This window comes from Homo sapiens, chromosome 8 (assembly GCF_000001405.40).
Source record: "Homo sapiens chromosome 8, GRCh38.p14 Primary Assembly".
NCBI lineage: Eukaryota > Metazoa > Chordata > Mammalia > Primates > Hominidae > Homo > Homo sapiens.
In genome coordinates, this window is record NC_000008.11 from 103,451,175 (window position 1) to 104,604,607 (window position 1,153,433).

Consider the following 1,153,433-nt stretch of genomic DNA (forward strand, 5'->3'; position numbering starts at 1 on the left):
CCCAAGACCATTTTTTTTTCTCAACTCCTGCCCCTTCCCACATTCCTACCACTGAATTCAAATCCTGACTTTGCCAATGACAAGGAGTGTAACTTTGAGTAGATTGCTCAACCTCTAGTCATGACAGAGTTTCCTCATTTGTAAGACAGTAGAAATACTTACCTTAAAGGGCTGTTAGAATTAAATGAAGTAATATATGTCAAACAGAACAGCACCTGTATATAATACATGCTATGCAAGTATTTGCTATTATCATTTTGAACACAGACTCTGTGCTACATAGACTAGCAAAGACTTCTATGACGGTAGGGCTTATGGTGGCCTTGTTTATTTTGATTTGCTCAATGACTAGCACAGTGCCTTGCATTAAATAGTTGTACATTAAATATTTGTAGCAGGAATACAGAATGAGTGAATGAATGGTCACCATTCATTAAATATCATCATAATGGATAATAGCAGAAAAGATACCTAACCCTTATTAAGAAATTTCCATAAACCTCCTGTCCTTATCTGAAAAATGAGGGAAATAATAGCTTCTTTACAGGACTGTTATGAGATTTCAGTGACAATAAAGTATGTAAACTACTATACCAGTGCCCAGCACACTAAGCTCAACAATCACGGGCTTTTCTCTCTGGACTCAAAAGTTAGTAGGTCTAACTCTTTCCCTGGGTTCCAATATTAGGTTCTCAGTTTGGCGTCCTTGGCTGTCCCCTTTATTATGGCATTTGTGACAAGATGATCTGTCTTCTCAACCTCCTATTGTTGTTATAAAATCTCTGTGAAAGGCAGCAGCCTCCTCTGCCTTCCATATTAACCAGCACTTTCCCTGTCCAGAAGTTATTCCATCTTACGGATATTGAGAAGATAAATGGAAGTGATTAGAATGTACTTTCCAAACATAAAACATTGTACTGTAGGAGTTTGTCAAAGGGGATTAATATTACCACATATCTGTAGAAGAACTTTATGAAGACCCTGTGTATCTCTCAACCTTAATGACTAAGATTGTAGATATGATAGAAATCTGTAAATAGCATGGAAAAGCAAATTTATTGAAGTCTAGGACAACTGCATTACCCAGCTGTACATAGTGTGTTCTTTCTTCAGAGATTGCAATAAATGAAAAAGATGGTTGCCATAGAGATAAACTGTGCCCTTTGGCTAGCTGATTAGAAGACCATTTCAACCTACTATAAGAGAATATATTTTGCCTGTAAGTGGTATTTACAGATAATTTCTATCACAGTTGTAACCCAAGTTTTTAAAGCTGAAATGTTAAACCTATAAATGTTGAATTCCATAAAGGCTTTTGTTCCTTTAGTAAAACTTATTTTAACATTTATGTGCTTTTTGCCTTGGAAAATGTGTTTTTAAAGTTCTTCCCCCTAGGATACTATAAAAGTCTTCCTTGAAAGCTACTCTACCATATAGTTGGTTTCATTTTCTTTAAAGCTAATATTTTATTTTTTGAATCATTTGTCAGAGGCAATATGCAGTATCACAAAAGCTGCACCAGCACAGGAAATGCTTATGAAACATGGAAAACCCATTTAATAATAACTCATAGTAATCAGTTAGCACAAAGATTTGTGAATGGTAATATTCAGATCCTTATGTAGTCATTTAATCTGTTCTTCAAAATTCAGAAAGTAATTACAAATACACAGCTGGGAAAATCTGCCAGTTGATGCAAGCATTTGCTGCAGGGAGAAAATTTGTCAAGGTTAAGCTTATTTTGTCTGGTCGGGTAAGATAGGTTCTGTGGATAACAAAGAGGAAGCTGGATTATTTTATAAATTGAATGAATTTTATGTCATAAATCTGACCACTGTTCCCTGAAATATTGGTGCATAAATCCAGTTTTTAGGTGTGATAACTTAAAAGAGATTTGTATTCCCCAGGGAAATAATAATTTTCCTGACATTGGGGATTCAGTCACAACCTTAATTTGCCCAGACCAACGTTTAGAAAATTGCTTTCTTCTCCTATGCTGGTGACTATGTTTATATCACTTTGCATGTGTGTGTGTGTGCGTGTATTTAACTGGGCATTTAAAAGTAGGGAAAATAGTAGAGAAAGAGTGTCTTACCAAATATCCTGGATTCCAAATCATGACCCCTTAAAGTTCTAAATTTAGGTGAGTAAATGGTCATGTAGCTTGTTTCTCATCTCCCCCATCCCCAACCTGCAGTGTCTTTCTCTTAAATGTAGTAAAACCAAATAGATCAATATACATCAAGATCTTTTAGGACCTGAAAAGTAAGGCCACAAATCATTAAGGGTAGAATGTCAGTTTTCTTTTTTCCTGTGATGTAGTGAAACTTAAGCCACTACATACTTCCTAGGTTGACAGCTGAAATAAAAATCACAACATTGTTCATGTTCTTGTTCATTAGGCCTAAAATCAGTTATTTTATTTCTTCGTCTAAGAATCTCTTTTACATTTGTACAAGGAAGAGTGTGGGAAATAGTGAAAGCTGGCTAGCCTAAACCCCATTCCCAGCCCTCTTCTCTGTCTGCAGTCCTCCACTAGAGAGGCTGAAAATGCTGAGTATTTTTTTTCTACCTCCCTTGCACCTAGGGGTGGCCATGTGAACCTGTTCTGGCCAATGTGGCATAAGCAGAAGTCTACTGTGAGGTTTCTTTTTCTAGGAAAGCATTTCTTTCTTAATAAAGGAACAGATGTTGTTGGTGCTACCTCTTCCCCCTCCACTTCTTTATGCTTTAAATGTGAACCTGATACCTGTTACTGTGGTGACCATATTGTGACCATGAGTCCAAAAGAATAAGGTGAAGGATGGTGGAATGAAAAAATAGAAAAGGCCAGGGTCTTTTAGGACATCATTCACCAGGAGATCCAACCTGCTGTCTCCTGTCTTCTAATTATAAGAGACAAATAAATTACTTTCAGCTTAAGCCAGTGTTAGTTTGATTTTCTGAATACTTAACAACCAAGAAAACATCCTAATGACAAGACTTGTTTTTAAGTTTCAGTCTAAAAGCCACCCCCCACTCCAAAGGGTAAGTGAATACTTTCCATTTCATTTCTTATCTATTTTAGGTGAGACTGTTCTATCTGTAATAATCATTATAACTTTTCTTTGATTCAGTAAGTAAGCTGGACCTTTCGAAAGAATGAAAAAGAAGTGATAGTTTGGTATTATGCAAACAGTAGTTCATCATCAAGATGTGCAAGTAACACAATTCAGTAATCATCCTCTGGGTGATAATAACTTTTAACCAGTTTGGAAATGAGGCCGTTTACAGACCATGAAGGGGCAGGGTTCAGGTGGCTTATCATATCAAGGCATTTTCTTTGGAAGGTAATGAAACTGACTTCTATAAAGCGGAAAGTACATCCTCTCTGTAAGGATTCTTAATTCTTCTACCTCGATTTTGTATTGAATAGATACAAAATAGAACTCGCTCTCTTGACAGGCTCCTCTGTTTTTAGTAGAATGAGGTACAACTCTTCCAAAGCACCTTTTTTGTGGACTTTGTCTGGTCCTAATAAGTACTCCACAGAATAGTAGATGTACTTCTATAGTTTCTAAGCTATCAGCTGCAATGCCATGTATCTATCAGCTTTGTCATCTGACACTATCAAGTTCCCCATGATCTCACAGTCACTTCAGATAGCCAGTCTAGTTCGTTAATGCCACCTGTTCTGAACCAATTCTCCATCAATTGTTCGCTGATTCTGGCTTCAAATTTCCACATCAGATCATTCAATAACAACCGCCAACTGCTTTTTGTTTTAAATTGAGGTTAAATTCACGTAACATAAAATTGTCCAGTTTAAAGTATACAATTCAGTGACATTTCATATATTCACAATGTTCTACAACCACTAACTTATCAAGTTCCAAAACATTTTCATCACCCAAAAAGAAAACCCTGTACATATTGGCCAAGTGTGGTGGCTCACGCCTGTAACCCTAGCACTTTGGGAGGCCAAGGCGTGTGGATTGCCTGAGCTTGGGAGTTCAAGACCAGCCTGGGCAACATGGTGAAACCCCGTCTCTACTAAAATACAAAAGAAATTAGCCGGGCATAGTGGCGTGCGCCTGTAGTCCCAGCTGCTCGGGTGGCTGAGGTAGGAGAATTGCTTGAACTCGGGAGGCGGAGGTTGCAGTGAGCCGAGATCGCACCACTGCACTCCAGCACTCCAGCACTCCAGCACTCCAGCACTCCAGCCTGGGCGACAGAGTGAGACTCCATCTCTACAAAAAAAAAAAAAAAAGAAAAGAAAAAAAAAACCCAGTCACTCAAAATTATTCTCTCCTTCCAGCCTGACGCAATCACTAATCTGCTTTCTGTCTCTATGGATTTACATATTGTGGATATCTCAACAAAATGGAATCATATATGTGAACTTTTGTGTTTGGCTTCTACTTAGCATACTGTTTTCGAGGTTCATCCATGTCATAGCATATATCAGTACTTCGTTTCTTTTTATGGCTGAATAATATTCCATTGTGTTCATATACCACATTTTGTTTATCCATTCTTTCATTCACGGACATCTATGTGGTTTTCACCTTTGAGCCATTGTGACTAAGTGCTGCTGTAGACATTCGTGTACAAGAATTTGAGTACTTATTTTAAATTTTTTTGTCTATATACCCAGGAATAGAATTGCTGGGTCATAGGGCGATTTTATGTTTAGCCTTTTGAGGAACAACCATACTGTTTGTTGTATGTAAATGCTGTAGCAGCTGCACCATTTTACATACCCCTAGCAACGTACAAGTGTTCCAATTTGTTCACATCCTTACCAATGCTTATTTTGCTTTTTAAAGAAAATGATAGCCATCCAAGTAAATATAAAGTTGCATCTCATTGTTGTTTTGACTTGCATTTCCTTAATGAGTAACACTGTCGAGCATCTTTTCATGTGCTTGTTGGCCATTTGCATATCTTCTTTAGGGAAATGTCTATACGAGTTCTTTGCCTATTTTTTTTTTTTTTTTTTTTTGAGATAGAATCTAGCTCTGTTGCGCAGGCTGGAGTGCAGTGGCGCAATCTTGGCTCACTGCAACCTTTGCCTCCTGGGTTCCAGAGATTCTCCTGCCTCAGCCTCCCGAGTAGCTGGGATTACAGGCGCCTGCCACCACACCCAGATAATTTTTGTATTTTTAGTAGGGACGGGGTTTCACTGTGTTGGCCAGGCTGGTCTCGATCTCCTGACCTTGTGATCCACCCACCTTGGCCTCCCAAAGTGCTGGAAGTGCAAGTGTGAGCCACCGCACCTGGCCTCTTTGTCCATTTTTAAATTGGGTTGTTTGTCTTTCTATTGTTGAGTTATGTATATATTCTGGAAATAATTCCTTTGTCAGATATACGGTTTGCAAATATGCTCTCCTATTATATGAGCTGTCTTTTCAATTTCTTGATAATGTCCCTTGATGCTCAAAAGCTTTAGATTTTGAAAAAGTCCAATTTGGTTTTGTTGTTCATGCTTTTGGTGTCATATCTAAGAATTCATTGCCAAATCCAAGGTCCTAAAGATTTACCATTATGTTTTCTTCTAAGAGTTTTATGACATCAAATACTTATGTGAAGTTTTCAGCATGACTAACTGAAATGAAATGTTGAAAAGGAATATAGTTTATGCACTAATCTGCTCCAGAGAGCACTTACCTAGTGCCAAAGACTTTTTGTTTTCAGTACTATATAATTAGATGTTGGTCCTGAGTTCTGCTACCTAGACATCACATTGTCCTCTTAGCATCTAATTAACAGAAAATGTTAACTGATGAGCTAAGTGAGCAAAAGACAATTTAACAAGAAGGTCAGCATATCCCTTGGACTTGGAAGATAGACAGATGGTTCAAGGACAAGGTGCCAAGCTTCTTACCAAATGAAGACTTGCAGCACAAACCAGTCTTTGCTGTGTTGAAAATACTTTACCTGCCACATAAACTCATTTTATTTCTTAAACAGCTTCATTAGTGAATAGCTTTCATTGAATATCATGACAGAGCCTCCACCAGTAAGATATAAGTGATAGCTTTGAAATGTAGTAGGACTGCCTTCATAATGATATCCAATAGACAAGGCCAGCCTTTGGAAAATTAGACTAGAGATTAAGTTTGTTTTTAGTATCTATTGTACTTACTGAAGTTTCAAAGAAAGCACATCCCTCTAACTAGACTGGGCCCCAAATACAAGTGATATAAATTTTCTTGGTAGAGGAATCATTGACTTTTAGCTTTCTGGGCTTAAAAACTAGATTTTTTTTTTCACTTCCTACAAAGTGTGCAAGTTTAGGGGGAACACTTTCATTCTAACTTAACTCACAAAAGGATGCTTTATAAGTCAGGAGGCCAATTTCAGAACTTATAGGAGGCAGAATTTACATCTCCCCAGATGCCAGTATTGGCTATTTGCTACAGCTTCTTTCTCTTAGTGGTAAATCCACTTGAGAGAACAAATTGTTGGTGCTGCACTATGGTGAAAACAGTAGAAGGGTGTGTGATGGGTCCAGGTAGGAGGGATCTTCACCTGCCTCTCTTAACTCACAGTATGAGTGTACTTGCATAAATATTAGTTGATTTTCCTCAAAGAGGTCTGTCTTTCAATAGGTACCTGTTCATTCCCATATAGCTTTTCTCCTTTGTAGCCCTGATAGAAGTATATTCAGAGTATCTATCTAGGAGAATCTATCAGAAGACCTGTAGTTTTACCCATATCAGAGAAGATAATGCTTTTCTCTTAATCTAAAGCCCAGTTACCAAACTGCTGCTCCTCTAGAGGGCTTATACTTCCAGTAATCCAGCAGTTTCAATAACTTAAAATAAGCTCTGGAGCCATCCACGTAGGAGGAAGTTAGTGATACTTTATTTTCTCCTGCTTTTTTCTCTCAAAAAAGCAAGATTGAGAGGCTGGGCGCCTTGGCTCATGCCTGTAATCCCAGCACTTTGGGAGGCTGATGGGGGCGGATCACCTGAGGTCAGGAGTTTAAGACCAGTCTGGCCAACTTAGTGAAACCCCATCTCTTCTAAAAACACAAAAGTTAGTGGGTCATGTTGGCGCATGCCTATAATCCCAGCTGCTTGGGAGGCTGAGGCAGGAGAATCGATTGAACTCAGTAGGTGGAGTTTGCAGTGAGCCAAGATCGTGCCATTGCACTCCAGCCTGGGCAACGAGTGAAACTCCATCTCAAACAAACAAACAAACAAACAAAAGCAAGATCAAGTCTGAAGCAAAAGTGAAGTGAGTCCTAAGTGCATTTAATACTTCCCTTCCTGCACTCCAAACTACAACATTACTGTGGACAAACAATATGTATTTCAGGGTTTCTCAGAATGGGATCTTGGTATCACCAGTAGTACATAGGTTGATTTTAGCTTTTACCCAGGTGAAGAGCTTTTATTTTTAAAGTTATACATTTATGTTAATGTGTGTTAGCAAAAGACCTAACTAGCTTATCAAACTCCTGGTGTCCTAGATATTGTGGCTTAGAATGAAGCTAAAGTGTAAAATTTTTTTTAATTGTTTTAAATAATTATATTAAGCAGATAAGAATGGTATGAGAATATGGCAAAGATGATGAGGGTAGAACTCAAAGACTAAAATTTGGGAATTTATTTCTCACCTTATATTAGTAGCAAAGTTTTAGCAGCATTTACACAATGTGTCTTTATAGCTGATTTGACCCATCCAATGAATCTCATTCTATTCCCTATCTCCTACTTTATTTGACTGGTTATACTCATAAATGCTTACCCCTCCATCACTTGACATAACAAAGCATCAACTTCATTTGGAAAAATGCTTACTATGGCAACCTCTCCATGGGACATCTTCTCTCAATTTTCCTCTTCACTCAAGCATTCAGATTCAGTATTTATCTACAAATGCACTCCCTGTGATTATGTCTCATCCTAACGTTCTCTTATCAGTAGGTCACCCTTGCCTTTCTCCAGTCTTTCTTTCTGTTCACCCACTCCTGAGCTGCATCTCTCTTGAAAACTTCCATTTGGGAATTTATTTCTCCATCTTGAACTAAATAAATGTGCATTATTTTCCTCTCCATGACATTCCTAGGCACTCCTCTTCCTAGTTCTTTCTGCCTACTACAACACTTGATGAAAATAATTGCAACAACAATCGTTAGATATAATTACTGGCTATTTTTATAAAATTAGATGTAGCTTGCCCTGGTCTATTTTAGGTGTATTCTTACGTAGACATTGACATTGGTCTTCTAAAGTGAAAGTGCCCTTCCCTCTGGAAAGGCTGGATAAAACTAATATCAATTTGTTTTCTTGCATTTCTTTTCTCCTCCTGTATGGCAGCACAACAGTAATCTGAGGCATTTGACAACATCACTGAGTACACTACAGCTTTTTGAAAAATCCAGCGACTTCCTTAATTGGACTAAGAGACAGTGGCTCTATTTGAGCTTGTTTATAAACCACTTAATGGGAGTTATTTCTGCAGGTGCATCTAATTTTTATTAGTTTTAATATCAAGTTAACTTTTCCTTGATTTTACCCCCAAATTATATATAGGATATATAATTATATATAGGATAGCTATATCCTATTTGGAGCCTTAATGAATTACTACACTCTTAATGAATTACTACACTCTTAATGAATTACTACACTCTTCTTCCAGTATCTCTACTCCCTGGCTCTAGTCCATGCCCTATAATAAGACCTTCTTATCTCAATCAGGTGCTCAGTTGTAATGTAATTGTTGTTGCTAACCAGGTTTTGGTTGGTTAAAACTTGTGATTCAAAAAGATAACTCTTCCCTCAATGAGTGTGTGGGTTTAAGGATGTAGTACTCCTGTCTATATGGAGGCAGTAATAATTGAGATGTAAATGGGCTTTATGTTGTACCAAGTGGTATAGGATGAAGGTTCTGAAAATACTGACAGGAGAAGACTAGAGATATAAGTATGAGAGAAAAGGATGGATAGAATTAAATCTGGATGTTACTTAGAGAAACACTTGGGAAAAGCTCAGGAAGCATGGGAAACTGGAGCAGAGACAGGAGGTTGTAAGGATGCTTGGAGAGTCCAATGAGAGAAGGGCATAAGCTTTATATAGATCAGTTATCTAGAAAAGCCTTGAAAAGAAGCAGCAGCTTCAATCACTTCATCTAAGCAGACTGAAGGAACCTTGAGATGAGAAATTTGATAAAGAGCTTTAGGATGGAATCCAAATATTAAATACAACTGCCCAAGCAGTATCCGAAGGTTGCGGGGAACATTATATCTTCAGTTGGGAGTGAAAGCAGTAACTGGTGGCCAGGACAAAGCTGAATTACCAGCTGACCTGGCAATGAATTTTGAGGAACAATCTATTAAAATTGGGTTTAGTGAGTTAAGAAGCATCAAAGCTGGTTTAAGTAGCCAGACTGTATTCCTGTGACTCTGAATATTCTGAAATTTCCTCACTGTAGAACAATGTCATATTAAAACCCAAGTGACTGACTGGGCTGAAATAACAGGAGCCAGAAAGCAGAGAAAGCAAGAGACATACAAGGATAATAAAAAGAAAAACCCTTGGCCCATAAGGTGGTGACAGGGAAATTTACCAGTCATGGAATTCTAGGAAGATTCTCTCTAGTGGTTGCTCTGATATGTTTTTGTACCAAAGTATAAAGATAATTATTTTGGGTTGTAGGATATTTCTAGTACCCTTCAAATCATGCCCATGTCTAGTACTGAGGAGGAACTGAGGTAGGTCAAGGTGCACTTAAAAAAATGCACATAGCAATCCCATGTGTAACTGAAGTCTAAATGAAATACTTTTATATGTGTTTTCTTTCAAATCAAATTTACCCCATATTAAAAGTTAAATTAAAAAACCACACGACTAAATTCTCTAGTCTTCATTTTTCTGCCACAATTCCTCTATTCTTCCCTGCAGTCAAAGGTTCGTGTTATCATTTGGATTTAAGGAGCAATAATATGTTTTTGATTGCTTATGATGTAAGTTTCTTTTAACTTGTTTTATTTTGGATTTGATAAAACCTCAAAAATTTTTCTCAGAGCCTTTTCCCTCAAAATACCAATTCTATTATAAAATAGGATGTGTTTATTTTTCTAGTTTTTAAAACAAAGCTGCTAATTGACCCCAGTGGTTAACATGGGCAGCACAAAATACTGATTTTGGAATGTGGAAAGTTTATTAAAATGAAGTGGCTTGGGTGGTAGAGTCAGAACTGTACCAACAAAGAAAAACATGGCATATGACACTGTGCTTCCTCAGAAATGGGAGGCCCATGTCAAGTGTTAGGCATGGCTTGCATCTGGCACAGGGACAGCCATCAATCAAACCTGGGATACTCTCCTGGGCTATTTTGTGCTTCGATCCCATGCACTGCAATGGGGTAAAAACTTAGTGCGGGCCAATCAGTCAAGGGGAGAAAGAGATGATCTATCAAAGATTTGACATTTGCACATGCAAGACCGTGGAAGAAGCTAGGGTAGATGGGGATGATAGATAAAACGTTTTTTGAGAAGGGAACAACCACATTAAAAAGCTGCCACACATTGTCTTCCTGCTCTACCATTTCTCAGTATCAATTTCACTCTGCTTCCTCTGTGTCCTTCCATTATGATACTAACAACTGCTATGTCTCAAGTTAGATATTGTTGAAGAGTCACACTATGGTTGACCCCTAAAACCCTTCATTTCCAAGGTAAATTAAACGAGAATTCATGTTCCCCACCAACTCCTTCATGTTCCTTCCCAAACACAAACGCATATGTGCCTGATGTTCAGGCTATATATAGTCTTCTGTGACATTTTTTTTTTTTCTCCACTAAGGTGTCCTTGGTTTTCACCTGTAAATGTTCCCTGTCCCTGTGGAATGGCTCTGTTTAGACACCATGTGCTCTCCACTACACATATTTTGAACACCTATTTACTATATACCCCAAATGGATATGCACAGAGAAGAGCCTGCAAGTAGGTATGATTTCCCTTTGTGTCTGCAGCTTCCAGGGATTCTAAATTCTCTCACTAGCTCACACTGAGCTTTTAGCAATATCCTTAAAAAATGCTTGTATTCTTCTTATCTGCTTGCATGGCACCTGGGGTTTCTTCCTCCTAGGCTGTGCCACGAGTGAGTCAATATTCCCACTTATCACTCCTTGGAAGTTTCTGTCTCTCTTTGGATTTCAGTATACTTTGTTGCCCTGTGATAGCAGATCCTTGATGGGTTTAAGAAAAGTTATGATTATGTTGATTTATCTGTGTTTTCTTTTTGTTAGGATGGAAGCAAACTTCTTTCCAGCTTTCTACATTCTAGATGGGAATGGAATTACGTTCACTTTTTTTTTTTTGAGACAGTCTTGCTCTGTTGCCCAGGCTGGAGTGCAGTGGCGTGATCTCGGCTCACTGCAACTTGCATCTCCCGGGTTCAAGTGATTCTCCTGCCTTAGCCTCCTGAGTAGCTGGGATTACAGGCACGTGCCACCAAGCCAGGCTAATTTTTGTATTTTTATTAGAGATGGGGTTTCACCATGTTGGTCAGGCTGGTCTCGAACTTCTGACCTCGTGATCTACCCGCCTCGGCCTCCCAAAGTGCTGGGATTACAGGCGTGAGCCACCGCGCTGGGTGGAATTATGTTCACTTTTAAATATAATTGATTTGGGCTGGTGGCAGGATAAGGAAGCAGATATTTCCAAGAAGTAGTTGCAGATAAAAGACACAAGATACACAAATTCAGATGTCTTCTTGTTGACGAAGAGGGTCAAACTCTAAAATATTTGAAGAGATTTATTCCGAGCCAAATATGAGTGACCATGGCCTGTGACGCAATCCTCAGGAGGTCCTGAGAACATGTGCCCAAGGTGGTTGGGATACAGCTTGGTTTTGTATATTTTTAGGGAGGCGTGAGACATCAATCAAATACTTTTTTTTTTTTTGAGACGGAGTCTCGCTCTGTCCCCAGTCTGGAGTGCAGTGGTGCGATCTTGGCTCACTGCAACCTCTGCCTCCTGGATTCAAGCAATACTTTCTGCCTCAGCCTCCCAAGTAGCTGGGATTACAGGCTCGCGCCACCCCGCCGGGCTAATTTATTTTTGTATTTTTAGTAGAGATGGGGTTTCACCATGTTGGCCAGGATGGTCTCGATCTCTTGACCTCATGATCCACCCTCCTCAGCCTCCCAAAGTGCTGGGATTACAGGTGTGAGCCACCATGCCCGGCCTATTAAATACATTTAAGAAATACATTGGTTTGGTTCAGAAAGGCAGAACAACTCAAAGTGGGGTGGTGGTGTGGGGGTTTCCAGGCTATAGGTAAATTTAAACATTTTCTGGTTGACAATTTGTTGAGTTTATTTGAAGACCTGGGATTAATGGAAAGGAATATTCAGGTTAAGATAAATGACTGTGGAGACCAAGTTTTATTGTGCAGAGGAATCTCTCAGATAGCAGACTTCAGAGAGACAGCAGGTTGTAAAATATTTCTTATCAGACTTAAAAGAGTGCCTGGCTCTTAGTTGATTACCTCCTGGATCTGGAAAGAAACAAAGGAAAACAAAGGAGAAATCCATATTCTCTACAGAATGTGGATTTTTCCCACAAGAGACTTTGCAGGGCAATTTCAAGGTATGGCAAAGAAATATATTTTCGGGTAAAACATTTTTTCCTTGTCTCACAATGTTATGCCAGAGTCAGATTGAAAAGTTAGTCACAATATATAGGGTCAAATAAAACCCATCTGATGAGAATTTATGGTTTGTAGGGCATGACTCCCCAGGCCCCTTAGATAGGAATTTAGGCAAAATAAAAAATCAGAGCTTAGTCCTCAATATGTAGAAGTGATAAGCAAAGCTGATAGAATAGATAATATTTTAGGAAAAAAATAAAATGAAAAAAACCCTGATGATTGGAGACTCAGAATTAAATCACTAAATTTACTGCATAAAGGATAATATTTGTATGTATTGTGTGTTTGATGGGAAGCAGATGGTTTGACAAAATAATAATTATACTTTCCTTGTAGTCTGCTCTCATTCCAGTTTTATATCTGATTTCCAGCTATCTATGCCTTTTAGTTAAGCAGAACTGTTCTTAGAGAATCATCTGAAGGTTTTTGCTCTCTTCTTTCTCAGCAAGTTAATATAGATGTATTTGGGCTTTATCAACAAAGAAAGAAATTACTATTTCTTTAATTTTTTTTCCTTTGAATTCCTTTCATTATTTAAAGTGGTGATGCTTCAAATAGCTAAAGACTAATTTAAAAAAAAAAAAAGGTGATTCATTCATTTCCTCCACCAGAGCCACATCTCAGCCTCAGGGCTCAAGGATGGCAGCAGCATGAGGTTAATTTTGGACTCACAGGCTGCTTGCTTGAAAACTGTTAGCTTCACTTCTCATCTCCTTGTGGGTAGGGAGCTGCCACTGATGGCATTTACAGAATAACAAATGAGGATTAAGCTTTCTATTTGGGAGATATTTTGAGCAAAATTAAACATGGTGTAGGCAGAGTGGATTAGATTGAAATGATCCCCATTCTGACAAAGCCCTTAAAACACACACACACACACACACACACACACACACACACACACACACACATAAAGCCAGTATTAACCCTCAAGAACAAGGTAAATCACAAAACATCTGCAGTGTCCTACCAGTTTTCCAGTAATTGCAATAGAGTATAATTAAGGTAACTAAGTCTAAGGACTCTGTGTTTAAATGCTGGCTGTACCACCTGCTAGCTGTATAACCTTGAAAACATATTTGATCTCCCTAAGTTTCAGTTTCCTCCAATGTTATATTGGGGTTAATAACGACAGCTAACATTCATTGAGTATATATCATGCCCAGAGTGTCCATTCACTTATTTATTTCTGATTTAACAAATTGGAAGATGGGTCAGAAGAAAATACTCAGACTTAAGCCCAAAGTTATGGAAATTACAGAAAAGATAGTAAAAGATAAATTGACACAGCAAATAGGTTTAACACATGTGCATCTGGAGTCCCAGAAGGAGATGTGAAAGAATATGGAGAAGGTTATTATTTGCCAGCCACTGCTTTAAGTACTTTACAGATATATCTTATTTAATCCTCATAAAATCTCTCTGAGGTAGGCACTATTCTTGCCACACCCATTTTACAGATGAGGAAACCAAGGCACCAAGTTAGGTAACTTGCCCAGGGCCACACAGCTAGTAAGTGGTAGAGCTGAGATATAAACCCAAGCAGTCTGAGCTGTGTCCACATTTTAAACCAGCCTTATTCTGAGGACCATACATATGTCAACTCATTAAATGCTCACCAATAAGTCCTATGAGTACTATCATTATCCCCATTCTATAGGTGAAAGAGGTTAGGCAATTTGGCCAAGATTACATAATTAGGTAATGATAGAGCTAAGATACAATGCCAGACAAGTCTGTCTCTAAAACCCACAATCATAATTTTTATGCTATATCCTCTGTCAGTAATAGTACCTTTATCATAGAGTTCTTTAGTCCAGTCCTGGCATACACTCAGATATTATTATCATTTACGATTACTATTACTGATTGTCCTCTGATAGTTGTAGCTCCCTAAGAGCTCAAGTTGCAATCACAGTGAGGTGGGAGTAGCAGGAATGTATAGCATGCTGCCTGAATATGACACCCTGCTCTCAGCAGGTTCCTAAGATGAGGAAACTATTAGAGTTCCTAAAATGAAGGTCCTTGCTAGAGATTCCATGTATTTCAGTTCATTTACTCTCTTTGCCTAACTGCAGTATAGAAGGTGACTGGATACCAGAAAAATTGTAGGGAAAGAGGAAGGGAGTTTTAATTCTTTGTTTTAATCCTTTGTTGGGAGTTTTAAAATTTGATAGAATTCCAATCTGTCTTGACTGAGAGCAAGCTAGCACAGAATACCACATCACACTCCCCAAATGATGCTAAGGCATTTATAATAGTAGGTTTTTTTTTTTTTTTTTTTTTTTTGAGATGGAGTCTCACCCTGCCACACAGGCTGGAGTGCAGTGGCACGATCTCAGCTCACTGCAACCTCCACCTCCTGGGTTCAAGCAATTCTCATGCCTCAGCCTCCCAAGTAGCTGGGATTACAGGCACATGCCACCATGCCCGGCTAATTTTTATATTCTGAGTAGAGACGGGGTGCTGTGATTACAGGCGCGAGCCACCATGCCCGGCCATATATATATATATAATTTTTTTTTTAATAAGCCTTAACTCTATGCCAACTACTTTTCCAAGTGCATATGTTAATTTATGTGTTCCTTAGAAAAGCCCTAGGAGATGCATAATATTATCTGCTCACTTTATAGATGAGGAAATTAAGGCCTGGTGTTCAAGGCCACACAGTCAGTAAGTGATAAAACTGGAATTTGAACAGTTTTGCCCCAGAACCCAAGATCTTATGTTCCTCTCACTTCAATACTAGTTTTTTTTGAGATGGAGTCTCGCTCTGTTGCCCAGGCTGGAGTGCAGTGGCATGATCTCTGCTCACTGCAACCTCTGCCTCCCGGGTTCAAGTGATTCTCCTGTCTCAGCCTCCTGAGTAGCTGGGATTACAGACATGCGCCACAACGCCTGACTAATTTTTGTATTTTTTAGTAGAGACAAGGTTTCACCATGTTGGCCAGGCTGGTCTCGAACTCCTGACCTCAGGTGATCCACCCGCCTCAGCCTCCGGAAGTGCTGAGATTACAGGCATGAGTCACCGCACCCAGCTTCCAACACTAGTTTTAATACTCTTCCCACATTACCGATTACCCCTCTATCTCATGAATGAAACTAAATATTAAATATATAATTGTAAAGTACAAGGTGATTTTCATGAAGTTGTTTTGCGGTCCTCTTAAAAATGCTTCCCATCTCTCACCATTACATTGTACTCTGCTTTTTTTTTTTTTTTTTTGAAATAGGATCTCATTCTGTTGCCCAGGCTGGAGTGCAGTGGCGTGATCTCAGCTCACTGCAACCTCTACCTTCTGGGCTCAAGTGTCACCTCTGCCTCCTGAGTAGGTGGGACTACAGGCATGCACCATCACACCTGGCTATTTTTTTTGTTTTTTGTAGAGATGGGGTTTTGTTATGTTGCCCAGGATTGTCTCAAACTCCTGGGTCCACACAATCTACCTGCCTAGGCCTTCCAAAGAACTGGGATTACAGGTGTGAGCCACTGCCCCCAGCCCATTGTACTTTGATTCTTTTGCCTGCAATGTTTTCAGCCCTTCGCCCAAGGTGAGATTTTTGATAATACAAAAGTTCTGAATCCATTTGACAGGGTTTACTTGTCAACAAAGTGGATACAGGTATCTTCTTCTTGTCCACAGCCAAATCTTGTGGCGATAGTCAGATAGTAGAAGGTGGTGGTGGGGGATGTCTACTCTGCCTTTTTTTTTTTTTTTTTTTTTTTTTAAGGAGATAGGGTCTTGTTCTGTCACCCAGGCTGGAGTACAGTGGCACGATCATAGTTCACTGCAGCTTCGAACTTCTGGGCTCGAGTGATCCTCTCACCTCAGCCTCCAAGTAGTTGGGATGACAGGTGCATACCAACATGCCCAGCAAATTTTTCTTGTGGTTTTTTAAGAGATGGGGGTCACGCTGTGTTGCCCAGGTTGTTCCTGAACTCCTGACCTGAAGGGATTCTCCTGTCTTAGCCTCCCAAGTCACCGCAATTACAGGTGTGAGCCACTGTGCCTGGCTCCCCTCTGCCTTTCGTTACCTTTCCTAGGGCAGGAATTGTTGGCATATACTGGCACCAGTGCCCAACATTGTTTCACTTTATTTTGGATCCTAAAAAATTAATTTCTCCTCAATTTATTTATGAAGAAATATATCTTATCAAAAGACCAAGGAAGCAGGATTTGTAAGCAAAGAAGATTTCAGGAATTTGTAGGTTTTACATGTTCTTCTACCTCAGATATATAGCTGACTCTTTTTTTGGGAAGGGGCACAGAAAAATTTATGTACCCTGTTAAATAGCAGTAGACAATAGTTACGGTCTGCTAGCCCCATCTACTTCTCATGAGAAGAAAAAAGGTCTACAAAGGCATTGTCACAGAGGTTTTTGGCCTCTTGTAAGAGACTTTCCTGAGGTTTTTATATAGCCAAGTGTTTTGCTTATTTACTACTTTGTGGCACTGGATCAAATAATGTATGCTGATATATAATACATTGATTAATGCATTTTCCAAACTCATGACCAGCTTGAAATATATTGTTTTTTGGTTTTTTTTTTGAGACAGAGTCTCGCTCTGTTGCCCAGGCTGGAGTACAGTGGCACGATCTCGGCTCACTGCAAGCTCCACCTCCCGGGTTCACACCATTCTCATGCCTCAGCCTCCCGAGTAGCTGGGACTACAGGTGCCCGCCACCACGCCCAGCTAATTTTTTTTTTGGTATTTTTAGTAGAGACGGGGTTTCACCGTGTTAGTCAGGACGGTCTCGATCTTCTGACCTCGTGATCCGCCTGCCTCGGCCTCCCAAAGTGCTGGGATTACAGGCAAGAGCCACCGCGCCTGGCCCAGCTTGAAATATTTTTATAGAATGTCTCAGAGTCTATAAAATAATTTTTAATATTTTGTAATATTTTTAGAGATATCAGTGAAGGATTTAAAAAATAAGAGACAGACAGTATAATGTAAAAATTTTCTCATGGGATATTTTTTGTTACCAATGTGAATTTATTGATACTACCTTGATGCTAATAGTGAATTCTTTGAAGGCAAGACATTCATTTGTTTTTTAGTTCACAGTGAACCTAACATAGTAACTTGAATGTAATAGATGCTTCATTATTGTTTGTTGAATGTATGAATGATTAAATAAATAAATTTAGTACCATCACTATGTAAGTTCCAATAAATTTTAAATCATAAATAACTAAATAACACATTAAAATGGATTCAGGAAAAACTGAAATATTTTTAATTGTATTTGGGCCATGTAATAAATATAATGGTGAATATAGTGAGAGTAATAAAAATTGAATTATTTTAATACGATGAATTATCACTGAAAGCATGTCATTTGCGTATTTATTTTACATATATTAACAAAACATTAGCAAAAAACAAAAGGGCAAACAAGAGAGGGAAAAAAGTAAATATAAAGAATTGGCGATTCTATCCACCATTTCATGTGATAGGAGACATGAATCTGCTATCTCTGAAGGCCATCTTAGTTTCCGTATGCCTCCAGTAGTGTGTGCATCTATATCTGGTGCTTGAAGAGACAAACTTTTGTACAAGGCGATCCTTATCCAAACCAACTGTTTCATTTGGTTCTCAACCATAGAAACACTGGAGGACAAAAACTGGCAGTATTGTTCTTATTGAGGGAAGAGATGTCGGTCTCTTATATAGGAGACTTTCAGTACTATGTTGAGGATATCTGTGTCTATGTTCATCAGGGATGTTAGCCAGCCATTTTCTTTTCTAGTAGTTTCCTTGACTGGCTTTGGTATCAGGGTAATGCTGGCCTTGTAAAATGAGTTTGGGAATATTCCATCTTCTTCAATTTTTTGGAAGAATTTGTAAGAGTTTGAGCAGGACATCCAGTTTGTTGACATATCATTGCTCATAGTAGTTGCTTATGATCCTTTGTATTTCTTCGGTATCCATTGTAATGTCTCCTCTCAAATTTCTAATTTTATTTGAACCTTCTCCCATTTTTCTTAATCTAGTCAAAGGTTTGTCAATTTTATCTTTTCAAAAACCAACTCTTAGTTTTATTGATCTTTTCTATTTCTTTTTTTTTTTTTTTTTTTTTTTGAGACAGAGTCTCGCTCTGTCGCCCAGGCTGGAGTGCAGTGGCGCCATCTCGGCTCACTGCAAGCTCCGCCTCCCGGGTTCATGCCATTCTCCTGCCTCAGCCTCCCAAGTAGCTGGGACTACAGGCGTCTGCCGTCACGACCGGCTAATTTTTTTGCATTTTTAGTAGAGACGGGGTTTCACCGTGTTAGCCAGGATGGTCTAGATCTCCTGATCTTGTGATCCGCCCACCTCGGCCTCCCAAAGTGCTGGGATTACAAGCGTGAGCCATCGCGCCCGGCTCTATTTCTTTTCTAATCTCCATCAATATGATGTCTTAATTACATCTGCAAAGATTCTGTTTCCAAATAAGACCATATTCTAAAGTTCTGGGTGGGTATGAATTTTTGAAGGACACTTTCAATTACAACAGATATTGGTTGTAGAGGAACAGCTCCATGCTGGCACTTAATGACCTTCTATGTATCCACATAGGCCAAGTAGGCAAGTTGAACTGCAGCTGACTTGACAGGATGCTTGTGATTTTGCCTGAACACAAGAGAATGGGAGGCTTGTGAGTTGTTACAAGGCCATTTCCTACTTGCCTCCTACCTATCTACCAAGGATGGTGTCTTCAAACAGTTTCTCATCACTTTCTGGGTTTTTATAAGGTATGAGGGTTTTTGCCTTGTTCTTAGCCCCTACTTAGGGCACAGCTGCACCTTATAAAACTACTTATCTGCAGTGTGGCATTGGCTTCTCAGCAACAGGTGTCTCATCATTTGTATGGCAGTCATCTGGCTCCCTATGTTTTGGTGTTGCCATGCCCAAGGTCTGCAGGGACCTGGCACCTTATGATACTCTTCCCTTTGTCTACGTAGGTAACAAACTGTTTGAATCTAAAAAGGACTTGTTCCTTTTACTGGCAAAATCTGGTAGTCAGACCTTGCTTTTTGCTTCACAATAATAATTTTAAAAGGCAGTTAATTTATATGTATCCTAAATAAGTAAAAAAAAAAAAAAAAAAGAGACAAATTATTCAATGAATCATTTGGGGAAAACTGGCTAGATATTTAGCAAAAATCTGCATCTCTACCCCATTTTAATTTTTATTGAAAAAAATTTTTGGGGACAAAGTCTCACTTTGTCACCAGGCTGGAGTGTAGTGGTGCAATCATAGCTCACTGTAGCCTTGAACTTCAAGGCTCAAGCAATCCTCCTGCCTCAGCCTCCTGAGTAGCTGGGAATACAGGCATGTGCCACCACACTTGGCTAATTTTTTTTCCCACAAATGGCCAATAAATCTTCGTTATTCATAATTAATGAATGGAACATTAAAATACCAATATTTTTAATCTACTAGATTGGAAAGATTAAATATAATTGTAATATCCATGTTGGTGAGGGTGTGGAAAACAGCACTCTTGCCTGGTTGGTGGGAGTATAAGTTTGTGCAGACTTTGTTGGAAGATAGTATTTGGCACTCATTTAAAATTGTATAATACAACCTACCATTTGACCTAGTAATTTCTCTTCTAGGATATACTTTCTTGAATACATGAAGATATGGAAAAAAATGTTCATTTGACCAACAACTCCCTATTCACTTCCTCCCCTAGCCCCCAACCTCTGGTAACCAACATTCTACTCTCTACTTCTATGAGTTCAACTTTTTTAGATTCAACATATAAGTGAGCTCATGAGGCATTTGTCTTTCGGTGCCTGATTCATTTAATTTAGCATAATTTCCTCTAGGTTTATCCATGTTGTCGCAAATGACAGGATTTCCTTCTTTTTAAAAGCTGAATAGTATTAGTTGTGTATATGTACCACATTTTCTTTATCCATTCATCTATTCATGAACATTTAGGTTGGTTCCATATCTTGGCTATTGTGAGTAATGCTGCAATGAACATAAGAGTGCAGTGATATATTGCTTTCAATTTATTTGGATGGACATTGAGAAATGGGATTATTGGATCAATGGTATTTCCTTTTTTAGATGTTTGAGAAACTTGCATACTGTTTTCCATAATGGCTGTACTAATTTACCTTCCCACCACCAATGCACAGAGTTCCCTCTTTTCTACATCTTTGCCAACATTTCTCTTTCATCATCTTTTTGATAAAAGCTGTTCTAAAAGGTGTGAGGTGATATCATGGTTTTTAATTTGCATTTCCCTAATGATTCGTGATGCTAAGTATTTTATCATGTACTTGTTGGCCATTTGTATGTCTTCTTTTCAGAAATATCTGGTGTTTGTCCATATTTTAATCAGGTGTTTTTATCTTGCTATTGAGTTCCTTGTATAATTCGAAAATTAATCTCTTATTATATGTATGGTTTGCAAATATTTTCTCCCATTCTGTGCACTGTCTCTTCACTTTGTTAACTGTTTCTTTTGCTGTGCAGAAGCTTTTTAGTTTGATGCCATCCCATTTGTCTATTTTTGCTTTTGTTGTGTGTGATTTTTGGGTTAGAGCCAAAATGTCATTGCCCAGATCGATGTCATAGGGCTTTTCCTGTATGTTTTCTTTCAGTAGTTTTACAGTTTCAGGTTTTATATTTAAGTATTTAATCCATTTTGAGTTGACTTTTGTATATGGTGTGAGGTAAGGATCCAATTTCATTCTTCTGCATGTGGATTTCCCAACATCATTTATTGAGGAAACTTTCTTTTTAACATGTATGTTCTTGGCACTTTTGTTGAAAATCAATTGACTGCAAGTGTTTGGGTTTATTTCTGGGCTTTCTGTCCTGTTCAATTGGTTGATGTCAATGTTCTTATGACATCATTGTGCTGTTTTGATTATTATTGCTTTATAATATGTTTCAAAATCAAGGAGTTACCTCCAGCTTTGGTTTTTTCACTCAAGGGTACAAAGTTTGAGACAGATGGGAGAAATAAAGTAGGGACTTGAGATCTATTAATGTATTGTACATTCCAAAATAACTAAGAGTAAATTTTGAATGTCTCACCATAAAAACGGTATTTTTTTTTTAAGATCAGAAGTTTTCAATTTCGATGAAGTCCAGTCTATGAATTTTCTCTTTTGTGAACTGCACTTTTGGTATTTTATCTAATAAATTTTTTCCCAACATGAGGTCACAAAGGTTACCTCCATAAGTCTAACAGTTTTAGAGAAAATATTTGCAAATCATGTATCTCATAAAGCCTATGTATCTAGAACATATTTTAAGTGCTCTCAAGAATCAATAATACAAACACAAGTATTTTAAAATTGGGCAAAAGATTTAAACAAACACTTCAAACAAGTTGCACTGTTGACTAGTAGGCACACTGATAGAAAAAGATGTTAATACCATTAGTCATTAGAGAAGTGCATATTAAAACTAAGAGATACCACTACATTTCTACTAAAATGGCTAAAATTAAAGCCTGACTATACCCAGTGTTAAGAAGAATGTAACTCTCACATACACACAAAATGGTGTGAGTCCTTTGGAAATCAATTTGGGCTTTTCTTAAAAGTTAAATATCCACTTACTATATGATCCAGACATTCTACTCTAAGATACAAAGATCTGTAAACCAATGTCCACAGCAGCTTTATTCTAATAGAAAAAAAAATCAACTCCAATGTCCCTCAACAAGTAAATACATACACATATTTTGATATGTTCATACCATGAAATACTATTCAAAAACTAAAAGGAACAAGTTATCAATTAACACAACATCATGGATGGATCTTAAAATAATTATTGTCAGTTATAGAAGACATATCCTCCCTCCCCACCAAAAAAAAAGGGAAAGAGTGTGGACTATATGATTCTGCTTATATAAAAGTCTAGGAAATGCAAACCAGTGTATAGTGATAGAAGGAAGACCGTGGTTACCTGTTGCTTATGGTCGCTTGGGTTTATGAGAGGGAGAAATAACAAAGGGGCATGAGGAAGCTTTGCAGTGTGATATATGTGTTTATTATTTTGATTTGGTAACGGTTTCATGCATATATATATATAATTCAAAATTAACCAAATTTTATACTTTAAAAATGAAGGCTTTATTCTGTGTCAGTTATACCTCAATAAAACTGTTAATAATAAAAGTAAAAACAAAACAAAACAAAACGGTATTTTTTAAGCAAAGTATGCAAAGTTTATGAATATGTTAATTAGCTTAATGATAGTTAAGCAAAGTGATGAATATGTCAATTAGATTAATCTAATGAGCTTTAGCTACAATAAAATCTACTTTGTCTGCATATATCAAAACACTGGGCCAGGTGCAGTGGCTCAAGCCTGTAATCCCAGCACTTTGGAAGGCCAAGACACATGGATCACCTGAGGTCAGGATTTTGAGACCAGCCTGGCCAACATGGTGAAACCTCATCTCTACTAAAAATACAAAAATAAGATGGGCATGATGGCAGGCTCTGTAATCCCAGCTACTCAGGAGGCTGAGGCAGGAGAATCGCTGGAACCTGGGAGGCAGAGGTTGCAGTGAGCTGAGATTGTGCCACTGCACTCCAGCCTGGACAACAGAGCAAGACTCCATCTCAAAAAACAAAACAAAACAAAACATTGCATTGTATCCCATAAATGTATACAATTATAATTTGCCAATTAAAAATAATATTAATAAAAAAGAACACAGGAAATTACCACAACACACAATATTCAACGTTTTGTGAGAAACCAAGATAGAAAACTAACCATAATAACACAGAGCAAGTGTGCAAGTGATGTTCCATGGATGTGAAATCTAACCCCAGTGATTCTGCAAGTCAATAGGACCTACGTCTGGGTTACTTGGCAGAAATGATGATCACAAGTGAACAAACAAATCAGGTAATTGATCAACTGGTGATGATCTAATTCAATTATCTTCTAATATTACCTAGACTTCTTTAGGTAGGTTGTCCAGGAGACAGTATTTGCTGATAATTGTGCCTCCAAGAATGTACATATGTTTCTATGATAATAATGCATAATTTGCAATATTATGGAATGATATAAACCTAGGGAGCCAAAGTCCTGTATTAGTCAACACTGCATCATTTTTCAAGTGAAACAATATTTATTGAGCACATACTATATACCTGACCAATTTGGATGCTGGGAATACATCAGTGCACAAGACAAAACTCTTTCTGTCATGAAGATTACATTCTGGTAGGTGAGAGAGATTAAAAAAACTATAAACAGAAATATATGTACAGGTTGAGCATCCTTAATCCAAAAATCCAAAATCCAAAATGCTCCAAAATCTTAAACGTTTTGAGTGCCAACATGGTACCACAAGTAGAAAATTTGATGCCTGACCTCATGTGACAGGTTTCATTAAAAACTTTGTTTCATTTACAAAATTATTTAAAATAGTACAAAAAATTACCTTTAGGGTATGTGTATAAGGTATATATGAAACATAAACAAATTTTGTGTTTACAGTGATTTCACCCCCAGGATATTTCATCATGTATATACAAATATTCCAAAATCCACAAAAAATGTGAAATCCAAAACATTTCTGGTCCCAAGCATTTCAGATAAGGGATACTCAACCTGTAATATAAATTCAGGTAGTGAGAAGTTACATGAAGAAAAATAAAGCGAATCAAAGATATTGAGAATGACAAAAGGCAGGTGATCTAATTAGAAAACACGGTAAGGGACAGTTTCTCTGAGGAGGTAGCATTGAACAGAGACCTGAGACATATGACTCTACAAGGCAAGAAGCTTCCAGGCGTGGATGAATGTTCCTGAGACACAAGTTAGCTTCATACAGTATATATGAGGAAGAGTGAGAAAAGGCCAGTGTTCCTGAAGTGGGGAAAGAGACCAAGAGAGTGGTAGTCAGGACCCAAATCACATAGGGTTTTGTAGTTCAGATTGTATTATGCATATTTTGGAAAGCTTTAGAGGCTTTGGAGCAGAAAAGCAACATGATTCAGGCTACATTTTGAAAATATCACCATGGGGAAGAGATCCCATGGGAGACAAGACTGAAAGGAGGTAGACTAGTCAGGAGACTACTGCTATGGTCCAGGTAAGTGCTGACAACAGCCTGGGCCTATTGTGCAAGTTGTAGTAATGGTGAAAAGTGATCAGATTCTATATATATATAGAGAGAAACCATATATATATGTAATGTATATATACACATATATATAATTTATATATGTAATGTATATATACACATATATATAATTTACATATATGTTGTTTTTTGTTTGTTTATTGTTGTTGTTGTTTTTGAGGTGGAGTCTCACTCTGTCACCAGGCTGGAGTGCAGTGGCGTGATCTCGGCTCATTGCAACTTCCGCCTCCTGGGTTCAAGCCACTCTCCACCTCAGCTTCCCGAGTAGCTGGGACTACAGGTGCGTGCCACCATGCCCAGCTAATTTTTGTATTTTTAGTAGCAGCGGGGTTTCACCATGTTGGCCAGAATGGTCTTGATCTCTTGACCTCGTGATCCGCCCACCTCGGCCTCTCAAAGTGGTGGGATTACAGGCGTGAGCCACTGCGCCCGGCCCATAATATATTTTAAAGGTAATGTTGGCAGGTCTTGCTGATAGATTGGCTGAGGGATGTGAAAGAAAGAGAGGAATCTGACCTTTCTTATCAAAAGATGTCATAAAATAGTCACTAAAATTTAGCTGCATGAGGATATGTACTACCAGGATATCCTACACCAATGCTAAGATGAATGATAGAGTTGAAGTTTCTCAAACTACTTAACCTTAAAGTAATCAATTAATGACTGAATTAAATCATCAGTTTCCACATAAATGTTTGAATTAATTCTTAAAGAAATAAAATACATTAACCAGGTGTGGTGGCTCATGTCTATAATCCCAGCACTTTGGGAGGCTGAGGCAGGAGAATCCCTTGAGGCTAGGAGTTTGCAATCAACCTGGTCAACATAGTGAGACCTCATCTCTACAAAAAATAAAAACATTAGCCAGGGCTGGTGGCAGGCGCCTGTAGTCCCAGCTACTCGGGAGACTGAGGCAGGAAGATTGCCTGTAGTGAGCCAATATTGCGCCATTGCACTGTAGCCCCTCCCCCCCAAAAAAAGTGCATTGTAGCATCGTTTGTAATAGCAAGAAAACTGGAAACAACTTTAATGACTATCACTAGGGCACTGGTTAAATAAAATATGGTACACTGATATAAATGGCAAAGTATGCAAAACATTAAGAATGATATAATTCTACAGTACTAATATAGAAAGGATTCCAAGATATATTTTAAAGAAAAGTGCAAATTGGTAAAACAATGTGTATATAATAAACTCATTTGCCTTAAAAATTACATGTATATGCATAGCAAATTTCTGAATGATTTTAAAATAAATTATTAACATGGGTTACCTCTGGAGAGTGGGAGTGGGAATAGAGTGGTTGGAGATAAATAAAGAAACTTTTGAATTTCTTTTTTGCCATGAGTATAGCATATTTTATTTCATTATTTAATTTAATTTATTTATTTAGAGACAGAGTCTTGCTCTGTTGCACAGGCTGGAGTGCAGTGGCATTATCCTAACTAACTGCAACCTCAGACTCCTGGGCCCAAGTAATCCTCCTCAGCCTCTGGAGAAGCTAGGACCACAGACACACACCACCACGCCCAGGTAGGTTTTGTTTTTTTTTTTTGTATTTTTCATAGAGATGGAGTCTTACTATGGTGCCCAGGCTGGTCTTGAACTCCTAGGCTAGAATGATCCTCCCACCTCAGCCTCCCAAAGTGTTGAGATTATAGGCGTGAGCCACAGCACCCAGCAAGAATAGTGTATTTTTAAAAAATCTATTTAACATAAGTTGTAAAAACTTACACTGTATAAGTACTCTATGTCTAAATTTACACAAATCTCTAAAGATTTTTCCCAAATCACAGTCTTCAAATTTAAATTTCAGTTTTATTGTGAGTCAAAGCACTAAGAATAAATAAAGGGTCAGCACATTTTACATACTATTGGAGAAAAAAGGAGTTAAAAACATGGCCCATGTCATCAAGTAGTTTCCAATCTTTCTAGCAAAGCATAAAAAAACAAGTAGTTGTCTGCACTAACTGTAAGGCCAGAGTGATTTCAGAAATATGAGGCATCTATATTAAGAGTTGGAATAACTGGAAAAAAGTCTCATTCTGGCTGTGGGACTTGAACTGAACTTTGAAGATGAGAGAATTTAGAGGGGAGGGAAGCAGTAAAGTCATTTCAGCAATATGCCAACACTTGTGCAGGCATTAAAGCAAGAATGTGCTTGGTATTGTGGGGAAAGTGCCTAGGTAGTTATCTCTGCCTGAAGCAAGTGTATGTTTTAGGCATTAATGGGAAATAAAATTTATACATCTTTGGGTAGAGTTGGCTTACGGAGAGCCCTAGCTTCTCAGAAAAAGAAGCTCGGACTTGACACTCCAGGCAATGTAGATTCTTAAGCAGGATGAGTAGTGACATGATGAAAATCATGTCTTTCTTTATTATTAGAAAGATTAATCTGGTAGGCACATATAAAATAGATTGGAGTAGGATGACCTATACTGGAGTAGTAACAGTGAGAAGGAAAGAAAAAGAGTGAAAGTAGAGAGAATGGTTAAAACAGAAAGACTTAGGAATAGTATGAGTATAGGGGATGAAGTGGAGGACAGAGTCAAAGGTGCGTCTTAGTTTTTCTAGCCTACATGCCTAGAAGAATTGATAAAGTTGATAATGTTATGCAAGACACTTTGCTAATTGGTTGAAGCTAATGAGAACCATATTTCTCTACCCTTTATCTACCTCCTAGGTATCATCTTTGCTTCCCTAGTATATATAATACATATAACATTTTTTATATATTAGGATTTTTTCCTTAGCCATTTATTTTATTTTTTCTTATTTATATCGGTAAATAACCAATCCTAAATTCTCCCTGTTCTCAATGCTATGTCTCTTTTATTTTTAACTTCTCGAAACTTTCCTCTAACTAAATTTTCATATCTTCTTCTTCTATCTCCCATTATTATTTCAAATCTGTTAAATCTCATATTCCCAATTATTACTTGAAGCCATTACGGAGTTATCTTAGTACCAACCCAGCACAGCACCATGTGGAGTAGAAGTTAATCATCAGGCACCATGGGGATCTATAACTAAATTGAAGATGAAGATAATAGTCAAAGATGTCCCCACATCTTTTGTCTTGTTTTTCTGAGATTTATTTATGCCATCTCCTTCTCTTAGGGAAACCATATGAGTTGACATGCTTAAGAATGATCTTATAAACTTCATAAAAATATTACATGCTGAGCCACAGTGCAATGTCCTTTTCTTATAAAAGGTAAAACACAAAATCTTCTAAGGTTCATTCAGTGAAAGTTCTAGAAGAAAAATCTCTAGGAGGAGAAGCTGACTAAACTACCTTCATTTTTCCACCTTTACTCAACTTCCCTTGGGAAGATTTGTGCTGTTACAATTTGAATTATGCTGGGCACTAAACTCTGGTCCAAATGTGAACAATATTTAGGTGGTTATTTTGAAAACTTCATTAGATATTAGAATAAAAGAAAAAACAGCAAAGAAAATCAAGCATAAAAGATACAAGTTTTGGTGATGAGATAATTATAACTATACAGCAACCCTAAAGAATTAATTCAATTTTGAAAGCGTGGTTTCCTTCCCTTTCATGTTCCTGCCTCCATATCACAGGGCATCTCATTTACCATCACAAAAGAACTGTTTTCTTGACATAATGACTCATTCTTGGGCCAAGGCTTAGGAGCCTGGTTTGAACTTCTCAGACTAATTAAGATCTTCCCACCCAGTTCAGGTTTTAGCCTGAGGTACACAACTTATCCATAGTGTTTTACTGGAATTACAGTTGACACAGTTATTCATCCAAAACTTTCTTACTGAGGTTAACAGATCTGAGCATTTCTCACTGAGGTTAACTTCTTGAGTATTCTGTGAGACAGTGACTTAAAGGACTATCATCATCATAATCATCATCACAAAATGGTATGAATCATTATCACCATAATACCTACACAGTGACAAACAGAGTAGTCCTTTCATAGAAACACACAGGGAACGAAGAAGGAAAAAATATCCTGGGGTAGACAGTTATGACCTCCTACCCTCTGAGTTAGAAAAGTATTTAATCATTTTTCATTTTTTCTAAAAAAAAAAGAAAGTTAAATTAAAATGTTCATTTGGGCCAGGCATGGTGGCTGACGCCTGTGATCCTAGCACTTTGGGAGGCTGAGGTGGGTGGATTGCTTGAGTCCAGGAGTTCGAGACCAGCCTGGGCAACATGGCGAAACCCCCTTAAAAAAAAAAAAGTTCATTTGCATGTGAGCTAGAATGTGAAGTAATGTTTCACCGATTCACTTAACCAGATAGATTTAAATTTTTTCAAATTTGTTAATAATAAAAGCTAAAAGCAATAGAAAAAATTCTTCAACATTTTAAATGAAAATAATATTCCTATACCTAGATATTTTTCTTTCACATGTCAATATTTTAGGGTCAAAACATTGCCTGTCAATTGTAGGCTTATTATCAGGACTTACTGATTTTAAATTAAATTCAACAAATATTCAGTGGTGTAAAAGACACTATGCTAAGAGAATAGGCAAATATAAAGAAAAATAAGACACTTTACATATTTCTTTTTCTTTTTAATTTTTTTTTTGAGACAGGGTCTCTCTTTGGAGTGCAGTGGTGTGATCTCGGCTCACAGCAACCTCTGCCTCCTGGGCTCAAACTATGCTCCAACTGCAGCATCCCAAGCAGTTAGGATTACAGGCATGCACCTCCATGGTCGGCTAATTTTTGTTATTTTTTTGTAGAGACAGGGTTTTGCCATGTTGCCCAGGCTGGTCTTGAATTCCTGGACTCAAGGGGTCTGCCAGCCTCAGCCTCTCAAAGTGCTGGGATTACAGGCGTTAGCCACTGTGCCCGGCTGACATTTCACATGTTTTTAAGGAGTTCATAATAATCCAGTGGAAAAGACAGAATAACTATTAGAACTAATACCTTGGAATGTTCTTTTTCAAGGTTTGAGAAAGATAAACTGTAGTAGTTATTTGAACACTTACTGTTTATTGAATCTGCTTTTAGAAAGGAGTTTTAACATGTTATTAATTATCACCTCTATTCTTTGCTACGGTAAATTTAACTTTACAAAGATCCTTCCTTCCCTTTATTATTAGGAGTATGTTTAATAGAGAGAAAAATCAATAGATGAGTGCTAACAATCTTAATTTATAAATAAAATGTTGCATCATAGATAGCTGATTTTGCTTTCTTATTTTGCAGTGCAACAATTCAAGGATAATTTTTGTTAATATTTCAGGTCAATCATATTTGAATTAAAAATTTAAATTAAAAAATTAAAATGCCAGCCATCTGTAAATCTACAAACAACAGTTGTACTGTGAAGCCTTTATTATTAGAGACATATCAGATTCCCCAATTTCAAGTCATAACATAAATTTCAAGTCATAACATATGTAAAATACATAACATGTGGTTTCCATTAATAAAATATTTTGTATAGAAATAGCAAAATATTTTTACACAAAGTATTGGGTCTGTCATCACTTCCATTTGCAAGGGATGAAGACTGCCAATATTAAGTCAGGTTTACAAGAGCATCTTGGGTTGTAATAGGGAAGCAATAAAGAGGTCAAGGGAACAGTTATAAAATAAATGAATAGAATATGTTTTCCCAGGTGCCACTTGGGGAAAAACACTTTGATAGATCCAAAGGAAATAAGAAACTTAAATAGATATTTTCAAGGCTAAAAAAGCTACTGATGGAGGAATAAATATAATCATCAAACACAGCTATTAGAAAATCATATTGGAGGCTGGGCCAAGGTGGGCAGATCACCTGAGGTTGGGAGTTTGAGACCAGCCTGACCAACACAGAGAAACCCCGTCTCTATTAAAAATACAAAATTAGCCAGGTGTGGTAGCGCATGCTTGTAATCCCAGCTTGGGAGGTTGAGACAGGAGAATCGCTTGAACCCAGGGGCAGAGGTTGCAGTGAGCCGAGATCAAAACAGCCTGGGCAACAAGAGTGAAACTCCGTCTCAAAAAAAAAAAAAAAAAAAAGAAAGAAAGAAAAAGAAAAAAAATGGAAATAATATTGGCCTCAAACTCATTCTGAAAGCAGAAATGGGATTCTGTGGGCTCTTGTTTTAGAGAGTGAAGTTGCTTGAGTGAACCCAGGGACTCATTGCTTAATTTGTTACTCTCACCTTAGGACAATTCTAAGAGCTGTAATATTCCCTTCCACCCATCTATACACTTTTTTCAACCACCTAGTTCCACTTTCTAAATATATATCGCTGAATGCATGCTAAAACTATTTTATCCATCATTGAGTGCTCTCTGTTGCAGCTCAGCACTGAGTAGGAATCTAATGTCTTTAACTTCAAGGGACTTGTAATATACTTAGGGAGGCAAGACTTATATCAAATGCATAAAATATACAGTAGGCCAGGCATGGCGGCTCATACCTGCAATCCCAGAGCTTTGGGAGGCTAAGGCCACAGGAGTACTTGAGGCCAGGAGTTTGAGGCCACCTTGGGCAACATAGTGAGACCTCATCTCTACTAAAAATAAAAAATTAGCCAGACAGGGTGGTGCATGCCTGTAGTCTCAGCTACTTGGGAGGCTGAGGTGGGAGGACTGCTTGAGCCTGGGAGTCCAACACTTCAGTGAGCTATGATTGCACCACTGCACTCAAGCCTAGACAACAGATTGAGACCCTGTCTCTAAAAAAAAATAATAAAAATTAAAACACAAACAAACAAAACAAGCAAACAAAACAAGTCAAGGCAGTTTTTATAGAAACTGACATTGTAGCCAGGTGCAGTGGCTCACACCTTTGGGGGCCGAGGCAGGCAGATCACTTGAGGTCAGGTGTCCGAGACCAGCTTGGCCAACATGGTGAAACCCTATCTCTACTAAAAATACAAAAATTAGCCGGGCATGGTGGTGTGCGCCTGTAATCCCAGCTACTTGGGAGGCTGAAGCAGGAGATTGCTTGAACCTGGGAGGCAGAAATTGCAGTCAGCTGAGATCATTCCACTGCACTCCAGCTTGGGTGAGAGAGTGAGACTCCATCTCAATGAATAAATAAATGAATAAATAAACCGACATTGGTAAAGAGGTTATCTTTAGTTGGGCCTTAAAGACAATGGAGTGGACACTGTCTGTTGGCTCCATAGCTAACATTCATTACTTGCCTTCCCATTACTAACAGCGTCCAGACTTTAACTTGGATAACATATATGCTTTACCATAAGCTCAAGTACTTTAGGGAAAGCTGATCCCACTTCAAGCTTCAGTCGGGGAGTTGGGGAGGGGTCTGTGGCTTGTTTAAAAACAAACATTGGTACATTCAATTTCCCCTGCTTACATCATTTTTCGGTTGAGGGTGGGGATGGGGAATGGGAAGGGGAGAACACGACCCAACCAGGGTGAATTTCAGGACCCTTGTTTGAAATGCCAGCTAAGAAATGTCTGGGAAAACACCAGGAAGAGAAAACATCTCTGTTCCTCCAACACCATGTTGTATGCATGTGAAGCCTGGAACCAGTAGAGTCATTTTGCTAGATGTAAGCTGAGGGCCAAGGAAATATATGGAGGAGGTTACTGCCAAGATACCTGCAAAGAAACAGAAGTAGAGCCACTGGATCAAGCCAACGTGAAGCCTGTCTTACTGCTGGACCAATATATTTTCTTACTGTTTAACTCAGTTTAAGTTTTGTTGGTTTGTTTTGTTTTATGTAGTTGAAAGCCTTCTGATTTAGATGGGTACATTTCAAATAAGTAAAGAAGTTAGATTGTTCCAGAAACAAGTAGTACTCAAGAAATGCAAGTAAGTTAGAAAGCCCTGGAAGATAAAAAGTAGAACAATATTTTGAAGATGGAGGGTGTATACAATGTAATGGTAAACTGTAAAAAGTGTACAAAAAAAAATGGTTCAGAGGCAGATGCAGAAAAATGTAAAACTTGAGCTATGGATTTTGGACCTTTTGTAGGCAAGGTCAGTTAATGGGTTTTGACTGGGGAATGTAAAAACAATAAACATTTACTGGCTACTTATTATGTGCTGGGCATGATACTTATATTATCTCATTTAATTATTGCAGTATTTAACAAAGTCCTACGATTTTTCCTGTTTTGCAAATGAGGAACATGCTTAGTACAGTGGCTACTAAGTAGTAGAGGTGACATAAAACCCTTGCATTTGACCTCAGAGCAGGCACTCTTAACTAATGCTTTAGTCTGCCTCATAATAAAAGTGGTGTTTTTAAACGATTAATTTGATAGCAGCATACAGAATAATTTGGAGGAGAAGGACAGAAGAGACTGAAGCAAGGGAAAATAGTTCTGGCATAAAATTTTAGTACAACTGAAATATTACAAAGAAATAACTGATGTATTAATACCTGATAATTGATAGTATGTAGAAATTGATTAAAAATAAGAAACCATAAGGAATAATCATGGATGTTTTTGACATTCCTTCCTTGGGAGATTTATGGAAAATGATGACATCAATGACAGAAAAATGGAAGTCAGAGAAAGAATTGGTTTTTTGTTCTTGGAGGAGATAGTGTATAAACTGTTTTAGATATATTCAGTTTGAGGTGATAGTGAAACCCTCAAGTATACATGCTATATAGACAACTGGGAATGAATAACTGAAAATGGAGATACAGTTTTAGATATTAGCTTCATTAAAATAATAGTTGAAACCATAATTTTATCATTAATCTTAAAGTGAAGGTAAAACAAAGTGAGGGCATCATCATTATTTTAAAAAAATTTCCTGCATCCATCTAGGGTCCTTTTGGTTGTTTGCAAAAACTTTTGTCAGCTACTTGGGAGGCTGAGGCTCAAAAATCTCAAAACAAAAAAAAACCTTTTGTAATATTTATAGTGAACTTGGGTAAAAATTCTCCAATATTCTCTTATGAGTGAAGAAATGATAAGAAATAACATGTTTATGGTTGTACCTTATCATGGTCATCAAGTCAATACATGCTTATATATTATAACAGGGACTCTATTTATAAAGTAAATAATTCCTATGTATGTATTGTTTTAACAGTGGGGTGGTCAGAGTCCTTCTATTTCACTTTTGGTGCTATTTATTTTTTCAAAGATTCTTATCTATAGTTTTAGGGTAAAATCTGGATATATCTCAATCATCTCTTCATGACATTTTAAAAATTTTATTTTCCCTCATTTTTTGATTATATTGAAAATATAAAATTTACTACTTTCATGCTATTTTTTTCCTTATGCTATCTCTGTTATTTTCATTGTGATTCTGAAATCAACATCATTTGCTCACTTTTACGCTTCACATTATATACATATATATTGAGATAGAGTTTCACTCTGTCGCCCAGGCTGGAGTACAGTGGCACGATCTCAGCTCACTGCAAACTCCGCCTCCCAGATTCAAACGATTCTCATTCCTCAGCCTCCTGAGTAGCTGGGATTACAGGCACGTGCCACCACACCTGGCTAATTTTTGTATTTTTAGTAGAGACGGGGTTTCGCCATGTTGGCCAGGCTGTTCTGGACCTCCTGGCCTGAAGTGATCTGCCTGCCTTGGCCTCCCAAAGTGCTGGGATTACAGGTGTGAGCCACTGCGCCTGGCCCACAGCATATTTTTTGTGTGTGTGAAAAAAAGTACTTAAAATGTAAAGATTTCAAAAATTAGTTCACATTAATGAAAACTAAAAAATAATACTTTCTGTCCACCAACATAGTTAAGTATTATGATTATTTCCCAGCATCTATTTCACCCTTCCCTATTATGTGGCAACCATGTGGTTTTGTTGGGTCAAGCCTATCAAGTAATCCCACTCTCTTGCTACAGAGATAGGTTCAGGTTAGTCAGACTTAAGTCATCAGAGCATGGCCTGCCCTGGCCACAGGGATGAATAAAAGGTGCTCAAATTAGTGCACAGTTCAGAACTTCTATTGAATGGATATAGGAGTAGACTAGCTCAGTTGTGGAAAGGCCTGACTGTTTTTGTCAGCCACATTATGTCTGTGAAAGGAATCACTGTTAAAATCAATACCATGGACAGCAAAGTACAGAACCAGAATGAAATTTGAGTCCCTGACAAAATAACTAGGCTGCTGGATTAATCAATTCTGATTATCTATTTCTGAATTTTCTAGTTACATGAGCCAATAAATTTCCTTATTGTTTGTCATTTTATGTCGAATTTCCTTTATATGTTACTGGAAGTGTCCTAAGAGGTAGAGCTTTCTTTTTCTATTGATAAGCTAACTGTTATTATACAGGAAAGCCCTGTAGATTCCAACTTTACACCTCTATACTTAGTTCTTCCTTCTTGACTAAGCTACTCATGGCAGTTGCACAAGACTTTGAAATTGAGCTTTATTTATCCCTTACTTACATGCGAGCAGTATGTCTGTTATCATTCTCATAGACTTACTTACAAATGAGCTCATTCCCTCAGGGGTGTTATGATCTTCTGGGATTTCCAAAGCATGATGTTGTTTCTTAAGAGAAAATCATGTTGTTGAGCCTGCCAAGATTTCCCCACCTTCAATATGGTTTACGAATATTTCCATTTCTTAATTCATTGACCATCACATTAAAAAAATTAAAGCATCTTACAAGAAGAAAAATATACATTTTAAAAGAAGTAAACAAAAAATAAAGACAATGGGATGTTTTCCATGTTGACTTCTTGCAATACAGATGCTTAACTAATCCTCTATCAGTGCTGTTCAAGAGAAATTTCTTCCAAGGTGAAAATATTTTATATCTGCACTATGCAAAATGGCAGCCAGTAGCCATATATAGCTATGAGCACTTAAAATGTGATTAGTGTAACTGAGGAACTGAATGTTTAATGTTACTTAATCTTAATTAACATAATAAATTAATATATGTTTAAATTTCAATAGCCACATGTGGTTAGTATGGCTATGGCTAGTGCTACCATATTAGACAACACAGCAGAAGATCAACCCTAGAATATTGCAGGGTTAAATAAGTGGCAGTTGAATGCTTTAGCCTAACAAGTGTACTTCTACAGTGTTTTTTTTAATCCTTGAGATGTTGTTCAATGTGCATTTAATGAGGTTTTGTTTTGTTTTCTTTCTTTTTTTTTTTTTAAGAGACAGTGTCTCACTATCTTGCTTAGGCTGGAGTTGAACTCCTGGGCTCAAGTGATCCTCCCATCTCAGGCTCCTGAGTAGCTGGGACTACAGGCGAGAGGCACACCTGGCTTATTTAATAAGATTTTATTAACTTAAATCAAATTGAGACTGGATTACTGTGTGGGCTCCTCTCTCTCCTTCATCTATCACAGGTGCCTGGTCACCAAGTCCTATTCATCCTACATCTTAAATACATTTTAAAGATACCCCTTCTTTCCATCTTCATCACCACTGTTTACTTTCGATTTGACCTTTATTATTGCTTCTAATATTTCTCTTTATACCACTCTTGGTTCCTTCCATTTCACTTCCTATCTCCTCATAGAATAACCTCCCTAAATACAATCTCACCATAACAGTTCCTTGCTGTAGAATACGCTTCCCCCACTCAAAATGTGCCCAAGACCAGTAGTATAGGCATCAATTGGAGCTCGAGAGAAATGCAGAATCTCAGCCTCCACTTCAAACTAACTGGCATAGTGGCACGCACCTGTAATCCCAGCTACTCAGGAGGCTGAGGCAGGAGAATCGCTTGAACCCAGGAGGTGGAGGTTGCAGTGAGCCAAGATCACGTCACTGCACTTCAGCCTGGTGACAGAATGAGATTCCATCTCAAAAAAAAAAAAAAAAAGAAAAAAAATTCTTACTGATCACTTTATAGAGAATTTTTATTTTACAAGGGGAAAACTGAAGCCTTCAAAGTTGAATGACTTTTCCAAAATTATTGGCATGGTAACATTTTCTTTATACTAGGCACCCCATAAAATATGCAGCTAATAAACATGACAAACTTATTTTTCTTTCTCTGGTATTGGGATGAACTAAATTTCTCTCCACTAGTAAGATAAAGAGTCTAATAAAGTTGGGTTACTTCTTGATTTCTTCTGCTAACCCTTCTTTACTCTTCCCTTCTGGGAAACGACATGGCTTTTTTCTGTCTCCCTTTCACTTTAGTGTTATATGATGCTAATCAGAAAGATAGTGAAGTAATTAGGGATGCAGTACCATCAGTACACAGCTGATAGTAAGCTTTGCATCTCCTTTCATCAGATCTAGGATGAGGTTTCTTGAATTTCATAGTGTCTGGCAGAGTAAAGGACATGGAGGAAAGCAGTTGGATCAGGCACCATCTAGATAAGATTAAATCAATCCTCGTAGGCACAGGGGGACATTTGAAGCATACAGCAGTCAGTCACACTGTGGAAGATAAACCCACCTTTTGTTTCAGAAAGCCACAGTTGTGGGAAATCTTGGATTGCAGGCTATTTCTAATTTCCCAAATTTTGCCCCAAATTTCTATAGTCACTTCCTATATGATTTTACATAAACAGTGATTACTTTTTTTTCCAGTTGGGAAGCTTGCTATGACTTTATCTTCTTGCACTGAATATCAGGCCTATGTTGATTACTTCTATATCAATTATAATGCTTTTCTCACAAACCCCTGGGTAGTTTGACTCATTTTTTTTTTTTGCCATGAAACTTTATTAGAAGATGGGCTCAGTATTCCTGGTATTTCTATTATTAATAGTTATTTCTGAATTCCAGCTGGTGTCAAAAATCTTTTCCTGGGGAGAATATAACCTAATCAGAGTGATTTATTCTTTTCTATTGGGGAATTAATTAACTTAATTTCAACCAATATTTATTAAATGTCTACATGTAGTATTGCGATTACAGGATGGTCACGACATACACCTTTGCTTTAGGAACATATTGTCTAGATTTTAAAGATTTTCTACACCCATTACATATTGTGCATCTGAGTCTAATTCATGTTACACTAAATTTAGCAAGACTATGTAATGTGAACTGCAAACTGGGATACTGTGGGGAGTGAAAGGAGTTGTAATTAATAATCATACCTGATCAACAGATTAAATAAAGACTGTCTTGGGAAAACTGAGATAGTGTCAGACAAAGTGGAACATATGGTCACCTTAATTAAATATCAGTTTCTGTTATACTTGTATTTTCACATTGTACGTATGATAGTTATTAGGGACCATGTTGGGTTAAATATAACTACTTTATGATGCCTATTATATGACAGGCACTACAATAAAAGTGTGCTCAGATTTGAGTCAGGGAAACCAAATATATGCATACAATCATATTGAGCAAATGCGTATAGCGGAATGAATACTGGACAGGGAGCCAGGAGACCTAGATTTGAAAATTAGCCTTGAATTTCAAGCACTCCCTTTGGTCACATCATTTAACCCCTCTGAAGCTCAGTTGTCTTACCTGTAAAATGGAATGATACTAATTTTTCACAGAATGAGAAGGTAAAAAAATGTGACAGCACTTGACACAGTATGTGTCAAATAATGAATGCTTGATAAAAGGTTATCTGAGTTTGCTGATGTTCTAGTTTAATGAAAGGCAACCAGAAAGGAAGCTAGAAGACTCAATCTCTTTGTGAAAACTTATTATGCAGATTTTTTTTCTGATCTTCCATTGCCAATCCTGCTAGTCATATTATTTTGAAGCAAATCTCAGATATCACATCATTTCATCCAGAATTATTTTAGTATTTATCACTAAGGATTTATTTTTAATATCATTACAATACAATTATTATCCTAAAATTAACAATAATTCCCTATTATCTTCAAATACTTACTGTCCAAATTTCCAATTCTCTTATAAAAGTTTTTTCCAGTCTTTTAAAAAAATTCAGAGTCCATAGGCCAGGCACAGTGGGAGGCCAAGGCAGGAGGATCGCTTGAGACCAGGAGTTTAAGATTGGCTTGGGCAACACAGTGAAATTCTGTCTCTGCAAAAAAATTTTTTAAAAATTAGCCAGGTGTGGTGGTACCTGCCTGTGGTTGTAGCTACTCAGGAGCCTAAGGCCAAGAGGACCACCTGAGCCCACGAGGTGAAGGCTGCAGTGATGCAGTGAGCTATGATTGTGCCACTGCACTCCAGCTTGGATGACAGAGCAAGACCCTGTTTCTAAAAAAAGAAAAGAAAGAAAGCAAAAGAAAAAAATTCAGGTTCTAAATGAAATTTCATGAATTATTTGCACTTGGTTGATGTCTTTTAATCTTAACTATATATCCTACTTGCAATATGCTGAAAAAACTGGGTTTTGTCATGTAGAATGTTCTCAAGTGTTCCACAGACGGCAATCTCCTGGTACAGTTTAATACATTCCTCTGTCTCCATTATTTCCTGTAAATTGATAGGTGAAACTAGAAGATGTTCAATTTCAGATCTGATTTTGTTTTGTTTTTAGCAAGACAACTTCATGGGGGGGTGTTGTGTTGCTCTATCAGGAAGCATACAATGCCTGGTTGTCTATTTTCTTTGATGTTAGCAGCCGTTGTTGTTTAATCGATATTGAATATCTAGGTCCACTTGTTCATTAGGAGTTTTAAATTTATTTCTGATCTCATAAAATTCAGTTGTTTTACTTCTGTAAGCAGTCAGAGTTATAATTAAGATAAAGATGTACACACAAAACACTTATCCACCATGATCAAGTAGGCTTCATCCCTGGGATGCAAGGTTGGTTCAACATAGCGCAAATCAATAAGTGTGATTAATCACATAAACAGAACTAAACACAAAAACCACATGATTATCTCAATAGATGCAGAAAAGGCTTTCAGTAAAATTCAACACCCTTTATGTTAAAAACTCTCAATAAACTAGGTTTGAAGGAACATACCTTAAAAATAGTAAGAGTCATCTATGACAAACCCACAGCCAACATCATACTAAACAGGCAAAAACTGGAAGCATTCCCCTAGAAAGCTGGCACAAGACAAGGATGCCCTCTTTTACCACTCCTATTCAACACAGTATTAAAAGTCCTGGCCAGGGCAGTCATGCAAGAGAAAGAAATAAAGGGTGGAAAAGAGAAAGTCAAACTATTCCTTTTGGCAGATGACAGGATCCTATACCTAGAAAACCCCATAGTCTTGGCCCTAAAGCTCCTTAAGCTGATAAACAACTTCAGCAAAGCAAAGTCTCAGGATACAAGAATCAATGTACAAAAATCACTAGCATTCCTATTCACCAACAGCAGTCAAGCCGAGAGCCAAATCAGGAACACAATCTCATTCATAATTGCCAAAAAAAGAATGAAATATCTACGAATACAGCTAACCATAGGTGAAAGATCCCTATAAGGTGAACTACAAAACACTGCTCAAGAAATCAGAGATGATACTAACAAATGGAAAAACATTCCACGCTCATGGATAGGAAGAATCAGTTTGTTAAAATGGCCATACTGCCCAAGGCAGTTTAGATTCAATGCTATTCCTATTAAAATACCAAAGACATTCTTCACAGAACTAAAAAAAACTATTTTAAAATTAATATGGAACCAAAAAAGAGCCCAACTAGCCAAGGCAATCCTAAGCAAAAAGAACAAAGCTGGAGGCAGCACACTATACCCAACTTTAAACTATACTATGCGGCTACAGTAACCAAAACTGCATAGTACTGGTACAAGGACAGACACACAGGCCTATGGAACAGAATAGAGAACCCAGAAATAAGGCCACACACGTACCTGACAAAATCTGACAAAAACATGCAATGGGGAAAGGACTCTCTATTCAATAAATGGTGCTGGGATAACTGGCTAGCCATATGCAGAAGATTGAAAGTGGATCCCTTCCTTATGCCATATACAAAAATTAATTCAAGATAGATTAAAGACTTAAATGTAAAACTCAAAACTATAAAAACCCTGGAACACAACCTAGGCAATACCATCTTGCACATAGGAATGGGCAAAGATTTCATGACGAAGATGCCAAAAGCAATTGCAACAAAAGCAAAAATTGACAAATGGGATCTAATTAAACTAAAGAGCTTCTGCATGCAAAATAAACTATCAACAGAGTGAACAGACAACTTATAGAATGGGAGAAAATTTTTGCAAACTATGCATCTTATAAAAGTCTAATATCCAGCATCTATAGCAAACTTCAACAAATTTATAAAGAAAAAACCAAAGCACCCCATTAAAAAGTGGGCAAAGGACATGAACAGACATTTCTCAAAAGAAGACATACACGTGGCTAATAATAACATGAAAAAAAGTTCAATATCACTGATCATTAGAAAAACGCAAATCAAAACCATGAGATGCCATCACACACCAGTCAGAATGCCGATCATTAAAAAGTCAAAAAATAACAGATGCTGCTGAAGTTGCAGAGAAAAAGAAGCGTTTATACACTGTTGGTGGGAGTGTAAATTAGTTCAACCATTGTGGAAGACACCATGGCGATTCCTCAAAGATATAAAAAAAGAAATACTATTTGACCCAGCAATCCCATTACTGGGTATATACTCAAAGGAATAGAAATTGTTCTGTTATAAAGACATGGAATCAACCTAAATGCCCACCAATTGTAGACTGGATAAAAAAAAAATGTGGTACATATACACCATGGAATACTATGTAGCCATAAAAAAGAATGAGATCAAGTCCTTTATAGGAACATGGATGGAGCTGGGGGCCATTATCCTTAGCGAACTACCACAGGAACAGAAAACCAAATACCGCATGTTCTCACTTGTAAGGGAGCTAAATGATAAGAACACATGGACACATACAGGGGAACAACACACACTGGGGTCTATCGAACAGTGGAGGGTGGGAGGAGGGAGAGGATCAGAAAAAACAACTAATGGGTACTAGACTGAATACCCGGGTGACAAAATTATCTGTAAAACAAACTCTCAAGACACAAGTTTACTTATGTAACAAACCTGCACTTGTACCCCTGAACTTTTTCTCTTTCTTTTTTTTTTTTTTAGAGACGGAGTCTTGCTCTGTTGCCCAGGCTGAAGTGCAGTGGTGCGATCTCGGCTCACTGCAACCTCCGCCTCCCGGATTCTAGCAATTCTCCTGCCTCAGCCTCCTGAGTAGCTGGGATTACAGGTGCATGCCGCCACACCTGGCTAATTTTTTGTATTTTAGTAGAGATGGGGTTTCACCGTGTTGCCCAGGCTGGTCTCGAACTCCTGAGCTCAGGCAATCCACCCGCCTCGGCCTCCCAAAATGCTAGGATTACAGGCATGAGCCACCACGCCCACCATACCCCTGAACTTAAAAGTTAAATAAAAAAGGATAAAGATGTAATTAAGAAAATAACATCAGTTATGCTATGTCTCTACCTCTAATATAGTCCTATTTCACTTTACAGATGTGCTTATTGATTGCTAGGAGGGAAGCAAAAATAGAAACAACTTTATAATGCTATAAATGAAAGATGAAGGCTGGGCAAGGTGGGTCATGCCTGTAATCCCAGCACTTTGGAATGCCGAGGTGGGTGGATTGCTTGAGGTCAGGAGTTTGAGACCAGCCTGGCCAAAATGGTGAAACCCTGTCTCTACTAAAAATACAAAAATTAGCCAGATGTAGTGGTGCGCGCCTGTAATCCCAGCTACTAAGGAAGCTGAGACGGGCAACAGAGCGAGACTCTGTCTCAAAAAAAAAAAAAAAAAGACAATTATTATGTTCCCACTTTTAATATGAATAGCTCTATGAGTTTTATGACATAATAATAAATAACTTCCTATATTGCTAAATACACAAAAAGTAATTAATAATGCTTACCTACACTAACATCCATTAAGTTTTTCATTATTTTTTGGCCTTGAATTCCAATAATTAAATTTTACTAATCTCTAGCTTCTTCTCCAGGAACAAACAATGTATGTTTCTCTCTGAGGTTGTGCTCTTTGGTCATCACTAATATAATACTATTATTTTCATTAAAATGAAATTATAGTCCTATAACCAATAGCCATGTACTTTGAGTTGCTTCTACAATAATGGTGATTAACTTTGGATGAACCAGTCATAGTCTCTCACCCAATTCCTGGTCAAGAAATAACATGTTGTCATCTGACAACTGGCAAAGATTAACAGTCAGCTGTGGCCACTGCACTGACTGACTCACTCAGGGATTTAAACCATGACCTTGGCCTCATTATCATGCTGTTATAATCTACTGAGCAAAATAGCTACAAAAATAAATTCTGAAAGCAGGAAGCAAAAAATTCTGTTATTTGTGTCTCCAGGCCCAAACCATTATGCATCTGTGTCCATTGAGTATTCTACTAGTAGGCATTTTAGACATGGGTGAAGAACTGAAGGCAGGATATCCTCCTGAAAATCAAAGCTGATCATGTCAGTTCTCTCACTAAAAAACCTCCACTGTCTAATGATATAAGTTCAAATTCTTCAGCACAGCATATAGGATTGTAGCATAATCTTATAACAACCAATTTCTCCAGCTTTATCTTTTGCTACAACTCTTTGCCTCCCTTTCTTCATACTCTAACAACTGTAATTTTCTCATTATTTTGTGACTGCTCATATATTTTTTCAGTATACATTTATTGAGTCTCTATAATGTATGAGACGCTCTGATAAGCCCTGGGGAAACTGAAGTTGAAGGCACATTACTTGATCTTAAAGAATTCATGGTCCAGTCGAGACAGACAAGGAAATAAATGGCCACAACACACTGTGACAAGTGCTATCTATAAGCACAGTAGGTATATTGGTATGACAGTCTAGGGAAAACACGTGGAAGAAAGGGAGAGAGAGGGATGAGTATATGGTGAAGACAAAGAAATTAACTAAGAAAGTTATGAGAGAGGGAGTAGAAAAGGTGATCTAAGCTGAGGGAATAGAAAGTCAGAGAGATGAGACAATTCACATATTCAGTAAAGTGCAAGTAGACCGTCATGGCTGAAGAGGAGGATGTGTTTGTAGGCTGGGTTGGAGGCAACGCTAGAGAGGTAGACAGCAATTTAATCCTAAAGGAATCTGTACAGTTTGGCAAATACTTTAGGTCTTACTTATTTGCACTGCTTTTCTCTTTTTTCAGAATGCTTTTTCCCTTTTGCTGCCCAACTTAGACAAATATAATGTCAAATCCTCTTTCCAGAAATTTATTGAACAAATATTTGTTGGAACACCTACTATGTGCCATGTATTGTTCTAAGTGTTTGGGATACATTAATAAAATGCATACCCTGTCCTTGTGCTTATATTGAAGTACAAGGAAGTAGATGATAAATATAATAAACTGGTATATATTTAACTTGGAGTAAAAATACTGTTGTCAGAGAGAGTGGTAAGTGCTGTGGGAAGAAGAAAAAGTAGGGTAAGGTAAAGAAGATCATCATAATGACCAGGGAGGGTGTGGGGCAGGTAGGACTATTAAATAAGATGGACAATTGAGCAAAAATTTGAGGAAGAGGGATTTAGCCAAGTGAGTATCTTAGCGAAGGGTATTCTAGGCACAGGGAACAGCTCGAGGAAAGCCTAAAAGAAAGTACTAGGAGATGAAGTCAGTGATCATGTGGGACTTGTAAGCCATTTAAAGAACGCTTGTGAATAAAGTGGGGAGCCACCTTGGGATTTTGACCAGCAGAGTGTTTTGATCTAATGTTTTAGGAGGCTTCTGGTTTGTGCAGTGTTGAGAAGAGACTATAGAGCTGCAAGCACAGAAGCAGGGAAACCTGTTATGAGAATCGATAGAAATGCCAACCATCGAAGTATATTTACATGCACTAAGGGGCACTGCAATGATTCTGAGCATCGTGAAACACCCAGCTTTTGTAGCAGAGTACTAGGTCCTCAGTAAATTCTCGTGAGGTAACTATTTTAGTTTGTGACTTTAGATATACCTCCTAATACTGATTTACTAGATTACAAGTAGCCCTTACTCGTATGTAAAAATGAAAGTTCACAGAATCATAGACTTCAAGAGCCTATAGGAACTGCAGAAAGGACTTGCAGTTTTTTGTTTGTTTGCTTGTTTTTTATTTTTTGGACTCTGTCACCCAGGCTGGAGTGCAGTGGCCTGATCTCAGCACACTGCAACCTCTGCCTCCCAGGCTCAAGTGATTTTCCTGCCTCAGCTTCCAAACTAGCTGGGATTACAGGTGTCTGCCACCAGGCCTGGCTAATTTCTTGTATTTTTAGTATAGACGTGTTTTCACCATGTTGGCCAGGCTGGTCTTGAACTCCTGACCTCAGGTGATCCACCCGCCTCGGCTTCTCAAAGTGCTGGGATTCCAGGCGTGAGCCACCATGCCCATCCTGTTTGTTTTTTATCTGTATTTATTTATTTTTTTTGAGAGAGAGTCTCGCTCTGTTGCCCAGGCTGGAGTGCAGTGGCATGATCTTGGCTCACTGCAACCTCTGCCTTCAGGGTTCAAGTGATTTTCCTGCCTCAGCCTCCCGAGTAGCTGAGATTACAGGCACCCGCCACCATGCCCGGCTAATTTTTGTATTTTAGTAGAGACGGCATTTCACCATGTTGGTCAGGCTGGTCTGGAACTCCTGACCTCAGGTGATTCACCCAGGTCCTCCCAAAGTGCTGGGATTACAGGCGTGAGCCACCATGCCCAGCCAGCCTGTTTTTTAAGACAGGGTCTCAGTCTGTCACTCAGGCTGAAGTGCGGCAGAGCAATCATAGCTCACTGTAGCCTTGAACTTCTGGGCTCAAGGGATCCTCTTGCCTTGGCCTTCCAAAGTACTGGGATTACTGGTGTAAACCACAGTGCCTGGCCAGGACTTGCATTTTGGGATTAGTTTATGGCCTGTCAAGACTTGAAAATTCAGTGATGAAGACAGCTGTTACTTCTAAAGTTAACGAAGAATACTGGTTTTGACTCAACTTTAAATGTGTTCATACACTGAGGGACAGGCCAAAGTAAAAGATAATGCTGTACAGGACAAAGTCAGATGTGATGAAGATTTTAAGTAAAACACTGTACCAAAACAAACAAAACACCTCTAAGATCCATATTGTAGAAAGACCAAAAGACAGAGATCTTGTGAATACATTTTACTTTCTTTAGTTCTGAGCCCAGCAATTTTATGTCAAACTGGGGCAAGTATTTTGAAAAGTAGTTCATTTACGCTAAAGCCAATTTAAAAATTCTATATGATATATATTCTATGTATGCGATATATAAATACTGTGACAAATTTTTACTTCGTCCAGGTGTGTGAATAACAGTGGAAGATGGTTTAAAAGACTTCCTTCCACTCCTAAGTAGTCCCTTTAATAGGAAAAACACATCTAGTTGTAGTAAAAACTGTAAAAAGGAAACACCGTAACAGTAACCCCACTCACTTCTGCTTCATTCCTGTAAAAAGTCATATGTTCCAGTGATACTGGCTCATGCCCACTGTATTTCATGAGCTGGCACTGTCTCCAGGTAGGCGAAGCATGGGTGGGGGTGCAGGGAGACACAGCCTCAGGCACCCAGCATGCTAACCATATGACCGCTAGAAAGCAGTGCAGGGCCCAGGGGGTGACCCTCTACTGTAAAGGAAGCCAAAATCGTCTAATTTGGACCATGACTTTGAAGTTCACATTTTATAGACTCAAAATAACTAAGCTATTTTAACCTCAAAAAGTTTAAACCTCAGAGTAGTGTGTATATTCTGGCTTCTGGTTCTGCTTGGGTTGATAGTTAGCTGGGGGTGGGAAGTGGTGTTTGTTTTTTTAAATCTGGCACAGAAATAGTTGAATAAGGTAGACTGTTCCACCCATTCCTTTTGATTATTTTTAGTTCTGCTCTCCTTTCTTCTAAAGGAGCAGTTTGTGGATTTTAGCAGCACTTAGGTTTTCCTAAGCGAAAGTCAAAGATAAATGTATTTACTGGTACCTGTCATTGTGTATGAGAGGAAAGTACGGATAGTAAGCGTCAATTTCAATTTCAGGTAAAAAATTATGTTCTCTTTAAAACTGTTGGTTTTAGTTGTCGCTTTTTTTTTTAGTTTGTCACTTTTTTTTTCCTTCTCCGTTATTTATTTTGCAATGCATATAGTGCAGTTCTCAACATTTGCTATACCTTAATCACTTGGGGAACTTTCAAACTATATTCACAGCCAGGGTCCTAACACCAGAGTCTGATTCATTTGACCTATGGGCCCAGGTGGTATTTTAAAAAAGTGACCCAGTGAATCTTTAACTCAGATGACTGGAAAAAAAAAAAAAAAGTGAGCCAGGTAATTTTAGTGTGCAGCTACGGTTGAAAACCAGCATGGTTTCAAAGTTGCTTAAAAACATCTAGGTTCTAGTTCCAGCCCCGCCACTTACCAGCTGGCTGTTCTTGGTGGTCTTCTGTTTCCCATAGGATGATGAGGTTGGATTAGAAATTCATAAAAATTGTTGAACTCTACAACAAAATGAAATAAACTGGGATTCATATAATTTCATCTGGTTTGCTCAGCTCCAAAGAGATGAAAATTGAATTATCTGGAGTATGAGAGTGTTGTTTGAAACAAGTTAGTAATAATTTAAAAAACAGCTCTTAAGTAAACTTTTCCCTCTTCCCAATTACAAGGCATGGGAGAAAAGAAAAATAGACATTTAAGCTTAGAAATCACAGGAGACTTCCAGGGCTGCTTTGCCTGTCCCCAGCTCTCTTAAATGGGGAGCTAGTCAGACGGTACCTGGGGAACAGAGGGAGGAGGGAGAGCACTTACTACACATCAAGAAGGTAAATATAAACCCCAAAGGCTTACGTTACTCATCAGACCACAATATGGCCTGGTACTAAGCAGCGCGCGTGTGGAAGGCTGGGTGGGGTGCGCACACACGCTCACTTGTGTACGTACACACACACACACACACACACACACACAGGCACACACACCCGAGCTCAGTCACCCACATTGCTTGCCCAGGGCGCCTGGAAGAGCTGGCGAGCCCGCCCAGCTCTGTTCACCCGGCCCCGCCCCGCCCCCTCCGGGAGGGCTCTCCGGGCGGCGCCCAGCCCCGAGCAGAGCAAAGGACGGCGGCGGCCACCTCCGTTCTCCGGCCGCTGGTTTCTCGTCTTTCCTCGTCCTTTCATTGAACCCATCTCCGTGCTTCGAAAATCTGACTCTAACCCGATCTCTTCGCGTCTCCGCCTCTTCTTTCTAGAGTGAGCGCCAAAAAGGGCCTGACAGACAGAAGCCTTTGGCCCCAGCACCGGCCCAGCCCGTCTCTAGACGATTCTTGCTCCTTTCACCCTCACAGCCTCCAGTGGTCGCTTCATCTTCGCACCCTCCCGGCCAACCCTAACTCTCCTCGTCTCTCCTCGCGCTGTCTCGCGTCCTCCCCTCAGGATCCTTCCGCACATTCTCAGCGTCCAGCGCGGTTTCCCACAACTTCCTCACGCCCCGCTCCCCTCGCCCTGTCCCCGCCCTCGACACCACCTGCGTTCCCCACTCGCTCCAACCTCCCTCCCCCGCTATCCCCACTTGTGGGCCTCCAGCTCTCTGCCCCTTTCCTGGCCCCCATCCCTGACACCCCAGGGACCCTTCCTCCCTCCTCACGTTCTCCCTCCTTCCAGGATCCCGCCCCGACACTTCGGGGCCCTCCCGCTACGCGCACTCTTTCTCCTCAGGTCCTGACACCTGGGCGCCCCCTCCCTGTCACCCACCTTCAGCTCCAGCCCTGACTCTCGGGCGCCTTGCCACCCTTACGCTCCCCGCCCCGCCCCGGTCCCTCGGGCGCCCCCACTCGCCGCCTCTACCTCCCTACCTGCTACACCTGGCACCCCTGCCCCCACCCCTGCTCATACTCTTCCCCCGCCCCCGACACCTCGGGCGCCCCCTCACACGCTCCTATTCTCCACACTTCCGTCCCCGAAAACTCGGGCGCCCTCTCCCTTCACGCTCAGTCTCTCCTCCCTCCCCGCCCGGCCCCGGACCCAGCCTGGAGATCGCGCTCGGGAGGGGCGGCTGCCGCCCGCGGGGCGCCCGCGGTGCCCGGGCCTGGGCAGCGAGGAGGTGACGCCGCCCCCGCGGGATGAGCCCGGGAGGCGGAGGGGCGGAGGAGGTGCTGGCGGCGGCACTGAGCGGCGGCGGCGCAGGGCGCGCGGGCCTTCCGCGCCGACTCCATCGACCCAAGGGGCGGCGGCGGTGGCGGCGGCTGAGCGACCCTGGGCCGGGCGCGTGATGAGGAGGGGCCGGCGCCAGACCCCGCTGCACGTCGGAGCTCGCCTGGATCCGGGCGTTGGCAGCCGAAGGGCCCTGGCCCCGGGACTCTCCGCCGCTAGCCCCCGTCATATCTTCTCCGCTTTCGCTTCTCCACTCTAGCCGGGGGTGGGGTGGGTGGGGTTGGGGTCTCCGCGGGGGTTTCCGGCCCCGCGGCCCGCTCCCGGGTGTGCCTGGAGGAGTTCTCCCTCTGTGGCGCGCGGGAGCCCTGTGATGCGTCAGCCGGCGGGACGGATGAGTTGCTTCTCCGGGAAACCGTCCTCGCTTCCTCACGACCCTCTCGGCTCCCGCCTGGGTGCCCCTCGGGCCGGCAGTACTCCGCCTCCGGGCGCTCGAAGCGAGTTCCCCGGGGGCTTGTTCGCAGGCACCCCTTCCCCTCCGAGGCGGCGCGCGCGCTCCCGGCCCTGACCGCGGCCGGACACACTCGCGCCCCGGTCCGCCTGTCGCCCTCCCGCCTGCTCCCTCCAGTCACCCCACCCTTAGCTGTCCCCGCCACCTTACTCCACCACCCTCCCCCGCCTCTCCGCGCACTCCGCGTCCCGGCCTCCAGTTCCCCTTTCCCTTGAACCGCTCACTTCACAGCCCTTCGCCCCCGGGAAGAAGAAACATTTCCCGAAGCGCACTCCTCAGCCCTCCTTCCCCACGCGCTCGCCCTCCCCTCCCCCTGCTTTTCTTGGGGGAGGGGGGCTGTCGCCTTGGATTGAAGGCCATTGATTTGTATGTATTTGTCCCAGCGCTGGAGGCTGCCCCAGCCGCCGCGCCGGTGCCGCCGCTGCCAGTGGAGTTGCCTCCCCGCTTCCCTAGGGTGGTTCGGCTCCACCAAACATGTCGGCTCCTGTCGGGCCCCGGGGCCGCCTGGCTCCCATCCCGGCGGCCTCTCAGCCGCCTCTGCAGCCCGAGATGCCTGACCTCAGCCACCTCACGGAGGAGGAGAGGAAAATCATCCTGGCCGTCATGGATAGGCAGAAGAAAGAAGAGGAGAAGGAGCAGTCCGTGCTCAAGTAAGGACCTGGCTCCATATTCCCGCCTCTCTCCCTGCCCTCCGCCCCCTCGCCCACTGCCCTGCGGCCGCCTGCGCGCCCCAGTTCGCCGCCCTCCCTCCCGCTGGCGGCGCCCAGGCCACGAGGGCTGCGGCCAGCGCCGGCCGCCCGGGCTGTTTTAGGGGTGTCTGAGAGCAGGGGTGTGTGTCGGGGAGGGAGGGCGCCAAGGCCGGCTGAGGTGAGGGTGGCGAGCCTTAGGCGGTGTGATTTTCCTTGGCGCCTTTCCGGATTTCCTCGCTGGTCATCTTGGCTCCGGGGCCCCAGCGGGACTGGGGCTGAACCCAGGCTCTGTGCGTACCCTCTCCTTTCCCGCCGCGCTGAGGCAGTGACTGGGGCACAGAATCCAATATGGCCGTGCACAGGTGCTCCCTGGACGGACCCGGGCGAAGGCGCGCTGGCAGGGGATGCGGACGCCACCCTGGTCCCACGCCTCCGCGGGGCGGCTCTACCAGCAACGCGGGACAGAGCAGGGCTGCCCACAGTGGCTGCGAGCAGCGGGCGGCGGCGCGGGCTAGGGGCCTAAGCTCTGTCGCGGTCGGGTGGGTGTGCGTCCGCCGCCATCTTCCAGCCCCTCCCCCTCGGCGAGTGCTAACACCCTGCACTCTGCTGCTCTTCCTGTTTGCAACTAGTAAATCTGTTTAATCCTGAAGAGACTCCAGTTCCTACCATCACTGCAGTTTGGGATGCTCCCTACCTTGTGAAGTTCTACTATTCTTGCTCACGGTCTTGGCAGGCCGGGTTTTTCTGAGGGTGGTAGGAGTGAAAGCAGCACCCAGGCATGCGTTTACCGGCTCTGGAACTTCAGCACCAGGGAACTGTCCAGACAGGGTTATCTTTAGCTCTGAGACTACTTTTCTGGTTAGCGTAGCAAAGAGATTTGTTTCTACAAGGTTTGCTTTTGAATGTTTTATGGTTATTTGATTTCTCAGTTACTTTGTGAAAGAGGTTATTCAGAAGATGTGTAACCTTTTTATGTTTTTCCAGCTTGGCTTTTTTCTTTTTACTTGAAATGAGTTATTCAGATGATTCTTTTGCGTTTTGTCAAGTATACGTTTCCCATATTCTCCACAGAAATATACAATTGAAAGTGTAGAGTTCCTCTGTGAAGGAACTAATACACTCACCTCTATTCAGGTACATTTTAAAAGCAGGTTGTTGAATTTAGTAGTCTTTCATGTACTAATAAAGAAACAGGTTTCATTGTCAATAGGTATATATTTTCATATTTTAATGAAAAATACCACTTTAAATAATTTATAGTAGCAAACATCAAATATTCACAAATCTTAGAGAAAGATACTATTTCTCACAAAATATTGAGTGGCTAAAAGAGCAAATATGTTCCTGAAATAACTGAAATTAAGAATGTCTTCATGAAAGCTAATTTCTGGCGTTGAATACTTATTTGGGAATGTTATTTATTAACAGCCTTCAGATATGAAGAAATTAAGAGACTTAAGCAGTTTACTCTAACTAATAGAAGAATAAAGCATTATTTTTAGAAGCTTTTTGAGCATACTTCTTACTGTGCTTAACTTTTTTTTTGTATACTAACAATGCCAAGCTTTTGATGACTTGCAGTTTGATATTTAAATATGTGAACTTAATGCCTTTTACTATAATTGATAAAAATCAGTGCGGCCAAAATGATGCTCCAGTAAAATGTAGTTTTATTTTTTTGACTTACCTATTTAAATGTAAAATGTGTTTTTATTTCTTCATAGTAGAAATACTATGTGGCTAGTTCACTGTAGTTCTAAGTTTATTTGTTGTTTTAATATAGAAATTTAAGTGGACTTTAAGTATTAGGATTATTCAAAATGAACAGTATGTTAGGAAGATGTTGTAAAAGGGTTTTTCAGGTAGCTACATATGTATATATTATTTCTGTATGTAAACCTACATACTATTCAATACATATAATATTTACATATTCATATTTCCATAGTTTAGATAGAAACAAATGTTCTCTAAATACATATTCATACAATCTATAAAATTACATTGATGAAAAATATATATTCAGATTTATTTTAAATATTTGTTTGCATTGCTACCTAACTTAGTCTTAGAAAGGAGTCTTACCTCAAAATGGCTTTCATGGTTTCACATTCTTGTTATATTTATTTTAACAAAAAGTTATTTGGAGGTTAAAGCATAATATATTTGGACATTTGGTTTTAAATGTTCTTAATTTTTTTTTAACGAAAGAGTAGGCAAGGAAATGAAATGAATAGACTTTATAATGGAATTATAGTAATGAGAGACAAATCATTTTGAAGATTTTGACAGTTTACTAAATAATACATTATCAATATTGGGTATTAAATTACAAATACATAAGAAAAATAATACTAACGGTCTTCAATGGTTACTATTTCCCATGAAGTTTTAGGGTTCGCTTACCTAGTCATTACTATCCTTTGTTTCTTTTTAGTGCTGTTCATTACATTGAAAATTAACATGTATTTTAAGAGTAGAGAGAAAAATAAACTGAAATTTAAATGCATGTCTGCTGCCTTTTAACATTTATGTTAAAAAATACATTTGATGTGTGAAGATACTGCAATGGTTAGATAAAAATATTTTTGCATGATCTGTGAGTTTCAATGTTCATATTAAGTATTCATGCAAAGTGGAGAGAAAGAAGGAATTTGAACCTTATTAATATTTAATATATAGATGACAATACCTAGATGCATATAATTTTAAATATGCATGTAGTGAAAGATTCATGCTTGAGATATTTTTAATAAGAGAACTGAGTGATCAAAACTGAGACCATTACTGTTATCTCTCACCTTAGGAGCCTGAATAATTAAAAGCTATTCCTAATTATTAGTAATTTCCTCAAAGTCCAGCTGAACATCCACATAGGAAGTCTATCATCATCAAATAATACCATTTTACATATGAGCGAGGTACTATAATTTTGGAAGCATTTAAAAATCTCAGTAGAACCCTAATCAGTAATTACTTTAAAGAATCCTTTCATGTATTGCTGTAGCAGTTTAAATTTGGCTAATTCAATTTATCAGTAAAATTTATAATGTCCTTTTACTGACTAATGTTTTTTTTTCAATCTTCCAAGACATCTGAATGATTAATGTTTTTAAGTCTTGTCTTTCAAGATTGTAAACTTCTTGAGGGCAAGAATCAAAATTTACCCTTTTTTTGAGTTTGTGTTTTGCAGCATCCTTAACACCTGCACGTAATAAGTACTTAATAAATTGTGTTTATTTAAATTGTGGTAATGTTAATGAGGTAGCTTATCAATTTTGTGGGACAATGAGGAATCATTGTTTGAAAGAAAAACATAATTTATTAAAAGTTGAATTTCCAGTGGGTTTTTGTGTAATTGTGAAAAAATGTCTGAGGAAAGCAAACCCACTAAATCAATAGAAAAGTATTCAGTAAATACTGAGTTTCTAATATGTACATATCATAGCCTTTCAGATAAGCTTTTTGTAACACAAATTAGAAATTATGTGTTTCTTGATGTGTATATTTTCATTCATAGTTTAGATTTTCTGTTAAAGGGTTAATTTGCTTCCCAAATAAAGGAAGGCAATAAGTAAAAATTTTCCTGATAGGTTAGGATAACAATTAGTATATATTTAGCACATATATAGTGAGCAGTTCTCTATTTTTTAAAATAATTCAATTTTAAAAGTATTTTCTAAAGTTAATTTATAAAATTTTGAAATAAAATCTTTTTTTTTCTTTCTTTTCTTTTCTTTCTTTCTTTTTTTTTTTTTTTTTTTGAGATAGGGTCTTTCTTGGTTTGAGGCCCAGGCTGGAGTGAGATGGCGAAATAACGGCTCACTGCAGCCACGACCTCCTGGGCTCAAGCGATTCTCTCACCTCAGCCTCTGGAGTAACTGGGACCACAGGCAGGTGTCATGACACTCGACTAATTTATTTTTTATTCTTGTAGAGATGAGGTCTCCCTATGTTGCCCAGGCTGGTCTTGAACTCCTGGGCTCAAGTGATCCTCCTGCCTTGGCCTCTCAAAGTGTTGGGATTACAGGTGTGAGCAACCCGCAGCCCCCAAATTTCTTAGCTACCTATTTCCCCTACCCAGAGCCAACTACTGTTACTAGTATATTTTATATTGTATACTCTTCTAGAGACAGTCTATGCATAAGAATAAATACATGTGTATATATAATATTGTGTGTGTCTGTATATGTGTGTATGTGTGTGCTCATACATGTATGTATGGATGGATGTAAACGTAAAAACAGAAATGTGTCCTGCAGTTTGCTTTATAAGAGGTCAGTTCCACATCTGTGACTGTATAGCTGCCTCGTTAACCTTAATGGATATAGGATATATACTATCCCTTTTAATGAATATTCTGTAATTTCTTTAACTAGTACCATATTTGTGGGTATTTAAGTTTTTTTCTAAGTATTTTGTCATTAGAAATTTTTAGTATTTATCACAGTATTATCTGTGATAAATATCTTCGTACATGCATTTCCTACATGTATGAATGTATATTTGAGACAGATTCCTAGAAACAAAGTTGTTGGGCCAAAGGGTTAGTATATTTTAAATTTAATAAATATTGTGAAATTTACTTTTGTAGAGGAAGTGTGTATAAGTGGTGTGTACTAAGGGGACTTTCCCACATCCTCGCCAACTCAGTGTATGGCAATCTTTACCAATGTTTCAATGAAAAAGATGCCACTGTAGACTTATTTGCAATTTTCTTGTCAGAAAGATTGAGAGCCTTTTTAAAAAAATTTGGTTACAGCCATTTGTATTCCCTTTTCTATTAGTAATTTTTAGTGATTTGTGGAGGCTCTCTTACATGTTATTTGTTTTAGGACCTTGTTTATGCCTTTTTTACTGGTCACGATTTAAAAAAATTGAATTTATTGTAGTTTTGTTTTATGGATTTTGAGTTTGTGATCTTCTTAGAATGATCTTCCCTATTCTAGTATTTTTAAAAAGTACCAATTGAATCATGAATACTTTTAAATAAAAATTGCATATGTAAACCACTGTTGCCATTGCCAAAAAAATGAAAAACTATAGTTTTTAAGGATTCAAAATGCATTCTAAAAAATTGATTGACATTTTATAAGAAAACAAGCAAACAAAAAATTGACTTATATTTTATGAAAGAGTACCCAATAAATTTATATATATTCTATTTTGAAATAAGGGCAATTAAATAATATCTTCCTCTTGACAATAGATTTTGATAAAGAACTAATTATATTGTGCGATGAAGAAAGAGATAGTGGAAGCAAGTGTGATAAACCAGATGAACTTTGACTTGACACCTTACTTTACTAATTAATAATGGTAACGTTTTGCTTATATTATTAAACTCTGAGTTTCCTCATCTATACTATTTGAGTAATAACACCTATTTTGAAGGATTGTGATTGTTATTATTAAACTCTGAGTTTCCTCATCTATACTATTTGAGTAATAACACCTATTTTGAAGGATTGTGATTGTTATAGACTAAGTATCCTGGCATAAGTAGTGGTGCAATAAATAATCATTATTGTTAACTGACATAGATAGCACTCTTTAAACCTTATCATAGGATTGCTGGGTGAAATTTTCTTATTTTCTAAAAATTGAGAGATTCTTTTCCTTGTCTATTATGAAGTCAAAATATGCCAGGAGGGCTTTTAAGCGACTTCATTATTTGTTTAGAAGACTAGGGATGGGGAGAGGGTGGGTGACAACTTGAAAATAGTTTCCTCAGCAAATACCATTCTTAAGGAGCCTGATAACTAAGACATAGCAGTGAAAATAGCACTGACATCAAGTTATTGGTAATCGGCAAGATACTGATAGTCAAAGGTGAATTGAGGGGACTTACTTGTGGAAACTACTTTGTAATTGACTTTAGATTTGCCTTGGTTAAACTTTTTACTCTATTATTTAACTAAAATCTATATTTACCTATTTGTCTTATTCACATTGTATCTAAGAACCCAGAGAACCGTATTAGGTTAAGCTAATTCTGAAGTATGGTTATTGAGCTTAGAATGCTGATCTTCACATCGCCCCTCAAATACACTTAAGCTTTGTATGATTGCCGGTTTCTCATCCTTCTGGCTTAGCTTCAAATTTGGATCTTTAGAGAGCTCTTTTCTGACCACTCTTTCTTATGTAGATTCTCTCCATTATTCTTTATAACAATACCTTTTATATTTCCCCAATTATGCTTATCAAAATTTATAATGATTTATTTACTTGTTTATGGTCTGTCCACTCTGCTAGATTATCAACTCAAAGAGAGCACACACCATGTCTGTTTTGTTCACTAATGCAGCTTCAACTTCTAATGTAATACAATGCCTTACACATAGTAGTACTCAAAAATATTAATCGGGTGAATGAACGCACATTGGGAATGAAATATTATGTTCATCTAGGTGGTACAAACTTTCAAGGTGAACTCCAATAATCTTAAAAAAAGATTTGCTTATGTAGTAGTGTCCTTATTTTTGAAATCAAATGTAATTTTTAAACATGCCTAATTTTGCTTATTTTACATGGAAGGAAACTTACAGTGTTTGTGTATGATTGCAGCTTATCTTTCTTTTGGACTAAGAGCATATCTTTTTTGACTAGAAACTAGAAGAACATTGTGATAGATATCATTTTTAAATTTAAGGAATATTAGGAATTAGGGAAAATTTGGCTGTAAAAGTGATCCTTTAAGAGAATTGATACATTTCCATTGTGTTTAGCACAGATGAGTGATAAAGAGTACACAGAAGGCTTTGGATAGAAATAGTTCATGCCCTCCAGGGACAGATAATCTAAGGCCAACCATAATCATATGAACACATAAAAATGTAAAGTGTCATGAAAAAATACTGTAAAGGTGTTTTTAGTACATTATAACCATGGTAAAAAATATGTCAGACTAATCTTACTAGTAGTTTATTGCCTCTATGGTATTGTTTGATTATATTGTGTTATATTACATGGTGTCACATAGTTTTTCCTGTTAAAATATCTGAAAGTTTCACTGCTAGATATTAAAAACTTTTGTATTCTCTAGTCACCTAATGAAATACAGATATCTCTGGGAGTTGAAATAATTTTAACCATTATCAGGTAATTCTTAAGGAGCTCATTGTAAGAAACGTGATAAACCACATGAAAATTTTGCATGGTAAGTACCAGGAGACTACTGTGCACTACAGTGTATCATGGATATATTTTACAAGAGGAGCACGTGATTCAGTCCTGGGAAGATGCCATCTAGGCTGAATCTCAAATGATGAGTAGATGTTAGCTGGGCAGATTGTTCTCTAAGCAAAAATCTTAAAACTCCCAATTCCTCTTTGCCCCCAAAACCTTTCATTTGTTAAAAAAAAAAAAAAAAAAGAAGACGATGCAGGACATGGTCAAGAAGTTTGCTTGAAGTGGTTCAGAAGAGCACAGATTTAAATGGTGATGCGTCAATAGAGGAGACTGGAGAGATGGCAAGGTTCAGAGCCTAAAAAGCCTTCTATGCTATTCTTTGGATTTGGCAATAGGGAGTCATGGAGGGATTTTAAGCAGTGACACAATATAATTAGACTTCTGTTGGAACAAAAACCACTCTCATTTAATAGATTGGTTAGAAGGTGTAATACTAGAGATAAAGGCACTATTTAGGAGATTCTTACAGTAATCCAGGTAATAAATGATGAAGACATGAAATAAGGCAGTAGAGGTGGAGGTGGAGAGTCAAGACAAATTTTTGAAAAATTGAGGAGCCAAAATTGCCAGGATTTGACAGCTGTGTGTTAAGGGTCAGGTAAACTCTTATGATGCCAGACTTGCGTAACTGACTACTGTACATAATATATATCTGCCTGTATCTGCTTATCTCACTTATAGTTAGCTCTGTGAAGTCATCTGGTCCTAGGACCAGTGTTCTCTTGAGGGAGCAGTTGTGAAGTGGCTTATTTTATTGTTTTAGTTATTCTAGAGAGTTTGTAGCATTAATATGAGTAATAGAAGTGACTATAACTTGGTATAATGGGATGGTAGTAAAAAGGACCAAAAGGGACAAAGAAGAAAAGAAAGGACAAAGAACAAAGGGGAGAAAGTAAGATTAGGGCTCTTGGAATCCATTCATAATTAGAAGGAACCCTTCTTAATAGCTTATAAAATTTTTTCTACTGGGTATATTCACACCATGTAATCTTTTCAGAACTTCAGGACTATCATCCTTTTACTGAATATTCCCTACTCCCATTGATAACTTAGTCTCAATGAATTTCTCACCCTCTGGTTTTATTTCATTCTTTGTGTATTTTAAACTATCACACAATCTTTGTTTTATATGTTAGGCTTAGCAAGGACAAATTTCCTTCCCTGTATATATTTCTGTATCACCTCTAAGGGAATTTTGGAAATATGAGTGTATTTTAGGAAAATATAGAGAGGAGATTAGTTATGGAAATGACATGTGGAAGTTGGTGAAGATTCTGTGCATCTTTATATTAGCTTACTGAATTATTGCAGAATTTCAGAAAGTGCTTGTATTATAAAAGGGAGATAAATTTTATTGGGTTTTGTGATGGGAAGCTCCAGAAATAGGAATTGAGGTAGAGTTATGGAAAGGGGAAAGTTAAGAAAAGGTTTACACAGGAGTAATATATTATTTTACCTACTTTCTTTCTAATACGGGTAACCTACAAAATTGAAGACAACTAGATAGTATAAATTAATTGGTCAAGAACTAACAACTTTAATACAGTTTATATATTATGAACACATATCTATATTATATATACCTGTCAAAACTCTTACTTTTTGTACAATATAGTGCTAGCTAAATGCTTTTTAAGGCATTTGGAATTAACAACTTTTGTATAGTTACATGGTTATAAACATTTAGTATTTTTATATAATACAAATACTTTGATAGGTTCTGCTAAACAGAGGAACTGGATAAATGCTCCTTTAAGGCACAGGAGGAATGCCCTTTAGCATTTTTTTCTTCCAATCAAGCTTATGTTCAGCTCGAAGAGACAAATAGTTTGGTAGTTTCTTGTATCCTGTAACTAGGCTTCTGGGAGGCTAAAACTAGGGGAAAAGGATACACTAAACAATATAACTGGGTAGCAGAATAACCACAATGGTGTTTGGTGCTTTGGTATTGTTCAGTTGACAGATGGAGGTGGTGCTCACATTCATCTTGTTTTGTTGGCATATTTGGTATCTGTTATCATTTTTATAATAGTTTGCTTCCCAGGCACATAGATGAAAATCTGTTTTATCACACATAAAACAGTCTTCAATCTGAAAGAATTAATTAATACTTCTATTAGCACACTTATTTTTCTCACTGGGCCAAAATCTAGGTGTAGGTAGGGCCGCATTTCTTTCTAGAAACTAAAGGAGGATTGTTTCCTTGCTCATTTGGGTTGTTGAAAGAATTACGTTCTTTAAGTTATAGGACCGAGATTCTTGTTGGCTATTCAGCTGAGGGCTGTTCTTACCTCCTAGAGGCCTCTTTCTGGTACTTGCACATAACTTGCTATATCTCTGAACAAGCAGTGGGGCATTTTGAATCTTTATTGCGATGCCGTCTCTCTGACCTTTCTTCTGTCATTGCATCTCTCTCTGCCCACGACTAGGAAAGATTTTTTCTCTTTTAAGAACTCATGTGATTAGCTTGAATTCACCCAGATATTCCGGAATAATCTTCTTATTTTAATCATATCTGTAGAGTTCTTTTTGCCATATAAGGAAACATATTTATGTGTTCCTGCAATTAGGACAGAACATCTTTGGGGGGCCATTTATTCTCCTTATGACATTCCTCTAAAGAGTGCCAGTAGATATAAATTTGGATATATATTTTTTTATAAAGTAGATACTGAACTATTCTTATTTTTTAAAAAGTATTTTGTATTCAGAGATACAAATTCCAGAATATCTCTGAAATAATATTTTACTATATATGTTGTACTATAGTTTATAATACTATATTGCCTTCAAAGTGCCGCCAATCTGCATTCCACTTTTTATTTATTTAACAGTTTCCTCCAGAGTTAAAATGTTTGTGTAACTGGGTTTTAGGTGGAGGGACTGGGGGCAAGAAGTGTGAATTGTTCTGTGCCCTGTACGTAAAGATTAAGTACTATTCCTAAGCAGTAGTCATGTTAGTTAATAATTGTATTTATTTTTATAGGGAGAGGAGTAAATAATTTTACCATATGACTAACATAGTGAAGAGTCATTGAAATATTTTCATATGCAGTATTTTCATTATCCAATGGTCATGTTAAAAGACTCAGCATAACTTTATATTCCAGTATGAATAAGTAAATATTTGAATTTAATATTTCCACAAGAAGTAGTTTCTTTTGGCATGTTTGGTTGAATATCCATACTCTACATAAGTGTGCCTTCATATATTACTTTTTTGTAATTTTTTACCCTAGAGTCTGGTTTAATGAAAAGATGCACAGTAGTGTATGTTATGATTAAACTTCATGACAGGGTTTAGGATATAATCAGTTGTTTAACTTAGGCATGTAAAGATTAAAAGTAGCTATGAAATAAAGTAGAAAAAGAAAGTAATCCAAGATTTTTCTTTAAAACTACTAATATAAATTTATGTTGCAGTTGACAGTATGTTAGGATAGACTAGATATCAGAGTCCAGTCTTGATAGAAACTATAATAGTAATTTGAACAGGGACATTTTGATATAAAGTATTACTACTCATAGCAAGGAGCAGCCTTCTTCTAGGGGTAAGGTAGAGTACCTATGACAGAAACAAATTTCAGAGAAGCCCTTCCTGTGTGTCTGAGGCTGAGATTCAGCCCTCATTGGAGGATGTGATTGTGGCTCACTGAGCTGTCTCAGGCTGTGGCAGGCAAGCAGGACATCATCTGTGGGAACGTTGGTGGGACTTGCAGAGAAGCTGGCTGAGGTGCTTAGGAAACTTATTGGGAAGCCACCTCTTGGGGTGCCAGTGAGACTTCTTGAGAAACTGTCTGCTGGGGTGCCACTGAAACTTGCTAAGAGGTTGAGTAACACTGGGTGTCTATAAGCTACTGGCAACCATGCACTGTAGCAAGAACAACGAAACACCCAGAACCTTGAAGTCCTTTCTTCCTTTAATGTCACTATGGCTCCCTCTAGTGACAAAGTTTAACATTTTGCCAACTGCAAAGGAGAAATGGTGACAGTCCAGATTCACTATCACAAAGCAGGTCAAAGAAGGGTGGATTTGGAGCTGAGAGGCAGTAAATTTATAGTAGGCTATGTTATCCCCAATATTCGTATCTTAAAACAACAAAGGTTTATTTCTTTTTGGCGTTATATGTTTCTCTGGATCTCTTTGGGTCTCTACTCCATGTCATCCTCATCCTGGGACACAGGTTAGTGGAGAAAATGCTTTCTGGAACATTCTGAGCAGCTGAAAAGGGAGGCTGCAGTGAATCCTAAGTTGTCTCTTAAAATTTCCTCTCAGAGGTATGCATACAACTTCTGCTTGCATTTTGTTGGCCAAAGCAAATTTCATGATCATGCCTACCTAACTCAGGGTAGAGAAGGACAATCCTATCATGTATAGAGGGAGAACCAGGAGAATTTGTTGAAAAATATAACTATCACAGGATTGATAGAATTGGCATTAGAAAAGTGGGCAATCCTTAGGATAATTGTAGTTCCCGCTTTACAATTTTGTCTTATTTGCTTTCTACTTTTTAAAGAATAAATTTTAGTGAAAAATAGTATCAACATACAAATTGATGATGCTTTTTACTTCTGAACCAGTGAACTCAAACTAGACAATGAGCTTAGTCATTTGTGTAACATAGTGAAGCTGATAAACTAAATCAGCAGGAAATTTTTTTTTGAAGGTTAGGTACAAATAGACTTTTATTTTGAAATTTTGCATTTTTAAAATGTTGTGTTAACTAATTCTTATAAGATATAGAAAGTGGCAGGGCTGCTGTCCAGGTCATGTCATTCCTGGATGTATGCATAGTCCTTGAACTGGATTTCCCAGGATGAACCCAGAATGTATGGGCTTGGAGGCTGCCTGCAGTCGGCAAGTGCTCTGGGTGAGCTGGGCCAGGGAATTACAGGTACATGTAATATGAAATGCCTCTATATGCCTCTATAGGATTTTTTTCCCATTTATGGTTAGTCTTGGATAGGGGATAGAAAACGAGATTTAGATATTTGGATAATAGTCCTGGCTCCATCATTTATAAGCTGTGCTATCTTGAAGAAGTTAGTTAACTTCCTGCATTCTATAAAATGAAGATTGAAAACACAAGTCCACAATTCTGTAACTGAAACTCATGGTGGCAGATGTTTTGGAATTCAAGTATTTTAGACTTTAAAAATGTAAAGGTGTATATACTATAAGATATGTAACTCTTAGCAGGGTTAGGACAGTAGCCCCTAATCAAACATTGATATTTCTCTCGTGAAACATATGAATATTTACAAAAGGGTTAAATAAGGACTACATATAGTCAGGCCAGGAATTTTGGCCCAGACTTACACAAAAATAATTTTTGTTTTCAGAGCTTTTTGGATTTGGGAATTGTGGTTAAGGAAGTATGGGTGTGTGGTATCTTTATCATAGGAGTAAAGTGATGCTATATAAATGAAAGTGCCTGTGAGCTGTAAATTGCTGTAATATGTTAATTATTGTAATCATAGTGGCTGTTGATGTGACCATTATCACCAGCTATTTAAAATAATATTTAAAGGAAAAATTGAAAATTAGATTTTGCTACTTGTAGGATTTTACATAGATCAATATTGGGGTCTTTATTGATCCCAGGTCATTTGAATTTTGATTTAAAACAATTTAAATTTTACTCTTTCCAGAAAGAGCGTTACACATAAAATATCTGATTATATAACTCTTTTGTTTAACGTATCAGTGTTTCCCTATTGCCAGCTACATGCAGCCTTTAACTGGATTCCTTCTCTGAACCATGGAACATACAAAATAGTAAGTAATTCTTTTCTTCTACCAGGGATGGATACATAAATAGTACCATTCTAGAAGCATAAGAAATAAATTAATGTGTTACATACAATGGATGACTTAGAACATTAGAGCTTACCTCTCTTCCAGACCTCTAGCTGACAAAGGCTAGAAAAAGTGTAAAATTCTTAGCATGTCAAACTAGGTCCTTCATGATTTGTCCTCTCTTCATTTACCATCTTTTAGACTTTTCTTCTCCCTTCCCACTGTATATTTTGGCTGAATAGTTAATTTACTTTAACTTAATGCTTCCTAACCTTTTTCACGTGATTCCACATGTAGAAAACAATAAAGGAGGTGTATGTCATATTGAGATAAACTGGGAAAGATTGGGGGCATCTACATGAAAGTTGGTAAAAAAATTAATCACATCTTAAGTTACAAAATTCTAAGCAAAACAAAAGGCAAGGTATTATGGAAGATAGCAAATGTTGAGTTATGAAAACTTTAAATTTTTTTCAATATCTACAATGAGACACTTAGCCAGCTTCTATGAGCATATCTTTTTAATATCAGGTTTATTTATTTATCTTTGGACAGAAACACATTATTCCAAGGTTGTTTAATGATTATCTTTTCAAATTCCTGTTGGTCACCATTGACGAGAAACTCTTAAAGTAGTTGGTAGAAAATTGCAGAGAAGAACTTCATTTTCTGGCATGTGCCTGTAATCCCAGCTACTTGGAAGGCTGAGGCAGGATAATTGCTTGAACCCGGGAGGTGGAGGTTGCAGTGAGCTGAGATGGCGCCACTGCACTTCAGCCTGGGCAACAGGGCAAGACTCTGTCTCAAAAACAACAACAACAACAACAAAAAAACAAAAAAACAAAAAAAAACACACACAAAACAAAAAACTTCATTTTTTTCTGATTGATGGAAACTGCTTTTATGCTATTAGAATTTTGAAAATTCATCCTCTTTAAATTTTACTTCAAAGCTAGTAATATCCTTTAACTCATGTCCTTTTCTTTCAGTGACAATTATAATGTTGAAATTTCCTCTGATAATGAGAATGGTATTCTAATCCATTTGAACTTTAAAAACAATATCAAATATTTAAAAATAATGTTGGTATTCCACAAGCATATATAATGCTCTGCTCATCTTAATTTTTCTTTAGGACTCATATTGTAACATTTGACTATCACTTTAACCTCACTATTCTGGAGCTAAACTGTTGCTTTGAATCTATAAACTTTGTCATATTCATTAATATACTTTCACACAGTTTATGAAAATTTTTTATTAAGTTCGTTCAGATGTTCTAAACTCAGTTAAGCCATTTTTTGAAGTCAATAACTACCTTTCAACAGATCTGTACAGTGAGAATCACTTACAATTTCAATGATATTTTTAACCCATAAACTTCAGAATACAAGCTTTTCCTTTCATAGACAACAAACTTAGGTATGGAACAACAGAGAACAATATTCTGATCTCGTTTCTTTGTGTAAAGCCAACAGTAATTGGGATTGAAGCAGCTTGGAATTGATTAGATTTTTCATTTTGATAACATTTAATGTGGAATTCATATCTAAAGGCAAAATTTATATTCAAGAGCTCTGGAAATAAAATATTACTTGAATTTCAGATTTTTCAGAATGAACTCTGATTATAGAACTTTTCTACTTGTCATCGCAAATTTATACAATATTTCTATAATATTTTATAAATATTAGTGTTTCAAAATCTTAATTTACCAATTTGAATATATTTTGTTTTTGGTACATCTTTGCAGGACAAATATCTTTTTAGTTTTTCCTCTTTAGTGGCTATAGTGTCAGTTATTAACTTAATACTGTTTGCTGACTATAGATTCATTAATCTGCAGTGAAAACTTTAGTTAGTAATTTTGATTAGTGTTGTCTCTATATCCTCTCATGTGCCATCTATACACTTACTAATATCATTGAAAGTGACACATGTTCTTTGTCTTTTTTTCTTTTTGGTTCATCGATTTCAAATATAGTGTTGGCAGTTGGCAGTTTCTATGTAGACTTCTAAATGAGAGGTTCTGTATTATGCTTTGTTATTTTAAACTTGCAGACATTTTAAAAAGTTAAAATCTTGCTTTGTGGCAAGGTGCAGGCATTGTTTATTGGCCCCATAGCTTTATGTGCTAACTTCTTTATACAAATAGGACATTTAGTTTGAGAAAGAGAAGAATTATAGGAGTACAGGAACCAAAATTTGAGAAATGTATTATATTGCTGAAATAATTATTTACTTCAATAACTAAAATTTCAAAAATTTCATACTTGTACTCATACTTATATTTTCAAAAAAGTCTGCAGTCCCTTTACTGAACTTATTTAATTAAATTATGTTACATTATTTTTTATTTCTAAAATTAAAACAATCCACTATGAAATTCTGTCACGAATGACTCTCTTGGTAATTGTTAACATTAAAAGCCAATAAGAAAGAAATAAAGAGGGCCAGAATGAAAGATGGAAGAAAAGAAGGAAATACAAACAATAAAAAGATTGACAAAATAATTTATATCCTATGTGGGACATCTAATACTAGATGTTGCTATTGTTGCAATGTAGTATTCCTACATACTTTATGTGCTGGAAAAATGTAGAAACAAGGGAAAATTAAAAATAAATGTTTTACATGTGTATATTAGACAAAGAACTTCAGTAATAATAACCCAATTGGGACAAAAGTAATAATTGGACTACCTGAGATGATCCAATGGGAAGGTCGGGGAGAGGTACTACATGGCGCTGCTTCTACAAAGCCATATACACTCTACTCTCTAAAAGAATTTAAAAAATGGATATCCCCTTATACATGTTTAAGTCTGCATCTAAAAATTTCCAGCAATACAGTATAGGGAATCAAAGATAATGATTGTTTTTGATTTAAGTATTTATTTGTTCTTCCTTTAAACAAATGCATTTTGAGCATCTGTTCTATACCAGCCACTGTACTAATTTAGGAAACAGAGAGGAATAGGACACAGTCTCTGCCCTTGAGGTGCTTATAATTTAGTGGTAAAGAGTCATGTAAATAAATAATCCAAATGCATGATAAGTGCCTTAAAGTAGTTATATACCAAGTGTTGAACAGAGGAAGGGGCTAGTATACGAACATGGAGGATTTAAGGAAGTCTTTATAACCAAAGATCACATTCAAACTGGCCTTGCAGGAAAAAGTATGTGGAGAAGAAGGGCATTTTAGACATATGCTGTGAAAAGCATTTAGACACGGACTGTGAAAAGCATAGTGCATGGTGTCTTTGGGGAATAGCCAGTATTCCTATATTGCTAGGTGCATGGAAGATGGAAAGAAGGGATGGAGTGGTGGAAGGTGAAGCTAGTTGGTGAGAGTCAGTTACAAAGGGCATCATATGCAGGACTGATATTCAATTGACCTGCACCAGTACAGAGACACTAATTTTTAAAAACTGAATCACTTTGATGCATACTACTAAATATTATTGAGAGAATAAATTATCTAATGATGTTGTCTAGTGCAGTCTTATAGAATTATGAAACCTAGTAACCTTGCTGGTATGTATTAACATGGTCCTTGGAAGGCATGTACTGCCTGTAGTGTCAGTGCCTACCTGATACCCCTGTGCCCTGTTGTTGGTGGAGGCAATGGAAGGCTGCAGTGCAAGTGGTTTTCGTGGTAACTGCATTTTGCAGGGAGTGTCCTGAGGCACAGTGCTTTCAGTCTCTGTGGAAAACACTAACAGCTAGATCTGGGGTATCCAATCTTTTGGCTTCCCTAGGCCACACTGGAAGAAGAAGAATTGTCTTGGGCCACACATAAAATGCACGAATATGATAGCTGATGAGCTAAAAAAAAAAAATTGCAAAAAAATCTCATCATATTTTAAGGTTTACAAATTTATGTTGGGCCACATTCAAAGCTGCCCTTGGCCCGCGGGTTGGACAGGCTCAATCTAGATGTTTATGTGACTATGACATGCAGGCAGCCTGCCCAGTTTGTTTTAAAGTTGTAGCAAAATGGTGGGTATCAGGGACCTAATGACTCTCATTTTAATTATGAATGTGTCAGGAGAAGTCTAATATTGTTCTAAATATCCAACCATGGCTCTGTTAAGAGATTGACACTTTATAAAATTCAAAAAATGATTTGTAAGTTATTAGAATGACTGTATAAATAATTTATGCTATAACTCCCATGTGTCCAATCTTTTGGCTTCCCTGGGCCACAATGGAAGAAGAGGAATTGTCTTGGGCCACACATAAAATACACTAACACTAACGATAGCTGATGAGCTAAAAAAAAAAATCTCATAATGTTTTAAGAAAGCTTATGAATTTGTGTTGAGCCTCATTCAAAGCTCTTCTGGGCCACATGTGGCCTGCGGTCTGCGGGTTGGACAAGCTTGCTGTAACTCTTGTCATATGGAAAGCAGGTATCTATATATCTACATCTATACTTTATTTGGAAAAAAGAAAATATATTTTAATATTAATTTATATATTGATTTTTATATTAATTTTATATTGCTGTATCAGTTGTTAAATATTTAGAATCACCTATGGTTATATGTCATGCTAAGAAATTTGGGTTTATCTTATTGGCATATTTGATCTGTAGTGAAAGGTTTTGAAATGAGATAGTGATAGGGCCTGTTATGATATGTTAACAAGTGACTTCTGATGACTTAGTGTAAAAAATTCTCACTAGCATGAGAATTCTTACCAGTGCTCACTAGCATGAGAATTCCTACGAGTGCATTTTCACTGGTACTGCCTTGTATCCTGAGATCTTGTGTCTCTATTCTGGGTTTGTCCTCTGTATTGCTGCAGAGTATCTTCTTAAAAATGAAATTTAAATAATTAATTTTATGGCTGAAGAATCTTTTTAGGCTTTCTATTGCTTTGAATAAAATTCAAACTCCTTTTGCATACACGGTCCTTCACAGCCCCTCTCCAACTTGTTTTTCCAGCTTCATCTTCCACTCCACCCTTTCATGTATCTTTACTTTTAGTTATAATAAAATTTTTACTGTTTCTGGAGCATTGAAGGGGTAAAGGGGACCCTTTCATAAGGGAGATATGTATAGAATAAACAATTCAGTGAATTTATATGTCATATATACTATATATCCTGAAATATTTGAAATTGGAACCAAATCAGTGTTGCTTTCATTTTAAAATCACCTTTGGAAGTAATTCAGACAACATTAAAGACATAAAACTCTCATTACTCATTTTCTTCAACTTCAATAGGAAATCTTATGGAATTGTTTTGGAACACAGGCTTCCAATCTGCCACCAGATTTTGCAGCAGGAATTTATATAATCATGCCATAGCTCAAACTGTCTCACAATTTACCATATGTTTCAATATTTCCAATGTTTTCAAACACTCTTCTCTCTTTCCCACCCCTTCCAGTTCACATTTCTCAGCTTTGTCCCAGCTCTTACCCCACAATTCTCATTTATTTCTCTGATTCATGGTTAATCTTTGTTATAGCCTTCCAGTTTGAAGTTCATTCTATACTGGTTCTCCTTCCTGGACTTTTTTTAAGTCACTTAAAATAAGCAGTGCTTAATCCTGAATTTAGAATTCTTGATTTCTGGCTTGGGTTCTGATCTCTCAGATCTCTCAGTACATGTTTTCGTGGCTTTACTACTTTTTTTTTTTTTTTTTTTTAACCTCTGTTTAAATTTACCAGAGCCAGAAACATTACGGTTTAGACTCAGGCTGGCTCCTGTAACAATATAATATTTTCAGGAAAAATTTTCCTCTTAGAAACCCTGTATTCATCTGGTTAGAGCTTAGGGGAATTTCTGTAGTCTAAATCTAATCAATTAAAATGGCTTTTTATAAGTAGCTGGATTTTTATGACTGCAAATATTGCTTTCCTGCTTATTTTCCTTCTAATCCTGTGTTTACTTAGCTAGTTCAAGGAGTCAAGGCAGTACAGTGTATATAAGGAAGGGCTTTGGCATTAGTCAACTCTGGGTCATATCCTAGTTTCCCAGTTACTAATTTTGTGACCTTGAGCAAGTCACTTAATCTCTTGGACTCTCTGTCTCTTTATCTATAAATTAAAAACAATGACTATTTCATAGGGTTGTGGTAAGATGCAAATGTAATGTGACGGGTACACAGAAGACATTCAATAAATGTTAAAAGGAAAACAGATACTATGAATTTTAGGCTACTTTTTCTGCTGCCATGCTTGTGCTCTACATCCCCATCTGAAGTTAGATTCATTTGTTTACATGAAGTCTTGAGGGTTAGAAGATGAGCCTAGAGTGAGAGGAAGTGAGAAGAACACAGGTTAAATTCATCTGAGTATTTGTCCTTGAACATTATCTTTACTAGAGAGTTTTTGAGATTGTTGATAACAGCAAATTGCTCTCTTGGGGTAAGAAGATGTTTTTTGTTTGTTTAAACATTTTAAAAAATAAACAGTGTGCTGAAAATAGTTAAACAGAGTGTCATCTTTGCTCTTTGCTTGCCATTAGTAATCTGACAATTATAATTTTAAAGTATTTTCATAACTATTTCAAAATAGTAATAATTTAAAAATAGTTTAAAAAATTCTGCAAACCATCTTATTCACATCTAAGCCCTGCTATGGACTTACCATGTAGTTTGAGAAGTATGTATTTCAAGGCTGTTCATTACTTTTTCAAATTTTATCGAAATAATAGTATTCTTAAGTTTATATTAATTCTCTTCTGACCATTCTAAGTACTGAAATCACCATCTTTCAAATAGTTTCATCTGGAGCTCTGATTACCTTATATAAACATAGAAAGTTCAAAGACTATTCATTTTTTATCTCAATTTTCATTATAAAAATGTAATAACAATAATAGTTTTTATCCTTGCGATAGTTTGCTGAGAATGATGGTTTCCAGTTTCATCCATGTCCCTACAAAGGACATGAACTCATCATTTTTTATGGCTGCATAGTATTCCGTGGTGTACCAAACACTGCGTGTTCTCACTCATAGGTGGGAATTGAACAATGAGAACACATGGACACAGGAAGGGGAACATCACACTCTGGGGACTGTTGTGGGGTGAAGGGAGGGGGGAGGGATAGCATTAGGAGATATACCTAATGCTAAATGAGGAGTTAATGGGTGCAGCACACCAACATGGCACATGTATACATATGTAACAAACCTGCACATTGTGCACATGTACCCTAAAACTTAAAGTATAATAATAATAAAATTAAAAAAAACCAATAGTTTTTAAAATGAAAAAAGTGTGTAACCTCACCATCCTATACAACTGTTCATTTTTATATCTTCCTCTCTATTTTTATCTGTATGCATCATATGTTTTACATAGATGCAGTTATGGTATATATACAGTTTTATATTTTGCTTATTTATTATAATTTTTTACTTAATAGGATATCATAAATATTTCTTCCATGAATAGATTTTCTCAGCCATCTACCTCAGCATCTGTCACATGCTTGCCATATTCAATTAAATGGGTTCCTCTCCATTCTAGTTTTCAGTAATTGCAGAAAATTTCATTGCAATTAAAACAAAAATAGTCAACATTTTACTATTCATTTTTGCTGTGTGTTTTGCTTTGATTTTTGCTCCGGTGTCATGCCAAATGTGGGACATAACCCTATTTCCTGGATTCTAAAGTTGTACTCATATCAGGCAGCTGCATTAGTAGCATTTCTCTGGAGATTTGGGGATAAAGATGATGAGGTTCCCAAGAGTGGATAATTCAAAATTGAAGTAGACTTTCTCATTCTTAAAAAAAAAAAACAAAAAACACTTTGAGCATTTCTACCCACTTATGTCCATTTTGTTGCCCCTGCTTCTTCCTGCTCTACCTTGCTTCTCTCATTTCTTTTCCACTCTCCAATCTCTATTAGTTTTGTAATATCAGGCTAGTAATGTTTTTTTTCTTTCAGTCTATTTTCTGTTGGAGTTTCCTTTCAACTCTGCAGTAGTTTATCAAAGTATTTTCCTAAATGGACAGTTTCTTCCTCAAAGAAAAAATCTTCAATATCATTTGGTAAAGTATTTTTCCTCCATTCTACTGCATAGTCTTTTCTATCAATTGTTGTTCAATTGAATTTTGTTGGTCTTTAGGGGATTCCTTCAGACTTAGGTTTGCCTAGACCTAACTAATATTAAGATTTCAGTAAGGGTTTTACTGCATCTACTTAAGCGAAAGGTGAAGAGCCATTAGGTTGTCATTATAATTAGATTTCAGCAATTTTTTTTCTTAAGATCATATGGAGTAGAGTGATACTTTGATTAACAATTCTTCGAGGATATAGCTCCTTTAAAATAGCCTCGGTAAAATAGAAGAAAAAATTATTGGTCATGTTAAACAGAGTTGTTCTGATTCTTGTGGCTCTAAGACAGTGTTACTAGTGGCAGTGCAGTTTCTATTTATCTGCCCAAGTTTGATAACAATGAAGCCTGGGCCAAGGTAAAGTAGTGAGCTTGTTGGAACCTATCTTGTGCTCTTTGTCATTTTCCCATTTGATACCTTTCTTTTTACCACTTACAAATGACTTCTTCCTTTGGGTATCTGATGGTTTCCAACTCTTTATTCTCTCCTCAGTCCCTAGTGCATTAGAAAAAGAGTAATCGATTATTTATATTTTTCCAAATGGGAAATTACAATAACCTTAATTTCTGAATGGCTAATAAGTTATAACCTTAAACAGATATTTACTTACCAGTTAAGCCAGTTATTGGTAACTTACTTTTTGTGGAGACTGAGAGCAGAAATTGAGTGTGATATAGTGTTCTTTTCCTCCTTGAGTTTAGCACAGTGCCTGACACATAGTAGGTGTAAGTAATGAATTAATGAAGGAGTTAAAGACACTTTGTTTAAAGAGTTTCAATAGATTGGTAGAAGAAATGAAGGGGTACAATGACAGGGAATTTTAGAATCATAGTAAGAACACTTTAAAAACTGACCTTGAATGTAAACTGGAATTAATCATTTTGCTGTGGCCAGGAATGATGATGGGATGTGTGTGTTTATGTGTGTGTGTGCATGTGTGTGTGCATGTGTGTGTGTGTGCAGTATGAGAGATACAGAGAGAGAGAAAAATGGGAGAAGCACATGGGAGATTATTTACTCTTTACATAGAGGATGTCTTGAGTCTTCAGTATCCATTCTGTGTTAATGCATTACTTGCCAAACTGTGCAGATTCATCATTTGATTTTGCATTGGGCATCAGTTCACTTGCCACCTATTATTTGCCTAGGAAAGATGTGATTGACTTTGACTGCAGCTATTTGGGTCTTGCCCATGGACTTAAAGTAATTTTGTGTGTGTGTTTGTGTGTGTCTGTGTGTGTGTGGTGAGTTAGGATTGAGTCATTCTGTGACCATTAGTTATTTTTAAAATATCTGTCTTGAATAAGGAAAGTAGATAAGTTGAAAATGGACCAGTAGGTTGGGGCAGGATTAGGCAGGGACTTGTATGACATGGCAAGGAATTTGGCTTTATTCTAATTATACTGACAATGTAAAGCAGGCAGGTTGAGGGGTATGGTGTTGGGGGACATGATGATAGTCAGTGTTATAGAGTGAGGGCAAATGAGGTGGCAGATTTCTGCCTCAAATAACAGTTCAGTTTTGAACAAACATGAAGTTTGGTTTGTGATCCCAAGTAAATAGATGAAGTCTTATGTCTCCCAAGACTTGTGATTTTTTTTTCAATTTTTCAGATGAGTTAGGCTATCTTGACATTTTATTATTTCTATCTTCTAAAATGTTTACTGTGTTTCTGTTTTTGCTTATGGGATAGTGCTGCTACATTTGAAATGATACATTAAGTACAACCTATAGGTATGAGTTATAATTCCTATTTTAATTAAAATTGTTACTTGCCTTTAGTCTTCAAAACTAAGATGATTTTGCTACCCAAAAAATGAATTGTAGTGTTTGTGGAAAATATTTTCTAAGTACTGACAACTGTAATTGTAATAAAAATTGGATTATATTTTAATAAAGATTTATAGTTTCAGAGGGACTTTCTGTTTTTGCATTTGAACTGCTGATTGTTTCAGTTGAAAATGGTCCAACTTCATTTGCCCCAAGTGTTATTAAAATACATAACGACATAGGTGTCATTGGTATACTTAAGAAATAGGCTAAGAAGAAAAAAAAAGGAGTTGAAGAGAGAGTATAGAGAATTGGAATGGATGAATGAGAAAGAGGAAGAATGGACAAGAAACACAAAAATGACAGGGTTTCTCTTTTTGCTCATGGGATAGTGCTGATACATTTGAAATGAAGCATTTGAAATGAGGAGATCCACGCCACCGAAAGTTGTGTGATTAAGAAAACAAAAACCACACTAAATATTTTAAACAAAGAAAATTTAATACATACGGAATCAATTGCCAAAAGTCCTGGTAGGGCTGGAGAAGCAGAAAATGGACAGTGAATTCATCAAAAGATCAGTAACTGCAGGAAGACACTACTGCTCCTAGGGCTGGCAGAGAAAAAAAGGAAAATGGTGTTAAACAGCTAATGAGTACTATGATGCTAAGGTTGTTGGAGTACTACTGCTACCCTTGAAGCTGCTGCTGCTGCTTTACAGGATGCTATGAGCCTGCACTTCTATTGATCCAGAAAACCTATAGTCCTGTTGATGGTGCTGGACTCACCTCAGAGGATGCTGGAGCCTGCAGTCACCCATTGCTACCCCTGCCAGAACTGCACTGTTGTTACAGTAGCCAGAATTTGCATTGTAGTTATCTGGTGCTGCTATTGCTGCTAGAACCAGAGACCATGGGCAATCTGCTGAGTTTCCTGGAATACTGATGCTGCTCCTGCAGGAATTAGAAACAGAAGGAAGAAAATAAAATGATCTACCTTCTTCTGTCATCCAGTTTTTACCAGTGCTTCCCAGTGGCAGAACATAATTGGAAACCAGCTTTCAAGGGAGTGTGACAAATGTAATCTTTAGAGAGGATAGTCTGAAATAAGAGCAGGAATGGGCTGAGAGCCAATATAAAGCCAGCACAGGAAGAAGTTACAAAATATTGATTCTTTAATCATAATAAGAAGAAAGAAGCATTTTTGCAAATTTTCTGAATAACATCAAGACTCTTCTTTTTTTTGTGGTCAAATGATTAAGTTACAGGGGCTGGTAGAAAAACTTTGAAAGTGTGATAGTTCTTCATTGAGGTATCAAGGTATTTTTGTTTCAAGCAGCAAAAATGGCCCCTGTTAACTTAAACAGAAAATAATTTATTGTAAGCCCTAAGGAATAGCTCTTAGAAAAGTTGACTAGTCCCTGGAAAAGACAGAAATTAGGTTAGCTCTGGATAGCTGTTTGCAGAAACTAATGGATGGCCTGTTCAATGTGCTACCCACTGTTTGTATGGATCAGCTTCACTATTTGCTGCTTGAAGTTCACATTACATGGAAAGAGGCAGTCCGGCCTAGCTTGGGTTAGTTACCAACCCTTGGACAGAGGAGGGTATGGCACCTTGATTGACATCAAGACTATATTCAATAATTGAGGACTAGTTCTCAAAGAAAATTTGAGATATTAGAGGAGAATAGATACTAGACAGGCAAAAATGACAAAATATCTACTAATTGAAGCTTGTTTTAAATTAGCAATAGGTAGCTCAAAACCATACCTGAAAGTTCTTGAGCCCTTAATATGTAATAGGCACTATGATCTCTTTTAATAATATCTTTGAGGAAGTTGTCATTATTATCCTCATTTTACAGATGAGAAAAATTGAGAGGTGCACTTCTGATGATGGTGGATTAGGCAATTTGGACTAACTCTTCCACTGAGAACAACTAGAAAAGCTGGATCAAATATAAAAATCATCTGTTCGTATCAGAGAGCTAACACATCAATGAAGGCTGTGGAGACAAGATCCTGGAGAAGAAGGAAACCCAAAAGGTGAGCTGTGCATTTGAAGCCTCTTTCTACTATGGGAATCTCGCTGTTTCCAGTAGAGGTGGCCAAGAGGCTGAGAAGCTAAGAAGAGCTTTTGACACACTCATGGGGTGGGGCTAATGGAGCAACAGTTTGAATTCATGGTCCACTGAACAGGGAGATTGCCTGCTAAATCCCCCAGGCTTTGGGTTGGGACCTGAAGGGTGATTCCTTAGGAGTAAGGATGAGCTGCGAATTGAATGGTCCACATACAGAGGAAAACCAGTTTAGAATCATCGTAGTCTTTAATTAGATTACAGACATCTAAGATTGTTAATGACTCTAGCTACTTGTTAAAGCAAAAGTAAATTCTTTCTGGTGGAAGATAATACCATCCTAGGCCTCAAATAATTTCTACAGTTTTTACTTATAATGTCTTACATGGACACAAAAATAATCAGGCATACAAGACATAAGTTATATGATGCCATGTAACTGAAACTAAGATAAACAATAGACCATAGTAATAGACCAACAGGGGATTCAAATAATGGAGTTCTGTCATTGAATTTTAAAAAATGAATCTGTTTAGACTAGCAAAATATAAGAGCGCTTTGGCAGAGCACTATACATCATGAAAATTAAAAGCAAAAAAAGAACTGAAAAAGGTAATAAATGAAATTAAGAACCCATTGAATGTATTTAACAGCATTAGATACAGCTGAAGAGAGAAATAACTAGGAGAAATGAGAAAATATGTGTAATAAAGCACAGAAATATAACAGTATGTAGGAGAAAGAAAAAAGTAATAGAAATGGGGAGTATGTATAGTTGGAGTTTCAGAAGGAGAGAAGGAGAGTGCAAGAGACCAAATATTTGAAGAAATAATGGCTGAGAACTTTTTCAATACTGATGAAAGACACCAAGCCATAAATTCACAAAGTGCTGCAAAACTACGAAGGAGAAATAAAAGAAAACCATAGCTAGGCATATCACAATAATGGCCAAAACCCCAAAACAACAAAAATCCTAAATGTATCCAGAGGGAAAATGTAGCCATTTTCAAAGTATCTCCAATAATGTTTACAGCTGATTCTCAACAGAAACAATAAATGCTATAAGACAATGGATTTATGTCTTCAAAGTGCTGAAGAAAAAACCGCACAGTTAGCATTTTATGTCCAATGAAAATAGCACTCAGAAATGAAGGCAAAATAAAGGCCTTATCAGACATATAAAGCCAGAGATATGTCACCAGCTTCCCACACTTAAGGTAATACAGTTATCCCTCAGTATCACTGGAGAATTGGTTCCAAGACCCCTTGCAGATACCCAAATCTGTGGATGCTCATGTTTCTAATATAAAATTGCATAGTATTTGCATATAGCCTATGCACATCATCCAGTATACTTTATTTTTTATTTATTTATTTTTTTATTATACTTTGAGTTCAAGGTACATGTGCATAACTTGCAGGTTTGTTACATATGTATACATGTGCCATGTTGGTGTGCTGCATGCATTAATTCATCATTTCCATTAGGTATATCTCCTAATGCTATCCGTCCCCCATCCCCCCTCCCCACAACAGGCCCTGGTGTGTGATGTTCCCCTTCCTGTGTCCAAGTGTTCTCGTTGTTCAGTTCCCACCTATGAGTGAGAACATGTGGTGTTTGGTTTTCTCTCCTTGCAATAGTTTGCTGAGAATGATGGTTTCCAGTTTCATCCATGTCCCTACAAAGGACATGAACTCATCCTTTTTTATGGATGCATAGTATTCCATGATGTATATGTGCCACATTTTCTCAATCCAGTCTATCAGTGATGGACATTTGGGTTGGTTCCAAGTCTTTGCTATTGTGAATAGTGCCGCAGTAAACATACGTGTGCATGTGTCTTTATAGCAGCATGATTTATAATCCTTTGGGTATATACCCAGTAACGGGATGACTGGGTCAAATGGTATTTCTGGTTCTAGATCCTTGAGGAATCACCACACTGTCTTCCACAATGGTTGAGCTAATTTACAGTCCCACCAACAGTGTAAAAGTGTTTCTATTTCTCCACATCCTCTCCAGCACCTGTTGTTTCCTGACTTTTTAATGATCGCCATTCTAACTGGTGTGAGATGGCATCTCATTGTGGTTTTGATTTGCATTTCTCTGATGGCCAGTGATGATAAGCATTTTTTCATATGTCTGTTGGCTGCACAAATGTCTTCTTTTGAGAAGTGTCTGTTCATGTTCTTTGCCCACTTTTCAATGGGGTTGTTTTTTTTTTTCTTGTAAATTTGTTTGAGTTCTTCGTAGATTCTGGATATTAGCTGTTTGTCAGATCAGTAGATTGCAAAAATTTTCTTCCATTCTGTAGGTTGCCTGTTCTCTCTGATGGTAGTTTCTTTTGCTGTGCAGAAGCTCTTTAGTTTAATTAGATCCCATTTGTCAATTTTGGCTTTTGTTGCCATTGCTTTTGGTGTTTTAGACATGAAGTCCTTGCCCATGCCTATGTCCTGAATGGTATTGCCTAGGTTTTCTTCTAGAGTTTTTATGGTTTTAGGTCTAACATTTAAGTCTTTAGTCCATCTTGAATTAATTTTTGTGTAAGGTGTAAGGAAGGGATTCAGTTTCAGCTTTCTACATATGGCTAGCCAGTTTTCCCAGCACCATTTATTAAATAGGGAATCCTTGCCCCATTTCTTGTTTTTGTCAGGTTTGTCAAAGATCAGATGGTTGTGGATGTGTAGTATTATTTCTGAGGGCTCTGTTCTGTTTCATTGGTCTATATCTCTGTTTTGGTACCAGTAGCATGCTGTTTTGGTTACTGTAGCCTTGTAGTATAGTTTGAAGTCAGGTAGCCTGATGCCTCCAGCTTTGTTCTTTTGGCTTAGGATTGACTTAGCAATGTGGGCTCTGTTTTGGTTCCATATGATCTTTAAAGTAGTTTTTTCCAATTCTGTGAAGAAAGTCATTGGTAGCTTGATGGGGATGGCATTGAATCTATAAATTACCTTGGGCAGTATGGCCAGTTTCACGATACTGAGTCTTCCTATCCATGAGCATGGAATGTTCTTCCATTTGTTTGTGTCTTCTTTTATTTCGTTGAGCAGTGGTTTATAGTTCTCCTTGAAGAGGTCCTTCACGTCCCTGTAAGTTGGATTCCTAGGTATTTTATTCTCTTTGAAGCAGTTGTGAATGGGAGTGCACTCATGATTTGGCTTTCTGTTTGTCTGTTATTGGTGTATAAGAATGCTTGTGATTTTTGCACATTGATTTTTGTATCCTGAGACTTTGCTGAAGTTGCTTATCAGCTTAAGGAGATTTTGGGTTGCTTTGTCTACCTACTCAAGCCTCAGCAATGGCGGGTGCCCCTCCCCCAGGCTTGCTGCCACCTTGCAGTTTGATCTCAGACTGCTGTGCTAGCAATGAGCGAGGCTCCGTGGGTGTGGAACCCTCCGAGCCATGCGCGGGATATAATCTCCTGGTGTGCCATTTGCTAAAACCACTGGAAAAGTGCAGTATTAGTGTGGGAGTGACCTGATTTTCCAGGTGCCGTCTGTCACAGCTTCCCTTGGCTAGGAAAGGGAATTCCCTGACCCCTTCTGCTTCCCGGGTGAGGCGATGTCTTGCCCTGCTTCGGCTCATGCTCGGTGCTCTGCACCCACGGTCCTGCACCCACTGTCCGACAAGCCCCAGTGAGATGAACCCGGTACCTCAGTTGGAAATCCAGAAATCACCCATCTTCCGTGTCGCTCACGCTGGGAGCTGTAGACTGGAGCTGTTCCTATTCGGCCATCTTCCAGTATACTTTATATAATCTTTAGATTGCTTACAATATCCAATGTAGATTCTATGTAAATAGTTGTTATACAATATTTTTAAATAAATATTACTTTTTATTGTTTTTATCCCCAAAATATTTTGATCTGTGGTTGGTTGAATCTGTGGATGCAGAACTCATTGCTATGGAAGGCTAACTGTACTAAAGAGCGTTCTTCAGTTAGAAGGAAAATGGTCTCAGACAGAAAGCTAGAAGTGGAGAAAGGAATGAGGAAAGATGAAAAGGATAAATGTGTGGATAGATGGAAATTAGTGTTGGGTGTAAAACAAAATATCTTAGTGCGTTTTAAATATATGGTAAGAATTAAAAATACATGATAGTAGTGTATATGTTGGGACAGTATAAATGGTTTTAAGTTACATTGCCAGGAAGAAGTAAACATATCACATATGTTAGGGTTTGATGATTTGTAGATGCATATTATAATTGCTGAGTTTATTTTAAAATGTTAGTAGCATAATGTACACCTTCCAAGCTAATAGAGAAGAAAAATATAATAAAAAGTATTTAATTAATTAAAAAAGACAAACAAGGAGAGAAAAATAAACATAAAAGAGTTGGAGGCAAATAGCAAGTAGTAAAACAGTAGATTTGACCACGAATCTGTTAACACATTGAATGTAAATGGACTGTTATAATAAAAAATTGACAGATTGGATAAAAAACAGAATCCAACTGTATGCTATTTATGAGATGTGTCTAAAATCTCTTTTATAGATGGTTAAAGTATATGATATAGAAAGATTAAAAATAAAATGATATTAAAATATACTTTGCAAGCGTTAAGCAAAAGAAATCTGGTGAAGCTATATTAATATCAGATAAAGTAGAATTTAAAGCAAAAATATCACTAGAGGTAAGGAAGGACATTTTAAGTTTTACTTCACCAGAATTTATAATAAATGTATAATACCTCTAATTTTTATGCATAATAATATAGGCTAAAATATGTACAAGGCAAAATTTTACAGAACTGTAAGTAAAAACAAAAACAGACAAGACAGATCTATGGTGTTAGAAATCATAATGATATTGACTGGGAGGCAGGGGCTAGAACTGTTTTATTTCTTGCTTTGAAGTGCTGGTTACATGGATGTATTAAATGTGAAAATTTAATGACCTTAACTTTTATGGTTTAGGTACCTTTCTGTCTGTATGTTATACTTTCATTAAAAGTTTATTTTAAAAATGGGCAGAATTTAAAGGTAAATACGAATTATAATGAGAAACGTTAACACATAGGCAAAACAAGATTATCAGTAGATCAAGCAGATAAAAAATTAGTAAAACTATAGAATATATGAACAAGTAATTAATATGCTGGACTTTACCAGCATATACAGAGCACTTTACCCAATGACTGCAGAATATCTTTAATGTGCACACTAAACAACTGCAGAGTACATACATATTCTTTTCAAGGACACATGGAATACCAAAATCGACCATCTCCTATATTATAAGGCAGTTCTCAAAAAAATCAGAAGATTGAAATATACAGACTGCATTCTCTGATCACCATGCTGGAAATCAATAATGAAAAAAATAAGAAGATTCTTATATATTTAGGAATCAATAAATCATCTTCTAAATAATCCAAAGATTAAGGAAGAAATCACAAGGAAAATTAAAAAGTATTTTTACTTGGGAGTTTCTGGGTTGCTGAACACCTGGAGTTGCTGGGAGGTGTTACACCTGGAGAGGGCATGGGAGCTCTGCGTGCCCACACCCTCATACCTCACCCTTTACATTACAGTGCATATCTGATCCACTCTTTGGTTTTGTAGACCTATGAGTTAAGAATGGCTTTTACATGTTTAAATGATTTTAAAACATCAAAAGAATATGACTCATAAAAAATATGGAGTTCAAATTCTAATTCAAATGCCTTTTCATATGAATTGGAATTTTAATAAACTAGTAAATGTTTTAATAAACATTTTAATAAACTAGTAAATGTACCATGTAGGTAGTGTTGTGAAAATTAAGTGAAAAAACCAATGAAGTTTGTAATACAGTCCATAACCATGGTATTTACAGTTGCTAAATATTTATTTTCTCTTATATCCTCTCTTTAACACTATCTCAGCAGACTTTGTACCTGAGGCTACATAATGACAAGAAAAATAATTAGTTAGAAATGACACTATGCAATATTAAATAATTATAGTCAATTTAGGCATGAATTATATGCAATAAAGTAGAATAAAATGCAGATATAACTATTGTGTACTTCTAGTGTTAACTTCTAATTCTCCCTGATTAAGTTATGTCAAAATGCTGAGCCAGGCATAGCTGAAGGAAATAGCTTTGTTATGTTCCCAGTTAGATCATCTTCTTTCATTTTCTGGCTCTTCATTGTACACAAATATGATCTTCTTTTCCATTCAAACCTACTTCCCACTTATTACACCATAGAATTGTGATTTAGTAGCTCTGAGATGTGGTCCCAGGAGGGAAGGAAAAAGTAGTTTCTGAATGTTCTGATTTCTCTATTTCTCATTCCATTGGTTGGTTTTGGCCAGGAGTCAGCAAATACTGCTTATGGGCAAAATCTGATCAACTTTTGATTAAAACAATAGCAAATTAGGAATTGACAGGAACATAGCTAATCTGTTAATAATATCTGATCCAGAGAATGGATCAGATATTACAGTGCATATCTGATCCATTCTGTGGTTTTGTAGACCTGTGAATTAAGAATGGCCTTTACATGTTTAAATGCTTTTAAAAAGTCAAAAGGATACGACTTGTGAAAAATATGGAATTGGAGCAAAGCTATGCTCATTTGTTTATGTATTGTATGGGCTGCTTTTGCACTACACTGGCAGAATTGAGTTGTTGAGACAGTGACTATATGTGGCACACTTGTGACCAAATGTGGCACACTTCACTTTACACTGCTGTTTGGTCCACTGCAAATTGCAATAATACAGTTACAACTCAACAGCATTTTGAGTGCCATGAATATAGCTGTACTATGACATTTAGTTCTATTAACTTTTTAATTACTAGTGAGTACATATCATGTCAAATAATAAAAGAAGAGAAACAAAAAAACAAAAAAAGAAAAAAGGGAAAATGGACTTCAAATGTGACTTTAAAGTACAGTAGAGTATGAGTTGCTAAGTTAGATGACAAAGCACTGGGTTTATTATGTATTAGTGCTGTAGTTATACTAAAGGAATATAATATATGTTGACATTACCAGACTAAGCATTGATCACAATATTCTCAAGTAGGGAAAATTAGAATATTAAAGTGGAATATAAGCTGATTTTCTTTACGAAAGTAATAAATGAAAATAAGGCTGTGACCAAAAAGTAAGTTTCTAAGTGGTTCTCTTGTTAGCCAAGCAAATAAATCCATTTAAGATATGGTTAGTTAATTAAATCATATTTGATTGCAGGAACTGAAAAAATGTATCTAGAGAAAATAAACATTAAGCCTTTTGGTGGGAACAGTTTCTCAAAGAGTTGAGGGTATTGGGAGCAGCATTTCTAGTCAGTTACAAAACACAACAAGTGATTTTTGAGTGGTTTTCCTTGACTCTTGGTGAATTGACAAATGTTATCAATACTTTTCTGTTGTTTTTTATTTTAGGAGTTAGTATTGAGTTTTAATAAGCCTCTGAATAGTCAGTGTGGAACAATTAGTGGCAAGAACATTTTCAAATAATTTGAGAAAACATTAATTTAGTACAACCTGAAGTGGAATCTGCTAAGATGTGTTAAAAACTGATAAAACATGGGAGGCTGAGGCAGGAGAATTGCTTGAACCTAGGAGGCAGAGGTTGCAGTGAGCTGAGATCATGCCACTGCACTCCAGCCTGGGGGACAAAGCGAGACCCTGTCTCAAAAAAAAAAAAAAAAAAAAAGAAAAAGAAAAAAACCTGATAAAAGATAAAAATAATGTATGGAGTAGAAAAAGTCTTAGTTGGACAACTTTTCAAAGCTTGTAAAAATTAAGGTGTTTAGAGCTTATGGTTATTCATTGTGTTATTTATGAGTAGATATTCTGCAGAAAATATTTGAATCATCATGTGTTACTGAGTCACTAGTGTCAACAGTGAACTTCGTTCCTTCTTGTAGATGTAACCATCATGACTTCTGTGCATTTTTGTCAGAAATTGAATATTATGACTCATTCTATCAAATAGAAGTGTGATGGTCTAGCAGTCATAAAATTTTATTTCAATTTTTTGAGCTCAAGGCTGACGTTGAACTGTTTCTGAAAAATACACTAAGCCCTGTTATTGAACACTGGATGGCTTTGGAAATTTGCTTTTGCTGCAAAATTGATAAATTTCTGTGTTCAACTTAGAAGCTCCACATATAAGGTAAAACTGTGCTTACATATGGAATTTATAAGTTCTACCATGGAACTTAAAGTCATTTCAATGACAATGTTTATCACAAATAATTTCAAGCTACTTTATATGCTTCCTATGCTGTCAATAGTTAAGTAGTGAGCTCCTCATTCCCACACAGATTTTCAGTTGATATATTTTCCAAGCTCAGACTATAGTATCAACCTAATTTTTCAGACTTTGAAGCAAGTACAAAAGACATATACATATTTCAAAATTTATTTAACTGTGTAATTGAAGAGTTAATATCCAACTTTCATCTGCAATGTATGATGTATAACATGCTAAAAGGCAAATGTCTAGAGAAGTCTCAAACTCAATTCTATAAGTATCCTCTAAGTGATGAATATCATCAATTAAAAACATTCTCATTGTTTGATATCAGTACGTATTTGTATTTCCTATCTGTGCAAAAATATATTACTAAAATGAAATACATAAAATCATATTACAGATCAGCATTAACAACAGGACATTTGCAATTGATTTGGATCATTTGGAATACTAACTTTGAATCCCAATTGAGTGAAATATTTTCCCCCCAAAGAGAATTCCATTATTCTCATCAGTAGACCTGTATTATTACATTCAATTATTTGAATTTTATCAATAAGGGTTTTGTAGAAATTTGTTTTTTATTGTTCTGTTAGCACTACACATTATCCTTAATTTTGCCTTTTGACTTACAAAGCCTTATTTACTGTCTGGCACTTTACAGGAAAAAAAGCTTGCCAACCCTTGATTTAGGCCAGTAAAAAATACCAGTTGAGACTTATTTGAAATCTTTACATTGTATTGATTTTCTTCTTTGAATGAACAAGAGAAATTTATTTCTCTTTAGCTTGAAAATATCCAGTTTACTGTTGCCTCTTTCTGGCTAAAAGAATGTTTTTTTGCCTTTGAATATAAATTGTTATTTACGACTTTAGAATGTACTTATATATGGTTAATTTCAACAACTACCTTTATCATCAGCTCTGAATGTCAGAACTTTCTCTTTGTGAAATTTTATCCTAGTCATGTAAGCATTAGCTGTAGCAGAGGTTATGCTAGCAGAAGTAGAGTAAGTTTGGAGGAGGAGTATAAATGCTTCCTCTTCTCTTGCTATGCAGCCTATCGATTGCCCTTAATTATTTCTACATAGTTTGGCAATGAGCTATACTGCTAGAAAAGCCTTCTCTCTACCTAGACTTTTGACTCTGATATTAGAAACTACCAGGAACCTTGCTCAGAAATGTGATTATTCATTCCATAGGTGGCAGATCAGGCTCAAGTATATCTACAGGATTTTAATACTGTAATGTGTAGCCCCATTATTGAGTCGATTACAGCTAGAAGAACTGATTTGAATGCCCGCAGAGCTTTGCCAGAATTCAACGTTAGCTTTTGGCTAGACTCCAGGAGCCAGTGGTGTACTTTGGCCATCTGTTCTGCTTCCTCACCTTCAGTTCTTCCCAAACTGTGGGGCAACAATTTGGTGCATTTTGATTAATGATAGGTTTAGCAATGGGTGATGGCTTAGTCTTTCAGGTAGCTAAATGTGACAAGATAAGTAGAGCTCAACTTTAATAAGCTTCTGAATACTCTGAGATTCGAGTGATGAAGAGAATGTGAAATCACATAAGGAACAAAGTTCAGAAGGAGCTAACATGTATAGAGCAGTAGGCATGGTGTGAGGTGCTTTATGTGTATCATTTTATTATAGCAAAAAATCCAGGGGGAAGTTGCTACCATGCTTATTTTATAGGTGGAACTCAGAGTTCAAGTAATTACAGTAGCAGGTAGTATGTTAAAAGCCAAGTCCATCTGTCTTCAATACTTGTATTCTTATGATATAGTTGACACAAGTAGAGACTATAGCAAAAGTAGAAGCAGCTAATAATAAAATAGTAGTTTGGGTCACCTCTGACTTTAGTGTCATCATATTGTGTTTTACTGGGGAGCCAATTATTTGGTTCAGACTTATTTTCTGGGAATGGAAACTGCAGAGATATTCTGATAACCTACTTTGGTTGTAGTAAGTTCTAGAAAGATGCTCTCTTGACTTTGTGTTAGCAGAAACAAACAAGGGCACTTTTGTGTGTATGGGACCAAATTAAAAATTTAAAGTTTATTTAAATACTTTTATAAATGTGATTTATGGCAGAGAAGACTTTAAGACTCTCCATGGACCTAAGAACAAGCAGTAAGAAAGGAGAAGTATTAATGCAGAGTATAGAAACGGTGAAATAATCTTAAGATGTACATTGGTCACTGTATCAGTCCATTCTTGCATTGCTGTAAAGGAATACCTGAGACTAGGTAATTTATAAAGAAAAGCAGGTTAATTTAATTAACCTCATGGTTCCTCAGGCTGTACAGGAAGCATGATGCTGACGTCTGCTCGGTTTCTGGGGAGACCTTTCAATCATGGTGGAAGGTGAGGGGGAAGCAGGCACATCTTGCATGGCCAGAGCAAGAGCAAGAGACACTGAAGGGGGAGGTGCTATACGCTTTTAAATAGCTAGATCTTGCAAAAACTCACTAACCATCATGAGAACAGCACCAGGAAGTGGTGCTAAACTATTCATGAGAGCTCTGCCCCTATGATCCAATCACCTCCCACCAGGTCCCACCCTCCAACACTGGGGATCACAATTCGATGTGAGATTTAGGTTGGGACATAGATCCAAAACATATCAGTCACACTTTGAATAATGTCTATTTTTGGATTGTAAATTTAAAAATGACAAGAACTATAACAAAGGAAAACTGCAACACTTGACAATAGGTTGTAAAACAAAAACCAAACTCACAACTGATAAATTAATTCTCTGATCTATTCATTGAACTTTTAATTCACTATATGGCAGCATATTTGCCAGGCACTGGGGATACATAGATGAAGAAGACATGGTTTTTGTCCTAATCTCTATTAAGTCTCAGTTTCTCACCCATAAAATCATAATACTTAGCTCAACTTATTTTGCGTGTGTGTGAGGTTTAAATAAGAAAATACATTAAATTCATATAAAGCACTTGGCTACATAGTTAGGAGCTCAACTAACACAATGGTAAAGGAGACAGAAATTAACAGTGATTATATTGTAATTGAGGTTTCTACAAATGCTATATGGTTAACGCCTGAGAGCAAATGGCATTGAATCCTGAAGAAACCTGAATGAAATTAGAAAAATGTGATTTTTGGAATTGAAAACTTAGAATAGTTCAAAATGTATCTCACTAAACACATACTTTATTCAGAGATATTGTTAAGGATATGACAGTTTTAGTAAGATCTAATGTATTTGTCAAAGAGTAGTTCTTCAATCCTTCTGTTCTACCAGGACAGCAATTTGAGACCTTGAGATTTGGGTTCTAAGCCTGGTTTTTAAGCATCTAACCTTTAGCAAATTCATTTTTTTTTGCCTCAGCCTCCTTATATAAAATGAGGATAATAGTACTTCCTTCATAGGGTAGTACTTACCATGTCTGGCTTTACCAAGCCAGATCACTGGCTTTACCAAGTGATCAGTGAAGGGAAATTATAATAATGGTTTTTAATAATGTAGTAATATTAAGTAGTCAGGTAGTATTCCCTGACTGCTGCTTGATTATAGTCTTTGCCATGGTCTTTTGCTTTAATCTTTCCAACTAAGGGGAAAATGGAAAGGTTAGTTTTCTATGGCATATTTTTTTTTTCTGCCAAATGAGAATGGGAGATGTTTACCAATATACAGTAATCCTGTGCCTCTCTGGAGGGCCATGTGATACATTTTGGTTACCTGCAAAAAAAGATAACTTTCTGAATTTTCTGGCCAACACAGTTAATTTCTGTTTTATTGACAATATATGGAATATGTTTACTGTAGTATGAGATATTTAGGATAAACATTAGAAAGAATTTCCTGATATGATCCTAGAATTGATATAAAATCTCTCCTATGGTCTTTAAAATGGCATATATGTATACATATATGGCATAGTTAGGCTTTGACCTATTTGATAGAAACCAACAAAGACCCAATTAGATACAAAGCCCTGTTGCTTCTTCCTCTCTTTGTAATATTGCTTTTCTTTCTGTTTCTTCTGTTAATATTCTAATAACAATCTTATCTTATTCTGGAATTATTGCAATTATAACAGATTTCCTTATATTCACCTTTTATTCTTTTTTAAAAATTTTATTTTTCCGTAAGTTATTGGGATACAGGCGGTATTTGGTTACATGAGTAAGTTCTTTCCTGGAGATTTGTGAGAACCTGGTGCACCCATCACCTAAGCAGTATACACTGCACCATACTTGTTGTCTTTTATCCCTCGCCCCCCTCCACTCTTCCCCCCCAAGTCCCCAAAGTCCATTGTATCATTCTTTTTTTTGGAGATGGAGTCTCGCTCTGTTGCCCAGGCTGGACTACAGTGGCGCAATCTCAGCTCAGTGCAAGCTCCGCCTCCTGGGTTCACGCCATTCTCCTGCCTCAGCCTCCCAAGTAGCTGGGACTGCAGGCACCCACCACCACGCCTGGCTAATTTTTATATTTTTAGTAGAGACAGGGTTTCACCATGTTAGCCAGGGTGGTCTCAATCCCGTGATCCACCCGCCTTGGCCTCCCAAAGTGCTGGGATTACAGGCATGAGCCACCACGCCCAGCCTAGTCCATTGTATCATTCTTATGGCTTTGCGTCCTCATAGCTTAGCTCCCACATATCAGTGAGAACATACCATGTTTGGTTTTCCATTCCTGAGTTACTTCACTTAGAATAATAGTTTCTAATCTCATCCTGGTCATTGCAAATGTGGTTAATTCATTCCTTCTTATGGCTGGGTAGTATTCACCTTTTATGCTTTGCATATTGTATCCAAGTTAATTTTTCATAAGTTATTTTTTAGAAAATTTAGCCAGGAGTAATGGCATGTGCCTTTAATCTCAGCTACTTGAGAGGCTGAGGCAGGAGGATCACTTGAGTACAGAAGTTTGGGGCTGTAGTGTGTGATGATTGTATCTGTGAATAGCCACTGCTCTCCAGCTTGAGCAACACAATGAGACTCTGCTGCTGAGAAAAAGATGACATTATTCTTCTACTAAGAAATCTTTGATGGCTTCTCATTCATTTAGGGAAAAATGTCCAAACACTTCTGACTGGCATTTAAAGGCCTCAAATACACCACCAAGATGGCAGAGTAGGAGATACCAGCCTTTATTTCACACACACAAAAACAAGTATAGACAGCTATCCATAAACTGAAATAGGCCTGAGAGGGCTCAAGGGCCCAATAAAGTATACTGAAGCAACAAAGTGGAGCAGAAAACATGGAGAATATCCAAACAGAAATAATCACTGGTGAATTGGCTTACCTGAGATGCCAGGAGATATCTAGGGGCAGGAAAGAAAGGAAGAGACTATCAGTATGAGCTATATTGTTGAAACCACCATCATCCCCAAGAGCCTGCTCCACAGAGCATACAGGCATTTTTTGCCACCAAGGCAACCAACAGTCATTCCCTCTGAGGGATCCCAGAGAGGGCTACACAGCTGTATATTCTTCTCCTGCCCAAGAAGCAGCCACTGTTAAGTTGCTTCAGAAAAGGAAATGTCCTCTCTTCCAACCCTGCCTGTGCCCTAACCCCTGAGCTGCAGTCACCCTGAGAGTGCTCACACTTCAGACTCAGGCTCTGTGGCTGCACTGTGCTTGCTCACATTCCAGACATTGGAGCCATTGCCATAGTGAGTTAATTTGCATACTGGGCCTTGGAGCCAAGCTCTTGCTGTGCATGCCAATGCTCCACGCACCAGCTCAGCCACCTAACAGAGCAAGAACCTGACCAAACCCTGGAGCCACAGTAACTCTGTGCACATCTGTGTTCCCGTTCTTGGCTCTTGGCTGCTTCACAAGCATCATGTACTATTTCCAATATGGCAGTGGGGTTGCCTGTGCCACAGACAACAGTACCATTTCTGCCCTGGATCTCAGAGCCATAGGTACTCCACACGTTTGTGCCTCAGGCCTCAGCTCCATGGGTACTTTACAGGTGCCACTCATCTGACACTGTTGCCACCACCAACATGAGTGGGCTCATAAGCGAGACCCAACATGAAGAGGGACCCCTTTAGTCACAACTTCCTCGGTGGGAGAAAAAGAAATTGGGTGGACCTTAGCAGTCATCACCACTGAAGACTCCAGTCCTTGCCACCATTGTGGCCATCCACAATGTTGGCCGCTGAGGATCCTTGCAGTCTTCATCAACACCGACCTCAGCTGCCAGAGCTGCACAGAGACAACATAGCGGCACCCTCACTGGTGCCAGAACATCTGTACTCCACTCATGTAAGCACCCTTGTACCCCCACCATAGGGGAAAGTATTTCCACAGTAAAACTAGCTCATAAAGTCTTGAAGAGTTGGCTACTGCACCAGATGTGCAGCCATCAACATAAAATGACAAGAAACATGAGAAAGTGAGGTATAACACCACCAAAAGAACATACTAATTTTCCACTAACTAATGCCAAATAAATGGAGCTATATAAGCCTGCCTGAGAAAGAATCCAAAGTAATTGTTTTAAGGAATCTCAGCAAATGTCAAGAAATACAGAGAAACCATTCAACAAGATCAAGAAAACAGCAAATGAACAAAAAACTTTTGAGTTGGAATTGTAAATAAACAAGCAAACAAACAAAAAAGAAAATCTGGAGGAGAAAAAACAATGACTGGAATGAAAAATGCAATAGGGAATGTCAGCAGCAGAGTTGATCAAGCAGAAGAAAGAATTGGTGAATTCAAAGACAAGTTACTTGAAAATATACAGTGAGAGGAATAAAAAAGAAACAAAAAAGAACAAAGAAAGCTTATGGGATTTATGGGACATCAAAAAGGCAGTTTTGAATTATAGGGATTTGAGGAGAAGAGAGAAAGGGGCAGAAAGTTTACTTAAAGAAATAATAGCAGAACAGTTTCCAAATTGGGGAAAATGTAAATATCCAATTACAGGAAGGTCAGGGAGTTCCAATCAGATTCAGTCCATAAACGACCACATCAAGGCATGATCAAACCATCAAAGACGCAGAGAGGATCCTGAAAGCAAGAGAAGAGAAACAAACCACACATAACGTAGTTACAGTAAGGCCAACAGCCTGCTTCTCAGCAGAAACCTTACAAGCCAGGAAAGAATGGGATGATGTATTCAAAGTGCTGAAGGAAGTATCTGTTAACCAATACTTTACCCACAAAGCTGTTCTTCAGAAATGAAGGAGAGGTAAATACTTTCCCATACAAACAAAAGCTGACAGAGATAATCACCACCAGACCTGTCTTACAAGAAATGCTGAGGAGAGTTCTTCCAGCTGAAAGAAAAAAAAGAAATGCTAAGGAGAGTTATTCAAACTGAAATAAGAAAAGAAATGCTTTCCAAGTGAAATGAGAAGGGTGCTAACTAGTAACATGAACACATATTAAAGTATAAAACTCACTGGTAAAAGTAAGTACACAGTCAGATTCAGAATACTCTAGTACTGTAATGGTGGTGTGTAAATCGCTTATAGCTTTAGTTATGAAGGTTAACTATTAAAAATAGTAATAGCTACAATAATTTGTTAAGGGATATACAATGCAAAAAGATATAAATTGTGACAACAAAAACATAAAATGTTGGGGAGGGGTGTAGTAAAACTATAGCTTTAAAAATGCAATCAAAGTTTAGTTGTTATTATGTTAAAATAGTCTGTTACAACTATAACATATTTTAGATAAGCCTCATGGTAACCACAAAATGAAAACCTATAGTAGATATATAAGGCTAACAAGTAAGGAATCAAAGCACACCACTACAGAAAATAATCTAATCACAAAGTAAGACGGCTGGAGAAGGAAAAAGGAACAAAAGATCCACAAAACAACCAAGAGCAAGGTTAGAGGGAAGGAAATAGTAAACTGACAAAACTTTAGCTAGACTATGAAAAGAAGAGAAGACTCCATTAAATGAAATCAGGAATTAAAGAAAAGATATTCCAACTCAGACCACAGAAACACAAAAGATCATAAAAGTCTACTATGAATAACTATACACCAAAAAACTGGATAAACTAGAAAAATACGATTAATTCTTTAACACATGTAATCTACCAGGACTGAATCATGAAGAAATAGAAAAGCTAAACAGATCAATAATGAATAAGAGGCTAGAATCAGTAATAATGTTTCCCATCAAAGCAAAGCCCAGAACCTGATGGTTTCACTGCTGAATTTTACTAAACATGTAAAGAAGAACTGATACCAATCTTTCTCAAACTTCTCAAAAATAAATGAAGAGGAGTGAATACTTCCAGACTTATTTTATAAAGCTGGCATTATGCCAATATCAAAGCCAGACAAGGACACTAAGAAAGTAAGAATTTCTTAAAATTTTTAATTACAAAGAAAATAAATTCACAGGCCAATATTCTTGATGAGCATAGATGCAGAAATCCTCAATGAAATACTAGCAAACTGAATTCAACACCATATTAAATGGACCATCCACCATGATCAAGTGGGGTTCATCCTAGGATGCAAGGATAGTTCAACATACACAATTCTGTAAATGTGATATACCACATTAACAGAATGAAGGACAAAAATCATATGGTCATCTCAATAGATGCAGAAAAGCATTTGAAAAAACTGAGCATCCATTCATGATAAATAAACTTCTAAAAAGTTAGGTAGAGAAAGAATGTACCTCAACACAATACAGGCGTTACATCACAAACTCACAACTAACATCATTCCCAATGGTGAAAGTTGAAAACTTTCCTGTAAGATCAGGAATAAGACAAGGATGCCTGCTCCTACCACTTCTATTCAATATAGTACTGGAAGTTCTTGCCAGAGCAATTAGGCAAAAGAATGAAATAAAGGCACCCAAATTGGAAAGGAGGAAGTTAAATTGTCTGTATTTGCAAATAATATGATCTTATATACAGAAAACCCTATAGACTCAGCCAAAGAACTGCTAAAACTAAGAAATGAATTCACTAAGGTTGCAGGATACAAAATCAACCTACACAAATCAGTAGCATTTTTGTGCAGTAAGAATGACGTACTGGAGAAAGAAATCAAGAAAATATCCTGTTTACAATAGCTACAAAAAATATCTAGGAATAAATGTAACCAAGGAGGTGAAAGATAAGTACACGGAAAAGTATAAAACATTGATGAAAGAAATTGAAGATGACACAAATAAATGGATAGATATATCGTTAATGAATTAGAAGAATTAATATTGTTTAAATGTTCATACTACTCAAAACTATAGATTTAATGCAATCCCTATGAAAATTCCATGATATTTTTCACAGAAGCAGAAAAACAATCCTAAAGATATTTATGGAACTGCAAAAGACCCTGAAGAGCAAAAGCAGATTTGAGCAAAAAGAACAAAGCTGGGGCATAACAATACCTGATTCTAAAATCTCCAAAGCTATAGTACCAAAACAGCATGGTACTATAAACAGATATATAGACCAGTGGAACAGAATAGAGAGTCCAGAAATAAATTCAGGCATTTCTAGTCAATTGATCCTTGACAGAGATGCCAAGAATACACAATGGGCAAAGGGCAATCTCTTCAATAAATGGTGTTGGGGAAACAGTTACTCACATGTAGAAGAATAAAATTAGACCCTGATGTCACACCATGTGCAAAAATTAACTCAAAATGGGTTAAATACTTAAATCTAAGATCTGAAACTCTTAGAGGACAACATAGCAGAAAAGCTGCATGACATTGGTCTGTGCAATGATTTTTTTAGATATGATCCCAACAGCAAAAGTAGACAAATGGAATTACATGAAACTAAAAAGCTTCTGTACAGCAAAGGAAACAACAGAGTGAAGAGGCAACCTACAGAGAAGATATTTGCAGACCATACATCTGATAAGGGGTTAATATCCAGAATATATTAGGAAGTCAAACAACTCAATAGCAAGAAAACAAAGAGCCAGGCAGGCAATCTCTACTAGAGCTTCTGGCCCAGCAGTCCCGCTTTTCTGTTCAGCAGTTAGTTGCAGACTCCTGTTGTCCGGGGAAACACCTGAGTGACAGGGCAGGTGACTCTGCCTACCCCTGCTGCTGGTAGCCAGGTGGGCAACGCCTGCTACAGCTTCTGGCCCCACCATACCTCTTCTGCCTGAACTCAGCTGGTGGGTGCAGCTTACGCTTGTCCTGGGAAATAACTGTGTAGCAGGGCAGGGCAAGTGGCCCCACCCACCTCCACTGCTGGTAGCCAGGCAGGCAGTCAGTGCCTGCTAGAGCTTCCAGCTTTGTGAGCATATTTCTGCCTGCATTTGCTGAGGGGAGCAACCTCCTATTGCGCTAGAGACACCTAGATGGCAGGGCAGGCAACTCTACCCTCCCCCACCTCTTACAGCCACACCTGCTAGAGCTTCCAGCCCAGTGGTCCCACTTCTGCCTGAACTCTGTGTGCAGCCACAATGCCATGTTCCTGTGGGAAGCACTCAGACAGCAGATTAGGGTTAAGGTGGCAAAGATATGGCTTGTCTGCCAACTGTGGCCCCTGCCTGAGGGAGCCCTGTGCACCAGAACACCCAAGAAAAGAAATACAGGCATGGAGACAGTAATCGGAGGGGGCTCCTACAAGACCCACGAACAGACTAGAATCAAAGCGAGTTGAGTGAACCCAGCTTATACCACAATCAAACCATCAAGGGCATCAAAGAAGATATAAGAAAAAAAAACACATCCAAAGAACAACAACTTCAGAGACTGAAGGAACATCAGCCCACACATGTGAAAAAACCAGTGCAAGAACTCTAGCTACTCAAAAAGCCAGTGTCTTCTTCCTTCCAAGTGACCACACTGGTTCCCCAGCAATGGTTCTTAACCAGGCTTAAATGACTGCAATGTCAGAAATAGAATTCAGAATGTGAATAGGAATGAAGATCATCAACATTCAGGAGAAAGATGAAACTCAATCCAAAGAATCTAGGAAATACAATAAAACAATACAAGAGATAAAGACAAAATGGCCATTTCAAGAAAGAACCAAACTGAATTGATAGATTGGCTGTATAATGGAATTACAAGTATTCACAGCAGAATCAACCAAACAGAGGAAAGAATCTCAGAGGTGAAAGACCAGCTCTCTGAAATAACTTAGAAAGAAATTAAAAACAAAAAAAAACAAAACAGAGTGAACAAAACCTCTGAGAAATATGGGATTATGTATAGAGACCAAATCTACAACTCATTGCCATCCCTGAAAGAGAGGAAGAGAAAGCAAGCAACTTGGAAAACATATTTGAGGCTATCATTCACAAAATTTTCCCAACTTTCCTAGAGAGGTGAACATTGACATCCAGGAAATGTAGAGAATCCCTGTGAGATACTATACAAGATGACCATCACTAATATACATAGACGTCAGATTCTCCAAGGTCGAAATGAAAGAAAAAATGTTAAAGACAGCTAGAGAGAAGGGGCACACCCCCTACAAAGGGAACTCCATCAGGCTAACAGTGAATTTTTCAGCAGAAACTCTACAAGCTAGAAGAGATTGGGGGCTTATCTTCAGCATTCTTAAAGAAAAGAAATTCCAATAAAAAATTTCATATCCAGCCAAACTAAGCTTCATAAATGAAGGAGAAATAAGATCGATCCTTTTTTAACAAGTAAGGTCCTTAGGGAATTCATTATCGCTGGACCTGCCTTACCTACCTACCTCTCTGATCCTTAAGAGAGGGCTAAATATGGAAAGACTGTTACTGGTCACCACAAAACACAAGTACATAGATCACTGACACTATAATGCAACCACACAATCAAGTCTGCCGTAATAACCAGCTCACTACACATTGACAGGATTGAACCTGCACATATCAGTACTAACCTGGAATGTAAACAAGCAAAATGCCTCAGTTAAAAGGCACAGGGGGGCAAGCTGGATAAAGAAACAAGACCCAATTGTATGTTGTCTACAAGAGACCCATCCTACAAGCATTGATACCCATAGGCTCAAAGTAAGGGGATGGAGAAAAATCTACCAAGCAAATGGAAAACAGAAAAAAACAGGAGTTGCTATTCTAATTTCAGACAAAACAGACTTTAACCCAACAATGATTTAAGAGACAAAGAAGGGCATTACATAATGGTAAAGGGTTCAATTCAGCAACAAGAGTTAACTATCCTAAATATATATGCACCCAAAACAGGAGCACCCAGACTCATAAAGCACATTCTTAGAGACCTATGAGGAGCCTTAGATAATGACGTAATAATGGTGGGAGACTTCAAAACCCCATGGACAGTATTAGAGACATCATAGAGGCAGAAAGCTAACAAAGATATTTGTGACCTGAACTCAACATTTGACTAAATGGGCCTAACAGACAGCTACAGAACTCTTCACCCAAAACCAACAGAATATACATTCTTCTCATCTGCACGTGCCACATACTCTAAAATTGACCACACAATCAGTCATAAAAAATTTCCTCAGCAGATTCAAAAACACCTAAATCATACTCAGCAGTCTTGGACCACAGCTCAATGAAAATAGAAATCAATGCTAGGAAAACCACTCAAAACCATTCAGCCATGGGATGTGCTCTCTGCAGGGGTGCTGGCTGTTCTCCCTGAGTCCCTGACTCCCAGCCCCACGAAGCAGTCCCCATCCTACCATCCTCCAATCCCTGCTGCTTTCTGACCAGCTTTGCTTTTCATCTGTGCCTTTAGGAAATGTTTTCTCAGGCTTTGGCAAACAAGGTACATCTTAAGATTGTATCCTTTATATGATTACAATTATCTTGAGTTATGCGGTGCCTCACTGAGACATCCTAGCTAAAATTAGGGTGTCTTCCCCTTAGGCTTGAAGTAAACTCCCATGGAAAGTGTTCACAGACACAGAAAAACAAATTGACCAAGTCGGCAGAATTCTTAGTTTACAGAGGTAAAAGATGTACTTTTCATGAAATCCTAGGCCACTGGTATTTGTTAGGCTTGAATGGAAAGAGGTTTCCCTGTTCCTTTAGGAAAGTAAATTAAGAAAGAAAAAGTGAGAAGAACAATAGGGACTTTTTCTTGGTCTCATGTTATCCTTCCCAAAGTAGAAGAGAGATTCCTTCTCTAGAGCTCTGTATCTTGTCACGCATTGCTGGCTTTCAACAAATGTTGAATAAATGAGTGAATGAAGATATTGAAAAAAAATCGCTGAAAACCATGCAGTTACATGGAAATTAAACAATCTTCTCCTGAATGACTTTTGGCTAAACAATGAAATTAAGGCAGAAATAAGAAATTCTTTGAAACTAATAAGAACAATGATACAACATACCAGAATCTCTGGGACACAACTTAAGCAGTGTTAAGAGGGAAGTTTGTAGTGCTAAATGTTCACATAAAAACATTGGAAAGATTTTAAATTAACAGCCTAACATCATAGCGAGAGGAACTAGAGAAACAAGAGCAAACCAACCCCAAAGCCAGTAGAAGACAAAAAATAACCAAAATCAGTGCTGAAGTGAAGGAAATTGAGATACACACAAAAATACAAAAGGTCATTGAATCCAAGAGTTTGTTTTTTGGAACAATAAATAAGAATGATAGCTTGCTAGCTAAGTTAATAAAGGGAAAAAGAGAGAACATCCAAATAAACACAATATGAAATAACAAAGCACATATTACCACTGATCCCACAGAAATACTAAAAAACCTTCAGAAACTATGATGAACACCTCTATGCACACAAACTAGAAAACTTAGAAGAAATGGCTAGATTTCTGGAAACATACCACCTGCCAAGATTGAACCAGGAAGAAACTGTATCCTGGAACAGACCAATAAGGAATTCTGAAATTTAATTAGTAATAAAAACCCTATCAATTAAAAAAAGCCCAGGAGCAGATGAATCCACAGTTGGATTCTATCAGATTTATAAAGAAGATCTGGTACAATTTCTGCTGAAACTATTCCAAAACAACTGAGGAGAAGGGACTCCTCCTTAACTCATTCTATGAGGCCAGTGTCATCCTGATACCAAAACCTGGCAGAGACACAACAACAGCAAAAAAACTTCAGGCTAATATTCTTGATGAACATAGATGCAAAAATATTCAACAAAATACTAGCAGACTGAATCTGACAGCACATCAAAAAGCTGATGTGCCACGATCAACTAGGCTTTATCTCTGGGATACAAGTTTTGTTCAACATATGCCAATCAATAAATGTGATTCACCACATAAACAGAATTCACCACATAAACAGAAACCACATGATCATCTCAATAGATGGAGAAAAGTCTTTCAATAAATTCAACATCCTTTCATGTTAAAAACTTGCAACAAACTAGGCATTGAAGGAACATATATCAAAATAATAAGAGCCATCTATGTAAAACATACAACCAACATTATATTGAATGGGCAAAAGCTGGAAACATTTATCTTGAGAACAGGAAGAAGACAAGGATGCCCACTCTTAACCATTGCTATTCAACATAGTATGGAAGTCCTAGCTAGAGCAATAAGGCAAGAGAAAGAAATAAAATGCATTTAAATAGGAAGAGATGAAGACAAACCATTTCTCTTTGCCAACAATATGATTCTATACCTAGAAAACACCATAATCTCTATCTAAAAGCTCCTAGATCTGAAAAACAACTTCAGCAAAGTTTTAGGGTACCAAATCAGTGTACAAAAACCAAAAGCATTTTTATACATCAATGATGACCAAGCTGAAAGCCAAGTCAAGAATGCAGTCCCATTCAGAGTAACCACAAAAAGAATAAAATACCTAGGAATACAGCTAACTAGGGAGGTGAAAGATCTTTACAATGAGAATTACAAAACATTGCTCAAAGAAATCAGAGATACCACAGACAAATGGAAAAACATTCTGTGCTGATGGATAGGAGAATCAATATCATTAAAATGGCCATACTCAACATTCGAATTCAGGAAATACAGAGAACGCCACCAAGATACTCCTCGAGAAGAGCAACTCCAAGACACATAATTGTCAGATTCACCAAAGTTGAACTGAAGGAAAAAATATTAAGGGCAGCCAGAGAGAATGGTCGGGTTACCCACAAAGGGAAGGCTATCAGACTAACAGCAGATCTCTTGGCAGAAATTCTACAAGCCAGAAGAGAGTGGGGGCCAATATTCAACAATCTTAAAGAAAAGAATTTTCAACCCAGAATTTCATATCGAGCCAAACTAAGCTTCATAAGTGCAGGAGAAACAAAATCCTTTATAGACAAGCAAATGTTGAGAGATTTTGTCAACACCAGGCCTACCTTACAAGAGCTCCTGAAGGAAGCACTAAGCATGGAAAGGAACAACCAGTACCAGCCACTGCAAAAACATGCCAAATTGTAAAGCCCATCAATGCTAGGAAGAAACTGCATCAACTAATGAGCAAAATAATCAGCTAACATCATAATGACAGGATCAAATTCACACATAACAATATTAACCTTAAATGTAAATGGGCTAAATGCTCCAATTAAAAGACACAGACTGGCAAATTGGATGAAGAGTCAAGACCCATCAGTGTGCTGTATTCAGGAGACCCATCTCACATGCATAGACACACAGAGGCTCAAAATAAAGGGATGGAGGAAGATCTACCAAGCAAATGGAAAACAAAAAAAGGCAGGGGTTGCAATCCTAGTCTCTGATAAAACAGACTTTAAACCCACAAAGATCAAAAGAGACAAAGAAGGCCATTACATAATGGTAAAGGGATCAATTCAACAAGAAGAGCTAACTATCCTAAATGCAGGAGCACCCAGATTCATAAAGCAAGTTCTTAGAGACCTACAAAGAGACTTAGACTCCCACACAATAATAATGGGAGACTTTAACACCTCACTGTCAACATTAGACAGATCAACGAGAGAGAAAGTTAACAAGGATATCCAGGAATTGAACTCAGCTCTGCACCAAGCAGACCTAATAGACATCTACAGCACTCTCCACCCCAAATCAACAGAATATACATTCTTCTCAGCACCATATCGCACTTACTCCAAAATTGACCACATAGTTGGGAGTAAAGCACTCCTCAGCAAATGTAAAAGAACAGAAATTAGAACAAAGTGTCTCTCAGACCACAGTGCAATCAAACTAGAACTCAGGATTAAGAAACTCACTCAAAACTGCTCAACTACATGGAAATTGAACAACCTGTCCTGAATGGCCCCTGGGTACCATAATGAAATGAAGGCAGAAATAAAGATGTTTCTTGAAACCAGTGAGAACAAAGACACAACATAACCAGACTCTGGGACACATTTAAAGCAATCTATAGAGGGAAATTTATAGCACTAAATGCCCACAAGAGAAAGCAGGAAAGATCTAAAATTGACACCCTAACATCACAAGTAAAAGAACTAGAGAAGCAAGACCAAACACATTCAAAAGCTAGCAGAAGGCAAGAAATAACTAAGATCAGAGCAGAACTGAAGGAGATAGAGACACAAAAAACCCTTCAAAAAAATCAATGTATCTAGGAGCTGGTTTTTTGAAAAGATCAACAAAATTGATAGACCACTAGCAAGACTAATAAAGAAGAAAAGAGAGAAGTATCAAATAGATACAATAAAAAATGATAAAGGGGTTATTACCACTGATCCCACAGAAATACAAACTACCATCGGAGAATACTATAAACACCTCTGCGCAAATAAAGTAGAAAATCTAGAAGAAATGGATAAATTCCTCGACACATACAAGACTAAACCAGGAAGAAGTTGAATCCCTGAATAGACCAACAACAGGCTCTGAAATTTAGGCAATAATTAATGGCCTACTGACCAAAAAAGTCCAGGACCAGATGGATTCACAGCCGAATTCTACCAGAGGTACAAAGATGAGCTGGTACCATTTCTTCTGAAACTATTCCAATCAATAGAAGAAGAGGGACTCCTCCCGAACTCATTTTATGAGGCCAGCATCATCCTGATACCAAAGCCTGGCAGAGACACAACAAAAAAAAGAGAATTTTAGACCAATATCCCTCATGAACATCGATGCAAAAATCCTCAATACAATACTGGCAAACTGAATCCAGCAGCACATCAAAAAGCTTATCCACCACGATCAAGTGGGCTTCATCCCTGTGATGCAAGGCTGGTTCAACATACGAATGTCAATAAACATAATCCATCACATAAACAGAATCAAAGACAAAAACCACATGATTATTTCAATAGATGCAGAAAAGGCCTTTGACAAAATTCAACAGCACTTCATTCTAAAAACTCTCAATAAACTAGGTATTGATGGGATGTATCTCAAAATAATAAGAGCTATTTTTGGCAAACTCACAGCCAATATCATACTGAATGTACAAAAACTGGAAGCATTCCCTTTGAAAACTGGCACAAGACAGGGATACCCTCTCTCACCACTCCTATTCAGCATAGTGTTGGAAGTTCTGGCCAGGGCAATCAGACAGGAGAAAGAAATAAAGGGTATTCAATTAGGAAAAGAAGAAGTCAAATTGTCCTTGTTTGCAGATGATATGATTGTATATTTAGAAAACCCCATCGTGTCAGCCCCAAATCTCCTTAAGCTGATAAGCAACTTCAGCAAAGTCTCAGGATACAAAAATCAATGTGCAAAAATCACAAGCATTCCTATAAACCAATAACAGACAAACAGAGAGCCAAATCATGAGTGAACTCCCATCCACAATTGCTTCAAAGAGAATAAAATACCTAGGAATCCAACTTACAAGGGATGTGAAGGACCTCTTCAAAGAGAACTACAAACCACTGCTCAACGAAATAAAAGAGGACATAAACAAATGGAAGAACATTCCATGCTCATGGATAGGAAGAATCAATATCGTGAAAATGGCCATACTGCCCAAGGTAATTTATACATTCAGTGGTATCCCCATCAAGCTACCAATGACTTTTTTCACAGAATTGGAAAAAACTACTTTAAAGTTCATATAGAACCAAAAAAGATTCCATATTGGCAAGAATATCCTAAGCCAAAAAAACAAAGCTGGAGGCATCATGCTACCTGACTTCAAACTATACTATAAGGCTACAGTAACGAAAACAGCATGGCACTGGTACCAAAACAGATATATAGACCAATGGAACAGAACAGAGCCCTCAGAAATAATACACATCTACAACCATCTGATCTTTGACAAACCTGACAAAAACAAGAAATGGGGAAAGGATGCCCTGTTTAATAAATGGTGCTGGGAAAACTGGCTAGCCATATGTAGAAAGCTGAAATTGGATCCCTTCTTTATACCTTATACAAAAATTAATTCAAGATGGATTAAAGACTTAAATGTTAGACCTAAAACCATAAAAACGCTAGAAGAAAACCTAGGCAATAGCATTCAGGACATAAGCATGGGCAAGGACTTCATGACTAAAACACCAAAAGCAATGGCAACAAAAGCCAAAATAGACAAATGGGATCTAATTAAACTAAAGAGCTTCTGCACAGCAAAAGACACTACAGAGTGAACAGGCAACCTACAGAATGGGAGAAAATCTTTACAATCTACCCATATGACAAAGGGCTAATATCCAGAATCTACAAAGAACTTAAACAAGTTTACAAGAAAGAATCAAACAACCCCATCAAAAAGTGGGCAAAGGATATGAACAGACACTTCTCAAAAGAAGACATTTATGCAGCCAAAACACACATGAAAAAATGCTCATCATTACTGGCCATCAGAGAAATGCAAATCAAAACCACAATGAGATACCATCTCACACCAGTTAGAATGGCGATCATTAAAAAGTCAGGAAACAACAGGTGCTGGAGAGGATGTGGAGAAATAGGAACACTTTTACACTGTTGGTGGGACTGTAAACTAGTTCAACCATTGTGGAAGACAGCGTGGTGATTCCTCAAGGATCTAGAACTAGAGATACCGTTTGACCCAGCCATCCTATTACTGGGTATATACCCAAAGGATTATAAATCATGCTGCTATAAAGACACATGCACATGTGTGTTTATTGTGGCACTATTTACAATAGCAAAGACTTGGAACCAACCCAAATATCCATCACTGATAGCCTGGATTAAGAAAATGTGGCTCATATACATCATGGAATACTGTGCAGCCATTAAAAAGGATGAATTTTTGTCCTTTGTAGGGACATGGATGAAGCTGGAAACCATCATTCCGAGCAAACTATCACAAGGACAGAAAACCAAACACTGCATGTTCTCACTCATAGGTGGGAATTTAACAATGACAACACTTGGACACAGGGTGGGGAATATCAAACACTGGGACCTGTCATGGGGTGGGGGAAGGAGGGGAGGGATAGCATTAGGAGATATACCTAATGTAAATGACGAGTTAATGGGTGCAGCACACCAACATGGCACATATATACATATGTAACAAAGCTGCATGTTGTGCTCATGTACCTTAGAACTTAAAGTATAATAAAAAATAATAATAAAATGGCCATACTGCCCAAAGCAATTTACAGATTCAGTGCTATTCCTATCATACTACTAACAGCATCCTTCACAGAGTTTGAAAAAGACTATTTTGAAATTCATATGGAACCAAAAAAGAGCCCAAATAGCCAAGGCAATCCTAAGTAAAAAAACAAAGCTGAAGGCATCATGCTACCTGACTTCAAACTATACTACAAGGCTACTGTAACTAAAACAGCATGGTACTGGTACAAAAACAGACAGATAGACCAATGGAACAGAATAGAGAGCCAAGAAATAATGCTACACACCTATAATCATCTAATCTTCGACAAACTCAACAAAGTCTAGCAGTGGGAAAAGGACCCCCGTTCAATAAATAGTGCTGGAATAACTGGGTAGTGTTTGTGAAAGATTGAAGCTGGACCCCTTCCTTATACCTTATACAAATAGCAACTCAAGATGGATTAAAGACTTAAATGTAAAACCTGAAACTCTAAATATCCTGAAGATAACCTAGGAAATACCATTCTGGACATAGGCCCTGGTGAAGATTTAATGAGGAAGACGTCAAAAGGAATTGCAAAAAAAATGCACCTTGACAAATGGAATCTAAAGTACTTCTGCATAGCAAAAGAAACTGTCAACAGAGTAAATAGACAACCTACAGAATGGGAGAAAATATTTGCATACTATGCATCCAGCAAAGGTCTACTATCCAGCATCTGTAAGGAATTTAGACAAATTTACAAGCAAAAAACAAACAGCACCATTAAAAAGTGGGCAAAGGACATGAACAGATGCTTTTCAAAAGATGACATATACGCGGCCAACAAGCATATGAAAAAATGCTCATCTTACCATTAGAGAAATGCAAATCAAAACCATGATGAGATACCATCTCACCAGTCAGAATAGCTATTATTAAAAGGTCAAAGAGTAACAGATGCTGGTTAGGTTGTGTAGAAAAGGGAACACTTATGCACTGTTGCTGGTCATGTAAATTAGTTCCGCCATTATGGATGGCAGTTTGGTGATTTCTCAAATAACTTAAAACAGAAGTATAATTCGACCCAGCAATCCTATTATTGGGTACCTACCCAAAGGAATATAAATCACTGTACCATAAAGACACACGGAGATGTATGTCCATTGCAGCACTACTCTCAATAGTAAAGTCATGGAATCAGTCCAGATATCTATCAACAGTAGACTGAATAAAGGAAATGTGATACAGACATAACATGAAATAGTATGCAGCCATAAAAAGAAGATCATGTCCTTTGCAGCAACATGGATAGAGCTGGAGGCCATAATCCCAAGTGAACTAATGTGGGAACATAAAAACAAATACCACATGTTCTCATGTGTAAGTATGGGCTAAACGTTGAGTACACATGGACACAATGAAGGGAATATCAGACATCAGGGCCTACTTGAGCATGGAGGGAAGGAGAGGGAGAGAATTTTAAAAACTACCTATCATGTACTGTGCTTATTACTTGGGTGATGAAATTATCTGTACACAAAAGCCCCAAGAAACACAACTTACCAGTATAAAAAACCTGCACATGTACCCCTGAAGCTAAAATAAAAGTTAAAAAAATGGGCAAAGGACCTGAATAGAAATTTCTTGAAAGAATACATATCAATGGCCAATAGGTATATGAAAAAATGCTCACCTTCACTAATTATCAGGGAAATGCAAATTAAACCCACAAAGATATATTACCTCACAACTATTAGAATGACTACTATAAAAAAGGTAAAATATATGTTTTGGAAATTATGTTGAGAGAAGGTAACCCTTACACATGGTTGGTAGGAATGTAAGTTAGTACAGCCATTATCAAAAACAGTATGGAGGTTCCTCAACAAACTAGAAAGAGAACTAACATATGATATAGCAGTCGTTTAACCAAGTATATATCCAAACTATATGATTTCAGTGTGTCAAAGAGATATCTGTACTCCCATGTTCATTGTGGCATTATTCGCAATTCCCGAGATATGGAATCAACCTAAGGGTTCATCAACAGATGAATAAAGAAAAAATCTGGCCAGGCATGGTGGTTAATGCTGGTAATCCCAACACTTTGGGAGGCCAAGGTGGGAGGATCACTTGAGCCCAGGAATTTGAGAGCATTAAGGTGTGATTGTGCCCCTGTCCTGCAGCCTGGGTGTCAGAGCGAGACCCTCTCTCTCTCTCAAAAAAAAAAAAAAGAAAAAAAGTGCTATAAATGCACAGTGGAATACTATTTAACTTTTAAAAAGAAGGAAATCCTATCATATGCAACAACGTGAATGATCTCAGAGGATATTATGTTAAGTGAAATAAACTATGGATAGAAAGACGAATACTGGACGATTTCACTTATATGTGGAATCTAAAGAAGTTGAATTCATAGAAAGAGAGAGTAGAATTGTGTTTACCAGGGACTCTGTGGTGGGGTTGAAATAAGGGGATTTGTGAGATGGTGAAAAGACACAAAATTTCAGTTAGATAGAATGAATATGTTCAAGACATATATTGTATAACATGGTGACTATAGTTAATAACAGCATATTGTACAGTTGAAAATTTCTAAGAGTAGATTTTAAATGTCACCACACAAAAAATGATATATGAGGTAATGCATTTGTTTTATATATTGATTTAGTCATTCTACAATGTATACATATATCAAAACTTGTGCACCATGAATATATACAATTTATACTACTTGTCAATTAAAAAATGAAGATAAAAAATTCCTGTAAAGCTTGATCCAAAATAGCTATTCAAATGTAAAATGACATACTTTCTCAAGTTATTTTCAGCTTAAAAGCCCTTTTACAAGTTATCTCATCTTATACTTTCAGTGATCCCATAATGTAGAGGAAATAATATTATTTTTACAGATGCAGTAACTGAAATTTAAATAAGTTAGGTGACATTCAGAGTTATACTGGGGTAGCCAGGACTTCATCTAAGTCTTTTGAATTTATACCTACCTCTTCTCCATAGGAAATTATATGTATTAGTTAAGGCTGGCATAATGCTGTGTCGAGATCAATTTACTCATAGAACTCAGAGAGTATTTTGTAAGCTATTATATTTTCTTTATAATATTGAGAAGCCACTGCCAGAGAGTTGAACGTGTTCTCAGTAAGTTTGTGTTTTCTTGGTATACCACATATTTCTATAGGAAAAAAAATACTGATAAGGGTTAGGTTCCCAGGGTTAACCCAAAAACCTACCTAACAAATAGGTAGGTTTAATGACAAAGCAGGGTTTGTCATTTGTTGCAACATTATAGCATTTTATCTATATTAGCTTCTATGGATCATGGCGGGGACCTAAAGCTACTTCTATGGGAATATGCATTATAGGTTAAAACAACTGATTTAGGAAAGATAATTTTAGAATATAATCAACTTGAAAATTAAATCTCGATAAATAGAGTTAGGATCAGTGGTTTAGGAAATACAAATCAAAATATAAATCTTCTGATTCGGGAGAATTAAATGAAAAAATGTATGTAAAGTACTTAACACAGTGTTTACCTCAATAAATGCTAGTAGATTCTCAAAAACCGATAGCTCATTGTCTCTCTTCTTTTTACTCATATTACTGATCCTTAGTGATTACCAACACTGCAATATAATCTCCATTCTGTCTCCTGGCTAGGATAGAACTACCTTATCTTAACACTGGACTGCTAAGCAGTGTGTTTTCAAAAGCCCTTTCAAGGCTCTTCTGAACTGCCAGCATCAAATGTTCCATTCCCCTTACCTGTCTTTCTGGGCCTTCTTGGTCAGGAAAAATGTCCATGTGTTCATTCTGATTTTCTTATTTTCTTTCCCACTTTTAGGGAAAAACACAGAGTAAACATAGTTTTATATTGGTTTTAGACTTTGTGATATTTAAAAACATGTTTTATATATCATTTAGAAAATATTTATCACCTGCTGTGTTCCAGGCACTGTTCTAGAAATTTGGGACACTACAATGAATGAAACTATCAGATAAACCCTTGATAATTTCTACCATACAGGAGTTTACATTCTCTATCATTGCTATTTCCATAAGTAATGACTGTAACAATCTTATGGCTGAAATACATTTTTGTTTTTATTCAACACTTTTCACTTATAACTAACTGAATTATAACTCCTTGATTTATAACTAAATTGTAACCTTTTCAGTTATAATTTAGGCCTAACCATGTACAATTTTGAAAATGTACATAAATCAAGCATAACAAAATAATCTCTAGTATTATAGAAAGAGTACTGAAAATGAGTAGTCTGTGCTCCAGTTCCAGCTCTCCTGTAAATGAATGTGCAACCTTGAGCAAGTTACATAAATTCTCCCAACTATGGGTAAAATTAAAATTTAAGATTGGGTTATCTCCAAAGTTCCTTCAGTTGTAAAAATTTCTGTGATCTTAAAGTTTTCAAAAAGGTGCATAAAGTACCTTTATTTTTTATTTTATTTTTTTAACAAGTCAGCAAACTAAAATTCCAGTTTATTTTTGGACTGCATTGTTTTACAGGTAGGCATTAACTCAAAAAACAAAGAAAAAAACCCAGCAATTCAAAATTTGATAGACAAAAGAGGAAAAAAAAGAAACCTTGTATTTATTTTTATTTTATTTTATTTTTGAGACAGAGTCTTGCTCTGCCACCCAGGCTGGAGTGCAGTGGCGTGACTCTCGGCTCACTGCAACCTCTGTCTCCTGTGTTGTTCAAATGATTCTTGAGCCTCAGCCTCCCGGTAGCTGGGATTACAGGCATACACCACCACGCCTGGCTAATGTTTGTATTTTTTGTAGAGATGGGGTTTTGCCATGTTGGCCAGGGTGGTCTCAAACTCCAGGCCTCAGGTGATCTGCCCACCTCGGCCTCCCAAAGTATTGGGATTATAGGCATGAGCCACCGTGCCTGCCCCAAATCTTTTATCTTTGGCCTTTTTAACCATTTCATACAAACCAATGACTTATAGTACAGCTAAGTACATACATGAAAAAATTTACTGGAATTCTTGGGATAAGATAGTTTTTTTTTTGTCGTTGGTTTTGCTTTTTTTAAACAGGATTTTTCCTCCTTTGAGATTGTAAATATGAACATGGTCACACCACAAGTAAAGTCAGAAGTAGGACAGAGAACAATCTGAAGGGTGGTTTGGTCATTGGAGATCATTAAAAATGGCTGACCCAAACAATATGTGCAAAAATATAAAATGTAAATTAAAAATACAAACAAATTTCCTTTTTCAAGTACTTTTAAAAAACAAGCAGGGCCTTTAGTTCTTTTTCCTTCTCTGTTACAAATTCTTGTGGTTTTGTTTGGGTGGTGGAGAGCATGCATCATTTACAGGTAGCACTGCTGGGCCTCTCTCCTCAAAGGTGACCATGTGTTTAGATTCTGAGATGGAAATGGAGAGTAAATATGTCATGGTGGCCTTTCAGATATTTTTTAACTTTTTTTTTTTTGCTCTCTGATCATCCTTATTTGGTCTATTTTGGTATCAACATTGTCATCCTCATCAGCTGCCCATTTGCCCCCAGCAGCCTCAGCTCCCTCATCTTCATCTCCATCCTGTTCCTCACCATTATCTTCTTATTTCTCTTCCTCTTCCTCCCCACTTCCTTCTTCTTCTTTTTCATCTCTCTCATTGCCAGCCTTCTGATCCTGATTTTCCTAATTAGCCTTCCCATTAGCAGGGACATCTCTTCCATTTTCTGCCTCCCCATAACTTCCTTCTCCTTTATGCCCTTGGTGGTGATCTCGGAGCTGGTGTCCACGGCTGCTTCACGGTGGAGCATGCCAGTGATCCGATGCAGGGGATTAAAAAGAAAGAGAGAGTTCAGGGACTCTGGTGATCAAGCTGCAGAGTTTCCTGCTGTGGAGGTGGCTGCTGTGAGAAGGGAGCAGGACTGAGAACAATGCAGAGATGGCTTTTAAGAGCAGCCAGTGAGGCTAAAGTATCTTTTCTTTAGAATGTGATCTTTTCCTAATGACACTGTCAACTCATGGTGGATCCAGAATTCAAGTCTCATTATAAGTTAAAACTAGTGCTAGCACACTGAGGACATTCAATAGATACTTAATGAAATTATATCAATATGTGTTAGATTATCAAAAACCATGAAATGTCTGAGATTTTATTCTATTGACAAACTAACAAGTTAGCCTGCCGTGGTTTCAGGATGCTGGCAGAAGAAATGAAACTCTGGGTCAGAGATGAAGGGCTGTTGGTTACTCACAGCAATAATAGTAGCCAGTGTATTATTTGTTTCAATTCTGTAAGCTCCTATTCCCACAGGATGAAATAAAGAAGGCCAGATTATACCTACACATGCAGTGAGCTGAATTATAGGAGAGGAGCTCTGAGGCTAGGGCGTCAAATCTTTTATAGCATGTAGTAAGTATGCTTTACTGCCCTTTGACCTAGAAGGAGACATTATTATTTCCAAAGCTGCCCCCAAATCTGTTGCTGAAGCAGAGCTTATCTTCCAAGTGTTTACGGTGTAAACAAAATAGTTCAGAACAATAAGTCAGTGCATCTTCTCACAGGACATGAAGAAACAAGGGACATCGATGAATTGCCTTCCAACAGAGTATTAGAATTATTGTTATATTAAAGGATAAAATAGCTGGGCATGGTGGCATGTGCCTGTAGTCCCAGCTACTCGGGAGGCTGAGGTAGGAGAATCACTGAACCTGGGAGGTGGAGGTTGCAGTGAGCCAAGATTGCGCCATTGCACTCCAGCCTGGGTGACAAGAGCGAAACTCTGTCTAAAAAAAGAAAAAAAAGAAAAATAGCTAAGTTTAGACTTGATCTTATCTATCTCTACCAACTAAAATATTAGAAACTGATAAACATGTGCCCTTTATATAAACAATCTTCAGAAGGGAGCGCACTCTGAAAGCAACATTTAAGTAAATTCTTGAATGTTGCTGAATACACAGATCAAACATTTAACTATGCTTACTCATTGACTCAAGGAAAGGATGGAAAGGTAGCTCATATAATAATTCAAGTGTTTTACATATAAAGTAATTGGGCTGTGTGTCAATGTCTGGGGATTCAGAGATTGTTAAAGAACACAAGGTAAACACAATCATTTGAAATTTAAGATATGTTTTTAAATTTCAAGAATAAGTTTATTTCAGACATTTCTTTCACTTTATCAAATCTCTTAATCAAAAATGAAACCCCAGATACCATATTTATGTTATTTTGAGGTTGTGTTAATAAATATAGGTGTTCTTTTTATGTTAAGTAGGAATCCTTAGCAACTTAACTAGTAGTGCTTGTAAACAGACAACAACAACAAATCCTAAAAACCAGACATCAGTGAAAACAAACCAACAACCAAAAATTACTATCTGTACCTTTAAATTTGTAAGCATTTTTTAGAGTTTGTTTGATAAACTTAGGTTGGTTTTAAAATTTAGCTCAGTGACTCAGTTGCAGCTGTTCCAAATAATTGGTCATGAGCTTTTTATACTAGCTGGCTTAATCTAACAGAGTGCAGCTTCCTGCGGCTTTTTCCTCTCTGTGACCAAGAATCTGAAATATATATATATCTTAAGAGATTATCTTAGTCATTTATATTTAAGAATAACAACTTAGTATGGGCTTAACAAAGAGCAATTTTTATATACTTTTTATTTTAGATAATTTTGATCTGGCTAGATAAAAATAATAGGAATTCCAAATGACTATATATTTGAAAAATAAGAAACATACCCATTGAATCAATTTAGAAAATCCAGGCATATGAAAGAAGTACTCCTTTCAGTTAGAAATAGCTACTTTAACACTTGTTATATAGCCCAATCACTATGTCTTGATATTTGATTTATTGCTTCTGTAATGATTAAAATTATTTCTCTGTTATGACAGTGGTAGAAGTCAAGAGATACATAAACATTACCAGTTCTTACCCATCGAAAGACATTTCTTGTTTAAAAAAAACCCCCAAACCACAGCACCACTTCTTTTCTTATATCAGCAACATCAAAACTAGAGCAACAAAACAAAAAAGTGTGTTCCTATTATATCTTGAGTTAATAAATGTTAGCTTCTTGACAGCCATAAAAGTGAGTTAATGCCTACCTGAATGGGTTACTCAAGATCTTTATATGGGCAGGTATTTTTTCCCCTGCCTTTGTTTTTATGGCCTGTATTAGTCCATTTTCATTCGGGTGATAAAGACATACCTGAGACTGGGCAATTTACAAAAGAGAGGTTTAATGGACTTACAGTTCCACATGGCTGGTGAGGCCTCACAATCATGGCGGAAGGCAAGGAGGAGCAAGTTACATGTTACAAGGATAGTGATAGGAAAAGAGAGAGCTTGTGCAGGGAAACTTGCTCTTATAAAATCATTAGATCTTGTGAGACTTATTCACTATCATGAGAACAGCATGGGAAAGACCTGCCCCCATTATTCAGTTACCTCCCACTGAATCCCTCCCACAACATGTGGGAATTCAAGATGAGATTTGGGTGAGGAAACAACCAAACCATATCATTTCACCCCTGGTCATTTCCAAATCTTATGTCTTCACATTTCAAAACCAGTCCTGCCTTCCTAACAGTCTCCCAAAGTCTTAACTCATTTCAGCATTAACTCAAAAGTCCACAATCCAAAGTCTCATCTGAGACAAGGCAGTCCCTTCTGCCTACGAGCCTGTAAAATCAGAAGCAAATTAGTTACTTCCTAGATACAGTGGGAGTACAGACATTGAATAAATACAGCTGTTCCAAATGGGAGAAATTGGCCAAAACAAGGGGCTACAGGCCCCATGCAAGTCTGAAATCCAACAGGGCAGTCATTAAACCTTAAAGTTCCAAAACAGTCTCCTCTCCTTTGACACCATGTCTCACATCTAGGTCATGCTGATGCAAGAGGTGGGTTCCCATGGTCTTGGGCAGCTCCACCCCTGTGGCTTTGAAGGATACAGCCTCCCTCCCGCTGCCTTCATGGGCTGGCATTGAGTGTCTGCGGCTTTTCCAGGTGCATGGTGCAAGCTGTCAGTGGGTCTACTATTCTGGGGTCTGGAGGACGGTGGCCCTCTTCTCATAGCTCCACTAGGCGGTGCCTCAATAGGGACACTGTGTGGAGACTCCGACCCCACATTTCCTTTCTCCACTGCCCTAACAGAGGTTTTCTATGAGGGCCCCGTCCCTGCAGCAAACTTCTGCCTGGGTACTCAGGCATTTCCATACATCTTCTGAAATCTAGGTGGAGGTTCCCAAACCTCAGCTCTTGATTTCTGTGCACCCGCAGGCTCAACACCATGTGGAAGCTGCCAAGGCTTGGGGCTTCCACCCTCTGAAGCAACAGCCTGAGCCGTACCTTGGCCCCTTTTAGTCAAGGCTGGAGCAGCTGGGACACAGGGCACCAAGTCCCTTGACTGCACACTGAAGGGGGACCAAGGGCCTGGCCCACAAAACCAGTTTTTCCTCCTAAATCTCCAGGCCTGTGATGGGAGGGGCTGCAGCAAAGGTCTCTGACAAGCCCTGGAGACATTTTCTCCATTGTCTTGGTGATTAACATTCAGCTCCCTGTTACTTTTGCAAATTTCTGCAGCTGGCTTGAATTTCTCCCCAGAAAATGGGATTTTCTTTTCTATCACATTATCAGGCTGCAAATTTTCCACACTTTTATGCTGTTTCCCTTTTAAAACTGAATGCCTTTAACAGCACCCAAGTCACATCTTGAATGTTTTGCTGCTTAGAAATTTCTTCACACAGATACCCTAAATCATCTCTCTCAAGTTCAAAGTTCCACAGATCTCTAGGGCAGGGGTAAAATGCTGCGTCTCTTTGCTAAAACATAACAATAGTCACCTTTGCTCCAATTCCCAACAAATTCCTTATATCCATCTGAGACCACTTCAGCCTGGATTTCATTGTCCATATCATTATCAGCATTTTGGTCAAAGCCATTCAACAAGTCACTAGGGAGTTCCAAACTTTCCCATATTTTTCTTTCTTCTCCTGAGCCCTCCAAACTGTTCCAACCTCTGCCTGTTACCCAGTTCCAAAGTCACTTCCACTTTTTTGTGTATCTTTTCAGTAGCACCCCACTCCTGGTACCAATTTACTGTATTAGTCCATTTTCACGCTGGTATTAAAGACATACCCAAGACTAGGCAATATACAAAAGAAAGAGGTTTAATGGACTTACAGTTCCACGTGGCTGGGAAGGTCTCACAATCATGGCAGAAGGCAAGGAGGAAAAAGTCACATCTTACGTGGATGGTGGCAGGCAAAGAGAGAGCATGTACAGGGGAAACTCTCTTATAAAACCAGCAAATCTCATGAGACTTATTCACTGTCATGAGAAAAGCACGGCAAAGACCTGCCCTCATGATTCAATTACCTTTCACTGGTCCCTCCCACAACACATGGGAATTCAAGATGAGATTTGGGTGGGGATGCAATCAAACCATATCATGGCCTTAAATCACAGTCCACATTGTTGCACTGCAGTGTCTAAGTCTGTTGCATACTCTTGGTCTTAATTCTCCTGCACAGGAGAAGAACATAACTTTTGTTAAGACATGCACTAAAGTTAATCTCTTTGTTCAACTCATCCAAAGTGTGTTTATTTGAAATATGATTACGTGCAAAATTTAACTGATTTAAAACAACTCCATCAGATTCTGTACCTTTAAATGAGTATTGTCTTCTTCAAAGTAGTCACTTTGGGAGACTATGGTTTTATTCCAGCCATCTGTCATTGTTTGTATTAGGGTTCTCTAGAGGAACAGAACTAATAGGATAGATGTATATATAAAGGGGAGTTTATTAAGGAGTATTGACTCACATAATCACAAGATGAAGTCCCACAGTAGGCCATCTGCAAGCTGAGGAGCAAGGAAGCCAGTCTGAGTCCCAAAACCTCAAAAGTAGGGAGGCTGACAGTGCAGCCTTCAGTCTGTGGTTGAAGGTCCAAGAGCCTCTGGCAAACCACTGGTGTAAGTCCAAGAGTCCAAAAGCTGAAGAACTTGGAGTCCAGTGTTTGAGGGCAGGAAACATCCAGCATGGGAGAAAGATGAAGTCCAGAAGCGTTGGCCAGTCTAGTCCTTCCACGTTCTTCTGCCTGCTTTTATCCTAGCTGTGCTGGCAGCTGTGATTAGATGGTGCCCACCCAGATTGAGGGTGGGTCTCCCTCTCCCAGTCCACTGACTCAAATGTTAATCCTTTAGCAACACCCTCACAGATACCCAGGAACAATACTTTGCATCCTTCAATCCAATCAAGTTGACACTCAACCATCACGCTGGTCTTACCATTTTTTAGGAATTAGGTGTGGTAGGTGTGGTTATCTTTTTAAAGAGTGAGAGTGAGGAGAGAGAGACTAAACGTTATATGACACAGCTCTATCTTCAGCTTTTTAACCACACATGTAGAGAAGCCTCATACTTGGGACTTTTACTGGGTTCTATTTATGTTGTCATCTGAGACTTGACAGACATATGGGCTAAAGACATGTATGTGTACGGAAGTTCATTGTTTCTCATTAAGATTTACACTAGCCTAGGAACTACATAGCACCTGTGCCCTGGTTAGTGACAGAATGAATAGTCTAGGTGCAGTTTATAAAAGCTGCCGTACAGCAACTCTCTTTAGCTCCAGTGGCCTTTGTTAGATGTAAATGTACTAAAGTTAAGGAGGGAGGGAGAAGGAAATCTGATTTTGTGCTGTTTAATGTTTTTTTTTTTGGAGACGAGGTCTCACTCTGTTGTTTAGGCTGGAGTGCAGCGGTGCCATCTCAGCTCACTGCAAGCTCGACTGCCTGGGATCAGGTGATCCTTCTACCTCAGCCTTCCAAGTAGCCAGGACTACAGGCATGCACCACCACACCTGCTAATTTTTGTATTTTTTTGTAGACACGTCGTTTTTGCCATTTTGCCCAGGCTGGTCTCGAATATCCGAGTTCAAGCAATCTGCCCACCTTGGCCTTCCAAAGTGCTGGCATTACACCGCACTTGGCCTAGCAAGTGTTTTGACTCTGTGGAATTTTATATAATTGTATAAAAAGGAGCAAGTTGAGAAGAATGAGATGTAGAATTTTACTGAAGGTGAAGGCCAAGAATAGGTCTACTATACTGTTAATATTGGTGCTGTAGTCTTATGGAGTATCAGTGATGCCAGTGGGCTTAGGGAGGCCTCTGAACACTGGTGAGACCTTGACCCCAGCCACTGTCCCGGTTCTTGACACCTTTGCGAGAGAGTTCAAGGACGAGTCAAAGCAAAAGTAGAAAGTATTTTTTGTCAAGTGAAAGTACACACTCAAGGGTGGGAGTATAGGCCTACTCAGGAGAGTATGTTATGCCCAATATGTTTGGGGTTTGTCAAAACCAAAAAATGTTTTTCAAATTAAGAGGCAGAATGATCATAAGGATTTCTGGGAAGAGAATAAGATTTCTTGAAATTGAGGTGCCACTGAGTTTTATAACAAACATAGGTATACCTGGAACTGTCATGGTTCTGCTGAGATGTGGTTTAGTATAATAATGAGTTTATAATTGAACCTGGGGTACAATTTGAGTCAAATCCAGTGCCATGTTAGATCTAGCTTGTCTTAACTGGTATTTCTTACATCCTGTTTGTCAGGGTCTTATTGGCTCCTCCCCCTTCCCCATTCCTGTAGCTGGTTTCTGTGTTCCTTCTATGTTAGTCATGTGAAACTGTTGCCTGGTATTTCCTATTTCTTCTGTGACCACCCCATATTCCTGTCTCATAAGGAAGCAAGAAAAGGGCTCTCTTTCTCAGTTGTTTCAGGGAGATGTTCAAAGTTGTCATTTTCTATAGATTTTCAACACTGCTCTGATACCCTTAACTCTCAGCTGATACCCAAAGACTTCCTACTTTGTTGGGAAAATGGAGTGTATAACATGTGTACTCTCAGTTTTTCTACTTTCCACTTAATACTTGCTTGGATATATTTACATATATTCATATTTTGTAGTGAACATTTATTGATTACTTCTCCCAGGATAGAAACCTGTTCCTTCTATCTAATTGTATGCTAAATTTCCTAGCCATCTATTTTAGGTGGTAATTCCTTTGGAACAAGATGTATGGAATCTTCAAGAGCAAAGGTGGTCTTGTTCTATATCCTTTCCTATATCCTTGTACTGATTATTCCTGTCCTTTACTAACCCTTCATTTTCCTGGCCAGTTCTTACTCAGTTATCTCCCTTTCTGTCTCCTTGAATCCCTTCATTGAGATAATTCACATACTGTACAATTCAGCCTTTCAAAATGTTGAGTTCAATGCTTTCTAGTATATTCTCAGAGCGGTGCAACTATAACCATAGTCTAATTTTAGAACATTTTGTTCTTTTGTTCCTCCTGAAAGAAACCCTGTACCCGTTAGCACTCAACTCCTCCCTTTTCCCTTCCCTCATCCTAGGCAACCACTAATCTTTCTATGGATTTGCCTGTTCTGGAGATTTCATATAAACAGAACCATACAGTATGTTGTCTTTTATGACTACTTTCACTTAGCATAATGTTCTCAAGGGTCATTCATGTCATAACATGTGTCAGTACTTTACTTCTTTTTTTATTGTGGTAAAATGCACATATAAAATTTTACCGTATGGCATTTGGTACATTTGCAGTGTTGTGCAAACATCACCACTATCCAGTTTTGGAATATTTTCATCACCCCAAAAGGAAACCCTGTATTCATCAAACACTCACGCCCCATTATTCCCTCATCCCAGCCACCAATCTGGCAACCACTAATCTCTTTTCTGTCTCTCTAGATTTGTCTGTTCTCATTACTTTATATAAATGGAATCATACAGTATGTAATTTTTGTGTGTGTCTGGCTTCTTTTACTTAGAATACTGTTTTCAAGGTTTATTCATGTCGTAACATGTATAGTACTTTTTGTTTTCTTTTGTGGCCAAATAATAATCTGTTGTATGAATATGCCACATATATGTTGACAAATGTCCATCAGGTGATTTGTTTCCACTTTTTTGACCATTATGAATAATGCTGTGAACATTTATGTACAAGTTTTTGTGTAGGTGTGTATTTTCATTGTGCTTGGATATATACCTAGGAGTGGAATTGCTGGGTCATATGGTAACTCTAGGTTTAAGTTTTTAAAAAACTGCCAGACTTTTCCAAAGGGTTGCACTATTTTACATTCCCACCAGCAATGTGTGAGGGTTTTACTTTCTCCACATCCTTCTCAACACTTGTTATTTTCTCTTTTTGGTTGTTTCCATCCTGGTGGGTATGAAGTAGTATCCCACTGTGGGTTTGCCTTGCATTTCTCTAATGACAGATGATGGTGAGCATCTTTTCATGTGCTCATTGGCTGTTTTTATATTTTATTTGAAGAAATATATATTCAAATCCTTGGCCTGGCATGGTGGCTTATGGCTGTAATCCCAGCACATTGAGAGGTTGAGGTGGGAGGATTGCTTGAGCCCAGGAGTTCAAGACCAGCTTGGGCAACATAGTGACACCCTATCTCTACAAAACAAATAAATAAATAAAAGTAAATGAAATAAAAACAAAAATTTAGCTGGGCTTGGTGGTGTGCCTCTGTAGTCCCAGCTACTCAGGAGGCTGAGGTGGGAGGATTCCTTGAGCCTGTGAGGTCGAGGTGGCACTGATCTGTGATCCTGCTGCTGCACTCCAGCCTGGGTGACAGAGCAAGACCCTGTTTCAAAATAAAATAAGAATAAAATAAAGTAAAATAAATTAAAATTATGGTTCAGAGATGGTTTAATCACAGTTTTATAACCTTGTTTATCAAGAGTGAAAATTGGAGATTATTAAAAGTAGCTAAAAAGGTAACACATGTCAGTGTTTAATGTTTCTGTAACTGTTGGTAAGGCTTACCATCTAAATCTGAGACAGAATTCTTAATGTTGTTGGAACAATCCTTTTCTCAGCCACATAGTATTCACTGGTGCTATAAGTCTGGAAGAGACTGGCCATGGGTACTACTTCTTGTCTTCAGCTGTAACTGTGATCAGTTGTGACTGTGCAATATCAGCAAGTGCACTTTGTATCTTTTCTAGAAGCATTTCCCTAGATAAACAATATGTAGCAGCTTCATGGTTTTGTTCTTCTAGCTTACATAAGGGAGTAGCCTATAAAGCAGCTGTAGATTCTTCACTGGGTAAGGAATCTATCAAAACATGAATGTCTTTTGCTGTTTGTGCAATCAGTGCTATAAGAAGCTGAGCATATTCTTCTGTAGGGTTAGCTGGCTGGTCTTTGTTAATTGCTGTCTGAATATTATTAAAAGAGGCAGGAAGACCACATTGCTGCAACACATCAGTGGCATTGCAAAACTGATCTGAAAGCGAGTTCATGGTGTCTTACAGCTGCATGAGCTGATCACCGTGTTCCTATCGCTCTTTTCACTTTCTTGATGGAGGCCTTTGCACAAAGTTAATTTTGATGTCCAATTTATCTTTTTTTTTGTTTTTGTTGCTTTGTGCTTCAGTGTTATATCGAAGGAAACCATTACCTAACCCAAGGTCATGAAAATTACTTTTATGTTTTCTTCTAAGAGTTTTACAGTTTTGGCTTTGACATTTAGGTCTTTAATCCCCTTGGAGTTAATTTTATATGATGTGAAATAGGAGTCTAACTTCATTCTCTTGTATATGGATAAACAGTTTTCTCAGCACTATTTGTTGTAAATACTATTCTTTCTCTACTGAATAGCCTTTGCACCTTTGTCAAAAATCAATTTGTCATTGATACAAGGGCTTATTTCTGGACTTCAGATTAATAGAACTGATCTGAAAAAAAGCTAACTTGGATTTCAATACTAATTGTATTGAATCTGTAGGTCAATTTAGGGAATATTGCTGTCTTAACAATATTAAGTTTTGTGACTTATGGACATGGGGTGTCTTTCCATGTATTTAAATCTTCTTTAATTTTTTCCCAATAATGATTTGTAGTTTTCAGTATACAAATCTTACACTGCTTTTATTAAATTTGTACCTCAGTATTTTTTTCTTTTTGATTTTTTTTTTGTTTAAAGATACAGGGTCTTGCTCTTTTGCTCAAGCTAGAATATAGTGGTGTTGATTTCAGCTCACTGTAGCCTTGAAATCCTGGGCTCAAACAATCTTCCTACATCTGCCTCCTGAGTAGCTAGGACTACAAGCATGTGCTACTGCCCCTGGCTAATTTTAATTTTTTTTTTTTTTTTGGCAGAGACAGGGTCTTGCTATGTCTGGTCTTTCGCAGGCTGGTCTTGAACTCCTGGCCTCAAGCAGTCCTACTGCCTCAGCTTCCCGAGTTGCTGGGATTATAGGTGTGAGTCACCATGCCTGGCTCATGCTATTTTAAACATGCAATTGTTTTCATAATTTCATTTTGGAAATGTTCTTTGCTAGTGTCTGGAAATACAATTGATCTTTGAATATTGGTCTTGTATCCTGCAATTAGTTTTAATCTACTCAGTTCTTAAGACTTTTGTCAAATATCACGTGTTCCAGGAAGTTTTTACACATCCTTTAGAACTGCATTAGGTAACCCTTCTTTGTGTTGCCCTAAATCCCTCCCCGTACCCTCATTATACAATGTACTTCTATGCTGTTTTGTTGTTGTAGGTTTGTTTCTAGACCTCTCATCTAAACTCTTAGATTGATTTTCAGTACTGATGTTGCCAGCACATTCTCCACAAAGAATAGAGTTTTGGAAAAATAACACCAATTAAAAAATAGAGTTAGAATTGAAAAAATTATGAGTTATCACATGCTTTATTACTTATTTATTCATTATCAAAAGGCAATTTTTTGAGTTCTTTAAATGAGTTAGCTAAACTCACATGCATATTGAATGTTCTTATAAATAAGTCTCTCCCATTTCATAAATCCTCTGATGCTTTGCTTCTCTAAACTTTTCCAGGAAAAAATTTTTGCAGGAGATTGTAAATGTGTTTAGGGGTGGAAAAGGTCGATAATGCTCCAGCACACTGAGAGTACCTTAGGAGCATGGAATTGTGTTTTATTTCTTGGTAGCATAGTCCCCGGTTGTTAGCATGATCCCTGATAACATGATAGGTATCAATAAATTAATTATTGAATTAATGTTTCTACCTGCAAATCTTAAAGATAGCTTGTTCAAAAATAACACATTTATTGAGCACCTACTAAGTACCAGTCACTAGTCTAGTCTCTGTTTTGTATAGTGATTAGAGCTTTCAAGGAGCTTAGCTTTTAATAAGTAGGGAGAACTCAATATTTCCAGATAAAGTTTGCAATTAAAAGTAATTGCAAAAGCTGCAATTACTTTTGCACCAACCTAAGTATTTATTGACAAAAGCTATTGTTTTTACTGTTTTTCCTATACCAATGACACAAAATAAATATTTTGGAGCCTTCTTTGACTGTTCTTGTACTGTCCTAATGATCAATTGGTCTACTTATAATTTTTCCTTTTTCTTGTCTGTATAAATTCTCACTCATTTTTCTTGTCTGTTATGATCTGCCATCAATGTTAGAGAACACAGACCTGTTAACTAGATTATAAATTTGACAACAGCAGCTGTGATGTGTCTATGCTCTAGTATTGTGTTTGGTACATACTATGTATTCATTAAGTGTTTATTGAATGAATAAAGAATGTCACTTATGATCTCAAAAACATCATACCTATGTTCAACAAAATAAAATTTCAAATCCCCTAATATACAACATTCATAATAGTCTGATCAATTTACCTTTCCAGCCACATTTGCATTGTTCCCTTTTTCCCACCTTAACACACACAAGCCTCCTTGAAGTTTCTTGAAAATACTGTAATAGGATGTTAATGGAGATGGAATATTAACTTATCAACTAGGAGTATAGAATAAAGCTGCTTTCCTTTTTTTACTTTTGGTGTGGATACTGTGACAGCAAATAATGAAAACCTAATTGTTTGACACACAGATTTCTTATATATGGCATATATATTTGTCATATGTATATTTGTGTGTATATGTATATATGTACCTACTATATGTGTATATATGCATTTCTATTTTTGTGATTTATAGGCAAAAGGTGTTATATTAATACTTTTTGTTGTGAGTAAAAAAGAACTCACCTTACACTAGCTTAAGGAAAGAAAAAAGAAATGTATTCGTTCATATAACTGGAAAGTCCAATAGGTAACTGGATTCAGAGCCTCAGAGAATATCTTTAGGACTCTCTCCATTGGTCTCTTGGTTCTGTTTCCTTTTGTTTGCTTCAAAAATTTTCTTCTGTCTGTTCTGCAACTGGGAAAGACACACAGCTTCCATATTTAGGCTGCATTGTCCAAAATTAATAGTTCCCTCACATATTTCTAATGCAAATGACAGAAGCAACAGCGTCAATAATAGTAATAGTGTGTCCAGCATTGGTTCCTTCCGGTGGGTTCTTGGTCTCTCTTGACTTCAAAAATGAAGCCACGGACCCTCGCAGTGAGTGTTACAGATCTTAAAGATGGTGTGTCAGGAGTTTGTTCCTTCCGATGTTCAGAAGTGTCTGGAGTTTCTTCCTTCCAGTGGGTTCATGGTCTCGCTTGACTTCAGGAGTGAAGCTGCAGACCTTCTTAGCAAGTGTTACAGCTCTTAAAGGTGCCGCGGACCCAGAGTGAGCAGCAGTAAGATTTATTGTGAAGAGCGAAAGAACAAAGCTTCCACAGCATGGAAGGGGACCTGAGCGGGTTGCTGCTGCTGGCTCGGGTGGCCAGTTTTTATTCCCTTATTTGGCCCTGCGCACGCCTTGCCGATTGGTCCATTTTACAGAGCACTGATTGGTCCATTTTACAGAGCACTGATTGGTCCATTTTACAGAGTGCTGATTGGTCCATTTTTACAGAGTGCTGATTGGTGAGTTTACAAACTCAAGCTGCTTTCTACAGGGGCTGAACTAATGGACATTCACACCAACAGTATGTAAGCATTCCTTTTTCTCTGCAGCATTGCCAAAATCTGTTTGTTTTTTTTTTCACTTTTTAATAATGGCCATTGTGACTGGTGTGAGATGTATCTCATTGTGGTTTTATTTGCGTTTCTCCAATGATTAGTGATGATGAACATTTTTTTCATATGTTTGTTGTCCACTTGTATGTCTTCTTTTGAGAAATATCTGTTTATGCTCTTTGCCAACTTTTTAATGGGGTCATTTATTTTTTATTTGTCAATTTATTTAAGTTCCTTATAGATTTTGGATATTAGTACTTGGATACATAGTTTGCAAATATTTTCTCCCATACTGTAGTTTGTCTGTTTACTCTGTTGATAGCTTCTTTTGCTGTAGAGAAGCTCTTGAATTTAATTAGGTCCCAGTTGTCAATTTTTGTCTATGTTTCATTTGCTTTAGAGGTCGTAGTCATAAATTCTTCCCCTAGGCTAATGTCCAGATGAGTATTTCCTAGGTTTTCTTCTAGGATTTGTATGGTTTGAGGCCTTACCCCTACATTTAAGTCTTCAATCCAATTTTTTTTTTCTAGATAGAGTCTCGCTCTGTTGTCCAGGCTGGATGTGGTGGTGTGATCCTGGCTCAGGTCCTCTGCCTCTCAGTTTCAAGTGGTTCTCATGCCTCAGCCACCCAAGTAGCTGGGACTACAGGTGCATGCCACCACGCCCAGCTAATTTTTGTATTTTTTTTTTTTCAGTAGAGATGAGGTTTCACTATGTTGGCCAGGCTGGTCTTGAACTCCTGACCTCAAGTGATCCACCTGTATCAGCCTCCAAAAGTGTTGGGGTTACAGGCATGAGCTACCACAGGTGGCCTTGTCTTTAATCCATCTTGAATTAATTTTTGAATATGGTCACAGTTAGGGGTCCAGTTTCATTATTCTGCATATTGCTAGCCAGTTTGTTTATTACTATTTATTGAATAGGGTATACTTTCTCCATTGTTTATTTTTGTTGACTGTCTAAGATCATTTTGTTGTAGGTGTGCAGCTTTGTTTTTGGGTTCTCTATTCTGCTATGTTGGTCCCTGTGTCTATTTTTGTACCATATCGTTTTGGTTATTATAGCCCTGTAGTACAGTTTGAAGTTGGGTAATGTGATACCTCCCACTTTGTTCTTTTCACTTATGATTGCTTTGGCTATTTAGGCTCTTTTTTGGATCCATATGAATTTTAGAATTTTTTTAATTCTGTGAAAAATGATGCTAGTAATTTGATAGGAATTGCATTTGATCTGTATATTGCTTTGGGCATTCTGGATATTTAATGTTATTGATTCTTCCAATTCATGAGCATGGAATGTTTTTCCATTTGTTTGTGTCCTCTGTGATTTCTTTCATCAGTGTTTTTTAGTTCTCCTTATAGAGATCTTTCACCTATTTGGTTTGATGTATTCTTAGGTATGGGCAAAAACAAAGGTTTTTAGATAACTATTATTTTCACTGGCATGTCAGTATTGTATTTATTTGTTTCAGGTTTTTGCATCTTACATGTTCCCGATTGGCCATTGACTTCAGTAAGCAATACTTTTTTTTTTTTTCCTATCTAAAAGTGTTTCATCTGGCCAGTGTATGTATGCTTCATTCTTTTGCAAGTTGAACTGCTTACTTATATTATAATCTGCTTAGAACGACCTAAGAGATATCACTTACTGGATGCTATTCAAATAAAAACTGGATATCATATTTGCCCTAGGTTCCCCCACTTTAGTAAATAAAAAGATATTTGGACAAACCATAATAATTCTGGTATGGAGTGCTTTTGCCATTCTTCTTTATAGCAATGAATCTTCAGACAATACTCTCCAACACCAGTCTTTGTGTAGTTTCCACTAAGCTTTGTTATATAAAAGCAAGCATCTCACAGACCGATATTGTTCACAGCCTTGTCCTGAACTCCTGCTCTAGTTTATTATGGTTGACTTGCTCTTATTTTTAGAGATTACTTCGTCTGTTTATTTCTTCACTTTATTCCTCTGATATGGAGCTATTCCAAGAATGTCATTCTCTGTCTATAATGTTTGGATTCACTGCAATTCCATTCTCTCTTTCTAAACTGTCTTTGGTTCCCCTTTATAAATATGCTTCTTGGTCTTCCCTGGTTCTTGGGACTCCCTGCGTTGTTTCAGTGTTACGAGTGGTACTTGGCTGGTAGACATTTTCATGAACTTTAGTAATTGTAACTGGTGGGTTAAAAGAAAGCCCTTGGGAAGAGAAATACATTGTTTACCTTAGAGCATTCTTTGATTTAAATGTTTACTTAGCGTACACCAAATGTGTACTTAATGATTAGGATCTGCCAAAGATACAAAGGAGATAGAAGATATTTCTAGCCCTTGTTGTGAAGTAACTTTAAATCTAGACTTTTAACCATATTACAATGAATGCCTGTGATAGCAATCACAATATCAGCATTGTAGCTATTAAAAATTTTTACATGGAAGGATTCTTGGCAGAGCCACAAGAATGTGTCCCTTTTTACTATCATAAGGTCCTAATTTATCTGACAGTGGACTCATATCCAGAATATATAAAACTCACACAAATCAGTAAAAGAACATATCACTCAATTAAAAAATAGGAAAGACACTTATGAGATTACTAGATAAAAGAACTTATATAAATGTCCATTGAACACGTGGAAAGTGCTCAACTTCATTAGTCGCAGTGGGAATACAGAATAAAACCACAGTGAAACACTACTGTGTGCCCACTAGAGTGGCTTAAAAAAGAGACAATAGTAGGTGTTTTAAGGTTATGGAACAATTGCTACTCTGATACACTGTTTTTAGCAGTTTAAACTAAAGTCAACTGTTTTGGAAAATGGGCAGTATCTACCAAAGCTGAACATATGATACCATATGACCCAGAAATTCCATTCCTAGGTATATACTCAGCAGAAATGAATGCATGTACTCACCAAAAGAAAAGTAAAGAATGTTCACTGCAACAATGTTTATAATATTCCTATATTAGTTTCCCATTGCTGCTATAACAAATTACCACAAATACTGGTTTCAAAGGTGGTGAAGTGAAGCTGGCTGCACTCCCCCACCACAGGAAATATGTATTTATATAATATATATTTATGTTTTATATATAATTTATATATATAAACACACACATACACACACACACACATATATATATATATACACATACAGCACTGAGATTATCACCAGTAATATCCCAGAATTCAAATATGAGGAAGAGACAGTTCCTGAGACTACAGAGAATTGAAAAAACTCTGAACGGATTAAGAGAATTGGATTTCCATGATGCTCCTCCCCACAATCTGCCTGGCACCAGATATGCCTAAAGTTTCCCCAAAACTACAGTTTCTACACTGGAAAAAGTGAGATCAAGGTGGATAACTAGTTTTGCTTCTAACTTCAGTTCCCTAGCAGGAGACTGTCCCTGCCTCAACCCAGGGGAAACATCAGGAGTACCTGAAGGAAAAATTATCCTTGAGGACAACCAAACACAAAGTGGGAGGGCAGGACCACTATCCTCAGCATGGAAACCCTGCTATGTAAGTCAGCCAAAGGAGATGCCATGCTGTAGAAGGTTTGTTCCACAGGTCCCCTGGGCATGAATCCCTAGCCAGCCTTCCCACACTATAAGGCTATCCCCTTTGGGACTCATTTGGAATGGGTGGCACTCTGAATATTTACTACAACCAAGGCAAACTTGGGTTTAATGCACCAACTAGTGCCAAAACGGTGGCAGCAACATGGCAGAAAAAACAAACAACCATAAGAAAGAAAATCAACATGTAAATCACAAAGCATCTGTAAGCAAACATATCCAATAAAAACCACAATAAGCCAGATAGGTAAGACTGGAATAAATAACTAATCCTTGAATGCAAAGATGTAAATGTACATTCAAAAAAACAAGAGCAAAGAGGGAACCATGGTCTCCTCAAATGGAGAACGAATGAAACCAGTGGCTGACCCTAACGAGACAGCCATATGTGAACTCTCTTAAGAATTCAAAATACCAGTTTTAAGGAATCTAAATGATCTCCAAGATAACATATAAAAACAAAAAAAGAGCCCATATAACCAAGACAATCCTAAGTAAAAAGAACAAAGCTAGAGGCATCATGCTACCTGACTTCAAACTATACTACAAGGCTACAGTAACCAAAGTAGCGTGGTATTGGTACCAAAACAGATATATAGACCAATGGAACAGAACAGAGGCCTCAGAAATAACATCACACTTCTACAACCATCTGATCTTTGATATCCCTAACAAAAACAAGCAATGGGGAAAGGATTCCCTATTTAATCAATGGTGTTGGGAAAACCGACTAGCCATATTCAGAAAACTGAAACTGGACCCCTTCCTTACACCTTATACAAAAATTAACTCAAGATGGATTAAAGACTTAAATGTTAGACCTAAAACCATAAAAACCCTAGAAGAAAACCTAGACAATAACATTCAGGACATAGGCATGGGCAAAGACTTTATGACTAAAACACCAAAAGCAATGGCAACAAAAGCCAAAATTGACAAATGGGATCTAATTAAACTAAAGAGCTTCTTCACAGCAGAAGGAACTATCATCAGAGTGAACAGGCAACCTACAGAATGGGAGAAAATTTTTGCAATATATCCATCTGACAAAGGGCTAATATCTAGAATCTACAAGGAACTAAACAAATTTGCAAGAAAAAACAAACAACCCCATCAAAAAGTGGGCAAAGGATATGAACAGACACTTCTCAAAAGGAGACATCTATGCAGCCAACAGACACATGAAAAAAATGCTCATCATCACTGGTCATCAGAGAAATGCAAATCAAAACCACAGTGAGACACTATTTCAACCAAACACTGATAAGTGGGAGTTGAACAGTGAGAACACATGGACACAGGGAGGGGAACATCACACGCCGGGGCCTGTCAGGGGCAGCTAGGGGAGGGATAGCATTAGGAGAAATATGCAATGTAGGTGACGGGTTGACAGGTGCAGCAAACCACCATGGCATGTGTATACCTAGGTAACAAACCTGTACATTCTGTACATGTATCCCAGAACTTAAAGTATAATTTTAAAAAATTTAAAGTATTAATACAGTTACTGTGTGATCTAGCTATTTCATTTCTTGGTATTTACACAATATGAATGAAAATAAATATTTACAAAAATGAAAAAACAATTCAGAAATCATCAGAGAAATTTGACAAAGAAATTAAAATAATTTTTAAAAGCCAGACAGAAACCTTGGACCTGAGAAATATATTTCCTGATCTGACAAACTCATTAGAGGCTCTCAATAGCAAAATGGATGAAGCAGAGGTAAGAATTAGTGAGTTCAAAGACAAGTTTTTTGAAAATACTGAAATATGAAATACTGAAAATAGAAGAGGAATAAGAAAAAATTTAAAAGGAATGAAGATCATCTACAAGATATAGAAAATTACCTTAAAAGAGCAAATCTAAGATTTATTGATGTTCCAGAGGGAATTGAGCAAGAACAAGGAGTGGAAAGATTATTTAAAGAAATAATAACAAAACTTACCTAACCTTGGAAAAGAAATAAATATCCAGGTGCAGGAAGGTCAGAGAACACCAAACAGATTAGACCCAAATAAGAGTACCCCAAGGCACATAATCAAATTCTCAAAGGTCAAGGACAAAGAGAGGATTCTAAATGCAGCAGGAGAAAAGAAGCAACTAACATATCGGCCAGGCATTGTGGTTCATGCCTGTAAGTCCAGCACTTTGGGAGGCCGAGGCAGGTGGATCATTTGAAGTCAGGAGTTCAAGATCAGACAGCCCAACATGGTGAAACCCCATCTCTGCTAAAAATACAAAAATTAGCTGAGAGGAAATGATGTGCACCTGTAATCCCAGCTACTCGGGAGACTGAGACGGGAGAATCATTTGAGCCTGGGAGTTGAAGGTTGCAGTGAGCCAAGATAGTAACACTGCACTCCAGCCTGGGTGACAGAGTGAGCTCCTGTCAAAACAAAAAACAAAAAACAAAACAAAACAACAACAACAACAACAAAAAACCCAACAACATATAAAGGAGCTCCATTTTGTCTGGCAACAGACTTTTCAGTGGAAATCATACATTCCAGGAGGGGAGTGGGGCAACATTTTCAAAGTGCTGAAGGAAAAAATCTGCTGTTTTAAGAATACCATGGCTGAGCACAGTGGCTCACACCTGTAATCCTGTAATCCCAGCACTTTGGGAGGCCAAGGCAGGCTTATCACCTGAGGTCAGGAGTTTGAGACCAGCCTGGCCAACTGTTTCTACTAAAAATACAAAAAAATTAGCCGGGCATGGTGGCACACACCTGTAATCCCAGCTACTCAGGAAGCTGAGGCAGGAGAATCACCCAACTGGAAGGTGGAGGTTGCACTGAGCTGAGAATGCACCATTGCACTGCAGCCTGGACAACAGAGCAAGACTCTGTCTCAAAAAAAAAAAAATAGAATATTGTATTTAGCAAAACTATCCAACAGACATGAAGGAGAGAGAAAGTCTTTCCCAGATACACAAAAACTGGGAGAATTCACCACCATGAATATGGGAAGAAATACTTAAAGGTGCCAGGCACAATGGTATGTGCCTGTAATCCCAGCTACTTGAGAGAAAGAAGTGGGAGAATTGCTTGAGCCTGGGAGTTCAGGACGAGGGCAGCATAGCAATACTCTCTCTCTCTCTCTCCCTCTCTCTCTGTCTCTGTCTCACACACACACAGACACACACACACACAGACACACACACACACACACGAAATGCCAAAGGGAGTTATTCAATCTGAAAGGAAAAAATACATGCAAAAAGAAAACATCTGAAGGTATAAAACCTACTGATAAAATTAAGTACAAGGACAAACCCAGAATAATAGTGTAATTACAGTGTGCAGTCCATTCATAACTTTAGTATGAAGCTCAAAAGACAGATCTAACAATAATCATAGTTATAGCTACCTTTTAAGAGAAAGTCTATGTATTTTGAGACAACATAAAGTAAAAATGGGAGGGAATGGATTTAAAGTGTAGAGTTTTTTTTTCTTTCTGTGTTCTTTATGATGTAAGGTAAGTTTTCACTTATTTAAAATAACTTCTTAACCTATAAGATGTTTTTTATAAGCTTCATGGTAACCACAATGCCAATTAAAATATAATACCAGAAGCGTTGCTTAACCACTGTATTAGTCTGTTCTCACACTGCTATAAAGAACTACCTGAGACTGGGTAATTTATGAATAATGACTCACAGTTCTGCAGGCTGTACAGGAAGCATGGTTGGGAAGCCTCAGGAAACTTATAATCATGGTGGGATGGCAAAGGGGAAGCAAGTATGTCTTCAAATGGTGGCAGGAGACAGAGAGAGTGAAGACGGAGATGCTGCACATTTTTAAACAACCAGATCTGGTGAGAACTCACTCACTATCATGAGAACAGCAAGGGGGAAATCCGCCCCCGTGATCCAATCACCTCCCATCAGGTCTCTCCTCCAACACTGAGAATTACAATTCGACATGAGATTTGGGTGGGGACACAGAGCAAAACCGTATCAACCACTAAAGGACACAGTAAGAAAGGAAGAGAGGAATTACAGAACAACCAGAAAACAAGCAACAATTGGCAGTAGTAAGTCCTTACCAATTATAACCTTGAATGTAAATGGACTTAATTCTCCAACTAAAAGGCAGAGAGTGACTGAATAGCTAAAGAAACAACAACCAACTCTATGTTTCTTACCAAAAACCCACCTCACCTGTAAAGATACACATAGACTAAGCTTGAAGGGGTGGAAAAAGATATTTCATTGCAATTAGAAACCAAAATCAAGCAGAAGTAGCTATACTTAGATAAAATAGACTACAAATCAAAGACTGTAAAAACAAAGACTATATGTGTGCATGTGTGTGTGTGTGTGTGTGTGTGTAAAATGATAAAGGGGATCAATTCAACAAGATGACATAACAATTATGAATTTCTGTGTACATAACACTGGAGCTCCCTAGTACATAAAGCAAACATTAATAAATCTAATGGGAGAGATAGACTGCAATGCAGTAATAGCAGGGGACACATGCAATCTAAGAAGATTTAACCATGAAGAAATAGAAAACCTCAAACCAGTAATGAGTAATGAGAGCAACACTGTGGTAAAACGTTTACCATCAAAAGAAAAGCTGACAGCCTGATTGCTTCACAGCTGAATTCTACCATACATTTAAAGATGAACTAATACCATGTCTACTCAAACTCCTCAAAGAAACTGAAGAGAAAGGGAATACTTTTTTTTTTTTTTTTTTTTTTGAGACAGAGTCTCGCTCTGTCACCCAGGCTGGAGTGCAGTGGCACTATCTTGGCTCACTGCAAGCTCCGCCTCCTGGGTTCACGCCATTCTCCTGCCTCAGCCTCCCGGGTAGCTGGGACTACAGGCGCCCGCCACCACGTCCAGCTAATTTTTTTGTATTTTTAGTAGAGATGGGGTTTTGCTGTGGTCTCGATCTCCTGACCTCGTGATCTGCCCGCCTCGGCCTCCCAAAGTTCTGGGATTACAGGAATGAGCCACCACACCTGGCCGAGAAGGGAATACTTTCAAACTCATTCTACTAGGCAAGCATTACCCTGATGCCAGAACTAGACAAGGACACAACAAAATAAGAAGACTGTAGAGCATAAATGTAAAATGCTCAACAAAATACTAGCAAACCAAATTCAACAACACATTAAAAAGATCATTCACCATGATCAAGTGGGATTCGTCCCAGGGAATCAAGCATGGGCCAACATATGTAAATGAATAATACATCACATTAAAAGAACCAGGAACAAAAACTATATGATCATTTCAATAGATGCTGAAAAAGTATTCAATGAAATTTGACATCCTTTTATGCCAAAGACCCTCAACACACTGAATGTAGAAGGAACATAACTCAAAATAATAAAGGCCATATGTGAAAATCCCCCAGCTAACATCATACTGAATGGAGAAAAATTGAAAGCGGTTTATTTAAGATGCGGAACAAGACAAGGATGCCTGCTTTCACCACTTTTAATCAATATAAAAGTGAAAGTCCTGGCCAGAGCAATTAAGCAAGAGAAGGAAATTAAGGACATTCAAATTAGAAAGGAAGAAGTCACATTAGGTTTGTTTGCAGATGACATGATCTTATACTTAGAAAAACGTGAGGTCAGAGGAGGAGCAAGATGGTGGATAGAAGCCTCCACCAATCATCTCCCCCATAAGGATACCTCACCACCAAAGGCTGCATGTGCCCTGTCTCCAGGTAAACTTGAAAGGCAGTGTAGGCCATAAGGACTGCAACTCTAAGGCAAGTCCTAGTACCGAACTAGGCCGAGAGACAGTGAATTGGGGGAGGTGGCATGCAACATACTGAGACACCACTGGTGCAGCCAGGGGAATGTAAGCATCACTCCTTCCCTAAACCCAGGCTACACAGCTTGTGGCTCCAAAAGAGAACTCTTTCTTCCAATTGAGGAGAGGAGAGGGAAGAGTGGGGAGGACTTTGTCTTGCATTTAGAATACCAGCTCAGCCACAGCAGGATAGGGCACTAGTCAGAGTTGCGAGGTCCCTGTTCCAGGCCCTAGCTCCAGGATGACATTTCTAGACACATCCTGGGCCAGGATGGAACCCACTGCCTTGAAGGAAAGGACTCAGTCCTGGAAGCATTCATCACCTGCTAATTGAAGAGGCCTTGAGCACTGAATAACCAGCAGCAATACTTAGGTGCTACATCGAGGACCTTGGGCGAGCCTCTGAGACTTGCTGGCATCAGATGAGACTCAGCACATTACCAGCTGTGGTGGCTATGGGGAAAAACTCCTTCTGCTTGAGAAAAGCAGAGGGAAAAGTAAAGGGAACTTTGTCTTGCACCTTAGGTGCCAACATAGCCACAGGGGGATAGAGCACCAAGAGGGCTCTTGGGGTCCCCAATTCTAGGACTTGACTCTTAGATGGTATTTCTGGATGTGTCCTGGGCCAGAGGGGAGTCCATACCTGGAAGGGTGAGTCCCAGGCCAGGCAGCATTCACAATAAGCTGACTTAAGAAACCTTGGACCTTAAAGGAACATCTGTGTTAGTCTGGCAATACTCCTTGTGGCTGGGGGTAATAATGGCTACAGAATGAGGCTCCTCTGCCTTTGGAAAGAGGAGGGAAGAGTGGAAAGGATTGTGTCTTATGGTTTGAGTACCAGCTCAGCCATAATAAAATAGAACACCAGGTAGACTTCTAAGGTTTTTGACTCTAGTCCCTGGCCCCCAGATGGCACCTCTGGACCCACCTGGGGCCTGGGGGACCTCCCTGCCCTGAAGAGGAGGATACAGTTCTGGCTTGCTTTGCCACCTGCTTATTGTAGAGCCCCAGGACCTTGAGCAAAATAGGAAGTAACCATGGAGTGGTTGCAGCAGGCCTTGGGCAAGCCCCAGTGCTGTGCTGGCTTCAGGTCTGACCCAGCGCAGTCATAGTGGTGGTGGCCACAGGGGTGATTGTGTCACTCCACCCTCAGCTTTAGGTGGCTCAGAACACAGAGAGAGACACTTTATGTTTGGGAGAAAGACAAGAGAACAGAGTCTCTGCTTGATAATCCAGAGAATTCTCCTGGTTCTTGTTTTAGATTCTCAAGGTGGTACCTCTATGAGTTTGTAAGAACCACAGTGTTACTGGGCTTGGGGTGCTCTCTAAAACAGATAAAGCTTAGATCACAACATCATAGTCCCTTCAAATATCTGGAAAGCCTTCCAAAGAAGGACGTCTACAAATAAGCCTAGATAGTGTATACTACCATAAATTGTTATATCATCTTCAGTGCCTAGACACTGAAGAAGATCTGCTAGCATCAACACCATCTGGGAAAACATGACCTCACCAAGTGAACTAAATAAGGCATCAGGGATCAATCCTGGAGAAATATATGTGACATTTCAGACACAAAATTTAAAATAGTTGTGTTGAGGAAACACAGCTATTTTGAAATCAAAGATAACACAGAGAAGAAATTCAGAATTCTATCAGATAAATTTAACAGAGATTGCAATAATTAAAAAGAATCAAGACTCTGAAGAATGTAACAGAGTCCTTTTATAGCAGAATTGATCCAGCAGAAGAAAGAATTAGTGACCTTCAAGACAGGCTATTTGAAAATACACAGTCAGAGGGGACAAAATAGAAAAGAAAAACAAACAAACAATCAAGCATACTTATAGGACCTAGAACTAGAACTAGCCTCAAAAGGGCAAGTGTAAGTGTTATTGTCCTTAAAGAGGAGGTAGGTAGATAGGTGTAGAAAGTTAATTCAAAGGGTAACAAAGTCAACATATATCACGTGAGTGGGGGAAAAACACACACAATGGGATAATAACAACTTCCCAAACCTATAGAAAGATATTATATCCAAGTACAAGAAGGTTATAGAACTAAAGCAGTACTCCCTTTGGCATATTTAAACAGATTTAAACTAAAGAAGACTACCTCAAGGCATTTAATAAACTCCCAAAGGTCAAGGATAAAGAAAGGATCCGAAAAGCAGCAAGAGAAAATAAACAAATAACATAAATAGAGCTCCAGTATATCTGGCAGCAGACTTTTCAGTGGAAATTTTACAGGCCAGGAGCGAGTTGCATGACATATTTAATGTGGTAAAGGAAAAACACTTTTATTGTAGAATAGTATATCTGGCTAAAATATCCTTCAAACATAAAAGAGAATTAAAGACTCCCAGATGAACAAAAACTGAGAGATTTGATCAATACTAGACCTGTCATCAAGAAATGCTAAAGGGAGTACTTCAATCAGAAAGAAGAGGACATTAATGAGCAATAAATAATCACCTGAAGGTACCAAACTTACTAGTAATAGTAAGTACACAGAAAAACACAGATTTTTTTTAACACTATAACTGTGGTGTGTAAACTTCTCTTATCCTAAGTGGAAAGAGTAAATAATGACACAATCAAAATAACTACAACATTTTAAGATATAGTCAGTACAAATTATTTATGAAAAAAGAAAAATTTAAAATGGGGGAGGATGAAGTTAAGGCATAGAGTTTTAATAGTTTGCTCTTTGCTTGTTTGTTTATGCAAATAGTGCTAAGTTTTTCTCAGGTTAAGATAATGGGTTATAATATTTGCAAGCCTCATGGTGACTTCAATTCAAAACACATACAATGCATACACAAAAAATAAAAAGCAAGAAACTAAATCATATCACCAGAGAAAATCAACTTCACTGGAGGAAGACAGGAATTAAAGAAAGAAGGAAGAGAAGATCACAGACAACCAGACAACAAATTTAAAAATGGCAGGAGTAAGCCCTTACTTATCAGTAATAACATTGAATGTAAATGGACTAAACTTTCCAATCAAAGATATAAACTGGCTGAATGGATGAAAAATAAGATCCATTTATCTGTTGCCTAAAAGAAACACACTTTACTTATAAAGACACACAGACTGAAAATAAAGGGATGGAAAAAGATATTCCATGTCAATGGAAACTATAAAAGAGCAGGAGTCTGTTGATATGAACAGACATTTCTCAAAAGAAGACATTTATGCGGCCAACAAACATATGAAAAACAGGTCATCACTGGTCATTAGAGAAGTGCAAATTAAAACCACAATGAGATATCATCTCATGCCAGTCAGAATGGCGATTATTAAAAAGTCAGGAAACAACAAATGCTGGTGAGGCTGTGGAGAAATAGGAATGCTTTTACACTGTTGGTGGGAGTGTAAATTAGTTCAAGCATTGTGGAAGACAGGGTGGTGATTCTTCTAGAACCAGAAATACTGTTTGACCCAGCAATCCCATTACTGGGTATATACCCAAAGGATTAGAAATCATTCTGCTATAAAGACACATGCACACATATGTTTATTGCGGCACTATTTACAATAGCAAAGACTTGAAACCAACACAAATGCCCATCAATGATACACTGGATAAAGAAAATGTGGCACATATATACCATAGAATACTATTCAGCCATAAAAAAGAATGACTTCATGTCCTTTGCAGGGACATGGATGAAGCTGGAAACCACCATTCTCAGCAAATTAACACAAGAACAGAAAACCAAACACCACATGTTCTCATAAGTGGGAGTTGAACAATGAAAATGCATGAACACAGTGAGGGGAACGTCACACACTAGGGCCTGTTGGGGGGTTGGGGGCAAGGGGAGGGAGTGCATTAAGATAAATACCTAATGCATGCGGGGCTTAAAAACTGGATGACAGGCTGACAGGTGCAGCATACCACCATGACACATGTATACCTGTGTAACAAACCTGCACTTTCTGCACATGTATCCCAGAACTTAAAGAAAAATTTTAAAAAATTGCATCAATCATTAAAAAAAAAAAAGAGCAGGAGTCCCTATTCATATATCAAGCAAAATCGATCTCAAGACTAAAATGATAAAACAAGACAAAGAAGGTTGCTATAAAATGATAAAAGGGGTTAATTCAGAAAGTGGATATAACAATTGTAAATCTATATGCATCAAAAACTGGAGCAACCAGATATATAAAGGAAATATTATTAGAGCTAAAGAGAGAGGTAGGCCCCAATACAATAATAGCTGAAGACTTCAGCACTCCACTTTCAGCATTGGACAAATCTTCCAGACAGAAAATTAGCAAAGAAACATCAGACTTAATATTCACTATAGATCAAATGGATCTAATATTTATTTACAGAGCATTTTATCCAATAGCTGCAGAATACACATTCTTTTCATCAGCATATGGATCATTCTCAAAGATAGACTATATGTTGGGTTACAAAACAAGTCTGAAAACATTCAAAACATTGAAATCATATCAACCATCTTCTCTGACTACAGTGGAATAAAACTAGAAATTTATAACAGGAGGAATTTGGGAAACTAAACAAACACATGGAAATTAAACAATGTGCTTTGAAATGACCAGTGAGTCAATGAAGAAATTAAGAAGGAAACTGAAAAATTTGTTGAAATAAATGATAATGGAAACACAATGTACCAAAACCTTTGGAATGCAGCAACAGCAGTGCTAAGAGGGAAATTTATAAGTGCCTAGATCAAAAAATAGGAAGAACTTCAAATGAAAAATATAATAATGCATCTTAAAGAACTAGAAAAGCAAGAGCACACTGAACCCAAAATTTGTAGAAGAAAAGAAAGAATAAAGATCAGAGTAGAAATCAATGGAATTGAAATGAAACAACACAAAAGATCAGTGAAACAAAAATTGGCTTTTTGAATTGTTAAAAAAATCGACAAATCTTTAGCCAGAGTAAGAGAAAAAAAACCCAGAAGATCCAAATAAATACAATCAGATTGAAAAAGGAGACATTACAACTGATATTGCAGATATTTAAAGAATCATTAGTGGTTACTATGAGCTACTGTATGCTATCAATATATTATCAATAATAACATTGAATGTAAATGGACTAAATTTTCCAATCAAAAGTATTGACTGGCTGAATGAATGAAAAAACAAGATCCATTTATCTGAGCAACTAACTATATTCCAATAAATTGGAAAATCTAGAAGAAATGGACAAATTTCTAGACATATACAACCTACCAAGATTGAACCAGGAAGAAATCCAAAACCTGAACAGACCAATAACAAGTATGAGATCAAAGACATAATAAAAATTCTTTCAGTAAAGAAAGGTCTGTGAACCTGATGGCTTCACTGCCGAATTCTACCAAACATTTAAAGAAGAGTGGATACCAGTTCTACTCAAATTATTTTGAAAAATAGAGGAGGAAAGAATACTTCCAAACTCATTTTACAAGTCCAGTATTACCCTGATACCAAAACCAAAGACACATCAGGAAGAAAAAAGAAGAAAGAAAGAAAGAAAGAAAGAAAGAAAGAAAGAAAGAAAGAAAGAAAGAAAGAAAGAAACTATGCACCAATATTTCTGATGAATATTGGTACAAAAATCCTCAACAAAATTCTAGCAAACTGAATTCAGCAATACTTTAGAAGGATCATTCCTCATGACAAAATGGAATTTATCCCTGGAATGCAAGGATGGCTCAACGTACACAAATCAGTGTGATACCTCATATCAAGAGAATAAAGGATAAAAACCATATGATCATTTTAATTGATGCTGAAAAAGCATTTGATAAAATTCAGCATTTCATAATGAAAAATCCTCAAAAAACTGGGGATGGAAGGAGCATACTTCAACATAATAAAAGCCACATATGACAGACCCACAGCTAATATACTGAATGAGGAACAACTGAAAGCCTTTTCTCTAAGACCTGGAACGTGACAGTGATGCCCAGTTTCACCACTGTGATTCAACATGGTACTGGAAGTCCTAGCTATAGCATTCAGACAGGAGAAGGAAATAAAGGATATCTAAATTGGAAAGCAGATGTCAAATTATCCTTGTTTACAGATGACATAACCTTATATTTGGAAAAACCTAAAGACTCCACAAGACGACTATTAGAACTAATAAACAAATTCAGTAAAGTTACAGGATACAAAAGCAACATACAAAATCAGTAGCATTGCTATATGCCAACAGTGAAGAGTGTGAAAAAGAAAAAAACAATTCTATTTACAAAAGTGACAAGTAAAATTAAATACCTAGAAATTAGCTTAATCAAAGAAATGAAAGATCTCTACAATGAAAACTATAAAACACTGAAGAAAAAAATTAAAGAGGACACCAAAAAATGGAAAGATATTCCATGTTCATGGATTGAAAGAATCAATATTGTTAAAAGGTCTACCCAAAACAATACAACCCAAAGCAGTCTACAGATTCAAGGCAATCCCTTTCAAAATACCAATGGCATTCTTCACAGAAATAGAATATTATCCTAAAATTTATATGGAACCATAAAAGACCCAGAGTAGCCAAAGCTGTCCTGAACAAAAAGACCAAAACTGGAGGAATCACATTACCTGACTTCAAATTATAGTATACAGATATAGTAACAAAAACAGCATGGTACTGGCATAAAAACAGACATGTAGACCAATGGAACACAATAGAGAACCCAGAAAGAAATCCATACATCTACAGTGAATTCATTTTTGACAAAAGTGCCAAGAATATAAACTTGGGAAAGGGCAGTCTCTTCAATAAATGGTGCTGGAAAAACTGGATATCCATATGCAGAAGAATAAAACTAGACCCCTGTGTCTCACCATATACAAAAATCAAATCAAAATGGATTAAAGACTGAAATTTAGGACTTCAAACTATGAAACTACCACAAGAAAACATTGGGGAAGATATTTAGGATATTGGTCTGGGCAAAAGTTTCTTGAGTGATATCCCACAAACACAGGCAACCAAAGCAGAAATGAACTAATGGGATCACATCAAGTTAAAAAGCTACTGTAAAGCAAAGGATACAATCAACAAAATAAAGAGACAACCCATGGAATGGGAGAAAATATTTGCAAACTACCCGTTTTCACCACTGTGATTCAACATAGTACTGGAGGTCCTACCTAGAGCATTCAGACAAGAGAAAGAAATAAAGGGCATCTAAGTTGGAAAGAAGATGGCAAATTATCCTTGTTTGCATATCACATAATCTTATATTTGGAAAAACCTAAAGACTCCACAAGAAAACTATTAGAACTGATAAGGGGATAATAACCAGAATATATAAGGAGCTCAAATAACTGTAGGAAAAAATCTAATAATCCATTTAAAAATGGGGAAACAGTTTGAATAGGCACTTCTTGAATTAAGACATGCAAATGGCAAAGAGGCATATGAAAAAGTGCTCTATATCATGATAATCAGAGAAATGCAAATGAAAACTATAGTGAGATATCATCTCACTCCAGTTAAAATGGTTTATATCCAAAAGACCAGCAATAAGAAATGCTGACGAGGATATGAAGAAAAGGGAACCCTTGTACACTGTTGGTGGGAATTTAAATTAGTACAACCATTATGGAGAACAGTTTGGAGTTTCCTCAGAAAACTAAAAACTGAGCCACCATATGATACAGTACACCCACTGCTGGGTATATAGCCAAAGAAAGGAAATCAGTATATTGAAGAAGTATCTGAACTCCTATGTTTGTTGCAGCTCTGTTTTTACAATAGCTAAGATTTGGAAGCAACCTAAGTGTTTACACACAGAGGAATAGATAAAGAAATTGTGATATATATGCAAAATGGAATACTATTGAGTCATAAAAAAGAATGAGATTTACTCATTTGCAATAACATGGACGGAACTGGAGATCATTATGTTAAGTAAAATAAACAAGTCACAGAAAGAGAAACATCATGTATTCTCACTTATTTGTGGGATCTAAAAATCAAAGCAATGGAACTCATGGACATAGAGAGTAGAAGGATGATTACCAGATGTTGGAAATGGTAGTGGGGGCTCTAGGGGGAGGTGGGAATGGTTAATGGGTCCAAAAAATAGAAATAATGAATAAGATCTACTATTTTATGCACAACGTGGTGACTATAGTTAATAATTACTTAATTGTACAGTTTGAAATAACTTAGAGGGTAATTGGATTGTTTGTAACTCAAAGAATAAATGCTTGAGATGGTGGATACCACATTCTTCAGGATGTGCTTATTTCATGTTGCATTTCTGTATCAAAACATATCATGTATCCCATAAATATATACACCTACTATGTATCCACAAAAATTAAAAACAAAAACAAAAAAGAGAAAAACCTCAACGTGTCACCAAAAAACTGTTAGAACTTTTAAACAAATTCAGTAAAGCTTCAGGATACAAAAATCATTATACAGAAATCAGTATCATTAAATACAGCATATCTGGGGCCATATCCACGAAGCCCCAGGTGTCTGCAGATCTTTGAGAAAATCTCATGTTTTAATGCCTTAACATTGTTCTTTGCATGCTTTCTTCCTGTGAAACTCTACTATTGCACATCCTTACATGTCAGAATTTTTAATTTTTTTCCAACAACTTACCATGAAAAATTTCAAGCATACAGAAAAGTTGAAAGAATTTTATAGTGAACACCCATATACCCACCATCTAGATGTTACAATTAACATTTTATCCCATCTATTCCTTTATACATTCATGAATCTATCGTATATTTTATCCACCTCCCTGCCCTTAGGAAGACTTTTTTTCCCACCATGAATTAGTTTTGCTTGTAGATAAACTTCATATTAATGCTATGTAGACTATATTCTTCTGTGTAAGGCATATTTCACTGAGGATAATGTTTTTGAGATTCATTTATGTTGTTGAATGTATCAGATAAATTTTTAGGATATTTCCTAATTTGTGGTTCTTGTTGAAGTGTTTTTGTAGACATATGTTTTCATTACTTTTGGATAAATACCTGTAAGTGAAATTGCTGGATCGTAGGGCAGGTTTATGTTTATTTTTATGAGAAATTGCCAGGCCTTTTTCCAGAGTGCTTTTATTTTATACTCCCACCAAAAAAGGTATTTTATACCTTTTGGGAGTATTTTATACTCCCACCAAAAAAGGTATAAGAGTTCTGGCCCTCTCTATGTTCACTAACATTTTGTGTTCATTTTATAATATGTAGAGGTAGCTCTCTGTGGTTTTAATTTGCATATCCTTGGTGACTAAAGATGTTAAGCTTTTCCATGTGCTTATTGATCATTCATACATATTCCTTCATGGACTGTCTGTTCAAATGTTTTGCTCATTTTTAGTATTGGGTTGTTGGATTTTTTTAATCAATAAGTTTTTAAGTTCTGTTTATTCATGCTGGATATGAATTTACTATCTCATCTGTGTTTTGCAAATATTTTCTCCCAGTGTATGCTTGTCTTCTCATTTTCTTCATAATATCTTTTGATGAAAGTTAGTTTAAAATTTTGATGAAATTGGATTTATCACTTTTAAAATTCTATGATTATTGTCTCTGTGTTTTTTCTAGAATACCTTTGTTTACCTCTAAATATTACAGATATTCTGTTTCCTTCTAAAATCTTTATAGGTTTAACTTTTATGTTTAGGTCTATAATCCGTGTTGAATTAATTATTGTATGTGGTATGAAGTGAGGGTTGACATTCCTTTTAAAAATTTTTTCCATATGGATATCCAGTTTTGCAGTATTAGTTGTTAAACAAAATTTTTTTCCTCAATGGAGTGCTTCAGTGTTTTTGTAGAAAATCAAGTTATTTCATTTTTGGCTCTGTATTCTGTTCCACTGATCTATTTATTAATCCTTATGTCAGTGCCACACTGCCTTAATTACTATGGATTTAGAATAAGTATTGAAGATGGGATGTTTAAACCTCTTACCTTTTTTTCTTTCTCAGAGTTGGATTAATATTCTGTGTTCTTTTGTACTTCCATATAAAGTTAAGAAAGAATCAGCTAGTCAATTATTACAAAAAAGCTTAGTGAAGTTATGATTGGGATTGCATTGAATCTTTAGATCTATTTGGAAAGAATTGACATTTAACAATATTAGAACTTCCAATTCATGAATACTATATACCTCTTGATTTATTTAGATGTTCTTGCAGAATCTTAGGACATGTTGCCCTTTGATGTCATGGGAGCAGGTGGTGTAATCAATAAAACTTAAAGGAGAATATTTTGAGAAATTGTTTTAGGTTAGAAATCCTAATTTCTCACTATAACATTTTCACAATTTTCTTTCTGTTATTTACTTTTTCCCCTCCAAATGCCTCTATCCTTAATTTATTATAACAACCATTATCCTATGACAGGGAATAACATAACACCAAGAGTAATGATTCTACAAATAAAACATATTCTTCCATTTCAGAGTGTTTATTATTGATAGTTTGATTTACTAAGTTCATTTTCATCTTGTAAGCTCTTGGTGTCTTGCAAAGTAGAGCACTCATCCCAATTCACCTAAAATCATTTAGTGTCCATGGCATCTTGGCATTGAGTAATCACCTAGATCTAAATATGTTTTCCCTTAATTTTCAACAATATTAGATAAAACAAAGATTCAAAACTATACAAATCCAATATATGACATAGAACAGTGGTTCTCAAAGTGTGATATGTGGACCACTGGCAGTCTCCAAGACCATTTCAGGATATATGTGAAGTCAAAACTATTTTCATAATCATACTAAGGTTTTATTTGCTTTTTATGGTTTTTTATATTTACATCTGGTGCAGAAGCAATGCAGGTAAAACACAAGAATAAGGTATTAGCATTAAACTTTTTTTAGTACACATTTTTCACAAGACACATGCAGAAAATAAAAGTCAAGTTGACTTAAGGTCTTTAATGAAGCAGTAAAAATTATTAATTTTATTAAGTCTTGACCTTTGAGTACACATTGTTTTAATATCCCGTGTGATGAAATGGGAAGTACTAATAGAACACTTCTACATATTGGAGAATGATTGTCCCACAGAACTTGTACAGTTATTTGAATTTTGAGCCAAAGTAGTTGCTTTTTTTCATGGGACTCAATTTTTATTTGAAAGAAGTGCCAAACTATTGTTATTTACATTTGGATGTTTGAAGACATTTTCTTGAAATTGAACCAAGTTGAGCCTGTCACTTAAAGGAAGACAACTGACAGTATTTGTTGCCAATGATAACATTTGAGCTTTCAAGTAAAAATTAGAATTTTGGAAAACTTGTTCACTACCATGAATGTGACAGTATCTGAAGTTTTGAAGACTTTTCTGATGAGATCAGTGGTGATGTTAATGATATGATTTTTGGATATTGTATGATGTAATATGTTAACATTTAGAATATTTGAAGAACGTCTTCCAGCTGACCAATGTGTGCTGCTGCAAAATTGCACATGGGTAAAAGACCTATTCAAAGTACAAGAGGGACCAAAAGATTTTAATGTAACAGAGTACAGAAAGTTCATTGATATGGTTTTGGTTTTTGCATACAGTTAACCTTTCTGAAACGACTACCTGCTGATTTTTGGTATAGCATATACCAAAAGATATCTATAATGACCTGAACAAATTATTAAATATTCTTTCCTTTTCCAATCAAATATCTGTGTGAACCCAAATTTTCTTCATTTACTTCAACCAAAGCAATATATTAGGACATGTAGAACACAGAAGCAGATATGAAAATCCAGCCACCTTCTACTAAGCTAGACCTTAAGAGTTGTGCAAAAATATAAAATAATATTATTTTCTCAGTAAATCTTTTGAGAAATGTGATTACTTTTAATTAATTAATGTTAATATAAACAATACATAACAGATAACTTATGTTAGCATGCAATGGATTTATTATTAATAATTAAAAATCAATTTAAAAATAAATAGAAAATTTAATTTCTAAAAAGTAGATAGAAATATATATATAACTTATTAAACAAAAGCACATTGAGATCCTCAATAATTTTTACTAATATGAAGGGGTTCTGAGACAAAAAAGTTGGAGAACTGATGAAATAGAGGAAAGACATAGTATTTTAGATGTACAGTTGTTTCTCATTTTTTTCAGATTCTGTATTTGTGAATTGACTTACCTACTAAAATATATTTGCAACCTCAAAATTAATACTTACAGCACTTTCACGATTATTTTTGGGCGTGTACATGTGCAGAACAGTGAAAAATTTGAGTAACTCCATGTGGATGCTCCCAGCTGAGGTTCAACAAAGAGGCACTGCCTTTTTGTTTCAACTGTGATAACTTAACAAATGTCCTTTTTGTGGCCTATTTAGTGCCACATTTTTTTTCATTTTTATGCTCTTTGTTGGTAATTTTGCTATTTAAAATAGCCCCTAAGTGTAATCTAGCATTCTCAAGACAAGATGTTCCTTATGGAGAAAATACATGTGTTAGTTAAGTTTCATTCAGGCATGAATCATAGTGCTAATGGCTATGAGTTCCTTGTTAATCAATCAACAGTATGTATTAAATAAGGCATGTTTAAACAGAAACACACACACAAAAAGCCTATGAGTTGATTGGTTGATGAAAATGTGATCAGAGGCTGTTAGGAAGCTAACCCTATATATTCCTCCCTGGGAGCAGTAGTTCAGTATTTGCTAATTCATGGTTTATAGCAATTTTATACAACACGTAAATGGTCTGCAAATAATAAGAATCAACTGTATTTGTGTTCTCTGATAAAAGGGAATGCAGATTGCTGCTGGATGGCATATCCATAGATACTTATGGAAATACAGGATATTAGTAAATTGTAAATGTTTCTAACCTCAAGACAAAGAAAGAAAATATAGACAAAGTAGGTTGGTGATTACTTGGCTTCAAATCTTTAGATGTGTTTCTAAGTTGCCTAACCTTCATTTACAATATATAAGTATGTTTCACCTGGCTGCTATCCCTATAAGACATGGGAGAAAGTCCATGAAACCTGGGAACAGTTCAGTGAGATTTGAAAGCCAGATAGCTCATGATTATTCATTCTGAGGTAAATTTTTGCCAATGTTCATCTGCATTTTTTTCATTTCTTTTTCTAGTTGTGCTAAGATTATGTTCTGTGAGTAGATGACCATGTCACATAAATATAAAATGGATGGTATATGCTTCTATAGAATTTAGTGTTATAATTGGTAAAATTATAAAAGTCTGATATATGTAATTCTTATTGTGGAAAATTACTACAATAATTTTTATTCTTTATAGACTGTCAAAAGTTTTGCAGAGTTTCTCTTCTCCCTTTGTTTGTCTTTTAATATTAATATCTATTTGAAGTGTCCATGTTAGCAGATTTGTGATTATGCAATTAATCCTCATCATATAAACACATATTCTAGTTTATGTATATTTTCTTACAAATACAGTAAAAGGTACAATTTCTCATCTTATTTGCCATAGTTACAACACAATTTCCAGAAATACAGTGTCTTGTCCCTCACCCTCAAGTTTTTCATTCAGATTCATGAGATGGGAGAAAGTGTAATAACAATAATTGGCTGTGGGGCCCTGATATCTGAACTTGGCAGAGGGAAGTAAGAAGAGTTAAGATTTAGAAAAGGATAGACTTACTCTCAAATCTATGAAGTAAGAAGAGAAGTGTTGGGGCTGTGGAAAATTCCAAGAGAGAGACCTAAGCAGTCATTTGGATTTGTGCTTAGACATGGCAAACTTCAAATTTAGGAACTGCAGTATAAGAAGATATAATTTTCTGTACTTAGCAGTTGGGTCAGTCAGTTCATTCTTCTTGGGGAGCAGTGGAGCATCTCAATGGAAGAGATGTAGTTGTTGCTAACCTTAGTGATTTACCTCAACCCTCCAAATAGTATGGTATTTAGTCGTAGTATAATTTTAAGAAGAAATGAGGACTTCCTCTTCGATCCCATCCCACAGAAAACCTCTTCCATCTTTTTTTTCCTATGAATAAACAGCGGGAGGTTTTTGTTCTTGTTTTTGGTAACTAATTAACATACCAAGAAGTTACTTTCAATATTTCTCTCTCTTACAAATCATGTTGCTGTGAACACAATGGCTAATTCATGGATTGTAGGGCATTTATACCTTTTACACTCTTAGATCTTTCTAACCTAATCTTCTGAAATTTGTCTTAATTTGAACTTATTTTCATATCTTTTTCTTTTACAAACAACTTTTATGTACTTCTTAAATAATAAGCCAATTAATTGAATAGGGACAATTTCTAAATTTCATAATTGTTCAAGATATTATCAGTGCTATATGTTTTATTTTTTGAAATATTTATTTAAGTTGGTATGTGTTTACATGTTATTCACTTGCTTATTGAAATTATTTAACCATAAATAATACTTTGCCAATTAATTTAGGTGATCGCCAATTAATTTAAGTGATCACCAATTAAGATGACAGCAAATACTCAAATACTTTATAAACCTTGGGTTTTTGTTTTGTTTTTGTTGTTTTTTGGTAGAGGTGGTGCACCTTTGCTTAATAGTGAACTGGATTGAATAGGCTTTGCTGAATTACCATGTGGTGAATTAGCTCTCCTCATAAATGTAAATATCTCAAATATTAATAATATCTTTGTGTTGGAAACATTCAATATCCTCCTTCTAGCTATTTGAAACTATATGTTATTGTTAACTATAGTGGATATGCTAATTACTTTTATCTGATCGTCATACATTATATGTATTGAAACACTACCATGTACTCCTTGTACATGTGCAATTATTACTTGTCAATAAAAAATAAAAATATCTGACTGATTCTAAAAAATTACAATTTGACCTGAAATTTAACTTTTTTGTTACATAGTACTGATTCTTGTAAAAATAAAATAATAATAAGAAAAAAGAATAAAAACCTATCCAGTCATTTTTTAAAGACACAGCTTAAGCACTTTGCCAAGTAGTTGTTATTTTGTAATAATTGCATCACTAATTTGCTGAGCTCTATTGGAAATAATTTATTAGTAAAACATAAAAGAAGATAGTTTCCCCACAATATGAATCTTAATATTTTTTCCATCAAAACAGCGCTGTTATTTCCATAGCATTGTTGTGTACATGAAGTATTAAAGAAACCAGGAAATGATTTGGATAACAATGTGGTAGAAATTAAATTTGATTCTAAATTCTGGCAGTGGAAAATTAACAAACAGATTAAGAACATATGCTTATTTTCTCAGTTGAGCATTCTAATAAAAGAAGATCAAATTTATTGGTAGAAAAGAAGTGCTAATTAATAGAGCATAATAGATAATGACCATATTTTCTTTAACTATAGTGAGTTTTAGCTGCATATAAAGTTCTAGTTCTCTGATAGCCTGAGAGAATACACATAGTAGCACAGTTTCAGGCCTTTCTGCTCTCATGCATAAGACAGCCAAATGCCATCAGGCTTTTTTACTTTCTGGCATGCACATTATTTTCTGTTGGCCTTGTTTCCTCTTGTGTCCCTGTTTATGCATACCCTTCTGGCTCTGGCTCCATTTAGCCTCCTGCTTCAGGTTCTACTTGTTTTCCTGGCTCTGGCTGTGTTTATTTTCCAGTCTCTGCTTCCTTTGTCAGCACAGTAGGTCCCACACCTCCTGCCTCTCTGCTTACTTAATGTTCATTTCCTTTTCTCTGTTCAATGTTATACTTTCCTTCTGTCCCTAATAATTATCCCTCTCCTTTGAACTCTTTTATATATAGAACTACAGTGATTTGAAACCTATAGGGTGACTAAACAACCTGCCTTTCTGCATCTATGATAGGTAACTATAAAGGCACCTCATGTTATTATTTTTTTTTTTATTCACCTGCTATCTGAACCTTATGAATATTCTGAAAGTTGTCCAGAGGTTATAAGCTATAATCATCTGTATATAATAGTGTTTTTTAAACCGTGGGTCATGAAATCAATTTGGTGTGAATAAAACTATTAATTAAGAACAAAGATGTAAATTGAAAAGAATAGGCTATATCCGATATTGCACTTAAAAGTATTATTTTACGGAATTTTATTTTTAATTATATGCATTTCTATAAGTATATATTATATGTAAATGTCTTTCTTGCTGTGGGTCAAGTTCAAAAAAAGTTTGAATGTAATTGTATGTAAGATATACTTTTTAGCCTTAGCTGCTTTCATAGTTTACTTATTTGGATCAACCACTTTATATGTTTGTGATCAAGTTTAGAAACATTCATAGAAAGCCTTGGAAGAATGGATCTGAACTAAATCAGATTTCCCGTAGAAACCTTTAAATTCCATCACAACTTTTGTATGAGCCCCAGAATAACATTACTGTCTCTGAGGTGCTTAGGTCAACTTAATTTAGTAAAACTACTATAAAAACTGGGATTCCAAAGCAATTCCTGATCATACGGACATTTGAAGCTCTGTTGCAGCTCTTTTGGTCTTGTGCTACATTTAGAAATGAATAGGCTGAGAGACTAAGATGAATGCATTGAAAGATGTCAAGATACTGAAATAAATCCTTATTCATCTTCCTATTCGTAATCTTACAAAAATGGAATTCATTGAGGTAATAATTTTATTTGTCAGGAAAATATGCACTAGGAGATTTTATACTGTGGCAGGATTATAAATTGGGCAGATTCAAGTGGCAGCAAGTGGTTAATGAATTAATAACAAGTAGTGTTAGAAGCAAAACCTTACCTCTATACTCTGTCCTGGCGAAGGACATTATTATTTGTTACTTGCCCAATTGGGGAGTGTTCTTTGACATGATGATATAATGGTTTTCAGTGGCAAGTCTTGATCTCAAAGTCTTCCAAACCAAGAGCATCTCTTCCATAGTTTAAAGTACAGAATTCTGAGGTTTCAACAAATACTTGTTCCAAAAGTAAATAGGAGATAGAGCTTCTTTTAAAGAAAAGTCCTGGCTTTGCTGACAGGTAGTTCTATGATCTGCTTCTGTCTATAAGGGGGATGACCAAGATAGATAGGATCTTTATTTTTTTTTTTACAGTAAGTTATTGTTGTTACCATTGATGTATCTGTTAGCTAAAACATATTGATCTTTCTATTAACCCAGAAGATCTACTCCTACTGCCCTCAACTTTGAATATTTTCTCCTCAATTTTTGCCAAGAGCTAGGGAGAGACAGCTATTAGGCAAAAGTTGTCTGAAAGCCATATTAAAACTCTTCTCCTTCCTCTTTTTTTCTTCTTAAGAACAACAATAACACTACTGCTACTACTTACAGTTGTACAGCACTTAATATATGAACCAGGACCTTTCATCTGTATTTGGATTTTATTCAAATACAAATGAATATTTGTATTTGTGAAATAGATACTGTTTTTATTCTCCGTTTTTACAAGTGGGGAAATTCAGGCTCTGAGAGGGAAGGGAACTGTCCAAGGTATCACAAGTAGTTAGTGATGAAATCAGCATACGAATCTAGTATGTTTGACTCCAGAGTTTGTATTGTTTTTATTATATATAATGTATATTTTAATATATAAATAAATATATATGTGTATATATATATTTTTTTTCTTTGAGACAAGATCTCACTCTGTTGCCCTGATTGTCATGCAGGGGTGTGATCTCTGCTCAATGCAACCCTCACCTCCTGGGCTCAGGTGATCCTCCCACCTCAGCCTCCAGAGTAGCAGGGACTATAGCTGCACACCACCATGCCTGGCTAATTAATTAATTTTTTTTGTTTTGTTTTGTAGAGACGAGACCTCACTATACTACCCAGGCTGGTCTTGAACTTCTAGGCTCAAGTGATCCTCTTGCCTTGGCCTCTGAAGTGCTGGGATTACAGGCATGAGCCACTGTACCTGGTCATTTTTTTAATTTTAATTTTTGTGCATACATAGTAAATATATATAGGGTACATGAGATATTTTGATAAAGCATGCAATGAATAGTAATCACATCATGGAAAATAGGTATCTGTTCCTTCAAGCCTTTATCCTTTGTGTTACAAACCATCCAATTATACTCTTGTAGTTATTTAAAAATTTACAATCAAATTATTTTGACTATAGTCACCCTGTTGTGCTATCAAATATGGTCTTACTCATTCTTTCAAACTATTTTTTGTGTCCATTAATCATCCTCATCTCCGCTAACCCCTCACTACCCTTATCAGCCTTTGATAACCCTCCTTCTACTCTCTATCTCCCACAAATTTTTACTTCCCACAAATTTTTACATCCCACAAATGAGTGAGAACATACAATGTTTGTCTTTCCGTGCCTGTCTTACCCCCAGTTGCATCCATGTTGTTGCAGATGACAGAATCTCATTCTTTTAGTGGCTGAGTAGTACTCCATTGTGTATAAATGCTACATTTTCTTTCTTTCTTTCTTTCTTTTTTCTGAGACAGAGTCTCAGTCTGTCACCCAGGCTGGAGTGCAGTGGTGCAATCTTGGCTCACTGTAACCTCTGCCTCCTGGGTTCGAGCAATTATCATGCCTCAGCATCCTGAGTAGCTGGGATTACAGGCATGTGCCACCATGCCTCGCTAATTTTTTGTATTTTTAGTAGACATGGGGTTTTGCCATATTGGCGAGGCTGGTCTTGAACTCCTGACCTCAAGTGATCCGCATGCCTTGGCCTCCCAAAGTGCTGGGATTACAGGCGTGAGCCACCATGCCTGGCTCACATTTTCTTTATCCATTCATCTGTTGATGGATGCTTAGGTTGCTTGTAAATCTTGTTTGTTGTGAACAGTGCTACAACAAACATAGGAGTGCAGATCTCTCTTCAATATGCTGATTTCCTTGTTTTGGCTGTGTAACCATCAGTGGGAGTGCTGAATCATATGGTAGCTCAACATTTTAGTTTTTTTGAGGAACCTGGAAACTGTTCTCCATAGTGGTTGTACTAATTTACATTCTCACCCACAGTGTATGAGGGTTCCCTTTTTTTTCACATCCTCTCCAACATTTGTTATTGCCTGCCTTTTGGATATAAGCCATTTTAACTGTGGTGAGAGATCCCATTGTAGTTTTGATTTGTATTTCTCTGATGAATTAATCAATGAATCAGTGATGTTGAGCACCTTTTTATAAGCCTGTTTGTCATTTGTATGTCTTCTTTTGAGAAATGTCTATTCATATCTGCTGCCTATTTTTTAATGGATTATTAGATTCTTTTCCTATAGCGTTGTTTGAGCTCCTTATATATTCTGGGTATTAACCACTTGTCAGATGCATAGTTTGCAAAATATTTTCTCCCATTCTGTGGGTTGTTGATTCAATTTGTTTATTGTATCCTTTGCTATACAGAAGCTTTTTAACATGATGTGATCCCATTTGTCCATTTTTGCTTTGGTTGCCCATGCTTATGGTGCATTGTTGAAGTCTCCAGCTATTATTTTATTTGGGCCTCTCTCTCTCTTTAGCTCCAATAATGTTACCTTTGTATATCTGGGTGTTCCAGTGTTGGTTGCGTATATATTTACAATAATTATATCCTGTTGCTGGATTGAACACTTTATCATATAATGACCTTCTTTGTGTCTTCTTACAGTTTTTATCTTGAAATCTATTTTGTCTGATATAAATATAGTGACTTCTCCTCTTTTTTGGTTTCCATTGGCATGGAATATCTTTTTTCATCCCTTTATTTTCAGTCTATATGCATATATATAGGTGAAGTGTGTTTCTTGTAGGCAACAGATCATGGAGTTTTTTTTTCATCTATTCAGCCACTCTGTGTCTTTTGATTGGAAAGTTTAGTCCATTTATATTGTTATTATTGATGAGGACTTACTCCTGAAATTTTGTTATTTATTTTCTGGTTGTTTAGGGGGTCTTCTCTTTCCTGTCTTTTTTAGTGAAAGTGATTTCCTCTGGTTTTATGATTTACTTTTTGCTTTTTATTTTTTATGTATCTGTTCTGTTTTTTTCAATTTGAGGTTACTGTGAGGCTTGCAAAGACTTTCTTATAACCTATTATTTTAAACTCATGACAGCTTAACACTGATAGCATAAACAAACAAACTTGACAAAATCTAATAAAAATTCTAGCCTTTAACTTCATCTTCATGCTTTTTTATTTTTATTATTTATTTATTTTTTTGAGATGGTGTCTCACTCTTATTGCCCAGGCTGGAGGGCTGGAGTGCAGTGGCATGATTCTGGCTCACTGCCACCTCTGCCTCCCAGGTTCAAGCAATTCTCCTGCCTCAGCCTCCTGAGTAGCTGGGACTACAGGTGCATGCCACCATGCCTGGCTAATTTTTTTGGTATATTTAGTAGAGACGGGGTTTCACCATGTTAGCCAGGATGGTCTCAATCTCCTGACCTCATGATCCGCCCGCCTCGGCCTCCCAAAGTACTGGGATTACAGGCATGAGCCACCACGCCTGATCCATGCTTTTTTAAAGTTATGACTTTTATTTTTAGGTTTGGGGTTACGTGTGCAGGTTTTTATATAGGTAAACTGCATGTCATGGGGGTTTGTTGTACAGATTATTTCATCACCTAGGTAATAAGCATAGTACTTAATAGGTATTTTTTTTCCTGATCCCATCCCTCCTCCCACTCTTCACCCTCAAAGAGGCTCCAGCGTCTTTTGTTCCCCTCCTAGTATCCATGTATTCTCATTGTTTAGCTCCCACTTACAAGTGAGAACATGCAGTATTTGGCTTTCTGTTCTTGCATTAGTTTGCTTAGGAAAGTGGCTTTCAGCTCCATCCATATTGCTGCAAAGGATGTGAACTCCTTTTTTATGGCTGGATTGTATTTCATGGTGTATATGTTCTACACTTTCTTCATACAGTGTATCATTGATGCACATTTGGGTTGAATCCATGTCTTTGCTACTGTGAATAGTGCTGCAATGACCATACACAAGTATGTCTCTCTATGGTAGAGGAATTTATATTAATTCTTTTGGGCATATACTCATTAATGGGATTGCTGGGTCAAATGGTAATTCTGTTTTATGTTATTTGTGTAATTGTCACACTGCTTTCCACAATGGCTGAAATAATTTACAGTCCCACCAACAATGTATAAGTGTTTCCTTTTCTTAGCAGCCTTGCTAGCATCTGTTATTTTTTGACTTTTTTATTTTTATTTTTTATTTTTTTATTATACTTTAAGTTTTAGGGTACATGTGCACATTGTGCAGGTTAGTTACATATGTATACATGTGCCATGCTGGTGCACTGCACCCACTAACTCGTCATCTAGCATTAGGTATATCTCCCAGTGCTATCCCTCCCCCCTCCCCCCACCCCAACACAGTCCCCAGAGTGTGATATTCCCCTTCCTGTGTCCATGTGATCTCATTGTTCAATTCCCACCTATGAGTGAGCATATGCGGTGTTTGGTTTTTTGTTCTTGCGATAGTTTACTGAGAATGATGCTTTCCAATTTCATCCATGTCCCTACAAAGGACATGAACTCATCATGTTTTATGGCTGCATAGTATTCCATGGTGTATATGTGCCACATTTTCTTAATCCAGTCTATCATTGTTGGGCATTTGGGTTGGTTCCAAGTCTTTGCTATTGTGAATAATGCCACAATAAACATACGTGTGCATGTGTCTTTATAGCAGCATGATTTAGAGTTCTTTGGGTATATACCCAGTAATGGGATGGCTGGGTCAAGTGGTATTTCTAGTTCTGGATCCCTGATGAATCGCCACATTGACTTCCACAATGGTTGAACTAGTTTACAGTCCCACCAACAGTGTAAAAGTGTTCCTATTTCTCCACATCCTCTCCAGCACCTGTTGTTTCCTGACTTTTTAATGATTGCCATTCTAACTGGTGTGAGATGGTATCTCATTGTGGTTTTGATTTGCATTTCTCTGATGGCCAGTGATGATGAGCATTTTTTCATGTGTTTTTTGGCTGCATAAATGTCTTCTTTTGAGAAGTGTCTGTTCATGTCCTTCGCCCACTTTTTGATGGGGTTGTTTGTTTTTTTCTTGTAAATCTGTTTGAGTTCATTGTAGATTCTGGATATTAGCCCTTTGTCAGATGAGTAGGTTGCGAAAATTTTCTCCCATTTTGTAGGTTGCCTGTTCACTCTGATGGTAGTTTCTTTTGCTGTGCAGAAGCTCTTTAGTTTAATTAGATCCCATTTGTCTATTTTGTCTTTTGTTGCCATTGCTTTTGGTGTTTTAGACATGAAGTCCTTGCCCATGCCTATGTCCTGAATGGTAATGCCTAGGTTTTCTTCTAGGGTTTTTCTGGTTTTAGGTCTAACGTTTAAGTCTTTAATCCATCTTGAATTAATTTTTGTATAAGGTGTAAGGAAGGGATCCAGTTTCAGCTTTCTACATATGGCTAGCCCGTTTTCCCAGCACCATTTATTAAATAGAGAATCCTTTCCCCATTGCTTGTTTTTGTCAGGTTTGTCAAAGATCAGATAGTTGTTGATATGCGGCGTTATTTCTGAGGGCTCTGTTCTGTTCCATTGATCTATATCTCTGTTTTGGTACCAGTACCATGCTGTTTTGGTTACTATAGCCTTGTAGTATAGTTTGAAGTCAGGTAGTGTGATGCCTCCAGCTTTGTTCTTTTGGCTTAGGATTGACTTGGCAACGCGGGCTCTTTTTTGGTTCCATATGAACTTTAAAGTAGTTTTTTCCAATTCTGTGAAGAAAGGCATTGGTAGCTTGATGGGGATGGCATTCAATCTGTAAATTACCTTGGGCAGTATGGCCATTTTCACGATATTGATTCTTCCTACCCATGAGCATGGAATGTTCTTCCATTTGTTTGTATCCTCTTTTATTTCGTTGAGCAGTGGTTTGTAGTTCTCCTTGAAGAGGTCCTTCACATCCCTTGTAAGTTGGATTCCTAGGTATTTTATTCTCTTTGAAGCAAGTGTGAATGGGAGTTCACTCATGATTTGGCTCTCTGTTTGTCTGTTGTTGGTGTATAAGAATGCTTGTGATTTTTGTACATTGATTTTGTATCCTGAGACTTTGCTGAAGTTGCTTATCAGCTTAAGGAGATTTTGGGCTGAGACAATGGGGTTTTCTAGATATACAATCATGTCATCTGCAAACAGGGACAATTTGACTTCCTCTTTTCCTAATTGAATACCCTTTATTTCCTTCTCCTGCCTAATTGCCCTGGCCAGAACTTCCAACACTATGTTGAATAGGAGTGGTGAGAGAGGGCATCCCTGTCTTGTGCCAGTTTTCAAAGGGAATGCTTCCAGTTTTTGCCCATTCAGTATGATATTGGCTGTGGGTTTGTCATAGATAGCTCTTCTTATTTTGAGATACATCCCATCAATACCTAATTTATTAAGAGTTTTTAGCATGAAGAGTTGTTGAATTTTGTCAAAGGCTTTTTCTGCATCTATTGAGATAATCATGTGGTTTTTGTCTTTGGCTCTGTTTGTATGCTGGATTACATTTATTGATTTGCGTATATTGAACCAGCCTTGCATCCCAGGGATGAAGCCCACTTGATCATGGTGGATAAGCTTTTTGATGTGCTGCTGGATTCGTTTTGCCAGTATTTTATTGAGGATTTTTGCATCAATATTCATCAAGGGTATTGGTCTAAAATTCTCTTTTTTGCTTGTGTCTCTGCCCGGCTTTGGTATCAGGATGATGCTGGCCTCATAAAAAGAGTTAGGGAGGATTCCCTCTTTTTCTATTGATTGGAATAGTTTCAGAAGGAATGGTACCAGTTCCTCCTTGTACCTCTGGTAGAATTCAGCTGTGAATCCATCTGGTCCTGGACTCTTTTTGGTTGGTAAACTATTGAGTATTGCCACAATTTCTGATCCTGTTATTGATCTGTTCAGAGATTCAACTTCTTCCTGGTTTAGTCTTGGGAGAGTGTATGTGTCGAGGAATTTATCCATTTCTGCTAGATTTTCTAGTTTATTTGCATAGAGGTGTTTGTAGTATTCTCTGATGGTAGTTTGTATTTCTGTCGGATTGGTGGTGATATCCCCTTTATCATTTTTTATTGCGTCTATTTGATTCTTCTCTCTTTTTTTCTTTATTAGTCTTGCTAGCAGTCTATCAATTTTGTTGATCCTTTCAAAAAACCAGCTCCTGGATTAATTAATTTTTTGAAGGGTTTTTTGTGTCTCTATTTCCTTCAGTTCTGCTCTGATTTTAGTTATTTCTTGCCTTCTGCTAGCTTTTGAATGTGTTTGCTCTTGCTTTTCTAGTTCTTTTACTTGTGATGTTAGGGTGTCAATTTTGGATCTTTCCTGCTTTCTCTTGTGGGCATTTAGTGCTATAAATTTCCCTCTACACACTGCTTTGAATGCGTCCCAGAGATTCTGGTATGTTGTGTCTTTGTTCTCGTTGGTTTCAAAGAACATCTTTATTTCTGCCTTCATTTCGTTATGTACCCAGTAGTCATTCAGGAGCAGGTTGTTCAGTTTCCATGTAGTTGAGCAGTTTTGAGTGAGATTCTTAATCCTGAGTTCTAGTTTGATTGCACTGTGGTCTGAGAGATAGTTTGTTATAATCTCTGTTCTTTTACATTTGCTGAGGAGAGCTTTACTTCCAAGTATGTGGTCAATTTTGGAATAAGTGTGGTGTGGTGCTGAAAAAAATGTATATTCTGTTGATTTGTGGTGGAGAGTTCTGTAGATGTCTATTAGGTCTGCTTGGTGCAGAGCTGGGTTCAATTCCTGGGTATCCCTGTTGACTTTCTGTCTCATTGATCTGTCTAATATTGACAGTGGGGTGTTAAAGTCTCCCATTATTAATGTGTGGGAGTCTAAGTCTCTTTGTAGGTCACTCAGGACTTGCTCTATGAATCTGGGTGCTCCTATATTGGGTGCATATATATTTAGGATAGTTAGCTCTTCTTGTTGAATTGATCCCTTTACCATTATATAATGGCCTTCTTTGTCTCTTTTGATCTTTGTTGGTTTAAAGTCTGTTTTATCAGAGACTAGGATTGCAACCCCTGCCTTTTTTTGTTTTCCATTTGCTTGGTAGATCTTCCTCCATCCTTTTATTTTGAGCCTATGTGTGTCTCTGCACGTGAGATGGGTTTCCTGAATACAGCACACTGATGAGTCTTGACTCTTTATCCAATTTGCCAGTCTGTGTCTTTTAATTGGAGCATTTAGTCCATTTACATTTAAAGTTAATATTGTTATGTGTGAATCTGATCTTGTCGTTATGATGTTAGCTGGTTATTTTGCTCGTTAGTTGATGCAGTTTCTTCCTAGTCTCGATGGTCTTTACATTTTGGCATGATTTTGCAGTGGCTGGTGCCGGTTGTTCCTTTCCATGTGTAGTGCTTCCTTCAGGAGCTCTTTTAGGGCAGGCCTCGTGGTGACAAAATCTCTCAGCGTTTGCTTGTCTGTGAAGTATTTTATTTCTCCTTCACTTATGAAGCTTAGTTTGGCTGGATATGAAATTCTGGGATGAAAATTCTTTTCTTTAAGAATGTTGAATATTGGCCCCCACTCTCTTCTGGCTTGTAGGGTTTCTGCTGAGAGATCCGCTGTTAGTCTGATGGGCTTCCCTTTGAGGGTAACCCGACCTTTCTCTCTGGCTGCCCTTAACATTTTTTCCTTCATTTCTACTTTGGTGAATCTGACAATTGTGTTCTTGGAGTTGCTCTTCTTGAGGAGTATCTTTGTGTCGTTCTCTGTTTTTCCTGAATCTGAACGTTGGCCTGCCTTGCTAGATCGGGGAAATTCTCCTGGATAATATCCTGCAGAGTGTTTTCCAACTTGGTTCCATTCTCCCCATCACTTTCAGGTACACCAATCAGACGTAGATTTGGTCTTTTCACATAGTCCCATATTTCTTGGAGGCTTTGCTCATTTCTTTTTATTCTTTTTTCTCTAAACTTCCCTTCTCACTTCATTTCATTCATTTCATCTTCCATTGCTGATACCCTTTCTTCCAGTTGATCGCATCGGCTCCTGAGGCTTCTGCATTCTTCACGTAGTTCTCGAGCCTTGGTTTTCAGCTCCATCAGCTCCTTTAAGCACTTCTCTGTATTGGTTATTCTAGTTATACATTCTTCTAAATTTTTTTCAAAGTTTTCAACTTCTTTGCCTTTGGTCTGAATGTCCTCCCATAGCTCAGAGTAATTTGATCGTCTGAAGCCTTCTTCTCTCAGCTCGTCAAAGTCATTCTCCATCCAGCTTTGTTCCGTTGCTGGTGAGGAACTGCATTCCTTTGGAGGAGGAGAGGCGCTCTGCTTTTTAATTTCCAGTTTTTCTGTTCTGTTTTTTCCCCATCTTTGTGGTTTTATCTACTTTTGGTCTTTGATGATGGTGATGTACAGATGGGTTTTTGGTGTGGATGTCCTTTCTGTTTGTTAGTTTTCCTTCTAACAGACAGGACCCTCAGCTGCAGGTCTGTTGGAGTACTGGGCCCTGTGAGGTGTCAATCTGCCCCTGCTGGGGGGTGCCTCCCAGTTAGGCTGCTCGGGGGTCAGGGACCCACTTGAGGAGGCAGTCTGCCCGTTCTCAGATCTCCAGCTGCGTACTGGGAGAACCACTGCTCTCTTCAAAGCTGTCAGACAGGGACATTTAAGTCTGCAGAGGTTACTGCTGTCTTTTTGTTTGTCTGTGCCCTGCCCCCAGAGGTGGAGCCTACAGAGGCAGGCAGGCCTCCTTGAGCTGTGGTGGGCTCCACCCAGTTCGAGCTTCCCGCTGCTTTGTTTACCTAAGCAAGCCTGGGCAATGGTGGGCGCCCCTCCCCCAGCCTCGCTGCCGCCTTGCAGTTTGATCTCAGACTGCTGTGCTAGCAATCAGCGAGACTCCGTGGGCGTAGGACCCTCTGAGCCATGTGCAGGATATAATCTCATGGTGCGCCGTTTTTTAAGCCCTTCAGAAAAGCGCAGTATTCGGGTGGGAGTGACCCGATTTTCCAGGTGCCGTCCGTCACCCCTTTCTTTGACTGGGAAAGGGAACTCCCTGATCCGTTGCACTTCCCAAGTGAGGCAATGCCTCGCCCTGCTTTGGCTCGCGCACGGTGCACGCACCCACTGACCTGCGCCCACTGTCTGGCACTCCCTAGTGAGATGAACCTGGTACCTCAGATGGAAATGCAGAAATCACCCTTCTTCTGCGTTGCTCACGCTGGGAGCTGTAGACCGGAGCTGTTCCTATTCGGCCATCTTGGCTCCTCCCTCCCATTTTTTGACTTTTTAATAATATCTATCTGACTGGTGTGAGATGGTATCTCATTTTGGTTTTGATTTGCGTTTTTCTAATGATTAGTGATGTTGAGCATTTTTTCATATGCTTGTTGGCCACATGTATGTCTTGTTTTGAAAAGTGCCGGTTCATGTCTTTTACCCACTTTTTAATGGAATTGTTTGTTTTTTGCTTGTAGATTTGTCTAAGTTTTTTATAGGTGCTGAATATTAGAGCTTCGTTGGATGTATAGTTTGGAAATATTTTCTCCCATTCTGTAGGTTGTCTGTTCACTTTGTTGATAATTTCTTTTGCTGTACAGAACCTCTTTAGTTTAATTAAGTTCTATTTGCCAATGTTTGTTTTTGTTGCAATTGCTGTTGGCATCTTTGTCATGAAGTCTTGCTAGGTCCTATATTAAGAATGGTCTTTCCTAGACTATCTTCCAGAGTTTTATAGTTTCAGGCTTTACATTTGACTCTTTAATCCATCTTGAGTTCCTGTTTGGATATGGTATAAAGAAGGGGTCCAGCTTCAATTTTCTGCAAACACTATAGTCAGTTATCCCAGCACTCTTTATTAATTAGGAAGTCCTTTATTGCTTGTTTTTGTCAGCTTTGTCCAAGATCAGATGGTTGTAGGTGTGTGGCATTATCTCTGTTCCATTGGCCTATGTGTCTTTGTAACCGTTCCATGCTGTTTGATTATGGTAGCCTTGTATAGTTTGAAGTTGGGTAATGTGTTGCTTTCAGTTTTGTTCTTTCTGCTTAGGATTGCCGTGGCTATTTCTGCTCTTTTTTGCTTCTGTATGAATTTTTAAATAGTTTTTTTCTAATTCTGTGAAGTATGTCATTGGTAGTTTGATAAGAATAGCAGTGAATCTGTAAATTGCTTTGGACAGTATAGCCATTTTAATGATATTGATTATTCCCATCCATGAGTACGGAATGCCTTTCTATTTGGTTATGTCATCTCTGATTTCTTTGAGTGGTGTTTTGTAATTCTCATTGTAGAGATCTTTCACTTCCTTCATTAGCTGTATTCCTAGGCATTTTCTTCATTTTGTGGCAGTTGCGAATGGAACTGCATTCTTAATTTGGCTCTCTGCTTGGACATTGTTGGTGTATAGGAATGCCACTGGTTTTTGTACATTGATTTTGTATTCTGAAACCTTGCTGAAGTTGTTTATCAGACCAAGGTGCTTTTGGGGATAGAGTGGGAGGTTTTATAGATATAGAACTATGTCATATGCAAAGGGGATAGTTTGACTTTCTGTCTTCCTATTTGGATGCCTTTTATTTCTTTTTCATGTCTCATTGCTCTGGTCAGGACTTCCAATACTTTGTTGAATAGGAGTGGTGATAGAGGGCATCCCTGTCTTATTCTGATTTTCAAGGGGAATGCCTCCAGCTTTTGCTCATTCAGTATGACGTTGGCTGTGGTTTTGTCATAGATGGTTCTTATTATTTTGACGTATGTTCCTTCAGTGCCTACTTTATTGCAGGTTTTTAACATGAAGGGATGTTGAATTTTATCAAAAACCTTTCCTGCCTCTATTGCGATAATGATGTGCTTTGTTTATAGTCCTGTTTATGTGATGAATCATATTGATTGATTTGCATTTGTATAGCCAGTCTTGCATCCCACGGCTAAAACCAATTTGATTGTGGTGGAGTAGCTTTTGGATGTGCTGCTGGATTTGATTTGCTAATATTTTGTTGAAGAGTTTTACATCTATGTACATCAAAGATATTGGCTGGAAATTTTCTTTTGTCATGTGTCTGCCATGTTTTGGTATCAGGATAATGCTGGCCTCATAGAATGAGTTCGAGAGGAGTTCATTCACAATTTTCGGGAATAGTTTCAATAGGAATGGTATCAACTCTTTTCTATACATCTGGTAGAATTCAGGCGTGAATCCTTCTGGGCCTGGGCTTCTTTGAGCTGGTAGGATTTTTATTACTGATTCAATTATCGAACTCATTATCGGCCTGTTCAGGGATTCAATTTCTTCCTGGTTCAGTCTTGGGAGGTTGTATGTTTTTAGGAATTTATTCATTTCTTCTAGATTTTCTAGTTTGTGTGCATAGAGGTGTTTGTAGTAGTAGTCCCTGAGGGTTTTTTGTTTTGTTTTGTTTTGTATTTCTATGGGGTTAGTGGTCATTTACCCTTTGTCATTTCTAATTGTGTTTATTTCATTCCCCTGTTTTAAAACTTTTTGTTGTTTCTCTTTATGTCTTATTATACTATGTCTTGATAGATTATTGTTATGATTATTATTTTCATGGTTCATCACTTAGTCTTTCTTCTTAAGAGGAGTTGAGATACAGCAGTTGCAGTGTTTTAATATTTTGTTTTTTTCTGCATGCTTAGTGAGTTTTGTGTTTTCAGATGATTTCTTCTTGCCCATTAACATTTGTGTTTTTCAGATTCAAGAAAACCCTTTAGCATTTCTTATAGGATAGGTCTAGTGTTGATGCATCCCTCAGCCTTTGTTTGTGTTGGGAGGAATTTTTTTTTTTTTGTCAGATGTAGTATTTTAGGGTAAACGTTTTTTCCTTTAGCTATTTAAATATGTCATGCCACTCTCTCCTGGCCTGTGAAAAGTCAGCCACCAGACATATTGGAGCTACATTGTATGTTATTTGTTACTTTTTTTTTTCCTGCTTTTAGGATCCTTTCTTTATCCTTTAGCTGTGGGAGTTTGCTTATTTAAATGCCTTGACATCGTCTTCTTTGGGTTAAATCTGCTTGGTGTTCTATAGCCTTCTTGTACTTGAATGCTCATATCTTTCTCTAAGTTTGGGTAGTTCTCTGATATTATCCTTTTCAATAAACTTTCTATCTATATCTCTTTCTCTACCTCTTCTTTAAGGCCAATGATTCTTAGATTTGCCCTTTTCAGTCTATTTTCTAGATCTTGTAGGCATACTTCATTGTTTTTTATTTTTTTTCTCTTTTGTCTTCTCTGAGCATGTATTTTCAAATAGCTGTCTTCAAGGTCAGTCATTCTCTTTTCTGCCTGATCAGTTCTGCTACTGAGAGACTCTAATGCATTCTTCAGCATGTCAGTTGCATTTTTGTAACTCTAGAATTTCTGCTTGATTTTTTAAAATTATTTTAATCTCTTTGTTGAATTTATCTGATAGAATTTTGAATTCCTTCCCTGTGTTATCTTGAATTTCTTTGAGTTTTCTTAAAATAGCTATATTGAATTCTCTGTCTGACAGGTCACATGTCTCTCTATTTTCAGGATTGGGCCCTGGTGCCTTATTTAGCTTGTTTGGTGAGGTTATGTTTTTCTGGATGGTTTTGATGCTTGTAGATGTTTGTTGGTCTCTGGGCATTGAAGAGTTAGGTATTTATTGTAGTCTTCACAGTCTGGGCTTGTTTCTACCTGTCTTTCTTGAGAAGGTGTTTCAGGTATTTGAATGGACATGGGTCTTAGGCCCAATACCACCGTGGTTCTTGCAGACTCATACAGGTACCACTTTGGTGGCCTTGTATAACATCTGGAAGAATTCTCTGGATTACTAGACAGAGACTCTTGTTCCTTTTCTTTTTTTCCCCCCTCTAGACGGAATCTTGTGCTGTCACCCAGGCTGGAGTGCAATGGTGCCATCTTGGCTCCCTGCAACCTCCGCCTACTGGGTTCAAGCAATTTTCCTGCCTCAGCCTCTCAAGTGGCTGGGATTACAGGTGCGTGCCACCATGCCTGGCTGATTTTTTAGTAGAGACAGGGTTTCACAATGTTGGCCAGGCTGGTCTCGAACTCCTGACCTCATGATCCGCCTGCCTCAGCCTCCAAAGTGCTGGGATTACAGGCGTGAGCCACTGCACCTGGCCAAGACTCTTGTTCTTTTACCTTACTTTCTTCCAGACAAATGGAGTCTCTCTCTGTGCTGAGCCACCTGGAACTGGGTTGTGTGTTGATGCAAGCACTCTTGTGGCTACGACCACTGATACTGCTTTGGGTCAGACCTGAAGCCAACAGAGCATTGGGTCTTACTTAAGTCCCTGGTTACCACCTATGTGTACTCAAACCCCTAGGGCTCTACAATTAGCAGATGGTAAAGGCAGACAGGTTTGGGTCCTTTCCTTCAGGGTGGTGCATTTTCCCAGGCCCTGGTTGAGTCCAGAGATGCTTTCTTGGAGCTAGGATTTGGAGTCAAAAACCTTAGGAATTTGTCTGATGTTGTATTCTACTGTGGCTAAGGTGACACTTAAACCACAATATAAAGTCCTTTTCACTCTCCCATCTCCCTTCAATGGGCAGAGGAGTCTATCCCTGTGGGCACACTAACCCTAGCCCACTGAGGTGGTAGGGAAGATTCTGCCAGGCCATCACTGATGTTCACTTAACGCCCAAGGGCTCTTCCATAAAATTGTGGTGAATGCTTCCATGTGTGAGACTCACCCTTCAGGGCAGTGGGCTCCCCTCTGGCCTAGGGCAGGTCCAGAAATTCTCTCCAAGAGCCTAAGCCTGGGCTCAGGGACCTCATGAACCTACTTATTGCTCTACCCCACTGTGCCTGGACTGGTACCTAAGATGCAAGACATAGTTTCCTTTAGGTCTCCCTCTAATTTTATCAAACAGAAGTATTTCACTATAGCCACCGCAGCTGGGAATGTCCTATAGTCAGTGCGTCTCAGACCCCAAGGCCCATGGCATACTACCTGGGTATCACTGCTGGTTATTCCGGGACCAAGGGCTCCTTAAGAGTCAGCACGTGATTAATCCTGCCAAAGCTAGTACTGGATTCTTCCTTCAAGACACACTCATGGTCCTGGGTGTGTCTAGAAATGTTGCCTGGGAGCTAGGGTCAGGAATGGGGGCCTCATGACTCTTTTCAGTGCCCTGTCCTGCTGTGGCTGAGTAGGTATGTATTCAAGGTTCAAGACAAATTTCTTTTTACTTTTCTCTCTCTGCCTGTTAAGCATCAGGAAGGAAACACTTTTATTACCGTGTTGGGTGTTCAGGAAGGGATGGTGCAAGCACTACTTTAACCACCCCGGCTGGTGTCTCCATAGGTCACATGCCTCCTTAGTCCTCTGGCTCTGAGCCCATCCCAGCACTAGAAGTTGCCTAGGAATTGCAGTCCTTGTGTCCTAGACTGTCTTTTCAGCTTATTTAGGATCCTAGAGTACTTCTGCCTGTGGTAAGTCTTGCCAAGAAACTTGAGTTCTGACCACTGGGTTGGGCAATTTCCCCCTGGCCAGGTCTGGTCCGTTTGCTCTCTCCATGCATGGGCACTGGCGGAGCCCAGCACAGCTTTGCTCTCCACTATGATGGGGCAATACTGAGATCTGTGTAATGTCCCCCAGTCACTATGCTCTCCCTTCCCTAAGTGCACAGACTCTGTGCTGCATGGCCTTTGCTAGTGCATTGGAGAGGTGTGGCACTGGCTATTTAAGACTGTCTCTTTGATCCTTCTCATGCCCCTTTTAATGATTCAAAGTTAAAGCCAGTTACTGTGATTGCTCACTAGATTTTTGGTTATTGAGATAGTGCTTTTGTGTGTGCCGATCATTGTTGGAATTTGGTATTCATGCAGGGCAACAAATGGCATAGTCTTCTGTTCTGCCATCTTGCTCCGCCTTCCTCCAGAGCTTGTATTCTCAAATCGTGGTGAGTACAGCAACCCTCCTTTCTACTCAAGTTTCCAAAATTAATCTTTATAATGAAAGTGATCATCACAAAGGAGTATATCTTAGTATATCTTTCTACCTCCATAAAAAGATTGAATATTATGCTTGTAACAGTTGCAGAAGTCGCATGAAATTAACAGCTATGTCATATTTCTATTAATACATGTTTCGGGACAGTGCTGTTGAGGACATTACCTAATATGATGTTCACTGCCCTTTATATGAAGATTTTTGTGACACATTTCTAACACATATTAAACTTTTGACTTTACAGTTGAATTGGCATTTATTGGAGAAATTTCTATCTCATTACATTTCTCTGTTTCACATCCAATGCTAATTAGCTTTTATCTTTTAATTATGTTTATATTATATTATTTGCTCTTACTGGCTATAATTAGCATAATAAAGATCTTTTTAAAATGTACCCTTTACTGCTCTAAAATTGACCACATAATTGGACATAAAACAATCCTCAGCAAATGTAAAAGAACTGAAATAATACCAAGCACACTGTCAGACCATAGCGCAATAAAAATAGAAGTCAAGACTATGAAAATCGCTCAAAACCTACATGGAAATTAAACAACATGCTCCTTCATGACTTCTGGGTAAATAATGAAATTAAGGCAGAAATCAGGAAGTTCTTTGAAAATAATGAGAACAAAGATACAACTTACCAGAGTCTCTGAGACACAGCTAAGACAGTGTTAAAAGGGAAATTCATAGCACTAAATGCCGACATCAAAAAGTTAGAAAGATCTCACATTAACAACCTAATTTCACAACTGAAAGAATTAGAGAAGCAAGAACAAATCAACACCAAAGCTAGCAGAAGATGAGAAATAACAAAAATTAGAGATGAATTGAGGAAGAAAAGCAAGAGACAAAAAATCATTCAAAAGATCAACAAATTCAGGAGTTGATTTTTAAAAAGTTAATAAAATAGGCCACTAGCTAGACTAATAAGAAAAGAGAGAACATCCAAATAAACACAATTAGAAATGATGAAAGGAATGTTACTACTGACACCACAGAAATAAAAACAACCATCAGAAACTACTACAAACACCTCTATGCACACGAACTAGAACGCTTAGAAGAGATGGATAAATTCCTGGACACATACACCCTCCGAAGACTGAGCCAGGAAGTAATTGATTCCCCAAACAGACCAATAATGAGCTCCAAAATTGAATCAGTAGTAAGTAGCCTGAAAACCAAAAACGCCCAACACCTGATGGATTCACAGCCAAATTCTACCAGATGTCCAAAAAAGATGTGGTACCATTCCTACAGAAACTATTTGAAAAAATCGAGGAGAAGGGACATCTCCCAACTCATTCTATGAGGCCAGCATCATCTTGATACCAAAACCTGGAAGAGACATGATAAAAAAAAGAAAGCTTCAGGCCAAAATTGTTGATGAACATTGATGTAAAAATCAACAAAATACTTGCAAACTGAATCCAGCAGAACAACAGAAGGCTAATCCATCATAATCAGGTAGGCTTCATCCCCAGGATGCCAGTTTGGTTCAATATGTAAAAATCAATAAATATGATTCATCACATAAGCTAAACTGAAGACAAAAAAACACATGATTGTCTCAATAGATGCAGAAAAGGCTTTTGATAAAATTCAACATTTTTTCATGTTACAAACTCTGAATAAACTAGGAAATGAAAGAACATAGTTCAAAATAATAATAGCCACCTGTGACAAACCCACAGCCAACATTATATTGAATGGACAAAAGCTGGAAGCATTCCCCTTGAAGACTGACACAAGGCAAGAATGCCCTCTCTCACCACTTCTATTCAACATAGTTTTGGAAGTCCTAGCCAGAGCAGTCAGGCAAGAGAAAGAAATAATGGGCATCCAGATGGGAAGACAGGAAGTCAAACTATCTCTATTTGCAGACAACATGATTCTATATCTAGAAAACCCCATAGTCTAGGCCCAAAAGCTCCTTCAGCTGATAAACAACTTTAACAAAGTTGCAGGATACAAAGTCATTGTAAAAAAAAATCACTAGTATTTCCATGCACCAACAATAACCAATCTGAGAGCCAAATCGGAAAGGCAATACCATTCACAATTGCCACACAAAAAATAAAATACCTAGGAATACAGATAACTAGGGAGGTAAAAGATCTCTACAATGAGAATTACAAAACTCTGCTCAAAGAAATCAGAGAAGACAAAAACAAATGGAAAAACATCCCATGTTCATGGATAGGAAGAATCGGTATCATTAAAATAGCTATACTCCCCAAAGCAATTTATTAATTTGGTGCTATTCTTACCAAGCCACCAATGATATTCTTCACAAACTAGAAAAATCTATTTTAAAATTCATGTGGAACCAAAAAGCCCAGATAGCGAAGGCAATCCTGAGTAAAAAGAACAAAGCTGGCAGCATCACGTTACCCAACTTCAAACCATACTACAAGGCTACAGTAACCAACCAGCATGGTATGGATGTGAAAAGAGGCACATAGACCAATGAAACAGAATAGAGAGCCTAGAAATAGGGCCCCACATTTATAACCATCTGATCTTCAACAAAACTGACAAAAATGGGGAAAAGAATCCCTATTCAATAAATGGTGCTGGGTTAACTGGCTAGCCATATGCAGAAGATTGAAGCTGGACTCCTTCCTTATGCCATACCCAAAATTCAACTGAAGATGGATTAAAGACTTAAATGTGAAACCCAAAACTATAAAAACCCTGGAAGAAAACCTAGGCAATACCATTCTGGACACAGGAATGGGGAAAGATTCCATGACAAAGATACCAAAAGCAATCTCAACAAAAGCAGAAATTGACATGTGATCTAATTAAACTGAAGAGCTTCTGCACAGCCAAAGAAACTATCAACAGAGTAAACAGACAGCCTATAGAATGGGAGAAAATATTTGCAGAGTGTGCATCTGACGAAGTCTAATATTCATCATCTACAAGGAACTTTAACAAATTTATAAGAGAAAAACAAGCCCATTAAAAAGTGGGCAAAGAACATGATCAGACACTTCTCAAAAGAAGATGTATATGCGGTCAACAGGCATATGAAAAAAATTCAGTATTAGTGATCATTAGAGAAATGTAAATCAAAACCACAATGACATACCACCTCACACCAGTCAGAATGGCTGTTACTGAAAAGTCAAAAAATAGCAGATGCTGGCAGGGTTGCAGGGAAAATGGAAAACTTATAAAGTGTTGGTGGGAGTGTAAATTGGTTCAACCATTGTGGAAAGCAATATGGCAATTCCTCAAAGATTTAATAGCAGAAATACCATTTGACCCAGCAATCCCATAGGAATATAAATCATTTCACTGTAAAGACACAGGTATGCAAATGTTCATTGTAGCATTGTTCTCAATGGCAAAGACCATGGAATCAACCTGAATGCCCATCAGTGACAGACTAGATAAAGAAAATGTGGTACACATACTCCATGGAATATTATGTAGCCATGAAAAATGAAGATCATATCTTTTGCAGGAGCATGGATGGAGCTGGAGGCTAAGTAACACAGGAACAGAAAGCCAAATACCACATATTCTCACTTATAAGAGAAAGCTAAATTATAACTTAATGAACACAAAGAAGGAAACAACAAACACTAGGATCTACTTGAATGGGGAGGGTGGGAGGAGGGAAAGGAGCAGAAAAGATAGCTATTACAGAAACCCTCAGGAAATGGGTTGAGGAAGAACACAGTACAGCATATCATTAATTTGTAAATTGGCAGTACAGCCAGTGTATGCTGGAAAAGACACTAGAGTAGGGACAGGATTCAAAGAAGTTTCCTGAAGCTGGAGAGACCCAGACAGTTGCAAAAAAGGGAGAATCTGGTAGAATGAGAGGAAGGGAATTATTGTGTGAGACCATTTTCAAGGCTGTAATAACTATGACTTTTGTCTATCCATCCCATTTCCCACCCCTCTTCTTCTGATTCCTCTAGAGAAAGTATTCCCTGACTACATGTTTCCTTAGGGGCCTCTCAATGGTAGTATCCTGTCATCTTCACACAGATGAGTACTTCACCCAGATCATTCAGTTCACATGTACTGTCTTCCCAGCTGGGGGACTACTTTAAGAATGAACACATGACTCAAGTGGAGCAAATGAGAGTTTTCTCTGAGGGTAATGCAAGGATATTGGAAGACAAACCTATTTTCACTCGTGGTTGCTAAGCTTGAGAATTCAATTCAGGGATATTGACACCCATCTTGACTACCACATAGAAGGAACTTGTCTGTAGAACAGATAAAGAGAGGCAAAAAGGTAGAGAAATAAAAGTTGCTTGAATGACAATGTTTGAACTTCTAGATCCAGATATGCCTGAAGCCAATCCACTCCTGGATATGCTCCCCTATTACATGAGTCAATAACTTCACTTTTTGCTGAAAAAAAAAAAAAAAAAACCAATATGGAAAACAGTGAGTACTTGAAAAGAGAAAAAGCTCTCAAGTAACAAGAGAACCAAAACCAAGAGATATGGCAAGAAATATATGAAGTAAGAGTATCTTAGAAAAGTATCTTAGTAAAATTTATTAGTGTCTGTTCTGTAAAAACTATTTCAGAAAAAAAACAAAGTTGTATTTTTTAAAAACTAAGCTAAAATTCTAGATGATATCAACATTGTGGTTGAGGGAGAGTAGTTGTACATCAAAGAATCATGAAAATATACTTAAATATTTGTCTTATTAGAGAAATTATGTAGATATTAACATATTTAAGAAGTAAAGATATATAAATAAATATTTGGAATATTGGGGAAATTCCCAATATTTGCATCTGAATTAAGGAAAAATATTCTGAGAACAAAATCAAAATCAAACTTTTAAGCAGCAGAAAAAAATCTTCTGCATTCAAGGTTGGTAAACAGTGGGGAAGAAAAGAAAGAGCAGTAAAATAAATCAGAACTACAAAAAGGAGGCAGGAGAAGAAAACAGATCACATAGAGAAAGACTTCTACTCTCTGTGTAAATGTAAACCTAAATGAAATAACACAGAACAAAGACCAACCATTTTCTCGCTTCCTTCACCTCTACCATCAGTACTCAAAGCTACCACTACTACTGCTTGCACACAGGATTCTCCCTTTAATCCGCATTTTGGCTACTCTACTTTTATAACAGTTCCTAGAAAAGGCTATGTATTTTTCTGCTACAAGATGTATGTACATAGCTGGAAATACTCAAAGGGAAAATATGAACATGTCTATGAAACAAACACATAATTTTCTGTATGATGCCAAATATTTTAACATCTATATACATCTATAAATGGACTTATTTTTGCATTTTACCTATAACAAACAGACTAGTGTTTTAGAAACTATTGCTCCTAAGCTCTAGCTGTCACCACCCTTGCCTATGACAATGAGCCACTATACTTATGAATAATAAGGTAACATTTGTCAAACTGTTGGCTAATAAAGTGGTTGTCAATGAATGCTGAAATAATTTCCATATTAAAAGTAGTCAATAAATGTTACAATAATCTATCCAGGTTGTATACATGGCAACTTTTCAATGTGAAATTGTTTTTCCTCTGACACCAAAGATGTTCCTTCACTGCTAGATGATATTTGCTCAGGGAATACAAGCTTAAATTTTTTTTCTAAGTTAAACATATATATGACAATAAACTCATAATGAAAACTCAACACCAAATTACTTTTAATTCTTGTTTTTTTTCAATATGAACAACTAAATGTTGACCGCATCATTTAAAAGCTATAATTTAAAAAAAAATGCCTAAATTTCTATGACTACTTACTCAAGCTTATCATTATTAGTTTGGGGTGAAAACCTGTTTTTTATCCATCATCTGAGGGAAAAATGAAAGCAACCGATTAATGTAAACAGCTGGAATTCCAAAACATTAATTTTGTGTAAGATAGCTGAGTGCAAAGAGAATGGGCAAAGGAGAATTTAGACAGACCTAGTCCCGATTCTTAGTTACATTGTTTGGTATTCATGTGATCATCAGGAACTTTATTTCATTGAGTTTCTGTTTATAATTAATAAAATTGTGATAATACCAGATAAAGGATATTAAGTGGATTAAATAATTTATGTAGAAAGTGCCTGGCATATAGTGGTTACTCAGTAAATAAGAACACCCTTTTCAAAACTAAATTTTCTTTTCAAAATTTAAAAAATTGTCCTTTTAAGTATTTACTGTGAACATATTATCCTAAGGGAGAAGAATAGGTGGATAGAACAAAGATGTGGGAAGGAAAATTTCACTGCATACTTTTTGTAACTTTTGAACTATGTGACTATATTATATATTTGAAACTAAATAAATGAAATTTAAATAAAAATAATAAAACAGTAAATTGAAAAACATAGCCAAATAAATATTACACATGATGTCCTAATAATTTTATGTGAGTTCCCTGAAAGTAGGGATTATGTCTTATTTATGTTAGAAATGCTTGTTCCTTATTGCCATAAAGAAATAGCACTTGAACATAAATTTAATTTCCTCAGCAAGGCCATTGTTACTTTCTGCAGAAAGGGTACACCCACCAGCAGTTTTGCCACAAGAGTACACTGAACAAAGGAGACAGGGTCATTGATAACCTGACGTGCCCACCCTACTGCTGTGTCTGGTTTCCATTGGCTGGAACGGGACCTCACATTCTGTATTTGTCCCGATTGGTTAGCAACTTAGAACTTTTTAAAAGAGGCAAAGGCAGAGGAGAACAAAGGAAGGAGGAAGTAACTTGTGGAATGCTGAGAAAGGTAAAAACACCTTCAAATAAGGAAGAGGAATAGGCTATGACCTAATGCTTGCTTGGACCAGTATAAGCATGCCAGGGCAAATATTTAGGCTAAACTGTGGGAGCTAAGAACATAAAGTTCATTGATTTCTTTATTACGTCTAGCAGATATTTAAGAATGTTAGCACAGGTCTTTGAATAAATTTTGCTTCTAAGAGAAGTTACTGTTTATTCCTAATTAGATGGAGAGGAAAGTCTTTGAAGAGGAACCTCTGCTTTACTTTTTACATTTATCTCTGGGACCCACAATTTTTGAACAATGCTTGGCACACAGTAAATATTCACAAACATCAGAAGGAATGGATGTAGGAGAAATGGTTGTATTTTTGAGACATTGATGCACATTTTGATCATATATGTATGGTAGCAAAAATAAAACTGAAATTAATTCTCTATTGTTTCTAAGTACCTAAGTGATAGAATATGAGTACAGCAACTTAATTTACTGGGCTATGAGGGTAACCAAAAATAATTGGTTCCAAAATGATATATTTAATGCTTGTGTGTATAAAAATAATCCAAAAATATTGTGATTTGCCATAGTATCATTTTTTAAAATTATCATTAATTTCTAGAGATTTGTAGAGAAAAATACATTTCTAACAATATAAAAATTATTCACAAAGAATAAGGTTATTACCCTTTACAGAAGAGAAGACAAAAGTAAATTATGAAGAAAGAAAAAATACTTTTGCTATAGTGGATTATAAGAATTTATAATTTTAAGTAGAGCAACACATAGAAGGGTATCTATGTCTGATTAAGTGAATACAAACAATGACACATACATTATATTCTGAAATTTTTCAGCATCATCACTATAAGTCATATAAACCTTGAGTCCAGAAGAAATGTGAAGATATTATCTGGAAGATTACCTCTAAGTGTTTTTTTAATGCATAACATTTTAAAAAGACAAACACAAAACACATAAAAATGTTACTAGTATTTCAATGAGAGTGTCAAGATTGTGGGGAATTTTATCTTTCCTGTCTCTATTTTTCAATTTTTTATATAATTAAATATATGTAACATTTTTAAGATGCCATCTGGTTTAAAAAAGAAGTAACCACCCAATATACCCTATGATTATAGCCAGGTCATAGATTCAGCAATCTCATACATACAGATGCACATTCCGTTTTCAAAGTCCTCAAGAAAAGGGATTTGCAATTAGCACCACCTGTTCAACAAGGGTGCTGTGATTCAGTATATCTGCCTTATTTGATAACCTTATATGCTCTCCTATCTTCTCCCCCCTGCTATCAAATGGAGCACCAGCCACAGGCAGTTGGCTAAACAGCCAGGGAAACTGATCTAGTCACTCGGGCATTTGCACATGTCTAAAACTCTTTATGTCCTTTTGTGATAAAATTACTCAAAACATAAAGAAAGGAAGTAGCAGCAATAAATCATGCTGGCATAGCACAGATTATTTATTCTGAACAGGATGGCTGTCAAAGGAACCTGCTGTCACAACATATGAGAGCACTTAAAATAATGAGAATTTCTGAAACAACTTGAAAAGAGTAAAGAAAGACACTAACTGTCTCTGTTTGTTCCATAAGACAGTCTCAAAGAAAATGCAGGTGATGGCAAATTTGATCTGACATATTGAAGGTTAATAAAAAAGCAACATGATCTCCCAATGTGATTTTGCTAGTTTTTATATGAAAGAGTATGGGCTTCTGAGTCAAGCAGACTGAGGTTTTATGCTAGCCCTAACATTCATACCTAGTAAGTTATTTAACCATTTTATTACACATTTGTAAAAATGGGGAGTACAATAGCTACCTCATAGACTGGTAGTTCAGATTAAGTAAAACAATAAATTAAAGTACAGAACACATTTTATTTCTATATAAAATTTTTTATATGTTTGAAATATTTTCTAATGATAAAAATATGTAGTATGTGTGGCAAATAATTGGCTCTCAATAAATGTTGAATCATTTCCTTGGTACAGACATAAAAATTAAACTAGGGTTTCTTCAGTTTTTTTTTTTTTTTTTTTTTTTTGAGACGGAGTCTCGCTCTGTCGCCCAGGCTGGAGTGCAGTGGCGCGATCTCGGCTCACTGCAAGCTCCGCCTCCCGGGTTCACGCCATTCTCCTGCCTCAGCCTCCCGAGTAGCTGGGACTACAGGCGCCCGCCACCACGCCCGGCTAATTTTTTTTTTTGTATTTTTAGTAGAGACGGGGTTTCACCGTGTTAGCCAGGATGGTCTCGATCTCCTGACCTCGTGATCCGCCCGCTTCGGCCTCCCAAAGTGCTGGGATTACAGGCGTGAGCCACCGCGCCCGGTCTCTTCATTTTTTTTTTTTAAAAAGGAAGGAACTAGAGGTCATCAAGTATCAAGTTCAGACCTCTGCCTCTAGGGAGATCTATCACATTAACTAAATATCCTCTGATGACCTTCAGCACAAGGGTACAAGAGAGATTTTTCTCAGTGTCTTAAGAGAAAAGAAATTTAAGAGGGAAAAAATGGTCAATTAAATCCAGAATAGACTAAGTTAATGTTAATTGTAAAAAGAGACTCACTTCTAAGGACCTCTCTAGTTTAAAAGGCTAAAAGCTACAAACCCATAGTAAGCAAAACCCACAAACAAAACCCATTATGATAGTTAATTTGATGTGTCAACTTGACTGGCCAAGGGGGGCCCAGATTAAACATTATCTTGAGGTGTGTCTGTGAATGTGTTTCCAGTTGAGATTAGCATTTGAAAGGCTGAACTCAGTAAAGTGAATTGCCCTGCCAATGTGTGTTGCATTATGCAATCAGTTGAGGGCTTGAAGAAAATAAAAGGCAGAGGAAGGAGGAATTCTCCCCATTTGCTGGCTGCCTGCCTGCTTGCTTAAGCTAGGACATCTCATCTTCTCAGACCCTCGGACTGAGATCTGTACCATCAGCTCCACTAGTTCTCACACCTTCAGACTCTGACTGAGTTACACCACTGATTTCCTAGCTCGCAAATGGCAGACTGTGGGACTTCTTAGCCTCCATAATCATGTGAGCCAATTCCTCCTAATAACTCTCCCTTTATATATATGACAAGGTTTATTATAAGAATTTCTTTTGCTTACTGTCACCGTGAAATTCTTGAGGGAATAATCTAACTTTGCTATACATGTGTATATAGGTAATATTAATAGTGGATATCATTTGCTTGTGGGATTTTATTCTATTTAATACACAAACATTTTTATATGATGACTTACTGTATATCAGGCACTATTCTAAGTATTTACAAATATTAATTCATTTAATCCTCTTACCTCTATATGGTAGGGATTCTTATTATCCTCAATTTAAAAGATAAGTCTTACGAGTGGTTTTCATCTTTATACATATCTGTATTTTCTGATTTTAACCAATGAATATTTACAGATACATACATACATACACACAAAAATAAATAAAATGGTGCACAGAAAATACTAAGCCCCTTTTTGGCAGAAGAATATGGAAGGGTAAAGGAAATAAAGGAAATATGTAAAAACAGCATTTTTACTTTTTAAATAGAATCAGTTTATATCCTGTCAGATTCTTTAATCTAATTAAGTTTTGTTTCTTACTTCAACTGGCTGTCTTTCTTGTTCATCCTGCTACTAACTCATACAGTGTTTTTAGGGGGAAGGAGGTTGGATATGTAAAGGGCTGGGGCAGGGGTGTTTGTTTATTTTGCAGTATAATGCAACCTTTTTTTTTTTATTATACTTTAAGTTCTAGGGTACATGTGCACAAACAAAATTGTCCATCAATAACATTTTTTAAGCACCTACTATATCAGGCACAAAGTTGAGGCACTTAAGGAGTACTGAATAAGGTAGATACTAAGACTTAAAGTATCCTGCCCACAATGAGTTCACATTCTGGTTGAAGAGCTACATTCTAGAACAGAGCACTAAGAAGGCAGAAATAAAAAATGGATTTAATAATAGAACATTTAGCTTTTGTCTTTTTATTCATACAATAGCATAAAATCAAGGATAGGATTCTTTACATTACCTAACGCAGTAACTTAAAGTTTACAAAATGCTTTCCCATGTATTAATTTGTTTAGTCCTCACAACAACATATAAAGGGAGAATTATTTCTAATGATAAAGACCGTTTAACATAGTATGAACCAAAGCTTGAATAGTTTGAATGACATCTCGAGATCACAGTGATAAAGGGTACAATGATGAAAAAAAGCAAAGTGAGTGAAAATTATGTTAATTCAGCAAACATTTAACAGAAATTTATTGAATGCAGGCAGGTCTGACATACTTATAATTTACATCAATGAACTAAATAGTTTGTATTCCTGCTGGCTTTGTAACATTATTCTGCTTTTATGATAGATAGTTGTATACATACATGAATACATTATATAATATATATAAAATGTAGACATACATTTATTATGTGTATGTGTGTATATATTATATATATACACACACTAGTAAATTGTTCATATATTTATCTTTTCTCAATAGGGTATGAACTCCTTGAGAATAGGAAACATGTTTCATTCATCTTTATGACTTCAAGACCTAACACAATACCTGTCACATAATAAGTATGTGATAAATGTTGTAAGTGCATAAGTGAATTATAAATTTCTTTATATTTTACCACTTTAGATGGTACATTATCTGAAACATAGGGATACAGTTTAATTTAAATATATATGTTAACTGTCATGAGAATGTTTCATTCAGATATTTGTATTAACAGAATTGTTGAATGTTGAAAACCTGAGTTTTGATTCATAGATTGAAGATATTCAATTCTTAATAAAGCATGGTTACAAAGCTGTCAACCTCTTCTGTTACCAACTAATTACAATCACTCTCTACTGCCAGTTTTTGTTTGATGTGTATAAAAAATGAATAGGGCAGTCATTGAAGAAGCAATATACTAGCAGCAGTCAAGAAAGAAAAATGTAATAATAATAATAACAAAATATTCCAGACTAACTGCAAAAATATGAACAGCAAACAATTATTACAATAATGTAATGTAGCACACAACATAAAAAACTACAAACAAGTTAAAATTATTCCAAACAGCTGTTGCACATAAAAGTGACACAACTGAATGTTTTCCAGTAATGCATATATTGATCTAATACCATAAAAAATATTGATGTCTATCGGGGGAACCAGCCCCCAATATTTCCACGTAGGTTCTTTCTATTTTCCCTAAATGTCAGCTGGTCTGAGAAATAAAGAGAAAGAGTACAAAGAGAGAAATTTTACAGCTGGGCCTCCGGGGGTGTCATCACATATTGGTAGGACCATGATGGCGACCTTGAGCCGCAAAACCAGCAAGTTTTTTATTAGGGATTTTAAAAGGGGAGGGGGGGTGTACAAACAGGAAGTAGGTCACAAGGATCACATGCTTCAAAGGGCAATAAAGATCCCAAGGCAAGGCAAAATTAGAATTACTGATGAGGGTCTATGTCCCGCTGTGCATGCATTGTCTTGATAAACATCTTAACAGGAAACAGGGTTTTAGAGCAGACAAACAGTCTGACTAGAATTTACCAGGCTGGAATTTCCCAATCCTACTAAGCCTGAGGGTACTGCAGGAGACCAGGGTGTATTTCAGTCCTTATCTCAACTGCATAAGACAGACACTCCCAGAGCGGCCATCTATAGACCTACCCCAGGAATGCATTCCTTCCCCAGGGTTTCAATTATTAATATTCCTTGCTGGGAAAAGAATTCAGCAATATGTCTCCTACTTGCACATCCGTTTATAGGCTCCCTGCAAGAAGAAAAATATGGCTTTATTCTGCCCGACCCCGCAGGCAGTCAGACTTTCTGGTTATCTTCCCTTGTTCCCTGAAAATCACTGTTATTCTGTTCTTTTTCAGGGTGCACTGATTTCATATTGTTCAAACACACATGTTTTACAATCCATTTGTACAATAGTGGTCCTGAGGTGATGTACGTTTTCAGTTTATGAACATAACGTGATTAAGAGATTAAAGACAGGCATAAGAAATTATAAGAGTATTGATTGGGGAAGTGATAAATGTCCATGAAATCTTCACAATTTATGTTCAGAGACTGCAGTAAAGACAGGCATAAGAAATTATAAAAGTATTAATTTGGGGAACTGATAAATGTCCATGAAATCTTCACAATTTATGTTCTTCTGCCTCGGCTCCAGCCGGTCCCTCCATTCAGGGTCCCTGACTTCCCACAACAGATGTCCTTTAAGAGTTCATCAAGAAAGTAAAAAGAGGGATCAGTTTTACAATGGAGAACTACTGACTTAACATGTTATAACATAATGATTGTCAACCCAAAGTAGTAATCAGTTAAGATCATTTTATTTGGTGTAGAAAAAATAATCATTTATACCTTTCTTCATGCTTTAAATTTAGATGAAGCATACTTTGGGTGCTTTTAATTTATGTTAATCTAGTGCCTTTCAAAACCTAAATGCGCCTGCTCCTTTATGTAACTGGGTGGTGAATTTACAACTCTCTTCATGGATTCAGGCTCTCCAGAGTTACTGAACAACTGCATGCATGCTATCTAGACCTCAGACAATTTCACAATCAAGAGTTACCTATAATTAATTTTGTATAATCATTATAATATTAGCAAATTAGGTACTTTATATAAGGCATTGGGGAAAATAAACAGGTGAGGAAACAAAACATTAAGAGAACAAAAAAGAAACTATGGCTGGTTCCAGACAAGTTGGGTATGCACACTCCACTTTATTTTCTCTACTAATTACAATTTTAAAACTCTAGACAAAATTCAAAAAGCAACTAATAGAAGACCTTACAAGAGAAAGAAAATAAAGTGGACTGGATAGGAACTTCAAGAGAAAACCCCTGGGAGTGAGTGGGAGTGAGATCCCTGTTTTTTTTTTTTTTTTGAATCAGAATTTCACTCCTGTTGCCCAGGCCTGGAGTACAATGGCACGATCTCAGCTCACCACAACCTCCGCCTCCCGGTTTCAGGCAATTTTCCTGCCTTAGCCTCCTGAGTAGCTGGGATTACAGGCATGTGCCACCATGGCTGGCTAATTTTGTATTTTTAGAAGAGACGGGGTTTCTCCATGTTGGTCAGGCTGGTCTCGAACTCCTGACCTCAGGTGATCTGCCCACCTTGGCGTCCCATGGCTTGGACTCCCAAAGTACTGTGATTACAGGTGTGAGCCACTGTGGCTGGCCCTTGGGGTTTTTTGTTTTGCCCTCTCTATACCCCAACATGGGCACTAAAGAAACCCACAACCGAGAAACATCAACAGACCCATATTAAAAAAAAAAAAAAAAAAGGTCCCAAGGAAAGCCTGCTGTCTCTAGCTAAAGGACCAGAAAAAGGACAGCCAACAGAACAAAAACATTTTGATTATACTTGCCTGCTCCAGGAAAATAGCATGAAAAGAGATAGACTCCTTCCCCTCCCCATGGAGCACTGCAGCTACCCAGATTGTGAGCAGAGGTCTGTCCACCAACCACAGCCTGAAAAACAAAGCAGCAACCTCTCCATACCTGTGGGAATTGTGGTAAGAGCCCTTTTATCCTTGCCCTGCAATAGTGAGAGAGGCCCCTGTTCCCAGATGCAGGCTCTCAGCAGAAACTATATTGCATCCTTGCCCTTCAGTAATGAGATAGTACCCCTTTGCCCCTACCCTGCACCTGACTCAACTGGGTGCTGCAGCCAACAGATTGTGGATAGACCCTCTCCTCCATCCCCATGATGCAATAATGAGCCAGAATACCATATCCTCTCAATTAGAGAGCTGAAGGAGGATTACTGAGAGGGTTAGAGGGAAGAATTTTTATAATCTGCATATGAAGTCCTGGACAGATCCCTGAACAGACAATGCATGAAGCTGACCAAAATCAAAACAGCAAACGCTTTAAGAACTCAGCAGTGGTATAGAATAACTCCCGGATTTTAGATTGACTTCGGGATAACACATAAGTGGGGCAGACCAGAAGCATGTTGGAAAGGCTTTGAGAACTAAACTGACATTTGAACTGCAGCCCACAAAAATAAGCTAAGAAATGTATATGCAACCTAACAGGAAGTAAAAAAATAGGAAGAAGGGTGTCATAAAATAATATGTAAAAGGTACAGGATACCATTTAAAACTACTTGTCATATTGAGAACTAGGAAAATTTCAATTCCAATGAAAAAATACAATTAACATATGCCAACACTAAGATGATATAGATGATGATTAATTCCAAATATTTTAAAGCAGTTATCATTAAAAGGCTATCACTTTAGAAGTAAAAAATGCAATAACCAAAACAAAAACCACACTAGATGAGCTCAATAGCAGGACAAGATGAAATAGGAAATAAACTATAAACTTGAAACCTGAGTAATACCAATTTTAAAATCTGATGAACAGAAAAAACAAATTAACAAATGAACCATCTTGGATACTCTGGCAGTACAAAGGAAGGCAGGGAGAGGGGGAGTAAAATACCTAACATATGTGTCCTCAGAGTCCCAGAAAAAAAGAACAGTACAAAACTAAAAAAAAAATTTTAAGAAATATGAGCAAAAGCTTCACAAATTGGGGGAAAGTCATAAACATACAGATTCAAGAAACTGAGTGAACCAATATCAGGCCAAACCAAAAGAAATTCAGGCTGAGACACATCATAATCAAATTTCTGAAAACTGAAGACAAAAAAAAAAAAAAAATCTTGAAAGCAGCTAGAAAGAAATGATGCCTAACATAGGAGTAATAATAGTTTGACTAGAAGAACAATAGCAGATTTTTTTGAATGATAGCAGATTTCTCATCAAAACCCATAAAGACTGGAAGTAAATGGTTACATTTTTTGAAATGCTGTAACAAAAGTACTATAAATTCAAAATCTTAAATCTAGCAAAAATATCCTTCAAGAGTTAAGGTGAAATGCAAAGCATTCTCAGATGAAGGAAATCTAAGAACATTTGTCACCACAGGCTTACTCTAAAAGAATGAATAAAGGCAGTTTTAGAAACAGATAGATAGGAAATAATAGGAGAATCACTAGAACCAGGGAGGCAAAGGTTGCAATGAGCCGAGATCGTCCCATTGCACTCTAGCCTGGGCAACAAGAGCAAAACTCCATCTCAAAAAAAAAAAAAAAAAAAAAGAAACAAAGATGTCTACATGCTACTTACAGTAGTAAGATGTTGAAAGACTATGATAAGTCACACACACACAAACACACACACATATTCCTAGAAAACTATGAAAAGAGATGTGCCAAAAACAGTATAGATAAAATAAAATGAAATACTAGAATATTAAAATATGCTGCAGTAACCCACAAAAGAACAGGAAAAAAGGAACCAAAAAAAGAAAAACAGTGAGAACAGGTGGAACACAGCCCAAAATATCATTCTAATGAGCAGTGAATTGAGCTATTTTTTTTATTTTAATATGCTTGTTGGCTGCACATATGTCTTCTTTTGAGAAGTGTCTGTTCATGTTCTCTGCCCACTTTTTAATGGGCTTGCCTGTTTTTCTCTTGTAAATTTGGTTAAGTTACTTGTAGATGTTGGATATTAGATCTTTGTCAGATGCATAGTTCACAAATATTTTCTCCCATTCTGTAGGTTGTCTGTTTACTCTGTTGATAGTTTCTTTTGCTGTGCAGAAACTGTTAAGTTTAATTAGATCCCATTTGTCAATTTTTGCTTTTGTTGCAATTCCTTTGGTGTCTTTGCCATGAAATCTTTGCCTGTTCCTATGTCCAGGATGGTATTGCCTCGGTTTTCTTCCAGGGTTTTTATAATTTTGGGTTTTATATTTAAGTCTTTAATCCATCTTGAGTTGATTGTTGTATACAGTGTAAGGAAGGGGTAAGGAAGGGGTCCTGCTTCAATCTTCTGCTTATGGCTAGCCAGTTAACCCAGTATCATTTATTGCGTAGAGATTCTTTTCCACATTGCTTATTTTTGTACGTTTTGTTGAAGATCAGATGGCTGTAGATGTGCAGCCTTATTTCTGGGCTCACTATTCTGTTTCATTGGTCTATGTGCTAGTTTTTGTACCAGTACCGAGCTGTTTGGTCACTGTAGCCTTGTAGTATAGTTCAAAGTCAGGTAATGTGATGCCACTGGCTTTTTTCTCTTCACCTAGGATTGCCTTGGCTATTTGGCCTCTTTTTTGGTTCCATGTGAATTTTAAAATAGATTGTTCTAGTTCTGTGAAGAATGTCATTAGTAGTTTGATAAAAATAGCACTGAATCTAGATTGCTTTGGGTAGTATGGGCATTTTAATGATACTGATTCTTCCTATCCATGAACATGGGATGATTTTACACTTGTTTTTGTCTTCTCTGATTTCGTTGAGCAGTGTTTTGTAATTCTCCTTGTAGAGACCTTTTACCTTCCTGGTTAGCTGTATTCTTAGGTATTTTATTCTGTTTGTGGCTGCTCTGAATTAAACTGTTCTTGACTTGGCTCTCAGCTTGGACATTGTTGGTGTATAAAAATACTGTTGACTTTTGTATGTTGATTTGGTGTCCTAAAACTTTGCTGAAGTTGTTTGCTAGATCTGAGCTTTTGTGTAGAGACTATGGGGTTTTCTAGGTGTGGAATAATATAGTTGGCAAATGGAGATAGTTTGACCTCATCTTCTTCTATTTATATGCATTTTATTTCTTTCTCTTGCCTGATTTCTGTAGCTAGGACTTGCAGTACTGTGTTCAATAGGAGTAGTGAGAGAGGGCATCCTTGTCTTGTGTCAGTTTTCAAGGGGAATGCTTCCAGCTTTTGCTCATTCAGTATAATGTTGGCTGTGGGTTTGTCATAGATGACTCTTATTATTTTAAGGTGTGCTCCTTCATTTCCTAGTAGAGTTTTTAACATGAAAGAATGTTGAATTTTATCAAAAGCCTTTTCTACCTCTATTGAGATAATCATGTGTTTTTTTGTCTTCAGTTCAGCTTATGTGATGAATCATATTTATTGATTGCTTTTTTGAGGCGGAGTCTTGCTCTTTCGCCCAGGATGGAGTGAGGTGGTGTGATCTCGGCTCACTGCAGCCTCTGCCACCCGGGTTCAAGCGATTCTCCTGCCTCAGCCTCCTGAGTAGCTGGGCTTACAGGCACCTGCCACCATGCCCAGCTAATTTTTGTATTTTTGGTAGAGACAGGTTTTTACTATGTTGGCCAGGCTGGTCTGGAACTCCTGACCTCAGGTGACCTGCCCACCTTGGCCTCCCAGAGTGCTGGGATTGTAGGCATGAGCCACTGCGCCCGGCCATATTTATTGATTTTTTTTTTTTTTTTTTTTTTTTTGAGATGGAGTATCGCTCTGTAGCCCAGGCTGGAGTGGCGCAATCTCGGCTCACTGCAAGCTCCGCCTCCTGGGTTCACGCCATTCTCCTGCCTCAGCCTTCCGAGTAGCTGGGACTACAGGCACCCGCCACCATGCCGGGCTAATTTTTTGTATTTTTAGTAGAGATGGGGTTTCACTATGTTAACCAGGATGATCTCTATCTCCTGACCCTGTGATCCGCCCACCTTGGCCTCCCAAAGTGCTAGGATTACAGGTGTGAGCCTCCGCGCCAGGCCTTTTTTTTTTTTGAGATGGAGTCTTGCTGTGTCACCCAGGCTGGAGTGCAGTGGTGCAATCTCGGCTCACTGCAACCTCCATCTCCTGAGTTCAGGCAATTCTCCTGCCTCAGCCTCCTGAGTAGCCGGGACTACAGGCATGTGCCACCACGCCCGGCTATTTTTTTTTTTTTTTTGTATTTTTTTGTATTTTTAGTATAGATGGGTTTTCACCATGTTGGCCAGGCTGGTCTCAAACTCCTGACCTCAGATGATCCACCTGCCTCGATTTCCCAAAGTGCTGGGATTACAGGTGTGAGCCACCATGCCCATCCTGATTTTTATGTGTTGAACCAAACTTGCATCCTGGGGATGAAGCCTACTTGATCATGGTGGATTAGCTTTTTGTTGTGCTGCTGGATTCAGTTTGCAAGTATTTTGCTGATTTTTATATCATGTTCATCAACAATTTTGGCCTGAAGTTTTCTTTTTCTCTTGTCTCTTCCAGGTTTTGGTATCAAGATGATGCTGGCCTCACAAAATGAATTGGGAGGTGTCTTCCCCCCTCAGTTATTTCATATAGTTTCTGTAGGAATGGTACTATGTCTTTGGACATCTAGTAGAATTTCACTGTGAATCCATCAGGTCTTGGGCATTTTTTGATTTTCAGGCTATTTATTACTGACTCAATTTTGGAGCTCATTATTGGTCCATTCGGGGAATCAGTTTCTTCCTGGCTCTGTCTTGGAAGGGTGTATGTGTCCAGGAATTTATCCATCTCTTCTGAGTTATTTTGTTTGTGTGCGTAGAGGTTTTTGTAGTAGTTTCTGATGGTTGTTCCTATTTCTGTGGCATCAGTAGTAACATTCCCTTCATCATTTCTAATTGTTTTTATTTGGATGTTCTCTTTTCTTTATTAGTCTAGTTAGTGGCCTATTAATTTTTTCAAAAAATCAACTGCTGGATTTGTTGATCTTTTGAATAATTTTTCGTGTCTTGATTTCCCTCAATTCAGCTCCGATTTTTGTTATTTCTCATCTTCTGCTAGCTTTGGGGTTGATTTGTTCTTGCTTCTCTAATTTTGATTCAGTTGTGAAGCTAGGTTGTTAATTTGAGATCTTTCTTACTTTTGATGTAGGTTTTTAGTGCTGTGAATTTCCCTCTTAACACTGCCTTAGTTTTGTCCCAAAGACTCTGGTAAGTTGTATCTTTGTTTTCATTATTTTCAAAGAACTTCTTGATTTCTGCCTTAATTTCGTTATTTACTCAAAAGTCATTCAGGAGCATTTTGTTTAATTTCCATGTAATTGTATTGTTTCGAGCGACTTTCATTGTGTTGACTTGTATTTTTATTGTTCTATGACCTGACAGTGTGTTTGGTGTGATTTCAGTTCTTTTACATTTGTTGAGGATTATTTTATGTTTAATTATGTGGTTGATTTTAGAGTATGTTCCATGTAGTGAGGAAAAGAATGTATATTCTGTTGTTTTTGAGTGAAAACTTCTGTAAAGGTTTATCAGATCCATTTGGTACAATGCTGAGTTCGGGTTCTGAATATCTTTGTTAGTTTTCTTGTCAGTGATCTGTCTAATTCTGTCAGTGGAGTGTTGAAATCTCCCACTGTTATTGTTTGATAGTCTATGTCTCTGTAATTCTCTAGGAACTTGCTTTATGAATCTGGTTGCTCCTGTGTTGGGTGCATACGTATTTACAATAGTTAGGTCTTCTTGTTGAATTGAACTCTTTACCGTTATGTAATTCCCTTCCTTGTCTTTTTTGATTTTTGTTGTCTTGAAATCTGTTCTGTCTGAAATGAGGATTGTCAACCCTGCTTTTTTTTTCTGTTTTTCATTTGCTTGGTAGATTTTTCTTCATCCCTTTATTCTGAGCCTATGAGTGTCATTATGTGTGAGATGGGCCTCTTGAAGACACCATACCATTGGGTCTTTTTTATCCAGCTTGCTACTCTATGCTGTTTAAGTGGGGCATTTAGCCCATTTACATTCAAGGTTAGTATTGCTATATGTGGATTTGATCCTGTCATTGTGCTGTTGGTTGATTATTATGTTGGCCTGTTTGTATGGTTATTATGTTGGCTTGTTTGTGTGTTATTATGTTGCTTGTTTGTGTGGCTTGTTTTACAGTAACAGTGGTCTTTGTGTTTATGTTTGTTTTTGTATTAGGTGGTAGTGGTCTTTCTTTTCTATATTAGTGCTTCTTTCAAGATGTCTTGTGAGGCAGGTTTGGTGGTAAGGAAGTTTCTTAACATTTTCTTATCTGAAAAGACAGAGAGGCTTTCAGTTGTCCCTGGAGGCTCTGTCCAGGGAGTTGCTGAGTTGGTACTGACTGGATCCATAGCTCTGGTGGGGTGTGGTTGGAGGCCCAGGCCTGGATGACCCACCCAGTGAGGAGATATGGGAATGGGCACCGACATAACACTCTGGCCACTTTTCCATAGGGCTGCTTCAGTATGCTTGGTGCCCTTTCTAGTCCCTAGTCACCTCGGATCTTCCAGAACCTGGAGGTGTCACCAGTGAAGGCTGTGAAACAGCGAAGGTAACAGCCTGTTCCTCCCTCTGGGAGCTTTGTCACAGGGAGGTACTGACCCCTTATTGTCCCAAAGACACCTGCAGGAAGTGGCTGGAGACCCCAGTTAGGAGGTCCTGCCCAGTGAGGAGGAGCAGGATCAGTACCTGCTTAAGAAAGAAGTTTGGCCACATTTTGGCGGAGCAGCTGAGCTGTGCTGGGGTTCCACCTCAGCCCCCAGTCATGTCACGCACTCTGAAGCCTAAAGGCTGGAATGGCTAAGTTGTCCAAACAGCAAAGATGGCAGCCTACCCCTTCCTCTAGGAGCACTGTACTAGGGGGAATTTAGATCTCTTTTGGCTGGAGAGCTTGGGCAGGGGGTAGTTGGAGGCCTTAGTTGGGAGGTCTTGCCCAGTGAGGAGAAACAGGATCAGGTACTCCCTTAAAGCAGCAGTCTGGCCTCATTTTGGTAGGGCAGCTGTGCTGTGCTGGTGGATCCCTTCTACTCCAGGTCAGCTCACACTCTCCAAAGTGTAAAGGCTGGAACGGCTAAGATGCCTTAACAGCAAAGATGGTGGTATGCCCCACTGCCTGGGAGCTCCTTCTTAGGTAGGTGCAATGCTGCTACTGGTAGCTGGCTGGAATTTCAAGCCAGTGGGTTTTATCTTGTGAGGTGCTGTGGAAGTGGGGCCTGCGGGCTGTTGCTGCTCAGTGCCCTGGAGTCAGTCTCTTTCCTAGGGGTGTGCACAGAAGTCTAACCTCCCAGTTTGCTGGAACTGCAGCTACTTTTGTCAGAAATTGTAAGTATCTATCACTCTGGGGTGTCTATGCATGCCAGAGCAGCTGCTCTGCCGAGACTCCATGTAGCTCTTTTTGTCAGACTGAAGGCCCTGGTTGAGTGGGTTCACAAGGAGATCTCCTAACTGAAGGTTGTATAGATCTGTGGGAGAAACATGGTTTCTCCCCTGGGAAGGGTCACTCATTCACTCACTGCTTCTTTGTGCAGGGGAGAATCCCCTGGGTCTGTGTTGCTCCCAGGTGGGCCGTTGTCCTGTCTTGCTTTTCTTCATTCTCTTTGGGTCAGGTTGTTTTCCTGATTAATTTCAGTGCAAGTACCTGGATGTTATCGTCGAAGGTGTTGCTATTTATTTGGCCCTTCCTTTCCTTTCCTTGAGAGCCATGCGTACTAGCTGCTTCTAGTTGGCAATCTTGGCCACTCCCTTGCTTTTTTTCTATAACCCACCCCCGCACCCCCCCCCCCCCACACACACACACATACCAATCTGCGTTTTGGGGAGGCACAGCCTTCAAGAAAAATGAAAGTGTGCTCTTTAAAGAACAAAAGGAATGTTTGGCTCACATAAGGAAAGTTCTCACCCAAGTTCTCAATCAGATCTATTTATGCAAACGAAGGATTCAAGCTTGTTTAGTTCTGATTGGCCAAGATAGTTGAGCCCTTGATTGGGTGGCTTCCTAAGACCCAAACTAGAAGGCTCTCTGAGATGTTTCTTCTAAAGGGCTAGTGGTGGGTCATTTCTTGCCAGTTTTTCTTGGCTTTTGTCACAGGAACTGTTCTGGCTTACGGGCATAAAGTAGGATGTTTATCCAGATTTGCCTTTCTATGAACAAAAGGCAAGTAAACACTCTTCTTTCACTCCACCATGGCCACTTTGTTCTGTAGTCTCAATTTTGGTATTTCTTCTATTAGTCATGGTGAGTCCATCTAGTCTGGAGTGCTTGGAGTCTCATTTACAGTTTAATTTCACACTAATGTGTTAAGAATTTTTGCATCTGTGTTCATTAAGGATATGAGTAACTTTCTTTTCTTGAATTTACTTTTTCTAGTTTTGTTATCAGAGTAATAATGCTGGCTTCACAAACTGATTTGGAATGTGTTCTATTTTTTGAAAATGAATGTGATTTTTATGAAAGATAAGTACTTGTGAAAGATAAGTATTACTTATTTTTAAAAATGTTTTATAGAATTCACCATTGAAGCCATGTGGGCCTGGAGTTTTTTGTGGGAAGGTTTTTTGTTTTGTTTTAACTTTTCATTTTGAAATAATTTTAAATTTTTAGGAGAGTTGCAAAGATGGTTCAGAGAGTTCCTGTATCTTGTTCACCTAGGTTTCTGCAGTCAACAATTTACACAATTACAGTGTATTTATCAAAACAAAGAAAACAGGATTGGTACAATACTATTAAATAACTGTAGGATTTATTCAAATCTTACCATATATTTTACTGACTTTCTTTTCCAGGATTCAATCTAGGATAAGTGCATTTAATTTCATGTCTCCTTAGTCTCTTCCAATTTGTGACAGTTTCTCACTCTTTCCTTGTTTTCATGATTTTGATACTTGTGAAGAATACTGGTGAAAGTTGTGAAAACAGAAAAAGAGTGTTCCCTAATTTCAATTTTTGTAGACGTTCCTCAGTTTGGGTTTGTTTTGATTTTTCCCCTGATTCAACTGGGGTTTTGAAGTTATTGGAAGAATACCACAGTGGTATCACATCATATCAGGGGGTTAATTTTGATCGTATAGTTAGAGTTGTGTCTCTCAGCTTTCTCCACTGTAAAGTTATAATTGTTTCTTTTTTATTTTCTATTGGTTGCAAGTGGGTCACTAATTTCAGTCCCTATTTGAGGGGAGAGGAATTAAGCTCCACCACTTGAAGAAAGGGTATAAAATAATTTTTAGACATCAAAACCACAGTAATTAATAAATATTTCACAGGAGATACTTGAGGCTATGCAAATATTGCTTCTCCTTTAAGCTTTGATTTCTAATGTTAGCATATATCAGTGGATCTTACCTGCAACAGTTACTACTGTGATGCTCTAATGATGACTTTCTATTTTCTTCATACCTTTCATGTTTCTTATTTGGCACTCTTCTGTAAGGGAAATATGCGCCGTCTTCTCTAATTATTTATTTATTTATCTATATCAGTATGGATTAATGGATATTTATTTCTTGAGGGAGCATTATAATCCATATGGGGTTTTTGTTCGTCCTCAAATAGTTCCAGCTTTGGCCATTGGGAACTCTTTCAGGTTGATTTTGTGTCTTTTGACATACTCCATGTTTTTATGTTTTTGAACAATTTCTCATTTTCTGGCATTACAAGATAATCTAGGTTAACTTTGTATTTTTTTCTGTCTACCTGGAAAATTAGCCATTTCTCAAAATATCTTTGATTGGAGGATGGTATTTAGAAACAAAGATCTTTGTACCAGATGGGCTCACTGCAATTGGGATGTCACTGTTTCTAGGCTCTCTCAGCAAACAAAATGAGGAAATACTTGTATATATAAACTTGTGTAGACACACATATCTATATTTATTTCTCGACCTCTATTTATTTATTCATCTATCATCTATCTTTAAAATATGTAAATTTGCGTGATTTTGTACTGATATGTCTGTCTCTAAATTTAGCACTGCTGGCAGGGTTCATTCTAGCCTCCTCTCTTTGTTTATTTGTATTCTGTGGCAGTTACTTGCTCATGTTCAACCCCAGTATAAATGTAGAATAGTTTCACAAATGCTAACTTGTATAGTATGGAAACAAACTTACCAGAGTACAATGCTTATGTATTGTTATTTTTTGTCTTTGGTATTACAGTTATCTAGTTAAAATATCCTTTCCTAATGTTCTTTAGGACACCTCCTTTATTCCTGACTCTCTTGTAACTAACTAGGTTATATTGTACCTTTTAAATACAATTTGATCAATTTGTCACACTTTGTATTCCTTCCAGGGATTTAAAAAAAAAGTTTGCAAACATTAACATTTAATGTTTGTGATGCATAATTCCATGGGTTTTGACAAACATGTAATTATCCAGCAACACTATAGAATAGTTTCAACACTCTAAAAATTTCCTTGTGTGACTTTTGTAGTTAATACTTCCCTCTTTCATTGACCAGTTAGCCACTACTCTGTTTTCTTTATCTATAGTTTTGCCTTTCCCAGAATGTCATATAAATTGAATCAAACCTTATGTAGCTTTTTAGTTCTCAATTCTTCCTCTTAGCAAAATACATTTGATATTTAGTCATGCTGTTCATATCAGTAGTTTATTTCTTTTTATTGCTGAGTAGTATTCTCTTGTATGGATTTAACCATAGTTTGTTTATTCATTCACCTCTTAACATCTTGGTTATTTTCAGTTTTCTGAGATTATGAATAAAACTGCTAGAAACATTGATGTATAGGTTTTTGTGTGAACATAAGTTTTCATTCTATTTGACTACATACCTAGAAAGTGGGATTGCTAGGTCTTTTGCCTTTTAATATAAACTTTGAGTCATTGTTGATATGCACAAAATAACTTGATGAGATTTTGGTTGGGATTGCCATGTTTCTATAGATCAAATCATAAGAACTGACATCTTAAAAAATGTTGAGTCTTTCTATTCATGAACATGACATACTTCCGTATTTATTTAAATTTTCTTATATTTATTTCGTCAGAGTTTTGTAGTTTTCCTTTTATAGATTTGGTATGTATTTGTTTGGTTTATGTATGATTCAATTTTTAAAATAGACATAGACCTCTCCTTTTGTAAGCATTGGTACATTGTTTCTTTCAAGGAAATGGTCCATTTCATCAAAATTATCAAATTTGGGATAGTTGTTCTTACTATTTTTTAAATCTTTTTAATGTCATGTGATCAGAAGTGATGGACTGTCTTTCATTTTTTATATTAGTAATTTGTGTCTTTTCTTTTTTCCTTGATTAGCCTAGCTAGGAATTTATCAATTTATTGGTCTTTTCAAAGAGGTGGCTTTTGGTATTGTTGATTTTGTCTATTGATGCCCGGTTTTCAAGTTCATTGATTTTTAACTTTTATTATTTATTTTTCTCTGCTTAGATTTTATTTTCTTTTTCTAGTTTACTAAGGTAGAAGCTTTATTAATTGTAGATATGTCTTACAATATATGCATTAAAATGCTAGAAATTTTCATCTAAGCACTGGTTTAGCTGCATCTCACAAGTTTTGATAGGTTGTATTTTCACTTTCATTTAGTTAAGCATATTTTTAATCTATTTTGAGACTTGACTCACATATTTTTAGAAGCATATGGTTTAATTTCCAGATATTTTGAGATTTTTCACTATAGTTGTGCTGTTAATTTATAATTTAGTTCCTCTGTGAACTCAGAGCATATTTTGAATGATTTGTATTCTTTTAAATTTATTAAAGGGTGTTTCATGGCCTAGAATGTGGTCTGTCTTGGTGTATGTTCCCTGGGTGCTTGAGAAGAATGTGTATTATGCTGTTGTTGGATGAAGCATTATAAAATGTTCATTAGATCAATTTTATTTATGCTGTTCATTTCAACTACATCTTCACTGATTTTCTGCCAACTGTATATGTCAATTATTGATAGCTGTGTAAAGAGCATCTGTAACAGTGGATTAATCTCTTAATGGTTGCAGATGTATCAATTTTTGCCTCCTGTATTTTGACACTTTGTTGTTATGCACACACACATTAAGGATTGTTATGTTTTCTTGGAGGAATTCATCCTTTTATTATTATGAAATACTTTGATTTTTCTCTGATAATTTTCCTTGCTCTAAAGTTGGCTTTGTTTGAAATTAATGTGGATACTCTAGCTTTTGTTTATATTTAAAACAGGTTTCTTGTAGAGACAATACATTGCTTGGTGTTATTTATTTATTCAATTTCTTATTGATACATAATAGATATACAAATTTTAGAGGTGTATGTAATGATTTAATACATTAATATATTTTGTAAGATTAAATCAGTGTCATTGGGATGCTCATCACCTTAAATATTTGTCTTTTCTTTATGTGAGAAACATTTGAGTTATTCTTTTCTATTTTGAAATATACAATAGATTATTGTAAACTATTATTACTGTACTGATCTATCAAACACTAGGTCATATTTCTTGTCTAACTGTATGTATGTACCTATCAACCAACCTCTCTTAATTCCCCAATCTCGTGATGCTATAGCTTGGGTATTGTTTGTTTGTCCCTACCAAATTGCATGTGAAAACTTGGTCCCTAGTATGGTAGTGTTGGGAAGTAGAGCCTAATGTGAGGTGTTTAGGTCATGGAGGTGTATCCCTCATAAGTAGATTAATGCCATTCTTGGGGGTGGAGGGTAAGTGAATTCTCATCTTGTTCGTTCTCATGAGTGTTGGTTGTTAAAAAGAGCCTGGCATCTCCTCCCCTTTTTCTTGTGTCCTCTCTTTCCATGTGATCTCTGCATGGCACCCCTTCATCTTCCACCATGAGTGGAAGCAACTTGAGGCCCTCATCTGATGCAGATGCTGTTGCCATGCTTTTTAGAAAGTCTGCAGAACTATAAGCCAAATAAACGTTTGTTCTTTATAAATTACCCAGCCTAATGTATTCCTTTATAGCAACACAAATGGACTAAGACATTGTGTCTTTTTGTTTTCATCCATTCTGATATTCTCTGCTTTTTAATTGGCATATTTAGACCATTCACGTTTAAGGTGACTATTTTTAGTTGAATTCATGGTTACTGTGTTTGTAACTGTGTTGCATTTATTGTACTTGTTTTATTTCTTATTTTATCTTCTAATTTTTCTCTCTCTTCTTTTGCTTTATTTTAGCATTTTATACAATTCTATTTTCTCTCTTAGCATATCAATTGTACTTCCTTTTAAAATTTTATTTTGGTGGTTGCTTAAGAGATTGAAGTGTTTATTTACAATGAATCCAAGTCCATTTCAAAATCTCACTGTACAACTTCACAAATGATGTAAACCTGGTAACAGATTATTCACAATTCCTTTCTTCTGTACCTTATAACATCACTGTAATTTATTTCACTTATCCATAAAATATCACAGAATACAGTATTGCTACAGTTCCACATTTGAGAAACTGATAGATTAAGAATAAGAAAAATAAAAGGTTTTATTTTATCCTTATTTTTTCCTTCCCTAATGCTATTCCTTTTATTAAATGTACATCAGAATTTCTGACCTATGTAATTTTCTTGTCTCTGAAGGAAATGAAAAACTTCTTTTTAATATTCCTTGCAAGGCAGATCTGTTGACAAATTTTTATAATTTTTGTTTGTTTGAGAAAATATTTCTTTCTCTTTCACTTTTGAAGGATAATTTGACTGAGTGTAGACCTATAGGTTGGTTGGTTTCTTTATTCAACACTTTAGATATTTCATTCTACCTTTTTCTTTTTTTTATGAACAGAAGTCTGATGTAATTCTTATACTGTTTCTCTGTAGATAAGGTGTTTGCTTTTTTTCTTTCAAAATGTCATCTTTGTCTTTCATTTTCTGCAGTTTGAATAGTATATTCTTATTTGAAACATTTTTTGATATTCATCCTGTTTGGTGTTCTCTGAGCTTCCTGGATTCATGGTTTGGTGTTTGTCATTAATTTTAGAAAATTTTCAGTTGTTATTACTTAAAATATTTCCTTTGTTCCTTTCTTCTCCATCTGCTATTCCCATTACACATACTTTATAGTTTTTATAATTGTCCCTCAGTTTTTGAATATGCTGTTCCATCTTTTTCACTCTTTTGTGTTTTTGTTTTTCAGTTTTAGAAGTTTTTATTGACATATTTTCAAGCTCATTGATTGTTTTTTTGGCCAAGTCTACTGCTCTGTTGATGAGTCTGTCAAAGGCATTCTTTATTTCTTTTATATTATTTTTTATTTTTAGCATTTCCTTTTTGATTCACTCGTAGAGTTTCCCTCTCTTTGCTCATAGTACCGGTGTATTCTTGCATGTTGTCTACGTTTTACATTGGAACTCTTAGTATATTAACCACAGCTATTTTTCTCAGTCTAGCAATTCCAAATTTTCTGCCATATTTGATTTATGCTTTCTTTGTCTCTTCAGACTTTTTTCTTGCCACTTAGAATGCCTTGTAATTTGTTATTGAAAGCTGGAGAAGGGTTATTCAGTAAAAGGAGCTTAGGTAGTTAGGTCTTAAGTATGACATTTTATGTTTATCTGGAGAAGAGTTAGACTGTGTTTACTGTTTATTGTAGCTGTGGTGTCAGAGGCTAAAATTTTTCTATTGTCCTTGTGTTTATCTTTTTTTATTTTTTGCTGTTTTGTTTTTCTGTACTGACTCCTTACTAAATAGTTTCTGAGGATTGCAGTTGTTTTAGTTGTTTCACCTGTTATTATATAAGAACTCTACTGATTTGGTGGTAAGTGTAGAGGGAGGAGAGGCATCTGATAGTTCTGTCATTAGGCCTCAGTCTGTCAATGAGCTTGAGTTGAGTTTCCTTTCCCTACATTGAAGGCTAGAGAGGACTGGAATTTGGTATTTTCCATTTTCTACATTGAAGGCTAGAGGAGGATGAAATTGGGTATTTACCTTCCTCAGGCCCGTTAAGCTTTGGCAAAACACCATCTTTATAAAATAGTTTCCCTTGAGAGAAGACCTTGTTAAAATACAGAGCTTCAAGTGCATTTCAAAATGGTTACTTTCCTTCTCCCCCTATTAGATACAGGAGAGGATTTTTCTCTGATTTTCACCGAGAGAACCCGGTGGAGCTTCTAGAGATAATACTTATGCAAGTGTGTTGGCACCCGTAAGACTGAGAAACTAAGATTTGGAATTTGAAACTTAGAAGTAGTCTACCCTGAGCCTCTGGCAATTAATTATAAAGTGTTTGTGGATATACTGGTTCCACCTGCAGACCTCTGCTCCTGGACATTTGGTTCTGGTAAGCTGTGCAACTTTGTATTTGTCTGTTTGTTTAGTTTTTGTGGCAGCAGTTTGTGAGGTCACATTAATTTCTTGATGACGCTAACAAGAGTTGTTGATTTTCAGTTCAGCTTTTTTTCTCATTTTGAGGATGGGAGTGATAATTTCCAAGATCTTTATATGTCAGATTGGAAACTAGAATCTCATCAGCTTCTTGGAATGGACGAATGTAGGAGTTCACTGTTAATAATGTTAGCATATTGTCAGAGAAATAGGTGATGTAATTAGTTTCTCATATTACCAATTTTTAATTCATTATCTCAACATTTTAATTTTGGTGAGATACTTTGTAATGTGATTTTATCTAAAATATTGGCAAAAGGAGAAGAATAATTTTATACTTTTAATTGTATTTAAAGACATTTTAAATATTTATTTAAAACATAAATATAAAATGTAAATATTTTAAATATTTATACATATTTTGTTTGGGAGGATGATGCAAATGTTATACATTTCATATATAGATGTTTTTACAAAACCCAGTTTTAATAATTTAGATTTTTATGCCTATGTTTTCTAGTAAAGATTTTGAAATTGGAAACTGATTTTTAGATTAATATCAACATGTTTATGATAAAAACTTGTCACTGATTAAGAGCAACATGATTTCTTGCAGATTCTCACCCAGGAGTTCTTTAACAAGTAAATGAGCCCATTTACATATTTATTTCAGTATTTCTTGTTTTTAGCATACTATTATTTGGTGAAGGGTCATTTTAATTGTTCTTCATTTTAATGAGCTCATATGGTAATCTTTCTTTGCCATTATCTTTTTATCTATTTGTGAATGTTTTGTTCTAAAAAGAGATTTTTATCTTTTTCTCAAAGAAATACAAGTTTTCTAAATAGAATTCAGTGTCACTATAGTTTGCTTGTGTTTGAATGTTTATATGACATTTGGTGTTAAAATAATCTTTTAAATATTAAATCCATTTTGTGACTGTATTTAAATACTAAATGATGTGACTTTCATTCTTGCAAATAAGATATTACACTCTGAATTTTATAAAGAGAATACAGGATATAATTTTATTGTTAATATAGAAATAGATACCAATTATATTTGTTATTGTGACACAAATATGTCTAAGAATATGGCTTTCATTTATTACTATATCATTAAAAAATGAACACAGTGTAAAAGTGAATCAATTTGATCTAAAGAGAATTTAATTTACAGTGTTAGGTATAGCCTTGTAATGAAAGTCTAGGATTTTGCTGACCAGTTTTCATGACTAATTCTTAGTTTCCCTCTGAGAGGGTAAAAACTAATAAACTGATCACATAGTCATAAGTTTACCTCTTAGGATAAGTTCTAGGAAATTGTGAGAAACCAAATTTCAGAGGCCTTTATTATCCTTGTGCATGATTTTTCTCTGCCTTATAAATATCCAGTCTTATTTCATTTTGATACTCAGTGATCTATATTGGGCCAGTCTCCCTTAATTTCCCGAATATTGTGAAACCAGTACACACTAATAGGTCTGTAGAAGGAATAATTTAATTTTAATAAAGGAATATTAAAAAAATGAATAATATTAATTTCATACACGTCCATGTGAAGAGACCACCAAACAGGCTTTCTGTGAGCAATAAAGCTGTTTATTTCACCTGGGTGCAGGTGGGCTGAGTCTGAAAAGAGAGTCAGTGAAGGGAGATACGGGTGGGGCTGTTTTATAAGATTTGGGTAGGTAAAGGAAAATTACAGTCAAAGGGGGGTTGTTCTCTGGTGGGCAGTTGTGGGGTTCACAAAGTGCTCAGCAGGGGAGCTTTTGAGCCAGGATGAGCCAGGAGAAGGAATTTCACAAGATAATGTCATCAGTTAAGGCAGGAACAGGACATTTTCACTTCTTTTGTGGTGGAATGTCATCAGTTAAGGCAGGAACTGGCCATCTGGATGTGTAGGAGCAGGCCACAGGGGATATGATGGCTTAACTTGGGCTCAGAGGCCTGAGAATTAATCCCAAGAATGACTCACTAAATGTGTGCCACGTGAGGTAGAAGTTTTTTTTTAGTTAGGTGTACCTAATTTTTCGTATCATATGCATCATGAATTAACTGTCTCCTTTTTTTTCTTCAACTTTTATTTTAAGTTCAGGGGTACATGTGCCAGATGTTCAGGTTTCTTACATAGGCAAATGTGTGCCATGGTGTTTTGCTGCACACATCATCCCACAACCTATGTATTAAGCCCAGCATCTGTTAGCTGTTCCTCCTGATGTTCTACCTCTCTCCGCACCCAGTTCCGACAGGCCTCAGTGTTTGTTGTTTCCCCCATGTGTCCATGTGTCCATGTGTTCTCATCATTCAGCTCCAACTTATAAGTGAGAACATATGGTATTTAGTTTTCTCTTCCTGTGTTAGTTTGCTGAGGATAATGCCTTTCAGCTTTATCCATGTCCCTGCAAAGGACATGATCTTGGGCTGAGACAATGGGGTTTTCTAGATATAGGATCATGTCATCTGCAAACAGAGATAATTTGACTTCCTCTCTTCCTATTTGAATAGCATTTATTTTTTTCTCTTGCCTGACTGCCCTGGCCAGAACTTCCAATACTATGTTGAGTAGGAGTGGTAGGAGAAAGCATCCTTGTCTTGTGCTCATTTTCAAGAAGAATGTTTCCAGCTTTTGCCCATTCAGTATGATACTGGCTATGGCTTTTTCATGTATGGCTCTTATTATTTTGAGGTATGTTTTTTCCATGCCTAGTTGAGAATTTTTAACATGAAGGGATTTTGAATTTTATTGAAGGCCTGTTCTGCATCTAATGAGACAAATTATGCATTTTTTGTCTTCAGTCCTGTTTATGTGAAGAGTTACATTTATTTATTTTTGTACATTGAACCAACCTTTTATTGTGGGAATGAAACCTACTTTATCATGGTGGATATGCTTTTTTATGTGCTGCTGGATTCGGTTTGCCAGTATATTGCATTTATGTTTGACAGTTTTTGCATCAGTGTTCATCAAGGACATTGCCTGAAGTTTTTTGTTGTTGTTGTATCTGTGCCAGGTTTTGGTATCAATGTGATATTTTTGCATTGATGTTCATCAAGGACATTGGCCTGAGGTTTTTTGTGTTGTTGTATCTGTGCCAGGTTTTGGTATCAGTATGATGTTGACCTCATAGAATGAGTTAGAGGGGAGACCCTCCTTTTTAATTTTTTGGAATAGTTTCAGTAGAATGGTACCAGCTTTTATTTGTACCTCTGGTAGAATTCAGTTGTGAATCCATCTCGTCCTGGGCTTTTTTGGGTTGGTAGGCTATCTATTACTGCCTGAATTTCAGAACTTATTATTGGCCTATTAACAGATTCAGTTTCTTCCTGGTTCAGCCTTGGGTAGGTGTATGTGTCCAGATATTATTTGTTTCTTATATATTTTCTAGTTTATGTGCATAGAGGTGTTTATAGTATTCTCTGATGGTCGTTTATATTTCTGTGGGGTCAGTGGTGATATTCTTCTTATTTCTGATTGTGTTTATTTGATTCTTCTTTCTTTTCTTTTTTATTAGTCTTACCTAGTGGTATATTATATTAATTTTTTTTCCAAAAACCAGCTGCTGGGTTCATTGATTTTTTTTTGATTTTTTTTTTTTTTAATTTTTGTATCACCTTCAGTTCAGTTTTGATCTTGGTTACTTCTTGTCTTCTGTTAGCTGTGGGGCTTGCTCTTGGTTTGCCAGTTGTTTTAGGTGTGATGTTAGGTTTTTGAGATCTTTCTAGCTTTTTGATGTGGGCATTTAATGCTATAAATTTCCCCCCTAACACTGCTTTAGCTGCGTCCCAGAGCTTTGGGTACATTGTCTCTTTGTTCTCATTAGTTTCAAAGAACTTTCTTATTTTTCCCTTAATTTCATTATTTACACAGGAGTCATTCAGGAGCAGGTTGTTCAATTTCAATGTAGTTGTGTGTTCTTCAGTGATTTTCTTAATCTTGAGTTCTAATTTGATTGTGCTGTAGTCTGAGAGAATGTTTGTTATTATTTCAGTTCTTTTATATTTGCTGAGGAGTGTTTTACTTCAGATTATGTGATAAATTTTAGTCAATAAAATTTTAGTTAGATAAAATTAAGTGCCATGTGGTGATGAGAAGAATGTATATTCTGTTCTTTCCTTGGTGGAGTTCTGTAGGTATCTATCAGGTCCATTTGATTCAGAGCTGAGTTCAGGTCCTGAATATCCTTGGTAGTTTTCTGTCTCGATGATCTGTCTCATATTGACAGTGGGGTGTTAAAGTCTCCCACTATTATTGTTTGGGAATTTTAAGTCGTTTTGTCTCTAAGAACTTGCTTTATGAATCTGAGTGCTCCTGTATTAGGTGCATATATATTTAGGAGAATTAGCTCTTCTTGTTGAATTGAACCCTTTATCATTCCATAATAACTTTCATTGTCTTTTTTGATCTTTGTTGGTTTAAAGTCTGTTTTGTCAGAAATACTGGAATTGCAACCCCTGTGTTTTCTGTTTTAAATTTGTTTGGTAAATTTTCCTCCATCCTTTTATTTTGGGCCTATGTGTGTCTTTGCATGTGAGATGGGTCTCTTGAAGACAGCATACCAGTGGGTCTTGGCTTTTTATCCAGCTTGCAATTTTGTGTCTTTTAATTGGGGCATTTAGCCCATTTATATTTAAGGTTAGTATTGTTATTTGTGAATTTGATTCTGTCATCATGATGCTAGCTGGTTATTTCGCATACTTGTTTATGTGGTTGCTTCATAATGTCACTGATCTGTGTACTTCAGTGTGTTTTTGTAGTGGGTAGTAATTGTTTTTCTTTTCCATATTTAGTGCTTTGTTCAGGAGCTCTTGCAAGGCAGGCATGGTGGTGGAAATTCCCTAAGCATTTGATTGTCTGAAAAGGATCCTTTTTCTCCTTCACTTATGATGTTTAGTTTGGGCGAATATGCAGTTCTGGGTTGGAATTTCTTTTCTTTAAGAACATTGAATATTGGCCCCTAATCTCTTCTGGCTTTTAGGGTTTTTGCTGAGAGGTCCCCTGTTAGTCTGATGGGCTGCATTTTGTAGGTGACCTGGCCTTTCTATCTGACTGCCTTTAACATTTTTTTCTTTCATTTGTATATTTCAGAATCTGATTATTATGTGTCTTGGGGTTGATCTTCTAATGGAGTATCTTACTGGGGTTCTCTATATTTCCTGGATTTGAATGTTGGCCTGTCTTTCTCTGTTGGGGAAGTTCTCCTGGATGATATACTTAAGTATGTTTTGCAACTTGGTTCCATTCTCCCCATCTCTTTCAGGTACCCTAATGAGTCTTAGGTTCTGTCTTTTTAAATAATTTCATATTTTTTGGAGGTTTTGTTCATGCCTTTTCATTCTTTTTTTTTTTTCTTTCTGTTCTTGTATGCCTGTCTTACGTCAGAAAGACAGTCTTCAAGCTCTGAGATTCTTTTCTCTGCTTGGTCTATAGTTCTCATGTTGTGTTTTTCAGCTCCATCAGGTTGGTTATATTCCTCTCTAAACTGGCTATTCTGGCTATCAGCTCCTGTATTGTTTTATCATGAGTCTTAGCTTCTTTGCCATTGGGTTACCACATGCTCCTTTATCTCAGCAAAGTTTGTTATTACCCACCTTCTGAAGCCTACTTTTGTCACTTCAGCCATCTCAGCCTCAGCCCAGTTTGTGCCCTTACTGGACAGGTGTTGTGGTCATTTGAAGGAGAAGAGCTGTTCTGGCTTTTTGAGTTTTTAGCGTTTTTGTGTTGATTCTTTCTTAGCTTTATGGGCTTACCTACCTTTGGTCTTTGGGGTTGGTGACCTTTGATTTGGGTTTTTATGGGGTCTTTTTTATTGACGTTGTTGTTGTTTTCTGTTTGTTTTTCTTTTAATAGTGATGGCACTGTTTTGTGGGGCTGCTGTGGTTTGCAAGGGTCCCCTTCAGACCCTAGTTGCCTTCGTTTTTCTCCTTCCCAGAGTTATCACCAGTGAAAGCTGTGAACCAGCGAAGATGGCAGCCTTCCCCTTTTTCTGGAAGCTTTTTTTCAGTGGGGCACTGACCTGTTGCTGGCCCAAATATGCCTGTAGGAGGTGACTGGAGACTCCTGCTGGGAGGTCTCACCCAGTCAGGAGGAACAGGATCAGGGATCTGCCTAAAGAAGCAATCAGGTGGCCCTTTGGTAGAGCAGGTGTGCTGCATTCAGGGGTCTCTTCTTTGTCTGGACTGTTCGTATTCTCCAAAGCTGGAATGGCTGAGTCTACTGAACTGCAGAGATAGAGAACCCCTGGGAGCTTCATCCCTGAGAAAGATCAAAGCTCTGTCCGGAGAATCCTTGCTGGAGTGGGTGAAGCCCTCACAGGGAGGTCTTGCCAAGTGAGGAGGAATGAATTGGGTTCCACTTAAAGAAGCAGTCTGGCCATGATCTGTCAAGGCAGCTATGCTGCTCTGTGGGGGACCCCTCCTCATCCAAACTGCCTGTATTCTTCAAAGTTGGCAGGCTGAAATGACTGAGTCTACTGAACCACAGAGATGGTGGTCACCCATCCCCCTGGGAACTCAGTCCTGACTCAGGCAGACTCCAGCCTGCTACTACCAGCTGGCTGGAATTCCAAGCCAGTGGGTCCCAACTTGTGAGGCACCATGTAAGTGGGGCCCACAGAATGATGCCACTTTGCTCCCTGGACTCAGTCCCCTTCCTAGGGGTATTCACAGATGGATCTCCTGCCTTGATGCAGATTCCGGGGCCAAAGTATGCAAAACTCCTGGGTCTCTGTGTGTGTCTAAGCAGCCGCTCTGCCGAAACCTCACATAGCTCAGTGTATTGGACCCAGGACCCTGGTGATGTGGGTTCACGAGGATATCTCCTGATCCATGGGTTGCAAGGATCTGTGGGAGAAACGTGGTTTCCTGGGCAGGTCACACAATCACTGACAGCTTCCCTTTGCTCCGTGCTGCTCCCAGGTGGGCTATCGCCCTACCCTGCTTCTCTTTGTTCTCTGAGGGTCAAGTTGTTTGCTTAGTCAGTTTCAACGTGAGAACTCAGATATTTCAGTTGAAGGTGCTGAACTGACTTGCTCCTTTCATTCCTCTCCTTGAGTGCTGTGGAATGCAGCTGCTTTCAATTGGCTGTCTTAGCTTTCCACAACTGTCTACTTCTAAATCAGTTTCTGACTGTGAATTTTAGATTTTTGTAATATAAAAATATCTTCTCATCTCAGAGAATTAGAAAGTAGTTTTTTCTATATGCTATTTTAGATAAGACTTTATTGAACTCAGCAGAACTAGAAGTAAAGCACTGACTTGATTATTATAGTTATTTCTATACTATTTATTTAAATTCATTTTCAGTCTGGAATAGTTGTTTGCATAATTAACTTATGAATATTTCTAATTTAATATACCTAGTTATTTTAATAGCTATTTTAAGAGAGTTTGGATACCTGCCCTCCCCCACCTCCCATTCCTTTCTCTGCTCCTTTAGGCATAAAGAAATTCATTTGTAAGACTTTTAAAAATACATTCGTAAAACTCTATGTTTAATTTAAAATATTTATGCCTTTACTTCAATATTAAGGAAAAATTAAAAAAAGGAAATCTATTTGCACTTAACTAAATGTAATTGTGTTTAATATAGTATGTTAAAATAATTACTTAAAAATCTTCAATATCAATAAAAATATTCAGAAAACTTCAGGACCAAATCATTGCTTTAAAACAGAGGTAGAATTTTAATATTAGTTTTCTGTTAAGGACAAATGATTCATTTTCTCTTTTTTGTGTAAAATTGATTGAAATGTATAATTTCAATATATGGCAAAGCACTAAGTCTTTCTATATAAAATTCTTATTTTTGGTGTCCATTTTATATGAACACAAATTTGTAAATAGAAATCTCTTCATAGTACAGTGCACTCAGTTGTGCAAACTTATCTTTTTAGGGTCAAAGAAGAACACAAACCACAACTGACACAGTAAGTAAATGTATTAAGAGTGTAGTAGGCTTGACTTCTGTACTTTTGCCACATACTGCTTTCTGGTATTAGCTTACACTAATACTGGATAGGCTGCAGCTAGTGTGTCTTCTGCTTTCTGACTCTCTGGCTTGTAAGAGAGCTGCTTGCAGCTTCTTACATCACCCACATAGTGACTGGATGTAGTTTTTTGCTGCCTGCTTGTGGACTAGTTAAGTGTTCAAATTTAATTTCCCTACATTTTGACTGCCTGGATGATAATTGGAGCTCACATTACCATTGGCTGTAGCTTTTGTGCCTGTGTATTTTTATTATGGATAAGAAAACGTTAACCTACATTGTTATTCATTTGGTTATTCAGTCACATTATTTGCTTATTTAAACAGGTGGTTTCCCTTTAGTGGAATCACTGAACTGGTAAATAACGTTCTTCAGCCCCAGCAAAAACAACAAAATGAAAAGGAGCCCCAGACGTAAGTAAGCTGATCTATATAGACTAAATATTATCTCTGATAGTATAACATACTGAAAAGTATGTGTTAAAATACTGTCCTTGAAATAGTATGCCCTCAGAAAGGAAAATTGTTCGGTTAGGGTTTGATACTGTTACCCTTAATGAAAATCTATAAAGAAGGCAAGGATAATTAATAGGGTAGTAAAAAAGAAGAGGTAATTCCCCCCACCCTGCTATATTTTAGTATAAATAATGTAAGCCATACTTATTCAGTAAAACATCCTTTTCCAACAATGCAATATATAACTAGAGTGTGTTTCTTTCAAAAATTGTTCTAGAGGACATTAAAAGATATTAACCCCCAAATTCAATCTTTAGTCAAATAGTTTTGGAAAGGTTGTTTTAAAAAAGGTTAAGCAAGTTTCTTTATTATAATTATTCTGAGAACCCAAATATGCTCCAAGGGTATTAGAACATACACTGTTTAATACATTTGTTTGACCACTGAATCCTGTTTTTACTAAACATTTCATTAGGTTATGAAACATAATTTGGGAAATGTGGCAATATATTCTCACACTGACCTGAAGCATTAAAGAAGTATTGATTTCATTTTTTTGTTATTAGATTTAAAAACACTGTTTAAAAAGTTGTTCACTTCTGTAGCATTTTAATTTTGTGCAAGCAATATTATTTATGTTGTGAAGTTGAGGTAGCTGAAGATGTGAGAGAGACTGCATATATTTAAATTCCAGTATTCTCCTGACAGTTGTCATAATATTCAGATGTGCTCCAACCACTTAGCCTCTGTGCTTCCTTTTGAATTATGACTTTGGAGAAGCTGGTTTGGTTGTAGGAATGGACAAGTTGACAAGTGACATGGACTCCAGGAGAGAATGAGAATGACGAGTATGATGAAACACTCAGAAAAACATTCATATTTTGCCTTTAATGCAGAGTAAAAGATAAACATCTTTTATGTCTTGTTGCTATTGATGAGGATAATCTCATGCATTTTATGCTACTTTGCATACATTTTATGTTATATTTTGTCAGGGTTTTCATTTCAACTGAAGTAAAAGTATGATATGTACTCTTCCTAATAGTTAATATGTAGTTCTCAAATTGGAACTTCTCCTGTACTTAAGGTCGTTGAAGTAGGGCCAGTATTTGTCTTGCCTACTGTTTTATTCTTGGCATTTAGCAGAATGCCTAATACATAGTAGGAACTCAATAAATATTTCTTCACAATTGATTTTTCATATTTTATCCTTTTATGATACAGGAATTTTATGACATAAGGAGTAAAATTAAATTTAACAATTGCTTTTCTAACTAGCAAGCATTATATTAAAATGCCACACAATGTCATTGTTTTGCTTTTTCACTATGGCACTGAAGCTTAAAATAAAATGGAGAAACCAATAACAAAATATAATTAGATGTAATTTTGTCTTGGTTTTAAATGACTTCAGTTAATGTATCTTGTGTGTGAGGTTTTGAAAATAATCAAGACTGTGCCATATTATGTATTAATTACCATGGCCATTAAATAAAATGACATATTTTGTGAGTAACTTTTAAAAAATGATATTTAGATTATTGTAACAAAGTGACATTTGATTGGCATAAACACAAAAGAAATCACTTTAATAATAAATATAATCCAATCTGCTTTGATTTTTGTATAGGAAGATGGTAGAAAAAATTAGCACTTTTAGATGATTTAAAAATTAATTCTTGATTAATTGGTATTATTTCAGTTAAGATTTCTTTGACAACTAATTCATTCTTGCTCTGTGATTTATGTAGTTTTAAAAATTCAGAATCAATAGATTCTCTTAATAGCTACATTCTTCATCTTACATTCTTGTTACATTGAAGATTTTTGGTATGTAATTTTCTAGAAGCCTTCCTTTTATCTTTCTGAACCACAGACCAGGGTTACTTCTGAATGCCCTTTAATTCACTTACTCTCTATTCGGATTTATAAGGCTTCTTCTTTCTGGCTTATCTTATTTCTTTCTCAATATGAATACTATGTGAGTGGGATAACTTCCTATCTGCTTACTTTCTATTATTCATCCATAAAATTATTTTTGGAAGCTGAATTCCAGGTATTCATTTTAAGTTTTAAATGTTAAAAAGTAAGTTTTTCATATTTTGTGCAAATACTTTCATAGTAGAATAACGAAATATTCTACCAGATAGCTAGTATTAAAAATCTATTATGTTTCCTAAACACTAGTTCATTTTAATCCATTTATATAAATTCCATTTTGCGGTTGTTGAAAAATCTAATGATGATGTAGGCTTCTTGAGGTCTGTATTTTTGAGGTTTGTTCATTTCATATTCTTTAGCATAATAGGAAGATTTACTAATTTTGATTTTGGCAATTGATGTGAAATTATAGATATAAGTAGACTACTGTATATTCAACTTTGACTTTTCCTGAGATTTGAGGCATAGAAAATTGAATGAGCCATTTGTTTTAGTTGCCAGTTAATTCACCCTTTGTAGAAACTGCTTAATATATAAATTAAATAATTTTAATATTACTTTCTCTTTTCTTTTGCTATTTTTTGCATCAGCATTAAAATGAGGGAAAGTTTTCTGCAAAGAGAATATCACATAACATAGGTTTTATGTAAGGTATAAAACAAGCCTCTGGATAATTAAAGATGGAAATACTAGGAAAAATGATAAATGCCTTATAATGCAACTGTCATTTTAACTTTGTATCTGCAATACATAGCAAAATGGTAAAGGTAATTAAAAAAAGTTTCCAATGCAAATACATTAAACTAATCAATTGGATTACTTTACTTTGAATTTTATATTTTAGTTTTATTTATGTTTTGCTATGATTAATAAATGTACTTTTGAAATACTAGAGAAATCTAAAATTTGAATTATTGGAATTAGATAACCACCTAATATAGTAATCCTCTTTGGCTGTGAGGTCTTTTAATAGAAACAAAATGTTAAAGGGAAGAGTGTTTTAAGCATAGGGAACATGATATGTGAGAGTCTTTAAGTAGCAAGGGACACAAAGAAGACCAAGATGGGTGTAGTATAGTAGATGAGAGGGAGTGTGGCAGGAGATGAGGTTCCAGAGGTAGGACTCAGATAGGGCAGTGGTTTTACAGAGAATGATAAGGAGTTTGAATCTGAGTCTCAGTATACAGGGAAGATATTGAAGAGATTTAAACATGGGAGTGACATGATTTACTTTATGTATAAAGAACATATTGACTGCTCTATAAGTAGCATGAGTGAGAATAGAAATGGAGAGAGCAATGGAAGAGGCCTTTTTTGAGGACTTTGCTAGTGATAGTGATAACCTGGACCACACTGATTACAGTGAATACAGTGAAGATGGAGAGAAGTAAATTGAGAATATATTTGAAGATTGAAATGATATGATTTGTCAGAGGAGAAGATTTAGAAGTTGTTGAAGAAGGGAAAAGAACCAAAGATGACTCCTGGGTTTCTAGTTGAAAGAACTAATTGGGTCGTGATGTTATTAAATATGATCAAGAAGAGGAGAAGATTAACAGGTTGGAGGTATAAACTAAAACTTACATTTTGAACTTTTAAAATTTAAGATGCTTATAATTATCCAGCATTAAAGGAGAGAGATGGACTGGCCAGAGATATATTTTTGAGAGTGGTTAGTATGGCACATAAAGCTAGAAAAATGCATAAAATAACCTAGAGAGAGAGTGTGTGATAAAGAGCAGACACAAAGATTGGTTAAGCTCTGAAAAATCCTTATACCTATCCTGGGTCCTGAGATAAAAAGACTGTGGTTCCTACTCTCAAATAGTTCATGGTTAAGTGGGAAAAACAGACAAGCTGATAAGTAATTAAAAACAGTTCTGTGGGGACTTCTGGTTTGATTTTTGATATGTGAAAGAGCATGAAAGTTGTCACTGCTATTCTCATAACAAGAAAAATGCTGAACTGAAAACCAACAACTTTTCTTAAATCCATCAGAAAATTGAGGTCACAGGGCAAATCAAGCCATGAGTAGTGGAGAGAGAGGCAAATACAAAGAGTAAGTTTACTGGGTGAAGAAACCACAGATTCTGTTAGGAAAACTTAAACTATAATTGATGAACTGCTGGAAGCTGAATGTGGACTAACTTAAAAGTTAAAACTTCTTGCGGTCCTAGCCTTAGGGAAGCCCCCACAATTTTAAGGTTTTACTTCTGGGAGTACCATCAAGCTCTGAAAGTGAAGATCAGAGAAAAGTCCCCTCATGCCTCCAGCTGGGGGAGGGGAAAGTAACCATTCTGAAATAGCCCAGGGAAGGAGTAACCATTTTGACATACTCCCAGAACTTTCTGTTCCCCACCTTCCCTCAAGAGAAACAACTTTACCAGAGCTGAATCAATATGAGAAAAGGAAAATAACTCCAGTCTTTAGATTTTCCGCCTCACCTAAGGGGGACAAGAAGCTGAGAATCACTTTCAGAGTCACAGCCCAAGAGCACAGGTTCACTAAAGACCAAAACCTATTCATAGGAGTAGGTTTCTCTTCCAAGTGGCAATTCAGAGATTTAGGCTGCTGCTCTCTTGTAAGCCATCTGGAACACATAGCTTCCAGGGTTGCTACACCAGTGGAAGAGAGATAATGGAGAACTCACACTTATTCTTAATTATGTAAGACAGAAGTGTCATAGGTCACTTTTGCTCACAGATTATTGCCTAAAACTTCTCACAAGGCACTATCCTCTATATAATGAGTTCTAGTAACACCTACAGTTAGTTTACATTTGATTCTTATTTACTGCAATGAGACAGAAATTTTAGGATGCCAAAAGATAAAGATTTCCCAAAAGAATAGTTACTGTAGCAAGGATTGCCCTGTCAACAAAATTTTTCTGGAAAGGAATTTTGAGGAAAGAGACTTTGTTTGCAAATGGGGTAGACATAGTTTTCAATGATAGAGGAAGGTGCATTCCAGAAAGCAAAGGGAGGATCTGATTTTATAGCAAACGTTCCTGCCCATGTTTTTAATCCAGTTTCTTTATGAAAATGAAGGATTCAAACTTGCTTCATTCTCATTGGTTAACACAGCTCAGTTCTGACTGGTTGATACAGCTGGGTTCTGATTGGTTGGTATAGCTGAGCCCTGATTACTTGGTTTAGGTGAGCACAAAGTTCAATAGAGGTGTGGGTTTTCTGGAAACTCAGAGTATGTGATGACCTCTAGTTAGCAAATGGCAGCTTGGCTGTATTTAAAATCTAGACCCAGTTAGCCACTTGAGTTCCACCTTGAAGGATTAACTCTTTCAGGTTCACATTTGTTCACAACTCCGATACCGTAGTTGCTTCTACTGTAACTGCTATAATGACTAGGATCAAGGTCTAATTTTTACAAGACTGAAGGTTAGGTTATAACGTGAAGAAAATTCAAATATACAAGTGTCCTCTGGAAGGAAATTTGCTATTTGTAGTGTTTTAAGTAACAGCTATTAGGTTGGTGCAAAAGTAAATTACTTTCAATGCCAAAACTGCAATTACCTTGCACCAACCTAATATTAAGTTTTGTCAGTGAGATAACAGGGAGATTTTTGCCTTCTCTTAGGTGGTAATGAAAGACTAATGGAGATAAAGAACGTGATAACACTGGCCGTATGTGAATGTATACACATATTCTGAGAAGCCTTTAGTTGATCACTAGGGATGCCAAAGCACAATAATAAATAAGATTACAAGTAAACAAAATTGTTTTAGAAAGGAGGAGCAGAGATACCAGAAGAATTACAATCTTCTGTTCTTGGGTGGAAGCTGTATACTTTGGTTTGTCATTTGCTTGATCCAGGAGTCATTAGCTGTTTTTTTCCAAAGATCATCTGCTTCTGGAAGCTTCTTAAGACTCCTGTTTAAGGACTCCCAGTGGAGAAGATTTTCAAGCCCAGGGAAAATGGTGTGTATCTTTTTAGTTGTGAAACATGAATTCAAGGGTCAACGTTTTGGAGCTTTTAATGGAAGTGCTAATTATTAGCATGACTTACCACACTCTTTTCATGAAGTGTCCAGGACAGTTTTTCTCCCTTGTCTCCTCCAGAGTACTAAATGTGCAGATCTCAGGTCATAGAGAGTTGCTTAGAAGGATGTTTTGGAAAGACTGCTTTTACCTGTTGATGACAAGACTGAGTGTATCACATGATTTCTTTGCTGTGTCTACTCATGTTAGCTTGCAATAGCAGAATATAGGATCAAAGGTGAAATTTAAAAATATGTGGGGCAGTCCATTATTCATTCACAAGGAGAGAGCAGATGGGTCCCCAGAAATGTTTATCTTTTTGTTTTGAAGGCTAATGCTGATAGAAATCGAAGAGTCCTTGAGGATATTTAATTTTAATTTTTAAAGTTCACTTGTTCTACTTTTTCTGAAGATTAAGAATGATATAGACAAAAGATTGTTTTTGTAAGCTGTGTGCTTCTTATGGTGCTTGACTGGTCAAAGAAGTTGATATGGAGGCAGTCACAGTGGTGCCTGTGGGGACAGAGGAGGGAATGGGTGAAGAGGAGCAAGACTCTGGCACTACCACGGGCTGCGGGCTGCCTAGTGTAGAGAAAATGCTGGCCACCAACCCGGGCAAGACCCCAATCAGCCTTCTGCAGAAGTATGGTACCAGAATAGGGAAGAACACCTGTGTACTACCTTCTCAAAGCCGAGGGCCCACCAGCCTAATTTCACCTTCTGGGTCTGTTGGCAACACCAGCTGCACTGCTCAGGGCCCCAGGAAGAAGGTAGTCAAGCACAAGGCAGCTGAGGTGGCCCTCAGACACCTCAAAGTGGAGAGCATGTTGGAGCCGGCCCCGGAGGACAGCAGTTCTTTTTCTCCCCTAGACTCTTCACTGCCTGAGGACTTTCCAGTTTTTACTGCTGCAGCAGCTGCTACCCCAGTTTCATCTGTTTTCCTAACCAGGAGCACCCCCATGGAAAAGCAGCCCCCGCTCCTCCCTTCAGCAGTCGGAGTGCATCCCTGTTGGTGCTCTTCAGAAACTGGTGGTGCAGAAAGGCTGGTGGTTGCCAGAGCACACAGTGACCTAGGAGTCCAGGCCAGATCAACACGAAGAATTGACCTGACGAGTGGAGCGTTTCACTGAGATTGGCAGTGGCACTTCCAAAAAATCAACAAGTTGTAATGCAGTGACCAAAATGCTGCTTCGAGTGCACACGGTGTCTGTGGATGCCTGGGATGGCAATGAGGCAGAGCCTGATGATGACTACTTCTCCATTGATGTGGGCTCCCGCCTGGATGGTCTTCAGAACCGGGGCCCAGGCCGCACCTGAGATTTTCTACCAAATTCATTGGAGAGAAGATCCTGTCCTTCTGCAATTGCTCCCTGGGCTCCATAGGTGCCCTGGGCCCTGCCTGCTGCCGTGTCCTCAGTGAGCTCTCTGAAGAGCAGGTCTTCCACGTCAATTACCTGGATGTTGAGGAGCTGAGCCTGAGTAGACTCTGCCAGTGTCTGGTGGAACTGTCCTTCCAGCTGGCCACTGCATATCATGGCTCTGCAACCACCAGGGAGGCAGCCCGTGGTGAGGCTGCTTGCCGTGCCCTGCAGTACCACAAGATCATGGCGGGCAGCAAGTGAAGCGCTAGCTGGACTCATGGATGTGCACCCTTTGCTTCCTGCTATTCCTGCCTCTGTGCTCACGTATCTGCTCAGCTCTGGTACCTTCTGTAGGTGCCATCTCTACCTCTGACACAGACTGTCTGCCTCGAGGCTGAGAAGGCACAGGGCAAGGAGCCAAGGACCTCAGGGCCTCAGCCAGCCCGGAATCTGTCCTCATTTTATTGGTGATGATGAGTGGGAATGAAATCAGGGGGCTGTATACTAGGGCCCGGAATAAACATGCTGCTTCGTGGATAAAAACAAAAACAAAAACAAAAACAAAAAAACAAATCTGATACGGAGTTGTGAAATGGTAAAGGCAGTTCCTGGACATAGATGTGTTTCCAGGTCTAACATAGATAATCTTTAATCTGAATAATGTAAAATTGCCAGAATCTTTCTCATACCTTAGAATCATATTAAATGCTGTGTGGCTCAAGGCAGGGATAAGTAAATAAACTTTTAAAATGACAAATGATAGGTTGCTCAGAAAAGGATACTTAGAAAAATTGATAAAAGCAGCAAAGTACTTATTGCTAAGTAATATAAAACTTAAGTAAAACTTATAAGTAATATAAAAAATGAAAAGTGCACAGATTGAAGGTATAGAAAGTAGCACTGAGATCAAGAAGCAGAACATTAACAGCCATGCAGGATTTCCTCATGCTCCCTTTCAGGGAGAACTATTTCCCATCTCCAAGGGTAACTTTTATCCTTTTGCCTAGCACCACTATTTTCTGTCCAGCACCATTATTTTGGCCTATTTTTATTTAGAGTTTACAGAAAGAATCATACAATGTATTCTATTGGTTCTGTATTGTTTTGCTCAATATAATGTCTGTGAGATTCAGCTATATAATTGCATGCAATTGTATTTCATTCATTCTCAGTGCTGTCTGTACTTCAGTATCTGAATATACCACATTTTATTGATCAGTTTTACTATTGATGTGCGTTTGAGTTTGTTTCTAATTTTTGCCTATTATGAATAGTGCTGCTGTATACATTCTGATGTCATTATTTTTTTTCCTATGACTTTGGAGGAGAATTTTGGAGTTATTTGTGAAAGTAAAGTACTTCAGCTACTTCAAAATACTTTAAAATATTAAAGCTAGTTGCTCTCTAATTTCCCTAATTTCCCATTTAGTTATTTGGTAATACTATAAATGCTGTTTTTTGTTTTTTTTTTAAGACAGAGTCTCGCTCTGTCACCCAGGCTGGAGTGCAGTGGCGTGATCTTGGCTCACTGCAACTTCTGCCTCCCGGGTTCAATCAATTATCCTGCCTCAGCCTCCCGAGTAGCTGGGATTACAGGCACACGCCGCCACCCCTGGCTGATTTTTTTGTATTTTTAGTAGAGATGGGGTTTCACCGTGTTTCCCAGGCTGGTTTCAAACTTCTGAGCTCGGGCAATCTGCCCGCTTGGTCTCCCAACGTGCTAGGATTACAGGCGTGAGCCACTGCATCTAGCCTAGATGCTGTTTTTTGAGCATGCCTTACCATTTGATGTTTTGGTGCCTTTGCATCTGGCCTAGAAAGGGAGAAAAGGAGTGATATGATATGATTTGTTCTAAAATACAATTTTGAAATTTCACTTGTTATTTCTACTTTTTCTGAAGATTGAGAAAGATACAGAGAATGATATTGAGAATGATATAGACCTGGGGTGTCCAATCTTTTGGCTTCCCTGGGCTACATTGGAAGAAGAATTAATTGTCTTCGGCCACACATAAAATACAGTAACACTAATGATAGCTGATGAGCTAAAAAAAGTTTCCAAAAATCTTATAATACTTTAAGAAAGTTTACAGATTTTTCTTGGGCTGTATTCAAGGCTGTCCTGGGCCTCATGTGGCCCATGGGTCCCAGGTTAGACAAGCTTCATATAGACAGAAGATGTTTTTGTGTAAGCTATGTGCCTCTTATGGTGGTGATCTCTTCTAAAATACAAATCAGATCATATCACTGTGCATCATATAGTAGTAGGAAGTTTACAGTTAACGACATCAGTTGAGATTAAGTGCAATTAAATTTACACAAATTGTAAAAAATGTAAATATTGTTATCAGAGTTTTTTCTTTTTATGTTTTGTGTGAAAAACACATATTCTTATACCCAGGCAACAGTGGATAAAAGTGTTTTTACTCTCCAATGTCTTTTTCAAAGAAGTACTTTTTTTGTTCAAGCAGAAAGCAGTTACAGGTGGAATATTTACAATGAACTCAAATTATTCTTCTATTTATCACCATATTTTTATTTCAGAATTGAGTTGATACTTTTCTTCAAGAAGCAAATTTCAGAGAAGAAATGAAACACCTTTTCCCTTTGGAGTCAGAAGAGTCTATCTATCTATCTATCTATCTATCTATCTATCTATCTATCTATCTATAGTCTTATAAATATAGTCATTCTCTAGTGTCAATAACAAGCTACAAGTGTAATTTTTACATATTTTTAATGTCAGTCTCTAATATCAATATTTTATTTTGTGAACAGAATAATAATGTCAGCTCTGAAGATTCTGTATCTAGCGACTACATAAATTTTTCTGGAGCAGGCCAGGCACAGTTGCTCACGCCTGTAATCCTAGCACTTTGGGAGGCCCAGGCAGGCGAATCATCAGGTCAGGAGTTCGAGACTAGCCTGGCTAACATGGTGAAACCCCGTGTCTACTAAAAATACAAAAAATTAGCTGGGCATAATGGCACGTAACTGTAATCCAGCTACTCAGGGGGCTGAGGCAGGAGAATTGCTTGAATCTGGGAGGCAGAGATTGCAGTGAGCTGAGATTACACCACTGCACCCTAGCCTGGGTGACAGAGTGTGAGATTCTGTCTCAAAAAAAAAAAAAATTTTTTTTCTGGAGGAAAAGACTCTCTTAATTTAATTGCCTTTTCAATACAGTTTTAGTTATGGTGGCATTATAAAACAGAGAAACAAAGCCATTTGTATTAAGGAGGTGTGTTACAATAGAAATAAAGGGTATTCAGTTAGGAAAAGAGGAAGTCAAATTGTCTCTGTTTGCGGATGACATGATTATATATTTAGAAAACCCCATCGTGTCAGCCCCAAATCTCCTTAAGCTGATAAGCAAATTTAGCAAAGTCTCAGGATACAAAATCAATGTGCAAAAATCACAAGCATTCCTATACACCAATAATAGACAAACAGCCAAATCATGAGTGATCTCCCATTAACAATTACTACAAATAGAATAAAATACCTAGGAATCTAACCTACAAGTGATGTGAGGGACCTCTTCAAGGAGAACTACAAACCACTGCTCAACGAAATAAAAGAGGACACAAACAAATGGAAGAATATTCCATGCTCATGGATAGGAAGAGTCAATATTGTGAAAATGGCCATACTGCCCAAGGTAATTTATAGATTCAATGGTATCCCCATCAAGCTACCACTGACTTTCTTCACAGAATTGGAAAAAAACTACTTTAAAGTTCATATGGAACCAAAAAAGAGCCCGCATAGCCAAGACAGTCCTAAGCAAAGAGAGCAAAGCTGGAGGCATCACACTACCTGACTTCAAAGTATACTACAAGGCTACAGTAACCAAAACAGCATGGTACTGGTACCAAAACAGTTATGTAGACCAATGGAACCAAAGAGAGGCCTCAGAAATAACACCATACATCTACAACCATCTGATCTTTGACAAAGCTGACAAAAACAATGGGGAAAGGATTCCCTATTTAATCAATGGTGCTGGGAAAACTGGCTAGCCATATGTAGAAAGCTGAAACTGGATCCTTTCCTTACACAGTATAAAAAATTAATTCAAGATGGATTAAAGACTTCAATGTAAGACCTAATACCATAAAAACCCTAGAAGAAAACCTAGGCAATACCATTCAGGACATAGGCATGGTCAAAGACTTCATGACTAAAACACCGAAAGCAATGGCAACAAAAGCCAAAATAGACAAATGGGATCTAATTATACTAAAGAGCTTCTGCACAGCAAAAGAAACTATCATCAGAGTGAACAGGCAGTACAGAATGGGAGAAAACCTTTGCAATCTACCCATCTGACAAAGGGCTAATATCCAGAATCTACAGAGAACTTAAACAGATTTACAAGAAAAAAAACAACAACCACATCAAAAAGTGGATGAAGGATATGAACAGACACTTCTCAAAAGAAGACATTTATCTGGCCAACAAACATGAAAAAAAGCTCATCATCACTGGTCATTAGGGAAAAGCAAATCAAAACCACAGTGAAATACCATCTCATGCCAGTTAGAATGGCAATCATTAAAAAGTCAGGAAACAACAGATGCTGGAGAGGATGTGGAGAAATAGGAACACTTTTACACTGTTGGTGGGAGTGTAAATTTGTTCAACCATTGTGGAAGACAGTGTGACAATTTCTCAAGCATCTAGAACTAGAAATGCCATTTGACCCAGAAATCCTATTACTGGGTATAAGCCCAAAGGATTATAAATCATGCTATTATAAAGACACATGCACATGTATGTTTATTGTGGCACTATTCACAATAGCAAAGACTTGGAACCAACCCAAATGTCCATCACTGATAGACTGGATTAAGAAAATGTGGCACATATACACCATGGAATACTATGCAGCCATAAAAAAGGATGAGTTCATGTCCTTTGCAGGGACATGGATGCAGCTGGAAACCATCATTCTAAGCAAACTATCACAGGGACAGAAAACCAAACATCGCATGTTTTCACTCATAGGTGGGAGTTGAACAATGAGAACACATGGACACAGGGTGGGGAACATCACATACCAGGGCCTGTCTGGGCATGGGAGCCTGGGGGAGGGATAGAATTAGGAGAAATACCTAAAGTAAATGACAAGTTGATGGGTGCAGCAAACCAACATGGCACATGTATATCTGTGTAACAAACCTGCACGTTGTGCATATGTACCCTAGAACTTAAAGTATAATGAAAAAATGTGTATTAGAGATTCTTTCATAGTTCATAAGTGTGATTGGGTGTTTAACGCTCATTTGAGATGTTCCTCCCTCAAACCTTGGTATTATGTTTGCACATTACACATCTGATGTTAAAAAAAGAAATGTGTGAAAGATAAAGGATTAATATTGATAAAGAACTTCATGTGACTTCTGGCATCAAGTCTTTTTTACCCAGTAGTTCAGAAATGGTTTTGAGATATGCTATGAGTCTAAAAAGAATTAATCAAATATCTGACCTATTCAAGATAGGTTTGTAATCTTTCTCAACATTGTCTTACTGATTTCTATAACTTGTGATGTTACAATCTTAATTGGATATTAGATAATATGGGAAATAATTCTTAGTATTCTACCTCACGCTGACTTTCCAGCTTCTTCTATTGTATTTTCCTCCCTGTTTTCCCCCCATGCATACCTTATTCCAAATGAGAATACTTTCAACTTCCTGAATTTTCCATTTGCTTTCATACTTTGCATGTGAAAAAATGTAAGCCTGAAATTTATTCTTCATTTTATGCCTATCACAATTTTGCATGTCTTTCATGGCCCAAATGCTTATAAAACTAAAAAATGTTTTTCTTCTATGAAGTTTTATCAACACCATTCACAACTAATGCCTCTTTTCCTTATGCTCCAGTAACAGTTTTCTTATATATTAATACTTATTTAGTACATATTTCAGTTGACTTGTTAGAAGAAAAACTTCAGACAAATTAAATTTAACAGAGTTTAATTGAGGAAAGAATGATTCCTGAATCAGGAATCCCCTGAACCAGAATAGATTCAGAGAGACTTTGGCACTGCCACATGGTCAGAGAGGATTTATGGACAGAAAAAGGAAAATGATGTACAGAAAATGAAAATGAGGTACAGGAATAGCTGGATGTGTTGCAGTTCAGCATTTGCTACAGTTGAACAGTTGGTCACCTGTTATTGCCTGAAACTCAGTGATTGGTACAAGAGTAAGTTGCAGTCTGTTTATACATCTAGTTAGATTACAGTTCACTATGTACAGAGAAACCTTTAGGCCAAACTTATAATGAGGGCAGTTTTAGGCTAAGCCTAATTTAACAATTCCCTTCATTTGGTCAACCGGAGAGGTTGACCAAAACTTTATGCGTTGACATCATTCTTTTGCCATGATAAATGTATTTACTTGGTCTCAAATCTCACTAGAAAATAGCAGAACAGTGGGTTTTGTAAGTCCTTGTAAACAGGACTTTAACTTACTTTTTTGTAAAAGGTAGCCTAGAGGAGACTTCCTTATTATGCTGGAATGTCCTGTTTTCAAGAGAGAAAAACATTTCTGGTCTTTTTTGGGGGGCTATCTGCTTCTTTAAAGTTTCAATTTGATTATGTTGCATTTAGCATGAGTGACTCCATCTTGATTTGATCTGGTCTGGTCTGTTAAGGCCTAGTGTATGAGCTCAGTCCAAAACAATGACCTCCCATAATTTTGTTTAACTCATCCTTTTGGTCAGGTTTTTACGTAGGTGAGAGTGTGAGCAAAGCTTAGGGCATTAGCACTACTCTTAGTTACCATCATTTAGGGTTTCCAGTCACAGTGTGTCGTTCATAGGTTATGGTGTTCTCATAATCATGCATTTCTTTGAGTTTTTGTTGTTCCAGTTGAAGAGAAACCATTTGACATTCTATAGATGACTGTATGCAAACATTTAAAACTTTTGAGAGAATACAGTGCACCAGGGAGATGACTATTATGACTGTCAGGAGGATAATACCAAGAGTTTGGAGTATGCCTTAGCTGGGATCCTCATGAACCAAACCAGCTAAAATCAAAGACCAAAGAATAAGCTAGATAAAGCATCTGTTTGTTTCAACCAAGCAACCTATTTGTTAATCCCCTACAACAGAATCTCTATAATACATAATGTATGTGTCATGTGCAACAAGAAGTGTCAGTAACTTCACAGATACTTCTCTGTTCAGCAGTAAGTTATAATTTTATTGGATGTAGCATAACTTCAGCAAGAGAATTTAAAGAAGCTTTTTGTGCACCCATAGTCTTTGCAGTAGAATCTGCTGTAGAACCTGTTATAAGGAATAAATTTTTAATCATTGCCTCATTTACTCCAAACTGTGTAAAAAGAGACCGCCCATCTGGAATAATGAAGGCCTTCTGGCAGTTTTCTCTTGAACTGATGACGTAGGTTAAGAGGAGTGGACCACTGTTCTGTCTCTGACATTATGAAGCAACAAAGATATTAAAATTTCTTGAACACGTTGTTTTTCATCTTTCATGTATCAAAGCATAGGTTGTCCATAAATAAGGTTGGCTGCAAAATCCCCCACAAATAAAAGTATACTTCATGAGTGCACACAAACCCCTTTTCCAGTGGTATTGCTCATAGAGGTATAAGCAAGGAAAAAATTGAGAAGTAAGAGTTTCATGATAGCAGAGAAGTCTTGATCTGTGATCTTTGGAAAGCTGTCTGAATCTGGGATGTCATCTGCTTCTAGGGAGAAACTTCTGTGGTTAGCTTTACCTTAAGGTCTCCAATGGGTGTATAGTTCCAAGAGTCTGTAGGGGATCTTCTGAGTTGTGAGATTACAAGCTTAAGGTTCACAGTCCCACAGTTTTGTTGCAGTGTGGGTGGCAGGGGCAGTCTTTCCTTGATGTTTCCAGAAGACCAAATCTCTGAGTTTTAGATCACCTGGGTTTGATTGTCCTCTGTTGGGGGACCATGACAAACTTTCTTTAACCTGGTGAAAATACACTTTGGCATAATACATTAAAGCCTGGTAGAATTTAGTCATATTAGAGTTTAGGAATGGAAGATACATGAGGTTCTATTATTAGGAGCATAGGCCTTCCAGTGACTATTTCATAAGGGATCAACTTATATTTTCCTCTGGAACTAGATCTGATTGTTATCAATCTGCAATATCTTTGACCAAGGCAACCTAGTTGATTCAATTAGTTTTGCTTAATGTTACTGTATTTGTAATACCTTATTTATTTTACTTGTCCAGTGAAACAAGTACCTTTATCACTAGAGACTTTTCCAGGAATGTCCCATGAGGGAAATACATTTTCTGATAACCTTTTAGCTACTGTTATAGGATTAACCTTCTTGTATGAGAAAGCTTCTGTATAACCAGAATATATGCATTGAAAACAACAATGGAATGAAATCTTTCTATGTTCAAATGGCCAATCAGGTAGCAGAAATATACCTGAAGTATATTTGTCACAAGTCATTTTGGTAATTTAGAAGAGTCACCACACCAGTTTGTAAGTGTGTGTGTGTGTGAGTGTGTGCATGCATGTGTGTATTCTATTTGGATCATTTTATCTCCTCCATGGTGAGTCATGGAGTATAGACGATTTATTTATTTATTTATTTATTTATTTATGTATTTATTTATTTAGAGATGGAGTCTTGCTCTGTCACCTAGGCTGGAGTGTGGTGGCACAGTTGTAGCTCAGTGTAGCCTTGAACTCCCGGGCTCAAGCAATTCTCCCACCTAAGCCTCCTGAGAAGCTGGGATTATGGGTAGAAGCCACAATGCCCAGCTAGAGCTTTTAATAATGGAGGTTTAAGGATTTAGGAATTACAGGTGACTGTCCAGCCTCTCTCTGTGAGTCTACATTTAACATTGGATTTATATTCTCTTAAATACCAATTTTGTTTCTCCAAATTAAGTGTGTAGCATTGTTTTCTAGATGGATTATCATAGTTTGTTAGTCTGTTTTCACGCTGCCGATGAAGATATACCCAAGACTGGGTAATTTATAAAGGAAAGAGGTTTAATGGACTCATAGTTTGATGTGGCTGGGGAGGCCTCACAATCATGGTGGGAGGCAAAAGGCACATCTTACATGGTGGCAGGCAAAGAGAGAATGAGAGCCATGCGAAAGTGTTTCCCCTTATGAAACCATCAGATCTCGTGAGACTTATTCATTACCAAGAGAACTGTATAGGGAAAACTGCCCCCATGATTCAGTTGTCTCCCCCTGGGTTCTTCCCAAAACGTGGGAATTATGGAAGCTACAATTCAAGATGAGATTTGGGTGGGGACATAGCTGTACCATATCACTTCATCCCTGGCCACTTTCAAATCTCATGTCCTCATATGTCAAAACCAATTATGCCTTCCCAACAGTCCCTCAAAGTCTTAACTCATTTCACCATTAACTCAGAAGTCCACAGTCCAAAATCTCATTTGAGACAAGGCAAGTCCCTTCCACCTATGAGCCTGTAAAATCAAAAGTAAGTTAGTTGCTTCCTAGATACAGTGGGAGTATAGGCATTGGATAAATACAGCCATTCCCAATGGGAGAAATTGGCCAAAACAAAGGGGCTACAGGCCCCATGCAAGTCTGAAATCCAGTGGGACAGTCAAATCTTAAAGCTCCAAAATGATTTCTGTTGACTCCATGTGGCTCACATCCAGGTCACACTGATGCAAGAGGTAGGTTCTCATAGTCTTGGACAACTCTGCCCTGTGGCTTTGCAGGGTACAGAGCCCCTTCCGGCTGCTTTCATGGGCTGGCACTGAGTGCCTGTGGCTTTTCCAGGTGCACAGTGCAAGCTGTCAGTGGATCTACCATTCTGGGGTCTGGAGGATGGTGGCCCTCTTCTCACAGCTCCACTAGGCAGTGCCCCAGTGTGGACTCTGTGTGGGAGCTCCAACCCCACATTTCCCTTCTGCACTGCCATAGTAGAGGTTCTTATGAGGGCCCTGCCCCTGCAGCAAACTTCTGCCTGGACATCTAGGCGTCTCCATACATCCTCTGAAATCTAGACAAAGGTTCCCAAACCTCAATTCTTGACTTCTGTACACCCTCAGGCTCAACACCAGGTGGAAGCTGCCAAGGCTTTGGGCTTGCACCCTCTGCAGCCATAGCCCAAGCTGTACCTTGGCCCTTTTTAAACATGGCTAGAGCAGCTGGGATGCAGGGCACGAAGACCCTAGGCTGCACGCAGCAGGGGGACCCTGGGCTGAGCCCACAAAACCATTTTTTTCCTCCTAGACCTCTAGACCTGTGATGGAAGGGGCTGCTGCAAAAGTCTCTGACATGCTCTGGAGATATTTTCCCCATTGTCTTGGCAATTAACATTTGGCTCCTCGTTACTTAAGCAAATTTCTGCATCTGGCTTGAATTTCTTCATAGAAAATGGGTTTTTCTTTTCAGTCGCATTGTCAGGCTGCAAATTTTCTGAACTTTTATGCTGTTTCCCTTTTAAAACTGAATGCTTTTAACAGCACCCAAGTCACCTCTTGAATACTTTGCTGCTTAGAAATTTCTTCTGCCAGGTACCCTAAATCATCACTCTCAGGTTCAAAGTTCCACAAATCTCTAGGGCAGGGACAAAATGTTGCCAGTCTCTTTGCTAAAAAATAACAAGAGTCAGCTTTGCTCCACTTCCCAACAAGTTACTTATCTCCATCTGAGACTACCTCAGCCTGGATTTCATTGTCTATATCATTATCAGCATTTTGGTCAAAGCCATTCAACAAGTCTCTAGGAAGTTCCAAACTTTCCCACATTTTGCTGTCTTCTTCTGAGCCGTCCAGACTGTCCAAATCTCTGGACTGTTACCCAGTTCCAAAGTTGCTTCCACATTTTCAGGTACCTTTACAGTAGCACCCCACTCTAATGGTACCTGCTTACTGTATTAGTCCATTTTCATGCTGTTGATAATGACATACTTGAGACTGGGTAATTTATGAAGGAAAGAGGTTTAATGGACTCATGGTTCCACGTGCCTGGGGATGCCTCACAATCATGGTGGGAGGCGAAAGGCACGTCTTACATGGTGGCAGGCAAAGAGAAAATGAGAGCCATGCAAAAGTGTTTCCCCTTATAAAACCATCAGATCTTGTGAGACTTATTCACTACCATGGGAACAATATGGGGGAAACCGCCCTCATGATTCAGTTATCTCCCACCGAGTGCCTCCCAAAACGTGGGAATTATGGGAGCTACATTTCAAGATAAGATTTGGGTGTGGACACAGCCAAACCATATCACATTGGTAATTTGACTTGCATCATGGAGTTCATTCGAATAGCACATCTTAATAATTTCAGTGCTGGCTGATTTATTATGAAAACCTGGCAAAGTATTTTCTTGGTATTCAATTAATTATTGTCCTCCTTGGATTAGCAGTTTTATAAATCAGTTAGTCTTTTCATTGGAGTACTAGGAATCCTTACTTAGTCCAAATGATATGATCCTAAAGTCATCAGAAACCTGTATTCAAAGGTGCTTCTTATGGTCCTTTCTACCCTTTCCATGAACTTCCATGAAGACACAACACTTTAGGATTTTATTTGCTTGTAAAGAGCTGTTTTAAAATGCATCAGAATTAAGCAGTTAACTGTGGACAAGAATTAATATGATCATGATCAAAGACACAAGTGAGAAGAAAATTTGGTTGTTTCTGTGGCCTATAATAACTTAACATAATAACTATAGTTATGACTGATTTCCTACCAAGATATAACAGAATTTTAGGAATCACATACAATTTTGGAACATATATTAATAACGTATTCATGAAAATATAACTCAAAGAGGGTAAAACATTTCTTATTTGACAATGCTTCCCATATGCTTTAACATACCAAATAAGCCTGTTCATCTCTCTTTTGAATGTTTCAGGGTCCCTCTGTAGCATTCCAAAGTAGTTTGAGGTCACAAAAAGACAACTTTTAATTTGAAGTTTGATTTTGGGAAACATATCAAATATGTCAAAGGTTTAAAACAATTAAAACAGGATCACTAGTCACTGTAAATAATATTTATTTAGCCAAAGGGATAAATAAAAGGTTTTAAAAAGCAAAAATCTGTTTTCAGTTTTCCAAACAATCTGGAGACCTAATGAAAACAATATGGGACAGTATCTGTGTCTGCTTCTGTCTTCTATTGTTTTTTTTTTCTTCACAGTTTACTCAAATGTTGAACAGAAATTTATCTACTATCTCTTATTAATATTATATGCAAATCTTGTTCAAAGTAAAATACCAAATGTTATTTATGTATTAATACATTATGAATTATATTAAGCCATTCTTGCATTGCTATAAATAAATGCCATTGATTAGGTAATTTATAAACAAAATAGTTTTAATTGGCTCACAGTTCTGCAGGCTTTAAAGTAAACATGGTGCCGGCATCTGCTTGGGCTTTTAGGGAGGCCCCAGGAAGCTTACAGTCACAGTGGAAGGTGAAGGGGGAACAGGCCATTGTAGGAGCATGGCTAGAACAGGAAGAAGAGAGGATGGTGGGGAGAGGTGCCACACACTTTTAAAGATAACCAGAGTTAGTGAGAACTCACTCACTATAGTGAAGATAGCACCAAGCCATGAGGGATCTAGCCCCATGACCCAAACACTTTATACTAGGCCTCACCTCCAGCACTGGGGATTACAATTCTACATGAGATTTGGGTAAGGAAAAATCTCCAAACTATATCATTCCATCCCTTGTCCCTCCCAAATCTCATTTCCTTCTCACATAACTAAATACAATCATGCCTTCACAACAGTCCCCCAACATTGTAACTTGTTCTATTGTTTAAAGTCCAAAGTCCGAAGTTTCATCTGAGACAAGGCCAGTCTCTTTTACCTGTGAGCCTGTAAAATCAAACAAGTTATCTACTCCCACAGTACAAGTGGGGTATAGGAATTGGGTAAACATTTTTATCCCAAAAGGTAGAAATTGGCAAAAAGAAAGGGGCTACAGGTCTCATGTAAGTTTGAAACTCAGCAGGGCAGTCATTAACTCTTAAAGCTCCAAGAAATCTCCTTTGACTCCATGTCCTGCGTGCAGGACACACTGGTGCATGAGGTGGGCTCCTATGGCCTTGGGCAGCTCCACCCCTGTGGCTTTGCAGGGTACTGCCCCTGTAGCTGCTCTCATAAGTTATTGAGTGCCTGCAGCTTTTCCACATGCAGGATTCAAGCTCCCACTGGATCTACCATTCTGGATTTTGGAGGATGGTGGTCCCTTTCTCACAACTCTACTAGGCAGTGCCCCAGGGGGGACTCTGTGTGGAAGCTCCAACCCCACATTTCTCCTCTGCACTCTCCTAGTAGAGATTCTCTGTGAGGGCTCCACTCTTAGGAGGCTTCCGCGTGGACACTGTGCTTTTTCATACATCCTCTCAAATCTAGGAGGAGGCTGCCGAGATTGCACTCTGTGTGCCTGCAATCTTAATACTATGTGGAAGCTGCCAAGACTCATGGCTTGCATTCTTCAAAGTGTCAGCTCAAGCTGTATCTGGGCCTCTTTGAGCCCCAGCTGTAGCTGTAGCTAGAGCAGCCAGCATGCCAGGTGCCATGTCTTGAGGTGGCACAGGGTAGTGGTTTCTGTTCTCCCAGGCCTCAGTGCCTGTGATAGGTGGGCCCGCCATGAAGGTTTCTGAACTCCATCAAGGTCTTTTCTCCATTGTCTTGAATATTAGCAGTTGGCTCCCATTTAGTAATATAAATATCTCTAGTAAGTTGTTGCTTCACAGCCAGCTTGAATTCCTCTCCCATAAAAGCTTTTTCTTTGCCACATGGCCAGACTGCAGATTTTCCAAACTTTTAGGCTCTATTTCCTTTGAAATGTAATTGTTGACTTTAGATTATTCTTTGGTCCCACATGTGAGTATAGGTTGTTAGAAGCAGGGAGGCCACATCTTGAACTTTTTGCTGCTTAGAAATTTCTTCCTTCAGATACCCTAGGTCATCACTCTGAAGTTCAGACTTCCACAGGTCCCTAGGACATGAGCAGAATGCAGCTAAACTTTTTGCTTAGGCATAACATGCATGACATTTGTTCCAGCTCCCAGTAAGGTTCTCATTTCCATCTGAGACCTTGCCAACCTTGATTTTAGTGTCCATACCACTATCAGCATTTTGGTCACAACTGTTTAATCAGTCCCTAAGAAGTTCCAAACTTTCCTTCATCTTCCTCTCTTCTTCTGAGCCCTCCAAACTCTTCCAACATCTGCCCATTACCCAGTTCCCAAGTTGCTTCCTCATTTTCAGGTATCTTTATAGCAATGCCCTACTCCTTGATACTATCAATATAGAAGTTAATATTGCTAAAATCTTATAAGCAAATCCATCCAGTCTCAGATAGCTTTTGACCACACAAGATTTTCATAAACCTTTTATGATCTCTTAGAAAATTTTAAAATTCTTTTTATTTTTAACTGTTTTTTTTGTATCTATATCTTTTTTATTTTTTTAATTTGAAGCAACCTTTAAGTAACTTCTAGATGGGCAGAATTGATTTTCTCAACAAATGCATATTTTTATGCCTTTACAACTTTTCTCACTAAAAACATATCTTACTTTTCTTTATACACTGTATATAGAATTGTTTTTCCTATATCTAGTAGTTATAATTACACACATTAACTATAATTTTAACTCTTAGTAACCCTGGTTTTTAGTGAAAACCTAGCATAAGTAATTTTGAACTGTTTTATATCAGCATTTGCTGATGAAAATGATTTTATGATTTTTAGAATTATGTTTTCTCAAATTTTTGTTTAATTGATTTAAATATGTTTAGCATTTTTATGCAACATAAAAGTAAGATGCCAAAGTATATAACCTTGAATTTATATTTAATAATTAATGTTTCAATATTTTAATTTACTTACAAATGAATCATTTTTTGATTATTTGTTACTTAATTTAATATGATTTGAAGATTTTAAACTACTGAAAAGATTAAATGATTCTCCTGCTTCAGCCTCCTGAGTAGCGAGGATTACAGGCACTCGCCACCATGGCCGGCTAATTTTTTGTATTTTTAGTAGAGATGGGGTTTCACTATGTTGGCCTGGCTGGTCTCGAACTCCTGACCTCAAGTGATCTGCCCGCTTTGGCCTCCCAAAGTGCTAGGATTACAGACATGAGCCACCAGAACTGGTCCTGAAAAGAATTTTGAAATGTTACCCTCTCTAAAGTCTTTCCTAGTAGTCCTGGGTCTCAGGTAGCCACATGGCATCCTGGATGGCTATGAAGGCCAGGGCCCATCTGGGTCCTGAATTTACATATTAGGTGTAGAACTCAGAAGAGAAGACAGCTGTGAAAGTGATTCCTGTTCCATGCAACCCTTTGCAGAATGGCTAGGAGGCAAAACTGGACCAGGGAGGAATGGGCTTGACTCGGCCCTGCAGCTGGTGGTCTAAGTACTGAGGACATATCTTCAGGTCTTACCTTGGATGCCTGTCCAGATCCCAGAACCTAGAGGCTTGAAACATAAACATAAGTTCACCGTCAAATTAAACAAGTATTAAAAATATTAAGGAAGCAGCAGTTTTGTGACCTTGAAACATGTAACAGAGATAGCATAAGCCTATCTGACCAGTACACCCAGGCAGAAATTACCGTATTATATTTAACTGACAATTATGAAGCCATTCTTATTTTTTTTACCAACAATTTTAAAACTCCTTTTTTTTTTACAAAGTATCAGCACATGCACATAACACATACAGACTTGCAGACATACAGACACTCAGACAAAAGCAGATCTTTTAGCTTTTATAAGGAATTCTGGTTTGTGGACTTTTAAATAGTTTTTCTTTTCTCTATTTACTCTATCAGTCTTACAAATACCTGTTTTTTTGTCCTAAGCAATTATTAGTTAAGCAACAATTTGTCTTTTAAAGTGATGACTCTTAGGTGAAAAAAAGGTAGAAAATTTATATCTGAAAAGCACAGAGCTGAGACTTTAGGCCTAAATATCCTATCACCATTTATTCAACCCAAGGAAAAAAGGTACATAAAGACCCATTTAAGACAAGATGGCCAGAAAACTACCTTAAACAAAGGTAAGACTTGTTATGTAAATTTAAAACAATGGTAAGAGTTCCTAGTGACCTAGTCTTCCCTTTCATACACCCTTACAAATGGAAATTTCCTTATAGATGTAAACTTTTTTGCAAAAGGGTTTTTATATAGACTGTTAAATGCCAGAAAGGTATATTTTCAAAACAATTTAGTTCAATAGGTGGTCTTTTAAACTAAGCTATTGTTTCTTAGCTAAAATTACTGAGCTCAGGGTAGAGCCCCTTAAGGAATAGGGCAAAGAAAGCCTTTATGCCTGGATTTAGCATGTATAGCTCTTAAAAAGAAGCAAGTCTACTTTACCTGAGGGCCTACCTTTTATAAACACTTTATCCAGAATAGCTTTCTTTTTTCCTTCAGAACAGGATATTAATTAAGCCAAAAGTTAAGCAGATTCAATTCTTCTTCTCAGTTAGTTGCTTAAGCTTTTTATTTGCCTTTTAAAGTCTTTTTTTTTTTTAATAAAGAGGGAATAACAATACTGAAATATTTTTAGAAGCTTCTGCATATCAATAGGAATATCTGGGTGAGCTTAATTCAGGAGCCCTCATTTTAAAATATACTCCTTGGCTGGGCATGGTGGCTTACACCTGTAATCCCAGCACTTTGGGAGGCCAAGGAGGGTGGATCACTTGAGGTCAAGAGTTCAAGAGTAGCCTGGCCAACATGGTGAAACACTGTCTCTACTAAAAATGCAAAAAATTAGCCAGGCATGGTGGCGCATGCCTGTAATTTCAGTTACTCAGGAGCCTGAGGCAGGAGAATAGCTTGAACCCAGAAGGCAGAGGTTGCAGTGAGCTGAGATTGTGCCAGTCCACTCCAGCCTGGGTGACAGAGTAAGACTGTCTTAAAAATAAATAAAATATACTTTTTAAAGTGTAGTGTCATTCATTTGGAATGTTTCAGTGTAATTTTAAATTACCTTTAGTCAGATTTTGCCATTTCTCCAAGTGTTTGATGCTTTTGGGGCTTAATACTTATACAGGTAAATGTAGATATAGTTGGAAGTTGATGTACTCAGTTCTTTAGAAATTAGGATTCCATTTTCACATGGAATCTTGGCTTTGCCTCTCAGATCCGCTTGATCAACTTAGCCAATGATTTTTTCCTACTTAAGTGTGTAAAAAAAAAAGAAACAAAGGGGATGGTACACAAAAGTCTTTGAGAACTCCTGAAAGCTGGAGTTCACATCCCATGCAATATTGTCATTTACTGCCAGTTTCTACCTGACCTAGTCAGACACCTTAGGCCTCTAACTGGAATCAGGCCAGATAATTATCAGATAGAGTGTGATCTGGGACCCAGTTTAGTTTCTGTCATAACTTCTGAACCCAGTTCAGATAAAAAATTTGCTCAAACAAACTTAGATAGCTCAAAACAGAAATCCATGGATCTTAAGAATCCGAGAGAGAACTTACCCACAGTCTCCAGTTTCTGGGACAGCAATGGACACAATGGCCAGGCAGGTACTTTGCTTGGTTACCCAATGCTCCTGGGGCTCACTAGAAGCTCTATTTTGGTTCCTACTTCTGATACCATGTGGTAAAATTAAAAACTTTGGGCAAATTAAATTTAACAGTTTAATTGAGCAAAGAATGATTTGTGACTCAGGTAGCCCCCCAACCAGAACAGAGTCAGAGAGACTCCAGTGCTTCTGTGTGGTTGGAAAAGATTCGTGGACAAAAAAAAAGAAGTGACATACAAAAATACAGAAGAGATGTACAGAAGGAGCTGAATTAGTTACAGTTAGGTGCTTGCCTTATTTATTTATTCTGTATGTATGTGTGTATGCATTTATTTATTTATCTGTGCTTTGCTGAAACTCAGTGATAGTTACAAGAGTAGGTTACAGTCTGTGTATACATCCATTTAGGTTACAGTTCACTATGTAACTGTACTCCAGACAGATGTATGGCGAAACCTTTAGGACAAACTTATAAGGAGCCAGCTGTAGGCTAAACTTAATTTAATAGACTTAATTATATTTGTTTCCATGTCTGTCTCATATCTATGCATGTTCATATCTATCTTATTTTACTGATGACAAGAACAGGGTAATATTCAACTTTATGTTTTTCTCTATCATGTATCAAATAATATACACACAATACATATTTGTTTATTCATTATTAATGTAAACATTCAGTAAGTATTGAGAACTTGACTATGAGCCATGTATTATGCTAGTCACTGGGATAAACTGGAAAGCAAAAACAGACAAAGCAATTCTCATGACTTTTCTAATTAGAGAGGTAGAGATTAATGAGATAATTACATACATGAACAAAAGGTGCAACTGTAGTAAATGTCATATAATACAGTGCTTTGATAATATTTAACAGAGGGATTTGACCTAGTCAGTGATGTTAAGGAATACCTCTCCAAGGAAGTGATATTGAAGTGCATGAGAATAAGTAGGAGTATGGAAGTGAAGAGTAGAAAGTATGGTTATATTAGCTTCATGACATTGTTAGAGAACTTGCTTTTTCTTTCTTTCTGAAACAACATATAGAACATGGAAATATTTATTGGAGGTCCTTAATCTGTTTTGTATATGAATACGTTTGACAGCCTGTTGAAGCCTATCGATTCTTTCTCAAAATGTTTTTAAATGCATAAAAGATAATACATGCAATTAAAAAGGAAGTCAATTCAATTGAAATACCAATCTATTCATGGACTATCTGGGGGTGGATCACAAGTTAAGATAGAAAAATTTGAGTTAAAAGAATCACTTGTAATCCATACAGGTGGTTACTGTTTTTTTTAAGGATTGGCAATAAATGCCGACACATGTTTTTAGGTGGGAAGACTCAACACTGTGAAGATGTCAATTATCCTAAAAGTAATCTATAAATATAATGCAATTTTAATAAAAGTCCCTCTAGGATTTTCAAGAAAGTTGGATAAAAGGGTTATAATATTTATATGGAAGAAGTCATTTTACAAATGGTAAGTTTCCATGAAGAAGACCAGAGGCAAACCCTTTTTACCAGATAGCAAAGCAAGTTACAAAGCCAGAACACTATATATCCTGAAATATATGGATTCTCCCCTTCCCCCGAAACCAACCCTCTAGCAAAAGGAAACTGCTCAATTTGAGTCCTCATAAATCTTATCTTATGAGGAGCTCTTAATTTCTTTATTTTGAACTACAGAGAACTGCTTGGAGAGAACATATTATCCTTAAGGGACCTCAAACAAATCTAGTTTTGTATACCTATCCTATAGAGAAACAAGAAATTTAACATCAATCAAGAAATTCACAGTGGTATGACCTCACAGTGGCAAGTGTTGGAAATCCTAGTAAACAAACTTTTTAAAAGATTACTTTAAAAAGGAGTAATAGAGGTAGTTAACTTTTGGAGAATATGAAAACACACTTATAATATGAATAGGTAAACAACAACAACAAAACTAAGTGGCTGGGGAAAAAATTGCCAGGAACAGCAGTAAATATGAATTGAAGAAGTTTCATTATTTCACAGAACTCAGAAGTGAAAAATATTTACTTTAGAAAATACTGAATTCATTTAGTTTCCTTAGTGATGAGGGAGACTTTGATATAGAAGATATACCTGAAAAATTTAGATACAATAACTTTATGAGATAAGAAAGTAGAAAAATATTTCTAAATTTATATTTATTTAAATATTTATTTGTAATAAAAGTTTTAAACTAGTTTTATGATTATATCTTTGCCTCTTTTATCTACATCAAGAATTTGCAAAATATGGCCTGTGGACCAAAATCCTGCCTGCTATCTGCTTTTGTAAATAGCATTTTATTGGAATATAGTCAAACTCATGTTTTCATATTATTAGTGGTTGCCTTTGCATCGCAGTGGCAGAGTTGAGTAGTGACAGAGACTGTATGGACCACAAGGCCTAAATTAGCTACTGTCTGGTGCTTTACAGAAAAAGTTTGTTGACTTCTGATCTACATCACTAGAAAGTTATATATTCAAATTTATATATTTAAGATTTTTTGGATCTTTAATTTTATTTGGAGTTTGGTTGTTATTATCTTGTTATGGAGTAAAGGCAGACAAAAACACCATTGAAATAGAATGCAGAGTTCATAAACAGACCTATGTATATATGGGAACTTAGTATATGATAGATTGATATCACAAATCAGTGGAAGAAAGGACGAACTAGCTAGTATATGATGCTTGGAATATAGGATCTCTATATGGAGAAGATTGACATTAAATCCCTGCATCACAGCACATATAAAAATAAACTTCAGATTGATTAAAAGCCTAAATATGACTGGTAAAATTATAAAGCTACTAGAAGAAACCACAGAAATTTTTGGTGCCTGACTTAGGGGTAGGTAAGATTGTTCTGTTTTGTTTTGTTTTATATAGCCAGCCACCAAAGCTACAAATGATGAAGGGAGAAATTGAAGTATTTGACTACCTCAAAATTAAAGATTTCTGTTTAGCAAAATTAACAGACTGAGAGAAGAAATGTCCTATGTTCAACTATGTATATATAGGCTATATAGTATACGCCTGCATATCATGAAGAATAATACAGGAAATCCAATCCAGTAAAGGATATGAATAGGCAGTTCATCGGAAGGGCAGTCAAATTGACTGGATTTCATTGAAATCAGAAAACTATGAACTAAAAAATGGGACATCAATTAATACCTATCAAATCAGCAAAAATTTAAAAAGTTGAGTAATAATCACACATTGGCAAGAATGAGAGAAAACTAGAATATTCATACTTTGCTTGCAGGTGTACTAACAGGGTTAATCCATTTGGAAGAGCAGTTAAAAAGTATCTAGTGAATGTTAGTATGTTCGTCATATTTCTGCGTAAATGCCCTAGGGAAAACTTTATATGGGTTTAAAAAATATGGCATAGATATATTAAAGAGTAACGAATTATAAAGAGCCAACTTAAAGAAATGGATGAATAAAATGTGATTATCCAAACAGAAACATTATACAGCCATTAAAATGCATGAACTAGATGCAGCAACTATAGGGGTAAAGAGCACGAACTCTTGGAACAACACTAAATTTGGATTTGGCTTTTACCATTTACCAGCTGTTTGACTATGAGCCACATAACTTGTCTGTAGAATAGGGACAATAATATGAATAATGATAACAGCATCTATTTACCTGTTACATAGTAAGTACCATGCACATTAGCTATTTAGATTTTAATATAAAAATGTAAAATTGAATGACAAAAATAAATGGAAATAAGTAAATGGCACACATGCCATATATGTAAATGTACAAGACTGGTTTCCTCAGGGAAGGGAAATCAAATTGGGGAAGGGAAAATAGTTAATTAGAACAAGAACCAAGCGTGGACCAGTGCTACCAAGGGTATGATCAATTATATTATGGATACCTAAGGTTTTAAAAAAGAGAATTAAAAAAAGTGTACATAGCAATCCATTCATTCATTCTAGACAGGCAAGAGCATGTATAAAATATAGTCTATAATGGGATGAAAGAAAAAGGATTGAAAGAAAGGCTTTAGCAGAAAGTGGGAAAAGAAACTGCAAAAAAATTAAGTTAAAGATGTGTATAGTATATCCAAGGTTTTATAGGTCCTCATAAGATTTTTCTTAAGAACAATTAGCAGTGAGAGAAGAATAACTCTTTTTTTTAAGTAGAGATAATTTTTTCTGCAGTGTACAGAGTAGATTGAAGGGAAGAAGCATGGATGTGAGTAGCCTAACTAGGAGACTATTCTCTAGATTAGGTGGGAATTGATGTTAGCAAGACCTATAGTATTGGCAGCATATAATGGAGACAAGTGGAAGGATTCAAAGCACATGTAGGATGTAAAATTGAAAGGACATATTGGTAGATAAATTATGCATTTGAGGGAGAGAGACATTTCCAGAGTAATTCCAGATTTCAGGCCTGTATAATTGAATGGTGGCACCATTTTACTGATATGGGGAACAATGGAAGGGAATCTGGTTTGCGTAGGAAAACTGTGAGTTTTCTTGAATTTGAGGTGGCATTGAGAAATTTAAATAGAAATGTTAAGTAGGCGATTGAATACTGAAGCTCAGAGGAAAAGTCTGAACTAGAGGTATACATTTATAAGTCACTTATATATAGGTGGAAGTTGAAGCCTTAAGTATGGATAAAAATGCCTAAGAAGACTCTACATAATAAAAAGAGAAGAGGGCATGAGTCTTGACCTGCGAAGGAGAAAGAAAATGAAAGGACCTAGATACAGGAAGAAAACCAGGAGTCTTACAAAAGCTAAGTGGACAGTGAGGACTGTGACACATAGTTTTAAATATTGTTCAGAACTGAAGTAATATGATGACTGAAACGTTTGTCCATTAATTTTAGGTACATGGAAGCCATTGATAAATTTAGTGAGCATTAGGAAGTAGACTGGAAAGTGATGAGATAGAGTAGAAGAGTGCCTGGCATGAGGAAGCAGAGAATTTTGTTTATGTGTAAATGGGAAGGGAAGATATGATCTTGGCAAGGAACGTCAATTAACTCCTGAGTCTGCCCATATACCACCACCTCTTTGTCTAGCAGTGTCTCATTTTATAGGCCTGGTAGGATGAATAAATAAAATTTTTTAAAAAAATCTTTCTTAGTACCTCAAACTAAAGTAAGGTAAATACTGTTTCTTAGTACCTCAAATTACTGTCTTATCAAGACATTGTCTTATCTGGCTTGTAGCTTCTGTATCTCTGTTCTTCCTACAGCTGGAACCATTTGATTCCATTTTGCAGCCTTGATAGTGCTGCAGTATCTGGGATCATTACAGTTCTTATGTAAGAGAGTTTTAAATATCTAATATGACAGTTTGGGATAAATAGTTACTAGCTCTGCTACTAATTTAACTGGCCTACTCTTGTGTGTGAGAAATGCGGCTTCCACTTCCCTTGAGGCATAGTCATTATAGTTATAGCACAGTTCAGTCACCTGGATTTTTAGTTTCTGTTCCAGTGTTCCTTGGTATCTTAGTCCATTTTGTGTTATTTTAATGGAATAGCTGAGGCTGGTAATTTATAGGGAAAAGAAGTTTATTTAGCTCATGTTTCTGCAGGCTCAGAAGTTCAAGAAGCCTGGCACTGGCATCCGCTTGGCTTCTGGTGAGGACTTTATGCTGCTTCCACTCTAACAGAAAACTGAACGCGAGTGGGCAGGTGTGAAGAGATAACATGGTTAAAGAGGAAGTAAGAGAGTAAAATGAATAAAGCCAGAGTCTTTTGACAACTCACTCTTGTGAGAACTAATCCATTTTAGTCCAAGAATTCACTCACCCCCAAGGAAGAGCATTAATCTATTCATGAGATATCTGTCCACATAACCCAAACAACTCCTAGGCCACAACACTGCCACACTGGGAATTAAGTTCAGCATGAGTTTTGGCAGGGACGTTCAAACCATAGCACTTCGTAAATTGTCCAGTACTCCAATGCCTCCAGAACTGAAACAATATTGCTCTTTCTATTTTTTCTGTCTTGTTCTTTCTCCCAATGGGGTTTAGTCATTTACTGAGAAGCATCTCAAAGTTAGGAAGTGTATCAACAGTGTTGCAGTGGAAATGCACAGTATGGCACAAAGGTACAAATATGTGTCAAATTTCTACACTTGGAAAGATGATTCTTTTAAATGGTGGGAGAAGTTCTAATGCAGAGCTCATTCATTTATGGGCCTGAACCTCCTGTAGTGGTGCTTGTTTTGTGTTAGCAGAGCTTCACTTAAACCTGGTGTGAGATTATCAGGGAAAAGCAGGGTATTATCTGAAGTGACAGAAAAAGTTAATAAAATTGGTTTTAAAGCAATTTTCATTGATATTAGGTGTAGAAAGGAAGTATACTTTTGTGACAAAGTAGATATAAGGACTCCTGGAATTTTATCTGTTAATTTACTGGCTGACTTTAGGTTAGCACTTCGAAATCTAACTTTTCTTAATGTCAGGTTTTATGAACTATAGTTTATTTACAGTAAAATTTACCTCTTTTTTGTATATAGTTGAGTGAGTTTTGACAAACATAAAATCTATCAGCATAATCAAGACATAGAAATATTTCCTTTTCCCCAAGAGGTTTCTTGTGCCCATCACTCTACTCCAGCCCCTGGCAACCATTAATCTGATTTTGCTTTTCCCAGAATGTCATATAAATGAAACTATATCATAGAGAAGTAGGCAGTCTATGGTACACAAGCCAGTTCTATCCCACTGCCTGTTTGTGTATAACCAGCAAGTTAAAAATAGTTTTTTACACTTTTAAATGGTTGATTAAATTTTTTTAAGTTTATGATATTTTGTAATTGTAAAAACAACATAAAATTCAAATTTCAGTGCCCATAAATAAATCTTTACTGGAACACAGCTACACTCATTCATTTATATATTGTTCATGACTACTTTCTGGTTCATACTTTTTTTATTTTATTTTATTTTATTTTATTTTATTTTATTTTATTTTATTTTATTTTATTTTATTTTTGAGACAGACTCTCGCTCTATCCCCCAGGTTGGAGTGCAGTGGTGTGATCTCAGCTCACCGCAACTTCCGCCTCCCAGGTTCAAGCAATTCTCCTGCCTCAGCCTCTTGAGTAGCTGGGATTACAGGTGCCCACCACCATGCCTGGCTAATTTTTGTGTTTTTAGTAGAGATGGGATTTCCCTATGTTGGCCAGGTTGGTCTCAAACTCCTGACCTCAGGTGATCTGCCCACCTTGGCCTCCCAAAGTGCTGGGATTACAGGCATGAGCCACTTCACCTGGCACATACTTTTTATATCCTATTAAAGAAATCTTTTCCTAACCTATCTAAGAAGTCTTTGTTTATCCCAAGGTCACAAAGAATTTCTTGAATGTTTTCTTCTAGAAGTTTTATAGTTTTAGCCATTATATTTAGTTTTATAATTCATTTTGAGTTAATTTTTATATAAGGTGTAAGATACAAGTTGAGGTTTTTGTTTTTTACACATGGATTTTCTTTTTCTTTTTTTTTTTTGGATTTTCAATTACTATTTATGTTAGTCTGTTTTGCATTGCTATGAAGAAATACCTGCGTAATTTTTAAAGGAAAGAGTTTTATTTGGCTCATGGTTCTGCAAGCTGTACAAGAAGCAAAGTGCTGTCATTGGCTTCTGGTGGGGCCTCAGAAACCCTCCATTCATGGTGGAAGGCAAACAGGAAGCAGACATGTCACATGGCAAGAGAGGGAGCAAGGGCAGGGAGTAGTCCCAAACTTTTTAAAACAACTAGTTCTCCTGTGAACTAGCAGAGCAAGAACTCACTCTATTAGCATGAGGAGAGCACCAAGCCATTTATGAGGGATCCACCCCCATGACCCAGACACCTCCCACCAGGCCCCACCTCCAACATTGGAGATCACATTTCAATATGAGATTTAGAGGGTACAAAACATCCAAATGATATCACTAGTTTTACATATAAATTTCTAATTGCTTAAAAGACAATTTTTTTCTCCATTGAATTACTTCAGCTCCTTTGTAAAAAATGTTAATGATCACTAAGTATTGTACTACTTCTGGACTTCCCATTGCATCCATTGATATGTATCTTTATCCTTTGTCAGTACCATGTTTACTTGATCACTACAGCTTTTATAGTAAGTCTTCAAATCAGGTACTTTGAGTCTTTCAGCTTTCTTCTTTTTTAAAAAATATTTTTGTTTATTCCAGGATTTTGTTTTTCACATAAATTTTAGAGCTAGCTGGTCAATTTTTATTAAAAAAATGCTGGGAGTTTTATTGGGAATGGCATTGATTGAATAGATTGATTTGAAGAGAATTGTGATCTTAACAATTTTAGTCTTGCCATTGGTTAATGTGGTATATTTTTCCTATTATTTAGGTCTCCTTTGATACTTTTATCAGTGTTTTATAGTTTTCGCCATAGGAAGCTTGTTCATATCTTATTAGAGTTATACCTGAATCTTTTTTCTTTTTTTATTTTTCGCTGCTGTTGCAGACTGTTTATAAAAATATTCATTTTCAATTGTTCATTGCTACTAAATACACGTGTAATTGTTTTTTGTATATTGATCTTGTATCCTGTGACCTTGCTAAATTCATTTATTTGTTACAAGAGGTTTTTTCTTTCTAGTTTCTTTGAGATTTTATACAAAGACAGGTAGGGCAACTGCAAATAGTTTTCTATTTTCCTTTCTAATCTGTAAGCTTTTTATTTTCCTTTTCTTTTCTTGCCTTAATGTGGTGGCTAGCATTTTCAGTTTGATGTTGATTAGAAGTAGTGAAAGAGGATACCTTGCTTTATTACTGATCTTAGGGGGAAGCATTCAGTTTTTTACCATACAGTGTGATGTTAGTGGTAGACTGTTTTACAGATGCCTTTACTGTGCTAAGGAAGTTTTTGTCAATTCCTAGTTTGCTAAGCAGTTGTGTGACATGCTTTCTCAGCATATTTTTAGGTAATCATATTAATATGACAGATTATATTGCTTGAATTTAAAATGTGGTTCCAAACTTACATTCCTAAGATAAACATCACCTATTTGTAAGGTATTACTCTTTAACACATTTTTGGATTTGATTTGTTAATATTTTTAGTGTTGAGGATTTTTACATCTGCTTATGAGAAATACTTTATTGGTCTATAATTTCTTCCAGTATCTTTGTAATTTTTTTTTAAGAGATGGGGTCTTGCTTTGTTGCCCAGGCTGGAGTACAATGTGCAATCATAGGTCTCTGCAGCCTTGTATTCCTGGACTCAAGCAATCCTCCTGCCTCAGCCTCTTGGGTAGCTGGGACTACAGGTATATACCACCATGCCCAGCTTCTTTGTGTGGTTTTAGTGACAGAGTAATACTGGCATTAAGAGATTAGTTGGGAAATGTTCCATCCTGTTTTCTGGGAGAGACTATGTAGAATTGGTATTATTTCTTCCTTCAGTGTTTGGTAGCATTCACCAATGAAACCATTGGGAACCAGAGTTTTAGATTTGAAAGGTTCTTAAACTATGAATTAAAGTTATTTAATGGATATAAAGCTTGTCAAGCTATCTTTTTTTTTTGGTGAATGAGGTATGCTAGCTTCTGTCTTTCAAAGAAAGACATACATACATATGGGCATATGGTTGCTTATAGTATTCCTTTGTAGTCTTTTAAATTAATTTAGATTAATAGTGAGTTCTGTTGTAATCTCTGTCATTCTTGCTGTAGGTAATTTGTGTCTTGTTTTTTTCATCATTCTAACTCGAGGTTTATCAATTTTAGTGATTTTTTTTTTCTTAAATGCTTTTTTAATTTTTAAATTTAATTTCAAATTAACAAAAATTGTGTATACTTACACAACATGATGTTTTGAAGTCTGTATATATTGTGGAATGATTCAATCCAGCTAATTACCATATGCATTATCTCACATACTTATTTTTGTGGTGAGAACAAAGTCTACCCTCTTATGATTTTCAAAATACAATATATTGTTATTAACTATAGACATCATGTTGTACAATAGATCACTTGAATCTCCCATCTAACTGAAATTTTGTATCCTTTGACCAACATCTCCCTAACCTCCCATACCCCAGTCTCTGGTGATCATAATTCTACCCTCTACCTCTATGAGTTGAACTTTTTAAGATTTCACATGTAAATGAAATCATACAGTATTTGTCTTTCTGTGCCTGGCTTACTTCACTTAACATAATGTCCTCTGAGTTCATCTGTGTTGTAACAAATGACAGGACTTCTTTCTTTTTTATAGCTGAATAGTGTTCCATTGTTTATATATACCGCATTTTTTTTTATTGATTCATTCACTGATGGATACTTACATTGATTTATATATTGACTATTGTAAATAATGCTGCAATGAACATAGGAATATGGATATCTCTTCAACATACTGGAGTCTTTAGGGTTTACTGTAGATAAGATCATGTTGTCCACAAACAGAGACAATTAAATTTCCTTTTCAATTTGGATGCCTTTTATTTCTTTCTTATGCTTAATAGCTCTTGCTAGGATTTCCATTACTATGTTGAATATAAGTTGCAATAGTTGGTATCCTTGTCTTCTTCTTGATCTTAGAGGAAAGTTTCCAACTTTTCACCGTTGAGTATGATGTTAGCTGTGGGTTTGTAATGTAACACCTGTATTGTGTTGACATATATTTCTTGTATACCTAATTTAAGAGTTTATTTATCATGAAAGGATATTGAATTTTATCAAATGCTTTTTCTGCATCTATTAAAATGATCATACAGTTTGTGTACTTTGTTCTGTTAACGTGGTGTATCACATTGATAGAATTGTATATGTTGAACTATCTTTGCATTCTGAACTATCAAGGAATCCAACTTGATCATGGTGGATGATCCTTTTATATGTGCAGTTGAATTCAGTTTGCTAGTATTTGGTTGCTAGTATTTGGTTTTGCATCTATGTTCATCAAGAATATTGGCCTGTAATTTTATTATTTTTGTAGTTTATTTTCTGGCTTTAGTATCAGGGTAATGCTGGCCTCATAAAATGAGTTTGGATGCATTCTCTTCTATTCAGTTTTTTGGAAGAGTTTGAGAAGGATTGGTATTAGTTCATAGTAGTGTCTTATGATCCTTTGTATCTCTGTGGTATGAACTTTAATGTCTCCTCTTTAATGCCTGATTTCATTTAGAGCTAAAAGCTTGTTGATTTTATCTTTTTAAGAAAACAACTCTTAGTTTTATCTTTTCTATTTTTTAAATTTCTGATTTCACTGATTTCTGCTGATACGTATTGTTTCCCTCCTTCTACTAACTTTGGGCTTAGTTTGTTCTTCTTTTCGTAGTTTCTTTGGTCGTAATTTTAGGCTGTTTATTTTGGATCTCTCTTCTTTTTTTGATCTACCCATTTATTGTTATAATTGTCCTCTTAGAATTGCCCATGCTGCATCACATATATTTTGGTGTGTGTTGTTTCCATTTTTCTTTGTCTCAAGGTATTTTTTTAACTTGCATTTTAATTTCTTCTTTGACCCACTGGTCATTCAGGAGCATATTGTTTAACTTCCATGTGTTTGCATAGTTTCCAAAATTTCTCATATTATTGATTTCTAGTTTTATTTCATTGTGGTCAGAGAAGATACTTGATATAATTTTATTTTATTTTTTTAATTTTTAAAGACTTGTTTTGTGGCCTAACTTATGGTCTGCCCTTGAGAATGATCCATGTGCTGAGGGGAAGAATGTGTATTCTTCAGTCATTGGATGAGATGTTCTGTAAATACCTATTAATTCCATTTGGTCTGTAGTGCAGATTAAGTCTGATGTTTCTTTGTTTATTTTCTGTCTGGATGATCTGTCCAATGCTGAAAGTGGGGTTTTGAAGTCTCCAGCTATCATTGTATTTAGGTCTATCTCTCTCTTTAGCTCTAATAATATTTACTTTCAATATCTGGGTGCTTCAGTATTTTGTGGATATAGATTTATAATTGTTATATACTTTTGCTGAATTGATTCCTTTATCATTACATAATGACCTTCTTTGTTTCTTTTTATAATTTTTGTCTTGAAATCTATTTTGTCTGATACAAGTATAGTTACTCCTGCTCCTTTTTTGGTTTCCTTTTGCAATAGGAAATCACGTGAAGGTACAAAACTCACTAGTAATAGTAAATGCACAGAAAAACACAAAATATTATAACACTGTGATTATGGTGTATAAACTACTGATATCTTGAATAGAAAGATTCCTTTTTCCATTTCTTTATTTTCAGTTTATGTTTATCTTTATAGGTGAAGTGTGTTACTTTTAGGCAACAGAATATTGGATTTTTTGTTTGATTGTTTGTTTGTTTGTTTTAATACATTCAGCTACTCCATGTGTCTTTTTTTTTTTTTTTCTTTGAGATGGAGTCTTACTTTGTTGCCCAGACTGGAGTGCAGTGGCGTAATCTCAGCTCACTGCAGCGTCTGCTTCCTGGGTTCAAGTGATTCTACTGCCTCAGCCTTCCAAGTAGTTGGGGTTACAGGCATGCACCATGATGCCCAGCTAATTTTTTTTGTATTTTTAGTAGAGACAGGGTTTCAGAATGTTGGCCAGGCTAGTCTCAAACTCCTGACCTCAAGTGGTCCCCCCACCTCAGCTTCCTGAAGTTCTGGGATTATAGTCATGAGCCACCGCTCCTGGCCGCATGTGTCTTTTGATTGGAGAGTTTAGTTGATTTACATTCAATGTTAATAAGGATTTACTCCTGCCATTTTGTTTTTTATGGTTGCTTTATGGTCCTCTCTTCCTTCTTTCCTTCCTTCCTGTCTTCTTTGTAGTGAAGGTCAGTTTCTCCTGTGGTGTGCTTTAATTGCTTGTATTTTACTTTTTGTGTATCTGTTGTATGTTTTTTGATTTGAGGTTACCATGAAGTTAATAAATAACATCTTAGAATCCATTATTTTAAACTGATGACAACTTAACACTGACTGCATAAACTAATAAGCAAAAACAAAACTAATAAAAATACTACACTTAACCTTTACTCACCTGCTTGTTAACTTTATGTTGTTTCTGTTTATATCTTACTGTAGTGTCTATGTCTTAAAAAGTTTTTGTAGTTACTATTTTTGATGCATTCATCTTTTAATCTTTCTATTCAAGATATCAGTAGTTTATACACCACAATCACAGTGTTATAATATTTTGTGTTTTTCTATGCATTTACTATTACTAGTGAGTTTTGTACCTTTGGTGATTTCCTATTGCTCATTAACATTCTTCTTTGAGATTGAAGAACTCCCTTTAGCATTTCTTGTTGGCAGGTCTGATGTTGATGAAATCCCTCAGCTTTTGTTTGTCTGGGGAAGTCTTGATTCCTTTATGTTTGAAGGATATTTTTACTGGATGTACTATTCTAGGATAAAAGTTGTTTTCTTTCAACACTTTGAATAATCATGCTACTTTGTCTTGATTTCCTCTAAGAAGTCTGCTGCCAGACATACTGGAGCTTCATTCTGTGTTTTCTCTTTCTTTTCTCTTGCTGCTTTTGGGATTCTTTCTTTATCCTTTACCTTTGGGAGTTTGATTATTAAATGCCTTGAGGTAGTCTTTGGGTTAAATCTGCTTGATGTTCTGTAACTTGCTTGTGCTCGAATATTGATATCTTTCTTTAGGTTTGGGAAGTTCTCTGTTATTATCCCTTCGAACGAACTTTTACCCCATCTCTGTCTATATATTTAAGGCCAATAACTCTTAGATTTGCCATTTTGAGGCTATTTTCTAGATCTTGTAGGTGTGCTTTATTGTTTCTTGTTCTTTTTTTCCTCTTCTGACTGTGTATTTTCAAATAGCCTGTCTTCAAGGTCACTAATTCTTTCTTCTACTTGATCAATTCTGCTTTGAAGAGACTCATGCATTCTTCAGTATGTCAGTTACATTTTTCAACTCTAGAATTTCTACTTGATTCTTTTACGTTATTTCAATCTCTTTGTTAAATTTATCTGATAGGATTCTGAATTCCTTCTCCGTGGTATCTTGAATTTCATTGAGCTCCTTCAAAACAGCTATTTTGAATTCCTCTGTCTTAAAAGACATATATTTCTGTCTCTCTGGGATTGGTCCCTAGTGCCTTACTTAGTTTGTTTGGTGTGGTCATGTCTTCCTGGGTAGTCTTGATGCTTGTGGGTGTTCTTTGGTTTCTGGGGATCAAAGAGTAAAGTATTTATTGTAGTCTTCACAGTCTGGGGTTGTTTGTACCCATCCTTCTTGGTAAAGCTTTCCAGGTATTTGAAGGGACTTGGGTATTGTGATGTATGTCTTAGATCAGTGTAGCTGTATCTTCACAAGGGGCCACACCAATCCCAGTAATGTTGCAGACTCACAGAGGTATTGCCTTGGATAAGGTCTTGGGTAAAATCTGGAAGAATTCTCTGGATTGCTAGGCAGAGACTCTTGTTCTCTTTCCTTATTCTCTCCCAAACAAATGGAGTCTCTGTCTCTCTCTTTCTGTCTGTGTGGGACTGCCTGGGGTTGAGGAAGAGTGACACAAGTACCCCTGTGGCCACTACCAATGAGACTGCGCTGGGTCAGACCTAAAGCCAGCCCAGCCTTGTGCCTCACCGAAAGCTCACAGCAACCACTGCCTGAGTACCACCTGTGTTCACTCAAGGTTCAAGGGCTTTACAATCAGCAAGTGCTAAAGCCAGCCAGGCTTTTGTCCTTTTCTTCAGGATGGTGAGTTGCTTCCTCTTCCCAGACAAGCTCAGAAATGGTATTTCAGAGCCAGGGCCTGGAGTCAGAAACCTTAGGAATCTACCTGGTGTTCTATTCTACTGTGCCTGAGCTGGACCCAAGCCACAAGACAAAGTTCTTCCCACTCTTCTCTCTTTTTTCCACAAGCAGTGAAGTCTCTTCCTATGGCTACCACAACTGGGAATTTGTTGAAGCCAGCACATCTGTGAGTCTCACCCAAGGCCCATGGCAAGTACTGCCTGGGCATTCCTGCTGACTATTCAGAGCCTTAAAGCTTTTTAGTCAGCAGCTGATGAATCCTGCTAGGACTGGGTTCTTTCCTTCAGGGCAGTGGGTTCCTTTCTGGCCCAGAGTATCTCTAGAAATGTTGTCTGGGAGCTAAGGCCTGGAATGGGGGCCTCACAACTCTGCCTGGTACCATATTCTACTGTGGCTGAGCTGGTATCCAAGGTGCCAGACAAAGTCCTTTATACTCTTCCAAGTGAGGGATACAGTCTCAGAACTATGAGCTCTGCTACCTGGGGTTGGGGGAGGGGTGATGCAAGCACTCCCTTTGCCACCTCAGCTGGTTTCTCACTGGGTTGCATGCTCCCCTCATCCACTGGCTTTGAGCCCAGCACAGAATCAGGAATTGCCCAGGAATTGTGGTCCTTGTGGTCTGGACTGCCTTTCAGGTTTATTTAGGATCCCAGACCCCTTTAGCTCATGGTGATGGGGCTTACCTTTGGTTGAACTCTGGTTCCTACTGCTGTGATGGGCAATTCACTTCTGGCTAGGGCTGGTCTAAATGCTCCCTCTATGAGGGGTGGCTGAGTTCTGCCTGATGTTGCTTTCCCCTGTGACAGGTCATCACTGAGTTTCAATGCAAAGTCCCACAATTACTAAACTCTCCCTTCCATAAGTTCACAGATTCTCTTCCTGCACCCTGTGGCTGCTGCTGATAGGTGAAGGAGGGATAGCATCGAGAATTTAAGACTGTTTTTTCTACCCTCTTCAGTGCCTCTTTTTTATATAAAAGTTAAAACGAGGTACTGTAATTGCTCACTTGATCTTTGGTCCTTATGACCGTGCTTTTTTATGAGGATAGTTGTTCAATTTGGTGTTCCTGTGAGGAGGATAATTAATGGAGGCTTCTCTTCCACCATCTTCTTATTCTTCCTCGCTGGAAATGATTGCTTTTTTGGTAGTGTTATATCTCCTTGGTTTTTCATGATTATGCTTACCTTCTGTTGATGTCTGTGCATGTAGGAAGTAGGGACTTATTCCAGTCTGTTTAGATTGTCTTTGTTTGGAAAATGTCTTCACCAGTCAGCCCATGTGGTGATTCTGGGCAAGCTGTTTGCATGGTTGGTAGGTGGGCTTGTTGTTGGAATTCTTGGGGAGACTGAACCAGTGCCTGGGTCAGCAGGTGTGTGTCCCTGGCCCCTGGGTTTGTTGGGTTAGTCTTTGATCCTGGAGCCTCTGTTGTGGGCCGATTCATTTGGTCTGCAGGCTTTGTCCTCAAATCTCTTTCTTTGGGAACTGACCTTAAACTTGGGTCCACAGAGGCTGACCTGGCATTGAAGTTGGCCTTGAGCCTGTGTCAGGAGGGGCTGGCTAGGTGTTGGTATGGTGTTAGTGCACAGGTGCACTGGGATGGACCCAGAGTCCATGGGACCTGACCTGGTGCTTGGTTGGTCCTGGGGCCCGAGTCTTTTAGGGTGGAACTTGTTCTTGTGTCCGCAAGAGTGGATTTGGAGACTTTTTCCATGTGGTTTGGCTTGGCACTGGGTTCTACTGTCACACTATTGATCTGTTGGTCTGCTGGAGTGTGGCTTTGTAAGGGCTGGCCTGGAGGGTGGGCCTCAGGGACCAGCATGGCATTGGGTATGCCTAGAATCTGTTTTTGCAGGTTCTGATCTTTGCCTTAGACCAGGATGCTAACATGTTGCTGTGTTGGGCTGATGCTTGCAGTAGTACGGGCCTCTGTTTTACTGAGCTGGTCTGAAACCTGAAGGAAGCCTGGAGGCTAGGGCTACAGGGGCTGGTCTTCTGCTGAGTGGGCCTGGAACTTGTATCTTCTGGTGCCATCCTGGAGGCTGGGTCTTTGTGTGATGGCTTGATGACTAGGGCTTTAGGCACTTGTGCTGTGCTGGGACATGCCTTGTAACCTGGGACTATGTGAGCCAGTATAATAATGGGAGTATTCAGTAGCCCAGGATGGCTGGGGCTATCCTGGCTCTGTAATATGCCTGGAGGTTCCATATAGACCTTGTCTACTGGGCAGGCCTGGAACCTAGAGCTGTGGGATCTCACTTGATGCCAGGGTGGGCTTGGAGGCTTGGTCTGCAGATACCAGCCTGGATCCTGGGCTACGGGGGCTGGTTTGGTGCTAGGTGTGCCTGGAGCCTATATCCACAGAGGCTTGTCTGGAGGCTGGTTCTGAGGGTGCTAGCCTGATGATTGAACTGCAGGGCCTGGCCTGATACTGGGTTGTGCCTGAAGCCTGAGGTCAGGGAAGCCAGCCTGGCACTGAGGGCATTGTAGAAGTCTGGAGTCATCCTGGAGATTGGGCAGGCCCAAAGACCAAGTCTGATGGTCAGGCATGGAGCCTGGGGATGTGGGATTTGTTTTGGCACTGGAGTGGGCCTGGAGGCTCAGTCTGTGCATACAACCCTGATGTCTGAGACTGTGGGGGTCTGCCTAGCACCTCATTTTATTGGTGAAACAGTAAACAATTGCCTGATATTGGAGTTCAAGGCAGAGTTGAGTGTTCTGTTCTCTCTTTTTCCCCCTAGCGATGAGTATCTCTGTTTATGCTGTGTTGTCTGTGGTTGGGGAGGGATGAACAGGAAATGTTAAACTGTCCTTTTTACCCTGTTCAGTGCGTCTTTTATTTTTTTGCTACACTTAGTTGCTATAATCTCCCACCTGGTTTCCTTAGGTCTCATGAAGGTGTTTTCACATATGAGTAGTTGTTCAAATTGATGTTTCTGCTGAGGGACAAATGTTGGAAAGTCCTTTTCCCTCAACTTGCTTATGTCAGTCTCCATTGATTTTTTTCATAAAACCAGCATTTGGTTTCATTGATTTCTGCTCTAATCTCTTGTATTTCTTTTCTTCTGCTTTCTTTGAGTTTAATTTTCTATTTTCTTAAGTTTTTGAGACACATTTTATTTTTAATATGAGCATTTATTTCTTTGTCTAGGTCTCTTTTTCCATATGATACTTCCAAGGAGTATCATACTCTTTCTGTTTCAAGAACTTCTTTTAAGTTCCATGCAGTGAAGGTCTACTGCCAATGAATTTCTTCAATATGTGTCCATCTGGAAAAGTTTTTATTTTTAAATTTTATTTATTTTTATAATTTTTATTTACTTATTTATATTTTTTAAAGCCTAATTTTACTGTGTATGAGATCCTGGGTTGACAGTTTTTTTTTGTTTGTTTGTTTGTTTTTCTCTCAATTTATAGACATCACTCCAAAGCTTTCCAGCTTGCATGGTTTCTCAAGAGTAATCTTCTCTAATTCTTATTGGGTTTCACTATACAATGTGTATTTTCTTTGGCCACTTTCAAAGGTTTTTCTTTATCTTTGGGTTTTAGCAGTTTGACTATGAAGGCAGACTAGGGGCATGTGTTTATATTTGGTAGTTGATTTGACATTTGTGCTTCCAGGGATTCTCTGAGGTTCTTGTGTTTAATTTGTTGTCTCTCATTAGTTTTGGAAAATTTTTGGTCATAATCCCTTCAAATATTTCCTTCATTTCCATTTTTTTTCTGTGAACAATTACACATATGGTAGGTTGGGTTAACTCTTGGATGCACTGTTGTTTTATATTCCCCACCTATTTTTCTTTTTCTTTTAGTTTGGATAATTTTTATTGACTAATTTTTAAGTTTATTTATATTTGCCTCAGCACTTTCAAATCTACTCAAGAGCCCCCAAAATGAAGGAATTCTTCATTTTTAATAGCATGTAAGTTTTCTTCCATTTGACTGGAGTGCCTATCTAGTGTTTTTTCTCTCTTTGGATTCTTTTTAATCACTCTGATTGAGACTGTGTCTCAGTGATTTGAAGTTCATAGGTCTTGGCTTCACTGTGTAAGTCAAATTAGCTTTCTGTATTTCTGAAGTTAAATGGTAGAAAAATAATATTGTAAATATTTTAGAGCATATGATTGAAAATGTACTCCAAATGGAAGATAGAAATTTAGAAATATAATTTCAATAAATATTTCCATAAACATATTATATTAATTGGTTATTTAATATGTATATTAGAAGGTAGAGACTGGGTATGGTGGCTCAGGTCTGTAATCATAGCACTTCAGGAAGCCGAGGCAGGCGAATCCCTTGAGGTCAGGAGTTCGAGACCGGCCTGGCCATGGCGAAACTGCATCTCTACTAAAAATATAAAAATTAGCTGGCGTGGTGGTGTGTGCCTGTAGTCCTAGCTATTCAGGAGGCTGAGGTGGGAGAATTGCTAGACCCTGGGAGGCAGAGGTTGCAGCGAGCCAAGATCGCGTCACTGCACTTTAGCCTGGGTAACAGAGCGAGACTTCGTCTCAAAAAAAAAAAAAAAAAAAAAAAGAAGGTAGAACTAGTTGCAATACTTTTACAAATAATGTGCCATGAAAAGTGTTAATTTATCATCAGAAAATTAAATTTTCATTCTTTTTATTCTCATCTTGTATTTTTTTGGTTATAAAACTGTGTCTATAAATTGTGATAATTTTTCCTTTAGAGATCATCAGGAAACCAACTTTTTTTCTTATCTATTTTCTCTGCAGAAAACTGCATCAGCAGTTTGAAATGTATAAAGAGCAGGTAAAGAAGATGGGAGAAGAATCACAGCAACAGCAAGAACAGAAGGGTGATGCGCCAACCTGTGGTATCTGCCACAAAACAAAGTTTGCTGATGGATGTGGCCATAACTGTTCATATTGCCAAACAAAGTTCTGTGCTCGTTGTGGAGGTCGAGTGTCATTACGCTCAAACAAGGTACAGAAATGAAAATTACAGTTCTCTTCTAGTTAAGCTTATTGTGTTTATCTATTCACGTTAGAGAGTATGTTAATTCAACCCAAATAATATTTTGTTGAAATTAGCAAAAACATTTTAAAATGCTTGTGGCCAGACACGATGGCTCACGCCTGTAATCTTAGCCCTTTGGTAGGCCAAGGCGGGCGGATCACTTTAGCCCAGGAGTTCTAGACTATCTTGGGCAACATGGTGAAACCCTGTCTCTACGAAAAAAAAAAAAACAAAAAAAACCCACAAAAATTAGCCAGGCATGGTGGCGGGCCCCTATAGTCCTAGCTACTCAGGAGGCAGAGGTGGGAGGATGACCTAAGCTGGAGAAGTCAAGGCTGTGGTGAGCCATGATTGTGCCACTGCACTCCAGCCTGGGTGACAGAGTGAAACCTTGTCTCAAAAAAGAAAAAGTTTGGGCAGGGTGCGGTGGCTCAAACCTGTAATCCCAGCACTTTAGGAGGCTGAGGTGGGCGGATCACAAGGTCAGGAGTTCGAGACCAGCCTGGCCAATATGGTGAAACCCCATGTCTACTAAAAATACAAGAGTTAGCTGGGCATGGTGGTGTGTGCCTGTAGTCCCAGCTACTCAAGAGGCTGAGGCAGGAGAACTGCAGTTCAGCCTGGGCAACAGAGACTCTGTCTCAAAAGAAAAAAATTTGTGTCAGTAAATTCTTTAGACTTTGCATTTATCTACTTACTAATCTTATCACCTACTTATTTATTTCAGTAGTTTTTAAATAGGAAGCTATTTTTTTACATACATTACTTAGACATAATGGTGGAAATTCGTTTCCCTATGTGATTTCATTTCTTCATTTTCTTGTTAATCCCCATTTTTCATTATTTTGTTTTGCTAAGAACTAACCACTTATAATTGTTTCCCCTGGATTACCTGATTATGATTTTTTTTCTTGACTAGGTACATTGGCTAGAAACTGCAGTATAATTTTGAATAAAGTGGATGAAAGCAGACGTTCCATTGTATTGTTCTTAATCTTAGGGAGAAAGCCTTTAGTCTTCACTATTAGGTATAAAGTTAGCTGTACGCTTTTCACAGATGCCATCTATTCCTACTTTGCTGAGTTTGTTGTTGTTGTTTGGTTGGTTTTTTAAGATCAGGAATAGATGTTGGATTTTGCCAAATGTGTTTTCTCTATCTGTTGAGATTAATCATATGTTTTTTATTTTGTTTTTTAATGTGGTGAAATACATTGGTTGATTTTTATATGTTAAATCAGCTTTGTATTACTGGGATAAACCTCATTTTGTCATGATGGATTATCTCTTTTATATATTAATGGATTTGATTTGATCATTTTTTTGGGGGATGAGTGTCTTGCTATGTTGCCTAGGCTGGACTTGAACTCCTGGGCTCAAGTGTTCCTCCTGCCTCAGCCTCCCAAGTAGCTGGGACGACAGACACATGCCATGGTGCCTGTCTGATTTAATAAAATTTTGTTTACAACTTTTGCTTCTATATTCATGAGGCATGTGTCTGTATTTTTCTTCCTTGTAATGTTTTTCTTTGGTTTTGGTATTGGGATAATGCTGGCCTGATAAAATGTGTTGGGAAGTATTTCCTCCTCTTCAACATTTTGGAAGAGATTGTGTAGAACTGGTAGATTACACCAGTGAAGCCATGTGGGCATGCAATTTTATTTGTTGGGAAGGTTTTTAAGTAAGGTTTGTTTTCTTAATGGATATAGGGTTATTCAGGTTATCTTTCTTGAATAAGGTTTCATTGTTATATCTTAGTTTGTCTAGTTCCTCATAAATAGCTGAATTTATTGGCCTAAACTTGTTCATAGTATTCCATTATTAGTCTTTTAGTATCCATGGAATCTGCATTGATGCTACCTCTTTCATTCCTGATATTGGTAATTTGTATCTTTTTTGTTCCTGCTCAACCTGGCTAGAGAAAGGATCTTACTCTGTTGCCCAGGCTGGATTGTAGTGGCACAGCCACAGCTCACTGCAGTCTTGACCCCCTGGGCTCAGGTAATCTTGTCACTTTGGCCTCCCGAGTAGCAGGAACTATGAGTGTGTGCCACCATGCCCTGCTAATTTTTAAAATTATTTTTGTAGAGATGGGGTCTTGCTGTGTTGCCCAGGCTGATCTTGAGCTTCTGGCCTCAAGCAGTTCTCCCACCTTGGCTTCCCAAAGTGCTGGGACTACAGGTGTGAGCCACCACGTCTGGCCCAGATTTTTTGTTTTATTGATTTTTCTTTGTTGTTGATTTCTGCTTTGATCTTTTTTTCTTTTTTCGTTTCTTTTCTTGTCTTTTCTTTTTCTGCTTACTTTGGGTTTAATTTTATCTTTTTTACTTTCTTAAAATAGAAGCTGAGATCATTGCCTTGAAACTTTTCTTCTTTTGTAAATTAGGGGTCACATGCTATAAATGTTCCCTAAGTACTACTTTACTGGCATCACCACAATTCTCATGTGTTGTTTCTTCATTTTATTAAGTTAAAAATACTTTCTCATTTTCCTTTTCTTCTTTGACATAGATAATTTAGAAGTATGTTATTTATTTTTCAAATATTGTGGGGTTCCTAGGGATCTTTTTGTTAATGATTTCTAATTTACCTCTCTCGTGGTTTTAGAATATACTTTATATGCCTCAAATTCTTTGGAATTTGTTGATACTTATTTTATGGCCCAGAATATGGTTACTTTGGTAAACCATGTGCACTTAAGAAGCATGCATATTCTTCTGTTTTTGGCCAGAATATTTTAAAATGCCCACTCAAGGCCAGTTTCGTTGATAGAGTCATTTAAATCTGTTATCTCACTGTTGATTTCCTGCCTATTCTATCATTTGTTAAGAGAGGGGTTTTGAAATATATAATAATATGTGGATTTGTCTATTTCTCCTTGGAGTTCTATTAGTTATAGTTTTATGTATTTTTAGCCTCTGTTTTTAGGGACATAAACATTAGGATTGTTATATCCTCTAGTTTAACAGGCCTCTTTATCATTATTAAGTGATATTCTTTATTTTTGGTAATATTCTTTGCTCTAAAATTCACTTGGTCTAATACATGTATATAGACCAAGTACTCTCTCTTTCTCTCTGTCTCTCTGTCTCTCTCTCTATCTAGATGTATATTTGGAAATGGAATTGCATATATGTATTGGGTTAGGTATTAACATAGTATATGTTCTTCTATTATTTTACTTAAAATTTATTTGTTTGAAGTACTTTTCTTATAGCCAGCATATAGTTGGATCTTGCTTTATTATTCAACCTGACAGTCTCTTCCTTTTAATTGGATGTTTATAAAATTTACGTTTACTGTGATTATTGATATGGTTTCATTTGATTACATCACCTTGCTTTTTTGATTTTGTCTTATGTCATCTGTTCTTTGTTTTTTCAATTTTAGCCTTTTTTGAGATTACTGAAGTATTTTTATGATTCATATTTTCTCCTTTGTTGGCTCAATAGCTGTAACTGTTTTGTTATTTTATCAAGTTATTCAAGATTTGTAGAATACATATTTAAATTATTGTTGTCAACCTTCAACTGATATTACACTATTTCATGTGTATTATAAGAAGCTCACAGAAATGTTGGATTCTATGTTACTGGTGTCATATTTTACTTTTATTCATTTTATAAACCCCACAATATATTGTTATTCTTTTTGTATAAAGAGTTTATCTTCCATGAGTTTCAAATATTAAATAATTTTTGAAAAGATCTATATTTATTCTTGTAGTTATTTCTGGCATTATTTATTTCTTTTTGTAGATCTATAATTATATCTGGTATCACATTTTGTCTGTCTTAAGTATTTCCTTCAGTATTTCTTGAAGGGCAAGTCTGCTGCTGATGAATAGTTTCAATTTTTTCATGCTGAAAATTTTGCCTTCATTTTTTAAAAAGATATTTTTGCTGATTGTGGAATTCTTGGTTAACACTTTTTGTATTTCAGTATTTTTAAATTAAAAATTTATGGATACATAATATTTAATAGTCGTACATATTAATGTGGTATATGTGATAATGATAACAACTGTACAATGTGTAATGATTAAATCTGGATAATTGGGATATCCGTCACAGTAAACACTGACCATTTCTTTGTGTTGGGAACATCCCAAATCTTTTCTCCCAGCTATTTTGAAATATACAGTGAATTACTGATAACCATAGTCTCTTTCTTGTTGTAACTGAGCACTGAACTTCTTTTTTCTATCTAACTATATTTTTGTACCCATTAACCAACCACTCTTTATTCCCGCTTCCTCCTACCCTTCCCAGCCTCCAGTAATTACCATTCTATTTACTACCTGCATGAGATCAAATTTTTTTTTTATTTGCTCCCACATGTGAATGAGAACATGTGGTATTTGTCTTTCCGGGCCTGGCTTATTTTACTTAACATAATGACGTCCAATTCCATCCATGTCACTGCAAATGACAGAATTTTATTCTTTTTTAGGGCCGAATAATATTCCATTGTGTATATATACAACATTTTAGAATCCTTTCATCTGTTGATGGTCATTTAGGGTGATTTCATATTTTGGCTATTGTGAATAGGCTTCAATAAACAGAGTAATACAGGTATCTCTTCAGTATGTTTATTTCCTTTCTTTTGGGTACATACGTGGTAGTGGAATTGTTGGATCATATGGTGGTTCTATTTTTAGGTTTTTTATTGAGGAACCTCTATACTCTTCTCCATAGTGGCTATACTAATTTACATTCCTACCAACAGTATACAAGTGTTCACCTTTCTCTGCATCCTTGTTAACATTTGTTATTTTCTTTTTCATAATTGTGATTTTGATGAGGGTGAGATGACATCACATTGTGGCTTTAATTTGCATTTTTCTGATAATTAGTAATGGTGATCATTTTTTCATATACCTGTTGGATATTTGTTTGTATTCTTTTGAGAAATGTCTATTTATATCTTTTGTCCATTTTTAAATCTGATTATTTTTTATTTTGCTATTGAGTTGTTTGAGTTTTTTGTATATTCCAGTTATTAATCCCTTATTGGATAGATAATTTGTAAATATTTTCTTTCATTGTGAGGGCTGTCTCTTCACTCTGTTGATTGTTTCTTTTGCTGAGCATGATCTTTTAGCTTGATGTAATTTCATTTGTCAATATTTGCTTTTGTTGTCTGTTTTTGAGGTCTTATTCAATAAATATTTGCCTAGACCATGTTTACTTCTTTTTGTAGTAGTAGTGCCACAGTTTCAGGTCTTAGATTTAAGTCTTTCTTTTGATTTGATTTTTATATACAGTGACAGAGTTCTAGTTTCATTCTGCTAATGGATATTTAATTTTCTCAGAACCATTTGTTTAAGAGACAGTCCTTTACCTGGTGGATATACTTGGTGCCTTTGTTGAACATGACTTAGCTGTAGATGCATTGATTTATTTCTGAATTCTCTGTTCTTTTCCCTGGGTCTATGTCTGTTTTTATGCTAGTACTATGCTGTTTTGGTTACTCTAGCTTTATAGCATATTTTGAGGTCAGGCGATGTAATTCCTCCAGCTGTTTTTTTTTTTTTTTTTTTGTATTTTGGCTAAGAATTGCTTTGGCTATCTAGCATCTTTTTGGTTGCATTAGAATTTTAGGACTTCTTTTTTCTGTTTCGTGAGGAATGTTGTTGGGTGTTTTTGTGAGTTTGTTTTTTTTTTTTTTGAGACAAGATCTCAGTTTGTCACCCAGGCTGGAGTGCATTGGAGCCGTCATGGCTCACTTCAGCCTTGATCCACTGAGCTCAAATGATCCTCCTGCCTTGGCCTTTTGAGTATCTGGGACTATGATATGCATCACCATACCTGGCTAATTTTTTGATTTTTTTTGTAGAGATGAGATCTCACTATGTTGTCCTGGCTGGTTTCACTCTCACACTTCCGTCATTGTTTTTGTTTGTTTGTTTGTTTGTTTTGTTTTTAAGACAAAGTCTTCCTCTTTTGCCCAGGCTGGAGTGCAGTGGCACAATCGTGGCTCACTGCAGCCTCTACCTCGCAGATTCACATGATTCTCCTGCCTCAGCCTTCTGAGTAGCTGGGATTACAGTCGTACACCACCATACCCAGCTAATTTTTGTATTCATAGTAGAGACAGGGTTTCGCCATATTGGTTAGGCTGGTCTCGAACTCCTGACCTCAAGTGATCCACCCATTCAGACTCCCAAAGTGCTGGAATTATAGATATGAGCCACCACGCCTGGACTTCATTGGTATTTTATGTATAGCATTGAATCTATAGATTGCTTTTGGTAGTTTCAACATTTTAACAGTAGCAATTCTTTCAATCCATGATAATAGGATACTTTTCCTTTTTTTTGGTATTTAATTTATTTCATCAGTGTCTTATAGTTTTCATGGTAGAGATCTTTCTCTTCTTTAGTTAAGTTTATTCCTAGGTATTTTATTTTATTTTTGTAGCTACTATAAATGGGATTGCTTGTTTGATTTTGTTTTCAGATTGCTGCTGGCGTAGAGAAATGCTACTGATTTTTGTATGTTGATTTTGTATCCTGTAACTTTACTGAATTTGTTTATGAGTGCTAAGAGATTTTGGTGTCATCTTTACGGTTTTAACATAAGACTGTGTTATCTGTGTAAAAGTCTAATTTGACTTCTTCCTTTCCAATATTAATGCCTTTTGTCTATTTCTGTTGCCTAATTGCTTTTGCTAGAATTTCCAATACTATATTGAATAAAAGCGGTGAAAGTGGGTATCCTAGACTTGTTCCAGATCTTAGAGGAAAGACTTTTAATTCTTTCCCTTCCATATGGTGCTAGCTGTAGGTTTGTCAAATATGGCCTTTTTTATTTTCAGGCATGTTTCTTTTATATCTAGTATGTTCAGATTTAAAAATCATTATTAAATGCTTTTATTGGAATGTACTAACATGGCTGTATGGTTTTGGTCTTTATTTCTATTATTGTGGTGTGTCACATTTATTGAATTGTGAATGTTGAACCATCTTTGCATTCCTGGGATGATTGTGGTGATTGATCTTTATAATGTTTTATTCAGTTCAGTTTGCTAGAATGTTTTTGAAGATTTTTGCATCTATGTTCGTTCATCAGAGATAATGGCCTCTAGTCGTCATTGTTGTTGTTTCTGTGTCTTTGCCTGTTTTCATTCTCAGGTTAATACTAGCCTCATAGAATGAGTTTGGAAGTAGTCTCTCCTCTTCAAAACTTGTTGGCAGAGTTTGAGTAGGATTGGTATTAATTCTTCTTTTAAATATTTGATAGAATTCAGCAGTGACTCCATCATGTCTTGGGCTTTTGTTTGATGACAGACTTTTTATTATGGCTTCAATCTTTTTACTTATATTGGTCTGTTTAGGTTTTCCATTTAATCATGATCCAATCTTGGTAGGTTGTATGTGTCTAGAAATGTATCCATTTCTTGTGTATTTTTCAATTTTTTTGCATATATTTGTTCACAGTAGTCTCTAATGATCCTTTGTATTTTCATGGTATCAGTTTTAATGTCTTCTTTTTTATCTCTGATTTTATTTATTTTGGACTCTTCTTAGTTTCCTAGTGAGAGGTTTGTTAATTTTGTTTACATTTTCAAAAAGCCAACTTTTCCTTTCATTTTTCTTTTGTGTTTTTTGACTCAATTTTAGTTATTCCTGCTTTTTTATTATATTTTTTCTTTTATTAATATTGGGCTTGATTTATTCTTGCTTTTCTAGTTCTTTAACATGCATTATTTGGTTGTTTATTTGAAGTCTTCCTACTTTTTTGACTTAGCCATTTATTGATGTAAACTTCCCTCTGCTTTACTGGATCCCACTGATTTTAGTAATTTAGTATTTCCATTTAAATTTGTTCCAAGACAATTTTTAAATTTTCTTCTTAATTTCTTCATTGACTTATTGGTTATTCACAAGCATGTTGTTTTATTTCCATGTATATGTACAGTTTTCAACATTCCTCTTTTTACTGATTTTGAATTTGTTCCTTATGGTCAGAAAAGATACCTGATATGATTTTTACTTTTAAAATTTCACTATGACTTGTTTTCTGGCCTAAGATATGATCTGTTTTGGAGAATGTTATATGTGCTAATGAAAAGAATGTATAGTTTGTCACAGTTGGATGAAATATTTTGTAAATGTCAGTTAGGTCCATTTGGTCTAGAGTTTAGTTTAATTCTGATTTTTTGTTGTTGTTGCTTTTTCTGCCTGCGTGCTGTGTTCATTACTAAGAGCGGGGTGTTGATATTCACCAATGTTATCGTATTGCAATCTCTCTCTTCTTTTAGATGTAATAATATTTTCCCTATATATTTGGGTTCTATGACATTGGTTGCATATAGATTTACAGTTTTTATATCTCTTGAATTGACCCCTGTATCATTAAATAATGCCATTTTTACAGTTTTTTACTTGAAATCTAATAGCTTCTGCTGATCTGTTTTGTTTTCTACTTACATGGAATATCTTTTCCATGCATGTATGTCTTTAAGCAAGTGAGTTTCTTCTAGGCAGCATATATTTGGATCTTTTTTTTTTTTTAAATTCATTTCACTCCTCTGTCTTTCAAGTGGGGGATTTAGGCAATTTACATTCGATAGTATTATTGATCAGTAACCACTTACTACTACCATTTTAAAATTCGTTTTCTAGTTGCTTTGTAAGTTCCTTCTTCCTTCTTTCCTACTGTCTTCTTTTGTGGATAAGTCATTTTTTTTTCCTGGTATTATATTTTAATTCCTTGCTTTTTATTTTTAGTGGACCTATTATAGGTATTTCTTCGTCGTTTCTATTAGCTTACAAAATATATTTTATAGTTATAGAAAGTTATTTTAAACTGATGACAACTTCCCGTGGATTTCAAAGAAAAGAATCAAGCAAGCAAAGTGAAAACTACACTTTAGCTTCATTTCCCCATTTAGTTTTTGTTATCTCACATTTTATCTTTTAAATATGCCTTTCTTTCAACAGATTGTTGTAGTTATTACTTTTGGTAAACTTTTAGTCTTCATACTAAAGACACTACATGCCACAATTACAGTTTTAGTGTAGTCTGAATTTGTCTGTGTAGTTACTTATACCAGTGAGTTTTATACCTTCACAGGATTTTTTTGGATGATTGTTTCTTTTTTTTAAAAAAAAATTGATTAACTCCCTTTTGCATTTCTTGTAAAATAGGTCTAGTGGTAATGAATTCCCTCAGGTTTTGTTTGTTTGAAAACTTTTCTCCTTCATGTTTGAAGGATTGCTGTGTTGAGTACAGAGTTCTCTGTTGCAAATTTTTCCTCCAGCACTTTGAATATGTCACCTCACTTCCTCTTGGCTGCTACATCTGCTGCTACGTCTGCAGCCAGGTGTATTGGAGTTTCTTTATATGTTATTTGCTTCTTTTCTCTTGCTGTTTTTAAGATCCTTTCTTTGTCCTTGATGTTTGAAAGTTTGATTATTATATGTCTTGGAGTAGTCTTATTTGAGTTGAATCTGCTGGTATTCTTTGACCTTCTTGTACCTGTATATCCATCTTTCTCTAGGTTTGGAAAGTTCTCTTATTATTTCTTTAAATACATTTTTTACCCAATCTCTTTGTCAGCCTCCTCTACAAGGCCAATAACTCATATATTTTTCCCTTGTAGCCTGTTTTCTAGATCATGTAAGTGTACTTCATTTCTTTCATTTATTTTCTTTTTTATCCTATGCGAATTTTCAAATAGCCTGTCTTCGAGTTACTGATTCTTCTCCTTCATCAATTCCACACGGAGACATTCTAATGCATTTCTTTTAATCATTGATGTTTCCAGCTCCAGGATTTGTTTAATTAGTTCAGTTTCCATGCTGCCTTTTTTTCTGATAAATATCTGAATTCCTTCTCTGTGATTTCTTGAAGTTCATTGAGTATCCCCAAAATAGGTATTTTGAATTCCTTGCTTGAGAGATTATGTATCTCTATGACTCCAGGGTTGGTTACTGGGAACTTATTTAGTAAATTTGGTGAAGTCATATGTTCCTGAATGTTCTTGATGCTTGTGTATGTTTGTTGATGCCTAGGCATTGAAGACTTTAAGTATTTATTCCAGTCTTTGTAGTCAGGCCTTGTTCCAGTCCTTCAGAGGGTCTTCCAATAATTGTTAAGGGTACTGAGTATTTACTTAAGCCTGTGGGTAACTGTAGCCATTTCAGCACTAGAGGGCACTCTAAGCCCATGTGTGCTGCAAATCCTCGCGATCCAGCCCTGGTGGACTTGGGGAAGATAAGGTTCCCAGGCAAAGTCTTTAGCTTTCTTTTCTCCCTTTTCCCCAAGTGAAAGGGGTCCCTCTCAGCACTGTGTTGCCTGGAGTTGGGGGATGGGTGACTCGGCACTGCTGTGACCATAGCAAGTGGCACCATGCTGGGTTATATTCCAATCCCATGGCGTCTCAAATCAGCACAGTACAGGGGCTTGCCCAAGGACCCTGGCCACTATTGCCTGACTGCAACTGATGTTTACTTAAGGCTAAGGCCACTGTAGTCAACAGGCGGTGAAACCTGCTGGGACTTGGGTTTGTACTGCCAGGGCAACATATTTCCTTTTGGCCTAGGGTGCGTCTAGAAGGACCATCCAGAACCAATGGCCAACTGGGAGCTTTGGGATCCTGCCTGGTGGTTTATTTTAATGTAGCTGGGCTGGTACCCAATTGTAAGAAAAAGTTTCCTCTGTTTACTCTAAGAAAAAGGAATCTCTGCACTGTATTGCCTGAAGTCGGGAGAGGAGTGATGCAGGCATTCTCTAATGGATACCACCAGAAGGTTTCATGCTGGGTTGCACTTGGAGTAAACAGCCTTCGAGAGTAGTGCAGTGGCAGGGTTCACCCAAGGACTGCAGTTGCTATGGCCTGGATGCCACTGAAATTTATTCACGGCTCAAGGCCACTTTTGTTAGCCTGTGGTGAAGTGGACCGGGATTTGGGTTCTTCCTGCTGGGGTGGCAGATTCTCTTCTGCTCCAGGACTTGTTCTAAATACTCCCTCCATGGGCACTTGTGGAATTCTGCCTGGTGTTAATGTTCCACTCTAAGCATATATTCTTTCCTCTGGCTGTGCTCTCTAGGGTTGGGTGAGGAGTGGTGTAGACAGTGCTGTTCTTTTCATCCTCTTCAATGCATCTTTTCTTGTTATTACGCTAAAACTAGGTATGTGATCTCTCATGTGATGTTTTAATTTTCATGAAGGTGCCTTTTTGTGTAGATAGTTGTTCAAAGTTGATGTTCTTGCCAGGGACATGATCACAGGAGATTCTCTTTCACCATCTTGCTCCACCTTCCCTAAATCATTCTCTCTTTCAATATTTTAAATGTACTGCTTTTCTGCCTCCTCCCTTTCACTGTTTCCATTGAGAAATATATCATTCTCATCTTTGGTTTTCTGTGCATAATGTAGCATTTTTCACTTGCTGCTTAAGTATTTTTTAACACTAGTTGTGTGCAATTAAATTGTTTTTTTGGTGTATTTTTCTTTGTGTCTCTTTGGTTTGAGGTTTGTTGAGGGCCTGGGGGAATTTTGGCCATTATTTTTCAAATATTTTTACTGTTCCTTCCTTTCTCTAGACAGCTTCAAGAACTCCTGTTCCCAGTATATTAGGCAGCTTGTAATTGTCCTACAGCTCACTTATGTTCTTTCCTTTAATCTTAGTTTTATTTTTTTCCTTGTGTTTTATTTTGTATTCTTTATATTAATGTGCATTCAAGTTTACTGGTCTTTCCTTCTGCAATGTCAAATCTGCTGTTTATAAAATTCAGTGTATTTTTTAATAATCACAGACATTGTAGCAATGTCAAATCTGCTGTTTATAAAATTCAGTATATTTTTTAATAATCACAGTCATTGTAGTTTTTATGACTAGAACTTTAATTTGGGACTTAAGATATATTCTATGCTCTGTGTAACTTTAAAAACATGTAGAATACAGTTATAATTATTGTTTCGATATTCTCTTTTGCTAATTCTAACCCCCCTTGAGTCTGGGTTAGTTTTGATTGATTACTCTCATTACGGTATGTGGGTTTTTTTTTTTTTTTTGTACTTTTTTCATGTGTGGTATCTTAGGTTGGATGACAGGTGTTGTATATTTTACTTTGTTGGATGTTGGCTATTTTTGTGTTTCTGTAACTTCTTGAGCTTTCAGATGTAGTTAAGTTACATGGAAACAGTTTGATACTTTTACACATTCTTTGAGGGTTTGTTAGGTATATTTGGAGCAATGCTCAGTTTAGCACTAATTATTCTCCTCTACAGAGGAAAGACTGAGTCTTTAACCAATATCCCATGAATTAGGAGTTTTTCCAGTCTTGCTGGTAGGAACAACTATTTTCTTTCTAATTCTTTTAGATATTCTTTTTTTTTCTTTAACCCCATTCCCTTGAGTATTTTTCTCATATGTATGTTCACCGATCATTACTGAGCTGAAGACTTGAAGAAACCCCTGGAGTTCTCTTGGGTTCTGTCTCTGTGCAGCTTTGTGTATCAACTCTGTCTCTTTATATGTTGAGGGTTAGCCTGATAGGGATGGTTTATGGAAGAAGGATGGAGCCAGAGGCAATACTCCCCACTTATCTTGTATTTTCCTTAAGTCTGAGGATTTGTAAAGATAGATTTTAGCTCAAGGAAGACATCCCTGGATTTCTTTCATTAGTTTTTCTACATTTTTATTCAAGCAAGAGACTTGTCATGTATAAAACTTGCCTATATTCTAAATAAAAAGACTCTGGAATGTATTTTTTTTTCAAATTTGATCATCATGCTTAGTTGCCTTATGTAGAAGGCTTTTGTTCCCAACAGGTACTAAATACATTTCTTTGATTTTTCATAGCCCAAAAGGATTAATCTCAGTGAAAGTTGGTCTTACTAAGCTTATGAAATAGAATAATGAGAACACAAATATTATATAGCTTATGATTTAATTATAAAGCTATTTAAAAATTCTCTTAGTAATCTTTTAAGGGAATATAATAAAATAATCTTTTGTTTTAATTTTGAGGCTCTTTCATGTGGAGCCATCCTTAACATTTAGTTAATTCTCTTGAGGTACATTTAGGACATAGAAAATAAATGAAGGGCAGGACATATGGAAGTACCAACACAACAAAATTTTACGAAATATCGGTTCTCTTTGTTTCCTTTTCAGATTATACCCTCTTAATAAATAAAAGCCATATTTTTAGTCAAGTGAAAAAATAATGACTTCATAAGAAAACAATTATTTTGTAATTATTGGATAGTGATGTTAGAAAGACATTAAAAGTAATTTACAATAAGGATTATTTTAAGCGTCAGAGTGTGGCAACTTTAACTTTTTGTTTCTTTTACTTTTTGGTAAGAAAAGTATATTACCACCTGCTTAATCACTAATTTAGAAAAAAATAAATAATGTACATTTCCACAGTTGTATTATTTAACTTAAAATGTAACATGAATTTTTTCACTTTATAAATTATCAGATTTGAAGCATAATGACATAATTTTATAATGGTTATAAAGGAAAGTGATTTTTAAAAATTTTATTTTATTTTTAGAAAGTGATTCTTAAGCAAGTTCTTTGAAATATATTGATATACATTGCCAATTTGGGGGTTGTTTCTCTTCAGGAATCTCTGATGAGTTCACAAGTTCTTTATACTCTGAAATATATTACAGTAGTCTTGAAAGTGAGATAGTGTATCACCTACTGTGGAAGGAACGCTTTTTGGGAGTAACTGGTGTGAATAACTTCAAGGGCAAAGATTTTAGTAGCATATTCTTAAAGTTGATCTACCTTAGAACACTATCTTTTTTGTGGATCTTTCTTTTTCAACTCACTTTTACAATTGTTCTATTTTTCAAAAGAAAGGTACATTCCTCAGCCTTACCTATTCTGAATCTAGCTTTTATGTAGTACATTGGCTCAGGGTGTAGAAATCTCTGGGGCACCACACAAAGTGACAATTCCAGAATGTGTTGTCCTCAGGGAGAGTTCAGAGGCAAAGCAATGAGAAGGTTTGTAAGAAATATAGAAGAGGGCAGCGCCTTATTTCATTCAGGCAACAGATTTTTGGCAAGATTCTATTGCCTCTTCTATTGTTTTTAGAATTAGAATTTGGATGTGAGATGGCCATTTGTGAATCATTATAATAGCAATTTTAATTTAAAAATGAAGTTGGACTCTTTTTGATAGAAAGCCAGATTTGATGGTTTAACAGTGTGGAGTGGTTTGCCAAATGGGTTCTATAGTAGACATTTGCCATATATATTCCGTGTATAAGCTAAATATGCAGCTCCAAGATTTGATGAAAATATATCAGGCAGGTGCGGTGGCTCAACCCTGTAATCACAGCACTTTCGGAGGCCAAGGTGGGGTGGATTTCTTGAGCTCAGGAGTTTGAGATCAGGCTGGGCAACATGGTGAAACCTCATCTCTACCAAAAATACAAAAAATTAGCTAGGCGTGGTGGTGAGTGCCTGTGGTCCCAGCTACTTGGGAGGCTGAAGTGGGAGGATCGCTTGAGCCTGGGAGGCGGCGGATGGAGTAAGCCAAGATCTGCCACTGCACTCCAGCCTAAGCAACAGAGCCGGACCCCATCTGAAATATATATATATATATATCACACTTTTAAAATGTACTTTTACAATACCCAATATATCTGAAAATGCATCCTAACCATTTAAACTTTATTTTAGTTTTCAATTTTTTTTTTTAGAGATGTGGTTTCACTCTGTCAACCAGGTTAGAGTGCAGAGGCACAATCACAGCTCACTGGAGGCTTGAACTCATGGGTTCAAGGAATCCTCCTGCTTCAGCCTCCTGAGTAGCTGAGACTACAGGTGCACACCGCCTCACCCGCTTAATTTTTAAACTTTTTTTTTTTTTTTTTTTTTAAATAGAGACAGGGTCTCGCCACCTTGCCCAGGAAATAGTCCCGAACCCCTGGGCTCGAACAGTCCTCTTGCCTTGGCCTCCCAAAGTGCTTGGATTACAGGTGTGAGCCACCATGCCTGGCTTAAAACTTAAATGTTAATTTAAAAATATGTAGGAGTATATGGTTTTAGAGATTTATTTTAGATTAGAGAAAAAATACTCTTAGCTCACTGGACATATGGCAAAGGCAAGGTATGCTTGGTTGTTGGTACATCTACATATGAAAGCTGCTTTTGGTATCCACTTGTTCCTAATCTCTTGGTGTCAAGGATACTGCTTTGTACATGATGTGCTCATCAGTAGTTAAGCTCCTTATCAGTAGATAAGGTGAGTACCAAGTTAAATAGATTTCATTTAGCATATATAAGGAAGATTAATAATAGAATCTATAATGAATTCTAATCATAATAGGAGACTATACAACAGTTTAAGATATAAAAAATTCATGACATCACCAAAACTGCAGGATGGTAAAACAGACTGTAGATACAGAAACACAAAGGAAATGGAAAGCAGGCAAGACATGTAAGGTGGGTTAGACATTGGTCATGAATTCCTTTATCCCTTTTAAATGGAATATCCAGTTAACTTTACCCAATTTCTTTTCAAGGATTCCTAACAGAAACCTTTAATTTCAAACATAAGCAAAAAGTAAATGAAAAATAAAAGAATTTTTTTGAAGTTAAAATAAAAGTGTAGTAATAATCCTTATTTTTAACTTATTTTATGTAAAAATCCATTAAATAGGACATTGGATTTTTCTTTTCCTTCCTTCCTTCCTTCTTTTCCTCCTTTCCTTTCTTTCTTTTTGATGGATTATCACTCTGTTGCCCAGGCTATAGTGCAGTGGTGCAATCTTGGCTCATTGCAACCTCCACTTCCTGGGTTCAAGTGATTCTCCTGCCTCAGCCTCCTGAGTAGCTGGGATTACAGGCACACACCACCATGCTTGGCTAATTTTTGTATATTTAGTACAGACAAGGTTTTGCCACTTTGGCCAGGCTGGTCTCGAACTACTGACCTCAGGTGATCTGCCTGCCTCGGCCTCCCAAAGTTCTGGGTTTACAGGCATGAGCCACCATGCCCGGCCTAATATCTTGTGTTTCTAAGTCCTTTGCGGTAAATACATTAGAATACTGCTGAATCTCACTTAGTCCAAGCAGACTTTCTATGTATTTCCTATTGCTGGAAGAACCCACAAATCTACACCTCCTATAATTTTCAACTTTTTAATTGGCCCTATTTTCCACTTTGTCATCTAAGCCAGAAAGGTAGGAATCATCTCAGATTTCTTTCCTTTCCCCAAATTTTTTTGATTTTATCATTTCCTGTCTCTCTATGTAAACTACGGATGCTGTCTTTTTTAGGTTCTTATCTTCTGTCACCTAGACTAAGGCCAATCTTCTAATTGGTCTCTCTGCTTCAGTTTTGGCCTGTTAATCACATCCTTCAAATACTGCTATAGTGATTTGTAAAATGCAGATTTGATTATTTTTACCTTCTGTTTAAAAATGATTCAGTGACTCCTCATCACCTGAGTGAAGTTTCTAATGGCATAAAGAGTCACCGCTCTCTGATTTATTCCTTGCCTAACTCTAGGCATGAGCTTCACTCCATTCTAGATGTCTTAACCAGATTATACTACTTACACTTCTCTTATTTCTGCCTTTTTTTCTTTCTTCCTGAAATACTTCTTTTATCCCCTCTAGATCCCACTCCCAGTCCACAATTCTTACCCACTTGATGAGCACTTACTTATTTTTCTGGATTTAAGCATCATCTCCTTTATGATGCTTTCTTTGGGTATCTCCTGTGAATTAACCACTCACTTTTTTGTGCCACACTGGATTCTTCAGACCTCCAATCTAGTACTCTCAAAAGTGTATTATTATTAATTGATTAGATCTGTTTAATTCCCCTTGACTGCTGTAGGCTTCTATGTTTTGGCACATAATGGGTCAGTGAATTAATGGAACAAAGAAGTCTAGTGTACTTACTATGGGCATGTTATTATGGGATAAGCATTGCATTTAAGTCCAGCTCTTTGCTGTAGCTCAGCACTGTGATAATGTTTTATGGAAGATAACAATCTAAACTTGTGGATGAATTAAAAATATAAACTATACAGACAGAATTTAATTGTTGTTATTCTTGGAAAAAAGAAGACCAGCCTTGAGAGAGAATATTGTAGTGGTGTGAAAGAGAGGTATTTTTGGGTTGATTAGAGAAGGTAGTCAAGAAGTGAGAGGCAAGTGATGGTAGTTTAACTATATAGAATATAGAGCACTGATACAGAGGGAGGGATCAGAAAGATGGAATACCTCTATCTAAAGAAGGATTCTGAGGGGAAATTAACATTAGTTTCCTAGGAGACTGGGGAACTAATCATGGAAAGTTGCACAAAGAATAGTTATTGACAGATGATTTTGTCATATATAGTCTGAAATGATGCCACGATAAGAGGAAATATCAGAGGTGGAAAATAATGATAGAATCAATGATATATAAGTGATAATGAGAAGGTAGATTTGGGAGTAATACTTAAAGTAAATTGATCTTGTGGAGAGGAAGGGTGACTGATTATTAGAAGTGATAAGATAGTAAGGATGGCCATAAGGATGGTTGATTATGAGAAAAAAGTAGTTGGTATAAAATTTTTTTAGATAATAAAATAGGGTAAGATGTTGACTATTTAAAAGAAATTTTAACATGTAATTATATTATTAAATTTTTAATGAATATTCCTGGGCATACTTCAAGTTACCACTGGAGTTTCCAGGTCTAGTAATTATGACCTAAAATAATTAGCTGATCAATTAAATTACAGAGAAAAGAGATATAAAATCAACCAAGGACACTGGCATTATATAGAGGCAGCACTATTGAGTGGCTATAGTGCAAGATCTGAAGTGAGACAAGATGTTGTTTTTATTTTTAATTTTATTGTAAGTTTCAGGATACATGTGTAGGATGTGCAGGTTTGTTACATAGGTAAATGTGTGCCATGGTGGTTTGCTGCACCTATCAGCCCATCACCTAGGTATTAAGCCCAGCATGCATTAGCTATTTTTCCTGATGCTTTACGTCCCCAACCCCTACTGCCTGCCCCCGACCAACAGGCCCCAGTGTATGGTATGTTGTTCCCCTCCCTGTGTCCATGTGTTCTGATTGTTCAGCTCCCCAAAATGTGGGATTTTAATATAGGACTTTGCGATTGTCTTTCCTCTGAGTCACAAATGTTGTACTATCACCCATATTTCAAAGAAACAGTGATATCTCAAAACACATGATTTTGGTTTTAATTATTGTAAGTTCTTGTATCAGCCATTATTATTGCATTATCACTTTCACTGTTATCGTTACTTTATGTTAAAGAAAAGAGAAATGAAAGGAGTTTACTTTGTAGTGTATTTAAATCACCTTTTGACCAAAATATGTATTTTCTCATTTTATTTTCCACACTTATCATATTGGGAAACAGTGACCCCAAATTACCAGTGGTAATCAATAATAACAACTTCAAAAAGATTTTCTTTTTAGTTATATTAAGTATAAAAGACTTCTGAATAATTGGGACAGAGATAAACTTCAGAAACAATATGTGTAATTCATGAAAATTACATTTTATCTACTTTTGATAGTATATGATGAAATTAAACATTGATGCTATGTTTTTTATTGTCTTTGTATATAAAACTTTTTTCTTAAACATTTTTCAGTTTTTTGAGCTCAGTGTTTAACTGATTTTGTTTGTAGGAAGAGTATTCTTTTTTTCCCAATGTTTGGATGTTTAATTGCTGTTATGGAAATTATTTTGTTTATATATCTTAATATATTCTCTTATGTAGCATGCTTTTGCTTGAATTGAATGAAATGTATGGAAAAAAATCTCCCCTAAAATTTTTTAAAATCTAGAATTTTAGATTTCAGTCAAAATGTAATTTAGACATTTTCAGAATTTTAATTTCAGTAAGAAAACTTTTTAAAACTCTTACTTGTTTTAAGAATGGAATTAATTATTTCTTTTTTGTTTTGTCTTTTCTGTCTTTTCTAACTTGCTTTCGTGGATATTCACTCCAGGAGGACAAAGTGGTTAGAGTCTTTTTTTCTGTCTAATATTAGTTTTTCCTTATTGTTGTTATTGCCAGTTTTAATTTTATAGCTATATTTAATTTATATACTTCTCAGTGTTTTGTTATAGTTATGATGCATGGTAATTGCTAAACATTATGGCTTATTTAAGCATGCTATCTGCTTTTACTGAAAAACTTACATTAAATTATTTACACTTCATATATTATAGATGAAAAGTTGATTATTTGATTTTTAAAAAGGCTTGCCTTTTTAGAATTTAGCATTTTTTTCAAGGAAACCTCATAGTATTCCTCATTGTGATAAATTTCTATAATCTTCTATTATGCTAAACTCATCATTGCACTGATAAGGTTTTAAAATCTTAACCTTCTGACTTAGTATAAAGATTTAACTGTTATAATATTGAAGTAATAACACTGAATATGAATTTTCTGAAGTATATATTTGGCAGTTGATTATAAGTATTTCATGTATTTTATTTTTCTTATATGTTTTAGAATTTGGTAAAATGTTTACCTTATTATCTTCATGTTAAATGTTGGATGTATTCATACTTTAAAATACTCAGGTAGATACGACTAGACTACCGGCTAGGTTTTAATAATCTGCTAGTGTGTGCCCTTAGTGGTCTAATTTGAATTTGGATCTGCCATGGAGACTGATGACTCCCTGCAAATATAGATAAAAATCATTTTATCTGATTCTTTTGGATGAGTCAGACTTAAAGTTGAGGACTTTTCAAGTTTTCCCATTTCAAATTGGCATAAAACTCAAAGAGAATATCATTCAGCTGATAGTTTCTAAATAGTGCCTTCTTTTTTTTTTTTTTTTTTTTCTTTTACCAGTTGGAGCCTTTTTCTTCCTCTCCAAGTCTTTAGTTACTCAGTTGGGGATGATGTAGATGGTGGCAAATATCGAATGTGGGTTCAGAATAAAATCTCTTAGTAGAAAAAAGGTTACTGCAATTTCTTTCTTTTTCTTTCCTTAAAAAAAAAAAAAACCTGTAGGAATCCTCCCAAATTTTAGATGCAGTTTTGAAGATATATGGGTCAATTTCTGTAGACATGTCCCAGACTGTGCGTCATCCTTGATCTGGGACAGGTTCCCTAGAGAACCTATAAGCTATCTTCCAGCCCACCTGATTTTCTGACTCACAAGTAGCATAATTCAGGCAATTTATAACCTTTAGAATCTCTGGTGCTACTTTTGTGTCCAGAGTTAATGCAGGATGCATAATGGTCTAATTATTGTTTGTGGCTTCCACAATGAATTCTGATACCCATCCCAGAAATGAGGCACTTGATGATAAAACTCAGCTTTAGAAATGACTTTTATGCATTGATAAGATTTCATAATATAACAGTCTATATTTCAAACTAAATATTGACTACAAGATAAAAGTATAATTTTGTGTGGATTTGGGACATTGCAAATAAAATTCAGCAGGCCTTTTTATAATACTATGCATCACTGTTCAATAGGACTTTCAGCAATGATGAAAATGTTTTACATCTTCACTATCCAATTCAGTAGGTTCTAGTCACATATAGCTAGCTATTGAACACTTGAAAAGTGGCTGGTTGACTGAGAAACTGAATTTTAAATTTTCTTTAATTTTAATTAATTTTAATTTAAATAACCACATGTGGCTAATGGTTAAAGTAATCCTAAGTCTAGACAGCAAATTCTATGAGTTTTCAACTTCTAAGGCAATATACAAGCTCTTGAACTCATACTAGCAATATGATGTATATTCTAGCAGTGCATGTGAATGCCATACAGACTCTAAGAAGAGTATACTTGCTAGTCCCAATCGTATCTAATGCCAAGGAGGATAATAGGCAAGGGACATCCTGCCAAGGTAGAATCAAGGGACATGAAAGACAGTCATCAAGGGAAAATATCTAGATAGCTCAATCAGGGGCAGCTAGATAGGTTAACCAATGAAACTAAGCTATTGTTCATATATGGGTTGCTGTGTGCTATGGACAGTTGTTGCTGTATATTTATTATTGTTCATACTTCTGAATGAGAGTTTTTATTACAGTTACCCTGTTTTTTCTCAGTCATTGTGTATTGGGTGTATTGGGAACAGGTGTAATTTGTCTTCTAGTGTATAGTTGAGTGGTTCACAATGATGCACACTGGGCCATGATGGTAAGATTTGTTTTTCCTCAGAGATCCTGGATTTGGAATTAGATTTTATAACTAGATGAAACTTTGGGATTACCTCCTTTATGGAGGAGGTGAATGTATTACATGTAAAATATACATATGGAATGTTGAGTAGCTGAAAAAGGAGACTGTTTTTGACTCTGCTCAATGGCTCAACAACCTTTTTTTTTTGTGGGGGTGGGGAGGGAGGAGTCTCACTCACTCTGTTGCCCAGGCTGGAGTGCTGTGGTGTGATCTCAGCTCACTGCAATCTCCACCTCCCGAGTTCAAGTGATTCTCCTGCCTCAGCCTCCCAAGTGGCTGGGATTACAGGCGCCTGCCACCACCCCTGGGTACATTTTTGTGTGTATTTTTAGTAGAGATGGAGTTTTGCCATGTTGGCCCGGCTGATCTCAAATGCCTCGGCCTCCTGAAGTGCTGGGATTACAGGCATGAGCCACTGTGCCCCTCCTCCAACAGACATTTTTAACTTCCTTCCCTCTTGCAATCCCCACTAGATAGACTGGAAAAATATAAAATATTCTTAGCTTTCCTCTAACTGGGAATGGCTGTGTGACACAGTTCTAGCAAATGAGTTATAAGAAAGTCTTTGAGAGCTGCTGGGAGGTCATAAGTTAAAAAAAAATGTAGCTGGCACAACCTTTTAGTGCAAAAGTAATGTTTTAACTTGACCAGCCATTTGTGATGATGAAGGAAAGGCCAAGAGCACTGGAGTCATTAGTCATGACATTGTCAAGCCACTGATTCAATGTAATCAGATACTTTTCCCAATGTGAGAAAAATATTCCCTTCCCAAATTTGTTTCTGTCACCGGTAGTCAATGTTTTTTTGCTTCTTATACCCAAAAACATTCCTAATGGAAACACTAGTAAGATATGCAGTATGCAGCAGGGAAGCCATACAAACATCTAGAGTTGATTTTCTTCAGAAATGCAGAAGTGCAGTAAAGGAAGTGCATGATGATCATTGCCCAGTACTCATCTGTATGTTTTTGCCTCTATACATGTTTTAAGAAGTAGGATAATTTAACACATTTTCTCATTTATTACATATAAATAACCTCAGGTTGTTAGTAGTAAATTACTATGAACATGTTGGTCTTAGAGATTGAATTTTTCCTCAGTTATGAATTTTCTATTTTACATAGGATCAAAATAAAGAGAAATGAAATTTTTTAAACATAATTTAATGTTTCCCAGACCTTTTAGGATGCATAGAGCAAATAAGTAAACTTACACTGTATGGTAAATTATTTTCTCACAGGCCAGAACATATATCTAACTGTTCATCTGTTACTAAATACTGACCTAGGCATGTCTAGTGAGAACAACATGAAATTAAAGTTTTGGAACAAAATTAAGCCCATTTCACTGTCTAGAGGCGTATCATGTGTTTATAGAAAGGCAACTTTAATGTGGGTATTAAATTATTCCTTTCTCTCTTTTGACAACAGTTATTAGTTTTCTTAGGATATTGGTATCTCTTGAGACAACACTAGATAAAAAGTTCACTTGTTAGTTGTTAACTTTTATTGTAGAAGAATAATGTTACTAATGGTCATGATTATTGAAATGAAGGGTGTGGAAGGGTGATATATGACCTGCAGTAATTCTCACATTTCAGAAGTATACAAGTTATCTTTTGGTTTGCAGCTGCAGCTATGATGTTCAGAGGAAGGTGCTCTGTGTTTTCAATGTAATCTCTTTCTGATTAAGTGCATTATACCTTCATAATTTAAGCACATAGGCCTTCATAACCTGTGTATTCTTCTAGCTGCTCATTGTTATTCTCATATAGAGTTGCAATTTAGCATGTACTTATGCTAAATTAAGTATATGTAATTTAGCATATACTTAAAAGTATTTTTCAAATTACATCATTTTTGATTATTCCATTTCATCTGGGCAATGGCTGTGTGGAACTTCATTCTAGTAAATACTGACTTAACAGTGGTAGATTAATTTATTTGCATTTGCACTTCTATTTATTAATACAGTAAGATGTAAATCACCTTAATAAAATCATTCTAGAAACTGAATATAACAGTCTGTCATAGCAAACTCATAAAAAAATCACAAGTTTATATATTACTACTACCATTAGTCCTATTGTATTGTAAACCTGACGAAGACCAGCATTCTTACATTGTTTAACTAGGAAATTAGACAAACATCCAGAGTATTTTTATCAGCAACATAGAGGTATTTTGGACTGTATTATTTAGACAGCATACTATTCAATAAGAATATAGGACAAAATGATTCTAGAAGGCTAGAAGAGTTTTGAGTAGTTTAAAAGGCAGAGAGAGGCTACTGACTATTTGTTTGAATATATTATACATTCTAAGTTTAGAAAAAAGATAACGTAATTTTAAAAACCATTTACCTGATTGCATATTTAGAATAAATGCACAAATGAACTTAGAAAATCTGATTTAGGTCTTGATATGATTCGGATTTGTATCCCTGCTCAAATCTCATGTTCAGTTGTAATCCCCAGTGTTAGAGGCGGGGCCTGGTGAGAGGTGATTGGATCATGGGGGTGGATCCTTCATGAATGGTTTAGCACCATCCCTTTGGTGCTGTTCTCCTGATAGAGTTCTTACAAGATCTGGTTGTTTAAAAGTATGTAACTCTTGCTCTGGCCATGTAAGATGTGCTGGCTCCCCTTCGCTTTCTGCCATGATTGCATGTTTCCTGAAGCCATGTTTATATGTTTTCTGAGGCCTCCCAGAAGCCGAGCAGATGCCAGAATCATGCTTCCTGTACAGCCTGAGAAACTGCGAGCCAATTAAACCTATTTTCTTTATAAATTATGCAGTCTCAGGTATTTCTTTATAGCAATATGAGAATGGGCTAATACAGGTCTCCTATAAAAAGGGATTAAAAATCCATGCTGTGAAAATTCTGTGAATTAAAATATCCTATAGGGCAATTATAAAAAGTGTATATGACAACTGAAAATATTAATAAAGAGCATATGTTGAAGTTTTATAGAAGATGATATTAGTAAGAAATGATTTAAAATGACTTTCAGTTTGGCTGTGATAGAGTTCACAGAAAGTTGGAGAGATGACAAAGCATATTTATAATTGCAGCATACCTAACTTCTTGTGAGCAGGCACAGGTCATACATTTTTATTATACATTTTACTACTTTTTTATCTTTTAGATAACTGCTTTGAGCAAGTTATTTCAATCATGAATACCATTCCATCCAATCTATAACTGAAAATGAAATCTATTTTCTTATCCTGCATGGGATTCCCATAACTAAAAAATACCATCAGTGAGAGTTTATGAGCTCTTAAAGTGGGAGAAAATGTCAATAGCTATATAGGGTTGGTGGATTTGAGAGTTGAGAAGAGAATAAAAAGATGGAGGAGTCAAGGATGACAACTAGCTTTCTGCATTGAATGAGGATATTTGTGCTGAAACCAGTATATGGAAGATGGAGGAGCCGTTTTGGGGTGGTGAGGGTCAGAGGGTGACGGTAGGGAAGGCAATGATTTTATGAAGATATTGAATTTGGAGAGCTTTCAGGAAACCAGGGTAGATATGTTTATTAATAATATCATTGAACACTTATTGGCCAGGTGTGGTGGCTCACAGCTATAATCCTAGCACTTTTGGGGGCCAAGGTGGGCAGATCACTTGAGGCCAGGAGCTTGAGACTAGCCTGGCCAACATGGTGAAACCCCATCTCTACTAAAAATACAAAAAAAAATTAGCCTAGCATGGTGGCACATGCCTGTAGTCCCAGCCACACAGGGGTGAGGAGATGGTTTCGGGATTATTCAAACACATTACAGTTACTGTGTACTTTATTTCTATTATTATTACATTGTAATATATAATGAAATAGTTATACAGTTCATCATATTGTAGAATCAGTGAGAGCTCTGAGCCTGTTTTCCTGCAACTAGATGGTTCCATCTGGGGTTGATGGGAGACAGTGACAGATCATCAGGCGTTAGATTCTTATAAGCAGCACGCAACCTAGATCCCTCCCATGTGCAGTTCACGATAGGATTTGTGTTCCTGTGAGAATCTAATGCCGACACTGATCTGACAGGAGGCAGAGCTCAGATGGTAATGCAAGGCGGGGAGCTGCTATAAATATAGATAAAGTTTGCTTGCTCACTCTCCCACCACTAGCCTCCTGCTGTGAAGCCCAGTTCCTAACAGGTCATGGACTGGTACTCCTGATCTGTTGGGGGTATCCTTGATCTAATAGGTTCTGCATAGATTCTTCTCCTGTTAGATTTGCTGGGTCTTTCCAGGGCCTTGATTTAATCTGTCTGACTAGGACAGAGCTGGGAGAGAACTCCTTATGGACCAGGTCTTTTTTGTATGAAACTGCTTGTGATTTCTTATCTCTGGCAGAATGAACTGATTTATTTTCATTTTCAAGACCAGCCTGACCAACATGGAGAAACCCTGTCTCTACTAAAAAATGCAACAATTAGCCGGGCATGGTGGGGCACACCTGTAATCCCAGCTACTTGGGAGGCTGAGGTAGGAGAATCACATGAACCCAGGAGGTGGAGGTTGCAGTGAGCCGAGATTGTGCCACTGCACTCGAGCCTGGGCGACAGAGCAAGACCCTGTCTCCAAACAAACAAACAAAAAGAAAATGATTTGTGGGTTGCTTTTCATTAAAAGGTAAACCTTACCAAGGACTTCCTTACCCTCACTATCTGCCTAAATAATTTCTTAACTCCTGTACCATCAGTGCTTTATTTTGATCTTTTGATGATGTCATGTTTCTCTGATTATTCACGATCTTTTGGACTTGTATTGGTGTGGGCACATTTGAAGAAGTAAGCTCTTCTTGTTCTCTTTACAAACTGGCTTCAGCAGGGAAAGCCCTTTACCAGTTAGCCTGTTCAGAGATTCTAGACCAAGTGTCTTCAGGATCCATGGGCAGGCTTGCTGCTGGAGTCTGTGGGTCAGATGGCTTGGTACCTGGGTCAGTGGATGAGTAGGCCTGACTCTTGTGCCCACAGGGGCTGGCATGTTTCCAGCATATGTGTGTGGCCTGTAGTCTGCATTCATAAGGGCTGATGACTTGCAGCCTAGGGCATCATGGGCTGGCCTGGTACTGGGTGGATCTAGAGCCTGGGACTGTGGGTGCTGGCATGGAGTCTGTGTCCACAGGTGCTGGCCTGATGACTGGAGCTACCAGGTCCAACCTGGAGTCTGAGGCTGTGGGCGCTAGCCTGGTGATGGGACTTGCTTGGTCCCTGAGCCAACATGAAAGGCTTGAAGTGTAGGTCTATAGGGTCTAGCCCATAGCCTGAGGCCACAGAGCTGGCCCAGCACTGGAAAAGGACAGGAACCTTGGTGTGTAGGGGCTGGTCTTATCCTGGTATGGGCCTACAGCCTGAGTTCACTGTCGGGGAGCCTGGAGCCTGGGGCCAGGAGGGATGGCCTGGTGCTAGGGGAAGCTTGGAGATGGGATCCACAGGAGCTGGCTTTGTGTCAGTGGTCACTGGGGAAGGCCTGATACTGGGGTACCCACTGAAGTCAGGTGCTTACTTCACTCTCTTCCCCGCCCCGCCCCCCCACAGAAATGATCTCTCTTGGCACTGTACTGCAGGGATGTGAGGGAGGGGTGATGTAAATAATGTGAAACTGTCCTTCCTACCCTCTTCGATGTGTCTGTTCTTATTTCTGTGTTCCACCCAGGTGCTATAATCTCTTACCTGGATTCCTTAGCTCTTGTGAGTGTATTTTTATGGTTGCATCATTGTTTAAATTGATGTTTCTGAGAGGGGGTGAGGGTAGAAAAATCCTACTCTGCCATCTTCCTGACATCACTCTCTGCATTTCTCTTATTGTGTACTATTCTTTGCTCATTTGTATTACTATATTTGTATTTTTAAATATGGTTTATTTGTTAAAGAATATAATTCTTTATCACATATGCTGGAAATATTTCAGGTTTTTTCTTTTGACTTCATTTAGATGTAAAACCATTTAATTGCCTTTAGTCAAATTTATCAGTCTTTTTAGCATTGGATTTTGTTACATATAGTAAAAGTTTCTTTATTTCAAGATTACAAAAATAAATTCTCCAATATTTTATCTTTTTTGTGGAATAGTTTTTAAGTTTTAAAAAACATTTATGACTTTGATTTATTCAGAATTTATTTTGATGTACAATATAAGATATGGATCCTACTTTATTTCATATTGTTACTCATTTGTCATAATACTATTTATTGAGTAACCTATTTTTTATCCACTAATGTTCACAGCCACTTTTTTCATATATAGAATTCCCATATGCATTCTGGTATATTTCTGGTCTCCTTAATCTGCCCATTGATTTTTCAATTATTTTGCCAGTACAAGTACCACATAGTTTAATGACTGTGTCTTTTTAGTATGTGTTACTGGTAGCTTGTAGCCATGGTCAGTGGCATACTGAGGGACTGTTGTTGGGAGTGGACCACCCCGGCTATAGACAGTATGAGGTGGATGAACTGCCTGTAGAAAATATTTCAAAAATATGAGAAGGGACTAAAAATTGGCCTGCTTATTAACTCCATATGTGAACAAAACTAAATTTGATACAAATTTAGTGTTAAAATACTCCTCCCCACTGTGGCAGATTACAACTCCTATCTCCCCCACCCCCACATTTGTTACACCAGTGGAGTTAGTTTCCTCACATTACTCTTCTTTACAAAAATTTCCTGGCTATTTTATTTCCTTTCTGTAAAAAATTGAAGTGTAACTTGTACATAATAAGATGCACAGAATTTAAGTATAGTTTGACAAATTTTGAAAGATATGTATATTCCCAATGTGCCTAGCACCACATCAAGATATATATTATTTCCATCATCCTAGGAAGTTTATGCATGCCCTTTTCCTGTCAGTTTTTTATCCCCGTCTCCCAAAAGGCAATCACCCTTCTGACCTTATTACCATAGGTAGATTTGCCTGTTTTTGAACATCATATAAATGAAATCATATAATATGTAGTGTCCTCTTTCAATTCAAAATCTATGAGATTCATCCATGATGTTGCCTATAACTGTAGTTTGTTCCTTTTTATTGCTGATACTACTTTATTATATGAATATGCCACAATTTGTTTATCCATTTTTCTGTTGCAGGACATATGGATTGCTTCTAGTGTTGTTGGCTATAATAAAGCCACTATAAACATTTGTGTTCAAGTCTTTTTGTGGGCTTATATGTTTCTTTTTGGTAGAAACTAGGAGTAGAGTATGCTGGATCAAGAAGCTGGATTCAATTTTCATTGCAAACAGTTTTGCAAAGGTCATATACAATTTTATATTCTTACCAGCCAAATATGAACACTCTGGTTGCTCCATAACCTCACCAGCATTTGGTTGGGTTACTGGTTTGGCTTTTTATTTCCATTTTTCTAATGATCAGTGATGGTGAGCATTATTCGTGTTTTTCGGCCATTTATATCACGTCTTTTGAGAAATGTCTGCTTCAATCTTGTGCCTATTTTAAATTTGGGTTGTTTGTCTTTTTATTATTGACTTACAGATGTTCTCACTCTATATATACTGAACAAATATCATATATAGATGGTTCCTGACTTATGATGGTTTGACTTATAATTTTTAACTTTACAATGGTGAGAAAGCAATATGCATTTATTATGCTCCTTGACTTATGATGGAGTTACATCTAAATAAACCCATCATAAGTTAAAGACATAGTAAGTTGAAAATGAGCTTTTGACTTAAGATATTTTCAGCTTAATGTTGGTTTATAGGATGTATCCCCATTGTAAGTCAAGGAGCATCTGTTAAGGATTGAGAATATCTTCTCTCTGTCTGCGGCTTGGCTTTTCATTTTCTTAATGGTGTATTTTGGAGAACAGATAATTTACATTTTGATGAAGTCCAATTTATTAACTTTTTCTTTTATGGTTAGTGCTTTTTGTAACCTAAGAAATCTTTCCCTATCTCAAGGATGCAAGGATATTCCCTTGCTATACTTTTTTATTTAGTTTTCCTTCTTTATTTTAGAATCAATTTGTTTAGTCCTAAATAGGCCATATAGGTGTTTTTTACTGGGATCACATTTAATTTATGGATAAGTTTGGGAAGAATTGTCATCTTTATGATATTAAGTCTTCATATTCAAAATTAGAATGTTTTTGATGTATTCACCTTCCTTTATGTCCCTCAATAGGATTATTTATATTAATTATATATATATTTTATTTATATTAATTATATATATATATATATTTTTGAGACAGAGTCTCGCTTTGTAGCTCAGGCTGGAGTGCAGTGGCGCGATCTGGGCTCACTGCAACTTCTGTCTCCTGGGTCCCAGTTCAAGCAATTCTCCTGCCTCAGCCTCCCAAGTAGCTGGGATTATAGGCACGTGCCATCATGCCCAGCTAATTTTTGTATTTTTAATAGAGACGGGGTTTCACCATGTTGGCCAGGCTGATCTTGAACTGCTGACCTTGTGATCTGCCCACCTCAGCCTCCCAAAGTGCTGGGATTACAGGTGTGAGCCACCGCACCCAGCCAATTTTATGTATTTCTTAATAATTTTAAAATTATAAATAAAATATTTTTACTACTTCTACTTATTTTTATATAGAAAGGATATAGATTTTTTTGTGTTATTAATGTACACAGCCACCTTTCTGAATGATATTATTTGAATTTTTTAGTTGTTTCTCTTGAATTTTAATAATATGCAACCATATGACCTGAAAATAATAATAGTTTACCTTCTTCTTTCTCATTTATTTCTCGTTTAATTGCATTAGCTAGACTCTTCAGAATAGGGTGAAATAATATATTCACTTATGAAACTAGAATAATCTATATAACTTGTCATTTTGTTATATTTCAAATTTTACTTGATGATAGTTTCCAAATATGTTCTTCAATTCTGTGGGTTGTCTCTTCACTTTGTTTATTCTTTCCTTTGAAGTGCAGAAGTTTTTTTTTTTAACTTGATGTGATCCCATTTGTCCACCTTTGCTTCAGTTGCCTGTGCTTTTAGGGTATTACTCAAGAAATCTTTGCCCAGACCAATGTCCTGGAGTGTGTCCTATCTGGTAGTAGTTTCATAGTTTCAGGTGCTGGATATAAGTCTTTTGGCAAGAGATTGGGATCTAGTCTTATTCTTCTGTGTATGGATATGCAGTTTCCCCATCACCATTTATTGAGGAGACTGACATTTTCCCAGTGTATGTTCTTGGCACCTTTGTCAAAAATAACTTCACTGTCGACGTATGGATTTGTTTCTGGGTTCTGTAGTGTGATCCATTGATCTATGTATCTGTTTTTATGTTAGTACTGTGCTGTTTTCATTGCTATAGCTTGGTAGTATAATTTGAAGTGAAGTAATGTGATTCCTCCAGTGTTATTCTTTTTGCTTAAGATAGCTTTGGCTATTCTGGGTCTTTTGTGTTTCCATACAAATTTTAGTATTTTTTTTTATTTCTGTGAAGAATGTTACTGGTATTTTAATAGGGATTTCATTGAATCTGTCAGTTACTTTGGTTAGTATGGACACTTTAACAATACTGATTTTTCCGGTCCATGAACATGGAATATCTTTTCATTTTTTTGTGTGTGTTCTCTTCAATTTCCTCCATTAATGTTTTATAGTTTTTGTTCTAGGGATCTTTTACTTCTTTGGTTAATTCCTAGGCATTTAATTTTATTTGTGTTTATTGTAAATGGGATGACTTTCTTGATTTCTTTTTCAGATTTTTTACTGTTGGCATATAGAAATGCTACTGATTTTTGTATGTTGATTTTATATCCTGGAACTTTACTGAATTTATCAGTTTGAATAGTTTTTTGGTGGAGTCTTTAGGTTTTTCCAGATGAATGAGATCATCTGTAAACAAGTATAATTTGACTTATTTATTTCTCATTTTAATGCCTTTTATCTCTTTTTCTTATCTGGTTGCTCTGTCTAGGACTTCCAGTACTATGTTGAATAACAGTGGTGGAAGTGGTCATTCTTGTCTTGTTCCAGATCTAAGGGGAAATGCTTCCAGTTGTTCCCTGTTCAGTATGTTACTAGCTGTGGGTCTGGCATACATGGCTTTTATTTTGTTGAGGTGTGTTCCCTCTATACCCTTTTTTTGGGGGATGTACCCTTCTTTTAGTTTTCTATAACCTTCTATGCCCTTTTTAAAAAGTTTTTCCCTGTACAGTGTTATACTCAATGTAGGCCTGTCCCTATGGCTTTTATTTTGTTGAGGTATGCTCCTTCTTTTTTTTTTTTTTTTTTTAGGATTTTTATCTTGAAGGAATGGTGAATTTTCTCATTTGCTTTATTATTATCAATTGAAATGATCGTGTGGTTTTTGTCCTTCATTCTGTTGACATGATGTAACAAATTGATTGATTTACGTTTGTTGAGCCATCCTTGTATCCCTGGGATAAATCTCATTTGGTCATGATGAATAATCTTTCTAATGTATTGTTGAATTTGGTTTGCTAGTATTGTGTTGAGAATTTTTGCATCAATGTTCATCAGTGATTTTGGCCTTTAGTTTTTTTGTTTTTCACTGTGTCTTTGTCTGATTTTGGTATCAGGGTCATAATGGCCTCATAGAATGAGTTTGGAAATATTCCCTCCTTTATTTTTGGGAATACTTTGAGTAAGATTGGTATTAGTTTTTCTTTAACTATTTGGTAAAATTCAGCAATGAAGACGTTGGATCCTGGGCTTTTCTTTGCTGGGAAACTTTTAATTATGGCTTTGATCTCATTACTTGTTCTTGGTCTATCCAAGCTTTGGAGTTCTTCATGTTTGAATCTTGGTAGGTTGTATGTGTCTATGAATTTATCTATTTTTTCTAGGTTTTCCAACTTACTGGCATATTGCTGTTCATAGTAGCCTCTAATGATTCTTTGAATTTCTGCAATATCAATTTTAACATCTCCTTTTTCATGTTTGATTTGATTTATTTGGGGTTTCCCTCTTTTTTTCTTAGTCTGGCTAAAGGTTTGTTTATTTTGTTTACCTTTTCAAAAAACTAACTTTGTTTTATTGATCTTTTGTATTTTTTCATTTTATTTTCATTTATTTCTGCTATGATTTGTGTTATTACTTCTACTTATTTTGGGTTTGGTTTTCTAGTTCTTTAAGATGCACTGTTAGTTTATTTTAAGTTTTTCTACTTTTTTGGTATTCGTTTATTGCTATGAACTTTCTTCTTAGTACTGCTTTTGCTCTATCTCATAGGTTTTGGTATGTTGTATTTCCATTTTCATTTGTTTCAAGAAACTTTTCAGTTTCCTTCATAATTTGTTCATTGGCCTACAAGTCACTCAGGAGCATTATTTAATTTCCATGTGCTCACATGGTTTGTAAAATTCCTCTTGTTATTGATTTTTAGTTTTATTTCATTGTGGTCAGAGAAGATACTTAATATAATGTTAGTTTTTCTTGAATTTTTAAAGACTTGTTTTGTGGCCTAGCATATGGTCTATGCTTGAGAATGATTCATGTGCTGAGGAAAATAATGTATATTCTGCAGTTGTTGGATGCAGGCAGTGTTCTGTAATTATCTATTAGGTCCATTTGGACTATACTGCAGATTATGTCTGATGTTTCTTAATTGACTTTCTGCCAGGATGATTTGTCCAGTGCTGAGAGTGAGGTGTTGAAGTCTTCAGGTCTCATTGTATTGTCCGTGGGTGGTGGGGGGTTTAAGTCTCTCTCTCTTTCTTTAGCTCTAGTAATATTTGCTTTCTATTTCTGGGTGCTCCAGTGTTGGGTGATTATATATTTGCAATTGTTATATATATAGAGGACCTCTAATAATATTTGCCTTCTATTTCTGGGTGCTCCAGTGTTGGGTGATTATATATTTGCAATTGTTATATTCTTTTGCTGATTGACACCTTTATCATTATATAATTACCTTCTTTGTCTCTTTTTATAGTTTTTGTCTTGAAATGTATTTTGTCTAATTATAGCTAACTTGTACACTTTAACCTAATTTCCCCACTTTTTAACTTTTGTTGTTTCTATTTATATCTTATTATACTGTCTTTGTCTAGAAATTTTTTGTAGCTATTATTTTGATAGATTCATCTTTTGGTCTTTCTACTCAAGTTATGCATACCTTACACGTCACAATTACATTGGTGTAATCTTTTGTGTTTTTCTATGTAGTTACCATTAGCAATGAGTTTTGTACCTTCAGATAATTTCTTATTTCTCATTAACATTATTTTCTTTGAGAGTGAAGAACTCTAGTATTTTCTGTAGGACAGATCTGATGTTGATGAAATCTCTCAGCTTTAGTTTGTCTGGGGAAGTCTGTATTTCTCCTTCATGTTTTAAGGATGTTTTCACTGTGTATTAGTTCATTTTTATGTTGCTGATAAATGCATATCCGAGACTGGATAACTTATAAAGGAAAGAGGTTTAATTGACTCACAGTTCCACGTGGGTGGGAGGCCTCACAGTCATGGCAGAAGGTGAAGAGGAGCAAAGTCACATCTTACATGGATGGCGGCAGTCAAGAGAGAGCTTGTGCAAGGGAACTCCTCTTTATAAAACCATCAGATCTTGTGAGACTTATTCACTATCATGAGGTCAGCATGGGAAAGACCCACCGCATGATTCAATTACCTCCCACAGGGTCCCTCCTATGATACATGGGAATTGTGGGAGCTACAATTCATGGTGAGATTTGGGTGGGGACACAGCCAAACCATATCACAGTGGATGCACTGTTCAAGGATAAAAGGTTTTTTTTCTTTCCCACTTGAAAGATGTCATGCCACTGTTTCCTAGTCTATAAGGTTTCCACTGAGAAGTCTGCTGCCAGACATATTGGAGCTGCATTCTATATTGTTTTTGTTTGTTTCTGTAGCTGCTTTTAGGAAGCTTTTATCTTGACCTTCAGGAGTTTGATTATTAAATGTTTTGAGGTAGTCTTCTTGGAGTTAAGTTTTGGTATTCTAATCTTCTTGCCCTTTAATATTGATATCTTTCTGTAGGTATAGGAAGTTCTTTGTTATTATCCCTTTGAACAAACTTTCTAACTCTCTATCTCCTCTTTCAGGACAATTAACTCTTAGATTTGCCATTTTGAAGCTATTTTCTAAATCTTGTAGTCCTGCTTTATTCTTTTTTATTATTTTTTCTTTTGTCTCCTATCACTGTGTTTATTCAAATAGGCTGTCTGCAAGCTCACTAATTCTTTCTTCTCCTTGTTCAATTTTGCCATTAAGAGACTCTGATGCATTCTTCAGTATGTCAGTTGCATTTTTGAACTCCAGAATTTCTGCTTGATTCTTTTGAATCATTTCAATCTCTTTGTTAAATTTATCTGATAGGATTCTGAATTCCTTCTCCATGTTATCTTGAATTTCAATGAGCTTCTTCAAAACAGCTATTTTGAATTTTCTATATGAAAGGTCACATATCTGTCTCTCTTGTGCATTAGTTTGTTTGGTGAAGTCATATTTTCCTGGATAGTCTTGGTGCTTGTTGATGTTTGTTGATGTCTGGGCATTGAAGAGTTAGGTATTTATTATAGTCTTCACAGTCTGGGGTTGTTTGTACTTGCACTTTCTTGGGTAGGTTTTCCATGTATTCAAAGGGTCTTGGGTGTTGTGATCTAAGTTTTTGGTCACTGTAGCCATATCTACGTAAGGGGGTACCCCCAGCCCATTAATGCTGTGACTCTAACAGACTCACCGAGGTGCTGATGCCATGGTGGTCTTGGGTAAGATCTGGGAGAATTTCATGTATTACTAGGCAGAGACTCTTGTCTTCCCTTCCTTTCTCCAAAGAAATGGAGCCTCTCTTTGTGCTGAGCTGCCTGGGGTTGTGGGAGGGGTGACACAAGCACTCCTGTGGTCTACACCACTGTGACTGTGCTACGTCAGATCCAAAGGCAGCAGAGCCCTGGGAGTTGCTTAAGGCCCGCAGTGACCACTGGTGAACATATCATCTATGTTCACTCAAGGCTTAAGGGCTCTACAATCAGCAGGTGATTAAAGCCTGCCAGGCTTGCATCCTTCCTTTCAGTGTGGTAAGTTTCCCTCAATCCTGGGTGGGTCCAGAGATATCATCTGGGAGCCAGGGCCTGGAGTTGGGAACCCTTGAAATCTACCTGGTGCTTTGTACTACTGCAGCTGAGCTTGTACCCAAGCTGAAAGACAAAATGTTTCCCACTCTTCCCTCTCCTTCCAAAGAGGACTTTCCCTTCATCACCACCACCGCGGACCTATGGCCTCTACTACTTGGCTTCTGCTGATGTTTGCTCAAGTACCAAGATCTTTTTAGTCAGCTTTTAGTGAATGCTTCAAATCCTGAGTCTCTTCCTTCAGGGTAGTCAGTTCCCTTTTGACTCAGGGGAGGTCCAGGGTCAAGGAGTGAAGGCTTGGAAGTGGGACTCCATGAGCTCACTTGGTGCTCTACCACACTGTCACTGAGCTGGTACACCTGCAAGACAAAGTCCTTTTTACTCTTCCCTTTTCTTTTCTCATGCAGCAGGAGTCTATTAACCACCATAGGCTGCAATGTGCTGAGTAACACCTGAGGGCAGCATGGCTCTGAGTCTCACTCAAGGCCCACAGCAGGTATTGCCTGGCTTCCACTGGTGTTTATTCTGGGTTCAAGGGCCCTTTAGTCTGCAGGTGATGATTCCTGCCAGGACTGGGTTCTCTTCAAGGCAGCGGGTTCTCTTCTTGCCCAAGGTGTGTCTAGCAATGTTGTCTGGGAGCTAGAGCCTGGAATGGAGACTTCATGAGTCTGCCTGGTACCCTGTTCTACTGTGGCTTAACTGGTATCCATGTTGCAAGACAAATCCTTTTTACTCTTCCAAGCAGAGGAACGAAGTCTCTCCCAGTAGTGTGAGCTTCATTGCCTGGGGCTGGGGGAAGGGGTGGTGCAAGCACTCCCCTTGCCACCTCAGCTGGTGTCTCACTTGGTTGCATGTTCCCAAGTTCACTGACTTCAAGCCCAGCATAGCACCAGGACTTACCCAGAAATCGCAGTCTGGTGGCCTAGAATGGCTTTCAAGTTTATTTAGAACCCTGGAACACTTTAGCACATGGTGGTGAGGCTTGTCTGAACTCAGGTTCTCACTGCTGGGATGGGTGATTCTCTTCTGGCTAGAACTGGTCTAAATGCTTCTTCTGTGGGTGGTAGCTGAGTGCTGGCTGGTGTTGCTTTCCACTTCATCAGGTCAGCACTGAGTTCCAACGCTAAGTCGCATAATCACTGTTCTCTCCCTCCTCCAAACTCACAGATTCTCTTTCCACACTTCATGGTTGCTGCTGTGGACTTGGGGAGGGGTGGTGTAGGTGATTTAAGATGGTCTTTTCTATCTTCAGTTCCTGTTTTCTTAATATGTTGTTTAAACCAGATACTGTGATTGCTCACCTGCTTTGGGTTTTTATGATCGTGTTTTTTGTGTGGATAGTTGTTCAATTTGGTGTTTCTATGGTGGGAATGATCACTGGAGGCTTCTATGTGGCCATCTTGCTTTACCTCTCCTAAAAGCTTCTTTTTTTTTTTTTTTTTTTTTTTTTCCCAGACGGAGTCTCGCTGCTGGAGTGCAGTGGTGTGATCTTTGCTCACTGCAACCTCCGCCTCCTGGGTTCAATCAATTCTCCTCCCTCAGCCTCCCAAGTAGCTGGGGCTACAGGTGCACGCCACCACACCCAGCTAATTTTTGTATTTTCAGTAGAGATGGGGTTTCACCATGTTGGCCAGGATGGTCTCAATCTCTTGACCTTGTGATCTACCCACCTCGGCCTCCCAAAGTGTTGGGATTACAGGCGTGAGCCACCACACCTGGCCTAAAAGCTTTTTTTTTTTTTTTTTTAACATTTCTTTTAGTGCAGGTTTACTAGGGATAAAATATTTCAACTTTTGTACATCTGAAAATGTATTTTATCCATATTTTTGGGGATATATTTTATGGATTTATAATTCTAGGTTGGATGGTTCTTTTTTTTTTTTTAGCACTTTAAACATATTAGTATTTTTATTTCTTTTTTTGTCTTCTGAACTCCATTGTTTCTCAGGTGAAATAGTAGACACCCTCTGCTTGTTATTCCTTGTAAGGACTGGAGTATCTGCAGGTTTTCTCTCAATTCCGCTGCCTTGGCAACAGGTACTATATGCCTGTTCCTGACAGAGTATCTTTTTTAACATTTCTGCAGTTTTGTCTTTTGCAGATGCCTTCATACTAAGTGCAAAGTCTAGCATGTCTGAAGCGTTCCTCAGATCTCTAGCTACATCTGCAAGCTTTGGTAGGCCTCTTGTGCCTATTTCTTTTTTGGTCAAGGGTTTCTCTCAGTTCCCATGATCATCCCTTAGTGATAATGCATATTTTCTACCTCTTATTATAAGGCCTGAAATACTGGAGGGTTCTTCTCTCAGTTTTCTAATCACACTTCTGTGCCACCGAAGGGCACAGGTTTTCTGTACTGTCACTAGTCTTTTTTATGAGCATTTGGTAAGGGATCATGGAAAATAGTCACTAGGTGGGTTTAGATTCCCCTGCGTCTGGGGTTGCAGGGATACTAACACTGCTACACCAACCCACACTCAGTCTTTCCAACATTTGTTAAAAGTTCAGCCTATTTCTCCTCACATCTGTGGCAGCTTCCTCCTCTTCTCACTGCTCTGTTAGTGATGAAAGCTGCTTTGCTTTCTCCTCAAAGAGCCTTGTTATTATTTTGGTTTTTAGTTCAGTAAATTTCTTTTTGACTTCAGTACAGTGAAGGGCTCCAGAAAACTGATTTTGTAGTTGAATCTGGCTGATTTTCATTGTTAAAGTGGGAGTGATGTTTTCTTGTTACTTTCTATAGCCTAAGCAGAAACAGACAAATGTCAATGAAAATATTTTTAATTTCCAGAAATTCTATTTTATTTCATATATGTTTAATCCTTTTTGGTGTTTTTATTTACTCCTTTACATCATTAATAATTTTAAACATATTTATAATTTTTAATATCTTGTTCTTTTATTTGAAGTTCTTTTGGTTTTGATTCTGTTTTTATGATTGCTGATGTTCGTTCATGGTGGATTATTCATGTGATTTATAATTTTCACCTGTGAACTTATTTTTGGAGGACCTCAAATCATGGGAATCTTTGGCAGCCATTGCTGATGGTGTGTCTCTTAAGAAGTTTTAAATTTTTCTCCTAAGTGTTTTCTTGGAATATTTGGCCTGGGATTAGTGTTCTTGATGATTTCAGGTTTCTTGGTTCATGGACCAAGCTGCAAATTATAAACCTGTGTGTGCAGTACAGGACAATGTTCTGAATTACTGGGAGAGACGTTTTTTTGTTAGTCCAGAGTATAAGCAGAGACATACTTCCTTGTGCATTCTTTTGTCAGTAGATGAACTTTTTCTAGTTTATCTTTTCATTAAAGATATTGAGTTTTAAATACCCTGGCTTTGTGCATCATCTTAGATTCAGCTCTTCAGCCTATGTAGTACTTAGGCTTTATTTTTAAATTCTGTGTTGCTCCTGCATAGGTGCTAAAATGTAAATTACACAATGTCAGTTTATGCGCGTAATATTCTGGTTTATAACTCCATCTTCCTTTGTGGCACCTTGGCTTTTCTTTCTTTGCAGCTCAGCTTTTCATTTAATATAATTTGGGTTTAATAGCCATAGTAATTTTCAGAGTATTTTAATGTGCAGTCATACTTGTTGTAATGTGAGTCAAAACTCAAGTCAAAATTTGAATTCCTTGAAGTAACCCATGGCAATTAGAATATTTTTAGAGTTTAATATCTATTATATTGAGTTAAGCTGGAATTCTGCAGAACAATGTATAATAGAAGTTTTTGACATCAAAGTCCCATGGGGCTACATTTTAAAGAGGAGAACAGTACAACAATAAATAGCTGGTTCCATTTTGCCACTTGTATGAACAGACCTAGCCAGTTTATTAGCTTGAACTTCTGCATGTTTTGAATCTATTCATTATGAGAAATGACTTATTCATATTTTTTACCCAAGTGAAGGGACACAAAACTATATTCTGGTATTAGTGAGAATATGGCCTTGTTTCTTTTACCCTTACCTTGGACTAATTTTGGTCTATTATGTCCAGTTATGAATTGGCTGGCGTGAATCTAAAAACCATATTTGTCTTTATAATTACTCACGTTTGGCTCAAGTTTACTTCTCAACTGATTTTAATTTGAGAATTGGATTTTGTATGGAAATAAAATTTTGGTTTGTTCTTGGGAGGACTTTAGGGATTCTTGAAACATAATATAATGGCCTATAATTGAGTTTTGTCACTAAAAATGACACCTTTTCCATGAAGAGTTTTTCTTTCTTACTTATTTTATACTAGGGTTGACATTTAGGTAGAACAGAATCTTATAGACCTTTGTGAGCAGGAATGAATTGTGAATTATTGGGCTTGTTTTCCTCAGATCAGCCATCTATTTTATCTGTAGTATCAAATGAAATTCCAAGAGTGAGAGAATAGAAGATGGGAATAGAAGATGGGCTTTAAATATAATCTGTGTACCAATATTTTCTAAATGTATATTCTATGACTTGTTTCCTTAGATATGTAATATGCATCTCAAACTTAATATGCATCCCCTTGAAAGCATTATTGGATACTTTTTTCCTTTAACCAAAAACCTCTAGGCATAATTTTTCCTTTTCTTTTCTTTTTCTTTGTTCTTTTTTTTTTTTTTTTTTTTTTTTTTGAGACAGAGTCTTACTCTGCCACCCAGGCTGGAGTGCAGTGGAATGATCTCAGCTCACTGCATCCTCCGCCTCCCAGGTTCAAGTGATTCTCCTGCCTAAGCCTCCTGAGTAGCTGGGATTACAGGTGCATGCCACCATGTCTGGCTAATTTTTTTCTATTTTTTAGTAGAGATAGGGTTTCACCATGTTGGCCAGGCTTGTCTCAAACTCCCAACCTCTGGTGGTCCTCCCGCCTCAGCCTCACAAAATGCTGGGATTATAGGAGTGAACCACTGTGCCCAGCCTGGAATAACTTCTTAATTGGTCTCTTTGCTTCTTTCCTCCAACCTTTCATACGTCTACTAGGATGGTATTTTTCAAAATGCAATCAGATTGTGTCATTTTCATTCTTACATGCTTACTCACGTAACTTCCTATTGGGGCACACAGGGAAGGCAAAATGCAATCTGGCTTCTGACTATCTTTCTAACATCTCATACCATTCTTCCCCTCAGGTATTTCTGTTCCTGAAGCAACCAAGCCCTTTCCTACCTAAAGGCATTTACATATGTTGTTTCTTATACCTGGAATGCACTTCACCAGATTTTTACATGGCAAGCTCATTCTCATCTTTGATATAGTTCTCCTGTCATCATTTTACAGGGCTCTTCTCTAACTACCCTCTGTAGGGTGTTACTTCCATCAACATCACCTACTCTCATCATATCACTCTGATTTTTCTTGAAAGTGCACTTATATGATTATTTTGTTTATATGTCTGTTTACTTGTTTATTGTGTATCTTCTCCACTAGACGATAAGTTCCATGAGAATAGGAACATGTCTGTCTTCTTTAATACTGTGTTTCTAATAAGTAGCATAGGGCTTGGTACACAGTAATATGTGTTCAATGATTGTTTATTAATATGTAAATAATTCAGTGATTGAATGAAATAGATATTTCCTGATATCACTAATTTTCTTCCCTGCCCTCAACCCAAAATGAGCAGATGAAATAAGAAAAAGGACATAAAATGAGATCATCATTTTATTAAGTTATTGTATAACATATTATACACTCCAAATTGAAGTGGAAAGATTTTAAATTTCAGTCACTTTGATTTAAACTTCAAAAACTGGCTAGCCATATGTAGAAAGCTGAAAATGGATCCCTTCCTTACACCTTATACGAAAATTAATTCAAGATGGATTAAAGATTTAATTGTTAGACCTAAAACCATAAAAACCCTAGAAGAAAGCCTAGGCAATACCATTCAGGACACAGGCATGGACAAGGACTTCACGTCTAAAACACCAAAAGCAATAGCAACAAAAGCCAAAATTGACAAATGGGATCTAATTAAACTAAAGAGCTTCTGCACAGCAAAAGAAACTACCATCAGGGTGAACAGGCAACCTACAGAATGGGAGAAAATTTTTGCAATCTACTCATCTGACAAAGAGCTAATATCCAGAATCTACAAAGAACTCAAACAAATTTACAAGAAAAAAACAACCCCATCAAAAAGTGGGCAAAGGGTATGAACAGACACTTCTCAAAAGAAGACATTTATGCAGCCAACAGACACATGAAAAAATGCTCATCGTCACTGGCCATCAGAGAAATGCAAATCAAAACCACAACAAGATACCATCTCACACCAGTTAGAATGGCGATCATTAAAAAGTCAGGAAACAACAGGTGCTGGAGAGGATGTGGAGAAATAGGAACACTTTTACACTGTTGGTGGGACTGTAAACTAGTTCAACCATTGTGGAAGACAGTGTGGCGATTCCTCAAGGATCTAGAACTAGAAATACCATTTGACGTAGCCATCCCATTACTGGGTATATACCCAAAGGATTATAAATCATGCGGCTATAAAGACACATGCACACGTATGTTTATTGTGGCACTATTCACAATAGCAAAGACTTGGAACCAACCCAAATGTCCATCAATGATAGACTGGATTAAGAAAATGTGGCACATATACATCATGGAATACTATGCAGCCATAAAAAAGGATGAGTTCATGTCCTTTGTAGGGACATGGATGAAGCTGGAAACCATCATTCTCAGCAAACTATCGCAAGGACAAAAACCCAAACACCGCATGTTCTCACTCATAGATGGGAATTGAACAATGAGAACACTTAGACACAGGAAGAGGAACATCACACACTGGGGCCTGTCGTAGGGTAGAGGGAAGGGGGAGGGATAGCATTAGGAGATATACCTAATGTAAATGACGAGTTAATGGGTGCAGCACACCAACATGGCACATGTATACATATGTAACAAACCTGCACGTTGTGCACATGTACCCTAGAACTTAAAGTATAATATAAAACATAAAATAAACTTCAATGTTATTTAAAATTTTAAAAATTGTGTCAGGCATATCACTGGAACTTAGCTAACACTGGCTGCAACAGACCTGGTGATTTTTTTCTCTGTTTACTTTACATTAGCTTTCTAACTTTTGATCCAGTCATTTGAAATTAAGAGAACATAGAAAATAGAAATGAGTAGTTCAATTAGATATTGTAACAATTATCTCTTTATCATGTATTACTCCTTCTTCAGTGTGCATTCCAAGGGATTCCTTTTTCTGCTTCTCAGAGACCTCTGCTTCTCAGAGTCTCTAGGAGCAAAACATAGCACTTTAGTCTAATAGAGTGCTCACTGGCTAGTCTGTTTCTTTGTACCATAGACTAAGTCCTCAAGTGTCATCATTATATATCTTGGGGTCTGTTTCACTTTTGAGAGCAATTTTTATTATATTGGATGGTGGAAATAGATTAAGATGCATATTTATAAATATGAACCTTGTCCCAGGCCCAGAGAGAATATCCACCCTTTGTACTTTAATTTAGAGTGGACGGGAAATGATTTGTTTAGATAAGCATTGTTTTATGCCAACATAGGAAGTTAACATTCTGTTAGTGTTCAGTAATATGTAGCTTTTCTTCTGTTGTCAGAATAGTCACTACTATTAAGATTGTGGGGCAGTGAAGAGAAAGGAGGGGAAGAATATACGTTGTTAACATGCCAAGTGGGAACGTGAAATGTATTTTCCCACAGAAACAATTTTATAAGTGGTGATTAAATAGAATATTAGTGAGTATTACTGCATAAGCCATGATGACTTAACCTAGATGCCTGCTGACTTCTTGGCAGTCAGATGGTAGAGAAGGGAAGAAATGCCTTAGTAGGCAACGCCTGGCTTATAGGGCTTCTTGTAGAGGATGGCAATTTATGACTTGCTCAGAAAATATTGTACACTTTAGCTCAATGGAAGATGGTTATAGATTGGGGAACTTATCTAGTCTGGTGTTAGGTGATGGGTGGAGGAAGCTGAATATTATATGCAGTAGCTGAGATGGCAGTTCTGACATTGATCTTGAAATATGTTTACTTTGAATCCGTAATTTAATTTCGAATAACCTGTTACTTTCTCACATATTTTTAAGATGACATCTAATATTTTCATTGTATGTTTAAGTGGTTGCAAAGGGTACAAATTCTAGCAAGTTATCAATACGACCTTTTACAGTAAAACTGTTACAGCCTCTTTAAAAATGTATCCAGTGGAATATAAATAGCATAGCAGTTTGATAACTTCAATTAGCCTTAAAAATGAAACAAATACATGAACAAACTTTTTTTAACAATTGAAAGTTTTCTTTCCTTGTTTTTTATTGAATTTTTATTTACATTTTCTTCACAGCAGTTTATCCACATGTAATATATTTTTTGCTAGAATTTTTAAAAAGATAACCTTTTTATATTTTTTCAACAAAATATGTATATAAGTTGAAATTAAACATTTTAAGAATTTCAGTGACCATAAGTCTTAAAGTTTTGAAAAATTTCTATTGGATTGAGTTTAATTGTAATAATTATTAATACACAATTGTTTAAAATAAATGCAAATTTTGATTACAAATAATTAAATATAAGACATAAAATTTTACTGGAAATTCATTTCTTGATGAGACAAAAGGGACTGGTTTTCTTTCAAAATTGTTCATAAATCCATGGACAAATATTACTTAGTACAGACCCAGATAGAATTCAACATCAATTCTATTTCTATTTCCTTCGTTTTTATAGATGCAAATGCTGAGGAAATATGTTCACATTAATGACTAGATGTGAATAGAAAGAGGTTGGTTAGAACAATTCACTCAATTCTTTGAAGTCTTTCCAAATTATGTGAACAAAATTATAGTAATCTATCATCACAAATTATTTTTAATTATATATCAGCTGACTATTAATTTAGGTTTTTTTCTCAACTTGTTGAAAGCAAAGAATTGAAGACACCAGGCTTGCAAAATGATTTGTTACCCAGGTGGTGAGTCATTCTGTCTGTTTCTGGGAGTTATACCAAAAAAGCTGTACCAAGACTTATCAAATGACTATTTAAACTTAACCATCCTTTCACTTAGAGGCACCTTGTTTAAGTCAATATACTAAAAAGGATTTGGAAAATGCTCATTTTAGCGTCCCTGCCGATTACAGTTACTGTTGATAAAGTTATTTTGCCTTTTCACATGCTTTAAGTTATTTTTATAAGTATCTTAGAACTATATATTTAGCTTTGAGCTTATCGAAAATGTGAAACATATGAGCTAATTTCCAAAGCTGGTCCTGTTGTCAAACCAATCAGCCACATGAAACTTTCTGTCAGAGAAAGTCTCACTTTACTTTGCGATTTAAATAAGTATGTTAATACAGATCATCTGAGAATGTGATTACATACTGTGACAAAAGCTATGTATGAGTGCACCCTGTTTACTTACTCACCACTTGAAAAAATTTAATATTATATGTATTAATGCTGTATTAATAATAGTTCCCATGTTAATGGTAGCATCTGATACTCCAATCAGGACTCAACTTCTTAAGAACAGTTTCTTTATGAATATGAATGCTTTCAATGTAGGCTTTAAAGTATAAGTATTATCCATTAGTCTATTTCTTATGATTATCCACTGAGTCAACTCCATTCTTGAGATGGATATAAAGATCCTGAAGATCCTTATATATTTAGCCAAGTAAAACCAAAACAACCTAAATGTGAGTATTTACAGTTTTGAATTCTCTTCACTAGTGGATTCCTGGGCAAGTCTCTTAATGTGCCATCATTTCATCAAATATGTTATTTTTGTTATGATTGCAAATGACTAGAACCATATGTACATAATGAGTCTGTAAGTAATATCTTCTACCATTACTTTTGCCATGATCTGAACAATGCCTTCTGCAGTTTTATAAACTCTATAATTATATCTGTAAGGGTTTAATACAATTGCACTGACAGACTTACCAGGCAACATCCTTTTAGCTTTTCACTTTTGTAGCAGACGCAATAACCCTTTTTGTCATATAAGATTTCCTAGCTTTAGTAGTGAGCAATATTAATTTATAAAAGCTCTCTAAAGCCAGTCTTGATTAACTGCTTGTAAGTTGCTAATACCCTCTGTTTTCTTATAATGTGAATAGTTTTCTTTAGGGTTTGAATGTTTTGTGAATAAATGATGCTTCAAGAGAGATGGTTTCATGCTGTTTTCTTTAACAACGATGCCTCAAGGGCAGAATCTCTCAGGGGCTCTCTGGAGCAGTGCATTCTTTCATAATTAGGAGTCACTTTCCCAGGAGGATTATATATCTGAGGACATTATCTTACATATACTCGTACCTTTCTTCTTAATGCTTTATGAATTCTAACAAATTTCAAGCTATTAAACAGCATTAGTTTATTATAAGATAGCGTACCATGAACAGGCTTTTTAAGGTCTGATCTACATTATTAGCAATTAAGATATTTTTATAAAGGATGTCAGTTAAGTTCCTTTTATGCCCTCTTCCAAAATTTGTTTAGCAAGTACCTTGTTTTAGTCATGGGTGTATAACTGTAGCATCACTAATGTTCTCTGGACACAGAAGAAAACTCTGCACCTTTAATAAGCAAGTACTTTTGTTAGCTGTTGACACAACTCCATTTATGTCAACATCTAATCTACAAATGCATTCTATATTTCATGTATATAACAGGAATCAGCCATATATTTCTTTCTTTTCAAGATATTTGCCAATTGACTACAATGAATACTTTAGAGATCTATTGGGAAACTAAGTTAAGAAAATTATGATGACTCCAGAATTATTGCCGGATAAATTTGTTTATCTGCAGTTTCTATTCCATTGAGTTAACAGTGTCTGATTTGAAAATATTCTTTAAAAATTGATAACTCTGGATTATTAGGATAAAAAAACCGCATTATAGTTTACCTAGCTATCAAGATCATTTAAAAGTGGCATAACTGAACTGAAGTTTCCTTTTTGTCATATCGTATAATTAGCATCTATATTTATTACTTATGATTTTATTGATATCACAGATTCTTTTGTTTACATTTATATTGTAAACATATATTAATTTATGCTCTAAGGAAGTATTTGAGAAAACCTGGTTTTATTTGGTCAGATAGTATGCAAATTTAAAGGGAATGAATCTAAAGCTTCCCCATTAAGTATAATCTTTGACACAGTGTTTTGATATATAATCTTTACCATTCTAAGGAAATGTCCTTTTATTCCTATTTCTGTTACCAAGTTAAAGAAATACACTTGTATTTCTAGTTTTCTAAGAATTACTTTAAGACATAAATGGGGTTGAACTTTATTAAATGCTTTTTCTTCATTGATTGAGAGAATCAAATGATTTTTTTCTCCTTTAGTCTATTAATACGTTGAAGTACATTTGAGTTGGATCATCCTTACATTCAAGGAGTTAAATGGTATTGATTATAATATGGTATGTTTCCTAGTTGTGTAGGATTTTTTGTTGTTGTTTGTTTGTTTGTTTTTTGAGACGAAGTGTTGCTCTGTTGCCAGGCTGGAGTGCAGTGGCAGGATCTCAGCTAACTGCAACCTCTGCCTCCCAGGTTTAAGTGATCCTCCTGCTTCAGCCTCCTGAGTAGCTGGGACTACAGGCATGCGCCACCACGCCTAGCTAATTTTTGTATTTTTACTAGAGATGGGGTGTCACCATGTTAGCCGGGATGGTCTCGATCTCTTGACCTTGCGATCCACCCACCTCAGCCTCCCAAAGTGCTGGGATTGCAGGCATGAGCCACCACGCCCAGCTAGGATTTTTATATTTAAGTTTTGGCTTATGTTTTGGCTCCAAATATATGTCAGTGGAATTGGCCTGTGCTTTGCTTATCTTGTGTCAAAATTATATTATTTTCATAAAATGAGCTGTATGGCTTTATTTTTTTTAAATTTAATTTTATGGAACAATTTACTTAAGATACGAATTAATGGTTCCTGAAAAGCTTAGTAGGATTCACCTGCAAAACTGTAACAATTGTTATATGTACCCTACTCATATGCCTTCAGCCCATTCCAAATGGTACCTGCAAATGGTTCCTGAACATAACAATTGCATCCTGTGCCTCTATGCCTAAGGGCATTTTATGGCCAAGGGAACAGGCCTAACCTGAAGAGGAGAGACAGGCATGCCAATGAGCTAATATATAAATACCCCAGACCCCTTGCTCTTCAGTGGGTTGATTCTGAGAAGGTCTCATCATGGCCAAGATTTGCCCCTAGAAATAATCTACTCTTTAATTGACATCTATTGGCTTTCCTACCTTTCATGTTTCACTTCTTCACTCTGACTATACTTTTTTGGATTGTCATTCAAATAAACTTCTTTGCATCAAATGTTGGGCTCAGGATCTGCTTGTAGAAAAGCCTGAAATAATACAAAAGCCATCTGGGCCTAATATTTTCTGTAGAAGAGCTACATTAAAACATTTTTTAGTTGAGATATTTATATAGTAAAATTAACTATTTTAAAGTATACAAGTTAGTGGTTTTTAGTACATTAACAGTGTCATGCAACCATCACAATTTGTCCAATTCCAGAACATTTTCATCACTATCTTCCCAAAAAACCCCTGTACCCATTAGTAGTCACTCCCTTACTTCCCTATACCCCTGCAATCACTAATCTACTTTCTTATTCTATGGAGTTATCTGTACTGGACATTTCCTATTATGCTTTTACGGCTCATCTGTGTTGTAGCAAGAATTAATATTTTGTTTCTTTTTATGGCTGAATTACATTCCATTGTATGGTTATACCACATTTTTTTTTCATTCATCAATCGAAAGACACTTTTGTTGTTTATACTTTTTGGCTATTGTGAATAATGCTGCTGTGCACATTCATTTGCAAGTTGTGTAAAGATTTGTTTTCAATTATCTTGGATATTACCTAGGAGTGGAATTCCTGGGTTATATGATAATTCTATGTTTAAGTTTTTGAGGAACTACCAAGTTGTTTTTCACAGTAACTATATCATTTTACATTCCCACCAACAATGTACAAGAGTTACACTATCCTCACATCTTCACCAACACTTATTTTCTGTTCTTTTAAAAAATGACATATATTTCAGTGGGTATGAAGTGGTATCTCATTATGGCTTTTGATTTGCATTTTCCAGTGACTAATGACATTGAGCATTACTTCTTATGCTTTTTGGCCACTTGGATATGTTTATGCAGAAATATTCAAGTCCTTTGTCCATTTAAGGTTGGGTTGTTGTTGGGTTGTAAGAGTTCTTTATATATTTTGGATGCCAGACCCTTATCAGATGTATAATTTGCAAATATTTTTTCTTATTCTGTGGGTTGTCTTTTCATTTTCTTGAAAATGTCCTTTGATACTTAAAAGGTTTTTTTGATGAAGTCCAATTTATCTATTTTTTGTTTGGTTGTTTGTTCTTTTGGCATAATATCTAAGAAACAGTTGCCTAAACCAAGGTCATGAAGATTTATTCCTAATTTTCCTTTAATAATTATGTAGCTTTAGTTCTTACATTGAGGTCTTTGATCCATTTTAAGTTAATTTTTGTGTATGGTATGAGTTAGGGGTCCAACTTCACTGTTTTGCATGTGGATATCAAATTGTTCCAGTGCCATTTATTGAAAAGACTATTCCAATTGAACGATCTTGGCTCCCTTGTTGAAAATCAGTTGACCATAGATGTATGGGTTTATTTCTGAACTCTCAATTCTATTCCCTTGACCTGTATGTCTATCCTTATGCCAATATCTCAGTCATTATAACTGTAGCTTTGTAGTAAGTTTGAAATCAGGATATCTGAATTGTATAAGAGGTCTCTGATACCTCATTAGTTCCTACTGGTATATTTTAAAGACTAGCTGTATTTATTTTATTCTATTTATTTTTAAGTTTTAGGTTCAGGGGTACATGTTCAGGTTTGTTACATAGGTAAATTTGTGTCAGGGGGGTTCATTGTGCAGATTATTTCATCACTCAGGTATTAAGCCTAGTATCCATTAGTTGTTTTCCTGATCCTCTCCGTCTTCCCACCCCTCAACCTCTGAAAGGCCACAGTGTGTGTGTTGTTCTCTTCTATGTGTTCATGTATTCTCATCATTTAGTTCCCACTTTTCTTTTTTTTTTGAGACGGAGTCTTGCTCTGTCACCCAGGCTGGAGTGCAGTGGTGCCATCTCGGCTCACTGCAACCTCCGCCTCCCGGGTTCAAGCGATTCTCCTGCCTCAGCCTCCTGCGTAGCTAGGACTACAGGCATGTGCCACCACACCCCGCTAATTTTTTGTATTTTTAGTAGAGACAGGGTTTCATCATATTAGCCAGGTTGGTCTCGATGTCCTGACCTTGTGATCTGCCTGCCTTGGCCTCCCAAAGTGCTGGAATTACAGGAGTTCCCACTTTTTAGTGAGAACATGTGGTATTTGGTTTTCTGTTCCTGTGTTAGTTTGCTAAGGATAATGGCCTCCAACTCTATCCATGTCCCTGCAAAGGACATGATCTTCTTTCTTTTTTTTTTAATTAATTACTTTATTATTATTATACTTTAAGTTTTAGGGCACATGTGCATAATGTGCAGGTTAGTTACATATGTATACATGTGCCATGCTGGTGCGCTGCACCCACTAACTCGTCATCTAGCATTAGGTATATCTCCCAATGCTATCCCTCCCCCCTCCCCCCACCCCACAACAGTCCCCAGAGTGTGATGATCCCCTTCCTGTGTCCAAGTGAGCATGGAGCAGAGAAGCAAAAAATGGTAAGAGACAGGGTTGGGGAGTGAGACTGTAAAGAACTTTTTGGGTCATTTTAAGGAGTTTGGCATTTATTTGGAGCAAAACAGGAAGTATTAAAACGTTTTGACCAAAAAAAAAATATGACATGATCTTACTCACATTTTAACACATTTTAAAAGGCTTACTTTGATAGTTTTGTTGAGATACATTAGTGGAGGTATGAAAAGAATGGAAGCTGGAAGATTAGTTATGAAGAAATAATTTATGAGAGATACCTGGTGACTCAGGCTAAGGTAATTGTGGTGGAGGTGGTGAGATGTCATCTTTGTGGATGTATCTTAAAAGTGGGATAAAAGAGATTTTATGATGGAATATATGTAGAATATGAGAGAAAAATATTACTCCAAGATTTTTGGCCTGAGGCAAACTGGAAGAATGGTAAGTTGCCATTAACTGTTATGGGTAAGACTGCAGGTGGAGCAATTTCCGTGTAAAGGTCTGAAATTCACTTTTGGACTTATTAAGTTTGAGATAAATCAAAATACAAGTATACTGAAGCTTAGATATAAATAAGGCTGTGCTTTTAATTTTGTGCTGTGGTAGTGTTGTGATATAGTTTATCTTAGAATAGTAAATCCTCCTTGGGTGGGCAAAGTTGGACTTGCCTTACATTTGGAGTAGGTCAGATGACTATACCTGATAAGTGATGCTATTGCTTTTTAGCAGTACAGGAGAAAGAAGCACATTTCGCAAAGGGAAGTTCATATATTAGTCCATGGCTTCTGGAAATTTATTTGCAAGAAACCATGGAGGATCTAAAAGAGTTTTGTTCATTAACCTTAAAGTTTTCAAGAATTAGCGGGGTGTGGTGGCTCACACCTGTAATCCCAGTACTTTGGGAGGCTGAGACAGGCAGATTCCTTGAGTCTAGGAGTTCAAGACTAGACTGGGAAACATGGTGAAACCCTGTCTCTACAAAAAATAAAAAAAAAATTAGCTGGATCTGGTGGTGTGTGCCTGTAGTCCCAGCTACTTGAGAGGCTGAGGTGGGAGGATCGCTTGAACCTAGGAAGTTGCGGCTGCACGAGCCGTGATCAATCCCACCTCTGCACTCCAGCCTGAGCAACAGAATGAGACCGTCTCAAATACATACATACATACATGCATACATACATACCAGTGGGAATCTGAAAAACAGGTGAATGAAGCTTTATACCCTCAACTTTTTTCTCTGAATTAACATTCCTTCTTTAAAAATTTCTTCTCTGCAAGGTCGTTCTGGTGATTTCCATATCACCAAATTTCATTACTATTTCACCATCATTGCCTCTAGTTTACATCTTCGGTTCTCTTCAATTTGTATAAAGCATTGTCTTCTTTACCATCTGTTAATCTTTATATAATTATGTCTGGTCCTTTGTCTTTTATAATTTATCCTCTTCAGAAATTTTCATGTTCCAATCACCATTTTAAGTGAAACCTTCTATGTGAATATACATTCTACTTTTTTTTTTTGAGACAGAGTTTTACTCTTGTTGCCCAAGCTGGAGCGCAATGGCATGATCTCAGCTCACCGCAACCTCCGCCTCCCAGGTTCAAGCAATTCACCTGCCTCAGCCTCCTGAGTAGCTAGGATTACAGGCATGCACTACGAAGCCCAGCTAATTTTGTATTTTTAGTAGAGACAGGGTTTCTCATGTTAGTCAGGCTGGTCTCAAACTCCCAACCTCAGGTGATCCGCCCACCTCGGCCTCCCAAAGTGCTGGGATTACAGGCATTAGCCACCGTGCCTGGCCATATGCTTTCTATTTTTTTTTTTTCTTTTTTGAGACGGGGTCTCCCTCTGTTGTCCAGGCTGTAGTGCAGTGGCGTGATCTCGGCTTACTGCAAGCTCCGCCTCCCAGGTTCATGCCATTCTCCTCCCTCAGCCTTCCGAGTAGCTGGGACTACAGGCATCCGCCAGCACGCCCGGCTAACTTTTTTGTATTTTTAGTAGAAACGGGGTTTCACCATGTTCTCCAGGATGGTCTCGATCTCCTGACCTCGTGATCCGCCCGCCTTGGCCTCCCAAAGTGCTGGGATTACAGGCATGAGCCACGGCGCCTGGCCACTTTCTATTTTAAGAAAAACTAAACTCTCTTTCTTTTCATTTTTTAAACTATTATTTTACTTTAATATTTTTAATTTTTTTGGTACATAGTAGGTGTATATATTTGTGGGGAGCATGAGGTGTTTTGATAGAGGCATGCAATGTGAAATAAGTTGTATTAGTCTGTTCTCATGTTGTTATGAAGAAATACCTGAGACTGGGTGTATTAGTCTGTTTTCATGCTTATTACTGGAAGTAAATATGCATTTGACATAAATATATTAGTTAATTGAGAATTACTAAATTTTCACACTAATATAATTTTACAAATGCAATATAGCTTATTTTCAGGCCTTTTTTTGTGAAGTAGTGGGAATAAAGGGATCAGGTGATTACATAAATGTTAACCAATTCATTTTATAAATGTTCTGTTCTAAATGAAATTTTATCAAAAAACTAGGAAGTGGTTTCCAAAGTAAATTAGTCATTGGGAAGCATTTGATTGTTTATTGATTATTATCAGAATAGGTGATTGCTGCCTTCATAATAAATATACAATTTAAAAATCTTATTTTAATTCAGAATTGGGTTCTAAGCTTAAATTCCTCCAAGTAATTTTTTTTTAAGACAGCTGTTAAAACAGTGGGTATATCCTACAAGATTAAGGAAATGGAACATTTCTGCAGTTATTAAGTTTTCCCACTAGTCTGTGCTATAGCACTTTTTTCAATCTGGCCCAACTGGATTCACTGCATATTGATATTACATTGTTAACCTATTTTTTCCCCTAAGAAAAAAAAATTTCCATTAAAAATATAGTAACTTTAGTAAAACAAAAAGAATCAGTTCAAAAAGTATCATAATTCCCCATTACAAAATGTGGTGATATTAATTAGAAGAATTATTTTCCATCACATATTTACTGATTCAAAGATTAAACAAGACATAAATACAAATATACTATCAGTTGACAGTTTTCTTTTCCATTATATAGAAGATTTTGCCAGTTATGATGCTTAAATTACAAAATTATAAGTCATTTCATTTTAAAATAACAAAGAGTGTAATTGGATTGTTTGCAACTCAATGGATAAATATTTGAGGGGATGGAGACCCCATTCATTATTATGTGTTTATGATACGGTTTGGCTTTGTGTCCCCACCCAAATCTCACCTTGAATTTTAATAATCCCCACGTGTCAAGTGTGGGACCAAGTAGAAATCATTGGATCATGGAAGCGGTTTACCCCATGTTGTTCCCATGTTAATGAGTCTCAGGAGATCTGATGGTTTTATAGGTGTCTGTTTTATAAGAGAATGAGTGACAGGCATTTCCCCTGCTGGCACTCATTCTCTCTCCTGCTGCCCTGTGAAGAGATGCCTTCCACCATGATTGTAAGTTTCCTGAGGCTTCACCAGCAAAGTGGAACTGTGAGTCAATTAAACCACTTGTCTTTATAAATTACCCAGCGATATGCTTTGGCTATGTCCCCAACCAAATCTCATCTTGAATTCCCACGTGTTGTGGGAGGGACGCAGTAGGAGGTAATTGAATCATGGGGGCAGGTCTTTCTCGTGTTGTTCTCCTGATAGAGAATAAGTCTCAAGAGATCTGATGGTTTTAAAAAGGGCAGTTTCCTTGCATAAGCTCTCTTCTCTTGTCTACTCCCATGTGAGATGGGCCTTTCACCTTCCACCAGGATTGTGAGGCCTCCCCAGCCACATGGAACTGTAAGTCCAATAAACCTCTTTCTTTTGTAAATTGCCCCATCTCAGTTCCCACGCATGAGTGAGAACATGCGGTGTTTGGTTTTTTGTCCTTGCGATAGTTTACTGAGAATGATGGTTTCCAGTTTCATCCATGTCCCTACAAAGGACATGAACTCATCCTTTTTTATGGCTGCATAGTATTCCATGGTGTATATGTGCCACATTTTCTTAATCCAGTCTATCATTGTTGGACATTTGGGTTGGTTCCAAGTCTTTGCTATTGTGAATAATGCCACAATAAACATACGTGTGCATGTGTCTTTATAGCAGCATGATTTATAATCCTTTGGGTATATACCCAGTAATGGGATGTCTGGGTCAAATGGTATTTCTAGTTCTAGATCCCTGAGGAATCACCACACTGACTTCTACAATGGTTGAACTAGTTTACAGTCCCACCAACAGTGTAAAAGTGTCCCTATTTCTCCACATCCTCTCCAGCACCTGTTGTTTCCTGACTTTTTAATGATTGCCATTCTAACTGGTGTGAGATGATATCTCATTGTGGTTTTGATTTGCATTTCTCTGATGGCCAGTGATGGTGAGCATTTTTTCATGTGTTTTTTGGCTGCATAAATGTCTTCTTCTGAGAAGTGTCTGTTCATGTCCTTCGCCCACTTTTTGATGGGGTTGTTTGTTTTTTTCTTGTAAATTTGTTTGAGTTCATTGTAGATTCTGGATATTAGCCCTTTGTCAGATGAGTAGGTTGAGAAAATTTTCTCCCATTTTGTAGGTTGCCTGTTCACTCTGATGGTAGTTTCTTTTGCTGTGCAGAAGAAGCTCTTTAGTTTAATTAGATCCCATTTGTCAATTTTGGCTTTTGTTGCCATTGCTTTTGGTGTTTTAGACATGAAGTCCTTGCCCATGCCTGTGTCCTGAATGGTAATGCCTAGGTTTTCTTCTACGGTTTTTCTGGTTTTAGGTCTAATGTTTAAGTCTTTCATCCATCTTGAATTGATTTTTGTATAAGGTGTAAGGAAGGGATCCAGTTTCAGCTTTTTACATATGGCTAGCCAGTTTTCCCAGCACCATTTATTAAATAGGGAATCCTTTCCCCATTGCTTGTTTTTCTCAGGTATGTCAAAGATCAGATAGTTGTAGATATGCAGCGTTATTTCTGAGGGCTCTGTTCTGTTCCATTGATCTATATCTCTGTTTTGGTACCAGTACCATGCTGTTTTGGTTACTGTAGCCTTCTAGTATAGTTAGAAGTCAGGTAGCGTGATGCCTCCAGCTTTGTTCTTTTGGCTTAGGATTGACTTGGCGATGCGGGCTCTTTTTTGGTTCCATATGAACTTTAAAGTAGTTTTTTCCAATTCTGTGAAGAAAGTCATTGGTAGCTTGATGGGGATGGCATTGAATCTATAAATTACCTTGGGCAGTGTGGCCATTTTCACCCATGAGCATGGAATGTTCTTCCATTTGTTTGTATCCTCTTTAATTTCATTGAGCAGTGGTTTGTATTTCTCCTTGAAGAGGTCCTTCATGTCCCTTGTAAGGTGGATTCCTAGGTATTTTATTCTCTTTGAAGCAACTGTGAATGGGAGTTCACTCATGATTTGGCTCTCTGTTTGTCTCTTATTGGTGTATAAGCATGCTTGTGATTTTTGTACATTGATTTTGTATCCTGAGACTTTGCTGAAGTTACTTATCAGCTTAAGGAGATTTTGGGCTGAGACAATGGGGGTTTTCTATATATACAATCATGTCATCTGCAAACAGGGACAATTTGACTTCCTCTTTTCCTAATTGAATACCTTTTATTTCCTTCTCCTGCCTAATTGCCCTGGCCAGAACTTCCAACACTATGTTGAATAGGAGTGGTGAGAGAGGGCATCCCTGTCTTGTGCCAGTTTTCAAAGGGAATGCTTCCAGTTTTTGCCCATTCAGTATGATATTGGCTGTGGGTTTGTCATAGATAGCTCTTCTTATTTTGAGATACATCCCATCAATACCTAATTTATTGAGAGTTTTTAGCATGAAGGGTAGTTGAATTTTGTCAAAGGCCTTTTCTGCATCTATTGAGATAATCATGTGGTTTTTGTCTTTGGTTCTGTTTATATGCTGGATTACATTTATTGATTTGCGTATATTGAACCAGCCTCGCATCCCAGGGATGAAGTCCACTTGATCATGGTGGATAAGCTTTTTGATGTGATGCTGGATTCAGTTTGCCAGTGTTTTATTGAGGATTTTTGCATCGATGTTCATCAAGGGTATTGGTCTAAAATTCTCTTTTTTGGTTGTGTCTCTGCCCGGCTTTGGTATCAGGATGATGCTGGCCTCATAAAATGAGTTAGGGGGAGGATTCCCTCTTTTTCTATTGATTGGAATAGTTTCAGAAGGAATGGTACCAGTTCCTCCTTATACCTCTGGTAGAATTCGGCTGTGAATCCTGGACTTTTTTTGGTTAGGAAGCTATTAGTTATTGCCTCAATTTCAGAGCCTATTATTGGTCTATTCGGAGATTCACCTTCTTCCTGGTTTAGTCTTGGGAGGGTGTATGTGTCCAGGAATTTATTCATTTCTTCTTGATTTTCTAATGTATTTGTGTTGAAGTGTTTATAGTATTCTCTGATGGTAGTTTGTATTTCTGTGAGATTGGTGGTGATATCCCCTTTCTCATTTTTTATTGCGTCTATTTGATTCTTCTCTGTTTTCTTCTTTATTAGTCTTGCTAGTGGTCTATCAATTTTGTCAATCTTTTAAAAACACCAGCTCCTGGATTCACTGATTTTTTCAAGGGTTTTTTGTGTCTCTATCTCCTTCAGTTCTGCTCTGATCTTAGTTATTTCTTGCCTTCTGCTAGCTTTTGAATGTGTTTGCTCTTGCTACTCTAGTTCTTTTAATTGTGATGTTAGGGTGTCAATTTTGGATCTTTCCTGCTTTCTCTTGTGGGCATTTAGTGCTATAAATTTCCCTCTACACACTGCTTTAAGTGTGTCCCAGAGATTCTGGTACGTTGTTTCTTTGTTCTTATTGGTTTCAAAGAACATCTTTATTTCTGCCTTCATTTCGTTATGTACCCAGTAGTCATTCAGGAGCAGGTTGTTCAGTTTCCATGTAGTTGAGCGGTTTTGAGTGAGTTTCTTAATCCTGAGTCCTAACTTGATTGCACTGTGGTCTGAGCGACAGTTTGTTATAATTTCTGTTGTTTTACATTTGCTGAGGAGTGTTTTACTTCCAACGATGTGGTCAGTTTTAGAATAAGTGCGTTGTGGTGCTGAGAAGAATGTATATTCTGTTGATTTGGGGTGGAGACTTCTGTAGATGTCTATTAAGTCCGCTTGGTGCAGAGCTGAGTTCAATTCCTGGATATCGTTTTTAACTTTCTGTCTCATTGATCTGTCTCTTGTTGACAGTGGGGTGTTAAAGTGTCCCATTATTATTGTGTGGGAGTCTAAGTCTCTTTGTAGGTCTCTAAGGACTTGCTTTATGAATCTGGGTGATCCTGTATTGAGTATATATATATTTAGGATAGTTAGCTCTTCTTGTTGAATTGATCCCTTTACCATTATATAATGGCCTTCTTTGTCTCTTTTGATCTTTGTTGGTTTAAAGTCTGTTTTATCAGAGACTAGGATTATAACCCCTGCTTTTTTTTGCTTTCCACCTGCTTGGTAGATCTTCCTCTATCCCTTTACCTTGAGCCTATATGTGTCTCTGCACGTGAGATGGGTCTCCTGAATACAGCACACTGATGGGTCTTGACTCTATCCAATTTGCCAGTCTGTGTCTTTTAATTGGCACCTTTAGCCCGTTTTACATTTAAGGTTAATATTGTTATGTGTGAATTTGATCCTGCCATTATGATCCTAGCTGGTTATTTTGCCCGTTAGTTTATGCAGTTCCTTCATAGTGTCCATGGTCTTTACAATTTGGTATGTTTTTGCAGTGGCTGGTACCGGTTGTTCCTTTCCATGTTTAGTGCTTCCTTCAAGAGCTCTTGTAAGACAGGCCTGGTGGTGACAAAATCTCTCAGCATTTCCTTGTGTGTAAAGAATTTTATTTCTGCTTCACTTATAAAATTTAGTTTGACTGGATATGAAATTCTGGGTTGGAGAATCTTTTCTTTATGAATGTTGAATATTGGCCCCCACTCCGTTTTGGCTTGTAGAGTTTCTGCCAAGATATCCACTGTTATTCTCATGGGCTTCCCTTTGTGGGTAACCTGCCTTTTCTCTCTGGCTTCCCTTAATATTTTTTCCTTCATTTCAACCTTGGTGTATCTGACGATTATGTGTCTTGGGGTTGCTCTTCTCGAGCAGTATCTTTATGGTGTTCTTTATATTTCCTGAATTTGAATATTGGCCTGCCTTGCTAGGCTGGGGAAGTTCTCCTGGATAATATCCTGAAGAGTGTTTTCCAGCTTGGTTCTATTCTCCCCATCGCTTGCAGGTACACCAGTCAAACATAGATTTGGTCTTTTCACATTGTCCTTTACTTCTTGCAGGCTTTGTTCATTTTCACTTTTTTTCTCTAATCTTGTTTTCTTGTTTTATTTCATTGAGTTGATCTTCAATCTCTGATATCCTTTCTTCCACTTGATCAATTGAGGTAATCATACTTGTGTATGCTTCACAAGGTTCTCGTGATGTGTTTTTCAGCTCTATCAGTTCATTTATGTTCTTCTCTAAACTGATTATTCTATTTAGCAATTCATCTAACCTTTTTTCAAGGTTCTTATCTTCCTTGCATTGGGTTAGGACATGTTCCTTTAGTTTGGAGGAGTTTGTTATTACTGACCTTCTGAAGCCTACTTCTGTCAACTCATCAAAGTCATTCTCTGTCCAGCTTTGTTCCATTGCTGGCGAGGGGCTGCAATCCCTTGGCGGCAAAGAGGTGCTCTGGTGTTTAGAATTTTCAGCTTTTCTGCTCTGGTTTCTCCCCATCTTTGTGGTTTTATCTACGTTTGATCTTTGATGTTGGTGTCCTACAGATGGGGTTTTGGTGTGGATGTCCTTTTTGTTGATGTTGATGGTACTCCTTTCTGTTTGTTAGTTTTCCTACTAGCAGTCAGGTCACTCATCTGCAGATCTGTTGGAGTTTGCTGGAGGTCCACTCCAGACCCTGTTTGCCTGGGTATCACCAGCAGAGGCTCAGTTGGAAATGTAGAAATCACCCATCTTCTGCCTTGATCCCACTGGGAGCTGCAGACCGGAGCCGTTCCTAGTCGGCCATCTTGGAATGGATCCTTGGGAGAGTTTTTTGTTGTTGTTGTTGTTTTTGTTTTTTTTTTTTTGCAGGACTCTTGTATATTATTTTCTTTTCTTTCTTTTTTTTTTTCTTTCTTAAGACAGGTGTCACTTTGTCACCCAGGCTGGAGTGCAGTGGCACATCTTGGCTCACTGCAGCCTTGACCTGCTGGGCTCAACTGATCCTCCTGTCTCAGCCCTATGGTGGGGTGGGCCACGCCACTATGTCCAGCTAATTGTTTAATTTTTTGTAGAGATGGGGTTTTGCCATGTTGCCCAGGCTGGTCTCGAACTCCTGAGTGCAAGCAGTCTGCCCACTCAGCCTTCCAAAGTGCTAGGACTATAGGCATAGCCATTGTGCCCAGCCTGTTATTTTTCTTTATGACAGACATCTTTAAAAATTTTATTTAATGTTTTGTAATTGGTTATAGGTGGTGTATAGAAATGCTGTTTATTTTGCTTAATCATGATTTGATCCAGGAAACTTACTGAGCTCCCTTACTACTCAATATTTTGGCTGTAGATTTTTGGATTTTCTGTCATAATCAAATGGCATTGCCAATCAAATAGTGTTCAAATAAGGACAGTTTTATTTCATCCTTTCTCGTATGTGTGTGTGTGTCTGTGTGTGTGTGTGTGTGTGTGTGTGTGTGTGAGAGAGAGAGAGAGAGAGAGAGAGAGATACAGAGAGAGATATTCAGGAGAGATTTACTTGGCTAGCATCTCCAATACAGTGTAGAACAGAGGTGGTGATACCGGGAATCCTTAGATCATTTCCTACTTTAAAAGGAATGCTCTTACCTTTGATTCTTAAATATAAAATAGGATATAGAGGTTTTGTAGATATCCTTTATTAGGTTAAAGCATTGCTAATTTTTATAATATTTAGTTTGCTGCATTTTATATTGTTTTCACACAAACGAATCTTGCATTTTATGAATGCTGAATGGTTTTTCTGTATGTATTGATAATGCCATTTTATTTCTATTTTAATTAATTAATTTGGTGAATTTGATTAATTTGATGAATTTAACTATTCTTGCATCTTTGGTTTAATCTCCCCTTTGTCATGGTAGGTTCGTCTTTATTCATTTCTTTCTCATATATATTTGCTGTATAAAATTAAGGATTTGGTTCACATTTTTAAAACGTATGCATTCATTTCCACTTGTGCTATTGGGCTATAATTTTACTTTAATTTTGTCTATGGTAGGCAGAAAAATGGCCCCTCTAAAGATAACCATGTCTTAATTCCTGAAACCTATGAATGTTATCTTATATGGCCCCCAACTCTTCTCTTTCCTCAAACAACATGCAGGTGTGATACAGTAAAGATCTTGAGATAGGGAGATTATGCAGGTTGGCCCTAAATGCAATCCCTTGTATCATCAGTGCATATGTATCTGTGCACAAACACAGAAGAGAAGGCGATGTGAAGATTTAACAGAGAGAGTTCGAAGATGCTGTTTTTGAATATTGGATTGATGTGGCCACAAGCCAAGGAATGATGATACTCACCAGAAGCTGATTGCCAGAGGAGACAAGGAACTGGTTTTCCCTAGAGCCTTCTGAAGGATCATGGCCCTGTTGACATCTTGATTTTGGTCAGGTGATATTGAAATTGGACTTCTTGTCCCAGAGCTGTGAGGGAATACATTTCTTGTTGTTTTAAGCCACCAGTTTGGGGTAATTTGTAATTTGAGTCATGGAAGTTTCCATTTTTCCCCCTTCTGTAATATTTTTGAATAAGTTTTAGATAGCTATCTAGAGTTAGATAGACTTTAGATAGCTATCTAGGACCTCCTGTCTTTCTCTTCTTCTCTTTCTTCCTTCCTCTTTCCTCTGAACTTACTTCTTCCTTATTAATAATTTCATGATTGCCTTCATGCAGTCTCTGGGATCTCCAGTTCAGAACCAGATATTCATTAATGAGCTGTGGTCTTGCCTCAATCTTGGTATTGAGTGATATTGCAAATTAATATATTAGTGATATTTTACATTAGTGATCTTATAAATTCATATATACAAACCAAGTCTGTGGAGGCTTTGTTCAGTGTCAAAGTTACAAGTGTGTCCCACTTGCCCAAGCCTACAGCTTCTAGGAAGCTGTAGGTTGAGAAGATTTCCACAGCATTTTTTTCAGCTTTTTTTTATTAATGAAGACGTGAACATGAATTTCAGTTTGTCATTTCACATGCAGCACTTCTAGTTCTGTTAAACCATAAGACCTGTGCTCTTATTCACTGGTACCTGCTGTTTGGCTGGGGACATAGTAGACCTGAGGCTTTAGCTCTGCTAATTTCCTTTCATTTCTTTTTTACTTTTATTTATTCATTTATAAGTTAAAATTCTGGGTGTAGAAACAACAGTCTTTCTATTGAAAGACATGTCTGCTTTTAGCAGAAGAAAGGTTAAAAGTTTAGATTTATATCATGGCATAAAACAACTTACTTACAAATTACAAATAAGTAGAGAAAAATAGAGTTTGGGAAAAGTAATAGAGAGGGTTAAAAGTTTAAATTTAGGCAAAGTGGTAAAACTCACTATAATTTTAATTGGATGAAATCGATGAAATGGGAAGACTGAAGCTCATTACTTCAAGCTGAGGGTATTTGGGGAAAGTGTTAGGTATACAGAAAAGAACAGTCAAGGAAAAGCTTGTTTCTTCTATTCTTCTACATTGTAGGGGAGGAGAAAGAAGACAGGTGAGGCCAGTAGATGATTAGAGGTATGTTCCAGTCTCTTCTTTCCAGGCTTTGACTCAGGACGAGGATGCATTTTTGTTAAATTGAAGGGCATCTTTTACTCTTATTATTATTTGAGATCCATGGAAGGGAATCACCCTTCGGGATGCCCTAGCATCCATCAGGGGCATAGATACTTCAGAATGAACTTGGCAGCGGATCATGATTAAGAAAGGCCAAGAAGGACAGGTGTGGTGGCTCACGCCTGTAATCCCAGCACTTTGGGAGGCCGAGGCAGGCGGATCACGAGGTCAGGAGATCGAGACCATCCTGGCTAACACGGTGAAACCCTTTCTCTACTAAAAATACAAAAAATTAGCTGGGCGTGGCGGTGGGCGCCTGTAGTCCCAGCTACTCGGGAGGCTGAGGCAGGAGAATGGCGTGAACCTGGGAGGCGGAGCTTGCAGTGAGCAGAGATTGTGCCACTGCACTCCAGCCTGGGCGACAGAGCGAGACTCCGTCTCAAAAAAAAAAAAAAAAAAAAAAAAGAAAAGAAAAAAGAAAGGCCAAGAAAAGGCCAGACTTGACTTCCAGAACTGTCCTTTGTTCTAGTGTGGCATGAGCATAACTACATGTCCCAGACATGACACCTATCTATAGTGAGGGATGAGATGACTTTGCAGAAGAAGCTGCAGAATAGACAGCTTTTGCCATAGTGGAATAGAGGGTCATTCAGGGACTAAGTGTTTGGCAGTGCTGGTGGGAACCGAAGTGAGATCAGGTTTATTGAGAAGTGCAAGTCTGTCTAAGTTGAGAAGAATCAGACTATCGATTGGATGAGCTGCAGGTTGTGTAGCAGCATAAGCCTCACAGAACACCTGAATACTTTCTTGGAGAACAGCCAAAAAAGGAGCAGAAATATCAGAAATAGAGAACTTGTCCAAAGGAGCTATTATTTATTGGACTACAATTTACTGAGTAGCTTTAAAGAAGAATCTGGCAAGTGTGCTGTTGACAAAAATCAGATCAAAAATAGAGAAATAAATACGCTACCTTTCTTTGTGAGTAAATTTTTCAAAGCCACAGCGATAGCCAACATAGAAGGATTTGTAACAGCTAAGACTGGGAAATGCTTAAGGTTAAAGCTCTCAGGAGGATGTGCTGTTGCCTCCCAAGAGATTTAATGAAGACCCATCAGACATTCCTGCTTCAGCCTGTAAGTGTGACTATTGCTAGAAATGCTGTGATTACAATTCATGGTAAATCTGGAAGTTCTGCTGCTTGTATCAGGGGCATCAGATGAAGAAAATTTCTGATTTTTGTTTTGTAATCCAGAATCTTAGTATTTACAGATGACAGTATCTCTTAATTGCCTAAGGAATCCTATTAGAAAATGTTAACCTTCTGGGATATGAGCCAATGTGTCTACTTTCAAAATCCACCATGGCAGTGCTGGGTGAGGGCTTGTAGTTTAGTAGCGCAAGCTACCCTTGAATTCTGCCTTTTTAGAGACACAGACACCATGGATCTGATCATGGGAATGCTTTAGGGTAATGCTCTGGTTGAGCCTCTGGATTTCCAGACCTATTGTAGATCTCTGCATTCTTGTTTTTTTTCCAAACACAATGTGGGCCAGAGGGAAAGATCTATGGTGGGACTGCATTCCTTTTGTAACATTTACCGTAATTATAACAATATTTGTGCAATTATTTGTTTGCTTATTGTCTCCCTAGTACACTTTATACTCTGTAGCAAAATGTATATTTGTTGAGCTTTATTCACCAGCTGTTAGCATAGCATTTGGCATATAGTAGCCATTTAGTAAATATTGTATAAGTAAATAAATAATGAATTGGTGTTAATAGTTACTTGCCCATCTATAAATAAATTGGAATTCTATGATTTCAATTAATTTTTATGGCAAATTATAGCTTCATCTAAGTTTATCTACTAAACTAAATGTAATATTATTCTTTTAGTAGAATGTAGTGAATATATTATAGTCACTGGTGTGTTCATACGTGCTAACAACCAGCTCTCTTTTAGAAAAATCTCTGACTTTTGGCATTTTCCAATTTATTTAGTCTAAATACATCCACCACAGCTGATTTCAAGCTAACCCACATTACTTCATGGAATGTGGAGTTAGGGAGAAAGCACACAATTTGTTTTCATGAGTTAGTGAACAACACCGAAGCTCTTTCATATTCATGCCCTGGTAATGGATTGTTCTTCACATACAAGATTGTGCTAGTAATACACATTGAATAAGCATGTACTTTAAAAAGACTGTGAATTAGTCAAGGTAATGCAATCAATTATAGAAGGTAAACTCAAAAAATCTTTAAAGCTCAACTTAGTAGAAGTTTAGTTTTCACCTATGTGAAGTCCACACTGGTAAGCTGATCAGCTGAGTGCTCTCCTCCTAGTGATTATTCAGGTTCCCAGGCACCTTTTTTTCCTGTGGCTTCCTTATCTCCAAGGTCTTGGCTGAACAGCATGAAGATAGCACATGAGAATTTTTAAAAGTTTATGAAAGTGGCACACCCATTCCACTTATAATCCATTGGTAGAATATAATTGTATGGTCATAGCTGCCCAAGATAACATGGAAAATGTAGTTTTCTAAGAGGAAAGGAAATAAGTTGTTGAATAGCTAGCCAGAATCTTTCACAATTTTCTATTTATGTAATGGTTACTTGATCAATTTATACTCTTTTACCTTATTTCTTCTCTGACAAATGCACACATATTTATAAGCAGGTTGGCAATGGTTAGAGGTAGAGTCTAGTGAATTCCTTTTTCTGTGCAGTTAGCTGGATCATAGGAGCTTGGCCTATGGTCTCGTTAGTGTAAGTCTTTAAACTATAATCCCTCCCTTTTTTGAATTACTCTATTTTTTTGTCCCTGTTTAGAAGAAAATCATAGTATTTTGCAGACCTTTAGATTGCTCTCAATTATTGTATATACCTAATGTAAATTTTTTTTTTTTTTTGCTTTCTTTTAGTATTCACTGCAGCTGTTATGGTTATTATTTTTGTGGTTTAAAAAAGATATTTGTATTTTCCTTAGTTTTTTTCCCTTCCTTTCCTAACATTCCTAAGAATGTTTATGGAATAAAACATATGGAAGTAAGTGACAAATTTGGGTCATTAGAGATTATTCCATCTCTTAATATTTCTATATTATTTTTAAAATTTTGACATATTTAGGACTGAAGGTAATAATAATTTATAATTTTGAACCCTGTATGTTTTGTATTCTCAGGTTCTAGATGTTTTTGGTAATTATGAGAATCAGTTAATAGTCTCTAACCAGGGAGATTTATAGGCATATATATTTCTAACATATTTTAGATGGCATTCCTTATGTGGTTAACTTAATTGGTTAAAGCGTTCTATTAGCAAAAGGCCTGTGACTTTATTGCCAAATTAGATAAATTTTGTTCCATGGACACAGAATTTATCTCTAATAGCTATTAATCATTTCATAGTCAATTAATGAAAAATCATTTCACAACATATATGTATTTGTGAGAGGTATTGGTGTGTGTGAGAGGTAATTCAATACCGTCGCCAATTTATAAGCTAAGCTGCTTTCTGTGTAAAGGGCTACAAGTGAAAGTATCAGTTTTTCTGTACTACAATTGTGTTGCTAATGATGGAGATACAGCCCAAGAAGTGCATCATTAGGCAATTTTGTCATGCTAACATCATGGAGTGTACTTAAACAAATCTAGATGGTATAGCCTTCTACACACCTAGGCTAGATGATATAGTCTGTTGCTCCTAGGCTACAAACCTGTACAACATGTTACTGTATTAAATATTGTAGGCAGTAGTAACATAATTAAAAGTGTTTATGTATCTGAACATATTTAAATATAGAAAAGGCATGGTAAAAATACGGTATTATAATATTAGGGAACCACCCTTCTATATATGGTCTTTTGTTGACTGAACTATTGTTATGCAGCACATGGCAGTACTTGATGTGGGTAGATCCGGAATTCCTGAGCTTAAAGGATTAATAAACTATTAATCCAAGAGTAGGAGGAGATGGTAGAAGAAGAAAAGAAAGGTAACCAGGGTGTCAATATATGAATAGGAAAATACTAGGAGGCATGGTGGCTCACATCTGTAATCCTAGCACTTTGGAAGGCTGAAGTGGGCAGATTGCTTGAACTCAGGCATTCAAGACCAGCCTGGGCAACATAGTGAAACCCCATCTCTACAAAAATACAAAAATTAGCTGGCGTGGTGGCACATGCCCATACTCCCAGCTACTTGAGGGACTGAGGCAGGAGATTCATTTTAACTTGGGAGGTTGAGGCTACAGTGAACTGATATTGTGCCGCTGAACTCCAGCCTAGGTGACAAGGTAAGACCCTGTTTCAAGGAAAAAAAAAAAGAAGAAGGAAGAAAGGAAGGGAGGGAGGAAGGAAATAAGGAAGGGAGAAAGCGAGGAATATAGGATAAGGGAAGGAGGGATACGGAATAAGGGAGGGAAGAAGGGAGGAAAGGAAGGATATAGGAGCTAGTGATTTAGGAAGGAACAAATGATCTAGTCAGAAAAGGAACAAGCAGTGTGCATAGCCCAGGCAATGTGAGAAGGATATTAACACATGGAGAGTCTTTAATGGGAATCAGACATCATCCTTCATACCTTATGCTCATCTGTCTTATATTAATATTCACTAGATATTAACAGATGAGGAAAATTAAGCTGATAGTGTTTCCAATTCTTTTTCTCATTTTGGGCTCCACAGAAACAATACTACTTGTACAGTCAGCAGTTCACACTAAGGTAAACTGACAAGGCTGTGTATGAACTCCTTTGGTCTTAGCCAGTCTGAGGAGCATACTTGTAACCCATTTAACATATTGAACTACGAATCTCTGCCATAGACCGGTGGTTCTCAAATGTTAGCAAACATCAGAATTACCTGGAGGGTTTGGGGAAAAAATATTGCTGGGCACTGCCCCAGAGTTTCCTATTCAGTAAGTCTGGGGTGGGACCTGGGAATCGGCACTTCTGGTGATACTGATGCTATTCTCCCAGGGATATTCTTTGAGAAGCTCTGCTCTGAAATACATTAAGTAACCTGCTTACCTTGTGAAAAATTTTATTTTTCAACTGTTACAAAGCAGCAAATGCTGTTTCTGCAGATGATAGTGATTGGATAATTGTCTGTCTCACAAGCTCTCGTTTGTTGTTAATTACCAGGCACAAAGGGATGCTCTTCTTCAGTACTCTGAGTGTGACCTAATTCAGATAAATTCATATCTTATAATCATCTAGAATAGATTATCACTGAAGCATAAATAACAACTTGTTTAAAACAGAAAAGTTGACATTCAAACTTCATTTATTTTTACATTATTTTGTGGTTCTGTTTTGCGTGACTTTTTAAAAGAGATCTGTAGTACCTGCGTTTGTCACAAGATGGCATCAAAAGGCTGAGATGCTGGCTCAAATTTCATTTTTTGAGACTGTTGATGGGTTAGATATATTTCATGTCTATTAAAACTAATTATAGCAAAAGAAATTTGAACTGAGGCATGTTCTTTTTAATTTCAGTGAGATAATGGTGTTTTCACATCAAAATACTTATAAAAATAAAATACATACATATATTGATATTATTTATGACTAATTCTTTAGGAAATTAATGAACATACATCTTGGCTTAATAATATCAAATATATTATTACCATATTTCCCCCAGAAGAATTTTAAACAACCTAAACTTAGCAAACATTTATTATATCTTACTATTCTATAATTTATAAGGTTTTATTATGCTAGTAGAAGATGTAGTTCCTGCCTTCAATAAACTTCAAATTTAATTGGGGAGAAAAGAAATGTATATACAATTCAATGAAAGAACAAAATAATAAAAATGAGCAAGTACAATGTTGTGTGATAAGATCTGTACAAACTATGAAATGGAATAATGGACAATAAGGTAAAAAATCTACATGGTATTTTACAAAAACATTTTTGTGTCAGTTGAAAATGCCATGTTGAAACTTTTACTGTGATTATACTGTTGTAATTTATTTTATGTGAGAAAATGTTTAGCAACCTGGAGAGCTGTGTAAGAGTAAGTATTTGACATAAACAAAACATTAGCACTCACACACTTGAATTATGAACGGTTATTTTATGATAATATGGCTTTTTAAATGATTAATTGAAAAGGATTTTTCAGAAAAGGGTGAAGGGCTTTCTGGCCACAGAGATATTAATTACAATATGTTTAGATTTCTGGAGTCTGAAAAATATATCTGTAGAAAAATTGAGTATAGAATAGTTGTGCCGGGGTTGGAGGAGAGGAAAAGGGCTGTTGCTGTTTAGTGGGTGTAGAGTTTCAATCTTGCAGGAAAAATTTTAAAGATCTGTTTCACAATGTGAATATACTTACTGCTACTGAGGTGTACAATTAAAAATGGTTAAAATGGCAAATTTTATGTTGTGTCTTTTGCCACAGTAAAAACATCAGATGCATTAGTATAAATTATTAGCAATTAATTGGTTTTTTATAGAGGATCAACAAAGCTTGTAGCTTTATTTTAGCCATTAGGTGCTACTTGAAAAAAATAAAAGCCCCCTTAAGAATATAATTGCGGTTAGAATGTTAACCTAATACTAACAGCTAATTTTCCGTATAACAAGTAATATTCTAGATATTTTAAATAAATTATTTCTAATATTCAGCCTCAAATTACAGGGAAATTATCATCTTTATTTCCCTATTTTATCATTAAGGAAACTAAGTTTTATAGATATGAAGTTTCAGTTCCTTGTTGAAAGTTGCAAAGTTTCTAATTTTGGAGTTGGTATTTAAACCCAACTGTCTAGTTTCAAAATCTATTTTCTGTGTATTACACAATGCCTCTAATTTAAATAAAACTAATTAAATAATACAAATGAACAATCAGCAATTTAGGACTCTAGTTTGCTATCTCTGTGGTCAATAAATATTGACTATTTCATTAGAATTATTCAGAAAAATTAAAAGAAAGTATATATTATTTAATTTACAGTAGCAGTGAATTAGGATTATGTTTTAACTTCAGAAGGATAACCACGTAATTTTTTGTTTGCTTGAATTTTTGTCTCTTTTTATTTGTTTTTAACTTTTGGGAACACTAATTTTTTCCCCCTATGTCTTCATGTGCAGGTTATGTGGGTATGTAATTTGTGCCGAAAACAACAAGAAATCCTCACTAAATCAGGAGCATGGTTTTATAATAGTGGATCTAATACACCACAGCAACCTGATCAAAAGGTTCTTCGAGGGCTAAGAAATGAGGAGGCACCTCAGGAGAAGAAACCAAAACTACATGAGCAGACCCAGTTCCAAGGACCCTCAGGTGACTTATCTGTACCTGCAGTGGAGAAAAGTCGATCTCATGGGCTCACAAGACAGCATTCTATTAAAAATGGGTCAGGCGTGAAGCATCACATTGCCAGTGACATAGCTTCAGACAGGTAAACATTTTGTTTAATCTTTAGGCAAATGTATTACTTTTAGTCTTCATTCCAAACAGAGATAACAATACATGAAATGTTTAGGCAATGGTGAGTTGTCTAAGTAATGTAAACATTCATATGTTTTACATAAATACTATATGTGATGTTCAGGACTTGACCTATCATAGGTTTGAACTATCTTAGATTTGATGTGGGAGTGTTAGGTTATCAGATAGATTTCCCAGCATAAAGAAGTGAAATAAAACAGGGAACTTAGAAGTTTTTGTCAAAGGAAAGACAGACTAGCATTGGACTAATGGGAATGAAGAAGAGATGGCTATAGACTCTTTATAGAGGTTGGATTGATGGGACTAGTTGGAAGTGGGAGTTAAGGTAATAGGGAAGGTTAACAATATCTCCAAAGGTTCTATCTTGGGCTGAAGGATGATGTGGGTTTTCAAGCAAGTATATGCAGATCCGACATCAGGTTTATAGTGAAGGATTTCATGAGTTTGATATATCCATGTGCTAACTCTGTTGTAACTATTTTGGCTCCGTACTATGGGCTTCTTCGTGTTCAAAGTGTGATACTTAAAATAGTACATAGGGCTCTTATATTTACTACCTTTGGAAGGAGAATAAAGGATTTTGATGGGAAGATTCTTTTTCTTTCTTTTTTTTTTTTTTGAGATGGAGTCTCGCTCTGTCATCAGGCTGGAGTGCAGTGGCACGATCTCGGCTCACTGCAATCCCTGCTTCCCAGGTTCAAGCGATTCCCCTGCCTCAGCCTCCCGAGTAGCTGGGACTACAAGTGTGCACCACCATGCTTGGCTAATTTTTAGTACTTTAGTAGAGGCGGGGTTTCACCACGTTGGCTAGTATGGTCTCAATCTCATGACCCGTGATCTGCCCACCTCGGCCTCCCAAAGTGCTGGGATTACAGGTGTGAGCCACCGTGCCCGGCCTATTTTTCTATACCTTATTTTTCTGTTTGAATAAAGATAAATTTAAATCTGGTTTATACTATTTCTGTTGCCCAGAAGTAGCAGATACATTTCTGTGTTGAATAAGTACAAAGTCATGCATTCCTGCAGAAACAAATCTAAATTGTACATATAGTATGGTAGGTTCTTGGGTATCAGTTCTAACAAGTAAGACCACTGGGAGTCATTTTAGATGGTGCCTAAAGTCACCACTCCAATACATTGCTGGATCTTGAGAGAAAAAGAAAACAATGACTGCACCAGTTCTTTTGCAAAGTAGTAAAAGGGAACAGTACATGTAATCCTATCTTTGGGGAAAACAATCATCTTAATCTTGTGGGGACTTCCTCTGGGAGACTGGGTAGAAAGACCTCAGAGTTATCCTATATAGAGGACAAGGAAGTTGGAGTATTTAATTTATCAACTCTCCTTTATTGTTGGTCCAGGGCTGATCCTGGGAATTGTTAACTCTCTGAAACTCACTGGCTAGAGAAAGCACTCAGGCAGAGTGTAACAAACACTTACAGTCAGCAGATTTTGCTATGTAGGGAATGGTGAATGATGAGGCAATGTGGTTGGGTTGCTGGTAGTATCTGCTACACAGTGACTTCAGAGATCAAGAAAGTTCCCCAAATGGCAGTTATAATGGTCAAGGTATATGAAAAAAATAGATAACCAGTGGAGATAGAATTTTTAAAAAATGAGTGAATGAATGACTAAGTAAAATGAATAATGGGCTCTTTTTCGTGGTGCCTTGGAGGCATTCACCTGCTTCAAGATGAAGCTGGACATCTCTTTCCCAGCCACTGGCTGCCAGAAACTCATTGAAGTGGATGATAAACGCAAACTCTGCACTTTTTATGAGAAGCATATGGCCACAGAAGTTGCTGCTGATGCTCTGGTTGAAGAATGGAAGGGTTATGTGGTCCTAATCAGTGGTGGGAATGACAAACAATGGTTCCCCATGAAGAGGGGTGTCTTGATTCATGGCCGTGTCCGCCTGCTAATGAGTAAGGGGCATTCCTGTTACAGACCAAGGAGAACTGGAGAAAGAAAGAGAAAATCAGTTCGTGGTTGCATTGTGGATGCCAATCGGAGTGCTCTAACTTGGTTATTGTAAAAAAAGGAGATAAAAATATTCCAGGATTGACTGATACTACGATGCCTCATCACCTGGGGCCCAAAAGAGCTAGCAGAATCCACAAACTTTTCAATCTCTCTAAAGAAGATGATGTCCACCAGTATGTTGTAAGAAAGCCTTTAAACAAAGAAGGTAAGAAACCTAGGACCAAAGCACCCAAAATTCAGCGTCTTATTACTCCATGTGTCCTGCAGCACAAATGGTGCCATATTGCTCTGGAGAAGCAGCATACTAAGAAAAATTAGGAAGAGGCTGCAGAATATGCTTAACTTTTGGCCAAGAGAATGAAGGAGGCTAAACAGAAGCGTCAGGAACAAATTGCTAAGAAATGCAGGCTTTCCTGTCTGCAAGCTTCTACTTCTAAGTCTGAATCCAGTCAGAAATAAGATTTTTTGAATAACAAATCGATAAGATCAGACTAAAAAAAAAAGGATAATAGGAATATAGACTCCATTTGTTTAAAAATTAACCACATGAGATAGCTTTTTGTGGAGCTTAGAGAGGCAGGGTTAGTAAGAATAAAATGAAATACTAAAGCACTAGGTCACATAATAGAATATTAAGTTTTGGAATGCATTTCATCAGGAAGTTACGTGTGTTAAAAATAAATTCAATAAATTTATGAGTAATTAATTCATCATAGACAAGGTAAAGCCTATCTGTAATCTTTGTTTTTTGTTTGTTTGTTTGTTTTTGTTTTGAGACAGAAGTCTCTTTTTGCTCAGACTGGAGTGCAGTGCCATGATCTCAGCTCACTGCAACCTCCGCCTCCCGAGTTCAAGCGATTCTCCTGCCTCAGCCTCCCAAGTAGATGGGATTACAGGCACCCACCACCATGCCTGGCTAATTTTTTTGTATTTTTAGTAGAGACAGGGTCTCACCATGTTGGCCAGGCTGGTCTCATATTCCTGAACTGAGATGATCCACCCACCTCGGCCTCCCAAAGTGTTGGGATTACAGGCGTGAGCCACCGTGCCCGGTTGCCTATCTGTAATCTTTGAAGAAGGTGGTAATGAGAACAAATAAAAATCTTATATTCTTTAATGCCTCTTTCACTCACAAGTACTGGCCTGAATAAACAATTGAAATTGACCTATTGTGGGGAGCCAACAGGTTGTAGTTCCTTTTATTCTTTTCTCTTTTGCCTGGTGCTTTGGCTACTATTACTAATAAATTCGTGCTTAATGACTAAAAGCATACTGTATATCTTCTTTCCAAACCTTACAAATGCCCAACCAATAGCTCCTTTTGTTCACAAAAATTACTTTTAGTCAGGAAAGAAGTTAGAGTTTAATATCAGATTTGGTAGTTATGCCAAGAAAATGGAACTCATTGTAATTTACATACACTTTTTTTTGGGAAACACTTTAAAGAGTATTTCTTTTATTTTAAAATGCAGATTATACAGTAGTTAATTAGACATTTATCTATAGCCAGTATTGAGTCCTTTGAATTTCTTCCCTTACAGCAAGGGGTCAGCAAACTATGAACCTGGGCCAAATTTGACTTGCCACTTGGTTTTTGTAAACAAAGTTCTTTTGGAACACAGCCACTCCTGTTCATTTATTTATTGTCTATGGCTGCTGTCAGCTACAATTCCGTAGTTGAGTTGTTGTGAAAGACCATATGGGTCTCAAAACTGCAAATATAGTCCGGGTGCAATGGCTTATGCCTGTAATCCCAGCACTTTGGGAGGCCGAGGAGGGCGGATCACCTGAGGTCAGGAGTTCAAGACCAGCATGGCCAACTTGGTGAAACCCCGTCTTTACTAAAAATACAAAAATTAGCTGGGTGTGATGGTGCATGCCTATAATCCCAGCTACTTGGGAGGCTGAGGTAGCAGAATCGCTTGAACCTGGAAGCTGGAGGTTGCAGTGAGCCAAGATCGTGCCATTGCATTCCAGCCTGGGCAACAAGAGCGAAACTCTGTCTCAAAAAAAAACCCTGCAAATATTTGCTCTCTGATCTTTTCAGAAAAAGTTTGCCAATCCCTGCCCTAGAGAGCAGTTCTCTTAGTGTTGTTGAAATTTCTCCCTTTGCCCATTTTCTTTTGTCACCATTTAAATTTTTTTAATTAAACCTATTTTTTTTTTGTTCCTTCGTCTCCCACCCTGCCTGCCAGCTTCTATCCTTCTCTTTCTGTCTCTCTTTCTTCTTTCTTATCAGAATGGGTTTTATTGCAGTATTTGAATTGGACAGGGAAATGGAGGTAATGCTAGAAATATAATTTCAGTTTGAAGCATTAGTAATTTGTTTTTTCAATACCATTCAGAAACCAGTGGCTTCAGAAAGAGAAGCTTCAGTTCAACTTAATTTAAATCTCTATGGACTTATAACTATATTTGAAACAGAAAAGTATGTTACTCTTTTAAGGAGCTTTAATCTATAACATGATGTAGTAGTTTTGACCTTTTTAAATGACTTGTTATTTCTCTCACAGGTTTTGGTACAGTGTTTTACAGATAGGCCATTAGTATTTATTGAATGAATGAATATCAAGTTGGCTCTAAACCTTAGCGTTGAGTAGGTGAATACTTACTTAACATATAGTCATAAATTGCAATTCTTTATCAACTTAGATGCAAAATACTTTTGAGTTTCAAGTATGTTTTTATTTCAAAATAACTTGTGAAATACATTGTAAAACTGGATTTTTTTCTGGTTAAGAAAATAAAATTAGTGAAAACTAAAGTAAAACTGTTTAAAAACATTTAATTGATATTTCTTACATTTGAAATTATTTAAGTTGGATGCTTCATAATTTTCATAGTTGCAAATTAGTGAAATGTAGGAAAGTTTATTTGCAAAATTTTACTATTTAATTTGTAGCAGTTTCTACAACATTTAGAGAAGTTAAAAAGTAAGAAATATGGATAGTTTGTATGGTAGATGAGAAAGAACTAGAAGTCAGAAGACCTAGGCCCTGTTCTCACCTTTTCCCCATAGTGTCATCATTTCTAGATGTTTATTTTTTTCTCTGTATGTCCTGTTTTCTCATCTCTGGAATGGGAAAAGACAGTCTAAATCCTGAGAAGACTTCCAGTTCTAAAATTCTTTATTGTGTTGTATTTTAAGCTCCTCGGCCATGAGATAAACTTGAAGGCATTCTCTTTCACTATTTTTTTCCTCCCATAACTGGTAGTTGTATGACAAATTAATGCAGGATTATCTCCATTCATATTATAATTCATTGTTATAATTCATTCATTCAACAGATATTTATTGAATTTCAGTGTAGTATTTGTTTCTACATTTTTCTGCTTAAATGATGACGCTTAATGAAAATACCAAGGGTAATAAAAATATAAAACAATTATCTTGGATCTAAACTGTAAAGTTTTAAGGTAGGTTCAATATGATGAATATTTAGCAGTTTGGTAATCACCATTTCCTTATTATCTAGTACTTATGACTTTCCAAATATCTCTGTGACATTGATTATTTAAAAATAAAAATAATATTCAAAATATGTGCTTAATACTTCTGCTTCTAGTACAAATGGAATAATAGTGCCTGGATTTACTATTATGCAATAGGCACAATAAAATAAAAGCCATCTAGATTGAAAAGAAAGAACTAACACTTTATTCACAGAGAACATGATTATTTATATAGAACATTAATGGGATCTATAAAATTGTTACTAGAGTAAGGCTGTAGAATATAGTCAATGTCTGATAACCATTTATCTTTCTAAATAGTAGCAAGGAAAAACTTATAAATGGAAATTTAAAAAAACTTTAAGACCATTAAAAATACAAAATACATTTATACTAGCACCAAAAAATGAAGTACTTAGTTATAAATCTAACAAAATATGTACAAGGTCCATATGTTGAAAACACTGAAGCACTGATGAAAGAAATAAAAGAAAGTCTGAATAAATAGAAAGATAAACTGTGTACAGGGATCATACAACTCAATATTGTTAAGATGTCTTTCTCCCCAATTTGATTTATATATACAGATAGATTCTAAAATTAAAATAGAAATGTTTGAAATAACCAAAACAGCTTTTAGGAAGAACGTAGTTAGAGGCATAACACTACCTGATTTCAACACATTATAAGTCTACAGTAATCAAAACATTGTGGCATTGGCATAAAGACAAATAGATCAGTGAAACAGAATGGAGAGTCTATATATAAAGCCATTCATGTATAGACAAGTAATTTTTGACAGAGAGGCAAAGGCAATTCAGTAGAGAAAGGATAGTGTTTTCAACAAATGGTGCTGGAATAACTGAATATCCATATGCAAAAAAATTTGAAGCATACTTTTTTTACTGTATAAAATTAACTGAAAGTGGATCATAGAGATAAATGTAAAAGCTAAAATTATAAAACTTCTGGAAGAAAATATTGGAGAATATTATTTGATCTTGGTTTAGGCTAAAACTGTAAAGCTTGTAGGAGGAACTAGAGGATAACTTCTTCCAAATTTTAGGGTAATCAATAATTTCTTAGACAAGACACAGAAAGCACTAATTCTATAAAATGAAAAAAAAAATCCACAACAAATTAGACTTCATCAAAATAAAAACTTTATTCATTGAGACACCATTAAGACACTGTATAACCATGTTGTATTTCAAGAAATTTCAAGAGAAAATATTTGCTTATTGCTTAAAATGCATATTGCTTAAAAAGATATATAAAGCACTCTTAAAATTCATTAACTTAAAATAAGCCTAAAGTATAAGAAATTGGAATAAGCTGTTTATAAAAAAATATGAATTGCTAGTAAGTACAAGAAATGTCCTATGTGTTTAGTTATTTGAGAAATGCAAATCAAGACTATCAAGTGCCGGGCACGGTGGCTCACGCCTGTAATCCCAGCACTTTGGAAGGCAGAGGCAGGCAGATCATCTGAGGTCAGGAGTTCGAGACCAGCCTGACCAACATGGAGAAAACCCATCTCTACTAAAAATACAAAATTAGCTGGGTGTGGTGGTGTATACCTGTAATCCCAGCTACTCAGGAAGGCTGAGACAGGAGAATCACTTGAACCCAGGAGGTGGAGGTTGCGGTGAGCTGAGATGGCGCCATTGCACTCCAGCCTGGGCGACAAGAGCAAAACTCCATCTAAAAAAACAAAACAAATCTATAAGGAAATACTTTGATATACCCACTAGAAATCCTACGATTTAAAACAACAAAAATCCTGACAACACTTACCTTTTGTGAGAATTCAGAGGAATTTGACCGCTAATATCTTGCTAGTGAAAGTATAAAACATTTAAAATTGTATAAACGTGGGAGGCCGAGGCAGGCAGATCACTTGAGGTGAAGAGTTTGAGACTAGCTTGGCCAATATGGTGAAACCCCGTCTCTACTAAAAATACAAAAATTAGCTGGACGCAGTGGCACATGCCTGTAATCCCAGCTACTCAGGAGGCTGAGGCACAAGAATTGCTTGAACCCGGGAGGCAGATGTTGCAGTGAGCTGAGATTGCACCACTGCACTCCAGCCTGGGTGACTGAGTGAGACGCTGTCTCAATAAATAAATAAGTAAATATTAAAATGATCTAAACATTAGAAAAGTGTTTGACAGTTTCTTATACTGAGACTCTGTCTCAATAAATAAATAATAAACTGGTCTAAACATTAGAAAAGTGTTTGACAGTTTCTTATAAAATTAAATATGTACTTTCCCAATGACACAGCAGTTCTACTCCTAGGTATTTACTTAAGAGAGATGAAATAATATATCTATAAAATACTTGTATGATAATGTTTATAGCAGTCTCATTCATAGAATTTCCAAAATGGAAACTTCCCATATGTCCATCAACAGGAGAATGGATAAACAAACTGTGGTATATTCAAGTATATTCAAATAAGTGTATTACTTATCAATGAAGTGAGGGAACTATTTACATGCACAAAAACATGGATAAATCTCAAAATCATTGTGATGAATGGAAGAAGCTTGGCACAAAAGAGTACATAAGATATAATTCAATTTTTATCCACAGAAACATGGATAAATCTCAAAATCATTGTGATGAATGGAAGAAGCTAGACACAAAAGAGTACATATGATATGCTTCTATTTATATGAAGGTCAAGAAGAGATAAAACAAATCTATAGAAAAGAAATCATAACAATGTTTTCCTTGAGGGAACTTTCTGGGGTGATGAAAACCTTCTGTATCTTCATAGGGGTATGGATTACTGGGTGATGTATTTGTCAGTGGCTACTATAGCGGTAACGTTTAAGATCTGTATACTTTTAACTGCATGTAAATTATATTTAGTAAAAAATTAAAGGAGAATTATGTGCATAATTGCTGCATTTCAAAATCACTGGTTTCATTGAAATTTTATTAGTAGTAAATGTTTAAGACATTGTGAAATTGAGTCTAAATTAATGCAATTTTCTTTATAATCAATGTTTCAATAATGGATTTTTTTCAGTAAATTCAGAGATGCTTATATTTATAGAATGCTGATAGTGTACCTAACACCAAATCAATGGTATTTAGAATTTACTAAGTGTGCATTACATATGGTTTAAGGACTATCTAGGTAGTCTGCTTTCATGAAATCATGACCATGATTGCCATGACTCTTATTCAAAGTGGTCATCTGAGCTATGTGGTAAGAAAAAATAGCATAACCATGAGAGAAATAAGATAAAATGATGTAAAGGGAAATAATTTGTAAAAGGAAATCAAAGTATGGTTAAGAAAGAGGTTAAACTATAGAGCTAAGGAACTAGAAAAAATAAATCACCAATGTTTTTCTTAGGAGAAAAAAGAATCTAATAACCTGGAAGCAAATGATCTCATAACCTTTATTCCTAGATATTTCTTCTTATACTTTTTAGAATACAGGTGAAACAAAAAGGCAACAAAGATGGCTATGTCTTTGGTGCCACTTTCTGTGAATTATGCACATTCAATAAATGCTTGGTGCATATGATGAATGAGAGAAAGCTGTAATAATTAAATAACAAATGTCTTTAACATGACTGATGTCTTTTCTGTAGCATTTTTATCTTTTATTGAAAGGATGATTAATCAATAGACTTGAAGACAAATAATGATCTGTTCTTATATGGCCAATGCTTAATAGACTTCTATTTTCAAGAATATGATATGAGCTCTGAAAGACAAAGTATCTCTCTTAAAAAAGATGTTTAACATAGTATAATAATTGGTTTTACTGCATAGAAGTCAGTTTGTTCTCATGGAATATGTAACTTAAATATTTCAATTTTTAGGTGAAAAAAAGAATCTATTTCTATTTTCAACTGAATTAAACTTGAACCATTGTCAAGTTTCCTTCATTTAAGTGACCTATAAATAGAGTTGCAACATGTGCCAGCTTGCCTAGGACAGTCCCAGTTTACACATGCTGTCCCAGCATTCTTCATAGATTGACATTTGTTCTGGATTTTATATGAAGTATTTTATTAAGAGTTGCATTAAAATAAGCTGGGGTGAGTTTGGAAGGTCTCCATTTTGTACTTACATACTGCTGCTGCCATGATTTCATCCTGTGTGGGATGCATGTATGGTGAAGGGTTCTCAACTGAAATATAATCAGCAATAACCCATCTTTTCCCTAACTTTTCAGACACAAGACAGCTAACATTTCTTGTTTAAGGACAGGATGAAGGTACCACTACTAAAACGAAGTGTGATAGAAAGATCTTTGGTGGTGGTGGTAGAAGTATTTGACATTGCTGTGCCATTTGCCTTTTGATGTATTGGTCAGTTTAGTCATGATCCATTCTTTGGCATTTGAGATGGGAGACTATAAGGTTGTTGGAGATTATAAATTAGGGTAGGAAATAGAGGTTGAACAGTCCTGTCATAGAATGTACAGAAGGTAGTCTGGATGTTTTTTTCTCCAGTGGTTTTGTCATTTATTGTATAGTGTAAATTTATAAATATTTTTGTATTTTATTATTTGGTAATTTTAAAAATTTGCAATAAATATTTCAGCAGCAAGATGCTAAAAATGAAAATGCATTTTTACTCATGAATGTGTAACTTGTACAAATTTTTTGTTGACATTTGCTGTCCACTAGGGGGCTAGTAGTCACAGAATACATCCTTGCAAAAAGAAAAAAATAAACCTGTTGAAGAAGCAACATCAATTTCAAAAGTTAGTAGAATTATTTTAAGAAAACCCAACGATGACAAAGATGGGCAAAGTGCATTTTATAAGTTAGCTGTGAAGCATGACTTTTCCTTTAGATTAAACAGCTGTTCTTTTTAATTTTAGTCAATTTCAGTTCCAAGTTGTGTGTGCACATGTGTGTGCAATCAAAAAGTAAATCATTGGCTTCATTAACAGAAGAACTTTACTATATTAGTAAGTGTTGACATTTTAAAAGGCATTTTAAAACCAATGCTTTTCAACACTAAGACATTTAGATTTTCTCTACAAAAGCAAGGGAAGAATTGAACACATTAAACAAATTTCATTATGCAACAGTCATGTGTATCTTCTTCATCAGTGTATTCCTAGCACCTCACACAGTAATTGATACATAGTGGTGCTCATTAAATAGTTGTTGAAAGACTGAATGAGTAGATAAGTAAAAAAGCTTAAGAAAAAAGGAGAAAGAATTATAAGAAAAAAGGAGGAAGAATTAAAAGGACAGAACCCCAGGAAAAGAATGAAGAGAGACCTTACAAACAGAGTTACGGACTCAAATGCTATGAACTCTATCCCAGTATCTTGCCTCTTTTTTTCAGTATATCTATTCTTTTGTGTCTTTCCAAAACATTTTCACTGGTCAGCTGTTCTACATGGAATGAAAAATGATCATCAATAGAAATTTCTGAATAAATGAATGAAAGGAGTTTTGTACTGGCTTTCATATTGAAAATCAGTACATTATTGGCATATGTATCATATATCCTGCTTGGGAATTAAGATAACTTATATAAAAGCTATTTTATTTAAGTAAAAAGCTATTTTATTTATTTTGGTGATGAAAATACAGTTGAGGTCTAAGATAGCATATAGTTGAACAGTGCTTTATGCTAATTAGGGTTGATATAGACAGAAAATAAATATAAATTCTGCCATTTGAAAGCTGTTAAAATATTTCATCATTTGATTTCATAATGGTATGCATATAAAAGTATTTTAAAATGGGCTGTATGCATTTTGATCTGACATTGGTTATCAAAATTGATTTGTGGACCATAAAAAAAATCCACTCTTAAAAAGATAAAAATAGAATTTTGTTTCATGCTGGGTATGAAATTGGGTATAAACTGGGTACAAAATTGGGTATAAACTGGGTACAAAATTGGGTATAAACTGGCTACAAAGACAAGAGTAACAACTTCGGAACTCAATCATAGCATATAATTTTAAGTTATCTTTTCTTTGCTGACATTTAAAAATGTCAAAACTTGCTATGACTTTGACATTTTTAAAAAGTTTGTTACTTTTCTTCATAGGTTAGAAGTAAAAAAATGGAGTGACATGAAAAGTACACATTTATGTATTTTTGATTTTTTATTGATGTATAATACATATACATATTTTGGGGATACATAGGATATTTTGACACATTCATATAATATGTAAAGACCAAATCAAGGTAGTTGGGATATCCATTACCTAAATATCTTATCTTTATGCTGGTAATATTCAAATTTTTCTCTTCTGGCTATTTTGAAATGTACAATAGATTATTGTTAACTAGTATCATCCTACTGATCTATCAAACACTAGGTCTTATTTCTATCTAATTGTATATTTGTATCCATTTATCAACCTCCTTATGCTCCTTCCCTCTGCCCTTTCTGGCCTCTGGTAACCATCAATCTACTTTCTAGAGATCTTCATGAGATCCACTTTTGTAGTTCCTACATGAGTGAGAACATGTAATATTTGGTCTTCTGTGCTTGGCTTATTTCACTTAACATAATGACCTCCAGTTCCATCCATGTTGCTGCAAATGACAGGATTTCATTCTTTTTATGGCCAAATAATATTCCATTCTATATATATGTCACATTATCTGTTTATCCATTGATAGGCATTTAGGTTGATTTTATATTTTGGCTATTGTGAATAGTGCTGCATTAAACATGGGAGTGCAGATATCTCTTTAATACATTAATTTCATTTCTTTTGGATGTATACTCAGTAGTGCAGTTGCTGGATCATATGATAGTTCTATTTTTAGTTTTTTGAGGAACCGCCAAACTCTTCTCCATAGTGGCTATACTAATTTATGTCCCCACCAAGTGTATGAGAGTTCTCCTTTTTCCACATCCTCACCAGTATCCCTTATCCTTGTCTTTTTGAAGAAGTCATTTTAACTGGGGTGAGAAGATATCTCATTGTGATTTGATTTGCATTTCTCTGATTATTAGTGATGTTGAACATTTTTCATATACCTGTTGGTCATTTGTATGTTTTCCTCTGAGAAATGTCTGTTCAGATCTTTTGCCCACTTTTAAATTGGATTAGTTGGTTTTTTGCTACTGAGTTGTTTGAGCTCTTTATATATTCTGGTTATCAATTCCTTGCTACATGGATAGTTTGCAAATATTTTCTGCCATTATATGGGTTGTCTCTTCATTTTGTTTATTGTTTTCTTTTCTGTGCAGAAGCTTTTAAGCTTGATAGAATCCCATTTGTCTGTTTTTGCTTTGGCTGCCTGTGATTTTGAGGCCTTATTCAAAATCTTTGCCCAGATCTATGTCCTGGAACATTTTCCCAATGTTTTCTTCTAGTAATTTCACAGTTTTGGGTCTTCAATATAAGTTTTTAATCCATCTTGATTTGATTTTTTTATATGGTGAAAGATAGGATTCTAGTTTCATTCTTCTGTATATGAATATCCAGTTTTCCCAGCACAGTGTATTGAAAAGACTATCCTTTCACCCTATGAATGTTCTTGGTGCCTTTGTTGAAAATGAGTTGGCTATCGAATACTATGCAGCCATAAAAAAGGATGAGTTCATGTCCTTTGTAGGGTCATGGATGAAGCTGGAAACCATCATTCTGAGCAAACTATTGCAAAGACAGAAAACCAAACACCGCATGTTCTCACTCATAGGTGGGAATTGAACAATGAGAACACCTGGACACAGGGTGGGGAGCACCACACACTAGGGCCTGTCATGGGGTGGGGGGAGGGGGGAGGGATAGCATTAGGAGATATACCTAATGTAAATGACGAGTTAATGGGTGCAGCACACCAACATGGCACATATATACATACGTAACAAACCTGCACATTGTGCACATGTACCCTAAAACTTAAGGTATAATTAAAAAAAAAAAAGAAAGAAAGTGAGTTGGCTATAAATGCATGGGTTTATGTCTGGATTCTCTATTCTGTTTCATTGGTCTATGTGTCTGTTTTTATGCCAGTACCATACTGATTTGGTTACCATAGCTTTGTAGTACATTTTGAAGTTAGGTAGTGTGAGGCCTCTAACATCCCTTGAAATTATCAGATGAATTTCTCTTGAAATTATCAGATGAATTGGAGTCCTTTATATGTTACTTGCTTCTTTCTTCTAGCTGCTTTTAGGATCCTCTCTTTATCCTTTACCTTTGAGGATTTGATTATTAGATGACTTGAGTTAGTATTATTTGGGTCGAATCTCTTTGATATTCTCTGACCTTCCTCTACCTGGATATTTATGTATTTCTCAAGTTTTGGAAAAATTTCAACATTATTTCTTTGAAGCTTTTACCTTTTGCTCTTGTTCAACTCCCTCTTAGACACAAATAATTCTTAGATTTGGTCTTTTCTGGTAATATTCTATTTCATGTAGATCATCTTCATATTTTTCATTGTTTTTCTTCTTTCTCCTCTGATCGTATTTTCAAATGCTTGTCTTCAAGCTCTCCGATTCTTTCCTCTGCTTGATCCATTCTGTTGTTGAGAGCCTCTAATGATTTTTTTCAGTTCAGCCAATGTATTTCTCAGTTGCAAGATTTTTGTTTTTTAAAAATTATTTTAATATTGTTGCTAAATTTCTCAGATGAATTCCTGAATTGCTTTCTGTGTTAACTTGGAGATCACTGAATTTCCTTAAAACTGCTATTTTTTTATGTGAGAGAGCTCACATATCACTCTCTCAGTGGCATCAGTAGCTGGTTCCTTGGTTTGTCCATTTGGAGAGATAATGGTTTCCTGTTTGCTATTGCTTCTTGGGGATGTCTTTCTATGTCTTTGCATTGAAAGGTTATTTATTCCAATCTTCCCTGTCTGGCTTGTTTTGTTTTTTACTTGACTTGTTTTCTTAGAGATTCTTTTTAGTTTACCTGTTGATTTTTTTTTTCTAGGTTGCTGCCTTCTTTTTGTTGCTGGATGGTACCTTAAGCCAAAGTTTGCCTGGCTGTAGTAAATGATTGGGTTGCTGCCCATACTGAATGGGAAAAGTCCAAAGGGGATATTCTGGCAGTGTTGGGAGGCTGGCCAGGGGCTCATGCCCAGGGGATCTATGGAATATACCTCCTGTAGCATGGTGCTGTGGAATAGCCCCTCTGATTTGGCATCTCCTTTGATTGAGTTAAGGAACAGTTTCCAGGACTGAGATCCAGTGTAGAAACTGTGAGTTGGGGGAAGTATTCCACACACTTCGTGGTGGGCAGATTATGGGGAAAGGCATCAAATACCTTACAGCTTGCCTGGAGTTTTTTCACTTCTTTGTGGCCCTGAGAACTGTCTCTTCCTCACGTTTGAATTCTGGGATATTGCTGATGATAAATTGGTGCTGTATATTTGTTTTCCATTTTCTGTGGGGGTGGAGGGAGTGAAGCCAGCTTGGTTCTTTGTCATTTTGGAACTGGAACAAAAGTATATATTTTTAGTAAAGTTAAAATTATTTTTTCATCAGCAAGTGTTAAAAGTTATTTTGTTCAAAATGACTTAGTATTGTTGCTATAGAGATGGCTTTGATAGGTACTTGAAAAAGTTACTACGCTTATTTTAAAAAACGGTTCAAAATCTTGTTTCCATAATTACTCAAACTTTTTGATTTGCATGTTCTCTTTGAATGTGTTTTGGAGTAAATTTTAAGACTCCTCAGTTCTTGAAGAAGAATTTTCTTATGCTTCAAGGTTTATTTCTTCCGTATATTATCTCCCCTAATCTTTTTTTTTTTTTTTTTTTTTTTTTTGAGACAGAGTTTCACTTTTGTCATGCAGGCTGGAGTGCAATGTTGTGATCTCAGCTCACTGCAACCTCTGCCTCCCAGGTTCAAGCGATTCACCTGCCTCAGCCTCCCAAGTAACTGGGATTACAGGTGTGTACCACCATGCCCGGGTAATTTTTGTATTTTTATTAGAGACGGGGTTTCACCATGTTGGTCAGGCTGGTATTGAACTCCTGACCTCCGGTGATCCGCCCACCTCGGCCTCCCAAAGTGCTTGGATTAAAAGCATGAGCCACCACACGTGGCCTTATCTCCCCTATTCTATATATTTACTGCATACTCCAGCTGCTCAATTTCGCTCAGTTTCTGTTTTCTTTTTTTTTTTTCTCTAACACGGTTACTATTTTTGTTTGAGTGTGTATTTTTATAGACACTGTCTGCAAATATAAGAATATATACGTACACTATATATATATTTCTTTGAAGTGATACCATACTATATATTGTATTTCCTTATCTTTCTTTTTTAATTTAGCAGCATATGTTGGAAATCTTTCTTTACCAGTGCATAGTGAGTGTTCTTCTTCATAATTTTAGTGTATGTGTCATATTTGTTTAGTCTGTAATGATGAACAGTTAGATTATTACAACATTTTTTTGCTATTACAAATGCTATCATGATACATAAATCCCGTGTGTGTGTGTGTGTGTGTGTGTGTGTGTGTGTACTTACAGTTTTGCAAAATAGTAAATCTGTAAGATAAAGGAAAATTCCTAGAAGTACAATCACTTGGTTAAAGAATGTATGCAGTTTTAAGTTTTTGTAGTCATTGCGATATGACCCACTAGAAAGGATGTACAAAGTTACACTTCTATCAGCAGGTATTAGGGTTTTAGTTTCTAATTCATTAGCCAACACAATATTATACATCTTTACCAGTGCAATAGGTGAAAAATGTTACTGCATTATAGTTCTAATTTTTCTTTTTTTATCATAAGTGAGTCAAACTGAGCATTTCTGTCTATGTTTAAGAGTAGTTTTTTCTTTTAAAACTCTGTTTATATCTTCTTCCATTTTTCCATTGAGTTTTTGGTCTTTATTTACATGGATTTTTAGCATCTCCATTTATATTATAGAAAATAACTCTTTGTGGAATGGACTGTATGTTAGTTTTCTATATCTGTATAATGAATGACCACAAACTTAGAGGCTTATAAAAACATACTTTTTAAATTTCAGTTTGTGTAGGTCAAGATTAGGGTACAAGCTAGCTTAGCTGGGTCTTCCCCTTAGGATCTCTGGAGGCTGAAATCAAGGTGTTGCCTGAGGCTGAGATCTCATCTCACGCTCAGGGTCCTCTTCAAAGCTCCCTGGTTGTTGACAGAATTCACTGCCTTGCAATTGTATGGTTGTTGACAGAATTCACTGCCTTGCACTTGTATGACATGCCCTCAGCCCTTAGGGGCTACCCAGTGTTCCCTACCAGGTGGCCTTCTCCTTAGCATAGCAGTTTGTTTTTTCTTTTCTTTTTTTTTTTTTTTATTATACTTTAAGTTTTAGGGTACATGTGCACATTGTGCAGGTTAGTTACATATGTATACATGTGCCATGCTGGTGCGCTGCACCCACTAACTCGTCATCTAGCATTAGGTATATCTCCCAATGCTATCCCTCCCCCCTCACCCCACCCCACAACAGTCCCCAGAGTGTGATATTCCCCTTCATGTGTCCATGTGATCTCATTGTTCAATTCCCACCTATGAGTGAGAATATGTGGTGTTTGGTTTTTTGTTCTTGCGATAGTTTACTGAGAATGATTTCCAATTTCATCCATGTCCCTACAAAGGACATGAACTCATCATTTTTTATGGCTGCATAGTATTCCATGGTGTATATGTGCCACATTTTCTTAATCCAGTCTATCATTGTGGGACATTTGGGTTGGTTCCAAGTCTTTGCTATTGTGAATAATGCTGCAATAAACATATGTGTGCATGTGTCTTTATAGCAGCATGATTTATAGTCCTTTGGGTATATGCCCAGTAATGGGATGGCTGGGTCAAATGGTATTTCCAGTTCTAGATCCCTGAGGAATCGCCACACTGACTTCCACAATGGTTGAACTAGTTTACAGACCCACCAACAGTGTAAAAGTGTCCCTATTTCTCCACATCCTCTCCAGCACCTGTTGTTTCCTGACTTTTTAATGATTGCCATTCTAACTGGTGTGAGATGGTATCTCATTGTGGTTTTGATTTGCATTTCTCTGATGGTCAGTGATGGTGAGCATTTTTTCATGTGTTTTTTGGCTGCATAAATGTCTTCTTTTGAGAAGTGTCTGTTCATGTCCTTCGCCCACTTTTTGATGGGGTTGTTTGTTTTTTTCTTGTAAATTTGTTTGAGTTCATTGTAGATTCTGGATATTAGCCCTTTGTCAGATGAGTAGGTTGAGAAAATTTTCTCCCATTTTGTAGGTTGCCTGTTCACTCTGATGGTAGTTTCTTTTGCTGTGCAGAAGCTCTTTAGTTTAATTAGATCCCATTTGTCAATTTTGGCTTTTGTTGCCATTGCTTTTGGTGTTTTAGTCATGAAGTCCTTGCCCATGCCTATGTCCTGAATGGTAATGCCTAGGTTTTCTTCTAGGGTTTTTATGGTTTTAGGTGTAACGTTTAAGTCTTTAATCCATCTTGAATTGATTTTTGTATAAGGTGTAAGGAAGGGATCCAGTTTCAGCTTTCTACATATGGCTAGCCAGTTTTCCCAGCACCATTTATTAAATAGGGAATCCTTTCCCCATTGCTTGTTTTTGTCAGGTTTGTCAAAGATCAGATAGTTGTAGATATGCGGCGTTATTTCTGAGGGCTCTGTTCTGTTCCATTGATCTATATCTCTGTTTTGGTACCAGTACCATGCTGTTTTGGTTACTGTAGCCTTGTAGTATAGTTTGAAGTCAGGTAGTGTGATGCCTCCAGCTTTGTTCTTTTGGCTTAGGATTGACTTGGCGATGCGGGCTCTTTTTTGGTTCCATATGAACTTTAAAGTAGTTTTTTCCAATTCTGTGAAGAAAGGCATTGGTAGCTTGATGGGGATGGCATTGAATCTGTAAATTACCTTGGGCAGTATGGCCATTTTCACGATATTGATTCTTCCTACCCATGAGCATGGAATGTTCTTCCATTTGTTTGTATCCTCTTTTATTTCGTTGAGCAGTGGTTTGTAGTTCTCCTTGAAGAGGTTCTTCACATCCCTTGTAAGTTGGATTCCTAGGTATTTTATTCTCTTTGAAGCAATTGTGAATGGGAGTTCACTCATGATTTGGCTCTCTGTTTGTCTGTTATTGGTGCGTAAGAATGCTTGTGATTTTTGTACATTGATTTTGTATCCTGAGACTTTGCTGAAGTTGCTTACCAGCTTAAGGAGATTTTGGGCTGAGACGATGGGGTTTTCTAGATATACAATCATGTCATCTGCAAACAGGGACAATTTGACTTCCTCTTTTCCTAATTGAATACCCTTTATTTCCTTCTCCTGCCTAATTGCCCTGGCCAGAACTTCCAACACTATGTTGAATAGGAGTGGTGAGAGAGGGCATCCCTGTCTTGTGCCAGTTTTCAAAGGGAATGCTTCCAGTTTTTGCCCATTCAGTATGATATTGGCTGTGGGTTTGTCATAGATAGCTCTTCTTATTTTGAGATACATCCCATCAATACCTAATTTATTGAGAGTTTTTAGCATGAAGGGTTGTTGAATTTTGTCAAAGGCTTTTTCTGCATCTATTGAGATAATGATGTGGTTTTTGTCTTTGGTTCTGTTTATATGCTGGATTACATTTATTGATTTGTGTATATTGAGCCAGCCTTGCATCCCAGGGATGAAGCCCACTTGATCATGGTGGATAAGCTTTTTGATGTGCTGCTGGATTCGTTTAGCCAGTATTTTATTGAGGATTTTTGCATCAATGTTCATCAAGGATATTGGTCTAAAAATCTCTTTGTTTGTTTTGTCTCTGCCTGGCTTTGGTATCAGAATGATGCTGCCCTCATAAAAAGAGTTAGGGAGGATTCCCTCTTTTTCTATTGATTGGAATAGTTTCAGAAGGAATGGTACCAGTTCCTCCTTGTATCTCTGGTAGAATTCGGCTGTGAATCCATCTGGTCCTGGACTCTTTTTGGTTGGTAAGCTATTGATTATTGCCACAATTTCAGATCCTGTTATTGGTGTATTCAGAGATTCAACTTCTTCCTGGTTTAGTCTTGGGAGAGTGTATGTGTCGAGGAATGTATCCATTTCTTCTAGATTTTCTAGTTTATTTGCGTAGAGTTGTTTGTAGTATTCTCTGATGGTAGTTTGTATTTCTGTGGGATTGGTGGTGATATCCCCTTTATCATTTTTTATTGCGTCTATTTGATTCTTCTCTCCTTCCATCTTTATTCGTCTTGCTAGTGGTCTATCAATTTTGTTGATCCTTTCAAAAAACCAGCTCCTGGATTCATTAATTTTTTGAAGGGTTTTTTGTGTCTCTATTTCCTTCAGTTCTCCTCTGATTTTAGTTATTTCTTGCCTTCTGCTAGCTTTTGAATGTATTTGCTCTTGCTTTTCTAGTTCTTTTAATTGTGATGTTAGGGTGTCAATTTTGGATCTTTCCTGCTTTCTCTTGTGGGCATTTAGTGCTATAAATTTCCCTCTACACACTGCTTTGAATGCGTCCCAGAGATTCTGGTATGTTGTGTCTTTGTTCTCGTTGGTTTCAAAGAACATCTTTATTTCTGCCTTCACTTCGTTATGTACCCAGTAGTCATTCAGGAGCAGGTTGTTCAGTTTTCATGTAGTTGAGCGGTTTTGAATGAGATTCTTAATCCTGAGTTCTAGTTTGATTGCACTGTGGTCTGAGAGATAGTTTGTTATAATTTCTGTTCTTTTACATTTGCTGAGGAGAGCTTTACTTCCAAGTATGTTGTCAGTTTTGGAATAGCTGTGGTGTGGTTCTGAAAAAAATGTATATTCTGTTGATTTGGGGTGGAGAGTTCTGTAGATGTCTATTAAGTCCGCTTGGTGCAGAGCTGAGTTCAATTCCTGGGTATCCTTTTTGACTTTCTGTTTCGTTGATCTGTCTAATGTTGACAGTGGGGTGTTAAAGTCTCCCATTATTAATGTGTGGGAGTCTAAGTCTCTTTGTAGGTCACTCACGACTTGCTCTATGAATCTGGGTGCTCCTATATTGGGTGCATATATATTTAGGATAGTTAGCTCTTCTTGTTGAATTGATCCCTTTACCATTATGTAATGGCCTTCTTTGTCTCTTTTGATCTTTGTTGGTTTAAAGTCTGTTTTATCAGAGACTAGGATTGCAACCCCTGCCTTTTTTTGTTTTCCATTTGCTTGGTAGATCTTCCTCCATCCTTTTATTTTGAGCCTATGTGTGTCTCTGCACATGAGATGGGTTTCCTGAATACAGCACACTGATGGGTCTTGACTCTTTATCCAATTTGCCAGTCTGTGTCTTTTAATTGGAGCATTTAGTCCATTTACATTTAAAGTTAATATTGTTATGTGTGAATCTGATCTTGTCGTTATGATGTTAGCTGGTTATTTTGCTCGTTAGTTGATGCAGTTTCTTCCTAGTCTCGATGGTCTTTACATTTTGGCATGATTTTGCAGCAGCTGGTACCGGTTGTTCCTTTCCATGTTTAGCGCTTCCTTCAGGAGCTCTTTTAGGGCAGGCCTGGTGGTGACAAAATCTCTCAGCATTTGCTTGTCTGTAAAGTATTTTATTTCTCCTTCGCTTATGAAGCTTAGTTTGGCTGGATATGAAATTCTGGGTTGAAAATTCTTTTCTTTAAGAATGTTGAATATTGGCCCCTACTCTCTTCTTGCTTGTAGGGTTTCTGCCGAGAGATCTGCTGTTAGTCTGATGGGCTTCCCTTTGAGGGTAACCCGACCTTTCTCTCTGGCTGCCCTTAACATTTTTTCCTTCATTTCTACTTTGGTGAATCTGACAATTATGTTCTTGGAGTTGCTCTTCTCAAGGAGTATCTTTGTGGCGTTCTCTGTATTTCCTGAATCTGAACGTTGGCCTGCCTTGCTAGATCGGGGAAGTTCTCCTGGATAATATCCTGCAGAGTGTTTTCCAACTTGGTTCCATTCTCCCCATCACTTTCAGGTACACCAATCAGACGTAGATTTGGTCTTTTCACATAGTCCCATACTTCTTGGAGGCTTTGCTCATTTCTTTTTATTCTTTTTTCTCTAAACTTCCCTTCTCACTTCATTTCATTCATTTCATCTTCCATTGCTGATACCCTTTCTTCCAGTTGATCGCATTGGCTCCTGAGGCTTCTGCATTCTTCACGTAGTTCTCGAGCCTTGGTTTTCAGCTCCATCAGCCCCTTTAAGCACTTCTCTGTATTGGTTATTCTAGTTATACATTCTTCTAAATTTTTTTCAAAGTTTTCAACTTCTTTGCCTTTGGTTTGAATGTCCTCCCATAGCTCAGAGTAATTTGATCGTCTGAAGCTTTCTTCTCTCAGCTCGTCAAAGTCATTCTCCATCCAGCTTTGTTCCGTTGCTGGTGAGGAACTGCATTTCTTTGGAGGAGGAGAGGCACTCTGCTTTTTAGAGTTTCCAGTTTTTCTGTTCTGTTTTTTCCCCATCTTTGTGGTTTTATCTACTTTTGGTCTTTGATGATGGTGATGTACAGATGGGTTTTTGGTGTGGATGTCCTTTCTGTTTGTTAGTTTTCCTTCTAACAGACAGGACCCTCAGCTGCAGGTCTGTTGGAATACCCTGCTGTGTGAGGTGTCAGTGTGCCCCTGCTGGGGGGTGCCTCCCAGTTAGGCTGCTCGGGGGTCAGGGGTCAGGGACCCACTCGAGGAGACAGTTTGCCCGTTCTCAGATCTCCAGCTGCGTGCTGGGAGAACCACTGCTCTCTTCAAAGCTGTCAGACAGGGACATTTAAGTCTGCAGAGGTTACTGCTGTCTTTTTGTTTGTCTGTGCCCTGCCCCCAGAGGTGGAGCCTACAGAGGCAGGCAGGCCTCCTTGAGCTGTGGTGGGCTCCACCCAGTTGGAGCTTGCTGGCTGCTTTGTTTATCTAAGCAAGCCTGGGCAATGGCGGGCGCCCCTCCCCCAGCCTCGCCGCCGCCTTGCAGTTTGATCTCAGACTGCTGTGCTAGCAATCAGCGAGACTCCGTGGGCGTTGGACCCTCTGAGCCAGGTGCGGGATATAATCTCGTGGTGCGCCGTTTTTTAAGCCCTTCGGAAAAGCGCAGTATTCGGGTGGGAGTGACCCGATTTTCCAGGTGCCGTCCGTCACCCCTTTCTTTGACTCGGAAAGGGAACTCCCTGACCCATTGCGCTTCCCAAGGGAGGCAATGCCTCGCCCTGCTTCGGCTCGTGCACGGTGCGCGCACCCACTGACCTGCGCCCACTGTCTGGCACTCCCTAGTGAGATGAACCCGGTACCTCAGATGGAAATGCAGAAATCACCGTCTTTTGTGTCGCTCTCGCTGGGAGCTGTAGACCGGAGCTGTTCCTATTCGGCCATCTTGGCTCCTCCCCAGCAGTTTGTTTTTTCAAAGCCAGTAGAGGGTGTCTATGCTGTTTGGGATCTCTCTGACTTCTGTCTCTGACCTCAAAACTCTCTTTTAAAGGGCTAACATGATTTATCAGACGCACCTAGGGCCTGATAAAATTAATTTCCCTTTTGATTAGTTTAAAGTCAACCAAGGAGGGACCTTAATCACATCTGCAAAATCACCTCACTTTGTCATATAATGTAACCTAATAATGGGAGTGATATCTCATCATATTCACAGATCCTGCCAACATTCAAGGGGAGGGATGATGACCAGGGTGTGTACACCAGGTGGCAAGATTTGTAGGAGCCAGGTTAGAATTCTGCTCACTTCAGATTGCAAATACTTTTCCCCAGTTTATTATCTTTTGACTTTGCTTATATTATTCTTTTTACCAATGCATAAAAATAAACATATATTATGATGGATTGTACTCTTTTTTTTTTTTTTTTTTTTTTGAGACAGGGTCAGGCTTTGTTGCCCAGGCTGGAGGACGGTAGCACAGTCATGCTCACAGCAGCCTCAACCTCCCAGGCTGTAGCAATTCTTCCTCCTCAGCGTCCCAAATAGCTGGGACTACAAGTGTGTGCTACCATGTCCAGATATTTTTTTCTATTTTTAAACTCTTAGTAGAGATGGCATCTCTCTAGCCTGTTTAGGCCGATCTCAAACTCCTGAGCTCAAGTGATCCTCCTGCCTTGGCTTCCCAAAGTGGTGGGATTACAGGTATGAGCCACCCTGCCCAGCATGTGTTTTTCTTTTATGGCTCTTGATTTATTTATTTGTAATGGAGATATAATTCATGTGTCATAAAATTAACCCTTACAAATGTACACCTAAGTGGTGTTTAGTTTAATTTTGAAGTTGTCCAACTATTACGACTATCTAATTCCAGAATATTTCCATAAACCCTGGAAAACTTGTGCCCATTAGCAGTCACTTGTCATTCTTCTCTTTCCTCAGTCCTCTGGCAACCACTAATCTACTTTATGTCTCTGGAGTTGCCTATTCTGGACATTTCATAAAAATAGTATCATGCAATTATGTAGCCTTTTGTTACTGGCTCTTTCAGTTAGCATAATGTTTTCAAAGTTCATTGATTATATAGCATGAATCAATAATTCATTCCTTTTTATGATGGAATATTTCATTGTATGTTTATACCACATTTCTTTTATTCATCAGTTGATGGACATTTGAGTTTCTCCTTTTTAGCCTTATGAATAATGCTATTATAGACATTTGTGTGTAACTTTTTGTGTGGACATATGTTTTTAATTCTCTTGTCTGTATTTTTATTATAATCATTCCAGGGAGTATGAAGTGGTTTTTATTTGTATTTCCCTAATGACCAGTGATGTTGAGCATCTTTTCTTGTGTTCAATGGCTATTTATATATCTTCTTTGGAGAAATATCAAATCAAATCCTTTGTTGGGGTTATATTTAAAAGGCCCTTTCTTCTTCACTAAGATTAATACATATTTCTGTTATTGTAATACTGTTATGATTTTATGTTTACATTGTAAAAAATGGATCTATCCAACATTTATTAAAGTATGGTGTTAGGTGAAAAATGAGCAAAGCCTCCAAGAAGTATGGGACTATGTGAAAAGACCAAATCTACATCTGATTGGTGTACCTGAAAGTGACGGGGAGAATGGAACCAAGTTGGAAAACACTCTGCAGGATATTATCCAGGAGAACTTTCCCAACCTAGCAAGGCAGGCCAACATTCAAATTCAGGAAATACAGAGAATGCCACAAAAGATACTCCTCGAGAAGAGCAACTCCAAGATAAATGATTGTCAGATTCACCAAAGTTGAAATGAAGGAAAAAATGTTAAGGGCAGCCAGAGAGAAGGTCGGGTTACCCACAAAGGGAGGCCCATCAGATTAACAGCAGATCTCTTTGCAGAAACTTTAGAAGCCAGAAGAGAATAGGGGCCAATATTCAACATTCTTAAAGAAAAGAATTTTCAATCCAGAATTTCATATCCAGTCAAACTAAGCTTTTTAAGTGAATCAGAAATAAATCCTTTACAGACAAGCAAATGCTGAGAGATTTTGTCACCACCAGGCCTGCCTTACAAGAGCTCCTGAAGGAAGCACTAAACATGAAAAGGAACAACCCGTACGAGCCACTGCAAAAACATGCCAAATTGTAAAGACCGTCGATGCTAGGAAGAAACTGCATCAACTAACGAGCAAAATAACCAGCTAACATCATAATGACAGGATAAAATTCACACATAACTATATTAACCTTAAATATAAATGGGCTAAATGCTCCAATTAAAAGACACAGACTGGCAAATTCGGTAAAGAGTCAAGATCCATCAGTATGCTGTGTTCAGGAGAACCATCTCACATGCAGAGACACACATAGACTCAAAATAAAGGGATGGAGGAAGATCTACCAAGCAAATGGAAAACAAAAAAAGGTAGGGGTTGCAATCCTAGTCTCTTATGAAACAGACTTTAAACCAACAAAGATCAAAAGAGACAAAGAAGGCCATTACATAATGGTAAAGGGATCAATTCAACAAGAAGAGCTAACTATCCTAAATATATATATACTCAATACAGGATCGCCCAGATTCATAAAGCAAGTCCTTAGAGACCTACAAAGAGACTTAGACTCCCACACAATAATAATGGGACACTTTAACACCCCACTGTCAACAAGAGACAGATCAACGAGACAGGAAGTTAACAAGGATATCCAGGAATTGAACTCAGCTCTGCACCAAGCGGACTTAATAGACATCTACAGAAGTCTCCACCCCAAATCAACAGAATATACATTCTTCTCAGCACCACATCGCACTTATTCTAAAACTGACCACATCGTTGGAAGTAAAGCACTCCTCAGCAAATGTAAAACAACAGAAATTATAACAAACTGTCTCTCAGACCACAGTGCAATCAAATTAGGACTCAGGATTAAGAAACTCACTCAAAACCTCTCACCTACATGGAAACTGAACAACCTGCTCCTGAATGACTACTGGATGCATAACGAAATGAAGGCAGAAATAAACATGTTCTTTGAAACCAATAAGAACAAAGAAACAATGTACCAGAATCTCTGGGACACACTTAAAAGAGTGTGTAGAGGGAAATTTATAGCACTAAATGCCCACAAGAGAAAGCAGGAAAGATCTAAAATTGACACCCTAACATCACAACTAAAAGAACTAGAGAAACAAGAGCAAACACACTCAAAAGCTAGCAGAAGGCAAGAAATAACTAAGATCAGAGCAGAACTGAAGGAGGTAGAGACACAAAAAACCCTTCAAAAAATCAGTGAATCCAGGAGCTGGTTTTTTTTTTTTTTTTTTAAAGATCAACAAAATTGATAGATCGCTAGCAAGACTAATAAAGAAGAAAAGAGAGAAGAATCAAATAGACGCAATAAAAAATGAGAAAGTGGATGTCACCACCAAACCCAAGGAAATACAAACTACCATCAGAGAATACTATAAAGACCTCTATGCAAATAAACTAGAAAATCCGAAAGAAATGGATAAATTCCTGGACACATACACCTTCCGAAGACTAAACCAGGAAGAAGTTGAATCCCTGAATAGACCAATAACAGGCTCTGAAATTGAGGCAATAATTAATAGCCTACCAACCAAAAAAAGTCCAGGACCAGATGGATTCACAGCCGAATTCTACCAGAGGTACAAAGATGAACTGGTACCATTCCTTCTGAAACTATTCCAATCAATAGAAAAAGAGGGAATCCTCCCTAACTCATTGTATGAAGCCAGCATCATTCTGATACCAAAGCCAGGCAGAGACACAATAAAAAAAGAGAATTTTAGACCAATATCCCTGATGAACATCGATGCAAAAATTCTCAATAAATACTGGTAAACTGAATCCAGCAGCACATCTAAAAGCTTATCCACTACGATCAAGTGGGCTTCATCCCTGGGATGGAAGGCTGGTTCAACATACGCAAATCAGTAAACGTAACCCCTCATATAAACAGAACCAAGACAAAAACCACATGATTATCTCAATAGATGCAGAAAAGGCCTTCGAGAAAATTCAACAGCCCTTCATGCTAAAAACTCTCAATAAACTAGGTATAGATGAGACATATCTCAAAATAATAAGAGCTGTTTCTGACAAACCCAGAGCCAATATCATACTGAATGGGCAAAAACTGGAAGCATTCCCTTTGAAAACTGGCACAAGACAGGGATGCCCTCTCTCACCACTCCTATTCAACATAGTGTTGGATGTTCTGGCCAGGGCAATCAGGCAGGAGAAAGAAATAAAGGGTATTCAATTAGGAAAATAGGAAGTCAAATTGTCCCTGTTTGCAGATGACATGATTGTATACATAGAAAAACCCCATTGTCTCAGCCCAAAATCTCCTTAAGCTGATAAGCAACTTCAGCAAAGTCTCAGGGTACAAAATCAATGTGCAAAAATCACAAGCATTCCTATACACCAATAACAGACAAACAGAGAGCCAAATCATGAGTGAACTCCCATTCATAATTACTACAAAGAGAATAAAATACCTAGGAATCCAACTTACAAGGGATGTGAAGGACCTCTTCAAGGAGAACTACAAACCACTGCTCAACGAAATAAAAGAGGACATAAACAAATGAAAGAACATTCCATGCTCATGGATAGGAAGAATCAATATCGTGAAAATGGCCATACTGCCCAAGGTAATTTATAGATTCAATGCCATCCCCTTCAAGCTACCAATGACTTTCTTTACAGAATTGAAAAAAACTATGTTAAACTTCATATGGAACCAAAAAAGAGCCCACATTGCCATGACCATCCTAAGCCAAAAGAACAAAGCTGGCAGCATCACACTACCTGACTTCAAACTATACTACAAGGCTATAGTAATCAAAACAGCATGATACTGGCACTAACACAGAGATATAGACCAATGGAACAGAACAGAGCCCTCAGAAAGAATACCACACATCTAAAACCATCTGATCTTTGACAAACGGAACAAAAACAAGAAATGGGGAAAGAATTCCCTATTTAATCAATGGTGCTGGGAAAACTGGCTAGCCACGTATAGAAAGCTGAAACTGGATCCCTTCCTTACAACTTATACAAAAATTAATTTATGATGGATTAAAGACTTAAATGTTAGACCTAAAACCATAGAAATCCTAGAAGAAAACCTAGGCAATACCATTCAGGACATAGGCATGGGCAAGGACTTCATGACTAAAACACCAATGGCAATGGCAACAAAAGCCAGAATAGACTAATGGGATCTAATTAAACTAAAGAGCTTCTGCACAGCAAAAGAAACCACCATCAGAGTGAAGAGGCAACCTACAGAATGGGAGAAAATTTTTATAATCTACCCTTCTGACAAAGGGCTAATATCCAGAATCTACAAAGTACTTAAACAAATTTACAAGAAAAAAATCAAACAACCCCATCAAAAAGTGGGCAAAGGATATGAACAGACACTCCTCAAAAGAAGACATTTATGCAGCCAACAGACACATGAGAAAATGCTCATCATCACTGGCCATCAGAGAAATGCAAATCGAAATCACAATGAAATACCATCTCACACCAGTTAGAATGGCGATCATTAAAAAGTCAGGAAACAACGGGTGATGGAGAGGATGTGGAGAAATAGGAACACTTTTACACTGTTGGTGGGACTGTAAACTAGTTCAACCATTGTGGAAGTCAGTGTGGCAATTCCTCAGGGATCTAGAACTAGAAATACCATTTGACCGAGCCATCCCATTACTGGGTATATACCCAAAGGATTATAAATCATGCTGCTATACAGACACATGCACATGTGTGTTTATTGTGGCACTATTCACAATAGCAAAGACCTGGAACCAACCCAAATGTCATCAATGATAGACTGGATTAAGAAAATGTGGCACATATACACCTTGTAATACTATGCAGCCATAAAAAGGATGAGTTCATGTCCTTTGTAGGGACATGGATGCAGGTGGAAACCATCATTCTGAGCAAACTGTCGCAAGGACAGAAAACCAGACGCTAGATGTTCTCACTCATAGGTGGGAAATGAGCAATGAGAACACCTGGACACAGAGTAGGGAACATCACACACTGGGGCATGTTGTGGGGTGGGGGGAGGCGGGAGGGATAGCATTAGGACATATACCTAATGAAAATGAGTTAATGCGTGCAGCACACCAACATGGCACATGTGTACATGTATAACAAACCTGCACGTTGTGTACATGTATCCTAGAAATTAAAGTATAATAATAATGATGAAAAATAAGAAGTACAAAGAAAAAAAAGAGGATAAGCCTGTATTTATCGTTTTTCCCACCAGATGGCGAACATGCGTCCTAAAAGCAAAAGATACACAATTCTCTGATTTTTCCACCTGAACTAGTTGCAGAGCTTGTTTAGTTGACATTTGAGATTGTAGAAAACAAGCCTTCACATGTATCGCTGCCTTTCATATTCAAATATGATATTTATTCCCAAATATTTATCTCAGTTCTGAGATTTCCAAGTACTAGACTTGTATTTACAACTCCAAGTTCTATAATCTTACCTTGTGTTCCACAAATATTTCAAAATCGAGACATTTAAAATGTAAGTATATACTTCCTCCGAAAGTAGCAGCTCCTTTGTCATCCCCTAGCCCATCTTATTGCACCATCAATCATTCTTATGGCCATTTAAAGATACTTAGGTATCATTTTTCTAATCTTCCTCTTGATTTTATAATATGTACATATTTATGATTTTGATTAATTTCATCCCCTTCCCCATCAACTCCCCACAATATGTTTTTCTTCCTTTCTGGCCTCCTGCTTTTCAACTTTATTTACTGCTCTCCATTTTCTACTTGGTTTCCTGAAACGTGATATTAAAGTGTAGATATGAAGTCATTAAATTGCTAACTTTTGATGCTTTCTCATTTTGGACTTAAAGTTCAAATTCTTAACTTTATAAGAGAAATGAACATTTACTGAGTACCTACAATGTTCTAGACTTTGTGAGAAAAATTTAATGCATGTAATTTTAATTCCCATAAAAATGTTATAAAGTGCTATTTAAGATATCCTTTTATACAAAAATAATTTTAACATACCAAAATTAGAGGTAGATTTTCCAGTGGAACATAGGTTTTTCTAACTCAAAAGCCTGTTATGCCCTCTTTTGAGACTCACTATTATTTATCTTTTCTTACCTCATCTCACACCACTTTTTTTCCTTTCCCCTATAATCTAGCCTCAGCAGATCACTAATGAATTTTTAAAAATCTTTCCTTCTTAAAATTTTAAGTATTTGCTCTGCTTTTCCTCTTATCTAGAATTCTATTCTAGCTATGTATGTGTGAATTCAACAAATATTTATTGAGTATTGATTGTGTGTCAGATTTCTAGATGCTTAGAGTATAGCTGTGAACAAATAGACAAAACTACTTTTTAGTTGGGAAAGACAAAGAAATAAGAAATAACTAGTATGTTGGATAAGAGTGTAGCTTTAGGCCTGTGCATTTGGCTGTCCAGGTTGTGTGCAGCAGAACTCCAGGGGGCACAATTCACTCAGATGTGAGTGGTACAACTTGGAGTTCTGCACCTCTGAGGTCCCAGTGACAAGTGCTGTGGAGGAAGATAGTATAATAATACATGGGAGGAGGGAAAGGGATTTTTTGTGGGGAAACAGTTTATAATTTTAAATAGGGTGTTAGGGAAGGCATTGCTTAAGATTTAGTTAAGACTTAAAGGAAGTGAAGAAGTAAGACGTGTGGATATCTGAGGGAAGAGCACTCTAGGCAGAGAAATAGCAAGTGCCAAGATTGTTAAGTGAGGGTGTGCCTTGGCATATCGGCCTAAATCTTACCTTTTTCTTCAAAGCCTAACTCAAGTATTCCTAGTTACTTGAGCCCTTCCTGTATGTTTTTCTAGCAAGAATTATATTTTTGCTTAGAAAGGATACCATTATTAATGCACTTACCACTGTCTGATCTTCAGTATACTTGTCAATGTTTCTTTTCTCTTACTCAATTTCAAACAACTTGAGAGCATACTTACTTTTACATGTTTGGGTCTATACATACCAAGTTAAGGTTCTAGAAATGGAATACTAGTTGAATTAGAATGAATTGAACTAAATCACTGAAAAAGTAGTAGCTACCCATTATCTTCTTCATATCTTTTACTTGTTACAATTATCCTGTGTTTACAAAAATGGAATTTACTTAAAGAATCTGGTAATTTTCCCTGCCCCTTAGCCTCATTTTGCCCCAATGTCTTTGTGAAACCATCTTAACATGCATAAAAGAATTAAACTACTTGTTGCTACATATCAGATTGATCTTTAGTGTTCGATTTTTTCTTAGAAACTGGCAATGGTGATGGATCATTTTAAGTGTATTAGCATATTTGAAAAGAAATTGTTATGCCTATTTGCTTTAACCTGTCACATTCTAGCTTCATTTTAAATAATTTGCTTGAATGTCTTGCTTTTTTTCCATGTTCTCCTATCCATTTTTGGGCAGCGTGACCTATGTCCCAGTTTGTCACTGCCAGTCCTGGCTCATATATGTTATATTGGCATAATTATTAAGAGCACCCTTTTTACTCTCAAAAGTATCCTGGGGTTGACAATAAATTACATGGTCTTCCTATTCTTCTTTGAGGCTTTCTATGTGATAGCTCATATACTGTGCTGCCCAATGCTTGTTAGACCTATTGAAAATTCCCAATGGAATCATACTGCAGCAAATATTACTTCAGGTACATAGTCTACAATATTGATTAAGTATATACTTTATATATAACAGTTTATATGGAGAAATACAAAGACAGTAGAAGATTCTCTGTGTCATATGAATTTATAATCTAATAAGTCAGGATTAATGATATAGTTATATAAACATAAATATTTGAAATGGGCAAATATAAATGTAACAAAATGTAATTTAGAAATATATAAAAGTAGTCAGATAATTGACTACTTTTGTACATTAACAAATTTAAATGATGGAACCAAATAGGGAAATTTGGGAGAAGTTTTGTAGATTTGTTAAAACCAACTAAATTTTAATAAAGGAATTTTAAAAGATAGAAGATACAGCATTGTGTAAAAATAGCATGACAGCAAGTTTGTATAGTATAGACATTTCTATATTATCAGTTTTTCTTCTGTCACTCTTATTTTATTTTGGTCCTCAGATACAGTGAGGTTTGTTAATCATTTGTCAGTTTATGGCACTTCGGTGATTTGTGTTTTCTTCCCACTTAAATATATATCTTTGCATAATACAGAATGTTGCTTTTTGTATGCATGCGTTTTAAATTACAGAAAGGATATGGTGCTTTAGATCTTACATTTTAAAAGATTCGTTCATGTGGGAATATCAATTTGTTGTTCCAGACTGCTGCATTATAATGTGGTAGACAGAATAATGGCCTCCAAAAATGTCCACACCCTGATCCCTGGAACCCCTGGATGTTACCTTACCTGGCAAAGGGACTTTGCAGACATGATTAAGGTTATGGACCTTGAGATAGGGAGATTAACTTAGATTGTCTATGTGGGCCCAATCTAATCACACGAAGCCTTAAAGGTAGAAAACTTTTTTTTTTTTTTTTGGCTGCGTCAATGAGATGAGATAGAAGGAGGAGAGATTCAAAGCAGGAAAAGGACGAAAATGCCTATTGTTGAGTTTGAAGATGGGGGAAGGGGACCATGAGTCAAAGAATTTGCCAGCCTCTAGAAGCTGGAAATCTCCCTCAGTTTATAGCCAGCAAGAAAATGGGGACCTTGGTCTTACAACCACAACGTGAATTCTGCCAATAGTTTGAATGAGCAAAAAATAGACTCCCCTCAGAACCTCCAAAAAGAGACTCAGCTGGCATCTTAATTTTAGTCCAATGAGACTTCTACCAGACTTTCTGACCTACATAAGTGTAAGACAACAAACTTGTGTTTTGAACCATTTAATTGGTGGTAATTTTCTTTACCTCAACAATGGAAAATTAATAGATACTCCCTTGTGTGAATATACTATATTTTATTTGACATCCCATTAGTGATGGACAATCTAGGCTATGTCAAAACTCGTTACTATAAACTGTGAGTCAGTGAACATCCTTGTACATGTCTCCTTATGGACCTATGCAAGACTTTGTAGTCTGTCTATGTAGATGTATAATTAATGTGGCATAGGGTATGTATACTTTATTTCACTAGTTTTGTTCTCAAAAATGCCTCAGTCCATACTTCTACTTGTAGTGCTTAAGGATTTGTGATTTCCCATATCATTACTAATATTTGATATTACTAAGCATTTCATGTGTTTGCAGTCTGGTGGATATGAGGGGGTATTTTTGTTTTAATTTGCAGTTTCCTCATTACATTGAAGCTGAGGATCCCCTCACATACATATTAGCTACTTGGATTGCCATTACTATGAAGTATTTATTTATCTGTCAATTTGAAAAAATTAGCTCCACATCATTTTTGTCTGTTGTTTTTTTTAGCAGGCATTTTAATGTTGATGTAGTTAAATTCATTACTTTTTAAAATTTATAGTTTGTGCTCTTTTAGTCATGATTAAAAAGTCAGTCATCATTCAGAATCCCTAGAAATACTCTTTTACACTTCTACTACCAGCTTTACAGTTTTTACCTTTCTCATGTATATTTTAAATTAAGTCAGAGTTCACTTGTGGACATGATGAAGTATGAATCCCAAGTTTTATTTCCCCATATGGTGAGCCACTGTTCCCAGCAGAAGCTATTAGACAAACTATTCTCACATCACTGGTTTTTGCACTTATATATAATGTTTATAATGCACTTATATATAATTGGGCCACTTTTTAGCTCTCTGTTCTGTCTTACTGGTCTATGTTTTACCCTGTGATAGTACCACACTGTAATTTTTTTTTTAGGTTTTTTGGCATTTTTTACATAGATGATTGCATCACTTATAATGAAAAAAGCCTTATTTTTTCTTTTCAAGTCGTAAGCCTTTTATTTCATTTTTTTATCCTATTTTACTGGCTAGTGCCTCCACTAAAATGTTAGATAGAAGTGGTGAGAGTAACGTCTTTGCCTTCTTTCCAGTCCTAGGGTGAATGCTTTGAGTCTTTCACAATCAAATGTGATGTTAGCTATAGGTTTTCCATAGATGTCCTTTATTAGACTGAGAAAATTGTCTTCTATTACTAATTTGCTGAGAATTCTTTCATGAATGGCTATGAAATTTTGTCATTTGCTTTTTTTATGCCTCTGTTGAAAGGATCACATGGTTTTTCCTCTTTCGTCTCTTTATATGGTGAATTACACTGATTGTTTTCAAATGCTGCATCAACCTTGCATTTCTGGGATACTCCTCTTGGTCATGATGGTATTATTCTATTTATGTATTGCTGGATTGGATTTACTAATACTTTGTTTGAAATTTTTACAATTTATGTTCATGAGGGAGAGTTGTATGTAGTTTCCTTTCCTTGTAACATCATTGATTTAATCAGGGAATGCTGGCCTCCTAAGATAAGTTAGGAAATGATCTTCTATCTTCAATTTTCTAGAATAGTTTTTATAGAGCTGTTATTTCTTTAAATGTTTGATAGAATTTGCCTCTACTGCCATTTGGGCCTAGAGTTCTCTTGTAGCTCTGTCTTTATTTTTATTTATTTATTTATTCTATTTTTTTCTATTTTTGAGATGAAGTCTTGCTTTGTCGCCCAGGCTGGAGTGCGGTGGCATGATCTCCGCTCACTGCAATCTCCGCCTTTGGCAATTCTCCTGCATCAGCCTCCCAAGTAGCTGGGACTACAGGTGCACACCACCACACTCGGCTAATTTTTTTTGTATTTTAATAGAGACGGGGTTTCACCATGTTGCCCAGGCTGATCATGAACTCCTGAGCTCAGGCAATCCTCCCGCCTCCGCCTCCCAAAGTGCTGGGATTACAGGCATGGGCCACAGCACCCAGCCAGCAATGTCTTTAAAGACTATGAATTCAGTTTTTTCAATGATTATGCAGCCATTCAGGTTACTTATTTATCCTTGAGCATATGGATATTTTTACAGTCTAGTAAATATATAGCCATGGTAGCTATATTTATTCTAGGGTTGTCTAAATAATCATTTAAAAGTATTCTTTCTTTTCCTTTTAAAATATTAGAGGCAGAATAGACATTTTCATACTCTTTTTCAACATAACCTTTTTCATGTTCCATACTAATCTGTATATCTTACACCTATATTTAATTCCAATTTCAACTAACCTTTATATCTGCCAGTACTATTGGGATAATTTTAGTGATAATTTCTCGTTGTCTCAGGCTGGACTTAGTGACTTTTTACTTTTCATCTGAGATATTCAATCATTGTCATTCACCTTTACCTTGCAGAAGTTTTGCCTTTTAGTCTGCTATCCACTTGTTTTGTCCTTCTTATTTAAAGTCTAGTGAAGCCGTTATCCATTTCCTGTAGGGCATGACTTCACTAGATTGTCCACTTTTGAAGCACTTGCTTTTCAATAATACTTTAACTATTTTATGCCAATATCCAATGTCATAATCGGTGACATTTAATTGAGCAAGACACTACTTATTACTTGCTATTTCTTGACAATATCTGTAAATTCATTTTTAACAAGCTTTCTTTCAGCGTCATATATTCATTTGTAAAATATATTTTGGTATTGATAATTGTAGCAAGGAAAATTCTTTAGTAGTAAAATTACAATCAAAGAAAAGCTAGTAAGGCATTAAAATGGGAGTATTTGTTAGCCAATGGTGGTGGTTTTATTAGCCAGCAGCACTCTTTTTTAAGCTGTTGTGGAGAGAATTTTAACACCAAAATGACCATTTTTGAGCCTCTTTAATTTATTCCAACACTAATGTGTGTCTTAGTTACCCAAGTCTCTCATGCATTAACAACATAAAATTTAATAAATTGTAAGGCGTTCTTAACTGATATTTGCGTATATGCTCATATAATCCTTTTTCACAGATATTTTACAGATATATTAGCAGTAGAAGTATATATGTGAGTGTGCATAGTGGACTGTGGGAGTACATTGCCTCTAGTTGGGCTTTTATGGTAATATTAATGCTATATGCTGACTTCTCACCCACCTTTCACCTTCCCCTTTGGCTCTCCCAATACACACCAGTGAAGTAATTCCGGTATTGGTCAAGGATATAATGGATAAGGACTACAAAATTTGGCAGCCATACTAAGGTGAGGCAAGGGTAGGGGCTGGTGAATGTAGAAGTGTTTATTTAGATCTTTTTGTAAAGCAAATAAACCAGTAATAAAGAAAACTGGTTTGAAATAAATTTCTTCTTTTATTTGCCTCACTGGATATTTTTCCCTCTTAGAGCCAATGTGCTAAGACAGGCCTGGGATGAACCAGTTAGGAAGTACCCTTTGGAGGGTCAAAGGGAAAGAAGAGTGAGACTAAGGAGCTAGCCACTAAATTGATCTTGTTTATTACTGAAGTTTAAGGAGCAGAAATAGTCTTTTCAAAGGTCATACAAGGTCTAGTCACCTCGAGGGGGAGTTGGAGTCAACACTTTTAATAAAGATGAAGATACATTTTCCTATTGCATATTTTTAATTTTCCAAGGATTCAGGCATTTAAATTGGTCAATTCATAATAACATGAATTCAGCATCATGGTGGTTTTTTACTTTGAGATTTTTTACTCATTTACATTGAAGCATATGTACTTATATTCTCTGCCTTCCTGCTTGTTACTATAGATAAGCAATCCCTGCTCTAACTGTGCATGGAACCTACCCTATTTTATCTACTAAGGACGTAGCTCATGGAATTCTCTGAAATACAGTATGAGATTGGGTGGGGAATAAAGTTTTATAAAAATAATTATTATAGTTCAAATTTTTATGCTAAATGATATGGAATAACTGAATAACTTGAATAATTTTCATAATTTAAAGTGTCTTTCATATTGGGGATTTGACTTCTGCTTATTCTGTTTAAAACTAGTGTTATGTGTCAAATGTAAGACGTAACTTAGATTAAAGTGGTGGTTCTCAAACTTTTTGGTCTTGGGGCCTCTTTACAATCTTTAAAATCCTTGAAGACCTCAAAGAATTTTTGTTTATGTGGATTATATTTATTACTATTTACCATATTAGAAATAACTGATAAAAAAATTTAAATATGCATTTATTAATTTAAAAATAACAGTAAACCCACCATATGACAACTAACTGTATACAGTAGACAGAATTCTAAGTTATGTACAATGAGACTTACCCTTCCCTTGGGTATGTATAAAACCTGTGACTTGCTTCTAGCTAGTAGAGTATGGCAAAGATGTTGGGATAGTCAGTTATATAGTTATATCACATTGTATGAGATTATGTCTTCAATTGGAGCAAGAGATTCTTCTGCTGGTTTAGAAGTAAATAAACTGCCATGTTGTAAAAGGGCTGTGAGAGAGCCATGTGTCAGGGATCTGTGTGGGGTCTCTAGAAGCTGAGTAGTACATCTCTGTCAGCAGGTGAGAAAGTGAGGACCTAAGTCTTTGAGCCACAAGGAACTGAGGCATGCCAACAATCACATGAGCTTGCAAAAGGATCCTGAGCTCAGAAATAAACGTGGTCCAGTGGACATCTTGATAACAGCCTTCTCAGGCCCTGAGTCAGAGGATCATTTAAACCATACTTGGACTCCTGACCTATGGAAACTGCAAGAAAATAAATATACATCATTTTAAGCTATTAAAAATATGGTTATTTGTTTTGCAGCAATGGCAAACTAGTACAGCATATTTCAAAAAAAGTAAAGAAAAATTTAGTGAGAAAAGTGACATTATTTTACATTTTTGGGAAATTCCATTATTGTCTAACTTAGTGGAAGACAGCTTCTGTATTCAATATATTGAGATATCACACATACTTTAGCCTCTGGAAAACTCCACTGTACACCCAAGAGAGAATGAGAATCAAAAAGGCAAATAACATTTTAGTATTATGCATATAGGTTTGACCCTGCAGATCCTCTGAAAGGGATTTGGGGATTCTACTGAGGGCACTGGATTACACTTTTAAGAACTGCTAGATTTTGGAATAAATTTTCCGTAGTCTCCTCCTCTACCACCAACAGAGTATTGGATTGTATGTGGACAAGATTATATAAGGTAACATAACATATATGGAACACTCAGCTTCCTTGACTGTTTTTCACTTGATTTCTGCTTTTGTCCTTGAGTTTGTCTATGTGGTTTATTTTCTCTGCTCCTCCTGGTAAGAAAATGCAGTAGATCCTTACTGACTCTTATTTCTAGGAGGAATAGATAGGAATATGTTTAATATGTAGTGAATTGAGACAGAGTTTTTCTAAATCATCCTGGCATATTTTGACTGTGGTATTTACCTGCAAAGGTGCTGTAGCCATTGAGAGATTTGATTTAAAACCCAAGAGGAGTTTTTAAACTGTAGTTTTTCACTTATAAGGAGTTTGTAGAAATTGTCTTTTTTTTTTCTTTGAGAGTCTTGCTCTGTCACCCAGGCTGGAGTGCAGAGGTACAGTCATAGATCACTGCAACCCCTAGCCCCTGAGATCAAGCAATCTTCCTACCTCAGCCTCCTAAGTAGCTAGGACTATAGGTGAATGCCATCACACCCAGCTAATTTTTTATTTTTGTTAAGATGGGGTCTGACTATGTTGCCCAGGCTAGTCTCAAACTCTGGCCTCAAGCAATCTTCCTGCCTTGGCCTCTTAAAGCGCTGGCATTACAGGATGAACCACCACACCCAGCCTCATTTAAAAAAAAGTGTGTGTATCTATTTTTATGTATGTGTTTTTTTCTGTATGTGTAATACTTAATAATGGTACTAATTGTTATTTCTCTTGAGTGTTTTTGTTTAATTTTGTGTGACCTTTTTTATCCCTAGGAATCCTGAAGAGTGAATTAGTCCCATGAATCTCAAGATAGCTCAATATATGATAAATTCACTATTGTCATAAGATTTGGGATGCATCTTAGTGTTATTAACATTAATATGTTGTGTAGATTTCTTCTTTAGTAAGCTGCAGCTACTCTTGTTTTTTTAAATAACTAAGTCAGCAAAAATAAATAGTACAGAGAGTCAAAATTTTTGTCACATATAATCAACTATTTTTATTTCTGTGATACATACCTGAGAGTTGCTAACATCTATTATTTGACACAGTTGGAAATTTTAAGGTATGGTCTGGAACTCTTTGTTTGGAAATAAGGTCTTTCAAGGTTGGTTTGAAGGTTATTAGTAGAACAGTTCTCACTTTGCTTACCTAATTACACAGTGCTTGAGCTGGAAAATTAAACTTTATTTTGACTTCCCAATCCCTACTAATGCAATCTCTCTTCCACTTTTTCTTTTCATTTCTTCTTTTATTATATTTCCACCTGAACTTTTTTGTCTATTTCTTAGAGCTAGTTTTCACCTTATTTTTCCTCATTGATATTTTCAAATTCCTATTGAGTTTTCTGTATATTTAATCTCTTTAATCACTTTAGTCTTCCTTTCCTCTGCCTCAGACTTAATCAGTTGTGATAAAGCAGGATTAATAAATTTTAGTTACATCTCTCAGAAATATTTATAATATTCTTCATATAACCAAGATGGCAAGACTACAGTGTGTGGGGAGTCAAAATTGTTGCAATATAAAATAACTTTTTCATTTCTGTGATATATATCTGAAACTCACTTATATGAAAAATTTAACATAAAGTTTTGAGATATAACTTAAAACCCCTGTCTGGAAAGTGGTAAGACAACAGATTCTCTTCTATTTGACTTCGTTTAATAAGAATTAGAGTCATGAGGGTGGAAGGATTATGAAGATTTGATTTGTGCTCTTGCAATATTTCTTTTTTCTGTCTAAACATGTTTGAATCTATGCTTTATTGTTTTATTCTCTCAGAAAACATAAGGCTTAAGGGTTATGTTTATCTTCAAGGCTGAAGGCCTTGTTCTTTTTATCTGTATTTTTACATCACCTTTGGATTTTAAATTCCAAGGACCCTTAGAAACTATAACACTAACTTACATTTTAAATGAGAGTTCCATAAGAAGTTGCTGAATGACAGATACAGTAGTACCGTGGAAGGAGCACTGGACTATAAATCACAAGCTCTAGGTACTAGTTCTAACTTTGTCACCAGCCATTTGGTCCAAAAAGCCTTGGATGAAACAGTGCATCACATCTCTTTTCTGTAGACGGAGGAGGTTTAGATTCTATTTTAAATGTGATAAGATACTATTGTAGGGTTTAAACATGGAAGGAGCATGATATTATTTTGTGTGTGTGTGTGTGTGGGCAATCTTTGGTGGAGAATGGTTTGTAGAGGACAAGATTAATGCACCGAGAAGCTAGGAGATTATTGAAGTCATCCATTAGAGAGATGTTGGTAGATGGAACTAGAATTATAGTAGTGAGATGGAAAATGTTCATGGATTTGTGTTCCATTTTGAAGATAGAGTTGATAGAACCTACCGATAGATTTGATTTGTGTGGTGGAGTGTGAAAGCAAAAGAGATATCAAGGTTAATTCCTAGATAAATCATGGTGTTGTTTTAAGACAGAAAAAAAATGGGAGGAACAGGTTTGGGTGAGGAAATCAGGAATTCTGTTTGGCCTTGTTATGTTTGAGATGCCCTTTTGACTTCCGTTTGGGGATTCCAAATTGACAGATGGTTAAATGAGTCTGGAGTTTTAGGGGAAGATAAGGGCAAAGATATACAGAAGATATTTAAAGCCATGGGACCTAAGTCACCGGGAAGGGGGAGCTGTAAATAAAAAGAGCAGAGAGGGTTCACAACACAGCCAAAACAGGGCCTTGGACATTCCACACATTTAAAGATCTAAGAGAGGAATGAGAGCCAACAAAAGACACTGTGAAAAAATTGACACTGTGAAAGAAAATCAGAAGAATGTGTCTCAGGAATGAAGAGTAAAAATGGTTTAAAAGTCATGGATAGCATTAGTGTCAAATGATACAGATAAGTCATGGTAAAAAAAGAACAGAGAATTGTCTGTTTAGTTTGATAACATGCAAGTAATTGGTGAGAACAATCTCAATAGAACATTAGTGCTAGAAAATTGATTAGTATGGATTTAAAAGAGGATGTGAAATGAAAACATGGCCATAGCAACTAAAGACAACTTCTTCAAGAAATTTTGCTGTGAAGAGGAGCAGAAAAATGGGGTAGTACCTGGAAGGGAATATGAGGTCAAGGGAAATTCTGTTAAGATAGGAAATAATATAGTAATAAAATCACTGATAACTTGATTCACATATACAATTAATATTATTTGTTTATCATTACAAGTATCATTGGAACCAAGGGAGTTCTAAAATAGACTAAAGAGTAAATAAACTAGGTATTTTATGGAGGAGCTGGTAATAAAAAGGGTAAGACAGATGGAAAATTGATAGAATAGATCTTGTTTATATTATATTTTCCTTTCTTTTCTATTTTCACATTTGGTGCTTAAACACCTTTACTTTTAAGTAGCTAGGATCTTTGATTAATCCTGATCTCTGTCCATATTTACAGGTCAGACAAATTATATTTTTTAAGTTGATAAGATTAGATTGAAATACATTTAGATTTGCATGAGTTTATTTGCATCAGATCTTCTGTTTTGGCTGAAAAAAGACTAAAAATTTTATTTGCTTACCTTTCACCAAAGGAGGAAAGGGGGATGATGGAAGAGGCTAAGAAGATGTCTATTCCTAGACTACATTTCATAGGCTAGATCTGGGTTTTATGGATTGAGTGATTTCAGGCCAAAAGAGCTATTTTCCCGAGAGTTGTTTTGAAGCACAGGAAAACAAGCAGCAATTCTTCAGTTTCCAAATGGCAGAATATATAACAGAGTTGATCATAATATTTTTCTTAAAATACTGTCTTTTATTGTCTTCCGGGCTACCACACTCTCTCTCTTGACTTTTCTCTTACCTCTGTGGCTGCTCCTCTTCTGTTTCCTTCACTGGCTTCTCCTTCTTTAACTGATGAGTTAATGTGGAACTTAGCTCCTCAATGCTTTGTCATAAACCTCTTATTTGCGTGTTTTTCCTTTTAAATTTTATCTCCGGGTGATCTCATCTACTTGCTTGGTTGAAATCATTACTAACACGCTGATGCTTCCTAAAGTTATATCTTCAGTTGAGAACTCTCTTCTGAACTGCAGAGTGACATATTTAATTGCTTACTTCTCTGTCTTGTTAGCTGTCTTGCATGCACCTCAAATTCAGCAATCCATCATCTTCCCCTTTCTTCTCCCTCAACCTGCTTCTCCTTTAGCATTCTTTGTCTCAGCAAATTTTAAGACTGTCTACTTGGTACTTAAGAGATAAATCTAAGAGTTACTTTTTACACCTATCTTGACTGTGACCAATCAACGACTAAGTCCTGTTGATTCGACTTCTACCTTTTAAGTCTATTCTTTTTTCTCTATCTTGTTATGATCACTTTAATCCAGGCCAACTAAAATCTTGCCTGGACTATTACATTAGCTTTCTAAATGATCTCTCTGCATCCACATACAGTGAGATAATATTTTGGGGTATTTATGGTTATATGTCCTCCTATGTGTTTCTTGTTAACTCCTGAATCTTCTCCATTCTGACTGCTAGGACTTGATATATCTGTTGACTCAAAAAGCATTGCTACAGCAAAACACATAATTATTCATGGATTTGATTAAAAATCAGAATCTCAACAGTTTTCCATGCTCTATAGGATGTGGCTACTGTTTCTTCTCCAGCTATTTGATTTCTCCCTGAATTGGCCTCTTGTGGTTCTTTGATTATGCCATAATCAGTGTCATCTCTTGATCTTTGTACATCTTTATATATGAGTATTCCATATCTGGAATACTCCTTTGTCCCACTTTTGGCTTGGCCAATGCTTATCATTCCATGTTTCTCATCTTGAATCTATTTTTTTTTTTTTAGGAAAACTTCCTCTGAACTTCTGAACTCCAAGATTATTTCAAGGTAACCTGTTATTACAAGTTTTCTTAACATTTCTAATCTGAATTCTCAATAACACATATAATTTCTTAGTCTCTGTCTTCCCTGCTATATTACAGATAAAAACCCCTGTAAGGGCTGGATGGTGTCCTCCCTACTTCCCTTTTCCTTTTCTTTTTCTCTTCTTCCCTCCTCCCTCCACTCCTTTTTCTTTCTTTCCTGTGAGCTCTTTAGTACTTAGAAAAGTACCTATGATACTTTAGTCAGTATTTAAATACTTGTTGAGTGAATGAGTGAATTTTGAACAGTGATTTATTCTCCCAATACCTGCATAAAGCACAGTACCTTGAATTGCTGTAACCTTGAGATTCGTCACCTTTGGCTGAGGACTGGAATTCAGACTGAGGGCACCAACAAGTGGGGAGGCTCCATCCTCAAGTGGCTTTATAATCAGCACATATTACTGATGAGAGGATATGAGTAGACTTAGAGGACTGTGGAGGCATATTTGAAATGCCTGGGTACTTGCGCATTTATAGGAGGTCATTTAGCAGGAAGCTGACGTCCTGCTAAACACAGGTAGGGTAAAAAATCCAGGGAAATTTGAGATATTAGTCTTGATGTAATCCCTTTTGTAACTAAAGCATGATGAAGCAGAAGGCATTTGGGATTCAGCATAAAATTTTGAAGGAACTTTGTAAGTCAGATAATCTTAGCTTCTGCATAATTCAGTCTTCCTTTACACAAATCCCTTATGTCCTCTTCTTGAATACATTTAAGGGCAGCAAGGTAGAATCTAACAGCAATTGTTTGAGCCTTTGTCACAGGACTAATTCTAACCAGTTCACTCTTCAGTAGCTCTCCAAAGACTTCTGCCTATATGGGAATAGAAAAAAATGTTCCCATTAGAATCACCATTAATATTGCCTCTAAGCTGAGCCTCCTTAGAAGCAATTGTATTAGTTCTAGTGGCCTCCTGGGCTATGCTGACAAGGAAGGTGGGCAGGGAAAGATAAAAAAGAAAGAAAGGAGAAGGTAGGCAGTGGAAGAGAGTCAGCCAAGTACCTTCCAACTCACTGTTTCCCATTTACACTCAATCAGTGGCAAGCAGCTAGTCAGTACTTGCAGCATATTTAATTGAATGTATTATATAGCTGGCAATGACAATATATTCTATTTTATGAGAAGTGTTCTGTCATATGCAAGTTCTAGTGAAAACAAAGTACTTTAAACTTTATTGTTATACCTTTATGTAGATATTTTTTCTTCAGTATTGAACCTAATGTCCTTTAAAAATTTTTATTGTAAATATTTAAGGTCTACAACATGATGTTTTGATATACATATAGATACTAAAAAGGTTACTTTACTCAAGCAAATTAACATATCCTAATGTTCTTAAAGCTTCTAAAGCACTTTTTTCTGACAGCCAATGTCAAAGTGAAACAAATATTTGTATTTATAGAATAGGTAGCCTTTGGGAGAAAAGATCCCTCACCGCCTTTTTTCATAGTGTAATGAGTAGAGAGAGGAATTATATGAAAGAAAGGAATTATGAATGGGCACTCTTGGAGGCCAATGTTATTCCATAATATTTCATTTGTTCACATATTTTGCTGAAACACATTTATAGTTGTGCAAATGACTATTATTTCTAATATCTTATATAATAGCAATGTGCAGTCAATATTTGTTTCTCAAGGAATCTAGGTGTACTTGGAAGTTACTAGATAGCAGAGGTGACTTGCAGAGGCAGTTTGCAAGTTTAGGTGTGAGTTCTTGAAGTTCCAGGGCTATAAACATTCCTTATATTGTGGCTGTTGGTGAATGTAACTATTGGAGATGGAGTTGAAGCTTATTCATGTTGATATAGCTCCCTGAAATTGTAATGTTGCTTTCAGTGGTTCTCTTGTTAGTTACCAAGGAAATATATACTTGGAACAAGCAGTCCTAACGCTAAAAGGATTTTCCAAATTTTTTTTTCAGGGATCTTGGTCCTCTTTCTTTTAATTGGTAGAATCTTCAGGTGTCACTCTGGACATTCTCATTGTGGAGCTTAAATCTAGGTTTGGTACTCTATAACTAACTCTTGTATTCAACAAGAAATATATTTCTGCTGTTGCCAGCTTTTATTTTTATTTAATTAAATTAATTAATTTATTTTTGAGTCGGAGTCTCACTCTGTCACCCAGGCTGGAGTGCAGTGGCGTGATCTTGGCTCACTGCAACCTCTGCCTCCTGGGTTCAAGTGATTCTCCTGCCTCAGCCTCCCGAGTAGCTGGGATTACAGGCACCCGCCGCTACATCTGGCTAATTTTTTGCATTTTTAATAGAGACGGGGTTTCACCATGTTGGCCAGGCTGGTCTCAAACTCCTGGCCTCAGGTGATGCACCCACCTCGGCCTCCCAGAGTTCTAGGATTACAGGCGTGGGCCACCACACCCAGCTGTTGCGAGGTTTTAGGTGTGGGAACTGCTCTTGCAAAACCTGCTTTTGCACTGGATTATTAAAGCAACCTAGTAATACTTTTGAGAATAATGCCACTCAAACCAAAGCACAGTAGGATTAGCCCTTACACTTCTGGCTTAGAAAGAAGAGTGAGAGAGATCACAATTATGGTGTGGCTTCACACATTTGTGGTGGCTTCCACCATGCTTTCCCTTTCTTTTTTGAATTAGATGCCATAAACTGTTGTGTTATTAGTCTGTTCTGCAGCAATGGTCAGAATTATGGATAGATACAGGGTTTCAGTCCCTAAGAAATGCTATAAAATGTTTTTGTACATCAGAAAACAGCATGTTTTTTTTCAGCTGGCCATCAACAAATTTTTAAAACTTATGAAAACTGATGTAACAATTCTGAACTGTTTTCTGATTTTTATCTCAAATTTTGTGAGTAGAAATGTACTCGTCATCTTTAGATTTGTAGTGTGCTTATTTAGCTCCAGGCTGTTCTTCCTTTCTTCCATTCCTGAATGTATTGTATGGTTCATCCTAAGTTGAAGCATAGGTCAAATTATTACCTTATTACCTTGTTTTTTTTTTTTTTTTTTTTTTTGTTGTTGTTTTTGAGACAGAGTTTCACCCTTGTCCCCCAGGCTTGAGTGCAATGGCACGATCTTGGCTCACTGTGCAATCCCCGCACACTGTGCGATCTTGGTATATACCTCCGCCTCTTGGGTTCAAGCGATTCTCCTGCCTCAGCTTCCCGAGTAGCTGGGATTACAGGCGCGTACCACTACACCTGGCTAATTTTTGTATTTTTAGTAGAGGCGAGGTTTCATCATGTTGGCCAGGCTGGTCTCAAACTCCTGACCTCAGGTGATCTGCCTGCCTTGGCCTCCCAAAGTGTTGTGATAACAGGCATTAGCCACCATGCCAGGCCCAAATTACCTTTTTTGAATGCCTTCTTCTTCCTCCTTTTGTTAGGAATTCCATCATCTGCCTTTTATTTTTTGCTTATATGTTATCCCTGAGGTGAATTGTTCTATGATCCGTGCCTCAGGGAAATATAGAATACTTTACAACAGAGTACTTTAATTTGCAAAATACATGAAGATACTATTTTCAAAATGTTTGTTCTCTGGACTGTCTTTCTTATAGCCTTTAGATTTTTATCAGTCGGATGCTTCAAGTAGTCAGTAGAACAAGAATAATGCAATGGAAGAGAGAATGCAGTTGTTTCAATTATATAGATGGGACTACAGATATAAATTTTAAGAAAAGGAAGAATTCCTTTAGCATTTCAGGGATTTTTGTTATAGATGATACATATTGTGTATCTTATGATTTTAATGATTCATTAGCTTTGTTTAGTTATATGTTTATTTTCATGTATGGAATATTTTAATAGAAATGCTTTGGTACTCTTAAAAATGAAAACTAAACCTAGCCTGTAAAATCTAAGTATGTCATGAATTATCATGGCTTATCAGGTTAGAGGCTTGTGTTGTTATTAATTCAGACGAGCATAACTTTCCAATTTTGATTCTTTCATTTAATTTTTGAGTTTGTGTTAATTTTCTTAAGACATTTAGCTTAGCCACTAGGCATTTATAAACCAAGGTTCTTAAATAATTTTAAGAATTTACACTTCTTTCTTTCTTTCTTTCTTTCTTTATTATACTTTAAGTTCTAGGGTACATGTGCACAACGTGCAGGTTTGTTACACATGTATACATGTGCCATGTTGGTGTGCTGCACCCATTAACTCGTCATTTACATTAGGTGTATCTCCTAATGCTATCTCTCCCGCCTCTCCCACCCCACGACAGGCCCCAGTGTGTGATGTTCCCCCACCCTGTGTCCAAGTGCTCTCGTTGTTCAAGTCCCATCTATGAGTGGGAGCATGCAGTGTTTGGTTTTCTGTCCTTGCAATAGTTTGCTGAGAATGATGGTTTCCAGCTTCATCCATGTCCCTACAAAGGACATGAACTCATCCTTTTTTATGGCTGCATAGTATTCCATGGTGTATATGTGCCATATTTTCTTAATCCAGTCTATCATTGTTGGACAGTTGGGTTGGTTCCAGGTCTTTGCTATTGTGAATAGTGCCGCAATAAATATATGTGTGCATGTGTCTTTATAGCAGCATGATTTATAATCCTTTGGGTGTATACCCAGTAATGGGATAAAAAAAGAAACATGCACTCGTATGTTCATTGCAGCACTACTAACAATAGTAAAGACATTGCATCAATCTAAATGCCCATCAATGGTAGACTGCATAAAAAAATGTGGTAAATATACGCCATGGAATACTATGCGCCATAAAAAAGAACAAGATTATGTTTTTTTGCAGGGACATGGATGGAGCTAGAGGTCATTATTCATAGCAAACTGATACAGGAACAGAAAACCAAATACTATATGTTCTCACTTATAAATGGGAGCTACATGATGAGAACACGTGGACACATAGAGGGGAACAACAGACACTGTGGCCCATTGGAGGGTGGAGGATAGGAGGAGGGAGAGGTACAGGAGTAATAACTAATAAGTACTATGCGTGATATCTGGATGATGAAATAATCTGTACAACTGTTTGAAAACCTCCATGACACAAATTTACCTATGTAACATACCTGCACATGTACCCCTAAACTTAAAATAAAAGTTAAAAAAACTAAAAAAAAAAAACTTAAAAAGAAAGAATTTACACTTCAAAAATTTTTGAGGATGATGTAAAGAAGTTAGTGCTGAGTTTTGGTTGCTCTTGTCATTTGGATGTTTCATAGTACTAATTAAACAATTTGAATTATTACAGAATTTTAGGAATTACTGTTTAAGAAGGAGAAGTCAGGCACAGTGGCCCACACCTGTAATCCTAGCACTTTGGGAGGCTGAGGAGGGAGGATTGATTGAGGCCAGGAGTTCAAGACTAGCCTGGGAAACATAGTGAGACCCCCTCCATCTCTACAAGAAAATCAAAAATTATTCAGGCATGATGGTGCACACCTATAGTCCTAGCTACATGGGAGGCTGAAGTGAGAGGATCAGTTGAACCCAGGAGTTCGGAGTTACACCTGGGTGACAGAGCAAGATTCTGTCTCAAAATATCTATATCTATACTGATATAGAAGGGGAGAAACCATTGCTAATGATATAGCTAATCACATGAAAACTAATAATCTACTATTTTATTTACTTGAGCATTGCTAAAGAAAAGTTCATGGGCCAACATTATACTTAATATGTGATGGTTAAAGATTGTTATAATTTTAGAGTTCTCCACTGTTTGAAAATTAAATTTTGAGCTTTACTTGTGGCTAGTGTATCAAAAAGTATAAATGGAAAAAATTTGTCATGTTCTTACCCAGAGATAATCAATATTATCATTTTGGTTTGTATTGTTCCAGTGTGCTCTCAGATTTTGAACATTTAAAAACCTGAGATATACTACTAAATATTTCTCAAAATGTTGTACCAATGTACACTCCTACCAATAAACATGGTATGAGACTGTGCGTTTTTTGATCCTCTGGTCAATATTTTGCCAATTTAATAGGCAAAATACATTATCTTATTATTTTTATTTGCATTCTTTTGATTACTTTTAGATTGAACTTATTCAAGTGTTGATTAGTTTTTTAGATATTTTCTGTCACGAAATTGCCTTTGCTTCCAAAAGTTCCTTAACACTTCTTCTGTTAGAACTCTTATTATCACTGTCATTTCCAGTGAGACTCTAAAGATTCTAATAGAACATAAATAGAGAAACCAATTGCCATCATCTATACCATTTGTAATAGTTAATGTCTCTCTGCTGGACTCAATGTAAATATGGAGCTGATCTTGCTTGGAAGTTCTTTTGAGTTTATCTAATTTTTCTGGAAAAGGATAATCATAAGCCCTACATCCTATCAGCACTAACAGATAGAAGGATAGAGACTTGGACAAAGAAAATATAAATATTTGTCAAATGAATAAGCATGATAAATAAAAGATACATGAACATAATTGTTAGAATTCAGGTACCAGTAATTTGATTCCTTAAATAGTTCATACTGAGTTTACTTCCAAACACTGTATACTTTATAATTTATAAAATGCATTGGTACACATGAGATTTTAATACAGTAATTTCCCTATGAGGTGATATAGCTTATTTTACATTTGGTAAAACCATAGCTCAGATACATAAAGTAAATATGCTGAGGTAATACAGCTAGTTTGGGTTGGAGTCAGTACTTAAAACCAGGCTGCCCGATGCCAAATACCATGTTCTTTCTGTTCTGACAGAAGTCTCCAATATTTATGTTACATGTGAACCTGCACTATATTGAAAATTTAAAACACACGTTATCTATAAACATTCTTTATAATATTCAGGATATCCATAACAAATTACAGAGTCCATTCAAAGCACAATGTTTTTGATTGCAAATATTGGTTACTCTTGTATTTATGACCCTTATAGAAGATGATGTGGCAGGCTAAAAATAAACAAGCAAAAAAATAAATAAATAAAATAAACACTGTAGAAACTGAGAACCAGATGAAGTCCTGTGGCGGTTTCCTATCCTGTCTATGTAAGTGATTGAAAAAGAATTAACTTTTTGATAACATGTAGGCATCCATTTATTCAACAAATGTTTAATGAACCGCCTACCCTGTACTAGGCACTATGCTAGATGAATGAGACAAGAATGCAGGACTTAACCTCATGGAATTGAGGGTGAAAGATATTAAACATTTTTTCAAGTAAATATATGGTCACATATATCAAATGTTGTGAAGAATAAGCACAGGGTATAATGAGAATGTATAATAGGGGACCTAATTTAGGTCAGACAAAGTCTTTCTAAAGGAGGGACATTTGAAACCTTAAGGATGAGTAGGGGCAGGTGAAAGGGTGGTAATGGAGAGGGAAGGTGGAAGAGATCATTTCTGGGATACTGAGGGAACTAGAAGAAAGCTGCTCACTAGCATGGGTGTAGTATAGTGAGAGCTGGAAAAATAAGTCTCTGAGGAAGGCAGTTGATGTATCGTTGACTCTTTCAAATGAGTCATTTTTAAGTCTCATTCTAGTGTTTCCATTACTTAGACCACTTCGATGCTTTTTCTATGACTTAGTCTTCATATCCAATTTTGAAATATAAAAGAAACCTTTTTAACAGTAAATGTTGATTTGCAGTATAATCACCTTCTTACTTAGTAGACTTGTTTCTAAAGGGGTTCTGATTATTTATAAAAATTAAATCTATTTAAAAGGGGAAAATTTACATTTTTTCCCCTCACAGATAGTATGAGCTGTGAAATTGACTTGAAAATAAGAAATTTAAAAATGTTTGTTTACACTTGTAGAAATTGACCTTTCAAAGGTGTGAAAAATCAACTCATAATCAGAGGCTTAAAAATTAAAGCACCTCAGGTTGCTTCTGCTTGAGGTAAATGGAAGAAGCCCATTTAAAGTTACTTGCGAGTTAAAACATTTGAGATATTTGCTCTAACTAAAATACCCTTGATTAGGCCACTGGCAGGTAGTTTTCCTATTCATCTATTGAAATTGGCCATTTTACAATAGGTGTGCATTTGTGTGTGTGTGTGCATGTGCACATGTATGCACATATGTAAAAAAATAGAATCACAGGGAAGGAACATAGAAAATGGAGTCCAAAGCAAAGACAAAAGCAACAGGAAAATCAAAATATTTTTTCTATCTTTTATAAATTGTGTGATGTTTAATTCAATACAGCTTCAGGCCAGGCGCAGTGGCTCACGCCTGTAATCCCAGCACTTTGGGAGGCCAAGCTGGGTGGATCACTTGCGGTCAGGAGTTTGAGACCAGCCTGGCCAGTATGGTGAAACCCTGTCTCCACTAAAAATACAAAATTAGCTGGGCGTGGTGGCACACTCCTGTAATCCCAGCTACTCAGGAGGCTGAGGCAGAATTGCTTGAACCTGGGAGGCAGACGTTGCAGTGAGCACCACTACACTTCAGCCTGGGTGACAATGAGTGAGACTCTGTCTCCAAAAAAATAAATAATTAATTAATTTAAAAATAAATAAATAAAGCATCAGTTTCTTTTCATCCATAAAATGATGGTGGCATTAGCACATACAGTGTTTTCTGGATATTAAAAAATAAATTTAGAAGTGCTTTATAAACTAAAAATACTTTATGATTTTTAGGTATGTATGTGTGTTTGACAAATAGATTGGTGTATACCTATGAAAATCTGAAATAATAAATAATAGTGAAATAATAAAATAAAATAATAAACTGAAATAAAATGGGGGCACTCTTAGTTGAGAAGAAACCCATAATTGAACATCTTATTTTAAAAAATGGTTGTTTAAAAATTTATATTATTACATGTTTAATTTGTGTTGTTCTTTTGTGACATGATTATGCCAAAAAAGAATTCATAGCTTTTAAAAACTTAATGTATTTAAATGTCTATTTACTGATAGTGTATGGAAAGGGATAAAAGGGCAAAGAGTTAAGGTCAAAAGGGCAAAAAGGGCTGGATTTATTAAAGAAATGTCAAAGGTTAAGAGCTATTAAAAGTCAATGAAAATACTAAGCATCTCTGCAAGTGAGTTAATATTTAAAATTTGGTTTACACACTAGTTTTAGAGATCTGTTATGGAAAGATGGATGTACTTGGGTATAGAATAACCTAAATGTTTATCAGAAACAGAATTATTCACTGAGAATAGATGATGATGGGGTGGCTTTCCAAGACCATAGGAGCCTTCAGGAAACATTTTCTTCTACAAAATGCTATGACCACCATTATTGAAATAAATTAGTAATAATTGATAAAGTGTCTCTGGCCTTGACTGTAGGGTTTTTCCCCCACCTGGATTTGGAGGGAAGTTTTAATTTAATGTGTGGTGTTTAGGTGAATTTTAATTGAAAAGCTATAATGTTTTTCTAAAATTATGTGAATAACCATGTAGTCACTATGTATATAGCCTTTAGAAAGGACCAGATTCAACATTATCCACTTTTCTTTAAAAATAAATAAATGGAGAAATTTTAAAATAAGAAATTAAAACACCTAAGTACATGTTTTCCAAATGTACTTCTCTTAGAAATATGGCATTTTAAATGCAGATGATAAATGCTCTATTGTTGATCATATTTTTATTGCTTCATGACATCAAAAGAAGAATATACCACTTATTTTTAGAGTGTTCTGGTCCTTTGCAGCATCTTGCACATTGAAGAGATATATGCTGTTGCTGGAGTTGTTTTTCAGGAAAAGAGAAAAGGGTTGGGGAAATGCATAATTTCTCTTACTCTTACCCAGTAGTAGCATTGAGAAGATACCTTGTCCCCATTTTTATTACTTCTGATATTTTATTGCTGGCAGCCAGATGTGCTAAAACTCCTGACGACAGCATCTATTCATTGCATGTTTTTAATAGGCTTAGAGAAATATGAGTAGAGTACATGAAAGCAGCTCAGCTTCACACTTCAGCTGGGAATGCCCAAAAAGCTTACTGCTGTTTAGAATTCTTGCTACAGTCAGGAGAAAGCCGAAAGCTGCACGGGTACTGAATCTTCTACGACTGAATTAGAAGAATAATGACTGTACAATTAACTATCAACCTCTGTTCATTTAAGCACAGTTTTTACAGAGCTCAGGAGAAATATGGAACTTGATTGGCGTGTTTTTATTTGATGGTGTCAGCAAATAGATGATTTTAAAGACAGGTGGTAGGGAAAAATAAGAGAAGGGGAAAAAAAAAGAAAGAAAATGCAATTTGAGACATTGCGCCAGGTCTGCAATTCTGTTTTATCTCATTTTCATGGGGTTTTTTCATCCCCACCAAATATCTTACAAAATGAGCTTTTTGGACAAACACTGAACAATGCAAGGTGAGTAGAGCCAAACTATATTTTCTTTTAATATTGTTATTTTCAGAATAATCTTATATGCCAGTAAAAATTGTTTTGTATTGAAGTGCTAGTGTTATAAAGGTGTTATCTGTTTACTGTAAATATAAAATTTTATATAGCATTCTTAATTTGATTTTAAGAAGGAAAATAAGCTTACTTCAACCAGAAAAAGCATCTTAAATTTAACTAGCTTGACCTCTGAAACGTAATACAGATATCAGGCTGTTTCATTATTTTGTTTTCTAGATACATAAAATGACTTAAAAATGCCCGATAGATGTTTTCTTTGTGATCATGGCAGTGATTACATTGCATATATAAGGATGGGGCTATATAATCATATGTGATTTGTTTGAAAATGTGAATTAGCTCCTGTAAAACATGTGGAAGATGTTTTCTAGGTTTAAGACATTTCTCTATGCTGGGTAGCTCAATAATCACTTTTAAACAAGATATATTGTGGAACCGCGAATAATGCTTTGCATTAGGTCAGCTAATTTGGCAGGATTCTTTGTTATAAATTCCTATTGCTTTTTCAACCTGATCATTTTTCTATGGTGAAGGCTGTTAAATTATGAACATATCTCTCAGATGGTTTCTCTGGCTTACACTAAAAGATATTCTATTAAAGAATGTTTTTGGAATGCAGTTTTATCATCCAGTTCTTTCCTCATTTAAGTTGTTTGGCTTTTGAGAATTTCTCATGTTACATGCTTAGTAAAAAAAAGACCCCATTTAACTAAATATATGTGGAGAAGACTGAGAAAGAAATTCTGTGAACATGGCAATGCACTGAAACCTTCTGGAAACCGATGGGGAACTAATAGTGCATAAAATATTGAGTGGTTTTACTTGTCTCTTCTTCTTAGTATCTCTGAACAATGTGAGGCATCCTATTTTGGAGATTAAAAAAATACCGGTTATACAATATGTATTTTAATTTAGCAAATGAAAAAAAGGCTTTTAAAATTTGTTGGCATTTAAAATGTTTACTGATGATAAATATATTTATAACCTTTACTTTGAAAATGGGATAACATATCTATTTCTTATAAAATTTCACTTTCTTTCCTCAATCCAGTTCTGTTCAATAAACTAATTGGATTTTGTTTATATTTTATCTTGAGACAAATTAAAAACATCAAACAGTATATGAAATGTTAGGATATTCTAAATTGGATATCTGTATTTTAAGATGCTGTTTTCCTTTTTTAAAGTGATACATCACTTTAGTGTCTATAATTTATCATAAAAATATATATTTTATGTTATATTTAAATTAAAAAGCAAGTATTGCTTTCTAAAAATTTCCATGACCTGAAGCTACCAGAGTTTTAGGATTTGTACTCATCCTTTATAAACCTTTTCCTTGTTTTAGTTCCATCTTTTTTTTTAATGCCAAGAATTTGTGTGTAAATGTATTAATATTAGGGTTTAGGTATAGAAATTATGCTATTAACAGCATAGTAAGGAATTGGTTTTAAAGTATTAATTTAAAAATCTGAAAATAACTATTTTTTGAGGGAATTGTGTGCATCCCTATCACTGTGTACTTGCTTTGGCTTCAAGTTTCTTTTATTGTTGGCATGCCTATAATTTCAGTAAGAGCCTTTAAAGCTCTCATTAAAATCTGGACTTTTATGCTGCTGCTCTTAAACATAAGATTATGAAGTTTTTAATGCTTCTATACGACCAGTATGGTTTAACTTATATTGATTATTATCTAAAACTATCCCAAACTACCAATTACTCGATAAGTAATTTATCTTGCTTTAGGGGAAAAAAATCTCGGCCTTTATATGTTCTTATTAGTCTTTAAAAATCATTTGCCCTTATACCACAAATACATCTATGCATCTTCATAAATGTCCCATCAGCTACTTGATTTACTTTTAAGGTCAATCAAAAAGTTCTGCAAATAGTTATTGTTTTAGAAGTATGATGAGTGAAAAAATAAGTATATGAATTTTATGCTTCCACATATTTTAATTTTTTGGTTATTTTTTGTGTTCACTTTAGATACAAGGGTCTTTTAAACCTTTTATTCTGCTTATATTCTTTTAAACAATATAAATGCCTATGCATCCTGCATAGGTATTAACATTTTAATTAACACTAAAGTGGAAAGTAAAGACTTTCCACTTTAGTATAGACTAAAAAATTATTCTTGAAGAAAAAAATCATGGAAGAAGAATGGCCTGAATATGTCATCAAAAGATCTCATATGCAAGAATTTAGATTTTTTTTCTGAATAATGGACCTTTCAATTAGACATCTGTGATCTTCTTAAGCATCAATTATATAACTATCACCTCTGGAAAGAACAGTTTTGGTTATTAGTACATGAATAGTAATCATTTAATTGTTTGGACTAGTTGACATGGAATATTCAATATTTGTATTGTGACATTAACAATGATCTTTAAATTGATAGAAAAAAGCCATCAATTTGGACAATTAGATATTTTATTCTGAATTGCTTTCTAGTAGGGATTACTAGAATAGTACTATGCATCATTTGTAGACAATGTATTATTAAAAGGGGGCCTTTTCAAGTAGTTTTTAAACTAAGACTTTTGTTCGGTAGCTAATCTTATCCCCAAATCTGCAACTCAACTTTCATTAGGATTTTAGATGGTGAGGCAGTTGACTTCTATGACATATTAGCAATAAAACATTAAATGATGAAAATCTTCCATAACAACTGCTCCAGAAACATTTCCAAGTTCAACTTGTTAAAGGAGGAAAGATTTTTAAACCAACCAATAATACTGTATGTGTCATAAGTCCCCAAAGTGGAGATTAATATAGATTCTTAAGTGAATTAATTAACTAATGATTAAATGAAATTTATCTATGAGTAATAATTATTAAAATATTTTAGACTAACTTTTTGTTGGAAACCATATAGCACAAACCTTATTTTCATACTGAAAGTGTTTAGCTTATTCTCTTATTGTATGGTTCTTGAGTACCATTTTAGTGCATGAAGCAGGATTCTCTGTTCTTTTACAGCTAAAATGAAACAACTGGACGTCTAGCAAAAAGAAAACATGTGTCTGCATCCTGCATAAACTCACTTGACTCACTTGATAGGTTTTGATGAAATGCCACTTTAGTTTAATTTTTTGTTATCAAGTTTTCTCATTGTAAACTCTCTCTCAAGTGAAATTATTTAATCAGGACACAAAGATAAATGCTTTTGTCATTAGTAAAAAAATCAAGTACTGAGTTCAATATGAAATCTAATTTTTGTGAGCTTGTCTTTGGAAGCAAACATAAATATTGAGACGCTAGAAGATATATTTTTTAGCATTGTTCACTGCATTGAGTTATCAGTTGCTTTGGGCAATATTCAAATAAACATGCTAATGATGGCTATCTTTTGTGATAAAATTGATCCTCTGAGTTTTTCCATTTGCTAATTTTTAGCCGTCTTTTTTATACAACGAAGAGATCTGTATTTTCCTCTAGATGAAATTATTTTTTTGCCACTGAATGTGTGACAGTGAATTTGCTGTGACTTCTGGCCACACAGAGGCATAATAAAACTGGAATTTATTTAGAGTAGATATTAAAAACAGTCTTTCTCTCCGTATACGTACAATGAGATATGTAGACTTTCATATTTAAAAGTAAGAAAAGAAAAAATATTAGTAGACAGAAGAATATTTGGATTTTTTTTCAATTGCAAGTAAGATAACCATACGATCCACTTTGTCTGGAGTACTCCCAGTTTATGCCTGCAGTCATCCAGTGATTATTATTAGTACTATTCTCTCTAAAAAGTGTTGTGATTTGAAAATAAATTACAGGGCTACTCTAATTATAAAAGTGAAATGTAAAGCTTAAATTCACTTAGTTTAAGCGGATTCTTTTCCTTTGAAACATTGCCACTGTTCTAAAACATTAATATTTTAAGTAAAATCTGACTTGCTAAATAAATGTTTATTTAGTATTATTTTTGGTCAGAAATTCTTAGTTTTTCCTGTAGCATTTATTATTGCTTTGGTTTGTAATCAAACCAGTAATTTGTGTTCAGGAATTTTGGCACAGATAATGATTCTTCATCATGGTACGTTAATGACTACTTTGACATTGAAAGAACAGCATGCTTACTTTTCATAGTTCTCAGGGTGCAATCTACACAGTGTGCATTGTTTGGACTTGGTATGATTCCAGCACAGTTGATTTTTCATATTGCATGAAAAGTCTGTGTTATGAGGTATAAAGCATCCAATCATCTAATATACACATTTTATGTACATATATATATACTTTATTGAACATGCATAATTGTTATTATAAAATATTTTTATAACTATAACATTATTCATTATAGGCATAAAAGCTTATAACACAATTAATTATCTATTTAGATTTCTAATCAAAATGGCTTTTGATTTAGATATGTGTGTCATTAGTATTTTCACTAGAATATTTACTGTGGACCTTAGCAATATACTACAATTATTAGTATATGTCCTTAATCTGACACTGATCTACAGTCTTTAAGCATTTTCTTTATTGAAAGAAGTTTTATAAAGCTTCTGCTTTTGGTGATGACTGACAGGTAAATGTTAACTATAGTTTTAAATTATCAACTTCTGTATGATCATAAAGGATTTTAAAAGTTGAAAATAATTACTAGTAAACTTCTTTAATTCTGGCACTACTCACTAAATAGTAAAATGAATTCATTTCATATGGGCTATAGGCTTTCTTCCTATCCATGTATGAATTACTCACAAAAAATTCATGGCCCCAACAAAAGAATTCCTAGGACTCATCCACAATTTTAGTTTTGCTTTCAAATTTGAGAAATTGTAAGTATTTTAGAAAAATGTGTGAACATTTCTTATAGGGAAAAATGGAAAAACCCATTGCACGTTAAAAATTATAGTATCTTAAAATATGAGGGCTCTTTATTTTGCCTAGTGTGTTTTAAACTATGCTTTCTGTTTTGGGCAGAGAACGCTTTCAAGGTCTAACTCAATATGCAAAGCAGATAGAAGTAGAGCAGCTCTGGTATAGAAAGTGGGACATGGGACCCATGTTTGGTTCTAAGAAACACATTTGGAGACTTTTTTATTCTACTGCTGTCATTTTACTCTTGAACAAACTAACGTCCAGCTGCTTACTTAAACTCAGGACTTACGGTTACTCATATGGCTTTAAACTTTTCATTTCATCATAAGTCCTTTGAAATGTGAGACGTAGAGTTAATGGAAAATGATAAGGAAAACTGCTGCATTTAAGTAAGGATTTATTTGTGCCTGACTTTTCTGCTACACATTGTAGCTTTATGTTGGGTAGTATTGAACATAGAAGTCGTGCTCATATCTAGGGTCTGCTGCTTACTGGCTATGTGTTACTGGTAAAGTTGCTGTCCTATGAGCTCCTTGAATTAGGGGCTACATATTTATTAATCTCTGAATTCCCACAGTTATATTCTTCACACTCCTTCCCAGTCAATACCCACTCCCCTCAGCCTCCAGAACCAACTGTTGTACTGCTTCCCCACCTAGTGTAGATTAGTTTTGCTTGTTCTAAAACTTCACATAATGAAATTTTATAGAAGGTAATCTTTTTTTGATAAGGCATTTTACTCAGCATAATTTTATTTATTTGTTTGTTTTTATTTTTATTTTTTGATGTTGTCTCTCTCTGTCACCCAGGCTGGAGTGCAGTGGCGTGATCTCGGCTCATTACAACCTCCCCCAAGCTCAAGTGATCCTCCCACTTCAGCCTTCTGAGAAGCTAGGACCACAGGCATGTGCCACAATGGCTAGCTAATTTTTTTTTTTTTTTTTTGTTAGAGATGGGGTTTCGCCATGTTGTCCAGGCTGGTCTCAAGCTCCTGAGCTCAGGCGATCCACCTGCCTCACCTTCCAAAGTGCAGGGATTACAGACATGAGCCACTGCTCCCGGCCTACTCAACATAGTTTTAAAACATTCATCCATATTGTGGCATGTGTGAGTAGTTTTTTCCTGTTCATTGCTGAATAATATTTCTTTTTATGAATATGAATATACCATACTTTCACGTAAGTCTTTTTGTGGCCATATATTTTTATTTCTTTTAGGTAAATAACTAAAAGAGAAATTTGTGGATCATAGCGTGGGTGTATGTTTAATTTTATAATGCCACATCATTTTTAAAAGCACATTTAAATGATACTTATCTACAGTTTTTAAGTATTTTCTTTATTGAAAGAAGTTTTAAACTCCCACCAACAATGATTGAAGATTTTGGTGATGCCATATGCTTTCCAACATTTGGTGATATAGGTTTTTAATTTTTGTCATTCTGGTAAGTTTATAGTGGCATCCTCTTATGATAATTTTATTATATTTGCCTCATGACTAACAACTACAAGAACTTTTTCATACTGTTGTTGGCTATTTGTGTATCCTCCTTTGTAAAGTGTCCAATATTTTTTAAATTAGGTTGTGTTTTTATTAAATTCGCTAGTAAGTGAATTTATATATATAAAATGTATGTTTTCTCCCATTCTGTGGTTTGCCTGTTTATTTTCTTAACAATGCCTTTTGATGAGTAGAAGTTTTAATTCTGATAAAATGTAATTTACTAATTGTCTTCCATTGTGGTTTTTATTTTCTGTTTGCACTCTAAAAATCCTTGTTAACCCCTAAGTCAGGCAACTATCTTTTTTTTTTTCCTTCCAGAAGCTTGAGTTTTAGCTTTTTGGTTCACATATATGATCCATCATAAATTAATTTTTGTGTATATAGTGTGAGGTAGGGGTCAAGATTAATATTTTTTCCATTTGGTTATCCAGTTATTTCATTACCATTTGCTGAAAAGGCTTAAAGGTTTCTATTCTTCATTGGATGGATTTATCACATTTGTAGAAAATTGAATAGTTGTATAAGCATGGTTCTATTTCTGATCTGTGCAATATGCCAGTCTTACTTTATAGTAATTTTGATGTCAGGCAGTGTAAATCCTCCACCTTTGTTCTTTTTGTCCAATAGGTTATATAGTCCAGGTCTTCTGCATATATATATTTCAAATATATATATATGTATATATTATATACATATATATACTCTCTGTCACCCAGTGGTGTGATCATAGCTGACTACAGCCTCCAACTCCTGGACTCAAGTGATCCTTCTTCCTCAGCCTCCCAGTAGCTAGAACTATTTTTGTAGAGTTTTGTAGAGACAAAACTTTTTTTTTTTTGTCTTGCTATATTGTCTAGGATGTTCTGGAACTCCTGGCTTCAGGCTATCTGCTATACTTCTGCCTTGGCCTCCCGAAGCACTGGGATTACAGGCATGAGCCACTATGCCCAGCCTCATATATTTTTTATAATCACTTTGTTAATTTTGATTTGAAAAGTTTGCTGGGATTAAATCTCGGATTGCGATGTATTTTTGTAGATTGATTTGGGAAGAAATAACATCTTAACATTGAGTCTTCCAGTGGTGTATCTCTTCATTTATTTAGGTCTCCTTAAATTTATCCAAACAGTGTTTTATAGTTTTTAGAGTAGAGATCTTGTATGACTTTGTGAAAATTTCCGTAAGTATTTTAAGTTTTTTATCTCATTATAAATGGAATTCTTTTAAAAACTTCAATATCGAGTTGTTTGCTGCTAGTATATTAAAATCTAACTTATTTTTAATATTAACCTTTTATCTTTTAACCTTTTCAAATTCACTTACTAGTTCTAATAGTTGCTTTGTAGATTTGTTATGCTATTCTGTGTAAGCAATCATGTCATTTGCAGAGACAGTTTTATTTCTTTTCCAGTATTTATGCTTTTTATTTCTTTTTATTGCCTTATTATAATGCATAAAACCAACAGTATGTCAAACAGAAGTTGTGAGAGTCTCTTTGTTAAATAATAGTTTTTAAAAAATAATCACGAATGGGTTGGGCGCAGTGGCTCACGCCTGTGATCCCAGCACTTTGAGAGGCTGAGGCAGGCAGATCACGAGGTCAGGAGTTTGAGTCCAGCCTGACCAACATGGTGAAACTCTGTTTCTACTAAAAATACAAGAATTAGCTGGGCGTGGCCGTGTGTGTCTGTAATCCCTGCTACTCAAGAGGTTGAGGCAGGAGAATCGCTTGAACCCGGGAGGCAGAGGTTGCAGTGAGCTGAGATCGTGCCACTGTACTCCACCAGCCTGGGTGACAAGAGCGAGACTTTATCTCAAAAAATAAAAAAAAGAAGGTGCAACGGTAGATAACTAACCAGATAGAAGACACTCCATCTCAAAAAAAAAAAGGTGTGCATTTTGTGAAGTGCTTTTTCTTCAGTAATTGAAATTATTTTGTAATTCTTATTCCTGATTCCATAATAATGCTAATTTTATTAGTTTAGCTTTTGAATATTAAACCAACTTTGCATTTCTGGGTTAAATACCACCTCATGGGATACTTACAATTTTATATATTGCTGGTGTAGATTTTCTGTGATTTTGATAAGGTTTTTTTTGCATCTATGTTCATGAGAGATTTTAGTTTTCTTAAGTTGAAATGTCTATGACAGGTTTGGGCATTAGGGTTATTCTGACCTCATGAAATGAGTTTGGCATTTACTTTTTCTCTATTGGATGAACAGTTGGTATCAAGATTGGTGTTATTTATCCCTTAAATATTTGATAGAATTCACCAGCAGAACCATCCGGACTTAAAGTTTTCTCTGTGTGAAAATCTTGATAAAGTATTCAATTTCTTTGGCTACATGTATGTCTTCTTTTGAGATGTGTCTGCTTATGTGCTTTGCCTATGTTTTAATGGGGTTTTGGGTTTTTGCTTGTTAATTTGTTTAAGTTCCTTATAGATTCTGGATATTAGACCTTTGTCAAATACATAGTTTATAAATATTTTCTCCCATTCTGTAGGTGTCTGTTGATAATTTCTTTTGCTGTGCAGTGGCTCTTTAGTTTAATTAGGTCCCACTTGTCAATTTTTGGTTTTGTTGCAATTGCTTTTGGAGCCTTTATGTCATGAAACCTTTGTCAGGTCCTAGTCTAGAATGGTATTTCCTATTTTTTTTTTATAGTCTTGGGTTTTACATTTACGTCTTTAATCCATCTTAAGTTGATTTTTGTAGGTGGTGAAAGGAAGGGGTCCAGATTCAATCTTCTGCATATGGCTAGCCAGTTATATCAGCATTATTTATTGAATAAGGAGTCCCCTTTCCCCATTGCTTTCTTTGTCAACTTTGTTGAAGATCAGATGGTTGTAGTTGTGTGGCTTTACTTCTGGGTTCTGTAATCTGTTCTGTTGGACTTTATATCTATTTTTGTACCAGTACCATGTTGTTTGGTTTACTGTAGTCTTGTAGTATAGTTCAAAGTTGGATACTGTGATGGTGCCTCTAGCTTTGTTCTTTTTGCTAAGGATTGCTTTGGCTATTTGGGCTCTTTTTTGGTTCTATGTGAATTTAATAATAGGTTTTTTTTTTTTTTTTTGCTAATTTGGTGCAAAATACTGTTGGTAGTTTAAAAAATGTTCAATAGCTCTAATCATTAGAGAAATGCAAAGCAAAACCAGAATGAGATACCATCTCACACCAGTCAGAATGGCTATTATTAAAAAGTCAACAATAGCAGATGCTGGCAAGGTTGTGAAGAAAAGAGAATGTTTATACACTGTTGTTGGGAACATAAATTTGTTGAGCCACTGTGGAAAGCAGTTTGGAGATTTCTCAACCCAGCAATCCCATTACTGGGTATATACCCAAAGGAATATAATTGTTCTACCATAAAGGCACCTGCATGCATATGTTAATTGCAGCACTATTCGCAATAGAAAAAGCATAGAATCAACGTAGATGTCCATCAATAATGGACTGGATGAAGAAAATATACACATACATCATGAAATATACAGCCATAGAAAGTATGACATTATCTCCTTTGCAGCAACATAGATCGAGTTGGAGGCCATTATCCTAACCAATTTGATGCAGGAACACAAAACCAAATACTGCATGTTCTCACTTACAAGTGGGAGCTAAGCTTGAATACACATGGACACAAAGAAGGGAAGATTAGACACTGGGGCCTACTTGAGGATGGAGGGTAGGAGGAGAGTGAGCATGGAAAAACTACCTATCAGGTACTATGCTCATTACATGGGTGATGAAATAGTCTACATGCCAGATCCCCAAGTTTACTCATGTAACAAACCTGCACATGTACCCCCAAACCTAAAATAAAAATTGGAAAGAGAAAGATAATAACACTATGATGATGAAAAATAATACAAATTTTAAGAAGAATTCAATTTCTTTAAGATAAATAGGATTGATGAGGTTTTATGTTCAATCTTTCTCAATATGGTCAGTTATGTTTTTCAGTAAATTTAATATTTTTATTTAAGTTGACTAATTTGTTGTTATAAATTTCATATTTCTTTATTATCTTGTTAATATCTATGGATCTAATAGTGATGACTCTTATTTTATTCTGATATTGTTATTTTGTGATGTGTGATCTTTCTCTCATTTGCCTATTAGTTTACCTAGGAGTGTATCATCTTTTTCTTTTGATTTTGTTACTTTTCTCTCGTTTGTCTACCATTTCAATGATTACTGTTCCTGTCTTAATTACTCCTTTTCTTCTACTTATTATGGATTTAATTTCCTCTTCTTTTTAAAGCTTTGGAAGGTGGAACTGTATGATTTCTTCTGATTCATTGATTATTTTAAAGTGTGGTCATTTCTAAACATTTAATTTAAAAATAAAATATCTTATTATTTTTTATGATGACATTTTATTCTGGTGAGAGAAATATCTTATTATTTTTTATGATGACATTTTATTCTAGTGAGAGAACATACCTGTATAATCTCAATCAGTTTAAATTTATTAGGATTTGTTCTACTGCCCACTGTGAGGACTATCTTGAACATTCCACATGTATTTGAAAGGAATGTGTATTCTGTACTTGCTGGATGTTGTGGTCTATAAATGTCAATTATGTCATGATGTTTAATAGTGTTGTTCAGATCTTCTGTCTCAGTGATTTTTTATCCTATTTTTTCTCTCAATTGCTGAGAGACGTGTTAAAAATTTTAACTGTGATTATAGAATTTATTGTCTTTTTAATTCTGTCAGCTTTTGCTCTATGTGCCTTAAAGCTCTGTTACTGGATATCTACACGTTTGTGATATTTATGTTTTCTTTTCTTGAGACAAGGTCTTGCTCTGTTGCTCAGGCTGCAGTGCAGTAGTGCAGCCTTGGCTCACCACAGCCTCATCTTCCCATGCTCAAGCAATCCTCCCACCTCAGCCTCCTGAGTAGCTGGGTCTCAGGTGCAAGCCACCGCACCTGGCTAATTTTGTTTGTTTTTTGTAGAGATGAGGTCTCACTGTGTTTCCCAGTCTGGTCTCGAACTCCTGAGCTCAAGTGATCTTCCTGCCTTGGCCTCCCAAAGTACTGGGATTACAGGCATCAGCCATCGTGCCTGGATTATGTTTTCTTGATTAATTGACATTATAGGAAAAGCTTTGTGAAATGTTTCTCTTTTCCTTGGTATTACTGTTTGTGTATAAGTCTTATTAATATTAATGTTTTTTGTACTTGTTCTGTGTTTATTCTTGGTTTACAGCATTTACTCCCCCTTCCAAATATGAATAGTCAATGATTTTTTAAAAGACACATACCAAAGTAAAGAGAAAAGGGGTGAGAAGCCTCATCTTTGACCTGAAAGAGGGCTTTTCTTTTCTTTCTGCGTGGCTAATAACACACAGTGTCAGGAAACACTCATTGGAGAAAAACCAGTCTCAGAGTGACTCGAGGTCAGTGGTCCTTTCTACTTGTGTAACTGAATAGTCCAAGCCAGACGCTAGGCTTCACTGAGCACTGACCTCGGCCAATTGGCCTTCTCTGGACACAGAGGAGCTCCAGAGAATTTTCACACCTTACTTTGCTTCCTTTGCTTTTTGCTTTCATAATGATATGAAATCTAATTTTTGTGAGCTTGTCTTTGGTAGTTAATAGTATTAACTACCATTTTGGGGGCATCTATTCTGGGCTTTGTCCTTTACATTAATTGCCATTTTTTTCTTTTCAAACCCTGCAAGGTGGTATTACAAGCTTCATTATACCATTAAGGAAAGTGAGGCTCAGGCAGAGTCCTGACCAGTGATTATTCTTTTGCTGAAATGGAAAACCCAACTAAAAATGGCTTAAGGAAAAAGAGTATTTATCAGTTCACATAACTGAAAACAGAACAAAACAAAACTGATAGTACTAGTTTCAGCCTCAGCTGGATCTGTGTGCTCACAAAGAGCCTCAGAGTCCTGTTTTTGTCTCATGGGTCTAACCCTTAGTTGAAGGTGCTCAGGGAGATCACTAGGATAGCTCAGCACCCTATGTCTTTTCCTTTTTTTGTCTCAATAGTGAAAAATGCTCCTGTTACAAAAACATCTTATTTGATATTAATATAACCATGTGTGCAAATACTGTTTCTCTAGTGTGTCTTTTTGTAGTCATTTACTTTCAATATATCTGTGGCTTTAATATAAAATGTATCTTTTATCACTTTAAGAGCATAATTGGCTCTTACTTTTTTCATCAACTTTGACAATTTTTGCCTTTTACATAGAGTATTTAGTTCATTAACATTTAATATAATTATTGATATATTTGAATTTAGGCATTTGTTTTATGGGTTTTCTTCTACTTTTGTTTCTTCCTGCCATATTTTTTGAATTACATGAATACATTGTGGAACTCAATTTTTTTTAACTTTTATTTTAAGTTCAGGGGTGCATGTGCAGATTTGTTACATAGGTAAACTTATGTCATGGGGGTTTGTTGTACAGATTATTTCATCAACTGGGTATTAAGCCTAGTACTCATTAGTTATTTTTTCTGATCCTCTCCCTTCTCCTCCCACCCTCCACCCTCCAAAAGGCCCCAGTTTGTGTTGTTCGCCTCTATGTGTCCATGTGTTCTCATCATTTAGCTCCCACTTTTAAGTGAGAACATGAGTATTTGGTTTTCTGTTCCTGTATTAATTTGCTAAGGATAATGGCTTCCAGCTCATACATGTCCCTGCAATAGACATGATCTCATTCTTTTTTTATGGCTGCAATTTTTAATTTATCTATTTGCTTATTAGCTACATCTATTCTTTACCATTAGTTCTTATTGGTTGCACTTTCACAATCTATTTACAATCATTCACAATCTATTTAGTGTTTATATTGTGCAAATTTTATGTGAAATGCTTTAAGCAGTCTTATGTATTTTAAACAAATCAAGAGAAATGAGTAGTCTTTTACATTTATTCACATATTCCTTGTTTTAAGTTTCTGTTCTGAAGATCCAGATTTCCATCTGATAGACTTTTTCTTCAGCCTGGAGAACACCCTGTAATATTACTTGAAATGCAGATATTCACATCTCCATTTGTATTTACCTGAAAAAATCTTTTCTTAGTCTTCATTCTTTGTGAATATTTTTGGTGGAAATAGAATTCTATGTTGACACTCTTTTTTGTTTGTTTGTTTTTAAATTTACGTTTCTGTAGTTTAAACTGGCCTTCATAGATTTTTGATGAGAAGTAAATGGTTCGTGATGACAAGTCGTTGGCACTTGATTGTCTTTCTGTATTTAATTTGTTTTCTTTGGTTTCCTTCAAAAATTTATCTTTATCTTCTGTGTATAATAGTCTTGTTATGTTATGCTTACATGTGTGTTTTTATTGGATTTATTTTGCTTGGGTTGGCTGTGCTTTGTATGTGTATAAATTTATGTTCTTTTTTAAACCAAATTTTAATTTTTAACTTAATTTAATAAGTTCGGCCATTGTTGTAGCATTTATTCTACCCTATTTTCTATTTTTCTTTTGATTTCTCAGTTATTTGTATTTCAGACTTTTTATAGATTATCCCATCGGTTCTTGGAATTTTTTCAACTTTTTTTGTGTTCTTTAGATTAATTTTAAATTTTATTGATTTTATTTCTTTCAGAATCTCTTATCAGAGGTAAAGCTCATCTAGTGAATTATTAATTTCCAATATTTTATATTTTGTTCTAAAATTTCCATTTATTTTTTATAGCCACTATATCTCTGTTGAGATATCCTATCTTTTTACTCATTTTGAGAATCTTACCTTTATTTCCTCAAACATAGTTGTTATAGTGGCTTTAAAATCTTTTTCTGCTAATTTTAACATCTGGGTTTGTTATCTCACAGTCTTCATTGATTGCTTTTTCTCTTGAGTATGGATCTTGTTTTCCTATTTCCTGATATATCAGGTAAGTTTGAAGTGTATTTTGGACATGACTAATAATGCTTTATAGTCTCTGAAATTAGTTTGTCCCTCTGAAGAATGCTGATGTTTGTTTGTTCATTTATTTATTTATTTATTTATTTTTTGAGACAGAGTCTTACTCTGTTGCCCAGGTTGAAGTGCAGTCTGGTGATCAGAGTTTACTGCAGCCTCAACCCTCTGGGCTCAAGTGATCATCCCGCCTCAGCTTTCTGAGTAGCTGGAACTACAGGCATGCATCATTTTTTTAAAAAATTTTTTGTAGAGACAGGGTTGATTGTTTTTATTTGAGCTTTAGCTATTAACCCTGTTTCCCTTGAGATGACAGTAGCTTAAAATATAATTTAATTGTTTTAATTTTATCTGAGCTTTTATTTTTTGTAAATTAAAAATCTTTTCTTTTTTCTTTTTCTTTTTTTTTTTTTTTTTTTAAGAAATGGGAGTCTCATTTTGTCACCTAGGCTGGAGTGCTGTGGCACAATTATTGCTCACTGCAGCTTCAAACTCCTGGGTTGAAGGAATCCTCCTGCCACGGCCTCCCAAAGTACTGGGATTGTAGGGGGCATGCCACTGTGCTCAGAAGAGCTCCTTGAAGTCTTCTTATGTATGCATGAGATTTTGGCAGTGTTTTTAATACACATAATTTTATTTTTCCTTTCTTTAGCTTTTTTTTTGTCATATCTCCCTCACTTTCCAGTCTGTTTTTGCTCGAACTCCTTCCTCAGGTTTTTCAAGCCAGCAAGCCTCTGAGGTCTTTTTCTTTCTTTCTTTCTTTCTTTCTTTCTTTCTTTCTTTCTTTCTTTCTTTCTTTCTTTCTTTCTTTCTCTCTCTTTCTTTTTCTCTCTCTCTTTCTGTCTTTCTTTCTTTCTTTCGAGACAGGGTCTCACTGTATCACTCAGACTGGACTGCAGTGGCGCTGTCTCGGCTTACTGCCACCTGCTCCAGGCTCAAGCAATCCTCTCACCTCAACCTCCTGAGTAGCTGGGACTACAGGCATGCGCCATCCTGCCCAGCTAATTTTTGTATTTTTTGTAGAGACAGGTTATCGCCATGTTGTCCAGGCGGGTCTTGAACTCCTGGACTCAAGCGATCTGCCCACCTCAGCTTCCCAAAGTGCTGGGATTACAGGCATGAGCCCACTGCATCTGGCCAAGACTGAGTTTTCTTTTTTTCTTTTCTTTTCTTTTTTTTTTTTTTTTGAGACAGAGTCTCACTCTGTTGCCCAAGCTGGAGTGCAGTGGCGCGATCTCAGCTCACTGCACCCTCCACCTCCCGGGTTCAAGGGATTCTCCTGCCTCAGCCTCCCGAGTAGCTGGGACTACAGGCACGTGCCACCAGGCCCATCTAATTTTTTGTCTTTTTAGTAGAGACAGGGTTTCACTATGCTGGCCGGGCTTGTCTTGAACTCCTGACCTTGTGATCTGCCTGACTCAGCCTCCCAAAGTGCCGGGATTACAGGCATGAGCCACCGTGCCTGGCCAAGACTGGGTTTTCTAACATATATTTAGCCTTCAGGCATTGATTGAATTTGGTTAAAATCATAAAAATGAGAAATTCACTTGGTGTCATCTTCCTCGAAGAATCAGTTGGTCTCCAGTATCTTTTGTCTTTTTGTTATTGAGGGCCTCAAATAGTTGTATGTTCATACTTTGTCCAGGATTTATACTTACCATCTCTGCAAGGTTAGCTTGAGTGGAGCTGGCTGGCCATTATCAAAAAAAGGAATCTGTTCTTTTATATTTTAAGTTGTATTGATCCTATACTTGCTGGTAGGAATTATATATGTAGCTTCTTCTGTAATCTTCACTTTCATTCTTTATAATTTATTGTGTATTCTAAATATAATTGGTTAGCCTGTTGTCCAGTGGCTGATTTGGAACTGTATGTCCTAATTAAATAATCACTGTATTATCAGAGTATATTGAGAATATATAACTTTTCAATATTCTTTCTTTACTACTTTACTTCATCTAGATTCTAATGACTATTGGTAATGACAAAACATGAGCAAGATGTGCAAGGCTTTCTTCACAGAAAATGCAAGATTGGTATGACTGATCTAATTTTAAAAGAAAACTTCTGATCAGATAAAATAAAGAGACAAAAGCTATCATACTTTTTCTTTACCTTCTAACTGGGTGGGCATCTATTACAAAGACAATTTACAGAGGGAATTTTTAAAGGAAATTTGATTTAGGGTTGTAGTGAGAATGAGTAGGTTAAAGATGAAATTAATTGATCAATTGATTCTTCAACTCGTGTCCGTCACAGTATAAGAAATGAAAAGTGTGTGCTGAAGAATTTTATGATAATTATTTATAATCATGGCTGATCTTTTAAATTAATAAGTTTTCAAGCTGGGCATGGTGTTTGTAACCCCACCCCTTTGGGAAACCCGGGCAGCAGGATCCTTGAGGCTAGGAGTTTGAGACCAGCCTGGGCAATATCGTGAGATCCCCTTCTTTACAAAAACAAGGAAAGAAAGAAAAAAAATAGCCAGTCATGGTGTTGCACACCTGTCATCCCAGCTGCTTGGGAGGCGGATGCAGGAGGATCATTGAGCCCAAGAGTTGAACGCTGCAGTGAGCCATGACATGTTTGCACCACTGCACTTTAGCTTGAGTGGCAGACTGAGACCCCATCTCTAAATAAATAAATAAATAAATAAAATTTCCTATGCCAATGTATTTTTTTGCAGTAAGTTTCTCAACAATAATTTTTTGGGTCTTTCTGAGTTATATCTTAATTTTGGAACAAAACATGATGAACATAAAAATAGGACACACTACCTTTTCTAGAGAAGTTGAACAGCTTGTTATAAAAACTATTTGCACAAAATGTAAATCTGATGATGAAAATACACATAGAGAAATGTGTGCTTTAAAAACTATTACCATATTTCCCATGAAACACACACAGCTAAGGACATTCTTATTTGTATTTTTTAGTGTTGGCATTGCAACAAATGTATAGATGAGCAGTTTCAATGAAAAGTGGTACCACAGTTTGATAGTACAGTGCAAAGATTATATGGAATTGTTCACCTGCATGAGCATATGAATCTTTTAATTTTCTCTACGTATTTTTTATGACGGTTAATACAAAGAAGATTCATTACTTTATAAAATGCTTAATGCAAATACACTATATGTTAGTTGTCTATTGTTGTCTAATAAATTACCATAGCTTAGTGGGTTAAAACACTCCACCTATTTACTGTCTTGCAGTTCTATAGGTCAGAAGTCCAGGTGGGCTTGTTTGAGTTCTCTGCTTAGGGTCTCACAAGGTTGAAATCAAGGTGTGGACTAGCATTGGCACTTATCTGAAAGCTCTTGGGAAGAACGTACTTCCAGACAATTCAGATTGCTGCCAGAACCCAGTTCTTCGCAGTTATGCACTGATGTCACTGTTACCTTATTGGCTTTTAGCTGGGGACAGCTCTCAGCTTCTAGAGGATTTTTTTAAATTATATTTTAAGTTTTAGGGTACATGTGCACAACGTGCAGGTTAGTTACATATGTATACATGTGCCATGTTGGTGTGCTGCACCCATTAACTCGTCATTTAACACTAGGTATATCTCCTAATGCTATCCCTCCCCCCTCAACAGACCCCAGTGTGTGATGTTCCCCTTCCTGTGTCCATGTGTTCTCATTGTTCAATTCCCACCTATGAGTGAGAACATGCGGTGTTTGGTTTTTTGTCCTTGCGATAGTTTGCTGAGAATGATGGTTTCCAGCTTCATCCATGTTCCTACAAAGGACATGAACTCATCCTTTTTTATGGCTGCATAGTATTCCATGGTGTATATGTGCCACATTTTCTTAATCCAGTCTATCATTGTTGGACATTTGGGTTGGTTCCAAGTCTTTGCTATTGTGAATAGTGCCTCAATAAACATACGTGTGCATGTGTCTTTATAGCAGCATGATTTATAATCCTTTGGGTATATACCCAGTAATGGGATTCTTAATGTTACTTGCCTCATAGTGCCCCGCATTTTCTTTTTCTTTCTTTCTCTTTTTTTTTTTTTTTTTCTGAGACAGTGTCTCCCTCCCAGGATCCAGCCAGGCTGGAGTGCAGTGGCAGGATCTCCACTTACTGCAGCTTTGACCTCCCTGGCTCAAGTGATTCTACCGCCTCAGGCCCCCCAGTAGCTGGGACTATAGGTACAAGCCATCATGCCTGGCTAATTTTTGTAGTTTTGTAGAAGTAGGGTTTCACCATGTTGCCCAGGCTGGTCTCAAACTGCTGAGCTCAAGAGATCCACCCACCTCTGCCTTCCAGAGTGCTGAGATTACAGGCATGAGCCACTGTGCCAGATCTTGTTCCCTCCATTTTCAAAGCCAGCAATAGCATATCAAATCCTTCACCTGCTTGGAATCCTTCTCACTTCCTTTTCTGCTAGCAAGGTTTAAACCACATGTAAGCAAAAGTCATTAGAAATTGTGATTTAGAATTAATACAGCTGTTTTCTTGAGGTACGTGACCCTACAGCATTATAGCAAAAGGAGAAGCCAAAGAAAATAGGCCCAATTTTAAAGTAATATTTCCTGCCTCTTAGCATAATTTATTTTCCATATTGGTTTCAACAAGGCTAAACTATTAGGTAGCTTTTGTTTTCATCATGTGATTTGTGAGAGCACAGATACCAATCTCAACATCTCTCACTCTATTATCTAATAACGTCAGAGTGTCTACCATTCTATTACTTCTCAAAAGTTACGAATATTTTGGATAAGCAGAAGGTGTAGGATAGGACACCTCTGATTTTATTCCATTCTACTGTTAATCATGTGCAGTATATTCTACGCTTCTATTATTGCGTGTTTCACTTCAGAATTGCCATTTATTAAAGTTCCTGGCCGGACTCGGTGGCTCACGCCTGTAATCCCAGCACTTTGGGAGGCCGAGGCGGGCAGATCACGAGGTCAGGAGATTGAGACCATCCTGGCTAACACGGTGAAACCCCGTCTCTACTAAAAATACAAAAAATTAGCCGGGCGTGGTGGCGGGCACCTGTAGTCCCAGCTACTGGGGAGGCTGAGGCAAGAGAACGGCGTGAACCCGGGAGGTGGAGCTTGCAGTGAGCCAAGATCGCGCCACTGCACTCCAGCCCGTGCGACAGGGCGACACTCCGTCTCAAAAAAAAAGGCCTATTAATCTGCTGAAATTCCCCCATCAGTTTTCCTACTTTATCCACTTTTCCACGAAATCCTTTTACATATTCATTGTGTTATTTTAAAGCTCTTCTCTGCTAGTTGCAACATTCTGGTCATCTGTAGGACTGTTTCTAATGTTTCTATTGACTTTTTGTTCTCATTGTTATGGATTCATTTTCTTGCTTCTTTGGATGCCTTGTAACATTGTCTTGCAGGGTAAACACCTAAATGATGTATTGTAGAATTTTTATATTATGTTTTCATCTTGAGAATGCTAATTTTGATTATGTCAGGCAGCTAAATTAAGGAGGATCACCTTGATCTTGTCAAAGTTTGGTTTTAGGCTTTATTTGGAGAGTACTCTTTTTTTTTTCTTTGTCATAGGGCACAGCCCTTACTTCTAGGATATGGTTTTCTTACTCTTAATGCATGGCCTTTGTGAGGCCTCAACTGAATGCCCTGGGATTTTTCACAAATATCTCTCCAAGCTTGCTTGATCAGAGAGTTTTATAGTAGGGTGTGACTTCTGAAATTTTTCTTCAACTTTCAGTCCTCAGCAGGTGCAGTCTACTAGGCTCCAGATAGCCTGCATATGTACTGCTTAGAGTTTGGGCAGGAACAAGAGCAGAACTTCTATTCCTATTTCTGGAGCTTATTCACTTAGCTCTCTTCTGCCCTAGTACTTTGCATCAAAAATTCTAGCTGCCAAGACCATACTTTCAGGGATTATTTCTGCAGTTCATTACTAAAAGAAGTTTCTATGAATATGTAGCGCAAAACAAAAACAAAAACAAAAACAAAATTCTAGCTGTCTTAACAAGCCTGAATTTTAATCTCTATTTTTAACACCGGACTGTGTTTCTTATGCTCCATGAAACCAATGCTTTCTGCTTGGACTCCAGTTCCTAATACTACAGTTGGAAGATTGTTTCCAGGTGGAAAGCTAATGTGAAGCTTACCGCTTTCTCAAGAATCTCAGCCTTATGTTTTGTCTTGTCCAACACATTAAAGTGGTTGTTTCATATTCTGCCCAGTTTTATAGTTGTTTATAGAAAGAAGGCAAACCTAATACTAGCTACTCAGGAACCTGTTAATTATTTCATAATAATGTAATAAACATTCATGAACATACCCTATCAAGCAAGAGCTAGAACCTTGGCAATCATTTCCTTGACTCCTCCAGTTTGTGGCTATCATGATATTCAGCCCCAAGTTCATCATTTCTGTTTTTTCTTCTATACAGGTTTCTTATATGTATTTCTAAAAATCTTTGGTTATTTCATCTTTGTAAAAAGTCATTGTTCTATTTTTCCCACTAGTTCTACATTGCATTCATATTGTTGTGGGTTGTGGTAATTCATTTATTTTGACTGCTGTATAATATTTTAGAGTTTGATTATATCACAGTTTTTAATCCACTCTCCCACAGAGAGATTGTTGGGGTTGTTTCCCTCTTTTGCCACTGTGAAAGTGCTGCTGTGAAGATTTTTGTGTATGTTTTCTGTTGCACATATGTAGGAACTTCTCGTGGATACATTCCGTTCATATGTTAACTTTAGGAAAAATACTATAAGTATTTCCTATATACTATATACGATATACTATATATATCCTATATACCTATATACTATAATTAGGAATAATAATAGTTTTAAGGCAATGACAGTTCAGTGTATTCACTGTATACTGTGGGAATGAAACGGTTCAAGAGCAAAACCTTAATTAAAAAGCTGGAAAATTTAAACCAGGCAGCTGCTGGAAGGTACACTTGTTATTTTGACAAAAATATAATTATAGCATAAGTGTATTTTAAGTGAACTTACTCGTATCAGAAATTTCTTTCTTTTCCTTTTTTAAAATGCCAAAACAATGTATAAAAGCTTCCTGCATCAGTGAAGGAAGGGCTTTGAAATAGGCAGGAATGCTAGGTGTAGTTTATAGAGCAGGACTTAAAGAGCACAGGGTATTTTCATGGATAAAGTCTCCAGATTGCTACGTATTGTCAGAGAAAACTGTTGCTGTAGTGAAAACAAATTAGACTCTCTGAGCTCATCTAGGTCCTTAATGCTGCTGTTTAGGAATTATTTATTTATTGACAATTAATTAGTACCATGTGTCCTCCCACTACATACATTTTTATCAGGAAATTAATTCCTTTTTGACTTTTATATCCAGAAATAATAAATGCCAAGTCTCTAAAATGTATTTCAAGATCTGAAATTGCTGCTTTTTTTCTTACTAGCTCAGAAGAATGTTTCCCTACTTTCTCTCTCTCATACATATTACTTTATAAATATCTCTTTTTAAAAATCTTTTTTATTAAACATTGAAAAATCTAGACTTGATGATTCTCTGTCTCGGTGTAAATGACCGTTATCAGCAACAGAATACAACCAGGTGAATCATCATAAGAATTTCAGTCTTCACAGCCTGATAGTACTGTCCAATCAGTGTGTAGCTCCAGAAATGTAGGGGAGCCTTGTTAACCCAATCAGCTAGACATTTTACTCCACAAAATCTTACAGATGGTTCTGATGTTTCAGCAGTCTCTTAGCATCTGTTTGAAACTTTCAAACTGCTTCTACCTGTTTTGCTTGAATCCTGTTTGTGGTTACCCTTGGCTACACATCTGTAGACATTTGAGGATTGCCATTAAGAAATAGCTTTACATCGACCAGCCTGGCCAACATGACGAAACTCTGTCTCTACTAAAAATACAAAAAGTAGCCGGGTGTGATGGCACACACCTGTAATCCCAGCTACTCAGGAGGCTGAGGCAGGAGAATTGCTAGAACCCGGGAGGCAGAGGTTGCAGTGAGCCAAGATCCTGCCACTGCACTCCAGCTTGGGCGACAAAGCGAGACTCCGTCTCAAAAAGAAAAAAGAAAAAAAAAAGAAAAAAAGAAATAGATAGCTTTATGTCTTACACTTATTCAGCACTAACATTACTTCTAGTGCAACTATAATTGAAGTGAAAAATAAACAAAAGCAACCAAATATGTATGAGATTATGGTAATCAGAAGAATACAGCTTATTAACCTCATTTTAGGTATGTTCATAAAATCTAGCACATAGAGCAAAATCCTGGTTTTCTATTGACTCTCCTTATAATTTCAGTTATTTTATATTAGAATAATGCTTTTTGACTATCTTCATCCATGTTAAGTGAAAAAATACAGTTATAGTTTTTGCTTTTGTTTTACATATAAGAAATAAAAAGGCATAGAAAGAAGAATTAAAGAAACTCTAAAGAAACTGTAGCAAAATGTTAACAGCAATTGCTTTGGGCGTTATAATTTTAAATATAACTAAAAATAAATAATGTGGCAATGAATTTTATGAAGATTTAGTAGATGGCCTCACAAATAAGAAACACTAAGTAAATAATAACTTATTATAATTAATTAATTATTATCAATTATTACTGCTTCTTACTGCTTAGGCCTTTTCTTCTCTTCAGGATTTCACTCTGAAAGATTTCCTGATGTTTAATTACTATGTCAAAATGTACCAACTTTTCTAAGACTTATGTGTAATTGCTTTCCCAAAAGGTAAATACATTTCTACCATGAACACGTAGAATTGCTTTTCATCATTGTCATTGATTTCTTTCATATTGTCCTATTTGTAATTTCATTGGTTGTTATAGAAGTTTTTTAAAAAATTTAAACATTTACTCATCTGTATTAGTTTGCTAGGGCTGCCACAACAAAGTGTACCATAAACTGGGTGGCTTAAACAGCAGGAATTAATTTCTCACAATTCTGGATTCTAGAAGTCCAAGATCAACGTGTCAGGAGGTTTGGTTTCTTCTGAAGCCTAGCTCCTTGGCTTGCAGATAGCTGCCTTCTCGCTGTGTCTTCACTGATCTTTCCTCTTTGTACACAATCCTTAGTGTCTCTGTCCAAATTTCCTCTTCTTATAAGTATACTAGTTAGATTGGATTAGGACCCACCCCAGTGGTCTTCTTTTAATTAATCACCTCTTTAAAGGTCCTATCTCCAAATATAGTCACATTCTGAGATGCTGGGAGTTAGAGCTTCAACATGAATTTTGAGTGGATACAATTCAGCCCACAAGATCATTTAATTATTAATCAAGGATAAATCAACATATTTTCATGAGAATTTAGAGCTTCTGTTTCTTGGCCTGCTTTCTCTAGTTCGTAACCCCAACAATTTCATTGTTCTTGATTTCTTTTTGGTTTTAAAGAGACAGGGTGTTGCTATCTTGCCCTTGTTGGATTTTGAACTCCTGAGTTCAAGCAATCCCCCTGCCTCAGCCTTGCTAATATGCACTCCAGGCATATTATGCACTCCAGGCATGCACCACTGTGCCTGTCTGTTCTTGATTTCTTAAATGTAATTTATTTTTCAGCAGACAGTGAATGCTTTCAGTAACTTTTAAAAGAAGGATATTGATGATGTTTTTTGAGAATGTGTCTATTTGAGACTTTTTCCTCATATTCCTCTTATCCCTAGGCATATATAATCTTTGAATTAGTAGTTTTCTTCAAAGTTTTGTAGGGAGCTAAGTGATTATTTCTTCTTTTGAAGGCACACTATAGTTAGAATAGTGCATATTTCCCATCTATAATACTTTATCATAACTATGGTGAAGACTACCTTATTATTTCTCTTATAGGAATGAGTTTTACCACATGATGCTATGGCATATCTATTAATAATTATTTGTCTTTTTTATCGTCTTTTAGAATCTTATAAAAATTTATGATTGTTGTAATTAAAATAACTTTTTTTGGCATGATTTGAATTTTCTTTCTGCTATGGTTTGACTGTGTCACCACCCAAATCTCATCTTGAATTCCCACGTGTTGTGGGAGGGACCCAGTAGGAGGTAATTGAATTGTGGAGGCACGTCTTTCCCATGATGTTCTCATGATAGCAAATAAGTCTCACGAGATCTGGTGATTTTAAAAAGGGGAGTTTCCCTGCACAAGCTTTATTTGCCTGCTGCCATTCACATAAAATGTGACTTGCTCCTCCTTGCCTTCTGCCACGATTGTGAGGCTTCCCTAGCCACGTGGAACTGTGTGTTCTCCATTAAACCTCTTTCCTTTGTAAATTGCCCAGTCTCAGGTATGTCTTTATCAGCAGCGTGAAAATGGACTAATACATTTTCCTTTTAAAACATCCTTGTTTGTGTGTCTTTAATTACTTTCACCAATTTTTATAAGGTAATATCTATGAGAAGTGTGCTGTATTTTTAGTGTGCTTAGCAGCCTCTAGTCCCTTGTATTTTGAAAAGAGGAAAATATTGTAGTCAGTTTAGTCTTCTTCTATTTCCATATTTCATTAAAGGTTTTAAGAGATTTACTTCAGCTGTACTCAAACTGAACTGTCAGTCCCAGATATGGTTCATGACTGTTGAAGGTTGGTTATGATTCTTTTCTTGAACTGTATTTAGTCTTAGTTTTCAAGTCCTCTCTTTTAAAAAATATTTCTAAGTTCTATCTCAAGCTCACTCCTCTTTGATAATGCCATTGGCTCTGAAAGCCATCATATAGAAATAAAGCCACTTTGTTAGTAACTTTCTTTGTAGTTTTTATAAATGTTTATTTTTTCCTAAAAACGGTAAACCTGTAAATACTTTCACTTTTTATTTTCTTTGGACATTTTTCAGTGCTTTTTGGTTAAGAAGAGACAGAGAGAATGAGAGATTATTCTCTAGTCTTTTTCATTCATATTACTGAAAAGTATCTACCTTTTGTTTCTGCTTCTCCCTATTACCTTTTTCTTCTACCTTAGCTATTCTTTCTGTTTGCCACTCAGTAAAAATATTCAGTTTTTAAAGAGAATATTACTTTATTGACTTGGTTGCATTTTGAAATCCTTTTCAACATACTTCAGCATTTCAGCATTTTCCAGCTCTTAATAGACTTCCAACTTCAAGATTTTTAATTTTTTTGTGGAAAAATATGTTTTCTTAGTTTCCATATTTCTGTCAAGTCTTTGTTTTTTAACAAAATAAAATCTTATATTTTCAAAATTATACCATTTTATTGTTGCTTGTGAAAGTTAAACCTACAATCACTTTAATTTTAAGCAAGTTTTGCAGAGAATAGTCAAAGATCCTTTTTTAAAACATTTTTTACACATCCAAAATCTCTTGCTTGTACATCACTCTTTTTTATATCACTTTGTACCATACTCCTTTTTTATGGGCATGCTTGATTTCTGTAGCCAATGGTGGTAGGAAAAGCAGAAGAAATGGAGACATTATCTATAATTCTTTCATTATTAGGAAACTGCCACCATTAATTACTACTATCCCTACCTGTTATTACTAGTGAAAACGATTTTAAAACAATTGGAATGCTTACTAATATTTTGATGCCTTACAATTAATCACTACTTTCACTTGTCTTAGATAATCATTACTGTGACTCTCTAAATCATGTCGTATTAGTATACTACCATTATTTTACAGGTTTTAGAAATTATGTTTAGATAAGTAATATGCCCATGATTTCACAACTGGCAGAAACTAGTACCCAAACCCAGGTGCTCTTACTTAAAATTAAGTAATTTTTTTATAGCTGGATACATGTCAAATATGCTTTTTGCTAGTTATAAGAAAAAGGGCTTGAAAGTTCCCACACTCTAGGAACTTAGCTTATGTGGGGTAAAGGTTGGGAAGAGCAACAGCCTAAGACAACATCTCCAGTTTTTTATGGTAGTTCATACTTGAGTAGAATAGGAAGATCAAAGGCAGCTATTTATCCAGTGCTTTTTATTTATTCTTTGAACTAATATTTAAGTACCTACAACTTGCCAACTGCTTTATAGGCACTGAGGAGGAAGGTGGGGAAAAAGATGCTAAGGATCTCTATTCTTGAAGAACGTAATACTTACTGGTGACCTTAACTACAAGGAAAACTTGTTTTCAAACAAACCATTCTTAAACTAGGCCTTTTGTCTCACCTTGATTCTGCCCAATTGACTGCCCAATTGACTGCCCAATTTCTGCCCAATTGACTGGCTGTCTCACTTCTTTTTAATTAAGTTTGTGTGAAATCTGGGGCCTGATGACTATAAGTCAGAATCTTGATATTTAATGAATATTAATCTTGAAGTCTATTTTCTTTTTACTGCCTTGTGCTTGAAAATTCCAGTTTATTTGAATTTATGCTGAGGCTTAGAAAAAGAAAGAAAAAGAGGAGTATTGCCTAGAAGCAGAGTCTAAGACAAGAATTCAGGTGCATATGCTTTATAGTGGGAATGCACTTCAGGAATAAATTGTAAGGGAATGGAGTGAAGCAGGATAGAGAAAGAAGAACTAGTCAAGGGCATGGTTTCAGGTTAAGCCTAGCCATGGGGCTGAAGGACTCTGAATATAAATCCTTCCTCAGTTTTTTCTCTTATCTATATACCCCTATCAGAGCTATCCTTGGACTGAGGGTAACCTCCTACATGAGATGGCTATCATTTGAGGTTCTTTCTTTGGAGAACAGGGATACTATGTGCAATTAGCAGCCAGTATTCACAGCAGCTGGAAGATGAGTGCACTATCCAGATAAAGGAGATTTGGATAAGCCACCAACAATGTGTACATTAGTGTACCCTTTGTACCAGTCAGAGCCAGTTGCCTCTGATAATTAAATTTACTCTATTCAGGCACAGGTCCTCCAGGATTCTGTGCTCACAATTTCTGTAAAAACTTGTCTCTGATCTTGTGACCATAACTGATACTTAAATATTTTTTTCCACTTTTACTGATTTGGGTGACATACCTGGTAGATTGACTCAGATCCTCATCCCTGCAGAGTCTGAGCTCCTTGTCATCATGTACTTATGGTTTCCCATTTATAGTTGCAGCGTGACTTGGGAATAACGAGTCACTCCAGTGGCTAACCTGAATGTCAAACATATCCTCCCATACCCATTTTGTAACAGATGTGTTACTTGCTCACAGTGATCAGGGTCAATTACTAATGCCAGTGTGATTATTATTATTTTTTCTGGCATAGGGATCACAGTGACCGGGCAGTAGCCATAGCTTTATGTGTCCCCTGTTGAAGCATCCCCCACTTTAGGAACCAGGATTTCTTGCTTCACAGAGCCTGAAGCAACAGTATGGCACAGATTTCCCAAGTGGATAACTGGCAGTAATGGTTAGTGGTGCCACTCCTTCTTCTATCCCTTAGTTCTTAGATCTGTGAATTCTACGTATCGGGGGCATAGCAGCTTATGATAACCATTGAATTAAGGAATATACTGTGTCCTGAAGGATAGTGTCCGGTCCTGCAAGGTGTCCACTGTAAGCACAGTCTTAGCTACATGTTTAATGGGGCATTTTGCTATCAGACTAAAGAGTTCTGGATGGCACAGTATGTGTTGGGATCAGTGGATCTCATAATTAGTGTTTTTACTGCATTAACACTACAAAGAAACATATTTCCTTTGCTTTGTCTTAAATATGTTATGTGGTATTCCATGTAGGTAAAGCAGGCAGTCTATGAGCACATGTATAAAGGCACTTGCTGAGGTGCTTTGGGCAGGAAAGGCAAACTCATACTTGGAATGCCTCTTTATGTCTGTGTGAATGAATTACTGGCCTTTACAAGGTGGAAGGTATCTAGTGCAGCCAACTTATCACCAGATGTCCAGTTGTCTCCTTGAAGGGTGGAATCATGTTGAGGTTGGGGAGGGGTCTGTGATTGACAGATGAGGCATTCAGCAGAAGCAAGGATTATATACATTATGTTAGGAGTAGAATATGCTGTTGGGCACATGCTTGCCTACATATCTGTCAGTGTGGCTTTATTCTACTTATGGAGGTGGGTGGAGTTGGTGAGGACAGAGACCAGCAGATATCTCAGGATGAATTCATTGGTTTTCTTGGTTATTTAATACCTCTTGTGTAGATCTTCTCTGGTACACATAAGTATGTAATGCAAGGATCCACATACCCTCAGCCCACTCCCAAAGGTCCATCCACATGCCTCTTTATTAGAACTTCTTGTCCTCAATCTTCCAGCAGCCCCTGATCAATCAGCTAAGCTATTCACCACTATTCCTGTCCATATGTGTTATGACCTTAGGCTTCTTTTCTTTTTACACAAAATGGATAACCAGGTTGTGAACTGAAACTCCACTTATTGGGAGGATTTCTTCTCATTACTTTATTTCAAGGCCAACACTGAATGAGGCTGCAGTGAAGAAGCACTCAATTTTTAGTTTACACTCACATACTGAGCTGACCCATTCAATATCCAAGCTTGGCCTTTTTCTTTTTTCTTCAAGTGGATATGAACTTCAGAGGCAGCACTGATGCAATAGTGTTAAGTAACTTGGTTGTCCAAGTCACATGTTTGGGCATCTTCCTTGTCCCATCTGGACCTGCTCAACCCTAGGCCCAGATCAGCTACTTCCATTTTATTAGAAATGGAATACTGCTGAGTCTGTCTGGTCTTATGATTTGGTGGGTTTCATGATGGGTGCTTCTGGATTCGTGGTCACTTGAAGTCTTGAGATCAGATGTTCCATTTCTACCCTGACTACATGACCTGAATGGTTTTCCACTTTGACAGTATGCTCTATTCTAGAACCCTATGGGTTTATGTTGTTCTACCACAGATATCTCTAGTACCATGGGTTATATGGGATTGTGTCATGTTCTGGACCAATTGCGAATCTCTGGTTTTGCTCTGGGCCCTACTCTGACAGGACCCTCACTTTACCATAGAAGATTTGCTTAGGCTGAGAATTTAGCCTTCTGTGAAGTTCTGTCAATGTTATAATTAAATTCTGTGACTAGTCTTCAGCTCTATCTTCTTTCTAACTTTAAGAGATGAAGAAGCCTTTAAACAATGCTAGAGAGGCCTTTTGACTCTCATACTTTGATTTATATTAGTGGATGACTTCTCTGACCTTGTCATTCTTAATTTGTAATGCATCCATTTGGCATTCAGCAATGACCATCTAAAACTAGTCTTTACAATTACTGTTTCTCTCATACCTTTGAAATGATAGAGATACCACATAATCCAGTGCATCCCTTGCTACCTATAATCTATTCCAATTCGCTATAGGTGAAAATCTTAACAGTTGCATGGCCACTGTGTGGCAGGGACCACGGATATATTCAGTCCACTTACAGCAGTGATGGAGTGTTCATTTCTAGTTGGCCAGCAAGTAATCCAACTCCAGAATTTCCTTCCTAGTGTCTGTCTCTAGGTTCACTCCTGGCATTAATTGTCTCAGGTCAAGTTCATTAGAAACAGAGCTTAAGACAGGGATTTCTGTACACATGAGTTAATGAAGGAATGTTCTTCAGGAAAAATCTTTAAGGAGGTGATGGAAGCAAGATAGGAATGAGAAAAGAGCTGAGGAAACATGTGGTCTCAGGTAAAGCCTTGCCTTGGCTAATCCTCGCTGTGTGTTTATGGGGAAGTGTGTGTTTTGGAGAGTTGTTTTTTGAGTGTAAATTGCAAGGCATTGTTTTTTCCTTTGAAGCAAGGGTGGCCAACTTTGGTATCGCCATATCAGTAGGTCATTAGCTCTGAACCATACCTGGGGAGGGAATAGCAGTGCTACTTTCCAGTGGAGGTGACTTCTGTTAGTTGAGGGGACCAGTTCTCTGCAGAAGGGAAAATGTTAGCCATTATTGTAGCCAACACTTATAGCAGCTGCGGGAGGGATTCATAAGACTGGTAAAGGGTATCTGTAAAGGACATTAACAGTCTGTACCATAGGGAGAAACAAAAATTATGTGTATCTTCCTGAAATACTGTGGCTTAGGAACTCTCGACAGATTTCAGTGTTTTACCATATTATAAAAATTAACTCTTTTGTCTAAAGAGGGAGGTGGATATATTAATCATTGAGTAAGTTGGTGAGGAAAAATGTCAAAAAGAAAAATGGTCCTAATATAGCTGTTTACACGTAACTTTGTTAAAGAGGATGGACGTAGCAAAAGACAATTACTGAATGGATTCCATACTAGAAGGAAAACAATATTGAATGTTGGGAAATTTGCCAGTATCTTATTTAACAAGGTATTAACATTTTTCTTTTCACTCACTTTTATTTCACTCCAGAAATCATTCTTTATAATTTAAGGTAATATTCCTAATCTAGTCTTTACTGTTTAAATATAGTCATTCAATTACATATGACCGTATATTACACAAATAGAAAAATTTCCAAGATTTGTATCTTGTAGAACAAAAGAATGAAATACTATTACATTTGAAGAAAACATTATTCTTATGCAATGAGTATTTAATTTCAAAATATAATATATACTTGGTATTGATAATAAATTGTCAAACAAAATTCTTACTCCATCATGATCAGAGTCCCCAAGTCGTTGACAGCTCAGTAGATTTCCTCTGGTGCCTGTGCTGTTTGGAGTCCTGTTACAGAGGCTGCTAAATAAACTGTCTGATAGGAAGGATCATCTTCCAATGTAGCTCCTTGGTGCCTGTTTAGTTCTCCAATGAATGCCAAAGATCAAATGCTGTGGTTTTGGTTGAGGGTGAAGAGACTGGAGCCATCCTAATTCTAATCTTTGTATCTTTTGTGGCCACCTATTCTTTTTGGATGACTATGACTTTGTACTTTTACCTTGTATTTATATTTCTGGCTACAACTCTTAAACGAACAGAGCTAAGAAACAGTCTTGGAGTTTAGTAGGTAAGTCATATATTTTTAATGTGAATGACTGAAATGTACCAGATCTGCTCTGTTGCACATGATCTTCTTTATCTGAAAGTATATTTAGAATCCTATATGTTTCTTATCCAGTACTCACTACTGGATAAGACAACTAATTATTGAGTATAAGGTGCATTAGATATGTTTTCCTATGTTAAATCTATGATGTCCTTGAGTGGGGAGAGCTTTTTATAACTTTTAGATAAATGCTAAAGAATATCCTATTCACTTTGTTGGAGTTTTGGAAAAGTAACTTACAAATTCATGTGGTTTTTGCATTGTAAATTATTTTTGTCAAATCTAATGTGAATTTTTATATTCAGGCATAAAGGGAAAGGTGCTTAGAGAACAACTATTAATATTTATTTAAACTTTTCTTCATGAAGTAACATGGAAGATCAAAAGGGAAATGAAGTGACCAGCAATAATCAAACAGTTATATATCTAGTTTTCTTTTTGATAATTCTTAGAGTTAAGGAAGTTGGTTTTAAAATGGTTGTGAATATTCTATTGGTATGTGGTACTATATTTCTATTAAGAATTGTAAGCTATATGTTTTGCTAGTTATGTATAAAGTTGCTTTATAATTTTGATAATTCAGAAATATTTATACTGCCAATAAAACATGAAAAAAATCTGATAATGTAGGAATGATTCCTTAAAATAAGAATAGAATAAGAAAAATAATATAAATGAAAAAAATTATATTCTATATAGTTAGAACAATGAGATTTCAAATATATGACTAAGAGTAGAGTATATTTTCTTCCTTGTCTTTATGTACTGAAAATAGTTTGATTTTAGTATTCTTATAGTTGCTAGCTGCAGACCAATTGTGTATGTATAGATGTGTATGCCTGTGTCTATAGGAATGCTATGTACACACACACACACACACACACACACACACACACACACACACACACACAGGCAACTCAAAAGTTTAAGATTCAAAGAATGACACTTTTGGACTGAAATAAATTAAACCAAACAAATTATGTGCACTGATAAGCAAAATGGGACTTTATTCATATTATGATTTCATTTGCTGCATTATTTTTGATTGCATTGCAAGGACATGTAGAATATGAAAATGAATTGCACTTTTAGAAAAATCATTAATTGTATGGTTCAGCCCTGTAAAGAACAAAAAAAAAAATTAGAACTAGCTAGATTGCATGTTTTTGTATCTCTCATGTGTAGATGCTGCAAATCGTACTCGGGCAGATGGGCATTTAGACCAATCCTCCACTGCAGTTTCCGTATTCTTCTCCCTTACTCCAAGACGGGATAGACACTAATGACTTTTCCCCGAAAACATTACTTAGAGAGTGAAGAGGCTATTTTAACAGTAGGATTGTGATTGCAACTTCCAGCAAGATTGGATCCTGTTTTTTCTCTTATGTCAGAAAAGCTGGTTTGCCTGAGGGGAATTAGCATTAATTGAACTAAGAAGCAAGCTAGTGACAAAAGAAAATAGTATAGATATAATAGTGATGGACTCACATAGGGACTTGGGGGCTAATTTTAGCAATTTAATCATGAATTAATTAAATACATTTTAAAATGATTTCATTTATTTGAAGTCTGAAACTAAGATCATAGGTAGTATTACAGTAGAATTAAATTTTGTAGTTACAAAGCATTTTCTTTTTTTTTTTTTACTTTTTTTAAGATACAAGATGTACATGGGCAGGTTTGTGCTCAATTGCAGTATATCTCAGTGGGTATATTGCAACCAGGTTGCAAGCATGGTACCTAATAGGTAGTTTTTTGACCCAAACCTCGCTCTCTCCCTCCCGCCTCAAGTGCAGCACAGTGTCTATTGTTCCCATGTTTATGTCCATGGGTGTTCAATATTTAGCCCCCACTTGTAAGTAAGACCATATGGTATATGGTTTTCTGTTCCTGCATTAATTTGCTTAGGATTATGGCCTCCAGCTTTATTCATGTTGCTGCAAAGGACATGATTTACTTCTTTTTTATGGCTATGTAGTATTCCATGATGTGTATGTACCACATTTTCTTTATCCAATCTGTCATTGATAGGCAATGGTTGATTCTCTGTCTTTGCTCTTGTGAACAGCACCGCCACGAACATGTGAGTGCATGTGTCTTTTGGGTATAATGATCTATTTTCCTTTGGTTATATACCCAGTAATCACATTGCTGAGTGAAATGGTAGCTCTATCTTAAGTTCTTTGAGGAATCTCCAAACTGCTTTCCACAGTGGCTGAATTAGTTTACATTCTTACCAACAGTGTATAAGTGTTCCCTTTTCTCCACAGTCTCACCAAAAAAATCTGGGGTTTTTTTTGTTTGTTTTTTTACTTTTTAATAATAACCATTCTGACTGCCATGAAATAATAAGTATCTCAATGTGGTTTTGAAAATGCATTTCTCTGATGATTAGTGATGCTGAGCATTTTTTTTGTATGTTTGCTGGCTGCGTGTATGTCTTCCTTTGAGAAGTGTCTGTTCATGTCCTTTGCCAACTTTTTAATTTTTTTTTGCTTGTTGAATTGTTTCTGATGCATAGTTTGTGAATATTTTCTCCCATTCTGTATGTAGTCTGTTTACTCTGTTAATAGTTTCTTTTGCTATGCAGAAACTCTTTAGTTTAATTAGGTTCCATTTGTCAATTTTTGTTTCCATTGCAATTGCTCTTGGGGATTTAGCCAAAAATTCTTTGCTAAGGCTGAGTTGACAAGGGTATTTTCTAATTTTCTTCTAGGATTTTAATAGTTTGAGGTCTTACATTGAACTCTTTAATCCATCTTGAGTTAATTTTTGCATATGGTGAAAGGTCAGGGTCTGGTTTTATTACTCTGCATATGACTAGCCAGTTGTCTCAGCACTGTTTATTGAGTAGGGAGTTCATTACCCATTGATTGTTTTTGTCAGCCTTGACAAAGAACAGATGGTTGTAAGTATGAGGCTTTATTTCTGAGTTTTATTTTCTGTTCCATTGGTCTATGTGTTTGTTTTTACACAAGTACCATGCTGTTTTGGTTACTGTAGAATTATTGCATAGTTTGAAGTCAGGTAGTGTGATGCCTCCAGCTTTGTTCTTTTTGCTTAGGATGGCTTTGGCTATTCAGGCTCTTTTTTGATTCTATATGAATTTTAGAACAGCTTTTTTTTTCTAATTCTGTGAAGAATGACATTGGTAGTTTGGTAGGAATTTCATTGAACCTGTAAATTGCCTTGGCCAGTATGGACATTTTAACAATATTGATTCTTGCAATCCATGAGCATGGGATATTTTTCCATTTATTTGTGTAGACCCTGATTTGTTTTTATCAGTGTTTCATAGTTCTCCTTCTAGAACCTCCTTGGTTAGCTGTGTTCCTAGATATTTCGTTTTCTTTGTGGCTGTTGTAAATGGGATTGTGTTCTTGATTTGGCACTCAGCCTGGACATTATTGGTGTATAGAAATATGACTAATTTTTTACATTGATTTTGTAATTTTTATCAGTTCTAGTAGACTTTTGGCAGAATCCTTAGGGTTTCCTAGGTATAGAATTATATCATCAGTGAGAGAGATAGATTGACTTCTTCTTTTCCTATTTGGATATCTTTTATTTTTTCTCTTGCCTGATTGCTCTGGCTAGGACTTCAGTAATATGTTGAATAAGAGTCGTGAGAGTGGACATCCTTGTCTTGTTCCATTTCTCAAGGAGAATGGTTCCAGCTTTTGCCTAATCAGTATGATGCTGGCTGTGGGTTTGTCATAGATGGCTCTTATTATTTTGAGACATGTTGTTTTGTTGCCTAGTTTGTTGAGGGTTTTTTTTTTTAATCATGAAGAGATGTTGGATTTCATCAAAAGCTTTCTCTGCATCTATTGAGATGAACATATGCTTTTTGTTTTGAATTATGTTTATGTGGTAAATAATATTTATTGATTTGTGTATCTTGAACCATCCTTGTATCCCAGGAAAAAGCCTGCTTGGTTGTGGTATATTAACTTTTTGATGTGCTGTTGGATTTGATTTGCCAGTATTTTGTTGAGGATTCTTGCATCTATGTTTATCAGGGATATTGGCCTGATGTTTTCTTTTCTCGTGGTATATATGTCAGATTTTGGTATTAGGCTGATGCTGATTTCATAGAATAAGTTAGGGAGGAGCCTCTCACTTCTTTGTAATATTTTCATTAGGATTGGTATTAGTTCTTCTTTGTATAACTGGTAGAACTCAGCTGTGAATTCATCTGGTCCAGGGCTTTTTTTGGTTGGTAGGTTTTTTATTACTAATGCAATTTCAGAGCTCAATATTGGTCTATTCAGGGTTTCAATCTATTCCTGATTCAGTCTCGGGAGATTGTGTTTTTCCAGGAATTCATCTATTTCCTCTGTATTTTCTAGTTTTTGTGCATAGAGATGTTTACACTATTCTCCAAAGATCTTTTGTATTTCTGTGAGATCAGTTTTAATGTCATCTTTATCATTTCTGATTGTACTTATTTGGATCTTCTTTTTTTCTTTATTAATCTAGTTATCTATCAATCTTGTTTATTTTTTCAAGTAACAAACTCTTGGTTTCATTGATATTTTGTATGGATTTTTGCATCTCAATTTCATTAGAGTCTTCTCTAATTTTAGTTATTTCTTTTCTTCTGCTAGCTTTGGGATTGGTTCATTCTTTTTGTTGTAGTTCCTTTAAGTGCAAAGTTAGATTGTTAATTTGAGATCTTTCTAACTTCTTGATAAAGGCATTTGTCACTTTTCTCTTAACTTTCCTCTTAACACTACTTTAGCTTCATCTCAGAGATTTTGGTAAGTTGTGTCTTTATTTTCATGAATTTGAAAGAATTTTTTTTATTTCTGCCTTAATTTCAGTGTTTACCTATGAGTTATTGAGGAACAAGTTGTTTAATTTCCATAAATTTGAGTAGTTTTTGAGAGGTCATCTTGATATTGATTTCTGTTTTTATTGCACTGTGTTCCAGGAATCTCTGTGGTATGTTATTTTTTTGAATTTATTAAGACATGCTTTATGACTGAGCACATGGTCAATGTTAGATTGTATTCCATGTGCAGATGGGAACAGCGTATATTTTGTGGTTGTCGGGTGGAGTGTTCTGTACATGTCTATTAGGTCCAGTTGGTCAAGTGTCAAGTTTAAATCCAGAATTTGCTTGTTAGTTTTTTGCCTTGATGATCTGTCTAATACTGTCAGTGGGGTGTAGAAGTTCCTCACTATTATTGTGTGGTTGTCTAAGTCTTTTCGTAGGCCAAGAAGAACTTGTTTTATGAATCTGGGTGCTCCAAAATTGAATCAGATGTTGCATGCATATGTATTTAGAATACTTATTTCTTTTTATTGGATTGTACCCTTTATCATTTTATAATGTCTTTGTCTTTCTTACATTTTAGTAGTTTAAAATCTATGTTATCTGATATAGGATAGCAACTCTGTTATCTGATATAGGATAGCAACTCCTGCTCATTTTGTTTTCCATTTGGGTGGTAAATCTTACTACAGTGGTACAGTGGTAAATCTTAATTTACTTTGCGCCTGTGGGTGTTGTTACACATAAGCTGGGTCTCTTGAAGCCAGAGATGGTTGGAGCTTGTCTTTTTATCCAACTTGCTGTGTCGCAAAGCACTTTTATGTACAAGTTTTAACTTACTAACGTGTCACAGAGAATACAAAACTTCTGTGTTTCAGATGTGACTTTTATACTGGAATGGCAACACAAAACATTTTTATTTGGAAGAAGCTGTCTTGTCTGCTACACTAAATTGATTTTCAATTGTAACTGATTAATTTGTCAAGAAAAAGTTCACATGGCAATTTGAAAAGAGAGGATTAAAAAGAGGAAAGTTGGTGGCCTTTCATAGTTTATGCACATAGTTTATGCCTGAAAGCATTCATTTGTTAAACAACCAAAGCACTGATTCTACTTATGGTAAATATGGCATATATCTAATACTAGCTACCATGAACATTAATTGAACATTTTAATTTATAGTTTGTTTGATTCGCCATCTTTCAATCCTGGTGAAATAGTATAGATAACTCAGTTATCTTTTTTTTTGTTTTTTTTTCTTTGAGAAGGAGTCTCGCTTTGTCGCCCAGGCTGGAGTGCAGTGGCATGGTCTCGGCTCATTGCAACCTCCGCCTCTCAGGTTCAAGCAATTCTCCTGCCTCAACCTCCCGAGTAGCTGGGACTACAGATGCACAACTCAGTTATCTTTAAAAAGATTTCCAATAAGTTTAAGCTAAGTTTTTTCTTTTAAATATTTATGTATAGGTAGAGACAATATCATTACATTGAACTTTGAGTTTTTCCCCTACAAATCTGCAACCTGTCTTCTTTAAAGTGTGGTAATAGCTGAGATACGGTGTTACATAAAATTTTACTCAGGATGGTTCATGAGTTACCAAACTTGATGGATAAGAAATCAGATAAGGGGTTAATTATCAATATACAAATCTAGATTTACAAATATATTTTGCATTTAATGAAAACTGCGGACATGGCTAGTGCCTCAGAATCTTTTATTGAGCTATTTGCTTATTTTGTTATGAATAAGATAGTTACAGTTTATTGAAATTCTTCAAATCAGTTGCATATTGTAATGCTCACTTGTTTTTATTTTTGTCCTTAATCTTAAGCAGCTATTTGTTCATATATATTATAAAAAACTGTTACTCAATATTTAACTCAATATTTAATATTGTATTTATTTTAAAAGTCCTCGTTTATCAATTTTTTGGAGTTGTGAAGCTTACATTTTGCTTTGGAATATTTTTGTTTATTTTAGGATATGTATGTATATGCAGTTGTGTGTATTCTGGCCTTTAGTTTAATCTCAAAGTAGTTGTTGATCATTAATTCCCCATGAGATACACAATATTTAATATTTTTAAGTTTATCATACAATTATTATTATATTCTAATCAATTTGTTGTTTTTAGAATTACACCACTTAATTGGAAAATCAGAATAATAGTCACCAGATCCAGAGATGTGTCAATACTCTATGTGATCTCACTATGTCTATTACAACTCTCTTCTCACTTTATTCCTCTACGCTACATTCTCCTCTCTGTAGAAGCTGCAAAGCAAAAAGCTCATCTTTTCATTGTAGCTTCAGGTAGCCTTGTGACTCCATTCTGGACAAAGAGTATGTTGTCAGCTAGTGCAGCTTCTCTGGCTTTGACCTTTCTCCTTCCTAAGGAGAAATGTCTGAGCTGTAATATCCAAAATCCAGGATTATAGTGCAGTAAGTTACAGAGAGTCTGGTGCCTTTTGGGCATCATTTAGTGCTACACCAGGCTTACACTGACTTCTTGTTGTACAGAGAAATAAATACCTCTCCTGTTTAAAATGTTTTATAGATTTTCTAGGACTTGCAGCCAAATGTAGTCTTAACTGATAATTAGGTTAACTTTTTGGGATGAGCTTCAAAAACATTTGCATACTATTGCTAAAACAGGCATGAGACATTGGCCTGGCATCTCCTTAGAATACGTTTTTGGACACAGTGAATACTGTTTTAACATTTAAAATCCCAGTCATGTCTATCATAATGCTTTGTAGCTAGTAGAAAATTAAGATATATATGAAGGAATAAAAATTGAGTGAAACAATTTATAAATTATTGGGTACAGCTAGCCAACTTTCCAATTTTATTTTAATATTAATAGAAGGCATTGGATTATCATATAAAATCAGAAAAATTAAGTTAAGGAGGACCTTAGCAAAGAGATTGGCCGAGCTCATCTAATTCAGAACCTAGTTACTTAAAATTATTTTTATTTCTCCTAGCTGAATAGTATAGGAAAACTTAACCATATATATGTACACATATATGTGTGTGTGTCTGTGTGTGTGTGTATATATATATATTTCTCCTAGCTGAATAGTATAGGAAACCTTAACCATATATATATATACGTGTGTGTGTATATATATACGTGTATATATATATACACATACCAATACATACCTATACACACACACACACACACACACACACATATATGGGATTATAATATACAACAAAATAGTATACAGAATTATAAGATTATACTGGAGTAGAACTAGAGGGAATCTTCATTTTCTAGTCTGAGCCATACATTTTACAAAGAAGGGGAAATAGAAGCCCTCTGGAATATATTCATTGAGCTTGTCATTCATTCATTTGTGTGAATGGGTTCAATCTGAAGTAGTTCTTTATAGCATAGCAATAGATATAGATAATTAAGGTTCGAATTAATTTTCAGGATCAAATAAACTTAAATACTACAAGATAGATCATGAGAAACTAAAATGTTATAATTGGATACAGAGAGGGTCTTTTTCTGTTGCCTTGGAATTACATACTGAAATCTAATGTGGGCAAGAAAGCATTAAGCATCTCATTGAAAAAAGTTCTGCCAGCAATTGGTCCCAATACTTTTCTCAGAGTTTTCTAAAAGGAAAGAAACTGACAATTACCTTCAGCTCTTAAACCCACTGGAACCTTCACTTTCCGTAATATAAATGAGGACTGAGGAAAGGAAAGGGGTAAGAGAGCAATCTGAGTAATAAATCTGGAGCCTAGTGGAGAATGCAGAAGCTTTCTTCTCCCTTTTCCACCACTTTGGGGAGGGATGTACTATTTCCTCCCACCCCCCACTGAAGGCCAAATGAAGGAAATCTCCAACAGAATTTTTTGTGGCAATTAGAGGAGCTAACAGAAAGGGGATGATAGCATTCTATTCCCTGGTCAGCCATCTACTTAAGCAGTAAAGTTACTGATCTATCTATCCCTATTCTTATTTCAACACAGAAAAAGATAATTGAAAAGAGGGTAGGTGGATGGGTGTCAGAGAGCAGCCTGTATTTCCATTTGTGGGGTGGAAAGGAGTGTTTATCTAGTATTCATGATTGGCAAGGTTATATAGCAGGAACAAGCAAATCTAATATGTCAATGCTTAACATACAAAAGAGGTTTACTTTTTGTTCTTGTATATTTCACTGTGGGTAAGGGGGACTCTCCAGGGTAATTACTTGTTATGTGGTCTAGCAGTCCAGGGTCCAACATCTTGAAGCTTCACTGTCTAGTGCATGTGGGCAGAGGGAAGAGACTGGAGAATAGGGCATGGGCTTTTTACTACCTCAGCACAGAAATGATACACTTTCTTTAGGAACTCAGTGGACAGACTCTATCACTTGGCCCCTCCCTAATAGATGGAAATAAGACGTGCATTCCTCTGTGTGCCAGAAGGGGAGGAAAATATCATGTCACAAGACTCCAGTAATATCTACCATAATGAATTTTCCATAGGTCTAATCAACATCATTGAAGATGGCTATGATTGAGCTATTCTAGATGTCATTATGGAATGGGAAAGGGAAGTTCAACAGAACATAGTTGAAAGCACTGATTGGAGAAAAATAATAATATTCTCAAATTTATTGCCTATTGAACTGAGATGGCTCACTGATCTGCACACATAAGGGAATGGCGTGTTTTGAGAGTGCAGGTTCTAGAGTACAACACACTGGGCCCAAATTTAGGCTTTGTTACTCCTTAGTGGTTCATCTTTTACTTAAGTACTCTGTTTCACTTTTCTTATTTGTACAAATGATATTGTAATAGAACCTTCTTCATGGAGTTGTTTGTGAGAATTAAATGAAATAGTGCAGTAAATCACCGTGCATAGTATTTAGCAAATAGTACATATTCAGTACATACTAACAGCCATTGTTATTGTTAGGCATTTGGGGGCTTAGGGAAAGGGTGCATGCAAGTTGTTTGTGAGAATTAAATGAGATAGTGCAGTAAATCACCATGTATAGTATTTAGCAAATAGTACATATTCAATAAATATTAACAGCCACTGTTATTGTTAGCCATTTGAGGGCTTAGTGAAAGAGTGCATACACTAGGAGGTAAACTAGAGATTAAAAAAAAAAGTATGTGGGAAAATATGACAAATTTTTCTTAATTCAACATTTCTTCTAGGGTCAAGTAAGGGAAACTTTACACATCCCAATGAGCAGAAATATTGTAAAATAATGTTTTTTTTTTCCCTACAAAATAATTTTAATACTTTGTGCCTGGGTTAGCAGCATCTTGTACTATGACATTCCTATACACACATAAGCATTTTATCCAAGTACAAATGTTAAAAACAGCATAACTTAAGCAATTGTCTGTACAAAGGTAAGTAGACATAGTAGGTTATATTTTTTCTTTTTATATTTTGTTTTTATTTTTTATTTTATTTTAGATTCAGGAATTACATATACAGGTTTGTTATATGGATATATTGCATAATGGTGAGGTTTGGACTTCTTGCCCATCACCCAAATAGTGACCATCATACAGAATAAGTAATTTTCAGGCCTCACCCCCCTCCTAAGCCCCCCATTTTTAGGGTCCCCAGTGTTTATTGTTTCTATTTTTATGTTTATGTGTACCTGTTGTTTAGCTCCCACTTACAAGTGAGGACATGTGCTATTCGATTTTCTGTTTCTGAGTTATTTCACTTAGGCTAATGGCCTCCAGCTCTACCCATGCTGTTGCAAAGGACATGATTTCATTCTTTTTGTGGTTGTATAATATTCCATGTTGTATATATACACCACATTTTCTTTATACAATCAACTTTTGATGGACACTTAGGTTGATCCCATGACTATGTAATTGCAATTAATGCTATAACAAACATATGAGTGCATGTGTCTTTTTGATATAATGATTTATTTTCGTCTGGGTAGACACCCAGTAGTGCGATTGCTGGGTTGATGGTAGTTCTTTTTCAGTTCTTTGGGAAATCTCCATACTGTTTTCTACAGAGGTTGTACCAATTTACAATCTCACCAACACTGTATAAATGTACCCTATTCTCTGCATCCTTGCCAACATCTGTTGTTTTTTGACTTTTTAATTATAACCATTCTGACTGGTGTAAGATGGTATCTCACTGTGGTTTTATTTTGCATTTCTCTGATGATTGGTGGTGTTGAGTATTTTTCCATGTTTGTTGGCTGCTTATATGTTTCTCTTTGAGGAATGTCTGTTCATGATGTCCTTTGTCTACTTTTTAATGGGGTAGTTTGTTTTTCTCTAGTTGAGGTATTTGAGTTCCATGTAGATTCTAGATATTAGTCCTTTGTCAGAGGCATAATTTACAAATATTTTCTCCCATTCTGTAAGTTGTCTATTTACTCTGTTGATTATTTCTTTTGCTGTGCAGCAGCTTTTTAGTTTAATTTTATTATTTATTTTTCATTATGTTGTATTTGCTTTTGGGCTCGTAGTCATAAATTCTTTGCCTAGGCCAATGTCTGAAAGAATTTTTCCTAGGCTGTTTTCTAGGGCTTTTATAGTTTCAGGTCTTACATGTAATTATTTAATCTATCTTGAGTTAATTTTTATATATGGTGAGAGAGAGGGATTCAGTTTCATTCTTCTTAATGTGGTTATCCAATTTTTGCAGCACCAGTTATTTAATATAGTGTCCTTTACCCATTGTTTATTTTTATTGATTTTGTTAATGATCAGTTGGTTGTAGATACTCGGTTTTATTTCTGGGTTCTCTATTCTGTTCCATTGATCTATGTGTCTATTTTTATATTAATTCCCTGCTCTTTTATTTACCCTATTCTTGTAGTATAATTTGAAGTCAGGTAATGTGATGCCTCCAGCTTTCATTTCCCTTGGATTGCTTTGGCTATTCAGGCTCTTTTTTGCTTCCATACGGCCTTTAGATTTTTTTTTTAATTTTGTGAAGAATTATGTTGATATTTTGATAAGAATTACATTGAGTCTGTAGCTTAATTTGGGAAGTTTGGTCATCTCCATGATATTACCTCCTGCAATCCATGAGCATGGGATATTTTCCATTTGTTGATGTCATCTATGATATCTTTTATCAGTGTTTTGTAGTTCTCCTCGTAGAGATCTTTCACCTTCTTTGTTAAGTGTATTCCTAGGTATTTTATTTTGTTGTGGCTATTGTAAATGGGATTGAGTTCTTTATTTGGGTCTCAGCTTGAGGTGATAATTTGTGTATAGAAAAGCTACTGATTTTGTGTAGGTTGATTTTGCATCCTGAAACTTTACTGAAGTTATTTATTAAGTCTAGGAATCTTTTGAGTTTTCTATGTGTAAAATCATGTCATCAGTGATCAGAGATAATTTGACTTCCCCTTTTCCTATTTGGATGTGTTTTATTTATTTATCTTTTTCTTGCCTGATTGCTCTGGCTGAGAGTTCCAGTACTGTATTGAATATAAATGGTGATAGTGGACATCCTTATCTTGTTCTGCTTCTTAGGGAGAATGCTTTCAACTTTTCCCCATTCACTATGATATTGGCTGTGGGTTTGTCATAAATAGCTCTTATTATTTTGAGGTATGTTTCTTCGATGCCTAGTCTGTGGAGGATTTTTATCATGAAGGGATGTTGGATTTTGTCAGAATTTTTTTTGACATCTGTTGAGATAATCATATGCTTTTTGTTTTTAATTCTCTTTACATGGTGAATCACATTTATTGAGTTGCTTATATTGAACCATTCTTGCATCCCAGGAATAAAGCCAACCTGATTGTGGTGTATTAATTTTTTTTGGTTTGCTAGTATTTTGTTGAAGATTTTTGCCTCTATGTTCATCAAGAATATTGGCCCGAAGTTTTCTTGTGGTATGTCTGCCAGATTTTGGTATTAGGCTGATGCTGGCTTCATAGAATGAGTTAGGGAGGTGCTACTCCTCAATTTTTTGGAATATATACAGTGGGATTGGTGTAAGTTCTTCCTTGTATGTCTGATAGAATTTGGGGATGAATTCATCTGATCCTGGGCTTTTTTTATTGTTGGAAGTTTTTTTTTTGGTTAATGATTCAATTTCATTATTCATTTCTGGTCTGTTCAGGATTTAATTTCTTCTGGGATCTTAGGAGGTTATATATTTCCAGAAATATATCCTAGGTTTTGTGGTTTGTATGTGTACAGATGTTCATAATAGTCTTTGAGGATCTTTTCTGTTTCTTTAGTATCAGTTGTAATGTCACCTTTATTGTTTCTGATTGTTCTGATTTGAGTCTTCTTTTTGTTTGTACTGGTTAATCTAACTAGCAGTGTATCAATTTTTTTCATATTTTCAAAGAACCAAGTTTTTTTTTTTGTTTTTTTTGTTTGTTTGTTTGTTTTTTTTGATGGAGTCTTGCTCTGTCGTCCAGGCAGGAGTGCGGTGGCGCGACCTTGGCTCACTGCAACCTCCGCCTCCTGGGTTCAGGCCATTCTCCTGCCTCAGCCCCCAGAGCAGCTGGGACTACAGGTGTGTTCCACCATGCCTGGCTAATTTTTGTGTTTTTAGTAAGGATGGGGTTTCACCATGTTGGTCAGGCTGAGAACCAACTTTCATATTACTGATTCCTTGTATGATGTGTTTTTTGTCTCAGTTTCATTTAGTTCATCATTATTTTTTTTTTCTTCTGCTACCTTTGGATTTGGTTTATTCTTGTTTCTCAGGTTGCTTCAGGTGTCACATGAGGTTGTTAGTTTGAGATCTTTCTATCTTTTTGATGTAGGCATTTAATACTGTACACTTTCCTCTTAACATTCTTTTTGCTGCATCACAGAGGTTTTGGCATGTTGTGTTTCTGTTTTCATTTTTCTCAAAAAGTTGATTTCTGTGTTAATTTTATTGTTTACCCAAAAGTCATTTAGGAGCAAGTTAATTAGTTTCCAGGTACTTGTGTGGTTTTGAGAGTTCTTCTATATATTGATTTCTAATTTTCTTCGACCATGGTCTGAGAAAATGCTTGTTATGATTTTGATTTTAAAAAATTTCCTGAGACTTACTTTATGCTAAATTTATGACCTGACACATGGTAAAAAAATAAAATGGTTTTCATTATTGAGCACTTGCTGTGTGCTAGGCATTGTGTTAAGCACTGGACATATATTATCTCATTTAATTGTATTAATTATTCTTAAGAAAATTAATTTCTTATTCCCACTAATAGATCAGTAAACTGAAGTCATACAACTAACAGTCATAGAGTTAGAGCACTAACAGTCACAGAGTATCAAGTGTGCCTGACTCTAGAGCTTGTGGCTTGTGCACCGAACTATTCTGTCACACCATTTATTATTTAAAAGTTATTTTGGAAAAGCAAAATAAACTCCTTAAGATAATTAATTAAATGATATTATCTCTCATCCAGTAAGGCAAATGAGTTGAGCTTTATATTCAGAATGGATTGATGCTAACCATACTATACTTTCTAAACAAGACCAAATAACAGCGCTTCCCAAACTATTTCCCTTCATAGCACACATAGAAAATGTTAATATACATCATATACTTGAATAAACATATGGGACTTGGAGATGTTTATATGAGGTTTGGTAATAATTTGTATTATAATTTTATTTATCATAATTATAAAAATAAAAATAAATACAAAGTCTCATGAATTATTATAACTTTCCAACTACCTTTAAAATTTTTAATGAGAAATTTGAGTTTCTCTGTGAATATAACTTTTCAATGTCAGTTTTTTTCTTTTTTTTTTTTTTTTTTGAGATGGAGACTTGCTCTGTCTCCCAGGCTGGAGTGCAGTGGCATGATCTCGGATCACTGCAACCTCCGCCTCCTGGGTTCAAGAGATTCTCCTACCTCAGCCTCCCAAGTAGCTGGGATTACAGGTGCATGCCACCACACCCAGCTAATTTCTGTATTTTTAGTAGAGATGGGGTTTCGCCATGTTGGCCAGGCTGGTCTTGAACTCCTGACCTCAGATGATCTGTCCACCTCGGCCTCCCAAAGTGCTGGGATTACAGATGTGAGCCACCACACCCAGCATCCATATCAGTTTTTATGTTTCAAATGGCTACCTTCATTTCCTGATAACTTAATGTATTTAAATATGATGTCTTTAAATTCATTAATATAAATTCATAAATATGATGTCTTTAAATTCTTTATGTTCATTATCAGAAAAAAACTTTCCTTAAAAGGTGACAGAAATAGAAGATTACTGCCTTTTCTCTGATTAACAGAAGCACTATTTTTTTTCTATTATTCAGAATTTGGATAATATTTTTAAAAAATTGATTAAAGTGTAATATTTTAGTCTTTAACACCTCTTCCTTTTCTAACACTGGAAAATTGTATTATTGTGATAATGCAATTGGATTTAGTATCATTTCAACTTATTTCTACAAGTGTTTCAATTATTTCACTTGCCCTTCAGTACATATAGATGTTGCTCTTTAGGACTCAAATAACAAATTTCATAACTTTAGTTTCACTTTTCCAGATTAGGTTTTTTATTCTGAATTTATAAACTTTCTTAGAAAACAGTAATATTTTTAAAATGCAGTCCTTAAAATTGTCTAAGAAGTTCATTCTGGTGCTCCAAAATGCCATGTTAATGTGTATCATCAACAAAATATTTTCAGATTACTTATCATAGCACTTTTTGTGAACAGGGACTACCTTCATAATGTAGCAGCAGAAAGTGAGTGATATTCTGATTCTACTTCCTTTTATAAAGCTGACAATAACAGGACTACAATGTCTTAGATTTTATTAACACAATATTTTGATAATATCATTTAATGTGGAATTCATATCTACATGTAATGGCGTTTCTGAGAATAAAACAATTACTTGAATCTCAAGGTCTTCAGAATAAATCTTTGTCTTTACACTTCCTGTCACTGCACAGGTATACAGAGTTGTGCTGTATTTGCTTAACACCTTATTTGTTTTTCCCTTTTTGGTAACTTATTTTGGTACTTCTCTGCATAACAAACGATATTTGAACAGTCATTTCTCTTCAGAGACTCCAATTTTGCTACATACCTAAGCACAGGTACTAATGTCAGTAGATCCATCATCTGTCAAAGATTTGTGCTTTCATAAACTTTTGGATTAACGTTGTCTTTGTATAATCTGACATGGTAATATGCTTACTAATGCTATTCAAAAGAGAGACCTCTTAACATCGGATATTATTGAACAAGATGACAAGTGAATCTGTAATTGTAGGAAGTATTTTGGCTTTTACTATTAATTACACAATCTTATAACCACATTTTTTGAAATTAATCTGACGCTTTTGTGACTCTTATTTTATTTTATTTTATTTTTTGCATTTTCAGGTGTTTTAAAATATTTAGAATGGCAGAGCTAGGTTCATATAGGATGAATATCTTGTCATGAGGTTCTGTGTCATTTACTTAGCACCACCAATAAACTGGAAATATATTTAGGTTAAGGAAAGGAAGAATTATTACATACACATTTTTAAAATGTGATATAATCCTTACTAAATGTTTAATATAAAAATTTGAAATTATGATTAAAATAAGTTTTTACTTAACTAAACTTTAAAATTTCAGTTAAATAAAAATGAAATCTGTTTTAAAAGGAAGTATTTAAGGAGATGCTAGCCAGTTATAGTTTCAGAAAATCAAATTTTCTAAATATTATTAAGATTGTCTACATTCTTAAGGTTTTATAAATTGTGTCAACTGAAAAATAAGCATGTAATAAGCAAAATTGAAAATTCGGAAATAACATTCATTTAATTTAATAATGAACATTTTGAAATACTCATAGAATACAAATATTATGTATTCTCATTATGATACAAATATTTTGAAAAATCTATTCTGAAAACATAAATGTTTATAATCCATTTTAAATATTGGCTTAAATAAATTATATTCAGTTACTCTTTGTCATCAGAACTAACCTTTTAAGTTTTCTAAGGCAAATAACTCATTATAAAAGAATGCAAGGAGTTAGTCTTTGATTAATAGTTAAGGTAAAAAGCTAATAATGAATACATAAATACAATAATAAATGCCAAAGTAGCAATTGAGAGGAATTACAAAATTAGTTGTTCTACTTATGCTTCTGTGCTGTGAGATAATAATAATTATGATAATAACCTCGACAAAGATAGCATGTACTTCTAATGTTAGAAAAAATCTATGAAAACATCAAATTAAATAAAAAATAAAATTCCATTTTTATGCAAAACAAAGAATTTAATAATTAGAGTTAGGCTATGAAGTTAAGAGACTGGAATGGTTCACTGGGAAGGTCAGAGGTACCTGCTATTTGCTTTAGTTGGTATAAAACACTTTCTGGAGATGCCTGCTACTGAAAATTTATATACCAAAATAATAATTACCATTGGTATTATGTCTTTCTAATAATTTTTAAAATGAAGATTATAATTTTAAGCCCATTATGTTTAATAATGTTCTGTTACAAATTTGTTTTTGGCTTCATTTGTTTATTCATTCTTTGTTCATCATATAGCCAACATTTATTAGACATCTTTTGTAGTGCTAGGGATAATTTTCAACAGCTGGGATCACAGAGATTGTAACAGCTAAGTAATTCTTAATTTTTTTAGCAGTCTTGGTTGGATACGTATACATAAATTGGTTAACTAGATAAGGTTCTAGTATTATAAATTTTGTATTTGAAACATTGTCTTAACTCATTGGTGATGATGAAAACTACAAGGTGAAAAACCTAGAAATCATCTTAGTTTTCCTTGAACTTGGATTCTTTTGACTAGTCCAGAATGAACGTAAGGCAATACGTTCTTGTTCCTGCTTCTGTTTTATTAAAAAAATAAAATACAATATAGACTCTTTACTCTCTGGATTTTTTCCTTTATGGTTCCTGAACTATAAACATTTTTTGTATTTTTTGTTTAAGTTCTAAAAAGGTCATGAATCTGTTCAGTATCTTTTTAAAGAATCTCCTCTTGAATTGGGAATGTGTTTAGTAGTCATTATTAATGATAATAGCATGAACAAATTCCCATGTGTTAAGATTAAACATACTTTTTAAAACAAGTTTGGTTAAATTTTTTTCATGGTTTTTGAGACAGTATTATGCAAATTAAGTAAAAAGTTATGGTTTTATGTGAATTTTAGTTTTTTCTTTGTAAAACTTTTATCACTTATTAGAATATCAAAAACATTTATTTGAACCTATTAAATATGTTCACTTGATATAATTCATGAGGAACTTCTGACCATGTTTCCCTATATTTTGTTGAAGTGACGATCTATAAATAGCTACAAATGTAGTCCTATAGTGGTATAAGACATAGAAAAAACTAATATAAATATAAGCATTATCATTATTAATTTGGCATATATGTTAAGTATTTAACTGCAAATACTTTATACCAAAATTCATCATAACTATTTAACTGCAAGTACTTATTTTATGAAAAAATTTGTTATTTTTTAGTTTTCGCTTTTTGGATTATTTTTTCAGCTCTTTAATTAGCTTTAAGATTGATAGTTTCCCTGATATATGCATTTCATGTATGAGGAGTGTTCACATTGTGTTTAAGAACATAAGAACATAAGCCTTGGAGGGAGCCTGAAGAGCTACTGTTGATGTCCACCAGCCAAAGACAACCAGGAACACTTTTTTTTTTTTTTTTTTTAAGACGGAATTTCGCTCCTGTCGCCCAGGCTGAAGTGCAATGGCGTGATCTCTGCTCACTGCAACCTCTGCCTCCTGGGTTCAAGCTAGTCTCCTGCCTCAGCCTCCTGAGTAGCTGGGATTACAGGCACCCACCACCACGCCCAGCTAATTTTTTTATTTTTAGTAAGAGACGGGGTTTCACCATGTTGGTTAAATTAGTCTTGAACTCCTGACCTCAAGTGATCCGCCCATCTTGGCCTCCCAAAGTGCTGGGACTACAGGCACCCACCACCACGCCCAGCTAATTTTTGTAGAAACGGAGTTTCACCATTTTGGCCAGGCTGGTCTGCAACTCCTGACCTCAGATGATCTGCCCGCCTCAGCCTCCCAAAGTGCTGGGATTACAGGCATGAGCCACCATGCCCGATGAGGAACACGCTTCTAATAAAAAAAAAAGTTGGCTACAGCGAGGCAGGACACAAACCTTGTGAAACTGTGGGTTATCTCAATAAGAAGGAGTTAAGGGGCACTTATACAAGTTGGGCTTGTATTAGGTGATTTGAAGGAGGATTTTAAAAATGGGGTCTTTGTTGAGTTTGATGCTGTTAGAAAGTGGGGGCAGTTTGAGGATCTTAATTTTAATCTTGGAGATGGGATAAACAGAACAGTGGTAGAGTTGTTACTGGAGAAGAAGTAATAGTCACTTGTGGCAGTTAGGGGAGGGGAATGTTTGGTTATTTTTGGTTGCACGGCATCTTTGCCTTTATCTCTGTTCAGACATGATGATGGAGTAGTATTGTTTTTCCTTTGTTCTATAATAGTTACAGTGAGCCTTTGGCTGATGTTGATATTCTGTGAAATTGTTTATGTGTACTAGGGGGTATCAGAGCCCAACTGGTAGCAACTAGGTCAGCTAACAGCCGATAGCTATAAGGACAGCTGTTTTTTTTTTTTTTTCCACTAGTTTTAAATTCCTTTTCTACTATTTACCAGCTATGTGATTTTAGGCAAAGTAAATGACTTTGGGCTCAGTTTACACATCTGAAAAATGGGGATGATAATAATAGTACTTCACAGGATTATTTTGAAAAATGAATTAGTGGATACATGTAAAGTACCCACAACTCAGTGCTAAGTTTAGCTAAACCACTCTTATCACCACCACCACCATCACCACCACCACCACCAGCACCACCACCACCACCACTACACCACTGCAATAATAAAAAAAATTATAGCATTCTTTATCACACACATTAATGGCATAATGTCTTCAAGCCCTCATACCCATTATAGAAATAGAATCTGCCATGTAGACTTTTATTAGTGATGGGAAAACACTGTCAAATTCTTTCTGTTCAGTGTTGTTTATTAAATATATTTATTTATTGGTCAATAGAACATATTTTTTCTACAAACTTTCTTTTTCCTCTATTCCAAATCTTACTCATTTTGCCCCTCAAGAAAAAAAAAACATAGTTAATGTTTATTTTTTTCTTACTTCCTACATCTAAAGTTCCACAGAATTTACCTCCTAAATATATGTTGTTTCATTCTCTTCCACTGCTTTAATTCAGGACCTCATAATTTCCTACTTGGATTATTGGAATAATCCAATTGATCTTTATAACACTAGATTTGTTCCTGGTCCCTAGGTTTAACCATAGGATTACAACCAGAATATCTGCTAATACAAAACATCTGATGATATCCCTTTTGTCTACAGGATAAAAGTTCAGAATGCTTGTCATGTTTTATAAGCCTTTTTCAATTTTTATCCAACTTTCATTTATGGCCTCTGCTGCCACTTCTGATTTTGATCCCAATTTCAATTTCTACTTAACTATTTTCTGCATCTTATTTTTGTGCCATTTCAAATTCATTGTGCAAAGAAGTATGATATAAATAATTCCAATAGAAAATAATGTAAAAGGGCCAGGCGCAGTGGCTCATGCCTATAATCCCAGCACTTTGGGAGGCCGAGGTGGATGGATCACCTGAGGTCAAGAGTTCAAGACCAGCCTGACCAACATGGTGAAACCCCATCTGTACTAAAAATATGCGGTGGAGAGCGCCTGTAATCCCAGCTACTTGGGAGGCTGAGGCAAGAGAATCGCTTGAACCTGGGAGGCAGAGGTTGCAGTGAGCTGAGATTGCACCACTGCACTCCAGCCTGAGTGACAGAGCAAGACTCTGTCTAAATAAATAACTAAATAAAGTCAAAGGGACTTTGTATAATATAAAAATCTAGTATAATTTTTTTTTGTGGATACAAATGTGTAGATTCAGTTATATATTCTAGTGCCATCTAGTGGTAACTACTTTCAGATTTTTTTATTTTCTATATGATCTACCACTTTAAATGAAGTCTGACACTCTTCCTGCTTACTGTCATTACGTTAGCCATTAGATCTTTGGAAACCATATTTACAAAGGTTTTTTTTAATGCTCTGACGTGTTCTGATTTCATAAACACACTTAAACTTTGTCACAACATGCAACTCAAAAGACTGTAGGATCAGGGGTAGAATGACATATTCAAAGAATTGCATTGATTTTTGGGTGTCTTTAAATTAAAACCGAAGGTGTTTGTTTTTTTTTTACATTTAGTTCTTTTGGGAAGTAAAATTAACTCTGTAGTTGTAATGCCAAGAACGAATTCTTTCTTTCTCTCCTACTGTCTTGTTTTCTCAAACTGTGACTGAGTTATTGCTAAATGTCAGACCCTACTTTAGGTATTCTTTACAATAATAAAGTCTCTGGATGAACAGCATTAGCAGTATGGCTACCCATTGCACATTTTTTTCTAGACTCTTGCTTAACTGTACAGTGGCCTGTAAGCAGTGATGTGCTGGTAAATATTTGACAACAAGCTTACCAAAGAAAAAAGACCTGATTTACTGCATTAGCCTGTTTCTGTGGTGTCAGTATCCATGGCTGAGTTTAAGCTACCAATGTGACATCACTGAACACAGAATTGGGAGGAGATGCTCATGATAGACTCTTGGCTCCAGCAGCCACTGATTAAGGAATTATGACTTGTGTTGTACTGTTCTATCTCTTATTTGAAATCACTCTCTCCTTGGCTTGTATTTCATCAGATAACCTGCACATATTTTTTGTTCCTAGACCACTTGTATCTATTGTAACCTTTTATTTACTTGTTTATAACAAGTTTGTTGTTAATTTACTAATGAGCGTAGATGTCTTAAAGAGTTCTCACTTGAGACAAGTCGGCTTTAGTTGACATTATGTTTAACTATATGTAACATAGATCTCATAACCACATGCTTAAATAAAGAAGTTTATGTTTTTCTCATGTAAAAAGAAGTCTGGAGGTAGACAGCTCAAGGATGATGCTATGCTCAAGGAAGTTAACAGAGACCTGTCTTCCTCTTGCTTAATGCCCTGCTACAACAATGTGTGGCTCTCAAACTCAAGATTAAAAGAGGGCTATTGTGTTATAGGTAGTAGCACCACATGACAGTTAAGTTGAAAGAATAAAGTATGAAAGGTGTAGGCCTATTGGGCTTATGTCTTTTCACTAAGAATGCGTAGCTTTGTAGAAACTGTACCTAATAAACTTCTATCTAAATCTTATTGGCCTGAATCACAGCCATGAGAAAACCCAGAAAAGAAATTTGTCAGACCAGGCACACTGCTGCCCTGAATAAAATTTGGATTCTATTTGTAAGAAATTAGAGAGATTAGATATTCAGTAGGCAACCAATTGTGTTTGCCACATTCTGTTTGTCTTTGGTTCTTTTATGGATTTTATAAAGCTATTAATTCTTACTGCTATCTTGTCAACTTTCAGTTTAAGAGGTGTTATTTGAACTCTAAATCATGAAGTTCTGGGTGCACTAGAGCTGCTTTAACTGAACACAACTCTAGACTTAAAATGTTTTGGTAGATAGGATATCCTCCTTTTTACTCCTATGTTTCCTCCCTCATGGATGGAGCTGCTTTAAAATAATATTCCTGGCTTCCTCCTATCCCTCTTCTATTCTGCCCCTTAGGATAAGGAAGTGAGCATAAGTAGCAATTTCTTTGTTTTTCCTCTTTCTCTTGGGAACAAGATGCTCACAGAGAGTGTACATTCCTGTTCCTGCCACAAGTTTTATAGAAACAGGCTGTAAAATAGTCTCAGACCAATGTAGTCTTTGCCTGGATGGGTGTGTCTGTATGATTCTGAGTTTTTGTATTAGGAATCCCACTTTTTACATGGAGACCAATTCTACAATTTCTGTTTTGTCAGTAATAGAAGTAATATTTCATGTGTCGTCTACCTCTTTTTTCTGTTTCTGAATTAGGTTAGCAGTTGGCCAAGGGATAGTTTACTGAGAATTACTTTAAAAAAGCAGCTTGTTGCTGTTGCTTGAAACATGTGGCATGTGGTTTGTTGTTATCTCTTTCTAGCCTTAAATAGAACAAGCCCAACATCAGAATTATCATGTAAAATGTGATATTAAATATGCAATATTTTGATTTTTAATCTCAGGAAAGATTTTCATCTCATTAAGTGACTATTTTTGCTGTAAAACTGGAAATATTTTAAAGAAACCATATGACTACAGCATATATAAAGGTGCCAGAGTGCCTGTATTTCAGAAAGGAAAAACACAATTTTCATAGAAACAGGGCTCAGAAGCATCATGACAGCTGATAAGAAAGCAACATACAGATTTTGGGGTCTGTCTATGTCACAGATTCTATGTCAACAAAGAAAAGTTTAGGTTCAAGTAATAGAAACCCCAAATGAGGCTGGCATTAAAATTAAAGATAATTTATTTGTTTACCTCATTGAAACTTCAGAAGTACATGAGTTGATTCAGGTGGGGATTGATCCTGAATCTCCTGTAAAGCGACCTAGAACCTAATTTCTTTATTTCTATTTTTAATTATCACTATGTGGATATTGACTCCATTTGGGGAAGGTTCTCTGACTTATGCCCTTAAATTGTCTTCTAGTGGCTGTGAGAGTTACATGAACTCTCAATCATGAAACAATAAATCTATGTCTCAGTGCTGTCAGACCAATGTCCTTAAGAGGCACTGTGATTGGACAAGCTTAGGTCATTGTGCTAGTCATTCTGAACAGAAATGGTACATTCTGATTAGCTCTGCTAATCATGGCTCAACCCTGAAGCAGTTGAGGCCAGTTCAATCAAAACCACAAAGCTTAGAATGGAGGAGACATTCCTTCCGTTTCAAGAAGAAAGAGAAATAGATGACAGAAAGCCAACAACAGACTTCATTACAGTTGCTTCCAGAGTACATTTCCTATTTTCTTCATTCAAAAGACTAAGTAACCCTAAAAGTCACCTACTTTTAGCTTGTAATCTAACACATTTTTAGAGAATAGATTTAAATTAAAGGCTAAACAAGTAATTTCACAGTGTGAAATTATTTTCTATCAGTTACTTTTAAAATTGCTAAAGAAACTTTTCTATAAAAGTGTTAAAAACACGTAATTTGGAGGAATTTATGTTAAAAACATATCCACATTTAAAAGAAAATTCTAACTGTGTTGTCTAATCTGGTGACTCATCATTCTCATGGTCTCAGACATGCCTCTTAGTTGATATCCCTCTTTTAATGTGGTGTTTAAAAAAGAACACCATGTTTAAAATATGATCAGATCACATAGAAACACTTGTTGAAATTTAACAACCTTCTTTCACAAAGCTCAGCCTCACCAGCATCTGGTTGCATCTGCTTCCTCATCTTATTTGGGGCCTAGCTCCAGCAAGCACCACACTTTTTTTGTTTGTTTGTTTGTTTCTTTTGGTTTTTTGCTGGCTCTAATGCATCACTGGCAGAGGAAATTTCTATAGGAGTGTTGGGAAAGAAGCTGGCAAGAAGATGAGAGCTTTATTGAAGAGAGATTTACTTCAAGAGCAGAATTATTAAAAAGAGATTAAATTTTTTTATTTCTATAGCTTTAGGGGTACAAGTGGTTTTTGGTGACATGGATGAATTGTGTAGTAGTGAAACCTGAGCTTTTAGTGTACCTGTCCCCTATATAGTGTATATTGTACCCAATAGGTGATTTTTTTTATCTCTCACTCGCATCTCACTCTCCCCAATTCTGAGTTTCCAATGTCCATTATACACTCCGTTTTATACCCATGGCTTAGCTCCCACTTATGAGTAAGAACATACAATATTTGGTTTTCCATTCCTGAGTTACTTCATGTAGGGTAATGGCCTCCAGTTCCATCGAAGTTGCTGCAAAAGAGATGATTTCCTTATATTTTATTGCTGAGTAGTATTCCATGGTATATATGTACCACATTTTCTTTATCCACTCATCAGATGATGGGCACTTAGATTGATTCCTCATCTTTGCCATCGTAAATTGTACTGTGATAAACGTGTGCAGGTGTCTTTTTAATATAATGACTTATTTTCCTTTGGATAGATACTCTCAGTAGTGGGTTTGGTGAATTGAATGGTAGATCTTGTTTTAGTTCTTTGAGAAATCTCTATACTGTTTTCCATAGAGGCTGTACTAATTTACATTTCCACCAGTGGTGTATAAGTGTTCCATTTTCAGCACATTTGTGCCAACATCTATTGTTTTCTGACTGTTTAATAATGGCCATTCTTGACTGGGGTAAGATGGTATCTCACTGTGATTTTAATTTGCATTTTTCTTGTGATTAGAGATGTTAAGAATTTTTTCATGTTTGTTGGCAACTTCTATATCTTCTTTTGAGAAATGTTTGTTCATGTTGTTTGTCTACTTTTAGTGGGATTATTTGGGTTTTTTGCTGATTTGTTTGACTTCCTTGTACAATCTAGATATTCATCCTTTGTTGCATATACAGTTTGTGAATATTTTCTCCTGTTCTCTAGGTTGTCTATGTGCTCTGTTGATTATTTATTTTGCTGTGCAGAAGCTTTTTAGTTTAATTAAGTCTTATTTATTTTTGCTTCTGTTGCCTTTGCTTTTGGGATAATAGTCATAAATTCTTTGCCAAGTCAATGTCCGGAAGAGTTTTTCCTAAGTTTTCTTCTAGAATTTTTATGGTTTTAGATCATATATTTAAGTCTTTAATCCATCTTGAGTTAATTTTTGACAAAGGTGAGAGATAGGGATCCAGTTTCATTATTCTGAATGTGGCTATCTAATTTTCGAAGCACCATTCATTGAACAAGGTATCCCTTCCCCAGTGTATGGTTTTTTTTTAAATCCAAACTTATATTTTAAAAAACACCTTATGAAGAAGTAGGGTCGTCTGATTTTTTTAAATTTTTTGTTTCCGTAGGTTTTTGGGGAACAGGTGGTATTTGGTTACATGAGTAAGTTCTTTAGTGGTGATTTGTGAGATTTTGGTGCACCCATCACCTGAGCAGTATACACTGAACCCAACTTGTAGCCTTTTATCCCTCACCCCCTTCCCACCCTTTCCCCCTGAGTCCCCAAAGTCCATCATCCTCATGCCTTTCATCCTCATAGCTTAGCTCACACTTATGAGTGAGAGCATATGATGTTTGCTTTTCCATTCCTAAGTTACTTCACTTAGAATAATAGGCTCCAATCCCATCCAGGTTGCTGCAAATGCCATTATTACGTTCCTTTTTGTGGCTGAGTAGTATTCCATTGTGTGTGGATTGTGTATATATGTATATATATATGTGTATATATACACACACACACTATTTTATATATATATATATATATATATATATATATATATATATATATATACACACACACCCCCATATACATAACACAGTTTCTTTATCCACTCGTTGATTGATGGGCATTTGGGCTGGTTCCATATTTTTGTAATTGTGAATTATGCTGCTACAAACATGCACGTGCAAGTACCTTTTTCGTATAAGAACTTCTTTTCCCTTGGGTAGATACCCAGTTGTGAGATCAAATGGTAGTTCTACTTTTAGTTCTTTAAGGAATCTCCTGTTTTCCATAGTGGTTGTACTAGTTTACATTCCCACCAGCAGTGTAGAAGTGTTCTTTTTTCACTGCATCTACACCAACATTTATTATTTTTTTGATATTTTGATTATGGCCATTCTTGCAGGAGTAAGGTGGTATCACATAGTGGGTTTGATTTGCATTTCCCTGATCATTCATGATGTTGAGTATTTTTTCATATGTCTGTTGGCCATTTGTATATCTTCTTTTGAGAATTGTCTATTCATGTCCTTAGCCCACTTTTTGATGGGATTGTTTGTTTTTTTCTTGCTTATTTGTTTGAGTTCCTTGTAGATTCTGGTTATTAGTCATTTGTCAGATGTATAGATTCTGAAGATTTTCTCCCACTTTGTGGATTGTCTGTTTACTCTGCTGCTCAGTGTATGTTTTGTTGGTTATAGGTATTTGGCTTTATTTCTAGGTTATCTATTCTGTTCCATTGGTCTATATGTCTACTTTTATACAAATCCCATTCTGTTTTATTTACTGTAGCCTTATAGTTTAATTTGAAGTCAGGTAGTGTGATGACTCCAGCTTTGTTCATTTTGCTTTGAATTACTTTGGCTATTGAGGCTCTTTTTTTTTGTTCTATGTGAACGTTAGGATTTTTTTTTAATTCTGTGAAAAAAAGGATGCTGATACTTTAATAGGAATTGTGTTGAGTCTGTAGATTGCTTTGAGCAGTATGATCATTTTAATGATATTGATTCTTCCAATCCATGAGCATGGGATGTTTATCCATTTGTTTGTGTCATCTATGATTACTTTCATCAATGTTTTGTAGTTCTACTTGTAGAGATCTTTCACCTCTGATATGGTTAGGCTTTGTGTCCCCACCAAAATCTCATCTTGAATTGTAATCCCCTGGTGTTTAGGGAGAGACCTGTTGAGACGTGATTTGATTTATGGCGGTGGTTTCTCCTATGCTGTTCTCTTGGTAGTGAGTGAATTCTCACGATATCTGATGGTTTTATAAATGGTAGTTTTTCCTGTACTGACACACACTCACTCTTGCATGCTGCCATGTAAGACATGTCTTTTCTTCTCCTTCTGCTGTGATTGTAAGTTTCCTGAGGCCTCCACAGCCATGCAGAACTGTGAGTCAATTAAGCCTCTTTCCTTTTTAAATTACCCAGTCTTAGGTATTTCTTTATAGCAGTGTGAGAACAGACTAAAGCAACCTCCTTGGTTAAGTATATTCCTAGGTATTTTATGTGTGGTGAATCACATGTATTGACTTGTGTATGTTGAATCATCCTTTCATGCCTGGAATGGAACCTACTTGATTGTGGTGAGTTATCTTCTTGATATGCTATTAAGTTTGGTTTGCTAGTATTTGTTGAGGATTTTTGCATCTCAGTTCATTGGAGATATTGATCTCTATCTCTTTCTTTTTGTTGTGTCCTTTCCTGGCTCTGATATCAGAGTGATACTGGCTTCATAGCATGAGTCAGGTAGGATTCCCTCCTTAATCTTTTGATAGTTTCAGTAGTATTGGTACCAGATCTTCTTTGAATGTTTAGTAGATTTCACGTGTGAATTCACCTGGTCTTGAGCTTTTTTTTTTTTGTTTGAAAATTTTTTTATTGCTGATTCAATCTCACTACTCATTATTGATCCCCTGAGGGGATCATCAATTGTGCACGATTTTCTAGATGTTTGAGTATCTAAGAACCTTTGTCTTTTAAATACGAGTTGAAAATATTGTCATGAATAAAATAAAAATTAATTTAGCATCTGATTCACAGAATCTTTTTGTTGTTTTGTATTTTAAGATCCAATTGTAATCTTAACTGGATAATAAGATTACAATTATTCTCATGAAAACCTTTTAGATCCCAATTTGGGTCCTCAAAAATTCGAATGCATGGGAAGTAGTTACAAAAGCAATAAACAAAAGAAAACATGTTAAGAGTAAAGAGTTAAAAATGAGGAAAATAGTACTGAAAGGAGAATAAACACTCTAAAAAGAAAGGGAGAAGGAAATTGGAGCCCTAGAAAGATCAGTAGAGAGTGAAGGGAAAGCACTAGTGGTATTAAAGGTGATACAAATGAAAGTCTGGGGTAGATGAATAAGAGGAGCTAGAAACAAGATGATTGATAGAGAAAGGCATTGGCACCAGAGTGTGCATTACAGTTGGAGGAACACCACCAAGAGAACTCACTGAGGGGGTAAAAGTGAATGGAAGGAAAAGTAAAGAGGAAGAAGGATTGCTATTAACTGCAATGTTTCTGAAATTTTCTTGACTTAAGAATAAAAATAAGCTGTGGGCAAATGGATTTTTTTTTCAGTTTGGTATGAACTGTGGGGTCTGTATGGTTGAAATTACTGGTTTTACATTCCTATGAAAATGAATTATTTTGAATTTTTATTGCCTTTCTCTTTGAATAATCTACCAGTCTTTATTAGAAATCTGAGAGGTAAAAAAATCACATTCTCTGTCCACATCTTCCCCCCAATCTTTTCAAGACCTACATTTAATTCTAAAATAAAATGATAGAGGTGAATACCTATACAAATAGTGGAATGGTACTACCATATATTCCTAGACCCTCATTTAAACTTGCTGTTTGTGAGATCTAAAAACAGCACAGCACTTTTTAATCTTTTTCTACTCGTCTAACACTGGCCTTTTCTCAGTTTTATATAAAAGTATTTGGAAACATTTAAATATAACTTTCAGAGTAGTAATATTAGTATCCAGATAACTGGCTTTTGCTAGGAAGGAATTTGTGTGGCCTTATTAAAATTCTTTTTAATTTTTTTTAAATCACTGAATGAGCATTGAGATGTTAATTGATAAATTAAAATGAGCAAAATTTGATTTAAACTTAGTGTCTAACCAACTTCTTAGTTAATGGAGCACATTACTTTTTATTAAATTTGTACAAAAACTGCTGCTTCTTGAACCTTTGGGGAAACATTGCCTTTTTACTGAAGATTAAGAAACTTGTTAGTGAATAATTGAAAAGAAGTTACAGAATAGGCCTGTTAAACTATTACTATACATTTTATGGTGAAAGCTTAAGCAGCACAATTATCAATAACAAGCACATAGTTATTTTAGAAATACTGCAATTCATATAGGAGAAGGTGATTTATAAATTTCTAAATCCACCAGTTTTAAGCGTAGTGCCCAGAAATGCCTTGGATGCAGCTTGCATTTGGTGTTCAGTATTGTGAGGCACTAATCAGCTAAGTACCATAATCCTCCTTACAGGGTACATTCTTACTTGACCTGGAGCTATATACAGCCACATAGTAACAGCATTAAAGAATAACCTTTTTCTTAACAGGCCCATCACTAGAGGATTCTATGACTCCATCCTTTGAATGAGTGTTGTTTTTGTGTAATTTTTTAGTAACTTAGTTTTGAAATAAAACAATTGTAAACAAGTAGAGACTTTCAAATCATCTGATTAAGGATGGCTCCTATGATTTTGCCAGGGCTAGAAGGATTAAATGAAAGCACTGCCTGGCACACTGTTGATGTATTTTTGTCAACATGATGCTTCATGCTCGACAGATGTGCATTGGTTGAACAAAGGTAAAATAATGAAAATATATTAAATCTTAATTGTGATATGTAAAAATTTATATATTTTTGTTTTTTTATAAATAGAAATTGATTTATTCAAAGCTTTTTGTAGGAATTATAGAAACGGGCCTTTGTTTTCATGTTTTACAGGATTATATACTTCTGTTAAATCCTTGATTTAATGTGTTTTAACAATTTAAAATTTTAGAATTTGGTTGCAATGTTATGCTTAAACTGCATGGTTAGTTAGCATTGTGTAATTGTATTCATGAAGTATTACATTAGTTTATTTAGCAATATCCATGCTTTATAAAGATTTTTAAAAACAAGTAGGTATTTTTTCAGGTTATTGATTTTTAAAGAGTGATTTACATATTTTTATTTATAAAGTAACAATTTTTTAATGATCTCTACTAATAATGCTTATGAGTCAGGAATTTTCATATAGGTAGTACTTAATTTAATAATATAAAATTTGAATTTACAAAAATTAGTAATCTTCAAATTTTGCACTGTATGTCCAGTGTTGTCATAATTTTTAAAAATTGCATATTTCTACAGTTGAGTTAAAATATGTAAATATTACAGTGTAGGTTTCCATGTAATTTTTCACTGTTTATAAATGTTTTCAAATGTTCATTAGACTATATTTTCAGAGATTTGATGATTCTTTTATCAATATGGTCAGAATTATAGCTGGTATTAGTAACACAAATCACTTAAGATGGTAAAGCCTGTAAATATTAAAATGGAAGTTATGGTAAAAACATGATGAATTAATTTATGGCATGTAAACCCTGGATGCCTTTGGGAAATCTGGAAGTGATTTTAATTGGGAAAGAAGCTTCTTTGGAGTTTTCCCATCAGTCAGTATGCTTTTTGGACATAGAATTTAAGGAGTCTAATTGGTAGGATTTCCTACGCAAACTATTTTGCATAGTTAGAATAACATTTATAATGGAGCATCAGATGTGTTATACAAGCTAGAATATTTAGAAATAGATTGAATAGTCCACATGACAAACAATTGTAAGCAAGGAATAGAAATGATACTTACTACAGTAGATTTAGGATGTTTAAAATGTGGTTTTCTATAAACTGGTTCTAATTAAGGACAGAATACTCTGGCAAAAGAGAAAGCAATTCTAACAACACAGGTGGCAATAAAGAGAAGTGAATCGATATTAGGTAAATATAAAGTGAATATAAATATATACTGATATTATAACAGAAATAAGGATAATAGAATGCGTAGGAGTAAAGATTAAGGCACTATATGATGCCACAAATACATTTTATACTAAAGAAAGGCATAATTTTGGATTCTGCCTCTTAATTTCTCAGGGTCTTTGAAGGATTAAGTGAAATGTAAAATCCTAGACGAATCGTTCCTTTTCCTTTGTATTATAACAGATGAATTAAATACTGCTAAATGCCTTATGGTTCTGTAGAGAAATATACAAATTATCAATGATATTGCTTTATCTATTAAATATTTTCCACCTGATGATAATAAATGCTAAGGCTTGTTTATAAAGGCCAATAGCAAAGATATACAGTAGAAACACATTACTTGAATTTACACTGATTTTATTTAGTTCCTGAAAGGAATATACTATCTATGAAATATAGAAGTTTAAAATTTAAAGGACAGTATATATGAAGTAATTCATAATATAGTTGGTAAAAATTGTTTGATAGAATATTTATTATTTTGAAATAATTGATTGCAGGTTCTTCATTGTTTGATACATGTATTGTTAGAATGAAATCTTGCCTTGTTTCTCGCATAGTGTTAACATACTGTAAGGTACTATACCTTAAAGGGTATTCTTGAAAACCTAAGTCTTTGTAACAGTGACAGTAGTCATCCCAATTTCCGATTATAACCACTGTTCCATTTTTATAGTGGTTATAATCTTAAATCCAGTACAAATCGACATCTACAGTATGATTCACATATTTCTGGCAAATTTGATAATCTCTAGAACAATGTGATTGCTGGATTTAACATTGAATTCAATTTTCCTAAGGTATGATTTTTAAAAAGTACTTAGATGGCTTGCTAGTGACTAATTATTAATAGCCTTTCTCTTGGAACTGAATTCCATAATAGGAAGTAAATATTCTTATTTATCTGTAAGATAAAATATAATCCCCTGTTATAAAGACTCATTGTATTCACTTTATACTCTACTTACTTTCAAAAATTCATGTTAATTCCTTAAGATAGGAATGAAATATTCCTTTTTTTAACTTCTATCCTAAAATACTCAGTTTAACATTAAATGTATTATGGGAAATCTTTAATGCATTAAGCTTTCATGTAGGCTTATTAACTTGATGAAGTTGTGGTATCAATATTGTAAAATCATAGTACCTAAGAAATGGAAGATGGTTTTAGAATCATTCACCCTCTTAAGAACAAGGAAGGTGTCTTAATCATTTCTGCATTCCTAATTTATAAGATAGTGTGTGGCATTTATTTCTTAACCTAATATATGTTTGTTAAAGTAATATATAAGTTAACATGTAAAATCTATGCCTCTCAATTTAAAGCACAAACTCCTAAGGATTTAATGGTTATATAGTTCGAAATAACTGGCTAATTACAAAAGTATGACTAAGAACTGTAGATTCCTTAAATCTAGTGTTCTCTTCATGATAGACTACTATCATGCTAGAGTTTTTTTAGTCAAATGTATAAAAGTAATGACAAAAGTGAAATGAATGATGCACAGTGCACACACACATATACACAGAAACATAGGGTGTTGGGTACTATAAATTTTTTTGAATGTTTTGTTTTGATTGTAAATTTTAAACTGTAGGAATCTATGGTTTTATGTAACAATTGTAATATAAAAGATTTGTAATTAAGTCCTAAGTGTTTCATATATAAATGTAAATGCTAAAAAATATCACATCCACTTTCTTAATTATAAAACATTTAAGGGATAGACTAATTTTTTCACTTTCTACAGTACTTATTCCTTTATAGTTCCAGGTTAGAGTTTATCCTGGCTTTGTACTTACATGAGATTTGAAAGGTAGAGGATATACAGAAGCCATTATTGTCAAGCATTAGTTGTTGGCTAGCAGATGGGCAGATATAAAAGTCTTAGTGGCTCCTGGGCAAACTCCTGTTAATTGGCCACCCTGATGCTGTAGGTGGTACAGGTAATTGCTGGCAGATTTCCATAGACTCCTGACATTCACAGCAGCTTTCTAGTGTCCATTTTGAGAACCCTTGTCTTTGCATCTTCAGGCTAAGATCATCAGCATTAACTTTCTTGGCCTTTATTCCTGTCGCCCATTCAACTGTTATGTAGCTTCTGGTTCCTGAATTAAAACCCTTCCTACCTGGAAAACCTAGACTAACTTCTGTTTTCGTTAGTGAACCTAATTGGTAGATTGGCAGACTGTGTTCCAAATATGAGGGGAAAAGGGATTCTGTGACCCGGGGGAGATATTAGAGAAGAGTGCTGATTTTGCCAGGTTGGGTCATTCTACTGTATCCTTTATCTGCTCTTGCTTTTGGGCTAAGAAACCATTGACTAAGAAATTCACAACTGAACTGTTGAATCTTAGTCATCTTTAACTTCAGCTGACTTCACTCTTTCATTGTCTCCTGTTCATGTCCTGGCAAAATCCCCATAATAGTTTTCTAAACCTTTTCTGTTATCTTCAGGATTCTAATCCTATTGCTTTTCATGATTAATAGTTGATATTATCTAAGTTTATTCCAGAGAAAAGGTTAGTGTGAATATTTTGTTAACAGGGTATCATGTCTTATTGCAAGGTTCACTAGGTTTTACCAGTGTTAGAAGGGTAAGTTGAGAAGGTAATAAGCAGTTTCTTCCTCTGAGACTATAAGGAAATATGAGGGGTCAGATGTGGAGACTTAGTAGAATAATATCACCAAGCTGTTCTTAATCTAAATGAAGATGGAATAAAAATAGCAGTTTTTTCTGATTTCTAGGATTTTTGTAATGAATAAATCATTATTATTTGTCTATTTTTATTGCTTATCTCAAGTTAGATCAATAAAAAAGGGTTGGAGACATGATGATAAAATGAAAATTTAGGTGAACCAATACTAGGAATGATCTAGAAGATGATGAATGAAAAATGATTTTTAAGAGCCAGCACTTAATTTTAGTCAGAAAGTATTCAACTCTTGAGCCAAATCAGTTTGGCTTCATTACATTTTCAGGTAACTTTCATATCAGCATGTTAGGTATAGAGAAGATGGAGGAAATATTTTTCTAAGCTGCTGAATAATAGTTGGTGGGTAGTGGAAGTGTACGTAGCAAACCAAGCAAGGAAATTAGAATAAATGCTAGTTTATAGCAGTGGAATATCATATTATCTAATTTTCAAGCATAAGCATATTCCAGATATAGTGTTGCAGGCACTTAATAACCACAACAAAGTACTTATTTGAACTGAATATAATGAATACTACTAAAACCATTGTTACGCTATGCCTTTAAAATGAAATTTTAAAAAGGCAAAAGGACTACTTAGTTATCCATCAACCTGCCAGCAAATCAATGAAATGTAAAATTGATAAACTTTTGCTCTTCTCATTGTTCTTTTCCTTTGGTTACTTAGGAAAAGAAGCCCATCTGTGTCCAGAGATCAGAATAGAAGATACGACCAAAGGGAAGAAAGAGAGGAATATTCACAGTATGCTACTTCGGATACCGCAATGCCTAGATCTCCATCAGATTATGCTGATAGGCGATCTCAACATGAACCTCAGTTTTATGAAGACTCTGATCATTTAAGTTATAGGGACTCCAACAGGAGAAGTCATAGGCATTCCAAAGAATATATTGTAGATGATGAGGATGTGGAAAGCAGAGATGAATACGAAAGGCAAAGGAGAGAGGAAGAGTACCAGTCACGCTACCGAAGTGATCCGAATTTGGCCCGTTATCCAGTAAAGCCACAACCCTATGAAGAACAAATGCGGATCCATGCTGAAGTGTCCCGAGCACGGCATGAGAGAAGGCATAGTGATGTTTCTTTGGCAAATGCTGATCTGGAAGATTCCAGGATTTCTATGCTAAGGATGGATCGACCATCAAGGCAAAGATCTATATCAGAACGTAGAGCTGCCATGGAAAATCAGCGATCTTATTCAATGGAAAGAACTCGAGAGGCTCAGGGACCAAGTTCTTATGCACAAAGGACCACAAACCATAGTCCTCCTACCCCCAGGAGGAGTCCACTACCCATAGATAGACCAGACTTGAGGCGTACTGACTCACTACGGAAACAGCACCACTTAGATCCTAGCTCTGCTGTAAGAAAAACAAAACGGGAAAAAATGGAAACAATGTTAAGGAATGATTCTCTCAGTTCAGACCAGTCAGAGTCAGTGAGACCTCCACCACCAAAGCCTCATAAATCAAAGAAAGGCGGTAAAATGCGCCAGATTTCGTTGAGCAGTTCAGAGGAGGAATTGGCTTCCACGCCTGAATATACAAGTTGTGATGATGTTGAGATTGAAAGTGAGAGTGTAAGTGAAAAAGGTAAGCTTTCTAATCATACATTTTGCTGTAATTGATTAGATAAGCGTTTTTTTTAATAGATTGCATTTCTGAGTGAAAATTTAATAGGTATTACTAGTAGCTTTATTTTAAAAGTCTTTTAATGGCATCGAACGTGTGAAGAAAATTTCGTGTTATAAAAAGTATCTTCTGTTGTTCATGTATAAGAACGACAGAATGATGTTCTATTGATTTTTAAAAATTGCCTTCTTGCTTTGTTTCTGAAAGTTTTCTTGTATCATTTGACAGCATATTTCAAAAATATCCATTAACTGTAGTTTTTAAAATAACATTTATTTTTTGTCTCCTTATAAAAGTAACAATATATTCACTATAAAACATCTGAAAAAGTCCTCAAAGCATAAAGAATGAAATGCAAGTTATCCATATTTCTTCCCCCAGATATAACCATTGTTAACCTTTTATTGTATTTTCTTTCTTTTTTTTCCTATGCATGTATGGTTTATAGATTTATAAAATTGATATCATGCTATATATAATTTTGTATACTGATGCTTTCAATTGTTATCACATCATAAATGATTTTTTTCAAGCCATTAGATGTTCTTTAGTAATACGTTTTAAATAGCTACACTAATATTCTATCATAAGATTATACCACAACTAAATATTTCTTTATTTGGGGCATTGCTGTGGCTTCCATTTGCCAATGTAAAAATTATAATGGTTATCTTTATACATACTTTTTGCCTACATCTCTTGAGTATTTCAAAAATATATATTTGTACTTTGGATTATTTTAAGCTTTAATTCAGATTACCAAATTGCTTTCCAAAAAGGTTGTAACATGCTTTACTCTTATCAGATGTACTTGAGTTTTCAGTCTCAATTCACCAAATCTTTGCCAATTGAATAGCCACAAAAATGCTCTCTTTGTCATTTTAATTTGAATTTGATTGTAAAGTTGAATGTTTTATATGTTTATCTGCATTTGATATCTTCTGTGAATTATCTGTTCATTCCTTTAATTCCTTCTGCCCATCTTTCTCTGGGTATTAGTTTTTCTATTATTGATTTATAAGCACTTTTTATATAGTTAGGATTTTACCCCATTTAACTATTATTTGCCAAATACATTTCTCATTTTAATGTTTATCTAGTATTTTAATTTGTTTATTTGAAACTGTTGAATTTAATGTATCTAAACCTTTGTATTTGGTGATTTTTTTCCATTATTTTCATCTTTAAAAGCTCTTTATTCGCTTCCAAATCAATTAAGTATTTAACTGTATATTATCTCATTTTTAAATTATTTTTAACCATTAACTTTTTTAACATTCTGGAATTTATTTTGGTGTATGACAAAAATATACCAGATGGATGAGTATCATACCAACCTCCTACCCCCAATTTCCTTATACTATTTGATGAATAGTCCATTTTTTGTTTATCGAATCAACAGGAATCACTAAGGGAATTCAAGAAAGGAGCTAGGTATGAAATGATTATGGAATCATTTTATACTGTACCAAAATAATTAGTTAGAACACATTAATTGTTTCCATTCTGAATTAAAAATAAAAAATGTGATATAAAAATAACTAACAAGAAATGAGGGGCCCACAGGAAGAGCCATAAAATTTTACTGAGTAACATAAGGAAGATGTGAGTAGCGGTTCATTTCATGTTCCTAATTAGGAAGGCTAAGTAGTATAAAGATGCAAGCTCTTTGCAGATAATCTCTTGGAGTTAATAACATTCTAGACATAATACCAGTTGGACCCTTGAAGTATTTTATTTCTAAAGTTAGTCTGGAAGAAACAACACTTGTAAGAATAATTAAGAGTAGTGAGGGAGAACTCACTTGACCAGATAGTATAAAATGACAATAATTGAAAATGTGATACTGATAGAAAATTTGGACATATCGGTGAAATTCTAATATAATATATTAAAACTAATAAATGATAAAATATAAAATGCACAACAATCCAAGTGGGGAGAGATAAACTATTCAACAAATAGGGTTGGGGAAATGCATATGAAGTTTTAAAAAATCACATTAGGGATATTTCATATTTGTTGCATTCAAATGATAAATACTAAGAAAAACTTGCTTATTAAAATATAGTTATCTATAAAGAGCAACTATCGATCTTAATTATTTTTTTTATGGAGTATATAGAGATTTTATTTTCCCTAAGCTGTAGTACTTCCTTAAGTATATTTAATAATCTTTAGTTTGGTCATTTTTCACATTTGCCAGAGTATATCATGATACTAAAAAATAAGAAAAAAGATAGTTTTGTTATCTTTGGTGGTTTGGTTTAGATTCTATCTGGTAGGTATTTCTATTATCCTTTGCTAAAGTAATGCCTTCACTTGTACCACATAAAAATGTAAAAAACTCAGAAATGTATCAATTCAGTGCTTGAAAGCTTTTTTATATGTGATATCTTTATTTTAGTATTCTGAAGTATCCACTTATAAAAGTCTCATATAAGTAAAAAGGTATATATGAGTTAAATTAAAATCCTATTTGAAACAAATTAGCAAAACTAAAACATTTATCAAATATAGAAAAAAATGGCTTTCACTTTTTTTTATTCCAAAACTTGAACTTCTAATAGACGCTCTTGAAGATAGGCCTCTGTCTCATTTATTTAATCATTTGTTTCACAGAGGACAGTTTCTGCCAACATGTATTTGGCAGAAAACTACACTTTAATTTGAATTTGGAAGAATAAACTTGAATGAAGTAATCTTTTTTCTGTTTGATATTTCCCCCAATAATTGAATTCAGTGAGGATAAATTGTAGCTGTTGAGACACTGGGATATTATGGGAAAGAGATTGAGTTATGTCTTGACTTTTCATCATTATAGTAGCATTTTTTTATTATTTGTGGAAAATTGGCAATTTGATTTGGGAATAAATTACCTTTAGAAGTATCTAACATTGTGATTCATCTTTGATAGTTAACTAATGTTAGAAAATTCTTCCTAATAGTTAAAGAAATTTTGTTAGTGAATTTTAAACATGTTTTTCTGTATTTTTATATGGAGTGACATCATTCTGAGAACAAACCAACTTTTAAAAAATAATCATCACTTTGCTTTATTATCCCTACACTAAATAACTCCAAAGAATGTGTTTTACAACTCAGATCTCTTTCTCCTTGTCTTTACTTTTCTGTTTTTTTCAATTTTGTGCATAATCTTTCAAAAATATGCAAGGCAAATTTGCATCAAGTTATCTAATTTTAAAATGTTAACCAACACTTTATAAATAGCACCAGGGAACATTATCATTGCAGAATAATTTTTTTTCGAGGTCCTAGTACATCATAGCTTCTACTACGTAGCAGAATCTTTCCTGGTCTATAAATAATAAAATTCCTTGGAAATTGGTAGCGAGTTTATAATTTACTCTACCTAATTTTTTTTTCTCTGCTGTCCTTTTGGATATTCTGTTTCTTTTCTTCTTCTATCTTTAGCCTTATTGGTGTGTTAGTGACTTTGGCTCGTCTCTTACTTGTCACTTCGGATGGATTTCATTATTTTAAATATACAGAGTTTCACTCAAATTTATAATAGATGTCATTTCATTCAGTATGTTCTGTTAAATGATGCTGCTAATTACAATGACTGGGCCATTGTTTGTGTAACAAAAACAGAGAGGTTTCATGGGAAGAGTATCAGTTTTGGAGTAAAAGAGGATGATCAAACCCTGGTTCTGTCCTTCACTATGTGATTTTGTTCTACCTTTTTAACCACTCTAGGTCTGTTTCTTTACCTATAAATCTGTAAATCAGGATAATAGTATCTTTATTGTTCAGTCATTGTAAGGATCAAATGAGACTGTGTATACACAATACTCATCATACAGTATTCAAATCATTTTTGGATTACTTAATGTTCTGTGATAGTTAAGACTTCTATAGGACAACTCTCAAGAGCTTTGAATGAAAGTATAATTGTGGTCATACGGATGTGGTCATTTGTGTTGGTTTCACCTCTTCCAAGATCTGTCCTAAACTGAATGAAGCTTGTTTTCAGGGTGGAAAGAGTATGCTTAACTTGTTGAGATGTAATTTTGAGATGTAATTCAGTGTCTCACTGAATACTGAACACCAATTTACTCATTTTTCTGCCAAGAACTCTTTCAGTGCCTATAATTTGCAAGGTGTTGGATTGGATCCAGTGGAAAATGTAGAAATGATTTACACATTTTTTCTATTCTGGAAATTGAAAATCTAAAATAACTAGCAATATAAGGCAATTGTACTAAACAGGTACCGTAGGACTTCAGAGGAAAGAAGCATTAGTTGTATTTACTGATTTTTGCGCACTCTGTATGTCTTGTAACACTTTTCTTTTACTCAGTGTGATATAGTTTGCTTTTTATAACACTAAATTGATCGCTTTCCCATACTTTCTGTTCGGTTAGGAAATTGCAAATTGATTTTTTTTCTTTTTCGTTTTTTGTGTGTTTGTTTTTTGCCTTTGGGCTATAGAAGGAGGTAAGTCTTAGATTGCTAATGTCATAGTATTTCTGAATTTAAATATTTTGAACATTCTTCTCAAAGTTTAAAATATATTTTTTCATAGCCTTAAAAAGTAATATTGGATTTGTAATTTGATCTATTATTTTCTTATTGAGTAGTCTATAGCAGGTTTCTCAACCTCAGCACTATTAACATTTGAGGCTGGATAATTGTTGTGTTGCACTATCTCATGCTTTGTAAGGTATTTAACAGCATCCCTGGCCTCTACCTACTAGATGCCAGTAGCACCCCTAATCACAGTTGTGACAGCCAGAAATATCCCCAGACATTACAAAATATCTCTTGTGGGGCAAAGTTCACCATCTCCAACTCTCGTCCTCATCCTTATCCACTTCATTGGGTCTCCTCCCCACTTCACTTTCAGAACCAATTGAGAGGATCATAACCATCATTTTTTTAAAAAGAGTAGACTAGAATAGAGTAGAAAACATCAAAGTCAAGTTCACAGAGTAAGGGTAATTGTGTTTGGTAAATTTTTGTTTTGTTATAATGTAAAATATATATTTCTTTCTGTAGATTATGGCCAAAAATGTTTTAAAGTTACTCACTTATATTAGAAGTTTGTGACTTACTTGATGCTCGTGTTTCACGTTTAGACCAAGAGAAAGGTCTAGAAATTGGTTTCAGTGGCGAATTAATATCTTGTATAATAGATTCTGAACTTTTCATTAGATATATTTTAATCTTAATATTATAATCCAGTGAAATTTTTCACTTTAATTAAATAGCCATGTTGTCAACCATTTGCCCAACTGCACAAAAGATGCCCCATTTGATCTTCTTTAAGTTGAGGTCTGTTGTGGAGAGTTTTAGTTTCTTCTGTGTCTCATGGCCTAATCTGACTATTTTTACCTGGTAGTTGCAGGCCTTTTTTTGTTTCTGTATAAAATTTTGTGTAAAAAGTGGCCTAGCAAATGTAAGAATACATGTGTTTAGTTTTCTAGCTATAAATTATGAAATGTTTGAATCAATTCTTACAGTTTTGAAATTAGCACAACACACTTTTACTTACTTTGTAAGATGAGAGGGTGAATGGAAATGGTGGTGGATTAATTTGTAGAGAAGACCTAGCATAGGAGGAAGGAAAAATAGACTACACCTTTCAGATAGAAGCGTTATCCTTTAAGCTTTTAAAACAAACCCAAAAGATGTCGGCTTTGTATTTGTCTGAGTTTAGATGTTGTAAGTATCATTAGTGAAATTTACTGACTTACATAATCTCATAATTTTTTATAATTTTTAAGTAATGAATTTATGTGTTTGTAAAGAAGATAGGCTGTTGAAGACAATATACATTAGCAGTGTGAGGAAAATATTAATTTATGGTATTTCAGACCAATTAAACATCTAAGGAATTCTAAACCAATTGGACTCAAAAATTTTTAGGACAAATTCTAATAATAAGAATATGTTAAAAATTCTTAGCTAGATAACAATTTTTTTTTTTTAATTTGAGACAGGGTCTCACTCTGTTATCCAGGCTGGAGTGCAGTGGCTAATCATAGCTCACTGCAGTCTTGACCTCTTGGGCTCAAGAAATCCTTCTGTCTCAGCTCCCCAAGTAGCTGGGACCACAGGCTTTCACCACCGAGCCCAGCTAATTTTTTTTATTTTTATTAGAGATGAGGTCTTACTATGTTGCGCAGGCTGGTCTTGAACACCTGGGCTCCAGCAATCCTCCTGCCTCAGCCTCCCAAAGTGCTGGGACTACAGTTGTGAGCCACCACTCCTGACTTGTAATAAAATTTACTAAGACTTTCACAAGTAAAAGTTTTTAAAAGTCAAAGATTGATTATTCTCTTATGTATTCACTCCACCTATCGGTAAAATAATCTTATGCTAAATAATTATTCCAATTTTAATGTGAGTCTTAGGACTTTACCCTTGAATAAAAAGGACTCAATCACATTGATGTTACATGGATATAATAAATTCCTTTGTTGCTATATTAGGCATCATTATAACTCCTGACCTCAGGTAATTGGCCTGCCTTGGCCTCCTGAAGTGCTGGGATTATAGCCATGAGCCACTGCACCTGGCCCAAATTTTAATTGAAAGTGAAGGCTGTTATGTTGGATTGGAATTCAGTAGAGGATGCCTAGATTTTAATATTTAGTAAAGCTTTAAACATTTGATGATTAAATTTGTTCAATGGATAGAAAAATGTATACTTTTGTGGAGGATATATTATTATTATATTATTATTATTAATTGATGAGAGACATAAAAGAGCAAATGTCCTAATGGTATTACAAATGGTGTATAGGGCATTTATAATTGACCTGAAAAAGCATTGAAATAGCAGATAAGTTGGGTTTAAGACTAATTCAATATTTCAAGAGGGATAGAGTAGATTCATTCATTCATTTATTCATTATTTCTTTCAGCTAAAATATATCAAATGTCAATAATATGTAATACTAGAGTATGAAACATGAAATAAGATAGCATTTTTTCTTGCTCTAGAATTCCAGCTTTGGGGTACAGGAGTAAAATCTTGGACTGTAAATTTAACTGCATATATGGTAGTTGCTTCATCCTAGAAAATTGTATCTGGGGTAGGCTTTTATTTTTGTTAGCCTGTGCTAGAAATATTACACAAGTGAAAGGATTTTAGAGTCAGTTTAGCAGCAAAACAACTTGACTTCTTATTTAAGCCTCAACCTTTTGGGTATACAATGTACTTTTACTGCATGTGGGAGATTATCCATTTATTAGGAAGTGTCACTTGAGAAAATGATCAAATAATGCAGTTTAGATCAGGGATAGATAAACTATGGTTTGTGGGCACAATTCAGCCCATCACTTTTCTGTATATCTCTTGTTTTTGAACTTGGAATGTTTTTTACATTTTTGAATGGTTAAAAAAACTTAAATATTTTGTGATATGAAAATCACATGAAATTTAAATTTTAGTTTATGTAAACTAAATTTTATTTAAACACAGCCAACCCAGTCATTTATGTATTGCCTATCGGTTCTTTCATTGATACTTTTTTTATGACAGAGTTGAGTAGTTGAGACAGATTACATGTTGTGCTCTCATTGCTTTGCAGTGCTGCTCAGCAACTACAAATTACAGTGACTTGTTTGTAACTCCACAGTGTTTTGAGTAGCATGCACACAGCCATGCTGTGGCATTTCATTAATTTTTTATTAACTGTGCACACATTATGTCATGTCAAGAAAGGATAAGGAAAGCGGACTTTGAATGTTACAGCTTTAAGGCACCATGGAATGTGGATCACATGTTACCAGATTAAACACCCATCACAGTATTATCAACTCACAGGAAAGCAAAGTCCAGAAAAATTTGAAAATTTAAGTCACCAGATTTGGTAACTTTTCTTAATGAACTTAACCCAAAATTGTGAGACAAAAAAATAACTATTTTAAGAGAAACTTATACTGTGGTAAAGTTATTTCAACAATTAATGTTTGAATCTTAACTAATGTCAAGCTGTTTTATATACTTTACTTGGTGTCAAAAGTTAAAACAAAATAGCAAGATCTCTGTCCCTGCAGAATTTTGCAGTAGAAATATCTTCTAAGGTCAAAGTACAGTTCCAGCAATGTTTCTCAGACTTCAATGTGAATACAAAGAAACCTCCGTATTTCAAAATTTGTTTAATTGTGCAGTTGAGGACCTTCAACTAGAAATGACTAATCTGCAGTATAATAAAATGCCAAGCTTTTAGTAGAAGAATCTAGTAAAAACCTAGAAATGTATTAAAAGGGATAAATATGCATAATTAGATTATATGTTTATCAATCGATATCAGTGTTTGGCAGTACCTATCTGTATGAAAAGAAAATTTTTGAAGATCAAATACCTCTTATTACAGATCAGTGGTAGCAGATGAAATTTCAATGATAGGAAACACTAACATTGAACCCTAATTAAGTGAAATGTTATCCCCAAAATGTATAGGTCTATATTTCAAAAATTATAGTCAATTATTATTTTATATTTTAAGTTTCATCAATAAAAATTGTGGAAGTTTGTCTTCATTGTTGTTACTTAAGACCTACATAATAGCTTCAATTTTGCTCTTTTGCTTCTAAAATATTTGCTATCTGGCTCTTTAGAGAAAAAGTTTGCCAGTCCCTGGATTACAGTACAGTATGCATTGTTCATTTTCGATAAAGTTATCTTGAGATCAGTTGATATTTTCTAAAAATGAGAAAATAATCATTAATACTTTTTTAACTTTGAAAAACTAAAAAAATTAAGTTTTAAAAATTAAATATTGTTATAATTATGCTTATAATTTTTCTGCTGGACATTTATTTTCTTCAGAATTTAAATTACTTTGCTTCACTTTTTAAGCAATACAATTTATTATAGGAAATAAAATTATGTGTACTTACTGAGTTCTTATTTTCCTGTAATTCTTTGACAAGGTTTTTTTTTTTTTTCATTTTTGAACATATTTTTAATAGCTGCTTTAAAATCTTTGTCTGCTAAATCCAACCTCTGTTCCACTGAGAGTCCGTATCTTAGCTCAGGCTACTATACCAAATTACCATAGACTGGATAGCTTAAAAAGCAGATGTTTATTTTTTACGGTTCTGGAGGTTGGGAAGTTTGAGATTAAGGTGCTGGCAGATTCAGTGTCTAGTGGGGGCCCTCTTTCCAAGTTGCAAATAGCTCTTTTTGCTGTATCCTTACATGATGTGGGAGAGATAATCTCTCTTGTGTTTCTTCTTATAAAGGTACTAATTCCATCATGAAGACTCCACTCTCATGACTTCCCAAAAGCTTCACCTCAAAAACTATTGTATTGGGGATTAAGGCTTCAACACATGAATTTGGCAGGAGGGGCATGCAGACATTTAGTCCGTGGCAGTCAGTTTCTTTGAATGATTTTTTTCCTAGTTATGAGTAATGTTTCCCTATTTCTTTGAATGTCTTATAATTTTTGGTTGAAAATTGGGCATTTTAAGTGATGATCATGTAATAACTCTGGATTCTTACAGATTTTCCTGAGGATTATGTTTTCTTTTTTCTTTTCCTTTTTATAGTAACTTTCTTGGACTTAAAATGTAGAATTTGTCTCCCTGTGGTATGTGTCCCTCTGAAGTCTCTACTCTTTGGGTCACGATCCTAATTGTTAGCCAAAGATTTGGGTAGAAGTTGTGCTCAAATATCTTGAATTTGAAAGCCTCCACCTTATGCCATTTAATGTTTGTGTGGTATACAGACACATTTAAAGTTCAGCCAGTTCTCAACCCTTGGGTTTTACTTTCTACCGTGCTCTCTCAGGATCTCCCCTGTGTCTAAGAAGTGGTATAATTTCTTAGCCTGATATATGTGGAGAGTGTATTTAGCTTTTCTGAGGGTCTCTTATTTCCATGGTCTTCCTGTCAAATTTCTGACTGGTCTGCTTCACCCTTTGTTGGACCACGCCTTAGGCTAGAAAAATTGCTGGTTTTCTATTTCTTACTGGGTTTGCCTCTTTTAGCTGACAAAACCTTGGGTTTTCAGCTCCACCCCAAATCAAGTTTATGTCTTCTGGTAGCAAAAAAGCTGCTGGTTTTCCCAGCCATCCTCACGCTGATAGATTTATTGATCCTTTCAGTAGACCCGTCCTGTGTATGTACTCTGGTAGAAGAAAGTTATGGAAGCAACGCTAGGTAAGAAGGTAACATATATCTGTTGTTATTATCTGAAGCTCTAGAAGTTTTTCTCAATTTGATATCTGCTTTTGTTTGGTTTCCACAGCCATACAATTGTTGTGACCAATTTTTCAAGACTTATACTTGATTTTTGTGAAGAGAAATAGTCAACACTTTGTGCCACTATCTAGAAGTACCACCTTTTGCATGATTTTGTGAGTTTGGAATTCAGGCAAGGTTCAGCTGTGTAGTTTTTCTTCTTCAAATGATGCTATAGAGGTTAACACTGGTGGAATTTAGCTGGTGGTATGAGCTCATCTAGAGGGTCCAAAATGACTTATTTTGCACATCTGGCACCTTAGCAGGGATGATTAGATGGGATTCTGAACCAGTGCACCTACTTTTGGTCTAACATAGCAGTTTCCCTATAAGGACTTCTTATATGATGGCTCAGGGCTCACAGAGATATAATTCTGAGACGCCACTTATTCTGTCCTAGCTTTGGACTCATGTGGCATCACTCCTACAATATTCTATTTGGTATTAAAAAACAGTCACAGAAAATACAAGGAGAGGGGTCCACAGAAGGGCATGGATACTGGGAGACATGGTTTGTTCAAGGACCATCCAAAGAGCCCCGTTACCCAAAGGGCTTTAAAGCATGATACATACATCTTTTTTTCCCCTTATTCCCATGGATATTTTCACAAACCACTTCTCCAGACATCCTTTTCTTCAATCTTGTGAATTTTTTTCCCTTGTTGGCCTATTAATTAGCCAAGCCATTTGCCCTGCCTATGTGTTTGTATATATTCTTACTTCATGGCACCTTCTTTTTCTACACAAAGTGGATGGCCATCTGAAGCCCTGGCCTATTTTCTTCATTGCTTTCTTTCAGGGCCACTCTTGAATAGGGCTGTGGTACAGCACCAGTCTACTTTTGGCTTTCATACACATGCTGAGCTATCCCATCAGTGAACCAGGCATGATGTTTGTCCTCCTTTGTCAGGTAGCCATAAGTGGCCCCTCATGTGGCCATAGATGTGAGCTGAGGGAGAGATGCCAATACAATATTAGTAGATGGCATGGAAGTCTGCGTTACCTTCATATGCATTTTACTCATGCCCTCTGGTCCTACTGATGCTCAAATATGGATCACTACATCTGTCTTATAATGAATCATTGTTTGGCTTGTCCAACCTTTCAGTTTGCAGACCTAGCAGACCCTAGCTTATGAGGGGCACTTCTAGCTGTTTGGTCATTGATGATTTATGACTAGATCTTTGCCCTCCACCAGGGCTAAGAGCATACCAAGAAGTAGTATATAGGTTTCCACTGCAGACTACATGGCCTTGTTCCAGAACAAGTGTGTACATTGTGATTCTCCTAGTGAGACTTGCCATAAATTGTATATGGCTTCTTTTCCCACCATAGATGCTTTTAATACCATATAGTTTGTTATATCATGTGGCCCAAGTGGCAGGGTTGGACTTTATCTAAAGCGTCTTTCTGCTCTGGGTTCTATTTTGAGCTGGAAGCCTTCTGTATTCTTGGCAATTGAGTCCAATCAATATTGCATAGTGTGGAATATGCTGCCTTCAGAATCCAAAGAGATGACCTACCACGCGTTGTGCTTCCTTCTCATTGGTGGTAGGTACAAGAGGTAATAATTTGTCCTTTGTCTCAGAGGGGATGATCTGACCATTCCCATGACCACTAGGTCTCTAAAAATTTCTCTGGTGTTACAGGCCTCTGAATCTTTGTAGGATTTACCTTCTACCCTCTAAAGAGTATATGACTAAACAAGACTTCAAATATAATTACTACTTCTTTCTCACCATATAGTGGACCAATATGATGTCCTGTGGAATGTCCCTATGGTCTCAGTCTTTTTGGACTGTATTATGATAGAAGGCAGGAGAATTAGCATAACCCTGGAAAGAACTATCAGTATGTCCTTTTGTCCATCCCAGGGGTATGTGATAGTTCTGGTCCTTCTTGATAGGAATGGAAAAAAACATATTTACCAGTTCAGTGTCTGCATATCATGTACTTGGGGCAGTATTAATTATTTAGGGAAGATGCAACATCTGGCATGTTAACCTGAGATGGGGCTACTACTTGATTGAGTTTATAGTAGTCCACTGTCATTTTTTAGGATGTATCAATGCACCTGCTTTTTTAGAGGGCAGACTGTTGAATTAAAAAAAGGAATATAATGTAGGCCATCACCTTTGTGCCCTTATTTTTTATGTAATTTTCACCAGTGGGAGATGGAATTTTCAGAGGCTTAGGCTTGACTTTCCCCATTATGGTAGTTCTTTTTGTTTGTTTTTATTTTTTTTTATTATTATACTTTAAGTTCTAGGGTACGTGTGCACAATGTGCAGGTTTGTTACATATGTATACATGTGCCATGTTGGTGTGCTGCACCCATGAACTCGTCATTTACATTAGGTATATCTCCTAATGCTATCCCTCCCCACTCCCCCCACCCCACAACAGGCCCCAGTGTGTGATGTTCCCCTTCCTGTCCAAGTGTTCTCATTCTTCATTTCCTACCTATGAGTGAGAACATGCAGGGTTTGGTTTTTTATCCTTGTGATAGTTTGCTGAGAATGGTGGTTTCCAGCTTCATCCATGTCCCTACAAAGGACATGAACTCATCAATTTTTATGGCTGCATAGTATTCCATGGTGTATATGTGCCACATTTTCTTAAACCAGTCTATCATTGTTGGACATTTGGGTTGGTTCCAACTCTTTGCTATTGTGAATAATGCCGCAATAAACATATGTGTGCATGTGTCTTTATAGCAGCATGATTTATAGTCCTTTGGGTATATACCCAGTAATGGGATGGCTGGGTCAAATGGTATTTCTAGTTCTAGATCCCTGAGGAATCGCCACACTGTCTTCCACAATGGTTGAACTAGTTTACAGTCCTACCAACAGTGTAAAAGTGTCCCTATTTCTCCACATCCTCTCCAGCACCTGTTGTTTCCTGACTTTTTAAATGATCGCCATTCTAACTGGCATGAGATGGTATCTCATTGTGGTTTTGATTTGCATTTCTCTGATGGCCAGTGATGATGAGCATTTTTTCATGTGTCTGTTGGTTGCATAAATGTCTTCTTTTGAAAAGTGTCTTTTCATATCCTTTGCCCACTTGTTGATGGGGTGGTTTTTTTCTTGTAAATTTGTTTGAGTTCTTTGTAGATTCTGGATATTAGCCCTTTGTCGTATGGGTAGATTGCAAAAATTTTCTCCCATTCTGTAGGTTGCCTGTTCACTCTGATGGTAGTTTCTTTTGCTGTGCAGAAGCTCTTTAGTTTAATTAGATCCTATTTGTCAATTTTGGCTTTTGTTGCCATTGCTTTTGGTGTTTTAGACATGAAGTCCTTGCCCATGCCTATGTCCTGAATGGTATTACCTAGGTTTTCTTCTAGGGTTTTTATGGTTTTAGGTCTAACATTTAAGTCTTTAATCCATCTTGAATTAATTTTTGTATAAGGTGTAAGGAAGGGATCCAGTTTCAGCTTTCTACCTATGGCTAGCAAGTTTTCCCAGCACCATTTGTTAAATAGGGAATCCTTTCCACATTTCTTGTTTTTGTCAGGTTTATCAAAGATCAGATAGTTGTAGATGTGTGGTATTATTTCTGAGGGCTCTGTTCTGTTCCATTGGTCTATATCTCTGTTTTGGTACCAGTACCATGCTGTTTTAGTTACTGTATCCTTGTAGTATAGTTTGAACTCAGGTAGCCATATCCAGCCAAACTAAGCTTCATAAGTGAAGGAGAAATAAAATCCCTTACAGACAAGCAAATGCTGAGAGATTTTGTTTGTTCGTTTGAGATAGAGTCTCACTCTTGTCTCCCAGACTGGAGTGCAATGGTGTGATCTCAGCTCACTACAGTCTCCACCTCCTGGGTTCAAGCGATTCTCCTGCCTCAGCCTCCTGAGTAGCTGGGATTACAAGTGCCCACCACCACGCCCAGCTAATTTTTGTATTTTTAGTAAAGACAGGATTTCACTGTGTTGGCCAGGCCATTATAGTAGTTCTTAATTCCACAGGCCAAGGAACTAATGTAGGGGTTATTCTGAATACCAAGTATGTCTATATGGAGACTGCTATAAATACCACTAAATGGAATCTGTGGAATTATTGAGCCTACCATGGGCCAGACTTGGGCCAGGACTCAATTTATTACTTATTTTCTATATAACCCCAATTTAAAAGTGGGGTTATGATGATACTGGGATTTTCAGTGTCACTGTCAACTAGGTACATTGTGTCCAATAGTTCTTAAAATGTGTGGGTTATTTCCTTTCCTGTGTTTACTGTTACCTGAGAAAACAGCTGAATTCACTTTCCATGATGTTAGAGTTCTTCCTCCTGGCAACTCATCCTTTCTTTCAGTCACAGGATTCCATGTCTGAAAACTGGTTTAGATCCAGAAACTATGCAAGGAGTTTTGTCTTGTTATTGGGGTGGTTTCCCTTAGCCTCCTGATTATCCATAATTTTTGTTTTGATTATATAGATTGGGCATATCTTCATTAGTTGCGCATCTGTCTTGCCCCCAGGGACGCTGTGCTCAATGATCTTCTCCTTAGCAATGTGTATCCATACTCTGTGGCTACCACTCCTACCTTGACACTCATTATAATAATGGCATACTCACTATGTATTTGATTGCTAATAGCTGTCACCTGGCCTCTATTTCAGGCTCCTCTTTATCTGATTGTTTTTGGGGAGCCCAGATAAGTAACAACATCTCTTACTGTCAGCCCTATCAGTAAGAGGAAAGCCAACACTGGTATTCTCAATGATGCTGGTGTCTGCCTCAGCAGTGTGTTTCTTATTTCTTTAGCAAATGGAGGGGCATCTGAATCCTCAGATTCAGAGGGTTCAGGGGATCTAGTTTTAGGAATTTCAAGTACATGCAGCTAAGATGTCCCCATTCCATGCCTCAGGTTTCCCTACTTTCAGGAATCTGCCCTTAGTGTGGCAAACTTGCTGACATTGAGAATTTTACTTTCTTTAGAGCATTGTTACCTTTATAATTAACACTTGGGCTTGATACTTAGCTGTTTATGCCCACTAGTTGCAGGAAATGAGACTATATGCTTCCAAAGAAATCTATATACATATTTAAATTATATATTTTACTTGTCTATCTTTCTAGAATGTGAATTTCTTAAGCTCCTATTTGTACCTGTGGAACCTAGAACAGTTTCAAATTGTGTAATTATTAAGATGAATTCTAATATATGCCATATATACAATCATTTCATCAATTACATGTTTTTAAAGAAGAATATGTTGGTAATACCAAAAGAGCAAGATTTTAAAAAATAAGCTAATTATGGATAATGTTTATCATCCTATTTCAAATTCTACTGTACTTTAGCCAGCCATGCTTTTGTATTGGAGCTTAAGACTTGGTCTAAGCACATGGGGCCTCTAGATCTACTGACATTTTGGTTTGGTTCCTATTCTAAAATCTGCTGCTTTCAGAGCTGGCAGTGAATTAAGAGCAAATTGCCAGACACTTAGCAGCTTAAAACAACAACACATGTTTATTATCTCACAGTTTCTGTTGGTTAGGAGTCTTAGCATGGCTAAGCTAGGTTTCCTACAGTTACAATCAAGTTGTCATCTGTGCTGCATTTCTATCTGGACACTTGATGCAGGGAAGAATCTGATTCCAAGTTTAATAAGATTGTTGGCAGAATTTATTTCCTTTTGACAAGAAGCTGCCATCAGCTCCCCCACATCTCCTAAAGGCTGTTAGTAGTTCCTAGAAGGTATCCACAGTTCCTAAAGGCTGCCTGCATTTCCTTTGTAACATGTGCTTTACATCATGGCTGCTTACTTCGTTAAGCCAGCAAAGAGAGTATCTAAAACAAGCTGACTAGCAAGGCAAAGTCTTATGAAACTTAACAGTGTCATGGGAGTAAGATCCCATCACCTTGCCATCCCCCTACCTTGTTTATGAGCAAGTCACAGGTCATATGACTTGTGACTCATATACAAAGCCATGAATACCATGAGGTGGGGATTATGGGCTACAATCAGTCCTCTGCACAGTGTCCAACAGTTTTCTCTGAAGCAACTCCATGGAACATAGTTTGCAAACCATTGCCTTACATAATATACCCTATATATGACCTTTTTTAGTTGGACTTTGTGTTTAATAGTTTACTAGAACATTTTCTTTGGAATGGGAAAGACTTAAGACTTATTATCAGTTTTAGTGACTATCTTATGAGAGGAAATGACCCTCCAGGAAGGCTTCAGCAATATGTCTCAAAATATAGTTCCTGGGACACTTGTCCTCTGAGAAATCTTCTGTGTTTCAATTAAGTTTGTGGAAACAATATATTATATAATCCTCTTAGTGAAGCATATTGTCGTTATTATTTGAAAAAAGTCCTACACTCAAGAAACCTATTTAATTGTACTTAAATTAGAGTTTTCCAAAGTTATTTGATTAGAGAACTTTTAAATTACTCAGTGCCCTTTAACATTTTGCAGAACCAGTATTCCATGCAATACACATTGGGAAATGCCACATGTATAACTTGACAAGTTGAAAAGGAGGACAGAATACCAAGAAGAGAAATAAAAAACATAAAAGAGTCATAGTTAAATGTTCCCTACCTAATTAGAATGAAAGTTAATATTTTTTTAAAAAATGATGATGAGATCATGAACTTGGTATGACTACACTTTGCAAAGAGCTTTCATGACTATCTTATTTAAAACTCTCAGCAATCTGTTAGATATCACAACTAATTTTTTTCAAAACCGATGAGAAAATGAGGCCCATGACTTGTACAAGTCATAAAATTGATAAGGGGTGAAGTCAGTATATTAGTATAGCTTTTCTAGCTTCAACTATAAAACTCTTTCTGTTACAACATGTTATTACTTTATAAACATGATGAAGTTGAAAATGAGGTTGTTGAAGAATGCCTTTATGTACTATGTGATTTAATTTTTAAGTATTTATTAACCCAAAGTAATGAAAAACAATGATATAAAATAGTTAATGAACTATTGTCTTAATGTAATGACTGTATGACAAAATGTTGTAAATAGAATATATGAACATTTTTTCTCTGTGTATAGAACACACATACACACATAATTAGGTTTGTTTGTATTTTACAATAGAAGTAAGTGAAGGGGAAATTTTAGTCAAAGGTTCAAATTTTTAGATTATTTTTTGTCAGGTCCTCATATTTAAGTATGTTTAACTTGTGTTAATAGAATAACTGAATACCAGAGTTAGACAGGATTTAGTGTGCTTCTTGTGTAACTTCCTATCTGAAGCATTGACCCTTCTCTACATCGTGCTGACAAGTGATACTCTAGCCTTTTCTTTGAACACCTGTTGTGATGGGGTGGTGACAGTCTATGAAGGCAGCAAGACATTTAGATTTTTACTTTGAAGTATTTATAGATTTGTAGGAAGTTGGAAAGATAGTTCAGTGAGATCCTATATATGCTTCACCGAGTTTCCTCAGTGGTTATATCTTGCTTAGCTATAATTAAGAAACTAATACTGGAACAATGTTTTTATAGTTCTAGGACATCTTATCACATATATGGATTCATATAACCACCACTTCTATAAAGATGAAGAACTACTATATTACCACAAAGATTGTTCTTACGCTTCCTCTTTCTAATGACATCTTACTCCTTCTCCACCATCCCTGATGTCTGCCAACCACTAATTTGTACTTTATGTCTAGATTTTTATCATTTAGAGAATGATATATGAATGAAATCATACAGTATGTGACATTTTGAGTTTTTTTCCAATTCATATAATGCCCTTGAGGTCTATCCATGTTGTGTGTATAGTTTTTTCCTTTTTATTATAAGTAGCATTCCATGGTATAGATATACCACAACTATTAATGGATATTTTGGTTGTTTCCACTTTTTGCCTGTTATAAATGAAGATATCTTCTTTGGTGAAATTTCTGTTTATATAAAGCATTCAGCCTTTTATCATTAAGTATGATCTTAGCTGTTGGATTTTTATTGTTGTTCTATGTTAGTTTGAGCCAGTTCCCCTCAATTTTTTTTTAGAGTTTTTAAAAACCATGAATGCATTTTCTACATCAGCGCTCAATGGATAAGATCATGTAATTATTTTCCTTTAACTTTTTAATATGTGGATCACACTGATTTTCAAATATTCAACCAGTCTTGCATTCCAGGAATAAACTTCATTTGGTCATAGTGTATAATTCTTTTTACATGTCACTGGATTCTCTTTGCTAATATTTTGTTAAGGATTTCTATGTTTATAATCATGAACAATATTGGTCTACAGCTCATTTATAGTTTGTCATTTTCTTTTTTGTTTTCTGTTTGTTCCTTCTATTGTTCATTTTGTTGTTTTCTTTTCCTTGCCTTCCTACAGGTTATTTGAACTTTTTTTTTAAACATTTTGTGAATTGTGTTTTGATTGAGCTAGAATGTTTAAGTGTATTTCTTTTTGTAGGTTTTTTTGTGTGGTTGCTTTAGGTAATATATTACATGTACACAACTTATCACCTTGTATTGGTGCTGACGTTTAACTAGACTGGAATGTAGAAACCTTAAGTCATTTAAATTCCTTTATTTTCTCCCTTATCTCATAATGGACTTGTCTTAAATATTTTCTTTATATATGTTGAAAACCACATCAGACAATGTATGTTCTGCACTTTAAATATCAGAAACATAATTTAGAAAACTCAAGAGGAGAAGAAAACCCATATTTTTGTTTAGTATCTTTATTTCTTCTTGATACTTTCAGATTCCTTCTTTTTTTGTTTCTCTTTTGTTTCAAGAACTTCCTTTAGTTATTTTTTTAGGATAGATCTGCTGGTGACAGATTGTCTTTGTTTTCTTTTGCCTGAGAATGTATTTCTCATTCATTTCTGAGAGATAATTTCATCATATTTAGAATTCAGGTTGACATTTCTCTTATTTTAGCAATTGAAAAATATTGTGCCACTTCCTTTTGGCCTCTGTTTCTGATGAGGGGTTGGCTATCATTTGAATTGTTTTTCCCCTTTAGGTAAGGTGTTGCTTTTTTCTTGGAGCTTTTAAGATATTTCGTTTTTAGTTTTAGTTTGATTATGGTGTATCTTGTAACAGATATCTTTGGGTATTGTTTGTATAGGGTTTTACATAGTTTTTCAATCTGTAGGCTTATATCTTTGGCCAAATTTGGGAAATTTTCAGTCTTTATTTCTTTGAATACTTTTTTTTTTTTTAGCCCATTCACTTTCTTTTCTCCTGGACTTACAATGATATGAGTGTTAGACTTTTTGCTATAGTTTCTTAGGCCCTTGAGGCTCCGTTCATTTTCTTTTCTTTTTTTTTTTTTTCTGTAGTCTGTTTTCTGTCTGTTTTTCAGATTGGGTCATTTTTATTGTTCCATCTTCAAGTTCATTGAGTCATTCCTCTGTCCTCTCCATTCTGTGGTTGAGCCCATCAATTTGCTTTTTGTATTTCAGTAATTTTTTAGTTCTAAAATTTCCATTTGGTTCTTTATGTGCTTTCTAGTTCTTGTTCTAGAACTGGAAAGCCCAATAATACATTTTTGTACTGTTACTAAAGAAAGATATTTTATTATCTTAGTTCTGTACTATTAAGCTGCAAAAAATAAGAATATCCAGTGGAAACTATTATTAGGTCTATAATAATAGTCTTAATAGTTTTTAGGACTATTTTCTATATGAATTACCATTAATTATCTTATTCTTACAGGGACACTAATTTTACTTATTCAACAAGTGTTTAGTTAGTACTTATACATGACAGTTTTTTGTTTTGTTTTGTTTTGTTTTTGTTTTTGGAGATGAAGTCTCGTTCTGTTGTTGCCCAGGCTGGAGTGCAATGGCACTGTCTCAGCTTACTGCAACCTCCGCCTTCCGGGTTCAAATGATTCTCTTGCCTCAGCCTCCCAAGTAGCTGGGACTGGGAGCTACATGCCACCATGCCCAGCTAGTTTTCGTATTTTTATTAGAGATGGAGTTTCATCAGGTTGGCCAGGCTGGTTTCAAACTCCTGACCTCAGGTGATCCACCTGCCTCAGCCTCACTAAGTGCTGGGATTACAGGCGTGAGCCACTGCACCCAGCATATATGACAGGTTTTTTTGTCAATCAGATGTTTTTGCTTTAGTTTCAAATGGTTAAACAGCTTATGTTTTTTTATTTTCAGAGAAAAAGAATTACATTTCTGCCTTTTTGGTAGGTTGCAAGCACAGAGGGAGAAGAGAAATTTTGAGCTGAATTTTCTTACTGTCACACAAACCAGTTAAGAATTTTTATTTACAGGCTTCAGGCTTCTACTGTTTTATCTCTAGTGCACAGATTTGTCAATGCTTTGTTATGGGACAATACTGTATTTTGAAAGGGCTACAGGTTTTCTGAGACATAGATACACTTAGCTTTTTGGGCAGCCATCCAGGCATGGGCATTAAGTATCCCATGTACTGGTCATCTCCATATACTCCAGTGTGTTTTACCAATATTGTAATTATTTGTGCCATGAAAAAGCTTGGGAAGCACTTCTCTAGCCCACAGAAAGAATGGGGTTCTTTCTACAAATTGCATATTGTGTGTGTTAGGTAATAAAGCCTATTCTCTTTTATAAATTAGTTTCTTAAAAGAATTGCCTCCAGTAATTCTGAAACATCTAACCATAATCATCTGGAAGGCTTGTTAAAATATAGACTGCTAGGCCCACCAACAGTTTCTGATTCATTAAGTCTAGGGTGGCACCCAAGAATTTACAGTTCTAACATGTTCCCAGGTGTTGCTGATGATGCTATTTTGAGGAATGCAATTTGAGAACCATTCATTTACACACAACTTTTTCTACTTTTTTACTTCCCTTGGTTCTTCAGTTTCTTCAACCTGGTTTTAATTTTCATCATTCTATCCAATTGTTCTTCCTGACATCTTTTCTAATCTTCATGATTGCCAAATCCAATGCATATTTTTCACCTCCTCATCTTATTTGATAAGTAAAAATCATTCAGTATAGTTGATTTCTTCTTTGTTTTAGGAAACTCTATTTGATTTGTAGACCTCCCTCTGTCTCCCTCCTTCCTTCCTTTTTTTTCTCTGCATGCTGTTTCTGAATCTTTTCTCTTTTTTGTTTTTTCTCAAATCAAACCCTAAATGTTAGAATTCAGTTTGGATTCTCTTCATACCTTATTTTACCCTCTATTTCTAAATGATCTCACATACTCCTGTCTATATGTTAATTATTGCCAATTTATGTCTCCAGATCAAAACTTTGAATTTTTTGTTTTTTTTATTTTATTTTATTTTTATTTTTTATGTTTTTTTTTTGAGACGGAGTCGCTCTGTCGCCCAGGCTGGAGTGCAGTGGTGCGCTCCCGGCTCACTGCAAGTTCCGCCTCCCGGGTTCACGCTATTCTCCTGCCTCAGCCTCCTGAATAGCTGGGACTACATGCACCCGCCACCATGCCCGGCTAACTTTTTGTATTTTTTTTAGTAGAGACGGGGTTTCACCGTGTTAGCCAGGATGGTCTCGATCTCCTGACCTCGAGATCCGCCCGCCTCGGCCTCCCAAAGTGCTGGGATTACAGGCGTAAGCCACCGCGCCCGGCCTTTGTTTTCTTTCTTGAGACAGTCTCGCTCTGTCTCCAGGCTGGAGTGCAGTGGCGCAATCTCAGCTCACTGCAACCTCCGCCTCCCAGGTTCAAGAAATCCTCCTGCCTCAGCCTCCCGAATAGCTTGGACTACAGGCGTGCACCACCATGCCCAGCTAATTTTTTGTATTTTTAGTAGAGATGGGACTTTACCATGTTGGCCAGGATGATCTCCATCTCTTGACCTCGTGATCCGTCTGCATCAGCCTCCCAAAGTGTTGCGATTACAGGCGTGAGCCACCATGCCTGGCCAAAACTTTAAGTTTTATTACACCTTGACCAGATTCCTTCTTATATGTCCACTAGGTTCAAATAATATATCAAAAATCAACCACCATATTTAATACATTCTCAGATGTACATTTTTATCATTTTATATCCTGAAAGTTATGAATCCTATAGTCAATGGCATCATATATTTTATGAAATAGAGTAATTCCCTGTTACCCTTCCCTAACAAGAAGTGCTCTTCCTCCAGTCGTCTCCATCTCATAAATTTTTTCTTCCATTCAGTTATTAATGCCAGAAACCGGGGAGTTAACCTTGACTCTTTAGTCTTTCTTAACACTGTTATTTCTACTTCAAAAACATCTCTCAATCCCTCTTTTCTTACCATGTCTATTGCTATTATCTTTATTCAAGCCATAATTACCTTTCCCAAGGGTTATTGTAAATGTCTTTTAACTTTTGGTGTCATACAACCTAGTCTCTATATAGTACTTATATTCATCCTTTTTAAAATGTTAATCAGATTATGTCACCATTTCACTTAAAATCCTTCAGTGTTTGAAATTTAAAATCTTTAATATGAAATAGAAAGACCTACCTAAGTTGTTCTGTGCTGCCTTACCAGTTTCATTTAATACTATATTCTTCTTCATTCTTTTTGGTTCAGAAACCATGGTGTTCCTTCAGTTCTTTTATAGCACCATGTCACATCTTTCAGTTCTCATCTTAAACATTACTTGAGGGGTGTTTGCTGACCCCAAAGTCTAAATTAGATCTTATTGTATTCTTTCGTAGTGTCTTGTATTTTTCTATATGACACTGATGATCTGTTTCTCTATCCCTACTCTGTTGTAAGCATATTTCATTGTTTTACCCTTTCAAGTAGAGCTTAGCACAATACATACCAAATGGAAGGTGTTCAGTATTTTTAGAAAAATAAAATTATAAATAGAATTTTAAAAGATATATGTACATATATAGACTAAAAAATTTAAGATAAAAATATTTTATATTTTGAAATACTGAGCAAATAAGCATGTAAGTTTGGGAAATGGTGGATATACATTCTTAGTTGCCAATTACATAAATTGTCTGACAAAATTTTTTGTAATTTACTTATTATAAGAATGTGATTTCTGAAAAATGTGGAAAAATTATTTCAAAATATTAAGTGATTCATGATGTTTAAGTAAAGTTTATTTTTACTAATAGATATTGAATGAACCTGTTTTATAATTTTCATACAAATTAATCTTTTGTGAAAACAATTTTTTTAACGACACAAATTTCTTAGGAGGTTTTAGCATGATGAAGAATATCATACTGCATTTCAGAAATGACTTTTAATTATTTGGCTTTTTAAAATACTGGCTATTGCAAACCAATGTAAACTTTTTAAATGTCCCTTAATCTTTGGAGAACAAACTCATGTCTTTAGACCAGCACAGGAGTAAAAAAAATATATGGCATGAATAACAGTCATAGCTAATAGTCTTTTTCAGCATATACATTTTTTGTTTCTATTTCTGTTTATTATTTCTGTTTATTATTAGCTTTTTCTCTTTTTGCAGGACTTTTGTAGGGTCTGTCTAGAGATATAAACTTTATATTATACTTTCTATAAATTTTACTTTTTGAATATTAGCTTTCTTTTGGCATATATATAGCACTCACTATATATATATATATATAGTGAGTGCTACAGACAAAGTTCTTGAGACCAGACAGGATCACACAGTTTAAAATGTTTATAATGTCTCTGTCTGTCCCTTTTTTCACCATCTCCTTTACTGCACTCTTTTGTCTGACTCTCACAGGAGACATGGATTACAACTGGTTGGATCATACGTCTTGGCATAGCAGTGAGGCATCCCCAATGTCTTTGGTGAGACATGTGGAGCCTTACTATTTAATTTTCGTTATCATTTCACTTTTCCTTTTTTATTTACACCTTTGCATGTTTCTTTTTTGTATCTTTTTTTTTTTTTTATCCCATACCTGTAGGGGACAGTCAAAAGGGAAAAAGAAAAACTAGTGAGCAGGCAGTTTTGTCGGACTCTAACACCAGGTCTGAGAGACAAAAGGAAATGATGTACTTTGGTGGCCACTCTTTGGAAGAGGATTTGGAATGGTCTGAACCTCAGATTAAGGACTCTGGGGTAGATACGTGTAGTAGCACAACCCTTAACGAGGAGCATAGCCATAGTGATAAGGTACTGAGATTGTGGAGCCTGCCTTTTAACCTGCTCATTTGGTCTTCGTTTGCTCTCTGTCACTCATTAAAACAGAACATAATAAAAGGACAGGGCATCTCAAGGGTCACTGTAGCATTTCTTAAGGTGCAGAAAAGAAAAACAAAACCAAACTAAACAAACAACAAACCAAAAAAAACCTCTTGCTTGCTTTGCTGTTTTTATTGTTTGACGGCATACCAAAAAATAAGTATATGAAAATAAAACTTAGGAACAAAGGAATGTTTTGTCTTTTGTCGCATGAGAGAACTTTGTAATGTTATTAAAAACCACAAATAATAAATAAGTTTTGGATTGGCTTATTTGATTGTTTGCATATATTTTCCTTGGGATGAAAATTAAATTATTAATAGTTTGAATCCCAGGCAAAAGGGAGATAATTGGGTCTGTTTGCACAGAAAAAGTTGTTTTTCTTTTTTCCCTTTCACTGTCATTTTGGTCTTTTGTTTTATTGTCATAGCATTTTAATGTGGTATTAATTAGTATTAGAGCCCTTGCCATCTGCTTTGATATTTATCATTGTTGCTCTTAGGATAGTGGGACTTTTGATATCTTTTTACAATATAGATGTAATTGACTGGAACTTATGTTTTGCCTGCTAAATTTTGCATGAAGATATGCCTGTTACTTTTTGATAACTGTGAAACTATGATTACACAAATCATTTACTTTCTTTACTTAGAATATCATTCATAACAGAATACTGTCATTATTTACAGAGGCCTTGGTTCAGCCCTGAGAAAGAAAGAATAATGTTTTCAAGGTTATTTAACAATGAATATCATTGAATTATCTAGTAAAGGTAATTTACTAAATAGATCAAAGACCTGAAAGAATCATGAAAGAACCTCTGAGAAATGAGAACTGTAATCTATTCTCACCTGTAGATGAAGCCTATTTCTCCCATGCAGATTCAACTGGGAATTTATTGGGGCTTGTGTACACTTTATTATTTTAATCTAGAAACCTATGCAAAAAAGCCCTCATCATAGGCTCAAATGTAATGTTTTAATATGATTTGACTTTTAAATTTTTACTGTAATACAGGCTTTCAAAATCTTCCAAAAGTGTTTGAAGAGGAAATTTTCATTTTTAAATGAATTCACTTGCGTAGAATTTCAATGCATCTTTTCTTCCCGTGAATTTTTATTTTTCAGCATGTAGATAATTAGAGTTGCATGCATTTTCAAAATTTCTCAGATTTTGTAGAGCTATATAACTTCAGTATTGTGTTAGAGAACTGTAAGAATTGGAAGTAATTGGATTTTGAAAAAAACTTTGAGATTATATTGAGGTTATAAGCATAATATAGTACACCCTTATGATCAGTGCTTTGAAATGAAAGCTGGTTTGTGTAATCATAACACTGAAATTCTGAAGTTTAGAGAGGTCGTACAATCAGAGATCATTTGTCATAAAACGATAAATAAAATCATTTATTTATTTTGTATTTATTTATTTTGTTTGTTGATGCAAAATGTCAGCACCCTGTAACCTGGCAACCATCTAAAGATGGAGATCGTTTAATTGGTCGCATTTTATTAAATAAGCGTCTAAAAGATGGAAGTGTACCTCGAGATTCAGGAGCAATGCTTGGCTTGAAGGTATGTAATAAAAAGTATGAGATTTTGGCTCTATACTCTTACAGATTTACCAGAAAAGCAAAGGATAACTCTTTCAACCTGTACCAATTTAGTAGTGTATTTTTCCATTTTCAATAGTTTGTGAAGATTCGCACTCATTATCTAAAACATTTCATTTTCCCACTATTATTTAAGAAGTTGCCATAATTCCACAGTAATACTTGTATATATATAAATTTGGAAGACATTAAAAGTAACCTAATTAAGATCTACTTGAATCTTAAATACAGTGGTCGAATGTATTTTAATTATACAGTTTATTCTTTAAGTCAAAATCTATGTTTATATTTTATTAAAGTGATAGTTTTTTAATAATTACTGAAAATGAAAACTTGGGAAATGTAATATGTATATATATGTATATTGCATATGTGTATATATATAATTTTGTATAAATGCTGTAAAATGTGTGTGTGCATGTGTATGTGCATATGTGCACTTAAGAGAGAGTACTGTTTGAATTCTAAAAACAAAAATAATTATGCTGGGAGATTAAATACAAATATTGATTTATGTTTTACAGTAAAATACCAGAAAATTATTTGGTAAATACATTAAATAGAGCTTTGTTTGTTTTTTGTGCATGTAGTATAACCAATTAAAACCTGAAATGAATAAAGAATATGCTGGGTGTCATGGTTCATGCCTGTAATCACAACACTTTGGAAGGCCCAGGTGGGAAAATTGCTTTAGACCAGGAGTTTGAGACCGACCTAGACAACATAGTGAAGTCCTGTCTCTAGCAAACTTTTTTTGTTGTTTTTTTTTTTTTTTTTTTTGAGATGGAGTCTCGCTGTATGTCCCAGGCTGGAGTGCAGTGGCATGATCTCGGGTCACTGCAACCTTCGCCTCTTGGATTCAAGTGATTCTCCTGCCTCAGCCTCCCAAGTAGCTGTGACTATAGGCGCGCACCACCATACCCAGCTATTTTTTTTTTTTTGTATTTTTAGTAGAGACGGGGTTTCACCATGTTGGCCAGGATGATCTTGATCTCTTGACCTTGTGATCCGCCCACCATGACCTCCCAGCATGCTGGGATTACAGGCGTGAGCCACTGCGCTCAGCCCAAAAAATTTTAAATTAGTTGGACATAGCAGCACATGCCTGGAGTCCTAGCTACTGAGGAGGCTGAGGCAGGAGGATTGCCAGGAGTTCGAGGTTACAGTGGGCTGTGATCACACCACTGAATTCCAGCCTGGGCAACAGAGTGAGACTCTGTCTCTCTCTAAAAAAAGTAAATGTTTTAGAGCTAAGCCATTCCTATAAAAATTGTCCTGTAGAATATAAGAGATATTAGGAAACTTTGGATGTAGGTAGAATTGGGCTGTGTATTAGGTCTTTCTTGCATTGCTGTAAAGAAATACCTGACTGGGTAATTTATAAAGAAAAGAGGTTTAATCAGCTCATAGTTCTGCAGGCTTTAAAGGAAGCATGATGCCAACATCTGCTTGGCTTCTGGGGAGGCCTCAGGAAGCTTACAATTATGGTCAAAGGTGAAGGGAGAGTACGCATGTCACATGGCAAAAGCAGGAGCAAGAGAGAGTGGGAGTGGGAAGCAAGGTGCCACATAGGTTTAAATGACCAGATCTTGCAAGAACTCACTATCACAAAGACAGCACCAAGCCACAAGGGATCTGTCCCATGATCCAAACACCTCTCCTCAGGTTCTACCTCCAGCATTGGGGATTACAATTCAACATGAGATTTGCGCAGGGACAAACATCCAAACTATATCAGACTACTAACATTTATTGTGTGGCATCCATGTGCTTGCACTCAACCTGAGCATTTTATATCTGTTATCCTAGAACACTCACAATAGATGAGAAATAGGCCCAGAAAGGTGTTTAACTTACCCATGGTCACAAGATGGTGACAATGGTGGGATTTAAATTCAGATTTGACCATTTCCAGGGACAGTGAGATGTGCCTATAGTCCCAGCTACTTGGAAGGCTAAGGCAGGAGGATTGCTTGAGCCCAGGGTTTCAAGTCCAGCCTGAGCAAAATAGTGAGACCCTTTGTCTTAAAAACAATTTTTTTAATCCAGATATGCCTATTATAGTGTTAGAATAAAGGTTAGCAAGTCTTGGCTTCAATTCCAAATACAGGAGTTACTAGTTACGTGAAACCGGACAAATAAACTTCTCTTAGCTTTAGATTTCTTACCTGTTCGATGAGGATAATTGAATTGTTGTAATATGATTAAATAAATCAACATACAAACATTTAGTAAAGTGTCTGGCAAGCTTTAAGATATCAATAATCATTATAGCCAGTATAATTAATTATTATTAATGTTTGTTAAGCCAAAAAGTTTTTAAATATTTACTTAAGGATATAAGTCAATAAGAGCTATACATATAATTTTCAGAATTAAACATAGGACTAATTAGTTTATTAACTGAATTGAAGCTATGTGCAAGTCACTGTAATTATGGAAAAAATGCATGGAATAAGATACACCCCGTGATTTTTGAATTCAAATAACTTTCACTCTATTTAGAAGAGAAAAACCAATTCATTTCAGTCAGTGAGTTGCTATTATTTGCTTCACTTGCCATCAAATTGAGATATTGACTGAATGGCAGTTGATTAGAATCAAAGCATTAATTTTGTAAGGTATACAAGTATACATATGACTCCACAGCAGGTATACATATGACTCCACAGCATTATTCCTAACATTTTTATTCATTTTCTAAAAGTTATATTTTAATAGAAACATAAAAATGAAAAATTGGGATTCAGATGGTCTGAATTTTATGTTACTTCTGATGCGATTACGTAAATTTTGTAATTTTTTTCAAGAAAGATCCATCATCATTAAGCACATTATCAGTGTTTCTAAAAGATTATCAATGAAAATTTGGTGGTATATCCTAATTATAGTAAAAGAAACAAAAATTTTGTATTAAAGTATTTACATCTATAACTAGAAATGTTTATATAATTAATGATACTGTAAAATGTTTTTGTAAATGACAAAAGCAAGAATTCCTGAATCAGGACAAAAATTACCAATTGTTATGTTGTTTCTAAGTTATGCAACACTTCAGCAAATTATGGATTAAATGGCAAAACAGTTGGAATATGTGAAAAAGACCTAGCTCTTAGGGCATGTGCTAACCTAATAGAGACAATAAATTATTTAAGAAATCATTTTCTGTACATTAAATTAGCGTTTTAGGTGTTGCAAATTGTTCTAGGTATTCTTTTACCTGAATCTTCAACCATGCTCATTTTAACAATATTCCCATGTTAATACTTTCCTCTTTTAAACAGGTTGTAGGAGGAAAGATGACTGAATCAGGTCGGCTTTGTGCATTTATTACTAAAGTAAAAAAAGGAAGTTTAGCTGATACTGTAGGACATCTTAGACCAGGTAGGGTTTTACCTTTGATTATTTACATTTAAACCATTCAACTTTAGTAGTTATGAGTTATTTTCATTTATTTAGAAGTGATTTGACAATAACAAAGAGCTCATTTAACTTAGATATAAATCTCTATTCATTAATGGAAAGGCAAAACTATTATTTCTTGAGTCATAGTAGATAAAAATCATTTTTATTTGACTTTATCTTACTTTTTTCTGATTGGTGTTCTAATCTGTATCTAATATTAACCTGTTTTGTTTCCCCTAAGACCTTTTTCTTTTGAGAAAATTCCAACATAGTTTAGAATAAACTTTATGGATAAAGGCATATTTCCTACCGTGTGTGTCACCCCTTATCTCTTTGTTAATGGATACTGTTGGAGAAATCCTTGAGTACCTTAAAGAGGATTTGATAATATACTAATTATTAAGGTTTTTACAAGAGAATTTAGATACTGGAAACCCTTTACAAAAAAACAAGGTGCTCAGTTGCACATATATTGAGAAACCTGGAGTATAGAGTCATAAAATCTTTAAGGAGGCAACTGATTTTGATAGTTGCTTAGAATTCGAATTTCTATTAAGAAATCCCATAGAGATAATGTTTACATAATTTTTTCCTCCGATCATTGTCCTTTCCTGTGAAATATACTAATCAACATGGTCATCAAATTTTGTGTCACTGGAACTGTTGTTCTCAGTATGTTTCGTATTGTATAATGGTTATTTTATCCTATGGAGTTTATTGAAGTTTAAGATGCTCTTAAGTGTAATTTGTCAGATCAAATTTTCTGTATAAGATTATTATTACTGACACCCACTATAGGTGATGAAGTATTAGAATGGAATGGAAGACTACTGCAAGGAGCCACATTTGAGGAAGTGTACAACATCATTCTAGAATCCAAACCTGAACCACAAGTAGAACTTGTAGTTTCAAGGCCTATTGGGTAAGTTGGTTTCAGTATTTTATATGTGTGTGAAGTTGAATAGTGTTAAACAATATGTAATGTGCCATTTAATAATTTCTGATTGCTTTATGGAAATGAATTATTTTGTAGACAATAACTTTTTCTCTTTCCTTAACAAAAGCACCACACCAAAAATAATGATATCTCTTTATCTGATCATATAGATGGTAGAATATATAGTTAATTACAAAAGAAGAAGAAATATTTAGGTGTTTATTCATTTTGTTGTAACACTTTAGAAGGTGGTTATAGGATTTAGTAGGGGAAGGAGACTATAAATCATCTATAGTCTATAAATTTTACATTTTTCAAAATAGAGATTTCAACATAGGAAAGAAAGGGCCAAAGGACATACAATTCCTACATAGAGGTAATAGTTTATGGAAAAACATGAAATCTTTTTTAACAAGGTAGACAAACAGACCAAAAATAAGCAAACACCAAAGTACTCTTTGGCTTTGTAATTTATACCTCTGTTTTATAATGCCTATGCATTAAATATAATGCCTATAAATTAAAATTGACAGTTTCCAAACATTAGCAATAAATATTAAAGAGGCAAGTGAATTACATTACATGCCAAGGTAAAATATATACCTATATCAGAGTAAAAGCAACAGAAAAATACTACTGTTAGTGAATTATTACATGCAGATTTGGGGTAAGAGCATTCTAGGGTGAAGCCTACAGAAATCCTTTGTTGTAGAATGGTAATGTCCAGTTTTAATTCATTTAGGAAATGATGGGCCTGTATTATTTTTATCTCTTTTTTAAAAATGCTGAAGAAAACGACTTAGGGTGGTAGCTTAGTTTTATTGAAATGTTCCTTTTAAAGTATTAAATCTGGCACTTGAAATTGTATTCATTTTTTATTTTGTCCTTTCATAGTTTTATATTATGGTAAAACTGCAGTGCATAAGATTTGTGTATTGATCAAATATATTTCTTGGTATTAAAGGATCTTCAAGTCATATTTTTGTTTAATATTTTAAAGAATTTATAGTTCTTTATGTAATTTACTGAATGAATGTAACCATTAATGTTTACCCCTTGTGTCAAATCTCAAATAAAAAGATACACTTACTTTTGGTGTAAATATAGTTCCAAGGTAATGTTGAGATTCCCCATAAGAAACATGTTTGCCTTTTTCTCAATGATGTTACTACATTTTAAAAGTTTCCGGTGGCTCATGCCTGTAATCCCAGCACTTTGGGAGGGCGAGGCGGAAGGATCACTTGAAGTCAGGAGTTCAAAACCAGCCTGGCCAACATGGTGAAACCTCGTCTCTGCTAAAAATACAAAAATTAGGCTGAGGCAGGAGAATTGCTTGAACCCAGAAAGTGGAGGTTGCAGTGAGCTGAGATCGCGGCACTGCACTCCAGCCTGGTGACAGAGTGAGACTCCATCTTAAAAAAATAAAAATAAATAAAATAAAATGAGTTTTAATCACAATATGAATATCTTACTTTTTATTTTGGTGATATTTTATTTGCACTTTAATGTTACTCATTTAGAATAGCAGGTAAAACCAAAGAGCAGAATAGAATAAAAATGTATCTGTAAAACTTATCTTGTTGAATGCAAATTTTTTATAATGGGTAATTGTGTAGTGAGGCACATAGAAAATAAAGTCTGTTTTTAAAAGTATGCTATGGATGCATGTGAATTTTAATTCCTTTTAAATAGTTGGGGTTAGCCCAGGATACTTTTATTAGCAATAAGTACTAAGGCTTGTTTGTTTCTTATTTATATAATGCCACTATTATACACAGTTTTCTTCATTTTACACTCTCCTATTAATAGGTTGATAATAATAAAAAATATGAGTTGCATTAATTGTTGAAACAGTTTCTGTCTTTCTTTTTTTTTTTAATCATTTCAGAGATATACCGCGAATACCTGATAGCACACATGCACAACTGGAGTCCAGTAAGTTTTATTTATGCTGGAAGAAAACGTTATTTATAATTGCATTCATCAGAGATCAGATGAAGTATTTAACTAGTAATGTGAAGTAAGAAATATGATAACCTTGTTATCAAGTCTGTAAGCATATAAAGATGGAAAATTTAGTATTATTTCATGTCACTGTGGGAAAAACAAAAATGTAGAATATTTTAAGTTTTTTTTAAACATGTCTTATTACAGATTTTTAGATAGCATTATTAAGGTATACTACAATAAACTGCATATACTTAAAGTACACAATTAGGTAAGTTTTGAAATACATATATACCTGTGAAACCATCATCCCAACAAAAAATCATGAATATATTCACTACTCCCAAAAATTCATCCCCAAAACTTCCCCTAGTTTTAAAATTTGCTATTTGTAACCTCATCCTCATTAAGTGGGGGGAAATGCTTGGAATAAACTAGTGAATAATTACATTTATTCTAATTTCTATTTTTGGAAAGTGGGATAACAGTTCTGATTTAACGTCAGAGCAGTAGTGGAACAATAAATACAGAAGTTTAATGTCAAATTTATCTATAATTTAAAAAATTATTTTGAGTGCTATTTCCAATGTTAAATTAATTTTTTCCAATGAACTAAGTTACTTTATTGATTGAGAGTACAGTAAGGGATATTGGGAGAGAGGAAAAAAAGGATTGCAGTTTGAAATATGTTGATCAGGATAGACCACACTGAGAAGGAAGGATTGAAGGAAACATTTGGAGTGGCTGCCTGGGGGGAAATCTTTCCAGGTACAGGATAGGTGGATGCAATGGCAAGAAAGCCTAAGGTGCATTTAAGGAAATTCAACGAGGCCAGTGTAGCTGAATGGAGTGAGCAAGAGGAAGAATGGTATGAATGAGGACAGAGGAATAATGGGCAAATTGCATAGTCTATATAACCCACTGTAAGGACTTTGACTTTTACTTTCAGGAAAATTGGGAGCTATCTAGGATGGTTTTGAGTAGATACTTAGTGTTAAAATCTGGCTACTAGATTGCAAATAGATTAAATAGAGTCGAGGGTAAAACCAGAGAGACTAGTGAGAAGGCTAATCTAGTGGCAAGATAGTGGTGACTTAAACCGTGGTGGTAGCAATGAGGATGGTGAGAAGTGGTCAGATTCTCTATATACCACAATAGTTGAGAATGTACTATTAAAATAGATGTTTTTTACTTTCATATTTACAATTACAAGTTTCTTTAAAGTTTTTATCAGAGTAGTCCTTTGAATGCCATAGCTCTATACTTTACAATATGGTCCCATGGCTTATTTGATTTAGTATCTTTGGCTACGTGCTAAATGATTTTATCCAAAGTAATATCATGATCACATAAAACTCTAACATAAATAATAAAATTATAATTATTATAAAATGATATTATCATCATTATCCTTATTGCTCCCATTTTATTTAGTACTTGTAACTGTGCTTGATGTTGTACCTATACCATCACATTTAATTTTTACAACAATCCTATGGGGTAGGTTAAAATTTTTATTCACCTTTATTACATCTCTCAGATACTGCATGAGCAGCATGGAAACCTTTATCTTATTTTAGCTATTTAAAAAGACCCTAGACTATAATTCCAAAATCGTTTCTGAGGAGACAGGGGTCCTTTCTCAGATTAGATCCAATCTTTTATTCTTTAAACATTGAGTTTTTTTCCAAGCCCCTGTCCTTAACCCTCTTTATTCCTGGTTCCTCAATAAATTATTTTCTTCTTATGGTTGTAATTGCCAGCTGTATGACTTCCAAGTTTACATTACCAAAAGGAGCTATCATTGTCCCTACATGCCTGGATGTTCAAAGAATACATTCTGTTGTGTCTTCCTGCTACCTAAAGCTTAACAACCTTTATTGTAAAAAACAACAACGACAACAACAACAACAAAAAAAACCCAGCTTATTTCTTAGTAGAAAGCTTTCATTCTTTCTACTTGCTAGTAATATAAAAGGTATCACCATTACTTCTAATCCCAAGGCTTGCAGTTTCCCCTCATTTCCAATTAGGCATACCACTCTACAGGTTAATTTCCAACACTAGTCTCTACTTTGACATTTGGTCCCATCTGTACTTCCACATACCTGCTTTACATCTCCCATTGGATGTCCCAGAGGTGTTGTAGGTTCACTGTGTTCCCAATTAAGTTTTTATACATCCATTCCCTTAAATATAGGTCTTCCTGGCCTAGCGTGGTGGCTCACGCGTGTAATCCCAGCACTTTGGGAGGCCGAGGCGGGCGGATCACGAGGTCAGGAGATCGAGACCATCCTGGCTAACACGGTGAAACCCCGTCTCTACTAAAAAAAAAAAAAAATACAAAAAATTATCCGGACGTGGTGGCAGGCGCCTGTAGTCCCAGCTACTTGGGAGGCTGAGGCAGGAGAATGGCGTGAACCCGGGAGGCGGAGCTTGCAGTGAGCCGAGATCACGCCACCGCACTCCAGCCTGGGCCACAGAATGAGATTCTGTCTCAAAGCAACAACAACAACAACAACAACAACAACAACAACAACAACAACAAAAACAGGTCTTCCCCAGTGTTCTGAATCTCAATGAATATCAGCAATGTTCTGTCGAGAGAACACGACAGACATACAGGGAATGTTCTTGTCCCCAAGAATCAAAATAGTGACAATAAATATTTAACATTTTATTCCTTTTTTTCATGCCCCTCACTTCTTTCTGCCAGTTTGTTATATTCTGCCAGACATCGTTTTAAAAATTTAATAATTTTGCACTTATTTTCTTAATGTTTGCAAATGTAGTCTGTCTTTCAGTTGCTTTAATGATTTATGTTTTGATTACTCCTTGTTTCTACTTTTAAATTTTTCTTAATATGTCATTGTAAGATATGAATATAGTACACTTAACAGATAATAACTAAGTCCTGAGGTAGAGGTCTGTCTCTACTATAACTGGCACAGAAAATGGTTCACTGTTAGTCTTAAGAGAATCCCTATAGTGCCCTTTGGCTTCCAAAAAAACCCTTTAAGAATATTTGGAATGTTTTGTCTAAGAAATGGTCTATATAATGACACCTTGTGGACATCAAAAAAATAAATAATTTAAAAGATATATGGCAAAACTTACTAAATACTTGTGAAGAGCCATTGTTATTATTCGTTATGTGTAATTATCGTTTCAGGTTCTAGCTCCTTTGAATCTCAAAAAATGGATCGTCCTTCTATTTCTGTTACCTCTCCCATGAGTCCTGGAATGTTGAGGGATGTCCCACAGTTCTTATCAGGACAACTTTCAGTATGTAGTCATTACGTTTACTCTTCTTTTTGGAATATCAAATAGTGTTTTTAAAATATGATGCTTGTTTTTTACAAACCAAGTTATTCCTAGAACATAATTGTGCTTTTAACCTCCCACTTTCTCATTCTTTTAATTTTTGAAATCCAATTTTGATTATTTATCATACTGCTTCATTTATTAAGAGTTAGATTTACTGAAATTTAATAAAAGTTACATTTTGTAAAGGTACCTAAACTTTTTTATGTTAGTAATTATAACAAAATTCAAGTTCATAATTTTTGCTCTATACCTTAAGATGACTATAAATTGTCATAGATTTTTAAGAGAAATAAAAATGTTGCACTATATAAAGATGGTATTTCAGATAAAAGTAAACATGTATTCTTCACTGCTTTTCAACTTTAAGGATATTTGGTGTCAGCTCATAGTAATCATTGGAGTTGAATATTGCTATGAAATAAAATGATACTTGAGATATTTTTGTCAATAGACAAAATGAAATAGAGAAATATATAATGGATTGCTAAATACTTCAGATAACTTTGCACATTAAGTGATCCCTGATTTGAACATTTTAAAATAAAACTTAAATGTTCATTTATGAATTTTATATTGTGTTGATATTAGAGAAACTTTACAAATCTAAGTCTTTACTTTTTATTCGTTTGTTCTGTTGTAATTCCCTCATTAAACCATTTTAAAATAGTGAAATAATAAATTTATTGTTATATATTAGAAAAATACAGGTTAATATTACCAGTATTGTTGTTGATTACTAAACTTGAAATTTCATGAGTATTAAAAAGCTGTTTAGGTTGTCAAAATTCAGACCTTGAATTTTGGATTAAAAAAAAGTTACAGTTAAAAACTAAATTATTTGAGGCTGATATTTTAAGCCCAAAAAAGATAGCTTTTTGTTAAATTAGCTATGAAATTTCTCCTTTGGTTTTTTTTGGGGGTGGGTGGGGAGGAAAGGGTAGTATTTGATTTTTCTGAAGTATTTTCATTAATTAAAAGGAGTTATAGGAAGTATATGCAAAAAGGAAAAAAGTTCATTTGAAGTTATTAAAAAAATCATTAGACATGTCTTTTTTAGAATGATTTTGACCATAAAGGTGACAATAACAGAAAAGTTATGTAAGGAATATGTGATGCTATTAGGAGATTGTAAATGTTCCACTAAAATATATTTCTTCCTTTATTATCTTTTTTCCTTTGTATTTCATAAACAGAGTGAACTTTTTCATTTGAGGCCAGTGGTCTTTTTTCAAGTCTACAAAATAAGTAGCATCTTTCTACTTATTCTTACATATATCGACAGCCCATATGTTGTCATTTATAGTTAAAAATGTGTATTTTCTTCTACTATACTATAAAATGCTAATAAATGTTGTTTCTTATTATGGATCCATTTCAATAGTTCGTCCTTAAATAATGTTTTTGGGGCTGGATGATCCCAGTCCATAAATAAAACTGTGTGTGTGTGTGCGTGCGTGTCTGTCTGTCTGTGTCTGTGTGTATGTATAGTTTGCTTGAGTTGGTAAAGAAGGAGTGGAAGTTAGATTTCTATAATAAGTAAGTATCACTTTGTTATCTCATTTGAATCCCAAGGTCTTATTACAGATTGGACTAGGAGGGGAGGATGAGAAGCATAGGTCAGGGATTTAGACAAATTTCAAATTCAACTATTTTTCTTCATGGTTCAAAATTAATATGGTAAAAGGTACATCTGTTAAATATTTGGGGGAAATATAAATGTAGAAGTTTCACTTCTAAATTTATGTATAATGATGTAAAGTTATAGTCTTTAGATTTATAAGTGATTTTGTAATTTAAAATGTGTACTATTTTCTCCTTTTCTTATGACTTGGAAGGAATATGTTCCACTATGATATTAGTAGTAAAACTTTTAGCTGTATATGTTTTGAAATTGTTCACACATATACCCATACCCCACCCACATATATAAAAAATATTGGTTATAAATATACTGCATATTTATTGTGGGAAATCTGGAAAGTACAGAAAATTAATAAGACATAAAATCACCTATAATCCTGACACTGAAATATAACCATTCACTACATATAAATTTTTAAACAAAACTAAAAAGAAATACTCTTTCGAATCCTGATTTTTCTCTTAGTAATATTGTGGACTTTTTCCTGTCCTTAAAAATTCCTCTTAAAATTGTTTTAATAGCCATTTTAATACTTCATTGCAACCTAAATCACTATTATAGGTTATCTTGCTTGTTTCTAACTTATATTTTTATGAATAATGATACTGTGGAAATCCTTGAATATAAATCTGGAATATTTTTGTTAGGACAAAATTCAATTGTCAGAATAACCTTCCAGAAATAAAATTACAATATAAAAGGCAAAGGAAAATTTTAGGATTCTTGAAATCTATTTTCAAATTTTTCCTTCAGAAATGATTTTACCTAATTAAACTCCAATCATCTACTTAAGAAATATATGTTAAGTTTTGACCCCCACATCAGGTATAGTGCTAGTCACTGCAAATACAAGTTTTTACCTTCATGTAATTTATGAATTTTATTCTTATATTTTTGCATCCAGGAAAACATAACTAAGATGCTATCTTGTATATAATAGTTCCCTTTATATTTAATCCTGTCTCTATCAGCCTGGAGACAATTTTGGTTTGCTCTAATGATGTAGAGGTTGGAAAAATATATCTACATATATCAACCCTAAGGAAAACTAGGAAGTCATAAACCAACATGACAATTCCTTTTTCATTCTTTTCTACCTTTGGACATTTTTGCTTTTGGTTAGTTTTTACTTGGGCCCATACTTCACTTACAAAATTATGAAACTGCTAATGCCTGAGAACAATGATAATTTCTATAGTATGTGAGCTGACCTTCCTAATATTCTGTCAGTTCATGTCTCAAATAGAAAATATATACATATAATATCATTCTCAAAGGAGGTGATTATAAAAAAACATGTAATGTAAATTCGTTGTTTACATTTTCATGCTCAAGGCTGTTGATTTTTTTAAATGTATGCAATTTATTTTTTCTCCATGCTTGAATTGTCCTGCTGCTTATTATTCTAGAGCATAACAGTGAAAATGCCATTAATGTTTTTGGTGAAGAAAATCAGCATGAGTTCGGGTTTATGCCAAGTAGGCTGTTTGTTAGCATTTTCACTGACAGCACTCCCTTATTAGGACTCCATTTTTAATATGTGTTCTTCCAGAATTTAGCAGTTTTTTCCTTCTGTGGATTACTTTTGTAGTTCTTAATAGTTTTAATTAGTTTGTAGTCTTTGGCTAGTTTTATAATAGGGCGTTATAAGAAAATATAGCTTTCAATTATTTTCAAAGTGAGAAAAGGCTCAGAATTCTCTTTCTGTGGAAACATATTACACAGTTGATACTATTGATAATCATATTTTATTTCATTCACTTCATGATCTGTGGTTGATTTACGGTTGCAGTGTTTTTCCAAGTTACTTTTAAAAATATCTTTTGACTCCATTTTAAGTAAATATTACAAATATCCATTTTATATGCCCATTTAAAAGGAATACATAATTTAAGGAGAGGTATGTGTCCTTTCTATCTCCCTAGAAACTCCATAGCCTTTTAAAAACTTTCTATAAATGACAGGTTTTTTTGAGCTTTTATCTTTTACATTTCATTGTCATAACTTTGTTATTCTGAAAGTATTGTATGAAAGGAATGTTCTAAAGATAGTAGTGCAATTAATAGTGGAAAGTGACATTAAAAATGCAAAATGAATTGTGGGGTACAAATTCAGATTCTTCATTTGTATGAAGCCTGAATTGTTATAGAGATCATCAGGTCTCTCATGCTTACAATAAATGAATTAATAGTAATTACAAATTACAGTGAGACACATAGTAGTTTGCCATCCCTATCTGAAATATCCATAGAGACAGAAAGCAGTGGTTACTAATGGACAGCGAGATGGAAAAGTAGGGAGTGATTACGTAAAGTTCAGAGTGTTCTGGGATGATGAAAATATTTTGAAACTGGAAGGAGGTGGTGATTCCACAGAATTCTGAACACAGTAATTGCCACTGAATTGTATACTTTAAAATAGTCAGTTGTATGTTTTGTGAATTTTACCTTAATTGAAAAAATATTGTCAACGCAAAAATATATTTTTATAGCCATATTTAAAATATAAACTCATGGGTGAAGATTAGGTGTAAATTGCCATAGGTTTCAGAAGGTTGATTTCAGAAGTCTGTGAGATGCATGTCTGAGTTCATTTTAGAACATGGAAAAATGTTTGCTTTTAAAGGATTAATTTATTTGAAAGTATTCCTTTTAAAGTGAATCTTTTATTTTATGACATAATATTTACTTGTAAAAATATTCTGTAACGTTAATATTTTTGGTCTAAAACAAAACAGGTAGGAAGACAGGGGAAATAAAATGTATTTCTAAAGTACCTTGTTTAGTCCCTTTCTTCAACATGCCAAATTTCTCTATGAATTTCATATATCCCCTCTGTCATTTGCTAAAGCATTATAATAGCCTGTGGTTATGCCAACAGACATCAGTAACACACTCCACATCTGAATATTTCTTTCTTCCTTTGGGAATATTTCCACATAAAAAGGAAGACAGCTTAGATTTGAAACTGCCTTGGTTTTGAAAGAGACAGAGACAGAGAGAGAGAGATTGAGAGAGAGAGAAAGATGACTCATGACTGAATGACAGTCTGCTTTTAAGTCTGCTTTCCTTTGGGTTTTAGATTTATGTCTTAAATAAACGTGTCTGTTCAATGCCAACTGAATTGAGCAAAAGTACTCCTAGTACTCATTATCTGTTTCCAGTTAGCAGTGGAAAGAGAGAAGCCTTTAACTATTTATGATTTTGAAGTAGGCAAGAGAGACATCCATAAGAAATGTGAGGAATGGGATGGAATCTTGGTGATAGAAGCAGAATTAAATGCCTTGAAATCCATTCCCAAACCTGATTATGTTCTGATTAACTGTTGGAATGCCTAATAAAGGCACAACATTCTGATTATTGTGATGTCTTTTGGAAACTGTTTCAACATGAAAACAAAAGTCAGTAAGAGAAAAGAAATTTGATTTGATTCTGAGAGTTTGATTTAGTTATTTAATTAGAACTGGGTTATATTTTCTGTCTTTACACTATCTTGCTTTTTGTTTGAGTATGGGCAAGTATGACTAGCCCTTTTCTGTGTTTCCTCATCTACAAATTGTAAGTAGAAGCAACTACCTCATAAGGTTGTTGGACATACCATGAGGCAATAAACTTACAATAAACTGTCAATAAAGGCTTGGAAAAGTATAACGAACTGTATAAGCAAAAAGAAACAAGATATTGTCATTAATAGGTGTGATTAGCAGTAAGCAGTGTTATCTTGAGTGATACATAATAAATATCTGATGATGGTGTTTCAATACTAGAACCTGATAGGGATTCACCAAGTATGAATCAACTAATTAGTCCAACGTATTTCTGCACACTTTTATTTTAATGTGTTTATTCTTTTAAGAAATTCTAAAGCCAACTTGGCTAATAGTTTTTGGACTTTGGGTAGACATACTTTGGAGAAGTCACACAATTACTTCCACAGATGGCTTTTCACTAATGACTCTGTAATACATTTTCAACTAACTTCTTTTTGCACTATTCTATTTTTTATGTAGTGTGTTTAAGGATAAAATATGAAATTTATTGATTCTTGGGTTATGCTTATAATCATTCTTTCAAAGTACATGAGCCCAAATATATTATTTTATATCCAGTCTTAATTCTTGTTATGTGAACTACATTTGAAAAATTGGATTATACAAATTCTAATATTTTGTATAGTTTTTAATGTTTTTTGGCATTGGACAAAATTAATTTATTCATCACACTGAAGTACTTAATTTTGATAAATATTGTCATGGAAAAATTGTATTTAAGGGATAGTTGTATGTGTTTGTTTTTACTTTTGGTCTTTTAGTTCCAGCGTGTTGTCCTTTTTGGTTTTGTTTTATTGCTTTTTTCTTTAATTTTGCTTACCAGAGCCAAAGCCTTAGTAGAAGAACAACGCCTTTTGTTCCTAGGGTTCAGGTAAAGGCCTTGTCTGCCTGATAGAAACTAAAGTTGTGTTTAACCCTATTTGTATGTTTTTGGAAAATGCGTTAGTAGGAAAACTTTTTTTGTTATGTTGCTCCAAATCATATTATTGACTTTCAAATCATTTTATTAGCCAGCTTGTAAAATTTTGCATGGGGATTAGAATATTGAATAAAAATTTAAAGAGACAATCTTTGTTAGTGATTTTATATGATAAACTAAATATTAAACCTTATAGATTTCAAAATGGCATTTAATGTAGATTTAATGTAGATTCTACATATATATGACATTTACAGAAATAGCTAATTTTATGCTGTTGATATTTTCCTTTATTACACTAAGGTTGCTGTCTCTTTAAATCACTCATTATGTCACTTAACATCTATATTCTCTTGCATTTTCCAAGTTATAACTCCTTGAGGAGATTGGCAAATAAATTTGTACCTTACTTAAAATATGAATTTTACACATATTATATATAAGGTTCAGTTTTTGGAAAGTATTTTGCTTTGAAAGAACAAAATTATAATCCAAATAAAATAAGTTGGATTTATTTTGTTAACATTTTGCCATTGTTTTATTTAATTTTATGTAATACTTGGGTACAAGTTGTTTGCCTCTTTTCATTAGGAAACCCTTATATGGTAAAGTAATGGCAATATAGTTTTTTTTAAGTAGTATTATGCTCTCCTTGCTTTGCTGCATGTTGTTTTTAAAAAATTTGTTGCTTCTGAGTAATACTTATTTTGTTTAAATTTTTAAAATTAAATTATTCTTGTTAATATTATACAATATAAAATATTTACCTATGCTGCTTAGGTCCTACTTAGGAAAATTAAAAATAGTTACATGCTAAAGCCAGAATGAGAAATATTTTAAAACAATTTAAATTATACTAATATTTTTATTAATGAAATTGGGGCTGAACAGGAACTATGTCAGGACCAGAATTGTGAAGATATGTTTGTTATATTTGGGGGAATCAACAGCTATATTTTAAACACTTATTTAAAAAGCACAGATAAGAAATTAAGAATGTTATAAAGTGATGTACCTAATAAAATCTGTTTTGATTATGTGAACTGGATATCTATAAAAAACTTCAATGCAAGTCCTATAATATAAATAAAAATTAGTGCTATATTCAAATACTCAGTTTAAGGCAGTCTATTAAAAGGTGTAATTTTGGTCAAATAATTAGTAAAGTTAAAATATGCCTATTTGCTATTTAAATTACTTTAATATTTGCACATTTGTAATTTATACTTTAGTAAACTCTAAAATATTATACCAAAAATATGAAAGCCATATGTTTACTCTGTATGAGAAATTGATAATATTAGTAACTGATAATATTCAGGTTTTCCATGGCATAAGGAAATCTGAAAAGAATACTCTCTATCAGACTTTTGAAATATATATCTCAAATGCTAGTTTTAATGATTTTAAAGGAGAAAAAATGTTGATGGTGGAGATGGCAACAAGTACTTAGTTTAACCCCCCAAAAGGTTCTCATAGAAATCAATAATTTGCTCTAATAATTTTTAGCTTAGTCTCATAATAATTATTATTTGTTTCTTAAATGTAACATTTATTGGAAATAAATTGCAGAATTTTTTTTTCCTTTGAGGCCTTAATATTCATGTCATGACCCTCAGAGAAAGCTTTTTAATGTCTCAGAAAAAATGAAGCCATAAACTCTTTAAAACTGGTGAAAATAGAGAATACCATAGAAATCAGTTGGGTTTTTGTCACACATTTAGAACCATGATACTATCTATAACACCTCTTTGATCTCATATACAATTAAACACTCCTGCATTTCTTTCTTTGTTTTTCACTTATGTCTTTTGCCAGAAGAATAGTCTCTTTTTTGCCCGTTTTTCTTATCTGTATCTATGTTCTAATATTATTAGACAAGCAAATATTTGAACTGTTTTCCTTTAGTATTTTGGAGACTTTTTTCTTCAAGTTGTTAATCTCTTAATCTAAGGCAGTGGTTCTCAAATTTTAATGCACTTGAGGATCACCAGAGGACTTGTTAAAATCCAACTTCCAGGGCCTCATTCTGATTCAGTAGGTGAGAAGTGGGCCCCAGGAATTTATAACTTTATAATAAATAAGTGAGATAATACTGACATGGAAAGTTTATTAATCACAATTTGAGAAATACTTGTCTAGGGTCTATTTTTGTATTTAGCAGCTAAATTGGTAACTATAATTTAAATAATTTGGATATTTCTTACTCTTATTCCTATAAAAGGGCTGATTCCATTTGGCAAAAAAAAAGATAGAAATAATTTTATATACTTTTTTGGGCTGTCAGTTTACCTTTTCTGACTCAAAAGTTGCTCGGTGTCTCATACTCTAGGATATGAAGTGAGGGACTCGACAAAGCTATGTTGGAATTGGAACTGAACTGCCAGTGTTTCATGTATAACCAGTAGTGGTTTTTAACTGTTATTCTCAAGTTCCAAATTTCTGTCCATTTCAGTCTCAACATAGTGGTTAGGTATGTGCTGAGTTCTGGGCCAAGATATGGATCAGAGCCGTAATTATCATAGATCCTGACATAGAATCAGACAGCTAGGTGTGCAGGTGTGAGGTATGTGTGTGGGAGGTGATAACTGTTAAATCAAGTGAATTCAGCAGTTGGATATGAAGTTCCCTTCCCTAATTATGGCACAGGGAAATTGTTCTCATTTTCTTATCTCAAATAATAAAATGTACTCTTTTATCCTAAGGATATTATTCATCAACTTCACAAAAGAATGAGACTTAATGTCTGAATAAGGAAAAATTTTAAAGATGAATTCATTATCATTTTAAGTTCAAACTGAAGGAATCTATTGACTAAAGCTACTAGTAAATCCCTTTTGCCTATAATATTTTAAATGTTTTTAACTGTGAAACAACATAAAACATTTACTTAAAAATTCCCTATGAATGTTATATAAACAGGATACTATCTACTCAATTCATTTTGAGCACTTATTCTGAACTCAGTATTGTAGGGGAACCAAAATGAACTAGTGATTCTTGCATAAGTAAAGATACAGATCAGTCATTGTATATAAAGTCCTTAATTATGATAATGTAATTATTTGCATGTTAATAAGCAATCACATTAAGATAATAAAAAGCCCACATGCTTGATCAGTCAAACTGAAATGTCTGAATCATTCTTTTATTCATTGAAGTTATTATAGTATATCCTTTTATTTTAACTAGCCACAATTTACTAAGTAAAGTTTATATTCTGTGCTAATGTTATTGTAAGAGAATGGGGTGAAGATTGGAAAAGTAAACATTGTGTTTGTGTAGTAAATGTTTGAATTGATAAATGAATATTTTTGCTTTTCAGATAAAACTATGGTTTGACAAGGTTGGTCACCAATTAATAGTTACAATTTTGGGAGCAAAAGATCTCCCTTCCAGGGAAGATGGGAGGCCAAGGAATCCTTATGTTAAAATTTACTTTCTTCCAGACAGAAGGTAAGGATATAAAACAAAATAAATGTTCTGGAAAATAAATGAGAAAATGTTCATAGCAATGGGTATTTCAATTCTGTATCATTTATTGGTATCATACTAGTGAGATATGTGAAGTTTAACATAAACGTGATGTTCTTAGGAAACAAAATAGTGACAGTAAATAAGATTTTTTAAAACTCACATGTCGTATATGTGATTTTGAATATTAATTTTAGGCATGTGTGTATTATTTCTTGTATATATTTTCATTATTCAAAATCATTAAAAGTTATGCTTCCTAAAATCAAATTTTTAACACAAATTATAGAATCAAAAAGCTAAAATACTAGAATTTTTAGTCAAAAATACTAGCTTTTTTAGTAAAAAAGCTAAAAATACTACTAAAAAGTACTCATTTTAATACAATTTCTACTTCCTCTTACCAAGATATTATTTCTCTCTATTCTATAAATTTAACAAGTTGTTTTGTATCATCACCTTATATCGTCAAGAAAACTTACCACAAGTCCCAGAATCACCTTCTTCAAGCATTATTTGTTTTGTGTCTCTTCTAATCAATATAAATGGTATTGTTCTACCCTTATTTTTTTTTCTTTTTGTTCTACCCTGATTTGATTGGAGAAATATTTTATCTGAAAACAAATCTAATCACTCTGAATTTCAGGCATATAAAAAATAAAAGAGACTATTCAATAGGCATCATGAAAAAAGAAAGAAGAAATAATACCAGTTACCTTTCCCCAATTATCTGTCTGCATCCCTGCCTCCCACGGCAGAGTGCTCTCAAGATCTCTTTATTTTTTCTCAGGTTGAAAGTGGATAGGCACAGATGTGATGTTAAATATGTTTATACGCTTTTGGAATCTCATTGATTTAGTTATTTAGTTCAAGTAGAAAGTCAAGGTTGAGTTGGGTACCAAAGTGTCACCTGAACAACAATCTCAGCAAAGAAAAGGACAAAAGAATAGACAATGAACAAAGGCTTTGCATTTTATTTGATACATATTTTGAAGTCAAAGCTGTATATCAGATTCTTCAGGATATATCAAGATGCCACAACATCAAAAGTTATTAGAAACTGTTTGCTATATAATTTTATCTTATAAAGTTTGATTAAGAAAGCTGTTTTTAACAATTTAGGTTGTCTTTTGGAGAGAGATACATGTGGAACTATAAGGGAAGAGGTCATCCATAATCATCTATGCTTTTGTGCACATTACTTAAGTTTCTACTTACTCAAAATTTTGAAGAGAAACATATTTTTAAGACGATTAAAGTCTTGCAAATTACTGAATTTCTTTCGTGACTATTTTTGCTTAGTTTTATTTTTATGTAACCCCTCTTTCTGTATTCTGACCAGATAGAGCTAAAATGGAAGCTCTTCTAGGCTGGGTGCAGTGGCTCATGCCTGTAATCACAGGATCACTTGGGGTGAGGAGTTCAAGACCAGCCTGAGCACCGTAATGTGACCCTATCTCTATGGCCGGGTGTGGTGGCTCATGCCTGTAATCCCAGCACTTTGGGAGGCCGAGGCGGGTGGATTACCTGAGGTCAGGAGTTTGAGACCAGTCTGGCCAACATGGTGAAACACTGTCTCTACTAAAAATACAAAAAATTGGCCAGGCGCGGTGGCTCATGCCTGTAACCCCAGCACTTTGGGAGGCCGAGGTGGGCAGATCACGAGGTCAGGAGATCGAGCCCATCCTGGCTAACAAGGTGAAACCCCGTCTCTACTAAAAAATACAAAAAGTTAGCCAGGCGTGGTGGCAGGTGCCTATAGTCCCAGCTACTCGGGAGGCTGAGGCAGGAGAATTGCTTTAACCTGGGAGACAGACGTTGCAGTGAGCCGAGATCGCACCACTGCACTCCAGCCTGGGCAACAGATCGAGACTCTGACACACACACACACACACACACACACACACACACACACACACACACAATTAGCCAGGAGTGGTGGCAGGTGCCTGTAATCCCAGCTACTCGGGAGGCTGAGACAGGAGAATTGCTTTAACCTGCGAGGCATAAGTTGCAGTGAGCTGAGATTGCATGCGGCATTGCACTGCAGCCTGACAACAGAGCAAGAATCCATCTCAAATAAAAAAAAGAGTAAAAGATGAAATGGAAGCTCTTCTTAACCAGTCCTTTATATTCCGGATGTAGTATTTTTTATCTTTTGTCAACACCAAGGAATGTGAGAGGCATTTCAGTGTTTCCTTCTCAGATTATTTCTTAGCTGAGTTCCTTGTTATTTATCAGGAATTTGAAGATTCTTTAGATAAATTTTATAGCTTACTTTATTGATTAGGTTGTGTCAAGGTTTCATCTGTAATAGTGAAAAGAATTCTCTGCCTAACTCAAAAAGTTACATTATCATCTTAACAATTTTTTATTTGTGGTTGACACAAGTTTTTACACATTAATAAAGGATTGTTTGTGCTTTTGTTATGAATTATTAATTTTTTTGACAATTTTTTTGAAAGAAATACTTGAACAAGTAAACAGAAAACAATTGATGCCTTTTTATTGATGAGTCTTTTTAGAGGGGCCAGGGAGACTACATAGAAGAAATCTAGTATAGAATTTCAGTTAAGCCATGTGAAAATTATTTTCTAGGTAATGTACTGTGTACTCTAAAAAATAACTGGGCTTGTTTTATACTCTTTTTTTGTATCTTGAAGTTAGTTACTAGTTCAAATATATTTCTTCTTCTAATTTTAAGTAAAAACATCAAGTGTTTGCATGCTGTTACTAAATTACATTTAATGGAAACCAAAGTCCTAGTAACGTGAAAATAAATTTTTAAAAAAGGATTAGGTTGGATTTTATTTTTTAAAAAAAAGTTAACTACCTTCTTAGCAATTTGATGATTCATTAAAAGATCATTTATTTTATTATAATTAGGCTTTTATTTTAAAATGATCTCTATAGCATGCTTATTGATCTTAGTGTTTAAATATTTTTAGCAACTTTTCAGTGTTTGACTTATGCAGTATGCTTTGATTCTAAAGGCTTTATTTATACTTCTAGAGAAAGTAAAACTCATTTTTTTAACTTGCTGAAGATAAGGTTATTTTTCATAGTTCTTTTTGTGAATTGGTGCTTGGGTACATACTAAATTGCCTTATTAAATTGTAATCATATATAACTTATAAGAAACCTCAGAGATTGTCTATTCCTCTTCCTATCCAATATAGAAATCCTGTCTAAAATTTTCATTCTTTATCTGAGAACTTTTTTCTGTCCTTACGAGGAAGTTCATGACTTACTTTTCTTTTTCCTTTCAGATTTTGATATAAACCATTCTTTTTTTTTTTTTTTGAGACAGAGTTTCACTCTTTTTGCCCAGGCTGGAGTGCAATGGCACGATCTCGGCTCACTGCAACCTCCACCTCCCGGGTTCAAGCAATTCTCCTGCCTCAGCCTCCCTAGTAGCTGGGATTACAGGCACCTGCCACCGTTCCTGGCTAATTTTTTGTATTTTTGGTAGAGACGGGGTTTCACCATGTTGGCCAGGATGATCTCGAGTTCTTGACCTCGTGATCCACCCGCCTCGGCCTCCCAAAGTGCTGGGATTACAGGTGTGAGCCACCACCCCCAGCCAGATAAACCATTCTCGAATTAAATAGCAAGGCTCTGGTTAAATACTTTCATCCTGGCCTTCGTGGAAGGAACTTTATCTTTTGACAGGGTCTCAGAATTCATTCTTCGTCAATGATATATGAGTAGATGTTAAATAAATATTTGTTAAAGCTATAAACGAAAGGAGGGAGAGAAAGATCATACATCACAGTCCTTGTTTCAGATAAGTTATTCCCATACACATTATCACTTCTTTCCATGTATAGAGATAAAATCTCCTACATGGGTTTGCATTGTCATTTTTCTGCCAATGCCTTCGTGGTTAATAAAGCTACATTGCATGTTATCTTTTCCATGTGTATTAGCAAAATTCATTATTAATTAGTGTATTTAATGTCATCTTTCTGCCATGTTATATATGTGTGCTCTGGAAACATATAATACCTCTTCATCATTCAAGTAAAATCTATATTAAACTTAAAATTCCAATGAGAAGAAGTTGCATTACTTCCCAATTTCAGAAACAGTTCTACCCCTTCTTTGTTCTCTCTCCTCCCTGTTTCCCAAAACTCTTGGAACTGTGTTGTGCTGAGATAATTTGTAGCAGTTGATACTGTTCTAATTGGAGTTTGTCTGTCATTTTAAATAGTTCTCTTAGGTAGCTTAAATTGTATTTCCTAGAAAATTGTATTCCTATCCAGCCAGTGATCCTGTCTAATAAGCAAGAGTAATGATCTCCAAATAGGTTGGATGTACCCTAGGTGATATATAGGATAATCCTTTCATGGTCAGGAAGAAATATTTGAATGTTTAAAAATTTTTACTTTATTATTTTTGGTTTCTGTTTTAGTATATTTCCCAATATGGACAATATATTAGTATAACAGTATGGTAACACATGTACAGAGATATACAACGAAAAAGAACATGAAAACCTCTGAGCTGGCAATGCCATTTATTGGGATGGTTATCTTGCATTTTCAACCCACATTGTGGTGACTAGCTCACATAGAAATAAATGTACAGTGTTTTAAAATACCAGATGTATGTCAAATAAATATGAATTTCTTATATTTAAAAAAGTATCTTTATAAAAAATAAATTATCATTGGTCATTAGCTAGAACTTTATAGATAAGAAGTTGTGAATATCACAATTTACTCATCTTTTTGTAACATGACTTCTGTAGTTTAAGTGAATAGTATATGTAATGTTACTGGTTAATTATCATTTAGAAGATTTTCAATAGGGTGATATTTTAAAAAAATTATAGAGTTAAGATTCTCAAGTCTGGTTTTATTTAGATTTTGAGAAATATTCAGTTTTCAATAATATGTCATGGAAAAAATTTAACATTTATTGAAACATTGCTATTATTGTCATACCTATAAAGTGTGATATAGTATACACCTTAAAATTTTCATAATAATTTTAAAGGTTATAACATTTGCAATGTATGATAATTTTATGGTAAAACTTCACCTGACTTGTCTCCTGAGAAATTTTAAATTAAAAAATTTTAGGACAAAACTTATAGTTCTATGTAAGTTCATAATTCATTGTTTTTTTCCATAGTGATAAAAACAAGAGAAGAACTAAAACAGTAAAGAAAACATTGGAACCCAAATGGAACCAAACATTCATTTATTCTCCAGTCCACCGAAGAGAATTTCGGGAACGAATGCTAGAGATTACCCTTTGGGATCAAGCTCGTGTTCGAGAGGAAGAAAGTGAATTCTTAGGCGAGGTATCTGGAGTTGTTTTAAAGTTTATGCTATTCATGTTATCCTGAATACTTTTATTTATATAACTGTCAGTATAATTTCATTTGTAGAATAGGCCAGGCATGGTGGCTCATGCCTGTAATCTCAGCACTTTGGGAGGCCGAGGGGGGCGGATCACGAGGTCAGAAGATTGAGACCATCCTGGCTAACATGGTGAAACCCCGTCTCTACTACAGATACAAAAATAAATTAGCCGGGCATGGTGGTGGGCGCCTGTAGTCCCAGCTACTCGGGAGGCTGAGGCAGGAGAATGGCGTGAGCCCGGGAGGCAGAGGTTGCAGTGAGCCGAGATCGCGCCACTGCACTCCAGTCTGGGTGACAGAGCGAGACTCTGTCTCAAAAAAAAAATAATTAAAGATAAATAAATAAATAAATAAATAAATAATAGATGTAGAATATCTGCAAAGGTAGGCACAATTTCTTTAATGGAATGTATTTCAGCTGCTGCTTTAGGACAAAAGTTGATACTATAGAAAACAGTGGTTCTACGTATTCTGACAGTTTTTACATGTCAGTTCTTATTTTAGAACTCTCAGTGTTGAATGATAAAAGGTTTGTATTTCACAAATATATTGCTTTGTTTTATAGTGATATGTATATATCTTGGTAGTTTACTGAACAGACTGTACCACTAATAAGTAGTTAAACCATTTATTTATGAATTATTTTCAAGCCCTACAATGTAACAGGCACTGTGCTATAGACTGAGCGTTCAAAGGTAAATAAGGAGTGTTACTTACTTCAAGGAATTTACAATTCATTGGTGATACAGACACATGAATAGCAATTAGAATATAACATGCCAATTGATATGAAGAGGAAAATGCAATAGGAATACGTAATTGCTGTGCAGAGGAGGGCAGGTGGTCAAAGGAAGTCTTCACAAAGAGAGAGGAATTTAGCAAATTCAAGGGGAGTGAAATTCCTGAAGAGGAAATAAGAAGGCATCAGGGTGAGGAGATCTTGGTCAATTGCATTGAAATTGGAAGGGAATATGGTAAGAAATGAGGTTTGAGACTTAAACTGAGACCAGGGCATGTCCCTTAATATATAAACAAATTTGGATTTATCTGGTCGATAATAGGAACCAATGACTAATAACCAATTATCTCTTTCCCTTCTCTATGGAGTCTTGCTTTGTCACAGTGGCACAGTCATAGCTCACTGCTGCCTCAAGCTCTTGGGCTCAAGTAATTCTTCTGCCTCAGCTTCCCAAGTAGCTGGGGCTACAGGCACCCACCCCCATGCCCAGCTAATTTTGTTTTTTTGTAGGGATGGGGTCTCATCATCTTGCCCAGTCTCATATTTTCTTTAAAAAGAAAATGGTTCGATTGTACTTGAGAAAAGTATTTCCAGCTGTAATGTGGAGAATGATTGAAGAGGGGCAAGATGGGAAGCAATTATCCAGCTATTAGCATGCTAAGTTACTCACTTTCAGCTTTTTTCAGTGTGGTTGGTATATTAATTCATTTTCACGCTGCTGATAAAGACATACCCGAGACTGGGAAGAAAAAGGGATTTAATGTACTTACAGTTCACATGGCAGAAGGCAAGGAGGAGCAAGTCACGTCTTACATGGATGGTGGCAGGCAAAGAGAGAGAGAGATTGTGCAGGGGAACTCCTCTTTATAAAACCATCAGATCTCGTGAGATTTATTCACTATGAGGAGAACAGCATGAGAAAGACCCACCCCCATAATTTGATTACCTCCCACTGGGTCCTTCCCACGACACATGGGAATTGTGGAAATTACAATTCAAGAGGAGATTTGGGTGGGGACACAGCCAAACCATATCATTCCATTCTGTCCCCTCCCAAATCTCATGTCGTCACATTTCAAAACCAATCATGCCTTCCCAATAGTCTCCAAAGTCTTAACTCAGAATTAACTCAAAAGTCCAGAGTCCAGAGTCCAAAGTCCAAAGTCTCATCTGAGACAAGGTAAGTCCTTTCTGCCTATGAGACTGTGTAATCAAAAGCAAGTTAGTTACTTCCTAGATACAATGGGGGTACACGCATTGGGTAAATACAGCCATTACAAATAGGAGAAATTGCCCAAAACAAAGCCCCATGCAAGTCTGAAATCCAGTGAGGCTGTCAAATCTTAAAACTCTAAAATAATCTCCTTTGACTCCATGTCTCACATCCAGGTCACGCTGATGCAAGAGGTGGGTTCCCATGGTCTTGGGCAGCTCTACCCCTGTGGCTTTGCAGAGTATAACCCCCCTCCTGGCTGCTTTCATGGGCTGGCGCTGAGTGTCTGTTGGTTTCCCAGGTGCACAGTGCAAGCTGTAGATGGATCTACCATTCTGGGGTCTGGAGGTTGGTGGCCATCTTCTCACAGCTCCACTAGGTGGTGCCCCAGTAGGGACTCTGTACCGGGGCTCTGACCCCACATTTCCCTTCTGCACTGCCCTAGCAGAGGTTCTCCATGAGAGCCCCACCCCAGCAACAAACTTTTACCTGGACATCCAGGCATTTCCATACATCCTCTGAAATCTAGGCAGAGGTTCCCAAATCCCAATTCTTGACTTCTGTGCACCTGCAGGCTCAACACCATGTGGAAGCTGCCAAGCTTGGGCTTGCACCCTCTGACGCCATGGCCCAAGCTGTAGCTTGGCTCCTTCTTGTCACAGCTGGAGCAACTGGGATGCACATCACCAAGTCCCTATACTTGGTGTCACAGCACAGGGACCGTGGGGCCAGCCCACAAAACCATTTCTTCTTCCTAGGCCTCCAGGCCTGTGATGGGAGGGGCTGCCGTGAAGACCTCTGACATGCCCTGGAGACATTTTCCACATTGCGGATAGGCGATTAACATTTGGCCCCTCATTACTTATGCAAATTTCTGCAGCTGGCTTGAATTTTTCCTCAGAAAATGGGATTTTCTTTTCTATCGCATTGTCAGGATACAAGTTTTCCAAACTTTTATGCTCTGCTTCCCTTATAAAACTAAATGCCTTTAACAGAACCCAAGTCACATCTTGAATGCTTTGCTGCTTCAACATTTGTTCCACCAGATAGCCTAAATCATCTCCCTCAAGTTCAAAATTCCACAAATCTCTAGGGCAGGGGTAAAGTGCCACCAGTCTCTTTGCTAAAACATAACAAGAATCACCTTTGCTGCAGTTCCCAAAAAATTCCTCCTTTCCATATGAGAATAACTCAGCCTGGACTTTATTGTCCATATAGCTATCAGCATTTTGGGCAAAGTCATTCAACAAGTCTCTAGGAAGTTCCAAACTTTCCTACATTTTCCTGTCTTCTGAGCCCTCCAAACTGTTCCAACCCCTGCCCATTACCCAGTTCCAAAGCACTTCCACATTTTCAGGTATTTTTTTTAGCAGTGTCTCACTGTACTAGTACCAATTTATTGTATTAGTTCGTTTTCATGCTGCTGATAAAGACATTCTTGAGACTGGGAAGAAAAAGAGTTTTAACAGACTTACAGTTCCACATGACTGGGGAGGCCTCACAGTCATGGTGGAAGGCAAGGAGGAGCAAGTCATGTCTTACATGGATGGCAGCAGGCAAAGAGAGAGAGAACTTGTGCAGGAGAACTCCTCTATAAAACAATCAGATCTTGTGAGATTTATTCATTATGATGAGAGCAGCACGAGAAAGACCCACCTCCATTATTCAATTACCTCCCACTGGGTCTCTCCCATGACACAAGGGTATTGTGGGAGTTAAAATTCAAGATGAGATTTGGGTGGGAACACAACCAAACTATATCAGTTTTTTTTTTCTGAGTAAATTAAATGGTAATCTCATGGGAAAAACAACAATCTGTAGAAATATTGAAGTGAATGTTGTCAGCTAAGGAACCAAAGAGTGGTAAAACTAAAAACCCTTCTGTATTTCCAGCACTTTGGGAGGCCGAGGGGGGCAGATCACCTGAGGTCAGGAGTTCGAGACCAGCCTGACCAGTGTGGCAAAAACCTGTCTCTACTAAAAATACAAAAATTAGCTGGGCACAGTGGTGGGCTCCTGTAATTCCAACTACTTGGGAGTCTGAGGCAAGAGAATCACTTGAGCCCGGGAGGCGGAGCTTGCAGTGAGCCAGGATCGTGCCACTGCACTCCAGCCTGGGCGACAGAGTGAGACTCCATCTCAAAAAAAAAAAAAAAAAGCTAAAATCCCTTGTGTGACCTTTGGGAGGAAGGGTCACACAGTTGTTAGGAGCAGAGATTCTGGAGCTAGCTGCCTGGGTTTATATTCCTGGCACTACCACTTCTTAGCCTTGTGTCTTTGAACAAGTTATTTAACCCATCTGTGCTTCAGTTTCTTCTTCAGCCAAGTAGGAATAATACTAGTATGCAACTCAGGGTTAATATGAGAATTAAATAAGTGTGTTGTATTGTGTGTTTGTAATCCTTTCGAACACAGTACCTATAATTTTGAAAATGACTAGAGAAAATTTAGGAAGAATGAAACAACTCCAGGCATGGTGGCTCACACTTGTAATACCAATCCTTTGGGAAGCGGAGACAGGGGGATAGCTTGAGACCAGGAGTCCAAGACCAGCCTGGGTAACACAGCAAGAACCCCATGTCTAAAAATAAATAAAAAAAGAAATTAGCCAGGCATGGTGGTGCATACAGTAGTGCCAGCTACTCAGGAGGCTGAGGTGGGAGAATTGCTTTACCCTAGGAGTTTGAGGCTGCAGTTAGCTGTGATTGCACCCCTGCACTCCAGCCTGGGTGACATAGCAAGACCCTGTCTCAAAAACAAAAAATAAAGAATGAAATATTAACTTGGCTGTATTGCTTCTTTACCTCCCTTAGATAAATAGTAATTTATCTTTATGTGGCAGTTCTTGTAAACACAAAGCACAAACACTGTCACTTGCACAACCTCCTAAAAAAAATAGACATTCATTTCTACAGACTTACATTTTGGGTAAATTTTAAAAATATTCCTATTATAAAATTTATATTATAATATGGTTCATATTTAAAATCCGTTCTTGTTTTTTTCTTTTCTTGTTTTAAATCTTTAGCAGGATAGTATGATAAATACAGAATTTTAAATAAGACAGGCTGATTCAGTTTACACCTCTTTCACTTACAAGCTGGTGTGACCTTAGACAAGTTCTTTTAACCTTTGTTAGCCTTGGTACTTTTGCTTATGAAAATTAAACAATAAGACGAAGCTAGTAATTTTTTAATAATTATGACAGAGAATATGGCACGGTTCTTAATACACAGTAGGCACTTCAATTGTAAGAGTTAATTTTTTTTAACTTTTAAGTTCAGGGATACATGTGGAGGTTTGTTACATGGGTAAACATGTTTCATGGGGTTTGTTGTGCAGATTATTTCATTACCGAGGTATTAAGCTTAATACCAATTAGTATTTTTCCTGATACTTTCCCTCCTCCTACCCTCTACCCTCCGGTAGGCCCCAGTACGTGTTATTTGCCTCTGTGGGTCCATGTGTTTCTCATCATTTAGCTCCCACTTAAAAGTGAGAATGCGTGGTATTTGGTTTTTTGTTCACACATTAGTTTGCTAAGGATAATGGCCTCCAGCTCCATCCATGTCCCTGCAAAGAACATGATCTTGTTCTTTTTTATGGCTGCTTAGTATTCCATGGTGTATATGTACCATATTTTCTTTATCCAGTCGTCACTGATGGCCATTTAGGTTGACTCTAAATAAAAATGCTTTTTAAATTCTAAAATGATATACAAATATTAGTTATTATTACAGTCATTTAAAATGAAAAGTGTTATTTTTGTAATGGTAAATTTGATAGACTCTAGTAGTGGGTAGTCAAGGGTCAACAAAATAAATGTCTTAGATATTTAAAACTATTAAATCACTAAGAAGTTATAAAAGTTTATTTTTTGTCAAGAACATATTGACAATTTTGCAACGTCTAAATGACCTTGTTTTTCATGTAATAGCATTACTATTATAATTATTACTACAAAAGTTATAGGACCATTTAACATAATTTCTTTATTATTGGTATATTATAACCGTCCTTTGTCTCTTGGGTTTGTAGATTTTAATTGAATTAGAAACAGCATTATTAGATGATGAGCCACATTGGTACAAACTTCAGACGCATGATGTCTCTTCATTGCCACTTCCCCACCCTTCTCCATATATGCCACGAAGACAGCTCCATGGAGAGAGCCCAACACGGAGGTTGCAAAGTAAGTTTTACTAAAATTCTTTCATATTTTTATTGTATTTTCCTAATCTTGAGTGATGTATGTGATAAAGAACTTGAAGATATCTTTGTGAATATTAATAGTCATTTGTTAGTGTTTCCATAGCTATGAATTGTTTGAAAACAATTGTTTGAAGCTTTTGAATTGTTTGAAACACTAAAATAAGGTTGTACCCATAGCATTCACCTATCACAATGTTGAAGTGGTTTATATTTGTATTTTGGATGATATGACACCAAATAAGCATATTTACATTTAAATCTTAGTGCTTAGAATCCTAAATATAGGAATAAGATGGCTAATATGAGTTTAGCCACATAGTTGTATACACAAAATTATCATTTCCTCCTTTATTATTCTAGGTATTTTATGAATATGTAGTATACCAAGTATACTATAGTGGTTGAAACCATGAACTTTAATTCCAGACTACCCTGAGTTTAAATATTAATTCTTACACTTTAGAACTGTATGTCTTGTGGCAGATCCTCTCTCTATGCCTCACTTTCTTTGTTTATAAAAGGGAAATAGTAATACCTGCATTACAGGGTAGTTATAAGAATTAATTAGTCTCAATAATATAAACTGATGTTATTATTACTATTGTTATTATCATCTACCTGCACATTTTGCCCTGGATTTTACAGTCTGAAATATGAAATAGAATTACATCACTCCATAGATGCTTAAAATAAACTCAGAAATATTTTCCAGATTGAATAATGACATTGTAGGCTTTTCGCCCCTAAAACTCAGGTCATTATTTTTCTAATGAATCTACTATTGGAGACTGAGGTGTATGCATACTGTTTTGCATAGTATTCATGGGGTAGTTATATCTTTACGGAGACAGCATGCTCCAGTTTTAGCAACATTTTGTCAAGTGCTGCAGGACTGATTGACATTAACCAAATTTTAGAAGTATAAATTTATAAACACAAATGCCATGTCATTTATTAATCATGGGAAGTATAGCTGGTAACTTAACAAATGAGTATTGTGTATATGGATCACACCCTTCTGCTGAATAGAAGAATACATTATATATGTTAGAAGTCTGCTTGATTAGTAGAGAATTAGAGGTAAGGATTGATCTTATGGGATACTTAGTAGTCATAGGAAAGCCTAGAGAATTATTTTCACTCCTTTTTAAAATAACCTCTCTAATTACTGGAATTTTATTTCCACTTAATACAGTCTTGTACCTTTGGATGGTATTAATTGAGCACTAATTCTACAGTGTCAATGTCTTTCAGCCTCCCCACATAGTAAACACCCATACACTTCTATTTTCAAATGTCATTACGACATCCTTTGTTGTAATAATTACATTACAATGAATTGTATGTAAATTAATTTTATTCTTTGTGACCATTGTATCTATTCAGTACTTTCTCTCTGAATTACAGTGTAGGATGGTGGGTTATTACATGATGATTACTACTGTATGTACCAACCTAATATATTTTATGTACTAATTCTTAAAGTTTATAGGCTGCTAACACTTGCCAGCATCTTCTTTTCATTCGGGACTGGCCTTCAGTTTTTATTGCAATAGGTAATAGATTGAGGACTCTGAATACCTGAAACGCTTAAATCTACCAACATTTTTCATTTTTTTCCCCACACTACTTAGGGATAGTGGATATGAGAAACAATGAGATTAGAGTACTGGTTAGCTGTATGTGTCATGGATTTTCATGGAATTATTATAATTTATCTTGTAGCTTTTAATATTTTCACATCCCCATATGATCTTTCTGGTATTTAGTAATAGTATTAAACTTACCCATGGGTAATATAATGGCTGCATGTAGTACCATGTCAGTCTTGTCACTATCAACTAACCTCTAATAAATAATTTATTAATGATATGTAAGCCTGAAGATAAGTAAAAACATGTGCATACACATAAAAGAAAGAAACAAGAACTAGGAAATAACATTTATGAATAGATAGAAAGCTAAAAACAACATTACCTTTGGCTAATTAGGCTAATAGGATGTATTAGTCATAATGGAAGGTACAAGTCAGAATATGAATAAATAAATCTACTAATATGTTATAAACTCCTTTGATGACAAGAACCTCCTTAAGGGTTTTTCTTCATCCAGTGGATAAATATTGCATTTAATTTTAAGTATATGTATCATATTTCAAAGATCGTGATCATATTTGATAGAACATACAGATGAACAGTTATCATTAAAAGTGTGTAATTCCCCTTTGGGGAATTACATTGGAATACAATGAACAACTCTATGCCAAAAAGTTAAACAACATTACAGAAACTGATCCATAAAAAGCTAAAAATCTGAATAAACCTGTAATAAGTAAAGAAGTTGAATTAATGAATTGATAATGAAAAAATCTTCCCACAAAGAAAAACCTAGGCTTCATTCTTGAATTCTTTTAAACCTAAGAAAAGAAACACTAATGTTTCTCAAATTCCTTGATAAGAAAGAGAAAGGGAATACCCACCAAATCATTCTATAAGGCCAGTATTTTCCTCATACCAAAGTCAGACAAACACATTAAAAGAAAAGAAAACTACAGACCAATATTCCTCATGAACATACACACAGACATCTTCAACAAACTATTAATAAATCGAATCCAACAGTGTATACAAAAGATTATACACCATAACCAAAAGGGATTTATCCTAGTAATGTAGAGTTGATTTATTATCCAAAAGTCAATTAATATAATTCAACATATTAACAGAAAAAAGAACAAAAACCACATGAATATATGAAAATATGAAGATAAAGCTTTGGCAGAATTCAATGCTCATTCACAATTAAAAAAAAAAAAAAGTGAATGGTCATAGAAGAGAACACAGTAGGCCTAGAAGAGAACCCTCCACAAAGTAGGCATAGAAGAGAACTTTCTGATGAAGACCACCTATGAACACCCTTTAGATGACAAACCGTATTTCATGGTAATAAATGCTTTCCCTCTAATATTGATAACTAGGAAAGGATGTCTCTTCTTATCACTTCTATTCAGCAGTGCACTAGAGATTGTAGTTAGGACAGTCAGGCAAGAAAAATACATAAAAGGCATTCAGAATGGTGAGGGAGAAGAGAGAGAAACTGCCTTTATTCACAGATGACGTGATTCTATATGTAGAAAATTCTAAAGAACCCACACAAAAACTACTAGAACTAATAAACAAGGAGAGCAAGGTCCCGAGATACATGAACAATATACTAGAATCTATTCATTAACATTTTAATACTGAAATTAAGAAAACATTTTTGACCAGGTGCAGTGGCTCATGCCTGTAATCCCAGCACTTTGGGAGGCTGAGGCAGGCAGATCACTTGAAGTCAGGAGTTTGAGACCAGCCTGGCCAACATGGTGAAACCCCATCTTTACTAACAGTAGAAAAATTAGCCTGGCGTGGTGGCAGGCGCCTGTAATCACAGCTACTCAGGAAGCTGAAGCAGGATAATCGCTTGAACTTGGGAGGCAGAAGTTGCAGTGAGCCAAAATCATGCCACTGCACTCCAGCCTGGGTGAGAGAGCGAGACTCCATCTCAAAACAAACAAATGAAAAACAAAAACAAAACAACAAAAAAATAAGAATGAATTAAATTTTACAAAAGATGTTCAAACTCGTACAATAAAAAATCACAAAACATTGTTCAGAGAAATGAAAAAGAGATATAAATAAATGGAGATGTATTCCACATGCATGAATTAGAACACCCAGTATTATTAAGATGGTAGCTCTTCCCCCAATTAGTCTACAGATTAAACCCAATTCCTATCAAAATCTAAGCAGGATATTTTGCTGAAATTAGTAAGCAGATTCTAGCCTTTATATGCAAAAGTATAAGATCCAGAGCAGCCAAAACAAATCTGGAAGATGTATATTTCCTCATTTCCATACTTATTGTACAGCTACAGTAATTGCAGTGGTGTAATACTGACATAATGATAGACCTATAGATAAATTGAACCTAATTTAGAATTAAAAATTATATTCATGGTCAGTTGATTCTCAACAAAGGATCCAAAGCAAATCAATGGGGGGGAATAGTTTTTTGTTGTTGTTGTCTTTTTACTAATAATGCTGTAACAATTTAATATCCACATACAAAATAGTTAATTTAGACCTGACCTCACACTATACACAAAAATTAACTTAAAATGGATAATAGACCCAGCTGTAAGAGTTAAGACTATAAAAGTCTTCAAAGAAAACATAGGAGAAAAATCTTCATTCCTTTGGGTTAGGCAGAGTTTTCCCCAAAACACCACCAAAAGCTTGATCAATAAAAAATAATACATTGGACTGCATCAAAATTTAAAATATTTGCTTTTCAAGACATCATTAAGAAGATTTTTTTAAAGCCTCAGGCTGGGAGAAAATACAGTCATGTGGCAGCTAATGACCAGGTTACTTTCTGAGAAATGTGCCATTAAACATTGTCATCATTGTATGAACATCATAGAGTGCACTTACACAAGCCTAGGTGGTGTAGCCTACTATACACCTCAGCAATGTGTTATAATCTGTTGCTTGTAGGCTACAAACCTGTACGAGCATGTTACTGTGCTGAATACTATAAGCAATTGTAACGCAATGATAAGTATTTGTTTATCTAAACGTATGTAAATATAGAAAAGGTACAGTCAAAATATGGTATAAAAGATTAAAAAATGATATACGTGAATAGGGTACTTATCATGAGTGGAGCTTGCAGGACTGGAAGTTGTTCAGGGTGAGTCAATGAGCAACTTGGTAAGTTAATGCAAAGGCCTAGGACATTACTGTATACTATAGTAGACTTTATAAACATCGAACACTTAGGCTACACTTTATTTATTAAAAAAGTAATTATACTGTGACATTGTGATGGCTATGACATCAATAGGGAATTTTTCAGCTCCATCATAATTGTATGGGACCGCTATCTTATATACAGTTAGTTGTTTACTGAAACATCATTATACAGCACATAATGTTTATTTGTGAGTCATATATTTGACAGAGGACTTGCATCCATGATATATAAGGAGCCCTTAAAATGCAATAATAATAAGATAATAGTGCTGTCAAAAAGTGGGCAAATACTTGATAGTTATTTGAAAGATTAAAATATATGGATCACAAATAAGGCCATGAAAAGCTGCCCAACATCGTTAGTTATTAGTGAAATGCAAGTTATGCCACAATTACATTACTTAACACCCACTAGAATGAATGTAATAAAAAAGAAAGATGATAACAAATTTTTGCAAGAATGTGGAGAAATTGGAACCCTCATCCATTTGCTGATGTAAATGTGAAATGGTACAACCACTTTGGAAAACAGTTTGGTCTTTGTTAAAAAGTTAAAAATAAATTTACCGTATGACCACTAATTCACCTTCAAGAGAAATGAAAGTGAATGTTCACTGAAAGACTTGTACGTGAATGTTCACAGCAGCATTATTCACAATGATTAAAAGGTAGAAATAGTCCAAATATTCATCAACCTGTGAATGGATAATAAAATGTGGTATATCCTCACAATTGATTTCTATATATAACAAGAAAGAAGATACGGCTACATACTACAATATAGTCAAACCTCAAAAATATTATGCTAAATGCTGAATGAAAGATGATACATGCAAAAGGCCATGTGTTCTATGATTCTACTTATATAACATATATAGAAGTGACAAATCTATTGAGACAGATTAAGTTAGCAGTTGGCTGGAAGTAGCAATAGACACTGACTGAAAATGGGTGTGAACAATCTTTTGGGGGTGAAGGAGATATTCCAACATTAGATTGTAGTGATGTATACACAAATTTTAGAATTTACTGAAAATTTCTGAACTGTATACTTAAAACAAATATTTATGTTATATAAATTATACCTCAATTTTAGTCAAAGCCAGGCATGATGGCTCACACCTGTAATCTCAGCCTCTTTGGGAGGCTGAGGTGGGAGAATTGATTGAGCCCGAGAGTTCGAGACCAACCTGTACAACATAATGAGACCCCATTTTTACAAAAAAAAAAAATAATTAGCCGGGTTCAGTGGCATGCACCTGCAGTTCCAGCTACTTGAGAGGATGAGGTGGTAAGATGGCTTGAGCCTGGGAGGTCGAGGCTGCAGTGAGCCATGATCACACCACTACACTCCAGCCTGGGCAACAGAGTGAGACTCTGTCAAAAAAAAAAAAAAAAAAAAAAAGGGAAAGGGAAAGGGAAAGGGAAAGGGAAGGAAAGGGAGAAGAGAAGAGAAAAGAAAATGCAGTAATAAAACTACAGAATAGATACAATCTCAATTACAGTAAGAGATTTTAGTACTCCGCTGTCAATGTTTGTAGAACAAATAGAAGGCTTGAAGGTTTTATCTGACATTTACAAAACATTCTACAAGTCAGAAAACACCTTCTCTCCAAGTTCATTGAGAACATTCACTAAGGTAGACCTTAGTCCTGCCCAAACAAGTATCGATAAGTTTAAAAGTACTCAAGTCAAAGTTTGTTATCTGATCACGATAGAAATAAATTAGAAATCAATAACAGAAAATCTCTGGACAAGCTTGAAATATTTATAAATGAAATAACACTTCTAAATAGCCATGAATCAAAGGAGAAGTTAAACAGGAAATTAAAAATTATTTTGAACTGAATGAAATGAACACCTAATGTATCGATATTCATGGGATACAACTAAAGCAGAACAGTAGGGAAATGTATAGCATTAAAGACTTATATTATTAATACCAAAAAAATTCTCAAATCAGTGACATGTTTTCACCTTAACAAACGTCAAAAAGAAGAACAAAATAGACTCAAATTAAGTAGAAGAAAGGGAATAAAAGTCAAAATAGAAATAAGTGAAATAAAGACAGAAAGTCAATTGAGAAAGTAAATCGAACCAAAGGTTGGATCTATGAAATTATCAATATAATTGATAAGCCTTTAGGCAAAATGATCAGCAAAGAAAGAAGACAAATTATCAATATCTGGAAAAAGGTGATATCAGTACACATTCTACAAATATTAAAAAGACAGTAAGGGAAAATTGTGAACAACTTGATGCAAATACATTTGACAACCTAGGTGAAATAGAAAATTTCCTTGAAACACACAAACTTGAGTCTCTCCCAAGAAGAAAGAAATAACTTGAGTAGCCCAATATCTATTTGAGAAATGGAATTTGTAGCTAAAAATTTTCCCTCAAAAAAAATTTCAGGCCCAGATGACTTTATCAATAAAGTCTGCCTAACATGTAAGGGTGATAAAATACCAATTCTTTACAAACTCTTGCAGAATATTATAACGTTGGGAATACCATCCAGCTCATTTTATGAAACAAACATTACTCTAATACCAACAACTAACATATTAAAAGAAATCTGCAGACCAATAAACCTCATGAAAATTTTAGCAAATTTAGCATATTAAATTTAGAAATATTTTGCAAAATAAAAATACAGAAAATTGAATCCACAATACATAAAAGGGATAATATATCATGACCAAATGTTTTTTATACCACGGATGCAATGTTTAACATTTGAAAAACAGAATGTGACTCACCATATTAAACTAAAAAAGAAAAAAATTATATCATAATCTCAAGAGATCATCTCAAGAAAGAGCATTTGATAAAATCCAATGTTCATCCCTGTAAAAGACCCTAAGCAAAGTAGGATAGAAAGGAACTTCCTCAATCCAATAAAGAACATGTATCAAACCCTACAGCTAAATCATATTGGTAAAAGACTGCATTCTTTCCTCCCAAGGTCACAAATGAGAAATGATGTCTGCCCTCCCAGCTGTTATTGAAAGTTGTAATTGTGATTCTAGCTTGTATCATAAGGCAAGAAAAATCAAATGCATCCAGATTGAAAAAGAAGTAAAAGGGTGCTTATTTGCATACATGTTCATTCATATAGAAAGTCAAATGGGATCTATACAAAAACTATTATAAGAAGTGAATCTATCAAGGTTACTGGATATAAGATCAAGATACAATATCAATTATTTCTATGTACCAGCAATAAACAATTGAAAATTGAAAAATACAGTGCCACATCAAAAAGTCAATTCACCACAATCAAGTATTCTTTATCCCTGGGATGCAAGATTGGTTCAACATGCACAAATCAATAAATGTGATTCATCACATAATCAAAACTAAATACAAAAATCACATAATCATTTCAATAGATGCAGAAGTGGCTTTCAATAACATTCCACGTTTCTTCATGTTTAAAACTCTCAATAAACTAGGCATTGAAGGAACATACTTCAAAATAATGAGAGCCACCTATGACAAACCCATAGCCAACTTCATAGTGAATGGGCAAAAGCTGGAAGCATTTCCCTTGAAAACTGGCACAATTGCTGGCAAGATGACCGAATAGGAACACCTCTGGTTTGCAGCTCCCAGCGAGATCGACGCAGAAGGCGGGTGATTTCTGCATTTCCAACTGAGGTACCCAGTTCATCTCATTGGGACTGCTTGGAAGTGGGTGCAGCCTAAGGTGGGCAAGCCAAAGCAGGATGGGGCGTTGCCTCACCCAGGAAGTGCAAGGGGTTGGAGAACTCCCTTTCCCAGCCAAGGGAACCCATTAGGGACTGTACCTTGGACTCTGGCCCAGATACTGTGCTTTTCCCATGGTCTTCACATCCCGCAGACCAGGAGATTCACTGCAGTGCCCATGCTACCAGGGCCCTGGGTTTCCAGCACAAAACTAGGTAGCCATTTGGGCAGACACTGAGCTAGCCACAGGAGTTTTGCTTTTCATACTCCAGTGGCACCCAGAATGCCAGCAAGACAGAACCATTCACTCTCCTGGAAAGTGGGCTGAAGCCAGGGAGCCAAGTGGTCTGGCTCAGCGGATCCCACCTCAATGGAGCCCAGCAAGCTAAGATACACTGTCTTGAAATTCTTGCTGCTTGCACAGCAGTCTGAGTTCTACCTGGGACGCTTGAGCTTGGTGTGGGGAGTTGCATCCACCATTGCTGAGCCTTGAGTAGGCGGTTTCGACCTCACAGTGTAAACAAAGCGGCCAGGAAGTTTGAACTGGGTGGAGCCCACCACAGCTCAGCAAGGCCACTGTGGCCAGACTGCCTCCGCAGATTCCCTCCTCCCTGGGAAGGGCATCTCTGAAAAAAAGGCAGCAGCCCCAGTCAGGGACTTACGGATAAAACCTTCACCTCCCTGGGACAGAGCACCTGGGGGAAGGAGCGGTTGGGGGCGCAGCTTCAGCAGACTTAAACGTTCCTGCCTGGCAGCTCAGCTCTGAAGAGAGGAGCAGATCTCCCAGCACAGTGTTTGAGCTCCGATAAGGGACAGACTGCCTCCTCAAGTGGGTCCCTGACCCCCATGTATCCTGACTAGGAGACACCTCCCAGTAGGAGCTGACAGACACCTCATACAGGAGAACTCTGGCTGGCATCTGGTGGGTGCCCCTCTGGGACAAAGCTTCCAGAGGAAGGAACAGGCATCAATCTTCGCTGATCTGCAGCCTCTGCTGGTGACACCCAGGCAAACAGGGTATGCAGCAGACCTCTAGCAAACTCCAGCAGACCTGCAGCAGAGGAGCCTGACTGTTGGAAGGAAACCGACAAACAGAAAGGAATAGTATTAACATCAACAAAAAGGACGTCCACTCAGAGACCCCATCTGAAGGTCACTGACTTCAAAGACCAAAGATAGATAAATCCATGAAGATGGGGGAGAAACCAGTGCAAAAAGGCTGAAAATTCCAAAAACCAGAACGCTTCTTCTCCTTCAAAGGATCACAACTCCTTGCCAGCAAGGGAACTAAACTGGATAGAGAATGAGTTTGACGAATTGACAGAAGTCGACTTCAGAAAGTGGGTAATAACAAACTCCTCCAAGCTAAAGGAACATGTCCTCACCCACTGCAAGGAAGCTAAGAACCTTGAAAAAAGGTTAGACGAATTGCTAACTAGAATAACCAGTTTAGAGAAGAACATAAATGACCTGATGGAGCTGAAAAACACATCATGAGCATTTTGTGAAGCATACATGAGTATGATTAGCTGAATTTATCAAGTGGAAGAAAGGATATCAGAGATTGAAGATCAACTCAATGAAATAAAACAAGATTAAAGGAAAAAGAGTGAAAAATGAACAAAGACTCCAAGAAGTATGGGATGATGTTAAAAGACCAAATCTATGTTTGATTGGTGTACCTGAAAGTGACGGGAGAACAGAACCAAGTTGGAAAACACTCTTCAGGATATTATCCAGGAGAACTTCCCCAGCCTGGCAAGGCAGGCCAACATTCAAATTCGGAAATACAAACAACATCACAAAGATACTCCTTGAGAAGAGCAACCCCAAGGCACATAATTGTCAGATTCACCAAGGTTGAAATGAAGGAAAAACTGTTAAGGGCAGCCAGAGAGAAAGGGCGAGTTACCCACAAAGGGAAGCCCATCAGAGTAACAGTGGCTATCTCGGCAGAAACCCTGCAAGCCAGAAGAGAGTGGGGGCCAATATTCAACATTCTTAAAGAAAGGATTTTTCAAGCCAGATTTTCATATCCAGCCAAACTAAGCTTCATAAGTGAAGCAGAAATAAAATCCTTTGCAGACAAGGAAATGCTGAGAGATTTTGTCACCACCAGGCCTGTCCTACGAGAGCTCCTGAAGGAATCACTAAACATGGAAAGGAACAACCGATACCAGCCACTGCAAAAACACACCAAATTGTAAAGACCATCGACATTATGAAGAAACTGCATAAACTCATGGGCAAGATAACCCATTAGGGTCATAATGGCAGGATCAAATTCACACATAACAATATTAACCTTAAATGTAAAACAGGCTAAATGCCCCAGTTAAAAGACACAGACTGGCAAATTGGATAAAGAGTCAAGACCCATCAGTGTGCTGTATTCAGGAGACCCATCTCATGTGCAGAGACACATATAGGCTCAAAATAAAGGGATGGAGGAAGATCTACCAAGCAGATGGAAAGCAAAAAAAAAGCAGGGGTTGCAATCCTAGTCTCTGATGAAACAGACTTTAAACCAACAAAGATCAAAAGAGACAAAGAAGGCCATTACATAATGGTAAAGGGTTCAATGCAACAAGAAGAGCTAACTATTCTAACAATATATGCATCCAATACCAGAGCACCCAGATTCATAAAGCAAGTTCTTAGAGACCTACAAAGAGACTTATACTCCCACACAATAATAGTGGGAGACTTTAACACCCCACTGTCAACATTAGACAGATCAACGAGACAGAAAATTAACAAGGATATTCAGGACTTGAACCCAACTCTGACCAAGCGGCCTAATAGACATCTACAGAACTCTCCACCCCACATCAACAGAATATACATTCTTCTCAGCACCACATCACACTTATTCTAAAATTGACCACCTAATTGGAAGTAAAACACTCCTCAGCAAATGCAAGAGAACGGAAATCATAACAAACAGTCTCTCAGACCACAGTGCAATCAAATTAGAATTCAGGATTAAGAAACTCACTCAAAACCACACAACTACATGGAAACTGAACAACCTGCTCCTGAATGACTACTGGGTAAATAACGAAATGAAGGCAGAAATAAAGATGTTCTTTGAAACCAATGAGAGCAAAGACACAACGTACCAGAATTTCTGAGACACATTTAAAGCAGTGTGTAGAGGGAAATTTATAGCACTAAATGCCCACAAGAGAAAGCAGGAAAGATCTAAAATTTACACCCTAACATCGCAATTAAAAGAACTAGAGAAGCAAGAGCAAACAAATCCAAAAGCTAGCAGAAGACAAGAAATAACTGAGATCGGAGCAGAACTGAAGGAGACAGAGACACGAAAAAACATTCAAAAAAATCAACAAATCCAGGAGCTGGTTTTTTGAAAAGACAAACAAAACAGACTACTAGCCAGACTAATAAACAAGAAAATAGAGAAGAATAAAATAGATGCAGTAAAAAATGATAAAGGGGATATCACTACCAATCCCACAGAAATACAAAGTACCATCAGAGAATACTATAAACACCTCAATGCAAACAAACTAGAAAATCTAGAATAAATGGATAAATTCCTGGGCACATACACCCTCCCAAGACTAACCTAGAAGAAGTCAAATCCCTGAATAGACCAATAACAAGTTCTGAAATTGAGGCAGCAATTAATAGCCTACCCAATCAAAAAAAGTCCAGGACCAAATGGATTCACAGCCAAATTCTACCAGAGGTACAAAGAGGAGCTGGTACCATTCCTTCTGAAACTACCCCAAACAGTAGAAAAAGAGGGAATCCTCCTTAACTCATTTTATGGGGCCAGCATCATCCCGATAACAAAACCTGGCAGAGACACAACAAAAAAAGACAATTTCAGGCCAATATCCCTGATGAACATCAATGTGAAAATCCTCAGTAAAATACTGACAAACTGAATCCAGCAGCACATCAAGAAGGTTGTCCACCACAATCAAGTTGGATTCATCCCTGGGATTCAAGGCTGGTTCAACATACCCATATCAATAAACATAATCCATCACATAAACAGAACCAATGATAAAAACCACATGATTATCTCAATAGATGCAGAAAAGGCCTTAAACAAAATTCAACACCCCTTCATGCTAAAAAGTCTCAATAAACTAGGCACTGATGGAACATATCTCAAAATAATACAAGCAATTTGTGACAAACCCACAGCCAATATCATACTGAATTGTCAAAAACTGGAAGCATTCCCTTTGAAAACTGGCACAAGACAAGGATGCCCTCTCTCACCACTCCTATTCAAGGTAGTATTGGAAGTTCTGGCCAGGGCAATCAGGCAAGAGAAAGAAACAAAGGGTACTCAAGTAGGAAAAAGAGAAGTCAGATTATCTCTGTTTGCAGATGACATGATTGTGTATTTAGAAAACCCCATCATGTCAGCCCAAAATCTCCTTAAGCTAATAAGCAACTTCAGCAAAGTCTCAGGATACAAAATCAATGTGCAAAAATCACAAGCATTCCTATACACTAATAACAGACAAACATAGAGCCAAATGATGAGTGAAATCCCATTCACAATTGCTACAAAGAGAAAAAAGATACGTAGGAATCCAACTTACAAGGGATGTGAAGGACCTCTTCAAGGAGAACTACAAACCACTGCTCAAGGAAGTAAGAGAGGACACAAACAAATGGAAAAACATTCCATGCTCATGGATAGGAAGAACCAAAACTCAAAATGGCCATACTGCCCAAAGTAATTTATACATTTAATGCTATCCCAATCAAGCTACCATTGACTTTCTTCACAGAATTGGAAAAAACTACTTTAAATTTCATATGGAACCAAAAAAGAGTCCACATAGCCAAGACAACCATAAGCAGAAAGAACAAAGCTGGAGGCACCACGCTACCTGACTTCAAACTACACTGCAGGGCTACAGTAACCAAAAGAGCATGGCACTGGTACCAAAACAGATATATAGACCAATGGGACAGAACAGAAGCCTCAGAAATAATGCCACACATCTACAACCATCTGATCTTTGACAAACCTGACAAAAACAAGCAATGGGAAAAGGATTCCCTATATAATAAATAGTGTTCAGAAAAGTGGCTAGCCATATGCAGAAAGCTGAAACTAGATCCTTTCCTGACACCTTATACAAAAATTAACTCAAGATGGATTAAAGACTTAAACATAAGACCTAAAACCATAAAAACCCTAGAATAAAACCTACACAATACCATTCAGGACATTGGCATGGGCAAAGACTTCATGACTAAAACACCAAAAGCAATGGCAACAAAAGCCAAAATAGACAAATAGGATCTGACTAAACTAAAGGGCTTCTGCACAGCAAAAGAAGCTATCATCAGAGTGAACAGGCAACCTACAGAATGGGAGAAAACTTTTGCAATCTGTCCATTTGTCAAAGGGCTAATATCCAGAATCTACAAAGAACTTAAACAGATTTACAAGAAAAAAACAAACAAATGCATCAAAAAGTGGAGGAAGGATATAAACAGACACTTATCAAAAGAATACATTTATGTGGCCAACAAACATATAAAAAAACTCATTATCACTGGTAATTAGGGAAATGTAAATCAAAACCACAGTAAGGTACCATCTCATGCCAGTTAGAATGGCGATCATTAAAAAGTAAGGAAATAACAGATGCTGGAGAGGATATCGAGAAATAGGAACGCTTTTACACTGTTTGTGGGAGTGTAAATTAGTTCAACCATTGTGGAAGACAGTGTGACAATTCCTCAAGGATCTAGAACTAGAAATACCACTTGACCCAGCAATCCCATTACTGGTTATATACCCAAAGGATTATGAATCATTCTAATGTAAGGACACATGTACATGTATGTTTATTGCAGCACTGTTCACAATAGCAAAGACTTGGAACCAACCCAAATGCTCATCAATGAATCAATGATAGACTGGATAAAGAAAATGTGGCACATACACACCATGGAATACTATGCAGCCATAAAAAGGATGAGTTCATGTCCTTTGCAGGGACATGGATGGCATTGGAAACCATCATTCTCAGTAAACTAACACAAGAACAGAAAATGAAACACCGCATGTTCTCATTCATAACTGGGAGTTAAACATTGAGAACACATAGACACAGGGAGGGGAACCTCACACAGCGGGGCCTGTTGGGGAGTGAGGGGCTAGAGGAGGGATAGCATTAGGAGAAATACCTTATGTAGTTGATGGTTTGATGGATGCCACAAACCACCATGGCATGTGTATACCTATGTAACAAACCTGCACGTTGTTCACATGTACCCCAGAACTTAAAGTGTAATAATAAAAAAAGAAGACATGCATGCGGCCAACAAGCATATAAAATAAGCTCAATATCACTAATCATTAGGGCAATGCAAATCAAAACTACAATGAGATACCATCGCACACCAGACAAAATGGCTATCATTAAAAAGTCAAAGAATAACAGATGCTGGCAAGGTTGTGGAGAAAAGGGAACACTTACACATTGTTGGTGGGAGTGTAAATTAGTTCAACTGTTGTGTAAAGCAGTATGGTGATTCCTCATAGAGCTAAATGTAGAACTACCATTTGACCCAGCAATCCCATTACTGGGTATATTCCCAGGTGAATATAAATCATTCTACCATAATGACACATGCATGTGAATGTTCTTTGTAGCACTATTCGCAATAGCAAAGACATGGAATTAACCTAGATGCCCATCAATGACAGATTGGATAAAGAAAATGTGGTACATATACACCATAGAATACTATGACGCCATAAAAAAGAACAACATCATGTCTTTAGCAGGAACATGGATGGAACTGTAAGGCCATTATACTTAGCAAACTAATGCAGGAACAGAAGACCAAATACCACATGTTCTCACTTGAAAGTGGGAGCTAAATAAAGAAAACTCATGAACACAAGGAAAGGAACAACAGACCCTGGGGTCTACTTGAGGGTGGAGGGTGGGAGGATAGAAAGGAGCAGAAAACATAACTGTTAGATACTGAGCTTAATACCTGGGTGATGAAATATTCTGTAAAACAAACTCTCGGGACACGAGTTGACCTATGTAACAAACCTTCACATATACCTTCAAACCTAAAATAAAAGTTTAAAAAAGAATAAATGAGCTTGAAAAAATGCTATTCATAAAGAAAAGAAAATAGAACTTGATCTTTTTCTTGCACCATGTACAAAAAACTAAACTCTAGGTGGATTAATGACTGAAATATAATTTAAGCCTCAGTGAGGAAGCCAAAGCATTTAGTGCTGAAGTACTACCAAATAAGATATTTATTTTAAAGATTAAACTTTACAAAGTGGTGGGAGAAACTGGGAATTGTTTTAGGAAGGTTGTAAGACAATGGTTGAGGAGTCTGAGAAAAGTCACTTGCCAAAGACCACGAAGAGGAGCTAGTGAAAAAGTCTGTGAAAGTCTGTTGCCTGTTCATATAGTAGTGATTCTGGAAGTCTCTGTGGGACAGAAGGATAGACTGGTTAGGAAAAACGCATCCAAAAAGGAAAATCAAAGAAAACTAGAACCCATGCAGACAAACTGGAACCTGTGTTTATCTCTCATCCCCTTGCACCCTGATTTTGTGGGCCATCTACAGAAGCAACTGCAACTGATGTCCTTGTCATGAATCTCCAGGTGTGCTTAGCTCAGGTCTGGGAGAAGATTCAAAAAGGGTATTTATCAGGATCAGAGAAGCATCTAAAATCCTAGACTTTGGTTTTATCACACCTGTATTAAAAACCAGAAGGAAGTGAAAGAGAAATTGCAAAATTACAATTATAGTGACAATATCTCAAAAATGCACACACAGACAAATGTATATGGATTATTATTTTTTATTTTTTGTATCATAAATAGGGACATGTTATTACTATTTTTATACTCTGCTTTCTGTCTGCTTTTAATCTCTATTGTTTTAGTGGTTACTTTTGAAATATTAACATGCATACCTAAAAAAGTAATTTTTTTTTTTTGAGATGGAATCGCACTCTGTCACCCAGGCTGTAGTGCAGTGGCGTGATCTTGGCTCACTGCAACCTCCGCCTCCTGCCTCAACCTCCCTAGTAGCTGGGACTACAGGTGCATGCCGCCATGCCTGACTAATATTTTTTTTCTTTTTTTATTTTTTTGTATTTTAGTAGAGATGGGGTTTTACTATGTTGCCCAGGCTGGTCTCGAATGCCTAAGCTCAGTCAGTCTGCCTGCCTCAGCTTCCCAGAGTGCTAGGATTACAGGCGTGAGCCACCGTGTATCTCTACCTTTTCTTCCAAACCATATACAATTTTGCAATTTGATAAGCACCCTCTTCCCTATCATCTAACATATTACAGAATTGTACCTTTGGCTTCCTCACTGAGGCTCAAATTATATTTCAGTCTTTAAAGCAGTGTGTAGAGGGAAATTTATAGCACTAAATGCCCACAAGAGAAAGCAGAAAAGATCTAAAATTGACACCCTAACATCACAATTAAAAGAACTAGAGAAGCAAGAGCAAACACATTCAAAAGCTAGCAGAAGGCAAGAAATAGCTAAGATCAGAGCAGAACTGAAGGAGATAGAGACACAAAAAACCCGTCAAAAAATCAATGAATCCAGGAGCTGGATTTTTTTAAAAGATCGACAAAATTGATAGACCGCTAGCAAGACTAATAAAGAATTCTGTTGTGTGGGGTGTGTCTGTTCCTGAAACACATGGAGGTGAAAACAAATTAAAAACAAATAACAACGTTTGTTTTTATATGCAATAATTTCATATATAAGCGTGTAGTCACAATCTACTTTAGTCCTCAAAGCTCTGGTTGATTCAATTTGATGCTATTTTTGCCACAGTAAGATTCACATTTAAAAATTTTGCTATAGATTTGTTATGTGAGGAAAAACACAAACATGGTGCTCTTGAATTGTAATAACTATGAGTGCCTTTCCTAGTCTATTTCTTAGAAAACATAACAAAACTCACAATTTTGATGTATTAGTATTGTGGATGACTTTTTTCTTATTGTCTTTTCAAAGCAATAGACAAATAGCTAAACTACATAGTTTTTTTAAAAAGGATATTTAAGATGTCTTAAGTGAGTTTGCTTTTCTGAATTATACTTTCTCTCCATGAGCATGAAAAATAAGGAACTGACTATATTCAATGTATTGGTGATGCATATTAGAAAAAGACACATTCATGCATTTGAATATAACACATTGTGTTTTGAAATTTATCTGGTCTTAAGTGTCTTTGTCCATAAGCATCTAAAATTAACTTGACTTATCTATTTTCTAATAGATTTTATCAGTGTTGGATAACTTACACATATTATTTAGTATTTAATGTTATTTTAAGCTTTAAACCATTTAGGAACTTTATCTTATACATCTGCAGAATAATAATTGTATAAATTGTTAACTCCTCATCACCCATATCCTCACGTCATGAAATGCATGTGAAAATAAATGACAAAAAGCTCATAAGGACTTTTCTTCTGTACATATTTTTTGTTATTAACTGATTCACTCAGAATATTTTCGTTTGTTTTTCAGGTGTTTGAGGAATTTTCTTCCTTAGAGAATCAGAATTTTTAATTATTGCTATTGTTTACTTTATAGGGTCAAAGAGAATAAGTGATAGTGAAGTCTCTGACTATGACTGTGATGATGGAATTGGTGTAGTATCAGGTAAGAATTTTAGAATTATTTTATAGTATTAAAAAGGGAGTGCAATTCATCATCATTTACCATAAAAGTAAATAAATAAAAGAGAAAGATATAACTCGTCTTCTCACCCTCCAAAACAGCCTATGGCAACCTATGACAACTTAAACCCCTGAGTAATCCCAATTGCTGGAACACCTGTACCAATTAGATTGGATAGTCTTGAAAGATACCAGATACGTAGATGTCAATAAATTTTCTATTTTAAGACAATAATAAGGATTTTACAATAAATTGGAGGAGTTCTTGCATAATCAGACTTTTTTATACTGCACTAATATGGTGGAAAAAAGATGAAATCTTTTTTATGTAACCACCATATCTAAATATGTCAAATGTTTAAATGGGAGTTTTTGAAACTTTAAAATTGTTTTTATATGAAGTATCATGTACAGCTACGTTTTGAAATTATAGTATTGTAGTTTAAAATATTTGCCTCATTTTAAAGTTAGAAACTTATCCAATGGTTTAATATTTTAGGTAAGTATATATCTTTTCTGCAAGTTCTGATGACAATGTTTACATGTAATACCTTTAATATTGTAAAATAAAGTATTCTATTCCTTTTGAAGGTTAAATAACCTAATAGATTTCATAATTATGACTAATTTTACTCTAAACAAAATGTATGCAAGGCATGCCACAGTTGCATTAGTGATTGATAACAATATTTTTTTGCCAATTTTTGTTAAGAGTCAGTTAGCATGCCTTTATCAGTGTACCACTTTTTAAAAACTCAATGATTATTTTTTCCCTTTCTTTGTACTAAGGGTGAACAATATAAGACTACAAAAATACTCTTCATGTATTGTGGTTTAGAAGAGCTAAAACTCATAAAGTAGTTTTGAGAAATATTTCTCATGATTGCTTTCTTGGAGATCATTAATTTTTTTTTCTATTTGTATTCTATTCCTTTGTTATTTGACTATTCCATTTCTTATCTTTTGTAAATATCTAGTCCATTAGGTTTTCTTCTTCCAAATTCTTTCCATTCAGATCGTTCATCTTGATGCCATTTTTGGATGTTTCTGTCCTTTCATTTTCTGTTTTCAAGATGACAGAAATATTTCTTTATTTAATATGATCATTTTAAGTTTTTCCCTCCTATAAAAGGAGTTGTATCTTTTGAAAAAGTTGTATATTTTTTCATTTATTTGGGTTAATAGTCTCTGGAATAATTTTCTGGCACTACAGAATTGTGTTTAGAAACCCTACCCCACTCAAAGTGCTTACTCTGGATTCATTAAGTTTCTTCATATGAAAAACATTCTTTCCTATCTGGACATTATTGTTCTTATTATTTTGCCAGTCAGAAACTGTCTGGTGAATCGTTTAATAAGACACTGAAAAGACTGCCATGAAATATACTATATTTTGCTACTTTGAAATCCAATGCGATTTTGAGAAATAGATTTTTCGTAATATACTACACTTTATTTTTTATTGATTGATTGATTGATTGATTGGTTTTTGAGACTGGGTCTCACTCTGTTGCCCAGGCTGGAGTGCAGTAGTGCAATCACAGCTCACTGCATCCTCAACTTCCCCAGGCTCATTTGACCCTCTCAGCTCAGCTTCCCCAGTAGCTGGGACTACAGGTGCACACTACCTAGTGTGTGTACTAACTAGGGTTACTAACTAGGGCACGATACCTATTGAGTGTACTAACTAGGACTAACTAATCCCTTATTTTTTCTAAACCCAGCTAAATTTTGGATATGCTACACTTTAACAATACCTTTAGTACTCAAAAATTAGGATGATGGTATTGTAGTTTCTGAAATTATGGTATATGTAGTTTTTTTTCATAACCCATCACTTTAGTAAATGCTGTAGGAATTACATTTACATAAGACTTATGATCACCAAGACTTAAATATATATTAGTTCTGTTAAATATTTTCCTTACATTTCCTCTTTATAGCCTTTTCATTTTACAACTCCAATATTAAAACTAGTTTTAATAGAGAATAAATTTTTTAATCAATAGCTTATCAAATAATTTAAGGACCACCAGATAAAATAAATAATATATTTTCTGGGTAAAGCAACTCAGATGTGAAATGCAATGTATACATATACAAAATGCGCACCCCTACCTCTCTTAATAATATTTAAACACATAGTATGAGTCAACAAACCAGCAAAATCTATTGATAGTTTGTTGCTTATATGCAGAGATTTCTTTCCAATTGCACATTGAATAAAGTCAAATTCAGAGTATCAATTACAATCATTCATAATAAACCTGAACTATCAAAACTGTTCTTAAGTAGGAACTGTTTCGACTAACTTATTCAGTTTTTCTAAGCTTGCAAGGCAGATGTCTTGAATATTAACTATGCCAGAAGTAATATTTTCTATGTGTTTTTTTAAATTTTAGGGCAGCATTAGGTTTATAGCAAAATTGAGAGGAAGGTATACAGATTTCCCATATGTCTTCCTACCCCAACACATTCATAGCCTCTCCCATTATCAACCTCCTCCACCAAACTGGTATGTTTGTTACAACTGATGAACCTACTTTGACACATCATAATCACCCATGGTCCATAGTTTACATTGGGGCTCACTCTTGGTGTCAAATATTCATTGGATTTGGACAAATTGATAATGACATGTATCCATCATTATATTATCATGCAGAATATTTCCACTACCTTAAAAATTCATCTTTCCCTTTCTCCTAACCCCTGGCAATTATTGATCTTCTTACTGTCTCCATAGTTTTGCCTTTTCCAGAATGTCACATAGTTGGAATCATACAGTTTGTAGCCTTTCAGATAGGCATCTTTCACTTAGTAATATGCTTTGTCTTTTCATGGTTTGATAGCTCATTTATTTTTAGTGCTGAATAATATTCCATTGTCTGGATATACCACAGTTTGTTTATTGATTCATCTGCTGAAGGACATCTTGGTTGCTTCTGAGTTTTGGCAATTATAAATAAAGCTGCTATAAACATCTGTGTGCAGGTTTTTGTGTGGACATGTTTTCAACTCCTTTTCGCAAACGCCAACCAGCACAATTGCTGGATCGTATGCTAAGAGTATAGTTTTGTTAGAAAGTTCCAAAACGTCTGTACCATTTTGCATTCCCACCAGCAATGAATGAGAGTTCCTGTTGAATGAGAGCTCCTGTTGTTCCACATCTTGCCAGCATTTGGTGTTGTCAGTGTTCTGACCATTCCAATAGGTGTATAGTGGTATCTTGTTGTTTTTATTTGCATTTCCCTGATGACATATGAGGTTGAACATCTTTTCATATGCTTATTTGCCATCTGTTTAATTTCTTTGGTGATGTGTCTGCTCAGGTCTTTGGCCCATTATTTTTTAATTGGGTTGTTTGTTTTCTTATTGTTGAGTTTTAAGAGTTCTCTGTATATTTTGGACAACAGTCCTTTATAAAATGTGTCTTTTACACATATTTTCTCTCTTCTGTGGCTTCTTAAAGCAGGGATTGTCTTGACATTGTCTTTTGCAGAGCAGTTTTAATTTCATTGAAATTCAGGTTATTAATCATTTCTTTCATCAATCATGCCTATGGTGTTATATCTAAAAATTTATTGCCATACCCAAGGTTATCTATGATTTCTCCTATGTTATCTTCTAGGAGTTTTATTATTTTGCATTTTATATTTACATATCTGATGCATTTTTGAAGAGTGTAATGTCTGTGTCTAGGTTCCCTATTTTGCATGTGGACATCCAATTGTTCCAGCACCATTTGTTGAAAAGACCATCATTGCTCCATTGTATTGCCTTTGCTTTTATGTTGCCAGAGATCAGTTCAATATATGTATATCAGTTTATTTCTAGGCTGTCTATATGTTCCATTGATTTATTTGTCTATTCGTTGACCAAAGAGTACCACAGTGTCCTGATTACTGTAGTTTCATAGTAAGTATTGAAAAGTCAGGGTCAATTCTCCAACTTCATTCTTCTCCTTCAATACTGTGTTGAATCTTCTGTCTTTTACTTCTCCATATGAGGTCTGGAATCTGGTTATCAGACTCCACAAATTGATATGCTGAGAAGTTGATTGAGATTGCTTTGAATCTGTAGGTCAAGTTGGGAAGATTGGACATCTTGACAATATTGAGTATTCCTTTATATGGAATATCTATTTATTTAGTTCTTTTTTATTTCATTCATCAGAGTTTTGTTGTTTTTCTCATGTAGATCTTATACATATTTTGTTAGATTATACCTAAGTATTTCGTTGTTGGGAATTGCTAATGTAAATGGTGTTGCATTTTTAATTTCACTTGTTCATTGTTGATATATGGGAAAGTTATTGACTTTGGAATATTAACCTTATATCCTACAACATTTCTATAATCACTTATTAGTTCCTGGAGCTTTTTGTTTCTTTGTTTCAATTCTTTTGGGTTTTTACATAGACAATCATGGCATCACAAAAAGAGTTTTATTTCTTTCTCCCTAATCTGTATGCATGTATTTTCTTTTCTTCCTTATTGAATTATCTAAGTACTTCCAGTACAGTGTTGAATACAAGTGGTGAGAGTGGACATCCTTACCTTGTTTCTGATCTCAGTGGGAAAGTTTTGAGCTTTTTTTAACTGGTAAATATGATGTTAGCTGTAGGTTTTTGGTAGATATTCTACATCAACTTGAGGAAGATCCCCCATATTCCTAGTGTACTGGGAGTTTTTAGTAAATTCAGGATGTTAGATTTTGTCAAACTGTCTTTTCTCCGTCTATTGATTTAGTCATGTGATTTTTTTTTATAGCCTGTTGATGTGGTGGATTACATTAATTGATTTTTGAATGTGGAAACAGCTTTGTGTATCCAAGATTAATCCCACTTATTGTGTATAATTCTTTTTATACATTGTTGGATTCAGTGTGCTAACATTACATTGATAATTTTTGCAGTAATGTTCATGAGAGATGTATTCTTTTCTTTTAATGTCTTTGTCTGGTTTTGATATTGAGGTAATACTGGCCTTATAAAATGAGTTAGAGAGTAGTCTCTCTGATTCTGTTCTCTGAAAGAGATTGTAGAAAAATTGAATAATTTCTTTCTTGTTTGGTAGAATTTACCAGTGAATCGATCTAAACTGTGTTGCTTTCCATTTTAGGAGGATATTAATTATTGATTCAATTTATTTAATAGATGTAGGCCTGTTCAGGTTATCTGTTTTTGTTTGAATTTGACATAACTGTGTCTTTCAAGGAATTGGTCCAGTTTCATCTACATTATCAAATTTGTGGGCATAGAGTTTTCATAATAGTCCTTTATTATCCTTTTAATGTCCGTGGGATCTGTAGTGATGTCCTCTTTTTCATTTCTGATATTAGTAATTTTTATACCCTGTTTCTCTTAATTAGCCTGTCTAGAGGCTAATTTGTTCTATTAATCTTTTTAAAGAACCAGATTCTGATTTTGTTGATTTTCTCTATTGATTTTCTGTTTTCAATTTTACTGACTCTAATTCTACTATTTATTTTGTAACTGCTTACTTTGCATTTAATTTGCTCTTCTTTTTCTAGATTCCTGAGGTAGAAATTTAGATGACTGATTTTAGGTATTGCTTTTTTTCTAATATACATATACATTCAGTACTATAAATTTTCTTCTAAGTACTGCTTTCACTGCATCCCACAAATTTTGTTGTTTTCATTTTTATTTATTTAAAGATATATTTAAATTTCCCTTGAGATTTTTTTCTTGACCCATGTGTTATTTAGAAATATATTATTGGGTTTTGCAGTTATCTTTCTGTTACTGCTTTCTAATTTATTTTCATTGTGGACTCAGAGCAGCATTGTATGTTTTAAAAAATTTGCTAAGGTGTGTTTTATGGCCCAGAATATGCTCTATTTTAGTGAATGGTTCCAGGTGAACTTGAGAAGAATGTATATGCTGCTAATTTTTGATGATGAAGTAGTCCATAAATGTTGATTATATTCAGTTGATGGTGTTTTTGAGTTCACTTATCTTCTTACTGATTTTCTGCCTGCTTGATCTGTTCTTGTTTTTTTTTTTTTTTTTTTTTTTTTTTTTTGAGATAGAGTTTCACTCTTGTTGCCCAGGCTGGAGTGCAACAGTGCGATCTTGGCTCACTGCAACCTCTGCCTCCCAGGTTCAAGGTTCAAGTGATTCTTCTGCCTCAGCCTCCTGAGTAGCTGGGATTACAGGCATGTGCCACTACATCTGGCTAATTTGTTTTGTATTTTTAGTAGAGACAGGATTTCTCCATGTTGGTCAGGCTGGTCTCAAACTCCTGACCCCACGTAATCCACCAGCCTCGGCCTCCCACAGTGCTGGGATTATGGGCATGAACCACCATGCCCAGCCTGTTTGTTTTGTTTTTTGAGACAGGGTCTGGCTCTGTCACCCAGGCTGGAATGCAGTGGTGCAATCTTGGCTCACTGCAACCTCTGCATCTCAGGCTCAAGCAGATCTGTTCATTTCTGATAGAGTGGTACGGTAATCTCCAACTATAATGGTGGATTCATCTATTTCTCTATGCACTTCTATTAGTTTTTGCCTGACATATTTTGATACTCTCTTGTTAGATGCATACACATTAAGAATTGTTATCTCTTCTTGAAGACTTGGCTCCTTTTTCTTTATAGAATGTCCTTCTTTATCCCTGATAACTTTTTTTTGCTGTGGTGTCAGCTTTGTCTAAAATTAGTGTACCTACTCCTGCTTTTTTTTTTTTTTTTTTTTGAGACAGAGTCTGGCTCTGTCACCTAGGCCCCAGGCTGCAATGCAGTGGCACAATCTCAGCTCACTGCAGACTCCACCTCCTGGGTTCAAGCAATTCTCTCACCTCAGCCTCCTGAGTAGCTGAGACTACAGGCACATGCCACCACATCTGGCTAATTTTTGTATTTTTAGTAGAGACAAGGTTTCACCATGTTGGCCAGGCTGGTCTCAAACTCCTGACCTTAGGTGATCTGCCCGCCTTAGCCTCCCAAAGTGCTGGGATTACAGGCATGGTGAGCCATCATGCCTGGCCTACTCCTAACTTCTTTTGATTAGTGTTACCATAGTACATTTTTTTCCATCCATTTAATTTATATGATTGTTTCCATTTAAAGTGGGTTTCTTATACAGTTGAGCCTCATTTTTTTAATCGAATCTGACAGTCTCTTTTAGTTAGTGCATGTAAATGAGTGACATTTAAAGTGATTATTGATATAGTGGGATTAATATCTACTGTTTTTGTTACCCTTATTCATTGTTTATTTTTGTCTTCTATTCTTTTTCAGTGTTTTTTTTTTAATTGAGCATTTCATATGATTCCTTCCTTCCTTCATATCATATGTCTTTCCTTCCTTGGCATATCAGTTATACTTCTTTTTCTTACCTTTTTTTTTGGGTAGGTACTCTAGAGTTTGTAGTATACATTTGCAATTCATGCAAGTCTGCTTTCAAGTAATACTTCATAGGTAATGTTATATCATATACTTAGAAAATCCCAATTTCTTCCTCCCACTTCTTGTATCATTGCTGTCATTCGACTTAAATTTAAGCATACATAATTGAATACATTGTTGCTATTATTACTTTGAATTAATTCTTATCTGTTAGATAAATTAAGAATAAGAAAAATACAAGCTTTTGATTTTACCTTCATTTATTCCTTTTTCAATGCTCTTTCTTTCTATATGTAGCTTTGAAATTCTGACCTATATCTTTTTCATTCTTTCTAAAAAAAAATTACTTTAATATTTCTTGTAATATTGTTCTACTGGCAACAAAATCCAAATTTTTGTTTGTCTGTGAAAGTCTTTCTTTCTCCTTCACTTTTGAAGGATAATTTCACAGGTCCTAGGATTCTAGGTTGGTGGTTTTTTTCTTCCAAGCCTTCAAATATTTCACTCCACTCTCTTCTTACTTGCATGGCTTCTCTAGAGAACTCATATGTAATTCTTATCTTTGTTCTATAGAGGAGGAGTGTTTTCTTCTTTTTCTCTGTCTTCTTTCAAGGGTTTTTCTTTTTTCTCTTTGTTGTTATTATTTTGCATTTGTCCTACTTGGTATTCTCTGAGCTCCCTAGATCTGTGGTCTGTGGCTTGGTTCCTGACATTAGTTTGGGGAAATTTTCAATCATTATTCTTTCAAATCTTTCTTCTGTTTCTTTCTCTTTTTCTTCTCTTTCTGGTATTCTCATTACAAATATGTTATACCTTGTGTAGTTGTCCCACAATTCTTGGATGTTCTTTTCTGTTATTTTTTCAGTCCTTGTTCTCTTTGCTTTTCAGTTTTTGAAGTTTTTATTCATATATCCTGAAGTTCAGAGATTCTTTTCTCAACCGTGTTCAGTCTACTAATAAGCCCATCAAAGGCATTCTTCATTTCTATTACAGGTATTTCTTTTGTCTCTGGCATTTCTTTTTAGCTCTTTCTTAGAATTTCTTTCTGCTTACATTGCTCATCTATTCCTGCAGGCTGTCCACTTTATTTATTAGAGCCCTTTGTATATTAATCATAGTGGTTTTAAATTCTCAGTCTTATAAATCCAGCATTCCTGCTATATCTGATTCTGACACTTGCTCTTTTTATCCAAATTGTGTTTTTTGCCTTTTGGTATGTAATTTTTTTCTTTCTTTTTTTTTAGACAGGGACTCGCTCAGTCGCCCAGGATGGAGGGCAGTGGCACGATCCCAACTCACTGCAACCTCTGCCTACTGGGCTCAAGTGAGTCCCCCAGCTTCAGCCTCCTTACTAGCTGGGACTATGGGTGTGCACCATCATGTCCAGTTTATTTTTGTATTTTTTAGTAGAGACAGGTTTTCTCCATGTTTCCCAGACAGGTCTTCAACTCCTGACCTCAAGTAATCCACCTGCCTTGGCCTCCCAAAATGCTGAGATTACAGGTGTGAGCCACTATCCCCAGCCTGTAGTTGTTTTTTCTTGATAATTTTTTTATTGATAGGCAGATATGATGTGCTGGTTAAAAGAAATTGCTGTAAATAGGCCTTTAGTAATGTGCTGGTAAGGTCGGGGAAGGGAAACATTCTATATTCCTATGATTAGGTCTCAGTCTTAGTGAGCCTCTGGATTGTGAAAATTTCAAGTGGTTCTCATTTTTTCCCTCCTCCCTTAGGTGGAACAAGATGGTTAGAGTGGGCTGGAAATGTTTTCTTTCTCCTGTGTGGAAAGCTAGAGTGGACTAGATTTGGGTATTTCCCTTCTCCCAGATTGGTTAGGCTTTGGTTAATTAGTTTCCCCTGAGGGAAAGTCTTGTTAAGAAAAGTAGGGCATTCTGGAGTATTTCAAAATGGTTCCTGTTTCCCTCTCCCTCTTGGAAGCATGAGGAGATTTTTCTTCAATATTTACTGTGGGAACCTGGTGGAGCTCCTGGAGGTGAGTCTCACAATATTGTAAGAGACCTCAATGACTGGGTTCCTGTGGAGTTTATAACTCTCAGACTTGTTCTTAACTGATCCTCTAGCAATTTGTCATTTGAAGGTCAAGTTTTCCTACTCTGGCACTGGTTCCCACACTGCTTTCCCCTCATAAGTATCTTCTCCATAAGCTGTGACTCCCTGTTTTTGCCTGTCTCTTCAATCTTGGGGGCAGTTGTTTGCCCTGTGTCATCCCTCTTTTACAGATCCAAGATAATTTGTCGCTTTTTCAGTCTGTTCAGCTTTTTATTTGTTGTTAGGACAGTGAAAACATTACAAGCTCCTTACAAACAGAAACAGAAACTAGAAGTTCCTCCATGTGCTCTTTATTTGGCTTATTCTGATACCAAGTCTTTAAGTCAGAGGTAACTTTGATATTTGCATTGTTAATGTTCTTTAAAGTAAGTTGAAACTTTGGTATGGAAATTTTTCTCAAGTAAGCAATTCTAGGCATGGAGTTTTCCCCCCCATAGTATACTGAGCAACAGGAATGGGAATGGTTATAAACCATTCCTTTTAACCTATTGATGCACTTCACAACTTGAATAAATAGACTATATATAGATAAAATATCAAACCTAGTCATGTACAATTTTAGAATTATTTTCTACTCTGACCTGAAACAATACACACAAATGTAAATAATTTATTTCCCATTGAAAATGTTGAGGGTTTAATTATGTCTTAATTTTGGACAGATGTTTGTTTATTTTTAATCTCCATGTGACTGCATAATTTGAGTTCTTGAATTAACTTCTCCTTTTCTCAGTGGTATCTCTTAAACTCAATAATCAGACTTCTTTTCTATCTATATATGTAATCTTTCCTTGGGTTACAATGATGATCTCTTTATAAATGACTTTCAAATGTTTAGCAACAATCCTAACATCTTTCTCAAGATTCTTTTCCACATATTTAATATTTGACCTACGCAACTGAAACTACCCTCATTTCCCCTTCTCCAAGCTAGTCAACCTTAATAAACTTTTCTTACTCTTATCTTAGTAGCATAGTTTTTTTTTTTTCTTTTTGAGACAGAGTCTTGCTCTGTCATCCTGGCTGGAGTGTAGTGGTGTGATCTCAGCTCACTGCAACCTCCACCTCCCGGGTTCAAGCAATGCGTCTGCCTCAGCCTCCCGAGTAGCTGGCATTACAGGCACATGCCACCATTCCCAGCTAATTTTTGTATTTTTAGTAGAGATGGGGTTTCACCATTTGGCCAGTCTGGTCTTGAACTCCTGACCTCAAGTGATCTTCCCACCTTGGCCTCCCAAAGTGCTGGGATTAGAGGTATGAGCCACCACAGCTGGCCAGTAGTATACTCTGACTTCCTAATAGGCTAACTTAAAAAGTTAAGGTGCATTAATTTTTGCTCTTTTTTTGCTTTTTCATCTAGTCACAAAATGTTACTGATTCATGTTGGCATGGCCTGAACTCTATTCTTGGATCTTTTCTCTATCTTACTCCTTCTCCTAGTGATCTCAAGTCCCATGTTTAAAGTCCCATGGCTTTAAATAGTTATCTATATGCTAAAACTCCCAAATGTATATCTCCAGTCAATTCTACTTATTTTTTCTTTAAATTCTTATAGTTTACTGCCCACCTGACATCTTCACTTGGAAATGTAGTAGGTATCTCCAGCTTAACATGTCCAAAACTAAACTTTTGATCTTTTCCACCAAACCATGTCATTTGATAACTTCATTATTTTACTTAAGTCAGAATTTTAGATTTGTTCTTGTCTCTTCTCTTTCTCTCATGTCCCTCAAATCTTTCACAAAATTGTCTTTATTGCTATTCCTTCAAAATATATCCACTTCTATAATCTCTGTTATTATCCTAGTTAAAGCTGCTGTTATTGCCTGTATGACTTACTACCTTGTCTAGCCTTAAGCAAAAGTTAAATCATGCACAATTTCTGCTTAAAACCCACGAATGGGTTAAAATCACTCAGATTAAATGCCACAATGTTTGCAATAATTTACAAGCGTCTACATAATCTTCCCCCTTCCCTCCAAATGTCTCCAATAGCTGTTCTTCATCACTTGCTCCACTCCAAGCACCCTATCCTCCTTGCTGTTCTGTGAACATGTGAGACGCACTGCTACCTTGGGGCCTTTTCACTTGTCTTAGAACCTTTCTCTCTGTGTTTATCAGCTTGGAAAACCATCTCATTCAATTCTTTCTGAAATGTCACCTTCTCAATTTGTGTTACCTAGTCTAACCACCCTATATAAAATTGCAAAATGCCCTCCTCTTCTGGCATTTTGATTTTCCTTTTTCTTGTTCTATTTTACTAAATGTATAGTATATATAGCCACTAGCTGTATGTGGTTATTTAAATGAATTTAAAATAAACATGTTTAAAATTTAGATTCTCATTAATACCATCCAGATTTCAAATGCTCAGTAGTCATGTGTCTAGTGGCTACCAAATTGGACAGCACTGATAGAAGAACATTCCATCATTTTAGAGTTCTATTGGACAATACTGTTCTAAGTTTTGTAAGAACAATTAATCTTCTTGCTGCAATCTCTCTATCCTTCAATATGAATTGTATACTGCTATCAGCTTCATTTTCCTAAAGTATTACTTCCATCATCAGAGCAGAATGTACTATTGGGACACAGTGAGAGCACTGGAGTCAGAAGTATCTTCTTTTAAGTCTCAACTGTGGTATTGACACTTAATTTAGATTTTTTTTACCTCTGTTTTCTCAAATGGAAATGGAGGTAATATCTTGGCAGAGTTGTTTTGTATTACATAATATATGTGTTCCTGAGGAAACCTTGTGCTGTGCATAATCATGGACTAAAAACAGCAGGGCTTCTGGGAAAGAAAGGTTAGGAAAGACCATTCAAAACCCATGCAGCTTTGAAAACTGAAGAGTAAAAAATAAAATAACACAATTAAAAAGTCATGTTAAATTTTATGCAATAAAAATATTTACTATATAATAGGAGTCTAAAATAAAATGAAGATATCTAGATGAAAGGAGTATATCTAGATGGAAAGAAGGATAAGTCTGCAAAGTTATGAACTCAAGGGGACTATCCACAAACATCAGTAAAGACCCACCAAGTACATATATCTAAGACAGAGTTTGTGACCAAAGAGCCAAGAGGAGGAACATGAGATTCTTGGGATGAATGAGCATTGTGTGCAGTTCTGTATTTCTCTGGTTTGCTGCATCCCGCTGTGTTAGTGAACTTTACATTCAACTGCAATTATTTGGAAGTTGTAGTGGACACTGTTGATGTTCCACCCATATCCTCTTTACCAGCTGGTTTACTCATCCTCAGTTATGGGGAGTGTTGGTTGTTAACAACTCACAGCTGTCCCTCTCTCTCTGGAGAATTGCCTGGTCAAATGGAAACCACCTCATCCATGAGGTTAAACACCTTGCTGACTCTCCACTGGCAGTCTTTAGCCAGTGAATGGCTAACACAGGAGTACAAAAATCCAGGCCTCTTACCTCAAAGTCAGACCAACCCTGGGCAATTGTTCATGTTTCAGAGCATACAGTTGGATCAGACTGAGAATACATCATTGCTTAGTTTCTTCCCTTTTTTCTTGCCCTATTCTGCTCTTCTCCTTCTTCCTGAGGGCACTACTTCACTTATTCATGTACAGGTGAATCCTTGTTTCTAGGGAATCTAATGTGAGTTAATATTGTAAAGTATTATCATGATAGGAAATATTACATATGAACAGTTGTTTTTCTGAGTTATTTCTGAAACGAATGTTGTAATGGAACACTTTTTTAAAGTGCATAGCAGAGTTCCTAGCACGTAGTAAAAGGTCAATTACTAATAGCCACAAAGAGTATGATGAAGATAATGGTGGTAGTGGTGATAATATTACTTCCTGCTCAGAAATTTTCAGGCTCTTTCCATTATCAACCTTATGATGTTTTAGATATCTACAACTTGAGTCAAACGTACTTTTCCTGCTCATTTCCCCACATTGAACTGTTGTTTTCCTACCAACTTAGAAGTCCTTCTACTTTCCTTCCATCTCTCCACATACCAGTTGCTTTCTGCTACTCTTTTAGATAGTATCTCTTCTAATATACTTTGTATAAATGTGTCAGATCATTGGGTTGTTACTCTCTTCTGATTTGTCATATTTTTATTCTCAGAATTCTACTGTATCTCAGCCCTGTCATATACTGTAAGAAAAATGATAGGTGCAGTGGCACGGGCCTGTAGTCCCAGCTACTTGGGAGACTGAGGTGGGAGGGTCATTTGAGGCTAGTCTAAGCAACATAGTGAGACCCCCATCTCATTTTTTAAAAAAAGCAAAAGCCGTTTACACATCTACTACAAAAGGTATTCAGCATGTTTTCTAAAACTTTTTATCACTGAAAAAAAAGATGTTAATGTTTAGGAGTTTTTATGAGCTTAATAATTTTAAATAATTGATAAGAATTATTTGAAGCTTTTCTAGGTCATTGAAGAGATGAAAATATTTTTAGAATAAATTTGAGTCTTCTATTGGAGATAATTAACTGTATGTAAAATTTTACTCTAAGTTTATATAAAAGCTTTACGCAGCACAATGCCTTGGATATAGTAACTGTCTAAATATTTGAATATCTGTCATTCCTTTTTAATTTCTGTTTTCATAAAATATTTTGTCTTAATATCATGGTTTATTCACTATACTTTATATTTAATATATTAGAAGTCTTTAAATTTCACCAACATTTTGTTTTTGAGTAAAGTAGAAGAGACGCAAAGGACTTTGTACATACATAACTATAATATTTATTAATTTTCTACCTTTAGATTATCGACATGATGGTCGAGATCTTCAAAGCTCAACATTATCAGTGCCAGAACAAGTAATGTCATCAAACCACTGTTCACCATCAGGGTCTCCTCATCGAGTAGATGTTATAGGAAGGACTAGATCATGGTCACCCAGTGTCCCTCCTCCACAAAGGTAAGATAGACTACTTATTTTATTTGTAGGGTGGCTGTATTAGTCAGTGTTCTCCAGAGGGACAAAACTAATAGGATATATGTATATACGAAAGGGAGTTTATTAGGGAGAATTGGCTCATATGATTATAAGACAAAGTCCCACCATAGAATTTCTGCAAGCTGGGGAAGGGAGAAGCCAGTAGTGGCTTAGTCCAAGTGTGAGTCCATTTTGAAAGGCTTAAAACCAGGGAAGCTGACAGGACAGGCTTCAGTCTGTGGTCAAAGGCCTGAGAGCCACCAGCAAGCCACTGGTGCAAGTTCCAGAGTCCAAAGGCCAAAGAACCTAGTGTTGGATGTCCAAGGGCAGGAAGAGTGAAAGGAATCATCCAGCACAGGAAAAAGAAAGAAGCCAGAAAACTTAGCAAGCAAGGTTATCCCACCTTCTTCACCCGCTTTGTTCCAGCTGCATTGGCAGCCGACTGGATGGTGGATTGGGTGAGTCTTCCTCTCCTAGTCCACATATTCAAATGTCAGTCTCCTCTGGCAACACCTTACAGACACATCTAGAAACAATACTTTACCAGCCTAGGCTTCCTTCATTCCATTCAAGTTGACACGTAATGTTAATCATCAAAATGGCATTACAGACCTATTTATCACATATCGGTAATAATCTCTAAAGATAAGAGATTCTTGTGGAAAAAGAATTTAAGGAAAGCAAGATGGTTTTGTTTATTTAAGGAAAAACAAAATGCTATTCAAGGAAAAACAAGATGCTATACAATAACCTATGTAACGAGAGTAAAATGAAACATGACTTGTTTTGTAATTTTAGACAACCTATATGTTATTTTATTGTAAGAGTTCAAAATAATTCAGAAGAACCAGTTTTCAATCACATATTGATATGAGTATATCTAGGTAGAACCAACTAATTATACTCATGAATGATATAGATAATCGGTAATTTAATATATAGGAAATAATGAAAATCTGACTGATATTTAAAATTAGTAACAAATATCAGAATACTAATTTTTTTCTTTTTCTTTTTCTTTTTCTTTTTTTTTTTTTTTTTTGAGACAGAGTCCTGCTCTGTCACCAGGCTGGAGTGCAGTGGTGCGATCTCGGCTCACTGCAACCTCCGCCTCCTGGGTTCAAGCGATTCCCCTGCCTCAGCCTCCCAAGTAGCTGGGATTACAAGCGCACACCACCATGCCTGGCTAATTTTTTGTATTTCAGTAGAGACGGGGTTTCACCATGTTGGCCAGGATGGTCTTGATCTCCTGACCTGGTGATCCGCCCACCTTGGCCTCCCAAAGTGCTGGGATTACAGGCGAGAATAATAATTTTTAAAAGCATGTGCAGTGGGAAGAATGGCTCAGAAAATCTGCAGCTACAGGTCTTAAGCTTACTGGAAATCTCTGATCAACCTGGTTAAGTACAGACAAGCTTAATGGAATAAGAATCACGGAAATAATAGTTGAAGCTAACAAGAAATATGTGCATAATTTACATTGTACATACTTGGAATGTTTAAGAAATTTTGACCAGTTAGAATGACACACTTATACATCCTATTTTAAATAAATGATTATTTGACTTAGAATTTTAATTGAGTCTTAATTTTACACAGAATATTGGAATGTCTAAGACAGCTTTAGATTTATTATGTTTGAAGGATATAAGACACTAAAATAAGATTTATGTAACTTAGACAATTGCAGAAATTAAACAATATCTGACATATTAAGTTGACAAACATGGTTTAAAGTGTTTGAAGATGTTGAATTAACAAAGTTTATAAATGGGACCAAAATTATTAAACATTTTTTAAAAGTACTTAAATGTGATACACTTATCAATAGAATAACGTGTAATCTGAAATTTAAAGTTTGAGAACTAGTTTTAAATTTGTAACTTTAATAAATTGAACCCTTCCCTCCTCTAGGAAAATAAAAGAATACCTATGTAAAAGGAAAAACCAAAATGTTTTTGTTCTTTGTACATTCTACTCAACACAGAACACCTCTGTGAACAGATTTGTGGGGATTTTTTCCCACACCAAGCGACTTGCCAGCAGAAAGCACCTGAGTATCCTGTAATTCAGTTCAATTCTGACACTGTAATCTGGAAATTGTATCAGATTTCACATTTTAAAGGGATAAAGGCTCAGTCCCACAAGGCTGTCCCCTATTTCAAATGCCAATTGCAAGTCCCAGATTGTGACCTATCCAGTTATAAATTGGAGTTTCCATAGCCCCTCTCCTTAGTTTGATAGTTTGCTTGGACAGCTCACAGAACTCAGTTAAACACTTTAATCATGTTTACCAGTTTATTATAAAAGATATTTTTAAAAATGCAGATGAAGAAATGCATAGGATGAGATTTGGGCAACCTGGAAACTCATCAAATCTTGTTCAAAAGTTTCTATGGAGTTTAATCTCCAGCCCTCAACCCTCTTTCTGTAGGTCAGTAGGTGGGGCTGAAAGTTCCAGCCCTGTAATCACCTGGTCCCTCTGTAGCTCTGTAGACTGGTCCTATCATGAGGATACCCAGGGGACCCACCCTTAGTAATCATTAGCATAAACTCAAAAGTTATCAGAGGTGATCAGTAACAAAAGACATTCTATCACTTAAGAAATTCCGATGGTTTTAGGAACTCAAGACAAAGACCAAATGTATTTCATATTATACCACACTTTACTTTTATCAGGGAAAGAACATTTGAACAGTCCAATAGAAGATAGGAATACATTTTAGATCAGATTCTCTTTCATATGATAGCCCATCATAACAGGGGCTCAAACATAAAATGTTTATTCCATGATAAAACAGAAGTGTGTAACTAGACAATCTAGGGCAAAAATGGTAGTCAGAGGAAAAAAAAATGAATGCAATGTCAAAAGTGTCATAAAGGACAAAGAAATATATGTTCTAGAAAAAATTACTAAATTTAAAATATGTAACCACTACTACCACTTTGAATTAGACAGTCTGTACTTTGCACAAAGACTGGACCAAGGGCCAAGAAAGGGTCAAACTGCAGCTAGAATTTTGCTCAATTGTATGCTCATAAGGCCATTTCTGTAAAGAAGCAGTACTTTTTCAAATTTGCCCTAAGGCATTATAAAAACTAATAAAAATACCTGGGTATAATGATCATGGACAAATTTGTTCCTTAATGTATAAAGAGCTTTTAAAGATAGGAAGCAACAACTGACAGGGTTATAGAAAGAAAGAAATAAACAATTGTAGTTGGAGATTTTAACATATCCCTAACAGAAATCAATAATCAGACCCCCCCAAAAAAATTAGCAATGGCTTAGAAAATTTGAATAATGTCAAATTTATTGTGCGACTCAAATATGCTATATTTTGTATATATATCTTTTTGTGTATCTCAGTATAAAATTACATAACATTAAAGCAAAGAATACAAATTATTTTTAACAAAACATAACTTTACAAAAAATAACTGGTAACAAAAACTTGTTAAAAAGTAAACCTCAATAAATCCCAGATAAAACATTGTCTCTGAATATTATTCAATAAACTTATAAAGCAATTTTAAAAAGATAGTTTTTAAATTCCTGGAACTTATCTAAAATACTGTGAAATAACTTTCAATTATAAGTGAAATAATTGAGATATTAGGAAATATTAGGATTGAATGACAATGAAAATGATGCAAGCATTTGGGGGACAAAAGCAGTATTTAGGAAATTTTTACCTTAAAGGGTATTCATCAAAAAATAGGGATGCTTCAAAATGATGAAATAGGATATTACCTCACAACTGTTAGAATGGCTCTTATCAAAAGGCAAAAAATAATATGAGATGGCAAGGACGTGGAGAAAAGGGAACCCTGGTACACTATTGGTTGCAATGTAAACTAATACAGTCATTATTTAATGAAAACAGTATGGAGGTACCTCCAAAAACTTAAAATGGAACTACCATATGATTCAGCAGTTCCACTACTGAGTATCAAAGGATATGAAATCAGTATGTCAAAAAGATACCTGTGAGGGGACAAAGCAAGATGGGGAATACGTGCACCATTCATATCTTCACTGGAATACCAAATTTTACCAGCTATCTGCACACTGAAAAACACTATCACAAGACCCAAAAATCAGGTGAGCAAACACAGTACCTGGTTTTAACTTCATATGATTGGAAGTGACATTGAGGAGGGTTGGAGAGACAGTCTTTAATCACCAATGCCATCCTTCTCCTAACCCCCAGCAACAGTTGTTCAACATGGAGAGTCTGTGCATTTGGGAGAGGAAGAGCGCAGTGACTGGGGAACTTTACATTGAACTCAGTGTTGCCCTGTCATGGCAGAGAGCAAAGCTTTGCTGGGCTCAGCCAGTGCCTGGATATGGAGGGAGCATTTGGACCAGATTTAGCCAGAGAGGAATCACCCATTCCATCAGTCAGAACTTAAGTTTCTTAGCAAGCTACGCCACAGTGGGACAAAGTGCTCTGGAGTCCTAGGTAAACTGGAAAGGACACAAGGACTACAACTCCTAGGCAACACCTAGTGCCAGGCTGGGCTCAGAGCCAGAGGACTAGGATGGCACATGACCTAAGGAGATACCAGCTGGCATGGCTAAAGGAGTGCTAGTACCACTCCTCCTCCAACCCCAGGCAGTGCAACTCACAGCAATTAAAGTGTCTCTTTCCTTCTCTTTAAGGGGAGGAGAGCAAAGAGTAAAGAGGGCTTTGTCTTGCATCTTGCATACCAGCTCAGCCACAGTAGGAGAGAGAACGAGGCAGAGTCAAGAAGCCCCCGTTCTAGGCCCTAGCTCTGGCACATTTCTAGACAAACATGGGCTAAAAGGAAGTTGCTGCCTTGAAGGGAAGGACCCAGTCCTGCAGGATTAATCACCTGCTGAATAAAGACCCCCTGGGCGCTGAATAACCAGCAATGATACCCAGGAACTATGCTGTGGGCATTGGGCTCTGAGATGTGCAGGCTTCACAGGTGACTCAGCACATTCCCACCAGTGGTGGCTGTGATGAAAGACTGCTTCTGTTTGAGAAAAACAGAGAGAAAACTAAGGTGACTTTGTCTTGCACCTTAGATGTCAGCTCAGCCACAGTGGGTTAGAGCAAAAAGCAGGCTCATGGAGTCCCTGAGTACAAGCTTAGTACAAGCTCAGCATTTCAGTACCTGCCCTGGCCCAGAGGGGAGCCTATTGCCCTGAAGGGTGAGTCACAGGCCTGGCAGCATTTACCACAAACTGACAGAGGAAACCTTGGGCTTTCAGTGAACATTGCAGTGGCCTGACGGAACCCCCTTGTGGTCCAGTGGTGGTAGATCCCACAGGGAGAGGCTCTTCTGCCTGTGGTAAGGGGAGGGAAGAGCAGGAAGGACTTTATATTGTGGTTTGAGTGCCACCTTAGCCACAGTAGAATAGAACATCAGGCAAATTTCTAAGGTGTTTGACCCCAATCCCTAGCTCCCAGATAGCATCTGTGGATCTGATCAGGGCCTAGGGGAACTTACCACCCCGAAGAGAAGTACCCAAACCTGGCTGGCTTTGCCACCTACTGATTGTAGAGTCCTAGGACCTTGAGTGAACATAGGTGATAGTAGCCAAGTAGTGGTTACAGTCGGCCTTGGGCAAGACCCAATGCTGTTCTGGCTTCAGGTCTGACCCTGTGCAGAACCAGCGGTGGTAGCCACAGGGGTGCTTGCATCACCACAACCCCAGTTCCAGGCAGCTCAGCAGAGAGAGAGAAAGAGACTCCATTTGTCTGGGAGAAAGTAAGGGAAAAGAATAAGAGTCTCTGGTGATCCAGAGAATTATTCTGGATCTTATCAAAGACCACCAAGGTGGTACCTCTATGAGTCTGCAAAAAACACAGCATTATTGGGCTTGGGGCCAAGTCACTTTGAATACCTGGAAAACCTTCCCAAGAAGGATGGGCACAACAAGCCAAGACTGCAATAAATACCTAACTCTTCAATGCCAAGACACCAAAGACCGTCTATAAGCATTAGGATCATCCAGGAAAACAAGACTTCACCAAATGAACTAAATAAGGCACCAGGGACCAATACTTGAGAAACAGATGTGACCTTTCAGATAGAAAATTCAAAACTGCTATTTTGAGGGAACTCAATGAAATTCTATATAACACAGAGAAGGAATTCCAAATTTTTTGATAAATTTAACAACGAGATTGAAATAATTAAAAATAATCAAGTGGATATTCTAGTGTTGAAATATGCAGTTGAAATACTAAAGAACGCATCAATGTCCCTTCAGAGCAGAATAGATCAAGCAGAAGAATTAGTGACCTTCAAGAGGCCATTTGAAAATGCAAAGAGCAAACAAAAGAAAAACAAATAAAAAACAGTGAAGCACACCTACAAGATCTAAAAAACAGACTCAAAAGAGCAAATCTAAGAGTTATTGGCTTTAAGATAGATAGAAAACAATACAAAAGATCAATGAAACAGGTTTGTTTTTTTAAAGATAAGCAAAGTTGACAAACTTTCAGCCAGACTAACAGAGGAAAAAAGAGAGAAGACCCAAATAAACAAAATCAGGGATGAATAAGGACACATTACAATTGATACCACAGAAATTCAAAGGATAATTAGTGGCTGCTGTGAGCAACTATATGCCAATAAATTGGAAAATATAGAGGAAATGCATAAACTCCTAGACACTTACTAGATTGGGCCACAAAGAAACCCAATAGCTTAACAGATCAATAACAAATAACAAGATCAAAGCCATAATGAACAGTCTCCCAGTAAAGAAAAGCCTGAACCCAATGGCTTCAATGCTAAATTCTAACAAACATTTAAAGAAGAACCAATACCAACTCTACTCAAACTATTTCAAAAAATAAAGAAGGAGAGAATACTTCCAAACTCGTTCTACAAGGCCGTTATTACTTTGATACCAAAAGCAGACAAAGACACATAAAAAAAAAAAACTACAGACCAATATCTCTAATGAATATTGATGCAGAAATCCAAAAAAAAAAAAAAATACTAGCAAACCAAATTCAACAATACATTAAAAAGGTCGTTCATCAAGACCAAGTAAAATTTATCCCTGGGATGCAAGGATGATTCAACATATACAAACCAATTAATGTGATATATCATATCATCAGAATGAAGTACTAAAACCATATGATTATTTTAATTGTTTCTGAAAAAGCATTTGATAAAATTCAATATCCCTTCAAGATAAAAACCCTCAAAAAACTGGGGATGCAAGGAACATACCTCAACATGATGAAAGCCATATACAACAGACTCACAGCTAGTATCATACTGAATGCAGAAAAACTGAAAGCCTTTCCTCTAAGATCTGGAACATGGCAAGGACGCCCAGTTTCACCACTCTTATTCAGCATAGTACTGGAAGTCCTAACTAGTGCAATCAGCCAAGAGAAATAAATAAAGGGCATCTAAATTGGAAAGTTAGAAGTCAAGTTATCCTTGCTTGCAGATGACATGATCTTATATTTGGAAAAACCTAAAGGCTCCACCAAAAACTATTAGAACTGATAAATTCAGTAAAGTTTCAGGATACATGATCAACATAAAAAATCAGTAGCATTTCTATATGGCAACAGTGAACAATCTGAAAAAGAAATCAAGAAAGTAATTCCACTTATAACAATCACAAATAAAATTAAATACCTAGAAATTGACTTAACCAAAGAAATGAAAGATCTCTACAATGAAAACTATAAAACATTGGCGCAAGAAATTGAAGATGGCACACACAAAAATAGAAAGATGTTCCATGTTCATGGATTGGTATAATCAATGATGTTAAACTTTCTATACTACCCAAAGAATTCTACAGATTCAGTGCAATCCCTATCAGAATACCAATGACATTCATCACAGAAATTGAAGAAATAATTCTAAAATTCATGTGGAGCCACAAAAGACACAGAATAGCCAAAGCTATCCTGAGCAAAAAGAACAAAACTGAAGGAATCACATTGCCTTTCTTCAAATTATACTACAGCGCTATAGTAACTGAAAAAGCATGGTACTGCCATAAAAACAGACACGTAGACCAATGGAACACAATAGAGAACCCAGAAACAAATCCATACACCTACAGTGAACTCATTTTTGACAAAGGTGCCAAGAGTATACATTGGAGAAAGGAAGGTCTCTTCAATAAATCGTGCTGGGAACACTGGATATCTATATGAATAATAATGAAACTTGACCCCTATCTCTTGCCATATACAAAAATCAAATTAAAACGGATTAAAGACCTAAATCTAATACCTAAATCTATGAAACTATTACAAGAAAACATTCAAGAAACCCCCTGAGACATTCATCTTGGCAACAATTTCTTGAGTAATACCCCACACACAGGCAAACAAAGCAAAAGTAGACAAAAGGGCACAGTGGCTCGCGCCTGTAATCCCAGCACTTTGGGAGGCCAAGGCGGGCGGATCACGAGGTCAGGAGATCGAGACCATCCTGGCTAACACGGTGAAACCCCGTCTCTACTAAAAATACAAAAAAAAATAGCAGGCGTGGTGGCGGGCACCTGTAGTCCCAGCTACTCGGAAGGCTGAGGCAGGAGAATGGCGTGAACCTGGGAGGCGGAGCTTGCAGTGAGCCGAGATCGCGCCACTGCACTCCAGCCTGGGCGACAGAGCGAGACTCCATCTCAGAACAAAAAAGGAAAAAAAAAAGTAGACAAAAGGGATCATATCAAGTTAAAAAGCTTCTGCACAGCAAAGGAAATAATGAAGATACAACCCACAGAATGGGAGGAAATATTTGCAAAGAAACTATCCATCTCAGAAGGGATTAATAGCCAGAATGTATTAGGAACTCAAACAACTGTATAGGAAAAAAATCCAATAAGCCAGTTAAAAAATAGGTAAAAGATTTTAATAGAGATTTCTCAAAAGAAGACATACAAATAGCAACCGGGCATATCAGAAGATTCTCAACATCATTGATCATCAGAGAAATGCAAATCAAAACTACAATGACATGTTATCTCACTCCAGTCAAAATGGCTTATATCCTAAAACAATAACAAATGCTGGTAAATATGTGGAGAAAAGGGAACCCTTGTACACTATTGGTTGGAATGTAAATTAGTACACCCTCTATGGAGAACAGTTTGGAGGTTCCTCAAAAAACTAAAAATAGAGCTACCATATGATCCACTATCCCACTGGTGGGTATATACCCAAAAGAAGGGAAATCGGTATATCAAAGGCATATTTGCCCTGTCATATTTGTTGCAGTACTGTTCACAATAGCCAAGATTTGGAAGCAACCTACATGTCCATAATGGATACAGAAAATGTATTTATGCATGGTGGAGTACTATTCAGCCAGAAAGAAATGAGATCCTGTCACTTGTAACAACATGGATGGAACTGGAGGTCGTTATATCAAGTGAAATAAGCCAGGCACAGAAACACAAACATTGCATGTTGTCACTTATTTGTGGGATATAAAAATCAAAACAATTTAACATATGGAGATGGAGACTAGTAGGATGATTACCAGAGGCTGGGATGGGTCGCAGTGGGTGAAGGGGATGTGGCAATGGTTAACGGGTACAAATAATAGAAATAATAAATAGAACCTAGTATTTGATAGCACAACAGGGTGACTATAGTCAAAATAATTTAATTGTGCATTTAAAAATAACTAAAAGAGTATAATCGGGGCCAGGCACGGTGGCTTACACCTGTAATCCCAGCACTTTGGGAGGCCAAGGCAGATGGATAATGAGGTCAGGAGTTCGAGACCAGCCTGGCCAATATGGTGAAACCCCGTCTCTACTAAAAATACAAAAATTAGCCGAGCATGGTGGTGCGCGCCTGTAGTCCCAGCTACTTGGAAGGCTGAGTCAGGAAAATCACTTGAATCTGGGAGGCGGAGGTTGCAGTGAGCCAGGATTGTGCCACTGCACTCCAGCCTGGGCAACAAAGCAAGACTCTGTCTCAAAAAAAAAAAAAAAAAAAAAAAAAAAAAAGAGTATAATTGGATTCTGTGTAACACAAAAGATGAATGCTTGAAGGGATGGATTTGGGATTATTAAGTATTTTGTGCCCTTATCAATATATCTCCTGTACTCCATAAATACATACACCTACTATGTACTCACAAAGTTAAAAAATTAAAATTAAAAAAGATATCTGCACTCCCATGATCATTGCAACGTTAGCCACAACAGAATTGATATGGAATGAAACTGTCATCAACAGATGTACAGGTAATAAAAATGTAAATATACACAATGAAATACTATTCAACTTCTAAAAAGAAGAAAATTCTATCATTTCTGACAACATAGTTGAACCTAGAGGGCATTATGTTAGGTGAAATAAGCCAGGTATAGAAAATAAATACCACATGATCTAACTTATATATAGAATCTAAAAAGTTGCAGTTTCTGAAGCAGAGAAAAGAGCCTGGTGGGGTGAGAAGATTGGGGAGATATAGGTCAAAAGACCTAAAATTTCACTTAGACAAGAGGAATAAGTTCAAGAGATCTATTGTATATAATGGCAACTATAGTTAATATATACTTGAAAATTTCTGAGAGGGTAGATTTAAAGTGTTCTCACACAAAAGAATAAATATTTGAGGTAGTACAAATGTTAAATAGCTTGATTTAGCCATGCTGCAATGTATACACTTATCAAAACATCATGTATACCATAAATATGTGCAATGTTTACTTGACAAAAAAATTTTTAACGAAAATAGAGAGCTAAATAAACACTGAATTTAGGAAACAGTACAGAACAATGGAGAAAGTCCTGAAAAAATGTGAAGGATGGAATTAATAAAGATTAGGGAAAAATCAGTGAAACTGAAACAAAATGAGGCACAGACAGTAAGAAAAAGAAGTGAAAGATAAGAATGTATGTTAACCCACAAGTTAGTTATTTGAAAAGATTGGTGACATCAATACAATAAAAGGATTGTACATGGAAAATGAGAGGTATAAATAAATAAAACATTGAAAAAGGGAAACAACTACAGATAAGAAAAAGACTTTAAAAATAGCAACCATTATGAAATTATGTTATTAAATTTGTTAATCTAGGTGAAATGGTTAAATTTCTGAAATTGATATAAAATATTAAAATTGACACAAGAAGAAATGAAAGTTAAAATAACAACTAGTGTTCATGACCAGCCTGGCCAACCTGGTGAAACCCCATCTCTACTAAAAATACAAAACAATTAACCAGGCGTGGTGAAAGGCACCTCTAATCCCAGCTACCCAAGAGGCTGATGCAGGAGAATCGCTTGTACCTGGGAGGTGGAGGTTGCAGTGAGCCGAGATCCTGCCATTGCACTCCAACCTGGGCAAGAAGAGTGAAACTCCGTCTCAAAAAAAAAAACAGTAAAATAAAATTAAAAAAAAAACAACCAGCAAATAGGTTGAAATGGTACTCAAAGACAAACTACTCTCTTCCCGCCATCCACCCATAAAGAGAATTCCAGACTAAAAAGTACTATGGGTAAGTTTTAACCAAGTTTTTGAGAACTAATATCTGTTCTATACAACTGGCTCTAAAACCAGATAAAAAAGGAAAGTTGCCTAATTCTTTTTCTGGAACTAACATAACCTTAGTTCTAATTCTTAGAGTATAATAAAATATATATGTATTCCTTTTTCATTTTTTTTTTCAAGGACAAAGTCTCACTATGTTGCCCAGGCTAGACTCGAACTCCTGGGCTCAAGCAATCCTCTAGGCTCAGATACCGGGACTATGTGCCTCTGTGCCCAGCTTAAGAAGCCCATTTTAGTTACAAACGTATGTAAAAAATCTTACTTTAAGTAAACCTTACCATGAATTTAAATCATGTCGGTGAGACACCAGAAAAATTGTTATGGTAATTCATCATATTAATGGACTAATGGGGAAATAAATCTTATCAGAGGCAGAAAAAGAATTTTATTGTTCAACTTATATTCACATAAGATACTAAACTAGAAGAGAACCACCTACACTTCATAAAGGCTTAATAAAGCAAGCATTATACTTAATGGAAAAACTTTAGAGAAATTTACATTAATAGCAGAAATAAGAGATGGATGTTCATTAATATTGTCACTGTTTAAAATAGTACTTCAGGTCCTGAAAAATGTTGAGAAAAGGAAATAAGAGGTTTCAGGATTGAAAGAGAAGAGATGAAAACCATCATTATTTGTTAATGACAGGATTATCTCCACAGGAAACCCAACATAACCAAAATATTAAAACTAATATAGGAGTTCTGTCAAGTAGCTGTCCATAGATCAACTTATGAGTAATTACTAATTGGAAAATATAGTAAAATGTAAGTACTGTTCTCAAAAGTAACCCAAAGTATCCAACAATTCATGTACTAAGAATTCACAGGATCTTTTCAAGTAAGAGGTAAAACTTTGGGTAAGGAATTAATGAGAGATATGCCCTATGCATGGGTCAAATTACTTCCTATAATAAAGATATCAATTTTCCATAAATTAATTTATAAATCTAATGCCATAACAATCAAAAGTTTGTGTGCAATTTTACAAACTTGTTCTAGGCATTATGTGGAAGGATAAAGACATACCAATAAATCCATTTTGAAAAAAGAAGAGAAAAATTTGCCAGCAGGCAAAAATAATTAAAACTAGGATGGAACTTGAATAACAGCAGCAAAATAGACATATTGAAGGGAATCGACAGTAAAATAATAATATATATACATTTACAGCGATATTTGTATGTGAACTTGACATATGATGATAAAGTGGCACCACAATTAATATGCAAAGGGTGGGTCAGACAGGGTAGGAAAATTAGCTCACCAATGGAATAAATTAAAAACTGGACTCCTATCTTTCATCCTACAATATGACATGCCATGTCTTAATTGTGTTTTAAAGGGCTGTTGCGTGTCATCATGGATGAGGTAAGAATTGAAGCCAGAGATTACTTAGGTAGCTTTTTTATTTTTTGAGATGGAGTTTCGCTCTTGTTGCCCAGGCTAAAGTGCAATGGTGGGATCTCTGCTCACTGCAGCCTCCACCTCCCGGGTTCAAGCGATTCTTCTGCCTTGGCCACCCGAGTAGCTGGGATTGCAGGCATGCACCACCACACCTTGCTGATTTTTTATTTTTTAGTAGAGACAGGGTTTCTCCATGTTGGTCAGGCTGGTCTCGAACTCCCGACCTCACGTGATCTGCCCACCTCAGCCTCCCAAAGTGCTGGAATTACAAGCATGAGCCACCACACCCAGCCTAGGTAGCTATTTTATGGTATATTCACAAAGATGGTAGTTTGGACTGGAGTGGTATCAAGGGAGATGGCGCAAAGTGTGCAAATTTTGACTTGTTCCCCTAAGCTCCGAACTCATGTCCAACCACCTATGAGGCATCTCTATCTGCAATCCTATAGGTCATGTATGCAAATGTGTCTAACACTGAACATATTTTCTCCATACAAATCTTCTCCTCTTGAGTATATTATTGAGTATCAGTACTAGAGACCTGGTAGTCATCCATATGATGGTTATATATAAGGATATATGATAGTCCTTATCATATCCCCACTGTTATTAGTTTAATTTGAGCTCCTTGTGCTGCATCTCTTGTAGCAGTAATCTTACTTAACTGTCAACCTTCCACTGAAACTTATACCTTTAGTTAGAGATGCAATTAATTAAAACAAAATTTGGACTTCACCATATAGTGACTTTGTCTTTTTCTACTGTGCTTTAAAATAAACCTCGTTTCTTAGTGTTTCAAATGGTTTACTAAGATATTGAATAGATCTTGTTGTTTTAGTCGGAATGTGGAACAGGGGCTTCGAGGGACCCGCACTATGACCGGACATTATAATACAATTAGCCGAATGGACAGACATCGTGTCATGGATGACCATTATTCTCCAGATAGAGACAGGTAAATATGATTAAATACTATTAGACCTTATTATTAATATAATCACTGCTTTCAGGAAGGGGTTACCATAAAATATTTTCACATATTCCTTTTTCTTAGTTTCTGAAACAATGTTTTTCTCTTACAACGCTTACATTATTTCTTATGACTGCCACATTGTTAAAGGTAAATAAATACAAACAACCTTTTCTCTGGTAAGAAAAAAACAAAATTATCTTTCTCCTGCCATTTTGTTTTTGGTTTAATCAAACCAGTTAAGTTAGTGAATCTGTATAAGTGATTATAATGTTAATTATAGTGAAACCAAGATGTTTTATTATTTTTCTTGTCATAAACAATTATATATATAAATACTTTCATGAGACAAAAGATTTTAAAGTCTTTTACATTCATCAGAGAAATTGGTGTGACTTTTCACATATGGAAGTATTGAGACGGAGTCTGATTTGTTTAGGAAACATTTTATGATTCATGAAGAGGTTTTTCCTCATGGCTTTCAGTAAACCTTTTAAGCATCTTAAAGATTGTTTGCTGTATTTGGAAGAGCTCTCTGAATTTGCTCCATTAAATGTCACAAACTTGGAAGTAACATGGTATGTTACAATGCTTACATTAGCTGCTATTAATATTTTTAACTTAAGCAAATCGATAAACTCTCTAATTCATGCTTTGGTTATACATGAAGTAAATGCCATTATGTTTCCCAAACTATTCAAAGATATGATAAAATAACGAAGGAACTCAGAAGTCCCTTTGTATGCATCCTAAACCGATTTTAGGAAGAACATTTGAGGGCTTTTAAATAAGCTGATATGAGAAATTACTGTTTACATTTAAACACTTAATTTTTTTGTCTAAATTAAGATTATACTTAATTCATGCTTAATTTCACTGTGATTTAGTATACTTCTCCAGAACTAAAGAGGGGATATCATAGTCTTCAATAGTGTCTAACAAGTATTGGCTTTTGTGCCTGAGATCTAAGAAGAAATTATATGTAAGAAGTTATTAAATTAATACTGCTTTTAGTGATAAATGAAAGCTAATGTAGTATTTTATTTTCTTTTAATTTGCTTAACTTTTTCATAGTAATCTGTGTCTTTAGGGGTAATTATAGACATGCTACATGTAGAAGTTGATGCTTATCAAGTACAATACTGTAATAGAAAGAAGGGTAACTATGTTGGCATGATTAGGAGTTGAAAGGAGTCATATTAGGATGAATGAAGAGGTATTTTAGTTGCCTAATATAGCATTTTAATGAGCTTGATTGTTTCTGGAAATTATTTATATACCAAGTCATAAAATCCTTGTTCCTTGAAGGTTTGTTAATGGAAATGATGAGAGAGAAAATTCTGAAATGAATTTAAACTTTGTTCAATTTTATGTAAAGTTTTATTTTAATGAAAAAATGGACTTTGTTTTCTTTAAGACAAATAAATGCTGTCTAAATCTTGAAGAAAAATAAAATTAACATCTAGAATTATAAATAAAAATGATTGCTATCATGTCAAATGCATAATACTTTATAAATATTTAAAGGCAAATGACCCTAGGTTTAATGGCAGCAAAGCTTCCTATTAAAGCCTAGATGATTAATCCTTGGTATTAGTTAATATGGTCATATTAGGTAATTATCATGTCAGAGATATCCTACAATGTGCATTTTTATGGTCTGTCCCAATTTATGTCTGCAACTGAAACATCATTATATTTTTATTTTTTATTTAAAAAATTTATAAATCTTTTAGTTTAGCAAAAATGTTCATATAATTATTTTCTGAAGTTTTCAAGAAAATTGATCCATGTGGTTTTTATTTCTCTTTTAGAGCACTGTCAATGCCAGATCACAATTCCTCTTAATTGTGAGCTGCCTTAAATCCTTTTTTCAAATAAATAAAATAGAATTTTATTTAAATAGAAATATAAAACCATTTCTAATATTATTTATCTGTGTAATTATTTATTAACATGAGGAATAAAAAATTTAAAAGTTCAATATTATATATGTGGTCTGTCACATTAAGCAACAAATTCTTAATCTCTGTTTTATCTTAATATTCTAAGAGTTTTGGTAATAAAATGCATATGTCTGCATTATGATTTTTAGAAGATAAGAATACTCTAGAACTCTTACAGTGAATTTTCATGAATAGCATTTTAATCAATAATAATGTTGATTAAAAAGCCTAAGAGAGAATTTCCTTTGAGATAATAATAGTAATTTAGGTCTTTTGAGAGGTACAATAACTAACCTTTCTTGTCAGTAAGAATTGATGCACTGGACTAGAATAGTATTTTATTGAATGTATATATTTTATTGAATCTTTTTTATAGGATTTGAAACCAAATGGCCTTGATTTTGAATGCAGGATTTAACCTCTTGCTACCTGTGTCTTTGGGAAAATTAACCTCTTTGACACTTGATTTTCTTATCTGTAAAATTAGAATATCAGTATCAACTTTACTGAGTTGTGTAGATTAAATGACTCGTATCAACTTTATTGAGTTGTGTAGATTAAATGACACTGCCTCCAATTGTATAGTAGGTATTGAAAATACGTGCTTTAACCTTACCATTTTAAAAGGATATATTCACTTGCAAATAATTTACATTTAATGTGCTTAGTAAACAAGAAAAAAAGAGAGATAGAGAAATCAGCCAGTTCACTTAGTGTTGTTGTTGTTTTGTTTGTTTGTTTTTTGAGACAGTGTCTCACTGGGTCACCCAGGCTGGAGTTCAATGGCGTTTTCTCAGCTCACTGCAACCTCTGCCTCCCAGGTTCAAGCGATTCTCCTGCCTCAGCCTCCAAAATAGCTGGGATTACAGGCATGTGCCACCATGTCCAGCTATTTTTTTTTTTTTTTTTTTTTTTGTATTTTTAGTGGAAACGGGGTTTCGCCATGTTGGCCAGCCTGGTCTTGAACTCCTGACTTCAGGTGATCCACCTGCCTGGGTATCCCAAAGTGCTGGGATTACAGGCATGAGCCACCGCGCCTGGCCCATGTAGTTTTTTGTTTGTTTGTTTGTTTGTTTTTTAAGTTTTGTGTAGAATGAATGTAGGGCATGAATTGGACCTTGAAAAATGGGCATGTTTATTCAGGCAAGACCAAGAGCAAGGATAGACTATAATGAGTGAGAAAAGATGCTATTTGATATTCATTAATAGTACTTGGTTAAACTTGGGTGGTGTAAGGAGAAGATATAGTATTTATATCCTTTCTATAGGTAATGTAAAAATAATTTACACTTTAAATTTTTATTAGGTCTTTGTTTCTCTGCCTATCTCACTGTGTTATCATTAGTCAAAATCCTATTCTGCTTTGCAAAGTAGATAGATTCTTCACAAGTAATTTAGTAACCTGGATGCAAGGACTCAGCTAAAACAAGGAATTATTAAGCATATCTTTCATCTCCTACTTCCATTCCACCGCTTTTTATACCATTGTTTTTCTGATAAGTCCTGGTAACTACTACAACTAGGAACATAATTTTTCCTGAGGCAGACTATGTGGCCTTAGTATTAGAAATCAATACAAAAATTAGCCAGGCACGGTGGCAGATGCCTATAATCCCAGCTACTCAGGAGGCTGAGGCAGGAGAATCGCTTGAACCCGAGTGGCAGAGGTTGCAGTGAGGCGAGATCGCGCCACTGCACTCCAGCCTGGGTGACAGAGTAAGACTGTCTCAAAAAAATATATATATATTTTAAGAGCTTTTTGTTTACTTGAGTTAGTTTACTATTAGAATAAGTATAGAGTATTAGATAATATTTCTGTAACATGTCAGAAGTACTCCACAGTATGCATTTTTATGTCTATCCTGGAGGCCAAAATACATTAGATGCATTTATTTCCATGGAGTGTACTTTTAGCATCATAAGAATACAATTAATGTTGGCAAAAGATAAATTACTTTATAAGCTTTTTTTCTCCTATACATTCAGTTAATAGATATATATTCTAAAAAGGAAAATGCCCTATTATATGGACCACTGGCATACCTTACACACTCATGCTATTTATCTATTCCTTGTCAGGAAGTCAGCTACCAGAAAGTGTAACTCGTACTCATAACTATTTCACCAAAAAGAATAGTCTCTTTTTTCCTTTCAGTTATCAACTATGAAGGAAACATATCTCTGATAGTTTAAAATTATGAAGTAAATGAAAAAAGAAAATTCACTTTACAAAAATAATATAACGTTTTATTTTACTTATTTTATTTGCTGTATTTCGGAAACATTTTAAGACAGTTAAATCATACTGAGTAGAATGTAGGGACTACAACATAAGGAAAGCATTAACAATATTAAAGACACATGCCAGGCACAGTGGCTCATGCCTGTAATGCCAGAACTTTGGGAGGTTTAAGCAGGCACATCACTTGAGCCCAGGAGTTCTCAACCAGTCTAGGCCATATAGTGAGACCCTATCTCCACAAACACACACAAAAAATAAAAAATAAATAAAATTAGCCCAGGTGTGGTGGTGTGCACCTTTTTTTTATTCCAGCTACTCAGGAGGCTGAGGTGGGAGGATTGCATGAGCCTAGGGAAGTCAAGGCTGCAGTGAGCTGAGATCGCACCACTGCAGTCCAGCCAGGGTGACAGAGCAAGACCCTGTCTCAAAAAAAAAAAAAAAAAAAGAATAAAAAAAATGTTTTTGCATTAAGTAAGGGTTTTTGGAAGCTATAGTTTTACTTAAGAATGGAATACTTTATCTCCCATTTTTGCAGTTCTTTTTTGTATGGACTAAAGTGATTCCTAAAGGGGACATTCGGCTAATTTCATATAGTGGAAGGACAATTCATTATAAATATAATTTTGTGTTGTCTTTAAAGGTTATATTGCTTAAGAATCAAAGTGTCTAGAAATTGGATTAGTAATCTAGTTTAATACTTTGAATAGTAATTTTTTATCATGAGCCTTAGAATCTATGACTTCTTTATTTTGTTTTTGCTTTTTAAAATTTAGTAAATGTATTGTTTTTCTATTTTTTTCTTTTACAGTGATTTACTGCTCAGATTGGACTAACTGCAGTTTTAATATAACTTACTTTATTTGTTTAGTCATTATGCATATTTAAGACACTATGCATACTTATTGCTCAAATTTAATAATGTCCATTAATTTTGGAAGAAAAGTAAGCATGGTTCAGTGGAGAAGTGTAATATGTTTTAAGGTTGTACCAAGTGGATGCAGCAAAGGACCTTGAGTATGGCTGTGGACCTTAGGTAGATTTTAGAGGGCTTACTAAAACACAATGGTAAATTTTGTATAATGTTCATGCATGAGTTTTTATAGTTTTCAACAGAATCTCAAGGAGGGTCATGACCAGATAAGGTTAAGAACTAACATGACTAGAGACAGAAAAGAGAAATAAAATAAATTGATGCTTGATAAAGGTGATTCTTGCTTAATGGCTGCTTTGGCTTTATAGGGACAAAGTTAATTATAAGACTCTTCAAGGAAACTATTAGAAATTGGATGATTTTATATATATATTTTATAAATTTATAAATTTTAGCAAGCTTTGAAATTTACATATTTTCTGTTATTCTTAAGTAATTTTGGAGAAAACCTATTCCTTTTAAAGCAGTAAAGCCCAACATCACAACTGTTGGGTATTATTTCTCTTCTTCATAAAGCTATGTATACTTTTTTAAATATTTCCTTACATAGGCTCATAATCTTCTGTTTATGTTTCTAGAATGTTCTATAATTATATGAACCACTGCTCTTTTTTGAGAGAAGGCTCATCGTGAAAACAGTATAATTTTGATTTTACTTTTTAGTGCAATCCAAAATATATTTGAGTGGGTCAGCCATTGTGCACAAAGATTTAAAACAGACATTATCCTGGTCTAGCCAGACAAATTATCCTATATCAACTAATTTTAAAATGTTGAAGACTGTGTGGCAGAAGGATAACAATACTGGAACAGATTGGAGAGAAAATTACTTGATTGGGTGAACTGGAAAAGGCATCACAGAGAAGTTGGGCTTTAAAGATTGAATAAGATTGTGAAAAGTGAAGCAGTGGAGACAGAGGGAGAATGGTGGGCATTCTTGACAGAATGATGAACATGAACAAATTCTTGGAGTCAGGAAAACACATGATAATTTAGAGAATCTTAGGTAGTCTGTTGTACCTAGATAAGAGGTAGTGGTATGGGGAATGGAAAGTGATAGAAGATGAAGATTGAAAGTAGTTTAGAACTTTTAGGGAATTTATACTTGTTTTTTGATATCAGGAACCAGTGAAGGATTTTTAGTAAGGTACCTATGTGATCAGAAAGCATAATATGCAAATAAACTTCTGTAGACAAGATGAAGATTGTATTTAGTCAGGGGAAGACTGGGGTCTGAAGGTAGGAAGTCCTAAGAGAAGGTTGTTTCAATAGACATAGTAAACCTGATTTAAGGTGGTGGCAGGAGAAAAGGTAAAGGAGAGAAATCTGAGTTATTTAGGCATCAGAATAAGCAAGGCTTGTAAATCCATTGAATGTGAAAAATGAGGAAATGGAGGAGTTAAATTTTGAGACTGTAAAACTTGGTTTATTAAATAAATATTTTAATCCTTACTTGAAGCTGGAATTGCAAGAGATTACAAAAAAAGGAATAGCTGAAGTATTATATTAAGTTCTAAAGGGGGATTAAAGAATTACGTTAGAAATTAGAAGGGACTTTAGAGATGATGGACTCCTGTGTTTTGTAGAGGTACCTGAGAGACTGCTATGACAGGTAAAAATGAGGCCAAATGGATAGAGATCTAGGCTTCTTACTCTCTTTAGCCAGCATCATCCTGATATTATTTGATTACTGTATATTGATTCTATATCAAATTTTGTTTGGAAAAAAAGTGATGTGCTAAAAAAAAAATAGAGTTTGAAAACCACTGCTTGAACCTCCTCGTAAATAGGCAAAGGGTATTGTTCTAGTCTCACAATGAACATATGTTTTCCTGAAGTGTCTACATGTCACTCAAGCATTATGTGGAGAGCCCAGAAGCAGATGGAAAAGTGTTGTGCAACCCAAAGAATAATCAGTAATAAAGCAGAGTTATTGTTTACACCATAAAAACAATTGCATTATTTAGAAAGAATGTGTTGGAATATAAGATCAGGAAATGAATCTTGGGAAAATCACTGCCTCTCTACAGAGAAAGGAAATCCAGTACATTAAATGCATGAAGAACCACTCATATAGGTGAGAGACCAGGCTGTATGTACAAATGTGTTAAGAGCCTGAGTTTTGAATTAAGAAAGCCCTGAGTTTGAAACCCAGTCCTGCCACTTACTATATAGCTCTGAACAAGCACTCATATCCTCAGTTTATCTGTCTGTGCAAAAGTGGGAATAGTAGAACCTACCTCAAAGAGTTGTTTTGAGAAGTAAATGAGATAATGTAGGCAAAGCTTTTAATGGAGTACTCGGCATATAGTTCAGTGTATATGAACTGAACTATAAGTTAAATAAAGACTATTTTTAATAGCTAGAGAGGTTTCAGAAACCAAAAAAGGAGAGAGTATTAAAAAATAGAGGTTTGAAAATCAATGTCTAATACCAAACGTAAGTGGAGTATGATGAGGATTAAGAGGAGACGAAAGAATTTTGGGGGAATTGCACATTCATAAGACAGCTTCGAGAGTGTGGTAGAAGCAGAAGTCAAATTACAGTAAGCTTAAAGCATGAAAGCAAACTCTAGCAGAGGTGGCAAGAATTGTAGATATGTATTTTAAGATGTTCTATGTTGAAAAGAAAATGAGCGAGATACAGTGGCTTGAGAGGAAGGAAAGATTAGCAAGGGTTTTATTTTTAGGATTAAGTGCAGTTGAGGAAGGGAATAATAAATGAAGCAAGGTCATATGGGAAGCAGGATTACAAGTAGAGGCATCTCTTTTGGTGCAGAAGACAAGAACAAGTGAAGATTTAAATGTATGTTTACTTTATATTTAGAGATAGAATTGTGGAATTTGAGAGAGTTCAAGGTTCATTTCCATTGTTTATGGAAACATAATGATAATCTGCTAAGATTAATTGTTTTAGTATTAAAGGTTCTAAGAAAGTAGGAAATTTTAAATTAGTGCTGTGGAAAGAAGAGATGGGTAAAAGATCAGTGTGCTGCTTGGATTGCTTATGGTAGTTATGAGGCATGAAAGGTAGCAAAGCCAATAGCATGTAATACATAATACATAATAAACATAGTGAATGGAAAAATGAATAGCACCCAATAAATTTAATAAATACAATTAATAATCAAAGTAATTTGGATCAGTTTACTCTTTATTAAATGGAATTGTTAAGGCCCTTTGTAGTTATTTTTAATTATTAATAATTAAAAGAGAAATAGTTACCTTTTAAATTTCCCAACTTTTATAAGTATTTGAAATTACCTCATTTATTATTTCCTTCTTAAACTTTCTGCTTATTTTATTTTTCTCATCTCATCTTTCCTCATAAAAAATGGTAAAGCATCTCTATCATATAACATTCTAGGTGGTGCTAAAGATGTTTGAGTAATAACTGATGTTATATTGTTGTTGCATTTTATTTTAAAATATTTAGAATATTTTAACCTTTGGCACTGTCATATTACAGTGAACATTGGGAGGAGGGGGCAAGCTTTCCAATAACAGTTTCCATGTGCTTTGCTTACTGTCTGCCTATCTTTTAAAATCTCACTTTTTAAATTAAACTATACTTTTTTTTCACTTCTTTCTTGAGTCTTATTTATATTCTTGTTTCTGCCATGCTTGCAGTCATTTTCTTACTCTACCTCGCTCCAGATACAGTCAGACCATTGACCATCATCACAGGGATGGCAGGTATATTTTTCTTACAATTGAGTCTGTTTGTGGAATTGCTTGTGCCTGTGTATTGATATGATATAGTTCACTTTTATTTCTGTTTTTATGTATATACATATATGGTTGTTAATGAAATATAGAAATATCACCCACATAAAATAACATGAAATAAAACGTATTAACTAATTGTAGTAGGACATAAAAAATACAGTGTCCCTTTTGTAAATTAGGAGAATCTCTTTGGTGATTCTAAAAATTTAGTTCATCAGGAATTACAGTTAACTCTCTATTTATCTACAAATATAGAATAACAGTATTATCTTTAAATTAACTCCAGTTGACTACTCACCTTCCTCAGCAGAGTCCATAATTAGGTATTTAGATGGCATAGGTCTTGAAAACTCACTTTCCCACCTCCAGAGTAGAGGAATCTGTCCTTGAAGTGCTTAGGTTGAACTGATTTGTTTGTGGTTGCCTTGTCAGAGGTGGCTGTAATCTACTCCTTTGTCATAGTAGATAATCCTTATCTGCAGAGAATACTGAGTCTGTGAGAAAACACTTGTTCATTTCTACCCTACCACCATTTCTCTTTCCAAAGTGGGAATTTGCAGTGAATCATAGATAGTACAGCTACAATGCCTTAAGGAAATATAATTTACATTGGAGGGAAATCTCAGTTACCTGGCATATAATAGCAAGAAGGGTTAACTAGAAAGAGGGGTTAATTAGAAAGAAAAGAGAGAGAAGATCTCTAAAATCTGAAAAGTTCTCAAGGCTGTATGGAGATTTAGAGATTTGAGCCAGTGACAACATTTGAGATCCTTTAGGTAAAGAAATAATGTGGTGGAAGGCTTAGCTAGTATAAATTAGGAATTATGTGCCATGGTTGGTCACCTTGACTGTTGTTTCTAAGTGATTTAGAGTTATGTGTGACTTCCTTCATCCCTATGAAATTAACTAAGAGTTGATAATAAAATAGTTTATAAAATTGATTAAAAACTAAAGAGTAAATTTATAAGTATTTTATTTATGTGGGTTAATGTGAAAGGAAACATAAGAGGTAATAGCAACAGTAATTTACTAGTAACTTTTGTAATGTCTTTCAGCAAATATGATTGAAATTTAGTGCCTTCCAGTTTATTATATGATAATGGTTATTGCTATATTTAATTTTCTTTTGCATTTTTTCACTCTTTTTTGTTATTCTGCTTCAATCCTAAATAATTATCTTTTGTTGTTTTTTGTTTTTACTGTTGCTATATGTTGCATTCCGACTATTTTTTACTTTCAGTAATTATACATTTACCTTACAAAAATATGGAAAAGTAGTTATATAACTGTATTTTGATAATTGGCTAAACTTAAAGGTGGGTGACATACATGAATGAGACATTACTGATTATAGACTTACTGTATATACTCTGGTGTCTCTTCATTTCATGCTAAGTTAAAGTCATATCACATCACTTTTTCAATAGTTTGTATTTTCTTAGTCTCAGTTATCAACAGATAGGTTATCTGCTTCATGTTACTTAGTTTTTCCATTCAGCAATGTAGCTAGAATTAGTTCTTGATCATCTCAATTTTGTACTTTTCCCCAAATTCTCAACTTCGGCCTAATTGGCCCATTTTGAAGAAGACATTTATGAATTGTCTTTCTGTGCCACAATTTGGTTTGTGCTGAGAAAACAGAGATCATTAATGTTTATATTAAAATATAACATGGAAAAATCTGTTTCCACAAGCAAGTTATCAAATATCTAATGTAGGATTTAGTATGTATATTTACATGTATATGTAATATTTATTTTATATGTATTAAAGTATTTGCCTTGCCCTAGTGCAACAGAAACTCTTGAGGACCTAAGTCTAGTGACCTAGACAATATGGGTAGAATTTGTAAGAATGAAGTTCCTTTGTTTTTTTAAAAAATATTTTGTACCCATTAACCAACCCCTCTTCATCTCCTTCTCTCTACTATCCTTCCCAGTCTTTGGTAACTACCATTCTATTCACTGCCTCCATGAGATCAATTTTTAGCTCCCATATATGAGTGGAAACATGCAATATTTGTCTTTCCGTGCCTAGCTTATTTCGTTTAATATAATGTCCTCCATTTTCATTCTTCTTGCTAATCATGCATTTCATACCTGATTTTATTCTTTCTGTTTTAGCTGATACTCCATTGTGTGTATACATATCACATTTTATTTATGCATTCATTTGTTGATGGACAATTAGGTTGATTCCATATCTTGGCTATTGTAAATAGTGCTGCAGTAAACATGGGAGTGCAGGTATCTCTTCAACATACTGATTTCCTTTCTCATGAATATATACCTAGCAAAGGGATTGCTAGATCATATGATAGTTCCATGTTTAGATTTTTAGGAACCTCCATACTGTTTTCTATACTGGTTGTATTAATTTATATTTCCACCAGCAGTGTACAAGCACTCCCCTTTCTCTTCATTCTCTCCAGCACTTGTTATTTTCAGAATTTTTTTATAATAGGCATTTTAACCTGGGTGAAATGATATCTCATTGTGGTTTTGATTTGCATTTCTCTGATAATTAGTGATGTTGAGCATTTTTTTATATACCTGTTGGCCATTGTATGTCTTCTTTTGAGAAATGTCTATTCAAATATTTTATCCATTTTAAAAAATCAGATTATTATTGTTATTTTGTGCTATTGAGTTGTTTGAGTTCCTTATATATTCTGTTTATTAATCCCTTGTTGGAAGAATAGCTTGCAAATTTTTTCTTCCATTCTGTAGGTGTCACTTCACTTTGTTTATTGTTTTCTAAACTGTACAGAAGCTTTTCACCTTGATAGAATCTCATTTGTCAATTTTTGCTTTGGTTGCCTGTGTTTTTGAGGTCTTACTCAAGAAATCTTTGCTAGATAGAAGGAATAAAATCTAGTGTTCAATAGCACAGTCAGGCAACTATAATTAACAATAGCTTACTGTATATTTTAAAATATCTGGAAGAGAAGATTTGAAATGTTCCCAACACAATGAAATGTAAATGTTTGAAGTGATGTATATCCCAATTACCCAAATTTGATCATTACATATTATATATTTGTATCAAAATGTAACAGTACCCCATAAATATGTACAACTATTATGTATCCATAAATTTTTTAAAAATATTAGCTTTCATTCCAATTTTGCTACATATAAATGAATGTGTATTAGTTACAACACAATGTAATAACATGAACATCCTTGAATCTACCACCCAAACCAAGAACAGAACATCTAATTATGTATCTTATATTTCCCTGCACTCTCCTTGCCTGTTATATCCTTGTGCCTCTTTCACAGAAGTAATAAATGCTATGCTGAGTTTGCAGTGTAACTTTCTCTTTTTTTTATCTTTTTTAAGGGACTTTGATCATTTGTTATTTACTCTACTAACTTTCTAAGTTTCTCTTCCCTCTGACCTCCATCCCAATCCACTTTGAGATTCTTGGACTGACCTTTTTTTGGACATTTGTTGAACATGTGAATGCTGACCTAGTAATCTATCCATTCTCCTGTATTTATTTCTGTAATGTTTCGTGATTGTTATTTTTATATCTTGTACCTTTGTATGTAATGCAACTAAACACAACCACCCACTACCCTTCCTTGTTGCTGTCATTTGTTGAGCTCTTAGTAATATCATTTTATTCACGGATGATTTTAGAACCTGGCTGTAGTCTTCCTAAACTTCACAGTTCCTGCCATCAAGCCTGAGTAATGTCAGCATTTACCTGAATAATCTATTTAGCACCCACTCACTTCCTTAACTTTCTCTAATGTAGCAAGCTTTACCTCCAATTCTACTTTGGTCGGTCACTCTCATGACCATACTTTACATTTTATTATCAGTAGAAATTGTTCTAGCTCTAAAATCTTAATTTGAATACTATGCCCTTGGACTCCATGATTGCACACTTTTTTTTTCTTATTGTTTCATTAAGTTATTTCTACTTCACTTGTTCTTCTGTCTCAGTAGAGAATGCTACTCTCTTGATCCCTTTATTCTTGCTGTTAGCCTCCATCTTTATTTATCTACTTACATATCCAGAAGTTGAATCCATTCTCAAAAATATCCTCAATTCTCTTGCTGCATTGTTCTTCTTTTACCTATTTAACAAAGTTCAAACCTGGATTACTCTCTTTCTCTTGTAGAATTGTTTTTGGACTAGATTATCCAAATTTTTACTTACTTGAGTCAAAATAATTGACCACATAAAAGTGGACAATAAAAAGTAACTTTTTTATTGAGAGCTGTGGAAAAAGAAAGTAGCATCAGTATCTAAGTATTCAGTTCTCTAGCCTCGTTTTCAAGGTAGCATATACTTTCAACTGGAAATTGTTTCCTAGGAATAAAATATGTATTAATAGCTTCAGTTGGGCCATAGTTTGGCTATATGATATCTGGAACTTTCTAAATGAATGGGATGAAGGTAGTAAATTTAACATGGCATCCCCAGTTATGCCCACTCCATTAGAAGAAGCTGGGCTTTCACTGGTCTCTCTACCCTGGGGTATAACATGAAAAGTTATGAGGACTACCTCTTTGGGAACAGGAGAGTAGAGACTTAAATAATGTTTGCTAAGCTTTTTTTATATTACTTCAAGAGACAATATTAACTAACACTAGAAATCAAAGCATGTCTTCTGTCCAGGTTATGCTAACTAGTATGAAATAATATTTGATTCATTGTGCATTTTTAAATTCACTCATTTGAACAAACATGTTTAGGATGGATATCATGTTACCCTTTATTAATATCTCTTTATTAAAATATACCCTTTATTTTAATAAATATAACCTTTTTTAACATTTACCTTTGTACCCTACTTATTTTTCTAGTACTTATCCCTGCTTAGAGCTATACACAACATATTAAGGAACTACTAACATCTATGGTGGGCAGCTAGATTTTTATGTAAAGTATCATGGAAGACACAACAACTCAGCTGTATCTTAAAGAATAAATAGGAATTATTTAGATTGATGTGGAGGTGAGGGAGGATATTTGTGACATTTTAAAGAAATGTATGAACAGGGTCACAGAAGTAATAAATATCGTATTTTAGAATTGTTGTAACATTATTGGCAAGGCAGGAAATAGCAAGAAATGAATCTGGAATGATAGAGAGTGTTCCACTTGTGAAGAATCTTTTTTTTTTTTTTGCAATGGAGTCTCACTCTGTCACCAGGCTGGAGTGCCAATGGCATGATCTTGGCTCACTGCAACCTCCACCTCCCAGGTTCAAGCGATTCTCCTGCCTCAGCCTCCTGAGTAGCTGAGATTACAAGCATGTGCCACTGCATCTGGCTAATTTTTGTATTTTTAGTAGAGATGGTTTTTCCCCATGTTGGCCAGGCTAGTCTCGAACTCCTGACCTCAGGTGATCCGCCTGCTTTGGCCTCCCAAAGCACTGGGATTATAGGTGTGAGCCACCATTCCTAGCCTGAAGAATCTTATATACTCTTCATAAATGTTAAGGAACTTAGATCAAAGACTGTAGGTTCTAGAGGTACTTGGAAGGGATTTAATTAGAAATGGTGATAACAAGTTCATTCACCTTAGAGTACCTACCTATAGACTACGTGAATGATCGATTTGAAGAGAAAAAAGCAAAAGAGAGACATGTAGTAGATGGAAGAACAGAGAGAAAATAGTGGTTTTAATAAATTAAAATCAGCAATACTTGATAAATAATGGAATTTGGATTTTGAGAGAGTGCAGAGTCATGAAAAATTCCCAGTCTTATATCTTCAATAACTAGATTCATAAGGTACCTTAACAGGGTCCAAGTGGGTTCTTAGGGGAGGAATCAGTTTAGGTGTGAGACAAGTTCAGTTTTGGAATTACTGAGAAAGCTAAGAGGAAATATCTAGCAGGAACAGAGTAAACAATTTTTGAACTTGAAGTTACCTAAGCTACAGAGTAATTTCAGAGTAAATTCACTACTAATGGTAAGCAGTCATAAAAAGTAAGTGAAATCAGTCTGAGAAACAACCCATGAAATGAGGGCTTAGAAGTTTTTCCCTGCCTGAGGAACATTAACATTAAGTGGCAGAGGGAGGAAGAGGAGCTTCTGAGTGACATAAAGAATGAGAAAAGTGGAATGACGAGAGCTAAAGGAATAGTTTCAAGAAGAAAGTAATAACATTACAGTAAAAATAATGAATGAAAAATGCCTGTTGGATATGTCAAGTGAGGTGTCATGGATGACTTTAGCTGGGGTAATTTTAGAAGGATGGTGAGGGGGGAAAAAACAGGTTGCAGTAGCCTAAGTATGACCAGGAGATAAGAAAATGAACTTATCAAGAAAGTGTGAAGGAGAAAAATTAGATAGCATATGTGATATCAAAAGATATTTCTTTCCCTTCGAGTAAGAAATATGTCCATGTGTTCCCACACTGGAGCAAAGAATGTTTTAGAGAAAGATAAGTCAAAAATACAGAAAAAAGACAGAATGATTGGAAGAAGAGTCTTAGGGGAGGTAGGAGGTCATCAGACTAAACACACAGATGGATTTTGTGAACAGAAAGAAGCTATTATTTACCACTGAGACAGGAAGAAAATAGATGGGAGAAGTGAAGCTGAGTAAAAGGATGCTAATAGAGAGAAATTAAGTTTGTTATTAAACCATTGTTAGTGTTTTAATGACTGTGTGAGTAGGAAGATTGGTTAGAAGGGAATCTGAGCGCTGTATGGGAGTGGTTCAGATGATCAGTCATAGAGTCCAGGGTGGATAAGGAAAGAAGAAAGTCAAAGATGGTGATATATACTGCCAGGAATTGGTGGGACTGATGCCAGAATAAGGTAAGGGTTATTGCAGTCTTGAAAATCTGGAGACTGGGGTTCATGATTGTTCAATGATTTTCTGCCTTTGCATTGAAATCTTCTAGCACTACCATAGTCAATCCCTAAAATTACCAATGACTAAGGGATAGTGATTGGAAGTTGGATAGATAATAGCAACCTGTATTAATAATGAATGTTACTGCCAAGTGGAATGCTTAAGAGAAGTAAGGACTATGTCCATTATGATTCGGGGGGTAATTGTCAGAAATGTCTCTAGGGAGCCAGCTTCCCCTCCTGGATTCCTGGACTGTGAAATGTGAAAGAATAAGTAGCTTCTGCAGATGAAGGCTACAATGGAAGCAGAGGCTACACAGTTGAACTAAATGTTATTTAAGGCAAGAATATGCAAAAACCATCCTGCAGGAAGGTTGATGTTTAAGGAAGTTTATTAACAATGGAGTAAGGATTCTCAAAAATACAGAAGAGAATTAGAAGAGATTAAGAATGGTATGGAAGAGAGTATAGTAAATGAAGAATTTTGAGAGAAGATATCAGGGGGCAGTGGGGATAGCCTTTTACTTGATAGCCAAGAATCACAGAGATAACATACTTGAATAGAACTGATTAAATTAAAATATTCTAAGTTAATTGTCAGTTGTTTTAATACCAGAACTGGCTGAGGGTCCCTGGACAGGTTTGACCTGTGTCCAGATTAATGATGAGGGCTGCTATGAAGTTTGAAGAGAGGCAATGATGGTCCTTTGTCAAGATGGGTAACATAACTAGAACCCTGGTTAAAGAAAGGATTCTGACAAAGCTAGTGGAGTCATGGTAAAGGACGAAAACAGTCTATGTAGAACATAGACTATGTTCTATGTTCTACGTAGACTGTTTTCTTAAAGATTCCCTACATGTAAGGTAGTGCTGAGAACTCTTAGTCAATGTGATGTAAGCCAATAACACACTTTCCCAACTGCTATCATTTTTAATCTTAATTTCTCTACATTACAAATCATCTTCTGTCCTCTTACAACTGTTTTGTTCTCCATCAAAACTAAGTTCTATTTACATTTCTGACTCTAGCCTATCTTAGTTTCTCTAGAATTTTCCTGCATTTATTATTTCTTGTTTCTGTTGTATTTCAATCTTTCTTCCTTTACTGATTTTATTTCTCCGCAAATTACTGTTGAAATTGTCTTAATAATACCTTCTGGCTGGGCGCGGTAGCTCACGCCTGTAATCCCAGCACTTTGGGAGGCCGAGGTGGGCGGATCACCTTGAGGTCGGGAGTTTGAGACCAGCCTGACCAACATGGAGAAACCCTATCTCTACTAAAAATACAAAATTAGCCGGGCGTGGTGGTGCATGCCTGTAATCCCAGCTGCTCAGGAGGCTGAGGCAGGAGAATCACTTGAACCTGGGAGGTGGAGGTTGTGGTGAGCTGAGATGGTGCCATTGTACTCCAGCCTGGGCAACAAGAGCAAAACTCCTCAAAAATAAAAATAAACAATAATAATAATACCTTCTTTCTGTTCTGCTACCCCTTCAAGCTAACTTGAGAGTGATCTATTTCTCTCTCTCTCTCTCTCTCTCTCTCTCTCTCTCTCTCTCTCTGTGTCTCTCTCTTTTTACTTAGGTCAGATATCTCAAGTGTGTATTTTTACATATGCTTCCTTCACTCCATCAGCTCCTAAGCCTTAACCTTCTACAATTTGACCTCTACCTCCAGTGCTTTACTGATAATATATATATATATTTGGGTTTGGGTTTTTGTATGTGCCTTTTTTGAACTATTTAATTTCTGTTAATAGATCATCATTTCATTTCTGAGGCTGAAAATTTTAAAGGTTTTTTTATATTTAATTTATATGGTGATTTGTCAAACATTATTGAGAGAAAAAACTATCCCTGCTATCAAAGAAAACACAGTTCAGTGAAATTAACAGGCTTAGAATAAAGACAGCCCAGTTCAAGTTCCAGCCCAGAAAATATCAAATTATGTGAATTCATTCAAGCTTCTATAAGCCTTAGTTTGCTCATTTCTAAAGTGAGAGAGTTTGGATTATATAACTTCTGAGATTCCTTCTATCACTAACATTGTTTGTATGCTTCTGAATATTATGTATGTTCTCTATATTTTATATTACATATTTTGTATATTGTGATTTGTAATGTTTATCATTCATACCTTCTTCTCTATTTCCACCCTCATTACTACAAGTCAGAGCCTTTTCCTAATCTAGCTCATTCTCTGCGCTACTGCTGAATTATTCTTCTTAATTTATTACTTGGAAATTACCTTTGTTCAGAAGTTTTTCTTATTACTCTCATTGAAAATTAAACTGTTTAAACCTCTTAACTAGACATTAAAAATTGTCATAAACGGATTCCGATCTAATTTTTTAACTAACATTTTACATATTCTGCTTTCTGTTATTCCTAGCATTTCCATTTGACTATTTTATCTTCCATCATCTATGTGTCTGCTGAAATTTCCCCATCTGTTCATGCATGCTGTTCATCTTTTTTACTACAGTCTTTACCATATCAAGCAGACTTATTTCAAATTCCCCATTTGATAGATTCAACATCTATACCATCTCTTAGTTGGCCTCTGTTGGTGGCTTTGTCCTTAACAGTAGGTCTTATTTGTCATGCTTTTTTTGTGTTTCCAATAAATTGGTATTGAATGTTGAGATCATATGATCAGTAATGACTGAGGCAGATAGTATTTATGCTTGAAAATGAGCACAAATTTTGTTCTGTTAGTTGGGGTGTTGGGGAGCATTAAACAACCTTCAGACTGCTACATCTGAGTATGAGATTTGGACTTATTATGAAGTGACTGCTACTGGCAGCAGGCAACAGTGCATATGAGGGATTTGTATTATACCCATTTCTCTATCCACGTAAAAACAGCAAAACAAAAGGAATGCTGGTGAATTGTTCAAAATTGATCAGTGAAACTATTGAATCTGTATTCTAGCTTGAGAGCCATACCTCATCAGATATACTGATATAATACAATAGCAATTCATAATTATATTGTTTAGAGATATACTTTTAAAAATGTTTGCTATTTTATGGAATCTGAGAATCTGGGAAGTGATAAAGTAGGGCCAGTACCTTGGTGGAATAACTTTAATTTTTACATTTGACAAATCATTATTAAATTCAAACATTCACTGAATATGGGAACCTATTTCATAAAAATAAGGATTTTACAGGTAACATGTCATATTATCTCTCAGTATTCTTAAAATTTATATTTTAAAGATTTATTAATTTGTTCTGTATTAATTATTATGGGTAAATATTCCTGCTTATTTGTGGTTTTGTTTCTGTTATTTTTTAAATAAAAATTAACAATGAAAATTATAAATATTTAATATACTAAAAATATCTTCAAAATATTTACATCTTATATGTTTGTGTGTGTGTGTGTGTGTGTGTGTTTAATAATACAGTATATGTTACTGTTCAGTATTGTATTTGTCCCTAATTTTCTTGAGGAAATTGGGACGTTTGGTCATTTCTTCATGCAATTTTCAATAATGAATATATTTTTTAAATACCTTTGTAGATGTGAGAATACTTCTCTTTTTGATAATAAAATAATAGGCTTGTGGGTAATAGTAATTTTTTTCTACGTGAATGGTGTCTTGCTTTGTCACATCAATATATATATTATACCATTTTCACATTTTATATTGTTATTAACTTGGCTGACTCTAAATATTGTTGTCATCTTTGAATAAGCTTATTTACTTTTAACTAACATAGAGTCTTTACATCTAACTCAACAGAAAGATTCTGTAGAATAATGCTATTACACCCAAGGATAAATTAATCTTCCTCCAAAATAATATAATATTCGTATTCGTGCACATTACCTATTTGCTTATTTACCATGATTTCTATGGCAAATATTTTGTATCTTGCAATCCTCATAACATTAGAAACGATGCTAAAATAATGAGCTAGAATTTTTAAAAAGTTAATCTTGCACATTAATGATGAACATGAGAATTGTAATTTTAAAGTTGTCATAATTACTTTAAGTTATTTATTATATACAAATATGTATATATGCTATATTAATTATTCTAAAATGTTTCATTTTTAATGTTTTCTAGTATATTTTATCATATATTTATACTTCAGTTATGCAGTTAACGCCCAGAAAATCTGTAGACATTCAAGATATTTTAACAAAAATATAATGTTTCTGCTGGTTTTTTTTTTTATTATTTTTTGAGACAGGGTCTCACTCTGTCACCCAGACTGGAATGCAATGGTATGATCACAGCTCACTGCAGCCTCGACCTCCTGAGCTCAAGCAATCCTCCCACTTTAGCCTCCTGAACAACTAGGACTATAGGTGTTTGCCACCACACCCGCTATTTTTTATTTTTATTTTTTGTAGATACAGGGTTTCACCATGTTGCCCAGTCTGGTCTCAAACACCTAAGCTCAAGCCATCTGTCTGCCTCAATCTGAAAGTGTTGAGATTACAGACATGAGCCACTGTGTCAGGCACTTCTGCTATTGATCAGCTTATTCTATACAGTATGGATATAGAGAAGTCATTTCTTGCCCAAACCTGAGACCATACTTGTTCTTCAGAGATATATCCAATTTTTTTAAATTTAAGATGTCAGCTTTATAAAGGAAAAGAATAATTCCTAAGTAGCTTTACTTTTTACAAATTTACTTTTCAAGAAAACCTATTACATTTACTTATGACATCTTTCCAATATAAACATGAAATAAGTCTGATTTAATACAGACTAGGTCCTGAGTTACATATTGGGGAAATTTTCATTGATTTCTGAGTTTTAGTATTCTTAGTATTTATCATACCTGTAGAGATACTCTACATTGAGCTTACTTTGATCTGGAGTTGTATCATTGTGAAAGATATGGATGGATAGATGGATGGATGGATGGATGGATGGACGGACGGATGGACGGACGGACGGATGACAGGCAATAACATTGGGTTATAGACAAGAGTTCCCACTACTAGAGGGAAATCCCTTGCAAGACAATTCCCTTGCATACAATCCCTTGCATACAAATCCCTTGTCCTTTCATTGAATTAAGAAACCTAAAGTACATCGCAAAACTGAAAAAATAGGTAGGAAGTTGCATCAAATACTTGGAAATTTTAAAAAATCTTTTATGAGCAACTATGTTGACCCAAAAAAATGATTCAAAACTGACAACTTTGCTGGATGATTATAAAATTATTTTTCCCTTAGAATGACTGAAAATAAATACTGAACACTTTCAGTTTTAGTTTTTCTTATGCATAAAGATTGCTGTTTAAGACAAAGGCCTTCTAAGTTGTTCTCTTTATTATTGTGGCCTATTGTCAGTTCATCCTCATCTCAAAATCTGCATATGCTAATAATGTGCTTTTAAGACTGGGTTGTTAACAATAGTATGTATTGTTATAACATTGTTAGTCAATGTAAATTAGTGGAGGGGCTGATACACAGTATCCTTTGTGAACGCATGCAGTTTAGAATAGCACCCATTAGATAATGATGGACAGTAGCCTAGATCAATTCAAGTACAAAAAAAAGAACTATAAATAGAGATTAGAAAATATAAACTATTCAAAAAATGTAACAGTGATAGATATTAAATCACTTTTTAAAAGACAATGGAATTATTTACCTAAGAAAGATTTAAATTTACAGGTGAGGGGGCCCTGGCTTTTTCAGTGGCTTACCCTTTGGTAATCTGATAAAACCATGGCCACTCTTTTTGGAATAATATTTTATATGCATAACATAAAATAAGGTAAATAAAATGGTTACAGAGGAAATGACTTATATTGAAATAAACACTCCAAGTTAAGAACCCCAAGTGGGCCCTAAAATATTTTAAGCCTTGCAAGTATTTATTATTTCCCACTTTTCAGTTGCTGCTATTCAAAATTAATTATATATTCTCATCTTAAAATTAAAACTAATTCAGAATTTTGGTGGGAGTTTGTGAGTACTATATCTCAATCCCTTTAAGGGACCTGATGTAAGACTGTGTAATTTAGGCATTGCTGCTTTAAATTTTCATAGCAGTAACATTGTGTCTAAGCTAGTCAGACCTATTTTTATCCAATGTGGGAGCAGGAGCCTGTGTCAGCCTTCTCTTATGTGCTGTCAAAGTTTAAAATGTGGTAGCTTTCCATTCCCCTTAACTGTGTTGGGACATTTGGGGAAATTTCTACCTTCTACTGTGGTTCTTTTCATTTTTCATTTATTAACCTATTTTCATTTCACACTATGGTATTTATTTAATATATACTTTGTATTTACGGAGAAAAATATATAAGTAAAATGTAAAAGATGGGTTAATTTTCAAACAACTTTTTTATAACGAGACATTTTTTGTAAGAGCTACTTCCTAAGGAGTGACCTCTGTTTTATAAATAATGGTCTCCTTTTGAGGACATAGGACATAGCAACACATTTAAAATAATTCTCTGGTTTTCACTCATTATCATATTTTTCAATTATTAAAAATGATTCTTCACAAAGAAGTGAAATTGCATATCCTAACATTTACTCCACTTTCCACTTGGAAAAATTTCTTGATGGAATCAGAATAAATGAAATTGTATATAAATACATGAAATATTAGTCTAACTTTCTGCTAGGGTAATTGTAGCTATTTCCCAAAGATTTGTTATATAATAAGATGTTTATAATTAATGTAAGATGAATCTTTAAATAAATGTAAAGATTGGTACTCTTAAAAATAGGCTTTAAGCAATTTAAGAAATAATACATAGATATACCCTTTGTTTCTGTTGATTGTGATGAAGATATATAAAGATGTTAGACTAAAAACATGCAGCAAACTACTGAACACACTTATTTGTAAAGAAAAGTGTTCCTTTAAAATAGTTTTTCAGAAACAAAAAGACAGCTGTGATATTTACACTATGAGGTTACCTTTTCATTTCTCTTACCATTTAACTGTTACTAGTAATTAAATATTTTTTATATATTTACATTTAATGTCAGTTAATTTGACATGTTCCTGAGGCACTTATATGAAAATACTAAACTTAGAAAGTAAATCACATGATAGTATATGGACTTAAAAGTATTTAAAAATGCTCTGACTTTTATGTTACCCTATGACTTTAAAATGTAAAATAATCACAAGATATGGTGTAGAATAAAGCCAATATTCACTTTCTAAAGTCACCTAATCTAATATCAAGTAGTACAAAATTGTTTGCCATATAATTCATGACATTTGGGAAATTATGTCCTTTTTTTCTTTTTTTTTTTTTTAAATTACTTGCACTTTTCATTATCCAAAATAAGGTTGAGATAACTTATAGGTAAAGTGGATGTCATTGAAACATTAGCTTTGAGGGAGACTAATGCTTTCTTGACTGTCTATATTATATAAGCATTTCCATTTTTGTGCTTACAACTGGATGGGGAGGTGATAATTTTATTTGAAATATACTTTGACATATGTTTTACTTTTGAATTCTGGAGCCAAAGCTAGTGTTTTTAAAGTCATCTCCCAAATTGTGGGGCTGATGTTAGGAAACATTTATTGATCATGTTAAATGTAAAAGTATTATGCTAGGTTCCAGGGATAGAAAGGTCAACAATGAGAGGTTGCTTAAATTTAAGGATACTTCCTTCAACAAGGATTAAGTTTTGGTATTAGATTTGTTTGTGGTCAAAGAGATCATGTTGTTTCAGAATTATTATTTCAATTAATACCCACTCTGAATTGAATCAGTTGGCATAGCTAAAGTGCACCAAGATAGACAGCCAGTTAACCAGTTTTCTACAGAGTGATTTTTCTTGTGGATCAGGTTTAAATATGGCTACAGACTTCACAGTCACCCTATTTTCTTATAACCTCATTTTGATTCTTCTGTTTAAATGTTCAGGTGTATAGTGTTTTCTGAAAGCCTTTTTATATCTTAGTTGGTATAGTACTAAACAGCTTCAGGTGCTACAGAATTAATGCTTATATGGTTTTCTTCACTCTTGAAAATGTTAGGAAAAGTCATTGAATTCTTTTAAAATAGAATAATTCACATATTTCACGTATTCCATTTAGGGAATTCATTTTGGAAAGCAGGCAGTTTTGTTTGTTGTTTATTATAACTGAGCAACTATTATCTTTGCTGGGAATTACTTTGAAAGGCAGATTTTGGTTTTTTAGAAATTCTTAACAAGTTTCGTTTGAAATTGCTCAGAATATGTTGGGGAAAAGAAAAATTTTTACATACTCCATAATTTTAAACAATTACCTTTTTCAAAATCAGTTTGATGCATCATAACCAAATAGCAGAAGGGCACTAAAGATCAACTGAGCTGCTTTTTGACTAACGTTTCAGGGATTGTGAAGCAGCAGATAGACAGCCATATCACAGATCCAGATCAACAGAACAACGGCCTCTCCTTGAGCGGACCACCACCCGCTCCAGATCCACTGAACGTCCTGATACAAACCTCATGAGGTCGATGCCTTCATTAATGACTGGAAGATCTGCCCCTCCTTCACCTGCCTTATCGAGGTGAAAGATAAATCAATCAGACTAATTTCCCCTTTGCCCCACCAGCACACCATTTTATTTTCCCAACAGTTAACTGGTCTCTTCTATCATCTTTGGCTGATCACTAGTAACAATCGATACTAACCTTTTCAATGTAAACACACTATTTATATTCACTGGATATAATAGTGTGTGGCTACCATTGTAATTTGTTTATTAACTGTCCTGACTGCATTTGTTTTGTGATTTCTCATTAATCAGGAGTCCTGGGTAAATTCTGTCATTAACTGTCATGTTCCTCTCCTACAGAATGAGAAACTATCTGTGTCCATTACACATCACTTTTCAAATCATCATAATGATTATAAATAAAACTAGATTTTTTAAGTTTCTTTCTATCGATACTAATATTATGTATTAACCAGTATTTTCCTTAGTTGAATCTTGAATTGTTCAGGATTTTATTTGTAGTTTCATGCAATGTTTTCTAATAAAGGGATATTTAATATAAGCCTGAGTAAAAATCTCTGGATCAAGGGAGAAAGGTTAGTGCTGAAAGTTTGAAATCTGGTAGAAAGAAAAGTACTACCTTTTCTTTCTTGAGCAGCGAAATTCTCCTCTTGCTTTCAATGGATAGAGTACTAATTTACATTAATAATTCCATGGATGTTACTGTAGGGTTTTGTGTGCATGTATGTGTATGTATGCATATTACACCAAAAATAAACATCTTTTGCTATTTAATCATTCAGATATCCATATTTTGTCCAGTTTTCCTAACCTTTTAATCTGCAGCTAAACTTCTTTTTAAATTGTATTTATACAGCTATCATATGAACCAAATGTAGGTATTAAAAATATGTAACTCATTATACTGAAAATGAATATTAATGGTGTGTCTTTAGGTCTCATCCTCGTACTGGGTCTGTCCAGACAAGCCCATCAAGTACTCCAGTCGCAGGACGAAGGGGCCGACAGCTTCCACAGCTTCCACCAAAGGGAACGTTGGATAGAAGTAAGTTTTATTTCTAATTGTCTCGTTTAGGAAATACACATGGAAGCTAAGGTGAATCAAGATTTTCTTATTACCTTTGTGTTAATTTTCTTCTTTTGTTAATTGTATGCCTTGTCTGTATTTGATAATAGTTATATTTATAAATATTATGTATTTTTGAATAAAAATTTGTAATATTTCCAGGTAAAATAAGGTATCTTTATTGCTCTTGCACATTTTTAAATTTGAATAAATGCATCTTAAAAAGTAAACAATACTCTTAAATAAGTTGTTGGATAATATTTCTTTGCTACAAATAAGTTTATGTAATTGTTGATAGTTATATAAAGTTTATTAGTAACTAGCCAAATCAATTTTCACACACTGCAAAGGACTGGTTAGCTGATGCACAATGGTGATCCTTCTCAAAACTGGAGAACAAGAAAAAGGTAATCATGAATATACAATGAAAGATGCATGTTGTACTGATGTTTTATTAATTTTACATTTTTGCATAAGAAGCACTATTTGCTGACACTCACATGAACATACTTCCCAAACATCTATAAATTCTTGGATAAAGGACCTCTAAAAGCATGGATAACTGAATATAATGGTTTTTAAGATCATTTTTTAAATGATCCCTTTATTTAGTAACTGGATGTGCTTTGCAAATAATACATATAAGTTTAAATCATTTAACTTTTCTCTAGTAGATAATACATTCTGTGCTTTTGGAAATTTCTGTTGTTTTTAACCCCTGTGCTTTGGTTCCCTTTTTGTTTGTTTGTTTTTGTTCTGTTTTTTGTTTTTATTTTGTTTTCCCTAGACAATGGAGTCAAGGAGATAGAACCTTATGAAGGTCTGTACATAAAAGAGGGTTTGTTTTGTGCTAACAGCCTTTTTGGGGGGCTAGTAAGCAAAAATAAACCCAACTGCAATTGATGTCCTTTCGTTGTGTAGACTTAAATACAGTAAAATTATTTTGTTTTATGATATCTGACAAAGTATTCAACTTTTTTTTAACTTGGAAATTATACCAAGGAGTTAAATATCTTTGATTCATCAAATAAGAATGCAAAGAGTTTAAATTCTTTTAAATGACCAGATAAAATGTGCTCTTTCATAAAATTTTTATGTACCTTTTAACCAGAAACTAGATTTCGAGTAAGACTTTAACCAAAGATATCAATTGCAGTCTACGTTTACATCATTGAGGATGTACACATAGTGTAGTTATATTTACCATCATATATTTCATTTTTTATGATGATGTTTTTAATTATTAAATTTGGCTTTCTAGAAAAGAAAGTTGTTGAATTAGAAAGTGATTGTGGCTTGCGTTTCCAACATCATTTTTCATGTTGTAGCAAGACTGCTTACAGTATATCAGAGTTAAATATGATATAGTTTTATTATCAAACACTACATTATGACTCAGAAGAAAATACTGAATGGTGATATATGGAGTGTCATACATTTGCTAGATCAATACAAAATCCTCTACCAGTTATGGAAATCTGAAATTAACTTTGTATCTTTAAAAACTTGTTGACTGTTTACTTATGAATCTCTAGCACATAGAATAATGCCTGGCACATTGTAGACCCTCAATAAATCTTTGTTGAATGAATTCATGAAATATTTATTTAAAAAGGGAAAAGCTACCTCAAATAGTATACAAAGTACCACTAAAATAATCTCGTCATTATATATATGTTTATATTAAATTCGTATTTCTGTAACCTATTTGTAACAAATTTGTAAGCGTGCTGCATTCGAGCAGCAATATTTTATACCCTTATATAACTTGTTGATATAAGTTGTGTTCTTGTTAACTGGATGATGGTCAACTTCTGTTTTGTCGTTCTTTCTATTTCCAAGTACCATAATTTTGAACAATCCAGTGATATTGTGACTGATGGTCTGTTATGCTGCCTGAGAAAAAGACTTCACAGCATTTTTATAGTTCTTAATTATTTGCTTAAAATTGGGGGCATAGAATTTTAAATCACTTTTCCTAAGGAAAGTTTAGTAATATTTATGGAACTTTTTGTCTCTTCAGTGTTTTTAAAGATGGAGTTTCAACATCATTTATTGGCATTTAAAGTCAGAAACTATAATTTATGCACATTTTTAAAATTGAATTTTTAATGTTGTTCATAGCAATAGTCTATTGAAATATAAGTAGCTCTATTCTTTGTAATAGCAAGTATCCTAGAAAACAGAGCCTATTGGTAATACTGAAATTCAGAGATGGTGAAGTTTCTGATGGGCTTCTCAATAAAGATTATCTTTACTATTGTTTTTGTCCCTATAAAATTAATTAAAACCACAGTTTTCCTTTAAAGTCCCCAATTGTGATTTTTCCATTTTTTTTATTTCATAAAACAAAGAGGAGCCAAAACCTCCCTTATCCTTTTTAGTATGAAATAAAAGGGGTTTTGTTTTTTAGTTTTGTTTTATATAAAAGTATGGATGATTTTTTAAAGTGTTTTTATAAATGTTGATATGGAGACTTCAGTAGATTATGCAATTTTTTTTTTAGTTTTAAAGAAGATATATAATATCTCTTTTAGAAATCGCAACTTCAGTTAATCTTCAGTAAGTAACACAAAATAGACTATCAGTTGATGGTCTAAATCAAATTATGTTTGGATTATCACCTAAAAAGTTAATTATGAGAAGTTGTAATTTAATGGCATTATTTTAGAATTAAAGTATTGAAATATTTATTTTCAAATCCTTTTCAACAGCCAAAATATGAGCAAGTCATAATTTAACTCTTTATGATTTTGATTATTTTATATTTTAGTCTGTTATATATTTAGCCATTTATCTTTGTTTAGAACCAGAGAAGTAAAATAAGAATAATATAGAAAGCACAATGTACTAAAAACTATAAGGCATTATTATTATTTTTCCCTAACTTTTATGTACTGCCATTTTGTAAAATGTCATTTTCTCTTTTTCTAGAAGAAAAGTTATATAACTTTTTTTAGTAATAGACCAAGTTTATATATAAAGTATTTTGCCTACTTTACCCAGTTATCCACATATTACAAATATTTTAAAAGTCACAATTTCTCTTTTACAAATCAAAGTCATCATAAAAGCAATGTGATAATTAACCAGTAAATTTATTTACTTTTCTATAGCATGTCAGAAACGTATCAAAAATAACCTATTGGGCCAGTTGCAGTGGCCCACGTGGCTCACGTCTGTAATCCCAGCACTTTGGGAGGCTGAGGTGGGTGGATTGCTTGAGCTCGGGAGTTCAAGACCAGCCTCGGTAACATGGTGAAACCCCATCGCTATAAAAAATATAAAATTAGCCAGGCATGATGGCCCACTCCCATAGTCCCAGCTACTCGGGAGGCTGAGGTGGGAGGATCACTTGAGCCCAGGAGACGCAGGTTGCAGTGAGCCGTGATTGTGCCACTGCACTCCAGCCTGGGTGACAGTGAGACTCCGTTTCTAAATAATAAGTATCTATTGGAGTCTTTATCATTCTGAATAATTTAGAATTTGTTATTTGTTTAGTTTCATTGAAGAGTAACAGATATACCTATTTGGTCTTATATTTTTCTTTACTTTTGCTTCTGCAAGTACAGAAGTTAATGAAGAAACTGAGCATGTGGAAGAGCAGGGGGAAGAAAAGCAGGGAGAAGAGGTCAAGGCAGGTCTGTCTGACTGTGTATCTAAAATAAATAAGTGATTGTTTTCAAATATGACTTTACAATTTTACATAAGACTTTAGGCTCCAAATTTATAAATGCACAATGAAGAATAGATTGTTTTTCACAACTAACTTTAAGATAAATTACCTCATTTTATTAATGAATGGGTATTACTTAAGCTATCTAGGCAATTTGTCAGAATATTTAATTTACCCAACTGGCTAAATATTTTCCCTGATGTTTAAATCAAACTAGAATTATAGGTAGTGCCCCTGACCAAGACATACACCTACCCTTTACCCAGCTTTACATTCAGTTCATTTGTTTATTCAAAAATATTTAATGAGTACCTACTAGAAAACTATATTTTATCATGTGTTATGGTGAGTACAGTTTTGTTGAAGCTTTAGCCCATTCTCCTATGGATTTTGAATCTAGTAGAAGCAAATTATAAAGAAATATAGAACGGAATATAAATTCCATTAAAACATTTATAGACCATGATCATTTTTTCCATTATATTTTTTTCCTAAAATAAAGCAATTACAGGCTTCTCTTCTTCATCCCAGTTCAATATTACTCTAACATTTATTGTCAATCATAATTTCTCCCCATCTTTCTAAATGAAATGCATACCTTTTATTTTTGTTGTTTTTAAAGTCCCTATTATGTTTATATACCATAATGTTTAATGTTCTTGAAAGGATTTTAAAACTTAAAAGATCCCAGCCTGGCCAACATGGCAAAACCCCATCTCTACTAAAAATAAAAAAATTAGCTGGGCATGGTGGTGCGTGCCTGTAGTCCCAGCTACTTGGGAGACTGAAGCAGGAGAGTCACTTGAACCTGGGAGGCAGAGGTTGCAGTGAGCCAAGATCACATCACTACACTCCAGCCTGGGCAGCAGAGCGAGACTGTGTCTCAAAAAAGTTAAAACATTATATAATCAGTAAATCAGTATATTTTTATATACTTCTTTTATCAAATTTTCACTATTTTTATTTGAAACTCAGAATTGAATACTAATCTTACCAATTATCAAGTTTAATTGTAACTTTCTTTGAATAATACAGAATACCTTTAATTTTGTCAAGTGTTTAACTGACCACTTTTTATTTATGAATAATAGAGTGTACTTTTTGTGCCTTTTTTTCCTCTGGTTTTCATGGTGTGAAAGCAATGCCATTACATATATTGTACATAAGATATATTTTCATGGAAGCATTCTCTCAATGGAGTTTTTAGTTTTACAACTGAAAACATCTCTTAAGCTACTAGAATTACTCATTATCAGTAACTTTTTAATGTCATAAAGGCGACAAATATCATCAGTCATCTGTAATGGAAACAGGCAAGTTTAATTGCATATTTCTAGACATGTAGAATTGCTTTGGTTCTGAATATCTACTATCTAACTTTTAGAATGTCACCCTTCTTCCATTTTCCTGCAATAATTTAGGAATTGCATTTTTATGGAATACTATAAGAATGAATTTCATTTTAGCTTAGCTGTTAAGTTAATGTTTTCCCATTAGCTCATTCCTCTGTATCTCATATAGTCCATACAAACACTGCAGCCTTTCACACTGTTAATTGTCTTCCACATTAAAGTCATTTTTTAAGGTAGCATTAGTTTGGGGACTTCAGCAATAGTTAATATCACTTTTATTTATTTTAAATTCATTAAGATAAAGAAGCCCATGTGCTAAACCAGTTTGTTGCTGCTGTTTTATTGTCAAAAGTAATTAGTAAGTTGCATCAGTTTTTAAATTAACATAAAAGCATAACCATATACTATAAAAATGATTTTTCATTTATTTGGTTTTTTTTACTTTTCCTATGAGATAGGAAGTATATACTTTTCTCTTGTGTTCATTAATACAGAGTGTCATGTTTAGTGCATGGATTTGTTTCCCTATTGTGTGATTTCATCTTTTTTGATGTGCTTGGTTTTTATTTTGGTTATTAATGATCTTAATCATTAATCACTATTGTCTATTTTCAATATTATAAAGACAATGAGGGAGAAACATCAACACCACCTACTAATGGGAAAAAAGGCAAGTCTTAAAATGAAGTTTATGGTGTCTTTCTAGATATTAGACACTCCATACTGACATTTGTAATATATTTGAATATGCTTTTTAAAATAAGCATAAGTATTAGTCTCAATTTAAGTTATCCAGTATTTAAAATGTCTATTCTTTTTTATTTCTGAATATGAAATTAGTCTTCAAAATACTTACCTTTAATGATTCTGATGCAATTCTATTTTATTGAATGTAATGGCATTAAAATTGGAAGATTTACTTTGTTGATCATGTTAAGGGAAAGGATTCTGAGGAAGATACTAGTGGTCATGTTATACATTTACAAAATCACAGCATGGATATTTTTCAATCCAGAAATTGTTTTAAAATTGAATTATTTTAAAAACATTTTAAAGTAGAAGTTTAAAGTAGAAAATGAGACAAATTTAATCATAAGTTAAACAATAATATAAAAGGAAGATTTATAACATTTGTAGATTTTTCATAGTTCTATACACATGAATTAATATTGCCTGGAAAGTAAAAAGATGATTGATTTTAATACTTAGATTTGATTTTCCTATAATTATTGCTGACATAATTCTGTAATCTACCACAACCAAATTCTATCAAAATGGTAGGACTGTGTATGTTTTGCAGTAATTGATAATCAAATATGTCTACATATATTGATTTAGAATATTAGCATTTTAAAATGATTTTATCAAAAAAGTAACATCCCGTTCTATATCATAAAATTTGGCCCATTACTGGACCAAATTAAGAAATAAGTAGTTTTATGCTTCATTAATTTCATTGAAATGGTTTTTAGTCTTGAATGTATTCTTCCCTGTCTTCATCTTTTATAAAGAATGTCTACAGTGTTATTTGTAAAACCTAATTAACACTAAAATACAGTTTTTCTTACTGCGAAGTATTAATTATTCTTTAATGCACATTCTAGAATATGATTTAAAAGATAATGTAACAAAATAAAGTTAAATCATGTAAATATGAATAGTATTCATAAGACAATAAACATTTAAATGACTTCTCAACATCTCAACATGTTTTTACATATTTGTCATTTTTACCTATTTCACGAGCTCCATGATTTTTGATTAGTAATTATGAAAGGAAATGTTGATATGTACTTAAATATATGTCGGCAATCTGAAATAATAAATATATCTTCCTAAATATTCAACAAGTTTTGAGAACATTTAATGCCATTTTGTATTTAGGTGCATTTAAATGTGTCAAGATCGTATCTTTTCACATGAACTCACTAGGCTAAATATTTTAACTAACTGAGGAAGTATTATCATAAGGTTTTTTTGTCTTCTTGACTTCTAGTTGGCCCTGAATACTTTCACATCTTTTACCTTCAGACTGTTATGCTTTCTTCTTATTTCCTATGATCTTGCATGTGCAATTACCATGACAGATTCTTCCTGCCTCCCGCACAGACAAAACCAGTTCATTAAGACAGTGGTACTGCAGGCAGAATAACGAGTTAGAGTCACTCAAACCAGTCTCCCTGAAGGCTAAGAGATTAAGGCTTTTCAAAGATAGTTTGGTGGGCATGGAGTAGGGAATGGGGAATGTTGATTGGTCGGGGATGAAATTGTAAGGCTGTGGAAAATGGTTCTTATGTGCTGAGTTAATCTCTGGGTGGGGGCCACAGGATGTGGATTCAGTCATCAGTCGCAGGTCTGGATGGAATCAGTCAATCCTCCAAAATGCAAAAGTCTGAAAAATATCTCAAAAGACCATATTAGGTTTACAATAGTGATGTTATCTACAGAAGTAACTGGAGAAGTTAAAATCTTGTGACATCTGGAACAATGGCTGGTTATTATTTAAGCCTACATTTTAGCAGAAGTCAGGCCCGTCTCATAATCCTAACTTTATGGCCTTTGATTGGTTTTACAAAGGCAGTTTTGTTTTGGGGAAGGGCTGTTTTTATCCTTGCTTTGAAGTTAAACTATAAATTAAATTCCTCCCACACACAGGAATGATTAAAGACAGCTTGGAGATTAGAAGCAAGATGGGGTCAACTGTGTCAGATTTCTCTCTTTTTTTGTTTTTTTTAAGACAGGGTCTTGCTCTCTCGCCCAGGCTGGAGTGCAGTGGCGCACAGTCTCAGCTCACTGCAACCTCCCCCTCCCGGCTCAAGGGATTCTCCTGCCTCAGCCTTCTGAGTAGCTGGGATTACAGGTGCCTGCCACCACACCCAGCTAAGTTTTCTATTTCTAGTAAAGACGGGTTTCACTACCTTGGCCAGGCTGGTCTCAAACTCCTGACCTCAGGTGATCCTCCCGCCTCGTCTCGGCCTCCCAAAGTGCTGGGATTACAGGTGTGAGCCACCACTCCCAGCCTCAGATTTCTCTTAATGTCTTGATTTTGCACAGGCAGTTTCACATGTAAAGTTTTCTAGTGACAATGATTATTGGAACCTCAGTTATAAATTTGTTTTTATACACACACTTATAAATTTGTTTTTATCATTTATATGAAATCCTCTCCACTGCAAAATATTGCTATTGCTATATAAATCAATCCAACATATGATATAGTTGAACCTAGAAATTAATGAATAAATTTGTAAGATGAGAACTCTGTACATATTTCACATACGCTAACTTGGTTTAACTTGGCTTAATATTTTGATTATTTACCTGTAATTAAGATTTGGTTATTCAGTTTGTCCTTTTGCTATCTTCTGAGAGAATGGCTTTTTATTTACAGTTTATTTTATGTATCACAATAAAGTTCATGAGTAAGTTTAAGGGAGGACATTGTTTTTTTAATTGGTTAAAGCATTTCGTGGATATGTTAAAGTATATTGTTGTAGCAGGTGCAGTCAGAAGGATAGTTGAAGCTAGAGGGGTGACTCATATATGAACTTACAGATCATATTTAGGATTTTGGTTTTTATCACATAAAATGGGAAAGTTTGGATTAAAGTGACACAATACCACTTTTTTTTTTTTTAGTAAGATGATGTCAATTACTACATTGAGAATACCCTGAAGAATTAAGATTGCAAACAGGGAACATTGTTAGAAGGTTTTGCACTAACCCAGGAAAGAGATGATAGTGGCTTAGACCAGCATGATAGCAGTATAAGTAGCTGGATTCTGAATAGATATTGAAGATAGAGCCAACAAAATTTCCTAACAAGGTAAAAGAGAAAGAAAGATTCAATAATGACATCCAGGTTTTTAGCCTGAATAGAAAAATAATGGAGTTTCTATTAACTAATACAGGGAAATACTTGAGAATAATAGGTTGAGTGGGAATATCAGGTGCTCAGTTTTGGATATGATAAGTTAGAGATGCTGTTAGACATCCAAGTGAAGATGCCAAATTAAATATGGTCTACATTTCATATTAGAGGTGTGGACTGTAGCTATAAATCTGGGACTCATCCTTATAAAGAGGTATTTACCACCGTAAGACTGGTTATCAAGAGGACAAGTGGACACATGTAGGTAGATAATGAAGAGGTCCAAGAAGTGTAAACTGGACCACTTTGATATTTTGAAGTTGGGAAGATGAAGCAACCAGAGATGAAAAAAGTGGGAGAAGAGGGACAAGTTAAGAAATTACTTGAAGGAGAGAATTTATCAAGAATATGAAATGATTATCGGACTTAGCAAGTAGGAAGTCACTATGTTGACCTTTATTAAGAGCAGTTTCAGTGGAGTGATAAGGGCTAAAGGACTGATTAGAGGGGATTCAAGGAAAGAGAGGAATGGAGACAGCAAGTGCAGACACCTTTGAAAGGCTGTAAAGGGAAGAAAAGAAAAATATCTAGAGCCGTGAGGAGAGGTCAAAGAAACAGAATACATGAAGGATATGTGGGAAACTTCTTGTTCACTTGGCTTCTTCTGATCCAGGTCTGCCACTTGGCTGTGTAATGCCACGTGGCCTCGAACCTTTTGCTTGTAGTTTACCAAGATATCTATCAGTGTTCTGTGACTTAGCTCCTTGATTTAGAATCAAAGACTTTTAGATTTGGAAGGGACATTATAAATCTTTTGTTAAAACTATTTTCCCTTATAGATAAAGGAGGAGAATTCTGGAGGATAACTACCTTTCTTCAATCCACATAGCAGCAGATCTGTAGTCTAGACTGTTAATCTCATGTGTTGATATACCATGCCTCTTCATAGCATTCTATGACACTGTTGTAGATTGTGTTCTCTTTGCATGGACTTCAACCGGTTTCGTTGTTGTTGTTGTTGTTGTTGTTGTTTTTAGACATTAGCTAAAGATGTAGTTCAACCAATGTCTGCTATTTTAAATGTGTTGTATTAGGTAGCCATTGAGGATGCAAAGATGAACAAGATATATTTCTTGCCTTTGGGGAGCTCCCAAGGGAAAAAATAATATAATGATAAGAAATAAAACATAGCTGGTAAAATTACTCTATAATGTGTAACTTATATAAAGTGTCTTAAGATTGTGGTACATATTCAGGGTCAATTTTATAAGGAGAAGGTAAGTTTTGAGAGGTTCTGGGTAGGTTTTCAGTCCTAAATATTTCTCCTATTACCTGTCATAGTATTTCATATTCCGCTATTACCTAATGGCTTATTTTCATAATACAAAGCTTTTAGCCTTTCTGGAACACTGAAATATAAATATTCCTGAGGGCACTATCCCAAGCTATTGTCACATACAAATCTTCATAGAAAGCAAGTGGGTGGAGAAAATCAAGTGTAGGAAAAAGGATGCTGAAAGATGTGGTAGAGTGCTAGTTGTCTTGGAAGGGTTATAATGGCAAAATCTGTTCATTCTAAATTTTATTATTTGCCGTGTAGATATGCTATAAATCTACTTTTTAAAATAACTTGGTATGTTAAAATTGCTTAGAACAAATAGTTGTCACATAATAGGCCAGGTGCAGTGGCTCACAGCTGTAATCCCAAAGCTTTAGGAGACTTGCTTGAGGAAAGGAGTTTGAGACCAGCCTGGACAACCTAATAAGACCCTGCCTCTACCAAAAACAAAAAAATTTAAAAATTACGCAGGCATAGTGTTGCACACCTCTAGTCCCAGCTACTTGGGAGCTTGAGGCAGGAAGATCGCTGAGCCCAGGAGTTTGAGGCTCCAGTGAGCTGTGACTGCACCACCACACTCCAGCCTGGGTGACAGAGGGTGACTCTGTCTGTAAAGCAAATATACAAACAAAAAAGTTTGAAGTTGGGAAGATGAAGTGAAACGATACTTGTTGCATAATAATTACTATATAAATGTTAGTTATTACTGTAATTTCTTAGTAATGTCTTGCTATAATTTTGTATTTGTGGCACAAAATCTGAAAATTTTTGTTTTATATTTGAAGTCAAATTAAGTCTGATTATGATCACCCTGAAGCAGTTGTTAAACGTATACACACACACACACACACACACACAGTAATGTACCACATAATGCTGTTTTGGTCAATAACAGACTCCATATACAACAATAGTCTCATAATATTATCATACTGTGCTTTTCCTGTACCTTTTCTATATTTAGATATGTTTAAATACATATATACTTATTGTGTTGTAATTGCCTGCAGTATTTAGTATGGTAACAAGCTGTACAGGTTTGTAGTCTAGGAGCAATAAGCTATATCAAATAGCCTAGGTATATAATAGGCTACCCCATCTAGGTTTGTGTGAGTACACTCTGTAATCTTTGCACAATGACGAAATCACCTAACAATGCATTTCTCAGAACATATCCCTGTCGTTGAGCAATGTATGACTGTATATAGTTTAGTAGATTTTTGGAAATTAGTAATCATGATGCTATTTTTAATCAAATGACTTGCATAAGAAACAATACCAGGGTGGAAATAAATAGAATTGGATTGCAGTATAAGTTATTTCATAATGTGCTAATACATTTCTACATATTTCAATGCATGTGTAAAAATCAATATGCAAATTTTAGGATACTTTTCTCTAGGCCAGAGAACTGTTTAATCCATTAGGATTTAACAAAAAGTAAGAATTTTTGGAGATGTGGCTGATAAAGTCTAAAGTCTCAAATAGTTTTGTTTCCATTTTATTGTTTATGTTTCATTATTGTTTGTTAATTTTGTTTGGTTTTGGAAAGTTAACATCTACAACCTTCCTAATTGGCTGTTAGTGATTAATTCTTTGCCAGGATTATATAGACTAAAGCCTACCGTATCACCTATTAAAAAGTCAGATCCCTGAAAATACACAATGAGATGGAAAAAAAAATTGTGTTCCTTTAATGTGTACAATTTCTACATTGTTTCAAATACAGATAACCTTATAAATAAGAAAGAAAGAAATGGAAAGAGGAGAGGGGGAAAAATAAAAACAAACAAACATATTTAAAAAGTTTACAAAGGAACCAAAAGTGATAGTTATTTTGACAGTCTTTGTAATTAATGATTGCTTCTGCAGGCATTCTAGGTATTGGATACCATTTAGGGTGACAGGATACAACAGTGATGAAGGAGCTTGGCTTTGTTTTGTTGCCTCTTTCTATTCTCATGAATGCTACTAGGGCAGGGAGAATGTTAGCACCCATATCTTAATTTCCAAATTTGATTAATATGTAGCTAGGAATGGATTTTATGGTGGAATTGGTGGATATTTCCTAAGTATATCATTCCCTCCCAACTTAGATAAATGACCATGTGTCCAAAATTAATATGAGAGAGATTCAGGGATACTTTAAAATACCAAGGGATTTATCATATGTTTTTGAGCAGGATGGACATTCAGTCACATCTGTATTAAGAAAAGTAACTTGGTGACAGCAAGCAAGATGGACTTGAAAGAGGAGAAACTGAGGGCATAGGACCATTTAGGGCAATTCAGTCATCCGGTATTTGATGGCCTGAACTAAAGCAGAGGTTGGAATAAAGAGGAAGGAATGCACTTAAGATTTCCTCTCCCCATTCATAATCCATAAACTTAAGTGTACCTGTTGTTTAAGTGAAATACTTGTAAATGAATATTTCTAATTTCTTTTCCTAACCTTTCCTTTCATTCTGGGAGCCTTTCCCCTTTAATTTACTTTTGTTTCCCTTTTCTCATCTTATTTCTTCTATGCTTCGAAAGTCCCAACTGACTAAACAAATTTAGAAAAGAACTCCCTTTCACCTCATACCTTCCTGCAAACTTAGTCATTCTTCAAGGCCATATCATTGTTGACTTCCTAAATGCAATCCTTAAATCATCTTCTCTTTGTTGTTGAAAGTAACTTAATCTTAGGAAGGTGATATGATACAAGAGAAAGAGTGTAGTTCTTGAAACTTTGCCTCAGGGCCTGCTTTACAATGTACTAACTGTGTGACTCTAGACCCTTGCCCCAAGTTAGTTCATCTGAGAAAAGGAAATTGTAACATATTTCTCTCATTCCCAGTATGCTACTATGAAAATCAAGTGATGTAATGAGTATGAAATTGTAAACTAAGATAATTTTTCAGTGCTTATCCTTATCTGTCAGTTCTATTTTCTCACCTGTATAAACCACCTAATAGAAGGTCCCATCTGTGTTTTGTAGGGTCAAATGTGATGCCATCTGTGAAAGCATATTGGAACATATAATATTATACAAATCTTACTAATAAATGAATTTATGCTATTTTATTTTATTTAGAGAAAGGGTCTCACTGTCACTCAGGCTGGAGTGGAATGGTGTGATAATAACTCACTGCAGCCTTGACCTCCTGGGCTCAACTGATTCTCACACCTCAGCCTTCCAAGTAGCTGAACTACAGGCATATGCCACTATGCCTGGCTAATTTTTAAAAGTTTTTTTAGAGATAGAATCTCTAAAAAAAAAAAGATCTAAAGAAAGAGAACCTATGTTGTCCAGGCTGGTCTCAAACTGTATGCTCTTTAAATTATAGTGTTCAGATAGAATTTGCTACATGTTGTGATGAAGACTAGCTAGAATATAATTACTTTGCAGATGTATGGGTTTCTTAAATATTACTTACTAAAAAGTCACCTCTTAGTTAAGTCTCCATGAATATAATCACTCTTCAAATTACCTAATATTTATTAAATCAAGCTTTAATCTACAAGTTAAAGATGGGATACATATAATGATCATTTAAGAATTTCAAATCTTAAAGCTTGTTCTTCTGTATTTTATTGAATTTTAAAAACAAATTAACTTTTAATTACATGCCATTTTAATTAATTCTGTTCTTTTTATGACTTTAATTATGTTTTAAAAATAGATGCTTGAGTTTCAGTATAAAGCTTAATAGTAGCCACATTTGGAACTTCTGGAAAATCTTGTAAACTCTCAGTGCCTCAATTTCACCATCTCTGTTATAGGTACTCTTCTATAAAATCCCATTTGACAAATCAACTTAAGATCAAAAGATGTAAGAGTAATTTTAGAGGTGGAAATAACCTTATAAATTTTCAAGACCAGCTTTATCCCATCAAATATAACAAATCTAGATGTCATAGAGGTTATCAAGATGTTACTGGAAGGGAGCCCTGATCCAGACTCCAAGAGAGGATTCTCGTATCTCAAACAAGAAAGAATTCAAGGCAAGTCCACAAAGTGAAAGCAAGTCTATTAAGAAAGTAAAAGAATAGAGAATGGTTACTACATAGGCAGAGCAGCCTGCTGCTGGTTGCCTATTTTTATGGTTATTTTTGATTATATGCTAAACAAGAGGTGGATTATTCATGAATTTTCCAAGAAAGGGGTGGACAATTCCCAGAACTGAGGGATTCTCCCCTTTTTAGACCATATAGGGTAACTTCCTGACATTGCCATGCCATTTGTAAACTGAAATGGCACTGGAGTAAGTGCCTTTTAGCATGCTAATGCATTCTAACTAGCATATGAACCGTGAGGACAAAGAAGTCACTCTCGTTGCCATCTTGGTTTTGGTGGGATTTGGCTGGCTTCTTTACTGCATGCTGTTTTATTAGCAAGGTCTTCATGATCTCCTGTCTCATCCTGTGACTTAGAATGCCTAACATCCTGGGAATGTAGCCCAGCAAATCTCAGCCTTATTTTACCCAGCCCCTATTCAACATGCAGTTGCTCTGGTTCAAATTCTTCTGACAAAACTTGCCTAAAGTTATAGGCCTAGTTAATGGCAGAGATATTCCGACCAGCCAGCTTTCCTGGCTCAATATGGTGACATATATATTACCTTTTCTATCAATCATTGATAGCTTTGATCTAGTTCTTTCATTGTCTTAAGCTGATATTCATAAATTTATGGTTATTGGAACTTTTCTGTTACCAGCATATGTTACTTTTCAACAAATATTTGCTAATTTCAAAGGTTTATTTTTTCCTCCACATTTCAGAAAATGCTGTCTGCCAATTTACAGATAGGCTGACTATTTTTAAAACAGCCTATTTCTTCTTCTGTGTACTCAATCTTGCTTCAGAAGATAGAATGTCATCTATTTTTTGGAACATCACAAATTTATGAAATGGCAAAAGGTGAAATAGCTTTTAAAAATGATAACCATGTAGCATTTGATTTTGGGAACAACTCTGTAACACTTGTAAAATCTTTCTTAATTATTCGTAGATAACAAAAAGTGTAGGTAATTCAGAATCAACAAATACTTTAATATTAATGAGATTATTTTTCCCAACGTGGGGGAAATACTCTGTTGTTTTTTGCATTACCGCAGATTAATGCTGATCAGGGAGCAGTAGTGTATCCAAAATCACCTATATTTGATGTTACAGTATAGCATATTTTTCCATTTTTGGCAGTGGTTTCATCTTTCCAGTTATGTTTTACTTAGCTTGATATTATAAAATATGTTAGTATTCCACTATTTATGGCTAAAGGTAGATAGGATACCAGAGCATTGTGTATGGCATGGTGAAACTCTATAGGGATTAAAATACACATAGAGCCTGGCAAGGTGGCTCATGCCATAATCCCAGCTACTCGGGAAGCTGAAGCGGGAGGATAACTTGAGACCAGAAGTTCAAGACCAGCCTGAGCAACATAGCAAGATCGTGTGGCTAAAATATTTCTTAAATAAAAATCAAATATATATAATTAATAACTAATTGACTTATAGTATGGCTTTAGAAACATATAAATAAAAAGAAAGACAAGTTATAAGATATATAATTATTTGTGAATGCTACTATGAGAATAAGATTAAATGGTGGCCAGTGAATCTTTTGTTCCATGGCCTATAAGGCCCTACATGACCTGTGCTCCCCCACTTCCCATCTCCATTACTACTTCAATCTTATCTATTACTTTTTTCTTTGTTTGTTATGCCCCAGCCAAAGTGACCTCCATGCTTTTCTGGAACATATCAGACATGCTTCTAACTCAGGACATTTGCACATGCTGCTCCTCTGCCTGGAATACCTTCTCTTTAAATAACCATATGGCTAACTCCCTTACTATCTTAAGTTCTGTACTCAAAAGTTGCCTTCTTAGAGAAGACTTCCCTTCCTGCCTTATCAAAAATTTCATTACCTCTGGATATTTTATTTCCTTCTTACCTACTTTGTTTGTCTTTTTAGCATTTATCAATATTTAGGTCATAGTATATTTTACTTATCTTGTTTATAATCACTCTCTCCCATTAAAATATAAACTTTATGAATGTATGGGGTTTTGCCTGTTTTGTTTGTTGTTATATCCCTGTACCCAGACATGCCTGGATTATAGTAGGTGCTGAATATATATTTATTAAATGAATGATTGTTAACCACATGAGAAATAATTGTAGATAATCTTAGATGAGCCAAGTAACTCATATTCAATGATACCAAGCTGTTACTACTAAATATCTTTGTCTTCCTTTATCAAGATTTTTATCAAAATAATATCTCATAGCATATAAATGTTTGTCATTTATGAAGATACTAAATATGGTAATAAAATAGCCGTTTTATCTCATGTATTGAAATGTATTTATGAATTTTCTCTTGATGTTTCAAAATTTCTACATTGTAATTCTATATAAACATTTCATTTCATCACAATAAAACAAAGTTTAGTAAAATGCTTATTTCTAAAATAAGCTAGTATGTATTATTTAACATAAACTAAGAAAAGACCTTGTCAAACCATTTTAATTATTAGTTTATTCATACCTTGACTGCATTCATTTTATTGAAAATGAAGTTTGGGATATACTAGAAGTAAATTTTGTGCTTTGGAATTTGAAATCTATTAAGCAAAATTTTAATGTCACATTTCTATATTTAAAATGTTAACTGCATATTACATAGTTTATGTGAGAATTTAGGAAAAATATCCCCCAAAATCCCATAGATCCCTGAAGTATATTTAGATTCTTGTTATGCATATTATCTAATGTTTCTGATAAGCCCTGATTATTATTTTTGATTTATACTAGAAGTTACATGGGAAGACCAGCAGAAAAAGGTGAATGGTACAATAAGTGATGACAAACCATTGCCGAAAAAGAAACACCAGTCTGAGACAGGTTTGTCAGGGTTTGGAAACCATATGAAAGCATGAGACTACAAGCATTGCATTTCATGCTTTTTAAAATGCGTGTGTGCTTGTTGTACCTCATTTTTCTCATTTTGGTGTGGACTTGATAGTGTGTAGATTCCATTTAGATTAGTGTGGTAAATACTTTATTTCAAGATTTGTTTAGAAAACTAATTACACATATTTTGGGAAAAAATATAATTATTTTATTATTATGAAGATTAGTCCTTTAGGGAAAAAATGACTAATTTAAATACAGATGGTCATCCACTTTACATATTTGATTATGTTGACTAAAATTGAAGTACTTTAATGCAGAGGTACTTGCTTCCCTAAAAAGTACAATAAAAGCTCAATATACTATCTAAAGTTTGTCTTTGTAGGATATTTCCATTATTTAATTGCAAATGCTATTGAGATATTTATACCATATATTGGTAATTATTTATTTACAATCTCTGGAGATAAAAAATATCACCAACCACAAGGAAGAGGGTTAGCATAGTATGTGAATTCAATAAGGAGTCTCTTCAAACTGTTAATTCTACCAGTGAATTGAAACAAAGTGTTTTTGTTTTCCTCTCCCTTCCTTATTTTTTTGTGGAGAGATATAATTAACCCATTTATGCTGGAGGTTACACATTTTTTTGTGTGAAAATCAGACCTTGGCAATGACCTTAAGCAGTAGGATATAAATAACTCCCACAAGCTTAGCATTCCAATTATGGAACACTAGGCGTAAATGGATTAAGTAGAAGACAAAACTTGAACCAAGAATAAAATGAAAAAAGACAAAGTGCAGAGATAATTGATTAACTAAAAAACCAGTACTACTTTTAATTAGTAATTGGATGAGAATACATTGAAATTTTCATTGAAAATTTAAAACTTCAAGGGGAGTTTTACTAATGATATTATAATTAAAAATAGTTGTGTCTGTAGTAATAATGTTAAAGTATTTTTATGTGCTGACTCATTATTTCATGTTACAGCTCTAAGACCCATATTTTAAAAGATGTCAATGTAAAAATTAAACTAGTCTTTAACAAGTATTTGTTGCCATCCTTCTGTATTCCAAACATTATACTTGGCACTGACCTATTAGAGTAGACAAGACAGATACAGCAGTTACCCTCACACAGCATATTATGTCTGTGAAAATACATAATTTAAATATAATTATAATAATGATTAAGCTATTACAATTGTAGTAAGTGCTATTAAGGAGAATAGGATGCTTTGAGAAAATGTATCATGTAACATAAGTCTGAAGAGCAAAGAAAGATGGCGTAGTGCTAATATTAATCTATGAATTATTTTTTAGTAAAACAGTACCTACTGAAAATGTAATAAAATAAACTGGAATTCACATTGGGAATTTAAATTTTTTCATAAAGTTGTAAGAAAATATATATTTTTTCAAATCTTCAGTTCATATCAGTTTATTGGGAAAATAGTGATTAGCTTAATATATTTAAGGATATTTTTAAGTAAACAAGATAAATATAAAATTAATGTTTTATGTTATGATTTATATATCAAAAATTATTACTGTAAACCTCTCCCCTTGCTACATTGTGTGATACAGGTTATCCTTGATCATAAGCTATTATTTATTTGTTGTCCACTTTGTCATCATGTCCAATACATGAATATGTTTGTGGCCATATGTATCTATGTAAATAAGTTACATTGTATATTAAAACACAAAACAATGCAATATTTAAAAAATATTTTGACATCTCAGAAACACAACATTTTAAAGATCTATTTTAAATATTTTACTTAGTTGAATTTAACTATAGTGTCTTAATGTCATAGTTGAAAATGATTATAGTTTTTTTTTTGTTTTGGCGATTTTTTTTTTCCTGTATACTAGGAAAATTGGTCCTGGAAATTGAAACCCTAAATGTCATGAGTAAGTATGCAATATTCTAAGGCAGTAAAAACAATGTTAAATTTTAGTGCTTCATAAATATTCTTATCTGTTTGTTTCTAAAAGGAAATTGGGATATTTAAAGAATATTTTTAATTATCAAAACTTTGGAGTGATAAAATGGGAGGAAAGTAGTAGGATGTAGGTATAGCAGATGATATTTCAACAACATGTTTATATATGCCTATGCTTTACAGAAGACATGTTTGGAGTTATTTCTCTTATGTTTAAGTGCATTTATGATATTAATAATCTATTGAATATAAAGTGCTTAATGTATAATTTTTATGTGCTGAAATCTAAGAAACCCACTTCAATAAATTGTCAAAGATTCCTTGTCAAAGGGTTAATGGGGCAAACTTGTGGCATCAGAAAAACTGTATGGGAATGAGCCCAAACTTGAGATGGAAAGTTGGCTGTGCATCAATAGCATATATTGTTTTCTTTTTCAATTGGTGTTTTATGAAAATCTATGCTAGAACAATTTATAATACCTGGGAATTTGCCATTTCTGGGATGTTTACTAGCAATACAAATAACACTTGAAATTTTTATTTTAAATGTGAGACTATAGAACCAAGGAGCTAAATGGTATGACATGGACTAGAAAACGAGTTAACAAGTATTTGGATGAATTTTGAGTACTATGACTAGTAATTGCTTTTTTTAAAGAATGATCTTGGTATTTCTGAACTGGGATGTCTTGAGAGGATTATCAGCAAAACAAGTGATTTACTTGCAGTATCTTTTTTTTTTTTTTTTTTTTTTTTTGAAACAGAGTTTCACTCTTGTTGCCCAGGCTGGAGTGCAATGGGGTGATCTCGGCTCACTGTAGCCTCCACCTCCTGGTTCAAGCGATTCTCCTGCCTCAGCCTACCAAGTAGCTGGGATTATAGGCACCCGCCACCACGCCTGGATAATTTTTGTATTTTTAGTAGAGACGGGGTTTCACCATGTTGGCCAGGATGGTCTCAAACTCCTGAACTCAGGTGATCCACCCACCTCAGCCTCCCAAAGTGCTGGAATTACAGGCATGAGCTACGGTGCCCAGCCCTACTTGCAGTATTTTTACCTTAATTGACATCAGTATAGATAAAGATCACTGGGAAATGTAATATTTATCATATTAATAATTTTAACTTGTGAGTTTATCTTTCCTTATAGTAATTAGAAATGTTTATGAGAAAAGAGCACATTTACACATAAAATATTTTAAGCTGATATTTTAATTACCACACAAAAAAGTAGTGGGAAAGCTCCCTTAAATTAGAAGTTCTTCAGGCTTAATGAATGTTTTGGAAGAGTTACAATTTTGCCTATTCTCCAAAATTAGTCTTAGAAACTAATCTTGGACTTATATAGTTCAGAATTTATTTATTTGGACATATAACTTTAAAATGATTATGAGCTTTGATTTGTTATTTTCTGAGTGTAAGTTATGCTACATCTAGGAAAATCTTGAATTGACACAGCTATTGTTATTGCAACTGAAACCATAACGTGCTCTTATCTTGTATCTTATATGGAAAATAACTGTTTTTTTTTTTGTAAAAGTGAAGGCAACTAAACCCTTTGCTGATATACTGTATGATTTAACAGTATTTTTGAAAATTGAAAATATTCAGAGTAACAAATTGTGTTTTACAACTTACTATAATATTTTAATGTGTACATAAGCTCCCAGATTTGGCATTATTTGCTTTAATTAATATATTAATCTTTAATTTTTTTCTAACATGTACATTTCCATATTGTGTTCTTTATGGAATATATAAGTATAGTGTAGGTAGGTTTTTTTTTTTACTTAATTTTACCTTTGGAATTATGTTTTGTAAAATGTATCTTTAGGAAAAGTAAATATTCAATTAAGTATTTTGTTAGTGAATTTTATACTGTGAAATTTTTTTTGAGTATTTTGATACTTTGTACTTTTGTTTCTTTTTATTCTTGAATGTTTAAGATTTTTTGAAAGTAGAAAAAATTTATTTTAGTCTAAAGCAGTATTCCACATCAGTCTTCTTATTAAATGCTAGTTTAAGCCATCCAGTCTGGAAAAAGGAATTAGGGTTCTGTTCTTGGTCATTATCAGCAGCTTGATAATTTCTGAATTGTTGTAAAATAAACATATTTTATTCTTAATTGAAAAAATTTATGTAAGACAAACAAATGTTTTATATGACAAATCAGGTGATAGAATTTGGAATAACTACTACTAGTATCTTAAGAAGTAAATAACACATTCTTTCATTGTAACCATGAAGTGAAATTTCATGATTTATGAAGTTAGTTGCTCATTTAAAATTAGTTCAGTTTTCTCTGCACATACAGATAAGTTTGTAATGCCAAGCCTATTTTTCAGTAACCATCCTTCTTATGATAAACAGCATGCTATAGTTTCAAAATAAAATTTATTTTATTTTATTTATTTATTTATTTATTTATTTATTTATTTGAGATGGGGTCTCTCTCTGTCACCCAGGCTGGAGTGCGGTGGTGCATTCTCGGCTCACTGCAAGCTCCGCCTCCTGGGTTCACCCCATTCTCCTGCCTCAGCCTCCCATGTAGCTGGCACTACAGGTGCCGGCCACCATGCCTAGCTAATTTTTTTGTATTTTTAGTAGAGACAGGGTTTCACCATGTTAGCCAGGATGGTCTCTATCTCCTGACCTCGTGATCCGCCTGCCTCGGCCTCCCAAAGTGCTGGGATTACAGGCATGAGCCACACCACCCGGTCTGGAAATAAATTATTTTAAACTCCCTCAGTACATACTCTCTTTTTTTCTGCATTTAAAAATGTATTATATGTTGGATTTCAAAGATAAAGTCAGGGAAAAACAGCACAGCTCAAAATAGGAAGGCATTTAAAAAATAACCTTTTTAGGCTGGGCACAAGAGCTCATACCTGTAATCCCAGCACTTTAGGAGGCCGAGGTGGGCAGATCATGAGGTCAGGAGTTCGAGACCAGACTGACCAACATGGTGAAACCCTGTCTCTACTAAAAATACAAAAGTTAGCTGGGTGTGGTGGCGTGCACCTGTAATCCCAGCTACTCAGGAGGCTGAGGCAGGAGAATCGCTTGAACCCGGGAGGCGGAGCTTGCAGTGAGCCAAGATCGTGCCACTTCAGTCCAGCCTGGGCAACAGAGTGAGACTCCTTCTAAAAACAAAAAAGTAAATAAAAAATAACCTTTTTATGTAAGTATAGTGAATTTTTAAAAATAGCAAAGTATTTGAAAATACGGCACCTAATTTAATAGATGGCCATTTAATAGGTTGAAATTATTGTAAATGTTCAGTAATTTTATGGTTGTAGACAAAATTATTGGAAATAATCAGTTTAGAAATGATTAGTTCACATCATTTGGATTGAGAAATTTTTCAAAAAGGTTTTGTCACTGTGGAGATGTTCTAGTTTGTCATCTGTAAACTTGGTAAGCATTTAGTTTTTATAGGAGACTTCTATTCTGATCTTTGTATCACTGAGGTCCTCCTACTAGGTTCTTACTTAGGCTTATTTTTTGAAAGGTATCTCTCCTTCCCCCAAAGGAAACATTCTAAGACTCTGTGACCTTTAATGAGCCCTCACACTATGATTAGCTTCTAATTATGTTCAAATTCTAATATACACTTAGAATCTTCATGCTTCTGTTTCATTGTGTCAGGAACGTTTTTAACATAATGCTTGTTTCTATGAGACATAGACACATAGACACATATTGTTCAACTACAATTAAATCTGGTAACAGTACCAAGTGTATGCCTGTTGTAAATGGTGGTAAGTGAGAACATTAGCCAATCAGCAGAATTTCAGATAGATATCAAACACCCTTGGTGAAAACTGCGTTTGTGGATAAAGAGGCCCCAAGTGTTTGTCTTTTTTAAGTTGATTACAGATGATCATTTCTGTTTGAACTTGAGACATGTGTTCAGTTGAAACATAACAATAGTTAAAACATTTTACTTTGGCAAGGAAAGAATTCTTAGTTTGCACAAAATTTTACATAAAATCTCACATCATATTCTCATGAGCTTACTATATTACCAAATATGCTTGATGAAAGTGATTTTATACATGCATTAATATCTATATATGTAGATATGTAGATATACAGTCATGCATCACATAATGACAGTTCAGTCAAGGATGGATGCATATATGACAGTGGTTCCATAACATTATAATACTGTATTTTTACTGTATGTTTTCTATGTTTGGATATACAAAATACAATTGTGTCACAGTTGCCTATAGTATTGAATAGAATAACATGCTGTACAGGTTTGTAGCCTAGGCACAACAGGACTATATCATAGCCTGGGTGTGTAGTAGGCTATACCATGTAGGTTTGTGTAATTACACTCTATAATACACAATAATGAAATCACACCCATCTTGCTTTTTATATTAAATAGTTTGCAACTTGATGGTATCTTAAATTTCAAAATATTTGTTGTAATATAATTTACCGTAAGTGATGAAATGGTGCTTATGAGTTTATTCATTATATTTTATATATCTTTTATTTCATTGTAATTTGTGAAAATATTTTATTTTGTATGATGGAATGAACAAAAAATACCGCACTTGTTTTTGTTTTTACAAAGAAATTCTTTATATTTTCTGTCTGAAACAAAGATCCAGCCATAATTTTGATAGTACCTGGACACCTAAAAGAGGGAATACTTTTACTATCCTTAATCAGTCTTAACTGGTTATTGATTAGATGAAAAGTTGGGTTTGTTAGTTATAGAAGAGTCTGGTAACTGGTTATTGGATAAATGAAAAAGAAAGAGTTCTCATTAGAACCCTTCATTAACTGCACTAAAAAGTAGAATATTTGACTGTGGCATGGTAATGAGAAATATGGGAGAAGTAGAGGGGATACTCTTAGCTTCTTCCAAGTTTCACTGAAGTCTGCTATTCATTATAATACTATATGCAAAATAAATACTTACAGCATATTATCATTTGCCTAAGACATGGCTGCTTACGTAAGGGAGTTGACTATAAGTTTCTCTTTTAAAATGAGGCTGTTTAAATGCAATAGTACATAATAAAACTATAACCACAGGAAATCCAAAAAACCAAAAATGTTTTAAATATATCTGATACAACTATAGTTATATATTGAGATTTTATGCATTACATGAATTTTTATTTGCTAAAGTTATATTTTTATGTAGGCTTAGTTATGGACTAATTATTAATGGATCATATTCAGATAAACTATGGCAAATGACTTAATTGATACTTTTAGTAGTGAAATCATTTTCAAAATATTTCATTTTCATCACCTTATTAATCATATAAATTTTGTACTTCCTGAAAAAAAAATTTTTATTGTTGATTCTAAGATAAGTTTTGCCATATTCCTTATAAGAATGAAAGCATTGGTGAATTACTTGACAGTTGTAGAATGTGCCACTTTGAAAAAAACTGTTTCCAATTAAATACTATATAATAAAATATCCAGTTCAGGCGTCACCATGAGAGAATTATTTTTTCTTCTTTGTTTGATTTTGTATTTTACATGTTTTTATTGGGTCATATAGTACCTAGTCCAAAGAAAATTGACCTGGTAATCAGGAGACCTGTGTTCTATTTCTGGCTCTGCAACTGAACTTGTTTTGTATCATTGGGTAAGTCACTGGAACTATGTGTGCCTCTGCTATTCACTAAAATTAATTCATGAGTGAATTGAGAATAATTTTTCATGTTTGGATCCACATAATATGAAAACCATTGCATTGATGACACATAAAGTAATTCAAAATATAGGAAAATACTAGATGAAGAAAAAAGCTTCATTTGTTTACGTAGTTTTTATACTTTCTGCAAACAATAAGATCTTTTCTTAGAGATGGAATATATGGAAGCCATTATTTCATCCACTTCATACCAATTTCATTTTTACTTGTGAGGGAACTATTTTAGTAGTATGGAAAATGTGTATCTAGGGAAATTTTGTGTATAAAAACACAATGCAACATACGAAAGTCGGCATTTGCCTAGGGTATTAATAAACTGTGATTATCCTACCTTATTCTTCTTTGAGAAGCAGGTGGATTGATGATGGAAACAAAAATATAGCATGTGTCATTTTAATGTGTATTAGTATATTTCTGGAGAATCTGAAGATTTTTTTTCTAGGGGTTAATCCTGTTAGCAGTATGATTTGTAATTTAATTGTGATGAGATTTAATGTCTTATTTTCAACAGGTGAAAAAATGTGTTCATATAATAATAAAAATGATATTAAATTTCCAAATGTCATTTCTTTTCCAGTTTTCTATAATTCATGCTAAGATTTCTGGTTTTTTCCTAAGAAAAATTGTTTTGGTCATCTTAGCACTAATGGACTTAATCTAATGGAATGTTTTCATTTTATCACTATTCATATAAAGAGACAAATTTGTCATAGGAAATCATTCTCTAAAGAGCTATAATTTTAATATGTTGATATTGCAAGTATATTTTGATGCAATATGCTTTGCTATATAAGTCAACTCAAAAATAATGATGCAACTCTTGCAGAACTTAAATGTGGTGTTTGATTTTAGAATTTGTAGTATCTGATTCAAAGCTAAGTGTTTAAATTAAAATAGGAGATTTTGGTTTTGTGGCATATTGTTCATCTGTGTCAATCATACTAGTACACTAATATCTTTGGAAGAAATTTTTTCTTAGAATGCTCAGTTTAACAGACATTTTTCTGTTTCCAAGTCACTGTATAAAATGTTATTTGAACTTCTTCACTAGCACTAGGGAAAAAAGTTTTTCCAAAACATATCATGTCATATCTGTTATAGTTGATGGATTTGGATGGATACATTTTAGCGTAAATTTTAATAATCTATAAAGTGGCATTTGTAAGAATCTGTTGAATGAATAGGCATTAAAAGGGAATATGATCAAAGAAAATTTGTCTACATTGAAGTTTAGTTTGGATTTTTAATGCTGAAATGAAGCCATGTATTTCAGCTACTCTTCTAGTAAAGACTTGTACTATAATTATTACTTCATAAAATTTTAATGATATTTTGCTGTATTGAAATAATTCAATTAAATATTGGCCTGATGACCATTCTTTGTTTTTGTGTGCACACTGGTTTACTGGGGAAACATAAAAGGAATAGAAATCTGTTGAAACTATTTTTATTGCTCTTTTTGGTGATGACTCAATTAAATCTTTTCTTCAGATAATTAAAAGTTTGAAAGCATTGTAACAGACTTTAAATTGACTCAGTAATGTCTTGAACAATGTGGTCATGCAACTAACACTGTTTTTACTAATGGTATCTTTCTTCAGCATTGGTGTTCAGGATTTGCTGTACGTAAATAATTGTAAACTTCTGGATCTTCTTTATTTCTACACTAACTTTATTTTTCTGAATCCGCTAACCTATAGTAACAAAATCAACTTGCCATCAGTTCTTACGTATTTTTTGTGGAATGCATTTGATTATATCTTCCCTAAAACTGTACACAGGATTCTTTCTCAAAATGATCTGAGGCCCTTTCCATCAGTGTCACTTTTTACCTTTTGAGTACATCCACTCACTCCCATCTCCTTTGTCTATGTCTGTCCATTACACGATGTGATCACAGAAGAACTGGACTCTACAAGGAGAAGATATGCAGGTCTGTCTCTTCTGCTTTTTTTGTTATTATTTTATTTATCTAACTTGTCCTAGAAATGTTTAATCATTTTTTTACTCATTTCATAGTTTTTCATTCCTTTGTAATATAACAAAATATTAAATCTTATGAGCATTTTAATTTAGGTATTTGTGTATTCAACTATCAACAGCAACTGCTCCAATTAGATGGATAAAAGTAAAATAATTAATTTTTATGTAATATGTATAGATGTAATTTTTCCATAAACTGAATAACTAAAGGCAAATAGGATGTGTATGTATGCGTATGTATATTTAGGTACACACACACACATATGTTTGGTTTCAAGCATTTTAGACTTAAAACTAGTTTTTTGCTTTTTAAAATAATTCCAAAAGTATTTGATTTCTAACATGAGTTCATCAGTGTTCTACACTGTGGAGAATACCAAAGACCTAATACCCTAAAAAAGCTATCAATATCACTGAAGAGTTAAGAGATGTGGATAACATGCACTGTTTATGTGTCAAGGCAGCTTATTCTGACAATATATTCTACAGAGATATAAACTCAAATGAAGTTTATTTCAACTAGACAGTCAGAAAAAGTGTCTTGGATGAGGTAACATTTGAGCTGAAACTTGAACACATGTGGTACTGTTCTAGGTGCTGGAAGTAACAGGAGACACACAATAGCTCCCTATCCTTGCAGGCGTTTCCTAGTGTGAGTGTATATATTTTATATATATATAAAATATGTATGTACATGTATATACACACATATATAAAATATAATGGAATCAGAAAAGGTGGTATGATTCCTTTCCCCTGGGGAGGATGGATATTAGTTCAAGAAAGACTTCATAGAAGAATTTAGTTGAATATTAAACGCTAGAACACTGTTAGCTTCTTTTGTAGAGAGCATTTCAGGCAGAGGAAACAGTATGGCCAGTAGCTTCACACAAGTTTGGCGAAAGTAGGCAGAGACCGATTTATGAAGATTATGTAGGTTACTGACACATATAAAGCAACAGAATAGGTCAGATGTTTGTTTCTAGAAAGATTACTTTGGCAGTTATATAAAAGATGGACCGGAGCAATATAAGCAGAAAGATCATATATGGGAATAGTGTAATGAATCAGTTAAGAAATGATAATGGTCTGAATTAAGGTATCAGTAGAGGCAGTCAATACATGAGAAGTTATATAAAGATGTAGAACCTACAAGTCCTGGTCACTGATCAGACTAGATATTATTGATGCAGAAAGAGGAGGAATAAGATGATTTCAGGTGACTGAAATGTTTGATGGTACATTTTATCAGGATAGAGAATATATGTTATACAAGTTTCAGGGGAAAGATAGAGTTCACTTTTAGGATAGGTAAAATTTAAGCCTCATTTGAAATATTCAAGTATAAATATCTTATAGAGGTGATTGGTGGTCTGGAATTCAGGAGAGAAGTCTGGGCTAGAGACATAGATTAGGGTAGCATATCAGCATTCAAGTGATGCCATTGGAATTAATGGAATTGTCAGTAGCATATGAAGAGTAATAAGAGAGACAAGAATCAAAATTTGGGGATCACCAGCACTTATTTACATTTAAGGAATGGATGAAAGAACAAAAGCCAGAAAAGTATGTTGAAAATGATTAAAGACGGATATTCATGAAAGAAGAGAATTTAAAAAAATCTGTGATAGAAGTGAATCTTAAGAAAGGGGTACAATCAGCAGAGACAAATTCCAGAGAAGACAAATATGTTGTTAAATGGTAGAACTAGACAGTAATGATCTTTGCCTTATTGATTCAGTCAAGTTGTAGGTAGAAACCAAATAGAAGAGAAGGGAAAGGAGATGGAAAAGAAAAAAATGAAGGTAGTTAATATAAACTAGGCTTCTTGATGGCTTGGGGAAATTTTAAAGTTAAGAATACCATGGGAAATAAGACAGGAAGGTCCCCAAGGATATCCTGAAGAATGGTTATAGTTTAGCTGAGTGGAGACCCTAAATTTGTGATGGCATTGGTTCTCTAAGATTGTGTAATGATTGGCTCATTAGCACACTTCGGATGTAGTAATTAATCATTTGGATCACAGTTGGAACTTTGTGGGCGGTTATATAGAAAGAAGAAAAGAATAGGGATGTCAAGGGTGGTTGGCAAGGGAAGTAGTTGAAGTAATGTTCAAATGGATTGGGAAGGATGTTAGTTGTGTTAAATCATGTTTTCATGTGAAATCATGCAGAATTTTTCATGAATTGGGAGATAAGGTCTCAATGATAGAACTGAAATTTGTAGCGATATCTAAGGCAATAGAAGCAAACTGAGCAGGTTATTATGAGAGACAATTTAATTATCTTAAGAATTTTCAGATGTTGGACAATTCCAAATAATGTGAAGATACAATGTTTGTTTCAAGGAGTGAGTTTCCAAGATGGAGCATGGATTACAGTTTGGGAATGCAAATAAAGCTACAAATTTTGATGCTAGCATTTTTATACAGACAATGAAATTATTGAGGGCCTCAGCTTGATAGATATGTGAAGGAAATTGCCTAGAATATAGATGGTAGCAACAAGGAAGAATAATGCTATGAACATAAAAGGCATAGACTTCACATAGATTAGAAAAGTAAACATGTGGAAGGAGCAATTTATACCAAGAATGCTGATACCGTTTCTGGGATTGTATAGCATATATGTAAGTTAAAGGATTTTGAGCGGCTTCCCCTCAGAATGTTTCCCTCAGGGAAGATAGTATTCTTGAAGGGTCAACATTCCATTCATGATACGAAAGGAAATGAACGTTCTCTGATGAAGCTGAGGGATATATTGTATTTAAGTAAAAGCAATAGGGTTTCAGACCACAGTAGAAAAGATTAGGAGGTCTCTAAGCAATGCAGAAAGAATTAGAGAAAGAAGCTCAGGATAGTAGGGTTTTGACAGTACCGACTGGAAAATGTTAAGAACGAATGCTGGTTGGAAGGAATGAACCATGTAATTTAGTAGTAGCAAAACAAGGAGAATAATAAGGAATTTAAGCTTAGAGGGGGAAGAAAATTCAGAGGTACAACTTAGAGGTTGAGCAAAGGAATCTTTATGATATGCATAAAGGCAGAGGAAAAGGACTTGGTTGGGAGAATTTGAAGACTCCAAAGAGGAGAGGATTAATAATGGAAGCAACTTTTCTTACAAAAAAAAAAATGGTATCTAGGATGTATGTGGGATGTTTAAATTTATGGAGGCAAAAATGTTTTATTGTCTTCAAATATTAAGTTCTAAATTAATTATCATAGTTAACTAAACATAATTTGAAGTCTTTCTTAACATACACTTTTAAAATTGTAATGGTAGCTATAGATCTATAATACCCCTTTTCTTCCTAGTATGAGGAAGTTGAAACCTGAGCTTTCTGGATTTCTGTTACAGACCCCTAATACTGTAAGGGAGACATGGTCTATGTTAACCAGCATTGTGTTTTGGATTCTACAAACTCACATAAGCCTAGAGATAAATAAAGACTAATGCATTCTCTTCCAAAGTAAGAGTAAAGAGAGAATAATACAGACGATAAGAAAACATTCAGAGAAAAAGGAAATTATTTTAGAAAAGGAAGCAGTAAATTTTGTGACAAGCAATTCAGAATGTATTTCACCTGTTTAATAAAAGCAAACTAAAGTTAAGGCTTTTCAAAAACTGACTGTAGTATGTGACCAATAAAAGGTAATATCTTTATTAGCCTGTCACTCACATCTCCAATTAATATGCAAGTTGGTTATCTTTCTTTATAAATTTTAGCCCAAAATATGATGGAGAAATAATTTCACAAGTCCAATTACTTCACTAATATATTTGGTCAAAATGTATGTTTTATGTTTAAACCACAATTATAAGACCTTCAATTGCATTACGAGGTCCAATTACAGTCACTACAACATCTTCTACACAATAAATGGAGGAATTGATTACACATTTTGAAGCAGCAAAATATGTTGACTTAGCACTTGCAAATCATAATGAAGTTTATTTTAAATGAGAAGTAGCATGCTTTATTAGGGTGTATTATACCTTTTCTTACTCATATGAAATTTCATATGACAATTTTTTAAAATAATTGTTAAACAAGTCTAATACAAAATAAATTTTAAAATACTATTTGTTAAGTTACATGAAACAACATCTTAAGTTTCAGCTACACAAATTTTTAGAATTACTTCCAGACCTGATTTAGAGCATCTGACAAGATTAGTGCTTGTGTAATATATCAGTTTTACTCATAAGTAGATCTCAACATAAAAAATGTTTTGTCAGCTATGTTTCTCACCAGTCTCTTAGATCAATTATTATTATTGTGATATTTATTTTTGTTATGATATGTTAATAATTATTAAATTATTATTACAGTTGGGTCTGTGCTACCTTAAGAGTTTGAGAAAATATGTTATAAATTACTATTTCAGACTGATCCATTTGTCTTCCAGATACTAATGTTAATTTGAAAAGCTTAACAATTCAAATTGAATAGATTTCAAACATTTCTTAATAAAAATACAGTTGGGAATAAGTAACATATATTTTGTGTTGTAATATAATGTTTAGTAAAATCACTTCCTGTTAGGGTTAGCTAAGTGAAACTTCTAAAAATTAATACAATTACAGTATTCTTTTCTGTTTTGGTTCTCTGATTATTCTGAATGTTGCCCATTGATATGTATTATCTTAGTCCATACAGACTGCTGTAACAAAATGTCATAAGCTAGGTGGCTTATAATTCACAAAAATTTATTTCTTACAATTCTGGGGACTGGAAAGTCTAAGTAAGATCAAGGCACCAACAAATTTAGTGTCTGGCTAGGGCCTGCTTTCTGGTTCATGGACCACCATCTTTTTTTCCCTTTGTCTTAATATGAGAGAAGGGGCAATGGATCTCTCTTGGCCTCTTTCATTATGGCACAAATCCCACAACACCCTCATGACCTAATTACCCACCAAAAGCTCCATCTGCTAATATGCTCATTTTAGTTGTTAGGGTTTCAACATGAATTTTGAGGAGACACAAATATTCAGACTAGCATGTATTATTTCAAACTTGTATATCAATTCTTGTCAGATTTGAGTGGCATATATGACATATTTTGAATGCTCTGTGCTTTTATATGGCATGTTGTTATACTTATGTCCTAAAAAGTGAAGAGAAGTAACATTCATTATAGTAGTAATTTAATATATGTGCATGTACGGACACATATAAATGCACATATAAGCTGTTCTTGAAATTTTCCAAAATCTTCATTATTATTATCAATTATATTTCACATTCTATCCATTTTATAGATACTCTGTGTGCATTGATTACATCCTTTATTTGATTAACTCAGTATTATTGATGAAAGTCAAAGACAGAGATACTCATGATGGCTCAGTCATGAAAACCTTATATAACCCTAGTACCCTGAAATCTTGAAAATGCAAATCACTCAGTCTATAAGGAGGCACAAAGTGTCAATGCTATGTTCAATACTGGGCTAGATACTTTAAATGTTAGTATATAGGAATATTTTATATAAGCTTAAGCTTAAATATTTTATTAAGTATTCTTATGATACATCTAAACAAAAGTCTCAAATGAAATATATGTACGTATAATATAAAAATATATCACAAATTATATGACAGCTTCTATTGATAAAGTATGATACTTAAGCTCAATTTACTAAAGCTTATAAATATTCAAATAAAAGAAAAGAGTTAAAGCTCTTGGGACTCAAAAGAGTAAGGATGCCCCAACATGGAACAAATAGCTGTGGAACAAGTAGCTATTTAGTGATTAAGTAAGTCATTTAAAATGAGGTTTGGAATGCAACATTTTTTAGTTCTTTTTAGATATAAAATTTTGTCTACATTGGAAATTAAAGGATGTTACTGCTAAATTATTAATATATTACTCATACATTCTGAAAACTATAACATTCTGTTTTACCTATGCCTATCACCCACCTTAACTCTGTGTCCTAAAAATTTCAGCTGTTAGGGAAAATATTTGTTCCTGTAAGAAATATTGGTCTGAGAAGCAGTATAAGAGCAGATTCTGGAACTAAACTGCCTCATCAGCTCCACCACTTACTTGCTCCATGATCTTGTGAAAGTTACACTGTTCCTCAGATTCCTCATCTGTAAAATGGGAATAATTATAGTACTACCTCAAATGGTTATTGCAAAGATTAAGTTAGCCAAAATGTAGTGTACAAAACACATGAAAACTGTGTCCAGTACAGAGCAAGCACCATAAATGAAGAATTTTATTTTTTATAAAAATACATGAAAACTGAATTTTTATTTCAAATCATCTGCATTTTGATGTGTATGCATTATTTCTATGATCTAGAATTAATTCTTTGTTATATGCATTACAAATATACTAGTTTGTGACTGCTAGTTTAGGAGATAACTGACAAGCAAATCTATGCATCAAGCTTATTGCACCTGTACTCTTAAGCTTTATCATTTCTGAAAAACATAGTTGGGTGGAAGGAGCAAGAGCATTGAAATCAGACAGGTACGAATTATTATTCAGGTTCTGCCAGTCAGTAGGGATATGACTTTGGGCTGGTTGCTTAACACTTCTTATTAATCTTAATAAACTCCAGCTAGATTAAGGGGTTAATTATGTTTTAATGAAAGCACAAAATATTTATTTCTGTGAAAAAAGAAAGCCATCCTAAAAATAAAAGCAATTAAATAAATTTAAAAAGAGGAAGAATCCTGAGTACAATGTGGCAGGTATAAACTTCAGAATATCAAAATCATCATAAATAAAAGGCACACAAGTTGGGAAGATATTTGCTGCAACTCAGATAAAATATTAAAAGCCTTAACATCTGAATAACTTTTACAAAGTATATATTAAATAAAACTCTAATAGACAAAATGGGCAAAGGATATATACAGACATTTCTCCAAACAAGAAATGCAGTGGTAAGTAAATATATGAAAACATTTTATTTCAGTCATGACCCAATAAATACTATTTTAAATGAGATATCATGCCCACCTATTTAAAACACCATGGTGATGCCTGTATGTGGAGAGAAAAAATTATAAAAAAACCATGGTAAGAGTGTGATAACAGAGTAGCAGTGAAATTTAGCATAACCTTTCTAAAAGCACTTCTGCAATATAAATGAAGAACCTTAAAAATGTTCATAGACTTTTGACTGTGTAGAAATAGAAATTCAAATAAAAACATATGTATGATATGTTCACTAAGCATTATTTGTAACAATAAAAACGATCTTACAATGAATATTAAATAATGGGGCAATGGCTAAATAAGTTATATGCATATACAGCCATTTAAATGAAGAATTTTTTTGACATATACATTAGAAACACATTTCTTTTTTTGTAATTTGAAAGAAATTGAAAGTAATGTCTGTAAAAAACTTGTTACAAAGTTTCATCCATAGTAAATAATCAAAGAATGGTAGCTCTTATTAATTATTACACAACTCAAATTATGCCGAGGTTATTTTTTAGATAAATATCATTAACTCTTTATGATTTATGTTTGTTATAAGCAAAATCAGTAGGATTTTGAATCCAGATTTAATACATCAGTAACCTGTAATGATGAATTAGTAAGGAGTTTGGATAATACCCACTTCTAGGATTATTTTTAAAAAGAGAAAATTTCTTTTAATAGTAGAACTGGGCATCGGACTATAGCTTGGACACTTCATGTGTTCATCTGTGGCACCAGAAACAAGACAAATTACTTCTAGATTTTTCTTTAAAAAAAAAAAAAAAAGGCCGGGCGGTGGCTCACGCCTGTATTCCCAACACTTTGGGAGGCCGAGGCGGGTGGATCACGAGGTCAGGAGATCGAGACCATCCTGGCTAACACGGTGAAACCCCATCTCTACTAAAAATACAAAAAATTACCCGGGGTGGGCGTGTGCCTGTAGTCCCAGCTACTCGGGAGGCTGAGGCAGGAGAATGGCGTGAACCCGAACCCGGGAGGCGGAGCTTGCAGTGAGCCGAGATCGCGCCACTGCACTCCAGCCTGGGCGACAGAGCGGAGACTCCATCTCAAAAAACAAAAAACAAACAAACAAAAAAACCCGAAGCCATGCTTTTGTTAAAGAACAATAAAACAAGTAATGTTTTATTCTCTGTTGCCCTGTTTAGAGGCATGTTGGTACAGGCAATAAAACAAGAAATTAGAAGGCCAATGCGATCTTGGACAAGTTTCCTAATTTCTCCAATCTCAGTTTCATCATTGTTAAAAAAATGAGGTTGAGGGTTGATAATTTGTGTGTATGTGTGCATGTGTGTATACTTTCAACCAACAGAAAAATAAAAATAAATGACCAGCCAAAATGAAAAATTTTCCACTTCAATAGCAAGCAAATAAATTTCAAAAAAGGAAAACACACAAAAAGACATAGTCTACCACTTTTCTCATTTAGGATTGAAGAGTTGTGTTTAAAATTAGATAAATTTTTCATTAAATGTCTAGCAGGTGGCCAAAAGCAAATTGTTAATAAAAATCATTTTAAACTATTCAAATTCCTTCTTTAAATATGTTTCTAATGCCCAAATGTATATTTTGTGCTCAGAATTATAGTCAATTCTAGATTTCAGGTGTTAGTAGTGAATATATGAGTCTTTATTAAGATAGGAATAACATTCCAAGACAGACTATTAAAATCTCCTTATAAAATAGCCAAATAACCAGCAAATTTGGCTATGCTAGACTCAAATCATTCCTGGTTATTATATGGTATATTAAACTGTAATACAATATAATTGCTCTCCATAAAGGAAAGGTTATTTCTGAAATTCTTATTCTACTATAAAGATATTTTATATTCCAAAAATTTTATTTGTTCAACAAGCAGCTACTAAATATATACGTATCAGGCCTTATTCTAGGTGCTGGAGACATAACAGTGACATAGACATACAAGATCTCCCCTCATGGAAATTCTCTTTTTGAGAGAAAGTAGTCCCTAAAACGTTAAACTTAGTTTTAAGTGCTCTTATTTAAAATTCTTATGTAACCTAGTGGGATTGGGGTGGGGAAGGAGCTATTTTTGATGGAATAATCCAGGAAGTCTTATCTAAGGAGGTGATGTTTGAACTAAACCAGAAGACTAAACCAGAAGAGTAAGAAGAAACCAGCTATGTAAAGTAGCCAGGAAATACATCATACTAAAGACCATTAAACAGAAGATAAACTAAGGGAATTAAAGTTTAGAAAAGGAGAATAATTTATGCTATAAAGTATTTTTGCAAGCAGGCATTTAAGCATCAGTGAAGGATAAGGGAGTTTTCAAACTTTAAGTTTTACAGGAAGATGAATAAGTAAAGCGTAGCACTGGACGGTAGTTATGATTAAAATATATTTGTTAAATTTTCTGAGTTGAAATGAAAGAGTACATTTGTAATAAGCCAAGTTTGTGATCAAATATTTAGTAAATATTAACATGTAACAATACTTAATATTCATTAGAACATAGTGAATTTATGATTTTTTTGAATCCCTTACTCTTTGCCCATTTAAAGCTCTATACTTCTATATCTGTGATGAAAACATAATATATAAGAAGGTAAATTGGCCATGCGTGGTAGTGCATGCTTGTAATCCCAGCACTTCAGGAGTCCAAGGCAGGGAGGATCACTTGCGTCCAGGAGTTTGAGACCAGACTGGACAACACAGCAAGACCCCATCTCTACAAAAATATTTAAAAACTTAGCTGGGTGTGGTGGCACAAGCCTGTAGTCCCTGCTACTTAGGAGGCTGAAGTGGGAGGATGTCTTGAGCCTAGGAGTTGGAGGCTGCAGTGAGCCATAATTGCAGCGCTGCACTCCAGCCTGGATAATGCAGCAAGACCCTGTCTCAAAACAAGTGTGTGTGTATATATATATATATGTATGTGTGTGTATATATATACACTCACACACACATATATATATTTCAAAATAAGGTAAGTTGACATGAAGAAAGCTATGTAAAGTAATTTGATTAATACATTATGTTGCATAACTTATGGGAAGAACATAGTTATAGATTATAGATCGTGCTGAGTATGAAGGAGGTTGATAGGCTTGTTTAGAGTAAAGGGGTGAGAATTTAAGGAAATCTGTAAAAATATTAAAGAATGACCATATTATAGTCCAAGGTTGGGTTCATAGGGAAATCAGATGAAATATTACCAAAAAAAATGGACAGAGGAGAAACTGCTCAAAAAGAAAAGGGAGAAGATGTCAAAAGGAAGGAAAGATGCTGGAAAAAGAGAAAAGAATGAAATAAAATTTGACTCTTTGCATGTGTGTGTGAGAGAGAGAAAGAAGGTTCATTTCATGACAATATTTTTGATCATAAGTTCTGGAGAAGGGCACGTCAATCTCTGCCACCTACTAGTTATATGACCTTGTGTAAATTATCTAATAAGTAAAATTGAGAAAAAAATAAGTCCTAGCACATATAGTTGTGCTGATTAAGTGACAGACATAATACATGCAAAGCTCTTAGCACAATTCCTGGGATATACAGAGTATTATTCTTTTTAAGAATTTAATTTTTCAGAGAACAGTATTACTGAATTCTAAAATAGATTTTAACTGTGTAGTCTCTACAGCTTTGTTATATTTCATTTTCTATGCCTTCAGCAAGTAAAATTCTAGACTGAAAACATTACTGAAGAAAAAGAAAAAGCTAGACATAAATATGATCAGTGGTTACCTGGGCAAGCAAGAAGAGGATTGACATCAAAGCAGCATCAGGAAATTTTTAGGGTGATAGAAATACTCTGTATATTGATTGTGGTGAGTTTACATGACTAAATCCATTTGTCAAATGTCACAGAACTTTGTACTAAGTTGTGTGAATTTTACTTTATGTAAATTATACCTCAATAAATCTGACTTTTAAAATTATTGAAAATATAGAAAATTAAAATGGATTTTATATGTTACTCAAATGGTTCTAATATGCTAATAGAAAAAATAATTTACCTAATCTAACACATCCCAAGCAACTAAGATCCCCTCCCAAGATAGGGGTCCACAGGGGCATGGTCATGGGTGGGGTTAGCCTGCAGCTTCAGAACTCAAAGTGAAAGGACAAGATGACTAAGGGGTTTAGCTAGAAATCAAAGAAGGGACTAAAGCTTTGAATCTAAAGCAGTGGGCAAGAAACCAAAAAAGATCAAGAGATATTTAGGGCTAACATAGTGTCCAAGAATAGGCAAGACAGTTAACAAAGAAATAGATTCTAGGTATTGTAGATATTCATTGATAATGATTATAGGAGAAGAATAGATAGGAGATATAATTTTAATTTGTTTGGGGCAAGCTGGGTTTTAGGTGCTAAGGGGGCCCACTTGGGGATGACTAGGAGACAACTGGAAATGTGCGTCTTAGAGCTTACAGGAAAGGTAGAAGCTGAAGGATAGAGCCTTCAGCATTGATGGGACATTGAAGATATGGAATTAAATAAAAAAACACTCAAGGATAGAATAAAGCGGAAAGCTATAGCAACACTTTGGGAAATGCATAAATTTGAAAAATCAGCTGAGAAAGATGAGCCGGCAAAGTAGCTTGATAAAGAGTGAACTGAGAGAAAAGTACAGGGCCAAACAGTTGAATAAAATGTCAAGGACAGTGTAATAATTTTAGCAAATGCTGAAGTAAGGTCCAATAGAATGGTGCTGAGGAATGATCAGTTGATTTGGCAAATAGGGTTTTTCTAGTAACCTTTGAGAGATATGTTTTACAATATCCATTTAGCTACAGCAATCAATGATTAGGTTTTTCTTTAAAGTCACCACAAATTAAGTAGAGGGAGTTCTTGCTAATGAACCACCAGTAAACCACACAACATGTTGCATTGAACTCAATATTGGAGATATAGTAAGAAGCTCCCTATATTTGGATATTCTTACTTTATAACTCAAGTATACAAGGCTCAGTTGAATGAACCCAGATGCTCAAGTTATATAAAAACTCATTGTTTTTATTCTAGCTGCAATAGGTCCCACTTAAAAAACTTGGAATGATAATGAATAATTGATGGCTAGATTGTTAATTCCACATATTATATCTTCTCTTGGGAGATTCAGTATAAGAACTAGTTCTGACAAGGAGATTGGGAAAGTTTTAGAGTAGTTGAGGAAGGAGGACTCAGTGATCAAAACCAATTTTTATTGTGCATTTTCTCAATCAAATTTCTTAACTCTTCTTTTAAAATGCAGTCAATATTTCGGATAATTAAATCACTTAGTATAAATTGTTTTAATATGTAATTGAGTTTAACACTGTATTCGGTACTATTTTTATTTCTAGTTACAGATTGAAAAATTGAAGTACAGGTTAGTTAAATAAATTACCCAAGCCATTTGAAGCTGGAATTTTAACCAAAGCAATGACTTTGTACCAGAACCCATGTCCTTAACCTTAGGAAATGGTGGCCTTACAGTGACAAAGAGAAGGATATAGAAACTTTAAAGCCGAGAAGGCCAAACCAAGAATGGGGACACTGTGCAGAGAATATTATGAGAGACCAATACTAGAGGTCAGGGAAGAGGAGAGCAATAAGAGAGGAATTCAGAAAGGGATATTTAACATCCATGGAGAACAACTCACTCTAGTTTGCAGCTGTATTTAACATCCTCAATGTAACAAGTTTTCACACAAGGGCATTTGAAAGGTTAAAAGTTACTGGAGCCAACATTACATTTAGAAAAAAGAAAAAAATAAAAACTCGGTCCAGTTTCTCCTAGTCTGTCCTGATGTCTCTCCATCTAATTCTCATCCTTCTTAATCTGAGAGTAACCCCATCTAATTGTTAATTCCTGTTTATTCTCAGTATTGAATGGAAACACTTTATGAGATTTTCCTATTCATGAAACATTTAGGATACATTCCTTTGAATTCTAAGGTAATGTTACACTACATGACATTAGCTGCTCTCTGTAGTCATTCTTGTACACTTGACCAATAGCAATCAGCGGCAGCATCTTGGGAAAAAGCAATACAATTTAGTGTCCAAGCATGAGTACTATTAAAATCCATATATCTAAATATTTCCTTTTTTCATTAAAAATAATTATTTCAATTTAATGGTGATCCTAATTTGTCTAAAAATGTTAATATCACTTTATAAAAAAAATTTAGCGAAATGGATAAAATGTAGCAAAAGTTAAAATGTGCTGCTCTTGTTTTCATCACAATATTGCTACATAAGCTTCACTGATTTTATCTTAATTCATAACCCAAGTGTATAATCATTTTCCAGGCTGATCACCATGGATATAAGGAGGAAATTACTTTCACAAATCCTTCTTATCTGTTCTTATATTAGAATCTTACATCACATTTGCAATTTATAATCAGAATTTATTTTAATGATGTTTCTTTAAGTATCAAAAATTTTATTTTTCTCTGTAGGTTTGCACAATTTAATTTTCCAGACCCTGTTTAATCATCTTATCTGACATGTGTGTTGTTTGCAACATGTTATTAGCATAAAGAAAATGTAAATATTTTATAACATCATTGAAAATATGAAGTGATATATCTAACAACTAATACTTTTCATTTAGTAATTTTGCCTTATTTCACTCCTCTCTCTGTATAGGAATCCATTTATGATTCCACTCTTTTTGAAGGAGGAGAAAAGTGAGGTTCATTATTTCACACTTTCATTAAGGTTTGGGGGGCATGATCACATGTGTTGTGTTTGGATCCTTTTAAGAATGTACATATTATCATAGGATTCTATTGTGAATTTTTTCTCATTTTTTGTGTGCCTCTTTGTCTGCCTGACATGGTGGGTAAAAGATACTTTTAATACTCTCAAAAATATTCTATATCATCATTTTAATGCCATAGTTAATATAATTTAAATTTAGTTCACAAATTTTATTTAGTTCATAAATTTAGATCCCAGATATGGAATACAGTGATATTTGATAATTATGTCATATGACAACATAAAAAGTTGAGGATAAGATGTATATACAGGGTGATAATACATGCTACTCTGTTAATAATATCTCCTTTAATGTGGGTATTTAGCAATCATGTAAAAGGTAGAATGTTCTAAAGTCCATAACACAAATGGGGAATAGTCAATTAACACAATGAATTTGGCTGATATTTGTATCTTCTATAAACAATTATTGTACCTTTTCTTAGAAGCAATTTCAATAACCATTATATTTCTTCTCTGAGGGAATTTTCATTTTAAAATTTAGTTTACCCTCAAAATATATCTTGTTTTTTCAAAGATACAGGAATTGTGACTAACAAATTAACTAAGTTACTAGAAGGTTAGTAACATTTTCTTCTATACCTGTCACTGTATATTATGAAAAAAGAAATGTATATAGTGAAGCATTTGCACTTTAGCCTAAAAGATCCTTCTACATAAGAGCAGTCTGGGACTCTTTTTCCTGCACAAAGTTCCTAGTTTAATGAATTTCTCAATATAGTCAGTGTCTCGTTTGTCCTGTCTGTCTCTCCTAGGCTCTGGCTAATCCTCTCTTTCTTCCTCTCTTCCTCTTTCTTTATCTCTGTCTTTCCCTCACTTCTTCCTTTATTCCATTTTCTTCTCTGCCTCTGCACACATACGAACATTTTGTAAAGGGAAATGTAATGAATGCAGTACCAGGACAAATGTTAAAAATTTCTAAGAGCACTTTACATTATATTAATGAAATAAATATGATAATATAAAACAAAAAACACTTAAACATCATTTGACTTCAAAGTCAACTAACCGGCCAGGCGTGGTGGCTCATTCCTATAATCCCAGCACCTTGGGAGGCCAAGGCGGGCAGATCATGAGGTCAGGAGATCAAGACCATCCTGGCTAACATGGTAAAACCCTGAATCTACTAAAAATACAAAAAATTAGCCGGGCATGGTGGCTCGTGTCTGTAGTCCCACTTACTCAGGAGGCTGAGGCAGGAGAATCGCTTGAACCCAGGAGGCAGAGGTTGCAGTGAGCCGAGATCACGCCATTGCACCCCAGCCTGGGTGACAGAGTGAGACTCCATCTTAAAAAAAAAAAAGGAGTTTTGTAGCAGATGGAATTATAAAGAGTATCTGGTACAAAACTATTCGTTTTATAGATGAAGAATTTTATGCTCAGAAAGTGACATGTTTGTAGGTACAGGACTCGTGAAGCCAGGACTAAAACCCAAGTCTTATCTCTTTGTATCTTTTCAACCAGTGCTGTTTTTTAAGGTTTTCTTTAGCTGGGCACAGTGGCTCATGCCTGTAATCCCAACACTTTGGGAAACTAAGGTGGGAGGATTGCTTGAGCCCAAGAATTTGAGACCAGCCGGGGAAACATAGCGATACCTCGTCTCTACTAAAAATAAAAAATAAAAACAGCTGAGCGTGGTATGCACGCCTGTGGTCTCAGCTACTTGCAAGGCTGAGGCAGGAGGATCACTTAAGCCTGAGAGGTAAAAACTCTATAATGAGCTATGATGGAGCCACTGCATTCTAGCCTGGCTGACAGAGCAACACCCTGTCTTAAAAAGAAAAAAAAGTTTTTATTTAATCCTAAGTATCCTAAATATACCCATTCCCCAAATCTGAGCAGTTTCAAGGTCCCGTCAACTCTGTGGTGGTTACTTCCACTGTACTCTGCAGGCATAAAACCCTAATCTTCCCCTATGGACCAAGTACATCCTTTTTTCTTTTTCTTTTTCTTTTTTTTTTTTTTTTCTTTTGAGACAAGGTCTCACTCTGTCACTTAGGCTGGAGTGCAGTGGTGCAAACATGGCTCACTGCAGCTTCAACCTCTTGAGCTCAAGCAATCCTCCTTCCTCAGCTTCCCATGCATATGGGACCACAGGCACATGCTACCGCCCCCAGCTAAATTTTTTATTTTTTGTTGAGAAGAGGTTCTCACTTTGTTGCCTAGGCTATTTGCAAACTCCTGGGCTCAAGCAGTCCTCCCGCCTCAGCCTCTCAAAGTGCTGTGATTACAGGTGTGAGCCATCTCACACGGCTATATCCTGATTTTTAATATCGAAACCTAAAATAATGCTAAAATCTAGGTCCTCTGAATAATAAAATTTCAGTTAGTCTGTTCACTGAATTTAGAGATCAAAAACAAAACAAACACATATTATTTTCTTAGATTACTAGATCCCTCCTAATCAACTTATATCCAAAATAGTTTAGATATCAGTTTCTTCTTTTATTTTATTTTATTTTATTATTATTATACTTTAAGTTTTAGGGTACATGTGCACAATGTGCAGGTTAGTTACATATGTATACATGTGCCATGCTGGTGTGCTGCACCCATTAACTCGTCATTTAGCATTAGGTATATCTCCTAATGCTATCTCTTCCCCCTCCCCCCACCCCACAACAGTCCCCAGAGTGTGATGTTCCCCTTCCTGTGTCCATGTGTTCTCATTGTTCAATTCCCACCTATGAGTGAGAACATACGGTGTTTGGTTTTTTGTCCTTGCGATAGTTTACTGAGAATGATGATTTCCAATTTCATCCATGTCCCTACAAAGGACATGAACTCATCATTTTTTATGGCTGCATAGTATTCCATGGTGTATATGTGCCACATTTTTTTAATCCAGTCTATCGTTGTTGGACATTTGGGTTGGTTCCACATCTTTGCTATTGTGAATGGTGCCGCAATAAACATATGTGTGCATGTGTCTTTATAGCAGCATGATTTATAGTCCTTTGGGTATATACCCAGTAATGGGATGGCTGGGTCAAATGGTATTTCTAGTTCTAGATCCCTGAGGAATCGCCACACTGACTTCCACAATGGTTGAACTAGTTTACAGTCCCACCAACAGTGTAAAAGTGTTCCTAATTCTCCACATCCTCTCCAGCACCTGTTGTTTCCTGACTTTTTAATGATTGCCATTCTAACTGGTGTGAGATGGTATCTCATTGTGGTTTTGATTTGCATTTCTCTGATGGCCAGTGATGATGAGCATTTTTTCATGTGTCTTTTGGCTGCATAAATGTCTTCTTTTGAGAAGTGTCTGTTCATATCCTTCGCCCACTTTTTGATGGGGTTGTTTGTTTTTTTCTTGTAAATTTGTTTGAGTTCATTGTAGATTCTGGATATTAGCCTTTGTCAGATGAGTAGGTTGCAAAAATTTTCTCCCATGTTGTAGGTTGCCTGTTCACTCTGATGGTAGTTTCTTTTGCTGTGCAGAAGCTCTTTAGTTTAATTAGATCCCATTTGTCAATTTTGGCTTTTGTTGCCATTGCTTTTGGTGTTTTAGACATGAAGTCCTTGCCCATGCCTGTGTCCTGAATGGTAATGCGTAGGTTTTCTTCTAAGGTTTTTATGGTTTTAGGTCTAACATTTAAGTCTTTAATCCATCTTGAATTAATTTTTGTATAAGGCGTAAGGAAGGGATCCAGTTTCAGCTTTCTACGTATGGCTAGCCAATTTTCCCAGCACCATTTATTAAATAGGGAATCCTTTCCCCATTGCTTGTTTTTCTCAGGTTTGCCAAAGATCAGATATTTGTAGATATGCGGCGTTATTTCTGAGGGCTCTGTTCTGTTGCATTGGTCTATATCTCTGTTTTGGTATCAGTACCATGCTGTTTTGGTTACTGTAGCCTTGTAGTATAGTTTGAAGTCAGGTAACGTGATGCCTCCAGCTTTGTTCTTTTGGCTTAGGATTGACTTGGTGATGTGGGCTCTTTTTTGGTTCCATATGAACTTTAAAGTAGTTTTTTCCAATTCTGTGAAGAAAGGCATTGGTAGCTTGATGGGGATGGCATTGAATCTATAAATTACCTTGGGCAGTATGGCCATTTTCATGATATTGATTCTTCCTACCCATGAGCATGGAATGTTCTTCCATTTCTTTGTATCCTCTTTTATTTCCTTGAGCAGTGGTTTGTAGTTCTCCTTGAAGAGGTCCTTCACATCCCTTGTAAGTTGGATTCCTAGGTATTTTATTCTCTTTGAAGCAATTGTGAATGGGAGTTCACTCATGATTTGGCTCTCTGTTTGTCTGTTATTGGTGCGTAAGAATGCTTGTGATTTTTGTACATTGATTTTGTATCCTGAGACTTTGCTGAAGTTGCTTACCAGCTTAAGGAGATTTTGGGCTGAGACAATGGGGTTTTCTAGATATACAATCATGTCATCTGCAAACAGGGACAATTTGACTTCCTCTTTTCCTAATTGAATACCCTTTATTTCCTTCTCCTGCCTAATTGCCCTGGCCAGAACTTCCAACACTATGTTGAATAGGAGTGGTGAGAGAGGGCATCCCTGTCTTGTGCCAGTTTTCAAAGGGAATGCTTCCAGTTTTTGCCCATTCAGTATGATATTGGCTGTGGGTTTGTCATAGATAGCTCTTCTTATTTTGAGATACGTCCCATCAATACCTAATTTATTGAGAGTTTTTAGCATGAAGGGTTGTTGAATTTTGTCAAAGGCCTTTTCTGCATCTATTGAAATAATCATGTGGTTTTTGTCTTTTGTTCTGTTTATATGCTGGATTACATTTATTGATTTGCGTATATTGAACCAGCCTTGCATCCCAGGGATGAATCCCACTTGGTCATGGTGGATAAGCTTTTTGATGTGCTGCTGGATTCGTTTTGCCAGTATTTTATTGAGGATTTTTGCATCAATGTTCATCAAGGATATTGGTCTAAAATTCTCTTTTTTGGTTGTGTCTCTGCCCGGCTTTGGTATCAGGATGATGCCAGCCTCATAAAATGAGTTAGGGAGGATTCCCTCTTTTTCTATTGATTGGAATAGTTTCAGAAGGAATGGTATCAGTTCCTCCTTGTACCTCTGGTAGAATTCGGCTGTGAATCCATCTGGTCCTGGACTCTTTTTGGTTGGTAAGCTATTGATTATTGCCACAATTTCAGAGCCTGTTATTGGTCTATTCAGAGATTCAACTTCTTCCTGGTTTAGTCTTGGGAGAGTGTATGTGTCGAGGAATTTATCCATTTCTTCTAGATTTTCTAGTTTATTTGCATAGAGTTGTTTGTAGTATTCTCTGATGGTAGTTTGTATTTCTGTGGGATCGGTGGTGATATCCCCTTTATCATTTTTATTGCGTCTATTTGATTCTTCTCTCTTTTCTTCTTTATTAGTCTTGCTAGCAGTCTATCAATTTTGTTGATCCTTTCAAAAAACCAGCTCCTGGATTCATTAATTTTTTGAAGGGTTTTTTGTGTCTCTATTTCCTTCAGTTCTGCTCTGATTTTAGTTATTTCTTGCCTTCTGCTAGCTTTTGAATGTGTTTGCTCTTGCTTTTCTAGTTCTTTTAATTGTGATGTTAGGATGTCAGTTTTGGATCTTTCCTGCTTTCTATTATGGGCATTTAGTGCTATAAATTTCCCTCTACACACTGCTTTGAATGTGTCCCAGAGATTGTGGTATGTTGTGTCTTTGTTCTCGCTGGTTTCAAAGAACATCTTTATTTCTGCCTTCATTTAGTTATGTACCCAGTAGTCATTCAGGAGCAGGTTGTTCAGTTTCCATGTAGTTGAGCGGTTTTGAGTGAGTTTCTTAATCCTGAGTTCTAGTTTGATTGCACTGTGGTCTGAGAGACAGTTTGTTATAATCTCTGTTCTTTTACATTTGCTGAGGAGAGCTTTACTTCCAACTATGTGGTCAATTTTGGAATAGGTGCAGTGTGGTGCTGAAAAAAATGTATATTCCGTTGATTTGGTGTGGAGAGTTCTGTAGATGTCTATTAGGTCCACTTGGTGCAGAGCTGAGTTCAATTCCTGGATATCCTTGTTAACTTTCTGTCTCGTTGATCTGTCTAATGTTGACAGTAGGGTGTTTAAAGTCTGCCGTTATTATTGTGTGGGAGTCTAAGTCTCTTTGTAGGTCACTCAGGACTTGCTTTATGAATCTGGGTGCTCCTGTATTGGGTACATATATATGTAGGATAGTTAGCTCTTCTTGTTGAATTGATCCCTTTACCATTATGTAATGGCTTTCTTTGTCTCTTTTGATCTTTGTTGGTTTAAAGTCTGTTTTATAGGAGATTAGGATTGCAACCCCAGATTCATAAAGCAAGTCGTGTATCTTGTATTTTTTAATTACACTTTTCTTCTTATAAAAGTAACATGCAGTTGTGTAAAATTTATAAATCATGTATTAACCCAAATAAGAAATCAAATAGCATTTATACATACTTTCAATACCCAGTAATAATTGCTAACATTCTGGTGTATCAGTCTTCAAATCTTTTTTGTTCTCTGTCTTATTTATAATTTATATGTATATATATTTTTATAAATATATATTTATATTTAAAATTGTTCTAAGCTATGCTACTATTTTTACTGTTTAATCTGTTTTATAATTACTAATTGCAATATATTTATAGTATATGAACACATATGTACAACATCCTCATCATTTTTTATGGATGCATTGTATTCTATAGATATACCATTATGCAATTAGATAATTACCTGTTTTGCACCTTTAGGAATTTTTTTCCCAAGGTGTTTACAATTATCAAACAATGGTATGATTAATATACTTGTGTACACATCTTTGCACGTTGACATTTCTTTAGGAAAGCTCCTGGGAGGTGAAATTTCAGGGTCAAAAATCAAATGATCTAAATATGTTCAAATGTGGTCAAAAATTTGATCAAAATGATCAAAAATATGATCATTTTTAAGTTTTTTTCATATACAATGCCAATAAGTTATATTTTGAAGTAATTTTTTCACAATTTTTAGATATTGAAAGAACAATTAAAATATTCATTAAAATTGGTCAGGCGCAGTGGCTCTCGCCTGTAATCTCAGCACTTTGGGAGGCTGAGGCGGGCAGATCATGAGGTCAAGAGATCAAGACCATCCTGGCCAACATGGTGAACTCCTGTCTCTACAAAAAATACAACAATTAGCTGGGCGTGGTGGTGCAAGTCTGTAATCCCAGCTACTCGGTAGGCTGAGGCAGGAGAATTGCTTCAACCCAGGAGGCAGAGTTTGCGGTGAGCCGAGATTGCACCACTTCACTCCAGCCAGCCTGGCAACAGAGCAAAACTCCATCTCAAAAAAATTTTAAAAAAATTCATTAAAATTAAGTACTTTATTTTCTTCTTGAGTGGCACTACCTTTTAAAATACAGTTATGAGAAAATATTACACATTCTTATCTCATGAGACATATTAGCAATTTCTATACTTAGTTCTCTGTTGAAAGAAATTGTTCTTTTTATAGTATATCTCATTGAATCTAGAAAATAAATATATGTAGCCATGTTTTCTCATCTGTAATTGCCACCTTTAGGTGAGCCAATAGCTGTATACACTGATGATACGTTTTTATTCACTGCACTTCATTTGATACATACTTAAATGGTGAATTTAACATTGAGAGTCCACAATTTGGCTTTTTTAGTTTTGTTCATTTTAAATATGTTATTTCTGTCATTCTCATTATTTTCTTTATCTTCTTTTGTGTCTATTCCACATTGTTTGTATTTTCTTAAAAGTTCATAAAATGTAATAAGATAGTTATCAAAATTACTTTTTCTCAATGGTTTAAATTAATTAACTTTAAAATTTTTTAAAATATGTCTCTTTTATATAAGTAATATACTTCTTTAGCTTCAATTAGAAGAAAAGCCTCAGATAATATTTTGATTTATGTTCAGATTATATTTATCACTCTACTTTTAAAAAATCAGTTAGATGTATTAAAACTATACTTTTTATATTTTGTTATCAATTATTTGGATAATTTCAACAGAAAACATTTTTCATTTGGGAATCCTTCACTACTGATTACAACTTAATATTTACACCAATACCTTTAATTCTTAAATTTAACTGAAAAACAAATATAATTTGTACTTATTAAAAGAATACTATTTAGAATAAGTTTAATTATAAAGTGCAAATGTTTAATGATCATCCCACAAGTTCTTGATATGTTGTTATGTTAAAAAATATAAACAATAAAAATTGTTTTCTAACCTCAAATTATTTCAAGGCAGTCCTTAGTTTTGTAAAGACATACAATAATCAAAAACAACTCCACATATGACTGTTTATCAGAAACCTTCATGAAACAGCTAGTTAGTGCAATTCTTTAGCTCAATTAAAGGAAAGATTTTTTTAACCTGAGGTTGAATATTTATATAAAAATAGAAGAGATGGGGTAAGGAATAGAGGGAATGTTTTTAAGTAATTAAATTACCCACAAGAATTTGAAGTACTAATCAATGCAATTTCTGACTTCCAAGATGTCTATAATTGCAAATTTCTAATTTTCTCCTGAAGTTTGGGGTTCTTTCTTGAGTTTGCATATTGGGCTTAAGAGTTTTCCCTTGTAAGATCCTCAGATTTGAGCATTTTGTTTAAGACTACAAGATGGATGACTGAGTCAACAATACTGCCATATTCTGGTCGCTGTTCAGCTTCCTTGTGGATTGTGTCACTGCTAAACCTGTGCCCCTACTTCAAAGAAGTTTGGGTTATGAAATTGCTCTAGGACTCCAGGGGCATGCTCATGCTCTTTCAGTCTCTCTCTCTGTCTTTGTGTCAGGAGTGTGTGTGTGTTTGGAAAAGCAAACTTAAAACGATTACTGTTTGCATACTACAGAAATCACTGAAGGTATATCGATGATCTTTGTAGTACATGCGTGTAGTAAAACCTAAACAACCACTAGCTGGCTGCCAGCTATTGTGACCATATTCAACTATATCTTTGGTTAAAAAAATTCATCTAGAAGTTAACTTTTTTTATATTGGATGTCATAGCAGCTTTATCAATATAACTTTAACTTTCTGGGCACACTAAATAGGCTTTTTAAAGTTCAAAGTAACTATAGAATTAATTTTTTATTTAAGAAGAAGTAAATCTCTTTAAAGACTTACACCAAAATAAATAGCTACAGAATATGTGATATGATTTAAGGAAATAAGTTAAATCAAGAGCAACAAAATATTGGATTTTTTTTCGTCAGTGGCTGAAATGGGCCAGAAATTTCCAATTTAAAAAAATGAATATTTTGAGCTATTTATTAATTCCTGAACATCCACATATGCTGTCTTTTTTGTGCTCTGCCTTAAAATTTCTAAAGTAGAATAAAGGTCTTGTGTAATTTAAGGAAGGGGATTATTATAAATTAAGGGAAAGGAAGAAAAGTTTTGTTTAAAATGTCATTTAGTAGGAATGCTAACATTTATGGAATTTAGGAGTATTTGTATATATACATATCAAAAAACAGAGGGCCATTTCCACCATAATTTAAAACAACTCTAGCATTTATGAAACAAGATATTTATGAAACAAATTATATTTTCTCTATTTAGTTAATAATTTACTTATACAAAAAAGAATTTGAGATAACTTGAATATTAGTTTAATACATTATACATTAACAGATTATCACATTAATATATATTTACAAACATGTAAAAACTATCATTGTAAATGTATTTGTCAAAGAAATTGGGTTGTCCCATTACCATCTCAATCAAATTTTTTTACAATTTGAAAATGTTTTGATATTTGATTTGATTTCTAAGATATAATGACCCTAATTTTTTAAGCATACTTGAATTATAAAACCATATCAAACCACTAAGAAGTCTTCTGAAATAAACATAGTTCATCACATATAAGAAAATTAATCTTAGAGATTCCTAGATAAACTTACTCTCTAAACCTATAAACCGTCATTTTTCAAACTTTTTATTTTGGAAAGTTTGAAATTATTTCAACAATATATAAACAGATGGAGAAAAAAGGTAAGTGTTCTGTGGTCAAGTGGTTATTCTTTATTGCAGGTTTTTGAGGGCCTTGTATATACAGATTTTTACTGTCAATCTGAGAGAAAGAGAGAGGAAATTGAACAAAATTCATTCAATTTATCACTTTCATTTATTTTCCTTTTATAGAGTGTATATAGGATATCAGAGCTGAAACGAAGCTTAGGAATTATGTGATCCTTTCCTCAACTAGTGAACAGCCCTTCTATTTTATTGATTTCTCTAAATTGCTTTTCATTCCAAGGAAGAAAAAAAAGACTAAGTTTTGTTGAAATAAAAATATTATTACTGGATTATTTTTCTTAGATAGAGCAAAGGACCAGCAAAGAAAAATCACCTTGCTGGTGAAGAATCCTCTACGCTGGATCACTTTATCTATAGGAGACTTTTCTCTCTAAGGTTATTATTCTACATGGAGTGTTTTCTTTTTAGGAATAGTTTCTACAAATATAGAAAAGGAACAGAAGACTTCATATGAACCAAATAATTTTTGGGTAGGGAGACCTGTTTGGTTACTGTTTGTCCCAAGGGTTATTCTTCTAGGAGGATTTGAAGTTATAAGGTAAAAGGATATTTACTCAAGTTTGCTGACTGAAATAGTCGTTTGAGATTTCATTGGTTAAGACTCTAATAAAGAATTTTCCAATTTGGGAACTGTCTATAGATGATGATTGGGTCTGGAGATGAGAGATTTGTTTGAGATTGTAATTTAATTGATGACATATTTAAATGGTTAGAAAGCTCTATTTGCATCTTGCTTTGTTTATCCAGCAAATACAGATTAATATTCTCCTTAGATCTGCCAGTGGTCTGTTAAGTAAAAGTTATATTGCATAAATCTGATTCTACCTAATTTTTAAACCATTTCTAAAGAGAAAGACACTTTTGCAAGCACTGTTAAACCAATATGCCAGAGAGCAAATCTGACTCACTGCCTGTTTTGTAAACAAAGTTTTATTGGAATAAAGCCACACTTATTATATATGCATTGTCTGCAGTTGCTTCCATGCTATGGTGGCAGAGTTGTGGCAGAGTAACAGTTTCCATATGGCTCACAAAGTCTGCAATATTTGTTATTGGGCCCTTTACAGAAAAAGTTTGCCAACTACTGCCAGTGTTATTCACATTACTACCTAGTAATCAGAAAGAATTTTAATATAGCTTTCCTAGGATGTTGCCATCCAGAAAATAGTCTAAATATTGCAAAATGTATATACCTGTTTCTACGTATATATTTATCACTACATATTTATATCTATATATGTGTGTGTGTGTGTTTAAACTTGTCAATTGGTGCTATTTATATTATATCAAGATGGAACTTTTTGAGAAACTTTCCAAACACACCTTATAGCTAATATTCTTTTAGGACCCATCATTTTGTAATGTTGGGCTCATTTTTTTATTGGCTTGCCTTTGGAGAAGACATGTTTACCTGAAAATATCTTTTGAAGTACAAAGAATTCCAAAGTTGTATTTTAATAGACTAATAGGTATTTGTACTTGACTATATTTCACATTTACATCATGGAGGCACTCACCTGGTTTTATATGTCATTCAAATTATATTAACCTAGCATTAATATTCCTCACTTTCAAATTTGACTCAGAGTCAGTTAGTCAAATCATTATTAACATGTGACTATTATAAGGAAGAAATTGTCTCACTTTATTGAATAGTTGATTTAAATTTTCTGGTATTTAGAGGTAATATAGTATAAGTTTTTTGTATATTTATCTAAGATTTTCCTTTTGAAACATTTTCTTCCCTTTTCATATTATTTTCATTAAACGATTTTCCTTTAAAATTTGTTACTAACAAGAACTATCTAATATGCAATGAGATTTTTGCAGGGCAGAGAATAATACTAAAAAATTAAAACATTAAAAATTTAAAAATATTGGCTCAGAAGGGGATACCATAACTTCTAGTTATACTGGTACCTTTTTAATCCCCTTTTCCTTTAATCCATTTTAAAAATCAGGTAAGTATTAAAATACCTATTTTTTAATAGGCACGCTTACGTCTAGCTGTCTTTACCACAGTTTTAAAGTCATGATCTTAAGCAAGGGGTATGTGTGTGTATGTTGACATTCCTACCTAAACACACTGTGTGAATTTACTGACATTTTATTATGGATATCCAGTTGAGTTCACTAAGCTCATTTTTCCCAGTATGTAGATTTGTAGTATATGATCGAGATTTTTAAATTATATATATTTCTGAGAAATGGAATATTCCTATAACTTTCCTTTAAAAATGACAAATGTACTTTTTTTGAGATGGGATCTCACTGTATTGGCCAACCTGTAGTGCAGTGGTATGATCATAGCTCACTGCAGCCTCCCAACTCCTGGTCTCAAATCCAGCCTCAGCCTCCCAGGATGCTGGGACTATAAGCATGTGTCACCACACCTGGCTAATTTGTTGTTGTTGTTGTGGAGACGGGGTCATGCTATATTGCCCAGGATGGTCTCGAACTCCTGGTCTCAAGCAATCCTCCTGCTTCAGCCCCCCAAAGTGTTGGGATTACAGGCATGAGCCACTGTGCCTGCCCCATAAATATACTTCCAAAATGCTTTTTCATGTTTTCTAGGATTTGCTAACTGAATTTAGTTCTTGTTCTAACCCAAATTTTTGAAGGCCTTCTGAATATTTACAACTGATGTCTTTTAGGTAGCACCTGTTGTAGAGGGCATTAATGTCTTTTTGAAAGAGGCTTACCGTCTTGCTTTCTTAACTCTATATTCTAATTTTTTTTATAAAATTGATCTCAGTCATACTTTGTGCCTTTACTGGCATGGTATGCTATCAGCAGTATTATTACAAGAACCTCTTTGTTGATCCTAGTTCTAGAAAATTCAAATTCAAAAGTTTCTGATAATTGGATTCACACATATACTGGGGCAAACTGCTTCAATGCATAGCCTAATTTTATGATAACAGTTTCTAAATGCAGTTCTAAAATTGTATTTGAAAGCAACTTATAACTTTAATACCTATAAATAAATCATGATGAATTAAAAGTCAGAGTTCACATGATATTATTATTGTCAAATTTCTGTGCAGTCAAATGTATTCTGGACATACACATACCAGAAATTGTTTTCTATCTAATGAAGATTTGTTATCTTCTCTTTAAACTTATTTATATTTTATTCAGATTGAAATTATTTTACATATTTAACATCATGTTTTTACTTATGAAATTGTATACTTTAAATAAATCTGTAAAATAATATGACATTTAATTTGTACATGCTACATTGAGTGAAAGTAATATACCAGCCTGGCTTTTCTTCGTTTATACATCCTGTAAGTCGGACTCAGAAATAAGAACTGAACATTAATTTTATGGGTTTTTTTCTACTCGATAGGTACTATGGATATAGAGGAGAGAAATCGCCAAATGAAAATTAACAAATACAAACAGGTAGCCGGATCAGATCCCAGACTGGAACAAGATTACCATTCGAAGGCAAGACATTTTTCTTTTTAAAAGTTGTAAAATAATCAATCATATGAAACAGTTAGATTCTTTTAAACTACTAAATGCAGATTAGTCAGACACAAACATATAATGCCATGGCCCCATGATATTATTAAGTGCTAAAATTTATGTGTTTGTATACCGCTCTTAGCAATAGAATTTGCCTTACTTAAAAAAACTATTATAAAATACAGAAGATTAAACATCTGAAGGACAAATCTTTTACAGTTTTTCATTTTGTAAAATCTATAGCCCCTCAAAAATGTTTAAGAACTTAAATGATCTTATGGTTTTCTTTCATATAGATTTTTTCCCATTTTATAGTATTTTAATGGAATCTGGTTTATTACTGAATTATTGGAACAAAATACAAATGGTGCCTGCCTTATAGTGGATCAACTTACAAGTTTTTGACTTTAGGGTAGTGTAAAAGCAATACACATTCAGTAGAAGCCATATATCAAGTACTAATACAACCATTCTGTTTTTCACTTTCAGTATTCAATAAATTACATGAGCTATTCCATACTTTATTATAAAATAGGCTTTCAGTTAGATGATTTTGCCCAACTATAGGCAAATGTTAAGTGTTCTAAACATGTTTGAGGTAGGCTAAGCTAAGCTGTGATGTTCAGAAGATGTATTAAATGCATTTTCAACTTACAGTGGGTTCATTGGGACATAAGCCCGTCATGAAGCAAAGAGCTTCTGTACATATTCACGAAGTGCTGTTAGAGGTTCAAAAGTCTTTTGGTATGAATCTTTTTTAACTACTTTTTGGGAATAAGTTGAAGTATGAGGTCTACCAAGGGAGGAAATAAAGTATTAATTAATTGTTCTTTTTTTTTTTTTTTTTTTTTTTGAGATGGAGTCTCACTCTGTTGCCCAGACTGGAGTGCAGTGGTGCAATCTTGGCTCACTGCAACCTCCGCCTCCCGGGTTCAAGCGATTCTCCTGCCTCAGCCTGCCAAGTACCTGGGGCTACAGACATGCGCCACCATGCCCAGCTAATTTTTGTATTTTTAGGAGAGACGAGGTTTCACTATTGTTGGCCAGGCTGGTCTCAAACTCCTGACCTGGCGATCCGCCTGCCTCAGCCCAAAGTGCTGGGATTACAAGCGTGAGCCACTGCGCCCGGCCTATTTCATTGTTCTTGTACTCCATTACCTTTTTATATTCAAGACATTTTTAGTTGCTTGATATTATTCGTGGTCAAAGTCATGAAAATACTTTGTTCTGATATAGCTATTGAAGATTTAATAAAAGAATTAAAATAGCAAAATTTACTCATAACATGTAGCTGTTATATGCTGTTATGACTTAGTAATTGAATCATTATAGTTGTAATATTTGTGGTCTCCGTGTAATAGAGAAAAGCAATCTGGATTTTTTGAAAGTTAGGCCTGTTTTATCCTTACATACTTAATCTGCAGTTTCTATTACATTACATCCCTTCATAACCTCAAGAACTAATTAAGTAAAGCATAAGTGGCTATGTTGGGTATACATAAGTAGCAGGTATGTACATATGTACCAGTTTCTAGCTTCTTCAATAAGACAACATAGAGAAGGCAGAGATTCTTAACATCAGCATCTACTTCTAAACTACCAGTCTCTTCCCCAGATTACATTATTACCAACATGGTGCATACAAAATTATTTATCACAGAATTCTGATATACTGGAAATGTCACAGGCCTAAAGCCAGACAAAAGTAAATTTAAGACAAATTAAAATAGCCTTGGCTTTACTCAGTAGGTTCTAAATTTCTAGAACTTTTTCACTAAAATGAAAATATGAATAACTTCAAACAGGTATAGTAAATTTTGTAGCAAATAATTCTATAATGCTATAATATTTTAGAACATTCCTAACTATTTGAGTTGGATATCAGAAATGATATCTGTGTTTTTCATTTGTTTGTTTTGTATTTCTGCCTACAACTAAATAGACACACCTGACCTTTTGTGGTTTTTTTATGCTGTAGTCTCTCATCTGTTCACCTTGTATAATCCAGAGGCCAAAGCATAAAGTCCTGATAAAATAAGATACTAAATTTTTTGTAAATGTGTCTTCAGATAACATAAATTTGTTGGTTTATATTTTACTATACTTCAGGAAGGAATGTAGATGATTTATAAAAATACTTATATAGTCTCAATAATATTGTCAGTGAAGAAAAGATCAAGAGAAAATAAAGTCACGATAAAACAAGGTAACTCCAGAAGTAAAGTCTGTGAAAAAAATGTATAGTCTAAGATCCTACATACCCACTACATGTGGGCAATGTCAACCCTGAGCTTCCTAACAAGCAGCAAGTAAGTGTAAGATCCCACATACCCATTACATGTGGGCTATATGTCAACACTGAGCTTCTTAACAAGCAGCAAAGGCAGAAAGGGAAACTTGATCAGTTATATGATTTACATTGCTCATACAATAAAGACAAGTTTCTTAGAAGCAATAGCAATGATTCTTGTTATAGAAACCTGACAGAAATTTATTGGATGGACCAAAGGAATACTATAGGCATAGCTGGGATTTCTTTTCTAATTTTGATTTTACTTCGATTCATGAATAAATGAATGCTTAAGGCTTCAAAGTTTTATATCTTTGACAGCAATCATTTTAAGTTGGGAAAAAATAAATATTGGTAAAAATTAATTGTACTAAGCATTATAATTTCCTAGATATTCTCTAAGGCAGTAGATCAGCAACATCAGCATCACTTGGAGACTTTTAGAAATGCAATTGTCTGGGGCCCCTTCAGACCAATGGAATAAAAACTCTGGAGTTGGGGTCCCTGTGGTGTTTGTTTGTTTGTTTTTGAGACAGAGTCTTGCTCTGTCACCCAGGCTGGAGTGCAGTGGCACCATATCAGCTCACTGCAACCTCCGCCTCCTGGGTTCAAGTGATTCTCCTGCCTCAGCCTCCTGAGTAGCTGGGACTACAGGCACGCGCCACCATGCCCAGCCAATTTTTTATATTATTTTAGTAGAGACGGGGTTTCACCGTGTTAGCCAGGATGGTCTCAATCTACTGACCTCGTGATCTGCCCGCCTTGGCCTCCCAAAGTGCTGGGATTACAGGCATGAGCCACCACGCCCGGCCGGGTCCCTGTGTTTTAACAAGTCTATCAGATGATTCTGATGTAGACTAAAGTTTGAGAATTACTGCTCTAAGGTGAAGAACTATTGTAAAATTATCCTTTAGATAATTGAGTTGACTTCCTCAATTAGGGTTTCAACTAGAAGCCAGAGGTGAATGATGTCTTCAAGAAAATGGAGACATTTTGAGAATAAATGATCTGACATCTTTATAAGGCCTTTAATAATGTCTGACAAATCCTACTGAATGTAGAATACTTATCACTCTGTTTTCTATTGCCAGGATTATGCAGGCAGCTTACCTCAAAATATAATCAAGTCTCTTAAGTACAACTTTTTAAGGGGTTCCAAAATACAACCCTATTTTGTACCACAACAAAGCATTTCTTGATGTGGAACTATCTTTGCTGGATCACCTATCTCCCCATCATCTGAGGTTCATCTTCCTCTGATATGTCAAAGAGAAAGTTACAGAGGAATCTTCTTCAGACATATATATATTAAGTTACATTAATTTTCAATTAATTCCTTAGATTAAAATTTTCAACATCATTTCTCTCTTTTTTGATGAGGGCTATTTAGCTTATATTTACATTCTTTACTTTTTATTTTGATAACAAATGCAAGTTATAGAGCCTCCTACTGAGCTATGTGTTTTAACATTAGATCTAGTTGCTGAAGAAAATCATTTAACAAATAAGGGAACTAAGATATAGAAAGGTTATGTAATCTATCCAGGTCCACATAGCCACTAAGTCATGGAAAGTATTACTTGGGCTAATTTAGTTTTTCAAATTTGACATAACTGTGATGAAATCCAAAGCCTCAGACATATGAAGCATATGCTGTCTCCTGAGCTGTATTCCTGAAATTCCAGTGACACAATTGTGAAGCCCTGTGTGGAATCTAATTGTTAGCCTAGGTTTTTTTTTAAAAACTGTACAGTTCACATTCTACATGGCATTGCTCCCTGAATTTCTCAAGACTTCTGCATTGATAGTTTTAAATAATTCCTACTAAATTTAAAGAAATCTTCTTAGTAACTCACTTTGAAAGCATCTATAGAGCAATGCCTATTAAGCTACTGTCTTTCTAAGAATATTTTCAGTATACTAGAAAACTTGAAAGAAGAGAGTCTATTTTTAATAAGAGCAGCAAAGGCATGTACAGACATGATTTCTAGTTAATCAGTGGATGATTTCTCAGGGAGTTTCCCTCAAAATAGAATTTATTATACTCAATGTACTCTTGCATGCTTCTTGTACTTTTTTTATCCCAGCTTGAATGTGATTCATCTATTCTTAGCAATAATTTAAGGATCAACGTATTTTTTCTATAAAATCAACTTTCTTTCCTCTTTATTTTCTCAGAAAAATGTGATTTATTAAGTTTAACAGTGTAAATTATGGTTCACCACAGGTCAACTACCCTTCTGTGAGTTATATAATGATAAATTGGCATAATTATCAATACTTAAAAGTCCAACAATGTATTTATACATGGAAATTAATATGGATGATTTGATAATGCTTATTTAAACATATGAGCTTTAGTTTTTAAATTTGCCATATTTAATATTTTTAAATGTTCCCACAAGCTATATATTGCTATGAAGATACTCTTTGAAAGAGTGGCCCCATAGCATTTCAACAAATAAGGCTCATTCAACAAATAATGTTTATTGGCACAGTATTTATTGGAACTCAAAGCTTATTTCTCTGGAAAAACCATGCTCTTTTTTAAGGAGTATGTTGTGGCAATACTTCTACAAAATTATCACAAAAATGTCTCACTCCTATTATAGCAGTTATATCATAATTTTCCATTCTCTTATTTGTCTCCCTGGAATTAAGAAGCAGTATAATCTATGAGTTGCCCAGATCTCTTCAAATGGAGGCCAGAAGCCTATGATAATCTATTTAACCCATAATATAATAGATTGGGTTAGAACAGAGGACAATGTAATAAAATAAAGGAAAAGAAAGTTTGTCTCCATTTATTGTGCATGCCTGACCCTAGGCACTTTTCACCTATATCCTGTCGCTTTTTCCCCAGGCTTCTAGTCTTTTAGGCACCCATTCACAGATCTCAAAGATGTATTGGGGAAAGCAATTTGATTAAACTAGTTTACGTTAAAATATGAATGACAACACAGAGCTTCATTTTTTAAAAAGCCCTTATAAATACAACATAAACTGAAATTGGTGGACTTATAAGCAGTATTAATAGAAAATATTTCAGATAGTTAAAGTATGTTTGGTCAATTAAAATGCCACTGTTATCTAAACTGTTTGTTTCATTTGATTAGCACTTATGCGCTTCTCAACACTGAGAAGACATATTCAGTGCTAACCTTAAGTATTTTACATTGACTTTCAAGGCACAGGCAATGAGGGGAGAAAAGTTGAGGCTTGTTACAAGTGGTCATATATGAGCTCTTCAAAAATTTAATGTAAGTCAGGAATACTTTAAGTCTCAAATATCATCAGAATGTGGCAGCAGTGGGTGAGTAGTGTATTAGAAAGGGCACAGCCTGGGGTCAAGTGGACTCTGCCTGGGTGGCTTGGGGTAGGTTTAACCTCACAGCTTTTTTAATCTATTAAACAAGGTTTTGGTATCTATTTTATAGGGTAGTGATGAGGATTAAACGAGATGATGTATATAAATTGTTTAGCACCTAGTAAATGCTCAATAAATAATGCAGCTAATATTAGTTATTATTTTATAGTAACAACAGCAAATATAATAATAGACACCAGATATGAATCTGACAAGACCAAAAAGAAATGATAAAGAAATGACTAAGATAAGGAAAATGATTTTATTGATTTTAGTGTGGCTCAGATATCTTTGAATGTTCCCTTTACTCTCAAATAAGGAGATTCAAGTAGCACAAATCTAAAAGGAAAAATGAAATTTAGAGGAAAAAAATTTATGAATCTTAAGGGGATATGAAGATTTTTTTTAATTAAAGGAGACTGGAACATAATATGTGATGAAAAATCACAAACCAAATTACTGAAATTAAGAAATTATGCTATCATGGTTGACATTAAAGGTGACTGGTCCTTGATGAAGTGATTAATAGACATGCATATGGGTGTGGGTGTTTTCAAAGAAATACTCATTAATAGTGATGACATAAATGGACCTGACAACTAAGACCACGTTTATAAAAGGCAAGTTTTAAAATGTAGATTAGATAGCCTTATATATATTATCAAGAAGAAACATGACAATACATGAATTTAGATATAATGTAGACATGAAGAAATAAGAGTTATGTTTTAATTTTACAGCAGTGATAGAAACAAAATACTTGGGGAAAAGTATTTTTCTTAGGGAGAAAAATTGAGCTGCTGTTAGTATGTAACTCAGCCCAGTAACATGATGAGGTGGATAGAGCCAGGCTTTGTGCCTGCTACAGGAAGAGCTGCTGCAGCGTCAGTTCTCAAGCTACCAAGAAAACCTAGTATTCATGTAAAACAGACGTCATTATGCATGTGTAAGATGGAATCCTCTGATAAATAGAACAAGAGGATTCTAATAGGCATGATCTTGTGAACGCAGTCTCAGGGAGTACAATAAGATGTTTTAAATAGAAAGTAATGAATGAAGCATTCTTCTTTGGAATAAGCAATCTACTGTTTCATGAACAGAAGTTGGGTTCAGATTTTCAAAAAAATGCCTGCTAGGCATAGTCTAACAGATATCCAGCAGAATGGTTTTCTATTTTTGAATTAGAATTAAGATCACTTACTCATGATTTTCAACTCGAGCCAAGTCAAGTAATCTTATCTTGTACTGATGAAGATGTCAGAGACTATGCCAGTGGCTGTACCTGGATTTCTTCAATGAAACACATCACTTCTATAAACGCTTATTTTACTTTTTCATATTTTCCTATTATTTTATTTATTTCTTCATGCCTCAGCAAGCAGATAACTTCAGGTCCTATAGCAGAATCCCAAGAGAAATATCTGGAAATCAGTGAACCTGCTGATATGGGAGCATAAGAGAAAAAAGGACAGCCTACATTACTTGGAAGTATTCTTAAATGCCAGACTAGCCTACGAAACTATGAGAGTATGCTTAGTACTCAATGATACTGCCGCCTACTATACTCCCCACCTCTCCACCAGCTGAGGATACATTTGACCAAGTATCGCACACTTTTCTTTGCTTCCTGGCCCCAAACCAGGCCACAGTCTTCTAAGCTGTCTAAGTTGCTTGTCCAAGCCAGCCATCCTCCAGGATTTTAATTAGTCACCTGACGTGTATGTTTTATTTTTACATCACCCTGAGGTATTTCCTTTATCAAGTATATTTATGAAGATACATAAACTTAGATTTTGAAATCCAGGTTATTAAGCTAGCAAATAAGAGCAGCATTATATAATATAGCTGTAGAATTGCACGAGATGCTAATGGTAATCTTATCAAGGCCTGATTAAAGCCTTCAGTCCCACTTACAAAATTGCCAAATGGTTATATAGCCTAATTAAAAGAGTCATAGTTCAGAATGAAAAATGATAAAATTACATTTTTGAAATCATTTATGCCCATTTTCCCCCTTCTATAGTTTTTTTTTGAATTCATGTTTGCAAGGATAGATTTCTCATTTGTGTGATATCAAACATCCATCAAACTAGCATTTAAAAGTAACTAAAAATTTCTGTATGTGTTTGTATAATTTCTTCCTTTATGAGATAAGTAAAAGAAGGGGTGATGTCAAGAGAGAAGGAGCCATTGGAAGTATAATTTCTTACAATTGGTACACAATATTATTAATAACTATAGCAGACACAGATTTATAGCAGAAATTCTGAAGTCTTGTTTACAGTAATAGAGATATATGGACAGTTTGATAATCACTCTTCAATATATTTTTAGTGATTAGGGTTAAATAAAGACTACAGAGTAGTATTAAAAGTGTAGATTCCTTAACCAAACTGCCTAGATTAAAACCCTACCTCTTATACTATCTGTATGACCTTGGGCAAGTTACTTAACATTCTTGTGCCTCAGTTTCTTATTCTATAAGGTGTGTTAATAATAGTACCTACCTCCAAGGATTGTTTTCTTTTATCTTTTTTTTTTTTTTTTACATAGTCTCGCTCTGTTGCTCAGGCTGGAGAGCAGTGGCGTGATCTCAGGTCACTGCAACCTCTGCCTCCCGGGTTCAAGTGATTCTCCTACCTCAGCCTCCCGAGTAACTGGGATTACAGGCACGTGCCACCACACCCAGCTAATTTTTTTGTCGTTTTAGTAAAAGGCAGGGTTTCACCACGTTGGCCAGGCTGGTTTTGAACTCCTGACCTCAAGTGATCCGCCCACCTTGGCCTCACAAAGTGCTAGGATTACAGGCATGAGCCACCACACCCAGCCAGATTGTTTTCAAGATTGTCTACATATAAAGATTAAAGTCTTAGAGCAGAGCTTGATATGTAACAGCAATCAGTAAACGTTAGCTGTGATATGATAATGATGGTTGTGGTCGTGGTGGTGGTGGTGGTGACGATGATGATAGGAAAGAAGGACAAAAGGAAGAAACACTGTTTCCAACAGATAACTTCCACTTACCAAAGCCCTTGGGGGTTCCAGTGTATATTTGTTGTCATCAGGAATCTAGTAGAGATAGATAAGTATATCTTTAAGGTAATCTTAAAAACAGGTGGGGAGAAAAGGATGAAAAATTTAAAAAAATGATACTTTTAAAAGCCTAAAAATGATTTGTCTTTTTTGCAAATCTATTCAAATTTTTTTCTACCCAAAATTCTTATTGTATAGTTTATATTCCCTAGCAAGCTGATTGTATTTAAATTTTAATCTAAATATCTGTCTATTGGTATAGATATACCTGTAGGCAGATATAAAATTATAATGTATTTCCACATAATTTATACATCTGTGTTTACACATACACTTACTCATACCCTAAAGCTCTGAACTCAGGGTTCAGAGCTTTAGGGTATGAGTAAGTGTATGTGTAAACACAGATGTATAAATTATGATTTAGCTGATAGAAGCAACAACTGTTCATTTATTCCTTGCCTCATTGGAAGAAATTCTCATCTATTTCTTGTCTCTCCTGTTACATAAAAGATCTACAGTTAAAAACTTGGTGGTGGCCGGGCACGGTGGCTCACGCCCGTAATCCCAGCACTTCGGGAGGCCAAGGCAGGTGGATTGCCTGAGGTCAGGAGTTTGAGACCAGCCTGGCCAACATGGTGAAACCCCATCTCTACTAAAAATACCAAAAATTACCTGGGTGTGGTGGCTGGTGCCTGTAATCCCAGCTAGTTAGAAGGCTGAGGCAGAAGAATCTCTTGAACCCGGGAGGCAGAGGTTGCAATGAGCCGAGATCGCTGCACTCCAACCTGGGCAACAAGAGCAAGACTCCATCTCAAAAACAAACAAAAAAAACAAACCAAAAAAAAAAAACACTTGATGGTAACTCATTTTAATGAAATTTTAGCGATTTTGTATTTTTATTTGTGATTAATCTTCGATTTTAAAAGTTTCTAGTTTAGGTTTCTTTTTCCTTAACATCCCATATTAGTTGATTAGGGCTGCTATAACAAAATACCATAGAAGGGGTGGCTTAAAGAACAGAAATGTATTTTCCCAGTTTTGGAGGCTAGAACTTTAAGGTGTTGGCTAGGCTGGCTCCTTCTGAGGCCTTTCCATGGCTTTCAGATGGCTGCCTTCTTGCTGTGTCTTCACTTTGTGTGTGTCTGTGTCCTAATCTCTTCTTATAAGGACACCAATCATATTGGATTAGGAACTACCTATGTGACCTCATTTTACCTTAATTACCTCTTGAAAAGCTCTAGCGTCAAGTACAGTCACATTCTGAGGTACTGAAGACTAGGACTTCAGTATAGGAATTTGGGAGGAACACAATTCAGTCTATAACACATCTCTACAAAGTAGCTAATGATCTTTTAAATTAAAACTTTATTGCATTGTGAAAGCATATTTGATTAGAATGTGAATAGGGATTTTTAGGCAACTAACCGTAGCTGTTTTGCTTTGAACTTTTTATTTCTTTTTTGATTTTATTACTTTTCTCTATTTCTTCCTATTTTTACAACTGCCTTCTCAAATCCTAAGAGATAAAATATTTTGGTTTTGTGTTTGCAAATGCATCTTAAAAATTAGCTGTCTTAGCCATGAAAACCACATTTAAATATGACTCGCGTAGCCATAATTTTATGCTGATATTCAAGCATGGGTCCCTTTCCTTTAGATGTATTTGTGAATTGCTACCTTTTACCATATATTCACATTTTAAGCCAGGAAATATAAAAAGACTATTTTTAATTATGAGTAAGTCTTCCAGTGTGGCAGTATTATGCAAAAAAAAAAGTCATTTGAGATGACAAAAACAGCAACTTGTATATTATAGAACACTGTAGAATTATAGCAGAAATTTTAACTTCTCCCTTTTTAGTAACATAAAGTTTCTAAAAACTGACAAAGAGAGAATTGTAGATAAGTTGCAGGCAGCTACTTGCAGGTAAGAGGGTCAATCTGTGGAGAATAGCTGCCATTGCCAAGAGTGCAGTACCCTCCTGTAATTACCTAAGAATATAAAGGAGAAACATTTCCTTTTACCGTCAGCAAAATAAAAAATAATAATAAACATATGACTTCATCTTTGCTTTCATCAAGGCTCCAGAGTTGCTAGCTTGTTAACAGCTAGAATATTCTACAGGGAATGAATTATAGTAGACTACAGAAGGGAAAGGTCTCGCTTTATAAAATCAGGGAGGATATGGGAAAAGAAGGAAGAAAATATGATCAAATAGAACAGATACATTCTTTCCAATCAAATTTCACATAACTGAAAGGATTAAGCATGATATATATATATATATATATATATATATATATATATATATATATGAAGTAAAAGAATATGGAAAACAACAGATAGGTGAAAACATATATACCTTCTGAACCAACCATGGCATTACCACATAAAATACATATATTCTGTTTTATATGTGGAATATTTATGTCTTTTATATTAAACTATACACTTCTTGAGAACGGTGACTATATTATTCATCTTTGTAGTCTCTCAGTAGCATGTACTTTGCCTTGGCCACAATAAGCACTCAATGGGATTAATTTTAGTGAATGAACGTGGACGTGGATGCTGAGAGAAGTAGGATAGGATAGTTTGAAAAAGATTCTAGAGAAGGTGAATTTTAAGCATTTTGTATCAATATAAGAACAAAATATGATTTTTAGAAGAAGATATAGGTAGATTATTGGGTAATAGTCAAAAGCATGTTTTCTAATGGGCATACAATTATTGATTTCCATCTAGAGATAATAATAGTGGAAAGAATACTGAGATAGAATGAGAAGATTGGGCTTCTAACTTTGGTTATGCCATTCATGTAATAAGACTTTGGATAAGTTGCCCAATAGTTCTTCACAACTCAACTTTTTTCTATCTACAAATTGAAGGAACCTTATAAAGTGTTAAACAAATATGTGGTACTTTGGAGGCAGCATTGAAAAGACCACTATGAATTAACATTTGGGTTTTAATCAGTCTCATCATTAATTAAGTAAATTATTTAATCTCAGAGCCTAGTCTTAAAATTAGATTTGAAATATATTTTCTATATTTTATTTCTTTCAATTCTAATGTTTCATTCATTGATTGAGTAGTCTGATCAGTGTAAGGCTCTCTACTAGACATGTTCTCACAAGTGCCTGAATCTGTATAATTTTTAATGAACTTGTGCCATAATAACTATGACTTAGAGAATAAATTTATATGTGTAATGTTTTGCATATTTTACATGAAGTAATTGATAATTAAGTTTGAATTGACACTTGTGTAAAAACCTTTAGTCAATAAAGTCAGTCATCCAGGGTAACATGGAACCATTCACATCTATAACTTCAATTTAGTTCAGCTAATTATAATACAAATATATCTACAATTTTGTTATGTAATGGCTTTGTTCATCAGCACAAAATTCAGTTGTAATTTTTCTTTAGTTGGAAGGATTACAGATATCATTTATTAGCAAAATAAATATAACGTTTTATTAAACATTTGGAAATTTGATTACTTCTATTGCATCAATTTTGAAGATCGTAAAATAATACTCCAGTCTGGAAATAATATAGCTAACCTTGGAATATATTTCATATGAAGGAAGGGACTTTGGTGATAACTTCAGAGAGTGGAAACATCTCTATAGCACTAGGCCTAGCACATGGGAATGTCCATAATCGTAGTTATTTTTTAGTATTTATTATAACATGGGAGGTAGGAGTAATAAAAACTAACTTACAGTTGAACTTCATTCTGATGGATGAATTAAAACTTACTACCTCAATATAACTTCCTGAGTAACAAAGAAATCGCTGTGATTTTATGATTGGCCATTTTCAGGTCATTTTTATGACTCGGAATGCTTACAAACAAGGCCAACAGTCTCCAGGGTCCAGTCACATAAGAACATGTTACTTCTTAAGCCCTTTTCGATTTTCTGCCAAAAAATAAAATCACCTGAATTTTAAATGAGTTTAAAGGGCTTATTTCAATAGAACATAAAACATGCTTTTATTCAATAGAACATAAAACATGTTTTTATTCAAGTTAGTTAATATGATATTATTGTCAAAGTTTTACTTTGTTAAAATCCATCCAATTATACTTACAAGTAGTGTTATTTTAATGCTGTTTTGTATTCTGATTATTTAGGTCATTTTAGATAGATTTTTCAAAATTTCAAAAAAGGCTGAAAATCTTTATTTTAAGCATATCCCTAAAGTTGAAAACAATATGAATATTTTCAAAAGAAATCAGTCTAAACTTGCTTGCCCAGTGTCCCATTAAAATGAATACAAATTATCACTTTTAATTAAAAGTAAAAACAAATTTGACAATAAAAGTGAAAAAAAAGTTTAATGAAAAGAAATAGACCTTATAATAACAAGTTGTATAATCTTAATCACTTCTCTATTTCTCAATTTTCTCATCTATAAAATGAGAAAGCTAGATTACATTCTCTCTGAGGTATCTTTTAGCTTTAAAATATGGTGAACTTGTGAATGATTCAGTGATGAGGAAATAACCAAATGTGTGGTTCAGTACCGGGTAACTTTCCTGGGCTGTTCTCTTGAACAAAAAACAAAAAACAAACAAACAAAAAAGTGGTTATATGAGTCTTCTTTCCTTCTCTGTTTTTTAAGGCATTTGAATATTTTTTTTTCAATTTCAGTGGTCATTCAGTGGTCATTCATTCTCTCTCTCTTACCTGCAAGTCAGAACTTCATACCTCGGGTATTGCTGAAGCTCATCAGCTTTAATTCTGGATTCTGGTTCTGCAACATTAAAGAAAGAAAATGCCAGAGGAATAACCATATGAATAACAATAAAATGAAGGAAATAGTGAGTAAAGAAGGAATAAAGGACGGAAGGGAAAGGGGATGAAGAGAGGGGAAAAAAGAAAAGGAAAAAGAGAATTAAAGGAAGGAGAGAGGGAAAGAATGGAGGAAGGCAGGCTAGCATATCCTTTCAATCCAAGAGTTCACTATCAAATTAGAGAAACGCATGTACATAAGTAATGATGGTACAAAATAGGCTGTGTTGAATGATATAATTTTTAAAAATACACGTACAAAGGAAGAACAGCAAAAGAAATATTCATTTGGCTGGTAGAAATCTGGGAATAGAATAGAATGTAACACATGAAGTGAAGGACTTCTCAGGCTGAAGAGAGAGCTTAAACAAAGTTATGGCGTTACATGAGCACAAGCCATGTTTAAGAAACAGCTAATAGTTCTTTAGTGTGGAAATATACAACAAATGGGGATATGTATTCGGAGAAAAGAATGTAAAAGTTGGCTGGGACAAGATTGTGGAGAACTTTGAATCTCTCAGTTAAAAATATAGAATGTTCTACATTTTAAATTTTATGTTTATATTTTTATATTATTTTAAATACCTGTATTATTTTAAAGTCTGTATCTTATATGTTAACATCTATATATCTATATTCTTTTAATATTTTAATATCTGTATTACTTATGTTCTATATTATTTTTCTATATTTTATACAACCCATATGGAATGATGGGTTTGGAAGATTTTTGAGGAAGTTGCTGACATGAACAAATTTGTGCTTTTAGAAGGTAATTTTAATGATATACTTAAGATGCATTTGAAAAGAACATTACAGACAAAGAGTCCCATTAGGAGGCTATTGTAGTAGTCCAAGCAAGAGGTAATTGTTAGTCTTTGTCCCTGCTTTGACTGTTGGCTCCATCCCAAATGGTCTTTCTGTAAGCCCAGTTGATGCTTCTCTGTCTTCTCACACAGGGAACAGGAGTAGTGGGCCTCTTCAGACTTCCAACAGAATATAATTATATTTGCCCTATCCCTGAATTTGATAGATCAGAGCAATTCTCAGGCCCCTTCAGGTTTTTTAACATTACATAGTTATTCAGGCTATTATTTAGCCTTGACTCTTTTCAGCACAAGTACTTAAAGTTACGCTATTACCTTCTAAAGTACTAATAATTGAAAGGGAACCTTATTTCTTGTCTCCAGCTCATATGTTTTTGTTGTGTTTCTGCCTGCTTCAGATCCCCAGGGCACTGGTCCTACTGATGTGTTCTCATGTCTTATTTCTGTTGCAACTTTTGGGATGCTAGCTTGCCACATGATATCTGTAATTTCTATACCCTATATCCCAATCAATTAGATAAATATTCTTTAAACATTCATAAAAATCATATAATCCATGTAATGTTTAAAGATGGTCACAAAGGGCCATGTGCCAGGAATTCTTAGTGACGGTTTCTTTATGACTTTTCTTAATTCTAGTAGATCTTATGGGTTTCTGATCTGAGGGCTTGGAGAAGCATTTAGTCATAATAAAAACATAAGGGCTTTAAACTGGGTGCATTGGTTTAGATTAGCAGCAGGCATTTTGTTCTACCCTCTGGGGCTTGGATAGACATGAAATTGTATGTATGTATCAGAATATTATTATTAATATATGTAAGGGTCTGAGAAAAACAGACTTTGAAACACTTCTTGACTGAGGCAGATATTTCAGATGACATGAGTTTGAGCTATTACTGAATAATAAAGGGTTTACAAATCTAAGACTAAAGCTATTGAAAAAATATTTACTTTTTGTGGTTACATCTATATCAATACACAGCTAAGTGTTAATGTTATATATTATCTGTAAAAGGTTAAAAAGCTGTTTTATCAGATGTGAAAAAGAAAACTATAAGATATTTGAAAGTTGTTTGTAAACTATAAAAAGTATTTAAATTTTAATTATTATTAATAATGTGTTATGGTGATAGATTGTTACTGTCCTCAGTTTAACTTTCCTTAGTATCAAGTATAAACATAATTATAAAAACTAACTGTGACCAGGCATGGTGGCTCATGCCTGTAATCCCAGCAATTTGGGAGGCCGAGGCGGGTGGATCACTTGACGTCAGGAGTTGAAGACCACCCTGGCCAACATGGTGAAACACCATCTCTACTAAAAATACAAAAATTAGCCGGGTGTGGTGGCAGGCACCTGTAATCCCAGCTACTTGGGAGGCTGAGGCAGAATTGCTTGAACCTGGCAGGCAGAGGTTGCAGTGAGTCGAGATCGCGCCACTGCACTCCAGCCTGGGCGACTGAGCAAGACTCTGTCTCAAAAAAAAAAAAAAAAAAACTAAAGTAGAATAGTTTCAAGAATGAATAAACCTGAATTTCCAAGGCAGGTTTGGTATTATCCTACTCTAAGTAAATAAACCAATCTAGCATCAAAGGACAATGCCCTTTCGTTTTTTGTTTTTTATGAGACGTGCAATTAAGAACCTATTTATAAAGTATTCATAGCCATTTTCATGGTTTTTTTTCAAGTCAAGGTAAAATTTTTGAGCTCATGGCTTAATGATGGTGAATATTTAGTATCATAATGTACAGTTTCTTTTATTTCATCATGGACTATGCCTAGTTAATTATCATGGTAAATACTTACTATATGTCAAGACCTGTGATCTCATTTAAAACTCATATTTGTCCTATTAAGAAGGTATTGTCTCCACAATGTGAATCTAGAAGCAGACTTAAAGATGTTAAGAGACTTGCCTAAGATTGTGTAGCTCCTAGTAAGTGGAAGAGCAGTTACACACCCATATCTTTCAGCTCTTAATCCCTTGGTCATTATGGTATACTGCCTCTTATCAAAATTAGATGACTATTATGATTTTCATCAATATTGTTGCTTAGGGAATATGTTTACACTATGAGGTCAGAAATTTTCTTCTGACACAGACCAGGAAGAATTTGCATTCAGAAAAGTGTATCAGTCATGTTTGCACTCAGCTGTTTATAACAAAACACCTGACAAAATTATCTGAATAAACAAGGAATTTTACTTCACACAACAAGAAATCCAAACAGCCCAGGGCTGGTACTATTATGTAAGACCCAAGCACTCTGTCTTCCTATTCTCCTTTCTTAGAGTAAGACATTCATCCCCATCATCACAGAATGCCTGCTGTAGCTGTAGGCTTGGGTTTGAACTCCAATAAGAAAGAAAAAAGAAAAGGGAAAGACATATGGTCATACCAGCTATGTTAGCTCACTGTAATCAGATACATAGTAGCTCTCCCTAAACCCCACCCTAGATTCCTGCTTATATTTCAGAGGTCACACTCACATCAAATGATCACCTTACATACAAGGTAGAAAATGAAGTTGTTTTGTTTTGTTGTTATTAAAATCAGTGTGGATTCTTTTAATAAAGACCAAAGTGGGAGAGGGAATATTGCGTAGGCATTCAGCAGCAACTGCCACAAATAAATAGGTATTAAATACTCTGGTTACCAAAAGGAAAGACCAAGGACCCATTCATAACCCCCGATAGCTAAATATTTAGATAATATTTGTTTCCATTAAATGACTAAGTAATATTTCTTGGCTGATTAGAATGGAGGATACTGGGGAAGGAGGAGTCAAAGATAATTCACAACTTATCTAGGTTTTAGTTGGATATTGAGCCTACAGTGCAGGGAACATAAGAGGTACAAGGAGAGCTGGTTTAGGGTGAAAGAATAAATTTGGTTTGAGCTATATTGAATTTGATGTGCCAGCAAAAGGAAGTACAGGAGATGTCCTGTCAGCATCTGGAAATACAGATCTGAAGCTTGGGAGAGGTGAGAATAAGGATTTTATTAGTCATTACTTGGTAATTAAAATGGGTAGACAATGGATTATATGATCCTGGGGTAATATAGTTAAAAGAAGGCTAAAGATGGGAACTTTGAGAAAATATAATTTAAAATCAGGTTAGGGAAAACAAAGCTGGGAAAGGAGATTAAAAAGTAACACTCAGGGACATAGAGTAGAAACCCTGAGTGGCAATATCTAAGAAGTCATTATGGGAAATTTTCAAGAAGGGAGGGGAAAGAAAAAACCTAAAAAGATACCACTGACTGGTAAATTAGGATGTTATTGGGGAATTTTGTTCTGGTGGGTTTTTTTTTTTTTTTTTTTTTGAGAACAGTTTTAGTACATGATAGAATGGCTTAAGAGTTGTTGATTCTCTTGAAGAACATGGTAAATTCATTTGTTAAGGGCAAAAGCATAAGCTTTGCAGCTACCTGAGATCTCTAAACCTGGGGTTTCATTGCAGCGCTGGCACTTCTATCTCTGAAAACTGAGAAATCGATAGAAGTAAATTAAGATTGTTTCTCAAGGAGAAGCTGATTACTAATAGACATTGAGTTCCCACAAAGCCAAGCCTTAGGGAAGGTCATAATTGACTACTGGCAATAATTCTTCCTCTGTAAATTATCCAGGAAAAATTATTCACCTCATAAATTTCCTTCATATCAAGCGACAGCTGGTTCATTAGTAAGTCTTGGCATACATGCTAATGGCTACCCTTTCTTCGACTACCGCTTTTTACTTTAAGCTGTTCTTGCTATGTCATGTTTCAAAGACTTCCCTGAGTGAGTCTGTTTCTAGATCTATAGAATGGAGAAAATGCCTTCTTCACAGGTCCAAGGTGAACTTTAAATGAGATCACAGGTCTTGATACACAGTAAATATTTATTGTCCCTTACTCATTCTCTCCTAAGGAGTCTTAGCCCTATAAACAAAGCCTGTATTCCTAAACCCCACAACCAGTGGTGTGCCCAACTGTCTGTTCAGTGACCACTTGGTAACTTGAAATCAGCCATAATGGGAGTATTTATATCACGGAAATCAGAAAACTCCGTAAATTGGAATTTTTTTTCCTCAGAAAGCTAGTTGTTAAACATTTACTGTAACAGCACTGCCTATACCCACCACAGAGAATGAAATAATTAGGTGACTAAACTCTATACAGCTATCAATGTATCTTGTACACTGATTTGATACTTCATAATGGAATAATACTTCAGTATATAGCCCAGATAAAGCTAAATCATTCCATTCATTTTGATCATTAAACATTCATTGAGTTGCTTCTAAATGCCAGGCCCAGATATAGATAATAAGATTACTAAAATCAACAAAAGTCATTATCCTCTGGGAGTTTATAATCTAGTGGGGTGGGTACATTACAAATAGATGGCTAAATAGCTGGATAGATGATTGATACATGGATGGATGGATGGATGGATGGACAAGGGAGAAGTACACATAATACCACATGATAAAACTGTAATAAAGGCATGAGTAAAGTAGTTGAGGAACATTCGAAGCAGTGCTTCTCTTTGAAGGAGTTAAGGAAGACTTCACAGAGGAGGTGACATCTTAAACTGTGCCTTAGAAGATGACTAGACCTATTTAATGGAGAGGGTGTTGAGTATGGCTCATCCTACCTAACTGTACTTCCTTCTGACTCCAGCTATCACAAAGGCGACCTCATAAGGTTTGGGAGAACTAAATAAAATAATCCACACATATTATTTACAACAGTATGTTTCACAGGGTATACAAATAATAATTGTAGCTAGTTTAATTACTATACCAAACTGAAGAGGCCATCAGGCCTGAGGACCAACAAGGGAGAAAATTCAGTGCCTCAGTCTCCAGTGAAAATTTTATGTCCTAGACTCCTTTCCAGACTGAGGCATGATGTTCGTTAGGCTCAGCTTTACTGCAGACTCCTTCCTTTTGAGCTCTGCAGCTATCAGAAATCTTTCAAGCTGGGGTTTCATTTGCAGAATATTGTTTACAAGACTAAATCTTAAATAAGTCCTCAAATGTCTTTGGCCTTTGCTCACTGCCCTCTCCTCCCAATTTTAGACCATTATCACATAATACCCTCTTTAGAAGTCATAGCTAAACAAAATTATCTCTGACAAGTACATTTTTTAATTTTTATGCAATTTATTTTTATTTATTTTTTATACAATTCAGCATTCAGATCAGGCACTGATAAGAGCCTTGGGTAGGACAGAGAAAAACATCATCTGGAAGTAGCTCCTCAGAGAAAAAGTACCTGCAATTGTGTTACTATCAAAGAGCAACAACTATTTTCTTTCGATTATGACATGAAATAAAAACAGGATGACGAAAATGCACATGGTTATTTAATGACTGCAGTGCCAGAATTCCCTCTGCCCTCTTCTTTCCTCTACCTCCCCTAGATTGATACCAAGAGCCCTGCCCAGAACTTCAGCCTAACTTGTATCTTCCAAAGATTATGTTTGCCTTAGTTTTCTTTCCCCGCTCCTATCTTTTGATTAACTCAGTATTTCCTTGAATGTGGTATTCAGGTATCCATGTACTTCTCGATAGCATGAGACTTGTTTTTCTTCAAAATTGGGCTTCTATATTATCCAGTATTTTGCAATAATTAATTTTTTAATTATTGTTTTGTACAATAAATGGTTATCTGGTGAGATTTATTGAAGACAAGTGATATTTAAGGAAGTTCATAATCCTGCCCCCATCTTTTGTCTGAAGATCAAACAACCAGAGTTCTTGAGGTGCTTTAGCAAAATCAGAGTTGGAAATGGCCAAACCTAAGAACTTCAAATGAGTACTGGAGAAAATGAAACTGATTTTAGAAATTGTAATTTATTTTTTTAAGTATATCATTCTAATATATCATTCTGACACTTCAATAATAGCCTTCTTTTCAATAGAGCTCTGCAGATACACTGTTACTTTCCACTAATGTTAGATATATAGGAAGAACATTAACTTTTCCAGGCCACTTAGGAACTCTTTAGAGTCTGGAACATCCTGAAGAATAATCATTTCCTGTAAATTTTTCTAGTTCATGATCTTCTTAATAGTATGTACAAAACATTAAAATGTTGTCCGGAAAAACTTCTTTACTCTCTTCCAAGATTTTAATGATCTTTAATCGGAGCACAGTTTTCAGCTAAGATCGTATTATCCTTCTTTGTTTTTGTTCCATTAAAGAGAATGGTTAACAGGCCATTCATTGTTCATCCATCAGCTATATTCTAATACATGCTAATTATTTAAAACATTATGTATTGTATAGTGCCAAGACAACACCAACCATTTCCTAAATAAATAAATTTACTTACTCACATTCGTAGCTCATTACCTTGGTATAATAACAATTTAGCTTCTCTCTCATTGTTGAAGTATATAACTTTTGTTTATCATATTTTAGGAAAAGTAAAACTACATTTATCCATTTTAAATGTTGACTGTAGTATTAAGTTGTTTAGTACTTAGATTTCTGGGGGTGGGGGTTGAGTTGTATATGTGAATATGTTATATTCTAAATATGTTCAAAATGTATTCTTCTGAAATTTTATTTATAAAAAATATTTTTCGTATTCTTTCTCACTGTCCAGATTTCTCATTTTTAAAAGCATATGTCTATTTGTAATAGAAACCTGAGCTAATCCCAGTGGTAAACATGCTCAGTGGCTTAGAAGTCAACAGAGAAATACATTTGGTGCAAGCCTTGAGTAGATAGCAGAATCATCATTAAACTGGAGCCTTTAGCTAATTTCTCTTCTTTCTTTATATAAACTGTTCCATTCAGTGTCCTATTTAATGACCTTCTGCTTTAGGCATTGGAAATAAGCCTCTGCTATTTGCTAAGCATATTATTATGTATTTTGAATATATTATTTTGAATATATTTTTCTCAAAAATTCTTAAAATGGAGTGTATTCTTATCTCCCTAGTAAGAAGGCTAAACCTCAGAGTTTAAGTTAAATCTTTGACTTTTAGGTGCTAAGAGACACACAAAGATGAGGAAGATACTGTGCTGGCCTTCAGGAGTTTGTAGTCTAATGGGGGTTTGAAAATTAAACATGAACACATTTATATACACATGCACATATATATATTATATATATATACACACACACACAGAGCCCAATGACAAGAGGTCATGTGTGATGAATTACACACTATCTCTTGTCATAGGGCTGTGTGTGAATAAAAGGCATAAAACCTTTACACTATTATAACGCTGTGAAAAAAGGCATAAAACTACAGTATAGGGAATCTTTCCTTAAATTTTGCATATCTAAAATTTTAGCTCAGCAAATTGGATGATCTGAGAAGTCTTGGATAAAGATATGCACAGTGCACACCATGCTAACCTGTCTTTTAAAAACTAAACAAATTAAAGCCTTTATGCACCTATGAATCATAGCAACAAGACTAGACATCATGACAGACCTAAAAAGACAAAGGCTAGAGTAGACAAAATCAGAATCCTAACTACTGAAATTGAAAAGCCAAGTAAGCAGTTAGGTTTCAGATATGAAAGAAAAGCAAATTGGACAAAAACCAATCAGGAAAGCTGGGATACACGAGTACCAGGTGGCTTTGGATGTCAGGATAAGGTTCTAAGACAAATATTAAAAATGAGGCATGTTCTATGTCAGCCAAGAAGTGTCATATATTTCCTGCTGAGATAAAGATATTATTCATCCTGCAGTCGGGAATCAGTATTTCCCTATTAGGTGATGGAATATGGATGAACCTGGCCAAATGGGGAAGGTGAAGCCTGAGGACATACTAGGAGTCAGTGGTAAAGTTGGGTTTAATATTTTAATTTTGTTTTATAAACATATTTTCTGAAGCAGATCTCTTGGATATATGTAAAAATAATTATGTTTTTGTAGCTTAGAATAGTCTTAATGTATTTATTAAGTATTTCTAGCTAATATTATTTAGCTAAAGATATTCCTGAAATTTACATAAGCCAGTCTTTGGCTACTGTTTAATCATCATCATCATCATCATTATCTTTGTCATCATTTGTTATCACTTGTTATGTGTCAGATATTGTGCTAAGTGCTTTACACGCGTTATCTTGCTTAATCCTTGCAGCAAGCCTTGGAGATAGGCACAATTATTATCCATATTTTAACAGATGAAATACTGAGACTCATAGAAGCAATTGATCCAAGATCACAAACCTAATAATCTATGTAGCCAGAATTCAAATGATTCAGTCCCATTCCAGAGCATTGGCTCTTAATGATTACATTATTGCCCTTACTACTGCTAGAGTTAAAACTTACAGTTTTCCATTTGAATTTAGATGATATAATAATCCCATGAGCAAAAACAAATAAGAAATATATTACCAAAACTGCCTTCATATTCAATAATAAATTACTTTAAAAGAAAGAATAGCAGCTACTTTTCTTTTTTATTATAAATTATAAGAATCAGAGAAAAGTCTCCCATACGGAGTATAGTATCTATTGAACAATTTTATAGCTTTGAAAAATTTCTTAAAACTTTGATTTTTGTATGAATAAATGCCCAAAAAACATATAAGTAAAATGAAAGCCTTCCATATATACCTTACCTTGAGATCACATTTACTTTCAATAAATTTTGTGAAAATATGTATAGATATATCATTTATTGTATTATATAGTATACAATATATTATTGTATAGTGTACATATTATATATATTATATAGACAGATATAACATGGTTAATGTTGACACCATTCATTTAAATGCTATTCTAGGCAATGGCTTTCAACATTGTCATTTAAGGCAAAATGTTTGGTATTTTAAAATGACTTTATTTGAAAAATAATATTATGATCTAAATTGTCTTTGAATAAATCCACTGTACATTAATAATGTTTCTTTTAAAATTAAACCCTATGGTTCTATTTAAATAGATATTTCCTGGGAAAAGGCAGCAATTTTTAGAAGAATTTAATTGTATGCTTTTCAATAATTGAGAGTTTATCTAACAAGATAGAAAGTTAAAGTGGACTAAGAAAGGCCAATTCTCACGTAATTTGAATATATGTTGCTAGGTTAATGGATTTGACTAAAATTTTGTGGAGCCTTAGAAATAATTTCTTTACGTTTGAAGAAGAGTCAATTATTAAAAATGGATATCTAGATACTGAGAGGTTTTGGGAGAAAACAATCAACAGATCACTTATATCGGATCTACTGTTTATGCTCTGTTGCCACTCAATTTATCTTGGCCAAAATGTTTATATCTATCTAATACTTGCAATGAATTGTCATTCGTGGGGGATTGTTTATTAAGTAATTATTCTTTAAGACATAGCAAGTGGTTGATAAAAAATAATCATCTTTCTAAGGCTTTATGAAATTTGCTAGTATCTGTGATTAGAAAATTCTCCTTTGCAAAATTAACTAGATAATAATGTTTCAGCATTAAGTTTGAAGTGCATCTAAACAAATAAAAATCAATTAGCAGATAATCTCTTAACCCAATAGTAGTCATATTTGATGTTTATAGTAAGAATACTGTTACATCACCAAGTTGTAATAATGCAGTAATAATACAGGCTACATTTACTTACATTATGCCAGATACCACATACGTCTTAGTTCTAGGCCTTGCAAAAAAAGATATTATTATCCATTTTTTTTTAAGAAGCCTTTTACAGGTTAAATGATCTGCTCAAATTTACTCAACTAGTGAGAGTTTTTCTTACCTCAGGTTTGCAGACTCCAAAGTCTATCCTTTTTACATCTCAACAAGAGGACTCTTAGCAAATGATTTTTTGTTGTCAAAATAAAGTTAAATTTTGTCCATTAGTTTTTGCATTAAATGTATTTTATGAGACTAGGTCATTAACCTAAAGCATTTACGATGGTTTTTAATTTACCAGAATATTTGAACACCCAAGAATACCCTGCAACCCTGGCTGTGCCAGTTAACTATCTGACTATTTCAATTCCAGGAAGTTTGAACTATTGTAAATAATAATGACTTTTTCTAGTATTTCTAGGATTCATCAAAATCCAGCAACCACTCTGAAATTAAACTTTCTCTTTTCTCTCGGCTTTTCTAAAAAGAGTTAATGGTTTAATAATTAGATTTTATATTATCTCTAGGTTTTCAGTGAAGCATAATGGATTAATTGATGGCTACTAGAATTTATTAAAAAATAAAAAAAATTCTACTTCCTCATATTAAGCCAAATGTTTATTTCCCAGATCTTACCTAAATGTTCTTTCCTGAGGCCAGTGCTGTTTTGAAACTATTTTAATGGCCTTCACTGGGGTGTGGTAAAAACATTCTAATTACTTTGCTAAAAACAAAGGTTTCATATAAATTGAATTTTTCTTTTAGGATAATTGCCATTCACTTTTGTTTTATATGCAACTGAGTGGGATTTTGCAGTTTCCTCTGTGGACAATTAAAGTGATGAAATAGGAGAAAGCTAATAATTGCTTTGTGTGGTAATACTGACAACTTCTGCGTATTTGTCAATCTGTGTTAACAGTATCGATCAGGATGGGATCCTCATAGAGGGGCAGATAATGTTTCTACTAAATCTTCGGACAGTGATGTAAGTGATATATCTGCGGTTTCAAGGACTAGTAGTGCTTCTCGTTTCAGCAGCACAAGCTACATGTCTGTCCAATCAGAACGCCCAGGAGGAAACAAGAAAATCAGGTAAGGGGATTTCAACAACAAACTTCTCTAAATATGTTTTAGAAGGTCTTTATGTTTCCCGGATGAACATAAAATTATTTATTTCTAACAGGTTAATATATATTTTAAAGCCAGGGGAGCTTAACTTCAGTACATACTACTTTTTAATATATTTTAATCCACATTTCAGACTTCCTGCACAGAAGAAAATGTTATGAAACTATGGATAATTTTGCTTACTACATCACTGGAAATAATATCTTTTTTCATGTTTGTAATTTAAAAATTAAGACCTCTTATATCTTTATTGAAATAAAAGTGATGGCTGAGACTTGAATTTTTCATGTTCCAAGGAATATGAAAAATAATATATTTTGTTATTAGAAAACATAAGAATGTTACTTTTTCAGTAGGATGCTTTCCTATCCTCTTGAAATTTTTATATATGCATAGAAAAAGTCCTCATCTTCTCAAGAAAATTTATACATATAGTATATAAGTTAGTATAATTTGCATTTCTTACTTGTCCTATAGATTTTATAGATGCCTAAGCTAAATTTTGTTTTACTCTTATTGGATTAAAAATTTTATAACAGGGAGATCACAACTTTTACCTTTTTTCATGTAATTTTGTAAAAGGAAAATATGATTTAAAAACTATTACAATTAAGTGCTATTTATACAGTGCTTCTCTAGTATACACTGAAGTAAGTTTTCAACATTTAAAAGATATAATTTTTACTTATGTTTTGATAGTTTTTATTACCTTTCTGTTTAATTTCATAAGTGTTTTTTCTTGACTTTCTTTTTTTGTGTGTTTATTTGCATGCCTTCAATTTCTGTTGCTTTCAAAAGACCAAAGGGAATAGAAGAGGGAGGGAAAGAAGGGGATAAGCATGAAGAGATAGTTCATGAGAAGGAAGAGGTAAAGGAAGAAAGAATTAATGAGAATGAGAAAGGGAAAGAGATTGCCAAAACGTGTAATAAGGAGAAAAACAGAGAATCAGGAGACGAGGAAAAAACACAAGATATACACGAGCAAGGGAAAGAAAAAGAACAGTGGAATAAAGAGGATTTGCAAAGGAGATTCTCACAAGATGATACCAGGTAAAATATGTTATTTGTAGGCATTTCCCATTAGTAATGTAGTCTTTTTTACCATTCCTAAAAATTATTTTGCCATTTCCATTTGCTTTATTTTCTTGTGTTTTATCTATTTAGCTTCTAATATTACTAATTAATATGTTGGCAAACTATTATCAAATAGATTGATTTATTAAACAGTCTTGAATTTGTATCCACTAGCTCTGAGAGTCTGATTTATTTGGTTACCAAGTTCGTTATGAGTAGCTGAATCCAATGTAAATTTCCCTGTGTCTCTTTTAACATGAATTACTGTATATCTTCTTTATCTGTAAGGTCTAATAAAGATCATTGAAAAGAGAAACTTGAAAATTCTTTACCAATATTGAAAACTGCTTCAGACAAAAATAAGGCAGAGTTCTTTAAAATTAACTTCTGAAGTGGCTGAAAAAAATTGAGCTTACTTTACAAGAAATATTATTTCCTGGAAACAAACTTCAAAAATGAATGAGAAAACAGGTAGCAAATAGTAGACTTTATTCTGGCTCTGGTTCCCTTGCTTCTTCTTAGTTTTCTGGTAGGTTCTAGTGCAGTTTGAGTCCTGCAGAAGATTACAAAGCAGGAGCAATGTTTTTTAATACTCTGAAAAGAAAGAATAGATGCCTTAGGGTTTATTAGAAGGCAAGTGTTGGTTATGCCTTTCTTAAACTCAATCCATTAGATAAACTTCTGGAGAGGGAACTTTGAACAGGGAGAAGGGCAGGGAAAAAATACAGGCAGCATGGCATAAAAACAACTATATTTTAATTTTCATAGCACAAGTCAGTAAGTAAGTATGAAGCTATCTTTACAGTATTATATATATTACATACAGTCAAATTAGCACGAATGTGCAGTCAGACTTTATCCTTCTGCTTGAGGATATGACGTTATTCTAATTACATTTATATGAGACTGAAAATTGTAAATTATGTACATTTTGGAGGGATGGAGTTTTCTAGTAGTCCAGAATTTGATTTTGTGTTAGTACAAAGCCTGCTCAATAAAAGCACGCCTTATTTATAAGCAAGATTTTGCCTTATTATATCTAAGCCCAATCTAAAATTGTGCTTTTCTCACTTTTCTCACAGTGAGACAGATATTCGGGATAGAACTCTACCCATTGAGTATACAATTCAGTGATTTAGCCGATGTCCCTTCCCTTGTTATCTTAGATATATTTAACTGTATTTGTGCTCTATGAAAGTTTCTGTATAACAGGCATTAAACATAAAAATGAATCTTAAGGCATATTTTATTATTTGAATCTAAATTAGTAATTTCAAATCTGTCTTTGGTATTTAACTTTTGATAATTACATTGGTTTACTAATAAAGATGACCATTTTTCTGATTTGTTGGGCATAGGATAATTTCATCACTAATTCACAGAGAAAAGCTTTCCAAGGTGTCCTTGGAAAGATACATAGAGTTTCCTTTCTTCCAGGAGCAAAGAAAAGAATGAGTCTCTAATGTGTTTTCTACATACTGTATACATGAGAACACATGAGCCCATTGGTGTTTGCCTGGAGCCCAGATCCCACGCTGCCATACCTGGCTTGCTAGGCAGAGATTCAGAGAAGACTATAACCTTAAGTTTCTGGTTTTTAAATAGTACTTGCTTCATTATTTTTTCAAAAAAAGAGCACATTATTTTTCAAGGAAAAGGGAAAGATGGTACATTCTAGAAATGTGGTTGATCAAAGCACTACACTTAGCTTAAGTAACTGTGTAATACTTCTGGAACTGTAAACTAGAGGAGGCCAGGTTGATCTCTGTAGGGAACATATATCCTGGAACATGCCAAGAAGTATCAACGGCAATTGCTTATAAGAAAATGTTGGGGCCGGGTGCGATGGCTCACGCCTGTAATCCCAGCACTTTGGGAGTCTGAGGTGGGAGGATCACGAGGTCAGGAGATCAAGACCATCCTGGCCAACGTGGTGAAACCCCATCTCTACTAAAAGTACAAAAATTAGCTGGGCGTGGTGGTGTGCGCCCATAGTCCCAGCTACTCGGGAGGCTGAGGTGGGAGAATCGCTTGAACCCAGGAGGTGGAGGTTGCAGTGAGCCGAGATCATGCCACTGCAATCCAGCCTGGTGACAGAGCGAGACTCCATCCGCCCCCCACCAAAAAAAAAAAAAGAAAAAGAAAAAGAAAATGTTGGTAGCACTCATTAATCATTTCAACATAGGCTTTTGAATTTGCTTTTACTTCTTAGAATAAATCTCAGTCTTTATTGTGAGAGAAAATATATCTGAGTATTCCAAGCATCATTTTGTTTTGGTAGTTGATAAACACAATCACAGATTGTTTAAACATTAATAACAACTTATGTTCTTATACAACATTATTGGAAATAATCTTATTCTATACTACAGGCTGAATATTCCGTATCTGAAATGTTTGAGACCAGAAGTGTTTCAGAGTTCGGATTTTTTTCAGATTTTGGAATTTTTACATATATATAATGAGATATATTGAGGATAGGATCCACGTGTAAACACTAAATTCATTTATGTTTTATAGACACCTTATACACATAGCCTGAAGGTAATTTTATCCCATATTTTTAATAATTTTGTGAATGAAACAAAGTTTGTCTGCATTGAATGATCAGAAGCAAGCAAAGACATCTGTCTCAGTCACTCATGTGCACAGTCTGTGGTTGTTTGGCATCATATCATTTCTGACTCTGAATTTCTATGCTCCCAACCAGTAGTCACTTTCTTGCACTTATTAACACATAAGTACTTAACAGTAAAAAATATGACAAACTATTAATACAGTGAAAAGGTAATGTGTTCAGGGAACTAAGCAGCATAGTAGCATCACCAGAACACCTATATCAGCAGTTAAGCAATAGCAAAAAAAAAAAAAACAATGACAAGCTTTCAGTTTCTCCCTACAATGTTGTGTTTTGATTTAAAGGTTACTGTGCATTGTGGCACTCAGAAAGTTTTGGATTTTGGAGCAGTTAGGATTTTGGATTTTCAAATTAGGGAATGCTCAACCTATATATGATTGACATTTTATATCTTTTATTTGAAATCTAAGTTTTATGAAGCATGGTCCAAAAGTAATTGCGGCTTTTGCCATTACTTTTAATGGCCATTACTTTTAATGCCATTAATTTTAATGGCAGAAGCCACAACTACTTTTACACCAACCTAATATGAAGGAAAAAAAAATTTACCTCAGAGTTTAACATTTATAGCAATGCTAGTACTTACAATTAACACAGTAACTAAAATAAACAGAAGCCATTATAATTGCTATTTTCGTTAATTAGATCTAATTGTATGATACAGATCTTACTGCATGATTATGTTCATTTTATAGTAAGTCACATTTAGTAAGTCTACTGAATGTAAAAGTAGAAATGAATAGCAAAAAGTAAGTTCAAAAATAGTTTGTTAAATGTTTGAATATAATATTTTTCCTAAGTTAATTAATGAGTAATATATTTATACTTAGCTATATTTACACACACATCAAAAATAAAAATTTAAAAAGTTTAATGAAATTAAACATGTTAAAATTTCTAAGCCTGAGAGTGATGCAGTTTCTTAGCCATGTGTGGATGGATGTTTGAGGATAGTTCCATATTAAAATGTCATCGGGATGGCCTCAACAAATTCATAAGAATATTTGATGAAATATTCAGAGAGAGGCAATCTTAAGTAATTTGTAATGGAAGATAGAAAAAACAAATACTGAAAAGCATAGTATTGTCAAAAGCAACAATGTTGGTAATTTTGTGTTCAAACTAAAAATCAAGAAATTATTTCTCTATACACTTATGGTTCTCAGGCATATCTATAAATGCTATGGAATTATCATTGCTCTTTTTTAAGAGAATTGCTCTTTTTGAGATAGAGACTTTTTTAAGGAAAAATTTGGGGCATCAGTTCAAATTTTCATGAATAACTGATTTTAAGAGACTTAGCCATTTCAATTATCTAGCAAAAGATCTCATAATCTTTAGAAGGACAAGCAGAATAATTGTTAATGAAACATTTATTCAAAGTCACTGCTGCTAACATATTCTAGATCAGAGTTAGTGTGAAAACAGATTACATAGCTATGTGATATAACTTGATATATACAGTCTATTTATGCCTATATTATGGAATTTTAAAGGGGAAGCAGAGGTCTTTTGAAAATAGTTGTGATTAGGACTCTAAAATACCAGCATTGTCATCCTGACTGTTGTGTACACCTATCTATTTTGTCTATCTAGGCTTTTTAGCTTGTTAAACAGAGGAATGGATTTTTCAATGATTCACGCACCTTTCCATAGCTTAGATGATAGTATGCAACAAACAGGAAAGTGAGCATTGCCTGTTATTCTGATGATTTGCCTTTATTATCATAAATTTGAGGTAATTGGTTCTGTGACTGACCACTGGTACAACAAACAGCTGAACATAAGTTTCTACTATTTGGCAGATGTTTCCAGACAGTATTTAATATTCCATTCCAATATTCCATCAAGCTTAGTTTTTTGTTTTGTTTTGTTTTTAATTTTCTGGAAGTGTGTTTCAGTGCCAACTCATCACAGAGGGTATGATGGGCTGTGCTCCTCCACCAAGTATTACCTGTGGCTTGTATTTTCTTTTTTGTTGTTGTTTTCTTCTTTATCACCAAGGCTATCTTCTATTTATTACCAATGAAAACCTTATAAGCCCAAATAACTTCTACTCTGTTTTATGATTGTGCATAACACTCAACTGGGAACTTTTTGAAAGTACTTGAACATCACTCCTAAAGTTGTGATTCTGCATTTTTAAAACACCACAGGTGATTATGATGCCAGTGGTGTGTAGGTGCTATTCCTCCTCTCTTTTGGGTTGCTTGTATTTCCTACTGAAATTTCAGTTCAGCTTGTCAATTCAGGGGGAAAATTTCTGGGATTTTGATAGAGATTGTGTTCAGTTAGATCAATTTCAGGATTGTTGCCATTTTAAGAATATTAAGTCTTCTAATCCATGAGCACAAAATGTTGTTCCATTTATTTTTTCTTTATTTTTCTGCCCCATATGATCGGCAGAAAACATTTATTTTTTCTTTACTTTCTTTTTTTTTTTGAGACAGCATCTCACTGTGTTGCCCAGGCTGGAGTACAGTGGTGCAATCATGGCTCACTGCAGCCTCTGTCTCCCCAGGCTCAGGTGATCCTCCCACCTCAGCCTCCTGAATAGTTGTGACTACAGGGTCACGCCATCACACCCAGCTAATTTTTTAAAAATTTTTTGTAGCGACGGGGTTTGGCCATGTTGCCTGGGCTGGTTTCGAACCCCTGGGCTCAAGCAATCCTCCCTACTCAGCCTCCCAAAGGGCTGGGATTATGGGTGTAAGCCACCATACCCAGCTTCTTTATTTTCTTGCAATGATGTTTTGTAGTTTTCAGTATATACATCTTTTACTTCTTTTGTTAAATTTATTCTGAGTATTTTGTTTAGATGCTATTGTAAATGGAATTGTTTCATTACTTTCATTTTTAATTGTTCATTGCTAGTGTATAGAAATACAATTAATTTTTGTATGTTGATCTTATATCCTTGCTGTACTCATTTTTTAGCTGTAATAGTTTTTTGTTGATTCCTTAGAATTTTCTATATAGGAGATCATGTCACCTGCATTTAAAGATAGTTTTACTTTCTCTTTCAATCTGAATCCCTTTTATTTCTTTTTCTTGCCTCATGAATCTCCTCTGCTATGTTGGTTAACTTATGGCTAGAACCTCCTCTACTATGTTGGGTAGAAGAGGCTCATGGAAAGTTCTTAAAGAAACAGCAATAGCCATATAGAATTACTTTTACATTAGCTATCCAAGCATTTTTGAGGATATTGTTTCTTATGCTACTCATCCATTTTAGAATAGTCTAGGTAAAACTTTAAGATTTTATTATTATCTCTCTTAAAGAACGGATATAGCTGCCTTACTGATAAGAAAACAATGTAGCCCATTGTATTTTCTTTTTTATCTAGTCTGTTGGCAAGTTCAAGTGAAATGCCAAAAACATACTAATCCCATTCAATTTCCTGTTATATATATATTATATATTATATTATATATGTAATATATAATATATATGTATTATATATGTAATATATATTATATATGTAATATATATCATATTGTATATGTTATATATTATATGTAATATATTATATATGTGATATATTATATATTATATAGTATATATGATATATTATATAGTATATATGATATATTATATAGTATATGTTATATATGATATATTACATATGTAATATATGTTATATATTATATTATATATTACATATGTAATATATGTTATATATTATATTATATATGTAATATATAATATTGCATATATTATATATGTAATATATATTTTACATATATATATTTGAGACAGGGTCTCACTCTGCTGCCCATGCTGGAGTGCAGTGGCACAATCTCGGCTCGCTGCAACTTCCGTCACCCGGGTTCAAACAGTTCTCCTGCCTCAGCCTCCCAAGTAGCTGAGATTACAGGCATGTGCCACCATGCCCAGCCAATTTTTATATTTTTAGTAGAGACAGCATTTTGCCATGTTGCCCAGGGGCTGGTCTCAAACTCCTGACTTCAAGTGATCCACCCGCCTCGGCCTCCCAAAGTGCTGGGATTACAGGCATGAGCCACCGTGCCCGGCCTTCTTGGACTATATTAATTCTACTATATTAGACATAATAATTGAAATTTTTTACCATTGTCTATTTTTTATTGTACACATTTGAGGTGTAAAATGTGATGTTTTGATATGCTTATTTTGAGATACATATAGATACACACACACACACATATATATACACACACATAGCATTTACTGTAGTCAAGCAACTTAACATACCCATTGTCTCATATAGTTACCTTTCTTTCTTTTATTTTGTGTGTGTTAGGAGTACCTAAAATCTACTCTCTTGTTTGCCTCCTTTTTGAGGATTTGTTTTTCTACTTCTATTTTATTACAACTACAAGTTATTTAACTTTTTGTTACATAACTGAAATTATGTATGCTGCTAAATTTAGTTAGCAGTTTTTATATTTTATCAGGCAAACTTTATTTAGAATTTGATCTCATTGCCAATCTCTTCTTGAAACATTTTGTCTGCCCTCTTGGCTTTTATGATTGTCTGTTAGTTCTGCATACACTCTGGCCACCTCTGTCTTCTTTGTGAGCTTTCTATATGTCCTCCATGTTGACATTTTCCAGGATCCCATCCTGGGCCCTCTTTTCTTCACTATCTACACGTATTATCTTAATGCTTCATGGCTTCAATGCTTCATGGCTTCAAGTAGCATGTATGTATTGATAACTTCCAAATCTATACTTCCAGCCCAGATCTCCCTCCTAATTATCTGCCAGATCTGTCCTCCTGGGTTCTGCACATCTTCCTGTATGTCCCAGGGGCATGCTAAGCTCAGCATGTAAAATTAAATTCATTATACCCCTCACCAAACCAGCAGCCAAAATAAATAACTTACTCCTCCTTCTATACACTCAGTCTCAGTGCATGGCCTGTTATCTTTGCACCTGCTCAAACCAGAAACCTGGGCATCACTCTTGATTAGTTCTTCTCCACTGGGCACAATTTCTTCCCTCCATTCACCAAGTCTTGTTGATTCTAATGCTTAATTGCCTCTGAAATATGTTTATTTCTCCATAACCCCATTTCTCCTTCCATAACTTGAGATATTATCTCTCATGGAGATTAGTTTAATAGGAAATTCTTATCTTAAAAAATAACTTATAAATATAAACTGTATTAGTCCATTTTCATACTGCTATGAAGAAATACCTGAGACTGGATAATTTATAAAGAAAAAGAGGTTTAATTGACTCATAGTTCCACATGCCTGGGGAGGCCTCACAATCATGGAGGAAGTTCAGTGAAGGAGGAGAAAGGCACATCTTACACGGCAGCAGTCAAGAGACCATGTGCAAGGGAAATGCCCTTTATAAAACCATCAGATCTCATGAGATTTATTCACTATCACGAGAGCAGCATGGGAAAAACCCGTCCCCATGATTCAATTACCTCCCACCCAATCCCTCCAATGACACATGGGGATTATGGGAGCTATGATTCAAAATGAGGTTTGGGTGGTGACACAGCCAAACCATATAACAAGCTCATTAGGATAATAGCATAAAATATGAGTAGTCAGTTTCTCTGAAGTAGTTAATTTGTGAAAACATCAGAGAAAAAGATCTCTGCTTTGGTAAATAGGTAAACAATGTGGTATATCCATACAATGGAATATTATTCAGCTGTAAAAAGGATTGAACCACTGATTCATACTACAACATGGATGAAGCTTGCAAAACTTACGCTAAGTAAAAGAAGAAAGGCACAAAAGGCCATATATTGTATTATTTCATTTATATGAAATGTCCAGAATAGGAAAATCCTTAAAAAAAAAGTAGATTACTTGTTGCCAGGGGTTAAGGGGAAAGGAGACTGGAGAATGACTACTAATAGATACAGAATTCATTTTTGGGGTGATGAAATGTTGTCAAAATAGATAGTGGTGATAGTCACACAACTTTGTGAATGTTCTAAAAGCTACTGAATCATATACTTTAAAAGGGTGTGTTTTATCACCTGTGAATTATATGATTTTAAATGCCAAAAAATGTCTCCAGAAAAAAGTGAGGGAAGGAGAATCTATAGTCTATGTTGCTTCTTCTATAAATATGACTTTAGAGGTGATAATATGCAAACAATATTTTGTTTAGGGTTTAGTTTGTCAAGCATATTTTCTTTTATTCTAATACTCCTTCTGAGCCACCTTTCCCTAAAATATTCATCTTTTTTCTATTTTTTTCATCTGTGCGTATATTTTTAAATTTCCAGAGTGTTGAAGATGAATAAAACACAGACCTTATGCTCAAGAAAAGGTGATTTTTTTTTTCCTTTCTGTTACTGTCCAAAATTTATTCTTTGGACATAAATATAATCATTGGCCTCAAACTGTGAACTGGCTACATATTGAAGATTCTCAATTAATAATTAAATATATTATTCTCAAAAATTTAGGAAAATTACTAGGTTAAATGTTGATACGCCATCATATTATTTTCCTGTGTGGTAAACTTGAGTGTACTCATGACTTCACAGTCACTATATGGGACCCTGCAAGTGACAAATTTGAGGCTAGGTAACATACATGGTCTGAAGAGAAGGTCTATCTGAAGGTAGAGGACTGAGAAGGCAAACCTACTAGAGTAAGAACCTGAAGATGGAGGAGGAGATGGGATCAGAAACATAGCTGGATAAACTGGCTTGAAAAAGGAAAAACAAATATGAAAATAGATAAGTTATTAGATAAGGAGTTGGGAAGTTGGCTAATACTGCCTGATGGCCTTAATTTTCTCAATCACATAAGAAGTAAGAATATAAGAGTTTAAAAGTTGAGTTGGGGGTTTGAAGATTTGGAATAACTACTGAAGAAAATATGAGAAGTAGCTTACAATGGACAAATTAAAGGGTTGTTGAATAGTTCTGCAGGTTGGAGACAAACAGTTTCAAGAGACACCAGCATGAGAGAGCAGTGTGATCTTTCTCACTAGCACTGAGATAGGTAAAGTGTAGAAACAGTTAAGTCACACTATAGCATTTATTGAGGAGTGGGAGTTTTGATGGATGGGGTTGTTGGAAAAATAGCAGTAGAAAGAAACTGAGAGTGCTTGTATAAATGTCAGTGCTAAATAAGAAGGAAGACAAGTTCATGTGGGAACTGATGAAGTAGGATAAAACAGATGAAATCCAAGAATTGGAAAATTATATGATATAGTAAAAATAGGGTTCGGGGAGGTAAGAGGTTTTAGTTATAATATGTCTTTGAGGCCTGTGTGATGGCTCATGCCTGTAATCCGAGCACTTTGGAAGGCCAAGGCAGTTAAATAGCTTGACTGCAGGAATTTGAGACCAGCCTCTTCAAAAAATACAAAAATTAGCCAGGCACAGTGGTGCACACCTGTGGTCTGCTACTTGGGAGGCTGAGATGGGAGGATCCCTTTGGCTAGTGAGGCAAAGGCTGCAGTGAGCTGAGATCACACCACTGCACTCCAGCCTGGTTGACAGAGTGAGACCCTGTCTCAAGAAAAAAAAAAAAAAGAGAGAACATGTTTTTGAAATGTAAGATTTTATGTAGATGCTATTCTATTAGTTGAAATATTATATGACACAGCATTGGAGTGAATAGAGTGTAATGGAAGAGAAGATAAATATGAAGATAACTGGATTTATGTAAGTTTGGGATAATTGGGCGGTTGGTTAGGTTTTTGTAACGGCTATTTAAATCCTTTAGGATTGTGGTAAAATTGAGAATTGAAGAAAAGTCTAAGCCAGCTCTCAAGGACTTCAGTAAATGAAGGAGTGACCATTAGATACCAGAAAGGGAATAAAAGGGGTTGGGTGTCGGGAGGGGCAGAGGTATAAGTTAGCATAGCCAGTTGTCATAAACTGCAAAGAAATTTAAACTTCTAAATAAAAGTGGAAGGTAAATATTCAAGAAAAAGTATCAACTAGCCAGAAATATTACAACCTAGGAAGAAGGATAAGTATTTGTTACTAGAAAGAACCTCAGGGGAAACAGCATGTTCAAGAAAGTACCAGGTTTTAGTTAAGACAAGATAAAGGTTGGTATTGCATTGTGCATAGTGAAAAGGGTTCCACTTGCTATTGGTGTCACCACACTTTCAGGGTGATCATTTCTACTAACTGATATTATTTCTAATTCAATACCATATCTCTCTTCATTGATATGAAATTGGACATCAGTGTTAATTAAAAAAAAAAGTTTTAGGACAGAGTCTCATTTTGTCATCCAGGCTAAAGTGTAATGGTGCTATCATAGCTCACTTCAACCTTGACCTTCTGGGCTCAAGCAATCCTCCTACCTCAGTCTCCCAAGTAACTGGTACTATACAGGTACATGCCACCATGCCTGGCTAATTTTTTAAAAAAATTTAGAAGGCTGGGCATGGTGGCTCACACCTGTAATCCCAGCACTTTGGGAGGCCGAGGTGGGCAGATCATGAGCTCAGGAGATCGAGACCATCCTGGCTAACATGGTGAAACCCCATCTCCACTAAAAATACAAAAAAATTTAGCTGGGCATGGTGGCACGCACCAGTAGTCCCAGCTACTCGGGAGGCTGAGGCAGGAGAATCGCTTGAACTGGGAGGCGGAGGTTGCAGTGAGCCAAGATTGTGCCACTGCACTCCAGCCTGGGTGACAGAGAAGACTCTGCCACAAAAAAAAAAAAAAAAAAAAAAAAAAAAGAGAAAGAGAAAAGAAATGAAATGAAAAGAAATGAAAAAATTTAAGTAGAGACAATGTCTCACTATGTTACCTACCCAGACTTGTCTTGAACTCCTGGCCACAGACAGTCCTCTCACTGATGCCTCCCAGAGTGTTGGGATTATAGGCATGAGCCCCCCAGCCTAAAATTCATTCTCATGTCTTACATAAGTTTTAAGAGACTTTTACAGTTTTACTTTGTAATATAGTTAGTTAGTAACTTCTATTTATTTGTATTTCTGTGATAACTGGTTATTCTATCCTTATTCAGAGATGCCTGCACAGATTAATTTTTACTGATTAATTTCATTATAGACAAAATAATAATTTAGAGTTATATACATTAAAAATGTTCATTATCATTGATTAATATATTCAACTTTTGTTTTATGGCATTACTACTATTGATTAATTTGCAGGTAAATATTATTTCTATTAACTTGTCTGCTATAGGGATAAAATGCATTTCTATGCTCTTTTCACATTTAATTTCTAACATTTTTCCCACTGATTATACATTAAGGAGTAAAATGAATTTAGTATGAAAGTAGAGAAATCATGAAATTGGAATAAATTCTACTGTATGAAATAATTACAGTAGAAAAAAATGCTGCAGTAGCTTCCATCACATTCAATATTTATTTTTAAAAGCAAATAAGGACAATTAATCTATAGCTGTTATTCAAACTAAATGCAGTATTCTGACCAGTGATTCCCTCATAATCATGTTTATCCCTCATGATAAGCAAATTTAACATACAGAAGTTCGAATTTTATAGATATAGTAAAAGAAAAAGTTTGAAATAAAATAACTTTCATGCATGAGTATTATTGTTAGATGCCATAACATCAGTATAGTGTGGTACTATAGTATGACTTTATTTTCAAATTCTGATTCTCCATACAGAAAAAATGGAATCTAATCTTCAGGATACAAAAGTGAAAAAAAAAATCCAAGAACACCTGGCCTGAGACTTTAGGATTTTAAGGAAGAAACAATTCCAGTCTTTATTTTTTAGCCATATCTTGACTTCAACCCTTTGCACTTCTCCTTGACCCTTCTCTTTCCAGGATCTTGTCTTTGTTCCTTGCACGTATGTTCACGTTGACTCTTCTACCTGAAATGTGGCTTCTGGTTTCTTTTTGAGTAAAGTACCTACTCATCCTTCACCACTCAACTCACATGTGAATTCTTCCATGACGTACCTTCTCTTCTCTTCACAGCTTATATATAATGTTCTTTTAAAATAATAGTTTCTCTTGTGATACCCATTTTCTCCCCTGTGATAGTTTTTTAAGTATATATTTAATCTATCATGGTTGATTAGTTGAGTATAGTATATCTATCATTTTTATCTTTTTATTTTTCTGCCTCCCAGTATCTACAATATTTCATACATAGTAGGGACTCAATAAAACTTTGTATATGAATAAATTAGATTGCAACAAAACAGTGAAAGTTTACACATGTGAAGAGCTCCAAAGGAATAGAGCTTCCAACATAGTACTTCTAACATAGTGCAATATCCAATATGCTAGTCACAGTCTTCTTTGACAAAAGTTTTTAAATAGTCCAGGACAGGCTGGTATTGGTGGCTCACGCATGTAATCCTAGCTCTTTGGGAGGCCAAGGCAAGAGGATTGCTTGAGCCCAGCAGTTCAAGACCATCCTGGGCAACACAGCAAGACTCCATCTCTACAAAAACTTTAAAAAAATTACCCTGTGATGGCACATGCCAAGGCTGAGGGAGGAGGATAGCTTGAGCTCAGAAGTTCAAGCCTGCAGTTAGCCATGATCAAACCGTTGCATTCCAGTCTGGGCAACAGAGAGAGATCCTGTCTCAATAAATAATAAATAAATAGTCCAGGTGGTCTTTCCCCTGCCCCCCCCCCACAATGGAAATAAACTACTATTTCAGAAATCAGTGGAAATTACTTCATAATAATGTATTTCATGGCTCATATGTATTCCATTTAGGAACAATTTGGTTGGTTGGTTGGTTGATTTACTGATATATGATGAATAGTCATTTCCCTCATCTTTTCATCTTTCAAAAGAATTCTCTTTACACTTTTCTTTTGGGGCATATTCAAAGATTGGCATGAGTTTGCTTAATGTTTAAATTCTAATGGTATCTTTTGTTATTTTTTCTTTTTTTTATTTAAGAGACAAGGGTCTTGTTTTATCATCCAGGCTGTATCATATCTCACTGCATGATCATATCTCACTGCATGATCATATGATTACTGCATGCCATATGATATGGCATGATCATATCTCACTGCAGCCTCCAAATTCTTGGCTCAAGAGATCTTCCTGCCTCAGCCTCCCAAGTAGCTAGGACTACAGGCATGCACCACCACACCTGGCTATTTTTTTTTTAATTTTCATTTCTGTAGAGATGGGATTTTGCTGCGTGCCCAGGCTGGTCTCAAACTCCTGTCCTCAAATGATCCTTCCACCTTGGCCCCCCAGAGTGCTTGGATTACAGGCATAAGCCACCATACCCAGCCTTTTGTTACCTTTTCTTATGGTTTTCTCCCACTCTTGTTAGATTTCATGCAGGATTTTTAGATATAATGTAATTATCATTTGGAGATGGCAAAAATAAGAAAATTTGTAGAATTAGTCTTCTGGGACTTTCTATGAAAATATTTTGAGTAGATATATAGTTGTCTGAAGACCACTATGTATTTTCTAGATAGTCTATTATTTACTCAGCTTTCTTTTACTATTTCTGTATACCACAGAGTATGAATTGCTACCTTATATGGTACACCTGTCATATATAGAGACTTAGAGTTCTGATCTGGCACCTTGAGGATTAGACTGGCTTGCTTTGCTAAGCTGTGAATGAGAACTTGATGCCATGAACACTGACTCATAGTAAGCATACAATGAGTCTTCATCACTTTTCATCATCCACATTTTTAGTATAAGAAATAATGCTGCCTGTAATCCCAGCACTTTGGGAGGCCGAGGCGGACAGATCAATAGGTCAGGAGATCGAGACCATCTTGGCTAACATGGTGAAACCCTGTCTCTACTAAAAATACAAAAAATTAGCCGGGCGTGGTGGTGAGCACCTGTAGACCCAGCTACTCCGGAGGCCGAGGCAGGAGAATGGCATGAACCTGGGAGGTGGAGCTTGCAGTGAGCCGAGATGGCACCATTGCACTCCAGCCTGGGCGACAGAGTGAGACTCTGTCTCAAAAAAAAAAAAAAAAAAAAAGAAATAATGCTCTAAGTCCCCCAAAAACATGCATGAGAGGTAATATAGCATAATGATTAAAAGTTAGCTCTGGATTCAGACAGAACTTGATTGAGTCCTTGTTCTGCCAGTTTCTAACAATATAAACTTGGGAAAATAAAAGCCACTCTCTTCACATACTGGGGATAATAATAGTAATTTTTTTAGAGGGTTGTCATGAGAACTCAACGCAGTAATGCCCTCAAGGCACTTAACACTTTCTGGCACATGACAAGCATTTCATAAATAGTAGAGATGGGTTTAAAAAAAGAAAGGAATCGGAAAGAGGAAAAGTAAATTTATAAAATTCTCACTTTTTTAGCTTTTTAGAACTGCATATTCCATAGAAACTTTCCTCACACTTTTCCACATGACAATTCAGAATAGGATAGATCCATTTTGCATTTCATACAAGATAAAATATTTTCTGAAGTACCAAAAGATTTCATTATAATTTCACAAAGTAATAGGGTAGAGATTGTGGACAATGTTTATAAGGTTTGTTTCATAGTTTGATATGGTTGACCTTTAGTGGTTATGGAATTAAAATTATTTTATTTCTTAAATTGCCTTCATTTTATTCAGCAAATAATTTTTAACATCTATGTGCTAGACCCTGTGCCAAAATAGGGAAAATAGTTGTTAACAAAACCTATCCCTTTCCTCAAAGAGCTTATTTTCTAGAGGGGAGATGGATAAGTGTACAAATGATTACAATATAGAATAAAAAGTATAAAAAGTAATTAGATTGATTTGAAAATAATAGTTCCCATTGGTAAAGCATTTTATAAGCCACTTAAATTTCACTTAAAGCTCTCTTTGAAGCTCAGATTGATGGAAAACTGATGTTATAAGAGGTGATCTAAATTGCCCAGTATTACATAAGTGTCAAAGTAGTGATAAAAATTATACCGTATGTAACCAAAGTTCAGGGTTCCTTCCACTTCACTGCAGAATACCTTTTGAAGACATAAACTGTGACAAGAAAAGATAAGTGAAACTCTTTCAGCCTTATATAAGGCAGAAAAACATTCTCAAAAGAAAATCTATAATTTCTTGCTGCCTCTAACCATTAAAAAGTCTTTTTCTGAATTAATAGCTTAAGAACATATTTGAGAAGCTTAAACAGTTTTTCTTATCCTTGATCCAAACCAAGCATAAGGTTTTTAAACTGTAAAAAATACAGTAATTAAAACATTACATATTATTTTGCACATGAGTCCCATGGGTTCTCTTGTTAAGTCTTTTTAAAATATTCCAGCTATGTGAATCTGAGAGGACATTTAGCTAAAATCAGTCAACAAGATAAGAATATGAGCTATGAATACTTAGAAATATAAAATTGAATCTTTTAAATCAGTGCTTTTCAAGTGTATTTTCAGAAAGTTAATCCCCTGCACTGATGCTTTAAAAAAATTATTCCACTATCAAATAAATTTGGGAACTACTACACATACAGTCCTTCTCATCAACATTCACAGCATACCTGAACACTCTGAGATGCACTATAATAAAGTTGTATTTAAACCAGCATTTTCCAAACTTTGTTTATAGTGGAACTATTTTAGTGTAATACTTTCAGAGTCATTCAGGGAATGTGCTTAAAACTCATTGACATGCTTTAATTTTCCATTTCAAACTTTGGCCTCTATTCTTTCAGTAAAATAAATATTTTTATTCTTGTTGAGTTTAAGCATAAAATTATGGTACAAAATATGGGGTTGTCTAGAAAAAACTCACTGTAGGGATTGATATTATCTCTAAAAAAGCTGACAGATGGAACTAGCAAATGAATTGTAAAATCAAGTAAGGATTAACAAATCCAGTAAAGAGGAAAAATGTTATCCAAGGAATACAAGATGAGATTTATCTCTCAAGCAATGACACTAATAGAGGGAATATAAAAATAGTTTCTATAGTTCAATAAATATTATGAGAATTGATCATTTTTGCTGACTTCCCAAATATATTTTAAAAATTCAGTCTGTCTGTTGTTTGGGGAATCACTTCAAACAAAGCAGTTAAGCCACAGTATAAAGAGATGGAATTGACAAGTGGCTCATTTTCTTTTTGTGCGTTTGTTTGTTTTTGAGACAGAGTCTCACTCTGTCATCCAGGCTGGAGTGCAGTGGTGCGATCTCAGCTCACTGCAACCTCTGCCTCACAGGTTCAAGTGATTCTCCTGCCTCAGCCTCTCCAGTAGCTGGGACTACAGGTGCCTGCCACCACGTCCGGCTACTTTTTGTATTTTTAATAGAGATGGGGTTTCACCGTGTTGGCCAGGATGGTCTCCATCTCTTGACCGCGTGATCCACCTGCCTCAGCCTACCAAACTGCTGGGATTACAGGCATGAGCCACCGCACCCGGCCTCCCATTGGCTATCTGTCTGTCTTTTTCTATGCTTCCAACAATACGTTGGCTTGGAAACATTAGCTGTAATAAAGGAGGTTACAGCTCTAGAACTCCCTTTTATGTCATATATACATGTGTGCATGCATGCATATGTGTGTCTATGTATACATGTGTATATACCATGCTCTAATCTAGCGCATGCTTAGAAGACTCTCTCCCAGTTTCCCTCTTTATGAATTGCTCTATCCTATTCTTGCCATAATGTCTGTTTATTTCTCTCCTCCTCATTTTCATTTCCAGGTTGGTTTTACATTGTTATTTAATGATTATGAGTCCATTATTCCCATATCTAATATTTCAACACATCATTAAAGTTTCCTATTTCCACTATTAATTGGAATATACCCTCTTCATTAAAAGAATTAATTTTACATATTACACAAAATGAGCAAATTCCCTTATATTTGTCAAATAAAATATTCAAGGTCAATCAATGTAATAACGAGTGAATGTTATAAGGAGATATTTAGAGACTTCTGTTAAGATAAAATATTGCTACCTCATTTCCTGTTATACTTTCAGAGTCTTCACCATTTTATTTTAATCATGATTTTAACAAATAATAATGTTGATATCTCATTTGTAGGGTGCTTTTCTGGCTAAAAACTGATTTTATAGCTCATGCATATGTAATATATGTATATATTTATGTATAACATATGGCATTCCTATACTATATAGATATATTTCTATATAATACCTACATACGTATATGATATATACATACATACATGATATATGTATGTGTCATGGGATGTTAACCGTAAACTTGAGAGACTGACAGACCAGATTTTATTATTTACATTCTGAGATGAGGATTCTCCTGGTTTAAGATTCTGTTGCTGCTCTAACTAAATAAATTTAGAATTTAGGTTCAATCTGTATAAATGATTATAACTACAAAAGAAAAAGAACTTGTGTTTCAGGCATGCTTCTTTCAGAGAACAATATTTAGGGCATACTGAAATTTTAGGTTCATGGGAGCAAAGTCTTCATCTGTTGTGAGCACTGCTGTATCCCCAGTGCCTAGAACACTGCCTAGCACAGCACAGGTCCTCAGCAAATACCTGTTGAAGGATGAATGAGTCCCTATTTCAGTCGTTTTTAAAACTGCAGTTTTTCATTAAAACTACTGAACTCAGACAATAAATGAGAAAGATAATTCTAAAAATCAAATTTTAAATATCAAAGTATTAGGTAAAATTTAGTGCCCTTTTCATTAATCCTTTAACTGTTATGAAATATAATCATCATGTTCCTTTTGTTCATACTTTTCTGCTAATGGTTCATTCTTAAAATTGTAACATAGTACTTCTCTTTCATAATTAGATTATAATATCCAGAAAACCATAGGCCATCATTGGAAAGGACTTTAGAAGTTAACTATCTAGTACCCTGAACTAAACTAGGACTCTTCCTATGTCAGTGGTTGTCAAATCAGGCTCATAAACAAAACACTGGGGGAGCTTTTTAAAAACATAAATTTTCTGGCCTTGACATGAGAATTCTATTCCAGTTTGTATCTAAATGTGATGAATGCTCTAACGCTATACGATATCACTAATAGTTGATTGTCCAATCTGCTTGAACAGTTGAGAGCCCTCTACCTTATGAGGCAGTTCATATTCTTGGACATTTGTAATTATTATAAAGATTTTTCCCAATTGGGCCAAATCCTACCTGCCTATAACTTCTTTAAAGGAGACTGCTCTTTACTTGGGAGATGATTAGAAAGATATTAATTTTAAAATTATCTTTTGATTGAGCATATATCTTACGCATTTCTGTATTTATGATATGTTTCACGGTTCTTAAAACATGAAAACAGGACTGGAAGAAAGAATTGCATCAGGGACTATCATTTTGGAATTGGCTCTAGTTATGCTTTAACCCACTGACTATATATATAAAGTAACTAGTGGATTACATACATATATATATCATATATATACATATAATATGTACATATAGTTCTACTTTTATTAGTATAATTCTTCATTTTTTCATAGAGCTTTTATGCTCCAGCCCTAGACTGCTGATCCCAAATTATGTTTTTTTTCAAATAGAACAGGCTACTCCCCCTATCAAATTTTGCTGAGTGCCACAAGAAGATATGTAAACAATTCAGTTATTTTTTTAAATCCAGTTTTCAGTCTTTCTACCACATTATAAGGTTAGATAATGGATTAATGGCATACAAAAAAATAACCACAAATAAGGAAACTGTCTTTTCATAATCTATTTTGTAGATATTTTCTTTTAATGTGGGTTGAATAGTTAAAATGAATACATTTAGATAATTAAAGACCTGAATTTGTCTCTGACAAATAAATTGTTCTGATATTAGAATTCCTAATTTTTGTCAATGTTATTTGAACTGAAAAGTAATTTTCATGTTCTCTAAATGTGTTTAAAATACTTTTACTGTTATTTTAAAATTATTATTTACCTTTAAGATAAAAACAACACCTAAGAGAAATTCTATTTTGGCATTTTAAATAATATTCATTTCTGCATTAAGGGTTTGTCATATTCCATTTTTATCTGCATTTCACTTGCTATATACTAGTTTCTCGATTTGTGGTTATTACACAATTTGGTATTAAATCAGTACATAATGCATTCATCTTGTATTGAAAGATTGGTTTGCCTTTAGTGCAATTTAAAAACATTGTCAGTTTGTTGTTACTATATGGAAACACAGAAAAAAGGAAGATGACAGTTAAAGAAGAGAACAAAAAGATGTTGAAAGGATTAGGTACTACTATTTTCCTTAAGGAATATATAAATTATACTATAAAGCATTTTATTAATCTTTCCATTGTATTAAATAACAGTAGTATTTAAACCCATTAGAAATTTGTTCGTAAATGTTAATCATTAATATTTCTGTTAGCCAAAGTAAGATTCTAGGAACTACATCACTGACTTTGAAAAATCTGGCAATTGCCTTTTTTTTTGTATTGATGGATTAGATATTCATGTCTTAATTATTAGCATAGTTGCTGCAGAAATGACAGATTAAAATATCAATATGCTTACAGTATTTTTATTCAATTTTTATAATCATTTAAGTTTTTCATCTACATTAATGTATAAGCTTTAATAACTAATTTTTTAATTTTTAAGCTTTAATAACTTTTCAAGCTTACATTGAAGGATTGCAAATATTTAACTCTAATAAATATAAGAACACGTGCAAGTCAATATTTCTTTGTAAATTGAAAATAACTAGATGCATTGTCTCAGAATATTACTGCATAATAGTTTATAATAATTATTCTGTAGTAACAAAATGTAAGAGTACTGATCTGAAGCTTAAGATTATAAATGTATTTCAGTTTGCATTCAATTTATTATAAACCCTAAAATGAAATGTTAATAATGTTGATTAAATTCTTAAACTTTCAGCAAAATAAATTGCATAGGAATAACAGCTGCCTTTCGCTTTTTTAAATTTCAGAAATAGTTGTTTATTCAATGAGGCGTTTTGTTCATTAAGTGTAGTTTCTTCAGTGCTAGCTTGACAATAGCATGCTTGATGTCTTTACTGAATCATTAAATATTTATGGTTCTAGTATTTGCATACTTATAATGAGAATTACATGCAGTAAAACGATCTTTGAAATGGTTCAGTGAGGAGGGAAGGATTTTTTTTTTACCATTTATTATAAACTAAATCTTTAATTATTTTTAACAATATGGGAACACTTACTTAGTAAATCTGGCATTAGCCAACTAGAAGTAAACTGACTAGAATTTTTATTAATCATGTTTTACCAGAAATAGGAAAGTGAACATAGAAACTGCCTACATCAAGATAACGGATTTCTTCTTAAGGCAACTTTCACAGAATTTTCTCCAGACCATATTACATTTAATTTCCTGGGACTCCTACAGTTACAGTGATATAGTAGTGGACTGGGGAACTCAAACTTAAAGACCTAAAGGGGCCAAGCAGGTAATATAAGTGATTGAAGTAAGTCAGGCTTAAGAACTTGGTAGTGTTGGGAATGGTGGTGAGCTGGAGAATGTATGCACCCATTAAAGGGGGAAAGTGCTGTTCCCCTTAAGCTAGTTATTGACATGCAGCAGTATTGACAGATCTGCTGTTTCAGGAGATCAGAAACCCTAATTCTTATGTTATCTTTGTAAACAACTCTTTTGGCCAAAGAGAGTATATCAGTGGGCCAGATCTAATGGATGGGCCACCAGTTTGCAGCTACAGTAGTAATTGTTGGAATGATGATCCTCAATGACAAAAATTGCTGAACAATCAAAAAGGGAATAAATCATGTTCTTCATTTTGTTATTTCTAAGTCAGAAACTGCTCATATGTTTTAGAACAGTCTTTAGTAATATGAATAAAAGTTAACCAGAAGATTGCATTTCTAAAGTATTCCTGTTAATGAAGGTTTGGTGGTTAATAATTTCACTGTACTCATGTGTGTACATGTATGTGTTAAAAGTAAATTAAACTCTGACTCTGCCTCATTTTTCTCAGATAACAAGCAAAATAATAGGATGTTCTATAAATTGTGTAGAATACTATTAATCCATGGTATTTCACAGGTATGAAAAGAAATATTGTAATGGATTTTAAGTCTCCAGAAGTAGAGCTAATTATAGAAATGTTAAATATGTATAAATAAATTATCTTGCCCCATGTGGAAATTATGTTTTCTATTTTTTATAATATGACCACCTAGATTAAGGAGAAATTAAATTAAGCTTTATTGATATTGCTAGAAAATGGAAAACAGTTAAATCTGTTCTGAAATGGTTTTAATAAAAGCAACTCTTTAAAATGCAAAATTATATTATTGATTGATTTAGGATTTACATTTGTATGAAGTGAGTTAGGCTGAGTTTTGTACCTTCAGCTAGTAGTTTTAAAACTTGGGAGATACTATAAAATTTACCATGAAAGATGATGGTTTCAATTTTGTTTTTAAACCTGATAAAATGTGTCTGAAACCAAAAGAGGATGACATGATTATATTTATAAGAATAATTTGGAAAGGTAGATAAGATGTCTTTAAAAAAACATATTTCTTTATCAGTCTAACTTAAGTATAAATGGTAATTATAATTACTTCTCAGATTTGTTTTTTAATGATAAAGAGCTTTTCTTATCACTCTAAGTATAATAAAGTACATATTGCATGAATTTGGAATAATTCTGCATACACTGAGTAACATCAATAACTATTCATTGGAAATCTGTTGACAGCTTTGTCATTCTTTTTTTCTAATCTAGTAGCTCGTAAATTTATTTGTATAAGATTAATTCAGTTTTGCTTAAAATTCATCACACTTGGTGGGCCCAGTGACACTCACCTATAATCCCAGCCAATCAGGAAACTGAGGCAGGAGGATCACTGGAACCCAAGAGTTTGAGTCCAGTGTGGGCAACACAGCAAAATCCCCATCTCAAAATAAAACAAAACAAAATTTATCACTTTGCATATATTAATAGTTTTAATTACGTCAATAATATAGCTGAGCACAGTGTGTATTTTAGCATGTACTTCTGTAAGTTTTGGATATCTTATAATCTAATGTATTCACACAGGACTATAGTTTTAAGGTAATGGACTTTAAAATTTATATAAGAATATATACCTTTGAAATAAATTTCCTTTTTTTTTTTTAATAGAAGCAAGGTCTTGCTCTGCCAGCCAGGCTGTAGCACAGTAGCACCACCATAGCTCACTGCAGCCTCAAACTCCTGTGCTTGTGCCACCATGCCTGGCTAACTTTTAAATATTTTATAGTGATGGTATCTCTCTCTGTTTTCCAGGCTGGTCTTGAAATCCTGGCCTCAAGCAATCCCCCCTTCCTGGGCCTCCCAAAGTGCTGGGATTACAGGCATGACCTACCACACCTAGCCAAAAATTTATCTTTAAAATTTTCCAGGGAATGTAATTGTGGGCAAAATAATCTTTACATTTTCTATTTGTTTATATGGAATATTGTCTTCTGCTTTATTTTATCAAAGAAACCCTAATATCTTAATGTATATATTTGGGAAATGTTGTCTTATTTCTTCTAGTACTTAGTTCTGACATGATATCTACATAGCCTTGCTAAAAATGTAGTTGTCCTTGGGCTGCCTAATAGCTGTATATATTTAAGTATTTAAATGAATAACTTAAGGCAATTCTTAAGCGTTGAATTGATTTCTTATTAGTGAGATTTATGTTATGATTACACAGATTGTTTAGAATCATATCAAGAACTTAAATAGAACTGGACAACAGTTCTGGACAGAATACGAACTTCTATTGGCATTGACAACTGAATATTTCAGCATTGCAAACAAATTATGAGAAGGGAGTAAAAATACTTCCAATAAGTAACAAAGTTCCTCATGATGATACAGGAGTTTACTTTTTTAACCCTATTTTACCTGTTTATTATAATAGATAAAATATGAAAATTTTAGAATATTTTATATAGTGTGAGATATTCTTATTACATAAAGGAAGAACTTATAAGAAGTATATAAGAATTTCTTAGGCAAAAACTCAATACCAAAGATTCTCCCAACTTCCAGTTGATAATTACCAAAATTATTGGGGTTTTTTGTTTGTTTATTTTTTGTTTTTTTGTTTTTTTGTTTTTTTTTTTTTTGAGACAGGGTCTTGTTCTGTCGCCCAGGCTGGAGTGTAGTGGCGCAATCTCAGCTCACTGCAGCCTCCATCTCCCAGGTTCAAGCAATTCTTTTGCCTCCCAGTATTACAAGTCCAAGTGCTTCAGCCTCCCAGGATTACAGGCATGTGCCAGTTTGTATTTTTAGTGGAGATGGGGTTTCACCATGTTGGCCAGGCTGGTCTTCAACTCCTGGCCTCAGGTGATCTGCCTGCCTCGGCCTCCCAAAGTGCTGGGATTATAGCCATGAGCCACCGGGCCCGACCAAAATTCTTAAGTTTTCATGGTGTTTTAGTCACCTCAGGCTGCTATAACAAATTGACTGGGTGGTTTAAAAAAGAGAAATTTATTTTTCACGGTTCTGGGAGGCTTGTGCCAGCATTGTGGGATTCTGGTGAAAGCACTCTTCCTAGTTTGCAGATGGCTGTCTTTTCGTTGTGTCTTCACGTGGCAGAAATCAGAGAAAGGGAAAGCAAGGTCTTTCTTGCCCCTTCTAATAGGAGCAGTAATCCCATCATGAGGGCTCCACCCTTATGACCTAATTACCTCCCAAAGGGCTCATCTCCAGATACTGTCATATTGGGGATTTATGGTATCACCAGGAATTTTTGAGGGACACAAATGTTCAGCATATGTGTCCGGGCACGGACACGTACAAATTTAGGCCAGGCGTGGTGGCTCAGGCCTGTAATCCCAGCACTTTGAGAGGCCGAGGCGGGCGGATCATGAAGTCAAGAGATCAAGACCATCCTAGCCAACATGGTAAACCCCGTCTCTACTTAAAAACAAAAAAAAAAAAAATCAAAAATTAGCTGGGCCTGGCGGCATGCACCTGTAGTCCCAGCTACTCAGGAGGCTGAGGCAGGAGAATTGCTTGAACCCGGGTGGCAGAAGTTGGCAGTGAGCCGAGATCGCGCCATTGCACTCCAGTCTGGCAAGTGAGCAAGACTCCATCTCAAAAACAAAAAAAACAAAAAAAACCCATAATTTATTGTACTTCAGGTTTTAGGCATGCTATAAATCTGGGTTTATATATATGGCAGTTAAGGAAAAATGCTTAGCAAAAGACACTTTGCCCATAAGATTGAAGAGTAAACATTTTCAAACTTAAAAATGTCACCGTATTCTCTTATTCCTAAGATAAAAGTAAGATTTTCTGAATGTTAAAATTATTATTTTTAAGTCAAAAATATGGTATTTACTTTTGTTTACTTTTAAATTTGGTTTCTGAGTATTCTCTCTGAAATAAAATTATAGTACAAATAAAGCCTGTCTTCTTTAGTAGTGTATTGTCAACTTCTACCCAACAGGGTCTATGAATCAAGTACTACCAGGCTGACGCTCCGTGAGGGCCAATTTACTATTCTTGCCTATCATATTGCTGCAGTCTCACTCAAAATAAAAGTCGTGGTAACTGAAAAATTACACTAGAACCTTCAAAAGGGACACATCTTGTTGCTTGAACAGCAAATGAAAATGCATGTATTAATAAAAGATTATTTTAGAGCTCCATTTGTACTTAAGGACAGTAAGCTACTGTATTTTTAGACAAATGTAGGGCACATTGTGAAAACACAGAGTTACTGTCCAATAAGTTTTTTAGCATATTTCCTTATGCTATAATAGAGACAGCACTGAATTGCATAGATTCTAATTTCATCTTGACTCTTAGCCCTCTGTGAAATCTGGGGCAAGTATTTTCATTTCTTCAGGCTTCAGTTTTCTCACTCATGTAGAGAGCAAACCAGATGATCTTCAAGTCTCCTCACTCATAAAACAATTAAAATCATCATAATGTTAACATTTAAGTAGCATTTAATGTAAACATTTAACATTTAAAATCCAAAGCATATGAGCTAGATCATAATTTGTAACATAGAAAAGTGAATACTTAATGCTTTTTATCCAAAAATGATATTATTATTGAATTATATTATTATTTGAACAATCTATTTAATTCCTAACATTAGTCATTGGCAATTTCTTGAAAAAGTGTCTAGTAACCTTTTCCTCTGTTTTTCTTTCACCGTTGAATAGTTTTCAGGTGTATTTCTAGACTGTGATGTTTGTGACTGTATGTTAGTAATTTCGGTATCCATCAACCAGAAATAGTAATTCATTCTCCTCAGAAGTGTGTATTGCCTTAGATTAAATAAGTAACCTGTTAGCAAAAAAAGTTAAAGGATATTTTTATTCATTATTTTGGTTCATTTTATAATACACAGTGTATGATCAAATTAAGTGATGATTTTTAACTAAAACTTCTTAGACAAGTTTTCTGGGAAAAAATGATCTTACAACAGGCAGCAACTTAGAGTATTATAAATTAAGATACAAAGAAGAGGATAAAAAAGGAAAAAAAATTAGGAGTATCACATTATTCCCTATCAAGACATAGCCAATTAATTTCATTGTCTTTGGGGTGAGAGCATTGCTTATAGGAATTTTTCTAAAAGATCCAGTTCTTTCCCTCTAGTCACCAATCCTGAAAGAAATAAACATGGGGATTAGCTAACTACTCTCTCACCTTGGCAGTATTTTACAAGAAAGTGAGCTAATTAACCTCCTTCTTTCTTTCCTTCCTTCTTCCCACACCATCTCTTCTCTTTCCTTCTTTCTCTCTCTTTTTTTTCTCTAACCATTTTTCTAGCTGCTACACATAGGCAATTATGGTACTTCGTGGTGCGATACTGAAATACATGAAAACTAGTTGTTGCCTTAAGAAGGTCAAGGCTAGTGGAGGACATGGACATTTAAATAATTATAATACAGTTATAATCACTGCTATTATAAAGATATATTCAATTGTTGAATATTCCAAAGTGATATATATTAAATAACTACTAATTCCATATTTTCATTGAGTAAGGAAGTGCAAATAAATAGGAAAGAATCTGGGGAGATACCACTTAAACCATGGTGGAACAGAGGATTTTTAAATACATTAAGGCAGAAGTTCTGAGACATGAATTTACATCCCTAATTCTGCCATATCCTAGCATGTGGTATATCATCTCAGACCGTTACCTTTTTCTTAATGGTAATATTTTGTCATGATCAGACTGTTACTATTAATCTAAATATTAATTTTAATTTGGTTTCAGTAAGGTTCCAGACTAAAGCAAAAGCAAGAAAGGGATAAGAAAGGAAAAAATACAAGACTATTACAAAGTATGTGTAAATAGGTTTTGGTATTTGATTGAGTTACTTCACTCATTTATTTAATAAATATCTTTTGAGTGCCAGGCCCTATTCTTGAGGCTTTTAATAAAATAATGGCTGAGCGAGGTGGCTCTAGCCTGTAATCCCAGCACTTTGGGAGGCCGAGATGGGAGGATCACTTGAGGTCAGGAGTTTGAGACCAGCCTGACCAACATGGTGAAACCTCGTCTCTACTAAAAATACAAAAATTAGCCAGGCGTGGTGACACACGCCTGTAATCCCAGCACTTGGGAGACTGAGGCAGGAGAATCACTTGAATCCGGAAGGCGGAGGTTGCAGTGAGCATAGATCACGCCATTGCACTCCAGCCTGGGCAACAAGAGTGAGACTCCATCTCAAAAAATAAATAAAAATAAAATAATATAATAGAATAAAGTAATGAACTAACACACAAAATCCCTGTCATCATGGAGTTTATATTCTGATGGGGGGACTGAAAAAGAAGTGCAAAATATTGGGTATAAGATGATAATAGTAGAGAAGGGTGACAGTGTGTGTCAGTCAGAGGAGATGGAAGCATTGCCTCACTTCCCAGAAAGGAGAATGTGGATTTAAATCCCAGAAGTAAGTGGAGATTTTTTTTTTGTATGTGGAGATTTAAGAGTTCTGAGCTTTGTGGGTGATTGAAATTAACAGGGATAAAGGGGATATATAATGAGATTTGCACTGGTAATCTGAAGGCTGATATTAGATGTGAAGCTGTAAGTGCTAGGGTTAGGGTAGGAGTTCGTTTTTACCTGGAGCATGCAGAGTTCTAGGGCTTAGTTCCCTCAAACATATAGGGCTGGAGGGGTGATCTTATACAAAGCAGTTCAAATTCAGGCTTCCCTCTTGACCTGAACATAGGAAGCAAAGGGAAAGAAAGAAATAGCAATGACATCAGTGCTCCTATTTTGGGTAACTATGACTATTGAAAAAAAGTTTGGGATGTCAATAGGGTTAGGAGTTTTGAGTGGATGAAGAGTAAAAGATTTTAGAAATTTTGAATTTTCATGTAAGGCCTGAAATTGGCCTGAAGCTAATTGGAGAATGGATCTGCATATTTCTATTTAGATTCATACTTAATCTGGTGAAAGGAAATGAGAACAATCTATGTTATTACTGAAATAGGTATTAACTTCATGTTTAACTTCAGCTTTTAAAATAATGGTAATTTTAAAAGACATTAATTATTCCACCTTCAGATTATTTTAAACTATTAACTCTTCAAATGTTTACATTTTCTATTACACTATGTACTTTCTGAATAGAGTACTTGACAGTCAACAAGTTATCTTTCTTCTCAGAATCCCAAGAAATATGATTCTAAAGAAAGTTTTATTGTATTGCTGAATAAAGAATGTATGATTTACCAAATGATGCTATATTTTAATATCTTAGTTTTCAATGTGCTGAAGTCATTGCATTGTTGCCGTGTTATTTTTATATAATATAATTTCCAAAAAATGCTGAATACATTAGACTGAAGTCAAATGACATTTTTAGACAAAGAAAAATTTGCATTTGAAAATGGAAGTGTGGAGATTTTTGCCATTTTAAGGGAGATATTTAATTATTGTTTATAAAATATGGTATAATGCTAACTTTCACTCAGTATGTGTATATTTTTATTTTATTTAATGTATATGTAGAGGAAATGATCTTACGATATTTAAACAACTCTAAAAAGCATTTCTAATTATTATAGGAAATAATTCTGAAAAGTCTGGTACACAGAAAAATCATCTATATCTTTTATTATGTAGAATGCACTAGTTCATTCTACATAGGCAGGAGTTTCCTCCATTAAAAAAATTAAAACCTTTAAGTATGAAATTTTACAGTAGTTGTAAGAATCAATGAGTATGACAGGTATTATTTACACTAAATTTTTGATTATGTGCATCATTGGGGACAGGAGGCTAATACAACAGTAGACTTTTTTTAGAAATAGCATTTGATATGCAAAGTAGATTTTTCTGTTATTTCTTAAATATGTTCCATGTAGTAATAGGACATGGCCAAATGTAAAACATTGGTAGATTACAAAAAAAAAAAATACAAATAGTGATTAACTAGTATTTTTAAACCAATTTAAACATATAGGCCCGATAATGCTTTAAATTATTTTCAAAGCTCAAAATGCAAATGGGCAAATGTTTAAAATGCACTATAATATAAAATTACTTCAAATCTTGTAGGAAAATAGGAGAATAGTAAAGTCAGAAAGTTAATAAGATGCAGAATAAAGTTAAATCAGCTAATTTCCAAATAAAATTTCTATACACCAACACATGAAAAAATTCTAAAGTGGATTTTCTTATACTGTCTGCCATGTGCAATAAAGCAAAGCTCAATAAAATAAAGTATGCCTATATGTGGAATCAACAACAAAAGTGGACCTGTGCAATTACACCAACTGCTATACTGAAAATAACATCTTGGTATTTTTTAATTTAAAAGCAGCCAGTGCAAAATTTTTTTTAATTTAAAGATATGCAATCATGTCTATATATGAGAGAAAAACAAAACTTTTTTTCTTAAATACTTCTTAAGTGTATGGTAATCAGAATGACACAAAGAAGCCAATATGGTTCTAGATATACTAAGAACTAACTGAAAATAATGCAGAACATATTTAACCAAAAAGGAAAATGTGAATAGCTGGGGCTGGAGAAATCCAGTATTATCTATTATCTGCTTTCTGCTTGCCAGTGGACTTAGAAATATAACCATAAAAATCTTTTCTAAGCACAGGAAAAGCAAAACTAACAAAGTGAGATTAAAAATATATCACTTGGTTAGATGGTGAGTTAGTGAGTTCATTTTGCCTCTTCTCACTCAATGTCACTTTTTGTTAGCCTCTACCAGGGTTCTCAAATGGTTTTTGTCACTTGCAATAGAATCGCCAGAGAAATCTCAAAATAAAATATCTGCCCCTCATGCCAAAAGTATCTTATTAGAATTCCTGAGGCTAAGACCACAGACTGTATTCTTGAAAAGCTCTTCAAGTGGTTGTGGTGAATACTAAAATTTGAGAACTATTTTTCTAATTAATTTAGAAATTGTATACTTCATATGCTCTTCCAATTGGACCATATAATTCAAGGGCAAAATTTAGTGCTTGGCTTTTTGCCCAGATGCCTTGGAGAATGTCCAGCTTTATGGAATTTTCACCAAAAGCTTTGCCAAAAGAGAAGCAGACCTGTCCAACCTGCAGTAAAAGGAGCTGAAGACCAATGATGACAATCAGCATTCTGTGATTTGTCAGTTTGCCCTATAGAGAACAAAGAGCACTTTGATTTAATGGTCATGTCTATAGATATTTTATCATTAAATATGAAAAACAAGAAGACAAAGCAGAAAAAAATAGATCAAATCTTAGTGAGTGGGGAGTAGCTGCAGCAGGAGGCAGTGGAGGTGGTAAGCAGCAGACTACCACCCAGAAAAGAGAATCAGCGGTAGAGGAAAGACTAAAATCCAAACAGTATATAGAATTGTGTTGTGCTGCCCGTGGTAAAGGACTATGTCTGCATACATATAAATCTGGATGTCTAGACCATGTTCTCTCTCAGTTATTGTAGCTGAATAGAAAGTAAGTGTCTGTATGTTCTGGTCAAGTTAAAAGTCTAAACACTTTTAAATGACAATTGACTGAGCGATATGTATTTTAAGAAAGCTTCACTTCAAGAGAGACAGCACAAATGCTAGGGCCATGTTGCTTTTGTTGAAACCCTGATTCCAACATCCTCCTCAAGTTTTATGATTTCTCAGTTTTCTCTTCTTTAATCTGGATAATCATAGTACTTATATCAGATTCTTTATGAGGTTTAAATTAGTGCATGTACCTACTTAGAATAATGCCTAGTACATAATAGATGGTTATTGTCATCATTGTTACTATTCAAACTAAGAGACAAAATTAAAGAGCTTGAGTAAAGTGTTAGTAAATCATAAAGCTTTAAAAGGATGCTGTGGCACTATGAATAACATCTCTATTACTACAGGAGATATCTTAAATGATCCTAGAGAATAATTTTTTTAAAATTGATATGTTAATGATGACCAACTTATACCATGATATTGAATCAGTAAATCAGGTGTCTCCAGTTTGAAAACAAATAAGAATTGACTACCTGTTCTTAAATGTATGGTATTCTTGGTGACAAAAAATTATAATTCTAAAACCTTTCAAAAGGTCACACATATTTAACTACTCAAAAACTGCAAGCTAAATCTAATTTTTATATTTGCGGGGAAAGTTTTCAGAGCCCCAAAATAGTTGATGAATAAATGAATAGCTGTTGATTCCTGAAGGTCTCTTCCAATTTTATGAGAAGTGAAGTTGTAATAAGAGGCTTATCTTTGCTGGCCGCCTTTGTGTTTACAAAGTTTCTCCTCCTCAGAAGCAAAGTTTAGTGTTGGCTGACTTAGGTTTCTTGTGATTGAGGCTAGAAGGTGGACTAGATCAGTGATTCCCCAATCTTTTTAGCACCAGGGACCAGTTTCATGGAAGAAACCGGTTTTATGTCTTACTGTGGTTGAGAAAAAGCAAGTCTAATTTTATTTACTTAATGAAAATTAATAAAAGTTTGGAAGCTGAGAGACTATTGTCAAAATGCAAAATAAAAGGTTGGCCAATCAAAAAACAAGCAAACATGTATAAATGGAAAAATAGTTTTTTTACTGGGTTCTCTTACCTTTTTTGCAACTGTAGTGAAACAATTTTCAAACTCACTTGGGGATATCAAAACTTTTCCATGGCTAGATAATAAATAGTGCCAGCTAAATCAAGTGATAGGTACAATCTGATTTTAAATATGACCTATGGGGTAATAAAATGCATTGGGGTTTTGCTGGTGGGGCCTAAGTCCTCCAATATAGTACAGTACTCAAGCAAATGGTCTCTAGAACCAGGTTAAATTGGCTTTACATTAGAACCACACATTGGCTTGTGACCTTCCCAAATATTCAGTTTCTTCAACAGCAAAATAGGAACAATTACCTAACTTAAAGAACGTTAGAAATGTGGAATGAGATTTTTAAAATATGTGAGTGCTTGTAACACAATGCCTACCATAGGGTAAGCTTTCAATACATGTTAGGCAAAGTTAGAAGCTGTTGTTTTTATGTAGTGGAATCAACATACTTTGAATGAAACTGAAAAGTAGCACATTGATGGCATTAGTAAAAATTATTTTTTAAAAAGGCAAGAAATAAATTTTTATAAAGCTGCTTTGGTCTTTTATTTCCTTAGTACTTTTCAAGATAGAAAAAATCCCTGCAAATACACTTGCCTCAAGAGCTAAGGGATTAGAGAGGAATGGCAAGTTTTCAAGCTAGTTTTCATCAGTGCTACCCTAAGGCTAGTGCCCATTCAGCTCAAAGTTCTAAATTATCTGAAACTCAGAATAATAAATAATATTTATAATTATTATCCTTTTAGCAAGAAAGAGTTAAATTATTTCAGTGGTTTTTGTAAAATGCAGGAAAATAAATAATACCCTGCTTTTACATTTTAGTTAAGTATTAACTCTCTAGAATATTCACTTTTTTCAGGTTAACTTTTTCCATAAGTATGCCTGCTTTTGGCTATTCTAAAATAAAATACCCTAAATTATCTTATTCTAAAAGAAAACGTTGGCCACTTACAGCTGTACTTGTTTTAATTTAAGTTATAATTACATCAGAAGTGACCTAAGGATTCACAAAAAAGGATAAAACTTGAAGCAAAACCATTGATTCAGCAAACATCTCTTGAGTCTTACCCATCTAGGCTCAATTCCAATCAATGTTCGGCCCAGAGCTGGTTCCTAGTAAGAGTTCACTATATTGGAAGAGTGAATGAATAGGCAAATCAATGAATGAATAGCATGTGTTGTATATAGCATTGTGTTAAGAGTGCAGACTCTGGAACCAGACAGTTGGGTTTGAATCCTGGCTCTCCCACTTACTGTCTTGTGTTAACATGTAACCTTGGATGAGTTACTTAGCCTCACTGTGCCCACTTTTCTCATTTATGTAATTATGATGATAATAATACTTCCTCATTGGATTGTTTGAGGATTAAGTTAAAACTAGCAAAGCACTTACAACAATACCACATAGTAAACAGTGATAAATGGTTGCAAAAAAAAACAATAAAAAAGAAATAGAAATATAACTTTTGCCCTCAAAGACAAAACTTATACGTGAAATGCCAGTACTTACAAAATCATGTACTACTAATTTAACATTACTGGGAATAAATACCAGCTTGGTAACTCATGTTGCCACCTGATACTGACTCTGCCCAAAAGCAGCATCTCATTTCCCAAATGCAGGTCACAGGGGATTTGCATCTAGTCCAGAGTAACACTCAAGAATTGCTTCATCAGAGTATATCTTAACTCATGTAGCCTAAGGTTCTATAAACAACATAAATTTTTATCATATTAAATGACATTAAGTCACTCAACTGAAACAGGTGAAACAGGGAGTTTCTTCTGAGGCAATTTGAAATGATAGCTAATTAATTGTACCTAGGGAGATCACCAAATCTGCTAATTTTAGAAGTGGGAATGATCTGGCACTAAATTTAAATTCTTCCCAGTCACTATCTGATCCACAGGGTCATACAGCCAACATGGGCAAGAATGAGTATGTCCAGTTTTGGGATGGTGGGGTATTTATAAATTCTTCTGTGCTGATTAGTTGGATATTTGATCAAACAATTGCCAAAGGCCTTTACAAGAGTAATACATTTTAAATAAATAATGAGTTTTACTTTCTAAACTTTAAGGAATTAAGATACATAAAAATAATCTATCTCAGCCAGTCCCAGTGGTTCACGCCTGTAATCCCAGCACTTTGGGAGGCCGAGGTGGGTGGATCACCTGAGGTCAGGAGTTTGAGACCAGCCTGACCAACATGGAGAAACACCCATCTCTACTAAAAATACAAAATTAGCTGGGCGTAGTGGCACATGCCTGTAACCCCAGCTACTAGGGAGGCTGAGGCAGGAGAATCGCTTGAACCTGGGAGGCGGAGGTTGCGGTGAGCCAAGATCGCGCCATTGTACTCCAGCCTGGGCAACAAGAGCGAAACTCCATCACAAAAAAATAAAAAATAAAAAATCTATCTCTTACGTAACAAAATAAATAGTAATATTTGTTTAACTCCCAGCTGTGCCCCATTTCATTAAATTTTTGTTTTCTTCAGTATGCTAGACTGAATTTAAATTAAAAAATAGTTACACCTGTTTTAAATAGAGTGGCTAAATATATTTTACATTTGCAGGAGGAAAAAAATATATTTGTTGTTTATAGAATCTTGGGCTCAGTGGGCTAAGGTGTGACCTAATTTGCAATTTCTGAATGTTATTCTAGACTAGATGTAAAAATAATTTCTTCCTTCAATTATGCCTTACATCTTGACTTTAAAAGTGGCTGAAGAATAAAGTGGTACATTTTGACTAAATTGTTTATATGAAGGGAAAAAAGTGAGACTTAAGATTTTATGGCCAGGCACAATGGCTTATGCCTGTAATCCCAGCATTTTGAGAGTGTGAGGCAGGATAGATCCCTTGAGCCCAGGAGTTCCAGACCAGCCTGGGCAACATAGCGAGACCTTGTCTCTATTAAAAAAAAAAAAAGTAGCCACGTGTGGCAGTGCAATCCTGTAGGTCTAGCTACATAGAGGCTGAGGCAGAAGGATCACTTGAGCAAAGGAGTTTGAGGTTACAATCAGCCCTAGTAATACAACTACACTCCGGCCTGGGAACGAGCAAGACCCTGTCTCAAAGAAATAAATAAGATTTTATAACAAATCAATAAAAACATTTCTTGACATCCCACTGTAGGCGTTAATTGTCTGCACATTGTTGAGAGTATAATCTAAACATAACCTGTGGTTCCTGGAAGATGGAAGGATTAGCTTAAGTGGAAGAAGGAGGAAGCTGTGCCAGATAGGGCGATGCATTCTGTATTATCATAGAAGCAAAAATGGGTTCATCATCAGACAACAGCTTGGCCTACAAAGAACTGAGGACTGTTGTGAAACATACAGATGGGCAGATATTTGTGGATTTCTTCATTTCTTACTGGAAATTCTTTATTATTTGATGTCTTTACCATTCACTTAGCACTTGCCATGTTTTACCTTGGGATTGTTTTGTCTTTATGCTTCATCTAGCAATCTAGGTTATAAGTGACTTTGGAACAAATGTTGTGTCTTGTATTTCTTTTTAATTAGCATAGCATTGACTCCAGTGCCTTATACATAGTAGATGTACAGATAATATGTGTTAATTGGTTGACATCTATATATTTCTAAAACATTTATTAGGAAGGTTTACTTTATCATCAGCAAATATTTATTGAATACCTAAATGATTTACAAACATTTCTAAATGCAGCTTGAATATTAGTATTTAACTATCCTTACGTTACTAGGAGTTTTCATTCAAATAGTAAATTTATTGAATTAATTTATTCAATAAATTCTTTCTTTAGAGTTATTAAGTGCCACGTATCAGGTAGTAGGCTGCTGAGGTAACATAGACAAAATATCCAAATGCCATGAGGGCAAACAATTGCAATAGAAGAATTTCCATAATGGATATATAGTAAGATCCTGAGAAAACACTGTAATTGATATCCAAAAATTCATTATGTCAGATGCAATGTGGAAATACTAGGTTCATGTAATGATCTGGGTGAACCTGTACACCGAGCAGTCCTGCTGCATAACCGCTGCCCAGATTCCAGCTACAATTTGACGCCACCTGGTGGCAGTTTTCTACTCTAGTAAAAATACCCAAAATGAAAATGATTCTGAATCCTGTAGCTGACTGAAACTTTTAGCATAGTGGCAGAAGTCCAGGTACCTCTTTCTTGGTTTCCCAAGCCTATGGAAGAGGATTGGGGGACCTACTTTCCATCTCCCTGTTTCTCAAAATGGGCTTGGGAGCCTTGCCATCCTCACCACATCCCCCTCTTCAGAGATGAGAATTTTAACCCACCAATTTGCCAACAGGTGCTTAGGCGGAAGATAAGAGCAAATTGGCAAAAGTGTTATCTAATTTCACATTACTGAGGAAAATGTTATTTCAAAGTTTTTCTGTATATACAGTTGGCATAAAAGAAAGCACATCAAAGTTATCCCAGCTAGAGGGTGGAGATTAGGTAAGACTTCACAGAGGAACTCTTATTCAAGCAGAGACTTAGTAAACCAAGTGGCCATGTGCAAGAACGGTATTTATGAAAGAGAAAAAAGCAGATGTCAAGGCACATAAAACTGAAATTAGGCAGGTATTTCAGTAACTACATATAGTGATGTATTTCTAGAGCATTTAGTTTAAGAGGGAAAAGAGAAGGAGGTGAAGTCAATGTTACGCATAGGTCAGAGCATTACTCATTTTGTAGGCCATGCAACGGAGCTTCTATTTTATTCTATAGATGAAGGAGTCATTAAAGAAATTCTCTCAATAATTTTACCTATAAAATATTACTATAAACATATCTTTCTCATCCGTAAAATAGACATCATAGTATAATAGTGCCTACTTCACAGAGTTGTGTAAGTTAAAGAGAAAATGTGTGAAGTATTTTGCATAGAGTCCAGCATAGATTATTATGTAAGTGGTAGCTATTAGCGTTGTTATTAATATTACTATAAATAATGATTGGAGTGGGCAAGGCTAGAGGCAGAGATAGGAAACTAAACCAACCTAAACTTGCTGATTGGTTGGATAGAGAGAGTAAGGATAAGAGAACACATATCTTAAATTTCTTGGATTCTGATCTGGGCAGTTAGATGGATAATGTTGTCCCTCAGGTAGTCTGAGGAGAAAATATATATGAATGCATGCATGTGTTAATTAATACATTATTTAAAATAAATATGTTATATTTGATGATACATAGACAACCTGGAATAATCAACTAATAATCACTTCATCCATTCACATGATATATGAAAATGAAATTGAGTTGGATTTCTTTACCCTTAGAAAAGATGGTAAGTGGTTGGAAGCAATCATGCAGTTATTGCTCTAGGAGGTGAGTAATACATTAAGCTAAAAACAATATTTTAAATTTGTGGAGGAGAGAAAATTGAATCTTTCAAAAAAGGAAAATAATGGTGAATAAAGGGAAAGGCAAGAGAGAAAAACATATGCACAGTGGATGGCAACTAAATCTGACCAAGGCAGGAACTGAGGATTGGGGTTTATTGGGGAATATTTCTGGCAAATACCTTTATGTAAACTGGATTGATTTAAAACCAAAGAGTGATTTACATTTAATAATACAAGCACTATAGAATTTTGAAAAGAAGTAAATAATGGGAACTAATTGCCATTTTATGTTATTATTGTGATTATGAAAGAATGTGTGAAAGATGAGAGGATAAAAGTAAAGATTCTAATTCTTAATTGCATCTGTAATCTTCTAAATTCATAAAATACATATTTTCTGTTTCTGTTACAATCAAATGCATATGCACATTCAAATAATTTAGAAAGTTATTCATTTTCCTTTTCTTATTTTGTATGTTAACATAATTAGAACTAAGATAAATGCATTTTAGAGTATTTGTTATTTTCGTGGATGGAATATTCATGTTCTTTATTACTCTAAGCTTATTAATCATTATTTTAAAATTCTACTTTGCAGACTTTCTTTTTGGGTCATTTCAGAATTTGTCTTCTGTAACAGAATTAGATTATATTCCATAATATCTATTTCATTAAGTTTACAGTTGAAGAACTGAGGTCAGAAAAATCAATATCATATGTCTCAGGGTATATGCTGTATATGCTATCTAGAGCTAATGTTGGAACTCCAGTCTCATGAGCCTAGGTACTTATTACCTAAATTTGCTAATATTTAAAAGCATGGAACTACCTTTTAATAGGCCAAATACTTGAATTTCCAACCTTTTTTCTGACCTGCTATATTATAGGAGGGAATGAAAGCAAAAATGTTGACCGGGTATACAGAGATAAAATAAACCTCTGATGGTAGGTGTTATAAAATTCCTGACTAAGGGATATAGGAGGACAGATAAGCACAATTACCACAGCGTATCATACCTGTACGGTAAGGCAGAGTAACAGCTACATGCAGACAGTTTTTACAGGTCTGAAAGAATTGAGCAAAACAAAAGGAGTGACCTGTATGTTGTTTACTAAACATCAAATGAAGACTTAGTATTTTTTCACGTGGCATGTAGTTTGTATTATGTAAGTCTCTGCCAGCAGTTCTCAAAATGTGCTTGCTGGATCTGCACCATCTGCATCACCTGGGAATTTGTTAGAAATGCTGTTTTCAGGTATCACCCCAGACCTAATGAACCAAAAACTTTGTGTTTTAACAAGCCCTCCAGGTAATTCTGATGCAGGTTAAAGTGTGGCAACCCCTGCTCTAAGCTAAGGGGAATTCGTATTCATCTTATACTACTGGTAAAGTTGGTAACTAAAAACTTAAGTTCTAGTGTCAGACTGCTGGGTTCAAATACTAGCAATGAAACCTTCAGCAAACTTCATAACCTTTCTGCCCTTCATGTTCCACATCTGTATTTGTACCATTTTAAGTGGGGTACGTAACATGTGAAGCTGAGTTGGAGAAGAGCTTGACATTTTTGAGAAATTTAGAAAAGGCCACTGTGGCTAAAGAGTTGTTTACAAAGACAAATGGCTTGACATTTAGGTGAAAGAGAAAGGCAGAGACCAGATCTCCAAAATCTTGTAGGACTCTATTAGAGAAGAGAGTGGGATCCTGAGGTCCTGTGGAGGAATTGATTTTTCCAAGGAGAAGGGACACTTTTTGTTATAGGCACAAGAAAGAGAGGATAGGGTGCAGAACAATTAGGTTTATAGACTGGTATTTGGAAGATAAGGGAATTCCTTCTGATATTTTATATTTTATGGATTTTGGATTTTTCCCAAGTACAATGAGAAGACACTGAAGAATTTTAGTAGCAGACTGCCATAAAATGATTTGTATTTTAGAAAAATCAAGTGGCTTCTATGTGGAGAATGAGTTGCAGTTGAAACATAAGCATGTAGGATGCTGTTGCAGTAGAGAGTGGCATGGATTTGAATGGTCAAAATCTGGATGGGGAGAAGTGGAAGGATATGTAATATATTTTAGAGATAGAATCTGTAAGACTTAGTGATAGATTAGGTATGGGGATGAAGGAAAGGGAGAAATCAAGGGTGCCTCTGGATTTTTACCTTCAGCAACTAGGTAAATAGTTATACTCTTTACTGAAATAAGGAACACTGAAGAAGGAATATGTTTGAGAGAAAAGATTAAATTCAATTTGGAACACATCAAATTTGTGATATTCTGTGTAACATCTGAGTGCTTGTTACAACTAGGCAACTGGGTAGATATGAAGTTCAGAAAGAAGCTCAGCCTACTAACTTAAATTTGGAGATTATATATATTTACAAATAATCTTTAATATATGATACATATGTATCATATGAGGAGACCTCAAAAAGTTTGTGAAAAAATGGAATTAAAAGATAAAAATTTTAAAAAGTAAATGTTATTTCTCAACATAAGCCGCAGCAAATTCAAGATACTTTGGGGCCAGGCACAGTGGCTCACGCCTGTAATTCCAGCACTTTGAGAGGCCAAGGCAGGTGGATCATTTGAGGTCAGGAGTTCAAGACCAGCTTGACCAGCATGGTGAGATCTCATCTCTACTAAAAATACAAAAATTAGCCGAGCATGGTGTTGAGCGCCTACAATCCCAGCTACTCTGGAGGCTGAGGTAGGAGAATTGCTTGAACCCGGGAGGCGGAGCTTGCAGTGAGCCAAGATCGTGCCACTGCACTCCAGCCAGGGTGACAGAGCGAGACTTCATCTCAAAAACAAACAAACAAAATCGATTGAAAGCTCTGCTTTTGTCTGCAGGTAATCTGAATCCAACAGGTTTGGCACCCATTGAGTGCAAAGTTTACTCAACTTTAATTATTCAGTCAGAATTGTGTAAGCTGAACCAATTGAGATGTCTATGGTGTTGGCTATTGTTTGTGCTATTAATTGTTGATCCTCTTTGATTAGGCACAAATAAGATTAATTTTTTCCTCACAAATTGATGTGGATGGTCTACCACTGGGGGCTTCATCTTGAACATATCATTTTGTCCCTTCTTAAAACAAGTTATCCATTTGTAAACTGCTGATTTCTTTGGGGCATTGTCCCCATAAACTTTTCATAAAATATTAGTGATTTCACCATTCTTCTACCCAAACTTCATCCTAAATGTGTTGTTCTTACTTCAATTTAAGCAGAATTTATATTGCTCTGACAGGGGATCTTTTCAAATGGATGTCTTATTCTTCTTAGTACCTCAAAATAGATCCTGTTCAGACATGTTACAACAAGTTAGTATGAGCTTATTTTTGGTGCAAAAAAAATTTGAAATTCATGAAGTTTTTTTCATAATATGAATTTTCCATTAATTTTTGAAAACTTCATGTATATGGTATAAGGGAATTTCGTCTGATAGCATCTATTTTCTCTATGAAATGTAAGGAGAAGTCTGCAGAGAGGAAAGCAGAAGGTGAGAGATTTGAATAGCATGAAGAAGGTAGGTATGCACTCCTTATTGTATGAGTGGGGAGAACATATATGCTGTAATTTTGAGGCCAATGATAGTGAACTATAGTGGAGCAACTGTGCTCTACTGAATTTTTTTCAAGAATGCTGATATGGGCCAGGCATGGTGGTTCATGCCTGTAATCCCAGCACTTTGGGAGGCCAAGGCAGGCAGATGGCTCAAGCCCAGAAGTAGTTAAGACCAGCCTGGGGAACTTGGCCAGACTTGATCTCTACAAAAAGGAGAAATAGAAAAAATTAGTCAGGTGTGGTGGTGCATGTCTGTAGTCCCAACTACCTGGGAGGCTGAGGTGGGAGGATCACTTGAGCCCAAGAGGTCAAGGTTACAATGAGTTGTGATCACGCCAGTGCACTCCAGCCTGGGTGCCAGAGTGAGACCTTGTCTCCCAACCTCAAAAAAAAAAAAAAAAAAAAAAGAATGCTGAAATGTTGAGATGTACACAGAGAAGCAGCATGTGGTAGGATTTATCAAGGAGTTCAGCCAGTTGGATGTCTTATGAGGAGGGATACTCAAAAGTTTAAGATATTTGCAAAAGAGTGTTTGAAATGATGGGCTGTGGAATCTAAGTTGGTTAAGTATAAATGAAGAGGAAGGGGCTGATACTTGGAGAAAAAGTGGAGGGCTCAAGGTTCTCAAAATGTTGAAGAATAGAGATAACTAATTAATTGAGCTGGAAGGAAAGGAGACAGAAAGCCTTGTAGCAGCCTTGTGGATACTGTTGGGGTAATCTTCTGGATAATGTTATCCCCGTTTTATACAATATGGAAACTGAGGCACAAAGACTACTTTGATTATTCAGTTACAACTTGATTAGTGTAGCTATGTCTCGAACGTGAGTTTTCTAATTAAATTCAGTTGGCTTACCAGTAGAGAATTACTCTGTCTACTCAATATACAAATCATCCATGTACTTTGTTCAACACTTTTGCCGTAAGTGTGTTCAGGTTACAGTGGTGACTTTTTTGATGACCCATTTATTGTCTATCTTATGTCTCTACTCTCACTGAGCATTTTTATCCAATTTTAATTAACATTTAGCTAAAAGCAATAATACAGCACTTAAATTGTCATCCTTAACAGACAAAAAGGGGTGTATGGGAAAGTCTACATTTTGGAGTTTTGGAATGTTTTCTAGGGATAATCTAAGGAATAAAGGGAATTTCCAATTTTAAGAATTATTTACCAACAAAAATGAAGAGTAAATTTATTCACGTGGATTGTGTATAGCATTTCATTTATGCCAAAAGTGTATAACTTTCAATTTAGTGCCAACCATAATATTTGACATTTTGTAGATAATAAATCAGTCTCTTCATAGAATCAACCTAAATGCCCATCAGTGATAGACTGTATAAAGAAAATGTGGTACATATACACCATGGAATGCTATGCAGCCATAAAAATGAATTCAATCATGTCCTTTGCAGGGACATGGATAGAGCTGGAGGCCATTATCCTTAGCAAACTAACACAGGAACAGAAATTTAAATACCACCTGTTCTCACTTATAAGTGGGAGTTAAATGATGAGAACACATGGACACAGAGAGGGGAACAAGACACACTGGAGCCTTTTGGAGGGTGGAGGGTGGGAGGAGGGAGAAAAACAGGAAAAATAACTAATGAGTACTAAGCTTAATACCTGGGTAATGAGATAATCTGTGCAACAAACCCCTGTAACACAAGTTTACCTATGTAACAACCTGCACTTGTACCCCGGATTTAAAAGTTAAAAAAAATTCAATTGTACTCATATATTAACAATAAATAATCTGAAAATTAACAAATTAGTCTATGAAATTAAATTTACTTGTATATGCATTATTATCAGTCATCTACATGCCAGGATTATTTTATGAATGGTTTTTATTGAATTACATACTTTTCAAATTTGAAATTACCAAAGGTATGGGGATTATTTGGCTGTAGGAAATCTGAGGGACTGTTTCTTCAAGGCCACAGACCATCTCTGTTTATATAAAATAGCTGCTTCTTCAAATAAATCTAATAAGTTTGTTTATATTTTTAGTAAAGCCTTAGTGCCTCCATGTAATTGTAAATATACATAATAATTAGAGTCAACGTATCTTAACCATATTCTAGACATTGTGCTAATTGCTATATATATGTTACTTCATTGAGGTTGCTTCGTTAATTCATGAGGATTACCTCATCACAACGTTGAGAGAGTTACATTTGTTTTAAAGATTAACTCATTTATTCAACATATATTTGCTGAAAACTTACCATGTGGCAAACATTATTTTAAAACCTACAATTTACCAATGAACAAAAGAAGAAAAGTCTTTGTCCCATTTATACATTCATTATATATTACAATCATGTATATAATAAATAGATGGCATATGATAAATAGCAGAAAGGTATATAATCAATAGAAGATACTTAGAAGAGAAGCATAGCTTTATTCTTGACATCCTCACTGAATAGATTGCCTTGTTTATTTGTTCATTTGTAGGTTTGTTTAATGAGATCACAGATGTAACTGCTTCACATATATGTTAGAAATTCTACGTTAGAAAAAAATGATTCACCATTTCTTACAAACAATCCAGTTATACTCTTTTAGTTATTTTTAAATGTATAATAAGTTGTTAACTACAGTCACCCTGTTGTGCTTTCAAATACTAGATATTGTTCATTCTATCTAATCATATTTTTGTGCCCATTAATCATCCCTATTCTCCCCACCTGCCACCGCCACTACCCTTCTCAGCCTCTGATAACCATCGTTCTGTAATCTAGGTCCATGCGTGTAGTTGTTTTAATTTTTAGCTCCTGCAAATAAGTGAAAACATGCAAAGTTTGTCTTTCTGTGGCTGGCCTATTTCACTTAACATAACGTCCTCCAGTTCCATCCATGTTGTTGTAAATGATAGGATTTCATTCTTTTATATGGCTGAATAGTACTCCATTGTATGTATGTACCACATTTTCTTTATCCATTCATCTGTTGATGAATACTTAGGTTGCTTCCAAATCTTGGCTGTCATGAATAGTGCTGCAATAACCATGAGAATGCAGATATCTCTTCAATTTGGGTGTATATCTCACAGTGGGATTTCTGGATAATATGGTAGTTCTGTTTTTAGTTTCTTGAGGAACCTCCAAACTTGTCTTCATAGTAGTTGTACTAATTTACATTCCCACCAACGGTGTAAGAGGGTTCCCTTTTTTGCACATTCTCGCCAGCATTCATCACCTCTTTTTTCGATAAAATCCATTTTAACCAGGGTGAAATGATATTTCATTGTAGTTTTGATTTGCATTTCTCTAATGATTAGTGATGTTGAATGCCTTCTCATGTACCTGTTTGCCATTTGTATGTCTTCTTTTGATAAATTTCTATTTAGATCTTTCGCCCATTTAAAAATTGGATTATTACATTTTTTCCTGTTGACTGAACTCCTTGTATATTCTGGTTATTAATCCCTTGTCAGACGGGTAGTTTGCAAATATTTTCTCCTATTCTGTGGATTGTCTCTTCACTTTGTTGTTTCCTTTGCTGTGGCGGAAGCCTTTTAACCTGATGTGATCCCATTTGTCCATTTTTGCTTTGGTTGCCTGAGCTTGTGAGGTATTACTCGAGAAATCTTTGCCCAGACCAGTGTCCTGGAGAGTTTCCCCAATGTTTTCTTTTAGTAGTTTCATAATTTGAGGTCTTAAATTTAAATATTTAATCAATTTTGATTTGATTTTTGTATATGGCAAGAGATAGGGATCTAGTTTTATTTTTCTGCATATGGATGTCTTGTTTTCCAGCACCATTTATTGAAGAGACTGTTCTAACCTCAATGTATGTTCTTAACACCTTTGTCAAAAATGACTTCAGTGGAGGTGTCTGAATTTGTTTCTGGGATCTCTTTTGTGTTCCATTGGTCTATATGTCTGTTTTTATTCCAGGATCATGCTGTTTTGGTTAATATAGCTCTGTAGTATAATTTGAAGTCAGATAATGTGATTCCTCCAGTTTTGTTCTTTTTGTTTAGGATAGCTTTAGCTATTCTGAGTCTTTTGTGTCTCCATATAAATTTTAGGGTTATTGTTTCTATTTCTGTGAAGAATATTTGTATTGTGATACAGATTACATTGAATCTGTAGATTGCTTTGGGTAGTATGGACATTTTAACAATATTGATTCTTCCAGTCCATGAACATGGAATATCTTTCCATTTTTTGTGTCCTCTTCAATTTCTCCTGTCAGTGTTTTGTAGTTTTATTATAGAGATATTTCACTTCTTTGGTTAAGTTTATCCTAGGCATTTTATGTCATTTGTAGCTATTATATGTGAGATTACTTTCTTGATTTCTTTTTCAGATTGTTTACTGTTGCCATATAGAAATGCTACTGATTTTTGTATGTCAATTTTATGTCCTGCAACTTTCCTGAATTTGTTTATCAATTCTAATAGTTTTTTTGGTGTAGTCTTTAGGTTTTTCCAAATATAAAATCCTATCATCTGCAAACAAAGATAATTTGACTTCTTTCTTTCCAATTTGGATGCCCTTTGTTTATTTCTCTTGTCTGATTGATCTAGCTAGGACTTCCAGTATGATGTTGAATAATAGTGGTGAAAATGGCCATCTTTGCCATGTTTCAGATCTTGCAGGAAAGGCTTTCAGCTTTTCCCCATTCAGTATGATACTAGCTGTGGGTCTATTGTGTATGGCTTTTACTGAGTTTAGGTATGTTCCTTCTATACCCAGTTTTTTGAAGGTTTTCATCCTGAAGGGATATTTAATTTTATCAAATGCTTTTTCAGCATCAGTTGAAATTATCATATGGTTTTTGTCCTTCATTCTGTTGATACAATGTATCACATTGATTGATTTACATATGTTGAACCATCTTCGCATCGCTAGGATCAATCCCACTTGGTCATGATGAAAGTTCTTTTTAATGTATTGTTGAATTCAGTTTGCTATTTTTGAAGATTTTTGCATCTTAAAACCATGATATGTGCATTCTAACCACTGTATTATTTATAATATTCTCTTGAATATTTTTCTCTCTCTACATGTCATAATTTTTACCCACCATTCAAGACCCAAGTTTATAAAGCTTTTCTCATCTCTGATTCTCAATATTATCCTTCCCTCCAGTGAAATTTCATAACACTGGGTTTATTCCCTTTTCTCTGTACTTATAACTTTTGCTAATTTGTATAAGCATTTTCACTCATATTTGTACCCCTAAAGCACGTGTCCCTTAGATAATAACTATGTCTCATGTCTTATTTATTGTTCTTATTGACCACAGGGCCAAAGCTACCATTTGCCTAAATGGAGGCTTTGCACAAATTAGAAAAAGTGGTACCTCTAGGTAGATAATTAGAAATGGATACTTGCTTTGAACAGAACAATTAGAGAAAATTCCTTCTTTATGTGAAGAAAAAAATGTATTCTTCCTTTTTGTCAATTTCAGTCCCCGTATGCCAGAGCATGGAGGGCAGGTACCATTTCAGCCCCCACTTGCTGCCTTGGGACCTAACACCAAGTAGATGCAAGGTAGATGTTTGCTAAAGGAATCAATCAATTTGTGGCAAGATGTTTACTATGGTTTAAATTAGCTGAGTACAGAAATGTTTGAACTAAAAATTCAAGGGGAAAAAGAAACAAAATGGAAACCAGGTCATCTCTCTGAGGATGATTAAAAATAAAGTAGCTGAAATCATCAGAGAAGAGATACAGTTTTTGTAAGATACATGTTATAATGAAGACATTTTAAAAATCATAATTTTTGGGTACATTTTTATCTTGACAGAGGAAGCAAGTGACACCTATTTTTGAAACATGAACATTTTAAATGTAGTTTTTGTGCTTAATTGTTTTTAAAGAAGACAAAACATAGCTAGAGAGAGTGCAGGGACATATAACTAGCATAAAAAAAAGATACTGAAAAATTATCATTTGATGATAGACAAATGATTAGGTACCATGAGCATGGTGTGATAAACAGAGAAACATATGATCTATAAAGTAATACGTTTAAAATTTTTCTTTAAAGTAACTTCCTTCAAACTCATGGTGGAGGGAGAGGTCTATTATTCAATAATTTGGTAGAGAATTTATAAATTCAAGAGATAGTAAAGGTTCAATATATAGACAGACTAAAGAGTTTAAATAAACTTTTTGTGTTCAGTTAATAAAGGAATATTCCTAGTTTCCTTAAAGATTTAGCCTTCATAAATTTATCACTTTTAAGGAAGATAGCCATGATCTCTCCAAAATGCCCTTTGATGTTGTATTTGGAGACATAATACTGAGCTGAATCCCAAGTCTCCTGATACAAGAACCTGTGCAATCTATGTTCTCACAGTCTTAGGACAGCTCTGATGTAATATCTGAATAGGCAGTTAAATACGAGTAAGTCGTGCAGGCCATGCATTTGTCCCCACACATGTAGGCCTTATCCTGTCTACAATGCTCACCTTCACTTCATTCCATTTATATTTAGTTTTGTAAATTTCCTCTAACAAGCATTCTCATTCCTGCCTCAGGATATTTGCACTTGCTCCTCTCTAAGCTTAGAACATGCTTCTTTCATCTGACTGGGTTCATCATTCAGGGCTCAGCTAAATTGTCTCCTCTTCAGAGAGGCCTTCCTTGACAACCTTATTTAATGTTGTTGCCAAACTTTTCAGTCCCTTGTTATTTTATTCCATCTTATTTTCTTCAGATCACATATCACTATCTAAAATTATCAATTATTTATATGTTTACTGTCTTTCACTATGACAGTATGAATGAAAGCTCCATGAAACAGGAGCATTCTATACTTGTCTGTGCTATACCTCTTAATTTTGAGAATAATGCCTGCTACATAGCCTACTACTTTTAATTTAATTTATTTTTGTTTATTTCAAAGTAAATATCTTCCTTTTTTTTTTTTTTTTTCTTTTTGCGACAGAGTTTCGCTCTTGTTGCCCAGGCTGGAGTACAATGGCGTGATCTCGGCTCAACCACAACCTCCGCCTCCCGGGTTCAAGCGATTCTCCTGCCTCAACCTCCTGAATAGCTGGGATTACAGGTGCCCGCCACCACACCCAGCTAATTTTTGTTAGTTTTAGTAGAGATGGGGTTTTGCCATGTTGGCCAGGCTGGTTTCAAACTTCTCACCCCAGGTGGTCCACCCGCCTCGGCCTCCCAAAGTGCTGGGATTACAGACGTGAGCCACTGCACCTGGCCCAAAGTAAATATCTTTTAAATAAGAATGTCCAAATCCCGGGAATGTGACATGTTAAAAGGGAGCAAACTTTAAGAAACAAATCATGTTTTTAAAAAAAGAAATCTTTAATATATTGGAATTTTTGGCATTAACAAGCTCTTGGGAAAGGAATTTTGGAAATTACAGGCCTCCTGGATGCTCCTTAAGTTATCCCAAGTAAGCAGTGACCTACCTTGTGACCACTGAAATACTGCTTCCTGCCATGAGACCTAAGACTTAAGAACCTTAAACATAGATTAATTACTAATGGCTATAATCAAGGCAGATGTTTTTGACTAAATATACTTTGTTAATTAGCCAAATGTTTCTCCCTAACTCTGGACATTTTGTGGCATAGACACACACACAGACACACGCGTGCACCCTCTAATACATTTAGATACTATACTGATACATTCAAGCGTATTAACATAATGTGTTTATATACAGTACTTGCAATAATGTTAAAAATACTAAACTTTAAATTTCTGTCATCTCCAGAAGTCAAAGAATTAGTATGAAAAACTCAGTTTTTACATACTCTTCAAAGAGAGGTTTTCATTTAACTTAATTAGGGTTTCTTGACATTAGAGTTGACCATTGGAATTTCAGTTGTAAACCAAAACCAAGTTCTTATGCAGCCTTATTTGCGTTTTATATGCTGATATTTGCCAGCAAATTAATCAGAGACTATGTCATATCATTTTTGTATCCGCATATTTGTCATAATAGGTGTTCAGTAAATCTTTGTTGAATAAATGATTACTACTTTACTAGCCTAAAATCATAGATGGTAATCTGAGTTTAAGTGAAATAAAGTTTATTTGTAGTAAATTAGGATAATAGTAATTTCAGCTACCACATTTTAGGAAAGGAATGGTATTTAATGTAGAGAAGTTTTTACATAAAAGGAGAACTTTAGACAGAAGCCAGATTTTTTTGTTGCTGTTTTTTTTCCTGCAAAGAACATGCAAGAAACGGCACTTTAAAACCCAGACATTTATCCAATTACTGCCAACTGGTGTGATGAAGTATGAGTTATAGTAGTAACAGGTATTCAGTTAATTTGTGGCACCTGGCTCAGGAAGCACAACAGTAGGAAGAAAAAGGAAGTAAGCCTTTCAAGATACCATGTTTAGGAGCTTGACCAGTCCTACTGGGTTTGTTTCTAATCTACCAGGAATGCTATTGTCTTCAAACTCTTGAACAGTACAAGCCTTATCACCACTTTCTTGCCAAAGATGTTATGAATAGTTTCACTCCTGGAACTATCCCTGTCTACTTTCTATCCTTCAATGTATTTTCTGTCCCTGTGCCACAGTCCTAATTCTCCATTGTATTAGCTGTTAGGCCTCCACAGAATCACCCCAGTCTTTCATTCCTTGGTAAATTATTTCCAGACTACCTTCTCAGCTCTAATGTGATGAAATATTTGTTTTGGCATGACTTTACATTCTTAAGACTCAGAATTTGTCTTTGTCTCATCTTTGCTATTTATTATCTTTAAGCCAAACCACTTACCTCTATTCATTCAAACCTATAAATGAAAACTTTGGCCCTATAGCATATAAACTTCATTTGATTTAATCACATCTTCCAATAATCCCTATATGCTATTTATGTATTTGGGGAATACTTGTGTTTCACTTGCTTTGTAGTTACTTGTTTTTCTCCTAATGATTGACAATACTAGATTTGCCTTTTTCTTTAACCATTCAGGATACAACTTTTCAACAACTATAATTTTGCCATAAATCAATCTCTGTATTGGCAGTTTTATATATTTAACTTCGATAATACTAAATATATACAGTTTTTATTGTTTTTCTAAAGCCAAAAATTAGAAATATGCACAAAACAATATTTAGAAATGTAAAAACAGTGTCCTTTTCTAGAACCGAACACCCTATATCAACACTCAATCTATTGTGTAGTAATCTGTTAGGATTAGCTAGAAATCCATACTGTACCTTTAACCCATGACAAGAACTAATGTGGGTTGAGTAATTTGATTTACATAAAAGAAGAAGCGATGTTGGACCTTGATTGCTCTTTTCGTTTGTCTGTTTTAATTTTTTTTAGTTACCGACACTTTTTATGTTTATTCTGGAAAAAACAAAATAGAAAAAGATAAACTTTTTTTAAAACATAGCTATCAACCAGAAAAAATTAAAATGACTTTTAGCAGACTGGTCACAGTATATCCTTTCATATTTTTGGCTACATACATTTATATTTTTCCCCTAAAAATAAAATTTTTCTGAACACATAATTTTATTTTTCTTCATATCTCTTCATTCTTCTTTTGTGCAGATGACTGGCGCATCATCTCATGAATCTAGGCTTCTCAAATTACTTAGTTTAGCACAAAATATTGCTTCTTTTTTTTATAAAACTATTTTTGGATTTCTGTGACTGGAAAAACTCTGGGATTTGAATTTACCTGTGTCCCCTAGTAGTAGGGTAATTCCATATTTGATACATATGTCGTCCAAAGCTAAGTTACAGATATCTGCTTCTCCCTCCCCATCCCCCACCATCAAGAATATCTTTTTATGTCCATAAACATTTATGTATAACAGCATTTTCAACAGTACATTGTCTTTTATTGATGAACATAATTTATTTAAACATCCACTGTTGTTGGACATTTGTGGGTTTTTCCCCTTGTCTTATTTTGTTTTGTTTTTGCTATTATAATCAATTGTGCAATAAATATCATTATAGCTAAATCTGTACACATTGCTAAGTTTTCCTTTATGATAAATTGTAAAGTTGAAATGCTAGGTTAAAGGGTAGGCTTGTTTTTTTTTAAAGCTTTTGACATATATTGCCAAGTTGCTCTTTAGAAATCTATCACTGAGATCCCACTAGAAGTGTTGAAATATACTGTATTTCCAAACCCTTATAAAATTTCTCTTTTAAAAAAATTACTAATGTAATACGTCTTTTCCTAGCCACATTGAGCATTTTAAAATATTGCCCATAATTACAAATTCTTTACTCCAAAGTATTTCATAAATCAAGACTCCCAAAACTTTAAACACTTTTTCAAAAATCAAGAGTCCCAAAACTTTAAAAATTTTGGTAGCTTGTGGCTGAGCGTGGTGGCTCACACCTGTAATCCCAGCTCTTTGGGAGACCAAGGCGGGAGCATCACCTGAGGTCAGGAGTTCAAGACCAGCCTGACCAACATGGAGAAACCCCGTCTCTACTAAAAATACAATAAATAAATAAATAAATAAATAAATAAATAAATAAATAAATTCGCCGGACATGGTGGTGCATGCCTGCAATCCCAGCTACTTGTGAGGCTGCGACAGGAGAATCACTTGAACCCGGGAGGAGAGATTGCGGTGAGCTAGATCGCGCCATTGCACTCCAGCCTGGGCAACAAGAGCGAAACTCCATCTCAAAAAAAAAGAAAAATGGTAGCTTATTTGCTTACAACATTTTTTGCTTATCGTTTTAGATGATATCCAGTGAAGAAAGAAAAGGAACCCTCGCTGCAATCTTTCTCTCATCAAAACACACCACTCTAGTGCTACTATTCATAAACTCATCCCTGGTGATCTCTAAGTTTCAAGGAAATAAAAAGAGCATCCATCTTATAAAACTTTTAATAACCCCTTTTGGGCCAGGCTCGGTGGCTCAAGCCTGTAATCCCAGGACTTTGAGAGGATCAGGAGAGAGGATCACTTGCGTCCAGGAGTTGAGACCAGCCCGGGCAACACAGTGAGAACCTGTCTCCTCTCCCAAAAAAAAAAAAAAAAAAAAAAAAGCCAGGTGTGCTGGCATGCACTGTAGTCCTAGCACTTAGGAAGCTAAAGCAGGAAAATCAAAATCACTTGAGCCCAGGGGTTCGAGGTTACGATGAGCTATGATTGCACCACTGCACCCTAGCCTGGGTGACAGAGCAAAACACCATCTCTAAAAAACAAATGAATAAAAAGAAATAACTCCTTTTGTAAATAATGCTTTATTAAAGTTGTTAGGTTGAAGAGAAGTGCACTTGTTTCAAACAAAGTTCTCATTAAAATATTGTTTATCTGCAAAATGATGTATCAGTTCCAGTTAGTATTTTATTGTAGTGTCTTATTTGATTTTGGTCAAGTTCTTTATGGCCTTGATATTCAAACATAAAAATTCAAATGCAAAAATCACAAGATACAATTTTGTGAGTGTATCTTTGACATCCTTGGTAATTAGTAGATTAGGTGGTTCTTTAGAAGAGTATATGTTTTGAATAAAAATTTCTTTTTCTTTTTTCTGAGACGGGATCTAACTCTGTCATCAAAGCTGGAGTGCAGTGGCACCATCTCGGCTCACTGCAATCTCAACATCTCGGGCTCAGGTGATCCTCCTGTGCCTCCGAAGTAGCTGGGACTACAGGCATGTGCCACCATGCCTGGCTAATTTTTTACTTTTTTGTAAAGATGGGGTCTCACATGTTGCCAGGCTGGTATCAAACTCCTGGGCTTAAGCAGTCGTCATGCCTCAGCCTCCCTAAGTGCTAGTATTACAGACGTGAGCCACTGTGCACACCCAAAAATTGCTATATAACAGAAACACTAGGTTATTCTGAGTATGGAACATAGGTTATATAAAAAGCCTTAGTTTCTGTTAAACTTTGGCTCTTTTAAACGATAACAAGCCTTTTCTTTTTACTTTCTATCAAAATAAAACAAACTTGAAAATTATCATTTCAGGATATTGCAGAAACATATTCTCATCTCTTTTCTCTTCTCTTCTCTTCTTTTCTCTTCTCTCCCCACCCACCTGCGCCTTCTCTCTCTCTCCCTCGCACACACACACACTAACTCTCTTTGTCCTGTTTCTGACTATGTATGCCACATTTTTTTCTTAAAACAAATGTGAGGGATATAATAGTATACTTCACTATATATTTTTTAAATTTCACACTGGGTCTTTTACCGCCTAAATACTTGGAGAAGATATTACATAGGTTAATAAAAGTAATATGTGGTTCTAGCCTTTAACCAGATTTTACTCTAGGATAGAAAACACTTTTTTTTTTCTGGAAGACAAAGATATTGAATTAGACATAAGAGTTCACCTCAATAAGTTAGTTTTCTAATTCTCATCCTTTAAATAATGTTTAAAGATATTTCTGTTTCTTGATTTTTATTCTTTTTTATTACTTTATGTATTAAACATTCATTATCAGAACCAAAGTAAAACTTTCTAATACTGAGTCAAAAATTGATGTGTAAATAAGTATTTTCATTCCTGCAAAACAGACTGCTTCCCTCATAGTCCTCCTAGGTTTATGGGGGCTAGCTGGATAGCCTGCTTCCAGATTCTTCGCTTTCTAATCTACCTCTACCATACCCCAGAAATCGTGGAAAAATCCAAAGTCATTTCTTTAATTACTCCCAGTTGCAGTATTAGTCTTGCAGTAGATTATCAATCAGCTCACATGCCTCAGTGATTCATCGATTGCTTTCTGGCACACTGTCTGGAAAACTGATAATGATTTTTCTTTCTTTCAAAAGAGTGCAAGAAGAAAATCTTTCTTTTCTTTATTTTTGTAATATAGATTTATATCAGTAATGATTAAGTAAAGTGAAATAAAGTTATTTTTTAATTCAAAGCTAATGAAAATAGCAAGCCTTTTTAGAAAATTTAACCATTATTAGATAAACCTTATTATAAGAAAACTTACAGGGCCACTCTTGAAATGGATATTATATTATCAGCCTTTTTTTTTTTTTTTTTTTGGTAAAATTTTCCCACTTGTCTAATTACCTTTTGAAGGCAACAGTAAAATAGAGAAGAATGTTTTTGTAAGCTTCTCCCTTATGTCGTATGGCTACCTTTAGGTGCTGCAGGACAGCATAGTGTCTTAAATGAACCCACTGATTTTTCATGAATTTTTTTCCTGTGATCATGCAAATTTGCACCTTGTCTTTGACAGCAGAAATAAAATCATAAATCTGATTTTGCATATTTGCTCTAAGGTTGGCCCAGAGTAACAAAGCACAATCAAGACCATGGTATTTGAAATTTTTTAACTCCTAAAAATATATTCCATAGATGATATAATTTAATTATACTCCAAATGTTTTATCTAAAATGCATTTTCTGTCTTTTCCTTTTTACTCTTGTCCTCACTTTTAATGATCCATCGGCTGACAGTGTCTTTACATCCAAAATGCAAAGCAGACAAATGGGCATATCAGGGAAGAACATGACAAAAAGCACCAGCATCAGTGGAGACATGTGCTCACTGGAGAAGAATGATGGCAGCCAGTCTGACACTGCAGTGGGCACCTTGGGCACCAGTGGCAAAAAGCGGCGCTCTAGCCTTGGTGCCAAAATGGTAGCTATCGTTGGTCTGTCACGGAAAAGTCGCAGTGCTTCTCAGCTCAGCCAAACGGGTAGGAATTTCAATGTTACTTTTAACTTGATATTTGAGTTGTCATTACAAGATATATTTCTTTTCTCTTACTCATTTTATTGCAGTAATGTGTGGATGATGACATGTTCCAGAGGGAAAGGGCATTTTAAACTAGTTAACCTTTCTGAAATCAACAATGATGTTTTTTCCAGTGATCAATGAGCCTGCTTCCAAGTGAACCTTGGCCAGTGTTCTTAAAATGTAGATAATGTCTTTCCTCCTCAGGGAGGAGTTACGCTGTGACACCCAATTGCCAGCTGCTGATCCTTTGTAAAGATAATCTGAAATGGGGGATATTTGCTTTTCTTTAGGTTCCTCAAGTTGGAACCAGCTAAATTAATTTCCATTCCCAGCAAGATGCTGTGAAGATGACTTCTCATATTTTGTGTGAATAATACAGTTCTTGTTTTGCTGACAACCCAACTTCCTTTTCAGTTTGTAAGCAACATTTACCAGTAGTTATCAATTTTCTCACTGCAATTTTTATTTCCCTGTTAAAACTTCAAACAGCAATATTCTCCAGCAGCAGGGATGGAGGAATTTTCTGCTGACAGTGAAGATATTCAAAGCTTTGCTACTTTAAAATTCAGTTGCTAAATCACATCTGCAAAAATAAATTATATACAACACTCCTACTCAGAAAAGCCACTGTTAGCAATTAAGAAATTTGTGAATCAAAGCAATGTCTTTTTTCAAATGGGTGTAGATAATTAAACATTAAATCCTTGGTATCTTGGAAATAATAGCATATCTTCTACTTGACAAACAAATGCATGTAATATGGTGTTTCTTTTATAGCAAAATAAATTATAGGCAGCTGGATTAAATCTAATTTGTGTTTGACTACTAGGACTCTTGTACATAGAAGTCAGATATAAATCTACAGCACAAAAGAATTTAAGGTTACATTAATTCCTGGACCCGGCTAATCTTGATTTTTGCAAACCGTACTTGTGATTCTGGGAATTTAGTCTTATTTAACAATATTATATTGAAATAATTATTTGGTGGTATTTTTTATATTCTGGTTGTAACTAAAGATATTTAAAGTGATTTTTGTCATAGGATTTTTAATTTGGTGTTGTAAAATACTATTTTGCATTTTAATATATAAATAGAAGTTTAATTTATGGACAGTGGACATACAGATCATATTTTAATGATTTTTAAAATTGTTAGTATTTATACCTAATTAACTATGTTGTGCTAATATGATACATGTTGGCCTTTTGAAATTGAGGTTTTTTTATACTTCTCTAATAGAACTTCATTGCATGTTTTTCTTTAAAACTTACAAACATCTGTCAATCTAAAACTTCTCTAAAAAATAAAGTCTACTAATTTTTTTTAAATTAGGAACCTAAAATGGACGTTAGTAAGACTACAAGTTAGAAAATATATGAAACTAAATAATTAATTCCATTCACTCAGGGTTCTTATTTATAAGTATTGAACGCTTACCGTGTGCCAGACACATGAAGAAAAAAGATGAATAGGAAATCATTTATAACCCAAGTTGCTTACAGTCTAATAGAGGACAGATACTTAAACAGATTGCTTCAAGGTCATACGCCAGTGGTGAATCTAGAGTTACACAGATGGTACACTGGATGCTCAGAGGAAGGCCACTTGACTCAACCTGGAACTCCAGGAATGAATTCCTGGAGATGATGCCTCATCAGAGGTGTCATCTCAGTGACTCAAGTGGCTGCTAACTAGGTAAAAGACGATTAGAAAGGTGTTCTAGATAGAAACCGTAAGAAACAAGGCATAGATCCATGATATGTGCAGGAATGATAAACAGTTACATAATTTTAACATAAAATATTGGACTAAATAGCTAGAGATGAGGCTAGTAGATAAATAGAGACCAGGTCATAGAGCATCTCAGATCATAATTATAGATGATAGGAAGTTTTAAAAGGTTCTCAGTAGAGGATTGATATGGTCATATTTGTATGTACTTTATGTATAGTTTTTAGGCCATTCAGGCTGCCATTTGTTTATGTAACAAATAATTTTTGAGTACCTATCATTTGCCAGGGACTATCCTAAAGAAAACAGAAGACAGAAATCCTTCTTCTCTTGGAGCTTATATTCTAGTGGGGCTACAATAAAGAGGTAAACTTAAGTCCATACCTGGAAAAGAGCATTTAAGGATGAATTAACAGAGAAGTATGATAATTCAGACAAAAGATAAGATCCTGAGCTAAGCCAGCCGTAATAAAGATAGAGAGGGAATGATAGATTCAGGGAATTTTTAAAGAGCAAAATTAGTAGTCATTTACCTGATTAAGTGACTGATTGGATATGAGGAGGTGAAGGAGAGAAAATTCTAAGATGACTCCCATATTTCTGACTTGCATCACTGAGTGGATGGTAGTGCCATTAATGGATATTGGAAGTATAAGAGGAGTGGTTGCGGCATGGTGACTGATGCCTGTAATCCCAGCACTTTGGGAGGCCAAGGCAGGCAGATCACTTGAGGTCAGGAGTTTGAGACCAGCCTGGGCAACATGGCAAAACCCTATCTCTACAAAAAATACAAAAGTTAGCCCCTCATGATGACTTATGCCTGTAGTCCCAGCTACACTGGAGGCTGAGGCATGAGAATTGCTTCAACCCAGGAGACAGAGGTTACAGTGAGCCGAGATTGGCTGCTGCCCTCCAGCCTGGGTGACGGAGCGAGACTCTGTCCTGCACTCCCCCAACTCCAGAAAAAAAAAAAGAGATGTTGGGGAAAGAGGAAGAGGGATGAGTCTTTGATTTATGAAATTTTGAATTTGTGATATATGTGAAAATTTCCAAGTGGAAATGTCTAGAACATTTAAATAAACACTTTTGAAGCTTGTGTCAGAAGCAGGGACATAAATCTGAGAGTTACAAAGTTTAGGTAATACTTAAACTCATGAACGTGGCTGAAATTGCCCAAGAAGAATTATACAGATAAAACAGCAGTAGGCCAAGACAATGCCCTGTGGAAGATTAACATTTTAGAATTGCGCGGAGGAAGAGCCCAAGAAGAAGAAGAAGGAACAATCACAAAGAAAAGACCAAAATTATGAGAGGATAGTATCACAGAAATTAAGAGGGTAGAATATTCAAAAACAGAAGGGTCAGTATTTCTCAATAATCAATTTCATGTCTTTACATGTTTGGCACAACTGTCCCATATATCTTTCTTTGATTGTATTTGTATTACAAAATTATAGCTCTATTGACCATACATTGAGATTCTGTAACAACACTGATTTTCATGTATGAGTAGTTATAGGTTTTTGTCTCAAAAACATTGTGATGTTGGCAGATTTAAGAAATGTAGTCTTGTTTCTTGTTATATCATAAAGTTCCTTCCTATATATTACATAGCAAATGATAAAATCTCTTTGTCACTGTCTTCATTACTATTCAGTGACATTATAATGGGTACATTTTTAATTGTTCTTAAAATTTGCAGTTATTCATACCTACTCCCCTTAATAGATTTGACCTGCTGACAATAGAATTCAGATTATCTCTCATTTTAAAGCCCAAGTTTAACTGTAGCATAGCCAACAGAGATTGTTTTACAATTACTGGATTTCAAACTTCCAATGGGTTTCTCAGTTCTGTATTTGTGTGCATATGTATATGTGTTCAAAATAAGGTTTTAATTATGCTTTATTTTCTTAAGAAAAAAATGGAATCATAAGCTCCAAAAGTATTTGAAACAAATCTTCAAATTTCAGTATTTGAGCATATGATCTAGTAGCTTAGATATTAAATTATCAAAAGTCATTATCTACAATAATGAACTAGTTTTATAATGCTGGATCTTATAATAGCTTCTTTCTTCAGACATAAATATATAAGATGTATTGAGTAACTTGCCTGAAACAAAGAAATTCTTTGTGTGTTTTCAGCTATATGTTTGTATTTTCAAAGACTTGTTTAGTATTCTCTTTATTTTCCTGGTCTCTATGTGAAGATCTATATGTAATTAAGTTAAAGAGTCATCATGTGATGAATGATGTATCATAATGATTTCAATATTTTGAGATGGTATTTACTATTGTAAAAATAAATGTTATTGTACCACCATGGATTTCAAGATCAGACAAGACAACTTACCTCCCTTCTGAAGAGTAGAAACTCAGCAAAACGGGGTCTTCCTAAAGAATAGTGAAATGATTCTGGATGATATCACAGTAATTATATGTAAATAATAATTGGCAAAGGAGAAACCTTTTATAAAGGTATGTTGACCAACACACATAGAGGCTAAGTTATAACTCTCTTCTGTCACACTATTTGTATGTTCCATTGCCTGTTAATTGGAAACTCATCTTTTAAATCACTGTTTCTAAAGAATTGAGTATGACTTGATAGGCATCATAACCTAGTAGAGAGCATATAGAGGGAATAAGGAGACTTGAATTCTATTGCTTACTCTGGGTTATATATTAAATATGGACTCTTTAAAAACTTATCCAGCAGATCTGAGTCATAGTATGTCTATCTGACTGATGGAATTGACACGTGCTATCCTAACAGCATTTCTATAAAGATAATATTTTTAAATGTAAGAAAAGTACATTAAAATCACATGGTAGATATAAGACATCAGTAGCCAATTCAGCCTCATAGGGGAATCAAGAGTTCTGTTTTAGACATGATTTTGATTTTGAGATGTCCATTAGACATCTAAGTACAGTTATTACATGATTAAGTGCATAGATGAATTCAGAGCCCAGTAGATCAAAGCTAAGGATGTAATTTAGGAGTAATCCGCGGGTAGCATTTGAAGCCATAGAACTGGATAAGATTATATATGGTAACTTGAATCAAGAAGAAAACTAAAGACTGAGCCCTAAGACATTCTACCATTTAGAGGTCAGGAAGAAGAAGAAAATTCATCAGAGGCTTAAGAGAAGGCAACCATTAAAGGAAAAACAAAAAAAGGATATCTTAGAAACCAAATGAAGAAAATATTTTAAGAAGCAGGACATGATCAACTGTGTCAGGGACTCTGACAGGTCAAGTAAGATGAAGACTGATAATTTACCATTGAATTTGGCAAGATGGAGAAATTTGGTATACCTTGACAAACCTTGCAGTGGTGGACAAAGCCTGATGGGAGCATGTAAAGAAAACGAAGAGGTGAGTTAGAGTCAGTGAGAATAAAAATATGAACACCTAACACTTTTTAAGCACTTATTATGTGCTAGTCACAGTTCAAAGCATTTACATGTAAATCATTTAAACCTCACAACAAAGTTATGAAGGAGGAATGAGTTATTATCTCCATTCGATAGATGGGGGGAAAAAGTAGGGAGACAGGAAATAAATTCCCCAAATTTACCCAGCTAATGTCATGGGTGGAAGTTGGAATTTGAATCCAGACAATCTGGATCTGGATACTTCACTTTTAATTTTTCTGTTACAGTCTAGAATAGCACTGTTAAATAGAACTTTTGGCAGTGATGGCAATCTCCTACATCTGCCCTGTCCTGTACAATATGGTAGCGCTAGTCACATGTGGCCATTGAACACTTGAAATGTGGCTAGGGTAACTAAGTTAACTGGATTTTTAATTCCTTTACATTTTTAATTAAATTATTTTAAATTCAAATAGGCACATGCGACTAGTGATTACTGGATAGCACAGTTAAAAACAATTCTTTCTGGGATTTTTTAAAACAAATAAGAAATAGAAATTTTAAAATAGGACTATAACTTGAGGGAGAGAGAATCAAAGAAGAGCTTTGTTTTTTAAAAACAGGGACTTACTTGTGGGAACAATTGGGTAGGTGAGATCCAGAACTTAAGTGGAGATCATTGGTTGTAACCTGTGGTCACTCAGGCATCTGCGCTCTTTTCATCTTGTAATAATTTATAAGCTCACACAGTACTTTAAAGTAACTGTTGTTATAACATTTAGCAACTGTAATCATTTACTCATCTATCTCTTGCCTAAACTGTTTTTCTTGTTTAGTTTATCCTTCTCAGTTTCTAGTATTGTATCACATATGGTGATCCTCAATGAAAGGGCCATGAATTCCATGAGGCTACATGATACACTTCCCTGGGGAATGGAAAGAAATAGTAGAGTTTACTTTTTTTTTTAATCTAAAAAACAAAAAAGAAATTAAACTTTACAAATATTTAATATATGGCTTCACCTAGTATTCTCAGTCTAAATGCCAGAAGGTCTCATGCCTTTCTGGGGGTGTTAGTTTTTTTTGTTTTTTGTTGTTTTTGTTTTGTTTTGTTTTTTGAGATGGAGTCTCGCTCTGTCTCCCAGGCTGGGGTGCAGTAGTGCGATCTCACCTCACTGCAAGCTCCTCCTCCCGGGTTCACGCCATTCTCCTGCCTCAGCCTCCCAAGTAGCTGGGACTACAGGCGCCCGCCACCACGCCTGGCTAATTTTTTGTATTTTTAGTAGAGACAGGGTTTCACCGTGTTACCCAGGATGGTCTCGATCTCCTGACCTCGTGATCTGCCCGCCTCGGCCTCCCAAAGTGCTGGGATAACAGGCATGAGCCACCGCGCCCGGCCTTGCTTTTTTTTTTTTTTTTTTTTCTGAGACAGAGTCTTGCTCTGTCGCCCAGGCTGGAGTACAGTGGCGCGATCTCGGCTCACTGCAAGCTCCATCTCCCAGGTTCATGCCATTCTCCTGCCTCAGCCTCCCGAGTAGCTGGGATTACAGGCGCCCACCACCATGCCCGGCTAATTTTTTGTATTTTTAGTGGAGATGGGGTTTCACCGTGTTAGCCAGGGTGGTCTTGATCTCTTGACCTGGTGATCCACCCGCCTCGGCCTCCCAAAGTGCTGGGATTACAGGCATGAGCCACTGCGCCGGCCTTGGGGGTGTTAGTTTCAACTACACTAACAATGAGAAAATAGGAAAGTGGCTTAAAAAGATTCTTGCGATGAAACTGTGGTTTGAAGATGATACCAAGTTTGCAACTTTCACTCCTAGTTAAGCTCTTCATCAGCCCCCAATAAAGACACTATGACACTTTAAGATCTGACAAGAAGTTTACCAAAAAATTCTAAGTTATCAAAAAGATGAATAACATATGGATTTACATCTACTATTATTAACAAGAAACCTTACCCTAGGTTTATACTTTACATGGCCTATGGTGTGTCTTTGTGATGTTTCTTTTTCAACTATGACATAATTAAAACTAACTATGAGAAAACTGAATTTGGAAGCCAACCTTCAAAATACTGTATTTACCTAACATACATTACCTGCTGTAATATATACAAACCCTGAAAACTTAATACAAAAGTTCATTTATTCATCAAATATCAGTCCAATTTAGATATTTCCAGTAGGCAGTGGCCTTTTCTGTAGTCATCCAGGGCTCAAGACTTTTTTCATCTTGTGGGCTTTCCCTCTTAGAAGGCCTTAGAGCCCTCTCTCTTCAGCCACTACCTGGGAAGTTTTTACGGACAGGAATTGGAAATGGTAACATCACTTCTGCTTCTATTCCATTGGCTGCTTAGTCAGAAGGCTCATACTGGAAAATGGGACATTGGGAAATTTATAGCCTTAGAGAGTGCCCAGGAAAAAGAGCAAACAGGTTTGATAAGCAAACCACAATCTAATACTGCCACACAGCATTAAGCCACTGTTTTCAGAAATTATAAGGCACTTTACTTCAAATATGTTTCCTGAGAGCATAAGTCTTATTTTATTATTTAAAATAACTATTTGCAAATATTTATTGAATTTTAATCACCTTTAAAAATATCTGCATATATTTTATGTATTGTTAAAGTGTAGTAGAATATGTGCATCATTTATAAATAAATTTTTACAGAACTAGAAGTGAGATTTTTAGAGATTTATAACTACTGACCTAGTATGTAACAGTGCTAAGTGGATGTTTGCTAAGGAAACAGAGAAACTCAATTGCTGGCCAACTCACTGTAATCCTGGATCCATCCTTCCTAATGCTTATTTTTTTGAACAGCATTCAGACCAGGCATACAGAAAGTGACTTGATGTATGCCCTATTAATACACAAGCGTACATTAAATACAGTAATATCTGTGGAAACAAGTAATAAGAATGAAAGAGATGTTAAGTAATAGTATTATCTTTTCACATCATCACAAATCTCAAACTAACCCTATAGGATATGGCATGTTAATGTAGGATTCTAACAATGTGCCTTTACCACTAAATTTAGGCATATTTCTTGCCTTTAAAATTATAACAGTGTTTTAGCCCTTATAATATTATCCTTCATTATTTAAAAATATTGAATCATGCTACTGTATGTTATTTACTACAAGTGACTCAAGTATTGTAGATGAGGTAAACAAAACATTTTCTGTAAGTGAAAGCTGGTGTTAACATTATCATAAATTGTGTTAAGGTACTTATATAGCATCTAGGCTCGGCATGTAGCTAAGAAAGATAGTTTTATTGTTCTTGGAAACTAATTTAGCATTTCTTAAATTTGAATTGGATTTCATATTTTTCTTCTAAAAAACATATTTTTAAAATACTTTTAATTGTGGTAAAATACACGTGACATAAAGTTTACCTGTTAACCATTTTTAAGTGTACAGTTAAGTGCTTTTAAATATGTTCATTATGTTGTGCAACTATCACCACAATCCATCTCCACAACTCTTTTCAGTTGCAAAACTTAAACTATGTATCCATTAAGCAATAACTCTTCATTCTTCCCTCTTCCCAGCCCTTAGTAACCACCATTTTACTTTGTCTTTGTGAATTTGACTGCTCTAGATATTTCTACTCATCAGAATTTGCTTCTTTTTTAAGGCTGAATAATATTCCATTGTGTGTATGTACATGTATACACCACATTTTGTTTATCCATTCATCTGTCAGTAGGCACTTGGGTTCCTTCACCTTCTGGCTATTGTGAATAATGCTACTATGTATATGGGGGTACAAATATTTCTAACAGGCCCTCCTTTCAATTATTTTGGGGATATACCCAGAAGTGGAATTGCTGGATCATATGATAATTTAATTTTTGTTTTTTGAGGAACTGCCATACTGGTTTTCTAATTATTGTTATTATTATTATTATACTTTAAGTTCTAGGGTACATGTGCACAACGTGCAGGTTTGTTACATAGGTATACATGTGCCATGTTGGTTTGCTGCACCCATCAACTCGTCATTTACGTTAGATATTTCTCCTAACGCTATCCCTCCCCCAATAGGCCCCAGTGTATGATGTTCCCCTCCTTGTATCCATATGTTCTCATTGTTCAACTCCAACTTATGAGTGAGAACATGCAGTATTTGGTTTTCTGTCCTTGTGATATTTTGCTGAGAATGATGGTTTCCAGCTTCATCCATGTCCCTGCGAAGGACATGAACTCGTCCTTTTTTATGGCTGCATAGTATTCTGTGGTGTATATGTGCCACATTTTCTTTATCCAGTCTATTATTGATGGACCTTTGGGTTGGTTCCAAGTCTTTGCTATTGTGAATAGTGCCGCAATAAACATATGTGTGCGTGTGTCTTTATAGTAGCATGATTTATAATCCTTTGGGTATATACCCAGTAATGGGATTGCTGGGTCAAGAGGTATTTCTAATTCTAGATCCTTGAGGAATCGCCACACTGTCTTCCACAATGGTTGAACTAATTTACACTCCTACCAACAGTGTAAAAGCATTCCTATTTTTCCACATCCTCTCCAGCATCTGATATTTCCTGACTTTTTAATGATTGCCATTCTAACTGGAGTGAGATGGTATCTCTTTGTGGTTTTGATTTGCATTTCTCTGATGACCAGTGATGATGAGCATTTTTTCATGTGTCTGTTGGCTGCATAAATGTCTTCTTTTGAGAGGTGTCTGTTCATATCCTTTGCCCACTTTCTGATGGGGTTGTTTTTTTTCTTGTAAATTTGTTTAAGTTCTTTGTAGATTCTGGATATTAACCCTTTTTCAGATGGATAGATTGCAAAAATTTTCTCCCATTCTGTAGGTTGCCTGTTCACTCTGATGATAGTTTCTTTTGTTGTGCAGAAGCTCTTTAGTTTAATTAGATTCCATTTGTCTATTTTGCGTTTTGTTGCCATTGCTTTTAGTGTTTTAGTCATGAAGTCTTTGCCCATGCCTATATCCTGAATGGTATTGCCTAGGTTTTCTTCTAGGGTTTTTATGGTTTTAGGTCTTACATTTAAGTCTCTAATCCATCTTGAGTTAATTTTTGTATAAGGTGTAAGGGAGGGATCCAGTTTCAGCTTTCTACATATGGCTAGCCAGTTTTCCCAGCACCATTTATTAAATAAGGAATCCTTTCCCCATTGCTTGTTTTTGTCAGGTTTGTCAAAGATGAGATGGTTGTAGATGTGTGTTGTTAATTCTGAGGCCTCTATTCTGTTCCATTGGTCTATATATTTGTTTTGGTACCAGTACCATGCTGTTTTGGTTACTGTAGCCTTGTAGTATAGTTTGAAGTCAAGTAGCATTATGCCTCCAGCTTTGTTCTTTTTGCTTAGGATTATCGTGGCTATGCAGGCTCTTTTTTGGTTCCATATGAACTTTAAAGTAGTTTTTTCCAATTCTGTGAAGAAAGTCAGTGGCAGCTTGATGGGGATAGCATTGAACCTATAAATTACCTTGGGCAGGCCATACTGGTTTTCATAGCAGCTGTACAAGTTTATATTCCCACCAGTAGTGCACAAGAGTTCCAATTTCTTCAGATCCTTGCCAATACTTAATTTTTTTTGTGGGGGTGGTTTCTGATAATAGCCATTCTAATGAGTATGAGGGTGGTATCTCATTGTGGTTTGGATTTGCATTTCCCTAATGATTAGTGGTATTGAGCATCTTTTCATATGCTCATAGATCATTTGTTTATCTTCTTTAGAACACTGTTTATTGGAGACCTTTGCCCATTTCTTAATCAGGTTCCAGGGGGTTTTTGTTGAGTTAAAAATAAACTTTTTTAAAATAGAAAACTAGAAGCAGGTTTTTTCAATCTTAAGAGTCATCTGACTGGGCACGGTGGCTCATGCCTGGAATCCCAGCAATTTGGGAGGCCAAGGCGGGCCGATCAACTGAGGTCAGGAGTTCAAGAGCAGTCTAGCCAACATGGTGAAACCCCGTCTCTACTAAAAATACAAAAATTAGGTGGGCATGGTGGCTGGCACCTGTAATCCCAGCTACTTGGGAGGCTGAGGCGGGAGGATTACTTGAACCTGGAAGGCAGAGGTTGCAGTGAGCTGAGATGGTGCCACTGCACTCCAGCTTGGGTGACAGAACAAGACTCCATCTCAAAAAAAAAAAGAGTCATCTGTATATTAATAATAACATATATTATAACTTATTTGCATTTGTCCAAATCCCATCAGACTATAAATTTCTTGAGGGAAGGAGCTATATCTCATTCATTTTTACATCTCTGGTACCTAAGATAATAGTTGATATCCACAAAATACTCAGTATTTGTTAGAATGCATGTATGAATAAATGAGTGAACAAATGAATGAATAACAATTTAATCTCTTTAGAGAAGATAACTTAAAACTGTATTCCCCAAGGTATTAAACTGATATATTGATGTTTTGAAGCTATAAATGATCATATGGATATATGTCAAATGTTTCTTATTTATCATCTCATATTCTAGTGTTTCATTATTGTTTATGGAAATAAGTAGAACTCTTGAAAGCTTTTGTTAAGGAATATTTATATCTACAGCTACAAATGCAAATTATCTTGCGTTATCCCTTTCCAAACATGAAGGTTGCAGTCATAATCAAATTATTAATAATTTGCTAATGTATTCTTATGGTATTTTAATCATTTCCCTAAGTCAGTAATATTATTCATACATTTATTCATTAAATAAACATTTTTATCAACTACACTATTTGTAAGAATCATTTTAATGGATGCCATGAAAGACATAACTTGACAAAACATTGTCCCTACTACCTCATAGCTTCTATATTCTTAGGATCTTAAAATCTACTAGAGGAAATGAGTTGTCAGCTTGAGTAAACATAAAACAAGGTGGAACATCATGAGGATTAGCAAGATTCTGTAAGGGAGTGTGGCAGAATGAAGAAAACATAAATTTTAGAGTTCAAGCAGGCCTGAATTCAGGTCCCAATTCTGCCACCTGGGCAAGTTACTTCTCTCAATCTCCATTTTCTCAGCTGTAAAAATTATGGACTCTATCCTCCTACTCCATGAAGTTGTTATGAGCACTTATACTAAGCGCTTAAAACTTTGTCTAACATATACTAAGTTTCTATTAAATGACAGCTGTTATTAATATTATTGTTAACATAAGTTTAGCTGTTATCATTAATATTATTATTATATTGTCATTAATGTAATAGTGGAAATGATTCCTTCCAGCATTGTTGCCAGGGTACCAATTGATCTGAACCTTGAAGTATGGATAATGTTTAAATTGTGAAGATGCTGAGAATATGGCCTGGACATTTTGGACATGGGAAATATTAGACTCAGAAATATGGAAAGGTATCTTATGTATGAGCAGACAGAGAGTATTTGACACATAGTGATAAATGAGACTAGCAATAGAGATTGGGGCCAGATTACAAATCATGTTGGTTGAAGGAGTTAGAAACCTAGGGTTGGCAATAGGGATCTGTTGTAGAATTTCAAGCAGAGTCATGACAACGTAAATTAGAAACATTTTGTCAATAAGAAAGACTAGAGATCAAGAATAAGGGACAACTTTTTTTAGATTAGAGTAGAAATGATGAGGGCATGATCTATGGTGTATCAGTTTCCTATTGAGGCCGTAACCCATTATCATTAGCTTAGCAACTTAAAACAATGCACATTTACCATGCCATCCTAAGACTAGGTGAGCTCTACTGGCTTCTCTGCTCTGTGTCTCACAAGACCAAAATCAAGGTGTCATCCACGCTCGGATTTTATCTTAAGACTCAAGGCAAGACTCCATTTCCAAGGTCATTCAGTTGTTGGCGGAGCTCAGTGCCTTGTGGTTGTGGACCTCAGGTTCCCATTTTCCTGGACATATGACCTCCTTCATCTTCAAGCTAACAAAGACACATTGAATCTTTCTTGTGCATTTAATCTCTCTGACTATCCATTCTCCCTTATCCCTTCTGCCTTCCAGTCAGAGAAGTTTCCCTGCTTTTAAGGGCTTATGTAATTAGATTGGGCCCACTCAGGTGATCTAGGAAAATCTCCCTATTTTAAGGTTCATTACCTTAATTACATTTGAAAAGGTCCTTTTGCTATGTAATGTGGCATATTCCCAGAGTCCAGGGTGCAGTGCATGGACATCTTTGGGGGACCATTCTGTCTACCAGAAATGATAGTAATAGATGAAAAGGTAAGGAAATTCAAGAAATACTGTAGACATATTTTTGAAGTTATTATATGCATCCTGTATGCTTCCTGGGAGTCAATGCAAATAGAAATAAATGTTAACTTTCATAGCTTACCTTCTTTGACCAAAGAACACCCACAGTTATTAAGATTTAAGCTTTTTTTCTAATATAAAATTTAGAAGAATTTATCAGTCATTAAAAAATGTAATTAGCAATAGCATGAATTTGTTGTTTAATTTTCACAACTTGAGATGTAAATATTATCATTACCATTTTACAGAAATCTAAAATCAGAAAACTAAAATGCAGTTTCATGGTTGACAGATAAAGCTCTAAAGCTGGTATTCTTTATATGACCCCCATTATTGCTAACAGTGTATTTTTATAATTAGCTTTTTTCATATTATTAGGGGGGGAGATCTTTCTTTTCAAAATAAAAATTCCTCAGGAAAGTACTTCTAATTTAATATAAGCTTTATTTAACTGGACATATTTTAAGATGTAAATAGCCAACAGGCATTGTCCAGGTTAGTAATCAGTAAAGTCCTGGTAACTGTAAATAAACCATAAAGAATTTAATTCTGAGCCAAGAAATACATACAAGAAAAAGAAGTCTTTAATTTCATTAAAATTTATAAGTGCCTTAAGGTTTTTGAGCATCAGAGTATAAACAGAAATGCAATTTTAAGGCCATTTTAAATGAAATCCCCATACACTCTGAATTGGTATATGGAGCTGCTGAATGCTATTTACTCAATTGAGTCCTGTCCGTGTTACCTACTAGAAAGACTTCCAAAGACACAGTTGCAGTTATTTGATAGAAACATCATAAAATCCTAGCTAAGCAGTAATGATACTAGGAGCAATGATATCAGGAGTATGGAAAAAGATAAGACTGTTGGCTCATTGTCCCCTTGGGCTTTGAAAACTGTCTGGCATTGCAGACTTTATAGAATGAAAAACACTAAGATGAATCCATCTTCCCTTTGATGCAGCTCTAAGTGGACAAATTCTTCTAATATTATTCTAGGATGAAGTATTTTTTTAACTGACACTCTATTATTCACTGCCATATAAACTTTTAGTATAACAGTATATTATTATTCAGTAAATATTTATTGAACTTCCACTGAGTGACAAACAATATGGTATGTGCCAACTATTGTCCTCCTCATATGGTATCTGTTCCAGTGGGAAAGACAGGCCTTAACAAATAAATAAAGTAATAATTAGTCAACATTACGAAGCTTGCCTTGATGAAAAGTTCCAATGATATACGAGTTTATTGCAGAGGATACTAACCTACTATGGCTCATCTTTCTGTCCACAAAGACAAATGACCTTTTGATTTAAAATCAACCGTGTAGGATCTGAATTTGTATACTGTGCATACAATGAGGAAGAGAGGCAGTAGTTTCTAATGTAACCTAGGATATGCTTGGGACTGATACAGTGGAAAAGTGGAATCTAGTGTATTTCTCTTAGGCATTAAAGTTTGGTGCTGACATAAGAATGTAATTTCTGTAGCTTTTATTCCAAAGATGTAAAAGGGTGGTTTTGGTTTTGATCTTGTAATGTGAGGAATTTATTGCTTTTTACTTGAAATTTCATAATTGCTTAGAAAGTGAGAATAGGATGAGAGCTGGTACAGAAGTATGAGTTGAGATGGGGAAATGTTCTGATGAGGAAACTGATGGTGAGGCAACATGTAATACAGAAGTATAAGAAAGAATAGGAAGAATACCACAGAGACCCTCCAGGAAAGGCACTGTGCTCATTAACTGAGGTATTGAGGAATTTTACTTCACCACCTTTCAGCCAAATCCTCCTTTCCAAAGGAAATATCGTAGCCCAAAGGTAGGGGAACAGCGGCCACCCACCTTTATCAAATCCTTTCCAGTCCCATTGACATTTGAAGTATCTCAATTTCTTGTCTCTTTTTGTCTTCCTCTTCCTACTGCCAGCAGTCATTTTATCCTGGAATTATCTTTCCTGTGTGAAAGGAAAGATAAATGACCAAAGTTTTCTGACTTGCCATCAGTCAGAATTCCTCTTCATTTAACCTGTCAGTTGTGAAATTATCTTACTGGAAGCACTAGTTTGATAAAGTTCTGCTTCAACACATTAAAATAGATTTCTGTTTTACAAAAAAACACAGATTATTTAAGAAATCTGCATTCATTTGATTTATTTCATTTGGAAAGTTTTTTCCAAAAAAATAAGGACAAAAATGTTTTTTACACAAGTGAAAATACTTGTGTTTTAAAAATAAAAATCATAAATTTAGTTAATGAACAATGAAAGATATGCCATTTCAACTATTCACAATAGCAAACACATGAAATCAACCCAAATGTCCACCAATGATAGACTGGATAAAGAAAATGTGGTACATATATACCATGGAATATTATGCAGCCACAAAAAAGAATGAGATTATGTTCTTTTCAGGGATGTGGATGGAGCTGGAGGCCACTATCCTTAGCAAACTAATGCAGGAACAGAAAACCAAATACCACATGTTCTTACTTATAAGTGGAAGGTAAATGATGAGGACTCATGGACACATAGAGGGGAACAACACACACTGGGGTGTGTCAGAGGGCAGAGGTTGGGAGGTGGGAGAGAAGCAGGAAATGTAACTAATGGGTACTAGGCTTAATACCTGGGTGATGAAATAATCTGTACAACCAACCCCCATGACACATGTTTACCTATGTAACAAACCTGCAAATCCTGTATATGTACCCCTGAACTTAAAATACAAGTTAAAAAAAAGAGATGGCATTTCATATAACTAAATACATATGACTATATGTTTGAAAGTTCACTTCTTATTTTTAACCGAAATGGTAAACTGGAGTTTATTTCCTTTCTCAAGGAAGGATAATATTCTTTTCTTCCAAATTTTACAGTACAGTGCACAATTTTAAAGCAATACAGGATCCTCTTTAAACTGTGTTCTAGAATTAATCCCACTAACTGTCGAATCTTTTTGTTTTATGTTTGATTGTGATGAACACCAAGTGGTGTGCATTATTTGTATATTTGAGTACACTTTCATATATTTATGAATTAGCCTTCTTATTCTGAGTTATCCAATCTCAATCACAATAAAATTCCCTCACAGGTTTACATACTGGATTATTCCTCTTTTTAATCATTTTAAGTACATTTATTATTCCTTAGACCTACTTCTTAGATGTGTATTTATTTTGCATTTATCTTAATGTGTAGAAACTTAGCGGGAAAAATTGTAAAATGTCATATAAATATACTTTTTTCTGTTTTTTTTTAATGGAATATTCGTGTGTGTCAGTGAAACCTTATGCTGTCTCTGTACCTCATTTTGAATAAGAGAACTATGTAAATTCATTTAGTTTTAATCTGCTGTATCTTTTTGGTCCTTTATGATTGTTCCATCAGTCTTTATCTGTCCTTGCTATCAACTGCTTTTTTTTTTCTTAAAATAGTCCACTTTAAGTTTTATCCTGTTTTTCAGTGAAACATTTAAATATACTAAGGTTAGTTTAGATTCCATTTTTATCAAATATTGCTTAAAATTTTAAATAGAATATCAGACTAGCACTAAGCACTTAGATTTTTTAAAAGTATACAAATTTCTAAATATCCATTCAATTATGATTAACTGTGTTTCTAATAAAGAAAAATGGTGTCGTGCAGGCACTATGGAAAATTTAAAAATTACACAAATTACATAAAAGTTAAACAAATCATAGACCTACTCTCAGAAAGCTTAAATTCTATTAGGGAAGAGATGTTAGATAGCCTATCAGTGCACAAAATGCTATAAGATTTCAGAAAGATCACTTCTCACTGGAGTGGTATTTTGGATTTCTTTTTTTTTTTTTTTTTTTTTTTTTGAGACAGAGTCTCGCTCTGTCGCCCAGGCTGGAGTGCAGTGGCGTGATCTCGGCTCACTGCAAGCTCCGCCTCCCGGGTTCACGCCATTCTCCTGCCTCAGCCTCCCGAGTAGCTGGGACTACAGGCGCCCGCCACCACGCCCGGCTAATTTTTTGTATTTTTAGTAGAGGCGGGGTTTCACTGTGTTAGCCAGGATGGTCTCGATCTCCTGACCTCATGATCCGCCCGCCTCTGCCTCCCAAAGTGCTGGGATTACAGGCTTGAGCCACCGGGCCCGGCCTGGATGACTTCTTGAAGGTTTGTAATTTGAGCCAGACTTCAAAGAATAAGTCATATTTCAATGAAATGAGATAGGAATGCATGTCAAGCATAGGGAGCTTCAGAAGTGTAGAGTAAGTTCAGAAAAAACATTTAGTATGCAGCAGAGAAAGATAAATGATCTAATTTGACTAAAGTATTCATTTCCAAACTTTTTATTTAAGCAAATGGAACCCATTTAACTTTTCGAAGCACAGGACAATACAATCTCTAAGGGTGTCCTTAGAGCATACTCAAGGAACTAAAACTATATTCAAGACCTCAAGCATAGAGTATAAGAGATAGAGTTATAAATATAAGGTAGAGTTACACAGTTTTATATTTATAACTGTATAAATATTTATATTTATATATAAATATACTCTATAAATATATCCCAACCTTCCCTTCTGAATCCCCAAAGTCCATTATATCATTCTTATGCCTTTGCATCCTCATAGCTTAGCTCCCACTTAAAAGTGAGAACATACAATATTTGGTTTTTCATTCTTGAGTTACTTCACTTAGAATGATGGCCTCCAGCTCCGTTGAAGTTACTGCACAAGACATTATTTCATTCCGTTTTATGGCTGAGCAGTATTCCATGGTGTGTATATGCCACATTTATCTACTCATTGGTTGATGGGCACTTAGATTTGTTCCATATCTTTGCCATTGCAAATTGTGCTGATATAAACACCTGTGCATGTATCTTTTTCATATAATGACTTATTTTCCTTTGGGTGGATACCCAGTAGTGGGATTGCTGGATCAAATGGTAATTCTGCTTTTAGTTCTTTAAGTAATCTCCATACTGTTTTCCATAGTGATTGTAGTAATTTACATTCCCACCAGCAGTGTAAACAGAGTTTCTGTTTCTTCCTGATTTAAACTAGGAGGGTTGCATATTTCCAGGAATTTACCCATCTCCTCCAGCCACATCCATGCCAACATATATTGTTTATTGACTTTTTAATTATGGCCACTCTTGCAGGAGTAAGTGGGTATCTCATTGTGGTTTTAATTTGCATTTTCCTGACAATTAGTGATGTTGAGCATTTTTTCATATGTTTGCTGGCTATTTGTATATCCTTTTTTGATAATTGTCTATGTTTTCTGACCACTTTTTGCTTGGATTATTTGTTTTTTTCTTGCTGATTTGTTTGAGCTCTGTGTAGAGTCTGGATATTAGTCCTTTGTCAGATGCAAAATTCGCGAATATTTTCTCCCATTCTGTGGGTTGTCTATTTACCCTGCTGATTATTTCTTTTGCTATACAGAAGCTTTTTAGTTTAACTGGGTCCCACCTATTTATCTCTGTTTTTGTTGCATTTGCTTTTGGAGTTTTAGTCATGAATTCTTTGCTTAAGCCAATGTCTGGAAGAGTTTTTCCAGTGTTGTGTTCTAGAGTTTTTATGGTTTCAGATCTTAGATTTAAGTCTTTGATCTTGCATTGAGTTTTATATAAGGTGAGAGGACCCAGTTTTATTCTTCTGTATGTGGCTTGCCAGTTTTTCCAGCACCATTTATTGAATAGGGTGTTCTTTTCCCAATTTATGTTTTTGTTTGTTTTGTTGAAGATTAGTTGGCTATAAGTATTTGGCTTTATTCCTGGGTTCTCTATTCTATTCCATTGGTTTAGGTGCCTATTTTTATGCCAGTAACATGTTGTTTTGGTAACTATAGCCTTGTAGTATAATTTGAAGTTGTGTAATGTGATGCCTCCAGATTTGTTCTTTTTTCTTAGTATTGCTTTGGCTATGCAGTCTCTTTTTTGGTTCCATATAAATTTTAGGATTTTTTTCTAGCTCTGTGAAGAATGATGATGTTATTTTGATGAGAATTGCATTAAATCTGTAGATTGCTTTGGGCAGTATGGTCATTTTCACAATATTAATTCTACCCATTCATGAGCATGGGTTGTGTTTCCATTTGTTTGTGTCATCTGTGATTTTTCAGGAGCGTTTTGTAGTTTTCCTTGTAGAGATCTTTCACTTCCTTGGTTAAGTATATTCCTAAGTATTTTATTTTCTTTTTGCAGCTCTTGTAAAAGGGATTGGGTTGTTCATTTGATTTTCAGCTTGGTTGTCATTGGTGTGTAGCAGTGTTACTAATTTGAGTACCTTGATTTTGTATCCTGAGACTTTCTTGAATTTGTTTATCAGATCTAGGAGCTTTTTGGATGAGTCTTTAGGGTTTTCAGGGTATACGATCATATCAGCGACAGTTTGACTTCCTCTTTTCCAATTCAAATGCCCTTTATTTCTTTCATCTGCTCTCGCTAGCACTTCCAGTACTATGTTGAATAGAAGTGGTGAAAGTGGGCATCCTTGTCTTGTTCCAGTTCTCAAGGGGAATGCTTTCAACTTTTCCACGTTCAGTATGATGTTGGCTGTGGGTTTGTCATAGATGGCTTTTATTATTTTGAGGTATGTCACTTTTATGCCAACTGTGTTGAGGGTTTTTATCATAAAGGGATGTTGGATTTTATCAAATGCTTTTTCTGCATCTATTGAGATGATCGTATAATTTTTGTTTTTAATTATTTTTATGTGATGTGTCACATTTATTGACTTGTGTATGTTAAACCATCCCTGCATCCCCGTTATGAAACCCACTCGATCGTAGTGTATTATCTTTTTGATATGCTGTTGGATTTGGTCAGCTAGTATTTTGTTGATGATTTTTGCATTTATTAAATATGTTCATTATGGATATTGGTCTGTAGTTTTCTTTTTTTTGTTAAGTCCTTTCCTGGTTTTGGTGTTAGGGTGATACTAGCTTCATAGAATGACTTAGGGAGGACTTCCTCTTTCTCTGTCTTTTGGAATAGTTTCAGCAGGATTGGTACCAATTTGTCTTTGAATGTCTGATAGAATTCAGCTGTGACTCCATCAGTCCTGGACTTTTTTTGTTGTTGGCTATATATATATATATATATATATATATATATATATAAAACAGATTCAATCTCATTACTTGTTATTAGTCTGTTTAGAGTTTCTGTCTCTTCCTATTTAAACTAGGAGGGTTGCATATTTCCAGGAATTTACCCATCTCCTCCAGATTTTCTAGTTTGTGTGTGGAAAGGTGTTCATAGTAGCCTTCAGTAATCTTTAGTATTTCTGTGGTATCGGCTGTAATATCTCCAGTTTCATTTCTAATTGAGCTTATTTGGATCTTTTCTCTTCTTTTCTTGGTTATTCTCGCTAATGGTCTATCAATTTTATCTTTTCAAAGAACCAGCTTTTTGTTTTATTTATCTTTTGTATTTTTTTGTTTCAGTTTCACTTAGGTCTGCTCTGATGTTTGTTATTTATTTTCTTCTACTGGGTTTGGGTTTAGTTTGTTCTTGTTTCTCTAGTTCCTTGAGGTGTGACATTAGGTTGTCTATTTGTGCTCTTTCAGACTTTTTGAAGTAAGCATTTAACACAATGAACTTTCCTCTTATCACTGCTTTTGCCAGAGGTTTTGATAAGTTGTGTCATTATTATCATTAATTTCAAGGAATTTTTTAATTTCCATCTTAATTGTTAACCCAAAAATGATTCAAGAGCAGATTATTTAATTTCCATGTATTTGTATAGTTTTGAGTGTTCCTTTTGGAGTTGATTTCCAGTTTTATTCCACTCTCATCTGAGAAGATACTTGATATGATTTCAATTTTCATAAATGTATTGAGACTTGTTTTGTGGCCTATCATGTTGTCTATCTTGGAGAATGTTCCATGTACTGATGAGAAGAATGTATATTCTCCAATTGTTGGGAAACATTTTCTGTAAATATCTGTTAAGTTCGTTTGTTCTATGGTTTAGTTTAAGTCCATTTTTTTGTTGTTGTTGACTTTCCGTCTTGAGGATCTGTCTAGTGCTGTCACTGGAGAATTGGAGTGACCGCCTATTATTGTGTTGCTATCTATCTCATTTCCTAGGTCTGGGAGTAATTGTTTGATAAATTTGGGATCTCCAGCATTAGGTGCATATAAATTTAGGATTATAATATCTTCCTGTTGAACTAATCCATTTATCATTATATAACATGGTTCTTGTCTTTTTTTACTATAAGTATGATTTGTCTGATGTAAGAATAGCTACACCTGCTCACTTTTGGTTTCCATTCTTGTGAAACATCTTTTTCCACCTCTTTACCTTAAGTTTATGAGAGTGCTTATGTGTTAGGTGAGTTTCTTAAAGATAGCAAGTATTTGGTTGGTGGTTTTTTATCCATTCTACCATTCTGTATCTTTTAAGTAGAGCCTTTAGGCCAGTTACATTCAACATTAATACTGAGATATGATGTACTATTCTATTCATCATATTAGCTGTTACCTAGATACTTTTTTTTCAATGTGTTATTGTTTTATAGGTCCTGTGAGATTTATGATTTAAGGAAGTTCTCTTTTGGTGTATGCTGAGGTTTTGTTTCAATGTTTAGAACTCCTCTTAGCATTTCTTGTCGTGCTAGTTTGACAGCAGCAAATCCCCTCAAGATTTGTCTGAAAAAGACTTTATCGCTCCTTCATTAATGAAGCTTAGTTTTGCTGGATAGAAAATTTTTGGCTGACAGTTATTTTGTTTAAGGAGGCCAAAGATAGGACCCCAATCCCTTCTGCCTTGTAAATTTTCTGCTGAGAAGTCTGCTGTTAGTCTGATAGGTTTTCCTTTATAGGTTACCTGATGCTTTTAAAATTATTTCCTTCATCTTAACTTTAGGTAGCCTGATGACTATGTGCCTTGGTGGTGATCTTTTGCAATGAATTTTCCCAGAAGTTCTTGGAGCTTTTTGTATTTAGATGTCCAGATCTCTAGCAAGGCCAAGGAAGTTTTCCTCAACTATTACCTGAAATAAATTTTCCAAACTTTTAGACTTCATTTCTCCCTCAGGAATACTAATTATTCTTAGGCTTAGCTGTTTTACATAATCCCATTTTTTTTTGGAGACTTTGTTCATATTTCTATTCTTTTTTCTTTGTCTTTGTCTGATTGGATTAATTCAAAAGCCTTGTCTTTGAGCTCTGGAATTCTTTTTTCTACTTGTTCTATTGCTGAAACTTTCCACTGCATTTTGTATTTCCCTAAGTGTGTCTTTTATATCCAGAAGTTCTGATTGATTTTTTTTGTTATATATATATATCTCTCTCTGGAAAATTTTTCATTTGTATCCTGGATTTTTAAAAAATTTCTTTAATTTTGTTTTCACATTTCTGTTATCTCTTTGAGTAGCTTAATCATCAACCTTCTGAATTTTTTATCTGGCATTTCAGAGATTTCATTTTGGTTTGGATCCATTACAGGGGAGCGAGTATGATCTTTTGGTGGTGTTATAAAACCCTGTTTTCTCATATTACCAGAATCACTTTTATGGTTCCCATTCATTTGGGTAAACTATTTCTTGAAATTGTTCTTGAATTTATTTTCTACTGGACTGTGTTTTTTAAATTTCTTTTGTTCCCCTCTTAAGGATAAGACTTTAATGTTTATTGTTTATTATAGCCTAATTTGATTCTCGGATATTTTATGTGATGCCTCTGGATGAGTTCCTTAGTTATAGAGTCTTTGTGTGTTGGCTTTCCCAAATGCTGCTTGTAGTAGTTTGGTACTTGTTGTGTGGGCAAGTTCACTGTCTCCCATGGGGTTGGAATGGCAGGAATCTCTTGAAGCTTATCTCATTTTCTCATGGTATATACTTTATGTACTTAATTTTTCTTCAATGTTTTATTTACTGAGTTGATGATTCAGGCTTCAGGCCAATAGGGGAGATATCCCTTAGGTAGGCAATCATTGTAGCTAAAGCATGTGGGTAGATGTAATACCCAATGGTAGACAGAGGTCCCAGCCTTGATGAAGGTAGCTGGAGGAGCTCTCAGTTAGGGCATCATCTAATTTAATTCTTAATAAATGTTAGCTTTTAAGATGTGAAGAAGTCTGGATCATCAGGACTTAAAGAGGAAATACATGGTAGAAATGGGAGGTACCAACTGTAAAGAAACAAAAAAAAAGCTCTAGTTTTGGGGCTGGCAAAGTATGGGCTACAAGCCAAACTTAACCTGCTACTTTTATGTTTGGTTGGGATTTTTGCTTGATAAATAATTTTTATTTGATAAATAAAGTTTGTCAGAACACGGCCAAGTTCATTTGTTAATGTATATTGTCTGTGTTTACTTTTGTGCTCCAGTGGCTGAGATGAGTAGTATCTGAGCATCTGTGGATCAGGGAAACCACATGATCCACAAAGCCTAAAATATTTGCCATATGGCCCTTAACAGAAAAAGTTTGCCTGTCTATTCTAGTTGATGCTTTTGGATATTCAAACATTTATACCTCAAAATGAGAGAAATCATTTTGTGTTGGAGCATAAATGGAAGAGAATATTGAAGATGTAGAAGAGGATATGACTAAGTGTGGAAATAGATTCCCAAACATCTTCTTGGATAATTTTAAAATCTCAAAATATAAGAAAGAACTTTAAATGTCACTTAGTCCAGCCAGTATTCCACCTCATACTTAATTTTCAGTTCTTTCCAAACTCCAAAAGGAGTTCTGTACTCTAGCTACGTGAATTACATGAAGATTGCCCAGTCAAGAAGTTTGGCTCCATTGTTGTGAAAGAGTGGCGTTTTCCACTAAAATAGCCTTGAAATGTTACCAGTGTCCATACATTTGCTATCTAGCACATTTTTTGTAGTCTCTGCATAAAATTACAATTTTCCTGCTTACTACATCTGCTTTTGGTGCATTTAACAATGCCTCCTCTCATTTTTGGTCTTTTATTTTTTGATCAATGTAAGTGTTTAAGACTATGAAACAAGTGTAACAAATTTAATACTCATACGTTAAAGAAAAATTGTTTAAAATGAGTATTCATTTTCATTTTTCTACTTAATTCAGAATGCTATTGGAAGACTCTTGTTTCATACCTGTTACCTAGAATTAATCTTTCTGGGTTTTGGCATTCTTCAAGAAAAATGACACGAGTAGGCAGTTAGGATGTGCTGCTTCCTGATCTGTGCAGTTTGGGAAGTTCTGCCCTTTGTGGATAATTATAGGATAACAATGACTCTATTATTTATTTTAATGAACACCAGATTATTTTATTGAAGTAATCTTTAATTTTTTTACTATGGTTTTGATCATGAGAGTTTCCATAATGTTATGAAACATTTTTTATAGAACAAAGAAAAAAGTTATAAGCTATTGCTTTCTTAAAATATTTACTACCTTAGCTCTTCTGATTTTTTTTTTTTTTTTTTTTTTTTTTTTTTTTTGAGATGGAGTCTCGCTCTGTCGCCCAGGCTGGAGTGCAGTGGTGCGATCCTGGCTCACTGCAAGCTCCACCTCCCGGGTTCACGCCATTCTCCTGCTTCAGCCTCCCGAGTAGCTGGGACTACAGGCACCCGCCACCATGCCTGGCTAATTTTTTGTATTTTTAGTAGAGACGGGGTTTCACAGTGTTAGCCAGGCTCTTCTGATTTTTAAAATTAAATCTGATTCTAGGACTTAAGAGTTTCATGGTCTAGAAGTAATGGGTAATGTTAAAGGATTTATTTATTTATTTATTTATTTATTTATTTATTTATTTATGTAGAGACAGAGTTTCTCTCGTCACCCAGGCTGGAGAGCAATGGCATGATCTCGGCCCACTGCAATCTCTGCCTCCTTGGTTCAAGCAATTCTCCTGCCCTAGCCTCCCAAGTAGTTGGGATTACAGGTGCCTGCCACCACGCCCAGCTAATTTTTGTACTTTTAGTAGAGATGGGGTTTCACCATGTTGGCCAGGCTGGTCTGGAACTCCTGACCTCAGGTGATCCATCCGCTTCAGCCTCCCAAAGTGCAGGGATTACAGGCGTGAGCCGCTGCACCCGGCCCTAAAGGATCATTTTAACCATTACTAAAGAAGTTTAGGAAAAGGAAATAGAAGTGAAATTTAAATCAGGCTCTTAGACTAGTTAATAGGTTTCTTGACATATTTTGTTGTTGGGGTGGAGGTTAAATGGCAAGCTGAAAGATTCTGGGCTTAAAAGGCACAAAGAGCTAAAAAAAAATAAGTTTGGGAGTAATGACAATATATTACCTTCTTAATATTGGTTTACTGGCATATTCATTTAGAAGAAAATGCATTATTTCTTAAGCCAAATAACAAAGAGACAGGAGAAGCAGGAGAAGTGATAGTCATTTATTTGAACATCAGCTGTGTTCTTGGTACTTTGCAAAGCACTTTCTAGTTTATTAACTTTTTTAAACCCCACAGTTGCTCTTTACAGTAGGTATTACGATTCTTGATTTTACTTCTTATATGAGGAAACTAAAGAAGCAACAGAAAGAAAGGTGTTGCGGGGAAGAAGGTAGGAAAAGAAACAATAAATGATTTTGAGTTAAGTCCTGTTCAAAATTGTGAAGCTGGAGAATTTTCTGATATTCTCCACTTTCTGTTCTCTTTGAATAGGGCTCCCTTCCTTTCAATACCTGATCCCTATTAAAGTGTTTTCAGATTCTTTCACCCTTTTTATTTTCTCAGGAACTAATTGGCTAATACATTTCCATTAAGATACAGAATGGTTAAAATGCTTAAGTACTCTCTACAAGTATTTGAAAAGTCTTAAGCCAAAATAGTGAATTTGTAATGGAGATTTTAGTCATTGACAAGTAGAGAGAAAAGTCTGTAGAGACAGAGAGTTTTCCTGTATCTCCAAAATCACCTCTATGATGAATACATACTCTTCTTTCTTGTACATACACCAAGTGCACCTTTGAAGAGCTGCCATTTTCGTTAAGCCAAAAGATGTGTTATCTGCTAAAATATAATTGTTTTAGCATAAAAACTTTCCAACAAGTTTTTTTTTCAGAAATATCTGTCATTTATTTCCTACACCTCAGGATCTTTACTTTCTTTCTTTTTTTAAATTTCCTGTTAACTTTAAAAAATTTTTTTGTGTATATATTTTTATTGTAGGTGTATATATTTGTGGGGTACTCGAGGTATTTATTTTGATACAGGCATATAATATGTAACAATCATATCAGGGTAAATGGGGTCTCTATCCCCTCAAGCATTTATCCTTTTATTGTGTTACAATCAAATTATACTCAGTTATTTTAAAATGTATAATAAATTATTGCTGACTGTAATCACTCTGTTGTGCTAGCAAATACTAAATCTTATTCATTCTGTTTTTGTACCCATTAACTGTCCCCACTTCCCTTTTCAACAGCTTTTAAGTTGCAATAAGAAACACAATGACTTCTCCAGTTACATTACTGAATAATGAATCCCCAAACCACATTGAAACTTACTCATAAAGGTGGATTTTGAAGAACAGAGACTAAAAGAGAAAGAACAAGTAAAGAAAAGTGTATCATGATGAGTCATATAAAGCTTTCACACCTTAGAGGAATTCTTTCTGTAAAAATTGAAGAAGCATCACCAAACGGGCCCAGTAATCTCTAAAGATGCAGGTTGTCACAGTTTCTAGAGGTGGCCAGTCACTGATGTATGCTCTCTTCTTGCATTTTTTCTTTTCCTCAAAGACTGAAAAGAACTGAGACAAGCTGTATAATTCTCTTCATGTTAGGACATGCTATATAGTAGGATGTGGCTATGTCCGAAACTAGTCCTACCCAACTTCTCAGGATGGCACATTCATATTCTCATTCTCTCTCTCTGTGTTTCTCTATCTGCAGTGCTGTCTGAAGCAGGAATTATAACAATCTCGAGTTCCTCACACCATTGTTTCACAGTTTTATATCTGTAATTCTAACTTGCTTATACCTGTGCTACCTTTCATTGCCACATATCTGGCAATATGTGCTCCCTTACTTCTTGTTTCTTGGCTAATACTGATACAGCTTTGCCTGTATCTCCAGCTGTGGCTTTTTTCCTGTCTTCCATTTGGACCTCATCAAAATAAGTAAGATAATTGGTAGATTCCCTAAGCATTTCCCTTTTGGTTGTAAAAACAAGCTGAATCGGGAACAACCTAGAAACCTTCTCTGACTGTATTATAAGCTGGACCACCTACCACTATCAACATCATCATACTCCATTACAGCATTACTGGCCTGGCATCAAATCATAGTGGGCATGGTTCCATTCTCTCAGGCTTGAATCCTGGTCCTTAAACTATTGGTTTATTTATTCTGTCCTTGCTGTGAAGTTATAGTAACCATAGTAACAATACAGCATCTTCATAGCTTTGGAGAGTCAAGCTAAGCCGTTTTATAATGAAGAAAAGATATTTAAACATTATATGCTAATGAAAATGATTCATATAATTATATATGAATATATAATCATATATTTTCATATCATTATATATGAATATATAATCATATATTTTCATATCATTATATATGATAGTGAAAGAAAAAATGAAACATAAATAATTGAATGACAGCCATATTTTTTCCACGAGGCCTTCTCAATACTTCTGTAAGCTACAGAAGTTATGAACTTGTATCTGAAGGATATAAACAGCACATGGTTTTATGTACTACTCCTATTTTATCATTAGCAGCCTTTCAAAATAGTTGCTGACTAAAAGCAGTATGGTTATTTGACATATGTAAGAAAGTGACAAATTCAACAAGTGAATTTGTATTGAAATACGGAAGGTCAGCAGACACGTGTATAGATCACATCAATGGGTTAATCAACTCATAGATATGTTTAAATATGTTTCATATGTTTATAACTAACTATAATTATGGTTAATAATATAATGTATTTCGTTTGCATATAAAGGAGGTAACCACAGTTCTTAAAACTTGAATTACTTTTCTCTGTGAAATAAGACAGGTAGTAAGAACATTTTGTGGATGTGAAACTGAAGCAACATATTAAGTGACTTTCTCAAGGTTTCAGAGTAATATTAATTATGAAATAAAGACAAAAGTTAGTTCATTGTTTAATAGTGTGGTGATGGTGCCTTTGTAGTAGGAAAATTTCTTTTTAAATTTATGGCTATATTCTATATAACAGCTATTTCCATAGGGACTACATTAGGATGGCAAATTTATGTACTTCATATGTAATATTTTTACTTTTTACTGAACTGAGCTGACTGCTTGTTTAATAAGATCTCACACATTTATGCCCAATTTCTAGCTTTTACATGTTAATCAATATGAAGTGCTACTGAAAAATTTTCATAACATAAACAATTACAAAAGTAAAATAAATTTAAACGCTTAAATGTGATCTCTTCAAATCGATCACATAGGCAAAGAAGGAATAATCACATATTGGATTCCTAGATATAAGATAATCTGCTATTTTCAAATGATCATATAAGAAAAACACAAGTAAACAAATTGTAATTCACTGCTAACTACATAGATATAGACTATAAGTAACTCTATTGGCTATATATTGTCCGACTGTAGGCCACCTGAGGACAGAGACCATATTTATTTTTTTACTGTAAAATGCTGGCCTCGGTGTCTATCATTAAATTAACATTTGCTAATTATATAACCATAACAGATAGAGGAAAAGTGGTATTTGATAATAGTCTCTCCTTAATGCATTTCTCTCTGGGCTTGGTTCTAGACTTGAAAGAAGATGTCAAAGCTTTAATAAAGAACTCTAATGATGGTGTCTACCATATGGAAGCAGACAAGAAATGAGCTAGAGTCTAGGAGACTCTGAGTTTTCTATTGCTACTGTAAAAAATTACTACAAATGTAGAGGCTCAAAACAATGCAAATTTATTATTTCATACTTTCTTAGATCAGAAAGAAGTTCAGACACAGTGTGGCTCAGCTGGTTCTCTGCTTAGAATCTCACAAGGCCAAAATCAGGGTGCTGGCAGGACTACATTCCTTTCTGGTGGCTCTAGGGATGAGTCCTCTTCAAACTTGTTTAGGTTGTTGGCAGAATTTCCATTACATGTGGCTGTGGGACTAAAGTCCGCATCTCCTTGCTGCCTGTAAGCTGAGGGTCATTGTCAGCTCCTAGAGCTGGCCTGCATTACTTGGCTCATGGGACCCTTCCATTTTCAAAGCCAGCAATGGTGAGTCAAGTCCCTCTTGTGTTTTCAGCCTCTAATCTTTTCCACCTTGTCTCCCGTTTGTTTCTTTCTTCTGAAAAAACTGTGTAACTGACTCTTCCCGCCTTCCTCTTTTAAGGAGTCAATTATATTAGGCCCACAGGGATAATCTAGGACAAGCTCCCAATGTTAACACCATTACCTAGTCTAGTGTTTGAATAGCCACAGGATGGAATCTTGGGGGAACATCTTTAGAATTCTGCCTACCATACAACGTCAGCAACAGTAAGCCATATTATATAAATGAGGTTATTTAGTTTCACATCAAAATCTACATTTTGTTGTTGCTGTTGATACTACATGCTTTAGTGAGTTCGTATTTAACTGTTCCAATTTTTCTACTACGCTTCAGGGAATTAAGAAAAAGTTTGTACACCCAATCATGCATACTTAAAACAGATTAGAGGAGGAATATACCAACATCGTGGTAGCAACAGCAGTTAGAAAAATCTCAAAGTAGTTCTTGGATAATAAGAGAAATTATGCTCAGGATGTGCCTCTCTAGGTGGAAATTCTTACACCATTGCTAACTTGGGAAAATCTGAATTTTTATTTCATTAAGTAGAATGAGAGTATCTTTACCATTGCTAAAGAATATCAAGATAATGAGCAATTCCTAGACATTATCTGAACTGATGGGCTTAATTATTGAACCATAGTCCTGGTATAATCAGAGACAGTGGCCTTTATTTTTTGTCTGTAAGTCATTGAACATAGGGAGCCTGGGCATAACAATAAGAATACCTCAGGTTAATCTATAAAAACTTCAAATAGATGTCTCCTATGAATTAAGAATCAGGATTTTCTTGGTTATATTCTTATTTCGAGGACAGCAAAATGGGGATTTTAATAGTTTGGTAATAGCAACTGCATGAAATATCAGTGCAATGAAATAATTAGATTTCTATAACTATAAACTTTTTGTAATCCCTCAATTCTTCATACTTATGCTTATTATCTTATTAAGGATTCTAAGAAAACATTTCCTGGATTTGTACAGAAAAATATGACTTCATTGTTCTGACCAGTCTTTACTAATAATAATGCACAGGAGAATCCATTTTCACTTGATAAAATATGGGATTTTGTGAATAATTTTATATAACCACTAATTATTTACTACACAAAACTTTCTTCTCTGAAATTTACATAATATCTATTTTGTGCTTAGTAAACTTAGCTACTGAAGTTAAGTGGCTCAGCTAGGAAAATGTAGTAAAATAACAGCAAATTATTTTCAAATTGTAAATCTCTAATGAATATACACCTATTTATAATTATTACCTTGTTTTTTTTTTCCAGGAAAACATGCATCAAAAATATTCCCTTTTCTGTGTTTTTAATTTATAAAACCAATATCTGCTTTTATTTTTAAAAAGTCAAAATAATACAAATACCTATAATAGAAAATAAAAGTTGCTTCCTTACTTACCTACCTCCTCTGCTTTTATCTCATCTCCCAAAGATAACCCCTGTTAACATTTTGCTGCATAATCATACAGACTTTATCATACATTCCAGTATGTACCCTCCACATGTTCTACTGCAATTTGCTTTCTGTTTTTCACTTAAAAATATAATTTAGAGTCTTTACATGTCAGTACATAAAGATCTATCTCATCTTTCAGGGAACTCTGTTGAATGCTCTTCTACTGCATAGATTTAATGTAATGCTCTATTGAAGGGCATTTAGGCTTTTCTATACAATGCTACCGTGAACAAACTTGTACTGACCTAATGTATGTATGATTTATCTGTAGGATAATTTCTGCAAATAGAATAACTAACTAAAAGGGCATGCCCATTTTTAATTTTGAAAAATATTGCAAATTACCCTCTAAAAGTATTATACAATTTACATCCTCTCAGAGAGAATATGAGAGAACTTATTTTTGCCCACTCTTGGCCATGCTAGTGTAGTATTTTCTTAGTGAGGTTTTTTTTTTTTTTAATCTTTGCCAATCTGGTACAAATTTTCATTTTCATTTTTTTCAGTACTCAACAACAGATTATTAATTGGAGCAGTTGGTTGAAATATGTTCAGAAAAGATATTGCATTTGTTCCCTGCTACTCCAGAAAGTAGATCAATATGACTAGCTGCTTTCTAAAAACAGGAAGGAGGAGAAGAAGCAATTTTTTCCTTCCCAACCCCAAATATGCATTGTATGTTATGTTGTCAAATAAGAAAGCAAAATTAAGCTTTCATTTGTACTGTTGCTTTGTAGTTCTTTGAAGCATAGACTTTAATCTATGACTCATTGCTTTTTAAGGTCATTGCACTATTTAATGTATTAATATGACATTGGATCTTTTGCCAATCTAAAATCTTTTTCCAGCTATCAATATTTTCAAAGGAATAAGAAGTAAATTTTTTAAATGTATTAATAAAGTAACTAGGACAAGGGCAAAAAAGTAATCAGAAGCAATGTTTATTAAGGGCTTTTATGCCTGTAGCTTTCTAATTCTTCTCATTTAAATGTGCTACTGATTAAAAGTGGACAATATGAAGCATCATGAAAACAGAAAACCTTTTTACTTAAAGCAGAGTTTCCCGAAGTGTATCCTACAAAACAATAATTCTTTCGAAGCTATTTGGTATTAAGCAGAAAAATAAGGCTTCATAGTCAAATAAGTATAGAAGAAAATGTGAGTTAAACAGTTTTAATCTGTTTTCTTAATTGCAGGACTTCATAAAGTCCTTTATTATGTTTATGTGCTTTGTGACTCTCCAAAAGCAAAATAGAATAGGTGACTTTTTCCTGACTCACTTTGACCAAATAACCCTTTGTCTATTGAAGCATATCTTGGAATTAATAGTCCTTAGAGTATTTTGGAAAACATCTAAACATCCTTAAATTTAAATTGCAGCATGTGTTTTTATGAAAAGATACACTTAGAAGTAGGTAAAAAAAATTATGATTAATTCAGCATTCTAAGATATTACTTGTGATCATTGTAGGGGCATAGAGAAAATAAGACTTTTCACCGTTAGGAATACCATGACCAAATCACTTAAGTAGGTAAAATCTTTAATCTGAGCCGTCAACCCTTTCTGTTGTAATTTCATATTATGTATCCCAAACTTAAACTGTACTACTGAGTCCATTAAAAGAGCTATAATTATGGTAAAAATTTTGGGAAAAATTATGTCAAGATAACAAAAATTCCACAAATGTTTGTTTAATTTCACAATTTTTCTCTTAAAAGTAATTTTATTTTAGATAATTTTGTACTATTGCTTTTGAACTCTAAGGGGAAAAGAGTATAATCCAGGATTTTATGAAAATAATGGCACATTTTACTAAATTTACCAAATTAAAATTGAAAAAATTTGATTTTTATGCAGTAATCTTTGGGTAACATTTGTTGTATATAATTTTTTATGTACTTCGACATTTATAACCATTTATTTCTGAAGGAATATTTATGTTTACATAGCCTTTTATTTCCCCTTAAAAGTTAATGATGCATTTTTTACAAATTAAAGTTACTACTACTCAAGGCAAATGTTAGATGTAGTTTGAGAATGGTAAAATATCCTTTCCTTGAATCCTATCTTAACTGGTAGACTTTTGCTTTTATGTTAGATCCATTTAGGACTTTTTTCCTTATGGAAATATTTTATATGATTTGAGGAATGTCATATTTGAAAGTTATAATATTTGCCCTAGGGGATAAATATTTTAATGTACCATTATTGCAGAAACTTTAAATCCCACAAACTACTGTTAATATTAGGAATATTTTCTTCTAATCCATTAGCATGTTTTTATACAACGGGTTCTGTGTATATTCCAAATAATATTATGACACAAGTATATTCTTAGGTTATCACAGATATTTTGGCTACAAAAATAATCTGTCACGGAAATATAATACAATTTAATTAACATTGTACTTTTAACAATGTACTGAATTTAGAAAAATATCTTATTTTTAACAGCTTTATTGAGATTCATACAGCACATATCTGCATATTTAAAATGTACAATCCAGTAGTTTTTAGTGTACTCAGAGATATGTACAACCATCTCCACAATTTTAGAACACCTTTATTACCTCAAAAAGAAACCGCATACCCTTTAGCTATTCCTCCCCCTCCTCATTTCACCCATTCATCCCTCCTCCCCTCACCTTAATCAACTACTAATCTACTTTCTGTCTCTATAGCTTTCCCTATTCTGGGCTTTCATACAAATGGAGTCATATAGTATGTGGTGTCTTTGACTGGCTTCTTTCGCTTAGCATAATTATTGCACATCTCAGTTCACACCAGCAACATTTCAAGTGCTCAGTTGCCATGTGTGACTTCTGGTTGCCATCTTGGACAGTGTAGGTTTAGACTCTATCGGTTTTATAGGTGTGCATTTTCTTCAGCCCTGGTTTTCTCCTCTATGAAGTGAAGATAATATCCATTTCAATAGGCTAAGATCAAGTTATATAATTTGTGTGAAAGTATTTGTGCACTGTTTACAAATATTGATGATTATTTACTTTTAATATAAGCCATGGAACAGCTGCAGCTATTCCAGTGATCCAGCTAAAAGCACACTCTTCCTTTGAGATTTAGGGGAAAAAAAGAAATAAATGAGCCATTGAAAATGAATCCATAAGGATATAGAAGTGACTAAAACTTTTACCCATATTAAATGTTGCTTGCAGGTCTGTATTCTGCTCTGCCTGATAGAGTACAACTTAACAAAATAAATCCAATCACTTAGCCCACTAGCTTTCTAAAGAATTAAATTATCAAAGGGATTGCTTTCTATGGCAGAATTGATATAATTTTTCTAATTATTTAATCTATGTTCTGTATTAACTTTGGCTGTCAAGAAATTCAAAGTTAAATTTGCAATTCAACTATAGCAATTAAGTAGGACTTTATAATCTATGTATTTCTACTAATTTACATAATTATTTTATTATCTTTTTTACTTTATTTTACCATTGTTTTTTCCATTTTTCTTTATTACATAAATCCATACATTTTGTAAAACCGGGAATATAAGTAGTCAGAGACAGAGATCATGCTATTTTGCAGATGTTTAAGGATAATAAGATTGACATTCAAACTAGACAATTTTGAATACTAAAATACCAGTAACACCATAATGCAGAAGTTCCAGAATACCATGGGGGGGAAAATGAGCATTATTTTGAAAATAAACTTTGACTTTTTTTAGAGAGAAAAATCTGAGTTATTAAGGAATATAGAGATGAAATTGTTAGGAAATACTGCAGGTATTCATTTTTTAAAAATTGAATTCTGAACAGCTCATCAGAGTATAAAATAATATGATTTTATCTTCTGCCCCTAAGATCTACAACTTTTGTCATAACTGTTTGAGGTTAAATAAAATAAACTTTAGAGTTTATTTTTAAAAGTCTCGTTAATTTATGTATCATCACCATTAGAAAACTTCGGGGAAAGTGGTAGATCGACTTATCTTTTAAATTCTGGACTAGAGTTTAAAACTGTGAAAGCAACATATTTTGGTAAAACTTCCTATAACACTTAATAGCAGCTTTAGATTATGGAGGTTTTCGAGGAAAAAACTTTTGTTCCTTTAATTGGTACTGAAACATTGTATTTTTTCCTATGGCCATGGTCTATAAACATGAAAGCATGGGAGTTGTCCACACACCCCACAAAAGGAAAAGAACAATGTGCTATCTATGTCATAACTTGTGCTCTACCACAGTTATGTGGGAAATGTACATAATGTGATTTTTTGTCTTGAACAGGTCATCTACATGACCAGAGACAAACAAAGTAACAATGTTATTACATGAAATGTAAGACATAGTATTTCTGAGACTATATTTTCTCAAGTCATCATATCCACACTCTACTTAGTTTGCTTATACTAAATTGGGTAATATGCCTCTAAAGAACAAAGACCTTGTCTTCTGTGTAAATTACTATTATTCTTAAGGTATCTATACTCAAATTCATGTGTAAACATGTTTCATGTAATTTAATTACTTGTTACCCAGCTAGATTAAAAACTACTAGAGAAAACACTATTTATTATAACTCTTTTACCTACCTCATGATATCTAAACAATGTTTTTATTGAAAAGCATAAGAAATATGTCTTGCTTGATTCGCCATAATATCCTTTCTGATAGTATCAAGGTGAAATATTTCACTAACTATAGACCTCATTCTGTAGGATTTCTCTTTAGAACTGCTTCCAAATAGATTAAAGAAATTTCCAAAGGTTATTAGTAGTTGTTAGTGAATGACTTTTATTTTGTTTTGTTTTGTTTTAATACAAAAAGATACAGTAAAAAAATCAAGATAACATGATGGACTTCCTAGAAATCCTTAGTAAATCAAAGATTTGTAAATCAAAGATTTTTAGAAGTAATAAAGATCAAGTCAATTGACACTCATCTGCCTCCTTTAAAAAGTACTGTGTTTAGGAAACTTTTTAATACGTATGTACATATGTATCATGATAAGAAATTAGATTCTAGCAAAAATTTATAATAGGGAAGAAAAAGAGAAATTTATGGTCTATGGAATGCTTTTTTGTTTGACTTACATTATTTTGGGTGTACCAATAGTACTAGCTAGCGTCTGTTATGACTGGCGGGTTATAAAATATTTTCAGAGTTAACCCTAGTTTGTATGAAGCATAATTGCCTTGATTATATCTTTTTATTCTTATGAATAAATGAAACTGTTTAAATTTACAGTTACCTTTTCATTTCACACCAGGAACCTAATTTCAACTCAATAAGCCCTGAGAATAAGGCATACGATCTTGCTTAATTAAGCCAGTTATTAATTGCATTTCATAGTAAACAAAAATGATTCTTTATACTTGTATGTTTTTCCTTCCTGGTAATAGTGGGTTATATGTAGGTTTTTAACTGTCCTAGATCTCTGTAACCTTTCAAAGCTGTCAAATAATGAAGAGCTATTCAACATGCCAAATAATATATAGGTATTATTTCCAAAGGGCCAAAAGTGTTCACCTTTTCTAGGTTTGCCTGGATCAATGGTATCTGTAGCCAAAAATTCTGACAAGAGGCGCTAATGCAAATAGTAAACATTATACTAAAAGAGGGCCTTTGGCTATGTAGATAGAAATTAAAGAAATTTGTCATTAAAACTTCAAACAATAAAGTGAGCAAAGGACATGAATACACATTTTACAAAAGAAGACATACAAATGGCTAACAGATATATGAGACAATGCTCATTATCATTATCACTAGTAATTAGAGAAATGCAAATTAAAACCACAATGAGATATTATATACACCAGTCAGAATTTCATTAAAAAGACAAAAAATAAGAGATGTTGGCAGGAGAAAAGGGAACCCTTATACACTGTTGATAGGAATGTAAATTGGTAAAATCACTATGAAAAACAGTATGAAGATTTCTGAAATAACTAAAAATCGAATTACCATTCAATCCAGCAATCTCACTTCTGGGTATCTACCTAAAGGAGAAGAAATCATTATATCAAAAAGATACCTGTACCCATATGTTTATCATGGCACTATTTACAGTAGAAAAGATATAGAATCAACCTAAGTGTCTGTCAATGGATGATTAGATAAAATGTGATATATATACATATATATATGGAGTGGACCACTATTCAGCCATAAAAAAAGAATGAAATCAATTCTTTGCAGCAACATGAATGGAACTGGAGACTATTATCTTAAGTGAAAAAAGTCAGATGCAGAAAGGCAAATACCACATGTTCTCAGTTATAAATGGGAGCTAACTAATATGTACACATGGACGTACAGTGTGGAATTACAGATAATGGAGATTCGGAAGAGTGAAGGGATGGATGACGAGAAATTACCTAATGGGTACAATGTATATTATTTGGGTGATGAATACCCTAAAAGCCATGACTTCACTACTATACAACCTATGCATGTAGCAAAATTGTACTTCTACCTGGTAAATTTATAGAAAAGAAACCTCTGAATGATGTAATAAACATCTAAAGCTTCAATATAAATTTATTGTTTTATTCCTAACTAAATATTTTCTTAGCTAAAATATTTCTACTACTCTTTACTCCGAGGGGTTTGACTTCTAGCAATGCCAGGGTAGAGGATACAGTGTGCAGAAACAGTTGGGGAGAATTAGTAGCTCCCTTTGTCTATAGGTCTGACTACCATGTCACTTCATTCTCAGAACTCCAGAGGCTCTCCATAGCCCTTCATGTTAATATCCCAGCCAGTGGCTTCCATATTAATGCCTTCCGCTAATTAAATCCTTTTGTCCTTTTAGGCCTCACCTACTCATAGATTGCTGGGTTCCAGTCCAGAGAGGGTCTCCTTACATAGGCAGATTTTTTTACTTATCTGTATTAGAGAATATTTGATACTCCTCCTTGGCCTTTTGCCTATTCTAGGACCAAGTCAGGATCCAAAAGTAACATTTTTAACCTAAAAAGACCAGACCTCTAGCATGACTGCCACAATCTTCTAGATTTCCTAAAGTGCAGGAAAATATATTGTTCAAAGGAAAATATGTCTTGCAGGAAAATAGAGGAAAGAACCTATTTGTACAAATAGGTTTAGGGAAAAAAAGGAAAGAAGATGGGAAAAAATAGTACTGACAGACTGAGAAATGAAACAAAGTCATAGTACTAGTCTCAAATCTCAAGTTATATGATTTTAATATACTTTGTCTTAGAAGCAGTCAACTGGTTGATTTTGGAGATGAGGTAATCTATGCAAAAGTCATTGTATGGTTCTTGCCTTTTCCTTCATGGATTTCATGAGGCAAACTCTTTGTAGAAATATAAATATGGAAACTGTTCTTATAAATTCCAAAATAATTCAGTGTAGGCACTTGGTTTGTTGTTTGAGGTTAATTCCTCTTCACTGTGAGAATTTCAATTCAGTGCTTATAATATGAACAATATAATGATGATAATAGTGTATTTGAGAATAAATCTCAAGCAACATAGTGATGTGACAGGCAAGTAGTGTCCTGCTGCTAGGGAAGTATCAACGCAGAATTAAAATAGGCTTAGAAAATAAATCTGTAGGTGAAACTGACACATTTCAAAGCTGACATCTTTTATTCTATCACTACATTCATATCTAGCATAGAAATGTGACTCTATTTTTGTTTAGATCTGTTCCTTCTTGAAAACTAAATCTCTTCCAACATTAAAAGCAACACACTTGTATTTCTTAAAGTTGTATTTGGAAGCATGAAATCCATCTTGTTTAACTGAAGTTTTTCCTCATATTCATATTTTTATTGAATTATTTAAATGATTTTATGATTAAGAGAATAAAATATATTTTAGATACATTGTTTACTGTTTAGAAATCATGAGATTCTATAGTGGTAAGACCTTCCAAACTCTTTAAGACTTCAGCTTGATAAAATTTTTCAAGCTTGGTATAAAAAAATGTTCCTCTTAACAGTGGATACTTTTCAAGATCACACATATTTCTTAGTAATTTTTTCAAGAGAAGAGTTTTTTTAAAACTTCTTTATTGTGAAATAATTTATGGACTCACATGAAGTTGCAAAATTAATAGTGAGAGTCTCATGAACCCTTCACCTAGCTTCCCTCAGGGAGTTGGGCTGCAGATATAACATAGGAGATGTAGAAGTAATCACATATAATAGTATTTATAGTATGAGAATGGATGTAGCCTAACACTTTGTTCAATAGGACAATACTTAAATGATTGGTACTAAAGGTATAGAGAGTTCAGCTTGAGGGCCACTTTTATTAGGGAAGGCGAAGTAGGAATGAAGAAGTGGGACTTTTAATGGTTTGTTCAGATAGATAGATAGATAGATAGATAGATAGATAGATAGATAGATAGATAGATGGATGAAGTATAAAATCATCTAGATATAAAGTTGATCTTTCTAATTTTTTATCTAGAGCTATCCAGAGCTTAAAAATTTCTCAGTATTCCCAGTATCCATTTCAATATTGTTTTTCTTTGAATCAGTAGTTTTTAATTGCTATGTATAATTCAAAAAGAGTATAATAAACATATCTAGTATCCATTATATGCTAGGCTTATAGAATTTCCTAGATACCCAACTACAAATAAGACTTGTACATTTCCTGTGGGTGAAACACTCAAAATTTGTCAAACTAGGTATATGCCCAATATAAGAGGTATTCAATGTTTTTTGTAGTAGGCATTGTGCAGAGATGTAGTATCCAAATTACAGTTTACTCTAAATGCATGGGAAATGGTTCACAATATGTAAGCTTAAAAATAGGACACAAACTTATAGAGTATGATTCATTTTTATTATATTTAATTACAGGTAGTAAATATAACAAAATGTCATTTCCTTCCTTCAGGCAGTAAGAGTGTGGGGGTTTATTTCACTAGACTCTTCAGTATTTTCCAGGCTTTCTATGATAAACATATATTACTTTTAAAATTATACGTCTTTTTCTATTCTGCAAAGAAAGAAGCAGTAGTTGTATGGACTGGGACTGCTAGTGAGCATAACTAGCAGTCTTGTGAATTACAAATATTAGACTTTCATAAGGCTCACCAATGTCTACAAATTGTTCATCCTTCCATAGCTTTAATTGCTCTTCATAAGTTAAATTATGTTTTTTGTATTTCAAAAAATAAATTGTGAATTTATTTGGTATTTCAAATTATTTTGTGTATTTCAAAAGTAAATTGTAAATTCTTAATAATTATTATTTTAAGAACAATAAGCAGCCAGACTTTTCTGTAAGTTATCCTGCAAGATGGATATTTCTATGGGAATCAAAGAAAGAAAAAGAAGCCCCCAATAAGTTTCGAAACAAGGAATGGGAAGAAGGTGCTGGAAAAGAGCACCTGTTCTCTCCTTAAACCATTTACAGCTTTTGGCACTAGAGACACATTCCACCACCTACAAACACAGGTCTCTGATAGAGAATAAATCATTAGCCCTTTGTCATCAGAACACTAGTCTATCTTCCTGATCCAGGAATGGGACAGAACTGCACTCACTTAGGTGTGTCCCTTCACTTCTGTTACTCTCTTACTGTGTAACTGAACCTAATATTTCCCTAGAGGTCCAAAAGAGTGAAATCACCAAAAGATCCTGGTGTAAACTCTGGAAAGTTTATCTAAACTGGATAGAGAAAGAGAAAGAGATAAATTCCAAATATATACATTATATATATATATATATTTATGTAAATATATATATATTTCAAATATATGTATACAATTCTAAATATATATTCCAAATGTATATATAGTCTCTCTATATATACGCATTTAAATTATACATAGTTTCCACAAAATGCAGAATAATGGCTACAAAATTATAATTTGAGGTAGTATATATTTTAAGTTAATTATTAAATTACGAAGTAAACCAGTTTTTAATCTGAATCTCTGAAGACAGAAAAAAACCAATAATTACTTTGCTTCAGAGATCAAAATAGAATATCAGAGCTGGAAGGGACCATCTAATCCAACTACCTCATTGATTGAATCTTTTCACATCATCTTCAAGGGTCTCACATCATCTTCAAGGGTCATTGGCCTCTCCTAAACACCTCCAGTGATGGAGAATTCACTACTTAAAGATAAGAGTGACAGACACATATTACAGCATGGTGGCTCATGTCTGTAATCCCAACACTTTGGGAGGCTGAGGGGGAGGATTACTTGAGGCCAGAAGTTCAAGACCAGCCTGACAACATAATAAGACCTTCTCTCTACAAAAAATTAGAACATTAGCTGGATGTGGTGGTACATGGCTGTAGACCTAGCTGTTCAGGAGACTGAGGTGGGAGAATCATTTGAGCCAAAGAGTTCAAGGCTGCAGTGGACCATGATTATGCCATTGCACCTCAGCCTGTGACAGAGTGGGACCCTGTATCTAAAAAATATAAACTAATTAATTAAAAATAAAAAGATAAGGATCCTTACTCCATCTTTCTAGGAGCGGATCCTTAATCCATCTTTCTAGGAACTTTTAATATGATTTGGATCTGGCTCTCCGTGACTTTCATCCAAAGGTCTAGTTCTACGCTTTGGACTCATTTAGCTCCTATATGATACTTCTTATTTTAAAAGAAAGTTCCGGTGTCTTGCCTGAATTTCCTTTTTAGGCTTTGTCCTTTTTGTCTTTATGATGCAAGTCTCCAAATATTTTGATTTGTCTCCTCCAAATATATTCAAGTTTGCCTGTATTTCTCAAGTTTAGTACTGAAAAGTGAGTGAGGCTCTGGGTGCGCAATGACTGCATTGATGTAGAGTGGGCTATCTCCTCTTTCCCTATAGATATGAGAGCATGCATTTTTTTTGGCAGCCTATGAGCATATTGACCTTTTGGGTAACTACTTAACAACCTCACCATTTCATAGATAATTTCAAGCCTTCAAAAATAAGAAAGATATAATTGCTACTGGCAGACTGAATTATTGATAACAGGTTGCAAATATTTTATAGGCTCATTCCTCCAATCTCACTTTAAGCATTTGAAGAATGACAAATTTAATTCTTCTCTTTTTTTGTTTTTTTTTTTTGTTTGCTTCAATCTCTTCTTCTGATGTGGGAAGCAGTAGACAGAGGTGATAAAGATAGAATCAAGCAAATATATGTGGTCATTTCATAAGAAGGGCCAGAGGAGGCAAAGGTTTGTTACCTAAATCATTATACATTTTTGGAGTCTCTCTTTTAGCAGGATCTAGTTTCTCTTATTTCCAACAACAAAAATTTATTTTATTGCAAGCTGTCAGTTGAAACATAGTCTCTATTTTGAGGGTATTTATGGTGGGTTTCTCAGCGCAGTGAAAATCAAGCCTATCATTTTAAGTCTTAGTTGTATAAAGATTATGCCATGGATTCTGCTTCTGAAATGGAGACTCTTTCACAAAATATAGCTGTTTTAAATTCCCATGTTTATGAATCAGCATACTCTACCTAATAGGTATTTTTGTGGTGAAAATCATCTTCTAATTCACTAGTTTCATATATATATGAGTGTCAGAACTCTGATTTATCAGATCTGATTTAGTAAAGTGTGACACCAATCATACATGTATAGAGTGAGTTCTATGCCTTTCCAAGAAACAATTGAGCTTAAGACCAAAAGATAAAAGAAGTTTAGCAGGAAGTATATTGAAAATAAAACATGATTAGAAAGCCAAAAGAAATATTTAGAAGCTTTAGCCGTTTCAAGGAAATTATTATCTAAGTGCAAATTAGTTTGTATTAACCAGTCTTTAACCCTTATGATATTTGGCTCTTTCTAATTTGCTAATAATAAACAATTAAATAGCACAATGAAAATTTGTTAGTGTAGAGCTGATCAGCGTAGCCCCAGAGCAAAATTCTTTTATTATTATTATTACTATATTAATTTTTAAGACGGGGTCTCACTATGTTGGCTAGGTTGGTTTTGAATTCCTGGCCTCAGCCAATCCTCCCTCTTCAGCCTCCCAAAGTGCTAGGATTACAGGCAGAAGCCTCCGTGCCCAGTCACAAAATTATATTTAAGTAAATTATCTTATGCCCTGGAATAGAAATTCATTTTCCAAGAAGAGCAGTTATCCTAGAAAAATATTTGTTCCCAGAAGAATTAAGCCTAATGAAAATTTTCACTATACTATGTATGAGCCAAAAAATGTATGGTTTTACTATAAAGAGAAGCTAGGGTCTTTATGCAAGTTAATTCATTAGTAAGAGTTCTCTCAACTGCAGGCAGTAGTGATAGGCATTTATAAATTCCAGTAGGAAAAACATATGAAATGCAAATATCAACAGTATCTGCATTGAAAGAATAGGGCCATTTGTTCAGTATAATACAGTATTTAGTGCTGAGTGATATACTTTAAAAATGCATGCTTTGTGAAACTGATAGGTAGAGTGCTAGTCTGAATTATTTTGTAGTAATTATTATAAACTCTGAAAGGAAAACTCACTGACAGCATTTGTGGCTAAGAAATTCCATTAAAAAAAAGCATAACAATCATATTTTGATGTGAAAGTTCCAATTCTTATACTTTAAATTTCATTTTCAAAATAATATTTCTTGTTATTTGAGCAGTAGTGTTTCTTTATCATTGTGATACAATAAGCTGGAGATAAAAATTTTTATTTTCTCCATTTTAAATGTATTAGCTAATATAGAAGTGGTTCAGCTAGTGCCACAAATGAGTATCATTCAAAACAAAATTGCTGCTGTACTTACTCACTTGAATGAAATGTAAGAACTTGTCTTTCTGGAGATGAAACCCAGAATCTAATGCTGAAGAGATCCATGTGATATTTTTTCAAGATCTTAAATTCAGATTTTGGTTTTCTTTCTTTTAGCATGAGTAAGCCTTGTATAAAGTTGTGCATTCATTCCTTCTTTCAACAAATATTCCTTGAGCACCTACTGTGTGCAAGCATCATACCAGTTGTAGATGATACAGCAGTGAACAAGACAGACACATGGTACCCACTACCACGTGACTTCTAAATTAGCTGAAGAGACATTTAATGTATCATTACGCTATAATGAGATGTGCTGTTGATAAGAAAGGAGTCAGCACAAGGAAACACTTAGAGAAACTAGAGAAACAGGGTGGAGAGAGCTTCACGTAGGTATACACTGAGAGAAAGAGTCTGCTTTTTCTCCTCCCCTCTCTCTCTCTCTCCCTCCCTCCCTCCTTCCCTTTAATCTCCATTCTCCCTCCATCTGTTAGAATGGTTATTCTAATTTTCTACATGTTTAATGTGTACCTTCAGTGTGTGTATGTGCTCTTGTAAAATAGTATTGTTTTATATAACTCATAAATGTGTTTGTGTATGCATTTTAATTTAGATTCTCTTTTTACTTTTCTGATTGAGTACTGTGGTTTTCAGATCTTCTTCCTGGTTTTATTCCTATATTTCTAATTGTTGCATTGTACTCCATGGTGTTCAATTTACTGCATTTTTCCTCACTGTTCTTCCAATGCTGGATGTCCAGATATGCTCCAGCTCCTGCCATCCTAAATAACATTGAGCTGAATATCTTCATATATCTCTCCTTATGAGCCTGGGTGAGAATGTCTTTTGGATTTATGGAGTCGACCCTTCAATGTGTGTTTAATTAATTTGGGGCCAAGTTCTGACAGCTTCTTCATCAGATTGCCTGCTCTCATCTACCTTCCTACCGGCAGTGCATCAGGATCCCTGTATCACAACATTTCTGCCAAAGATGGGCATTACTTCCTAATTTTTAACATGCCAATATCAGTACATCTAATATCAGCATTAGTGATGGCTAGCATGAGTGATAGCAATTAGTGATATCTCATTGTTGTGTTAACTTGTGTTTCTTTGATAACCAATGAATTTGAAAATCTTTTCACACAAGTCAATCTTTCAGTGTGATCTAATATAAATTTCCTATTCCTAACCCTTGCTCATTTTTATTGGGGTTTCTATCTTTATCCTTTTGGTTTTCAAATATTTCTGATATTAATACCTTCTTTGAATCGAGACATTATAAAATCTTGCTAGCTGTCATCTGGAAGGTTTTTATTGTTGTTTTTCATTTGGAATGTGATGGGGTAAAATCTGGAAGAATCTAGAATACCTCAAAGCAAGACTCTTCACCATTAGGCAGTATAGGCATAGTGCCAAGAGCCAAAGATCTTCAAATGGTCTTTTTCACAATGGCTACGTTATTTTTCAGCCTGCTTAGAGTACTTTCCCATGGCAAATAATCAGTATTAGGAGAATTTTTTTCTTTCTTTTTTTTTCAAATGAGCAAAATGCTCCTATAGACCCTTTTTGCACTTGAATCTTTGTTGCATATGATTTCTCTGTAATCTTCAGACATTGTGGCCCCAAAATTCATGTGTTGGGGCAAGCTTTCTGCAAATAGTTTACCAAAATTATGAGCAATTAAGGTTTTTGATATTACAAATATTATTGGGCATTATTTACTTTCTGTGCTCTTATAGTGTTTCAAAATCTTTATGGTGATTTATAATCAATGATAATTTTTCTTGAAAACATCTTTAAATAAAGACTGAATGTAAAATTAAAGAAGTTTTTGAGCTATACTACATATAAAATACGCTTTAGATATAGGGTGGGGACATGAAGGTGAATGGAAATACATTTTTAAAACATAACAATCTTGCTCTTGAAGTTCAATTGGATATATTCAGTCACTCATTAGCAAAAATCATTTCTTGACCATCTAGTACATGGCACAAAAAGTGTCTGACCCAGAGTGGGTGTTCAATAAATACTTGGTGAATCAATGAATAAATAGACATATTATATAACATAGTGTTTAATACTGTTTGGTAGAGGCAGACTCCAGATGGTATGGAATCTCAGAGAAAAGGCATCTACTCTGACCTAGAGAGACTGGGAATTGTTCCCTGAAAGATACCTGAACATATTAGTAGAAAATGTCCAGGTAAAGAGAAAAGGAGCAAAGAGGACATGCCAGGTACCCCACCTTCACAAACATGTGGGATTTAAGAACCTCTGATATGCAAGACAACTCACATAATTCAGTATTACTGAAGCTTGGTGTGAGAAACAAGAAGAAGCAACAGATAAACACGGATAACAGGTATGCCTTTTAGGTCAAGGAAAGGGAAACTGCTGAAAGCTTTTTAAGCAAAACAGTGACATGGCCTAAGCTGCCTTTTAAATAGCTCATTCTGGCTTCATGAAGGGTGAATTGGAAAGTATTTAGATTGAAGGTGGAACGACAGAATGGTAGTATTTTTGATAATAGAAATTAGAGATTATGAGGCCCTGAATTAGGGATTAAGAAGAATTGATTTTATAGATATTTAGAAGGTATGAATTAGGGCTTGGTGATTGATTAGATATGGATGGGAAGTTGAGGAAGAGGTAGAAGTCAAAGGTGACTCCCAGTTTTCTACCTTGGATGACTGAGTGAATAAATGGTGCTGTCACTGACTAAGTGAGAGAACACAGAATTAGGAGCAAGTTTGACAAAGAAGATAAAGCATTTGGGGATATTTTGAGGTTTTGATACCTCAGGAACTTTCAAGTAAAGATGTGTAGTGGGCCTCTGAATAAGAAATGTTAAATAATAATGAAGTGTAAGGGTGGCAAAATTTTATCTCCTTTTTTTTTTTTTTTTTTGAGAAAGAATCTCTCTCTGTCAGCCAGGCTGGAATGCAATGGCACGATCTCGACTCACTGCAACCTCCGCCTCCTGGGTTCAAGCAATTCTCCCGCCTCAGCCTTCCAAGTAGCTGGGACTACAGGCACACGTCGCCATGCCTGGCTAATTTTTTGTATTTTAGTAGAGATGGGGATTCACTGTATTGCCCAGGATGGCTCAAACTCCTGGCTCAGGCAGTCTGCCCACCTCAACCTCCCAAAGTACTGGGATTACAGGCATGAGCCACCGTGCCCCACCTTATCTCCATCTTTTTAGGGTTATGGCTGGGCCCAATAATTAAATTGACATGAGACAGATTAACAGGACAAATGTGTATAAATTTATTTAATATAAGTTTTATATAATTAAAAGACTTTTAAGGCAAATGTAGAAACTTACATAGTTGTAGAGATAAAATGCTTAGCTCTTTAAATATTGAGAAGATTTCTTTTTCTTAAGGAATCAAAGACCTAATATGACTATAACATGAAGCACAGAAAATTATTTTTATAAAACATGAAATATTTGGTTTTTAGGTAGATAATTTTAAAGGTAAAGAAAAATCTTTTATAATGTTTTTCTACCAAGAGCAGACCAATACTCCAAAAAACACTTTGTCTTTTTAACAAAGACCAAATTCCAAAGTCTTATAATGAATTTATTCAATTTAGTCTGCTTGGACATGCAAGATTCTCTCTTGTTTTTCCTTTTCAACTTTTTATATCCATTCACTTTTAATCTTTGGTTCACTGATCGATTCTGAAACAACCTTTGAATAACCTTACGAAACAAAAGTACTCTTTCCTTAACAAAAATGTCTTTCCTATGTTTAGCTTTTCTTACCAAAAATATATCTTATTTTCCTTTTAAGCTTTTTATGTAGAGTTGTTTTCCCTTATTATTACTAGTAGCTTTAATTACATATATCAATTAGAATTTTTAATTCTTAGTAACCTTAATTTCTAGTGAAAACTAGAAAACTAAGAAGTAATTATGAACTGTTATATAACATCATTCTATATATTAACACCATTTTATAATTTCTAGAAATATGTTTGATGATAGTACAGTTTTTCACTGTGGTACAGGATGTGTTTGCTAACAGACCCAAATGTCCTTTGTTCTGTACTAAGAAGTCCAAAGTTTATAAGCTTAAACTTACATTTCACAATGAATATTTTTCAGTATTATGTCGTATTTGGAAATGATATAGATGCTTAACAAATATCCATATTTAATTTAACTTAGTATAACTTTAAAGTTTTAAGTTGCAAAAAAGATTTTGAAAATGATTTTTAAGTAGGCATACTTTAAAAAACATAATTATTGAAAAGTTTATAAACTTCTATCCCACTTACATTTAATTTACTTAGTTTTAATAATTGTTCATGAAAATTTCATGAGATATTAAACAAAGCTAGTCATTATCTTATATTTTTCCTATAGATAAATCAGGCAAATATTTAAAAAATCACAGATGCAAAGAACCTAAAAATTAAGACATATGTCTCTTTTAATTCTCATTGTTGTGTTTGTCATACATTAAGCAATTTATTTTGATGGTATGTTTTGTTCTTAGGTTGAATTTATTGTATTTGTAATTCAACAATCTTAAACATAAGCTTTTTTTTTTTTTTTGAGATGAAGTTTTGCTCTTGTTGCCCAGGCTGGAGTACAATGGCGTGAACTTGGCTCACTGCAACCTCCATTTCCTGGGTTCTTGCAATTCCTGTGCCTCAGCCTCCCAAGTATCTGGGATTACAGGTGCCCACCACCACACCTGGCTAATTTTTTGTATTTTTAGTAGAGATGGGGTTTCACCATGTTGGCCAGGCTGGCCTTGAACCCCTGACCTCAAGTGATCCACTCGCCTGGGTCTCCCAAAGTTCTAGGATTATAGGCGTGAGCCACTGTGCCTGGCCAACATAAGCAATTTTATTGGTAAATTCAGGTAGAATAAGTTGTATGTCTGCATCATGTTTAAGGTTGACAACTCTGAAGACAAACCTTCTTTATTTAAACTAACACATTTAAACTAACTTTTTATTTATCAAAGATTACCCCAGATCACATGATCTTGAAAACTTAAAACTCATTGAGGTCTGAGGAGATGGGACTGGATTTTGCGAGGGTGGTTTAAGCCAGGGACTCAGAGTGCCAGAGGATCTTCTGGGGTTGGTGGTCAGGGACAGAGAGTTGGAGGTTAAGGGGGGTATAGGTGGATGGAAAAGGAGAATTTTTTGCAGGTGTGGATTTTAGCTTTTGTTCTAAGTCTGATTTCTATTTAATCTTGCTAAGGGTGTCCCTAAGGCTAGCCATCACATTTTTTGTGTCCTCTTTTTAATTTAATCTTTACATAGGTACCAATGAGGCAATTGCTTAGGATGTGAGCTCTCTAAAAATAATAATAATAATAATAAAATAAAAATTTTTTAAAAACTTTAAATACAACAGTCAAAATCTTCAAAAGTATACCTATGTTAATTGTGATTCAAAACCAATAAGCCTTTTTATGGTTCAAAATCAATAATCCTTTTATGACATAATTACGGATGCATGCATTTTATCCCAAAGATGGTACAAAGGATGCGGTTCGCCTCAAGATCCAAAGTTTTTGCTAAAAAAACAAAGACACTCAATGTTAACAAGGCAACAAAGGTTGAGACAATTAAGACAAATTCTTCTGAGTGCTGGCAGAGTCGCAAAAAGAGACACTCCGTGTTTCAGACCCCTGGCCAGCTAGCTAGCTGCCTGATGCAAGCCTGAGAACTTGTGCCCCTGTTATGGTGAAGACCAGAGAGAATATTTTCACAGCTCACAAAGTCTAGTTTTCAAGACATAAAACAAGACAGAAGGAGAATCTTATTCTATTATTTTCCTCCTTATGAGAAACCACACAAAAGACAGAGGCAAGGAAAACAATGATTATTTCTAGGAGGCTGTGGATCAATAACCAATGGGTACCCAGAACCAAATTCACAAGAGTCACAATTGAAATAACTAATTCTTACAAATGTTTTTCTCCTGCCAATCCAGATTAGGAAAGGAAGAGACAAAGAAAAATATTTACTTTTCTCTCTCCACGAGGCATTCCAGACAGAGATCCAGGAGAGCTGATTTTGGTAGGAATTTCTACCTTCTGGCTTTTGTCAGTTCTCCTAGGATCCCATCCTCAGGCTCTGGAGTGAGTGGAGTATCCCAGCCTTTTAGGTCCAGTCCTCGTCACCAGAGACTGCCAAGGGAGCAAAATTCCACCACCATCTTCTTAGGGTCCTGGATGGGCCCAAGAATTACACTGATATTAAATCGATTAATAGGAGAAAAGCACACAAATTTATTTAATACAAGTTTTACATGGCAGGGGAACTTTCATAAGGAAATGACCCAAAGAAGCACTTAAAGTCAGTTACTTATATAATGAATTGGACAAAGAATAGTAAACTATGAAGAAGCAACTAAATTATGGAGGGAGGCTTAAAATATAACTTTTATTTTATTTTATTTTATTTTATTTTATTTTATTTTGAGACGGAGTCTCTCTTTGTCGCTCAGGCTGGAGTGCAGTGGCGCCATCTCGGCTCACTGCAAGCTCCGCTTCCAGGGTTCACACCATTCTCCTGCCTCAGCCTCCCGAGTAGCTGGGACTACAGGCGCCCGCCACCACGCCCGGCTAATTTTTTGTATTTTTTAATAGAGACGGGGTTTCACAGTGTTAGCCAGGAGGGTCTAGATCTCCTGACCTTGTGATCTGCCCACCTCGGCCTCCCAAAGTGCTGGGATTACAGGCATGAGCCACCACGCCCGGCCTATTTTAACAAGATCTATATAGGATTTTCTTGGTTTAAATTTCCCATTCTTGATGTTAAGATGTAAAGGGAGGGAATCTTTCACATGGGAATTTCATCTTCTATTTTTAAGAAACAGCACTGTTAGAGTGATCTTTTCCACCGGCTGCCACTCAAGTGTCTTTAACTGAAATCGTCAGTATGCCAGACTGGTACATTTTTAACTCCTTCAGCAGGTAGTGTGTGATAAATTCCCAAAGAATGAGTAAGAGAAAGGAATTTCAGAGTAGGAAGGCATGCCTGTGGTTCAGGGGATTCAGAGAGCTGGTGGAACTGAACTCAATCTTGAAGGACAGACAGTATATCAATAAGCAGAGATGCAGGAGAACATTCTATGAGCGGCACACAATAATGTCTTTAACAGGCTCCGTATATGCAAGGCTGCTGGGACCATAAGCCTAGGGTTGGGAGGAAAGAAACTTGAACTGGGTGGCGCTGGAAATGCTATGGAGTTGGGCCTCCTTCCTGAGGACCATGACTTGAAGTCTAAAGTGTGCTTTAAAGAGGAATATGATGAACCTGGGTCCTACTTGGGGAAAGGAGGTAGGGAATGGCATGACAAATGAAATTGCCTAGAAATGGCAGTATTATGAGTCAGACTAGAAACCCTGTCATGATTCTGAAGGTCCAGAGGCTAAGAGCATGAGGAATCAAATAGCTTTTGGCCCCAGGATATAGGAATGGTCAGGGCAGGGCTTAACTCTGACAAGAAGCAGCTTTGGACAGGAAGATGCATTCTACACCCTACTAATGGATCCAAATGAAGAGAAATAAGAAATGAGAAGCAAAGAGGTATGTTGGGTGGGGAGGGGAGTAGCAAATAGAGAGACTTAGTTAAAACTGTATGTGTTGAAAAGTAGGAGTAAAATTGGAAAGATCTTTGATTGGAAGCCCTGAATTCCAAGATTGGTAGATTAGATTTTGTCCTATCAGTTCACTTAAGAGTTTTTTGTTGTTGTTGTTTTCCTTAGAAACTTATTTTAAAATATATATATTCTAGGAAAATAAATCTGGCAGAGATGTCTAGAAAGGATTAAAAGGGAGAAACTGGAGGCAGGAATGCCAGTGAGCAGACTGTGAAGGAATCCAAACACAAAGTAGTAAGGTCTAGGGCAAGGGCATGAGGATTGGAAATTGAAAAGAAAGAATACTTAACATATGTATTTTTAAATATGAGTTGGTGCCAGGGTCAACAGTCATTTTTACCTTAAAACTATGCCAGTGAGAGGCCGGGCGTGGCGCTCACGCTGTAATCCCAGCACTTTTGGAGTCCAAGGCGGGTGGATCACTTAAGCCAGGACTTGGAGACCAGCCTAGGCAACATGGTGAAACCCAATCTCTACAGAAAAAACACAGAAACACTAGCTGGGCAATGCTCATGGCACACACCTGTAGTCCCAGCTACCTGAGTGGCTGAGGCGGGAAGATCACTGGAGCCCAGGAGGTCGAGGCTGCAGTGAGCCATGATCTTGCCACTGCACTCCTGCTGGGTGACACAGTGAGACCCTGTCTCAAAAACAACATCAACAAAACCTAGCCAATGTGTACTAAAACAAAGGTTGTTTTTGTTTTTGTTTTTCTCTCAACTTTGATTTTAGGTTCAGAAGGTACACGTGTAGGTTTGTTACATGGGTAAATTGCATCACTGGGGTTTGGTGTACAAATGATTTCATTACCCAGATAGTGAGCACAGTACCCAATAGGTAGTTTTTTAAACCCTCTCCCTCCTCCCACCCTCTCCCCTCAAGTAGGCCCTGGTGTCTATTGTTCCCATCTTTGTGTCTATGTGTACTCAAGGCTGAGACAAAGTTTTAATCCTAACATAGGAAGTAATTTTTAAAACATAATTAGATGTAGGTGCTTTGTCTTATTCTTTTTGTGGGAAATTTTTAATTGCTGCATAGAATTCAGGGCTTTCCAAGCTAATTTTGTAACAACTTAAGGTTTCTATATTTTTTCAGAACCATCAAAAAATTCTAAAAAGATTCTCAAAATAAGTTTTAAGTCTCTTCAATGAAATATATGTCATTAATGATATCTAAGAGAAGAATATAGTCATAAAAGCTAATGCATAATCGAGGAATGTAAAAAATTCGGCATCATAGATTTAAATGATATTGGATTGAGACATTTTAGAAATGTAAGATTTTATGTTTCTATTATATTTAATTAAGTAGCTAGAAAATTACACAGTTAATTTTTAGTGTATTCTGTCTTAAAAAATTATCCAGGCTTCTAGTACTGAACCCTTTAAATGATGAAATGAGAAACATGTTCACTTTTGATTTGCTTCCTGATAAGTGGAGATATAAAAATGGGTTCGGGGCATCTATTTTCTTTGGTGATTTGAACGAGTTATAATTCCATTTTGTAGAGCTTTCTAAATATCAAAAATAGAATTTGTAATGATTTAGGATGCTAATGTAGAAAAATTAATTTCAAAAGCTACAATCCACAGTAATAGTATTCAGATGACTCATTCAGCTCTATTGTAGAAGCTAGTATTAACAGTTTTCATTTTAAAATATTTTCTGTAGAAGAATAATGAAATAAGAGTTGAAGTATGCCTGTTGGTAATAATGTAGTTTCTTTATTACAATTTGTTTAGATAAAATAGCGTCCTTAGAAGCAAATCAGTGAGCTGATCATTGTGGTAGGCCCTGGGAATTAGAATAACATCATTATTAAAATAAAATTTTTGCTTTTAGGAAACTTGAAGTCTTACATATGTAAAAATGCAATAACAAGTGTGGTTTTTAAGAGATTATATAAATAATTTACCTTTGTTTAAACTGAAAGCATGATACTCAGAATTAGTATAGACATACCAATTTTTAAAAGAGCAGAAGTACTTAGGACATATTTAACTTATGGAAATTCACTTTACAGCTGAATTTTATCATACAAAGAGACGTGGTATATTAGGACAGCAAAATTGTGCAAGATGTTTTTTAAAATCTTAGAATAGATCTAAATAATCCTAAGTAAATTCCTTAAAGTTTTTAAAAGAGACTGGTGAAAGCTTTTGAAAGCACTGTAAAGCTAAAGATTATAGGACACTTTATCTTGAAGCATACTTTACAAAAAACGTACCACAGACTAGGTAGCTTAAGCAACAGGAATTTAATTTTCTCATAGTTCTTGAGGCTGACTGGAAGTTCAAGATCAAGCGTCCAGCAGGATTGGTTTCCTCTGAGACCCTCTCCTTGGCTTCAGATGGTCACTTTCTTGCTACCTCTTCACATGGCCTTTCCTCTGTTCCAGTCCATCTCTGCTGTCTCTTCTTTTAAGGACACCAGTCATATTGGGCTAGGGCCCCATTTTAATGCCTTGTTAACCTAATCACCTCTTTAAATACTATCTGTGAATATGATTATACTCTGAAGTACTAGGGGTTAGGACTTCAACATATGAATTTTGGAGGAACACTGTTTAATCCCATAACACATGTGAAGAGATATAAATCACAATAATTTTTCTCCAGTTAAGTAGGAATAAGTATGGAATAAAATGTAAAGGATAGTGTCTCCACTTAAAGACTCTCATGACCCTGGAAGTACAAGATGTTGGGAAGTATGTTTCCTAAATATTTAGAAGAGAAGTGTAATTGATTCTCTTCACGTGAAGTTGTATTCATAGACAGATTATACTAGTACTTTCTCAAGACATTTTCAAATGTAAGATATTGTCATTCCTCCCAGCCCCGCAAATATAAAATGATTTATCAGGCCTAGAAACATGAAAACATTTATAGTAGTAATACATTTAGTATAAAATATCAAGTTATTTTATCAGAAATGAATTTTCAGGAAAATAAAATTAATATATTTTTATACCAAAAATGTTATCATGTATTATGTGCAGAAAAGAATTAAATTGGAAAAGATATGTGAAAAAGCTTTTAAAATAGTAAATTTCTTAAACTGCTAGTTATGTCGTGTCTCATAAATATATTATGACCCAAACACAGAAACCTATTAAAATGATCTCTAAGTGAAGACACTAAGTGAAGAGAGCAACTTAGGATCATTTAAAACCAATTGAATTTTTAATACAAGTTTTAGGAGTTATTAGACATGGGACTAGACACTGTACTTTTTTTTTTTTTTTTTTTTTTTTTGTGAGATGGAGCCTCGCTCTGTCACCCAGGCTGGAGTTCAGTGGCGCAATCTCAGCTCACTGCAACTTCCGCCTCTTGGGTTCAAGCGATTCTCCTGCCTCAGCCTCCCAAGTAGCTGGAATCACAGGCACCCACTACCACTGCCAGCTAATTTTTGTAATTTTAGTATAGATGAGTTTTCACCATGTTGGCTAGTCTAGTGTCAAACTACTGACCTCAAGTGATCTACCTGCCTTGGCCTCCCAAAGTGCTGGGATTACAGGTGTGAGCCACAGTGCCTGATCTACTTTTTATTTCTTTTAATTACACTAAATAAAACAATTGAAGCAATAAATCCATTAAAAACTATTTCTGAAACATTCAAACGTTTTTTGCTTTGGTGACTTTTATAAAGAATGGCTACAGCTACTTCTCAATTGAGTAAAGGGATGAGGCAAAGCCAATAGTTTGAATATTTTTAACTGACAGTTCCTAAGTCTACAAAGTTGCCCCATGTGGCTATAGCAGAAATAGTTGATGCAGAAGAACTCTCTGCCCGCCATTCCACCCACATTAAAAATGCTAGATAAAACACAGCAAAATAATTTTGGAACATAAATTTGCCCTGAGTACACTTGGCCATAAAACCTGTGGGCAGTTGTTATCATATGAACTTACATTAAAATATACATATATATGGTGTACAGTATTCTACATTGTGAACCTATCTATATATGCAATGTTAGAGGAGAATTAAGAACTTTGTAAGTGCATGTTACGTGTTAATAATCTTCGTGATATTCACATTATAATCATGAAGTAATGCAAACTAGGTAATAAACCTTTAGTCCTGAATGTGGGATTAACTTGAGATGGCTGCTTTGCCAAGCTTAGTTTTACTTAATCGAAAACCTGTCTTAACATGATGCTGTTATTTTAGTGTGTAGTATTTGCATATGGTGTTCTTCCTCTGCCTTACAGGGGTGTTGTACAGAAGCTGGTGTTAAATTTCTATGGACAGTATTAATTGTGACTATATTAAAAAATTTACAGAGAGTGCTCATAAAAATATTAAACAGTTGTCTGAAAAACTGACCTCAATTCCTCAACCTCAACCTCTAGAGCACCTGATTTAAAAACAAAAACAAAAAAAAATTACTTGACATTTTTAGCAAATCTATGAGTGTGTTTTGTTTGAGGAAAGAGAGAAGCTATGACAAAGCTAGTACTCAGGAGAACTGAGCCTAGAGAAGAATCCTGTAAGAGGCTTGTATATAAGGAAATTAACCAGCTCCAGATTACAACCCCTCTATAAGTTTGCCTATACGTTTTTTAAATGCACTTTTAACAGTCCCTGAAATTTGACCAGTTAAGGCTATTGTTTGAAAATAAGAATATCTCTGAAAGATGAATAGACTCCACCAGTTTGTTTTAATGCTAAACAAACCTAAGATTACCAATACTTTAGGAGCAGAAGTCTTAATTGAAGGAGGGAGGATATGGAGCTAATGGTTTTGGAATTTCTGAAGACTTTGGGCATCATCCTTGGTGACATACTAAAGTGAGAGACAGAGTTTACCTTTATCTCCAGATCTAGCCATCTGGAGATGTTCAGAGATGTAGGGAGATAAGAAAGCAATGAAGAAAATTTGTTAGGAATGTGAAAACTATACCTTTTTCCCATTTCAGAGTGTTTTTAGGATTTTCATTGTGCTAAAGAATAGAAAAGTAAACCCTCTTCTATTTTCTCATTTTTAAATTTTCTTCCTCTTCTCTCTTTCTCCCTCCTGTGTTATATAATTACTGGATTCCAGAATCAGAACACAAACTGATACTGTATTAAATATAATGTAATTACTTTCTGGCTTGAGTGTTTGCCAGAGATGACCTAGGAAATGAATGACATTTTGATTTACATTGTAATTTTTTGAAAATGGTTTATGAGCTGTGAACAACTAACACATAGACACTTCACAATAAAAATTTTGTGAAGTGTCTGTGTGTGTGTGTGTGCGCGCACATACATGTGCACCTACCTCCCTATTCGTCATAACTTAAGTTGTGAGTTCTTACAGATCAGAAGCCTTCTATACCAGTGTTTATTGGTGTGTGTTTTTAGGTCTACCTATATTAATATCACTTAAAGTGATAGTTAAGAATACAAATTTCCTGATAGGTCAATCAAAGTCTCTGCAGCAGAAGCAGCTCTGTAGGTGATTATCAGGCACACTCATCATCGAGAACTGCTTATTTATTTGAATTTTTTTTTTTTTTTGAGATGAAGTCTCGCTGTGTCACCAGGGCTGGAGTGCTGTGACATGATCTCGGCTCATTGCAACCTCTGCCTCCCGGCTTCAAGCGATTCTCCTGCCTCAGCCTCCCAAGTAGCTGGGATTATAGGCATGCACCATCACGCCCGGCTGATTTTTATATTTTTAGTAGAGAGGGGGTTTCACCATGTTGGCCAGGTTATTCTCAAACTCCTGACCTCAAGTGATCCACCTGCCTTGGCCTCCCAAAGTGTTGGGATTACAGATGTGAAGCACTGTGCCCAGCCAAGAACTGCTTATTTATATTATGAAGAGGAAAAGGAAGTCCTATATAATAAAGACCCTGTAATCTACCATAATAACATAAAATTTTAGGTTGCCTCATGATTCACTGGTTTCTGTAATTGTCAAAGTTTGTTTTATCAAAAGTCACAGAGAGGGGTTATTGAGTTATTTTTATTCTTGTGTTTGGAAATGTTATTAGCACTTTATATGAAAGTTGAAAAGGGATATTAATTTTTGCATGGTCTGAATTATAGTTAATATAAATTCGTATCTCTCTGAACTTTAGAAACAAAAAATTCAAACTGTGACCAAGGCTTTGTTCAGCAATATGTTAGCTGCATTAAAAGGAAATACATTCTTTGCATTTTTGTAGATGTATATCATGGGAGATGTTGCCTTGGATCAGTGTCAGAAGAATATACCATTAAATTATCCATTTAAAATAATATAAAATATAATGATGATAATAATACTTCCTGAGTTCTCATTATGTACCACGCATTGTACTGGGGGCTTCGTATTCACTGTTAAATGAAGTAATTCTCACAACAACCTATTGGGTTATTACTATTATCTCCTATTTACAAGTATAGAGATTTTAAGCAATTGCCCAAGCATGGCTTACAGCTAGGATGTGTGAAGGCTGGGACATATACCCAAGCCTGTCTGATTCCTGAGTTTACACCATTAACCACTGTGTCATAATGTCCCTTTGAGCAAGAGTAAGTAAACATCTGACCAGACTGTTTGGAATATGTCCCAAGGAGTAGGGAGGCCTAGCTTCCAGAGAGTTTCATATATTCCTGTGTCTTACAAGGGAGGGATAGAAGGTAGTTCTGTATGGAAGAAAGCAGAAAGTTTAAAACTGCAAGCTATTGAAGCTGGAAGGGAGCTCAGTGATCTTTATAGACAGGACAGAGAAGTTGTCTGACCTCTTTTTAGAAAAGAAACCAAGGGACAGAGAGATTAAATTTGCCTAAAATCAAATGTCTGTTAAAGAGATATCTAGTTAATGAGAGACTAGGATTAAAAAAAAACAGGCTTCTTTTTTTACATATAAGGTTTGAAATGTCTGCCAAAGACCCAAAAGTATGTATGGAGGTTCATAATAATTTGTCTTGTTTTAAGATGACTAATATCTAGGCCTACCTATTTCTGCTACGCCCAGCCCATTTTTCCATCATGGATAACCAATGTCTTTGTCCAGCTGCAGAGCTAGCAAATAGAGACTGGAAGATTTTATTAGAGTGGACATGAGAGGTGACATTTAAAATACATTTTAAAAAATTTAAATCCAGTTTAATATATTCTTAATGACTTTGTAGATGGAGTAGAATAATAATATCCAGCTTTCTATGTCATGGTCCTGAGGTTCCTGAGCCTATCCCTGCTTCTTTTCAACCAGGGAACATAATATTCCCTAGGATGAAATATACTTGTGCATAATATTGTCCATAAAATATATTTGTGGGCCAGGTACAGTGGCTCACACCTGTAATCCCAGCACTTTGGGAGGCCGAGGCAGGTGGATCACCTGAGGTCAGGAGTTCGAGACCAGCCTGGCCAACGTGGTGAAACCCCATCTCTACTAAAAACACACACACACAAAATTAGCTGGGCCTGGTGGCAGGCATCTGTAACCCCAGCTACTTGGGAGGCTGAGGCAGGAGAATTGCTTGAACTCAGGAGGCAGAGATTGCAGTGAGCCAAGATCACGCCATTGCACTACAGTCTGGACAACAAGAGCAAAACTCCTTCTCAAAAAAATATATATATATGTATATAATATATATTATATATATTTGTGAATAATATTCGGTAATAGTGGCCCACTGCATAAATGAGACACAGGTTCTTCATGGATGCAAGTGTAGTTTTTTATTTATTTTATTTTTGTTTAAGGCAGGATCTTGCTATGGTGCCCCAGCTGGTCTCAAACTCCTGGGCTCAAGCAGTCCTCCTGCCTCAGCCTCCCAAAATACTGGGATTACAAGCATGAGCCACCATGACCAGCTAGCAAGTGTAAGTTTTAAAGTCTTCTTCTAACAAGTGATTGTTTTGTTAAACAAGCACTGGATTATGATGCTGTTATGAAATATTCCTGGCCAGAGATATAGTACATTTCATGAGACCTTGAAAAATACGTTTGGTAGGAATTGACTGACCTTTAAGTAGTTCTTTAAACTGAAGTATGAGAGGAAGAAAAGGTCTATTTAAAATTGAAGAATATTAGGCAGGGCACAGTGGCTCACACCTGTAATCCCACCATTTTGGGAGGCCGAGGGGGGCAGATCACCTGAGTTCAGGAGTTCGAGACCAGCCTGGCCAACAAGGTGAAACCCTGTCTCTACTAAAAATACAAAAATTAGCCGGGCGCAATGGCGGGCACCTGTAATCCCAGCTACTCGGGAGTCTGAGGCAGGAGAATCGCTTCAACCCGGGAGGCGGAAGTGGCAGTGATCCGAGATCGAGCCACTGCACTCCAGCCTGGGTGGCAGAGTGAGACTCCATCTCAAAAAAAAAGAAAAAAAAAAATGAAGAATACTTTCTGTAAAGGGTATCAGTATGACATAACAAGAGAAACCACAATGGACAAAGGTGCTCAGGGACTTTTTAGAGTAAATAGCAGGAACCAAATACTACAGGGAAGTCCTGTGGGATAATAAAGAAGGAAAACCTGAAATTTGAACATGAAGATGTAAATATAATTTTAGAGGTAAAACTGAGGCTTGAAAAACCTCCCAAAGTGTTGGGATTACAGGCGTGAGCCACCACGCCCAGCCTGATAGACACTTTTAAATGGACCCGAAATTCCATGAACTTGACAAAGGAAGCCAAGTACACAGCATTTAAGTGAAGCTGAAAAGAAAAATTACGTAATTTTAAGATTTAATACAGTCTAGAAGATAAAATACTTCCTTAGAAACAGGTCATAAAACTACTACAGAGGCAAAATGGGGTAATTAGAAAGCTTTAAATATCTATACATTTGCAGAAGTCTTTTTGAGGATAATCAGGATTACTGTCTGTCTAGACTCATAGGAACAACAAAGAACTGATGGAGAGGAGCAAGTGTTAGAAATCTTGGGAGAAGGAGACCACATTTCCCTAGATTTCAAAAGTAATCAAAATATAGCAGGCAGAATTAATTACTTCCAATTCTATAATTTATGTTCACCCTTTTATTACAACACTTAACACATAGGGATATTTGTTTTATGGTTCTGCCTTTACTAGCTGTGAGCTAATAATGGAAATAGACTCTCTCATGGATCTTTTAATCTCTAAGACCTGTTATATTGCCTCACACATTGTAGGTGCTAAAAAAATCTGTAGGAAGAAGTTGGTAATAAAATAAAGGAAGAGAAGGCAATAGGCTTAGAGGAACAAGAGAACTATCTTCAAGACTTTGCTCAAATATCTCCTTCTTGGTGAGGAACACCCTGACTATCACCTCCCACCACTCCCTTACTGTGCTATACTGTTGTTGTTTTCAATCACACTCATCTTTCATCTTACTGTATAAATTCACTGGCTTATTTTGTTTGTTGTTTGTTGTCTGTTTCCCCTTGCTAGAATATGAGCTTTAGGGGGCAAGGATCTTTGTTTTGTATACTAATGTGCCTGAAGTACTTAAGATAGTAGGTGCCTAAAAATTTTGTTAAATAAATGAAATATCTGATAGACTATCTTGCAGAAGAGGAATTAAACTTCTTGCATGTATGTTTGAAGGACACAAACTGGAAATGTGTTAAAGTTGCAGTTATACTGATTTGACTCAATAGTTAGACTTGAGTAGTAGAAAAAGCTTAAAAATACAATCCTGACATATATAATAAAAAATGAAATTGAGTCTATAAAAAGTAAGGGAAAGGGATATATAAGAAACCATTTTAGGCTGAGCAGGGAGCTTGCAATCACTACGTATTTTTAAATACCAAAGAATGAAAGAGAAACAGAGGGACATGCAATGAAAGATTCAGGCAAATTATGAAGGGAAATGATGTAGAACTATAAGTACAATACCACAAAGGCTAAAGTCCAAATGACCTGCAAATTTTTTGTATACGTAGAAACACCAAAAACAAGGTAGAAGGAAAAAATTGGAAAACAGAAAGCTGTGGAGAAAGTAAAATGAAGTCTTTTAAATATTTTAAGGCTCCCCCATGAAAGAGGACTTTTTTACAATTACAGAAGGCACAGCTAGAACCAATTTCTGGATTTTACAGTGAGGTAATTTTTGACATCATAGTAAGAATAATTATTTATTAATTAAAACCACAAATCTTCATCACTGAAAATTGTTCAAGAAGAGTTTACAGGTAGAAATATTACACTGCATAAAATATTAAGTGTCTATTACCTCTTCTGTACTTTGGAATTTCACTGGCTGTTTGTTTGGAAGGAGGGCCCTATACTTTGAGTCAGAGTGTTCTCTAGGAAAATTAAAGGAGATTCTTTTAAATTGAAAAAGGTATTTATGCAAAGGATTTATTCCTCTCCTGATCTCTACATACACATATCTCTCTTTTTTAAAATGTTGTTCTGGGACCCTTTTGGGAGTGCCATAAATCTACATAAAAATTCAGAAGGCACATCCGTGTTTGCCCATAGACTTCTGGATTATTGTGTGGAAATGCAGTATCACAGGGCCTTTCCATCTGACTTTTGCACAGTGGCAGGCTGCTCATTTCTTTTTCTAATTCAAGTTATATTTCTTTCACAGAAATTGACCTGTCAAGAACAGTGCTACATGGTATAACCTGAAGCAATATGTCCTAATATTTTAAATAAGGAGCTCAGTTCAATTATGTAGGAACAAAATGTATCTCTGACATAGACATTCTTGGGGTTGGGAGTAAGATGATCGACTGCAATCTTATGTCTGTTGAAATAAAACTTACATTATAGGCTTAAAACTTAAGAAATCTTTCCTCTTCATGTTGGACATTGTGCTACTTCAGCTGAGGACCTAGATTTTAAAATCATTCCAAACTAGAGACACACACCCAAAATCTAATTTATTTTATTACATTAACTCAACAAGATAACATGTTCTATATATTAGGCACTGGATGGGGAGAAAGTGTGCAGCAGGGAATAAAACAGAGGTTTTTTCTAATAAAGGTTAGAGTCGAGTAGGGGTGGGAAGAGAATAAAATATAAACAAAGACATTTATAAATATACCTTGCAATAATATTTATGAGAAAAAGAATAGGACACCACATGAAAAAATAAAATGGCCTTCTACTTTAGATTGGATTGCCAGGAAAGGCCTTATAGGAATGGGAAGTAAACCAATAACAAAAGATCATGAAGCAGAAAATAATTTGGCCTGTTTGAGGAACAAAACATTGTGATTTCAGTCTGGTGATCACCAGGGAGTACGACTTGTGATAAAATTAGACATACAGGTCCTCCAAGGTTATGCTACGTGTTTGTATTTTATTTTGATTGCAGAGATAAGACATTGAAGGGTTTTTAAGAGGTTCGTGACATGACCCAATGTGGAATTTTTTTTTTTTTTTGAGACAGAGTTTCGCTCTGTTGCCCCGACTAGAGTGCAGTGGCACAATCTTGGCTCACTGCAACCTCTGCCTCCCAGGTTTAAGTGATTTCTGGCTAATTTTTGTATTTTTGTTAGAGATGGGATTTCATCATGTTGGCCAGTCTGGTCTCAAACACCTGACCTCAAGTGATCTGCCCAACTCGGCCTCCCAAAGTGCTAGGATTACAGGCGTGAGCCACCGCGCGTGACTGGATTATTTTTTAAAGATAGTCCTAGCTGCTTTATGAGGAATATCTTGGGGGCAAGAGTGAAAGTATCTTGGAATAGGATTAAGAGAAATGGATAGTAATGAGATCTGTTTTAGAAGTAGGATCGACAGAATTTTATGATGATGATTGGACAAGAGGAGGCACACGGTAAGGGAAAGTAAGGAATAAAGGAGGATGTCCAGATTTTTGTTGTTTGAGCAACTATTTGGCTGCTGATGTCATTTATTTAGAGAGGGAAAATAAGAAAAGAAGTAAATTTCTGTGGGAAAGAAATCGAGAGTAGATTGAGAAGTCTGTGAGTTATTCTAGTGGTAATGTCAAGTAGACAGCTCTGAGACTCAGACGAGAGGTCTAAGCTAGATAATTACATTTGAGTAAATGCTTTTGGTTTTTAAAACTGGAAATGAAATTATATCCTCTGGAGGGAATGTATAATAAAAGAAGAGGGCCCAAAGTTGAACATGAAGGATATGTTACAACAGGTGTTGGAGGTGTACATTTGATAGAAGAGGTGAAGTCAGCCAAGGGTTTTTTTAAGAGGATGCCACAAAGATAGGAAGAAAACTTACAAGAATGTAATCCTATGGAAGTCAAGAGAAGATAATAATTTCAGATTAAAGAGTGTTCAACTCTGTGGAATGCTGCTCAGAGGGCAAATAAGATAAGGACCTGAAAGTCCCATTGGATGTGACAACAAGCTAGTCATTGGAACCTTCTAAAGAGCAGTTTAATTTTTGTTATTTTTGTTGTTGTTTTACTCTTTCCTGAGTCTCACACACACACACACGCATGTTCATTCTTAACTAAAACTAAATCATGATTTCTTTACTCAAGAGAACAGTATACTCTGTTCCTCTGATATTTGTGTACTTCACTAATTAGTAAGCTAGGTTTTAAAAGGTCTTATAAACCACTTCAGTAATTTAGTGCTATTATAACTGAGTGGAACTTAGATTGAATGACCTAAAAAAGTGAACACTCTCCTCATAAGAGATGACAATTTCACTATGCTACACAGACACATTGAGAACTGTGTTGAGACCTATGAGAAATGGTTGAGTATGGTGGGGGTGTGTTATAGCTCTCCGTCATACATGCTGTCCCCTCTACCTGTAAGATCTTTAACTCAATTTTTTCTTTACCTGTAAACCCCTATTTATCCTTCAAGTCTCACAATCAAAGAAACTTTCTCAGAAAAGTCTTCTTCGGCTGGGTGCGGTGGCTCAACCCTGTAATCCCAGCACTTTGGGAGACGGATCACCTGAGGTCAGGAGTTTGAGACCAGCCTGGCCAAAATGGTGAAACCCCATCTCTACTAAAAATACAAAAATTAGTCAGGCATTGTGGCACATACCTATAATCTCAGCTACTCAGGAGGCTGAGGCAGGAGAATTGCCCGAACTGGAAGGCAGAGGTTGCAGTGAGCCGAGATCATGCCCCTGCACTCCAGCCTGTGCAACAGAGCAAGATCCCGTCTCAAAAAGAAAAGTCTTCTTCCTTCTGTGACTTCCCCAAATTCCTATCTCAATTAAGTCCTCACTGTCATTACACTTTGCAGTTTTCTTTCATGGTACTTAACAATAATTATGAGTTAATTTTTGTGATTATTTGTTAACATCTGTCTACTCATTACATTGTCAACTTTATGAGGAAAAGCAGTCATTCCCGTTTGCTCATTATTTTGCTTTCAAGCTTAAGAAAGTGCCTGGGAAATAGTAGTGGTCAACTAATATCTGTTGAACAGATAGAAAAGAAATGAATGGGCCGGGTGCAGTGGCTGATGCCTTTAATCCCAGCACTTTCGGAGGCCAAGGCAGGCAGATAACGAGGTCAAGAGATCAAGACTTCATCCTGACCAACACAGTGAAACCCCGTCTCTACTAAAAATACAAAAATTAGTTGGGCGTGGTGGCACGCGCCTGTAGTCCCTGCTACTCAGGAGGCTGAGGCAGGGGAATCGCTTGAACCCCAGAGGCAGAGGTTGTAGTGAACCGAGATTGAGCCACTGTACTCCAGCCTGGTGACAGAGCGAGACTCTGCCTCGGAAAAAAAAAAAAAGAAGAAGAAGAAGAAGAAGAAGAAGAAGAGAAATAACCGCAAATAGAATAGCTTTGGGGTTTGTTAATTTGGTTACATTGTAGGCTGTAAATCATGGATCAAGACTTGTGGCTCCTTTGCAAATGTCTTTTCATAGTTTGTTGTCAAGTATGGGAAAGGAGATTGGGGTTTGAAATGTTATTCCATTAGAAAGTTGAGGTGCAGAAGGAGTTGCCAAGCAGAGGAATCCAAGTTATAAAGCAGTGGTCAAGGAGAAGCATTACAGCATTTTCCCTTAATTAGAATACATACTGATTTGCCTCTCCTTGTAATTACTTGTATTTATTAGAGAGTTTCTGTTTTATACCACAAATTTACCTCTTACTGAGACTGTTTTTCTTGGGTAATAGTCCTCTGTCTTGTTAGACGTGAGCCACTCACCTTATTGTGGATGTATAAATGAAGCAAATTATATGGAACCATTTTGAATTGGATTTTAGGAGGAAAACATGTTTAATCTGTATTATTATTTCCTATCATAAAGTTTCATATCAACAAGACAGACAAACCCTTATTGAAAGATTTTTTTTTTCTTTGAGACAGAGCCTCACTCTGTCACCCAGGCTGGAGAGCAGTGGCATGATCTCGGTTCACTGCAACCTCCACCGCCTGGGTTCAAGTGATTCTCCTGCCTCAGCCTCCCGAGTAGCTGAGATTACAGTTGCCCACCACCACACCCAGCTAATTTTTGTATTTTTGGTAGAGACAGGGTTTCACCATGTTGGCCAGGCTGATCTCTAACTCCTGACCTCAAGTGGTCTGCCCATCTTGGCCTCCCAAAGTTACAGGTGTGAGCCACCTCGCCAGGCCCGAGAGACATCTTTAACAGAGTATCTTAAGTGGGAATCAGCTGATGATGACTTGCGTAGATTGGTTCCTGAGTTGGCTACTTTGCCCACAGCCTTAACTGTTTACCAAATATACTAAGCTACAAATAGAACTACGTTCAAGCAACAGTCCACTTATACCCAATCTAGGTGATGTTTGACCTGGATCTGTATAACATGAATGTTTTCCGTGGGCTCTTTTTTTCCAATACGCTATTTAAAATCTTGCAATTTGTAATGCTTTGACAGACCCCTCACTCTTCTCTACTGCCTTTGGTCTTTAATAACTTTAGATGACTTTATTACAAATCTTATGTCTTCATACATAATAAAAAATAAAGTGTCTGCAATTTGAAAAGTCAACTAGACAGTTAAGCAAAAAATCTATGAAAAATGCCAAATTTTCTATTTTTATGTCAGCATATCAAGCAGTATAAGCAACTTATAACCATTTATATCCACTAACATATGACTTAGTTGAACAAAGTGGTAATCAAAAGAAGTCTTTATTGCCATAAATGTTGTAATGAATACATGAAGCTTGGCTAGTAATGAAAAAAAGGAACAAGTAAGAATTAGACTTTAATTGTGGTTAAGGTACTTTTTTATTTTTCCATTCATACCTAATATTATTCTAGTCACACTATGGTGTAAGGAGTAAATGAATAGTGAATGAATAAATAATAAATAAGGAAAAGTGTAAATATGCAAACTTTTTACAAATATTGCATAAAGTTATTGACATTGGTATCTGAAACTTAAAGTTTTTAGATCTTGCCATATATTTGTGTAGAATGTTTACACTCACAAAATCTCAAAGTGCTGTTCATCTCATAATGATATAAGAAGTTGCTAGGTGATGTTCATCTGGAATTTCAAGGAAATTATAATAGGAGACATGTTTCTTCTTTTCTCAAGTGTTTGAGGATATTCTTCTAACATTGCCATGAAGACTTTGTATGAATTTATCACAAAGCTGGAGCATTGCTTGGAACAGTGGAACAGAATGCGTGAGCAGGGAATTTCTTAAACTTGGAAACCATCCTTGCCACTACCACTGCCCTAGGGAGACTGGGAAAAATAGAAGCCCTCATGAGAAGCCCAAACTCTTGCCCATTTTCAAAGATCAAAAATAGGCATATATAGTAGTTATTATGGGCAGGGTAGAGAAACTTCCATTTTCAGTTTTCTTTGTCCCTATTTTCTGCCTACCAAACATCCTTCAAAATGTTTGGTTTATGATTGATTATATTTCATTTTTGGAAATATACTTTCATGGGTGGCCAAATAGCAATGAATTGCAAATCTCATGAATATATATTTCCTATCTTGTCTGGAGGCTGAGTTGTTCATGTGATTTTGGCTGAACTCATACCCATATGCTGATTCCTAAAACTTTTTGAAGACATTCAGTGAGAGTTTTAGATTCCTGGTGATAGCTAAATAAAGATTTACATAAATACGCCATATAAGAAAACAGAACTAATCATGTTAAAAGTTCCTTGTTGTAATCCCAGCACTTTAGGAGGCTGAGGCAGGAGGGTCACTTGAGGCCAGGAAATCGAGACCAGCCTGGGCAACATGGTCTTATTATCATGGTCAACAGTTCTTATTAGCAGTTTCATTGTCTAATTGTTGATCTCAGTAGAGTCTCTTCAGCTGTGTCACTTAGCAATTAAAGATTATGGATTGTGCAGTCATAAGGCCTGGATTCAAATATTGGGTTTGCTACTTGTGACATTGGACAAATTTATTTGTAACACTGTGCCTCAAACTTCATGGGCTTATTCCTGATCTCATTTCTTAATAAGCTATGTGACCTTGAGCAAGAGACATCCTCAATATGCCTTGGTTTCCTCATCTATATAAAGAGTATAGTAATATCTCCCTCATAGGATTGTGTGTGTATTAAATGAGTGTATGTGCTGGTAAGTAAAGTTGTTGAGGAAAAAGGCCTGGCTTATAGTAAGTGGGATGTAAGTGTTAGCCACTATTCCACTACAGCGTGAGCTTCATGAAGGTAGAGGAGGATTCTATCTGTATTTGTTCACTGCTGTATCCCCAGTGACTAGAATAGTGCCTGGCATGTGGTAAGCACTCAAGAAATATTTATTGAAGGAATATGCATCAATTTTCTTGTCTGTGAAATGAGAATAATGGAATTAACTACCTTATATAGTGTTTATGAAAATTAAATGAGACAATGCATGTGAAGAACTAAAGTAACCTATTATCATCATCATTATTATAAAGGGCCATAATCAAAATTAGAATCCAGATATTTATTCTTCCCCTGTATTATCTAACTACTCTGCTTTTATAACTCATTATTTTGATCTTTAGAGTTTTTTCCCCTTTATTCCTGAGTTAAATCTTACCATTAGTTTTTAGCTTACTCAATAAGTTTATTTTGTTAACTTCCATGGATATATTAGCATAAATCTCATTGCAGAGATAATGAAAATACTAATCATTTAATCTTTCTTCTCATACTGTGAATATCTTGTTTTTTTGTTTTTTTGTTTTTTTTGAGACAGGGTCCTGCTTTGTTACCCAGGCTGGAGTGCAGTGGCATGAACATGGCTCACTGCAACTTTGACCTCTAGGGCCTAAGTGATCCTCCCGCCTCAGCTCCCCAAGTAGCTGGGACTACAGGCACGCACCACCACACCTGGCTAATTTTGGTATTTTTTGTAGAGATAAGGTTTCACCTTGTTGCCCAGACTGGTCTTGAGCTCCTGAGCTCAGGCAATCCACCCACCTCAGCCTCCCAAAATGCTGGGACTACAGGCCTGAGCTGAAGTGTCCAGCTTGCAAATGTTTTTTGACCTCATCAATTTTTATGAAAGTTTCGGGTCGACCAGCTACTGAAGTATTACATCTGCTCTTCACTCTTGAAACCTGCTGAGTAAAAACCAAAAATACTTTTGAAAACTGAAATCACAAAAGCTTAAAATTTATTTGTACAATATTGACATAAAACTGGGGATGGAAGAAAAGATTATATATTTTGGATTTCATATTCACATCAAGGGTAATTTCTCAAGACTATTAAATACCTTTAGCAATTTTAAGTCAGTTTAAAAATATCAACTTCATGGATTTATCGCTCATGACTTAAATGCAATGATATTATATTACAGCAAAAAATAAAAAATAAAGTAAAATAATTTAGGATCCTGAGGGTTGGTTTTTAATAAACCAAACCAAAATATATCCACAAATATTCCTATTTAGCATAAAGACACTTGTATGTGAGGAATTAAGTCACAGTCACAGGTAATTGATACCAGTTGTGAAAACTAATATCGTATCTATCTTCACAACTGATGAATCCTCCTATTACCAAGAACAAGTGTATATCAAAAGAAAAGAGGTTAGTTGAGTCTGCAGCATGATTTATAACTTTTCATGAGAAATTCCCGTCTCTCTCAGCAACTAGCCTTTTCTGAGTTGACTGGAAAACACTTAAATAGTGATGGAAGTAGGCATTCGTTTTTCTACTTCTTTTTAGCATAGCCACTTCTGAGCCTTACTGCTTTTTTTTTCTTTTTCCATTACTTCCCAGAGGGACTTTCTTTCTCTTCCCTTCCCTTGGTATTAGCCAGCAGTTTGCATTCTCCTCATCATCAGCTACGTTAGTGGTCCCCAACATTTTTGGCAACAGGAAACAGTTTTGTCGAAGACAGTTCTTCCACAGACCAGGAGCAAGGGATGGTTTCAGGATGATTCAAGGGCATTACATTTATTGTGCACTTTATTTCTATTATTATTACATTGTTGTATATAATGAAATAATTATACAACTCACCATAATATAGAATCAGTGGGAGCCCTGAGCTTGTTTTCCTGTAACTAGACAGTCCTATCTCGGGGTGATGGGAGACAGTGACAGATCATCAAGCATTAGATTCTATAAGGAGTGCACAACCTAGATCCCTCACGTGTGCATTTAAAATAAGGTTCGCACTCCTGTGAGGCAGAGCTCAGGTGGTAATGCAAGCAGTGGGGAGCAGCTGTAAATACAGAACAGATGAAGCTTTGCTCACTCACCCGCCACTGCTCACCTCCTACTGTGTGGCTCAGGGTAGGCTGGGGACCCCTGGCTTACATCATTTGTAGCATAGAAAAGGGCAGGCTGCCACAGGCGTAACCATGTTCCTGATGGAACTAATCCATGGTCTAGACATGATAGAGCTACTTCATGTAACAACCTTTCTGAGTATTTACTTAAGTGATCAAACCTCTATTTCAGGAATAAACTAATTTCACGTAATTTAAAACTCTGGTGATTTTTTAAAAACTATTACAAAAAGTGATACATAAATGACATGTAACTTTCTAGCCCTGTTAGAATTGATGGGACTTAAATACATATATGGCTATTTAATATTAATGTTTTTATTTTTAAAGATTATGGATTTAACATTGGTATACAGTTTGAGTAATCACTATGGTTTTACAGATGCATTGTCGACATTTATTTTGGACAAAGTAACTTACTGCACAGTTAAAATCATATTTATAATCTATGATTTATGAAAGTATATGTGGTATAAGATATCTGTAATATGATGTACAGGACACTGAACCTGAAATCAGGAACCCTGAGTTTGAGTCTTGCTCTGCCACTTCGTAGTTAAGCAAGTCATTTAATGTTGACTTATTGTCTTATCTATAAAGAGATAATGATGACATTCTGTCAGGATTGATGTAAGAATTAAGTGGCATAATTACTATGTTTTATAAACTCTAAAGTACAACATATCTATAAAAATGTGAGTACACACTTGTCAAATATGATACTATGATAGTTTATCCAAGTTATATCTGTTTTATCTTTTCTTCAAAAAGGTGATTTTTATGTTTAATAGTGCAGTCTTTTATTCAAGGCCGTGTTTTGCTTTTAGATGACAATTTATTGTGTATATTTGTGACTCACTTTTTCTCTATAAATTAATTGGAAAGTTATAAATAATTTGAAATACTGGATGATAATGATTCTGGAATTACACTTAGTTTTATGTAATAAAATTATATAGTAGCCCATTACTTGAGAACTACATCCAAAACTACATATACTACTTGTATATTCTGATGTGAAGGAAGGACATTTTCAATCTTTTATCAGTAGTTTATTTTTATGTAAATTTTTAAATTCCTTAGGGGGTGACAGTACTTAGAATGGAATTAAGGAATAATAAATCAACTTATTAATATACATAAACCAGAAATATTATTTAGATAATGTTATACATAGGAAAACAATTGAACATAAAAATTTTTTTTAAAGTAGAATTCTACATTTTCTCAATAATTTCAGTATATTCCACAAGTTGTCATTCAAGACTAGAAGTCTCTGGCCATTATTGAAGGTCTGTCTCTCTGGTACCTCTGTGCCAACACTCTTTCCTTAAAGCTTTCTTCCCCTAAATAAGATTATTTTCTTCCTTCTCTTTCATTCTTTCTACTCTACCTTGTGCCATTCTTCCGTCACTCATCTATATCTGTAAGATCCTAGGAAAAAAATATCAAAAAAGCTTCCCAGGACAACCTTGTTCTGAAGCTGCAGGAGGGAAGTGGTGGTCATGTAGTAGACACATCTAGACTATTCCAGACTAACTTCTTCTTGGTTCATGAAACCAGGTTATTAACACAGACAAGGCAGGGCCCAGGCAACTCAGGCATAACCACTGATTCCGTTCTCAGACTCCCCATCCCCAGCAGTCACTTGCAGAAACCCAAGAAATCTTTTTCCAAAATGACTTTCAGCCAGCATTGTGATGTCCCTGAGTGCCAAAATAAAAGTTTTCCATGCATCCCCAGCCAATTTATTTTATTTTATTTTATTTTATTTTTGAGACACAATCCCACTCTGTTACCCAGGCTGGAGTGCAGTGAGACCATCACTGCTCACTACAGCCTCAACCTTGCAGGCTTAATTAAGCCTTTGTCCTATCTTAGCCTCCTGAGTTGCTGGGACTACAGGCATGACCCCCACACCTGGCTAAATTTTTACTGTTAACTTTTTCTGGAGATGAGGTTTCACTATGTTGCCCAGGCTGGTCTCGAACTTCTGAGCTCAAGTGATCCTCCCACCTCAGCCTCCCAAAGTGCTGGGATTGCAGGCATGAGCCACCTGAGCTCAGCTTGCCAATTTATTTCTTTAAGATTCTCTGCTCAATCTCTCTTCCTTGATACCTTCCCCCGATCTTAAGTTAGGGATGTCCAGTCAAAAGTACTCAAATTTTTCTAACCAAGTAACTTAATCTTTAGGAGAGTCTGACTGGTTGGTAAACTTGCCCATTTCTCCGAGTATAATTAGATTTGTATGGTAACAGCTGTTTCCTCTTAAATATAAATATATTTTCTATATTTGTTTTACCCTTTAATCTAAATTTTCTCTTACATAAAGTATTTTATTACATTAGATTCATGTTTTTCAAACTTTTTCAAAAGTGAGAAACACATTTTACATCACAGCTCAATACATACGTGCGCACACACATAAACATACATATTCATAAAACAATAGTGCAATTGATGCACTAACCATGTGGGCTGAACTCTGATACTGTATTGTATTTTTTTAATTCTAATCAAAACTTAATAAGTTATTTTCATGACTCATTTGTGACCCACAGTTTAAAAAAAATTAGGTGACTTTTAATAAAGTCCTTGCAGTTTCTAAAATTCTATGATTCTTATAATGAAAATCTCATTTAATAAAATTTTCTAGTCTCTGAATAAAAGTGATATGGTTTGAAAAAGTACTCATAGAGTTGTCTGGTTTTATCAATGTTGTTTTGAAATGCTGATATTTGAGGAAGATAAATAACGAAAAGAAAATTGGACTAACAGAGTTGTAGGGACATTAATGAGAAAGGACAAGTCTATCAGGAAAACAAAAGCAATAAATCTGGATGAGCCTAAGTCTAAACAGCTAAAGTTGTTACTTTTTCTTACCATGGAACTCTTATTTATACTGAAAGTTTCCTAATTTTAAGTGTATTTAAAAGGATTATTACTTGTATGCATTTTTCATACCTTCTAAATTGTGATGTGCAATGGACAAACAAAGTCCTTATCATACCTAGAAGGCTCTGTATGACCTATGTCTTTCTCTGACTCTTGTCTCTCTGTCCTTCACTCCTTCCCACTCACTCCAATTGCCCTGGCCTGTCTGCTGTTCTGTGGTCACACCAGGACATCATACCTCAGGGCCTTTGCACTAGAGGTTCTCTCTGCCTCAAACTCACTCTCTTCCTGGAATATCTGACTAGCCACTTCCTCAGGTTCTTCACACCTCTGTTCAAATGTCATACTGTCAGTGAGAACCCACCCTGACAACTCTTTTTGAATTGCAGTGTCCCATACCTCTTAACTTTTTATTTGCATTCATCTCCTTTTTAGCACTATATAATTTACTGATTTGTCGTGTCTCTCCCCTGCAACTAAAATGTAAGCTTCATGAGAGCAGGGATTTTTTTTAGCTGCTTTGATCACTGTTGCATCATATAAACATCTACCATGGTACCTGGCATATACTAGGAGCTCAATTAATATTAATTGAATGAGTATTTGAATCTTTCAGCATATCAAGCAAGTAACTTGTACATATATACTATCTAGGAACTATTTATTGAATAAATGAACCATTTTAGATTGCATAATTTACATTTTACGTTGAAATCCCCTATTACACACGCCCAGTGATCATGTTTGACAGGGTTAGGACTGAATAGTACCCTACCTTCCCACTTCCCTAGATTGGGAAACAGAGGTGGGATGACTTGTCTCAGATTACAAAAAGTAAGGCAGTCATCTGATTCCTGGGAAAACGAAATTAAAGTTGCTTTAGGTTCCGGGATAGAGATGTGCAGTTTGCAGAATGCATCATGTAATGTTGCTTATAAACTACTTTGCCCTAGTATGTTTGTGTTGTTTCCAAATTTGTGTTAACAGGATGTTATACCTTTTGCTTAGATGTTAAGCCGTACAATGTTGTCATTCTTAGCCATACTGGGTAGATTATTTAATTTAGAGAAAGAAGGCAATAAAAATTCCTAAAATTAAAACAATTTGATAGACATCATTGTGCTTTTCAGTGCTGGTGTTTATCGGTTCTTGGTTTCTTTAGTTCACTTTTTATCATTTTTAACAAAGAGAGTAAAAGAGAAAGCTTTAATTGTAGGTTTTCGTGGAACTTGGTAAAAATTGAGGAGCCTTTGTGTCATGACTTGAAGAAAATTTCAATATTTTTTGCCTGTGTTTGAGGAGCGTTAAAAAAAACTGTGAACCTGAGGAAAGGGAAAGTGACTACCAGAAATTTACCGGTTTACTTATCTGAGATGCCTAACTCACTGCATCTAATTAGTCACCACTCCCTGGCCTTAACCACGCGGAGGGAAGAGGAAACAGCAGGAGCTACTCGGAGCAGCTGCCCGGGACCTGAGGCGCGCGCCCCGGAGCCACCAGCCCACCGAGGTGCAGCCGCGCCGCCACCTCCCCCTCCGGCCGCTGATTGGCGGGGACCGCAGCATCAGCGGCATCTCCCTGCGCGGGGAGGGCAGCGAGACTCCAGCAGCTCCAGCCTCCAGGATTCTCAGCTCCCTCCCGGGCGAGACCTCGGACGTTCACTGCGAGCAGCCGCTCCGCCCGCCACCGCCTCCATCTCCTCCTCTGGACCCCTCTCCAATAAATTGGAGGTCCCGGCGGCCAGGAAAGCCACGTCTCCTCCGGGCTGGGTCAGGGAGGCAGGGGCCAGAGCCTCAGGGTCCCGTGGCACCAACCTGGCTTCTGGCCCACTGGTCCCGGAACCGCTGCGGACGCTGCGCCCCAGCCGCCAAGACGCCGCGTATCTTGTACCGCGGGAAAAGCGGGTCCTCGTCCAAGATGGGCCGGCAGGGCTTGGGGGGTGCCAGCGCTGCGGGGCGCTCCATGCAGCGCTCCCAGAGCCGGAGTAGCCTGTCTGCCTCCTTCGAGGCACTGGCCGGCTACTTTCCCTGCATGAACTCCCTGGAGGAGGAAGAAGGAGGTGAGACACCCCTTCCCCCGTAGTTGGTGTCTCTATCTGTTTAGAAAGTCGGTGGCTGGAGGGTTGGCCGGGGCAGAGAGAACTCCACGTAGCAGTGTCCCAGCCCCTCTGCTCTCCGGGACTGTGCCGGGGGCGACAGCCCTAGAGCACGTCAGCTGAGCAGAGAAGTTGTTTCTTGGTTATTTGGAGAGCTCCACAGGCGCCGACTTGGGAAAAGGCTCTCCTAGTGGAGTTGTATTACAAGTGCTTGGAAGTTGAAAGAGAATGTAAACTGGTGGGAGGCAAGGCGGCGCCTCTTCGGTGCACCCCACTCTGTTTTGGTTTACCCTTCGCAGTCCGGGTATTAGCATTCGGCCTGGAGGACAGAAATACTTGAAAACTGGAGGGAAATGCAGCAGCAAAACTTTGAAACAGGAATGTCAGCCTATGAAAACCCAAGATCGGATGAGGTGAAGGGGTTACACAGTGGACAGACAGTTAGAGGGTTGCTAGTACCGAAGGTGAGTTTGTGCTCAAGGCACAATCTCTGGTGTTTCAGCAATGCCATTGTAATTAAGCTAATGAAAAACACGAGGAGGAGGACTCGCTGTTTTAAACTTTTCACCAGTTGATTTGGAGTTCGTAAAGTTTTGAATAACATAACATGTATTTTCTTCATGAACTTTCCTATAAGATTTAACAACTAACACTGAAAATACAATTTGTCAATCAAAATGATAATTGACTGGTAAATAGTAAGTAGTGTCCCAACATTTGAAATATTTATTAATTTACTGATACACTAGTTGCAAACTGTGTTCATTTTTAGATGTATATCCGGAGTAGGTTCGTTATCATGATGTTAACTCTATTTTTGTAAATAACAGGGTTGGTTTTGCTTTTATCCCGAGAAAATCAATGACCTCTTATTAGGACATCTGTAGTGAGCCCTGATTTAAAAGAAATTGCCCGTTCTAAAAACAGATTGAAATATTTTTTTTCTGCTTTTTTTCCTGATAGGGGAGGGGGAAAAGTAGAAGATGGAGGATTGGTAATATGTCTGGAAAGTTGTCTTCAAACTAATTTATTAGCTAGAGCTATCCAAGTTTCTTCTAGGTTATTGTTGCAATATCAGTTGGATATAAATCAATATAGATTTAACAGCAGGGGACTTCCCTATATAAACATGATTTAATTTCCATACTAGTCCTTTTCTGTTTTTGTTTGTACGTTTACGTTTCACTTGCTTCCTATAATTAAATATTTAAAATTCTAGGAAATGTAAACAAGTCGAGAAGTAAATTAAATTGAGTAAATGAATGATCATAATTGTAGCTAAAACTTTTAGTACTTATTATTAGTCCGGCACTGTTCTACACTTGACGTGTATTCTTTTAGGCCCACAACAACCTTATGAAGCAGTACTTTTGTTATCCTCATTTCACAAATGAGAAGACTGAGGCAGGGAGAGAGTTCCGAAATTTGCCCAGGGTCACCAAGATGGTAGGTAATAGAGCCAGCGTTTGAACCCAGGCATTCAGCAACACAACCTATTCATTCAGCTCCCAAGCTATACTAGATTATTATTTTCTTATATTTGGCTACATTCACATACATAGTAAGTGATGAGGCTAGAATTTAACCACTTGTGCCTGAAAATACATATTTAAATAAAACATAGGTTATTATGGACTCATTTCCCAGATTTTTATTTTTACACCAAGTCTTCAGTCTTGAGTTTGCTTCAGATAAGGTATCATCCTTTTTCTTTAAATTATGATTAGGATTGTTGAGTTTACAAAATATCATTCCAAAAACCTTTTTGAGACAAGAAAAATGTATATAAATATGAAATTATTTCAATATTTGAAGTACGTTTGCTTAACTATGGCTCACACAGACTAATCCCAAAGGAAATTCCTACATCTACACATGGAAATTGGAACAGATTTCTATCCCATAATATGGCTTCTTAAGCTGCCAAGACAAAATGTTTTATATGGGAAACGGCGTTTTTAAAGTTAACCATACAGTTCTCTACTAGTAACTAGAGAGGAGACACTCTCCATAAATTAGAGGTTTTTCCATTGGCTTACAGTCATTTTTACAGCCACGAGTAGAAATCTTAACTTTTTTCTTTGATTTTGCGATTCTCTTAACACCTTTGAAAGTCCTGGAATTTTTAAAGGTATTTCAACATACTCTGCAGGATTGTAAAAGTTAGAAATCATTGGCCTAAAGCAGTGCTTCTCTACTTCCTTTTTTTTCTTTTGAGACACCCACACAGGATACATGAAGGTCATGTGGTTAACATATTCAGGATTATGTTACTATTATCATAACTGTGAGACTCATTCACATTTATAAAGAAAATCCATCCCACTGTATGATTTTCACACTGGTTAATAGCAACTTGTCTAAAGAGCACGGATCTACTAACCAGTATGATTTAACCAGTGTGATTTGACTAAATTAACCAATCAGTTCAGTAAGCCAGTCTGATTTTAAAGCTAGTCTCTTTTTTTTATTCTTTTCAGAAAGAGTTCAATAGCTAAAGAATTTCAAGTATACCCTGTCTTCCAGTTCCATATTCACATTCTCTTCTTGTACAGCGTGTTGAGTTTCCATTCTACACAAAAAGTGCCAAGAAGTCTACAGAGAGATCATATTCTTTTCGTTCATCCACTCATTCATTCATTCAAAAATATTTATTGGGGGTATTTGATGTGTTAGAAGCAATGAGTCTCTAATGAATTAGGTAGATGTGCTCCTTTCCCTCTCAGAGCTTTCAGCCTAACGGAGATAAGTAGACATTAATAGAAATAACTACATAATTATAACTGTGACAGGTGTTAGGAGGGTAAAGGGCAGAGTGCAACAAGAAATTATAAGAAAGCCTAATTTAGGAGTTAGAGAAGGGTGCCCTGAGAAAGTGAGGGTTAAACATTGATTCAGGTGTCAGTGATAACTCTCAGTTTCTCATGAACCAAGCCAGTATCAGCAGCCTCCCACACACCTTTGAAAAGAATTTTCCTGGAGCCCACAATTAATAAGTGGTGGAGTTAAGATATAAACCCAAAATCTGTCTTTGAAATTTATAATCTAATTACTCTATATGTTGCTTCTTCATTATTATATGACATTTCCTTTTAATATGCTATGGTCTTGAAAACCAAGAACAATAATAAAAGTTTCCATTCATTGTGCACTTTCTATGTGCCACATTCCTTTAATTTCATGATAATTTTTCAAGAATGTTACTATTTTCCTCATTTTACACATATGAAAACCAAAACTCAGAGAAGCTAAACAACTTGCCCCCAGATCATAAATCTCAGTGAAGCTTACTTCAGTGAGGATGAAAGGGACATTCCCATAAACAAAATAAATTAAGATTGTCGATGGTCTTTGTGGAATCGTTTTTGTATACTTGGAGCTCTTTTTTTTTTTTTTTGCATCCTTTTCCCTGGGTGTATTCCAGGTAGATGCTCTCCAAATCTCTGAGGTTTTTTTTTTTTTTAAGTGAAAGTAGTAATAGTACCTTACATGTTATTTAACAGTTTATAAATTATGTTTACTTATTTTATCACTGAACCCTTTGAGATAAGAATTATTTTCACTATATAAACTACTTGGGCTCGACACTGAGTCCACCTCCCTAATGTAGGATATTACTATGTGTAGAGTTTTCAAACATTAGAGACAATTATAGGAAAGAAGGAACTATTTCAAGCAAATGTTACCATTCTTAATAAGAGAAGCAGCCCCACAACTTCTCACCCATAGATCCAAGGGCAAATGATTATGGCCCTATAATGTAGGAAAATGGCACATTTTCTAATACTTGGGGAATCTGGTTTATCAGAAGCTATCTTAATGTTACATGTGGCTCTGGGTTAGTGATTCTTGTTTAATTATGTCCATATGTGATGAATTTGGCCTGCCTGATTTTATGATCTGCCACCTTTGTTTCAAATATAGTTTGGCAATCATACAGAAGAGATCCTATCAGCTTAATACTATAAAACTGAATAAATTAACTCATCTGACTTCTTTTACATCCCACTAGCTTAAAAATAAATTATAGGAAAACCATCTAAGAAATAAGAATAGCTTTAAAATCACCAGAAAACTGAGGAAAGAGTCTTTGCATGTGATAGTGAAGCTATGAGGAATTAAAATAAAATTGACTAAATAAACTGGAATAAAAAGACCTATTTAACTCAGCCTCACTCTTTGTGTGTTTCTTTTCTTTTTTTTTTTTTTTTTTCTTTGAGACAGAGTCTTGCTCTGTCGCCCAGGCTGGAGTGCAGTGGTGCGATCTCGGCTCACTGCAAGCTCCGCCTCCCAGGTTCACACCATTCTCCTGCCTCAGCCTCCAAAGTAGCTGGGACTACAGGCATGTGCCACCATGCCTGGCTAATTTTTTGTATATTTAGTGGAGACAGGGTTTCACCGTGTTAGCCAGGGTGGTCTCAATCTCCTGACCTCGTGATCAGCCCGCCTCGACCTCCCAAAGTGCTGAGATTACAGGCATGAGCCACCGTGCCCGGCCTAGCTTCACTCTTTAAGAGGTTTATTCACCCAGCAAGAAGAGTATAAAGAGACATATCTTATTCTAGTCTTTGTGTATAGTAAATAATGTACTTAATTCTTAATAATCAGTCCCATTTGATTAAAATAGTTTAGAACTTTGCCCTTACGCCGTTGAAATAAGAAAAATTCTTCATACATTTAAATGTAATCCTCTTAAAGTGCAAACATCATACCTAGCACAGTGATATTCAGTGTCTATTAATAATTAACAGTATATAGTTCCACCATTCTTTTCACACTGAATATCAGTATAACTGACTGCCATCCATCCATTATATTTATACTGTTTAAAATGTAACATGTGATAGAGACTTTTTTAAATGCAGTGATCATAGTTTTTACCCATCTTCATGAAGCCAACCTTGGAAGCAGGACATGGATAGACAGTTACTATGGTTCTTTTTATAGGGGATATTATTTTTTCTAGATTATGTGTAACAAATCATTCCATAAATGAGTTCATACCTTGTTCAAAAATAGCACAATATTTTTTTATGTTAGATTTACATTATAACAGACAAAGTGAAGCAAAAGATTTTGGAATTAAGAAAAGTAAATTGAGTAACAGTTCCACTCAATGCCTATCAAATATTACCTTTTTCATATAAGATTCAGAATCTTTCACCACCATGTGTCCAAATAGTGTCTTTAATTTAAAACTTTAATAGACTGAGTTCTACAAAGGAAAAAACCCTTTAATATAAAAGTAAAATTAAACCTCAATTTGCTTTCATCCTTTAACAGGTTCACTACCAGTAACAGGAATTAGTTTCCCTGTAGAAACATCTTATATATAATGACTTATGAAGGAAACTCACTAGAAAGTTATAATAACAGCATCCCATTTCTTCCAAGGACTGTGTTTTAATGTAAATGTTCTCTGCTATTATTAAATAGGCCCCTATTTATGGATCAGACAAGATCATTCTGTATATTTGTTCTCTTTCATATTGAAATGTTTTTGATTGGGGAGGAGGGAGATTTACCTAATGCTGTGTATATATAATATTATTTGAACAAGAAGAAAACACACAAAAATGATAGTATCATTCTAGTTTGGAAGTATCACTCTTTAAATGAAAACAGGGTATTTATTGTAATGTAAATCATGCTTTATGCAAAGATAATGTACCAAACCCATGAGCAGAAATCCCACCAGGCCTCACATGGACCTAAACTGGGAGCCAGAAGGCTGTTAGGAACCCATGAGCATTCTTTTCCCATTTCTTGCCGTTGATTCTGTCTTTGCATGGCTGCTTTTTTCTTTCTCGGCAGCTAGCTCTCTCCCTTGCTCTATTACCCAGACCATGTGGCCTATGGAAAATGGCAGCCAATGGCATCCAAGTTCACCTGTCACAGTTCCACCCACACTGCATATTTCTGTCTTTCTCAGTCCCACTCCCAAATTCCCAAAGAAGAGATTTCACTTACCCAGTTTGGTCCATCCCAATACAGCCAGAAGGCAAGGCCATGTATGTATAAATTTAGTCACCAAAAATGCATTTCTGTGGGCAACTAAGAAGGGAAGTGGTTATTGTGAGCTTCGTAGACATCACCAAAGGTGTCTGCTTTTGTCTGGATCACCAAGAACAAAGGATTTGAAGTACCATTTTTTAAAATTTAGATTTTGTGCCGGCATGCTGGCTCACACCTGTAATCCCAGCACTTTGGGAGGCTGAGGTGGGCGGATCACCTGAGGTCGGGAGTTCAAGACCAGCCTGACCAACATGGAGAAACCCTGTCTCTACTAAAAATACAAAATCAGCCAGGCTTGGTGGTGCATGCATGTAATCCCAGCTACTCAGGAGGCTGAGGCAGGAGAATCTCTTGAACCCAGGAGGTGGAGGTTGGGGTGAGCTGAGATCACTCCATTGCACTCCAGTCTGGGCAACGAGAGCAAAACTACATCTCAAAAAAAAAAAAAAAATAGGTTTTGTTTAAATGAGACTAAAAGGAAAGGAAATTTTATTTTAGCAACTTAAAAATAAAACTATCAGCCAGGCGCGGTGGCTCACGCTTATAATCTCAGCACTTTGGGAGGCCGAGCCAGGTGGATCGCCTGAGGTCAGGAATTCACAACCAGCATGGGCAACATGGTGAAATCCTGTCTCTACTAAAAACACAAAAAGTAGCTGGGCATGTTGTCAGGCTCCTGTAATCCCAGCTACTCAGGAGGCTGAGGCATGAGAATCGCTTGAACCCTGGAGGCGGAAGTTGCAGTGAGCCAAGATCGAGCCACTGCACTCCAGCCTGGGCGACAAAGTGAGACTCTGTCTCAAAAAAATAAAAATGAAATAAAATAAAATAAAATAATTGGTTGTTCCCTTATTATTCCTGTAAATCACAGGCCAGGAAAGAAACATGCATCAGTGAAGTCGGACGGGAATAAAACGAAAGGGAAAAGACAAGGACTCAAAGAGCTGGAGAAAGCTTATCTATCTATAAAAGAAGGATGAATAGTCAGTTCTAGCTAATTAATGCCAGACTGAATGTCAGCCCAAGGTTGGAAAATTTACTCTTTTTTTTCTTTTCCTGAAGGAAAGCTATAAATCTGGTTGTTTACTTAAAACTTTTATATTTTAAAATGTTGGCACATGAATAAAAACTTTCAAACATTATTTGGGCCAAACAAAACACACTTATTGACCAAATGTGGCCTGACATTAAAGACCAATATTTTGCAACTTCTGCCAAGGAAATGCTTCATTCCCAACTTTTCTCAGTTCTCGTTTTTCTTTCCCATTCTCGTTGTCACCTTGGTAGTTTGGGACACGTGAGCTCACCTTTGAAGTGATCTGATAACCCCCCAACCTGCTCTCTCTCTCTCCCTTCTGGACCAATCCAACATCACTGCTCCTGTATCAGTTCTCTTAAACCCCATCTTCATCTTAACACTACCCTTCCTTCAAAAACTTCAGTAGATTTACATCTCCTACTAAGTAAAGCCTTTAGCCTGACATTCAAGTTCTTTAACAATATGAGGTGTTTTCTTTTTTTATGGTTTAGCATCCCCACCTCCCAAGGCTAGTAATTCTATGAAACTAAGTCTTCTTGCTCTTTGTCTCCAAAGTTTTGTTCATGCCTTTCTTTCTATTCTTCCTTTACCACTGTATATATATCCTGTCTAATTGTCCTTCAAAGCTGGGCTCATATTCCATCTACTGTATGAAGTATTCAGAAGCTATAGGAGCTTCTGTAGACAGAGGAAAAACTGTGTGGCTGAATTGGAAATACTGGCTCCACCTCTTCCTAGTTGTATGGACTGTGAAGACAATTTCTTTCAGCTTTAGTTTCCTCATTTGTATGTAAAGTGTACATAACAATACCTATCTTGATGAATATCGTGAACTAGTATTATGCTTACTATTCCCTTATACTCCCATTTCAAAATATTTTTGCCTTTTTCTGAACCTCTAAATATGTGCTATCTACTACATGAGGTATTAGCCACATGTGACTGTTTAAATTTAAATAAATTTTTAAAAATTTAAAATTTTATTCTTCAGTCCCACTAGCCACCTTTCAGGTGTTCAGTAGCTACGTATGACTAGTGATTACCTTATCATGCAGTGCAGAATTATAGAACATTTCTCTCATTCACAGAAAGTTCTACTGGACAATGCAGCTCTAGGAACTTACTACCACTCATAAAGCACTTAGCGCATATTGCCTTGCATTATTATTTGTGTACTATCTTACCTACTAAATTTAAAAATCATATAGTTGGGAATTATGTGATCATGTATTACATATTTGTTATCTCCCACAGTACCTTACATCCAAGAAGTACTTAACAAACATGTAGTGAATGAATAAATGAACAAGTACCTGGTCGGTTTCTATGTTGTTATTGTGGAATGAAAAGAAGCTATTAGATCTGAAAGGGACCATACTGATTAGGTGATTGTTTGCATTCTTGCAGGTACAACAGTACTTGAATGTTATGCATTCTTTGTGCTACACATAGAAGTTGTGTATACTTAGCTTAATATAAACTAGCAACATATTTTTCTATCATACATTACAAAGAAACATGCATATGCAACATGTTTCCTTTCAGGTGCCCAGTTGCAATCAACAGAAATCAATTCTGGCAATTTAAGCAGAAAAGAAAGGTATTTGCTAAGGGATCCTGGATAGGTCATAGAATCTCTAGGAAGGCTGGAGATTCTGGGCTGTAGGTTAGGAGTGATGCCCAAAACCATACTGCAGGTTAATCCTGCTAAACTATCACTGCTACTTGGCACAGATATCACAGCTTGCACCATTGTCAGGACTCATGGCAAATCACTACATGCTGCTACAGGATAACTTCGGGAAAGTATATTCTGGCCACTACCCTCATTGGAATGAAAGCCTATGGTGTCTCTGCTTCTTTGCTTTATTAGCTTCAGATTCAAAGTTTGGAAAAGTAGTGCCTCAACCATGTGCTTATACCCTAATTGCAAAGCAGGCTAGAAAAGTAGCACCTTCCTATTTTAACTTCTATAGTTGAAGGATGGGATATGGGATATTTTTCAAATGTAGAAGGAAGATTTAAATGCTGGTAAGCCAAAAACATTAACAAATATCCACTTTGTAATATAAAATAATTACCAGTGGTAAGAAAAAAAAAACTAAGCTCAATATGATTAGCTATTTTTTAATTCTTTTAAATAAGAGTTTGTCATATTGTTATTTTCCTCTTTGTTCATTGAGCATAAGCAGACAAGAACGGGGGGAAATCTATAGAAGAAATCTAAGGTAAAGAAGATGGCATTCTCAATTTTAACTTTTTCTGCAGATTTGACCACCCAATATCCATGCATTCTCTTGTTTTTTCATATAGAGCATAATAAATTCCTCCTCAGAAGGACAACCTTAAAACCTCAAAATCTTATCCGGCTGGTCGAAATCTAGAATCTTTGAGCAATGTGTAGTCCTCTCATATCTCGATGTGGCTTTTCATGTTATGGTGACCTGCAAGCTGAAAACAAGTTATCTGCCTCCGTTATCTGACTCTGTTAAATCTAATTTAAATGTATGGTAGCCACAGAAAAACTGAAAGAAAAATTCCCATTTAGAAAGGAGAGAATAGGAAACACAAAACAATCAGTCATCTGTAGGAGTTATCAATCTCACTTGGTAGGAATGGCAGAGATTGACAGTAGAGTACGTTTCTTAGTTTACTCATCTGGCAACCCTGGTTCTGTTTTCAGGAAGGTGTTTCTTCGTTGTTTATTCTCTATGGCCACGAAGGTTTGTATTGAAGAGTTGGCTTCATTGCTGTCATAGCCTGCTTCTTTCTAGTACAGGTTTGGAAACTCCATTGTTATCTTATGGGTTCAACAGAATTTTGTAAGGTAAGCTAGTATTTTTTTTCTATACCAGTAGTGCAGAAATTCAGTAGGCTTACAGTCTGTTTGCTTCAAATCAGTTTCAAGTGTGAGTCTCTTCAGCCAAACGCCTCATTAGACACAGGCTTTCAGCCTAAAGATTCTGGTATTTTAGTTTCTAGCCTCTGTGCCCTACTCACTTCCTTTGCTTTCAACTTAATGGCAGCCACCTTGATATCATCTGAAAAAAAGGATTTGGGTGGGAAGGCCACCCCTTAGTTCAATTTGGCCAATAGGCTCTCTCCCCTTCATGGCAAGGCCTGTTATTTATGCATAGTTTTTTTTCTGGAGATTTATGATAATTTCATATGTTATTCAGTTTCCAAAACTGTGCAGATTATAGGATCTGATTCTTTTTCAACACTATTTATTAAACACCACTACGTGTTGTATACTCTATGGCATAGGGTAATTAGGATTCCAAGTTTGCACCAAAGAACTCTGACCTACAGAAAGATAAGTTACCTGCCCAAAATTTGCAAATAGTCAAATAGGAACTTGAACTCATATCATCTGATTCTAAAATGGCGTGTTCATCCAACCATAAAATATTGCCTCAAAATATCTAACTTGAGAGTTACGAAGAGGTTGGTGATATTTCACATCCATTCTTGAGACAGAAACAGGCACAGGTATCAGTGGACTGATGCATGATCAAGTACAGATCTGAAAGTTTAAAAAAAAAAAAGCCAAGGAGTGAGGTAGTGGATATGCAACTCTATCTAAGTAGTTTAACTGTGGATCAGGAATGGATTATTTTCTAATGGGCTTTTACTTTATCCCCTTTAGTGTAGTAATAGCAACATCAGACAAGAAAAACAAGAAAGTACCAAAAAATTACAAATGCCAAAATAACAATGACAGCTATAATTTCTTGTATTTAAATGTGTTAAGAATACCAAAATGATAAGCCTTACTTTTATGGAAAAAAATATAATTATCTTACTGCAGAAGAGTCATAAGCTTTATTTCATCATAAGGTCTTGTTTCTCATTAAAAGTCAGTATTAACAATTACAGGAACCCATAATGGGAAATGGGTATGCCAGTCCTCTGGCTTGATCCCTCTGTTTTGCAGATGAGGATCAAGACACACAAGAGGTCAAGATCCTTTTCAACTCCACATGTTGGCAAATCCGCAATTTTTCACGGTGTATTCAGTCCTATTGACAGCTATGGTATAGTTTGATGAAATCTCCAATTTTTCGTGTGGGTTGGTCCAAAGTGGCATGCTGAGAGATTGAAATGCATATGTATATTGTAGGGAATAACTGTTTCTAGCACATTTGTTTCCATTTTTATCATAAATACGTTACCATCATTTTCATGAAGTCAGAATTTAGTGATGAAAGTGACATATCCCCATTTTTCATGAGAGAACAAAAAACGTGAATGATCTGAGTCTCAACACTACCCATAAAACAATGTATTTTAAGTTTATTTGGACATGCAAGGAGAACCTGAGATGAGGTTTCAAGTCACTGATTATTCTGGAATTAGAAATTTGTGTCCAAAATACTAAGTGAAGATGGAAGCCCAGCATGCTTTGAGAAGCAAGCTTAGGTTTTGACATTGCCAAAATTTGAGTTCAAATCTCATCTATATTATTAGTCAACTGTGTGAATTGGGCACTTTCCTCATATGGAAAATGATAGTAGTCATCACTGCCATACAATCTTCTTACGAAAACTAGAGATAGGTAGATTTTATATCCAAAGCATCTCCACATAGTTGTAAGTCATGAAACAATAGCTCTTTCCCTCCTTTGTTCTGAATTGAGTAGTTGAGTTTTTTCCCAACTTTTATTTTGAAATATTTTAAATATGAAAAAGGGAATAATACAATGAACATCCACTACATAGACTGACAGACGTTATTGACTTTATCTTTTCTCTTTCTCACTCTCTTTTCACTCATACACACACATGCATTCACATACATACACCACATACACGTGGTATGTATTTTTACCGACCATTTGAGCATAAGGTTAAGTTGCAGACATCATGATAAATCATTAAGTACTTTTAGCATACATCTCAAATTTTTAAAAAAATATATGTAAGCATAAAATTAACCCAAAAACCCCTTTGTTATCTCATATTCATTCCGTATCCAATTTCTTCAGTTCAGTTGTCCCCCAAAAAAATGTTTTTTAAAGCTTTTTGTTGTTTTTCTCCTTAATCCAGGATTCAGTCAAGATTTATTCATTGCATTTGGTTGTTACGCATAATCTAAAACAGTACTTTCCCTTTTGTTTTTCATGACATTGACTTTTGAAGAATCCAGACAAAACTGTCTTGTAGAATGTCCAACATTCTGGATTTTTTTTTTTTTATCATTCTCTCTATTCCCTGTATTTCCAGTAAACTGGAGGTTAGACCTAGGGATGTGATTACATTGAGTTAAATGTCATAGGTGATATAAACTTTATATAGTCCATCGATAGACACATAATGTCAAGATTTCTTACTCCTAGGCATGCTACATTTCATCACTTGGTTAAGAGGTGACTGCTAGTTTCTCTCTATGGAAAACATATATTTTTCTCTTTATAATTACTAAGCAATTTCTGGAGTAATACTTTGGTACCACATGAATATTCTGTTCTCTAAAAATTATCCAATAATTGTAATATCCAGTGCTGACCCTTGCCTGAATCAATTATTACACTGGGACTGGGAATTTTAATTGAGTTTTTTTGAAACATAATCAAACTTAAAAATAGACTTAAAATGTGTATTAAGTCTATGCTTTTACATTATGTCATAAAGTGGATTAATATAGTATTGATAACTTATTTTCTTACATACAGCATTTTCACATATGACATGACATTTTCTACTTTTCTATAGACAAGTATTTTCAATTTATATAGTTTTTACTGAAAATAAGTGGTTTTATTAATGGATATGTGAATACTATTATGGGTCATCATACTGCATGTTAATTTTATATACAAAGAGCAGACGAAAAGTAGTTAGAAATGTAAAAGAATATCAGGAATTAGAAACATAAAAAATTAGTTTCCAAGAAGAGCGTAAGGAGACATGATGACTAAATGTAATGTGGTATCCTGGATCAGAAAAAGCACTTCAGGTAAAAACTAAGGACATCAGAATAAAGTATAAACTTTAGTCAATAGTCATATATCAATATTAGTTAATTGCCACAAATTTACCATACCTATGTAAGATGTTAATAATTGGGAAAACTGGATGTGGGGGTGCTAGAATTCTCTGTACTATCTTTGGCAATTTTCCTGTAAATCTAAAACTATTCTAAAATCAAATATTTATTTAAAATTATTTCAGTGTGTTTTAAATGGGAATCTGAATTTTAAGAAAAATGATTAAAATTTCTTTAAGCATGCTTATAAAGCAAAAGCCATGAAAACAGTTATAAAATAGAATATCAAATTCAGAGTTTTTAACAGAGCTGTATTCAAAATGGCCAATTTTTAAATGATGTTGAAAACAAAAAAATAGACAAATTTAAAACTTTATTTACAAGAAAATGGAATACTATCTATTGTATGTATCTGTCAGAATAGGTTAGGTTGTAGTAACAAACAACTAAAAATATTAATGGCTTAACACAAAAAATTTATGTCTCACTCCCACTACTTGTCCATTGAGAGTCCTGTGTGTGGCTGTACTCAGGCTGATGGAAGGAGACATAGTGAGTCATACATACATCAGCTGCTAAATCTTCTGCCTTGAAGTTACATGGGTTAGTTTTGCTCACATTTCATTGGACAAACAAGTCACATGACCACACCTAACTTCAGAGGTGGGAATAAAGTGAATATACATGAATAGACCTAACATCTACCATAATCATGACCCCTGCTTGAAGCTCACCATGCTGTAGCTACTAGATATGTAACTTTTATAATATTAAATAGTTGTGACAAAGCTTTTGGAATGAATGGATTCATGTTAAAGTCCGAAACAATTTTGTGTGTCAATTGTTAATTTTTAATCTCAATTTTTGTTTTAATTGTAAATGCAGAGCCTGGATTAGCCCAGACGAAATTGTTGGCTATTTGTCTTTATTTTGTTTAGACTTTTAGAGATTTGAATTATATTTGTGATAGTAGCAAGACCTGAGAAGCATAAGTGTATGAGCTTTTACATGCAGTCAGAGTAATCCATGACAGTGTCCCCATATTGAGGTCTTGCAGGACCAAATAAATAAATAAATAAACATCTTTCATATCTTGATATAAAATCTGCTGATGGGAGGGAAGTTATAAAATCTGCCGATGGGCACTATTTACAATAGCAAATACTTGGAACTAACCCAAATGCCCGTCAATGATAGACTGGATAAAGAAAATGTGGCACATATACACCATGGAATACTATGCAGCCATAAAAAACAATGAGTTCATGTCCTTTGCAGGGACATGGATGAAGCTGGAAGCCATTATTCTCAGCAAACTAACACAGAACAGAAAACCAAACACCGCATGTTCTCACTCATAAGTGGGATTTGAACAATGAGAACACAGGGACACAGGGAGGGGAACATCACACACTGGGGCCTGTTGAGGGGTAGGGGGCAAGGGGAGGGAGAGCATTAAGACAAATACCTAATACATGTGGGGCTTAAAACCTAGATGATGGGTTGATAGGTGCAGCAAAGCACCATAGCACATGTATACCTATGTAACAAACCTGTATGTTCTGCACATGTATCCCAGAACTTAAAGTAAAATTAAAAAAAAAAAAAATCTGCTGAGGGGAGAGAAGTCATGTCCACAGAGTCTACCACAGAGGTTGATGAAGGTGCTGGAGACAATTGTTATATTTAAATTTTAGGAATTAAAGGAGCAAGATGGAAGAGAGTAAAAGTAGAATTTACAATTATTGATTCTTAAAGACGAAAAAGTCTTCTACCAAAGACAAACTAGCCACTCAGGACCTCAACTTTCTCATTGCTGCAATAAGGGAGTGCATAAACTACATAGATATACTGGATACCCAAGATTGCTTCCTAAAATCTGTGAGTCAATAATTTTAGAAATTCATTGTAATGCATTTTTTAATATGCTTTAAATGTAACACAAATGGTTTTCTAAATTATACTCACTCTGAGAAATGGTAATTTTGAATAAATGCAAAAATAGCAACTCGTTAAAGCATATAAATTGTGGTCTAAACTAAAATGTAAAGTCAGTTTTCATAATCTGCCAACTATTCTTCATCCTGTTTCCATAAACCATTTTCCATATTGACATTGAGAAAACCCTGAATCCAAAGTAAGTCTGTCTGCAGTAGATGAGACCTTGCAGGTGGGAGCAACCAGGAATGGGTTATGTGAATCCAAGATTTGAAAGGAGGTCACCATGACATTAAGTTTGACAATGCATTGTAAGCCCTGCCTTGGGTGGGGCTTAAAATAGTTTCCAAGTCAGTAGCAGAAAGGATCTTTTGGTTTTTGTTGTCAAGTAACCAAAAAGGTTTTCTGGTTTCCAGATATTATTAGGGGAAACTGACCCTTTGGTCTTTTGTTTAATCAAATGGCTTTACTGAGGGTGCCAGGTAAATGAGTCATTCAGACTAAGCAGGGCAGAATAACGAGGACACCTGTGTTCTTCCTTCTGCCTGTGATGTTTTGCAGTTCAAGAACTTGATTTTTACCTGCAGGCATCTTTTCCAAATGTACTTTGGCTTAAAATACCTAATACCAAAATTAGTGATTTAAGGGCTCAACAACAACACCATCTGGGCCTTACCTGAGTATTTTTTGATGTCTCAATACACACACACACACACACATTATACATATATGTTTATGTATGCATGTGTATGTTTATATGTATGTGTATACTTTTTTAAATGTACACTTTTTAAAATAATGGTTAAGTTTTTACAGTTTTGATGGTCCACCCCTAAGTCATAATAGGATATTTTAATAAGTCTCCTCATGTAAAAAACTTATCTACAAAGGACTCAGAACTTACTGTATTAGTTTTATATTACAGTATAACAATTATCACAAATTTAACAGCTGAAAACAACACCCATTTATTAATTCACAGTTCTGTAGGTCACAAGTCTGGCACGTTTGGCTGGGTTTTTTCTCTAGAGCATCACATGGCTGAAATGAAGATGTTGCCTGGGCTGAGTTCTTGTCTGGAGGTTCTAGGGGAGAAAATCAGCTTTCAAGGCCCTTTCGGTAGTGGACAGAATCCAATTCCTTACAGTTGCAGGCCTGAAGTCCCCATTTTCTTGCTGTCAGCCAGGCATCACTCCCAGCAGCTAGAGGCTGCTCTCACATCCTTTCCATGTGGCCCCTTCCCTCTTCAGGCAGAGAGAAGTATATTGAATTTTCTTGTGTTTCACATCTCTGTGATTTCCCTTTCTGGAACCAGACAGAGAAAGCACTCTGCTTTGAAAGGGCTGGTGTGGTTCAGTTACGCCCATTCAGATAAGCACCCTATCTTTAGGTCAACTGATTAGTATCCTTAATTACATCTGCAAAATCCCTTTTACCATGTAAAGTAACATAATCATGGGTGTCATCTTAGAATTCTCCCTACCACATTTTCTTTCTATAGACCTTCACTGTTACGTAGATTCAGTTTTTAAGTTGAATAATGTGACAAATCATTTGGAACATTAAATGTGATTCATGGTAATGAATGACATTCAAGTTAAATTAGTTTTATTGTAAATGTAGCTAAAGATTTTGTGGTGCTGAAAAATAAATTACTTTTAAAATAAGCCTATAAATGTATTTGATAATGGAACATTGAAAAAGACATGTATTAAAGGGCTACTATAAATGTTCAGTATATTAGCTGGATTTATTTGATTATGTCAGATGATAGTGATTAGCATATCTCCTCAATGTATGCTGTTAATCATGGTCTTGGTTATGCATTAATACACAAACTCGTAGACATTAGAACTCAAAGATATCAGATATCATCTGCCCTCCTCCCCCTCCCTTTTTCATAAATGAGGAGCCAGAGACTCAGAGAGGGGATATGACTCAGAGAGGACAATAGATAGAGCTCACAAGTTAGTGGTAGAGTCAGACCTAGAATACATAGTTTCAAATTCTGTATCTGGTAATAATAACAGTATAATTAATTGAAGCTTTTCTATGCATCAGGCACTATCCTAAGTGCTTTAAATGCATTGTTTTCCTTAATACTCACAAAAATTCCTACCTCATTCCTAATGAGGTAGGCTTATTATTGCTGTCATTTCAGTTTGAGGAAACTGAGTCACAGAGAGGGTATGTAACTTGCTCAGTGTCATCCACCTTGTAAATGGTAGAGTGGAGACTAAAAGAGAAGCAGTTTGATCCCAGGGCCTGACTCCTTCACTGTGCTCTGCTTTTCCCACCCCACTAAGCTGCTTCTAATAGGGCCTTCCATATGCAGTTACAGCATTAGCACAGTAAAATCTCCATAGACAGCTGCACAAGCTCCCCATTTAGTTATATTCTGACAGTGAAGTACTGAATAGCAGAAAATGTGGAGTCTGGGAACTGTCTACAAATGCTGGTTCTGTCACTTACTATGTTGCTTCAGGGAATTATGTAAACTTCTGGGGCCCTTAGATGCTATAACTGTAAAATTGGGATTTTTAGCATTGTTATGAAGGGGATACATGTAAGAAGCAACCTGTAAACAAAAAAATTACATGCTTATCATATTATTCTTTGACAAACGGTGCTGGTTCTCATAACCCTATAATGGCAGATTTTCAAGTCGCTTTAACTATGATAGAGTCAGACCTTAAATTAAAAACTTTAGATCTTTGACATTGCAGAGGCTGTGTTCTGAGATCTTTAAGAATCTCATTTCCTTTCTAAGTCGTATGTTTCTTGTACGTATCCTCATTCCACATGCTCAAATGTCACTGAAGTTTTATGTCTCACCTGATGGGAATTTTTTCACAAGAGCGCTGTTCACAGGAAGTGAACATTAAAGCTACATGGAGAGACACACTTGTACAAAATTGTATTACCTCTTGCTTGGGGTTTTTGTTTGTTTGTTTGTTTGTTTGTTTTTGAGACACAGTCTTGCTCTGTCACCCAGGCTGGAGTGCAATGGTGCAATTTCGGCTCACTGCAACCTCTGCCTCCTGAGTTCAAGTGATTCTCTAGCCTCAGCCTCCCAAGTAGCTGGGATTACAGGTATGGGCCACCACGCCCAGCTAATTTTTGTATTTTTAGTAGAGACAGATTTTCACCATGTTGGTCAGGCTGATCTCAAACTCCTGGCCTCAAGTGATCTGCCTGCCTTAGCCTCCCAAAGTGCTGGGATTACAGGTGTGAGCCATCATGCCCAGCCTACTTTTTGATATAGTTATTTGAGGACCACTCAAATGAAATCATAAATATTAACTTCATGTATATCAGGATGTACTCTGCATTCTCATTCTTTCATTTCTCCTTAACATTCTCCCTCATTTTTTGAAACATATATGTGCAGTTTTGGGTTGGGGGTGGGGGCTTGGTTGTTGTTTTGTTGTTTTTTCCTACACCATTTGAAAGTAAATTGCAGAATATATAACATTTCAGGTCTAAATACTTTAGCATGTATCTCCTAATAAGAAAATTCTTTATAATACGTGTCATTATGCACCTTAAAAAATAACAATTTTCTAATCTCATCTAATGTCAAATGCATATTCAAATTTTCCTTAACTTGTCCTAAAATTACTTTTATACTGTTTTGCATATAGGGTTTCTTGTTTTGCTTTCCCAAACAAGAAGTTCAAGTACACTCGTAGCATTTGATGGTTAAATTTCTTTGATATATTTTAATCCAGAATAATTCCCTTACCTTATTTCTTTGTTTGTTTTCATGATATTAACTTCTTTTAAGAGACTAGGCCAACTTTCTTGAACAATAGTCCATGTTCTGGATTTCTCTGATTGTTTTATGTATGTGTGTCTATCATATACCTTGTTACTCTATCACCTGTTTTTGAAAAGTTGAAGTTGGCTCCAAAGATCTGATTAGAAACAGGTTGCATGTTTTTGTCTAGAACAACTTGACAAGTGATGCTTTGTATTTTATATCTGGAGGTGCATATGATTGTCCCCTCTTAGTGCTACTAAGTTTCATCACTTGATTAAAATGGTGGCAGCCTGGTCTCCCAGTGTTAAAGTACTTTTTTTTTCCTTTAACAATTAGAATAATTTATGGAACAATTATTTGGCTCATATGAGTATCCTTTCTACAACCTTTCATCTAATAGTGTTAGCCTCCATTGATGAGCCTTGCTTATATCATTGATTCCAATGGAGGTTGCAAATTGGTAAATTTTGAATTTTATGTAAAATTTAATGCTTTTACATTTACTAATATTCTGCTGTAAAGAAGATCTTTCCCTTATTAGTAGGGGATGTTTTGTATCTTGTTACAGTTCATATCAGTACAACATGTTTACTACCAATTATCTAAAATATCAGCCTTAGATTGCGGAACTGAGTTATAGATCAGTCATAATTTATATTTCATTTATACTCTTTAAAGCATTTTGGTGTACCTTAATGTTGGAAGTAGAGAATGGATGAAATTTAAAGCAGTATTTCAAAATGGCAAGTACTTCTAAGAGACTTGGTGAAAAGAGATTTCGACAAATCACTGGCAATATCAGCAAATATTTATAGACCTAAAAATAACTTATTGCTGGGCACGATGGCTCACACCTGTAATCCCAGCACTTTGGGAGGCCAAGGCGGGCAAATGACAAGGTCAGGAGTTCAAGACCAGCCTGGCCAACATAGCGAAACCCCATCTCTACTAAAAATACAAAAAATTAGAAGGGCATGGTGGTGGTCACCTGTAATCCCAGCTACTTGGGAGGCTGAGGCAGGAGAATCACTTGAACCCGGGAGGCGGAGGTTGCAGTGAGCAGAGATTGTGCCACTGCACTTCAGCCTGGGCAACAGTGCAAGACTTTGTCTCAAAAAAAAAGAACTTATTAATACCAGCCACTAAAAGAGCTAACCGTATGGTTGTATCCCAAAAAGCTATCAATATGCACAGTGTGGATAAATAGTTAAGCCCGACAAGAAGTAATCGAGTACAAATCATTTGGACTATCACCCTCTTGCTCGAGCTTTGGTAGCCTCTCAACTTCACATCTCAACACTCATAGCTTTTGTAATTTGGGCTCAGTTTTTTGTGGAACCCACTCCCCCATTACTTTACATGTGCTTGGTCATTGCACCTCCCTTAAATGCACATGGTCATCCCTATCTTTGCACCTTTGCCATGCTGTTTCCCTTGCTTACGAAGCTCTCTTCTCACCTCTCGTTAAGTCCCAATCTGCCTATGTTTCATGTCCAGCTCAAATCCCACAGCCTCTATGACATACTTCTTCCCTGACCTCTCCAGATAGTACTTCCTATCTGTGTCACATCTGTAGTATTTGACTCAGTTTCCTGTTTGGTCTTCTAATTGGTTTCTATTAGTAAATCACATCACCAAACTATTAAAAATCCTTGAGGACATGACTACCCGTGAACAAAAATTAAAAATCTCTTTTCACATTATTTTGGTGAGTTTTTGCATTGCCCTTGGAATATCTTTCTGAAAGTTACCAATAGATGTGAAACTATTGGCAAACTAGGCTCTCTCCTTTGTGTAGATTCTTTTTCCTTCTAATATCTATCACCCTACAAAAACAGACTTTCCTATAAAAGTTAAGACTGGAATTTGAGGATTACTCACCATCTGTTTCTTTGTAAATTGTGTGAAGGCCTGGTTCTTTTACTATGATTAAAAGAAAGGGAAAAATATGGTAAGCAGAAATTAATCTGGCATTTAAATATTACAATGAAAACAAAAGATAGGCATAAATTAACCTGCATTTAAGTATTACAATGAAAATAAGGCTTATTTTTTTTCCTTAGGTTGAATCTTTTTGTTTCTTATATTAACAATTTGCACACTGTTTTAAATGGAAATAAAACAATGGTGTTTTGTGCTTCTACAGATTTTTTAGAAAATCTTCATCCCACTCAACATGACATTGTTTAAAATTGTTTTAAATACCTTTTCTTTCTGCCTCCTTAACAAGAGCACTTTTTATTTACACAGTTCTTTGCATCTGATGATCTCAGAGCCTTCGCTGATATTTCTTACCACATAGTGATTACAAAGCTGTTACACTTTTTGTTTCTATCTCTGCAGAAGCAGGAGGTAAAAAACTAAGGAGCACTGTCCAAAGAAGTACAGAAACAGGCCTGGCCGTGGAAATGAGGAACTGGATGACTCGACAGGCAAGCCGAGAGTCTACAGATGGTAGCATGAACAGCTACAGCTCAGAAGGAAAGTGAGTGAGGCTGCATGTGATGTGTGTCTCCTCCGTGCCTCACCTATCTCACTCTATGTGCTTTCACAGAGATTTTCCAACTCTCATGCTCTTCAGAACCACTTTAATTTTCACTGGCTGATTTCCTGTGAAGAGAACTTTGCTCACCTGCCACTGAACAATGTGACATATCTGGCTTTTTATATCAAGTGAAATAGGTTTGGGGATAAAGTGTTTTGCCTTAATGGCAAGTTGCTAAAGTGTGACTCTTACAATGCAATGCAAATAAAATATTTTGCCCTAGCTTGAAATAATATATAAAAGCCCAAAAATAATAAGCATGCATGCCACACCATGTGAACAATGCTAGTTTTAAGAATCGCCATCCTGAGAATTATTGCTAAAAAATATGGAATGCTGGCGTATACTTAGTTCCATGTTGCAACAAACAACTATAATTATTTAATTATATTAAATATAACAGCCAAAAAGAAATGCCACCAAAAAACTTGGGGAGCCTTTTACATAGTTATGAAGTAGCTTTCCTTTGAATCAACTGTCTCAGATATTTTTAAAGCATTTTTAGCTTGTGTAGTTCTGTCACCAACAAATTAATAGTACTTAGCAACTAAAGATCTGGAAGTGGGGCTGTAAAGGACATTAACAAAGGAAAATGGGGTTTACTGGCCTCACTGTCATCACTGTGTAAGTATTAGATGTTTAGATAACCTATGTGTGGCCAGTTTACAGATGTGAGGCCGTAGGAGCTGTTGGCACAGCATGAATGGTATGTCTCAGGATAATTTGTCTAGCACAACAACATAAATACAAGAGATATAACTGGTTTCTCTACATTTGTAAGTAGGCTTATTTGGGATACTTATAGAAACAAACTAAAACATTTGTATTAACTAAATATTTGAGAGTTGAGGTCGGGGGGAGAAATAGATTCACTATTCATTAAGGAAGTCTAAAAAGAGAGGGAAAATCAACTGAAAAGTGAATGTGCACTGAGCACTAATCATTGCAAAGAACTATATTAGATACTGTTAGGGATATAAAAATGTTTACACTATAGCCCCTGCTCCAGATGTTTATAGTCTTATTGGAAAAAGAGGATGAATACCCATAAATTCATTCAACAAATATTACCATACCTTCCAGTGGGCCAGTCACTGTGCTGTACGTTGGGGATGTAAGTCATAGGAGGGAGGGAGTAAATCTCCATGGCTAAGATTATGGGCTTTGCAGTCATATAGGTCTGGTTCTCTCATCTGGGTCTTTTCTTTTCTTTCTTTCCTTTTTATTTTTTTTGTTTGTTTTCTTTTCTTTTGTTTCCTTTCCTTTCCTTTACTTCTATAGAACATACAATATTTCAGGCATGGTTCTAGATGCTAGAGATACAGCAGTGAACAAAGCAGACCCCATCTCCCCAAAAATAAAATACTCTCATCACATTTACACTCTCATAGAGAAGACAAACAATAAGAAAAATTGTTAAAATGTATATAAAAGAAAAACTAGTAAAATTTATAGTAGATTAGATAGCACACATGCTAAGGAGAAAAATACAGCAAGGAAGAGAGATGATCAAGACGGTGGAGGTAAGATTTGCCACAGGATAGACGGGGAAAGGAAATATTCGAGTGAAGATCTGAAGGAATTTAGTGAGCAGAGGGATATCTGAAGGAAGAACATTCTAGAATGAAGATTGCTTCAGAGGCCCTGAAGCAGGAGCTGGCCTGGTGTCAGCAGTGAGGAGGGCAGCACTGGGGAGGAAGGGTGAGAGCAGTAAAGGATGAGGAATTAGGGCATGTGGCAGGGGCGGGGGCAGCTTATGTAGACTTTATGTATTGTAAGGACTTTGCTTTTACTGAGTGGGATGAGAAGATGTTGGATGGTTTTGAGCAGAGGAGTGACAGGATCTGACTTCCGTTTTTGGCATATCAGTCTGAGTGCTGAGGGGGCAAGGGGCCAGGACAGCAAGGGCAGCAACAGGGAGAGCATTCACAAGGCTGCTACAGGAATACAGAAGCTAGGGAATGGTGGCTTGGACCAGAGTGTAGCATTAGTGAGGTCAGATTCTGAATGTATTTTGACAGTAGAGCAAGTAAGATTTATTGATGCATTTGATGTGGGTAATGAGAGAAAAGAGAGTATATTTGTTTGCCAGGGCTACCATAATAAAATACCACAGGCTGGGTGGCTTAAAAAGCAGGAATCTATTTTCTCACAGATCAGTAGGCTAGAAGTCCAAGATCAAGGTGTCTGCAGGTTTGAGTTCTCCTGAGGCTCTTCTCCTTGGCTTGCAGATGGCCACCTTCTTGTGATGTCTTCTCACAGCATTTTCTCTGTGCTTATCTACTCCTGGTGTCTCTTCCTCTTCTTATAAGGACATGGGTCATATTGGATTAGGGCACCACGCAAATGGCCTCATTTAACCTTCTCTCTTTAAAGGGCCTATGGCCAAATACAGACATATTGAACTTTAGGGCTTCAACATAAGAATTTTGGGGTGACACGATTCAGTCCATAACAGAGAGGAAGGAAGAAAGATGGCTCCAAGGTTGACCAGTTGGAAGAATGAAGAATGAGATTACCATTTATCAAGATGGAAATCTTTTGACAGGACCAGAGTTTGGATTTTTTGTTTGTGTGTTTGCAGTCGGGGGACAGGAGCATGGAGAGAGTCAGTTTTAGACAATTTGAGTTTCAGGTGTCTATTACATATCCAAGCAGATATGTAGACTAAGCAATTGGAACATAGGTCTGTGGCCCAAGGGAGAGATCCAAGCTGGAGATGCCAATCTAGGCAATAGCAGCATAGATGGCATTTAAAACCATGAGACTGGATGAGATTATCAAGGGAATTCAGACATAGAAAAAAGATAAAAGGTCAAAGGATCGAGCTCCAGTGTTTAGTGTCAGAACTAGCAGAGGAGGTTAAGGCTGAGTGGCAGAAGGAAAAGTGGGAAACCAGGAGACTGGAGTGTGCAGAAAGCAGTGGGAGACAGTGCTTCAAGGAAGAGGGGGCAAGGGAAATTGTGTCAAATGATCAGATAATTTTAGTGGAGTGGCAACAATGAAAACATGATTAGACTTTCAAGAGAGAATGAGAGGAAAGAAATTGAAGACAGCACATAGAGACAATTATTTCAAGGAGAGAAATGGGGTAGTAACTGGAGAGGGAAATGGGGTCAGGAAAGGGATTTTTTTATATGGTGGAAGAAATAACAGCATATTTGTATGCAGATGGGAATGATCCAGAAACATTTCTTCGTGTATGAAATAGGAGAAATAATAGAATCTATCATAGTGCAGCTAAGAGGATTAAATATGATAAAGCCTGGATGGAGTAAGTGCTCAATATGTGCTGAGTGTTACTCATAGAAATCACAGTCTGCCTTTGAGACCAAGGAAGAGAAAGACTCACCAGCAGAAGCCTGCAGTGCAGTGTGACAGGTGCTTCTGGTGTCATACTTGGGCTGCTGAGAATATGAAGGAAGAGTCCTGGGAGGTGGAACTGGGTATTTGGATCCAGTAAATATAAGTGACAAAATAATAGGACTAGTCTTGCCACAATAATGAGGCTAGAATGAAACCAAGCTTACCTGAAAATAAATAGGGGTTGGGGATTTAATCTCATATGTTATTTTGCTTTCAGTCTGATTTTCCCTGGTGTTCGCTTGGCCTCTGATAGCCAGTTCAGTGATTTCCTGGATGGCCTTGGCCCTGCTCAGCTAGTGGGACGCCAGACTCTGGCAACACCTGCAATGGGTAAGAATTTCTGCCACATGATTTCACTATTTTGTTTTAGATTGTTGAAAATGAAATTCTCTAAATTTCATAGAATCTTCTCTCTCTCTCTCTCTCTCTTTCCCTCTCTCTCTCCCTCTATTTTTTTTTTTTTAAGACAGAGTTTCACTCTGTTGCCCAGGCTGAAGTGCAGTGGCATGATTATGGTTCACTGCAGCCTTGACCACCTTGGCTCAAGAAATCCTCCCACCTCATCTTCCCAAGTAGCTGGGACTACAGGCACACGCCACCATAACCAGCAAATATTTTGACTTTTTTTTTGTAGAGACAGGGCCTCATTGTGCTGACCAAGCTGGTCTCAAACTCCTGGCCTCAAGCGATCCTCCTGCCTCCACCTCCCAAAGTGCTGGGATTACAGGCATGAGCCACTGGGCTCAGCCCAGTGGAATCTTTAACAATATTATCAGCAGGAATCAAGACCTTAGATTTTAAGAATAAAAAATATTTAACCATTATTTCTCTTTTAATTTTAATGCTTTTTAAAGGAAGATATTATTGATAGAATTTTAAGTATATTTGAATTTAAGAAAATATATGGGAAATGATGAAACGATGTTAAACCAAGGTCTTTGACTCTATTTTCCTTAGTGCATTTGTATATTAAAGCACATTTGTTCCTTCCTTCTTCCATTAGGTGACATTCAGGTAGGAATGATGGACAAAAAGGGACAGCTGGAGGTAGAAATCATCCGGGCCCGTGGCCTTGTTGTAAAACCAGGTTCCAAGACACTGCCAGGTAAAAACAAAAGAGATTTTTCTATTATTGTCCATAATCCATATTGTTTCAATTTAGAGACCTTTTGATTGGTTTAGACCTTTGATTTAGTTAATCAAGATTACTAATGGATGGTCCATTATGACTGGTCTGGTGCTGGAGTCATTTGTGTGTTTATCCTGAATGAGTGTTCAGTGAGGATGATCCGGTGGGGATAATGTAAGTTGTTAAATAAGTACATACATAGTAGAAACCACTGCAAAATAAAAACCACCCCACTTAGATCATTCATTTTGTCACACCATGTACACAAGGAGTTCTTTTTTCTTATTAGCTAGTCTTTTGTGTTATTCTTCAGTTTCTCTAGAGCTTCAAAATTCTCCTCAGGAATCCATAAGTCTCTGGAATTAGAATAAAAAATAGATACAGGCTCCAAGAGTAGCATAAGCTATGTATGCTGGATATTCTAATTATAAGACTTTTACTTCCTATAATCTGAGGAAAGAGAGGCACTATTATAACTTCTTATGCTACATATTTCAAATTGAAATGTCATTTTAATCTAAGGTGCATTGAAGCCATGGAAGGTGCTACAGTGCTCCAAATACATTGTGTAGAGATCGTTTGATAAGATGTATAAAACAATTTCTGAGGATTCTGAAACTTGATTTCTAGCCTCAGCATCTCTACTGATTGACTTGTAATTTTGACTCTCAACTTTTCTATTTCTAGCTTCAGCATCTCTACTGATTGACTTGTAACTTTCACTCTGAACTTTTCTATCCTTGCAGAAATTTTTAATTATAATATATAATCTGTTGTATAACCTGGCACTGGTGATTAAGACAGTTGTGTTTATATATGTCTTAGAGCTAGTCAACTCACTCTGCTATAAAAAAATCATGATTTGTACATGCATGAAAATGGTTTTTATGAAGTGTCTGTTGGATAAATTTTAAGCCATAGATTGTCTAATTAGTTGCCTCTTAGCTAATTTGATCAATATCACATGAAATTCCACTACTGTTATACCCACACCACCACCAGTAAGTAAGTACTTTTGAGTGATAATCACTATTTGTGGGGATGAGTGAATGAAACAATATAGCTTCAAGCATGTTAAATAGATTTAAGTATTGATAAATTAAAGACTGAGCAGGACATCTCTCAGGACTGGAAGCATTTCCCTTTATTTAATGCAGTGTGTAAACCTATATAACCAGTTGATGAAAAAAATGATAATAAACTCAGAGGTTATGTCAGCATCCCCTAAAACTCCCTGAAAGACACAGTTATCCACTGTTTATCTAATGATTTTGACAGAATGCAGCTAGGCCAGTGGCATGATTGCTAGCTCTTTCAGCCAAAGATTACTAAACTGGTAAATGTCACCGTGCGTCGGCCATTTCATGTCCATAGTTTATTGCTCATTCTCCTCTGTGTTTTCTTTCCCAAGCACCGTATGTAAAAGTGTATCTATTAGATAACGGAGTCTGCATAGCCAAAAAGAAAACAAAAGTGGCAAGAAAAACGCTGGAACCCCTTTACCAGCAGCTATTATCTTTCGAAGAGAGTCCACAAGGAAAAGTTTTACAGGTATCTACTTAATTGTTTATCCCTTACCTAAGAAAGTATTTTTCATGGGGTCAGACATTATACCCCAAATCTTTTCTGTTGTATTCTTTTATGTTCCTCACAAAGGAAATTCTTTGGAAACTTTTCAAAGCAGTGGCCCGTGCTATAAAGCAATATACGTTGTCATTTTCTTTAAAGTGATTTACAGACATGCAAATCCCCACCACACGTAAATTCCAGTCTCTCTGGATTTCTTATGACCTTAATGCTTCAGTACAATTTCCCCAGTGTACCTTTAGATACCACTAGTTAAAGACAACTATTCTATTATGCAGATTTTAACTTGATCTTTGATGTCAGAAAATTAACTGAATGTACTTTAGTATTTTAATATATTTTACAAGTTTTTCTATGTACACAGTTACACTGACATCACTCTACTTTTTATTTTGCCAACAGATCATCGTCTGGGGAGATTATGGCCGCATGGATCACAAATCTTTTATGGGAGTGGCCCAGATACTTTTAGATGAACTAGAGCTATCCAATATGGTGATCGGATGGTTCAAACTTTTCCCACCTTCCTCCCTAGTAGATCCAACCTTGGCCCCTCTGACAAGAAGAGCTTCCCAATCATCTCTGGAAAGTTCAACTGGACCTTCTTACTCTCGTTCATAGCAGCTGTAAAAAAATTGTTGTCACAGCAACCAGCGTTACAAAAAAAAAAAAAAAAATCACAGGTTGCAAACCCTGGTAACACTGCATGCTTAATGTTGTGTCTTCTGAGCCTGTTTCTAGGGATACAAAGCAATCCTGTGTTCTCAGAGGAAGTTGCACACATTGTGCCCTAAAGAAGGCCCTCAGGTGAAAGAGCAGAGCTGTGAAGAACTATCAGATTTGGAATTCAATGACACTCGAGTTCTGGTCCAATCTGAAGCCATGGATTAATCTCAAAGAATCAGTCAGTTTCATGCAACAGAAGCCCTTTTCAATGGCACCTTTATATTTTTATCATTCCTTTTTCTTCATTTATCTAACCCCAAAGCCCTGATATGCCACAGAAATGGAGCTATACAGCCATGAAGCGGTGTTACAGGTGAGGAGTGTAATCCTAGGAAGCATCAGGTGAAAAGCAGGAGACCAAAGAAGTGGTCAGGAACAATCATCAGCCCTCCTCTGGGCGGGAATCAGAGCAGTCAGTCCAGCAGGAAGAGTGGCAGACTTTGTAGCTCCATGGGCACGTCAATTACTAATGCTAAGATGTGTTGGACTCTGAAAAACAAAATTCTGTGGCTACACTGTACTGAATGAAATTAAAGAAACTTTTTTTGCATGGACACAGATTAGCTGAATACTTAAATTATTTTCTTGGGGCTGCAACTTGCAAAAAAAAAAAAAAGAATAAAAATCAGCCATTTTCAACAATTTATATTATTTTTAAAAATAAATTTCACTAGTGCATGGTTTTAAAAAGGAGAGAGAATGCAACAGGGTGATACAAAGATACACCATGTTTATTCTTTAATCATAGTCTGTGTTTTGGCAGACATTACAAATGGAAATACTTTCTAGAAGATACTTAAAATTCTCTTTATGTGACAAATAAGTATAATATATTCAATTTATTTCCATGTTAAATATACAAATCTTATGAAGTTCAATATGTGCAAATTTTTCACATCTTTCTCCTTCTCTCACTTTACCTCTTCTCCCTCTTTTAAACTTTTCTTTCTCCCTGCCAGAGTGAACCTTATACTAAAAAATTACAAGTTTTGATCTGATCCTCTCTCATACCCCATGTTTGATTCAGAGCTGTAGATGCCTCTGAATTTGCGAATTTCTCAAGGGAAAATTAACTTTAAGAGCTTTCTTTATTTCAAGCATGTTGAAAAGGATTTTGCAACATGACTTGGGAGTACATTAAAGTAAGTCAGCATGTATTTGACGAAGAAGATATTTGAACTTTTGCAGTTTATTGTACAGTGCATGGTAATTTTTTCACCTTTAAAATTCAGTTTACAGGAAAATTCTAAAATCATGTTGCCATTGTGATGTCCAATAAATTTGTTTTTAGCACCAGCATTATTCATACAGGGGTTAAAGTATTATTTGTAGAAGGTCTTAGGTTTTGTTTGTTTTTTAATCATTTAAAGCAATTTCTTTAGCCAGTTTCCATTTACTATGTGAATAGAAGCACTGCTAAAAATTGGGAACCCTGAAACACAGGGCTGTTTATTAATTCATTTTTCTGTAGTAAAATTCAATTTTTCACAAATTATATTTCTAAAGAAATATAGTAAACATAAATTTGCAACAATTTTAAAGCTCCAGTTTTTAGGTGACTCAAAGAAAGTCATTATGCCTATTAATAGTTATTTGATGCCATCACCAAAAGTCTATGTGAAAATCTCCTAAAGTCAAAACCCCTGCCTTTGGTTTTACAGACGGTTATTACCATTGGGTGGAGCTGCAAGGTCAAATTTCTCCTAAGTTCCCCTATTTAGAGGAAAAGTCACTGGTTATTGTAATAAACCACCCATGGTTCTTTATGTACATTTTGATAACACATTATTATAGCTTGATTTTAATTTTTTGCATTAATTTTTGAAATCCACATACATCTCATTTGTTTAAATTAAGGCCATGCACAAATATTTTTTTTAGTTCAGTGCTGACCATTAAAAACTATCATGCTTGATACGGTGCAAAAGTTAAAATGAGTATCACTAAAAATGCCTTCTTTTTATGTGGTGCAATATGAAATACACCAAGACTGTGTCTTGACATTCTGATGGACCCAGGTAAAGTTGTTAAAAGAACGAATAAAACTTTATTAAAATAATTTAGACACCTGTGTACCAGCAACAATTGATTTAATAGACCTATAGTGTCTATACTATCCCTTAGAATAAAGGTTTATGATTTTCCTGATACTAAGATGCAGTCACATAATCTTTTGTGCATATTCCTATACAAATTATTTCTAATTTTAATAAGAAGGACGTGACTACGGAATATTTGTACATACTTGTCATTATGCAGTATTTATTTAAAAGTTGGTGTTTTTTTTTAATTTTCACATCTGCACCTCGACTTGTGGTTTAGTCATGTAACTAGCACTATGCCAGTGACCGTTGTTGCCCTGTACATAGTATGTTTGAAAAGTAAAGGGAATTCCAGTTGGGAAAAAAGGGCAGATTAGTCCTGTAATGAACACCAACTAATGTAAATCAAATTCATTCTGGTGATGGTATTTAACACTTTAAATAAAACATTTTCTTTACAGGCGTCTGCAGTGCTTTCTCTGACTTTTCTCCCCACACAGCCCTGAGCCTGCTGCAGCTCATTCCCTGAACTCATGTGTCATTTAAAGAATGAAATCACCGTCTCCTACTTCTCGATAACATAAGTGGACTGCTGGTCTTAGCAGCGGCCCTCAGTAGAGCATTTCTTTAAAACGCCAAAGGATTTCTGCTCACACTATGAAAAGGTGCTGTTTTTTAAAAGGTTGTTATTTTGGATTGAGTTTCTTTCTGATTAAATGACTCAGCAACTCACAGATTTTTTGAGTGAAATTTTTAATTTAGTCATGGCCTTCACTGACAGCATAGTCACAAATACTCAGGCACAGGCTCTGCTAGCCCCTGGGTGAAGATGGCGAAGGCATAACTGGCTTTATGCAGCATATGTGTTTCTGCTAAAGTGTCAGTTTTGCTTTGTGGGGAGTGGAGGGTGTGTTTTCGGGATGGGGAGACGTGGTAACCTGACATGTAACAACCTGTCCGGAGACTAGCTTCTACGTGTGGATATGAATGGGTGAGAGGATTTCTCCATATCCTTCTGGGGCGATTCCTCAACTGGGAGAAGGAAACCCTGCAGAGTTCTCATGGGAGTCTGCTTCAGGTTTGAAATTTAAGAGCTAGTTTGGATTCATGTTTAGTAATCGAACTGAAATCTAAGTCTAGCTGTCTCTCTATTCTTGGAAACAACCATTTCCTCCATTTCCAAAGACTCAACTCGAGTCCAATTCCCCCTATCTGTCCCATATATTTTTCCTTTATCCCATATATACCCCCTACTCTAGTGAATTGTTTCTTTGTTGTTCATTCCTGTTCTTTGTTGTTCATATACATTCCTGTATATGAACAACATTTTCCTTTATCCCATATATACCCCCTACTCTAGTGAATTGTTTCTTTGTTGTTCATTCCTGTTTCTTTGTTGTTCATATACATTCCTGTTATAAAAATTCCCTTCCCTTTCTTATGTGCCCTCTCCTGAAAAGCCCTTCTACTTTTCTCAATAATGATCCATGCGAGTCCCTTCTTGCAACTCCCAGCTCACGAATGAGCTCTTTCGGCAACTCCTGACTAAACCCTAACAACATGGCTGCCATTGATGCCAACACCTTCACTTTCCCAGGGACCCCAGATGCCAAGGCTCCATAGGCAACAATAAAGGATATGATGGTCCTGTAGTGGGTATGATAGAATTAGGCAAGAGATCACCAAAGCTGTCTGCCTACTACTGATGTAAACCTTGACATTCTGTGCACGTAAAAATCATGTGCTCAATGTGTTTGTCTCAACTCCCTCAGCTCGTGATGCCCTCAGGGTTCTGTGGGCATTTATGCACTGAAGAAACAGGAGTTCACACATCCACCTCTGGACTGTGAAATGTGTATTGAGAAATACTTTGCAAGAGAGAATTTTTTTAAGTGAACAAACAACAAGTCTGTGCCACACACATCTTCCATATGCCCTGACTCAGGTCACTTAATCTCCAGGATTTCATTTCCTCACCTGGAAAATATGGAGTTTGAGGTAGATTCTCATCTATCATTAAATCAACACTTTAACTAAAACGTAAGCTCCTTCAGGGCAGAGACCGTATCTTCAGTATCAAAAACAATGTTTGACACATAGCTGCTCAATAAACATCTGTCCAATGAAGGTTTATTTAGTCCTTGCTTTATTTGAGGCACTATTTCAAGCATAGTAGTGAACAAAACAAACCGTAGTCCTGTCCTCATGGGGCTTTCATTCTTCTAAAGAAGACACATTGGGTAAACAATTCCAAGTGTGATAACGTTCCTAAAGTGAAGCCCCCAGAATGCTACAGGAGGATACAGCAAAGTGTTTCAACCCAGTTTAGACATTTAGGGAAAGCTTATTAAAAAAATGAACAGGAGTTAAATAGAAGGAGATAATGGCAATGGGAAGCAAGACTATGTCAGGCAGAGAGAACAATGGCAAGAAATTTGAGGAAAGGGAATCATTACCACTTGTATTATAGTGTCTAAAACAGTGATGAGCACATAAGAAGTGAATGAGTTGAATGAATGCATCTGTAGATTCCTGCATTTGGGGCTATTTCTAAAGCACTGAGAGTTTTATTGGGAAGCTAGTTTTGATTTAAAGTTGATGTGAAATCTATTTCTAAATGAGATAATTGATAAGGTCTAATCTTCGGTTTCATTATATTTGAAATGGTTCTCAGAATGATGCTTAGTCCTTAATCCCATTAAATGGTTAGGCCTTTGAACACAGGAATCAAAGCCTGCAATTCCATACCCAGCACAGCACCTAGCTCAATGCCGAGCACATTATAGGTGCCAGATACCCAGCATTAACAGTGAATGTCCTTCTCAAATATTCTCAGATAGATTATTGTCAGCTGGGCACAGTGGCTCACACCTGTAATCTCAGCACTTTGGGAGGCCGAGCCGGGCAGATCACTTGAGGCCAGGAGTTTTGAGACCAGCCTGGAAACATGGAGAAACCCCATCTCTACCAAAAATATAAAAATTAGCCAGGCATGATGGCAGGCGCCTGTGGGAGGCTGAGGCATGAGAATCACTTGAATCCCGGAGGCTGAGGTTGCAGCGAGCTGCGATCACGCCCCTGCACTCCAGCCTGGGCGACAGAGCAAGACTGTGTCTCAAAAAAAAATAAATAAATAAAAGAAAAGATTATTGTCATAAACATGGAAGATTCCTGAGTCCTGAAATTTATGTTCATGGTTTGTGTATGGTTACATCAAAAAGACTTTAAACCTGTCGTGTCCTTAATGCCTTTTGAGTACCAGCTTCCTATCATCCTGCCTTGGGGCAGGGGACCCTATTGCTTATTATAAGCTTTCTTTTCTAGTCCATCCACATTTTTCCTCTGAGACCTGCCATTCCCCAGCCCCATGTGATGGTATTATAGAGGGTGCAGACTCTTAAACTGGGCCAATCTTTACCTTGCCTATGAAGATTTGTTATTTTTTTGTTTTATTTTGTTTTGCCTTGATACCAAAGAGGCAGTCCATCTCCAGTGACAAAAACTATCCCATTGTGGGGGAAAAGTCAGGAGCTTCCAGTGACAGTGTTTTCTGATATCTGATGAAAGTTGGTTTATGCTAAGAAAGTCAGCAAAACCAAGTGGAGGCAAGAATGTGGAGAGAGTCCTACAGATTCCGCATTCCTAGTTCCATTACGACTGAGGATCAGCGGCATCCCTGCTCTTCCAAGAAAGCTCACACAGTCTAGCTGTAATTAGTTGAGTTCCTGCTGCTTGAGGTCATGAGTCCTAATTAATATATTTGGCCAAAGATGATTCTAATGAAACTAGAATCTCGAAGGAGCCATTGGGTTCACCTAGGGCAACCTCTTAGCTTGAAGGGAAACCCTAAGGGGCGGCCATTAAGCCTCTGCTTGACAAGTGGATGGAGAAATAAACGCTGCAATCCATTTCATTCCATAACATTTAGCCTAAATTGTATTCCTTAACACTCAGCCTCAATCTCCTTCCAGTATTTTATACTTCCTGGGATAGCACTACCTTGCAGAAATGTACAGCAAATGGCTGATCGCTCTTCCATAGATAGTCCTTCAAATATTTAAGTGAGCTATCTTATTATCCCCAACTCTTAGAAAGCAGAATAGCATGTTGGCTAAAAATTCCTGTTCTAAATAAGAATGCCTGAGTTCAAATATTGCTTTCTCATTTGCTGTATAATAACTATGTAATAGCTATATAACCTTGAATAAGCCACTTATCGTGTCTGTTTTCTTATCTATTAAATGGGGAAGTAAAGATAATAACAGTACCTGACTCACAAGGTTGTTGAGAGGATTAAACAATGTAACGCAGACAAGGGACTAGCACAATACCAGACATACAATTACTCAGTAAGTATTAGCTATTTCTGTGGTGGTACTGATTGTCATTATTACTATTAGTTTTACTACCGTTAGTTTTTTTTCTCTTCCAGGCACTTCTAATGCCTTCAACACTTGTCACTTACTAGAAACCTCATCATCTTATCTGTCCTCTAAATATACCCTCTCCATTTGCTTAAGCAAATGACTCTGGATGAGTACTGGCTCAAGAAGAGTACTGTGGACTCTGCTTTGTAAACACAACCTGTGATTCTGTTGCCGTGTTCTGCAGTTACCTCACATAGCCCTTTCAGACTAGGCTGGTGGTCAAACGAATCTCTCAGATCCTCCATATGAATTGCTTTCTTACTTGTCCTTGTGGAATTTCATTTTTAGCCAAGCACAGATGTAAAAGTTTTCTTGCTAAATTTTTTTCTTATTGGTTTTGTCCAATATTCCAGCCTATCAAAATCATTACAACTGCCCTAAATCTGCATTCACTCTGAATTTTGCTGAAAGCTTAAGATTTATAAAACATGTCAGCTTTCACTGCCAGCTCTGTGTCACGTGCAGTTCTGATAAGGACGTTTCCTCTATCTTGATTCACATCTTTGATAAAATGTTGACTAAAATAGGGCCAAGATCAAAGTTTTGTAACTCTTTTCTGGTAATATTAATTGATATCTATAGTAGTTATTGTCATCTAACACATTATAATCTACAAAATGACTTTAATACACGTGATCCAAATCAGCAGTGCTCACCCTTTTTGGCACCGGGAACTGGTTTCGGAAGACAATTTTTCCACAGACTGGTGTGGTTGGGGGATGGTTCCGGGATGATTCAAGCACGGTATGTTTATTGTGCATTTTATTTCTATTATTATTACATTGTAATATATAATGAAATAATTATACAACTCACCATAATGTAGAATCAGTGGGAGCCCTCAGCTTGTTTTCCTGCAACTAGATGGTCCCATCAGGGGTGATGACAGTGACAGATCATCAGGCATTAGAGTCTCATAAGGAGCATGCAACCAAGATCCTTCACATGTGCAGTTCACAATAGGCTTTGCACTCCTATGAGAATCTGATGCCACTGCTGCTCTGACAGGAGGCGAGGCTCAGGCAGCAATAAGAGTGATGGGGAGTGCCTATAAATACAGGTGAATCTTCCCTCACTAGTCACCTCCTCACCTCCCACTGTGCAGCCCAGCTCCTAACAGCCTATGGGCCGGTACTGGTCCATGCCCTGGAGGCTAGGGACCCTGATCTAAATTAATCCTTATGACTACTTTATGAGGTGAGTAGTAACATCAACTTTATTTTGCAGATAAGAAAACTATGGTTCATATAGTTTAAATAATGTGACCAAAGTCCCCCATCTGAGAAGGGCCACATCCAGATGAAACGTGGGTCTTCTGGCAATAAATCGAGTGGGTCCATCAATTGAAGGGCCGCTTCACTTGACCACAGTCCACCACACAGTTCCCCACTTTATCCACAGAAAATTCATTATGGCTTTCTCGAATGATTTGCAGAAATACAGATATGTTTTCCTCATAGAGTAATCTAGTTGCCAACAGAAAGCATGTCAGGCAGGGCAGGGCGGGGAGGGAGAAGGAGGTTGCTGGTTATATGGCAACTTTTCTGAGTTACTGTTGGGACTTGACTAGAACATGTATATGGACTTGGCATAAAATGGGCACCCACGAGCGGCAGCTCTTTTTCTTATCATGAGCCTCAACTCCTGTTTTGTTTCCAATTAAAGACTATTCTAGTTGCATGCAAGAGAAGCAAGAGAGAAATGAAATGCTTCAGCATTTTTCCCTTCATTATCTTTGAGTAGTAGAAGGGATCTGCCCCCTCCTTGACAACTCCTTGGACCCAAAGGAAATAAAGGACATTTTTTATCACCTTCAGCATTTTTTCAGCCATTCTGGATTCTAACCCTCTGCCTCCAGCCACTCTTCTTTCAGGTGCATGCCCTGGTTCTATTTGTCCTCATTATGGGTCCAGCCTCCTTCTTTTATATTTATTTGTTAAAATCTGAGTTCAGCAGTGGTGCCTGTCTGTAATTAAACTGGCTTTGGCTTTGGTTTTGTTTATGTATTTGTTTATATATTCATTTTATATAGGCAAATATTTATACATACCTACTATTTCCCTTTGTTTCTCATTGGAATTTTAGAATAATAATTTTATTTTTTTCTAGATTTTTCCATGCATCTTTGGCTATTACCACTCCTGCCAAGGAAACATCCTTACATCCTCTGAATTTTTTCACACATCAATTAAAAATTCCAGGACACGTGTCTGATAACGACCAGCATCCATTTTCCTCATTGTCATGACTATAAAATGAAATAGTGACTTATTCCCAAGTGTGTAAGTGACAAATCTCTACATCACAAACTACAATTTTGTTTTTATTTCTTTAAGAATTACATTCTATTGGCTTGTTCCTGGACTGACACTTACTGGCTGTTCAGCCCTGACAATGTCATTTATATTCTTTTAGCCTCACTACCCCCATCTGCAAAATGGAAATCATAAAACTACCCAATTCATTAGGCTGTTAAGGGGATTAAATGAGATTCTGTATATAGAATACATGGTACTATAAGTGCTATAAAATTAGTGTTCAAATTGCCAATTATTAGCATAAGTAATTGATTAGAATGTCTTGAAAACCATTTCATTCTTTGCTGGACTGTCTCATCTGAAGCACAAGTCTTCTAAGGGAAGCAAAGAGTTCCCTCTGAACACTGGGGACCAAGCTGGGGCATCCCTGCTGGATTTGGCGACGACTCTGCTGAGCCCTCTCATAGCAGACCTTCCCTGGAGAGGAAGGAACCCCCCACAGGCTCAGCAGTCCACTGCCCACGACTACTTAAAAGAGAGACCCCAGTGAGGAATCCCACACTGCAAGGCGGCTCCAGGCCTTCTCAGAAAGGAGCAGCTGGGCAGACAAGTCCAGCAGTCATCCAAAGGATGGGGCTTTAAAAACGCCCCAGCAGAGTTTCACACCCTTGGGCTGGCTCTCAGGGTCCTGGAGAGTCAGGGACGGCAGAGGACGCCTCAGCCCCTGGAAGATCACACTACATAGGAGAATGGCGACCTCAGAATCCTCCTGGATGGATCCTCACATTCCTTATCACACAGCTTCTCTGGTTATTTCCTCAGCAAGGAATAGGTCAGGCTCTTCTCTAGTTCTGACCTCCAAAGGCTGGGCTCCCTGTGTCATAGGTCTGGCTGGTGGGCTGCTGGGGACAGCAGGCTTCTTGGGTGGGCTCACAGTCACACCCAAGGACTGCAGAGCCCCTGCGGACTACAGTGGAACTCTGGCAATACGTTGGGGTTATCCAGACCCTGACCCTGTAACAATTCGGTCCCTGTCTGGGTAGTGATGAAGGGCAGGGATCTGTTTCTGATGAAGAGTCATGAGCTTCCTTGGCAAATCTTATGCTCTCGCTGGAGAAATATTGAAGCTGTGGGGAAAGAGACACGTTGTCTGGGATATTCTTGATTTGTTATAAAACTTCATGTGCTAACATCCATGGAGCTTATGCAAGTTGTTTGCGACATAGTAAAAAACTAACAAAAAATCCTAAAACTTTGGTGGCGGGGGGAGGGGCATCCTGAGTGTCCTGAGATGCCATGAGTGCTGCACACTTAAAGTTGACAATTCAGTAAACTTGTCGATACAAGCCTGGTTAGGGGGAAAATCCCAAACTCGCAAAACCAGAAACCTAGATCTGCGGGGCTTTCTCAGAGAGAAGTGATAGGGTTCCACAAACAGAGCAACAGTCTTCCAATCCACTAGGAGGCAGGCTGTTAAAAATATCCAGGAATCATTGTCCTTCTAAAAGGACTGGACTTCTTTCAATAGCCACCTCTAGATACTCATAAGCACATCTTTTCTGTCTTACATCTTTCCTATCGTCATGACAAATCCCATTTTTGTCTTCAGGTATAAACATTGTGGACTCTTCATTCAACACTGAACCTCAAACCCTGTCCCTCTTTTTCATGGAAGAAAAAAGGAAATGAGGGCAGGAAAAGGGAGAGGGAAGAAGAGTATAGAAAAAGAAGGAACCAGGGAAGAAAATGTCTCAAAACCACCTACCCCTTAACTGGAATTTGGTCTGTTTTTCCCTGTCTAGAATTATAATCCTTGTTTTCTCAGACCTAGCTCAGAGTGAGGCAGGAGAGTAGGTGAATGTGAGTGAGAACCAAAAGCAAAATGGAAACAGAAACAAACATATGGAGACTTCATTTAATTACATAATTACTTCCAGGGTCTTCCCGAAGAGCTGAGTGTGCCTTGAAAGGGTCAAGGAGAGGGGTCATGGCTTTAAGAGGACACTTAAAACCTAGGGTGGAACAAACTTGGGGATGGACAAACCACACTCACAGAGAGTGGGACCACAGCAACGTTGCCATGGAAAGGTCTTCCTTTGGAACACGATGTGTGGCAATGGGAATACCTTGCTGTTGCTGCTGTCAACCACTGCAAAATCGTGTGTCCATTATTTTTCCTTTCTCTTCTTTTACTAAAGAAGTATCAGATTACTGGTCTGCCCAGTCAGGGATATTTTTCTTGTCTGTTGGGTAGAGTGGTTTATCAGCTGTATTTCAAACACACTATTTTGCACCTAGGAAATAGGATCATGGGTCATAAAACACAGGATAGGCCCCAAGGATCCAAAGAACATACGGGTAGGCTCTAGCAAGCAGTCGCCCTGGAAAGAGCCTGCGTAATGCAAGAACTTTTCAATCCTTGATGTCTAGGTGGTGAAACTCTTTACCAATTGCCACGTGCTCCTGACTCTAGTATGCAGTTGGTCTTCTTGATAATGACGATTCTGAATAACACAGTACATGACAGTCTATTCCCTGAATTGTATTTTTAAAACATATTCTGTTCAAGCACTAGCAATGACATGGTGAATAAGATGTCATTCCAGACCTCAAATAGCCTACTCGAATATGACCAAACTGTATGCTTCTATACCTAAAATATGATGTGTCAGTTGCTAGATAAGATCTGCTAGACAGGATCTTAGAAGCATTGGTTAATTTTCTTTAGGAAGGCTGCCCAGAGTAGGTGAGCTTTTCTTTTTACTGTTAACTCATCTGTAAATTGGGGTGCACAATGCCCACTACAAAGGCCCTTGAGAATTTAAATAACAAAAGAAATGACAGCCCAGCGCATAATAAGGACTCAACCAAAGTTGTTTCTTCGTATCAATCAAGCATTGCATTCAGCCATGGGTAACCGAGGCCTCAGTAAAAGTAACCTAAAATTATAGAAGCTTATTTTTTCTTCAAAGTTAGTTACTTCCCGGTTACAAGACGGTAGCTGCAGCTCCTGCCATCTACATTCTAGGAAAAAAGAGACAGGGGACGAGGGAAGAGTAAAGGGACCAGCCAATTGGGTAGCTACCTTTAAAGATTTCCTGGACCTGGAAGTCCTGCCCAAGACTTTCAGTCTAAGGAGGAAAATATTAATGGTTCAATATTTAACCATTAAATATGATGCTCTTTTGTCATATTGAGGAAGTTGCCTCTTATTCTTAATTTGTTGAGAGGTTTTTTTTTTTATCATGAATAGATGTTAAATGTTGCCAAATGCTTTTCCTCCTTCTATTAAGATGATTGTATTTTTTTTTCTCCTGTACTCTGTTAATATAATGAATTACACTGATTGATTTTCCAGTGTTAAGACATTTGAAAATTTGGAAAGAAAGCCAACTTGATCATGATGTATTAGCTCTTTCTATAGTGCTGGATTCAATTTGATATTTTGTTAAGGATTTCTGCACCTATATTTATGACAGATATTTGTTTTCAATTTTTTTTCCTCTAATGTGTTGGTCTTCTGAAAAAACTAGTGGGGAAGTGTTTCCCTGCTCTATTTACTGAACCAACTTGTTTAATATTGATACTATTTCTTTCTTAAATATTTGATAAATGTCAACAGTGAAAACATCTAGACTTGAAGTTTGTTTTCTTTGTGGAAACATTTTGACTATAAATTAAATCTGTTCAGTAAATAAAAGGTTAATAGAATATCTGTCAGTTTGGGCTGTATTTTTCAAGGAGTTTGTCAATTTTATATGTTTCCAAATTTTTCCTTATAAAGGTATGTGTAATGTTATTATCCTTTTAATGTCTGTAGAATCTGAAATGATGACCTCTCTTTCAGTTTTGATATTTTTTCTCTCCTTCTTGAGCAGTCTTACTATGAGTTTATTGATTTTGTTAATCTTTTCAACATACCTATTTGGGGATTTGTCATATTTCTCTATTTTTTCCATTTCATTGATTTCTGTTATTATTTCCTACCTCTAATTACTTTGGATTTAATTTGTTATTTTCCTAGTTTTTTAAGATGGAAGCCTAGATCATTGTTTTAAAATCATTCTTCCTTTCCCATATAATCTTTATAATTATACATTTCCTTCCAAACACTGCTTTAATTGCTTCTACCAAACATTGTTATTTTCATTACCATTCAGCTAAAATGTTTTGTCATGCCTGTGATTGCTATTTGAATCCATGGGCTATGTAGAAATGTACTAATTCCAAATATTTGGACATTTTCTAGCTATCTTATTGTTATTGATTTCTAAGTAATTCTGTTTTGGCCAGAAAACAAATTCTTTAAGATTTTGATCTTTTGAGTGTTGAGGCTTATTTTACTTTTGAGCATAGTGTTTATTTTGGCTGACATTCCAAGTGTACTTGAAAAGAATGTATATTTTGCAGTTGTTGGGTGTAATGTTATAGTTCTGTGAATATTAATTAGGTCAAGTTGATTAATATTGTTGTTAAAATCTTCTATATCTTGATTGTCTAATTCTGTCAGTTAGTGAGAGAGAAGTATTAAAATCTGTAACTATGTTTGTGGGTGTGTCTATTTCTTCCTTTAGCTCTGTCAGTTTTTTTCTTCATGTATCCTGAACCTCTGTTATTAACTGCATAAGATATATGATTGCTATATCTTCTTGTTGAATTGAATTGTTTATCATTATATGCAGTACCCTTTTATTACTGGTAATATTCCTTGTCTGGAAGTTTATTTTCTGTTGATATACCTATACCATCCTTCTTATGCTTACTGTTTCCATCCTTTTACTCTTCATCTATTTGTGCCAGTTTATTTAAATTGTTTCTCTGTCTCCTTTAGGATTATATGGCTGCCTTTTGCTTTTTAATCTAGTCTGATAGTTTCTACCTCTTAAATAGAAAGTTTAATTCATTTACATTTAATATAATTAATAATATGGTTGGGTGTAAGTCTACCCTCTTGTTATTTATTTCCAAGTTATCTTATCTAGTTTTGTTTATCTGTTTCTTCTTTTCCTGTCTTCTGAAGTAATATTTTTTATATTCCATTTTCATTCCTCTATTTGCTTTGTGTTAATTTTTTATGGTTTCTTCTAGATAGAGTACAAGATGGATCCTTAACTTATTACTGTCAATTTAGAGTTAATATTTTACTAGTTCACATAAAATGTAAGACCCTTACAACAGCAAAATTCTATTTACTCTGCCTATCCTTTTTGCTATTGTTGTCCTTTAGTTTGTCCACATAAGTAATAAAATTCTATAATGCAATGTATTATTTTTGTTTTAAATAATTTGTTATATTTCAAAAAATTCAGAGAAGGAAAAAACATTTCTTTGTATTTCTAATAACATTTACTTTTTCTGGTTCTCTCATTCTTTCCTGTAGATCCAAGTTTCCATATGGTGTCATTTCCTTTCAGTCTGAAAATTTTTCTTAAGCATTTCTTATAATACAGACCTGCTGGCAATAAATTCTACAGGCTTGTTATCCTGAAAATATCTTTATTTCATCCTTTGAAGTATAATTTTAAAGGATAAAGAATTTTGTGTTGAGTGTTTTTATCCCATATTATACTATTAAGTTAATGATGGGTTCTTTTGGTCCTGTCAGATTTGTTTCATTCTTTGTTAGGGCAAGTCTATTTCAGTTTTGAACTTAGAGCATGGCCCTCATTCCTAAGGCCTAGTCTTTCTGGAGTCACGACTGCATGTCTGAAGTACTCACTCAGCTGTGTCCACTCTGGCTTGTCATTTGATAACGCTACTAACAGGAGCATAATAACATCAACTCTTGACTGTTTTATAAAGTGTAATTTTTTTATTTCGATTTTTAAATTTTAAAACATATAAAGATTATACTTCCAGGTTAAACCTTTGTCTGACTATTCCTTGTACCCCCAGAGGCAACCACTATTGTGTTTTTACATTTATTGCTTCTATGTATGAGTATACTTTTCCTATTCATGAATTTATCCTTAAACAGGAAAATGGATAAGTAACTGGGATACTTAAGTCTTGTATTAGAGAGATGCTTTGGAGACAGAAGTTATATTAGAAAAGGAGGCTGGGCGCAGCGGCTCGTGCCTGTAATCCCAGCACTGTGGGAGGCTGAGGCGGGTAGATCACCTGAGGTCAGGAGTTCGAGACCAGCCTGGCCAACATGGTGAAATCCTGTCTCTACCAAAAATACAAAAAAAAAGAAAAAAAAAATTAGCTGGACATGGTGGCGGGTGCCTGTAATCCCACCTTTTGGGAGGCTGAGGCAGGAGAATCACTTGAACCCAGGAGGCGGAGGTTGCAGTGAGCAGAGAGCTCCCCATTGCACTCCAGCCTGGACAACAAGAGCGTAACTCCGTCTCAAAAAAAAAAAAAGAAAAAGAAAAAGAAAAAGAGATTCTAGAGACAGGAAGATTAATTAGAAGATTGTTGAAATGATCCACAATGAATGTTGGTGAGGAAGAAGTAAGGGCAAAAATAATAGATAAGGAGGCTGAAAGGCCATTTGCAAGGAAAGGATAACATTAAATTTGATTTAAAGCTTGAATTTTAAATATGTTTATTGGTGTTATTTAAATACTGGGAAGTATTTAAGTAACTTTTCAAAATTATGTCCTGTTAAACATTTAATGCATGTCTCCTATGTGCCATGTACTGTGTTGAAATTTGTGGATGTGATGTTAAGCAAAAATAAAATCATAATTTCTACCTATACAAATCTTTCTGCTGTGCTCATACTCTCTTCTGAAGGGACAAATGTACATAGCCATTTTTTCAGCCCAATATTTAGCAGGTATGCATTGGTACAGCCATGCCAGGTTTATGTAGTCAGTGCCTAATCTAATTGATTGACATCCTGTTCTAAAAAGTTGGTTCTTCATTCCGATTGGCTGATACCTCTTATGTATCAATTGCTAAGTTTTAGTATTTGACTATCAACATGAATGACCAATAGCATGACACTTCAAAGATAAGTTCAACCTATCATAGTCTTTCTTTCATTGAAATAATTAACCCTACGGCCACAAATTATGGAGGATCAGAAACGTGATTAAACAGAGGAAACTAATTGATAGCAGGATGAAAGAAGCAGACATATGAAGTGTAATTGTATAAAAACCATGATGTATCACTAACACTCTGCCAAGATGTTTAGACCCATCTTGAATCTGGACTGTGTGAGGTCCAGCCCTATTTTAGATCTTCTCTTCTTAGATATCCAATAGATTCTCCTAATCACTTCATGTAATTCCTCACAATAAACACCCGCCTTCCTTAAGCTAGCTTGCTTGAGTAAATCTTCGTTTATTTAGCCAAGAGACAAACTAAACTGTAACATCATCTATAATTCAGATAATTTGTCAAACCATGACATGAATACATTCATCAAATCTGAGCGCTGTGTAAGTACAGGAAGTGGCATAAATGTCAAGAACAGATGTGAAGCTGGAAGTCTGGAGACATTTTCTGACCATACTGGGTAAAGGAATTTATTCTAGTTCTCTTAACTTTGGGACTTAAGAGATGCTATCAAGCAATAGTTCTCAATCTTCAATGTGCATCAGAATCGCCAAGAAAACCTTGTTAAAATATAAGTGTCTGGGCTCCATTGGCAGACATTCTGATTCAGTAGGTCTGAGGAAAGGCCCCAGAATATGCATTTCCAACAAGGTGCTAATGCTGCTGATCTGGGGAACCCACTTTAAGAACAACTGGCATGGAGAATTCTCAGAGTAAGTTCATGTTAATGTTCATCTGTTTATGGTTCCCGCCTTTACAGAGTCACCAGTTCCATGGTAGCTTACTACTTTACAAAATTCTGCCATCCATATTCCCAGGGTTAGTTTGTGTTATGGTTAATATGGACTGTCAACTTGACTGGACTGAAGGATGCAAAGTATTGTTCCTGGCTGTGTCTGTGAGGGTGTTGCCAAAGGAGATTAACATTTGAGTCAGTGGGGTGGGAAAGGCAGACCTACCCTCAATCTGGGCGGGCACCATCTTATCAGCTGCCATAACGACTAGAATAAAGCAGGCAGAAGAAGTTGGAAATAGCAGACTTGCTGAATCTTCTGGACTTCATCTTTCTCCCATGCTGGATGCTTCCTGTCCTTGAACATCAGACTCCCAGTTCTTCAGCTTTTGGACTCTTGGACTTACACCAGTGGTTTGCCAGGGGCTCTCAGGCCTTTGGCCACAAACTGAAGACTGCACTGTTGACTTCTCTATTTTTGAGGTTTTGGAACTCAGACTGATCCACCACTGGCTTCCTTGCTCCTCAACTTGCAGACGGCCTATCGTGGGACTTCACCTTGTGATCGTGTGAGTCAATTCTCCTTAACAAACTCCCTTTCATATATACATATATCTTATTAGTACTGTCCCTCTAGAGAACCCTGACTAACACAGAGGGGTAGGGCTGGAAGATAATATCCAAGAGCAAAGAGAAAGTCATAAATAAGCCATTACATTAATAATGATTTTTCTTTCTCTGGAAGAAATGACAGCAGAGAGATTTGAGGGTTTCCGGAACTTACGGTGCTGTCAATAAAGAGCCATAAGTATACAACTGGGGTCTGGCTGTATTTATCTAATATACTATACTGGAAAGGCTAATGATGGAGAATTACAGATGTTTCTAATATTTAGGTGTTTTATTATCACCAGCAGTACATCTCTAAATCAAATAAAATGAAATTTCATAACCCAAGGGTGGACCATTTTTTATTTGTCGCAAAACTAAAAAACAACAACACTAATTATTACCTAGCCTTAATATTGCCCTCTGTTTTCTCAAAATGTGAAATTCTCATATGAATTATCTTTGCTTAGCCACACAACTTTTCTGTGAATTGAGGTCATGTCCTGGTGCTTCTTTACTCAACTAATGTTTATGGAAAAACACGAAGGTTAGCCATTGTATTCTTCATGTAAAAAACTTCATTCTTCATGCAAAAAACTCACTGTCCAGTAGGGGAGATAAGACTTCTGGAGAAATTACTGCAACAACAAGAAATAGAGCAGAGCAGGTGCCTTAGGGGTCCCAGGAGAGGGGAGTCACTTTTGGTTGGAGGGATCAGAGACGTTCCTATGAAGAAAGTGGCATCTCAGCTGAGTTTTAAAAGTGAACTTGGGTTTTGACATGAGTATGTGGGAAGAAAAGGATTTCAAAGACAGAAAATTAATTCTAAGAGCACTGAGCAAATAAGCTCAGGGTATGTATTAGTCAGGGTTCTCCAGTGAAACAGAACCAATAGAGTATGTATTCATCTGTTCTTATACTGCTAATAAAGACATACCCGAGACTGGGTAATTTATAAAGGAAAGAGGTTTAATGGATTCACAGTTCTACGTTGCTGGGGAGGTCTCACAATCATGGCAGAAGACAAAGGAAGAGCATAGAAATATCTTACATGGCAGCAGGCAAAGAGAGAATGAGAGTCAAGTGAAAGAGGAAACCGCTTATAAAACCATCAGATGTCATGACTTATTCACTACCACAGGAACAGTATGGGGGAAACTGCTCCCATGATTCAATTATCTCCCAGCAGGTCCCTCCCACAACATGTGGGAATTATGGGAGCTTCAATTCAAGATGAGATTTGGGTGGGGACAGAGCCAAACCATATCAGAGTATATACTCATTCTATATATATAGAATGATTTTTTATAAGGAATTGGCTCATATGACTATGAAAGTAGAAAAGTCTCACAATCTGCTGTGTGCAAGCTGGAGACCCAGGAATGTTGGTAAAGGAAATTCCGGTCCAAGCTTGCAGGCCTAAGAACCTGGGGAGCTGTTGGTGTAATCCTCCATCTAAGAGCAAGAGAAGACCAATGACCTAGCTTAAGTAGTTGGGCAGAGAGAAAGAATTCATCTTCCTCTGACTTTTTGTTCAGAGCCCTCAAAGGTTGAATGATCCTAACACTGGGGGAAGGCAATTCACTTTACTCAGCTCACCAACTCAAACAAATCTCTTCCAGAAACATCCTTACAGACACATCCAGAAATAATGTTTAACCAGGGCAGGCGTGGTGGCTCACACCTATAATCTCAGCACTTTAGGAGGCAGAGGCAAGAGGATCACTTGAGGTCAGGATTTCAAGACCAGTTTGGCTAACACGGTAAAACCCCATCTCTACTAAGAATACAAAAATTAGCTGGGTGTGGTGGCACGTGCCTGTAATTCCAGCTACTTTGGAGGCTGAGGCAGGAGAATCACTTGAGTCTGGGAAGTGGAGGTTGCAGTGAGTGGAGATCACGCCATTGCACTCCAGCCTGGGTGACAGAGGAAGATTCCATCTCAAAAAAAGAAAAAACAAAAAAGTTTAACCAGATATCTGGGCATCCTCTGTCCCAGTCACATTGACACATAAAATTAACCATCACAGGTTATATCCCATTTATGGTGGGCTATGTGGTGTTGTGCTCATGTAAGATCCATGCAAAGGAGTAGGGGAGATGAGACTAGAGGTGAAAGAATGCAGGGTCTTAAATGCCAGATCAAGGATTGAGAGTTTATTCAGTAGATGATGGGGACACATCGGAGTTTTGAGCAAAGGCATAATATAATCTAGATATTTACTTTTATCACATTCATGAATAGCTAATGACAAAGGAAGGATAATTGATCATAAAAGGGAAGAGAATAAAAGCAGCAAAATTACTCAAGACGTATAATAGTGCAAGAATTGAGGGACCAAAGCAAGAATCAAGGAGGCACCTGTGGGAACCATAAGGCAGAGTTGCAAATAAAGTGGGGACAAAATGTAAAATAGTCATGCATCACTTAACAATGGAGATACATTCTGAGAAATGCATCATTAGGCGATTTTGCAGTACTGCACACATCACAGAGTGTACTTACAGAAACCTAGATCATATGTGTGTGTGTGTGTGTATATATATATATGTATATGTGTGTATATATATATGTATATATATATATATGAAAAACAAATTTCCCAGCAGCATTGCTGAATATCAATAATTTCCCCTACTTAATCTGCAATGCCAGTATCAAATGCCACATATCAGGCTTCTGCATATGCTCCATTATAATTTTATGGGACCACCATCGTATTTGTGGTCTGTCATGACCAAAACATCATTATGCAGCACATGACTGTAAGTGATTGAATGAAGTTTAGGTTTTTAGAAGAGTGTTCGTACCATTGACCAAAATAAAAAAAATCAGGAAGAGACTTTTGCTTCTGGGTTAGGGAGGAAAAATAATGAATATAGAAATAGATATGTTGAGCTTGTACTTCTATAAGTAAAATCATATAGAAATGTTGACGGCAGCAGGAGAAGTAGAACTTGCGCTTCAGAGAAAGAAACAAATTGAGATGTTGTATCAGTAAACATAGATTAGCTTATGCTACAATAATAAGCTACATGAACATCTTGGTGACTTGAAACAATGCTGCTTATTTGTAACTCATGCTTCATGTTCATTGTGGTTCATCAGGGGCACTGTGTCCATCCTAGTTACTCAGGAGCTCCATTTAATAGAGGCTCTGTCTCGATGTTACCAAAATGCCAGGGGTTCAGTCTAGGTCCTGTTGCTTGCTGCACGGACGGAATCCCAATCACTGAGGCAATGAGTACTGACAGGGAAGCGGGCTTTAATCAGGTGCTGCAGCCAAGGAGAATGGGAGATAAGGTCTCAAAGCCATCTCCTTGACCGACTAAAATCGGGAGGTGTATATAGCAGGGAAGCAGGGAGGTGGGAAAGCAGGAATTCATGGAGGTAAGGAAGCAATCATGATTGATGAGTGGTCTGGAATATTGTTGTTCAGATGAAATGATCCGGTGAGTTTTAGTTTCTTGCCTGAGAGTAGATTTCCTGAGGAAGGAACTCAAATGAGACAAATGTAAGTTTCAAGTTTTAAGGCTAGGGAGGGTCAGTTTCTATGTTTATTCAAACAACTGTAAATGTTAGTTCTATGGGACAACAGGGATGACTTCAGTCCCCCTTTTCTATAGATCAATTCCTCAGTCATGGGGAATCTGGTCATCGATCTTTCTGGCTGCTTCATGCTGAGGAGGGATGTTGTGGGATCATGAAGAGGCTTGGAAATGTTGCCCCTGTGGTTGGAATCAGTCAGGGGTACTTTTATTTTGGTTTTAGAGCAACATTTTACACCACATTGACTAAGATAATAAATTACATAGATAACCCAAATTTAGATAATACCAAAGAATATGGAGTTGATCCCTTGGGGAAGCCAAGAGAAAGTTCCTGAAAGCCGCATGTTCACTTTATGATTTCTTATCTAGCGTCTTTGTCTGGGCTTTGAATGCTAACTTAAGGCCCTCCCAAGGTTCACAAGACCATGACTGTTTTCCCTGGAGGGATCCCAAAGGGACTGGTTTTACTCAAGTCTGGTGAATCCAAGTCTCAACACTGGTTAAGAACAGAAGGGTGGCTGGCCAGCAGCACCTCAGAAGGGCCGATCCATTGTGGTTGCAGCTGGTCCTCCGCATGACTTGGTTCTCTGGTTTCAGTTTCAAAGAGTGAGGAGGCACATCCGTAGGGAACTGGAGCCTATTGGAAGTAAACTCAGAGAAAGTAGTTAATATATTTCCAAAGGGTAAAGTTAATACCCTTACCATTATAAAGCCAGCCCCCACTGGTTTGCATAGGAAACATATCATCTGCTTCATCTGAGGTGCTCCACTTGACATTGATAAGTGGAGTTGAGCAGTTTCCCTTCTCAGGGTAAACAGATCTTACTGGCTTTAAGTATTCAGTAAGTAAACAGATATTAGTGGCTTTTATCTAGTCAACCAGGCTGGCTATTGTCTTGGGAATAACCTCCTGTGTGCCTGTAATATATATATTTATCTGTGATTGTTCACTAGCGAGCGGTGGGTTCTGAGTCAACCAAAACAGGTTCTTCTACTTTGCAGCATTTAAAACCAAAGACATTGCTCTTCAGTTAGTTATTCTCACTACCCATTTTAGTAAAGGTTTCTGAGGAAGCTGATGGTACCAATCTACAAAACAGAACTTATCCCTTTACATTATACCCTCCGGTTTCAATAATTACTTGATTTTGCCTTTCTCCAACATTGACTACCTTTTTGGAAACTGCGGGTCTCAGAGGTGCTTTTTGGTGCCCGGGCATAATTTTCCCTTTTGTGGGTAGCTTTGAGGCTAGTGGTCTGAATCCAAACAGTCTCACATCTGAGCTTGGTTTAGTTTGAAGCCCGAACTCCGCACTCTCTTACTTTCTTTGGAACTATTATAGATAACAATAACTAAGGAATTTAATTTTTTTTCCTCGTTAGTTCACATTTCCTTATGCATCCAGTGAGCCAGCTCCCCAGGAGCTTAATCCATCTGTAAATTCCATGGGTAACTTGTAGCTTTAATAACTGAAAGCAGCACAGCTGCAGCTCCATATGATGGGTGACCAGAGTGCCATCAAGAATCAAAGGTTAATTTAATAACAGGTGTACTCTAGTGTTTTTTTTTTTGAAACACAATTTTTCTTTTTCCCAACCCCCATTTCTACCAAAGACAAATCATAGTAGACCCAATTTATTTGCAAAATTGTTAGTCTTATTCTAGGTGGCCTGATTATTTGCATAAAATACAGCAAGAATTATTGTTCTCATAGGTTCTTTTAAATTGGGCTTTGCTGGAACTTTTCATAAGGAATCTCAGATTTGAAATTAAAGACCTCTCAAGCCCGGCCAAGGATTTATCTGTGCCTGAAGATACTTGTATGAATTGGGTGAATTCCTCTCTTCTTGAGGTCCCAGAATAACTTGTGGTTTCTGGGCCTGTCAGAAAGTGACATTCTTTACTTACCACAGGCCAGGAACCCTGCAAAGGAACTGTGTAGACCAGGTACAAGGGCAGTATTTTTAAGGGACTTTCATAGGCTCTGTAAGTCAACATCAATTCCTCAAAGCATTCTGCTCATATCTGAAAATACATTATTCCAGTCAAAGCCTTGGTAAAATAACCAGTGCCTCCAATTGTGTCCAGTTATAAAAGAAAACAGAATTTTATTAAACTTATGCAAATAACTATTGCTATAAATTAGGAATATGCACAGTTTCCAAATTTTGCAGAAATCAGGTAGAAACAGAAATATGCTTCAAATTTTGATCACAAGATATACTCCACACAATAGTCGAAGGCTATACTTAGCTCAAAAGGAAAAAAAAAGCCTCGTTGACTCTAAAAACAAAAACAAAAATAATCAGCAATTTGCAAAAGCAAATTTTGGACTATAGCTGATTGTAAGCTGCTTTTTGAGAAGAATCAAAATGAAACAATAATTGTAGATGACAAAAGTCTTAAGACACCCATAGTTAAAGACAAAATTGACAAGGAAATTTGGTTATTTCTGTGACAATTTAACATAATAATCATAATTATTCCTGATAATATACTAAGATAAATCAGGATTTTAGGAATCTCATACAATTTTGGAACACATTTATATAAATATAACCCAAAGAAAGCCAAACTCCATTTCATATTTGACAAAGCTTCCTGTAAAATTTTAACATATCAAATGAAAATAATATGTCCCTCTTGGGCTTCAGGGAACCCTACTATCTAAAAAGTTAGTTTCAAGTCAAAAGACTGAATTTAGAACTTGAAATTTTGATTTTGGAAAGTTGGTCAAATAACAAAGGTTTAAAACATTTCGTATCACAAAATAATATCACAGGTCACTATAAAATAGGTATTCATTTAGCCAAAATACTAATTACCAAATAATAAGGCCTAATAAAGACAGCATGAGGCCAAAAAAAAAAAAGTCTCTCTCTCTCTCCTCTTTTTTTCCTGCAGTTTACTCAAAAGATAAACAAAAAACTTTTATTATCTCTTATTAATATTATATGAAAATTTTATTCAAAAGATAAAAACAAATTTTACCTTGGTATGATGTATTATTTATGTTAAAGCTAATTTCAATAAATCTTTATAAATAATTCTATCCAAGTTTAATAAATTTGACCACAGGTAAGATTTTCATAAGCCTTTTATAACCTTTCACAATTCTCTATGAAAGAGCAGGTCAGTGCTGTAGGAGAATCCTGTGATTCTGACACAGGGGCCCAGACACTGGCCTTGGAAAAGTGTGCTTTTGATATTGTTTACTTTCTAGAGAAAATCTGAACTAATCTTATCCCTCAAAATCAGCCCTACAATCTCACATGCCCACCTCTTCCCCAATAGTCCCTGGGCCAAGAGAGATCAAACACTTTAACTTCTGGCCTCATGTCTTATGAAAGCAGTTCATTTTGATTGCCATCTTCTCTCAGTCTGAAGATGAGGCTTTGATTGGTGTCAGTGTTCAAGATTTAGCAGAAGGCAGTGCCTTTTTCGGACCCAGCCAAAGCTCTGTAACTCAACAGCACAAGGACTTTATTAGCAATAGAGAAAATTACGTGATGTAAAAGCCTTAATTCCTCAATGCCTCTAAGTCCCAGTATTCCTAAGCAATCAAAAACCTAATAATGATGACACAGGAATTATCTTGGTAAAATATAAAATTTTTTGGGGGGGCATATAGCAAAAGGCAAAGAAAGACCTTCCACAGCGTGACTGCTTCTCTCTTTTTTTTTTTTTTTTTTTGAGATGGAGTCTCACTCTGTCACTCAGGCTGGAGTGCAGTGGCGAGATCTCGGCTCTCTACAACCTCTGTCTCCTGGGTTCAAGTGGTTCTCCTGCCTCAGTCTCCTGAGTAGTTGGGATTACAGGCGCCCACCACCACACCTGGCTAATTTTTGTATTTTTAGTAGAGACAGCGTTTCACCATGTTGGCCAGGCTGGTCTTGAACTCCTGGCCTCAAGTGATCTGCCTGCCTCAGCCTCCTAAGGTGGTGATTGCTTCTCTTTATGGGAAGCTTATTTAGATAACCTGAAAGTCAAACCTGATGAACAATTTCAACATGGCAAGAAAAGCCAAGAGTATAGAATCAAATTATTCTAGAGGAAAACATTACTTTTCTAGACCTTCAAAATAAACATTCAAGCATCAGGCCACAACATCAGTTAGAACAGGAGGAAAAATAAAGTTACAGAAGCTGACAAAAAAGTTGAAGGAGAGAGTTATCATCTCAGGCCTTTACAATGAGAAAGAAAAAAGCTGAAAACAGCAAGACACAACAAAGTTGCACCTCAGAGATAGAACTCTGAGAAGTTTTCAAAAAGAAACAGATTATAGAATTAAAATCAAAGCCTCTTATACAAGATCCTTTCTCATATAAAATCATTCTCTTTTCCTTATAACCTTTCTTACCAAAAATACATCTTCATATCCGTAACTTTTTTACATGTCTTTCCCCTACTTAGTGTTTCCTTTTTTTTCGTTGTTTCATAAATAACTTTTCCAAGTCCATAATTTGAATCAACCTTTAGATAACTTCTGAATTTAGACAAAATTATTCTTTTTCTCAATAAGGACACATCTTCTTTGGCATGCTTTATATACAGAATTATATATTAACTAGAATTCTTATTTTTAGTAACCTTAAATTTTAGTGAAAACCTAGGATGTAAGAAATCCTGAACTGTCTATCAGAATTTAGCATTTCACAGATGAAAACTTTCCACAATTTTTAAAAACGTGTTTCTCTAGGTCATAACCCTTTCTTTATTGGAAATGACCCAGACATCTAATGAGCTTCCAAAATAATTAGAAGATTTTTAAATCCACAAAGATTCCCTTACAGTATTTACCCCATTTATATTTCATTCATTTTTAGCAGTTTATCTAGATGACTTATGAAAACAGTGATATCAGAAAAAGCTAGTAATGATTTCCTTGTTAACCATTTTTATGACCGGTGCCTAATAGGCATTCATCTAGGTAAGAATCTTAAAGGCACACACATAGGTATTTTCACCCATAACGCAGAAGATTCACCTGTTTTTGTTAAACCAACAACATTAAATTAGTTTTATTCATTTAAAAAAAAAATCACAGAAAGATCATTTTGTTCTTGTCTGGCTTTGCAGTCTTACAACCTTTTGTGCCAAACCCTGACACCTTAAAATTTCCAGCAGAGACAAATATAAAACCCAGACAAAAATATATGCTGACAACTCTGAAGACATTTTTATTTTTATTTTACTAATAATCTTAAAGCCAGCTTGCTTATGATACATTTACTTCAGTCATACACATTTGAAAAATGCTTGGACTTATTTACTTAACTTATGAGTGCTCTTTTAGTTATAGGCCAATTTGGTACTGTATGAAAACACGTAACATTCAGATACATGTACACCCATATAAATAAAGAGCCAGTAACTTTTACCTTGGAATTCTAGCCATGAGACAGCAATGCAAACTTACTAGTCTGTAAAAGATAGCTGGATCCAAATGATTTCTGACAAAATTGGGACCTGTCCACATGGCTAAACTTTATTTGCTCTGATAGGTAATCCGATGAAGGCTGTGAACCAAAACTTTGGGTAAAGCAGTTTCCATGGTAGTTAGATTTCCTTTTAGAGGTCAAACTCTCCCAAACTCCAAAGAATACTGGGGCCAAACACACTACAGAAGAACATTATGTACTAACTAGGCCCAACCCTGCTTAGAACAGCAGCATAAAATCCTGGGTACATGGAAGTCCCTCCTGCTTTCCTATTCAACAGCAAAATGAAGACTGCCCTATAATTCAAAGACCTTCCAAGATGAGATGAGACCTGGCACTTTTGAGGTGGGATGGCCATAGCCATCAGCCTACAACTATATTCAGACCAACCGTGAAGGATGCATCAAAGTGGGCAGCGCTGTGGGATCAAATCCCGACCTCCCACAACTACATCAAAACATACACAAAACAATCAACAAAATATAATACAACTGTTGCAGCAGCAAACAAGGGCCAAAAGGCCCAAACTGAAACAGTTGAGGTGCTTCCTCTCTCTGTCTGTTTGGCTTGTTCAACCTGCAAATGGAAAGTCCTTTGAAATTTCTCAAGCTGAGGGGAGCTGATCTCACTGTCTGGTAACCACAAAAGACACTCAGTTGCCAAGACACACAAGCAATTACTAACAAGCCCCAAGAGTGTACAAACTGAAACAGTCAGAGTGCTTTCCTCTTTGACAGTTGGGCTTGTTCCATCTACAAATGGAAATTCCTCCAGAATTTCCCAAATTGAGAGGAGCTGATCCTGCTCTCTGAGCCCACAAAAGACACTCACCTACCCAGACACTGATGCCAAATTAAAAAGGCTGTTCTTAGGCAATCAAGAATGCAGTTGGAGCTGGCAACGGTGGGGCTAGAGAGAGAGAGACTGAAACCAACCTCTGGCCAAAAAAAGGTGGGCAGCTGCTTAGGAGGGCTTCTGAAACTCTGCCAGCCCACTGTGGTCAAGCCACAAGCAGCACGTTCCCAGTTAGGGAACCAAAATCTGTTACTGAAATAGCAGGGGTTTGGTCTAGGTCCTTGTATTAGTCTGTTCTCACATTGGTATAAAGAACTACCTGAGACTGGATAATTTATGAAGAAAAGAGGTTTAATTGACTCACAGTTCCACAGGCTGTATAGGAAGCAAAGCATGGCTGGGAGGCCTCAGGAAACTTATAATAATGGTAGAAACTGAAAGGGAAGCAAGCACATCTTACCATGGCAGAGCAGGAGAGAGAGAGAGCAAAGGGGGAGATGCTACACACTGTTAAACAACCAGATCTTGTGAGAACTCATTCACTATCACAAGAACAGCAAGGGGGAATTCCACCCTTATGATCCAATCACCTCCCACCAGGTCCCTCCCCTAACATTGGGAATTACAATTCGACATGAAATTTGGGTGGTGACACAGAGCCAAACACTATCGGTCCTGCTGCTCACTGTATAGAAAGCCAATCACTAAATCAACGAGTATTGCCAGGGAAGAAGGCTTTGATAGGGTGCTGCAGCCAAGGAGAACAGGAGATAGTCTCAAATCTGTCTCCCCAATCGACTAAAATTGGGGGGTTTATGTAGCAGGCAAGGTAGGAAAACAGGAATTAGAAAAGAGTAAGGAAGCAATTATGATGGATGAGGGGTCTGGCATCTCACTGGTTGTGGTGATCTGGTGAGTTTCAGTTCCTTGCCTGAAGGTAAGTTTCCTGAGAAAGAAACTCAAATGAGACAAATGTTAAGTTTCAAGTTTTAAGACTAGGGAGCCTCAATTTCTATGTTGATTAAAAAAAATCATAAATATTTGTTCTAATGGACAATCAAGTCAGTTTCATCCATATGTTCTCAATGATTACAGAGAAAGGGAAAGGAGAATAAGGGAAAGGAGCAAGCATTGGCTTACAAAATTTCTGCCCGGAAGTGACATATGACATTTTTTTCTTACATTTCATTGGCAAAGTGAGTCACATTATCACTCCTGAGATCTTATGAATGCAGAAAAATGATTCTACATGTGCCTATGGCAAAAGACCACCATTTGTAAACTGCTGTACTGACTTCCATAGGTACCATCCATGTAAGAGACGATGATGACAGAGCAGGAGGTGCCATCTTTGACGTAAAGAGGAAAGAGAGAAAAGCAAAGCTCTAAAGATACAACTTCAAAGAACATTCTTATTTATATGACAGTAGGAGGAACACATACTTGAGAAGGGAAAATAAAACCATGTAGACAAGCGAAGGGCTCAGTTTCATCTAGGGTCACATCTGTGAGAAGCATGTCAAGAAGTTTCCTCAGTGCCCAATCTGGAGATAAGTCAATGAGGCAAAGCTGGGTCTAACCTTGAAGAAGACATGGTTGGCCTTCAGGAGAGCTGCTTCAGGGAGGCAAGGGGGCTGGATAAGAAGCCAGTCTGAGAAGGGAGCCATCAAAAGTGGGGGCAGAACACTGAAATATGGGAAAAAGGAAGGGACACAAGATGGTTGCTTAAGGTAGCAGCAAAACCAAAGCTGCTTTGTTAAATCAAACCTGACACAGTTTTTGATTCACCCATTCAGCAAATATTTATTGAACATTCACTCTTGCCAAACACTGTTTTAGGAGCTGGGAGAGAGAAAGCAAGATAAGTTTCCTGTTCCCATGGAACTTTTCTTCTAGTGCAACAGTCCTCAAACTTTTGGCACAAGGGGCTGGTTTTGTGGAAGACAATTTTTCCATAGACTGGGGCGTGGTTGGTTTCAGGATGAAACTGTTTCACCTCAGATCATCAGGCATTAGGTTCTCATAAGGAGCACACAACCTCGATTCCTCCATGTGCAGTTCACAACAGGTTTTGTGCTCTGATATGGTTTGGCTGTGTCTTCACCCAAATCTTACCTTGCATTGTGATAATCCCCACATGTCAAGGGTGGGGCCAGGTGGAGATAATTGAATCATGGGGGAGGTTTCCCCCATACTGTTCTTGTGGTAGTGAATAAGTTTCACAAGACCTGATGGTTTCATAAATGGGAGTTCCCCTGCACAAGCTCTCTTGCCTGCCACCATGTAAGAGATGACTTTGCTCCTAATTTACCTTCTGCCATGATTGTGAGGCCTCCCCAGCCATGTGGAACTGTGAATCAATCTTCTTTCTTTTATAAATTTTATACACTCCTGTGAGAATCCAGTGCCACCTCCGATCTAACAGGCGGCAGAGCTCAGGTGGTAATGCTTGCCTGCCCACAGCTTGCCTACTGCTGTATGGTACTGGTCCATGGCCCAGGGGTTGGGGACCCCTGTTCTAGTGGAGGCAACATACAATAAACAAGTGAGCAAGGAAATGAATGAGTGAAGAGATGATTTCCCATTATATCTAGTTCAGATAAGATAAATTATATTTAGTTCTTCCTTCCCTTCTGAAAGGAAGTAACCATGTGGGTGGGAGGTATGAGCTGAAGAGCATATTCACACTAGTCAGGAAAGGTCTCTCAGGATGTGACATGTAAGTTGACTCCCAGAGGACAAGAAACATCAGTCAAGCTGATTTTGAGGTTTTGAGCTGGAATGTTCCATGGCATGCAAAATCTCCAATGGCAATGTCACAGGGCAAACCCCCAAATTAGGGTTCATCCCAGGAGGCCACATGGGTCCTTGGCTTTGAGCAGGAAGGAATTCAAGAGCCAGTCAAAAGAGTAAAGTGAAAGCAAGTTTATTAAGAGAGTAAAGGAATAAAAGGGTGGCTACTCCACAGGCAGAGCAGCCCCAAGATCTTCTAGTTGGCTACTTTTATGGTTATTTCTTGAGCATATCCTAAATAAGGGGTAGATTATTCATCTGAGTTTTCCAGGAAAGGGGCCGGGAATTCCCATAACTGAGGGTTCCTCCCCATTTCAGGCCATACAAGGTAACTTCCAGACGTTGTGATGGCATCTATAAACTGCCATGGCACTGGTTGGGGTTTCCTTTAGCGTGCTAATGTATTATAATTAGTGTATAATGCACAGTGAGGATGGCCAGAGATCACTTTTGTCACCATCTTGGTTTTGGTGGAGTTTGGCTGGCTTCTTTCCCGCATCCTGCTTTATCAGTGGGGTCTTTGTGACCTGTATCTTGTGAAACCAGTCCTGCCAAACTCCTATCTCAAGATCAAGCTCTCACAGAAAATAGGGACAAGGTGGAAATTTAAAATTTAAAATTTTAAAATTTTAAATTTTAAATATCTGGGTTTGTATACTTGTGTGTTTGTATATTTGTGTGTAAATACCTACAGTAAATGAAGTTTCTGGAAGACATTTACTTCTCAATACGTAAGATTCATTAGTTAGAGGTATATGCCTTCTCCCTTAGGCAACTCTGCCACAGAATCATCTTCAGCAGTGTTGGAGCTCAGAAACCATTCTCCAAAATATGGTGCTTTGACATGCTGAACTGTAGAAGAAGCCTTAAGGTCTCTTCAACCTTCCCCTCTTCCCACCATCTCTCTCAAAGCACAGGATAAAGTTGTTAAGTTCCATTATCTCCCTTAAGTCTGGACCCCCCTCCCCACCAAAAAGGAGAACAATTATTTTGTCTTCCTGTCACTGTAAGACCAAGAATGTAACCACACCTGAACAGACCTTTTCACAAGGTAATGTCTGCCTCTCAGGCTTATTCAAATTCCAAAGAGAAGTGTTTACAAGTAATCTCTGTTCCAGGATCCATGGTTCTTCCCAGCAAGCCTTTACTGTTCCTCAAAAGAATTCCTCTTCTCCTCTTCCCATAATCTGTTTTGCCAGGATGCTAGAGAAGCGTCCAAATCCCCTTGGCAGGAGGTAATCACTGTGATTCTCCTCATGTACGTGTTAATAAAATTCGAATGCCTTTTCACCAACGAATCTGCCTTTTGTGAGATGATCTTTCAGTGAACATTCAGAGGGTGAACGGGAAGTTTCCCTTGGTCCCAACAGCTGTTTGGGAAAGATGGCTGCCGGGTAGCAATCTGCTGAGGTGGATTCTCTCAGTGTTTTCAATAGTGCAGACTCTTTCTTTCTATGATTTTTGAACCAGCCCTTACTGGCTTAACATGCAATACATCTTCTACTTGGATTTGCCCTAGTTTCAGATGTACAGAATTTAGTCATATACCTGTATAAGGCTGAGCTTTCTCAAATATTACTGTGGGACTTAGGAAGGATTTTCCTGGGTCTATTCTTTTACCCGTGTGGGTTTTTGAAAAAGAAACTTAAACAGATCTCTGCAGAACTCTATGACTAGCCTCTGTAGCTTTAGGAGATGAAAGTATAAACCAAAATGTATCTGAGACAATCTCAGTCAACTTAGAATTTTATTTTGCCAAGGTTAAGGATGTGCCCGTGGCACAGCCTCAGGAGTTTCTGACATGTGCCCAAGGAAATTTTGATACAGGAGCTAGAAAGAAATTATTTAGGCAGTTAGTGAGGGTAAGAGAGTCTTTGGCTAGGTTTCCCTTTTAATAAAAAGCAGCCCCCAAATCATTTTTTTTCTAACAAAGAGAAGCCTGAAAAATCAAGCTGCAGACATAAAAAAGCAAGCTAGAAGCTTGCAGGGGTGAATGCCGGCAGCTGTGCACAACATGGAGGCTCCATCTTCCCTTTTCTTTGTCAACCACGTGTAAAGAAGCAAGCAACATGGTGCCGGCCAGGTAGAGAACTCACTTGCATGATAACAGATGAGGGTGGGGCGGCCAGCTTCTTCGTGTGCTATGTAAATGGCACACCTGATCCAACCAATCTCTCATCCCCTATGTAAATCAGACATCACCTCCTCAAACTCATCTATAAAACCACGTGCATTTCACCATGGAAATGGAAGACCCACGCAGGACCCCCTTCTCTATGCAGAAGAGAGACCTTTTCTCTTTCTCTCGCCTATTAAACGTCCTTTTTTTTTTTCTTTTGAGACAGAGTCTCGCTCTGTGGCCCAGGCTGGAGTGCAGTGTCGCGATTTTGGCTCACTGCAACCTCCGCCTCCTGGGTTCAAGCAATTCTCTGCCTCAGCCTCTTGAGTAGCGGGGATTACAGGCATGTGCCACCACGCCTGGCTAATTTTTGCATTTTTAGTAAAGACGGGGTTTCACCAACTTGGCCAGGCTGGTCTTGAACTCCTGACCTCGTGATCCAACCGCCTCGGCCTCCCAAAGTGCTGGGATTACAGGCGTGAGCCACCATGACCGGCCTTAAACATCCACTCTTAAACTACTCCTTGTGTGTTCGTGTCCTTGATTTCCTTGGCCGTGAGGTAACAAACCTCAGGTATTTTCCCAGACAAATGGCTCTGCTTCAGTTTGGCTACAGCTGGGATTTATACATTTTAGGGAGACATAAGACATCCATCAATACATGTAAGATATACATTGGTTCAGTCTGGAAAGACAGGACAACTTGAAGTGGGAGCGAGAAGCGGGACTTCCAGGTCATAGATGGATTCAAAGATTTTTTGATTGGCAATTTGTTGAAAGAGTTTATCTGCAGACCTGGAATCCATAGAAAGAAGTGTCTGGACTAAGATAAGGAGTTGTGGAGACCAAGGTTCTTATTAAGCAGATGAAGCCTCCAGGTAGCAGGCTTCAGAGACAATAGATTGTAAATGTTTCTTATCAGACTTAAAAAGGTGCTAGACTCTTAGTTAATTCTCTCCTGGATCAGAAGAAAAGAACTGGAAAGGGAAAGGGAGTCTCTACAGAATGTAGATTTTTTCCCCATGAGAGAAAGCTTTGCAGGGCCATTTCAAAATATGTCAAATAAATATATTTTAGGGTAAAATGCTTCGATTTCATTCAGGGCCTGCTATTTGTCAAGTGATGCTATACTAAAGTCAGGCTGGGACTTGAAGCCTTATTGTTACAAGAAGTCTTAAGATGTCTGTTTTGATGTTAATGCTGGTCAGTTGTCCCTGAATTCCAAAGGGTGGAGGGCATAATGAGGCATGGCCAACACCCCTGACCCCGGCTTCCCATCCTGGCCTGAACTAGGTTTTCAGGTTAACTTTAGAATTCCCTTAGCTGAGAGGAGGGGTCCAATCAAAGGGCTGGAAGGCTTAGAATTTTATTTTTAGTTTACAAAAGCAATCATTTTGGCCATTATGGTCTGAATTAAATTGCCACTAGGAAAAACTATATATATTTTAAAGTTGGGATGATGCCATTGTGGTGGGATAATCTGGAAGAAGCTTAATTTGTGTTAACTTATTTCTATTTATTCTTAATATTTGCCTATATCCCCCCTGCTATAACATAGCTCCCTGAATACAGGAATACTTGTCTGTTTTGTTCCTGGATATTTCTCCAGCTCCTAGAAAGTGCCTGACCTGGAGAAGGTGCTCATGAAGCATCCAATGAATCAGTGTTTCTTCTACTTGTGGGACTGTCCTACCAGTCCCCTATTGACTCCAGTAGGGATGGCACCATGTCTGAGAGGCCAAAGAAGAGACCTGGAGACAGAAGGTTTATTAGCATGGAGGGGGTGGGAACTTACATACAGAGAAATCCAGCGGAGGCAGGCTGGACAGGAGAACTACTATTGTTTGTAAACAGCATGTTGTGTATAAAACATTTTCACTTAGCACCCTCTACCTGGCAACCTCCATTTAACCCAAAACAAAGGGCCTCAACTCCCTCTATGGCCTGTGTTCCAAAGAATGGGCAGAGGTTTCAGACGACCATCACAGATAAAGCAAATCTCTGGGTTGGCCACTGCCACTCTTAGATTCTGTGAAAGGAAAATCTTGGGGTCCCCAAATTACTAAACTAAAGGGAAAAGTCAAGCTGGGGACTGCTTAGGTCAAACCTCCCTCCCATTCTATTCAAAGTCATCCCTCTGCTCACTGAGCTAGAGGCAGATCTGACTGCCTCCTTCAAAAAGGCTTCAGAAATTCAATATGAAACTGTCAGGCCTCTGAGCCCAAGCCAAGCCATCGCATCCCCTGTGACTTGCACGTATACATCCAGATGGCCTGAAGTAACTGAAGATCCACAAAAGAAGTAAAAATAGCCTTAACAGATGACATTCCACCATTGTGATTTGTTCCTGCCCCACCCTAACTGATCAATGTACTTTGTAATCTCCCCCACCCTTAAGAAGGTTCTTTGTAATTCTCCCCACCCTTGACAATGTACTTTGTGAGATCCACCCTGCCCACAAAACATTGCTCTTAACTTCACTGCCTATCCCAAAACCTATAAGAACTAATGATAATCCACCACCCTTTGCTGACTCTCTTTTCGGACTCAGCCCGCCTGCACCCAGGTGAAATAAACAGCCATGTTGTTCACACAAAGCCTGTTTGGTGGTCTCTTCACACGGATGCACATGAAATTTGGTGCCGTGACTCGGATCGGGGGACCTCCCTTGGGAGATCAATACCCCGTCCTCCTGCTCTTTGCTCCGTGAGAAAGATCCACCTACGACCTCAGGTCCTAAGACCGACCAGCCCAAGAAACATCTCACCAATTTCAAATCCAGTAAGCGGCCTCTTTTTACTCTCTTCTCCAACTTCCCTCACTATCCCTCAACCTCTTTCTTCTTTCAATCTTGGCGCTACACTTCAATCTCTCCCTTCTCTTAATTTCAATTCCTTTAATTTTCTGGTAGAGACAAAAGAGACATGTTTTATCCGTGGACCCAAAACTCCAGCGCCTGTCATGGACTGGGAAGGCAGCCTTCCCTTTGTGTTTAATCATTGCAGGGATGCCTCTCTGATTATACACCCATGTTTCAAGGGTGTCAGACCACGCAGGGACACTTGCCTTGGTCCTTCACCCTTAGCGGCAAGTCCCGCTTTTCTTGGGAAGGGGCAAGTACCCCAATCCCTTCTCTCCTTGTCTCTACCCCTTCTCTGCTTCTCTGGGGAAGGGGCAAGTACCCCAACCCCTTCTCTCCTTGTCTCTACCCCTTCTCTGCTTTTCTGGGGAAGGGGCAAGTACCCCTCAACCCCCTTCTCCTTCACCCTTAGCGGCAAGTCCCGCTTTCCTAGAGGGCAAGAACCCCCCCAATCGCTTATTTCTGCACCCCAACCTCTTATCTCTGTGCTCCAATCCCTTATTTCCACACCCTGACCTTTTATCTCTGTGCCCCAATCCCTTATTTCCATGCCCCAACCCCTTCTCTGCTTTTCTGGAGGGCAAGAACCCCCCACCCCTTCTCCGTGTCTCTACTCTTTTCTCTGGGCTTGCCTCCTTCACTATGGGTAAGCTTCCACCTTCCATTCCTCCTTCTTCTCCCCTAGCCTGTGTTCTCAAAAACTTAAAACCTCTTCAACTCACACCTGACCTAAAACCTAAATGCCTTATTTTCTTCTGCAATGCCGCTTGACCCCAATACAAACTCAACAGTAGTTCCAAATAGCCAGAAAATGGCACTTTGAATTTTTCCATCCTGCAAGATCTAAATAATTCTTGTTGTAAAATAGGAAAACGGTCTGAGGTGCCTGACATCCAGGCATTCTTTTACACATCAGTCCCTTCCTAGTCTCTGTGCCCAGTGCAACTCATCCCAAATCTTTCTTCTTTCCCTCCTGCCTGTCCCCTCAGTCCCAACCCCAAGCGTCACTGAGTCTTTCTAATCTTCCTTTTCTACAGACCCATCTGACCTCTCCCCTCCTCGCCAGGCCGAGCTAGGTCCCAATTCTTCCTCAGCCTCCGCTCCTCCACCCTATAATCTTTTTATCACCTCCCCTCCTCACACCTGGTCCGGCTTGCAGTTTTGTTCCATGACTAGCCCTCCCCCACCTGCCCAGCAATTTAATCTTAAAAAGCCAAAGGCATAGTCAAGGTTAATGCTCCTTTTTCTTTATCCCAAATCAGATAGCGTTTAGGCTCTTTTTCATCAAATATAAAAATCCAGCTCAGTTCATGACTTGTTTGGCAGCAACCCTGAGATGCTTTACAGCCCTAGACCCTAAAAGGTCAAAAGGCCATCTTATTCTCAATATACATTGTATTACCCAATCTGCTCCCGACATTAAATAAAACTCCAAAAATTAAATTCCAGCCCTCAAACCCCACAACAGGATTTAATTAACCTCACCTTCAAGGTGTACAATAATAGAAAAAAGTTGCAATTCCTTGCCTCCACTGTGAGACAAACCCCAGCCACATCTCCAGCACACAAGAACTTCCAAACGCCTGAACTGCAGTGGCCAGGCGTTCCTCCAGAACCTCCTCCCACAGGAGCTTGCTACACGTGCCGGAAATCCGGCCACTGGGCCAAGGAATGCCCGCAGCCCAGGATTCCTCCTAAGCCGCGTCCCATCTGTGTGGGACCCCACTGAAAATCAGACTGTTCAACTCACCTGGCAGCCACTCCCAGAGCCCCTGGAACTCTGGCCCAAGGCTCTCTGACTGACTCCTTCTCAGATCTTCTCGGCTTAGTGGCTGAAGACTGACACTGCCCGATCGCCTCGGAAGCCCCCTAAACCATCACGGATGCCGAGCTTCCGGTAACTCTCACAGTGGAAGGTAAGCCCGTCCCCTTCTTAATCAATACGGAGGCTACCCACTCCACATTACCTTCTTTTCAAGGGCCTGTTTCCCTTGCCTCCATAACTGTTGTGGGTATTGACGGCCAGGCTTCTAAACCTCTTAAAACTCCCCAACTCTGGTGCCAACTTAGACAATACTCTTTTAAGCACTCCTTTTTAGTTATCCCCACCTGCCCAGTTCCCTTATTAGGCTGAGACACTAACTAAATTATCTACTTCCCTGACTATTCCTGGACTACAGCTATATCTCATTGCCACCCTTCTTCCCAATCCAAAGCCTCCTTTGCATCCTCCTCTTGTATCCCCCCACCTTAACCCACAAATATGAGATACCTCTACTCCCTCCTTGGCGACTGATCATGCACCCCTTACCATCTCATTAAAACCTAATCACCCTTACCCCACTCAACGCCAATATCCCATCCCACAGCATGCTTTAAAAAGATTAAAGCCTGTTATCACTCGCTTGCTACAGCATGGCCTTTTAAAGCCTATAAACTTTCCTTACAATTCCCCCATTTTACCTGTCCTAAAACCAGACAAGCCTTACAAGTTAGTTCAGGATCTGCTCCTTATCAACCAAATTGTTTTGCCTATCCACCCCATGGTGCCAAACCCATATACTCTCCTATCCTCAATACCTGCCTCTACAACCCATTATTCTGTTCTAGATCTCAAACATGCTTTCTTTACCATTCCTTTGCACCCTTAATCCCAGCCTCTCTTCACTTTCACTTGGACTGACCCTGACACCCATCAAGCTCAGCAAATTACCTAGGCTGTACGGCTGCAAAGCTTCACAGACAGCCCCCATTACTTCAATCAAGCCCAAATTTCTTCCTCATCTGTTACCTATCTTGGCATAATTCTCATAAAAACACACGTGCTCTCCCTGCCAATCGTGTCTGACTGATCTCTCAAACCCCAGCACCTTCTACAAAACAACAACTCCTTTCCTTCCTAGGCATGGTTAGTGCAGTCAGAATTCTTACACAAGAGCCAGGACCGCACCCTGTAGCCTTTCTGTCCAAACAACTTGACCTTACTGTTTTAGCCTAGCCCTCATGTCTGCGTGCAGTGGCTGCCGCTGCATTAATACTTTTAGAGGCCCTCAAAATCACAAACTATGCTCAACTCACTCTCTACAGTTCTCATAACTTCCAAAATCTATTTTCTTCCTCATACCTGACGCATATACTTTCTGCTTCCCAGCTCCTTCAGCTGTACTCACTCTTTGTTAAGTCCCACAATTACCATTGTTCCTGGCCCAGACTTCAATCTGGCCTCCCACATTATTCCTGATACCACACCTGACCCCCATGACTGTATCTCTCTGATCCACCTGATATTCACCCCATTTCCCCATATTTCCTTCTTTCCTGTTCCTCACCCTGATCACGCTTGATTTATTGATGGCAGTTCCACCAGGCCTAATCGCCACACACCAGCAAAGGCAGGCTATGCTATAGTACAAGCCACTAGCCCGCCTCTCAGAACCTCTCATTTCCTTTCCATCGTGGAAATCTATCCTCAAGGAAATAACTTCTCAGTGTTCCATCTGCTATTCTACTACCCCTCAGGGATTGTTCAGGCCTCCTCCCTTTCCTACACATCAAGCTCGAGGATTTGCCCCTGCCCAGGACTGGCAAATTGACTTTACTCATATGCCTCGAGTCAGAAAACTAAAATATCTGTTAGTCTGGGTAGACACCTTGACTGGATGGGTAGAGGCCTTCCCCACAGGGTCTGAGAAGGCCACCACAGTCATTTCTTCCCTTCTGTCGGACATAATTCCTCGGTTTGGCCTTCCCACCTCTATACAGTCTGATAACGGACCAGCGTTTACTAGCCAAATTACCCAAGCAGTTTCTCAGGCTCTTGGTATTCAGTGGAACCTTCATATCCCTTACCATCCTCAATCTTCAGGAAAGGTGGAACGGACTAATGGTCTTTTAAAGGCACACCTCACCAAGCTCAGCCTCCAACTTAAAAAGGATTGGACAGTACTTCTACCTCTTGCTCTTCTCAGAATCAGAGCCTGTCCTCCAGATGCTACAGGGTACAGTCCATTTGAACTTTTATAGGGATGCACTTTCTTGCTTGGCCCTAACCTCATCCAGACACCAGCCCTCTAGGCGACTATCTTCCAGTCCTCCAGCAGGCTAGACAGCAAATTCGCCAGGCTGCTAATCTTCTCTTGCCTACTCCAGATCCCCAGCCATATGAAGACACCCTAGCTGGATGATCAGTTCTTGTTAAGAATCTGACCCCTCAAACTCTACAACCTCGATGGACCGGACCCTACTTAGTCATCTATAGTACCCCGACTGCCATCCGCCTGCAGGATCCTCCCCACTGGTTTCACCATTCCAGAATAAAGCTGTGTCCATTGGACAGCTAGCCTAATCCCTCCTCTTCCTCCTGGAAGTCGCAAGTACTTTCCCCTACTTCCCTTAAACTCACTCGTATTTCTGAAGAACAGTAATAACACTTATGAGCCTAATACATCCCTTCATTCTATTAGATCTTTTCGTCCTTACCCTACTTTTTGCAACAGGGCTTTACGAAGCCACCCCCACCACTTAGACTGTGCCCCAAAAAAACTTGTCATCCCTACTATCTTTTTTCTAGTCATACTCCTATTCACCGTTCTCAACTACTCATACATGCCCTGCTCTTGTTTACACTGCCGGTTTACACTGTTTCTCCAAGCCATCACAGCTGATATCTCCTGGTGCTATACCCAAACTGCCACTCTAAACTCTTGAAGTAAATAAATAATCTTTGCTGGCAGGACTATGCTGAATCTCCTTAGGTACTCTCTAATCAGATGTCCTAGGTCCTCCCAATTCTTAGACCTTTTATACCTGTTTTTCTCCTTCTCTTATTCCATTTAGTTTCTCAATTCATCCAAAACCGTATCCAGGCCATCGCCAATCATTCTATACAACAAATGTTTCTTCTTACATCCCCACAATATCACCCCTTACCACAAGACCTCCCTTCAGCTTAATCTCTCCCATTCTAGGTTTCCACGCCACCCCAATCCCGCCTGAAGCAGCCCTGAGAAACATCTCCCATTCTCTCTCCATACCACCCCCCAAAAATGTTCACCGCCCCAACACTTCAACACTATTTTGTTTTATTTTTCTTATTAATATAAGAAGGCAGGAATGTCACGCCTCTGAGCCCAAGCCAAGCCATCGCATCCCCTGTGTGACTTGCACGTATACATCCAGATGGCCTGAAGTAACTGAAGATCCACAAAAGAAGTAAAAATAGCCTTAACTGATGACATTCCACCATTGTGATTTGTTCCTGCCCCACCCTAACTGATCAATGTACTTTGTAATCTCCCCCACCCTTAAGAAGGTCCTTTGTAATTCTCCCCACCCTTGAGAATGTACTTTGTGAGATCCACCCCGCCCACAAAACATTGCTCTTAACTTCACCGCCTATCCCAAAACCTATAAGAACTAATGACAATCCACCACGCTTTGCTGACTCTCTTTTCAGACTCACCCTGCCTGCACCCGGTGAAATAAACAGCGATGTTGCTCACACAAAGCCTGTTTGGTGGCCTCTTCATTTATTTTTAGTTTACAAAAGCAATCATTTTGGCCATTATGGTCTGAATTAAATTGCCACTAGGAAAAACTATATATATTTTAAAGTTGGGATGATGCCATTGTGGTGGGATAATCTGGAAGAAGCTTAATTTGTGTTAACTTATTTCTATTTATTCTTAATATTTGCCTATTTCCCCCCGCTATAACATAGCTCCCTGAATACAGGAATACTTGTCTGTTTTGTTCCTGGATATTTCTCCAGCTCCTAGAAAGTGCCTGACCTGGAGAAGGTGCTCATGAAGCATCCAATGAATCAGTGTTTCTTCTACTTGTGGGACTGTCCTACCAGTCCCCTATTGACTCCAGTAGGGATGGCACCATGTCTGAGAGGCCAAAGAAGAGACCTGGAGACAGAAGGTTTATTAGCATGGAGGGGGTGGGAACTTACATACAGAGAAATCCAGCGGAGGCAGGCTGGACAGGAGAACTACTATTGTTTGTAAACAGCATGTTGTGTATAAAACATTTTCACTTAGCACCCTCTACCTGGCAACCTCCATTTAACCCAAAACAAAGGGCCTCAACTCCCTCTATGGCCTGTGTTCCAAAGAATGGGCAGAGGTTTCAGACGACCATCATAGATAAAGCAAATCTCTGGGTTGGCCACTGCCACTCTTAGATTCTGTGAAAGGAAAATCTTGGGGTCCCCAAATTACTAAACTAAAGGGAAGAGTCAAGCTGGGGACTGCTTAGGTCAAACCTCCCTCCCATTCTATTCAAGGTCATCCCTCTGCTCACTGAGCTAGAGGCAGATCTGACTGCCTCCTTCAAAAAGGCTTCAGAAATTCAATATGCAACCATTTATCTCTCACCTACCTGTGACCTGGAAGCCCCCTACCTGCTTCAAGTTGTACCTGCCTTTCTGGATGGAACCAATGTACTTCTTACATATATTGATTGATGTCTCATGTCTCCCTAAAATGTATAAAACCAAGTTGTGCCCTGACCACCTTTGGCACATGTCATCAGGACTTCCTGAGGCTGTGTCAAGAGCGCACATCCTCAACCTTGGCAAAATAAACTTTCTAAATTAACTGAAACCGTCTCAGATACTCAAGGTTTACAATTCCTTAGCTTGGAATTCTGAACACATGTTCTTCTTAGACCATAGGGTTCTTCTTAGAGTATGCTTGTTATTGCTGTAGGGTGCATCTGCCCTACAGGCACTGCCACCTTCCTCCTTGTGCCAGTGTCCCGATGTCCCAGGAAATGCATCAGGCAGATCCAGGCATCTCTGACTGAGGTTGAAGGTTCAGGTCCATTTTTGGTCTGTGACATCTTTTCTTTTCAGCCCTCACTACTGACTTGAAGGGTCAGCTCTCTCCGGGCTGACACTGAAAAACGGTGTCACTTTTCTGCGTGGGCAGAGAACTTGTTGCTGTTTTGTGCCTATTGCTAGAATTGGCTCTGAGAGGAAAGGTCAGGCCTACCTCTCTGCTGAGACTTAAGGGTTATAATTGTTTGGAATTTTCCACAAGGTGAGCACCATATGCACTCATGGAGCTAATGCCCTGGGCAAAATGGGTTCCAGCAGTACAGTCAGTCAGGTGGCTCCCAGAGCATTGATTTTCATAGGCCTGAAAAGCTATGGGGCTCCAAGAGCATTTGAATAAGGATGATTTAGGGAGATCTACATAATGTTTGTAGCTTTTCAATTCCCTCCCAGACAACCTGAACTAATGTGTGAGAACAGAGAAAGCTGATTCCCAAAAAGCCAGTCCTTAAGGGCCTGAACCCGGCAGGCCCACTCTCCCATTTTCCATCTCTCCAAATCCTCAAGGCCAGCACAATCCTGCCTCTGGGAAACACCCTCTGACCTTTATTAACCACGTGAATTTTGCTCTCTCTAAATTCCCACGCTACCTACTATTTCATCTGTTCAATTAACATTGACCAAGCTCCTACTTTGTTACAAGCAAATGAAAATGACAATGCCATCATCCTCCCCTCGTGGGGAGTTGGCAGGGAGACACAAGCTCGTCAGAGCATGCATCACTCATTAATATTAATGTATACTGCCTTAGGATGCTTTTCACTTCATCTGCATGTGTATACATCTATGTTTTAATTACATATGTATGAACTGGTTTTCCCATACGACTATAAGCATTTGAGACATTTTGAGATTGGGGCTGTATCTCATGTGTTAATTCACAGGGTGCAGAGTATAAAGCAAAGCTACGATCATTCCTTTTGAAATGGAAAGTAAATGGATTTGGGGAAGCAGAGTGCTGCGGTCAGAGCATCTTCTGGAAGAAAAGCAGCAAGTCACTCGTGTGAAATAATGAAGCATTCGTGGTTGGTTTCACTTGCACTTTTTCCACTTGAAAAAAATCCCCACAAGTTATGAAGCTAGAACAGAACAGAATCCTACTGCTGACCTCAGAGTACACTGTGGACTGATAATTTCCAGGTGTATCTTTTCAGGGAGGCCAAATAGGTAATTAAGAAGCAACGAAGGATTTTCCTAAGGGAAAAAATTAAATTGGATCTCTATTTTATACCATACACAGATATAAATTCCAAGTAAATTAAAGATCAAGATGCAAAAAGAAAACCCAGATAGCTAATAGAACAACTCTTTATATTCTTGAGATAAGAAAGACCTTCCTAATAAACAAAAAATACCATAAAGCCGTAAAGAAAAATATTGAGAGATTTGAGCAGATAAAATTAAAAACTTCTTCAATAAAGAAAAAGTATTTTTTAAAAAGCCACCAAGGAGGAGAATATTATCCATACCATATAAAGACCAATGAGAAAGGTAAATTTTTAAAAAGCTATCTATAAAAAAGGATAAATAAAATGACATAGGCTGGGCACAGTGGCTCACACCTGTAATCCCAGCACTTTTGGACGCTGAAGTAGGTGGATAATCTGAACTCAGGAGTTCAAGACCAGCCTGGGCAACATGGAGAAATCCTGTCTCTACCAAAAATACGAAAAATTAGCCGGGCATGGTGGCGCATGCCTGTAGTCCCAGCTACTCAGAAGGCTGAGGCAAGAGGATCACTTGAGCCCAGGAGGTGGAGGTTGCAGTGAGCCAAGGTTGTGCCACTGCACCCAGCCTGGATGAGAGAGTGAGGGCCTGTATAAAAAAATAATAAAATAAAATAAATGACATAAAAAGGAAAGTTACAGAATACAAATGCCAATAAGCGTGAAAAAAATGTTAACTCTTACAAGTGTTCATGGACAAATCTATCCTTTGTTGATAGGTTTGACAGAGTTTAAAATGATTGACAATGTTAACTCTTGGTGAGGTTGTGAAGATTTCCTCACACACTGCTGGAGAAAGTGTAAATTGCCCTCTCCTTTTGGGAGGACAATCATGTAACATCTAACAGAATTGTAAATGCACATAGCTTTTCATCCAGCGGTTCCCTTCTTGGAATTTACCCTTAGGTGGGGTCCAAGAAGACCATACACAGAAAAAATAAGCTACATAAGGTGGAACAATATGTGTAATATATACCACTGATGTCAATTTGTTAAATAAAACATGATTGTTACATATGTTTTATATATATGTAAACAATGATATTTACTGCAGCTTTTTTTTTAGAGTAAAAAGTTGAAAACAACCTCATAGGAGAATGGTTAATCTAGTGATGATCTCTTCATAACCAGATGACTAGGCAGAGCCTTAAACAGTGACACAGAAATTTATTTTAAGACATGTCATTACATGAGAAAAGCAAAACAGAACAATACAAGGTCTCTTTTATATTTTTTTAAAAAAACATATTGCATCATATGATGTTTTATCCCCTACTTTGAACATCAAAAATCTGAATACATCTTAAAATCAATAACATCATAGATTAATTGGCAGTGTTTTTTCTTTCTTAGTGGTACATAAAATCATTGCATGCCTTACAAACAAAAGGATCATATATTTGTTAGGAATGTGGTGTATATACATAAATTTATTATGCAAATGAGCTTTTTCAAAGTCAGGAAGGATGCCTACTACAATGTCCATAGGAGATAATCTGTAAGATGTGTCTGATTAAACAAGGTAAGGGGATGGGAATGTTTTACTCTGTATGTTTCTATGTTTGAATTTTAACTACATGTGAAATAGAATCCCATTTGAACAGTTAAAAATATATGTGCCTAGAAAAAAAAATCTAGTGGAATGTAAGCCAAAATATTATCAGTAGTTTTCTCTGGGTAGAAAAGTCATAATTGGCTTTTATTTTATTTTTTGGTTTGTTGGTATTTCTGTATTTTCTCCTACAGTTAATACATATCAGTTGAATATATTTTTTAAAAGACAGCATGAAATTCCAAGACGTGCTGCATTAACTCCATCTGTAGCAACGGACATGTCAGGAAGCCCTGAGTTTACATTATCAATATACAAACACGCTTGCATCCCTGCTCACTTACACAGACAGCCAGTTAAGTAATCATGGGCAGAGATGCCTACACTTGTCCTCACCTGAGTGTGTTTATTATGTCATGGGTACCAAAGACAAGTGAAATAGGTCCCTGCTCTCTGGGAGCTTCTAGCCTAACTCAAGGTGTAGGTTAGAGAGGATGTATACAATATGGAGAGCCCTGGCCCAGCCAGTTGACTTGCTGCTGAGACAATCTCATTTTGCTACAATTTCAAAAATGATAAACCACCTGCCTGATGAATTGTGAGCTCCTTAGGCAAACTAGCGGGATGATTGGGATGAAAAACACTCAACTTCATTAATCCCAGTATCTTCAATTGTGTGACTTAAGCTACACCTGTGTTTTTATTGCCATTAGTCTATTTTTGTCTTTATCATAGTAAAATCCATTTTACAATGTGATTTTATAAAATAAGGTATCCTTCTCTGATTAAAATCTTTTAGAAAGAAAGAAAGAATTTTATTATTTTGAGATACTGTACCTCTTTGAAGTCATCTGGACTGAGTGTTCTCATTTTGACTAAAAATGAGAGGGCAAGTTCATCAGGGCCTCTGCTTTCAGATGCCATCAGTGGAAGAGAGAAGCTGTGGATCATTGCCACGATGGCAGAGCGTCCTGTTCCCTGCCAATGGCGAAGCTTCTTTAGTGATCACATGGATCCAGTGCTCTCAGCAATGATGAGCTGTATGTGTATTTCTTGGTTGCTTAGAGTAAACAAAGAATTTATTTTGGCTCCAGTGATGTTTCAGACCTTCTCCTGTTTAAAATCAAGCTGACTTCGAATCATACATCTTTGTTTCCACACATGAAAATATGATGCCATTGTATCCCCAGATGTTAGAGACCTAAACACACTCACTTATCCTGTTAGCAGTTTTCTCCTCATCTGACTCCATTTGGGGAATAGGTATTCACTCCTCTTTCCAGAGAGGACCTCAGCAGACCATAGCCACATGTTGCATGGCTCAGCTGGACTCACAGACCCAAGGAAGAACAAGGAGAAGTCTTGTTCTTCCAAAGAGCAGTCTGGAGTATAAATAAATACACCAGACCATGTGCATAGAAAACATAGGCTGTTGGGAGAACTGGAAAGAGATTCTGAGGATGAGAGAGTGGCTGAGAGGAACGGGAACAATAGTAACTCAGATAATTATCTACGAAGGTAATCAGAGGCAAAAAGATCTTTAATACAGTGAGAAACAAAAAGCTAACTATCAACAAGTGGCAATTAGGCTGACAGCTGACTTAGCAGCAATGATGGAAGTCAGAAAACACTAGATAAGTATCTTCAAAATGCTGATATAAAATAACTGTCAACCTAGGTCAATACATTTTGTAGAAATATTTCTCAAGAACAAGAGCAAAATAAACACATTTTCAGATGGACACTGAGAAAGTTAGCCTCCAAACTCACACTAATGGAAAATCTATGTCATACTATAAAAAGTAAGAGAAAAGAAGAAAAAAAGGATTCCAGAATCTAGTTCTGAGATACAGAAAGTAGTAAATTGTAATTGTAAATAAAGAAATAAATTATTTTAAATTGTTAAGTTTGGAAAAAATCTAAAACATGTTATACAAAATAATATTTAACTTGTGGGGGTCAAAAGAGCTAACACAACGGACAATTTCTTGTTGGGGTTTTCCTAAGGTCTTTGTATTATTTGAAAGGTGAATTAAAGACACTGATGAACTTTTCATTCTTTAGGATGCATGTTGTAGTTTTTAGAATAACCATTAGAAAAAGAGAGAAAAAGAATAGAATACAGGAAAAATTTAATCTGTTCCAAAACATGACAAAATACAACTTTAAAAATTGGGACAAATAAAAGCATATAATAAAATGTTGGAAGTAAGTTCAAATATATCAGTAACCTCAAAACATGAAAATGGGCTGAATTATTTACTTAATAATTAGGAATTGTCAAAAAATATTCTGCTATAGTCTAAGACATGACACGCATGAAACATAAAAACATATAAAGGCTTAAAATAAAAGGACAAAAGCAATAATATTCCAGGCAAATACTAACCCAAATAAAGTCACTGTTGCTCTATTATATCAGTAAAAACTTTGAGGCAAATAGCAGAAGACCAGTACATAATAGAAAAAGTTGAGTTCAGCAGAATATACCATTCTAAATTTGCATAGACCTATTAGTGAAGTTTACAATATGTAAAGAATATTTGATGAAACTACAATGAGTAATTGACAAGCAAAGCCATTTAATACACTTGATCCAGTGACCACATATTAAACCCTGAAGCCAAAATAAAGTTGGCTGTTTGTAAAGGTTGGTATAATGGACAAACCTCTGGTGGGTTTGACCTAGGGAAAAAAAGGAGAGAAAAAGATATAAAAACCAATATTAGAAATGAAAAGAGGCTAGGGATGGTGGCTTGAGCCTGTAATCCCAACACTTTGGGAAGCCAAGGCAGAGGATCACTTGAGCTCAGGAATTCAAGTCCAGTCTGGCCAACACAGCGAGACCTTGTCTCTACAAAAAAATCGAAAATTAGCTGAGCATTGTGTGGTGGGCGCCTATAGTCCCAGCTATTCAGAAGGCGAGAGGATCACTTGAGCCCTATTGTATCTCTTTGAAGTCATCTGGACTGGGTTTCCTTATTTTGACTAAAAATGAGAGGGCAAGTTCATCAGGGTCTCTGCTTTGAGATGCCATCAGTGGAAGACAGAAGCTATGGATTGTTGCCACCATGGCAGAACCTCCTGTTCCCTGCCAATCGTGAACCTCCTTTAATTAGGGAGATTGAGGCTGCAGTGAGCTGTGATTGTGCCACTGCACTCAGCCTGGGTGACAGAGCAAGCCCGTACCTCAAAAAAAAAAAAAAAAAAATGTAAAAGAAAAAGAAAAATACAAAAACTGGGATTGGGAGGCTGACGTGGGAGGATCATTTGAGCTCAGGAGTAGAGATTCTGTCTCAAAAAATAAAAATAAAAAGTAGAAATGAAGAGTCAACTACAGATACAACAGAAATAATGAAAAAATAATAGGAACATTGTAGTGCATTTAATGTAAACCTGATGAAATTAGGATTCACATCTATTATATTTTCACACACTACAGTATCTCCAGTGCCAGAACTGTAGTCATTATTATTGAGTAAATAGGTTTGAAACCTTAGAAAAAGGATAAATTATCTGAAAAATATAATTTACCAAAACTAACTTACACAAAAAATGGAATCCGTATTTTGAAACGTTTCCAAAAAGGAGCAATAAATAAACAGAGCACAGAGGATTTTTAGGGCAATGAAACTACTCTACAGTACTATAATGGTGGCTACATGCCATCACAAATTTGTCCAAATCCATAGATTGTACATGAAGAGTGAGCCTTAACATGGGCTATTGACTTTGGCCAATAATGCTGTGTCAGTGCAGGTTCATCAATTACAGCAAATGCTCCACTCTGGTGGGATGTTGGTGATGGGGGAGTCTGTGCTTGTGGTCGGGGAGGAGGCGTATGGGAACTGTATATTCTGCTCAATTTTTCTGTGAACCTAAAACTGCTCTTAAAAAATTAAAACTAAAAACAAATAGTCCAAAAAACCCCAAAACATACCCAAAAAGGGAATGCTAGGCTCAGATGCTTTTAGGAGTAAATTCAACCAAATTTTGAGGAATAATTTTTTTCAACTTATACAAACTTTTCCAGAGAATAAAAAGAGAAAACTCTCCCCTTCTTTGAGGCTAGTAAAATATTGATTCCAAAACTAGATAAGACAGTACAATAAATAAAAATTAAAGCCTATGTTACTCATGAACATAAAAGCAAAAAATCTATCCAAACTATTAGCAACTCAAGTCCAGTAGAACATAGCAAAATAATAAAACATGATCAGACCGGGTTTATTCCAAGAATACAATGGTGTTGAATATTAAAAATCAAATAGTGATTTATCACACTCATAGATTAAAGGAAAATAAAATAGGATATGCTCAGTAGAGGTAGTTAAAGTAGTTAATAATATTTAACAATCTTTTATGATTAAAAATATTTTTTAATCTGTTAGCAAATTTGGCTTAGAGAGAAAGTTTCTTACCCTAATAAAGGATTCCTAACAAAAACCTAATCCCAACTCTAAACCTAAGGGCCCAATAGTGAAACATTAGAAGCGCCTTTGAAAAATTGAAACTAGAAAGATGCTGGCTCATCCCACACCGGCTATTACTACTGTGATCCAACCACACTGGAGCCCCAGCTATAGTGAAATAAAAATGACAAAAGATATAAAGACTGGAAATGAAAAAACAAACTATCATTATCTATATAAGATTTTCTACATAAACAGAACCTCATAATCTAAGGATTAATTATCAGAATTAACAACAGTGTTTATCAAAATTCCTGCTACTACTCAAAATGCAAAAATCCTTTACACTTTCAAATATCCACAACAAAGAGTTAGAAAATATAATTTTTTAAATATACTAATTAAAATATCACAAAATAACTGAAGCCTAACAAAATAGATCTAGGGATAAATCTAACAAAAGATGTGAAAGATCTTCATGGATAAAATTATAAAGCTTTACTAAAAGGTATTAAAGGTCAGCTGGGCGCAGTGGCTCACGTCTATAATCCCAGCACTTTGGGAGGCCGAGGCGGGCAGATCACGAGGTCAGGAGATGGAGACCATCCCGGCTAACACAGTGAAACCCTGTCTCTACTAAAAATACAAAAAATTAGCCGGGCGTGGCAGCGGGCTCCTGTAGTCCCAGCTACTTGGGAGGCTGAGGCAGGAGAACGGGGTGAACCTGGGAGGTGGAGCTTGCAGTGAGCCGAGACCGCACCACTGCACTCCAGCCTGGGCAACAGAGCGAGACTCCGTCTCAATTAAAAAAAAAAAAGGTTTACACTGATGTAGAAAGATAACAGGTTCATGAATAGGGTGACTTAAATACAAAAAGATATTTATCCTCTAACTGACCAATAAACAAAATGTAACTCCAATCAATCCCAACAGGTGATTTCATAGGCCTTGTTAAACTGATTCTACATTTGTATAAAGACCATAAGACCATAGCGATGACGCTCTTGAGTGAGAACAGAAGTGTGGAGACATTGGCCTATAAAATGTAAAGAGTTATTTTGAGGTGGTAGTAATTAAAAAGAGTGATGTTGGTGCAAAAACAGACAAATAGACCAACAGAACAGGAACTAGGGCTCAGAAATAGACTCATATGTATTTGAAAACTTGATATGCACTTGACATGGCATTGTAGACCAAGAGAAAAAGATAGACAATATAAATATGTTAGCATTATACACAACTAATTATTCATATGAGAAAAAAGAAAAAGTATCCCTATTTCACATCATACACAAAGATGCTTCCAGATGGATCAAGGACTTAAATATGAAATACAAAACATTAAAAATTTTACAGTAAGACAGTATCGTTATGACCTCAGGATAAACAAGAATGTTTTAAGCAAGTCTCAAAAAGTGCTAAACCTAAGGGAAAACATAGACAATGACAATTACATTAAAATTAAGATTTTCTGTTCATAGGAAACCATCTAGCTTCCAAAAAATCTATTTTCAGAAAAGATACTTGTAGCACATAAAATGACAAAAGATTAGTATCCATAATTTAAAGTGAAATTCTACAAATTAATAAGAAAAAGATAATAGAAAAAAAGGGCAAAGGTAATGAATATGCCTATACTAGAAGAGAGTATAAATAGCCAATGACTACAGGAAAAGATGACCAACCTCGTTAGTACTCAGGAAATTGAAAATAAAATGTCAAAGAGATATAATTTCTCACCCACTAAATTTGCAAAAATTAAAGTCTGGCAATATCAAGTATTGTTGGAAAGATTAAGCTACAGGGAACAATCAGTCATACATTGTCATAAGGTCAACATGGGGGACATTGATGACTTCGAGAACAGTTGGTGGTTGGTGTGGGTAAACGCCCAACCAGAGAAGATTTTAAGAGATGATGGGAGAAGAGGAACTGAAGGCAGAGAGTATAGATGATTCTGTAAAGAAGAGCAAAGAAATAGGGTAGTGCCTGATGAAAGAACTCAGGTCAAAAGCAGTTTTCTATTTCTTCACCCTCCCCATGCCTTCAGATGGGAGAAATGGCAGAAAGAGGAAATTTTTGATGCAGGAGAGAGATTGATGGAGTGATGCCCTTGAGTAGGTAAGAGAGGATGGGATGAAGGTGTAAGTGGAGGAACTGACTTTAGATAGCAGCATGAATGGTTCACGTGCAGGAAGAGAGAAACCACAGATGCTGCAGGTACAGGTGCTTGCAGGTGGGTAGGTGTGGTGGTAGCAGTGGGTAGAAGTCTTCTGGTGCTTCTATTTCCTTGGTGAAATAGGAGTCAAGATGGTTAGCTGAGAGGATCGGGGAGAAGGTGCTAGACGTCTGGAAAAAGAGAAGCTTGAAATTTTCATCCAGAAAAGCACAAGGTCAAATGGGTTAGGAAAGTATAGTAAGATTGCCCAGAGGCACTAAAAGCCCATTTGAGACTGTGGTCATGAGTTTAAGGTGAGACCAGCCAGCAAGATTGTGTGTTTTTTTGGTTTTTTGGTTTTTTTCCAGCCACATTCAACCACATGAGAGCAGGCACGGAGGAAACAGAGATTTTCATTTAACCAGGATTGTTTCTTTGCTGAGCCAGCATGACAAATGGAGACGGGGAGAGAGTTGAGGATGTACCAAGGGAGTGATTATAATGATTAACCATGGAATTCTTGCAGAGGAAGATGAGGAAATAGGATAGCAAGTGGGTGAGTGATAGGATCAATATCTTTAAAGTTCTGCTAGACTCGAAGGATGGTTGGAATTGAAGGACTGAAGGGAGCATATAGGAAAGATTAAAGGTGGTGGTCAGTGTAGGATACCTGGAAATGAGATGAGAAGGAGTTTTGATTATTGGTAATAAGTGCATCTTGGAAATAGAAGTAAGGTAAAATGGAAGAGGGCTTTTAAAGGAGAAGAATTCAAGGAACTGAGAGTCTAGGGTGATGGAAGAATCATCTTTATGTAAATCTACAGAAATTAACAGGGGCTTATGTTGTACAGAGTGATGGTGCACTAGGAGTTATAGTCAATAAATAAGTAGGGGACCTACTAGGTCAAGTGGTGTGATGGCTATTGGGAAAAAACATCTACCACTTAAAAGTGTTGCAGGGGAAGCAATAAATTCAGAGGAATATGCAAGAAAACTTTATTTTAAACCACATCATATCTTTTTAAAAAATGGCATTGCCTATGTTCTGAAATACTACCAGTTCATTTTGAATAGCTCAAGTTCCTGCTTTACTGATTAATTTTTGAGATCTGTTCAGAATATATACTTGTCTTCTCATTTATCAATCATTAGTCATTCAGCACATTTTTATTCAATGCATAATCAACAAATATTTGCTCTAGGTACTTAAAATCCAACAATGGGAACAAAACAAAGATCCCTACCCTTGTAGAGCTTATATTCCCAGTCTATTTATTTTATTTTCAATTTTGTGTGGAAATCAGAGCTGTGGATCATCTTGCTTTTATAGTAAGCTATTTTGCTCCAAGTACAGTGAACAAAATGGAGTCAGTTAAAAAGAAAATAAAAACTGAGGCACCAAAGCTGGGCACTGAGTGGGAACATTTTCCTGCCAAGCAGGAAAGCCAGTAGAGTACAGGGTGTAGTAGGTTCCCAGGGATGAGAAATGAATAAGATCTTTTAGAGCCTGTCTTAGTCCGTTCTGTGTTGCTACAACAGAATACCTGAGACTGGATAATTTATAAAGAATGGAAATTTACTTCTCACAGTTCTGGAGGCTGGGAAGTCCAAGGTTGAGGGGCCAGCATCTGGTAAGAGCCTTCTTGGTGCATCATCCCATGGCACAAGGCAGAAGAAGGCCCAGGGAGCATCCAAGACAGACAGAGAGGGAGGGGGCCAAACTCATCTTTTAAATCAGGAGCCCACTCTCACAATAACTAAGTCATTCCCACAATAACAGCATTAATTCATTCAGGAAGGCAGAGCTCTCATGATCTAACTAACTCTTAAAGGTCCCACCTCTTAATACCATCACAATGGCAATCAAATTTCACCATGAGTTTTGGAGGAGACATTCAAACCGCAGCAAAGCCCAAAGATCAGGAATGATTTCTGTCCCATATTAGAAAGCAAAGTCTCCATATGCTGTTGACTGACTGAAGAGGTCTGGGTTTGTCAGGTGGGCAACAAGACTGTGTTACTGGCAGAGGGGATCCGAGTCACAAGGCACCAAAATATGTTAGTGGTAGAAGGTATCTGAGTTACTGGTGGCAAACCCATATGAGTCAGCAGGAACCTCAGTTCTTGCCCCCCAGAAGAAAAGAATTTGACCGAGAGGCATAAGGCTGAAAAGGAGACTGAGGCAAGTTTCAGAGCAGGAGTGGAAGTTTATTAAAAAGCCTTAGAACAGGAAAGAAAGGAAAGTATATTTGAAAGAGACCTAAGCTGACATCTTGGAGGTCCAGTGCAGGGTGTGATTTAAAAGTTCATATGCTGGCCTACTTCCATGTCTTGTGCCCCTTTCCCTTCATTCTTCCCTTAGGGTGAGCCGCCTGCATGCACAGTGCCCTGCTTGCGCTTGGAAGGTGAGCATGTGCACTGTGTTTACTGGAGTTGTGTGCATGCTCACTCGAGGCTTTCTTCCATTTTCTGGTGGAATGCCCCTGGAAGGTCATACTCTGCCATTTTTCCTCTTAATCTGCATGCATAAGCCCACTTGCCCAATTCCTGAGATCTTATTGGAGCCTGCCGATTACCAATTTCAGGTACTTGTATCTACTGGGAAACTACCTCTCCCTGGCACCAGCTTTAACCTATGATCATTTTAGAGAGGCAATGTGACAACTGCTGGACCATTACCTGATGGTTGCCTGACATTCCTAGTGGGTTGGGGGGAGTCTCCTCCTGCCCCACTCATGCCTGACTAGCTAGCTATCTACTGTAACAGCTGGAGGTGGTCAGCTGTGGACGTGGGCCACCCATACAGGAGCATGGTGTCCGGCTGCCTCTGCTGCATGTGTGACCCGCCCAAGTTGACTCTGTGTAGGTGTTGGCAGGCTGATGTCCAGACCAGGGATGGTTGGTCCAAGGTCTCAGACACATTCTGTAGTAGTTTCCTAGGGCTGTCAAAACAAAGTACCACACATTGTGTGGCTTAGAACACCAGAGATGTATCGTCTCACAGTTATGAAGGCTGAAAACTCTGAGGCCAAGGTGTCGCAGGGTCACGGTCCCTCTGAAACCTGCAGGGGAATGCTTCTTGGCTTCTTCCAACTTTGGTGGTTTGCTGGCAATTTCTGGCATTCTTTGACTTGTACATGTGTCCGTCTAGTGTTCCATCTTCACACGGCATCCTCCCTGTGTGTCTTCCCTCTGTATGTGTCTATCTCTATGTTTAAATTTCCCCCTTTCAATAAAGATAGCAGTCATATTGGACTAGAGGCCCACTAAAGACCTCATCTTAATCTGATTACCTCTGTAAAAACTCTATTTTCAGTTCTGAGGTACTAGGAGTTAGGACTTCGACATATCTTTTTTATTTTTTATTTTTTTGAGATGGAGTCTCACCCTGTCTCCCAGGCTGGAATGCAGTGGCACAATCTCGGCTCACTGCAATCTCTGCCTCCCAAGTTCAAATGATTCTCATGCCTCAGCCTCCTGAGTAGCTGGGTTTACAGGCACATGCCACCACACCTGGCTTTTTTTTTTTTTTTTTTTTGTATTTTTAGTAGAGACGAGGTTTTGCCATGCTGGCCAGGCTGGTCTTGAACTCTTGACCTCAGGTGATCCACCTGCCTTGGTCCTCCCAAAGTGCTAGGATTACAGGTGACAGCCACTGCACTTGGCCTTTTTTTTTTTTTTTTTTTGAGGACACAATTCCACTAATAACTCTGAAGGAAATAAAAATATTTTACCTCAAAATATATTTTTTATATTTAAAGAAATAAAAATGGCTGCCACAAAGTGAGCAAACAGAAGTGACCTTGCAAAGCTGTATTTTGTGGCGAAAAACTTGCATCTGTGGAGCATCTCCATTAAGTGTAGTCAGGCTCTTTCCATGCCTTTCCAGGATCTAGAAGAGATTGAGAGTCTGACATCATTAAAAGTCTAAAAATAATCATTTACCATCTATTCTGTCAGAGGGAGGCTTCGTCTACGTAACAAGGCCATCTTTGCCAGCCAAGCCTCTTCCTTTCTCCCTCTCATAACCTGTCTTGCCACTAAAACCTGGTTTTGGGGCATCCATTGAGTCATATTCTTTCTATAATCCCAAGATGACACAGAAACTTCTAGAACATATTGTTGGGTGGAATCTTCATTCTGAAGGCTCCCACATATACACATTAAATAAATTGTATGCCTTTCTCCTATTAGTCAACCTGCCTCATGTCAGTGATTTTTCAGTGAACTTTTAGGGGCCAGGAGACTATAGCCCCCACATTTTGAGGACACAATTCAACCCATAGCACAATCTCAATCCTAATTGATGGTTCTAAACTGCAGACCTTACCTGTGTCTAACTGCCACTGCATCTTTCCTTTCTATCTCCCATTGAAACTGCCTTTGTAAAGTTATGACATAAGAGAAATCCGACATGGCTGACTCCATCTTGCTTCTAGCCTTACAGGCTGGCTGTCTTTGCACATTCCTGGGTGTGGGCCAAGCTAACTTCGGGAGAAATTTAATTTATAGTTTAAATGGTAGTGGCCCTTTCCCAAAACTAAACTGCTCTTGTAAAACTAATGAAAGGTCACCATCTTAGGAGGAAATGGTGTAGGCATAGTTAAAAAATTATCAGCCATTATTCCAGAGGTCACAAGAGTTGCAACTTCTCCAATTACTCCTGCAGATAACATCACTATTAGAGAAACTAAGATTGGCCTTTTGAGTTGTCTTTTCAGTTTTTTGCGTCTCTGACAACTGGATGCCCCGCTGCCCAAGACTTGCCAACCAGTCCTCTGGCCCTCACCTAGGAACAGATTCAGCTCAGGAGGACAGCTTCAATTCCCTATGATTTTATCTCCAATCAGTCAGCTCTCCCCACTCCCTGGCCTCTTACCCAGCAAACTATCTTTGAAAAACCCTTAACCTTTGAGCCTTTGATGAGATTAATTTGAGTAATAACTCTGTCTCCCATGTGGCCGACCTTGCATCAATTAAACTCTTTCTTAACTGCAATGCTATGGTCTTAATAAATTGACGTTGTTTGTGCAGTGGGCAGGAAGAACTCATCAGATGCAGTTACACCATCATTTCAAACCCTCTGTATTAGTCCATTCTCATGCTGCTAATGAAGACATACCCAAGACTGGGTAATTTATAAAGGGAAGAGGTTTAATTGACTCACAGTTCCACAATGCTGGGGAGGCCTCACAATCATGGCAGGAGGTGAAAAAAGAGCAAAGCCACATCTTACATTGCAGCAGGTAAGAGAGAGTTTGTACAGGGGCACTCCCATTTATAAAACCATCCGATCTCATGAGATTTATTCACCACCATGAGAACAGTATGGGGGAAACCTCCCCCATGATTCAATTATCTCCAGTTGGCCCTGTCTTGACATGTGGGGATTATTACAATTCGAGGTGAGATTTGGGTAGGGACACAGCCAAACCATATCACACCCAGGGCCAACATCACTCGCAGCTCCATACTTTTACACAGCTTGTTAGGACTGAATTGCCCTCCACAAAATTTCATACATTGAAGCCCTAACCACCAATACCTCACAATGTGACTATATTTGGAGATGGGGTCTTGAAAGAGGTGATTATAAGCTAACATAAGGTCATGAGAGTGGGCCCTAATCTAATCTGACTGGCATCCATATAAGAAGAAGACATTTGGACACCAGGGATGTACACAGAAGAAAGTCCATGTGAGGACACAGCAGGAAGGCGGCCATCCACAAGCCAAGAAGAGAGGCCTCAGGAGAAACCAAACCTACCTACAACTATCTTGGACTTCTAGCCTCCAGAACAATGAGAAGACACGTTTTTTGTTGTTTAAAGAGCTGAGTTGCCAAGATGGCCGAATAGGAACAGCTCTGGTCTGCAGCTCCCACCGTGAATGACACAGAAGACAGGTGATTTCTGCATTTCCAACTGAGATATCTGGTTCTTCTCATTGGGGCTGGTTGGACAGTGGGTGCAGGCCACGGAGGGTGAGCTGAAGCAGGGTGGGGCGTTGCCTTACCCAGGAAGTGCAAGGGGTTGGGGGATTTCCCTTTCTTAGCCAACGGACGCAGTGACAGACTACCTGGAAGAATGGGACAATCTTGCCCAAATACTGCGCTGTTCCCAAGGTCTTAGCAACTGACAGACAAGGAGATTCTCTCCTGTGCCTGGCTCGGTGGGTCCCACACCCACAGAGGCTTGCTCACTGCTAGCACAGCAGTCTGAGATCAAACTGTGTGGTGGCAGCCTGGCTGGGGGAGGGGAGTCCGCCATTGCTGAGGCTTGAGTAGGTAAACAAAGCAGCCAGGAAGCTTGAACTGCGCAGAGTCCACCACAGGTAAACAAGGCCCACTGCCTCTAGACTCCACCTCTATGGGCAGGGCATAGCTGAACAAAAGGCAGCAGACAACTTCTGCAGACTTAAACGTCCCTGTCTGACAGCCCTGAAGAGAGCAGTGGTTATCCCAGCATGGCATTTGAGCTCTGAGAATGGAAAGACTGCCTCCACAAGTGGGTCCCTGACCCCCGGGTAGCCTAACTGGGGGACACCTCCCAGTAGGGGCCAACAGACACCTCATATAGGCAGCTGCTCCTCTGGGACGAAGCTTCCAGAGGAAGGATCAGGCAGCAAGATTTGTTGTTCTGTAGCCTCCGCTGGTGATACCCAGGCAAACAGGGTCTGCAGTGGACATCCAGCAAACTCCATCAGACCTGCAGCTGAGGGACCTGACTGTGAGAAGGAAAACTAACAAACAGAAAGGAATAGCATCAGCATCAACAAAAAGCTCATCTACACCAAAACCCCATCTGTAGGTCACCAACATCAAAGACCAAAGGTAGATAAAACCACAAAGATGGGGAGAAACCAGAGCAGAAAAGCTGAAAATTCTAAAAATCCGAGTGCTTTTTCTCCTCCAAAGGATCGCAGCTCCTCGCCACCAACGGAACAAAGCTAGACAGAGAATGACTTTGACGAGTTGACAGAAGTAGGCTTCAGAAGGTCGGTAATAACAAACTTCTCTGAGCTAAAGGAGGATGTTTGAACCCATTGCAAGGAAGCTAAAAACCTTGAAAAAAGATTAGACAAATGGCTAACTAGAATAAACAGTGTAAAGAAGAGCTTAAATGACCTGATGGAACTGAAAACCATGGCACAAGAACTTTGTGATGCACGCACAAGCTTCAGTAGCCAATTCAATCAAGTGGAAGAAAGGGTTTCAGTGATTGAAGATCAAATTAATGAAATAAAGTGAGAAGACAAGGTTAGAGAAAAAAGAGTAAAAAGAAACGAACAAAGCCTCCAAGAAATATGGGACTATGTGAAAAGACCAAATCTACGTTTGATTGGTGTACCTGAAAGAATGGAACCAAGCTGGAAAACACTGTTCAGGATATTATGCAGAAGAACTTCCCCAACCTAGCAAGGGAGGCCAACATTCAAATTCAGGAAATACAGAGAACACCACAAAGATACTCCTTGAGAAGAGCAACCCCAAGACACATAATTATCAGATTCACCAAGGTTGAAATGAAGGAAAAAGTGTTAAGGGCAGCCAGAGAGAAAGGTCAAGTTACCCACAAAGGGAAGCCCATCAGACTAATGGCAGATATCTCAGCAGAAACCCTACAAGCCAGAAGAGATTGGGGGCCAATATTTAACATTCTTAAAGAAAAGAATTTTCAACCCAGAATTTCATATCTAGCCAAACTAAGCTTCATAAGTGAAGGAGAAATAAAATCCTTTACAGACAAGCAAATGCTGAGAGATTTTGTCGCCACCAGGCCTGCCTTACAGGAGCTCCTGAAGGAAGCACTAAACATGGAAAGAAACAACTGGTACCAGCCACTGCAAAAACATGCCAAATTGTAAAGATCATCGATACTATGAAGAAACTGCATCAATTAATGGGCAAAATAACCAGTGAACATCATAATAACAGGATCAAATTCACACATAACAATATTAACCTTAAATATAAATGGGCTAAATGTCCCAAGTAAAAGACACAGACTGGCAAATTGGATAAAGAGTCAAGACCCATCAGTGTGCTGTATTCAGGAGCCCCATCTCATGTGCAAAGATGCACACAGGCTCAAAATAAAGGGATGGAGGAAGATCTACCAAGCAAACAGAAAGCAAAAAAAAGCAGGGGTTGCAATCCTAGTCTCTGATAAAACAGATTTTAAACCAACAAAGATCAAAAGAGACAAAGAAGGCCATTACATCATGGTAAAGGGATGAATTCAACAAGAAGAGCTAACTATCCTAAATATATATGCACCCAATACAGGAGCACCCAGATTCATAAAGCAAGTCCTTAGAGACCTACAAAGAGACTTAGACTCCCACACAATAATAATGGGAGACTTTAACACCCCACTGCCAATATTAGACATATCAACGAGACAGAAGTTTAATAAGGATATCCAGGACTTGAACTCAGCTCTGCAACAAGCAGACCTAATAGACATCTACAGAACTCTCCACCCCAAATCAACAGAATATACATTCCTCTCAGCACCACATCACACTTATTCTAAAATTGACCACATAATTGGAAGTAAAGCACTCCTCAGCAAATGTAAAAGAACAGAAATCACAACAAACTATCTCTCAGACCACGGTGCAATCAAATTAGAACTCAGGATTAAGAAACTCACACAAAACTGCACTACTTCATGGAAACTGAACAACCTGCTCCTGAATGACTACTGGGTAAATAATGAAATGAAAGCAAAAATAAAGATGTTCTTTGAAACCAATGAGAACAAAGACACAACATACCAGAATCTCTGGGACACATTTAAAGCAGTGTATAGAGGGAAATTTATAGCACTAAATGCCCACAAGAAAAAGCAGGAAAGATCTAAAATCAACATCCTAACATCACAATTAAAAGAACTAGAGAAGCAAGAGCAAACACATTCAAAAGCTAGCAGAAGGCAAGAAATAACTAAGATCAGAGCAGAACTGAAGGAGATAGAGACATAAAAAACCCTTCAAAAATTCAATGAATCCAGGAGCTGGTTTTTTGAAATGATCAACAAAATTGATAGAACGCTAGCAAGACTAATAAAGAAGAAAAGAGAGAAGAATCCAATAGACGCAATAAAAATGATAAAGGGGATGTCACCATCGATTCCACAGAACAAACTACCATCAGAAAATACTATAAATACCACTATGCAAATAAACTAGAAAACCTAGAAGAAATGGATAAATTCCTGGACACATACACCCTCCCAAGACTAAACCAGGAAGAAGTTGAATCTCTGAATAGACCAATAACAGGCTCTGAAATTGAGGCAACAATTAATAGCCTACCAACCAAAAAAAGTCCAGGACCAGATGGATTCACAGCCAAATTCTACCAGAGGTACAAAGAGGAGCTGGTACCATTCCTTCTGAAACTATTCCAATCAATAGAAAAAGAGGGAATCCTCCCTAACTCAACAGGATGATGAGTCCAACATCATCCTGATACCAAAGCCTGGCAGAGACACAACAACAAAAAAAGACAATTTTAGACCAATATCCCTGAAGAACATCGATGCAAAAATCCTCAATAAAATACTGGTAAACCGAGTCCAGCAGCACACCAAAAAGCTTATTCACCACGATCAAGTCAGCTTCATCCCTGGGATGAAAGGCTGGTTCAACATACGCAAATCAATAAACATAATCCATCACATAAACAGAACCATCGACAAAAACCACATGATTATCTCAATAGATGCAGAAAAGGCCTTCGACAAAATTCAACAGCCCTTCATGCTAAAAACTCTCAATAAACTAGTTATTGATGGGATGTATCTCAAAATAATAAGAGCTATTTATGACAAACCCACAGCCAATATCATACTGCATGGACAAAAACTAGAAGCATTCTCTTTTGAAAACCAGCACAAGACAAGGTTGCCCTCTCTCACCACTCTTATTCAACATAGTGTTGGAAATTCTGGCCAGGGCAATCAAGAAAGAGAAAGAAATAAAGGGTATTCAATTAGGAAATGAGGAAGTCAAACTGTCCCTGTTTGCAGATGACATGATTGTATATTTAGAAAACCCCATCATCTCAGCCCAAAATCTCCTTAAGCTGATAAGCAACTTCCACAAAGTCTCAGGATCCAAAATCAATGTGCAAAAATCACAAGCTTTCCTATACACCATTAACAGATAAACAGCCAAATCATGAGTGAACTCCCATTCACAATTGCTTCAAAGAGAATAAAATACCTAGGAATCCAACTTACAAGGAATGTGAAGGACCTCTTCAAGGAGAACTACAAACCACTGCTCAACAAAATACAAAGAGGACACAAATGGAAGAATATTCCGTGCTCACAGACAGGATGAATCAATATTGTGAAAATGGCCATACTGCCAAAAGTAATTTATAGATTCAATGCCATCCCCATCAAGCTACCAATGACTTTCTTCACAGAATTGGAAAAAACTACTTTAAAGTTCATATGGAACCAAAAAAAGAGCACACATTGCCAAGACAATCCTAAGCAAAAAGAACAAAGCTGGAGGCATCACGCTACCTGACTTCAAACTATCCTACAAGGCTACAGTAACCAAAACAGCATGCTACTGGTACCAAAACAGAGATATAGACCAGTGGAACAGAAGAGAGCCCTCAGAAATAACACCACATATCTACAACCATCTCATCTTTGACAAACCTGACAGAAACAAGAAATGGGGAAAGGACTCCCTATTTAATAAATGGTGCTGGGAAAACTGGCTAGCCACATGTAGAAAGCTGAAACTGGATCCCTTCCTTACAACTTATACAAAAATTAATTCAAGATGGATTAAAGACTTAAATGTTAGGCCTGAAAACATAAAACCTCTAGAAGAAAACCTAGGCAATACCATTCAGGACATAGGCATGGGCAAGGACTTCATGACTAAAACATCAAAAGCAATGGCAACAAAAGCCAAAATAGACAAATAGAATCTAATTAAACTAAAGAGCTTCTGCACAGCAAAAGAAACTACCATCAGAATGAACAGGCAACCTACAGAATGGGAGAAAATTTTTACAATCTACCCATATGACAAAGGGCTAATATCTAGAATCTACAAAGAACTCAAACAAGTTTACAAGAAAAAATCAAACAACCCCATCAAAAAGTGTGCAAAGGATATGAACAGACACTTCTCAAAAGAAGACATGTATGCAGCCAACAGACACATGAAAAAATGCTCACCATCACTGGCCATCAGAGAAATGCAAATCAAAACCACAATGAGATACCATCTCACAGCAGTTAGAATGGCAATCATTAAAAAGTCAGGAAACAACAGGTGCTGGAGAGGATGTGGAGAAGTAGGAACACTTTTACACTGTTGGTGGGACTGTAAACTGGTTCAACCATTGTGGAAGACAGTGTGGCAATTCCTCAAGGATCTAGAACTAGAAATACCATTTGACCCAGCCATCCTATTACTGGGTATATACCGAAAGGATTATAAATCATGCTGCTATAAAGACACATGCACACGTATGTTTATTGCAGCACTATTCACAATAGCAAAGACTTGGAACCAACCCAAATGTCCATCAATGATAGACTGGATTCAGAAATTGTGGCACATATACACCATGGAATACTGTGCAGCCATAAGAAAGGATGAGTTCTTGTCCTTTGTAGGGACATGGATGAAGCTGGAAACCACCATTCTCAGCAAACTTTCACAAGGACAGAAAACCAAACACCACATGTTCTCACTCATAGGTGGGAATTGAACAATGAGATCACCTGGAAACAGGGAACAGAACATCACACACCAGGGCCTGTAGAGGGGTAGGGGGCTGGGGGAGGGATAGCATTAGGAGAAATACCTAATGTAAATGATGAGTTGATGGGTGTAGGAAGCCAACATGGCACATGTATACATATGTATCAAACCTGCACATTGTGCACATGTACCCTAGAACTTAAAGTATAGTAAAAAAAAAAAAAAAAAAGAGCTGAGTCTGTGGCATTCTATTACGGCAGCTGGAGCTGACTGATACATTGCTCCATTTGATAGTTCTCCCAGGCACTGCCCCAGGCCTCACTCACTGCCCCTGTGTCATCTCTCTTGACTCATGTCTCTGAATGTCAGTGTGTAACACCTATGCAGTAATTTTCATTCTCAGTTTCGGTAGGTAGGTGATATGGTTTGGCCATGTTCCCACCCAAATCTCATCTTGAAATGTAGCTCCCATAATTCCCATGTGTCGTGGGAGACACCTGGTGGGAGTAAATTGAATCATGGGGACGGGTCTTTGCTGTGCTGTTCTCATGGTAGTGAATAGGTATAAAACCATCAAGAGATCTGATGGTTTTATAAAGGGGAGTTCCCCTATACAAGTTTTCTTGCCTGCCGCCATGTAAGACGGGATTTTGTTCCTCCTTCCCCTTCCACCATGATTGTGAGGCCTCCTCAGCCATGTGGAACAGTGAGTCAATTAAACCTCTTTCCTTTATAAATTACCCAGTCTTGGGTATGTCTTTATCAGCAGTGTGGGAACAGACTAATACAGTAGGCATAGTTTGTTAGGCTTCTATCAGCTGGCTGGTGTGGCCTTTGATGCCCACGGCATGGGGCAGCTAGGTAAGGGGTTGATGGAAACAGAGGGAAGACTGGGTTCCAGCAGCTGGTTTGAGCCATGGTTGCAGAGAATGGGAAAGAGGATCATGTAGACATTAGGCAGCTCACCTGCAAAGCAGCTTGATGGAAAAGCTCAGTTCATTCTTGAAATTCTTACTTATTTTAGTAGGTTCAGAAACGGAGAATGGGGGAGAATGACATTTCTTAGATTTTCCCTCCTTGGCTTTCTCCTGGATACAGCTTCCTTTCCTTAATGGATATCCTTATGTCCCTCTCTCCTATGGTACTTTCCTTCCTCTTCTAGCTCTCCACTGGCTTCCTGATCTTGCCTAGATAACAAGAGTTAAAGCTGCAAAGAGAACTAGGTGTTGAGCACCTCATTGTTTTGGACTCTGTGGCCGTTGCTGTGGATGAGATTGACTTAGGAGTTTACATTCTTGTGTTTTGGAGGCAGAAGATAAACAAACAAGGAAACTATCGGAGTGTAATGTGCTGATAATTAAAATGAAGAGATGAGAGTGCAACTGCGTGCTCCATCAGGGGATGGCTTTAGATTGGGTGGCTTTTGCTGCAGCTCTTGTGGTGTTGAGGTTGGGGGGGAGTTGACAATTTATGATCCACAACACCATTAATCAGGTTGAGAAAGTATCAGATACACCGCAGAGTTCTGCAATTTTGACTCTAAGTTACACAAAAAGTAAGTTTTCTTATCTATACCAGACAGAGGGTGTAACCAGGCCTTGTTAGAAAATGAATAAACAGTGATTCCAAGTGCCATTTCCTTTGTCTGTTTAGAGAATTTTTAGTTATCACAAAGCTTTCTTATGAGGTCTTTGATAAGGCAATGGCATGGTATTAAAAGCTATTATCTAAGAAAACAAAACCAATAGATGCATATTTTACCTGATGCTATCTTTAAGTGGCAGACATCGAGGGACACTGGAAAGTAACTTGGGATATTAAAGCCAGGCACTGTCCCTTGGGCCTCAGCCCTAAGTCCAGGGTGTCCTTTCAGGTGGGGCACCTTTGTAGAAACATCCTCTTGCCCCAGGGGCAAGTTGCTGAGGGCCAGGAGGATTCAGTCCTCCAGGTCTTGGAGGAGCTCCAAGCTCTTGGCCTTGGAGGTGCTCAGAGGTAGCCCTTGGTATGGAGCTCTCCCTGGAGAGGAGTAGGGGAGGGAGCTGGGGAGAGGCATGGGTGGGGAGCACAGGTGGTGCAGGAGCAATTGGAGCATCCAGACCCTCCCTCCAGAGGTGGCTGGACAGAAGGTTTGGATCTTGTTGCTAATGTGCATTCCAGGACCAGCACACTGACCTTAGGCTCAGGAAGGGACTTACTGGTCAATTGCTTCTTTTGCGGGGCCTGTCAGGATTTGAAATGAAGCAGAAGCTCTTATAACATTCAGCCATAAATCTAAATCTTTTTTTTTAACTCAAGCAAAATAGTGAGATAACTTGACATTTTGCATGCTTAAATTTAGAACAGATGACAGAAATTGAATACTCATGTCATAAGCTGCTTCATTTAAACAAACACACAGAACCAGACTCTGCTTCATGTGACTTGGATCTTGAGAATGCTTCATCCTTTGCCAAAATTTAAAATCCTTAAGGTGGCTAATAAATATGGGCCTGAGAATGAGGTCACCTGACCTCCAGGCCTGGCTCTTGGTTGGCTGACAAAGCCACCCGTCTGGGCCTCAGTAAATCCTTCTCTGAGATGGCCTGGTGTGGTGGCTTTTGTGCCCAGAGGGCACACACAGTCCAAAATGAGCACACACAGTGGTGAGGACACACCTCAGGGTCTGGGAGCATGTGAACAGGGGAATATATGAGACTACCTTACAATTTATGCCTACTATGTCTAATAATGGTTGTCAATAACTGCTGGAAGCATGCTTTGCTTGTCTTTTTTTTTTTTTTTTTTTTTTTTTTTTTTTTTTTTTTTTTTAGAGACAGGTTCTCAGTTCATCACCCAGGCTGGAGTGCTGTGGCAGGGATCACAGGTCACTGCAGCCTCTAGTGTAATCACTCAGTGGGTTCTTCCTGCCTACTGTACAGAAAAGACCAGTTCACTGAGACCATGATACTGCAATTAAGAAAGAGTTTAATTGATGGGAGGCTGGCCATGTGGGAGATGAAGTCATCACTCAAATCAGTCTCCCCAAGAACTCAGAGGCTGGGGTTTTTATGGACAATTTGGTGGGCAGAGGGGCTAGGGAATGGGAACTGCTGATTGGCTGGGGATGAAATCACAGGGGTGTGGGAAACAGTCTTTGAGCATTGAGTTTGCCTCTGAGTGGGGGCCACAGGATTGGCTGAGTCATGAGTCATGGGTCCAGGTGGGGTCTATCTATAGGAGCAATTGGGAAAGTCACAAATCTTGTGCCCTCTGATTATATGACTCCTGAGCACTTAGGGATTATAGAAACTATGTCTACATTTTAGCAGAATTCAGGTCCCTCCCATAATCCTAATCCCATAGCCTTTCATTAGTTTTTGGTCCCTGAGCAAGGAGGGAGTTAGTTTTAGGGAGGGACTATTATTATCCTTGCTTCAAGGTTAAATTCCTTCCATGATTAGCTTGGCCTATGCCCAGGAATGAGCAAAGCCAGCCAGCCAGCCTGAGAGGCTAGAAGCAAGATGGAGTCAGCCATGCCATATTTCTCTCACTGTCATAATCTTTGCAAAGGCAGTTTCACCAACTCCTGGGCTCAAGAGACCTTCCTGCCTCAGCCTCCTGAGTAGCTGGGACTACAGACATGTACCACCATTCTGGCTAATTTTTAAATTTTTTCATTGAAACAGGATCTTGCTATGTTGTCCAGGCTGGTCTCAAACTCTTGGCCTCAAGTGATCCTCCCACCTTGGCTCTCCAAAGTGCTGGGATTATAGGCCTGAGCCACAGCACCTGGTTTACTTTGCCTGTCTTAAATCTCCCAAGTCTCATGACAACCTTATGAGGTATTACCATTTTACCAATAAGGATTCTGAAGCTCAGAAAGGTTAAGTAACTCATCCAGGTTCACACAGCTGTAGGTAAGGACCCATGCATCTGAGTGCACACGCCTGCCTCGTAGTCTCTGAGCACTTTCCATCATCACTGAATGGAAGGATGGGAATGGGATGGAGCTAGTGATTCTGATCCACAGACACTCCCCACTGGGAGTGATCATCTCTGGTTCTGTGTCAGCACTGGAGAGAGAGTTACTTGCTGGAGGGCAGGAGAAGGCATGAATGGAAAATGAAATGATTGATTCAATTTAGAAAAAAAATTATTGCTCCACCACCATGAGCAAGGTACAGTGTTTTAAAATTTCCCTTTCGAGAACAAAATGAATCTAATGGAAGAAAAAAAGAGAGGCAAAGGGAGCCCAATAATTTGGGTATAAACATTCCAGTTTAAATTACCTTTTCTTCTTCAAATATCACCTTTTCTCACCTTTGTGGGAAGACCCTATAATTTTAGATTTATCTCAACTATTGCTCCCAAGGCTGGCTGGGGTTGTCAGTCAGGACCATCTGTGCTGGAACGAGGTTTCCTGCAAAGACACGATTTTCACTTACTAAGAGCTATACATGACATCATGCACTTTCAACAGGAACTTCTTCACTTTTGCATGTCTTTTCTTTTCCTGCCTAAACAGATGCCTGCCTGTTATTCTACAAGAAAAACAATGGTGAGGCACGTTATTGGATAAGCCGTTTCATTTTCATGGGGCACAGCTGGAGAACCCATATGTAGAGATTTGGCCAGAGTTGATTCCTGGCTTTGCCTGAGGACAGAACATCCAGATCAACGTTAAACATTTATTCAAAGCCAATGGGTCTAGTCTTTCCAACCCCTTCTTCACGATCTCTACTCAAAAGTTGTTAGAATGAATTCATTTAGCTTTTTGTGGGTTTTCTTATGGATATTCGTTTTTTCTGACTGCCTGGATACACATGTACATCAAGCCTTTTGTCACCTAATTTAAGTCCAATTGATAGACATGTATAAGGCAGGTGCCCTGGAGATGAGGAAGGAGGAAGAGGTTGGGTATCAGAGTAGAATGATGGTCCCTGAACTCTGGAGGCTTGCATTTAAATTAAGTACCTATCTAATGTTTAAATAGATCAATTCAAATAAATGCATACATAAAGTACCAGAGGGTCATCCCTGTTGGTGACACACTGTTAAATAATACTGACCTAGAGAATATTATTATTAATGTAATAGTACACGACACCATTTATTGAGCATATGGTATGTGCCTGGCAGTTGTAAGGTGGTCGCTATCCCCATTTTGATGACAAAACAACAAACTTGGTGTTAGTCAATTCTTGTGTTAAGATAAAGGAATACCTGAGGCTGGGCAATTTACAATGAAAAGAGGTTTAATTGGCTTACGGTTCTGCAGGCCGTACAAGCACAGTGCCAGCATCTGCTTGGCTTCCGGTGGGAGCTTAGGAAGCTTGCAATCATGGTGGAAGGTGAAGCAGGAGCAGGCAAAGGGGGAGCAGTCACATGGAGAGAGAGGAAGTGAGAGAGGAAGCAAGAGAGGCAGTGGGGGAGGGGACCACACACTTTTAAACCAGATCTTATATGAACTCAGAGGGAGAACTCACTCATCACCAAGGGGATGGCTCTAAGCCATTCATGAGGGATCTGCCCCCATGATCCAATCACCTCCCACCAGGCCCCACCTCCAACACTGGGGATTACATTTCAACCGGAGATTTAGAGTGAATAAACATTCAAGCCGTATCACTCTGTGAAGTGCTAAGGTCACAGAGCTGGTAATGGCCAAGTCGCAGATCCTATATTCTGAGCTGTGAGGCTATGCTGCCCCCGATGAGGAAGCCAAGGCACAGATAGGCAATGTGATACCATGCATGGGCGCAAAACTTGCTAATGAATTATGCAAAATGGTATTGTAAAAAAGAGCTGAGTCTGAGGACCTGGGTTTGAGCCCTTTCTGCAGTTTTCTACTTGTGACTTTAGAAAAGTTGTATAATAATTCTTTGCACTTCAGTTTCCTCATTTCTCCAATTTTCATACGACTAGCCAACTCTTACATACGTTGAATAGGAAAATGCATGTGCAAAGTCCTTGCTAACTACTATTAACAGTTTGGAAGAGTACATGCAAAGCAAACGTGGGTGAAACAAGGCCTATTTTAACTACTGGTAAATAAAGAAATAATGCATCTAGGAGGTACCTAAAATAGCATTAGCTTCAACCTTTGCATACTGCAAACAAAATCTGTGTCTGCTCCCTGGGCTGGTGGCTCCTTGGTCCTCCCATACCCCATTCTGGTGGCATGCAGAGTGAACCTATAAACTCCCAGTAGAAATCAATTCACAGAATCGCCAGGAATGAAGATGTTATTTCTGGATATATGGGGCAAAGGTCTGTCTTCCCTAATATTTTATCCCTTAAATCACAGAGAAGAAAAACTGTGAGATTTACCTGACCCAGTAGAATTGAGGGAGTGTGTGTGGAAAGACTCACACAGAAATCGTAAAGCATTTTGTTTTCTTCCCCTCACCCACAAAGTTCCCCAGACCCCTTTAGGAAGATTCATAAAGCGAATCACTGGTGCTTCCGAGTGGGTGTGGCCCCTGGCAATCCCTGTCATCATCAGCTTGCTTCCTGTGCCATCGCAGGCCCCAAGAGCAGGGCTGGCATGACTGCCTGTGTCATTCCTCTTTGCTCTACTTGTCTAGGGTTATGGCTGAGCCCCAGGTGCCGTGGTGCTGTCACATTTCATCAACAGGGGCCCTGTCAAAGAATTCCAGAGAAATCTCCAAGTTGCCTTTCAGAAGTGATACCAAGCACCTCTGCCCCAAGCCATGTCTGGCACTGCCAAGCATCACCGATGAAGGTTCCGGTAGTAAGAACAGCAATGGCCCACTGAGTTCTTCCTCTGTGCCTGGCTCTGGGCTTGGGGCTTTTCCAGGGCTGTCTCCAGATCTCCCAGGTAGCCAGTGGGGAAGGCTCTACCTCATTGTGCAGATAAACAAATTCAGGCTCACAGAGGGACTGGGCTGGCATTCGAACCCAGGCGGACACTTCTGCCGAACTTCCTTCCAGTTCAGCAAGGTTAAGACTGGGATTGATTCGTACCTGAAGGTAGCATAGTACTGGAGGAGTTCACACCTCTCACATTAACAATTACTCAAACTTTCGCTAGATGTCTGACTCCGTGTTTTATAAGCAGTATTGCATTATTTTTCACAACAACTAATGATACCTCACTTTAGAGAGTGAGGGTTCTGGGAACTTAAGTAACTTCCCCATGGGCCACAGCTGTAAGGAGCTGAGCCAGGATTCAAACTCAGGCCTGTCTGAGCGTGAGGTCCTTGCTCTGAACCACTGTCCTCTACTGGCTTTTTCTGTGGTTCTCTGACATTCATCTTAGGAACTTATCAAGCCAGGGCTACTCCATGTGGCAGGCAGAGAGTGGGAAGACAGCCAGGAAAAGGGCAAGGGGCATGGAGAAGTCCTGCTCGGTTCTTTGGCCGCCAGCTGTCCCTGTTAAGTCTGATTGGGATCCAGCTGTACGACATGTGCCAGGCATTGGCGTGGTGCTTTCACATTTATTAGATTGTTTCAGTCTCAGAACAAGCTTGTTGAGCAGCTGCTATCACCTCCACTTTACAAACGAGGACATTGAGACTTCATAGATTAGGTGACTCTCCAGGTCACATAGCTAGTAGCTAGCAGCAGAGCCTGGGTGGGAACTGTGGCTCTAGACAGTATTTGAGAAGTGGCTCCTCTGGCAGACACTCTTTGTTGATTGACTCAGTGGATAATCCTGCTCCCTTATGCTGGGCGTCTCTTTACAAAGGGCAATTGCTTCCTTTCTCAGTCCCTGGTCTGATCACATGACAGTTCTGACCAATGGGATGTCAGCAGAAGTCCATTAGGAGCTTCTGGGAAGGCTGTTGCTTTTTCTGAGGAAAGGGATAGATGCCATTAACTCCACCTCTTCCCGCCTTCTTCTTGGTTTAATGAGGTCACATTCCTAGAGTAGCACCAGCCATCTTGCAAACTTGTAAGAAAGGCCAAGAGCAGGTGGCCCTGACATCACTGAGCCACCGGATCTACACCATCAGCTGCCTAGCTGTAGGCTTCTTGGTATGTGCAACAAATACACCTCCTTTCTTTTTAAGCCCCTGAAAGTCAGGCTTTCTATAACCTGCAGCCAAGCATACTCTTGATGAATGCAAGTTCTTATGGGACAGAATAAAGCAGTAGCAAACCTTGTGATGCCCTGGTCAGGTGGGTTCTATTGATTAGTAAGCACCAGACACAAGGCTCTTGGATGTGATAATAAAACTCCTGGAATGATGAGAGTCATGTAAAATTGGTGTTTTATTTCTCCAAACTAAAATATTAGATCAATGGTCAGGCACAAAACACGAACTAAAGTTGATAGACTTTCAGGAGCAAACTTGTCAAGGGCTGTGGTCCTCTCTGAGACCCCTTTAGAGCCCACCAAACCCTGATGAAGATCTTTCTGAGAAGAGCAGAAAGGAGAGCAGTCAAGGAGGACAGAAGTCAAAGTTGGAGACCCCGAGATATTTCCCAGGGAGTGCCAGAAACATGGGGATGTTGATGACTCTGCCTGACTCTCTCTTTGCTCCTCCACTCTTTCTCTCCATCCCTGGGTGCAAAATTGGCAATTTTATGCGGGGGCTAACAGTGTAGGCATCAGATTGTCTGAGTTCAAACCTTAGTTATGAATACAACCCAGTTATGAGAGTTACTATCCATATAGCACTGGACAAGTTACTTAAACTCTCTAAGTCTGTCCTCCATCTATAAAACAGACTAATAATGGTGCCTAATTCACAGGGTTTTCATGAGGCTTAAATTAGATAAGCCACACCATGTGCTTAACTCAGGCCCTGGCTTATGATGATTGATAATGTTAGTTATTGTTAGGGTCTCCAGCAAGAGCAGATGGCTATCTGTCCACGGTGCTATTATCACACAAGAAGGCCTTCTTACCTCCAACTCCCCTGCTTTCTGCTTGAGTCCTGCTGTGCTGACCGTTATGTGCTCACACTGTTAACTCCCCTTGAGGTCAGAAAAGCCAGTGTTGGGGATGGTGGACAGTCAGAGCCTTGGCCGCTTTCCAGCTGAAGGCCTTGGCCAGTGGCCTTGACTTTCCCAGCACTAACCTGTTTATACCCAACAAGACAAACTACCACAGGGCAGGTCAAGACAAGAGCAGGGGTGCCAGGAAAGAGCCAGCCCATGAAATAGAAACAGGGGTCGACCAGATACCTTCTGGGGGCCCCATTTTGTTTTATGGTTTGAGATTGGGATAAAATTGAATGTAATAAACTTAACTCTGAGTGAGACAACATGGGATTTTTTTTTTTCCTCCTCATTTAAGTCTGGGCAGTTTTCCTATTAGTCAAGAGAACAAGCCATAAATCTTGCCATGGACACGAGCGCTGGGCACACAATGCACTGCGCTGCCTCCCCTGTTTCCAGAAAGGGCTGATGGATCCTTCCCCTCACATTTATTTCACCCATTAACGCGGCACAGTAGAATTTCAACAAGACAGAAATAGAAGACAGAAAGGTTGGTCCTGTCAAAAGCTCTTAATATAATTATGAGTCCAACCTCTCCATGCACCCCCTCCCCCAACCTCCAGGAATAATTAGGCTGCAAGACGCTAGGAACAAAACTGAGGTCTGGGAGGAAAGAGACAGGCAGGCTGAGGACAGGCTGATTAGCACAGTGGCTGCTGGTGTTCTGCAGGAGGAGGACGCTGAGATGCCGCAGCCCTGTGGGCTCCCTGGGAATTCTGCTGGTTCATAAAAGTCCCGGTTAGAGCTTAGCTCATCCCAGGCAGCAATTAGTGGCTCTAATGATTTCAGCTGATGGATTTGGGCTGCCTCCTCCCCCAACCCTGAACACTTCATAGTGCACAGAGTCTTTGCTGCAGGTTAGTTCTATGAAATAGGCCTTCATTGCACCTTTCCACCCACAGTGTCCACAGAAGGGGGCCAAGGACTCTAGGCTTCCGGCCTGATGGGGGCCTCAGAGGCAGGCCCAGCCCAGAACATCCAGGGTACCAGCAGGAAAGCAGATTCCCTCTTCCCTTGGACATTTGCTTTATGTTTAGTGTTTAATTTTCTCTTTGAAAGGCAATCTACAGAACGAAGAAAAGCAGTCCCCAAAGTCCATTCTGAGCTGTCTCTTCTCCAACTTAATTTCCATTCTAATGTTTATGTGGCTCCCACCTGCAGCTGGCACTTGTGATTCCATTTCTGCAGCTATTCTCCCCAGGGTCTTCTGTCTTGTCAGGGGCTTTCACTGTATCATTTCAGGGTTTGGAGCAGAATTACAGAGCTCGGGTGTTGATGGGGGCAGCTCAGGAGTGGCCCAGCACCCTGGAAATGAGCTTCCTCAGCTTCATTCTCTCCAGCCCCAAAGACAGGCTGCCCTTTTGCTCTGCTGATTGTCACCTGGACTGCAGAGCACCTATTCTAGACTAGTGGTGAAGTGACAGGTCTCTGTGCTCTGTACACAGAACAGACTTGGGTCCGTGGAACCTGCTTCTTCATAATTCTGCACCTGGCTTCTGTCAACAGTGGTGCTGACTGTGTCTTTAAGAGGCACTTCAGTTTAGCCTTTTAAAATACTCTCTTAAGCCAAACCAGATTGCCTTGGGTTTGAATCTCAGAACTGCCACTTACCAGCTATATGAATTTGAACAATTTCTCTAACTTCTCTGTGCCTCGGTTTTCTCACATATAAAATTGGGTATCAACAGTACAGGGCCTTTGTTAGCATTAAACAAAGTAGTAGATATAAATTTCCTGGAAGAGTGCCAGGCTGGATGTGGTGGCTCACGCCTGTAATCTCAGCACTTTGGGAGGCCGAGGTGGGAGGATTGCTTGAGCTCAGGAGTTTGAGACCAGCTTGGACAACAAAGTGAGACCCTGTCTGTACAAAAAATAGCCAGAATTAACCAGGCGTGATGGCATGCACCTGTGGTCACTGCTACTCAGGAGGCTAAGGCAGGAGTATTGCTTGTGCCTAGGAGTTTGAGACTGCAGTGAGCTATGATTGTGCCACTGCACTCCAGCCTGGGGTCACAGAACGAGACCCTGTCTCAAAAAAAAAAAAAAAAAAGCGTCAGGCACACTTAGCATCAATAAGTGTTGGATGTAATTATTATTACTATTAGTAAACATTCCTGGGAGGATGGAGCTGCAGTCCCGAGCATGTCCAGCAGAGTGCGCCCTGCAGTTCAGAGGCGCAGAGTGTTCAGGGGGTGGCCTCACTGTGGGCTCCCCTGCATGCCGACTGCCAGATACCCACTTAATGGATCCCATTGGACCAATGGGTGCTTCCATCCCTTCACAGGCTCCATCTTTATCTTTCTAAACCATCGTGCCTGAAGACTCCTGGAGGTGACCTGTTTGTGAGGAAGGCAAGAGACCAGGAAGACAGGGAGGAAATCACCTGGATTCTGATTCCCAACCTCGGAAGGGCTCAGTCACTGGGCAAAACCCTCACTACTGGCAAGAGGCATAACGGGCATTTTCATCCACACAGACTGGCTCTGAGGGTGCCCCCACTCAGCATTATGAGCCCTTTGGGGAGTGGTCCTTTCGCCAGGGGCTGCTCTGTGCCATCCCAGGCTTTGGAGCGGCGGCTGGTGTGGATGATTCCACCAACAAATCTCTGAAATCAGAAATGAGGCTGTTTCATAATCTCCAAAGGCTGGAGACGTTCCAGGCAGTGGAAAGAGAAGCTGGCCTACTTTAAAGAGCTTCAGAGAATGAAATTCCCAGCCCTCCGCAGACATGGGAAGAGCTGCCACCTTCAGGCCAAGTGTAGATGACAGGCCTCTTCCTAAAATGCTCAGCCACCTGTTCAACCCCTGTGGGACCCAATAGCTCACAAACCTGTCTCCTGCCTGCTGGCAGGGAATTCCTAGGATCTAACCAGAGCCTGTGCCCTGCTCACTATCTATCTACGTGGCCTCGCTTCTGGGCAGGTGTGGATAAATTTCTCTGTGCCCCCACTAAATTAGGTCCCCAGGTAAGAGGACACGCAGCTGTCTCTGGCAGCCAGTCTCCACATTTGCCTAACTTGCTTTGTGGCGCACTGCCAGCTGCCTATGTTAGCGGCTGCTCCACAGCACAGAACGCAGATTAGAAGTCTGTGGACTCTGCAGGGGTCCAGGCTGCGCTGACCTCCTGCAAGCTGGGTGGGGTAGGGTGAACTCCAGGAGCGTGGGTCTCCTGAAGGCTGGGCTTGGGCCCTGGAGGTGGGCAGACCTCCATGTCTGCAACCTGCCACCCAACCCCTCCTTGGGCCTTCAATACCCTGGAGTCACCCATCAGAAAGGCCAGGCCTCTTGATTGCCTGTGATGATCTATTTAGGCTCTGTTTATATCACCTGTTTTAGGCTGACTTTCCCTGGATCAAGGGCCCACCAGTGTTGTTTCAAGTAGACAAGGTAGCCCTAGGTTGATTTGAGAAGCTGCTGGTCTTTGGTGTCCGTCACTCCCCAGCCACAATCTCCTCAGGGCCTGGCTTTCCTGCGGTCTGTCCTGCCAAGCTCAGCAAATGTCAAGGATGTAACCAGTTGGAGTGATGTGGGCCCTATAACACTTCCCTGCCATTCCCCTGCTATGGCTCCTTAACTGCCCTTGTTAGAGATTCAACTTCCTGAGGCCCCTCAGGAAGAGTAGGGGTGAGGTGTTGACACAGCCCAGGCTTTGGGGCCAGATCTGGGCTCCAGAACATGGGCGATGTGTAGCCTTGCGCAAGAGGTGCCTCTACTCCTCAAGATGCCCACCTGCATGGTAGGGTGAGCAATGCCTCCTTTAAAAAGGCAAAAGATTTATACAATCTGAAGAGAAACCAGATTATGCAATGTCTAATTAATCACTGTATATGAAGGAGTAAGAATGTATAGAAACCTTCTGAGAAGTCATCCACTGCACACACTTGATACTCATTAGCCACTATGTAACTACCTGAGAGGTTCTTCTTGCCTGCTACACAAACAAAATCAATTCATGGAGACGGTGGCATTGCAGTAAAGAGTTTAATTGATGAGAGGCTGGCCACACCACGTGGGGGACAGAATTATTACTCAAATCAATTTCCTGTGAGCCTCAGAGGTTAGGGGTTTTCCAGAGATAATTTGGTGGGCAGGGAGCTAGGCAATGGGTGCTGCTGATTGGTTGCAGATGCAATTATAGGGGTGTGGACAATGGTCCTCAGGCACTCAGTCTGCTTCTGGGTGGGGGCCACCGGACTGGTCGAGTCACCAGTTAGGGCCATCCAGTTTTCAGAAATGCAAAAACCTGAAAAGACATCTCAAAAAGCCTATCTTAGGTTCTATGATAGTGATGTATTCTGCAAGAGTAACTGGGGAGGTTGCAAATCCTATGACCTCCGGAATAATGACTGGTAGTTATTTAGAATTCAGGCCCTTCTCATCTCCTAAGTCGGTGGCCTTTCATTAGTTTTACAAGGGCACTTTAGTTTGGGGGAAGGGCTATTACCATTTAAACTATAAATTAAATTTCTCCCAAAGTTAGTTTGGCCCATACCCAGGAATGTGCAAAGACAGCCCGCCTGTGAAGCTAGAAGCAAGATGGAGTCAGCCATGTCAGATTTCTCTTACGGTCATAATTTTGCAAAGGTGGTTTCAATTTGCTGAATTATTACACTAAGCCCATGACATCCCAGCTGTTTGGTGAGCATGGCTGCTGGCTGGATGTGAAGCCTTGCTGAAAGGAGGCTGGGTTAGTTTGGGCTGGGAGAAAGGGTAGGAAGTTGCCTTGAACCCAGGCACTGCCTGAAAAAAAAACAAAAAGAAAACACACACACAGCAAAATCCAGAACTCCCTGAAGCAGAAGAGGGAGGCATTGAAGGGCATTTGGAATAGAAAGTAGGGAGGATGGTAAAGGAGCCACAAATGATTTGCCTGTGTTGTCATTTTGCCCAAAGATGGCTCATCCTCAGGCTGAATACAGGTTCTGAGGTTTTCTACCCACCCAGCCTCCCCAGCTCTGGCCCTGCCTGGCAGCCCACTCATGTCACATAATCTTGTGGCCTTGCTCTTTGCAGAGGAGGCAGATCCCCTGGGATATCCCTGAGAATGCAAACACAGGTCCTTCTACATGTTGGGGCACAGGTTGGGCAGAAAGAGGGAGGTTTTTAAGGCATTCAGGAATATTTAAGTGGGGAGAATCCTGCGGAAGAATGGGAGGGGACAAGAAGAACTTTCAGCTAACAAGGCTCCTAGGGCACCCTGGAATCAGCTGGTACAACTTGACCAGCAGAAAAAAGGGAAGAAGAGGGACAGAGATGTGTGTGCCTGAAAGATCAGGCTGTTGGATGCATGGTGCCTCACTCTTGGTTCTGGGAAGGTTCTCGCTCTTGCTGGCTGGAAGAGAAGTTAGTCCGACAGAAGAGCCTACTTCACCAACTATGCCTCTGGCTGTGAAGACCATGCTGCCTCCCCCAGGGCTGCCTACAAAGGGACAGGGAACAAAATGCAGGAGCTGGGCAGGCATGCAGGGCAGCTGGGCAAGGCTGTGGTGGAGGCAGAGCCAGCTGTCTGCCTGGGTTCCTTCCTGTCTCGATTCGGCCCCACAAGGATCCAACACCTCCTACCCCAGTTCTGCCCCAAGACAGCATCACAAATAAAAATTACAGAAGAGGCACATTGGTGCATCTTCAATGCTACAGACATATATAATGCAATTTCCCCGATATCTGAGCTCCCCAGCATGCCAATTGATTTAATTATTCATAACCACCATCAATAACTACTGATCGTCAAAGCAATGAATGAAGCTACTGGAGTTTTTGCTGAAGGAGGTGAACAGGCATGCACTGTCCCAGCCAGTCTGTTCTGAGCTGTCAGGCGCCTCTTCCCCCATTAGTCCCCGAAGCACAAAGCCCTCTCATCAGTCATTTCTGGCCTTATCTTATCGATCCTTTTAATAGCAGGAAGTAACAATTTATTAGCAATTTTCCAGAATCCCTGCCTCTTGGCTAGATGTTTTCCCATCTTGAGAGCTGAAGTCATATTTCTTCTAAATCTGGCTCTCTTCAAGGTACTCAAGGAGGCCAGGCTGAGAGAGCTGTGATGCCTATAGAGAAGAAACAATTAAATTAGGACAGTAATATTGTTTTAATTTTTCTGCTAATTTTGTGGTTTCAAATGAACAACTGGGCACAGGGAAGGGGTGTGGGGGGATGAGGGGACCCTACAGAAACCAGATGAAAAAACAAGTTTTATTTCAATCTTCTATTGAAATCTTTCTTTCCATTTTTTGTTCCCCCTTATTGAATTTGATTTTTAAAAGTGAGGCCCCAGGAAGAAGGACCTAGGCTGCGGGTCAGGGGCTGGGTGGGGGCCGAAGCTCCTAGAAGCTTAGCACCTATCCCTGCTCTAAGCCCCTGCACCTGTGACTCAGGCTTTTTGGTGCCTCAGTTTTACCCAGAAGAAAAAAAGAAAAAAAAAAAGCCTAGGAGAAGAAGAGGCCACTTCCCTATTCCATGACCCATGAACTGATTCATGAGCCCTTCTCATCTCTAGAATGAGGAACTGCAAGGGTGACTGGAAAGGCCACCAACACCCGGCCCGCCAGGCCCTCCCCGGCCGCCCGACTACTGGAAGGAAGAGGAGAAATCTGGCCGCGGGGGGCGCTAGGGAGCCCCTTCTGGCTTCCAGACTGCGGGCCCAGCCACAGCCGTGGAGACTAGGCAGGGGCAGGCGCCTGGGGCTCCGCGAATGCAGCATATATCCTGCTGATGGCCTAAGGAACATACGCTATGAAGACAGCCTCACAGCAGCACGAACTCTCCAGGCTTCCGGGCCAGAGTCACAAAACCGCTGCTTCCCCAGGGGGAGACTCGCGTGTCCTAAGGACACTTTCCTCGCCCCAGGAGGCTTTGTCGCCTCTACCCGTCTCCGCCCCAGCGTCCCTGGGGTCCTTGGATCATCTTCTCCCAAGACAGTGGGTCCAGGGCTGACATGTGGAACAGCCACTGTGTGCTGTGCCGGCCAGTTAACCGTTCTCCCCTTTAATCTGTGCAACAATAATAAATATTATTTAGCTCAGAACAAAAAACAGAGGCATCACAGAGAATAAATGGCTTGTCCAAGACCACCCAGCTAGTGACTGCCTTCAAATGCAAGTCCATCTGCTTTATTATTTATTTTTCCAGTATCTATATTATAGTAAGCTATGGATGTCTATAGTTATATAAATATATACATATTTATTAATTAGTAATTAACATATACTTACAATTTATTAATTATGTAACTTTAATATAATTTTGTAGTTGATATGGTTTAGCTCTGTGTCCCCAACCAAATCTCGTCGCAAATTGTAATCCCCAGGTGTGGAGGGAGGGACCAGGTAGGAGGTGATTGGATCGTGGGTTATTTTCCCTATGCTGTTCTCCTGATGGTGGGGGAGTTCTCACGAGACCTTGATGGCTTAAAAGTGGCAGTTTCCCCTGCTGTGTCTCTGTCCTGCCGCATGTAAGACGTGCCTTGCTTTCCGTTTGCCTTCCGCCAGGATTCTAAGTTTCCTGAGCCTCCCCAGCCATGCAGAACTGTGAGCCAATTAAACCTCTCTTGTTTATAAATTACCCAGTCTCGAGTAGTTCTTTATAGCAGTGTGAAAACAGACTAATACAGTAGTTAATTTTAATTTTTATTATTGTTGCTGGAGTTTTTATGTTATTTATTTTTCAAATAGGCAATAGTTCATGTGATTCAAAATTCAAAATATACCAAAAGGAATTCAATGAGAAGTCCCCTCCTCAACCTATGTCCTTCTGCTCCCCAAGTCCCTACTCAGAGGTAACCACAGTTAATTAGTTTCTTGGTTATCCTTTCAGAGATGGAAACAGAGAAAGATAAAAACAATATGCCTATATATTCTTTTTTACCTTTTTTATACAAATGCTGTGTACAATACACATCATTCTACTCCTCATTTTTCTTCCCCACTTAGTATTTTTTCACACTTAGTATTTCTTGGAGATCATTCCATTTCAGTATATAAAGAGCTGCCTAATTTCTATTTATGGCTCCATACTATGAAGATATCATATTAAATTATATTTCAATTTTGACGTAAATACTTCCCCGACTCCCTTCTTGTCTTACACATTTATTGTAAAGTTTCCATCTTCTATCTAACTGAACTTTCCATTTTGAACCTTGATCCCAAGTACTCTGACCTGTTAGTTGGCAGAGTCTCTGCCCAGCCTCAGTCTGGGCCCTTCTACAAACTGGAGTCCTAACTTTCTGCAGTGATGCCTCCTCCACTGCGTGCCGTGGAATTGGGTCCACCGCTGCTCTGTAGCTGTGATCAAGAAGCATTTCAGATGTTATCCCACCATGTGCAGAGCCCATGTTTTCAGGAGTCAAATGAGGTTAATGATCACATCTTATGAATTTAAGGAGAGGGCACTGGAAGAGGCTACAACTCTTGATGTCACTCTGACCCACACATTTAATAATGTTTAGTAATAGGGTTTATGGTATAATAAAGCTGTAACGCTAGAAATGACTCACCTGGTTATACACTGCAACACTGCTGTGGACAAATAGAAACACAGAGCAGTTAAGTGAGTTGCTTGAGAACACACCACTCAATAGTGAGAAAAGGGTCTATCATGACTAGAAAAATGATTATAGCATTTCCTACCCTGGTTGCTGGATATGATGCCAACAGGCAGCTGATGTGGCCTGAGAAGAATTACCAGACAGCCTTTCAAGGTGAGCTCAGGATGTCTGCAGTAATTTTACCAAGGACAACTGTGAGATATATCATTATCGACATTCAGATGCTGATAAGGACACTACAAGTTTTGAACATATGTGATAAATGTTTGAACAACTTTTTGATGAAATTAATAACCTGGTGGTTTTTTTTTTTTTTTTTTTTGAGACAGAGTCTCACTCTGTCGCCCAGGCTGGAGTGCAGTGGCTCAATCTCGGCTCACTGCAAGCTCTGCCTCCTGGGTTCACGCCATTCTCCTGCCTCAGCCTCCCGAGTAGCTGGGACTACAGGTGCCCGCCACCATGCTGGGCTAATTTTTTGTATTTTTAGTAGAGACAGGGTTTCACCGTGTTAGCCAGGATGGTTTTGATCTCCTGACCTCGTGATCCGCCCGCCTCGGCCTCCCAAAGTGCTGGGATTACAGGCGTGAGCCACCGCGCCCGGCCATAACATGGTGGTTCTTAATGAATGCTAACATAATGGAAACATCAGGAAAGGTTGACAAGTATGTAACTCTGGTGGGTGAGCTAAAACTGCCTCTATTACATATTACATCTCTGTACTAAAACTTTCATTTTACATATTTGAGTAGGTCACCAGACTGGGAATTCCTCAAAGTCAGGGATGGTGGCTTGTTTCTTCTATAGCCCTAGTGACTAGCTTGTCACATGCAAGTTAGACAGGACACTGTATCACTGAACTCCTAGGCCTGGCGGGAGCGTGGCAGGCCCACCAGGCATGGTAGACAGTGAAACTGAAAAGAGAGGCAGGAGAGGGTCAGGTAGGTCACAAGAGTCATGGGAAGGAGTTTGAACTGAAAACTACAGCAATGGGGACCAGGTGTGCATATTAGCAAGTTGATTCTACTGAGGCCAGGTGCAGGGGCTCACATCTGTAATCCCAGCACCTTGGGAGGCTGAGGCAGGTGGATCGCTTGAGCCCAGGAGTTTGAGACCAGCTTGGGCAACTTTGCAAAACCCTATCTCTACTAAAAAAGACAAAAATTAGCTGGGCGTGGTGGCATGTGCCTGTAATCCCAGCCACGTAGGTGGCTGAGACATGAGAATGGCTTGAATGGGAGGCGGAGATTGCAGTGAGCTGAGATCACACCACTGCACTCTAGCCTGGGCTGCAGAGAGACACTCCGTCTCAAAAAAAAAAAAAGTTGATTCTACTGAGCAGAGGAACAGAATAGAAAGTTCTGAAAAAAAAATACATCTTATATGAATTTCTTATATGATAAAGCTGAAATTTCAAATCGGTGAAGAAAATATGGATTATTTAATAAATAATATTGGGCCAACTGTTGAACCATTTGGACAAAAAGCAATATTAGATCCTGTGGTAGACAGAATCATGGTCCCCCAAAGTGATCCATGTCCTAATCCCCAGAATGTGTAAACATGTTACTTTGCATAGCAAACAGATAAGACTGAATTAAGGATCTTGAGATTGAGAGATTATCCTGGGTCTGGGTTCTAGGTGGGCCCAAGGTAATCACCAGGGTTCGTACAAGAGGAGGGCAGGGCCTCATATTCAGAGAAACAGAAATGGTGATGGAAGTAGAGGTTAGAGTGAGACAATTGCAGGCTTTGAAGCTCAGAAGAGGACACTAGCCAAGGAATGTGGGTGGTGTTCTAGAAGCTGCAAAAGGCAAGAACACACATTCTTCCCTAGACCTCCAGAAAGAAAAACAGCCCTGTGGACACCTTTATTTTAGCCCTGTAAGACCCATGTCAGACTTTTGACATCCAGAACTTCAAGAAAATTAATTTGTGTTGTTTTAAGCAACTGTTTTTTGGCAATTTGTTACAGTATCAATAGGAAAGGAATACAGATCCCAAGTGTCTATCAACATATTGATGAATAAATAAACTGTAGTATATTTTACAATGGAATACTACTCAGCAATAAAAAGGAACAAACTATTGATAATTACAGTGCATGAAAAAAAGCCAGGTTAAAAAGAGAAAAAAAAAGACATGTTGTTTATAGTTAGTTTATAAGTTTATGTGTAATCCTTGTTTATAGTTATCCCTGGTTTATAATCTATCAAGTATGTATTAGATAGATGAAATGTTTATATGGGATACCCCCCAAAACATAACAAACAAACAAAACTTGTGGAAAGAGGGGAATTTTATAAGTATAATTTCAAAGACAAAGAGTTATAGCATTTTTAAAAACCTCTATATTAAAAAAATCTATAAATCAAATTACAAACTAGAAAAATATTTGAATTGTATTAAATTGATAGAGAATTATCATTGAATGGTAGAGTTAAGGATGCTTTTCTGCAATGAATGTGCATTACTTTTTGTAAAGAAGACAAATCTTAACAGAAATCCTGTTACTGTGGTAGTTGTATCAAAAATGAATTAGAGACCAGTATGGACATTTTACCAAAGAAGATACAAGGATGGCAAATAATTACACAGAAAGATGCTCTACATCATTAGTCACTGACAAATGCAAATTAAAGCTACAACAATATGGCACTACACATCTGTTAGAGTGGCTAAAATGAAAAAGACTAACCATACCAAGTGTTGGTGAAGACATGAAGCAACTGCAATTCTCACACTGCTGGAGGGACTATAAAATAGTACCACTGTTTCAGAAAACTTTGGCCATTTCTTAAAAGTTGAGCATACAGCTACTATTTGATTCAGCTGTTCTACTCCTAGGTGTTTCCCTCAAAAGAATGGAAGCATATGCCCATACAAAGACTTATATTCAAATGTTCATGGCAAGTTTACTTTTAATAGATCCAAAGTGGAAATAACCCAAATGCCATCAACAGATTTACGAATAAAACAATTGTAGTATATTCAGACAAAAGAATACTACTCAGCAATAAAAAGGAATAAATTACTGACATATCCAACAACATGGATAAACCTCAAAATAATACCAGTGCGTTAAAAAAAATTTACAAAAAAGATGCACTGTATGATTCCATTTATAAAATTCTAAAAAATGCAAACTATAGTGACAGAAAGCAGATGAGTGGTGGCTGGAGATGGGGTGGAGTGGGGAGGGGCAAGAGGAAGAGATCACCAGGAACTTCAGGGGATGATAGATATGTTCACTAGCTTGATTGTGATGATGTTTTCACGGGTACACACATGCGTAAAAGCTTAAACTTATCAAATTATACACTAACCTTGTACAGTTTGTGGTATGCCAATCATACTTTAATAAAATGGTATTTAAAAGTGGCTTGACCATGAAAAAGCATGGAGAAAACTTAAATGCATATTACTAAGAGAAAAAAGCCAATCTGAAAAGACTATATACTGTGTGATTCCAATTATATGGCATTCTTGAAAAGGCAAAACTGTGGATACAGTAAAAAGATCTGTGGTTGCCAGGGGTTAGTGAAGAGGGAGGGATGAATAGACAGAGTATAGAGGATTTTTAGGACAGTGAGAATACTCTTTATGACTCCATAATAATGGGTACATGTCCTTATGCATTTGTCCAAAGCCATAGAATGTACAATACCAAGAGAGAAGCCTAATGTAAATGATGGATGTAGGGTGATTAGTGCCAATGTAGGTTCATTGATTATAACAAATGCACCGCCACAGTGGGGGATGTTGATATTGGGGGAGGCTGTACGTGTGTGATGATGAAGGTATGTGGGAAATCGCTCTACTTTCTGCTCAACTTTTCTGTGAACCGAAAACTTCTCTAAAAAATAGTCTATTTTTAAAAGTGGCTTGAACAATTAGGATATTTATTGTCTCCCAAATCAGGGGTCTGGTGGGTAGAGAGGATCAAAGGTTGGTTCAGTGGCTAAAAGTGCTATTAAGGACACAGATGCTTCCCATCTTCTGGCTCTGTCCACCTTCATATTATAAAAAGTGTTGCAGTTGTTGAAGTCACACATGCGGGCAAAACAGCGTCCAGTAAAAATGAACAGTTTCCTTCCTATTCATCTTGTTTTAAGAGAGAGGAACGCTCTCCTATGAGCTCCCCATAGACTTCCCCTTGGGTCCCATTGGTCAGTGTTGAGTCTCATATCCATGATCTGACTGCAAGGAAGGGAGAGGGCTGCAGGGCGAGCACCCACTGGGGCCACACAGGCACTTGCAGAGTTCTGTGCCTTTACTCATGCTCCTTCCCTCTGGCTTCTCTTGGCTCTCCCTTGACCCACCTTCTTTCGCTGAGAGCATTCAGGAATCCTCCTTGCATCTCCCTCAGGCCTTTCTATGTAACTTTATCTTCCCTCTGTGTAGACTTTTTTATGTGTGTATCTGTCTTAACAGCCAGACATGAGCTTCTGCAATCTCTCCTCTTTCATCAGGGGAGCCCAGGGACCTTGTACAGGGCTTGGTGCACAGCCGTGCTTGAAAAGTGGTCTTGGATGGCAGAAAAAAGCAGATGGAGCTTTTCCCATCCTGGGGAGAACACAAAGGCCAAGGCGGGGAAGCAGCTTCAGTACAGAAGTGAGTGCAAAACACTAAAAGATTTCATTATAGAAATAGCAGAAATGGTCAAGATCTATCATTGTGAAGGATATAACTGATGGTCTCAGAAGAACACACCTGGGAACATCACTCTGAAATGAAAAGGAGAGTGCTTTAGGGCAGAGAAAGCACAGCTGGACTCATAGAATAGAATTCTCACATTCTTCATTCAACATGTGAAACTTATTACCTCTAGTAGGTTATTCAGGAAAGACTGTAACAATTATTTTAAAAATAGAGATGTGGTCTCACTGTGTTTCCCAGGCTGGTCTCAAACTCCTGGGCTGAAGGGATCCTCTTACCTTGGCCTCACAAAGTGCTGGGATTACAGGTGTGAGTTACTACACCTGGCCATAGCAATTTTTAAGGGGTTAAAAGCTACTAAAGGGACAAAGCGACAAGTCTTGTCTATGTCAGGCCATGCTGCTTCACAAAACACCCTCTCTCTATGCTGGTTTTCTAGAGGAGTTCCTGGGCTGGGTGAGTCATGGGTCTGAAGTGAGCCTAGTGTTATCTGTGCTTCTGTGACTCATCAAACCTAAAACCACCTCTGCAGGACAGAGATTCCTTGATGGCAAGAGAAAGAACAGAAGATGCTCCTGACCTTAGGGTCATACAGTAATTTCAGCAGTGACTACTCCTTGCTGGGCCCCTGAGGCAGAATCCCAGAGATGTCCTGGAAGTTCAGGCCCTGACTTCATTTGGTCAATGGCGTTGGCGTTAAAATCAGGATGATTCCTGTTTCTCAGGCCCTCTTAACCAACCATTGCTGTTCTGAGGCTATTCTTCTGAGAAGTGCAGGTGGATACTCAAAGAGTCCAGCTCACTAACTACAGACTTTCAAAGTAATTAAACAACATTTGAGCTGATCAGGTTAAAATTCCCAGCTGAGCATAGCTTTTCCATTCTCTGAGTTCTCTAGGAGTGCAGGAAAGAAATCTTGCAGCACCAGCTGAATCTCATCTGCCTATATCACAGCCCCTCCACCTTAAGTTGCACCAATTTGTAGGGGTCTCTGAGTTTTAAACCCAATTGGCCTCTCCCTTTCTTTCTTTCTTTTTCTCTTTCTCCCTTTCTCTCTCTCTCTTTCTCTCTCTCTCTTTCTTTCTCTTTCTTTCTTTCTCTTTCTTTCCTTCTTTCTTTCTTTCTTTCTTTTTCTTTCTTTCTTTCTTCTTTCTTTCTTTCTTCTTTCTTTCTTTCTTCTTTCTTTTTCTTTCTTTCTTTCGTGTATCAAGTTTACTACCTACCTCCTGGCCAAACCGGGCCACATGGTTAAGCCCAGATTCAAATTGGGTGGGAACTACAAAGTTACAAGGCAAAGGTCATGCATACAGAGAGGTCATTAATTGGGATCTACCACTGCAGGGTGGTAAAAGAGAATGAAAACTGATATGGTGGGGAATACCTTAGCATCTACTAAGGGAGTAATCAGGAAGATATGAGATATCCTGTGAAGGCTTCCCGAAGGAAGGAGAGGAAGGGAAGACCATTTCAGTTGGAAGAAGGATACATTATGGGAATAAGTCATTTTACTGGAGATATGAACACTTATGTAACCAATTCCCAATTGATAGACATGTGGGTTGTTCTACATATTCTCTATTACAATCAATGCTGATCTGTGTATCTAGCTATCCAGCTGGCATAGAGAGGCATATGGTGGATTTGTACACACACGTACACATACACATACACACTGCACACACATACCATGCAAATATAAGATAAATTCTTGGAATGACTAATTCTAGTAGCTTATAAATTTGTATAGGTATTGTCAAATCAGCCTTTTTCTTTCACTCCCAAGTTGGGAATTGCTGGGGACTCTCAAAACCATGTCACTGACTCCATTTTTGGTTGTGGGAGCTGGGAGCCCCTCCATTTCCTCTTCCCAGTTCTTTCTTCTGCAGCTGCCCCCAGGTTTGTTCTCCATGATCCAGCAACTTCTGTCTCCATCCCCCGTTCTCAGAAGGCTCCATCTCCTCCTTCCCCAAGAAAGTTGCAACTGCCCTCAGCTTTCCTCCCTCCCTCCTCAGGGAGTACCAACATCTCTCTCTTATCTTTATTCTTCTTTGTGAGGCTGATATGCTAAATTTCATCTAGTTTTCCCCAAACTCAAACCACTACCTCTCTACTGCTGCCTTCTCCCTCTCCATTTCCATCCCTAGCACTACTACAAAGGAACCCCATCCAGTCCAGCCGGTTGGCTTGCTCCTCCCCTCCTCCCACTCCAGTTCACGCTCCAGCCCACTGAAGAGTGGTGCCCACCCCTAGGCCCCTGCCTAAATGGCTCTTCCAGAAACACCAGTGACTTCCCACTCACCAAAGTCTGGGGCCGTTTCCTCAAGATCCTGCCCACTCCCTGACCCTTCCCTCCCTTGGGGCCACCATGGCTGCTTCTGGATGACTCAATCAGACACCCACATTGCAGTCCCATCCTTCCTGTTCAAATGAAAACATCTCATTTCAACAGCTCTCTTCATCTTCAGGACTAAGTCAGCCCCTTACACAAAGGACTCATGAGGGACATGCAGTCTGTGTGCCCAGCCTGAGCCCAAGGGTCTATTCTGATCCTTTTTTTTTTTTTAAGATAAAGGTTTTTGCAGGTATAATAGGGGTCTCCAACAAAAAGTAAAGAATAATTTTGTAGAAAGATTTTGAGACTTTCCTAACTCTCCGAAACTACACAAGCTGGTCCTTTTGACTTGGAAGCTAAATTTCTAAGATGGAAAGTCACATGTATGAGTGGGAGGCATGAAACCAATTATTCGACCTGTCTGGGGTCATGAGTGCAGAGGCGGCTCCTACGAACCATCTGCCTCTTCAAGTGTGGATGAGAGGTGGGTATGGCGGATGCTTGTCATTTCCCAATGGCTCGAGTGGATGTGGGGAGTATGGGAGTGAGGGCAAAAGAGAAAAGAGGGAGAGAGGCCGTCCAAGCTTTCACAACTCACTCTCTTGTGTTTGAAAATATCTGATTTCATTATTTTCTATAATTAATTTCTAGAACATCTATTCTGAGGAAAATGCTAGAAAGAAATATGCTATTCATTTGTATCAGCATTACTCTTTGTTGATATTAAATGGCTCAGTCACTTTATGGGGGAAATAAAGAGGTTGATTCATGGTGATGTGACCCTCTCGACACTTCTGGTTCCCTTTTTCCTGCTATATATCAAGACCTACAGCCCTTGGGAAGTGCATTTCTGCATTCGAAGAAGAATCTGAGAGAAACCTGTAAGTAAACTTTCAGAATAATCTTATTTCTAAAATTGCTTTTAAAAAAGTACTAGTAAATTGGAATAAACAATTGTGACCAGAGCATACTTTAAGGCCCCCTATACCCCGACAGTCTCCCTATGTATGGAAGTATCAGAAAGTCTTTTCATGTTGGTATCTGAATATCCTCTGCTCAGGGAAAACTGCAGCATGAATATCTTCTTATGGGTGTAGCCTGGGTATACGCGAGCCACCCTTCACTTTATGAATCCCCTCAGCTAATCCTCCTGGTGGTTATGGGGAGCCCTAGGCTGGCTCAGTCCTGCCTGGCCAACGATGCAGCTCCCGGCACCTGGCACACGCAGCAATGGGCTGAATTGTTCCGTAAATGCTATTCTGTTTACCTAGTAGCGTTCATTAATCTTTCCTTTCTTGTGTGAAGGCTGCTTTCACAGAGGAAGGCATTTGCTGGCTTTCCCAAGGCAAGAACAATGAAAACAAAGTCATGAGGAGTTCTCTCTACCTCAAATGAAGGCCGCAGCTCCTGCTCAAGCTATTTTGGCAGTCTGAGAGAACAGTACATTCTGAACCACATTGTAAGTTTGCAAGAGCTTATACAAAAAAGAAAGGGAGAAAAAAGGAAAAGGAAAAGAAACCCTCCATTCTTCTTTTGTTCCACTCCCAGGTGCTGGGCTTTGATGTTCTGTCTCAGAAGTGACTGCAGAACGCCAGCTCCAAGAACCAGCTCCGCTGCTCACTGCACCTTTCATTTCAGAGAGCATGGGGCTAGTGGGGACCTTAGAACTCAGCTAGCCCATAGGAGCTGAGGTCCAGGAGGTGACATGACCTATCCAAGGCCACGCAACCTGGCTTGGGTAGAGGCAGGTTGGACCACAGGTCTCCGTTTGGCGCTCTTTTCCTGTTCTGCTCTGTCCTTTGATCAAATTCCTTTTAAAATGAGATTCACATCAAGCCAGTGAGGGAGGCTGATGGGTTCAGACTGGGTTCCCGCAGGGGACCGGCAGGGCTGGTTGAGGAGTACAGAAAGAACAGAGTGCTTGTCCGTTTGGGTTTATTGTCCCCTGGGGTGTCTGCAGACTATATCTGGGCTTGTTGAGCATAAGCCATTGGCTTCTGCACAGGCAGAGTCAGAATGAACTGGTGTCACTTAATGGGAATTGCAGGACATCAGATGAGGCAGGAGCTTTGGAAATGGGGAGAGAGGGGAGCAATAAGATGCTCCCAAGGTCATTGTCTCCTGGCCTTTCCTCCAGAGAAGGTCACATTTCTTCCTCCCACACTTTCAATAGCAGTAAGCCTGTGGGTTTCTGCTTACCAGCTCTGGAGACACATGGGTGATGTGCAGCTTCAATACCCCTCCAGTCTAGAAAGCTCCTAGGGTGGGCCATTCATGTGGAGATTCTCATTATTATTTCATGGCTCCATTTTTTGTAGCTTCTGACTGGACCTTGTATCTGAAGCAAGGACACATTCATCTGCACCTTGAAAGTTGATCTGTGCTCAAAAGACAGTGCTCAGGAATGCCGGTCTCCTTCACTCATCAAAAAGGTGGCCAAACAGAGCTCTGTGGGTGGGGGCTGTGAGCCCTGTGCCCTCCATGCTGGGGCTCTCAATGCTCCCACTGACACTGAGATCCCATGCAGGGAAAACGATTGAGGTGTATGTACCTTGCAGAGGTGTCTGCTAGCTAGCATGGGCAGGGTTGATGTGGAAGTCTGGCTGTTTCTGTTTCCCATGGCAACAGCTTGGCCCTGCATGAAAGCAGGTAAATGTGGGCTCAAGCCAGATGCACAGACTGCATGGCTCTGCAGGGCTCTCAGCTCAAATCAGGGCTCTTCATCCCTAACCCTGTTCTGCTATTTTCCTGTTCCCTTCCACTCAGCCACAAAAAGGGCTTTAACCCCATGAAAGAGAGATGGGGCCCTTGGTGGTACTCTGCTGTGGACTGCTAAGGCTTCCCTGCCTGAGGTGTGGTAGAAACTGCAGTTCTGAGATAAAAGCAAGAGAGTGGCCATTACTCTAGGGATAGTGCTGTTGGTAAAAGCCAGAAACAGGTATTGTATCCTGGGGACACAAGCATGTTGAGTCAGGAATAGACATTATTGACAATGGAGGCAAAATAAAGAGAAATTACAGGTTAAAGGGATCAGGTAAACTTTTAGATGCTGCCAGAAAAAAACGATGGAGAGGCAGAGGGAGGGACTCTGTAAGCACAAGAGAGGGGAATAAAACAGTTAGAAATCTTTGGGCAAAAATAAACATTTCCGAGGTATAGAGGAAAACCTTTATTTGTGAGACTGGAACTTGGTTTAAGCATGGCTTTTAAATGTCTCCAGGGATAAAAGGGGAAAAGGTAATTCACAGGAATGGAGAAGAGGAGGGCTAAGGTGAGAAGCCAGCCAGAGAGGAGAGAAGAGAGCCATGTGAACGTCATCTGATGATCAAGGCTGCACTCTCACAATCCGTGGCCAAAATCAGCCGTCAGAGTGTTTAAAAATAATTTGAGCCAACAGTTTTTTAAGAACCAGAAGATGTCACCCAAAGAAATCTAGATTTCTGACTTAAAAAATAAAAGTCAGAAAATCTGGTGACTGCCTCCATAGAGAACTTTCAAGAAAATCTGCTGGGTTGGAGGCTGCTGTTCCTACAAGTTAAATGGGGGCATGGGCTCTCCAGCCCCCCAGAGACCCATGGCCCACTGGCCCACACCCCACACTCCCAAGGAGTATCTCTATCTCCTTACTTCCTTCACTGTTTCTGGTGCTTGTCTGACCCCTGTAGGCATTTGAAATGCTAAGTGCTGCCTGCAGGGGACAGGATGAGCCCCCATTCCTGACCCCAGCTCAACAGGGAAGGTGAGACCAACACGGAATGCACTTTTCTTCCCCATCCCTGGGAGAGATGGCTAAGTTGGGAGAGACAGCCCTTGATCTGGACCTCAGACCAGGATGGGCCTGCGTCCGGGGTGCCCGAGTTTAAGGGGTGAGCAAGGTGAGCCTAACGCTGGCTGTAACAGTCTCTGAGTAAAATATAGGTATTCACGACTGCACGATGCTGTGGAGCAAGTGTTCACCTGGGGAAAGGAGAGCTGCAGTCAGCTTTAGATGGCTCAATAAAGCTATGCTGGCAGAGGAGGGGAGGACCCTGGATGTGGTTGACAACGCAGGACAGCTCATCCTGGCATGGTGAATCTGCATTTCAGGATTCTTTTGTGATTGGGATCCTGGGAATATAGTTCAACCAAATTCAGAAGCTGCTCTATGATCATGTCAAAGAGGGGCTGAGCAGTTGTCCATTCTGACCCCTCAGGGTCATTTAAACATGGGTTAAAATCCTGGCTCTTGCACTTATTAGCTGTGTGACCTTGACCAAGTTGTTTAACCTCTCTCAGCCCCAGTTTCCTACCTAAAAAGATGTAGCTACAATAGTACAGGGTTAGAAAGCGTGTATATCAGATGCTGTGGCCAGGCATAAAGTAACACATTAATAACTACCGTCTATTATTAGGAGTATTTCACTAAGCCTCAGACATTGACACAAGCTATAGTTTGTCTGCTTCTCTAATTATGTATTCTGTGGTGACTCAGGACCAACTGGATATTGTTATGGACAGAATGTTTGTGTCTTCTGCCAATTTATTTGAACCCCCAGTGTGGCTGTATTTGGAAATTGGGTCTCTAAGGAAGTAATTAAGGTTAAATGAGGTCCTAAGTGTGGAGCCCTCATCTGATAGGACTAGTGTCCCTATAAGAAGAGGAAAATGTAACTGCCTCACCATTGTCTAAGAGAGAGACAAGAGACTGGCAGCCAAACAGAGCAGTGGGTAAAATGATTTCTGGGTGCCATGTTGGAAAAGTCTTTGTACTTAATTAAAGGCGACACAGAGTGAAGAGATACCAGAGAGCTCACCCACCTTCTCTCCCCGCCATGTGAGGACACAGGGAGGAGGCAGTTGTCTGCAAGCCGGGGAGGGGTCCTCACCAGAACCCAACCCTGCCAGACTTTGATCTGGAACTTCCAGCCTCCACCACTGTGAGAAATCAATTTCTGCTGTTGAAGCCACCCAGCCTGTGGGGTTCTGCTATGGCAGCACTGGCAGATGACAACAGGTACATAGGAAATTTTAATTCCATTACTCAGGAACTGTAGTGGAATTTTAAAACAGGACTCATGAAAAGTCAGAGGTGAGATATTAATGTGATGGGAAGTGTGTCACCAAGTGGTGGAAAACTGGGGGTCTCCCTCCTAGCTTAGAGTCCCTTAGCCTCTTTGGATTTTATTTTCCTCAACTGTGACTATCAGCCAGGGAGGTGTCAATCAAAATAATCTGGACTTGTGCTATCCAATACATAGGCTCCAGTTATTTATTTAACTTTAAGTAATTTAAATTTTATTTAATCTTAATTTAAATGTAAGTGATTTGATTTATTAAAATTAAAATTAAATATCATAATTAAATAAAATAACACTAAAAGTAATTAAATTTATTAATTAAAATTAAGTAAAATTTAAAATTCAATTTCTCAGTCGCATGAGCCCTATGTCAAGTGCTCATGTGGCCAGTGCCTCCTATGCTGGACAGTGCATATATACAGCACGCCCAGCATCACAGACAGTTCTATCCAACAGCGCTGAATTCTAGAGCTTGCTACCTGAAGCCTAGTCTTCACGAGAGCAGCTTCAGCAGCACCTGGGAAATTGTTAGGAATGCCAACTCTCAGGGGCCACCCTAAACCTTCTCAATCAAGATCTGCATTTTCACAAGATTCCCTCCAGTGATCACGTACTCAAGTCTAAGAAGCTCTGAGGTATGATTCCCTCCAGCTCAAAAAAGAAAATTTATGAATCTGGGTATCTGCTTGACAAAGTCTTTGAGAAAGAAAACACTTGCTTAGCTTATCAAAATTCCAGTTTACTGATTTGCCTAAGAGGAAAGAATTGAAATATCTGAAGGAAGATCAGCAGAATGGCTGCACCTCCACAGGAGCAAAAAGAAATCAGCAGATGTCTAAAGGAGGCATGGGTGGCGTCACCGTGCCTGGAGGGTTGTACACCTTGGAGGTTGGTACAATCCAGCTCCTATCTCTTTTTTTGTAGTTGTTTTTTAAAAAGAGAGATGGGGGTCTCTCTCTGTTGCTCAGGCTGGTCTCAAACTCCTGGGCTCAATCAAGCAATCCTCCCACCTCAGTGTGGGATTATAGCCATGAGCCACCACGCTCAGCCTCCAGTGCCTGTCTCTAAGCCTCCCGTCAGCTTGGGCATTCAATCTTTGCCTAAAGAGCAGAGAATGGACATTCTTCATTTTCTGTGGCAGCAAAGAAACAACAAGGAATGAGTTGCATTTACTGGGGACCTTTTATCCAGAGAGTCTTAAGGTGCTTGCTAAGGTTCCCCTCATTAAACCAAAGGGAGCAGGTAGGTCATATATTCAATTAGGGAAAATGAGGAACAGAGAAGAAATCAATGCCACAGTCAACGATGCCAAAAGGGCAGACTGGAACATCAGCCTTTGGGCTCATGGGCCGAAATTGTGCTCTGGAGCTTGAGCTGTAAAATAAGAGAAGATACCTTCAGTCCTCTCACTGCAGAAAGTTTTGGTGTCTGGTGACGTGCTGTTTTTAACACAAAAATAAGAAGGATAATATTAGAGCTGTTGCCTGTTAAGAAAACGTGTTCTTCTTACAGGACAAAATTGCAGTCGTATATCTTCTTTAATTGATACTAGATTTTATTGCAGAACGTTAAAATGTTAATGTGTCCATAAATCTTTTTCATACTTTCAGAAAAATGTCTGTATTAGGAACACACTGTACAAGGATGAAGGCAAGAGAAAGGAAAAATGAATCCAGAATATACATTATTAATTTTTTAGGAAGGAAGCAAAATGGTGCCTCATAAAGGAAATTAGAAAAAAGTTAAACAGCTGGGATTTCTGATTTCCTTTAAAGAAGAATCTGCTAGTTTGAGAGATATCCTTACAGAGTCAACTATTTTGATGCAGGGAACAAAAAGTGAGCAGATAATGGAAATGGGCTTGTGATATACAGGTCAGCTCTTAACAGCCACTGGCAGAAGGTGTGATGCCTCCAGCAGGGGCAAACAGTGAGCTGAGGGTCCTGTCACATCACGCAGAGCCATGGAATTGGGGCATGGTACAGATGACAGGGCCTGCCCAGGAGTTGGGGAAGTCTGGCCTAAATCCTGCTGTGCCGTCTCCACTGTGTGATTGCTGACAAATTCCGGCAAGCACTCAGAGCCTCAGTTTCCAATGTGCCAGATGCAAAGAGCATCTGCAGGCTTGGGGCACGGTTAGAGAGATGCTTTATAAAAAGTGCTTACAATGTAATAGGGAATTATCATCTTTTAGGGTATCAATCAAATAATGGTTTGGGGTCAAACCCAAAGTAATGGGAGAGCAAAGAGTCATGCCTGGGAGGAGAGGCCACAGCTCCTGACTTGGTCTGGTGCTGGGCATCCTGCCCTCTGCCCACCTGCCCGCAGTCCTCCTGCCTGTGCCGTGGAGCCTGTCTGACTCGGTCTGTAATGCCAGGGAAGGTTCAGCAGCACAGGGGCCTATGGTAAGGCCTGTCTCTATCTTCACCCTTCAGTCCAGCCTCTGATTCCAAAAGGAAGCAAGCTTTCAGGAAAAAGGAACTATGGCCTTTTGCTGGCCCCCATTTTAATTACCATTCTAATTCCCTTTCCTGCTGATGCTGTCAGAACATCCTTATATGTGGGATCTGGACTCTGCTAAGGCCAGTTCCACATGGCAGTGACCACTCTTCAACACTCAGGCTCGCCTCATATCTCTTTTCTGCTCTGAGCATTTCCATTCAGATTATATGGCAGGAACTGCAAGCACTCTCTATTCCTGGTGGAGAAATTTACACATGTTTATTCATAACCTGCCTATTTCCCCCATTTTATTTCTGCCCTTCGTTAACCTCATTCGGCCTGAACACAGAAAGAATAATTTCCTCACCTCTGGTTGCTCAGTTCACAACCTCTATCCAGTGCCTGGATTCATCTTACACGACAAATGTAATTCACTGGCTCTCACTGTATTCAGCTACTCCGTAAATTCAGACCCATCCTATTTAATGTGAGAAGGGATTTATTTGAGATTGTTTAAAAACTGATCAATGTCCGCATTAAAATCCCATACATATGATATAACGCTTATTAGATATTTTCATGTCAATCAGGAGAGAATATCAAATTTATTTTATATATATATCACTCCAAATGAATCCAAGTCTCTCTGAGAGCATCACAGACCTAAATCTGTGTGACTGATGGCGTGTTAGCAGCTCCAGAGTGCCTTCATTTTAATTATTCCGATCTAGGAAAAAAGAAAAGATGATTATCTCAGTGACAAAAAATAAATATTCTTCTTTTCTTTGTAAGATTCTCAGGAGGAAACTGTTCTTGGAGGGCAGGGGCATAAGAGGGAAGAAGCCGTGGTTACAGAGCAGAGACACAATGGCCTCAGTCCAAGGCTGCATTTAAGTTTGGATGCCCTTGGTGTGCTTTCTGGTCTGTAAAATTAGAGCACAAGAAAACAGATGACTATTAAAGAGTAAGCTTGCATAATGCAGTTTATTGACATTTCAGCCTCTCAACCTAGGGTTCAACTATTAAGGCTTATGATATAGGACTGTTGCCTTTATCAATAAACAAAGACTCTCTAGCAGACCAGTACAGAATTCAGTGGCTTAAAATAAATCAGCATTTATGATGGCTCACGTGTCTGTGGTCAGCCGGTGGGCCGGCTGAGAACCAGCTGGTCTAGGATGGCCTCTCTCACATCTGGCAGTTGGACGGCTATTGGCTGAGCTGATGGAATTGCCTGGTCAGGTGCCTTTTGTCATCCAGCAGTCCAGCCTGGTATAATAGGCTCAAAAATGGCCCCCTCAGAGTTGTCCATGTCCTACTGCTCAGAACTCATGAATATATTACCTCGCATGGTAAAAGGGACCCTGCAAATGTGTCTTGAGATGGGGAGATTATCCCAGATTATCTGGGTGGGCCCAGCGTATTCACAAGGGCTCTTATAAGAGGGAGGCAGGAGGATCAGAGTCTAGAGAGAAAACATAAGGATAAAAGCAGAGGGAAGATGCAACATTGCTGGCTTTGAGATGGTGGAAAAAGGGTCCATGAGCCAGGAAATGTAGGTGGCCTCTAAAGCTGAAAGAGGCAAGGAATCAAGTTCTCCCCCAGTGCCTCCTGAAGGACCACAGCATTGCAGGCCCATTTTAGACTCTGACCTCCAGAACTGTGAGAGAATAAATACGTGCTCCTTTAAAATACTCAGTGGTTATTTGTACAGCAGCGATAGCAGGGAAATGCAGCTGGACTTAACACAGCAGGAGCAGGGTTCCGTGAGAGCACGTGGAGCGAGTCCCAGGCCCAGGATTGTCACTGTCATTTCTGCCGCATTCGATTGGGCAAAGAAGTCACAAGGCCAGGTCAGATGCAAAGGATGGAGGAATAGACCTCAACTCTTGGTGGTGGAAGGTCAAAGAAGCTGTAAAGTCATATTTCAAGGGAGAGGACACAGGAAGAGTAAAGAATTATGGCCACGTTTTTTGTAGTCAGTCTACCACCATGGCCTTTACGAAGGTCAGAGGACATTCAAAAGTAATTTCTGACCTTGGTTTCTTTTTCATTTTCAGGACGCAGGGAGCATGGGTATCTGGACCTCAGGCACTGATATCTTCCTAAGTCTTTGGGAGATTTACGTGTCTCCAAGAAGCCCCGGATGGATGGACTTTATCCAGCATTTGGGAGTTTGCTGTTTGGTTGCTCTTATTTCAGTGGGCCTCCTGTCTGTGGCCGCCTGCTGGTTTCTGCCATCAATCATAGCGGCCGCTGCCTCCTGGATTATCACGTGTGTTCTGCTGTGTTGCTCCAAGCATGCACGATGTTTTATTCTTCTTGTCTTTCTCTCTTGTGGCCTGCGTGAAGGCAGGAATGCTTTGATTGCAGCTGGCACAGGGATCGTCATCTTGGGACACGTAGAAAATATTTTTCACAACTTTAAAGGTCTCCTAGATGGTATGACTTGCAACCTAAGGGCAAAGAGCTTTTCCATACATTTTCCACTTTTGAAAAAATATATTGAGGCAATTCAGTGGATTTATGGCCTTGCCACTCCACTAAGTGTATTTGATGACCTTGTTTCTTGGAACCAGACCCTGGCAGTCTCTCTTTTCAGTCCCAGCCATGTCCTGGAGGCACAGCTAAATGACAGCAAAGGGGAAGTCCTGAGCGTCTTGTACCAGATGGCAACAACCACAGAGGTGTTGTCCTCCCTGGGTCAGAAGCTACTTGCCTTTGCAGGGCTTTCGCTCGTCCTGCTTGGCACTGGCCTCTTCATGAAGCGATTTTTGGGCCCTTGTGGTTGGAAGTATGAAAACATCTACATCACCAGACAATTTGTTCAGTTTGATGAAAGGGAGAGACATCAACAGAGGCCCTGTGTGCTCCCGCTGAATAAGGAGGAAAGGAGGAAGTATGTCATCATCCCGACTTTCTGGCCGACTCCTAAAGAAAGGAAAAACCTGGGGCTGTTTTTCCTCCCCATACTTATCCATCTCTGCATCTGGGTGCTGTTTGCAGCTGTAGATTATCTGCTGTATCGGCTCATTTTCTCAGTGAGCAAGCAGTTTCAAAGCTTGCCAGGGTTTGAGGTTCACTTGAAACTGCACGGAGAGGTAGGGCCCACAGGTACTTCTCATGGTTTATCCCGGCTATTTGCTGGTCTGTCTTGCAAAAGATCATGAACCTCCCGAGGCAGGGCAGTGGCTCATTCACCTTTGCATCCTTGGTGCCCAGCATAGTGCTTGGCACATAGAAGGAACCCAACAATTGCAGGTCAAATTGAATCGAAGTCCCAATGTTAGGGTGTGATTCTGCATTAGTTCCCTGTGGCTGCTGTGACAAATGGCCAATAATTGAATGGCTTAAAATAACAGAAGTTTATTCTTGGATAGTTCTGGGGGGAGAAGTATGAAGTGAGTGTCGCTGGCCTGAAATCCAGGTGCTGTTGCCGCTCTTTGCATCTTCCAGATTCTAGTGGCCGATGGCATCCCTTTGCCTGTGACCACATCACTCCCGTCTCTGCTCTGTCATCGCATCACTTTCTTCTTTGCATGTGGAAAATCTCTCTCTGCCTCTGTCTTAAAGAATCTGTATGACTGTATTAGGACTTTCCAGTATAATCCAGGGTAATTTCTCTATCTCAAGATCTTTGACTTAATAACATTTGCAAAGATCCTTTTTCCAAATAAAGTAACATTAACAGTTCCAGGCACTAAGATCTTATATCTTCAGGGCATCATCCAGCCTCCTACAGTCAACAAACACTGAAATGTGGAAATAAGTATCTCTGAGGTTGAACATGAAGTGGATTCCCAAGCAGGACTATCCGGCGTGAACCTAAGAGACACGGATTTAGGGTCTGCCTTCCTCTCATCCTCAAGCTTAGGCAAGTAGACTTCAAGCACCTTCTCTGAGTGAGAACTTTTCTGTGCATCTTGAGTCCTTATCAAATACAAGAGGGTTCCCAAGGCATCAGTGCAATGTTTAAAAGGATGATTGTTGAAAAGGGCTCCTAAGTTACCCAGTAAAATGGCTGGTGCTAGTAGCTGATAGCACCCACTTTTAAAAATGCTACACAGCTACACTTCGGTTTTTTGAGACAGATTGGATTACTAGTTCTCAATTTTAAATGTGTGTTAAGAATTTCCTGAGTTGGACATAGAGTTTCAGGCCTCGATTTACACAGATTTTGTTTTAACTGGGAGAGCATTTTAAATGAGCATGCCTGTGATTTCAAGGTAGGTGGTTCATAGACCACATTTTGAGCAACTCTGGTCTAGGTCTTAGAAAGCAAGGACCCGCTAACCCAGAGGTCCTCAACCTTGGATACAGAGTTGCATCACTGCAGAGTTGAACTAACAAAGCAACTCAATTCCTCTCTCCAGAATCACCAGATTCTGTTTTAATTGGACTGCGGCGAGAGATTTTTAAAACCTCCCAGAGTAATTCTAATGTGCAGCCAAGATTGAGAACCCCTGTTCTAAACCCCTCACTCCAAGAACAAAGCCAGAAAGTTAACACCTAATTGCCATCAGATGGATCTGTGACAAATCTTCATTAGCCAGGATAGCATCTGTGTCTGAGCTGGTGCCTCCCGCATCTTGAGGGATGTGGCTTTCTCTCCTCTATTCTCCTTCTCTCTCCTCTTGGCAGCCATGGACAAACAGAGAAGATGGTGGGGATGGGGCATCCCATCGTTTATCTTTTCTTTTCCATTTTCTCTGTGGATATTTGTGCTTATGCTGACATTTCAGAGGATCTGGATATTGTGAGACACTTGTCTTATTGTTTTTTAAACCCAGAAATTGCCAGGCTGAATGACGTGGTGTGTGTATGCACATGTATGGGTGTGTATGTGCATGTGTGTGATGCATGCTGGGTTAAGTACACTAGCCCAGGCTGGCAAAAATAATGCAGGTGAACCCCAAAATTGGGGCTTAGCCTAGGAGGGTTCTTGGCTTTGCTTGGGAAAGAATTCAAGAGTGAGCTGACAGTGAAAGAAAGCAAGTTTATTAGAACAGAGTACAGCAAAATGACTGCTCCATAGGCAGAGAAAGACTATCGCATAGGCAGAGTGGCCCAGAGTAGCACTCATGGATTGCTGATCTCTTATATTTATACCTAGTCTTAATTTTATGCTAATTATGGAGTGGGTTATTCATGAGCTTTCTGGAAAAAGGGTGGGGAGTTCCCAAGCCATGTAACACAACTTCTGGGTTATTGCCATGGCCTCATTTGTAAGCTGTCATGGTGCTGGTAGGAGTGCCTTATGCAAATATATTATAATTAGCATATAATGAGCAGTGAGGACAACTCGAGGTTTTTTTTCATCACCATCTTGGTCCTAGCTGATTTTGGCTGGTTTCTTTGTTATATCTTGTTTCTATCCACAGGGTCATGACAGAGGCTCAGTAAACAAGTCCTGCTTATCTCCTGCCTCAAAAACACCAACAGCTGTTTCTTTTTTTAAAAAGATTATTACTTTTAACTTTTATTGTTATTTTTAATTGACACATAATCATTGTACATATTTATGGGGTATCCAGTAGCTGTTTCCACGGGTCTGATTTGCCCTACTATTCCTCAAGCTGCAATAGGCTGTGCCAGCTGCTGGGGAATTCATGGAGGAAAAACGGCCACAATGTTGCCTGCAAACCCTCCCATGAAGCCCCACTTGCCATTTCTCTCTTTCTCTCTCAGGGCCTTAAATCCTCCTGCTGCATTCACACTTTTCCTCCCTTTTCCTCTGGCTCAGCAGATCTAGTCCCATGGCTCCTGCCCTCCTAAGCCTGGGCTGCTTCTCAGAGTTGATTATTCTGAGCTCTCTGAGTCCCCTGAAGAATCCCGTTAATTACAAGGCACCCTGTTGCTCTAGATATTTGGAGCAGGGTGGATAATGGAAGTAGTGTTTTAGCTGAAAGCCAAACAAGAATTTCAGACATGCTTGATCTTTGGGGGTGGCCAGGAAAAGGGTCTCACTCCTTCACTGCCATTCTCCTCCTGTGTTCTCCTTTCTTGTCTTCCCCCCTCAATTCTCCCTCTCTCTCCTACATTTTTCTTCTCTCTCATTTACTTCTCTCTCAGCAAGTACCCATGGCTGTGTTGTGAATTCTCACCATGTTAGATAGAGGGGAAAAAAAAAAGCAAGCTCTGCCTTCCAAAAAAACCCAGCTTTCCAATGACAATGCCCTGACACCTTTGTCTTTGGGCATTACTGGCTCCTGGGGGCACAAAGATGTCTAGGTTGTGAGGGCCTCCTTGAGGGGCTTATGTCCTGGGAGGGAGGTCACCATGAACACACGTGAAACAGTAGGGTGGTGGGCACTGGAACAGATGTGAGTACGAGACTGCTGTGGGAGCGCTTCTCAAACTCTCTCCTGCTGTGTCTGGGAGACTGTGCTGCCAGCAGCCAGCTTCTGCATGACTGACGATGCCCTGCCCTTATGCCAGGGTGCCCTTGGGGGCTCCTTGTCTTCACCATTGCCTCACATTTGCCAAGGAGAAGTCACACAGGAAGAGAAACACTGGCTCAAGGTGCTGCCAATATTTCTCCCTCACTTTAATATGATTTTAATTATGTGTTTTGAATAAAGAAGACGGGAAATGACCCAGGTAGAGCTAGCTCTGTGGGTGGGCAGTGTGAGTAAAAATAGCCAGAGTTTCTACTTATTGGGCACCTACTATGTTCACTGCACTTGGCTGCATTAACTTTTCAGGACTGGCTGACAGCAGAGCCTGGCCTCCATTCATTGCTTAGTGTTGTGCCAACAAATTGTTTACTTAAGAGAGGAATATAAATATTGAAACGTTGGGGTGCCATTTAGTATACTGCTCAGGCATTTTGGAAGAATTAATTTGTCTTCCACATCACCCTCAACCAACCCCACACCAAAGTGTTGACTCAGCCGTTCTGAAGCCCGGATTCCCAGCTGCAAAATCCCCAGTTAAATTTCTAGACAAAATAACTTTGTCCCAGACCGAACACCCGCTGCTTTCTTATTGCAGGATTTCTCATCACTGACTCAATCGATATGTTTGTTTCTTCAATAGTATTAAAAAGAGTTCATGTCTTTGCTCTGGGGACTGAAATCTCTCTATTTAATTGTAGGCAGCCTATCTTTTTAATAAGAGAAAGGGAGAGGCAACACAAATGTTTTTCGTTGCTTCGGCACAGTGCTGGGGAAATTATAGATTTGATTTGGCATTTGTGTAGAGGTCCCAGGTTTGGGGTTTCCAAAGTCTTCACAGGCACTGGAATAGATCCAAGGTGCCCAGCGTCCGCTGGGTGTAGTTGGGTTCTTTTTGAGAAGTCATTTACCTTTTCCCAGCCCCAGGGCTCTGTGGCACTAGAGTGATAATAACTTACTAAGCACCCCAGTCTATAAGGCTAATGCTCCTTCCCCAAGGTGTTTAATTTACACTGGGAGTAGTTTATTCATGGGCAGGATCTGGTCCATTAACTCCTGTTTTGCCAAATTAGAAAAGAAATCCACTGAGAGATTAAATGACTTTCCCAGGTCAGAGAAAGAAAGAGCTGGATCAGCACACACTTCTCTTGTGGGTGGCTTGGCTGGGTGGCTCAATGTCATCTCCTGCCCTCTGTGTCAGTCTGCTGAGGGCAACTGGCTTATTCTCTTGCCTTCAAAAAGAAGGAATGTACCTCTCATGAGCATCCAATAGGGATGAGAATTTTTCCTATTTTTAGGACCTGCCCAAACATGATTTCAGAGTCTCCTTCAATAATGTGGGCTAGAGGGCCAACGTATCAACCCAGAAGGGAATATAGTACACTAAATAAGAATAATCCCCCCTAAGCTCCAGAAGGTAGATGTAGAACATAATTTAATGCCTCAACATCTCTGTGACCTTGTGGTCTGCTTAAGGGGTATTGGGAGGATATGATGGGGTCCTAAGGGGCTATGTTCTAAAGCAATCTTCTCCCTGAGTTTAGCTGACTCCCCGCTCTTTCTTTCGCCCCATGTGTGCTAACATGTAGAAACAAGTATTCCATGAAAATGAGTTATGTGATCAAATTTGTTAGGAAAACTGCTGCTAAAATTAAAAGATTCCTCTGCCTACTCCTCAGAGCCTTCAACAGTCTAATGGGCATTGTGATTTTCAAAAGAAGGGATAGAGTAAAAAAAATGTATTTAATACACTTCTCTCAAGGGAATCTTTACTGTATTTCTACAAACCCATTTCAGAAAACACTGCAATAGTTACAAATAAGACACATCTCTTCTCCTTTGCTCCAATCATAACACACAAAGGAAGATGTGATAGTTCCTTTGGCCAAAGCTCCCTGTATATTTGAAGATAGTGCCATGTGCTGCAGGGAAGTACTGAGAAAGACAAGAACTGAGTACAAAAATGGCATGCATCATGATTATTTTATTCTTTCATTTTAGAAACAAGGAACTCAAGATATTATCCATGATTCTTCCTTTAATATATCTGTGTTTGAACCCAACTGTATCCCAAAACCAAAATTCCTTCTATCTGAGACCTGGGTTCCTCTCAGTGTTATTCTTTTGATATTAGTGATGCTGGGACTGTTGTCCTCTATCCTTATGCAACTTAAAATCCTGGTGTCAGCATCTTTCTACCCCAGCGTGGAGAGGAAGCGCATCCAATATCTGCATGCAAAGCTGCTTAAAAAAAGATCAAAGCAGCCGCTGGGAGAAGTCAAAAGACGGCTGAGTCTCTATCTTACAAAGGTAAGGCCAAGATGGTGGTGTAACCTCCAATTGAGGAAGTGTTGAGTTTGGAGGGAAATGGGAAAGGGGACTTCGAAGCATTTAATGCTTCAACTTCACATCAGGGCTTGTACCCCAGCAGTAGATAGGACATTGAGGAAAAATGAACAAACGTACGTGGCTAGGACTCTTAACTCTGTGATTTGAATGCTGATCCAAAGGATACTACAAGATATCTTAAAATATTGGTTTCAAGAAAGTATGTTCAGTCATTGTAGAGAGGCGACTGGAGAGGTCCTTAGTGTTGACTAGTAAAGGACAAAGCACAGTAAGATATGCTTTCCTAGGTAAAGAAAAAACAGACAGGGAAATGTCTACTATAGCTTTGTAAATGCCAAAGAATTTGTTCATTTTCCAGTGTGTGTTTGTGTGTGTATATATAGAGAGAGGATATACAAAAATATAATATATACACAAATATATAAATAAAAACATGACTCATACATAAAATGGACATATATCAAAAATTTTACGTAATTTAATACATATTTATTAATGAGGGAATGGTAAGAAAAATTAGAACCAAAGAATAATTCAAAGAACACACATATATATAGGCCATCAGGAATACCAAACGAATTTGCTTAATAGATGCAAAACTGTCTTTTTCTTTAAGGGTGGATGGGAGGGGTCAGTTGTATGCTACTGGACGGAGATCATGTGCATGTCATGGACAAGAATCACTCACATTGTTTCTATCAGCCATCTGCAACTTACAGAATTGGGAAATAGCCCATAGACAATGGAAGACCAACATAACCCACAAAAATAAGCTTGTCTATTTCAGTCTTTTGCTGTTTTTCCCAACATCTTTAACCCCACAATGAAAAATTGATGTCAGAGGCATTTAAAATGACTCCAACTCCAATGCCCATTTATCCACTTTTCTGTCTCTTCAGATTCATTTCTGGCTTCCAGTCCTGAAAATGATTAGGAAGAAGCAAATGGACATGGCAAGTGCAGACAAGTCATGAGAGACCCCGACTACTCCTCAGCCACATCGCACCAACAATTCTCTTCAGGTCTAGGATGGCAGTCACTATTCATGCCGGATAATAGAGAACTATGTGACGCAGTCCTCTCAGGAGTCTGAGTTTACAGAGCCAACTTGCAGCACCTGGTTATGCCTCCTTTCATCTCAAAGCCAAAGAGCTGCCAGGTAAATGGTTATGTGGTCTATGTTCCAAACAAACCACATGATCTTGCCTGTGTCACAATGTAACAAGACTCTAGCTGGGTCCCCTGGTGATGAGTTTCAGCATAGAATAATGTTCAAGGAAAAGAAAACGAAAACAGTTTAAATCTCTACCACAGCCTCACAAGCAAATGCTAAGGGGAACATACATGTAAAAAGCCAGCAAACTATCTTCAAACTCTTCCGTCCTTAATGTCTTCCATGGCTATTGCCCCCACAATGGTCTCTTTTCTCCCTGCTCCCTTATTAAAGAACTCTTTCTGAAACCCAGTCCTAGCAGCTCCTTGTTTCTTCTTACCACCGCCTGCACTTCTGCCCTCTACCTGCCTCTATTTTGTTTTCTCCTCTTTTAGCAAATCCCCTGGCTGGTATTTATGACAGGGTGGCCTACGGACCATGTGCATTAAAATTATATACAATTCTTGTTAAAATATATATTTGGGCCCCTTTTCTTCTTTAACTATACTCCAAATCAATTTTATTTTTATTATTTTATTATTTTTTTTTTTTGGAGATGGAGTCTCACTCTGTCACCCAGGCTGGAGTGCAATGGTGTGATCTTGGCTCACTGCAATCTTCGCCTCTCAGGTTCAAGCAATTCTCCTGCCTCAGCCTCCCAAGTAGCTGAGATTACAGACGCCTGCCACCACGCCCAGCTTATATATATATATATATGTATTTGTGTTTTTAGTAGAGATGGAGTTTCACCATGTTGGCCAGGCTAGTCTTAAACTCCTGATCTCAGGTGATCCACCTGCCTTGGCCTCCCAAAATGCTGGGATTACAGGCGTGAGCTACCATGCCCAGCCCCCATATCACTTTTAACGAGTCACAGGACACACTGTCTTTATCTGTTAGGCAGGTTTGCCCTCAGTCTGAAGTGCTCTTCCATGTTGGAAGGACAGACTGGAAAGCAGTGCTGTCACCAAAGGCAATTTTGATCTTGAAAACAGGATTTAGACTAGCTCATTAGGGTCCATTTCACTTGGATGGGAAATGCTTATTTAATTGCAGCTTATTCACTTTGATTTAAATGAATGTTAAGTTAAATTTCTTGAGAAATCCATTGTGAAATGTGCTCTGTTAATCTTACAGAGGCAGAAAGGTACTGCCCAAGGCAATTTCATAGAGCACCCTTTTTTCACCTCTAATTGTAATGGCCTATAAAAGTATATTGCATTATCCCCTAAATCACCATTTCTCATCTCACAAATCTCTGTCTGGTGCCATATTTTGTTAGGAGCTGTCAAGTGTCTTTCTGATGTGCTTACTAACTCTGTTGTCAGTTGAGTTTCTCTTTGACAGCAAGACATGGGAATTCTAAACACCTTCATGAGAACAGGTCTCTCTTATTGTTCTACCTGGGATAAAAAAAATGTTATCTTTCCTCTTCTCAGATTCTGTATCTACTACTTTGTCTGTTGGGACCTAATCAATCATAATTATAATATGGGATATGTTGAAGTCCTCACATGTCACATATTTTTGTCTTAATTTACTTAAGAGAAAGAAGTACACATATCTCACCCCAGGAAAGTAAGAACTAGCTTTCTCAGCCAAACTCAATAATAGTGATTCCCAAAAAGTAGTAAAGACTACTGAAGTCAATTGGTGAGATTATAGTATGGAAGAGAGGAACTGGCTGAAAAAATGAGTGTGGGTTGAATGTAGCTAAAGAATCTCTGAAATCTCTGCCATCTCCTTAATATGTTTTTAAAATGTGTTTTTTAAATATGTCTATATTTAAAAGCCTGTATTATATTAGGCTAATATAACCCCCACACAGAGGGGAGGAAAATTTTAAATTAACAGGTGGCTGAGGCTTTTCCAAGTTTTCCCAGCTCAAAACCCCTTTTGGTTTCAATCCATCGTGATTGCAGTGACATTGTTAAAAGCAGGAAAGAAAAGGAGGTGAGTAACTGGGTAGTGGGGAAAATGTATGACCTTTTATGATCTCAATTCTGAGTGTCCATGAACTTTACTTTTGTACTCAGGGAGCAGAAGAAATCAGAATTGAATTTGTCATTGGAGCACTCTGTGAAATGCAAATAGAAAGCAAAAAAGGCAATGACAGAGATAAAAGCATAACAAGCCACATTCACTGCAATTAAGGCAGAAGGTGTTTGCACCACTTTCCTGGATGCTGAGAAAATACATTGTGATGAAGGAAGTGCCCCTACCCCTGCACTCAGCCTCATTTGACAAAGACAGAGAAGAGCACGCACACTGACCAAAGCGTAGGGCTCAGGTGGTGGACAGGTTTAGAGGACTTAGAGGAGGACCAGGAAAGACTGAGACAAAGACGCAGGGCCTTGCCTGCTCACTGGTTCTCTAGGGTAATGGTTCCCAAAGCTGGCTGATCATCAGAACCATCTCCAGAGGTTAAACAATAAAATAAAATTACAGACGCCCAAACCTAAACTCAGATATACTGACTTAGGTAGGTGGCGGGAAGGTCCTGGAAATCTGCACCCTAAGGAACTTCATGGGTGATGCAGATGATTAGGTCTGTTTGTTAACCACTGGTTTAGAGAATTGTGGCAAGCCTTGGAGAGGGGGGATTGCTGATTAAATAAAAACACATTACATGTTATCTATGTAATTATCTGTGTGAACATACATACAGGACTTTGATTCTACCTGTTGCTGAGCCATTAAGTTTCTCCAATAATGCAAAATGCAAATTTCTTGTCAAGAAATGTATTGTTCTCATCATCTGCAGTCCAACTCACTTACTTGTATAAACAAGCACCCAAACAAAAACATAACCCATGGCAACACCATGAATTATATAATGTTAACCTATAGTTACTTGCTTTTTAAATATTATTTCGTACCAAATATTATTTTTTAATTAAACTATTTCAATTTGGAGGATAGTATAGCACTTTTTTAAGAAAATGAAAGGTAACCCTGACTACAACAACCACATGATATAATTGAAAGAATTATAGAATCTTCAAATGGAGAAGGCTGGATTCAAATCCTCATTCTGCTAATTGTTAGTGGCATAAACCTAGCAACTTAACTCTTACCTCTCTGAGCCTGTTTTCTTATTTACAGAATGGGGCTGAAAATATCAGTCTCCAGCATCTTTTTGAGAACTTAATGAGATGACATATATAAAGCCTCTATTATCCTGTCTCAGATAAATAAATGTTAGCAATGTTAGTTCTTTTCTTCCTCTTTCTTCTTTCCCATAATTCTCTACCCAACTGCACTTTCTTCAACTTTTGACAATAGGGTCTGATACAAAAAGAGTAAAAAAAAAAAAAAAAAAAAAAAAAAAAGAGAATTTCAGTCAAGCTTGATATACAACAAGGGTTGGCGAACTTTTTCTGTGAAGGGCCAGACGTTAGAGCGACTCTGATGCAACTACTCAATTCTGCCACTGTAGCGAGAAAACAACCATAGACAATAAGTAGACAAATGAACATGGCTGTGTTCCAATAAAACTTTATTTGCACAAACAAGTGGCAAGCTGGACATGGCCTGTGGCTGTTTGCCAACACCTGATAATACAGAAAGGCTTTTTAGAAATACATGAGTTGGTGCAGGACATGAGTTGGTGCAGGACATGAGTTGGTGCAGGACATGATGCAATGGGGACTGAAAGTCAGAAAAAAGAAGGTTTGAAATCCCTCTTTGCCACCAACTAGCTGGATGACTTTGCAAGTCATGTCACCTCTCTGAGCTCAATTTTCTCATCTATAAAGATCAAGGGGTTTAGCTAAAGAATCTCTGAAATCTCTGCCATCTCTTTAAGCCTATGATTCTTTGGGAGACCGCAGTGTCCTGGAGAGAATCACCAATGGACTGTAACCCAAGTTTCAGCATTTGATGTGTTTGTTCTTTCACGGTTGATCAATGAATCATAAAGAAAAACAGAAGTGCTCCACTCCTAAGTATGATTTATTTGATGAAAAAGAGAAAAGATAACATTTGGTCAAAATAAATGTTATTTTCTCCACAGACACAAAGAAGCAATCAGTATGGTTATTCAATTCTAAATGTCATGTGTAATTTCATATGGCTTAAAGTCAGATTGCCATGTCAGTGGCTGAAGACCTGAAAATTGAAAGTCTTGCTTTTTTCTAAGCGAGCAGTACTCTCACTCTAAATGTGATATATTACGGAGTAAAAGAAATCAATCAAAATTGTTTTTCCAAAGGAAACCATTGTGGAAGTATGTTTGTACTGTAACAGTAAGTGTGCTATGTCTTGCAAGAGGAAATGTTAATATGTACTAGAAAATACATAATAAGTTGTTTAAAAACACATGTGATGAAAGAAAGGATACTGAATTAAAAATTGGAGGAACTGGTCTCTAATTCTGATACTGCTACCAAGTAGCTTAGCCAAAGCACTTCTCTCTGACTCAATTCAGTTATTCATAGAAAATATCATAATAGTTATTAGTAAGCCCTTACTAGATGCCACTGTTTTTAGTGAATTATTTCATTTAATCCTCACCCAAACCCCATGAGAGACGATCTGCTGCTATTGCTGTTTTGTAGATGTGAAAACTGAGGCACAAAGAGGCTAACTTGTCCACAAGTTATCTATAAAGCATTGAGAAACCTCTGTTGTCATTCCTGATTCCCTTCTCCAATAAAAAGCCTATTGCTGTGCAGGGATATCTATACAACTAGAAAATTGTTTTCCTGAAAAATCAGCATAATTCTAAACAGTCCTCACTGTTCTTTAGAGTGCAAAAAATCACGGGATCATTAATTCAGCTTACAAAATGAATGATTTCTCTGACTGCATTCTTCAACCATGAAATCCTAGACAACTTCCAGAAAGCTGTGGCCCAGAACACCCCGATCCCACTCAGAACACTATTTATAAGAATGCCCCGTATGCAGTAGTCTTTACAGTTTTTCTTTTTCTCAAATGTTCTTTAGCCTATGTAGATGACATTTATGCAATTCAGAGGAAGATGCCTCAACAGGATTAGTCAGCAGCAAAGTCCTCTGACGCAGCTTCTGTGATCTAGTTAAAAATAGGAAAGAGGATGTTTTGCATAAGTCATCACCATTGTGCGGTATTGGAGAATTGACCACTTTTTTGGTTCCCACATCCTGCTAATTTATCTAAAAATAGATGAAAACCCTGTCCCTGAATTCCTGGACAAGACCTTTTGCTTCTGTGACCTCGGGGCTCAGGCTCTTCTTGTTCTGGGCTCCTTGGTCACTTCACTTCACCCCCTGCCATTAACAATCCCAAGTGTCAGTCTTGGGCTCAGAGCTTCTGCTTTCCTTTTGCCCTCCCAGGGATTGCAAACTAGGGACTAGAGAGTTCAGGTAGATAACATGAAGCCAACAAGGTGGATGAGGGTAAACTAGACGACGCCCCTTCTTGAAAGGAGGGCGTCTCTTACTAAATCTCTGACAGCTCGACTGGCTTTTCCCAGAGCATGCAAAAATCCAGATTGGTACAGAAACTTGCCTAATCTTGAAATGTTACAAATAAATTAGAATGTTAATTTAAAAAACAGCGTGGAGGTCAAACCATAAGCTTTCAGTTTGTGATCTCTGCCCCACACCCTCTCCTATGAGGAAGTCGTGTGTTACCAGCTATAACATGAAATTCTACAAAATCTAGATAAACCCTCCCACTTTTTCCAGTTCTTGATTTCTAATTTACAAAGAGTATGGGATGATGATAAGTCCTGGGTCCTGGTTTCGCTCTGCCCTTTGCTAACTATGGAACTTTGAATGAGTTAGTTTCACCTTTGTGGGACACAGTTTCCTCATCTTTAAAAGAGGCAATTAGAGGCAATGATCTTGAGAGCTCTATCAAGCTCTATTAGCCAGTGAGTCTGACAGAGCTTCATCCTCATCTCCCCTTCCTTGCCCTTCCTGATCTCAAATTCCACACCACAATGAGTGACCCGAATATTTTCCTGATTTTCTCAGCTTAGAAGTTCGCTTTATTCGTAACTCTCTTGCTGTGTAACTCCCAACCAGTTCTGTTGCTGCAGCATCCCTTAACCCTCCTCCCCACCCCACAATGTTGGCTGTCACCGTCATTTCCTTATCAAATCACTACATTTGCTTACATCTCTACTCCAGCTTCTCCATAGCCCCTCAGCTTTGGCCCAGAAACGAAACAAAAACTAATTTAAAAGCACTTGGTTCAGAGCTTTTCCCTGGAAGAGAATTTACATGCAACATTTACAATCCCCATTGCTTATCACAGCCAATCCCCAAATTGCCTGCTGCCTTTGTAGGTCAATGGTCATCTTTAAGTCACAAGCTGGGCATGAGGGGAGGTGCTCTCAAGTGGTCCCTCATTAGGAAATCAAACATTCATACCCCATGAGGAGCTATAAGTATTTAGACACTATCTCAAATATAAGTCTCTAACGCATTATGGACAACAATGTTACCAAATGCCAGGCAAAGAAAACCTCCCTAGTACTTTTTTTTTTTCTCACAAAAGTGGAAAAAGTTTCTGTCTTTTAGAAGTAGAGAAAGTGTTATCGCCCAAAATACAAATTCCTAGTTATCTTTCGCAGGGCTGAACCTTGAAGGCAGGAAGATTCCGGAGAATTTAAACCTCTCCCCCTTATCTAGTTTTTCAGCTGGTGAATGTATTCAAGCCGATTCAAGGTGTCAGCAGTATCATGCTCCCTCCAAATTCTCCAGTGAAGAAATCTTCCCTTGTCTTTTCTGCCTTCTGTGGTTGTTCGCACTCCCCAGCATTCCCTGGTTTGTGGCAGCATAAACCAATTTCTGCTTCTGTCTTCACATGACCGCCTTCTTTCTGTGTCCAATGTTCTCGCTTCTTACAAGAATAGTTATTGGATTACAGTCCATCATCCAGTATGACCTCATTTTAATTTTATTACATCTGCAAAAAACTCTTATTTCCAAGTAAGATTATACTCATAGGTACTGGTGTGTCCGGAATTGATGGGTTCTTCGTCTCGCTGACTTCAAGAAAGAAGCCGCGGACCCTCGCGGTGACTGTTACAGTTCTTAAAGATGCTGTGTCCGCAGTTTTTTCCTTCAGATGTTCAGATGTGTCCGGAGTTTCTTCCTTCTGGTGGGTTCATAGTCTCGCTAAGTTTCTTTCTTCTGGTGGGTTCATAGTCTCACTGACTTCAGAAGTGAAACTGCAGACCTTTGCGGTGAGCGCTACCGCTCATAAAGGCAGCACAGACCCAACGAATTAGCAGCAGCAAGATTTATTGCAACGAGCTAAAAAACGAAACTTCCGCAGAATAGAAGGAGACGCAAGAGAGCTGCGTCGGCAGACTCGCGTGGCCTGCTTTTATTCCCTTATTTGGCCCCAATCCACATCCTACTGATTGGTCCATTTTATAGAGAGCCGATTGGTCCATTTTACAGAGAGCTGATTGGTCTGTTTTACAGAGAGCTGATTGGTCTGTTTTGACAGAGTGCTGATTGGTGTGTTTACAAACCTCTAGCTAGACACAGAGTGCTGATTGGTGCATTTACAATCCTTTAGCTAGACAGAAAAGTTCTCCAAGTCCCCACCAGACCCAGAAGCCCAGCAGCTTCACCTCTCAGTGGCACTCCTGGCGGGATTTTGTGGCACCCAACCCAGGCACTCCAGCAGCCCAGAGGGAGCTCATCCCCTGATCAAGCACAGCAGGGCTTGCGGAACCCCCGTCCACCTGGAACCCACGCTGGCCGAGAGCGCCCAGGTGATGTTCAGGACCTAAACAGAAGACCTCAGCAATACATTGAACTGAGCCACCAGAAGCCATATATAGAGAGATACCAAACGTGGGAATCAATACGGTGTTTTATCGGAAGGCAGAGAATGATGGTTAAGGACCTTAGGTGAGGAATAGGATCAGCTGCTGCACCGAGGGAATCTCTATCCACACCGGCTGTGAGTAGTGTATGTGTGGCAGACAGTTCTAGAAGAGGTGAAAATTCACCTTGAAAAGAAAAGGTGAGGTGATCCTCAACCAGTATTAGTGGGCCCCACCAGAGTATTTCTTAAAAGTCTTACAAGTTTTAGCCTGGGGGTGGTGGCTCACACCTGCAATCCCAACACTTACAGAGGCCAAGACGAGAGGATTGCTTGAGTTCAGGAGTTCAAGACCAACCTGGGCGACATAGTGAAACCTCATCTTTACAAAAACTAAAACAAGACGTAACAAAATTTGCCAGGTGTGGTGGCACACGCCTGTAGTCCTAGCTACTCAGGAGGCTCAGATGGGAAGATCACTTGAGCCCTGCAGGTTGAGGCTGCATTGAACTGATATTGTGCCCCTGCACCCTAGGCTGGGAGACAGAGCAAGACCCTGTCTCAAAAAACAAAAACAAAACAAAGTCTTACAAGTTTACAGTTGAAGAAGAGACCATGGTTAAAAAAAAATACACTATATGAATAGAGAATGGCTCAGCAAGATCCATCCTCACTCATTAAAGGGGTGCAAACCACGTTAGGGCCTTGGAAAACACAAATAGACCAGTCTAATAGAAATGGCAAGGTAAAACAAAATTAAGTGTTCACTGTGACTATTATTCCTATATTTGCTTGCGATGATGTTCAGGTCTTCTTCAGTCTTGACGGTGAGACTACCAGCAGCCTGATGATGGCAGTGACCAGGAGTGGACAGGGTCTACTGAGGTGGGTGAAAGTTTGAGAGCCAGACATTATTTTTGGAACCAAATGCTTCTCCTAGAGACTCTTTTGAGGGCTGGCTTTCAATATGTGAGAAGAAAACAGTTTTGAAAAGAGTCAATGAAAATGGCTGACAAGAATTGTTTCTTGGCAAGGAAGTTGTGAAGAAATTTTATATTTCTAGTTTAAAATGAGTTTAAATGCATTTTCAAAGTTAATTTCTGAGAAGACAATGTTCCCTTAATTTAAGAGATTCTGTATCAAGACTAGATGTAAATACGGCTGGGGATTGCCATGGTTAGAAATTTGAATAAAGTACAGCAGTGCCTGGGAACTAGAGGCCAATTGAGAACAGCATAATGTAGAAGTGAGTTGCCAGGGAAACGAGCCTCCAAGTGAGACACGACCATCCTGCGGGCGGACACCATATACAGAGATGGGAGGGGGACCAGGAACATGCTAGACGGCCAGGAGTCCTCAGGAGGGACAATAAGACAGCCTGCCCATTAGCTGTCTGCCACCAGAAAGAAAGCCAACGGCTTCCAAAGCCACCAAAAAGGGGAATACAATTCAGGGCTTCTTGGGCATTTTCAATCTGACCATATTCATTTGTCATTCATATGTTGGTTTACTCCAAAGAACAGTGACTGAATGCCTTTTGTGTGCCAGGCATAGGTGTAGGGCTAGGGACTAAGGAGGCACAGTAGCTCGCTGTCGCTGGTTGCTCTCTGGAAGAGCAAGACGTAAACACAGCCACTGGCTCACTCCTGGGAATTGGGCCTCCTTTTGCCCTGAAGCTCTGGTCCTGTTCCAGGGGGCCTGCCAGGTCTCCTTCCTGGCTGAGGGGCACCCTGACCACTGTGCCCAGGATTCCAGTCCTTCAGAACTGATTTTCTTGGGCTCCACCTCATCCCCATGGCAGTTGCAGCACCTGCGATCAGCCTCCTCTGTGCTCCCCGACCTCCTCTGACGCCTCCTGCTGGGCTTTCTCAGAACTTGCCTGGAATGTCCATTTCACCATCTTGGTCTTCCCAACCCTGTGTGTCTTCCCTATCGGTTCTCATGCTCAGTCCTAGCCTTGACTTTGGCATCTTGCTCCTGGCTCTGGCTTTTGCATGTGACCTTCAATATGGATGGGATAGTGACTCATGGAAAATGCTCACATCAAAGCTGTTATCCTAACCCCGTTCCTCTGCACATCAGTGAACATAACCTCCAGCTTCCTCCCGTGGGACCCGGCAACACCTCCTCCTGTTAAGTCGCCAGGGATAAACTTCCGGTTCAGGTCCTCATTATTTTCTTCATTCCTTAGCACCCTCTCCTCAACAGTGGCCTTCTGTTATTACTGTGATCTCACCAATCTATTTTAAAACCTCCTGTTGCCTTTACAATCTCGCTCATGCTGCATCTTTCACTACAAACCAACTTTCCTTCCAGAGCAACGGACACTGAGCTAGATGTTCATATTGTGATCACACTGTAGTTGGATTACTTTATTGTTCACCAACTTCCTCTCTTATGGTCCTTTTAACAATGCAGTAAAGTAAGCAAGGCAGGTATTATCACCTCCAGTTCACTGATCAATAAGTGAGGTTCAGAGAAGTTAAGTGACTTTGTCCAGGTCACATGCTGAGAAGTGATGAAACCTGTCTTCTCATTCTAAGTTGGCGCCTTGTCCCTGTCACGTGTCATGTGGCACTTGAGGCTCTGCCTTTTGTGGCACTGAGTCTGTGCCCACACTATGCTCCACTCTTGTTCTAAGACTTCTTCCTGCTTGGTATGAAGCCAGCATCCTCCAAAGAATTTAAATAAACAGAAACACCAACTCATGCCTGCTTTTTCCCATTTCCTGTTAGACCCAGTGGCATAACCACATTGTCTAAGGCCCTCCAGCTAAGATGCAGGATGCTCCATTTTTTCCTTTTTGCCTACAAACGAAACAACGAGAAAATCCTGGGAGGCTCTCCCTATCTCAGGAGCTCCCTTGAAATCCCAGCCCTGCCTGCCTAGCACTCCTCCTGCACTCCGAGAAGCCTCTCCCTGGCACGTTTTTATTATAAGCGCCCCGAGGGCTGTGTCCACATCTCCTTAATGTTCTGGAAGCTTCGCCCGCTCTCCGCAGACCAGTGCAGGGCGGTACATATTGATTGGTGCGGGCGTGCTTGTTCTATTGGGAAGGAGAAAGCAAGCCTTCTTGCAACAAGAAATCCCAAGACAAGAGAATTATTTACAGTGAAATTGGCCCCAAAGTGTAAAGCGACTCAGAGGATTGTAAACCACTTAAGAAAAGGAAACAGAACTTGGGGAGGCGGTGGCGGCGAGAGTAAACAACTCCCAGGGGGCCCGTCTGCAGCGCCTAGGGGAGGGGAGAGGCCGGGAGCCGCCTCCGGGGGTCTCGCGGGGCCGCCGCTGGGACAGATGAGTCGGAGACAGGCCAAGCCGGAACCTCGCTGGGTAAGGAACAGGACCGGAGCGCGCTCCGGGTGGGAGAGGCTTGCGCTCCTGCAGCCCCTTCCCAGGGCCTGCGCTGACTCATGGCGCGCACTGGAGCCCCTGCAGTCGCCGTCATTTACCAGCTGGCGCCCCGTCCCGCTCTGCGCGGGTCGCGTTGCTTGCAGTCTCATCCTCTCCTGGCCCACACACTTCTGACGACGCTCCTGTTTTCCAGCGAGGAACCTGCGGTCCGGAGTGCAGAGGTCCTTCGGCCCTGGCCTCCCAGCCGCTAAACGCTGCTTGTTGGACTCCCAAACGCTGTAAAAATGGGACTCTCTTACCTCTTTCTGGCATTTGATAGTTTTCAAAGCGATCTGTGCCTCACAATAACCTTGTGAGGAAGACTCCGTGAATGCTACCACCTCCAGTTAAAGGAATGGAAGCTTAGAGAGTTTGAGTGACTTCCCAAGGCCACCCAGCTTAGAAAGGGAGCAGAGACGGGCGTAGAGAGAGTCCCTTGGACGCCGTTCTCAGGAGCCCAGTCAAGGCAGATCTGACACTGTGGTCACATCTCATGACCGTAAGCAACGTCGCCTTTTGGAGGTCGCTTCCCACAGAGTTTGATTCTTGGAGAGTGGGCAGAGGATGGAAGTAGAAGACCTCAGAAGCAGTAAGGATGGAGCACGCAGGGTGCCTTGCCAGGCAGAGAGGTGACCCACAGGTTCTCCTTGAATTAAGAAATTGCTTTGATCAGGGAAATGCTCAGTTATAGAACTTAGGGAAACAAAGCGGTTTCCTAATACAGTTCTGGTTCTCACAGTAGAGGACTGCTGATTTCTAATGTGACTTTTTCACAGACCCTCCCTGATCATCTGGAAGGACTTGGTTCTTTACCTCTGGGAAGAAGACTGAGGGGCATCGCAGGTGGGCTCCTTAAACCTTTTACTGCCATTCGGAGACATTTGCCTTTCAACTCCCCTCTCTCCAACTTTTCTTTAAACTTTTCAACCACCTAAACTCCCAAATGCCTCACTTATATTCACCAATTTATTTTAAAATGGTTATGTGAAGCCTACTTCCTTTTTCTAGTTTTTTAAAAATTGTGGTAAAATACATATAAAATTTACTATTGTAACCACGGTAGTTTTAGAATGTACATTTCAGTGGCTTTTAGTACATTCACTGTGTTGTACAACCTTCGCTACTCTCTAATTTCAGAATATTTGTCACCCCCGAAAGAAATCCTGTACCCATTGAGCAGTCACTCCCCATTTCTCCCTTGCTGCGGCCCCTGGAAACACTAATCTGCTTTCTGTCTCCACATATTTGCCTGTTTTGGATATTTCATGTAAATGAACTCATGTATGTGGCCTTTTGTGTCTGGCTTCTTTTACTTAATGTAATGTTTCCAAGGCTCTTCCATGTTGTAGCACGCATCAGTACTTCATTCCTTATTTAATAGCTGAATAATATTTCACTGCATGGATATACCACATTTTGTTTATCTAGCTGACAGTTGATAGACATTTTTTGTTGTCTCCCCATTTTAGCTATTATGAATAATCTGCTATGAATATTCGTGTATGGATTTTTGTTTCAATGCCTGTTTTCAGTTCTTTTGGGAATGTCCCTAGGACTGGAATTGCTGGGTCACATGGCAGTTCTGTTACACTGATTGAGGAAGCACCCAACTGACTTCCACTGCTGTGCCTGTTCTTTGTCTGGCATCACCTCACGCACTGGGATGCAATGATGAGTAAGACATAGTCTCTGCCTGGTTGAATTCATAGCCCAGCTGGAGAGACTGGCATGTGGTAGGGGCAATTACAGGAGTGTGTAACTGTTGACTTTGTTTGCTCAAACCCAACCCTTTAAGAGGCTCTCTCAAGGCAAGGACTCTGACGGTAACAGTGCTATGGGATATTAGAACTCCAGTCTCTTGCAGAATATCAGTGGCCACTGGTCCTCAGAATATGTACCATGTCCCATAGAAGCTGAGGAAAGACTGTGACACAGTCAAGAATTGCTTTGGGGCTTGGAGTAGGCATAGAAACAGGGAACAAAAGGTAGTGCCATTGATTTATTACAAAGCATACTTGTAGGCAGAAGAGAGGAAGGCACTAGGAATAGTCATTGTTAACAGGTACTGGGGGCTTATCAAGTGTCAGATGCTGTTCAGAATACTTTCATTTAAGCCTCGTGAGAATCCAGTGAGGTAGACAAAATATCAGCATTTTAGAGGTAATGACATGGAGCCACAGGGTTTCAGTGGCTTGCTCCAGATCACACAGGGTGGGGCTGTGTGATTGGCTGGAGGGTTAGCAATCTCTGACCATTTACTTCTGGTCAACCAGGTGAGTGGGGAGAAGGTAGTGGAGTTGAGAGAAGCGAATGGGGTGGTTGGTGAGAGGATTGAACTGACGTAACTGGGGTACTCACAGGTTCAAGAGTTTCAATTATTATCCTAGATTGGACTGTTGTTTTGTGGTCATTAGACTGAAATTGATTTTTAAATGCCAGAATATTATCTTGCCACCTAAGCATGATCATCAGAGCTGTGGGATCTGGCCAAGATTTAACCTGAGAGAAAGAGAGAGGGCAGGGGAGAGGGGAAAGAATGAATGCACAGAATAAGTTTGAAGGGACCATAGGAGAAAGTTAAATAGAATAAAGTTACTTTATGACTGTCAAGCCCTGCTCATGCACAAAGGGGTGATTTACATTCTGGGAGCCTCGCACATAACCAGGAAGAATGAAAGAGTCAGCAAACATTTGCTGAGCAATTGAATGAATGATGTGCACAGTACTCAAAGGTGCAGGTGCATCTCAGGGAAGAGACACGGTGCCAGAACTTGACACTGCTTGACATTTTAAATTGTATTTAGTTATTTGTACTTGCCTCATTTCAGAAAGATTGGAAGAAGTGCCGTCTCACATCATCTTCACTTCATTGCTCGGTGTTGTATTTCTAGATTACAAAACTGGAGCACATTCAGTGGCAAAATTCATGGGATTATATTAAGGGCCTGGTAAACTGGGAACTTTTACATTAATCACATCTGCAGAATTAGGTGCCCCTGCTCAGAAACTGCAGTTTCCAGTCAAGAAGAATTAGCTTTCATATCTCGTTACTTAATAAATTAAAAGTTTTCCCCACTTGAGGTGTTGAATCTTATGATTATCTATAGGGCTGCTATTTTCAGGTGACTTACTAACTGTGACTTCAGGAAATAAGCTGCCTCGTAGAAATAATGAGAGTTGATTTCTATGAGCACCTTCTGTGTGCTGCTGCTGTGCTGGGTGAATTGTTTACACTATCTTATTTAATCTTGAGGTGGATACTATGATGATTCCAGCTTATAGGTAAAGGAAATGGAAGCGTATTCTATTTGGAGAAGACTCACAAATTTAATCTTGGACTCAGCTTTCTCCTCTCTGTGTTCAACACCTTATTTGATCTCTCTGCTTGGATATCTCACAGGCATCTCAAATATAATGTGTCCAAAATCCAGCCTCTGATCTGTCTCCCGAATCTGGTCTTGTTTTCTTTGGGAATGGCAGTAACATCTATCCAGTTTCAAAAGCCAGAAAAAGAGGAGTCATCTTTGGTTCCCTTTTCTTGCTGACCCAGTACTTTACAGTTTTTTTTGGTCAATTTAACCAATGAAATATTCCTAAAATGTCCCACTTTTCATCTCTACCACCACCACTACCACCACCCTTGTGCAAATTATCACCATCTCTGGCTTAGACACCTGCAACGGCCTCCTTTCTGGCCTGTAGGTCTCCATTCTGGTCCTCTCCAATTCATCCTTTGTGCTATAGCTCCAGTGATCCTTACGGAATGCTGTTCTGATCAGATCAGAACTCTGCCTAAGACCCTTCAAAGGCTTCGTATTGCTCTTAGGATGAAGAAAAACTGTCCTGGTTCCTCTAGGATCATCTCTGTCTTTCTCAGGCTTTCTCAGTCTCTCTCTTTCTCAGTGTTAATCTCTCTCTCTCTCTCTCTCATCTTTCTCTTTCATTTTCTCCCATACTTTAGCCTTCATTTCTTACTTACCCTTCTAGGTCCTCACCCTCCCCAGCCCCAGCTGCACACATGGCTTTCTGCAGGAAGACTTTCCTTCCCTCCTTTGCCTGGTTATCTCCTACTCATTCATCAGGTCTCAGCTCTTACATCACTTCCTCAGGGAAGCCCTCCCTGACCACTCCCCAAATCACCAAATCTTCTTTCTAGTTCTTGTTTCACCGTATCCCCTTCTTTGTAGCACTACAGTTATATATTTAGGCTGGCTTGTGATCAGTGTCTGTTTTTCCCAGGAGAGCAGAAACAATGTTTTGTTTTGTTTTTTTTTTTTAATTCACAATTTTATCACTGGTGCCAATACTTGGCACATAATATATACTCAATAAATATTAGTTGTCTAAGGGCAAGGGCTAGCAGTGAATAGGGGAGCGAGGAGGGGAGCTCAGTGTCATATATCTTCTGAGCCTCCCTTTCCTCATCTGTGATATGAAACTAAATGGCCTTCCTATCACTAAATTTCTATCATGCTCTTATTTCTCATCTGAATAAAATTTAAGTCTGAACTATGTTTGGATATAATGAAGACTTCATCCAGCAAAAAACTCTCTCTCTCTGTCTATTATAATACTAGTTTTGAGAAATGAACACTTTCAGTTCAAGTTTGGTTTTTGTGAAAACAAAGTTCCAAAACATTTACAACTTTAGAAGAGTTTGTTGCAGCAGTGTTTTATTCCAATGATTGTTGACATCTCATTCACCAGTAATTAACTCAAATAATATATCTGGGGAGACAGAAAGTCTTATTGTTTAATAGGCTCATGAGAAAACTGGAAAAGAAAACAGCAAGGTCTATTTCTCAAGCGGTTTCGTAAATTACCTGAGGAACAAGATTGCGCTTCAGTGCACCTCAATGGTTAAAGTAAGAAATCACTCTTTTTTTTTCGAGACAGAGTCTCGCTTTGCTGCCCAGGCTGGAGTGCAGTGGTGTGATCGTGGCTCACTGCAACTTCTGCCCCACAATCAGGTTCAAGTGATCCTCCCACCTCAGCCTCCTAAGTAGCTGGGATTACAGGCTCTCAGCACAACATCCAGCTAATTTTTGTATTTTTAGTAGAGATGGGGTTTTGCCATGTTGGCCAGGCTGGTCTCAAACTCCTGGCCTCAAGTGATTCACCTGCCTCAGCCTCTCAAAGTGCTGGAATTACAGGCGTGAGCCACTGTGCCCAGCCAGAAATCACTCTTTTTAAGTCAGTGTATTAGTCTGTTCTCATGCTGCTAATAAAGACATACCTGAGACTGGGTTATTTATAAAGGAAAGAGGTTTAATTGATTCACAGTTCTGCAGGGCTGGGGAGGCCTCAAAAGACTTAACAATCGTGGTGGAGGGAGAAACAATCACGTACTTTTTCACATGGTGACAGCAAGGAGAAGTGCTGAGCAAAAGGGGAGAAAGCCCCTTATAAGACCATCAGATTTCGTGAGAACTCACTCACTGTCATAAGAACAGCATGAGGGTAACTTCCCCCATGATTCAGTTACCTCCCACCACACGTGGGGATTATGGGAACTACAATCCAAGATGAGATTTGGTGGGGACACAGCAAAACCATGTCAATCAGGAAACCCACAAAAGTAAACAGGAGGACAATAGTCTATCGCTATTGACTGAAGGGTTTGTCTTTCAGTTTTAGTTTTGTAATTGTACTATTGAGCAGCAGTAGCCATCAGCTGTGACTCAGAGGAGACTAGAAGTTTCTAAGATGACATCAGATGGTTTCGTCCTGCTTTGATGTAGAGCAGTAAGGCAGTCAAGCTCAAAGAAATAATAGTAGCTATCATTGATTGAGGGCTTACTTTGTGCTCAGGGCAATGTTAATCGCTTATGTCTTAGTTAATTCTCTCCCAAACTCAGGGAGTAGGTATTATTATTCCCCCATTTCACAGATGAGACCCGTGAGGCTAAGCAAATGTAAGTAATTTGTCTAAGTTACATAAGTGGCAAGTGTCAGAGGGAAGTTTTGAACCCAGTCAGTTTGATTCTAGATTTTGTGCTTCGTATCCTTCCCTACACCACCAGCCACACCTCCTCCCATGGAGGTGAAGACAGGGAAGCTCAGAGCGGAGCTATAACTTGCACGAGCCCCACAGGCAAATGGTGCAGAGCCGGGACTAATGCCGGGTTCCTGGAGTCAAGCCCACACTGCATCATGGGAAGTGCCCCTGGCAGAGGCGCTGATGGTTATGGGATAGCCCAGGAACAGCGTGTCCTCATTGACTCTGCTTCAAGTTCAGTTTTTGGATGACTGGAGGGCTGGCGTGACCAGGCCCCCACTGGTCTGTGGCACTTTCTCAGCAGCAGAGCGACCCCCACCTGGAGAAGCAGCCCACTCAGAGGCCCTTGGCACCATGGGTCTCTCCCACCCACTGCTCGCCAGCCTCCATTTCCCACCTGTGCTCTTGTCTTTGGGTTCAAGAGGGAAAAACATCAAATTTGGATTCAATTCTCTTGAATAAGATGTTTAAAAGAAAACAAAACAACCAACCTTCAGGCTGCTCCAAGAGAGACATCCGTACCTGAATGCTAGATTTATCATAAGGAATCAAGTCTGATTCCATGATAACTGCCACTGATTTCAGAAAATCATTTCTTATGCTTTGGCTTTTTATGTATTAGTAATTGGAGAAAGTTTTTAGCAAGACTGTAGAGATGAGATGATACACTTTCACTGATACTGGCTTGGAAACTGTGTTTACTGAAATGGCTTAATATACCTTGGAAACTCCTTTCCGTGTCATCCTGTGTAGCCTGAAAACTTACAGTTAATGGATCTTTCTGTGCCTCAGTTTCACCATATATAAAGTGAGGATAATCTCAGTGCTTGCCTCATGTTGTTGTTGGAAGGATCACGTGAACTAATGTTTGCAGAGTGTTTGGGGCTCATTAGGTGAGCCCTTAATAATTGTGAGCTCCTGGTATTTTCTCCTGAGCTCTAATGATGTTCAGATTCTTTTTTCTCCCGAGCTCTAATGATGTACATCATTCAGGAGTGAGTTATTTCCAAAATCTTGATTAAGAGATACATTAGAGGGGTGATGTGAAGTCAAATGGACCAAAATTCATGTCCTGGGCCACCCACTGACCTGCTGAGTGCCTCTGGGCAATTACTTAACCTCTCTCAGCCTTCATTTTCTCATCTGTTAAATAATAACAATAATATAAAATAATAAAAATAATTTGTTAATAATAGTAGTAAAATAATAAATAATAATTTATTAATAATATTAATAAAATAATATATAATAAAATAATATTGCCCTCATAGGGCTGCAGAGACAATTAAATGATGGCATCTATACAGACCTTAGCACAAGTCTGGGCACCTAATAAGGGCCTAATAAATATTTTCATTAAGACTCTATTGAGCACATTTATAGGTTTTGTTAAAGAAAAAGCCAAGGTCCTATGTTCTTGTGAAGACTGCATCCTATTATAAGGCAAAAACAACAACAACAAAAAAAGAACCACTGCTTGAAAAAGCCCTGAATGCTTTCTCACTACTGCAGCTGGTTATGCAAGCTCACCTAAGCCCACAGAGTCTCAGAAGGCCACTCCCCAGTGCCATTTATATTTTTACAATCACCATTCACACTAGGATGGCTCTTAAGACAAATGGAGTCCTGAGCCCTGGACACAAATAATGATTTGTCATAGTGTTACTTTTTATTCATGAATTATTCCTCTCCTCCTCCTCTGTCATCTTCTGTTCCCAAGGTTAATTCATTCCCTCATCAAGGATTTACTGAGCACTTCTTTGTGCCACTCCCTGTGCAAGGCATTTGAGGAGCAGTGGCAGCCAAACTAAGGGGTTTGCTTCTGTGTTTTATAAACAGTCGGTGTTTAATAAATGATGGACGCTCTGTGTTTCTTTTTTTTTTAAATTTTAACTCGTGCACAGATATTCTCCAAAACGAAGTAAAGGGAGAAAGTTCATTTGTCAAAAATTAACCTAATTAAATATTTCCCTTCAGGGGGCTCTGTATTGGATAGATGGGAACGAAAAGAGTGGCAGTCGTGATGGGGCAAGAGAAAGAGACAAGGTTGAATCTGTCTACCACTGAGGGAGAGCTGGGGCTTTGCATGTGCCATCCCAATGTGTCCTTTCAACCATCCCGTGAAAGAGAGGTATGATTAATTACTCCTACTTTTTCAATAGAGAAACTGAGGCTCAGGAAGTTTACCTATCTTGCTCAACTGGTTCAAATCCAGCTCTTGTGACTTGAAAGCCTCTAACAAGCTCTTGATCATTCCCCTACAGGATGCTGCATCATGTAGAGAGAGAACGGAGAGAAAAGGGCCTGCCGTAGTTGGCCTGCATGCTGACATTGGGACCTGCTGCACCTGCGCGGGTCACTTGAGAGTGAGGCTCTACCCACTCCCGTATTTCAGTCTGTACTCCTTCTCAGACAGCTCACAATGCTAGTGCCTGGGACCCAGGCCCACTGACCCTCTCCAGGCCCGCCTGACGCCCTCACCCTGTGCCTGGGCTCACTCCTCCTTCCCATTCTTGGCTTCCATGCTTTTGCAGCTGTCAAAGGAGTTGGAACTACAAAGCATGGTGAACTTCCCCATAGAAAGAGAAGAACAGTCGACTTTGGCAGTCTCTTGGTAGCGTATCATTTATTAACTCACTGCATGGCTGTTAACACAGTAATCATAGCTAGCACTTGTTGACCATACAGTCTGGGCTTCGTAATCCTCATGGTGTCCTTGTATATTGGGCTGACACCCTTATCATTCTCCTCTTATAAATGAAAAAATGGAGGCTTAGAAAAATCAATTAATTTACACAATGAAAAGGAGCTCAGCCTCATTAGTGCTCAGGAAATGCAAATTCAAACTTCAATAAGATCCCTTTTACATGGATCAGAATGGCAAAATTAGTAAATTGGACAATATCTGCTATTGATGAGAATGTGGGGCAACAGAAACTCGTACACTCTCTTAATGAGGGCATAACTCACCACTTTGGAGGACAATTTGCCAGTATTTAAGTGAGGCGAGAAAGGGCCCACCTTAGGATTCACCAGTCCCACTCCCCTGTACTGAAGGCATGTGCCCTGGAGGAGCTGTCACATGTGTCCACGAGGAAACCGGCACAGAAATGCCTATGACAGTGTTGTTTGTGATAGCAAAAGAATGGAAACAATCTAAATGTTTATTAAACAAGAGAATACCAACATAGATTGTGGTATGGTTATTACCATGGAATCCTACATAGCAATAAAGTAAATAACCAGAGCTAGGCCTATGAAAACAACTCCCAAACATGTTGACTACAAAAAAGCAGGAATCAAGACAATACATACTATGTTGTGCATTTATAAGATTTAACCACATACAACAGCAGTCCCCAACCTTTTTGGCACCAGGGACTGGTTTCATGGAAGACAATTTTTCTACAGACCGGGGGTTGGGAGGGATGGTTTCTGGATAAAACTATCCCATTTCAGATCCTCAGGCATTAGATTCTCATAAGGAGCACATAACCTAGATCCCTTGCATGCACAGTTCACAATACGGTTCACACTATGAGAATCTAATGCTGCTGCTGATTTGAGGGAGGTGGAGCTCAGGCAGTAATGCTCGTCTGCTGCTCACCTCCTGCTGTGCACCAGTTCATGGCCCAAGGGTTGGAGACCCTGACATACAAAACAGTGGGGGGAGGGGAGAGGGATAGCATTAGGAGATAAACCTAATGTTAAATGATGAGTTAATGGGTGCAGCACACCAACATGGCACATGTATACATATGTAACAAACCTGCACGTTGTGCACATGTACCCTAAAACTTAAAGTATAATTAAAAAAAAAAGAAATATGTACATACATAGCAAAGGTATAGGCTGGGTGCAGTGGCTCATGCTTGTAATCCCAGCACTTTGGGAGGCCAAGGCAGGTGGATCACTTGAGGTCAGGAGTTTGAGACCAGCCTGGCCAACATGGTGAAATCCCATCTCTACTAAAAATACAAAAATTAGCTGGATGTGGTAGGGGAAGCCTATAATCCCAGCTACTCAGGAGGCTGAGGCACAAGAATCACTGGAACCTAGGAGGCGGAAGTTGCAGAGAGCTGAGATGGAGTCACTGCACTCAAGCCTGGGTGACAGGGCGACTCTGTCTCAAAAAAAAAGAAAAATGTATAAATGATGGACACTGGAATAAAACAGCAGATCAGGACACTGGCTACCTTGGGGAAGGAAGGGGCAAATCAGAGGGAGAGAAACACAGGGGACTTCAACTGTATTGGTAAAGTTTTATTTTCCACACTGGGTGATAGGTTCAGAGATGTGGTCATGTTAATTTTGATGCTTTTTATATATTTCAATAATCTCATATTTTAGTTTTAAAAATTTCTGAAGGCCTCATCGTTAGTAAATAGAGGAGCGAAGTTTAGGCCCCACCATGAATACATGGTTCCCTCCCAATCCATCACAGTACCTAGGGGAGGAGGGAGGCAATGGAAGGGGAATATGGAAAAAGAATGTTACTCATTCCACCTATTCTTTCTGCAGACCTTAAAAATGCAATTGTTTAGTGACAAATCTTTCATTGTATAGTGAGGCAGCCTTGAAAACTATGGTATTAAATATTAATAGCTTGAATCATGTTTTTCTGTTGCTTTATATTATTATTTAGACCTATCTTTCCATAAAAATATTGCGACAAAATCTAATAAAAGCAACAAAGGGATTTCCACATTCATTTCAAATGTCTTTATTGATGCAGAATCCTATAGCTATTTTATTCTCCCGAACAGATCTATCAAATAGATAATGACCTGTGCTCTCCATTTAAAGCAGCCTTACATGAAAATGTTCTACAAAGTTTGTCCCTATTTTGTTGAGAGTTCTCACTAACTTTATGAATTTGAGAACTGAACAGGAACTCCTTCACTTCCTCCCTTATCTGAATATTAATAAATATCCATTGAATACCCATCAATTGCATGGTACTCTGCTAGATGCTGGTGAAATAATAGTGAACCAGACAGGCCCTGTCCTGAAGAAGCTTTCAGTTTCCTAGAGGAGACAGACAAGTAGAACAGCTATTATAAGGCAACGAGATAAGGCACGGTGATGGGTGTATGCTGGGCCTCCTACGGAGGAGCATGTCAGATCTGGGTAAGGCTCTTAGTGGGGTGCTATTACAGCTAAATACCAAAGGATGAGTGGGAATTGACTTCTGGGTAAGAAAGCAATTTAAATATTTCTTTCGACAGGATTCAGTAGTCTTATTGTAGACTTTCCATTGTCAACCAAAGCAGAGAAGAGAAATAAATATTTTGAAGTATCTCTTAACCTGAGAAAAAAGAGCTGTAGTTTGATTGAACCAGAAGGATTTTCTTCAGATGCAGCTCACCGTCCTTTCTCTTTGTGCTCAAAACAAATCACAATTGGGTAAACTGAATTTCTACTACCCTTTGTTAAATGTGCAAATATACTCCTAAGTGAGTATGCTGGGGGCAGATGCACCTGCAAGGAGAGCATAATCGCCCCAATTTTATTCCATCTTTTAAAAATCCCTCTTGACCTAGTTACCTAGGAGAAGAAATCTAAGCTTAGTTTCTCTGCACACACAGAAGGATCATACCATAGACTAGGAAGTGTGGGGGAAGGAAGGTATTAAGGCAGCCTCTTTCAGCCATGCTGATTCCATTTAATTCCCTCAAATCTCGAATTCATCATTGTGATTGGATAATTTGCCTTGGACTTATTTTAAACTTGAGCATCTAATTTGATTAGGTGGGTTTTCCAAGACCAGATTTCCAAAAGTTGCTGAAGAGACGTGGCCAGGACTCATGCTCTCAAATGAAAACCAACCTCCTAGAATCCCAATCCCACTAGTTAGAAGGAGATACAAATAAATCAGATAATAAGGTATAAAATGAAGATCTCAATGTTTATTAATTACAATAAAAAGTAAAATCACAGAGCTATTTTAAAACTAATGTAACCATTTTTTTAAAAAAAGAAACTATTTAAACAAGAAAATGATTTTTAAAAATTCTAAGTAAGAAATCTAGTACAAGCAAAGATGACATTTTAAAGTATCATCAATGAATTTCCACACAGCCTTTCCATCACAATAATATAAATTTATACCTTCAATCTTATGCAGCAACAAAAACACAGTGAGAAAGACAGCAATTGCTTCTGAAAGAAAATCAAAGAAGCCTATAGTGGTGAATTTTTTCTAAAGGATCCTAGGGAGTTGAATAAGGCCTGCTTCTCCATGGGTTGACAATGTTTGGCTGTGAAGGGAATGGCAGCCTCCTTTCCTCTGATTTTTTTACCTTTGAAGAGAATGAAAGGAACTCACTGTAACATTCTCCCTCACAAAGAGATGCAGAATTCAAACCTAACCCCCAAGAAATGCTATAATCAAAGTAAACACTAATCCTGCTCCTATAAATGTCATTAATAGCATGTTATAGCATTGAATCGCATTCCTTTCTCTTGCTAATCTTTCCCTGAATTTTTAACAAAATCATCCTAGATTAGAAGAATAATTCTGGTCGTCTGAAAATGACAAAAATGTTGAGACTTTGGGCTAGATAGTCCTGTTAAAGACACAACATTCAATAATGAAAGAACATGGCATGTAGCACAGAGGGCTTTGCCATTCAAGCCCTCATTATCCAAATCCCTGCAGGAACAGGATTTATGCAGGGAATAAGAGGTTGTCAAAATGTGAAAAGGTGCAGTGCCTGAATATGTAGAAAACCAGACCGTTGTCAAACTGTGCCTCTCATTAACACAAATGTCTAACCAGGTCCATTAGGTCAACCTCTGGGGTTAAGTCTTGTGCAGATGGCCACGTGTTGAACTGTCTGAAAAGATATCACACGTTAAAAAAAAATTAAGAGCCTAGCAAAATTGCAAAACTGGCAAAACATGTAGATTTCATGAAGTCAGTGGAAGTGATATTAGGGAGATGCTAAAATTACAGCAAAGCCGCTGTTAAATGAGGATCTGAGAGAGCAGGACCAGAAGACAACTGAAGAAAGAAAATTGACAAGGATGATGATACGAGGCACTTCAGAAAAGAAAGATCTGCATGTCAAAAGACAGAGAAAACTGATGAAGTGCTCAAATACTTTTGCAAAAATGACTGTATCTGTAATATTATTCCCAAAACTAACTGTGAAATAATCAGATACTATCAAAGAATTTTTCTGAAGGATTATATCCCCTAAAGCAACATTTTATTCATTTTTCATTTATTCTAAATTTTAGAACACCGTTGTATTTACAATATGAAGATTCATTTCTCCAGATAAGGTCCTAATTCATTTGTAAATTTTGACCATGAAATTATACTCCCTGTCTTAAGTAGTTCCCTCTGTATGTTATCAGCCTCCTTAGTGCAACTTGCTCATAGTTGATTATCCAAGGCTGTATTGAATGTTTCCTAACATCTTAAAGAATGACTCTCTAGCAAGCCCAAGGCCTTCTACAATCTGGAAGGCTTATCTAAATGTTCTGCTTTGATCAATCTTCCCTTGGCTCAATTGTCCTTGAGTCTTGGATCACTGTGAAGCCTCTGACCTTGATCTCTTCAACCCTTATGAGGAGAGATGCTAATTTCATATGCTGTCATGCAGGAAGACTTTTCTTGCCTACAGTCCCTTACCGATGGCACACACTTCAGGGGTGGGCCTGTTTCCTGGTCCCTGCTGTGGCATCTTCTTTTGTCACTCTGGATTTCAGTGTGGCGACTTCTCCCTTATAGGGTGCACGCTCCACAGGGGTAGGTGTGCAAGTCTGAAAGAGAACATTTCATTTCTCTCTTGTGGTTTATTTTCTTGAGTTCAAAGTTAAGTGTAGCTCCCTTTATGAATTGCGAGAGCTTTAAAAAAAGAATCTTATAAATTTATCACGTGCCTCCCCATCCCCTTGGCCTTTCACGGAAATTCCTGGCAACCTTGAGAATCTGGATTGTCCCACTTTTTGTGGGTATTAATCTGCCTCAGACAGAGGCCCAGGGACACTCACTGGGGCCTCTGCCATATCCTCACGCCCTTCTGAGTCCCACAACTGTCTCCTGCTGTCCTTTCCAACATCCGACCTTTTCTTCTAGTTTCAGTCCTACTCACCTGAGTTTGCAGTGCTTCTTTGTACCTCTCCTAACACTCTCAGAGCAGTTGCTTCAGATTCTAGCAATTGGGTACGCTTTCCACTTTCCTGTCTCTGTGCATTATGGATCTTCCACAGAATCTCACCTCGTTGGTGACCGACTATGCAGCAGAACCCTCTGCTGGATTCAGCGAGAGCTGTCAGTGCTTGAGCAGAGTTTTGAAATCACACACACACACACACACACACACACACACATACACACAGACAAATAACAAATTATTGTGGGTCTCATTTTGACCACCCAAACTAATACATTGTAGTGATCAACAGTGTGACCTTTGAAGTGAGACAGATCTAAGTTAGAATTCTCCATTTGCCATTTACTACGCATAGGAAACTGACAAGTTAATTAATGCCTCCAGGCCTACTTCCTCATCCATGAAATGGGGGAAATAAACCTATCTCTCAGATAGTGGAGAATTTCCAGAGCCAAAGCATTTTCTTCATTCATTCAGCAGATATTTACTGAGCTCACACAGCCCCAGAGAGTACACCAAACACCGAGGATCCAACACAGAACAAGGCCCACAGCTCCTGCAGCCACAGAACTTGAAGCACTGCATCGGGTGTGCACTGAGTGCTCAGGAAATGGGGGGACTCCTGCCCTTCCCTCACCAGGCCAAGCCTCTGCTCACTTTCTGTATCTGTCTAAATGCTTTGCTGGACTTCCATTTTGGCTCACTGTCTACTCAGTCTTTGAGCCCTGTTCTCATCTTGAGGAACACAGACACCAGGAAATGAAGGGCCAGCCTCCCATTTCTACCACCTTGGACCACCACATCTGAAACCTTAAACTCACTAATACCCCACTCTCTGGCCACATCCTCCCTTTCAGGTCCTTGGTCCCTGTTTTTTTTTTTTTTTTTTCTTCTCCTGACTTGACTTTCCAAGCCAGACTGCCTGAATATCACTTAAACCTAGGGTGACTGTACAATTTATCATCCAAAGTAGGACACTTCTTAGCATGAAAAGGGCACTAAACATAATTAACGTAAGTATAATCCAGGCCCGTCTGAGCAAACCAAGATTTATGTCCTTCTTTCAGCTCGTTCCTGCCTATCACCTAGAGGGCTTGACTTCTCTCTGCTCCTCTTGGCATTCATACTCAGCAAAGCCGATGGTATATTTCAGTTCAATCTTCAGGCTCTTTTGCAGTGAGTGCCTCTGGAGCATGTGACCTAACTGAGCAGACTTTTGTGCCGCCTACTGTGTGCTGTGCAGCCCTCCTCAGATCCCATTCCGTCTCCCTCTTCCTACACCACTTCCTTGAACCTACACTACTTGCACTTTTCAGCTGTTCATTTTTTGTCTGTCCTGGACTCCGTCTTGGGAACTGACTGCCCATGCCAGTGGCTCAGGTGGGGCCATCACACACAGGGCCTGTCCTCCTCACTCAGAACAGGGCTTGCTCTACAGCCTGCTCTATCACCTAGAGGATGCTTCCCCAGAACCCAGCTTGCAGGCTCTGGGAGCAGGCACCACCCAGGCCAGGCACATCAGAATCCTTCCTGGTAGCTTCCGGTCAGGGCCATGCTTTTGCATGGGCTGGGCTGCCGCTTTCATTTTTGTGTAATTATCTGACTTCTCTTTTATCACTCAGCTCAGCTAATCATCAGTCTAGGAAGCTTTGGCCCTCTGTCCCCTATCCACTATCTTGCTTACCCCAGGTTTCTGGAATAATCTGTTCACTCGTCAGTCTCCCCCAGCAGACAGAGGGCCGGTGTGCTGCTCTCTTTCTTCATAACAAGCACTCAATAGATATGGGTAGAAGGGATTTTTGGGGAGGGAGCTATGAAGGGGGCTTCCCATCTAAGCCTGCTTTCTTCTTTTTGTGGTTTGGCCTGGCGTGGGCTGACTCCGTTTCTGTCAGGCTCTTTTGTTGTGCTGCATCATTTATCTGTTCTCCAGGCTGTACTTTTTTTTTTTTTTCGAGACAGAGTTTCACTCCATCACCCAAGCTGGAGCACAGTGGCACAATGTTGGCTCACTGCAAACTCCACCTCCTATGTGCACACGATTCTCATATCTCAGCCGCCCAAGTAGCTGGAATTACAGGCACACACCACCATGGCCAGCTAATTTTTGTATTTTTAGTAGAGACGGGATTTCGCCATCTTGGCCAGGCTGGTCTTGAACTCCTGACCTCAAGTCATCCACCTGCCTCAGTTTCCCAAAGTGCTGGGATTACAGGCGTGAGCCACTGAGCCTGGCCTGGGCTGTACTTTTTCTGTGGCTGGCTGTCTACAAACTGCTTTCTGGCTGTTCAGTCATGGAGCCAGCCATGTCTGGCTTGTCACCCTGGTCACGCTGACCATCACATGTCTCTGACCCGACTGGCTGGGTCTAACCTGCACCCTCTCTCTCTCTTGCCTGCCTCTGAGGCTCTGGGTGGGCCAGGTCTGCTTTCCTCTCAGAATGGCCATGGATGGGAGCCACACCTGCGTGCACGGCCACCTCAGAAACAAGCAGCCTCCTGTCAGGAGTCCTGTGCTGTCTCACTCTCCACAGTCTTTCCTTTTGATAGATAAGTTGACAGAAATCAAAGACAACTTAAGTTCTACTCTCAAGCCTCTCAGCCCTTTTAACCTTTTAATATTTGCTCATCCTTAGAATTGGGTTACATAAGCTCTATGATGGCTAGACTCATGCCTTCTTCATCTTTGTGCTGTCTGTCACTTCTGGCATTGTTCTCTGGGCATGTTTTAGGACATCACTAGATGTTCACTGTGACAAAATGGAAAAGTGATGGCACTCCTTCTGCAGAATCTGAAACCATCACTGCTGTTATTCAGAAGTTCAGCTGCACATTTGTTTTCTAAGTAGACTTAACCTCCAACTCTTAGCAATCCTTGTCTTATTCCTTCTCTCTAATGATGATGGCAAACCTCTGTCCGAAGTAGGAACTGCCCAGCCTGACACAGACCCCAGCATATGGCAGAGCCATTGCTTAATGCATGTAGTTGACACTAGCAGTCAGGGTCAAAATAAAGTGAGCCTCTTTCTCTGGCATCCCAGATGAATATGGTGATAATAAAGACTCCATCCCTATTCTCCTGGCTAAAAGCATACCTAATTCTTACAGGACATTTATGCAGCATAAAACACATAGAAAAACCAGGATGAGGAAACAGAGTACTCTGGATTGAACAAAGACAGCAGGTTTCTTTTCTCGCCTTCTGGGACTCCATGTTCTCCTGATGGTCTTCCTGCATCACTGGTCAGCCTTCTCAGACTCCACTGATGCTTGCTCTTCTCCTCCACCTCTGAAGGTTGGTGGGCCCAGAGCTCTATCTTAAGCCCCCTTTCTTCTCTAATATAGTTTCCTTGGTGACCTTAAGACTCACGGTTTTAAATCTATATGTTATGGCTCCCAAATTTTATCTCCAGCTTTGATGTCTCTTGATCTCCAGACTCCTTTATCTCCTTTGTGCTCATTAGCTACAGCACAAAGAGGTGTAAAATTGCTCAAACACAACTATAACTTAAGCACCATGAACCACAGTTTGAAACAAGTAGAATATAAGCTCTTTGTGATCAGACTGGCTGTCTTATTAATGCCTATATCCTCAGCATCTAGAATGGTGCCTGGTGATCTACAAACATTTATTAAATGAAGGGAGATTTCTTGACTATAGGACTTCTTGAAACTTTTTATGATATTGGGCAATTGTATCACCTGAGGGTAACATCATCTAAAATTATTTGACAACTTTCTCAAGGAATACTTCAAGAGACTCAAGTCCTGAGAACACACTGTTGGAAGGCTAATTTGATTATGGTATTTTTTCCCCCCAGTACATGCTGGTCAAGATTAGATGATCACACCTTGACAGCAATTCTTTCCATCTTGATGGTATCACAATCAAATAAAATGGCTTGAGGGTAAAACCACATGAGAGGCTGTTGCTGTGGTTTGAATGTTTGTCCCCTCTCAAACTCATGTTAAAATTTAATTGCCATTGTAACAGTATTAAGAGGTGAGACTTTTGAGAGATGGTTAGGCCATGAGGGCTCTGCCTTTATGAATGGATTAATGCTGTTATCTTAGGAGTGCATTCCTTATAAAATGACAAGTTTGGCCCCTTTGGCTCTCTCCCTTCTTCTCTCTTTGCCCTTCTGCCATGTGATGCCTTCCTCCATGGGATGACACAGCAAGAAGGCCCTCTCTAGATGCCAGCGCCTCGTTCTTGGACTTCATAGCATCCTGAAATGTCAGCCAATAAATGTCTGTTCATTATAAATTAACCAGCCTCAGATATTCTGTTATAGCAGCAAGCACAAAAAATAAGTAATACAAAAGACATAGGTGGCACCTCACCTAGCAGGACATCGGTGGTTTACTTTGGTAAATGAGAATTGAACTTGAGTTCTCAGTATTTGATGATACTTGTCATTGTGACAAATTAATAGAGAGACAGAAATGAAAATTATATAATTTGTGGTTCTATAAATAAACATTAATTCCAATTATCATTACACTTTCATAACTGCAGAAATGCCTTTTGGTTACATGACCAAGGAAAAAGGAAGACATAAGTTGATAGTAAATTTAATCATATTGGGCTGGGCATGGTGGCTCACACCTATAATCCAAGCACTTTGGGAGGCTGAGGGAGGCTGATCACTTGAGGTCAGGAGTTCAAGACCAGCCTGGTCAACATGGTGAAACCCCGTCTCTACTAAAAATACAAAAATTATCCAGGTGTGGTGGCCTACGCCTGTAGTCCCAGCTACTTGGGAGGCTGAGGCAGGAGAATTGCTTGAACCCAGGAGGTGGAGGTTGCAGTGAGCCAAGATCATCCCACTGCACTCTAGTCTGGGCAACTGAGTGAGACTCTTAAAAAAAAAAAAAGAAAAGAAAAAGAAAATTTAATCATATTGACTGCTGAGGATGGAATGTGCTGGGATGCTAGATTTTCTTTTTTTTTTTCTTTTTATTTATTTATTTATTTTTTTGAGACAGAGCCTCACTCTGCTGCTCAGGCTAGAGTACAGTGGTACGATCTCAGCTCACTGCAACCTCCGCCTTCTGAGTTCAAATGATTCTTCTGCCTTAGCCTCCCAAGAAACTGGGATTATAGACATGCACTACCACTCACGGCTAATTTTTGCATTTTTAGTAGAAAGGGGGTTTCACCATGTTGGCCAGGCTAGTCTTGAACTCCTGACCTCAGGTGATCCACCCGCTTCAGCATCCCAAAGTGCTGGGATTACAGGTGTGAGCCACCACGCCTGGCTGGATGCTAGATTTTCTGAAATTAGCAAGATCAACAGAGAAGAATCCCAAAGGTATTAATGATTGAATGCTGTTCATGGAGGCTAAGATACTAAAATATCAATAAAGACAACAGAACTTCCAAATACCAAACAGCAGATGCTGGGTCAACAGCAAGCAGACCAAATGAACAGTGACTCCCTGAGAATGAAATCCACGCCTGGCCTGGTGAATGTAGAGGGCACTCAGCACACATTGAACTGAGCTACCCAGGGCTCTGTGAATCACTTGTACATGAGAAAGCCCTAGGTGCAACAGAGGTGATCTATAACAATGAAGATTGGCATTTTGATGATGTTTACAATTTACCAAATATCTCAATTTAATCCTTAAAATATCCTGGCTGGAGTGGGAGAGGGAAAGATTTTGAAGCAATAAATAAATAAATAAACAAACAAACAAACAAAATGCTGTGAGCTACAAAGCTGGGCTGTCTCATTTCAGGGCTGGCTCCTCTGGTAAATTTGCCAGTCCGAGAGGAAGTGAACCCTCTGTGCAGAGGGGAGACTGAGGGAGCGATATCATAAGGATGGGGGAATGGGTGGCTATTTGTTTGAGTAGGGATTAAAGTTTATGGTTAGGATACTGCAGTGATACAAGTTAAAGGGATTGGCTTTGGAGGTAGACAAACCTGGGTTTGAGTCCCAACACTGCCACTTGGTAACTATGTGAGCTCCCTGAGCCTCTATTTCTTAATATATGAAATAGGAATATCACTACTTACCTCCAAGGGTTGTTGAAAGAATTAAAGTGTGCTTGGAACATAACTGGTGATCAATAAATATTTACTGAACGGATGTTGATTGATTAGATAAAGCATGAAAAAGAGTACTTAGAAAGTGTCCTGTGTGTAGTGATGTGTTGGTAAATATTAACAACTATCTCTACCTTCCTTTTTCCTCACCATCCTTAAAGCCCTAACTTAAAGCACCTGCCTATTTCTGTGGTGTAAATACTCCTTCTCTGGCTGTTTTCAAGCTACCAAACTGACACCACTGAATGAAGAGTTGGGCACAGATGCGTACATATGTCTCTTGTGAGCCAAAATGAGCCAACTCCAGCATGTGTATTACCTTGTATTGGTAGTGATTAACCTGAAGAAATTAGGATTATATGGCAAGTGATATGTCTTAAATTATTTTCTCTGAGCTACCACCTTGAGAAAGACATTGACAAATGGTTATTTCAGAAATGGAGAATACCCATCTCAAGGACCAAAGCAGCCATCCACTCAATTTTATCTTATCTACAAGGCAAATTATGCTTATCATTGCAAAGATACAACCCAGTTTAAAAGCTTTGGCAGCAGTATTCTGAAACCATACATCACTCCATGAAGCTATTCCTGTTTCTCTATAAAATGCAATGTGATCCTGATTTTCCAGAAAAGGTTGGGGTTCCCTATTACTGAAAAAAAAAGAGAAAAACAGATGACTTAACAAATGTCTGTACTTTCACATTTTGTTGGAACTTATAACACTCTAAACACACAAAAATTCAAGAAACGTAATCCATTTTAACTTAAAGAGCTATATATTTTTTGTAAACAATTAATAATATGTAGTTTTGCTCAGTCAGGATTCTCTTGAACATCCAAGTTGCTCTTACATTTTTCCCCTCCCTCTTTTCTTTTGCTTTTCTTTCCTTAAACAACTTTTATATGAAGTTGAAGTTGAAATATATTCTATTATGTTATATTTATCAAATAAAGTTTGATGGCTTATCTTCTGATTCAATATTTTCCCTTAGGATCAGCTGTCTACATTTTAAAATACATAAATTAACAATTCTCCAAAGCTGTCAAATCAGATAAAAACGTCTTCTCTTTCCTTTGAAATTTCCCAAAAGATCCAGTAACAGTAATAGCTGCATGGTATGGTGTTGACAAATTTTATTATTATGCAATAAAATCATAGATAAAAATCAAGCTCTCACAAGATAATCCCACTATTTGAAATAAGGCAGGGGTAATCTGCTGGGTAAATTTAGTTAAATTTCCTTCTACGCATCTCTGAAACTATAGCTTTTGCTCCTTCTGTGTGCAGTTTATTCATTTACCAGATGCCACCTATGTACCAAGTACTGGCAAAAAAGAATAAGATGCTGCTCTGAAGGAACTAACTCTAGCCAGGAGACCAGCTGAGTTCAGGGACTGACAAATGCTGATGTGACTCTGTACTCTGTGCTTTGGGAGTCCAGAATAGGAAGTGATTAATTTTCTTGGTAGGGACAACAGATAAGCAAAGAAATAGCATTTGCTATTCCTGCTTGCCCTCAAACTCTTATCCCCACTCACAAAGAAATCTGAATATTTGAAATGAAAACCAAAGCAAGGACTTTGATAACCTCATGTGAATTTAAAAATCTAGAGTTTTTATGATTCTTTTTCTTAACCTTCATGTGATATTTTTATCCTGTAAGTTGTCTTTGCCTAATGCCATAGGGAACCATCTCCAGACAGTTCCCAAACCTCATTTCATTTTATCCATTTTATTTAATATCTTTTCCACACCAACATTTTTTGAATAAGGCATTTCTCCATGATTTGGGTTTCATGACTATTTTCTTCCTTTTATTTTTTTTTTTTTGTCTCTACAGAGGTCCAGTGGTACAGTGGGAATCAAAAAGACCTTATCACAAATCCTGGCTCTTAGGTTTACTTAATGCTTAACCTAGGGAAAGTTACTTAATCCTACTGAGACTCAGCTTTCTATTCTGTAAAATGGGAACAATAATACCTACCACTTGGCTTGCTTTATGGATTAAGTAAAATAATGAATATAAACCACTTAGTACAGAGCTTGGCAGATAGTGCTCAAAACAGCACATGATAACTATCATTTATTGGTATTTTTAAAACAATGATGCACTAAAATGCCTAAAAATTTGATACCAGAAAAAAATACTAAGAAACTAAAATAATTCACAGAATTGATAGTGAACTCATAAAAATTTCAGTTGGCATTAATTCTGCCAAAAAAATCACAAAACAATTTGCAAAGGAGAACTGATGAAACCAGTGATTTGATGATCTCTGCTGCCTCAAAACGTTTTCTCTACAAGAAGACTAAGGCAAAGCCAAGCATTTAAATATGGTCTATCAGGGTTCCCTGTTAGTCTAGCGCCCCTTCTGGAAGCAACTGGAACTGATGCCAAGATTGGCCCTACCTTGGATCCACTTCAGGCGTCACATAATCTATCATCCAGTTCTATTGATTTTACTACTTTATAATATCCTAAATCCACCCTCTATGTTCATCTCCTAGATTACTGCTACAGTCTCATGAATGCAGCAGCTGCCATCAGTGCCTCCAACTTAATTTTTTCCTTGAGAGACTTTACAAAACAAACGCTGAGTAACTTATCCTTCATTACTTCATTTAACTCAATGTTTATAATTTACAGCATCTATTATTACTTAAGGATAAAGTTTTTGGAATCATATAAGCAGGGTTTATGTCCTGGCTCTGCCATACACTTGCTTGTGTGACTTGGACAAATTTCTTAATTTCTTGAAGCTTCAGTTCTCTTTAACTTTTTTTTTTTTTTTTAAGACAGAGTCTCACTCTGTCGCCCAGGCTGGAGTGCAGTGGTGTGATCTTGGCTCACTGCAACCTCCACCTCCCAGGTTCAAGCTATTCTCGTGCCTCAGCCTCCTAAGTAGCTGGGACTACAGGGGTGCGCTGCCACGCCCAACTAATTTTTTGCATTTTTAGTAGAGATGGGGTTTTGCCATGTTGCCCAGGCTGGTCTTGAACTACTGAGCTCAGGCAATCTGTTTGCCTCAGCCTCCCAAACTGCTAGGATTACAGGTGTGAACCACCACACCTGGCCAGTTCTCTAATTTTAAGTGAAAAAAATACCTCCCTCCCTCCCAGGGTTATTATAGTGACAGAGACCTTAGCAGTGTGTCTTGCATTCAGTAAGCACTCACTAAATGTTAGTGCTGCTGTTATTTATCACATACATCTTCAGAAACACCGAGGATCCTAGGATTCTTATAGTTACCACCTACTTGTCACCCATTAATGTTAACATTTATAAACTAACTCCCCAGAAATATTAACTGTAACCTTAAACCACCTATTTTGACTGAGCATATAAATACAGCATATAAAGAACTGCAGTTTTCTGAGAATTTAAAGCACGTGAGAAAACTTGTTTACCTAATCAAAGCCTTAGGAAGTGTTTAAAAATGGATAAATCTTGCATAATGGACTCTGAGAATCCACAAGTAAAAATTTTTCATAAGACATTAAAGGAGAAACCAAAGCCTCTACAAGATCCAAATGAATTGAATCAAAAAAACAGCCAGAGAGCTCTGGAAAAGGAGAGGTACATTTGAAAAATGGAAAGAAGAGGGAGAAGCCTTAGAACTAGTCCAAGGGTGGCAAACACTACCATCTACATGGCCAGGCAAGTAATGTGTGAAGCCTTCTGGGTGAAAACCAGAAATACCTCCTAGCTAGGGGCCTGCCATCTAGCTCTGGCCCATTGGACCCATGTGGGATTGAGGACACAGGGTTGCCTCCCCGGCCCCCATATCCAGAAATTTAGATTTTTTAAATCTAAAATTCTCAAATATTTTAGTGTATTTGGTGTAGTAAAATTTTAAAACTATTTCAAACTCTGTGTGAACTAAACAAAACTTGTGTGAAAGCCCCAATATCTCTTTTATAATAACAGGGGTCTTTGATAGAGATTTGGTCATCAAAAGGGGAAAGCAAAGAGACAAAAGTGACATTTATTGACCTCCTACCAACCTGTTGCCCAGGCTGGAGTGCACTGGTATGGCTGGCTAATTATTTTTTATTTTTAAATTTTTTGTAGAGATGGGGTCTCACTCTGTTGTCCAGGCTGTTCTCAAACTCCTGGCCTCAAGTGATTCTCCCACCTCTGCCTCTCAAAGGGCTGGGATTACAGGTGTGGTGAGCTACTGCTTTGGGCCATGCCTTTCATTTAAAAAAAAACCCATTTGAGTGTCACAATTTGTTAGGAAGGAAACATTGTTGTCATTTTCCAGATGAGGGAATTGAGCCCAAGGAGGATCGAGAAACTTGCTCAAGGCAACACAGCTAGGAAATGGTGGCGAGGGCAAGAGAGAATTTAGGTCTTCTCCAGCCCAAAACTCCACCATTGCTCTGGTGGTCATAAAAACTGACCTTGCAGATCTTCAACTAATGGGAGCACATTTTTTCAAGGGGCTGCTGCTGACCTCTGAACTTCATTACACTTTTACACAGAGGTCACACCTCCCACAGTGGCTCTCAGCCAATGACTGGGCCTGGCCTGTAGCTGGGAGATCTGAGACTTGGCTCAAGGACTCCCTGACGGCCTTTTTCAGCCTCCCCTAGACTGTAGGGTGTTCCAGGATGCTCCTACCCATTTTATCTCTTTCTTTTCTTTACTGGTTTCAGACTTAACTTGCAATCTGAGGGCTCTCCCAATCTTTTCCAGCCACCTCCTAGTTTCTTTCACAGGTGTTTCCCCTAATAAAACTCATACACCTTTATCCATCTTGGTGTCTGCCTCTTGGAGGACCCTGACTAACACAATTGCCAAAAGCCCCCACCAGATTACCCCACAATCTGGAAATCCCGAACTGACCTATCAGTCTGCAAGGGGAAATGCGTGCATCCAATAATGATCCTTTATCTAAAAACTGGCATCTCTAATCTCTCATATCAATCCTGACACCCCAGGAATACATTAAACCAAGTGTGATGTGTCAACACCACTACTACCAACAATAACCAGCCAGACATCCAGAAGCAGGAGACAGTCCGACTTGTGGCAGTATCCCACTGTGGCACACTCACCCGGTCTCGCTGCTTTATTCGTTTGTAAATATATTCAGCAAATGGTTTTCGAGGAATAAACTTCCCATCTCCTGCCGTGACACTGAACACTCCGGCTTCATATACCACTTTGCCTCTTGAAATAGTCACAAGGGGCACCCCGTGGCAAACCATGCCCTCGAAAATGTTGAAGTTAACAGCCTGATGATGAGTTTTTGCTGAGATAGTCCTATATTTGTGAAAACAACAAAAAAGTTCTGGATCATCACCAGCTCACTTGATAAATATAAAATATTAAAAGAAGAATGACTTAGAAGAAAACTTAGCAACTCTATTAAGTCATAGCTTCATCACTGTAACAAGTAACTTTAAGAATAGAACATAACATTAACATTTCATTACAAAGTAATTACATTTTTCTGAGAGAAAAACCCAAGAGATCACTCTTTAAGGTGATTAATGAGGGTGGAGTGAGTGGAAGGAGGGCATTGTCTTTTATGTTCAGATTTTAAAATTATTTTTATTTATATGTTAACAACACATTTTTTCATTTTTAAATTATAAAATATTTTTAAACGCAGATGACTGATGAACACACTGACCCTATATCCAGCTCTATGAAATTTTAACTTTTTATAGATACAATGGGGGCTTCTTCAATACCCCTTCCCAAATCCCATGCCCGTTCCTGCCTTCCCAAAGGAAATAGCTATTTGGTAGTTATCAAATTGGACTTGGTAGTTATCAAGGAAAAGTATGTATGGAATTTCTTTCATTGTCTGTAGCAAAACTAGAAATTTGAAGATAACAGAAATAATAAAATACGTTGGAATATAATCTCTTAGCATATTCTGTGTCATACATTTGTCATCATTCTCAGTAGTTTATTAATACTTTTCAATCCTACATAATACGATTGATGACTTTCAGGCTGGGTATTTGAAAATGCTACATGCCTCCTTTCCTTAAATCTCATTAAATGGAAAAGAAAAAAATCTGGCAGCAGTGACTAATATGAGCATAATCTGAGTCCTTTTTTTCTTTAAAATGTTTTATTTCCATAGGCTTTTGGGGAACAGGTGGTATTTGGTTACGTGAGTAAGTTCTTTAGTGGTGATTTGTGAGATTTTGGTGCACCCATCACCCAAACAGTGTACGCTGAACCCAATGTATAGTCTTTTATCCCTCACCCCTTCCCACCCTTTCCCGCTGAGTCCCCAAAGTCCATGGTGCTATTCTTATGCCTTTGCATCCTCATAGCTTTGCTCCCACTTATGAGTGAGAACATACAATGTTTGGTTTTCCATTCCTGAGTTACTTCACTTAGAATAATAGCATACTCTAAATTCTGGTAGAAGGTTCTACAATCCCTCTCAGGAATGGATTAAAGAGATAAATTTTTTAAAAATCGTCAAGGCTGAGTGAGTCTAAGGAGGAGCAGCTCAAAGTTCCCCCAGCCTTATTTGGAAGGGCTGATGAGGAAGCCCCCGCTGCTGTGTGCTGCAGTCCTAGTAATGAACAAGATAACACTGGCCTGTTCCTTGGTCTAACTGCTTACTTGGTTTCCAATCCCAACATGCTCAGACAGAATTCTTGACTTGTAATGCTGACCACAACCCACCCACTCAAGTTTGCTCCTCCCTTGAGTTCTCATCTCAGTAAATGACATCACCATCTATCTTTCCTCACCCCTCAACCAGCATCAAGCTTCTTTGTTCTACCTTCTCCCAAAATAAACCCCCCGCTTCTCCTCTCCCCACTCCATGGCTCCCACTGGAGTCTATACCGTCATCTCTCACCTGGACAACCCCAACACTTCTTACTGGCTTCTTTGTTTCAATTCTTACCCTCCTGCATTCCTTACCACTCTCCACAAAGCTGCTCAAATTGTCTTTTAAAAATGAAGATCAGATCATGTCACTTTCCTGCTTGAAACCCTCAGTGGCTCCAGGCTGTTACCTAAGAGCCAAATAGCTGTAAAAAAGCATGGTGATGATAATAATAAAAAATAAACTGCTCTCAGTGAGAAATAGCTGCCATGGAAAAGAGAAAGAGGAGCATCTAGTATGTCAGGGAGATCGTTTATAACATCTTATTTCATCTTTAGAATGCCTCTCCAAGGTAGAGAGTATTTTCCACATTTTATAGGAAAAATAAATTGAGATTTAGAAAGGTTATATCACTTGCCAAAGGACATATGACCACTTTGATGAAACTAAGATTTTTTTTAATTTTAATTTTTAGTTTTTGAGACAGGGTTTTGCTCTTGTTGCCTAGGCTGGAAGTACAGTGGTGTGACCATAGCTCACTGCAATCTCTACCTCCTCAGTTCAAGCGATCCTCCCACCTCAGCCTCCCAAGTAGCTGGCACTACAGGCACGTGCCACCACACCCAGCTAATTTTTATATTGTTTTTGGTAGAGACAGGGTTTAGCCATGTCACCCAGGATGGTCTCAAACTCCAAGGCTCAAGCAATCCACCCACCTTGGCTTTCCAAAGTGTTGGGATTACGGGCATGAGTCACTGCACCTGGTTGGAAACTTGGATCTTTTTATATTTTTTAAATTTACAATAAAAATGACCTTCTGGTGCACATTTCTATGAATGTTTACACATACATAGATTTGTGTTACCATCACAACAATTAAGACACAGAACAGTGATACCACTACCCTAGACTCATACTATCCCTCTGTAGTCACGCCCTCCCCCAATCCCTAACACCTGGCAACCACTGATCTATTCTTCATCACTATAGTTTTCTCTTTTCAAGACTGTCATATAAGTAGAATCATAGAGTATGACTGACTTATCTAATTCCACATCAATCCTTTGAGATTCATCCAATTTGTTTTGTGTATCAATAGCTCCTTTTTTGTTGCTGCATAGTATTCCACTGTATGGACATACCGCAGTGCTATACATTCACCCACTGAAGGCCATTTGGGTTGTTTCTAAATAGTTTTTTGATGAATATGAATAGAACTGTTATAAACATTCAGGTACCTGTTTTGCATGAATATTTCTCTAATGTAAATACCCAGGAGTGAAATTGCTGGGTCATATTTTAAGTGTATGCTGCAGCAAAAAAAAAAAAAGAGCTTTCAGTGACCTTAGGAACCAACTTATTGATATAAAGAAATGTCAAAGAATCACCAAGAAGCAGGAGGCGGGTACAAATACACAATAATTTCAAACATTAAGAAGGATGGAGGGGTATTAATCAAGTGGTAAATAACATCACTGAAACAAGAAAATTATTTAAAGGAATACTAAGTATAGAATGAGTTATGATGAATTATGGTGATGAAAGATACAAACTCAAAGAAAATAAAGCTAGGAAACAATAGAGAGGGGCTTCAAACCTTTAGGGTGAAAAGACTTTTTATGGCCATTATAATCTGCCAAATATTTCCATAGCCTGGGCTGCTGCATTCCTACACATCACAGTTATATTGATGGGAGGGACTCTTGGGATTGTATTACAGCATACTATATAAAGAAGATTTTTGGACTGATGCATTAGTAAGGTTGCTATATGAAGAAAGTAAAATGAATTAAAAATTTGTGCTGAAATGGTTATTTGAAGTACATGAATGGGAGGAAAAAAGAAATTCTTAAGAGTTACTGAAGCTCTTAGGGAAAACATCTAACAGAAGAAATAATCTTTATACACAAATATTGTCATTACAATGTTGCCTAAACTATTTAAAAACTGAAGCATAACTATTTTCCAAAGTCTATCCTATAGAATATTAGGCATTTATGAAAGACTAGAATTAAAAATACTCTGGGAAGCAAAAACCCTGACAATTATGTAATATCAATGGAAAAACTGGTGATAGAGAGTATGTACATTATGTCTACCAGAAAAATATATATGCATGTGGGCAAATACAAGAGGGAATATACAAAGTAGCTTTTTTTGTGGCTAAGAAAAGGAAGATGGCAGATTCCAGGTATCTTCAGTGTTCTTGTTATACTGTTTCCTTGATGTAAGTTGTGATCTTAAAATGAGGTTGACACAGCAAAATATCAAATCAGATTTCTTTGCCTCATACCAAAAAAAAAAAAAAAGGTCATTATGTTGACTTTCTCAGACTTGGGGTTAGCAAGAGAAAGAGGACAATTAGACAACATCTAAGAGATTCTTTATATTAAGTCATTATGTAAATGAAGTCATATTAACACAAAATGTAAATTTGAGGCACTATCACCAGCAGCAAAAGGAATGTGCTTCCACTTTCACATTGGAAGGTGTCTGACAGGGTGTCATTTGTCACCCAACTTTTTCCTTCCAGCTGAAGCTGTAATTCTCCAATCTTAGGAGCTTTCACACTTCTGAATCCTTGCACATGAAGTTGTCTTTTCCCTAAAGGCCCTCCTCACTTCTGCCCTTCTCCCTGCCCTAAAACTCCACCCAAGAACCCTGGTCCCTAGAAGCTGACCCTGACGACATGGGGTGAAACTGAACATTTTCCTCCGTCGTTTAGCATTATCTGAAGGTATCACATTGATCTCTTGACAAGGCTCTCTTTTCCTACTTGGTACACACTTTAAGACAGAGACTAGGTTGGTTTAGCTTCAGCACATGCTAGGTGCTTTATAAACATTTATGTGATGATCAAATTAAAAGATTGCATGATTGTCCTCCTGTTTAGTCAGGTTGGTTTAAATTCCTGCCTCCACTGTCTTCTGGGACATGACTGTGTTTTGGGAACAGAACACTGAAGTAAATGAGAGGTAAACATCCAGCCCATTTTTGTTGGGTACCCAACATTTCTAGCATGCTGTACAGGTTGATTAGTAATGAATAAATAAGTAAAATTGTTATAACTATCATTCTTAGTGGCATCTTAGCTTATATGAAATACTTGTTCACTAATACCTATAAATACTTGGCAATTTTAATATTACCAACTGTAATAAGCACACAGCTCAGTATTATTACTCCATTTCCAAGATGATAATGCTGAAATAGTGCCGTTTCACAACTTGCCCAAGGTTCACATAGTTTAATATTGAATGAACTTGTGAGAGGCAGAAACCACTTCCAACTTTTGAGAATACTGTTATATTTGTAACCCTGCCATCAGAAAGTTTTAAAAATTGTGGTACATTTTCAATATTTAATTATAGACAGTTTTAAACATAAAAATACAATGCAATATCATCACGTGATTTATCAGATCACTACCAAACAGTGTTTAAAATCTATGCATTTGTTGTGCAGTTTGGGAGATGTGGTCCATTATTGGAACAAACGCAAGTTCAGAGTCACACATCTTTGTAAGGACATCTGTCATTCCTTTGAACACACTTCCTCTGGGGAATTCTCCCCATGGCAGAAGCCAAAAACATGTCTTCCCAGACTTCTTTGCAGCTAGGGCCCAGGCATGTGACCTGGGCTCCTTCAAAATGATGCCCTAGTACCAGACTTTGCCTGGCAAGTTGGTGACACAGGAAGCAGCTACCACAGGAATCCATGTGGAGGGTAGAGATGGGTCAATCCTGGGTTTAGGGCCAGCTGTGACAGAGATTCTAGCAGCAGGATCTGAGCTCCACTGCAGTGAGGTGATCTGCAGTATCTGTGCCTAGGAGCAGGAGCAGAGCTCTCCGATGCCCTGTGGGATGCCTGGGGCATCAGTCCTGGCTGCTCAGCCTCTCAGCTTGCTCCTCTAGCCCTCCTGGAGAGTCTATGAGCCACCCAGTATCCTTTGATACATTCCCTTTTTGTTTAACTATTTAGAGTGAATTTCTCTTGATTGCAGCTAAGAACCCTGCCTGACACAGCTTTTTCTTTCAATTCTTGCAATGTATCTATGGAACTTTTAGAAAAATCTGCTTTTGTGATAATTTGAAAAACACAAATTTGAGGCCTTTCTTGAATGTGAAGGCTGAACCCAACTGCCCTCCAGGCATTGTCCCTAAGAGAGGCCCTGGAGAGAGGTGAGTGTTTAGCACAGTATCTTAACACCCATCTAGGGCCATTGTCATATAGCACATGGGAACAGACCCATCCTTTCAAAACTCACCCTATGCCTTTATTTCACTGTAATGAAACATCCCCCAGGTTCTTGTAACTTGCCCAAAGTGGCTTCTCCTGAAGCAGCTGAGGTGCAGGTGTGAAGGCCAAAGTCAGACTCACATAACCTCCCCTGCAGAGCTGATGGGCCTCATGTCATCTGATGAGCAGGCCATGCTTTGAAGGCTGGGAGATAATCTTGGAAGAAAGCAAGAAAACAGGCCAGGCATGGTGGCTCACGCCTGTAATCCCAGCACTTTGGGAAGCTGAGGCGGGCAGATCACTTGAGGTCAGGAGTTCGAGACCAGCCTGGCCAACATGGTGAAACCCTGTCTCTACTAAAAATACAAAAGTTAGCAGGGCATGGTGGTACATAGCTGTAATCCCAGCTACTCAGGAGGCTGAAGCAGGAGAATCAGTTGAACCTGGGGGGTGGAGGTTGCAGTGAGCCAAGATGGTACCACTGAACTCCAGCCTGGGCAACAGAGTGAGACTCCATCTCAAAAAAAAAAAAAAAAAAAACAACAACAAAAAAAAACCAAGAAAACCCACATCCAGGCTCTAAGATATTCAGCCAATGGACTAATACGCTATTGTCATAGGGTGCTGTGACACTGAGATATTTGGAGCAGGCATCATGTATCTTTTGCAGCATATTTAAGCTTTTAAGTGGGCCCCACACACTATCCCATCCTGAGACATGCAGGAGAACAAGAACTGTGGTTTGGCCCCTTGACATCCATTCTCCCATCTTCTGGTGTCAGCACCCCAGTTTTTCTTTAAGAAACTACTTTCCTGCAGCTGCGTGCGGTTGCTCACGCCTGTAATCCCAGCACTTTGGGAGGCCGAGGTGGGTGGATCACGAGATCAGGAGATTGAGACCATCCTGGCTAACATGGTGAAACCCCGTCTCTACTAAAAATACAAAAAATTAGCCAGGTGTGGTGGCGGGCACCTGTAGTCCCAGGTACTTGGGAGGCTGAGGCAGGAGAATGGCGTGAACCTGGGAGGCGGAGCTTGCAGTGAGCCGAGATCGCACCACTGCACTCCAGCCTGGGAGACAGCAAGACTCCGTCTCAAAAAAAAAAAAAAAAAAAAAAAAGAAAGAAACTACTTTCCTGCTTTGGAGATAATCTGACAAGACCCTTAGGCATGGTTGTCTGCTTTTCCCTAACCAAGAGATGGGCAATTGCATTCTCTTTCCCAGGAATTTAGAATATTTTGCATGGTGACAAAAATAATTAAAAGTGGTTGGAGGGTACATCCCTGAGCTCAGACCAATTCCTGCTGCAAGCTGCCTGGGGTCACCCTGGGCTCCAACCATTCCAAGCTGGAGCAGGGACTGTGCCTTCCATCTGTGAGCTCCCCATGGCCTTCCCACAGAGTGTGTTTTTACTGAAGTGAGCACAGGTTAGTTACCAGGGTTTGCAACCAAAGTCCCTGACTGATAGACACCTTGTCCTCTGGAGAATAATTCCCTTAATGAAGAGCCCATGGATGTTTCTGAGGCAGAGTTCAAAAGGCCTGAGACTCAAAAAGAACCAAGAAGATCTTTTCAACTAAATCTTCCTGCAGAACAGATGCAGATGTGGGGAGATGTTATCACTACATTTGTAGGCAAAAGCAAAGAGCTTCAAGATTCATTACTAAATAGTTTTCAAATTTACCAAACGCAAAGCAGCTCAAGAGAGTGGCAATTGTGAGAAATACATTCTCTCTAATGACTGATTGGACAGCTAGGATTTTGGCCTGCTCTGGCAGCAACAGGAAGGATACAGAATGATGGAAGCCTGACCATCTAGGGAGTGAGGCTGAGTTCCTGGCCGCTGACTCATTAGCAGATTCACAGAAATGATGTTCTCCATGGTCACTCTGCCCCAAGGCAAAAGCTACTCTTTGTCAAGCTCACTTTAAGCCTGTATGAAAGAGGCACATCTTGCTGCAGAGGGGTGTCAAGGTTGTCTTACTGAGTCCCAATTATACACATCTCCAAGGCAGAAGCAGATATGGAAGCAGAAGCCCTGAAAACATTAAGCTATTTTCCAACTTAGCCAATAACTTTGATACCACTCACATCACAGCTGCAGAAAAACATTCTGTCCCTTTGCAAATAGCTTTCTGTCAAAGAGCCGCGTGCTCTTACAGATGAGAAAATCACTGAAGCAGAGCCTGCAGGAGATAGCAACACCACCCATATGCATTCAGAAGGAGCATTGTGGAGAGGAAGAGAATTTCCTAGAGTAATGTGGGTCTCCCCAACCCCAGATAAATGACTTGTTTTAGGTATTCTGTTATATTCTCTCCCACTCAGGCACTTTGGCCTTGGAACAGATAGATTCTTACCAGGTTGCCATGAGAAACAAAAAAAGTTAATAGAATCATGTCAGGATTATTAGTGGCATCTTTAAAAATATACCTCATCTCTCTACATTGTGTTGTGTGATGCCTTATGTATTCAGTGTGAAACAATAATAATCATGACATCTTCCTATGAGGTAGGTATTATTATTATTATTATTATTATTATTATTATTATTATTCCCATGGGCTAGATAAGGATGATGAGGCACAGAAAGATTAATAACACTCACCCCAGTTTACACAGCTAGTAAGTTCATGTAGCTGAGATATAAATATGACATATGAGATAAGCCTGGGCCTTTCGCTTCAGAGGTTGTGCTCTTAACCACTAGACAATACTGCCCCTCGAAAGCTTTATGGGAAGCTACCTGGAAAGCATGCGGTTGATGAAAACATTCTTAATCCACCAGAAAATAAATAGGAAGCAGCTTGTTTCATACTCCATGATGTTTCTTGGTCTGTTTTCTGTTTAGCAGTAAAGGATTTAGGATGCTATTAAGAATTCCTTAAGCCAAAATTGACCAGTCATTCTTGATGTAATCACCATAGAAGACTTTTTCTAAGTGTGTGTTCTGTCTATTTCAAACTACCTCTTCTGTCAGTTTCTTAGATGTGACAAGTTATATAAATGGGGAGCAAAGCAGCCACATCTCTGGAAATGCTAAATGGTGCTGCTTCAAGTACATTGTCATTATTAAGCAAAGTTGCCACTCACTGCACCCATCAATCTTCCACCCTCTATTGAGACTTCTACACCCGCCTCCTGCAGAAGAGAAAATGGGAATTGCTTCAGCCACGTTATTAAATCTAAATTGGACAATAACTTGGAACTCTACCGGTGCTCAGTAGATGACAAAATACTTAATGCAGGTTTATAAAAATGCTCCCCAAGCATTGACTTAAAGGAATAAAGTTCACTCTGCTATTTTGTCCTTGGAGGTATGTAATATAGGTCATGGATGGTGATGTAGGTCATGGTGAGATAAATTGGATTTAGACATGAGCAAGCTGACCTTGTATGTAGGTACCATGTCCTTCACCTCCTATGCCTCACACAGTACTGAGCAAACAGAGGTATTTTATATATGTATTTGTTTATCTGCAAATAAGTTATTAGCAAATTTCTGGATTTCCACTTAGCATAAATATTCCTTGTTCTATACGGTAGTTTTTAGAAAGTGGGAAACTAAAAATAATTTAGTGTCTTTAAGGAACAGGAACTGAATGTGAATCAGCCAAGCTAGCATGATACTAGGATGTATGTCTTATGAATATTAAACAGATAAGTACTTATAGGTAAGGTACGATTATTAGCTTTTGGAAAGCTAGGCTATTAGCCTGAATACTGGTGAGAGTTAGAAATAACTTTCTGGGGTGATGTGTGGACTTGGTCTTATAATTTTATTGTCATCCTTCCCAGGAAGCTGTGTTGTCTTTGGCAAGCTGACATTGCTTGACAGACTATGAGGACAACTTGAGCAGGAAAAGATGTCAGTTTCCTATATAGAAATACACTGGGTAAAACTCACACAACATCCTTCCCGAAAGTACACAATAGGCCAGGGACTTATTGGTATGTTCAGTTCTAGCTCCATATTTTAGGAAGAAAAAGGAATTAAGAGACAGGACTAGCTGGATTTCCTAGGCCAACTAAGAATCCCTAAGCCTAGCTGGGAAGGTGATCACATCCACCTTTAAACATGGGGCTTACAACTTAGCTCACACCCGACCAATCAGGTAGTAAAGAGAGCTCACTAAAATGCTAATTAGGCATAAAGGAGGTAAAGAAATAGCCAATCATCTATCGCCTGAGAGCACAGCGTGAGGGACAATGATCGGGATATAAACCCAAGCATTCAAGCCGGCAATGGCTACCCTCTTTGGTTCCCCTCTCTTTGTATGGGAGCTCTGTTTTCACTCTATTAAATCTTGCAACTGCACTCTCTTCTGGTCCGTGTTTGTTGCCGTCCACCACTGCTGTTTGCCACCCTCACAGACCTACTGCTGACTTCCATCTCTCCAGATCTGGCAGGGTGTCCACTGTACTCCTGATCCAGCAAGGCTCCCATTGCTGCTCCTGATCGGGTATTCCTGCACAGCTGAGTGCCCGGGTTCACCCTAATCAAGCTGAACACTAGTCACTGGGTTCCATGGTTCCCTTCCATGACCCATGGCTTCTAATAGAGCTATAACACTCACTGCATGGCCCAAGATTCCATTCCTTGGAATCCGTGAGGCCAAGAACCCCAGGTCAGAGAACACGAGGCTTGCCACCATCTTGGAAGCAGCCTGCCACCATCTTGGAAGCAGCCTGCCACCATCTTGGGAGCTCTGGGAGCAAGGATCTCTGCCGCCAGTAACAGAATGGCTAGACTGTGAAGGGAAGACAGGAAGGAGGGCTCTCAATTTAAGGGTTGGAAAAGAGAAGCTGGATAACAGAAATGTCTGGGGGACTTCTAAACTTAACTCTTTTTTTTGAAAGGAAGAAGATGACCTATTTTCCCTCCATCCCTACTGAGGGAAATGAAAAGAGTGAGTAAGCATAAATGCTGACAGAGGAAATGTAGTTTGACACTGGAAAATAACTTTCTGACAACCAGGGAGTGAGGTATGTTAGTAAAAGAGAGAAGGAAAGTCTACAGTCAAGCCAGACAACCATGAAATCCAGAATGCTAAAGAATTGTGTGAAATCCACAAAAATGGGCTGAAGCACTCCTTTAAAAGTCAGAGAGAACTTCAAGTTCTGCAATCCTAAGAATCAAGACCTGGCCTCCAGCTTTCCTGAGAAGGTAACAAGGCAAACAGAAACATAAGTGCCTTTGATTCTGTTCCCAAGTCACAGCTGAAGGGGCACTCAGAAACTCCAAAGCCACCACAAACATGTTCTTATAATAGGCATAACAAATATTTATGGCCTCTTTGCTCTGAGCTAGGCATTAAAGCCTTATCTTTAATCCTCACAATGAACCTATGATATCAATACTATTATTATTATTATTATCCCTATTTTATGGATGAGAACACTAAGGCTGAATGAGATTGCCTAAGACACAGTTGGCACATGGAAAAACTAGATCTTGAACTCAGATCTATGTAGTAAAAAGGGTTCCCAGCTCATTTGAACCTCAACGCAGGGTCTGTAAGCTGTTTTGGAAGTGACCTGAGACAATCAGTCAGTAACCATGCAATGCTCACTGTACTAGTACTAAGCTTATATATTTCTGCCAAGGCTAGGAAGTTTTACCTAATGCTCACTGCTCAAAACCATCAGTTGGTTTTGAATTGATGAAGCCACTTATGATCTAAGTGTTTAAGTGGAATTTGTTTAGAATCTTCTAAACTTAAATGAGTAAACAAAGTAACAGTTGTGAATAACAAAGTAACTTCATGCTTCACTGTCTGAAGACTGTGCCGTGGAAAAATAAGGCAAAAAGGCTTCCAGGCATCAAAGGCTCCTTGGTGTGAACTGGAGATCAGGATGTCCATCTGAAGAGATGACCTTGGATATTCAATGACAGGAGTCTGACCTCAAATTTCTAAACCAGAGGTTGGCAAACCATGGCCCGCAGGCCAAATCTGGCCCATAGCCTGCATTGTAAATAAAGTTTTATTGAAACACAGTCACATTCATTTACATATTATTTGTTGCTGCTTTTGCACTACAACAGCAGAGTTGAGTACTAGCAACAGAGTCCATATGGCCCACAAAGCCAAAAAGAAAGTACTATGTGGCTCTTTACAAAAAGTTTGCTCTTCCCCTGCTCTGAATATCTCTAGTGGCAAAAACAAACAAACAAACAAACAAAAAGCAACAATAACAACACAAGGCTCTGAAGAGTAATTGGAAGACCTAAAACTTGGTGTGAGAGAGCCACAAATAAGAAAAAAAAACGACAGGCAAGGACCTAAAAGGAGCGAGAACAAAAGGGATGGGGAAAAAAAAGTGACCACTAAAAGTTGCAGTGGCAGAGGGACACGAATGACTGTCCCCACAGTGTCGGGTGTGGCCACTATCCATGAAGCATCTCTGTATTCCGAGTACTTTCAGGTACATTGCCTCATTGAATCTCTCAACAATCCACCTTTGTATTTCCATTTAACAGATGAGAAAACAGAGACTTAGAGAGCTTGAGTAACTTGTCCTGAGTCAGCAGGGCCAGAAATCAAACTTAGCAGGTTGACGCTGACCCCACTCTATTCTCCTGCCCCAGTACTCCAGCCATCAGTGTTCACCCCCTGCTCAAAGGATGAAAGCACTATACTCTTCACTCATTCAAACAATTACCTACACTGGAATTTTAATAGTAATTATCTACTTTCCATCTGGGTGAGAACTTGGTGACAGCTAATCATCTCTTCCAGTGGTGGTGCATGCTAACATTTCATTGACACTCCTGAAATAAAGCATCTTGGAGGCTCTGTCAGAGCTAGAAGCTCAGCCTCAGGGTCCCAATTAGCAACTAAGTTGTATGGTTTGAGCTTTGGCCAATCTAAAAGGTGTCTGCTTCTAGGAAGCACAATCAGCTGGCGCTAATGTAGTCACTGTAACATCACCTCTGTCTGCCTGGAGCAGGCACAAGGCTGAGTCCAAGGCGGTGATGCTGAAAAGCTGCAGAACTGCAGACCTCGAAACTGACTCAGCTTCACCAGGGAGCACGCCTGAGGACATCCATGCTGGAGGGGGTGGAGGGGAGCAGCGCCCAGGAGGGCATGATGAGCTGCCCGCCACAGCCAGATGCTCCGGGATCTGCTGACTTGCTCAGCCAAGTTCATGGGGTGCTTAAAACTCTGGGCACTGTTGCAAAGAATTCACATATATCAACTCTCAGCCTTTGATATAGGTATTATAATCATTCCCCTTTGACAGACAAGGGAATTGAAGCAAACCAAAGTGAAGTAACTCCCCCTGGGTTACACCGTCAGTAAGTGGAGGGACAGATTACAAACCTGGGCAGTCAGGCTCCAGAGACCAAGTATGAACCCCTGTGCTGTAAATGGCCCCTCCTTGCCTGCCCTTCTAAGAGGCTGTAAGCTCTGCAGTGGTTAAAAGTCTAGATACTGCAGTCAACCAGGCCTGCTCTGAATCCCAACTCTGTCCTTTCCAGATGTGTGAACCGGGACAAATGATTTAACCTCTCTGAACCTCTGTTGTTTTCTCCTTAAAATGGTTACCTGCACTGATGATGGCATCTATACCTAGAGCTCTGGTGGAGGGTGGAAGTGACGCAGCAGCCATTTTGCACACATGATACCTGCTGACTCATCTCGTAGTGTGAGAATGTGGTCAGGTTTGCAATGCTCCACCTTCCCCCGGATCCTCCTTCACCTGCTCCAACTCCTGGGCCAGGTGTGTGAGTTTGGCCTCATGACCAAAAGCAGCCACCCACACCACATACCCAGGGCAAAGGCAAACAAGAACGGGCTCAGGTCTTCATCTTTCCCTGTGGGGCTCCAGCTCATGGTTGGGGTTCGACCTGGTCCTTGCTCTTCCCACTTCACCTCCATCTTCCCTTCCTGACCACTTGCCCTCTGGCCTGCAGACTCCAGCATCAGACATGAAGGCAGTAGCCTTGCAGAGAGTCCAGTCCCTATGAGTGTGGAAGGTCAAGTCATACATATGGATGTGTATGTGTATATCTATGCACGTATATATGCACACATATGCATATGTATAAACACACACACACACATACACACACACAGACATCCAAGTGGATCTACTTTTCTGATTGAACCCTGACTAATATATCCTGGCTGGGTTACTTCTGGAATAGTTTCCTGATCGTTTTGCTTCCAAAAGCATTCACCCTTGACATTTTCACTTCATTTTTCTTACATTTACTAATAGCACTTCAGTGGTTGGAAGCCATGGCCAAGGCCATCTATTATGAATACGATGCTAATAAGGAAAAGTATTCCATTGGAGCTTCCATTTACTGCATGCTACTAAACCCTATGTGAGAAGTTTTTCATACATTATTTTATTCAATCCTCATTATTTTATTTAACCCTATGGAAGCAGAGTTTTTTCATACTTATAAATGGAGCAATAGAGGCTCAGAGAAGCCAGGTAACTCACCTCACAGTGTATATGACTCAAATAGTAAGTGCTTAACCACTGTATAGTGTCTCTCACTATAAGTGATCCATCCAGAACACAAGTCTAGAGCTAAATGCACATTTATATAAAATTTTAACCCCTCTTCTTCCAGAAATACTAAAGTACTTTAAAAGGAAAACATAACAGGAGGTAGGATGATTAGGGATAAAAACAGAACAGGAAAACATTAGAAAAAAGGACGGTACCATGTACCTGTGAGTAGTGGAATTTAGGTCTACATAGGAGATTATACTCATTAGCAGAAACTTCTATACAAAACCTTTACCCAAAAATAGGCAACCAAAAAATGAATCCATTGAAGGCAAGTTGTCATGTTTTCTTTTAGGCCATGCATACAATTTATTCTCATAGGTAACAGAAAAACAACAAATGAGGCATGAGAGGAGAAGAAAACAACGTTTGCCATATTTTAGGAATTGGAAACACTGCTATATTAAAAACAAAACTACAACTTAGTCTTTTATCATTGTTGAAAATCATTCTTGGATCATTAAACTCTTCTTGTCTCTGGTTTCTCTCTTAAATGAGGGAGAATAATATACTAACTAGGCTTAAAATATTACCATAAAGAAAGTTAGGTTCTAATAAATGGGTTTCCTATGTCCAGAATCTTAAGACCACAATTCCATAGCTCTAGCCCACGAACTATACACAACCCTTTTCACTTCTGGCTTAAGACAGGAAGAAAAAAAAAAAGTCATCTTGGTGGAAGAATGTAGAAAATCCCTACCATTCAATGGGTTTATCATACACTCATTCATTTTACATGCATTTATTGATCACCTACTCCGTGCCAGGCACGGTTCTAGGTGCTGGGGATACAGCAGTGAACAAAGATAAAAATCTGAGCTCACACCCTAGCCATGCTATTTCTGCATTTGGAAGAATCTCTTTGTTATAAATATGATTCTGACATACCTTAGTGAACAAAGTCAATGTTTCAATAATAGTAACATGCTTGTAGTACCTTACAGTTTATACAAAACACTTTCATGTAACTGTAGCATTTATTTCTCAAAAAAGCCTTAGGGATTTTGCAAGAAATGTGACAGACCATTTAAATAAAGACACAAATAATATTATGTTACCAAAAGAAACATGAACAAAGGGCATGAATAGATATTTCTCCATAAGAAAAAAACCTCAATGACTAATAAACATGAAAAAGTGTTCAATTTCCTTATTGCTCAAATGTATGTTATTCATAGCTGAAAGGTAACAATTTTTACCTGCAAAAGTAGCAAAAATAAAAGGAAGAGCAAGAGATTGTGCTGTATCAAAAGATTGTACCCTTTGAAACAGTAATTTTCTTTTAGTAATCCATTCAACGGAAAAACAAGAAATTTGGTTTTAAGTTTTCAAATAGCAAAAAATTTTAAAGCTTTAAATTACCCATTACTATGAAATCTAAATTAAGGACCTAACATTAAAAAAATTATATACAGAGTCATTCCTTGAGGCCACTAGTCCATGCTGTCAGACAGAGTGCCTTTAAAATCAAAGGATTCTAAAATACATTTGGATCCTCCAAACATGTTTTTTTGTTTGTTTTTTTTTTTTGAGATAGAGTTTCACTCTTGTTGCCCAGGCTGGAATACAATGGCATGATCTTGGCTCACTGCAACCTCTGCCTCCCAGGTTTAAATGATTCTCCTGCCTCAGCCTCCCAGGTAGCTCGGATTACAGGCGCCGGCCACCACTCTCAGCTAATTTTTGTATTTTTAGTAGAGACGAGGTTTCACCATGTTGGCCAGGCTAGTTTTGAACTCCTGACCTCGTGATCCCAAAGTGCTGGGATTACAGGTGTGAGCCACTGTGCCCGGCCACACATGTTTAATGGCACTGTACAATTAAATGTCTAAGGGGCATTCTACTAAAATTGTGGTTACCACTGTGCCTCACCAACATGCCAGTCACAAACTAAATGTGCAGGGCCGGGCACAGTGGCTCATGCCTATAATCCCAGCACTTTGGGAGGCCGAGGTGGGCGGATCACTTGAGGTCAGGAGTTCAAGACCAGCCTGGCCAACATAGTGAAACCCCGTCTCTACTAAGAGTACAAAAATTAGCTGGGCGTGGTGGTGCACGCCTGTAATTCCAGCTACTCAGGAGGCTGAGGCAGGACAATTGCTTGAACTAGGGAGGCAGAGATTGCAGTGAGCCAAGATCGTGCCACTGTACTCCAGCCTGGGTGACAGAGAAATAAATTAATTAATTAAATAAAATTTAAAAAATCTTAAAAAAATACAAACTAAATATGCAGGACAGGAAATGTATAAACAAGGATGAAACTGTGATTGACAAAACAAACTGAAATTTGGGATAGTTGAATTTTTCTAAGCTTTTTTTCCTAGAATCCCACATTATAAAAGTCATTTACTTTGGTATCTCCCTACTACTGTATAACTCTCTAGTGCTTTATCACTTGATACATGATCATGATATTAATGGTTTTTAAAGTTCTACTATATGCCAGGCACCATATTAAAGGCATTAACTCTTCTCAACAAGCCCCAAAAGTTGCTACAATTATTATCATATCTACATTTTACTGGGGAGGAAAGAGCCTCGAAGAGGGGAGTAACTTGCCCAAGGTCCTGCAGCCAGTACTGGCACAGTTAAGATTTAAATACAGTTGCCTAATTTGGCTCTAAATGCCATGTCCCTTAACCATTGGGCCTAATCTTTTACCTTGTATTATAGTTATTTGAGTTACTTGGGGTGTTCCTTATCTGTCTAATTAGATCCTAAGTTCCCTTAGGGTAATAATTTTTTCACTCAACTTTGAGTACAATGTATTGCATCCAGCTGGCACTCGATAAATGCTTGGTTCATACATGAGCAAGGCTGCAGTTATTTTGAAGTCACTTCTGACTCCTCTCTTTCAGTCCATTTCCAATTTTTCACCAACCTAAATTAACTCCTTTTTTCCCCCATTTTCCAGGCCTTCATTTTGTTTGCTTTCATCTTGACTTATCCCCTCCGGCCAGACTCCTACAATAGCCTCCTGACCATTCTCTGTGAGTCCAATCCATCCTACACACTCATCACCCTAAAATACGATTTAGTCAGATTTCCCCAGCCGACAGGCCTAGACACAAGACTAAAACCCTCAGACTCTAGGGTGACCAGGTAGGTGTAGAGATCCTAGGCCAACACCTTTGACCAAAAGCAACCTCCTAGAGTGACATTCACAGCTTAGGCTTAAACTGAGAGCGCTTCCAAGGACATGGGAGTTTCAGTGCTAAAACTGGGAAAGTCCCAGGCAAACCAGGGTGAGTTGGTTTTGCTACATCCTCCTCCCCATCTCCAAAGCCCCTTCTCTTTACAGCCATGTACTCTACAAATAACACCATTTTCTACTGGTGCCAGGCAAATTGGGAAGCACAGATTTGGATCAACTCAAACCCTCACTCAAAGACATTCAATAGCTCATGCTGCCTCACATAAAATCTGCTATACTTCACCTAACATTCAAAGCCCTTGGCAGTCTGACAAGGACAAATCTCATCTTCAACTCCTTCCCATCCTGACCCCTCTCTCATTCTCCAGTTTTTATTATCCCACGACTGTATCTTTCCCATTTTCCTCATTTGCCCCTGACTCCACCATCTGGATGGCTTTACTGTCCCCATCCACCTGTCCAGAGCCACCTCCAAGGATTCGGTTAGTGCAAAGCCCCTTCCCAAGCCCAAACCAGTCATCTGTGAAGTCTTCACAGACGACCTCAACTTAGGACAATTATTTGGACTACTCCTTTGTCAAGGAGACCAGCACGTGAGACCTCCTTCATCTCTGGTACTGATGTGTTGAGCTGATATTTTTCTCTTCCAAAACTTAGTTATCCTTCACTATGTTTATATCTTTGTCTTACCAAAATGCAACCTCTCTGATGACAGGTATTACACCTTATATTTATGTCTCCCTCAGTACTCAGTAATTTCTCACACATTTCTTACACACAATGAACATGCAATCAATATATGTTTTCAGATAACTGATTAACATTGTCCTCATCCCCCTCGCCTCCACCATGTGAGGAATTCAGCAATCCTTCTACACAGATAAAGGCTCCATTTGTTTTTCTTGTGGGTAAATTGCCTTCTCATTATTCTGCCTCCAGAAACTTAGCTCTCTTAAATAAATGCCTGGTAGGAGGACAGAACTGAGAGCAAAGTAAGAACATTTCCCTTCTCTGGTGAGAAGAAAAGGGCACAATCATAGCACAGGATGATAGTGGAGGGCTCACGGGAAGAAAATATAACAAAAACGTGAAGAAACCACCTTTAAGAAATTTTGGAGAGGGAAAGAGCATTGCAAATATACAAAATGATAGAGAAAACATAGGGAGAAAAGGACTTCACAGGAAAGGAAAAAATAAAACAAAGCTATTTATTAGAAGACAGCCAGAGAAATGAGCTGAGAGCCCAGCACAAATGCTCAGCAATACCCCTCATGGGAGGGGCAGCCCCTGTTACCCCTTCCAGGAGGTGCCTCCTCCACGCAGACAGCTGGCCTCAAGAGCACATCTGGGGAGGCCCTTCCTTGCCCAGACAGCACGCGGCCCCATTTACTGGACTAAAGGCAGGCATAGTGAACCAATGGAAAATTTTCTTCAGGCAACATAACCTCAGCATAAAAAAAAATATCAATCTATTTGCCTCCCAGCCAAAGAGAAATCAAGTTAGACAAAGGAAATTAGGCAATAAGTTTAATGTGACTGCAGCTGCAGTTGTGAAATAAACCTAATGTACTCTGACTCTCCTTCCCATGTGCTCTCTGGGTTGCACAGGCCACTTTTTGGGGAGGGCACCAAGGAAGTGTTCTGCAGGTACATGAAATCTTTTAAACTTAGAAGTCAACTGACTGCTGGTGTTCAAAGAAGCCCCACTGCCAGCAGGATATGCTTGAAACCGATGTCCAGGAGCGTTGGCAGATTTGCAGGGATGCAGGCCACGCTCCTGCCAAGTGCACACTTGTAACCAAGGACAGAATGCGCAATCTGTTGCCCTGGAGCACAGAAAGAAAGCACTAACCTCAGATTCACAGATCTTAGCTTCTATGTGATGAGCTCAGAAAATCAAGGGCCAATGCGAATGTTTGTGAAAATGTGGCTATAAAGAGAGGTACTGATTAATAGGAAACAGTTATATGTCTATGTGCGTGTGTCTTGGGTGGGTGCCAATATTATATATTTCAAGCATTGTGTGTGCGGTTAGAATGATGAAATACGTGCAGACTCAAGTCACCAAATAGGTGAATATTCGGCTGTGTCGCCTCAGGGGACTGGAAGGGGTCTGGAGCTTTGTTGTCTTCACTTCCTCCCCCATTCATATTCCAGCTCCAGGCCCACCCCTGCCAGGGTTGCAGGGCCCACCAGCTTTGTTTCTGTGGCTCTGGTGTGGTAGATCTGGTCAGAGAACCCACTGTCTGATTGGTGGGCTTACTCTGGCAGTGAGAGCTAGTACCTGGACCATCAGAATCACAATTCAAAAGACAACTGGGGCAAAAAGCAAAAGCCACCACTTCTCTGCTGGCCATGCCCTTACCACCCTGGTAAAGAATGGGATTATGCCTAATCACTTTGTCTCCACCACCTACTATGTCTCTGGCACATGGTAGGGCCCAAGATATGGTTTGTAATGGCTGAATAAATGAATGTGGAACAAGATAAAAGCATAAGAGAGAGAAATGGGAATTTCTGCATTTAGTTGCAAAGGCCCATAAATTTATACGTTTCTATTGAGAAAATGTGAGAGCATTTCATATAAAACAAACCAGGGGATAGATGAATGCCCCAGAGAAACTCTCACACATATATACAAAGACATACAGTGTCTGAAATAGTGAAAAATTGCAAACAACCTGAATGTCCACCAGCAAAAGAATATATCATCAATTATGGTATATTCATAAAGCATAATAGTATAAAGCAGTGAAAATAAAAAAACCACATTTCAACATAGATAAATCTAACAATTATAATGTTGAGAAAGTTGCACAATACATATAGTACAATTCATATGAAGCTAAGAATACACAAAAATTATATATAATATATATTATGTAAATATATAGTCATGCCTTAGAAATGCACCTATATATATATAGTAAATAGAAAGAAATGCATGGAAATGATAAACACCAAATTGGGTAGTTGTTGAGATGAGGAAGGAGACAGGCCTGGGAAGGTTAATACACAAGTGTTAGCTATAGTACTCTTTGTACCTTTTGTTTATATTAAATATTGTACTTTTTAAAAAAATTATGGACGTTGTAAGTTACTGTCTACTCAAAGAGACTTAAAACACAGAAACCAGCCATTTACTATAATCCTAGTCATTTTAACATAAACATCAGAGAAGACCCAATATAAGTTTTTTAATTACTCACTGAATAAATGTGGTAAGATATTCAAACCTCATGCAATTGCTCACAATTACTGTTTTGGATGTACAAGGTGTATTCAAGGAAAATGTTATTTTAAAAAATTGCAAAGTTCTGCATTTAATTATAAAACTAATCAGCCTCAGATATTCCTGCTCTGATGGTATTACAGGCAGGAACATGTCTAGTTCTGGGACTCACATGTTTGCAGGACATGGACAAGTGTGTGTCAAGAGAAGGGTGGATACAGGAGAGGTCAGGTGATTGGGATTTTGCTACTCATGGGCCTAAGGATCTGGTGAAGAACCTGGGAATCCATATCTGGTGATGGGAAGGCTTACTGGGAGCCAGTAACTTTCTTCAAACATTTGAATGAATAAATGAAAGGACTATCATATGAGAATGTAGATATATTCTGCATAATTCCAAAGGCTAAACATGTGAAGGTCTAAGAGGAGATAATTTTAATGCAACCAGAAGAAGAATGTCCTCATAATTACAGGCATCCCAGAAAGAAAAGGACTGTTTGGTTAGGTAGTAAGTTCCCTGAAACTAGCAGCAATCAAGCAAAGGTATAGAGAACTCCATTTGGGGGCGCTAATTGGACTTTTTTAGTTCCAAAGTGTTATCTAATTTTATGACTCTAAACCAGTGTTTCTCAAACTTGAGTGTGTATCAGAAGCCGCTGGAGGGCTTGGGAAAACCTAGATTGCTGGAACCAACTACAGGAGTTTTTGAGGCAGCAGCTCTGGGGTAGGGTCTGAGAGTTGGCATTTCTGAAAAATTCCCAGATGATGTTGATGTTGCTAGTCCAGAAACCATGCTTTGAGAACCTCTGCTCTTAAAAAAAAAATAGTAAATCAACTTAAGTTTTTTGGTGTTTTGGTCAGGCCATTAAAATGCAGGCCCTTCCTTGAATTACTCACTGCCTCCAAATAGACTTCCACTGTAGTCTTCTAGAGGGAGGGGACCACTTTTATAGGTGATTTCTTCTAAGGCCTTTATAGGAAGACAAGGTTCTTTGCTGTACAATAAGCATATAAGGACCCTGGGATTCTTTTCAGATACTGATATTAAATTTCTTTTCAGCCATTTTCACTCTGTCCTCTGTTTCCTCCATAACCGATGGCCATAATTTTAAAATAACTGGCCAGAATTAGAGATGAGTCTGAGTCCAAAAAACAGTGTTGTTTGACCCACAGAAGGATCTGACCTGGTGTAAACCACATTCACGAACAGGTCTGGTGACACTAACTAGCCACTGTCTCTGGAATGCATCTTTGTCAAGCACTGCTTTGGGGAAGAAGACAGAAGTGCTGAGAATTCTCTTCTTTTTAATTCAAAGGGGGGAAGAATGTAAAACACGGCTCTTGAACCAGTTCCATGGGCAGATAAAGTTCAGACAAAAATGTTAAATCACACATTTGTCCATTAGTATCTGGTTTCTTCACTCAACAAATGACTATTGAGCTTCTATATATACCTGGAGCTGTGCTTAAACCTAGGGATACAGTTGTAAATAATACAAGCAAATGTCAAAGATATAAAAACATAGAATCTATGTCAGGTAGGAAGAAAAATACAGCAGGTGCTTAGTTAGGAAAGCCTATGCCTTTCACACAGCCTCGCTTGGTGCTTATTTTTTGCCCAATGCTAATGCTGAAAATAAACTGCTTACTCTGGCCAAGCCAAATGATCAGTGATAGAATGGGTTACTGTGATTCATTTCTAAGCTGCTTTTCTTTTATAATTTGGGGGAAAATGCAGTTATTAGTAGTAAAGTCCCTAGAAATCATTTCTAGTTCACTTGAAAGGTTCAGTTGCATAAAAATATGTTTAAATAAACAACTTGGAATAAAGAGTGGTTAAAATTGTATGCATATGTAATCAACAATGTTAGCTTTTTTTCATGCATAGCCCAGACTTTTTTTTTTTTTTAAAGCAAATGTCTTCTGAAGGCCACAAAATGAATCTTAGGAGGTTTGTTTGAACAGTTTCACTGCTAATAATTTTTAAAAGGTGTCAGTTCTGGAGGCTCGGGCTATCTTAGCCAAAATAATCCATCCAAGCTTCTTAATTTTAGTCATTCTGAAATTTAGTGGTGAAAATTAAAGGTGTGCAAGAAACCTGGGAGACAGAGTTTTTATATGAAATATAATTATAGTATCTTTTGGTCCTGTCTGAATTAAGTCATTATACAAAGATTTCTGACTCACAGCTATAGCTAATAAGAGCTCCCACTCATTTCACAAACTGACCACCTACTACTACTATCTATTACCACTAACTGACTACCTACTACATGCCAACTGCTACTGAACACTAACTATGTTCCAAGCATCTTATGATGCTACCTTAAAACTCACAACAAAGCTAGGAAATAAATATCATCATCATGCCCATTTTGCAAATAAAAAAATTGAAATTCAGAAAAATTAAATGATATACCCAAGGTCACACCCAGCTCATAAGTGGCAGACTAGGAATTTATCACCAAAGCCTTTCTCTTCACTCTATGGTACTGCTCCCCCCCAATAGCCCAGATGGCAGGTTTGATTTTGTGTGGATTAGCAACAGATATTTGTTCCTCAAGGTGCTTTGCTATCATATGCTAGAAAACTGGCATAGTTACTACCTGTATCTATATCTAGCTACCTATCTATCCACATATATCTGTGGTAACTATGATGTGAAGAGTGCCCCTGTAACTTTGCAAAAGCACAACCTGAACCACCTCAGCCAGCAGCCCTGACACCATGGTACAGCCCTGATATTGTGTTACAAGACATCACAGTGACAAATCATGGCATAAATCATATTCATTTCCACTTATGCACCCATGACAAGACCCACACAATGCACACTGGGATGCTTGTGGGTGTGGGGAGTGGCGGGCGCGTTAGTGACAGACACTCTTAGAAACAGGCATGAAAAGCAGCATCTTTAGGCCGATCAACTGTTATGAGCAGGAACACAGGCTGCTGTGCTGATGTGCATGTGAGTGTGTGTGTGTGTGTGTGCACGCTTTCTTTGAGGAAGAGGAGGAGGATTATAACGCACAAATTAGTCAGAGGATACACAATGTGCAACTTCAAGGGAAAATGCTTCATAGCTTCTGTGAAACAGTCACTGGTGATGTAGCTATCCTAATAAGCCATAACCATCACTCTTTGCCAAAGGGTACCTGACTCCTCCTTTCTTCTCCCTCCCCACGCCCTACAATCCCTACTACCCAAGGATGACAGTCATTCTTCCCCCGCTTTATTTCACACAAAAGGCCCCCTCTAGAATCCAGAAGGGCACCATCATAAGCCGCAAGCCATTACTCTTCACTGAATATAAAGTTAAATTCATTTATCTCTATCTTCAATGAGAAAAGGAAGGAAATTAAGCAAGAAAGATGGCACAATGCTTTCAAGAATGGTGTATTCAAGGTCAAAGCCTGCCATAATTGAGTTAAAAAATAATAAATGAAAATATGTCTGCTCGGCAGAATACGGTCCAGCTAGAAGTCTTCATTAAATGTTCCAGTACACACAATGTGTTAGCTGTGTGTTTGTGTGCTTGAGATTCTGTGAGATATCCTGTAGCTCATAAATACTGAAAAGGGACAGTTACCATAGTAACTAAGTGCTATTTAATGAATACCAAAGAACTGAAGCTCCGAGGATGGTTTTAAATTGCCAGAACATGACTTACTGCTGCAGCTATGGGCTTGCAAGTAACTGACATGTCACTCTCTCTAATAAGATTTTTAACAAGTTGGCCAATTTGGCTGATCTCTGTCTTGACCACATGACACCACAAGATTCTGTCTTTACATCACATGAAAAGCATGTTCCTGATTTCTTCTCCTGACTCTAAGTACCAAGATCTTCTACAGAAATGGGTCAGACATTCAGATATGGAAAACGTCCTTAAATTTGAAACTTTGACCCAAGTAGTGAAGCAGTAGGACACATACTTCCGTCATAAGCAATAGACACCAGTTCAATGAGCTGTCAGGCTGAATACAGCAGGCTCTTTATTTCCGAAAAAGGTGAATGCTCCCTTTACACTAAATGCAGTTTGTTCTTTATTGTGCAATGACACAGAAGAGCTATTGCAGTTGATTTTTGCAGGAACTTTTTACAGGCTAGTGACGTCTTAGGTAATCTTTCATCAGGATGTCCAAACCTTCCCTACTACGCCCACTCCCAATTCTCTCTCGCCATCCATCACCATATGTCAAATTCCTCACCTTGGAATCATCTCACTTTTTACAGATTTAAAAGGAAAAAATAAGCATGGCTGCCCTGCTTTTCTTTCCACTGGTCTCCCCTGGTAACTTTAACGTGGTCCATTTTTAAGGCTACAGATTGTGTGGCAAGCATACTTACGTCTACATGCCATTAATAAGTAACAAGAATTTTAAAAACGAAAACATCTATGTACCATGAAGCCAAAAATCTTTAGCAAATGCATCCGTTCTCCAGAGGCTGGCTTGTTCTTGCATAACCAGCAGCTCGAATGGCCTGGCTGGAGCCAGCCTAGCTCAGTGCTCGGGCTGCGGGCGCCCCCTTCAGCATCTAGGGTGCAATGCATGTTGCTTTCCTGTTAGATACTAACAAGACGGCTGGGCAATTATTTTTGCTAAAACTGTTTAAGGAAATTTTGTAGGAAAATTTGGGCCAACATCTAATGGTGTGAGACAAAAATCCTGCACATTACCAGCCTGCATTTAATGTTAAAATCAGGCACGTAAAATTTAAAAGGGAGGCCTTCATTGCAAGAAGAAAAAAAAACCGTATAGATATATTCATTTATTCATTTGATTAAATAACACTTCTCTACAAGGTGAACTCTATTTAAAATTGCCTCTGTCTGTGATAAACACAATTAAAAGTGGAGACAGCCACAACCTCTTCACCTTCTCATTTCCTTCTACAGCCTGAAGCTGTTCTCTCTGTAGTGCAATCCCCAGCCTTAACTGCTTCCTCCTAGAACCCCCTGTCAATGCCTTGGTTTATCTCACCTCCATGTTTAGTCTTGACTCACAGGGCCACGTTATCTACTCACCTCTCTCGTACGATTTCATGTCGATGACTGCTCTAACTCCACAATGATCTTTCTTCTTTGAATTTCTAAGGCATCTTGTTTCTGCCTCTCGTGTGATATTCTTAACCCATCCCTTCTTAGGCTGAGAATATTTGACTTTACATCTCCTCTCCTCTCCTAGACTGTCAGCTTCTTAAAGGCAGGGTGTGGCTGTTGTATAAGCTTGACCCTCAGCCTGCGGCTTGCCGAGGTGCTCCTGTGCAGAGTGAATTTGTGAATGAAGGAACACACAAAGGTGACTCTTTTGGCTTCATTTCATCTCTCTAAGAGCTCTGCTTAACAAACTCGTTGCTCCAACCTAAAAAATGAAGGGGCACTTAAAGAAAATAAGACCAGCGAGACAGTTCTTCCTCCTCTCCTTGGAAAATCTTTTCTACTTAAATTCATCTTTATCCATTCATTCTTCTAACACAGTCATGTATTGATCACATGCAGTAAGTAAAAAGCATGAAATGGGAAGATGCTATTCTTACTTTTCCTCTCACCATAGCCAGTGCTGAATAAAATCTTTCTAATTTTCCTTTATGCTGTTTCTTAGTCCTGCCAATCTTCCATGCCGTGTGGAAGGCTGCATCCTTCTCACTCACCTGTTCAACATTTATTGTGCTTCTTCTCTATGCTGAACCGAACTGGCCCACGTCAAATAGGATCAATTAAAACAAAAATCGAGAGCATAACTCCTCACTCCTTAAGTATGGGCTGTACATGGTGACTTCCTTCCAGAAAATACAACATGGAAAGGGGTGGGGAAAACAGCTGTATGGTGGAGAAACTTGGCAAGTACGACCTCAGCCAGTTCATCCAGGTCAACACCAGTAGTGGTAAGTCGTGCTCACCGTATGTCTTTTGATGAAAATGGTTCTTTACTTTTGTGATCTTCCTCCCGCAAACCCACAACCCGAAGCTTATAATTAGAAAAACATCAGGAAAATCACAACAGAGGCCATTCTACAAAATACCTGATCGATATTCCTCAAAACTGTCATGGTCATCAAAAACAGAGTCAGAGAAATTGTCACAAGTCAGGGGAGCCTAAGGACACATGACCACTAAATGTAATATTAAATCCCGGAAGGGAAAAAACAGGCAAAAACTAAGGAAATATGATAAAGCATGGATTCTAGTTAATAATAGCATATCAATATTGGATCATTAATTGTGACAAGTGTACCATACTAATGTAAGATAATAATAGTGGCAACCAGCTGTGGGGTACATAGGAGTGTCTTGTACTATCTTTGTAACTTTTCTGTAAATCTAAAATATTCTAAAATAAAACATTTATTTTTAAAAATGGAACTAGACTCAAGAATATTAATGAGAAAGAAAAGGAAGACAGATTGTGGTACAGGATTGTAAGTGGGTTTTCTGGATTCAGTAGAACTCGGGCTGCAAGGTGAGAAGAGGCAGACAGTGACGATGGTAGGGGTAGTGTCTAAGGACAGTGGAAAGCTATGGATGATTCATGGACAGTTAGAAAAGGCTAAAAATATTATTGCACTTCAGAAAGGTCCTAGTTGAGGTCATCAGCATAAATTTTGGTCGGGAACAGCCAGCCCAGATGAGCAACTTTCTCATAACAACCAGGCCAAGAATAGAGAAAGCTGGTGCTGTGATCGACCCAGACAAGGGCTCAGCATACAGTTTCTGCAACGATCTCTCTCTTTTAACGTGAACCACAACAAACACGCTTTCTCCTTGAATTCTTCCAGATTCATTATTCTATGAAGCCTCCTCTTCAACAGCCCCCTTCTCTCCTTTTTCCCACATTCTGTAACTGAAAAAAATGAATAATGATAGTGCAAAAACATTCTGATGATGGTTTAGAGGAAAATGTTAAATTAGAGGAGTAAAGAAGCAAGATATAGAGTAAGTCAAATAAGTCAAAGAAATCCAAGGGAGGCTCAATCAATTCAATATACCCTGAGAATATTTTTCCACTTTTCAAAAAAAAAAAAAAAAACGATAAAACAAGAAAAGAAAGACAAAAAGGTCACCAGCTTTTTAAAAGGATCTAGAGTCAGAGAAATAGAACCCCATGGTTCATCTGCCTTCTGATCACCACAGGCAAAATAGCTAAGAACATCTAAAAATGAAAATGTCCTGCAAAGAATGAAACTAGTCAAACTAGAGAAATAGAAAATAACCATAATAATACATATCTTGTCTTTGTGTAACACGTTCTTAGTTGACAAAGCATTTTCACATGTATCTCATGTGATTCTAACCAAAACTTTATGAGGTAGGCATAACAATTCTTAATGATCACATTTTACATATGAAAGAGTGGATTTTCAGAGACTTTAAATGGCCTTCGATGGATCTGGGACCAGAACTTACACATCAGGCTCTGGGGCCTATGCTGGTTTTCCTTATGTCTGGCACCGAGGTGTACACAATCAGCAGACATAGATAAAGAAGGCTTCATACTAGTAAGATAATGCAGAATATGTATCTTTCTCCCAAAAGACACACATACAAAAATGTAAATATTTAATTTTCTATTATCATTATTGTGATAAATATATTTGATCATTAATGTGATAAATAATGTCCTTCATAAAGTGAAGGATGGAAATCATACAAAAATGCAAAACAGCTGGGCGCGGTGGCTCATGCCTGTAATCCCAGCACTTTGGGAGGCCGAGACGGGCGGATCACGAGGTCAGGAGACCGAGATCATCCTGGCTAACACGGTGAAACCCCATCTCTACAAAAAATACAAAAAAATTAGCCGGGCGTAGTGGCGGCCGCCTGTAGTCCCAGCTACTAGGGAGGCTGAGGCAGGAGAATGGCGTGAACCTGGGAGGCGGAGCTTGCAGTGAGCCGAGATCACACCACTGCACTCCAGCCTGGGCGACAAAGCGAGACTCCGTCTCAAACAAACAAACAAACAAAAAAGAAATGTGAAAGAACTTATGAGAGAAAGCAATAGAAAGAAATGTAAAAACATAGGAGCTTTTTAGTTTGACCTTAAGTTAGTTATTCTTAGACTAGAAATGAGGGAAATTAAGCAGGTAATATATATAGATCTTTTAAAAAAAATCTACACATCTGGATCTTTATGTGCTATTCTGAAACAACTGAATAGGAAAGGAAGGGCAAGACAATGTTATAGAAATCAGTAGCAAAACTTGTGAGAAAGTGGTCTAAATTTATATAGTCTAAAACGTGACTCAAAGAGACATAATCACAGCCTATAAATATCCTCCAAGCAGCAATATGTGGTAAATAAAGCAAGTGAATTATTCACAACCTTAGGTTCAGGTCATCTCTCTTTGTCCAGTTGTCTAGGGAAGACAATGCTCTACCCCTGAGCTGGTGTCATCCCTAGAAATTAAAACGGCAGACGAGGGCTCCCCAGGCTGGGCCCTGTTGGAGATACTCAGGTGTAGGATTCAAAAGAAGAAGCACATCAAATGGCCTCCTGAGATTCTCCATATTATTAAGAATTAGACTGAAGAGTCTCACCACACAATAAAGTATTTTCATTTTTTCCCTCACCTTTGATAAAGAATGACAGAGAATGAAATCAAATCCAAAAATGCTTTTAGTTATTGGCCCACCTGATTGGAAGACAACATGGAATATGAAAAATCAAGAAAATTATAAAGTGCTCTGCTTTGCTATCAGACAGCCTGGTACTGAATCTCATGAAGAAACATCTGAATTTATGAAGTCAAAGTCACTAGGTCAGGGTTCTCATAGCAAACCTGTCACTTACACGGTTGTACAGCTACCGTTTTCTCATTGTCATAAGGTAATCAATATTTGTCTTTCCTGGTAAAATTACATTTAAGGCACCAAAACATTTTAAAAACCCACGAGAGCTGTGACGTACAGATTATTACTGATGATTAACATTAGTATGATGCTCCCTGATGTTATGCTTCAAAAACACCATTTTTCAGAAATATTTCTTTACAGAATAGTTTTCTCCCTTTTGAAAATTTCTAGGATTTCAGATTAAAGCTCACAATCTCCTTAAGCCACAAGTTATTTCAAAAGGTCTGCCTGGTCCCAGCCCTTGAAGCAGCCTAAATTGTTTGAATTACAGCCAAGATGGCCCTGGGCAGGCCCCTGCTGGGTGTACAGCAGCCCGCTGTAGAGTGATATTTTAAATATCAGGAGTTCTCTAAACACAGCATGCTCAATTCAGCCACAGAACAAGCAAAATCCAAGCAATTTTTTTTCCATTGCCTTTCCAAGCACAATTTTTCTAGCTTTGTAGAGAAGCTGCCTACATTTGGTTTTACTTGTCTTCATTTTGCATGTAATTATTTTGTATGCAACCAGATATTTAGTCCTTAAATGGGCAATAGTTCCTTATTAACATAAGAAAGACCTTGAACCATGTCTTGTTGTTATCTTAAGATACTTATGTGAGTAAGATGTGTATACCACCCTTTATGGCATTGCATGGATCTTAACCAGTGATGAGGTGATATGCTGAAGTGTTTAACTGAAGGCTGCTTGCTTGCTATGACTACGGCCTGCCAACCATGTGAACTGGTCCCTGAGTGGGAACAGTGGGTGCCCAGAGAGTGTCAAGTGGAAAAAAACAAGGATTTCCTATAGGAATATCTGGGGCTTGTTTTTAGGCTTATAGTGATGGTACCTTAGTGTTTCAAATGATCATCGTTTTCCCAAAGGTAACCCAGGAGCACTTCAATTGAAGCTGGGCCTTTGTGACAATATTAGCCCAAGAAACCGTAGACTTTTTCTTACTACAATAAAAACCCTAACAGACTTTGAACAAATGCCTGTACGAGGAGGCAGAAGTCCACGCAAGTGCACATACATACAGATTATTAAAGCATTTAATGGGATTTTCTCCACTACGACTGCAAAATTTATGAAAAACACAAATCAGGCTGCAGGTGTTGCCTGTACTAACGTCCTATAAGGAGACAATAACAGAGCTCCAGTCTCTATTGACTGCTTTCCTGAGTTGGTGGAATTTGCCAGACTTGCAATATTAACATAGAATTATGGAAATTGGAAACAAAAAGCTGGAATCTACTAGGAATGATAGGCTGAAGATGAACTCAACTGGAAAATTTGGCTAACTGAAAGTGACATCCTTTGTGCTGGAATTTTTCTATCTGAAAGCTTTAAAAAGGCTGTAATTATTTTGAGTTTTCAATTCAACCCTTTTCAAACTAAGCCTTTTATTTCCTTCATCACGCTTTACCTTTCTTCCATGTGAACTCGGGCATTTGCCAGGCACTGAAGTGGTAAATTCATATTGGTTTTATATACAGATCCATTGTCAGAGAATGCAACACAACTTCTACATCCTCTATGCCAAGAAAAACAAAGGAATATTTGCACATCAAAACCTTTATCTTGTGTACAGGATCAAAATACCTGAGCACAGCTAAAGAAGTCATCTAAGGAGAAGCGGCTGATTAATGCCAAAGCATTATTTCTGTGCAAGTTAGTGCATTTTCTCCACAATGAAGCCAAGGAATACAAGAACTTAGACTTACCTTGTGCCTTTTGGGTCCCAAATAACAATGTCAGCATCTGATCCTACAGCTATTCTTCCTTTTCTTGGATAGAGATTAAAAATTTTGGCTGCATTTGTGCTGGTAACTGCCACAAATCTGTTTTCATCCATTTTACCACTATGCTGTAAAGCAATTCAAAGAATCATTCTAATGATCAAATACTAAAAAGTATCCTATCGATAAAATGACAAGACTTGCATCTCTTAAACAAACAGAACTGCACCTAATTTCTTATATTGTAGAGCATCTGAGGATGCTGGTAAGTATTAAACAGTCATAATGCCAATGATGGAGATGATGGGGTAACATATGGAAGCCTGAAGATGACTTTTCAGAAACCCCACTACTTAGCATCCACACTAATTCTTCCCATTCATCCTAGAATCACAAAAATTGTTATAGGTGACAGCTAAATTTTGGTAATGGTATTTTCGATTCTCCTTTAAAGTTTGACAATACCACATTTATGATCTGACTTATTTATTACAGACCTAAGATTTATGAGATAATCATGTAGACATTAGATAGAATATTATAGAGTGAGAATAGGTGACAACACTTTTTTTTTTTTTTTTTGAGATGGAATTTCACTCTCGTTGCCCAGGCTGGAGTGCAGTGGTGCGATCTTGGCTCACTGCAACCTCCATCTCCCAGGTTCAAGCGATTCTCCTGCCTCAGCCTCCCAAGTAAGTAACTGGGATTACAGGCATGCACCACCACACCTGGCTAATTTTCTGTATTTAGTAGAGACGGGGTTTCACCATGTTGGCCAGGCTGGTCTCCAACTCCTGACCTCAGGTGATCCACCCTCCTTGGCCTCCCAAAGTGTTGGGATTACAGGCGTGAGCCACTGCACCCAGCTGACAACATTTTTAAATCAGCTGGCAATGCTTTTATTATTTTTAAAAGAATATTATAGAGGATAGGTGACAACACTTTTGAATCAGGTGACAATGCTTTTTTTAAATTTTTTGTTTCGAGATATGGTCTCACTCTGTTGCCCAGGCTGGAGTGCAGTGGTGTGATCATGGCTCACTGCAGCTTTAACCTCCCTTGGCTCAGGTGATCCTCCCCACTCTGCCTCCCAAGCATTAGGTTGGTGCGAAAGCAATCTGTTTTGCCATCACTTTTAATGGCAAAAACTGCAATTACTTTTGCACCAACCTAATAGCTGGGACTACATGGTGGGGTATGCCCCACCATGCCTGGCTAATTTTTTATAGAGATGGGGTTTCACCATGTTGCCCAGGCTGGTCTGGAACTGTAATCCTAACACTTCGGGAGGCCGAGGCAATCCACCTGCCTTAGCCTCCCCAAAGTGTTAGGATTACAGGCATAAGCCACCACACCCAGATGCAATCCTTTTGAAAAGATAAAAAAACAACTCAAGAGGTTCAATTTTATGCAATTGAAGTTTTACATGAACCAACAATTATGGATAGTCTATTGCAAGAGATTTTAATGTGGACAGAATTCAGAGGGGTGTGGCTCCTCTAAAATAAAATTGGAAAGTGTTAGGGGTTTATCCCTATTTATATGGTAAGAGGGTACTAAAGGTTTATTTAATTATCAAACAATGCTTGCCTTAAAAATGACTAAGAACCATGCCCTGAAAGTAATATTCCCATAAGTAAACCATATTAATGTTTCATAAAATGACATGGTTTTCTATATATTATTAAGAACTATTCAGTCACTGTAAAGCCATTTATATACCAGGGAACTATATAGATTATGAAAATCTGCTATAATAAAGATATTCATTGTAAAACAGAAGTTCAAGTGGAAGCTTGAACTTTTATCAAGAAAATCTAAGTGAAGAGAAGTCATCTGGGATGGTTAGAGTTAGGGTGGAGGAAGGGGGGTGAGGAAAATAATCAGCAGAAGATGAGGCTATAGAGATGTTTTGAAGATCTAATTGTAAGTTAATGATTCAACTATCATCCAATAAGTAATGGAGGCAAGTAAAGGGTTTTTGAGAGAACAATAGCACAAACAGAACTTTATTTCTAAATGAGAACTCCCATTCAAAACCTATCCTCCCTCTATAATATTGTAAAAATAATAATAAAAGCATTGTCAGCTGTTCTCAGTACAGAACAAGAGTTCTTGTACTGGAGTAAAGAATACACTGTAGCAAGTGAGACTCTGGAGATGGGGACCAGCTGTGAGATTACTGCAAAGGTCCAAACAAAATATGAGCCTCCAACTAGAATGGTAGCAACGAAGAAAGAAATAAGGAGGCCCTTTGGAAACAAAATTGACAAGACTTGGTGAATAATTCATTAGAGTTAGAAGTAGGTGGTATGTGTAGGGTAAAAGCAATTGAAGAGGATTCTGAAGTGTGAGATATAATTAATGTGTCATTTGAGGGAGGCATCCTAGGAGATGGGTGAAAAGGGCATGACACTGGGGACCAGAAGTCTAACCAGGCAAGTCCCCTCTGCTAGTCTTCACAGCTCCACATGTCAACTGGCTGGACAAGTTAACACATAGACATTTAGTCATGTGATTCTTCTCCGTCCTCAGGGAGAAGTTTTGTAGTCATGGACATTTAAATTTTTTTCCAGACTTTAAATTATTACTTTTGTGACTTCATATAGCAATTTTAAAAACATGATATCCAAGGATTCTTTAAGAAGTGACATCAGGCTGGGCACGGTGGCTCACGCCTGTCAATCCCAACACTTCGGGAGGCGAAGGCGGGTGGATCACCTGAGGTCAGGAGTTTGAAACCAGCCTGGCCAACATGGTGAAACCCCCTCTCTATTAAAAATACAAAAATTTGCCAGTCATGGTGGTGCACATCTGTAATCCCAGCTACTTGGGAGGCTGAGGCAGGAGAATCACTTGAACCCAGGAGGTGGAGGTTGCAGTGAGCCAAGATTGCACCACTGCACTCCAGTCCGGGCAACAGAGTGAGACTCCGTCTCAAAAAAAAAAAAAAAAAAAGAACTGACATCAACAAAGATTTCATGGAAAGGAGGTATGAGCATAACGAATACGCTTCGTGTATTTTTTTTTTTTTGTGATGGAGTCTCACTGTGTTGCCCCAGGCTAGAGTGCAATGGTGCCATCTTGACTCACCACAACCTCTGCCTCACAAGTTCAAGCAATTCTCCTGCCTCAGCCTCCTGAGTAGCTGGGATTACAGCCACGTGCCACCATGCCCGGCTAACTTTTGTATTTTTAGTAGAGATGGGGTTTCACCATGTTAGCCAGGTTGGTCTTGAACTCCTGACCTCAAGTGATCCACCTGCCTTGGCCTCCCAAAGTGCTGGGATTACAGGTGTGAGCCACTGCACCCTGCCCCTTCGTGTATTTTTTATCATTTCAAGCATTCGTGCCAATGACACATGACGCACTGGAATTCAAGAGCATGAGAAATCAAGCAGAAGGGCTATGCCATTTCAGAGAATTGAAGAATAACCCTCTTTGTATGCAATCTTAATTCATCCTCTAATGTCTCCGCAAAATAGTGCGATGCATCGTCTAAACTAAAATAAACTATGCAGAGAAGATTATTTCTTTGCTGATGCTATACTGAGGGATGGAATGGTGGTCGAGGTGATAGTATTGCATTCCTAGTATCCTCCCTAGTAAAAACAATCAAAAAGCTTCTCTATGAAAATTTGTGCCACTCTGGTCCTCAAATGGGCAGGATCCTGGCTGAAGAACTAGGCAAAGCAAGGCTGGAACCTGTGAAACCCACCACGCCTTTTTCCCATATTACGGACATCCGATCTTCAACACCATTCACCCCATTGGGGATCTTGGTAAAATCATCCTTCCCAAGAGCTTTCTGGCAGGTGTTGAAAGTGCAGTTATCAGTCCCTGTTGTGGTTAGATCATCACTGTAAAAGAAAAAACACGAGAGTGATGGGGTGAGTATACAGAATATGTTAGGAGGAAACTGCCATAACCTTTCCTAATCTCCTGGCTCCCTTCTCAATTGAAGTCAGAAAAATCCAATGGAGAATGAGCAGTTTTTTCAAGAACATATTTCATCCCTCTCCTGTCTCTATTCTAGGAAGCACTTTCAGAGGACACACTGATCGGAAGCATGATCCAAGATGGGTTAGGAAACCTGAGTTCTAAGCTCAGCTCCATCACTTAACTAGCTCTGTGATATGAGCTTGTCCGAGACTCCATTTCTCATCTAGAAATGAATAGTCACATGTACTTGATGAAGATAACTTCAGAATCACCAGCAAATATGTGAGAGAAAACTCCTTGTGAGCAGAATGCTGCATCCACAAAGACATCACCATGGTGATCCTCATGAATGGAGGGCAGGCCCTCCGGGGCAGTCCCTAGCCACACGGCCACACTGGGATGAACAGAGGGTGAGACTGGCTGGCGATGCTGATATTACCAGGGACAGGAATCCTGCTTTGACTTGTGAGTAATCTTGGGGATGCTGAATCATGAAGGAGGAAGGAAGCTGAAAAGAATGGGTAAGTGAACTCTTGTACGGTCTGTCATGAAAAACTCTTAGCTTGAGACTGAGTATCTGTGAATGGGGAGTGTCGGGATGTCCATGAAGGATAGAATTTTCTTTTCTCTTTTCTTTTTTTTTTCGAGACAGAGTCTTGCTCTGTCACTCAGGTTGGAGTGCAGTGGCACTATCTCTGCTCACTGCAACCTCTGCCTCCTGGGTTCAAGTGATTCTCGTGCCTCAGCCTCCCGAGTAACTGGGATTACAGGCATAAGCCACCACGCCCAGCCAATTTTTGTATTTTTAGTAGAGATGGGGATTTGCCATGTTCACCAGGCTTGTCTCAAACTCCTGGCCTCATGTGATCCGCCCACCTCAGCCTCCCAAAGTGCTGGGATTACAAGCATGAGCCACTGCATCTGGCCCAAGAATGGTAGAATTTTCAAGAAAAATGATCATATGTTCCCAGAAAGTAACAGGGTTAACCTAGTTCCCATATTATATCAGCATAGAAAAAAATTCAACAATATTCTGATAAAAAGTAAGGTGTAATGAAGAGCCCTGGGTTTGGGCAACAAGAGATGAAAAAAGTCAGAAAAGAGTAAAGTTTCAGTGAAAACGATCTGATTTCTGAGAGTCTAGGAAAGGCTTTGACAACATATCACAGCATAATTAAGTCAATGTTTTTTGCTCTGCAGGTGAGGGGTACCCAGGACCTGACAGGTCAAGTAGAAGAGAATACTGGGAGGTTAGTGGAGGATCCAGATGGGAGGACGAGCTCCCTTCTACCCAAACCTTCTTTTGGCAATACACTTCCCAGTCATCTGCAAAATGATTACTTAGCCAACAGATTCATGAGGAAGTCGGGTGTTGAGGGGTCTGGTCGCAAAGGTGGACCCATGACATGGTGGGCTGCATGGTGCCATTCTTTATTCCAGTAGTGAGTGCCATCTGTGCCAAGACTGGCTGCTATGGGTTCACCATAGACCACCTTCCCTGGAAAGATTAAAAGAAGCATTCATCACTTTAATTTTATTCTTAAGAGGACCATATGACAAACACATAAATATTAATCTTTTCTCCCCTAGCAGAGGGTAATATCTACAGTTTAGCAGAATCCCAAACTATAATTTACTTTTGTGGACAGGATTTAAAAATCCATGATGAACATAAATATGAATGAGAAATAAACTTCTGTAAGTATAAGCTATTCATATTTTAGATCCATTTTTATGGCCATATAACCTAGAAAAAGCTGGCTGGTACAAGAGCCATTCTAATGAAACCTTCTCCAAAACCCTACCAGATAAATGCTATTGTTATCTCCATAAAAAGATGAAAATAAAGCTATGGAGTAATAATTTCTCTACATTTACATTACATACAGTCTATGTGGTGTGGAGAAGGTAGAATTTGAACCCAGAATTTGACTCCAGTGGTTCTAACTTTTATGCTTTACTACCCTGATGACAGATAATTATTAGTTAGGTCATATGGAATTCAACCACAGCATATCTCTGCTGCAAATCAATTGATAATCTTTTCATGCCCTTGAAAAAAAGAACTCCTCAAAAAACGTGTATTAAATGAAAGAACACTCAGATAATAAAGTCTTAGCCAGAAATGCGTATTTTAAAAATCATGCAAATGAGGCCATCAAAAAAAAAAGCGTACAATGTTAGAAAAGTTAATAGTGCACAGTGAATTTGAAATTAAAATCAGAATCCTATCTCTGATTAGCATTTGTCAGAATAATAGGTTTGTTGGCATCAACCTGATCAAATTCAGGCAATCATTAAGGAGAGTGCACAGTAGAGAGATGCTGGCATACCAAATTAGTTCACTCTGGTTCATCAGATGCTGAGTTTTAGTTAAAATCCTGATATATAACTGAAATTAACGATTTCCTCAGAGAGTACTGACAGTAGATGGCCGCCAGTTGCCTGAGTCATATCAAATTGGAACACAGCACCCTATTATTTCATAGATCCTTCTTCAAACTAGCCATCTTCCACTAGCTAGCTTAGGAATTTGAAAAACCATGAAAGCAAGGCTTATTGAAGCCTAAGAACTTCAATTCTTAAGTAACCAAGTATCAATAAAAGTTATCCCCCAGGGACTTAGCCATGGCTAAGTTACTTTGCTTCCGTGACATACCCTACTGGATGAATCCCATCTCCATTCGGATTCTTACTGCCCTATCCCCAGAAAAGGAGAAACACCATTAGCAACTCTTTCTAAATATAGAATATGCCCAATCGTTTTTAGTGAATGAAGAGGTAATGTACTATCTACTGGAGAACTGGGAAGATGGACACGATATTTTATTTGCAAGTATGAAGAGACCTTCCTATTCCAAGGGAACGTCTTACAGATGCTTGGACAATGAAAACTCAGAGACTTGATCTGCAATCACTTTACAAGTCGCTGACTGAGGATTTTCCATGGTGCTTTATCATTGAGGAAAGATCCTTATCACATGTTCTATTCAATCACTTGGCCCATCAAGGTGATACGGGAATATGGTTCCAAAAGTTCTGCAATTTTAACAGCACTCAGGAAAAATTAAAAGTGTCAGCATCTACCGGGAGTCTGCCAGGACTGTTTTGAAACCAGATGACAGGTAATTTCCTTGGAAGGGCTTAGCTCCTTTAAAATGTGACAGGCCACTTTAGTGGTATATACAACAAACTCTTCGTTAACTGGGCTATTTTCAACTTTCTCCCCATCTAGTATCTGTTAATATCCAAAATAAAATTTAAAAAGTAAAAATTCCTAACTGCATATTCTATTTCCTATTTCACTATTTCTAAGGCATTTTCAAAGGACTAAAAAGCATGCAAGAACTAAAAAGGGGAAGGAAAACAGGAGGCCTGGATAATCCATAAATTGGATAATCAAACTGGATAATTCAGCATAATTATGGGTTGTGTTAGATTTGGGCTAAAAATAAAATAACAATAAAAATAGCTAACACATGCATACCATTCTATAGTTTGCAAGGCTCCCAAATACAATCTCATTTGACCTTCATAGCCGCCTTCATGCTGGTTTGACAGATGAAAAAATTGATGTTCAATGAGACTAATGTGCTCAACACACACTGGCACTAAGTTGTACAGCCAGAATTACAGTCATAGTATTATAATATCATATCATATGCACTATGTTACTAGGAAAAGTGCCATTTTTTATTACTTGGGAAAGAGCATGTATTTCTAAATGTTTAAGTCAACCACAGGCTGTTTGTGGATGTGGCTGAGCATTTTTCCAATTTCATTTACTGGTTTCATTTACTACACTTAGCTGGTTGGCAATGAAGAGTGCTCTATCTGTCTTCAGCCTGGTACTATCCTGATTACATTCACAACTGGAGGGTTTCAACAACTCTTAGGAGAAAGGAACATCTTCATCATTAATCTCCTCCCACTGTCTTAGCAAGCTTCACATTAGGTTGTATCGTCTCTACCCATAGATGTTCTCTCCTTATTTCTCCATTTTTTGGCTCAAACCCAAACAAACAAAAGATTCTGCCCTTTATGATGCAATCTCCCACTTAAAGGAGTTTTACCCTTTGAGAGATACTCAAGATTTCCCAGTAATGAAGCAGATCAAACCAATCCAAACTCTCCACTGACCAGACAACCCATTTATTAGATGACGGTGATAGAGCAGATGTTAACACCTTGTCTGGATCTGCAAGCAACGCTAAATATTGAGTCCTGAGATCTGCTAGAGAAGGTTGAAAGATGCACAGAAAAAGCATAGGCATCCAGGACCAAAAGCCCTGGCCACTAAATAGGAGGCCAAACATATTCATAGAAATAAATCTTCCTAGCCAAAAGGATACAGCCAAACTTTCCTGGACTTTATTTTGATTCAAAACATTACATTTACAAAGGAAGAAAAGAATTGAGAAGGCAAATACATAGAAGCAGCTTGGTAGAATGGATCATACAGATTTAGGTTCAAATCCTGCTTTTGCTACTTTTTAGCTGGTGACATTGTACAAGGTAAGTCATTGTTCTTAGTCTGTTTTTCTCATCTGTGAAATGGGATCATAGTGTCCCTCTAGTGTGGCAATTTTGTGAAAGTCAAATAAATTAATGTTTATGAAAGTACCCAGAATCTTCCTGGGACCCTGGAGACATTTCATGTTATGGGCTGAATTGTGTCCTCTGCCCAAATCCACATGTTGAAGTTCTAACCCTGGTACCTCAGAATGTAACTGTATTTGGAAAAAGGATCTTTATGGAGGTAGTGAATTTAAAGTGAGGTCATTAGGGTGGGCCCTAATTCAATAACACTGTGGTTCTTATACGAAGAGGAAATTTGGACACATAGAGGGGAAGATAACGTGAAGACACAGGAAGAAGATGGCCATCTATAAGCCAAGAAGAAAAGCCTAGAACACATCCTTCCTCCACAGCTCTCAGAAGGAGCCAACCCTGTTCAACCCTGTTGTCACCTTGGTTTTGGACTTAAAAACTCCAGAACTGTGAGAAAATAAATTCCTGTTGTTTAAGCGGCCCAGTCTGTGGCACTTTGCAACGGCAGCCATAGAAAATTCATACACTCCACAAACGTTAGTTTCCTGATAGCCACACGATTCTATTTTTTTAATGGCTAGCTTTTAACTGCTATGCAATTGGATATAATGTAAATTATCTTGTTCTAAATTTAAAGGACAATGGAGTGTTCTGATGTTCATATGCAAGAAAGAAGAAAGGCAGCCTGGCTAACATGGTGAAACCCCATCTCTACTAAAAATACAAAAAATTATCCAGGTATGACAGTGCACACCTGTAGTCCCAGCTACTTGGGAGGCTGAGGCATGAGAATCACTTGAACCCAAAAGGTAGAGGGTGCAGTGAGCCAAGGTCATGCCACTGAACTCCAGCCTGGGCAACAGAACGCGACTCTTTTTCCAAAAAAAAGAGAAGAAAGGAAACTTGAGACTCAAAATCACCTTGACTCAGTTGCACATCGATTCTTCCTACAGCACTAGTGCCTAAGCATCAGTTCATTGCACATGAGTAAATGAAATTTGGTGTATTCTTGTTCAACATTGCCAAGCAGCACTCAGCGTGACTACTTGGGAAGAGAGGGGCCACTGTGTAGATTTTTCTCCGCATCTTTTAAAACACAAGAGGAATATATGGGAGACAGAGTTTACATAAAATGGAAAATAGGAATTCCAAAGCCTCTGTTGACAAAAAGAGTCAAACTCTGTAAAATATTTGAAGAGATTCATTCTAAGGCAAATATGAGTAACCAATGGCCTATGACACAGCCCTCAGGAGATCTTGAGAACATGTGCCCAAGGTGGTTGGGGCACAGTCTAGTTTTATACATTTTAGGGAGATACAAGACATCAATCAAATACATGTAAGCTATACATTGTTCTGGACAGAAAGGCAGGACAGCTCAAAGTGGGGGCTTCCTGGTTATAGGTAGATGTCAAATTTTCTGATTGGCAATTGGTTGAAAAAGTTATTATCGATAGAAAGAAATGTTTGGATTATGATAAGGGGCGGTGGAGACCAAAGTTTTATCATGCAGATGAAGCCTCCAGGTAGCAGGCTTCAGAGAGAATAAATTGTAAATGGTTTTTATTAGACTTAAGGTCTGTGTTGATGTTAAATGCTGGTCAGCCTTTCCTGAATTCCAAAAGGGAGGAGGACATAATGAGGCATGTCCAACCCTCCCTTCCCCGCATGGCCTGAAACAGATTTTCGGGTTAACTTTGGAATGCCCTGACTGAGAGGAGGGGTCCATTCAGATGGTTAAGGGGCCTTAGAATTTTATTTTTGGTTTACACCTCTCTGCAAGAGAACTTTTTATTTTACAAAGATATGCCTATTAAGTAAAACTATAAGCAAAACCAAAACCAAACGAAATCAAATCAAATAAACAACAATCAAATATACAAACACATTAAACAACCACAATCTAGCCCAGTTTACTGTGAGCTGCTTGAGATCTGAAATTGTCTTAATCATCTTAGCAAATCTAATGCCTAGAGCACAGTACCTAGCATGCGCTTGGCATCCAAGAACTTTGTTGTTTATGAAAAATATAAGGAAAATATTTGTTACGTTCAAATGAGCATCATATTTTTACCCTAAAGAAAGGAACATGGATTTAAAATAGACGTAAACTTTATTAAGACAAGCTAAAACAAGTTTAACTGTAAACCAAAACAACAGCAAAGCAGTGCATTGACAATTTCAGTCATAAATGAGAAACAACGCCAGATACATAGCAATTAGGGCATCAAGTTAAATTGCTTTGAGAAATTGTCACCATTCTAAACAAATCACAGAAAGGTAGTGAATTCATGAGCCTACAGGTTCTACTGGGAAGTACAAAGGTGAAGTGAACAATGCATTTCCTAAAAAGCCATTAATGATCCCATATGCCAACACTGTGGCAGAAAAAGAACATGTATAGCTACTCAGACCAAAATTTAAAAAGGGTCACTGAAGCCAATGACACACATTGACACATACATTCTTCGGACAAAAACTGGACTGAAGTGGGTGATAGAAGTCAGGGGCTGGCAGACTGGACTGTCCACATGAAACACAATGACAACTTGTTTGTTCAACTTCACACTTGGGCTATGGAGCAAGGGAGACAAACTCTGCTTCTGGAAGAAAAGGATAACGCTTTAGGGAGAAATGCCGGATTCCCTTGCCTCATCTCTGCAAAAGTGTCTTCTCACAAGAAGGGTGGATGAGAACTAATCTAGTTTTATTAGGCTGGTGCAAAAGTAACTGTGGTTTTTCCCATTGAAAGTAATGGCAAAAACCACAATTACTTTTGCACCAGCCTAATAGTTACTCAACTTGGATGAAAAAATACTTAAGCATGAAATGGGCATTCTTTGCAAACTGTCAAAGGTGACACCACTTTTGATGGCTTGGACTTGAAAGTTTTCTTATTTCTGTAACCTGCTTTTCACTTTTTATTGCAGAATGCTAAAAGAAAATATCAAGCATGAGCAAAAAGAAATCTCAGGCTTTGGATGCACTGAATATTGCCCACCTCTTCTTTCCCAGTTCACAAAAAAATCCTGGTGAAGACAGACAAAAGGGAAAGAATCCAGAGCTGTACTGGGGTTGAAAGAAGGATCATGGCTGACCGGGGTTTTGGTAGATTTTAGGAATGTGGAAAGCAGATGGGATGGCAATAATTCATAAAGAAAAGTTAGGGGGAGTGACAGCCTAACCTGAAGGAGTAGAGGGAGTCATGAAGAGCTTTCCTCCTGGGGCAGAAAGGGCAGTGAAGGGGAGGGGAAGAGGAGGTCTGGGTCTGTCAACACTCACCCTTACCTCTGCTGGGAAATAAAGCTTCTTAGGTGGTGTTGATGCTAGATTGAGGTCCCTGCACCTTAAACTGAAGCTGTCCAGTGACTATGCCCCATGTGCATTCACACAGCAAGTTCAGGAAACAGACACGCTTGGTGGAAGAGGAAATCCATGCCCGTTCCCACACTGACCAACTGAACTGTCCCGTCAACATACGGACAGCCAAGGATCACCAGACTTTTGAAGAAAACACAAACAGCACACGCACACACAAAAAAGAAGACCAGGAGTTTTAAAAACTGAAAAATTGGCCAGGCACAGTGGCTCATGCCTATAATCCCAGCACTGTGGGAGGCAGAGGTGGGCGGATCACCTGAGGTCAGGAGTTCAAGACCAGCCTGGCCAACATGGCGAAACCCTGTCTCTACTAAAAATACAAAAATTAGCTGGGCATGGTGGTGGGCACCTGTAATCCCAGCTACTTGGGAGGCTGAGGCAGGAGAATCACTTGAACCTGGGAGAAGAAGGTTGCAGTGAGCCGAGATTGTGCCAGCCTAGGCAACAGAGTGAGACTCCATCTAAAACAAAACAAAACAAAACCCTGAAAAATTGAACTAGAAAGAAACAGAGTAACCCAGGAAACAGAAGAGAATTAAAAAAAAATCTTCATTAGTACTCTTAAATTAAGAAGATAAGCTGAGCCCAATGGTTCATGCCTGTAATCCCAATACTTTGGGCAGCTGAGGCAGAAGGATCACTTGAGCCCAGGAGTTCGAGACCAGGCTGGGCAACATAGTAAGACTATGTCTTTATATAAAAATAAATAAAAAAACAAATAAAGTACCAAATTATTTTTAAAAAGAAAGTAATGCATCTATTGAAAGAAAAACATTAAAAAGAATACGGAACCATGGAAAAAAAGAGCGCTTAGAGAACAAGAACGTTTTCTTGGAAATAGAGGTGTGATTACCAAGACACAAGTTTATTAGAAGGGCAGGAAAAAGTAAACAAAAATATTTCCTAAAATGTATAGCAAAAATTCAAATATCTTTTTAAAAAGGTGAAAATAGTTAAAAGACATGGAGGATTATGATGGAGTCCCAGGAAAAGAAAACAGAGGACATGAATATGGAGGAAAATACAGAAGAAACATTTTCAGAATCAAAGCTCAGTCGTCAGATTGATAAAGCCCTCTGAACATGCAGGTGAATTTTTAAAAGGCCTACTACTAAATATAGCCTTGTCAGAGGTGTTCCAACCAGAGCAACTCCATCTTGAAGAGGGGCTGGGTAAAATGAGGCTGAAATCTCCTGGGCTGCAGAAACAGGATGTGGTAAAGAAGCTGGCCAAAACCCACCAAAACCAAAATGACAACTAGAGTGACCTCTGGTCATCCTCACTGCTCATTATATACTAATTATAATGTATTAGCTAAAATATATTAGCTAAAAGACTCTCCCACCAATGCTATGACAGTTTATAAATGCCATGCCAACATCTGGAAATTACACAATATGGCCTAAAAAAATGAGGAACTCTCAGTTCCAGGAATTCCCTGCCCCTTTCCTGAAAAACTCATGAATAATCCACCCCTTATTTAGCAGATATTCAAAAATTAACCATAGAAATACCCAATCAGCAGCCCCTGGGGCTGCTCTGTCTATGGAGTAGCCATGCTTTTGTTTCTTTACTTCTCTAATAAAGTTGCTTTCACTGTACTTTATGGACTCAACTAAATTATTTCTTGAGCAAGATCCAAGAACCCTCTATTGGGGTCTGGACTGGAACTCCTTTCCAGTAATAGTCTCAATGAAATTTCTGGACATCTAAAATGAAGAGAAAGTATAAAAATCTTACAGATAATGAAAAGTTTGTGATAAGAAGACAAGAAATTGTATAGGGTTTTCCTGTTCCTCAGTAACACTGGATGCCAGCAGAGAAGGAAACTGTGCCTTCATAATTCAGAAGGAAATATTTCAGAACCAAGAATTCCATGCCCATTCAAATCACCCAGTAAGCGTGAAGACAAGGAATCAGAAAATTTACCTTTTACACACTTTTCCTTAAAAATTACCTGAAAATCTTCAAAGTAATTCAAGAAAAAGGGAGATATGGAAACCAGGAATCAGTATATCCAACCTCATTATCCCAGAATGACATCTCTACTGCAGGCTTAGCAAGCAGCTATCAAAAATGAAAGGGAAAGTCAGCAGATTCTCCTCCCACAAAGAATCTCTGCAAGTAGAGCTGATTCTATTCAATAGAAAGTATGATGAAGAAGCTAGAACTCTTCATGATATGGTAAAGAAGGCATATATTTCTTTTCTCAACCTATTTTAAAAAGAGCTAATTGGAAAAATGTCAGGAGAAACGAGAAACTTTGCAAGACAATAATGGTCTAAATATGTAGCAAACTAAAATAAGGCATGCTTTTGAGTCCTACTGGAATGAAGAAAACTCACTTGACCTTGACACTTGGAAATTGCTTCTCTGAGAGTCAATTTGAATAACACTAACTTGCACTGCAAGTTAGTGCTATAAATTTCTCTGAAGTTCTCTTCTCACTAATTGTTTCTACAGAGAAGAATATTTCCATAATTTTACCCTGTGACAGTTCTAAATTTTAGACTTAACCTATAGACAAAGCATGGAAGACCTAATTAGAGTTACAGAGTCTGTGTAAAGATAATAATACAGCTGGTAGACATCTGGAGGAGGCAGAGAGAGAGAGAGCACTTAGGGCCTCTAAGTTTCTTCTTCAGCCTGTAGAGAAGAGATGTCAGGCTGGGCGTGGTGGCTCACAGCTCTAATCCCAGCTCTGTGGGAGGCCATGGTGGGAGGTTAGCCTGAGACCAGCCTGGGCAACATGGTGAAATCCCGACTCTACAAGAAATTTAAAAATTAGCCATGTACAGTGGTGCATGCCTATAGTCCCAGCCACCCTGGAGGCTGAGGCAGGAAGATTGCTTGAGCCCAGGAAATTGAGGCTACAGTGACCTGTGTTCTTGCCACTGCAAGATCTCCTGTGAGATCCTGCCTCTTAAATAAAAAAAAAAAAAGGAATACCTAAAACAGGTAAAATAAAACACGTAAAATTAAATATATCATTTGAAGTGACATTTATTACTGACAAAACTCAGGACGTGAGAAGTTTACAGGAACTAAGTCATTCATTTTTCATAGTTGAGAGTCAAGTGATACTGTCAAAAGTTACAAATCACTACAAACTTATAGTTTAGGATTTTAGAGGTCACCACCAAAAACTAAAGATAGATAAGTTTAAAATCACTGGCTCTAAAGAATGAGCTGAGGGAGATAGAAGATACTTACTTTCCATTTAATACTTCATCATTTCCACCCCCAAAATTAATCTTTTAATAATGATAAAAATAGCAAAATGATAACGTCTTAAATAAAAAATGTAAATGTAATGCCAAAACCCAAAAACCAATTACAATTACAAATTTTAAAACACCAAAGCCAGCGGGTCGTGGTAGCTCGCTCCTGTAATCCCAGTGCTGTGGGAAGCTGAGGCAGGAAGATCGCCTGAGGCCAGGAGTTCAAGACCAGCTTGAACAACAAATGGAGACTTCATTTCTACAAAAAAATTTTAAAAATTGGCTGGGTGTGGTGGCTTACATGAGTAGTCGCAGCTACTTGGGATCTGAGGTTGGGAGGATCATCTGAGCACAGGAGCTTGAGGTGGCAGTTAGCTAAGACTGTGCTACTGCACTCTAGCCTGGGTGACAGAGAGACTCTGTCTCTAAAAATAAATAAATAAACCCCAAACCCATTAAATACAAACTTGATATCCAGGTTTTCCCAACTTCAGATCAATTTCTCCTTTAACACAGTGGAGAGTGACAGAAAAAGTTTGGGCTTTGGGGTCACATAGACTTGGACTTGAATTCCAAGTTTAGCACTTACTAATAAAGTGATCTTTGGCTTAATTCACCAATCTCTCCCAAGCCTCAATTTCATCAGTCACAAAAGAGTGGTAAAATTGAGCATGAAGCATTATTATGACAATTTTTTAAAAGACAATGTGTATTAAAACACATTGATAAGATAAAAATATAGTAAAACCTGAAATAAGATAAAAGAGATTAAAATACTACTATGTGCCAGGCACATATTAAGCACTCAACAAGCTGTTAGTTGTTATCATTACTATCCCGCTCTTCTGGATATAGAGCTGGCAATTGAACAATAAAATCAAATTTAATAGCATTATATTTCTAGGCTACCACAATGAAGCAATCAATAATTGGATCTCCTTTGTGCCTCCTGGAGCCGTGATTCTCAGGCTTTCATATGCATATGAATCACCTGGGATTCTAGTTATAAATGCACTTTCTGATTCAGGGAATCTGGATGGGCCCCAAGGCTCTGCATGTCTAAGGAGCAATGTGGAGGCTGCATTCTAGGGACCACACTGTGAGAGTCAAGGCCCTTGAAGACAGAATGGGCTCCTGACGTCAGGTGATCCACCCGCCCCGGCCTCCCAAAGTGCTGGGGTTACAGGCATGAGCCACCTCGACCAGTCTGGCCAACATGGTGAAACCCTGTCTCTACTAAAAATACAAAAAAATTAGCTGGGCATAGTAGTGGGAGCCTGTAATCCCAGCTACTCGAGAGGCTGAGGCAGGAGAAGCGCTTGAACCCAGGAGATGGAGGTTGCAGTGAGCCAAGATCGCGACACTGCACTCCAGCCTGGGTGACAGAGTGAGAACCTGTCTCAAAAAAAAAACATAAAACAAAAAACAAAAAAAAGAATGGGCTGGCAATGGTATTTACAGATGGGAGATTTTCATAGTATAAATGTGTAAAACTGAATGATTTCTTATTTACATCTATCTTGCTCTTTTACATTTAGAAATGATGTTAGATAATAAATGAGTACAGACAGCATCTTCTGTAAAAGGTCAGTGTGGTCCAACAGCTCTTGTCCCACAGTACTACCCAGGGATCTGTCCTTTGGTTTGCTGATGCAGTCACCATGTGAACAGCTGGGCACAGTTTATGTCCAACGCTTCCTCTTTGGGCCCCTGCTTGATCCCATGCCTTGGTCACATGCATGGGGTAGGAAATCTTTCAAACTATTTTATTCTGAAGCAATTTTGCCTCTTTGACAACTGCGCATGAGGGTATTTTCACAAGTATTATACTGTCACAGTAAGTCTGACTCAACTACAACGTTTAGGGAGGTATTTTAAATATTTCATGTTTACAATTCCTTGGGGAAAATATGAGCAATGTCCCAAAAATTACATATGCAATTTGAACCAGCAATCCCACTTCTAGGAATCTACCCTCAAGATACCCATTTTGTGGTGGGCAGAAAGATGGAGCCCAGCAGATGTCCACATCTTAATCCCCATAGCCTGTGAATATGTTACTTTACATGGCAAAGGGATTAATAGATATGATTAAATTAAGGCCCTTGAAATGGGGAGATTATCCTGAATTAATCGGTAGGCTTAATATAAGGGGCCCTTAAAGTGAAAGAGAGAGGCAAAGAGGTCAAAATAATGTGATGTGAGAAGATCTCAACCCATTGTGGCTGGTGCCGAAGATGGAGGAAGGGGCCACGAGCCAAGTAATTGGAGGGGCCTGGCAAGGGCTTCCTAGGACCTCAGAAAGGGATGCAGCCCTGCAGACACCTTGACTGTGGCCTGGTGAGACCCATTTCAGGCTTCTGACCTCCAGAACTAATGTGTCTTTCACAAATTGAAATGGCATATGCGTAAGGCCATCACTGTGGTTTCTCTTGAAACAGCTAAAGATTGGAAACAACCCAGATGTCCATCAATAGGGGACTTGTTGAATAAATACAGTAGCATACCCTGCACTTACAAAAAAGAATGAGGAAAATCTCTGTATCTAATGTGGGCTGACCTTCAGAACATATTTTCAAGTGGAAAAAAAAGCAATGTGTAGACAAGGTGTATAGTATGCTACCTTTTATGTAGGAAAGAAGGACTATATTCTTATTTGGTAAAGAGAAACATGGTAAAGATAGGCCAGAAATAAATTAATAAAAATCATTACTTATACTGTATGGGAAGAAGGAGCTAGAGAAGGCAAGTAAAACTTCATTGAACATTTTTATATATAATTTTGACTCTTGGGCCATGTAAATATTTTACAGATACAAGAAATAATATTGAATTTTAAAATAATTTACAATAAAATTAAAATGTCTGTATTTACTAGTTTTCTGCCTATGTTCTGTATTCTAAAACCCTCCCTAGACTTTTACTTTGCTCCTAATGGAATTCTATCCCAATGCAAAACAAATACCCAAGATCAAGAAACTGCTTCCTGACAGAACAGTCAAAATTGGAGCTTGAAGGTGGGTTAGAAGTGAAAATTTCTGCTGATTTCACTGTTCCTTAAATAATATTCTGACATTATGGACCCGGTACACGACTTAACAAAGGAAATAATTATAGACCGACTCATCTCATAGCGTTGGCAACAGCACCATCTGGTGGGAAAAACCTATAACTTTAAAATCGCAGTACTTATATTTTCTTTTTTAAGGGGCGAAATTCTTTTACATGCGAGAGTAGCAATCAGAAATGGTTGGTTAGTAAGATATTATTAAATCCTAGGTGAAATAAGCCTACACTTAAGGCAAGATGTTGATGGATTACATTTTAAAAGTGCACACAGCTTGCACAAAATCATTACTGAACCTTAATGCAACAAGAAGAAATTTTGACAAAATTTGTTTTGGTATCAATTATATACATGCCAAAACCATGCAGCGGGTCATGCTTGTAATCCCAACATTTTGGGAGGCCAAGGTGAGAGGATGGCTTGAGCCCAGGAGTTCAAGACTAACCTGGGCAACATGGCGAGACCCTGTCTCTACAAAAAGTTTAAAAATTAGCTGGGCATGGTGGCACATGCCTGTGGTCCCAGCTACTTGGGAGACTGAGATGGGAGGATCACTTGGAAGTTAGAGACTTCAGTGAGCCAAGATTGTACCACTGCACTCCAGCCTGGGCAACAGAGTGAGACCCATTATTTTTATAATGAATCTTACAAAAATACAGCCTGTTTTAATAAAAAACAAACAAAAACAGCAAGGTTGAATTATAACACTGTCTCTGATTATCTGCATTCCTAAAATTGAGATGACAGAAGCTACCATGGGACTAAAGTCTTTGAGTAAAATGCACCTTATTTATTTTTCCTCCTTTCTCTACCAGTATTGGCAAAAGAGTGAAATCATTTCTTTGCCCAGTGCTTATCAAAAATAGGAGATTTTCTCTTTCCTTTAAGATGAGTATTTACATACTAGGCTGAACATACTAGGCTGAACCAGAGAACTGAGGCAATTAGGCAGTTTGGGGTAAAAATAACTTAGATTTTAAAATCTTAAAATAACCATCATAAAAATACCATTTGGATAATTGCTTCAATTGCTCCAACATCCAAGTGGCTGTCAGATGAATCAATTCAATTCAAAAGAAATTTATTGAGCATGTACTAGGTGCCTTGCACTGCCCTGATTCAGGTAGTGGGAAGGGTAGTGGAGCTGCCTAAGAGATAGGGAAGCTTCTTCAAAATTAACGAAAGAGGGCTAGGCATGGTGGCTCACACCTGTAATCCCAGCACTTTGGAAGGCTGAGGCGGGTGGATGATTAGAGGTCAGGAGTTTGAGACTAGCCTGGCCAACATGGTGAAACCCCGTCTCTACTAAAAATATAAAATTTAGCTGGGTGTGGTGGTGCTCACCTGTAATTCCAGCTACTCAGGAGGCTGAGGCAGGAGAATCACTTGAACCCAGAAGGCGGAGGTTGCAGTGAGCTGAGATCACACCATTGCACTCCAGCCTGGGCGACAAAGTGAGACTCCATCACAAAACAAACAAACAAAAACCGGAGAGCTTTGCATTTAGCTATCATATTTAAAAGTGGCTGCTAGTGGCATTGAGTGTGGGGGCATGTGGCTAAAGGAAATGTCCTGGGGTCGCAAGGATGGAGAAGAAATAACAAATAAAACATGAAGGTAGAGAGGCAAGGATGAAGATGAACAAAAGTGGTGGAAAACAGACACACATAAGGATAAATGAAACCAGGAGGCTAATAAAAAGGGAGGAAGAAAAGTAGTGGAAATCCACATGCACTTTCTCCTAAACTGAAGCAGAGGCTACAGACGTGGACTTTTCTCTTCAGCTAACACTGAGTTCTAAGTGAGGTTACATTCGAGAATTACCATCTCTCCTTGCATCCGCTATCACCTTAGCTGCAGACTTGCTCATCACATGCACAATGTAGAGAGGACAGTTCACAGCGCTGGCTATGGTGATGGCTCTCAGCGTGGCCTCTGCCTCCACTGCCTCTGGGCGGCACAGCTCGTGGCCCTCAGGGCCTGTTATCCCCAGAGCCAACATCTTCTTTGCTCCCTAAAAAGACAGCAGGAATGTGTATATGTGCAAGGAAGGTTTACTAATGACAGATATCATTATTTTATCATAAATTAAATGCAATGCCAGGCTTTTGATCTGTTAGGTATAGGGGTGTGTGTGTGTCTGTGTGTGTGTGTATATGAACATATTTGTGTAAATATATCTATAACACATATATATATAACATGTATATTTGGTAAAAATAATTTTGATATTCTAATCATATAAGTTAATTTTCCATATGCATATTTTACCATCACTTTTTTTTATTGAAAAGGGGAAAAAGCAAGCACAAGCAACCAAAGCAAAAATGGACAAATGGGATGACATCAAGTTAAAAAGCTTCTGCATAGCAGAGGAAACAATCAACAAAGTGAAGAAACAACCCACAAAATGGGAAAAAATATTTGCAAACTACCCATCTGACAGGGGATTAAGAAGCAGAATATATACAAAACTAAAACAACTCTACAGGAAAAAAAGTTAATAATCTGATTTAAAAATGGGCAAAAGATTTGAATAGAGATTTCTTCAAAGAAGACATACAAATGGCAAACAGGCATATGAAAAGGTGCTCAACATCACTGATCATCAGAGAAATGCACATCAAAACTACACTGAGATATCATCTCACCCCAGTTAAAATGGCTTATATTAAAAAGACAGGCAATAACAATTGCTGGTAAGGATGTGGAGAAAAGGGAACCTATGTACGCTGTTGGTGGGAAGGTAAATTAATAAAACTGCTCTGGAGAATAGTTTGGAAGTTCTTCAAAAGACTAAAAACAGAGCTACCATATGATCCAGCAACCCCACTGCTGGACATATATGCAAAAGAAAGGAAAATCAGTATATCAAAGAGATATACCTGCATTCCCATATTTGTTGCTGCACTGTTCACTACAGCCAAGATCTGGAAGCAACCTAAGTGCCCATCAGCAGATGAATAGATAAAGAAAATGTGTTACATATACACAAGGGAGTACTATTCTGCCATAAAAAAGAATGAGATCCAGTCATTTGCAACAACATGGATGGAACTGGAGGTCATTATGCTAAATGAAATAAGCCAGACACAGAAAGACAAACATTGCATGTTCTCACTTATTTGTGGGATCTAAAAATTAAAACAATTAAACTCATGGAGATACAGAATAGAAGGATGGTTACTAGAGGCTGGGAAGGTTAGTGGGGAGGGATGGCGGTGGGGAGAGGGGGGAAGGTAGGGATGGTTTGTGTGTAAAACAAAAAAAAAGAAAGAATGAATAAGATCTAGTACTTGATAGCACAACAGGGGCACTATAGTCAATAATTGCACCTTTTGGCCGGGCGCGGTGGCTCACGCCTGTAATCCGAGCACTTTGGGAGGCTGAGGTGGGCAGATCACAAGGTCAGGAGATCGAGACCATCCTGGCTAACACGGGGAAACCCTGTCTCTACTAAAAATACAAACAATTAGCCGGGCGTGGTGGCGGGCACCTGTAGTCCCAGCTACTCGGGAGGCTGAGGCAGGAGAATGGTGTGAACCCGGGAGGTGGAGCTGGCAGTGAGCTGAGATCGCACCACTGCACTCCAGCCTAGGCAACAGAGCGGGACTCCATCTCAAAAAATAATAATAATAACAACAAATAAAAAATAATTGCACCATTTAAAATAACTAAAATAATATAATTGGATTGTTTGTAACACAAAGGGTAAATGCTTGAGGGGATGGATACCCAATTTTCCATGATGTGATTCTTATGCATTGCAAGCTTGTATCAAAATATCTCATGCACCTCATAAATATATACACTACTATGTACCCCACAAAAATAAAAAAATTTAAAAAGAAAAGGTGAAAAAGATATGAAGTTATTTCTAATCACATTCTTTGAAAAGCAATATCTATATTTAAGACAATATTGATTCAGACAAACAAAATAAAAATACTGTGGATCCTTGTTGAAGTGACTCACTGTCATACTATGTAATCAGTTTTACTTTTATTACGGAATAATCCTCTTCACTTGCTCCCCAATCCAACCCACTAAATGGTATTGGACCTGTTATCTTTCTTCTTCAAAATGTTATTTCTTCCTTACAAAAAGAGCATGCAGTCCAGACTTAGAGTGGTAAAAATACTTCCTGTTGTCATGAAACTATAAAGCAGAAGTCCAATTTAAACCCTGGTCTGTTTTTTGTTTTGTTTTGTTTTTACAGCTCACGCTCCCTTCTCATTATTCCTCTCTGCCTTGTGGCCACTGAGCCTCAATCTCACTCACTTTAATGGGAGCTGAGCCTAAGGAGATTAAAAAAAAAGTCAGCTAATATAAAGGGCAAGAGACAGCTCTTTAAATCTTGCAGATGGTGTATCCTTCAGGCATTAATAATGGGACTAACATGAGAAATAAATATCATCTAGTTTCCTCCAGAGCACATTTTAATATCCAGTTTCTGAAAAGAGCAGGGCTTTAAACAGCTACCTAATACACTGCTTAAGTCATCAGATGACACTGATGTTGACCACGCTTTGGTATTCTGAACCAGCAGCCTAAGCTTCTGAAAAACAACAACAAAGCCAAAAGTATGCTGGAGGACACAAAGAAAAGTATTTGTGTTTTCATAACTGCACATGTTTGAGATCTAAGAGCTGGTTTGCAAAGGGGAAATCCTCATTCTAGTGCATATACCACCTGCATAAAGCTGAGAGCAGGGACTCAAGGAAATGGAGTTGGGAGTTTCTGAGCCACAGAAAATCCGTTTCCGAGCCACGGAAAATCCATTTCTGGATTTCTCATCTTCCAATGCATTAAATGAGTTTACCTATGTAGGCCCAATCATCTTCACCTTATGTTATGGCTGCTGTCATTTCTGTAGAAGCTTTGGAATGCAAATGCGTACCTCTGCAATTAAGTCTCCATTTTCCGCATGGACCTGGGCAATTGCTCCAATTTCCTTGCACCGAGAGAAGGCTTCGTACAGCTCCAGGTCTGTCACCATGTACAGATCTTTATAGGCCATAAACATCTTGAAAGAGTTAACACCTTTATCTTGCACAAGGATTTTCATTTCTTCTTTAACCTAAAAGGAAGCAGCAACCATAACAACAATATGTTACTCTAATTTAAATGATAATTTCAACCTTCTCTAAAACGTTGCATTCGGAAGAGAACTAAGTAAAATAAGGAAAATAAGGACAATAGTTTAGTTCCACAAAAATGCAATTAAGGCCTTGATCTTTTTCCCAGGTTATACCCCATTTCATCTGATAAACTGCTGCTGCTCTCATACTTTTAAATCATGAAAAAGTGAATAGCTTTTCCCAAAGTGCTTTATTTCTGTACTTGGATGTAAAATTCTCTGCATCTATCTCCCGATTTGAGGAAATTATTCTAAAAAATGACCTTGAAGCCATGTTGGCAGCAACAGAAGCAATCATGGATCCAGCAGGAATGAACGTTAATGTGAGGTAAGGATTCAGGTTCCAATCTGAAAGCCATGGGTGGAGTTCTTAGAAGGAGAAAGTAGAAGATGCAGATGGACCCGGGCATGCCCAAGAAAGCACAAACTCATGGTTTAGCTGTAGAGCCAGCCGTGGTGGCATGGGACCCATTGGCAGCTCCTAGGAGGTGACAGCTGGAGACTCCACTCTGGATCCGTTGGAAGCTCAGAGGCCTTCAGGGTTGCCAGGGGTCAGGGGCAAGTTAGTATCAAAGCTATCGCAACAATTGCTCTTTTTTTTTTTTTTTTTGAGACAGAGTCTTGCTCTGTTGCCCAGGCTGGAGTGCAGTGGCATGATCTTGGTTCACTGCAACCTCCACCTCCCAGATTCAAGTGATTCTCCTGCCTCAGCCTCCTGAGTAGCTGGGATTACAGGCGTGCACCACCATGCCCAGCTAATTTTTGTATTTTTAGTAGGGATGGGGTTTCACCATGTTGGCCAGGCTGGTCTTGCATTCCCGACCTCAAGTCATCTGCCCTCCTTGGCCTCCCAAAGTGCTGGAATTACAGGCATGAGCCTCCGCGCCCAGCCTCAATAATTGCTTTTGTAGGTCAGATTCAAGTCTCAATAAGGATCAAAAATTCCAAAGGAAAAACTCATAGATTTGACCAAATAAGACTGTTTGAACTTCTATATGTTAAAACACACCCACACCCACCCACCCACACATACACACACACACAATGAAAAGTGTAACAAGCATAGGATTATTGCTCTTAGCTAATAAAAGTTCTTTCAACTTGATAAGAAAAACATGTTGAAAAATGTTGGCAACAATTCATGGAGTAATAAATGACTAAAAACACATGCAAGAAATTTCCTACTAACTAAAAAGTGCAAAATAAAGCAGCGTAATTCTATTGAGTCAGCAAAGTTTAAGAATGATAATATTACACGTGAATTTACTCATTGCTACCACTGTTTATTCCCTTGGAAATGTCCCTCCCTTTTCTTGATGGTGCTTATCACCCGGCATAGCAGTCCTTACTTGCTGATCACCTGTCGGCCCCACCAGGATTTCAGCCCCATGAGAGAAGGGGCCTTGTAAGGCTTGTCCACTGCTGTATCCTAGAACAGTGCCTGGTGCATAGTGCCCACTCAATAACTATTTATTGAATAAATTAATTGCTACTTAATTAATCTAGAAAAAAGCACCAAAATATTGAGAGTGGACAAGTGATGGAATGTGCTCCAAGTTAGGTTAAGTGACAACAGCAAGGGACAGAACATGGGACAGTGCACCTCATTTGTTCCCCCTAACAGTTTCTAATTTTTTACAATGAGTACATTAGTTTTATAGTCAGAAAAAAAAATGCTTGAAACATTGTTAGCATATTCACATAATGGGCTTCCAAAGGGGATTATGATCTGCATTGCTTACATGAAATATCTTTTGCTCCCTGAGTAGAAGAGCCCTCATTAATCATCCCTGCCATCCACATCCATGGAAGAATCTCATTATACAACTTGCAAGCATATTAGCTTCAGCCTTCCTCCTCCAAAAGTGTGGCAACTGAACCAGCATCAGCAGCGTCACCTGGTTGCTTGCTAGAAATGCAGAATCTCAGGTCCCACCTGCTCCTAACCTACTGCTATGGGTTGACTTGGGTGAGCCAAAAATTCATATGTTGAAGTCCTAACCCCTTGTTTGGAAATAGAGTCCTTGCAGATGTAATTAGTTAAGATGAGGACACGAGCATGTGCGCTTTATCCAATGTAACTGCTGCCCTTATATCAAGTGGAAACTGGGATGCAGACCTCCACGGGGAGAACATCATATGAAGATGAAGGCAGAGATTGGGATGATGCTTCTACAAGACAAGGAATGCCAAAGGTTGTCAGCAAACTTCCAGAAGTTAGGAGAGAGGAAAGGAACAGGTTCTCCCTCAGAGCCCTCAGAAGGAACCAACCCTGCTGACACCTAAATCTCAGACTTCTGGCCTCCACAACTGTGAGGCAGTAAATGTCTGTTGTTTAAGCCATTCTGTTTGTCGTACATTCTGTTTGCTAGGGTTACAGCAGCCCTAGCAAACGAATAACCCCCCTGAACAGAATCTGCAATCTGCATTTTAGCAAGGTTTACCAGGTGACTCTTTGTATACTAAAGTGTGAGAAGCACTGATAAGGACAAACACCATCACCTTTGCTCCATCTTATAAAATAGGAGAATAGGAAAATGAAGAGAAGGAAGGAAGGGAGGGAGGGAAGAGAAGAAAAGAAAGAAGGAAGGGAGGAAGGGAGGGAGGGAGGGAAAAGAAGAAGAGAAGGGAGGGGAGGGAAGGGAAGAAAAGGAGGGACGATCCTAAAAGCATAAGAGTTCAGATGCATCACTAAAAATGGCATTTTTGGAGAAAAACTAACGTTAGCTGTGGACTATAAACCTTGCTATTATGTTTGCTGAACTACCTGTTAAAGATTGATTATTTGTTTTAGATTAACTTGCTGTCTAAAGCCCGAGTTTGTGGGGGATGTGAGATTATAAGATACTCAAATAATGTCCTAATGGTGAACTCTTTCTGGTAAAAAGATTGCTGAATTAAGTGCAATGTGGAAAAACATGTTGCAATTTAAATTCCAAGTAAAAGTTTCTTCCAAAATTCACACACACATTTATGTGGGAGGAAATCAACATATTTTAACATCTCTCAGAACTGTCTTTTCTATCTAAATCATGTTATTTCTGCCATGGCCTGGGCAATTAGTGGACATGGAAGGTTGTTTTAAGCTCTATTATGAAATCATCTGACCAGGTGTGGTAACATTAGCAGAGTAGGAAGATCACTCGGTCAAGATACAGCTTGGAGAAGACTCTGGAAACAGTCCAGGCCTGTCCCTTCCTCTCTAAAGAAGGCTCATGAGTGGGAAGGCAGGCTTCTAGTTCTAGAGAATTCTAAATTTAGAATTTCCTTGATTTTATTTTTGAGAAATTAAACATTTTTTATTGAAGTTCTAACCTGTGGGAAAATACTGTTTAAAAGATTCGGGGGATATTGAATTTAAGAAAAAGAGAAATCAGTATATTAAACATTACACTTAAAGCATTGATGATTCATTGATTAAATATTAGGAGAAGCTGTTATGAATGAGCATAAAAGATTTATCCTATTGTCTTTATATGATTTTTTTAATTTAGTTTTTAAAATTGGTAATACTTCACAGAATTAAAAATTCAAAAGATACAAAAGAATATGCAATGAAAAGTCTTCCTGCCAGTTCTGTCCTCCTGTTGTCTAGGAAGCAATCAATGTCACCAGTTTCTTGCTCTTGTGCAGAGTGAGGACAAGAGGACAATGGGAACACATTGAAATCCAGGTGCTTTACCTGGTCACTCCACCACGTCACTGCCACATGAAGGCTGTAGTCGCAGCAAACTTTGGGATCAGCCCAGCTTCGCCAGGTCTCGAAGGCCTCAATGAGGGAGCCACCTTTCTGAGGAATGGCGAAATCAATAATCATGGTGGTGCCTCCTGAGAGAGCAGCCTGGAATCATAAGAGGTTTTCAACAAATTAGCTATCAATTTCCTAGTTAAGTCATTTATCATCTTGAACAATGTGCATTTGTAAGCACTTGGGCAAACTCGATGGGTCCAGGAAATTGCAAAAAGATGCTGCCTGTTTAAATGACCCAGAAGGGCATGAATAGACTTTTCATAAATTAAGTTTAAAGTATTAAACCTGCTGGAATTGCTTCTGCAAAAAGAATGTCATATCTGATAAGATGAAAATGGATTTGACTCAAAGAAAACAGAGTGAGGATTGTAAAGAAAAATCAAAATGGAAAAGTGGAAAAAATGCACATATTTTTTCTTGAGAAGTGATATTCATTATTATAAAATTCCATTTTATTAGAATCCATCCTGATGAACTGTATCTCTAACTGCCCTGTGGTACTCTCAGAATCCTGGGAGACTTACATGGTTCCGGTCTTGCCTCCATTCCCAGAAACCAAATGGTGACCCCTTTATCTTTCTTAGATTTGCACCTGTCCTTCTGTCCACTGCTACCACCCTGGTCTTAGTTCAGATCCATCTCATTCCTCATCTTGACTATTGTAAGAGTCCTGATTGATCTTCATCTCCCACTCCCTCCAATACAAACCCCTCATTGCAACGAGAGAGATATTTCCAAAGCAAAAATGTAACCACTTGACTCCAAAGATGAAAACTGAGTGCTTCTCCCTGCCTCTGCACAAACTGGAATCTTCATAACATGGTCTATAAATCCCTGCATTCTGCCTCAACTTGCAATATACCCCTTAGCACATTATATTACATTACATCACTACTAATTTAAAAACTGTTACTAAATCACATGCCTTTGACTAATTATTTAAATCAATTTCATTTAAACTAAAATCACAAGATGGTTAATTGTTTTTAATTGTTGTATTCAAACAATGTAGGTGAAGAAAACAGAGACAGGAGGGATGTTGCACAGTGGCTTAGACCACGGACCTGGGAGGCTCACGGACACCAGGGTACAAAGCTCAGCATCAACACTTATTCGCTGTGGTAATCTCAGCAATTTCTTAACCTCTGTGGCCTTTAATTCGCCATCTGCAAAGTGAGGACAATTGTACCTAAACCATAGGCTTGATAGGAGGATTAAACTGAAGTAATGTATACAGAGTGCTTAGGTCCAGGCGCCTTGGCCATGCCTGTAATCTCAGCACTCTAGGAGGCTGAGACGGGAGGAGAGCTTGAGCCCAGGAGTTCAAGACTAGCCTGGGCAACATGGTGAAAACCCCGTCTCTACAAAAATGTAAAATTAGCCAGGCATGGTGGCATGCGCCTGCAGTCCTAGCTACTTGGTAGACTGAGATGGAAGGACCACTTGAGCCCGGGAGTTTGAGGCTGCAGTGAGCTATGATTGCACCACTGCATGCCAGCCTGGGCAACAGAGAGAGACCCTGTCTCAAAAATAAACAAATAAATAAAAATAAAGTGCTTAGTACAGAGTTTGATTCATGGTAAGTGCTTTATGGGTTGAGCACTACTATTTCAGGATTAGGAATTTTTCCATCTTCCCTATATCGTGTTACCTCATCACCAGAAATGTGGTCATGTTACAACACAGGAGGGGGCAGTGCCTCAGTCTCTCTTTCCGGCCCCCACCACCCTCCCCCAACAGCTTCCAGATACACCGGATGCCCTCATGTCCTACCTGATATGCCAGCTCTATTCTACTCCCACTTTTCTTGCTTACTTCAATAGATTTTTATTTTTCCTTAACTTACTTGGCCCCACTCCAATTCTTTTTGCTCTCAAAAATTTCACTTTTTATACAGGATCCTGTATGTTGTCTCCACCTTTAAATAACACTGCCTTATCTGTGGCAAAACAATACATATTTGCATTTCTTAAGAAATCCCTATTGATGTAATGAAAATACTAGGAAAAAAATTCCTCAGGCTTTGTATTTTTATTTGAATACAGATTAATCTTCTTACCTTCTTCCTTCTAAAAGTGTCTTCCCAGTATGACAAGACATCCCTTGAGGATGAAGGACATTTTTCTAATAGAATCTGCTGTTAATTAAAGCATTAGAAGAAAGTCCTCTTTTAGCATCTACTGAACTAGAAAATCAAGCTTAAAGAACTATTCTTTGTATTCTTTCCCTATTAAAATCTACCACACGCAGGATGTGGAGAAACTAGATACACAGCTGGTGGGAATGCAAAATGGTACAGCCACTTTGGAAAACAATTTGGAGTTCCTCTCACAGTTAAAGATAGAGTTACCACAAGACCAAGCAATTCCACTCCTAGGCCTATAGCCAAGAGAAATGAAAACATGTTCTCGTAAAGACTTGCACATGAATATTCACAGCAGCATGATCCATGGTAGCCAAAAAGTAGAAACAATACAAATGTCCATCGACTCATGAATGGATAAATAAAATCTAATAGATTCATACAATGGGATAGTATTTTACCATAAAAGGAAATGAAGTACTGACATACGCTATGACATGGGTGAAGTTTGAAAATATGATGCTAAGTGAGAAAAGCTAGTCACAAAGATAATATATTGTGTGATTCTATTTATATGAAATGTCCAGAAGAGGCAAATCCATAGAGCAAGTGGAATAGTGGTTGTCTGGGGCTGGGTGGGATGAGGAGAGTCCAAGGTGATAGCTAAAGGGTATGGTGTTTCTTTTGGGGGTATCAAAAGTGTTCTGGCTGGGCATGGTGGCTGACGCCTGTAATCCCAGCACTTTGGGAACCTGAAGCAGGTGGATCACCTGAGGTCAGGAGTTCAAGACAAGCCTGGCCAACATGGTGAAACCCCATCTCTACTAAAAATACAAAAATTAGCTGGGCATGGTGGCGGGTGCCTATAATCCCAGCTACTAGGGAGGCTGAGGCAGGAGAATTGCTTGAACCCATGAGGCAGAGGTTGCGGTGAGCCGAGATCATGCCATTGCACTCCAGCCTGGGTGACAAGAGTGAAACTCCATCTCAAAACAAACAAACAAAACAAAAAGTATTCTACAATTGATTGTGGTGATGCTTGCACAATTCTGTGAACATACTAAAAGCCATTGTCCTATACACTTTAAATGGCCGAATTGTATTGTAGGTGGATTCTATCTCCACAAAACCAGAAAAGTTCTACCACATCCAAGCCACTGTATGTAGTGAAGGGAGTGGGAGATCACACAAATAATTAGGCAATGATTCTGCCCTCAGGGTGTTTATAGGAGAAGCAGAAATATGAATAAATAAATATAAAATAGTTAGATTGTAATAACAGGTAGCAAGTCTACTTTTAAAATAAACAGTAGTATAAAAATTGCTAAAGGGAGGTAAAATTTGCTAAGCTCCCTAGAAGAGGTACAGAGAAAAGATGACTGGGAATTCAGAGGAGAGAAAGATCAACTCAGAGATTAGAGACGGCTTGGATTTCAATCAGGATTAGGACCTACACGTGGAAGTTTCCAATTAAGTATAATGATATCTGACTCACAGCAAGTGCTGTGATGCTGTTTTTGTGCACCATGATGCTCTAGGAACTATTCCAATGTTTTGCATATTTTAACCATCTCAAGAGCTCCACAGTAGGTACTATGGTTAACTCCATTTTAGGGTGGTGAATACTGAATACAGAAAACCCAGATGACGGGCTGATGGGTGCAGCAAACCACCATGGCACATGTATACCTATGTAACAAACCTGTACATTCTGCACATGTATCCCAGAACTTAAAGTAAAATAAAGAAAAAAAAACTTAATACAGAACCGTCAATAACTTGGCCAAAGTCTCATAGCCAGCAAGGAGCAATGGCAGGGTTGGAATCTGAGTCATCAGGCCCTAGAGCCTGAGCCTCTGGGAAACGTGAACTGCATGAAGAGACGCTCTGAGGAAGAAGATCTGGGGGGAAGAGGTAGCAGCTCAGCAGAAAATGTTAAAGGGCAGAATTAAGGTGACTGGGGACCATATAAAGTGGTGGTCCCAGAGGAGGAAAACAGGGCAATGATTGTTTTCAGTTGCGAAGGGAGTCAGGTGAGCTGATTTGACTAGGATGAGTGAGACGATGGCAGGCGAGTGGACAGAGGAGGAGCATGATCTGCACTTAGGAGGGACGTGAATGAAGTGGGGAACATCCTGAGAGTGAGGTGCTTGGGCACGTGTCCACCTGGTGGCATTTGCAGACAGGAAGACATACAGACCTGTTTCCAAACAGCATACAAGACTAGGAGAAAATGTAGGAGTGACCTATTAGAGGATGCCATAGAGGTCCCGAGACTGGCCGAAATGGCCAGGGAGCGAGAAGCCAGACATGACAACATGAGCCACAATAACATGCTTCGGAACATACCAACACTCTGCACGAACACAAAACCACACTGAGCCAAGACAAAATGTTTACAGTGGCTGGTTCTAGGTGGTATAATTCCAGGTCATTTTAATTTTCCCCTACTTCAATTTTATTTTCAATATTTGCTAAACTTTCTATTAAAATCATAATTTTATATGAAAAATAAATATTTTACATATAAATATATGACACAGGGCATATATATGTACAGCCATGTACCATAATGGTGTTTTGATCAATGACAGTACCACATGTATGACGGTGGCCCCATAAGATCACAGTACCATATTTGTACTGTACCTTTTCTATGTTTAGCAATGTTTAGATACACAGTTATTATTGTCATTGCCTATGGTATTCAGTAGAGTAACTACTGAACAGGTTTGTAGCCGAGGAGCCACAGGCCATAGCATATAGCCTAGGCGTGTAGTAGGCTATACCATCTAGGTTTGTGTAAGTACACACTATGATGGTCTCACAACCACAAATTTGCCTAATGACACATTTCTCAGAATGTATTCCTGCTATTAAGTGACACATGACCATAAATGGTGTATAAATTAAATAGACAGAGCTGTTGATGGTCTTCTTACCAGACTGAAGATATGATAGTCAAAGGGCCACTCTTCTAAAACTAAAGCAAATGAAAATTCTCGGGGCTACAATTTGAAAGCTCTTAAATGAGGGTTGATCACAAATGCTCCACCTTCCTAATTAACTAGGAGCAGGAAAGAGACAGGAGAGGAACAACCACTTATCTTTTGTTTCTTCTTGTTCTGTTTCTTATCCCCATTCTTATCTCCCTCTCCTCAACCCCAGACTGGGAATGAGTTTGGAGAAGCTGTATTGAATGGGAAAGGATGGCTGGGGCCAATTTCTCTCAGATAGCTACATGAAGCCTAGTTATTTCCTTTGCTTTTATTCCTGATTGACTTATTTCCATTTTTATTTGTCAGTTAGCCAAACAAAATGGATTTAGCTTTTCTAACCTGGCTCACAAATCAATTATTTCAGCTCCTAATTACTTTCACTGTTCTTCCTTGTAAACCTTCCAGTTTATCTAAAAAACTCTTTTGGGGGACAGGGGAGCCCACACTGCTTCCAGAAGAAATGCAGTGGAACAGAAATTGAGATAAACTCTAACAGTGGGTCATAATATTACACAAGATTTTGTTTAAGAATATTCCATTGTAAATCATTACTGAAAGTACAGGAGTTATCCCTTATCCAAGAGGGATACATTCCAAGACCTCCAGTGGATGCCTGAAACTGAGGATAGTATTGAACCCTACATATGCTATGTTTTTTCCTATATGTACATACCTGTGATAAAGTTTAATTTATTACTGGGCACAGTAAGAGACTAACAGCAATAACTAATAAAAAATAGAACAATTAGCCAGCATCACTCTTGCACTTTGGGGCCATTATGAAGTAAAATAAGGGTGACTTGTGGGTGGCCACAAGCACTGCAATATTGCAACAGTTGACCTGATAACCGAGCCAACTACTAAGTGACTGACGGGCAGGGAGCGTCTATAGCATGAATGTGCTGGACATAGGGAGGACTCACGTCCCAGTCCCAGGCAGGATGGAGCAGGATGTCTTGAGGTTTCATCACACTACTCAGGACGTTGTACAATTTAAAACTTATGATTGTTTATTTCTGGAATTTTCCACTTAAGTTTTTTGGACTACAGTTGACCTCAGGTAACTGGAGAAATTGAAACTGTGATTCAGGGTACACTACTGTATCCAAATGCATTTTCTTCCCTTTTATGGTGCCACCAAATTCTTATTTCTAAGCTTATCCTAAAACAAGTGACTTTGTTTCACTAAAATCCATCACAGAACCTGCACCACCCAAGTAAAACAAAAAGAAACCCAACGGTATGTTTGAGCCTTAATGAGAAAAGTTCGTGGCTGAATTTCTAGCTCTCTCACAATCACTGAAACCTACAAAAACAAGTTTCATGGTCCCAACGTCTGTCCCAAATCAAGAAGCACACTCAGCTTTGTAAAGATGTCTTGCACATTCCTGTCCATGCTTGGCTTCTTGCCTCCCTAAGTTTGGAATATTAATCACACTATCATCCAACCCACCAGAAACTTAAGAGTTACTCTTGACACCTACTTCTCTTCTTCCCTGTATCCCCAAATCCAATCCATCAACAAGACCCTGGAGGCTGTCTTCTATGAACTCCAGGAGCCTCTCTACTCCTGCGTCTTCACCTCTACTGCCCGGTGCCACCTTCGTCTTCCCACTGGACTAGCACAGTGAAGAAATGAGAAGGGAGGGAAAACAGAAAGGAAGAGGGCCATAAAGAGGGTGTGTTAATGAGTAGGTTACCACTGTGAGCAACCGGAGTTCAGTCCCCAGAAAATCCTCAGAGCAACAATGTGAACACAACTCCAAGGTAGGAGGTATACCTACTATATGTCTGCCCAGCCATATCTGCCACTTCCAATCTTTTATTGACTTCTCTTTGCTCTTAAGATGGAGAAAAAACAATTGTTGCCCAACCCATAAGGTCCTGCATGACCTGAACTTTAGCTTTCTCCAAAGCTGTCTATTGAGCTATTCCCTCTCAACTCATTCACTCCACTCCACTGACACTGTCCCTGCCTCTCTTAGGAGACCTGAGCACTTTCCCATTTCAGAGAGAGACATCATTCATGTTCTTCCCTCCTCTACCCATTCCTGTGCTGAGTCCAAGCAATTCTTAGCCCTGGATCATGCAGGAATCATATAGAAAGCGTTTACCCCATTCCCCAGAGATTCTGATTTAATCAATGTTGGTTCATCTCTGTATATTCTGTGCCCATTACAGTACCTGGCACATGAATATTCTCTAAATGTTTGAAGGGGAAAGGAAGAGAAGGACCAGTGAATTTCCCTAAAAGTCACGAGATGGAATAATTATGATGGTTCACTTTTCCAATAGCAAACTGGGAAAGCTGTGTAAGTTGCGTGTTAGTGTGAAATGTCATTTCCCAAAAATATTGCTAGTCCTGGCCCTGTAGTTTCCTAGATCCTTCTATGAACATGTTAATATGGAGTGTCAATGCAGACCACATCTGAAGGCTGAATGCTCAGTTTTTCCAAAGTTCATTACCAAAGCAGTGTTAACTAAGACTTTTAACAAACACAATTTTAGTTTATTTCTGTATCTATGCCTCAAATACTTTCTTGACTTCTAAAAATGATTACATTTTGTTTTACTTTCAGGTGAATGTTAAGGTCTTTTCTGTGTGAAAAGATCCTCAGGCTCAGGAACTCATCCATGACTATCACTATATAATACAGTCTCCCTGTTAGATGCAATGAAACATAACAGAAAAAATTGAAGTGTCCTTTCTCAACTTGTTACTTGACGTGTGAGAAGAAAGCACAAAGCAGTGTTGAGGTGTAGATGGTGGCCAGTTGCCCAGGCTCACTTGTCAGCCAAGTAAGCAGGTCAGAAACACAGCCAGGTGATGCAGGCCACTGTGATTGATGACTCAGCAACAGGGAAAATGCCAGATGTCACTGACCTCACATGTTTACTAAAAATTTGTCACAATCATCAAAGCAAAGTCTATAAAGCCCAAACTTACTATATAAAATTTATTATCAAAGTCCAGACAGATTAGAGACCCATATACCTCTAGTCTGTTTACCGCTGAGAACAAATACCATGGTTTTCATCTCTATAACCTCTGCACCAGCCACAATGCCTGGCACTTAGTGGGTTTCCAAGAAATACTTGTTGACTGAATTAATGGAACCTAACAGCCAGCTTGAAAAATCCTTAGTTTGGGATTATTCCATATTAGATGGCAGTTGAGACTCTAGAATATACCACTGTAGCATAAATATTATTTTGAGCTCCAGATATTTGAGAATAGGTGTTTTTTTGTTTGTTTGTTTTTGTTTTTCCTTAAGTCCCAAATCTGCTATAAAGCAAAGCCTCCCCAAAGACCTCAATTATCATAAATCCCCTCTCTAGGAGTTTCACAACCAGGGAAGATTGACTTATCACTAGAGACTTGGAAGCTGACACCATACCTAAATAGACACTGTCACAAAACTGTCATATGTCCCATATCTCCTTCTAAGGGCCCATTTATCTTTTCTAAAAGTCATTTGTTTTCCTATGTGTCTTTTCTCCCTGTGACCATCCCCTATTAAGAAGTTGTTTTTTTGTAAGTGCCTGCTCCGCCTTCCCTTGTTCTGTTAAGATGGTGTATAACCCCCCAAATCTAGCCCCCTCGTTGAGTCACATTTTTCTGTGAATTCCTATATATGTATGTGAATTTTTTTAATTTGTCTTTTCTTTTGTGAATCTCTCTTTTGTCAGTTTAATTTGCAGGCCCCCAATTACTAAACATAAGAGGGTAAAGGAAAAGACTTTCCTCCCTGAGAGAAGCATCATGGAAACCTTGATTTCTAGACTACCTCTCTCAGACATTTTATGGTTTGGCTCTGTGTCCCCACCCAAATCTCAAGTTGAATTGTAATCCCCAATGTTGGGGGAGTGACCATGTGGGAGGTGATTGAATCATGGGGGCATATTTCCCCCTTGTCGATCTCATGAGTGAGTTCTCATGAGATCTGGTTGTTTAAAAGGGTGCAGCACTTCCCCCTTTGCTCTCTCTCCTGCCACCATGTGAATATGTGCTTGCTTCCCCTTCACCTTCTAACATGATTGTAAGTTTCCCGAGGCCTCCCCGGTCATGCCTCCTGTACAGCCTGTGAAACTGTGAGTCAATTGAACCTCTTTTCTTTATAAATTACCCAGTCTCAAATACTTCTTTATAGCAGTGTGAGAACAGACTAATAGAGACATTGAAAATACCCAGGCCAGACATGTGAGAGAGAAAACAAGGGGTGGAGGTGAAAAGCATGAACTATGGACTATCAAAGCTGAAATAAGGCAAGTCTTGGAATCTAAGTCAGTGAAAGGATTCCTAATACACAACACCCTTAACAGAACCAAAGCTTTAGTTAGCATCAAGTGGTTTCAGTTAATCTTTGAGTTTTTTTGTGCTTCCTCTGATGAGTCTGAAGGTTAAGTTTGTAATCATTAAACAGCCATTCAAGGAAACCACAGAATTACAAACCCTTGAAGCTGGAGCATCTAAACTACTAATACAACACGAATGTTCAAAGCTCAGCCTCACCAGTTATTAAAGAGATGATCTTTTAAAGACAGTAAGAAGTGCTACGTTTTTCCTCTGAAATTGACATAGATTTTTTTAAAAGTCATTATCCAGGCCAGGCACAGTGGCTCACACCTGTAATCCCAGCACTTTGGGAGGCTGAGGTGAGTATATCACTTGAGCTCAGGAGTTTGAGATCAGCCTGGGCAACATAGTGAGACCCTGTCTCTACAAAAAAAAAAAAAAATACAAAAATTAGCTGGGCATGGTGGCGTGCACCTGCAGTCCCAGCTACTTGGGAGGTTGAGGTGGGAGGATTGCTTGAGCCCAGGAGGATGAGGCTGCCGTGAGCTGGATTGCACCACTGCATTCCAGCCCAGGTGAGAGAGTGAGACCCTGTCTCAATAAAATAAAATAAAATAAAATAAAATAAAATAAAATAAAATAAAATAATGTCATTATCCATCATCGACAAGAATACAGTGAAATGGGAATGATAATGGGCACATAAACTGAAGAGCAGTCTGAATGAATGTATTAAACTCCTTTAAGATGTGTCTAATACTCATTGGCCCAGGCATTTTACTCTAAGGGATCATTTCTGAGGCAATCATCAAGAATATGAACAATAATTTACATATAAGGATGTCTGTCACAGCATTGCTATATAGTGGATAAACACTGGAGATCACCAAAATGTCCATCATGGAGAAGATGAGAGCTGAACCATCAAAGTTTGGGAAACAGGAAGAAAAATGAGTTTGAAACTTGAAGGAGAGGTCACATTTGGTTTGGAACATGCTGAGTTTGAGGTGCTTCTGGGATATCCAGGTTGTGATATCCAGAGACAGGCAGAAATTGAGGCCTGATGCTTAAGGAATATGCAGGCTGGAGAGAGAGATCCGAGACTCAGAGATCATTATCCTCAGAGAGGATAATGAGGCCACAAAATCACATTCTCCAGTGGTATTTAAGGACAGGGGGAAATGTTTAATAAACAAGGCTGACTCCAATCAGTATGCCCAATTTGGTAGAAGGAAACAAATGTTTACACGTTCCCCCAACAAATAAATATCTAGAAGGATAGGGAGCCAAATGTTAAAATTATAGGTGATTTAAATATTATTTTTCTTTATACTCATCTGTATTTTTCTTTTTTGAAAAAGCAGTTGATTCATTTAACTAATGCATATTGAGTGACTATAATGTGCCAGCATTTTTTTAAGGTCTGGATGATAAGTATATATTGTTTTTATAACTTAAAAAACTCTTTTTGAATTGCTCATCTAACCATTGCCTCATTCACAGACAAGAAAATGCTGACAATCCTGAGAGAGGAAATTACTTGCCTAAGGTCACAAAATCAGCCCACACAGCTCCTGAAGCCCAGCCGGGAGCTCTGGCAAGCAACAGAAAAGGGGATTTGATTTGCAACCAGGGTTTTTGAAGCACAGCTCTTCCACAAGTTGCAGAAGCTCTATAAATACAACTAAATGTGTGGTGTGCTTAATCACACTTACCTGCTTAATCACACACTGCCTTGTAAGTAATCCCCACAATGGCATTTTACCAAAAAGTTTCAAAGCAAAGTGTAATTTCCCTTCTCAATAATTTTGAGAACTTTTTGTCCTTTACAATAAAGAAAAAACAAAAGAAAAAAAGAAAAATGTGTTGCATGGTTTCCCAATTTTTAAAAAGATGTTCCTCCTGCCAGCTACTGACACTACCGGGTTTTCAGTGCAACTCCACCCACTCTGACCTGCATACACCTCTGAATACAAATTTATGTATATTTGAAAACTTGCCAAACTCTTATACTTCATTCTCTTATCACAGAATGTAGTAAAAGCAAAGTCACGATTCTTTCAAATTTATTGAATTCATACTACCCATTGAATAAAAAATTCCATTGTCCTTCCTCATAGATATTGAATTATCTGAAGACCACTGTACATCTGGTATAGACCAACAAAATGAAATATGATTTCTTTAAAGCAGAACATTATTTCCATTAGTTACTTCAGAAAGCTTTTACCTGTAATTAAGCTAATCAATTATAGGCTTTAAACCAATCTCTGACATGAATTAGATTTACAAAATAAATAACCTTTAGTTAATGTATATTCATTTTTAAAATTGAGTCCCATCACAATCTAGTGATCGATAAATAGAGTACCACAAATAATATCCTTTTGTATTTGTCAGGTATTATAAATGATCAGCCTGCTGGATGTAGAATGCAAACAGCTATTGGTCTAAACTTTAGGGGCCCATTTCCTGAAAGTATAATATATCATTTTTACTTTATGCTTTTTCTGTACTTAAGGTCCATTTCTGTACCCTTACAAATGATATGGCTATAAATGTATGTATTATACAAATGCCTTATAAACTGAATACCTGCAGTGTGTACTTATTTTGATAACCTTAACTGCCTCTAGCTTTAGGAAAGTGAAGAGTTACTGTCTTTTCTAAAGACGGCTCTGCTCTATTTTTGAGAAAAGATGCCTCGCATTAAAATGCAACTTATATGGCTCTGTCATCTATCACTTGCCACCCTGACAAATCTGAACATTATATGTTTTTTCAAAAGAACAGACACTAATAGGTAACAGCTTTAGCGACGGGGTCAGGCAGTACTAAATTTGAAGAGCCACTCAGTGAGTTACAGCCCTAGGTGTACAACCTTAGGCAGGTAGCTTAAGCTTCAATTTCCTCAATTGTAAAAAAGTAGACAATGGCATCTGGGATTTTTGGAAGATAATGCACAACTTAGGGCATTGGCTGGTATGTACTTGATAAAATAGATGTTACTTAAAGGTATAATAGGAAGATGTTTTTCAAGTTTAACATATCATACAACCAGTATTTACAAAAGGCCTATCTTTGTCTCTAGCTCCCCAAAACAAACACCCACCAGCGTTGCTTTGGGGATTATTGCAAAGGCCAGGAAAGAAGACAAAATAACTCTATAATGCCTTTCTTTCAGAATTCAGGTCAATACTGTAATGTTTATGTTTATCTATATTTCCCCATCTGGTTCACTTTATGAAGCCTCAGCTGTTTCGGGGGGTGGGAGTGGTTACCTCTTGGGATCCAACCAACTGACTCTGAACTAGACTATTGCAACACAGCCCCTTTGTAAGTACTGTTTAATATTCAACAGGAATTTGGTATTTGCTAAACCTTTGACCTTAATATCTCTGACCGTATCATTTTTTGTTTAAGATCCTAAGCTCATGAAGAACATGTTTTTGTTTAATGTTTTCACAACCTTTAAGTACAGAAATGCTTAGAGGATCAGCTGGTGGATAAATCCTTTGAGATGTTGACAACAGACTATACGCCATAAGGACCTACATTCTCAGTTAAGAATTATAAATCTCTCTGAACTAGAGAATCCCAGAATGGCTAAGGAAAAGATAGAAGACCAAGAACCACTTCCCAGGACCTTGGGGCACGCAAAGATAATCTTGAGAAAGAGAGGGAATGCCCCTCCCCCACAGCATTCCACTTCCTCTTCTTTGCTGCTTCATCTGGAACCCTGATGGCAGAAAGAGAATGAAAGCTACTGCTCAGCTGTAAGAGGGAGAATGATGCTAGTGGGCAACTCATGGTCAGAAATAGCAGCTCCCCACCTTGCAGGTGGGAGTGTTCAATGGGATGCCCTGCCATCAGCAAAGCACTTTGTTAATGATAAGTCTGTAATAACAGAAAGGGCTTGCACTATGACTGAAAACTGCAAGTTCTGACATTTTAAATATAGGTGTACACACACAGACACATGCACAATATGATATCGATTATGTAAAATAGAGCATGCTAAAAAGCATAAAGGCAATACACCAAAACATTGGCTGTCACTGAGAGGGAGAGTATTATTAATGTTTTGCTTCTTTTAATTTTCCTATTATTTTTCCAATTGTTTCCTACAATCACATATTGTTTTGATAGCTAAAAAATTCTTTAAAATGGAAAAATAAGTTCATTCAAATTCAGTGCATATTACTTTTTAGCAAAAGGGAAAAATGAATAAACAAAACAAAGTTTGCTAATTTTCAAACCATACAACAATCTGTCCTACAAAAGACTTTATTGACATAAAGATATAGGTTGATAATTAGTAATCAGGAAGAAGCTTTCCAAATGGTGATTTGAGCAGCCTGCCCAGATCCTTCTCTCTGGGTCAAATCTACCTGCCTTCCTTTTTTTCTGTTAATCATTCCAGTCAATTATAGAGGATTGGGGAACTTGGAGAGGGGGAGGTGTAAGGAGAGCAAAACTGTCAGAAATCAGTATATGAATGAAGTAGCTATCACCAAAACTGCTTTGGAAGACTGTCAGCCTGTCCACAGTAACATGGGAATAGAAAGAAAGAGAGGGGTGGAGGGGGTAGTGGGGGGAGAAAGAAGGGAGGGAGTGATGGAGAGAAGGAGGGAGGGAGGAAGGAAGCCTACTATACACTGGACTTAATAGCCCAACTTGTTTCACACATCAAGGTATGGTCCAAGTGAAAAGCCAAGGCCTTTAGTATATCAATACATCTTCACTTTGGAAGGAGCCATTTCTCTCAAGGCAGCTCAAAACACAGGACTTAGGGAGGATGTGGGCTTTACTTTAGCCCAAGTGCTGAGAGTAGAATTTTTACTCTATGTTCCTGTAAAGCTGCTCTGTTAGTCTCTTGATCTTGTGTTGAGGAGCTTTGGGGAAATGTTGCAGGGGTGTCCAATCTTTGGCTTCTCTTGTCTTGGGCCACACATGAAATATACTAACACTAACGACAGCCAATGAACTAAGAAAAAAAATCTCATAATGTTTTAAGAAAGTTTATGAATTTGTGTTGGGCCGCATTCAAAGCTGTCCTGGGCTGCATGCGGCCTACAGGTTGGACAAGTTTGGTTTAAGTTTCCTTTCATTGACCCAAACTTCTAGGCCTTTGTATCTAGAGAAACCCAAGCCTACCTTCACCTGGGGAGTGGTGATCTGATTACCCTCCTGCAACATCAGTAAAACTATGGGTACTCCAGCAGCAAGAATGTTGTGTCCCCAGCGCAAGTGGGATGGAGAAAAGAGCCTGCTGCGAGGCTGCGTTGGTGTGTGTGAGTGTTGCGAGATCATTTCTGGAATACTTTCTCTTCTAAACCCTGGTCGGGGCTATATTTTTTCTACTGGGGGTGGGAGTGGGGGCAGAGGGTAGGGGACGGGAACGTGAACACGGTGGGCATCTAGCCTACTCAGACACATTACCTGCTACACTGCTCACTTTGAGTCAAGGCTGTAACTACCAGGTGAATGGATTTTTCATTTGGTTTTGGTTGGGGATAAAGGATGGGTCGAAATGGTTGGGAGAAATGGCTGGAAGTGCCTACTTTAAAAAAAGATTCTAAAGAATGTATGGAAGATTTGCGACTTCCACAGAACACCAATCAAAATGGGGTTGCGGGGAGATTTGGGGAGTAAGCGGTATAGAGAAATTAGGGTAAGGGGATGGCCTTAAACTCGTCAAATTAACCACTAAAGGAGGAGTCGAGGGCATCTGGTTGAGCCAAGGCTGCTCGGCTGCCGCCGAGAAGGGGCGCCTGAAAGGGACCCCAGCGAAGAGAATCTGAGTCCCCTCTGACACCCGCCGGGGCTGCGCTCCTTCCCGCCCACCCAGCTCCTCGGCGCCGCGCCGCGCGAGGCGGCCCTGCTGAGGACCCCGGGACGACTGGGGAGGCTGCCCGAGCCTCCGTGGGTACCGCGGGGCGGGGGCGCGGCGGGGCGGGTACCTTGGTGCCCTGGTGGAAGTCGTCGATGGACCGCGAGCCCATGAAGGGGAACTGCATGTGCGTGTGTGTGTCGATGCCTCCGGGCAGGACGAGCTTGCCGGCGGCGTCGAGGACCCGCAGCCCCGCAGGAGCGCCCCCGGGAGGCAGCAGGTCGTGCCCGAGTGCCCGCACCACGCCGTCCTCCACCAGCACGTCGGCCACCTCCGAGAAGTCATCGTTGACCACGCGACCCCCGCGGATCAGGAGCCGCGAGGGCGCCGCCATAGCGAGGGGCGCGCGGGGTCCTACTCGGCCCGGGCTGCGCGCAGGGGCTGGGTTGGGCGGGCCGGGCGGGCTTGGGGTGCCCTCCTGCAAGGTCCCCACCGACAGCCCCCGAGCTCTGCCTCAGGCTGCAAATCCGGAGCCCGGCGGCCTGACGGGTTTATGACCTGGCCGCATATGCGGCTCCTCCCCCCGGGAAGGCTGGGCTGGAGCCCAAAGGCCGGGATTGAACAGGTCCGCATGGTCCTTGCACACTCAGACCCCAAGTGTTCTGCGCCCTGAGTTGAGGTATCCACCCAGGCTTCGGAGTCATTGGAAGGGAAAGATCTTGGAATTTTAAGAGAAAGGAACCTGCGTTTTTCATCATAAGATTAGGTGCTAAAGGGAAAGAAATCCACCTCACCCTTTCCCTTGGTTGGGGGTGTGTTTGTACCAAAAGACAGATCCAGAGGGAGAAAGAAAGCAAGAACCATCACTAGAAGCAGCAACAAAAATACCCAAACCCACCCAAGCCAGAACAGAGCCACTCGATCTGGGTTTCCTGTTAAATGTTCTTAAGCGAGGAGCAAATTATCATATAATCCCAGTAATTGGCAGACACAGGGAAGGATCAGAGTAAAATATTTAATGTATTTGAAAGAAAACGACTTGGTGTCAACTATTCTCCACAGTTTAATGATACAACACATACCAGCAAGTGTTTCTTGGAAAATAACCGGTACTGTAACTCTAAAGATTTAAATTTCTACTCCCAGCTTTTCCACAAAACCAGTTTAGAGATCTTCAGTTAAATCTTTTATTCTCTTGGTTCCTCAGTTTTCTCATATATAAAATTGATTAATACTTGTTCTTGCCTTCCATATTTGCTTTGAGAAGCAAATATGATCATGGCTGTGAATACACCCTAATAAAGTGGGAAGCACCATGCAAATTCACTTAAATACTGGCTTTGTAAGGACTACAAAGCTTACCTGACTAGGGGGATTGGCTAGAGGGCTAAGTGGGAAAGATAAACCACATTTCCACCCTCAAGTAGCTAACAGCCAACAGTGACACACATTCATATTTCAATATATAAAACAGAACATTCTATCTTTGAGAAGGGATAAAGATAAGAATTTAGAGGAAAGAGTGAGTTTATTTCTGGCTTAAAGACATCAGATATGGAAGATTTGTGAAGAGGTATTTGAACTAGGATACAGAGAATGTGAACACGCAGAGGTGAGTGGTGGGAAGAGGACATAGTGCTCCAGGTAGAGTGAACAGAGCGTGTAAAGGCACAGAGAGGATGAAGGAATGCACTCCCTGTGGTTAAGCTATGAGGGATAGGCTTACACTGAATCCTGGACCATCCCTTTGCTTATAGGGGAGGAGGAGGAAGAAGAGACAGAGTGGTCAGAGAGAAGGGAGACCACAGGTCTGTGTGATGGAAGGCAGGAATGCAGAATTTTAAGAAGGGCAACAGGATGGAATCTTGCAAAAGGGTTATGAAGGGTCATGGGGAGGTGGGGTGGACATCTGCTGACCAGGCATATATTCTTGTCCTTATTCTGGTAACAGTCACTGGCATTTCTTTGGTGGGAAATCCTCTGCCTGAAGTCTCAGAACACTTGTTTTGGAGAAACTGATGGTGAGAGACAGGACTAGCTGGATTTCCTAGGCTGACTAAGAATTCCTAAGCCTAGCTGGGGAAGGTGACTACACCTACCTTTAAACATGGGGCTTGCATCTCAGCTCACACCCTACCAGTCAGGTAGTAAAGAGGGCTCACTAAAATACAAATTAGGTTAAAAGCAGGAGGTAAAGAAATAGTCAAATCATATATCACCTGAGAGCACAGGAGGAGGGACAATGATCAGGATATAAACCCAAGCATTCCAGCAGGGAGCGGCAACCCCCTTTGGGTCCTCTCCCATTGTATGGGAGCTCTGTTTTCACTCTATTAAATTTTGCAGCTGCACACTCTTCTGGTCTGTGTTTGTTACGGCTTGAGCTGAGCTTTTGCTCACCATCCACCACTGCTGTTTGCTGCCGTCACAGACCCGCCGCTGACTTCCACCCCTCTGAATCCAGCAGGGAGTCCGCTGCGCTCCTGATCCAGCGAGGCGCCCATTGCCGCTCCAGTTCAGGCTAGAGGCTCGCCATTGTTCCTGCATGGCTAAGTGCCCGGGTTTGTCCTAATCTAACTGAACACTAGTCGCTGGGTTCCGTGGTTCTCTTCCTTGACCCACGTTTTCTAATAGAACAATAACACTCACTGCATGACCCAAGGTTCCATTCCATGGAATCCATGAGGCCAAGAACCCCAGGTCAGAGAACAAAAGGCTTGCCGCCATCTTGGGAGCGGCTCACCACCATCTTGAGAGCACTAAGAACAAAGACCTGCCTGTAACAATGGGACCTCTAGCTCTGCAACTGAGCTCTCACCTAGACTCTTCCAATCAAGGCAGGGAATCCTCAAACCACAGTGATGATACAGGGATGGGCACATGCTCCAAACTTCTCATGCCCAAGAAGTGAGTGCAGATCCCAAGACTTCTTATTTTTAGGTTGAGCAGATAAGAGGCTTGTTCTTTCCTCTTGGACTTGAATTCTAGGGAGTGTAAACAAGGGGCTTCTGGGAGCCTTCTAGACAACACAGAGAAATAGCCCTTCTGTGAACAGAGCCAACACCAAGAACAGGAAGGAGAGACGGAGAGAGGCTGGGTTCTCATGACACTGAGTTCCTGAATCCCACCATGCCTAAAGGCCCCTCCCCTAGACTTCCCACTTTTGGCTTAAGCTGATTTGAGTCTTTTGTCACTTGCAGGGTCCACTGACAGACACTGGGAAGATACCTTCTTCATGTTTCGAGACAAGGTGGCCACATGTGACCTCAGAGATGGCATTTTCAATAGTGGAATGTGAGGTATTATTATTGCCAAATCTCCTAAAGCTTCAGCTTACACAAACCTCAAAATAATTAAAAATTAGAAAGCATCAATAATTTAAAGTTCCGTAGATTTGGCTGTCAAGCCAGGAACAAGAAACCCAAGGAGGTTATGCAATTATTGTCAAGGGACTTTTGTGTAAGGGTGAAAGGGGTAATTATAAACATAATGAAATTTCTACAAGCTGTACAAGTAAGCACCACCTTAGGAAAATAAGATTGGATGTCAGTGCAGCTGTGCCATCCTTTCTGAAATTGTCCAGATTAATGATTTCAAAGGTTTCTTTTATCTTACACAGTTTACGTCGTGAAATGCCCTGTAACACAACACAAAACAAACTTCCCACATTTAATTAACTCAAACTTTTATCAGAAAAGGGGACTTGTAGAATGTCACCGAGGTGGGAGGAAATGGCTCATTGAGATTAACTGACAGCAATAAAAGAGAGAGGGGGGTAGTTTTAGGGATAAATGTTAGCTCACAGAACAGAAGGGGCTTTGCCCCTTTCTGGCCATCATTCCCGCACACTAGCTTGCAGGGCAGGTGGCTGAGCCTGGACAAACCGGCTCAGTGGGGAAAGCTTGTTCTCAGCACACACTCACCTTCATTTTCTTTGTCCTACACAGCCTCCTCCTTACCCAGACACTCCAGGCCCTCCGTGGGCAGTAAACAAGAATCAGGGGACACAATGTTGTCATTGGGAGAAAGGTGGGATGCAGAGCTCCTGCTGTTCTTCATTCTTCTTGCTGGGGAGAGAGTCAGTTGTATTGATGAAAATATCAAGGATGTCTGAGAACATATTACCCCTCAGAGGAATAGTTTTAAAGAAGCATTTTACAGGATGGTTACAAAGATTGTCAGTGCTTAACCCATGAAAACACATCTATCTGGAAGTGTAGGTGAGGGTGATTTGGCAAGAAGAGCCTCCCATCCCTGCTTGATGGTCTACAGGGAGAGAAAGCCTGGAGGAGCAAGCAGGTGACTTCCTTCACTGAGTGGTTGAGATTTTGAGAAACAAGTCCACCAGGGTCAGTTGTATTTCAGTCTTCGGCTATCCTGGAGGAGCCAAGTTTGCTTTCCCTTTGCTCCTGACCCTCTCCACTCCTACTAGAGGCTCCTGTGGGCTAGGAGAGGTTTTTAAGCTGTTGTTTCCACCCAATGGAAGAGTTCTCTGGGGCACAGGGAAGGAATGGTGAGGGTGGGTGAGTGAGACTGAGCAAGGAGAGTTGGGCGTCTCAAAGCAGTGCACGTGCACCAGCATCTGTGGAAACTCCTGTTCCCTGGACCACTGAGGGATAGAATTCCCTGGCAGGGTAATGTATTTATACTTGAATCAATGATGAAAGTTGGGAAAGGTAGATGGCATGGAAAGGGTGGGAGAAAATTGAATGAGGAAATAGTAATCTTATCTAATAGTAATCTGATGCCAGCTTCTGCTGAGAGCTTGGGCAAGTCACTTAATGCTCAGGGTCTCCGCCTCCTCCACAGCTAGGTTGGCAAAAGCTTGTGAGACCCACCCTTCCCACTTTTATAATTTTATGATTCTCTGAATGGAGAGTTCCTGGTGTAGTCCTAGAATTACACTCTTCCCAGATTCAGATGAGTGAATTGGGAACCAAGTAAAACTTGCCTTCTAGATTCAGAAATATGTTATTCCTGGTCCTTCCACTGGGGCCAAGGGGCTCTCCTTGGAAAGGAGCTACATACAGAGTGTAAAACCTACAGTCATGGGGATGGGGCTGTGATGCTTGGTGGGACTGGTTTGAAAGTCCTCGGACTGAAAAGCAGGTATGGCATTTTAATCACTGCTCAGAATTAACATGCACGGTAGGCAGGGATGGTCACCCCTGACTCTGGGGGGCCATGGAGAGAGCTGGCCCACTACACAACCCCAGTGGATACTGTCCCTGAAGCACCGCTCCTGGGCAGAAGGAGAAAAGAGGTAATCCACATAACAGTACCAGCGACAGTAGCTAAGATTTGTCCAGCACTAACATCAAGTTAGTACTGGGCCAAGATTTTTACGTGCAGTATTTTACTTAATCCTCACAATTCTTTGAGCTAAGTACTGTTTTTCCCTTTAACAAATGAGCTTTTTAAGGTCAAGTGATTTGCCCAAGATCACATGGCAGTCAAGGCCTTCCCTTCTGGAACCTGTCATTTACCCACTATGCAACTCCACGCTCCAAAGCCATGTCCAAATCCTGGCTGCAGCTGGGCCTCAGATTACATAAATGAATCAATGATGATCCTGGAATGAAATCTGACATCGTGAACATTACCTTCAGACCTTGTTCACTTCTGTCTGCTGCTTGCAGGCTGGTTCATTTAGTCATCTCAATATTGTAGAGGCAGTCTATGTGTTTGCTCAGGTGATCAATGTCATCAGTGTTCAAAAAAATTATAAAGCAGTCCTTTTTGTAATAAATTAACAAATTTGGTGGGACCAGATTCAACACACCAACACTGAACTGCCTGGGGGAAGAACTTTCAGATATGCTATTGTGTAACTCCAAGAAATTCAAGGAAATACTTATTTAAAAGTTCCTATTTCCAATATTGTCTGGTATTACATGGTAGTGGTATTATTTTTTGGTTGTTTGCTTGTTTTTTGTTAAAGATATTCTGATGCTAAACAGGCAGTTTCAAGCATATCCTGGAGAAGCTGGCTCTAGCAGTGTAGAGTAAGTCCTCCCTGATTCTCAGGGGACACACTGCGGATAGTACCAAAACTGCAGATAGTACCAAACTCGATTGCCATCAGCTGGAACACGTTTCTGTTCACATCTTCCGCAAACTTTATGCCTTTTCCATCTTAACTAAGCACTCATCCACCACACACTATGGCTGTAACTCTTGTAGTCTGAGGAGCAACAGCAAAACTAACACTAATTTCTTTTTTCCTTGTTCACAATTTCATGCATAGAAGTTTTTTTCTCACCGTAGATCTCAGCAACCTCAGTATATGATTTTTCCTCTTTACTTATTAAGTGGAGAACTTTTACCATTTCACTTAAAGAAAACACTTTTCTGCTTCTCTTTAGTGTATCAGAATTGCCAGTATCACTACTCTTGTGCTTTGGGGCCAGTATGAAGTAAAATAATGGTGACTTGAACACGAGCACTGCGATACTGGAACAGCCAATCTGATAACTGAAATGGCTACTGAGTGACTGGTGGGTGGGGAGCCTCTACAGCATGGGTATGCTAGACAAAGGGAAGATTCCTGTTTTCAGGCCCAGGTTAACTGTGCGCAACGAAACCTTGGAAAGTGAAATCAGGGATAAGTGGGATAACTAAGTATATTAGTTTTATGACTGCTCTAACAACTTATCACAAACTTGGTGGCTGGAAAGAACACAGACTTATTTGCTTACATTTATGGATGCCAGAAGTTCAAAATTAGCTTCAGTGGGCTAAAGTCAAGATGTTAGCAGGGCTGATTCCTTCTGGAGGCTCTGAATGAAACAAGAATCTGTTTCCTTGACTCTTCCAGCTGTTGGTGGCTGCTGGCATTTATTGGCAGTGGCCACATCGCTTCATTCTTCCATAATCACATTACGGATGCCTCTGTAACCACATCGCCTTCTCCGCGTCTGTGTCAAATCTCCCTCAGTCTCCTTCTTCTAAGGATGCACGTGATTACATTTAGGGCCCACCTGGATAATCCAGGATAATCTCTCCATTTAAAAAATCCTTATCTTAATCACATCTTGGGAGTCCCTTTTGCCATATAAGGCAACATTCACAGATTCCAGGGATTAGGATCTGGATATCTTTGGGGGCTATAATTTAGCCTATCATAGTGCCTAACATTGTTGCCCTTAAACAAAAGGATGCTGTCTTTGTTAAGAAATGACAAAGAAACACCAGGCTCTGCTCAAAAGTTTGTCTACCCATCCTGCCAACAGCACTCACTTGTACCCACAGAAACCCTCCTACTCCTTTAACTCACTCATCTTGTGTCATAAATTTCCAAGTTGTTTTGAGTTTTTTAGCAAAATATATTCCAGCATATAATAACCTTTAGGGGAATAATGAAAGTGTTCCCTTGATTAGAAAAAATATAATAAAGCAAAATAAAATTAATAAATAGGCTTGTACTTGGGAGCCAGACTGATCTGGAAGTGAACTCTGACTTTATTATCTGTTATCTGTGATTCTTTGATAAGTTTCTTAACTACTCTTAAGCTCTTGTTTCCCCCTAATGGTGCTTCCAATCCACACGGTGGCTGTAAACGTTTAATGAGATATTCATTTAAAGCCCACAGCACAGTGCTTGCTATATATTATTAGCAAAACCAACTATGTTACTCCCATATTTCAGCAACTTTCTTTTCATTAGTAGTTATAACTTTTAAGTGTGAGATACACAAGCTTATGAAATGCTTCTTCTGATCTTGAGAATTAAGAAGCAAGATTATTTAGCATTAACAAAATACTTGGAATTTTGCTACATAGATCAGAGTTTGAATACTGTATTATATATTTTACTTTTTAATAAATATAGGCTAAAATACATGGAGTAAAAGTCATCTTTAAGAAGCATAGAGTTCTGTGAATCTTGACAACAGCAAAAAAAAAAAAACAGTTATGTCACCACCACAATTAAGGTAGAGAACATTTCCACGACCCCAAAATAGTTTCCTTGTGCCCTGCTTAGAGTCAATCTTCTCTCCCACAAATTCTGGCCCCTGGCAACTACAAATCTATTATTTGTATTTTATTTTGTTTAAAAAGAAAATTTAACTTTAGTCTTGTATACAAAGCAAGCTGCAGGATATCTGCAGAGGAAGAGATTACCTACTTTGGTTTTAAACGTTGTCTGTGACTTGGCAGCACTGTTCCTGTCCCCTACATATAAAACAAAAATTCTTAATGACGTCAAGGTCTAAAGTGAAAGGTGCACCTCACTGGGATTCACTGAAACTTTTTCAGGAGCCCTGGGAGGCCCTAAGCCAGAACCACAGCTGGGGCTGGAGCAGGCAGAGCAGGCACTGTTCCAGAACCCTCACAACACTGCATTTAAGTTATGTAGACGAGACACTGGTGAGGCTCTGATGATCCAGATGTTGGAGGAATCAGTGTAAGCAAGACTTTGAGATACAGAGAGAGGCAGTCATGGTGTGCCCCTTTTTACCTGCACTTCTTCCCACTCTCCTTGAAGTTAGAACTTTTCTACCTCTGCATCACTGTCTATGTGATCTCATTTCACTACACTTGCGTTTCTTTAATATAAATGGAAGGTAATGGAGTTACCTTCCTCCTTCATGAAAAACGTGATTCACGTTATACAAATACTTCTTGAGAGAAAATTATTTTTTCTGTAAGAGATATTCATGTAGAACTATACATGGTAAACACAGTAAATATGTTGTTGTGGGTCAAGAATAACACCTGACTGCCCATCTGTTACATAACCATGTACTTAAGGGCACTAATCTGTGAACTTCTGGGAAACAAAACTACATCATACATTTTTGTATTCAAAGACCTATAACCTATTGAAACTGCAGTGCAAAAAGAGTAACTCACTAACTTTTCATTTTTGCCTTATCAACATTCCAATATGGGGCTCTATGCAGGGATTTTAGCGTTTGGTCTGTATTAATAAGGACACAGATCAGATTTTTCTTCTATTCTTTTTTTTTTCTTTTTTCTTCTTTTTTTTTTTTTTTTGAGATGGAGTCTCACTGCGTCTCCCAGGCTGGAGTGCAGGCTCACTGCAGCCTCAACCTCTCAAGCTCAAGAGATCCTCCCACCTTAGCCTCCCTAGTAGCGGGAACTACAGGTGTGTGCCACCACATTCAGCCAATTTTTAAATTATTTGTAGAGACGAGGTTTCCCTGTGTTGCCCAGGCTGGTCTTGAAGTCCTGGGCTCAAATGATTCTCTGACCTCAGCCTCCCAAAGTGCTGGGATTACAGGTGTGAGCCACTGTGCCTGGCCCAGGAGTCTTTTTTTAAACTCCTTTGGAACTCCAAACTCACTTTCAGTATCATTCACTTTTCATTTCAAGGAAGTTCAACTGAGTGTTACAAAAAACAAGTTATTAAACAAATTGTGTTGCAAAATATGTAAGGGTAAGGCTGGAATAAACCACTAGATGGCTTCTTGAAAAGACTATTTCTTTGGTTTGTTCAGCAATTTGTCATCAAAAAAGTGTCACTCCTGATGATTTTGCATCTATATTGACATATAGTTGTTATCCTTTCTTCAAAATTGGAAAGGAAAGTAGCTTCTTTGATCCCTTTGAATATGACTACTGCATCCTTTAGTGCACACTAAGTTATAAGTCCAGTTTTATATTATAAAAGTATAGCTTTTTAGATTTATACAATGTATTCTTCACATTAAGCAAAGTTTTCACATCATGATTAAAAGAAAATACAGATTGAGCATATTATTCACTTCAAAAAAGGTTTACTAATGGGAGTTCCTTAAATAATAAGCTTCCATCTTACATTTCCAATATTATGTAGTTCACATACACTTGATTTACATATTCCTATTCAGGCATTTAACTCTCACATCGATTATACTTGAATACATTGATTATACCTGATGTATGTAGACTTGAACATTTGGGGAAATATCAAAATGTTAGTGACACATACAATAAGGAAATAAGTAACCACTTTTATTTAGAGATAGAGAAAGAGAAAGAATAAAGTTATTCCATCAGACTCTAACTATGAAATATCTTTAAAATTCTTCTTTCATTCCTCCATCCCACATTTCCCCCCCTTTCCTTAACATCTATTTATTCCTATCTACTTTTCCCTCTGGGAAAAGATTATGGTACATAGGGAATTTGCATAAATGACTTTTTAAAAATAAGGCATTTTTATTCTTATAAACATTTGGATTTTCTTTGCAATGAGTCCTTCATGGGAACAAGAAAAAATATAAATTAGAAATGAAGTGAAGATGCATAATTACTAAAGGCAATAATTCTTCATTTATTGTAGTTCAAGTCAAGCAAGTTTTCAAGGGGCAAGAAACTTTCAGGGCCATAGCTTTGTGCTTAGAGCTAAATGGGCTTGGGCTTTAAGAGAAAAGAAAAAAGTTAAATGCACTATAAGTATTCTTCCAGATGGCAGAAATAATTCAGTGTTTTTAATAATATTCATATTTGTTTTAGATATTGTCTTATCCCCAGTGCCAGAACCTGTCTTGCCCCTAATATTTGCAGTGCTCAGGGCAGGATTATGGATGGCAAACACTTGTCCCTTGTCTTCCTATCCCAGGCCCTGTCCTGCACCATGAGAGGCCTTATGCTCGTGCTTGTGGACACCGCAGCCTGCCTAGCCACAGTCCATCCAAGCTCCTCACTCCCCTGGGGCCTGGGATATTCATGCTAGCAGTTCCATCCAGCCCCAGGAAGATAGATCCCAGGAAGACACGAGGGAGGTCCTGCATGTAGACTTAGGCCACTTGGATGGGAAAATCTAGGATTCTGGGTACCAAGAGTGTGGTCTAGAAGTGGAGCGAGAAAGAGCAGCACTCATTTCTCCATAACCCTGTGGATTCCTTGCCTCTTAGGGAAGCATGTGGTGCGGAGAGCCAGGGAGAGGTGCTCTCAAGCAGGGCTCTGGAGCTTGAAGTCAAGAGTAGTACTCATCAGAACAATGCCTGGCATGTGGGATTCCCCCCCATCATTGTTTATGGAATAGTCAGTTATTGAATTTGAATATGCTTGGCACTGGACTATAAAGCCCTTGCATATATGATTTTATCACTACAGGAACTCCATGAGGTAGGAAATATTACCTCAATCTTACAGATGTACAAGCTATGTCTCAGAGAGGTTAACTGCCAAAGTAAGTTACTTTGATCAAATTTTAATGTCAATGGTACCTACAACCACCACACTCACTATGTTATGGGTTTTTTTTTTTTTTTTTTTTTTTGAGATGGAGTTTTGCTCTTGTTGCCCAGGCTGGAGTGCAGTGGCGCGATCTCGGCTCACCGCAACCTCTGCCTCATGGGTTCAAGTGATTCTCCTGCCTCAGTCTCCCGAGTAGCTGGGATTACAGGCATGCGCCACCACGCCCGGCTAATTTTGTATTTTTAGTAGAGACGGGGTTTCTCCATGTTGGTCAGGCTGGTCTGGAACTCCTGACCTCAGGTGATCTACCTGCCTTGGCCTCCCAAAGTGCTGGGATTACAGGCGTGAGCCACCATACTCAGCCCTATGTTTTTGACTAAAGGAAGATGAATGGTATTTTCTGCAACTCTATTTGTTTGTTTATTTATTTATTTATTTTTGAGATGGAGTCCTGCTCTGTCTGCCAAGCTGGAATACAGTGGTGTGATCTTGGCTCACTGCAACTTCCACCTACTGGGTTTAAGCAGTTCTCTTGTCTCCACCTCCCAGGTAGCTGGGACTACAGGCGCGTGCCACCACACCCAGCTAATTTTTGTATTTTTAGTAGAGACAGGGTTTTGCCATGTTGGCCAGGCTGGTCTTGAACTCCTAACCTCAGGTGATCCACTCATCTTGGCCTCCCAAAGTGCTGGGATTATAGGCATGAGCCACCATGCCTGGCCGGTATTTTCTGTAACTTTTTAGTTTCCTAAAGCAACTACTTGTTTCCTGCAGAATAAGCAAGGTTATTTATAGTGGAATAGCTAGATCTAATTCTAAAAGCAAACAGAAAAAAAGGGATATTATTTGTATTTTTGTTCTCTGATCTTTTAAACACAGCTTTATTGAGCTATAATTTACATACCACAAAGCTGACCCATTTAGGGTGTACAATGTAATGGTTTTTAGTACATTTACAGAGTTTTACAACATTCATTTGATCTAATTTTAGAACATTTTCATCATATCAAAAATAAACTTTGTATCCATTGGCAAAGACAGTATTATTATTCCCCTCAGGTTGACTAGCCTATAGACAAGTTCCTTCCTGATTATAGGTCCCTGACCTCCCTGTTCTTAGAGCATTTACTTTAGAAAACTTGTAATTGAAAATTATTTGCTCCTTTGAAATGAAGATAGATCCTCTTCCAGCTTCTTGCCAGTTTAATAACCCAAGTATCTCTTTCTCAAGGACCTAGAGCCATTCCTTCAAATGTAATCAAGTAAGCTGGTGCCCCTATCTCCTAGTCTCTGTGGAAGGGTAGGAGCCTAACTTCACTAAGTACAAATTAGCAAGCACAGTTGGCCTAATTACACTGACCAACCTCCCCTTCTATGTCCTCCAGGACTTTTCCACTAGCTCACCCAGCACTTCCAAACCTGCTGACCTTTTGTTTCAGCAGACTTGAGTTTGATCTCTCCCCTTATTTTAAGTCTTAGAAAAGTCTTCCTTGCCTGTTCAACTGTGTAGCACGATTTTCCTCTGACACCCACCTCCTTCCAAATTCCTTTCGCCTTCCTTAGCTCTGAGCAGCTACCGATCTACTTTTTGTCTCTGTAGATTTGCCTCTTCTGAACATTTCATATAAATGGGATTATACAATTTGTGTTTTTCTGTAACTGGCTTTTTTCACGTAGAGTGTTTTTGAGGTTCATCGCACAGCATTTCTTTTTGTTGCCAAATACTATTACATTGCATGAATATATTACATATTGTTTGTTCATTTATCAGGTGATGGCCATTTGCCTTGTTTCCACTTTTCGGCTCTGGTGAATAAGGCTGTCATGAACATTTATGCACAAGTTTTTGTGTGGATACGTTTTTATTTCTCTTGGGTATATACCTAGGAGTGGAATTTCTGGGTCATATGGTAACTGTACATTTAACTTTTGAGACACTGCCAGACTGTGGTTTTACAGAGCAGCTGCACCGTTTTACATTCCTACCAGCAATGTATGAGGGTTCCAGTTTCTCCACATCCTCACCAATACTTGTTATTCCCTGTCTTTTTTATTACAGCCATCCCAGTAATTGTGAAGTGGTTGTTTTTTAATATTTCTATATTTTTTGTAAAGCAAATATGATTCCAAAATAAAACATAAATCCTTACTATGAGGCTATAACATTTAAAATAGAAAATTAAATCCCTCAATTATTCTATAAGTGAAAATACAATAAAGAATTAGTTCAACTTCCAAGAGCTATACTGCTTCCAATCCCAATGATGGAGGTACTTATTGATGCTGCTTCTTCTGCTGTTTGTGTGAATAAGAACATCTATCACATATTTGTTCTGGGGATTAGAAACAAAGTACATAAGGCATCTAGTATGAGGGTTGGTACTCAGGAAGTACCAATAAATGCTTATGTTTACTCAAAAGCAAGGAATTGGTTACAAACAGTTGCTTTGCACACTTGGCTAACAACTCTTTAATTAAAACAATTTTTTTAGAGACAAGGCTTTGCTCTGTCACCCAGGCTGGAGTGCACGGATGCTATCATAGCTTACTGCCACCTCAACCTCCTGGACTCAATCGATCCTCCCACCTCAGCCTCCCAAGTAGCTGGGATTACAGGCACTTGCCATTATGCATGCCTAGCTAATTTATTTTTACTTTTAGTAGACAAGGGTCTCATTATGTTGCTCACGTTGGTCTCAAACTCCTGGCCTCAAGCAATCCTCCCTCCTCGGCCTCAGCCTCTCAATGTGTTGGGATTACAGGTGTAAGCCACCAAGCCCAGCCTTTGACTAATTACTCTAATGGCAACATGAGATAGAGAAATGGAAATTAGGTTGTATGGTAAAATCTCAATAAAAAATGTCAATGTGCAAAGTACCACCAAAGGAAATAGGAACAGGATGCAGCTAAAACTCACAAAATGAAAATCCCCCCATCGATAGCGGGGGATACCTGTCAAGACCCCCAGTGGATGCCTAAACCAAACCCTATACATACTATGCATATACTTTTTTCCTTCTTCACAATTTCACACATACATTTGTTCTTATCATAGACCTTAGCAACCTCACCCTACAATTTTTTTTTCTTTCCTTATTAAGTGGAGAACTTCCAACGTTTAACTTAAAGAACACATTTTCTGGCTTCTCTTTGGCATATCCAAATTGCCAACATCATTACTCTTGTGCTTTGGGGCCAGTATGAATAGTAAAATAAGAGTGACATAAACTCAAGCACTGTGATACCACAACAATTGATCTGATAACCATGACCACTATTAAGTGACCAGGGGCATGCAATGTCCACAGTGTGGAGAAGCTGGACAAAGGGAGGATTCACATCCTGCATGGAATGAAGCTGGATGGCATGAGATTTCATCACACTAGTCAGAATAGCATACAATTTAAACCTTATGAATTGATTTCTGGAATTTTCCATTTAATATTTTCAGACCAAGGTTGACTGTGGGTAACTGAAACCACAGAAAGTGAAACCTCAGACAAGGTGGGGACTGTTTTACAAAATTTTTATTTAAGGTAACCCAGACTTTGGAAAACTAAATCTATAAGGAATTTCCAGGGTCACTTGAAATCAGAGCTCAGCAGTAATACAGAAATATCTTAAAAAGCTGCTCCCATTATAATGCAATTGAGAATATTCCATTGAATATTGTTTATATGTTGCTTTTTATCATAACTTCTGTTATTATTACGAGCTCAACATATGTTGCTAAGCCCACAGGAAGTAGCCACGTCTTTTCTGTTCTAGGGCTCCATGGAAGTTCTTTATTTTGGCTTCTGTAAATAATAAAAAGGAGTGAGCCAAGACATCACTCTACCTTTGTTTAGTGAAGTTAGTTTTCATTGAGATACAGCCACAAGTTGCCCTATAACCAAGAAAACAGGACAGTGGCTATTATAAGAAACCTGCTCTTTCAGAAAGCTCTAGTAATACACAAAATGCTTAATACATGGTATAGGGGAGCTCTTTTAAAATACTGTTTTATTTTGGAAAGTGAATCTATGATATTGACAATTAAAATTTGTTTTCAATCTCTATGCGTAAAGCTCCAGGAAAGGCTTCTGCATAATTTTTTTCTTGCTTTTTTAAAAATTTGATCTTTTCACTGGTAACCCTTAAGGGTAGGTGTGATCCCATTTTCCAGATGAGACAAGAAAATCAAGTGATTTATTCAGTTACAAAACTCTAGGCTGGGTGCTGTGGCTCACACCTGTAATCCCAGCACTTTGGGAGGCCAAGGCAGGCGGATCACGAGGTCAGGAGTTGGAGACCAGCCTGACCAACATGGTGAAACCCTGTCTTTACTAAAAATACAAAAATTAGCTGGGCGTGGTGGCGTGCGTTTGTAATCCCAGCTACTCAGGAGGCTGAGGCAGGAGAATCACTTGAACCCGGGAGGCGGAGGTTGCAGTGAGCCAAGATCACACCATTGCACTCCAGCCTGGGCGACAGAGCAAGACTCGGTCTAAAAAAAAAAAAAAAAAAAGACCTCTTTAGTAGTGGACACAATTCAAATTTTGATGTGCCTGACTCCAAAGCCCATGCTTTTCCATCTCACTGTACTCTATTACTTCTCCTTAGTAAAGCTTCCAAGTCACTTTTTGGGGGATATTAAGCTTTTTGGGGTTTGAGCTTCCTTCCAACATATGGGAAAACCTGCCCTAATTGACACCTCAGTATCCTTACTGGAAAACACTCTAAGCAAATTCTCATTTCATTCTCAGTAAACCAGGTGTGTCCTACGTAGGAGAAGGCGACTTGGTCCTGTGATGTTCTAACACTAGTTTTCAAATTGTATTAATCCTTAAAACCCTCTGTTCAAATGAAATCTTGCAGGAAAGTCCAACATATAAATAGAACTGCTGTTAGGAGAACACAAGGATGAGCAGTTTACTGAGAGAACCCATCAACTGGAGCTACATTGACAGAGCACCTACATTGATTGAACTCATTGATTGAGCTCCATTGATATGTGCCTCCTCATCACTGTTCTGCTGCATTCACATCATCTCATTTAATCCTCTACTCCACCGTTACTATTCCTGACTTAAGAGCCAGTAGACTGGTTAAGAAGGTTACTCCATGGGTAACTGAGAAGCCTACCAGTTGCTTAAATACATACAGGTTTATTTTTTTCATGGAACTAGAAGTCCAGAGATAGCCAGGCCAAGGTTGATGCAACTGCTCAGTGAAATCAGGCTTTTTCTCTTCCTTTTCCATCACCCTTAAAATGAGGCTTTTCTTTTCATGGATACTGGGTATGCAAATTAGTAGTGTTTGCTACAACAAGATAACAACGTGATCTGAAAAACATCCGGATCTAGGAGTTCTGTAAAGACCTCGCTTTAGTTCCCTGTCACTAAGGTAACTTCCTTGGGCCCCCTGAACTCTGCAGGATCCTTTCATCTGTGTCTGCTTGGTCTTGGAATTCTATTAACTTATCACAAGTGGGCTGTTATCCTTTCTTCTCCCCTGCTCTCTTATTGACCTTTGTTCTGGGTTGCAATTCACTTTCATGATCCCAGGAATAAGCACACATAAGAAATGGAAAATGATCTGTTTCTATTTCTCTTCAGAAACCACTATTATTTTAGAACTTTTCATGTACGATAGCTTATTTAAATGTAAGATTCAGAGATTTTTTTGAGACGGAGTCTTGCTCTGTCACCCAGGCTGGAGTGCAGTGGTGTGATCTCGGATCCTGCAACCTCCACCTCCCGGGTTCAAGCAATCCTCCCGCCTCAGCCTCCCAAGTAGCTGGGATTACAGGCATGCACCACCACACCCGGCTAATTTTTGTATTTTTAATAGAGACAGGGTTTCACCATGTTGGCCAGGCTGGTCTTGAACTCCTGACCTCAGGTGATCTGCCCACCTGGCCTGTCAAAGTGCTGGGATTACAGGCATGAGCCACCGTACCTGGTCAGATGTTTTAACATTTAAACAATGACAATAATAGCAAACAGTTACACAGCACCTACTATAAGCCAAGAGCTGCTATGTGTATATTACAATGCTGTTCCCAGAGCATTATGTATATTAATTTGTTTGATCCTCCAGTAGCCCTATTATCCCCATTTTACAGATGAAGAATGGAAGTACAGGTGATTGACTTCCTGAAAGGCACATGCCAGTAAGGAGTTGGACAGAAATTAGAATCCAAGCAATCTGACTCCAGACTTTTACGCACTATACTGTTGCCTCTAAGCAATTTTAAAATAAACATTTTATAGGTTACAACATGTTGAAATATTAATACAAGTTATTTTAAATGTAGAGAAATAACTGCTAATCTTTAAATTTTACCAACTGCCTAAATATGTTTATTTAAAATTGCATCAATGCTGTGATTTCTGACTGAATATGCTAAGGCAAATTGTTTTATCCTTGTATTTGTAATAAACAGATATGAGATACACATACATGCCTGACATGACAGTGGAGCAGAGTTAATTTTATATCCTTTTAGCAAATACATTTCTAAGGCTGTAAAACTTTTTCTACTTAAAATATTAATAATGGCAACTTAATGTTTCTTGCTATGTATTAGGTACTGTGCTGGGGTAAAGATGGAATGACTTACCTGCTATTCCTTTTATTTAGAGGTGAGTCTATTTCTTTTCCTACTGAATCTGGGTTGGCCAGTGATTTGACACGTAGAATGTGGCAGAAGTATTACGTTGGTGCAAAAGTAATTGCCAGTTTTGCCATTGAAAGTAATGGTAAAACTCGCAATTACTTTTGCACCGACCTAATAACATTCTAGGATGTCTGAGACTCTGTCATAAGAGCCTTGCAGCTTCTGTATACTGTAACATTCATTCTTGGGTCCAGCTTCCATGCTCTAAGGAAACATAAGCAACCTTGAGGAGACTCATATGAAGAGGATCCCAGGCTCCTGGCTGAGCACCCAGCTGACAGGCAGCACAAACCTGCCAGTCACTCAGGTGAGTTCTTTGGGGAGTATATTCTCCAACTCCAGCAGAGGCCAAGAGGAGCAGAATGAGCCAATACCACTGAGCTCTGCCCACATTATTGATTTGTGAGAAAACTGAATGATTGTGGTTGCTTTAAGCACAAAGTTTGGGGGTAGTTTTTTATGCAGCAATAGATGGACAGAACAAGTGCTAAGGCCTTTACACGTTATCTTTATTCCTCACAATGATCTTATGAAGAAGCTATTATCCTTACCTCAAGATGACAAAGCTGAGGCTCAGTGAGTTGGCATAATAATCCAGGTCTGTCAACTCCAGCTTGATAGATATTTCTCCTGATAAATCTTACTTCACTTTATGATCCATCTTATTCACAGCTGTTGAGTCAGGCACGACTAAGGTTAAATCTTAGTTCTGCCCTTATTGGCTATATGACCTTGGATAAATAGAAGGTAAGTTTGTTACTTCACAGGACTGTGAAGATTCCAAGGATACATATAAAGAAATTGGCAGGTGATAGGCACTCAACAATGGGCAAATATTATTGCTTTGAAAATTCCTATAATGCAGAAGCAGCTGGTGGTAAAAGGCTCGCAGAATAGCATTTGATGGTGTGAATACCATCACGGTGTGGGATGCACTCATTTAGGAGCAGGCACGTGCAAAAATGTCAGAATGGCCTGACTTCTAATAGGAAAAAACCTCATGACATCACATGATGGTAAACCATGTATGCATACATGGCCTATGTTTACCTGTATGTATAACATAATATGGGTATATAATTGATTTAAGTCTAGAAAATTCCCGACTAAACAGCTATGTCTGTTACTTCATTTTAAGATTCCTTCCAGCTCTAAAATTCTGTGAATTTTACTTAGCATCCTTTGTCTACCTTGAATGTTGATTACCTTAGGAAACAAATGCAATCACAGCCAGCTATCAGCTCATGCCAATAACTATATACAATTTGCAATTTGTATGCTATTCCTGAAGAAGAGTTCAGGTATTCAGAGAAAAGGCCTTTCTCTCTACTGCCTGCTTCTACTAATTTTTAAACAGGGACCTTCCTGAGTAAAGCAGGTCCTATCAAGTTGCTGTCATCTTCTCCCCTGGAAATTTGGGGGAAAAGGTGTGAGGGAATGGTGGAGCAGGTGAAAGGAGGGCCGCTGTAAACTGCTGTGAACATTGCTGGGTCTGTTGTAGGTGCTCAATAAACACTTAGAGAATTCAATGAACTTGTTCTTCCTTTATCCCATTTAGCCTGTCTTACCCACTTATTTCCAGATGAACAGTGGATGACGGTGGTAAGCAGTAGTGAGAATTAAAACCTCAACAGCTTATTGAAAGACCCCTTCATCCTGTGCTTTTATATTCTTAGTGCTAGTGTATGACATGAGCCAGTAACAGGGCTTCTGGCCCATAGATCCCTTCTGATAACAGCTCCTTTTGTTTCCATTCTCTTCCCTACTAATATTGGTGCTCTGACTGACAAGACAAAGGACTGTATCCTGTTGAGAAGATCTAAAATCTGAGTAACTCCCACTAAAATCTGTATCCTGTAAAGAAATAACACACTTTCTAAAAGTGCTCTTGGGACATTTAAAAATTGAAAGACAATAACCGCCCCCCCAACACATATACTCTTAACATTCTGTTTTTGATGCCATAAAATGAAAAGAATCAGAAAACAAAACTAAGACTCACACCAAAAAATTATCATTATCTAGAAAAAAAAGCAAAGAAAAAAACTTCTTTTATACAACTTTTGGATTAAAGAAGGTATCAAAACTGAAACTTAAGAACATTTAGAAAATAACAGTAATGACATTAATGCAGCCAAATGATTCGCCTTAAGCAGTGCTCACACTTAAGTCCATGTCTTCATCTCTTCTTAAGAATTAAGAAGTAAAAATAAATTACATGCTAACTCGAGTTAGAAAAAAACAAAATAAACCAAGGAAAGCAAAATGTGGAAAACTTATTAAAGTGGAAATCAACTAATTAGAAAGAACAAAATTACAGAATAGAGACATCCAAGCGGTTTGGGGAAAATAAAAAAATACACAATTAAAAAAGTAGGTAAACTGTTAGCTACCTTTATCAAGAAAATAAGGGAGAAACTTTGGGAGGCCGAGGCAGGCGGATCACGAGGTTAGGAGATCGAGACCATCCTGGCTAATACGGTGAAACCCCGTCTCTACTAAAAATACAAAAAAATTAGCCGGGCCTGGTGGCGGGCGCCTGTAGTCCCAGCTACTTACGACGTTGATGCAGGAGAATGGCATGAATCTGGAAGGCAGAGCTTGCAGTGAGCAGAGATCGTGCCACTGTACTCCAGCCTGGGCGACAGAGCGACACTCCGTCTCAAAAAAAAAAAAAAAAAAAAAAAAAAAAAAAGAAAATAAGGGAGAAAGCATAATACAAACTAAGGGGCAACATCCACATGCATAGAAGACGAAGAGTTAACTTTCCTCAACTAGGCAAATAAATTTGAAAACTTGGGATTAAATGGATGGTTCCTGATCCAGATAGGATATAAAAACTACATGGATTAATTACCTAGATGATACCAACAAAGTTGTCAAAAAGCTGCTTGCCAAACATCCATGAAACCCAGATAATTTCACTGAAATTTTAAGAAACAGAAAATTTCAATGCTATTTAAACTGTTCTAGGGCATTGTAAAAGGAGGGAAGTTTCCAAATCCACAAGCATAAAATACTACACTTCTCAAAGTGAACACGTGTATGCATGCACACACAAACTATAGACTACTGATTAATACAAGTGCAAATATCCTAAATAAAATATGAAGTGCAGTCTAGCAATATATTAAAAAAATACACATGGCCAAAAAGAATTTATTTAAAGAATGTAATGATAGTGCAAAATTACAAAATATATTAGTAAAATTCATCTTAAAGGATCAAAGGAAAAAAAATCATATGATCATCTCCACAGATGTCGAAAAGGCATGTGATAAAATTAAACATGCAGTCTTTAAAAAGTTTTAAGACTAGGGATTAGTTGATACTCCTTAATATGATTAAATCTATCTCAACTCAATTCATTATAGCCAGTTATTGAACATTATTTTAGAAGTACTAGACAATGCAATTAAGATACAAAGAGGAATGCAAACTGTAACAATGGTTACATTATCAGTGTTTGCTGATGACAGGACTGTGTAGTTGGCAAACACAAACTAATTAAGTGAAATACTATTAAAAACAACAAAAAAATGGAATCAGGTAGCCAGGTAGAAAATTAACATAAATAATTGGCCTTTACATGCACTAAAATTAGGCAAAATTATAAACAGGATTTCATTAATAAAGGCAATAAAATGTAAAAATTAAAAAAAATAAACTCTTAAAAATGTATGAGATCTCTGTAAAGTGTAAAATTCATCTGAAGGAAACAAAAAAAGATGAAGGGGCATGATTTTTAGATAGTGCACCATGGTTTAGATAAAAAGCTTTAACATGATAATGATGTCAAATTCCCCTAAATTAATCTATAAAATTAAAACTGTCCAAAAAAAAAAAAAGTACCCATGGATGTTTTGTGGAACTCAACAAATTGATTGTCATTCAAATGGAAATATAAATAAGAATATTTGAAACACTTAAAAATCACAGTTATTAAAACAATAAAGGATTGGTACAAAAAGAGAAAAGCAGATCAACAGAAGAAAATACAGTGTAGAAACATACCCAAATAATATGGAAATGTACTATGTAAGTTCCATTTCAAATTAGTAAGGAAAGGATTTATTATTTAATAAATAGCTTTGTGAAAACTAGGTAGTCATCTGGAAAAAAGATAGTGAAGCCCTAAATTCAGGAGAGATCAATGATTTAAATGTAAAAAAAACAAATAACAGAAATGCTTGATCTTACTTTTAATATTCAAACTCTAATGATGTATTATTTCCCTTTGAGAAAAGGTACAGAAAATGTATGCATAGTTATGTTACAATTTGCATTACTATATATGGTACTGATATGCCTATGTACATATATGGTTATTTCTAGAGAGATATACAAGAATCTGGTACTGATATGTGTCTCTTTCAAGTGAACTAAAAGATGGGTGTTGGGATAGAAGAGGAATTTACATTTTACTGTTTGAACCAGGATGATGTATTAGTTAATTAAAATAATAAATTAAAACATATGCTAGAAAACCAAAACCCTTGTACTTGATAATATATTAGTACTAGGGCATAAAAGATTATTTGGTAACCCAAATTCTGCCAGTAGAATATATTATAGGGGTCTAAAATGTATGTGAAAACAATTTAAAAAGAGAACTGATTGTGTTACTGCATCTTGTGAGATACGTCAATTAAAAGGCAGTTTAATCAATTAAACTCTCTCATCTTGTGAGATACATCAATTGAAGGGCAATCTCAAGCAAAATAATATTCAAGTCCTTAGAAAATTTTACCCTCGAGTACTGGTAAAAGCTACTACTTTACTATAAAGTAGTTAAGGAATGATCTCCTTCTAATCATTTTTATTCTAGATATATTGCATATTTTATGGCCTGAATTTGTATATGCACCAAAATTCAACAAATAAAGAACAGCTTTGATTTAAAAAGTACCTCAAGGCAATAAAAAAAATCATTTTAATTTTTGATACATATTAAAACATCTTAGTCAGTTCCTCCTGACAGCATTAACACAGACAAATACACAAGACTTCAAACATGCTTTAAAATGACATTCAGCAAAGTACTTAAAATTTAATAAATAGCAAATCACACACAGATACATTTTTCATAATCATTAAACTACTAAAACAGACAGTTAAAGAATAAATAAACCGCAACTGACAGTAAAAAAAATATGTTGGGTTTTGCAATTCACACTACTTAAAAAGGGGGGATGATCTGAATGATTTCTTAATTTTCTTTTGAGAGTGTAGCATGATCCCCCCCAGGAATAAAATATATTGAAAAAATCACTCTTACAACAATGTATTTTTTAAATACAACAAATAAATATGAAACCAGCAAAGCAATTTCAAGTTGTAATAAAAATGTCCCCCGCCCCCAGCCAAAAGCTATGGAAATATATAGTTGCTGTGGTAGCAAATAATAGTATTTAAAGTGATAGTGCTTGTGCACTAAGCTCATCTGAGACCTTGATATAATTTTAGTGCAAATCCCTAGGGTCCAATGCAAGCGCAACCCTGTATTAGGGAAAGACATTACCAGGTGGAACTTATCTTGTACAATTTTTGTACATGTTTTATAAAGTTCAAGATTTAATGCATAGTAGAATATCTTCATCCACTTAATTCTGTTGCTAAATAGAGATGAAAAAAGAAATGACTTGGGATTTTACCATTTGGTTTGTACCATGTTAGAGTATTAAAGTCAACATTAGAAAATCTTTATAAAAGAGTTTTGTTTTTGCCAGTAATTTATCGAACTCTGCCTAAATTTCACATGATTGTATGTTAAACGTAAGAGAAAAATTTTTAGACAGTTTGTTTCCCACTGACAAGTTCATATGATAATGAAATCCAATAATAGACAAATGTCAAACAAATGAAAACGCAGGTGAGTATAAGGGTTTTTTTTTTGTACATTAACAACCTTAACATCTAGTATATTAAGTTACAAGATGTGTTGGCAAAAGCATAAACGTTTCAATTAAAATAAGGTATTATTTTGTAAAAACAAACCATTTAACATAGGATAGATAAAAATGACAATCAAATGAGTTTCAGCAGCCACATTTCTACAGTGAACTACAGTATCAGGATGAAAACAATCAGAAACAAATGAAAGGACATTATTGAACAATATGAATATGTGATGCATTTTTAGCTGCTAAAATAGTAAACTCTAAGTTCATAGAGTTACAAGTTGTCGAATTTAACCATGCAGGCTAACATATAATAATAAGAAATCACCCTGCATTTTTTCTTTTTAAACTAAAACTAGTTTAACTGTAAAGTTACAAAATAATAAATGGATATTGCTCCAACTTGTATACAATCTCCCTTATGTGATTCGTACCTAACAAAGTAACAAAGCCTCATCATCACTCGTTTCGTTTTTCAGTGTTACTTCTAAGCAAGTGTCTGGTATCTGGGCAGTGTGGACAATACCACAGCGCTCACAGGGGCCATCTCGATTACTTGGCCTTACTCCAGGATTTGTTGCATTATATGGTTGTCTAAGCCCTTGTCCTTGATCTGAGGCAAGATCAAGAAGAGGTCTGGAGCAGTCATTCACATCAAAGTCTGAAGATCCATCAGAAATTGGAATTAGCATTTCAACATCATCATCATCTTCTCTTCCACTTACCCCATTATCAAGTTGTCTCAAAGGACTCTGGTTCTGACTTAGGGAACTTGATCGTCCTAATGTAAAACGTACCCAGCGTAGCCCCTGAGTCATACGACTGAGTGCACTTGTAAGCTGGTGACGTGCTGGACTCACACTTGGGGGTTCCACACTTGTCACATCCCTTCCATTATCTGCATGACCACCTCGGGTACTCTGAGTTGAGGAACTTGCACATGCTCCTACTGTCGCTTCTACTGCCGTTGTGGGAGGGACTTTTTGAGGCAAAGGAGCTGCAACCCCACCAGATGCTCCTGCCATATCTCTTCTCTCATTTTCTGTGTCTGTATCATCAGACTCCACGGAAAACAAACTTCTGTGAGTATGATTTCTCTCAGGTTCTCTACTGGTACTCTGACTAGGGACAACCTCATCTCCATCTGCTGAGACCAAAGCCAATGACCCAGAATGACGTGATCTTGCAAAATTAAAAATACGGTTCCAAATGTTGCTTGATCTGCCTGCCATAGGAAGCCTGACTGAAGTAAATCCAAGCTGAGATCGTACCGCTAGCCTCAGATTTTCCAAAACAGAAGCCTACAAAAATAAGAAAAGATCTTAAGATAGTTAACAACAAGGTACTAAGATAAAAAAAAAAAAAAACACCCTTCTATTAAGAATGTGTTGTGGTTAAAAATTCTGTTACTCATTGTTGCTTTTGGGTCTAAGAAGGAAAAATTAAATTCTCTTACCTATGTGGGTTCATCCTACTACAGAATCTAATCTACTAATCTAACTTGAATCATTGTTTGTTTAAACTTTTCTTGATATTCCATTTTATATATGCAACTTAAAAATGATATTTAATGTAAATTATAACAGTTGTTTCAAAATCTCACATCGTAATCCAACATGAAAAGTGTACCAAAGCTAGAAAATAAAATTGATACTTCTGTAACTAGGAACATAGGAGAATCTCTACATAATTGACGAAGTGACCAAAATGAGTTTGTGAAAACGAGGACTTTTATCTTTTTTTTTTTTAAAGAACAAATTAGATTTAATTTACAAGGCTTAACTTTTCCAAAACATGTGAAAATTGTATTTCACAGAGTTGGTTCTCAAGCATTTGCTGAATGGATACTGAGGATTTAATTATATTGTCACAAATAAAGGAATTATATTTGTAATACAGCACCGAAGACAACAAGAAACAACAAAAGAACCTGTTTATATCATTACTCAATGGTATCGACATTTAGATTCCTTCTTAATCTTTAAAGTTTTATTTTCTATAGTTTAGTATTAAGTATAAATATATCATTCTTTGAAAACTAGTTAGCTGTAATTAGTGTACATGAAAGGTTGTCCAACTGAATAAAAAATCTATTCTTTTTTCTAGATGAACGAGTTTAGAGTTTGTTTTTAAAAGCATATAGCATTATATAAGATAGTCTTTAAGCTCCATCTAGTGGTTATAAAAAGAAGTATTCAAACTTGAAACAGCTTTCACCAACCTGGCATTTAGTATTTAAAAATTGTATTTCCAGGAAACAATCTTAAGTTGATATACTCTCCTTCAGTTGATGATACCATCTCCTGCCAAAACTCACACCTCTTCCCTTTCCCCTCACAGAAGAAAGAAGGTAGAAAATAAGGAAGATGTCCTCTTATGTTCTGTATCTCTTTGTGACTGGTATTGCATTTATTTATGCTTTCCATATAGGCCCTTCCATAGTGCCATGAACATAATTTATGATAAGAAGCTACTATCATAGGAACATTTCATAGTCTAACATTAGTAAGGCACAGATTGTCAATAAGAAATTTGGATATCAGCACACATGGATTTGCTATACAGATGAGTAAGAGTTTTCACCAATTAAGAAGTACCTAACTACAAATTAAAAAAAAAAAGAAAAAGAAAAAGCGGTTCACATTTATAATGAACTTCTCCACAGATCTGCTCCTCAACAGTGAGCATGCAAGTTTTAAGGCTTCATGTTGAGCACTATGCTATTATGTCCAGCAATGAACAAAAGGCTCTTCTGTTATCCTCTGTTGTGCTGCTATTAGCCATCAAGATCAACAATGCCTTCAACATACTTTATTGCTGACTTTAACATTTGGTTTGTCATACTGAGGTGAAACTCTCTATTTAGTTAAAAGTCAGTTAATTAGGATTGGCAATCTAACATTATATTTTATGAGGGGATCTCACGAATGTTCTAGGAATAATTTCATATACTTCTTCAGTTTATGAAGGAGAAAGCATTCCTCAAAAAGCGTTTCTCCTTTGAGTGAGATGGTGAATTACATCATTACTTATTTTTTCCAAAATCTGCTATAAAAATTTGGTAATTTGTTACCAAAAGCTTCAAACTTGAGAGTTTTTAATCTCATTAAATGAATACAATCTAACTTACCACCCATAAACATATTTTATTCTAAAATGTTGAAGTAGAATTCTCCCACGAGGGTACATATAACCTGAGAAACTGGGGTAGTGTGAGGTAATAAAGAATTTAACCTCACCCAAAGCCTCTGTCCTTGGCTTTTGGTACATCATCTCCAAGCCCTTCCACTGTCATGTCTGAAAGCAGTGTCTTTGCCTGGGGGCCTTGGACCAGCCAGATAGTAAAACTGATTTAGACTGGAAGCTCTGAACCACACCAACAGTGTCATGTAGGGTGAGGGCTTTGGGTCAGTCAATCTCTGGATAAGGCTAGAAACTGGGATTGGCCACATGTGCAATTAATCCTGCCTATGTGCTAGTGCACCAGTACAAACTCCGGACACCCGAGGCCTGGGTGAGCTTTCCTGATTGGTAACACTCCATGCATATTGTCACATATCTGTGTTCACACAGTAATGCCCTCCTGCCTCTATGGGGAAAGGACAACTGGAAGGTCCATGTTTGGTACCCTTCTGAACTTTGTCCTATGCATCTTTTCCCTTGGTTAATCTGTGTCTGTATCCTCTCCCTGTAATAAACTGTAATCGCAAGTGAGCTGCTTTCAGTGAGTTTTTTGAGTGTTCCTAGTAAATTATCAAACCTGAAGGGGATTTGGGGAACTCCTTGAATTTGCAATTGGTGTTAGGAGTGAAGACAATCTTGTGTGTACCGTGTTCTCTCTAACTTTATGGGGTTTAGGCATGGTGGGTGGTAGAGAATGAAGTAGGTGTGTAAAATTAACTGTGATCTGATTCTTACCTAAAAAAAAACTTTCCCCATAGCAGGGCTGATATAAAGAAGCCACAACTTAGGTTTTTCCTACTTTGCACACAAAATTCCAACAGTGGAACTTCTGAATGATTTACTTAGGAAATTACATATGGAGAAATGTTTTGAAACTACAAATTCTCACCAAAGATTTCCTAAAATACTCCAATAAGGTGATAGACTGTAATCAGAACTCACATTTACCAAAAAGGAGATGGTATTCTATTTTGAAAGTAATTATATTACTGGGAAAACAATGTTTACCAGTTTTAATTATAATACTGGAAACAACAGTTTTTATAAATGTTTCTGAATGAATTTACAATTTAAATGAATAAATCCTTATGCCTAAAATGAACACTGGCACATTTTTAAGCACTACGAGAAAAATTTTTTTAATTGCTAAGAAATTGAAAGAATTCAGAAACATATAATGAATTACTATATAAACAAAATGCTATAAATTGTTAAACACTGTAAAATCCAGCTTGAAGATGTTTTTCCTGAGGTAGAAATGTTAACTTCATTTTAATTACTTTTACTTATAAGTGGTTAATCTAGCATGTTATATTGCTAGCATATTAATTTTAGTGTTCATTCTTAAATCTTGCAGATGTTCAGGTCAAGTAAAAAATAATTTGCCAAGCTTAATACTTTTGAATTATAATGCACTAAATTATCCTAAACAGTAAAATGCTTAAGAATTGCACAACCAAATCAGAGGAATGAAAAATATACTTTTGCAGTTTGTAGTGTTAAACTATAATGAAAACTATGACTTCAAATCTTCCATACATTTAAATCCTTGATTGCAAAAATTCTGACAGTCAAGGGTCTTTGCTTTATCATATATACAGGCGCAGATTTCATTTTAAGAGGAAATGTAATAGAAATTACACATTGCAATATACCTGATTAGGTGAACAAACAGGAAAATCTTCAACTGGTGGAATTAAACCCTGAGCAATCAATTGTCCATACGAGGGAGGAGCTTCTCTTCTTAACAATTCTGCTTCCACTCTTGACAACTGTGTTTCAAATGATCTTTGAGAGTAGATGGAAAGAAAAATGATTAAAAGGGGGAGCGAAGAAAAAGAACAATTTTCTATTATCAGTAATTAAAACAATCTGAGTCTTGGCATATTTGATCATTTTAAAGCTTAGTCATTTGACAAACATTTACTGAATATATGTATTATCCCTACAGTGGGAATACAAAGCTGACGCAGGCAGTCTGTCTTCATAGGGCTTTATGCTAGTAGAAGCCTAGATCACTGAGTTTTAATAAATGAAAATCCCTGTAAAAGGTAAAGGGAGAAATAATACAAGATTTAAAAACTCCTAAGAATACTGTATTTACTGAATATACGTTGAAGCCACTGCGCCCAGCTGGGATCTTTGACTCTTCATTGTGCTCTTTTGTTGCAATGTGGTAAAAAGTTTTCTGGCCATTTACACTTGGCCAAAGATGCAGTGGTCGGGCGCCGTGGCTCACACCTGTAATCCCAGCAGTTTGGGAGGCCAAGGCGGGTGGATCACGAGGTCAGTAGTCTGGGACCAGCCTGGCCAACAGAGTGAAACCCTGTCTCTACTAAAAATACAAAAAATTAGCCAGGCGTGGTGGCGGGCGCCTGTAATCACAGCTACTTGGGAGGCTGAGGCAGGAGAATCGCTTGAACCTGGGAGACGGAGTGCAGTGAGCTGAGATCGCACCAGTGCACTCCAGCCCGGGTGACAGAGCAAGACTCCCGTCTCCAAACAAACAACAAAAAAAAAAAAAAGGAAAAAAAAGAAAAGATGCAGTAATGGTTATTACGATACTGTGCATCTGTGTGCCACCTATTAGCCATCTGTTACGTAAAAAGTTGTTAAATCTATTATTTGTAATTCTCCTGGGACTGAAGGTCATTGTCTCCACAGGGACATCTCTGCCATTAACTTCTGCCAGGTCCCATTTATCCTGCATCAAACTGAAAACTACTCACTCTGAAGGTCACTCTTTAACAGTTAACCATTTCTTACTGAACTGAGAACTCTGAAGTGCTGTTGTCACTTAACTCTACAACAGGACATTAGTCTTGTGTTCCAATCGTATCTCCTGTTAGCCCTTCATACGCATCCTGGGCTCCAGATAAACTGAATCATGTGCTTACTTTTTGAGCAATGCTGGACATTCCTACTTCTATATATTTTCCTAGGTTATTGCTTTAACAACACCTTTTCCCCTATCTATATTCTTCTACTCATACATTTCAAGTGGCACCCCTCCAATTAAAGCCTTTCTGCCTCTCTCCCTCATTAGATTACGTATTTTTGACTTTATACCATTTTGTTTCATAGCTCTTTATAGTATTATACTTTTGTCATCTTATTCCATGCCCCAATTCCTTCCTCCTAACTGTAAACTGCTTGTGATATTATGCCTTATTCATTTTTCTATTTACCTGTATGCTTTGAACATAGCATATAGAATAACTGGAATTTTTGAATTTGTATTTAGAAAAATACAGGTTAAAACACTAAAACTGAGAGCTGCAGCTTACAATATTCCTATAAAACAGATTAATCTGAAAACAGGAGCTGGTAAATAGATGGGCTTTTTCTCATAACTCTAAATATTTAGTTTGTAATGTGTCTGGCCTTCTGAGTCTCGGGTTTTTCACGCTAATTTTATACATCATCAACAATCTTTATCCATTTTCTAAACTAATATAAAACAAAAATACATTGCTAATCATCAAAGAACTTGTTTCAAACACTTGGGCCTGCTTTTATTGAGGCCCAATAGTTCTGTCTTGATACTGACCTTCTTTCAAACATTCTCAGAGAATAAAGCTTACAAGTACATCCCAATGCTATGACGAGTAACAGGCCACAGATGAGGCTCCCTATGACGGCAGCAGTGATGACTCTTGTAGGCACGATTACTGGGCAATTTTCTTCATCGCTGCCATCACCACAGTCATCTTGAGAATCACACACCCAACTTTCAAACACACAACGATTGTTTTTACAATGGAAATTTCCTGGTTGGCAAAAAAAGCAGTTTTTTTCATCTGAGCCATTTGGGCAATGATTCTGGTAGTTGCAGCGATCAGAACGAGGATAACAGACACCATTTCGGGAACATGGAAATTCTTCCTTCTGGCACATGGTACAATTGGTTTCATCCCTTCCATTTGGGCAATGCCAATACCCATCACAACGCTGCTGCTCAGTATAACACCCCCAGTTACCTCCACAGGGTATTTCCCATGGCAAACAGAACCCATCTACTTGGTAAGTAGCATTAAATCCCCTTGCAGCATTCACTTTATCAGCACAAAAATGTACCCTTATCTGTCCAGAAGAAGAAACAACTGTAAGAGGTGCATGAGAATCAAAAGCTGTCAACACACGCAAAAGCTTGTGTGGATTCTCCTCTAATCCATCATATATTTTGACATAATCACCATAACCAGTACCATCAAGTTTAAAGTCAGTGAAGCGTAAAATGACTTTACGGTGATCACCAGTGTCTATTAACCAGGTGCAATTGCTTCCAGGAGGATAAAAGTCTGGATAATTGGGAGAATTAAAAGTACCATAAAAATATTTTAGCCATTGCCCACATGTTGGCACATCACAGTCTATCTCATCTCCTAGGTCAAGGCAGTCAATGTTCCCATCACATTTTAAAGATTCGGGGAGGCAAGTGTAAACTTTGGTAAAACGGGATAAACACTGGAACTGGTTGTAAGCACAGGGTTGAAAAGCAGCAGCAGTTGGAGGATTTGCTTCTTTGGCACAGATCTCTTCATCGGAACTATCTCCACATTCATCCATGTTATTACATTTCCAGGCTTCTGGTATACACTTTCCATTACCACAACGAAACTGATCACAAGCACAATTTGGTTCCTCAGATTTCCCTGTGAAGATGTGAGTAGAAATAGATGGAAAGAGAAGGAGAAAAATTATAATCTTTAAAAGACATAAAACAGCAAGTGATATTTTTATAATAAATGTTCATAAAGCCCAAGTGCTAGAAGTTTTAAAAAACAGGTTGGTTTTTTAATATTTTAATTTTAAGTTCCAGGGTACATGTGCAGGATGTGCAGGTTTGTTACATGAGTAAACATGTGCCATGGTGGTTTGCTGCACCCATCAATCCATCACCTAGGTATTAAGTCCAGTATGCATTAGGTCTTTTCCCTAATGCTCTCCCTCCCACCCCACCCTCCCTAGAAAGGCCACAATAAATCTGGGGCCTGTGTCCATGTGTTCTCATTGTTCAGGTCCCACTTATAAGTGAGAACATGCAGTGTTTGGTTTTCTGTTCCTGTGTTATTTTGCTGAGGATAATGGCTTCCAGCTTCATCCATCCATCCAGCTTCCAGCAAAGGACATGATCTCGCTCCTTTTTATGGCTGCATAGTATTCCATGGTGTATATGTACCAACATTTTCTTTACCCAGTCTATCATTGATGGGCATTTGGTTTGATTCCATCTCTTTGCTATTGAGAATAGTGCTGCAATCAACGTATGTGTGTATGTATCTTTATAAATGGAATGATTTAACAGGTTGGGTTCTAATGACAAATTAGTACTGGCATGCTTACTCAACAATTCAATTTGTTAAATACTTATTATTATTCCATGAAGATCTTGCATTTTGATCTAAAAGAGAGGACTAATTCTGAATTATTCACATTTGTATGATCTGGTCTTGTTTTTTAGACACAATTTAAGAAAAGAAAAGATGTCGTTTTTTCTGAGACTATAAACTATGAAGGTGAAATTTGTTAGGTCTTTTCTCTGGAGGTATAAAAACAATGACAATTACCACAAAAATACATTCTGAAGTAACTTTCTGGATATGCGTAAGCACTTGAGGGAGAAAAGGCTATTCTTAGAATAAATGTATTTAAGATGTTTAAAAAGAAAATTAACCTTAGTATATGAAGTTAATCATTTTGTTAGAATTATACAAAACACCTTTTGGAGACCCAGCTTTAGGGCATCTAACTTTAGCTTCTAATCCTCAATCTCAGCTGCCTCAAGGGCCTACTCCTAATTAAATGAACACTACTTAGAAGATTAGCTCCGAAGTGACAGAGCAGTTAATACCATAAAATTCAGTTCAATATCTTTCTTATTTAAAAACACACCTGAAAAATATGCCAGTCTGAAACCCTTTCTAGAGATGTTGTCATCCGAATGAAACCTAATCCAGATGTGGTCTTGTGAAGAGATATACGGAGGTGGAATTGTGGAACCACAAGCTCTGTAACTTTCAATATTCTTGTATGTTTCTATTGTCAACCAGTCCAAATTGCACCTTCTGGATCCTTGAATATCAAAATCCTGAAAACTGAAAAAAAAATCAGAAATGTCTATTAAAAAGTCAATTTTGGAAAAAAAAATCGTATTACAAAGTAACTGAGGATATTATTATAAGCCTCCATATACTGACTGATTCTCCTGGGTTTTCTAGGCATACAACCGTATCATTAGCAAATAATAATACTAATTCTATGTTCCTCATATTTGTATTTCTTCCCCAGATTGTAGAAAAATAATTCTTCACAAGTAATGCTAGGTTCCAAAATAATGTTAAAAAACAGGTGACAGTTGGCACCTTTTCTTTTTCTTCTCTGTGTGTACGGTTGGGAAAGACCACTTCTAACTCAGAACATCCTAAACTGTTCTGTGTTCCAACCAGAATCACCTCTCCCCAATCTGATGAATTGAAGTAAACACAGAGAAACTCAGCCTTCTCTTAGATTAATACCTGCTTAATGAAAAGTTTGCAGCTGACATTCTTAGGAGAGTAATTAGCACAAATCTGAGCAAGGTAAAAGACTGAAAAAGGAACACACGAAAAATGTTTTTGGTGAAAAGTCCTTGAGTTTGGGAATACTTTTTTACATAAATCACTTTATAGCCAAATACTATCTTGTAGTTAATAAAATGTGGGCATAAGTATAGGCCAAAAACATCAAATAAATAAATGCACACAGAAAATTAGTCACTGCTTATGAAAAAAGAGAAACCAAAATACAGTTTTACAATATCTGAATATGCCTCACCAAAAAGTAAAGATCTGACTTTATATTCTTGCCTTTGCCTTAAACTAAGTGATAATAAAGTTAATTACCCAAGGATTATTATACCAGAATGTTTCTTCTTCAAATATTCTGAATAACTAACAAAAGCTGATAGACAATTTGATTGTTTCCAGGTTTGCACTATTATGAACTATGCTTTAAAAACTCCTGGCCGGGCATGGTGGCTCACGCCTGTAATCCCAGCACTTTGGGACGCTGAGGTGGGCGGATCACGAAGTCAGGAGTTTGAGACCAGCCTGGCCATGATGAAACCCCGTCTCTACTAAGAATACAAAAATTAGCCGGGCATGATGGTATGTGCCTGTAATCCCAGCTACTCGGGAGGCTGAGGCAGGAGAATCTCTTGAACCTGGGAGACAGAGTTTGCAGTAAGCCGAGACTGTGCCACTGCACTCCAACCTGGGCAACAGAGTGAGACTCCGTCTCAAACAAAACAAAACCAAACAAAACCAAACAAAACAAAACCCTTATACATGTACGTATCTCTCTTACAAGAACAAGAATTTCTCTAGGACAAACTATTCTAGAACTAGTATTGCTAGGTCAGAAGAATAATTCCTCTTTAAATCTGACAGACACTGGAAAAACATGTTTATACGAATTTACAGTTCTACCAAGTATGTACCAAAGTACCATATACCCCACACGTTTAGCAAAATGACATATTCTATTTTTAAAAATGTTTTGCCAATTAGGTAGACAAAAGAGATTTATCACTTCTATTTAGCATGTCTTTATTTACTGAGATTGAAATCCTTTTCCAATTTTTGGGTTATTTCTATTTCTTTTACTCCAAATTGCCTTGTTTTCCAAATTGCCTCCTTTATTCATTAATATTTCTTAAGAACTCTACATATTATAAACATGAGCTTATTCGGGGGCATGTATGTTATGTGAGACATGTCATATCCACCTACATCCACATTCTTTCTCTCCAATAGTCAGTGTGGTCAGTCTTTTTCATTTTAGTCACTGACGGGTGTGATCTCTTATTGTGGTTTTATGTACACTTCCCTGAAGACAAATTTGCTGAACATCTTTTCATGTGATTATTGGCCATTTTTATATCTTCTGTGAAGTATCTGTTCATGTCTTTTGCCCATTAAAAAAAAAAAGTTATAAAAATCCCTTTTATATTCTTGGCCGGGCATGGTGGCTCACACCTGTAATCCTAGAACTTTGGGAGGCTGAGGTGGGCAGATCACTTGAGGTCAGGAGTTCGAGACCAGCCTGGCCAACCAAAATGGTGAAACCCCGTCTCTACTGAAAATACAAAAATTAGCTGGGTGTGGTGGTGCATGCTTGTAGTCCCAGCTACTCGGGAGGCTGAGGCAGAAGAACTGCTTGAACTTGGGAGGTGGAGGTTGTAGTGAGCTAAGATCGCACCACTGCACCCCAGCCTGGGCGACAGAGCAAGACTCCACCTCAAAAAAAAAAAAAAAATGGATTCAAGTCCTTTGTTAGACATGTGTATTGCTAATATTTTCTTCCAGCCTGTGGTTTGTCTTTTCATTTTCTTAATGGAACCTTTTAATAAGCAGAAGTTTTAAATTTTAGTCTTCATTAAGTCTAATTTGTTATTTTTGCTTTGTGTTTAGTGCATTTGTTGTCCTAAGATATCTTGGTGTTTCCAAAGATCTCAACGATGTTCAACTACTTTTTAAGTATTTCAGAGTTTTAGTTTTTACATTTATAGCTGAGATTTATATAAATTTTCGTGTTTTCAAGTAGAAAATGAGATTCTTCTTTCTTACATTTATCTAGAACATAGAAGATACTAATTTTTGTTCTATCACACAGTTAAATTAGTCTGATGACTATGAACTTGAGGAGGTTTGGTTTTACACTTGTTTAAAGTGAGTTTGTTTCTGCTTTGCCCTTAGTCTTAGGGGGAATTCTTAGTTTAAGGACACTGTCTTTACTTGTAAAGTATGACACACAGAGTTTCATTAAAAATCTCAAGGCATTTATTTATGAAGCCCTATACTCGGTCTCCCCTGTGATGGACAGGATTCAAACTCCACATGCTGCCTCTGCTGTGGGGTGCAGCAGCTGAAATCTTCAGCCTTCCTGCTGTTACTTTCCAGCAGGTTCCTTGGAGTCTTCTTTAAGCACACACAATTCATGGGTCAGCTAAGGATTCGAGAATAATTTAAATGCAGTTACTTTCCAGCTTGTGGTTCTCTCCTTTCCAGGAGTTACCTTATTAATTTCCAGTTACTGTCCCATCCTCAACTGCATCCTGACACCTCAAGCTGACAAGACCACGGTGATCTGCTTGAGTTCCAGTCACTCCACGTTGCACAGACTGGCAAGAATCTTCAGAGAACTGGTAGGAAACAAGCCTATCTCACGAAGTGTGGTTCCTTCTTTCAGGGGTGGAATACTCTCCAGTTTTTGCCAGTTTTTTATTACTCTCCAGAGCCTTCAAATATCTTTTCCAAACTTAATAGCTCTTGTTTATGGGAGGTCTAGTCCCATTCAAACTAGGGAATCCCTAGTTTGGTTTTAAAATATCTTATCCAAACTTAATAGCTCTTGTTTATGGGAGGTCTAGTCCCATTCAAACTAGGGAATCCCTTAATAAACTTTTAGTCCACTAAACATTTAAGATTCATGAAGGCAAAGGCTGGGAGAGGTGGCTCACGCCGTAATCCCAGAACTTTGGGAGGCTGAGGTGGGTGGATCACCTGAGGTCAGAAGTTCGAGACCAACCTGGCCAACAAGGTGAAACCCTATCTCTACTAAAAATACAAAAATTAGTTGGGCGTGGTTTTTAATTTTAGTCTTGATGAAGTCTAATTTTTTATTTTTGCTTTATGTTTAGTGCATTTAGTGTCCTCTCTAAGCTATCTTGGTGTTTCCAAAGATCCCAAAGATGTTCAACTATTTTTTAAGCATTTCAGAGTTTTAGTTTTTACACACCTGTAATCCCAGCTACTCGGGAGGCTGAGGCGGGAGAACTGCTTGAACCCGGGAGGCAAAGGTTGCAGTGAGCCAAGATGGCGCCACTGCACTCCAGCCTGGGTGACAAAGCGAGACTGTGTCTCTCAAAAAAAAAAAAAAAAAAAAAAAAAAAAAAGATTCATGAAGGCAGAAACCTTGTTTAGAATAAGAAACAATAAATATCTGTTCATGTATACCCTATTTTAGTTTGCTAATTCATTTAGGATTTTTAAATAAGTAAAATTACTTTTTGGTTTTTTAAATGCTTCATAGTACTTTGTGTAATAAAAGCACTGTTGACATATTTGTGCTCTGTGCCTATTTAGAATATATTGAGTCAGGGAGAGAGTTTCAATTTCTTGATGTTTTTTGGTTTAATCAGTGTTTCTTAAACTTTTGACCATTTAAATTTTCTTAGAAATTGATCTTATGTTGATAGTAAAATTTATTACTACAAAGCTCTGTACACAGTACTTTCATACAATTTAAAGACATTTTTTCCTATCTGTGATCTTTAAGTTTGCTTTAGACTGCTTAAAACAAACATATAATTAGCAAATAAAGGTTTTCTCTTCCTTCCTATTTTCTTTATATCACTGATTTCTATCTGTTGCACTGTTGCATTCACTAAGAATTCTACTATAACCAGTAAAAGCACACATTTTTGTCTTGGTCCTTGGTGCTATAATTAACTTTGACATTAAATTTGCTTTTGAAAATTTTTAAACAGACACCCTTTACCAGGTTAAGGAAATTCCTTTTCTATTCATTTAGTAAAACTTGCCTATAAAACTAGTTCTAGAGTCTTAATTTGAATGCTGATTCAATTTCTTCAATGGCTACTGATTTCATCCGTTTTCTAATTCTTCTTGAATCAATTTTAGTAATATAAATTTTCTAAAAAATAATCCAATTCATCTACTTGTATAAAAGTATTAACATAAAACTGCTTATAATATTCTCTTATGACATTAAAAATTTTGTTTATAACTACAGACACTTTTGCTCTTTTTATCTTCTCTTTTTCTTCAGTTTTGCTTTGAGTTTTATCTATTTTCCTGAGTTTTTCAGAAAGTCAGCTTTTTGTTTTATTGAATTTTATTGCGTATTTTCCTGGTCTTTACTGCTACTTTAAAATTTACCCTCTAATTCTTTTCCTTAACTCTTGAGTTAAATGCTGAGCTTATTTATTTTCTAATTTTTAAATCAATGCATTAAAGTTGTAAACTTTTCTAAGTATTCTTTCAATGTATTCTAACAGTTTTAATATGTATTACTTTCACTATGGTTATTTAAAAAATATTTGGTCCCATTGTGATTTCCTCTTTAATTCAGGAGTTATTTAGGAATATATTTCTAAACATACAGGTTTATTTTTTTCTTTTATTTTAATTGCATTGTGGTAAGAAAACACAATCTGAATGATGTACAGTCTTTGAAATGTATTAAGAGTTCCTTTGTGATGTGAAACATAATCAATTTTTATAAATGTTCCACATGTCTTTGAAAAGAATGTGTATTCTTTGTTGAAATAAGTATTAAAGGTGTGTTAAAAATCTCCCACTGCAACTGTGGATTGGTCAAATTTGCCGGGCAATTCTCCACATTTTGCTTTGCATGTATTTTAGGCTATGTAATTAAGTAAATGAAATTTACTGCTGGTTTATTTTCCTGGTAGAATACCCCAATTGTTACTAGTATTTTGTGCCTTAAGCTCAATTACAATGGATGTTAATCTTCCTACACTAGCTTTCTCTTGATGAGTAGCTCCAAAACTAACCTTTTCTATCTCGTTTTGTTTTTGTTTATTTTTAAGACTAAGTCTCATTCTTCCACCCAAGCTGGAGTGCAGTGGTGCATTCATGGCTCACTGCAGCCTCAACCTCCTGGGCTCCGGTAATCCTCCCACCTCAGCCTCCTGAGTAGCTGGGACCACAGGCAACGTGCCATCATGCCCAGCTAGTTTTTTGTATTTTTTGTAAAGACAGGGTTTCACCACCTTGCCCAGGCTGGTGTCGAATTCCTGAGCCTACCTTGGCCTTCCAAAATGCTAGGATTACAGGCACGAGCCACAGCATCTGGCCCATCTCCTTGTTTTTAGACATTCTGTATTAGTTTTGTTTTAGATGTGTTACAACCTTTCTACTTGGGAGAGAGTTCTCATTTTCCTTCTTTCCTTTTTTTTTTTTTTTTTTTTTTTGAGACAGGGTTTCACTCTGTTGCCTAGGCTGGAGCACAGTGGCATGATCTTGGCTCTGTAACCTCCACCTCCTGGGTTCAAGCAGTTATCATGCCTCAGCCTCCTGAGTAGCTAGGATTATAGGCGCGTGCCACCATGCCCAGCTAATTTTTGTATTTTTAGTAGAGATGAGGTTTCGCTATGTTGGCCAGGCTGGTCTCAAACTCCTGACCTCAAGTGATCTGCCTGCCTCAGCCTCCCAAAGTGCTGGGATTACAGGCGTGAGCCACCACATCTAGCTTCCTGTCTTTTTTGAATATATTTTTAAAGTTCCTTTTCCTCTGTTAACTGCTCAATATTACTCCTATTTTTAATCAGTGGCTACCTTTTGATATTTTAACTGAAATGCTGAAACACACTTTTTTTCTAACAAAGTCCAAGTAAGAATATTCGGTGTTTCTCCTGTCCCCTCAAAAATCACAAATAGGGTAGAAACAATTTAAAGCTTTATTTTCACTAACCTTTTACTAAAATTTAGCATTTCCTACACTTATAAACAACAAACCATGACAGTATTTATAGCACTGGCCACTCCACCACTATTCAAAATTAGAGATATTTTTATGTTACATTTCAGTTTTTACAGATATCTAAAAATACTATTTACACGTAAAATTTTTTCTTTGAAATTAACCACTTGATTTTGCTAATGTGTTCATAAATAAGCATATATTACATTACAAATATTAAAAAATATCTGATAGCTGTACTTTAACATAATTGGTTCCCTTTGTAATGCTATGTATTTTTTTTAATGAATTTAAACACATTATTCTGGGAAAGAATACATAGGTTTTACCAGAATACTAGGTGGCCGTGGCATAAAGAAAGTTAAGAAATAATTCCTGACAGAATACATCTTAAAATGCCTGGAGTAAATTTGAGTTCCAACTTAATTTTGTTTGGCTGTTTTTCTCAGCATTCAATTTTTTCACACATTCTGGAATTTTGGTTTACAGGTTTATTTTATGGAAGTTTTTTGGTTTTCTCTCTTTTTTTTAATCCTCTCTTCTTCTATGTTCCCCTACTTGGGTCTACATTCCAGAACAAGTCTTAAATGATGGTTCAGAGTATTACAGATCCTTTCATGGAGTCAGCAGGTGACATAGTTATTCATGTTTGTTAGGTTATGCCCTCTCAGCTCTCTAAGCTCTCAGCCCCATATAAATTCAGGCTGTGGTTGGTGGAAGATTTTTCAGCCTCCTGTCTGGAGCAAAATTGCCCGTCCCTAGTCCTTGGCTTCAAGCAGGGTGCTGGTATTCAATCCTCTCTTCCCCATGGATAAGGTGGCCTTTGTTGATTATAGTGGGTTCCAAGGGAGAGGAATGAAGTAAAAATGCCTTTATTTCACCATCTTAAGCAAGTTTTATACAGACAGTTCTCAGTATTGTTTTTACTCCGTAACTTTAGTTTCCCTCTTCTATCCAGATTTTAAAAAATCATGTTTCTAATTCCATTTTACTAAGAATTTAAAATTTTTATTTTAAATTCAGGAATGAATGCTGATTTTCTTTTTTACCAAGATGCTTCAAAGCATCTGTGTACACTAGATAATCATATACTTTTTCTTTTGACTTGTTTACATGGTAAGTTAATTTAATATTTCCTAATACTGACTCATTTGTATGTCTAAAAGAGCTACATTTAATTATGCATATGATTCTTTTGAATCATTTAAGATTATGCAATGATAATCATATGTAAAACTTGTCTTTGTGTATATGCAGGTGTGTCATCTTTTTAAAGTTATGGTATTACCATGATAATGACTTCAGTAAAGAATCTGAACAATTACTAAAATCACCTTCTGATCTGTATACATCGAAATTCATTGCTCCCTTCTAAAATTCAGGAAATTTTCCTTTAGCTGTAGGGCTCACTTCAATTTTATTCTGCATTTCAGTATTGTGCTTGGTTTTTAGTGTATCTTAACCTCATGAAATCTCAAGGATGCAATACATTATCAAAACCAGATGGCAGTATTTCATGTAATCTCCTCTGTGCTGGTAAGATTTTCAAGTTTTACAAAACTGAGCTATAAGTTGTAAGTTAAATTTTTAGGTTAAAAGGTGAAGGTCTCTATAAATTCTAGTTTTATGCTAAAAAACTCCCAATATGTGGTAAAAATGTTATTTTGTAAACATACTTAGTCACACTACAAGTAACAGAAAATAGGTATATTATTTACATTTAAACACTGACCCTGTTACAGAAAGATAACCTTAATGGTGCATTCTACCACTCAATCAGGCAAGAGAAAAACACTGCATGGAGGAGGAGAACAACAGCTTTTGTATGTGCCAAGCTCTGGGGTTCCAGAAGAGGTAATGTAGGGTAGAGGAAAATAAAAGGAAAACAAACTATGGCCCTTGTTTGTGGTTTCCACCAAAAAAAGGAGATAGATGACAGTTATGCTTCTCAAGAGAGATTGGTTTCCTCATCAGTTAATAAATACAAAAAAGGAAGATGAAAAAAGATGAGAAAGTAGGCTAAATGTATAAGTCTTATTTTAAAAACATAAAATGAAGGAATTTGAGTTTATGATCTCCAAAGTCTCTTCTAAATCTAAAATTCTATGCCTCCTACCCATACAATGTTACACATGAAAACATGTTGAAGGTGCCTTTGTGCTACACTGTCTCTGTGATGGAAATGACATTCTTATTTGTGTTTTGTTCCAACTGCAGTTCTTCATTCGGGCTATTTTTTTTTCCCCTGTAGGTAAATATTTTTTTCCTAATGGCCTTGATAGAATTTTCCTAAGCAAGCAGTATCTAGTTCTACTAAATATATTCTTTACAATCTTATTCCCGTACTGTTTTTCTCTGCAAGTAATTTGCTAAATGTTTTAAAATTTAATCTTAACCTTCCTTATTTATATGTCACATTCATTCTTAGAATCTTAAACTTACAGCTATTTCCCCTAGGAATGCCTTTCATTTGTATTCTTAACAAATGTTCTTTTGTTTCGAAGTTATAAACAAAGATTTTTCTAGATATAGTATTTCTCCATTATCAGTTTGTTTCAAGTTTTATACATACATACACATATACAGACAGGCATGACAAATTGTGTTTTAACTCATTTAGGTAGAAGGCTCTACTAATGAGACAAAGGTTAAGAGCTAGATATCCAAGTGAATTAATGAGTTTTGTTTATTTGTTTGTTCCACTGCCAAAGGTTAGTCTTGACCCTAATAGGCTATTTTGCAAATGTCTATATTTTGTTAAAAAGTAGCTTAGAAGAATATAGATGATTCAATGCAAATACATTACCACCCTTAGAAAATACTCAAAACACATACCAGATGGGCTGTTACTCTTACTCTTAAGATGACACCAATAGCTAATAGCTGTTCTTTATTACATCTCCTGAAAAGCCTTCTTTTTATATTACTGCATGTTAAGTAATAATAAATGAAAATGGAATTTATGTTTTGTAATAAATTATATAGTAATACAGAAAGGTAGAATTACCTTATAGTAATGATTTCGCCTGGGTTTGCCCTTATGAACCAGCTACAGTTGATTTTTGCAGGATATTCAGAAGGCCAGCCTGGGCTTGTGATTATGCCACTTGGTGCTCGTATTTGCTCTGGAGTCTCTCCACAAGCTGGAAGATAGCCAAAGCAATCTTTCCTTATTATTACACATTTAAATGGTATTAGGTAAATCAGTGTTTATTTTTTAAAAACCAAAAAACTTTACACATCAAATAATAACCAATAAGATATGGTAGTATCAACTTTAAAAAGCTATTATTCTAATGAGATATTTCAATTTTCTCCCTTTTAGATAAAGTCCCTTATTCCAATAAAATACAGTAGCCCCACTTATCGGACATTTTGCTTTTCATTGTTCAGTTACTTGGAGCCAACAGTGGTCTGAAAATAGTAAATGGAAAATTCTGGAAATAAATAATTCTTAAGTTTTAAATTGTGTGCTGTTCTGAGTAGTGATGACATCTCTTGCTGTGCTGCTCTGTCCCTCCCGGGACATGAATCTTCCCTTTGTCCAGTGTATCCACGCTGTGTATGCTACCCACCCATTAGTTACTTAGTAGCCATCTCACTTATCAGATCAACTGTCACAGTATTGAAGTGCTTGTGTTCAAGTCACCCTTATTTTGCCATTATGAATGGCCTTGAAGCACAAAAGTAGTGATGCTGGTAATTCGGATATGTCAAAGAGAAGCTGTAAAGTGCTTCCATTAAGTGAAAAGGTGAAAGTTCTCAACAATAGAAAAAAAATCGTATGCTGAGGTGTCTGAGCTCTAAGGTAAGAATGAATCTTATATCCATGAAATTATGAAGAAGGAAAAAGAAATTCATGCTAGTTTTGCTGTGATACCTCAAACTGCAAAAGTTAATGGCCGCAGTACCTAAGTGCTTAGTTAAGATGGAAAAGGCATTAAACTGGACAGCAATCAGGTTTGGTACTCTGCAGTTTCAGGCATTCACTGAGGGTCTTGAAGGTATCCCTCATAGATAAGGAGGGACTACTGTACATGTTTTGGGCAGGCAAGGAAATTTCAAACTGGATCACTGAATAAGAGTTCAAGATTACTGGCTTTGGCCATGGAGACTGATCTATCCATCCACCCATCTTTTTTCAAAACTCATCTTTCAAGTTTATTTTCTTTATCATAAACTACCTTTCCAATATTTGCTTACCTACTTTGTTTAGATCCTTAGGAGCATAATGCTGCTTTTAGGGTACTCTAAATAAGCCTAACAGTAAGATGCTGGATTGTAATTTTTGTTAAGAAGTTAGTGGATGATTGAATAAAGATAGTAAAACACTCAAAATCACTGCAAAGCAGTTCTTCAATTTATTCCATTAATACTTCCAAGCTATTTATTACAGGGTTATGAATGATTCCTACATTATTTAAAAGTAAAATTTTGAAATAGTGCTTAAAATATCACCATGTGATTAGACATCTGCATATCACAGAGGAAAATCTTCATGCATATAGAATAAATTAAAACTAATACCAACACTTTCCTGGATTATTCTTGCACTATCTGGAACTCTCGTTGCAATATAGTTAACATTATCCAGAATTCAGTTGATAATGTGACAATTTATTCTCTCTCAATCAAATACGTGATGTTTAAGCCTTTAGTAGAATTTAAAATTCTAGAACGTCTTATTTAATACAATTTCAACAAATTAGATTACTTGATTTTAAAGTAACAGCAGATTAGAAGCAGAAAATTAGAAGTGGGGAGAGTAGCTGCCAGGGGTACATAAACAGTTATCAGAAGTGACGAGTAAATTTTCAGAAAAACAAACACTACATACTAAACTCAAAAACCATGAGCTCATAATTTATATATTGCCTGTCTCTCAAAAGGTAAGACTGTTGTATTATATCATCATAATAAATTAATATTCATACTGATCTAAGAGTTGTTGAGTGAATAATGAATCAGTATAGGCAAAATGACTGGTATAAAACACGGCCTGCACTCCCATGCTTTTTAAGTTCTGCTGTAGTTTAAAAATCAGGTAACCCAAGAGATGGCCAAATACCACTATTACAATTGTAATTTGGAAAAATGACTTTTTTTTTTTTTTTTTTTTTTTTTTTTGAGATAGAGTCTCACTCTGTCTCCAGGGTGGATGGAGTACAGTGGTACAATCTCGGCTCACTACAACCTCTGCCTCCCAGGTTCAAGCAATTCTCCTGCCTCAGCCTCCCGAGTAAGTAGGACTACAGGTGCACGCTACCACACCCAGCTAATTTTTGTATTTTTAGTAGAGAAGGGGTTTCACCAGGTTGGCCAGGATGGTCTCGATCTCTTGACCTTGTGATGTTACCACCTCAGCCTCCCGAAGTGCTGGGATTACAGGCGTGAGCCACCGCGCCCAGCATTTTTTTTTTTTTAAGAGATGAGATCTCACTATGTTGCCCAGGCTGGAGTGCAGTGGCTATTCACAGGCACTAGCATAGGACACTACAGCCTTGAATTCTTGGGCGCAGGTGATCCTCTTGCCTCAGCTTCCTGAGTAGCTGGGACTACAAAGAGCATGCCACCATGCATGGCAACTTTTTTTTGTTTTTGTTTTTGTTTTCCGTAACAGGGGTTATACACTTTTCAATTTAGGTTAAGAATGCTAGGAAGTATATTATGTAATTTAAAGAATTTTATCCATAATGATCAAAATAAAACAAGCTATATTACTTAAAGTCAATCCTTATTTCTATAGAATAACCTACTCCCTGAAGAAAACATGCAATCAAAGCTTTAAAAGTATATTCTACTGCAGAAAAAAAAGTTCATATCGAAAAATGGGTCTGCCCTGGAATTAGGGTGCACTGCCAAAGGGCATCTGTTTTGAATCGCTTTCAGAACAGATTCATGGCATACAGCACAGATATATCAAGGGCTTAGCATTCATCTCATTGCCAAGGCATAGTCAAAGCTTCTTTTTTTCTTTTTTTTTTTGCTGCTGTTTCGTTAGTAAATCTCCCTTACAAAAAAGTTTTAATTTTAATAAATGACGTTTTAGAAAAAGACTATATGTATCCAAATGTAATTCTTTAAGAGTTTATTAATAATAAACTGCCAGTTTTCTTCCACTTTACTCTGAGTTATCATTACAATAATTTAATAAAAAGATAGCTAAGTTATTTGTAAGAACTTCTTTTTCTCCTGGCCAACATGGTGAAACCCCATCTCTACTAAAAGTACAGAAATTAGCTGGGTGTGGTGGCGTGCACCTGTAGTCCCAGCTACTCAGGAGGCTGAGGCAGGAGAATTGCTTGAACCTGAGAGGCGGAGGCTGCAGTAAGCTGAGATCGTGCCACTGCACTCCAGCCTGGTGACAGAGCGAGACTTTTCATTATCTCCTAACACAGCATTCTGGAGTCGCAGTAAGCTAAAGGAAATCTTAAGTTCATGAAAATATAAACAAACATATAAATAAACAGCCAAAAACAATCATCACCCTTTCCCCAGAATATGGAAAATTGTTCATTTTTATTAAAAGATTCACCTACGTTAAAGAGACTAATACAATTTTGAGTTAAATTACATTTAACTCAATTATAATTCTGTACTACCATGTAAGTACTCAACTATTTATTAAATGGTTTAACAGCAGTGACATACAGCCAAAAACAAGGTGGGATTAATCTAGGACAAAGAACATTCCTAACCTTTGACTAAATCGATAGAATAATTATAGGGAAAAACTAGAAAGAATTTTATTAGGTTTTGTTTTAGGAAAAAAATTTCAAGTACATGAGAAACCCATAGGTGGTGCTCTTATACCAATAACTGAAGATTCTAGTATGGTACTCAAAAATACATTTTGTGAATATTTTATTTTCATGCAACGGCCCAGGGATAAGACATACCACCCATAAATAAGAATGACTATTATGAGATTCAATATTTATATTTCTAATTCAATATGTACTTTTATAACATTATTTTAAAATATTAATGATTCTTCCTAATCAAAAACAAAACCATAGTATCTTAAAATTTCTTCCTGAATTGGTTATAAATATATATATTGATTTAGTTATGCACATTTCCAACATGACTGAATTTGGAATCTGGCTTCAGATCTAGCCAGTGGCTTTTTTTCAACCTATTTCTGCATGTACAACACACTGAGTATGTAGACAAATATGCTGTAGCACAGCCATAATGTATTCCTTTCTATATCTAAGAAAGAATACATTTCAAAAGCCAAAAGAAACCATTAAAGCAATTTTTAACTCCCTTTTGGGTTAAGAGTTTGCCTATGTATACTGGCAGATTTGGTATCAGAAGACCTAGATGCTGTCTGTTCTACCTGCCACTTACTGGCTTTGCACAATATAAACTACTAAATTTTTGGGGGCGCTATTAATAATTTCCTCATGTGTTGAAATACGGAGTTGCTATTTGATTACCTCTAAGGTCTATTTCAGCCCTCAATCATGCACCTCTTCCCACTATATTTCTGATAGCTCAATGGGATACATTGATAAATTTTTCATTTTCTTCCTTTGCATTTTTTCTCTGACCCACTGAAATAGACTTTCAATTCTGACCTTATCTCCACAGAAACCATGCTAGCAGGAAAAGGCCATCAGTGACCTCACCGCTAAATCCAATGGACACTCATTCCCAAGGTACTTGATCTTTCTGGAGCACCTGACACTGACTACCCAGACTTGGAACTGTACTACCCAGACTTTGTGGACATCACCTCCTCTAATTCTCCTTCTAACTCTATTCTGTGTTAATTTTCTAGCACTAGATCCTCTGTCCTTGGCCAGCCAGCCAGCCAGTCCTTGATACTGGTTTCATGGTTAATTCCAAAGCCCTCTGCTCTTCTCACTCTCAATGGAAGATTTCATCCACTTTTACAATTTCAACTATGGTCATGAGTTTAAAATTTTTAACCCAGAGGCTTTGCATAGTCAAATGCCCACTGGACATTCTAACCTCAAATTCAACATGATCAGACCTGTGTGTTTCCCAAATCCGTCTTCAGAATATCCTATATTCTGAATCTACATCATCTCAGGCAGCATTTGTTTGATGGAATAGGTACTGAAGTAAAAAGAAATTGAAGAATACTACAGGCGTTTTCAAGAATTTTCAAGGACAGGAAATAAGTTAGGCCTCACAGAGATTAAAACCGGAAATTTCAGTCAGAAATTGAGCCTGCCTTCACCACTTCTTAGGGAACCAAGGCCTGTTTTATCTCTTACACATCTGCCCCAACCTTCCAAAGGAAATCCTCTGGGTCTTCCATTTTTTCATTATTTCAGTGCTTTATAAATGGCTTCCCAGTCCCAACTTATCATTAATACTTCAGCTCCAGTACCTACTATAACCTGTAATTTCATTTTTCCTAGTTTATCATATTTATATTACTGTTACTCATTTTACATTATAGATTTGAGGTGGCTTATTATTATAATATTGATAAAACAGATAAAACTTAAGTCTCCGGCCAAGTGTGGTGACTCACGCATGTAATCCCAGCACTTTGGGAGGCCGAGGCGGGTGGATAATGAGATCAGGAGTTCAAGACCAGCCTGGCCAATATGGTGAAACCCCGTCTCTACTTAAAAAAAAAAAAAAAAAAAATTAGCCAGGCGTGGTGGTGCGCACCTGTAGTCCCAGCTACTCAGGAGGCTGAGGTGAGCTGAGATCGTGCCACTGACTCCAGCCTGGGCAACAGAGCAAGACTTTGTCTCAAAAAAAATGACAGAAAAAACAACAACAAAAGAAAAACAAAAAAACCAAGTCTCAATTTCCTCACTTGTAAATGGGGATTAAAATACTAGTACACAGGATGTTCCAAGGATTACATGCAATTATTTTGGTAAAAGACATAGCACACTGCTTGTATTACAGTAAACTGTCAGTAAACAATATTACATGATATGCCAAATCAGACTGGTTGGTAGTAATGCCTGGAATGCTGTATTGAGATGGCTACTAAGGCTGTGTTCAGGCTAAGTGAGAAAGAGGACAGTGACTGAAAGAGGATGTGTGATTGTTTACTTTGTAAGTGCTGGGCACTATTATGCACTCGAAAGAATGAGAAATTATGTCATGATTAACTGGTTACCTGACACAGATAAAAGCCATGGGAAGGATAGGGTTGGGACACATACTCACAAAACTTCACTTTAGGAAATAAATATTTGTTTGAAATCAAAATCTTTACATGGTTTGAACTTCATCTTTCTATATTTTGACTATCCTCCCAGTTTAAAATACATCAAACTTGACCTTCTTTTGCTTACATTCATTCTATTCATACCTTTTCTATTGCTTAAACATAGTTATTTCAGCTATGGTCTGGCTAATTCTTCCTTAAGAATTAGTTTATATGTAATTGGCAAATAAATAAATCTTGTCAGTACAATGCAAAATTATGTAAGATCTTATTCCCAGCATGCTAATGATTTGAAATAACCAGAGGTAGAAGTTTTCAGAGTTTAAGAAAAAATATGAAAACCCTATAGAAGCTGCCTTTCTTTATTGCAAAATGTGGTTACTTTTTTTGGCTAAAATTACTGCTTGGTTTTTGTCTCTATTAAGCTATCTTGGGAAGGTGCAAAATGCAGATGGAAATATGAAGACATCACACCACTATGAAAACAAAACAATTTAATTGATGAGGGATATCCCTGAAGTGTATTTTTAGTTTTGATTAAATTGGTCTCCATTAAAAGCAAATACCTTTAAGTGGGGGAGCATGAACCTATGCATATATGGCTGCAGAATATAGACTGATTGTAATTGTAAATGTCCACAGGTATTTGACTGTGGTAGTATTTGGATTGATATTTTATTTGCTAGGGTTATACTTAAAAGGTATGTAGTTGTAAGTGATCTATGCCAACACTTCTCTCAGAAGCCTTGTTAGTCTTTGTTCATTTTGCTTCCTTAATACATCTCTTAATTACTTGCATCAATGTTTTAAATTTACTATTTTTATTTTTTTATAAAGATGGGGTCTCCCTATGTTGCCCAGGCTGGTCTTGAACTCTTGAGCTCAAATAATCCACTCTCCTTGGCCTCCCAGAGTACTGGGATTACAGGTGTGTGCCACCAAGCCCAGCCAGTATCAACTTTTTGTTTTACAAACATCATCTAATTTACGTTGGTGAGTTATCTTTAGATATAAACAAATATTCAAGTACTTTGGATAATGATGATCTACATTCTCTACTTTTTATAAATTTTCTATAACCCAGAAATAGAAATCCCCAAATTAAAGAGGTTCAAAATGTTTATTCAAAAGATAGCAACTTTCAAACGTAGATAGCATCTTCTTAGTAGGAACCTACAGGCTATCTGACTAGCCCCCACAAAAGCCTATTTAATTTACAGTTGAAGTAGTGTATAGGACATCTGAAATGAAAAAAAAAAGGCAATGACATTATTATAATGCTAATGGTTAAACTATATGAAAAGATTAACTGAATACATATTTTTAAAATTTATCATGTATGTTGTCAATTAAGAAAGGGAGAATTAACTGAAGAATGAACAGGTAGAGATCCTCTGATGGAGTTCTTAAGATTTTGGTATTAGTTTTCTCATTTAAAATATAAAGATCTCACTGTATAGTTTAGAAAACAGGGCAAAGTTAACTGATGAAACACTGAAGACTTCTTGTTTTTACTTATACTATTTTAATAATCCTACAGAAAAGCAAAGGACTATGGTTTTAAAACTAGATTAATGCATCATACTTATTATATTTAAATCAATTATTTAAAAAATTGGCAGTGCTCAGCCTCTATTAAGAAGACACATGAAAGAGGGAGGATCACTTCAAAATAAAGTCAAGCTGTCTTACAATTTGAGATTTCATAGTTTCAAAACACCTAAAAAATTACAGAAAAAGTACATATTTACAATTAGAGCTGAACTACTGTCAAAGAAAAAGTATAATTTCCTGCTCCACAGATGAAGAACTGGGTTTTTTAAAACTGACAAGAGTTGATACTTCATGACAAAAAGTAGTTGAGACTAAAAGTTATGTGAAATCTTTGACTTTGATTTTAATAAATCACAAAACTGAAATGCAAGTAAATGTCTGTTTATGTTTACTGACCACCTAACTTTATAAGACACATATGAAGGGCACAAAAGAAATAGAGAACTCATGTTCTCATGGAAATTATAGTTTTATAACAATGACATATACTTTTTAACTGAATCCAAGAAGCATATAACAGTTAATATGACAGCATACCAGATAATACAGTACATGATTTAATGCATAACAAGTAACTTTAGGCAAAGTATCACATGTTCAGTTATAGACATGGTGTAATTAAACAGAAACAAAGGCCGACCAAAAACCTATATTATACAAGTATAGAACAGAGAAGGTTATGCTTGACTATGAACAAAAGATTTCTTTCATAGAAGAGAAGTTGGTAGAGCCACAGAAAAGCATACTCTAAACTAGTTAAAAGAATTTAATGACCCAAATTCTATAGACAGCAGTCAAGCCAAGACAGACCTACTACAAAAGGAAGTGATGTGATCCAAGTATTTTGTAAAGGTTATTGAGGGAAGAGAAACCAGTGAGGCAAAGAGATCACCTAAAAAGCAATTATAAAAACTCATCTTTTTGTACAATTTTACTTTATGAAAGTTTCACGACAGCAAAATCATGCTCACTCTGTTCATAAGCAAAGGATAATAGCATATATAGGTAACGGTGGTTAGTGTCATTTGGCCATCTCATTTTTCAGAGTACTGTATAGAGTGTATTATAAAGAATATTAATTCCATTATGGCTGATGAGTACAAAAGCAATTCCAAGTGTTGAAAACTAGTAAGAAGGATTTGATTCCAATGGAAATAAATGTACTTAAAGAAACCCACCATCTCCAAAATAAAAATTTGGTAAGCAAATGGTGTCTGGATTGAATGGCCATATGGGATGACAGTAAAAATTATTCTGAAAGTTAACAAGTGAATCATTCAATACATGGAAAATATTATGCTTATGCAAACAACTAAAGGCACCCAAACATGGAAAAAGCAGAGTATGTAGTTAGATGATTAGCATAAAAATCAGGTACCTCCTGGCCTACTGTTAATTTAGGAAAATAATAGCAGTTTGAAAACTTAAAAGGCTAAGTATGACACATAGTGCTGAGGATGAGATTTCTGCTTCAAGTCAGAAATATATGGTTTCCAAGTCCAAGAACTGTAAGTATCATTAAAGTGAAGCATGTATGCAGGCCTTGGATCCACAGCTGATGATAATGTTATAAAATTACCTAACACTTATTGAACTCTTATTACCTGGCAGGTACCTTAATACTTATTATTATTATCCCTATTTAACAGATAAGAAAAAAATGGAGGCACAGAGAAATTTGGTAATTTTTCTAAGGTCACAAAAAAGCTGTAAGTCTCAGAGCTGGGATGGAACCCAGACAAGAGGCTTCATAAAAGCTGTATTCTTAACCACTAAGGCAAACTGCTGCCCACTAACGAACTCCCTATAACATCTGGAAAAATTACCAGGGAGGTGGAAGGGAGCCGTTTCAATAGCATTTAAATGACAAAAGTGGTCTATTCTAGAAAAATGAACTATTGGTCCTACATTAACATGGATAGAAAGGGTAGATAATCTATAATAACACAGAGAAAATAAGTATAGTTAGTAGTTTTAAAGCTTCTAAAGATTGATTCCTTATTTGCTACACATTATCTAAGAACTACAGGCAGAACTGACCAGCTTCTTAGTATCTTTGGTATTAAAAATTTTATAAACAGCATTCTAGAACCTACTTTTAATGATAAGAGAACATATATACATATAGTTAATTATGGGTAAGATGCTTAGGGCAAGGAGTAGAATAGTAGCAATAAGGGGATGAAGTGGAGGCTGAGGGAGACATTTCAAAGGAAAGAGCAATGGACAGATACTTAAAGACACTTAATAATGGACAGTCTGGAAAGCATGCATGTTCAGCATAGAGTCTATGGGCCACTGAGAATACAAGGCAAGTGACCAACTGTTGGAATCTGCAAGAAAAATAAGTTAGAGTACTATAGTTGCCCTTTGTTGGACTGCCATGTATAACATAACTAAGCCCTGTAACCTGAACAGGAAACACACGCCCACAGCTAGGCAGAAATTACTTTGATTCAAAAGTCCTCTTCCTGTATCTTGACTGTGTTTGTTGCCTAAATAGTGTCCTGATTTCTCTGACCCTCCAGACTCTTTAAATGGGGTTTTCTGACTCCTTGGCACCTGAGCCAAGCTGCGTTATAATGTGAATGTCAGAAGTCAACATTTTGAGGATGGACAGAGTTGGAAGGGGACAGAGATTGAACATGAGTAAGATTTCCTTAGAATTACTCCAAATTTCATTCTTTTTAAAAAAGAAGTTAGAAAACTGAACTTCTCCCTGTATGGGAATAATTACTAGCACTTGAACATAGGTTGAGTATCCCTAATCCAAAATGCTTGGGACCAAAAGTGTTTTGGATTTCAAAATTTGGAATATTTGCGCATACATACTGGTTGAACATCCCTAATCCAAAATCTGAAATGCTTCAATGAGTATTTCCTGTGAGCATCATGTCAGTGCTCTAAAAGATTCTGGAGCATTTCAAATTTCAGATTTTTAGATTAGGGATGCTCAACTTGTAGCAATATTTACTAGTCTAAGATGGGAAAGGTTTTAACTATGACTTGAAAGACAAGAATCAGGCAAGCAGAAAAAATGATATTAATCCATCACTCCCACTTAGGACTCTCATTACTCTGAGACTTATTATTAGAAACCGCAAGTGCCATGGCAAGTAGGAAATCTTATATCCAGCTGTTTATAATTTAAATATTCTTCTGCATTAGTACCGATATTTAAGACTGAATACAGCAATATATTTATTCATATTATTCTAAGTGACATTCTTTAAGGACCAAAATATTTTACTTGGCTATCAGCTGTAATCAAGGCAGGTAATTTCTTGGTATCTTGAAGGTCACTAATGTTCAGAACAATCAAACTATAATCAAGGGTTATATGGCAGTAAAATAAAATACAAAGTCAGAAGAGGCAAAAATATAAAGAGAGAAGGAGAAATAAAAAAAAAACGGGTCATAGCACAGTATGAATGAAGATGAGGAGAGCAAAGAAACTGAATATACCCACCTAAAATGGAACTAACTAGCCAGCTTCACCCTGAAATTTCTTAGTAAGAATAATTTAGGATTTTGCTAACAATGCATAACGTAAGATGAATAGAGAAGATTCATCCTTTTATGCCTTTTTTAAAGGGCTTATGAGGGCAATTTTTTTTTCCTGCAAGGGTATAAAAATTACTAACATGGTACCTACATTTTCCTATTTTAAGCACTACAGAAGACTAAAATGCTAAAGCAAGCTACTACTATTTCCCAAATGGGAAAAATTACTAATTTTTGAAGGTTACTGTGACTCTGGCTGGAAGCATAAAAAGGTAAGGCAGAAATCCTCACTTAAGCTAACAAACTGGCCTTGGAGCTCACGATTTTGTAGGTCATCTCTATCAGCTTTGACATAGTTTTTAGTATACTCACATCTTCTATGAGTGTTCCAGTTACTGTGTCTTTTGTCAAGGGTGGTACCCAGAAATAAACAATACCAGAGTACGTTTGCATGAAGAGTAAAGAAGAACTATCATTTGCTTGGTTCTGGATACTGTATTTCTATTACTGCAGTTTAATATCAAATCACCCCCTTACTTACATCAGGCTGTTAGTCAACTGATACCCAAGTACAGTTTGCTTATCCACCAAGTGACTGGCTTTTGCACAACAGTTTCACAGTACATCCAATTAAAATTCATGCCTTGGCAAAAATTACAGATAACCAACATGTTATCAACTTTGAAGAGTTATTCCCAAAGTTACAGACTGGAAAAGAAAATGTCAAATGCTTGAACAGAGCTTGCCTTTTTACGTTCACTAGGTTTGGCTCACTCAATGAAATGGATATATCCATCAGATGAACTTCACTTCTACCATCTAAGCACTGCATACCCTGTCACAATACAACCTGTTCTGTCTATAGTTCTGGTACTCACACGTGCTGTTCTAATGCTGGAGTTATTGTTTATTATAACATACAATGAGTATTCCTTATTCAAAATCCTTGGGACCAGAAGTATTTTGATTTTTTTTTCTTCAAATTCTGGAATATGTACAGATATATACTTACTAGTTGAGCATCCCAAAACCAAAAATCTGAAGTGTGAAATGCTCCAATGAGCATTTCCTTTGAGTGTTATGTCGTTGCTCAAAATGTTTTGGATTTTGGAGCATTTTGATTTTTGGATTTTCAGATTTGGGATAGTCAACCTGTAATGTAACATAAAAATATAACATAATTATTTTGTTATAAATACATAATTGTTCAATAAATATGTGATATATAATATAAAATAGGTTACAATTATATAATATAAAGATGTTTCATATAAGACATTGGCCATGATTCAATTATAGAGTATATAATATAGAAATAATAATACCACCATTAGTTTCATTTCCAAAACTTAAAGGGAGTTCGCTACTTTAAAACTTTAAGTGTCTCAGAAGTAAACTCTGAAGGTAGACAATGACTTTAAAAATTATTAGCATCCTATAGTAATGTTTTTATATATATATATATCAAGAATTTACTCTGTCTCATATTCCCTACTCATTTTCTTTATATAAAGGATAGCTTCTTGGGTTCAAACTATGTTCTGTTTTTATATTCTGAAATCCTAAAAACCCTAATGTATTAATAATCAACTAAAATGTAATAAGGCTTCTTTCTTTTCTTCATCTGAAACATGGATGAAAGACATTTTTATAACACTGGTCAAAAGAACTAGTGAAATTCTTCTCAGTAACTTTAACAAGAGGTCCAGGTACCTAATTGAATAATTGTAAAATAATATTAAAATTACATAGGAAAGGTGCAAAGGACCATTTGACCTGCTACTTTTTCATGTAACTTTTCTATATTTAAAAAATAATTGTAAACTTCTATCAGAGATAATTACAATTTAAGCTTTATTTCCTTTCAGATTCTTTATTTGGAAGATCTTAAACATTCTAGGATAATAAAAGCTTTATCAGACTAGATGTTCTTCCAGGAAAATTTCAAAATACCATGTTATAATATTTAAGCCCAAAGCTGTGGTTAAAAACAAAAGCCATTTTAATTTAGTACTCTCCATTATTACAAAATGTTAACTAATCTGAAAGCAAATTTATTGCAATTTAGAAAATATGTCCCTATTTTAAAGGCCACAACTAAATTATTAGTTGTAAAAGGCATACAGGATTAGCAATGTGCTAGGCCTTCGAATATTAGAATAGAAACTATAAAATGCAAATACATAAAAGCAAGAAAGGGTGATGATTTTGATAGAATAAAATTCTGACAGCATAAACAATACTTCAAAACTATCTGAAGTCTATTTTATATACTCTGCTAATTCAGTTAATATGAATACGGATTAAGAAAGAAACTTCCTAAGTAAATATTCTCTCTCAGCTCACAGAAATGTCAGATTTGCCTGACAGAAGATTCTAAGTCAAATGCAGAGTAGACTCAAAATCAAGCTAACCTCAGACAGAGACTTCAGCTGTCATTAAAAGGTAGGAATATTTGGAAGTTGTATCATTGGTAATTGGAAATACCATGTTAATCTTCCTATGTAAAAAAAGCTTCTGCCTGAGAAAGCAGCAAGCCTTAACATCTGTTCCTATTAGCAACCAGAAAATATTTTATAAACTTCAGGCTAGTTTTTGCCTAACTATAAAGGAAAGCAAATCTCATTCTCTTATTCTTTGCGATGTTACAACTCCAGGCCATGAATCAAGAAGAAAAGAAAATGTTACTTAAAAAAAAACAGTTTGACAGCAAATAAAAGGTTGAGACTTTAATGGAAACATAATAAGAAAAAAAGTTAAGCAAGAAAAACATGATTGTACTGAAAGTAAATGCAGACAACTGTGTAAATTAGTACATCCTTTTTGGAAGGCAATCTGTCAAAAAGTTTCTAGAGTCATTAAATTATTTATGACCTGTGATACAGTAATTTCACTTTCAGAAATGTATGCTAAGGAAATATTCTTAGAAATAAAAAAGGCTAGATATACAGTTGACCTTTGAACAACATGGGTTTGAATTGTGTAAGTCCACTTATACATGGATTTTTTCCAACAAATACATTGGAAAATTTTTTGGAGATTTGTGACAATTTGAAAAACCTTGCAGACAAATTACACAGACTGGAAATTTTGAAAAAAAATTAGGTATATCATGAATGCATATATATGTAAAATACTAGTCTATCATTTACTACCATAAAAAATACACTAACCTATTATAAAGAGTTAGAATTTATCAAAACCTACACAAACACTTGCAGACCACACACAGTACCATTTACATTCAAGAGAAGTATAAAGATGAATACTAAATCATAACTGAATAAAATTAATTATATGACATACTATACAACTAATAATTCTGTAGCCACCTCCCATTGCTATTTTGGTGAGCTCAATTTGCAAGTATCTGCTTAAATCGCTGTGTGATGCTAATCATCTCCATGTGAGCAGTTGTTATCTCCAGTAAATTGTGTGTCACAGTACAATGTGATCTCTGGTGGTTCTCGTGTATTTTTCATTGTGTTTAGTGCAATACCATAAACCCCAAATAACACCACTGGATCCATACAAAGTGCCACTAGTGATGTTGCAAGTGCTCCCAAGAAGCAAAGGAAAGTCATGACATTACAAGAAAAAGCCGAATTGCTTGATATGTACTGTAGACTGAGGTCTGCAACTGCAGCTGCCCATCTTATCAAACAGATGACTCATCTGTAAATAGATAATGTAAACTTACAGTATCAATAAATACAGTAGCATACTGTAAATGAATTTTCTCTTATGATTTTCTTAATAACATTTTCTTTTCTCTAGCTAACTTTAAGAATACAGCATTTAAGCCTGGGCACGGTGGCTCACACCTGTAATACCAGCACTTTGGGAGGCCAAGGTGGGCAGATCACTTGCACTCACAAGTTCAAGACCAGCCTGGGCAACATGGCAAAACCCCGTCTCTACAAAAACAAAAATTGGCTGGGCATGTGGTGCGCACCTGTAGTCCCAGCTACTCGGGAGGCTGAGGTGGGAGCATGGCTTGAGCCCAGGAGGTGGAGGTTGCAGTGGGCTGAGATCATGCCGCTGCACTCCAGCCTGGGTGACAAAGTCAGACCCTGTCTCAAAAAAAAAAAAAAAAAAAAAGAATACAGTATTTAATACATATAACGTACATATATTTAATTGAATGTTTATGTTGTTGTTAAGATTTCCAGTCAACAGCATGCTATTGAGTACTTAAACTTTTGGAGAATCAACAATTATATATGGCTTTTCTTCCACTATGCAGGGAATTGGTGCCCCTAACCACCATGTTGTTCAAGGGTCAACTGTATATGAATATGTCTCTTGAGCATGATCCAAATTAGGCAAAATCCATTGGAAACAACCCATTGTAATGAAGTCACATGATGGAAATTTTATGCAGGCATTAAAATAATGAATATGAAGGCTAAGGGAAAAATGTACATAGTGTTAAACAGAAAGAGCAGGAGATAAAATTAGGGATAATTCAAATGCATATACAATTATTTTTAAGGTATGTACACAAAAGGACAAATAAAAAATTTAATATACTACTATTAATTATTGTAGGAAGGTAGGGTTAATGGGTGATTTTCTTAATCTTTTTGCTTTTTTCTAAATGTTTAATGAAACTTGTGTAATAGAATTTGTGAAAACAAAAAACTTGATTTAGAAGTAATCAAGAATAAAGACAGCATAAATTATTTCTAGAATATCCTGATTAAAGTCAATATCACAGATTACAGAGTAATTCAGTTTAAAGTAGATATATTTTAAAAAATCAAATATATTTGTTTAATGTGTACAAGGGCCTTGTGGTAAATCAACTTGACGTAAGATATATTTCATTCTATGTAGCAGATGAGCAGTAATTTGGTAATTTTAAACATTTCAAAAAGAAACATATAATTTAGACACTTTTTTAAAAAGCGATTAAAAGAGCCTTCCTACTCTCTCATGTATGCAATTAAATTACTTGGCAGTTTCTGTGGTATAATTCATAATGATTTTCATATATTATTAAATTTATAAAAATACCATTTGTCTTTTCTCCTTTCTCTAGCTTATATATGAAGAGAGATTTAAAATTCTGAACCAAGAAAAGTTCTAAATTAAAATAAGTACAAAAATTAAGATTTTATCCAATATTATTTCCCATTATATAACAACTAGATACATACTTTTTGATAATTTAACTACAATTTCTTATGCCAACCCTGTAGCATCAGAACGAGCAAAAAGGCAAAGATTTATCTTTCCTGGCAAGGATTTGAGGAGGAAGAAGATGGAAATAAACAGAATATTAAAAACAGAACAAATTATTCCAAGTACAAGAACCAAAAATATATTATTAATTAGAAATTAGTAATTCCCCCAAAAATTCATGAGTAAACAAAATGAAGCCCTTAATACTATGCCTAATAAGAAAAGTTAATATTAATTCATTTACTACTCACCAGATATTTTAACTAGGCTTTTTACAAATTCATATTCTAACTTAATGTTCATTATTTGCCATAATGTGCCTTAGTACATTAAGACCATATTATATAAGAGCTATGACAAACCCACAGCCAATATCATACTGAATGGGCAAAAACTGGAAGCATTCCCTTTGAAAACTGGCACAAGACAGGGATGCCCTCTCTCACCACTCCTATTCAACATAGTGTTGGAAATTCTGGCCAGGGCAATTAGGCAGGAGAAGGAAAAAAAGGGTATTCAATTAGGAAAAGAGGAAGTCAAATTGTCCCTGTTTGCAGACGACATGATTGTGTATCTAGAAAACCCCACTGTCTCAGCCCAAAATCTCCTTAAGCTGATAAGCAACTTCAGCAGTCTCACGATACAAAATCAATTGTACAAAAATCACAAGCATTCTTATACACCAATAACAGACAAACAGAGAGCCAAATCATGAGCGAACTCCCATTCACAATTGCTTCAAAGAGAATAAAATACTTAGGAATCCAACTTACAAGGGACGTGAAGGACCTCTTCAAGGAGAACTACAAACCACTGCTCAATGAAATAAAAGAGGATACAAACAAATGGAAGAACATTCCATGCTCATGGGTAGGAAGAATCAATATCATGAAAATGGCCATACTGCCCAAGGTAATTTATAGATTCAATGCCATCCCCATCAAGCTACCAATGACTTCCTTCACAGAATTGGAAAAAACTATTTTAAAGTTCATATGGAACCAAAAAAGAGCCCGCATCGCCAAGTCAATCCTAAGCCAAAAGAACAAAGCTGGAGGCATCACGCTACCTGACTTCAAACTATACTACAAGGCTACAGTAACCAAAATAGCATGGTACTGGTACCAAAACAGAGATATAGATCAATGGAACAGAACAGAGCCCTCAGAAATAATGCTGCATATCTACAACTATCTGATCTTTGACAAACCTGAGAAAAACAAGCAATGGGGAAAGGATTCCCTATTTAATAAATGGTGCTGGGAAAACTGGCTAGCCATATGTAGAAAGCTGAAACTGGATCCCTTCCTTACACCTTATACAAAAATCAATTCAAGATGGATTAAAGACTTAAACGTTAGACCTAAAACCAGAAAAACCCTAGAAGAAAACCTAGGCATTACCATTCAGGACATAGGCATGGGCAAGGACTTCATGTCTAAAACACCAAAAGCAATGGCAACAAAAGCCAAAATTGACAAATGGGATCTAATTAAACTAAAGAGCTTCTGCACAGCAAAAGAAACTACCATCAGAGTGAACAGGCAACCTACAAAATGGGAGAAAATTTTCGCAACCTACTCATCTGACAAAAGGGCTAATATCCAGAATCTACAATGAACTCAAACAAATTTACAAGAAAAAAACAAAACCCCATCAAAAAGTGGGCAAAGGATATGAACAGACACTTCTCAAAAGAAGACATTTATGCAGCCAAAAGACACATGAAAAAATGCTCACCGTCACTGGCCATCAGAGAAATGCAAATCAAAACCACAATGAGATACCATCTCACACCAGTTAGAATGGCAATCATTAAAAAGTCAGGAAACAACAGGTGCTGGAGAGGATGTGGAGAAATAGGAACACTTTTACACTGTTGGTGGGACTGTAAACTAGTTCAACCATGGTGGAAGTCAGTGTGGCGATTCCTCAGGGAGCTAGAACTAGAAATACCATTTGACCCAGCCATCCCATTACTGGGTATATACTCAAAGGACTATAAATCATGCTGCTATAAAGACACATGCACACCTATGTTTACTGCGGCACTATTCACAATAGCAAAGACTTGGAACCAACCCAAATGTCCAACAATGATAGACTGGATTAAGAAAATGTGGCACATATACACCATGGAATACTATGCAGCCATAAAAAATGATGAGTTCATGTCCTTTGTAGGGACATGGATGAAATTGGAAATCATCATTCTCAGTAAACTATCGCAAGGACAAAAAACCAAACACCGCATGTTCTCACTCATAGATGGGAATTGAACAATGAGAACACATGGACACAGGAAGGGGAACATCACACTCTGGGGACTGTTGTGGGGTAAGGGGAGCGAGGAGGGATAGCATTAGGAGATATATCTAATGCTAAATGACGAGTTAATGGGTGCAGCACACCAGCATGGCACTTGTATACATATGTAACTAACCTGCACATTGTGCACATGTACCCTAAAACAAAGTATAATAATAAAAACAAAGAAAAAAAAAGACCATATTATAGGTACAGTTTGCACATTTACTTCTGCTATTAAGTGATAAGTTCCTTCAGATAATATTTTACTCACCACTTACTTCCACCCTCCTTGGCACAAGGTCCTATCAGGTGCTTGATACATGTTAAATGAATTGAATTCATTGCCAACAGGGTGACTATACAGCCTGATTTGTCCAGAACAGTCCTGGTTTTGTCACTGGTGCAGCATAATTAAAAATAATATATTATTTCGCTTTCAAAGTGTCCTGATTTGGAAAATAAATTACCTGATAACACTAGGTGCAGACAATTAAAATTCTTTCTAAAATCATCAATATACTTTCCAAAGTGCAAACGACAATCCAGCAGGGCACTGAGCACCGGCAAATGGAGTAGCAGAGGTGAAAAGAGCAGGGGAAGAGCAGAAATAGATGGCAGCACAGAATACTGAAGCATCTCACCATTTCTGTGGCTTGCTGATCTCAACAGAAAGCAAGTCCTGCATTTTGAGATTCTTCCAAAGGCTACCTCTCTATTTAGACCAGCACTGAAGGGGCCCTACTTTCTACTGGGGATGCAAGGATTTCAGAAAGCTTATACTCTATTAAACATTACATCTATAGCTCCGTACTGGCCACAGAAAAAATGCAATGAGGCCGGGCACGGTGGCTCATGCCTGTAATGCCAGCACTTAGGGAGACCAAGGTGGGCGGATCACTTGAAGTCAGGAGTTTGAGACCAGCCTGGCCAACATAGTGAAACCACGTCTCTATTAAAAATACAAAAATTAGCTGGGCGTGGTGGCGCACACCTGTAGTCCCAGCTACTTGGGAGACTGGGGCAGGAGAATCGCTTGAACCCGGGAGGCAGCGGTCGTAGTGAACTGAGATCACAACACTGTACTCCAGCCTGGCCAACAGAGAGAGTGAGACTCCATCTCAAAAAAAAAACAACAACAAAAAACAGCAATGACTCTGTGTACCCAGACATACCTCTGGAAACAGCATCCATTTATTTTTAATAATATAATTGGAATAGATTTCATGTATTATTCTTCTCATTCTGTTAGAAAGATTTTGTAAGATGAGACTTTAGAAAAAATAAGCCATGAATAAGGTTTTACTCACTTCTGAAATGGAGTATTTTATTAACGTATAAATATATTTAATTAAAACACACATTTTGTTATGGCCTGAAATGTGTTGCCTCCAAAACTCATATTTTAGAGTCTAACCCTAGTACATCAGAACGTAACTGGATTTGGAGAGAGAGTCTTTACAGAGTTAAAGAGTTAAAGTTAAAATGAGGTCATATGTGTGGCCCTAATCCAATGACTGGTGTCCTTATAAGAAGAGGAGATCAGGACAGCACACACAGAGGGGAGACTATGTGAAGACAGTAAGAAGACACCCATTTATAAGCCAAAGAAAAAGAACTCAGAAGAAACCAACCCTGCTGACACCTGGATCTCAGAATTCTAGCCTGCAAAACAGTGAGAAAATAAATTTATGTTGTTTAAGTTACCTAGAACGGGACGTCTTGTTATGGTAGCCCTAGAAAACTAATACATATTTCTAAATGTGTATCTGAAATTCAGAAGAAAAAAAAGATTAAAAAATGTAAAATATCTTTACTGCTGATTTCTTTCTTCAAACAGAAATTTATTTAAGGGTATTATCAATGCTCAAGAAGAGCCTAGTGGTCTAATCACAAGTAAACAGCTAAAAATAAGTATAATCTAAAATTCAGAATGTAGTACTATATCTATCTAAATTTCCAAATTTTCATAAGTTCTCATACTCTGTAATAATCTGCATAACTCAGCAAATCTGCATTTGCAAGTGATCAATGCACATTATAAAAACATACATGGTAAGAAAATTGATTCAAAGGGTAAGAAAGACCCAATTAGATTTTAATGTAACAGAGCACAAAACGCTCAATGATATGGCTTCAGATTCCACATTGCAACTAACCTTAAAGAAACTACCTCGTGTTGAGTTTTGGTGTAGTATCATAGAATATTCACCATTATCTGAAAAAGGCTATTAAAATATTCCTTTCTTTTCCAATTATACGTCACTGTGAGGCTGGCCTGTCTCCTAGTATGTCAAACAAAACATGATGTTGCAAAAGACTGAATGCGGAAACAGATATGAGAATCTAGCTATTTTCTTTTAAGTCAATCATTACTTTATAAAATTATAAAACAATGCTGTTCTTATTGTTTTTTGTTTTGAAATATATATTTTTCATAAAACCATACTACATATTGATGTAAACATGCAATAGGTTACTGTTATTTTTAATTGAACTAATGAGTTTTAAAACAAATTCTCAGTTTTAATTTCTAACATAGTAAATATTGGTAGCTGTAGCCCATATAAACAAAAACTCTTTTAAGTCCTTGTTACAGACTGAATTGTGTCCCCCCTCAAGCCCATATGTGGAAGCCCTAACTCCCAATGTGACTGTATTTGGAGACACAGCCTTTAAGGAGGTAACTGAGGTTAAATGAGGTCATAAGGATGGGACCCTAATACCATAGGACTCATGTTCTTATTAGAAGAAGAGGCACAAGAGACCTCTTGCTTTCTCTGAACATTCATAGAAAAAAGGCCATGTGAGGACACAATGAGAAGGTGGCCATCTACAGGCCAGGAAAAGAGGTCTCACCAGGGACCAACCCTGCCAGCACTTTGATGTTGGACTTTCAGAACTGTGAGAAAAACTGATGTCTGTTATTTAAGCCATCCACAGTAGTATTTTGTTGCAGCAGCACACGTAGACTAAAACAGGCCTCAGTAGTTTTTAAAAGTTTATAATGGGTCCTGAGACCAAAACTTTTGAAAACTACTAAATTAAACAGTAACCATTTGGTTGTATAAATTAAAATGTTTGTAAACAAACATACTTTATAGTTACAACTTGGAAAAGTAATTATAATTCTCATTAACTATTCAAAATGCAAAGAAAAAGGGAGAAGGCCATCTTTAAAATAACCTTACTGTTATTTGATAAATACAATTATATATCATTTGAGAATGTATTTTTAAAAAAGTGAAACAAACTATGAAAAAAAATTGATGCAGGCACTGAAGCACTTGCTTTGCGTTTTCAGGAAACTAGGCTTGTTGGGCTTGATGTGTTTGACTAGGGCACACTAACCCTTAGAGTATTTGTTAAGTCTATTAACTTTCTGAATACAAAGTCAGACATAAAACAAAAGAACAGGATTTGCTTCATGTGAGGAAAAAAGAACCAAACAAATTACAAGATGACACAAAGAAGTTAATCAATGGATTGATAAATACACTAAGTACAGTTTTAACCACACAAAACTTATCAATATAGGGAAATAATAAATGAACAGTAAGAAAACCTATTTCAATATATGCAAAAATAAATATTTTAGTTCTCCTAGTAACTGTGGTTGACAGCAAAAATGGTAACGGAGCTGTGGAAGTGGCCTAAGAATAAAAATTTTAGTAGTTATAAGTCTTTAAGTAATTATAAAGTTATAAAGTAATTACAAGTTATAAAAGCCTAGATGAGTATAAAAAATACATTAACCACAATGATGAATTTCTGAATTTCATGGACACAAGTATACTGTGTTGCTTTTAACAGCAAATAAACTGTGCGCTCAAATACAATAGTTATATGTAGAGTAGTACTATAAAAATCAAGCAAAAAGCTTAATTTCTAAGGCTCTAATCCTAGGGATAGCATTCAAAATCACATTTCAGTAAATTTCATGTCACATAACTTTGTATGGAAAGAAAATACTAATTCAACTTGAGCTAACTTTTCTCTAGGTTCAATGTTTGTATGAAAAAATAATTATGCAGTCCGTTTGGAAAAGTATAATCAATCCATGGGCATGCAAGTATCAGTTTTATCTTATGAGAATTTCTCCATGTTCCAGTTACTTCATTCCTTATTACATGCTGCAAAAAGCAGTAATAATTTTTATAGCCAAATATCACTTCGTAAGATACCAGGTGGCTTTCAATATTTACCATATAAGTCATGCATGAAATTTAAACATTACAAAAAATGACTTACCAGTTGACACTCCTGAAATATGCACATTTTCAGAATGTTCTGCAAGAGCACCATTTCCTAAAATTAAACATAATGAATAAACTAATATCCAAGATAAAATTACAAAATTTTTTCAGATCCTCCCTTTAAAAGAGAAACAACTACATAGAGTTCCTTTTAATACAGAGAAGCTAAAGTTTCTTATAATAATCTTCAAGACAATACTAGGAAGCTCAAAATCATAATAGTAATGGGGAAAACAAACATTTTGGAAATCTCAACAAGGTAGTGTTATATATAAAGGTCAAATAGATAGATCTGATCAACACCAGAAAGAATTTTCTATCAATTAATAATCAAAAGGGAAGTCAGTACTGCTACAAGAAAAAAGAGAACACAGCTTGTTAAAAATAGCATTCCCCTAAAAGCGTGTCCAAATCAGCCACAAGTCGGTGTAATATCTGTCAGGGCCACATATGTTGGTACTTAAAAAAAAAAAAAAAAAGTCTTGCATTGTCTTCTAAATCTTCAAAAAAATCTTTCAAATTTTTCTCACCAACAATTCTAACAATCTTAAGTATTGCGAATATTTACTCCCTCAAATTAATGTAAGCAATGTCTCTTCAGATATTTGTCTTAAAATTTTGTATTTTATACATCATTAGTTCTAAAGGTTTCTCTCTTTACCCATTAGTTGGATCTGGCATCACAACAGCTCAGAAACCGAACAGACAAAGAATTCTCCTCGGAGTCAGGTGGGGAAGGAAGCTAGTCAGAAAAAGCTTAGAAGGCAAAAGCAGAATTTTCTTTCATGGTTGAGAGTGGAGAAAATAGCAAATATTGTAATTAACAACTTTTTGTTTACAAGTATCACACTTCTATAATTGCTTGAATATTGTATTGCACCCCCCACCCCAATGCACTAAGCTGTAGGAGAACAGAATTTGTGTTTATTTGGCTCCCCACTGTAGGCACAGTTCCTGATACAGAGGAGGCGCACAAATAGCTGAAAGATGAATGAGGGATGTCCTGATGATTAAAATGAAATCATGCCCATTAAGCACTTGATATAGTGCCTGGCACATAGCATTGAACAGGTGTTGATTTTTGTAACTGTGTAAAGTATATTATTGTTACTAAAGAAAAAATAACAGTGATAAAACAATATTTTTGGTTCAACTACAGTTATACCCTTCAAAATGAAAACATACATTATATTTCCCTCAATTAAGAATGAAACAGTGGAAATGATGAGATAGGTGGGAAGGCCATATTAAGTATACAAATAAATGATTATATTCATTTTAAGTACTCTGCACTGATGCCAAAAAAGGCACAATTTCTTTTTCTCATTTATTGTTAAATGTCACACATACAGAATTGAAATGACCAGAAAGACTGTACCCATTTCTTTACCACACAAAAATTATAAAAACAGGCAGCAGAAACAAAACATGAAACTGATTCAATAAAACACCTAAGAAGGTTTGCCAAAGGTCAGTATAAACTGCCTAAATCCTTGCTACTCACGAGTAGACTAGCAGTACTGGCCACCTTGGGAGTGTGCTAGAAATGCAGAGACTCAGGCTCATTCCAGATTATGGAATCTGAATTTATATGCACACTTAGTGATCTATATGCACATTAAAGTTTAAGAAGCACTGGCAAGGTTTGGGCTTAAATCTTCTACTTCTATATTATACATTGCTACAAATCACAGTTACATAATTTGTGATACTAATGTTTCCAGTATCTGTAAGATAGCATATTATGCCCAGGAGAGTTTTAATATCAGATTTTACTTTTTTAAAAAAGAGACAGGGTCTGACTATGTTGCCCAGGCTGGACTAGAACTCTTGGGCTCAAGCAATCCTCCTACCTTAGCTTCCTGAGCAGCTGGGACTACAGGAGTGTACTATCACACCCAGTTTAGATATATTTTAAACATGAAATCTTTTTTCCAGTTTGGTAAACAGAGCAAAAACAGAAGGCAAAAAACCAGCATAATGTAATATTGAAGATTGTGGATTCTGAGCTATATTGCCAGGATTCTAAAACCAGCTCCATTACTTCTTGCTGTGCAATTTAGGGCAAGTTACCCAATCTCTCTGTGCCTCAATTTCATGTTTTAAAATGGAGATAATACCTACCTTATAGGGCTTAGTGAAATTCTTTATAATAGCAAAAAAAAAAAAAAAATCTAAAACTATTATCAACATGCACAGGAATAAACTGATACAGCCTTATAATAAAATATTCAATAAACAAATAATTATATATGTACTAACTTGGATAGATACACATATTAAATTAAAAATGTTTCAGATGAGCAGTAAAGTATGATTTAATTTTAACTTTAAAATTATGTATGTATAGTTTATAATATGCAGATGTTAAACATGTCATATGTATGTCTATGCATTTATATAAACACTGATGAGCCTAAGGGTATAACACTGATGTGGAGGAAAACCTCTGGAACTGGAATTAGAGAGGAAGATTTGAATTGTATACTTTAGCATTGGCCAAATTTGTTACAAACAGGCACAGATTTCTTTAAAAATTTTATTTATATTACAAAAAAGGAGAAACAGGTGAACAGAATATATAGTTCATTCCCATCATTCTGGATAAACAGAAATCTGGTAAATATCATGCTAATTATAACATATTAAAATTTCATTAAAGTATTAATGATTTTAAAAACTGGTTAACACTTTAAAACAGAAAACATGATACTGCTAATTAATTTCCCACACATTTACTCTAGCTTAAAAACAATACTATTTAGAAGTTAAAAGAAATCAATGATAATTTCTGTTAACATCAAAGTGATGTTTCTGCTTCTGAACATCACTTGAAGAAGTGGGCTACTTAATTTATGTGTACTACCATTCTAAAAAATATGTTTATGAAGATGTCACTTTCAATTATTTCTAGGTTACCAGTAGATAGCCCAAAGAAAATCGCTTTGTTAACACAAAGCAAATTACATTCTCCTTAATGCCCCCTCCCAAACCCCAAGAAAATTTCATATATATGAATATGAACACCCACCACCAATCTTACTATGACTAGTGTTCAAATGCAGCCATGTCAGATATTTTTTCAGACGTCACCCTTTAGAGGTAGCAAATACTAAAAAAAAAAAAAAGTCTGATAAAACATTACTTCTTTAACTACACATTAGCAGCTAATTATGTAATGAACCAGTTAAGTAGATAAACCCTAAAAAAGATTTTTCACGTACGAAAAAGTTTGATTATCACCTAAATCAGAAAATAGTTTGTTATAACAATTTTTTGGTCTCACTAAACACCAAGAAGTAATCAACCAACCCCATTTATTGCTTTCTGTAGTTTTGACTACAATATGAGAGAGAATCAACTAAAATAGATGCTGCTTTAGGAAAGAAACTATACAACAGTGATATGAAGTTTAAGTTCTAGAGTCAGACTCCTGTAATAAAATCCCAGCTCTACTATTTATATAGTCATGAACTTCAAATGACTCCTAAGATTCAGTTTGCTCACTTATATAATGGGGATGTTATCATAAGAGAATGTCTAAATTTATAGTCTGTGCATCCCTGTTGCTTTATTAACTTTGTCTTCTTTTATATATTTCTGTCCTTTTTATTTAAGAACTAAAGTTCTTAAGAATAGCTAATAAATACACCTAAGATTTGATAGGTATGTACCAGCCAAATCCTAAGTGCCTTACAAGCGTTCACTCAGCTAATCCTTAAAACAACAGTTCATTTTACAAATGAGAAAACCAAAGCTTCTAGTAGTTTGGTAATTTTTTTTTCCAAAGAGCTAGTAACTGCGTGGATTGAACATTCAAATACACAGTCATTAAAAAGTCTGTATTCCTCACCTCTTAAAAAGATTTCAGGTTCAATACTAATTCCCACATTAAAAAGTTTGTGTTCCTTACTTTTTTTAAAAAAGGATTCAGACATGAATATATTTCTTGCTTGTAAAAGAAATAGTGCTTAGCTCTCAGAATTAAAATCTACCTGCCACAGCATTCCAATTTGAAAGAAAAACATTGGTTTAAAAGTTAAATGACTGTCAGCTACAAGAAATGAAAATGCTCAGCTTCCTACAATTTCTTTTCTACTGCTCAGTGAGAATAGTTATCAAATATAAACACATATATAAACATATAAACCAAAAAAGCAAAGATGGTTCCTATTTTATTGTACTTAAGGGAAAAGTTCATAATCCTAATAGGGCTTGCCAAGCTCTCCACAGTCCGATTCTTCCTAACTACTTCTAAATCTTTACCTCTTGTGACCCACTTTCCCATTCTATCTCTTCTTTCCAGTAATAATGGATCTCCTTTAGAAAAGTATCAACTGTCTCTCTTGCCTTTGGATTTTCATTAAACATTATTTCTTTAGGGAGGTATCTCTTGATTCTCCCATACTAGGTTAGGTCATTCTGTTATAGACTCCTTTAGCATCTGACACTGTCACTTTTTGAAAATTTATCACATTTGTTTTATCTGTGTAATGCCTATATTCCTTACTAGATCTTAATTTTGGGGTGGGGGGAGTATTCTGATGGGACACAGCAGGGTTTTGTTTTGCAACCCCAGCGACTAGTACAAAACATAACACATAGCAGGGAATACTTAGTCCATGTAAGTAAGAGGCATGCAGAATCCCTGCTCCTGAAGAGTTGGTAGTCTGTTGACAAAATAATTGAAAATATATAAAACAGAAGCAAACAAAATATAATTAGCAAGCTTCTTATTCAAGGGGAAAGCCTAGAGGCTTTTCTACTAAAAATAGGGATGAGGACAGGAGTGGCCACTATAGTTACTAATATTAGACAGTGCGATTAGACAAGAATTGTTTTAAAAAAAAAGTAAAACTGTGTCCATGTGCAGATTATATCTACTTGGAAAACCCAAGACAGTCAATAGAAAAATAACTATAAAGAACAGGAAAATTTAGTAAGGTAGTAGGATATAAAATAAGCATACAGAAATCCAAAGCATTTGTAAATATAAACAATAGCCAGTTGGAAGACATGGCAGAAGACCCCATTTTCAGTTGCAATGAAAAAAGATTAAAAGAAAAAGCTCATGGAACTGCTGCTGGTTATAAAAGAGGAATTAGCAACAGATCAGCAATTCTGCTGTGAACAATTAAGAAAACAGAAAAATATGTAAAAAAAAAAAAATCAGACACTGGGCAACAGGCAATGTAAGACTGTGATCCCTGAGAAAAGGGAAACAAATTAAGGTGAGTCCTATTACTGCCCTTTCTGCCTGGAGACTTCCTGGACTCTGGCATATTGAGGGAGAACCCAAGCAAAGCAGGGAGATCTTGCTAAGCTGAGGAGACAGAGATGAGAGTTTAGAGGGGCTCAGGCAACAGAAACATTGAGAGTATCAGTATCAGTTTTTTAAGACAACAACACAAAAAACAAAAACCTCCAAAATTTGCATCACGGTCCTAGTCTTAGGCTGAATGTCAAGCTGCACATGTGTAAGGTGACACCATATAAGAATAGGCAAAGAACTACCACTGAAAGCTTAAATAAACACTTCCATCTCACAAATCTGGAAGACGCTAAAGTTCTGACCAGCAAGAGAGAGCTCCAAAGTGGAGAGACCTTGATAAACACATGGGTATTACCAGACCAGGAAGTCCACCCACACCTTAGGAGTAGAGCTAACTGCCAAGTAAAAGCTACTCTGTAATTATCCTAGCAAAGCTTTAAAACAAGCTTCAACTAGAACTCTCAAAAATTGCCAGTGGGAATATAAAATAGTACAACCACTTTGGAAAACAGTTCTTTCAAGATGAACATATAGATATATGACCTAACAATTCCACAACTAGGTAAGGGAAATGAAATCATATAAAAAAGACAAAAAAGAATTCCAAAAACATAGAGTAAAAGAAGTAACACAAAAGTATTCATTCTGTACGATTCTATTCTGTTCTATAAAGTTCTAGAACAGGAAACAATAATCTATAGTGACAGAGAGATCAGTGGTTGCCTGATCTCTCTGTGTGTTATTTTGTCAGGCTGTGTGCTGGCTTCCTCATCATCCTGACAAAATAACTACAGCACTTCCAAGTACCACATCCAGGGGAAGAGACAGTATTTGTATCTCATCACTTGCAACCAAAAGCCTTGATATTCATTCTGTTTAGAACAGCTTAGGTCACATGCCCAACCTTGTCAAGGAAAACAAAATGGAATACGATGATAGGCGTAAGCCTAGGAGTGAGGTGTTGAATTACATTTTCTGAAGCATTTAAGGGCATTGTTAAAAAGAGAAAAAGGATAACTGGACGGTAGGCAATCAACAAATAGCTACTATCGCATTTTCCCTTTCAAATAAAATCCAATGCCTTGTCCTTGCATTCAGGATCTACATAGTATAGGCTCCAAATATACTTTTCAATTTTAATTTCCCATACTCCTTGTGCATCAAACACATTAGTCTTCTGCCCTGTTTAAAAAACAAAAACAAACACAACCACCACAACCCAAAACCACAAAAATCCTCTTCTCCCTCTATCTTCACTTATCAAATTTTTAGAGAAATTTCAAGGCTCAATTAAATGTTACCTCAGCCATAAAGCTTCTGGAGATCACCTCAAGCAGAAGTAATTCTTTTAAACTCCTATGGTCAACATTTTGCATTCTTGAATGAATGAATGGATTCAGCCATTGACTATCAGTAACTGCTAACATCAGAAAAAAAGGACAATGAGACATCACACATCATGGGCCTCCTAATGGAAGAACACAAAGAAAGAGAAACCTGAATTTGATCAAGACTCTATCTAAAGCAGCACTGACTAACAGAACTTCCCACACGATGGAACTGTTCTATCAAGGCACTGCCCAATGTGGTAGCCATTAGCCACATGTAGCTATTAATCATTTAAAATGAGCCTAGTGTACTTTAGCAACTACGTTTTTTATTTTATTTAATTTTAATTAATTTAACCTTAAATTTAAAATAGCTCATGTGGCTGACGGCTACTGTATTAGGCTTTATAGCTCTAAATCCATTTACCAGTTTACTGAAAAAGCAAACGACAGAGGACCATTTTAAATCATATTACAGAAGAATACTCAACAAACTCCAGAATGAAAAACTCTAAATTGTTTCAACAAATATATATATTTTTAAAGTTGTGAAGAAAGTCCACAGATTGAAAAAGGCTTAAAGGAAGTACTGAATAATAACAAACTGTGGACCTCATTTAGATTCTGATTCATAAACAAACACTTAGGACATTAATGAGACGACTGTAAACACAAACCAGTTTGGTTTTATAAAACTGAGGAAAAATTAACAATCATTCCTAAGATAATGGCATGGCACTTATATTGATTTAAAAAGAAAGCATATTTGTTCTTTTAGAGATGCACTCTAAAATATTAGTGGATGAAATGATGTCTGGTATTTCTTCAAAATATGCAGAAGAATTTAACAGGCTAGCAAGGAGGCAGATTGGCTCTGGGTTAATAACTGCTGTTAGGGCCTAGGTTTTGGGTACATAGGGGGTCATTATCCTGTCCTATCTATTTTCACAAATATTTGAAATTATCCATAGGAAATTTTTTAAACAAAAAAAAACCCCTCTGATAGCATATTATACAACACACAAAATATTCTGGATTTGAGATTTGTACAAATGACTTATGAATCTTAAAACATGTAGGTGAATTAAGATCAGGGTTAATATCATAAGCATTGTTTTATTCCTCTCAGTATCTTAATCTAGTATCACATATACAAATTATGCAAAATAATATTTCCAATAATTATAGTTTTAAATTTCTTTCTTAGTTTTATGGTAAGACAGCACTGTAAAGAATCTTATAGATAATTCATGTCAAATTATGTGAGAAGATAAAAAAAAATGAGGGAGGAGGGCTCAAAACCCAGGTCCTAGAATCCTCAAATCTGATATGCTGTAGCCTGATCATCACTTTTTGTGAAGATATATATGCAGAAAACAAAGCCATGCAAATACATATTTTTTTACTACCTGTAAGGCCAAACCCTAATATAGTTTGCCAAAAAGGCAGGCTTGATAGCGGAGGCCTCATTTTGCTTGTGTTACATGTCGGCAGGCCTAACATCTAGAATCAAAGTGTGCAGAGTGGTCACTTTCTCACTGAGTGAGAACATTTTCAGTGAATTTTGGTCCTCTGCTAAATAAGGTAAGGGTGGGGGCTCTATCCAAGAAGGCTGGTGTCCTCTTATAAGAAGAGGAGATACCAGAGATCTCTGTCCACACATACTATATGAGGACACAGTAAGAGAAGAGGCCATGTGAGGACACAGTAAGGAGGACACTGCATGCTAGGAAAAGAGGCCATACCAGAAACCAACCCTGACAACACCTAAATCTTGGACTTCTAGCCTCCAGAACTGAGAGAAAACAAATTTCTGTTGTTTAAACCACCCAGTCTGTGGTATTGTTATGGTAGTCCAAATAGACTCATATACCTACTTTCCCCATGTAGGTCTAGATGAAGATTTTTGGGAATCCCTTTCAAGTGTATGACAAATTCAGTACATTCTTCTAAGGAAAGGCTCCATAATGTCTAACAAATACCTATAATGAGATGTTTACTTTTGTAAAAAAGGTTATGAAATCCCTGAGAAATAAGATATTTTCCTGATTGATTTAATTACTGGTATCCTAAAAGTATTATTTCTGTAACTTTTTAATTGTGGCCATCCATTATGTATTTATATGAACTAGCCTTGAACCTATTTCCCACTTAAAATAATAGTAATAATTATTTATAACATTACTTTTAATGAAAAGATACATTATAATTTTTAAACCCCATTCTTTTGTTGTTGTTGTTGAGACAGAGTCTCGCTCTGTCGCTAGGCTAGAGTGCTGTGGCACGATCTCAGCTCACTGCAAACTCCGACTCCCTGGTTAAAGCAATTCTCCTGCCTCAGCCTCCCGAATAGCTGGGATTACAGGCACGTGCCATCACGCCCAGCTAATTTTTGTATTTTTAGTAGAGACGGGGTTTCACCATGTTGGCCAGGATGGTCTCGATCTCCTGACCTCATGATCCACCCGCCTCAGCCTCCCAAAGTCCTGGGATTACAGGCGTGAGCCACCGCGCCCGGCCAAACCATATTCTTAATGGACCTTTGGGAGTTCAGTGTTTTTATATGTTTAGACTTCCTGTAGTATTATGTTAGTAAGATTTTATGTTTGAAATGTCTTGGAAATAAGGATATAATGACAACGAACTACTATATTGTTTAAAGTACAAATACTAAACAAGCACATGCTCCTAGTATTCAGAGAATGAATCAGATCCCTTAAAGAACATGCAGAGATCTTTATGCACCCTACTGCTGAGCATCTCAGTGAGTGTTCACACAGGTGAAAATCACCTTCTCTATTCTAAAATTAGCTTGAGCTACTGATAAAAGAGCTCACAACATAAACTGGAAAAGGAATTTTAGGACTACTAAGTTCAAAGGTTCCTACCTATGACTGTGGTTCACAAGAATAAATATGAGTTTGAAAGAATTCAGAACGCCAGGAAAAAAAATTACACACCTATATTTCTTACAGTAACAGCTTTATTGAAAGATATTTTATATCACGAACTTCATCTTTTTTCAAGTGCACAATGGGTGGTTTTTAGTATATTCAGGAAGTTGTACAACCATCACCACCACCATCTAATGCCTGAACATTTTCATCACCGCCTCAAAAAACTTTGTACCTATCAGCAGTTATTCCCCTTTTTCTCTTCCCCACATCCCCTAGCAACAGGTAATCTAGTTTTTCTGTCTGTATGGATTTGCCTATTCTGGTCATTTCAAATAAATGGAATCATACAATATGTGGTCTTTTGTGTCTGACTTCTTTCACCTAGCCTTATGTTTTCATGATTCATCCTTGTACCATGACTCAGTACTTCATTTGTTTTTATGGCTGAATAATATTCCATTATCTGGATATATCACATTTTGTTTACATATTCACTAGGTGACAGACATTTAGGTAGTTTCTACTTTTTGTGAATAGCATTGCTATGAATATTGGTATACAAGTTTTTATATAGACATATGTTTTCAATTATCTTTAGTATGTAGAGAGAGTGGAACTGGTGGGTCATATGGTATCCCTATGTTTTCCTTTCTGAGGAACTGCCAAGCTGTATTCCAAATGGCAATACCATTTTACATTCTGATCAGCAACACATAAGGGTCCATTTCTCCACATCCTTGACAACATTTGTTATTGTCCACCTTTTTCATTTTAGCCATCCTATGGGTGTGAAGTGATATATCATTATGGTTTTGATCTGCACTTCCCTAATGAGTAATAATGTGGCTCTTTTCATGTGCTTAACAGCCACTTATGCTATTCTTTGGAGAAACGTCCTTTCAAATCCTTTGCCCATTTCTTAATTGGCTGGATTGTCTTTCTGTTATTGCTGAGTTGTTTAAGAGTTCTTTAGACATTGTAGATATTGATCCCTTGGTTAGATACATAATTTGCAAATATTTTCTCCCATTCTATAAGCTGACTTTTCAGTGTCTTGATAGTGCCCTTTGAAGCACAAGTGTTTTTAATTTTCAGGACAGTCTAATTTACCTATGTCTTCTTTTGATGCTTGTGCTTTGGTCACAATTTATAATTATACAGTTGACCCCTGAACAACACAGGGGTTAGGGGTGCTAACCCTTCTGCACAGTCAAAAATCTGCATATAACTTTTGATTCCCCCAAAACATAACTTCTAGGAGCCTATTGCTGACTGGAGGCCTTACCAATAACACAAACAGTTGATTAACACATATTTTCTATGTTACATGTATTACAGACTGTATTCTTACAATAAAGTTAGCTAGAGAAAAGAACATGTCATTAAGAAAATCACAAGGAATAGAAAATGTATTTACTGTTCATTAAGTGGAAGTGAATTACTGTTTTCATGGTGAGTAGGCAGAGGAGGAGGAGGAAGTGGTAGAGAAGGAGTTTGTCTTGCAGTCTCAAGAGTGGCAGAGGTAGAATGAAGTTAGGAAAAGTTTGTGAAAGACATATTTGCGTGTGTTTATAGAACACACACAAATATATATATATATATATAAATATATATACACACACACATACACATACACCCAAAGAAGCATGCACAAAGACACTGAGTGCTGTTACTCAGGTATTTTATTCTCATTTAAGGAACTAAACTTTTATATACTTAAGTACAGGCTAACTCTTTTTATTGCACTTTGCTTTATGATACTTTGCAGATACAGTGTTGTTTTTCTGTTGTTGTTTTGTTTACCAAATTGGAGGTTTGTGGCATCCCTACATAGAGCAAGTCTATCAGTACCATTTTTCCAAGAGAATGAGGTCACTTTAGGTCTCTGTTGTCACATTTTGGCAATTCTTGTAATATTTAAAACTTTTTCATTACTATTGTATTTGTCATGGTGATCTGTGATCTGAGATCTTTGATGTTACGACTGTAATTGCTTTGAGGTGCCATAACATGAACTGTGCCTATAAAAGAGGGTAAACTTAACTGACGAATACTGTGTGTGTTCTGATTGTTCCATCAACAAGCTGTCTCTCCCTCTCCTCGGGCCTCCCTCTTCCCTGAGACACAACAATATTGAAATTAGGCCAATTAATAACCTTATAATGATCTCTAAGTGTTCAGGTAAAAGGAACACTCACACATTTCTCACTTTAAATCAAAAGCTATAAATGGGCTGGGCACAGTGGCTCACACCTGTAATTCCAGCACTTTGGGAGGCCAAGGTGGGTGGATCACCTGAGGTCAGGAGTTCAAGACCAGCCTTGACAACATGGTGAAACCCTGTTTCTACTGAAAACACAAAAATGAGCTAGGCGTGGTGGCGCATGCCTGTAATCTCAGCTACTTGGGAGGGAGAGGCAGTAGAATCACCTGAACCTGCGAGGCGGAGGTTGCAGTGAGCCGAGATCTCGCCACTGCACACAAGCCTGGGCGACAAAGTGACACTCCATCTCAAAACAAAACAAAACAACAACAACAAAAATGAAGATTAGTAAGGAAGGCCTTTATTAATTAAGGAAGGTCTAGCTGAAAGCTAAAGAGTTAGTCAAGTTGTGTATGCAAAAGAAAAAGTTTCTAAAAGAAATTAAAAGTGCAACTCCAGTGAAAACACAAATGATAAGAAAGCAAAACAACCTTACTGTTGATAGAGAGAAAGTTTTGATGGTCTGGAAAGAAGATCAAACCAGCCACAACATCGCCTTAAGCCAAAGCCTAACACAGAGCAAGGCACACAGAACACTTCAATTCTACGAAGGCTGAGAGAGGTGAGGCGGCTTCAAAAGAAAAGTTGGAATCTAGCAGAGGTTGGTTCATGATGTTTAAGGACAGAAGCACTCTACATAACATAAAAGTGCAAGGTGAGGCTGTAAGTACTGATGGAGACACTGCTGCAAGTTATCTAGAAGATCTAGCTAAGATCACTAATGAAGGTGGCTACACGAGGCAACAGATTCTCAATGTAGATGAAACAGCCTTCTATTGGAAGAAGATGTCATCTAGGACTTTTCCTAGCGAGAGAGAAGATATCAATGCCTGGCTTCAAAGCTTCAAAGGACAAGCTGACTCTCCTGTTGCAGGCTAATGCAGCTCGTGACTTTAAGTTGAAGCTAATGATTATTTACCATTCCAAAAATCCTAGGGCCCTTAGGAATTAAGCTAAATCTGCTCTGCTTGAACAAAGCCTGGGTGACAGCACATTGTAAACATCTGTTTACAGCATTGTTTACTGAATATTTTAAGCCCACTCTTGAGACCATCCGCTCAGAAAAAAAGATTCCTTTCAAAATATTCCTGCTTGCTGGCAATTCACCTGGTCACCCAATAGCGCTGATGGAGATATATAAGGAAATCCACATATTTCCATGCCTGCTAACACAACATCCACTCTGCTGCCCATGAATCAGGAGTAATTTCAACTTTCAAGCCTATTATTTAGGAAACACATTTTGTAAGGCTATGGCTGCCACAGCGAGTCCTCTGATGGGATCCAGGCAAAGTAAATTGAAACCTCTCAAAAGGATTCACCATTCTAGATGTCATTAAGAACATTCATGATTCCATTGGAGGTCAATGAACTGTAACCTAACAGGAGCTTGGATGAAGTTGATTCCAACCCTCATGTATGACCTCTGAGGTGTTTCAAGGCTTCAGTGGAGGAAGAAACTGCAGACGTGGTGGAAATCGCAACAGAACTAGAATTAGAAGTAGAGCCTGAATATGTGACTGAATTGCTACAATCTCCAGAGAAAACTTTAATGGATGAGGAGTTGTTTTTTAGGGATCAGCAAAGAAAGTGGTTTCTTCAGATGCAATCTATTCCTAGGGAAGATGCTGTCAACATTGTTGGAATGACAACAAAAGATTTAGAATATTACATAAACTTAGTTGATAAAGCAGCAGCAGGGTTTGAAAAGACTGACCCCTATTTTGAAAGACATTCTACTGTGGGCAAAAGGCTATCAAACAGCATCACATGCTACAGAGAAAGCTTTTATGAAGGTTTCTGATGTGACAAACTTCATTGCTGTCTTATTTTAAGAAATTGCTACAGCTACTGCAATCTTCAACAACCACTACCCTGACAGTCAGCAGCCATCAACACTGAGGCAAGACCTTTAACCAAGAGAAGAATTGTAACTTGTTAAAGGCTCAGATGATCATTAGAATTTCGAAGCAATAAAATATTTTTAAATTAAGGTATATATATTTTTTAGATATGTCATTGCATACTTAACAGACTACAGTATAGTATAAACATAACTTTTATATGCACTGGAAAACCAAAAAATACACGTGACTCACTTTATTGTGACATTCACTTTATTGTGGAGGTCTGGAACCAAACCATATCTCTGATGTATGCCTGTATATTACTTATGCTTCTAATTTTTCTTCTTGGTTTATTAAGTTTTATAGCTTATTACTAAACAGTGGGTAATTAGCTTGTAGATTATATTATAACACTTCTGCAAAGTAACTAAGTGACCTGCTTTACTCATATTATGTATCAAGCACAGTACCCAAATTGATAAATCCAGTACATGGTTTGCACAGTATAGGAGAAGAGTATATTGGACTAATAAAGGTAGTTTTTTCTTTCTTGTTTCCCAGTGGGCAAGATCTTTCACACTGTGGGGCTTGTAACTGGGGCTCAGAGGGGACAGTAAGAGACTAGCGATAAAAATGTTAGAAACCTTTGGTATCAACTCTATTTTATTAACAGTTGATGTAACTGGAGTACACAGAAAAGGGAAAGGCAGTTATCTTTATAAAATCAGCTTTGTTGAGGTATAACTTATATGCAAAAAATCCATCAACTTCAAGGGTTTGATAAGTGCGAACAAATATGTCCAGTCAAGCAACCAACACTACAATCAAGACACAAAACATTTCCATAACCCAAAAAAGCTCTCTGATGTTCCCTTGTAATCAATCCCGCTCCCACACCTTTAAAGCTGGACAACCACTAATCACAGTCAACATTTAATAAACATTACACATTGTACGAATTCATGATGTATTATTAAATCTACCTTCTAAAGTTGTAAGAATAGATTCCATCGTCCCCACATTATGGATGCGAAAACTCACTCAGGTTTTCTCATACAATTAACTTAGACAATTCTACAGCTAGTAAGTGGCAGAGACAGACTCAAATCCAGATTTACCCAACTCCAACATTAAAAATTGAGTTTTCACCTAAAAATACTGAATTTCGGGGCTTCTTTTGAAAAAAAATTAGTATCTGTGTACATCTATTTCTGCATACATACTTACTGAGCTGGATCTGTGGCTGACCTCTTTTAGAAGAGGCATGCCATTTTTAGGTGCCCAGTGCCCACTACCTTCCCCTGTCATTCGGAGACTGATCCCAGGCCCTCTTCATTCTTATAATTATTCTTCTTATAATTATTCTTCTTATAATTATTATTATATATATTATATAATTATATATAATTATATATTATATTTTGTATATAATATATAATTATATATCATATATAATTCTATACATTTTGTATATAATATATAATTATATATTCTGTATATAATATATAATTATAAATAATATACAATTCTATATTATATCATACTTTGTATACAATATACAATTCTATATCATAGTTTGTATATAATATATAATTCTGTTATATCATACTTTGTATATAATATACAATTCTATGTTATATCATACTTTGTATATAATATACAATTCTATGTTATATCATATTTTGTATATAATATACAATTCTGTTATATTTTGTATATAATATACAATTCTGTTATATCATATTTTGTACATAATATACAATTCTGTTATATCATATTTTGTATATAATATACAATTCTGTTATATTTTGTATATAATATACAATTCTGTTATATTTTGTATATAATATACAATTCTGTTATATTTTGTATATAATATACAATTCTGTTATATTTTGTATATAATATACAATTCTGTTATATTTTGTATATAATATATAATTCTGTTATATTTTGTATACAATATATAATTCTGTTATATTATATTTTGTATATAATATATAATTGTTATATTTTGTATATAATATATAATTACATATTATATATTAATAATTATTATATATTAATATATAATATATAATAATTATTAATATATAATATATTAATATATAATAAATATATATTAATAATTAAAATATAATATAATTCTATATTATATTTTGTATAATATAAAATCATATATTATATATAATTCTATATTATGTTATATTTTGTATATAATATATAATCATATATAATATATAATTCTATATTATATTTTGTATATAATATATAATTATATATTATATATAATTCTATATACTTTGTATATAATATATAATTCTATGTTATATTTTGTATATAATATACAATTCTGTTATATTACATTTTGTATATAATATACAATTCTGTTATATTTTGTATATAATATACAATTCAATGTTATATTTTGTATATACCATTGTTATATTTTGTATATAATATATAATTGTTATATTTTGTATATAATATATAATTGTTATATTTTGTATATAATATATAATTCTGTTATATTATATTTTGTATATAATATATAATTCTGTTATATTATATTTTGTATATAATTCTGTTATATTATATTTTGTATATAATATATAATTATAATTATATTATATATTAATAATTATTATATATAATATAATATATAATATATATATAAATATATGATATATTTATATTAATATATGATATATTTATATTAATATACGATATATATTATATTAATATATGATATATATTATATTAATATATCATATATTTATATAATATATATTATATAAATATATAATATATATTATATAAATATATAAATATATAATATATATTATATAAATATATTATATAAATATATAATATATATTATATAAATATATGATATATTAATAATTAAAATATATAATTCTATATTATATTATATTTTGTATCTAATATATAATTCTATATTATATTTTGTATCTAATATATAATTCTATATTATATTTTGTATCTAATATATAATTCTATGTTATATTTTGTATATGATATAGAATTATAATTCTATATTATATTTTGTATATAATATAGAATTATATAATTAAATTAATTATATAATTATTATATAATTAAATTAATTATATAATTATTATATAATTAATATGGGTGCAGTGGCTCACGCCTGTAATCCCAGTACTTTGGGAGGCAGGCGGATCACTTGAGGTTGGGAGTTCGAGACCAGCCTGACCAACATGGAGAAACCCCGTCTCTACTAAAAATGCAAAACTGGCTGGGTGTGGTGGTGCATGCCTGTAATCCCAGCTACTCAGGAGGCTGAGGCAAGAGAATCGCTTGAATTCAGGAGGCTGTAGAGAGCTGAGACTGCGCCATTGCACTCCAGCCTGGACAACAAGAGCAAAACTCCGTCAAAAATAAATAAATAAATAAATAAATATGAATCTCAAGTTTATCAGAGGCTTTACAATGAGTGTCAAGGACATACTAGGTCTAAGGTCACTCTGGATCCTGGAGTCATTCATTAGCCCATCTCTTTGCTTCAACTTCAGACCTTTCTTTCCTCTCTTTTGGTTCCCTTGTTTCCTCTTAAATATACATTCAAGTAATTCCTGTCCATTAAAAAACAAAAGCAAAACCACTACTTTCTTGCCAGTGCACCTCCTTCCTTACATTTTCCTATTTTGGTCTTTCTCAGCCAAAGTTTTTGAAAGAAGAATCTATACTGATTAATAGAGCTTCCTTACCTATCATTTACTCCTGAACCCTCCTCAATCTAGCTTTTACCCCTAGCACATCTGAAGCTCATGTGGAAACGGATACCAATGACCTACTTAGAAAACACTTTATCCTAAAAAACATCAACTCTGAATCCACTTTTTTTTTTTTTTTTTTTTGAGACAGAGTCTTGCTCTGTCGCCCAGGCTGGAGTGTAGTGGTACGATCTCGGCTCACCGCAAGCTCTGCCTCCCGGGTTCATGCCATTCTCCTGCCTCAGCCTCCCAAGTAGCTGGGACTACAGGCGCCTGCCACCGCACCTGGCTAATTTTTTGTATTTTTAGTAGAGATGGGGTTTCACCGTGTTAGCCAGGATGGTCTCGATCTCCTGACCTCATGATCCGCCCGCCTCGGCCTCCCAAAGTGTTGGGATTACAGGCGTGAGCCCCCGAGCCCGGCCTCCACTTTTCTTAAAGTTGGAGAAAACCATATAACTACAAAGAACAGTATCACTGTAAATTCATGGTTTCAATTCATCTGGATACTCAATGCTATTGAATAACCTTTAAATAATTGACTCAGCTCTATCTCCAATGCCCTTGAAAACTCTATCAGCCCTCCATTATTTGCGTCAAGTTTCCAACAAACTTCCTCAACCACTATTCTTAGTAAATCGCCTCTCTTTCCAACTATTCAGGGATCTTTTGGCATATTATCCTTTCCCTTTCTAGAAAGTCTGTTCTCAGCATACATGTTCAAAGGTTCAAGTACTCCATATTGATAGATCCCAAATTTCAACCCCTAATCTGAACTTTCTCCTAAACTGCAATTTTTTTATTTGACTCCCAGTAGTCACTGAGCACTTATACTGTGCCAGTCACTGTAGTCGGTACTTTTCATACATCATTACTAATTCTTACAGCACCCCTCTAAAATAGATACTATTCCAGTTTTACATGCAGAAAAAAAGACTCAAAGAAGAGACTTGTTCAAGGTAACAAAAGTGGCAAGTGGTGCTACCAGTATTTAAGCAAATTTGTCTAGCTCAAAGCCCATAATCTTGAAATAATAATAGCAGCTAACGTATGTACTATGTACCAAATGATGGTCTAAGGAATTTCCACGTTTCAGTACATTTAATTTCACAATCACCTTATGAAGGAGGTGTTAGTCCAATTTTTACAATAAATACTGTCTTTTAACTTTCTACTGTACAGTTTTGCCTTAATGTCCTAGGTATCTCAAACTAGGTAGGTGTGAGACTAAACTCTTATCTACCCTCAGTCTGCTCTTCCTCTTATATTCCTTACCTTGGTGAATGACACCAGCATCTCCCAGTTGTTCAAGTAGGAACCTGGAAGTCATTTCAGTTTCTTCCTTATCGTTCCTTCCTTCCTTCCCTTCATGCACTATATATTAAGTTCTCAGTTCTTTCCAACCCTCCTGCTATTTCTTTATTCCATGTCTTTGATATTTCTTTCCTTCTTACTGCATTAAATATAAGCTTCAAAGGGGCAGAACACAGAATAGTGCCTGGTTCATATTAGACAGTCAATGAATATTTGCTGAATGTATAAATAAATGAATTAGCTTGCAAACTGGTTTTCCTACTTTTGGTCTCACAACTCTTTGATCCTTTTTGCACTATTCTCTCATGAATCCTCTATCATTCTTTGCAATGCTACCAGAGATCTTTTTTAAAGGTACATCTGACATTAACCTTCAGCTTATAAAACTGTAACTAGTTCAATTCCTTCCATGTGTTAAGAGTCTCTAAGGCTCACCATAATCTGGCTCTTCTATCTCTCCATCCCTTAAATTTTGCTACTTCTTTTCTGCCTTTACCTTGTACTTATATATTTTGGATTCAGCACTACTAAAATACATACAGTTTCTGAAATTTTGCCATTGTTGAATATGATGTACCCTTTGCATGGAAAAGTTGAGTGCATTGCCACTGGTTACTCTCTAACTCCTTCAACCCAGTTCAGGAAATACAATTCTGTCTACCTTAGGATGAGTTAGGGGTCCTCCTTGATGCTCACATAGTACATTGTATTAGTACGTATTGAGTTATAAGCATATTACTACCACAATCCTCATCATATTTTGGGGTTATCAATATTTAAAAATAATTTCAACTTTTAGATACTGGGGGTATATGTGCAGGTTTGTTACATGGGTAGATTGTGTGATGCTGAGGTTTGGAGTATAGATCCTATCACCCAGATAGTGAGCATAGTACCCAACAGGTAGTTTTTTAACCCACATCCCTCTCCCTCCTACCTCTAGTAGTCCCCAGTGTCTACTGTTCCCATCTTTACGTCTGTGAATGTTTAGCTCCCACTTAAACGTGAGAATATGCGATATTTGGTTTTCTGTTCCTGTGCTAATCCTCTTACGATTATGGCCTCCAGCTGCATTCATGTTGCTGCAAAAGTCATGATTTTGTTCTTTATGGCTGTGTAGTATTCCATATACATATGTACCACATTTTAACTGCTAGTCTTCCACACTAAATGTTGACTACCTCAGGGCAAAGAAAGTCCTTCTCCCCTTCTTTCTTCTCTCCTTCCTTTTCTTTCTTACTCTCTTTCTCCCTGCCTTGCTATTCCCCAGCAACCATCTCCCAATTTATGACACAGTGAGATCTCAGTAAATGTTTGTTGTTTTAATGAATAAAAATTATCAGATTTTGGAATTAGGCATGAAACATCCTCTGCATAATTAACAATTTGGTTTCATATGATACTGTAAGTAAGAGGAGAGAAGGAAAAGGATAAAGAATGTATAAAGAGAAAGCTAGGCATTCTTCCACGAGTGAACGAAGTCAGAAAGCCACAAGTGGAAGATTTCAAACCCAACTATTCCCTTGAATTAGAGAGAAATTTATTATCACTGTCTTTCAAAATGTTTGGTAAATGACTATCAAATATTTTACATTTTGAGCAGCTTCAGTCTTTAGATTGTAAGGGACTTTGCTCTGCATTAGCTTTAGAACTTGTTGGGGATGGGGATACCAAGAAAATGGCATTTTTTAAATTTACCATTTTTGATCTTCAGTGACTCCTGGGTTCTTAACAGCTTATAGCCCATCAATCTAATAAATGTATAAATATGTCTTTTTTTTGTTGTTTTTTTTTTTTTGCCGGGCGTGGTGGTTCATGCCTGTAATCCCAGCACTTTGGGAGGCCGAGGCGGGCAGATCATCTGAGGTTGGGAGTTCGAGACCAGCCTGACCAACATGGGGAAACCCCTTCTCTACTAAAAATACAATTTTTTTTTTCTCTCAGCAAATAGCTAACTTTTCACTTACTTCTACTTAAGTCATCTCATAGCTTACCTACTCTTTCATGGAACCTTAAAGTACTATCTTCCAGTTAACCTGTCAGCTTGGCATTTTTCTACAGAAATATCACATGTGAAGCAGAGAATTATCCTTTTTCACATAATTGATAAAAGTTATCCAATGTAAGAAAAAAAATGGTGCACAGGAGGCAGGACTAACTTGCAGCTCCCACTCAGACAGACAGAGCAGTGTGTGGAGACCCATGTCATGAACTTTTGCTCCAAGAACTACCACAGAAACATACCAAGAAAGCCTAGAGAATCCACAGATCCTTTGAATGAAGCTGCTTGCTGCTGCAGGCTCTGTGAGATAGCCAAAAACTGTGAGTGCCCAAAGTGTGAGGGGGGAACGTTTGCCCCTAAATGCACATCCTCACTGGTCCAGATCATGGGAAAAGAACTTGACCTTACCTGGAGCTGAGATTAATTTAGAAAGCTGAGTGAAATATAGGGGTACAGGAAGCAGTGGGAAGAGCCCTGTGGGCACTCTAGGTCCACAGGGAAGCCATTTCTGACTTTGTCTTCCAGGGGTCCTTGGGGAGGGCTGCCAGTGAAACTGGCAAAAAACCACAGGGAGAAGGAAACTTCCAGTTGAACTTTGTAACAATTTCAACTGAATGTGAAGTTTACTGGACAGAATCCGGGGGAGGGGGAAAATGGGGAGTGCAGATACATGCACAGAAGTCTTGGCAGGGGCAGAGGCATGAAACCTGAAAGCCCTGCTTGCTTTCTCAGCAGGGAAGTTTGTAGACTGGGCCAAGTTCTCAGCCTTGCTCACCGGCTGCCTGGAAATAAACTTGGTGCTGTTGGAGAAGCACGGTGGGAGTGAAACCGGCCTTTCAGGCTGCATGGGAGCTGGGTAAGGCCTGTCATTGCTGGCTTTCCCCCACTTCCCTGGCGACCTGTATGATACAGCAGAGGCAGCCATAATCCTCCTGGGTACGTAACTCCATTGGCTTGAGAACTACACCTTCATTCCCCACAGCAGCTGCAGCAAGCCTTGCCCAAGGAGAGTTTGAGCTCGGCCACACCTAACCCTGCCCCCACCTGATGATCTTTTTCTACCTGCCTGGTAGCCAAAAAACAAAGGACATAATCTCTTGGGAGCTCTGTGGTCCCACCCACTGCCTGAGAAACCTTATCCAGGTGACCTTAGGGCAAGCTTGTATCCTCCTTACACTACCACAGCTGATGCTCTCTTGAAAGTGCCACCTCCTGGCTGGAGGCCAACAAACAAAAAACCAGTGCACTAAACAAAAATACAATCAAGGACCCTCACAGAGTCCACTTCACTCCCATGTTATGTTCACTGGAAAGATGCTGGTATCCATAGCTGAGAGACCTGAAGATGGATCACATCTCAGGACTTATTGCAGACACTCCCCAGTACCAGGCCAGAGCCTGGTAGCTCTGCTGGGTGGCTAGACCCACAAATGAAACAAGAATCACTGCAGTTCACCTCTCAGGAATACTACGGGAAGGGAGAGAACACCACATCAAGGGAGCAACCCATGGGAAAAATGACTCTGAGCAGCAGCCCTTGAGCCCGAGATCTTCCCTCTGACATAGTCTATCCAAATTAGAAAGAACCAGAAAAAAAATTCTGGCACTATAACAAAACAAAGTTCTTTAACACCCCCAAAAGATCACACTAGCTCACCAGCAATGGATCCAAACCAAGAAGAAATCTCTGACTTGCCAGAAAAAGAATTCAGATGGTCGATTATTAAGCTACTCAAAGAGGCATCAGAGAAAGGTGAATACCAACTTTAAGATTTTTTTTTTAAATGTTACAGGATATGGCCAGAAAAATCTCCAGATAAATAGATAGCATAAATAAAAAACAATCACAACTTCTGGAGATGAAGGGCACACTTAGAGAAATGGAAAATACATTGGAAAATTGAAACAACAGAACAAGTAGAAGAAAAAACTTCAGAGCTTGAAGACAAGGCTTTCAAATTAATCCAATCTGATATAAACAAGGAAAAAAGAATTAAAAATAAAATGAACAAAGACTCCAAGAAATTTGGGATTATGTTAAATGACCAAACCTAAGGATAATCGGTGTTCCTGAGGAAGAATAGAAATCTGAAAGTTTGGAAAACATATCTGAGGGAATAATCAAGGAAAACTTCCCTGACTTTGCTAGAGATCTAGACGTTGAAATACAAAGCTCAAAGAACACTCAGGTGATTCATCATAAAAAGATCATCACCTAGGCACACAGTCATCAGGTTATCTAAAGTCAAGATGAAGGAAAGAATTCTAAGGGCTGTGAGGCAAAAGCATCAGGTAACCTATAAAGTAAAACCTATCAGATTAACAGCAGATTTCTCAGCAGAAACCTTACAAGCTAGAAGGGATTGGGGTCCTATCTTTAGCCTCCTTAAACAAAACAACTATCAGCCAAGAATTCTGTATCCAGCAAAACTAAGCTTCATAAATGAAAGATACAGCCTTTTTTAGATAAACAAATGCTGAGAGAATTTGCCACTACCAAGTGAACACTACAAGAACTGTTAAAAGGAGCTCTAAATCTTGAAACCAATCCTTGAAATATACCAAAATAAAACCTCCTTAAACCATACATCTCAAAGGACCTATAAAACACAATGAAATATCACAATGAAACACAATGAAATAACACAATGAAAAATAACACAATGAAAACAAACAAGGTATTCAGGCAACAAATAGCATGATGAAAAGAATAGTACCTCGCATTTCAATACCAACATCGAAGGTAAATGGCCTAAATCCTCCACTTAGAAGACATAAAATGCCAGAATAGATAAGAATTCGCCAACCACGTATCTGCTGTCTGCAAGAGACTCATCTGAAACATAAACACTCACAAAGATATTCCATGCAAATGGAGACCAAAAGTGAGCAGAAATGGCTATTCTTATATCAGACAACATAAACTTGAAAGCAACAACAGTAAAAAAGAAATAAATAAATAAAAACACAAAGAGGGACATTATATAATGATAAAAGGACTAGTCCAAAGGAAAATATCACAATCCTAAATATATATGCACCTAACACTGGAGCTCTCAAATTTACAAAACAATTACTAATAGACCTAAGAAATGAGATAGAGAGCAACACAATATTAGTGGCAGACTTCAATACTCTACTGACAGCACTAGATAGGTCATCAAGACAGAAAGTCAACAAAGAAACAATGGACTTCAACTATACCCTAAAACAAATGGACTTAACAGATATTTACAGGATATTCCACCCAACAACTGTAGAATATACATTCTATTCATCAGCACATGAACAGTCTCCAAGATAGACCAAATGAAAGGCCACAAACGAGTCTCAATAAATTTAAGAAAATAAAAATTACATCAAGTTCTCTTTTAGACTACAGTGGAATAAAATTGGAAATCAACTCCAAAAGGAATCCTCAAACCCATGCAAATGGATGGAAATTAAATAACCTGTTCCTGAATGATAATTGGGTCAACAATGAAATCAAGATGGAAATTTAAAAATTATTTGAATGGCACAATAGTGACACAACCTATCAAAACCTCTGGAATACAGCAAAAGCAGTGCTATGAGGAAAATTCATAACATTAACTGCCTACATCAAAAAGTCTGAAAGAACACAAATAGACAACTTAAGGTCACATCTCAAGGAACTAGAGAAACAAGAACAAACCCAGCAGAAGAAAAGAAACAAAGATCAGAGCAGAACTAAATGAATTTGAAACAAATAAAAACAATACAAAATATATATAAACAAAAAGCTGGTTCTTTGAAAAGATAAATAAAATTAACAGACCATCAGTGAGATTAAGCAAGAAGAGAGAAGATCCAAATAAGCTTAATTAGAAATGAAATGGGAGATATTACAACTGATATCACAGAAATACAAAAGATCATTCAAGGCTACTACAAACACCTTTATGCACACAAATGAGAAAACCTAGAGAAGATGAATAAATTCCTGAAAAATAGGAGGAAACAGAAACTCTGAACAGATCAATAACAAGCAGCAAGGCTGAAATAATTAAAAAATTGTTCACAAAAAAAAGTCCAAGACCAGACGGATTCACAGCTGAATTCTATCACACATTCAAAGAAGAATTGGTACCAATCCCATTAACACTATTCCAAAGATAGAGAAAGAAGGAATCTTCCCTACATCATTCTATGAAGCCACCAGCATCACCCTAATAACAAAACCAGGGAAGGACATAACAAAGAAAACTACAGACCAATATCCCTGATGACCACAGATACAAAAACCCCCAACAAAATACCAGCTAACCAAATCCAATAGCATATAAAAAGATAACCCACCATGATCAAGTGGGTTTCATATCAGAAATGCAGAAATAGTTTAACATACACAAGTCAATAAATGTAATACACCACATAAACAAAAATTAAAAACAAAAATCACAATCATCTCAATAGACACAGAAAAAGCATTTGACAAAATACAGCATCCCTTTATAATTAAAACCCGCAGTGGAATCAACATAGAAGGTACATACATTAAGGCAATAAAAGCCATCTATGACAAACCCATAGCCAACATTATACTGAACGGGGAAAGTTGAAAGCATTTCCCCTGAGAACAGGAACAAGATTGCGCACTTTGACTACTTCTATTCAAGGATGCCCACTTTCACCACTTCTATTCAACATAGTACTGGAAGTCTTAGCCAGAGCAATCAGACAAGAGACAAAGGGCATCCAAATTGGTAAAAAGGGAGTCAAACTGTCGCTGTTTGCCAATGATATAATCCCATACCCAGAAAACCCTAAAAATTCATCCCGAAAGCTCCTAGAACTGATAAATGAATTCAGGAAAGTTTCAGGATACAAATTTAATCTACACAAATCAGTAGCACCACTATACACCAACAGTAACCAGGCTGATAATTAAATCAAGGACCCAATTTGCAATAGCTAAAAAAAAAAAAAATTAGGAATATACCTAACCAAGGAGGTGAAAGACCTCTACAAGGAAAACTACAAAACACTGCTGAAAGAAATCACAGACCACACAAACAAAAGGAAACACATCCCATGCTCATGGATAGGTATAATCAACATTGTGAAAATGACCATACTGCCAAAAGCAGTCTACAAATTCAAAGCAATTCCCATCAAAATACCACCATCATTTTTCACAGAACTAGAAAAAATAATCCTAAAATTCATATGAAACCAAAAAAGAGCTCACATAGCCAAAGCAAGACTAAGCAAAAAGAACAAATCTAGAGGCATCACATGACCTGACTTCAAACTATACTGTAAGGCTACAGTCACCAAAACAGCATGGTACTGATATAAAAGTAGGCATATAGGCCTAGCGCAGTGGTTCACTCCTGTAATCCCACCACTCTGGGAGGCCAAAGCGGGAGGATCACTTGAGGTCAGAAGTTCAAGACCAGCCTGGCCAACATGGTGAAACCCTGTCTCTACTAAATATACAAAAATTAGCCAGGAGTGGTGGTGCACACCTGTAGTCCCAGCTACTCAGGAGGCTGAGGCAGAAGAATTGTTTGAACCCCAGAGGCGAAGGCTGCAGTGAATTGAGATCACACCACTGCACTCCAGCTTGTGTGACAGAGTAAGACTTCATCAAAAACAAACAAACAAAAAAAAACAGAAACAAACAAACAAAAAGGCACGTAGACCAATGGAACACAATAGAGAACCCAGAAATAAAGCCCAACACTTACAGTCAATTGATCTTTGACAAAGCAAACAAAAACATGTATGAAGTGGGGAAAGCACACTCTATTCAACAAATGATGCTGGGATAATTGGGAGGTCACATGTAGAAGAATGAAACTGGATCCTCATCTTTCATTTTATGCAAAAATCAACTCAACATGGATCAAGGACTTAAATCTAAGACCTGAAACCATAAAAATTCTAGAAGATAACATTTGAAAAACCCTTCCAGACACTGGCTTAGGCAAAGACTTCATGGCAAAGAACCCAAAAGCAAATGCCACAAAAACAAAGACAAATAGATGGGACTTAATTAAACTAAAAAGCTTCTGCAAAGCAAAAGAAATAATCAGCAGAGTAAACAGACAACCCACAGAGTGGGACAAAATCTTCCCTAACTATGCATCCAACAAAGGACTAATATCTAGAATCTACAAGGAACTCAGAGCAGTAAGAAAAAAAAAAACAAATAATCCTATTGAAAAGTCTGCTAAGGACATGAATAAACAATTCTTTAAAGAAGATATACAAATGGCCAATAAACATGAAAAAAATGCTCAACATCACTAATGATCAGGGAAATGCAAATCAAAACCACAATGCAGTACCACCTTACTCCTGCAAGAGTGGCCATAATCAAGAAATCATAAAATAACAGATATTGGCATGGAATGTGGTGAACAGGGAACACTTTTACATTGCCAGTGGGAATGTAAACTAGTACAAGCACTATGGAAAACTGTGTGGAGATTACTTAAAGAACTACAAGTAGATCTACCATTTGATACAGCAATCCCACTACTAGGTATCTACCCAGAGGAAAAGAAGTCATATGAAAAAGATACTTGCACATGCATATTTATAGCAGTACAATTCACAATTGCAAAAATGAGGAACCAGTGCAAAGTCCCATCAATCAACAAGTGGATAAAGAAAATGTGGTATACATATACCATGGAATACTACTCAGCCATAAAAAAGAACAAAATAATGGCATTTGCAGCAACCTGGATGGAATTAGAGACCATTATTCTATGTGAAGTAACTCAGGAATGGAGAAATCAAACATTTTATGTTCTCATTCATAAATGGGAGCTAAGCTATGAGGGCTCAAAGGCATAAGAATGATACAATGGACTTTGGGGACTCGGGGGAAAAGAGTGAGGAGGGGTGAGCGATAAAAGACTACACACTGGGTAATTTGGCATAGCATACACTGCTTGGGACGGGTGCACCAAAATCCCAGAAATCACCACTAAACAACTTATTCATGTAACCAAACACCATCTGTTCCCCAAAAGCCTATTGAAATAAAAACTTTTTTAATTAAAAAAAAATAGTTTAGAGAGAAAGGACCTCTTAACAATATTGTACATGCCTATCCAAAAAAAAGGATATCTCTCTATTTAGTATCCTCTTTATGTTACAGGAATTTTCTTCACATAAGTTCTGCATAATTCTTGTTAATCATACCATTTGATATTCAAAAAAAGTTTTTTAAGTTATCCATTGTAAATATGTCTAGCTACACTATACAGGTATATTTCCCCAAATGAAAAAAAAGAAAAAATATTTAATTAGCATGTATCTGTTGCTATACTATGTACTTTCCCAAATTTTAATTTACTTAGTTATTAGAACAAATATTTGAGGTAGATATTGTCTCCAGTTTACCAATGAAGAAACTAAACTTCAGATAAGTAAATAACTTGCTCAAGGACACGACTAAGACATACAACTAATATAGAAACTTAGGTCTGTCTTATTATAAAGATCATGCATCAATTCCCTCACTATACCTTCCAAAATATTTATGGGTCTCATTTGGGTTAATAATTTCATTATTTACAGAACAAACGTATCCTTTAATTTTGAAACAATTCCAGGAGTAACTGATATTCCCCCTTTAAAGGCCCAGGATGTTGAGACTAAAAAATTAACCTGTCAGGACTAAATCTCACAGTTACTGAAGAACAGAATCAAGTATCAAATATGAGGCTCTTCTACCACCAAGACCAGAAGATACAGATCCAGTCTTGATGGATGTCCCTCTGTCAATCGTGCTTAGATATAGTGGAAACAGGAGTAAGCACACAACGGTGTGCTTACATTGACAAAGAAACCAAGGAATTAGGGCATTTAAAAGAGAGGTTGGTAGCTGTTGTGCACAGCAACCTAGGAGGCAACACTAAAACCTACCATAGATAGTAATGATGGCATGATGATACAGTATAAAGTATATGAGCCTTGACATCAAAGAATCTTGAGATCAATTTGTCTTTGCTGTATTTTTCTTTTTGTGAAGTATGTTGAAGCAAATGCCACATATCATTTTACCTCCATATACTTCAACATACATATCTCTCAAAATATGTTATCCAGCTATCTATAATGCTACTACTTAAAATTCATAATAAATCTTGATGACATTTAATATAGCCAGGCAATAATCAGATTTTCCTGGTTGTCTCCTGTTTTTTCAGTTTGCTTATTTGAAGCAGGATCAAAACAGTCTCGAGATTTCATTTGGTTGTTGCGCTTAAGTCTCTCTTAGCCTAGAGTGATACTCCCTCATTTTCCATACCACTGACTAGTTAAAGAAGCCACATCAGCTGTCCCGTAGAAGGCCCATATTTTGTGGTGTTGCTTCTTTCTGATGTCACTTAACTTTGGTTCATCTAGCTCAAGGATCAGGAAGCCTTTTCTGTGAAAGGACAAGCTAGTATATTTTAGGCTCTGTGGGCCATACGGTTTCTGTTGCAACTACTCAACTCTGTCACTGCAGCACAAAAGCAGCTACAGACAATATGTAAATTATTCAGAGTGGCTGTGTTTAAAAAACAAAACAAAACAACGTTATTTGAAAACAGTCATTAGGTAGAATTTGACTGAAAGGCCGTGTTTTGCCAAACCCTGCTACAGAAGCTTGATCTTAATTTGACACAGGCTCAACATTTTTGGCTGGAAAACTTCAGAGCTTATGCTGTATGTTTCATACGTATGACAGAAGAAGACATACACTGTCTCCTTACCCTACTTTTCATAAGACTCAGATTAAGCAATAGGTCCAGGTAGGGCAGACTGATTCCTCCATTGAGAAGTTCTCACATGACCATATGTCTAATGCTTTCATCCACTGATGATCACAGCCTGAATAAATCATTTCATTAGGGTTGGCAAAATGATATTCTAATCCTGTCATTACTTCCACATTCATTAACAAAAATTCTGCAAAGAAGTTTCCCTCTTTCTTCATAATTGCTTGTTATCAGAGTATGGAGTTAGTGCCTATTTGTTTTTACTGTATCCAGTAATTCACTGTTGTTGTAGTGGTGGTGTGTATTTGTGTTCCTTATTACACATCTATTGTTATAAACCAAGGAGTTTTTATAAATTCAGTACATTTCAACCAACTGCCTTCGTTATATTCTTTCATCATGTTCAAGTTCTCTCATCTTTTGGTCACTGGGAGTCCCCTTTTTATTGGCCATTGTGTCCTTTTGGCTGGAACTACTAGTCTTTGGTAGCTTCCTTGCTTTCTGATACAAGAGAACATCCCTGGTTTCGCTTGTACTTTCTGCCCTAGAATGGAAATCAGTCATTCATCCAATGACCCTTGGATCCTTTCAGTGAGGAATGGTATTTAGAGACCATAATTTAGAGGTTCTAGTTGTGCTCACTGCTATTGTGCAATTATCACAACATTTTACTGCAGAGGTCTTAAGAGGGTATATAATCTCAAATTCTACGAGCAGAAGCGTAAAGTAGTATAATCTTTCTGGAAAACAAATCCTGGCTCTAACTGTGTGACTTTAAGAAAATTATTTTAATTCCACTGTGGCTCAGTTTCCTGTAAAACAGAGTTAAAATAGGGCCCATCTTATATTTTTGATGTAAAGATTAAATGAGTTCATACATATGTAAAGCATTTAGAGCAATGACTACACATGGTAAGCATTCAATACAAATTAGGTATTATTTTTAATGAGAGCCTGGAAAACACTCCAACCTTTGACCTAGTAATTCTACTTTTATAAACCATAATAAACATTCAAACAAAGATAAAAGCATGTTAATTACAGCATTATGTGACCAAAACTGCAAACAATTTAATGTTCAAAATTAGGAAATAGTTTATGAAAAAAAGTGATAAGGAAAAGAAGGCCATGATATGTCAAATAATACCAACAAACCCATCAGCAAAGATCAACATTTCTACTTATCAAGTATGAATGCTCATTTCATTAAACACTAATCACATTTTATTTTTATGTCTTTATTGAATATTTGATAAAACAGTTTCATTTTTATATATTTACTAAATTAACACGTGGTATTTGTATTTCTCTGACTGCTTTTGAAGTTAATCTTTGTTCTAATTTTATTAGCCATCCAATTACTGTTTCTATAAATTGTCTTTTGTCCATCTACTGGAGATGGGAGAAAATTAACATTTAATGTAGAAAGTATTTGCATAAGTTATTTAATAACCTTATTTCAAACCTTGAGGGTAGGTAGTGTAAAATCCAATAATCTAGCTTCTTGCCATTTAGAAATCTCAATTAATAGCAAACCAAAAGTAATTCAGAAAGAATTAATGATCTGGCATGTCTGGCTCATCTATCAGCACCACAAGCAGATGAGTTCTAGTAATAAATTTTAAAAGGTAAATGTATAAGGAATTAATCAGCTTGCTTTTGAGCTGCATTTTGTTTACGGAGATCTCCAAGTACAACTATAAAAGAACAATATAGTGTAATGGTTAAGAGCACAGATTTTAGGTTATGCTATCTTGGTTCAAATCCTAGATCTTCCATTTACTAATTACGTGACCTTGGCTAAGATACTTAACCTTTTTGTTCCTCAGCTTCCTTATTTGTAAAATGGAAATAGTATCGAAGCTGATGTATGTATATGTATTTATTTACACAGATTCATTTGCTTAACAAATGATAACCAAATTAATGTACTTTCCCAAATTTTAATTTACTTAGTTATTAGAACAAATATTTGAGGTACATATTGTCTCCAGTTTACAAATGAAGAAACTAAACTTCAGATATGGTAAATAAGTTGCTCAAGGACACAACTAAGACATACAACTAATATCCAAACTTAGGTCTGTCTTACTATATTATATATTTGTTAATAATGATATGTCATTATATATCATTATTAACAAATGATAAGCAAATGAATCTGTGTAAATAAATACATATACATACATACATTCGCAGAGTCTGAATATTTGTATCCTTCCCCAAATTCATATGGTTGAAATCCTAACTCCTAAGGTTATAGTATTAGGAGGTGGAGTCTTTGTACCTCATGAGGTGATTACGTCATGAGGGCTCTGTCCTCAAGAATGGGATTAGTGTCCTTATAAAAGGGACCCCAGAGAACTAGCTAGCCTCTTTTGCCATGTGAGGACACAGCAAAAAGACATTGTCTATGAATCAGAAAGTGAGCCCTTACCAGACATCAAATCTGCCAGTGCCTCGATGCTGGACTTCCCAGCCGCCAGAACTGTGAGAAATTTCTATTCTTTATAAGCCACTCAGTCTATGGTATTTTGTTACAGTGCTCCAAATGGACTAAGACACATATATACAAACACATATACATAAACAAAAACACAATGATTAGAATGCTGCCTGGCTCATAGTAACTACTATGTAACTGTTTGCTATTGTTACAAGAATGAGTGTATACATCAGTCCCTGCTTGCCTCCTGCTACTTCATATAGCATAGCTTGCTATTCAGATACTATACTATATTGTAACTACTTCAAAATATTTCTACTTTACAATTTTGGTGATCAAGTCATGATTTTTTTTTAAAAGTGCTGTAGATGATACTCCAGATATGTAAAAGGTAACACAACAGGAAAAGAATATATATCACATACATCACAGAAGTTTCTAACCTCCTACAGCAATGCTTCTCAAACCTGAATATCAAATAAATCACAAGGGATCTGTTAAAATGAAGATTCCAATTTGGTATCTGGCACAGGCCCTGAGATTCAGCATTTCTAACCAGCTACCAGACAGGACCAATGTAGCTGTTTCTATAAGAGCACTTTGAAAAGCAAGGATCTAGAGGTCATAAATGAGCTTTTAGACATTCTAGAATCGCGCATTATGTACAAAATTTTCTGTGAATGTGCGCAGGGGCATTACTTTCTGAGGAAAGGACCTACAATTCTTATATTCTCAGGTGTAGGGATGAGAGTAGGGGACAGGGCAGGGAGGGAGTAATCAGGGGAGATAAGAAAGACACAAATCAGCACCGCATAGCTAACTAAAAAAACAAAACTATCATTATGAAAAAAAAAAGAAAATTAGGCTGGGTGCAGTGGCTCACACCTGTAATTCCAGCACTTTGGGAGGCCGAGGCGGGCAGATCACTTGAGGTCAGGAGTTTGAGGCCAGCCTTGCCAACACGGTGAAACCCTATCTCTACCAAAAAAATCCAAAAATTAGCTGGGCATGGTGGCACACGCCTGTAGTCCCAGCTACTAGGGAGGCTGAGGCAGAAGAATCACTTGAACCTGGGAAGTCGAGGTTGCAGTGAGCCTAGATCGCACCACTGCACTCCAGCCTGGGTAACAGAGTGAGACTCTGTCAAAGAAAAAAAAAAAATCATAAATAGACGTATTACAGACAAATTATAATTTAGAAGACTAAACTGAAGAATCTTTAAATTATAGAATAAAAAGATAAGGATATTAAAACCTAAGAGACAAAAAAAAGCTAGGTACTTCTATTAAGTGTAATATAATATTCACTTAATAGTTCTAAATGGATGAAACCTTCAGGATAAAATGGATTTAAAACACATATACAAGTGTAGACATATATATGTGCACACATATCCATAATAAATACATATGTGTGCATATATCCACACAACTAGACATATACACACAATAAGTATTTTAGAATAATATCGATATGCTCAGATAAAATGGTCCGCCAAATAGCAAACGGTAATAATGACTGTGAAAACTGTAAACTCACAGACACATACTTGTGAAAACTGTAAACTCCAAATAGAAATAGGAAATTACAAGCTTCTAAGAGGACAACTCTTTGGTATGAGAACCAAAATGTTTAACGTAAAAGTTACAAAAGGATAAAATAACATACACAGAATTCTGAAAGAAAATATTGAAGCCTGGAATTCCATATCCAGCCAAACCATTACTCAAACGTGAGGGCAAAATAAAAAAAACAGTTTTAGCTGTGTACCCATAAAAATATATACAACCCAGGCCGGGCGCGGTGGCTCACGCCTGTAATCCCAGCACTTTGGGAGGCCAAGGCGGGTGGATCAACGAGGTCAGGAGATCAAGACCACCCTGGCTAACACGGTGAAACTCCGTCTTTACTAAAAATACAAAAAAATTAGCCAGGTGTGGTGGTGGGCGCCTGTAGTCCCAGCTACTCGGGAGGCTGAGGCAGGAGAGTGGCGTGAACTCGGGAGGCAGAGCTTGCAGTGAACCGAGATCGCACCACTGCACTCCAGCCTCAGCGACAGAGCAAGACTCCATCTCAAAAAAAAAAAAAATACACACACACACACCCCATACATGTTACTTGGTTGTGGGGGAAGAATGGAAAGACGGAGGGGGAGAAAGGCTGGGGCAGGGAGAGAGAGGGAGAGGGGGCGACGGGGAGAGGGGGAGATGCGGGGAGAGGGAGAGGACGCAGCAAAATAAAATTCAGCCTGATTAAAGACTTCAAAAAAAATGGCAGGTCATTGGCTTGTTGGCACTGTCATAGTGGGTGTGCTGAAGACCACTGGCCTTGTGGGATTGGCTATATGCAAGAGTCCATAAGAGAGGCTGAGAATATTGTACACAAAGATTCTTGATGTTCTTGAGCAAATCCCTGAAAATGCAGCACATAGAAAGTATACAGAACAGATTACAAATGAGAAGCTGGCTATAGTTAAAGTAGAACCAGATGTTAAAAAATTAGGAGACCAACATTAAGGTGATCAAGTAGAAGAGGTGATTCCTCAGGTTGAAGATTAACTAAGTCTGGTGAGGAAAATGACGCAGTGAAAACCATGGGAGCCTTAGGGGAAGAGCCTCCTGCCAATCAGTGGAAATGGCCAATACAATTACTAAATGCCTTTGGTGGGTTGATAGGAAATTGATTTAATATTCTGTTATATTAAGAGTGTGTCCATACTATTGACATTTTATAATCAAGAGAAGTGATATACAAAATATTTAGGAGACTTTTAAAAATTAGTGATTATGGTAATATGGTCTTGTGAATCAACTTGTGATTTGTAAAGTACTCACACAAATTATTTCAAAGATGTTATTTCTTTGAACAGAGAGGTTGTGGGAAGATCTGACAATTAGAAAAATTCCTACAGCTCTTTAATGCAGAGGCCATAATCAAAAAGTAGAGTTTCCTTAGTAGTATCTTCAATACGTTATTTAATTTTTTATTGTCCCAAAGAAGAAAAGGCCCTTAATTATTATTGTTTAAACAAAGTTATAGATCACTGTTTGATGTAAATAATAAGAGTGAATATTTTCAAATATAAAATAGCACAAGCGGCTGGTGATAAAATGTGAAATTATGGGTAACCTCCTTGGCTGTGATCTTATGTATGTAAAGCAAAATGTAAATATATAATTATATACTGATTACAAAATCCGTAATAAATGTCATTTTATTTAAAAAAAAAACAAAAATGACAGGACAAAAAAAGTGGTAAGAGAGCAGGAAAATTAAAGGTGTTTACAAATAAAAACAAGGATATCCACTCTTGCCACTTCCATTCAACACCATACCAGAGGTTTTGGCCAGGAGAATTAGGTAAGGAAAAAAAGCCATTTAGATTGGAAGGTGTATTAGTCTGTTTTCATGCTGCTGATAAAGACACACCTGAGACTGGGAAGAAAAAGAGGTTTAATTGGATTTAGTTCCACATGGCTGTGGAGACCTCAGAATCATGGCGGGAGGCAAAAGGCACTTCTTACATGGCAGCAGCAAGAAAAAATGAGGACGAACCAAAAGTGGAAACCCCTCATAAACACATCAGATCTCAGGAGACTTACTCACTATCACGAGAATAGCACGGGAAAGACTGGCCCCCCATGATTTAATGACCTCCCCCGGGTACCTCCCATAACACGAGGGAATTCTGGGAGATACAATTCAAGTGGAGATTTGGTGGGGATGCAGCCAAACCAAATCAGAAAGGAAGAAGTAAAACCATCCCTATTTGCATATGATAAAATTTTGTATATGAAAAATCATAAGGTATTCACAGAAACAAAAACTTATTAGAGCTAGTAAGTTCAACAAGTCATAGGATACAAGAAAAAGTATATTCATATGCACCAACAATGATAATCTGAAAACTAAGAAAACAATTCCACTTACAATAGCATGAAAAGGAATAAAATAGTTTAACAACAAAACATTATTGAAAGAGATTAAAATCTACATGAATCAAAAGACATATCCCATGTTTATCAGTCAGAAGGATTAAGATTGGTAAGACAATTCTTGACAAATATGCTCTACAGATTCCATGCAATCCCTATCAAAATCCTAGCTACCTTCCCCTGTGCCTAGAAATGGATAAACTAATCCTAAAATTCATATGAAAATTCAAGAAATCCAGAATAGCAAAAACAATCTTGAAAAATGAAAACAAATTGGAATACTCACACTTTCTGATTTCAAAACTTACTACAAAGCGACACTAATGAAGACAGTGTGGTACTAGCATAGGGATAGACAATATAGGTCATAAAATACAGATCTGAGAGGTAAACTCTCATTAATTTCAGCCAGTTGATTTTCAACAAGGGTGCCAGGAGGATTAAATGGGAGAAAGACTGGTTTTTTCAACAAATAATGCTGGAACAAAGGAAACCATGTGCAAAAGAATGAATTTGACCCCTACCTCACATCATATGCAAAAAACAGGTCAAAATGGATCAGAAACCTATATATAACAGCAAAATTATAAAACTCTTAGGGGAATTAAAAAACCACACCAGAGTAAACCCCTATGACCTTGGGTTAGCAAATGGATTCTTAGATATAATATCAAAGACACAAGTAACAAAAACTAGGTAAACTGGACTGTCTCAAAATTGAAAACACTTGTGCCTCAAAGAACACCATTAAGAAAGTAAAAGAACAAACTACAAAACAGGATACAATATTTGAAAATCATATATCAGATAACGGGGTTAATAACCACAATTTTTAAAGAACTCTTACAACTCAACAACAAAGACAGATACTCTAACCAATTAAGAAATGGGCAAAAGATTTGAATAGACATTTCTTCAGAGTATAAACACAAAAGGCCAATAAACATATGAGAAGAACCTCAACATCAGTACCCATTAGGGAGATGAAAATCAAAACCACCATGACATACAACTTCACACCAATTAAAACAGCTGTAATGAAAAAGACAGACAATAAAGTGTTGGCAAGGATGTGGAGAGACTGGAACCCTCACATACTGCTAGTGGGAATGTAAAATAGTGCTGCCCTTTGGAAAAGAGTTTGGAGTTCCTCAAAAAGGTAAACACAGAATTACTATATGAGTCAGTAATTCCACTCCTCTGTATATACCCAAGAGAACTGAAACTATGTGTCCACACAAAAACTTTCACACAAATATTCATAGCATTATTCATAATAGTCCCAAAGTGCAAATTACTCAAATGTCTGTCAACTAATGAACAGATACACAAAGTAGAATATCCATACAATGGAATTTTTGGGAATAAAGTACTGAGCCATGTTACAGTCATGCTATGACATGAATAAGCCATGAAAACATTATGCTAGATGAAAGAAGCCAGACACAAAAGACCAAATATTGTATGATTTCATTTATATGAATGCCCAGAATAGGCAAATCCATAGTGACAGAAAGTTGATTTGTAGTTTCCAGGGGCTAGAGAGTAGGAAGAATGGGTAGTGATTGTTAATAGGTACAGAGTTTCCTTTTGGGCCAATGCAAATATTTTGGAATTAGATAGTGGTGACAGTTGTGTAACTTTGTGAATATGCTAAACACTGAATTGTACACTTTTAAAAGCTGAAGTTCATCATTTAAAATTGTTATTTTTTAAAAAGCATAATACACTACAACCAAGTGGTTTATCCTCAGAATGAAAGGCTAGTTATATATTTGAAAAAAGTCAATCAATGTAATCCATTATACTAACAGTCAAAAAAGAAAAATCACATAATGACATGAGTAGATACAGAAAAGGGATTTTTCTAAATACAACATAATAATGTTCATAATAAAGATTCATAATAAAACTCTTAGCAAACTAGGAATACAAAAGAACATCCTCAACTTGGTAAAAAGGCATCTACAAAAACCTTACAGCTAACATACTTAATGGTGGAATCTGAAATACTTTCCGCCCATGATGGAAAACAGGCAAGCACTCTCACCACTCCTACTCAGTGTACTAAAAGTCTTAGCCAATGCAATAAGGCAAGAAAATAAATAAATTAAAAAAAGGTGTATAGTTGGGAAACACAAAAATAATACTGTCCATATTCACAGAAGACATAATTATGCAGAAAATTTGAGAGAAATCTACACAAATACTCCTAGAACTAATAAGTGAGTTTAGACACAGGGTCAACACAAAAATCAATCACATTTCATATACATGCAAAAAACAATTAAAAATCAACATTTAAAAGCAATATTATTTCCTATAACTCCCCCCAAATGAAATATGTATAATCTAACAAAACATACAAAGGATCTGTGTGTTGAGAACTATGAAACACTAATGAAAGAAATCAAAGACCTAAATTAACAGAGCAACTCTGCATTCATGGATTAGAAAACTCAACATAGTAAAGGTATCAATTCTTCCTAAAGTAATCTATAAATTTAACATAGTATCAATCAAAATCCCTGCAGGACATTTTGTAGATAAAAGCAAGCTGATTCTAAAATGTATATGGAAGAGAAAAGGAATTAGAATAGTTAATTTTTACAAAGAATAAAACTGAAAGGATTGCATACGCTACCCAATTTTAAGACTTAGGATAAAGCTACAGTAATTAAGAAAGTGTGTTAATGACAAAATGATAGACACAGAACAATGGAACAGAATATAATCCAGAAATAGACTCATGCAAATATAGCCACTTGATCTTTGATAAACGTGCAAAGGCAGCTCAATGGGAAAGAATAATCTTTTCAACAAGTAGTGTTGGAACAATTGGTGGTTATCCATATGCAAAAACTGAACCTCTTTTTTAAACCTCATACCTTTTAAAAAGATAAATTATAATGAATTTTAGACCTAAATGTGTAACATAAAACTCTAAAACTTTCAGAAAAAAAGCAGAAGGAAACCTTTCTAATCTGGGATTAGGTAAAGAGCTTTTAGAAATGACACAAAAAACAACTCATTAAAAAACTGACAAGTTGAACTTCATCAAATTTTAAAACTTTTCCTTTGCCAATGGCACTGTCTAGAGAAAAAAAAGACAAGCTACAGATTCAGAGGGGGGAAAAATATATAAGAACTCCCAAAACTCAACAGCAAAAAACCACCAACCCAATTAAAAATGAGTAATGAACTCAAGCATTTCACACAAGATGGCAAAGAAGTATATGAGAAGATGTTCAATATCATTAGCCATTAAAAAATACAAATGCAAACCAGACGAGCTACCACCATATCCCTTCTAGAATGACAAAAATAAAAATATTAACAATACCAAGTACTGACAAAGATGCAGAGCAACTGAAACACTCCCACACTGCTAGTCAGAATGCAAACTGATATAGTCACTCTGGAAAACGGTTTGGTAGTTTCTGAAAAAGTTAAGCATGTATGTGTAACTTAGGACCCAGCAATTCTTCTCCTAAGTATTTATCCTAAAGCAGGAGTCCCTAACCCCCAGGCTGCAGACCAGTAATGGGCCGTGGCCTATTAGGAAGTGGGCAGCACAGCAGCAAGTGAGTGGTGGGTGAGCAAGCACTACCACCTGATAAGGTCTGCCTATGTCCCCACCCAAAATCTCATCTTGAATTATAATCCCCATAATCTTTATAATCCCCATGTGTTAAGGGAGAGATCAGGTGGAGGTAACTGAATCATGGGGGTGGTTTCCTCCATGATGTTCTCGTAATTGTGAGTGAGTTCTCATGAGATCTGATGATTTATAATTGTTTGGTAGTTCCTCCTGTGTTCATTCTCCTTCCTGTCACCTTGTGAAGAAGGTGCCTTACTTCCCTTTCACCTTCCACCATAAGTTTCCTGAGGCCTCCCCAGCCATGCTGAACTATGAGTCAACCAAATCTCTTTCCTTTATAAATGACCTGGTCTCAGGCAGTTCTTTACAGCAGTGTGAAAACAGACTAATGCACCACCTGAGGTCCACCTCCTGGTGGCAGACTGCAAACCCTATTGTGAACTGCACATGCAAGGGATCTAGGTTGGGAGCTCCTTATGAGAATCTAATGCCTGATGATCTGAGGTGGAACAGTTTCATTCCAACACCATCCTCCCTTCCCACCAGGTCTGCAGAAAAATTGTCTTCCACAAAACTGGTCCCTGGTGTCAGAAAGGCTGGGGACCACTGACCTAGAGAAATAAAAACTTATGTCCACACAGAAACTTGTACTGGATATTTGTAGAAGTTTTATTTATAATAGCTAAAAACTGAAAACAATGGAAATGTCCTTCAATAGGTGAACTGATAAACTGTGGTATATCCATAAAATGGCAAGGAATAAAACTAGTGATTGATGCAACAATGTGCATGAATCTCCAAGATATTATGCTGAGTAAAAGCAGTCAGTCTCAAATGGTTATGTGTTGGACAATTCCATTTATATGACATTCTTAAAAAGACAAAACTATGGTTAGGAACATCTCAGTGGCTATCACAGATTATGGGTGAGGACATGGTTGTGACTATAAAGGAAGAGCAGGCAAGAGTTTTCTGGGGGTGATGAACTGTTCTACATCCTGATTTTAGTGGCAGCTACATGAATGTGTACATGTGTTAACAGTCACATAACTGCACCAGAAAAAAAGAGAGTCAGTTTTACTGTATAATGTATAAAACAAAATTTAAAAATAAACAACCAGCTAAAAAATCAACAAAATAAAGAAATAGTGAAAGAAAATTAATAAAACAGAAAACAAGGAAAGCAGTACAGCATGAAACCAAGAGCTGGTTCTTTGAGAAGAACGTCTAAAATAAAGAAACCTTTGATAAGTCTGTTCAAGAAAAGAATGACAGACAAGAGACAGATGGGTATTAGGAATGACTATGGTGATATAATCACGGATGTAGAAAATATTTTAAAAATAATATTATTTATAAATTTAAAGCAAATATGGAAATACAGGTAAAATAATGTTCTAGAACATATAACTTAATATAAATTAGCAAAACTGACTCAAGGATGAAGGAATTGAAAATTAGAGTTATTTCCCCAAAGGCATCATGGACATATGCTTTTAGAGTAGAGTTCAAATAAACCTTTAAAAAACATAATTTCTATTTATCGTAGCTAGCCCCCTACTTAGATCAGGGAATAAAAGAATTAATAAAATAAAGACCAGAGATAAATCATGTATTCTAATTCTCTCTAACCCACCCACACAAAGCAATCAAATCAAACACTCAGATTCTTATTCTTACGTAGTAGAAAAAATAATGTTAAGTTGAATCGTATACAAATGTAATTTATGCAATTTCTTAATACTCGATTGTATTTTTCATATGGCTCCTAGCCCCTGTGCAGTGATCCACTCCAGCAGCACCGATAGTAGTAGGTTCTCCTTAATCTCCCATCCTTTGTACCTGGGCAAATACTTTTACATACAAGTAATCATGTTAGTACACTACTAGGTCATAGTTTAGATAGCACTGGAGCCATATTTTGGTTAACTTTATGTCTGCTACTTTTTGAGCAAATTAGTTTGGTCTTAAAGTGTCATCCACACAAACCGGATGTACCCTACTGACAGAATACAGGAGTCCTACCCCCTGACTTGAGCTCAGTCCTCATTTAGCATCTCCATTTTACCTCCCACACAGCTCCTGCCTTCAGATGTGAGTTCCACTTCTAATGGAACTGATCTATCTCCACTGAGGTCTCTTACTGGCTTACTTAATCCTATAGCTGATGCGTAAGAAGGGATCTACTTCTTACAGGCTCATCTGTATTATCTTGGTTAGTGAAATAAAGTCTAAACATACTAGGAATGAAAACATTTCTCCCCTCGGCATTTATTAGTACAAAATTTTTAATTTTTGCTTTCCTGTTACAGTACCTATATAGTTCATAAACAATCACTTACTTCTCTTTTTCTAATCTTAAAAGGCAAAATAATAATAACTGGAACACTAGAATCTTTTATACTACTTCTAAACACTGAACTCAACAAAAAAAAGATCGTAAGTGCATCTAAAAGAATGGATTAACAGATATGAAAATCAAGCAGAAGAAGAGGGAGGTTAGGTTACAGGAAGGAAAAAAAGAGGTAGAGGGCAGAAGAAAGCTAAGACTGACTATGGACTGATGTCATAAATATAAATGCAAAGTATAAAAATTATCAGTAAATGTATTCTAGCAGATTAAAATATATCATTAGCAAGGTGGTATGCCCTATGAATGAATGCAAAAATGATTCAACATTAGGAATCACATAAATGTAATTTACTCCATTTATAGATAGATGAATTCATTTATTCAACAAGTATTGTCTGGCATTATACTAAATATGTTTTACATATAAATCTGACCCTATGGTAATTGCAAAAACTAAGACAATGCCACTATTCTCAAAAAATTTTTGTTTCTGTTGGAAAATATAGTTGTCATCTTACATATTTTTATTTAACATGTTATTTACGGTAATATGTAATAGGTTTCTTATTGTCATTTTAAACGAATTAATGTTTTAATAATTACTCAATTTTAATTCCTAATATTCTTAAAAACATATATAGCTCCTATACAAAAACCATTCTTTGGATTCCTCAATAACTGTGGAGTCCTGCGACCCGAAAGTTTGGAAACTGCTGCTAAACAGAATTATCTTATGCTAATATACCATAATTTATTCATCTATTCTATTGCTGATGGCCATAGGGTTGTTTCTAGTCTGGGATTATAACCAATAAGGATGCTATGAATATTCTTGTACATGTCTTTTGTCACACATTATATACCTGTTGAGTTCATATCTAGAGGCAGAATTCCTGGGCCACAGGACATGTTTACATACAGCTTTAATAGACACTGTTTTCCAAGTGGCTTTCAGCATTTAAAATGTGGTTAGTTGAATTGAGATGGGCTGTAAGTATAAAATTTACAACGGATTTTGAAGACTGAGCATGAAAAACATAATGTAGAGCTTCTCATTAATAATTACTTTCTACTGATCACGTGTTGAAATGATAGTATTTTAGATATATTAGTTTTAAAATATTAACATTAATTTCACCTGTTTCTTTTTTTTAAATGTGGTTAATAGAAAATTCAAAACTACATATGTGATTTACACTTGAGGCTCACATTATATCTGAGATGCTTCTAAGAAGGGCACTTAGTTTTGAGGAACCAGGAAGACTCCCCAAAGGAGGCAGCAATGGGAAGAAAGCTGAAGGACAGCAGGAGTTAACCTAGAGAAGAAAGTGGTGGAGAAAGAAATAAGGCAGGCAGAGGGAACAGCGTGTATAAAGACTGGAAGTCACAAGTATGGCAGGAACATGGTGTGGGAGAGGGGGAAGGGCAGGGGTGAAGGGGAATGACCAAGATGAGGCAGAAAGATAAAAACTAGCCAGATCCCCTGCCCCTGAGTGATCATTCCTGCTTGCAGGGCACAGAGAAGGAATCCAGATCCACCAGTGCCCTGCCCCCAAGCCAACATCAGCTTCAGTGTGACTAGAGCCCCAAGCCAACATCACCTCCAGTTACCAGCAGCAGGTCCCTGACACCCTGACCAGCTGCATTGCCTCCACCACTGTGGTGAACACCCACAGGAAGGCAGGCACCCTGGCACTGCTAGTGCTCTGCCACAGGTGCTGCAAGTTGGTCCCCCAATCCAGCGCAGTGGATTTCGAAGCCTTGAAGAACCAGAGAACAAAGTCGGGGCCCAATACAAGTCCCCCAGAGTTAAGAGCAAGCCGTCCAGGAGTCGGGAGCTGAGCACTGGCCCCCTAAAATCTTCCAGAAATGAAGTCAGTCAGCTGGATCCACCTTATACCACAAACACTCGAAGTTATCAAATAGGATAAAAGGGAAAAAAAAATCCAAAGATCAGAAACCTCAAAGATTGAGGGTAGCAGGCCCACAAGATGAGTAAGAACCAGAGCAAGAACTCTGAAAACTCAAAAAGCCAGAGTGCCTTTTTCCCTCCAAATGACCACATCACCTCTCCAGCAAGGGTTCTGAACTGGGCTAAGATGACTGAATGACAGAAATAGAAATTTGAATATGAATAGTAACAAAGATCACTGGGCTACAGGAGTACGTTGAAACCCAATCCAAAGAAGCTAAAAATCATGATAAAACAACGCTGGAACTGACAGACAACAGCCACTACAGAAAAGAATGTAACAGACCTGATAGAGCTGAAAAACACACTTTAAGAATTTCATAATGCAATCATAAGTATTAATAGCAGAACAGACCAAGCAGAGGAAAGAATCTCAGAGCTTGAAGACTGGCGTTCTGAAACAAGATAGTCAGACAAGAACAGAAAAAAGAATGAATAGGAACAAACAAAACCTCTGAGAAATAAGGGATTATGTAAAGAGATCAAATCCACAACTCATTGGTGTCTCTGAAAGAGATGGGGAAAATGGAACCAACTTGGTAAACATATTTCAGGATATCATCCATGAGAACTTCCCCAACCTAGCTAGAGAAGCCAACGTTCAAATTGAGAAAATGCAGAGAACTCAAGTAAGACATTTCAAAAGATCATCCCCAAGGTGTGTAATCATCAGATTCTCCAAGGTCAAAATGAAAGAAAAAATATTAAAGGTAGCTAGAGAGAAAAAGCAGGTCACCTACAAAGGGAAGTCCATCAGACTAACAGCACACCTCTCAGCAGCAACTCTACAAGCCAGAAGAGACTGGGGGCCAATATTCAAAATTCTTAAAGAAATTCCAGCCCAGAATTTCATATCTTGCCAAAGCGTCATAAGCAAAGGAGAAATAAGATCCTTTTCAGACATGCGAATGCTGAAGGAATTCGTTACCACCAGACGTGCTGTGCAAGGGCTCCTGAATGAAGCACTAAACATGGGAAGGAAGGACCATTACCAGCCACTACAAAAGCACACTGAAGTATACAGACCAATGACACTATAAAGCAACTGCATAAACAAGTCTGCAAAATAACCAGGAAACATCATGATGACAGGATCAAATCCACACATATCAATACTAAGCTTGAATGTAAATGGAATAAATGCCCCAAGTAAAAGACACAGAATGGCAAGCTGGATAAAGAACCAAGATGCATAGGTATGGTATCTTCAAGAGACTCATCTCACATCCAATGACACACATAGGTTTAAAATAAAGAGAGAAAAATCTACCAAGCAAATGGAAAAAAGAAAAAAGCAATCCTAGTTTCAGATAAAATGGACTTTAAAACACAGATCGAAAAAGACAAAGAAGAACATTACATAATGGTAATGGGTTCAATTCAACAGGAAGATTTTAAATATATATGCACTCAACACAGGAGCACCCAGATTCATAAGGCAAGTTCTTAGAGACCTTCAAAGAGACTTAGACTCCCACATAATAATAGTGGGAGACTTTAACACCTCACTGACAGTATTAGATCATCAAAACAGAAAATTAACAAAGATATTCAGGACCTGAATTCAGCACTAGATCAAACAGACCTGACAGATATCTACAGAATTATCCGCCCTAAAACAGAATATACATGTTTCTCATTGCCAGATGGCACGTACTCTAAAATTGATTACATAATCAGAAGCAAAACACTCCTCAGCAAATACAAAAGAAATGAAATAGTAAAAAACAATCTCTTGAACCATAGTGCAATCAAATTAGGAATCAAGACTAAGAGACTCACTAAAAACCATACAATTACATGAAAATTAAATAATCTGCTCCTGAATGACTTTTGGGTAAATAATAAAATTCAGGCAGAAATCAAGAAGTTCTTGGAAACAGGCCGGGAGCAGTGGCTCACGCCTGTAATCCCACCACTTTGGGAGGCCAAGGCAGGCAGATCACGAGGTCAGGAGATTGAGACCATCCTAGCTAACAAGGTGAAACCCTGTCTCTACTGAAAATGCAAAAAAATTAGCTGGGCGTGGTGGTGGGCACCTGTAGTCTCAGCTACTCGGGAGGGGGAGGCAGGGGAATGGCATGAACCAGGGAGGCGGAGCTTGCAGTGAGCCAAGACTGCGCCACTGTGCTCCAGCCTGGGTAACAGAACGAGACTCCATCTCAAAAAAAAAAAAAAAAAGAAAAAGAAAGTTCTTGGAAACCAATGGAACAAAGATACAACATCCCAGAATCTCTGGGACACAGCTAAGGCAGTATTAAAAGGGAAATTTATAGCACTAAATGCCCACATCAAAAAGTTAGAAAGATTGCAAATTAACAACTTAACATCACAACTAAAAGAACTAGAGAACCAAGAGCAAACAAATCCCAAAGCTAGTAAAGACAAGAAATAACCAAAATCAGAGATGAACTGAAGGAGACTGAGATGCAAAAAACCATTCAAAACATCAACAAATCCAGGAGCTGGTTTTTTTTTTGAAAAAATTAATAAAACAGACCACTAGCTAGGCTAATAAAGAAGAGAGAAAATTCAAATGAGCACAATCAGAAACAACAAAGGGGATACTACCACAGACCCCACAGAAATACAATCATCAGAGAATGTTGCAAACACCTGTATGCACATAAACTAGAAAAATCTAGAAGAAATGGATAAATTACTGGACACATACACCTTCCTAAGACTAAACCAGGAAAAAAACTGAATCCCTGAACAAGCTAATAACAAACTCTGAAATTAAGTCAGTAATAAACAGCCTACCAACCAAAAAATGCCCAGATGGATTCACAGCTGAATTCTACCAGATGTACAAAGAAGAGCTGGTACTGTTCCTGCTGTAACTATTCAAAAAAATTGAAGAGGAAGGGCTCCCTCCTAACTCATTCTATGAGGTCAGCATCATCCTGATACCAAAACCTGATGGCGGTTTTGGTATTAAAAAAACAAACAAGCAAAAACAAAAAACTTACTGGCAACAAAAGAAAACATCAGGCCAATATTCTTCATGAACACTGATGCAAAAATCCTCAAAAAATACTTGCAAACCAAATCCAGTAGCACATCAAAAAGCTTATCCACCGTGATCAAGTAGGCTTTATCCCTGGGATGCAAGGTTGATTCAACATATGCAAATCAATAAATGTGATTCATCGCATAAAGAGAGCTAAAGACAAAAACCACATGATTATCTTGACAGATGCAGAAAGGGCTTTTGATGAAACTCCACACCCCTTCATATTAAAAACTCTCAGTAAACAAGGTATTAAGAAATATACCTCAAAATAATAAGAGCCGTCTATGACAAACAAACCCACAACCAACATCATAATGAATGGGCAAAAGCTGGAAGCATGACCCCTGAAAACCGACACAAGACAAGGATGCCCTCTCTCACCACTGCTATTCAACATAGTACTGGAAGTCTCGGTTAGGGTAATCAAGCAAAAGAAATAAATAAAGCGCATCTAAATAGGAAGAGAGGATGTCAAATTATCCCTGTTTGCAAATGACATGATCCTATATGTAGAAAACCCCATAGTCTCGGGCCCAAAGCTTCTTAAGCTGGTAACTACTTCAGCAAATTCACAGGATATAAAATCAATGTGCAAATATCACTAACATTCCTATACACCAACAACAGTCAAGCTGAAGCCAAATCAGGAATGTAATTCCATTCACAACTGCCATAAAAAGAATAAAATACCCAGGAACACAGCTAACCAGGGAGGTGAAAGATCTCTAGAAGGAGAACTATAAAACTACGCTTACAGAAATCAGAAATGACACAAACAAATGAAAAAACATTCTATGTTTATGGGTAAGAAGAATCAATACTGTTAAAATGGCCATACTGCCCAAACCAATTTACAGATTCAATGCTATTCCTATTAAATGACCATTGACATTCTTCACAGAACTAGAAGAAACTATTTTAAAATTCATATAGAACCAAAAAAGAGCCCAAATAGCAGAGGTAATCCTAAGCAAACAGAAGAAAGCTGAAGAAATCATGCTACCCAACTTCAAACTACACTACAGGTCTACAGTAACCAAAACTGCATGGTACTCGTACAAAAACAGACACATAGACCAATGGAACACAATAGAGAACCCAGAAATAAGGCAGCACATCTACAACTAACTGATCTTCAACAAACTTGACAAAAATGAGCCATAGGAAAAGGATTCCTTATTCAATAAATGGTGCTGGGGTAACCGGCTAGTCATATGCAGAGGACTGAAACTGGACCCCTCCTTACACCATATACAAAAATTAACTCAAGACGGATTGAAGACTTAAATATAAAACCCAAAACTATAAAAACCCTGGAAGACAAGCTAGGCAATACCATTCTAGACACAAAAATAGGCAAAGATCTCAGGATAAAGATGCCAAAAGCAATTGCAACAAATGCAAAAATTGACAAATGGAATCTAATTAAACTGACGAGCTTCTGTCCAGCAAAGGAAACGGTCAACAGAGTGAATAGGCTACCTACAGAATGGGAGAAAATTTTTGCAAACTACGCATCTGACAAAGATTCATAATTTGCAAAATATCCAGCATCTATTAAGAACTAATCTAGGCTGGGTGCGGTGGCTCACGCCTGTAATCCCAGCACTTTGGGAGGCCCAGGCAGGTGGATCACGAGGTCAGGAGATTGAGACCATCAGGACTAACACAGTGAAACCCTGTCTCTACTAAAAATAAAAAAAAAAAAAAAAAAAAAATTAGCCGGGCATGGTGGTGGGTGCTTGTAGTCCCAGCTACTCGGGAGGCTGAGGCAGGAGAATGGCATGAACCCGCGAGGCGGGGCTTGCAGAGAGCCAAGATTGTGCCACTGCACTCCAGCCTGGGCGACAGAGCAAGACTCCGTTTCAAAAAAAAAACAAAACAAACAAACAAAAAATTAATCTAAATCTATAAAGAACTTAAAACACATTTACAAGAAAAAAACCCATTGAAAACTGGGTAAAGGACATGAACACTTTTCAAAAAAAGACATACATACAGCCAACAATCATATGAAATATAGCTCAACATCACCAATCAGAGAAATGCAAATCAAAACCACAATGAGATACCATCTCACACCAGTCAGAATGGCTAATTATTAAAAGGTCAAAAAAATAACAAATGCTTGCGAGGTTGTGGTGAAAAAGGAATGCTTGTACACTGTTGGGAGAAGTGTAATTAGTTCAATCATTGTGGAAGACAACGTGGCGACTCCTCAAAGACCTAAAAACAGAAATATCATTGACCCAGCAATCCCATTACTGGGAATACACCCAAAGGAATATAAATTGTTCTATTATAAAGACACATGCATGTGTTATGTTCCTTGTAGCACTGATTCACAATAACAAAGACATGGAATTAACCTAAATGCCCATCAATGACAGACTGGATAAAGAAAACGTGGTACACATATACCATAGAATACTATGTAGTCATAAAAAAGAACAAGAACATGTCCTTTACAGGAACTTGGATGGAGGTGGGGGCCATTATCCTTAGCAAACAAATGCAGGAACAGAAAACCAAATGCTGCATGTTCTCACTTATAAGTGGGAGCTAAATGATGAGAACACATGGACACATAGAGGAAGGGGAACAACACATACTGGGGCCTGTCAGAAGGTGGCGGGTGGGACAAAGGAGAGGATCAGAAAAAATAACTACTGGGTACTATATACGATATGATGTACAGATATCACTAGATATGATGTAACATATCACTAGGTGATGAAATAATCTGTACAACAAACAGATTAATAATTATGTACAACAAACCCCCATGTAATAATTGTGTACAACAAACCCCCATGACACAAGTTTACTTATATAACAAACCTGCACATGTACTCCTGAACTTAAAAGTGAAAAAAAAAAAACTAGCCAGATCATGAAAGCTCTGCTGAGTTTAATTTATATTTTAAGAACAGGGAACTGCTGTTGGGTTTTAAGCAAGAAAGTTACATTATCAGATCTGTACTTTAGATAAGTCACTCTGGCTACTGCTAAGTGTGATATGATTCAATCAGGACAAGACTAGAGCTAAGACTAGTTGGTGGCTGTTACAATAATGTAGACAAAAAAAAAATAATGGGCCTCTACACGAAGAGCACAGCAGTAGACAGACATGAACCTTAGGCAAAACTACTATTCTCAAAGCTTCAGTTTCTTCTAATAATACCTACCTCACACAATGATTTTGAGAATTAATCATGGCATTTTTTGTATAGGTGTTCTGTATTCTCTTAGCAAAACTTTCACAAGCAATAATAATTTCACGAAACAATTCTACTTCAAAATATATCAGATACAAAGATTATTCTTATGTTTTCTCCAATATATGTAAAAAGATGCCTTAACTATTAATGAAATTAAGTCAGATTATGAAAGGTTTACTCACTTATATTTGAAAAAGTAAATTCCAACTACTAAACATCCTATTGTGCTCCATTTAATCCTAATATTAAAAGATTGGCATCATTTTTAATTTCTCTAAAAACTGAAATGTAAGTGAATTAAAGGTAGGTATCAAGTTAGTCTCACTCAATGACAAAACATGAGCATAAAACAATTTCACATCTTCACCAAACTGATACCAGCAAGTAAATGAGTTATTAACTATTTAAGAGGAAAACTAGAAAACTCTTTTGTCAGTTTTATTTACTTTGAAGTTTTGGGACCTACTAAAGTTATATCTTCTGTAAAGCTACACAATAAAAAAAAAAGATAAAAGCTCAATTTTTCCAAATCTGCTCTGAAATTCACCAATCTTTTAATACATTCTTGCCTCTACCAAAGACAATCTGATTTCTAAAGCAATCTTTATTGATAGCTTAGCAGAAAGCATTTAACTTTGGCAAAAAGGTATTGGAAATCCAGCTTTTGCTCCACCCTTTGCTTCTTGCCTGAAATACACTTAAAACATTGTAAAAAGTTATGTTCTATACTTATTTCATTGACAAAATGACTGCCCTCAGAACTGAGTTCTCCACAGAACCCTTCTTAAGGTTCCTCCCCTTGTAATTTAAGTCCATCTCTTCCTGTCATCTGCTGTACAACTATTCATAATATATGTGCTTGTATAGTGTTCATAGCCTTCTCTATTCTAGATTAAATAACAGAAATCTAACTTGCTAAGCGTCCAAACCATTCTACTGAATTGAGGGAACAAAAATCACCCTCAACTTCTCATTCCTCCTCTTCACTGATGATCTTATGTCATATTACTTTGAGAAAATAAGAACGATCAGATGTAATGTCCACCTTCCCACCCCAAAACCTACAGACCTAAGTACACTTGCACCAATATTTTCTTCTTTACCTCTTACGGCAAGAGGAAAAATCCCCTTATCTCTATCAACAGGGCAACCTACACTCCTTTATCTCCACTACTACTACCTTGGTCCAAGCTCCTGTTATCTCTCACCTGGATTACAGCCAAAATCTCCTAACTGATCATCCCATCTCTACTGTTTCCCACTTCACAACAATACTCCACATAGTAGCAAATGTGACTGTTTCAAAACATAAATCACATTATGTCACTTAAATAGTTAAAATAAAACCCAAACTCTTTACCATGGATTCTAAATCCTAGAGTTTCTAAGTATTGCTCTAATCTCATCCTGTCACTCTCCCTTACAACCATTATGTTCCAGTTACAGTGTTTTTAGTAATTTATCTGCAACATACCAGCTCTTTCCTGATCCTGGGCCTTTCATGCATTGTTCTCATATGTAAAGCTTTCTTACCCAACCATAACACAGTTAGCTATGCTTTAGGTCTCATAAACGTCCCTTCATGAAAAAGTCTTCCCCTAATTACTCTGTGCCTGTTACTCACTATCTCTGCCCCATGTCTGTTTCTTTGAGAGCACTTATTACAACTTATTCATTAGACTATAAGCTCCATGAGGGCAGAAACTATGTGCATCAGGTTTTATCTAACACAGTGCTAGACATAAGCAAGGGCTCAATAAATATTTGCTAAATGAACTAAGTGAAGAGACAGCCAGGGTTAGGCTACAATCCTGACTCTACTACTTCATACTGGTTTGACTTCAGTTAAGTCACAATATTTCTGTGTTTCAATGTTCTCTTCCATAAAACAAAAGAAAGAGTACATATCTGACAGGATTGCCAAATAAGACCTACTAAAGATTAATTGGCAATAAATAAAGACTAATCACGCATCTTTCAATGTAAGTATTAAGTACTTGTAAGTAAATAAGTGCTATTAAACTTAATTTAATGTTAGTTTCCTTCCTTCCCTTCTATAACTTAGACAGTAAGAATTCCCTAAGCTAATACAGTATTGAAATAATATATTTATATATACTTAAAAAGAAGAGACTCTGATAACATGTATTTGAATAGATACATTGGTAATTTGTATTTGCAGGATCTAATCCTAAATTTTAGAAAATGGGAATAAATAATGTACATCTATTACTTAACTCTCTCAAAAAGCAGGGAGTGATAAGGAGAAAAGAAGAAAAACAGAAAAGAAAGGTAACCTTAGAAATTAGAGATCATCAACTTCCAATTCCTAAATTTAGAACAACCTTCCTCTTCTTATAAAGACTTGCAGTAAGAACAGGATTAATATCTAAAATAAAAATATTCTATGTTTACTTAAATCTATATAATTCTCACTTATATTTCATATATATTTTTACTGAACTTTCACCCCTTAAATTGTGGTATCACTGGTAAAGTGGGGAAAAAAAAAAGGAACAACATCTCATATCAGAAACACAAAAAGGCCCTCTTGTTCCCTTAATATTTTAATAAGCTTTAAATTTTCTAATTACAAAAGTAAATCTCAACATTTTCTTTAACTGCTGCTCACTTTTCAGGCTAAAATCCCTTTTATGTTCTTCAAAAGAAATTTTACTTTCTAGGAACCTTATAAATCATTTACCATACATCATTCAAATCTCCTCCATACTCTATCTAGAATACAGTTAACAGTGCTTGTTTAATACTTTCTGCCCTGATAACCACCTAGAATTTTGTGGAATGTGCTGCCCACCTTCATATTCTCCCAAGGATATGGATATAATTTAGATTCTGAACTCAAGGAAGGGTTTATGTTAAGCAATTAATTCAATTTTATTCAACACATTTTATGTAATCAAACTTGACTTTGTAAGAAGTAATTGGTATCTGGTTTAGATTTTTCCCTCATGTTCCAGTTACTTCTACAACCTTTCTAAAATTGGAATTTCTTGTCTACCCTTAAACCAGTTATTAAGTGCTACTGAACATTCCATAAAATTCATGGGAAAAGATTCATCCATTACATATATGCAAAGTAAAAAGATTATTTTAGGCTACCACAACATCTAGAATACTACTGTGAACAGTAAAGACTCTTGACTGTAATAAGCTGAAAACCAGTTTAAAAATGAATTTTATCACAAGTCAATCAGTATATGCTGTGAACAGTTCTACGACTATCAAATGCTCTGGCAGCAAGTAACCAAAAATTAACCATCTGCAACTCTTGAAGTTTATTGTAAAATGATATACAAACAAGAAACATTCTAAATTACATTTATTTATTTATTTATTTTTTGAGACAGAGTTTCACTCGTCACCCAGGCTAGAATACAATCGTGCAATCTTGGCTCACTGTAACCTCCACCTTCCTGGTTCAAGTGATTCTCCTGCCTCAGCCTCCTGAGTAGCTGGGATTACAGGCATGTACCAGCACACCTGGCTAATTTTTGTATTTTTAATAGAGACGGGGTTTCGCCATGTTGGCCAGGCTGGTCTCAAACTCCTGACTTCAGGAGACTCACCCGCCTCAGCCTCCCAAAGTGCTGGGATTACAGGCTTGAGTCACCACGCCTGGCCTCTAAACTATATTTTAAGGCTTCATCTTGGGTAGTGTTTTTCAAGCTAAGGACTGCAATTTATTAGTGGATCCAAAATTTATTTAATGAGTCCAGACCAGCAAATGAAGAAGGGAAGGGTGAGAAAGAGGAGGAATAAATAGAAAACATCTGAGTGCACAGGTAGTTAAGAGTACGATTTCATTAACTTTTTTCTCTATGTACATAGTACCCGAAGCAATGTGTATTTTAAGGGTGGGTTTGAGTAAAAGTTAGGAAACACTAATCTGGGAGACAAACAGAAGTGGAAAGGATAAAGCAACGGAACTGTCAGAATTACCAAATTGTGGTTTAGGAGGTGAGCAAGACTAACAGCTTCTATTGACTAGGAGACAGAGGTTTTGGAAACTCCCATAGATTTGTAAAAGCGAGACATCCCTATGTGAAAAATGACAAAGCACTTTTTCCTCTTACAGTAAGCCTAGGACAATGCGTAGCAAAGCTTGTGGTTGTCACCACTGATATTTTTATCCCTTCAAACTTTCAAAGGTGGCAGAGGTCAACCTTTACTCTCTCCTAACTCTTAGGCACATTGAATGCGGTTAAGATACAGTAGCCCCTGAAAGATAATTACAGGTCCTTGAACAACTACTTCTAGAAAACATTATATTCTAGATTACAATTTAGAGTTTCAGGTAAGACTCTGGCATTCAGAAAAGTTAATTTGGAAGTACAACAGTCACATATCAGAGCCCATAAAATCGTCATCTGGAAAGTAGCACCAAAATAAACAACAAAAAATTTTTTTATGTATGTGAAATGTTTCAAAAATCTGAAGCACACCTTAGAGTCATTTCATTTAAGAGTCACTCTGTGAAGAATTAATATTGGAGTTCCCTAAATATTGGCCAATCAACCTGCTTTTCTTTGTTAACAGTGATTGTGAATATTCAGTTTCATTAACAGAGCTAATTATTTTTGAAGCCTTTTAAAACACACACACACTTTTTACTGTATAGAGGACAGTTTCATAAATTACAGCTAGTATCTGTTCTAACAGGCTCAAGGCGACAGCTATTTCTCAGGATGCATCCACCACCCATTACAACTACTATATATTCTAAGTTACTCAATTCCCACTATTGTTATAGAACCACATCCACCCCATACTATTGTTACAGCCCTTTTTCACTATTATAAACCCACATATGGTTAGAGACAGAAGAGGACAAAAAACATGCAGCCATAAAGAGGATTTCTCAGTTCCAGGGTGAAGGGTTCCCTTTAATCTCTGCTGATATAGTTTAATGTTCTGCCTGGTTCACTACCTCCTTTTTTTTTTTACACTTTGAAACCTGCTGTGGCTTGAGACATCAACCTTTGGCATAATCACCTGCTGGTTTTATAATCTGCGGCCCACACTGTTGGAAAAAGGAGTTTCAGTCTTTGCTTACTAACAATTTGTGTTCCTCACTGAACACAAATTCCAAAAAGATAAAAGCTTTGATAGGCACCTACCAGAAAGTCACTTTGTGTACAAGTACTAAAGAATGCACCAAAACAAATTGAGGGGTTCACAGCCTCTTATCCCTCGAGGCAAAAGACTTCTAGTTCAAACACTGATGACACAGGTTTTAATGAAAGAAGAGCCCATTTATTTATCTATTCTGATCGGACATCACAGAAATTCAATGCTTATTATAGTAGAGGACAAAGCTGGACAATCCTAATCACCCTAAATTAAAGATACCTCTCAATTTCTTCTCTCTCCTGGGCCATTACACCAAACCTAGAGCAGAACTATACCCACCTTCAGGGCAGAAGAAACAACGTAATAGCTTATTGATCTCTGGTGTAGACCCAAACCCACAAGTCATCAGGCAAGCAGGGATTACAGCCACTTGATGCAGCTAACAATCAAAAGTCGTGTACTGGGTTTTTGGTCCCACACAAGCACACCTCTGGCAATTACCCCTACATAAAAAATGGACCAAACTACTCTCCTCACCAAAACAAACAAAAATACTACTAATCAGGTACGGGAGCAACACATCCTTAATTGTACCAAAAAGAATTTCTTGGCTGTCAGTAAATGCCCAATTACGTTCATTAATTCTTCATTTAGCGTCACTTGCCAGGTTTCAAAAGCCACCATCACATTCAATTCCGTAGATAAATGCCTTCAAAAGAGATAACACTTGCTGACAAATTGGCTGTTGACTAAACCTCACCACCACCACCATTATACTAGTCAAATCAATGTTTGTGGCAAATGAATTAGACTTTTTATAAGTAAAATTTACCAAAGTAATGATATCTTCTAATTCTTTTTCTGGAGAAATCAGAGCAACACTCCAAAAAGGAAAGGTTAAAACTGAGCTCTCTGAAATACCTATTCAGTGTGTTTAACTGATGAACTAAGAACGGTGAAGTCAGAAGTGTAACTTAATTATCTTAAGAGATAGATGTTCTTTGCAATTAATTCCATTCAGCTCTTGCTCAGACCCCAACGCAATATAAAGCTGTCCGCACAGTCTTCAGCCTTCTCTTAACCCGAAAGGAGTTATCTCTAACCCGATCCATCGACTGGAATAAAGTAACAGTGACCACAGCGGCGGACGAGGATGGATGAAATTACAATTGAACTAGGAGTCAGGACAGATGTGTACACCCTAACAGGAGAGACTGAGGTGGGGCTGGAAACTATTTTCTGGCCTTCTCCCGCGTGCTGCTCCCGGGGAACCAACAGGACCCTGCACGCCCGGATTCGGCAGAGCCCTTGCCCCCGAGGTGGAGTGGGGAGAAGTCAGCGGGAAGCCTTTTCAGGGAATCGAGTAGGACAAGGGCTGGCGCGGTGGGAATCTCGCCGGTGAGAGAACTTCCTAACCCCGGGTTGAGGGGGCGGGGGGAAGGACCGTCCCGGCAGCGGCGGGGGCGAGCTCCTCTGCTTTCTCACAGTCAAGCATCTTTGTGTGTGGATTGTGCCAGGCTACGGGTCCTGGAGCAACTGGCCGCGGGGGCCCTCGAACCCAGGTCGGGAAGTCCGCCCGCCACCCCCTCGCTCCGCCGGGGCCCTCCCGGCCGGGCCCCCCAGCCCCTCTCCACCACCCGAGGGTCTGGAGGTGGACGAGTGGAGAAAAGCATCTCCGTGTGGGGACACCCGTTCCGCCACATCCACCCCCTCACCGGTCTTTGTCCCGCCGGTAGCCAGGGTCTCCGCGGGAGTCTCCAGGGGAACCCCCGTCCTGGAGGCCTCGGGGCCCGGGTCGCCTCAGCTTTGTTCGGTCAGCGGGGCGCGGGGACGCGGACACTTACCGTACACCCCAGCGAGGAAAAGCAAGAGCAACGCAGACCTCCACCGCGGAGACTCTTTTGTGCTCCAGCGACAGGCCATAACCACAGCAGATGGAGAGAGAGAGGAGGAGACGGAGGAGGAGGGAGGAGAAGCTGGAGGTAGACGACGCCGACGCCGCCGCCGCCGCCGCCGCCGCCGCCGAGCCACCGGCTGCTCCCTGCGCTCTCCGCGGCTGCGGGAGGGGGAAGGGAGGGGCCGCCGCCGCCCGCGCGCGCTCCCTCCTCCCTCCTCCCTCCGGCTCGCCTGCTCCCACCCCGGGCGGTGCGAGAGCCCCACGCGGGGCGGCCCTCCTGGGGGCAAGGGCAAGGAGCTCGCGCGCCAGCGCGAGACGAGAGGGTGGCGGACGCCGGACTCCGGCCTCGCGCCGCTCGGGCTAGCCGGCGCCGCCACTCGCCAGACTGAGCGCGCGCCCATCCGTGCGATCGGCAATCCCCTGGCCCGCCTGCCTCGGTTCCCTCCCCGCGCTCCGCTGGACTTTCCAAGTTTCGGGCCGATTTCCACGCGACGGGAGCCCAAGGAGCAAGGCAGCGCCAATCGATGACAGAGCGTGCGAACGCCGGCTGCTGGATGCCCAGGGGCTGGAGCGCGGGGTGTGTGGAGGAGCACGGTCGCTGTCCGAGGGCTGGGCTCTGGCCCAGCGGGTGGGGGGAGGGGGGGTGGGATACCAGCTGGGAGGCTGAAGGTGGTTCCGTGTTGGGGGAGGCGTGGATGGTCTGAAGCTGACAACTTGGGAGTTCCTTCCTCTATCCGGTACCCCCAAGTCTCCACTTGCTGTCGGCGCGGAGCTTCGAGTGGGGGTGGGCTCAAGTTAGTGCGGCCAACCTGGCAGCTGGTCGGTCAAGGGGCAGTGTGGACTCCCACGCTCAAGGTGCCCGGAATGAGTCGGGCAAGGCTTGTGCAGAGCCCCTCCAGTCTGGCGTGGAAGCGCCAAGAGGTCATTTGACATCTCACGCTGGGTCGGGTGCAGCTGGGCCAGGATGTTCGGCAGGGCTGGAGCCGACTTTCAGGGTAGATATATTGAAAGGAGGATTCGCCCATCACGCTGCAGTTTCCCTAAAGCTCTTTTCTCACTCCCAGCAAATGGGAGTCCTCCTTTACTTAGATCCCCAGAACACTTTTCTAAGTACGTCTGTAGTGACGCTGGCACATCAGACCTTACCCCCTGTGTTTTTAAAGCGTTTGTCTACAACGTCTTATTTATATTAGATTTTATCGTTGCCCTTTGCAAGCACTCTCCATGCTATTCATTGAAGACCTACACTGCATCATGCTGTCCTATTGACATAGGTTGTCACTTTTTAATCCCAAACATCCTTGTGAGATAAATATTACCCATGTTTTATAGAAAAGAGAGAAATTAAATTACTCATGGCAAGTAAGTTGTTTGAAACAGTTTTTCTCATTCCAAAGTAAAGATTGTTGCCCCTATACCACAGCAAACTCTCTAGCACAATGCTTAGCGCCTAGTAATGTGTCGGAGTTGGTGCCTGCCAGGGGGTTCGTGGTCTCCCTGACTTCAAGAATGAAGCTGCAGACCTTCCCGGTGACTGTTAACAGCTCTTAAAGATGGCACGGACTCAAAGAGTGAGCGGTAGCAAGGTTTATTGCGAAGAGCAAAAGGACAGCTTCCACAGCATGGAAGAGAACCCCAGGTGCTGGCTGGTGGTGGCCAGCTTTTATTCCCTTGTGGTCCCCTCCCATGTTCCATTTCTGTCCTATCGGAGTGCCCCTCTTTCAATCCTCCCTGCGATTGGCTACTTTTGGAATCCTGCTGATTGGTGCGTTTTACAGAGTGCTGATTGGTGCATTTTACAGAGCGCTGATTGGTGCATTTTACAATCCTCTTGTAAGACAGGAAAGTTCCTCAAGTCCCCACTGGACCCAGGAAGTTCAGCTGGCCTCACCTCTCAGTAAGTAAATGTTAAAATTTAAAACATACTTTCTGGGGAATACATTTAGGCTTTTCCTCAGTCTCCTGCCGATTTGCCCCCTTTTAAGTTTTTTTTTTTAAAACCAGGAAATGCTATTCCAAAAGATAAGAGAAAAATGTATTAATAAGTATTACAAAAATCTAATAATTAACAAATCTTATATCATCTGGTAAAAAAAGCAACCAGCACTCCAAAAATGTTTTCCATTCTTGTTGGAAAGAAGCAACTTCAGTGTTTTTCACTAAACAAATTGCAGTTGTCTTTCCTAATTTTGGGATTCTAAACTCTACTTTCTTGTTTCTTAAGATTGCTTTCTCTAAATTGCGCTTCCATGAGAGCTGTGTTAAGAACAGGCCACAAGCAGAGTGAAGGAGTAGACTGGACTGCATCCTCCCCTGTCCACTTTTAGTACCATTCAAGGAATCCTGTCCCGAACACGAGACACACAGTGCCCTCATCAGTTCCTGTCACACCCCTCCCACCCCTACACTTGCTCATCCACCCAGATGTGTCTTCTCAGACTTGCCAGGTTATCAAACTTTTGGGTATCTGGACCCCCCATAACACTTACAATTTGGTGAGGACACCAAAGAACTTTTATTTATGTGGGTCATAGCTATTGATATTTAGCATTTAGAAATTAAAATAGAAAAAAAAGAATTTATTTTAAATTCATTTAAAATAAAACATGCATTACAAGTTTACATAACTCTGCTTTCCAAAACAAACACAAAAAGTTAAGAAGAGTGGCTTTGTTTTTGCACTTTTATAAATCTCCCTAATGGCTGGTTTAATAGAAGACAGCTGGATTCTCATATCTGCTTCTGCATCCAATCTGTTGCAATATGTTGTTTTGGTTGAAGTATATGAAGAAAATCTAGACTCATGTAATATATAAATTGGCAAAGGGAGAACCTCATGTACTTTCCTGAAATAGTCTTAGTGACACCCCGCTAACCCCCCACCACCCCCAGAAAAACTTTGAGAAATGTAGATCTAGGTGTCTGCCTTAATGCCTTCAAAATCTAAGTATTTTGTTTTTTATTAGAAGGGCTCTAATAAGTACTCAATGTTCACCAGTGAAGGGTATTTATATTTTTTGAGGGAACATTTTTATTTATTGAAAACAGTTATAGTAGGATATCAGACATTAATAAGCATCACATCACAGAATAGGTACTCAACGTTACTCCCTTTCTCTCACCTAATCTACCTAGCTGGCCATCTGGGCTGATACATCAAATTGTTCATCTGTGAGAAAGCACTTTGAAATCCAGAAAACTATAGCTATGCAGTGGTTAATATTGGTAACAATTCCATTGCAGTTGTACTACTAGTTGATTTTGCTTGGCCAGTGTTCTGGACTGCATGATTTAAAGCATAAATCATGCCCCTGAGACCCATATCATTCTTAATCTGAGTCCTCTGGATCCACCGATGGGCTTCAAAGAATCTTAAGCCTTCTGAAATTATATGAAGATTTTGTGTTCATGTACTTTTATAGAGAGAAGACATTATTTTCAGCAGATTCTTAAAATATTGTGTCAACCGTTTTCTTAAAAGTTTGAGAAAAACTGAATGAGGCAACCATTTGAGTTGCTGCTTAATCCTTTTCCAAGTGGTTCTGGAGCTCCTCAGGTACATGCAATTGGGAGTGGAGCAGTACAGGGACTGCTTCTTTTTCCCTTGACATATTTTGAAAAGGGCTACAATCTTCCACTTTATGGAAACATGCCCTTAAATAATCCTTTTGTTTGATTTTAAACTTCTCTTTTTTCCTTGTTTGGCTATCATCACATATAATGGTCTAATTTTTGTCACCAATTAAAATTTGCTCCATCCTAATGTAGACTCTGCTTCATTTAGTAGCATTTGAAAATCTCATCAACACTGAGGTTAGACTGGGGAGCATTATCACTCCCACTCTGAGAATCATCTTTTATTGGAAAGAAAATTGATGATAGTGGGTTTTCTATTCAGCCTGCTGCCAGAGAAAGTTACATCTTTTAACTCCCCCTCAAAGGAATATTGTGTTTAAAAAAGAAAAACAAACTTGAGAAAAAACATATAACTAACTAAAAAAAGACAGTTTTTTAAGATTGAAGTTAAGTAAATGAGATCCCTTTACAAATGAATTCTAATTTCCATTGGTGTTGAATAATATAGGCTAGCAAATGAGATCCATCAATCTAGGTAACTTCTAAACCAGTTCACTAGCACATTTATTGTGGTTAAATATTCTGGGCTGTGACAGCATACCCACCATTGTACCAAGTAGTCAAATATATAATCCTGGCTCTAAATTAACTAATCCAAATCCGAATAGATTTAGTTTTTCCCTCATAAGTTCAACTTAATTGTAAAACCAGACCATAGAGCATGCAATAACTTATAGTGGTAATAACATCTATCTCTTGTAAACGTAGAAAACAATTGCCCTCACCAAGAAAAAAGAAGTAAAGGGAGCATTAACTACAGACATTGGCATATATAAAGAGATACTCTGAGCTTTTTTGTTGTCGTTTAACTGCGAAGTTTCAAAATGCACATAACTTTGTGTTTAAGTTCTGATGATTGACTGAGGATATGAGCTAGAAATGTATGTAGGATGAAATCTCATTCCATGTCTCTCCATGAGCCCATCAGAAATGAATTTGGCTGCTGTGATGGCAATCCGATGGCTCTTTATAGGGAAATACTGCTAATTTCAGGCATATATAACTTATTTGTTTTTATTCTGCCTAAATCCAAAAAAGATTTGAGGTTCCCCAGTATATTTGGCAAATATAGTTACCCCTTGGTATATGCAGGGGATGGGTTCCAGGACACCTCCCCCTCCCATATAGCAAAATCCATGTATACTTAAGTCCAGTGGACTCTACGGGACCAGAACCCACCTATATAACAGCAGCCTTCCTATATGCAGGTTTCATACCATCAATATTTGATCTATGTTTGGTTGAAAAAAAAATCCACATAATAAGTGGATCCAAGCACTTCAAACCTGTGCTGTTCAAGGGTCAACTCTATAGTATACTGTAACAGATAAAGGCTGACATGGTTTGGATTCATGACCCGCCCAAACCTCATGTCCAGTTGTAATCCCCAGTGTTGGAGGAGAGGCCTGGAGGGAGGTGATTGGATCACTGGGGTGGATTTCCCCCTTGCTGTCCTCGCAATAGTGAGTTCTCATGAGATCCGGTTGTTTGAAAGCATGTAGTGTCTCCCCCTTTACTCTCTTCCTCCTGCTCCAGCCATTTAGGGTGTGTCTGCTTCCCCTTCACCTTCTGCCATGATTGTTAGTTTCCTGAGGCCTCCCCTGCCGTGCTTCCTGTACAGCCTGTGGAACTGTGAGTCAATTAAACCTCTTTTCTTTATAAATTACCCAGTCTCAAGTAGTTCTTTATAGCAATGCAAGAACAGACTATTACAAGGTATAAGCCTAAGAGTTTAACTGTGCTGGGTTTGATCTAGGTGTTCAACCTTAGTAAAGAACCTAACTTCTTTTACCTCATATTTCCTCCTATAAAACAGGAAAAAAACGGGGGCTTCTTTGATCATCTACATACCTTTGAAATAATAATTGCTACAATATATTGAATGCCTAGGGTATGCTATGCATTTAGTCCTCAAACAATCCTGTGATTTTGATACTATGATTATCCCCATTTTTCAAAAGAACAGGCACAGAGATATTCAGTAATTATCTCAAGATCACAGTAAATGGACACCATTTAGACTCAGGCAGTTTGACTCTAGAGCATGCTCTCTTAAATCATTTTACCAAGTTGTATGTAAAGCACTTAATATACCACCAGGCACCTACGAGGTACTCAATAAATAGCAGCTACTGTTATTAAACATATAAATGACATAAGCAAAATGATCCTATTTTCTCATATCATACAATTTAAAATAAAATCTATATAGTTATTTTTCTGTCTCCTGTTTCCCAGAAATAACCCATACTAACTCAAATTCTGTTTAAGCTAAATAGACATAAACCTCATTTAGATTTATTTTTTAAAGTCTTATTTCCTTGAATTTTTGAAAATAGCAAGTGAATATAAATTAGAAGAGCCATAAGTCTGGCTTTTTGCTGCTTGTAGTAATTTTTTTTGTTGACCTTGGAGTCAGTATTTATAGTTTCCTTTGAAGATCAGAGAACCCTAGGTTGCTTATTGCCCTAATCTTCAGAAAAGATCTATGACAGATTTTTTCTGATCTCAAAGAATACATCAAATCATATGAAACTGCTCAGTTATCAGCCATGAAAACACAGGTCATTTCTACCAAAGAATAGATTACTCCAGCTTCATCATGAAAAGAATATTCTCCTTGGAAATACCCAGGCTGGTTTGCATTTTGAATACATACCAGCTGTGATGGAAAAGAACAGTCTAAGCCTTTCAATTCCCAGAGTCCACTGCCTCACTTGCACAGCACAGGACATGAAAGAAATTGTGTCAAAAGCAGTTCAATTTAAAAATTTTATTCTTGTACTCAATAAAGCAAATTAAGTGAAAAAAGTTAAGCACTTTAGAACATTATGTTGACTGGCTCTAGTCACCACTGCACTTTACTCCAGTCACGACAACGTTTTTTCCTATGTAATTAGTAGCTCTGTTTAAGTACAGACACTCCTCAGATGGTAACTCCAATTTATAAATACCCATATATACACAATTTCACAAAATACTTCCAGCTTTTAAATGCATGACTTAAAGGCAATTAATGGCAATGAACAGGTAGAGACCTGTTATTTGGAGGTTGCCTCAACTGGCCTGTGAGTGGGGAAGAAAGGTCAAGTCCTAGAGCAGCTGTGCTGACTGTGTTCCTTCTGGATTAGATTCTCAGCAGTTCTAATCTTCAGCACTCCAGAGACTGGGATATATAGGCACCAGGCTCCTCTGGACATTTTGTGCTTTTTCATTGCCTCAGACAGGCAGAAGCAGTCACCCAGGCTGCCTACCATGCACACTTATTCTTCCCCACTCACATCCCATCTTCCTGTTCAGTGGATGATGTCTTTCAAGAAGTCTGTTCTCATAGCATTGGCCACACTCATCAGAATAGTTAACCAATTTCCCCACAAGCCTCCTCCTGGTACAGGCTCCTCTTGCTGGCAAGGCACTTCATGGACATTCCTTATAACTCTGAACAAATAGTGTTAAGAATTGAGACATGGACCTCTCTCTGAAGATGAGAGAAGTACTCTCAATTCACAATCCCATCTATAGCTTATTGATTGGTGCATTTGCAGATATGGGGAGTAGAATTAGAATATTCAGATTCTCCTATCTTCATTGAGGAAGAGAAATAAGGAAAGTGAGGAGGAGAGAAAGCTCCAGATCGACAGGGACTTTTGTGTTTTGTTCACTGGAAGCACCTGAAAGAGGGCCTGTCACCAAATAGATGCTCAGTAAACATTTATTCAGTGAATGAATAAAGAAGCTCAAGACTTAAATAGATTCTTGGGGAAAATGAGAAGCCAAGTTATTAGGCAGGGATAATGCAGTGGAGAGAGAGAGAGATATGACAGATACTTGTCTGGACATTAGTGCCCGAGTGGCCTTCCAGTGAAAACTGCTAGGTTTGGAGCCCAGGCACAAAGGGAGTGAATCTTTGATGCCTGGTCTTAGAAACAGCCAATAAATATCACTGCAGGATGAGACCCACATATTCTCATGTGCTGATATTCAACATATTGCCTAATGAGATTTTTTCAAATACAAATCTGGTATTGAAGCCATAGTTTTCTATTATTTTATTGTCAATGTTTAATATTTCCTCTATACTAGTTGTGGGCTTTTTATAGCCTCAGTTGCCTTATGTGACCTATAAGTTGGATACTACTTATTTTATTGACTATTAAAATAAACAGGACTTTTGTTCTGTAACTCAGCAGAAGCCCTTAGAAAAGAAGTCTTTTCAAAACATTCTTCAGAAAGCTGTGAGCTAACACTTTGCTTCAGATGTGCAGACAGATTCCAATTCTGTTGTCTATCAAGTTAAACTGTTCCTTAGAATTAGTCGAAGAGGTGATGAAATTAATGCCCAGTGTGAAGTCAGGATCAGGGAACAGAGAAGGGAACCCAAATAGCCAGACCTTTGAAGTGTGAATTCAAGATGTGTTCAATGCATTATGAATATCTGGGCCATCAGTCACTAACATATGAGAATGATAAGTTTAAAGAGCGCTTTCCAACTTTGAAACTCCAAAATAAATTATCTTTATTATTCATCATTTGCTATTACCAATATTGTCTTCTGTCCATCAATGTGTATTTGCTAAAGTTGATGGTTCAGCAAAATAAAATCAATTCTCTAAAAATTAACTAGAATGTTATTGAGATTTTACTCATAATCCACTCTATATTTTTGAATACTTGAAATATGCTAAAGATTGTAGACAGCGTAGATGTTCACATTACCTGACTCAATCACCAAACCGTGGAGGTTCTACTCTGTCAGGCTAGTCCTTGTAGATACAACAGAACTTATAATCTAGTGGGGGAAACAGATATATCAATAAATATAAACAACACTCATTCATTCAGTAAGTATTTATTGAGCACCTAGTATGTGCCAGTGATTGTTCCAGGTGCTGGGACTGTTCAGTGAACAAACATGGTAACAGTAGAGATACATATGTGTGAGATACAGCAGAACCACAGGGGAGAATTAGAGAAGTTTTCACAGAGGAGAAACACTTGATTTGAGAAATGAAGAATGAGTAGGAGACGGCCAGTAAAGAAGGAGATTTGCGAGGGGTAATACAAAAACATTGAAGGCAGAGGAATGTCAAGTAGAGATAGGAGAAGAGAACAGGGTGTGTTCTGGGAATATAAAGTAGTTTGGTATTGCTGATTCAATAGGGGTAGAGGAAGGTGAGGAAATCAAACTATAATCAGGAATTACATCACCAAGGATTATAAGTGACATGCAAATAAGTGTAGTTTTATGTTGTATGATGCAGGATTTGGGGAGCCTTGAAAGAATTTTGAGCAGAGGAGTCAGGCTCCATTTTGATAGAGCCCAGCATGGGAGGAAATGGAAAGGTGGAGAGCAGTCAGAAGGGGGTTACAGACAGCAGCAAGGAGATTAGATGGACTGAGGAGTGCCCAGGAGCGGTAGGAATGGGGAGTAGAGAACACAGTCAGTGGTTGTGTGGCAGATAGAATTTAAGACTCTCAGATTTCTAGTTTGAGCAACTAGATGGAGTGAAGTAGGGAGAAGAGGACAGAGAAAATAATGAGTGTAACTTAGAACCAGCACATTCAGGTAGAGAAATTCAACAGGCAATTGGGTATACTGCGCATTTCAGAGGAGAAAAATGGGCCCAAGGTAGAAGATGATTGGCATTGATAAGATTGCTTCTGGAGAGGATGAAGTTTCCCTTAGAGAATATAGAAAACATCAGTATTGCAGGGGTCAGAGATGGTAGAGGAAGAGGAACCTACAATAAGAGGAGAGAGAGAGAAGGTATGGCCAGTGGGTGGGAAGAGACGAAGAAAAGTCTGGTATTGTAGACACCAAGTAAAGAAAATTTTACAAAAAAAGGAAAGGTAAAGTGCGTCTGTGGCAGAGAGAGCTCAAGTAATAAAAGGTCAAGAGGTGAAGAGGAACTAACAGAATTGCCTACAAGAAAGTCTAATGTTCTTATCCAGAGGCCTCTACAGAAAATTCTTTGGCCTTTGAATTAGATCACAGCTGAATTCTTGGTGATCTTTATTTATTTATTTTTTCTGATTTCATCAAGAATTTTGTCCTTTTTTATTTTTTCCCCTCAGCCTGTTAGGTTACAGCATTATCCATTTCGAAGTTAAACTTAGGGATTTCTAAATTCGGCATGGACCCTGGATACAACATTGAAGTATGTAAAGTTTGTCTTCACCACCCAGTGGTTCCTTTTTTATTTCCCCTCTGTTCTCCCCAGCCTTGCTTACATTCTCTTCCTTCGACTTCAGGCTCCCAATGTGTTGATGCTTTCTTACCCTCTCCCTTCCTCCATCAGAAATGATTCCTGGCAAAAAAAAAAAAACACAAAAAAAAAACTTTATAAACAAATCCACCTTGAAGCCAAGTATGGTTACTCTTCTAGAGTATTTATAATTTAATGGGTCATTAGTGGAAGTGTCAGGGTGGAGAGATTTGAGGTCAGGGATGTTTCCCCAATTCCCTTCTAAGGTGACCCCTTACTGCACAGCAATCCTTCCTTGAGATAGAAGACAAGTTGGTGCAAGAATGCCTAATTATTCCTCCTAGAGCCATACTACACCTTTAGAAGACTTAAAGGTCACAAACATTTATTATATCAGTAATGTTCTTTTTGGCAATTATATTTTTGGCTGATAGTATTTCAGTGTACTCAGTTGCTAACATAATAGCCAAAGAACACGTATCCTTTATCTTGTTTAATGCCAATTACTCTGTCACTATTTTGCTTGGCACTGTTGGAATAACTTCAAATGTGGTATGGGACAGACAAGTTCAGCTCTACAGAAGCCAAATATATCTATGTCTACTGAATCAGCTGTTCCCTATTACATTTTTTAATCAGTATTAATAACTGATTTCTGTACAGCCAAGTAGTTTGATCGTGCTTTTAATTTAATTCAGTTGTTTAGAAAGGGAAAACAATCTCATTATTCGTTTTTAAGATTCATTTTATGTGTGCAGTAAGTATAGATACCGCGTTTCCTAAAACAGTCTCTGCCGAAGTTCTCTGATTGGAAAAAAATAATAGCTCAGTGAGTGAAAAATTTTATTGTTATGAACTTCGTTTTTAAAAGTAAAGGTAAATGACAAAGAGGATTTGCCTATTCTCATATGCAATGGAAAACTATATTAACTTTTGTTCAGTGTATCATTTAAAATGTGTTATGCTGTCATGGATATGTTTGTATCTCATGTAAATTATTTATGCTCTTAATCCTTTGTTAACATTTAAGCCTCAGGGAGCAAGGTTCCTAATAAATGCACTGTGTAAAAATATTCTTTTACCAAAAGAGAGGAGAAAGTGTACAAGCCCAAAGATATCCTAACCATCAAAGGCCCATTATCAGAGGCGTGTGTGGACCAGCGAGCTCATCCTGCCCAGAATGCTCAGTCTTAACGCTCCTCATGGGCAGGAAGCAGTGGATTAGCAATGCTTTCCCTTTAATTTGTGTTATGTAAGAAATGCGAAGGAAAATCTCTAGTACGTCCCTTAATAGTCTCACTAGAATAGACTGGGTGAACTGATAATGACTACAGTATTTAAAGAAAAGTACTCTCTAAGAAATAGAAGCATTACTCCAAATGAATGATGAGAACTTTATTATCAGAAAAGAGAGCTAGGCACAGAAATGTAGGAATAGAAATAATCTACTCAGGACCTGGTGTGATTGTATTTTCTCTGAGGTGTTGTCAAGGACCATTAAGCAGAAGAGGCATTTATAGAATCATAAGACTGTCAGAACGGAAAGGGTCATCTTTAGTCCAATCTTCTAATTTTACAGGTGAGAAAACCCAGGCCCATTTTTATAAGGGTAATAACACCCTGTGAATTCTGTTGAGGGACAGGCATTCTTGGGGAAATGGGGACCTAGAAGTAGACCTTGGGCAGAGGTGAGGGAGGAAAGACAGGCTGGTTTTCAGAAAGGAAGTCCAAACTCCCGGAAAGAGCATGGCACAAAGCTGGGCGCAGTGGCTCATGCCTGCAATCCTAGTACTTTGAGAGGCTGAGGCAGGCAGATTGCCTGAGCTCAGGAGTTTGAGACCAGCCTGAGAAACATGGCAAAATGCCATCTCTACTAAAAATACAACAAATTAGCTGGGCATGGTGGCAGGCGCCTGTAGTCCCAGATACTCGGGAGGCTGATTCAGGAGAATCGCTTGAACCCAGGAGGCGGAGGTTGCAGCGGGCTGAGATCGCATCACTGCACTCCAGCCTGGGCGACAGAGTGAGACTCTGTCTCCAAAAAAAGAAGAGCATGGCACATGAAGGGCTGAGATGGCAGGAGTATTCCAACAGATGGATAGCACATAGCTGTTACTGGGAGGCCAATCTGTTGGCACGTGTACATCTAGGTAGGTAGTGAACCCTGAGCTGGTAGCTGGGGCCTTAGTTATTCATCTTCAATCCAGAGGCAGATGTCTTGCCCCTAGAAAGAAGGAAAGTCTAACAAGAGCAAGACAAGGCTTCAATCCCAGAAAGACTGGGATGGCAATTAGGTTAAAAATAGATAATCAGCATCATTAGACTGGATGTTCAAGGTGAGTATTACAGCTTTGGAGCAAGAGAGATTCGTAGTACTGGGGCACAGGGTCAGAGCTCACAGAAACAAAGTAGAAAAATGGTGTGTTCCAAGATGCTAAGGTAGAAGCCCCTACATTCTTCTTAAGAGAAGGATTTTTCTAAGAAACCCTAGTATGTGGAAATTCAGTGGTTCCAGCTGTGAGAATAGGGCTTCAAATCCTGTGAAACTACATTTAGACACTACTAATATCCCGGACTCAACTTGATTTAAAGCAATTTTTGTGCATTATCAGGTTACTTTTCACATTTAATAGATGTCTTAGTCCATTCAATTTGCTATAAAAATACTATAGACTAAGTGGCTAGTAAACAATTTATTTCTCACAGTTCTGAAGGCTGCAAAGCCCAAGATTAAGATGCTGACAGATTCAGTTTCTGGTGAGGGATTGCTTCCTGGTTCACAGACAGCAGTCTTTTTGCTGCAACTTCACACGGTAGGAGGAAGTGAAGGAGGTCTCTGGGGTCTCTTTTATAAGGACAGTAATCCCATTTATGAGGGCTCTTCTCTCAAGACCTAATTACCTCCCACAGGCCCCACCTCCAAATACCATCACATGGTCATTAGTGTTTAACATTTTAATCGTGGGTGTTGGGAAGGAGACACAAACATTCAGTCTAAGACAATAGATGAACCTGATCTAGGGATTTTACTGTAGCAGTTCTCAAATATAACTTGTATTAGCAACATAGGAATAAAGAAGTAGAAGAAAGCTTGTTCTTTCATTCCTCATTAATAATATTATTTGTTCTCATGCATGAATTTAATAACAGAACTTTGAATAGTGCCTCTTGCTTTTATTTCCAGCAAAAAGAGAAAAGTGAAGAAAATGAAAATATAATTAGAATACGATACCAGATTTCAGATGAGTAGAATAATCTGTGTTCTTTGAAAATTAATGTTATGCATTTCAGCATTTGCTTAGACCCTACCCTGTGAAGGAGCTTTGGACTGAAGTTTAACATGGTGTGATGGTTAATGTTATATGTCAGCCCGACTAGGCTATGTGGTACCCAGTTGTTTGGTCGGACACTAGTATAAATGTTACTGTAAGGATTTTTTTAAAAAAAATATAATTAACATTTAAATCAGTAGACTTTGTGTAAAGCAGATTACCCTCCATGATGTGAATGGGCCTCTTCCAATCAGGTAAAGGTCGTAAGAACAAAGACTGAGGTTTCCTGAAAAAGGAATTCTCCTTGATACTGCAACATAGAAACTGCGTCAGTCTCCATCCTGTGGAATTTGGACTCAAGACTGCAACATCAACTCTTGCCTGAAATTCCAGCTGCTGATTTGTCCTACAAATTTCAGACTTGATAATCTTTACAATCACATGAGACAATTTCTTAAAATCAATCTCTATCTATATATTTATCATCTATCTATCCTTTTGGTTCTGTTTCTCTGGAAAACTTGGCTCATGCACATGGCCTGTTTTCACACTGAAAGTCAGTCAAATGCAGAAAAATCTTCAACATCACAAGTATAAGAGCTTTGTCTGATTAGGCCAGAAGCATTTGGATTTCTTTTTTAAGTGTTACCAGGAAAACAACACATCTCAATACATTGTACTTCAATTTCCCATGCCAAGACTTGATTGGTTTCATCTAAATTTGAGTCACAATAAATCTTGCATCTACTGAATCTCTGCCATTTTTCCTTTCAGGAGTTCTTTAAGCCAAGTTTTAGTGGGAACATGTGAAAATAACTGTGAGGCCGTGGCAAATAGGAAAATCTGATAATTTGAAGGGCACTTTGATGAGTAGCTTAGATCATGAATTACGCCAAGCATTTATTTTAAAAATGGTATCAAGTTGAGCAACTGATTTGTTGTTTGCCATCAATTACAAAACATTTAATTAAACCAGGGATTTAAAAAATACCCTTTCCATTCGTATTTTTGTGACGTCTTAAAAGTTCAATGTAACCTAAAAGGATCTCCAATTCTCACTTACTGGTTTTGCAAATTGGGTACAGAAAAATTAAATGATTGTGAGTAGTGATTTTTTCTCAGCCCACAGCCAGATTAAAGTTTTGTAAACATGTCAAATCATGTCAACCTACTCAGAAATGTCCAAGGACTTCCTAACTCATTCTGAGAGAAACTAAAGGCCTTTCAAGTTGTACAAGCCATCCCTTGAGCTGCAACTTCCTTCTATGACCCCGGTTGTCACTTTGACTTCATCTCCTAGCATTGTCTTCCTAGTGAGAAAGAGACAGAGAGAACCAAAGAGAGAGAAAGAGAGAAATTTTTAATGAATTGGCTCATGCAGTTGTGGGGGCCAGCAAGTCTGAAATCTGCAGGCCAAGCTGGCAGGCTGGAGACTCAGGAAATAGTTGGTATTGAAGCTCAAATTCAAAGATAGTCTGGAGGCAAAATTCTTTCTACCTGGGGGAACTTCAGTTTTTGCTCTGAAGGCCTTCCACTGATTGAATTAGGTTCACCTACATTATGGAGGCTAATTTGCTTTACTCTAAGTCTACTGATTTAAATGTTAATCTCATCTAAGAAATACCTTCAAAAAATCTAGCTACATCTAGATTAATGTTTGACAAAATATCTAGGTTCCATGGCCCAGCCAAGTTGACACAAAATTAACCATCACAGTGGTATTATGTGAAGAAATGAGAATCAAACTTAAGTGGAAATGGAAAGGAGAAGAAAGGAAGAATGGTGTGGAAGCAGTAATGGGAAACAAGGGGACATGTACTCCACATCGTCTGACTTAATGCTGGGTCAATTTGCTACTTAACTAGAGAGTTTTACTGTCCTGTTACATAGGAATGAGATTGGCTCCTGAATCAGGAACCAAAGTAACCAGATAGGTGTAACACAGTCTTCAGTTGTTAGAGCAAGTTACGGCATGATAGTCCAGATCATTGACATTCTAGCCATATATGTTGAATATACTTGCTTAATTGTTACAACACTTTGCCTCATTTTTCCTAATACCACATATAAAACACTAGATGAGATATTTATCACATGTGTTAGAACATGGGCATTCTCTGTGCTTGTGTTTACTCGACATATATTTTTATATTTTCCCTACTTGCTGTTTTTAAACTATAAAAATGGTTCTAGAATATCATATGATAATGAGTACTGGGCATTTGGCTTTAATAATAGCAACATTGGTAATGATTATGAACTGTCTTCTCATGTCACCATGAATATCATTCATGGACTGATTCATGTGCCATTTCTAGGCACGTGATCCTAGAAATGTTAGTATTCTATCAACTTCACTACAGCAAATAGGACTAAATATGTCATTATATAATCTATGATATGCTAGCCTAGCATATCAAACTGGTCCAACAAGAAGTTACCATCCCAATTTTTAGTGTTACATTATCCTACATATACATTACCCATTTTTAGCTCCAGATCTATGAATATTTTTGTTATGATTATGGTGAAGACCACCCATTGACTAAGTCTGATTTTCTTAGAAGGAAATATGTGTATTTCCTATTACACGGTTGCTATTTAACAAACCTACCAAGCAGA

At 36.9% G+C, this 1,153,433-nt stretch overlaps 4 protein-coding genes, 8 long non-coding RNA genes, 2 other non-coding genes and 5 pseudogenes across 102 annotated transcripts, besides 30 other annotated features; 8 read left to right on the top strand and 11 right to left on the bottom strand.

The window, feature by feature from the left end:
- Positions 1 to 30,105: 30,105 nt before the first annotated feature.
- Positions 30,106 to 50,736, bottom strand: LOC105375690 (uncharacterized). 10 transcript variants are annotated; one of them, NR_145698.1, is made up of 5 exons: positions 50,622 to 50,736; positions 47,002 to 47,080; positions 38,523 to 38,675; positions 36,387 to 36,507; positions 30,106 to 32,341 (listed from the first exon to the last, which is right to left on the bottom strand). It is a non-coding gene; the product is annotated as an uncharacterized LOC105375690 (long non-coding RNA). The 10 variants fall into 10 exon arrangements; NR_145699.1 differs by lacking the exon at positions 50,622 to 50,736 and adding an exon at positions 50,226 to 50,514; NR_145705.1 differs by lacking the exon at positions 50,622 to 50,736 and adding an exon at positions 47,796 to 48,057.
- Positions 47,574 to 47,653: a silencer, noted in NCBI's record as "silent region_19459". NCBI's record gives its function as "represses an Ori minimal core promoter by ATAC-STARR-seq in GM12878 lymphoblastoid cells {active_cell/tissue: GM12878}" and the evidence as "EXISTENCE:reporter gene assay evidence [ECO:0000049][PMID:35858748]".
- RIMS2 (regulating synaptic membrane exocytosis 2) lies at positions 49,436 to 804,920 on the top strand. Of its 66 annotated transcripts, none has more exons than XM_017014010.3 (33): positions 49,436 to 49,888; positions 201,031 to 201,063; positions 201,450 to 201,536; positions 245,912 to 246,122; positions 265,135 to 265,146; positions 315,053 to 315,363; positions 358,106 to 358,147; positions 434,124 to 435,049; positions 458,960 to 459,027; positions 460,879 to 460,998; positions 464,321 to 464,420; positions 465,240 to 465,363; positions 467,267 to 467,313; positions 470,498 to 470,610; positions 476,668 to 476,715; positions 480,089 to 480,219; positions 485,377 to 485,548; positions 491,599 to 491,752; positions 509,891 to 509,959; positions 524,176 to 524,332; positions 538,131 to 538,247; positions 563,332 to 563,441; positions 564,250 to 564,282; positions 590,152 to 590,184; positions 617,338 to 617,438; positions 642,297 to 642,469; positions 643,304 to 643,555; positions 697,433 to 697,674; positions 793,742 to 793,883; positions 797,527 to 797,639; positions 798,313 to 798,414; positions 799,850 to 799,989; positions 800,428 to 804,920. In XM_017014010.3, the coding sequence occupies exons 1-33, from the start codon at positions 49,713 to 49,715 to the stop codon at positions 800,644 to 800,646; spliced, it is 4,878 nt and encodes a 1,625-aa protein (XP_016869499.1). In that variant the 5' UTR covers positions 49,436 to 49,712; the 3' UTR covers positions 800,647 to 804,920. The 66 variants fall into 66 exon arrangements, 64 of the variants coding, with proteins under 64 accessions (XP_016869499.1, XP_016869497.1, XP_016869498.1 ...); XM_017014008.3 differs by lacking the exon at positions 458,960 to 459,027 and adding an exon at positions 459,147 to 459,355; XM_017014009.3 differs by lacking the exons at positions 458,960 to 459,027; positions 564,250 to 564,282; positions 643,304 to 643,555 and adding exons at positions 459,147 to 459,355; positions 562,268 to 562,447.
- Positions 50,547 to 50,841: a silencer, noted in NCBI's record as "tiled region #6081; HepG2 Repressive non-DNase unmatched - State 4:PromP, and K562 Repressive non-DNase unmatched - State 10:DNaseD". NCBI's record gives its function as "represses a minimal TATA promoter and a strong SV40 promoter by Sharpr-MPRA in HepG2 and K562 cells {active_cell/tissue: HepG2 | K562}" and the evidence as "EXISTENCE:reporter gene assay evidence [ECO:0000049][PMID:27701403]".
- PTMAP15 (prothymosin alpha pseudogene 15) lies at positions 107,355 to 108,381 on the bottom strand (annotated as a pseudogene).
- Positions 114,321 to 114,483: a silencer, noted in NCBI's record as "fragment chr8:104577723-104577885 (GRCh37/hg19 assembly coordinates)". NCBI's record gives its function as "represses an EF-1alpha promoter that drives an FKBP-Casp9 reporter gene in an ReSE screen in HepG2 liver carcinoma cells {active_cell/tissue: HepG2}" and the evidence as "EXISTENCE:reporter gene assay evidence [ECO:0000049][PMID:32094911]".
- Positions 117,160 to 117,820, bottom strand: LOC101101841 (mediator complex subunit 21 pseudogene; annotated as a pseudogene).
- Positions 156,939 to 157,529: an enhancer, noted in NCBI's record as "NANOG-H3K27ac-H3K4me1 hESC enhancer chr8:104620341-104620931 (GRCh37/hg19 assembly coordinates)". NCBI's record gives its function as "activates a minimal SCP1, AML or CMV promoter by ChIP-STARR-seq in naive H9 embryonic stem cells {active_cell/tissue: H9 hESC(naive)}" and the evidence as "EXISTENCE:reporter gene assay evidence [ECO:0000049][PMID:30033119]".
- Positions 172,621 to 173,384: an enhancer, noted in NCBI's record as "OCT4-NANOG hESC enhancer chr8:104636023-104636786 (GRCh37/hg19 assembly coordinates)". NCBI's record gives its function as "activates a minimal SCP1, AML or CMV promoter by ChIP-STARR-seq in naive and primed H9 embryonic stem cells {active_cell/tissue: H9 hESC(naive and primed)}" and the evidence as "EXISTENCE:reporter gene assay evidence [ECO:0000049][PMID:30033119]".
- Positions 175,497 to 176,033: an enhancer, noted in NCBI's record as "OCT4-NANOG hESC enhancer chr8:104638899-104639435 (GRCh37/hg19 assembly coordinates)". NCBI's record gives its function as "activates a minimal SCP1, AML or CMV promoter by ChIP-STARR-seq in primed H9 embryonic stem cells {active_cell/tissue: H9 hESC(primed)}" and the evidence as "EXISTENCE:reporter gene assay evidence [ECO:0000049][PMID:30033119]".
- Positions 194,716 to 195,312: an enhancer, noted in NCBI's record as "OCT4-NANOG-H3K27ac hESC enhancer chr8:104658118-104658714 (GRCh37/hg19 assembly coordinates)". NCBI's record gives its function as "activates a minimal SCP1, AML or CMV promoter by ChIP-STARR-seq in primed H9 embryonic stem cells {active_cell/tissue: H9 hESC(primed)}" and the evidence as "EXISTENCE:reporter gene assay evidence [ECO:0000049][PMID:30033119]".
- Positions 199,667 to 200,432: an enhancer, noted in NCBI's record as "OCT4-NANOG-H3K27ac-H3K4me1 hESC enhancer chr8:104663069-104663834 (GRCh37/hg19 assembly coordinates)". NCBI's record gives its function as "activates a minimal SCP1, AML or CMV promoter by ChIP-STARR-seq in primed H9 embryonic stem cells {active_cell/tissue: H9 hESC(primed)}" and the evidence as "EXISTENCE:reporter gene assay evidence [ECO:0000049][PMID:30033119]".
- Positions 208,070 to 209,414, top strand: TARBP2P1 (TARBP2 pseudogene 1; annotated as a pseudogene).
- LOC124902094 (small nucleolar RNA U13) lies at positions 214,121 to 214,220 on the top strand. Its single transcript, XR_007061222.1, has one exon. It is a non-coding gene; the product is annotated as a small nucleolar RNA U13 (small nucleolar RNA).
- Positions 224,492 to 225,319: an enhancer, noted in NCBI's record as "OCT4-NANOG-H3K27ac hESC enhancer chr8:104687894-104688721 (GRCh37/hg19 assembly coordinates)". NCBI's record gives its function as "activates a minimal SCP1, AML or CMV promoter by ChIP-STARR-seq in naive and primed H9 embryonic stem cells {active_cell/tissue: H9 hESC(naive and primed)}" and the evidence as "EXISTENCE:reporter gene assay evidence [ECO:0000049][PMID:30033119]".
- Positions 225,320 to 226,146: an enhancer, noted in NCBI's record as "NANOG-H3K27ac hESC enhancer chr8:104688722-104689548 (GRCh37/hg19 assembly coordinates)". NCBI's record gives its function as "activates a minimal SCP1, AML or CMV promoter by ChIP-STARR-seq in primed H9 embryonic stem cells {active_cell/tissue: H9 hESC(primed)}" and the evidence as "EXISTENCE:reporter gene assay evidence [ECO:0000049][PMID:30033119]".
- Positions 256,075 to 256,576: an enhancer, noted in NCBI's record as "H3K27ac hESC enhancer chr8:104719477-104719978 (GRCh37/hg19 assembly coordinates)". NCBI's record gives its function as "activates a minimal SCP1, AML or CMV promoter by ChIP-STARR-seq in naive and primed H9 embryonic stem cells {active_cell/tissue: H9 hESC(naive and primed)}" and the evidence as "EXISTENCE:reporter gene assay evidence [ECO:0000049][PMID:30033119]".
- Positions 256,187 to 256,481: an enhancer, noted in NCBI's record as "tiled region #13468; HepG2 Activating non-DNase unmatched - State 12:CtcfO, and K562 Activating DNase matched - State 12:CtcfO". NCBI's record gives its function as "activates a minimal TATA promoter and a strong SV40 promoter by Sharpr-MPRA in HepG2 and K562 cells {active_cell/tissue: HepG2 | K562}" and the evidence as "EXISTENCE:reporter gene assay evidence [ECO:0000049][PMID:27701403]".
- Positions 256,577 to 257,076: an enhancer, noted in NCBI's record as "H3K27ac hESC enhancer chr8:104719979-104720478 (GRCh37/hg19 assembly coordinates)". NCBI's record gives its function as "activates a minimal SCP1, AML or CMV promoter by ChIP-STARR-seq in primed H9 embryonic stem cells {active_cell/tissue: H9 hESC(primed)}" and the evidence as "EXISTENCE:reporter gene assay evidence [ECO:0000049][PMID:30033119]".
- On the top strand, positions 317,066 to 317,889 carry RPS6P9 (ribosomal protein S6 pseudogene 9; annotated as a pseudogene).
- Positions 548,652 to 554,707, bottom strand: LOC105375689 (uncharacterized). 2 transcript variants are annotated; one of them, XR_001745678.2, is made up of 4 exons: positions 554,549 to 554,707; positions 551,284 to 551,344; positions 551,134 to 551,200; positions 548,652 to 548,738 (listed from the first exon to the last, which is right to left on the bottom strand). It is a non-coding gene; the product is annotated as an uncharacterized LOC105375689 (long non-coding RNA). The 2 variants fall into 2 exon arrangements; XR_001745675.2 differs by lacking the exon at positions 551,284 to 551,344.
- Positions 577,847 to 578,141: a silencer, noted in NCBI's record as "tiled region #520; HepG2 Repressive non-DNase unmatched - State 24:Quies, and K562 Repressive non-DNase unmatched - State 24:Quies". NCBI's record gives its function as "represses a minimal TATA promoter and a strong SV40 promoter by Sharpr-MPRA in HepG2 and K562 cells {active_cell/tissue: HepG2 | K562}" and the evidence as "EXISTENCE:reporter gene assay evidence [ECO:0000049][PMID:27701403]".
- Positions 578,115 to 578,615: an enhancer, noted in NCBI's record as "OCT4-NANOG-H3K27ac hESC enhancer chr8:105041517-105042017 (GRCh37/hg19 assembly coordinates)". NCBI's record gives its function as "activates a minimal SCP1, AML or CMV promoter by ChIP-STARR-seq in primed H9 embryonic stem cells {active_cell/tissue: H9 hESC(primed)}" and the evidence as "EXISTENCE:reporter gene assay evidence [ECO:0000049][PMID:30033119]".
- LOC107984007 (uncharacterized) lies at positions 624,441 to 626,860 on the bottom strand. The gene is made up of 3 exons (XR_928500.4): positions 626,825 to 626,860; positions 626,141 to 626,185; positions 624,441 to 624,556 (listed from the first exon to the last, which is right to left on the bottom strand). It is a non-coding gene; the product is annotated as an uncharacterized LOC107984007 (long non-coding RNA).
- Positions 626,901 to 660,474, bottom strand: LOC105375688 (uncharacterized). Its single transcript, XR_928499.1, has 4 exons — positions 660,433 to 660,474; positions 659,074 to 659,136; positions 630,853 to 630,919; positions 626,901 to 626,937 (listed from the first exon to the last, which is right to left on the bottom strand). It is a non-coding gene; the product is annotated as an uncharacterized LOC105375688 (long non-coding RNA).
- Positions 631,550 to 632,073: an enhancer, noted in NCBI's record as "NANOG hESC enhancer chr8:105094952-105095475 (GRCh37/hg19 assembly coordinates)". NCBI's record gives its function as "activates a minimal SCP1, AML or CMV promoter by ChIP-STARR-seq in naive H9 embryonic stem cells {active_cell/tissue: H9 hESC(naive)}" and the evidence as "EXISTENCE:reporter gene assay evidence [ECO:0000049][PMID:30033119]".
- Positions 756,683 to 756,836: a silencer, noted in NCBI's record as "fragment chr8:105220085-105220238 (GRCh37/hg19 assembly coordinates)". NCBI's record gives its function as "represses an EF-1alpha promoter that drives an FKBP-Casp9 reporter gene in an ReSE screen in K562 erythroleukemia cells {active_cell/tissue: K562}" and the evidence as "EXISTENCE:reporter gene assay evidence [ECO:0000049][PMID:32094911]".
- Positions 793,788 to 793,857: an enhancer, noted in NCBI's record as "active region_27792". NCBI's record gives its function as "activates an Ori minimal core promoter by ATAC-STARR-seq in GM12878 lymphoblastoid cells {active_cell/tissue: GM12878}" and the evidence as "EXISTENCE:reporter gene assay evidence [ECO:0000049][PMID:35858748]".
- On the bottom strand, positions 819,967 to 825,179 carry LOC124902065 (uncharacterized). Its single transcript, XR_007061179.1, has 2 exons — positions 821,916 to 825,179; positions 819,967 to 821,318 (listed from the first exon to the last, which is right to left on the bottom strand). It is a non-coding gene; the product is annotated as an uncharacterized LOC124902065 (long non-coding RNA).
- Positions 829,982 to 830,151: an enhancer, noted in NCBI's record as "active region_27793". NCBI's record gives its function as "activates an Ori minimal core promoter by ATAC-STARR-seq in GM12878 lymphoblastoid cells {active_cell/tissue: GM12878}" and the evidence as "EXISTENCE:reporter gene assay evidence [ECO:0000049][PMID:35858748]".
- Positions 832,493 to 833,248: an enhancer, noted in NCBI's record as "NANOG-H3K27ac hESC enhancer chr8:105295895-105296650 (GRCh37/hg19 assembly coordinates)". NCBI's record gives its function as "activates a minimal SCP1, AML or CMV promoter by ChIP-STARR-seq in naive H9 embryonic stem cells {active_cell/tissue: H9 hESC(naive)}" and the evidence as "EXISTENCE:reporter gene assay evidence [ECO:0000049][PMID:30033119]".
- On the bottom strand, positions 855,376 to 872,311 carry LOC107986899 (uncharacterized). Its single transcript, XR_001745732.1, has 3 exons — positions 872,186 to 872,311; positions 867,629 to 867,728; positions 855,376 to 855,473 (listed from the first exon to the last, which is right to left on the bottom strand). It is a non-coding gene; the product is annotated as an uncharacterized LOC107986899 (long non-coding RNA).
- Positions 879,034 to 879,093: an enhancer, noted in NCBI's record as "active region_27794". NCBI's record gives its function as "activates an Ori minimal core promoter by ATAC-STARR-seq in GM12878 lymphoblastoid cells {active_cell/tissue: GM12878}" and the evidence as "EXISTENCE:reporter gene assay evidence [ECO:0000049][PMID:35858748]".
- On the top strand, positions 888,622 to 905,515 carry DCSTAMP (dendrocyte expressed seven transmembrane protein). Of its 5 annotated transcripts, XM_024447288.2 has the most exons (5): positions 888,622 to 888,688; positions 889,113 to 889,266; positions 897,367 to 898,407; positions 903,703 to 904,011; positions 904,950 to 905,515. In XM_024447288.2, exons 3-5 carry the CDS (start codon positions 897,379 to 897,381, stop codon positions 905,022 to 905,024), a joined length of 1,413 nt encoding a protein of 470 aa, XP_024303056.1. In that variant the 5' UTR covers positions 888,622 to 888,688; positions 889,113 to 889,266; positions 897,367 to 897,378; the 3' UTR covers positions 905,025 to 905,515. The 5 variants fall into 5 exon arrangements, with proteins under 5 accessions (XP_024303056.1, XP_024303057.1, XP_047278233.1 ...); XM_024447289.2 differs by lacking the exon at positions 903,703 to 904,011; NM_030788.4 differs by lacking the exon at positions 889,113 to 889,266 and having other exon boundaries at positions 888,652 to 888,688.
- Positions 891,229 to 891,777: an enhancer, noted in NCBI's record as "OCT4-NANOG hESC enhancer chr8:105354631-105355179 (GRCh37/hg19 assembly coordinates)". NCBI's record gives its function as "activates a minimal SCP1, AML or CMV promoter by ChIP-STARR-seq in naive H9 embryonic stem cells {active_cell/tissue: H9 hESC(naive)}" and the evidence as "EXISTENCE:reporter gene assay evidence [ECO:0000049][PMID:30033119]".
- Positions 899,579 to 900,080: an enhancer, noted in NCBI's record as "NANOG hESC enhancer chr8:105362981-105363482 (GRCh37/hg19 assembly coordinates)". NCBI's record gives its function as "activates a minimal SCP1, AML or CMV promoter by ChIP-STARR-seq in naive H9 embryonic stem cells {active_cell/tissue: H9 hESC(naive)}" and the evidence as "EXISTENCE:reporter gene assay evidence [ECO:0000049][PMID:30033119]".
- Positions 921,780 to 921,839: an enhancer, noted in NCBI's record as "active region_27795". NCBI's record gives its function as "activates an Ori minimal core promoter by ATAC-STARR-seq in GM12878 lymphoblastoid cells {active_cell/tissue: GM12878}" and the evidence as "EXISTENCE:reporter gene assay evidence [ECO:0000049][PMID:35858748]".
- Positions 921,860 to 921,949: an enhancer, noted in NCBI's record as "active region_27796". NCBI's record gives its function as "activates an Ori minimal core promoter by ATAC-STARR-seq in GM12878 lymphoblastoid cells {active_cell/tissue: GM12878}" and the evidence as "EXISTENCE:reporter gene assay evidence [ECO:0000049][PMID:35858748]".
- Positions 928,257 to 1,015,881, bottom strand: DPYS (dihydropyrimidinase). 9 transcript variants are annotated; one of them, XM_005250818.4, is made up of 11 exons: positions 1,015,483 to 1,015,881; positions 1,000,072 to 1,000,230; positions 996,150 to 996,329; positions 993,074 to 993,263; positions 978,371 to 978,527; positions 976,806 to 976,947; positions 973,073 to 973,215; positions 972,775 to 972,882; positions 941,610 to 941,817; positions 930,010 to 930,140; positions 928,257 to 928,669 (listed from the first exon to the last, which is right to left on the bottom strand). In XM_005250818.4, exons 1-10 carry the CDS (start codon positions 1,015,744 to 1,015,746, stop codon positions 930,024 to 930,026), a joined length of 1,668 nt encoding a protein of 555 aa, XP_005250875.1. In that variant the 5' UTR covers positions 1,015,747 to 1,015,881; the 3' UTR covers positions 928,257 to 928,669; positions 930,010 to 930,023. The 9 variants fall into 9 exon arrangements, with proteins under 9 accessions (XP_005250875.1, XP_006716581.1, NP_001376.1 ...); XM_006716518.4 differs by lacking the exon at positions 1,000,072 to 1,000,230; NM_001385.3 differs by lacking the exon at positions 972,775 to 972,882.
- Positions 976,172 to 976,363: a silencer, noted in NCBI's record as "fragment chr8:105439574-105439765 (GRCh37/hg19 assembly coordinates)". NCBI's record gives its function as "represses an EF-1alpha promoter that drives an FKBP-Casp9 reporter gene in an ReSE screen in K562 erythroleukemia cells {active_cell/tissue: K562}" and the evidence as "EXISTENCE:reporter gene assay evidence [ECO:0000049][PMID:32094911]".
- LOC105375692 (uncharacterized) lies at positions 977,124 to 980,121 on the top strand. Its single transcript, XR_001746027.2, has 2 exons — positions 977,124 to 977,550; positions 978,230 to 980,121. It is a non-coding gene; the product is annotated as an uncharacterized LOC105375692 (long non-coding RNA).
- On the top strand, positions 1,014,596 to 1,033,113 carry LOC105375691 (uncharacterized). The gene is made up of 3 exons (XR_928507.3): positions 1,014,596 to 1,014,813; positions 1,018,553 to 1,018,651; positions 1,033,075 to 1,033,113. It is a non-coding gene; the product is annotated as an uncharacterized LOC105375691 (long non-coding RNA).
- Positions 1,017,635 to 1,018,834: an enhancer, noted in NCBI's record as "MED14-independent group 3 enhancer chr8:105481037-105482236 (GRCh37/hg19 assembly coordinates)". NCBI's record gives its function as "activates an origin of replication core promoter dependent on BRD2, BRD4, P300/CBP and CDK7 cofactors, and independent of MED14, by STARR-seq in HCT116 cells {active_cell/tissue: HCT116}" and the evidence as "EXISTENCE:reporter gene assay evidence [ECO:0000049][PMID:35650434]".
- Positions 1,031,413 to 1,031,613: a silencer, noted in NCBI's record as "peak7134 fragment used in MPRA reporter construct". NCBI's record gives its function as "represses an SCP1 promoter by STARR-seq MPRAs in K562 erythroleukemia cells {active_cell/tissue: K562}" and the evidence as "EXISTENCE:reporter gene assay evidence [ECO:0000049][PMID:32103011]".
- Positions 1,033,114 to 1,033,194: 81 nt separating the features above from the next.
- On the bottom strand, positions 1,033,195 to 1,033,291 carry MIR548A3 (microRNA 548a-3). The gene has a single exon (NR_030330.1). It is a non-coding gene; the product is annotated as a microRNA 548a-3 (primary transcript).
- Positions 1,033,292 to 1,038,061: 4,770 nt separating this feature from the next.
- On the bottom strand, positions 1,038,062 to 1,138,084 carry LRP12 (LDL receptor related protein 12). 2 transcript variants are annotated; one of them, NM_013437.5, is made up of 7 exons: positions 1,137,645 to 1,138,084; positions 1,080,733 to 1,080,789; positions 1,057,765 to 1,057,900; positions 1,048,143 to 1,048,345; positions 1,045,798 to 1,046,902; positions 1,043,903 to 1,044,035; positions 1,038,062 to 1,040,365 (listed from the first exon to the last, which is right to left on the bottom strand). In NM_013437.5, exons 1-7 carry the CDS (start codon positions 1,137,721 to 1,137,723, stop codon positions 1,039,499 to 1,039,501), a joined length of 2,580 nt encoding a protein of 859 aa, NP_038465.1. In that variant the 5' UTR covers positions 1,137,724 to 1,138,084; the 3' UTR covers positions 1,038,062 to 1,039,498. The 2 variants fall into 2 exon arrangements, with proteins under 2 accessions (NP_038465.1, NP_001129175.1); NM_001135703.3 differs by lacking the exon at positions 1,080,733 to 1,080,789.
- NDUFA5P2 (NADH:ubiquinone oxidoreductase subunit A5 pseudogene 2) lies at positions 1,114,889 to 1,115,831 on the top strand (annotated as a pseudogene).
- Positions 1,137,243 to 1,137,352: a silencer, noted in NCBI's record as "silent region_19460". NCBI's record gives its function as "represses an Ori minimal core promoter by ATAC-STARR-seq in GM12878 lymphoblastoid cells {active_cell/tissue: GM12878}" and the evidence as "EXISTENCE:reporter gene assay evidence [ECO:0000049][PMID:35858748]".
- Positions 1,137,783 to 1,138,122: a silencer, noted in NCBI's record as "silent region_19461". NCBI's record gives its function as "represses an Ori minimal core promoter by ATAC-STARR-seq in GM12878 lymphoblastoid cells {active_cell/tissue: GM12878}" and the evidence as "EXISTENCE:reporter gene assay evidence [ECO:0000049][PMID:35858748]".

Excerpts from the sequence above, each read along its gene's own strand:
- RIMS2 (XM_011517395.4), top strand. The coding sequence starts at position 49,713 with ATGTCGGCTCCTGTCGGGCCCCGGGGCCGCCTGGCTCCCATCCCGGCG. Across the intron at positions 485,549-491,598 it reads AAAGTGAATTCTTAGGCGAG|ATTTTAATTGAATTAGAAAC; the intron begins GTATCTGGAGTT and ends TTGGGTTTGTAG. Across the intron at positions 563,442-617,337 it reads AAAGGGAACGTTGGATAGAA|GTACTATGGATATAGAGGAG; the intron begins GTAAGTTTTATT and ends TCTACTCGATAG.
- DCSTAMP (XM_024447288.2), top strand. The coding sequence starts at position 897,379 with ATGGGTATCTGGACCTCAGGCACTGATATCTTCCTAAGTCTTTGGGAG. Across the intron at positions 898,408-903,702 it reads ACTTGAAACTGCACGGAGAG|AAACAAGGAACTCAAGATAT; the intron begins GTAGGGCCCACA and ends CTTTCATTTTAG. Across the intron at positions 904,012-904,949 it reads TGAGTCTCTATCTTACAAAG|ATTCATTTCTGGCTTCCAGT; the intron begins GTAAGGCCAAGA and ends CTGTCTCTTCAG.
- DPYS (XM_005250818.4), bottom strand. The coding sequence starts at position 1,015,746 with ATGGCGGCGCCCTCGCGGCTCCTGATCCGCGGGGGTCGCGTGGTCAAC. Across the intron at positions 993,264-996,149 it reads ATGGAGACTTAATTGCAGAG|GGAGCAAAGAAGATGTTGGC; the intron begins GTACGCATTTGC and ends CTGTCTTTTTAG. Across the intron at positions 930,141-941,609 it reads GAATAAAGCAGCGAGACCGG|ACTTGCACACCTACCCCTGT; the intron begins GTGAGTGTGCCA and ends GTTCTCTTTCAG.
- LRP12 (NM_013437.5), bottom strand. The coding sequence starts at position 1,137,723 with ATGGCCTGTCGCTGGAGCACAAAAGAGTCTCCGCGGTGGAGGTCTGCG. Across the intron at positions 1,046,903-1,048,142 it reads CAGACTGGCATATTTTTCAG|GGAAATCTGAGGAACCAAAT; the intron begins GTGTGTTTTTAA and ends ACATCTTCACAG. Across the intron at positions 1,044,036-1,045,797 it reads CTGAGAATGTTTGAAAGAAG|ATCATTTGAAACACAGTTGT; the intron begins GTCAGTATCAAG and ends CTACTCTCAAAG.